At 40.0% G+C, this 1,153,433-nt stretch overlaps 2 protein-coding genes across 5 annotated transcripts in view; one reads left to right on the top strand and one right to left on the bottom strand.

The window, feature by feature from the left end:
* The first annotated feature begins 200,294 nt into the window (after positions 1–200,294).
* lsamp (limbic system associated membrane protein) lies at positions 200,295–1,043,530 on the top strand. 4 transcript variants are annotated; one of them, XM_043700768.2, is made up of 9 exons: positions 200,295–200,613; positions 561,323–561,555; positions 692,548–692,673; positions 905,140–905,274; positions 915,138–915,258; positions 916,667–916,818; positions 954,925–954,960; positions 991,200–991,235; positions 1,034,886–1,043,530. In XM_043700768.2, exons 1-9 carry the CDS (start codon positions 200,459–200,461, stop codon positions 1,034,984–1,034,986), a joined length of 1,095 nt encoding a protein of 364 aa, XP_043556703.1. In that variant the 5' UTR covers positions 200,295–200,458; the 3' UTR covers positions 1,034,987–1,043,530. The 4 variants fall into 4 exon arrangements, with proteins under 4 accessions (XP_043556703.1, XP_087849004.1, XP_043556704.1 ...); XM_087992878.1 differs by lacking the exon at positions 1,034,886–1,043,530 and adding an exon at positions 1,034,625–1,034,653; XM_043700769.2 differs by lacking the exon at positions 991,200–991,235.
* Positions 1,043,531–1,150,209: 106,679 nt separating this feature from the next.
* The window catches only part of gap43 (growth associated protein 43), a 283,459-nt gene continuing 280,235 nt past the window's right edge, over positions 1,150,210–1,153,433 (bottom strand). Inside the window, exon 3 of the mRNA XM_043700771.2 lies at positions 1,150,210–1,153,433. This exon is cut by the window's right edge and continues 2,588 nt beyond it. The gene's annotated coding sequence lies outside the window, so the exon portion shown is untranslated.

Here is a 1,153,433-nt window from a genome sequence, read left to right as displayed (position 1 = left end):
TCCAGTCTGAAAAACAACCCTCTACCGCACACTCTGTCTTCTATGTTTGAGCTAATTCTGTATCCAAATGGTTAGTTCTTCCTGTCTTCCATGAGATCTAACATTGCCAACCAGTTTCCCATGGGGAACCTTGTCGAACTGAAGTCTGCATAGATCATGTCCATCACTCTGCCCTCATCAATCCTCTTGGTCATTTCTTCAAAAAAACCCAATCAAGTTTGTGAGACATGATTTCCCATACACAAAGCCATGTTGACTATCCCTAATCAGTCCTTGCCTTTCCCAATACATGTACGTCCTGTCTCTCAGGATTCCCTCCAACAACTTGCCCACTACCAATGTCAGGCACAGCGGTCTATAGTTCCCTGGCTTGTCCTTATCACCCTTCTTAAACAGTGGCACCACATTAGCCATCCTCCAGTTTTCCAGCACCTCACCTGTGACTATCGATAAATCAAATATCTCAGCAAGGAACCCAAAAATCACTTCCCCAGCTTCCCACAGAGTTCTAGGGTACACGTGATCAGGTCCTGGGGATTTATCCACTTTAATGTGTTTTAAGACATCCAGCACTTCCTCCTCTGTAATATGGACATTTTTCAAGATGTCATCATCTATTTCCCTACATTCTATGTCTTTTATGTCCTTTTTCACAGTAAATACTGATGCAAAATACTTGTTTAGTATCTACGTCTTCACCTGCAGCTCCACACAAAGGCCACTTTGCTGATCTTTGAGGGGCTCTATTCTCTGTCTCATTACCCTTTTGTCCTTAATGTATTTGTAAGAACCCTTCGGATTTTCCTTAACTCTATTTGCCAAAGCAATCTCATGTCCCCTTTTTGCCCTCCTGATTTTCCTCTTAAGTATACTCCTACTGTCTTTATACTCTTCTAAGGTTTCACTCAATCTATCTTGTCTACCCCTGAAATATATTTTCTTCTTTTTCTTCACCAAACTCTCAATTTTTTTTAGTCATCCATCATTCCCTACACATACCAGCCTTATCTTTCAGCCTAACAGGAATATACTGTCTCTGGACTCTTGCAATCTACTTTCGGAAGGCTTCCCATTTTCCAGCTGTCCCTTTACCTGCGAACATCTGCCCCGAATCAGCTTTTGAATAGTCTTGCCAAATACCGTCAAAATTAGTCTTTCTCCAATTTAGAACTTCAACTTTTGATCTGGTCTGTTCTTTTCCATCGCTATTTTAAAACTAACAGAATTATGGTCGCTGGCCCCAAAGTGCTCCCCCACTGACACCTCAGTCAACTGCCCTGCCTTACTTCCCAAGAGTAGGTCAAATTTTGCACCTTCTCTAGTTGGTACATACTGAATTAGAAAATTTTCTTGGATACGCTTAACAAATTCCTCTCCATCTAAACCCTTAACACTATGGCAGTCCCAGTCTATGTTTGGAAAGTTAAAATCCCCTACCATAACCACCCTATTATTCTTCCAGATAACTGAGTTCTCTGTACAAATTTGCTTCTCAATTTCCCGCTGACTGTTAGGAGGTCTATAATACAATCCCAATAAGGTGTTCATCCTTTTCTTATTTCTCAGTTCCACCAAAATAACTTATCTGGATGTATTTCTGGGAATATTCTCTCTAAGTACAACTGTAATGCCATCCCTTATCAAAATTCCACTCCCCTTCCTCTCTTGCCTCCCTTTCGATCCTTCCTGTAGCATTTGTATCCTGGAACATTAAGCTACCAGTCCTGCCCATCCCTGAGCCATGTTTCTGTAATTGCTATGATATCCCAGTACCATGTTCCTAACCATGCCCTGAGCTCATCTGCTTTCCCTGTTTGGCCTCTTGCATTGAAATAAATGCAGTTTAATTTGTCAATCCTACCTTGTTCTCTGCTTTGTCCCTCCCTGCCCTGAATGTTTGACTCACTTCTGTTCTCAACTGTACCAGTTGCAGATTGATCTCATGCCTCACTATTTCCCTGGGTTTCACTCCTCACCTTACTAGTTTAAATCCTCCCAAGCAACTCCAGCAAATCTCCCTGCCAGTATATTAGTCCCCTTCCAATTCAGGTACAATCTTTCCTTCTTGTACAGGTCACTTCTACCCCAGAAGAGGCTCAAAAGTAGAAGACAGAGGGTGATGGTGGAGGGTTGTTTTTCAGACTGGACGTCTGTGACCAGTGGAGTGCTATAAGGATCGGTGCTGGGCCCTCTACTTTTTGTCATTTACATAAATGATTTGGATGCGAGCATAAGAGGTACAGTTAGTAAGTTTGCAGATGGCACCAAAATTGGAGGTGTAGTGGACAGTGAAGAGGGTTACCTCATATTACAACAGGATCTGGACCAGATGGGCCAATGGGCTGAGAAGTGGCAGATGGAGTTTAATTCAGATAAATGCGAGGTGCTGCATTTTGGGAAAGCAAATCTTAGCTTATACACTTAATGGTAAGGTCCTCAAGAGTGTTGCTGAACAAAGAGACCTTGGAGTGCATGTTCATAGCTCCTTGAAAGTGGAGTCGCAGGTGGATAGGATAGTTAAGAAGGTGTTGTTATGCTTTCCTTTATTGGTCAGAGTATTGAGTACAGGAGTTGCGACGTCATGTTGCGGCTGTACAGGACATTGGTTAGGCCACTGTTGGAATATTGCTTGCAATTCTGGTCTCCATCCTATTGGAAAGATGTTGTGAAACTTGAAAGGATTCAGAAGAGATTTACAAGGATGTTGCCAGGGTTGGAGGATCTGAGTTACAGGGAGAGTCTGAACAGGCTGGGGCTGTTTTCCCGGGAGCGTCAGAGGCTGAGGGATGACCTTACAGAGGTTTGCAAAATTATGAGGGGCATGGATAGGATAAATAGGCAAAGTCTTTTCCCCAAGGTCAGGGAGTCCAGAACTAGAGGGCATAGGTTTAGGGTGAGAAGGGAAAGATATAAAAGAGACCTAACGGGCAGCTTTTTCACGCAGAGGGTGGTACGTGTATGGAATGAGCTGCCAGAGGATGTGGTGGAGGCTGGTACAGTTGCAACATTTAAGAGGCATTTGGATGGGTATATGAATAGGAAGGATTTGGAGGGATATGGGCCGGGTGCTGGCAGGTGGGACTAGATTGGGTTGGGATATCTGATCGACATGAACGGATTGGACCAAAGTGTCTGTTTCCATGCTGTACATCTCTATGACTCTAAGAGATTTCAATGATCCAAAAATGTGAATCCTTATCCTTATCCCAAACACCAGTTCCTTAGCCATGCATTCATTTGCTCTATCCTTCTATTCCTACCCTCACTAGCGCACAGCACTGGGAGTAATCTAGATAATACTACTCTCAAGGATCTCCTTTTTAAATTCCTGCCTAACTCTCTGTAATTTCCTTTCAGAATCTCATCCTTTTCCCTTCCTATGTCATCGGTTCCAATGTGTACAATGACCTCCTGCTGGGCTCTCACCCCCTCTCTGAAACATCTTTGATCCTGGGAGGCAACACACCATTCTGATTTTTCACTGCTAGCCACAAAAACGTCTGTCTGTGCCTCGGACTAGAGAGTCCTGAACACAATTGATCTCATGGAAGCCAACGTACCTCTCATTGCATTAGAGCCAGTCTCGATACCAAAACCTTGGCTGGCCATATTACATTCCCCTGAGAATCCATCACCCCCTACATTTTCCAAGTTAAAAATCACACAACACCAGGTTGTAGTCCAACAGGTTTAATTGGAAGCCCACTAGCTTTCGGAGCGACGCTTCTTCATCAGGTGATTGAAAGCTAGTGTGCTTCCAATTAAACCTGTTGGACTACAACCTGGTGTTGTGTGATTTTTAACTTTGTACACCCCAGTCCAACACCGGCATCTCCGAATCATGACTACATTTTCCAAACCAGCATACTTGTTTGAAATGGGGATAGCCACAGAAGACTCCTCCACTACCTGCCTACCTCTTTTACCTTTCCTGGAGTTAACCCATCTATGTGACTGTGTCTGAAACTTCTCTCTATTCCTATATCTGCCATCCGTCATGCCCCCTTGCTCTTATAAATTCCTCATTGCTTCAAACCATCTCTCCAACCAATCCATTCTATCTGATAGGATTCACAACCAATGGCATTTATTGAAGATATAATCCTCAATAACAAGTAAACTCTCCCTAAACTCTCACATCCGACAACAAGAGCATATCTACTATGGGCCATTTTTGCTTCTTTCAGTCTACAGACCCAGAAAATAGCACTGTCTTATTCCTCTACAAAACGCTGCTCCATTCTTAACTGCAGTGGAATAAAAGTCCAGGGTGACATAAATGAGCTGCCAACTTATTATCAATCATTTAATCTGCTGCACAGTCAAGATCTATGCTGTTGAGTCAACCATCAAATTGAGTATCCAAGTTATTTTTGCTTTTCTTCTTTTCATGCTGAGTTGTTTTTATTCTGGTGTTGTCATGGGAGACAATCTGCAATGTGAACAATCCTCTAGTTTTTCATCTTGGACAGTTAACATCACAGAAAAAAAAAATACATTGTTGTCATTGGTTAATAAACAGGAGTGAGAACTTTGGACAGTTCCTCAACTCTACTCCAACTGAATTAATTGCCCATCTGTTGCAGTAGCTGAGATCACTTATCTCAGCACAACTTGCTAATATAACTTTGCTTCTTCCTGTCTTCATCATTTGATAACAAGTATTTAACCATCAAGTTTCTAGTATCATGTTTTATTTTAAAAGTTATTAAAAAATTTTTTAAAACTTTTTGGATATGTCATCCTGAAACATTTTGTTCAAATTTGTGTCTGTTTATGATCATTGATTACTTTCGCTAGTTCACCACTTTCTCAACGACAACAAGGGTTTGGCAATGAATGTTGGCTCAGCCAGCAACATCCACTTCCCACGAATTAATAATAAAGAGAGTGGGTTGTTCAATGTGAGATTCTCAAATTAAGGCCTCACTCAGTGTGTCTAGCTGATTCTTCGGCTTGATTTATTGAAGGTTGACATGCCTCTAGAGGTATCAAATCTTATTGTTCAAGTAGGTGCAGATGTTGGACTATGTAACATTTTATTGTGTTAACTTTGCCTGAAATTAAATTTCATGTTGTTTTAATTTTGAAACACTGTTGAACCTAACTCTTACCATAACAGGCTGAATTGGAGTGTTTTGCAGATTTCAGTGTCCTAAGTTTCTAATGAAAACAATCTCTCATCTCTTGTTTTGCATTCAATGCCAGCATTTTCCAGGAATCATTAAAATTGTTGGGCTAATTTTACAAGTTAAAATATATATATAGAAAATCATGAGGCAAACATATTCAAGTTCTCAAGATGTGGTCCCAGCAGGAAAAGCTCTTGGCAGTGACTCATAACATGCAGTACAATTACTCCATATCACACAAATTCAGTACCCTGTTACCTGTCCTCTTAATGCTTTGCAGAAAACAGATAGAAACAATGCAAAATGCAATTGTACGCAATGTTACTACTTGCCTATCAATGGTTAGAATAGATGCATATGTTAATTTTATATTTCACAATGCACAACATCAGCTGCCATGTTTAAGGCTTGCTGTGGAGTTCCAATGACTTCCCTCTTCTAATGTTAAACGTTTGTCTTGCTCAATAATAGATCTCACGCACTTGATGGGAACTCCAATGTCCTCTTATTTTTGTTCTTGTTTGGTGGTTGGTGGGAACTCTTCATCAGCCAACATATTGAGGTACATGGTCATATCAGTTAATTCCAGTGTCTTTCACTGTGTCCATATTTTAGCAGCTCGCTCCTTTTGCAATTTCAGGCTTTAATTTCCTGGTACAATAGCAAAGCACTGGAATTCTAGAAATCTGAAATGCAAACAGCAAATTCTGGCAATCTGTAATGCTCCAAATATTGATAGATATGAAGTGTTTCAAATAGATTCTGTGAAAGTGTATTTTCAACTCCCTTGGTCCACATATTGTTCATAAGTATTCCATACTTGCTTCTGATCAACCAAATAATCGATTGGATGATGCTGCTCTGATCTTGGTCCATCTCTCCATTTTACTTTATGAATAAGTAAAGTAATGATTTATGAATGATTACCAATCAGAGCATGATTTTGAACTATATTTGATCGGGTATTTTGAGTTTCTCAAATTTCAAAATAAACCATAGGGACTTGGTGGAAAATGTAGCAAAATTGTATGATGACTATTCATTTAAATTGAATGAAAGCATGACAAAATAACTTGTTACAGGTTTTAATGCAAAGTGAGTTAATGATATTGCACCGGTGAAGCTTCAAGAAATTCTGATGGCCAGATCATTAGTGCAGCAAAGCATGAGTCATAGAGATATACAGCATGCAAACAGACCCTTCAATCCAACTCATCTACGCTGACCAGATATCCTAAATAAATTGAGTCCCATTTGCCAGCACTTTGCTCATATCCCTCTCAACCCTTCCTATTCATATACCCATCCAGTTGCCTTTTAAATTCTGTAATTGTACCAGCTTTAACAACTTCCTCTGGCAGCTAATTCTATAAACACACCACCCTCTGCATGAAAAAGTTGTCCCTTCGGTCCCTTTTAAATCTTTCCCCTCTCACGCTAAACCGATGCCCTCTAGTTCTGGACTCCCCCACCCTTTGGGAAAACACATTGTCCATTTACCCTATCGATGCCTCTGATGATTTTATAGACCTCCATAGATGTTCCAGGGAAAACAGCCCCAGCCTATTCAGCCTCTCCCTATAGCTCAAATCCTCGAACCCCTGGCAACATGTAAATCTTTCCTGAACCCTTTCAAGTTTCATAACATGCTTCCAATAGGAGAGAGACCAGAATTGCACACACTATTCCGAAAGTGGCCAAAACAATATCCTGTACATCTGCAACATTATATCCAAACATCTATACTCAGTGGGAAACTTCTGGATCATCCAAGATGGAGGATGGGAAAAAAAACATGGCTGGAGGGCTGCACCTTTTTTGAGATATTTTAGGTGTTGGAGCTGATTTTCTTGAAATCCAGAGCAATAATTACCGTTTTATAAGCTGTGCATTGTTTAGGAACTTTGTGGGGGAAAAAAAATCAAAAGAATGGCACTTTGTCTCTCTTCCCTCTTTTCAAAGAGCAGGGATCACATGGTCAGTGAATCAAATGAGAAAGAAACCTACGCTGCTGTCTGACACAGTAGTGAATCTGTACAGATACTGCCTTTGTTGTTTGAGTTCCAGTATCAGTCTTAATTTTACTGTTTTTAAAATTATGTGTGACTTCTGTTATTAATATAAGGGCCATGGTAAAGTGATGTATTAAACATTTCACTGTCCTTTTCATGTAAAAAATACACATGACAATAAATTTCTATTTTGTTCTGTTCAATTCTATTCTATTCTACGTCAAAATTCCAAAACACCTTATTCAGTGGGAAATGGCCAGGAAAATTCCAATGGGCAGTTTCTGTGTGTGTGTGGAACCCTCATAAAAAGCCCTTAAAAATCAAGGCTTTTGAATTATTTTGGCTCATTGAAGCAGGAAAAGTTAATGATTGTAAAACCTGCTCTAGTTTCTGGTGACTATTAAATTGAATCCATAATTTATTACATGGCCCCTCAATTAAACCTCTCAGGACCCCCATCAACGTGTGGACCAGACTCTCCAATACCCAACAGTGAAAAACACCTGTGAGTACTTCATCCTCAATGTGAACCTTAGGCATTACTGAACTGAGTGGATGACAGATTTGGACCCTAAACTTTCTTGACCACATTGTGCAGCATCAGGAATCAATTCCAATGTCTGTCATGTACAAATAACATGTCACAGCTCAAAAGATTCACCTTAGTTCCCAAAATTACAAGCACTTTGCAAGTTCCCAGAGTTTGCATTTGGTGCAAGAGCTCGTCAATTCACATCTTGGGTCTTAATCTTCATTCGCACAAGTGATGGCTGATCCCTAAACCTTCAATCTTGTAGCTGGTTCTGGACAGATATTGACTCTCACAGCCAATGATGATAAGTGAACATATATTTGCAAATTTGAGAATGCATTTACAATATCGTGTCACCCATGTGTCCTCAGCAGGATTTCCTCCACTCCACCCCATTATGCCTCAGAGTGGTCCTGGGGTCTGCAGCGGGGGTCAAGAGAGTCTGCCCTACAACAGAGCCTATTGTCTTGGAACTTTGATTTGATTCATTATTGTCACATGTTGCGAGACACAGTGAATTATATTGTGTGCTAACTAGACAAAGCATACCTTATACAAGTACATCAGGATAATAGAACTGAAAGCAAATATTGTGTTACAGCTACAGAGAAGGTGCAGAGAAGATGTACTGTAATATATGAGATCCATTTGTAACTCACTTAACAGGGGCAAGAATCTGTTTTTAAATCTGTCGGTCTATGTTTTCAAGCTTTTCTTTCTTCTGCCCAATGGAAGAGGGTGGAAGACAGTATAACCAGGGTGGGAGGGATCTTTGATTATGTTGGCTGCTTTCCTGAGGCTGTGGCAAATATAGACAGAGTCAATGGAAGGAAGGCTGGTTTTCATGATGGCATTGGCTGTGTTCACAACTCTGTAATTTCTTGTGAGTTTGGGTAGAGCAATTGCCAGACTGTGATGCATCTGGAAAGGATGCTTTCTGTGGTGCATCTATGAAAATTGTTCAGAGTCATTGTGATATGCCGAATTTTCTTAGCCTTCTGAGGAAATAGGCACTGGTGTGCTTGACTAGCATCAATATGATTCCTGATGAAGGGCTTATGCCTGAAATGTCGATTCTCCTGTTCCTTGGATGCTGCCTGACCTGCTGTGCTTTACCAGCAACACATTTTCAGCTCTGATCTCCAGCATCTGCAGACCTCACTTTCTCCTCAATATGGATGGACAGGGATAGCTCATAAGTGATATTCACTCCTGGGAGCTTGAAGCTTTAGACCCCCTCCACCTCCAAACCATTCACGCAGAAAGTGATGTGCCCTCCAGTCTGCTTCCTGAAGTCGATAACTAGCTCCTTCATTTTACTGATATTGAGGGAGAGATTGTTGTCTTTACATCATGCTACTAAGCTGTCAATCTCTTACCTGTACACTCTATCATTGTTTGAGATCCGACCCACTACGGTAGTGTCATCAGCAAAATGGTAAAAGGAGCTGGAGCTGAATTTGGCCACATGATCACAAGGAGTACAGTAAAGGGCTGAGTGCACAGCCTTGCGAGACATTGGAGTTGAAGATAATTGAGAAGGAGGTGTTCTTGCCTCTGCTGGCCTACTGTGGTCAGTAGGTCAGGAAGTCAAAGAGCCACTTGCAAATAGGGGAGCAGCATCCTAGGTCTTGGAGTTTGGAGGTGGGTTTTGTTAGAATTGTGGTGTCAAAGGTGGAACTAACATCAGTAAATAAAGATTCTAACATAGGTGTCCTTGTTATCCAGATGTTCCAGGGATGAATGTACAGCCAGAGATATAGTGTCTGTTGTGGACCTATTGTGACAGTAGCAGACTAGGGCAATCTGGGAGGCTGGAGTTGATGTGTGCCATTATTAATTTCTCCATGCACTTGATAATGATGTATGTCAGAGCCACCAGGCATGATGGCTGATTTTTCATCTGCACTGGTATGATAATGGTCTTTTTGAAGCAGGTGGAATCTCACAATTTAGTAAAGAGAGGTTAAAGATGCCCGCAAATACTCCTACCAGCTGGTCCTCACGAGATCTGGGTCCACAGCCAGGGACTCCAGCCAGGCCAGTTGATTCCGTAGGTTCACATTCAAGAAGGCTGATCTGTGGTCCAAAGCAATAACTGTGGGTATAGGTGCATCTGAGGCTATTGGGGTGGGTGACATCATTTCATTGACTTTCTGTTCGAAATGAGCATGGAATGCATTGAGCTCACTGGGGACGAATACATTGTTGCCAGCGATTATACTTGGTTTCACTCTTGTACTCCGTTATATCGTATAAGCCTTGCCACAGTCGAGGTGCGTTCATGCAGTTAGTCTGGGACTCTAGTTCAGTCAGCTATTGGTTCTTGGCATCCCTGATGGTTTTGCAAAGATTGTACCTAGATTTCATGCATGGGTCAGGGTGATCTGACATGAATTCTTCAGACCCAGACTTCAGTAGGAGTGGATCTTTCAGTTTATCCATTGTTGCTGATTGAAGGACACTCAAATTAACTTCTTTGGCACAGTCCTATGCACACTTACTGATGAAATCTGTGGTGTTAGTGGCAAACTCATTCAGGTTGGCTGCTGAGTTCTTGAATATGGACCTGTCCACTCACTCCAAACAGTCATGTTGGAGCTCGTCCGTTACCTCACACCAACACTTTTTGTATTGGAAGGTGGCTTCAATGGATTCTGGAGTGGTGGCAGTGTGGCTGCAGAGTCAATCAGTCAATCTGTGAAGCCTGGAGTGGGACTCTCCCTTCCGTGTGGAGTGAGCCCCTGGTGGTGACCTGACGTGGACTGGGATGCCTGGAACAGGACACTCTTTGTGACATGCTATAGCAGCAGAGAAGGAAACGTTGGACTTGCTAACTTTTAAAAATTTTGTTCTAATTTAATATGCATGGCGACAGTGTATACTTTTCACTGTATTTAATGTTGAGCACACATGACTGTAAAGGATATTCAGTATGTGTGTTTGATGGTTATGTAGTAATGGCCCAGGATGTTTGGGCATCAGGTGGGCAGGAGATGCGTTTGTGGTATCTTAGAAGCACGCTCTTAAAGTTGGCCTGTTTGAAGTCACTGGCGATGATCAACATGGGTATTCTGTCTCAAGGCTATTTGTGACAGTGTATATTTCATCAATTGAGTTCTTCACTTGCACATGAAGTGAAATGTAAACTGCTGTCAGCATAGCAGAAGAAAATCACAATTCTGGGGGTATACTGAATGGCTCCCAACAGCCAGTGGGAGATAGAAGAGAGAATATGTCGGCTGATTTTGGAAAGATATAAAAACAACAGCCTGGAACTCACTTCATGCTAGGGGCTTGGATGGGGCAGAATTTGTTACGACCATTCAGGAGAGTTTCTTGACACAGCATGTAAACAGTCCAACCAGGGAAGGGGTTATTACTGGTTTGGGGAAATGAACCCAGCCAGGTCAATGAAATTTCAGTGGGAAAGCATTTTGAGATTAGTGACCGTAATTCCCTGAGTTTTAAGATACCCATGGGATCGGGATGACAACAGTCCTTGGATGAAGGTGTTAACTTGGGGGAAGGTGAATTACAACAATATTAGGCAGGAACTGGATAATTTTGATTGGAGGTGGATGTTTGAATGTAAATTCGTATCAGATGTATGGGAGTATTTCAAACGGCAGTTGATAAGAGTTCAAGGTTGCCACATTGCTGTGAGAATGAAAGGTAGGTACAGCAAGTTATGTGAACCTTGGATGGCCAGGGATGTTATGACCTTTATCAAAAAGAAATAACAACAGCAACTAATTGATCAGAAAAAAATACCACAATGTGGTATATTGTCTGACACATCAGAAGATGAATTAGCTGCAAGCCAACTATAAAGCCATGGTAAAACAGTTATCCATTTAAAGTGGGAGAGGGATTCTCTACCAACCTGTTCCAATTTCAAGTTCACCTGAGTGTTGACCTCCTGGAAGTTCAATAATATGAAACCTCACAGATAACTGAGAGTTTTCTCCTTTTATCAGTCCTCTACTTCAGCCAAAGCATCAGTTCAGCAAAGAAATCAAGGAGATCACAAGCCTGCTATGAAAGAGACTGACATCATTGCAACTTATCACTTCTTTCTGTTCAATCTGTGCCTAATGTTTGCATGAATGGGTGTGACGCATTGTGTTTAAAACTACAATGCGTGTGCATGATATAAATAAATGAAGGTTAGTCACACATGCTTACATAAATTAAATATTGTGTGTTGAGGGAATATAATTGCTCAACTCACAATCAGTTATATTATCTGGAGAACCCTATCCCATACCACAATAACATTATTCGACTCATGTAAACAGCAGGAAAAATGTTTTCTGTTACATTCCAATTACTTGGAAGCAATGTTAATGCAGTTCCCCACATCAGGGTATATATGAATATTGTCCTTTCGGGATCTCCTTTTGATTAGCCATTGGCAGTAAATCTAAAAACATTCTGCCCATCTCTCTATTACATTGGGTGTGTGTGCTTTTTCTGTTTCATTGGACTCAGGTCAGTCTCTTGCAGTCATGTCCATGGATTATAACCCCCACATCACCCAAGGACATATCAAGCTTTTAAATTTCAATGTGTTTTTCAAAAGAAGGCTGATGCAATCAAACTGATGGTAAAGTCATCAATCAGCTATCTAAAGAAAAACTGGATTGCTACACCTGCAGCTGTCACCAGAACTTCAAGTGGAATAATGCTTTATAAATATTCTGTTGTCATGTCATAAAGTCGTACAGTCATAGAAATGTACAGCATAGAAACAGACCCTTGGGTCTAACTCATCCATGCCAACCAGATATCCTAACCTAGTCAAGATTAGAGTGGTGCTGGAAGAGCACAGCAGGTCGGGCAGCATCCGAGGAGCAGGAAAATCGATGTTTCAGGCTAAAGATCTTCATCAAAGAATGAGGCCATTCCTGATGAAGGGCTTTTGCCTGAAACATCAATTTTTCTGCTCCTCTGATGCTGCCTGACCTGCTGTGCTTTTCCAGCACCACTCTAATCTTGACTCTGATCTCCAGCACCTGCAGTCTTCATTTTCACCGATATATCCTAACTTAATCTAGTGCTATTTGCCAGCACTTGGCCCGTATCCCTCTCAACTCTTCTTATTAATATACCCATCCAGATGCCTTTTAAATGCTACAATTGTACCAGCCTCCTCCACTTCCTCTGGCAGTTCATTCCATACACACACCACCCTCAGCGTGAAAAAGTTACCCCTTCGGTCTCTTTTAATTTTTTCCCCTCTTGCACAAAACCTATGCCCTCTAGTTCTAGACTCCCCTACGCAAGGGAAACAACTTTGTCTATTTATCCTCTCCATGCCCCTCATGATTTTATAAACCTCTGAAGAGTCACCCCTCAGCCTCCGACACTTCAGGGAAAACAGCCCCAGCCTATTCAGCCTCTCCCTCTTGCTTGAATCCTCCAACCCTGGCAATATCCTTGTAAATCATTTCTGAACCCTTTCAAGTTTTGCAACATCCTTCTGATAGGAAGGAGACCAGAATATAGTAGATTATATCAGATTACTCATGACTGATGTTACACTAATTGATCTGTAATTCTCTTTTTTTCTCTCCCCCTTTTTTTGAAATAGTGGTGTTACAGTTGCAATTCCTGATTGAAATCTCCTGTCAAAAATGCAAAGTTCTTTCTCAACATAAAAAAGAAGGGATTGAGTGGTGAGCTGAGTGTGATTATCACCCTGATTACAATAATCTTCAGCCAGTGTGGTGAATCTGTGGAATTCACTGCCACAGAAGTCTGTAGTATTGAGTATTGAGGACAGGTCATTGAGTGTATTTAAGACTGAGATAGATAGCTTCTTGATTGTGAAGGGGATCAAGGGTTACGGGGAGAATGGAGTTGAGAAATGTATCAGCCATGATTGAATGGCAGAGCAGACTTAATGGGCTGATCTAATTTCTGCTCCTATATTTAATAATCTTAATAATATTGTTTATAAAGTGTCATACAAGCATTGTTATCACTATTTCGAAATAGTTCATTATTAGCAAGAATTGCCGATGCTGGAGTTTTCTGTTATATATTAATAAAAACATTGTATTGCAAAGAGAATGTGAGTGCTGTTTGGGCCATTATTATAGGAGGTCAAATAATGAACTCTCTTCAACTTCGTAATGAAACAAATTCATTGCAGATGTTACCATAGCCACACGGAAATTAGTTGCTATGCAGTTGTCTAATGAATTAATTCAAATGATGCAAATGCTGGGGAAAGTTTTACTCTTGCTGTTATGCATGGAGACATCAACAAACACAACAAAAATTGAAAGGGTATGTTTGTAACGTCATGAACCATATCCACCCAAGCACTTCACCTCCATTAATTGCTTTCATGTTAGATGCTTTTCGTGGGATGGAATGCAGCTGTTTGCATCTGATGCAATTCATAGTAAAGTCAAAATGTAGTATGGGAAATTTATCGAGAACAGGAGCAAATAAGACCCTTTTTTTGTTGGTGTTCCAGCTAAGCAAATCATGGCATTTACCATGATTGTGCTGCCAGTTGTCCATGACTGGTACAACAGGAGCTGATATCAGTAGCATTGCAGCACAGCGGTATGAGCTGTTAATTATAGCAAGCATGTAGCATTTTTATACACAGTTTCTGAAGCCCAAAATTAGATTATGGCATTTAAATTACTCACTGCTATCTGCATCAGTTTTACTACAATAATTTGTAATTATCCATCTCCAGATTCTGTGGTGGTTTTGCTTCAGTTCTGCCATGACATTGGCTGTCTCTGCATTAAAGGTCTGACACAGGATGACATTCACACAAGGGGATTAACAACTGTGACTCCATCACTGCAGGCTTATCAAGAAGTAAATCTATAGCTGATTACCAGGAAATTCGATGTCAAATGTATATTATAATACAATGACTTCTCATCAAGGAAAATATATTAATAACTGCAATGGAATCTTTTTCATTAATCTTTTCCAATCAAATTCTATAATTACTTTATCTAAGCTGTAAAAGTCAGCATTTAAAGAAATTGCCGTGTCAATCAGTTACGATGAGAATTAATTTGGAACTTTGCAGTGGATTCTTCCATTTAATTTTATTCTGCAATGAGTCAATTGCTTTGTGCAGAACTATAAATGACACCAGCCATGTTGAAGAGTTGAAGTAATCGAGGAGAATTGATCAGTGCAGGTCAAAAAACCTGTGCCATGTTAATTCACTGATTGGGCTTTGCATCATTTGGAAACTTGAGAATCAAAATTCATATTTAACTGGAACAAAAATCAAATGTCAAGATATAATACTGAACACAAATGTGATATAATGATAATTTTGTTGTTCTGAGCAGGAATCTCAACAAAAATGGAGCTCCATTGAAATGATGTGGAGGTGCTGGTGTTGGACTGGGGTAGACAAAGTTAAAAATCACACAACACCGGGTTATCATCTAACGGGTATAGTCCAAACCTGTTGTGAGATTTTTTAACCTATGAAGTATGATAGAAGTAGTCATGTATACTGTTTATAAAAAAAATTCTCATGAAGGCCATAAATGATGTCATCCAGCAGTATTCTGCAATCATCAATTGAGTATTTTAATTTGGACCAAGACAGTGATTCATGATCTAATTAATGGAAGGCTTCAATGTGCCCCAGTTGTGACTGCATATGGTAGAGTGAAATGAGTCTCTGCCATGATGCATGATCACATCACAGTAGAGAAGCAGAGTCAGGGATAGAAATTGGAGTTGCTATCCTTAGTCTGCATGTGTTCTATAGAGATGAATCTCTATTATCTGAACATCACAGGTCAGGAGTATTTTGTTCAGATAATCAAAATTTGGATAATCGAGTGCTGGATAGTACAGTTCAGCCAAGCATCGGGACCTTGCAATCTTGCCGGATAATCCGAAATTTGGATAATCCAATGCCAGATAATCGACGTCCCTCTGTAGTAAGCTTGGAACACTTTAATGTTGTTATGTTCATGTTTCTTTACTTTGATTGCAGGAAAGAAACATCCACTTACCAACTCCCTGTTCTTCTTTCAGATATACCTATTGTTATGAATAGACCTCAGGTGAAGTTGCCTAAATAGTATAGTTCCAAATGGAATATGCCACACTGTTAAGCTTTTGAATGAGGGGTGATGAATCAGCTCCCTTTCTTTCATTGTTTGCAACAAGATTAATTTATAAAGAATCCCTTGTCTTTTGGATTTTTGTTTTCCCAGACCAGATACGCTTATGTTTTAAAAGGAGCTAAGTTAACCAGTCTTTCTTGAGTTAACAAAGAGTGAATTCATTTAATTACAAAAGACAATAATTTGTAATGCAGCATACATACGTACAGATTGGAAATAAAAAGATCAAACCAAAAGTGAAAATTTGAAGAGATAAGGTATATTGATCAGTTTCTGAAGTGTTTGCGAAAAATGGATGGGTTGAAAGCTATGTCTATTGCAGTGGAGGTTACCAGTAGCATTGAGGTGAAATGTCAGCTCATGACACTTAACTTTCCAGATTGTTTGTGATTGTGTAGTTCTGATGCCTTTCAACTGCCATTGAATTCCAGAATTCATGGTGAAAGAAAGTCCTTTGTTACCATGTTTGTTTTTTAAGTGGTTTGCCACACTTCGAGCGATTGCGCACCATGTGACAAGGGGATAGTACTTTGACTAACTTTAATAGCATTTTCATGCACAAATGCAGGCTGGTGCACATGGCAGTATTCAGTCCCACAATATACTCCAGTATAGTTCACAAAAAAACAGATTAATTCTGTTTTCTTGTTTTCCTAACGGGTAAAACAGTCATGTCTGCAACAAGTGACTTTCCACAGACAGAGGAGAAATAGTCAGCACTTTCATTCTCTCGTGTTTGAAATTTGCCTAATAATTTATATTAGCAGTGGCTCATGGGCTTCATGCATGATTTTACATGGAGTCACTGAATGTAAATTCATCATTTTTTTGTAACAGTTCTGCTTTTAAGACTAACAAATTTTGGAATTAAAAGTAAAAGTGTTGATACTTTGGGGTTTTGATCCATCATCATTACATTTTACTGACCATTCGTGCACAGAACACTGCTCTTTCTACTTTCTCCACATGACAAAATATGTGATTTTTATTACACTTTTTAAGAAGTGGAAATAAATTGTGTACTGAAAATGTGTTGCTGGAAAAGCACAGCAGGTCAGACAGCATCCAAGGAGCAGGAGAATCGATGTTTCGGGCATGAGCCCTTCCTCAGGAATCCTGAAGAAGGGCTCATGCCCGAAACGTCGATTCTCCTGCTCCTTGGATGCTGCCTGACCTGCTGCACTTTTCCAGCAACACATTTTCAGCTCTGATCTCCAGCATTTGCAGTCCTCACTTTCTCCTAAATAAATTGTGCAGCCCATTTCAAATTTGTGTTTGTACTGTCTTTGATGTGATGATGAGAATGTATAAGCCTAACTGTGAAGCACCATCAAATTATTCACTACATGGAGATGCATATCTGAGCTAGTATCTTTCATCACGTCACTGAAATTTAGTTTTGAACAGCTAATGCTGCAAATGTTTTAAGTGAGAAAATCAGAATGTATTTTTTAAAAATCTATTTCAATTTGTGCACTAAATCCTTACACACTTCATACATTTATGAAGAGATGGAAAAAAAATCAGTGTTATCTGAAATTAAATGTAAGGAGAATGTTTGTTCGAAGGTTTTTTTATTGTTTAGTTTTGTCATCTTTGACACCCACAGTGATTCCCACTGATTGTTACTGACTTCTGACCTTTTTAGTGTTGCATCAACAATACTCCAACTCCAATTTGACACTTAGTCAATAAAGGGGAGAATAAATTAAGTGCACTCCATGCTGAAATTAAATCAATTATCACTGCCCTGTGTCAGGCATTTAAAATAACAGTGACTGTATTTAAACAATGAAGTACTCTCTGTTGCTATCTGAATGAATGCGAATTAAACTTTGCGGGCTTTGATATTAAAATGCTATGTCCAGTTTTGGTGGTCTTCTGGAGAATGAATGAAAAACAGTGAGACTTTGGAAAGCATGTAGATCAAGTCTAAAGGTTACCTCGCAGTTTAAACACCTTAGTTGCTTGAAAATTCTCGATGAGTTGAGTCATGACACCTCAGAGAAACATTGACTTGGGGATGATTCAATTAAGTTTTATAAAGTAATGAAGAGACAAGGTTGTGTTTAAGTCATTATTTCAACTACTGTTTGCAAGAGAAACAGGAAATGCACTTTCAAGTTACTTGAAGCAGAAGTAACTTCAGAGTCAGTACTCTTTTCCATATCTTGAAGAATAGTGGATGCATGGTACTAATTTGAGAAGTCAATTTACTGTTCCTTACAGCAATCACTGGACCTGCTTTTGGTTGGACGGAGATCAGATCATGTAAGTGGCAGGTATCCTATTATCTAATTTAGGCTACTGCATGTGATTGAGGCAGGACAGAGGGGGAAGGGATGGTGGAGAACAAGGAGTAACTTTAAATGTTTTTTTCCCTTGAACTAATCCGGGTTTGTATATATGTGCCTCTCACGTGAGGTGTTTTATTCTGGGTTGGTGGGTACAGCATGCATTATGTTGACCAAGGCCTCAAAATTGTGTGGGACCAGCTGAATGGATCATAAGTATTTTTGTTTTTTCATGTATTATTGCAGACATCCTGAACACATCACAATCATCTGCCCATGATGATTGTGATGTTTTTCAGTTACAGAAATTACTTACTGTTCATTATAGAAACAAATAATGAAATGATTATTGAAATAATTGTTCATAATTTGCTGTTAAAATAACGGCAAGGTGAAGAGTGCAACTGTAGCATGGACATTGTTAAGGATACTTGTGCTTTTTTATCTTCTCATGATTAAGATCTTCTCAAAATTTGATTTGATTTACTATAGTCACATCTACCCAAGTACAGTGAGCAGTACAGGCAGATCATAACAAACAAAGACACAGAGATCATAGGGTGCTCAGACAGAATGAGGCTTACAAGACAGTGGCTACATGGGAGGTATGCATAGCAAGGTCAGCATTAACAAGATCAACATTATTTGAAAATGTTTACCCGCTGCCTTTATGTGATTGAACCGGTTCTCTGACCATTCTCCAACTTATATTCCATTTCTTTGACAATGCTCTTAAAATTTTATTTGAATTATGTTGGTTTTCACACTTCTGTTTCTCATCATTTTAACAAGAAGTGTAATTGTCAGTTCAAGGGTAATAATAGGTGGATAGACAGTGAGTAAGAGATTGGATATAGCTGTTGTCTCTTAGTCATGAGGAATTTCAATATCCCCGTAGCAAAACATAGCTAGAGGGGACAACAAACGTCAGAGGTGGAAACACAAATAATATAATACAGGAAATAATTTATTGTTTTCATGAAAGAATGATATATAAGTATTTTGGTGTAGGATTAATTCTTGAACCATCTAATTTCAAGGTCACTCATTTGCCTAGAGGAAGAAAATGATGGTTTATCAACACAAATGAAGGAACCAAACACTTATATGAAATAGTGTTATGTAAAGTATTATCACTGTGTAACTCAAAGACTATTTATTGTCAATATGTTGTTACTGTTAACGTGACATAAAAATAGTGTTAAGATTAATTTTGGATAATGCAAATACTCAACAAAGATTTTCACCTCTCTTTAATGAGAGGTGTGATGTAGAATGTGAGATTTATACATATTAGTGCTATTTATTATAGAGTTTAGACATGAATTACTGATTGGTTTGTGTCAAAGAGTGGGTTTAATCATTAATGCTATTTGAAGTTAAAGTTTAAGATCAGTTGTGTGACAAGGTCAGAATTAGAAGAGCTGGTAAAGTGAAAGATGTGAATATAAATAAAGGAACACTTTCTCGTTTTGGTACTGTAAATAGTGTTGGTAAAAGGGTTTTATTTTACATGTGTTTTGAAATCTTTTAATTTGTGTTTCATTTCATTTTCATTTATTTTGCATAATAAACTTCTGCTTTATTGTTAAATCCAAATCTGCTAAATTGCTTGTGCTACAGTTTTGTGTTAAATAAGAAAAGCCAGAGTTCAACCTGGAATCTGACCTGTCCAGCAATAACATCAACTGGAATCAGAACAAAAGTAAAATAGGGTGCCAAGGCATATGATAACTTAGATTTAGCATCACAGTTTCTTAATTACAAATATGTTTCAAAAACAGTTGCCCTTTAAGTTGGATACGTGGAAAGCAAAAATAACATCATGATGAAAGTACAAGGCTTTGAAGATGTTTGGAGCCATGAAAACAGTTCCACAAGGGTTTAAATGGAAAACAAGGTGAAAAAAGATGATTGGATATTTTGGGGGAATAAAATGGAATTGAAAACAAGCACAGCCTTTTGAAAAACAGGAACAAAACACAGTACCTCTATAGGTCAAAAATAACCTGAAGGCTTAGAACAGGAATTTTAAAAGATACAGAAGCATCGATATGACTAAGGTCAATTGAATTTAGCTAAAAGTATTGGAAGGATGATGGATTAATGCAAAGGTATAATGCAGATCCAGTAAACCAAACTACTGTATTGAAGGCCAGGTGAGTTGCTTTAGAGATCACTTGAAAAAATACATTATCAAAAATTGTTCCAGAGTTTACTGAATAAACAAATTTGGAAAATCAGATCTGTAATTTACTTTGAATTCAGAAAATATTTGACAAAGTGCAGTGACTGTTTTATAACCAATTGATGATCTTCAAATAACTGTTATGTTCAAAAGTGTTTGGGCAATAGGTTGAGGCATTAATACATACCAAAGTATGTTTGTTTGGGGAAAAAAAATGACGGTAATGGGCAATGTTGCAGAAATCACAGGATATTTATTAATTGGGCTTCTGATGGCAAATTTAGAAAAAGAAAGGGTTAAAGTGTCATTAGAGAAGCTGTGTTGTGAGTAATTAAAAACAAGACAGCTTAAATTGTCTCTCCTCAATCTTCTGACTAAAATGCCAGAGGTTTAGATGTATTTTTACTGTCTGTTTTTTTATATTGTGCAGTAATTCTATTAAAGACTCACAATAAATTTGGGGGAAGCTGTCTAAGTTGTATAAAGACAAATAATTTTCAATTATTGTATGACCTTAACATTCATCTTCTGTAATGGGTGCATTTAATTCAGTGTTATCTTTCTTTTGTGGCATGTTCTCCTGACTCTTTCCTATTTGCAAGCTTTTTGTTGGAGTACAACAGATTGAAATGTAATTGTGACATCTCCATAGCTTTGTTTTCTTTTTGTAATAACTGTGGCATAGTTCAGCACAAAAGGAAACCACTTGGTTGATCAGGTCTGCAGTAGTATTTTGAGGAGCATTCCAGTTAATCCCACTTTCCAGTTCTTTACCAATATACCTGCAACATTTTTCTTCAACAAGAATTTATCCAAGCCTATTTGGAAGTACTAAATTTGTATCAATCAGCTATTAGACAGTGCATTCACTATCCTAACAAACACTTGTTGAAAGTCCGTCTGTGCAGCATCAATTGCATTGACCCATCCACATTCATACATGTCTTATTAAAGAAACTCATGCCTTACCAAAAAAAGTCCACAATCAATTAATTAAACATAATTTGCCCTCCAGTAGTCGATGCTTGTCTCTACGTGCTGTTAATTTTCTCAAGGATTCTTGTTTCATTCATGTTGCACTATGATAAAATGGTATCAGGGTCAAATATTTTTTATCTTTTCAGAGCTATTATTGAGATTTCCTTGGGGGCTACATTTTGATTTTGGGAGCTCCTTCAGTTAACAGTTTTAAGTTAATAATCAAACTGTTTCAAGCAGTATTTGTGTACATGTCCGTGTCAAGATAAGAAACAAAGTATTCAGAATGGAGCTGGTAACCAAGAAACCAACAACAACTGAACAGTTTTCCTATTTACTGCACCATCCCCATGACATGCCCCACCCCGGCACACCCACACTGTCATCCTCCTCTAGTGGTTGATATGAAAGCAAACTCAAGGTCTGCAAAGTTGAGCTGTTCTCGATAAGCAGACTCTAAACTGCTTCCACTTAGTAAAACCTTCTTAAAAAAGATATAAATACAACTGAAAAAACCCTGTGTGCAGACACTTTGTCATAGAGATTTACAGCATGGAAGCAGACCCTTCAGTCCAAATCGTCCATGCCGTCCTAACCTAATCTGGTCCCATTTGCCAGCTCTTGGCCCATATCCCTCGAAAAACTTCCTATTCATGTACCCATCCAGATGTCTTTTAAATGTAGTTGAACCAGTCTCCCCCACTTCCTCTGGCCGCTCATTCCATACACGTACCACCCTCTGTGTGAAAAAGTTGTCCCTTAGGTCACGTTCATATCTTTCCCCTCTCACCCTAAATCTATGCCCTCTGGAATCCCCCACTCCAAGGAAAAAAACTTGGCTATTTATCCTAACCATGCCCTTCATGATTTTATAAAACTCCATAAGGTCACCTCTCAGCCTCTGATGCACCAGGGAAAACAGCCCCAGCCTCTTCAGCTTCTCCTGATAGCTCAAATCCTCCAAACTTGGCAACATCCTTCTAATTCTTTTCTGAGCTCTTTCAAGTTTCATAACATCCTTGGAGTATGAAGGTGACCAGAATTACATGCAATATTCCAAAAGTGGCCTCACCAATATCCTGTACAGCCGCAACATGACCTCCTAACTCCTATACTCAATACTCTGACCAATAAAGGAAAGCATTCCAATCACTTTCTTCATTATCCTAGCTACCTGTGACTGTACTTTCAAGGAATTATGAACCTGAACACCAAGGTCTCTTTATTAATTTATGCTTCCCCAAGACATTAAGTGTATAAATCCTGCTAGGATTTGCTTTCCCAAAATGCACACCTCACATTTATCTAAATTAAACTTCATCTGCCACTTCTCAGCCCATTGGCCCATCTGATCAAATTCCCATTGTAGTCTGAGGTAATCTTCACTGTCCTCTATACCTCCCAATTTTGATATCATCTGCAAACTTGCTAAATATGCTTCCTGAGTTCACATACAAATCATGTATATTAATGATGAAGAGCAGTGGACACTTGTGGCACACCACTGGTCATAGGCCTCCAGTCTGTCAAGCAACCTCCCTCCACCATCCTCTGTCTTCTACCTTCGAGCCAGTTCTGTATCCAAATGGCTAGTTCTCCCTGTATTCCATGTGTTTTAACCTTGCTAACTAGTCTCCCATGAGGAATCTTGTTGAATGCCTTACAGGAGTCTTTATAGATCACGTCCACTGCTCTGCCCTCATCACTCCTCTTTGTTACTTCTTCTAAAAACTCAGTCAAGTTTGAGAGACATGATTTTCCATGCTGAAGTCCATGTTGACTATCCCTAATCAGTCCTTGCCTATCCAAATGCATGTAAATATTGTCCCTCAGGATTCCAGGATTCAGGATTCCAGCCCCACACCAGGTCCTAGCTCCCAGCCCTGCCGTGTGTTCACCATCCCTCCAGACTTGCCCCTCTCTGAGGATGAAAGATCAGTCCTCAGCAGAGGTCTCACCTTCGTTCCCACACGTTCTCGGGTCAATGAATTCAATACACGGAGTGACACCGAACAATTCTTCCGCCGCCTTCGCCTCCGTGCCTTCTTCTTCAACCAAGACTCCCGCCCACCCTCTGACGACCCCTTCTCCCACCTCCAACACACCCCGTCCACCTGGACACCCCGTGCTGGCCTCCTACCTGCCCTCGACCTCTTCATAGCAAACTGCCGCCGCGATATTAACCGCTACCTGAACTCCCACACTCCCCCCACCCACTCCAACCTCTCACCCTCGGAACGCGCAGCCCTCCACTCCCTCCGTTCCAACCCCAACCTCACCATCAAACCAGCTGACAAGGGAGGCGCAGTAGTAGTTTGGCGCACTGACCTTTACACCGCTGAGGCCAAACGCCAGCTCGCAGATACCTCCTCCTACCGTCCCCTTGACCATGACCCCACCCCCCACCACCAAACCATCATCTCCCAGACCGTCCATAACCTCATCACCTCAGGGGACCTCCCATCCACCGCCTCCAACCTCATAGTCCCACAACCCCGCACCGCCCGTTTCTACCTCCTGCCCAAAATCCACAAACCTGACTGCCCCGGACGACCCATCGTCTCAGCCTGCTCCTGCCCAACCGAACTCATCTCGGCATACCTCGACACGGTCCTGTCCCCATTAGTCCAAGAACTCCCCACCTACGTTCGTGACACCACCCACGCCCTCCACCTCCTCCAGGATTTCCGCTTCCCCGGTCCCCAACGCCTCATCTTCACCATGGACATCCAGTCCCTGTACACCTCCATCCCCCATCACGAAGGACTCAAAGCACTCCGCTTCTTCCTTTCCCGCCGTACCACCCAGTACCCTTCCACCGACACCCTCCTTCGACTGACCGAACTGGTCCTCACCCTGAACAACTTTTCTTTCCAATCCTCCCACTTTCTCCAAACAAAAGGAGTAGCCATGGGCACCCGCATGGGCCCCAGCTATGCCTGCCTCTTCGTAGGGTATGTGGAACAATCCATCTTCTGCAACTACACTGGCCCCACCCCCCATCTTTTTCTTCGCTACATTGATGACTGTATCGGCGCTACCTCGTGCTCCCACGAGGAGGTTGAACAGTTCATCCACTACACTAACACCTTCCACCCCGACCTCAAATTCACCTGGACAGTCTCGGACTCCTCCCTCCCCTTCCTAGACCTTTCTGTTTCTATCTCAGGCGACCGAATCAACACGGACATCTACTACAAACCTACCGACTCCCACAGCTACCTGGACTACACCTCCTCCCATCCTGCCCCCTGTAAAAACGCCATCCCATTCTCCCAATTCCTTCGTCTCCGCCGCATCTGCTCCCAGGAGGACCAGTTCAAAATACGTACAACACAGATGGCCTCCTTCTTCAAGGACCGCAATTTCCCCCCCGACGTGGTCGACGGTGCCCTCCACCGCATCTCCTCCACTTCCCGCTCCTCCGCCCTTGAGCCCCGCCCCTCCAACCGCCACCAGGACAGAACCCCACTGGTCCTCACCTACCACCCCACCAATCTCCATGTACAGCGCATCATCCGCCGTCACTTCCGCCACCTCCAAACAGACCCCAGCACCAAGGATATATTTCCCTCCCCTCCCCTATCAGCTTTCCGTAGAGATCACTCCCTCCGCGACTCCCTTGTCAGATCCACACCCCCCACCGACCCAACCACCACTCCCGGCACCTTCCCTTGCAACCGCAGGAGGTGCAACACGTGCGCCCACACCTCCCCCCTCACTTCTCTCCAAGGCCCCAAGGGAAACTTCCATATCCGCCACAGATTCACCTGCACCTCCACCCACATCATCTACTGCATCCGCTGCAGCCGGTGTGGCCTCCTCTATATTGGGGAGACAGGCCGCCTACTTGCGGAGCGATTCAGAGAGCACCTCTGGGCCACCCGGACGAACCAACCCAACCAACCTGTGGCACAGCATTTCAACTCCCCCTCCCACTCCACCGAGGATATGCAGGTCATTGGACTCATCCACCGCCAAACCACAACAACCCGACGGTCAGAGGAGGAGCGTCTTATCTTCCGACTGGGAACCCTCCAACCGCAGGGGATGAACTTGGACTTCACCAGTTTCTTCATCCCCCCTCCCCCCACCTTGTCTCAGCCGGATCCTTCCAGCCCGGCACCGCCTTCCTGACCTGCAGTCTTCTTCTTGACCTCTCCGCCTCCATCCTACTCCGACCTATCACCCTCACCTTGACCTCTTTCCACCTATCACATTTCCAACTCCCCTCCTCCAAGTCCCTCCTCCTGCTGAACACTCTCTGCTCATTCCTGAGGAAGGGCCTGTGCCCGAAACGTCGAATCTCCTGTTCCCTGGATGCTGCCTGACCTGCTGTGCTGTTCCAGCAATAAAGTTTCAACTTTGATCTCCAGCATCTGCAGACCTCACTTTCTCCCCTCAGGATTCCCTCCAACAACTTGCCCACTGCCAGTGTCAGGCTCACTGGTCTATAGTTCCCTGGCTTTTCCTAACCAGCTTTCTTAAATAGTGGCACCACGATAGCCATCCTTCAGTCTTCCGGCACCTCACCTGTGACTCTCGATGTTTAAGATGAACTTAAGGGGAACAAAAAAGTACTTGAATTACTCCCTCAATAGGTTTACTTCCTTCATTCAGATCTCTTTATTTTGAACTTTACTCGCAAAGCAATTAACTGGACAAACATAAAATAGTTCAACAATCTTTGGTAAGAATTTTATTTTTCCACTTTTTTTGTTATCATAACTGTACTCAATTTTATTCTTTTGCAGGTGCAGCAAAATCTACTGATTTGCTGCTGAATGTAAAACTGAAGCCATTAACTTACTCTGGGTTTCCTTGTGTAGATGTTTAGCAGTCAAACATCTTGCAAAATACATAAATATTAACAATTAGATTGAAAATGTTGAAAATCCAAGCACAACTTTCTGGAAGGATTGACAAAAGAAAAGATCAGTTAATAATGCCAATATAGATCTTTGTTAGAATTTGAGAGTTTTTTTAAATGTGTTTCATGTTTATCATTTAAATAAAAAGGTACATTCTGGAGACACGAAATTAAAAAATGAGAAAGTGCTGGCGAAACTCAGCAGGACGATGGAGATAGAAACAGAGTTCACATTTCTGAAGACGTAATATTAGATTTGAAGCATTAACTCTCTTTGTCTCTCTACTGATTCTGCCAAAAATGCTGAGTTTTGCCAGCATTCTGTTTTTGTTTCACATGTATGCCTTAAAAAAAAATCTTATTTGGATATCATAACACTAACTGCATTTCAAAAGTACTAATTAGATTTAGGCTCTTTGAAATCTCCAGCAACTGTATAAATTTCTCTGTAAATAGAAGACTTTGCTTTATGCCCTTCTTTTACTGTTACCATAAATGTTGCATGATTCATCAGACTCCTGTTAGAATATTACTTCCTTTTGTTTGTATCTTCACCACTTAGCTATAATGACATCATATGATGTTTTCCTGAATGGTGCTATATAAATTTCCTTTACGGCATAATTCTTTCAGTTCTTTTCCATTTCTCCCTCTTCCTTACGTACGCACCCACAGACATGCTCTCACGAGTTCACCCTCAGACAGACATGTCCAAACTTTTACATGCATGCACCGAACACTGTAATAGAACAGAGCAAGAGACCCAAATTAACATCACACAGCGAACAAGACTTCCTGTTTGGGAAGGGAGATGACGTAATTTAAACATCTGTCATCTGGTGTTGACAATTTGACTATGACTTGTGATCTTTACAAACAAATTTGACAAACTATCTCAAAGAACAAGTAAAATCCAACTGGTCTTTCTGCTTCAGTGCAGGTAATTGGATCCAATGTGTAAACCAAGAATCCAAGGCATGCTGACTTCTGTTAAAACCGTTGTTTACATTTGCTAAGCACATATCACAAATATCATTTTAAGAAAGATATTGAGTCCATCCAGTCAACAGCTCAGAGACACTGGGAGCATGTAGCCTAACTGCTTGTGATGAATATTCCATCTTAAATCAATACCTTAAAATTTCCTTGATCTAATAATTAATGTGTAGAGAGTTAACTCTCAAAGCTGTATGCATTCCATTATAAAACTGTCATCAGTTTTATTCCATTGTAAAAATGTCTTCAATTGAACTATTTTGTTAGCAAAGTTTTTTGACAGATAATGTTATGCAACTGAAACCTTTAAAGATACTGAGACTAATGATAACAGAGATGTGGTTGAAAAGTTTCAACACCAATGAGGATGAATCAATGTTGAGATGGACATTATTGTGGAAATAGGAGGGAATAGTCTTGAAGTGTCTATAGATTAGTTCAAACTGAACAGGATTATTTTGATCAGCTTGACTGAATAGGATATCAGTTTTTGGATTTTTATACACAATACTCTGTAAGGTTTGAAATCATGTGCAAGTCCCTCAAAAGAGTATAATTAAGGACACACTTTTTAACTTTATACCCTCTGGAAAATTCAAACAAAATAGAATGCATGTTTGCTTTCTAAATCTTTTTGCAGATCTGATGGAAAATCTGTAACTAAACAAATTCTATCTACTGTACGAATGTAGAACATTTTAGTTGGGCAAGAGACATTGCTTATGTGCAAATAAAAATGTTTCTTTACTTGTAGCATTGGGAAAATAAGTTAATCAATGTTTTTATGGTGTTAGCAGTATAACAACATAGATCTTAGCTGTAGAATTGGTTTGTTTGACGATCGAGCCTACTCTGCCAATTCAGTAAGAATAATCTGGTTGTGAACCCAAACATACTTTTTTTTTGTCCATCATGGTTCTTGATTCCCTTGCCTACCATAATTTGTCTGGCTCTGCCTTGAATCAATTCAGAATACTCCATAGACAAACAACTGTCTCAGAAGGAGGGAAAAAAAGTTGTCCCTATCTTAAAATGGGTCTCCTAATTCTGGCCCTCTGCAAAGAGGAAACATCTGTGGCTCAGTGGTTAGCACTGCTGCCTCACAGTGCCAGGGACCCGGCTACGATTCCCAACGTGGGTGACTGTCTGTGTGAAATTTGCACATTCTCCCCATGTTTGTGTGGGTTTCCTCCCACAATTCAAAGCTGTGCATGCCAGGTGAGTTGGCCATGCTAAATTGCCCATTTTGTTAGGTGTATTAGTCAGGGGCACATATAGGGTCAGGGAATGGGTTTGGGTAGGTTACTGTTTGGAGGGTCGATGTGGACTTGTTGGGCTGAAGGGCCTATTTCCATACTGTAGGTAATCTAATCTAAATCTTTCCACAATCAAGTCTATCCAGTCTATCTTGTATGTTTCAACAAATATCAGCTCTTGCTCTTTCTCTGCTAAATACCAATTGGTAAAGACACAATATTTTCACCATATTGTAGCAATATCATTGGACTGCAATCAGAGGTCATGTTAATGTTCTGGAAAAATGGTTTGAAATCCCCCATTCCATGCAAGAATATTAAAAAAAAACTTGGATTTTCGAAGTGTTCTGCTATAATCTCCTTAATAATTAACTCAAGCAATTTTTGGATGATAGATGTTAAGCTAGCTGGCTATAGCTTTCTGCTTTCTGGCTCCTTTGTTTCTTGATTAAAGGTTTTATATTGGCTATTTTCCAATCTGCTGGCAAACTTGTTAAGTTTAAGAAATTTTTCAAAATTTAATACTTCTACTATCTCCCAGCCACTTCTTTTAAGACTCTTGCAAACAGGCCTTATGTTCCTGGGGATTTGCCAGCTTTTAGATTTAATACTTTGCCCAGCATCCCGAGTGATGAATTAGACTATTCAGCCCATTGAGTCTGCTCCAACATTCGATTATGCTTGATATGTTTCTCAACTCCATTGTCCTGATTTGATCACCTCTCTCAATCCCTTCCTCTCATTTATCTCATGAGTTTTGAATATCTTTGGGAAATTTTCTGGCTTTTGTACAGTGTTCACAAACAATGGTTATTTGTTCACTACCATCAGTATTTGTCTTCCATTATCTGATCCCTTGACCCTCTCTCTAGAGATTCAGTATTTGTTTTAGTCACTCTTTTCCTATTTAAATATTTATAAAAACTCTTAATGTAAAATCTGAGCTAACTTTCCGTAGTATATTTGAGTTGGTTTCTTACTGGTTTTTAAATATCTAAATATCTAATCTTCTGACATTCTGCCAATCTTTGCTGATTTGTACAGGGTGCCTTTTACTTTAATATCATCGTTATATTCCTAAATTAGTGACAGATAATGCATTCTTCTCAAATAATCTTTCTGTCGCACTGGTGCATATCTTTCTTAAGAATTATGAAGTACTTTCTCAATTGTTTGCCATGAAATCACTGCCAATATTTACGTTGTAAATGAGTTTCTCAGTTTTCTTCACATAATTGTGCCTTAATACTTTTACAATGACATTTTTTGTGGAATATAACTCTAGTCATAGAGATATACAGTAGGAAAACACAGCCTTCAGTCCAACTCATCTAAATATCCTAAATAAATCTGATCCCATTTGCCAGCATTTGACCCAAATCCATCAAAATCCTTCCTATTCATACACCTATCAAGATGCCTATTAAATGTTATAATTGTACCATCCTCCACCACTTCCTCTGGCAGCTCTTTCCATACATGCACCACCCTCTGCATAAAAAAAGCCCCTTAAATCCAGTTCAAATATTTCCTGACTCACCTTAAAACTATTCTACCACCCCAGGGAAAAGACTTTGTCTATTTAGCCTATCCATGCCCCTCATGATTTTATAAACCTCTGTAAGGTCACCCCTCAGCCTGTGACCCTCTAGGGAAAATAGCCCAAGCCTATTCAGCCTCTTCGTATAGCCCAATTCCTCCAACCCTGGCAACATCCTTGTAAATCTTTTCTGAACCCTTTCCAGTTTCACAACATCTTTCTTATAACAGGGAGACCAGAATTGCACACAGTATTCCAAAAGTGGCCTAACCAATGTCCTATACAACTGCAACATGACTTCTCAACCCCTACACTCAATGCAGTGACCAATACAGGCAAGCATACCAAATGCCGCCTTCATTGTTTTATCTACATATGACTTCACTTTCAAGGAATTATGAACCTGCACTGCAAAGTCCCTTTTTACAGCAACACTCCCCAGGACTTTGCCATTAAGTCTATAAGTCTGCCCTGATTTGACTTATCAAAATGCAACCCTTCGCATTTATCTAAAATGAACTCCATCTGCCACTTCTCAAACCATTGGCCCATGTTGTACTCTGAAGTAAACCTCTTCGCAGTCCACTACACTTCAAATTTTGGTGTCATCTGCAAACTTACTAACCTTATCTCCTATCTTCGCATCCAAATTATTTATATGAATGTGATGAAAAGGAACAGACGCAGCACCGATCCTTGTGGCACACTGCTCGTCACAGGCCCCCCGTCTGAAAAGCAACCGTCCATCACCACCCTCTGCTTCTACCTTCGAGCCAGTTCCAAATAATTAGTTTTCCCTCTATTCCATGTGATCTAACCTTACTAACCAGTCTACCATGAGGAACGTTGTGGACACCTTACTGAAGTCCATATACATCACATCTACCACTCTGTCATCATCAATCCCCTTCACTACGTCAAACAAATGAATCAAATTCATGAGACATGATTTTCCATGGACAAAGCCAAGTTTACTATCCCTAATCAGTCCTTGCCTTTCCAAATACAAATAATTCTCTCCCTCAGGACTCCCTGTAACAACCTGCCCACCACTGATGTCAGGCTCACCAGTCTATAATTCCCTTGCTTTTCCTTACCGCCTTTCTTAAATAGTGGCACCAGTCGTTCGCCATTTCAGCTGTGGCAATCTTGCAAGGGGCCCAACAATTCTTATTTAGATTCCCACAGAGTTCAAGGGTACACCTTGTCAAGTGTTGGGGATTTATCCACTTTTATGCATTTTAAGATGTCCAGCACTACCACCTCTCTAATATGGACATTTTCTAAGATGTTTATTTCCTCACATTCTCTATCTTCCATATCTTTCTCCACAATAAATACTGATGCAAAATAGTTGTTCAGTATCTCCCTCATCTCCTGCGTTTCCACATAAAGATGGCCTTGCTGATCTTTAAGGGGTCATATTCTCTCCCTAGTTACCTTTTCATCCTTAATGTATTTGTAGAATCCTTTTGGATTCCCCTTAACCCTATTTGCCAAAACTATCTCATGTCCCCCTTTTCCCCTCCTGATTTCCCTCTCGTGTCTCATCCTAATGCTTACATACTCTTCTGGGGAATCATTTGATTTCTTCTGTCTACATCTACCATATGCTTCCATTGAGTTGAAAAGTGTGGCACTTGAAAAGCACAGCAGGTCAGGCAGGAGAGTTGATGTTTTGGGCATGAGCTCTTCATCAGGAATGTTGGACGAGGGGGAATGGAGCTGAGAGATAAATGTGACAGTGAGGGGAATATAGTTCGGAAGGTGATAAGTAGATACAGGTGGGGGGGGTGATAGTGATAGGTTGGAGGGGAGGGTGGAGCGAATAGGTGGGAAGGAAGATGGACAGGTAGGACAAGTCAAGAGGGCAGTGCCAAGTTGGAGGGTTGGATCTGGGATGAGGTAAAGTTCGGGGAGATTAGGAAACTAATGAAATCTATGTTGATGCCATGTGGTTGAAGGGACCAAGGCAGAAGATGAGGTGTTCTTCCTCCAGTTGTCGGGTGGCTTGGATTTGGTGCTGGAGGCCCAGGACTTGCATGTCCTTGGCGGAGTGAGAGAGGGAGTTGAAGTGGTTGGACACAGGGTGGTGGGGTTGTTTAGTGCATGTCCCCCAGAGATGTTCTCTGAACTGCTGTTCCATGAGTTGGTGTCCTGTCTCCCTAATGTCAAGGAGACCACACCAAGAGCATCAGATACAATAGGTGAGGTGTGTGAATGTGCAGAAAACTCTCTGCCGGATGTGGAAAGATCCTTTGGGACCTTGGACGGAGATGAGGGGAGAGGTGTGGGCTTCCTTCACATTTTTGACCAAAGCTTCAATTTCTCTCGTCATCCAGCATTCCCTACAACTACGAGCCTTGCCATTCACCTAACAGGAGCATACTGCCTCTGGAGTCTCCTTATCTCATTTATGAAGGCTTCCCAGTTTCTAGCCTTCCCTTTACCTGTGAATATCCACCCCCATCAACTTTTGAAAGTTCTTGCCTAATACTGTACAAATTGTCCTTCCGCTAACATCAAACATGAACTTTTAGATCAGGTATATCCTTTTCCTAGTCTGAGGCATTCACTTTCCCCTTCAAATTAAATGTAAGATTCCAAACCAGAGCTCAACCAGCATGAAACTATTAAATAATAGTCATATTGCTCAATAGTAAGTCCAGAATAAACATGTCTCTCGTTGGCTTTCGAATATATTGAATATACACACCAAGGAATTGCCCTAACTATCCTCTATGACCTAATTTTCTCAGCTATTGTTAACAACTGATTTGCCCAGTCTAAATACATGTTGATGTAACCCATGATGATGTACCTTTCAGATGTGCGCCATTTATCTTTTCCTGTTTGCTCGGTCCTACACTGTAACTATTGGCACAAGCTATAAACTGCTTTCACAAGTGACCTAAACTTTATTATTTCTTTTCTCCCCCCAAACTGACTTGACATCTTGTCTTTTAAGTTGAGATAATTTGTTTCTATTGTATGAATGATGTCCTTAATTAACAGAGCTTCTAATTTTTATGTTGAGATGTCAAATAACCTGAGATGATCAGTCCCTATTCTTGGTCACCCAACAGCTATGACTCTGTCAGTTCATATGTATATGTTTCTATCTGTGCTAAAAAAAAACCCATATTATTGTAAATGTTGCATGCATCCAGATAGAGTGTTAACTTTCCGTCTGTTCTTTTTGCAATGTCTGGCCTTATCTCTTCAGTCTGTATAATCTGAACCTTTCTGAAACATGCTGGTTAACATTTTCCAAACTACTATGGTGCTGTATTACCTTGTTGCCTCCCTTGCATTTACTGCAACTACCTCATCTCACCCCTTCTTCAACACTAAAATCACTGTCAAAATTACTGTTATTTTATTTTTATTATACACAGCAAATAATTGTGGCGCCAGCACTGATCTCTGTGCACCTCAACTAGTTGCAGGTTGCCATCTCAAAAATGTCCCTTTATCTCAACTCTCTGTATTCCATCAGTTAAGTCAATCAATCCTCTATCAATTCTAAAGTACGACTCTCGCAGTACCTTACTGAGCACATTTTTCAGAAGCCAAATATATTTACTGGATCCTCTATTTTTGCTACTTGTTAACTCCTTAAAGAAAGCAAATGATTTATCAGGCATAATTTCGTTTTCATGAATCCATGTTGACTCTTTTTGATTATGTTATGTATTTCTAAATGCACAAAAATTGCATTCTCTATAATACTCTAAAATTTTCTCAGTAACAAATATTAAGCCAGCTGTCCCATTGTTGCCAGTTTATTGTGTCCTTCCCTTTTGAATAAGAATGTTACATTGGTCATTTTTGAATCTTCCAGGATTTTTCCAGAATCCAAGGATTTTTGGAAGATTACTACCAAAATATCTGTTATGTCCCTTTAATATCTTCAAATGTAAACCATCAGATCCAGGATACTTATTGGCCATTTGCACAATTAGTTTCCAGAGTATTTCTTCCCCTATAGAAATGGTAATTGTATCTATTTCTTCTCTCTCCATTGTCCTTGAATATTTAATATTTTTAGAAAGCTCTCATTGTGTTCTACCATGAAGACCAATGCAAAACATTTATTCAGCTCCTCTCCTATTATCCTAAGTCCCATTTTTATTTCCTAAACTTAGTCTCTCAGAATGCATTGTTCTCTTTAACCTGTCTCTTCCTTTTTGTATATTTAAAGAAGATCATGATCTCCTTGATCTTGATTTTACTTGAAAATGTATCCTCAAAGTTTATTTTCTCCCTTTTGGCATTTTTCATGGCCATCTTCTGTTGGCTTTTAAGACTCGCCCAATTCTCTTGGATAACCGTCAAGCTTTGAGTTTTTAAAATTGTAATTTGATGCTATTTTTAACTTATATCATAATTGGCTAATCCTCTTCCTAAACTTTTCTTTCTTTTCCACTTTCCCACCAAGTAATCACTTACCAGTTTCCCTTCAATATCACACTTCATCTTTTTTTTTAATCTCAGAACATTCTGCAGCCACAGAAATGAAATTGTTTAAGATCCATCCTCCTCCCCACCTCCGCAACCACCACCAACCTTTGACCTGTCATCTAGGCATTGCTGACAGCCTGTCTATGTTCTTCTCACATCTGGTGCTGCTTCAGTGGACTTGATGCTGTTGTCACCACTGTTCTCAACCAATTTTTGACTGCCTGCTGGTTGCTCTTGTCTCTAATAAGCTAGCAATATCCTTGATTGCTAAGAATGTTCTCTACTGTAAATGCTCAAAATATTTTCAAAACTTTGATAATGCATGCAGATAAGTAGACAGATAATATTTTGAATGCAAGAATTGAAACCTGTTAAATATTCAAGCTGCTTTGTAGAAGGGAAAAGAGGAAAATAATAAACATCAAGGCTGCATAGGACGAAAAGATAGTATTCTGTTCACAAGATGAATGATAATGGAAACAGCAGGCACAGGGGTAGTGTGGTAGGGTTAGGGTTCAGAACTTCTGAAGAAGGGTCACAGGACTCAAAAGGTTTGCCCCATTTTGTCTTCACAGATGCTGCCAGTTTCTCCAACAATTTCTGTTTGTGTTTGTTCCAAATCTCTAGCATCCACAGTGTATTGTTTTATTTCAATTGTCATTTAAATATTGTTTGGCCTGTTGCTCCCATTGCTGATCTGCACCATGATGGTGGAGGGATTATTCCTCCTGCTCAATATCCTCATTGTCCTCCTTGGAAGACTGCTGCCATTCTCCTGGCTGTTCAAGGGACTATCACATTCCATCTTTACCTATTCCAATTGTGCAGAGCACAACATTCTAGGATTATGCGGCACACTCTGTTCAGTGTATTAGAAAGCTCATAGACCAATTCAAACATTGGAACTTCAATGTCAGCAAGCCTAATGTCTGGTCCACAATGGCCCTGGCCAAAATGGAGCTGCATTGCATCAATACCCAACCTCAGTTGGATGTTCTGTAATGGAGTCAACAGCTACTGTTGGGGACGGAAGCCCTGGTCTCCCAATAACCATTCTTGCCAGCCTTCCAGCTCTTGAAATGAAGCAGAACAATGGGAGTTCTTAAAGATATAGTCACATGCAATGTTTTTGCCATGCATGATGCTGACACATAAGAACATAAGAACTAGAAGCAGGAGTAGGCCACATGGCTGATTTCTTTTGTGGACTCAGCTCCACTTACCCGCACTCTCACAGTAACTCTTAATTCCTTTATTGTTCAAAATAAATTTATCTTAGCCTAAAAGACATTTACTGAGATACAGTCAACTACTTCACTGGGCAGGGAATTCTATAGATTTACAACTCTCTAGGTGAAAATGTTCCTTCTCAATTCAGTCCTGAATCTGTCCCCCTAATTTTGAGGCTATGCCCTCTTGTCCTAGTTTCACCGACCAGTGAAACATAATTTTATATGTTTCTGTAAGATCCTTCCTCATTCTTCTAGATTCCAATTTACATACAGGGTGGCCCCCGTATCCACGGAATTGTTTTCCATGGTTTCAGTTACCCGTGGTTTACCATAGCCCGAACATTTTATTGGGAACGTTCTAGGACCAGGGACCGGGGACTGCTGGGAAGGTAAATTTCCTATTGACATGAATGGGTTCGCTCCTATGTGCGGTTTCATGCTTCCGCAATAGGTTTAGGGATGGATCGCCCACGGTTACTGGGAAGTGGGGGTGGTGGTGGAGAGGCTACTGTAAACCCAGTTCACTCAGTCTTTTCTCATCAGCTACCCCTCTCAACTCTGGAATCAACTTAGTGAAGCTCCAAGGCACCCTCTCGTGCCAGTATATCCTTTGTCAAGTAAGGAGACCAAAACTACACACAATACTCCAGGTGCCTCAGCAGCACCTTGTAATGCTGCAACATAACCTCCCTGCTTTTAAACTGAATCCCTTTCGCAATGATGACAAGATTCTGTTTACCTTCCTAATTACCTGTTTTATCTTCAGACTAACCTTCTGTGATTCATGCACAAGGACAGCCAGGTCCCTTTGCACTCCAGCTTGCTGCAACTTTTTGCCATTCAAGTTAAAGTCCTTTTTACTATTACTCCAATCAAAATGGATGACTCCACATTCCTTAACATTGTATTCCATCTGCTAGACCTTTACCCACTCACTAAAAGTACCTATCTTCCTCTGTAAAGATTCACAGTCCTCTACGCACTTTCCTCTGCCACTCATCTTCGTGCCATCTGCAAACTTTGACACACCACATGTGGTCCCCAACTATAAATCATCTATGTAAACTGTGAATAATTGCAGTCCCAACAGTGATCCCTGAGGCACACCACCAGTTACTGATTGTTACCCAGAATAGCACTCCTTTATTCCCACTTTTTGCTTCATGTTAGTCAGCCAATTCTCTATCCATGTTGATATTTTACCCATAATACCATGCATCTTTATCTTAAGAATTGTACAGCATCTTGTTGAAGGCCTTTTCGAAAGGTGCACCACATCTACTTGGTCACTGTTGTCCACCCTGTTCATAATGTCTTCATAGAATTCCAAAAGATTAGTTAAGATGACATGCCCTTCATTAACCCATGCTGCATCTGATCAATGGGACAATTTCTCTTTAAATGCCTTGGTAATCCTTCCTTGATCATAGACTTAAGCATCTTCCCCACTACATATGTTAGGCTAACTGGTCTATGATTCTCCATTTTTTGTCTATCACCCTTTTTAAACAGTGGCATCACATTTGCTATTTTCCAATCTGCTGGAACTACCCACAGTCCAGAGTAGTTTGGAAAATTACCACAAGTGCACTTGCTACTTCTCCCTCCATTTCCTTAGCACCCTGGGATGCCTTCCATCAGGGCCAGGAGACTTGCCCATTATGTTCCCCAGCACTACCTCTTAAGTGAAAATGATTGTTTCTCAGTCCTCACCTACCTTCGTCTCTTTGTCAATTACTGGCATGTTATTAGTGTCCTCCATTTTGAAGACCAACACAAAATGCCTCTTCAATGCCTCAGCTATTTCATCATAACCCATGACTAAATGCCAGTTCTCATCCTCTAAAGGACCAATGTTTACTGTGGTGTAGGAATAATATTGACATGGGTTAGCAACATGTTCACCCCCTTTGTTGATGACTGCTGACAACTGTGAAAAGCCTGGCATTGAGTGATGTTAAACAGCAAGGCAAGTCATAAGTACTGAAAGCATTTATATTCTAAATTAGGTGACAATGTGCAAAAGGGTAAGAGAGACATGCTTTGAGCATCCTAATGTGCAGACTGGGAGGACATTAAAAGAACAAATGAGGAGCTCTGAGGTGCACCCTGGTCCACTTCATGAATGAGTACCTGTCCATGTGCTTAAAATATCTTGGCAGCAGAGTGCACTTCAAATTGCAGCATTGAGGTGGATAAGTGGTTCAGTGATGTGCTGGGGCTGGCATGTATTCAGTTGAGGTTTGCAGCTATCCATGGAGTATAGTCTGAGCCTTTTGGGGATTGCTGTTCAGAATGGAATCCAGGAGAAGAAAACAGCAAGATAGAGCCACGTGGTACCTGCTCTGACTTGCAATTTGGGAATTGTCATCAACTAGTTTCTATCCTTCCTTGTGGGAGAATAGAAAGCAGTGTTTTGATGAGGCAATATGAGACTTCTTTTTGAATCAACCTGTTCACAGATGGTATTACATACCTCTGGGTCAGGTGTGACTTGAACCTGTGTCTCCTGCCTCAGAGTTAAAGACACAACCACTGCACCACAACAGCTCTTAAAGCAAGGTTAGACACTTACAAATGCATGCAACAGGACCTTGGCTTGTCATTAACAAGGCTCTGATCTTGCTGTTCATAACTTAGTTGCAGAATATGTTCCAGAATCTGACCCCTTTTCACCACCACCACCTCCCCCAACAACTCCACCCATGAATTAAAACCCACTCTTAAATTTGTTCTTTCTGAATCACTTTCACAGGTGGACTACTTTTACATGACAATAATTAGTTGGAAAATGGACAGTGAGTAGCAGCTAGCCCTAAGAGTAATAGGAATAGGATTCTGGGTGCCAGAAAGTCACTGATTTCTGGTACCAACGAGAATTTCATGAGCAGGAATGGATAACTGCAGTGAGAAGTTGTTTGGCATGATTTTGCAGGTGATTGGGGAGAGCCCAGAACAATGAAACTTGAAATTCTTAACTATCCTTCTGGACCTGGGAGGACCACTGCACCTATTGTTAATTCACAAAATGTAATTTAGAAATCTAAACCTTTTTATTAGAGCCATTATCCTGCTCTTCCTGTCTTTACTTGAAGGAAAGTCCAAAGCAATTTCCATACTCAAGCTAAGCTCACAGATGCGCGAAGGCTTCAGACTCAGATTACATCTAATTATAAGACACTTATACAAAGCAGTTGGCTTGAAAGAGTTAACTGAAGCTTTGGAATAGTTACACACATTGCTATACCTGAGAGGAACTAGTCAATTCTGATTTAGCATCTAAAGCCATGTAAAGTAGACCCGACTTGCTATAGTATAAGAAATATACTGAATCCACATTATCCACTGACTCACTGCCCACAAATCTGTGTACCCATGAAATTGATCCCAAATTTGACCTCTTATTTTCACACTGTCTTAATTGATCTGCCTTGGTGTACCGATTATACTCTGTCACAGTACACAAGGAAGAAACACAGGAGTGATTTCCATTTTTTTGTTATCAATGTGAAGTCTTTGCTCCGATTCCCAATGGATAATAAGAAGTGAGTGTAACAAAAGCTCATAGGTAACAGAACTAAGTGCCAGCTGCAAGGCATTACTTAAAACAGATCCAATAGTCACTGGACCTGGAATGTTAACTTTGATTTCTTTTCACCGATGCTGTCAGATCTGCTGTGTTTTCCCAGCAACTTCTGTTTTTGATCCCACAAGTGTGTGCCTTTGTGTCTGCTTGGAAGACCAGTTTGACATTGAAGATGACAGAATCAGTGTGAATTACTGGCAGATGCTATCCTATCTGTTTTTAGCAATCCATCTGTTGGGCAGATAGTGTTAAAATAGTTAATGCAGTTCTCGCATTGATTTTAAAACCTATTTAGAATTCAGAATGGGAATTTCAAGTTTCATTGTTCTGGGCCCCTCAATCCTGAACTGCCATTTCAATGAGATCATATGATGGTTTGTGAATGAAACCCTGTAATACTTATATGCCTGAGTATTACTGGTTATTTTAAAAAAAGCTTCTAATTTAAAACGAGCAATTGTCCCAACATCAACTACCATTTCTGGATAAGGTTTTCACACTGCTGCAACTCATTTGTTGCAGATAGATGTTTTTTCCTAACATTCTGAAATATTCCTGGCTTTAATTTTTAGGCCATTTTGCCTAATCCAAATTCCTCAAACTATTAGAAATTTACCCTAACCATTCTCTTTATAACCTGATATTTTAACAGCTTCATTCAAATCACCCCATAATATTTCAAATTGAAAGGAATTCAATTGCTAGTTTCTGTAACTTAAGCCCTGATGTCCAATTTGATGTTTGGCATGCGACACTGCAGTCCATCCAAGACTAATATTCTTTTGGCCTTTTGTATTGCTTTTTGGGCTTGTCCAAAACATTTCAGTGATCTGTGTTCCTGCATTCTGTCATAAGTCTCTTTAGGTCTTTATTGCCCTTCTCTGTATTGCCACTTTCTCACTGGTCAAGCAATATGGAAAGCAAAAGATAGAGAGGTGAGCATGGTTATGAGAATTATTTTGCAGTTCTCCATTCTGGGGTAAGGACATATCAGATCATGAATCACTCTTGCAGCCTTCTAATCCTTTACTCCTCTTTCCCTTTCCCTTGCCTTCTGAATGTAGTGGTTAACACATGATTTCTTGCTGTTTTACCTTCCCACTTTTCTTGTTTGCCATAAATTAGATCTGCACATTGCAGACCTTCGACAACATTCTCGGAACAAAAGACTGCCTTAGATTCTTTTGTGATATTCAATCCTGTGCAAAATTGGTGTGATTTGGGGAAAAGGTAACAGCAAACCTGATATTGATTTTCATTTGATATTTACACTTCAGAAACAACTTGGCTCATAATGCTTTCATTTATTGGAGCAGTGTACGACTTTAAATTGAAGCAATCAATGTCCTCAACACTTTGTTGTAGATTGGCTGCCAGACACAGATGTCAAGACTGATATTGGTACAGATGGAGACACTTGTGGAGCGGCAGTTTTCATGCCATCACAAAAGTAATTTAATTGCTCTCAACACATCCATGAAATAGTCTGTATTTTTTTTAAACAGGGGAAAGCACTCTTTGTTTCATTTTGTAAACAGTTATTGCCTATTTGTAATTAGGTGGTTATCAGTCCATGGCGTGTGAACATTTAAATATGTAAATACACTTGTAGGTAACTGTTTATTTTGGCAAAGGTATTACTGTACTTATTTTAAAAATAGCAGAGAGGTTTCCGATTTTCTGTCCTAATACTGGACCATCAGTTAGCTCAGTTGGTTGGATAGCTGGTTTGCAATGTAGATTAATGCCAACAGCGTGGGATCAATTTCTGCAATGGTTAAGGTTACCATGCAGAACTCTCCTTTTCAACTTCTTCCCTCATCGGAGGTCTGGTCACCCTTCGGCCAAACAGCCACGAATTATCTCTCTCTTTAATGAGAGAGCAACCCTGTTGTCCATTAGAATTAAGTCAACTTCACCTAACTAATATTGCAGAGCAAAACTTTGTAATTTTGCCCAATTAAAATAACAGATTTTTAATTTTTAACTTTTTACATCCAGTCCAACACCGGCACCCCCAAATCGAGATTTTTGATTGAATTTGGATATTGTCTGGTTGCTTCAGATGACCATTTTGATACTCCCTACTTGAAAAAAAAAAGGCAAGTTAGCAAATATTGGCAACATATAAGCTGAACCTGAATGTCATTTTGTCTGCTTTCCAGCTGTCACTTCCATTGTTCGCAAGATTTCTGTTGAATTCCTTTGATGCTTTCCAAAATATATGAAAAAAGCCTCAGGATTCTCATAGCACAAGCATTCTGTCAGTGGCCATTTCTGTCTTTGATAATACACATAATTCACTTATAATGCCATAGTTGCATTCCAGGAAGTTACTTAATATAATTAATGGGGCCTATGCATAAAGTGGGAAAAGGGCCAGACCAGCAAGAAATATCACTCATGATCACTCAAAAATCACCCAAAACATCTAGCACAAGTACAGCAAGCCTAAATAAAGATTTACATCATATTAATCAATTAAACAAAAGTAAATTTAATACAGTACGTTAAAAATATTGTTAATGCAGGAACAGAGGGTTACCATAGTGCGTCAGGTCGACTCCCTCATTCCTGTTAAGCAAGCTTTATTATGTTCTCTCCTTATGCTCAAAACACTTCATAATATCTAGCTTCTCTTCTAAGTGTTATCACAACCCATCCATGCCAACTAGTTATCCCAACCTAATCTAGTCCCACCTACCAGCACCCAGCCCATATCCCTCCAAATCCTTCCTATTCATCTACCCATCCACATGCCTTTTAAATGTTGTAATTGTACCAGCCTCCACCACTTCCTCTGGCAGCTCATTCCATACACGCACCACCTTCTGTGTGAAAAAGTTGCCCCTTAGGTCCCTTTTATATCTTTCCCCTCTTACCCTAAACTAATTTCCTCTCCTTCTGGACTCCTCCAACCCAGGGAAAAGACTTTGTCTATTTATCCTATCCATGCCCCCATGATTTTGTAAACCTCTATAAACTAACCCCTCAGCGTCTGACGCTCCAGGGAAAAGAGACACAGCCTGTTCAGCCTCTTCCTATAGATCAAATTCTCCAACCGTGGCAACATCCTTGTAAATCTTTTCTGAACCCTTTCAAGTTTCACAACATCTTTCCAATAGGAAGGAGACCAGAATTGCACGCAATATTCCAACAGTGGACTAACCAATGTCCTGTACAGCCACAACATGACCTCCCAACTCCTGTACTCAGTACTCTGATCAATAAAAGAAAGCATACCAAACACCTTCTTCACTATCCTATCTACCTGCAACTCCATTTTCAAGGAGTTATGAACCTGCCCTCGAAGGACTCTTTGTTCAGCAATACTCCCTAGGACCTTACAATTAAGTGTATAAGTCCTGCTAAGATTTGCTTTCCCAAAATGCAGCACCTCGCATTTATCTGAATTAAACTCCATCTGCCACTTCTCAGCACATTGGCCAATCTGATCATGATCCCGTTGTAGTTTGAGGTAACCTACTTCGCTGTCCTCTACACCTCCAATTTTGGTGTAATCTGCAAACTTACTAACTATACCTCTTATGCTCACATCCAAATCATTTATATAAATGATGAAAAGTAGAGGACCCAGCACTAATCCTTGTGACACTCCACTGGTCACAGGCCTCCGGTCTGAAAAAGAACTCTCCACCACCACGCTCTGTCTTCTACCTTTGAGCTGGTTCTGTGTCCAATTGGCTAGTTCTCGCTGTATTCCATGAGATCTAACCTTGCTAACCAGTTTCCCATGGGGAACCTTGTTGAACACCTTACTGAAATCCATGTAGATCACATCTGCCCTCATCATTCCTCTTTGTTACTTCAAAATATTCAATCAAGTTTGTGAGACATGATTTCCCATGCACAAAGCCATGTTGACTATCCCTAATCAGTCCTTGCCTTTCCAAATACATGAACATCCTGTCCCTCAGGATTCGTTCCAACAACTTGCCCACCACCGATGTCAGGCTCACTGTTCTATAGTTTCCTGGCTTGTCCTTACCACTCTTCTTAAACAGTGGCACCACGTTAGACAACCTCCAGTCTTCCGGCACCTCACCTGTGACTATTGATAATACAAATATCTTAGCAAGAAGCCCAGCAATCACTTCTCTAGCTTCCCACAGAGTTCTAGGGTACACCTGATCAGGTCCTGGGGATTTATCCACTTTTATGCATTTCAAGACTTCCAGCACTTCTTCCTCTGTAATATGAACATTTTTCAAGATGTCACCATCTATTTCCCTACATTCTATATCTTCCATATCCTTTTACACAGTAAATACTGATGCAAAATACTCCTTCAGTATATCCTCCTATATAGATTAGCTGATCTTTGAGGGACCCTATTCTCTCCCTAGTTACCCTTTTGTCCTTAATGTATTTGTCAAAACCCTTTGGATTCTCCTTAATTCTATTTGCCAAAGCTATCTCATGTCCCCTTTTTGCCCTCCTGATTTCCCTCTTAAGTATACTCCTACTGCCTTTATAACACTTCTAAGGATTCACTCAGTAAAAACAATGACTGCAGATGCTGGAAACCAGATTCTAGATTAGTGGTGCTGGAAGAGCACAGCAGTTCAGGCAGCATCCGAGGAGCAGTAAAATCAACGTTTCGGGCAAAAGCCCTTCATCAGGAATACAGGAAGAGAGCCTGAAGGGTGGAGAGATAAGTGAGAGGAGGGTGGGGGTAGGGAGAAAGTAGCATCGAGTACAATAGGTGATTGGGGGAGGGGATGAAGGTGATAGGGCAGGGGGGAGGGGTGAGTGGATCGGTGGAAAAGAAGATAGGCAGGTAGAACAAGTCATGGGGACAGTGCTGAGCTGGAAGTTTAGAACTGGGGTGAGGTGGGGGAAGGGGAAATGAGGAAACTGTTGAAGTACACATTGATACCCTGGGGTTGAAGTGTTCCGAGGCGGAAGATGAGGCGTTCTTCCTCCAGGCGTCTGGTGGTGAGAGAGCGGAGGTGAAGGAGGCCCAGGACCTCCAGGTCCTCGGCAGAGTGGGAGGGAGGGTTGAAATGTTGGGCCACAGGGCGGTGTGGCTGATTGGTGCGGGCGTCCTGGAGTTGTTCCCTAAAGCGCTCTGCTAGGAGGCGTCCCATCTCCCCAGTGTAGAGGAGACCGCTGTGGGAGCAACGGATACAATAAATGATATTGGTGGATGTGCAGGTGAAACTTTGGAAGTGGAAGGCTCCCTTAGGGCCTTGGATGGAGGTGAGGGAGGAGGTGTGGGCGCAGGTTTTGCAATTCCTGCGGTGGCAGGGGAAGGTGCCAGGATGGGAGGGTGGGTTGTAGGGGGGCGGGGACCTGACCAGGTAGTCACAGAGGGAACGGTCTTTGCGGAAGGCGAAAAGGGGTGGGGAGGGAAATATATCCCTGGTGGTGAAGTCTGTTTGGAGATGGCGGAAATGTCGGCGGATGATTTGGTTTATGCGAAGGTTGGTGGGGTGGAAGGTGTGCACCGGGGCGTTCTGTCCTTGTTACGGTTGGAGGGGTGGGGTCTGAGGGCAGAGGTGCGGGATGTGGACGAGATGCTTTGGAGGGCATCTTTAACCACGTGGGAAGGGAAATTGCGAACTCTAAAGAAGGAGGCCATCTGGTGTGTTCTGTGGTGGAACTGGTCCTCCTAGGAGATGATACAGCGGAGGCAGAGGAATTGGGAATACAGGATGGCATTTTTGCAGGAGGTAGGGTGGGAAGAGGTGTAATCCAGGGAGCTGTGGGAGTCGGTGGGTTTGTAAAAAATGTCGGTATCAAGTCGGTCGTCATTAATGGCGATGGAGAGGTCCAGGAAGGGGAGGGAGGTGTCAGAGATGATCCAAGTAAATTTAAGGTCAGGGCAGAATGTGTTGGTGAAGTTGATGAATTGCACAAACTCCTCGTGAGAGCACGAGGTGGTGCCAATGCAGTCATCAATGTAGCGGAGGAAGAGGTAGGGAGTGGAGCCAGTGTACTTACGGATAATCGACTGTTCTACGTAGCCAACAAAGAGACAGGCATAGCTCGTGCCCATACGGGTGCCCACGGATACCCCTCTGGTCTGGAGAAAGTGGGAGGATTCGAAGGAGAAATTGTTAAGGGTGAGGACCAGTTCGGCCAAGCGACTGAGAATGTCGGTGGAAAGGTTCAAGGGAAGTGCGCAATTGATATGTGGAGCTTGTTCAAGGAGCAACTATTGAGTGTCCTTGATAAGTATGTACCTGTCAGGCAGGGAGGAAAGGGTCGTGTGAGGGAGCCGTGGTTTAATAAGGAATTGGAATCCCTTGTTAAAGGGAAGAGGGTGGCCTATGTAAAGATGAGGCGTGAAGATTCAATTGGGGCGATTGAGAGTTATAAGGTAGCCAGGAAGGATCTGAAGAGAGAGCTAAGAGCAGCAAGGAGGGGACATGAAAAGTCCTTAGTTGGTAGGATTAGGGAAAACCCAAAGGCTTTCTATAAGTATGTCAGGAATAAAAGAATGACTAGGGTAGGAATAGGTCCAGTCAAGGATAATAGTGGGAAGTTGCGTGTGGAGGCTGAAGAGATTGGGGAGACACTGAATGAATACTTTTCGTCAATATTCACTCAGGAACAGGACATTGTTGCCGATGTGAATACTGAGTCACAATTAATTAGAATGGACGGCTTTGAGGTATGTAGGGAAGAGGTGTTGGAAATTCTGGAAAGGGTGAAAATAGATAAGTCCCCTGGGCCTGATGGCATTTATCCTAGGATTCTCTGGGAAGTAAGGGAGGAGATTGCAGAGCCATTGGCCTTGATTTTTATGTCCTCGTTGTCTACAGGAATAGTGCCAGAAGACTGGAGGATAGCAAATGTGGTTCCCTTGTTCAAGAAGGGGAGTAGGGATAACCCTAGTAACTATAGGCCGGTGAGTCTCACTTCTGTTGTGGGCAAAGTCTTAGAGTGAATTGTAAGGGATAGGATTTAGGAACATCTGGATAGGAATAATGTGATCAAGGATAGTCAGCATAGTTTTGTGAAGGGCAGGTCGTGCCTCACAAACCTTATTGAATTCTTTGAGAAGGTGATGAAGGAAGTAGGCGAGGGTAAAGCGGTAGATGTGGTGTATATGGATTTTAGTAAGGCGTTTGATAAGGTTCCCCATGGTAGGCTACTGCAAAAAATACGGAGGTATGGCATTGAGGGTGAGTTGGAGGTTTGGATTAGGAATTGGCTGGCTGGAAGAAGACAGAGGGTAGTAGTTGATGGTAAAGGTTCATCTTGGAGTGCCGTTACTAGCGGTGTTCCACAAGGATCTGTTTGGGACCATTGCTGTTTGTCATTTTTATAAATGACCTGGAGAAGGGGCTAGAAGGTTGGGTGAGCAAGTTTGTGGATGATACGAAAGTCGGTGGAGTTGTTGACAGTGAGGAAGGATGTGTCAGGTTACAGCGGGATATAGATAAGCTGCAGAGGTGGGCAGAAAGGTGGCAAATGGAGTTCAATGTAGGTAAGTGTGAGGTGATTCACTTTGGTAAGAGTAACAAGAAAATGGGGTACTGGGCTAATGGTCGGATACTTGGTAGTGTGGATGAGCAGAGGGATCTTGGTGTCCATGTACACAGATCTCTGAAAGTTGCCACCCAGGTAAATAGTGCGGTGAAGAAGGCATATGGCGTACTGGCTTTTAATGGTAGAGGAATTGAGTTCCGGAGTCCTGAGGTCATGTTGCAGTTATATAAGACTCTGGTGCGGCCGCATCTGGAGTATTGTGTGCAGTTTTGGTCGCCATACTATAGGAAGGATGTGGAGGCACTGGAACGGGTACAGAGGAGGTTTACCAGGATGTTGCCTGGTATGGTAGGAAGATCGTATGAGGAAAGGCTGAGGCACTTGGGGCTGTTTTCATTGGAGAAAAGAAGGTTTAGGGGTGACTTGATAGAGGTTTAGATAGGGTTGACCATGAGAACCTTTTTCTACGTATGGAGTCAGTTATTACGAGGGGGCATAGCTTTAAATTAAGTGGTGGTAGGTATAGGACAGATGTTAGGGGTAGATTCTTTACTCAGCGAGTCGTGAGTTCATGGAATGTCCTGCCAGTAGCAGTGGTAGACTCTCCCTCTTTATGGGCATGTAAATGGGCATTGGATAGGCATATGGAGGATAGTGGGCTAGTGTAGGTTAGGTGGGCTTGGATCGGCGCAACATCGAGGGCCAAAGGGCCTGTAGTGCGCTGTATTTTTCTATGTTCTATGTTCTATGTAAATGAGTTCAGTGGGGCAGGACCATGCTGAGACAATGGGTCGGCCAGGGTGGTCATGCTTGTGGATCTTGGGAAGGAGGTAGAACCGGGCAGTGCGGGGTTCCCAGACTATGAGGTTGGAAGCTGTGGGGGGGAGATCTCCTGAGCTGATGAGGTTCTGTATGGTCTGGGAGATGATGGTTTGGTGATGGGGGGTGGGGTCATGGTCGAGGGGGCGGTAGGAAGAGGTGTCCTCGAGTTGGTGTTTGGCTTCAGCGGTGTAGAGGTCAGTGCGCCAGACTACCACTGCGTCCCCTTTATCTGCTGGCTTGATGGAGCAGAGGGATTGGAGGGCTGCGCGTTGTGAGGGTGAGAGGTTGGAGTGGGGGAGGGAAGTAGACAGGTTGAGGCGATTAATGTCCCCGGTAGTTGGGAAATGAAGAGACGAGGGCGGGTAATAGGCCAGCGCGGGGTGTCCAGGTGAATGTAGTGTGTTGGAGGTGGGTGAAGGCATCCTCGGAAGGTGGACAGTCCTGATTGTGAAAGTAAGCTCGGAGGCGGAGATGGCGGAAAAATTGTTCGACTTCACGGTATGTATTAAATTCATTGATGCGTGGACGGAGGGGGATGAAGGTGAGTCCTTTGCTGAGGACTGATCATTCGTCCTCAGTGAGGGGAAGGTCTGGAGGGATGGTGAAAACACGGCAGGGCTGGGAGCTGGGATCTGGTGTGGGTGTGGAGCTGGGAATGGGTGCAGATCCTGTAACTGGAGTGGGTGGGGGAATGGGGATGGAGTCATGAGCAGGGGTAGTGTTCCCCTCAGGGTTCTGGGGTCGGGGATGGTGACAGTGGGATCTGTGGGGGGCGTGTCAGGAGAATGCAGGTGAGTGGCATTGGTGGGGGGCGGAAGTGATGGTGACCATGGCAGTGGCGGGGGCAAAAGTCAATGAGTGTGTGACATCAGCGATAATGTGAGGGGCAGAAGTGATGTCAAGTGTGGTGCATGAGGAATTGTGAGGGGCGGAAGTGGCTGTGGGAGTGGCCATGATGGGGGCAGAAGTGACATCATCAATCAGCATGGGGATGGTAGCTGCAGCAGCCGCATGGCTAATGGTGTCCGAGCAGTTCCAGAGGCCAGGGGAATCTATGGGAATGTTTGAGGAGCGCTGGTTATGGAGGTGGGTAGATAAAAGTTTGTTGTAGTCACAGTTTTTGATGTTTGAAATGGAGTTGAAATACTGTTTGTTGAGTGTATGAATTCTCCTGAGGATGTAGTACAGAGTGAGTCCTTTGCAATTCTGAGAGAGTGTGGCCCTCAGCTGAGGCAAGGCTGACTAGAGAGGTTAAGTGTCGGCGCACTGCTGCAAGCATGGAGCGGAGGATCTTGAAGGAGAACCGTTGCTGGTGTTTTGAATCTGTAGTCTGTACTGTTTGTCTTGTTCGGGTCCAAACTCTGCTGGTTTAAAGGTGGTCCGGAGTTTGTGTGGGATGAGTTGGTTACGGAGGCAGGCACTGAGGAAGCAAATGTGGCTGTAGTAGCGGGTTTGTTTCACGACGCGCAGCCCTCCAATCCCTCTGCTCCAATCCCAACCTCACCATCAAGCCAGTAGATAAAGGGGGCTCAGTGGTAGTCTGGCGCACTGACATCTACACCGCTGAAGCCAAATGCCAACTCGAGGACACCTCTTCCTACCGCCCCCTCGACCATGACCCTATCCCCATCACCAAACCATCATCTCCCAGACCACACAGAACCTCATCAGCTCAGGAGATCTACCCCCCACAGCTTCCAACCTCATAGTCCAGGAACATCTAACTGCCCGATTCTACCTCCTTCCCAAGATCCACAAGCCTGACCACCCTGGCTGACCCATTGTCTCAGCATGGTCCTGCCCCACTGAACTCATTTCTACCTACCTCCACACTGTCCTGTCCTCCCTAGTCCAGGAACTCCCCACATATGTTCAAGACACCACCCATGCCCTCCACCTCCTCAAAGACTTCCGTTTCCCCGGCCCCCAACGCCTCATCCAATCCCTCTACACCTCCATCCGTCATGACCAGGGCCTCCAAGCCCTCCGTTTCTTCCTCTCCCAACGTCCCCAACAGTACCCTTCCACCGACACACTCATTCGTTTGGCCAAACTGGTCCTTACCCTTAACAATTTCTCCTTCGAATCCTCCCACTTCCTCCAGACCAAAGGGGTAGCCATGGGCACCCGTATGGGCCCGAGCTATGCCTGTCTCTTTGTTGGCTACGTAGAACAGTCGATCTATCGTAATTATACCGGCACCACTCCCCACCTCTTCCTCCGCTACATTGATGACTGCATTGGCACCACCTCGTGCTCTCGCAAGGAGGTTGAGTAATTCATCAATTTCACCAACACATTCCACCCTGACCTTAAATTTACCTGGACCATCTCTGACACCTCCCTCCCTTTCCTGGACCTCTCCATCGCCATTAATGACGACCGACTTGATACCGACATTTTTTACAAGCTCACCGACTCCCACAGCTACCTGGATTACACTTCTTCCCACCCTACCTCCTGCAAAAATGCCATCCTGTATTCCCAATTCCTCCGCCTCCTCCGTATCATCTCCTAGGAGGACCAGTTCCACCACAGAACACACCAGATGGCCTCCTTCTTTAGAGATCGCAATTTCCCTTCCCACGTGGTTAAAGATGCCCTCCAACGCATCTCGTCCACATCCCGCACCTCCGCCGTCAGACCCCACCCTCTAACTGTAACAAGGACAGAAAAGGACAAAACGCCCCTGTTGCACACCTTCCACCCTATCAACCTTCGCATAAACCAAATCATCCGCCGACATTTCCGCCACCTCCAAACAGACCTCACCACCAGGGATATATTTCCCTCCCCACCCCTTTTCGCCTTCCGCAAAGACCGTTCCCTCTGTGACTACCTGGTCAGGTCCCCGCCCCCTACAACCCACCCTCCCATCCTGGCACCTTCCCCTGCCACCGCAGGAATTGCAAAACCTTTGCCCACACCTCCTCCCTCATCTCCATCCAAGGCCCTAAAGGAGCCTTCCACATCCAAAGTTTTACCTGCACATCCACCAATATCATTTATTGTATCCGTTGCTCCCGATGCGGTCTCCTCTATATTGGGGAGATGGGATGCCTCCTAGCAAAGCGCTTTAGGGAACATCTCCAGGATGCCCGCACCAATCAGCCACACCGCCCTGTGGCCCAACATTTCAACTCCCCTCCCACTCTGCCGAGGACATGGAGCTCCTGGGCCTCCTTCACTGCCGCTCTCTCACCACCAGACGCCTGGAGGAAGGACTCCTCATCTTCCGCCTCGGAACACTTCAACCCCAGGGCATCAACAGTTTCCTCATTTCCCCTTCCCCCACCTCACCCCAGTTCCAAACTTCCAGCTCAGCACTGTCCCCATAACATGTCCTACCTGCCTATCTTCTTTTCCACCTATCCACTCCACCCTCCCCCCCCCCGACCTATCACCTTCATCCCCTCACCCACTCACCTATTGTACTCTATGCTACTTTCTCCCTACCCTCACCCTCCTCTCACTTATCTCTTCATCCTTCCGGCTCTCTGCCTGTATTCCTAATGAAGGGCTTTTGCACGAAACGTTGATTTTACTGCTCCTCGTATGCTGCCTGAACTGCTGTGCTCTTCCAGCACCACTCATCCAGAATAAGGATTCACTCGATCTATCCTGTCAATACCTGACATATGCTTCCTTCTTTTTCATGTGCTACTGTATATATTTTCTTTTGTTTCAAGAGCTTATGGTTGTCTTTCCATGTAACAGTCTGTCCTAATATGTCACAAGAAATCTGCTATAATTTTCAATGAGGCATCCGGTTGGGTATATATGAATAGGAAAGTCTTAGAGTGATATGGAACAAACGTTGACATATGGGAATAGGTCTAATTGGGATGTCTGGTCAGCATGGACAAGTTCAACTGAAAGGTCTGTTTCTGTGCTGTATGATTCTATGACTGGTAGCTGGCTGCTCATAAACAGCACCATCCAAAAGGCTCCACACTTGAAGTAATGAATCAGACTATAAATTTGCTGAGTGGCCAAAAAAAACCATGAAACTGTCTCTCGTCAATCCAAATCTTTTGGGCAAGTGGATGCACCATGCCAGCAAAGCACTGAAATTGTGGATTTTATTTCACACCATGGTGAATTTCTGAGAATTTTAAAGCACAAATTGTCAGCAACAGGCCTTGGTGATTTTAAAACAATGGCCTACATTTCCATGATGTATGTCTCAACCCAATTCGTCAGTGGGTGAAGGGTGATTTCAAGTTCCAAGCCAGTTTAGCCAGAGACTAAATTTTGAGAGAGCAAAACCTCTCCGTGTCAAGGCCCTTTAAAATTTGCAGGGAAAACTCCAATTCATTTCTCATCATTCCGAAAGAATCATGTGGAAGTTACTATCTCGGGAAGTGAGTGATTGTAACCCAATAGTTCAGTTCTTGTGAAATCCTGTGTTCCAAGAAAATCGCGCAATATCATCACTATTTAAACTAATGGGGCCAGAATCACATTATGACCAATACACACTTCAAAAGTTTGCACTTCGAAAAAAGTGTACTCAATTCATCATTTGAGTTATAGCAAATTTGCATTAATGAAACATTGTTATAGCAGACTGATCTGTAATCACAAATGTAACTGCAGATAGAAAGGATTGTCAATGTCCTAGCTGTTGCTTCAACTATAGGTTAATTTTTTTTTTAGACTGATATGAAATCGATCTTAAGGATATCATTTCATCCTTGAGTGTCTATTTTCGAGTTCTCTCAATCAAGCATTTATGTCATCCATGCCCCATAATATTTTCACTGAGGTGAAGTGAATGTCTCATCAACATTGGACTGATGTTAAGCTTTCTACTTTGAACACCCCATTTTATTGCAAGGGGAAGATTATTGAATTTGTCACAGAGAAATGGCCAACCATGTTGGGATTAGCACCTTCCTGCAATTCCACGTGTGGGGGGTTAATGGTATCCTGTCAATAGAATGAAAAATGTTAAACTTTTTGTCAGGTTTAAGCAGCAGGGAGTAGTGATGCTCCATTGGGAAGTGTTAATGGTGTCTGACTAGAAATGGGGAAGAAAGGATTGTTTTATTCTGCTACAATGACTATTCCACTTTAATGATCTGGTACAGAACATGATTTACTTGGTAATACTTTGACAGTCTAGATCAAAAGGCATATTCCTATTTGTCTTCTTTGGTAATCTTTAAACTCATGTTTTGAGTTGTAGAAAGAGAATACTATGGAACAGTTTACACAAACTGAATTATGGAGGGTGGAGGGATTAAGAGGCAATTCATAGGGGCTTGGTGAGTGAGGAAATTATAGAGGAAAATTGCAGGTGCTGGAGTCTTGTGCGTATACTGGTAATAGTGTTCTGACAAAGAACAGAAACTAAGATATGAGAAGGCCATTCAGCCCTTCAAGCCAGTTCTAACATTGAATATTATGACAGCTGATCCTCTATCTCAATGCTGTATTCCCACATTCCTCCTTTTATCTCTTTCTCCAATATACAGGTCTTCTCTGCTCTTTGAGTTTTTTCATTCATCTTCATCCTAAATGGTCCACCCCATATCCTGAACTTCATTTGAGACACCCCAACCAAGGAAAACATCCTCCTTGCATCTAGTCTGTCCAGTCCTGTTCGAAGTTGATACATTTCAATCAGATTTCTTCTCATCCTTCTGAACTCTAACGAATACCGATGCATTGGCACCAAACTCTGCTTAGACGACAGTCTTGCCATCCCTGGTATCAGCCACCATGAATCTCTGCTACATTCTCTTTTTGGAAAGAATATGCTTTCTAAAACAGAGAGATCAAAACTACATGCAATACTTCAGCTGTGATCACACCCAAGGCCCTGCATAACCTCTGACTTAAAATTTTCTTGCAAAGAAGGACAATAAACCATTTGCCTTTGCTGCATCTTCCTGTCTACTTTCATTTACTGGAGTTTAAGGACACTTTAATCTCTGTATATCCATTCTTTCCAATATCACCATTTTTACCTTCTCTCTTCCTTTTTAAATAGTTTGTCTACATTTGCTACCCTCTAGTATGTAGGAACTGCTTCAGAGTCTATCGCATTTTGCAAGATGATCTCCAATATTTCCAAGATTGTTTCCTTCAGTACTCTGAAAAGTAGATTTTCAGGCTTTGGTGATCTGTAAACCTTTAACCCCATTAACTTCCCCAGCATAATTTTCTTTACAGTACTGATTTATTTTAATTTTGCTCTCTTATTAGACCCTTGGTTCCCTATCATTACTGGGTGGTTATCTGTGAAGCCAAAACCAAAGTATACATTCAACCATTTCTACTTTTCCAATTATAATTTTCCTGGCTTCTGACTGTAAGAGACCTACATTTGTCCTTTTCTAATCTGTGTCTCTTCAGGTATTTAAGAAGCTTTCACATAATTAGTGAAATTTTCTCAGTCAGTTTCTGTGTTCCCTGCTAAAATCTAAAATGGTCCCATTTGTCAGGCAATTTTATATATTGCTCATTGGATGTAATACTATCCCTAATTTCTTTTGCAAGCCATGGTTGAGCCATCTTTGTTTCCTCCTTTTTTTTTCTGCCACACAGGAATGAATAATTATTGTCATTTGTGCACATGTACGTTAACTTCGAACCATTCCCTCGCTTATCTAAATTTTTTTAGTATGGTCTCCAAACTATCCTTGTCAATTGTGCCCTTGTGCCACCATCATTCCCATTATTTAGAGTCAGTGCATTATTTTCAAGTATGACAGCTGCATTTTCCACCTTAATGAAGATAATGTTATGGTCACTCTTCTGTAAGGGATCTCATACACAAAGATTGTTCCTTTCTCATTGCTCTCTACCCCAATCTGGAATGGCTTGGTTTCTTCTTGATTCCTTAATGTATTGATCTAAACATGCCTTCACAGGCAAACTCAAGAAATTCTCCTCTACAATGTCATTGCTACTTTGATTTGTCCAATCTGTATTCAAATTAAAGTTTCCCATGATTATAGCTGTCCTCTTATTACATCCATATTTGATTTCTTATTTTATACTTTGCCTGATGTCTCCATGATTACTTGGGGGCATTAGATAACCACAATAACATTTTCTGCCCCTTGGTATTTCTTATCTCAGTCCATGTAGATTCTAACACATGGTTTTCCAAGGCAATATTAGATTGCCAAATTCCAAATCCCCTCGGACTTTTCAAGAATTTAAGGTTTCTTGGTAGATTACTACCAGTGCATCCACAATCTCTGCAGTTGTATCCTTTAATATCCTAGGATGCAATCTATCATGTTCAGAAGACCAATCAGATTTTAGCCCTATCAGTTCCCTGGTATTTTATCTCCAGTGATAGTTTTTATGCCTGCATGTAGTCCCCCACCCTCTCCAAAACCCCTACTTTAGTATTTTGGGAATTCTATTACTGTTATCTACTGATGCAAAGTGGGTGGTACAACTATTGCAATTGATGCAGGTGAGAAGATGTCCTGAGCACAGAGAAAATGCAAGAGTTATAGTGTCAGGAGTTGGGATGGTGGGTGAGAGCAAGTGGGGATGATGTTGCAGTCAGTCATGAAAGTGCTGGAGCATAAACTTTGATACAGCTTGTTACATGAGCAGAGAAAGTGAGTGTGAGCTATCGGAGAGAAGATGGTGGAAGTTCCTTTGTAAAGTAGAGAAGGACATTGACCTTTCTAGAGTGTTGCAGTTCTTCTATACTGCTGAATCTGCTTTAATCTCGGTGACAACCTTTCACTAACGTGGAATGGTCTGGTGTCATTGGCAGGACCAACAGGACCTTACCCACAAAGTAAGGCACTGATTACCTCCTTCTACTTTGAGTTGTAGATGATGAACAGGCATTCGGGTGTTAGGACTTGAGCTCCTTGCTCATTCCTAATGTCTGACCTATATTGTAGCCAGAGTATTTATATGCTGGTCCAGTTTAATTTTCTGGTCAAGGATAACTCCCAAGGATGTTGATAGTGAGGTATTCAGTGATGGTACATACCAATTATTCCAACTCTGTTTCCTGCCACTCATCCAATTTCTTATCCATGCCAGTAAGTAGCCCTCAATTCTGTGGCCAATTCTATTTTAGCTAACAGACTGTTTGTGGAACTCTATCAACTTACTTTGTCCAGCACCTTTGTTACTTCTTTCAGAAAAACTCTGAGGTTTGTCAGGCATGACCTACCCTTCTGTATGAAACTTTATTGCTGGAACAGCACAGCAGGTCAGGCAGCATCTAGGGAACAGAAGATTCGACGTTTCGGGCACATGCCCTTCTTCAGGAAGTAAGTTGATAGAGTTCCACAAACAGTCTGTTAGCTAAAATAGAATTGGCCACAGAATTGATTCCTGAATAAGGGCATGTGCCCGAAACGTCGAATCTTCTGTTCCCTAGATGCTGCCTGACCTGCTGTGCTGTTCCAGCAATAAAGTTTCAGCTTTGATCTCCAGCGTCTGCAGACCTCACTTTCTCCTACCCTTCTGTATGGTTAGGCTGAGAATACCTAATGGGCTCTTTAATATCTAATCAAAATGATTACAATAAGATACATGCCCTTCAACATGAGCTAATTTATTAGCTTAATCAACTCAAAATGCATGTAAACTAATGAATGACTCAATTAGCTTAAACTACTTTACGCATATTCAATGAGCAAGTCTCACCACCCACTGGGGACTCCTGGACAATGGCTGGCTCTTGGAGCTCTACCTCAATTACCACAAACTCCAGTCCATGGTAAAAGGCACCCTCCCCCCCCCTCCCCCCCCCCCCCCCCCCCCGCCAGGGGTTGGGAAAAGTCCCCAAATTATTTGGATATTATTTTGAGCCCAACACTGCACCTCCACGAATGCATGCTGACTCTCACTGATTGACTGAAACATTTTGAGGTGATCTGTTACCCTATCCTTAATTATCGACTTCAACAATTTCCCCCATCACAAATGTTGGGTTATCCTTTTTTTTAAGAAAACTACCAAGTTTGCCCTCAAAGTTAATTTTTTTACTCTTTTTTTTTCACTTCTTCATCATTTGTCATTTTTTCAAGCTTTCCCAATCCCCTGGCTTTATCACATTGATTTTTTTTTCTTTCAATTAAATGTTACCTTTAACTTCCTTAGTTGTTTTATTCCTGTCCTCAAATGCTGCTCCCTCTTTTCTGTGAGTCATGAACTATTTTCTTAAATGTCTGCCATTGTTCATAAGCAGTCTTTTCTGCTAAATTCCTTTCCCAGTCTAGTCCAGCCAGTGGTCTCCCCATTCCTTTGTAATTACCTTTATGTACAGTTAGCACAATTGTTTCCAACACACGTTTTATCAGTCTTTGAAACTGAGTGTTATTTCCACAATGCTTATGCCACTGCCTCCTTATCTTTCATAAAACACTGTCAGAGTGAACTGAAGTACTATGCTCAATTCTGCACTTTATGAAGCATCTGATGGCTTCAGAGAAGTCTAGTAAAGGCTCACGAGAACAATTCCATAGATGAATGTGGCATGGTGGCTCAATGTTTAGCACTGTTGGTTCACAGTGCCAGGGACTTGTATTCAATTCCAACTTGGCTGATTGTCTGTGTAGTGTTTGCACTTTCTCCTCATATCTGTTTATATTTCACTGGTGCTCCAGTTTAAGTGGATTGGCCATGATAACTTACCATAGAGTCCTGGGAAGTGCAGACACTGTGGATCAGCCATGGTTCATGCCGGGTTATGGGGATAACATGGGAAAGTGGGTATGCGTGGGACGTGGAGGTTTGGTGCAGATTCGATGCGCCAAATGGCCTCTATCTGTCCGATCAGGATTCTATTCTAAAACGTTCTGTTATGTGGATAGTTGGCAAATACTGTGCCTGTTCGTTATAGAGAAGTCATGTTCAAGATCATACGGACTTGACAACAGCATAAAGAGAAACTGTTCTCAGTGGCAGAAGAACCCAGAACCAGAGGACAATCAATTTTGGCAATTATTAAAAGAATCAACAGCAATGCAAAGAAGATTTTTTTAAAATGCAATGAGTGTTGAAGATTTGGAATGCGCAGCCTTGAAAGTATGATAGAGAGATTCAATTCTGGATTTCAAAGGAATTGGCTACGCAGCTGAATAGAGAAATTTTCAGGGCAATGGGGAATTGGGGGCAAGGTATGACTTGCAGTTGTACTTGCAGTGAGGTGGCAAAGGATCTTGAAGCTAATCCCAATCTCATTGAAGACCTTGGCAAAGGACTGAACAAATCAGTGTTGAGGGCAGAATGGAGACAAAAGCCGTTTCTCCACTCTTCTGCAGGTTTATTAATTTCATTCTTTACTAGTTCTATGTGATTTCCCTCTCAGTCTATTCATCATCTTCATATGGGTGTTAGACTAAAGTTTATTTGCAATGATTTTGGAATTGTTGCTATGGCCCTTTGTGAGGTCAGTAGATCTCATAACAGCATATCCTTCTCACTTGGTGCAGAGTATCAAATTAACTTTGAAACAAAAAGGCAAACTTTCCAATAACTTATACATTTTCTGCCCATTGACAAACAGGTTAAACATCCTCTGGTACATTTTGGTCTCAAAACTCTCATAATTTCCTCCTTTCTCAAATTGTCTTCCTTCCCATGAATCATAAATGTATATTCAGTATTCAACCTTTCTCCCATTAAAAAAAATGTCAGCCTTCAAAACACATTTCCATTTCTATGCATTGTAACTCAGTGGAGTTTCATATTTTTAAAATGGGTTTGCAGACTGATAATCTAGGTAATTTTCTTCACATTGTATGTATAATCTAATATCGTGCACAATATTTAAAGAAAATGAGACAGTATGCAATAGCTGATGCAATATTTAATAGGTATGTTGTATTGTAGTGAAATGATATCAAATGAATTCCATAAAGGGTGGGTGATATCTCTGACTGGAATACAGTTCAGGTAGTGATCATAAAAATTTACCTTGATGCATTTACTTCAGCTTTAATCCTTTTAATCCTCAGAAGGTCTCCAATAATATTAATAAAGTAAGGCTAGTTCATTTTACTGCTATGCCCTTGGCATTTCATCTGAATTTAAATTATGATTATGCTCACATCTGTTGATATTGTTTTGTGTCACATGCTTCTCAGTCTATCTGACACCTTCACAAGAATCACCAGACTGGAACTTGTTTGAATGAGTGCCTTCCAAACTAGACCTTTTTTGAGCCTGGGGACCTTTTGAGTTGGCACCACAGTTCGCTTGTTGTACCATGCAAAATAAAATATAGATCCTTCCCATTGGCAAAGGGTATTACATGAATATTGGACCAAAGTGACAAGCTTTCTAATAACTCAGACTTTTGTTCTGTATCTTTGACAAGATGAATGAGATGGAGTTTTTTCTTCACTCCTTAAATAGTGATCAGGTGGAGAGGGGAATTTTCCCTCAATATTTCTGTTGCCAGTACAAATTAAATGCTTTCTGCAATCATTGTATTCTATTTTGTTGCTAATGTTGTTGCTTAGAAGTTTCAGGACCAAGTATTAGATGGGTGATAATATTTGAAGGGTTGAAAATATAGAAAACCCAGGTTTATGTCAACACTTGTCATTCATTTTCAGTATCAATGACAGTAGAATTCCTAGCGGCAGAGGCTGATCTTTTCTATCATAGTTTATATTACATAATTAATTAGATACAGTGTTGTTCTTACCTTTCCAACATTAATATTATGGTAAGTCTCAGAGAAAGATTCTTGACAGTTTTTATTTCCAAATGAGTAACTGCTGTATGTGGCCTGGAGCATTAAATAGAACAAGCTGAAGGTTGTAGATAGAGTTCCCAGCTCAATCATCTGGAAAAGTCATAGCTATTTAAAAGTGATTAGGCAAACTTTATTCAACGGCCTTAAAAATGAATAAAAATGCAAGTTAATTTTATTCACAGAATGCTTTATAGTTCATTCTGCATCATAATTTTAAATTAACATTGCTTTTCTTGTACATGTTCTGCATTGAAAGAAAGTTAAAACAAATGATTGGCAAAAATACAAGTTAATGTTTTATTCATGTATTGGTTTCTTTATTTTATTTTAATATGCAGTTATTTCACAGTCAACTCAATCAGAAATTATTTGCAAAACAATTTTCAGTGTCTTTCATTCCAGACTCTTACTAAGCCTTGTCAGTTTAATAACCCTGTATCATCAGATCAGTTACTTGGATTTTGTTTGAATGCAGAGTGACTAACAGCATGAAATGGCTATGCTCTGATTAGGGAAAAATGATATCCAAATGACCATGATATTAGGAATGGGTTTTACAGTTTCATAGCTCATCTGCAATGTTTCTATGTAAGCATCTGTTTTCTTACTTGCAGAGAAAAATGGAGATGAATCCAGGTTTTAGGACAAACAAATTACACAATTGGGATGTGTGCTATTCAGTGCTGCCTTTTGACTACATACGTAAATGGTCAACTGTTAATATTCCAGATTGTTCTATCTTATAATTGATTATCAGCATGATGGAAACTGTGATAATTAAACAGCACTTGAGTACAGTCCATTCCTTTTGAGGAGTTATATCTCAAATAAATGATTTATCTAAACTGGCTCTGCTGAATCAGACTGGATTTTTCATAAATTTCTATATATTGACTAAAAAGTAGTCCTTGAAGACCTGATTTTCTCTCCCTCTAAAATTATTTCTCACCTTAGATGAATGTGTTTTGATTAAGGCACTTTTTGATGATATGAGAATGGGAAGGGAATTGTAACAGTTCTTTTTGTTTCAATTTTCTTGGCAGAAACTGTCAAAGGCAAGACAATTTTAAATTGTGCAACATACTTTTGATCTGTCATTCTTCATGAAAACAAATTTATTATAGACTATAGATTTTAAGAAAAGGCTTTATTTCTCCATTCAAAATAATGAGGTAATGGTACCACATTGTAGATATCATGAACAAAAGTATTGTTTCTGACAGTAAAAAGGTGCTGAAACTTTAGCACATTACGGTTGCCAGTACTGATAAAAATGACTTCCAGTTATTATGCTGTACACCTAATGCTGTTAAGCTGTTTTATATTGTTATATTTATATTATTATATAATTAATGTATTTTATATTGTTATAACATGTTCTGCCTCAATTTGTAGAGCAATGTGAAATTGTTAAAATTAGTTTGTCAACATCAGTAACAAATGAAGAGGACCAAAGATTTAACAGAACACATGTTTAATTGGATTGTTCTAACTAGAATGCTACCAAATAGTTAGCTTTCCTGATCTTCAAGGTAGGGAAAATTGTTTGTATTCTTAAAGCCCATTGGTATTGCGTTAATCAGCGCCAGCCAAAAATGAAAAACATGTTCACAAACCTGACTATGAATCAGGCCTATAACTGGCAGAGTAGACTTGCTTCTCCAATCTCTAGTCAGTGAAAATTAGTTCTTTTCAGTTAGCCAACCCTTCATAATCAAGGCAAGGGTGAGTGGCAGATCAGATGATTGGTCAGAATAAAAAGAATGATGCCAAATTACTAAAAGGTGAACCAAGAGAAATGCATTAGAATATGAGAGAATGTTAGGTAATAATGTAAAAACAGAAAGCAAGAACTTCTATAACTATTCAGAAAGGAAAACATCAAAGGGAGCGTTGGTCCTCAAGAGAAGGAGAATGGGGGGGGTTAGCAATGGATAATAATGAAAATAACAAATATTTTGCTTTTGTTTTCATAGTGGATGATACTAAAAAAAATCCAGTAATAAGTGTAATCAGGAGATGAAAGGGAGAGAGGAGCTTGATGAACTTATAGTCACCAGGAAAGTAGTACCAAGCAAACTGATGGAGCTGAGGGCTGTCAAATCTACTGGTTCTGATGGACTTCATTTTAGGATCTTCAATGATATAGTTAATGAAGTAGTTGATGCATTGCTGTTAATTCTCCAAAATCTTTCTTCATTCTAGGAGATTTCATCAGACTGGAAAGTAGCAAATATAACCCCCCTGTTCAAGAAGGCAAGGAAGCAGAAAACTCAAAACAATAGGTCAATAGTCTGTGACCTCTGTCATGGGGAAGGTATTAGAATGGACTAGTAAATAGGCTTTTGTTGCTTGCCAAACAATGAGGGAGCACATTGTTTGCTGATGAAGGATCAGCCCTCTGACTAACAACTGTCACCCGTTACCCCTATTATTGTTCATTGCTATCAAACATGACAAGCTGCATAACAAGTCTGTGCTTAAAATGAAGAAAGAAGGCAAGGACAGGCAGAGATGCTGTGAATGTCTAAATAATCTCATAATGAATGAGTATTAAAAGAAGCAACCTAAGAACCTGTAGATATGCCATTTTTGATGCACGAGAGAGGGACTTTCCAATGTAAGGTGTTGGTGAGCTTACCAAGTGCAGTTGTGAAGTTTTACTCTGATTTAAAAAGGAGTCCCAGTGTATGCCGATGAAGTAGTGAAGCTGGTTCTTTGCCTATCTCACTTCCATGCATGGATGAAACAGTTGGTCACTGCACATGGAGTAGCCCTAAGCTGTTGGGGAATGCTGGACAAGATATCAGTGAGACTTTCATGTCAGAAATTATTGTTGTCTAGTTTCCATCTTTGGGAAAATTGCAAACTGCATATAAATGTGGCAAGCTAAGGCAATAATAAGATGCCAATACTTGTAAATTGGATTTTCGCCACTCACTCAAAAGATTCTTGTTTTGCTTCTAAAACCTTGGATTGAAAAGCAGACATTTTTTGGTCCATGTCAAGAATCTCAATTTTTCTGTTGTCACCATATTTCGCCACCTGACATGCTATTGTCCATATCATTCAGGGGCCGGGACGATTCTGCCTCATGAATATAATCCAAAATAGATGGAAAGAAAAAATTTAAAAAATTAATTGTGATAAGTAATTATCCATTTGATCCAGAATTTTTCAATTTTGTTCCAACAAAATTTGTATCGTTATACAAATCAGATCAATAGCAAATCAACAGACAATTTTACATTATACCTGATTTATTCCACTATTAAAGTGAGGAGTTAAAATACTGACAGGGCTATGAACTCAGTTTGCATGTCTCACACAAAATAATTCACCCCATGATTATCATATATGTTGTCTTACAATTTATCTTTGTCTTTTATTGAGATATTAGACACATTTATGGCATTCCTGAGAAAAGGGAGGTTGGGGTGGGGGGCAGCATCTTTATATGTGACCAGAAGTGGGACTCAGGTTGGTTCTTCTCTTCCACACATGGACTAAGAAACCTAGATCCACTCAGCATTGTGACTGACTGCTCGCTCAACAGGAACAATTGTAGTTTGGCAATATCACCCTATAAAATCGCCTGAGGCAAGACCAGTGTTAGCAAATCTTTACACAGTAATGAATATATTATTCCATTGGATCACCCTGACATGCTACCTTATTTATTTTTGAAATTAGTCGCTGGCCTTTAAAGAAGGATTTCAGGAAGTGATTTGCTTCTAGAATGTTGGAACCATTATTTGTTACTCTTGTATTTTTCTGAATGTCTGAAAGGGGAAAGGGGAGAGCACACTACAAGCTATATTAACTCTTCATGATGCCACTGCTTTTCTCAAAGCTGATTTGCTCTCATAGCTTGTGTCTTGGGAAAGTGATTAAAGTATGCTGGTCATTTGGAGTTGGCTTTAAAGTGGGGGCTAATATGTGGTGTCTCGCCATGTTATTTTGACCACTGTGCTTGCAAGAACTTCTCTGTAAGAACCACAAATGATAATTAACATTGTTATATCCAGAATACATTAAGGAACATATATATGCTTGTCTTGGCATCACAATGGGGGATGTTTATCGCATTTTGATAAACAAAATGTAAGTCATAAAATTCAGCAAAATCCTATTCTTGCTTATGATATCTGGAGAACTAGTAAGGTACCTCACATTTAAGAGAAATAGTGCAGATGCTGGAAATTGAAACAAACACAGACAACCTTTGAGAAAATTAGCAAGTCTGGCAGTATCTGTGGAGAGAGAAACAAAGTTAATGTTTCAAATCCAACATGTCCTCAGAACAGTTCAGAACCCTGGAGATGTCCATGAGCTGGCAGAAAATGGGGCCATGCTTTAGCAATGCCTGCTTGGAGGTTCTCCTCAAATATTCACCAGAAAGGAAGGGAAATTATTTGTCCTATCAATAGCAAGAAGAGGCCATCTGTTCTGACAAAAGTAGCCTGGATAGAGGTTACTGTGGAGGTCAACGCCAATGAACAACTCAAGACAATTGGACTCCAGTGCTGCTAAGTGGTTGATATGCTGTGCTCTGCAAGGATATGTATTGCCATGTATTCAATGCTTCAGGCTTCTATGGGACTGAGTTAGCATACTAAGTTTGCAACTGCAGATGGCTGTCACACAGGAGGTTGGGTGCTGGGTTTTCTAAAGAGGCCTCTTGTGCATCATCCTTGAGATTATCATTGACCAGAAACTCAACTGGACTCAACTACGTGAATACAATGGCTATAAGAACAGGTCAGAGGTGAGGAATACTGTGGCAGGTAACTCACGTCCTGACTCCCCATAGCCTTTTCATCTGCAATACAGAAGTCAGGAGTGTGATGGAATACTCCCCATTTGCCTGGATGGATGCAACTCCCACTATCCTTGATTAGCTTGGCACCATCCAGAACAAAGATGCTCACTAGATTGCCACCACATTCAGAAGCATACACTCTCTCCACCACTGATGCTAAGTAGCAGCAGTGTGTCCTATCTACAAGAAGCATTGCAGGGATTCACCAAATATCCTTAGACAGCACCTTCCAAATTCACGATAACATCCATCTAGCAGGACAAGGGCAGCAGACACCTGGGATCACCAATAACTGCAAGTGCCCCTCCAAGCCACTCACCACTCTGACTTGGAAATATATTGTTTTCCTTTACTGTCACTGGGTCAAAATCCTGGAATTCCCCTCTGAAGGACATTGTGGGTAAATGTATAGCATGTGGACTGCAGTAGTTTAAGAGACAGCTCACCAGGGCCTTTTCAAGGGTAGCTGGGGACAGGCTATAAACACTGGCTCAACTAGCGATGCTCACGTCCTACATTTGAATTTTTAAAAAGTGTCTATCGCTTTACTGCAACTACTAGTAAAACGCTCCTGTAATGACTATGATATTCCCTCTTGCACGTCTTCCTAGATTCAGATGAAAAACTGTAAAAGAGGTAAAAAACAACTCAGCTACTTATACACCATCAGATCACTGACTTTTCATCACAAATCAGAGAAAATGTACATCTGAGAACTTTTGTTTGGGACAAGGACCACAAAGAATTAGTTTCTGAGTTGATCCCCTTCTTTCAAGTTCAGCCCAGTTTGCCTGCCCCAGTCACATTTGTCAGTGTGGCTACCTTGCTTGAGCAGGCTTGTTGATCCATTCGGGAATCACCTCTGATATTATGGACATTAAGCTCGACTGATCATGGAGCAGCTTCACCACAACACTGTAAGCATTTGTGCAAAGAACATACAATAATATGAGTTAGGAGCAGAATTCTAAAGTTGGTACTGTAAGTTACTCCGCTATTCAATAAAATCACGTTTGTGCTTGGAATTCTACATACTCAATTACCTTGGTAACATTTGATTCCTTTGCCTGACATGAATCTGCCTCAAAAATACTCAATTACCCCATCTTCACTGCCTTCTGAGACAGAGGGTTTCAGAGTCATAAAACCCTAATTTTTAAATAGTGTTCCAAGTTCTGGACTCACCCACAAGAGGAAACATCCTTTCCACTTGTCAAGATTATTCAGGATCTAATAAATATTACAACGTAGTCACCTCTCACTTTTAAAACTCTAATGGACCCAAACCTAGTCTGTCCACTTTTCCTCATAAGACACCCTCCACATTCTAGATACCAATTTTCTTAACTGTCTCGGAATCATCTCAAAATGCATTCAGATCCTTCTTTAAACAAGAGGACCAAAACTAAACTGTACAATATTTGTATTCTGATCTCACCACTGTCCCATATTACTGAAGCATGACATCCTTATTTGAATGTTAATTCTTAGAACATAGAACATTACAGTGCAGTACAGGCTCTTCAGCTCTCAATGTTGTGCCAATCTGAAGCCCATCTAACCTATACTATTCCATTTTCCTCCATATGTCTATCCAATGACCATTTAAATACCCTTAACGTTGGTGAGTGTACAACTGTTGCAGGCAGTTCCATGCCCCTACTACTCTCTGAGTAAAGGAACTACCTCTGACATCTGTCCTATATCTATCAGCTCTCAATTTAAAGCAAATCTCCCTTGTGCTGGCCATCACCATCCAAGGAAAAAGGTTCTTACCTGTCCACCCTACCTAACCCACTGATTATCTTATATGTCTCAATTAAGTCACATCTCAATCTTCTTCTCTCATGAAAACATCCTCAAGTCCCTTAACCTTTCCTTATAAGACCTTCCCTGCATACCAGGCAACATTCTCGTAAATCTCATCTGAACTTTTTCCAAAGCTTCTGGAGAGAAGGAAGAAGAGGGGAGACCTGATCGAGGTATACAAAATAATGAGAGGAATAGATAGAGTCAATAGCCAGAGACTTTTTCCCAGGGCAGGATTGACTGGTACGCGAAGTCATAGTTTGAAGATATTAGGAGGAAGGTATAAAGGTGAAATCAGAGGTAAGTTCTTTACGCAGAGACTTGTGAATGCATGGAGTGTGTTGCCAGCTGTGGTGGTGGAAGCAGAGTCATTGGGGACATTTAAGAGACTGCTGGACATGCACATGGATAGCAATGAGTTGAGGGGTACATAGGTTAAGTTACTATATTTTACATTAGGATTAAATCTCGGCACAAAATCGTGGACCAAAGGGCCTGTTCTGTGCTGTACTTTTCTATGTTCTATTTCCTTCCTATAATGAGATGACCAGAACTCTATGCAATACTCCAAGTGTGGCCGCACCCGAGTTTTGTACAGCTGCAGCATGACCTCATGGCTCCAAAACCCGATCACTGTACTAATAAAAGCTAACACAATGTATGCCTTCTTAAGTACCCAATCAAGCTGGGTGGCAACTTTCAGAGTTCTATGTACATGGACACTGAGCTCTCTCTTTTCATCTACACTACCAAGAATCTTACCATTAGCCCAGTACTCTGCATTCCTGTTGCTCCTTCCAAAGTGAATCACATCACACTTTTATTCATTAAACTCCATTTGCCATCTGCAGCATATCTATGTCCCTCTGAGACTCACAACATCCATTGGCACTATCCATAACTCTACCGATGTTAATGTCATCCACATATTTACTAACCGATCCTTCTACACCCTTATCCACGTCATTTATAAAAATGACAAACTGCAGTGGACCCAAAACAGAACCTTATGGTACACCACTATGAACTGGGCTCCAGGATGAACATTTCCTATCAACCAACATCCTCTATCTACTTTCAGCTAGCCAATTTCTGATCCAAGCTATTAAATCACCCTCACCCCCATGCCTCTGTATTTTGTGCAATAGTCTACCATGGTGAACCTTATCAAGTGCCTTACTGAAATCTATATAAAGCACATCAACCGCTTTACCTTCATCCGCCTGTTTGGTCACCTTCTCAAAGAACTCAATAAGGTTTGTGAGGGATGACCTAACCTTCACAAAACCATGTTGACTATCCATTATCAACTTATTCTTCTTTCGATGATTATGACTTCTATCTGTTATAACCTTTTCCAACACTTTACCCCTACCCGAAGTAAGGCTCATAGATCTATAATTTCCAGGGTTGTCTCCACTCCCCTTCTTGAACAAGGGAACAGCATTTGCTATCCTTCAGTTTTCTGGCACTATTCATGTAGACAACGATGACATAAAGATCAAAGCCAAAGGCTCTGCAATCTCCTCCCTGGCTTCCCAGAGAATCCGAGGATAAATCCCATCCAGCCCAGGGGTCTTATCTATTTTCACACTTCCCAGAATTGCTAACACCTCCTCCTTGTGCACCTCAATCCCATCTGTTCTAGTAGCCTGCAAGTCAGTATTCTCCTCAACCACATTGTCTTTTTTGAATGTGAATACTTATGAAAATTATTCATTTAGTGCTTCCGCAATCTTCTCTGACTCCACGCACTCCCTGTGTCTGCTTGGGTTTCCTCTCACAGTCCAAAAATATGCAGGTTAGGTTAATTGGCCATGCTAAATTGCCCCGTGGTGTTAGGTGAAGGGGTAAATGCAGGGGAATGGGTCTGGGTGGGTTGCGCTTCGGAGGGTCGGCATGGACTTGTTGGGCTGAAGGGCCTGTTTCCACACTTTAAGTAATCTAATCTAATCTAAGCAACTTTCCACTACTATCCTTGATTGGTTCTAATCTTACTCTCATCATTCTTTTGTTCTTGATATACCTATAGAAAGCCTTAAGGTTTTTGATCCTATCTGCTAACAACTTCTCATGGCCCTCCTGGCTATTCTTAGCTCTCTCTTTAGGTCTTTGCTGGCTAACTTGTAACACTGAAGTGCCTTAACTGAGCCTTCATGTTTCATCCTAACATAAGCCTTCTTCATCTCTGCCATCCTTTCCTCTACATCTCTGGAACTATTCAGAGGCCCATAGAAAACTCCCAACAGGGTGACCTCTCCTTTCCTGTTTCTAACCTCAGCCCATACTACCTCAGTAGAGTCCTCAAATGTCGTTTCTGCTACCGTAATACTATCCTTGATTAACAATGCCACAACTCCCCCTCTTTTACCATTTTCTCTGTTCTTATTGAAAGATCTAAATCCTAGAACCTGCAACAATCATTGCTGTTCCTACTCTATCCATGTGTCCAAAATGGCCACAACATCGAAATCCCAGGTACCAACCCATATTGCAAGTTCACCCGCCTTATTCCGGATACTCCTGGCATTGAAGTAGATACACTTCAAACCGACTTCTTGCTTACCAGTGCCCTCATGCGACCTTGCAACCTTATTTCTGACCTCACTACTCTCAAACTCCTGAATACAATTTCAGTTCCAATTCCCCTACTGAATTAGTTTAACCCCCCCTCCCCCCAAAGAGCATTAGCAAATTTCTCTCCCAAGATATTGCTACCCCTCTGGTTCAAGAGAAGACCATTCTATTTGTCAAGGTCTCACCTACCCCAGAAAGAGCCCCAGTTATCCAGGAATCCGAAACCTCCCTCCTGCACCATCCCTGTAGCCATGTGTTCAACTCCTCTCTTTTGCTATTCCTCGCCTTGCTAGCATGTGGCATGGCCAACAAACCAGAGCTAATAACTCAGTTTGTTCTAGCTCTAAGCTTCCACCCTAGCTCCCTGAATTTCTGCCTGAAATCTCCATCTCTCTTCCTACTTGTGTCGTTGGTGCCTATGTGGACCATGACTTGGGGCTGCTCTCCCTCCCCCTCAAAGATCCCGAAAACATGATCAGAGACATCATGAACCCTTGCACCTGGGAGGCGACACACCAACCTTGAGTGTCTATCATTCCCACAGAATTTCCTATCTGTCCCCCTAACTATAGAGTCCCCAAATTCCAATGCTCTGCTCCTCTCTCGCCTTCCGTTCTGAGCAACAGGGACAGACTCTATGCCAGAGACTTGTACCCCATTGCTTACCCCCCAACAGTAAGTTCCTCCCCCCTTGCTCCTCCCACTGCAACTGCCGTCTTCTCGTAACAGTAGCTCGCATTCCATAGCCATCTTAATTACTTGCTGCATTTACATCCTATCATTTTGTGATTTAGCCATTAGCATGTATAAATCACTTTACACTTTAGAATTCTGCACTTATTATCTGTTCAAGTAATACATTTTTTTATTCTCCAGGTCAAAATGAACAGCTTCATATTTTCCCAATTTTTTCTCTATCTGCCAGCTTTTTGCTTACTCCCTCATGTCCATCTGCATCTTTCTTATTTCCTCTTCACAATGTACTTTTCTGTTCGTCTTCATAACATCAGAAAATTTAGCGACCACAGCTTTGCTCCTTCCATCTAACTTTTTGATATCAATTGTACTCCACAACCATCTGATGAAGCAGCAGCACTCCAAAAGCTAGTGCTTCCAATTAAACCTGTTGGACTATAACCTGGTGTTGTGTGGTTTTTAATCTTTTGGAATGAACATGTTGGTTTCAGTTATTTCATGTGTAAATCACAGAACTTTTTTGAAGTTATATTCTCAAGTGAAATTTAACAATTGGTGTCAGGTTGGCCCAGATAATGTATTTAAGGTGTGAGGTGCCCTGTGTGAGACTTTCTGTGCCACAATGTTCAGACTGATTCTAATCTAAAAAATGGATTTATGGAATCTTACATGGATTCATGCAGTTTTTGAGCAAAATAAAATGTATTTCTGCAAGTACAAATTCACCCCACAAACGTTTATGCGTATATATGCATATGGGTGTGTGTGTGGCGATGGGGGGGGGTTAATGAGTGTCTGTGAGAGAGTATGTATGTGTGTGAGTGCAAAGGGATATAAGTCTGTGAGAGGGTGCATGTGTCTGTGAGAGTATGGGAGTGTATAAGAGAGAGCTTGTGTATGAGAGAGGGTCTGCGTGAGTGTATGGGTCTGTAGGAGTATGTGTGTGTGTGTCTGTAGGAGTGAGTGTGTGTGTGTGGTGCAGTGGGGTCACCTTCGTGTCCCACACACGTGCACTTCTACACACACACACACACACACACTCCTACAGGCACGCACGCACACTCCTATAGACCCATACACTCACTCAGATCCTCTCTCATACACAAACTCTCGCTCATACACTCACACTCACGTGCACCCTCTCACAGACTTATACCCCTTTACATTCACCCTCACAGACGTACACACACTCTCTCACAGGCACTCATACCCCTCCAACACACACATATTTTATTTTGCTCATAAACTGCATGAATCCATGTAAGATTCCGTAAATCTGTTTTTTTAGATTAGAATCAGTCTGAACATTGTGGCACAGACAGTCTCACAGGGCACCTCACTCCTTAAATGTTTTACTTAAGCCAACATGACACCAATTGTTAAATTTCACTTGAGAATTTAACTTTACAAAAGTTCTGCAATTTACATATGAAAGAACTGAAACCAACATGTTCATTCTGAAAGATGAGAAACTTAACAAACAATCTAGGCCTTTTTCAATATATAATTTCAGTTACATCACACATGGTAAACGTTTGCTATAAATTCTGTGTCTTACGATCTTATACTACACAACCACCTGATGAAGGAGCAGCGCTCCGAAAAGCTCGTGCTTCCAAATAAACCTATTGGATTATAGCCTGGTGATTTTTAACTTTGTACACCTCAGTCCAACACCAGCATCTCAAAAACACACAAAAAAATTATACTTGTGTATGATTTGTTTTTGCATGTTGTTTAAAACGAAGGAAAATTTATATAATGAGAGATATCACTTTGGTTAGTGTTTGTGGCAATACAAATGCTCAATTCAATCTCATTGAGATGACTATTAACATAGTGATACGAACCTCCCACTATGTGCCAAGAAAAAGATAAAAGAAGTAATGGTTCAATTAAAACTGCAGGAATTAGAACATTTGTAGATTTCCATCATTTCATAGACAAACTAGAACTTGCAACCAAATATCTGTTGCATTTTCCATCAGTAAACTTTACCTAGAGGAATAACAGTGTTTCGTAGAGGAATGTTTGGGGCGGAGGAATGGGTTCAGAAAACATGGAGAAACATTTTTATCAAGCTTTCTTCATTTTCATCAAGCCATAGGTCTCACTAATATGAGATGTTCTCTGAAAGGTATCAAGTTTCAAATATTGCATAGTAATAGGCAAGCATCAAAGTGCAGCCATACTCGGGAGAAAAAAAAAATGGTTAAGTGTTAATTTCTTGTCAACGTTTTACTTTCGGCATCAGACAATAGTTAATCAAGTTTAAAAAATGTTTACCTGTTATGAGAAAAAATAGTCAGATTATTCCCCATGCAAATGCCTGTGTTCCAAGTCCTCATTAATCATCCTTCCTTTTAAATCTTTATCTGTCACAGGTATTCAGTCATCTTGTTATTGTGCACTGAGCAAAAATTAGGAATTAATACAGTCTCACTTAAGTTCCAGGACTGATTTATTCTTTTGCAATAAGAGGATGGCCCAAACTGTTCACCTGTTTCCAGAAAATATCGCTGTCCCTTTCATTTTAATATCAGGTATGCTTGTTTTTTTTTCCCCATGACAGGATAATAAAGCAGGTCAATCATTCATTTAAAAATTGTCCCAGCAGTGCCCTTTCTAGAATCTATCCATACCAGCCAAAAGGTTTCAAATAAGGCCATTCTGTCTGTATAATTCAGTCTTTTGTCACAGTCAGTATTCTGTTCAGCTGAGCGACAGTTCGAATACTGAGTGACTGATTTATTCGCTTTCAATGTACTTTAAATTTCCAACAGTACCATGCAGTACAGATTTAGATTGAATATCTCCATCCAGATCCCAATAGGCTAAGCAAACTTGATTTCCAGAAAAGCACAAGATTGCTCTGATTTAAAAGCAAAATCTAAATTTGAAAAGTATATAAATTAAAGCAAAATTGTGCAAAGAATGAACAATATGGGTGCAAGTGATCCCTTGAAATCAGGCTTATACATGATCATTTTTATTGACCTGTTATGAGAGAAGCCATTATTATAAGTATATTGCTGATACCAATTCAGTTTCCTCACATTTAACCTTAAGTGAGAATTGAAATAACTTACTGGTAAGCTGCCCTGTCTTTCCAGTTTTATGAAATTAAAATATAAAATAAATATTCAATGCTTTAATCATGAAGATAAAATGAAAATTTGGGGTGCATATTTGTGTCACTTGTTGATAGATGACATACTTACTGGAATACTTTTCATAAAAAATGTTTGGAAGGGTTCTAACTTGCAATGTCACTATGCTGCGTGTTGTTAAATGTTTGGGAAAATCCTTCATTAGCAATTATATAGGGACAATATCTTTGTCGGTGTTTATTCTCATTCAGTTTGAATTAATGTTGCTGTCCTTAAGCCTCATGTAGCTCAACATTTCTCGTTCATTGCCTTCTTCTTGTACATTTTGTAGCTTCAACCATGTCATGTCCATTGTTTCTCGAATAAAGATCAATCCATTCATTATGCTCTTTCATAAATGTTGGTATTATTGATGAATGGTTATTGCACATGAAGGCAATTTAACTGTACATACACTTTAAGGTTAAAATGTACATTTAAGGGAAATGTTAGCTTTTCAGGTGTGAAAAGTTGAGCTTGCCTCAATTTTATTGACCATTGCTTTCCATACTGGTTTGTCATCTGATGATCTCATTGTCATCTGTTCAAAGCCAATATTTTCTGGAAGAAAAGTATTTCAAAACTTAGTTTCCTCTTCTTGCTTTCTCTTTCTGGTTCCACTGAATAAATAAGAGTGCTGTAAGGTGATTAGAGCAATGAGGTATTCATTGTAATTGACTTCGGTTGTACTGTTGTTACTTATGGTATGATATGATGCAGTCAATTGTTCCATCAAATTGACTGAAGTAAGTGAAGCATTTTTGCAAGGTTTGTGAAGGCTTGTATATTGAAGCATATTGAACGTACTCCATTACAATCATATAGCTCAGCTCATCTGGTCACAAGTAATTGTGATATCTGCATTCCTGTTCACATGAAGACTTGCTGGCTATGTAGTGCATTATCTACATGACAGAGTGATCCTCCGAGGTTCTGAGATTGTCAAACCAGCCGGTATAACTTTGTGAAATATTTTACATTTACCCAATAATGCTTTATCTGTCAACATGTAAAAATGAACTATTCCTCCCTGATGTCCATGTGTAGGAATAGGAGTAAATTATTCATAAATATTTGTAAATTATTTGATATCTTGAATCCTGTGTCATAATCTTACTAAATCTTCAGATCATAACCTTTTATAGGTCTCAATGATGTCAATCCATTAAAAAATTACTTTGAATTTTTGAAACTCAATATGAAAAATTCACATGTTTCACTCATTACACCCTTTGGGGAATAAAACCTATTTTTATAATACACCAAAAACTCTTTTTAACAGTCATGTTATCATCTACAAGTCAAATGTTTACTGTTTTATAATATTTCTGCTGTACTTTTAAGTTATTATTCAGTTTGTCAATGGTCACAAACCCGTGGTCTCAAGTTGAACAGGATTTCCTCAACATCTAAATAGCTAATTGTTAACATTTTTTTTCCTGTGTAGCCATGTGCCAGTCTTAATACTAATTCTCATTGAGTTATTTCTCCAAAATACATGGTGCGATACTTTTCACAGCATCTCCCTCAAACACAACTGGTAACATGTTTCAGACATCTGCCTCTAATTCCCTTTATTATCGAAGCTAATAGTTGAAACTATCAATCCCTGTCAGGGTGGTACTTCACTTGAACCCAATTCATAAAAGCTTTATGTCTCAGTCAAGCATATGTTTAGAATTATTAAGAACTGAAAGAACTATGGATGCTGTAAATCAGAAACCAAAACAGAAGCTGCTGGAAAAGCTCAGCAGGTCTGGCAGCATCAATGAAGACAAATCAGAGTTAATGTTTCTGAACTGAGGAAGGGTCATTAAACCTGAAATGTTAAGTCTGACTTCTCTTCATAGATGCTGCCAGACCTGCTGAGCTTTTCCAGTAACTTCAGTTGTCATTTCTTTAGAATTATTATTCTATCCATTATATAATGCATAAAGCATATTAAGTAAAACAAATACAAAAAGAATGTCTAAAAAGGTTCACACTTCTGATAAATGTAAAGCCAGTTCGAGTCTGGATAACTTTAAATGCAAATATATGACAGATGCTGTTGTTATTGAGCAAAAAGTTTGAGAGTTATGCTCAGAGCAAGGAAGACTTTATATGGCAGAGGAAAGTTAGATAAAATTGTAATGCATACAGTAAAGATGAATGTCAGGGATTCAAAATTTATTTGCATTGTTGATACAACTGGAACCCTGTCCATTTAGTAATAAGGTTGATAAGAACAAGGAACAGGAGTAGGTCATTTGCCTTTCAAACCTACTTAGTCATTTGATGAGCTTGTGGCTGATTTGGTTATGATTTCAATTTCAGCTTTGTATTTGATTACTATAACCTTTGACTCCCTTGCCTGCTATAAAGCAATCTTAATTGGCCTCCAATAAATTCAGTCTTCATCACTTTGTCCGGAGGAGAATTCCATAGACTAATTACTTTCCAAGAAAGAAAGAAAAATGTCCTTATCGCCATCTTGAAAGGAGGGTATCTTATTTTTAAAAATATATCCTCTTGTTTTAGTCTCTATCACAAGAGGAAACACACTATTGGGATCCAGAGTAGCCAGTTCCCTCAAGATCTTGTATATTACAATAAGATTACCTCCCATTCTTCTAAATTGTACAATCAGAATAAGTAGTAATAGTTAAAAAGTCAAAGGAGACATCAGGACAAAATATTCAGGAAGTAAGGGAGGCATGTCAGAAGGACACTACATTTATTTTGGTGATTTTCATCAGCATGTTCACCAGACAAATCAGATGGGCAAGAATAACATGGAAGACCAATTTGTAGAGTACATCAGGAATTGTTTCTTAGAGCAATATGTTGTACAACCCACCTGAGAATAGGTTAGTTTAGATCGAGTAATGTGTAATGAGATAGGATTAGTAAATGTTTTAATAGTTAAAGATTCTCTATGGGTAGTGATCACAACATAATAGAATATCAAATTCAGTTTGAGAGAGGTCAAATCAGTTACTTTTTATCAACCACAGTTTAATCTGCACAGAACCCCTGTACAAAAACCCCTGCACAGAGCAAAAATGTTGTGACACCTCCACAATTCAAGTAAATATTAAACTTTTCACCTATTGGTTTAGAATATATTGCCTACTGTCCACTGTTCTCCCTTAGATTGAAAAACATAGCTTAGTTAATAGCCCTGCTTTAAACAATGTATGTCAAAGTATGTGATTTCTCAGGAACTTCTCAGTCATCACAAAATGTTAAAATCATATTGTTCAATAAATGAAATCTTAAGACTTTTTGTAGACTTTTTGTTCCATATCAGTACTTCTAGTTATGTGTGATCAGCTTTAGTTGTCCCATTGAAATGAGTAGAAGCATAAAATTGACAATGAAAAATAAACCGTTCTCTCGGGTATATTCTGTCGAAAGTCTTGGTCATTGCAGAATCAGATATTATTTTATGGTGATTTTGTGAAGTAAATTATATTGTTTAAATCAGTTTAAGTAAACCCTCCAAGTATAATTTCACACACAGTTTGATATTTTCTGGTTCATTCTGCCTGCGTACATATATAGCATTTTAGTGCATAATGAAAACATTGGAAATGGACTTGATTATCCTATTTCTTCACGCAACTGTAATCAAAATGGTAAATTACTTTGCTTATTATAAAGCTGTGATTGTTCAAAAATTGTTCTGAACGGGCACAAATTGCGTTAATTTACAGTGTTGAAATGGAAATTTTCATTCCAGTCTTCAGAATTACTTGGTGTTATATCATGAGGCCATCATTAAATAAAATTCATATGATTGGTTTCGCTTATGTTAGCTGAGCATGTAACCTTGGATCAGACTGTCTCGAAATCATTTTCTCTGTCTTCCTCTTAATATATAAACCACACAGGTGTTGCATCCTTTTTTGAAAGTTTTTAATGGCATTTTAATTTGTAGTGACTTAATTGCCACATTGAAACTTTTATATTTCTGCAGATCTTAAATGGAATCATTGTGAAAACAATTGGAAGATGTGAAATTGGAAAGCCTTTGAAAACAGGGCATGTGCATCATAACATATGATAAAACCATGTCCATTAAAGCATTGTGCTGATTGCTGCCTGCAGCCACTATCATATAGTATTCATTAGATATCAATAGCATTAGTCCATAATATAACCTTCCAACATCACTTAAAAGCTAGCCTGGACAGCTCAATGCTACTTTATTTTTATCTCTTCTCAGCAAATTGCATTTTGGCTGAAATAGGTGCTCTTAACGGGTCCAAGAGCCTTATAACAATTAGGTTTAATGCTGAGGAGGGCCTTAAAAAGCACCCAATCTGACGAAGTCATACTGGCTTGGCTGAAGAACAGCTCAGGATTATAAAGGAGCAAGACCTATCATTTTGCTCCTTCTTTATAGTGTTTGAAATAGCATGTTTGGTATGAATGTAACTTGTACATGATTGATCTTACACAAAAATAACTGCATGTTGTAATCAGCTTAAGCTACCAAATGACTTTTCTCCATCTCATAAGACCAAGTAAATCCTGGAGATCTCCACCTGGAAAGAGGATGATGAGCTTCTTCCCACACCAGATAAACCCTCCCCAGAACAAAATCTAATGGCCAGTCCTGCATACGTAAGACAATCTTACCCTGTTGTCTTGATATACTGCAGCAAGTTTAATTTTATGGATCATGAAATTTTCGTTTTTCAGTAGGATTGATTACCCAGCAGCTCCAGCAGTCCCAGAACTCCAGAAAGAAGCCTCTAATGGGTTCCTATTAAGTCAGGTAAGTGGGGGCTATTTCGTCAGGCAGGGATTTGGTGACTTCAGAGTGGGGCACAGCAGATGTGGACGGTTAAGTTATGAAGTCAGTGTGGCAAGGAAGGGCTGTCAGTGGAGGGGATGCCCTGATATGCAAAAGGCACCCACTGAAGATAGTACCTCCTTCACAATTTCAAAATATTGTTAAAAGAGCTTCCTGCCCACTCCTGTACGCCTAACAATGCCAACCACATTATGGCATGGGCAGGGTAATACTGAAGTCATTTGAACAAGTCATTAACTCAATTGTCACTGAATTATGTATTTACATTTGATGAGTAGGTTGCTAATTTCAGCATGCACCCATCCTCTGTGAGGGATGATCTCTCTCCCTACTTTCTTTTTCTCCACTGAAACACACACCATGTCATGTGCAGCCCAAGGATTGGCGTGATTGTCAGCAAAAAGCTATAAATGTTATCAGTTGAATAGACTATACCTTTTGCACTCAACACTAGAAACAGATAATTGGTAAACACTGGTAAATGATAATTGGGAGAGAATTCTGTATGAAAATTCCAAAATAAATGTCATCCCAGCAGTGTTTTTAATGTGTATGTATCAATGGATATGCAAGTGAAATACCCCAGTTTTTTATGGTATTATGATTGTCGTACTCCAAAGCACTTTTAAATGATTTTACTGAATATTATATGTTAACGATTTTGACTGTATTATTCTCGATAATAAATTGAAGATGATTTTGAGAATGTTGACCTTAAGTGTGTGAAAATTTAATTGTTATAAGGCATCACAGCTTTGATTTTCTCCTCTTGTTTCTCCAGTAATACTAATAAATGTTTCTGAATAGGCTGTATTTAATTCCAGTTGTTGTGGCAACTCAGACTATGCTTGAATTTTAGAATGATCCCATCTCATTAATTTGTATTCCCATCCTGAACTTTTCTGTCCCTTCTTAATATGAGAAACTTCTATCAAATGCACTGATAATGGCAAATGGCAGCTGAAGTAACAAATGAAGCAAAGGTTGATACATTCTTTAATTCTTTAGATTTCTCTAACAATTGTGAGATGGTTCAGAATCTAATTTGCCTCATTTAAATCACTTTTTATCTCAACCACTTCTTTCTACCCTGTCAAAAGCTGAAAAGCTTTTAATATGTTAAAAGCCTTTTTGAGAGGTATCTTTGCTTTTGTTCAATGCAGCTGAATGAAATCTCTATTGATAATATTTCTATTTGAATATCAGGAGTGGATAGGCACAGAAAGATGACAGAAACCTTTCACTCAGAAATAGAAATATGCAGAAAATGATCTTTTAATATGCGCTAAATTGCATTGCAATAAAAAAAGCAATGAAAAGACTTTCAGTCCTTGAAAGCCTGTACATAATAACTACTTACAGCCTGTGAATTACTCAGTGGACCCGAAATGAGTGGAAACATGCTTTGATGTTTTAGAATGAACATAGATTAAATACCAATAAGTATCTTTCCGTTAAAGTATTTTTTCTGCCTTCATAATAAAGATCATTTAACATCAACTTTAACAACAATGCTTATATTTATATAGCACCATATGTGATATAATAGGCCAGTTGATCAAAAGCCGAGTCAAAGAGGGGGTTTTTAAGGTTTTAGTGTATTAAAAGAAGAAAATGTCTTAGAGGGGCAGAGAGTTGTAGTGGTGGAATTCTTGAGCTAATAAACATTGGAAAATAGGGAAGCAGAAAGAGATGATTTTGGATTTTGTGTTCCATATCCTGCACATTTTTAAACAGTTTTTTTTATCTATCCTAGAAGTAGATTTTTTTCAGAAAAATTGGATTAAAGATTGTCTTTCTTTTAGTATAACAACTTGAAATAACACTTCGATGTAAGATACAGCAAACAAGGACATGGAGGTATATAGCAATACAACAATCATCCTTATTAGAACATCCAGTGGTGAATGTATGCATTTTTGTACCTCACAGTGCCAGCAAGGATCAATGAGCTGTTGGCGCAATGTAAATTTTGAAATCATAATGATTATTCCACGTAGCAGTTTTCATTTCTTCAATAGGGCACCAGCTTGTTTGTGTATAGTATTTTGGTACACCAAGTCCTTATTTTGGCTATCAGTTCATGAAAGTCCTCAATGTTGAAAACAAGCAAAAATGATGTTGTTGAGAAGCAGACAAAGACCCCTTATGCAGATTTAATCACCAGGCCTAATATTTAATACTAATTCACTGTTTTGAAACAGAAGCAAAAAGCAATCTAACAAGCTTGGAGCTGCTCTAATCAGCACACACGTGGACACAAATATGCCAAAACCTGTTTTTGCAAAGTGCTCATGGTACCTGTAGCCCTAAGTGCTGCCAGGCTCCAAAGTCAAAAATAAGTTCAATCTTAATTTTCTGAATGCAAGGATAACTACACCTATGTCTGCCACACATTCTTTGTGAACACATATGCGAGTGCAAAATTGGCATTTCATTAGTGAGTGGGTTGGTATGACAGTGTAAAAGTAATTTGTTGATGCAGTGGATCTTGGAATTGTTCCAGCAATCACTATGCGATGCTAATGATACAGCAGATGTTTGAATTTATAGATGCAAGATTTTTGAACTCAAGAGCTAAGCCATGCATTTTCACTTTAAAGTACATTGGGGAATTGATTCTGTATGGAGATTTTGTCAGCAGCTTACAGAACTAATAGTCACTGGTGGGGTTATGTTGTGTGGGTTGATAAAGATTGGCTATCCAAGCTTGTTGGGATAATTTGATGCTGTAAGTAAACTGTTTTGTCTCTGCAAATAAAAGAATATTGATGAGATTTTAAAGGTAAACAAGTTGCATCTTTCACAATCTTTAATTCAGTTCCTGCATTGATACTAACATGTGATTTTGCTTGTTGAAACTCCATAAGACAGATGAAACACTTGCTTTTATTTGTGATAGTCATGTTTTTTTTTCAAAAGTAGGCTGAAGCATTTCATTCATTGCTGTTCAACCATACCCCTCTCATTGTTATTCTTATCATTTGAATGCTTATTGACAACTCACTGAACCCTATAAATCAGTGCTGACAGGAGGAAGCAAAACACACCTGATCCTAAAGCCAGGCTTGTGATCCTTTTATCTGTCTTACTGTTCTTCTTTGGTGAGAAGCCAAGAATTTAGGAAACAAATGGTAAAATGAAGGCCATGCAACACAAATTAAATACAGATTTATCCAAAGTGCCTGAATTTGGTTGTTTTCAGGTTTCTATTTTAATTCCATACTCATGCCTACTGTAGATTGAAACAAGTTCAGTCATGACATTATCATGTACTGTAAGGCATGATACGTTGAGATTCTTTTACAATACATTTTGTCATTTTCACAAATGATATATAAGTATGTATGTTTTGAAGAGGGGGTTACAAATTCAACTTGATATTGCAACTTGGCAACAGTAATGTTGACGTGTTGGTATACGGTTCAGCTTTATTATATGTCATTCTCACAAATGATAGAAATGAAGTTTGAAGCCTCAAAAAAGATAAATGTGGAAGATTTGCTATGCTGCTGTGACCAAAATAGTTGCTAGAAAATTAACAGTCTCTCACTTTACAAAGTTTCACAGAGCTTCTAATTCAAAGATTCTAAAATCAACAAATGTTAACAGTACAGTTTTTCACCATTAAAAGTGTTGGCAATATAACAAATTTTCGCAGTAATTAAGAAGTATTACAGCTGTACCAGGCAGGCTTTAAGGACCTTCTTTCTATAGTCTAGATTTAAAATGACACAGCTAACCTTCAAATTTAACATTGTTTGATATTCTTATAGAAACATTTTGATTTTAAAATGAGACTTCTCTGGCACTTTAAATCCTTTGTAAGAAACTTTGATAACACACTTTGAAGATCTGTAAATAAGTAGATCTATATTTAGAAACTGAAATTTCACCTTCAACTTGTTTAGAAAATAATGTTTCATGCTATTCAACTGTTTTGCTGTCAGTGTACTTAAGACTTTATTTTATTGAAGTTGAAAGGTTATTTCTATTATTGGAGTTTAGGCACCCTAGTGCCTTCAGAGCCTATATTGCTGCATTCTGAAGCAGCACAGTGCAAAAAATATTCAAAAATGCATTGTGAAGAACATTTGGTGATGCACAAGACTGGCAAATTGCATCAAAAACATGTAACTTACAACCTACAACTTACATTGTACAGTTTTACTTGTTTCTTTACTTTATCACTGTTGGTGTGCCCTCTTTGGAAGATGAGGCCCTTTAGCTCGCTCTTATCCTTTAAAACATTAATTTAGACTTACTTCTTGAAGGTTATCTTTCAGACAAAGAAATGTACTGTCATTCCCCAATCTGGCCTATATTGTGACTTCAGACCACTGTTAGGTAATTGACTCATAACAGCATCCTCAACTGGCCCAGTAAGCCATTCTGTTGTCTTGAGGGCAATTGAAGATGAGTAATAAATGAAGGGCTTGATAGTGAAGCCTGTATACTATGAATTAATATGAGAATCTGTGATGGTATTTTCTAAGGTCGATTCATGAACTTGAGGATGACTTACTCTCTTAAGGCACACACTATTGTTGAATTTAATCAAATGAAAATATTTTTGTAACATAAGTCCAAACCTCACAGAGATACTGATGGGGAGAAGGAAGCAAAAATTCAATTTGCTTGCACTAAAGTAAAGTTCTGCTGTTAAGAATTTGAAACGTTTCAAGCAGGTTGGCTCCTGATTGGGAACTTATGCATTTATTGGCATGTTATGAATACTCATTGGTACTCCAGTCCACTAGAAGAGCATTCCTAGACAAAATAGAAAACAGGTGAATCTATAAATCTGAATATAGAAACGATGAGTGTACTTGGTGGCGTGATGATGCTGCTCCTTTAACAAGGTTATGCTGTCCTTTTTTAGAGAGGTTGTAAAAGCAGTGATTCTGAAAGGTCTAGGTTTGAAGGGTTTTAGAGCCAGTTTGATTATAGCTAACAGATACTGCCTCAAACAAAAGGCTTCCAGACTTTAAAAAAAACACTTGCACAATAAAAGGGAAGTGACCAGTGATCTATGGAATTCTTTACCATAGAGCCATAGAGACATACAGCATGGAAACAGACCCTTAGGTACAACTCATCCATGCCAATCAGACATCCTAAATTAATCTCATCCTATTTGCCAGCACTTGGCCCATATCCCTCAACATCATTCTTATTCATGTGCCCACCCAGATGCCTTTTAAATGTTTTGACTGTACCAGCCTCCACCACCTCCTCTGGCAGCTTATTCCATACATGCACCACCTGCTGCATGAAAATGTTGCCCCTTAGCTCCCTTTTAAATCTTTCTCCTCTCGCACTAAACCTATTCCCTCTAGTTCTGTACTCCCCCAACCCAGGGAAAAGACCTTGTCTATTTACCAGATCCATGCTCCTCATGATCTTATAAACTTCTATAAGATCCAGGCTGAATAAATAAGTATATTCAAGGCTGGGAAAGATTTTTAATCAGTAAGACGTGGAGTTGATGATTATCAGATCAGCCATGATATCATTGAATGGCAGCGCATATTTGATGGGCTGAATGGCCTACTTCTGATCCTCTATCTTATAGCCTAATGGATAAAGCATCCAAAATTAAAATGTAAAATTTCTTTCAACATTTAATCCTTTTATTTTGCATTTACGTTATTAAATGAATAATTGTTCCTTAACTTGATACTAGCTATTTAGTTGCATGCTCATGAATATTTCAAAATCCTGGGAAGACTATTCTTAATGTGTCCCAAATTAGGTGCACCTGGATCCATTGCACTGCAGGGATATTATTTGGGAGTTGTCCCAAGCAGTTGTCAGAATGTGACTTTTGGATTTGTGGTCTTAAGTCTTTCACAGAATAGCAGAATTAGAAAGAAAGGCATATTGCCCCAACATTCAAAGGTCACAGCTGCTCTTCGCATGAGTTCAGCGAATAATTATGTTTCACCAGATGTGGCTTGGTGAGATTTTTCATTAGAAATAAAATGGAAAGAAGTATATTATAAGAATCTTCTGTCATCACATGATCATACATGATGGTTGATACTCCTGTGTGTGGTTGCCACTGCAATATCATGACTGTTTGATCTATTTAATTTAAAATATTAACTACCATGGTATATGAAAAAAATGGAGATGGCAACTAGCAAACTGTCTTCAGGATATATTATGAATGCTCACTGCATAAGATGGAAATGTGGCTTTAAAGTCTTAAGAAATGCACTATTGTCAACCATATTTTTAAAAAATATCTTGCACAAGTGCTTAAAATTTCATTTACTATTGCCTATGACATAAAACCTGCTGTACATGCAAAGAATAACACAAAAACAGGAAGTGACTAATGTATGAGAATAGAATCTAGTGGAGATATTTGCATTACGACGTTTTTTGAAAAAGAAGAGCGTATATGACATTGTGTTTTTCACGTTTTGAGTATGATTACTATCTATCCAATTTATGTTAAAATGTACTGTATTGGTCAATAGGTAAACACAACATCCAATTTGCGAATTGCCAAATTACATCAATAGCATCAGTGTAATCTCCAGTTCTCTGTTTTGATGAGGATAGGTGAGTGATAAATGTTAGCTTTTATGACTGGACTCCAGGCCAAGTTCCCCACTGCATTACGGTTCCAGACAGAATGTCCCAAGCTGTTTAGCTCCTGGGTGAAGAAGGATAAATTGCCTCCCATCTTTTATTCACCTACCTCATCAGTTAGTTGCAACAAGATTAATTTGAAAATGATCCTTTGCATTGTGGATGTCTCACTCAAATCCCAAAGAATTTGTATTTCAAAAGGAGTCAAAATGTGTGGTGCTGGAAAGCACAGTGGTCAGGCAGCATTCGAGGAGCAGGAAAGTCGATATTTCGAGCATAAGCTCTTCATCGGGAATGCTTTTCCAGCACCACATTTTTTTGGACTCTGATCTCCAGCATCTGCAGTCTTCACTTTCTCGAAGTATTTTAAAAAGAGCCAATTCAACTATGTTTTCTTGGATTATCAAAAAAAAAAGTGAATTTATTAATTATAAGTATTATGAAGAATTAGTAACACAACACTCATGCATCTTCTAATTTGTGTGTCAGCTCAAAATGATAGAAGTTTTAAAGAAAATCAGATCAGTCTCAATACTGTCATAAAAAGTGGATTGTTGAACATTGTTGCTATTGCAGTGGAGGTTCCCATTAGTGTTGATGTTGGTATGTGTACAGTTGGCTTCATGATCCTCAATTTTGCAAAGTGGTTGAGATTCTATTGTTCTGGTGCCTTTAAACCATAATTGAATCCCAGCATTCAGGGTGAGACAGATTCTTTTGATTCCCTATTTCTTTTTTAACTGGTTTGCAGAACTCAGAATTAGAAAGAGTTGTTATATGCAGGAAAGGGACAAATAGAAAATAGTTATTTGACTGTGATGCTCACAGCATGCTAATACTTGAATCTAGCCTGGTGTACACTAGAGCATCTCAAGTCCATTTCAGCAGGGTTACTGTGGGGTAAACAGGAATGTCTTCAAGAGGTGATTTCTCCCAAGAGAAATAGCCTTCATTATCTGTTCTTATTTTCTCATCCTGTTTGAAGTTTCCCTGACTATTTAGACATTTCAGTATTAGATTAGATTACTTACCCTCTGAAGCGCAACCCACCCAGACCCATTCCCCTTCACCTAACATTACGGGCAATTTAGCATGGCCAATTCACCTAACCTACACATTGTGGGATGAAACCGGAGCACCCGGAGGAAACCCACACAGACACAGGGAGAATGTGCAAACTCCACACAGAGAGTCGCCTGAGGCAGGAATTGAACCCGGGTCTCTGGCACTGTGAGGCAGCAGTGCTAACCACTGTGCCACCGTGCCACCCACCTGAATAAAGGTCCATTGACAATCACTGAATACAAGTCTGCAGTTATTCTGTTGGGTACTTCCTTTTGAAAATGACATTTTTGGAAATAAAAGTTTTTTTTAATAATCTATTAACATAATGAGGTTCTGACCCATCATCACAACATCAGGAGAATTCCTTTACTCTGTCATGGGATCATACAAAAGAATTGGCAGGTGTGATTCGTCTTGGCTTCATTGGAAGACTCTCCCACAGATGGTGAAGTGCTCCCGCACGATTCCATTCAGCTGTAGGGGCATTAGCTAGCTCAGTTAGCTGGATAGTTGGTTTGCAATGCAGAGTGATGCCAATAGCTTGGGTTCAATTCCCATACAGGCTGAAGGACTCTCCTTCTCACCCCTCAGGTTAAACCACCAGCAGCCATCTCTCTTGTTCACTCTTTTTAGCACTCTCACACTGTCTCTCTTTCACTTTCTCTCATCACATCTTCTAATGAAATCTGTGTGCCTTAATGATAATAATTAATTTAAGTTCCGCATTGATTAAAAACTTCTTGATCAAGTGCGGGGGGATACATAAGTAGATTCTCAACCTAAAGACTCAAGCTACTGCATTTTTTTTAGTCATGGTAGGTAGTATCAAAAAGGACAGATGTTTATATCAGTTTCTTGAAATGCTGCTTTGATCTTAAATAAGGTTCGAGACATTCATATTGAACTTCTTTATGATGACAGAGGGTAGCATTTAACATTGAAGTTTGGTGTGCACTGCCCGCTAACTCATTTGGTAAATGTATTGCATGATTTGGAATAGAGTTGCGGAAGTATCAAGATCAACCACTGATCTATGTTGAGTTGATTACTGTTGTCCTGAATATCTTCATTAGAAAACAAAGAAATTAAGCATGATATCTTTTTTCTATTCCTTGCCCAATGACCTCTCTTGGACTGTGTCTGCATATGGCAAATGAAAACAGGCTCAGCTTTGGTGATACAAAGAAAATCTCTCAACACGATGTCTAAGTATACTAGTGTCCATTCGTGTTGGATGTTGGGGACTTCTTGCTGTAACAGATTAGAGATAGACTGAATATTGCCAGGCAGAGAAGAATACAGCACGTAAACAGGCCCTTCACCCAAATCGTCCATGCTGACCAGAATAGTTATGGTTCCAACACAGACCCATCATAATCACTGGTTCCCATTCTGAAAAAGACTGCTTTATCCCCACTCGCTCCTTTTTGCCAGTTACCCAATCCTCTATCCACTCAGTATTTTATCCCTAACACTATGGGTTCTTATCTTATTTGGCAAATTCCTGTGTGGCATCTTGTTAAAGGCCTCAGGAAATCACAATAAAACAAATGCACTGGCACGCCTTTGTCTAATTACTGCTTCAAATAATTCTAATAGATTTGTCAGGCATGACCACCTCCTGACAAAACAGTGCTGACTCAGTCCTATTTTACCATGCACTTTCAAGTACTCTTTAATCTTAACCTAAACAATGGACACTAAAATCTTAACAATGATCAAGGTGAAGCTCACTAGCCTCCAGTTTCCTGTTGTCTGCTTCCCTCCCTTTTTAAATCGAGGTGTTACATTGACCATTTTTCAGTCCTCTGGGACTTGTCCTGACTCTAGTGATTCCTGAAAGATCACCTCAATGTCTCCAAGTGACCTCAACTATCTCCTTCAAAACTCGATGGTGGAGTTCATTTGGTCTGGGTCATTTATCTGTCTTCAGACCTTCCAGCTTTGCCAGCACCTTCTTCTTAGTGATGGCCACTACACTTGCCTCTGTCCCCTATCTCTCTTCAAGTACTGGTATGCTGTTGGTGTCTTCCTCTGTGAAAACTGATTCAAAGCATCAGTTTATTTACTATTACTACTACTTCAGCCTCATTTTCCATAGGTTCAATGTCCACCCTTCCCTCTCTCTTACCTTTTAGATACCCCCAAAAATTCTTGCAATCTTCTTATATTACTGGCTACCTTGTTCTTATACTTCATCCTCTCCCCCCTTATTGCTTTTTTAGTTATCCTGTGCTAGTTTTTAAAGGTTTCCCAATCTGTTGGCTTGTCACTAATCTTCACCACAATGTATGCTTACTCTTTTGCTTTTATACTGTTCCTAATGTCCCTCATAAGCCATGGTTACCTCATCTCCCATTAGTAGGTTTCTTCCTTAGGATGAATTTCTGCTGTGTCTCCTGAAATATCCCCAGAAACTCTGGCCATTGCTGCTCCACCATCTTCTTCTTCTTTCAACTCTGGCCAGCTCCACACTCAAGTCTTTGTAGTTATTTTAACTCAATTGTATAGCATTCCATCTGATTCTGATTTCTCTCTCTCAAACTGCAGAGTGAATTCTATCATGTTATGATTAATGCCGCCTAGGAGTTCCTTCACCTTAAGCTCCCTAATCAAGTCTACCTCAATATACATCACCAAATCTTGAATTGCCTGTTCTCAAGTAGGATCTCCCACAAGATGCTCCAAAAAAACCCATCTCATAAACATCTCATGAATTCCTTTTCTTGAGATCTGCTATCAACCTGATTTTCCCAATCCACCTGCATTTTGAAGTCCCCCATGATTATTTTAACAGTGCCTTTCTAACATGCCTTTTCTATCTTCCAATTTATTTTCTCCCCCACATCCTGACGACTGCTAGGAGGCCTTTACACCAAGGCTCCAATTGCCTGTTCAGATGGACGTAAAAGATCACATTGCAATATTTCAAAGAAGAGCAGGGCAATTATCTTCAGTGTCCTCACCAAGATTTACACTTCAATCAACATCACTAAAACACATTATGCTGTCACTATTCCATTGCTGGTCTGTGGGAGTTTGCAATGGACAAATTGCCTGCTGAGTTTCCTGTATTATAACAATGACTACACTTCAAGAAATACTTGTGTTTTTGAAGTGCTTGGAGATTTTATGAGAAATGCATGTTGATTGTTCTTTATTTCCAAATAGTCCACTTTGTTTTGAATGCTTTAACTATTTGGCCTTAACCATGATTAATCAGGATAACCCAAACTGACACTAAGGTGAAGCTGCATATGCTACTTTGATTCTTTGCTGAATCTTATCTGAATTATGATCTGTCATCCTGTCACAATATTACAGAAACCATCTTAACATAGAACAAAGAAAAGTACAGCATAGAACAGGCCCTTCGGCCAACGAAGTTGTGCTGAGGATTATTCCTAATCTAAATTCAAATAACCTAACCTATGCAACCTTCAATTCACTGCTGTTCACGTGTAAGTCCAGCAGTCGCTTAAATGTCCCTAATGACTCCACTTCCACCACCACCATGCATTCACAACTCTCTGCATAGAGAGCCTCCCTCTGATGTCTCCCTATACCTTCCTCCTAATAGCTTAAAACTATGACCCCTCGTGCCAGTCAATGCTGCCCTGGGGAAAAGTACCTTCTTTGTACCCACTCCAAAACCTCAGCATCTTTCCTGTAATAGGGCGACCAGACCTGGATTCAATATTCCAAGTGTGGTCTCACCAGGATCTTGTAGAGCTGCAGCAAAACCTTGTGGCTGTTAATTAATGAAAGGCAGAACTCCTTATGCTTTCTTAACAACCCTATCCACTTAAGTGGCAACTTTGAGGAATCTATGCACTTGAACACCAAGATCCCTCTGTTCCTCCACATTGCCAAGAGTCCTGTCTTTAATCCTATATTCAGCATTCAAGTTCGACCTTCCAAAATGTATCACTTCGCATTTATCCAGGTTGAACTCCATCTGCCATTTCTCAGCCCAGCTCTGCATCCTGTCAATGCGCTGCAGCCTGCAATAGCCCTCAATACAATCAACGGCATCTCCAACCTTTGTGTCGTCGGCAAATTTACTAACCCACCCCTCAACCTCCTTATCCAAGTTATTTATAAAAACTGAAAACAACAGAGGCCCAAGAACAGAGCCCTGCAGGACACCACTCACCACTGACCTCCAGGCTGAATACTTTCCATCTACAATCACTCTCTGCGTTTTTATTTGTTATTGAGATTACTCCAGAAATGTTACTTCAGGTTTAAAGAACGGTCAGCTGAAAGTTTATGGTTGAAAGATGACTCTGGTTATACTACATTCATTGATGAAACAATGTTGAGTGCAATTTGGTTTCCTGACATATAATAGAATGTAAAAGCTTAGAGGCAGTTCAGGAGTGGTTTACGAGCATAATGTCTGTAATGAGTGGATTGTTTTATGAGGACAGGTTGGACAGACTTGACTAATTTCCAATGGGATATAGAAAAATGAGTGACAACTTGATGGAACCTCATAAGATCCTGAATGGGTTTGACAGGATGGATGCAGAAAGCATGTTTCCTCCTGTGGATGTGTCCAGACCACTCCATAAAAATATAGGGGCCAGCCCTTACGGATACAGATGAGAAATTGTTTTGGAACTTTAGAACTTTCTGCCTTGGAAGGTGGTGGAGGTGGGGGTCATTGAATATTTTTACAAAGGTGTAGATGAGTTCTTGTCAGGCAGGAGTATCAAACGTTAGTGGGAGTAGATGGGAATGGGGAATTTGACACATAAACACAGATTGCCACAATCTTATGGAATGGAAGAGTAAACAGGCTCAAGAGGCAAAACAGATTTCACCTGTTCTTATTTTGTGTGTTTATATGATAATATTCCTAGATTGGGCAAGAAGAGATGGGACATTTCTCAGTTCTGAAATCCAAACACTTAAAAAGTGGCAACAGCCTGCTCTCTATTTGCACTGCAGGTAGGTTGCTTTGGAATTTGGATGGACTGACCGAGGGAAAAACCACAAAGTCTTCAACTTCTGTGCTGTTGAAAAGGTACTGATCTACACCTGATAACCCATGGTTCCTTTGCCTAATAAGAATCTAGTCACCTTTGTCTAAAAAAAACTCGGTGATCTCATCTTCACAACCTTTTGATGAAGAGAATTCCAAAGTGTCTTAATCTGCTGAGAGAGAAAATTTCTGCTTCCCTCTCTTCCAGAAGAATGATCCTTAACAGACTCTGGGTAATCCAAGATGGGGGATGGGAAAAATTTCTATAACAACTGCTACTTTTATGAGGTATTTTAGGTGTTGGAGATGATTTCCATGAATTCCAGAAGCAGCAATTACTGGTGAATATGCTGTTGCATTGTTTTGGAAATTTTGAGAAGAAAAAAGTCAAAACAACAGCACTTTTAAAAGGGAGAAGAACAGACAAAGGAAGCACATAGTGAGGTCAGTGCAGGAGAGAGAGAGAGAGAAACACACATTGCTAACTGACAAGGTTTACAGTTACTGCCTTTGCTGTTGAATTCATGTATTGCTAGACATTGGAGTGCGTCTGGGAAAATTAAAAAACAGTGAAATTCACAACTGATCTTAGAGGAACCTGTCTGGGCAAGGTCACAGCACAGACGCAGATAAGTGGATTTTAAGTGTGGTCTTAAAGTAAATCTGCATTAGTAAGTAGAGTGGGTTATTTCTTGATTATATGTTTTATTGAGCTATGTTCCTTGATTAAAATTAAATATAAGCCATAAGTATTAATTTAACCTGGAGCAGTGTTTTGTAAAGGAATAAGACAGTGTTATTTTCTGGGCCTGTAGATTGAAAGAAGCAAAAATGACGTTTAGTAGAGTGATATGCTCTTCTTGTTGGATGTGGGACTTTAGGGTTACTGAGGATTATTTCTGCAATAAATGCCGGTGGTTGTGAATCCTATCAGATCGAATGGATGGGTTGGATAGGCAGTTAGAGGCAATGAGGAATTTACAAGAGCAAGGGGATGTGATGGATGGCAGTTTGAGGAAGTGGGGGAAAGGTTCAGATACAGTCAATAAGATGGGTTAACTCCAGGAAAGGTAAGAAAGGTAGGCAAACAGTGCAGGAGTCTTCTGTGGCTATCCCCATTTAAAACAAGTATGCTGCTTTGGAAAATGTAGGGGGTGATGGATTCTCAGAGGAATGCAGCATGAATAGCCAAGTTTCTGGTATTGAGACTGGCTGTAATGTATTGAGAGGTACTTCAGGTTCCTCTCAAGCGATCGATTGTGTTAGTGGACTCTCTAGTCCGAGTTACAGATAGATGTTTCTGTCAGAATGGTGTGTTGCTTCTCTGGTGCCAGGACCAAGGATGTCTCAGAGAGGGTGCAGAATGTTCTCAAGGGGGAGAAGGGACCAGCAGGAGGTCAGTGTTCACATTGGAACAATAACATTGGAAGGGAAAAGGTTGAGATTCCGAAGGGAGATTACAAAGAGTTAGGCAGGAATTTAAAAAGCAAGTCCTCGAGAAGAGTAATATCTGGATTACTCCCGGTGTGACAAGCTAGTGAGGGCAGGAATAGGAGGATAGAGCAGATGAATGTGTGGCTGGTGTACGAGATAAGGATTCGCATGTTTGGATCATTGGAAGCTGGTTTGGGGAAGAAGTGACCTGTACAAGGAGGACAGATTACACCTAAATTGGAAGGGGTCTAATATACTGGCAGGGAGATTTGCTAGAGCTGCTCGGGAGGATTTAAAGGAATAAGGTGAGTTGGTGGGACCCAGGGAGATAGTGAGGAAAAATTTCAAACTGAGACTGGTACAGTTGAGAACAAAGGCGGGTCAAAAAATCAGAGCATGCAGGAAACAAGATAGAACTGATCAATTAAGCTGCATTTAAATAAATGCAAGAGGCTGAACAGGGAAGGCAGATGAACTCAGGGCATGGTTAGGAACGTGGGACTGGGGTATCATAGCAATTACAAAAACATGGCTCAGGGATGGACAGGACTGGCAGCTTAATGTTCCAGGTTACAAATGCTGCAGGAATGACAGAAAGGGAGGCAAGAGAGGATGGGGAATGGTGTTTTAAAAAAGGGATAGCATTACAGCTGTGCTGAGGGAGGATCTTCCCAGAAATATATCCAGGGAAGTTATTTGGGTGGAACTGAGAAATAAGAAAGGGATGATCATCTTATTAGGAATGTACTATACACCCCCTAATAGTCAGAGGGAAAATGAGAAACAAATTTCTAAGGAGATCTCAGCTATCTGTAAAAATAATAGTGTGGTTATGGCAGGGGATTTTAACTTTCCAAACTTAGACTGGAACTGCCATAGTGTTAAGGGTTTAGATGGAGACAAATTTGTTAAGTGTGTACAAGAACATTTTCTGATTTAGTATGTGGATGTACTTAGAAGAGAAGGTGCAAAACTTGACCTTCTCTTGGGAAATAAGGCAGGGCAGGTGACTGAGGTGTCAGTGGGGGAACACTTTGGGGCCAGCGACCATAATTCTATTAATTTTAAAATAGTGATGGAAAAGGATAGGCCAGATCTAAAAGTTGAAGTTCAAAATTGGAGGAAGGCCAATTTTGACGGTCATAGAGTCATAGAGATGTACAGCATGGAAACAGACCCTTCAGTCCAACCCGTTCATGCTGACCAGATATCCCAACCCAATCTAGTCCCACCTGCCAGCACCCGGCCCATATCCCTCCAAACCCTTCCTATTCATATACCCATCCAAATGCCTTTTAAGTATTGCAATTGGACCAGCCTCCACCACTTCCTCCAGCAGCTCATTCCATACACGTACCCCCTTCTGCATGAAAAAGTTGACCCTTAGGTGCCTTTTATATCTTTCCCCTCTCACCCTAAACCTATGCCCTCTAATTCTGGACCCCCCCCCCCCCCCCGGGAAAAGACTTTGTCTATTTATCCTATCCATGCCCCTCATAATTTTGTAAACCTCTATAAGGTCACCCCTCAGCCTCTGACACTCCAGGGAAAACAGTCCCAGCCTATTCAGCCTCTCCCTACAGCTCAAATCCTCCAACCCTGGCAACATCCTTGTAAATCTTTACAGAACCATTTAAAGTTTCACAATATCTTTCCGATAGGAAGGAGACCAGAATTGCATGCTATATTCCAACAGTGGCCTAACCAATGTCCTGTACAGCCGCAACATGACCTCCCAACTCCTGTACTCAATACTCTGACCAATAAAAGAAAGCATACCAAACACCTTCTTCACTATCCTATCTACCTATGACTCCACTTTCAAGGAGCTATGAACCTGCACTCCAAGGTCTCTTTGTTCAGCCACACTCCCTAGGACCTTACCATTAAGTGTATATGTCCTGCTAAGATTTGCTTTCCCAAAATGCAGCACCTCACATTTATCTGAATTAAACTCCATCTGCCACTTCTCGGCCCATTGGCCCATCTGATCAATATCCTGTTGTAATCTGAGGTAACCTTCATCGCTGTCCACTACACCTCCAATTTTGGTGTCATCTGCAAACTTACTAACTGTACCTTTTATGCTCGCAGCCAAATCGTTAATGTAAATGACAAAGAGTAGAGGGCCCAGCACCAATCCTTGTGGCACTCAACTGGTCACAGGCCTCCAGTCTGAAAAACACCCCTCCATCATGACCCTCTGTCTTCTCTGTTTGGACGGTATTAGGCAAGAACTTTCAAAAGCTGACTGGGGGCAAATGCTTGCAGGTAAAGGGACGGCTGGAAAATTGGAAGCCTTCAGAAATGAGATAACGAGAGTCTAGAGAATGTGTATTTCTGTCAAGGTGAAAGGAAAGGCCGGTAGGTATAGGGAATGCCGGATGACTAAAGAAATTGAGGATTTGGTTCAGGAAAAGAAGGAAGCATATGTCAGATATAGACAGGATAGATCAAGTGGATCCTTAGAAGAGTATAAAGGCAGTAGAACTATACTTAAGAGAGAAATCAGGATGGAAAAAAGATAGCTTTGGCAAATAGAGTTAAGGAGAATCCAAAGGGTTTTTACAAATGTATTAAGGACAAACGGGTAACTAGGGAGAGAATAGGGCCCCTCAAAGATCAACAAGGCAGCCTTTGTGTGGAGCTGCAGGAGATGGGGCAGATACTAAACGAGTATTTTGCATCTGTATTTACTGTGGAAAAGGATATGGAAGATATAGAATGTAGGGAAATAGATGGTGACATCTTGCAAAATGTCCATATTACAGAGGAGGAAGTGCTTGATGCCTTGAAATGCATAAAAGTTGATAAATCCCCAGGACCTGATCAGGTGTACCCGAGAACTCTGTGGGAAGCTAGAGAAGTGATTGCTGGGCCTCTTACTGAGATATTTGTATCATTGATAATCACGTGAGGTGCCGGAAGACGATAGGTTGGCTAACGTGGTACCACTGTTTACAAAGGGTGGTAAGGACAAGCCAGGGAATTATAGACCAGTGAGCCTGACGTCGATGGTGGGCAAGTTGCTGGAGGGAATCCTGAGGGACAGGATATACACGTATTTGGTAAGGCAAGGACTAATTAGGGATAGTCAACATGACTTTGTGTGTGGGAAATCATGTCTCACACACTTGATTGAGTTTTTTGAAGAAGTAACAAAGAGGATTGATGAGGGTAGAGCAGTAGATGTGATCTATATGGACTTCAGTACGACGGTCAACAAGGTTCCCCATGGGAAGGGGAGCAAGGTTAGAACTCATGGAATACAGGGAGAACTCACCATTTGGATACAAAACTGGCTCAAAGGTAAAAGTCAGCGGGTGGTGATGAAGGGTTGTTTTTCAGACTGGAGGCCTGTGAGCAATGGAGTGCCACAAGGATCAGTGTTGGGTCCACTACTTTCCATCATTTATATAAATGATTTGGATGTGAGCACAAGAGGTATAGTTATTATGTTTGCTAATGACACCAAACTTGGAGTTGTAGTGGACAGTGAAGAAGATTACCTCAGACTACAATGGGATATTGATCAGATGGGCCAATGGGCTGAGAATGGGCAGATGGAGTTTAATTTAGATAAATGTGAGGTGCTGCATTTTGGGAAAGCAATTCTTAGCAGGATTTATACACTTAATGGTAAGATCCGAGGGAGTATTGCTGAACAAAGAGACCTTGGAGTGCAATGTCACAGTTCCTTGAAAGTAGAGCCTCAGGTAAATAGGATAGTGAAGAAACATTTGGTATTCTTTCCTTTATTGGTCAGAGTATTGAGTACAGGAATTGGGAGGTCATGTTGCAGCTGTACAGGTCATTGGTTAGGCCGCTGTTGGAATATTGCATGCAATTCTGGTCTCCTTCCTATTGGAAAGATGTTGTGAACTTTAAAGGGTTCTGTAAAGATTTACAAGGATGTTGCCAGGGTTGGCAGATTTGAGTTTTGGGAGAGGTTGAATAGGCTAGGGCTGTTTTCCCTGGAGCATTGGAGGCTGAGGGGTGACCTTGTAGAGGTTTATGAAATCATGAGGGACATGGATAGGAGTGAGGGAGTCTTTTCCCTAGGGTGTGGGAGTCCAGAACTAGTGGGCATAGGTTTAGGATGGGAGGAGAAAGATATACAAGAGATCTAAAGGCAATATTTTCACTCAAAGGGTGGTACATGTATGGATTGAGTTGCCAGAGGAAATGGTGGAGGCTAGTACAATTGCAACATTTAAAAGGCATCTGGATGAATATACGAATAGGAAGGGTTTGGAGGGATATGGGCCAGGCGCTGGCAGGTGGGACTAGATTAGGTTGGGATATCTGGTTGGCATGGATGGGTTGGACTGAAGGGTCTGTTTCCGTGCTGTACATCTCTGTGACTCTATGACTATAATTGTGAAACACTATTCCCTAAATCTAGACTCAGTCATAAGAGAAAACATCATTTCCAAGTCCAGCTGGTTAAAACAGTCAGGATGTTTAGATTAAATTCCCTACAGTATGGAAACAGGCCCTTCAGCCCAACAAGTCCACACTGACCTTGCGAAGAGTACCCCATCCCGACTCATTCCCCCACCCCATATTTACCCCTGAATAATGCACCTAACACCATGGGCAATTTAGCATGGTCAATTCACCTAACCTGTATATCTTTGAATTGTTGAAGGAAGCCGGAGTAGCTAGAGGAAACCCATGTAGACATGGGGAGAATGTGCAAACTCCACACAGACACTTGCCCGAGGCTGGAATCCAACCCGGGTCCCTGGCACTGAGAGCATTTTAAATGCTTTAATCAGATCAATCTGCATCTAAAAGGTGCCCACATTATCTGTTACAAATTCCATTTCCATTACCCAACTTACCCATTTTTGCCAGCACAGGAGGAGAAAGAGAATTGGACAGGAAAGTCAGGTCAATTGGGTTGACTTAGGTAATTAAGCAGCTCTTCAACTGTTCACTATCTAACATACCCCGACCAGTCTCCAGGCAAGTTATTGTGGTTCAAGATGGGATATCCCAAATTGTCACGCATGAGGAGGGATGAACTTGCTCCCCTTCTTTATACAACTGAGCTTCTGTTTGATTGTAATTGTTTTGTTTGAGAAAGGAACACTTTCCATGTAAACATCTTTCTCCAAGGCCAAATGAGCTTGTGTTTTAGAAGGAACCAAATTAACCAGGCTTTCTTGAATGAACAAAAGAATAAATCTATTATTCAGCGAACATGAGAAGAAATAATAGCACATTAGAAATAAGCAATAGGATAGAAGTTGAAAATTGTGTGGACTCGTCTCTGATTTCTGTGAAGAATGTTGTGACTGGTACCAGTAGGTACAGATATTGGTAAACAAGAGGTTGACATTGAGTTCCACTTTGCAAGTCATTGGAAAGGCCTTTCTCTTGTCTCTTATTGACTTCAGTTTCTCTTACTTTCTGGCTTCAGCAAAAGTAGATGTTTAACGTCATATAGAACAGCACAGGAACAGGTCCTTTGGCCCATCATGTCTCTGGAGACCATGGTGCATTCTAAACTAATCTCATTTGCCTGCTCAAAGTTCATGTGTCTGTCTAAATATCTTTTTAATGTTGTTATTGTATCTGTTTATGCTACCTCCCCTAGCAGTCTGTTCCAGGCATCTACCACCTTCTATGTTAAAACTTTACCCTGAACACCTCCTTTTAACATTCCCCCCCTCATCTTTAACATTTGATCCCGAGTATTTGACATTTCCAACCTGGGAAAAGGACTCTGACTATCCACTCTATCCATGCCTCTCATAATTTTATACATTTCTCTCAGGTTTCTCCTCAGCCTCCAATGCAATGTTGAAAACAATTCAAGTTTGTGCATCCTCTCCTAATACACTTCAGTCCAGGCAACATTCTGGTAAACCTCTCCAAAGCCTGCACGTTCTTCCTATAGTGTGGCCAACAGAACTGCACAGAATGCTCCAAATGTGGCCTAATTAAATCTTTCTTCAGCTACATTATGACTTGCCAAATTTTAAGCTCAATGTCCTCATCAATGAAGGTAAGCATGAGGTATTTGTGTTGCCAATTTCAAGGAGCTATGGACTTGCATCCTAAGATCCCTCTGTATATCAGTGCTCTTTCGGGTCTGACCATTTACTACATATTTTCTTCTTGTATTTGAGTTCCAAAAATGCATTGCCTCACACTTATCTGGGTTAAACTCCATGTGCCATTTCTTCACTCAATTTTCCAACTGATTTTTATCCTGCTGTATCCTTTGATATTCATCACCACTATCCACAATTACATTAATTTTCAAGTTGTCTACAAACTTGCCAATCAGACCACTGACGTTTTTTGTAATTATTTAGATATGTTACACAAAGCAGAGATCCAGTGCTGATCCTTCACAGACTTCAAGGCAGGAAAACTCCCCTCCAAAACTATCATCCGTGGTCATCTATGATCAAGCCAATTTTGTATCCAACTTACGAACTCAAAGTAGATCCCATGTGATTTACTATTCTGGACCAGCGTAACATGAGGGGCCTTGTCAAATGCTTTTGCGAAGTCCGTGTCAACTACATCCACTGCTCTGCCCACATCAATCATCTTCATCACAGAATTTTATAGGACAGAAGGAAGCCATTCAATTTATCATGTCTGTACCAGCTCCTGACAAAGCTACCCAGCTAATCCTGTTATGTCACTCTATTTCTTTTCCTTTAAATTCATCACTTTAAAATACATATTCAGTTCCTTTCATGGAATCCACCTCCTCAAGTTACAGTGACCCCTGGGTACTGACATGCCAGCTGTGGAAACAGAACATCCTTCTTTACACTGTCAAAATTGTTCATAATGTTGAATACCTCAATAAGATCACCTCTTAATCTTTTTTTGCTCCAAATGAAGTCACCTCTTAATCATCTTTTCTTCACTTCCACAAAAAACTCCATCAGATTTGTGAAACAAGACCTACATCACACAAAGTCATGCTGACTATCCCTCATAAGTCAATTCTTTACCAAATGCTGCAATAAATCCTGCACCTAAGAACCTTCTCCAATTTTGTCCTTACTAATGATGTCAGGTTCACGAGCCTATGATTTCTTGGATTATCCCTGTTGCCCTTATTAAACAAAGGAATAACATTGGCTATTCTTCAGTCTTCTCTTACCTTGCTTGTGACTAAAGATGAAACAACAATCCCATCAAGACCCTTGCAATCCCCTCCCTTGCCTGGGAGAGTGTCTGGGATAGATCTCATTAATCCCTGGCAAGCTAACTACCATAATGTTTTTTCAGGACATCCAAAACGACCACCACCTTAATGTTGACATGCCTTAAAATATCAACATACCCCTCCATCATCTTCCCATCATCCATGTCCTTCTCCTCGGTGAATACTGATGCAAAAGACTCATTAAGAACCTTGACTAGAGTGGTGCTGGAAAAGCACAGCAGGTCAGGTAGCATCCGAGGAGCAGGAAAATCGATGTTTTGGGCAAAAGCCCTTCATCATGATTCCTAATGAAGGGCTTTTGCCTGAAACGTTGATTTTCCTGCTCCTCGGATGCTGCCTGACCTGCTGTGCTTTTCCAGCACCACTCTAATCTAGACCCTGATGTCCAGCATCTGCAGTCCTCACTTTTGCCTCATTAAGAACTTCACCCACCTATTCTGGTTCCAGGCATAAATTCCCTCCTTTGTCCTTGACTGGTCCTACCCTTTCCTTCGCTACCTTTTTACGCCTTATATATGTAAAATGCCTTGGGAGTCTTTTTAATCCAGTAGGAGAAAGTGAGGACTGCAGATGCTGGAGATCAGAGCTGAAAATGTGTTGCTGCAAAAGCGCAGCAGGTCAGGCAGCATCCAAGGAGCAGGAGAATCGACGTTTCGGGCTCATGCCCGAAACGTCGATTCTCCTGCTCCTTGGATGCTGCCTGACCTGCTGCACTTTTCCAGCAACACAGTTTCTTTAATCCCACTTGCTAGGGACATTCCATGGATGCTTTTGGCCTTCCTAATTCCTTGTTTAGACCTGTCCTTTTTTCATGATATTCCTTAAGGGCCTTGTCTGATTTCAGTTTCCTAAGCCTTACGTTTACTTTCTTTTTTTTTTTGACTAAACTTCCAACATCTCTTCTCATCCTGGCTTCCTGAACCTTGCCATCCTTATCTTCCATCCTCACAGGCACATTCTGTTCCCGAATTCTGATGAACTAGTCTTTAAAAGACTCACAATTATCAGATTGTAGATTTACCTCAAACAGCTGGCACAATCTAATTTCTGCAGTTCCTCCCTCATACTGTTATAATTAGCCTTCTCCCAGTTTAGCACTTTCAAGTGGGAACCAGTCTTATCCTTATCCATAACTATCTAAAAACTGATGAAGTTATTATCACTGTATGAAAAATGCTGCACCACTGAAACTTCGATCACCTGGCCAGGCTCACTCCCCAGTGAAAGGGACAGTATGGCTATGGAACCTTCCCGAGTTAGACTACCTAATATTGTTTCAAGAAACCCACCAGGATATACATTACAAATTCTGCCCAATCTAAGCCCCTGGTTATTAAGGGAATCTCAGCCAATATTGGGGAAGTTAAAATTGTCCATGACATCAACCCAAGATCTACTGACATATCTGTTTCTCTGTCTCCCACTGGCTGCTGGGAGACCTATAGTATAGTCCGATCATGGAGATTGTACCTTACTTATTTCCAAGTTCTACCAGTGTGGCCATATTCATTAACCTGGCCCTGTCTGTTCTTCCTATTAGACTTACTGACTTACAGGTGGATGAAGGTAAAGCGGTTGATGTGGTGTTTATGGACTTCAGTAAGGCATTTGATAAGATTCCACATTGTAGGCTATTGCATACACTAAAGAGTTTCTGGATTGAAGGTGATTTAACAGTTTGGATCAGAAATAGGCTCGGTGAAAGAAGGCAGAGGGTGGTGGTTGATGGGAAATGTTCATCCTGGAGCTCAGTTACCAGTGGTGTGCTGCAAGGATCTGTTTTGGGGCCACTGCTGTTTGTCATTTTTATAAATGATCTGGTGGTTGGCATAGAAGGATGCAGAGGTGGGCTGAAAAGTTGCAAATGGAGTTTAATGTGGAAAAGTTTGAGGTGGTTCACCTCAGAAGAAGTAACAGGAATGCAAAGTAATGGTAAAATTCTTGGCAGTGCAGATGAACAGAGAGATCTCAGTGTTCAGGTACATAAATGCCTGAAAGTTGCCACCCAAATTGATAGGGTTGTTAAGAAAGTATGTGGTGTGTTGGCGTTTATTGGTAGGGGGATTGAGGGGGGGATTGGAGCCATGAGGTCATGCTTCAGCTGTACGAGACACTGGTAAGGCTGAATCTGGAATATTGCGTGCAGTTCTGGTCACCGCATTATAGGAGGACATGGAAGCTTTGAAACGGGTTCAGAGGAGATTTACTAGAATGTTGCCTAGTGTGGAGGGAAGGTGTTATGAGGAAAGGCTGAAGGAACTGAGGCTGTTTTCGTTAGAGAGAAGAAGGTTGAAAGGTGACTTAATTGAGATGTATGAGATGATTAGAGGGTTAGATAGGGTGGACAGTGAGAGCCTTTTTCCTCGGATGGTGAAGGCTAACACGAGGGGACATAGCTTTAAATTGATGGATAATAGATTGAGGACAGATATTAGGGATAGTTTCTTCACTCAGAGAGTAGCAAGGGCATGGAACGCCTGCCTGCAACAGTAGTAGACGCGCTGATGTTAAGGGCATTTAAATGGGCATTGGACATACATATGGATAATAATGGATTGGTGTAGGTTAGGTGGGCAGCAGATTAATTTTGCAGGTCGGCGCAACATTGAGGGCCAAAAAACCTGTACTGCGCTGTAATGTTCTATGTTCTTACTTGACTACCTTTACCTTATCCTTAACACTCCACAAGGTGACCTATTTCTCTAGTTCCCACCTCTTGCCTTGCCAGTTTAAACCCTCCCGAGTGGCACAAGCAGGCCTTTCTGCAAGGATATTGACATGCCTTCAGTTTAGGTGGAACCTGTACTTTTAGTTTCAGCACAGGAATAAATAGGGTTTTTCTCAGCTGTAGCCTCATAGTGCATCCTGTCACCCACTAGCACAAATACACCAGGGTTGAACATGGCTTGTAACTCCTTTTCTAGTACATACTAGAAACAAGCACATCTGCAGGTTTTGGGCATAATGATGGCATTTATTTTGAGAAGACTTGAATATAAAAGCAGGGAAGTACTTCTGAGGCTTGAGATGATTTTGGTCAGGCCACATTGGAATGCTGTGCGCAGTTTTGGGTCCCATATCTCAGGAAGTATGTACTGGCCCTGGAGTGGGTTCTCAGGAGGTTCACGAGAATGGTTCCAGGAATTAACAGCTTAACATATGAGGATCTTTTGAGGACTCTGGGTCTATACTTCATGGAGTTTAAAGGATGAGGGGTGATCTATTTGCAACATACAGAATATTGAATGGCCTGGACAAAGTGGATATTGGGAAGATGTTTCCATTGGTAAGAGAGACTAGGACCGAAGGGCACAGTCTTAGAGTAAAAGAGAAGACCTTTTAGAACAAAGATAAGGAGAAACTTCTTTAGCCAGAGACTGGTGAATCTATGGAATTCACTGCCACAAAAGGCTGTGGAGGCCAGATCATTGAGTTTACTTAAGACAGTGATAGATAGATTCTTGATTGTAAAGGGGATCAAGGTTTACAGGGAGAAAGCGGGAGATTGGACTTGAAGAACTTATCAGCCATGATTGAGTGATGGGATGAATGACCTAATTTCTACTTCTCTGTCTTATGATCTTACAATCCACAGGAGCTAGCTTTCCATTGGTGATCTGGGGAAGGAGGGTAGCTGGTGGTATTATCTCCTTGGCCACAGAAGTTTACAGTCCAGTTTTGTTTCGTCCCTGCCTTGAAAGTTTTTAGTTCGAAGTTCACATGGCTCATTTATATGTGACATTCCAGGGTTCCTTGCCAGGCAGTCACTGAATGGTATCTGCATTCAGAGGAAAATGTATGTCATTATTTAAGGTTAAGTTATAACCAGTCATCATGAGAAATATTTTTTCCCAGGGTGAGCAGATGCTGAAGGTGTATAAAGATGTATAAAGGTGTATAAAGGTGTTTCAACCAGAATCAGCAGTACAGAAAAAAAGATTGCACAATGTGGAAGTTTTGAATAAAATATATTCCTTAACAATGTATGATGATCTGAATATTTCCCTCCCCTATCCCAGCTTCCAATTCTACATTTGTCCTGGCCAATTTGAAGGTTCAAATATGTCTTTATTTTAATGAAAGTGTGGACTTCAATTGAAGCAGTAACACTTTATGCCACATTGTGGCCTGCTTCTTTGGGAGTCCTCTTCCTAGTATTATTCCCCTCACTTCTCTGACAAATAATTGGCAGATTTTCAAGACCCCTCACCAATTAACTCCTCTCCTTCAATGAATTCAAAAGCTTTGTCTGCTTCCTGTTAGTACGGGCTTGCAATTCAGAGCCCCTCAATGTTTGTAGAAGAAATTCAGAGAGGCCAGATATCTGGCAAGACAATATCTTTCCCGGCATTCACTTAAGCTCATTACAGTACCATTGTGCTGAACAATTGCAACACTTTTCATCAATGAATCATCGACCAAATTTAAATGAAAACTTGAAGCATGATCAATTTCTTACAGAACAAAATTATCTTGGTACTCACCATTCTTGCAGATGTAATGTGGGATGTTCTGCTTATTAGGAAATCAGTTAGTCCACAAGACTTCAGAGGTCAACAATCGTGATACACAAATTGCTGCAAAGCCTCAAGCATCACAGATTAAGTGAGATCAACCTATTTCCATATAATGCTCCTCTGACTATAATACTCATTTTACCTCCATCCATAAATCAGTCTGAAGAACAGTTGTACTACTTATGATGTCTTTATAATGAGTAACTGGAAAAAGCATGTAATCTTTTAATATTTTGGTTCTGTTCTTACAAAAATTGTTTGAGGATACCAGCACAGGTATGAGCAGATGTTGGGTGAGATAACATTTCTGCGAGAGTCATGTCCTGTAACTTCAATTGGTTCTGAATTACAAAAAGCCTACCTTCTCATTAAAATTGCATGAGCATATCATCTCTGTTATTGTCAGTCAAATGGTGGATACAAAGTAACGTGTATAACCTCTGTCTTGCTGGCTTTGCGACCAATAAATGGTGCTAATAATTGAAACACCTAAACCAGATGAAAGTGTTCTGAGGTTCAAAATATTTGATTTCTCTGCAATTTAATCAAGTAGAGTCTCTTTGAGTAACGCAGCAGGGCATATTACAAGATGTCCACATTGTCACAGCTAATGAGTTTGTGCAGTTATGCATGAAATGGGTAAATGAATTCCATCACTTCTTTCATTTATACAGCAGCATTGATGTGTTACTGGGGAGGATGAGAACAGGTGATTATGGTAGCCAGCTGATGCAGTTACTAATAATGGTCATCCTGTTTGATTTTGGTGAGTTCATAATGTTGCTGTAATTTCTTTCAAATGATTTTTTGTAAACTTGGGTACATGTATTCTGAATATTCATGGGTTGAGGTAAATTTCATGCAATAAGTTGTGAACAGGAGTCTATCAATATCTAATTCATGATTGACTTGAATTAGGATAACCAGACATTCCAGATTGGATGAACTTAGGATCATTCGGGAGGCAGAGGGGGTCATAGATCGGAGCTTTAGGGAAGTAGTAACTCCAAAGATGGCAGATAGATGGGTGACAGTGAGGGGGACTGGGAGGAAGCAGCCAGTGCAGGGACCCCCTGCGCCATTCCCCTCAAGAACAAGTATACCGTTTTGGATACTTGTGGGGGGGACGACTTACCAGGGGCAAGTAACGGGGCTCAGGCCTCTGGCACGGAGCCTGTCCCCGTTGCTCAGAAGGGAAGGGTGGAGAAGAGCAGAGCAATACTAATTGGGGACTCGATAGTTCGGGGCACAGATAGGAGGTTTTGTGGGAACGAGAGAGACTCACGTTTGGTATGTTGCCTCCCAGGTGCAAGGGTACGTGATGCCTCTGATCGTGTTTTCCGGGTCCTTAAGGGGGAGGGGGAGCAGCCCGAAGTCGTGGTCCACATTGGCACCAATGACATAGGTAGGAGGAGCGCTGAGGATGTTAGGCAGGCTTTCAGGGAGCTAGGTTGGAAGCTCAGAGTTAGAACGAACAGAGTTGTTGTCTCTGGTTTGTTACCCGTGCCACGTGATAGAGAGTCGAGGAATAGGGAGAGAGAACAGTTAAATGCGTGGCTACAGGGATGGTGCAGGAGGGAGGGATTCCGGTATTTGGATAACTGGGGTTCTTTCTGGGGAAGGTGGGACCTCTATAAACAGGATGGTCTACACCTGAACCTGAGGGGCACCAGTATCCTTGGTGGGAGGTTTGCTAGTGCTCTTGGGGGGGGTTTAAACTAACTCTGCAGGGGCATGGGAACCCAGACTGTAGCTTTAGGGTGCAGGACCTGGAGTGTAGGGAGGTTAGGAACATGACATCAATTTCAAAGGAGGGTGCCTGTAAACAGGAAAGTGGTTTGAAGTGTGTATACTTCAATGCAAGAAGTATACGAAATAAGGTAGGTGAACTTGCAGCGTGGGTTGGTACCTGGGACTTCGATGTTGTGGCTATTACGGAGACATGGGTAGAACAGGGACAGGATTGGCTGTTGCCGGTTCCAGGGTTTATATGTTTTAGTAGGGTCAGAGGTGGGGGTAAAAGAGGGGGAGGTGTGGCATTGCTTGTCAAAGATAGTATTACAGCTGTGGAAAGGACGATGGATGAAGACTCGCCATCTGAGGTAGTTTGGGCTGAGGTTAGGAATAGGAAAGGTGAGGTCACCCTGTTAGGAGTTTTTTACAGGCCTCCTAATAGTCCTAGAAACGTAGAAGAAAGGATTGCGAGGATGATTCAAGAGAAGAGTGAAAGTAATAGGGTGGTTGTTATGGGGGACTTTAACTTTCCTGATATTAATTGGGAAAGCTATAGCTCAAGTTCGTTAGATGGGTCAGTGTTTGTCCAATGTGTGCAGGAGGGTTTCCTGACACAATATGTAGATAGGCCATCAAGAGGTGAGGCCATACTGGATTTGGTTCTGGGTAACGAACCAGGCCAGGTGTTAGAATTAGAGGTAGGTGAGCACTTTGGGGACAGTGACCACAATTCGGTGACCTTTACTCTAGTGATGGAGAGGGATAAGTGTGCACTACAGGGCAAGAGTTATAGATGGGGGCCGGGAAATTATGATGCTGTGAGCCATGACTTAGGATGTGTGGCCTGGAAAAGTAAGCTTCAAGGCAAGGGTGTAATTGATATGTGGAGCTTGTTCAAGGAGCAACTATTGAGTGTCCTTGATAAGTATGTGCCCGTCAGGCAGGGAGGAAAGGGTCGTGTGAGGGAGCCATGGTTTAATAAGGAATTGGAATCCCTTGTTAAATGGAAGAGGGCGGCCTATGTAAAGATGAGGTTCAATTGGGGTGATTGAGAGTTATAAGGTAGCCAGGAAGGACCTGAAGAGAGAGCTAAGAGCAGCAAGGAGGGGACATGAAAGGTCCTTAGTTGGTAGGATTAGGGAAAACCCTAAGGCTTTCTATAGGTATGTCAGGAATAAAAGAATGACTAGGGTAGGAATAGGTCCAGTCAAGGATAGTAGTGGGAAGTTGCGTGTGGAAGCTGAAGAGATTGGGGAGACACTGAATGAATACTTTTCGTCAGTATTCACTCAGGAACAGGACATTGTTGTCAATGTGAGTACTGAGTCACAATTAAGTAGAATGGATGGCTTTGAGGTATGTAGAGAAGAGGTGTTGGAAATTCTGGAAAGGGTGAAAATAGATAAGTTCCCTGGGCCTGATGGCATTTATCCTAGGATTCTCTGGGAAGCAAGGGAGGAGATTGCAGAGCCATTGGCCTTGATTTTTATGTCCTCGTTGTCTACAGGAGTAGTGCCAGAAGATTGGAGGCTAGCAAATGTGGTTCCCTTGTTCAAGAAGGGGAGTAGGGATAACCCTAGTAACTATAGGCCGGTGAGTCTCACTTCTGTTGTGGGCAAAATCTTAGAGAGAATTGTAAGGGATAGGATTTATGAACATCTGGATAGGAATAATGTGATCAAGGATAGTCAGCATGGTTTTTTCAAGGGCAGGTTGTGCCTCACAAACCTTATTGAATTCTTTGAGAAGGTGACTAAGGAGGTGGACGAGGGGAAAGCAGTAGATGTGGTGTATATGGATTTTAGTAAGGCGTTTGATAAGGTTCCCCATGGTAGACTACTGCAAAAAATACGGAGGTATGGCATTGAGGGTGAGTTGGAGGTTTGGATTAGGAATTGGCTGGCTGGAAGAAGACAGAGGGTAGTAGTTGATGGTAAAGGTTCATCTTGGAGTGCCGTTACTAGCGGTGTTCCGCAAGGATCTGTTTTGGGACCATTGCTGTTTGTCATTTTTATAAATGACCTGGAGGAGGGGTTAGAAAGTTGGGTGAGCAAGTTTGCGGATGATACGAAAGTCGGAGGAGTTGTAGACAGTGAGGAAGGATGTGGCAGGTTACAGCGGGATATAGATAAGCTGCAGAACTGGGCAGAAAGGTGGCAAATGGAGTTCAATGTAGCTAAGTGTGAGGTGATTCACTTTGGTAAGAGTAATAAAAAGATGGGGTACTGGGCTAACGGTCGGATACTTGGTAGTGTGGATGAGCAGAGGGATCTTGGTGTCCATGTACACAAATCTTTGAAAGTTGCCACCCAGGTAAATAGTGCGGTGAAGAAGGCATATGGCGTACTGGCTTTTATTGGTAGAGGAATTGAGTTCCGGAGTACTGAGGTCATGTTGCAGTTGTATAAGACTCTGGTGCGGCCACATCTGGAATATTGTGTGCAGTTTTGGTCGCCATACTATAGGAAGGATGTGGAGGCACTGGAACGGGTGCAGAAGAGGTTTACCAGGATGTTGCCTGGTATGGTAGAAAGATCGTATGAGGAAAGGCTGAGGCACTTGGGGTTGTTTTCATTGGAGAAAAGAAGGTTTAGGGGTGACTTGATAGAGGTGTATAAGATGATTAGGGGTTTAGATAGGGTCGACAGTGAGAATCTTTTTCCTCGTATGGAGTCAGCTATTACAAGGGGGCATAGCTTTAAATTAAGGGCGGGGTAGGTATAGGACAGATGTTAGGGGTAGGTTCTTTACTCAGCGAGTCGTGAGTTCATGGAATGCCCTGCCAGTAGCAGTGGTGGACTCTCCCTCATTATGGGCATTTAAGCGGGCATTGGATAGGCATATGGAGGATAGTGGGCTAGTGAAGGTTAGGTGGGCTTGGATCGGCGCAACATCGAGGGCCGAAGGGCCTGTACTGCGCTGTACTCTTCTATGTTCTATGTTCTATGTTCTATTTGCTACATGTAATTTTTATGGTCATTACTGTGTATATGATTATCCCAACCTATTCACAGATTCTTATGCATTACTTGATTGCTTAAGCCCATGGGTGGAGTGACTGACTCAAGAGACTGATGCCACAGAGTGAGAGAAAATTCAAGAAAACATGCAGTTTGCTGCAAAGACACATGTATTTTGAAACTCTGTAAAGTTCTAAGATATTAAATGTTTGTAAATATACTGTTTCGATTTACAACTTGAATATTCTCTGCATTTGTCTGAGATAAGTCAGATGAATTATATCTGCCAACTCAACCCAAGTATATAACATGAGGTAATGAGAATATTGAAGAACAGTTTAAATCTCTAATCCTAGTACCATTTCTTATTTTGTTGGGAAGATCTTCCTTGTTCTGGGCACAATGCATTTCATGGATCAAGGCCTTACTTGCTCGGTACATGAATTGTCAGTCCATGTCAAACAGTGATGATCAAGAAAGCTCAACTTAATATACATTCTCTGAGCAGAGGGCATATGAATATTTGAGTGGTTTATAGAAAATATGTCTAAGTTTTATATGGTAGTTATTACTCTCAGTAAATACTTTGATCGAAACAAAAGTGTCATGATTGAATGGCAGAGATCCCAGGATAAGAGTGAGTCCTTGTCTTGGTGTTGCAGCAACTGGTTTCTGCATGCAAATATGGCACAACAACAAAACGACTAATGTATGACCAATTAATTAAAAAATTGAATTAGAAAATCTGGTAATGGACAAGAAAAAGCTATGGCCCTGGCATTCCAAATTGAATGTGCTGTGCCAGATTCTAAGAGATTACAAAGAAATGCACCCTTAGCTTCAGGGTTGTGGATACTGGATGCTCAAGTGTAAAGCTAAAGTGTAAAGATTATGGACAAGGACATCTCAGTAACATCGCAATGTGTGCCCCATCATGGCCAGATATCTTGAACCAGTGTCCAATCTGTGAAAAGCTCACCAAGTCACGCAACCATATCCAGCTCAAGAGAAAAATTCTGAATCATGCTTAGAGTGGAATTGTTTTGTAAAGATGTACAAATCATCAAGGAGACCTAATCGGTTCAACATGTGACCGAGTCTTTTCCTGAGAGTGAGGTACAGCACGTTTATATATAAAAGGTAAGTGTTCGCAGTTTAAAGAATACAAACCTAGCAGAAAAGGATTTGTTCACAGCATACAAGAACAGAAAGACACATTCTGGGAAACAATTGCAGTGCGAGAACTGTAAAGTTTGCTTCAGACTTCTTTTTCACTGCAGTCATCTGATGCAAGTGAGCAAACTTTGAAAAGTGACCTCTGTGACAAAGCCTTCAGGACTCATTCTGTGCTTAAGAGTCAAAAGTTCCAAGAAGTACCTTTATAAAATGTCAACACTTGGAATTCAGTTGCAATAGTCAAGTAATGTCTTTATTACACGTGTGGAGAGCTGACAGTGGACAGTACAGGTGTTTCTCCTTCGAGGTTCAAATGACCAGAGTTTACATTATCAGGTACAACTTAAAAGTATTAAGTAGGCAAAGATCACAACACAATTGCTTCCAATCTTGTATTCCTGTACTGTAATTAGGGTTAGGGTAAAGAATGTATTTGAATCCTGCCTAAAAGATTTATGGGGTGGGCTGGGGGTGGGGGTATTGTGGAGGTAAATTTCTTTACTCTGAGAGTAGTAAGGGTATGGAATGCTTTGCCTTCAACAGTAGTAGGTTTGCCAACTTTAAGTGCATTTAAGTTGTCATTTGACAAACACATGGACGGACATGGAATAGTGTAGGTTAGATGGGCTTCAGATTAGTATGATTTGTCGGTGCACCATCGAGGGCTGAAGAGCCTGTACTGCGCTGTAATGTTCTATGTAGTTTGGGAACCATCAGACAATGTGACGATGGCTTCCCCATTTCTTGATGAGGTAATCCAGTGTCATTATTTGTGTATCCTTTGGCTCTCTTGCTGCTGGGCATGACTGACAGTTTAAAATAAATCAAAATTTTGCATGTTCCAGGTCATAAAAAGTCAACATAGTGAAGAGAAGGAAAAAGGTTTGCCAATATAATAGTCACTGGTGAAACATTACATACCCACATATTGTCTCTCCACTGTGACACAAATTTCAATGAGAATGTTGAGTTAGACATGCATATTAAACTATACACACTTGGAGAAGCTTCATCAGAATGCAATAAACTTCAATCAAAAGCAAAGCCCAGATGAACATACGAAGACTTCAGCCAAATTTATGATACGTTGTAATGCTTGTGTGCCAACTACTGTTCTTAAGACACCAACATCAGTTCATGAGAATGATCGAGTGAAAGTAGATGAAATAGCAAAGTAACAGGTTGAACTCATAAGTAATGTCATGACAAATTGAAGTTTTGTTGAAGTAATGAAACTGTAAATACAGTAAGTTATTTCTTTTTTTAAAAAAAAGATGGGCAAGTGGTGTAGCATTCAATAGTAAGTTGTGTTTGATTATCTTAGCTTGTTCATGAAACCTTGCACATTGCTTGGTTTCTTCTTCCTATGGGTGGAACAAGTGACTCCACTGTCAGTGGAGGGCCAGGCTAAAATCCATAGATTAACTATTTAGTGACCCTTAAAAAAAGTCTTTCCTCATCTCATAAGGATGCTAAGTACAATGAAAGGGAACATTGTGCCTGTGGAAGGGCATCCCATAGATGAAAGATTTATCATGTACAAATTTCTTGCTTTGCAACTATTGAGATATATATATTATTGAAGGGAAAAGATGATAGTCAATATCAACCCTATACTGGTGGGCGACAGGTGATTTTTCTAGCCCCCACCAACCCCGTTCCTCATGTTGATTCAGCAATTTTCAACATGCTTCTTCATGTGTCCTGTTGGTAAGGTCCATAACGATAATAATGTTTTGATGGATGAACAAAGTAAAGGCATGTGCTAGTAATCAGTTATGATACATTGTAACTGAAACAAGTGATGTATGAGAGTTTGTTCTGAGCTTTTGGACAAAGTGCCCATCTATGTTCTTTTCAGTTGTCAGTAAGCCCTTTACATTTAAGAAATGTTACTAACAAACAGCTGCATCCATCTAGGGCTCCAAAGTTCCCTCAACACGAGGTGGAGGGAGAGAACCTATTGTTTATAACAGGTCTTCTGGCTGTTCTGAGGGGCTGATATGTTTTGCTTCTGCCACATTTGTGAGTTAATAGCTTTCAGAATCCACATGATTGTTAAGGACCATCTCACCTACCCATACTTTGTAAGTCATAAGACCTGACCTTGTATCCCCTTCTCCTCAAAGCCACACATGGCCATTTCCATGGTTCCAGCATGAAATTTGTCCCCCCAAATTAACTTATCTCTCTCACTTACAGGAAGTTTGTGGCCGGCATTGGTGTTCCTGCTGCTGTTTCACACCCCCACCCACCACCATCTCCACATCCCCACCCTCACTGCTGGCCTGGGAATATAATGTTTAACCTGGTGCTGAGTCTTCTCCCCTGAACTGAGGAAATATTAAATCGCCTGATTAAATTGGTCAACCAGGGCTCCTTGATCGACCCAGGTTAACAGTCTCAGTAAGGACCTCGTAGTCAACAAGGTCCGCCTAGTTTAACAGCTACACTTACATAACGTCAAATTGCTGGAAAGAGCACACTCCTGAACCTAACTATTTGGAACTTCAAATGCTATCAGCACTTTACCTGATGGAGTTTACAGGTCACAAATTCTTTTTTGAGGTGACTTTTCTGCCCTCTCAGGACCTATCGAGCAAGAGTAAAAACAAGTCCTTCTTGATCCCAAGGGACTGAATCAGAAAGCAGGGAAGGAGTTATATTGTCTCTCATATTAATTCAATTCATGTGCAGTTGAACTAAATACTTCAAAAATTATCTTTGAACAAGATTATGGCAATGTTGATAAAGTGTAAGAGCAAGTCAGATTGGAAAGCAAATTATCCTGTACACCTGCTAAATGTTAACATATACATCACAATCAAACAACTGTCTCAAAACTGAACAACTGAACAACACTAATTTATGCACATAAATGATGTAACCTTTTTTGAGACTTTTTATATTGATTTTGAATTTTTACCTAAACCATCTCTGACAATTTAGGGTCAGAATTTAATTTTACATCTTGGCAGATTTATATATTATTGAATTTAATTTCATGCAATTTCTCCCATTTTCTTTTGCACTTTTATTAAAAAAAAGGTACTTCCACTTTGTAGTTGTTTTTACCCTTCTTTTAAGCCTTTGTCATTACAACAAAATTTCAGAGGTGTTAATGCACATATGCCTCGAAACCTTAGTAATCTTGCTTCAATTATTTTACATCATAATGAATTGCAGAATTCTGAGAGTTAGAAGTGCATTTACAATCTCTTGAAGCTTTTCTACATCTGTCAATCAGAATGTGCATCTAAACAAAAAATCCATTTTACAATATTAGCCATACTCGTGATTTTCAGTTGTGAGCATACGCTAATTGTACTTATTTGGCCATATATTCTCAATCTTGCAATGCCTAATGTTTGATAACTAGGTTAAAGCTTTTAAGTTTTAAAATGGTGAGAAAAATGCCCATTTCTTTGAATTCTAATTGTTTAAACTGACTTCTATCAAATTTAAGTGGGGGGTGGTAGAGGAGTAGAGTGGAAGGTAGGGGGGATCAATCACATGAAAAAAATTAATTGTTTTTGAAAGGGGAGACAAATTAAATGCAATTTAATTTGGGTCAATGGCAAATTATTTACTTGAAGCCTGGAATTACATTAAGGGTACACCATTTTTAGGTGTCTAAATGCTCAATGTGCTTCGATTACATGCAGAATCTTTCCAAATTTCATTCAGTCAATTTCACTTTGTTTCTCCTGCTTGAGTTTAATATTGAAATGGGAAGTAAGACACAATCCTGCATCCAAGCACATCAATGTGCAGTACCTTGAATATTCTGTTGGGCTATGGTATGAAAATTGAAGTATAAAACACAATTAGAATAATTATGGCCATGTTACCTTGTGGGAAACCACTTACTTTTAACACAATGCTAACTATTGTAATGTCTTCTTCAATAATTGTCGTAGGACAGCTCTTAAATTTCTCCATATTTGGAACAATAGTAACTTTAATAGCTCCCTTGGTGTTACATTAACTTATATTAGAATGGAACCTATTTCAAATCTCAGGATTAAATGGCTCTTGTGACCAAGCTTCCCTATAGCAAATTGCTACTGCTTTTCCCATGACTCCATCATAAGGAGGTGAGATCCCTTAAAGCAAAGTCCATTTTTATAACTGTATGGCAGTTGATCTTATTGCATTAATTTTGAGATTGTGTTACAACCTGACTACCTCTGTCCTGTTGCCTCATTTCTGAATGCTTTGCCACCAGTAATCGTTGTCAAAAATAGAACGTTTAAATGTAGGTCTGGAGAAATGCAAAAAAAATTGGTGATGCAAATATCTGTTTTCAGTTTAAAAGTATTTTGAGTTGGGATCTTAAAATTACAATGAAATTCTGAAAATTACACAGTGAATATTGAATAGTACATTAGAAACAAGAAGCTGAGCAGATTGATTTAGGATATCATAAATTTAGGTAGAAAATCGTGTGAATTTTGATTACAGACAGCTTTCAGGTGCTGATTAGATATGATGCTGCTTTGTTGTTAGCAAGCACATCTTTTCTCATTTTAAAATATGTCGATTGTGGGAAGTCACTTGGGAGTAGTTTGTGAATAATAGTTATGTCCTTTGGTTTGGCAAAGCATCTAACCTTAATTTGATACCATTCTACAAAATTCTTGAAATTTTCCCAGCCCCTCCTGGTATCCTGGGGTATTTGACATTACAACCAGTACTTGTTTTTGCAGAATTACATTTTACTTTCCTCAAAAACTGCATGAATCTATGTAAAACTCTGTAAAACTATACAGAGAGTTCGTCAGTCTGATATAGCATTGGGACACAGACAGACTTCACACCTATTGTTTAAAAGCTGAGCCATCTTGAGAATGTAATTTAAAAGACGTTCTGGGATTTACATATCAAAGAACAGAAATCAGCATATCCCATTATAAAAGATGAACGTTTTAATCTAAGATTGTTTACTGTAACACATCTCCATGACACTGCACTCCTTTGGCTATAAATTCTGTGAGCATGATCTTAAGCTCCACAACCACATGATGAAGGAACGGTGCTCCAAAAGCTAGTGCTTCCAAATAAACCTTTTGGACTATAAAGTTAAAAATCACACAACACCAGGTTATAGTCCAACAGGTTTAATTGGAAGCACACTAGCTTTCAGAGCGACGCTCCTTCATCAGGTGATAGTGGGACTATCACCTGATGAAGGAGCGTCGCTCCAAAAGCTAGTGTGCTTCCAATTAAACCTGTTGGACTATAACCTGGTGTTGTGTGATTTTTAACTTTGTACACCCCAGTCCAACACCGGCATCTCCAAGTCACACCGTACTTGGTAAGGTTTGACTGAGGTAGTTAACTAATCACCAAGCTTCTTTCTCTTTGATTTGGAGATGCTGGTATTGGACTGGGGTGATCAAAGTTAAAAATCACACAACACCAGGTTATAGTCCAACATGTTTAATTTGAAGCACTAGCTTTCGGAGCGATGCTCCTTCAGATGGTTGTGGAGTATAAGATTGTAAGACACAGAATTTACAGCAAAAGTTTGCAGTGTGATGTAACTGAAATTATAAATTGAAAATACCTTGATTGTTTGTTAAGTCTCTCATCTGTTAGAATTACCATGTTAGTTTCACTTCTTTCATATGTAAATCGCAAAACTTATTTTAAAATGTTACATTCTCAAATGAACTTTAACAATTGATTCCAGCCCAGACAATGTATTGGATACTAGCACCCCTCTGTACTGCTGCCTGTGCCATAATGTTTAGTCTGATTCTAATCTAAAAAATGAGTTAACAGAATCTTACATGGATTCATGCAGTTTTTGAGCAAAGTACAATGTAACTGTTTATGTACAAATTCACCCCACAAACTTGTGTGTGTGTGTGTGTGTGTGTGTGGTGCAATGGGGGTCACCTGTAGTCTGACATGAATCCAAGGTCCTGGTTGAGGCCCTCCCTATGGGTACCGAACTTAGCTATCAGCCTCTGCTCGGCCACTTTTTGCTGCTGCCTGTCCAGAAGTTCACCTTGGAGGATGGTCACCCGAAGGTCCAAGGTTGAATGTCCTGGACCACTGAAGTGTTCTCCAAATGGGAGGGAACACTCCTGACTGTTGATTGTTGTGCGGTACCCACTTATCCACTGTCGTAGCCTCTGCTCAGTTTCCCCAATGTGCCATGGCTGAGTCGCAGTGAGGTGTTCCCACGCATAATGGTGGTATCCATGTCCACTCTGACATGTCTTGCAGCACCTACTATGACAGGGCTGGCCAACGTTGTCTGGGCTGACACCAATTGTTAAAATCAACGAGGTAAAAACAATGACTGCAGATGCTGGAAACCAGATTCTGGATTAGTGGTGCTGGAAGAGCACAGCAGTTCAGGCAGCATCCAAGGAGCAGCGAAATCGACATTTCAGGCAAAAGCCTTTCATCAGGAATAAAGGAAGAGAGCCTGAAGCGTGGAGAGATAAACTAGAGGAGGGTGGGTGTGGGGAGAAAGTAGCATAGAGAACAATAGGTGAGTGGTGGAGGGGATGAAGGTGATAGGTCAGGGAGGAGAGGGTGGAGTGGATAGGTGGAAAAGGAGATAGGCAGGTAGGACAAGTCCAGACAAATCATGGGGACAGTGCTGAGCTGGAAGTTTGGAACTAGGATGAGGTGGGGGAAGGGGAAATGAGGAAACTGTTGAAGTCCATATTGATGCCCTGGGGTTGAAGTGTTCCGAGCCGGAAGATGAGGTGTTCTTCCTCCAGGTGTCTGGTGGTGAGGGAGCGGCGGTGAAGGAGGCCCAGGACCTCCATGTCCTCGGCAGAGTGGGAGGGGGAGTTGAAATGTTGGGCCACAGGGCGATGTGGTTGATTGGTGCGGGTGTCTCGGAGATGTTCCCTAAAGCGCTCTGCTAGGAGGCGCCCAGTCTCCCCAATGTAGAGGAGACCGCATCGGGAGCAACGGATACAATAAATGATATTAGTGGATGTGCAGGTAAAACTTGGATGGATGTGGAAGGCTCCTTTAGGGCCTTCGATAGAGGTGAGGGAGGAGGTGTGGGCCAATTGTTAAAGTTCACTTGAGAATGTAACTTTTAAAAAAAAGCTTTGTGATTTACATATGAAAGAAGTGAAACTAACGTGGTCATTCTAACAGATGAGAGATTTAACAAACAGTCAAGGTATTTTTCAATTTATAATTTCAGTTACATCACACAGTAAACTTTTGCTGTAAATTCTGTGTCTTACAATCTTATACTCCACAACCACCCGATGAAGGAGCACCGCTCCAAAAGCTAGTGTTTCCAAATAAACCTGTTGGACCATAACCTGGCGTTGTGTGATTGTTATCTTTCTCTTTGCTTTGTCTTGGGTCTGTACAGTGATCAGTTTTAGAGGAAACAATATCTTCAAATATCTGTCGAAGGGACACTAATCTTACATAGTAAGAAGGCTTATTGACTGATAGTATAAGTACAAACACCATTGATCAGGCACAATCACTAAGACCTTCAGGTACATCTGCTCCCTTCAAAATCTAGAATTGAATTCCTTGTCACCTTTCACAGACTGTGTGACACCCGTAGAAAACTTGCAGCCATTGTAATATAAACATTCACTGCTTCAGATCCATTACAATATGCAACTGTACCTGATGCTTGGGTCCTCAATATGTGTAATTTTATTGGATAAATTTGTGATATCAAACAAACAAACCTCTGGCTCTTGTAAATAAACAAACGTCTCCACTTTCAATTAATGTATTTTTGTGGTAGTTGGAAAAAGTTACACTTGCACCTTTTTTTTAGTATTAGCAACTGATTGGGAAAAACAACCTGATAATTTGTTTACTGTTGCAGAATTATATTGTGCATTTGAAAAGTATGCAACACAAATGGACAATTCTAGTAAGAGTCTGGGAATGTTACATTGTTGAAAATCATTCTAGATTTCATAATTGTTTTTTTTTTGTTGGTAAACAAGCAAAACGTGAGTGATAAACATATTTTGTTTCATCATCTTTTCTAACTTAATGTGCAACACTTTTCTTGAAAGTTGGTCAGAATCAAAAACAAAGGATTTATTCCTCACATGAAAATGACTAATACCATCCAATATTATTGTCACTTTGAAGCATAATGTTAGAGGAACTTTGCAATTGTTACTGTTGTGATTGGTCCTTTGGCAAGGATCCCAATTAATTTGGATTCCATATAGGATACCCCCAAATAGTAATGTTCCTGGATGATGCAGATGAACTGAATCCCCTTTTTAATTCATCTTCTTTCTTGGTTGGTTACAAGGTAAATTTAACATAGATCTTTTCCATAATGCATACATTTTTCTCAATCTAAAAATATTTCTATTTCAAACAGAGAAAATTAACCAGGCTTTCTTGAATTCAAGAAAAGTTGTGTTATTTAGCTATGAAATGTGAGAAAAGATAGTGAAACACAACCCATGTGCACACAGATTAGAAATTTAGAGTAGAGAGACAAGAGTTGAAAAGATACAGGAATTAGTCTTTTGATTCCATTAAGAATGGATTGTGGAACATGGCAACAGTTAAGGTGGATAATACTGTCATGTTGGTATTGGGAATGAAGCAGCTAATATTAGGATTCGTGCCATTTTAAGTTAAGTGACAATTTTCTGTCCTGGTGCTTTTTCTTGATGTCTTCTTGGCTGGCCTGGCTTCCAGCAATCCAAGCAAGAGAGAATCTTTCTTTTATCTTTAGTTAAAGGGTTCTAATGACAGTCCTCAAGCTGTAGTCTTCACAGCACATTAGCATTTCAGACCTCTAATACACTAAGACTAGGGCTGAAGGAATATTTTATATCTTGTCTTATGTCTCTTTCAGAGAGTAAAAACATGCTCTTCACAAAACAGCAAATGATGACATAGCTGTTTTTAAACATAATCCTCACTGACTCAATAAAAGATGAATGTATTACAGCCAATCGGTTTCAGAAGTATTAGTGGATCAATTATATCCTTTCACATTCAAACCTGCTTTTCTTCTTCATATCTCAGCCACAGCTTTCATTTTGATAGGGTCCAATTGAAAGCAAGATCGGAATTTCAAATATAGTATTCAGCACTTTCATGGTAGTATTGTATCTTTCCTTCAAATTTCCTTTGGCACTGTTTATCAGAGTCATGACAGAAGATTGGAACCCTGAAGTTAGAAAATGCTGGAGAAACTCAGCTGATCTGGCAACACCTATGAAGAGAAAGCAGAGTTAACATCTTGGGTCCAGTGAACCTTCTTCAGAACTAGTTGTAGCAAGGAAAAGGTTGGTCAAAATGCTGAAGATGAGGTTAGGGAGGAGCCTGAAGCCCAGGGAGAGACAATTGGGCAGGCAAAGGAAGGATAATGGGTAATTCACTGATCAGCTGGAAGGGTTCTGTGTGCATCCAGATATGTCAGATCTGTCGAAAGCCAGGATAACTTCAACCAGATAGATTAAAAAGGAAGGGATAATAAGAGTTTGACAAACTCCCTGCCCCACCCCTCGTCAGCGGAAAGTCAGCTCCTGCAGATATGGTTGCATTTTAGATTCATAGAGTTGTTACAGCACAAAGGAATCCCTACAGCATGTTGTGCCAGCGCCTGACATCAACATCCAATTTATTCTCATCCCAGTTTCTTGCACTTGGCCCATAACCTTCTATGCTGTAGTATTTCAAACATTCATCAAATATTTCTTAAATGTTTTGAGGATTCCTGCCGGTACCACTCTTTTAGGTAATGGTGAAAATATCTTTCCTCAAACCCCTCTTAAACCATTAAACTGTGCCCTGTGGTTATTTACTCCCTGTAGTAAGGGGAAAAGTGTTTCCCCATCTGCCCGGTTTATGCTGCTCAGAACTTTATATACTAAAACCAATCCGTTCCATAGCTTTCTCTGCTCTAAGGAAAATGCCTCCGCCTATCCAGACTCTCTTCAGCCTAGGCAACATTCTGGTGAATCTCTTCTGTACATTCTCCAATGCAATCACATCCTTCCTATAATGTTGTGACCAAAACTCCACATAGTACTCCAGCTGTGGCCTTACTAAGATTATTTGTAGTTCCACTATAACTTCCTTGCTCTTATATTCAATGTGTTGACTAATAAAGGCAAGTATCCAATTCCTTAACCAAATTTTCTAATTATCTTGCTGCCTGCAAGGATCTACGGACATGCACACCAAGGACCATTTGATCCTTTGTATTTAAGTCTTACCATTTGAAGTGTACTCCTTCAACCTGTTAGTCTTTCTAAAATTAATATTATTTCATAATGTTTAGGATTAAATTTCATTTGCTGCTGTTGAGCCTATCTGGGCGTGTCAGTTTATGTCACCCGTAGTTTAATGTTTTCGTCCCCCTTATTTACCACACCACCAATTTTCATTGCATCTGCAAACATACTGGTTGTACCTGCAACAGTAACATTGAGATCATTCAGCAAGGAACCCGATACTGAACCCTGTGGTATAACACTGGACAAAGGGTTCCAGTCACAAAAACATCCTCCAGTCATTGCCCTCCAATCCTCGCCAGTAAGCCAATTCTGGATCCATTTTGCCAAATTTCTCTGGATCCGATGGGCTCTTGGCTGTGTGAGGCCTTGTCAAAAGCCGAACCAAAGTTCACATAGACTAACAGCAACTGCACTACTCCCATCTACGTACCCAGTCACCACCTTGGAAAAATTAATTTGTTAGACATGATCTTCCCCTTACAAGCCATGCTAACTATCCAAAGGCTGTGCTTTTCCAGCACCACTCTAATCTGGACTCATGCTAACTATCGTTGATTAATCCTTGACTCCAAGTGAAGACTACTTCTGTCTCTCTGAATTCTATTCAATAGTTCCCTATTACAAATGTTAAACTCACTGAAACAAAAACAGAAATTACTGGAGAAATTTAGCTGGTTCAGTAGAATCTGGGAAATAAATCAGAGCAAACAAATCCATCCCGTAGCCTTTTCAGGTCAGTGACCCATCTTCAGAAATATTGACTCTGCTTTTTCCCACAGATCTTGCTGGACCCGCTGATTTCTGCGCTGATAGTACTGAATCAGAGCCATTAGGGACATTTAACGACTGCTGGACAAGCACATGGATGGCAGTAAATTGAGGGGTGTGTAGGTTAGGTTGATCTTAGATTAAGATAGGTGCTCGGCACAATATCGTGGGCTGAAGGGCCTGTACTGTGCTGTACTGTTATATGTTTTATGTTCTATTTTCAATGTCCACAGTTATTTGGTTTCTTTGCTACACTCACTGGCCTGGTTTATCCCTTTCAGCCTTCTTGAATAATTTACCACATTAGCTGTCCTTCTGTCCTCTGGCAATCTTCCTGTGGTTAGAAAAAATTTGAAAATCAATATCACTGCCTCTGCACTACTCCCTTGTCTCCCATAGCAGCCTGCGATAAATTTCATCTGCGCCTGGGAAAATAGATCATAGAATCCCTACAGTGTGAAAACAGGCCCTTCGGCCCAACAAGTCCACATTGACGCTCCGGAGAGTAACCCATCCAGACCCATTCCTCGAACCTATAACTCTATATTTATCCCTAACTAATGCACCTAACCTACACATCCCTGAGCACTATGGGCAATTTAGCATGGTCAATTTACCTAAAGTGCACATCTTTTGATTGTGGGAGGAAACCGGAGCACCCGGAGGAAACCCACACAGACACTGAGAGAATGTGCAAACTCCACACAAGACAGTCGTCCAAGGCTGGAATTGAACCCAGGTCACTGATACTTTGAGGCAGCAGTGCTAACCACTGAGCCACCACGCCTAATTATCCACTTTTCAGGCCTGCTAAATGTGCTAATAAATCCCCGTCTCAATTTGGAAATGTGTTGCTGGAAAAGCGCAGCAGGTCAGGCAGCATCCAGGGAACAGGAGAATCGACGTTTCGGGCATAAGCCCTTCTTCAGCATCTGCAGACCTCACTTTCTCCTCCCTCAATTTGATCAAGTATATCAGTCTCCCTATTTGAATTCAGTGCCTACATCATCCTGTCATGGGACCTTCTTTTTCCTGATTATTCTCCTGCTGTAATGTACTTTTAAAAAACTTGTTGATTTTCCCTAATGTTACGTTATAGTATTTATCACATGACCGCTCCTATTTTTTTCAGCAATCCTCTGCACTTGCTATACCCCTCTGGGGCATCCACTGTTTTGAGCCATCAGTATGTACCAAAGGCCTGTATTCTTTTGTTTGCCCAATCTCATATATCACTTGACATCCAGGGTTTTCTGGACTTGAAGGTCCCAAACTTCACCTTTGAAGGAATATTTTGGTCCTTTCCTTTTGTCATTTTGAATGTATCCCACTTATCCTGCAAGTGGCATTTACATAGATCATAGAACATAGAACATGGAAGTACAGCACAGTACAGGCCCTTTGGCCTTTGATGTTGTGCCGACCTTTTATCCTACTTTAAGATCAAACTAACCGACAGACACTTTGTTTTACTATCATACATGTGCCTATTCAAGAGTCGCTTGAATGTCCCAAATATATCTGACGCTACGACCACTGCTTTGACAAAACTTCCAACCACCCTCTGAGGACCCCTTCTCCCACCTCCAAACTTCCTCCTGCACTTGGTCACCTCCCCACCAGCCTTGTACCTGGCCTCGACCTCTTCATTGTAGACTGACAACATGACATCGGCTGCCACAATTTCTCCACCCGCCTCACCCACTCCAACCTTACTCGCTCCAAATGTGCAGTGCTCCACTCACTCCGCAGCAATCCCCAGTTCACCAGTAAACCCGCTAACAAAGGCAGGGCAGTGGTAGTCTGAAGAACAGATCTCTATGTCATAGAGGCCAAATGCCAACTCTCTGACACGTCTTAAACTCTGCCTTGCCCACAACCCCACTGTGACCCATCAGGCCAAAATCACTCGCACTGTCTGTGCCCTCATTGCCTCTGGTGATCTCCCCTCCACTACCTCCAAACGCACTGCCAAGTTCTACCTACTCCCCAAGATCCATAAGCCCAACTACCCCAGCTGAACCATCGTCTCAGCATGCTCCTGCCCCACCGAACTCATCTGGCCCTACCTCAACTCCATCCTCTCCCCCTTGTTTCAGACACTTCACCACACCCTCCATATCTTCAGTAACTTCAAGTTCGCCGGCTCCAGTGCTTTATCTTCACTATGGATGTGCAGTCCTTATACACATCCATGCCCCACAAGGACAGCCTCTAGACCTTCCACTTCTTCCTCTCCAACAGACCCATCTAGTCCCCCTCCACCAATATCCTCCCTCCCGCCTTGTCAAATGGTCCTCACCCTTAATAACTTTTCCCTTAACTCTTCCCGTTTCCTCCGAATCAAGGGGGTAGCCATGGGCACTTGGATGGGCCCCAGCTTCACCTGCCTCTTTGTTGGTGAGATTGAACAGTCCCTCTTCTACCTACACATGCACTGTGCCCCAGTTCTTCTGTCTTTACATCGATAACTGTATCAGTGCAGTGTCCTGCACTGAGGCTGAACTGGAGCAGTTTATCGACATCACAAACAGCTTCCACCCTGCCCTCAAATTCACTTGGTCCATCTCAGACACCTACCTCCCATTTCTTAAGTCTTCATTTCCATTTCCAGTAACAGTCTCCAGATGGACGTTTATTACAAACCCAAAGACTCCCATAGCGATCTGAACTATACCATGTCCCATCCAGTATCTTGCAAGAACTCCATCCCGTTATCCCAATTCCTCTGCCTTTGCCACATCTGCTCAGAGGAGGAGACTTTTATACTCAAACATCTCAAATTTCCACCTATTTTGAACAACGTGCTTTTCCTCCCTGTGTCATCCCGCCCTCCACTGCACCTCCTTCAATCCACATTCCACTGCTTTAAACCCCCTGCCAAATGCAATAACTACAGAGTCCCCCTTGTCCTCACCTACCACCCCACCAGCCTCTGATTCCAACGCATCATCCTCAAACATTCTGCCAACTCCAACTAGATCCCACCACCAAGAACTTCTTCCCCTCCTCACCCCTCTCTGCCTTCAGCAAGGACCGATCCCTTTGATAGTCCTTGGTTTGCGCCACTCTCCCCACCAATCCCCCGAACCCCCAGGTACTTTCCCCTGCAACCATAAAAGATGCAAAACTGCTGGCACACCACCCCCCCTCAGCTCCATCCAGGTCCCCAATCAGTCCTTCCAGGTGAGACAGAGGTTTGCCTGCCTCTCTTCCAACCTAGTTTACTGCATCAGGTGTGGTCTTCTCTACATCGGGGAGAAAAGATATGAACTTAATGAACGGTTTGTGGAGCATCTCAGCTGGGCCTTCAGGGGCTGACCAGACCTCCCAATCACTTCCCGTTTCAATTCCCCTTCCCATTCGCTTTCCGACATGACCGTCCTTGGCCTCCTCCATTGCCACAACGAACCAAACCACAAATTGGAGGAACAACACCTCATCTTCTGCTTGGGCAGGCTACAGCCCGGAGGACTCAACATTGAGTTCTCCAATTTCAAATAACCTCCCTTCCAGCCCCTCCCCCACCGTTCCAGTCCTCCCTGTCACCTACTGGTTTCATTCCTCCCATTGACCAACCAGGTCATACCTTCTACCTGTGTACATCTATCCCCACTTCACCACCCTGCCCCCACCACCCCCTTTCTCTGCAGCTCCCCCTACACCCACCCCCAGTCCTAAAGTAGGGTTTCACCTGAAACATTGACTTCTCCACCTCTTGATACTGTCTGGCTTGCTGTGTTCTTCCAGTGTCCTACCTGTCTACTACCTCTGCTGGCAGTACATTCCATGTACCCGCCACACTCTGTGTAAAGTACCTACCTCTGACATCTCCCCGAAATCTTCTTCCAAACATATGTCCCCTCATGATAGCCATTTCTGCCTTGGGAAAATGTCTCTGACTATGGGCAGCATGGAGGCACTGCTGCCTCTCAGAGCCAGAGACCCGGGTTCAATTCCCACCTCAGGCAACTGCCTGTGTGGAGTTTGCACATTCTTCCCATGTCTGCGTGGGTTTCCTCCGGCTGCTCTGGTTTCCTCCCACAGTCCAAAAATGTGCAGGTTAGGTGAATTGGCCATGCTAAATTGCCCGTAGTGTTAGGTGAAGGGGTAAATGTAGGGGAATGGGTCTGGGTGGGTTACTCTTCGGAGGGTTAGTGTGGACTGGTTGGGCCAAAGGGCCTGTTTCCACCCTGTAGGGAATCTAATCTATCCACTCTATCAATGCCTCTCATCATCTTGGACACCTCTATCAAGTCACCTATCATCCTTCATCACTCCAGTGAGAAAAACCTCAGCTCCCTCAAATGTTCTTCATAAGACATGCCCCCCAGTCTAGGCAGCATACTGGTAAATTTCCTCTGCACCTTCCCTAAAGCTTCCACATCCTTCCTAAATGAGGGTGACCAGAACTGAACACAGTATTCCAAGTGTGGTCTAACCAGGGCTTTATAGAGCTGTAGCATAACCTCACGGCTCTTAAACTGAATCCCCCTGCTCATGAAAGCCAACACACCATACGCCTTCTTAACAACGCCATCAACTTAGGTGGCAACTTTGAGGGATCTATGGATGTGGTTTCCTGCCTTTAACCCTGTAATCTGCATTCAAATTCGACTTTCCAAATGAATCACTTTACGCTTTTCAGATTGAACTCCATCTGCCACTTCTCATCCCAGATCTGTATCCTGTCCCGTTGCAACCTACAACAACCCTCCACACTATTCACAACTTCACCAACCTTCATGTCATTGGCAAACTTACTAACCCACCTTTCCATTTCCTCATCCAAGTCATTTATAAAAATCACAAAGAGCTGAGGGCCCAGAACAGATCCCTGCGGAACACCACTGGTCATTGAGCTCCAGGCTGAATACTTTCCATTTCCTTCCACTCTCTGTCTTCTATGGGCCAGCCAATTCTATATCCAGACAGCCAAATTTCTTTGTATCCCATGCCTCCTTACTTTCTGAATTAACCTACCATTAGCATAGTCTTCCAGGTTTTCACAAAAAGGGAATTAAAAGCTGACAGCAGCCATAAGTTTTTGTGTTGCTAGTGTGTGATCTAATATGTTGCAAAGGTCACAACTTCGGAACAGACATTATTCATGCCTATACAATAAATAAAGGAAGGGAAATACACCCTCTAACTCTGAGTGCTGCTGGTTAGCCACAATGAAAATAACTAGAACAAAACCATTTCAATCCACATGCAAAACCAAGAATCTTGAAATTGAATGTTCAGTTACCAACAGCATTACTATCCAGTATAATAGCTGCAACTATATTTACTATACATTCTTAATGAGCAATTCAGAAACTGATCCGTACACCTGTTTGTTTTTTTAACTTAACTTCTGTTCGATTCTTGTTATTTCTAATCTGTGTGTGTGTGTGTGTGTGTGTGTGTGAGTTGTGATATATTTTTCTTGTTTCTCGCATGTAATAAACTCTTTTTTTAAACTCTAAATTTGGTTCGGTTGGCTCCTTTAAAAACAAATTCATTTCATCAAGTAGACAAGTCGGATTATGCTTAAATTGGCCTTGTTGCATCCACCAAAGCAATAGGTGAATACCATAGGGGAGCCAGTGTATCCTCCATATTTGGGAGCTTAAGGATTTGTGGGTATCCAATGGGGAATTGGTGAACTTCACCCATGAACTGGTTACAACATTATTGTGCTTGTTTTAGATTTATAAATTGAGGTCAGATGTACATATCAGTAATTGCCACAAGGTTATGCCAGGCTGTACCTCTGCTAGTTTGAATACTATTGCTGTCACTGGTGTGGAGCACATTAATGGATGAATGGATCCTTCCTGCTCTTAATTCTTGTGAACTTTTGATTGAGGGCTGGCACAAAGAGAGGGAGTACTTGGGCAAAACATTCAATTTTTAAATTGTTTCTCTTTGATAACTTAATTCAGCATTCAAATTGTAGTTACTTAAATCCAGTCCTCCATTTCCACTTACAGGAACCGGGATCCCTGAAATGCACAACTTCTTCAAGCTCAGTGCAGTTCAATTTGCTGCAGTATCCCACAATTCACGGTTTGCCTTACATAATCAGCCATGTTTGCAGGGTGCCTGTGGTGTCATATTTTGTTACTAATTTGAAATAGTACAGCATAGCTGAAGAACTGAAATAACTTTTTTGTAATTGGTTACACTAATTGGTCCAACCAGCTGTTTAAAAACTGTACCTTTTACATCACCAGACTTCTTGTAATATTTATGCATATTGCTGTGATTGCAATAGACTTTTAAATTACCAAAAGTTCTTGTAATATTCATATCTCAATTGCTCATGAGATGATGAATTTTTAAACTGCTTTGAAACATTTAACCCTTTTGGGGTGAATTGCTCATTTAACTTTCTGGGAAAATGTCAGTGTGAACACAATGCTGACTCTTTTTGGTAATATTATCAAGAAGAGGAGATTCACCTCTACATTATTCAAGGGTAGCTGCAACAAGACAGTAAAACCTTTGCAAGTTGTCAGTAGAAGTTATTGTTCATTGGTTCCATAAAGATAGACCATGAAGAACTCGTGAAAATAACATAGTACTTTTGTGAATAAATAATGAACTAAATAGTGTTAGATGGCATAATCTGGAAGTAGATAATATGAATAATTATATTGTTGTCAAAAGTATAATTATTTTCCAGTATCAACCTTTGCTATATAACTTGTAATTTGCCTCAGTTGTGAATACTTTCTCCTGAATTGAATGATCTATGTTGAATCAAGATTTGTGTACATAATACTAAGTGATGCTTAAGTCAGTCTGCAGTACTTAGAAAGCTCGTCAGCGCAAAGGATGAAATGTTGAAACAAACCCCTGCCCATTTGCCTGTAAACATCAAAGATTCTCAGGTAATCCATCCATTACCTAGCACAACATTTATGTATTGCAATATGAACAAGGTTGGATTAATTGGTCCTTCGGTTTAGTGGCAGCTCATCTTTTTTGCAAAACTTGCACTATTCTAACACTGCAACAAAGACAAACATTTCTTATAGTTCAAAAGAAAAGGAAATTATGGAGTAAGCGATTGATATCTTTAATTCTACCCCAATATATTTCTTTGGTACATCCATGCTACAGTTCTGTTAATCCTCAATAGGCCCAGATTATTTTTTTCACGTACCCTGCTAAAATCAATAATGATTGCCAATTTCTTGTCTTGTAGCCAGTTTTCATCTGCAACCACTTAAACTTAAATGTTGACCACCTGGCAACAGTTTGTTTGACTCCAAAATATATTCAATGAATCAAATTTTCCCATGATGGCTTTTAAGTGTGATACCCTGAGTACTTGAAGCTCTGACAATGAGATTATGTTGTTCAGGGTAAAAATAATCATCAGCAAAATACCAAAAATGTGATTTCATAAATTGGAATAAGTTGAAAATTTAATCTGGCTTCAGAAAACATCGGTTAATGGTCATTCTGCCCAACTGTACTTTCATTTTATTTCTTCAACTTTTGCAAAACCTTACAGCACAAAGGTAATGCATAACTGTTCAGTCAAAGTAAGCCAAAACACTGAAATGCAACACAAGCAATGCTCAATTGACCCATGCTTGCTCCCTCTGTCTCATACAGAGAAAACCTATCTCATGGTAGTTACTGAGTTGTTGATTGGAATTTGGAACCAATGCTAAATGTATTGTTGAGTGGAATTTGGCCTGAACATAAAACACAAAGTCATGGAGACAAGCATGTTCTGTATTTCTGAAGATCGAAATACATTTTGCCTTCAGTCGATTCCTGGAAATCACTCCAAATGAAATCTTATATCGTCAGGGCACAAGAATCGTATAATCCCTACAGTGTGGAAACAGGACATTTGGCACATCGAGTCCACACTGACCTTCTGAAAAGCATCCCATATGAACTCCTCCCCTAACCTATCACCCTGCATTTCCCATGACTAATGGGAATGATATATTTTGTATGGCTAATCCACCTAGCCTGTACATCTTTGGACTGCAAGGAAACCAAAGCACCCAGAGGAAACAAAAACAGACGTGGAGAGAATGTGCAAACTCCACATAGATTGTTGCTTGAGGGTGAAATCGAACTGGGCCCTTGGCATTGTGAGGCAGCACTTCGAACCACTGAACTGCCATGCTCGCAGAGATCCAAGTTTCTTTAAGAAGCAATAGAATCATTTGATGCAGATGTATACAAATCAGAGCTCTTGAACCATAATAGACAGGTTGTCACATTCCATCATGTTGACTCTGGAATAAGTCTACTTGATGCATCCGCTGCGATAATAGTTGAATGTTAGGGATCATAACGTACAGGAATGTCTATGACATGAGCATGGTTTTGAATTGATCAAAAGATTCTCATTGATCCTCAGTCCAACAGTAGTAATGTCCAGGAGGTGTTTAGCAGTTCATACCCCTCATTTCAGGGAGGTCTGCCAGAATCCACTGTCCACAGCCGCTTGTTGAAGATTGTGGTATTTGTAAGAATAACTGGACTGTTTCTTAGAGGTTTCCATTAAATGTACCTCTTGTATTAACTCATTCAATTGTGTTGAATTAGTGCAAATTTTAAGAATCCATTTGATTTGGGAATTGATACAAAGTTACAGCACTATGGCAGGAAAAATAACCCCTGATGAAGCATTGCCTTAACCTTTGTTCATACCCTTTTTAGAAGTTTAGGACCTTTCCTAGATGGGAACAGTCGGTTGGCCATAGTGTCTGCTTTCAGTGTGAAGTACACAATGTTCTGTTTTCCCAGACCTCATGAAGAGTTTTCAACATTGTCTTTTACATTGATTTGTTGGTTTCTGTTTGTTGACTTCTTCCATTTTAAAAATGTGTTTGAAGCTAAACAGGTTTTCTTGTTTATCAGTGAACTTGGATGTTAATGGATAATATACAGTGTTTTGAACATTTCTTTGTGTTTATGTCTTAATGTTATCTGAAGCTGACCTTGGACATTAAGGCTGATTTCACTGCCTTTAAAGTTTTTATATTAAAATTTTATAGCTGAAGGCTGTAGGGCATTTATTTCTATGGCCATTTAAAGCTATCTGCCAGAATTCCAGCTGCTGTGTTTAATTTAAAGGGTGTGCATTGTTTATTGCCTTTGATGTTGGCACTCCAGTATTGAAATCAGTTCTCTGCGATTTTTTTCCCAGAAAAGTGATCACAAGGAGGACTTAACAGCAGTTGCTTTGTGTTTTGTTGAATGCAGGCTTTTTGAAATTATCTGTTATTGTAATTTCAAATTTTAGTTGGAGCCATCCAACAATGATTTCTTCCTGTCATTGCTTGGGCCTTGAAAAATGATGGTTTGAAACTTTTCTGTATTTCACTATTGCCACATTAGAATGCTTTCATGTCTACACCATCTAAGACATCCTATTTAGCCATGGCTGGTTGTCCAAATGTCAGAGGTACAATTAAAAGATTCTGTAAGCAGATGCTCCTCTAATCAGATGTGGTTCTCTCCTCTATTTGCTGACTGGCCTGAAGCCTGCACACCAGGAGTGCAAGCATCAAGTCTGTGGAGTGAGGATGGATTGCTGTGTCAATGCTGGGAAAAGAGTTTCCGAATCAAGGAGCAAATTGAGCAAGAGACAAGATTCTTTTCTTTACGTGCAGACAGATTTCCCTGAAGGACTGCAATCAAAGATGCTGGGTCAAGCTCCCAGATATGTGTGGCTATGGATGAGAGAGAGAGAGAGAGAGAGAATATGTGTGATGGAGAGAAAGGTGTGAGAGTCAGTGTTAGGAAGGGGAGGGAGAGATGCCACAATTTCATAGGTTCTGTTAGGGACATTAAATGCCGAGTAGTTTAAGGCGATAAGGTGACATGAAATGAAGTTTCAGGGCTGAATCCTTTTTTTTGGCTGTCAGTATTGCCTGTTTTATGGAGGATTTCTCTCCATGCGGCCTAGCATGTTTCCCCACTACATTATCAATCCCATCCCGTTAATTACATACTCCATCCCTATGGTGCTGCCACCATCTAATTCAAGTCTATTATACCAGTAGATCTTGCTATAATAACTCACCACTGGTCTTAACAGGTGTCTTGAAATAGGACCACCCCTGGCTCCACCATCATTTTAAAGCCTATTATGCACCCAGACCACTACAGTTGGTCCACAGCTGCCCTGCAAGGATCCTGACACTTGCCCTAGACAAGGGGAAATTGACACCCTCGGTAGGGATGTGGAGGTCATGTTGGACCGGATGGAGCACAGTCAGGACTGTCCAATTCTTCCAGGACCAGCAAAGGAGGGCAAACCATGACAGCATGATCTGAAATAGCCCCACCCTGATCTGTGCAGTTTCATCTGTGCGGAGAAATACACAGCACTGTAGGAAGAAGGATAATGGCCTCTTTCATTCTATTTTTAAAAGTGTCAGTATTGCTCTCCAAGATTTCAAGCTCACGTTATCTCTGCTACTTCAACATCCACCATGCTCACTGTCACTTGCAACATCTTCCCTGACTTGTTCTCATTCTCTCCACCACAGTCACCACTCAACATTCATGGTCTGTGCACTGCCTAAGCACTCAGGACATCTGACAACCTGAACCAAAAGGAACCGGGTGCCACTCAATTTCAGTTCCTTTAATATTTGCTTTTCTGTCATTCCTGGAGGAAAACAGCCTGAATATGGCAGAACAAGTCAGCACAGTTAGTGTGTTGTATGACATTCTCCTGGTACCCCTAAAGAGGAGAGTATGACTACCCTCAGCAGCTGACTGACCATATCAAAGTCTCTGGACTGGTATTAGAGGCTGCCCTGGACTTAGTGTACTGGGGCCCTCTGACCAAAGGTTATTTTCCTTCACTTGAATGTAGACTACTGACAACTATGGTAAGCTTCCTGGCTTTGTGCCTGTGCTAAATGACACAGTAATGCAGCAGTACTATGAGCTTGGTATTTCTGACTATTGGGCAAAGCACAAAAATGCATGTCAAAGAAGAAATGCTTGAAGCATCCAGGAAGGCTCGAAGCAAATGAGTGCTAAGAGAGCAAGCAAACTTTCTGGATACATAGAATAGTCCAGCCCAAAAGCTGGATCTCTATGTCCCTAAGTACAAAGTGTACTTGCAGCAGCATTACAATGATCATTGTTGTTGCCCTTTGTGGTGCAAGTTTAAATGCAGAAGAATCCTGTAAGTTTGAGTTTGATTTATTGTTGCCATGTGTACCAAGATAAAGTGAAAAGTGGTGTTTTGCATGCTGTATAGGCAGACCGTACCATGCTAAGTATATTAGGGTAACAAAACAGAGTGCAGAATGCAATGCTACAGCTGCAGAAGGAGGCAGGGTTTAGGGTGGAAGATAGTATAACCAGGATGGAAGGGTTCTTTGATTATGTTGGTTGCTTTTCCAAAGCAGCAGTAAGTGTAGGTGGAGTCAATGGATTGAAGGCTCGTTTGCCTGATGGACAGACCTGTGTTCATGACTCTCTTATTTGTGGCCATTATCACGCTGTGATGCATCCAGATATGTTTTCTCTGATGCATTTATAAAAGTTGGTAAAAGTATTTATGGACATACCAAATTTTCTTAGCCTCCTGAAGAAGAAGATGCTTTTTGTTGTGCTTTCTTGTCCATTGCAGCAATGTGGGTGGACTAGGACAGATTGTTGGTGATCATCACAACCAGGAACTTGATGCTGTCAACTATCTCCACCTCAGCACCATTGCAGACAATGGTGTGCCCTCCAGTCTGTTTCCTGAAGTCACTGACCAGCTGCTTCATTATGATGACAAGATGGAGAGATTGGTTGTCTTTGCACCATGCCACTAAGCTGTCTATCTTTTTCCTGTATTCTGTCTCTTCGTTGTTTGAGATCCAAGCTATAATGGTGATGTCATCAGCAAACTTGTAAAGGGAGTTGGGGTGGAATTTGGCTAGACAGTTGAGAGTGCATAAGGAGTATAGTAGGGGGCTGAGTACACAGCCTTGTGGGGCACTGTTGTTGGGGATTATCTCGGAAGAAGTGTTTTCACCTACACTTAACAATTGTAGTCTATGGGTCAGGATGTCAACGATCCAGTAATGGGGAACTGAGACTGAGGTCTTGGAGTTCAGAGATGAGTTTGTTTGGCATCATTGTTTTGACAGTGGATCTGTAGTCAATGAATAGGAGACTGACATAGGTATCCTTGTTATCCAGATGTTCCAGGGATGAGTGTCAGGCCAGGGAGATGTGTTCTGCCATGGACGGTAGGAAAATTACTAAGGGTAAAGGGAATCTGGTAGGCTGGAATTGATGTGAGCCATGACTAACTCTTGAATTCCTAATTATGGAGGTCAGAGCCACTGGGTGGTTAAGGCATGCTGCATAATTTTTCTTTGGCACTGGGATGATGGTGGTCTTTTTGAAGCAGGTGGGGACTTAAGATCATAGTAAGGAGAGGTTAAAGATGTCAGCAAATATTCCTGGGCTGTACAAGATCTGAGTGCTCAGTTGGTGACTCCATCTAGGCCAGTCGCTTTCCAAAGGTTCAATCTCAAGAAGGTCAATTTAATGTCTGCGCTGGTGACCATGGGTACAGGAGCATCAGAGGCTGTTGGGACAGGTGATATCATTTTCCTGACCTCCTGTTCAAAGCCAACATAAAATGCATTGAGCTCAAAGGAAAGGAATGTATTGTTGCCCACAATTTTGTTTGACTTTGCTTTGTAGCCCATAATGTCAGATAAGCCTTGCCATAAATGGTGTTGATCTGGGTCTCAAGCTTAGTTTGGTATTGCCTCTTACTGTCTCTGATGGACTTGCAAAAGTTATACCTGGATTTCCTGTATAGGTTAAGGTTGCCAGATGTGAACACCTTAGACCTGGACTTTAGTCGGGAGTGGATCTCCTGGTTCATCCATGGATCAGGGATGTGCCATGAGGGTTATTAAAGGCTACCCCATATTGGATGTCAATGTCAGTGGACATGGGGTTCGTGTGGCTGTTGCCCATGGAGCTTGCCTTGAAATCTAGGTGCCGGTATTCAAGATGGAGGCTGCATGGAGAAAGCATTGAGCTGAAGTTGCTGGGTAACCACATTGACTTCCATGTTGGGAATCCTCTTGATGTTGGTAGGATAGAAAGCTGCACATTAATGAGATGAGACCTGTAGTTTATAAGGTTGTTAATAAGCAAAGAAGATAGTAAAATATTGGCCCCTTTGTCACAATTTCATTTCATAGTGAGTTCATCTGTTCACAAAGATAAATGTGGGGAAGAGATTCCATTTATTTTGAATAACTCACTAGCCTATCACAAAGTCTGTCTTATAAATGACTCCAGAATTAATGTCTCTGTGATCCCATCCAAAAGCACATTATATGCACATTACTTGTTAGGTGAAACAGTTTCTTCCTGACATTAATCTGGACTTTCCTCATTATCAGTTTCCTGTTTGCATCAGTGTTCCATTCTCCTGCAATTATGGTTGAACGTGAAATATTGCTGGAGACTGATCCTTTCTATCTCATTTTGTCATGCACCTCTCTCTGTGAAGCACCTTCATAATCATTTTGTTGAAGACTGAAGGATCCCAGCCTTTCTAAATTACTGTTAAAATTAAGTCCTTTGACACTATGGATCAATCTAGCCCCTTAATCTTACTCCTCCCAATGCACACTGTTTTACTTTTAACTTTACTTCCATGGTATGTATTAGAAACATATTCAAGATCTGTTGCGCCGAAAAACATTGATGTTTTATACATTTCTTTTCCTGATTTGACAGTACAGCTATTTGCTTTGTTAGTTGCTTAACTGCAATGCCTTGACAAAATTAGTTTTGACTGCTTAATTAAAGAGAGGAAGCAGAACATTAAAGCTCTGTGAGAGTAAATAATCAGCACATTCAAAATTGTGGCAATGTTAATTTCATAATTTGTTAACATAAATGTGTGCTGCATTGTCTTCTTCTTTGCTAGGAGCCTGAGGTGAAATTTCCTGTATGCTGTGATTTTGAAATAATCAATTTTAGTTCTTGTCTTGGAATGAGCACTTCTAAGAAAAATCTGCAGTCATTGACTGACCGCAGAAATGCTTTTATATTTATCTGAATTAGGCTATTATTTTTTTCTTATTGCTGGAATTTAATTTATTGCCCAAGGTAATGGAGATGAGCTATAGGTAGAGATATTGAGAAATGGCAATACATTTATATTTGTAAATGTGGATATGGAAAAATTATCTTTGGTCAATGCAACGTTAATTTAACTGTCCAAGTGAGGAAACAGCAATTGACTTCCCTGGGCTAAGTGAGGGGAGAAAGAGTGTCCATACCTCCCCTTCATGTTAACTGTTCAGAGCCTCTACTGAAAATGTCTTTGTGTGAATATCAGATTATTAAGGTCACTTGTGAAACTTCCTCCTCCTATATTTATCAAACTTTCTCTACTGGCATCTGTGTCGGAAATGTCTGACTGAAGCCACAAATTTCCATTGATCTGCTAAAATTTTGTTCCTATAATTGGCTCAGCCAATGTTGACTGTTATAGTTAGTAAACAAAATGCTGGTTGATTTTTTTAGGTTATTTATTAAAGAAGATTTGTGGCTGCCTTGAATTAATCAGGATCATTTTCAATTTTAATTCTTGTCACTAATTTAGTATGCGGGTGCAACAGAAAATGTCATACAAATGCCGTATTTGATTGCACAAAATGATGGTATGTTTGATCCATGACGATATCAGGAGGTCCAGCATTTGTTCTTTTGTGTTTTTGGAGTTATGCATTTATCCAAACCTTTTCTTTGGAAGAACTACACAGGCCACTTCTAGAAATGCTGCGGAAAAGTGTCAGCAAAGATAGATTGGTGAAGGCCAGGCTAAATAGCTCCTCACCTGCCTGGTGATTTTGTCCTTCACAACAATTGAGGCAGCGCTGGCGTAAACATTAAAATCCATCAAATGATCTTTGGCATGATGGTGTATGGTTTGTCTGTTGATGTGGGATAGTAGGTTGTTATGAGGATTAATTTTCTCTGACCTTTCATGGTTGAAACAATCAGATAAATGAAGTCTGAAATTAATGTAGTAATTTCTGAGTGTTGTAAATCATTCTGGTCCAGCATCCATTAACTCAATCCTGCTGAACAGGGTACACCCAGGGAAAGGTCAACTGAAGTAGCTCAGCTGGGAGAGCATTCATCTAAAATATAATCAGCCCTGGTTCAATCCTGGGTCTAAGGCAATATCAATCCGAAAACCCCCTATCTCATTTGATTTTTGGAAACCAAGCAGATTCAGGCCTGGTTAGCACTTAGAAGTGAGACCGCCTGACAATGTTGGGTGCAAAAGGCTTTAAAAAGTAAGATGAGATGGCCAAATGTTTAAGATTCTGGATTAGTGGTGCTGGAAGAGCACAGCAGTTCAGGCAGCATCCAAGGAGTTCCTTGGATGCTGCCTGAACTGCTATGCTCTTCCAGCACCACTAATCCAGAATCTGGTTTCCAGCATCTGCAATCATTGTTTTTACCCAAGGGTTTAAGGTGATAAGCTGTTAATGCACATGTTCTGCTTTTGGGGGTTCTAATCCCATTTTGAGGATACAGGTGGTGCAGTGTTATTAGCCTTACCTCTGGGATAGAATGGCTGGGTTCAGGTGACCACCTATTCCAGAGGTTTCATAACATGTCTGAAAAAGATTGATTAAAACCCTAACCCTAACCCTATTCTTAGAGAAGGTAATGGAGGAAACTGTAAGGATGACAATGCTCCAATTGCTTAACTTGTTGAGGAAAACTCTTCCAAGCACTGGTCTCCAGTATTAAAGAGGAATTCTTTATCTAAATGGAACCTGGCTTTGGAGATCATTAACAGACAATTATAGAATGCAATCCAAATGTGTTAACAGTATCAGGATCCATCTTCTGAAGTCTAGTATAAGTCCATTGGTCTCGCACTTACTTTATGGCTCCCAGCTTAGTAACTGCAAAGTTATTGATTTCAGTCGTACTATGTGTCATGATGGAATTTGAATTCTCAATTTCTGAATTTGATAGTCAGCACAATAACTACAATGCAATTGTTTTATTTTTGAAATTGAAATCTTCACAACAAAGATGCACTATCGAAATCTTTTAGAAAATGTTTGATAATACTTCACAGGGCAATAAAACTGGACACTGGTTGTAATTGGAAGAGTTAGGAGAGATAATCAAAAACAAGTTAAATAATTAGACTTTTTGTAATCTTAAAAACACATGAAAAGTTTTGATCAGAACAGAGTTTCTCCAAGTATTGTAGGCACAGACAATGAGCTTCATCACTGACAGTGGACTAGAAGAATTGGAGTAGGCAAATGAGGTCAGGAAGTGGTATATGGATATTGCAATTAAAGCACAGGTACAAGTGTAGACCAGACGTGATGGACAAGTGTGAAATGAGGTCAGATACGGTCATAGAGATATACAGCATGGAAACAGACCCTTCGGTCCAACTCGTCCATGCCGACCAGATATCCTAAATAAATCTAGCCTCATTTGCCAGCACTTGGCCCATATAACTTGAAACCCTTGCTATTCATATGGCCATCCAGATGCTTTTAAATGTTGTAATTGTACCAGCCTCCACCACTTCCTCTGGCAGCTCATTCCATATACACATCACCCTGTGTGTGAAAAAGTTGCCCCTTAAGTCCCTTTTAAATCTTTCCTCTCTCACCCGAAATCTATAATCTCTAGTCCTGGACTCAACCAAACCACAGAAAAGACCTTGTCTATTTACCCTATAGATGCCCCTCATGATTTAATCAACCTCTGTAAGGTGACCCTCAGCCTCCGACGCTCCTGGGAAAACAACCCCAGCCTATTCTGCCTCTCCCTGTAGCTCAAACCTCCAAACCTGACAACACCCTTGTAAATCTTTTCTGAACCCTTTCAAGTTTCACAAATGGCATACTTTATAATAATTTGAGGATTATTAAATACAGCAGAGAGCTTTGGAAGGTGGCAAGGTCGCCATTGATTAAACTAATTCTGGAAATGACAAAGATGTTGCTTGGAGTTTCAACTATACTGCAGTGGAGAGAATTGGAGAAATAAATAGAGAATATGGGAATGTATGAATGTTAAAGGAAACAGAAACCAGATCATTTGGGCATATATCAATATAAAATTACAAAATAAGCAATTGGTGTCACTTAAGGATGAGAGATGAGATCACGGAAACTTTAATAAGGCACAGAAACATTGTTACCTTCCAGCTGCTGGAAATCCATTTTTTAAATACATGGCAGAAATGAAAGAGACTATAGATTCATTTATGTTTCACAACCAGTTTCACCACTCAAGAAATTAACAGTATTCCCAAGAAACTAAGTCAAGTAGTTGGCATTAAAATAGCCATTTAGGACCATGGCATTCGAAGACTCATAAAATACTGGGCTGCTTTGGCAGATATTTTGTTTATTACATATGAATACTGGAGCAAAAGATACATTAACTAATTGTTGTTTATGGAAAGATCTGAAACAGAAAATGTTGAAAGATCTTCTGAAAGAGGCAGTGCAGGAAACTGAAACCAATAAATCTAAGCTAACGTGAAATGCAGTTCATGCTGAACAAATCTATCAGAGTTCTTTGTGAGTATAATAGACCTCGTGGATGAGTGTAAGGTTACGGTTATTATATAACTTACTATTCTCAACAGGGATTCATGGCTAAAGTGAAGATACAAGATGAAATTGTAAATTAGATTATTAATTGGCTAGATAATAGAAAGCATAATGTAGTTATCAATGATAATAGTTCCTATTAAGCAGCTGTGACTAGTGGAACTCTCCAGGGAACAGTTTTGCAACTCAAGGTATTCAAAATGTTCATTAATGACCTTGACAAAAGGTGCGCATAGAATGCCTTCACTTGAAACGATACTGTGTTACAATAGCAATTGGAGTTAGCGCACATCGATTTTGTTTGAGGAAGCACTTCAATTAAACAGATGAAAGTTTTGTTCGAGGGCATGGGTGTAGTTTCCAAAACAAGTAGTGCTGGAGATTTAGAGATAAATAATGGTCACAAGATATATATAGATGACAAAATCAATCTTAATTTAGCCAGCCAAATGAACCAAAATTTCCTGACTAATTCTTATTTAATTCCTGCGACCGAATTGTTTCTTTTAATTATTCAGGGTTTACTGCCTGAAAGCTATTATGACCAGACCTTAGATGAAGCTCCCAAGTTATTACAGTTCATGGTGCCATATCCCAAATTGTCAAGGTTCCGGATGAGTAGGGGTGAACTGTCTCCTCTTTCTTTATTCACCTGCTCCTTCAGTCAGTTGCAGCACTGTTAACTTACAGACTTTTCTCTCTGACCAAATGATTCATGCTTTAAAAGGTGCATATTCAATCAGGATTTCTGGAGTTATCAGAAGAGTGAGTTGACTAGTCTTTAAAAGCAAGAAGAAATAATAATGACACGCACACACAAGGAATGAGAAATGAGTGCAAAAAATGTTAAAAGGTAGCAGATACATTGTTTACTCTGTCATTTATCAACAGTAGACAATGGAATGCTGAGCAATCCATTTCAATATTCTTGTGTTTGCAAGTCGATTGAAATTATTTTGTCCTGTTTCTTTTTGATTGTGCTTGCTGGCTAGCTGGTTTCTAACACTGAGCGAGAGAATCTTTTACCTGCAATGTAGGGGTAACTTGTGGGTGGCTCCTCGACTGTAACTTCCACAGGACATGAGTACTTGAACCTTAGTTCACCATCATGCTTTCTTCCATACCACACATAGACCAGGATTGAACTGAATTTAAACCCGTGTTTTTGGATATTCTTGAAAGGAGAATTCACAAATATGTCTGTCATCCAGACTGCTGTCTTTTCTTCCTTCTTCACAGTCTAAGATAACTCTCAGGAGATTGCAGTCAAATTTGTTGTGCATTTCACCCCTTTTAAGTCAATCCGTTTGAAGCTTCCTTGTCACTTTTTCAGATGTAATATTTCAGGATCTCTCTCTCATGACAGCTACTGAATTTACATCCAGTAATATTTGTTTGGTTGTAACAGTCTTCCTTTAAAACATTAAACCTTTTAGTTTTTTTTAGTTTTTAAAGGCATCAAGGGGTACTTAATCTCATTCCCAACACTAAACCGTAGGGCACTGTTTTTAGAACTGATACAACACTATGGACCACAACTAGTTGGTCTACTCCTCAGCTAATTTCTTGTTCACACCCAAGTTTGCAGTAACTCTTCATACTTGTAAAGCATAACTCAAAAGTATGCAGATGGAACTTATCAACCAGAACAGGAAATATTACACTTGACTTAGTTGGTTACTTCTCAAAGAAATGGAACATACTTGTGGGATCTTTCTCCTCAAAAACCTTATTTGGTTACTATAATATTGAAAATGTTCAGGTTTTCCTCGAATAATCCATTTCACTTCACATGAAATTGAGATTAAACTATGAGGATCCTGAGAATCCAAACTAAAAAGAGAAAATGCTGGAAGTAACAGAATTGTTAATGTTAAATGGAGATTCTAACTGACTTGCCGACTTGCTCCAATATTTTTTCTTTATTTCGTATAAAATGAATGTAACTCCAAGAAAATGTCATGAATATTCAGCAATGAACGGGTGAGATTATACCAATGTGTTTTATCAAGTTTTGATCTATTATCAAAGATATGGAACTCTCAGAATTCATTTGAAAACTAAAGTCAATGGAAAGAGGAGAAGGATTAGCAATTCATTTAGCAAAACTCTGATAGAAATGAACTGATCTGTGAAATAAATAAATTCAGACCAAGCTAATGAAGGAATATGATTAAAAGATTAAAGTGATCAAGGATCACATTTGATTAATGTGTATTTGCAATTGTTAACATTCAGCTCCCCCATTATTGCATCCAATGTAATCTGGGTAATAAGCACAAAATTAGAGTTAAGAAATATCATTCAACTAATCAAATCTCTTCCTTTTAGTTGCCCTATGTCACAGTGTTCAACTCTACCATTTATCAACCTCAGTTGTGCTTCCTTAGAATTTGAAAATAATTTGCCTAGCATCTTATTAAAAAGATGTAGCACTCAGAAACAGGGAGGAATGAGTCTGCTTGGGATTCCTGTCATGATCAGCTGAAAATATGTTGCTGGAAAAGCGCAGCAGGTCAGGCAGCATCCAAGGAGCAGGAGAATCGATGTTTTGGGCATGAGCCCTTCTTCAGGAATGAGGGAAGTGTGCCAAGCAGGCTAAGATAAAAGGTAGGGAGGAGGGACTTGGGGGAGGGGTGTTGGAAATGCGATAGGTGGAAGGAGGTTAAGGTGAGGGTGATAGGCCGGAGTGGGGGTGGGGGCGGAGAGGTCAGGAAGAAAATTGCAGGTTAGGAAGGTGGTGCTGAGTTCGAGGGTTGGGACTGAGACAAGGTGGGGGGAGGGGAAATGAGGAAACTGGAGAAATCATCCCTTGTGGTTGGAGGGTTCCTCGACGGAAGATGAGGTGCTCTTCCTCCAGCCGTCGTGTTGCTATGGTCTGGCGATGGAAGTCTCACACAAGAACATGCAGGTCCTTGGACTCCTCCATCGCCAGACCATAGCAACACGACGGCTGGAGGAAGAACGCCTCATCTTCCGCCTAGAAACCCTCCAACCACAAGGGATGAACTCGGACTTCTCCAGTTTCCTCATTTCCCCTCCCCCCACCTTGTCTCAGTTCCAACCCTCGAACTCAGCACCACCTTCCTAACCTGCAATCTTCTTCCTGACCTCTCCGCCCCACCCCCACTCCAGCCTATCACCCTCACCTTATCACCCTCACCTTAACCTCCTTCTACCTATCGCCTTTCCAACGCCCCTCCTCCAAGTCCCTCCTCCCTACCTTTTATCTTAGCCTGCTTGGCACCTTTCCTCATTCCTGAAGAAGGGCCCATGCCCGAAACGTCAATTCTCCTGCTCCTTGGATGCTGCCTGACCTGCTGCGCTTTTCCAGCAACACATTTTCAGCTCTGATCTCCAGCATCTGCAGTCCCCACTTATTCCTGTTATGATACCAAGTTTCTCAACTCTGTTGAGGATGAATGGCTGTTTGTGACATGGCAGACAGAAATGAATGGCTGTAGGCTTGGATTCCTGCATTATAAGTAGCTTTGGGAAAGAAGCAAATGAACAGGAAAGAAAAATAATGAATATAGACTTGATGCTTTGTTATGGGGACACTAAATTGGTTAGTGCCATTCTTTGATTTGGATATAAATGTTGGAAAAGTTAGATGAGCAGAATATAATTTTATTGGATCTGTCTGTCTAACTTTACAGAGTTTAATATCACTGCCAGCAATTGAAAATATTTGCTTACTACACTGTACAAGGTATGTCATTTTAGCATAAAATTCTGCCAAGTTACATTGGTGAACATTTAGAAAGTCGAAATATTTTGAAGGTACATGTAAGCTTCTTTGGATTTTTTTTCCCACTGATGTTCTCCACTAAATCTTTGCAACTGTCTACCCCTCCCTACAAAGATATTTTTGATGGCCTTTCTTTAATTGATTATACCCTGAACTTTGCTTCCTCACTTTTCTCCCTTTTCTGAGGCACTCAGAAAGAACCATTTGTTTGACAAATCTTTGTTTTCCCCATATATTACCTTGTCTTCGATTTAATATTAGTTTCTGCCTGATCACAGTATGTGTAGTATCTTGTGACATGCATTTCTCTATCAATGCAAGTTGTTTTACTATTATTGTTTCCAAATTCACACATGGATTTCCATTACAGTTTATGGAGGAAATTAATACATTTCAACTCTTGTCCTCAACATGTTCTTCTCAGGCAATATATGTGTGGTTATATATTGTCCTTTGTTCTAAAACAATCTTCACTGTAGATTAACCATGCCAGTTTTGCTGAAGGATTGCACTCAAGATGATCTACTTTTGTTTTTATGATAGTGATACACTTGCTGCACATTTCCACCATTTTATAATTTTAAGTCCTGTTTAATTAGCTTGTCAGATTGCAGTATGTTTGCAGTCCATTGTTGCACAATGACATGTGCATCATCCCAAGGTGTCTTCACCACCCTGCTTTCAACATCTCACTTCCATCACCTAGAAGGACAGTGGCAGCAGATGCATGGTAATGTCAAGGCTTGCAAGGTCCTCTTCAAACCACGCACAGTCCTTGATTTGGAGACACATTGCTGTTTCTTCGCTCTCATTGGGCAAGATCCTGGAACTTCATTCCTAACAGCTTTGTGGATGAACCTACAGACCGAGGATTACAGTATTTAAGAAGGCAACTCACCACCACCTTCTCAAAAGGCACTCGAGATCGCCTAGCTGGTGATGCCCACATTCATGCACAGTAAACACATAAACATTAGTTATATACAGACAGCATGCAGTAGACGAGAGATTTTCTTTCTAGATTTTCAGACAGTTGCAGACTATTTAATGAATGGATATACAATTACTTTGGAGGTGTTACAGGAGTGTTGTTAAGGATGAGTAGTTGGTCAGCAGATATGATCTAGGCAAAAGTGAGGACTGCAGATGCTGGAAACCAAAGTCTAGATTAGAGTGGTGCTGGAAAAGCACAGCAGGTCAGGCAGCATCTGAAGAGGAGGAAAATCGACATTTCAAGCAAAAGCCCTTTATCAGGAATGAATATACCAGATATGATCTGCTGTAACATCGGTATTCTGGAAGAAGTAACATGGTGATCTTTAAGATGAATTAGCATTAGACAATTAGTCTCTTGCAAGACCCATGTGACGTAGTATTTCTAATTGATCGTGAAAGGAGTCAATTTATTCCTGCCATGGCTAAATCATCATAACTAGCAACTATTACCATATCTTCATTGGGTACACTTGTAATCCATAATGTGGAAGTATATCATGCCACTTTCCTTCCTACCTACTCGGATACACACAATGCTGTTAATAGTGTTACTCCTAGAAAAATAAACAAGATTATTGTTCATTGTGACATATTGATTAAAGTAAACAGCTCCACTCAAAAAAAAATTTCAAATGCTGGGGATTTGGAATAAAAATAAGAAATAATAAAAAATATCAGAAAAAAGAAATATAAATTGTACAGTGCTGGCCTGTGGGAGAACTGGGATGATTCCTTAGAATAATGATATTGAGCCCTCTATTCAATGAAATGGAATGAAAAGTGTGAGTGGGGTGGGGGGGTCAGACTGCGTGAAGAAATAGTTTTGATTGTGGTATGCTTAAATTATCTGTTCAATGTGAGCAAACAACAATATATCTTTGTCTCCAAACTAGCCCACAGAAATGGGATTTGAAATGTTCGTATCTTAATACAAGCAATTGAACAGTGAATTGACAGCCTTTGGATGTTTAATTTTTTTTAATGTATGGTAATTCATTTCAAAGTTATCTTTCTTTACCCCTCCCAAGTTAAGTGAGATTTTAACTTTATGCAATTTTGTAATGAGCAGTAAAACAAAAATGCTGGAAAGTGGAGTTGCAATTCTCTGATTCCTGTTTATCCGTCAATCTAACTTTGTATTCTTTATGTGAAGTATCTAATCTCCATTGAACATACTGGTCAACTCAAATCTCTCAATAACTTAAAAGTCAAATAAAATCACATTTAGAATACTTCTTTCATATTCATAAATAAAACAATAAAAATGATCCAATCAGATTGCTTAATTTTGTTCCTAAGTAATTTGAACAGCGAAATTGATTTGTCAATTCATTCATTAGAAATGAAGTATATTACCTGACAAATGTAATAATAATTCAGAACTTCAAGAGGAATCAATACGTTTATCCAATCTATCTTCCAAAGCTCAAAATGTTATTCTCTCCTGGCATTCCAACTTTCAGGAATCTTTTTGCTATCTGACTTTGTTGAATTTGGATTACCCAGCTGGTTATTGTCCTTTTTATGTCCTGCGAGTAAGTGATACCTGACTGTTTCTCAGTGACCACTCCCACCTCAACTACTCCTTATGGCAACTGCTGACCTTTCTGACCAAAATCTTTTACCTTCGGGTTGGCCTGCTGACTCACCAGAAAACACAAAAATTATCATGCTTGACAGATTCATTCCAATTTCAGGAAACTGACAATTATGGTGACTGTTCTTTAGTTTCCTGCTGTTGCCCCTTCAAACTTTTTTTTGTCCTCTTTGTGTGCATGCCTTCACGCAGGGATTTTCTGTTTTGATGTTTCTTTCATTTGCTTTTATTTATTTGTTCCATTCTCCTGTGCCTCACTTGCTGCTATTTATTTACTGTGCTCTTCCTTTGTTGCTTCATTTTATTTGTTTTCTTAGTCCTTCTATGTCTCTGCAGGTACTTTTACATTTATTTTTCTCTCCTGAAACTTTGATGCTTTCATTCGTGACATACATTTACTTGTTTTTTCCCACTCTAGCACTTCAGGTTCCATTTCTTTATTTGGTTACTCCCTCTAAGTGAATTGAATTGAATTGAATTTAATGTCACGTGTACCAAGGCACAGTGAAAAGCTTTGTCTTGCGAGCAATACAGGTAGATCACATAGTTATGTAGCTTGGATAGTAAATAATAGGTAAACAGTGGCAAAAACAAAAACACAGGTACAGGTGAATGTTAAGAGTTGTGAGTCCATTCAGTATTCTAACAACATAAGGGTAGAAACTTTTGCGAAACTGGCTGGTACGTGTGTTCAGGCTACTGTACCTCCTCCCCGATAGTGGAGGTTGTAGAAAAATGTTGCCAGGGTGGAAAGGATCTTTAGGAATGCTGGCGGCCTTTCCTTGACAGTGGGTATGGTAGATAGATTCTATAGATGGGAGGTTGGTCTTTGCAATTATCCAGGCTAAGTTCACCACTCTCTGTAACCATCTCCGATCTTGAATGGTACAGTTGCTGTACCAGGTAGTGATACATCCAGACAGAATGTTCTCAATGGTGCACCTGTAAAAGTTGGCAAGGGTATTCATTGTCATGCCAAATTTCCTCAGCTGCCTGAGGAAGAAGAGACATTGTTGGGCCTTTTTAACAAGTGCATCCACATGAAGAGTCCAAGAAAGCTTGTTGTTGATGACCACTCCCAGGGGTTTGACACTCTTCACTTGTTCCACCTCTCTACTGTTACTGTGTAGGGGGCCATGAATAATATCCCGCTGAAAGTCAATAATGAGTTCCTTGGTTTTGCTGGCATTGAGAGCTAGTTTATTCTCAGTGCACCATTTTTCCAGGTCTTCCACTTTCCGTCTGTAGTCTGTTTTGTCGCCATCCGAGATTCGACCAACTATGGTGGTGTCATTAGCCATCTTGTAAATGGCATTAATCTGGTATTTGGTGATGCAGTCATGGGTATATAGTGAGTACAGTAGGGGGCTGAGTAAGCACCCCTCGGGGGCTACAGTGTTGAGCATTAGTGACGATGAAATATTCATCGTTGAGTGTTAGTGACGATGATAAGTCTCAGTTGTTGTATATTTATTTGTTTTTTGGGGTCCACTGTGACCATGCTATCAGTTTTTCTTTTACAATATGCAGGCTGCCTTCTAAATTTGACTATTTTCTACCATTAGCAGTGCACAAATCCATAAGTGATTAACTACTGTGTGTGACTTGCAGAAAGACATTCACCAGTGGACATCATTAACAAAACTTTGGGTGCAGACTTTTAAAATTCTTCCAAACTTAGCAGGAACTTGCCTTTTATCTGACATTTGATGCTCAAGTTATTAATTGTCATCCTAAATATTTTTTTTTAATTGTGAGCCACAGCAATTATTTTACAAACTCCATCACCACACAAATGAGGATGAACTGAAAGGCAAGCGAAAGTCTGTTTTTACTGAGTGGGATAATACATTTTTTCATGGTCAGTTGTCTGGAAAATTGTACAGTATTTTCAATAACTATGCTATACTTTTTAACAAACAAGTATGTTGATTAATTATTTTTCTGATGGATAGTTAAATGAATAATTAGAACTGTAGAATTATCTTAAGAAAAAATTGTGCTACCCTACAGATAGCATTTACTTACTTTGATGAATAAAGTTCATTGATTTAAAATAAATATTTAGAATGATTGTCATTTGTTGCTGTTGCATGTATTAATTTTTTTGCTCTCGTGAACTATTTCCGTTAGTGAAGATAGATCATTAGCTTTATCTCTTTTCTCCATTTTTTTCATGATCTTTATATTGTTCTGTATTTCCCAGTTCACCTTTTGTAATCAGCAGTCATTGGATCTATTTAATGTAACACGGAGGTTAAATTAATGTGGAGCTGCTGGTGTTGGACTGGGGTTGACAATTTCGAAAATCACACAACAGCAGGTTATAATCCAAAAGGTTTTGTTTTGAAAATACAAGCTTTCAGAGTGCTGCTGTTTTGTCAGCTAGATCGACAAAGACACATGGTACAGAATTTATAATAAAAGATCAAAGTTCTGATAATTTTTGTGTCCTATGTATCCTTACCTACCAGCCACCTGACAAAAGAGCAGCGCTCTGAAAGCTTGTATTTTCAAATAAACCTGCTGGACTATAACCTGGTGCCATATGATTTTCAACTAATGTAATAAGCACATACCCCTGTGTCAACTACATGATTATTGCTCTGATTGTTGCAACATAAATATTATATATAAGTGTTTAATTTTAGCGATAGCAGGAGTTGTTGATGGATAAAGTCATTACTATCCCTTTAATTTTCATTAGTATGCTGAAATGTTTCTTTTTTTATTTTCAATAATTCATAAGTATATATCACTTGTGGGGATAAAGTTCAGCAGCACGATTTTTCCATGCAAATACTCTGTATTGTAGACAAAGATTCTGAGAAATAAACTGTTTGTTGCTGCAATATATCCCTAGACAGTACACAATGCAAGGGATAGCAAAGGTGGTGATGGAATGGAAGTGATGAGTATTGTTTCCAGTGGCAGGCACACCAAAAAAGTATACATGTTGCCCCAGGTGGTGCTGGTATGCTTGTGGCTACTCAAGGAAGTGGTGATTATTTCTTAATGTTCCTGTCTTGAGCCTTGCATGTTGTTGGGGAGATTTCACTGGGGTGTTTAATGTAGGGCTAGGGAGGGTGACACTAGTTCTGCAACAGACACTTCTAGTTCCAGCCCTGAAATGGTTAACAATAGCCAAGCGAGCTGCTGCTGGCGACTGCATGACTACCTGGCTGGAGCTTGTAAGCGATATGCATAATGTTAATTAAATCTTGGAGCCTGTAAATACCAGCCAGTATCAATTGCCCCATCGAAACTCGGGATTAATAAAGAAACCGATCGGAATCTGTAACTGTTAGACAAGTGCGAATTGCTCTATCGGAACCTGTAACTGTTAAGTGTGAATGGCTCTATTTAAGTCTAAAGTTGATAAGTGTAATTGTCAATTTAGTTAAACTGAAACTATTGAAAATGGCTAGCCTGTCAGACGCATAGTAATTCCTTGAAACAATGAACTATTGAATACGGGATCGGAACCGCTCCCGGGGATGGCTGAGCCATTGTCAAGCACAGCAGGAGCTGGACAGGCACTTCGATGCGGCCAATAGGAGGACAGATCCCCAGCGCGCGCAGATGAATGGACCAATGGGGAAGGCGAACTGACCGGGGACTCCAGGCAGCGCGAAGTATAATTGTGTCAAGTTTGAACGAGAAGGGAGAACGCCTTCTCCAACGAATGCATGCTTGTAGATTCGTTGTACCAGTTAAGATTCTGTGAATAAACGGCTGTCTGCGTCTAACCATAGTTGCCAGTGTGAGTCTCTCCTTCCGAAAGAACACGCAAAGACGGGACCCCGCGGGTCCGTCTTAACAATGTGATGAGATGGCATGAGAGGTCAGCAAGTGAGTTATTCATCCCAAGACTGTCTGCCCTTTCTTCTGCTCATGTATCCACATGATGAAGCTGATCCAGTTGAGAGACTGCTCACTTATGATGATCAAAAGCTGATGGTAGTGGTCCTATCAATGATGCTGCTTTTGAATGTCAGATGTATAGAGTTGGGCCTTCTGTTATAGATGGTCATTGTCTGGCAGTTATGTTGTACCCATGTTATCTGTCACTTGTTACAACAATCTTGAATGTTGCAGATTGAGCTGTAGATTATCATACGCTACTCCATTATTGCTGAAGCAGTAAATGGAAAAGGACACTTTCAAATCAACAGTGAGCGATTGCATTTTTGACTTTATGAGAGGGACAAGGCATTAATGAGGTAGCTAAGGATGTTTGACTAAGATACTGTGCTAGAGAGCTCCTTTGCTGATATCCTGGGGCTGCAATGATTGGCCACATCCATCATCATTTTCACCTAACTCTTTATGCTAAGTCTCTTACACAGTGAACTAACAAAGGACTTTTAAAAATCTTATATATGAATATTCAAACAATATGATTCCAGCAGAAGGAGACCATTAACCTCCTCAAGCTTGCAATGGAATTCAATACAATAATGTCTCATCTCGTCATAATCTCATTCACACTTCTGCCTCCCCCGATAACCATTCAAGTACTTGCTGAACAAGAATCTCTCTATCTCTGCCTCAAAAATATTCAAGGACTCTGTTTCCACCACCGTCTTCAGGAAGAGAGTTCTAAAGACTCTCAATGCTCTGGCAGACAAAGTCATGCCCGATCTCTGTTTCGAATGAGCGATCCCTGATTTCTAAACAGGGATCTGACTTATGGATTCTCCCGTAACAGAAAGCTTCCTTTTCACATCTCCCTGTCAAGACCCCTCAGGATTTTATATGTTACAGTCAAGTCATTTCTTACTCTTCTAAACTGAAGTGGACACATGCCTAGCCGGTCCTATCTTTCTTTGTAAGGCAACACTCATTCCAGGTGTTAGTCTTGGAAACCTTCTCTAAGCTGCCTTCAATGTATTTACATCCTCCCTCAAATAAGTTGACCAGTAGTATGCATAGTACTCCATATGTGGTTTTGCCAGTGTCCTCTGTATCTAAAGCATAACCTCTCTACTTTTGTATTTAGTTTTCCACAAAATAAATAATACCATCCATCAGTGCCCATTTATTCACAACATATGTTATCTATTCAAAGCACTCTAATATCTTGGGCAAATGTGATGTCCCTTTCAGAAAACCACGTGGACTCTGCCTGATTAGCTTAAACTTATTCCAGTATCTAGTTATAACTTCTTTATTAATAGCTGCTAATATTTTTCTATGACAGATGTTGTGCCAATCGGCATGTTGTTTACTGCTTTCAATTTCTCTCCCTTTTGAGTGAAGGAGTTGCATTCCCTATTTCCCAATCAAAACCTGAATCAAGGGTATTTTGGAGAATCAAAACTAATTCATGAACTATTTCAAAAACAGAAGTTGCTGCAAAGGCTCAGCAAGTCTGGCAGCATCGATGAATAAAAATCAGAGTTAACGTTTCAACTCCGATGACCCTTCCTCAAAACTGTTCTGAGGGAGTTCCGAGGAAGGGTCATTGGACCTGAAACATTAACTCTGATTTCTCTTCACAGATGCTGCCAGACTTGCTGAGCTTTTCCAACAACTTCTGTTTTTGATTCTGATTTACAGCATCCACAGTTCTTTCAGTTTTCATTAATGATTTCATTAGCCACTTCTTTAAAAAAAACCCGAGGTTGACGTCCATTAGTACTGAGGCACTTGTCAGTCAACACCACCTTGAACAACTTACTCGGTACTACTTCTTTGGTGTGATTTTCCTGAGTTTCTCCCGCGCTTTCATTTCTTGATTCCTCATGCCTTCTGGGAATTTATAGTGAAAATCGATTCAATTCATCTGTTATTCCTTCATTTTCATTATTAATTCTCCTGTGTGAATTTTTATGGGACCAATAAGCACTTTTTAAAAATTATTTTCTTTAAATATTTGTAGAAACTCTTACAAATGGTTTTTATATCTTTCATTCACTTTCCATTATGCAGTATTTTTGCTTTTTTTTCAAACAAAGGGGATAATTCTTTGCCTTTTTAAATATATTCAGTCTGATCTTGTGACTTGCCATTTTTCTGTGCTTTTACTTACAATTTGACATTTTCTGTTAAATCTTTTAGTGCTGGGTCAAGTCTGTGAATTTTTTTTCTTATTTGTTTGAAAGTATCTATTGTCTATATTCTGAAATATCCCTTTAAATGTCTGTCACTGCAACCTGATTGACCAATCCTTCAGCCTCATTTGCCAAATCACTTTATCCGATTCTGCTTTCATGCCCTCATAATTGCTTTTGCAGGACATTTTATCTGCAAATAAATGATTTTTTTTACAAATCCTAATCATTTTGTTCAATATTTGTAACACTTTAAGAGTTTAGTTCTATTATCACCACAGCAATTTTCCCATACAGAAATGAAATGAAGCATATTAGTCTGCTTAGATTGCTTCTCTGTTGAAGCATTATTTTCTTACAATATCTCTACTTTGTTATTTAATCATTTGTGGAAGACATCAGATAGCAGCTATTGCTCATCATTAATGGTTTTTGAGACTATGTCAGTAAGGAACCTGCTTGAACTGTGAAATCTGTCACAAAATTACTTCCATTGTAGGCAGGGAGCTGTAGGGTTTTGACAAAGTGATTAGGGAATGGTGTGATATTTCTAAGTCAGAATGGTATGAAACTTGAAACAAAAGTTACAGATAGTGGTGTTCATATTTCCCTGCTTCCCTTATCCATTTGGGTGGAAGAGGTCATGGGTTTAGGAATTGTTATTGAACTGAGTTTATACAGATGCTAATAGATGGTAAACACTCGAGCCATGTTGCACAAGAGATGGAGGGAGTAAATGTTTAAGGTTATAGATATGCTACTAATTAGGAGGCACTTAATTAATTAAGCACTTGTGAAATATTTATTTCTCTAAGGGATTAATTGTAGTAATTTCACAAATTATTTTTGTCATCACTAAGCGTTCCTTTTTCAACAGTGAAAGAATCAATAATAGGTGAGTTGACATGGAGATGGAAGGACAATGAGTAGAGGGTGTGAGTTGGTTTAGGGGCTATAAGGATTTTATGGATGATTTGGGATATAGAGAGTAAAAGGAGGAGTGATAGTATATGGAGATGGGTAGATAGGCATAGGGTGGCATAGGGGCCCGAAAGGGTCATTGAGATGTATAGATGAGAACATGATGGCACAGGGCTGTAGAGCACATTGTAAGATGGGTTAATGGGCAAAAAATGCCGCAGTGTCTAATAAGGACCACTATGGATGAATACATATGCGTAGGATGGCACAGGAGTATGAATGGCTATGGAGACTGATAGACAAACAAAGGATGTCATATGATTTTGCTGGAGTGAGGAGAACTGAGCAGAATGTTTTATGTTGTAATATTAATTTTTAGGCTTTGACCCAAGTGCAGGAATCCTGAGACAGGCTTTTCTCTACACAGCCACAGTAACTAAGAGTCTCTTAGGCTGTTCGTGGGTCATCTGTCTAGATATCCAGTCTCACCCTGCCTCACTTTTAAAGTATTGATTTATGAAATGGCGATTTGTCCCACCTTTGCACATCTGATTCCAGAATGACAATCAAGATTCAAATCTCAGTTCACTGCCTGTTTACTTTTGAAATTTAATAAATATAAATTACTTTGTTTGCAAATTGGTATGTGGGAGTTGTATGATCTTTTATGTACCCCAAACAGTTACAGTTGGATTTGTGAATTCAGAGCAAGATTTCATTTCCAGCTGCCTCTGCTTTCTATTTGTTACAAATAGCACAGTAGAGAAAGCTATGTTTTTGGAGATCTACAATGCAACTCTGACAAAGGCAAGTGACAACTGTTTGATGCTGTTTTTGAATGTATATTATACAATAAAAACCAGTTATTTGGGAGATGAAATATTACCTAGAAATTCTGAAAGTGTTTCTTAAGCATCTGATCATGTTTAGATTTTTGAGCGGCTGTATTAAATTTTTGTAAGCTGCTGGATGTTAATATTGCTATTACAATTACATTAGTGCCTTCTCCGTGTAATAGTGCAAATCTTTTTCACTGTTTCCCTTGCTTTATGCTTTTTTTCTTTCTTTTTGTGAGAAAAATGCTCAAAAGTATTTGTCAATTGATGCAAATTCCTTTAGCAGTGGAGACAGAAAATGTTCATACAGAATTTAAATTCGCATCACTAACAAAATGAAGTCTGTGTTTTGGCACATCTCAAAATGAAAAACAAAATATTAGTTTTCTATTCAAATTACAATAGCAGGTGGAATGCTCAGGTTGGCACAGTTCAGAAAAATAGCTTTTGTTTGACCTCAACTATCATACAAATACATCGGTACAAAATGTATTAAATGAGAACATATACTGAAGGATCAATTCATCTCTCAATTTGATTAAGAATTGAATAAAAAAGCCATTAATTTGTTACTATTTGGTTGCCACATAATTTTTTATTTACATGCTATTTATATATGGGAAACCCGAAGCCAAAACTCATCCTTCAATCACTCCAAATAAAAAGATTTTTTTTATCCTTTCTCTATAAAAATTACCCTTCTGATAGGGAAATGTGAATAAATTGCACATTTACTTCATGTAGCTGTCTGGACTCTGCTGGGTCCATTATCAAATGAACAATCATTTCTGATTCTTTTAAATCATCAAAAGAATTGCAAAGCTGAATAAATTTAATAATGTCTCACTGATAATTGCACAATGTTCAGTATTGTTTGTAATTGCTCTGCACTGGGACAGCCTGTGCCTATTCTCTTAATAGCAAATGAATATGAACTAGTAATTTTCAATTTCCATGAGCTGAGTGTAATACCTGAGACATTTCATGGACTAACCTGCTTCTAGAAGGTCATGTAATTACCTAAAATGGCTGAGCAATCACCTCAACACAGATGAAATCAAAATCAGGCTTTAAAAAAAATCCAAACATGATCAGATGCTTGAGAAACATTTTCAGAATTCATAGAGAATATTTCATCTCCCAAATTCCTCATAATTGTTTTTTATTGTACAATATATATTCAAAAACTTAGCACCAAACACTTGTCACATGCCTCTTTGTCAGAGTTGTTAGCACCGCAGCCTCACAGTGACAGGGATCCGTGTTCAAATCCAGCCTTGGGTGACTGTCTGTGTGGAGTTTGTACATTCTCCCTGTGTCTACGTGAGTTTCCTCTGGGTGCTCCGGTTTCCTCCCATAATCCAAAAATGTGCGGGTTAGGTGAATTGCGCAAATGCCCATAGTGTTCAGAGATGTGTATGTTAGGTGCATTAGTCAGGTTAAATTAGAGTAATACCACCTCAACACACACAAAAGAAGTTGCATCAAGACACTGTTCAAAAGGGCCAGAACACACTGCAGCACACCAGAACTGCAAAAAGAGGAAGAAGTACACCTCTATAATGTATTCGCCAAAAACGGATGCCCCCGCAATTTCATCAACAGATGCCTAAGGGAAAGACAACGGAATGAGGACATGCCACAACCCAAAGGACTAGCCATGTTACCATACATCAAGAACATTTCTGAACTGACAGCCAGACTACTACGACCACTAGGACTCATAACGGCACACAAACCAACAGCCACTCTCAGACAACAACTCACCAGGACAAAGGACTCGATACCCAGCATGAGCAAAACCAACATAGTGTACAAAATCCCATGCAAGGACTGCACAAAACACTACATAGGACAAACAGGAAGACAGCTAATGATCCGCATCCATGAACACTAACTAGCCACGAAACGACACGACCAGCTATCCTTAGTAGCCACACATGCAGATGACAAGCAACATGAGTTCGACTGGGACAACACTATTATTATAGGACAAGCCAAACAGAGAACAGCCAGAGAATTCCTAGAGGTATGGCACTCATCCACAGATTCTATCAACAAACACATCGACCTGGCCCCAATATATCGGCCATTGCAGTGGACAGCTGGAACTGACAACCGGAAGCGGCAGAGACAAACCACTATAAATGCTGGAGGAAACAACACAGAAGCGCTTCACAGGAGGCTCCCAAGCACTGAGAATGTCACCTAGACAGGGGATGAAACGTCTGCAACACAAATTCCCAGCTCGGTGAACAGAACCACAACAACGAGCACCCGAGCTACAAATCTTCTCACAAACTTTGTAGAGTAATAGGATAGGGGAATGGGTCAGGGTGGGTTACTCTTCAGAGGGTTGGTGTGGGCTTGTTGGGTGGAAGGTCTGTTTCCACACTGTAGGAATTTTCTGATATTATGATTCTAATGTGGATTCAACAAAATGCCAGAACCGAAATTATCATTTTATATAAAGATACTGGAGTCAATTAAGAAACTTACATCTCCTATTAGTTTACACTCGCATGAAAAATGCACGTAATAGACATGCAAGTTTTGCCGACAATTTTTCAGCTTGAAAAAAAACCAATGATGCCAGACTTAAGCCCAGAAATAAATAATATTTCGGTAGACACTTGGCAGAACACAGACAGTTGAAGACAAAACGTGAATTAGTAATAGTAAAGACTGAAAGTCTGTCTCTGTCCCTATTCACTTATCATCTTGAAACCATTGCCAATCAAAAAGCAAATTGGAAAAACAACCATGAACTGAGAATTCAAAGAAAACTACAGATTTCTCTGTTTAGAGTCATAGAGTCAGTGAGATGTCATGGGTGGCATGGTGGCTCAGTGGTTAGCACTGCTGCCTCACAGCACCAGGGACCCAGGTTCAATTCCAACCTTGGATGACTGTGTGGAGTTTGCACATTCTCTCAATGTCTGCATAGGTATCCTCTGGGTGCTCCAGTTTCCTCCCACAGTCCAAGGATTTGCAGGTCAGGTAAATTGGCCATTCTCAATTGCCTATAGTGTTTGGTGCATCATTCAGAGGGAAATGGGTCTGGGTGGGTTACTCTTTGGAGGATTGGTATGGACTTGTTGGGCTGAAGGGTCTGTTTCCACACTGTAGGGAATCTAATCTAATATAATGTACAGCACAGCAACAGACACTTTGGTCCAACTCGTCCATGCTGACCAGATATCCTAACCTAATCTAATCCCATTTGTCAGCACATGGCCAATATCCCTCTTAACCCTTCCTATTCATATACCCATCCAGATGCCTTTTAAATGCTGTAATTGTACCAGCCTCCACAGCTTCCTCTGACCACGCATTCCATAAACACACCACCCTCTGTGTGAAAAAGTTTCTCCTTACGTCCTTTTTAAATTTTCCCCTCTCACCCTAAACCAATGCCCTCAGTTCTGGACTCCCCCACCCCAGGGAAAACACCTTGACTATTTACCCTATCCATGCCTCTCATGATCTTATAAACCTGTGTAAGGTCATCCCTCAGCATCCGACATTCCAGCGAAGACAGCCCCAGTCTATTCAGACTCTCCCTATAGCTCAAACCCTCCAACCTTGGCAACATCCTTGTAAATCTTTTCTGAACCCTTTCAAGATTCACAACATCCTTCCAATAAGAAGGAGACCAGAATTGCACGCAATATTCCAAAAGTGGCTGAACCAATGTCCTGCACAGCTGCAACATGACCTCCCAACTCCTGTACTCATTGCTATGACCAAGAACGGCAAGCATTCCAAATGCCACCTTCACTATCCTGTCTATCTGCGACTCCACTTTCAAGGAATAATGAACCTGCATTCCAAGGTCTCTTTTATCAGCAACACTCCCCAGGACCTTACTATTAAGTGTCTAAGTCCTGCTCTAATTTGCCTTTCCAAAATGCAGCACCTCGCATTTATCTAAACTAAACTCCATCTGCTGCTCCTCAGCCCATTGGCTCATCTGATGAATATCCTGTTATACTCTGAGGTAACCTTCTTCGCTTGTCACAACACTTCCAATTTTGGTGTAATCTGCAAAACTACTAGCCATTCCTCCTTTGTTCACATCCAAATCATTTATATAAATGATGAAAAGCAGTGGACCCAGCATCGATCCTTGTAGCACTGGTCACAGGCCTCCAGTCTGAAAAGCAACCTTCCACCACCTTTGAGTTAGTTCTGTATCCAAATGGCTAGTTCTCCATGTATTCCATGAAATCTAACATTGCTAACCAGTCTACCATAAGGAACCTCATCGAACGCCTTACTGAAGTCCAGAAACATCACATCCACTGTTCAGCCCTCATCAACTCTCTTCATTACATCTTCAAAAAAACTCAATCAAGTTTGTGAGACATGATTTTCCATGCACAAAGCTATGATGACTATCTCTAATCAGTCCTTGCCTTTCCAAATCCATGTAAATCCTGTCCATCAAGACTCTGTTCAACAACTTGCCCACCACCAATGTCAGGCTCACCGGTCTATAGTTCCCTGGCTTTTCCTTGCCACCTTTCTCAAATATTGGCACCACATTAGCCAACCTCCAATTTTCCAGCACCTCACTTCTGACTATCAATGATACAAATATCTCAGCAAGGGGCCCAGCAATCACTTCCCTTGCTTCCCACAGAGTTCTGGGGTACACCTAATCAACTCCTGAGGAATTATCCACTTTTATGGTGTTTCAACACATCCAGCACTACATCCTCTGTAATATGGTCATTTTTCAAGATGTAATCATTTATTTCCCCACACTCTATATCTTCCAATGTTATAGTCAACACTGCAAATTACCCGTTAATATCTCGCCCATCTCCTACGGCTCCACATCTAGGCTGTCTTGCTGATATTAGAGAGCCCCTATTCTATCCCGAGTTACCTTTTTGCCCTTTAATGTATTTAGAAAATTCCTTTAGATTCTCCTTAATCTTATTTGCCAAAGCTATCTCATGTCTCCTTTTTTGACTTCCTGATTTCTCTCTTAAGTATAGTCCTACTGCCTTTGTATTCTTTTAAGGATTCACTTGACCTCTGCTGTGCATACCTGACATATGCTTCCTTCTTTTACTTAACCAAAACCTCACTTTTCCAGTCATCCAGCATTGCCTGCACCTTCCAGCCTTTCCTTTCACCCAAAACAGGAACATACTGTCTCGGGACTCTCGTTATCTCATTTTTGAAGGCTTCCCATTTTCCAGCCATCCCTTTACTTGTGAACATTTGCCCCAATCAGTTTTTGAAAGTTTTTGCCTAATACTGTCAAAATTGGCCTTCCTCCAATTTAGAATTTCAACTTTTAGATCCAGTCGATCCTTTTCCATCACTATTTTAAAACTCATAGAATTGTGGTCACTGGCCCCAAAGTGCTCCCCAGTGACACCTCAGTTACCATTCCTGCTTTATTTCCCAACGGTAGGTCAATTTCTTATTTCTGAAGATACAAAACAGCCATTAAAAACTATGTCTCAGGTCAAAGTCTAACACCTCCAGGATTCTAAGGACTTTTAAACTTTGTAACTTTTTCTCTTGCTGATAGTAGCAGATGCTGTCCTTTTTCAAACCTTATACCCATACTTTACAATTTTATTTTCAGTTACAAAATAATAAAATTTTCTGGTTATTCAAGAAAACCTTGTGATTGACTCTTCAACTTTGACTCGTGTTTTGCTTTTCAGTGTGATAACTGTCAGTTAAAATGTTTTTTAAAAAATTATGATCAACCAAGATGGAATTAAAAATTGAAAGAAGGCAATTCACCCTTCCCGATCTGATCATGAAATTGCATGCATGAAGACCTAGACAACATTCAGGCTTATGCTAATAATTTGCAACTAACATTTGTGTTGAACAAATACCTTCTTCTGCAAGAACAAATCTCACCATCTCCCCTTGATATTCAATAGTCTTACCAACACTGAATCTTCATTATCAATATCTGGTGTGTTAGCAGGCAAAATCATTTTTAGATCATCATACCATCCCACCACAATGATGCAGCTTTCAAAACCACAGGAAAGGACCTCTGATAAGTCTTGACGAAATTACATTTATACTGAGGACCCAGAAAACAAAAACAGGAACATTGAATATTTGATTAATGAACTTGTGTTAGTTCCAAATTAGCTGAATAAAAATGAAATATATTTTAAAAAGAGACAAAATTTTCAGCTGTCTGAGCTGCAGTGGAAAATGCTATAAAGCAATTTTTTAAGCAAAATAGATATAGGACGGTGCTACATTTCTGAATCTTCACGCTAAGTAACCTTACAGTGGCAATACTCTTACATATTCCTAAGACATCAATAACATTTGCAAAACACAGTGAACATTAGACAGATGAGTACCAAATTCCCAAAGCATGAATTGCAAGTCCACAGATGCCCAATCAAAATTTAGGCTTTTAAAACAAATGGTGGTACAAGGCTTTTTAGAATTAGCACTTGAAGATTCAGATAAGCAAGTGGTGAAAACAAAGATATCTTTGGAAATGAGGGATTGCTTGGAAACAATATTTTGAGCCTGTTTCAAGAGGATCAGAGAGATCTTGCTAAGCTATGGGGAATGTTAGAAGTGAACTTCATATTGAAGCAAATTTCAAAATTCACCCTCTGGAGCTGATGTTTTGCAGGAAGCAATCAAAAACCTATTGATCAGTTTATCATCAAGTACTGTGACAAGTGGAGTACGTTGATTTCTCAGATGTTGAGTTTTCTGCATGGATAATAGAGAGGCTGTAGCTTTTATATTTATCAAAATACTTTAAAAAAAGATGTCTTGGTTAAAATTAAAGGTTATTACATTGACATACTGATTAAAGGTGACAGAAAATATGAAGTTATTGTAAACAGAAAATAACAATTGCAAACATTAAGTGCAGTGTCCAGTAATGGTGCAGTAGTCAGGAGGCATAAAACAAGTAAGCTGTATGGGAAATGGATCTTTTGCATTTGCCATGAAGCTGCCCTGCATTCCAAGATCTTTGAAAGTCATGCTGTGCAAAAAGGCTCTGGGCTTGCCAATGCAAGAAATCTGACAATAATGATGGAGTATACCAGAGTCCTGCATAATAAGAGGATGTGGAAAATGGTGTTTTTTAAAGGAACTATGCTGGGGCTTTAGTATTGCACCATATCTTGGGTGAAGGAATAGAGTGTTGCATATCCAAGCTAAAAGCTGCTAAGAAGAAATGTGTCAACGGTTTAAAATAAATTTGTCTAGCACTCTTGCCAATAGAAGTGGTGAAACCACAAATTTGTCACTTAGTAAATTTGGAAACATCATCTATAATGTAGTTTAGAATATTAAGTTGCAAGGGATCTAAACTAAGTGGGTCAAACTGTGGTACAAGGAGTTCAATGTAAGAAAGTTGGAGATTGTTTATCTTGATGTTGAGGAAGACAAATGGAATATTTTCTTAATGGTGATAGGGAAGAGCTGTGGATGTGTAAAGATATTTCACTATGTGCACATATTGTTAAAAGTTCATGCACATGTAGGGCAACAAAATCCAACTTAGACTGTTACACTTCATAGAGTCATAAAGCACGGAAACAGACCATTCAGTCCAACTCATATATATTAACCAAGTTCCCAAAATTGAACTAGCCCCATTTGCCTATGTTTGGCCCATCTTAAAGACATTTGAAAACAATACTGAGGAACTGATGCTTTGGCAGTGCAGAGCATTGGTTCGAATCCTTATAGGATAAAGGAAAGGCTATTGACTTTGGAATGGACAAGATGTATATTACTTAAAACCAGCACTGCAGATAAAAAGGCTATAGCATGGGCACAAGTTGCAAAACCTTGATTTGTACCCCATGACTTTGGAAATTTAGAAGGATAATCAAATAAAGATGTTTAAAGTTGCAAAACAATTCAATTAACAACAACCCAATGAAGCTGCCACATGTCCAATTGATATTTACTATAAAAAGAAAGATTCACACATATTGGTATGAATGCACATAGTAATACTCAGGATCATATCTTGCCAATTAGTGCAAATCTTTGAAAACTGACCTCAGTGCCTCTTCATTAATATTTGTAGGTCCGGTTATTATTTTGTGAGCCAAAACCATAGGCAGCATTTCCTTCAGTTTTTTTTTGTAGAAAGGTGACATGTTTCCATCCAATCCTCACCCATTTTGAATCACCTGATGTCACTTCCTCATGCTGTCTAATTGCTGAACATGCTGAAACCTTCAGCAAGTTAGGCAGCGTCTGTAGTGAAGTAAAAGTACAAATATCATTATATGCCTGTGAGCTAGAAGGCATTGTAGATGAACAGTTTGTTGGAATTAGTTCTAGGTTAATTCATTGTTTCATTTTTCTTCAGAAAGTCATAAATGAGGTTGCACCATCAAGTGCAGCTCTGATGGAGCTGATGGTTTTCTCTTGGCTTTTTAAAATGTGCATTCATATTTCGAGAAACCCAATTGCTGAAATAATTTGAAGTGTGTTACTCAACTTATCACTTTATTCTGACATAGTTGTCTTCACTGTTATTTTGTTACCCCTGATTTCAGTGATTTAGATCACTTGGCTTGCCTTGTCCTGTTATGTTTTTCATTCTGATTATAATACTTCATTTATATGGCATCTTATCATGTCAAAATTTCTTGAAGTACTTCACACACAAATTACTTTTGGAGTACTGTGGCAGTGATTATACAGGAAAAGTTAATTATATCACTGAGAACCGAGACTTCCTTTGCAAAAGCACAGCCACACAACATCTCTGAAAAATTCAAAAACAGCTGAATTAATCGTAAATAGATGAAGTATTCATGAATCCATGCTTGATTAGGAAGGAGCCTTCGTATTTATTTATGCTTGAAGGAGGCAAATAGTACATTCTTCGAAGATTCAATGTTCATTTCTGTTCATTGTTCTTTTTGTATTCTCTACATAGAATCAGTTTTTTTTGTGTTTAAAACAAATTTTCCATTGCGAAATAAAGATCGTATTCTCTGTTTTCTAGTTTCTGGTTGCTGTGTCCTTTGCCTCTATATTTTAATGGCAGCCAAATCTGATGATAGTATGTTGAATTATGATTTACTTAAATCTTGAAACACGTGCAGCTAATGGACTGAGAACTGTCATGTTTAGGTCTGGATTATACTTAGATCCAGTTTTGTAAATGGGAAGGAGGTAGATTTATTATAAATGGAAGGACGAAAGTGAACAGTTGACTGAAATGATCTTAATTCTGTTAGTGACTAACACTACTGTACTACTACCCAGGAGTGGAGAGGGAATCTTAACCTCAGACTTACACTGCTTAATGCTATACGCTCTACTATTAAAGTCATAAAAAACAGGAACAATAGTATGCTGTTCAACACCCCAAGCCATCTCCATCATTCAATAGGATCATGGCTGATCAGACATTCCTCCTGACACTCTTTCCCAATAAACCTTAATCCCCTACTGATCAAGAATCCATCTATCTCAGCTTTAAATGTACACAAGGACTCTGCCCACAACAGCTGTCAGCATCAAGGGGTTCCTCGCAATCTTCTGAGAAAAGAAATTCCTCTCCATTTCAATCTTAAATTGGTGACCTTTTATTCTGAAACTATGCCCTCTAGTCCTAGACTCTGCCATGAGGGGAAATATTCTCTCAGCATTTAGCTTGTCAGGACCCTTAAGAATCTGATATCTTTCAATAAGATCACCTCTCATCCTTCTAAACTCAAGTGAGTAGAGTCCCAACTTCTTTTACCTTTGCTCACAAGGTAATCTCTCCATACCAGTGATCATCACAATAAATCTTCTGTGACCTGCCTCCAGTGAAATAGTATCTTAAATATAGGGACCAAAACTGCTCACAATATCTCTAATGTGGTCTCACCAGCACCTTGTACAGTTGTAGTAAGACTTCCCCGCTCTTGTGCTCCAACTTCCTTGAAATAAGGGCCAAATTCTTTTAGCCTTCCTGATTTCCTACTGCATTTATGTGCCAGCCTCCTCTGTTTTGTGCACTTGTATTCCTATCCCACAGGCATTTTGGAGGGATCACCAAATAACTGCTTGACTGGCCAAGTATAAAACCACAGGCTGGAATTATCGCAGGGGTTATCCAACTTCAAACTATACCTTCTGCAGAAATCTTAGAAGAATGGGAGAGGTACTGTTTGCATCGACTTTGTAGAGTTTTCGCCAAAGTTAATGAGGGATGTGGAAACCCCAAAGGAAAATTATTCTACGTCTCTTCGACACTTATGCAATCATTGTCATTAACATAACTGGTTATTAAAATGTCCTCATAATTAACAACCTGCATCATTTCATAATAGTGTTCATGTTGCTTACTGATTTTGGATATTCCAATTTGAAACCACAAACACAGTGGTCTTGTTTGCAGGCTGGTGATTCTATTGTCTACTCATGCTGAAAGTTGACACACTAATTATGGTAAAGGTATTGATGTCATTACAAATAGAGGCTAAGAAAGAATATTGGACAGAAAATTAAAAAGTTAAATAAGAGAGTTCATTTGTTTCATTAATCTCTTTGCATGAACAGACCATTTTACCATGTTGGATATGCAACAATGACTAGAGTCTTGTGAAAACACAGCAGAGCAAAAGAAATTAAAGAAGCCATACATTTAAACAAATTGGCTGCACACTCCTTAAAAAGAAAGGTTGGAGAGAACATTGGTGCAAGCTGCATGAGTTGTCAAACTGGATGAAATTGGCGACAGTAAGAAGGAGCCAAGTGCAGATTGCTTAGTTCCTGGTCAGTGCCCATCACCAGCTCCCAGTGCAAGCCAGATAACAACCAAATGTTAGCCTTGTAAATTCACAGATATACTCTTAGATCAGGTGAAGGCTAACTTCCAGCAGCTCCTGCCTGAAGCATTCCGTTTCCAGTAAGAACGCTCTTTTTGTTTAGCTTATTTTGAGTTCGAGCATGTTCTTTTCGGAAACACATTCAATGTGTCTAACAAGGAATAATTGAATTATCCAATCTGTTTTTGTGATCAAGCAAAATTCTGCAATTTTCCCCAAATACTTTTCTGAAATATCTCTATCAAACTTGGTCATTTGCTTTTCCCTTAAAACAAAGCAAGCACTAAATATTTTCTGAGATAACCATTTATATTCTAAAACCCAGAAACAATGTACAGTAAAAGTGAATGAACAAGAAAATTCTGGTCATTTCTAAACTACAAGTTTAGCTTTAAATAGGATATCCAACTAATACTGATCTTGCAAGTTGATTTGACAATCTGCTTAGCTGATATAGATATATTTTTTACATATAACATAGATATTATCAATTTCAGTCACAAAGTTCTTCAAAACTCAGTCTTCTTCAAAATTTCAGCTCTTCTTTTTCCAGCATGTTGTCTGATCCCTAACTGACAACAACACACAACTTACCTCTGGTCTTCAGTAAAAATGTCAAATGAGTGACCAGGGGTGTGCCACAAGGATCGGTGCTGGGTCCACTGCTTTTTGTCATTTATATAAATGATTTGGATCTAAGTATAGGAGGTATGGTTAGCAAGTTTGCGGATGACACCAAAGTTGGTGGTGTAGTGGACAGCGAAGAAGGTTATCTCAGCGTGCAATGGGAACTTGATCAGTTGGGCTAACGGGTTGAGGAGTGGCAGATGGAGTTTAATTTAAATAAATGTGAGGTACTGCATTTTGGAAAGGCAAATTAGGACAGGATGTGTACACTTAATAGTAAGGTCCTGGGGAGAGTTGCTGAACAAAGACACCTTGGAGTGCAGGTTCATAATTCCTTGAAAGTGGAGTTGCAGGTAGACAGGATAGTGAGGAAGGTGTTTGGTGTGCTTGCCTTTATGGGTCACTGCATTGAATAGAGAACTTAGGAGATCATGGTGAGGCTGTACAGGACATTGATTAGGCCACTTTTGGAAAATTTTGTTCAATCCTGATCTCCCTGCTTATAGGAAGGATGTTATGAAACTTGAAAGGGTTCAGAAAAGATTTATAAGGATGTTTCCAGGGTTAGGAGGCTTGAGCTATAGGGAGGCTGAATATGCTGGGGCTATTTTCCCTAGAGGCTGAATATTGGACAGCCTCACCATAAAATCATGACGGGAATGGATAGAGTGAATAGCCAGGGTCTTTTCCCCAGAGTGGCAGAATCCAAACTGGAGGGCATAGGTTTAAAGCGAGAGGGGAAAGATGTGGAAGGGACCTAAGGGGCAACATTTTCATGCAGAGTCTGGTGCATGTATGCAATGAGCTGCCAGAGGAAGTGCTGGAGGCTGGTACAATTCCAACATTTAAAAGGCATCTGGATAGGTGTATGAATAGGAAGGGTTTGGAGGGATATGGGCCAAATGGTTACATATGGGACAAGATTAATTTAGGATATCTGGTCATCATGGACAAGTTGGAACAAAGGATCTGTTTCAATGCTGTATATCTCTATGACTCTATGTCTACAGAATCCAGTGCACTCTGATGATTTAAATTTGTCAATTTTATATTCAAGTTATAGGAACAGCTGATGAAACTTTGAATTTGCTTATTTGCACCTCCTGGTTCAAGACCCCATTTTCTTCAACTTGCCTTTACTTCATTTCTTGCCCTTTGATACAATTCACTCTGTTTTGTCCCCCTGTAAGTTTTGGTTTCTTGTCTCAGCTTTATTAGAAATTGGGAAAGTCATTTCGTTTCTCACTTTCCCTTTATGCTTTCCCTTTTTGGTTAGGATCTGTCTCAAAACATACAGGCTGTGAAACTACAGATTCCATTGCACAGGCATCTGTTTTTATTGAGATTTCTCTGTAGACCACTACACTGTGCAAAATAATGCCTCAACTCAGAAGTACAACTGAAAGGCTCTGAGTCTGAAAGACTGTGGGAGTGGATGTTGAAAATGAGTGAAGGGTCAGACTAAGTTCTCATAGTGCTGGAGGTGAACAATAATCGTTTACAATAGCCTCACTGGAGTTGTGACAATTTTAAAACTGATATTGAGAACAAGGAGTCAAAATATTCGTGTGGATTATTATTAATTTCCAAGACAGAATGTGTTGACTTTAGTTTGCATTTCATGTATCTTAATTGACAGGAGACTCGCTAGGCCACCAGTTAAAGAATCAATTCATTCTACTTGTGCAAAATAAGTGATATTCCCTCTGGTGATAGTTCCTTAGCAACCTCATTTAGACTCCTCATTTACTATTTAATAAATAAAAATAATCAAACATTAGAAGCAAAGTTTGTAAAGGTCTTACTCTGTTGTGTCTGAGGTTCAAAGAAACACCCGAGCAAGAATACTGAAATTTCACATTGCATTTCTTACAGAGCCATGTTGGTTAGAGAATTAAGAAAATGTTATCCTATCTCTGACCATTACTCCCTTTGAACAAATGGGGAATGATGGAGAAAATACCGCCGGGAAACACTGCTGTAATAATCAAATGTTAACAGCAGGTGTTGCTAGTGAGCCATTTTAATAAGTTCTTGGGGCGGTGTCCAGTTTTTCTTGATAACACTTGAACTATCTCAATGTAAAATTATTAAATCTTGACTTGTCTTGTAATGGATCAAGATTGTCTTCATGCATACAAGGCAGAGTTTGAATGCAAATTAATGCTGCGTATTTAACTTAGTGATTGTCTCAACCTGTATATTTTAAGTTTTGTGCTGTAAACAAATCTGCTGCTGTTGTAAAGAGATGTGCAGATATGGATGGCTACAGTTTTGATCTGTGCTCTGTACTAAGCAATTCATTTTAACCATGATATCAGCCTCCTTCAAACAGGCTGTGAGAAGGAACGCTAAGATTTTTACTCCCAATTGCCTTGCAATCTTAACTGTACATGTTAACACTGGAAAGATTTGATGCTCTGCATAGGCTTGCACTGACTGTTTGGCCTTACATTATTAATAGCTGCTTTGTCAAGGCGTGGAAGTTTGAAATAGCTTGTTTTAGAAACAAAATCAACCAACTATGTGACAAATTGAATAATTTTTGAGGAATGCTCAGAAATGTTTAGCATAGTGTTTATTGGGCTCCATTATAAAATGCAAACAAATGTAGAACTGTACTTCAGGATAACAGCACCCTCGAGAGAAAACAATAATTGGTGCAAGAATATGAATGAGCTGGTTCCCATTTGTGTGGGGGGAGATGATGAGGTCAGAACAACAGTAAACTGGTTGCCAACTGTTCAGTGAAAATGGGGGATAAGCAATAAACTCATGAAACTGATTCCAAAATAGAATTTGATGATTATCTACCTATACAGACCTATCAGAGGAAGACAGTTTCACCGTTTCTTGTGCATAAGAAGTTATGTTGAGTAGCATCAGTTCACTAAAGCAAGTAAAATCTTCAGCAGAAAGATAACGTAACCCCTTTAACAGTTTGTGATTCTGGGACTGACACCAGATGGATTTCTAGCACCATAAACAGGGATAGGCTTTAGAGCAAAGTAATTTCTAATCCCTGGCTTCCAAACATAAACATTGATTACTATTGAAATAATCTTCTTACCATCTCTAAATATCCAGAGAAACCTTGCTACCATTTATCTGCTCAGGGATAAACCTTGAGCAACAGAACAGTTTAAAAAAAGATTAATTTGGAATTATCTGTTGACATGTTAAATGTACCTCAGTTGACTTTAAGATATTATCCTTCTTCAAATCTTATGCAGTGAAAACATATTACAAATATGTACATTGGCTTGAAACAGGACTTAATGAGGAAATCAACTAGAATGGAATACCCTACTTGTTTGAAATCTCTACATATTTAGATGGCTATAAAGGGAATTAATTGTTATTCTAAAATTTATGAAAAGGTTTCTGCTAACTGTTGTATAAATCTTACAGTTATAGACTTTTGAAATAGCTATGGATGAGGTAGAACTCTGATTATTTAATTTTTCTTTAAAATATACAACAGCCAGGTGAACCAATCTCTCTGGTACATGACTGATAAAGGATTGATAAGATGCTTTACTCAAGAAGGGCACATAATCATTTTCACTGAAAGATGGTCTCGGTTTGATCAGGTAAAACCCATTTGCAGTGCTGTGTGTTATGTTTATATGAAGCCTCAACATAACAGAATAAAATTTCAAAGGGCAGGACTTTCATTTTGTGTTACATAGGCTATTATGTCACTCAAAATTAATGTGCAGCATATACTTTGGCTTACTGAATGCAATTTCTGACATGTATGAAAATTCACTTTCCCAATGCTTTTTTTTTAACTTTATGACATCCAATTATTTAACCAGGTGGATGCAATGATTGAGATGCCAAACCTCCCACTGCTATGACTGTTGGTCTGGCCTGAGTTCCAGGCTTGTTAGCTTGCATCTAAACTAACCTCTCAAACATTACCTGTGTCAAATTTAGTCGGATCATGCCGATGCTGTATTGTGGAATGCTTTAGAGAAGTACAGCATCACAGCCTGAAGGGTGAAAAGAAAGAAAGAAAATGGAATAAGCTTGTTATAATTGTGTATTCAGATCCTGCAGTTCTGCTATCCCCATCTAACTTAAATAATCACTTTACCTCAATATCATCCTTTCTGCTCACGACAATAAAGACAGCTTCAAGTCTGTGCTTCATATTTTTACTGTCCTGAAAAACAAGCTTAATTCTGTATTTGTATTTTACATAAATTTTGTAGCTTATGTAAGTGACAGAGCTGTATTTTTAGGTTGCCTTTAAAAATGGAACAATAAGAATGTCTAGCATCCTAATGCATTTTCCATGAAAAATAAATAATGGTTGGTTTTATATAGTGCTTAAATAAAAGGGTTTCCAAAATAACATGATTTGTGAACATGGTAAAGTATCCAAAGTCTTAGATAAGTCAGTAAATGTTGTTCTCAGTGAAGTGGAAGAGAATAGGACCAGAAATGGAAGACTGAATAATTATTTTGCATACAAAGAGTCGACTTATGTATAAATAAATTGAAAAGCACCAATTAATGTGAAGTATTCTAGTTGAATAGTTGTGTACTGACTATATCTTTAAAGAGGCAAGAGGTTCCTTTAAATCACAAGGAGTAATAATACATAATAATAAGAAAATAGTCTTCATAAGGAGAATAGATCATGCATAAGTTTGAAAACCTGTGAATTCACCTGATGAAGGAGCAGCGCTCCGAAAGTTTGTGATTTCACATAAACTTGGTGGGCTATAACCTGGTGTTGTATGACTTCTGAACATAAATATACTGTGAAAGGAGAAAATGCTGGAAAATCTCAGCAGGTCTGGCAGCATCAGTAAGGAGAGAAAAGAGCTAATGGTTTGAGTCTAACTGACCCTTTGTCAAAGCTGAGTTAGACTTAAAACGTCAGCTCTTTTCTCTCCTTACAGATGCTGTCAGACCTGCTGAGATTTTCCAGCATTTTCTCTTTTGGTTTCAGATTCCAGCATCCACAGTAATTTACTTTTAACTGTGAAAGGAGATGAGAGGTTGCCATTTTTGGAATGGAAAGAGAAAAATGAATGGATAAAAGGGCAGGGGAAAAACACTTGAAGATACATTTAATGGTTTTAACAATGCATTTAATTACATTACATCAGAAGTGTGTCTTTCACAGTAACAAAATGACATCTACAGTTCACATAACAGCCATCCTGTTCAACGTTCTAGCTGAGACTGCCAATTAGTGTGTTTTGTAAGCAGTTTTGTGCTACAGACCCATAGCACAATGAAAGCGGAAAGAATCTCATTAATCTGGATTTGTGTATCATACTCCTACAGGTGGAAAAGGAATGTTCTGTCAACTGAACTCGTACCTTGGACATTTAATTTTGTCCTTTTGTGGAATTTTATGGCAACAATAGAAGTAGTTGTTGCAACAGCTTCCAAAACAAAACTTCAAAGTGGGAATAGATCATACTGCAATATGATTTCATTTTAGTCCAGTCATTGAACCAATAAAAAGCTTCAACTGGAAAACAGGGTTTTTTTTTTAGATTCTCAATGCTCAGTCAAGGAGGTGCTGCTTTTACCATTCATTTATGTATGTCACCACATAGGCTACATTTATACAGGGGACAACCATTCTTACAAGAAGCAAGTTTATGTAACTCTTTGAAAAATGCCCTGCTGCTTTGATTTCTAAGCACACTTAAATCCAAGGGCTTAAGGGAAAGTCTTGGAATCTTTAATAATGATTGACATTGTTGTTTACTAGTTTGGTTCCTCCTGTTAGGGGATTTGTTATGATTTTCTGCTATGTTGAAGCAAAAATTTATATGATACGTTTAAAGGAATTAGACCAAATAGGGAATTTGATGGAATAGAACTAAAGCTGAATGAATGACAGATAGTTGGAGGAGAGCAAAATTGGGCTAGTTTTTACTGCCAAAACGCAGTTACAAGCAGCAAGTGATAGTTTAGACATACTGTGGTTGACAATGAACAAATTTGATTTTTTTTTTCCTTTTCTGCACTCATCTTTGAGTGTGATAACAGTTCAAGAGAATGGATATTTTTGTTTTCATTTTGCATCTAGTGACAGCTCTGAGCACGTCCATGTAAATGTTTTTGATTGAAGTGATTGTACAATTTCGATTTTACCAAGCTGAAGGAGATGCAGCTCAAATATAAACCGATACCAGATTTTTATGGGCTTTTGCCGATAGAATTAAGTATACTGTTGATAACAATACAATACAAGAAAAGTTTAAGTTGTTGTAGAATCAGACATTTATTTGTGGGAAGGAAATTTTTCCCCACAAAATGCTAAATTATTTACAATTCTGATTTTATTGGGAAAGAAAACTAATAGTGAATTCTTGGTAAGAATCTTTCAATTTCAGTAAGGAACATTTAAAATCACACAACATGTGCTGTTAAAAATATACATTTCTTGATTCTCCTTCTGGCCTCCTTTTGCTTGTACATCAATGTAGAGGCCTTATCTGTGTGTCTGTTGATGTGCAGCAGCATTCCCACATTAAATACCTAGGTAGTGCAAGGCATCTACCCCAAGCCTTAAGAGGGCCAATTGAGAAATGCAGTTTTCAATTCATGACATCTCCATTTTAAGTAATGTGAGGCAAGGTACATTTCAGTGGTTTAGTTCCAAACATTTAAACAATACACTTAAGCACAACTTGAGCACTTGAATATTAAACTTCACCAGTAACAGTCGTATATAAACAAATACATTGCATTGATTTAGCAATGCACTCAGTCATTTTTTGATTAAATGGAAGATTTGTTCAACAACTGAAACAAGTTTACTTTGTAACATAATTACATCATCATTTAAGTAAGCTTCCCTCATGAGAAGGATATTATTTGACATCGGGTTTTGTTTCATTTCACTCATGCCATTCATCGGAACTGCTGCTGTCTAAATCGGATTCAATGTTTGAGAGTGGTGTTTCCAGTGCTTTGAAAAGTGATGCACGTTCTATGATTTGCAAAACGTGCTTAGCAATGATCACTGATTCTTTTGTGTTGGTCAAAAGGAATTATTTGCTTTCCAACATGAACTCTCCCTGCAGGCATGCTATCCCCCATGCCAACAGGCTTCTCAGTTTGCTCAAGAGCCTGGAAGCTGCCTTCTCTGCCACTGCCATCTTGCCATTTGTATGGTCTGAATACAGGCTGTCAATCATAAAAATATTGCCTCTTTACATCAGCACCCACCTGATGCAATTGCAGCTACCAGAACAATGCCACAATTACTCTGGTCAAAACCTGGGCAGCATTATGTCAACACTCTGCATCAATGAGGGATTGTGCAATGGTGCCAGCAGTCATGGTTGTAGTCCTTGTCTTCCAGAAAACTGCCTTGAGAGGCACCTGGACCCCCACATGTACCAGATCCAAAACATGCAAGATGATGTAGAAGTTATGGCCACTGCCAAGGTAGTGGCGCACACCTCCAGGAAATAAGAATGGTGATCATAGATCATCTGCACATTCATGGAATGGAACCCCTTCTTGTTGATGAATTCTACAGCATTGTGACACATTCCTCTTGGTGCCATGTGGTTACAGCTGGTGGCACCTTGCACCTGGCAGATTTAGTTACGTTCCCAAATGCTAGTGGTCAGGCTGCATTACTAATAATATGGAGAAACAAACTAAACTATGCAAGCTCATGATGTTAGCATTGGTCATCTTCTGATGACTGTGTAAGTGCATAACTGAGAGATTGCAAACATATCACTCTTCAGTCACTGGAAAGTGCCAGTCATATTGAAGTTCAAAGCAGTTATCACCTTTAGAGCCACTGGAAGAAGGAGGGCCTCCCATTCCTACAGCGATTACCCTGGCTGCATGTGCTAAACCTGCAGCACTGATTGTTGGACACTCCCTGGACGTAGTCAGATGTATCCCCTGACCATGATCTGCCCAAGCACATGATTGACTCTGTCCAAGCCCCTGCACTGATGTTGCCAGGACTATTGACCAACGCTGACGATCTCCTTGAATGAACTGAGGAACTAACACCCAATTGCTTTCCAATGCAGCTATTTAGTTGCATAAACATGCAGTGTGTTTGCTGTGCAGGCAGCTAGCACATGTTGTAGGTATTAGATTGGCATATTGCTGTGCCAGTCACCAAGATGTGATTTCTCTGGACATATTCCTGCTGATGAGCAAGAGGCATCCTGTTTGTGTCAGTGCAAAAGATATTGTCAAAATGCAGTACTGGTAGCCTTTAGGCTCAGCTGAGGCACCAAAGCATTAACAGGCATGGCATGGTAATGCATCGATGCTGCAAGCATGGAAGTGGGTGCAAAGAGAATGAGCACAGAGAGAGTAATCAAGTATCCTTGAGATGGAGTCAGGTCCATCTGTTAGCTGAGCCCTCTTTCTGTACACAGTCTCCTTGCTGCAGCCTTTCAATGCTAATTGCCAGTGAATCCTGTGATGTAGGTCTGTAATTAAGCATTTTGCAATTCGATTGAGCGATGCACTATGATGCAGAGGAGTTGGCAATTATTGGATGCCAGTGTCTGTGGGCAAGGGGGAGTATTTTATTGGTGCTCATGGATTGTCCCTGAGATGCTGTTGTGTGTTGACCAACATGGAAGCTCTTACCACAGAGTGGCAAGTTGAAATAATTGGGCCCTGCTCTGATTTGCATTTTGAGAATTATGGGCATCTAGTTTGCTGACAGTAAGTGGTAGAATAGGAAGCTGCATATTAATGAGGTGTGATCTGCAGTCAAGGCTGCTAATGAGTCATAATCCCCGTCAATCAGTCACACTTCTCTGCCAAGCAAAAATCTTATCTTGACACCTGGAACTTAATTAAAAGATGATTGAGTTTTTGCAGATGACACCAAAATTGGAGGTGTCGTGGACAGCGAAGAAGGTTACCTCAGATTACAACAGGATCTTGTTCAGGTGGGCCAATGGGCCAAGAAGTGGCAGATGGATTTTAACTCAGATAAATGCGTGGTGCTGCATTTTGGGAAAGCAAATCTAAGCAGGACTTAATGGTAAGGTCCCACAGAATATTGCTGAACAAAGAGACCTTGGAGTGCAGGTTCATTGCTCCTTGAAAGTGGAGTTGTAGGTGGATAGGATAGTGAAGAAGGCATTTGGTATGCTTTCTTTTATTGGTCAGAGTACTGAGTACAGGAGTTGGGAGGTCATATTGCGGCTTTACAGGACATTGGTTAGGCCACTGTTGGAATATTGCATGGAATTCTGGTCTCCTTCCTATCGAAAGATGTTGTGAAACTTGAAAGGGTTCAGAAAAGATTTACAAGGATGCTGCCAGGGTTGGAGGATTTGAGCGACAGGGAGAGGCTGAACAGGCTAGGGCTGTTTTCCCTGGAGCGTTGGAGGCTGTGGGGTGACCTTATAGAGGTTTACAAAATTATGAGGGGCATGGATAGGATAAATAGACAAAGTTTTTTCCCTGTGGTTGGGGAGTCCAGAACTAGAGGCCATAGGTTTAGGATGAAAGGGCAAAGATATAAAAGAGACCTAAGGGGCAACTTTTTCACACAGAGGGTGATAAGTGTATGGAATGAGCTGCTAGAGGAAGTGGTGGAGGCTGGTACAATTGCAACATTTAAAAGGCATTTGGATGGATATATGAATAGGAAGGGTTTGGAGGGATATGGGCCGGGTGGTGGCAGATGGGATATCTGGACGGCATGGATGGGTTGGACTGAAGGGTCTGTTTCCATGCTGTACATCTCTATGACTGTATGACTTGAATTTTCTCATGATTCTGCCCCAATTCTTGCCATAAGCCTATGTCCAATTGGTCATTCAGGCCCTGATAAAATTTCACCCAGTGAAATTACAAACCCCCATTGTAGTTTTGGGGGCCTGGAGCATGGTCCTTCCAGTATCTGTCAGAGAAGGAAAGCAAGATGAAGAAAACAATTTTTTATCAAGATGTTTGGGGCTTTTTGTTATAAAATGTTTTATGATTTTGAGATCTTTGAATTCGAAGAAGTGTATGGGGTCAATTATTACTAATAAGCAAAAATAGCCCAAAAGCTGGAGTCAATAATTATGCACAAGTTATGCTCCTTCACTCCCTACCTGCATGGGCCAAATAACATGACCTAGATCTTTCTAAACATTGTTTTAATCATTGTTCTGAAGAAGGGTCACTGGACCCAGAACATTGACTCTGAATTCTCTCTTCAGGTACTGTCAAATCTGCTGAGTTTCTCCAGCAATTTTTGTTTTTGTTTCAGATTTCCAATATCTGCATTTCTTTGTTCGTTTTCACTGTTCATTCAATCTCTGGTATTAACCTTGTCAACACAATGTTATTGAGTAATAGTTATGAACAGTATTATAATGCTAAAGTTCTTTTGCTGTCACTTTTGATTTATCAGCTATAAAAATGAAAATAAGCAGAAATTGACAAGGAGCCAACTTCCTTTTAGTATGATGGTTTTCCTTGAGGGAAATCTCCAGAGTAAGTAATTTTGCAGTAAAATTGTTCTAAAGTAAGTAGCTTATAATTTTTTTAGTAATGACTGTTAGAGGTTTTCAAGTCTTTTTATTACATTGTCAATTTAGAAATTGCTGTAAATTATTGCTGAACATAGCAGCAAAATATACTCCAATCACACAATCTGCCACAAATCCTACATCAAAACATCATTCCAGATTTGGTCATTTATTACATTCTTTACTGAATATACAAGAGCTTCATATATCATTGACATCATCAGTAGAATGACCTCGGATTCAAGGGTTAGAGTTGCTTAACAGTAAATTACTTTTGATTTTGATTTGATATTGTCACATGTACAGAGATAGTGAAAAGTATTATTTTGAAAGCTAACCATACAAATCATATCTTACAGACCTTTGTAAATAGTCTCTCATGTGAAGATAGTACTGTGTTTCACAAAATTTAGTTAAAGGTTCACAACTTACAGCTGTTACTTGAATGATTCAAAGCTGAAACGTAAACATAAAGTCTGAGTGTGCACCCTCTGATAGGTAGCTCTTTGTTCTTTATTTACTGTAGGAACATTAAAAATATATTTGGCCCCTTGACCTTGCTCCATGATTCAATAAGGTCATGTGATTTTAAATCCACTTCCCTGCTGGCCTCCAAAACCCTTGGCTATCTTTCAATCAACAACCTATCTGCTTCAACCTTGGCTCCACTCAGTAACCCTTTCTCTACTGCTGTCAAGAGTAGCTAGTTCCAAAGGTGATTGATCCTCTGTGAGAATATCTTCTTCCACATCTTCATCTTAAAATTGTGTCTTTGATTTCTATAATGCACTTAATGAGTAGCATCCTTAGAATCTTGCATGTCAAGTCCCTCAGAAACTCACTTGTTTCAGTAAGACTTTCTCGTTATGTTAAGCTTCAGTTGTATTTGCGAAACTTGTCCAACCTTTCTTGACAAGACAGTCCCAGGAATCAATCTAGTGAACATCCTCTAAACTGTATTCAATGCATGTATGTACCTCCTTTTAAAGAAAAGTCTAAAATGCACGACATATCCCAGATGTGGTTTAAATAGCATAGTGCCCTGTACTGTCATAACAAAACTTCTCTCCTTCTATTGCCCTTGCATGTGCCTTTCTAGTTACTTGCTGCCTAAGTAGTTACTTACGAGGATTCATGTACAAAGACACTCAGATTCTTCTGCACCACAAAACTCTCCAGTATCTCTCCATTTAAATATTATTCTCGTTTCCATTCTGCTGAGCAAAGTAGGCAACACAGAGGTGTTGTGGCACAATGAGTGGCATCCCTGCCTCTTAATCAGAAGCTCTAAGTTTGAGTCTAATTCCATGACTTGATGGCCAAAGAAGGTCATTTTATAATTTGGCTAAACAGATTGATTTTCTATCCGCGATTCATTTCAACCTGCTGATTTTCATTTTATACAGTAAACTCAACAAAATGTGTTTTTAAAATATTTTTAATTGTAGAGGCATTTTTAAGGTGCCTTTAAGGAGTGGCTCTTAAAGCAAGTTCAAAGGATGTGCTATCTGACTATTTCTAATGATCATTTAGAGAAGGTGGACACTGCAAATCTCTTCTCAGATCTCTAGCTTTATCAGTAACATAAAAATTGTACATCACATCAGGATGTCAGTCATGTGCAAGTACACTTTTAAATCAATTTCTATTTTTTAAAATCATGATTACCCCTTAATGACTTGCATTTTATCCAGTCAATAGGTGAGCCATAAAGACTCAAGTGAGTCCTCAAATTGATGTCCGTTTGGTATTGTTTTAGATTTTGATAGAATGGCAATAATGTTGTTGCCGCATGTCGTTGCCACTGGATTAGATTAGGGCAAAATAGTCTGCTCCCAATAGCAATTTAGCAACTCTTGCTAGAAGGGGTGTGTGTGTTTGGGTGTGTGTGTTGGAGGTGTGTGTCATGTGAGAACAGAATTGTAGACAACTATGATTGTTACCTCCATCAAAGTTCAACTTCACTCAACATTCATTGTCATTGTTCAAATCTCATAAATATTTGCTCAGGATTGTATGCCAGGGAAGAACCAGCAAACAATGAGAAGAAAGGGTAGAATGTTAAGGAAACAGGTACATTTTCAGAACTAAGAAAAATAATGTCAGAGGAAGTCGTCACAGGGTCAGCTCACTAGTACAATTTAAATTAAATTAAATTAACTTTCCCAGTGATTTATTTTTAAAGTAACTCATGGATTTCCCAAGGTGTTGCACAGTGGAAACAACAAGAGTATCTTTGACATTGTCACAAGGAGTCAGCAATAATGAATTGCATAGAAAGGAGTCAAATTTGGAATGTGCAACAATATCCAATCAGGGAGGTGATAACAACTTTGAGAATCAGAGATATTAAAGTAATAGATTTTTAAGAGTAAAGAAAAAGTGGATTGGAACAGAAAACAAGATTGACACGACTGAGGTAGAGGAATCCTGTACAGGCAAAGCTTGGTGAAATATGTAAAGGGTAAATTAAAGTAGAATTTTGAGCTATAAAAGTACAGTACTATTACAGTTCAACCTTGCCTCAGATGTCTATCTAGAGCTATTCCTGTTTGTTGTAGGAACTGAGGTATTGATTTTTTTTTAACTAAGATGCTCATTTAAGTATCTATACTCCAATTTTACTGACCATTTATTTTGAATGATAAATTTTAGTTGCCCCCAAAAGGTCTTGTGGATTTTAACATGTTAATAATGTTATTACACATAGCTGGGGATTCTTTTGTGACAGTAGCCTTACCCAAGAGTTAAAGTAAAATTATAGACTGTAAAATCAATGCATAAGAATTTTATTCCAAGCATGCAACTCACTGAATTAGTTTGGAGTCTTGAAATCAGTATTTATATTTTACTGGACTCTTTTATCAATATTGTATGGTAGCTTTGCTTTAATATTTATGACAAGTAGTTTTGCTGTAACAAGTGTGAAAGTGAGTGCTGATTCTTGAGCCATGATAATGCAAGAGACTTAATGCTGAATATATGTGGTGTGTATTGAGAAAGATTCTGCTGTTGAGAGTCTGTTGTATCAAGTGTTACAGTTCGAAAGTAAAGAGAAAATGTTCACATGTGCATCAAATGTTTCACAAACAAATAGTGCAATTCCTTTCCTCAGAAATTATGAATAGTTGAGAGCCATGAAATTCCAGATCCAGTGTATGATGATTCTCAATGTCTCAGTGAAAAAGGAAGTCTTGTTGGAAGTTTCAATTCATATAATGGAGCTGGCAACAATCTGAGTTGACATGGAATGTCCAAAAGATATACACAGGTACTGGGATCTTCCCTCAAATTAACTCTTCAAGAATTGGCAATAATAGGTTACATCAACTACTTCAAAAACAAGGCGAAATCAGGAGCCATGTGTTAAGTTTGTGTATGTTAAAGTCACAACAGGTGAAAATGGGTACAGCATTCTTGCACCATGACTAACATTTTAGTATCTGCATATTATGTCAAATATGCTGACTGGCAATGTGTGATATCAGATGAGCATTTACAATGCCACATCTCATACCATTATCTGCACTTGTGAATTAACTTTTATTAACTTGTGCTATCACATCACTTTATTTTAAGATCCTGTATAAAATTCAAATAAAGTTAAGAGAATATCCTCACCTGCTTTAAAATAAATTATTTGTATAAATTGTAATGCTCAGCCAGAGGACAAGCAGACTTTTTTTCCGATTTCATAGACCCAACATGAAATTGAGCATTTCAGGGTCAGGTTATGCCTAGGCAGGCACTGAAAAATGTACTCTACTCAATTACAACAGTCTAATTTCTGAAGAGTATCCAAATTGTGACATCTTTAATTTTTGAGTAATGTTTTTAATTTTAATGCAAAAGTGCAATCAGTTTAGCTCTGTGAACTTATACTTGCTACTTTGAGACAGGCCAAATTTTATATGCAACATTGCAAACAAGGATACTTTAATATTAGCAATCTGGGCTGAATTCATGACAGCCCTCAAGGTAAAAGGGCAGTGTGCTTAGGCTGCATTACAAATCTCCATTATAAAATTTAAATAAATGTCATTCCATTCTTTGTATGATCTATAATTATGGAACAAGTGCAAGTCAATGAAGAATCTTAAAGAATTAGTCATAAGAAAAGAAAATTGATGAATATCTATTTAGGCCAAACTTGGTAGCCTCACATTGTATGTTTGAATAACATAATGCACTGGTAAAAGAAAACCGAATCAAAATTGTCTACTCATGGATTGTTTCCATGGCACTTTTAAATAGAAATGAGAAAATGATGCACAAATAACATCTATATGTGTAGGAAAGTTATTTTCCACTCGCTATTGAGTCATGCCGGATGTAAGCATCATTTATCTCAAGTAATACAATTCATGAAGAAGAATGGATCTTGTGCTATAGCTCAAAATTGGCCATCTTGAACTCACAACTGGTTTAATGATTTGCCCAAATTTGAAAAATTAGAAGTGTAAAACAACTGGTTACTGATTTATTTTCATTATTTTTTTATTATCATCCACAGGTGAACCTTAACCCCAATCTCCAACACTCCACCCCTTATCTCCTTTACATATTAAAATTCTAGCAGACCTTTGATGAAATATTTGGTCAATTGGATTTTAGAGTCCTTTTTTCTCTGACGGTGTGTAAGATCATAGTTTAGATGAGGCATGGTGAATTAGAAGTTTACCTGAACAAAATGTATTGTCTCACAAAGCTTAAAATCATTCATTTAATTATTTCAAGGGGTCAAGTTCAAATGGCTGATTTGAACTTCACCCTTGAAAATAATTAAATGATTTGGAGTGTTTGAAGTTTTCAATTTATCTCATATTAAAATTCAGTTTTGTATGCTTCTGTTTCCCCCACTTACTATCCATACAGTGATGCCTTTTCTCCTTAAAATCTCCCCCATGTATCTTTAAGCCATGCTTCAAGAATTCACAGAGTAAGCTGCAAAATGAAAGATTAAATAATTATTCAAAATTCAAATAGCACATTCAAACTATGAAACAAAACAATGTCTGGCAGGTTTTGTTTCCATTCTGAACAAATCCTTGTGCTGCTTTCTCCAATTATCAGGGCTCCTCTCTTGATGTTCAATACACAGTCAGGTCTAACATTTATATTGACTACACAATTTGTGAACCAACACTTCTGAATTCAATTTTTTCAACTGGAATATAAATTATCATTTACAAAAATTGCTACTAAAACATTTAAGCAATTACGAAAAATAGAATGCACTTTGAACTGATGGTCAGTTGTACAAACGCAGAAATGAACTTGAAAGATTGGCATGAGAGATCTGAAATGCCCATTGCACATGTCAGCTGCCTCTTCCTTTAGCTGGAAGGACAAGCTTGATAAGTACTGTCAAACTGTCAAACTTTTATGGTTCTGAAGCTTTGTGCAATATGTTTGATTTGGTTCATGTATTGCATCAAGTTATATACTTCACAGAGCTGCACACCCAAAATCCTGAGTTCTGTACCATAACTGGGGACTGTTATGTGATGAGTTAAAGATTTGGAGAGTCAGAATGGTTAATACTGAAGTTACAATGTGCACTTAAAGTGGATCTGCAGAAATATAATACTCTATTGGATTATCTTTTCACGGATTTCACCCCACAGATATTTCATGTGGCATCAAAAGTTAAGGATTCAGAAAATAAGCAGTCACTTATTTGTTCTGGAATAATAAAGTCTTTTGTCATTGATCATTGTACCTTTCTTAGCAGATTTGGTATAGATATTGATTTCAGCCAACAAGCTGACAAAAACTAGAGGGAGTGATTCTTCGATTGGAACAGTTAATCTGAGGCCCAATTGACATTGGATCTTGGGCCTAATTTTCATAAGGCCTTTGAGCTACAGGTGACGACCACATGCCCCTGAGCAAGTCTGCAGCAAAAAGCATCATAAGGATTCAGCGTCATGATAACACAGGGATTTACTAAGTCCATCAGCAAAATGGTTTCATTTCTTTTCTAAAATGACCATCATTTATTTCATTCTTTCAAAGTGAACAAATATAACTCAATATTGACACGGCAATTTTGAACTTTAACTGTTGGCAAGGGGCCAGGCCTGGAGACTACACATTCTGAGAAATCACTCTCTCAATTCTTCATTCATTAAAATATATTGAACTAAGAAGTAGTATTAACTCTAAAATAGGCTTTATTTGTGTGCTTAAAATTGGTATAAAAATATTAATTAATATATTTTATTTACTATTCTTATTTTTCCTATTTTATAATGTTTAAATACAACACAGTCAGTTTGTAGTTATGTAATACAAATATCAATGGTGTTTCACAGAAACATTAGTTATCAAAACAAAATTGACACAGATAATTACAGAGATATTTGGACAAATGATCAGAAGCTTCGTCAAAGAAGTAGATTTAAGTAGCATCACAATGGAGCTAAGAGAAGTGTAGAGACAGAGAGTGACTTGGGAATTCCAGGGCTAAAAGGCTTAAGTAGGGTCAGTTACAAATGCTGGAGAGAGATAGCCAACAGATACTCAAAAAGTCTGCAACAGAAGGCTCCACTGTGGGATTAGAATAGATCACAAAGATAGAAATGGAGGGGGGGGGGTTGAAAACAAAGCTCAGGATTTTAAATATAATCTAGTCTATATGCCAACAGAAGTCTGTACAATCCCCCCAGTGAGGAGAAACTGCTGTTCTTTAAAAATTGCAATTCCTTTAAAGGAAGCATGGAAAGCAGGCTATCAGTTCTAATGTTCTCAGTGGATCAAGGGTTAGAAAGGAAACATTTTGGGATGATGATCATTGTATTAGGAAGTTTAGATTATTTATGGAAAAGGACAAGGAGCAATTCCAAAATAAGGGTTATTTATTGGGAGAAAATTAACTTCAATGTGGGGCAGATAAGATCAGAACACTATCAAGAAAATCATTTTCCTCTTTAAGGTTCAAGTTACGTTCTAATTCAGTGATCATTTCTGTCTTCTACCTCTTGATTTTATGTCAACTGTGATTACTGTGAAATAATTCAAATAACTCAAATTGTCCATTGTTCACAATTATAAAGAAATAATGGATAAGTTGTTTCCTTCTATTAAGAGTTGAACATGAAAAATAATCATATTGGCTTCCCACTGAATAATAACAAAGCTAAATGGGAAATCTTGTATTTTTTGTAATATTTCCTTTACCTGCTTTAAAGTCTTTGGGATCTATTTCTGATGTGTACTTAATGTTATGCAATTCCTGTAGAAATTGGTAACGTGAAAAACTGGCTTCTGAAACAAGCAAACAAGAATTATTGAACAGGATTGAGATATGAAAGTATGGATGCACAGATTAGGAGTACATCACTTGTCAATTTGAATCTGCACCACAATGAATAGAATCTTGGCTAATGTGATTATATCACATTTCCTGTAACCCTTAAAACCTTTGCTGTCCTTGCTGATCAAAACTCTTTCTCCATCTGGCTTAAAAATATTCAAATACACCGCATCCATTGCCTTCTAAGGAGGAGAGTTCCAAAGACTCATGATCATCTCAAAGAAAAAAAATCATCTTTATTTTAAATTGACAATGCCTGATTTTTAAATAGTGATCCTTGAATATATCCCTTGTACACGCACTGTGTCAAGACACATTTCAATCAAGGTGCCTCTTAGACTTTGAAACTCCAGCTGATATAAGCCTAGCTTGTTCAGTCGTTCCTCATAAGGCACTGTGTCAATTTCACATATTAGTTTTAATTAATCTCTGAAGTGTTTCCAATGAACTTATATCCTTTGTTAAATAAGAAGACCAGTATTGTACACTGTACTACAGATGTTATTTCACTAGTGGCCTGCGTAAATGAAGCAAAACCTCCCGAGCAAAGACTAATAGCCAAATTCCATATCCATGAAGACTACCTCAACCATGATCTTGGGTTCACGTCATGCGACATATGACCCCACCACAGTGTTCTGTATCTGTAAACTCTTCATTACTGTCCTGCTTTGACAGCAGCACCTTAATAAATTGTGACGACCTCTCCACCTTAATTAGTTTACACTCTTTCATGCACACACTCTCTCACACACTCACACTCGCACACACACTCTCTCAAGTGATCGCGAACACACATGCATATAAATCTATGCGGTGAATTATTTCACACTAGATGTTTGTTTATTTGCAGATACATTCTATTTTGTTCAAAAAACACACAATTTGTAGTCACAGTCAGTCAATGTGGCATTTTATAAATCGCTGCTTTCGGAACAAGACCCGCCTAATTTAAAACTCGGAGACGGATTCTGAACGAGGTCTCACACCTACAATTCAGTATCTGACCTGAGATGTCATTTTTGTATCTCTGCCTGATTAAAGTTTGGAAAATTTGAAAAGTTAGGCAGACACTGCTAAAACCTTTAATTATCTCGGGACAGTGACTTGAAACAGATCCTGAATTTGCATCTTAATCAATCGAAACTTGGATCCCCTTTCTAATACAGTTCTCCGTCAGCCATTTTAGTTCACTCCACTTACACCAACTGTATAATCCTTTGATCAGTCTGCCTATAAACTCTGTTGGTGTGCCCTCTCTCACTGCACCAGATGAAGGAGCATTACTCCAGAAGTGTGTGATTTCAAATAAATCTGTTGGACGATAACCTGGTGTAGTGTGATTTTTAGCTTTGTCCACCCCAGTCCAACACCGGCACGTCCACATCATTCCCAGTTTTGTATTCAATTAACCTCTCAATGAATTCTGTTGGCTTTCATAAATTATTTGGTGTACCTGTATTCTAAACATTTGGAATTCCTGCACTTGGACACACAGAAATCTCTGCTTTTACATTTACCTTTTACATTTACAATAATGCTTCTTGTTCATTCTTCCCTGAAATATTTACCAATGTGATACCAATTTTCCAGACCCTTACCCACATACTTATTTATATTCTTGGTAGCCTACTTATGCTCTCTTCATGATTTACATTCCTCTTTTTGCGTGTTGTCAGAAAGTTGAATAACCATACCTTCAGTACCTTCATCAAAATCATTTTAAAAGTTGTCAAGATTTGAGGCTCCAGCACTGGAACCCTGTGGCACACCATTCATTGCATTTTGCCAAGCAGAAAAGGATCTCATTTATACCTATTATCTGATTTCTGTCAGCAAACTAATCCTCTATCCATGCCAATATGTTAACCCCGACACTGAGCTTTTATTTTTGAAAATTGGTTGCCTGACAGGAAACAAAGAGTAGTGATAAATGGCTCCCTTTCGGAATGGCAGGGGGTGATCAGTGGGGTACCGCAGGGGTCAGTGCTGGGACTGCAGCTTTTTACAAAATATATTAACGATATAGATGATGGTATTAATAGTAACATTAGCAAATTTGCTGATGATACAAAGCTGGGTGGCAGGGTGAAATGTGAGGAAGATGTTAGGAGAATACAGGGTGACCTGGACAGGCTAAGTGAGTGGACAGATGCATGGCAGATGCAGTTTAATGTGGCAAGAACAGGAAGGCAGATTACTACCTAAATGGAGTCAAGTTAGGTAAAGAGGCAGTACAAAGAGATCTGGGTGTTCTTGTACACCAGTCAATGAAGGCAAGCATGCAGATACAGCAGGTAGTGAAGAAAGCTAATAGCATGCTGGCCTTCACAACAAGAGGGATTGAGTATAGAAGAAAAGAGGTTCTTCTGCAGCGTACAGGACCCTGGTGAGACTGCACCTGGAATATTGTGTGCAGTTCTGGTCTCCAAATTTGAGGAAAGACATTCTGGCTGTTGAGGGAGTGCAGTGTAGGTTCACGAGGTCAATTCCTGGAATGGCGGGACTATCTTATGTTGAAAGATTGGAGCGACTGGGCTTGTATACCCTTGCGTTTAGATGACTGAGAGGGGATCTGATTGAGACGTATAAGATTATTAAAGGATTGGACACTCTGGAGGCAGGAAACATGTTTCCGCTGATGGGTGAGTCCCGAACCAGAGGACACAGCTTAAAAATAAGGGATAGGCCATTTAGGACAGAGATGAGGAGAAACTTCTTCACCCAGAGAGTGGTGGGTGTGTGGAATGCTCTGCCCCAGAGTGCAGTGGAGGCCCAGTCTCTGGATTCGTTTAAGAAAGAGTTGGATAGAGCTCTCAAGGATAGTGGAATCAAGGGTTATGGAGAGAAGGCAGGAACAGGATACTGATTGAGGATGATCAGCCATGATCATAATGAATGGTGGTGCAGGCTCGAAGGGCAGAATGGCCTACTCCTGCACCTATTGTCTATTGTCTAATAACATTATATGTGGCAACTTTTACTGTGCCTTCCAGAAATCTAAGTACAGTGCATCCTCTTATCCACATAACATGTTCAAAGGGCACTTATAATTTGACTGAGTCATGTATTTCACAATTAGCCGGAGTCCACATGGTTTTTTCTTCAATTAATGTAAATGCACTGCTGTAATGTCTTTAATAATAATTTCTAATCTTTTTCCCATGACAGATGTTGATCTAAGTAGCCTATAGTTTCCACCTTTTTGTCTTCTCTTTTTGGATAATACATTGCATTCAGTTTCTGCTGGCCGAATAGTCATTATGCCAATGTAAATAAGAGTTGTGCATGGTACCCCACAGAATTCCCTTTGTAGCAGGGAATTCTGGGAAAGGAATGCCTGGGAAATTGAATTTACCCTGGGCAATTCCTCTATGCCTAGAGTCCTCTAAAAGTCTCCATTTGAATCGGAGCCCTCTTCATAAATTTAAGTGAGATAGGAACTCTGAAAAAAATTAAGTTATTAAATAATTTGGCTAACTCCTGAGTAGCCATTCAACAGGTCCTTCATTTTCCTCACATGCCCAAATGCACCTTGCACAACCCACTAATAATCCCCAGATCCTTATCCAGCACCAATCCACTCCCTCAACCCAGCATGACAACTCCCACCAGAACAAAAACCACCACTTTTGCTCCACTGAACCCAGCCTAACACCACTCCCCCAACCCTGACTCATCCTGAACCTGCTGGATCTGACCTGATACAGCTGCTGACCCTCTCAGTAACCCCTCTGCCATCCTGTCCCCAAGCCACTGAACTCAACCCAACCTCCTGGACCTGACTTGGCCACAACCCAATACTGGATCTGAACCAACACAATCCTCCTTTGCTCCCTGCTAGACCCTATTTCTACTACCCACTCCCACTTACTCTGAACACTTCATCCTACCCCCTCCCCAACTGGCACCCTACTTTCTTGGTAGCTTAAGATGCTATCCTCTACACATCTGAAATCTCACCCTGGGACCCTAATACCTCCACTGCCTGCATCCTTCCCAGTTAGCATAAGACAAACGTAGCAACATGTCTACTTAAGCACTGCTGCCTCGCAGCGCCAGAGACCCGGGTTCAATTCCCGACTCAGGCGACTGACTGTGTGGAGTTTGCACGTTCTCCCCGTGTCTGCGTGGGTTTCCTCCGGGGGCTCCGGTTTCCTCCCACAGTCCAAAGATGTGCAAGTCAGGTGAATTGGCCATGCTAAATTGCCCGTAGTGTTAGGTAAAGGGGTAAATGTAGGGGTATGGGTGGGTTACGCTTCGGCGGGTCGGTGTGGACTTGTTGGGCCGAAGGGCCTGTTTCCACACTGTAAGTAATCTAATCTAATCTAATCTAATCTTAACTACCTAGCACCCTACTTACCTGGCACACCATTCCCCCAATACCCACATCTGGCACCCTTCTTTCCAGAACCCGAGCATTACACTTGCATTATGTACTGATGGTTTGGAAGCAGTTGTGAAAATGGCTGTCGAGACCTTTACAATTCAGAGTATGCCTGCTGTGAAAAGAGGGCATGGTTTGCATCCCTCTAACACACTGTGGACAAACTGTCAGAATGGAAGAACAGCAACTCATTTTTGAGGGAGCCTTGAGCAGAATCTCCTCTCAGAAATGTGGAGCATTTGTGTGAAAAATGAAAAGTCATAGTGGCCATCTGCGTGAGATTTGAAAATTTGGTTCATATCTTTCAATCAAAAGGAATCTTTTTGGGAATCTTTCCCAAATCAGTAGAAAAGTGTCAACTGTATTATCAGCCACAGTTTTTTAAGACCACATGTTGAAATCCATCAGGACCCAAGGACACAAAACTCAATCCCTTGTCCATTTAGCTTTGTTCTGCAACATTTTTTTGTCACATGTACATTTAGCAGAAATGATTCTGAGCTTATAATTTCAGGCCATTAATTCCTTTCTGGGAATTTAGTTTAGTTCAGGATTTGAGGAGAATTTCATAAGTATAAAGTTCTTACCACAGCGCAAAGTTCGTTTCAATCTTTTCTTAATGATTTTATGGATATATGTTTACAATGTATTACAATAGAGTAAAGGTGATTACAAAGACACGAGGGAGGAGCTGGCCAGAGTTGGTTGGAAGTGGGAGCCTAGCAGGGAAGATGATACAGCAGCAGTGACAAGAGTTTCTACGGGTAGTTTCAGAGGCAAAGCTGAAATTCATCCCGAGGAAGAAGAAATATATCATGTGGAAGACAAGGAAACTATGGCTGACAAAGGAAGTCAGGGACAGCATAAGAGCAAAAGGAAAATCAGACAATGTGGTGAAGGTTAGTGGGAAGCCAAAGGATTAGGAAGCCTTCAAAAACCAGTAGAGAAAACTCAAAAACCTTCAAGGGTGCACAGAAAAGTTGAAATATGTGGGTAATCTAGCTAGTAATAGAAAAGAAGATTGCAAAGCTTTTTAGATATTGACAAATCAAGAGAGGGCTGAAAATGTGTTGCTGGATAAGCGCAGCAGGTCAGGTAGCATCCAAGGAACAGGAGAATCGACGATTCGGGCAAAGCCCTTCTTCAGGAATCCTGAAGAAGGGCTTATGCCCGAAACATCGATTCTCCTGTTCCTTGGATGCTGCCTGACCTGCTGCGCTTTTCCAGCAACACAGCTCTGATCTCCAGCATCTGCAGCCCTCACTTTCTCCTTAAATCAAGAGAGGGGCAAGAATGGATATTGAACCACTGAAAAATGAGGCTGGAGAAGTAGCAATGAGGAACAAAGAAATGATGGGGGATCTGAATAGTACTTTGCATCAGTTTTCACGGTGGAAGGTACCAGCAGCATACCAGAACTTGAAGAGACATGGAGGTAGAGGTGTGTAGATGCACCACTAAGGAGAGGGTGCTGCAGAAGCTGAAATGTCTGAAGGTAAATAAATTGTCCAGACCAGATGGACTACAGTCCATGTTGTGAAGGAGATAGCTGAGGACGTTGTGGTGGCATCTTTCAGAAATCACTGGAGTCATGGAGGCTCCCCGAGGACTGGAAAATGGCTAGTGTAATGTTCAAGAAAAGAGAAAGGCAGAAGATGGGAAATTCTAGGCTGGTTATCCTGACCCCAGTTATTGGTAAGAATTTAGAGTCCACAATAAAGGATGAGAGTGCGGAGTCCTTTCAAGTAGATGGGGTAAAATAGAGCTGAGCCAACATGGCTTCATGAAAAGGAGGTTGAGCATGACAAATCTGTTAGAATTCTTTGAGTAGGTAAGAAAATTGGACGAAGGAGAGCCAGTTGACATGATCTATTTGCGTTTTCAAAAGACCTTGATAAGGGGTTGCACAGGATGCTGCTAAATAAGACAAAAGCCCATAGTATAAGGGACAAGGTACTGGTGGTATAGATAGAGGATTGGGTGACTGGCACAAGACAGAGAGTGAGGATAAAGGGTTCATTTTCAGGATGGCAGCCAGTGAATAGTGCAGGGATTAGTGTTGGGACCACAACTATTCACATTATACATTCACAATCTGGACAAAGAAACTGAGGGCATTGTTGATAGGTTTATAGATGACACAAAGACTGATGGAGGGATAGATTTGAGCAAGTGGGGATGCTGCAAAAGAACTTGGATAGGCAACGAGAGTGGGCAAAGAAGTGGCAGATAGAATGCAATTATGAGGTTATGTGCTTTGGTAGGAAGAATAGAGGAATAGACTATTTTCTAAATGGGGAAAGGCTTTAGAAATCTGAAGCACAAAGGGACTAGAGAGTCCTAGTTCATGATTCTTTTAAGGTTAACACACAGGTTCAGTTGGCAGTTAGGAAGACAGATGTAACTTATGCATTTATTTTGGGAGGGCTAATATACAAGAGCAGGAATGTACTGCTGAGACTGTAAAAGGCTTTGATCAGACCACATTTGGAATGTTGTGAACAGTTTTGGTATCTAAGGACAGATGTGCTGGCAGTGGAGGGGCTCCAGAGGTGGTTCAGAAGAATGATCCCGGGGATGAAGGTTTTGTGATGTGGAGAGTGGTTGAGCACTCTTGATGGAGTTTAAAACAATGAAGGGGGAAATCTGATTGAAACTTAAAGAATACTGAGAGGCCTGGGTGTGGAGAAGATGTTTCCATTAGTAGGGGATACTCGGACCTGAAAGCACTATCTCAGAGGGAAGGGAAGGGAAGGGAAGACCCTTTGGCACTGATAAAAGGAGGAATTTCTTCAGCCAGAGGGTGATGAATCTGTGGAATTCATTGCTGCAGAATGCTGTAGAGCCCAAGTCATTGAGTGTCTTTAAGACAAAGGTAGATTCTTCATCAATGAGGAGATCAAGTGTTATGGAGGGCAGGCAATAGAGTGCAGTTGAGAAATATATGAGCCAAGATCGAACAGCAGAGCAGTCTTGAAGGGTGGAATGGCATAATTCTGCTCCGATATCTTATGGTCTTACATATTTTGTTATCTACATTTTAATATGGGTTTGGTGGAATGCCGAAATTTAAAAACAATGCCTAGAAAATATGATGTTAATCCTTCTGCTCAAAAATGTACAATTTGTAAATTAGCCACATGCTAAATTTTTCCCAACCTATTGAAATGCTACAAAGAAAACGAAGGATCGACTCAAAATAAAAATCAGAATATAGGTGATTTGGAGATCGCAATTGTGATCATGAGCTTAGAGATCATGAGGGAACTCTTGAGTAGACTCACAGACAGGATGCTTGGAGAATATGTTTTCATTGTCTGTCTTCCGCCTAGGAACCCTCCAACCACACGGGATGAATGTAGATTTCTCCAGCTTCCTCATTTCCCCTCCCCCCCACCTTATCTCAGTCCCAACCCCCGGATTCAGCACCACCCTCTTGACCTGCAATCTTCTTCCCAACCTCTCCGCCCCCACCCCCTCTCCGGCCTATCACCCTCACCCTCACCTCCTTCCACCTATCGTATTCCCAGCACCTCTCCCCCAAATTCACTCCCCATACCTTTTATCTCAGCCCACTTGGCACACTAGCCTCATTCCTGAAGAAGGGCTTATGCCCGAAACATCGATTCTCCTGCTGTGTTTTTCCAGCACCACATTTTTCAACTTCATGTCTAGTTAAAATAAAAGCGAAAATGCATGCCACATAAATGCATACTGCTTATTTCTATTGATCAGAAATGAAGTAAGAGAGCTGAAAATATTTCTCTTTCATTATTAAATGTGTACTGTGATACAGCTGGCCATTAGATTTCATTTCAGATTTAGATTTCCTGGCTAGGCATTCACAGCATAAACTTCATGTTACCCCATTTCAGGTTGCTGAACTTTCTTTTGTGCTCTTGGAGACTTAACTGGAATATTTTCACAATCAATTGAGTAAAGTGCATTTATTCAATTCATCCTGCATTTGTGTGAGATGAGTTGCTAAGGTGCCACACTAAGACTGAAAATACAGTGTAAGATTGGATGTAATGTGTTAATCAGATCCTTTGGAGAAGCTTTGGATTTTAGAATTGTCCCAAGAGTGCTACACAACTTGAAGCTGGAGATGGAGGGGTTGCGCACAATGCAAGATAAGTGACACTGATTTTGGTCATTTACTTCAGGTTATTTTCTTGATTGTTCCTCAGAGTTTTGAAGGTATGATTTAGGCTTGTTAATACTTGTCTTTTACAGAATAGCTGTGAACAAAGCAGCAGCTTAAGTCACTTTGTGGGAGCAAATTACTACTGTTGCTGGAATCTGTACTGACCCACTGTGATCTCCAGCATTTGATATTTTCAGATTAAGACACTTTGTTAGTTGCCAATAGGGGTCACAAGTGAGTGGAGTCAGTAAAATCTAATTTTTTCCCCTTTTCTCTTTAAATCTGTTATATATAATAAAGTTTATAAAGTCGTCTTGTATTGTACTGGCTGATTTAATGGAATATGACTTTTTATGTAACACTTTTTATGGTGGAGATCTGAAGTAAGTTTTATGTAACTGCACAATAAAAATAATTGTGATCACTTTAGTTGTGTCATTAAAAACACAATCAGTGATTCATTGCATGATAATATGACTTATGAACTGGAAGCAAACTCAGTTAGAGTCTGAAAACCATCTGTCATTATTTTGCTGCATTAGCATTCTTGCATTGCTGCCATATACTGTTTACTGAATTGTTTTGAACAGACAATGCTCAGGATAGCATTAGCTTACATTCTGCATTTAGGTTTTGTTAACACAGCTATGACTTATAGCAGTTACAATAAGAGTAGAACATAAAATTAAATTATTTTATTAAATGGATTAATGGTATTATCATCTACTAGAGAAATTGTCCTGCTACAATCTCAGTCATGACTACTGCTTGATCAGTTTGTTTGAACTGACCTAAAATTTATATCTTTAAAAACAAAATGGTGGAAATTCTTAGTCGGTCAGACATCATTTGTGGAGAGAGAAGCAAAGTTAACAATACATGTTACTGAACTTTCAACAGAACAGTAAACAGGTATTAATTGGATTTTAGGGCTAGTTGAGAGAGATTAGATTCAAAGTAGCTTGTGGTTTGTAAGTGGTGCAGATACCAATGCTTTATGTAATACAGTCCTCAGTTACATTGAGCAGGCAGGTCCTAGATTTATATCATCACAATTTACATGTCACCAGAGATGCTAGAATAGTTGTCAATATCTGGGGCATGGAGAAATACATCTTTTAAAATCTAGATTTTGCTATTCTTTGGCATCTGCTGGAAAATATGTATGTGTGACCATTGGCTGAGAAAGGACTAGGTTCATTTGTGACTTCCATATTGTGAAACAGATTGTTGAAATGCATTGCAGGCATGTACATGAAATTGGGTAAGATACCAGATTACTGCCAAGTGTTTGAGGATTTTTTTTCGAATCTAAGTTAATGGTCTTCAATGGGAGAAGGAAAATACTCTGGAGCATTTTTAACAAAAACACATGAATGCCAATAACACTATCCAACATGACATTTAATAGCACAATCTTCCATGAATGCTATTTTGAAGCTTTCAGAAATTACTGAGGTTTCTCATTGTTCTATTAATTGAAAGCATTTCATGGTATATTTTAAGACGGCTGCCATATCAAGTACTGCAGATTACCAGCTCGTTTAAACAAGAATCCTCTTCTATGCAAGCTAGAAAATTTTGGTTACAATCGTTCTTTAAGAAGCTATAACATGGAGGTTTTCATATTTAATTTGAAAATACACTGGAATCGGTTGCCAGTGCACTGTTCAAATACAGTTTATGCAAGTTCTAATAGAAGCCATCTCAATGTTTAACTAGTTAAAACAAAGCTCTTGACAAAAGGGGGTTTTTCAATAAAACATTTTTTGCACTTTAGTTCTGATGTGCACCCCCTCCCCCACTCCCATCTTATCCCCTCCCCTCCCCCCCTCCCATCCCCCAACAGCCTGACACTCCTCCCCCAGTCTCCAATGATGCCTCTTGTTCCTTTAGCTAAAAGGGGAAATAGTGAAGGCCATTGATCCCTGGACAGCTGCCACTGAGCTTCATTCTCTGCTCAAAAAAGCAGCTTTGTTATACGATGTGATGGATGGAATTGGCTTCTCCTTTCTTGGATGGTTGCTTTGTCTTAATGAGATGTTGCACTTTACTGGAGCAGACCGATCAAAAACTGCTAACTCTTCTTCCATCCAAGAGGGTCAGCACTTGAACCTCTAGTTTATGTCCTACCTGCAATGTTACAAAATCTTTTTATAAAAGATAATTGTATCTTCCCTAAAATTATATATTTGTGTTTTCAGTTATCTCTACTTACTACCGTGCCACACAATATCCCATGTGGTTCGTATTCAATTATTCAATATTTGATTATATGGATCTGTTAGTCAAGTTAAAGAAACATAAACTAATCCTAATGTATTAGCTTGTGACAAAAAACATTTTAGGGCATTGTCAATAAAACGTTACAGAGGTAAAATCTGATGTGTAGTCCCGTCATATCGCTCGCTGATACATAAATCATAGCATTAGGCCACAAGATGGGAAACTGTTTAAAGTTACAGATGCACCTTTACTTTCTGTGCTTGAAGATCTAATCATGTCTTGAGATCAATAGATTTTAGGATCCAATAACAATTTGCTTGCTAAGAGAATGGATATCCAGATTTGACAGTGACCCGTAAGAAAGTCATTACTGTACAACTGTCACATACCAGAAGGCAGCAAGTAATTGGGCTATAGGCAGTAGAATTGTTTACATTTAATATGGTAGAAAATGGTCTCAAAAAGTGCTTTCGACCCAAAAAAAGTGTGATGATGAATTGAGGTACATTCCACACTCGAACAAAACTTAGGTTTTTTTTGAATAAGTCCAAATCGTGGTTTTGGAGGGTTCTCTCACTGTATCTTACTAAATGTGCGACTGTAATTACCTACCTTATCCCTATGGACTCCCTCATTTGTGATTCCTCAAAGTCTGAAGACCCTCCTGGACCAATTACATAATACAGACATAACAGCATTCTTGTTCATTTACCTGATGTGAAAGATTAGGGGATAAGGTTTTCTTACTTGAATTGACACATTGATTCTACCAGTTTGGCAAAAGTTGAGATGATTGTCATTTACATTCCACGCGGAAGTGTCAGAGGAGCTGAAATAACTTGAAGCAATTGGTATAATTGAAAAAAGAAACTCAAGGCTATGGATATTGAACTGAATCATTGTGCAATGCAAAAATGATGAACCGAGTCTGTGTACAACCTTAAGGTGATCCAAAAAGCAATATTTCTTGATAGGTATCCACTTTTTGATGATCTCAGAGCCATGAACTTTTATTGCAAATTCTCCCCAAGTATACAGAGGTTGTATAGCCTCTTCAAAAGCGACTGCACAATAAGTATCAATGATAGCAGAACAAAAAAAAATTGGTACGTTAAAGGCAAACATAGCATATATGCTTGTAAATTTCTGCAAATTTCATTCCGCCATGTGAAAAAATATGTTGCAACAAATGCATTAGGTAATGTGAATTGTGTTATATTCTTGCTACATTAAAGGAAACAAAGAATCTATTGCTTATGTGCCAGGCCCATTGTTAAAAATTGAACACAAATACCCAATTGGAGAATGGACAGCATTGCACCTCATTCAACTTTTGCACGTCTGTGGTGGAAACTTCCCTTTCTGCACTGATCACTCTGTACTGTCTGCATTGTTAGCCATGTCAGAATCTGGACATTGACCTTGATGCAACTACAGATGGTCAGATTGTCTTTACTAGTACAGTCGCAAGGTTATCTACCTCATGTGATTACACAATTGAATGGATGACATGCTAAGCCACACTGCCATGCAGTCAGTGCTATTGTTGGGGAAGTGATTTGTGACATGAATGATTCTGCAATTATAGGGTTTTCATGCAAGACTTCAGATTTTTCTTAGAATTTCAGTATTCCTACACCTCTAAAACTAGCATCTGATGATGGAGCAGTGCTCCGAAAGCCAGGGTTTCCAAATAAGCCCATTGGGCTATAACCTGGTGTCATGTAATTTTTGACCTTGCCCAACCCTGTTCAACACCAGCATCTCCACATTAAATAAACCAAGGCAACAAATCCAAGCAAATATCTTTGGAAAAGTGCAAGTATTCCTGAGTAATGAGAGTTTTTTTTTTATTGTGAGCAATAAGTAATGTATTAAATGGTTAGAAATTGCTCCAAGAAGCTCTTTGAACCATCTCTTTGATCATTAACATTCTGGTTAATTTATTTTTAAATAATGGTATTCATGGGAGATCTAAGTTACAGACAGCACAATATTGTTTGTTTCCGGTCAGTTAATAGAATTCCTAGCATTCTGTGGTATCCAGCACAGTATTCCGATGTCAACATTTCTGTCTCAAGCCTCACAGTGTTCTAGCTAAGCACAAGGAACAAGACTTTATCTTCCACTTCGGTACCTGTTAGCCCTCAGGACTCAACATTGAGTTCAACAATTTCAGAGTGTGAACACTTTCCTCCATGTTTCTTACCCATCCCCATGTTGTGGGGGTTGCTCTCAGCACAGCCAATCTATTCTCAAACATTCACAGTTCCATTATCACCTATTCAGTACTAACCTCATCCCCAATTTATGTTCAGCAATTCCTTTGTCTGTTTCCCTTATTTTTTTCTCTCTCTCTTTGAAGCCATCTTTATCTATTCATCTCACTTCTCCTTTTCCCCACAACGCATCCCTATTGCCATCATCAGCAAAAATTCAGATTTTTCCCAGTATCATTTCTGATGAAGGGTCAGTGGACTTGGAATGTTATCCCTGCTTTTCTCTTCCCAGATACTGCATGACCTCCTGAGTTTCCCCAGCACTTTATTTTACAGTCTTCCATTTTGCTAAGGGGAGTAATACAGCCTGGATGTCTTTGTTACAGTGTCAGAGAGAGTTGAACACACAGCTTGCTGGAAGCAGAAAAGACCTCCTTTGAGGGGTCAATTTAACTCACTTGAAAAAAGCAAATGATCAGGATGTGTGCAGATCAATAGCAAGCAAAGAAGGGTCAAAAGCATATTGTCAGGGTGTCCAAAAAGTTCCATCATTCAAATTGGAACCTAGCAGACCTCCTAACATAACAAAATATTTAACCAGCATCCAGAGCTGAGGTTACTGAGTTTAAATGTTGCCAATGCAGAAAAATCAAGACATTAAAATTTGCTCAGCAATCAAAAGTGCAGGTTTATATAAACTTAACTTACAGCCAAATGTTTGAAATATATTAGAATATCAATTCAGAGAGAGAATAAACTTTCATATTCATTCATTAGAATTCATTTCATGGCAGATGAGGTTCAATGCAGAGAAGTGGGGGTCCAAATCTAGGGGGGGGGTGGGAATGTAAGACAGGAGGGACATGGATGTATATTTGCGCAGATCATCAAAGGTAGCAGAATGGGGAGATAGAGCAGTTAATAAAGTCTATAGTGTTCTTGACTAATGTAGATTACAAGAGCAAGAACGTGATGTTGAACTTAAAAAAAGTACTTGTTAAACCTCATCTTGTGTAACGTGTACAGTTGTAAGTACCATATTAAAGGAAAGATGTGAGTGTGTCAGAGAGATGTAGGAGTGATTTACAAGATTGATTCAAGGATTGAGAAAATTCAGTTATGATGATGACTGAAGAATTGGGACTGTTCTTGCAGGAAAAAAGGCTGAGAGGGGATTTGATTTCAAAGAAGAAAAAACAATACAGCACAGGAACAGCCTCTTTGTCCCTCCAAGTCTGCACCAACACATTTTGCCTTTCCATATTAAAACTGTCTTCACTTATATGATCCATATCCCCATTCCAATTTTATTCATGTATTTGTCTAGGTGCTTCTTGAGTGCTGCTATTGTGTCTGCTTCCATTGCCTCCTCTGGCAGCACATTCCAGGCATTCAGAATGTAAAAAATGTGCCTCACACATCTCTCTTAAACTCCTACTGCCCCGCACATTGAACCTGTGTCCCCTAGTAATTGACCCCTCTATCCTCGGAAAACACCTCATACTTTCCACTTTATCCATGGACATTCACAATCTTATAAACTTCTATCAGGCTGCCCCTCAACCTCTGGCATTCCAGTGAAAACAAATGCAGTCTATCCAATCATTCTCCACAGCTAAAATCTCACAAATCAGGCAATATCCTGGTAATACCCTCTCCAAAGCATCCACATCCGAGTATGGAGACTGGAAATGTATGCAATATTCCAAGTGCATCCTTACTAAAATTCAATAAAGCTGCAGCATAACTTGTCTGTCCTTATACTCAATGGTTTTTCCAATGAAGGCAAGCATACCATAGGCCTTTTTTACCACGTTATCTACCTGCACTGCCACCTTCAATGATCTGTGGACCTGCACTCCCAATTCCCTCTGCCTATCAAGATTCTGCTATTCACTGTGAAATTTCCACTTGTATTTGACCTTCCAAAATGCATCACCTCACATTCGTCTGGATTAAATTATATCTGCTGATTTTCTACCCATGCCTCCAACTGATCATATCCTGTTGTATCCTTTGACAATCTTTTTCAATATCCACAACTCCTCCAATCTTTGTACCATCTGCAAATGTATTAATTAGACCAGTAACATTTCCTCCAATTCATTTATATAGATCACAAATAGCAGAGATACCAACACTGATCCTTGTGGGACATCACTCGTCACAACCCTCCATTCTGAAAAGCATTCTTCCATTACTAAACTCTGTCTCCTGTGACTAAGCGAGCTCTGTATCCATCTGGCCAGCTCACCCCTGATACCATGTGAATTCATTTTTGTACAAGTCTGCCATGAGGGACTTTGTCAAAGACGTTACTGAAGTCGAAGTAGACAACATCAACTGCTTTTCAGTCATCTCCTCAAAAATTGCAATCAGGTTAGTGAGCATGAACACCTCCCCCCCTCCCTCCCATGCACAAAACCTTACTGTTTATCAGTAATTAGTACACTCGCTTCTAAATGCTTACGGATATTGTCCCTTAGAGAAATTATTGGAAAAGATTCTACTATTAATGTGAGGCTCACAGGCCTGTAATTTCTTGGATTATCCCTGTTACCCTTTTTAAACAATGGAACAACATTAGCTATTCTCCAGTCCTCTGGGACCTCACCTGTGGCCAGAGGATACAAAGATGTCTGCCAATTTGTTATCTTGCCTCCCTCATGATTCTGGGATAGATCCCATGAGGACCCGAGGACTTCTCTATCTTCGTACTCTTTAAGATGCACAACACCTCTTTTTAATAGCACCTTGGCTTAGAAATTTGACATTTGCTTCCCTGAGATCATCCTGAATCAAATTCATTTAGGACCTCACCCACCTCTTCTGGCTCCACACATAGATTCCGTCTTTTGTCCTTGAGTGGACCAACCCTTTCTCTGGCTACTTCTTGCTTTTTATATATGTACAAAAAGCCTTGAGATTTTCCTTAATCTCCTTAGTTCTCCTTAATGTTCCCTTATGAAACTTCACTCACCTGGCTGGGCTCTTTTCCAAAAACTAGATTCAGTATAACCCCTTCCCTGGTTGGACTGATTATATATTGTGTCAAGAAACTGTCCTGAATGGTCCTTACAAATTGTGCTCCATCCAAGGTCCTGGCATGAAGTGAGTTTCAGTCAATACAGGGAAAGTTAAAATCACCCACCACAACAACTTTGCTGTTTTTATTTACATCTTTCTGAAATCTGACTACATACTCTCTGTTCTATCTCCCGCTGGCTGTAGGGAGGCCAAGAGTATACCCCAATTTGTAACAGGAAATTACCGCAAAAGGCTCTATGTATGTATGCAGCGATCCTTGCAGGTGAACAAAGCATCCAGGTCCTAAGTTCATCAATGACACAGCTACGAGAATATCCAAACATAACACAGCATTAGGAAGGTATTGTTTTTCTGCATGCATCAAGGAAGTAACCACATTTAAATCTGTTTTGCATAAAGGCAAATCAATTGAATTTGTTTAAAGATTTCTGTCCATTGCACAGTCCAGTTACTCAAATATTGAGTGATAAATATTAGTTTTAGGTTTTAGGTTCATATGTTTTCACTCCTATCTTTGGAAAAGATTTTTGGTAGAGATTATAACAAGCTAGTGGAGATGATTTAGCAAAGACCATTGACTAGTGCAACCCTAAAATTGTAGCACCACCTGACAAAGGTCTGTAGTTAAGCCTGAGAAATTATATACAAACTGGGCAAGTTAATGGTCACAATGGATACACTTTGCAGGCTATGTGCCCAGTGGAAACAGAAGATATAGCTTCAGCATCCATAAGTTGACTTCCTTGCTATCAAACTTAAAGATGTTCTCCAAACCAATTGGGTATATTTTGCGCCCAGATGCTAATAGCTACAGAAAAGATACTGAAAAATATTCCATCATACATAATTTTGGAAAGACATCACTGAAGAATTGCCTGATTCAATTAAAAGTGTCCACAAACATATGAGACCAGTTTGACTTCTTTTTGTCAGACATCTCCTGAGAGATCATTTTTTTAAAGAAGGCTGGACAACATACCAGAGTCTTTATGACCTGATATTCTTCAACAACTTCAGTCCTGACATATTGGATAAAAAGGCTTGGTATGCTGAACAGTTATCAGCAGCATCGTTGTTAAGAACTGCACAAACATCAAGAACATATGCCATGTCAATGCAAAGAACCATTGACACTATATTAAGTCCTCATCCATCTTTGTCCAAAATTGCATCCATTCTCTTTCAAATCCATGGAAAATGACGACATTGCCATTGTTGACTACTTTACCAAGTCCACAATTATTCATCAATTGCAAAATATGTCAAGTACAACTGTCCCGCACGTTCAAAGCTCAACTTTTAGTTAAATTAGCATCCCTGAAACAATCGTTGTAGACTCTGATCTGAAATATATTGGTCATCCATTCAAGAAATATGTGAGAAATGGAGTATCGATCACACTCTTACCACTACTCCACAGGTCCAACTGAATGCATGATTCACACAGTCAAACATCTAATCCTTAAATGTAGACAGGCCAAGTGAGATTTGTTCATTGCAGTTTTCCATTTGAGAGCTACATCTTGAGTGCAATCTCTCTGTCACTGGTGGAGCTCATGTTTGGCAGACCAGTGTATACCAATTTATTGGCTCATACCCAAAGTTCTCTCTTTCACACTTTGGAGCTGTAAAGCTGCAAATGAAGACAACCAATAAGCATGATGAAAATATGGATACACAATTGTAAAAAGTACAAGTAAGGCAATAAGTATGCATTTGAGAATCCATAGAAATTACATGGCAAGCAGCTGAGGTGATAATCTACCGAGAACAGGCATTCTGTTAGGTCCATACACATAACAAAGCAGTGGTGAAATGGAACAAAGGACAAACTGAACTTGTTCCCGTTTCCCAGTGTCTGTTGCAAGGTGTCCAAGATAATGAACACAAACAGGAGTGATTGACAATGTCACTGAGAACTATGGCTAATCAATGGCATCTCCAGACAAACTCACTGTCACAAGATCTATATGTATTAGCAAATTACTGATACTTCATAGAGATATATAAGCTTACTTGCCATGGTAAATAGTTCACCTAACAAAGGCACTGGATGTTGTATGCATACCTTGGCTTTAAGGGAATTCACCTCTCATGACTTCATGTGCTTTGTGTATGCAATGTTAACAGTCACTCTGTCTGGCTGTTAGTCTACTATGGGTCTGCAAGCTGTACTCACACAAATCAGTTGTTTACTGCAATACTTGCTTCATAGCTTATAATGTGTTTTACTGTTTTAAATAAACTAGCCCACTAAGTTGATCAAGCCCTGATGACTGGTTGATTGTCAGACCATTATTATCAGATGGTGGTTCCCAGCTCCCAGATCTCTCCAGTTTGCAGCTGATCTCTAATTGTCCCAACCTCCTGTTTCATCTACACCTCATCCATCTCCTCAATTCTGAATTACCTGTGATACCAGTCTTGCTATGGGAAGCCCAACTATAACATATGATAATATTGCTATATGGATTGAATGCTGTCATTTTGCAACTGAGCAACGGAAAACAGAGAACCAATTGAATGAAAACTCATAGGTCAACATTACCCCTCTGTCCCTCAGGAATGTAACCTGTGTGCATCTCTTCTCAAGGCAAGCTGCCCAAAATTTAACTGACTGAAGTGGGCAATTTGCCTTTGTAGACACAACTGGTACTACTGTTTGTTTATATTATTAGAATAAGGTCTGAGGCCCAAATGTGGGTCATTATCAGGCCTTCTGGTTATCGCACAGTTTTATGTGCATTGTCACTTATTGTCCTGAAAATAGGACAGAAGTAGATTCTATTCTTTTATGTAATTGTTAACATTTCAGTGGGTAACTGAATAAAATCTAGTGATGTCATTGATCATGGGTTCTAACTCCTGCAGATGTTTTTCTAACAGGCTGTGCATGCTCAAGGAACTCTGATGCAACTGTTTGCTAATTCATACAGTGTTTGAAAGTGCATGCACTGGTCTAAAATAGGGATTAAAAGTTGATTAAAATGTTCACCAATGATTTCGCATTTAATTTGTTCTCTGTTTTCTACTGCTCAAATCAAAATGACTGCATTCAGTCCATATAGCAATATTATCAGCTGTTATAGTTGGGCTTCTTGTAGCGAAACTGGTGTCACAGATAATTACTGCTGGATTTTGTCTGCATCAGTCATTCACCATTGAACACTCCGTGTTTTGCAAGCTCAATTCACAAAAAATATTACTTTGCCAAAAAACAGGATTTAACTTTATTCCTCACTTTAACAGCTTGGTAAGTTTCTGCCTCAAAGCACAATTCTGTTCTCTGGGTTGAGTTGCCTCAGATGGAGCTGTTGCCATGGTGATGGAGTGGTATCAGACCTTCATCAAGCTTGCTGCCAAAGGGGTGGCTGTGGTGGTGGGAGGGTGTGGGGAGGAGGGGGAGTGCGTATGGTGGAGGGGGGGGGGAGGTGAATTTTTTAAAAAGCGTGAGGAGGGAAAGCAGTCAATTCACGCTCAGAGCATCGCTTCACATATCTCTTACAAGTGATGCCTCTGCTGTCAGATTAGTGGGAACTCAGCTGGGGCTTGGAATTGCAAAGCTGCGATTAGTGAAGACAGCTTTAGTGTTGCCACAGTGTTTGGGAGAGCTTTCTCTCTTAGTCCGACCCGTTCATCCTGTTCTGACAATGGTATCTCGGGGTCCTTTTTATCAGCGCCCACTACCCGTAATCCTTCTGAGATTTCTCTGCCTTCTTCCAACAGGACTGCCGGTTAGAAGCGTGAACTTCTCCAGGGAGTCGGACAACATCACCATCAGGCAGGGAGACACGGCTATCCTCAGGTAGGAACCACAAGTTAATTACGTGGAATGAAGTACAAACAGACTCATTGATATCCTGTTGCTGTTTCGAACGCTTTGAGGGAATTCATTTCTATGGTTTGATTTTAAAATGATAATCATAGGCTAAGAATCTGAGAGATTTCCAATAATCTCTAGTGTTATGCAGGTCAAATTTTTCTGTTCTGCAGCTTCTTTGCAGCCTTGTTTTAAAATGCTGGTGTGAACAGTATCCTTTAATTAAAAAAAAATGCAAAGTGGATCTATGAGCATACACTCTCAGATATTCAAAGGGTTACATGTTTGCTTACTGACAGCCTTGAAACATACAAAGACAGCACAAAACTGAGTGCTTCAGAGGAAACATTAGGAAATTGTTTTGATAATATGTTCTTAACAGAAATGATTTTGAACTTGCTCTTCCACGAAAACATTGAGATAATCAGAAGCATAAATAATGAGATAAAAGTAACTCTTTCTAATCCAAGTATTTTTCAAATAAAGGTTAATTCCTTGGTTCTTGCACTTCTTGGCAGCAATAGGTTTTGCATTTAACTGCTGAAGTAGCAGCTTCAAAAATACAGCTATTCTTGCAGCACGTCTCATTTAAAATGATAACTTATACACTGAGACTATTACAATGTCAACACATATTGCATGTGTGACACAGTCTGTGTGTTATGGCAGAGACAGAGAGGAGGAAGCAAATCATGAGGATTCTTTTTATTGAATTAGGTAACGAAGTGAATGATTTTAAGCATGATTTCCCTCGCCTAATAACAATCGAGCTAGTTTAAAAATGTGCATGTATAGTAATCATATTTGAGTGCAAATGTACCTTTATATACTTGTGCACCAAATGTCTATTTATTGGTTTATTCTCCTCAGCCCAGTCTACTATTAAAGATTGAACAAAATGCATTGTTGAAGTTATCATAAATCTAAAACAAGATACTGAGGGGGAGGATTGAATGTCCTATCATGGCACTGTCTTGCCACTGAGCAGGTGTTGAGGGGGAGGAGAGAGTCTATACAAAGTTTCTATTAGGTAATTAACCCTTTCATCCCTCGTTCTTTAATATTTGGTTGGGCATTCTTCCTGTAATTACTTTGAATTTCATTTTTCCCCTTTTCTTGCTTGCTGATTTATTCTTCTCTGTTGTTCAAATTTGCATTGGTTACATTGGAGGATTCCTATAGATAATTTTATAGGATATTAGATTTAAGAGTTGAAGTTTCCAAACAGAATCAGGACATTTTAATAGCTGTGGCAATATGCTGCAAGCTCATTTATCTGATACTTGAGTGGCACTTAAAGCTCCAAGCACTCAGCGCATAGATCATGCCACATTTTCTCCCTTCCTTTCAATTCATAGTAAGTTGCAGGTTTTATACGGCTGTTGATACTGCTCCATTGCAATGTGCAAAGGCCCATCCTTTATATATAAGCCTGTTTTGAGTGTTAGCCATTCAGCTCTGTGGTGCATTGCAGTCACACCTCTCCATAGATGCACATGTCCAGGAGAAGTTCACAGTTTCTCATCAAACGTGAGAACTCTATTTGATGTGTTTTGTTCTGTCTTGAACTGAAGGACAGAGGGTCACCACTTCCATCTTAAAGTTATAGCTCAGAACGGACCATGGTGTAAACCTGTTTGTTTCTTCTATATTCATTCGTTGTATACAGTACGTGCATCGTATATTTGTGTTTATGTTTATATTTGTATTCAGTCAGCATTCTTATAGCATAAAAACAATATTTTCAAAAACAGTTTTCTTGGCTAAAACAACAAAATGGGAGGCAGGAAATGATTGGAGCTTCTTTTGTGACTTATAGACAGCTAAACTTTAGTTGAGAAGGTTTTCTGTACAGACATGTGTCTACTGTATGGCAGCCTCTACATTTTATGTGTGCATTGTATTTAATATCGAAATAAAAATAGAAACTGGAAAAAAAATTATGTTTCAGAAAATTTAGTGCTTGCTGTGACTCAAGCATTCCCTGGCTGTTACACTGGGACCTAAATGAATTTTAGAACAAGCTGTTATTGACTCTGCTGGAAAGTTCTATGTGAAGTGAAAGTGCAGCTTTAATCACAACTTTGAAAAGATTGGATGTTGCTTCAGAAAACCAAGCTGCATTTTGAAAGAACAGGTGAGCCTTCTCCACACCTCCCCACCTCACTCAGTATTTTGTGACACAAAGGCATATCAGCCATATCTTAGGTTTGATGCTTGGCCATGGTAAATTAACTTAGCTGTGGTTAGCTGATTCAGCCAGAGAGAGTGCAGTGAGACTATAACCAGCCTCTTCATTGGATTGTTTGTGGAGCTGGGAAGGCAATCACCTTGAATATCTGATTCTGTTCATTATCATTAATTGCTATTGTACAGAACGGATACAGAGTCAGAAGAGGGCTTGGCTAGATAACTTCATTTGGAAACAGCCTACCATTGGTAATCAGCTGTGTTCTTCCATAATCAACAAACACTCACTGTGCAGAGTGGCTGAAAAGCTAGCTAATCTAAACCACATGTACATCAACTTGAATTGCAGCCTTCAAGGGTAAAGCAAAGAATGGCAGTGTAATATTTAAGATTATATTATGTGGCCTCCATTCAGAAGAGGTGACAGGTTCTTAAAGCTAGGCTACTATTCATTTGAAAATCTCAGATGTTGGTAATCAGCTATAAAATAAGCACATCGCCAAAGACATACATAGTTGTGATTTCTCTTCAGCTTTCTTCATTTGAAATTTGAAAATACATCATTCGATATGATACTAGGCTCTGCATGTCCCAATGTCACTCTTAATCACACTGATAGAAAATGCACCGTAGTTGCACTCTAGCGAGGATTTCTGTACTCCTGTGACCACTGCTGGCTGCCTGTAATAATCTGTGGCAGATGGAGGCCATTGATCTATTTAGTCTAGCTACTGGTGATGCTGAGAGTCTGGTAAAGTTAACAAGAAAATGTTTACTTGATCTAGCACAAGTTACAGTTCACACACGTTCATATCTCTCTCTTCACAGTCTCTGTCTCTCTATGTGAGACTGTCCATGTGACTGTATATTTGACATCATCACAATGGGTGGTGCTGATCACACTTGACCAGATGTTAACCCTTTCAGGCCCTTATACAACATGTACTACTTGAACTCCTTTTGGACAAGTGGTGTGAAAATGGTGAAGTGGTGGCAGCAATTGATTGCTGTAGGTTGCTTGCTGTCTGCTTGCTTTCCTGGCAGTTTCCTTCTGTGCAAAAGCAAACAGGAACTAGGTGAAAATCGATCTAGGCACACACACCCGACAAATTGGTCATGAGGGATAGATAAGCATGAAAGAAAAATGTAGGTATCATCTGGTTAAATTTAAGAAACCTATGAATAATGGTTCAAATAAACATGATCCTAATCTGGCCGCAAGTATGTGAGGATTGTTGTCAGTTTGATGCCTCCAGCAGAGAGACACTGTCTGTCAGCTTGCTTGTGCATAAAAGGCAGTGACAACTCAGTGACTCAGCAAAATTTTGCTTGGTCAAGCAAAGCTCTCAGATCAAAAATCGAAGGCCATTAGGCAGTTTAACATGAACTGAACTGTTATACATGTGATTTTCTTGTCCTGAAATTAGTAAAACTGGTTTATGACAGTTAGTCCATTGATTATAACGTTGATGCATGATGGCCAATATAAGGCTCAGTGGTTAGCACTGCTGTCTCGCAGCGCCAGGGACCCGGGTTCGAATCCAGCCTCTGGCGACTATCTGTGTGGAGTTTGCACATTCTCCCCGTGTCTGCGTGGGTTTCCTCCAGGTGCTCCGGTTTCCTCCCACAATCCAAAGATGTGCAGGTCAGGTGAATTGGCCATGCTAAATTGGCCATAGTGATAGGTGCATTAGTAGGGGAATGGGTCGTGGGTGGGTACTGTTTGGAGGGTAGTTGTGGACTTGTTGGGCCGAAGGGAATCTAATCTAATACTAAAATCCATTAAAGTATTAAGTGTATATTTTTATATTGAATATTAATATTATATGCTAACCTTGGATTTATTTGCCAAATTTTACACATTTAATAAAATAGTAAACCCTCATTTAAGTAGATTAAGAAATCAAGTAAAAGATTTACTTTGCAAAAAAATGAAATAAAAACTATAGTCTGGACCCAAGGGTATTAAGGTGAAGGTGGGCTGTGTTGCTAAATGCCATGACAACCCCTCCCTCATTCAACTGTGAAAATGTAACTTTTTGAAACTATTTCCACTCAGTAAATTTCAATGAAAGGAGGAAGTAGTAAACAGAAATGAAAACATAATTGTCCTGTTTTAAGTTAACAATTAAGTAACAAATTTTACCCAAAGGTGAAATATGGAGCATAGATTGAATCAGATCCTTCCCCCCAGCCCCATAGTCCTGTGCCTGTTGTAATATCTCTCAATTTTACTCCTGACTGGTTCTAAAATGGCTGCAGGGTTGCCTGGCATCCTTTGGTATTTCATCTAAACCCTGACTGAACATGGACAGGGATCAGATGTTAAATCAAGTCTTGGCCTCTCTTGAATTGTGAGAAAAGTGATCACAATCAGAAACTCTGACCAGTTTATCTGTCCTAATCTTGGGTCAGTATTACTAACTATGTATATCACAACTGCCATTACAGCTTAGGTTGGTTAAGTCAGCATAAATTGAGGTCTTTTGAACGTGGTCCTCATGAATGAAAAATCATAAGGGGAGTTGAGTGACAGCAGACCTGGAATGCAGGTATTACCGAATAGTGCATAACTGCTTATAAAACATTTCAATTTGGTTAAAAATCACACAACACCAGGCTATAGTCCAACAGGTTTATTTGGAAGCGCTAGCTTTCAGAGTGCTGCTCCTTGTCAACCACCTGATGAAGGAGCAGTGCTCCGAAAGCTAGTGCATCCAAATAAACCTGTTGGACTATAGCCTGATGTTGTGTGATTTTTAACTTTTACACCCCAGTCCAACACCAACAACGGCATCTCCAAATCATTTCAGTTTGCTGTATTTAATTTTTTGATAGCCTCTTAATATTTGTTTGGGAATTTTGCAAGTATATGCTAACAATGTAGTTGCAGTACCATGTTGCTCATAGAATTTGCAAGTATATGCAGTACTCTCTGTTCACCAAGATGCTGCAGTGAAGTGCTATGTTGTCATATATTCTGATGATCAATGCAAATGTCTGCTATGAGCATTGACAGTAGAGAATGCTGGGCTTCAGTTCATACTAGTAAAAGGAGCACTGCCCGCAGACAACAGCAACAAAAAGTGTGCATTTATGTAACGCATTTAACAGAATAAAAACAATAAAAATGTGACACTTCACATCACCGTTAACATTTCCCACAATAAAACAGTCCATGCTTTTGTCTTCCAAATTGTGTCCTGAACATGCTACTACAGTTTCCGTAGAAGATGGTGGTAGAGTAGGACTCCTGAGCGAGAGCTCACCTACTCTGTCCATTTATTTTCTTTTGTCTCTTTCTTTGTGTTTCTTTCACTTTTTCTTTTTACCCCCCATCTTTGGGCAGCACAGGCTATGGTCTGGGATGAAAGCCAGTGCAGACTCTGGCCCCAGCTTGGACTCGGACGTGCAGTCTTGAATTGAAACCCGCCACAGTCTGAGATGGAAGGACTGTTCTTCTGAACTCTTATTTCTCTATTTTTTTAATTATTGCTGGACATCTTATTTCTTTATTTTTCCATTTTTTCCCTTAAGAATCTGTACCTAGGTATCTCCGTACCTAAAATGACACCATAAGTGATGCCTTGTGAATTTTTCACTGTACTCATGTGAGTACATGTGACAATAAAGCTAATTGCACAGCCAGGCCTCGGACTAGTAACACAGCAAAGCAACCACAACAGGCTGAAAAACATGAAAGTCTGCAGATGCATTCCTGTACCACATTGATGGAATGCAGATGTTGAATAAATCAGTGTAACTAATCTTTGTGAATTTTTCTATTAACTTTTATCCACACAGGACATTATAGTGTATAATAGAGTGATATTATCTTTGCATATTTGTAGCTGTGAGTTTCTGAGATAATATCATGAATTGATCATTGTTTGGAATTATAATTTAACACTGTTGAACTTGAGGTTATTTGACATTATATGTCATTTGTATCACTGCTGCAATGATCACTGTTTATTCCCCTCAAAAAGGTTAAAATATGGGAAATGTAATCAAGGTTTAAATGCACTTTTTGCCATATTGTCATTCAAGGTAAATTGCCAGATTTGAAATCAATAAAATATAAAAATTACAGCTGATTCGATTGCCTTGCTGATGGAAACAACAGTTCATCACAATTGTTGACAGTTTTTTTCCTCACAATTCATACTCCTAATATTTGCTGCTCTGTTTTGACTCCTGTGCTTGACTATCTCTTTACTTTCTTAAAAATGTGTTGCTGGAAAAGCGCAGCAGGTCAGGCAGCATCAAAGGAGCAGGAGAATAAGCCCTTCTTCGGGCTTATGCCCGAAACGTCGATTCTCCTGCTCCTTTGATGCTGCCTGACCTGCTGCGCTTTTCCAGCAACACATTTTTAAGCTCTGATCTCCAGCATCTGCAGTCCTCACTTTCTCCTATCTCTTTACTTTCTGACTTGATGGTCAGAATTGGCTGCCTCATTCAGGATTTGAGAGAAAAGAAGACTCAGATGCTTCAATCCAAAGTAGACAAGCAGGAGATTGGAAGAACACAACAAGTCAAGCAGCATCAGAAGGTGGAAAAGTCGATGTTTTGGGTATAGCCCCTCTTCAAGAATGGGGTTGGGGGTAGTGTGGGGAGAAGGTTCTGGGTGTGGGGAGAAGGTTCTGGGTGGGAATGGGGGGAAGTGGTGAGGTATCTATAGGTGAATACATGTGATGGGTACTAACCTGGTCATACCCACCAACTGTATTCATTTATCACTACCTCATCACTCCACTCCTCTCCCCACCCATAACCCCCTCCTCTCTTTATCTGCTGATCACCCTACTCCCAACCCCATTCCTGAAGAAATGTTATACACAAACATCGACTTCTCCATCTCCTGATGCTGCCTGGTTTGTTGTGCTTTGCCAGCCTCCTGCTTGTGTACTCATTCAGGGTTTGTACTGATGTGATGATACTATGGTTTTAAACCTTTTTTGAACTTCTTTTTGTGAAGAAAGGTTGAGACTGAGGTGCAGAGCAATCTGCTCAAAGCCAATAAAGTAAATGGCTTGTGAGGCTTTTTTTTTCAGTTGGAACAATAGAAGCAGCCTGAAAGAGTGGAGTCAATCTCTGACAGAACCAAGATTTTTAGTTTTAGCTTTCTGCAGCTGCTAGGGTCTTAAATCTGGATGCAGAAGCTCTTATTCCTCTCTCTGTTACAGTTAAAGATTGGGATTCTCTTCCTGTTTCTAAAATTACATGTGAGAAAATCTATTTTATTGATTTTGCCTTTGCCAAAGGTGTGTTTATGGGATGTTACTGTCTTGGAACAGTTAATTCCTAGTGGTTAATATATAATTTTGTTATGTCTTTTGAGTTACAGTTAATACATTTTTCCACTTGTTTTTACTTTGTCTGTATTTTAAGGATAGTGTAAAACAAAAGCATGTTTTGCTTAAATTAAATAGTATGACTAATTGAATTGCATCCTGAATCCAATGCCTTCCACTTATCTTTAAAATAAGAAAAAAAAAAGTGTTCTGGCTAACTTCTTAACAAGGAGGTTTGGCCTGGTCTATAACACTAAGTAGAGCAATGTGAAATTAATCTCATTAATATATAATTCAACAACCATTTGACTTTGCTTGTTGCTATTCTATGTCATTTGGATATTTAGTATCAAATCTTCCAAGACATGTTCAGCTTCACTGTTGAATAACTGAATACTGTGGATAGAATAAATGTACCATTCACTTTTTCTCCCCTTCCTCTGTGTGGCACTTTGTTATTTGTCTGTATTTAGTTTAATTTTCCATTGCTCTCCTGACCTGCAAATCTTGATCAACTCATCCTATAATTTAGGAGTAAGCAAATTATTGTCGATCCTGGTAATGTATCTTTTGCCAATTTGTCCACTTTCCATTGAGATTCTCAATCCATTTTCTTAATTCAGTTGAGACACAGCAGTGCTGTAAGAATTTTGTCCTAATATACCACAGTCAATATTTCCCACACATTTTTGTATTTGTTGTGTCTTACTCATCAGCTAGTTTCGTATATACTTCCAAGGTTTACCCTGAATCCTCTTGGCTTTGTGTTTAAAGAATAGTGTTTTCTTGTCTCATTTGAGGTTCCATTAATCCCAATTCATTTGTCATTTCCTCAAATAAATCAAGGAATTTGGATTGGCGGAGTCGTTTTTGTATGCAAGTCGATTGCTGTTTACAGAATTGATATTGTTCAGTTATTCCTCTAGCTTCATCCTGATAATTTTATAAATTATTTTCCTGTACATGGAATATGATGCCTGTGTTTTTCCACCCTTTTGAATTTGGGTAACATATTAGTTCCATTCTTGTTCTACTTCCCCTTGGATCAATGATTTAAAGTTGAATATTTTAATTTTCTATGTTTGGTTCTGCTAATTTAGTAACTGCTCCCTGTACATTTAATAGTTTGGATTTTGGGTGAAATGAGAACATTAAGAAAATCCACCAAAGTTTTGGAAGGGATCTTGCTCTGAGATGTGAACATGTGTTAAAAATGTGTGAAGTTCTCAGCTGTTTAAAAGTCTGTGTCTAAACTGTTTGGATTTAGAATGAGAGTTATCTCTACAATGCACTGGAATAAATCAAATGTTGCAGCAACCTGATGCACATTTAAAAATGGTACCCTCTGAATGACAGTTACTTTTTCATTATTTATCCCTGATGTTTTATGTGTTTTGAAACCAATTTATCTGTCCAGATCCTGCCTAGCATTGATTTTAATTTGAGAGAGCATGTTGATCATGCCTTTCTTTATAAAAGTTGGTGGAATTAGTCATCCAGAATAATTTGATATTTATGTTCATCCACAGATTCAAACCTTAATGCATTTTCTTTGATTTTTCACCTCTCCTGTCACCACAGTCTCATTACCTTATGGTACTGCGTCATGTTTTTATGTTAATACTTAGCCTCATCTGCTGTACTTTTACCCAAGTCATACCTCTTAGATTACAGTTTGATGTGAAGACATAGAATGTACAAAATGGAAACAGACTATTCAATCCAACTGACCTAATTCCATTTGCCACAATTTGGCCCAAATCCCCCTAAACCTTTCCTATTCGTATATCCACCCAGATGCCTTTTAAATGTTGTAATTGTATCCACCACCTCAACTTCCTCTGGCAGCTCGTTCCATACATGCGCTGTCCTCTGCATGAAAAAGTTACCCCTCAGGTCCTTTTTAAAATCTTTCCCCTTTTTTCTTAAACCTATACCTAAATTCTTGTACTCATTCTCAATGGATCGCTTCTCTTCGTTTTACTGTATATTTCCTAGTTCAACAAATTTAACTTTTGTTTCCTGATTAATTTTGTACAGCATTTGTTTAATTTTAATTTGCTGGTATGAAGATATGCCAGCATATCTTCTACATTTGTACCACTTCGCGTTTAAATGTAGTCCACTTAAAACAACTGAAGCTTATTCGAGAGATTTCTTCAATGTATTTGGTGTAGCTGCTCCCTATTTCCTTGTATTTAACCATTTTAAAAAAATATGTGTTGGCTCCTGGTCATAGATATTTCTGATTGCCAGACTGTGTCAATTGTTCTAATTCTGTAATTGTTGTCTCCACTGGCAACATCTTGTGTACCTTTTCTTGGTCATTAAATATGAATACTACAACAAGATGAGTATTGTCTGTCGAGACTTCTTTACACATTGGATCACAAACATTATCTATCAACTCTGATTCAAAGTAACCTGAATTTACCCTGTATTAATTCTTCATTCAAAGCCATGCATGTATTCTGACATACTTCTGAATCACATCACAAAAGAAATTGTATTCTCTATGATGGCATGATGGTCTATAACCTACCTCTACGATTATAATGATAATGTATATAATTTTATCGTTAAAACTTAAAAAGCTGGAAATACTTAGCAGGTCTGGTAACATGGGGTCATAGTGTGAGACAGCACAGAAACAGATTGTTCAGTCCAACCAGTCCATGCCAAACATAACCCCAAACTAAACTAGTCCCACCTGCCTGCTCCTGGCCTATATCCCTCCAAATCTTTCCTCTTCGTGTACTTATCCAAGTGTCTTCTCTGGAAAGAGAAGCAGTATAAATGTCAGAATGTTATTGTAGAGCCAGTGTTTCATCAGGCCACTGGAGATTGAGCAAAAGCCCCGTGTTGCTTATTCCAGTGAATTTCCACCAAATTTAATGCCAGTCAGCATTCAAAAGACCTTAAGCTAGGTTTCACCCAGTTAGAGTTGCCAGCCCATCAGAAGCCATGGCTACGGCTGGGACAACATCCAGGATTGCAGAGGAAGGTAAGTGATTTATGGGAAGAGGGTTTATTTCTGGTGCCAGTAATCACAGGGGGAAAGGGCAAGGGAGTTGAAGAAAGAACAGAGGCTGACAGGGAAGGGTGGGAGGGGAAATAACAAAACATGACACGGTGGAATACTCAAATTATTAAATGTTAATAAATAGAATTAAATGCAATGAAAGGCAAAAAGGGACAACAGTTGGGCAAGTAAATAAATAAATGATGGATTCAGTGTGATTTAAATAGCGACATCAAAATCCTTACCAGTACCTGGTATTTTAAAACAATTGGAACAGAGTTAATAATATGAAATCATTCAACTCAGTGTTGAGTTGAGAACATTGTAAAACTGTCAAATCAAAAGGTATTCTTTGAATTTCATGTGGACATTGTAGAGGACAAAGCCAGACAAGGTGTGGGAGTTGTGGCAAAAAATTGAAACGGTAAGTGGCGAGAAGCTTAGGATCATACTTGGGCTCTGAACAGAAGTGTTCAGCAGCACAGTCAACCAATTTGTGATTGGTGTCCCCAGTGTAGTAGAGACTGCTTCATGAGCAGTGAATAAAATATATTTTCCTGTTTCAGTTGGAAAGGCTGTTTAAGCCTTATGAAAGAAGGATGTAAAAGAGCAGATGTTGTATCTCGTGGACTTGCACAGAAAGGTGTTAAATGATGGAAGTGGTGTATTGGGAAATGAATATGGATCAGAGTAAAGTGGAAGGAATGCTCATTTTAGAATGTTGAAGGGCAGGGAAAATTGAGTTTGGTGTTAGTATCAGATTGAGTTGTCGGAAGTGGCTGAAGATGCTCTGTTAAATGTGGAGGTTGGTTGTTAGATGATAAGGGCAAACTTCTCAGAAGGAGATGAAGGACTGACAACAGACATGCAGACATGGACTTAGTAAAAGGCCTTTTTTAAACAAGATAGAGAGCAAAGAGAGAAGGATGGGGAAACCACTGATATGGAAGATGTTAGTGTCAAAACTCAGGTGACTGTCTGTGTGGAGTTTGCACATTCTCCCCGTGTCTGCGTGAGTTTCCTCTGCGTGCTCCGGTTTCCTCCCACAGTCCAAAAATCTGCGGGTTAGGTGAATTGGCCATGCTAAATTGCCCGTAATGTTAGGTGAAGGGGTAAATGTAGGGGAATAGGTCTGGGTGGGTTGCGCTTCGGCGGATCGGTGTGGACTTGTTGGGCCGAAGGGCCTGTTTCTACACTGTAAGTAATCTAATCTAATCTAATCTGTCGTGTCTGCAAGTCTGTTTTGTGCCTGCCGTCTTCCTTTGTCTCATAAAATCATACAGTATGGTAGAGGCCCTTTGAGTTGGAACTGACAAACACTGCTCTAAATCTCCATCAGACTCACTTTCCAACACTTGGCCCATAACCTTGAATGTTACAATATTTCAAGTGCCCCACGTACTTTTTAAAGGTTTTGAAGTTTCCCACCTCAACCATCCTGCCAGACAGTGCATTCCACATTTGCACCATGCTCTGAGTGAGAAGGTTTGGCCTCAAATCCCCTCTAAATCTCCTGCCAATCACTTCAAACTTATGCCCCCCTGTTATTGATCTTTCACTTTCTGGGATCAACTGCTTCCTACTCACCCTGTCCGTGCTTCTCATAATCTTAATACACCTCTTTCAGGTCCCTTTTCAGGCATCTCTCGGCTAAAGAAAACAACCTGAGCTAATGCAACCTCTCTTCTTAGCTAAACTGCTAAATCCTAGACAATATCCCAGTGAATCTTCTGTGCACCCTCATCAGTGTAATTACATCTTTCTTGTACACCAGAGACCACAACTGCACAAAGTGCTGCAGCCTAATCAAAGATTTTGTACAACTCCTAGAAGAAAGTGAGGACTGCAGATGCTGGAGATCAGAGCTGAAAATGTGTTGCTGGAAAAGCGCAGCAGGTCAGGCAGCATCCAAGGAGCAGGAGAATCGACATTTCCGGCATGAACCCTTTTTCAGGAGCCTGAAGAATGGCTCATGCCCGAAACGTCGATTCTCCTGCTCCTTGGATGCTGCCTGACCTGCTGCGCTTTTCCAGCAATGCATTTTCAGTTTTGTACAACTCCAACATGCACTTCCTGCTCTTTAAATCTGAGCCACAACTGATAAAGACAAGTGTCCCATATGCTTTTTTTACTATAAAGCTGTCCTGCTGCTTTGAGGGATCTGTGGACAAGCACCTCAATATCCCTCTGTTTCTCTGAGCTTCCTGGTGTCCTGCCTTTCATTGAGTACTCACCCGTATTGTTACTTTATCCAAAGTGTATCACTTCACAGCAGCCTAGCATGTAACTCATCCAGGCCTGGGTATTTGTTCATTTTTAAGCTGACAAATATCTTTAATATCCCTTGCAAAAACAAAAATTGCTGAAGAAATTCAGGGATCCTGCAACCGTCAGGACTTAGTATCAAGTTCAATAATTTTAGGGTTTCAACGCTTTCTTCTACGTCTTTTACCCCACCCCACAAGCCAGGTCCTGTTACATGGGCTGTTTTCAGCACAATTAACACATTTTCACCGTCTTATGGATCCCATTAGCTGCATTTCTGTCTCCCTTGCTTACCATTATCCATATCTTTGCCTAACTGTCATTCTGTCCCACTGGACTCCATCTCAACCTATCAGTTACTCCTTTAACCCCCTACCCCTGTCTTCAGCATATGTACAACCCTTTCCTAACCACTTCTAGTCCTGAGAAAGGGTCGCTGGACTTGAAACATTAACTCTACTTTCTCTCCACAGATACTGCCAGACCTTCTGAGTTTCTCCATCGATTTCCGCTTTTGTTTCAAATTTCTAGCATCAAAAGTCTTTGTTTTATATTACTCCAATATCTCCTCACCCTCTATGTCAATCTGCTCAAGAAACTTGTGGATTATGTATCTCTTCCCAGATTGCATATCTCCACCGTCCTTCCCCAAAGAGAATACAGCTGTGTGGTACTCATTTCATGCCCTATCAGTTTCCTCCAACTCCATGCACAGAATGCTCTTTGATTCCTAATGGGCCTGATTCTCTCCTTGGTTATCCTCTTGCCATTAATATAGTGAAAAAATATCTTAGGATTCTCCCTAGTCTTATCTGCCAGTGCTTTTTCATGCTCCCAATTTGGTATCCTAATTGTTTTCTTAAGTTCACCTCTTTCTATACTCTACTTGTGCCTCCAAAGATTTTCTCCTTTTGTACTTTTTGAAAACCTTTGTTTTCCTTTTTATCCAGGCTTGAATATTCTTAAACATCTCAGGTTCTCTGGGCTGTTGCTCTTAAATTTCATCTGAAAGGAACCATGCTGGGCCTGTAAAATGGTAAAGGTAAAGTTGCTGTAGTCCTGATGGTCTATGGGCTGCATTCTCGTTAAAAAGAGAGAACTGATGGTGTTTCAAGCTAAAGGTTGACTTAGCTCAAGCAAAGGGAGAGGTTGAAAGGGAGAAATCTTCACGGTAACCTCAGCTCATGTGGGAAATGAACCCACTCTGCTGTTATCACTCTGCATCGCAAACCAGCTGGCCAGCCAACTGAGCTAATGCTCTGTACCCCACCTTAGTGCCAAACTCATTTAAATTCTTCCCAACAGCATTAGCAAACCCACAAAGATGTTGATCCCATTCTGGTTTAGGTGTGATTGCCTCACTTGTACAGGTCCCAGCTTTCCCAGAAATGGTCCCAGTGATGCAAGAAACTAAGACTCTCCCTCCTATACCAACTCTTGAGCAATACATTCATCAGTCATATTCTCCTGTCACTGAATTTGCTAGCACATGGACCATGAGTAATCCAGAGATTGCCACCTTTCAGGTCCTGCTCTTTAGTCTACCAAGTAGCTCCCTAAATAATTGATGCAAGGCGTTCATTCTACCTGTATCATTGGTACCAATGTATACAGCAACCTTTGATTTGTCAACTTCCCGCTTCACCATGCCCTGCAGCTACTCAGTGACATCCCCCCTGATCCTGGCACCTGCAATGCAACACACCATCGAGTAGTCACATCTGCAGCTGCAGAAATATCTGTCTGTTTCCTGAACTAATGAGTTATTCTCGCTTACACTTTTTTCTTCCTCCCATCCTGTACAGTCAGGCCACTGGAGGTTGCAGAAGCTTGGCTCTGTCTGTACTCCCTTGAGGGCAAATTCATGCCAAATTAATTTTTGAGCAAGACCTAGGGAACTGCTGCACCACCTGCTTGACTCTTTTTGACTGCTTGATGGTTACCCATTCTCTTCTTTCCTCCAGTCCCTTGAGCTACAGTATGAACAGCTCTCTCAACAGGCAATCAGTGTAACTCTCAGCCAGTGAAAATGCCAGTGTCTCCAGCTCCAAAACATGCAGCTCATGTTTCTGCTGTTGGGAGCACTAGTATTTCATATGTATGGAAGTTTAATCACTTGCCTCCCACACTTAACAAACTGTCAGATTCCATTCTCTCCAGGTTGCACCTCACAGTTTAATTATTTTCTATTTCTGCCTCAATATTCTTCATATTTTTGTCCCTAATTTATTTAAGTTTTTTCCATGCGTGCTCTAGGAGGTCTTTCTTATCCTGATTAAATTTGTAGTTACTTACAAATTCACATTATACTGACAGTGGTGTCAGTGCACTCATGGTACTGGTAGGATCCCTGACTTTGCAGATGTGACAGGGCACACAATTCACTTGGCTGACCTTGCAAAACTTGAATGTGAAATTACTGACTCTTACTTGCTAATATTTCAAATTGTTTAATCTTAAAGATATTCCCTTTCCCTTAACTTTTGTGTCCTCCCCTTATTCTCTGACTTTCACTTCACCCTTGTGCTTCTCAGTTAGTCTCTGAATAATCTCCCAGTGTTTAGACCTTGTTTTGTTCCAGCCCCTACTGATCTGTGAAAATAGTTAGGAAATCAAGACAGCAAGAAAAAAAAACTTCTCTCCCTTGCTTCAGCAAACTCTCACACTTAGCAAACGACGACATTCTACGCTCTGCGGGTTCCACTCCATTCTGATTGCGCAGATGCCTTTTTTTTAATACTCTGCCTCACCAGTTTCAAGAACTGGTTTAATCCAGATGAAAAGGGGCTAGCAGTTGACTGTCTTGCAAATTCACACTGTTCTGACAGCTGCTTGTTTACCTCCTTTTGCTAACACCTCTTTTCTTGAAAATCTGCTATTAAAACTTGGACCATTTCTCTTTGTCATCTGTCTTTCAAGTTTCAGCTTTGATATATGTATGGTTTTTATAAGAACTCTGAATTATTTCTCCCATATTTAATTTTCTCCTGTACCGGTTATGACCCAACAGCCTCTGCCTGTCTTCTTTATTATTTCCTATTTCATTTCTCAATCTGTACATTATAGTTTCTGCAACTTACTTTGAAAAAAAACATTTAATTTTAAAATCTGCAAGATGTTTCTGATAAACTAATAAAGTGTTTTATAAATGTAATAATTTGTTTTGGTATTTGAGATTCTCCTTGGGATTACAAATCTGAACCATTAGTTTGAAAAGGAAGGATCAGCAGATTTCTGTTTGTGTTGTTCCTGGACCTGTAATTTGAAGTCGTATTGTTTAAAATAATCCTTTGCATCTCTTGATTTACTTCTTTTCTTTTAATTGCATTTAATTTTGGCAACTTGCAACTTACATAACATCCAAGATTTATCATTTCTTCATAAATGCTTAAATTGAATTGTAAAGATGAGTCTCATCTGTCATTCAAAGGATTCTGTTTGCCTCAGCAGAGCACCATGAAATGTTTGAAAATGTGCTCTCATGAAGAGTTACACGACTCAAAACATTAACTCTGCTTTCTTCCCACAGATGCTGCTGGACCTGCTGAATTTCTTTAGTAATTTCTGTTTTTTCTTGAAAATTTTACATTTCTCTGACCCATTTCGCTTAAGATGGTAGGTGCCCACCAGTCTGCCTCTGGATCCATTGAGGGCCTTGAATTGTAAATGACTGCCCTGTGAAAGCCCTCAGTCTGCCTCAAATGCTATAAACACTCAACAATGGCAGGCAGGTGACATAGGACAGGCATTTTCTGACAACTTTGTTGAAATGGCAGAATCACCACTGTTCTTCATTTTGAGGAATGCTCTGTGCATCTCTCCCAAGATATAAAACCCTTTGTTTTTCCCACTTGGTCTCCAAAACATGCCTACTGTCCTATGACTCCCCAACACAACCCTCCCCCAATCACCACTGCTCCGCCCCAGACCTGATCCCTGTCTGCACGAAAAGCTCGTGTTTTACTGGAGTTTGGACCCCAAAGAAGATCCTCTTGCAGTCCCTGCAGTCTCCACTCTCAACATCTGACACTCCTGATACTGTAGGAGCTGCTGACCAATATCAAAGCTGTGGATTACAGTAAAACGACATGTGCACGCCTGATCCTCAGCTTGATTATGCCATTCATCCATGCTATCACTGTGGTACAGTTTTTAAAAAGTCTATGGGTTTTGAAACTCAGCTTTCTTCTTGGAGGTGGCAGGTAAGAGTGAACAAACAAATAGAGCCAAGTCCCCCAGCAGTGAAATCTAAGCCCATGATTCTTAGGTTCAAGACTGAGGCATGTCAAACCAGATAGGTATGCAACACATAAATAGGCCATTCAACCGAACCAGACCAGGTCACAGGTTATATATGTGGATGAGTAATAGGCTTCAGAAGTTCCAGGATTATGTTGTTGCATGCATGACAGGACTGTCAATCAGTACACAGGTAGATTAGTACTGTGATAGGATTTCATCCTCCCTCATCTAGATGTAACACATCCACTTTCACTTTGCTGTATTGTTGCTTTTGACAGTTTGACCATTTGCAGCCTATAAAACAGTCTAAACCTGATAAAACTTCTTCAGTGGTGGTAGCATCAATCAATCAAGAGATAAATAAAGTAATATTCTTTCATCCTTCCTGTCTATTGGCTGATAGTCATTCGAGGATGTATTTCAAGATAAATACTTTGGAAATAAAATGATCCTAGCTAATTTTGTGGCAGTAAATATGGAACTATAATGAAGAGACTAAGATCATAAAATAATATTATGTGAATATTCATAAAATGTTACAATATATAGTAGACAAATGAATTCCATATTCTGTATAAAACATTCACTGTATTATTTACAGATGTTTAGTTTTAAACACCATAAGATTGATTACGAGTTTGACGGAAACTGTCATGGTAATGTAGGAACAGTGGTAATGTCATGGGACTAATAATCTGGAACGAGGAGAAAGTGAGGACTGCAGATGCTGGAGATCAGAGCTGAAAATGTGTTGCTGGTAAAGTGCAGCAGGTCAGGCAGCATCCAAGGAGCAGGAGAATCGACGTTTCGGGCATGAGCCCTTCTTCAGGAATGAGGAAAGTGTACCCAGCAGGCTAAGATAAAAGGTAGGGAGGAGGGACTTGGGGGAGGGGCGTTGGAAATGCGATAGGTGGAAGGAGGTTAAGGTGAGGGTGATAGGCCAGAGTGAGGGTGGGGGCGGAGAGGTCAGGAAGAAGATTGCAGGTTAGGAAGGTGGTGCTGAGTTCAAGGGTTGGGACTGAGACAAGGTGGGGGGAGGGGAAATGAGGAAATTGGAGAAATCTGAGTTCATCCCTTGTGGATGGAGGGTTCCTAGGCGGAAGATGAGGCGCTCTTCCTCCAGCTGTCGTGTTGCTATGGTCTGGCGATGGAGGAGTCCAATGACCTGCATGTCCTTGGTGGAGTGGGAGGGGGAGTTGAAGTGTTGAGCTACTGGGTGGTTGGGTTGGTTCGTCCGGGTGTCCCAGAGGTGTTCTCTGAAACGTTCCGCAAGTAGGCAGCCTGTCTCCCAAATATAGAGGAGGCCACATCGGGTGCAGTGGATGCAGTAAATGATGTGTGTGGAGGTGCAGGTGAATTTGTGGCGGATATGGAAGGATCCCTTGGGGCCTCGGAGGGAAGTAAGGGGGGAGGTGTGGGCGCAAGTTTTGCAATTCTTGCGGTTGCAGGGAAGGTGCCGGGAGTGGAGGTTGGGTTGGTGGGATTGTGGATCTGACGAGGGAGTCACGGAGGGAGTGGTCTTTTCGGAACGCTGATAGGGGAGGGGAGGGAAATGTATCCCTGGTGGTGGGGTCCGTTTGGAGGTAGCGGAAATGATGACGGATGGTATGATGTATATGGAGGTTGGTGGGGTGGTAGGTGAGGACCAGGGGGGTGCTGTCCTGGTGGCGATTGGAGGGCCGGGGCTCAAGGGCAGAGGAGTGGGAAGTGGAGGAGGTGCGGTGGAGAGCATCGTTGATCACGTCTGGGGGGAAATTGCGGTCTTTGAAGAAGGAGGCTATTTGGGTTGTACGGTATTGGAACTGGTCCTCCTGGGAGCAGTTGCGGTGAAGACGAAGGAATTGGGAATATGGGATGGCGTTTTTACAGGGAGATCGACGATGCTCTCCACCGCATCTCCTCCACTTCCTGCTCCTCCACCCTTGAACCCCGCCCCTCTAATCGCCACCAGGACAGACCTCACTGGTCCTCACCTACCACCCCACCAACCTCCATATACATCGTATCATCCGTCGTCATTTCCACCACCTCCAAACGGACCCCACCACCAGGGATATATTTCTCTCCCCTCCCCTATCAGCATTCCGAAAAGACCACTCCCTCTGTGACTCCCTCGTCAGGTCCACACCCCCCACCAACCCAACCTCCACACCCGGCACCTTCCCCTGCAACCGCAAGAAATGCAAAACTTGCGCCCACACCTCCCCCCTTACTTCCCTCCGAGGCCCCAAGGGATCCTTCCATATCCACCACAAATTCACCTGCACCTCCACACACATCATTTACTGCATCCGCTGCACCCGATGTGGCCTCCTCTATGTTGGGGAGACAGGCTGCCTACTTGTGGAATGTTTCAGAGAACACCTCTGGGACACCCGGACCTACCAACCCAACAACCCCATGGCTCAACACTTCAACTCCCCCTCCCACTCCACCAAGGACATGCAGGTCCTTGGACTCCTCCATCGCCAGACCATAGCAACACGATGGCTGGAGGAAGAGCGCCTCATCTTCCGCCTAGGAACCCTCCAACCACAAGGGATGAACTCAGATTTCTCCAGTTTCCTCATTGCCCCTTGTCTCAGTCTCAACCCTCAAACTCAGCACCACCTTTCTAACCTGCAATCTTCTTCCTGATCTCTCCGCCCCCACCCCCACTCCGGCCTATCACCCTCACCTTAACCTCCTTCCACCTATCACATTTCCAATCCCCTCCCCCAAGCCCCTCCTCCCTACCTTTTATCTTAGCCTGCTGGGCAAACTTTCCTCATTCCCGAAGGACTCATGCCCGAAACGTCGATTCTCCTGCTCCTTGGATGCTGTCTGACCTGCTGCGCTTTTTCAGCAACACATTTTCAGCAGTAATAATCTAGAACACCAAGCTAATGCTCTGAGATCCTGAGTTTGAGAAGAAGTCCTACCATGACAAATCATGAAATTTGAATGCAGTAAAGATATGGAATAAAAAGCTACTGTCATAGTATATCACTATGATTGATTGTCATATGAAAATCAATTTGGTTCATTTAAATCCTTCAGGGAAAGAAATCTGTCATACTCACCTGGTTTGGTCTATATGTGACTCCAGACCAACAAGAATGCGGTTGACTCTTAACTGCCCTCCAGGCAGTAAATGCTAACTAGTGGTAGGAAGGATAAAAAACAGAAGATGTTATTATTACCTCAAAAATGTATTTTGTGATTACACTGTCTTAATAAACTATTTCAGTGTTGCAGTCTTTTTTGCTTTACATAGCAAGAGGTGTCACTATTAGTCATTACTGTTGGACGTTGAAAACTTAGGTCCACCTCAAGAGAAATCTAGAGAAAAACCTCTTCAATCTTCTACCCCAACATGAAGAGTGTTTGAGAAGAAATTTGTAAATAGCATACCGAGAACCACAATGTTTTCCATTACTTTGAATGCTTGTATTCAAAACTTTAAGCTCGAGATATAGTGCTTTAGAAATTAAGCAAGGGCATAGTCGAGGTATTAATTGTTAGCTGAAATAATTTTTCAAGCAGGTTGTTTTAGTCATTGGCATGTATCTCTTAACTGACAGCAGCTTGACAGAAGCATGACTTGCAAATGCCGAGGGTATTGGAAATCTAGTTTTCAAATATGTTGGTTCTGTACCTATTTTTCTGATGTCAAAGCACTGAATATGCCAGTTGGTGTGTACAGTTCTTGGAGTTCTTGGAGTTCATCAAACGCCTAATGGCAGACAAAAAGGTGTTTGATGCTTTACAGATGCAGATAACACTTAGGAGGCCCATTTGCTGCTCTGTTTACAAAACTGGCATGATCTGAATGTTCCAAATGCTTGGCCAACCACTTTCCAAAACTTATGGTCTAACTAGTGGTTGGTCTTCAGAGGAAGGTATTTTTTTGTTTAAGAATCACTCTTCCAGGCGACACTGTTGCTTATTCCCAATAACCTTAGTGCCATCTCTCCTTCTTCCTTGAACTCTTGATGACACTCCACCTTTTTCTGATGTTTGTTCATTTCTGATCATTTCTCCCCTTGCCCGATACATATGCTGCAATCCAAAATCCATTGCTGATTCACCAATGAACAGATTGGAGTTGCTGAGTGCATGTTTATTGCTGTGAGAGAAAATGCTGGAACCTTTCTGCAGACAGAAAGAGTTAACATTTCATGACATTTAAATAGGACCTCAGGCTAAAGATTAGGGTCATCAACCCAAAAAGAAATCAAATTGTTGTCCTTTGAGAATATAGCTGAAGTCTCATTTCGCTTCACTTCACTTCACTTTACACCGATTAATGCTTATTTCAACTTATACAACCAGTAACAAATTGACAGTGTATGTTAACTATATAGTGTACCTGTTTGGAAGGGTAAATTTGATCGCTGACTTTTCAGTAGCATCTTATTTTTAGCTAATACTACTTCACTTTTTACATTGTTCTATTTGAGTAGAGCCATTTTTGCATACAGCTAAAACCTAATCTGTCTATCTGTACCTTATCATTATGTCTTTTTAAAATAATCAAGTTTCTTCCAAAGCCCCCTGTAATCTCTTTCAGTAGTCAACATTGAGTTCACTTGATTCATTATGTATCGCCACACACGCTGCCTCCAATGTGACTTGTTGAGCTGCCTCGCTGAACTGAAAGGTCACCCAATTCTCCAATCTGCTCTCTACAAGAGCCTCTGAGCTATTTCTTAAATGTTTTGCATGCTCCACAGCTGGATTCCTAGAGTTCTCATCAATTATACTGCTAAGTGGTGTTTTACCTTAGAAATGTTAAAAGATCATTAGTGCAGGATGAATTGTAACTGAGCAGATTTCTATTATTCCTTTGAGCAGAATTGTATTCCATAAAATTGACCAAAGCAAAATCAGTTGTAACAACATTATTCTTTGATTGTAGTTTGTTCAAACATGTAGGAAAGGACATTTAATTCTGCTTCCAGAAAAGTGGAAAATGCATCCCAGTTCTACATTCCTGCTACAATTCTGGATTTATCTTCACGCTGCAATGAGCAAGTCAATTTTTTTTCTTAATGTTCAGTTACTTTCCATTATCCAATGCAGAATGAATTCATTTAACAGGAAATCCATAATACATGCTTGATGAAAAACAGTCAGTTATCATGGTACAGCATTTTTTATAGAATGGTGAAAATATATCTCATGTTTTCAGACCATGCAATGAAACTGCTTGTTTAAATTTGCATGTAGAAAATATAAATGTTTTTACTTCATCCATCAGGAGTCAATACTTTATTTCCAACTTTTGAACAGACTGGTGGCACTGGGAGATACTGTTCTGAGTAACACTGTCCTTTTGACTGTGGCAGAAATCAGGTATCCAGAGTAATTGGTATAACTTGCACTAGCTGTTGTGTTCTGCCAAGTAAGAGAACAGAGCTGTCCTATTTACACCATAGTTGCATTGATGCAGCTCCAATCAGCAGCAACTTTACAGCACAGAAATAACAACTCAGATGCTGGAATTTTATATTCTGATCCAATTTGCCAACACCTAGTTAGTATCTAGTTGTCAAGATCTGATAGGATAGTCGTTCTACTCTAATATCAGCCTGAAATTTAAATTATTCATTCTGCAGTGCATCAGGGATTCAATCTATAACTTTGAAGTCTGTATTCAATGATGCTTTTACATTGATGACTGTTTATACAGCAAATGGTACTGCAGAGCTGAATCTGTGCCAGCGTTATCTCAAAATAAAGCATTCAGTGTAAACAGGGCATCGGATGGTTGCTAAAGGACCTTAATACCTTCTTTATAATTACAAAATAAGGTTGGATTTGTCCCAGACTGGTTCTAAGCTTGCTGCTGTAATCAGAACCAATGAAGTTCCAAACCAGCATTAGGCCAAAGGAATTCAAGTTAGAAGTAGATTGGAGTAAAAGTGCAATGTTTTTTAACCCCGAGGCTACCTCAAGATACCTTATTTCTCTAGTACTGGGGTGTAAGTGAGACATTTGTTGAGTTGTTCCTCTATACGATACTTTATTCAAAATGCATCACTTTGATTACACAGTCAAGTCAAATTACCATGTTCTCCATCGTGATTACCTGACAAACCAAACTTGAAAGCCAGTTTTCAACAAATAAAAGGATGAAATTAACAGTGTAGAAACCTAGTTCTAGAATTAACAATGCAATTCCCAGGGACAGAGGAAGGCCAGTAAATGTGCTGTTCATGGAAAGCAGCATTAATTTTGGAATAAGGACAGAAGAAATTACAGAATACAGAAGAAAAGGAGAGCAGAGCAATATTTTAAAAATATTTTATTTTGAGACATTTTAAGTCTTTCGTCAAGACTGTGATAAATCCAATCCTGTCAGCCAAGCAAATTGAATTATTAGTTTGCTTCAACATCACCATGTTTCAGCTGAGACCTTAAAATCTGAGAACAGAATTGACAGAGCTGATGACAATATGCTTTCTTACAAATTTGACTGTTTAGGATTAGGGGAGGCAGCAGCCGAGTGGTATTATGGCTAATATTCTGGGGATTCATGTTTGAACTCCACCAATGCAGATGGAATTTGAATTCAATGAAAATCTAGAATTTAGAGTCTTATGATGACCATGCAACTTTTATCAGGAAAAATCCATATGGTTCACTTCTTTAGGACGGAAGCTGCTGCCGTTGCTTGGTGTGGTCTTCCAAATCCACTACATGCCTTTGACTCTTAAGGGGTGCACAATAAATGCTGGTCTGGTCTGTGATGGCTACATTCTATGAATGAAGGAAAAGGAGAAATTAGGGAATTATTTCACTATTTTTCAGTGAGTGTTTTCAGTTGTGTTAAGCACCGAGTTCATTGAAATGCTCAGTGGAGATAAGGGCAAGTCATAATCTTACCATCAAGATTCAAAAAGATTGAAAACATCAAACTAGCTTAAAATCCTTGGCAAGAGATTTATTTTCTTCACTTTGCCTCGAGGACAATCTGAGCAAAAAAAATGGAAAACATTCTTACTGATGAAGGAAAAGGAGACAGGGTACTCGCTTGAAGTGCAAGTGCAGGTGGTGTTGCAGCGGGATTCCTGGTATCATTCTCTGGAGGGAAACAAAAGTAAGTGCTTGCATTTTTAAAGGAAGACTGACATTTGTATTGGATCTTTCAACTCCATTTCATTTTGATATCAAAATGTTTGAAAGTTCTTACAACCAACTAAATACTTCTGAATTATAGTTACCAATGTAGTTGAGGAAACGCAGCAGGCAGTTTACATGCATAAGTTCCCAAGAGGAGCATAGATAAGATGAATAGCAAAGTTATTTTCCCCTCGGGTAGGTGAGTTAAAAACTAGAGGGCACAGGTTTAAGATGAGAAGGGGAAGATTTAGAAGGGACCTAAGGGACAAGGCAGTGAAGGTAGTGCGTATGTGGAATGAACTCCCAGAGGAAGTGGTAGTTGCAGATACAGTTACAACATTTATAAGACGTTTGGGCAGGTACACAAATAAAAAAAGTTTAGATGAATATGGGCCAAACACAGGCAAATTGAACTAGTTTACTATGGGAAACCTGGTCACAATGGATGAATTGGACCAAAGAGTCTGTTTTTGTGATATATGACTCTATGACTCCATGAACAACCATTCAAAGTTTGTGAGAAGATTTGTAGCTCGGGTGCTCGTTGTTGTGGCTCTGTTCGCCGAGCTGGGAATTTGTGTTGCAGACTTTTTGTCTCCTGTCTAGGTGACATCCTCAGTGCTTGAGAGCCTCCCGTGAAGCGCTTCTGTGATGTTTCCTCCGGCATTTGTAGTGGTTTGTATCTGCCGCTTCCGGTTGTCAGTTCCAGTTGTCCACTGCAGTGGCCGGTATATTGGGTCCAGGTCGATGTGTTTATTGATTGAATCTGTGGATGAATGCCATGTCTCTAGGAATTCCCTGGCTGTTCTCTGTTTGGCTTGTCCTAGAATAGTAGTGTTGTCCCAGTTGAACTCAGCCATGCAAATTGAATTATTAGTTTGCTTCAACATCATGTAGCTTGTCATCTGAGTGTGTGGCTACTAACGATAGCTGGTCGTGTCGTTTCGTGTTTAGTTGGTGTTCATGGATGCGGATCGTTAGCTGTCTTCCTGTTTGTCCTATGTAGTGTTTTGTGCAGTCCTTGCATGGGATTTTGTACACTACATTGGTTTTGCTCATGCTCGGTATCGGGTCCTTCGTCCTGGTGAGTTGTTGTCTGAGAGTGGCTGTTGGCTGTGTACAAAATCCCATGCAAGGACTGCACAAAACACTACATAGGACAAACAGGAAGACAGCTAACGATCCGCATCCATGAATACCAACTAGCCATGAAATGACATGACCAGCTATCCTTAGTAGCTACACATGCAGATGACAAGCAACATGAGTTCGACTGGGACAACACTACTATTATAGGACAAGCCAAACAGAGAACAGCCAGGGAATTCCTAGAGGCATGGCATTCATCCACAGATTCAATCAATAAGCACATCGACCTGGACCCAATATACTGACCACTGCAACGGACAGCTGGAGCTGATAACCGGAAGCGGCAGAGACAAACCACTATAAATGCTGGAGGAAACATCACAGAAGCGCTTCATAGGAGGCTCCCAAGCACTGAGGATGTCACCTAGATAGGAGACGAAACGTCTGCAACACAAATTCCCAGCTCGGCGAACAGAACCACAACAATGAGCAACCATGATCAAAAAATGTATTCTCTGTGATTGTTGATTAAGGATTACATATTAGCCAGACCAGGTGGATAACTCTATTGCTCTTCCTTAAAATAGCAATATTGAAACATGTACATTCACTATGGTCTTCAGTTTATCATCTCGTCTTGAATATGCGAGCAGCAATTCAACAATCTCTCACTTCTACACTGGAGTATCAGCTCAGATGTTTAAGTTTGGGACCTGTAATGAACTATGAACCCACAACCTTGTGACACAGAAGTAAGTGTGCTACTAACTGAAACAACATTGATACCTTTCACGATCTAAGATCATGCTGTGAAGACAAGAGTGAACGTTTGAAGATTGTAATGTAGGAATCACCATAGCCAATTTATTCACAACAAGCCCTCAAGTTTCTATATTAGGATGGTCATAGGCTAACACTGCTGATTTCCGTCCTGTTAGTCTGAATGGCCCAAGAGTGAACTTACCACATTTACTGAAGACAAGCCTTCCCAGACATTCATGTTCACAGAAAAATTACCTTGGAGTTGACACCAACTATAAATCTAGAGTCAGTGGCATTCAAAGCTTATAAAGTTAATAGCATAGCAAATGAAATATTAACTGAATATTAACTTCAAAATGAAGTTAACAAAGGAGAAAGTAAGCAATGAAGATCTTCAATGTAACATGGAATTTGTAGGTTAGCTCACAAATGGTTAGCAGTAAAAATCTGAAAGTAAAAGTCGTGAACAAAAATTATGGTAGATAAGAATAAACTATTTCCACTAGTTAGGGATCCCAGAACTAGGGAGCATAATCTGAGAATTAAGGCCAAACTATTCAGGAGTGATGCAAGAGAGTACTTTTACATGCTAAGAGTGGTAAATGTTTGGAAATCTCTTCCACAAATGGCTTTGGATGCTGGATAAGTTCTTAATTTTATATCTGAGGTACAATTTTTGTTTTGTTAAGCAAAGGTGTTCAGAGATAAGGGCCATAGGCAGGTATATTGAGTTCGGCCACTGTTCAGCCATGATCTCAATGACTGGCAGAACATGCTCAAGGAATTGACTAGCTTTCTTCAGTTCCTGTGTTCTTATTTGAGGTTTCAAAGGTCAATTTACATGCTAACATCTATGGTAATTTATATTGCGGACAGTAAGTTTTCTGCTGTTACCATTTTGCTGATGTTCAGTACAACTTTAGCAAATGACCTCATATTGTTATGCTGTTTTTTGTCAAAGCTTATTTGTCCACTGGTTTTACAAAATTTGCTGAGTGCCATTAAATTTCAGGCATCCACCCCAGATGTTGCTGTAAGACTTCAAACAATTATCACATGAAATCAGCTTCCGTTTATCTAGATAGAGGGTCACATTTCACTGTAACTAGCAAATTAATTGTTAAATTGGCCCTTTCCTATTTAACTTAATTTATTTTTCCTTTTTACACTTGACATTAGACATTCAAATTGTATGATAAGCTACACGGCACCTCATTCAGATTGGAGAGTTGTTTGTAAGCTTTGAATTTAATGCAGAGAAGAACATCAAACTCCATGACAAAGCCTCGACTAACACTGACTATTTCTGTATCCACAAGAGTGCCCATCTTCACCCCTTCTTCAACTCATTAGCTGTTAACATCTTTAGTTATGGCTTTCTTCACACAATTCAAACTGATCTCTGCAAACGTAAGACTATCTAGGTACTATTGCCTATACCCTTAATTCACAGCAAGCTTACTCTCATATCACTCCTTTGTTTACTAACCTATTTTGTTCTTGTTCTGGCAAAGATTATGAAAACACATTATTATGAATATTTCTTTTCAGGGTTTATTTTAAAGGATTTTGGATAGTGTTTCATCTGAAAAGATATCTCTCCCTGTTTATTTTTGAAAGGATCATGTAAAGGATATGTTGGGACTTTATTTTTGAAAGATACACACTTTTTTTGATTAGATTAGATTGCTTACGGTGTGGAAACAGGCCCTTTGGCCCAACAAGTCCACCCTCTGAAGAGCAACCCACCCAGACCCATTCCCCTACACCTAACACTATGGGCAATTTAGTACAGCCAATTCACCTAACCTGCACATTTTTGGACTGTGGGAGGAAACCAGAGCACCTGGAGAGCACATGCAGACACAGGAAGAATGTGCAAACTCCACACAGATAGTTGCCTGAGACAGGAATTGAACCTAAGTCTCTGGTGCTGTGAAGCAGCAGTGCTAACCACCATGCTACCCTTGAAAGTTGCATGTCTTAAGATTGATTTTTGGTTTTTGGTTGTCGGATGTTGCTTTTTAAAATTTTGAATATTGTTTGGAGTTCAGCCTGCTGAGGTAAATGAGTTCATTTTTTGTCTTTCTGAGAAAACCCTGTTGAGGGTGAGAATGAAACACTAATTCAGTGGTTCTCCTGAAAACCTTTGAAATGGTGGTACTTAATGTTTCTTGAACAATTTATGTCTGTGAAGGTACTAAGGAAAGCTGCGTATACTTGTTGACACCAATCCACATTAGCCAGCATGTTAGCTATAAGTCATCTTCAACATTATCCTTTTATCCTTCAAAAATTAACCATCAGCTGATGTGTTTTTGTTCCAAAATTAATTGGAGTATGTGTCTCTGGGGCAGGAGTGCAGTTTGGTTATTTAGAAGTGTAAATATTTATACTTGCACATTTTGAATTCTGTGTTACTCAACTTTGCATTTCTGTTGAACAAGTTTTGTTTAAAATAAATCTTCTAAATAATATCTTATCATGAATTGATAATTGTGTTGTTTATGAAAAATGCCTGATCAATGGCTCATTTTATTCAAATCTTGTATAAATAAAGTAACTATTTGGTCATATCGGTAACTGATTTAAGCATTAAAATTTATGCTGTGACCAATGGAGAATTGAGACTTGACAGAGAGAGAAAAACAATCCACTTCTCCAAACTATTACATTTTCAACACTGTTTTCAAATCACTACATGGCCTCATCCCTCCCTATCCGTGAATTGTACTCCAGTTCTCATAACTCTGTAAGACATCAGTGCTCATCAAATTCAGGTCTCTGGAACATCTCTAATTTTTATTACTGCATCACTAATGGCTCTGTTTCGATTTACACAAGCCATTTAATCTAGAATTTCCTCCATACAATTCTCTGATCTCCTCTTAAATTGCAACCTTTCAAACACTTCTTGAAAATTATTTATTTAATGAAGCTTTTGGTCATCAGACCTTTATCCCAAATTTTCTGATAGGGCATAGGTCACTAACTGAACATATAGGATCGATGTGTGTAGCAAGACAGAAACAAATTCTAATGTACTTCATTCTGATGTAATGACATGGGTAGGTCACAGTTCCAGTTGTCAGTTTTTGCCCTAACCTACTTAGATTACTCCGTCATTCCAGTAGCAGTGGGATCAGACAGCATGAGCTGTGGAAACTTGGGTTCTTTGTGTTCTATTTACCTTGTTTTTATTTGCACCAATTTACTTAGATTAGATTACTTACAGTGTGGAAACAGGCCCTTCAGCCCAACAACTCCACACCGCCCCGCCGAAGCGCAACCCAGCCATATCCCTACATTTACCCCTTACCTAACACTATGGGCAATTTAGCATGACCAATTCACCTGACCTGCACATCTTTGGACTGTGGGAGGAAACTGGAGCACCCGGAGGAAACCCACGCAGACACAGGGAGAACGTGCAAACTCCACACAGTCAGTCGCCTGAGGCGGGAATTGAACCCGGGTCTCTGGCGCTGTGAGGCAGCAGTGCTAACCACTGTGCCACCGTGCTTAGATCTTTGCATAGCAGATAGCAGATAGAAAGCCAGCTGGCATTTCCAAGCACCTCAGCACCCCTGGCAATGTTCATTGTCTCTGTTCAATATTCATCTGCTCATCATGGCAGTGTTCCAAACTATGACCCATTGTAAACTATTAGTTTATCTTCTGTGGAGTGTGCCAAACTGAGCCAGTTTCCTGAGTACATCTCATGTCAGATGTGTAAAGAGATGAGATTGATCTTGGTAGAAAGTGCTTATTGTCTATGACTTTGTGGTATATCTCTTGAGTGAAAGTAAAGGCTTTAATATTTCAGATGTCATCTTTAAGGTATGTCAAGTTTGCCATAAATACTAAATAAAAACTGAAAGGACTACAGATGTTGTAAATCAGAACAAAAAAAAACAGAAATTGCTGAATAGACTCAGCAGGCCTGGCAGGATCTGTGGAAAGAAATCAGACTTAAAGTTTCAGGTCAAGTGATCCTTCCCAGTTCTGAGGAAAGGTCACCCAACCCAAAATGTTAACTCTGATTTCTCTACATAGCTGCTGCCAGACCTGCTAAGTTTATCCAGCAATTCAATTCAATATGTACTGTTCGACTGGAGTCTGCAAGCTATAACATTGTGGACACCTCTTGAACTATGTTGACATGCTTTTGTTCCACGGATATAATTTTGGAGGCTTCTTTTGGCATTGTTCCTAGGTTGGCTCTTTTTCACATGCTGCTGTGTAGTAATTTATTTGGTTTCACTGGACAATTGGATTTCCTTAATATATCGAGGTAAAGTTTGATTGTGGAACATAACTTGCATATATCTTAAATGCAGTTTTGACAGGTGAGACAGGATTTCAGTGTGCCACTAAACCTGCTGATATGATTGCAATAGATGTTCCAGAGTCAATCATTTGCAGATCCTGCTTAGCTCCTACAACTACCTTAGACTTGCATCTTTCTTCTAGCACAGCGGCCTTTTTTTTAGGTTCATCTGAAGGAATTATATTGTTGTACTGGCAGTGATCAGTTCCGTTAGCCTTCCATATCTTCAAGTGAACACCTCGGGATGAACTGGTCAATTGTTTAATGTAGCTGGTATTGGAATGACATGACCTCCATCTTATGTATCCTGAAATTGACTCAAACTTTAAGTTGATCTTCTACAAGATGATTTTTTTTTAAGGACCTTTATGGTGATCATCAGAATTACTGAAAGATTTTATTCGTCTTAATCCTTGAATGTCCAAAGCAAGAAAAAAATTACCCTCCTCTTATCCTTTGTCAGTTTCAGTCTAAGCATTAAAAAGGTGTTACCTGAAAGGAGTAAGTTAAAAATCACACAGCACCAGGTTATTGTCCAACCAGGGTTATTTAGAGCACTGCTCCTTCGTCAGTTAGCTGTGGAGCAGGATCATAAGACACAGAATTTATAGCAAAAGATCTCAGTGTCATGCAACTGAAATGATATATTGAACAAACCTGGATTGCTGTTGTCTTACATCTTTTAGAATGGGTTGCAGGTTTCGTTTCATTATTATGTAAATCCCAGAAATTCTTTCCAATCACATTCTCGAGATAACTCAAGGTTTTATAAAAATAGGTAACATCTCAGCTCAGACAATGCATTAAAAATGTGAGGTTAGAGTCTGTCTGTATCCTAATCTTGAACCAGACTGGTTCTATTTCCAAAGTAGTGTCTGCATGGGTTTCCTCCGGGTGGTCCGGTTTCATCCCACAATCCAAACATGTGCAGGTCAGGTGATTTGGCCATGCTAAATTGCCCATAGTGTTAGGTACATTAGTCAGCGGTAAATATAGGGTAGGGGAATAGGTCTGGGTGGGTTACTGTTCGGAGGGTAGGTGCGGACTTGTTGGGCCAAATGGGCTGTTTCCATGCTGTAAGGAATCTCGTCTAAACCCTGATTCGAATGAAGTGGCCAACTTTGCTCTCGGTGTATATCTTGCTTTGTGGTTCTTTGTCTTTTCGGAAGATAACTTCAGAGCACATATTTTGTGAATATTGAGCTCAAGAGCTCATTTCTAATAATCCTTTGTTCTGCTCACTTTTATCAATGAATTGATCAGACCTGATCACAATGTTCAATGCCAGACAGTGAAGTTCACTGGTCAACAACTCTCAAATGTTTGTACTAAGTCATAAACAGACACATTCCAGGCTCCATATAACGTAAGTGGTTGCAGTATGTCCAGAAGAACACCACAGAACCTATCTTATTTGGTCAACACAGGAAACTGCAGGTCACAACTCACAGGACAGGTCACAACGTCCTAGCTTCAGTTTTAATTGAGTTTAGAGTTTAAATCAGCTTGACCAAAATGCCCAGTGTGCTTGATTGTAGCTCTTAAACATGTCTTGTAAACATTTCTCCTGCTGACAATCTGACCACACAGAAAAAACAAAGGTTGGTTTAAGCATGTTGGCCTGTACTAGCCACATTACTGGTTTCCATGCCAACCCTTAATTATGTCTAGGTGAGGCATTGAGGAGGGTATTGGATGATTATTTAGATGGAATTAACATACCAGGGTATGGGGAAAAGCAGAGATCTGTGGTAAGTAATGATACTCATTCCAAGAACCAGTTCACTGAGCATGGGTGAATGGCTTATTTTTACATGGTGACACTTCTGTGATAAAGCTTGATTCTTCTCGAAATAACAAGCTCTGACAGAATGTCAAACGAATGTCAATCCATTGTTTTTTGTTTCCATTGATATTGTACACTTTAAAAGTCAGATTTCTTTTCCTCTTTTTTCAAAATTTCTTGTCATATTTAACAGTGTTTCCTTCTCGTTCATGTGTTGCTGTAGCTTTAGAAGTAGTTATTGGCTGCTCATTATTTTGTTGTTGCTTTAATTGTACACAGAACATAGAACAGTAAAGGCGCTTCGGCCCTTGATGTTGTGCTGACCTTTTATCCTACTGTCAAATTAAACTAACCACATACCCTTCATTTTACTATCATTCATTTGCCTATCTAAGAGTCGCTTAAATGTCCCTAATGTATCTGACTCTCCTACCACTGCCGGCAGTGCATTCCATGCAACCACCACTCCCTGTGTAAAGAACCTACCTCTGACATCTCCCCCAAACCTTCCTCCAATCGCCTTAAAATTATGTCCCCTTGTGATAGCCATTTCTGCCCTGGTAAAAAAAGTCTCTGACTATTCACTCGATTTATTCCTCTCATCATTTTTTACAGCTCTATGAAAACGCTTCTCACCCATCTTCACTCCAATGAGAAAAGCCTTAGCTCCTTCAAACGTTCTTCATAAAACATGCTGTCCAGACCAGGCAATATCCTAGTAAATCTGCTCTGCAGTCTCTAAAGCTTCTACATCCTTCCTATAATGAGACAGCCAGAACTGAACACAATATTCCAAGTGTGGTCTTACCAGGGCTTTATAGATCTCCAGCATAACCTCACAGCTCTTAAACACAGTCCCACTGCTAATGAAAGCCAACACACCAAAGGCCTTCGTAACAACCTTATTAATTTGGGTGGCAACTTTGAGGGATCTCTGGACGTGGACCATAAGATCCTTATGTTCCTCCACATTGCCAGGAATACTGCCTTTAACTCTGTATTCTGCATTCAAATTTGACTTTCCAAAATGACTCACTTCACACTTTTCCAGGTTGGACTCCACCTGCCACTTCTCAGCCCAGCTCTGCATCCTGTCTGTGTCCCATGGCAACCTACAATAGCCTTCCACACTATCCACAACTCCACCAACCTTTGTGTCATTGACAAACTTACTAACCCACCCTTCCATTTGCTCATCCAAGTCATTTATAAAAATCATAAAGAGCAGAGGTAGCTCCCAGAACAGATGCCTGCAGAGACTGAAACAGTCCATGTTCAAATGCAACAAGATCTGGACAATATCCAGGCTTGGGCTGAAAAGTGGCAAATAGCATTTGTGCTACACAAATGCCAGGTTATGACCTTCACCAGTAAGAGACAATCTAACCACCGGCCCTTGGTTTTCAACGGTGTTACCATCACTCAACCCCCCCCCCCACTATCAACATCCTTGTGGTTGTTGTTGACTATAAGTTCAACTGGAGTTACCACATAAACACAATGGCTACAAGGGCAGGTCAGAAGCTAGGAATACTGCGGCAAGTATTTCACCTCCTGACTCCTGAAATCCTGCCCACCATCTGCAAGGCACAAGTCAAGAGTGTGATGGAATGTTTCCCACTTGCCTGGATGAGTGCAGCCCCAACAACACTCAAGAAGCTTGACACCATCCAGGGCAAAACAGCCCATTTGATTAGCACTGGATTCACAAGCATCCACTCCCTCTACCGCCAACAGTTAGTTGCAGCAGTGTGACCATCTACAAGATGCACTGCAGAAATTCACTCAAGATCCTCAGACAACACCTCCCAAACCCACAACTGCTGTCATATAGAAGGAAAAGAGCAGCAGACATATGGGAAATTTCAAAAGAACTTTCAAAAGCTGATTGAAGGCAGATATTTGCAGGTAAAGCGGCAGCTGGAAAATGGGAAGTCTTCAGAAATGAGATAACAAGAATCCAGAGAAAGTATATTCCTGTCAGGGTGAAAGGGAAGGCTGGTAACTATAAGGAATGCTGGATGACTAAAGAAATTGAGGGTTTGGTTAAGAAAAAGAAGGAAGCATATGTCAGGTACAGACAGGATAGATCGAGTGAATCCTTAGAAGAGCTTAAAGAAAGTATGAGTATATTTAAGAGGGAAATCAGAAGGGCAAAACGGGGACATGAGATAGCTTTGGCAAATAGAATTAAGGAGAATCCAAAGGGTTTTTACAAATATATTAAGGACAAAAGGGTAACTAGGGAGAGAATAGGGCCCCTCAAAGATCAGCAAGGCAGCCTTTGTGTGGAGCCACAGAAAATGGGGGAGATACTAAATGAATATTTTGCATCAGTATTTACTGTAGAAAAGGATATGGAAGATATAGACTGTAGGGAAATAGATGGTGACATCTGCAAAATGTCCAGATTACAGAGGAGGAAGTGCTGGATGTCTTGAAATGGTTAAAGGTGGATAAATCCCCAGGACCTGATCAGGTGTACCTGAGAACTCTGTAGGAAGCTAGAGAAGTGATTGCTGGGCCTCTTGCTGAGATATTTGTATCATCAATAGTCACAGGTGCAGTGACGGAAGACTGGAGGTTGGCAAACGTGGTGCCACTGTTTAAGAAGGGTGGTAAGGACAAGCCAGGGAACTATAGACCAGTGAGCCTGACCTCGGTGGTGGGCAAGTTGTTGGAGGGAATCCTGAGGGACAGGATGTACATGTATTTGGAAAGGCAAGGACTGATTAGGGATAGTCAAACGGCTTTGGGTGACCTTATAGAGGTTTACAAAATTATGAGGGGCATGGATAGGATAAATAGGCAAAGTCTTTTCCCTGGGGTCGGGGAGTCCAGAACTAGAGGGCATAGGTTTAGAGTGAGAGGGGAAAGATATAAAAGAGACCTAAGGGGCAACTTTTTCACGCAGAGGGTGGTACGTGTATGGAATGAGCTGCCAGAGGATGTGGTGGAGGCTGGTACAATTGCAACATTTAAGAGGCATTTGGATGGGTATATGAATAGGAAGGGTTTGGAGGGATATGGGCCGGATGCTGGCAGGTGGGACTAGATTGGGTTGGGATATATTGGTCAGTATGGACGGGTTGGATCGAAGGGTCTGTTTCCATGCTGTATATCTCTATGACTCTATGACTCTAAATCGAGAAACATTCAGCACCTTAGTATCTCGTATCTGTGAAGAGAGAAACAGAATTTACTTAGCATGCTGATAATATTTCACGAGAACTGTCATTTGTTTTGGGGGAAGGAGTGAAGGATTGTAAGACCTTATTTAAAATGTGGAAAAATTGGCACACACTGAGAGGTAGGAACACAATGGGCAGGATTAATGTTTTGACGCTGCACTTGAAAAGCTCCCCAAACAATGGAAAGAGTGCTTATCATTCAGTTATGGACACTGAGTACAAGGAAGATGACTTAAGGCCTATCAATGATTCCTAGAATATATCTTTGATGTTTTCATACTCCACTCTCTTTGGAGGGAAACCTGTAGCTGCAGTGTGATTGTTTTGTCTGTAGCTAAGAAGCCATCCCAGCATATCAGCTGGGGCACAGCTCCTACAAGGGCCAAACTGGAAATAGAACTTTTCCGTCAGTGTATTCTCAGTACCCTTAATAGACCATGTAGATAACCTCCCTGTATATATTTCCCTGCCCCCTTCTCCACCCCTGGTCCTGATGAAAGGTTCGGAGCTGAAATGTCGACTTCCCTTCTCCTCTGATATTGCTTGACCTGGAACATGGAACATAGAACATGACAGCACAGTACAGCATAAAACAGCATTTGGCAAACTGAATCTCTGCAATTTAGTTGCCTTCAAAAGCAAATGTTACCATCAATTGGAAGAGAAACTAAATTTCCAACTTTGCTGCAGTCTAGTTTCATTTAGCAAAATGTATCTTCTGCTTTAAAATAAATAGTTTTATTCAGAAGTTTGAAGTAAATAATTTAAGCAAGATAGCATTGGAGATCTTTAATTGAGTAAATGGGCCCTTGTTGTGCCAAGCTGTGGAACCAGTCTGAAGCCCATCTAACCTATATTATTCTAGTCTGTTGTGGTTCTGTTCGCTGAGCTGGGAATTTGTGTTGCAGACATTTCGTCCCCTGTCTAGGTGACATCCTCAGTGCTTGAGAGCCTCCTGTGAAGCGCTTCTGTGATGTTTCCTCCGGCATTTATAATGATTTGTATTTGCCGCTTCCGGTTGTCAGTTCCAGCTGTCCGCTGCAGTGGTCGGTATATTGGGTCCAGGTCAATGCGCTTGTTGATTGAATCTGTGGATGAGTGCCATGCCTCTAGGAATTCCCTGGCTGTTCTCTGTTTGGCTTGTCCCAGTGTTGGCCCAGTCGAACTCATGTTGCTTGTCATCTGAGTGTGTGGCTACTAGGGATAGCTGGTCGTGTCGTTTCATGGCTAGTTGGTGTTCATGGATGCGGATCGTTAGCTGTCTTCCTGTTTGTCCTATGCAGTGTTTTGTGCAGTCCTTGCATGGGATTTTGTACACGACATTGGTTTTGTTCATGCTGGGTCCTTTGTCCTGGTGAGTTGTTGTCTGAGAGTGGCTGTTGGTTTGTGTGCTGTTATGAGTCCTAATGGTCGCAGTAGTCTGGCTGTCAGTTCAGAAATGTTTTTGATGTATGGTAGTGTGGCTCGACCTTTGGGTTGTGGCATGTCCTCATTCCATTGTCTTTCCTTTAGGCATCTGTTGATGAAATTGCGGGGGCATCCGTTTTTGGCGAATACATTGTATAGGTGTTCTTCTTCCTCTTTTTGCAGTTCTGGTGTGCTGCAGTGTGTTGTGGCCCTTTTGAATAGTGTCTTGATGCAACTTCTTTTGTGTATGTTGGGGTGGTTGCTTTCGTAGTTCGGGACTTGGTCTGTGTGTGTGGCTTTCCTGTATTCCTTTGTGGTGAATTCTCTTCTAGTGAATTATTCTAGTCTCTTCCATATGCCTATCAATGACCATTTAAATGCCTTATGGTTGGCGAGTCTACTCCTGATGCAGGCAGTGCGTTCCACGCTCTTACTACTGTCTGAGTAAAGAAACTATCTCTGACGTGTGTCCTATATATACCGATCACCCCTCAAATTAAAGCTATGTCCCCTCGTGCTAGCAATCGCCATCCGAGGAAAAAGGCTCTCACTGTCCAACCAGTCTAACCCTCTGATTATCAGATATGTCTCAATTAAGTCGCCTTTCAAGCTTCTTCTCTCTGATGTGAACAGCTTCAAGTCCCTCAACCTTTCCTCGTAAGACCTTCCCTCCATACCAGGCAACATCCCTCGTAAATCTCCTCCAAACCGTTTCCACATCCTTCCTGTAATGCAGTGACCAGAACTGTACGCAATACTCCACACGTGACCACACCAGAGTTCTGTACAGCAGCAGCATAATCTCATAGTTCCGAAACTCAATCCTTCTACCAATAAAAGCTAACACATCGTACACGTTCTTAACAACCCTATCAACCTGGGTTGCAACTTTCAAGGATCAATGTACCTGGACACTGAGATCTCTCTGCTCATCTCCACTACCAAGAATCTTATCATTAGCCCAATAATCTGCATTCCTGTTACTTCTTCGTGTTACTTACTGCTGTGCCTTTTCCAGCTCCACTATTTATCCACTTGTAGCTTAGAACCAACCATACAGTTTAAAATGTCTATAGTCAGAACATGCCGGCAAACCAGCAAATTATCCTCCAGTGTCAATTTTCCTGTGCCCATGCTTGTTTTGACACAAATCAAAGATTCTGTCCACTGATTTAGTGAAACAACATTCTATAAAACTATAGTAAGTGGGTTTTTGGGACATGGAGTCTGTTTTAGCATTCCATGAGATCCTGACTGATCTGATAATCCTCAATTCCACTTCCCTGCTTTTCCTTCAAATGCTCGATTCCCTTACTGATTAAATTTTGTCTGTCCCAGCCTTAAATGTATTCTATAGCTGTCTGTGCAATGAATTCCACAGATTCACTCACCTCTGAGAGTAGAAATTCGTCTTTACCCCAACCTTGATTTGCAATAATTGAATGATACATATGTATGAGTTTCTTGATCATGATTTGTTTGAAACATATTTATTCAGTTGTTGAAAAGCTAAGGTTTTTAATTCCAATTGCTCAATCATAATAAAAATAAAAACATTGTCACTGTATGTGAAATAAATAACCTAAAGTTTGGATGTCATATCAATTTTTGCCCAGTTTCTAGTGGTTTATTTCTTTCTCTCTTTCTTTCCATTTCCAGCCTGATTCCTCATTCCTGTCTGTGAGCAATGCCACTGAGATCAAACAGACAATGATGAACATATAAAAACTGTTGAAGTTTTGAAATATTGGCATCACATGATATTCAGTTTCTGTATGAAAATTGGAAATGACACAATTGCCAATTGTTTCCATACTCCACATGTAAAATTCAGTTTCTTAGATTGTTTTCATTTATGCCTGCATAAAATATCGCTGGAAAAATGTAAGAGGTAAGTACTTGTCAAAAGGTGAAATGTAGTTCATTGTCTATAGTGGAATACTTTTCTTGACTGGCACCAGATTTCTGCCCGTGAGTCATAATTGATCTGTTACAGGTTAGAACTCAAACTAATTAGCAGTAATAAATTGTAAACAGCCTTATGATTTGAGGGTGAGTGAGCTAACCTGAAATTGCAAGCAGTTCAATCTTCATTAACCCTTAACGGTCCATAACCTTTTATAGTTTTAGAAAATGTTCGAAAGGATTTGAACACCAGACAATGAAAATTGATAACTGAACAAAATCATGAATGCTCTGATAATCAGTCCAACATTTACAGACAAGATAAATTTACATATCACAAAATAATCTACAATTTTTTTTCTTTACTCTGCAAGTTGGTCAGTTGCAAGACAAGCCTGCTTAGTACTATCTGTTGAAAATCTTGATCTATTCCCATACATTAGTCAATATTGAACATTATTGGATTTAGAAAATGAAGTAATAACTTAAAAATTTATTTGAGTTTGAAATCTTGGTGTATAACAAAAACTCCAAAAGCCTCATGCATAGTAATAAGCAAAAAGAAGAACAATAATGCCAGAACCAAGGGATTTGTACCTTTTCTCGCAAGATTAATCAGCCTTGGCTCATTAACCTCAAAGGGAAGGGTAAGTTGTGTGAGTCATTAGAGGTTATAAAATAGTTTACGAAATGTAAATATTTTTACTTGTGAGAAAGACAAAAGTAATTGACCATAAATATTACAGAGGATTGAGGAGAAAATTATTGACACAGGGATGGCTTTGGACATGGGACTTGCTATCACAATTAGTAGTTGAGCTGAGTATCACCGATGCATGAAGGAGAAGCTAGATAAATACATGAGGCACAAAAGAATAGTAGATTATACTGAAACATTTCGATGAAGAAAGCTGGGAGGAAGTTCTATGAAGTATAGACACAATTATAAGCCAGTTGGATCCAATGGCCCATTTCAGCACTCAAGATTCTATGTAGTATGACATGGACTTTCATTCCTTTGATCATTATTGCTAATGTTCAGTATGTATTTAAGCTTATCTTATGAATCATTGTCAGTCTTTCTAGTTGAAAAAAAGGCATTGATTTTCACCCGTTGAATTGTTCAGGTAGTAAGTGGCATGAGTAGCAAGACAGATAATTATTTTAAATGCTTTTAGATGGATTGTAAGTTCAATGAATAAAGCAGAACCCTATACTGAATTACATTTATAAGAAAGAGATAGTCTTAACATTCCCATATAAAATCTCGAAGTTTTTTGTGTCGTTCTTGTTTGAATTTTAGCTGTTGCAATATTGAGGCAATTTTGACTGTAGTTGCAGTTATAGACTGTATCTATTCAGGTAGAGTTTGAATACTTATGGATAGTTTCCAAGAGGCAGTCTTCAGTAGCCAGACTTCACTTTAACAAACAGTAGAAATATAAATTATACACCATTTTCCTTCAGGAGTTTGCTTCTAAATACAAAGAAACCTATGCACCACAATGGGGTCATTCACAGTTGACCATCTGTTGTGGGATGAGACCAGAGAAATATTGGGATTTGTTTTAACTTGCCAATATTTTATCACATTTGCATTCATTTCTGCAGCTGACTTACTCTAAGAACAGCAGGGTTTTGTATTCTGCAGACTTTTGTTGGACAATTTAAATGAAAAGAGAATGGGAACTATGGTTGGTGGATGTAAGTTATACATCAACACTAATAAGTTAATTTTTAAAAAATTTGGTCACGGGATGTGAGCATCATTGGCAGGCCCACTATTTACTACCTATTACTGATTACTGTTCAGAAGGTGGTGGTAAGCTGCCATCTTGAAACAATGCAGGAATACCGATAACGCTGCAAGGAAAGGAGTTGCATTGTGTAATAGTAAAGGATTAGTACACGACTTGGAGAAGGACTTGAAATCACATTCCCATGTGTTTGCAGTCCATGCTCTAACAGATTGGCAATGAGTGCAGAAGATTCTGTTGAAAGAGATCTAGCAAATTGCTGCAGTGCATCTTGCAGCTGATATTTTATATGCCACTTTGCACCAGTGGTGGAGAATATGAATGTTTAAGGCTGTGGATGGGTGCCAGTTTATCAGGCTTCGAGATATTTAAAGTTTCTTGAATGCTGTTGGAGCTGCAGACAAATGGAAAGTATCCTATAAAATTTCAGAGCTATGTTTTCTAGATAGTGGACAAATATTGAAAACTCAAGATGTGAGTTACTCACCAGAGAATTCTTAGTCTCTGACCTTTTCTTGCAACCATTTGATTTATATTCAGTTTCTTGTCAATATTAACTTCTAGGATATTGATAGAGGAGGATTCAGCAATGGTGATGCCCATTGAATGTAGAGGGGAGAATGGTACATGTCCCCTTGTTGGAAATACGTATTGCTTGACACTTGTGTGGTGAGAAGGTTCTTAATATTTATCCTCCCAAAGAGAATGTTGTCCAAGTCTTGCACATGTGGACTGCATAAGAAGCTATGAATGGCACTGAACACTGCAAAAATCATTGAAAAATCAAAAATCAATGTAAGATGGAGCAAAAGTCATGGATGAAGCAGCTCAAGTTGATTGGACATGGGACACTACCCTGAATAACTCTGACAACAGTATGCTGTAATCCAAACGTAAAGAGGAAAATTGAACAAAAGTCCCTATAATGTCTGAAAAACAAATATGAGGAGATATTTCTTCTTGTGTTACTTTGAAATAAAAGCAAAAATATGAATGAATCGGTTGGAGAGATAGATAGAAGCGATGAGGAATTTGCAACAGCAACAGTATGTGATGAATGGCAGCTATAGGAAGGGGGGAAAGTCTCAGATACAGTCACATAGATGGGTTAACTCCAGGAAGGGTAAGAGAGGTTGGCACCTGGGGCAGGAGCCTTTTGTGGATATACCCATTTCAAACAGGGAATTGGAAAACGTAGGGGGTGATGAATTCTCAGGGGAACGTAGCACAGACAGCCAAGTTTCTGATATTGAGAGTGACTCTAATGCAATGTCGGCTTCCAAGAGATCAATTGTGTTAGGGAATTCTGTAGTCCGAGGTACAGACAGACGTTTCTGTGGCCAGCAGTGAAAAAGCAAAATGGTGTGTTGTTTCCCTGGTGCCAGGATCAAGGATGTCTCAGAGAGGGTGCAGAATGTTCTCATGGGGGAGAGGGGCCAGCAAGGGGTCATTATCCACATTGGAACCAACGATATAGGAAGGGAAAAGTTGAGATTCTGAAGGGAGATTACAGAGCATTAGGCAGAAATTTGAAAAGGAGGTCCTCAAAGGTAGTAATATCTGGATTACTCCCAGTGCTACGAGCTAGTGAGGGCATAGAGCAGATGAATGCATGGCTGAGGAGCTGGTATATGGGAGAATGATTCACATTTTTGGATCATTGGAATCTCTTTTGGGGTAGAAGTGACCTGTACAAGAAGGACGGATTGCACCTAAATTGGAAGGGGACTAATATACTGGCAGGGAAAATTGCTAGAACTGTGAGGGAGGATTTAAACTGGTAAGGTGGAGGTTGGGACCCAGGGAGATAGTGATGAAAGAGATCGATCTGAGATGGGTACAGGTGAGAACAGAAGTGAGTCAAACAGTCAGGGCAGGCAGGGAAAAGGTCGGACTAATAAATTAAACTGCATTTATTTCAATGCAAGGGGCCTAACAGGGAAGGCAGATGAACTCAGGGCATGGTTAGGAACATGGGACTGGGATATCATAGCAATTACAGAAACATGGCCCAGGGATGGGCAGGAGTGACAGCTTAATGTTCCAGGATACAAATGCTACAGGAAGGACAGAAAGGGAGGCAAGAGGAGGGGGAGTGGCATTTTTGATAAGGGATAGCATTACAACTGTGCGGAGGGAGGATATTCCCAGAAATACATTCAGGGAAGTTATTTGGGTGGAACTGAGAAATAAGAAAGGGATGATCACCTTATTGGGATTGTATTATAGACCCCCCAATAGTCAGAGGGAAATTGAGAAACAAACTTGTTCAGAGATCTCAGCTATCTGGAATAATAATAGGGTGGTTATGGTCGGAGATTTAAACTTCCCAAAAATAGACTGGGACTGCCATAGTGTTAAAGGTTTAGATGGAGAGGAATTTGTTAAGTGCACACAAGACAATTTTCTGATTCAGTATGTGGATGTACCTATGAGAGAAGGGGCAAAACTTGACCTACTCTTGGGAAATAAGGCAGGCCAGGTGACTGAGGTGTCAGTGGGGGAGCACTTTGGGGCCAGCGACCATAATTCTATTAGTTTTAAAATAATGATGGAAAAGGATAGGCCAGATCTAAAAGTTGAAGTTCTAAATTGGAGAAAGGCCAATTTTGACGGTATTAGGCAAGAACTTTCAAAAGTTGATTGAAGGCAGATCTTTGCAGATAGAGGGACAGCTGGAAAATGGGAAGTCTTCAGAAATGAGATAATGAGAATCCAGAGAAAGTATATTCCTGTCAGGGTGAAAGGAGAGGCTGGTAGGTATTGGGAATGCTGGATGACTAAAGAAATTGAGGGTTTGGTTAAGAAAAAGAAGGAATCATATGTAAGGTATAGACAGGATAGTTTGAAGAGTATAAAGGAAGTAGGCGTATACTTAAGAGGGAAATCAGGGGGGCAAAAAGGGGACATGAGATAGCTTTGGCAATAGAATTAAGGAGAATCCAAAGGGTTTTTACAAATACATTAAGGACAAAAGGATAACTAGAGAGAGAATAAGGCCCCTCAAAAATCAACAATACGGCCTTTGTGTGGAGCCACAGAAAATGGGGGAAATACTAAATGAGTATTTTGCATCAGTATTTACTGTGCAAAAGAATATGGAAGATATAGACTGTAGGGAAATAGATGGTGACGTCTTGCAAAATGTCCAGATTACAGAGGAGGAAGTGCTGGATGTTTTGAAGTGGATAAAGGTGGATAAATCCCCAGGACCTGATCAGGTGTACCTGAGAACTCTGTGCGAAGCTAGAGAAGTGATTGTTGGGCCTCTTGCTGAGATATTTGTATCATCGATAGTCACAGGTGAGGTGCCGGATGACTGGAGGTTGGCAAACGTGGTGCCACTGTTTAAGATGGATGGTAAGGACAAGCCAGGGATCTATAGACCGGTGAGCCTGACCTTGGTGGTGGGGCAAGTTGTTGGAGGGAATCCTGGGGGACAGGATGTACATGTATTTGGAAAGGCAAGGACTAATTAGGGATAGTCAACATGGCTTTGTGCGTGGGAAATCATGTCTCACAAATTTGATTGAGTTTTTTGAAGAAGTAACAAAGAGGATTGATGAGGGCAGAGCAGTAGATGTGTTCTATATGGACTTCAGTAAGGCGTTCAACAAGGTTCCCCATGGGAGACTGTTTAGCAAGGTTAGATCTCATGGAATACAGGAAGGAATAGCCATTTGGATACAGAGCTGGCTCAAAGGTAGAAGACAGAGGGTGGTGGTGGAGGATTGTTTTTCAGACTGGAAGCCTGTGACCAGTGGAGTGCCACAAGGATCAGTGCTGAGTCCTCTATTTTTTGTCATTTACATAAATATTTGGATGCGAGCATAAGAGGTACAGTTAGTAAGTTTGCAGATGACACCAAAATTGGAGGTATAGTGGACAGCGAAGAGGGTTACCTCAGCTTATAACAGGATCTGGACCAGATGGCCCATTGGGCTGAGAGGTGGCAGGTGGAGTTTAATTCAGATAAATGCGAGGGAAAACAAATCTTAGCAGGACTTATACACTTAATGGTAAGGTCCTCGGGAGTGTTGCTGAACAAAGTGACCTTGGAGTGCAGGTTCATAGCTGCTTGAAAGTGGAGTCGCAGGTAGATAGGATAGTGAAGAAGGCATTTGGTATGCTTTCTTTTATTGGTCAGAGTTTTGAATACAGGAGTCGGGAGGTCATGTTGCGACTGTACAGGACATTGGTTAGGCCACTGTTGGAATATTGCGTGCAATTCTGGTGTCCTTCCTATCAGAAAGATGTTGTGAATCTTGAAAGGGTTCAGAAAAGATTTACAAGGATGTTGCCAGGGTTGGAGGATTTGAACTATAGGGAAAGGCTGAACAGGTTGGGGTTGTTTTCCCTGGAGCATTGGAAGCTGAGGGGTGACCTTATAGACGTTTACAAAATTATGAGGGGCATGGATTGGGTAAATAGGCAAAGTCTTTTCCCTGGGGTCAGGGAGTCCAGAACTAGAGGGCAGAGGTTTAGGGTGAGGGGAAAGATATAAAAGAGACATAAGGGGCAACTTTTTCACACAGAGGGTGGTGCATGTATGGAATGAGCTGCCAGAAGATGTGGTGGAGGCTGGTACAATTGCAACTTAAGAGGCATTTGGATGGGTATATGAATAGGAAGGGTTTGAAGGGATATGGGCCAGGTGCTGGCAGGTGGGACTAGATTGGGTTGGGATATATTGGTCGGCATGGATAGGTTGGACCAAAGGGTTTGTTTCCATGCTGTACATCGCTATGACTCTATGACTGTATGTGTCAAGAATACATTTACAGTTTTGTTGCAAAAATCAATTTGAGAAAAGTTTTTCACCAGGGATTTTTTTTTTCATGAGATCTGTGTGTTGCTGTTTAGGCCAGCATTTATTGCTCATCCCTAAATGTCCATGAGGAGATAATAGTGAACTGCCTTTTTGAAATGCTGCACTCCTTTGGATGCAGTTACAACTGCAGTGCTGTTAGGAATGGAATTTCAGGACTTTGTTCCAGCAAGAGTGAAGGATTGGCAGTATTATTCCATGTCAGGATGGCAGTGATTCTCTGCTACCCTTGTCTTTCTAGTTGTTGTGTTATGAAGGTGTTAGGGATACTATACCTTGAAGAGAGTTGAAGAATTTAGCAAGCACACAGAGTGCTGGAGAATTTGCAATGTGATATTTGGTCCAGCAACTAGCAGTACCTAGGTTGCTATGAGACAAAAAACAAATTCAAATTTGGCCAATCAGTTTAAATTATGCCCCCAGATATTAAACTCCAATCAAGTTTGAATTTAGTATTTTGACAATATTAAAACCAATGAAATGATCTAATGCTTTGGGGTGTAAGACCGGGAATATTGGAACAGTTGGGAGAGAACTGCCAAAAGACCATAGATATAGGCTGCTAATAAGAACTGTGTGAAAGTTACCAGTCTGCAGAAGAAGTTTGCACAGAAAGAAAAAATTGACACAGACCTGGAGAGCAAATCTTCAGAAGAAGATACCAAAAGAAGATTTGACAGCTGGATGGTTTTGAAATTTGAATTTTTCTGTAAATCTTAATTAGGGGTTTTATCGGACTGGTATTGTAGAGGAGAAGGTAAAAGATAGGTTAAAGAAAGGAGTTATAACTAGTTGTTAACGAGTTATTCTCTGTTGGACTATTAAAAAAAGTTGTTAATTTTTACTATAAATAATAACTTTTTGGAATAGTTCCTTGCCTCTCAAATTTTAACAGATTACAACATGGGTTAAATAATTTCTGTGTTGCAGGTTTAAATTTGCAAGGGGTTTACCCTGTGTCGTAACAGTTGATCTTAGGAATTTGGAAGGTGCTATCAAATGAGCCTGAGTGAGTTGCTGTAGTGCATCTTATAGGCGGTACACACTGCTGCCAATGTGTGCTGATAGGAGAACCAGAATTATCATTAGGTTTTACTGTGATGTGTACTTAAGTGCAAGGATACAGGAGTACAGTGAAAAGTGTGGAATGCCGCAATTCACAATGCTGGCTTAGGTACAAGGTACCCAGGTACAAAATCTTCAGTTAAAAAGTACAAAAATAAAGAAAAATGTTAAAAGTTCAACATTACAGTTCTTCTCAGTATGAAGTACTAAATACAAAATAAAGCTAAAAGCAACGAATTATGGTCTGTCTTTAGTCCTGGGCCACATACTGTAGAAGCTTCATGCTGGGCTTTCAACATCAGGGCTTCATCTCTCCCATGTTGAGCTTAATTTCTGAATCCCTACACCTCTGTGCTGCAGTTTCACTGCTGACTATCATCCAGACTCACCAGGCGTCTTGCCACAGGCTGCCAGAGTCCTGCTGTGGTGCCACTCTGGGCCCACAGACACTTCTGCGACAGTGCCAAAATTCTGCCTGGGCACACACCAGCCACCTCTAGGTAACCAATAATGTCCCTGCTCTGAGCCCCCCAGTTGCTGTCAGCGCTGCAGCTGTCTCCATTACTGAGCCCCATCCAGAAGGTAAGTAGAGAAAAAAAAGTAACAAGAAGAAAGAAAAAAGTGAGAAGAGAAGAAAGCAAACTGGTCAGAGAGGATGAACTCTGCCTCAGGAGCCCTTCTCTGCTACCATCTTGGATAAGCTCCCAAGGAGCTGAAGGAGTGAATATTGAAGTTGTTAATTGCGGTGTGTTGGAGCTGCACCCAAACTCATTTTTGCCTAGCCTTGCTGTTAGCAGAGAAACAAAATAAATAAGCTTGTCATAGTTGTCCTGCTCCTCAGATGCTGCCTGGCCTGCTGTGTTTTTCCAGCACCACATTTTTCAAATCAATAGTTGTCAGCAAGCCTCAGTCAAGTCAAGGGAGTAGCCTTTGCTCAAAAGATCCTTAGACAATGAGTGCAGGCAGCCTTCACTACCACACTAGGGGCTTGGAAATAGTCAGCAAGCTATTTGGGTTAGTCACAGTGAGAATCTTCTCCAAATATGAAATGAGGGGCTAAATGTGAGGCACCCCACCACCTAGGGGTTCTGAGGAAGGGTCACTCAACCCGAAACCTTAACTCTCATATCTCTCCACAGACGCTGCCAAATCTGCTGAGCTTTTCCAATAATTTTTGTTTTTGTCTCTGATTTACAGTATCCTCAGTTTTTTCAGTTTTATCCCACCATCCATCTTGAATCTTAGGGCTGTTGTCATCTGGGACACAGAAACACACAGCACAGGGGTCATGCGGGGTTCATAGTGTTGGGGGCTGAAGAGTGACAGCAAGTGGAGGAAGATGTTGCATACAGTACTGAGAGTGGGAGAGAATGAACCTTGGTGGGAGGCAGGTGGTGTAGAAGAAATAATGGAAATAAGAATTATCAGAGGGAAGGTGGTGACAGACTGAAAGTGACTTGGGCCTTCTTCCAACAGTGATGTGTATTCCTCCAAATGACTGAGACTAATTTAATCAGGGTGGCAACCTCAGATCAAGCCAGAATTGTTTAATGTTGTGACCTCCAGTTGCAGTCTTGAGGAAATAGTAAGTCCTGTGTCTGAATCGCTTCATTTAGCAGGACCCATCCTTGCCCACCAAAGTGAGACAGCAGTTTCTCCCTCTCAGATACATCTGGAGCAGATGTCAGGAACTGTGCAGGACAGTACCAGACTGACAGGGCTGGTCCAGGTATACAGCATCCTTTTAAAGATTGCACAGGCACAAAGAATGCTAGTTTAGTTCTAGAATACACACTAAGGAGCAGGTTGCTCTAGGAATGGTGCATGGTAAAGTGAAGGGTGGGTAGATATTGAATGAGATAGGTTTGATGATATACGGCAAGAAATCTCATGAGGCCTCATGGCAGAAATTCCTGTTAAAAAAAACTCAACGTATCTCAAATGTCGCAAAAGAACATGAGAAAGCAGTGTTTTTCTCAAAAAATTTGTATTTGCAAAGCTCAGCATTTATCACTGAATTTTCATTTTAATGGTACTTGGCACCAATGTTTTTTGCTAACATTTGTTAGTCACATGACAAAACTTGTCTGCATTAATTGTCAGACAGCTTAACATGAATCTAAAATAACAACATTTGAAGCAAGTCAATCTTAAAGGGGTCCAAGGAAAGAAATAGACAGATTTAGGTAGAGGAAAAGAAAGCAGAAAATGTTAAAAAATTAAGGACATCAGGCAGCTTCTGTCGTGAATGGTGAGATGTTACTTTGATAAGGGAATCAAAGGCTATGAGAAGCATACAGGAAAATGGAGTTAAGGCTGCAACAACATCAGCCATTGAAGGACAGAGCAGGCTTGACAGACTAAATTACTTACTTCTCTCTTTCATGATCAATGTAACAGGTATAACCTTTCATCCTGAAAAGTAATAAAGATGAATGGCTGAGAAGGAAAGCAACATGAAAAACGTGCATGTACATGGCACCTTTTCAGAATTTTATGTTGTAAGGAATTAAAGGAAATTGCAATCAGATCTACATTTCACAGCTCAAGAAAAAGACATTCAAACAGGAAGTCAAGCATTTAGTCAAAATAGCAAGTTTTAAGCAATGTCACAAATCTCATAAAGACCAGGAAATTTGATTGTCGTAATGATAATAGAGAGAGAGAAAAATATTGGATGGAATAATCCAAAGAAAAAAGCATAATAATTTGTCAAAGGAGAGCAAACTGTCATAGGAGACAGATGCTATGAACAGAATTTGTGCTTTCTTACCAACTATAATCAATGCCTTTTATATGTGAGGTTGAGTATTTTCTTACTTTTAGAGTGGTACTTCAACTGCGATAATCCTAACAGTTTTCTTTAACTTTAGAGATAAAGATTATTTATTATTCCACACTTGCCTTGGAGGTTTAAAATGTGTCTCATTTACTCAACTTACATGCTGTCTCTTGCACAAGCTTAAATACAGATGAAGAAATCTGAGGCCTCATGACAGAAATCCCTGCAAAAACCTCAAAGCAACTCAGACTTGGCAAAAGAACATGAAAAAGCCCACAATGTTTCCTTAAAACAAAAGTATTTGCAAAGCTCAAGCATTAATGAATGATGAAGAAAAGAAAATAATATGATTACTTTGTCTCTAGTATGGATGAAGCAAAGAAAATAATACAATTACACTGTCTATGGTATGGTGACTTATGAAAATTTGCATCTAGTTTTGTAACAACGCACATTTTAATAAGTTGCTATTCTATTTAATTTTAGTTGTCTCAGTCTGTCTTTCATAGCAGGCTTATAGTTTCGGAGATAAGTTCATGCTTTTACCAGAATTAAAGGTTTTATAAGCAGAATGTTCTTAGTAAATCTCTTGTCATTGGATTTCCAGAGAGGGTGGTTTTCAGGTAAATTTGAAGTGGAAACAAGTTCTCCCACATTCAAGGTGTTGCTGCTTATTCCTAAGGCCGCTCAGTTACAGCGACTTCAGTGGTCTGATATATTCCAAAGTAAATCTGCTGTAAGCAGTATCTGGTGTCATTTTAAAAGTATACTTCTGACAGCTTCTTCTTCATGGACTTATACAAGTTCAAAGATAATTTTTTAACAAAGAAAAGTTAATTATACATTCTATTTGTCATTCGTTGATTTGGAAATCATCCTGACTAGTTTTGATGAGAAGCCACCATAACAAAATGAAAAGTCGATGTGATAACTTACATTTGTCGAAAACACGTTACACTTTGATATTTCTTTTGTTCATTTTGAAACAGAAAGATGACTCAGCTAGCGTATCACAGAATCTTGTTGATGGACCACCCTGAAATGTGGGAATTCCTGAGACAGTTAGCCATATTTAGCTAGATAATTGCTTGGGACTCAGAACTGATGGAATCTGGTTACACAATATACATCTGAGGAGCATAATCTGGCTTGCTTTGCCTCATGGATTCATTGTTCAAAGTAATGTTAGGTGGAATTGGTAGATCTGCAAGGAAATTTTCCTCCAATCACGGACCATTTCTCTTCTGTGTTTTCTGCTCTCAGACTCGGGATATATCCCGTCTTTGCCACTGGCAGTACTGTCTCTAACTCCCCTGCCTAATGCTGTAATTGGATGTGCTGTTTTTCTCTCAGCCTCTGTCAGCCCCTAGTTGCACTTGCCTAGACACACTCTTGCCTTCCCCTGTAAGTGACAGCACCTTGAGGAATAAATGGGTTGAGGTGATGGCATTGACCATGTGATAGTCAAGTTGCAGTAACAGGCATGCAACAACCCAGGATAACTCAGTTAGGGCAGAGTCAGGAAGCACGTCTTTACACCTTCACCGATGTCCCAAATTTCTGCTCAATAGAATGCCCAAATCTCATTGCTTGGGGGAAAGAATGAATGTGTGTGAATGAGTGAGTAAATGAATGAAAAATCATGGCTCTGTGAATACCATGTTTACTTTCCTATTCCTCCTTCCATGGCGCAAATAGTCCACAATTGAAATTGGTGTGACTCCATGATGTTCCATACAGCAATTTCTTTAATTATTTATGAAATTTTCACCCTAACATTGAAGGAGCTTTGTCAGGAGTAATAATATTAATCCTGCTATCTAGCCGAGGATTGGGTTGTGCTCTGATTTAACAGGCTTGACTGGGCTTGGTTCAAGACAATATTAAGACACCCACAGTGCTTGATGTTCCTTAAAAGAAAGCCATTAGTTGTAAAAATAAAAGAGGGAGCAGTTTTTAACCACTTGCTCAGGGATTCCTATTAATGAGCACATACAAAAAATGGGTTTAAAATGAATATAAGCTACTGGCTATATTTCATATTCATTACAAAATGCATTCGCATAATTTCCATTATCTTTCATTTTAATGTGAGAAAAGTATTTGCACTTCATTTCATTTCACATTTAACACCAGATATGTCCAAGGCTAATGAAACAATATATTCTGAGAGGCATTTTTTTTAAAAAAATGGTCTTTTTCTGAGAACTATGCTTTCATCAAGATATAAAGAAATGTAGCAGTGTTAATGGGATATTTGATGCTAGACATATACACTAATAGCTGATAACATATATTTATACCATGACACAGATCTGATGGCAGGTTTGGAGTAGAGTTGGGTAGTGGTGTTGTCGAAGTACAAGCAGCCTGAATTAGAGCCAGTAAGAACTGGAGATGCTGGAAGCCAGAGTCAATAGATATGAAGCTGGAAACGCACAGCAGGTCAGCCAGCATCCGAAGAGCATGAAAATCAGTGTTTCGGGCCAAAACCCTCATCAGGACTGGATGGGGGAGGGAGCCCAGAAGTATATAGATGGAGGGGAGTGGGGCTGCGGAAAGGGTCAGTGGGATAATCATAGGTGGAATCAGGTAAGAGGTTATTGTGATTGGTCAGTGGGAAGGGTGGAGCAGATAGGTGAGTAGGAAGATGAACAAGTTAGGCAGGTCAGGGAGGTGAGGAGGAGGGGAGGATGAGACAGGGGAAAAAGCTGGTGGTGGAGGTATTTTGAAGTTGGTGAAGTCAATGTTGAGGCCATTGGGCTGTAAACTCCAGAGGTGAAATATCAGGTGTTGTTCCTCCAGTTTCTGTTTGGCCTCACTCTGGCAGTGGAGGAGGCCAAGGATGGGCATGTTGCCAGGGGAGTGGGAGGGGAATTAAAGTGGATGGCAACCCGAAAGTCAGGTTGGTTAGTGCATGCAGAGTGCAGGTGCTCTGGAAACCAGTCCCTGAGTCCTCTATACTGGGGAGACCAAACGCAAAGACCACATTGGAAGCAACTGATGCAATAGATGAGGTTAGATGACATGCAGGTGAATCTCAGTTGGATCTGGAAGGATTGTTTAGGGTCTTGGATGGAGGTGAGAGGGGAGGTGTAGGGGCAGATGTTGCACTTCTTGCAGTTGCATGGAAAGGCTGTAGTGGGTAAGTTGGTGGTGAGTGTAGAGTTGATGAGGGAGTTGCGGAGTGAGCAGTCCATGTGGAAAGTGGACAGGGTGGGGAAGGAAATATATTTTTGGTGGTGGGGTCTGCTTGTGGGTGGCAGAAATGTCGGAGGATGACGTGTTCGATTCAGAGGCTGTTCCCTACTCCCAGCCCCAACCCCCTCCCTCTACATACCCTGGCCTCCCCGCCCACCTCCCCAGTCCTGACAAAGGATTTTGATATGAAACATTGCCTTTCCTGCTCCTTGGATGCTGTCTGACCTGCTGCTCCCTTCCAGCTAACATCTACTGAATTATGTTGCTGTTGACATCTTCACAGAATCATAGAACCTTTACGGTGCGGAAGCAGGCTATTTGGCCCATTGAGACCATAACAATCCTTTGAAGAACATCCCACCCAGACTAAACCCCTTACCCTATCCCTGTAACTCCGCATTTCCAATGCCAATGCACTTAGCCTGCACGTCCTTGGGCGCTATGGTCAATTAACCATGACCAATCCACCTAACCTGCACCTTGGTCTGAATTTTGTTTCTTTTCTGGGATTTTATGAGAATGAGGCTCAGATTTTTCATTATGAAGGCAGATAGATTGACTCATGACTTTCTAAACTGAACTTCATTCTGCTGCCGACATCCTTATCTCATATCAGTGAAAATTAGAGGTGCTAAGAATTTGGAGAGAGTGGAACTTGCCCATCCATTTTACAGAGTTCTGGACTCTTTCCAACTTGGCAAAACTAGGCATGAGTTTTACTCACAAAGTAAAATCAAGAATTAATTTGGCACCTTGTCAAGAGTACCAATGAATCTTCTGGCCATTTATGGGATATGGCAAGTATTATTTTGTAACTAATATGAAGATCATTCATTATAGATCCAAAGCATTCCTGTAAAAAGTATTTTTTTTTGGGTTGATGGCATAATTGAAATTATTATTAAACTGGCAGTAAAACTTCAGTCTTAGATTTATGCAATATTTTTCTTTTGTTTGGATTTTATTCTGCCTAAGAATGTGTACATACAAATGCATTTTTGACAAAACTACAAATTTTGAAAACATAAAGTGGTTGATGTCTTGTTTAAGCTCTCAAATCATCTTTAAATTCTACTGTATGAAACATCACTCCTTATTGACACTTACAGTCAGCGCAAGGAGGAATGTCAGAGAGGTTTATGGGATAGAGATAATTTGTTGTTTTTTCCTACCTTTCTGGAATGAAATACTTGAAAGGAGAAGTAAAATTGTGAATCTGTTCCTCAAGAAATTGTTGAATTGTGACTGCTTTCTGTGAATCTACAGAAATACAACACTAAGTTTTAAAAAATACACGTACATTAATTCAAATTACTGTGTTAGTGTCATTTATTTTTTTGGGTGCTTGTCTGTTTATTTCTAATTTATTTAGTCTAATGCATATTATTGGGTATGAGAGGGAGGCCATTGCCTATTGATATTATCACTAGATTATTAATTCAGTGACTCAGGTAATATCTGGGGACTGAGGTTTGAATCCTGCCATGGCAGATGTTGGAATTTGAATTCAATAAAAGTTTAGGGTTAAGAACCTAATGATGGCCATGAAATGATTGTTGATTCTCAGAAAATCCCATCCGATTCTCTAATATCCTTTAAAGTAAGAAATTTGCCATCATTACCTGGTCTGGCCTACATATGACTATAGACCCACAGTAATGTAGTTTACTCCCAACTGCTCTCTGGGTCATCAGGAATGGGCGATAAATATGGGACTGGCCAGCAATTACCACATCCTGTGAATGAATATATATTTTTGCATAACTGAATCTTTGTTAATTTCTCACCGTGGTAGCACCTTGTTCAGGTAATGAGAAAGTCTCAGCCACTGGATGGTGTGCTGTGTTTAGAGAAATGTTCACCACATCTCGTTTTGCTCAATACTTGCGGAACGTTTCAGAGAACACCTCTGGGACACCCGGACAAACCAACCCAACCACCCCGTAGCCCAACACTTTAACTCCCCCTCCCACTCCACCAAGGACATGCAGGTCCTTGGACTCTTCCATCGCTAGACCATGGCAACACGATGGTTGGAGGAAGAGCGCCTCATCTTCTGCCTGGGAACCCTCCAACCACAAGGGATGAACTCAGATTTCTCCAGTTTCCTCATTTCCCCTCCCCACCTTGTCTCAGTCAAATCCCTCGAACTCAGCACCGCCTTCCTAACCTGCAATCTTCTTCCTGACCTCTCCGCCCCCACCCCACTCCGGCCTATCACCCTCACCTTGACCTCCCTCCACCTATCGCAATTCCAACGCCCCTCCCCCAAGTCCATCCTCCCTACCTTTTATCTTAGCCTGCTGGACACACTTTCCTCATTCCTGAAGAAGGGCTTATGCCCAAAACGTCGATTCTCCTGTTCCTTGGATGCTGCCTGATCTGCTGCGCTTTTCCAGCAACACATTTTCAGCTCAATACTTGATAAGCCAGCAGCAGTCCCACCACCTGTCCACCCCCCAGTGACCAAAAAAGTGACATGGTAATATTTAGTCTGGTCTGCTAATTCGAGTTTTGTAACTCGAGTGAATGGCAATGTCACAATGGAGGTGGTGGCTGCTGCCTTTATGATAACCAGTAGAGCCTCAGGCATTTGTTGGATCCTCAGCCAGAGGTAGTGATAACTGAGTGGGTATCACAGGCGATTGGGGTTGGCAGCAAGTACAGCGATGTGTGCCTTGACCAGCCAATGAATGCTGCTGGATAAGAGATGCCACCTACAAGCTGAAGGAAACCCAACTTTACATCTGCTGGTCTTGCTGTCTGTGTGGTAAGGCCTCCTGTTTATAATTGGGGATAACAGCAGCAGCAGGATGAGATTTTTTTCAGTCGGCACCAATTCCTTCATGAAAGGCTTCAAGTCTTGGTGAGGCAGTTTAGCCCATCAGTGGGCCTTTCTGACATGAACTTAATTGAGATAAAGTTAAAAATCACACAGCACCAGGTTATAGTCCAACAGGTTTATTTGGAAGTACTAGCTTTCGAAGCATTGCTCCTTCATCTAGTTATCTGATGAAGGAGCAGTGCTCTGAAAGCTAGTGCTTCCAAGTAAGCCGGTTGGACTCTAATCTGGTGTTGTGTGATTTTTTTTAACTTTTGTCCACCCTAGTCTAACACTGGCACCTGCACAACTTAATTGAGTTAGAGGTAGGCAAGTATCAGGTCCCTAGCTGCCAACCTCTTACCTGATTAAATGCTCCTCTACACTAAATTTGCCATGGGGAAGGGCTAAAAATTCCAACATGTTTCGAACAGGACTGTAGTGATACACTCTGCTATTTATTTGAAACTCAAGGATTTATTGTGATTGATGCATGAAGCTAAAGGAGCGTTATTTCACAAAGCTGTCATTAGAAGTCACCCCACCAGAATAAGTGATCATATTTCAGAAAGGAAAACAAAGCAAAGTATATTTTTTATTCCTGATCCATATTTCTGCAAATGACAATATTTACAGCTTTATTTCATTCCACATATCAAATTGCATAAGCTGACAAATGGCAAATATTTCTAGTCTTTGACTGCATCAGTGAGAATTGATGTATAAATAAAGCAATGTTAAGGTGGTAATGAACACTAGTGTTAGAGTGAACTATATCTATAAAAATCTTATTAGTATTTATTTGGTATCTTTAAGTTGTTATTGAAGTTAACAAGTTCAGATCTTCTTTCACCTTTGTTTCAAAGAACATCGATATTGTAAATTCTTGCAAGTCTTTCGTGAAACACAGTTAATCTTGTCATGATCAGAAGTTTGAATCCATAATGTCCTTCCAAAGTCTATGCTCATAAAACTCTGTGCCATGCTAAGTCTCATTTAACCTTCAACACATTCCCAAAAAAATGTCTCCTACAAATGCTTTCACTACTCAGTATGATTTTTCCTCTTGTGGATAATGTTGGAAGATGAACTCCATGTTCTTGTGAATGAATGTTAACAAGCTTTCTGAATGATAATGCATAAAAGGATGTCAAGAGAGAACATCTTCTGGAAACCTATCAAACTAATTTCCAGTTTCATGTAATCTGATGTCATTGTGGTGTACAGGTGGTTCTGCAATGGCACATTTCGTTAATGGAAATTTGCAATAACTCAATTGCCAAATTGGGGGCACTGTCTCAAAAGCACATTTTAAAATGTGTGTTAGTTGTATTGCCAACACTTTAAGGGTTGTTTCCAAAGCACAATTTTTCTATTACATGGAGTTGCACAAGAATGCAATCATCGCGTTAGAGAAGAACTACCTGTATCTCCTTAAACACATGGTTACTTGCTGATTCTGGAGTAACCCTCCATTCCACACTGTCCTCCTGTTCTTCTGCAATATTCTTTTTTAATGATTACGATTTAACTCACTGCATCATTTTCCTTTCCCCCTTCAAACTCCCCCACCCTCCAATAAGTCTCATTCACTGGAGACATTAATTACTAATAGTGCTTTCTGCACTTGGCAGATAGACAAGGTGTATGCAGCCCTTAAAATGGTCTGTGAATTAATTGGGTGATATGGGATGACTGGTTCTCTGCAGAAAAAAGCAGTTCTGAAACATCATCAAAAAATAGAGATATGCTATCATTGAGGAGACAATAAACTTCTGAACCATCTACTGGAAGAGATTCCTGCATACTTTTGAGGTCTTAAGCAGGGTGACAAATTTATTTATGTTTCATGTACTTCTCATCTTTTTTTCAAAAGGTCATCTTCATTCTTCAGATGAACTCATTATTAAAGTATCATCTCTATGATAGCCTCTCCAAACAATGAGATTGTTCTCCCACTCTTAAGACCATAAGACAGAGAAGTGGAAGTCAGGCCATTCGGCCCATCGAGTCCACTCCGCCATTTAATCATGGCTGATGAGCATTTCAACTCCACTTACCCACATTCTCCCCGTAGCCCTTAATTCCTTGTGACATCAAGAATTTATCAATCTTTGCCTTGAAGTCATTTAGCGTCCCGGCCTCCACTGCACTCCGCAGCAACAAATTCCACAGGTCCACCACTCTCTGGCTGAAGAAATGTCTCCGCATTTCTGTTCTGAATTGACCCCCTCTAATTCTAAGCCTGTGCCCACAGGTCCTAGTCTCCTCGCCTAACGGAAACAATTTCCTAGCGTCCACCCTTTCCAAGCCATGTATTATCTTGTAAGCTTCTATTAGATCTCCCCTTAACCTTCTAAACTCCAATGAATACAATCCCAGGATCCTCAGCCGTTCCTCGTATGTTGGGCCTACCATTCCAGGGATCATCCGTGTGAATCTCCGCTGGACACGCTCCAGTGCCATTATGTCCTTCCTGAGATGTGGGGCCCAAAACTGGACGCAGTACTCCAAATGGGGCCTAACCAGAGCTTTATAAAGTCTCAGTAGCACATCGCTGCTTTTATATTCCAACCCTCTTGAGGTAAATGACAACATTGCATTCACTTTCTTAATCACGGAGATTCAACCTGCATGTTTACCTTTAGAGAATCCTCGACTAGCACTCCCAGATCCCTTTGTACTTTGGCTTTATGAATTTTCTCACCGTTTAGAAAGTAGTCCATCTTGTATTCTTTTTTCCAAAGTGCAAGACCTCGCATTTGCTCATATTGAATTCCATCAGCCATTTCCTGGACCACTCTCCCAAACTATCTAGATCCTGACCTATCACCTTCATCCCCTCCCCCACTCACCCATTGAACTCCATGCTACTTTCTCCCTACCCCCACCCTCCTCTAGCTTATCTCTCCATGCTTCAGGCTCACTGCCTTTATTCCTGATGAAGGGCTTTTGCCCGAAACGTCGATTTCGAAGCTCCCTAGATGCTGCCTGAACTGCTGTGCTCTTCCAGCACCACTAATCCAGAATCTGGTTTCCAGCATCTGCAGTCATTGTTTTTACCTCTAGCTCCTTCTGCAGCCTCCCCACTTCCTCAGTACTACCTGCCTGTCCACCTAACTTTGTATCATCGGCAAACTTCACTAGAATGCCCTAGTCCCTTCATACAGATCATTAATATATAACGTGAACAGCTGCGGCCCCAACACTGAACCCTGTGGGACACCGCTTGTCACCAGCTGCCATTTGAAAAAAGAACCTTTTATCCCAACTCTCTGCCTTCTGTCAGACAGCCAATCCTGAATCCATGCCAGTAGCTCACCTCGAACACCATGGGCCCTCACCTTACTCAGCAGCCTCCCGTGTGGCACCTTATCAAAGGCCTTTTGGAAGTCTAGATAGACCACATCCACTGGGTTTTCCTGGTCTAACCCACTTGTCACCTCTTCAAAGAATTCTGACAGGTTTGTCAGGCATGACGTCCCCTTACTAGATCCATGTTGACTTGTTCTAATCTGACCCTGCTCTTCCAAGAATTTAGAAACCTCATCCTTAACGATGGATTCTAGAATTTTACCAACAACCGAGGCTAGGCTAATTGGCCTATAATTTTCCATCTTTTGTCTTGATCCTTTCTTGAACAAGGGGGTTACAACAGCGATCTTCCAATCATCCGGGACTTTCCCTGACTCCAGTGACTTTTGAAAGATCTCAACCAACGCCTCAGCTATTTCCTCAGCTTCCTCCCTCAGAACTCTAGGATGTAGCCCATCGGGGCCAGGAGATTTATCAATTTTAAGACCTTTTAGCTTTTCTAGCACTTTCTCTTTTGTAATGGCAACCATACTCACCTCAGCCCCATGACTCCCTTTAATTGTTGGGATATTACTCATGTCTTCCACTTTGAAGACTGACGCAAAGTACTTATTAAGTTCTCCAGCTATTTCCTGATCTCCCATCACGAGCCTTCCAGCATCAGTTTGAAGTGGCCCAATGTCTACTTTTGCCTGTCATTTGTTTCTTATATATTGAAAGAAACTTTTACTATCATTTCTAATATTACTGGCTAGCCTACCTTCATATTTGATCCTCTCCTTCCTTATTTCTCTCTTTGTTATCCTCTGTTTGTTTCTGTAGCCTTCCCAATCTTCTGATTTCCCAGTGCTCTTGGCCACTTTAGAGGATCTCTCTTTTCCTTTGATACATTTCCTGACTTCCTTTGTCAGCCATGGCTGACTAATCCCTCCCCGGATAATCTTTCTTTTCTTCGGGATGAACCTCTGTACTGTGTCCTCAATTATACCCACAAACTCCTGCCATTTTTCCTCTGCTGTCTTCCCCACGAGACTCTGCTTCCAGTCGATTTTCGTCAGTTCCTCTCTCATGCCCTCATAATTACTTTTGTTTAACTGTAACGCCATTACATCCAATTTTGCCTTCTCTCTTTCAAACTGCAGACTAAACTCTACCATATTATGATTGCTGCTTCCTAAGTGTTCCCTTACTTTAAGATTTTTTATAAAGTCTGGTTCATTACATAGCACTAGGTCCAGAATAGCCTGCTCCCTTGTGGGCTCCATGACGAGCTGTTCCAAAAAGTCTTCCTCTAAGCATTCCATGAATTCCCTTTCTTTGGATCCACTGGCAACATTATTTACCCAGTCCACCTGCATATTGAAGTCCCCCATGATCACCATGACCTTGCCTTTATAACATGCCTTCTCTATTCCCCCGTCATGTTGCGCCCCTGGTCCTGACCACTGTTAGAAGGTCTGTACATAACTCCCATTATGGTTTTTTTGCCTTTGTGGTTCCTCAATTCCACCCACACAGACTCCACATCATCCGACCCTGTCATTCAGTGCCATAGATTTAATTTTGTTCTTAACTAACAAGGCAGCCCCACCCCCTCTGCCCACCTCCCAGTCTTTTCAATAAGTTGTAAATCGTTGGATGTTTAACTGAAACATCCCTGAAAAGTCGATTTCGAAGCTCCTTGGATGCTGTCTGAACTGCTGTGCTCTTCCAGCACCACTAACCCAGAATCTGGTTTCCAGCATCTGCAGTCATTGTTTTTACACAGTCCTGAACCCTCTGCAACCACGTCTCTGTGATGCCTACCACATCATAATCATTCATGATGATCTGTGCCGTTAGATCATCTACTTTGTTACGAATGCTATGAGCATTCAGGTAAAATGCCTTCATGCTAACTTTCTTATCATTAGAGATATTGGAAGTCATAAGATGTCCTAAGTTATCCTTCCTTTTTGCTGCATTCCTAGTCTGCCTCAAGCTTAAATCCACCTGCACACATGCTGTCCTGCTGCTTATCGTTCCATTTAACTCCATACTCCCTGTCACTTTCACTTTCCCTTCCCCCCAACTCAGAAATTTAAAATCCTACTGACCACCCTACTGATCCTCTTTGCTAGAACATTGGCACCAGATCGGTTCAGGTGGAGACGTCCCAATGGTACAGATCCCCCCGGTTCTAAAACTGATGCCAATCCCTCTTTCCTACACCAACCCCTTAGCCACGTGTTTACTTCCCTAATTTTCTTATCCTTATGCCAATTGGCACGTGGCTCAGGCAGTAATCCGGAGATTATGACCCTTGAGGACCTGTACTTCAATTTCCTTCCTAGTGCTTGATAATCCCCTAGCAGGTCCTCCACCCTAGCTTTGCCTATGTTGTTAGTCCCAACGTGGACCACAACAACTGGATCCTCCCCCTCCCGCTCCAATATCCTTTCAAGCCGGTCGGAGATGTCCCGCACCCTGGCACCGGGCAGGCAACACACCAGGAAAGACTCCCGATCCGGCTTGCATAGGATACTATCTGTCTCCATAATTATAGAATCCCCTATAACAACTACTTGTCTTTTTGCTCCCCCCTCTTGAATGGCCTTCTGCACCATGGTGCCGTGGTCAGCTGGCTCATCCTGTCCAGAGCCCTTTTCCTCATCTGTACAGGGAGCAAGAATTTCATACCTGTTGGACAAGGTCAAGGGCTGAGGCTCCTGCACTCCTGAACTCAGGTTCCCCCTACCTGCCTCACAGTCACACTCTGATGTCCCTGATCACTAACTGAATGTGAATTACTTAATCTCCCAGGTGTGACTGCCTCCTGAAACAAAGCGTCCGGGTAACTCTCCCCCTCCCGGATGTGCCGCATTGTTTGAAGCTCAGATTCCAGATCATCAACTCTGAGCCGGAGTTCTTCCGGCCACCAACTCTTGCTTCTTCATAGAATACAAGATCATCACTCATTGGAACAGGAGGCAATGGCATAGTGGTAATGTCACTCATTTAATAATCCAGAGCCCCATGTTCCAAAGGTCTGGGGATATGGTTTCTAATCATTCATGGCTAATGGTGAAATTTAGATTAATTAAAAGTCAGGTCTAGAAATAAAAACTAGCCTCACGGTGACGACACAACCACAATTGATTGTTATTAAAACCCACCTGGCACAATAATGCTCTTTAGGGATGGAAAGCTGGCGTCCTTGTTTCATCTAGCTTGCTTGTGATTCTATACCTAAAGCAATGTGGTTGAGTTTTAACTTCCCTCAGAAGTGAGCTAACAAGCCACTCAGTTCCAGGGCATTTCAAGATGGGAAATAAATGCTGGCCTATCCAGTATTGTCCATATCCTATGAAAGTACAAAAAAAGTTGTTGTAGATGATCTTTGCTGAACATTTGACCCTGAAGAGTTGAATATGGAAGCAAGGAGAGACTTCCCCTGCCTTCAGTCTGTCTTTTTGTTTGTCACTTACATCAGAACAACAGCTGCCTCTGCAGAGAAGTATTGTAAATCTTTCCTTTTTTCAGTCTCCAGAGTTTTTTGTCATATGTGGTTGCAATTAGCTGGACTTTAAAGTCAACAATCTGTTTGAGGTAGTTAAACTGTTCTAATTCTTGCTTAACTTTGATCTAATTGTCCTCCTTTTAATGCTTGAATTTAAACTTTACCAGATGGTTCTTCCTCTCCAGAAACCCCCACTTTAGTTTGAATCATGTAGTTGTTGATTGAAAAAAGCTCTTAAGTGTTTGTATGGCTTGCTGATGGGATTCTGCTGCAATATCCAGCTGTTATTTATTCAGCTTAATAATCTCTGAATATTTAATATTGGCATCATCAATGCTTTTTCTTTGTAAAACTACTTATTAACTGCTTGCGGTTATTGATCTCCATTTTGGACTAATTCTGAGGTTTGCCATTTTTCCCTAAATGTATCAATTTTATGTTGATTTGATCTTTTCCAAATCAGTTCAGGCCTCGTCTCTCCTGTCTGAAGTTCAAAGTCCATAACTCTGTGCTGGAGTTGTGACTGCAGTAGTGTACTGACTGAAGATTCATTTCTACCTCCATAACCTGAGACATCTCTCATCTTATGATTATTTTGCTGGCTTTTGGAAGTTTAGAAGCAACACAGCTTTTCATTTTTGATTGAACTCCAAAACGATTTGCTTCTTGCTTCCCTGTTCCCTTGCTTCTTTTGTTTCAGGGAAGAATTTCAGTTGCTGTTTCTGTGTGTTCTTGGTATCTTTTTCAAAGGAAATAGATAACTTTATTCACTTCTTCATCAAAGGTACCACTCTCCTCAAAAGAAAACAGAAACTTCATGAACAGAGCTGCATGAGTCTATGAGTACAGGAATTTAAAAGGTCTCTGCATCCACTAAATGAACAATACTAGTGGTAGGTTTCTCCTTTCTGAGCAGCTTGAAGGAGCAACCTAAAGTCAAGAACATCCACTTTGTGGTTGAGCACCTTTTTATTTGATCTTCTTATTTCCCTCATCATTAATGTTAATTTCCTGTTTGACAGGAAATGAAAGATCTATGCTATATTCCAATTGTCCTAGGTTGGAGGATTTGCTTCAGGGCTCATTGACTGAAGGTCAACATTTGCAAAATAAAGAAGACTGAGAACAATGAAGGCATTCCCATTTCATAAACAGGTATAAGGTGAGGAAGGAGATACATGATTTCTCCTATATGTTGTGAAGTGTAACCTTTAATTACCCTCGAACTCTGATTTTAATAAGTCCTGTGTCCCAAACTTAAATGGAAGGAGGGCCGAGTTCTTTTTGTCTTAACCACAGTGAAACATCTGAAAAAGAAACACCTCATGATCTGTATCCAATTTAAAATTAGATTTCTTGCTAGTAACCAGGAGTTTGTACACTAGAATCTTCTTACCAGTCTGCATATCAGGGGAGTCTATGTCTTGCAGGTGGCATACTTCATCCCTAGCAATGATTTTCAGGCTATGTTTAAAAGCCATGATTCATGTTCCTATTGTGTTGTGATCTCTGTGGCTCCCTTGACCCTTTGTCAGTATCTCAGAGGAGACTTTAATCAGTTTATTTTATAATGATGAATATGTCTTTGAACTAGTGAACAAATATCTAGATTCAGAACAATGGTGGATTTGATCTGGAAGATGAGACTAGGAAAAGTTGCAAGGGCCGTGGTGGGCAATAAGAATTTTCAGAGTAATGTGTTGCATAATATGCAGTTGTTGAGAATAGATAAGTAAGACATCTAGTCACTGAATTGGAATTCATATGAGATTGGTGTCCAAACTTTCCAATTTATTTTTAGTTCCATCAGTATTGTTATGCCAAGAAGCAATTGCTGCAATGCACCTATTTTACTGCATCTGAAATGCCCAGTAAGATTAGTATATACTAAAGCAAAGAATAAACAGTTAGCCTGATGGTTGATCACGTTACTTTCTTCTTTGTTTGCAAATACCAGTTTTACAGTATAGTTATTGCAGTGATATACTTATTAGAAACTTGGGCGGCACAGTGGCTCGATGGTTAGCACTGCTGCCTTACAGCGTAAGTCCAAAGATGTGCAGGTTAGGTGAATTGTCCATGCTAAATTGCCTGTAGTGTTAGGTGGATTAATCATGGGTAAATATAGAGGGGGGTGGGTTTCTCTTCCGAGGGTCGGTGTGGACTTGTTGGGCTGAAGGGCCTGCTTCCACCCTGTAGGTAATCTAATCTAAAAAAAATCAACGAAGTGTTAATTGACTGATGACTCCTTTCATTTGTGAGATCAATGACATACTGTGATGTATGAGTAGAAAATGAATGTGCTTTCTTATTCTTTTTATTCAAATTAAGAAGGGGAGGCAACGGTCTAGTGGTGTAATCACTATTCATCCAGAAACTCAGCTAATGTTCTAGGGATCCAGGTTTGAATCCCACCATGGCAGCTTGTAGAATTTGAATTCAATTCATTTTGAATTAATATCTACTGAAGAGCATGAAACCACTGTCATTTGTTTTGGAAAAATCCAACTGACTCATTAATGTCCTTCAGGGAAGGAAATCTTCCATTCTTACCTGGTCTGGTCTACATGAGACTCCAGATTGTCACTCAAGAGCATCTGGGGACGGGCAATAAAATGCTGACCAGCCGGGGATATCCATGTCCATGAATAAATAAAAAAAATTCTCCACGGTAAGTCGTCCAAGTCCTTGAGCCATGTCAAACGGTTCAGTCGTTAGCACTGCTGCTTCACAGTGCTAGGGACCCGGATTCAATTCCAGCCTCGGGTGACTGTGTGTGTGGAGTTTGCACATTCTCCCCTTGTCTGTGTAGGTTTTCTCTGGGTGCTCCGGATTCCTCCCACAATTCAAAGATGTGCAGAATAGATGAATTGGCCATGCTAAATTGCCCATAGTGTTCAGGGATGTGTAGGCTCGGTGCATTAGTTAGAGGTAAGTATATGGTAGGGGAGGGGTTCTGGGTGGGTTACTCTTCGGAGGATCAGTGTGAACTTGTTGGGCCATAGGGCCTGTTTCCACACTGTTGGGATTTTAATTCTAATTCTAATTCATGCAGATTAACCATGAACAACGAAGATTGCCTGTAACAGTGTTTGTGATAGGATGTGGACAAGGGTACAGAAGGAATTTTGATTAAGAAGTGGCCAGTATGTGTCCTGTTCCATTAACTTATTGAAAGGTCATTATATCATAGCTTATAGGTTTGTAGGGAGGAATTTATTTTTTCTTTGCTGAGCATCAGATGACATGAATTAGAGACAATGAAGAAGGTTGTGGACTTCTGGAAGGCATAAGTAATGTTTCCCAATGACAAAGAATTTTCGCAGGCAATTGGTTGTAAAATACTTGCACCTAACACTTAGAAGCCTAATCACCTAGGATGCGCAGAAGACGAGATGATTTAAGTTTATTTTGTAACTATAATAAAAATTGTATCTCTGTGTCTGAGTAATAAACATGAACATGGACAATAGACTCAAGACTAAGTCATGAGGAAACAATTAATGGGTAATTCCATATTATGATTACTATTTGGTCCATCATAAAGCAATTTTTTTTTGCCAAGATAATATTTTAGAGTATTAGTTATACTACCAAACTAACAATGTTGCTCAAGGTATATACCCCTCAAAAACAATTTGTTTGATGTTCTTGTAACTTCATTTTATGTGTTGTAATATTTCTTCTTAAGGGGCTTTTGCTTTACCTTCTGGCTCTTTCCATTGTGCTGTTTTCCTATTGACACTTGAGACTACATCTTTTATTCCTTCTCTTTCTTCAGAATTCTAAATCACTTTTTTGACATTGTCATAGAATACGTACAAAATATTCCCTTTAAAAGTTGCAAACTTTAACCTCAGGGCAACCTCAGTAGAAAGCAATTGCAGAGAGGCCCTTTTACGTTACTGAATGCATTTGAATTGTGTGGAACTTTGACCCATTCTGACCTATCTTGTGTTAATGACACATGTGAGACTTTGAGAAGTAACTGCCTGATTTATTCACTTAGAGTTGTGAGGCACAAACTGGAATCATCATGTTCCCCGTACTGAGTTACAAACAATATCTTTATTTAAGTTGAAACAGGTGCAAATTTATTTTTCTTTTGTCTTACTGATTTAATATTCTATTGGTAATGAGAAACTTACAAATACATCTGTGACTTCTCAAATGGGTTCATAAAAAAAGCATTTTTTCTTCAGTTTACAAAGAACAACACATTGAATCATGTAGGATGCCTATAGAAAGAGCATGTACATTCTGGTTTTTGCATTGCTTGCTTGTAGTTTTATATTTTTAGCATTGACTAGGTCTACGACATCTTACTTTCTAAGAGCAGCAGTCTCGGTAATTGTTATTTTCAGCAATTAAACCTATTAGATCGCAGGTGGGGAGAAACATGCAGGAAGTCATCAGAACACTTGGGGTGTGTGGGCCATTTTTAAGCTTACAATCCTTTGGAAGGTCCATTAAGAAGTTATGCTTCTCCAGGATCAGTTGCAATCTCCTACTTCCAAGTGGGCTCATTCTTCAACAAGCTGGGAAGGTCATTACTGTCCTTTACCTCAATACCACTGGCTCCTTCAAATATGTAACAAGGAACAAAACCTGAATCTGCCCATCTGGAGTGCAAAGCTCCCTCAAGAATATCTCCATGCCAGATCTAAAAATACTCCACCCTACCCAAAATTGACAACAACCATCAACATGCAAGTTCAGAGATTTCCAGATCAGTTGAGAGTGATTGCCCATGACATCAAGGCAATATTTGACCAAGCATGGCATCAAAGATCCAAAGGAAAAACTAGAATCAATGTGAAAGCCTCTCCTCTGGTTAGAATCATACTAAGCTTAGGAAGATTATTCTGGTTGTTGGAAGTGATCATCTAATTTCAAGGACTTTACCACAGGAAGTATCCTCAGTCTAGCCATCTTAAACGGCTTTGTCAATTACTTTTTCTTCATCATCAATGGCTTTCATTCTTCATAAGGTCACAAATGGTGATTTTTGATGTTGGCTGCACAATGATGGTACCAATTGTAGCTCCTCAGATACTGAAGCAGTCCATGCTAATATCTAGTAAGATCACGACAACATTGATGTGCTGTTCATGTGTGGCAAGTAACAGGTCATGAACCTCTTCCATAAAGGAGAATCTAACCATTTCTCAATTATATTTAATGAATTCTGACCTCTGACTCCACCACATTCAACACAAACTGAATTAGACCCCATAAATAAATAAAGTGGCGATGAGAGTAGGTCAGAGGCTGTCATTCCCTGCTTCTATTGGGGAATCTTCCTCTGGTCTTAAACTTCCCTCCAGTGGTGTATGTTGTCTTGTCATGTAGAATGAAAAATGGAGGAGTTAAATATTGCATGTGTGGTAAGCTGCAGAAGAAGCAAGATGGAATGAGGATGGAAAGGTGATGAATACAAAGCCAAGTGTGCATATAAAGTGAGAAAAAAGTGGTGGGTGGTGTTGCTGACTTTGTAAATGCTAGGATATGAGAAGAGAGTGTTGTTAACGTAAGGTGTGAAAAGATTGAAGGCAAGAGGTGAACAAATTTGGAATGAGAAATAGAAGTGTTACAGTGCAATGTTATATTAAAAAAGATGAAGGAGGGGAGGGAACTTTTGAAATTGGTGGGGGGAGGGAGCAGGCATGTTGACTTTGTAATGTTGAAAAAATGTGTTAACTCTTGCAAATCTTGTCACTCATCTTTGTTCAGCCTTATTGGCAAGTGATCTTGGAGATGACATTCTGATGTTGGAGATCATCCTTCTTACCCAAACAACATCCACAAGGACATCCAGTGATCCATCTGAAAATCTGGAGACAGGCCCATAATTCACTGTTGTGAATCTGGCCACAAGAAAAACAACTTTTCATTCAAAATTTTAAAATTGTGAAAAATAATTGGATGATAAACCGTTCAAACATATTGCAATGAAGCCTGAGACTTAAAAGTGTCAAGGCTTCATTTTGACAAGATGCATGCTTCCTTTCTACTCCATGGACTCAGTTCACTCTGCTCACTCTATTTGTTTTACTTAACTTGTTCATCCTTCACGGCCCGTTGTCCTCACTGTTTGCTCACCCAATCCACTTTACTCACCTTCCTGCTCACTCATCCTACTTACCCTGTTCACTCTGTTCACTCCATTGACCCCTGTCATCCTGCTCATACCATTTGCCCTGTTTATCTCACTTGCCTCAAATACCTAGTGCACCCAACTCACCATGCTCACCCTGCTGCAAATGATAATCATGACTGAAGTCATGTTGCTAGCCAAGTAAACTATGACATTAAAGATTATTGACTGATTCTTTTGACAGTTCTGTTTCTTGCTGCAACCTACCAACAAAGAATTAGGCAAACACATTTTTTTTGAAAAGATAACATCCCTGTAAAGTGATGCAAGTGGAATTCTGCTTATTTGCCTGTAACGACTGAATTGGAGTAAAATCCTCATAAAAATCCATCATGAGTATCTGGCAAATTTGTTTAATAGAGAAACTCCAAGACAAAGCGAAATTTGACAAACATAATGCTGTATTCTCAGACAGAAATAAGCTGATACTTGGGATAATCATCATTTTAACACGTCAACAATGTACAGAAAATATATTTGTTTTATTATTTTTATGAGAAAATAATAACTTAAAATGTGGGTGGAATTTCATGTACATATGCATTAAGGGTCAATTTAATTTCATAGATAACTCAACAAACATAGTAGATGGGATGGCGAGAGGAGCTTTCTTCCATAATATGAGGAAACCTGAAAGCTATCAACAATAAAAGCACTGATTACAACACATCACAAACTACACAATTCTCTCAATCTATTTCAGCCAGCAAGAATGCCTAAAGCATGCGCAATGACAAGATGATCAATCAGTTTACTCCTATTCACACATTTTTGGAGGTGGAAAGTTGACAATTATATGCGCAATCTATCTGGCAGAAGAATAGGGATCTTTTACTTCATAAAGATTTTCTGAAATCTGGCCTGTCATAAAGATGCCTTTTGAAAGGCCCAACTAAATGCTATAAATTTGAAATAGTCTCCTGTTCTGATGACAGCTGTACTAACGATGGAATGTGGCCAATAAATAAAAGCAGTGCATCACAGATGCCATTGTAAATAAATATGATCTAACGGCCGGTCCAAATCAGAAAATAAAAACTGTTTTTTTTAACATATAATGTGTCATTCATCTTTAACTTCAAGAAAAATTTCCCTGGTTTACCACCAAGCAACACTTCTCTAATGACCCATTTCATATTCTCATCTGTTGATATCACTCCACATCAACACTTGGTGTTTGGTTGCCAGATGAAATTTGAGTAGAGAAGGTCATTTCATTCAAGAAGCTGTCTGTCATGAGAGTTATAAGTGGATACATGAAGCATTAGGGTGGACAAAATTAATCTTTTCTTAAATGTCATGAGAGGTTGAGGAAAGCAGTGAGGGATTTAATGTCAGGTATCCATTGAATAACAATACAAAGCCATCATATATTTAATTGACACATGTGAGTGGTGCTGAATTTATATTAGGTATGGCATGTGGTGATCCTACTGATATTTCCAGAATCAGTAAAAACAAACAACATGTGCATGAGCAGAGAGAGAAAGTCCTGAAACAATGATCCTTCAGTTCCATCTCAATTGTTCACCAGAAACTTAATAGGAAATCTTCATGTTTGACATTACCTCATACACAGCTTCTTATTTTTATTTAATCTCCCTTTGTACATGGTGTCCTTCCTCAATTAATTGGCCACACAGTGCCAAGAGTAAGGGATCTTTGATAAACTAATCTTGATAATCTTTCGGGGTATCACAGACTCATAGAGCTGTATGGCATGGAAACAGATGTTTTGGACTAACTCGTCCATGCCGACCACATATTAATCTGGACTCATTTGCCAGCATTTGGCCCATATACCTCTAAAACCTTCTGATTCACAAGCACGTCCAGATGCCTTTTAAATGTTGTAATTGTACCAGCCTCCACCACTTCCTCTGGCAGCTCATTTCATGCATGCACAACTCTGTGTGAAAAAGTCGCCCCTTAGTTCTCTTTTACTTTATACCTGTGCCTTCTAGTTTTGAACTCATCTAGCCTGGGGAAAAAGACCTTGACTTTCACCCTAATGATTTTATAAAATGATATAAGGTCACCCCTAAACCTGCAACACCTCAGGGAAAAAAGCCCCAGCCGATTCAGCCTCTCCCTGTAGTTCAAACCCTCCAAACCTGGCAGCAGCCTTGTAAATCTTCTCTGAACCCTTTCAAGTTTCACAACATACTTCCTATAGCAGCGAGACCAGAAGAAAACACAATATTCCAAAAGTGGACTAATCTAATTGAAGTCCACCGCAGTAACTGTATGTGGCAAAGCAGAGGTAAACAAAGTTATGACCAGGTTCTTTCTTGCGCTTTATAATTGGGAATTGATCATTTCCTACTAATTCAAAAATACAATATACATGGCATTTCTTAGCATTTATGATTTCTTTTTTGCTTTATGTTTAATGCCTTATGGTATAATCATCCAACATATGTACACATAGGTATGCCTGTGATTGACATGGAAATTCAATTACACACTTAGAATCATAGAGTCATAGCGATGTACAGCATGGAAACAGACCGCTTGGTCTAATCCATCCATGCCGACCAGATATCCCAACCCAATCTAGTCCCACCTGCCAGCATCCGGCCCATAACCCTCCATACCCTCCTATTCATATACCCATACAAATGCCTTTTAAATATTGCAATTGTACCAGCCTCCACCATTTCCTCTGGCAGTTCATTCCATTCATGTACCACCCTCTGTGTGAAAACATTGCCCCTTAGGTCTCTTTTATATCTTTCCTCTCTCACCCTAGACCTATGCCCTCCAGTTCTGAATTCTACCACCCCTTTGTCTATTTATCCTACCCATGTCCCTCATAATTTTGTAAATCTCTGTAAGGTCGCCCCTCAGCCTCCGACGCTCCAGGGAAAACAGCCCCAGCTTGTTCAGCCTCTCCCTATAGCTCAAATCCTCCAACCCTGGCAACATCCTTGTAAATCTTTTCTGAACCCTTTCAAGTTTCACAATATCTTTCCAATAAGAAGGAGACCAGAATTGCACGCAATATTCCAACAGTGGCCTAACCAATGTCCTTTACAGCCGCCACATGACCTCCCAATTCCTGTACTCAATACTCTGACCAATAAAAGAAAGCATACCAAACGCCTTCTTCACTATCCTATCTACCTGCGACTCCACTTTCAAGGAGTTATGAGCCTGCACTCCAAGGTCTTTTTGTTCAGCAACACTTCCTAGGACCTTACCATTAAATGTATAAGTCCTGCTAAGATTTGCTTTCCCAAAATGCAGCACATCGCATTTATCTGAATTAAACTCCATCTTCCACTTCTCAGCCCATTGGCCCATCTGGCCAAGATCCTGTTGTAATCTGAGGTAACCCTCTTCGCTGTCCTCTACACCTCCAATTTTGGTGACATCTGCAAACTTACTAACTGTACCTCTTATGCTCGCATCCAAATCATTGATATAAATGACAAAAGTAAAGGACCCAGCACCGGTCCTTGTGGCACTCCATTGGTCAAAGGCCTCCAGTCTGAAAAACAACCCTCCTCCACCATCCTCTGTCTTCTACCTTTGAGCCAGTTCTGTATCCAAATGGCTAGTTCTCCCTGTATCCATGAGATCTAACCTTGCTAACCAGTCTCCCATGGGGACCTTGTCGAACATCTTACATCTACCGCTCTTCCCTCATCAATCCTCTTTGTTACTTCTTCAAAAAACTCAATCAAGTTTGTGAGACATGATTTCCCACGCACAAAGCCATATTGACAATCCCTAATAAGTCCTTGCCTTTCCAAATACATGTACATCCTGTCCCTCAGGGTTCCCTCCAACAGCTTTCCCACCACCAACATCAGACTCACAGGTCTTTAGTTCCCTACCTTGTCCTTACCACCCTTCTTAAACAGTGGCACCACGTTAGCCAACCTCCAGTCTACCGGCACCTCACCTGTGACTATCGATGATACAAATATCTTAGCAAGAGGCCTGGCAATCACTTCTCTAGCTTCCCACAGAGTTCTAGGGTACACCTGTTCAGGTCCTGGGGATTTATCCACCTTTATGCGTTTCAAGACATCCAGCACTTCCTCCTCTGTAATATGGACATTTTGCAAGGTGTCACCATCTATTTTTGGACTAGTAATGGACGCTGAAGTATGCATGTGCAGTCAGCATCAGATGAGCACTGCGTAGATTGACAGTTCTCTCATCATCCAAGGTACATTGCCGAAATAGGCTTGCAGCTTATTGTCTCCAAAAGTCAGGAGAGCAGGCAGTTGGGGGAGGTAGATGGTAATCTAATGAGTGTCTCTTCCTAAAATTGAGCTGTGATGGTAAAGGATTTATGGGATGCATATCACAATCACTCTTTTCATATCAATATCATGTATTGGTGTCTGTCAAGTCAATACGTTATCATGAAAACTTGGTTGGTTCAGTAATGTCCTTTTTAGAAGGAAACCTGCTGGACTTTCTAATCAGACTTGTAGATAGCTCCAGTCCTGCATCATTCATGCTGACTATTAACTGCTCTCCTATGTGCCCAAGCAAGTTATTCACTTATAACAAACCATATCAGTAAAAGGTAGTTCAAGTAGAATGCTTGCCATTGTTATCCCAGATCAAATATGAAAGAGAAATCTCTTGTCCCTCTGAACAACTGCCACAGCCCATGACTGAGTTTAAAAAAGGTAATCTGAAAATCCGCAGTATAATACATAGTTTTTTTTTAATTTTGCAAGGACAGCACGGTGGCTCAGTCATTAGCACTGCTGCCTCACAGCTCCAGGGACATGGGTTTGATTCCCATCTCGGACTACTGTCCGTGCGGAGTTTGCACATTCTGCCCATGTGTGCGTGGGTTTCCTCTGGGTGCTCGGGTTTCCCCCCACAGTCCAAAGATGTTCAGGTTAGGTGAATTTAGCATGCTGAATTGCCCGTAGTGTTCAAGGATGGTAGGTTAGGTGCATTAGTCAGGGGAAATGTAGAGTAATAGGGTAGAGGAATGGGTCTGGGTGGGTTATTCTTCAGAGGGTCGGTGTGGACACGTTGGGCCGAATTGCCTGTTTCCACACTGTAGGGATTCTATGAATTCTATAAATTCAAAGTCATAGAACTCAGACCATTGTTGTATAATATCATGGTTCTGAAAGTGTAAATTTTGAAGTTATGTGGGGATCCCTCCAATCTAATGACATCATACCGTCTGGATGGAGAATCAGGCAGTCAGACAGAAGGTCCCAATGGAGGAAAAAGCTACAGATGTTGAGAATTGTGGCCATTTCATGCTTAGGGAGATATTTCTGTAAATAGTTCTTGATGATGTCAGAATTTGATTGCTTGATCAGAATTGAATAGCTCCTCAGTAGTACAGATGCCTGTGATGATTTAATGGCTTGCAAGTTGTCAGGGTGGGAACTCGGAACTTAGGATGGGAACTTAAGGGTTCATTTTCACTGTAACTTTAGTGTGGGCACAAAGTGGAAACCTCTTTGACATAATTATAGAAAAGTACAACACAGAACACCTTTCAGCCTTTTGAGTTTGTGATGGTTCTTTCAGAAAGCAATGCAATTTGTTTCATTTCTCTCTCTCCTCATATCAGTGGTATTCTTCGCTTGATGGATTTTTTATTTTGAAGGGGACTATTGAATCTTTATCCACCACCCTACATAAAGAACATTCCAGCTTATAGCCACTTGCTGCGCAAAAAAAGGTGATCTGACTATTACTTTTTTTTTTGTCAATTTTCTTCAACCTGTACTCTCTTGTTAACCGGGTGGCCGTCCTAATGTTTTATATAGATTTAGAATAACTTCTTGACTTCGTATTCTCTGGGCTGGATTTTTGTTCGAGCATCCAGATCCTAACATATGATGAATTCTAAATCTGGAGCCCAAAGATTACAGCAGTGGGAACCAATGTTGGAGCAGGCAGGAAATTGAGTGCCACCAGGAGGTTGTTTCCATACCACAGCTATGTTTTGTTTTTGGGAGGCAGCTTGCAGACTCGCTGAAAATTCAAGCTAGGCCTTTGTTTTTATTCCAAGGATGCCACATTCTCTATTAATTGTTTTCTTGCAACCTTCAATAATATGTGCAGCAGGCTCTTCTGTTCTTCAATTCCCTTTGAAATTGTACTTTTTTGTGCTTGTTATTTTTCTTCATTCTCCATACCAAAATCTATAATTTCATACATTCTTGCCTTAAACTTATTTTGCCACATCTCTAGCTAATTTCACTAACCATCTGTTTTCTGGTAGCCCCCCCAAGTTAAAATCAACAACAGTGGTCCCTTGTCAGAATGAAAAGGTAATTGGAGTGCAACTATATAATTTGCTCCATATAATAAACAATTATTTACAACAACTCTCAGTTTACTATCTTATAGCCAATTTAGTATCCATGCAGCTATTCCTCCTTTTATCGTCAATTTTTCAAACAAAACTGATATGGCATTGCTTATCAAATATGTTTACAAGTCGAGGTATACATTCACCAGATCCATTGTTCTCATCCAACCTCTCTGTGACTTTATCAGAAGACTCAATCAGATCCATGTTAAATCTACTTTTAAAAAACAAAAAGATACAAGTGCTGGAAATCTGAAACAAAAACAGAAATTGCTGGAAACACTCAACAGGTCTGGCCACATATGTAGAGAGAAAATGGAGTGAGCACTTTGCCTTAAAACATTAACTCTGCTTTCTCTGCACAAATACTGCCAAGCTTGCTGAATCTCCTTTACAGGTCCATGGTCACATCAGTGCCTGTTAATATTCTGTTGAATCATTGTGTCTTTAAAAGATTCCCAAACCCGTGTGAACCTGCCTGGCATGTAATTGCCAGGTTTAACCTTTTTCCTTTTTTTTTGAACAAAGTTAAGTACAGAATAACTTTGCCTAGTAACTGTGACTGAGGAGGCATTGTACCAAATAGTAAGGCAATGTAAAGCAAAGCAGAAGTGCTGTGAGCATCCAGGAAGACTGAGATTTAAGTAATGCTCAGAGATCAAGTGAGCAAACCTGAGATATGGCCTGGTCAAGTTTGTGAACGGGGTGCCTGTCCTTGCAGCTTTACTGCATTGGAAGCTTCTGGTGCACCCTGAGATGGTTCAAATGGATTGGAGATATGCCTGTATTTTAATAAAGTGAGATATGCAATTAATGAGGCTAACAATAATCAATAATCCACAGTATTAGGCATTTGGCTGATCCTTAACGAGAATCTCACCTCAACACCCGGAACTCTGTTGAAAAATGCTATTAGTTGCTCCTTGCATCAAGAAAAGCCTTCACATATGACTCACTCTGATTTATCACTGCGCCCATGTTGTTTCAGCCCCTATAAAATTCCATTCAGTCTTTTCCTCTGAAAAAATTCTAAATTCACTGTACCGAGTTATTTTTTTGTTTCAATTGACCACCCCTCCCCCGCATTGTGCAGAGTTCAGCGATTTTATTCACTTGTTAACATTAGAGTCATAGAGTCATAGAGATGTACAGCATGGAAACAGACCCTTCGGTCCAACCCATCCATGCCGACCAGATATCCCAACCCAATCTAGTCCCAACCTGCCAGCACCCGGCCCATATCCATCCAAACCCTTCCTATCCATCCAAATGCCTTTTAAATGTTGCAATTGTAACAGCCTCCACCACTTCCTCTGGCAGCTCATTCCATACACGTACCACCCTCTGCATGAAAAAGTGCCCCTTACGTCCCTTTTATATCTTTGCCCTTTCACCCTAAACCTATGCCCGCTAGTTCTGGACTCCCCCACCCCAGGGAAAAGACCTTGTTTGTTTACCCTATCCATGCCCGTCATGTTTTTGTAAACCTCTATAAAGGTCACCCCTTAGCCACCGATACTCTAGGAAAAACACCCCATCCTGTTCAGCCTCTCCCTGTAGCTCAAATCCTCCAACCCTGGCAACATCCTTGTAAATCTTTTCTGCACCCTTTCAAGTTTCACAACATCTTTTTGATAGGAAGGAGACCAGAATTGCACATAATATTCCAACAGAGGCCGAATCAATGTCCTGTAAAGCCACAACATGACCTCCAAACCCCTGTTTGGAGAACTTAAAAAGGAGTCACTTGAAGTAAAACACTAACTCTTTTTAGTTTCCTCTTTTTCTTACCCCATTGTTGAGTAGTTCATTTTCAAATGTATGTCAAAACCTATTGAATAACTGAGGATTTTTGATGGAGAAATCTATTTCCACTGGCGGGAGTTTGAGAACAACGCAACACAGTTGAGAGGTGACTGGCAAAATAAGAAGTGATGAAGCAAAAAGAATGAGTTTTAAATTAATGGAGAGTAAAAGGATAACTTATCAATGCAGTAACAATGGTTATTGAGCCTACATCTAAGAAACTATGACATAATGTCTGATCACATGCGACTGATATTTGATGGGAGAAGACACTAGTAAAGCTCTGCTCTGGTACTATATATATAGTCTTATGTTTTATAATTTTTTTTCCACTAGTATTGTGTCCAATCTTTGTCCTCTCAGGCTCCTAGAATATGTTAGTTGATGAACTGAACTGTTGGCCTCAAAGAGTTAACTCAAAATCACCTACTCATACATAAATTACTGCCTTTGAGAGGAGCTAGTCAGTTCTAAACTCGTTAGTTTTCATTGTTAATTGTATAAGCAGGAAGGTATCGACATTCATGTCCATGAAGCAAGGCCTGAAATAGTAAGAACTTATGGCCAAGATGGGGATCTGGGTGAAGCAAGCAGTGAACTGAGACTACCAGGTACCAGATCTGATATTCACGATGGGAATTATTGCCAATCTAGTTTTTCTGTCTCATATGAGAGAGTAACAAACTGCATATACATGAGATGAGAGTACCTAATATTAAGATGTTAATGCAGATAAATAAGCTGCTTGTATTCACAAGTGAGATTCTTGTCTTGTTATTAAAACCCTGGACAAATTAAACTTTTTTCTTGACATCGAGAATCCCATTTTTTCTGATCTTGCCATATTTTCCAAACAAACTTGCCATTTCTCATATTGTTCAGAGGTCTTGAAAATTCAACTCCTAGTTACTGCCTGTGAGCAAATAACAATATCTCTTACCTCACGTTAATGTTAATGTATAATCTTAACCTGATGTAATCTGCTATATTGCTGTGATGTAATAAACTTCTTTTTTTTCCCTAAGTCATGTTTCTTCTGCTAAATACTTACTTGTGGTCAATTATTTAACACTTGATACCAGTAAAATCAAGAGTCACTCCTGATGAAGAGCTTATGCTCGAAATGTCCATTCTCCGGCTCCTTGAATGCTTTTCCAGCACCACACTCTCAACTCTGATATCCAGCATCTGCAGTCCTTACTTCCTCCCAGTAAAATCCCGTAGACTGGTATTACAAGAAAGGTAGCTGGTGGCAGATCTCAGCAAGAAGATTCTGATGTATCCCAGGTGCCAGATGCAGATGTCTCTCAACACAAAGGATATATAAATACACACCAGTGAATTGTTATGTTCTAGGAAGCATTGCCTAAAGATAGTGGAAGTAGATTCAATCATCATTTTCAGAAGGAGATTGTACATATCCTTGGAAAGGAAAGGTGACAAGACATGGGAAAAAAGAAGAGTCTGATGTTTGACAGACCTACACTAGCACAGAGCATCTTTCTGTGCTCTTTTGTTCTGTTCTCCATGTGTGAGGCAGTGATCATGGGTTATATTACAATCTGGCTCAATCCCTTCAGAATTGTACATTATAAATCTCCACTTGCCGAAAGAGAGCCTTTTCCCCATATCCAGTACTTACTAGAAAAATAATGCTGCTTGGGTTTCATTAATTTTATGTTCTTTCCTTCCAGTTTGGTCCTTCTCATTCAACTAAATCATGTGCTGGATGCCATATTATCCATTCCTCTCAGCAGTATTTTAAAATAAATGGGTCATATTTCCTCTCGATCATTTCTCTGACAATAAAATAGAATTTGCTTGTATGAGCTTCAGTTTATCGCTGAACTTGCAGAGGCAGATTTGCATATTAAAATGCATCATTGTGTTACTTATATTTGGCCGTTTGACAGATATTCTCGTGCTTCTACTTCCTCGAATCATCAAGAAACTCTTGAACAAAGCTTATTTTCAAGAACATCAAACCTTTGAAAATTGACTTTCTTTAAAAATATATGAAAATAAAATGAATTTGTGGAAGAAGTGTGTTTAGCTGAGGGATCACCGAAGAAATCAAGTGCATCGGTGAACTTGTGTGTGCACATGGGTGCTTTAATTTCCAAGATCATCTGTCCAGGTATCAGTAGTAATGCTGCTATCATGGATGCTGTGTAGGCATGAATTAAAATTTGATGGATTCTAGTCCTTAAAAAAGTATTCACCAAAATGTGTGCAGCAGATAGAGTCCTAACTTGCTGCTAAGCCATTTGCAATGATGCCTGGTGTTGCTGTACCTGTACTCCAGCAATGTCCACGTTGCATTGCGCCAAGATAAGGTTTTTGATTTGGTGCAACCCTGATTTAGAAAGCCCAGTCACCTGATGTGTCAACAGCATGTCACATTTAGGAAATAAATGGGTGACATATATATAAATTATATATGTCACAAATGTAGGATTGTTTATAACCCAAACAGGTATTAACTGCTGGAGGTGGTTGTTGTAACCAGGAGCATGCAGAGTCTCCTCCAGAGAGACAATTGTGCATGAGCTAGTGAACGAGATTTTTGGCAGTGTTTCAATTGCACATTTATTTTCCCTGAGTGTGCTGGTTTAGCTAGAAATTAGGAGCCTGAAGAAGCCAGGGGAAGGGGGTTACACTGGGAAGAGATCTAGACCAAGGATAGGTATGGAGGAAATCAAGACTGATGTGGAGGGGGATACACATTGGGAACCTGGAGAGAACTGAAGGAATGGGAGAGGCACCCCGCCCTCACCCATCATGTCATCCAGTCATTCCTCTCCCAACCTTGACAAGTCGTGGAAGTGTTTTCTCAGCTGAACACTGTTTCAATATCACACCCATTCCACATACAGGTGCAGGACGCAGTTTGCTTATTGATGCAATACATCGAAGGTCTGGAATGGTGCATGTGTATTTCCAAGTGAGCATGCAGGCACAGTTTCCCTGCAGATTTGGTGTCAGCAAAAACTGCTTCAATTAAGAATGACTGCATTAAACAGCATGCTATAGCTTTAGGAGTTGTGCTCAAATGCAGGATAAACTGACGGGATGAAGCTCTCAAAATTCTACTGATAATAAGGCTGCTATGGGAAATAAGTTTGGACAGTCCTAATGCATTCCATAGTGGGCATGGAGTCATAACAGATGACAACCACTAATTTGACATTGGTAAACAGAAGAACTACAAATGATGGAATTCTGAAGTAACCCCAAAAATGGAGCACACACATCACAAGATAGTTATAGGTAAAGAAGATAATTTGGCACATATTAGGATATAATCTCCCTGTTGCAGCATCCAGTTAATTCTTTTGTCTCCAGTACTCTAGTTGGAAGTCCATTTCATACACAATCCCCTTCCTCTTTTGTAACTTAATTCTTCCCATTTTTTTCACTTGTTTTTGCATGCCTACAAGTTTGTTTCTTAGGCACTTCACTTCTACCCTTAAAAACTCAATTTTCTCTAGTCTTTCTGTTTGTCAGGCCTTGGGGTTCATCATTGTTCATCTCTGTATTGGTCGTAACTTTGACTTGGTATCTCCTGCTTTGACTGCGTTGTTCAATTTTCTATTGGTTTTGCTGATTGTCAGTCTAAATTGATTGGTGAAAAAAATCAGAAACTAATGTCAATCTAATTTAACTAAAAAAAAGTATAAAAATTCAAAGGTAAATAATGTCCAGTGCAAATGGAGTTTCAACAAGTATTTACTTGATTTAAACAAACACCATGCTGGAAATCAGTTCCTCCTACAGTCGTAGTCACACCCACAGATCAAATTAATGGATAGAGCAATTTTCCTCCAACTGCACATGTTTGCTGACCTTCAAGGGAGATCTTTGAATTAAGATTTTTTTAGGTAGAAAGGCAATTTTTGAAGAAATTGACAACTGTACATCACTGAGGCCAGTCAATGATTTTGAAGTCATTTGTAATTAATATTAAGTGATATAGGAGTGCAGATTTGGTAGAATGATTGAAAAGTTGTTCTTCTGATGAACTCAATTTCAGCTATGGATAAAAAGGCACTTAATTATCTCTCCCCAAACAAAAAAAAATATTCTAATGCAAGAGATGTACTAAGCAAAAGCTTCTGAAATGAATGTACAAGTTTAGGGAAGAATTTAATATGATATCAATGACCTTGGACAGAACCCTGATCAATAATTTCATTGAGGGAAACAGTAACTTTATATCAAGTGATCCCTGTTTGCAGATTTCACATAATGCTCTACTTCATTGAGTTTATCAAAACTCAAAGGTATTTTCATGTGGTTTGGATTTTATTTTTGATTGACATGTAGCAACTCACATGTATCCGCATTAAATTTTATTTGTTTCAATTTTATTTTATGCAATTCATTCAGGTCCTTCAATGGCTGAACAGAGAAAAGACAAAATCATTGCTTCTTTATCAGTGCCAGCACTTTGCTTTAGTACATACAGCACCACACTGCAGTACAATAAATAAAGAATCTCAGTCACTGGGTAGTCAATGTGGAAAACAGTAAAATGTCACATAGTGTTGAGACAAATGCAGTGTGTTCACAATATGAGGCTGTTGGGCAACAGTGGAATGAGTGGGAGCTGGTCTTCAGTGGCTGTCTTTCATCAGTGACTGTAAAGATCTAGTTACATTTCCAAATGCAACTTGACGTTTTACTGACATAAGAAAATATCCCAGTGCAAGCACCAGCTGTCAGATACCAAAACACTGAAAATTAAATTTATAAGCTTCCAAGCTGTTTATGTAGAACTGAATAACAATATTTCAAAATTTGCTTTGCAGCAGAGTGGAGACATAGCCAAAGGGTGTATAGATTTCAGGAGTTGGTTTCACATGTCTGCTCTTAAGTGTGTCCCTTGTCCAATTACCAAACTAAATCTTTGCCAATAACCCCTTCTTTTGTGCTCATATGCATCTAAAGCTACTTTAGAATAAAAGTGGTAACATAATTGATCCACGAAATAGTTATATTTAAATTTTCTTTTTATCTCCTGAGAAAATGTTGCAAGAAAAATGATTTTATTTGAATAAGTTGGAAATGAATGGAACAATATTTTATGTTGTAATGAATAACAAAAAAATCAGCAAACTCTGTTACGAACATAATATGTATTATTGATTTAGAATACGTGTATTTCTAGTAAACAGTTAAATGAATATGAAGCATTCATTGCAGTGTACATAATCCATTGACTCCTCCCATATGTGTCTGATTGGAAGCATGTTTGTTTTATAGAGCCATCAAGTGCTGATTTTTATTGCTTTTAATCGCAGCAACCTTCCTAGTGACCTTGTTCCTTTCTTTTCCAGCTGCAGAATATCGCTAGAAACTAGTTCTAATGAGACCGTTTCATGTTCTGGTGACTATTATTGTAACTCAATGCTGTTTCGGGATGACCTCCAGCTAACTTCTGGAACAAGAAGTAATTTTCATCAGGATTTTTGTCAGTACAAGCAGATCAGACAAACATTAATATTCAATGTATCATGAAGCAAATGTACTGCTACATTTCTCATTTTTAAGCAATAGAGCAAATTTAATTTCCAAATTAAAAAAAAGCAGGTTGCATTTTTTTTGTAAGCAGGCTAACTGTAGTCCAACCTTTAAAAGACAATTTGTGGACCTTTGTGCTGATACACAAATTTTTATGTAGCCGTTTCAAAAACACCTGCAGGAATAATTGTAGCTCTATATATTGAGTTTCTTTTTAAGAACTCTATAAAATTCCTGGAATTTTGCAGGTTTTTTAAAATTTGGTTGTAGTCTTAGGAGTTCTTTGGGGGAACATAAGCAATTACTGTCCAAGAATATCTACTTTCCCATAGGGTAAATATTTGCTTTTCATATTGTTCGTGCAGAGCTTCATTTATGGGAAGTGCACAACTGAAAATCATATAAACACAAAATGGAAATATGCTTTCTGGCAAATACAAGCCACCAATTTTCCACATATGTAATTAATTGCATTAATACTATCTTTCATGCCTCATATACTGAAGCAATCCTTGTCCAAATGTAGGACAGTCTAGGCTTGGCCTGACAAGTTGAAAGTCATGTTTGTACCACACAACTGCCAGGTCATAACCAGCTCCAACAAGAGAAAATCAAACCACAATCTTTGACATTCAATGGCATTAATATCACCAAAATCCCACTATCAACATCCTGAAAGTTACCATTGGTCAGAAACTAAACTGAACTTGCATTACATAGAACATTACAGCGCAGTACAGGCCCTCCGGCCCTCGATATTGCGCCGACCTGTCACATCAATCTGAAGCCCATCTAAGCTACACTATTCCATGTACATCCATATGCTTGTCCAATGACGACTTAAATGTACTTAAAGTTGGTGAATCTACTACCGTTGGAGGCAAAGCATTCCATAACCTTACTACTGTCTGAGTAAAGAAACTACCTCTGACATCAGTCCTATATCTATCACCCCTCAATTTAAAGCTATGCCCCCTCGTGTGGCCGTCACCATACTTGGAAAAAGGCTATCCCTGTCCACCCTATCTAACCCTCTGATTATCTTATATGTCTCTTATATCTCTTACCTTATATCTCTCAACCTTCTCTCTAATGAAAACAGCCTCAAGTCCCTCAGCCTTTCCTCGTAAGACCTTCCCTCCATATCAGGCAACATCCTAGTAAATCTCCTCTGCACCCTTTCCAAAGCTTCCACATCCTTCTTATAATGCGGTGACCAGAACTGTACACAATACTCCAAGTGTGGCCGCACCAGAGTTTTGTACAGTTGTAGCATAACCTCATGGTTCCGGAACTCGATCCCTCTATTAATAAAAGCTAAAACACTGTATGCCTCCTTAAGAACCCTGTCAACCTGGGTGGCAACTTTCAAATATCTGTGTACCTAGACACCGAGATCTCTCTGCTCATCTACACTCCCAAGAATTATAAATACTGTATCTACAAGAACAAGTCTGAGGCCAGGAAAACCAACTTTATGACTTCTAAATGACTAGCTACCATGTACAAAGCTCAAGTCTGGAGTGTGATGGAATACTCCCCACTTGTCTAGATAAGTGCAGTTCCAACAGCACTCAAAATGCTTGACACAGTTGGTTGGCATCATATCCATAAATATTGAGTCTATCGAGCATGGACACTCAGTAGAGGTATTGTATACCATCTGGAGGTTACACTGCAAAACTTTACAACGATTCATCAGAGAGGACCTTCCAAAACCAAGGACTACTACTATTTCAAAGGACAAGAGCAGCCGATACATGGGAACAACAGCACATGCAAATTCACGGATTTTAGCAGGCATTCTATTGGGATTCCTGATACTGTAAATTAAGGGCAGTCTCTGATACCAATCCAGGCCATACCTGCGGTAGTCACAGTCAAGGTATCTCCTCATTAGAGTGAGAAACCAAATGACAGGCAGCACAAGACTCACCCCATGTCTTTTTGCCCTATTGTGGACTGTTTTCCTTAAATGAAAATGGAAGATGAAAGTGGGTAGCGCAGTATTGCTGTTGGTGCATGTGGGATGGTGTCACAAGTGAATGAGTAGGCAGTGCAGAAGGCGTGCTGGTTAGTAGTGTCAGGGATGGTTTGGGCGAGGGAGGATATGGCATACTGTAGTAAAAGTGGTAGAGGATAGAGCATAATAATTGGTGGGAGGTGGGTTCAGGATAAGAGATAGAGTGAGTGTCAGGTATTGGAGTGAAGGTGGTAGCACATATACTAGCTGAGTGGAAAAAGATACAAAGGCAAAAAATCCACAGAGGTCCTGGTAGAGTTAAGAAAGTGCAGGAATATCATAACAAACCAATTAGGAGAGTTAAGAAGGAGCATGAAGAAACATGGGTGCATAATATTAGAGATAATCCCAAGATATTCTGTAAGTGTACCAAGGGGAGAAGGCTAACTAAGGAAAGAGTAACAGGTGGAATCTGTGCCTGGAGCTGGAGAATATTGGTAGTCTGTTAAACTAGCTTCACATTGGAGAGGTAGAATACAGATATAGGATTCAGGAAGGGAGAACTATGAGGTTCTTAAGCAGTTTAGCTTAGGGAGTGAGGAGATATTGGAGGTTTCGGCAGGCTTAAAATGGACATATCCCCAGGCACAGATGAGTTGTAAACCAGGTTGCTGTGTCAGATGAGAGAAGAAATTACAGGGATACTGATCCAAATTTTTAATTCCTCTCTGACCACAAGGGAGGTGCCAGAGGACTGGAGTACAGTTAATGTGGTTCCACTTTTCAAGAAGGATGACAGAGATAAACCAGGGACTTACAGATCAGTGAGTCTAACATCAGTAGTAGAGAAACTACTGGAGAAAATTTGGAAGGATAGAATTAATCTTCACTTGGAGAGGTAAAGTTTGGTCAGGGATAGACAGCTTTGTCAAAGGGAGGTCATACCTAACAAATTTGATTGAATTTTACAGAGAAATGGCATGGTGGCACAGTAGTTAGCACTGCTGCCTCACAGCGCCGGAGACCCGGGTCAATTCCCGCCTCAGGCGACTGACTGTGTGGAGTTTGCACATTCTCCCCGTGTCTGCGTGGGTTTCCTCCGGGTGCTCCAGTTTCCTCCCACAGTCCAAAGATGTGCAGGTCAGGTGAATTGGCCATGCTAAATTGCCCGTAGTGTAGGGGTATGGGTGGGTTGCGCTTCAGCGGGTCAGTGTGGACTTGTTGGGCCGAAGGGCCTGTTTCCACACTGTAATGTAATCTAATGTAATCTAATCAAGAAACAAAGTGTGAAGATGAGGGTAATATACTTGATGTAGATTTCAGCAAAGCATTTAACAAAGTCCCACTTGGGAGACTAATAAAAATGGTAAAAGCATACAGGATCCAGTGAAACTTGGCAAATTGGATACACAAATGGCTTAATGGTGGGAGACAGAGGGTGGTGGTAGAAGCCTGTTTGTGTGTCTGGAGGCTGGTGTCCAGCAGCATGCCACAGGGATCAGTGGTGGGTCCCTTATTTTTTGTGATATGTATAAAAATATAGAACAAAATGTGAGGAGATGATAGGCAGGTTTGCAGATGATATGAAGATTGGCCGGGTGGTTAACAGCAAGGAAGAAAGTCTTAGGTTATAGGAGGATTCAGTCAAACTGGTCATAAGGATCAGTGGCAGATGGAATTTAGCTTGATTAGTGTGAGATGTTGCGCATTGGATGAAATATCAAGATAAGGGATATTGACAGGGCAGGAGGAAGCTCAAAGGAATTGAGGGATATTTAGGTGCTTGTCCACAGATCTGTGAATACTGCAGAATGGGTTAATAGGAGACTTAAGAAAGCATACAAGACACTTGCATTTATCAGGCAGTAGAAAATGAAGACTGCAGATGCTGGAGATCAGAGCCAAGAGTATGGTGCTGCAAAAGCACAGCAGGTCAGGCCGTATCCGAGGAGCAGGAGAATCGATGTATTGGGCATGAGCCCTTCAGCAGGAATTCCTGATGAAGAGCTTATGCCTGAAACATCGATTCTCCTGCTTCTCGGAAGTTGCCTGACCTGCTGTGCTTTTCAAGCACCACACTCTCGACTTGCATTTATCAGTTGTGACATAGATTGTATGAGCAGGAAGTTATGTTGGACATGTCCAAAACTTTAGTTAGGCCACAGTTGGAGTGTTGTGTCCAGTTCAGGTCATCTACAGGAAGAGTGGGATTGGACTAGAAGTGTTGTAGAAGAGATTCAGCATGATGTTAGGGGCAGTGGAGACAGTAAGGACAGCAGATGCTGAAAGCCAGAGTCAGTTGATGTGAAGCTGGAGACACACAGCAAGCCAGACAGCACTGGAGGAGCAGGAAAGTCAATGTTTTGGTCCAGGACCCTTCCCAGCTCTGATTAAGGGTCCCGGCCTGAAACATTGACTTTCCTGCTCCTCTGATGCTGTCTTTCCTACTGTGCTTCTCCAGCTCCACATCAGTAGATGCTAGGAGAAAGTGAGGACTGCAGATGCTGGAGATCAGAGTTGAAGAGTGCGATGCTGGAAAAGCACAGCTGATCAGGCAGCACTGTCAGACCAGCTATGCTTTTCTGGCATCACACTCATCAGCAGAATGTTACCTGATTTAGAGCAGTTTAGCTTTGAAAAGAAGCTGAATAAGCTCAGTGTCGGAGCTAATGACTGCAAATGCTGGAATCTGTACTGAAAACAACAAATGCTGGAGATCGCAGCGGGTCAGGCAGTATCAATGGAGAGAGAGCAAGCTAACATTTTTAGTCAGGATTACTGTTCATCAAAAGTAGTTTTCTTTGAGACAGCGGAGGTTGAGAGCGAACCGGATTGAGGTGTTTCAGATTATGAGAGACATGGACAGGGTATATAGAGAGCAGCTGTTCCCTTTTGTTGAAAGGCAGTAACAAGGGGGCATACTTGTCATTTGAAAGGCAAGAGATTCAAAGAGGATTTGAGAAAAGTAATGTTTTCACCCAGAGCATGGTGAAAATTTGGAATCCACTGCTTAGATCAAAAACTTTACAACTTTTAAAAAGGGTTTGGGCGAGCGCTTGAAATGTCATGGCATTCAAGCTGTGGGCTGTAAAGTGGGACTAGTGTAGATTTAAGGTGGTTGTGGTTTGTTGGTGTAGACTGGATGGGTCAAAGGACCTCTTCTGTAATGTATAACTCTGTGACAATGACATTTATACTGCATTTTCCAGTCTGCTGAGAGAACATTTACCTGGTAGCAACTTTAGAGAGGGCAGTTGGGTATCTTTGCTTCCACTGCTGACACTTAGGGCAAGACATCTTGCATTCACACCACCCCAACCAACAAAACCTCCAGGATCCTGCCAGAAGGCACAGCACCATATTCACCCTATTATTTCTGAGGCAAATGTGAGCAATCATTTGGAACAATTCTGCACTTTTCTGGTGCAGAGTAGATGATGCAGAAACAAGGTATGCTGATGAATTCCAGATATCCATTGAGTGGTGAATTGTTCCAGGAATAGTGCATTGTTAGATGGGATGAAATCAGACCTCATAGTCACCATAGGGGCATGGTACGCAAGTAATTATGCAAGTTTGGGAAGTAAAAGTGAAAAAACTCACCAGGCCTCATGGCCAGAAAAAAAACTTGATGTAACTCAGACTTAGTCAAAAAGTCAGATTCAGTACCATAGGGTGGCATGATGGTTCAGTGGTAAGCAATTCTGCCTTACAGCATCAGGGTCCCAGAGTTGATTCTAGCCTTGAGTGACTGTTTGGAGTTTCCACATTCTCCCTGTGTCTGCTTGGGTTTCCAAAGACATGCACGTCAGGCTGTGCTAAATTGCCTGTAGTATCCAGGCTAGGTAAGTTGGCCATGGAAAATGCAGGGTGCCAGGAATAGGTGGGTCTGTGTGGACTCAATGGGCCAAGCCTGTTCTCAACTACAGGCACTCTATGAAATAACTGCAATGTCTCTTGTGACCAAATATATAGGTGGACTCATCAGGTTTTGTGAATGAAAGAGAAGTTTTCTTGTTCATCCCTTATTCTGTTTTTATAGCATTTGGAGATTGCCTGGACTCTTTCATCGACTGTTGGAAATAACTGATTGCCTTCTGCCTTATGTACTCCCTTAGCTAAGATGATATCTCTGTAATTCTGCAAATAATGGCTTTTGCAAACAGTCTTTGTCATGACCAAAAGCAAAGCGGCCATGATATTAATTTCAAATGATCCATTGTTCCTCTTGGCAAGGAAGTCATTGCTAGGTTTCCTTTGAAGAATCTTCCTGTCTCCTGTTTTATTTCTCAGAACCCAAAGAATCCTCACCCCTTTTGGGAGATTAAATGTATATCCCTTGAGATGTCTTTTGCATTTCAATGACACTTCATAGTCACCTCAAGATGTAACAGAGTCTGAAAAGCTTTGGGTAAATATCCATGATGGAGACCGCTCTCGATGTTGGCTGAACCTTTTTTAAAACATGGTCTCCGAGACCAAGGGCTTTTAACTCAATAAGCAATTCAAAGATCAATTAACAAAGTGTACTTATAATATGTTATCCTTAAAAACCTACAAAATCATAACTGTATATTTGTGACAATAGTCAGATTCAATAACAAAGATTTCGGTGAACAGTCATATATCTCTGACATTTTTGCTGATTTTCAACAGTTTGAGTGCAAGTTAAATTGTTCCCATTGTGGGAGTCTTCAAAAATTGAGTCTGTTCACGTTCCAGTTCCTGCTGAATCACTCTGAATTGGAGCAGTTTCCCTCTGCATTTCAATGACTTTTGGGAATGTAGAGCTTTTTAATGATAGTGGTGGGGTGGGATATTCAGCTTTATTGAATGTCTTGAAGCTTTTTCCCCCTCACGTTCATTACCACCTCCTGGATCTGATCTATTCTTATTGTCACTCCTTCTGTCTGCTGTATGCCTATCATTGATGTCTCATTATATTCATTCCATTTCACACCGTTGTATCGAAGATCTTTCTACCTTCACAATCCTCGATAAATACCCTAGATTTTGTAATTGTTTGGCTGACACTTTCCCATAGCTTTTTGCATGATGGTTTCTGCCCTATTCCTCTGATCATTGAAGATATGTTGCTATTTGTGCAGCTAAAATCTTTAGATTTAATTTGATAACATGAATGTTATTTTAGAAACTTCTATTTGATAATATTTAACGTTACATTGTAATTAATAAATATGTATGCTGGGGACTTGTGTCACTAAGTACAGTAGGGTCTTTTGTTAGGAACTTTGTAAGATGTATACATCTATGTGAAATTTGGATGAGACATTACAGTTAAGACTTTATGGTGGATTTACTGTCAAAACTGTCCTGAAATTGTACTTACAACTGCTGCACCAATCCTATTCAAATACTGATGTCATCAGTTAATTCAGTTTAATATTGTGGGTGAATGTCTGAGTCTTAGCTCACTTTAACTCTTTAAGACTCTTGAAAGAAAGTGAGTGGAAACATTGAAAACAAACAATGCCCTCAGTTCCTTTGACCAGATTATTATTGTACAGTTGTGAATAGTTGTGGTCCCAACACTGGCCCATGCAGAACTCCAACTGTGCAGTCACCAACTGCCATCCTGAAAAATAATCCTACATCCCGACTCTCTGCTTTCTGCCAATCAGCCAATCCTCTATCCATGCCATTACCTTGCCCTTAACACCATGAAAATAGACTTGTCAGGCTTGACCTCTCCTAGACAAAGCTGTGCTGACTCATCCTTGTTATACGGTATACTTCCAAGTACTCCACAATCTCATCCTTAATAATGGATACTAAAATCTTACTAATGATAGAGGCTACGCAAACTGGCCAATAGACTTCTGTTTTCTGCCTCCCTCCCTTCTGAAATAGGGTTATTACAGTAGCCATTTTCCAGTCCTCTGGGATCCTTCCTACTTCAGTGATTCTTGAAAGATCATCACCAATGCTTCCACAATCTCCTTAGCTATTTCCTTTAGAACCCTAGGGTGTAGTCAGTCTGGTCCTGGTGGCTTATCTAACTTCAGATCTTTGAATTTCGCCAGCACCTCCTCCTTAGTGATGGCCACTATACTCACCACTGCCACTTGATTCTCGTAAGGTATATGTTGCTGATGTCTTCCACTGTGAAAACGGATGCAAACTACCTCTTCAGTTCTTCCACCATTTATTTGTTCCTCATTACTCCTTCTGCAGCCTCATTTTCCAGTGGTCCGGTGTCCACTTACGCCTCTCTCTTACCTTTTAGAAATCTAAAAATAAACTCTTTCAGTCTTCTTTTATATTACTGGCTGATTTTCACTCATATTTTATCTTCTCTCCCAAACAAGACCCCCCCCCCATTGATATTTTTTGGTTTTCCTCCGCCGGCTTTTAAAGAGTTCCCAATCTTTTAGCTTTCCACTAATCTTCACCACATTGTTTTTTCTTTTGCTTTTATCCCGTCCCTGACTTCCCTTGTCATCCATGGTTGCCTCACCCTTCCCTTATTATGTTTTTTCTTTGTTGGCATGATTTCTGCCATGCCTCCTGAATTAGACCCAGAAACACATGCCATTGCTTTGCACTGACTGACCTGCCAGACTCCCCTTCCAATCAATTCTAGGCAGCCCCTTGTTCATTTATTTATCGTTACCTTGACTCAATTGTAATACAGTTACATCTAATTCCAGCTTCTCTCCCAAGGTGAATTGAATCATCTTATGGTCCCTGCCCTTTAGGTATTCTTTCATCTTCAGCTCCCTCGTCAAGTCTGTCTCATTATGCAGAATTGCCTGTTCTCTAGTGGGATATAACACAAGCTAATCCAAAAAAACCATATCATTGATATTCTTGAGACCCAAAACCAACCTGACTTTTTCAGTCCACTTGCATATTGAACTGCAATAGGCTGTGATGTACACTTTCAATGTTTAGGATTTGCCTTTCCTTTCTGATTTATTTTCGGCATTACATACCAATGAATGCTTGGAGTTCTTTATTTGACTCCCATCAGAATATTTATTCTTAATGGTTCTTAAACTCAACCCACACAGATTCTATACCTTCCAAATCTATGTTGTTTCTTACGAGGTCAACACTTTGCCCTCTGCCCATCAGCCTGTACTTTTGATAGGACCTTTGGGTATTTAGTTCCAACCCTGATCCCCTTGCTTCCAAGAGGTAGTCACTGCGATATCCACAACATTGTGCCTGCCATTTTCAATCTGTGCTCCAAATTAATTTAGGAGAAAGTGAGGACTGCAGATACTGGAGATCAGAGCTGAAAATGTGTTGCTGGAAAAGCGCAGCAGGTCAGGCAGTATCCAAGGAGCAGGAGAATCGAGGTTTCGGGCATGAGTCCTTCTTATTTTCCTCATTTCTGAAGAAGGGCTCATGCCCGAAACATTGATTCTCCTGCTCCTTGGATGCTGCCTGACCTGCTGCGCTTTTCCAGCAACACATTTTCAGCTCCAAATTAATTTAGCTTGTTTCACAGATAGTGTGTGTTTAAGTACATCAACCTCAGTCCTGTGTTGACTCACCCCTTCTCATAGGTGTTCCCTTACCAGCTGTGCCTGAAGTTAGATTCCTGACCCTCTCTAAACATTCTGCCCTTTTACTTGTTCTGGAAACATTAATAACCTCTGTGGAGCCCTTCCCTGCTTTAGCTTTTTCTGGAATTTTCTATACAACTGAACCCACCCTACCACTATTTCGTTTAAAGCGCTATCTACAGACCTAGTTGTGCAATTCACTCAGACTCTGACCCCAGCAATAATTCAGGTACAGCCCATCCCATCAGAAAATCTCCCTGCTTCTCTAATATTGGTGGCAATGGCTCATGAATTCAAATCCACTGCTCCCACATCAACCTTTGAGCCACTCATTTACCTCTTTAATCTTGTTGACCCGGGATGAGTTAGCTCGTGACTCAAATAGTAATTTGGAGATTATTACCATTTTGGTTTGCTTTTTATCTTAGCCCTGAGCTGCTCATGCTCCCTCAACAGAACCTTTCCTTTTCCTACCAATATTGTTGGTACCTAAGTGGATCATGACAATTGGATCTTTCCCCTTCCACTCAAGTTCCATTACAGCCCAGATGAGATATCGTGTACCCGGACACCCGTCAGGCAACACAGTCTTCAGGGGTCTCAATCCTGGCATTGGAGAACAGTGTCTATTCCCCTGAATATGCTAATTTCCTGACTGTGCGAAGCTTACTCGATGTACACTTTCAATTGGCTCTCTTTTAAATATAGCTGAGATGAGACATAGTAGTTAAAAACTACTTTTTTAGTCAACCTGTTCAGAAATGTTATTGCACACCTCTGGAATAGGTGGGACTTGAACTTGGGCTTCCTAGCTCAGAGGAAGAGATATTACCCACTACACCACAAGACCCCTTAACAATTAGAGCAAACAATGATGGTTCATCCAAGATTTGAAACTGGGATCTCTTGCAAGCCAGTTCAATACAAGTTCCTGAGCAAGGATCAAACCCCTAGACCAACACCAGTAACACATATATAGTCAGTTCTGCTACAATGTGATAGTTATCTGCAATGCAAGAGTGATTTCTGGGTGGTTCTTTGACTATGGCATTCACAGCACACTTGTGCTTAACCATAGGTTCATCCCATGTTATCAGAAAATAGCATAGCAGTAGCACCATTTTAACTAATGGGGCTGGGATCACATTATAACCAATTCACGATTTAAAAGTTTACACTTTAGAAAGAGTGTCTCCAGTTCATCAATCGCATTGTAGCAGATTTGCATTAATGAAACATGCGTTATAGCAGAATGACCTGTAGTAGAATCTCAGGATCACAGAATCCCGAAAGTGTGGAAGTGCATCAACCCTCTGAAGAGCATCCCACCCAGACTCACCCCCCTCATCCCAACTTTGTTTTTCTGTTACTGTAAAGGCCAGCAACTGAACTGGTTCATAAGAGGTTGTCAGTGTACTTTTGCACAAAGAATAAAACTTGTACTAAGCAAGGAAAAGTCACACACTATATTGCATTAGATGAAAGGTTGGAAAGTTGGTTTTGCATTCATCAGGAAAAGGTTCACGCTCACACTGTCCTGTTTATACCAACAATATAATTATAAACGCTCAAACCTTAAAACTACAGTGTTCAGACTCTGGTGCAAATAGTGAATAGCTGGGGATAAGTTTCTTTATGGCAACTTGTGTACAGTCACTTCATGCTTTTTCCTATTAATTGGATCTATCTCTCTGAGAGAGCTGAAACAAATTGAAAATCAGATTCACTGTTACTTTTGTCTTTGTTACAACCAAGCCCTGGTGGGGTTCCCTGGTGAGATTATTAAGGTTTCGGATGAATAGCCAAAACTGTTAAGCTCCCAGGTAATGAGAGATGAATAGGCTCCCCTTCTTTATTCATCTGCTTTCTCAGATGCTCACAATAATGTCAATTTAAAGAATAGTTAGTGAAGTTAATGAAATAACAGTAATAGTTGAGTAGTGATTTTGAGATTGTTGGCTTTGCGAGTTGATTGAATTTCTTTTCCCTTGTTTCCTTTTGACTAATTTGCTGGCTAATAGGCCTTAACACTCAGAGCAAGGGAGTCCTTTATCTGCAGTGCAAGAGTGATATCTGGGTGGTTCTTTGACTGTGGTATTCACAGCGCACTCGTGCTTGACCAAAGGTTATTACACACGTAAGGGTTCAGAAAAGATTTACAAGGATATTGCCAGGGTTTGAAGGTTTAAGCTACAAGGAGACGTTGTTTCCCTGGAGCATTGGAGGCTGAGGGATGATCTTGTAGAGATTTATAAAATCATGAGGGGCATGAATAGGGTGAATAGCCAAGATCTTTTCCCTGGGGTGGTGGAATCCATAAACGTAGGTTTAAGGTGAGAGGGATTAAGATTTAAAATGGACCGAAGGGGCAACTTTTTCTTGCAGAGGTTGGTGCTTGTATAGAATGAGCTGCCAGATGAAGAGGTAGGTATAATTAAAACATTTAAACGGCATCTGCATGGGCATTTAATAGGAAGGATTTAGAGGGATATAGGCCAAATGTTGGCAAATTGGACTAGATTAATTTAGGATATCTGGTTGTCATAGATGTGTTGGACCGAAGGGTCTATTTCTGTGCTGTATACTTCAGATCACTAGCACAACCTCTTTCACAAACAGGAAAATACCAGATTTGAACTAGATTTGAACCCCTGTTCTTGTGTGTTCTTGAAAGGGGAAACCACAATGTGTCACACACAAACAGATTGCTGCACTTTCTCCTATTACGTTCACAATACAAGTCAATTTGTAGTGCATTTCTCCCTTTAAAATTCATCCCCTTTGAATTCCTTGACACCACATCAGTTGACCTTCTAGAATCTCTCTTTTTCTTTCTATCAGACATCCATTGACTTTACATCCACAGTCACCCTTTAGCTGCATATCCTTGTCTTTAAAATAAAAGTTGTAATTAAATTTTAACATGTCTGTAGCTGATCCAGGGTTATGATCTGTGATTATGACAATTTCTGAACAAATACATGATTTTCCCAAACTCAGCTGCGCAGCTACCTTGCTTCTATGGTTAGGCATATCTACACTCAGACTGATTCTTTTTCAATTGCCCTGGCTTTCTCTGTATGTATGAACCTTATTGTTAGGTGACAACAGTTTTATTTTATTCTCTTTTTAAAGTACTGAACAATTCACTGTAATGGTTTAAAACCTCATTAAAATGCATGTAATAAAACAGACCACTATATGTGTCATCGCCAGACCCCCAAGTTCAAAAATGAAACTCTAAAAGTGACAACTATTTCTTACCCTTATTAAAAAACAACACAACTTAAATTTAAAGTTTTAATTGTACCACACATGAGAAGACTGTTTTAGATGGGGGCTGATGTTTCCACGAACAGGTATTTGAGAAAATGCAAGAAAACCTGAATGGTTATTGTATATCTGCTGGCTTCTGGCTTCATAATAAGCTTGAAAATGTTGCTGACATCTTAGGACAATACTCTATCTAAGCTTAGAGCTTTGATTTCCTTTATTTTAGGTGTACAGCAGCATTTCAACAAAGTTTATAACACTCCGCGACATAGCGTTAAATGTTGCTGTGTAATTTGTAGCTATTTTCGAAAACAAGCAAACCAGCCAGCATCAAGGATTTCCTGTGCCAGGATAATTGTAAAGATATCTAGGCAGATACAATTTAATTAAAAATGAACTTGCTCTCAAGCAGCAGCAGCAGCAATCTGCTTTTAACATGTGCAATAACTTATTTCAGCATAACTTGTGACCAAGGAACAGGATCAGGAGGAGATGTGTACTTGAGTAAATGGGTTATTTGTTTTCATGGTAGAATGTTAGAAATGAAGCTTCTAATAAGTAAGAATTTTGACCAGAGACAGTAAAAGAATCCTTTTTCCTGTCTCTGGAAGACATATAATTATTGTTTTCTTTACTGATTGCAACAGAAAAATACAGACTACACAAACTGAGGTCAGTGTATTTTTGAAAATGAAGTCAACCATGAATTTTCTTAATAGATATTAAGTTTCAAAAATGCACAATAACTGAGTTAGTGAAGGTTTATGCTGATCAGTGTCAACACTTAGATTATAAATTCATACTTTTTAATGGTCACTGACTACTGTACTGGTCTGGAGGAATTGTATCCTTGTGCCAATGGTAATAATTACAACACTTAAAATACAAGACTGTAGTATTGCATAAAAGTTGACTAAATACTTGAAATGGTATAGTAGGTATGTTTTATGCTTAAGAGTTAGATATACTGCTGCAAGAGATGCATCAAAGAAAAATTATTCGATTTAGGGCTGATGACCTCTCCATGAGAAAAGTGCACCTGCAAGTAACATAGACAAAGCTTACTCACTGAATTAATGCCTTTACCCAGGTAATAATCTTTCTATTTAATTAGGTTGTGTGGTTTACATGAAAGGCTCTGAAGCTCACATGAGTGTGTATTCTACAACCTTCTAAATACAACAGACACCTTCTGAAAACATTCTGGAGAAGAGCTACTTGGAGTGCATTTTTTTTAGCAGATCTCTCCAATTGATTTACCAGAACATCAATAGAGGTATTGTGAAAACCCCAAGAAAAGCTGCACTACTTTTCCATATTTCTTCAGCACTTTCAGTTAATAATCTGGAAAACTCCTTGGAATTGCCATCGTTCACAACTATATATCACACTTGATGTGGCGGGTGTCCCATATAATGGATATGGAAGAGGCATGCATGAGCAAGACACTTTGTGCTATAATAAGTTTATCTCTTGTTGGGTTAGCCATCCCCAATTTGTGTTCAGGTTATGCTGCAAGACGTGATTCAGCTCCATGGAAACCACTCTTGTGATGTGCAGGTGGCAAATACAAGTCTTCAATCAGCAGTGGCATCTCCAGTTGAGGGTGATTCATAGACTTCAGTACCAATATATTGCTGGGGATAAACTGCTTCATGCATTGTGTACTATACTAATTTTTAGTGTCCAATTTATGTATTGAAAAATTAGGTGACTTTGTAAAACGGATGCATGAGATTTGATTTTTAATTTCATCATCAAAATGCATTTCTATTCATAACATCAATTAAAAGCAAGCCTCAAAACTTTATTTTCAGTTGAAGTATTTAAACGGTGCATTATGTGCATGAATATGTTTTGTCTTTAATTTGGGGGAGCCCCTGCTGTTAATCAGTTTCAATGGACTCAGTTCAGTGAATGAATAAGCCCTGTCTTCTGACAATGATATTGTTGTATTAGTCGTTTGTACTTTATAAACATTATTTTCCAATCTGCAACTTACCAAATTCCATCCATTATTTTTCTTTGTCAGCTGACCATCATGCAAAAGTTATCACTGTGTTTAAAATTATAGAAGAACCACATTCTGAAAGGTTTATGATTGTGTTTCTATTTGTATTACATTCAGTTCATATACTCTTTGTGTAGTGACCAATATTTTGCGGCCAATCCTTGATCACTAATATGTTACATTCTTTGTGCCGGGGTTATTGTACACTGTGAGTTTGCACAATGCAGGGAATTTTTAGAATATCTGAATAAAGACAAAATTTCATCATTTCCTGAGGAAGGCTTGTCATATGAACTGGATCAGGCCATAGGCTGAATCTGTCTGACCAATGACTGCAATATGAGTTCTTGTGAAATTGACTCCTTATCTTTGAAGGTGACAAGCCTAGAGGATAGGAGAAAGTGAGGACTGCAGATGCTGGGGATCAGAGCTTAAAAATGTGTTGCTGGAAAAGTGCAACAGGTCAGGCAGCATCAAAGGAGAAGGAGAATCGACATTTCGGGCTTAAGCCCTTCTTCAGGAATGAGGAGGTTACCACAGGGGATGATAGAAGACTGGCAACTGTAGATCTGAGCTCTTGCTATACACAGCAAATATCAGAAACCTCTCATGACTAGTATAATGAGCACCAGCAATATTGAATAATTTATGCTGCAATTTTGCAACATTAGTTTGATGACAAAGAGAGGTCTCAAAGTGTTAGCTGTAGCCAATTAGGAATATAGGTACAGGAGTAGGCCACATAACTCCTCCTGTCTGTTCTACTATTTGTTTATATCATGGCTTTTTTTTTGTTGTTCACTCAGGGCATGTGGGTGTTTTATAGTCCATCCCTAGTTTCCCTTGAGAAGGTGAAGGTGCCTGAATTGCTGCAGTTTATGAACTTGCTGATGTGTGACTTAAGTTCACACTGTTGTATATCTTTTAATACCTTTACTTGAAAAGAAATCTATCAATTTATGAGGAAAATACACTTTTTTTTCAAAGCTTTTTGTCTTGCACTCACCGGGACAATTTGCAAGAAATACCAGTTCAAAAGGGAAACTAAAATTTATACTGCATGAGAGGAAAGTGCTAACTGGTTGGTGAGTGGACTGTGATTGCAGAGGCTTTGCTATGGAAAATTGACCCATTAATGCTGACTGACCATTCGTGACAAGCTATGTGTAAAAGTTAAACTAATACGTTGCCCTGACCAATCAGAGTCATTGCCCTGACAAACAACCCAGCTATGTCACCTATTTTAATAAAAGAAAAATACTGTGGATGACGGGAGTCTAACAACAAACACAGAAAATGCTGAAGGAATTCAGGAGGTATGGTCTCAACATTTGAGTTAATGTTGAAGTCAAAGTTAACATTTCAAGTCTGATACAACTCTTCCTTTGTACTTATTTTGTTGAGTTGAAACAGGTCAAGTCCATGTACTTGTTGTTTCTGTATGCAAGAACAGGGCTCTCTATATCCATAGCTTCCAGTATATGATTAAACATTGCACGTGAGCCTTACTGGCAACATTTAATTTGTTTTAAATTGGGATTATCCAGCAAATGTCCAATTGCAAAGAAAAAAAATCAATCAAATGTTGTACTTGCGAATTTTGCAAGTGCAGGTTAGTTGGCTAAATTCAGTACGTTGCTTATGATTGACGTCTTGGAAGCATCTTGTTACTGGTGAACACCACTCATGTTGCTACAACATAGTCACAGCATAGCACAACCAGTTTGAACTGTTGCTCAAATGTTTCCTTCTCTTGTGTGGGGACATTGAGCTGCTGGGTCTCATGATAAGAGTTGGCCTCACGGCTTACTACATCTGCATAGAGGTTGCGTAAGGCATACAAGACATACTTCTACATCCTATTTTGTCCACAACTCGTCAAATAATTGGATGAATTGCTACAACTGATTTTAATCCAGGTTTCCACTTAGATGGTGAAAGTTTCCTTCACTTTTGCGAAAACCCAACAGGACTTGCATATTGATAACAAGGCAATGTCCATTTGCTTACTTGGCATTGTGAGCACATTCACCAATGTACCTCTCAAAGAAGCCCAAAGTACTGCATCACAGCACAATATCAAGGTCTGCCACCATTGTGTGAATCAATATTCATTGAACCTATGCTGTTTTGGAAAATGCCAGGAGTGATTGGCTCAGGGCAATGTAACTGACAGCAGGTTTCTGGTACTGAAACTGGCTCTACTGTAATGACCCCTGCATGTCAAGTTCTAAATGGTCAGTTGTGATAGGGGATTCTCTAGTCAGGCATACAGATGGATGTTTCTCCAGCTGACAGCGAGACATTAGAATGGTATGTTGCCTCCCTCATGCTAGGATCAAGGATGTCCCAGAGAGGGTGCAGATTATTCTCAAAACAGAAAGTGACCAGCAAGAGGTCATTGTACATGTTGATACTAATGGCGTAAGGACAGGAGAAGGTTTTGAAGAGAGAATATAAGGAATTTGGCAGGAGGTTAAAAAGTAGATCCTCAATGGTAGTAATTTCTGGATTACTCCCGGTGCTACATGTGAGTGAGAATAGGAAAAAGCAATTAGAACAGATGAATGTGTGGCTGGAGAGCTGGTGGAGGGGGCAGGGATTTGCATTTTTGGATCATTGGAATTTCATCTCGGGCAGAAGTGACCTGTATAAGAAGGATGCTTTGCATCTGAATTAGAAGGGGACCAATATCCTGGTGGGGAGATTTACTCACGGTTCTCGGGAGGCTTTAAACTGGTAAGGTGGGGTGAGATTCAAAGAAATAGTGAGAAAAGGGATCATTCTGAGGCTAGTACAGTTGAGATGAGGAACATGTCAAATTGGCAAGGCAGGCACTAGCAAGGCAGAGAATGAGGTAGGACTGATAAATTAAATTGCATTTATTTCAATGTAAGAGGCCTCATACGTAAGGCAGATGAACTCAGGGCATGGTTGGGTACAAGGGACTGGGATATCATAGTGATTACAGAGATGTGGCTCAGGGATTGACAGGACTGGCAACATAATGTTCCAGCATATAAATGCGATAGGAAGGATAGAAAGGGGAGTGAGGCGGAGGCGGTATCGGGGGTGCTTCTATGAGGGATAACATTACAGTTATACCTGGGGTGGATATTCCTGGGAGTGTGTCCAGTACAGTTATTTGGAACTGAGAAAAAAGAAAGGGATGATCAGCTTATTAAGATTGTACTATAGGCTCCCAGTAGTCAGCGGGAAATTGTGAAGCAAATTTGTAAGGCGATCTCAGATATCAGTGAGCATGATAGAGTTGTAATGATAGGAGATTTTAACTTTTCAAACATAGTCTAGGACCGCCATCATGTTAAGAGTGTGGATGGAGAGGAATTCAATAAATATGTACAAGAAAGTTTTCTTATCCAGTATGTGGCTGGACCTACGAGAGAAGGAACAAAACTTGACCTTTTCTTGGGAAATGAGGTAGGGTAAGTGACTGAGATTTCAGTGGAATAGCACTTTGGGGTCAGTGATCATAATTACATTAGTTTTAAAATAATTATGGAAAAGGATAGACTGAATCTAAAAGTTAAAGTTCTAAATTGGAGTAAGGCAGATTTTGACGGTATTAGGCAAGAACCTTCAAAAGTTGATTTACCTATTCACAGGTAAACGGAAAGTGGGAGATCTTCAAAGATGAAGTGAGAGTACAGAGATAATATGTTCCTATTAATGTTAAGGACAAGACCGGTAGGTGTAGGGAATGCTGGATGACATTCTGGTCAAGAAAAAGGAGACATATGGCAGTACAGACAGCTGGGTTCGAATGAATCCTTGAGGATTATAAGGGCATTTGGAGTATACTCAGAGGACAATCAGGAGGGCAAAGAGGAGACATGAGTTGCCTTTGGCAAACAGGGTGAAGGAGAATTCAAAGAGATTCTATAAATATATTAAGATCGAAAAAGTAACTAGGGAGAGGACAAAGCCCTTCAAGATCAACATGGCCGTGTATATATGGAACTGTAGGAGATGGGTGGGATAGTAAGTGAGTATTCTGTGTCAGTGCCTACTGTAAGCAATAAAAATGGAAGCTAGAGAACTTGGAAAAACACATAGTGATATGTTGCAAAGTATCCATATTACAGAGGAGGAGGTGCTGGCTGTCTTAAAATACACAAAGGTGGATAAATCCTGAGGATCTGATCAGGTTTATCCCCAAACTTTGTGGGAAGCTAGGGAGTATTTGCTGAGACCTTTGCTAAGATATTTGTATTGGGTGAGGTGCTGGAAGACTGGAGGTAACTAACGTGGTACCATTATTTCAGAAAGGTGGTAAGGCAAGGCCATTATGGACTGGTGAGCCTGACGTCAGTAGTGGATAAATTATTGGAGGGAATTCTGAGTGACAGGATCTCCATGTACTTTGAAAAGCAAGGACTTATTAGGGATAGTCAACATGGGTTTGTGTGGGAAATTGTGTCTCCCTCACATGCTTGAGTTTTTTTTGAAGAAGTGATAAAGAAGATTCTTGCAGGCAGAGCAGTTGATATGGTCTATTTGGAATTCAACAAGGTGTTCAACAAGGTTCTGCATGGTAAACTGGTTAGCAAAGTTACATCATATGGCATCCAGAGAGACCTACCTATAAAGGTAGAAACAGAGGGTGGTTATAGAGGGTTGTTTTTTGGATTGGAGACGTGTGACCAGCAGTGTAAGGATTGGTGCTGCAAGGATTGGTGGTGGGGTCCGCTGCTTTTTGTCATTTATATAAATGATTAGGATGAGAGCGTAAGAGCAATGGTCAGTAAGTTTGCAGATGACACAAATTTGGTGGTGTAGTGGACAGTGAATAAGATTATCTCAGAGTACAGTAGGACCTTGATCAGATGGGCCAGTTGGCCGAGGAGTGGCAGATAAGAGTACTTTTTTGATCAATGTGGGTTGCTGCATTATGGTTGGGCAAATCAGGGCAGGATTTGTACAGTTAATGATAGGGACCCGGGGAGTGTTGCCGAACAGAGAGCTTGGGATGCAGGTTCATAGTTCCTTGAAGGTGGAGTTACAGGTAGACAGGGTAGTGATGAAGGAGTTTGGTACATTTGTTTTTGTTGTTCAATGCATTGAGTACAGGAGTTAGGATATCGTGTGGCTATACAGGACATTGGTTGGGTCACCTTTGGAATACAATTCTCACCTCCCTACTATGGGAAGGATGTTGTGAAAGTTGAAAGGGTTCAGAAAAGATTGACAAGGATGTTGCCAGGGTTGGAAGGTTTGAGTTATCGGGTGAGGCTTCATAGGCTGGTGCTGTTTTCCCTGGAGCGTCGGAGGCTGAGGAGTTGACCTTATAGAGGCTTATAAAATCATGAGGTTCATGGATAGGATAAATAGACAGGGTCTTTTTCCCAGGATAATGGAGTTCAAAACTGGAGGCATAGCTTTAAGGTGAGAAGGGAAAGATTTAAAAGGGACGTAAGGGGCAACATTTTCATGCAGAGGGATCGTACATTTATGGAATGAGCTGCCAGCGGAGGCAGTGGAGGCTGGTACAATTACAACATTTAAAAGGCATCTGGATGGGTATATGATGAGGAGGGGTTAAGAGGAATCCGGGCCAAATGCCTGCAAATGGGACGAGATTAATTTAGGATATCTGGTTGGCATGGAAGACTTTGACTTAAGAGTCTGTTTCTATGACTCGATGAACTCGGCAACTCACACAGTTTCAGTGATGTCAAATGTGCCCAAATTGAGCGTGTTGTCATGGAATTCTGATGTATGCACAGCTCTGATTGTTGGATATCTTTATTGGATTACTTGACAAATGTTTTTCATTGAATGATGCTAACCTCCTAACCCTTGCAAATTTCTGCTATGTTGATATGTTTACTGAACTTGAATCTGCAGTTTCCTGAATGAGTTACCATATATGCCTTAATGTGCTCATATGCTGTATTAACAAATGACTAAATCTGTCAAACTTTGACTTAATTAACAATGAATCTGGCATAAATTGCAATTTTTTAAAAATAGATTTCCAAGCTCCATTTAAAGAAGTGTTTCCTAATAGTTAGATTTTGTTCAAAAATTACATACAATCATCTAATGATAGTTAATTGAACCAAGAGTGAAATAGAGACAGGGCTACAATATCATCATGCTGATTCAAAGCTCCTTTGAGTGAAGCTGCTCAATAGTAGCATGTAATGCATGAATTTATCTTTTTCTGCTTTTTTTATTGGTAACTATTTTGATAGTTAAGGTGGTGTTTGCCTGAAATGTGACACAGTACCATTGCAACATTTGAGAAATTATTTCGTTCTAAAAAGGCTTGTTAACCTGACCAATGATTTCTAGGAGGTCATAGAGTCATAGAGATATACAGCATGGAAACAGACCCTTCGATCCAACCCGTCCATGCTGACTAGATATCCCAACCCAATCTACTCCCATCTGCCAGTACCCAGCCCATTTCCCTCCAAACACTTCCTAATCATATACCCATCCACATGCATCTTAAATGTTGCAATTGTACCAGCCTCCACCACTTCTTCTGGCAGCTCATTCCATATACGAACCACCATCTGTGTAAAAATATTGCCCCTTTTATATCTTTCCCCTCTCACCCTAAACCTATGCCCTCTAGTTCTGAACTCCCCCACCCCAGGGAAAAGACTTTGTCTATTTATCCTATCCATGCCCCTCATAATTTTGTAAAACTCTATAAGGTCATCCCTCAGCCTCCAATGCTACAGAGAAAACAGCCCCAGCCTGTTCAGCCTCTTCCTATAGCTCATATCCTCCAACCTTGGCAACATCCTTGTAAATCTTTTCTGAACCCTTTCAAGTTTCACAACATCTTTCCGATAGGAAGGAGACCAGTATTGCATGCAATATTCCAACAGTGGCCTAACTAATGTCCTGTACAGCCGCAACATGACCTCCCAACTCCTATACTCAATACTCTGACCAATAAAAGAAAGCATATCAAACGCCTTCTCCATTATCCTATCTACCTGCGACTCCACTTTCAAGGAGCTATGAACCTGCACTCCAAGGTATCTTTATTCAGCAACACTCCTTAGGACCTTACCATTAAGTGTATAAGTCCTGCTAAGACTTGCTTTCCCAAAATTCAGCACCTCGCATTTATCTGAATTAAACTCCGTCTGCCACTTCTCTGCCCATTGGTCCATCTGGTCAAGATCCTGTTGTAATCTGAGGTAACCCTCTTTGCTGTCCACTACATCTCCAATTTTGGTGTCATCTGCAAACTTACTAACTGTACCTCTTATGCTCGCATCCAAATCATTTATGTAAATGACAAAAAAGTAGAGGACCCAGCACCGATCCTTGTGGCACTCCATTGGTCACAGCCTCCAGTCTGAAAAACTACCCTCCACCGCCACCCTCTTTCTTCTACTTTGAGCCAGTTCTGTATCCAAATGGCGAGTTCTCCCTGTATTCAGTGAGATCTAACCTTGCTAATCAAGGTTAGTCTCCCATGAGGAACCTTCTCAAATGCCTTACTGAAATCCATATAGATCACATCTACCGCTTTGCCCTCATCAATCCTCTTTGTTACTTCCTCAAAAAACTCAATCAAGTTTGTGAGACATGATTTCCCATGCACAAAGCCATGTTGACTATCCCTAATCAGTCCTTGCCTTTCCAAATACATGTACATCCTGCTGTTGTGTTAGATTACATAATAACAGTGACTGAACATCAAGTAATTAGTTGTATGAGAAATGTCTTGGGATGTTTCTGAAAGAGCGGACAAGGCTGCACAATTTCAAATTCTGTTTTCCTCATTCGTTCATGAATATATCTGGTGATAACCAGAGCATTGAAGCCCTGTCGTAAGTCTGATTTTGTGACTACGATTCTGAGCTACTTGAGTTGAACAATTCCACTCATTTCTGAAAATATTTGCCGAGTGGAAAATTAGTTTTGAGTTAGTCTGCAGAAATTACTTCACTCAAGGCAGTTATTTTTAGAAAATGAGAATTAAAATGCGTAATGCAGGTTGAAATGTCTCTCATTCTGTGACATTAACTTACTTTGACATTTGGTAGACATCTAGCTTTGGATGTGATGTGTAGTAATGTGAGGACGCACAATAGGCATTGTATGAGAGTCGACAGGTTTTCAATGCAGCTGAAGTTGAACAGGCATGGCAATAGTTGTTGATTACATGAACTGTGACATTTTGTCAGAGTACCTGCCACTGTGATGTCACATCAAAAAAAACCAACCAGGCATGAAGTTGGACAAGTGAGGAAGGAGAGGGCGGAGTTGTGTTTTTTCATTTCCTTACTGAAGATAGTATCCACATTTCTCAATGCTCAATAATTACTTACATAAAAGCATAGAAGATAGGAGTAAGCATGGGTGAGTTAAATCTGCTTGGCTATTCACATTGTCATGGCTGATAATCTGATTCAGTACTATTTCTCCCTTTTTCCCCTTACTCTTGATCCTTATAGCCCTGATATGTCAAATATCTTCTTGTGAATATTCAGTGTTTTGGCCTCAACTGCTTTCCGTGGGAAAGAATTCCACAGGCTCACCTTTGTCTGGGAGAAGAAAATATCTAAGATCCTGAATGGCCATGCCGAGATCCTTAAATTGTGACCCTATTTCTGGACTGCCCAGTTAACAGGGATATCATTCTAGTGTTTACCCTGTTTGACCCTGTCAGAATGTTATGGGTTCTATCAGATTTGCCTCTTGTTTGTCTAAACTCTGGTATCATTCTTACTGTTCTAATCTTTCGGCATACATAAGCCCTGTCTTCCCAAGAGTCAATCTAGTAAATCTTTGTTGTAATTTCTTCATAGCCAGAACATCCTTCCTCAGACACAGAGGCCAAAATCGCACGCAATACTCCAGGTGTGGTCTCACCAAGACCCTTTACAATTACAGCAAGACATTCCTGCTCTGTACTCAAATCCTGTCACTATGAAGGACAACATACGATTTGCCGCCTTCACTGCCTGCTACCTACTTACTTTCAGCGACTGGTGTACAATGACACCCAGGTCTCATGGCACATTCGTCTTTCCCAATCTATTACCATTCAGATAGTAATCTGCCTTCCTGTTTTTTCTGACCAAAGTGTTTGACCTCACCCATATTAACATTACATTTTATCTGCCAATTTTTTGCTCACTTCAACCTTTGATACAAATCATACTGAAGCATCTCTGCATCCTCCTCACAGTTCATCCTCCCACCCAATTTTGTGCCATCTGTCGAAGTGGAGGTACTATATTTAGATTCCTTATCTGAAGCATTCATATATATTGTGACTAGCTCAGTCCAAGCACTGTGCAAGTGCTCTGCCAGTAAATCTTTTACAATGGACTCTCGCATTTTCCCCCACTATTAATGTCATGCTGTCCAGCCTATAATTTCCTATTTTCTCTCTAACCTCTTTTTTTAGGTCGTGTGTTACATTAGATATCCTCCAAACCATGGGAGCTGTTCCAGACTTCATAAAATATTAAAAGATTCAATGCTTTGACTATTTTTAGGAACACTACCAAAGTATTCTGGGATGTGGATTATCAGATCCTGGGGAATCATTAGTCTTTATAACCAACAATTTCTCCAAGACCATTTCCCTCCTGTTATTGATTTCCTTCAGTTCCTCCCTCTTACTAGATTCTTTGTTCTTTCACATTTTTGGAATGTTGTCTGTGTCCTCATTTGTGAAAATAGAACCAACATATGTATTAAATTGATCTGCCATCTCTTTGTTTCTATTATACCTTCCATTGTTTCTGACTACAACGGAATTCCTTTTGGCTTAACCTATTTCTCTTAACATACCTATCGAAACTTTTACAATCAGTTTGTCTGTTCACTGCAAATTTACTCTTGTACTCTTCCCTGTCTTATTCAATTCTTTTGTCCTACTGTCCTCAAATCTAAACTATTCCCAATCCTCAAATCTGCTGCTTTCGTTTTGGACAATTGGGGATATGTTACTTCTTTGGACCTAATATTGACCCTAATTTGAATTGTTAGCCATGATTGGGCCATATTTCCCATTTTTTTTATGTCACACAGGAATGAACAATTGTTGCCATTCCTCCACATGCACTTCAAATGTTTGCTATTACCTATCTACTGTCATTCCTAAAAGTAATGTTCTTCAGTTTATCATAGTCAGCTCACAGAACAAACCATTGCATTTTGCTTTTTTAGATTCAGGAGCCTCTTCTCAGAATCAACTGCATCACTTTCCTTTGTAATAAGGAATTGTATCAAATTCTGGTGACCCTTCTGCAAGGAGTCTCACACACTAAATTTCCATTATTCCTGAAATAAAACAAAAAGCTGCGGATGCTGAAAATCTGAAATAAAACAGGAAGTGTTTGAGAAACCCAGCAGGTCAGACTGTATCTGCAGAGAGAAAATAGAGCTAATGTTTTGAGTCCTATGATTCTTCCTTTAAGGTCTTTAACCAGCAATTCTATCCCACCTCCTTTTCCTTTTTGATTTTCATTCCAAAAGTCTGAATACCCCTGATAATGCAATTCGTATCCTTTGTCACTCTGCCACCAGGTCTCCATAATCTCAACCCAATCCTATCCACTGTTATCTATTTGCATGATTAATTCATCAACTTTATGATGAATAGGGTGGTCATGATGACTTTGAACCAGTTTAGGTTGGGACGGGGGTGGAATTAATAGAAGTGATATACATGGGAAGGCATAGAAATTGTGTGGTTGGAGTTGAACCACAAAGGAAAGAAGACCATGATTGGAGGTATATACTGGCCCCTAAGCAGTAGTCAGGATGTGGAGCAGAAAATAAATCAGGAGATAGATAAGTCATGTAAGAGAGGAATGATTACAATAATCAAGGGGAACTTGTATATAAATTAGATGTGATAATATTATAATTGAGAAATGGTAACGGCAAAGATATGAGGGAGGATCTGGTTGGTAGCAGAACTGAACAACAAAGATGGTAGAGCAGCAATGGCAGGAGTTTCTGGGGATACTTTGGAAGGCACAGCAGAAATTCTTCTGAGGAAGAAACATACCAAGAGGAGGATGAGGCAACCATGGCTCACGGGGGAAGTCAGAGACGGCATAAATATGAAAAGAATAACAAACAATGTGGTGAAGATCAGTAAGATGCCTGAGGATTGGGAAGCCTTTATATACCAGCAGAGAACAACTAAAGAAGATGGGGATGAAATGTGGGTGAAATATGAGATTAAACTAGCTAGTAAAAGGAGATTGCAAGAGTTTTATTTTACATTTCTAAAAGGTAAGAGAGAGACAAGACTGCACATTGATCATTGGAAATGAGGATGGAGAAGTAATAAGTACCCAAAAACCTAAAAAGAGTCAGGGACAGAGGTGAAAGAGTGGCCACCACTGAGGAGAAAGTACTGAGGAAGCTGAAAGGTTCCAGGATTCTGAACCCAGATGAACTACACCCCAGGATTCTGAAGAAGCTAGCTGATGGGAGAGTGGAGGCATTCATGGTGATCTTTCAGGAATCACTCAAGGACTGGAAAATGGGCCAGTTTCTGTGAGAACTTTATAAAAATGTCCTCAACTCCATGAATGACCAGCAACAAAATTACATTCCAACTACGAATATTGACTTGACTCTGAGTACTGAGGCAGATCTCACTGGTCTCTATCCTCCATGTGGACAACTGATCCTACTTGCCAATCTTAAACCACAGTCAATCTGTTTGCATACAGTGCCAACGACAGATGACAGATTGTTGCTATACCATTGAAAAACGCCCTCACTTTGAGCATTTAAAGCAGCCCTGTTTAAGAAGGGAGGGAGGCAGAAGATACAATATTATAGGCCAGTCAGCCAGACTTCAGTCATTAGTAAGATTTCAAAGTCCATTATCAAGGATGATACTGTTGCGTACTTAGATGTCTGTGGTAAAATAGGGCAGAGTCAACATGGCTTCATCAAGGGCTAGATACTTTGGTCAGAAGAATAAAGACACACACTACCTTCCATCTGGGGAAAGGCTTCAAAAATCTGAAAAACAAATCAACTTAGCAGTCCAAGTTCAGGATTCTCTTAAAATTAACAATCAGAGTTAGTTGGCAGTTAAGAAGGCAAATGCAATGTTAGCCTGCATTTTAAGAAGGCTAAAATGCAAGAGCAGAGATATACTGTTGAGGCTGTTTAAAGCTCTGGTCAGATGCATTTGGATTATTGTGAGCGGTTTTGGGCCCCATATCTAAAGGAAGACTGCACTTGGCAGAGCACAGGGGTTTTCACAAGAATGATCCCCGGGACAAAGAATTCATCATGAGAGGAGTGGTTGAGGACTCTGGGTCCATATTTGATGGAGTTTAAAATGATGAGGGAGGATCTCATTAAAACTTACAGAATACTGGGAGAACTGAATAGATCGGACGTAGAGAAGACTAGCACCTTAAGCCACAGTCTCAGAGTGAAGGGTTGACCTTTTAGAATTCAGATTTGGAATTTCTTTAGCTAGAGGGTTTTGAATCTGTGTAATTCATTGCTGCAGAAGGCTGTGGTGGCCAAGTCATTGAGTGTATTTAAGACAGAGTCAGATAGGTTCTGGATTAGTAAAGGGATCAAAGGTTACAGGGAGAAGGCAGGATAATGGTTGAGAAACATGTTAGCCACGTTAGAATGGCAGAACAGACTTGATGGGCCGACTGTCCTAATTGTACTCCTTTGCCTTATGATCTTATGGTCCAAAGGAATGTTACACACATTAAGTTACAAGGTTTAAGGCTTATCTTTTTAACATTTTTAGTCCTACATATTATTTTGCATGTGACCATGTTTGATTATTGCCCTTGAATTCTCTAATCAGCACTTCTTTTATTTCCTACTCTGTCTTTTGATTTTGCCCTTGTTTCCATCTCTTCTGACTCCCTGTATGGGTTCTCATCTGCCTGTCATTTTAGTTTAAAATTTCCCCAAACGCATGAGAAAATAATCTCACTCGGATATTAGTTCTGATCCTGCCCTATTGCAATATTCAGCCTGGAGCCCAGTTACAAGTGGAGTTCCGCAGGGATCAGTTCTGGGTCCTCTGCTGTTTGTAATTTTTATTAATGACTTGGATGAGGGAGTCGAAGGGTGGGTCAGTAAATTTGCAGATGATACGAAGATTGGTGGAGTTGTGGATAGTGAGGAGGGCTGTTGTCGGCTGCAAAGGGACTTAGATATGATGCAGAGCTGGGCTGAGGAGTGGCAGATGGAGTTCAACCCTGCCAAGTGTGAGATTATCCATTTTGGAAAGACAAATAAGAATGCGGAATACAGGGTTAACGGTAGGGTTCTTAGTAAGGTGGAGGAACAGAGGGATCTTGGAGTCTATGTTCATAGATCTTTGAAAGTTGCCACTCAGGTGGATAGAGCTTGTAAGAAGGCCTATGGTGTATTAGTGTTCATTAGCAGAAGGATTGAATTCAAGAGTCGTGAAGTGATGTTGCAACTGTACAGGACTTTGGTTAGGCCACATTTGGAGTACTGTGTGCAGTTCTGGTGGCCTCACTTTAGGAAAGATGTGGAAGCTTTGGAGAGGGTGCAGAGAAGATTTACCAGGATGTTGCCTGGAATGGAGAATAGGTCATACGAGGATAGGTTGAGAGTGCTAGGCCTTTTCTCATTGGAACGGCAAAGGATGAGGGGTGACTTGATAGAGGTTTATAAGATGATCAGAGGAACAGATAGAGTAGACAGTCAGAAACTTTTTCCCCGGGTACAACAGAGTGTTACAAGGGGACATAAATTTAAGATGAAGGGTGGAAGGTATAGGGGGGATGTCAGGGGTAGGTTCTTTACCCAGAGAGTGGTGGGGGCATGGAATGCGCTGCCTGTGGGAGTGGCAGAGTCAGAATCATTGGTGACTTTTAAGCGGCAATTGGATAGGTACATGGATGGGTGCTTAAGCTAGGACAAATTTCGGCACAACATCGTGGGCCGAAGGGCCTGTTCTGTGCTGTATTGTTCTATGTTCTATGTTCTATGTTCTATGTTCTAACCCTTCTCGCTTGAACTGGTTCCACGTCCTCCAGAGCCAGTCCCAAATATTCCAGGACTCTGAAACCTTTCCCCTTCCATCATCTTTCAAGTCATACATTCATCTGATACATTGTGCTATTTCTTCTCTGACAAGCATGTTGCACTGGTAGCAGTCTTGATAATTGAGTACTTTTAACTTGCTCTGTAATTTCTGGGATTCTGCCTTTAGGCCCTCATTTTTTTAAATCTTGTTGTTGGTACTGATGTGTCCCATGACCACTGGCTATTCACCCTCCCACTCCACAATGTTCTGTAGCCACTTTGAGATTTCCTTGACCCTAGTACCTGGCAGGCAACATACCATCCTGGAGTCTCATTTGCAGCCACAGGAACATCTGTCCGTTCCTTTAAAAATTAAATTCTCAGTTCCTGTAGCCTACCCACTCTTACTCCTCCTTTCCCGTGAAGCAGAGCCAACCATGGTGTAATGGTTTTGGCATTTACTACCTTACTTTGCAAGACCATTCTCCCCAAGACTATCCAAAACATTTTATTTGTTTTGCAAGGGAATGGCCATCAAATACTCCTACAATGCCTGCTTAGTTCTCTTTCTCTGCCTGGTGGTCACCCAATCCATACCTGTGAATCTGAGCATATGGAGTGACCATCTCTCTCTATGTGCTATCCATGGTACTCTCACCCTTGCAGATGCTTAACAGTGTTTCCAGCTGTTCTAGTTCTGAAATTGGGCTTCCAGGAACTGCAGCTGGAGAGACTTACTGCATACATTTTAGTCCTGGGCAGGAAGTATGGTCAACTTCTCAAATACAGCAGAGAGTCCCATCATGGTCTTGAGTTCTCCTTCTATCACCTTACCCTTGAAAATAAATAATATTAATTACTCTTCGGTACTTGTTCTCTTGATCTCTGCACTCTTGACCTCACAACATATAAACCCAAACTATAGACTTTATAAATTATAAGAGATAACATAGGATAAATATTCAGCTCATTCATCTCAGTTACATCATTCCTGATGAAGAGCTCTGCCTGAAACATTGACTCTCCTCCTCCTCGGATGCTGCCTGACTGCTGTGCTTTTCCAGTGCCACACTTTTTGACTTAGTTGCAATATTGTTTTGTCTAATTTAAAGAATCCCAAGTATTATAATTATTAGTGCTAATAAGTTTTGTTTTCTTTTAAACAGCTATGATGTTGCATTGAGGTCTAATAGCTTAACATGAGTCGGCCCGAAGTCTTGTGTGAAGGAGAGAAATGAGGGCAGTGCTTAAGATACTTGGACCATACGGTGATTTTTGGCATTGCTTGCTCTGAAAGAGAAAGATCACATCTAAAATTTTATTTTTTAAACTGTGTCTTTGGCAGATGTTTTGAATTTTAAAATCATGTGGCTGACCAATTCAAAATCCAGAATCAAACTAAGGTAAGCATTAATTCTCCTTTGGCAAAAATTGGGAGTATTTTTACCAAAGATTGTAAGGGTTTTCATGTTGGCAGAGGTGGGGTGGGAATGTTGCTGACAGGAGGTCAGTGTGTAAATCTCCCTCTACCCTGTGGTACAATGAATGTCATGCATTTTATTGACATTTAAGTGCATTGTTGATTTTATCCCCTTTTGAGAAGAATACTGCACATGCATTATTATTATCAACGGTGCAACATTACAAGGTTAGAAGATGATGAATGAATGAATGAACAATGCCATTTTTCTGATACTCAATCAAATGTCCAGAAACAACCTGTAGTTCTTCAACACAGTTTGCAGATGTTTCTTAAATGATTCTGAGGTCTTTATTGTGACTGTTGGGATTCACACACTTCTGTTCTACTATGAGAATGAGCATAAAGTGGATGCAATATTTCAGACTCAGTATTTTATGCAATTTACTCTCTTAAGTGCCTTTGAGGTCTCTGTACCAGAAAGTTCTTTGAAATAAGTTGTCTGAATCTCATTTTTCCTGATGTGTAGTATCCATTTGCTGGTTTTAGTGCAGTGCCTCTCGGGTTTGAATATTTCCCATGTGTATCATTAACTAAAACTAGATGCAGAGCTTCAGGCATGTTCTCAACAGAGCACTTTCAACTTGTATTCTACTGTCTTGGATGTATACATAAACATTTTAATGGTGCATATGTATATTATGTAGTTATGTATATATGTAGTCAAGAATCAATTAAGTATGCCCATGTCTAGGAGAGTATGTTATTGATAAAGTGGCTGATTTACTAAACGTTTGAACGATTTTCTTCTTCTTCTTTGATTTTCTATTTCTGTAGTATTTTGTATCTGTTTTACTCTGTCAATAGTGCTTGAATTAATAATTTAATCGGTGTACCTTTGGAAAATATCTTTTTGGCTTTCACTGATTTATCTTCTTAAATCCATTGTTGAAGATTGCAGGAGACCTTTTGGGTATTGCTCCCTTAGAATCAGCTAAAAAACATTATTGCTGATGGTGATCTTTTCAACTATTTCAACTCATTAGATTGACTCATTCCTCCGTCCCAACACCACAGCAATGCACTTTAAAATCAATACTTTATTAAACCTTATTAGTATTGGATATTACTTGTATATTTGAATGCTATTTTATAATTATTTGACTAAATGGCACGGTGGCTCAATGGTCGGGCGGCACGGTGGCTTAGTGGTTATCACAGCACCAAGGACCCGGGTTTGATTCCCACCTCGGGCTACTGTCTGTGTGGAGTTTGCATATTCTCTCTGTATCTGTGTGGATTTACTCCAGGTGCTCCAATTTCCTCCCACAATCCAGAGGTGTGCAGGTTAGGTGAATTGGCCATGCTAAATTGCCCATAGTGTTCAGGGATGTGTAGGTTTGGTGCATTAGTCAGGGGAAAATGAAGAGTAATCGGTTAGGAGAATGGGTCTGGTTGGGTTGCTCTTTGGAGGGTTGGTGTGGACTTGTTGGGCTGAATGGCCTTTTCCACACTGTAGGGATTCTATGATAAACTCATGTAAACGTATAGCAATATTTTTTTCTGTCTTAGATATCTCTAGTGCTGTCCTGTTCTCTGTGATTCATGCTTCCCACCTTTCAAGTGGGGGAAGGATTTAGGAAGATGGGTAAGTTTGAGGCCATGGGACTTTTTGCTGGAGAAGCTAAGAAGTTATGGTCAAGCAGTCATGTCTTGCACACCTCTGGAGAGATTGGAGAGGTGGAGTGGGGTAGTGAAGGTTTGCATTGTCATGGTTTGGAGTGAGACTACAAGGGTGTGTGAGAAAAAAACAGAGAGTGCAAGCAGCATGGTGAGAAAGGGGGAAGTCACAAGGTGGGTGTGAGGATCGGGGAAAGTTGCAAGTGGTCTTTGGAGTGAAGGGGAAGTTACAACAGGCAGGCTGCAAGGGAGACAGGAAGAGAGAGTTTGGGTTCAGAATTTTGCACTAATTGCTTTGAAACTGGTATTGTATGCATTCAGGTCAGAAGTCTGCTTGAAAAGTTCCAGAGTATTATTTACAAAAGCTATAGTTATAACCCTACTTACTTTTGGTATGATAGATAAATGTTGAGGCTTACCATGACTGCCATTTTAAGTATCAACTCCTCATCATAGGACGACTTCAAACCAAAAAAAAAATGTTTGTTATGCACCTCAGATCAATCAAAACTTTCAAAGAAAACGCCACCATCTTATAAATTAATTAGGTAATTTATGATTGTCAGTGTAATGCCACTTTAAATTTAAGGTGTGTTTTAAGCAAGAAAACTCTTTAATGTTGTTGAAATATAAGCTTGCTGCACATGTCTTCTTTCCAAAAGCATCACTGTCAGCTGAAGCATCCTAAGGAGCTAACTGCAGGACTCAGTTACCAGAACAGAATGGAGAAAAAAACGAGCAGCTGAACCATCTACAATAAGGTGAAATCCCAAATGGCTAAATTAAACTGAGATCTAGATCAAGGAAAGGTAACTGGTATGATGCTGACAGCTCTCGTGGAGGACAAGGCAAGAATAGCTGGGAGGAGAAGGGCTTATGCCCGAAACGTCGATTCTCCTGTTCCCTGGATGCTGCCTGACCTGCTGTGCTTTTCCAGCAACACATTTCCAGCTCTGATCTCCAGCATCTGCAGACCTCACTTTCTCCTCAAAGAATAGCTGGGAGGAGAGAATGGAAACTCTTAAAATGTAGTCTCTTGTTAATCTAAAGCTGACACGGTCAAAAGGAAAAGAAAACACTAAATATACTCCATTACATCTATGAAGTTTGTAGGTTTCACAACAAATGACATTATAGCCATAAATGTTCAGAATTGAATTTTTAGAGGTTTGGTCTAAACTGGAGTGACTCTGGTGAATACTATCTATTGGCCAGTTATCTGCTAATGAACTGACTGGAAGAAATTTAATGGATTATTTTTTTTTAAATTTGCATGTCCATTTTTGCTGGTACAACTGAAAAGCTAGAATGACGTCGTACAGAAGGAGATGAGCCTATCTGTGCCACTTCCTCTGAAAGGAAATCCAGTGACATCTTTCTCCACAGCCCTGAAATCTTCTGCTTTAAGTATTTGTCCAGTTATCTTTTGAAAGCTACTGTTGAACCTATCAGGATGAGTATTCCAAATCATAAGTTTTGTTGTGTGAAAAGATTTTCCTCATGTCACCCTTGATCTTCTGTCAATTAGCTCAAATCTGTTTCACTATGCTTCAGCCATTAGAAACTGTTCTCTTTATTTACTTTATCTCAGCACTTCATTATTTTGAACACCACAGTCAAATTTCCTCTGAGAATTCTATGCTGTAAGAAACACAGCGCCACCTTCTAAAGTCTATGTACACAACTGCAATCCATCATCCATGGAAGTGTTCTTCTAAATCTCCTTTACACGAGCTTTCATGCCCTTGATAAAGTTAGGTGTCCACAATTTAAGTGCAATTACTACTCGTTTCTAAGTAGTTTTTATTAAAGCTGTGTTTATGTTAATTGTGTTGAAGAGTGTGCATAATAGATATTTTGATACTTCCAGAGAGAGCAAGCAATTTCTGGTTTTGTGTGCTAGTGTGCTTCTAACATTCAACCTGATACTACTCATTAACAGCAATCTGAAAAAGTGAAAAATGGCACGGTGGCACAGTGGTTAGCACTGCTGCCTCACAGCGCCAGAGACCCGGGTTCAATTCCCGCCTCAGGCGACCGACTGTGTGGAGTTTGCACATTCTCCCCGTGTCTGCGTGGGTTTCCTCCGGGTGCTCCGGTTTCCTCCCACACTCCAAAAATGTGCAGGTTAGGTGAATTGGCCACGCTAAATTGCCTGTAGTGTTAGGTGCAGGGGTAAATGTAGGGGAATGGGTCTGGGTGGGTGCTCTTCGGCGGGTCGGTGTGGACTTGTTGGGCCGAAGGGCCTGTTTCCACACTGTAAGTAAGTAAGTAATCTAAAGTAATCTAAGGCTAAGGGGGGGATTTGATAGAGACATACAAGATGATCAGAGGATTAGGTAGGGTAGACAAGGCCACATCTCCCCCTCTTTTACTGCCTTGCCTGTTTTTAATTAAAGATTTAAACCGTGGAACCTACAACATCCATTTCTCACCCTGCTCTATCCATGTCTCCGAAATTGCCAAAACATTGAAGTCCCAGGTACCTATCCATGCTGCAAGCTCACCAACCTTATTTCAGATACTTCTGGCGTTGAAGTAGACACACTTCAAACCACTTCGCTGTCTGCCAGTATATTCCTGTGACCCTGAAATCCTGTCCCTGTCCTTCCTACTCCCATCCTCCTGTGCACTGCAGCTACACCTCTGGTTTCCATCCCCCTGCTGAGCTAGTTTAATAATTAAGTTGCTTTTTATCTTGAAATAACTTAAGTACTTCAACTTAAAGATGCAACATGCCTTCTAATTTCTCCTGAAATTTGGTGGCATTCCAGCACTTTACAATCACATTTTGTTTTGAATGTCATAACTTGTAACTCAGTCTCATTTGTTTCATATGTTCAATGATTTTAAAACCGGGAGCAGATCTACATGCAATTGATAACATTTCAAACTCAGTAGCTGTATGTTTGTTGTATTTCAGATTTTTGACACCAATTCTTCTTTTCTTTCACCTCCATGGTTGAAGTATTATTTTATTGAATTGCATCAGGGAATGGTTAGAATCCTGAAGTTCTTTGCCACCTGATTATAAAACGGTTAATAGTATTGACATAATAAACTGTACCGTTTGCTTTTATTTTTAAAGATGATGAGCGAAATGCTATGTCTCTGCCATAAAATTATATGAAACTTTGATAATTTTGGAATGAAGCTAAGAATTCTAAGGTAAATATGATTTTCAGAGAATGCCTACACTATGCAAGCAGGCCATTCAGCCCAACGAGTCCACATCAACCCTCTGAAAAGCATCCTTCCCAGACCCACCCCACTATGCTATCACTGTAACTTCACATTTCCCATGGCTATCCCACCTAGCCTGCACATCCCTGGACACTATGGGTAATTTAGCACAGCTAATCCACCTACACTGCATGTCTTTGGACTCCACACAGAGAGTCGCCTGGCTAAGTGTGATGGTAACAGAAAATTTAAAGTGAAATGGTGGACTGATATTTAGAAGAAAGTTCAGAACGATTTGCACTGTGGTAATAACAGCAACTTAGATTTGTATTGACGTTTAGTAACACAAGATTTTTGTCAGAAATGTGATCAGACAGTGTTTAAGAAGTAGCTATCATGACAGTTGACTAAAACACAGTCAGCAATGTAGGTTTGATGAAGGGAGGGAGAGAGTGAAGTGGAAGGTAAAGTGATTCAGGAAGAAAATTCAAGGATTCAGGGAAGTGATGGCTGATAACATAACCACCAATAGTGAAGTGAAGGGAGTGCTGTGTGAATTCTGAGCATTTATATGTGAAATTGTGCTCTGTATTTCCAGCAACTGGCAGCTTGTGGTTGAGGGTCTCCTCCTTTCTATGCTGAGTTTAAGGACCTGTCTAGTTATTAGTGGTAGAGGATAGACCATTTGTGAATCTTAACAAGATGAGGCATTTAACTTCCATAACGAGAGGCAGTCTAATGGAAGGGAACAATAAGTACAAGTTACATTGACTACTTAAATGTAAGCACTTCAGACTACTAAGAGACTGAGAAGATATGTCTTTCTCTATTAGTCCACCCAATTCGACACCTAAGGACTTGTGTGACATCAGCAAATTGAATGGAACTTAATTTAACTTTATCTGAACTCTTTCAGAATATGAAGATTTATGTACTGAGAATAATCTTCACATAAAACAGAACATTGTGATGCTGTCCTGAACTGGGATCTGGGTACATGGTGATTTCATTCAAAATCACAAGGTGTAAAATGAATAATCGTGTCAAAGTATACATTGCACGTTTTTGAATTTAACTACAAAATATTGAGAGATGCTTTGAGCACTTGGAAGCAACATTATTTTCAAATGATTACTGATCTGACATAAACAAGCCATGTTTAAGTTTTCATTTTTAGCAACATTGTCCCATAAATCATGGTATTATTCACTAATCTTAGATACTGAATCAGAAATGTATTTTATTTTACCATACTCTGTTGACTTCCTGTAATTACAGGCCTCAATGTAGCTGACATTTAACATATGAGGTATTACATACTCATAATGTGCAAAGTATCTGTTACATTTGTACTGGGGTGAAATTTATATTAAAAATTTCTTTCCCTGAAGATCTGATGGATGGCAAAATATGCCTCTAAATCTATGAATCTACACAACACTCAACTGCAAGAGCATTCCAGTTAAGCCTCCTCTTGATCTTGACTGATTCTTGTCCACACATGAGCACTTCCCAGTTAAAAATATCATTACATAGGAATTAGGAGCAGGAACCTCGGCCGATTAGAAGGTAGATGGTGCAAATACCATTAGCTGAATGGCTTCTTTTTGCACTGTACCACTCCAGGGATATTTTCCTGCCCTCACTATCCCCAGCTGTTTTGAAATCAATTGTATCACCCCAGTTGCTGCACAAATAAAATTAGCTGACATGAGAAAAACAAAGAATAAAACCTGAAAACTTTTAATCAATGCATTCCATTGGGTACACTTTCCCAGGTTATTTGGAATATTTGATGCCCCTCATTCATAAATTGAAGGCCTCATCGGTACTATGTTAGCTGATGTCAGGAAACAATAGCAGCGGAATCACTGTCCTTAATGTTTCCAGGCCTGAAAAGAGAGAAATAAGTCAGCATTCTATCTGATTGCCATGTAAGAAAACCTTTGCGAAGCAAATGAGAAGATTACTCGCAAGGCAAGATTGGCTTTGGATCGGATTTTGAGCAGAGAGAACTGTTTGACATGAGAACATTAAGTCGTCAGTTGTTAATAACTTTTTTTGTTTGCATTTTCTCTATTTCTGTAAAATTTTCTTTGTCCATTTCTGTTTTGATATTTCACTTTCTTTTTGTTGACACTTATTTTGCCACTGTTTCTGCCTCTGCTGTTCTCGGATGACATTTCTCTCCCTGTGCTGACAATTCTATCTTTATTCATAATGCCTCTCCTGTACATTGATGTTTCACTAGCTTTTCTATTTCTGTCCTTGTCTTGTCACTTACAATTCCCTGTACTCAACTACGAAACTGGGGAGTTTGGGGTGAGGGCGAGTGAAGCTTGGTGCCTGTATCTTGATTGGTGCAATTTTTGATTTAATTTAAATTGCCGTGAAGATTCCTCTCAAAGGCTGATGAAATATGAAATACGTTAATAGATTTTCGTAAGATGGGCAGTGTGAATGAGAAAAGGTTGGGAGAGTGTACAGATTTAATAATGCTGGATTCCCTGCCTGTGATGTGCAGCACATATTCCGTCAATTCAAAGTGTGCTCACAATTGTGTGCATGAGCTTGCCTGTCATGGTTGTACACTAGACTGTATGTGAGTGGATAAAGGGAGAAGGAATCACTGCGGGCGGGGGGGCACAACTGACCTTGAACATTGGAAAAACCTCGGACTTCACTCTGACCTATGTCATCAAAGTATTTTGGCCTTTTGATATCTAATTGGTCTGTTTAAATAAACTTAAGGCTTTATGTATATAAGGCATTCCTTCAATTCCATTTTATTTTTATTCACTCATTGGGTGGGGACAACATTTATTCCATTTCCCGAGTTGCCCATAAGAAGATGGTGATGAGCTGCCTTCTTGAGCTGATGCATCCCATGTGCTGTACATAAACCCACAATACTTTTAATAGGAAATTCCAGGAATTTGTCCCAGTGACAGTGAAGGAATGGTGCTATATTTCCAAGTCAGGATGATAAGTAGTTTGGAAGAGAACTTGCATATGGGTGATGTTCCCATGTATCTGCTCCTCTTGTCCTTCTGGATGGAAGTGCCGTGGGTTTGGAAGGTGCGAGTCTAAGGATTGTTGGTGATTTTTTGCAGATAGTACGCACTGCTGCTACTGACTGTTGGTGGTGGAGGGAATGGATGCTTGTGGGTGTGGTTCCAATCAAGTGGGCTGCTTTGTCCTGGATGGTGTAAAGCCTCTGGAATGTTGTTGGAGCTGCTCCCATCAGGCAAGTTGGGATTGTCCCATCAAAACCCTGGATTTGTGCCTTGTAGATGGTTGACAGGCTTTGAGGAGTCAGGAGGTGAAGATGCTTGGGCCTAAGACAAAAATCTGAGGAACTCCTTGGAGATGAGCTGCAGCTGAGATGATTGATTTCCAGCTCCCTCAACCATGTGCTTCCAATGTGCCAAGTATGACTCTAAACAGTGGAGAATTTTCTCCAATTCCCATTAATTCTAGATTTATTCTGTCTTCTTGATGCCACACTCAGTCAAATGCAGATTGATAGCAAGGGTTGTCATTCTCACCTTAACTCTGGAATTCAGCACTTTTGTCCATGTTTGAACAAAAGCTGTAATCTGGCCAGGAGCTGAGTAGCGGAGCCCAAACTGGGTGTCACTGAGCAGGTTATTGCTGAGCAGATGCTATTTGATAGCACTGTTGATGACACCTTTCATCACTTAATTCAGCATAAATACTGAGGTTAGAAAATAGGCAGTGAAAGCATATTCACAGTAGGACAGACCAGGACTACAATATGTGAAGCTACTTTCGGCCCAAAGGGCAAAACAATCACTGACTAAAAGCCAGCATTTATCCGCTGTGGAGATCATAATACAAAACATGAAGAACACACGTCCAGCTTGTGTAAAAACAGTATTAGCCAGACAAGAAGCAAAATCTTTTTACACACAATAGTATGGAAGTACAGCAAGCAAGTACAGATGACGGTGGAGAGATAGCAGATTGTGATTCTGATGACTGACTCGGCACCACACGACATGTTGGTTTAATCAGGTCAAAAGGTGACAAGTGGTTTGACTGTTGGAATGATAATTTCTGAAGAAGGACATCAGGTTTCCATGACTTAACAAGGAAGAATGCACCAATAATCACATCTCACTGTTGCACAAACCTTCACAAATCCCAATGAGACCATCAGAATGACAGACTTATTTGCCTGACTGCAACTCAGAACAACAGCAATTTGCACCAGTTTTTTTCAGTTGTGTAAAGAGATAAATATCTTTAACAAGAGCACTGAAAAGAAAGGAGGCGTAATTGATGTGACTTGAGACTTCGAGACAGGATCTCAAAAGGTGCTTAGTGCTATTCAGCTTCAAATTCTCCCTCTCACTGCTTCTGAAAAGCAATATTCTTTTGCACAGCTCAAAAATACACAACACTTAAATTTTCACATTGTGATACTCTCCTGTCTGTCTTTCAGTGAAAGAAGACCAACTCCCATTTCAGTTTCCAGATCCAAATAAATGGAAAATATGTGATCTCTTGCAAGGTCAGTATAAAGTGTCAGATAGACACTGATGCATTGTGTAGCATCATGCCCTTCACAGACTTCTGGGAAATGGCGCAACATGATGATTCAAAAATGAAGCATTCAAGAATAAGATTGATGCTATGTGTTCAGGCCACGCTCATGCTGAGCAAACAAATTACTCCAATGCAAAGAGAAGAATGGAGTTGTGAAGTTCCAGATCATGGATGGCAAGCAAAGGCCAGTCATCTCAGCTGGATTGTCCTCGATGTACCAAATGTGATTTCCAAATATTTGCAACTATTGAGCACAGAACAGATCCTTGCAGAGCACAGCCATGTCTTCACAGAGTTATTATGTCTTCCTGGAAACAGAAACTTGAAGTTGAGGAGTATGTCGGACCAATTTGGCATTTTCTGCAGAGAGCTCCATCTTCCATCAAGTCAACCAAGCCAACCTGAAAGACAAGGGAGAAAAGCAGGAAAAACAGAATGAATTGAGTCAAGTCTGAGGAAGGCAGATTCCCTGGCTTGTGTAGGATTACAGGGATAAAGCAGGAGAATAGATGTGAGAACCATATCATCCATGATTGAATGATACCAGGGCATGTAACAGATTAAATGAGCCAAATGGCCAATTTTACTCCTTTGTCTTATTGTCCTATAGCAAGAGTTGTGATCTACTGGCCAAATATGAGCAACACAATCAAGAGCCACATCAACTGGTGCACTGTTTGCAATGAGTGCCAAGCTACGAAAGCTAGACACCCAGTGATGCCACATGGCATCTCACTCAGACTATGGAAAACATTGGGAGTCAACCTTTTCACTGCCAAAGGATTTAATTATATTTTAACTAGAGACAGCAGTTCTGACTCCTGAGAGTTGGACCAGCTGACTTCAAAGACTATTGATGAGATTGTCAAGTGGCTGTAAGAACACATCAGTTGTTAGTTCATTTCTCACACATTGATGAGCAATAATGGCGCACAGTTTACAAGTGAAGAACTTAAATGCTTCATAAATGATTGGGATAGTCAACACAATATTTCAGCTCTACACTAACTTCAGTCAAATGGGAAAGCAATGCAAAATTGCCAAATGAATCATCAAGAAATCAAACATATTCAGCACAGATGTATGAGGTAAAGCTTCAATGGAGAAATACATCCTCTGAAGCATGAGTGGTTGTGTACTACAAAGACTGATGTCATGCTGCACCCAAGCTCTCTTTCCAATATGAAAAAATGACCAGAAGCCAGAAATTGTAACTGGTGCAAGTGGGAAGCCAAATCTCATTTTGACAAAAATTGAAGGAACTGTAGATGTTGTAAATCAAAGACAAAAAATAGAAATTGCTGGGAAAGCTCAACAGGTCTGGCAGCATCTGTGGAGAGAAATCAGAGTTAACCTTTCGGGTTGAGTGACCCTTCCTCAGAACTAGAGGAAGGGTCACATGACCCAAATGTTAACTCTGATTTCTCTCCATAGATGCTGCCAGACCTGCTGAGCTTTCCAAGCAAATTCTATTTTTGTCTCTCATTTTGACAAAATTGATAAACTATTGTCAGACTTCAACATGGGAGAGCCAGTGAGGGTATGAAGCTTTAGTGTACTGAATAAGAATCAGATAAAGTTGCAACATGGCACCTAGTCCATATACAATAGAAGTGAATGACCAGAAATACCATCCTAACTGCCACATAAGTACATCTGGAGAAGCTATTTCTTTACTGCAGGCATTTGATTAGGAAGATGTGAACTCACTATGTGCACAATTCACAAATCAACCATCACACCCAAAGATCAACAGCACCCCAACAACAGAAAAGGGACAATGAGAGTTGCAATAACAATTTGCACACAGGCAACATCGCTGGGAAAGTAATATCACTTAGATTAACAAACAATGACAGCACATACATGCTCTTGATGTGGGCATTAAAATCTCTTATCCAGAGTATAACTTGCACCTTTGCCACCCACAGATCTTCAGGGCAATATCTGAGGTCCTAACATTTTCAACTGCTTCATCAATTAGCTTCCCTCCTCCATGAGGTGATAAGTGGAGATGTTCACTATTGATTACACTGTATTGATTACTATTGTTTACACTGCATTCAGGACCGTACATGACTCCTCAAATACTGAAGTAGTCCATGTTCAAATGCAACAAGATATGGACAAAATACAGGCTTGAGGTGACAAGTGGCAAATTACATTCATGCCACACAAATGCCAGGCGATTACTATCTCCAATAAGAGAGAATCTAAGCACCACCACTTGATTTTCCCCATGATCATAATTCTTGGGGTTACCATTGACCAGAAACTCAAGTAGAATGGCCGTATAAATACAGTGCCGACAAGACCAAGTCATAGAACTAGGAATATGGCAGAGAATAACTTATCTCTTGGCTCTCCAAAGCCTGTCCACTCATCCACAAGCATCTAGTCCTTCCACCATCAATGTTCAAGAGCAGCTGTGTATTCTATCCACAAGATGTACTACAGAAATTTACTAAAACTCCTTAAACAATACCTTCCAAACCCAAGACCATTTCCATCAAGAACAATAAGGGCAGAAGATATATGAGAAAACCACCACCTGATTTAGAAATATAGGTGCCGGTGTTGAACTGGGGTGGACAAAGTTAAAAATCACACAACACCAGATTATGTTCCAACAGGTTTAATGGGAAGTACTAACTTTCGGAGCGCTGCTCCTTCATTAGGTAACTAGTGGAGCAGAATCATAAGACATGGAATTTATAGTAAACGATCACAGTGTCATGTTCAATATATCATTTTAATTGCATGACACTGTGATCTTTTGCTAGAAATGCTGTGTGTTATGATCCTGCCCCACTTGTTACCTGGTGAAGGAACAGTGCTCTGAAAGCTAGTACTTCCAAATAAATTTGTTGAGCTATAACCTGGTGTTGTATGAGTTTCAACTTAGATATATATCACCATTCTTTCACTGTCAGTGGATCAAAATCCTGGAAGTTCCTCTCGAAGGGCACTGTGGGTTAACCTGCAGCATGTGGACTGTAGCCATTCAAGAAGGGAGCTCATCACCACCTTCTCAAGGACACCCAGGGATGAGCAATAAATACTGGCCACCCGGCTATGCCCATATCCCATGTCTGAATTCAGAAAAGCTACTGTTTGGTGCCTCATAGACAAGTATCAGCAACATGGCTACAGGCTATCACTGGGCCTAATGTCTGACGGCGAAGGAGGTGGCGTTCGGGCTGTTGCCGTGTGCGGGGATTCAGGGCGCCCGAGTAATTGCAGGCTGAGGGCTGGACTTTATGGCTTTGTTACTCTGTTGGCAAGGACTTAGGAAGGAAGCAGGGGAGTGATCTGGACATTTGCTTTTCATTTGGCTGTTTCTTTTATTTGTTCTTCTGTTTTTAATCCTGTCTTTTGTAAACATTTATGATGCCGGAGAATGGTGACTTCGTACACTTTTCAATGTGCAGCGGTATTTCTGTACTTGGGTACACATGACAATAAGATCTAAATCTGAATCACTAATGTTTCCCATCCTGATTGCTTCATAGCTCCATCTAGACTGATTCTACATCCAGATTTTCGGTGCCAAAATCCTTTCTAAAAATGCACTGCTTTCATTTTTTCGGTACTATTTTTTGAACAGTTTTCATACTGCAATATGGTGGAAACTGGAAGGATTCAAATAAGCAATTTCAGTTGGGTTAAAGACTGCTTATTTTTAAGAGTGATTGCTAATGAGACATTTAAAGGAGAACAGGTCAGTGCTGGAGGAGAGAGAAACATTTATCAGTTAGCATGGGAGCTTGAAAGGAAATCCACATCATCTGCAGTTTCGGAGGAACAGGATCAAGAGAGCAGGAGGTGCATTTTTGGACAAAATGCTCTCAGTGCAAGCAAGACTACACAAAGGAAGCATGTCCTTCCTGTATTTACAGATTAAATCAATGCTTTCTTTTCTTTGTTGCAACAAATTCTGGCTTTACAAATATTCTTCCTACTGCACCAGTATGACATTTTCATTAATCACAGCAAAGATAATTGAGACTGTGTGAATGAAACTTCCAATTTTATGCAAATTAGTCCACATTTTTTTGCTATAGTTATTTGGAACTGTGGGAACAGTACATTAATTTGTTCAAAGGCTGCTAAATTCAACAGAGTGGGAACTTTAATTTTGATTAGATGGGCATAGGTTTAAAAATACATACCAATAAAATTGTGGCCAACTATGTACCGAAATAAAATTTCACACTCAAAAGCAGTTCATTCACTGAAAAAAAAATCACAATTTGGTGGAGAGGGTGGAGAAGTTGAGGAAAGATTTTATGGAGCTGGAAAGGACGGGAAATCTGACAGCAGGCTGACTTAATTAGTTGCGAGAATTTACATTCCTAATGGTGGCTTACAATTTTGAGCTTATCTTGTTGTGACTGTGGCTGTACAGGACATTGGTTAGGCCACTGTTGGAATATTGCGTGCAATTCTGGTCTCCTTCCTATCGGAAAGATGTTGTGAAACTTGAAAGGGTTCAGAAAAGATTTACAAGGATGTTGTCAGGGTTGGAGGATCTGAGCTACAGAGAGAGGTTAAACAGGCTGGGGCTGTTTTCCCTGGAGCGTCGGAGGCTGAGGGGTGACCTTATAGAGTTTTACAAAATTATGAGGGGCATGGATACGATAAATAGGCAAAGTCTTTTCCCTGGGGTCGGGGAGTCCAGAACTAGAGGGCATAGGTTTAGGGTGAGAGGGGAAAGATATAAAAGAGACCTCAGGGGCAACCTTTTCACGCAGAGGGTGGTACGTGTATGGAGTGAGCTGCCAGAGGATGTGGTGGAGGCTGGTACAATTGCAACATTTAAGAGGCATTTGGATGGGTATATGAATAGGAAGTGTTTGGAGGGAAATGGGCCGGGTGCTAGCAGGTGGGACTAGATTGGGTTGGGATATCTGGTCGGCATGGACAGGTTGGACCGAAGGGTCTGTTTCCATGCTGTACATCTCTATGACTCTATGATTCTATGGCAGGACTGGTGTCACACTAGCCCATGACGGTTTCCTATTTGTAATGAATTGGCATGATATGAATTGTCATTATTTTAAAACTTCCTATAAATGCATCCTACCTTCATGATAAAGTCAGCAGCACACAAGAAGCTTATGGCACCTGGTTCATCTTGATTAAAACTGGTGTGCAGCATTTGGCTTTCTGCAGTTGTGTGTAAATTTAATGGTTTTCCTTGTTGAACTCTGCAGTCCAACGGTTGGGGACTGGAGGATGGCAGTCTTGATGGGTGCATGAATAAGACTTAGCTGTTTTTAGAGGAAATTTGTAACAAAATTTCGATACGTTAAACACCATCTTTTCCTGAGTTTCTCTTTAAATGTCACCTTCTAGTAAAGGTGGATTGGAAAGTGCAACTTCAATATATTCTTTACTGCGATTAGTGCTGCTGACAAAGCTGATATTTGTTGTCATCACTGATTGCCATTGAATTGGAGGCTGTGAGCTGCTTTGTTGAACCCTTAGGAAGAGTCTTCCAGGTTTCTGTCCCAGTGACAGTGAAAGAACAGAGATAAAAGTTTTGATGATATGTGGTTTCGAGGGTATTTGCAGGTGGTGGTTTTCCCATGCATCTGCTACTCTGGTCCCTCTTAGTAATAGACGTCTTGGACATTGAGATAGTATTAAAGGAGGTTTGGCAAGTTGCTGCAATGCATCTTATTGATAGGACATGGGGAATATTTAAGATGGTGGATTGGATGCCAGCAAAGTAGGCTGTTTTGTCCTGGATGCTGTCAAGCTGCTTGAGGGTTTTTGAATTTGCACTCATCTAGGCAAATGAGCAATATTCAGTCACACTCCTAACTTGTGCTTGTAAATGGTAGGCAGACTTTGGGTGTCTGGAGTTTTGTTTGTTATTTGTATCAGAATTCCCAGCTTCTGGCCTCCTCTGTAGCAACAGTATTCATTTTGTCAGTCCACTTAAACTTCTGGTTAATCTTAACCCTCAGGATATCGATGCTGGTGGATTCAGCGATGGTAATGTCATTGAACGTCAAGGGGAGATCATTCAAATTACAGTTGTTGCCTTGTATGGTTGGTGCTTATTAAACAAGCCAGTTAATGTCTAAAACTTGCTCCATGCTGGAGTGAATTGTCTCAGTATCTCATGAATTAGAAATTGTGCTGAATATTGTGCAATCATCAGTGACCATGCCCAATTCTGATTAACGTTCCCTCTAAATTGTTTGACTGCACTGTTGTGCAGCTGCTCCAAGGGTCTGCACATGTTGACACAGTTCCCAGCATTAACTTCTGGAGGTACACGCAGAAAAGTAAACAGAACTGGAGAAAACATAGTCTATGATGGAGGTAAAGCCATTAATGGAATAGCTGGAGCTGGTTGGACTTGTGAGACTACCTTCAGTTCATGCAGCAATGTCTTGGGACTGAGATGATTGGTTTTCAATGATTGTAATAATTTTCTTTTGAGCTAGTTATGACTCCATCCTGTTTTCTCCAGATTTCCATTGATATCAGTTTCTCTGCCCCGTCATGCCTTCCTCAACCTTGATGTCAAGGGCAGTCACTCACACCTAACCTCTGGAATCAGCCAGTTTCATAAGATGGCTCCAATTGCTAGAGAAGTTGCCATGGAGAGTGCACCCATTAATGATGTTTAATAGCCAGGCTTTTTAAAATTTTAAAATTTTAAACTACCTCACTTGCCAACCAATTAGCAGTTCCACCCATGCAGTGTTAATGTTGGTTTTCTCCTTGAATTGATGTCCAGATAAATGCGAGACAACAAGTTTCAACAAAATGTGTCTTCTTTTCAGCAATGCTCATATTCTGAACAACTAAACGATTAAAAAGAATGTATTGTTTGATGCGCATTAAATGGCCTCTGAGTGCAAGGCTATTTTTTAAAGTCCTGTATATAAGTGAACAAAATGTTGAAAATGAATGCAGTACTAAAATGCTGAAAAGTTCAGAATATAAATTGATCAGTTCTAACTCTCACTGCTCAGTATGATTTGGGATTGGGACCAAAATCTGCTTTGATGCAAGCAGGTTTGGAGATGGGAATGCCATTTATTGAGGTGAAGTGGTTGTACCAGAAATCTACCACCTTCTCATCTCAACTTGAATTAATTTCTTGGTGGGGAAGCACATGGTTGAACTTTTTGCCTCACTGTCAATTGAGGCCCATAAGTGCAGGAGTTCCTGAAGGGCCTCATCTGCTGCTGCTAGATTAATCCAGCTGCAAAAGAACCTGCTGCTGTACAGCATGCACAACAGGTTAAAAGATGCAGGTTGCTTATCACCTAGATGTGATGGAGGGGATTGGTTAAAAACAATCATGGCCTGATCAAGAGAGTGGACATTGGGATGGTGGCAGAGATAGAGGAGGGGCCCAATCAGAGCATCGGAATTCCCCTGCCCTGAAGTGAGACCTTAAAAAGCAACCAGTGAAAGAAAATGTCATCAATTACAAAAAGCAATGAAACCTAAAATTAATTCTGATTTGTGCTATGCATGGTCACCCTGACCTTATACAGTCAATGTTGTAAACAATAACTTCATGATGGCCACAGTGAGTTAGCACTGCTGTCTCACAGTACCAGAGATCCAGGTTTGATTCTAGCCTTGGGTTGATCTTCCAGAGCAAGGAGTTGACCTCGACTGAGTGTTGCAAACTGGCAAATTCCAAGGTCCAGGACTACGTGCTGAGGGATGCATGAGAGTTTGGGGCAGCTACTGCCTGTTGTCATGGGGAAAGAGCACCATCTAAGGTCTTTCTGCCAAAGCACAATAAGGGGTCTGTTCCATTAACAGGTGCCTCAAAAAATGTAAATAATACATTGCATAAATAAGAAATGCTTTAAGATGTTGAAACTGTCAGTGGAGTCTAACTCCAATGTTTGTTTGTTCTCAACATATTTAAACTGTGCAGAATTGAACTGGTCTTGTGACTATGTATATAAAGATTTTTGTGAATAAAGTATATATTTAAAATAAAAAATTAGATTCCAGTCTTGGTTATCTATTTGTATGGAGTTTACATGTTCTCCCTGTGTCTGCATGGGATTCTGCCTGGTACTATGGTTTCCTGCCACAGTCAAAAGATTTGACTGTTAGGCAGATTGGCCATGCTAAATTGTGCTGACGTCTCCAGAGATGTACAGGCTAGGTTGATTACCTATGTTAATTGTGGGGTTACAGGGATTTCTAAGGAAGGTCAGTGCACTGTGAGGATACTATTACTCTATTCTATACTACTTGTTTGTGCAGATTTCAAAAGTAGATATCTATGAATAAAGTATATTTTTGAAAAATAAATATACATGCAAAGTACTCAGAATTGCCTTTAAATTCTTCAAGCATGTGGTCCCCGGATGCCTCATGCTCCTGGCAATTGGCTTAAGGGAATGTGTTTTGTTGACTCTTCGCTTCCTTTTTCTAAGAATGTCCACTGATTCAGACCTAACCATGAACACTGGGAATTTTTTTTTAACTTCACAGAGTTTTCCCTTTACCTTAAAGTCCCTAGTTTATATTAAAAAAGGCACTATTGCTGTGGTTACTTCATGATTCACTTTGTCTTCAAGTCAACTGCTTTCAGCCTTGCAGATGTCCAGTACAATCAATTTCACCCTTCCGGCAGTGTTCCAAGAAATCTTTCTCAATTAAAGTTCCTGAGGCAGTGTCCAAGTGAAAGCCTTGAGATCATGCCACAACTGTGAAGCACCCAAGAGATTCTTATTTTGAAACCTTTTTTTTCATTCTATTTGGATATTATGTATGGACGAGATATGAAAATCAAACATGCATTAATACTAAGCTCTCAAAAGTATTAGAATAGCTATAACGTTCAAAGTAAACATGAAACTTTTCAAATCTAATTTTATATTTCTGACCTTTCATGTTAGAATGATGCAAATGTATCCAAATATGAAATTACCAAACCTGGATATAGTTCTGCATGATTGCATATGCAGCATTTGACTTTTAAGCATAGAATGAACCCATATTTCATCTTTTCAATTTCAGTCACATGTCTTTTTTCTTTGCTGTCCTGACAGTTGAGCACCAAGAGAGAAAATATGAATTGACTGTTAATAATAAGGAGCAGCAGAATGGATTAAACAGAGGAAGTAGCTGGGGAGTAAAGGAGAGTACCTAAGAAATGTGAAAATAAATTAAGATGTTTTGGAATGGAAAGGTCAGTATTGGAATAAGGCAGGTAATGCACTCACATTTGCTTTCAAATTCTTACCCAGGGTGCTGGGATAAAAAAGGGCAAATGCTTTATGAAATAAGAAGGAATCTGGCTCAGAACTGGGTTGAAAAGCTAATGGAAAGATTAATATAGCAACAGAAAGATAGCTTCAAATATGGGATTGATAGACAAAGTTAATGAGTTCCGATCAGGCAAAAAAAACCATGCATTTAAGAATTGATTTCCTTGGAATAAGTGGATTCGTATTCAGCTAAAATTTAAAACAGAGATATATGATAAATATAGAGCTAATTAGAAAGAAATTATCGGGAATGTGGAAGTTAATTTAATGAGGGGAGGCAAAAAGTAAAATTAATAGGCTTAAAAGGGTATATGAAAGAATGTTAACATAATTAAAATAATACTTGTTCTGTGTTAACCAGACAACAGCCTTTTCAGCACAGTGTCTCTTAAAGAGCCTGTAAAATCGTTAATTTCAATGTGTGCGCCTCATGGTAGAGATTATGATTGGGATGGACATTTGTACATGATTGCATTTCAAGCTAGATAATAAGAGCTTTGTGATAATTTTAAAAAGAATACAGTTAAAGACAGGAAAGGTGCACTCACGATGGGACAGAATTTTCAGGCCTCACTGAGGTCAGGAATAAAGACAAAGAGGAATTGAAGATACAAGCACAGACCTCTGGCTCTGAGCTAGGTTCGTTACTGAATTTTTATGAATTCTCCGGCTGTCCTCCAATACTGTGCTTTGTGTACTAAGGAGAACTGTTCAAACTGTGACTCTTTTTTTGTCTGGCAGAAAATCATGGAATCTTCAGTCCATATTTGACTATGATCTTTAATTAGTAATGTATGAAAGGTTACGGGGAGGCAAGAAAGTAGAGTTGAGGCCGAGATGAGATCGGCCATGATTGTGTTAAATGGTGGAACAGGTTTGAGGAGCTAAGTTGTCTGCTCCTGCTCTTGGTTCTTAAGACCATAAAACATAGGAGCAGAGATTAGGCCAATTGGTCCATCTAGTCTGCTCCGCCATTCAGTCATGGCTAATAGGTTTCTCAACAGCATTTACCAGCTTTCTCCCCGTAACCTTTCACTCCCTTGGCAGTCACTAACTTATTTATCTCTGTTTTAAATATCCTCTTCTGCTCATATCTCCCCATGCTAGCCATGCAGAGCAAATGGGATGGTTAACTCCAGTTGAAGAGAAGGCACTTGTTCTGTATATGAGTTAGGGTGAGAAGTTTGTCCACAAATGATACAGTGTTCAATAGAAAGAGTGTGCTGTTGTCATGACTGAAGACAAAATGTTCCTTGATGGCCTGAACATGTAATGACTGATCTTGATATCGTGGAAGTGAGAAATGCAGATGAGGTGTGGATAGAATAGCTTTGAAAAGAGATAGGGGATGGAGATCTTTTGGCATGGTTGAATGTTCCTGTTTCTAAGTCAGAAGCTCTGTGTTCAAGGATTTGATGGGAAAGGGTTGATCTGGTGACATTGTCACAGGACGACAAATGCAGTGATCCAGACTAATGCTCTGGAGTCTTGAGTTTGAGTCCCACCATTGCCCCATTAAATTGAGTGTAACAATAGTATCAGTGATGATGACAGTTAAACAATTATCAGTTGTTGTAAAAGCCCTTCACTGAGGTCTTTTCAAGAAGTAAATGTGGCAAAAATATCTGGTCTGGTCTACTTGTGACTCCAGATGCTCAGGAGTGTGGTTGACTGTTAACTACCTACTGAGGTAGTGGCAAAGTAATAATGTAACTAAATGAGTAATCCTGAGAAAAAGACTAACGTTCTGAGGAAATAGGTTTGAATCCCACCACTGCAAATAGTGAAATGTGGTACACCACTTGGAGGATCCTCTGAGAGTGTGGAAAGAGCACAGAAAGCAGTCTACTGGAGAGAACATCAGTGTCCATCACTGTGAGTGGTTTTGTAGTGCTACTACTGAGTAGACTGGTTGAGTCCAAAAACACATAGCTGCTGGTCTGGATATACAGCTGGTGGCGGGGAAACCAATAAAAAAGAAAATTCTAGTTGATCTAATCATCACCAGATATGTCTGACCTCGAATCTATTGTTTGGTGTAACCACAGCATAAAATCATGTGGAGATTAAGTTTGATCTTCATATTGAAGATGCTATGTTGTGTGGCACTGCCACAGTGTTAAGTTGTTCACAACAGATCGAGTAATTCAAAATTGGTCATTCATAATGAGCTCTGTGTTATCATCAGCAGCAGAATTCTGTTCAACCACAATCTGTAACTTCAGTTGTGGCATATCCTACAATGCACCATTACCACCAGGCAGGTTAGCTCAGTTATTAGATTAGATTACTTACAGTGTGGAAACAGGCCCTTCGGCCCAACAAGTCCACACCGACCCGCCAAAGCGCAACCAACCCAGACCCATTCCCCTACAGTTACCCCTTCACCTAACACTACGGGCAATTTAGCCTTGCCAATTCACCTAACCTGCACATTTTTGGATTGTGGGAGGAAACCGGAGCCCCCGGAGGAAACCCACGCAGACACGGGGAGAATGTGCAAACTCCACACAGAGAGTCACCTGAGGCGGGAATTGAACCCAGGTCTCTGGTGCTGTGAGGCAGCAGTGCTAACCACTGTGCCACCATGCCGTGGATTGTTGGCCTGCGATGCAGAGTAATGCCAACAGCATGCATTCAATTCACACAACAGCTGAGCTTATAATGAAGGACAGTCCTTTTCAACCTCTCCCCTCACCTGAGGTGTGGTGCATCTCATTATGATTTGGAGGTGCAGGTGTTGGACTGGGGTGGACAAAGTTAAAAATCGCATAGCACCAGGTTATAGTCCAACAGGTTTATTTGGAAGCACTAGCTTTCAGAGCACTGCTCCTTCCTCAGGTGGTTGTGGAGTATAAGATCATAAGACACAAAATTTATAGCAAAACTTCATAGTGTGACGCAACTGAAATTATATATTGAAAAAGACCTGGATTGTTTATTAAGTCTTTCTACTTGATGAACGCAACAATTAACCAAAGTTTGAAGCATAAATTGACTATATTTATATCTGAGGTATACATTTACTTTACTGAAGTGCTTGCCTTTATTTGACTGTGATACAATTTCACTCCGAGAGGTTCAGCGCTTTTCTGTCTATATTCAAACCTTTAGTCATTGTTTGCTGGCAATCTTGTCCATTTTTACTCTATAACTTAGATTTTCAATAAGGGCGAAATGGGTCACAGTGATGTATAATGTCCTAAGACTCTTTAAAATTCAGCTCAAAATGTAATTACACTTTTATTTTCATTTCCCACATTATGATGACTTTCATTTATAATGAAACTCATGAGGATGAAGGAACACAAGTAAACTATTTGTGCCATTGAGCCTGTTCTGCCACTCAGTGGGTCACATCTGATCTGTATCCTACCTCCATTCACTCTGCTTGGTTCAATAATCATTAGTACCATTGCCAAACCACGCCCAGTTAACCTGTTTTAAACTTTTTAGTCAGTTTTCAACAACCTTTTGGAAGTGAGTGTTTCATATCCAATAGCCTTTGTATGAAGGGCTGCTTTCTGATATTGCCAATGAATGTCCCAGCTCTAACTTTTGAGTTTACCTCTCATTCAGCAGTCCCCAAGAAAAAGAAATCATTTCTCAACGTCTACCATAGCAAATCATTTAATTATCTTAAAAAGCTCAGTTCGATCAATTTCTTAATATTTAGGAAAAAACGTGCCTAAGATTCAGATCATGTTTTATTTTCTGAAATTAACACCTTTGCAGTCTTTTTTTTTAAATGTATCAATTTTGCACCAATATTACCTCACTACCCAACACCAAAAGCAGTCTAAATTAATAATCATACTGCTCAGAAATGAGATAAATAAGGAATTGTTTTCCAAATGTTATACTCTGATGTAATTTTAAGGCTACATACCATAAGAATACTCTCCATGGAGATGTAGTTGAGTATCTATGTATTTGTGTGTGGAGTTCAAAAAAAAATCAGAAATGGCACTAGCAATGCACAGAAATAAATTGATCATCCTCCAACTGATTGGCATTTATTAGAACATTTGTTTTGACATAAATGGCTTGTTTTTATTGCCTTTTCCTGGTTGTGTTATTGAAAGGCCATTTATTTAACTCTTCTGCTTAGTGCCACCTACTCAGTGGCAAATATTTCTTTGACTTTGGACAGAAAATTTGATTTCTTTTCTATTATTGAATGTCTTGGCTTCTGGCTTATACGCAGTCCACAACAAAATAAGATAATGTTTTCTGTTCTGTTGGGCTTCTATTCTGATTTTTATCATGAATTAATTAAATTTGAGAGGTAAACAATCTATGGTTTTATTTTCATTCATGCTCCTCATCCAGTCTTTGTGCAAGATTTCCAGTGTGTCAGCAAGTGCAGCTGGTGAGTTTGGGTCCAGGATCTTGGATGATTTACGTGGCACTGCATGACATCTAAGATTTTGATTCCATGATGGTGGACTTTGAGTCTTGCTGTGATCGCACAATTTGCCCAAAATAACACAAACATCTAGATTCTGAGGACATTGATGCTACCAGTGTGCAACTTGACTGCAATGTTTCCCACATGACATCAGCTGCAATACTTGCAAAATACTTCATTGGTTATATGATTGGGGATGTGTCGTGGTCTTGAAAGGCACTGTAGAAATGCAAACATTTCCTTTTTGAGTTTGAAACCTTGACAATTAAATGCATTGCAATTAATATTGACAATGTTTAAGGACTCAGAACTGGTTAGAATATGGGAGGTTAGGTGGAAGTGCTCTGGAGTTGTCAAATTGAGAGATAACAGAAGCCAGATTTCAGTAGTAGTTGAGCTGAGACAGGCGTCAAGTTAGCAACATCACAAAGGTGGTAGCATGTAGTTTTCAAGATGGTAGTGATATGTTTTTGGAAACTCAGTTCAGCCATTGTAAATTGGCATTATTTCAGTTCATGTCATTGACTGGCAGCATACAGATGATAACCAGAAAGGTGGCAAGGACAGATCATTGGATGACATCAGGGTAATTGTGTGGGAGGTGGAAAAGAAGTTCTTGTAGCTGATGCTCAAGTTAATTGAGTACATCAAATGAGGTGACTGTAGTCCCAGTAACTGGACAACATTGGAGAGGCATTGGAAGAGGGTGGTGTGGTCAAATGTTGCCAAAGGTTAATAATAAATTTATCAACAAGAATCTTGTTGTAGGATTTTAAAAGAGAGTTTATTTTTCTGTCCCTCCAGCCACCACCACCATTCCTTCCATCCTTCTGTCACACACATACTCTCCCACATCTCTCAAAACCTGCACTATTTCCATGCTGCATTCATTTCTCAGATAAATGGATAGGCGCCACATTCCCTGGGCTTTCATCAAAATTGCTGTTGACACAACCACCAGGAGATGCATGATGAATGGGCTGGCATGATCTATATTTCTGTTTTCTTTCTCTTAGACTCAAGTCAACGGCTACTGCAATATCTCCCCTCGACCATTCAGGAACTGATTAGGTGGCAGTCACATATTGAAGCAAAGGCAAATTTTGACATGTTCTTTTAATCAGACAAGTGAGATAATAAACAAGTGAGCACATGCAAAATATATTGCCTGCTTCACCTAATTTTCTGCTGTCTGGCGGATTCAATTGCTAACTCTGTGAGCTAGCTGACCTGGCATAATGTTATAATCTGACTAATAGTATGCATGTTTGTTCGAAACCAACTGGTATTTTCTTTTTCTATTTTGATTGGTTTTATTTCTTATTCTGTATCTCATTTCCTCTAATCAGATCACATTAATATTCTCTTAAAGTATGCTACTGAAAAAGCAATATCTATCACAGCTTGGTTCACTAATTGGGACCATGTCTTTTCTTCTTCTTTACTTTCAAATTCATCATCTTAATAGGGCAGTGATATCAAATATTGGAGAGACTTGATAGAAGTCTATAAAATGATGAGATGCATAGATAGGGGAGATGGTCAGAATCTTTTTTCCCAGAGTTGAAATGTTTAAAACATCACAACCACCTGATGAAGGAGCAGCGCTCCGAAAGCTAGTGTTTCCAAATAAACCTGTTGGACTATAACCTGGTGTTGTGTGATTTGTAACTTAAAACTAGGGGGCATGTATTTAAGATGAGAGGGTGAAAGTTCAAAGGAAATGTGAGGGTCAAGTTTTTTTACACAGATGGTGGTGGGAGTCTGGAACACAGTGCCAGGTTGGTGATGGCAGATACAATAAAGACGTTTAAGAGACATGAGCACATGAATATGCATGGAATGGAGGGCTATGGACCAAGAACAGGCAGAAGGGATTAGTTTAATTTGGTATCATGTTTGGCCCAACATCATGGTCCAAAAGGCCTTTTCCTGAACTATACTGTTCTATGTTCTAAACGAGAGAATGTACAATCCAACTGAATTATTTGGACCACAAAGACATGGGAGAGGCAAACAATTGAGTGGGAGCCTCGCAAAAGGACTGAAAATGAAAAGACAGGATAATGATAGAATTTAACATGAATTCAGGAGATAAAAATTCACTTGACAAATTAAGAAGCATTTTGAATATTGTACTTGCCATTTATACACTGGCAGATAGAGTAAAAATCAATATTGTTCTTAAAACGATAGATTCAGCACCCAATTATCATCAGGAACTGGTCCAGGCAATTTTGGAGCTGGTTGGGTGACTTTCTTTCCCTTCAGTGCTGTCCTACAATAAACTACCTTAAAAAATGTTACAAGTCCCTGTACCTTCCAGAACAATTACCAATGAAGTTGTATGCCTGAAAATTGTTTTTAATTGCTGACTTTGCATGATTATTTTATGTATTTTTAAAAATTGCTCTGCTGTTAGCTTCCAACATTTTCCCAACAACAGGTGTTCAACTGACCAAACAGCAGTTTTCAATTGTCTGGTGCATTTCCAGAGTGTAAGGATTCTTGGAACAATACCATGAGTGCAAACATAATCTCTGTAGCTACTTCCTTTAAGATCCTGGGATGCATCCTATTAGCTCCAGGGGTTTTTTAGGTCTTTAGCTTCATGAGTTTCCCTGGAGCTTTTTCTCTCATGGTAGTTAATGTATTTAATTCTTTTCTCCACTTTCACTTGATCACCTCATAATTTTGGACTGCTTTTTGTGTTTTTGACCAGACAGACTGTTACAAGGTATTTATGATGTGGAGGTGACAGTGTTGGACTGGGATGGACAAAATCAGAAGTCACACAATGCCAGGTTATGGTCCAACACGTTTATTTGAAATCACAAGCTCCTACATCAGGTGACAAACGTCTTGCGCTCCAATGAAAAATGTCCCAGCCATTTCTTTTAACTCAAAGCTTCTGTACCCGGCAACATCCTGGTAAATCTCTTCTGAACCTCCCCAGCTTAATAGTGTCCTTCCTATAACTGGGTGACCAGAACTGGATACAGTGTTGCAAAAGAGGTCTCTCCAATGTTCTGTACAACCTCAACATGATTTCTCAATTCCTACACTCAAAGGATGAGCAATGAAGGCAAGCATGCCAATTGCCTTTTTAATCGCCCTGTCTATATGTGATGCAACCTTCAAATAATTACATTAATTGCACCCTAGATTCCTCTGCTTTACCACACTACCCAAGGCCCTACCATTAATTGCATAAGCCCTACCTTGTTTGTTGCACCAAAATGCAATACTTGTATTGATTCAGATTGAAGTCCTTCTGGCATTTTTCAGCCCAATGACCCATCTGATCAAGATCCCTTTGTAATTTTAGAAAACCTTCACTGTCTAACATGCCACAATTTTGGTGTTGACTGCAAACTTACTAACCATACCTTCCATATTCTTATTCAAATAATTTATACAAATGACAAACAAAAAAGGACCCGGAACCGATCCCTGTGGAGCACCGCGAGTAACAGGCCTCCAGTCCAAAAAGCAACCCTCCACCACCACTCCATCTGTCCTGCTATTAAGTCAATTATGTGTCCATTTGGCAAGCTCACCCCATGTGACCTAACTTTACTATTTAGGCTACCATGCAGAGACTTGTTGAAAGCTTTACTAAAGTCCAAATAAACAATGTTCACTGCTCTGCCATTTTCAATCTTTTCAGCATCTTCCTAAAAAAGCTCACTCAAGTTTATGAGACATGATTTTCTTTGCACAAAACCATGCTGACTATCTCTAAACAATTTTTGCCTCTCTAAATATCCATAAATCCTATCGTTTATAATTGCCTCCAACAAATTACCCACAACTGAAGTCAGATTCACATGTCTACAGTTCCCCAGTTTCTTCTTACAACCTTTCTTAAACAAAGATACAGCATTAACCATCCTCCAGTCATCAGGCACCTCACCCATAGTTATAGATGATGCAAATATTTCTGCAATGGGTTTCACAATTTCCTTCCTTACTTCCCACAATGTTTTGGGATATATTAGATCAGGTCCCAGAGTTTTATCTTCCTTGATATTCACCAAGACCTCCCAAACCTTCTCTTCTGTAATGTGAACTGTTTTTAAAAACATCAGAGTTTATTTCTCTGCATTCCCTCGACTCCATTCCTTTCTCCACATTCCCTCGACTCCATTCCTTTCTCCACAGTAAAAACTGACATGAAATATTCATTTAGTATATCCCCCATTTGCTGGGCTTCAATGCAAGATGACCTCCTTGATCTTTAAGAGGCCCACCCCTGTCTCGCTCATTACCCTATTGCTCTTAATGTATGTGTAGAGTCTTTTTTGATTATTCTTAACCTTATTTGTCAATGCTATCTCATATCCCCTCTTTGCCTTTCTAATTTCTTTCTTAAGAATGCCCCTACGCTCCCTATGTTGATTAAGACATTCAATTTAGCCAAGTTGTCCATATCTAAAATAAGATTCTGTTTTATTCTTGACTAGAGTCTCAATATCTTTATTCAACCATTGTTCCTTAATCTTACCACTTGTCCTTCATTCTAGTGGAACATAACACCTCTGAACTCTCCCACATGTCAGATGTCCTTTTACCTGTGAACAGTCTACTCCAACTAACTCTTGAAAGTTCTTGTCTCATACCATTAAAATTTGCCTTACTCCAATTAAAACTAACTTTTATGGAAGGGTTATCCTTTTCCATAACTATTTTGAAACTAGTAGAATTATGACCATTAGACCCAAAGTGCTCTCTCACTTTGACTTCACCTGCCCTGCTTTATTGGCCAAAAGAAGGTCTAGTTTTGCTCCTTCTCTGGGAGGAGCATCCACACATTAATAAAGAAAGTTTTCTTGAACACATTTGACATATTCTTCATCATCCAAACTTTTAACACTATGGTAGTCCCAGTCAATGTTTGGAAAATTAAAATTCCCCTCCCCTTTTTCCTGTATTGAAAGAATCTCTTGCTGTACCTCTTCGTATCATTTGTAAGTTTACCCTCTGGTTTCTCCCTTTTTTTGCTCATGCTTTATTAATTTTTACAACTTCCCCAATCCTCTGGTTCAATACTAATCATTGCCACAGTATGTTTTTGTGTTTCAATTTGATGACATCCTTAACTTTCCTGATTAAGTGTGACTGGCATATCTCCTTGCTAGAATCAATGTTTCTCACTGGGCTATATCTTTATTGTGAACTGTGAGAACTATTTTCTTAAACACCTGGTATTATTCCTCATTGTCTTTGCTGCTAAACTCCTTTCCCAGTCTATTCCAGCTAACCTTTCCATTGTTGATTTGCAATTATTTAAGTTAAGCACAGTTATTTCTGATTCATGATTTTCTATTTCAGACTGATTTCTAAATTCTACCATGGTCTAATCGCTGTGTTCTCAGGGATATTATCTTCTGGGATCATTTATCAAACATGTCTCATTATACATAACCAGATCCAATATAGTATGATTCCTCATTGGATTCACAACATATTGTTCTAAACAACTATACTAAAAGCACTCAGTGAATTCTTCCTTGTGGCTAGCTCTGTTAATTGTACTTTCCCAATTGACATGAAGACCAAATCATCCATGATTAATGAACTACCTTTTTTATATGCCGTCATTATCTCATGATTTATTCTCTGTCTTACCATATAGCTACTGTTCAGGAATGTATACATACTCTTACCAGTGTTTTCTCACCTTCACCCATTTGGATTATACGTCTTCTGATCTAAGATACTGCAGAAAGGATGCTGTGAAATTTGAAAGGGTTCAGAAAAGATTTACAAGGATGTTGCCAGGGTTGGAGGGTTTGAGCTATCGGGAGAGGCTGAATAAGCTTGGACTGTTTTCCCTGGAGTGTCAGAGGCTGAAGGTAACCTTATAGAGATTTATAAAATCATGAGGGACATGGATAGGATAAATTGACAAAGTGTTTTCCCTGGGGTAGGGGCGTCCAGAACTAGAGGGTATAGGCTTAAGGTGAGAGGGAAAAGATTTAAAAGGAATCTAAGGGGCAACCTTTTCACGCAAATGGTAGTGTGTGTATGGAATGAGCTGCCAGAGAAAGTGGTGGAGGCTGGTATAATTACAACATTTAAAAGACATCTGGATGGGTGTATGAATAAGAAGGGTTCAGATGGATATGGGTCAAGTGCTGGCAAATGGGGCGAGATTAACACAGGATATCCAGTTGGCATGTATAAGTTGGACTGAAGGGTCTGTTTTCTTGCTGTACATCTCTATGACTCTATAATTTCTTTGCTTTGAACTTATTCCATCCCATATTAACAAAGCTATTCCATCACACTTCCCTTCCTGCCTGTCCTTTTGAAATGTCACATGCCCCTTAATATTTAATTACCAGCTTTGATTTCCTTTAATTTTTACAACTTCCCCAATCCTCTGGTTCAACACTAATCATTGCAACAGTATGTTTTGTCTGTGAATTTGATGACATCCTTAACTTTCCTGATGAAGTGTGACTGGCATATCTCCTTACTAGAATCAATGTTTCTCACTGGGCTATATCTTTATTGTGAACTGTGAGAACTATTTTCTTAAACACCTGCTATTATTCCTCATTGTCTTTGCTGCTAAACTCCTTTCCCAGTCTATTCCAGCTAACCTTTCCATTGTTGATTTGCTGAAATGGCTTGGTGTATCTATTAACCTCTATTTATACCATTAATTCATTTTTTTCTCATTCTGAATGCCACACACATTCAAATGAAGAGCCATGTATTTTTCAAACCTCACACTTACAGCTTAAGCCTGATCATTTTTTTTACTCATTTGAAGAGGTGGGTATGTAAGAAACATCAGATCATGACACTTGAAACAGGCCTTATTCACTCTAAATAAGTTTTCATACTTATTCCAATTATTTGTGCACCACGCACTGCTGTTGGAGCAATTTGATTTATTTGAACTCAGTACTAATTAATGGCCCTGCTGAATTCAGGTTTCTCTTCTATGTAAATCATGCCCCGCCTCCTCCTTCTATTGGTATAATATTGGATTGCTCAAAATGGCAGGGGTTTTCCACATCTGTGTTCTGCCTTCCATTTTGTGATGCCAATATCTATCCAGTAACATTCCAAAAATACTGCCAGATCTGCTGAATATTTCCATGTTTTTCTGTTTTCATGTCTTAACTACATGAACAAACCAGGCTTCTATCTGGACCACATATAGGCAGTGAAGTAGGCATTGTTTCAGTGGTGATTCTGCCTTGTTGACTGTTTTGAACTTGTAAGAAGTATGTGGATAATCTTTGCAAAAAAAATTGGTAACTCTCGTAGTCTTTTATTTCCTTGTCTCCGCCCATGTTTGAGGAGTCCTTACAGTGACATAGCAGAATTCTGCTAAAATTTACAAGAAGACTTGAGGCCTCATTCTTTGTTTAATCTTTAGATCTGATTTCCATTATTAACACCAGAATAAACCACTGTCATGGCTCATTTTTATGGATGCTTTTCTAATGATATGCAAGTCTAATGTACTGAAGCTTTTGTCAGATGTCAATTTAGTTCATGAATATATTGCTATTTAAAATCATGCTCCTTTTTAATATTGTGCTGCATGTTATTTTAATTAATAAACATTAAGAAGTTTGTTCCAATTAACTGACCTGTTTTTAATGCATTTTATGAACTTGTCATATGTAGAGTTTTAGATTAGATTACCTCCAGTATGGAAACAGGCCCAACCAGTCCACAGTGATCCTCCGGTGAGTAACCCACCCAGACCTATTCCCCTACCCTATATTTACCCCTGACTAATGCTCCTAATACTATGGGCAATTTAGCATGGCCAATTCACCTGACCTGCACATCTTTTGTGATTGTGGGAGGAAACCCACGCGGACATCGGGCGAATGTGCAAACACCCCACAGACAAAAATAATTCGGATAATTAGCATCATCGCTATACAATCCTAGTAAATAGTCGAAGAGTGTGGCACTGGAAAAGCACAGCAGGCCAGGCACCTTCTGAGGAGCAGGAGAATTGACGTTTCAGGCATAAGCCCTTCATCTGTCGACTCTCCTGCTCCTCAGATACTGCCTGACCTGCTGTGCTTTTCCAGCACCACACTTTTTGACTCTGACTCTCCAGCATCTGAAGTCCTCACTTTCTCAGATTCCTGGTAAATAGGCCACGGGAAGTCAGATCCTAGCATCAATCAATTTCTCAGATTGATTACATTTATTAGGACAGCAGAACAACAGAAAAACAGCTGGAGGGTAAAATGTTTCAAAATGTACCATGAACAAATCCATAATGACTCTTCTTACTTAACCCACACATTTCCAAGTGCTTGCTAATGTCATCTGTAACTATGCATTCTAATAGGCATGATTTTCCAACACTGCCAAGGCCAGGAATACATCAGACAATTCCCCAAAATACTGACATAAGGTAATAAGTTGGTGTCCTGACTCTACTCCTGACATTAGGCATTTTGGCCAAGGCAGAAATGGTCCCACTAGGAGTCTGGCAGCAAGTTATCCTCATTAAGAGAATTGTCAGCATTCACTGACATGATAGAGGTGAGAACTCAATGGCAGGTTGTAACACCAGTGCTCTAAGGACACCGACCTGCTTAGGAGCAGGTGCAGACCAAAATCACCCATAGGCAGGACTCCTGCCAACTAGTAGTGGCCTGGCTGCTTTTTCTCTTGTTTTATTCTCAACTGAGAGAGGGCACCTTCTCAGGTATTTGCCATTCATTGCAGTCACCTGCCTCATTAAAAAAAGAAATGTGTGCAATAGCCCCTCCAGCTTTTGTTTGGGGGGTGGGGGGCTGGGGGTATTTGAGTACCATTGGATTCTTGGTCAAAATTCGAAACAGTGATAGCTTCTGTCCCAAAGTGGACATTTTGAAAGTTATTAGAGAATTTGAGAAGTTAATGTTAACAACTGTTGTTTGTAGTGCTGTCTTTCCTCATAAATCAAATTTGCACAAAATTAAATTCATGATGGAACGAAAGACAAACAATGGCTATTCAGAGTTTAGGTAGCATGCTGTTACAATAAATCAGGTTTCCAAAACTAAATTAATCTAATCATTTTAAATGTTGTTTACAAACCTATTTTTGTATTCTCTATACTTAGTGTGAGTGATCAATAGTTTAACATACGCTGAAAAGAACATTAATTAGGAGACACCAGAATAAACTTCTATCTAATTTCTCAGTGAACATTATTTAATTGCTTATTGCCTATCTCCAGGGATTATTACATAACTAACCTTCAACTTGCAAAACAGTCTGAGATTTGTCAGTTCAAATTGCATTGACAATCGCACAAATCAGTCTTGAATTGATGAATTGGTATATTTCTGATCGATTAATAAAGTTGAAGTAAGATAAATAATGTGTTTTTTAGGAATAAAACTCAGTTAACATGATCTTAATGCAATTTATTAAACATAATGGAAAATATCTACAGATGTCACTAGTTGGCAGGATTAGTAATTTCATTGTTTGTTGGAAATTTATTTGTTTCTATGAAGCCTTTTACCAAATTTACCAAATTTATGGTTAACCCTATTTTTGTGTCTTGATGTTCCGTATTTAAACATTTATCAGGCATTTTTCTAAGCTGCTCTCGATTGAAAAAAGTCTTAAATTGAGGTTCTCAGCCATGTTATTTGATATTGATATCTGAACTAAATCTATATTCTCTCACTCTTCTCCTAAATCTGACTTTTTTGATCATATTTGATGTCTGCTCAAGTCTCTCATCACTTTGCAGCTTATGTTTGTGGTGGCAGGTTAGGGGTGGCGAGCCGTTATATTCTTAAATTATTTCAAATATTAAATGGTAATGGTCCGTGGGCAAAGTGGTCATGCCAATATTTGGTTTAGGTATGGAATATGCTGTATGCTTGCTGCAACATCCTGGAAGATCATGCATCATATTTCTTGTTGTCAATTACAATGGCTCATACTCTCTGTTGATGCTAATCCTTTTACCAGAAGAAATATGGGGCTCTGTTACTCCAGTATATGTTATATGACTGTAGAATATAGCATTGTGGTAACAATTTTTGAGTTATGGTAATTGTATTACATAAAGTGATGAATGTTAGTGTTTCAGATAGAGAATCAGATCTTCTCTCCTTCATTGGATTACTGCTACTGTTCATTATCCCAAACATGATTTTTAATTTTTCTTTAATTACAACAATAATTTTAATTACTGCTGAAGCATGACATTTTATGTGGTGACTTTCCTTCTGTACATTGAATCATCCTGGAGTGAAAATGTGCTGAAATGTACAAGAGCAACAGCCTTGCAAAGCCAGCAGCAGATCGAAGGTCACTCCCAGCAGGGTTAAACCCATGCTGTCCCTTTTAATTTTCGATGGTTACTGGTTTGAGATGTAATGTCCTCATCACCTCATTGCTAGGGTGAATTAAAAATGTAACTATGTCAGCTGCTATGTTCTTTGATCAGTAGAAGCCTCGGCGTGGAGAAAACACAGAACTAATTTTTAATTCCCTGTTTAATTTCACTGCAAATGTCTTGTATTTTTTTCTTGTCCTTTATCACTGCTGATAAAGCTGATCTGGAAGAAGTTTTGAAATGATTTGAGTCTGTTATGAATGTACAATTAAACCGCTGCGCATTTCCTTGGCAGAATTGTTCTTCTTTTCTTCATGTGCTTTTTGTTCTTTTGAAATAACTCCATTCTCTGAATTGTGAGATTACAAGATGTGACCAAAAGCAGGAAGAAAGGAGCTGATTTTCAAGATGAAGCAAAACGTGGCTATCCTATATTACAACACCGACCACTGGTGGCATGTGGGTGGGGTAGAATACTGTCACCAACCTTTCTTTCTTAAAGTAAATTAAAAAAATCAAATAAAGTTAGAACAAACAGTTGCTAAGGGACACTGTAACAAAAATCAAATTTGTAAGCAAAATTTATGAATTTAAATTTAAATATCATTTTGGAAGGTGATGATGTATCCCAACCCTCACTGTGATTATTGATCTTGGAAGGCTTAAAGCATACCAAATAGCACCGAGGACGCTCGATCTAAGAACACTCATATATTTACGGAAGAGAGCAGCTGTCAAGTGCAATGAACCCCTCTGCGGCTTGCTTCCTGACCTTGTCAATGGGCACCTTGGCCAGGTCCAAGAGCTGAGTCTGTCTCTTGGTGCACTCGCAACTTCTGCAGGTCAGCTAAGTTGTGAGCATGGGGAATATGTCAACAACAAAAGCTAAAAGGAATACCGTTACACCAAGCAGGCATAAACCTAACAACCTCTTATATAGGAGAATCAGGAATGGTTCCACACAAATTGAATGCTGTTGATCGGACAAGGTTCAGCCCTGTCCCACAATACCCCTCAAATGAAGGGACACCATCAAGCATCTGTTAACCTTAATTTCAAAGTCAGTGTTTCAAAGTTAGCTCTATGTGACACACTGCATCCTGAACACGAATGCTCATAGCATCTGGAATAAATGTTTGTGATCCACTCTCAAATGCCTTATCCAAATCAAGGACTGCACATTACTCCTCTGGGAAAAATGGATCAGGTCTCGGACAAAGTGTGTGTTATTGTCAATGATCTGGCCCAGCACCATGTGGTCTAGCACCAACCCAATGTGGAAAGACATTGCTGTGGCAAAGATTTTACAGACTATGCTGAGGAACGAGGTTGGGCATCAGTTTTTAAGAAGGCAAAAATTACTTTTTTTCTCTTGCTATACCTCCTACAGGGTCAGATCCTTGGTGGCCTGGCTGTGACATGACTCCAAATCAAGCACCTCCTTCCCCAATTCTCAATCCTGGATTTCTGCTTCTTTGACAATTCTTTTATGTACAGATAACAGAAGAAATGAGGGTGAGTCTTGCCCACATTCCACCAGAGCCTCCTGATTCCTTGTCCAGTGAGACTGCAAGTGATAGAATAAGTCCTGCAAGCACCATCGTCTAGAGGTTGTTCAAGTGCTGTTACATGGACCTCATCCCATCTCTTAACCAGAGAGTGTGCAGGTTCACAAAGTGAAGTGCCGCATGTCCCACCCACTTCCTGTACCTCCCCACCCCCACACACCCCCATACCACCCACACCCCAAATGAATGTTAAGATGGAGCTGATGGCCTGGAATGTGCTGTTTGATCCTGAAAATCTCTGGCTGAAAACGTAGGGCCAACAGGATAGTTGCCTTGTCAGAACTCATGTGGTGCAGTGGTCGTGTCCTTATTCTCACCCAAGAGTCCTGGATTTGATTCCCACATGCTCCAGGGTTGTAATAACCTCTCTGAACAGGTTTATTAGAAAATATCCACAGGAGTTTTCCCTTACAAACACATTTTCATTTTTTAAAAATATCAAGTACAATTTTGAAGCACTTTTTAAAATCTTGCCATACCATTTGGATATTTTAAGCAATTAATTATTTCACAGTTTGTTCCAGTTTTTTGTTCATTTTACAAAGTTTGTTTGGCGGATCCACATTATTTGTACTGTGGCCATATCAGAGAGGATGGGTGTAGTGAACTGATGCTAAGTCATTAGTTTGTGAGTTCAAAACAGCCAGTTATCAACCAGTATCAATGTAAATTTAAACACTGATTATTTAACTCATCAGAAATTTGGTGTTTGGAGATTTTGTGGCACTCTGAATAACTTCACAGCTTTTGAAACAGAAGTTCCAAATTGAAGTCTCAAGTGATACCAAGGAAAGATGAGCTTGTTACTTGACCAAACAAATTGAACATCAACTTTAAGTCTTTCTAACACATGGCAAGTGGTAAGACCTAGAGAAATTCCTGGTCAACGATAAGATGGAAAGAAAATTGAAACCTCTATCATCACTATCCATAGCTCCAGGCTGCATCGTGCGTGTTAAAATACATTTTGTCACAACTATTTAGATTCCTTGGCTGCAAGTGAGGGGTCGCAGGTAATCTCAATTGGTTTGATGGCTGATACAAACAACGTGGGGTTCGATCTCTGGTCTGACTGGTAGATTTGTGACCTGCATCCTGCCTTATCTATGGAGAAAGATTACAGAGCTCTGTTTGGACTTGGTTTTGGGGAGAGAACCAAAGAAGATGAAATTAAACACACATTTCTGTTAAATACCAGCGGTTGGTTGGATGGCTTATACTTTTCTGGTTAGAGATTTATTTCAACTGACCGCAGCTTCTAAACTCTGGTACATTGATTACTTGTCATATGTATAGATCCATTTTTCACTTGATTACCATAATTGTCCCTAAATTAAGACAGGACCATCACCTGTTCTCCAGTCTCATTTGGTCTTGGCCAACATTGCCAGAACATGCTATATGGTTGCACGTATTTTGACTAATTCTCATTCTGAAATAGAGTCTGGATTCTATGCTATTGTGAATCGAATCTGATTGCCGTTTGAAAGGAGAAGTAGGTGGAATAGAGGAAGAATGAAGGTATTATTTTTAATCCATTTTAAAAGGATTTAATTTCCATGTTAGATTGCACCATATATGCTCTGTGCAGTTATACCCTGCATTCAGCAGTCTGACCAGTGCTATTAAAAAGACCAAATAGTCCAGTGTTTTTTCTCTCTGAATCAAAGGAAGCACACTTGCTTATCTTGAGCTTACTGTCAGTGTGTTGGAATCTTCCTGTGATTTCCTCAGATCGCCCCCTTCCCAACAACTCTGACTCAACCTTTCAAGCTCCTTAGTGTTGGAGCCAACCTATTTTCTTACATTTCCACTGATGAGTAGCACCTGAGACACCTATTATAAGGCTGTCACTTGTTGGCAGCATTTAAATGACAAGCAAAGCCCTCAGCCAACATGGCTGACGCACATCAGCTTTGATTCACTCAATCAGATTTATCCATGTTGCAGTTCTGTGCAGCAAGATGAGGCTTCCTGAATGTAGAGAATTGTGGAAATAAGGGAACTAGTGAAATTTATATTTATTAGATTTTTACCTGTGTGAATTGAATGCTAATGAACAGAGTAAAAATATTGCAAACGCGAAAGAGACCGTTGCAAAGTATGATAATTAATCTAGTGCATATATGTAAATTAGGTGTAATTACAAATAGACTTTTCCCAAAACTCAGAAAAGTTCTTTCTTTATGAAATACAATGCTGTATTCTTTATGCTATTAATGACAAAACATTAATTATGGTAATTAGGTCATATTTACATATGGAAATTAGGTTAATTAGAAAATAGATTTCCCACTATAAATCAAAATCTTATTTGTTTCATTAAATTTGAAAGCTATAGTCATTGTCTCACTGGGAAATCATTGATTGTAATATCATTTACATACATAGATTAGGTTAATTACAAAACTGAAACAGTGTTAATGACAAGGATATAAAAAAAGAGTATCAGTGGTAACATTTTTAGGTCAGTATGTGAAGGGACTTGCTATGGTTTTGTAATTATGTTCATGACCAAGCCTTTATCCAGTGCTGGTGGGAAATATTGGAATTCAGCCTCAGTACTATTTAGTTTTTTTTGTTTCACATGAAATGGGCCACACTGTGACGAGTTAAAGGAACTCAGAATCCAGGCTCCAGGTGAAGTACAGGCTGGAATGTTGTTGAGAACACAACTCCTGAATACAATTTTCTGAGAAAATGTAATTTTCACATCACTGTTGAAAAAATAAGAGTTGATTCGCTTCAATTGTTGTTACATTTTAATCTAAAAAATAGGTGCAGTATTAATTATTACAGAGCAAACCATAATTCACAAAATGTATTCATATTGCCAACAATTCATTGAGGTGAGTATCCAATGAAAGGCTAGAGCAGAGGTTAGGTAACAATCAAAATTTCAGGATTACCAGTACTGCCTCCTTGAGAATAATAGAACAATACTTCATCAGTAAGCTGACAATTCAAGGATTTGACTGAAGCCAGAATTGCTGGAAGGCAACATGACCTCCCAACTCCTATACTCAATGCACTGACCAATAAAGGCAAGCATACCCAATGCCTTCTTCACTATCCTGCATACCAGTTACTCAATTTTAAAGGAACTATGAACCTGTACTCCAAAGTCTTTTTGTTCAGCAACAGTTCCCAGGACCTTACCATTAATTGCATCAGTCCTGCCCTGATTTGCCTTCCAAAATGCAGCACCTCATATTTATCTAAATTAAACTCCATCTGCCACTCCTCAGCCCATTGGCCCATCTGATCACGGTTCCGCTGTACTCTGAGGTAATCTTCTTTTCTATCTACTACATCTACTACTTTTGGTATCATCTGCAAACTTACTAACCATACCTGCTATGTTTGCATACAAATCATTTATATAAATGATGAAAAACAGTGGACCGGACCTATCACCAATCCTTGTGGCACACCACTGGTCATAGACTTCCAGTCTGAAAAGCAATCCTCCACCATTACCCCTGTCCGATGACTTCGAGCCAGTTCTGTATCTAAATAGCAAGTTTTCTTTGTTTTCCTTGTGATCTAACCAGTCTGCCATGAGGAGCCTTATTGAACACCTTGCTGAAATCCATCTATATCATGTCCAATGCTCTGCCTTCATCAATCCTCTTTGTTACTTCTTCAAAAACTCAATCAAGTCAGTGAGACATGATTTCCCATAGACAAAACCATGCTGAATATCGCTAATCATTTCCTTTCCTTTCCAAATACATGTCAAGAGTATGGTGCTGGAAAAGCATAGCAGATCAGGCAGCATCCAAGGAGCAGGAGAATTGACGTTTTGGGTCCTTCATCAGGAATGTGCTTTGTGAGCCTGTGGGGCTGAGAGATAAATTGGAGGTGGAGTGGGTTTGGGGGGAAGGTAGCTGGGAATGTGATAGGTAGATAAAGGTGGGGGGTGGTGAGGGATGGGGGAAGTGATAGGTCGAAGAGGAGGATGGAGCGGATAGGTGGGTAGGAAAATGGACAAATTAAGAGGGTGATGCCAAGTTGAAGGCTTGGGACTGGGATAAGTTGGAGGGAGGGAAAATGAGGAAATTGGTGAAATCCACATTGAGCCCACGTGGTTGCAGGATCACATGGTTGAAGGTGAGCCGTTCTTCCTCCAGGCATCGGGTGGTTAGGGTTTGACAATGGAGGAGGCCCAGGACATGCATGTCCTTGGTGGAGTGGGAGGGGGAGTTAAAGTGTTTGGCCACAGGGTGGTGGGGCTGATTGGTGCAGGTTTCCCAGAGATGTTCTCTGAAATGATCCGCAACTTGTCATCCTGTCTTCTCGATGAAGAGGAGACCACATCGGGTGCAATGGATACAGTAGATGACATGTGGGGAAGTACAGGTAAATTTCTGTTGGCTGTGGAAGCTTCCTCATTTCCCCTCCCCCCACTTTATCCCAGTCCCAAGCCTCCAACTTGGCACCACTTTCTTGACCTGTCCATCTTCCTTTCCACTTATCCGCTCCACCCTCCTCTCTGACCTATCACCTCCCCCCTCACCTTTATCTACCTATTGCATTCCCAGCAACCTTGCCCCTAACCTCATCCCCTTCCAATAATCTCTCAGCAACTCCCTCCCCCTCCCCCCACCCCCGGCCCTGAAGCCTATTTCCTGATGAAGGGCTTATGCCCAAAACATAAATTCTCCTGCTTCTCGGATGCTGCCTGACTTGCTGTGCTTTTCCAGTGCTACACTCTCAACTCTGATCTCCAGCATCTGCAGTCCTCACTTTCCCCTTTCCAAATACATGTAAATCATGTCTCTCAGGATCCCCTCCAACAACCTGCCCACCACTAATGTCAGGCTCACCTGTCTTTAGTTCCTTGACTTTTCCTTAAATCCTGAAATAGTGGCTAATTTTATCATGGAATGGAATCATCATTCCTATTGAGTGATGTACACAAGAAATAAGCTTGTAAACTTATCCACCAAAATATTCTCACAGGAAACTTCAGGAAGCATCCCACTTTTATCTGTTAATATGGACTGTTAATACTTGTATATTTTGACTCCTTGGAATCTTCCTTTTCCTACCATCAGTCATCAAGAATAAAATTCAACATGACCTCCACTGCACGTGCACAGCCTTTGGCCATCTGAAGAACAGAACGTTTGATGACAAAGACCTCAAGCTCAACAGCAAGTTCATGGCTGACAGGATAGCAGTGTAACCAGCCCACCTATGTTCAACTTCTTCAAGACATGAGCAATGTAAACTGACTTGTCAAGCCCTTTAAGAAATATCATCAGTGTTGTCTCTGCAAAATCCTGCAAATCCACTGGCAGGAGAGTTGCTCCAAGTCTTCTCTTCAGCCAACATCCCCAGTATCAAGGAACTGTGTACAGTCATTCCACAATATTGGGCCGGCCACATCATCCGTACACCTGATGCAAGATTTCTTTTTAAACCAGCTGTCTACTTCAAGCAGTAGGATGTGCAGAAACAGTGTTGAACTATGTAGTCACCCAGAGCACTGGCATGGAAGAAAATCATCTTAATCCTGAGAGACTAGCTATGAAAAGGAAATTTTAGATTAGATTAGATTAGATTACATTACATTACAGTGTGGAAACAGGCCCTTCGGCCCAACAAGTCCACACTGACCCGCCAAAGCGCAACCCACCCATACCCCTACATTTACCCCTTACCTAACGCTACGGGCAATTTAGCATGGCCAATTCACCTGACCTGCACATCTTTGGACTGTGGGAGGAAACCGGAGCACCCGGAGGAAACCCACGCAGACACGGGGAGAACGTGCAAACTCCACAGAGTCAGTCGCCTGAGTCGGGAATTGAACCCGGGTCTCTGGCGCTGTGAGGCAGCAGTGCTAACCACTGTGCCACTGTGCCGCCCATTCTTTAATTGCCATTAGTGCAATGTGCAAATTGGCAATATAGACATCAAAATATCAGTTTCTGACATGAATTTAAAATAAAACAACTGCACCACCATTTAATTGAGAAATGACTAACTTTGAGAAAATGAGGACTGCAGATGCTGGAGATCAGAGTTGAGAGTGTGGCACTGGAAAAGCATAGCAGGTCAGGCAGCAGGTGAGGAGCAGGAGAATTGACGATTCGAGCATACGTTCCTTATCAGAAATGTGCGGTGGTGGTGAGGAGCAGGAGGGTGGGTGGGGGGGGAGATGCGGCCCAAGGGAGCTGAGAGACAAATGGGAGAGCAGTGGGGCTGGGGGGAAGATAGTTTGGAAGGCAATAGGAAGATAAAGCTGGAGGTGAAGGTGGTAGGTCAGAGTGGAGAGTGGAATGGATAGGTGGGGAGGGAGATGGACAAGCAGGACAGTTCAAGAGGGCAGTGCTGAGTTGGAGGTTTGGATGTAGGAGAAGCTGGGGGGAGGGAAGATGAGGAAACTGGTGAAATCGACATTGATTCCGTGTGGTTGGAGGGTCGCGAGGCAGATGATGAGGTGTTCTTCCTCCAATTGTTGGGTGGCTTGAATTTGGCACTGGAAGAGGCCCAGGACTTGCATGTGCTTGGCAGTGTGGGAGGGGGAGTTGAAGCGTTCGGTCACAGAGCAGTGGGATTGTTTAGTACCTGTGTCCCGGAGATGAATGACTTTGAACGCCATCTCAAAATGGTTCTGAAAAATTGGATGCTGCAAAAATGAGGACTCAAATTATTCTTTGCAAGACTCAAAACACCCCAAATTGCTCCCAGCTGTCAATAGTGACCAGTAACGTTTTCATGTTTCTTAAGAAACCAAAAAGCCAACTGTTTAGCGAAAGAATGAAGCGACAATAAGTACACGGTTTAATCAAATGAACTTTACTGCAGAAAAATCATTGAATATGAATTGATATAAAGGCTGTCCTGTTAAAGTATAATGAATTTAATCACCTTAAGTGCAAGAGTAGTTAAATTTTGTTTCAATTGTGTAAAAACTTGGTTTGATTGCATTTAAAGTACTTTGTGCAGTTTTCATCTCCCCATATCAGAAAAGATGTTGTTGCCATACTGAGAGTGCAATAAAAGTTCACTGTCTGAAGTGTTTGCAAAAATCCAAGGCATTGTCTTTAGAACACTGACTATCGCTTATTAGCTAAGACACAGTTTGGGATTACTGTAATACCACTGTGAATTAAAAAGAAAGTTCCCACAGAGATGGGGTCATGTTCTCACAACTGCAGCTCTACCAGATTACTTTGGCCTATTACTATTCATAATCCATGGAATCAGTTAAATATCATACATAATTCATGCTCAGAAACTTCACTTATTATTTTAATTCACAAGTTAACATTAAAATATTCAAAGTGTCAGTTTCGAGTGAGGAGGAGGTGGAAGTATGACCAGTAAGTTTACAGATGACAAAAAATTAGTGTTGTCGTAAGTAACTAGGGGGTAATCTCCAGACCACACCAGGATATAAACAGGTTGGTCAGCTAGTCTGAACACTGGCAAATGGAATTCTGTCCTGAACAGTGCAAGATGATGCATTTTAGGAGGACTAACAAGGTAAGGAAGTACACGTTGAATGGTAATATCTTAGCAAGTACAGAAGATCAGTGGGACATTGGTGTGCATGTCTGTAGATCCTTGAAGGCAGCAGGATAAGTACATGTAGGATTAAGAAAGCATGTGGGATATTTGCCTTTATTGGTCAATACATTGAATAAAAGAGCATAAAGGTTGTGATGGGGTTGTATATTACATAAGTTAGACCCAGCTGGAGTAATGAGTGCAGTTCTTGTGGCCATACTATAGGAAAGATTTGATTTCATGAGAGAAGATGAACTTTGCCTGTGCTGGAATGATTCAGCTATGAAGAGAGACTCGACAACCTGGAGTTGTTTTCCTTAGAGCAGAGAAGGCCATGGGGGTTATCTGATTGAGATGGCATACAAAGTTCTGAGGGGCATAGACAGGGTGGATAGGGAGAGATATTACCCCATTACCTCCTGTAGGGAGAAAAGGGTGGTAAAGGCAGAAACCCTCAAGACATTTACAAATTACTTAGGTGAGCACTTGAATTCCCATGCGATACAAGGCTATGGACCAAGTACTGGTAAATGGGATGAGAATCGATGGATATTTGAGGACAGGCATGGAAACAAGGGCAAAAGCAAGCCCACACTTTGACTCATTCAAGAAGGATGAAGGGATTTTGAAGGGATAAATTGAGTTTTGAGCAAGACCAAAAGGAGCGTGTACTTCACATTCAAGTACAATGGTTGCTTTCATATGGACACAGTCCCAGAAAATACCTGATTCAATGCAATTGCCTTTGAAGGGCTTTGCATCATTCTCATGAGACTGCATGCTCAGACAGAAACAAAATACTTACTCCACTTGCTCATGGTCACAGCCATTGTCCACTTCCATTGTGCTTTTACAATTCGCGTAAGGATGGATGGACGGTATTGCAGATTATGCTTGGCACAATGGGTTGCCTCTCCTGCTCCTCGATGCTGCCTGACCTGTTGTGCCTTTGCAGTGCCACACTTTTCGACGATGAATTGCTGTCTCATTCTGGTAATCAGGACCCTCAAACAAACCTCCATGTTCCTTTCTTCTTTGCACTCCATGTCAAGCTTATCAGTACTGAGCTTCCACACATTCCCACAAACATTAGATTAGATTAGATTACTTTAGATTAGATTAGATTAGATTACTTTACAGTGTGGAAACAGGCCCTTCGGCCCAACAAGTCCACACCGACCCGCCGAAGCGCAAACCACCCATATATTTACCCCTTGCCTAACACTAGGGACAATTTAGCATGGCCAATTCACCTGACCTGCACATCTTTGTGACTGTGGGAGGAAACCGGAGCACCCGGAGGAAACCCACGCAGACACGGGGAGAATGTGCAAACTCCACACAGTCGCCTGAGGCGGGAATTGAACCCGGGTCTCTGGCGCTGCGAGGCAGCAGTGCTAACCACTGTGCCACCGTGCCGCCCTTTCAATTGCAACTTCACCTTCCAACATTACCCTAAAAGACAGCCCCAAAACTTAGTCATGCCATCCATTGTGTTGAATTGTCCCCCTTCGAAGCTCAGGTGGTTATAACCCTTAGTGATGCCCTATATCCTCCACTGTACTATTGTTACCCCTGTCTTATCAGGCCATGACATACAATGCACATACACATCCCCACAACCCCTCATCACTCTGATCTACAGACAGCCAAAGCTGCTGGGTAACCAGGACACTGACTGATCTCTGTGCAACTCCCCAAAGATATACCGTGAATCCCCAAATTGGTTGTATAAGATCTGCAGGATGTATGGTGACCCATTCTCTGGGTGGTAAGGATATGCAAGCCCTGACTCTGGCTATCCCAAGTGGCTGACTGAATACCCTGGACTAATATTGGATACTACCCTTACTATGCTTGAACCATCCAAGAAGGCTATCTCCCGTGACTGAGAATTAATCCCTTTATATTTTGAGACATGGTCATTTGGTTGAAGCACATGGTTACTGGTTATTGCACAAGGTAGGAACTCATGTTACAAGGAATAATAGAACATAGAATATAGAACATAGAACAGTACAACATAGTAAAGGCCCTTTGGCCTTTGATGTTGTGCTGACGCTTTTATCCAACTCTGGTATCCTTCCCATCGGAAAGATGTTGTGAAACTTGAAAGGGGTCAGAAAAGATTTACAAGGATGCTGCCAGGGTTGGAGGATCTGAGCTATAGGGAGAGGCTGAACAGGCTGGGGCTGTTTTCCCTGGAACGTTGGAGGCTGAAAGGTGACCTTATAGAGGTTTGCAAAATTATGAGGGGTATAGATTGGGTAAATAGACAAAGTATTTTCCCTGGGGTGGGGGAGTCCAGAACTAGAGGGCATAAGTTTAGGGTGAGAGGGGAAAGATATAAAAGAGACCTAAGGGAAAACTTTTTTCACACTGAGGGTGGTATATGTAAGGAATGAGCAGCCAGAGGATGTGGTGGAGGCTGGTACAATTGCAACATTTAAGAGGCATTTGGATAGGTATGTGAATAGGAAGGGTTTGGAGGGATATGGGTCGGATGCTGGCAGGTGGGACGAGATTGGGTAAGGATATCTGGTCGGCATGAACGGGTTGGACCGAAGGGTCTGTATCCATGCTGTACACTTCTATGACTCTATGACTCTATGTAGTAAAAACAATGACAGCAGATGCTGGAAACCAGATTCTGGATTAGTGGTGCTGGAAGAGTACAACAGTTCAGGCAGCATCCGAGTAGCAGTAAAATCGACGTTTCGGGCAAAAGCCCTGCATCAGGAATAAAGGCAGAGAGCCTGAAATGTGGAAAGATAAGCTAGAGGAGGGTGGGGATGGGGAGAAAGTAGCATAGAGTATAATAGGTGAGTGGGGGAGGGGATGAAGGTGATAGGTCGAGGGCAGAAGGGTGGAGTGGATAGGTGGAAAAGAAGATAGTCAGGTAGGACAAGTCATGGGGACAATATTGAGCTGGAAGTTTGGAACTAGGGTGAGGTGGGGAAAGTGGAAATGAGGAAATTGTTGAAGTCCATATTGATGTCCTGGGGTTTAGGTGTTCCGAGGCAGAAGATGAGGCATTCTTCCTCCAGGCGTCTGGTGATGAGGGAGTGGCAGTGAAAGTGGCCCAGGAGCTCCATGTCCTCGGCAGAGTGGGAGGGGGAATTGAAATGTTGGGCCACAGGGCGGTGTGGTTGCTTGGTGCGGGTGTCCCAGAGATGTTCCCTAAAGCGCTCTGCTAGGAGGCGTCCAGTCTCCCCAATGTAGAGGAGACCGCATTGGGAGCAAGGGATACAATAAATGATATTAGTGGATGTGCAGGTAAAACTTTGATGGATGTGGAAGGCTCCTTTAGGGCCTTGGATGGAGGTGAGGGAGGAGGTGTGGGCGCAGGTTTTGCAGTTCCTGCAGTGGCAGGGGTAGGTGCCAGGATGAGAGGGTGGGTTGTAGGGGAGCATAGACCTGATCAGGTAGTCACTGAGGGAACGGTCCTTGCGGAAGGCGGAAAGGGGTGGGGAGGGACATATATCCCTGGTGGTGGGGTCTGTTTGGAAGTGGCGGAAATGTCGGCGGATGATTTGGTTTATGCGAAGTTTGGTAGGGTGGAAGGTGAGCACCAGGGGAGTTCTGTCCTTGTTACGGTTGGAGGGTTGGGGTCTGAGGGTGGAGGTGCGGGATGTGGACGAGATGCGTTGGAGGGCATCTTTAACCACGTGGGAAGGGAAATTGCGGTCTCTAAAGAAGGAGGCCATCTGGTGTGTTCTGTGGTGGAACTGGTCCTCCTGGGAGCAGATACGGCGGAGGCGGAGGAATTGGGAATACGGGATGGCATCTTTGCAAGAGGTAGGATGGGTAGAGGTGTAATCTAGGTAGCTGTGGGAGTCGGTAGGTTTATAAGAAATGTCAGTGTCAAGTCAGTCATCATTAATGGAGATGGAGAGGTCCAGTAAGGGGAGGGAGGTGTCAGAGATGGTCCAGGTAAATTTAAGGTCAAGGCGGAATGCGTTGGTGAAGTTGATGAATTGCTCAACCTCCACGCAGGAGCATGAGGTGGCGCCAATGCAGTCATCAATGTAGCGGAGGAAGAGGTGGGGTGTGGTGCTGGTGTAATTACGGAAGATCGACTGTTCTACGTAGCCAACAAAGAGACAGGCATAGCTGGGACCCATATGTGTGCCCATGGCTACCCCTTTGGTGTGGAGGAAGTGGGAGGATTCGAAGAAGAAATTGTAGAGGGTGAGGACCAGTTTGGCCAAACGAATGAGAGTGTCGGTGGAGGGGTACTGTTGGGGACGTCGGGAGAGGAAAAAACGGAGGGCTTGGAGGCCCTGGTCATGGCGGATGGAGGTGTAGAGGGATTGGATATCCATGGTGAAGATGAGGCGTTGGGGGCCAGGGAAACGGAAGTTTGGAGGAGGTGGAGGGCGTGGGTGGTGTCTCAAACGTATGTAGGAAGAACAAGCCAGCAGATAAATGGGGCGCAGTGGTAGTCTGGCGCACATTCCACTACACCGCTGAAGCCAAACGCCAACTTGAGGACACCTCTTCCTACCGCCCCCTCGACCATGACCCCACCCCCCATCACCAAACCATCATCTCCCAGACCATACAGAACCTCATCACCTCAGGAGATCTCCCACCCACAGCTTCCAACCTCAGTCCGGGAACCCCGCACTGCCCGGTTCTACCTCCTTCCCAAGATCCACAAGGCTGACCACCCTGGCCGACCCATTGTCTCAGCATACTCCTGCCCCACTGAACTCATCTCTACCTACCTCGACACTGTCCTATCCCCCTAATTCCATTGGAAAGAAAATTAAGCAGAAGATCCAACCAATTAGAGTATCAGTCCATATAAAGAGAAAATGTCTCATTCCAAGTATTTACAATTTAACATCTTCCATCTCCTCATCTAAACATAGGAATACATGTATTATTCCCAGTCCACAATGGTATTTCCAGTGAGATGACTTTGAAGAGGACAGTCAAAGTTTCTGAAACATTAAAACCAGTGAATTTTGTTCTTGCAAACTATCACAAACTTTGAACTCCAGCAAACAAAATGGTCTCCAAGCTTCAAACTTGGAGTTTGATGCATAGTTATCATTAAAGAAAGATTTTAATCATGGCATTGTCACCAACTGCATCCCCTTGAATTACAATCATTTGGGCTCCGAATGATTTTTCACGAATTACAAAGACTTCGCTAAAGGATCGTTCTTTTGCAGTTTCTGACCATTGCCATCTCATTTTAACTGACGTATGTAGGAAGAACAAGCCAGCAGATAAATGGGGCGCAGTGGTAGTCTGGCGCACATACCGCTACACCGCTGAAGCCAAACGCCAACTCGAGGACACCTCTTCCTACCGCCCCCTCGACCATGACCCCACCCCCCTTCACCAAACCATCATCTCCCAGACCATACAGAACCTCATCACCTCAGGAGATCTCCCACCCACAGCTTCCAACCTCATAGTCCGGGAACCCCGCACTGCCCGGTTCTACCTCCTTCCCAAGATCCACAAGCCTGACCACCCTGGCCGACCCATTGTCTCAGCATACTCCTGTCCCACTGAACTCATTCACCCATTGTGAATCAAAGAAAAATCTAGAACTCACTATTACTAAGACAGCCATTATATTGTTGTTCCTGTACATTCAGGAATTTTGCTTTACACTGTCTTTGTGATAAAGTGTGTGACATACAGTTGCAGTCAAATTCATTATACTGTAGCTACCTGATTACTTCATGAAGTAATCTTCTATTATCTGTGCAGAGAACTTGTATCTTATCTGTTGAAGCCATTCCTCATGTTTGCCAGACAATGAGTGACATTAACAACACCACTGGACTTGGTGAGCAGATCTTAATCTTCTCCCATGATTTGGAGATGGGGCATTTAACCAGGCAGATGGTTGTCAGGTATAAATCATCTCACAATCCCAAATCAACCCCAGATTATTTCAGAGAAAGGCGATTTGTGGAAGGCATTCTTGCTAGAAGCCAGTTTTAAATAATAAAGTGAGAAATTAATGTTTGAAGAGGGTGCATAAAGTGGTGTTTATTTGCAGGCTTCTGCAGCCGGTAGTCAGATCCCTGGTTGTGAGGCCCAGTTGAGGGACCTGGCATTAGAAAGGAGGGGGCACTTCATCCAACCGACCTCCTGCAAAGTAGGTGATGCAGCTCTCAATTGCTCACTTGTTGACATCTGAGGCCCCATCATGTGGATTTAATTCTGCCTCATTTGGTCTCCTCTTCCAATCCCAATACCCAGCAACAAGCAGTCTGGAAGAATGAAAGAATCAAAAGAAAATAGAAGAAAGGGACAAAAAAAATCTGTTAAGCTTTTTTTAAAAGAATCAATTCATTTTTAAAAAGCCTAATTTTTATTGCTTTTTAATACTGAATACAACTGAGATGAAGTATAATCCTGTCAACACTGTTCTTTATTAATTTGAATGACATTTTAAAAATGACATTATGTGGCATATGTGGCAGCAATGAGGAATAGTGCGATTAGGTCCATTTCTGACAGCCTTTGTGATGCTACGTTGGCTGACTGGTCATGATTCGAGCCATTAAACCATCTGTCAGGCCACAAAGTAAGACACTGAAACAAGTAATTTGTTTGAAGTAGGTTTACACAGGAATTATTTGATCCAAATTGAGTGTTACTTTGCTTCTGCTGCATATGAAGGTGGGATGTGCCAAGTATGTTAGCTCTACACTTTTCATCCATGTGGCTGAAAGTGGGGAATACAACCCGATAACGCAATCAGAGTGAAATCTGGAGTGATTTACAACATCAACTTGATCTTTTCTTTCTTTCATTCCTTTCCAGTCATATCTGTCATTCTTCTAACACTTTCCATTGGTTTCAAATTTTCCTGTTGAGGTGCTCCAGCCGGCTTCTGTTCACCATGGATATGCAATTCCTTTATGCATGTATCACCCATCAGTACGGTCTTAGGGCTCTCTGCTTCCTGGAAAAAACGGCCTGAACTTTCTCCATCCACCACCACCCTTCTCCGCACGGCTGAAATCACCCTCACTTTGAACACTTTCTCCTTTAACTCCTGTCACATCCTTCAGATCAAAGGTGTGGCAGTGGGTACCTGCCTGTCTCTGTGGGATGTGTGCAATATTCCCTGTTTCAATCCTACTTGGGCCCCACTCACAACTCTTTTCTTTGGTATATCAATAACATCATTAGTACTGTTTCCCTCTTTTGCTTGGATTTGGAAAAGGTTATCAATCCAATTATATCTCTTCCAATTTTCACTCTGCTCTCGCCTTCACCTAAACCATCTCTGACTCCTCCTTTTCCTTCTGTGACATCTCTGTCTCCATTTCTGGGGATAGGCTGGTCACTGATATTCATTGCAAATGCAGCAACTCCTGCTGTTACCTCCACTTTACATCCTCACACACTGTTTCCTGCAAGGAATCCATCCCAATCTCCCAATTTCTCCATCACTGTTGCATTTGTTCTGATTAGGTCAACTTCCACAGAGGGGGCCTCAAGTTGTCTTTGTTTTTCCTGAGCCGAGAATTCACACTCCCATGGTTGACAGAGCCCTTAGCCAAACTGAACCACTGATATTCTGCCCTCACTCCTTCTCTTCCCTCTCACAACAGCAATTGTGTCCCTGATCCTCACTCACAACTCCACCCACATCTGCAGTCAAAGGATGATAAATCATCATTTCTGTTACCTCTCGTGGTATATCAGAACCAGACGCACATTCCCCTCCCCTTCCCAGTCAACATTCTACAGAGGCATCCTCGTCCACTCCTCCTTCACTCCCAATATGACCCTACAACACCTAGAAAGTTATTGCAGAATATGCAACACTTGCCTGTTTACCTGTTCCCTCTTCACTAGCCAAGTCTGCAGTCATACCTTCCAGGTGAAGTAGTGATTCACATGTACTCCATGCAATCTGGTCTACTGTACTCATTGTTGGCAGTGTGGTCCCCTTTATGCTGGGGAAACAAAAATCAGACTGGTGACCACTTGGCAGAAAGACCATGTTCTGTCGAAAACAATGACCCTGAGCTTCCAGCTACCTATCACGTCAATACAAGACCGTGTTCCCACACCAAAATTTCTGTCTCAGGCCTGCTGTAGTGTTCCAGTGAACCTTGGCACAACCTTGAAGAGCACCTTCACAATTTCCACTTGGGGACGCTGTAGCCTCTAAGTTAACACTGAGTTCAATAATTTTAGAGCCTGCTTCTATCTTTCCATGATTTTTAACCACCCCCACACTTTGGTCCTGTCATCACATGGGTTGTTTTCGGCACAGCCTACCTGTTCTCACTGACTCTTAGTCCTATTAGCTCATTACATGAAGGTGCTTTCAGCACAGCCTATCAATTCTCTCCTACTGTCAGGTATTATCATCACTTATTCAGCTTCTCTTCTGTCATGGTCTACTATCAACAAACCCTTCACCTGCCAAACCTTCTCATACTCTTTCTCTCTGAGCTCTGTACCCCCTATCTACTCACCTCTTCTCTTTGCCATGCCCTCAAGCTTGTCTTCCATAGAAATACCACCTTTTCCTTGCTGCTATCAGCTCTGATGAAGAGTCCACATGTTAACTTTATTTGTTTTCCTGGATGTTGCCAGACCTGCTGAGTTTTACCAGCAATTATTTTTGTTTCAGATCTCGAGCATACACAATTCTTTGTTTTGTTTTCATGGGTTACAGTGTGATTAGTTAACTGAGAATTAGTAGTAGCTTTAAAATGTGAGTACTTTAATGTGTAATGTTTCAGCATTATTTTAGACTTTTCATTTGTCAATTTAAGTTTGTATCGAAGTCTTTGGTTAAACAAAGCTTATGAGTGGCAATTGGTGGCTTCATGAGGGAGCAAGAAGGCATGCTTGAAAACATTATGATGTGAAAAGGAAGAAACGGGAAGTGAGGCTGACATTATCCATTGTTATATTGAGACATGCTACAGTGTATAAACCATACACAAAGAATTTATTGAGACAAAAATAGTAGCCAGACAAAACAGGTGACCAAAAGTTTGGACAAGGAGATGAATTTTGAGGAGGGCTAAAAAGAGAATTGTGAAATGGAGAAGAAGGGAGATCTCGTAAAAGAATCCCAGTGATCAGCTGAAGGTAAAATAAGAGATTACAAAAAGCTAAAGTTGAGGGAAAAGTTTCAGGACGCCTAAGAGAGAAAGTGGGGTCTGCAGGCCTGGAGTAGAGGAATAAACAAGGATATATGCATCCATAAAGCAATTTAAACAGAAATACCAGAATTCAAAAATTGAAATTTTTTAGGGATTAAGAGCCAGTGTAGTGTCAACAAGGACCGGGGTGTTAGGTCAGGGGAATTTGGTGCCACATTGGGCAGGAGCATTAGTTGGAACCTCTAGGTTGGAGAATGTAAGAGTCACCAGGAGAACATTGCAACCATGCAGTTTGGAGGTAACTAGTGCATGGAGAAACACTTCAGCAACAGCTGGACAGATCAAAGCAGAGTTAGAGTTGGATTATTAGGTCAGCGCAGTTCCTCAGTGGTTAGCACTGTGGCCTCAGAATGCCAAGAACCCAGACTTGAACCCAGCCTCAGCCAACTGTCTGTGTAGAATTATCTCCCCATGTCTGTGTGGATTTGCTGTGGGTGCTTTCACAGTGGGTGGTTTCCTTTCACAGTGCAAAGATTAGATTTAGATTAAATTAGATTACCTACAGTGTGCAAACAGGCCCTTCGGCCCAACCAGTCCACACCGACTCTCTGAAGAGTAACCCAACAAGACCCATTTTCCTCTGACTAATGTACCTAACACAATGGGCAATTTAACATGGCCAATTCACCTGACCTGCACATATTTGGACTGTGGGAGAAAACCCACGCAGACATGAGAATGTGCAAACTCCACATAGACATTTGCCCAAAGCTGGAATTGAACCTGGAACCCTGGCGCTGTGAGGCAGCAGTGCTAACCACTGTGCCATCGTGCCGCCCTAAATGTGTAGGTTAGGTGGACCAGCTATGCCAGATTGCCCCATAGTGTCCATGGTTGTGGATAATAGGTGGATTAGGCATGGAAAATGCAGGGTTACAGGGATAGGGAAAGGGGTGGGTCTGGCTGGCTGTTCTTCAGAGGGCCCTGTGGACTCAATGGATCGAATAGCCTGCTTCCAAGCTGTAGGGATTCTATGATTCTATTAATAATGTGGCTGCAACAAATATCAAAATGTTAGAGCTCATTAAAATACAAATGCATTATTTTTCTGCAATCCCACTTCCTTCTTTCATTATCTCACTGGTTCCATGATCTCACAAATCTATCAAGTCATATGTTTTAGATCCTTGTGGAGAAATTGAAAATCACTAAGATTTAAATTTACAGATTTAGTTTCTGAGGGAAAAATTCAACACCATCCCAACCTATCCCCCATGCTTCCACCCTTGCCCTTTCCATCTCTCAACAGCGTGATCGGATTTCCCAGATGCTCACATTTCATCCCATCAGCCTCTGCGTTCAAAAGATCATTCTTGCCATTTCAGACAACTCCACCAGAATGTGATCGTCCAATATATCTTCCCCTCACTCCCCCGTCTGCATTTCGCAGGGATTGTTCCCTCAGGGACACTCTACCCACTGCACCCAATGTGCCTACTCTACGTTGGAGAAACAAATACAGACTAGGTGACCACTTTGCAGAACATTTCCAGTCTGTGCTCAAGCATGACCCTGACCTTTCCATAGCTGGTCATTTTAACAAGCATCATGCTTGCATGCCCACAAGTCAGTCCTCAGCACGCTGCAGTGTTCCAGTGAATCACAAAACAAACTGGAGGAACAACATCTTATCTTCAGACTAGGCACTTTACAACCTTCTGGATTTAATATTAAATTCAACACCTTTAAACTGTGAAATAACTCCCATTCCTTCCCTTTCTTTTAGCTTTGCATGTTATATTCTTTGTCACCATGTCCTCGCTCTCCTCCCCCCACCCCAGTGGGACTGTCTGTTCTTTCAAGTCTAGAAGTTGGACACACCATTGTTCTTTCATTCTCACATTCTCATCACTTAATCTGAACTCTCAACATCTTTTCTCCCTCAGCACTCTGCACCCCAACCACCCCCCCCCCATCCCCATTATAACATAAATGCAGTTTACTTCAGTTCTGATGAAGTCATCTATACTTGAAACATTAGGTTGCTGTCTCTCTGCGGATGCTGCCTGACCTGCTGTGATCTCCAGCATTTGTTGTTTTCAAAACAGACTCCAGCATCTGCAGTAATTCTCCATCACACAGCAATAACTATGTAATATATGAGTAAGTTCTTCAAGTCTGTAATAACTCTCAGCCCTTTATCACATTTTTACATTTCTCTGGTTATGCAAGATGACAAGTATTGTGATATTACACAAATACTGTAACTGTCATCATATCACACGCAAATACTGTAATTGTCATCATATCACTTGCAAAAATGGTAATAGAAACTTTCTTATTTATCCATTTCTGACCTTGATGTGGCTGAACAGCTGAAGTTCATTTTTTGCCCCCTGTTTTCCTTTGGGAATTGCTGAATTTTTATTTGTCATGTTGCCTTTAAGGTGCTGTCAAATGCAGAATACTTTTAGATAGAAATGTTATGATAAACACGCAATTCCATGTCTCAGCTGTGCTACAGTAGTGCCAATCCATGGGGGTCTGTTATCATGGTTTGTCGGTTAGTTTGATGTGATTCATTGAATTTAAATCAAAAGCTAATGTTGCAAATATATTTAAAAATTGCAGCTGAGCACACCCTGTCACAGGTGCTTCAGAAAGGGGGCATTGAACAGAGCCTGAAAATGGTGCAGGGAATTTTGGGCCGGGGGAGGTGTCGAGTGTAGGATTATTGGCAGTGGTGGAATCACAATACAGGTTGACCCTGTGGTTGTTGCTTTTGATATAGCACAGAAACTTTGGGTTGTGTTCTAATTCATATGATTGCAGGGTGCAACTGTTGTTCAATGCAGAAAAAAGTGACTGCATGTCTCATCAGGGGCACAAAATCATGAACAACTCCCTAATCTATTTTCTTCCATCTCATTTTAACTCATCCAATAATCTTCTGATTTCCACATTGTATACAGAGCAACATGTACATCTTGCTTTCCTTCCAAACCCCACCCCTCATTATATAACACTATCTGTTTAGCTTTCTCTTTTCACATGTCCAAGAGATGCTCAAAGTGGTGGAGGACCAAAAGGATAGTGCCATTCAAGAAATACCATCACTTGCTCTCACTGTGGTAGCCACCACCTCAGGCTTTGTTTGTTATTTAGTTTAACAGATGATGGTGACATGAGATCTGCATGGGACAAGACACCAATCACAAGTGACGTGCAGTTAGAGCAGTGGAAATATTAGCACAGGTGGCAACCTGCCAGAAGGGAAGGTCACACTGTCATTCTGCTGCAGAAAACTCAACTGAATGCTTTGATAGGATGAGCTACCGAACAATTAAGTATGAATATGAAATGCTCAATGCATTGGGATGCCTGCTCTTTGCACAATATCAAGGAACATGAGGGAAACCAGCTACAACATTGCACAGTGCTCTGTGCAAAGCTCAGGGGTTACATTTTTTCCAGCATGGAACTGGTGAGCATCGCTGTATTTTGTGGATCTAGACATAATGCAGAATATGATGGCCAATGTCTTAGCTTCTTATTGCAACACAATCAGGAATTGCTCAATCTCCGAGGGCTGCAGTGGAAACTCACACTGGGAATATTGCAATGTCAGCTTGCTACCAAACAAGCTCATACTTCAGCCATCATGACTTAGGAAAGCAGTGTTCAAGTGACTTGTAGGGATTCACATCTATCTGCTGATACTGTACTATAGCTACTGATGCGCACATCACAAAGAGTGGTGGTTTCTCAGTGGAGCATGAATAAGCTGCTGTCTCTCATGATTGGAACCTTCATTTTTTTCCATAATTGCCAGCAGTATCCTTGCTGTTGCCTGTCAGTCAGCTAGCCTGGCTTGTTTGCACCATGCTGAGAAAGTGCAAAGTAACTGGGCCTTTTGTGGCTGGAGCTATTTTTATTTGAAAGCCAGCAGTCTTCACCAGCTTTGCTGCAGTCACAGCGTACAGAGCACCAGGACAACGAAAGGCACATGGAAAACAGTCACAATCGAGATGAAATACAGAATGATTGATTTATCAATTTTTTCAAATGTTTATTTTGATCTTTTGTCTTGTATTGTGACAAAGCAGACTTTGTGATGGTCAGTAACAGAGGGAAAAAATCAACTCGGCAAAAGTGAGGACTGCAGATGTTGGAAACCAGAGTTTAGATTAGAGTGGTGCTGGAAAAGCACAGCAGGTCAGGCAGCATCTGAGGAGCAGGGAAGGCAGGAAGACAGGTGTGGGTCTTTTAGTGAATAGGAAATTAGGACTCAATTCACTGTTTTTATTTATACATTAGTTGTGTTTAATGGTTGACATTTATTTGAACCTAATGTAAATAGTCCCAGCTGTAGTTTGTTTAGGAGGTGCATGATTATAATGTGTAACTCAGTGAGTATACATAAGCATGTACAAAAAAGGGCCTCAATTCTATCTTTCAACAGCTAGTTTTCTGGAGCACAAACTGGTATCCCAATTGAATGAGACATTTATGAACAGCCTGGCCAAAAATGAATGATGTTTGTTGATTCTTCTCCCTCCCCACTATGCCACTTCCTTCACATCTTTTCCTCATCTTCCTTCGTTGCACAACATATAGCCTGTAGCATGAAGAGAATGTCACAATCTTGACGTCTACTTTGTTGTTGCAGTGCTCCTCCAAAATCATCCATGCAGCAGTGCTTATTTTAACATACAAATAATATGTTTTTCTATTTATACAATTACAACTTGTATTTTGCAGCATTTGACAAAAAGTCTTAAGTTACTTTCGAGACAGAGATACTTATGGTAAAGTTAGAACAGCTGATCAAAAGCTGATCAGAATTAGATGTGCACAATATCTCAAGAAGATCGTGGGGCGAAGGTTACGGAAACAGGGATGATTCAGGCCAATGGAGCAGCTTGAAAACAACGATGTGGATTTGAAAACTGAAACGTAAGACAATGTAGGTCAGCAGTACAGGTGCTAGGTCAATGGATTTGATGCAAGGAAGGACATGAGCAGCAGAGCTTTGGATAAGAAGTTTATCAAGGACAGAAAAGGGAATTTGAAAAGGAGTCTGTTGAATGTGTCCATTCTCACACCTGGTCTCATGGTTTTTGCTGCACACAGTCTTTGCCTATCAAGATTTTTTTAAAAAATCTTGTTAATGGATTGTGAGCAATACTGGCAAAAATAGCATCCTTAATTGCTTTTTCAGAGCCTGGGAGTGAGTTGTCTGTTTGAATCCCTGCAGTTCATCTTGATGAAGCAGTGCTATTAGGAAGGGAGTTTTAAGATGTGCACTGAACTTGAACTATGTCATCACAGGAAAGCTGTTATTGGCCATTGCCCCTATTTGGTTTGTCATTGTGGTTCAAATGCAGCTGGAGCAGTGGACTGCTGCAGAACGAAAGCATCAAGACTGTTAGTGGGATACAAATTATTGATCTGCATGATATGGTGCTTGTGGTTACAAATAAACCGATGTTGAGGAAATGGAATTCATACTAGTGGTGGTATTGATATTGGTCTTTGCAGAACAATGTTTGTGCAGTCAACAGCACCATATGTCATGGAGAAAATCATCACCCTTCAAAGCTGCATGGTCAACACCCTGACTGTTCTCGGGTAGAAAAGAATTTATTCGCCTCTTCTGGAAGACAGAGCTTCAGTGACCTTCGTTTCATAAATGGTGAATGGTAATCTGGAAGAAATCACAAATATCCCCTATTTGAGCCTGGAAAGAGCCATAGTCACCTTCACAGCCAATGGCAATGATACCTCTCTTGTCAGAAGTTGGAATTTTGATTTCACCGAGGACATTCTGATGAATCATGGATATCTATTTGGACACTATAACCTCCTGCTGAGACTCCTCATCCTGTCTTCCTCCTGCTTCTTTGAGAACATTATCCTCGTCTGTATTTCCACTGCCACACTGCAGTTCAATGACAGTGCACACTATTGCAACATTGTACAATTGCAGAATCCTTGAAGTTAGCTTAATGTTAATCAGCATATGACACACCATTTTCTGTTAACTTTAAAAATCTTTAAAGAAGGTTAGAAACCACTAAGTGCTTCCATAATTGCAGCATCAGCCAATAGAAGTCAATCAAAAACTAACCTAAATTGATTAGATTCAATTACTTACAATGTGGAAACAGGCCCTTCGGCCCAACAAGTCCACACCGACGCGTAACACACCCAGACCCATTCCCCTACATTTACCCCTTCAGCTAACACTACGGGCAATTTAGCATGGCAAATTTGCCTAACCTGCACTTTTTTTTTGGATTGTGGGAGGAAACCGGAGCACCCGGAGGAAACCCACGCAGACACGGGGAGAACGTGCAAACTCCACACAGTCAGTCGCCTGAGGCGGGAATTAAACCCGGGTCTCTGGCGCTGTGAGGCAACAGTGCTAACCACTGTGCCACCGTGCCGTCCACATTGAGTTGATGATCACTTTAAATACCACTATTTGGGATCTAACCTGCTGTTGAACTTGTATTCAACTCTATTTGAATAACAGATTGTGCTAGCTGGAGCATTGAGCTCAAATGTAGCACTGCTGTCAATTTAGAATGAACAATAACATGATCTGTCTATTCTGTATTCTTTTAGTAAATGTTCACTGTACATCTTCTCTTGCTCTGTGCGTGCCATGGACCCCATTTTGAACCTCTAAGGCCAACTGGAGGCTATGTCAAGTGATTTTACATCTATCAGTCTTGGTCTGTAAAAAGAATACAGAATTTAATTTATGAAATTTTACAGACCTGTGCTGTTGACCTTTATTAAGGCCCTATAGTCAATGATGTAGTCACTCTTGGGAACCGATTATACTTCTCTACACTGCCATAATTATTCATCTCCAAGTTTTCCTAGCAGGTCCACAATTCCTCTGTACCAACTGTATAAATTGTTAGCTCCTTTTTGCTGTAATATCCCAAAACATGAAAAGGTCTCAGTAAGTCCTTTAATAGGATAGGAGTGGTAATTATCTTGATTCTTGCTTGTTCTTTTGGCAGGATGCCAGTTCTTCTCTTTGAAAATGATATATGATTCTATGGGATTCCTGCTCCCCTGAGCACAGCATGGGCTTGGAAGCTTATCTAGGACTTTTGATAAAGAGCACTCAAATTTTAAAGCACAATATGGTTATTAGGTAACCTCTCAACATGTAGCAAAACTGGTTAATGATTGAGCTGTGCTTCCCTGTTCACATTCAGATGCATAACGAGAAAAATCTGAACTGTTAGCAATCTGCTTGAAATGCACAGCAGGAAAGTCAACATCTGAAAAGAAAAGCGTTTTGTGTAAATGACCTTATCACCTTGAAAAAAGAGCAATTAGTGAATTGCATGTTCAGTTGGTGGTAAATTCAGGGATTTAAAAATATTCATTCCTGGCACATGAGCATTTTTTCCAAGCGTAGCATTAATTCCTCATTTCTAATTTCTCTTGTAAGGTGTGGTGAGCTGCTTTCTTGAATAACTAGTACATGTAGGAAAGGTACATTATAACACTGGTCACAGATGGAGCTGTAGGAGTTTGAACCAGTTTTAGTGGTTGCAAGTGAGGCTGGTGACTTCAAGAGGGATTTCCAGATGGTAGGATCCCCATTCATTTTCTGCCTGTGCTGTTCTAGGTGGTTAAGTTCTCCAGTTTGGGAGGTGCTGTTGAAGGATCATCAAGTTTCTACAGCGTATTTGGAAACAATACACTGCTGCCAATTTGCATCAGTGAAATGGATGAATATTCCATAATGAATGGATTGCTTTGTCTTCGATAAGGTCAAGCATTCTGTCCATTGTTGAAGGTGACCTGATCCAGACAAATTCCATCAAGTTTCTGAAGTATAGGTTATGTATAGACTTTCGAGAATCAAGAATTAAGTTACTTACCACAGAATTCCCAGCCTCTGACCTGTTCCTGTGGCTTGCATATGGTCAGGTTCAGTTTCTTGTCAGTGGTGACTCTCAGGATGCTGATGTGTAATCATGTATTAATTGTAGCATTAAGGATAGTGACATTTGGTCAAGGGCACTGATTAAGTATATTGAGTATATACTTAAAAAAATATGTTGGACTCACTGACAGTTGGCTATGGAAAGGGACAATATTTCTAATTTAGCATTCTGTAAATAAATCTAGTAAAATATTAGCTTCCATTTTCCTATTTGAATGTCGAGGGGAGACAGATTCTTTTGTTGGAGAGTTATGTGGCACAAATGTCACTTGCTACTTATTAGTGAAAGCCTGAATATTGTTGTGGGCAAAATTGTTTCACCATAAGAGGATTTGTAAATGGTATTGAATATAGTGCAATAATCACTGAACATCCCACTTCTAAACTTACGATTGAAGGAAAAGCATTGATGAAGCAGCTTGAAACTGGTCGGACCCAAGAAATTATTCAGAGCAATTGCTGAAGAGGATTAGCTTCTAAGAACCATTTTTTGTGCGAGTTATGACTCCAATCGGTGGACAGCTTTCCTCTGATTCAAATTGACTTCAAATTTGCTAAGACCCTTTGATGCCACACTTGTTCAAATGCTACTCTGACACCAAGTGCAATCTCTTTCACTTCACATCTGTTAGCGTTTTTCATGCATGGACCAATGCATTCATGTTCTGAACCTGTGGTCCTCAAACTTGACATCAGTGTATCCAGTTGTCTTTTGCCATTTCTTCTGATATAGTATAGTATGAATTGAATTGTTTGAGGAATTGTATAATGGTGCAGACCTCAGGAGGAGTCCAAAGATACTGGTGACTGTTGATGGTTGCAAACACTTCAAACTTTCCTTTTGTATTGACAGTGTCGTTCTTTCTACTTTCTAAATGGTGAGAAAATTCGTAAAGCCAAAGTACAGAGGGATCTGGGAGTGCTAGTTGAGGATTCTCTAAAGGTAAACATGCAGGTTGAGTCCATGATTAAGAAAGCGAATGCAATGTTGTCAATTATCTCAAGAGGGTTGGAATATAAAAGCACTGTTGTGCTACTGAGACTTTATAAAGCTCTGGTTAGGCCCCATTTGGAGTACTGTGTCCAGTTTTGGTCCCCACACCTCAGGAAGGACATACTGGTACTGGAGCGTCTCCAGCGGAGATTCACACGGATGATCCCTGAAATGGTAGGTCTAACATATGAGGAACGGCTGAGGATCCTGGGATTGTATTCATTGGAGTTTAGAAGATTAAGGGGAGATCTAATAGAAACTTACAAGATAATACATGGCTTGGAGAAGGTGGACGTTAGGAAATTGTTTCCGTTAGGCTAGGAGACTAGGACCCGTGGACACAGCCTTAGAATTAGAGGGGGTAAATTCAGAACAGAAATGCGGAGACATTTCTTCAGCCAGAGAGTGGTGGGCCTGTGGAATTCATTGCCACAGAGTGCAGTGGAGGCCGGGACGCTAAATGTCTTCAAGGCAGGAATTGATAAATTCTTGATGTCACAAGGAATTAAGGGCTACGGGGAGAATGCGGGTGAGTGGAGTTGAAATGCCCATCAGCCATGATTGAATGGCGGAGTGGACTCGATGGGCCGAATGGCCTTACTTCCACTCCTATGTCTTATGGTCTTATGGTTCATACTTCATTGGAAGAGGATTTATATATTGAGTTCCTCCTCCTGAAATACATACAACTTCTGTGTCATCTCAGAAATGTTTATATTTATTCAGCTTAAGTGTGACAGACAAGACCAGAATTTATTGCCCATTCTGAGCTATTCTTGTGATGGGCCTGGAATTTTTTGGTGACTGCCAAGCAGTTGTCAGTAGGTCTGCACATGAAATATGTTGGCTATCCATCCCTCCTCATTCCACCTACACCAAACTGCTCCCCATAATACAGAGGGTGGTCTAGTTGTCCATTAAGACACCCACCGTCTGACTTATTGAGGCCCTTAACTGCTTGATAGTCCTTAACTCTCCTGTTAGATGTCAGTTATTAGCCTCAATCCACCATCACTGACATAAAAAGCTAGATAATTGCTGGCAAGCCAGGCATGAAGGCATTTTTGAAAGGGCTTCTTTGAATAGGTGAGAAGGAGGAGTCTCGTATCAATCAAGATAACACTTTACACTTCAGGAACTCATTGTTTTCCTAAGATGTCACTTTTTCTCCCCTTTGTTTCACCTGGCACCATACCCCTCTCTTACGTCTATCCTTGGCTGTCCAATCCTTTCTTTAAAATCCTTGGATCTACCTGTCTCTTGTTAATCTCAACATTGAATTCACCAGTTTCCAAATCTCCCCAACCCCATCCCATCCCAGATTCAACCTCCAACTTGGCACCTCCCTTTTGGCCTGACCTACTTGTCCATCTTCCTTCCCACCAATCCACTCCCCCTTTCCCACCAACCTAATCACCTACACGTATCCACCTATCGCTTTCTACCTACCTTTCCCCCAGTCCGAAGGGTCCTGCCTGAAACATCGACTTTCCTGCTCCTCAGATTCTGCCTGATCGACTGTACTTTTTCCAGCTCCACACTCTATTTACGCTGACTCTCCAGCATCTGCAGTCCTCCTCTCTCCTGTCACCATCACCCTTCTTCCTTTAGCTCTTTACAGTTACAGTAGAGCTCAATACTGTGTCCAGGCACTGTTCAGCTCATTCATATAGTCCTTTTATATGAATTGTATAATCAACCTCTTACTACACACCTCTGGAGTAAGTGGGACTTGAAGCCGTACCTCCTTGTTCAGAGACAGAGATGTTACCATGGTCCCAGAATGGTCCTTTGTTACTGATGAATAATTAAAATTGATTTTCATTATGCATACCATATCTATCAGGCAGCTATGATCCAACTCACTTGACATGAATCTAAAAACCAGCGTCATACATACAGGGCAGGATCAAATGTTTAATGGTAAGATCCTGAGGAGTGTTGCTGAATAAAGAGACCTTGGAGTGCAGGTTCATAATTCCTTGAAAGTGGACTCCCAGGTAGACAGGATAGTGAAGAAGGCCTTTGGTGTGCTTGTCTTTATTGGTCAATGTGTTGAGTACAGGAGTTGGGAGGTCATGCTGACTCTGTACAGGACATTGGTTAGGCCACTCTTGGAATATTGTATGCAATTCTGGTCTTCCTATCGGAAAGATGTTGTGAAACTTGAAAGGGTTCAGAAAAGATTTCCAAGGATGTTGTCAGGATTGGAGGATTTGAGCTATAGGGAGAGCTTGAATAGGCTGGGGCTGTTTTCTCTGGAGAGTTGGAGGCTAAGGGGTGACCTTTATAGAGGTTGTCCATTAAGACACCCATTAAATCATGAGGGGCATGGATAGGATGTAGCCAAGATCTTTTCCCTGGGGTGAGGGAGTCCAGAATGAGAGGGCATTGGTTTAGGGTGAGAGGGGAAAGATATGAAAGGGACCTAAGGGGCAACTTTTTCATGAGACGATGGTGATGTATGGAATGAGGTGCTAGAGGAAGCAGTGGAGGCTGGTACATTTGCAACATTTAAAAGGCATCTAGATGGGTATATGAATAGGAAGTGTTTAGAGAGAAATGAGCCAAATGCTGGCAAATGGGACAAGGTTTGTTTCGAATATCTGGTTGGCATGCAAGAGTTGCACCAAAGGGTCTGTTTCCCTGTTGTACATCCCTATAACTCTACATATTAGCATCAACTAAAATCAAGCACAGCCAGCAAAATTAAGTGGGATGCGAAACCAACATTCAAAGCATTCCAGGTTGAAAACAGTTATTCCAATTGAGAAGTGAGAGTCCTCATTTCAGTGTTCTTAAATTAGAGTATTGAGATGAAAATGTAAATATTGTTGTCATCTTATAGTCTTTTTATTTAATTGCTCCCACATTCTCCTGCATTCGGCCACATTCTCCCTTCCCTTCTCCACCTTTCTACATGCTTCCCATCAACTCCCCCACTGAGTTTGTTCACCAGGCTTATCAAAGTACTTGGTAAAGGGCAGAAAATGTTGATTTATAGCTTCCAGAAGAACAAGGTGGGAGATTTCTCAGAAGTATATAAAATTCTAAAAGGACTGGACGGGTCAACAAATGAGGGATATTCCTGATGACCAGGGAGTCTCGAACCAGGGGTTATGGTCTAAGAATAGGGGTAGGCCAGGTAGGAATGGGATGAGGAGACATTTCTTCACCCAGGGGGTGGTGAACCTGTGGAATTCTCTATCACAGAAAGTGGTTGAGGCCAAAACATTGAATGTTTTCAAGGAAGAGTTAGACATAGTTTCCAGGGCTAAGGGAATTAAAAAGTATGGTGGGAGAAAGCAGGAACAGGGGACTGAATTAAATGATCAACTATGATCATACTGAATAGCAGAGCAGGCTCGAAGAGCTATATGGCCCACTCCTGTTCCGAGTTTCTACATTTCTATTTCTATTTTTCTGTATTATTAAGTATGTGTCTATTTTTCTTATTATTCATGTGACGAAGTATGGACGTGAGTATCTTGGATGTGTGGCACAGTTGAGAGCTGGAATTTAATTCTGAGTGTCTTTCTTCTTTGTCATCTGCATTGCAACAACTTGCTCCAATGTGCTGTCATGTGATTCGTTCTTCCTGGGCTGTTTCTGTTTCAAATTGCGCATCATTGTGTAATTTGACAAGAAAATCTGTTGTTCTGACCAGTTCAGGAGAATTGAATCAGCCACCCCAAACCCCTCCCCCTCCATCTACCCTTATAAACCTCCTCACCCAGCTGCAACAAAGATTTATGTCCTTTTTATCATGAAACTCCAATTAAAATGCAATTCACTAATTTCTACTGTAGCAGTAAAGAGTCAATTGCAAGGTTTTCTTGACTGAAAGGAAAGCAACTTGCTAATCCCAAGAAAAGATTAATAAAATTATTATATCAAATAGATTCACACACCATTACATAATAAAAATCGGAAAATCTGCACTAAAAAGAAACTTGAAAGGAATGTATGATTTGACATCATTAAGGTGTTTTTGAAGATAAACATTTTAACTTGGAGACCTCCGTTGTTGAGTTGACATTTAGACATTAGCAGTCAGCATTATTTAATTTTACTGTCAAATTCTTGGTCTTCTGATATTACTTTTTAATCTATATTGTCACCGGATACTTGTTTTTCTTCCTGAGGGTAAAAGAGACAGAGCTTCTTAACCTTTGTGTTCTGTGTCATTAGTTCCTTCCTATTCCCTGCCAAAAGCTGCTTCTTGAAATAATTGGTTTTCTGTATTTTTACCTGAGATCTTTCTCCCCAAACTTGATAAAAACCTCAATGCAAGTCATGTTTTCATCTCCAACATGTGAACATTCTCATCCAGGTGTAAAATAAATATAGATAAGGAGGGCCTATTCACACCTCCTGGGGTGGCATGTTAGCTGGCTTCCATGCCTTTGGATAAAATGTCAATTTCAGCCCAGCTGTTCCTTATCTAATTGTCATTAGTGGTGCACATTGCTAATTTAAGTAAGCATTCTTAAATCCTTTTTTAAAAACCATTTCAGTCCATGGAAGTCCAAGCTGTTAAATTGGCTGATGGAATTCTCAAATTAATAATTCATATTTCACATTACCATGACAATCTGTTAAATGATATTGTCATCCAAGCAAGATCGGGTGATTATTTCCAAATGATGATTTTTCTAGACTACAAACTCATAACTGCAAAATTAAAATATGACGAATCTCTTCAAACACTAATCAAAAGAGTTAAAAATCACACAACACCAGGTTATAGTCCAACAGGTTTAATTGGAAGCACACTAGCTTTCGGAGCGACGCTCCTTCATCATGTGATTGTGGAGGGCTCGATCGTAACACAGAACTCAAACATGTTTTCAGAATTTTAAATGTTTTTGTTTTGTAATTCAAAAGCCCAGATCTCGGGAAACTAAAATAAATGTTATAATGTTACACCGGCACAAATGTAGATTTGAGTTGTCATTGTACTCGGTTTTAGCAAATTGTATTTCAGTGAAAGATCCAAGAAAATACTAGTTTTCCTCTGCTCTACTGTTTCCTCTCTATTTCATTTTAACTCTAGTGCCGTGGTCACCTGATAAAATAGTCCTCTTTAGAAATTATGCTTTCCTAACAATAAGCAAGTATCATATATATTACAACATTGAAAATAATGTAATTAGTGCAAAATAATTGTATATGCAAGTACAATAGTGCATTAGTATTATTTTCAGAAATCTTGTTCTCAAAGCAGAACCATACATATGTTACAACAGAGTAGGAGGTAATTTGGCATGTTACTTCTGTGCTGACTCTCGAACAGACAGGCAGGAGGCTGGAAGAACACTGCAAGCCAGGCAGCATCAGGAGGTGTAGGAAGACGGTGTTTCGGGTGTAACACTTCTTCAGGAATCCATGGATGCCCACTTTGAAGAAGTTGTCTGCCATACATCGACTTCTCCACTTCCAGCATCTGCAGTTTTTTTGTCTCTGACTCTCAAATAAGCATTCACCTCATGCCATTCCATCTATTGTTTTTCCAGAACCTTTCAAGTTCTTCATTTTCATTTGTAATCCACCTTATCCTGTCTTCACCATACTGTTAAGGTAGTGTATTCCAGATCCTAACCACTTGTTGCATGTGAAATATTTTCTTGTGGCTCCATTCTGTCTTTTGACAATTATCTTAAATCTATGTCTTGTTTTTGATCCTTCGACCAGTGGGGACAGTTTCTCCCAATCTACACAGTACCTGTACTGCATAACGTTTATATTAACAATGCCTGCTGAGCCTCGGAGGCATATGTGCTGTGTGCCACTTAAATAGGCACAGGTCTTTGCGTAATGATGTAATTACATGATGACATGGTCAGGAATGTGCATGTGCATTTCCGGATGAGGGAGCACGTGGATTTGTGGGTGCCAGGAAGCACTACCTTTTAAATACGTCTATCAAATCTCATCTCAACTTTCTGTTCTCCAATGAAAACAGTCCTAAATCTTCTTATCTTTCTCTGTAACTGAAGTTCATTGTTGCCGAAACTGTTCCCGTGAATCGTACAGGCACTGACTTTAATGCTGTCTATTTTATGAGCTATTGCACAAAGAAAAATTTATAACCTCCAAGTTCCACAGCACACATTATTACACAAAGCAAAATGTAGTTGTATATTGGTGCATCATTACAGAAATATATTTCATCCACTTTCTTGTGTTCTGACCTGATCCAATCCCAACATTTTCATTAAAAATTGTTCTTTCTGGCACACTGATCACACCCGCACAGAAGAAAGGACTTGATCTTTATATGGAGAGTCAATAGGTGAATTCATTAGGTAAATAGAAATGTTCATTCTATTTCAATTATGTTTACTCATTTTTGACCTAGTCAGACTGCGAAACTGCCTCATTTCAGTTAACACATTTAATGATTGTACATATGCTGGCACATTGTTGACTTTGATCCATCTGAACCAGGATTTTTTTTTAATCAGTTAAATATTTGAAAATACTTCAATTTTTTTGAAGCACTTTAGGGAATTTTAATGTGATTTTAAAATGGTATATGCAGAGGATGCTACAGATAAAGGCTAACATACACTTTTTTAAGCTGCCTTTGTAGTCCACTGTTGTAGTGAACTGGTTTTACAGTATTTCTCCTTCTTTTAACAATTCTGTCATGTTGACAGAGTTGCACTAATATATTGCATTGATATTAGTGTAGGACTTCTAATGTAACAGTTATATATCCTAAACACACTCAAACACTTATTCCCAGAAATGAAAATGAAACTTAGTGAATAGGGTGACTTAGCTGTAAAGAAAACAGAGAAAATGCACACAGCTAACTGTGGAATCAACTATGTCAGACTCCATTTTGTAATAAAGCTGCATTAAGGATCATAGTCTGGAATTGTGAAGAAAAATGTCTGAAAATCTATTCAATTAAAATTCAGGTGATAAGGCAGTATAATGTTATAGTTACATAGTTTCCTATTTGGCAACAATAGACAACAACCATCTGATGAAGGAGCGGCGCTCCGGAAGCTAGTGCTTCCAATTAAACCTGTTGGACTATAACCTGGTGTTGTGTGATTTTTAACTTTGTACACCCCAGTCCAACACCGGCATCTCCAAATCATGGATATATTTTAATTGGTTAAAATCAATAACTTTTTGTTCCACAATTGTGCTGTCAAATATTAATATGGGAAAGCAAGGAAATGCTTTTATATAAGGGCACAACATCCCATAGTGCTTCACATATTGGAATTAATGCTGATAACTAAGAAAACAGTATGACCGTTTTGCACACAGTAAGAGTTCACAAATAACAAAATCATGATTTTGTTTGCATGGTGTTGAAGGAAAAATATTAACTCGAGCATTTGCAGCGCTTGCTGGTGTGAACAGTATATTCAGCTGAAATTGAACATTGAGCCAAAGAAGGGGATATTATGAGTGTGTTTTTTAAAGTACTCTGAAGAATTGTACACTCAGGCAAAAAAGGAGTGGAGAGATTTCAAAGTCTATGACATGTGAGCACTTGAAGGCACAGCTACTAATATGGGGATCAAGGGCTGAAGGTTGGACAGAATGTCAAGAGTATGAGAAATGGATATTATGAGCAGGTTGCTGGAAGCTCCAATGTTAGAAGGGAAACAAGCATAGAAAAATGAAATGAATTATTGTAAATTACAGACATTGGAGGAGTAAGTGTTCATTCACAAGGTGAATGGTGATTGTTTTGCAGAATTTAGTTGGGAAATAGAATATAGTCAGCCATATGAATTAAGTTTACAATGTGGGTGGAACTGCTGTCTCACAGCATGAGGGACCTGGGTTCAGTTCCAGGATTGGGTGACTTTCAGTGTGGGTTTCCTCCCACAATCCAAAGATGTGCAAGTTAGATGTATTGGCTATGGTAAATTGCCTGGTAGTATCCAGGGATCATTGGACAGTGTGTAGACTGCTGACGAGGTGAATTCACCATGGTAAATGTGGGATTATGGGGATAGGGTTGGGAGTGGCTCGGGGTGGTCTACTTTTTGGAGGGTCGGTGCTGACTTGGGCCAAATAACCTCTCTCCGCACAGTAGGGATTCTGTGATTCTATTGTACTGAAAGCCGGCTGAGAACATTGGGAGAATTCCACTAGAAAATAAGCAGACATGGGGATAACTGATGTTACTGAGGTGGATGTGTTTTGACAAAGACAGTTCTGTCCAACCTTCAGCCCTTGATCCCCATATTAGACAGTCAGAGGTTCTTTTTGGGGGTTAAATAGATGGTGACATTGGAAACAGCCTGAGGCACTGGTGGTGATAGGATACAATGAGTAAAGGGGTATTCCTTAATGATGTGGATATATATTTTAACTGTTGCTTAATAAGAACCAAACATCAAACAATCTGGCAGCGAGGCAACATTTGGGTTGGGAGTTAAATCTAGCTAGCATCATATGGAAATTGATGTGTATCTTTAAATGAAATCAGCAAGACGCATGGATGATGAAGAAGCTAGCAATATTCCTAAGGCACTCTGGAGATAATGATATGTGAAGGGATCATATATTTCTGTGGCCACATTTAAATTTCTTGGAAGGATTTCTATCATCACTCTTACAGACATTTTGCACTGTATCTCAATTGACATTTCAGGGTAGCTATGTGCCCAACATCAGAACTGAAAAGAAAAAAAAAGTGCTGGAGATCCACAATGGGTCAGGCAACATCCATGGAGAGAGGGTAAGCTAATGTTTCGGGTTGACATGACGCTTCATCAAGTCTCGAAACGTTAGCTTGCTCTCTGCCCATGGATGCTGCCTGACCTGCTGTGATCTCCATCATTTTTGATTTCAGTGCAGATTCCAGCATCTGCAGTAATTTGATCCTGCCCATTGTCAGGAACTGCTGATTTGAGGAAGCTCCCCATATAAGGATTCCGAAACACGGTGCATTGTTTTTCATTGAAGAGTCTGCACAGGAATTCTTTCCAAATATCCAGGCAATGCCCACTGAAGAGGCAATGGAAATCTGTGTCAGAGTGGAACACAGGTTTATGCTACAATGCCTATTGACTTATGTGGCTCAAAACTAGATATGTGTCTCAGTAGAATTATACCTCCCCAAGCCAACTTCTTTAAATTGAACTTGCCAGTCATCCACCTTTGTAAATAAGGGAGAAAAATCTTTTAAAGTGATTTACCAGTGTAAAAACCGGACCCCCAATATCTAGTGATAACCATTGAATGTTGATTGGTTTGAGGGTAAATACAAATCCCTGAGGTTCAAATCAGATCTGAGATCAAATCAAGGTCATTTTTGATTAATGATAGAACCCAACAAAGAAAGCATCAGTTCAGTGCACATAAGTATCATTTGTGTATTAATATTGAAAGTTATACACAAATAAAAACATAATATGAACATAGTCGAGAGCGTGATGCTGGAAAAGCACAGCAGGTCAGACAGCATCCGAGGAGCAGGAGAATCGATGTTTCGGGCATAAGCCCTTCATCAGGCTTTTCCAGCACCACACTCTCGACTCTGATCTCCAGTATCTGCAGTCCTCACTTTCTCATAATATGAATGTACATTGACATGGAAGTGTGAATTTTCACTTGTATGTAACCTTTCAAATAAACATTATGAAATAAAATGAAAAAACATGAACATATGGCTCGAATGTGTTTTCATTTAGTATTGAACACTGTATTCACAGTAAAGAGAGAATAGAGATTGGGGTTTATGCAAGGAGTGCTGTCAGGACCTATGAGAGTGGGGAAGCAGGGGAAACAGGTATGAGCATTGAGAATGCAGGATGGGGCCAGGAATTGTGAAAGTAGGTTGGAGCTATGAAGATGGGATTTGGAGAGACAGAGATCAGGAATAGAAGGGTGGAGAGTCAGGGAAGCGTGAGATAATAAGGTAGAGGATTGATGCTGTCAGAGCTTTGAGGATGAGGAGTCAGATGGGCAGGAGCAGCAAGTAACAGTCAGGGATGGGAAGGTATCCTACAGTTTCATTAGTGGGAATAGCTGCATTAGGCATTATGCAAACTGTCTGGTGGGTATGGAATCAGTACAATGAGATTGCTGAAGCAATGGAAATGAAATCAGTTGGTTCCAGCTCAAAGAACTGGATTTCTGATGATGCCAATAGAATAACCATCCCTCCAGTTACTTCCAGTACAAATCCACATCTGACCAGATCAAAAACAAATTACACCAGTATAGGCCAGTAGATGTCAATGTGGTTTGATACCGAAGTCAGGCTGGTCCAAATGGGCATTTCTTTTTAGGTGGACATTTGGCTGACTACACTGGACACTTAGCTCCTCTTTGGATATGATGAAGTGTTTCTGGTAGGTGGCTATTCAATATATGTTTTTAAAATGGTAGCATTATTTTAATAACCTTTTAAGCAGTCGTCCTTGATCTTTTCTGATCATATTTCCAACAATCCTATGCCTAAATTTACTTTTTACAATGCTGTTTTAGCCACAGAAAATGTTGCAGTTGCCAACAGCTCTTCAGTATGTTGGGCATGAGCAGGCTATTGTACGTGCAACCATCAGCAGTTTGGATTTTTACAAAATGAATTTAGTTCTCATCAAGATAAAACGTTAAACATATTTTTGTTCTCAGTGTGTGTTTTAACATTTTTTTTCTCAGACTTGTTGCCTCCATCCTAACATATGCATGAACAATAACACCCTTGATACACTTTTGTCCACCAATAATCTCAGGCTCTTGTATCCATTAAGGAAGACAGCACTTGAGAGGCAGTGAGATGAGATTTTAGGCATTGTTCTATTTGATAAGTCATGGCAACTTTAGACATGCATTTCCAGTCACTAGTGCTGCAGCATAAAGCAGAAACACTATGGAAACCTGACACCGTCAGAGACATCCATTTTCATGGGTTTTCTCATCTGTCACTCAATCTCCATTTAAACGAAATACCAGATAGCTGCATTAGCTATCTTTTAATAAGGGGATTTGCAGCTTTTGAGCTTCCCTTGTGGTTTGGCTGGAGGAAATCTACCAGGCAACTTATCAGAACAGTGTTCTGCACACAGAACTCTGTTTTGAGTGTCCTTTTTGTCAGCACACAGTACTCTACGATAACTATAAATAATATTCAGTGCTTGGCAGATAAAGGATGTATTTTTAATTGCTGGCAAAATAAAAATCGCTACATCAGTTTTCATACCTTCATGGAATGCTCCACCATGTGAGATAATGTGCTGTGAAAAGCTGAAAAGAAGTGCTACATCCAAGGAGCATCCGAGGAGCAGGAGAATGAACATTTTGGGCATAAACCCTTCATCAAGAATGAGCTCATGCCTGATGAAGGGCTTATGCCCAAAACATTGATTCTCCTGCTCCTTGGATGCTGCCTATCATTCGCTGCAGGGCAACTGGGATCTGTGTGATCAGAACAATGGTGTTGGAAAAATGTACTGGGGTTTTGAATAAGCCCAGAACCCTGTTGAGGCCCATCACAATGTCAGGAGCAACTTGCTGCATCTTTTGTGCTTTTCACGAGTAGCCTGATAAGATTGGCAACTTGCCACTGGTGAGTGACAGTGATTGCTTGTTCAATACCTTCGTAATGGACCATCTCTCCTCATTAATATTCAGGTTTCTATCTTGCCAAACTCACCAAACAAGCTAGGCATAAGGAAAACTTGATATTTCAACTAGAACTGCTAGCAGGTGAATTCAATTTACAGATTATTCTGAAGGACTTCCATGTTGATTATGAAGAAAACAGCATTTCACGACACTATTTAAGGGCACAAGCTGCAATTACCCCATAATCCATGGACATTGGCATTGGACTTTGTCAAAAAGTCAACTGTTTTCCCTGCTTTCCCTCCACCCACAACCCCAATTTCTTTTTGTCAATGACTGTCTGCACGTAAAGGGAGTTTGAAGGGATTAAAGTTTTAATTAGTACAGTTTCATACCAATGGTTCATAAATGTTTACCTGTAGCTAGAATCTGTTTACTTGTAATAAATAGCAGTTTTTGTTAAGTACAGAATATTCTGTCAAGTTGGTTCCAGAAAACTGGTCTATTTATTTTTCTTTTGTGACAACTTCTGGAATAGTGGGCTTGATTTTTAATGCACTAACCCAGTGAGGGATGATACAATGAGCACAGGTAACTTTGCTAACACCTCCCAATCCCTTCAAGACCAATCGACAATCAATAGTGAAGAAGGCGTTCAGTAATCTTTTCTTTATTGGCCAGAGCATTGAGTATCGGAATTGGGAGGTCATGTTGCAACTGGACAGGACATTGGGTGAGACCACTTTTGGAATATTGTGTGCAATTCTGGTCTCCCGCCTATCAGAAGGATGTTGTGAAACTTGAAAGGATTCAGAAAAGATTTACAAGGATGCTGCCAGGGTTGGTGAATTTGAGCTAAACGGAGACTGTTTTCCCAGGAGCATCAGAGGCTAAGGGGTGACCTTATAAAGGCTAATAAAATCATAAGAGGCATGGATAAGATAAATAGACAAAGTCTTTTCCCTGAGGTGGGCGAATCCAGAACTAGAGGGCATAGGTTAAGGGTGAGACAGGAAAAATTTAAAAGGAACCTAAGGGGCAACTTTTTCCACACGATGGGTGGAGCGTGTAAGGAATGCGCTGCCAGAGGAAGTGGTGGAGGCAGGTACAATTACAACATTTAAAAAGCATCTGGACGGGTATACAAATAGGAAGGGTTTAGAGGGATATGGGAGAAGGGGAGGACTGCAGTTGCTTAAGATTTGAGAGTGTGTTGCTGGAAAAGCGCAGCCAGTCAGGCAGCATCCGAGAAGCAGTGGAATTGATGTTTCAAGCATAAGCCCTTCATCAGGAATAATGCTTATGGGCCAAGGGGGCTGAGAGATAAATGGGTGAGTGGTGGGACTGGGGGGAAGGTAGCTGGGAATGCAATAGGTAAATGTCAGTGGGGGTGATCGTGATAGGTCAGAGAGGAGGATGGAGCAGATAGATGTGAAGGAAGATGGACAAGTCAGACAGGTCAAGAGGGCAGTGCTGAGTTAGAAGGCTGGATCTGGCTTGGTGAAATCCACATTGATCCCTGTAGTTGGAACTAAGTGCTAGCAAATGGGACGAGATTAGGATAGGATATCTGGTTGGCATGGATGAGTTGGACCGAAGGGCCTTTTTCTGTGCTGTACATCTCTATGGCATTCTTAATGTAGTTTACTGTCGACTGCAGTAGGTTGCCCCTGCTTTTTCAGATCTACTGGTGGGAACCACTGATATCAGTAAATCCAGCCCATAAACTCAAATGGTATTTCAATGTAGCAACAAAAGCAGCTGGTGCTGATCTACATGGTTTCTGGCTCGGTGGAACAGATTATAAGTCATATGTAGAGATGCCAGCTGGCTTGTAGTTGGGGCAGGACCTTTTGCAATATAATGCAATTAATGACAATTCAGTGATTTACCCACAAAAAACTTCAGTCCAATTGATCAGCTGGTTCTCTCCCTCTTCACCTATTGACCTATAATCTGTCCCATAACACAACTACATGGTTTCTGTGCTAAAAGAGGTGTAAGAAGTTTAAATCCTGATTGATTTTTATCTGAGTCAAAAAGTGTGGCCGACCACTTCAACCCCCCCTCCCACTCCATCAAGTCCGTGTCCTAGTTTCACCGACCAGTGGAAACATCCTCTCTACTTCTATCTTATCTAATCCCTTCATAATTTTATATTTTTCTGTAAGATTCCCCTCATTCTTCTGAATTCCAATGAATATAATCCTAGTCTACTCAGTCTCTCCTCATAAGCCAACCCTCTCAACTCCAGAATCAACCTAGTGAACCTCCTCTGCATCCTTTCTCAAGTAAGGAGACCAAACCTGTACACAGTACTCCAGGTGTGGCCTCACCAGCACCTTGTATAGCTATAAGATATCCTCCCTGCTTTTAAACTCAATCCCTTTACAATGAAGGCCAAAATTCCTTTTGTACCTGCACTTCTTGTACCTGCAGACCAAAGCTCTGTGATTCATGCACAAGGACACCTAGGTCCTTCTGCATAGCAGCATGCTGCAACCTTTTACCATTTAAGTAATAGTCCTTTTTATTTTACCAAAATTGATGACTTCACATTTATTAATATTGTATTCCATCTGCCAGACCCTTGCCCACTCACTTCAAGTACCTATGTTCCTCTGCAAAGTTTGACGTCTTCTACACACTTTGCTTTGCCACTCATCTATGCTTCATCTGCAAACTTTAACACACTACACATGGTCCCAACTCCAAATCATCTATATAAATTGTGAATAATTGTGGCCCCAACACTGATCCTGAAGCACACTACTACTTACTGATTGCCAACCAGAATAGCATTCATTTATCCCCACTCTTTGCTTCCTGTTAGTCAACCAATCCTTTATCCATGCTAATACTTTACCCATAATGCCATGCATCTATATCTTATGCAGCAACCTCTTGTATGGCACCTTGTCAAAGACCTTTGGGAAATCTAGACACACCACATTCACTGGGTCCCCATTGTCCACCTTGCTCATAATGTCTTCATAGAATTCCAAAAGCTTTGTTAAGCATGACCTGCCCTTCATGAACCCATGCTGTGTTTGCCCAATGGGACAATTTCTATCTAGACACCTTGCTATTTCTTCCTTGATAATAGACTCAAGCATCTTCCCCACTACGGAGGTTAAGCTAACCAGTCTATAATTTCCAATCGTTTGCTTAATTCCCTTTTTAAACAGTGGCATCACATTTGCTGTTTTCCAATCTGCTGGAACTACCACAGAGTCCAGCGAATTTAAGGTGGCTGCCAAAGAAGTAATTTGAATTTCAGGAGCTCCAAGGAATCGAAGTGACTTTTTAGATATGTGAACAGAAATTGTGATAAAATCTCAGCAGTCTGGCAGCATCTGTGGAGAGAAAACAAAGTATACATCTCCAGTCCAGTGACTCTTCTTCAGACCTGCTGAGATATTCCAGCATCTTCTGTTTTGGTTTCAGAGTTCTTTCTTTATTTTTCATAGATGTGAAGCTAGGGATGATTACAGTTTATCCAGAAGCAAATGATGGGCAATCAGTTGAAGTAACTGAAAACAGAATTGGAAATAGAGAGAGAGTTGCAGAGGGATAGCGAAACAAGAGTGCCATTGGACTCGACTTGGAAGCTACCCGTCTGTGTGTTTTAGATCATATTACCAGGAATATAATGGAAATGAGGGGAGCGAGACAGAGAAAGACTTGTCCAGATCTCATGAATTGACCCCCAAAATATACTTTGAGCTTTGATAATCCAGAGTATAGGGGCAAGTCAATGAGTCAGAAAAAGAAAATACTGTTTTCCGGAGCATACAGATGAACCAATGGAAACAGACAAGTGAAACGTTGTAGGGAGTACTGAATAGTTGTTCGAGAACATGAGAGTTACAGTGTACTGTTTTCAGACTAAGTTCTGAAGTGGGACAAATTAGAACAGAGAAACCTGAGGCCTATCAGAATGGAGAAGCCTGCTGGATTTTCCAGCTAACAGGTACCTATCTGTGATCAGATTCAAAAACTGGGTGCTGCAGAACTTGTTACACCACATAGGAGACAGTGACTTTAGTTGGTGCAATAACCCCTCAGACTCCTAGGGTGGAGATCGACCATGAAAGTCAAAAGTGTTTTTTGGTGGGGATCTCACTGGTGTGTGGCTATGGGAATCAGAAGCATAGGCTGGGGTAAGACTATTGGTGGCCACCCCCTGCTTTTTGTCCAGTGCCTTGATCATGCACAGATTAGTGCACATTAAGGAAGGTCCCAACATCAACCCCAACCTGAATGCTAACTGTCAGCTTGTCAGCACTGGTTAACCAGTTGGATAGGTTGAATCTAATACATCGCACCTGAATCTGAAATATTGCAGTCGAGGTGGTATAATGTATTTCAGTGATCACCCTCTGACTACTTTTAAAGACTCCTTTGGCGGCAAGATGGGAGTTGAAGTTTGCAACTTAAATCAAATGGAGTGTTGGGGTTTTGTTATGCCACCATCCCACCGAAATAAAACTCATTCCTATCTTTGATCCCACCATCTTCAGGCCTGGAGGATTCCCAATCTAAATTTTAGACTAGCTAGGTAGGCTGAAAAAAACTCTTCTCAACTTGTACATATGCTGTTTTTGTTTCTCCCTAATTATAAATCTTACTTATAAACATACATCTGCCTACACACTATAGTGCTCAGTCCTTTAGTTAACAGAACAAAACTAAACAGCTTGTGCAGCATTTGGTATCGACAGAGCTGGAGGGATAGAAGGAAACGAGACCTGACCATAATATTAATGCTTCCACTAATTCCCCCACTGTGTGTTAATTGGGACTGAGTTTCCCCGTTCACCTTGAAAATTGTAACCATGTACATTCTAGACATTATGTAATGAGTATCATTAGCCTAGGATTGCACAAGCTACAAAATATCTTGCAGATTCAAAGATTTAAAAGAAGCAATGAAGTCCATTTTATCAGGCATTCAACTGTACACATTTTAATGAACTACAGCTGTAGACAAATGATGGTCGATTGAATGACTAACCATTGCATCACCAGTGCCTGATTATAGTCTCCCAAAAATTAAGAGTGCAAACTGCTTTGAATGGAGTTAAATAAAAGCAAAATTACTACTCATTGTTCTAGAAAATTGGACTTTCAAATAGCTCTGGCAGAACACCAAAATGACTTGTAGTTCTGTAATTAAATTTCTCTTCTTAGATGCAAGCATCATCCTATTTGTGTTTCTGCTTGACAAATTACTGAGATCAACATTGTTTTTTGAGAAATTAATCAGGCAGTCCATGATGAACGGCAGTTAAAGTACGTAGACATAAGGCACAAAGAAAATTAGAAGTTCCATTCAAATCAGGTGATATCCTTGTAGGTGTTACATTGAAGGGCACCATTAACCTAATTTTCTGAATGCAGCAACTTTAATTTTTTTTGTACTTTTGGAAGGCTTGTACAAAATATCATACTGGTTATGGGAGTGCTAAAGCAAATTTCCACTGAACAATGGAAAATTGAAAACGTGCAATGAAATTGCATCAGATAAAAATGTCACACATGCAATATTGCCCACATAAGCACATTCCCATGTCCAACACACCCACATTCTCTCCAATCCCCAAATATTCACCCTGCTTCCTGCTGTTCCCACCACCACACATTCTATCCCTCCCTCGCAAACCTGTCCATTGTGACACATTGACATTATCTGCTTAGGAAATACAAATACCAACTTATGAAGTATAAACTCAAAATGGGCACTTTGCTGTAATAGAAAGTGGAGTTGAGAATTAAGGTGACCTATTTCTAATTGAGACTGCATCAACAGTACCGTAAGAACACAAATAATTTTCATGTTTTTTCTGAAGTTATTAAAATGCAAATGACCCTGATAATGGATGCACTTCTCCAACTAACTGAAAAAGACAAGGTTGTTAATACTGTTATGGACTCTGTAACTTCTCAGTCTGGATTTGTTACAATCCTGTTCGGGACCAAATATTTTTGTTGTAGAACAGATAAAATTTGAAATCCAAGTTATTTGGTATGAGAAAAAAGCCAAGGGATCCTCTGATTCCAGATTAGCAGAAAATAAAATAGCTACACAAGTGAGAATAAAGTAAACAGTCAATACTATCTGTTTTATGTTATGATCCAGACTGTCAAATTTCCATTATTTTCTAGGGGTGGCTCAATGGTTAGCATTGCTGCCTCACAGCGCCAGGGACCCATGTTCGATTCCAGCCATGGGTGACTGCCGTGTCTGTGCGGGTTTCCTCCGGCTGCTCTGGTTTCCTCCCACAGTCCAAAGATGTACAGGCGAGGTGAAATGGTCATGCTAAATTACCCATAGTGTTCAGGGATGTGTGGGTTAGATATATTAGTCAGGGGTAAATATAGGTGAATGGGTCTGGGTGGGTTACGCTTCAGAGGGTCTGTGTGGAGTTGTTGGGCCGAAGGCCCTGTTTCCACAATGTAGGGACCTCTGTGATCTGGCTAAGGACCATACCTGGTGTGGAGCTTAGCTTTTTCAAAATAGTCAATGTGTAACATACCAGGTACTTAGTGGAAGAATGAAACATCAAGATTTGATGGGTTTGAACAAGCAACAAAATTAAACAATTAAACATTGCACATTATACATGCAATATATGTTCTAAAATCCAGTTGGAATTAACCTGAGATATGTATGCTATTTGACATAGTGTGCTGAATTTTGTCAAAAGTCAGCTATCATGCATTTGCCATTGGCAGAAATACTCATCACTGCCAGGATTTCCACTGCTGGCACCATATTTAAAGCCCAACACTACACCAAGTGTAATTGCAGCCAGCCACAAATGTACATTCACAGTCCATATAGTAGGAGGGAAATGAAATTGAAAAGCTTCTGAGGGCACACTAGTTACATGTCATTACAAATAGAAGCTCACATTCATAAATGTATTGCCACTTTACATTGTCCCTTGTCTGATTGATTGGCACTGTCACTAGTATTTCTGCTATTTTTATTCTGGGCAGAGTTTCATGGTCTGCACGCAGCAGTGGCTTCTGGAACCAGGTCAGTGCTGCAAAGCATACGTGGACCCTCGGAGTGACTGTGCATGGATTGGAGGGAATACTGATTGCAACTGCAGCTACAAGAATCAAGCTACACAGGCTCATAGTCCGTAGTGCTATACCATGTTCGAATGCTGTCGAATGGAGTATTACACTTTCCCTAATGGGAAACATAGCACAACAGACCATGACCTATCCCTACTGACCAACTTGGAGAAAGAGCCCAGATCTATAACTACAGAGCTCCTGATTACTTAGCATTAAAAATGTGACTAGTTGTAGTGGATCTGCAGGACTGTTGTGGCTCATTTCTTTAACTATAATGATACTGAATCCCCAACCCTTACCGCCCTCAATACCAGAGAAACCTTGTACAAATTCCAGCACTGATAATGGATGATTCTGTTGATGTACACAATTTCCACCTCTGACTGATAGCAGTCCCCCATGACTTGACTGAGGACTACACCCCATAGCCTTTGGGACATGACCATTTAGTTGAAGCACATTCAGTATATTTTCCACATAATCTCTGCCTTATGCTGCAGGCATGACATTAATGTAGCAGAGTGATGTAAATCATCACATCAGACCCCCTGGGCTGATCACTGCTGATAAACATGCCAAGCTGCCTGGCTTCATTTCTGCGGTAGGAGGCAAGGCAAGACAGATGTACTATGAGGATGTAAGTTCTAAATGAGATAGCAATGTGTAAAAAGGCAAGACATGACTAGGCAGAGATGCTGTATGTGCCAAGAAAGCAAGCAAGGGACCCTGAGGTGTATTACAATGAAAGGTGCTGGTGCACTCCAAAGTGTAGCAATGAAGTGGTAAATTGCATTTCCAGTTGGACTGAAATGTGCCATGATGATGTGGTAAGGCGGGCATGTCTTCCATAGATGGGAGGTGCATATGGTCGCTGCCCATGGAGACCTACAGAGTCTATGTTCGGGACTGATGTCCAAAATGGTGGTTCAAAGGAGCACAAAATGAATTGATGTCACCAAATACCTGCTCACTCTTTCATGATGAGAGATGTCACTGTTTCTCTTCAACTTATGGGAGAATGTGAACTTGCATATCAATGGGGTTAGATTAGGTATAAATGAGGTGCAAATGCATGTAAATATTTCTCTTATCTCTCAATAATAAGATTCTCTTCTCATGGTTCAAACATTAGGTGCAAAATCTGACTTCTTTTTCTCAATATCAAGTCTAATTTTTACGATCTCTCGTTTTCCTGACTGACTCCCTATTGTTCATGTTATTGAAAGGTTGGGGAAATGCACCATATGGAGCACATGAAGCCGCAGCCCTGGAACTCCCGTTAAAAGCAACAGTTATTCTCAATAATTACTAATGTTCTGTTAGCTTACTCTCCCAAACAAGACTGTGCTTATCTGGTTTCTGGAAACTGTACTTCAATGATAATCACATGCACAATTTCTACACCCTACCCAGCTCATTGTCTCCCTTTCACTTTTGCCCCCATGGCCACTTGTTTCATCCCAGTTTCCCTGCCACTGTCTCTCCGAAACATTTCTTGCACATTCTCACCCGATCCACGCCCTTTCTCTGTCACTCCCATACAGTCTCCTAACCAGCTCATGGTCTCTCTCCCCTGTTTTGTCGCTGCCAAACTCTTTCACCCCTTTCCCTACTCTCTCAACCTCAAGTGTCTCAGTCCCTCAGTCTCACTCCTTCTTATGCAGCAACTCCATGTCTTGCTTGAATCACACAGGTATCAAGCTGTTAGAACTAGTCCTGCCTCTCTCCAGAAACTTGTCTCCAATTCAGATATTCACTCTCTGCTCTCAACAACCTAAAGCCTGGACTTTGGAGTATTTCTGACTGGAAATACGTGGTAGGCTCAATATCATAGCCATCACTGTACTTGATCTGGAGATGGGAAGGATGGTGTGTAGATGGATTTGTGATCCAGTGTTGCTCTAACCCTAAAGATGTTCAAATTTCAATACAAAATCAATTCCAAATGTACTTTCGGATTGTTGTTCGTAAGAAGCATATATTTCAGGAAAATCTGATAAAAATCTAGATTGGTTATCAATTACATATGGAAAAGGCATTCAGAATTCTTTGGCTATGAGATTAGTGTATCAGAGGTCAGTTTTGTATGTAAAACACATGCAACTTTTGTCAATTTTTCATCCAGAAAGACAAACAATGCTTTGAATATTTGTTTTTATTTTATGGCAAATATTTCCTTTTAAAAAAAACTTCAATCTTAAGCATACTGAATTTGTTTAAAATAATTTATAAATGAGTCAAAAGCATTGATTTCCAAAATAGATTAATAGGAAGTGATTCTATTCTGATACTTTTTTCTGCAAATAACAATATATCAGTTAGGTCTCTTCGGGGTAACAAATATTGCTTAATATCTGACAGAGGGAGGAAGAGAGCTTCTTAAGAAGTTAACTTCAGTGAGCCTGACAGGATTTGAACACACAACCTTCTGATCTGAAGTCAGACACACTACCATTGCGCCACAAGCTCCTGCTTGGCACACCTTCCTCATTCCTGAAGAAGGGCTCATGCCCGAAACGTCAATTCTCTTTCTCCTTGGATGCTGCCTGACCTGCTGCGCTTTTCCAGCAACACATTTTCAGCTAATATCTGACAGAACCAACAAAGATCAAACAATGGGACACATGTTACATATCAGCCTTACAAGGCTAATGAATTGTTTGTATTAGTTTGTTTTGTAAATAAGGTGACATTATAAAACAAAGAGGTATAATACTTTAAATTGTCTCTTTCCACATAGCTATCAGCAATACAAATGAAAGCTATTCACAAATTACCATAGTGAAGATATTTTCTTGTCTTATTGATATAGGAACCAAAGAGGACATTTTGGGCAAAGAAAAGTTAAAAACGAGTTTGATTTACAAAAAAATGTAAATGTGCATTAAGAAAGTAGCATTACTATATTTGACTTCAAATCATGAACATGAAAACATAAACAAATTGTGGTTTAGAAAGGTATACTGCTTCGTTTGAATTTTGTACTCCATCATGTGAAGGACGTTAGTGGATTAAGATGAGGAAATTCAATATAATACGTTGAGGGTATTTCCCAATTTTTAATCAAATACTCGCTGTTTTATTTCCCTTTTTCATTGTTGAGATTCAATGTTACTGTCAGCATTTATTGTCCACCCTTATTTTCCCTGAGAAGGTGGTGGTGAGTTTATTTGGTGTAGTCATACCAACTGTGCAATTCATGGAGTTCCAGGATTTTGATCCAGTGAAATTGAAGAAACAAACAGTATAACTTCAAGTCAGGATAGCGTGTGATTTGGAAGGGTACTTGCGGGTGGTCACTCAGTTAAATAGACGTAAAATAACAGGTATTTGCAAACATGACAGCGGTGATGTGAAAAAAACTTTTCTCACACAAATTGTTAGAGTATAAAATGCACTGCTGCAAAATATGATGGAAGCAAGTTCAATTGAGGCCCTCAAGGATATTGGATAGTAGTTTGGATCGTAATTGTGTGCAGGGATATGGGGAAGAAACTTGGCAGGAGCTTGGCACCAGACCACAGCTCGATGAGTTCATTGAGCTGGTTCAGGCACAACGGGCCAAATTACCTCCTTCTGCACCAGAATAATTCTGTGATTGAGTTTCCTAAAAGTTGTTAAATAAAGAAGATTTTGTGTGGTCAAACTCTGGCCTTTTAGAATTAGACTGAAACTACATGATTTCTTTCACTTAAAAATCTTTCAACCATTTGAGGTATCATATTTTTCATATGTTCAATGGTGGACTGAAGTGGAAAAATACACTGTTTCAAAACAAAACCTTGAGGAAGGAATTGCTATACTTAAGGAAAATTATTGTATTCATTGTGAGCCATATTTACACAGCTAGTTTGTATATGTAGTGAGCAAGGCTGGTTGTAAAGCAGCTGTCAGCAAGGGTGCATGACATGCGATTCGACCAGCAACAGGTTCTTGATTGCTTTGTGGAATTTTGGTCTATTGTGGATGATAAAGGTCATTAGCCTGATGACAACTATCTGATTGGCAGCTGGCAGCTTCACAGCTTGTGGGTGTGAACAATACTGGCAGAAGTCTTTGGACTGTTTGGTAGAAGGATAATGTGTCTTTGTCAACAATTGAATACATAAAGCCTGAAGAAAATCAATTCTTTTTACATCACTAATTTCTATGAGCTGTGGCCTTTAACTAGTAGCTAAGAGACTTTGCTGGTGATGTATCAATTGCCTGTACCTCTTGTAAGGGAGTGAAAAATACCTGTTACAGCAAGATTGAAAAACAGAAAATCCTGGTGAGCAAAAGGAACATCCCGGTGCAACATTTGATCTGGGTCATTGAACTGCTTTGCCAGTTTATTTTCCATTCTTCCTTAACATCAACATTGTCTTCATCTGTCAGTGTCTGTACGTGTGCATGTGTGGGGGTTTTAAAAAGAGGTTTGAGTTTTAATGAGGAGAAATAATGTTGACAGTTCATAATTGATTAAGTGTAGTTGCAAACTATTTGAAATAAATAATATTTCTTGTTAAGTACAAAAACTTGGTCCATATTTTTTGTGCCAAGTTTTAATCAACAGGAAGTTTGGGCACTGTGAATACTTTGTTAGAATTTTTAACATTCGCTGCAAAGTGGAGTCGCAGGTAGATAGGATAGTGAAGAAGGTGTTTGGTATGCTTTATTTTATTGGTCAGAGTATTGAATACAGGAGTTGGGAGGTCATGTTGTGGCTGTACAGGACATTGGTTAGGCCACCGATGGAATATTGCATGCAATTCTGGTCTCCTTCCTACCTGAAAGATGTTGCGAAACTTGAAAGGGTTCAAAAAAGATTTACAAGGATGTTGCCAGGGTTGGAGGATTTGAGCCATAGGGAGAGGCTGAACAGGCTGAGGCTGTTTTCCCTAGAACATCGGAGGCTAAGGGGTGACCTTATAGAGGTTTACAAAATTATGAGGGGCATGGATAAGATAAATAGACAAAGTCTTTTCCCTGGGGTCAGGGAGTCCAGAACTAGAGGGCATAGGTTTAGGGTGAGAGAGGAAAGATATAGAAGAGACCCAAGAGGCAACTTTTTCACACAGAGGGTGGTATGAGTATGGAATGAGCTGCCAGAGGAAGTGTTGTTGGGCTGGTACAATTGCAAATTTAAAAGGCATCTGGATGGGTATATGAATAGGAAGGGTTTGGAGGGATATGAGCCAGATGCTGGCAGGTGGGACGAGATTGGGTTGGGATATCTGGTCGGTATGGATGAGATGGACAGAAGGGTCTTTTTCCATGCTGTACATCTCTATGACCCTGTAACTCTCAAAGTAGTGGACTTGATTTCCAATGGGCCACCCCAGTTAAGCATGATACCAAGGGGAAGCACTCACCTGAGTTGTTCATTTGGACTTTATCTGAGATGAAATCCTTTACATTGAAACTAGGGATAAAAAGACAAAAGTTGGGATCTTGCCATTTTTGAACTAATTTCAATAGAAGAGAGTTTCCAGGAGAGAAATCTGTGGCCAATGAGGAAGACAAAGCCAACTGGAACTTCTAGCTGTTAGCTGATTGGTTACCAGCAAGGTTCTGATAAAGTCCAGCCCAGGAAGATCCAACTATATATTCTGTCATCCAAGCAAAGGCTGTTGGCTATTGAACATTTTAACTCCACAGCAGAGGTCGTGGATGCTACTGAGACAATGACCATGGACTTCCATGATACAGTATCACCCACAATAATACAAATGTATTGTCCGGGAGTGGTTTCCAGCGCTGACGTTTATGTACATAGGGGATAAAATGTTCAAAATCAAGAATGGAATGGAAGCTCTCCTCTGCCCTTGATTTGGTCCACCATTCATGGAGAGCATTGCAGATTAATCAGATCAGGAACACTCATCCCAGTTGTCAACCTGCCAGTTAACCACTGAATTGTCTTGATTCATTCTTGTCTTTGTCTGATTGAATTGCATGGGATTAAGCTTTGAAGTAATCATTAATTGACCACTTAAGGATCTAATTTGATGGCAGGGCTGCAAGGTATAGATTGGTCGAGAACTTAATTCGGGCAGAGGTAGGAAGGTGGCAGATTCTGGTCTGCCTCCATCTCACTGAATTAAGTTCATTTTCTGCTTTCAGGCCCAGTACTGAAGATCTAGAGTGTTCTGCTGATACTGTTGCCTAAAAGTGATGCTGGATATAAACTACATATTTCATGGTTCAGCACATTGTGTTGTATTCTAATTAAGATGTCAGTATACGTTTAAGAGACATGATCACGATTTAATCTCTGTATCAGAGCATATGGCCTGAGGGTCAGTACAATCATCTCATACTCCACCTTAACTTAAAGGAAAACAGAAACAAAAAAATGAAAAGACTAAAGGAGAGAGCTGCCAAATCAATAGAAGGAATAAATAATACTGCACTCTACTTAAAAAGAAGTAAAAGAGAAACTGAAGATAACTAATTACTTGGGAATTGGGACGCCAATTATATTCTGAGTGAATTACAACTGTTCAAAAAACTCAGTTACATTTTTCAGATCAAGCAATAAATGCTCCTAAACAGGTCCTAAAATCATGCTTGACATTTGCAAGGGGGCTTTGCAGAATGAATACCTTTAGTCATTCTGTGGATGGTCAGAAAGATCTGGAAGGTATTTAAAGAACAGCTCAGAGAAGGAAATGCAGGATACACAGACTCCAACTGATGTGATCAAGACAGCAGCCCTAGAGTCTCGTGACCAGTTTGCCAGAATATTCCAAAACAAAAGGCAAAAGTGTGACTTTTCTGAAGAACTCTTGGGATGGCTTTTTAAATTAGTAAAGAGCAATTGAAGCCTATAGAAAAGATCATGTGGACAAGACCAATAACCATATCTTTGGCACATTACTCGGGGATTTGATTTGATTTGATTTGATTTATTGTAGTCACATGTACCTAGGTACAGTGAAATGCTTTGTTTTGTGAGCAGTACAGGCAAATCATAGCAAACAGGACGTACAGGTAATAGGGTGCTTAGATGGAGTGAGGCATACAAGGTTACAGCTGAACAGGAGGTGCGCAAAGAAACATCAACATTAGCAAGGATAAATGCAAAATCAAGCCATTGTGACAGGCTGACTACAATAACTTGATGTAAGTGAGGACTGCAGATGCTGGAGAGTCAGAGTTGAAAAGTGTGGCACTGGAAGAGCACAGCGCGTCAGGCAGCATCTGAAGAACAGGAGAGTCGAAGTATTGGGCATAAGCTCTGCATCAAGAATTATGCCCAAACGTCAACTCTACGAACTCAGCTCTTCAAATGCTGCCTGACCTACTGCACTTTTACAGCGCCACATCTTTTGACTGCACTAACTTGGTTTAGGTGTTGCCGACACTTCCCACACAGTCAGCTGAACACACCAAACAAAAAAAATCTGTAATAGATATGTTTTTTTCACACCTCTCCAAAAGCTGACCAACTTTTCTTCACATTTCGAAAACATGTGGTGTCAAGGGGTTCCAGGCATACATTTTGGAAAGGCAAATCAGAGCAGAATTTATACACTTAATGGAACAATTCTGGGGAGTGTTGCTGAACAAAGAGACCCTGGAGTGCAGGTTCATAGTTCCTTATAAGTGGAGTCAATAGGATAGTGAAGAAGGCATTGGGTATGCTTTCCTTTATTGGATAGAACACTGAGTGTAGGAGTTGGGAGGTCATGTTGCGGCTGTACAGGACAGTGGTTAGGCCACTTTTGGAATATTGTACGCAGTTCTGGTGTCCCTCATATCAGAAGGATGTTGTGAAACTTGGAAGTGTTCAGAAAATATTTACAAGGATGTTAGCAGGGTTGGAGGGTCTGAACCGGAGGGAGTGGCTGATTAGGCTGGGGCTGTTTTCCCTGGAGTGACAGAAATTGAAGGATGACCTTTATAGAGGTTTATAAAATCATGAGCGGCATGGATAGGATAAATAGACAAAGTTTTTTCCCTTGGGTGGGGGAGTCCAGAACTTAAGGGTGACAGGGGACAAATTTAAAAGGGACCTAAAGAGCAGCTTTTTCATGCAGAGAGTGGTGCATGTATGGAATGAGCTGCCAGAGGAAGTGGTTGAGGCTGGTACAATTACCATATTTAAAATTTTTCTGGATTGGTTTATGAATAGAAAGGGTTGAGAGGGATATGGGTCAAGTGCTGGCAAATGGGACTAGATTAGGTTGGGATATTTGGTTGGCATGCTCGAGTTGGATGGAAGGGTCTGTTTCCATGCTGTACATCTCTATGATTCTATGTGCAGGGAATCTGGTTCCAAAGACCAAGTCAGCCCTAAGAACAAAACATAGACGTAAAACAGATTGTACCACACGATAACGTTGGCACCAAGGAAAATGTGAAGAAGATGCACAAATATAAACATAGGCAAGAGATTCAGAGTCAACAAAGCGATGGCAAATTTCAGATGATCAAGCTTCCAGATTGTTAACTTGGTGTGACAATAACTTAGTGCTATTTTTGAAGAATTAATCCAGAAACTTAACTAACTTTCAAGGGGCATGTGTTCAAATCCTGCTACAATAGATGGTGGAATTTGAACTCAACAAAAAATATCTGAAATGAAGAATTAACTGAAGAGCATGAAACCATTGTCAATTGTCAGAAAAAGCTTATCTGGATCACTAATATCTTTCAGGGAAGGAAATCTGCCATCCTCCTCTCATTTGGCTTACATATGACTCCAGACCCAGAGTAACGTGGTTGAGTCTCAACTACTCTCTGAAATGGCCTTGCAAGCTACTCACTGGTATCAATCACTACAAATTGACAAGAATGAAAACAGCCCTGTTCATCCTGCCAGTCCTCCTCACTAACATGTGGAGGCAAATGCCAAAATTGGAAGAGCTCACAGTCTAGTCAAGCAACAGCCTGACATAGTCATACTCATGGAATCATGTCTCATATAAATTGTCCCAGACACCATCATCACTATCTGGAAATGTGTTGCTGGAAAAGCGCAGCAGGTCAGGCAGCATCCAGGGAACAGGAGAATCGACGTTTCGGGCATAAGCCCTTCTTCAGGCTTATGCCCGAAACGTCGATTCTCCTGTTCCCTGGATGCTGCCTGACCTGCTGCGCTTTTCCAGCAACACATTTCCAGCTCTGATCTCCAGCATCTGCAGACCTCACCTTCTCCACCATCATCACTATGCCTGGATATGTCCTGTCCCAATGGCAGGGCAGAAGAAACAAAGCTGGCAGCACAGTGGGAAACATATGGGGGAGGGTTGCCCTGGGAATACTCAACATTGATTCTAGACCCCATGGAGTTTCGCGGCTTCAAGTTAAGCATGGGAAGGAAATATACTGCTGATTGACATGTAGTGACCTGTCTCTGGTAATGAATCAGTACTCCTCCATGTTGAAGATTCTTGGAGGAAGCACTGAGGGTGACAAAAACACAAAATGCGCTCTGGGTGAGGGATTTCAATGTCTACCCGGGCAGCATCAAAAATTGAGCTTGTTGAGACCTAAAGGGTATAGCTGCTAGAGTGGGTCTGTGACAAGTGCAGAGAGAACCAACATAATTGACCTCCCTGTTATCAATCAGCCTGCTGCAGATCCATCTGTCCATGACCGTATTGGAAAGAGTGACCACCGCACAATCCTTGTGGAAACCGAGACCCGCCTTCATATTAAGAACACCCTGCATCATGTTATGTGGCACTGTCAGCATGCTCAATGGCACAGGCTTTGAAAAGATCTAGCTATACACGACTAGGCATCAATGAGATGCTGTGAGCCATCAACAGCCACAGAACTGTACTCCAACACAATCTGCAACCCGAGGGTCTGGCATGGTTATGCTTGACCATTATTGTCAAACTAAGGGATCAACCTTGGTTCAACAGAGAATGCAGGATGGCATACCAGGAGCAGCACCAGGCACACCTAAAAATGAGATGGCAATGTGATGAAGTTACCCAACAGGACTACTTGCATGCCAAACAGCATAAGCAGCATGTGATTGACAGAACTAAGCAAGCTCACAACTGATGGGACAATTATAATATTTAAAAGAATAAGAAGGGTTTACAGGGATATGAGCCAAAATGCTGGCAAATGGGACAAGATTAATTTAGGATATCTGGTCGGCATGGAGGAGTTGGATCGAAGGGTCTGTTTCCTTGCTGTACATCTCAATAACTGTATAAGGCTGAAACATTTGCAGTAATCTTCAATAATGACAACTGTTCTTCCCATGACTGAAAGAAACTACAGAGAGTTGTGAACATAGCACAGTCCATCATGCAAATCAGCCTGCCAGCCATTGATATCATTGATACTTCAACTATCTCGGGAAAGCAACCCACATTATCCAAGACCCCTCACAGCCCTGGTTATACTCTCTTCTACCCTCATCCATCAAGCAGAAGATATATAAGTATGTATACATGCTTGTATATGGATTCAAAATCAGTTTCTTCCCGGCTGTTAACAGACTTCTGAATGGACCGCTTTAATGTTGATCTCTTTCTACACCTTCTCAGCAGCTGTTAATGTTGTATCCTGCAGTCTGTGCTATACAAGTGCAAAAGGGTAACAGAACAATCTGCCTGTAAAGCATGTAAGACAACACTTTTCACCGTACCTCAGTACAAGTGACAGTTATAAATCAAATGGAATCAAGATTCATGAGCCATCTTTTTTGAACAAGTAACAAAGAGGATTGATGAGGGCAGAGCGGTAGATATGATCTATATGGATTTCAGTAAGGCATTTGACAAGGTTCCCCAAGCCTTGGCGGCACGGCGGCACGGTGGCACAGTGGTTAGCACTGTTGCCTCACAGCGCCAGAGACCCGGGTTCAATTCCCGCCTCAGGCGACTGACTGTGTGGAGTTTGCACGTTCTCCCTGTGTCTGCGTGGGTTTCCTCCGGGTGCTCCGGTTTCCTCCCACAGTCCAAAGATGTGCAGGTCAGGTGAATTGGCCATGCTAAATTGCCCATAGTGTTAGGTATAGGGTTAAATGTAGGGGTATGGGTGGGTTGCGCATCGGCGGGTCGGTGTGGACTTGTTGGGCCGAAGGGCCTGTTTCCACACTGTAATGTAATCTAAAGCCCAAAACCTGTGGTGTTGTAAGGTGAAAAAAAAATAACTTTCACTCATTCCCAAATCTTTCCACTTAATCCACCAATGGAAGGTACCTCCAATGATTTGACCACAGAAACTATCACAGCTGGGTGAATCATTTACAGGCTCAAAGGGCCAAATTGCCAACTCCTGTTCTGAAGTCTCATGTTCCAAATCCACTGTTGACTTTCCACAGTTGAAGTTCCCCCACCACCTAACACTCACCTCATTCCTACCACAACCTCTAGTCATGACCTCAATACACCAGCAGTTCCAGCTTTGTCATTCGTCATTTTCTGTGATATTCATCATCACTCCCACACAACCTCTGTGGCAGACAGAAAATGTCACTGTTCAACACCAGAAGAGATGAAATAGTGTTGAATAATAGGTACTAATGCCCATGCCATGAGCACTGTGCTATTGAGGCATCCGTCTAGCAGAGTGACCAGGATTTTAGAGCAACAATAGGAGGATCATTTGGTCTGGTGTAAGTCTCAACATGTAGATATTTGACCTTTAACATTGGTCCTAAACAGTCTTCTTGCTATCAATCTTTCTTGGATCAGTTATAATATGACAGCATGAGACCCAGGTATAGTTCTTGTACAGGGACCAAAACTGCTTAATATGGGTTTGTTTCCATTTATTGATATTCATATGATTGATAGAATTGGTGATCACTTTTCTCATTTCTAAGGATGACTTATGGGGAGGTAATGATGTTCAGCTGAAAGATTAGGCACAGTTCCCTTTTCTTTCTTCACTGATTTATATTGGCTTCCAATTCATACACACTCAGATCTAAAATAGCCATCCATATGTTTCAGTGCCTTCACAACTTGGTATAATTGTTTCTGTTTAACATCCTTTGGCTTCACACCTTGTACTGCCTGCAACTCTCCATTCCTCGAATTCTAAGCTCATATATACAAAGAAAATTTACAGCCCAGGAACAGGCCCTTCAGCCCTCCAAGCCTGATCCTTTGTTTCCTTTCCCATCACCCATTAGAAGTTATAAGCTCCTCTGCCTTGCTGCCCTCCTTCAAAATCCACATCATTGTCTAAACTTTTGGTCATATTTCCTGATAGTTAATTCGAGAACAACCTTGGTTTACCAAATTTTGGATTATCCGAACAAGATCTCAAGGTCCTGTAAATGCTTCCTTTGTTTATGATCAGATCAGTTATCCGAGCAAAATACTCCCTGCCTGTCTCGTTCGGATACTCAAGGTTGTTCTGTATCCAATTATTTTTCATGAGCTGTAAAGTATGCCTTTCAGAGAACAATGGACTTGAAACATAAAAGGGGAAGAATTTGACTGTCATGCTGTAATCAGGGAGAAAAGTAAACAAATAAGTCTGTGTGCTTAAGAAATTGGATCTAATGTAATTTTCAAAGCTTAAAAACTTTTCTTCCATACTTAGCTGCAAAACCCCAGAAATCTAAATTTGAGAAGTCTCACGTTATGTTGGTTTGTTTCATTTGGAGGTATACTTGCAGCTAAGGACAATTAGTGCTTTGATTGCAGCAGTGGGTATGAAAAGTAGAAGTTATGCTGAATGAACCTTTTTTTTCTAATTTTTTACTGTAGTTCATTGTGAGCTCCTCAAAAGAAATGAAAGAGAAGTCAAAAACTTTGTGCCCTTTTTGTGAAAACCCTGTTATTTTTCACTGAGATCAATTAAGTCTTTTAATGAGCATTCAAAATGAAAGGCAGCAGACTTTCACTATGGGAAATCAAATAATCAGATTAAAATTGTCAAGCCTGCTGAGCTCTAGTTAATTTAAATAATAAGTGCACGTGAGTATTTCAGGTGTTAGCTGTGGGTAGCTCGGGGATCGTTCTCTCGACACTGATTCAGAAACTTGTGGGTTGAAGTTTCTCTCTGGAGAATTGACGACGGAATCTAGGCTAACATTTCAATACGGTGTATTGATGGAGGGCGACAATGTTGGAGGGCTTGCCTTCTCTTTTCTCTTGGATAAATACAAAATGTCTTGAGAAAGAGCAGGAGGATTCTCCTAGAGTCCTGGCCAACATGTATCCCTTATTCAACACAGCAAATAAGAAGATTATCTGAGGTTTATCTCATTGCTGTTTGTGGATTCCTGTGTTTCCCTGCTTTACTACATTTCACACATACATTTTGGACTATTTTATGACACTATAAGAAGCTGTCGGAGTAGAATTAGGCTATTTGGCCCATCAAGTCTGCTTTGTCATTTGATCATGGCTGATTTGTCCGTGATGGCAAAATCAAGGAATGCATGATTGACTTTCGGCGGGATGTTACTCATGCCCCCCTACGCATTAACAGCACAGAGGTGGAATGAATGGAGAGTGTCAAGCTCCTGGGAGTGGTCATCCACAACAAGCTTTTTTGGCATCTTCATGTGGATACACTGGTTACAAAGACCCAACAATGTCTCTTCTTCCTCAGGCAGCTGAGGAAATTTGGCATGATGACGAATACCCTTGCCAATTTTTATAGTAGTATCATTTCTTGGTATGGCACCACTCTAATCTTGACTCTAATCTCCAGCATCTGTAGTACCCACTTTTGCCTCACTATCTGGTATGGCAACTGTACCATTCAAGATCGGAGACGGTTACAGAGAGTGGTGAACTCAGCCCGGACAATCACAAAGGCCAACCTATCTATAGGATCCATCTGCCAGGCTTGCTGTCAAGGAAAGGCCACCAGCATTCTCAAAGATCCATCCCATCCTGGCAATAGTTTTCTACAATCTCCACCATCGGGGAGGAGGTACAGAAGCCTGAACACATGCACCAGTCAGTTTCGAAACAGTTTCTACCCTACTGTTAGAATACTGAATGGACTCACAAACTGTTAACATTCACCTGTACCTGTGTTTTTGTTTTTGCCACTGTTTACCTATTGTTTACTTATCTATGCTAATTAACTCTGTGATCTGCCTGTATCGCTCGTAAGACAAAGCTTTTCACTGTGCCTTGGTACACGTGACAATAAATTCAATTCAATTCAATACATAATTGTAAGTTCTTGCTTTTTGGTATAACATTCCTTCAAGGTCGATCTGCTGTAAGTATTAACTAATTTAGTGATGGTATTAGTGGGATGATACAAAAAAACAAAGCAACTTACTGTTGGAACAAAGCATACCGTTTCCACAATACCAGCTGGTAACTCTGAAATTAGCGAGATTAAACTTGGCAGGTTATTTGTGATAATCTTGCAATGTTGGCAGTTTGCTTTCGAATATTGTGCTCATGAGGATGAACCATCAATCCAGGCACTTCATCCCATTCAACAACTACCAAAACTTAAAAAAAGAAATCTGACTCAATGCATAAAAACTGATAATTCAGAAACCAATGTAGGGTTGAATATTTCCCTCCCTGAAGATGTGGAGTGAGAAGGGAGAAAGAGGAAATAATTGAGCAAGCTGGCCTTGGAGAAGTACTTGTTTAGCTCTTGCCACCTCACCGGTAAGGTGCTGTGTCATTATTACAATCAATCTGTTCCACCATGCTGTGACACACCTCCAGAGCAGGTGGGGTCTTTAAATTGGATCCTCTGGCCCAGAGATAGTGTGACTGTATCACAAGACCCAGTAAACTAGTTAAGAAGGTTCAACAACAATCGATAAAATTAAATGGCCAATTAATAAGCATTTAAGGGCCTCACCTGGCTCACATCCCTGCTTTCTTGACATTGGAAAAATTAGTTGGTTTCCAGATTTTGAAAATGAAGTGAACTGCATGCTCGGATGGTGGGATGCTATATTTGCCCCATCATAAATTGGAGGATTTAAAGATGTCTTGTCAGCAGGCAGCAATGCAGAGGTCCAGGGTGGGAACAAGGCTGGTGGGGGTAACCAAGTGGAGGGAGAAGGTTGGAGGGGGAAGAAGGGTTCCTCCAAGGGAGGTTGGGAGTTTTTGTCAAACAAGAAAGCACAAAGGTGGAGGCAGTGGAAGAAGAGCTCCATGTCATTGCAGATCTGGAGTTTGTTGACGTGGGAGATGTCATGTTAGCAGTCTGTAATGAAGAGGTCTAGGGCGTGTTTTAAACCCTCCAAATTTGGACCCACCTTTGATGCTCCATACGTGCAATACCTTCAACACTATCACCAACAATTCTCTCTCCGGATTCTCCGCTCCACCCTCTCGGCTATGCGGAGGCACCTCCGTTCCCTCTCCTCCACCCTCTCCCAGCTCAAGGCCTCCCTTTCCCTAAAATGTGGACGACTGCTACTGTTTTACATCCAATGTTCTATACCAGTTTCATAAATTTTTTTTCAATTTCACATCCAACATAAAAATCAGAAATTTGCAAAACACTGCTCCACTCACTTCCAGTCAGAGAACTCGCTTGCTGTTAAAAATGAATGCCCTAGTTCCTGTCGCCAGCAGGTCATACCCCACGCTGCTGCTGCTGCTGCCATTACCCACATGGAGACTTCCTCCAGCACTGGGCCTCTCCAGTCCAAAGTAACTTCCAGGTTGGACGCTTCTTCTGGTTCTGGGTCGGTACCTGGGCCATCCTGACAACTGACTGGGACCCCTAAATACTGACACATAACCTCCGGTGTCTCTGCTTGAGACATCTCTGGCAATGCTGCCCAAGATTCTGCCAACAATAACATTTGGACCGGCCTCAACTTCCCTCCAGCTTTCACCTCCACCTCTGGCTCCGTCCACTCTGCAAGCAAGACTTGAACTACATTTCCCAGAATAGCCAACATGCTGGGCTGAACAACTGAAAGATCTGTTCTCAGGAAAGGGCTCACGTACATACCCCTCCTCCCCCACCTCAACAAATTCTGGATCTGCCACAACGTTCTTCTGCCGTCTCCACCTCTGTCCCTTCTTCTTCTTTGACAAAAGCTCCCAACTTCTCTCTGAGGACCCCTTCTCTCATCTCCAACATTCCTCCTCCACTTGTTCACCCCCCAACCCCCGTCAGCCTTGTACCCGCCCCACCCCTCTTCATTGTAGACTGCTGATATGACATCGGCTACCTCAATTTCTCCACCCCACCCCCACCTACTCCAACCTCACTCCCTCCGAATGTGCAACACTCCACTCGCTCTGCAACAATGCCTGATTCACCATCAAACCCACTGACAAAGATGGGGCGGTGGTAGCCTGGAGAATGGACATCTATGTCGCAGAGGCCCAACGCCAACTCTCCAACACCACATCCTACCTCTGCAACACCAACCGCGCCCTCCATCTCTTCAGGAACTTCCAGTTTGCTGGCCCCCAGTGCTTTGTCTTCACTATGGATGTGCAGTCCTTATGCACATCCATACCTCACAAGGATGGCCTCCAAGCCCTCCGCTACCTCCTCTCCAATGGACCCATATAGTTCAGGCAGCATCCGAGGAGCAGTAAAATCACTATTTCGGGCAAAAGCCCTTCATCAGGAATAAAGGCAGAGAGCCTGAAGAGTGGAGAGATAAACTAGAGGAGGGTGGGGGTGGGGAGAAAGTAGCATAGAGTACAATAGGTGAGTGGGGGAGTGGATGAAGGTGATAGGTCGGGGGCAGGGGGAGGGTGGAGTGGATAGGTGGAAAAGAAGATAGGCAGGTAGGACAAGTCATGGGGACAGTGCTGAGCTGGAAGTTTGGAACTGCGGTGAGGTGTGATGGAGACCGGCATGATGGAGACCGGCAATAACTTTACAAAGTGTTGGAAATATTGACCAATTCTGCAGCCTCTTTCTGAAGAGAAACTGAGTTAACAATTTGGATACAAAAACCTTCAGAACTAGACGAAGGTAGAAACGTGATCATCCTACACCATTGAAACAGGTATGGTGGGTGCAGGGTGCTGGTGGTTGGAAGAGCCTTTCAAGGGATGATTAGTGAGTAGGAGAACTTAAATGATAAAAATGTTGTGGAAGAAAAGGCAACGAGAATGATAGTGGTTTTGGGAAAGACAAAAAAAAATGACCAGAATGTAAATTACAGAAACAAACAACTGCCCAAAAGCAAAAATATGAACAATAGGATTCAAAATAGTCCATGACCATAATAAAAAAGGAAATGGGGATTATGTTTATGGTCTCGATGCAACATTGAGAACAGATGGCTTAAAAATGTAAAATCTGCGACCTTTGCATGAAATTGCAGGAGGTCTAACACTTGCCCTTGTATCTTGCTGTTCTTGACTATTGAAGACCTGAAATGTTCCTTTCAGCAGAAGCATCAACTTAACATGTACTTTTATCAATTCAGTATACTGCTTACTGCTCCCAGTACAGAATCTTCTCTTTTGGAGACTTCAATTTAAGATTGGATGATAACTTTGCAACACATCTCCACTTGAACTATAAGCTTGACTTGAACATGTAGTTGAAGAGGGTGATGCTGGTAAAACACAGCCGGTCAAGCAGCATCGGAGGAGCAGGAGGATTGACATTTCAAGCATAAGCCCTTTATCAGATGCCCTTTCCTGATGAAGGGCTTGTGCCTGAAATATTTAGTCTCCTGCTCCTCAGTTGCTGCCTGCCCAGCAGTGCTTTTCCAGCACCACACACTTCAACTCTGATTTCCAGCATCTGCAGTCCTTACTTTCTCCTTGTTGAACATATAGTTAACTACTTGCTATTTTCATTGACAGCTTTGCTGTTATGCACATGTTTCATTCCTGAGCTTGCTGTGGTGTTCCAGTGAAGCTCAAAGGAATCCCAAGGAAACGTCACATGGACTGATTGGGAGATTGCAGCTTTCTGGACACAACACAGAGTTTGGCAGGCTTAGACCAGGAACTCATACAAATTTACAAATTAAGAAAAGGAGTAGGCTGTTCAGCCTTGAGCCTCCTCTGCTATTCCATGCAGCTGTGGCTGGTCTGAGTACACTGCACTCCCGTTTACTTCCAATAACCTTTCATGCCCTTCCTTATCAAAAATCCATCTGCTTCTGCCTTAAATATATTGAAACGCAACTTCCATCACTGATTGAGATACTGAGTTTGACAATGACAAATTCTTCATCTCTGTCTTAAATGGGTGATCCTTATTTTTAAACAGTAACTCCTACTTCCATAATGTCCCATATACTTTCAATTTGAAAATGCAATGAATTCACAGATATTGTTGCTTGCTATTGTGCTTTTTGGCCAAGTCCAATTTAAATTAAACCATGATTGAAATATGCAAGGAATTATTTCTATTGATATTGTAATAGAAGTTAGATTTCGTATATCACAAAGGACGTTCTATACCCAAAGAGGTTTATTTGATATAGTCCTTTTCTTATGATATCAAGTTCAAAGTATGGTAATTGAAATGCATTTACTTGCATGTAATAACTTTGATAATATAATTGTCCTGCACTGTTAAAGGAGAAAAATGGCAAAGCATTCAAAATGAATTCCTTCAAACTTTACTAGGGTATTGCAGCTTCTAAACCAATAAATAATGTTTTTCTGTGATTGCTTAGGAATTCTTGGTGTAGTAGAGATAAAATAAAGACCTTGACTCTCTTGAGTTTCGATTTCAGGTGCATAGGAGAGTCCAAGACTCCAGGCAGCTCCTGCTGAGCTCTCTCAACTCAGTTTCTCCAAACAGTGATGGATTCAAGGTTTATAATCCTTTACTCATCCCAGTTGACTCACTTTTTACACTTTGTCATTATTTCATGCATTCAAGTAGCCAGCCGATAAATAGAGTTTGTGTGCACCATGAATAACCTGGAAAATGGTTCCTCTCATTTACTGTGTTAACAAGGACTGGTCCAATTTCTGGGTGATTGTTTTATCTCATTTAACTATTATCTCAAGGTATTGAGTTTCCTTCATTGCACAGGCAAGGTGCATTCTGCCCTGTCTGTATGACTGCATTCAGTTGGAACAACAGTCACACTCTGTATACTTGCCTTACTCCTTATTATCTCTGGTGGCTATTGCAATGTGCTTTAAGACTTGTATTGACCCTCTATTGTTCTTCTCTTAATTGTTCAGTGTGATTTAAAGATCTCACTTCAGATAGAATTTAAAAAATACTCCTCACTTTATATGTTTCTATAAGTTAGCATTACATTTAACATCTCAGGAAACTGTTGCTGGGATGCTGCTTTGTAGTCACTGCTCATTTTGAAAGAAGCAAGAAAAATCTACTTGCCAAAGCACACACTGAGAATTTTTTATTTTCCCATCTGCCTGGGAAATATCAATTAATTTTGTATTAGTTATTGCCTATGGAAGAATCTAGATAAGTTTGTATGCATACTAAAATGGTGGATAAAAATAAAGAGCTTGCTGTCAATGATGTTTATTTTCCCATTGTTTCTTTTGAAATGCTTATCATCTGTATTGCAGATTGCTCTTTGTCTGAACTTTATTGCAAGAATGTCTTTCCATAGATTTAAAACTCCAAGGTATTAACTGAGCATGTTTATCTTATGAGAAGGAGTCAGGAGGTAATATCGAAAGTGAGTTTACTCACTGAGTCTCCTGAGTTGCTAAGTTATTAATTATATTCAGACTATTTTGTAACTATTTTGCTTGGACAATTTGGAGTGCTCTTTTGAAGAGAAATGGCACGGGAAATTGATAAAACTGGGTAAATTATTGATTCAGTAGTATTTCTAGCAAGACATGGCAAACAAATATCTTGAGTGTCTTATCCCTTTCATGAACATTCAGAATGAATTGAATTATTAACATGCTTTGGGAATCTTTTTCTTTATGTTGATAGGTTAAAGATGTCAAAGCCACATTTATACTAATGCAGGAAGTATGCCCACTCTTTTCCAAAATGTACTCTGAACATTTAGCATTGATAAAACTCCCCAACAAATACCATGAATTCATAAGACTGGCCAATGCTCTTTTTGTTAGCTTGAAGGAGAAGTCCATGAACTGCTGCTACAAAAAAAATCAGTGAGGATTTAATTTGTGATGAAGGATTTCAAGATTGCGATTAAACCATCCAACTTGGAAGCACACTGCTAGCTACTCAGCAGTTGAGTTCAAATCCCAGGTAGTTCACCATGAATCAGATAAATGCAACAAGTTCAGGATTGCTATTGTATAAGTTACTAGGTGAAAGTGAGGACAGGAGATGCTGGAGAGTCAGAGTCGAAAAGTGTGGTGCTGGAAAAGCACAGCAGGTCAGGTAGTATCCAACCATCAGGAGAGTCGAGGTTGCAGGCATAAGCCCTTCCTCAGATGCTGCCTGACCTGCTGTGCTTTTCTAGTGTCACACTTTTTGACTGATTGTATAAGTTACTGCATTGTCAGGAAAACACAAACTGTTTGGCTGATGGGTGGGTGAGCTACCATCTTTCTGGCCTGACTCTTATAGAATCATGGAATCCCTCCAGAGTGAAAGCAGACCATTCAGCCATTCAAGTCAACACCAATCCTCCAAAGTGCATCCCACCCAGACCACCTGTTACTCATCTATGTAACCCTGCATTTGCCATGGTTAATCCACCTAACCTGCACATCCCTGGACACCATGGGCAATTTAATATGGCCAATCCACCTTTCCTGCACACCTTTGAGCTGTCGGAGGAAACCAGAACACCTGCAGGAACCCCATACAGACACGGGGAGAATGTACAAACTCCACACAGGCAGTCATTCGAGTCTGGAATTGAGTCTGAACCCAGGTCCCTGGCGCTGTGAGCCACCATGCTGCCCTGACATGATTCTAGTTAGACTTTGGAAAAGCACAGCAGGCCAGGTAGTATCCGACCATCAGGGAGTCGAGGTTGCAGGCATAAGCCCTTCCTCAGATGCTGCCTGACCTGCTGTGCTTTTCTAGTGTCACTTTGTGCCCTATTAAGCTACTTGATTGTGAAAATAATTGATCATAATTTCTAATTGTCATTCTCAATATCTGATAGAGGAAGTCAGACTTCAATGCTTCAAGAGCAAGATTTACAGGAAATTCGGGAACTACAAATTGCTTAACTTCTACTTCCACAGATGTGGCGTTAGTTCTTGGGTACACCAAAAACAGTTCAAGCGTAATATTTAAATTGCTAATAAAGTTGACTTCATACTTCACTTTCAGATGGCTCCATATTAAGTGCAAAACTGCAGTTTGTGCTTCAGCTAACCTGATAAGAGTTATGACATTTTATATATATACGCTCACTTTATAATCACTGCTAATTTGAATGTAATTGTTGTTCCCACACAAAATGGATAAAGGTGAACATACTCATTATAATTAATGTTCAACATTCACACACAATTTGTAAGATATGGGTTCTGATTTTCAATTACACCTCATGAAACAAACAGCAAGCAGAGTTCTCCTGATTTAGCTGAATTCTATTGTTTGTGATATACTCAGTAATAAAAGCCAGTTGTTTAAAAATGAAGCTGTTCTACCATGTCTATTTTTTGTTGTTTAAATTTTGACTCGATTTAGCCATACTTAGCTTCTTAATTTTATTTAATTCTCATTCTATAAAGAATAAACACATAATGGCATGTCACAATGTGGTCTTCAATAAATTACAACATTTAAAATTCTGACAGAACTGCTTCCTGTTGAATTTTGTTGCTGATTTGTTTTTGCAGATTAGATGCAGACATGTCAATCACAAGATATTTTACAAAGAGACATAAGTGGTGCATCTTTGCAAAGATATGATTTGAACAAGTCTGCTTTATTTTTTTTTCCGCACAAAACAAGAAAGGTTAGAAAGTGAACACTCTCCAATCTTCAAAGGATACTGAAGCCAGAGCACACCTTTTTCTTAATTCATATCCAATAAGGTGTTGAAACATACCACTTTTTTTCCAGCATTTGATGCTGTTTTGCATTGTGAGGAACCTCAGCTTTTTGTTTTATCTTGATTTTGGAACCTTGTGTTCACCTTGATTTTTCTGTAGACCAGTGTTAACAGAGTTATCTAAATAATCAGGGATCAAGAGCTACGAGTAAATATGTTAAGTATCATTTTGTATCTTAGCTTTTTTGAAGCAATTTGTTGAACTGAAATGTGGACTGATGCCAGAGATGGATCAGTCTCGAAGCAAGCCCCTTTTATTTGCTCCTTTGGCTCTCTTACATTATGATGCATTGTTGCTACCTTGGCCAATTTGTTACGACATGGGACATAATATCAACTGTGCTACTACATTTTCTGACCTAATCTGTGCCTGTCAAGCTATACGCGTGGGAGAATCCAAAGTCAAACTAATAGCAAAGCTAGCCCACATATGACAGCTGATAGATCACAGCAAGGGAAATTTATTTTGTGTATTTTCATCTGTGTGATATCAATGAAACCAAAAGTACCACAAGAACCATCTGCCATAATAAGCCTCTGGGAGACAGAAAATAATGAGCTTTGAAGTTGCTAATCCATGCATTTTTCAGCAATCTAAAATATTTTTGGAGAGTAGTAATTTATCTGATTGGATTTTGTGCAATTGTGGATGAACATCACAACTTTTCAAGATTTTTTATGCATGGAGTAGAATAACATAGTGCACCAACAGACAGTTTACTAGTCCAAACAGAGATTATGCACTACACAACCCTCTTCATCTAACTCTGAAGTGTTGAGATACAGACTTTCTGCCATTAAGACAGTTTGAGGATTTGGGAGAGTGACCAAGTAGTTGTTGCAAATACATCATGAACCTCGCCATATGAGCTCCAGAATTGAGTAACTTGAGTTAACAGAGGCTTTGATGTTCCCTTGTCTATTTAGTTCTCCCTATGATGTGAATTCCTGACTAGAATTCTCTTGTTGGCTTGTTTCCATTTAGAGAACATATGTACATAACAGAAGGGGAAGATTGATAAAATAGAAACTGCAGCTGTATTTGTAGTGCTTTGAGCTCCAAAACACCTCATAATTCATTTGAATATTTTCTCAATGATATGAATATTTGCAATGAATTTAAGAGGAGAATTTAAAGATGATCCGCCTCCTCTCAGGGATTAAAGTACAACAGTACATCAGCTACATGTATACGATTGACTAATAATTGTCTTAAAGCTGATTGACATTTCATCCTGAGCCTTGACATGGTAAAATATGCAAATTAAATGTAAATGATAAACTAAGTAGATTATAAATTGGTATTAGTAAGACCCTTCAACTTTGAACATGGGAAATGTTTCTACAATTTTAAACTAATCCTTAGCCAGGAGGCAAAAAAAACACTTTCATTTAAAAAGCTCTATTCATTTCTCTGAACTCCTCAAAATCAACTGATTACTGCTAAAGTGTTGTCCAGTGTACTCAAGCAGGAGGCTGGAAGAGCACAGTAAGCCAGGCAGCATCAAGAGGTGGAGAAGTTCGATATTTCAAGTATAACCCTACTTCAGGAATGTCTCAGAAATGTTATCCAGTGGCTAAAAGTATAGTCATAATAACAGCACATCTATGTAGAATGAAAGCCTCACAAACAGCATGACTATTTCATATATACAAGTGGAATAACTTGAGAGAAGAATACAGGCCCAGGAAGGACCTCTTGTGGCACAGTGGTAATGTCCCAACTTCTGAGTCAGACATTTTGGTCCAAGGTTCATCTTGTATTATAACATATCTGAACCGATTGAATAAAAAGATCTACTGGCCCAGGAAGGCTTTTGTTTTTAGGGGCTCTTGTGATGCAGTGGTAGAAAGGCCACTAGAGATGTCAAGAGGCAATATTGGACTAAGTCAGAGAAAAAACTAACAACATGGACCTCCACCATCTGTAGCAAGGTCTACGCGACATAATGCTACAAAATGAAACAGAACAGAATGGTGGACAATGTTACATCCCTCCCTGATGGGCTCAATGCATTTACACTTGGTCTGAACAGAAGGTCAGTGAAACAGTGTCATCTGCCCCGACAGTCCCGGATGCATCTGTTCCCTCAGTTACTTCGACAGACATCAGATCGGCCTCCTTGAGAGTGAACCCTCAGAAAGCGACAAGCCCAGTTGGAATCTCTGGCCGTGCTCTCAGATCCTGTGCGGTCCAGCTGGCATGAATGTTTGTTGACAGGTTTAACCCCTCCTTGCTACAATATGAAGTCTCCACCTGTTTGAGAATGTGGTATTAGGATGGATAGAGGATTCGTTGACTGACAGGAAGCAAAGAGTAGGGATAAATGAATGCTATTTTGGCTGGCAATCAATGACTGGTGGTGTGCCTCAGGGATCAGTGTTAGGACCACGATTATTTACAATTTATATAGATGATTTGGAGTTGGGGACCACGTGTGGTGTGTCAAAACTTGCTGATGATGCTATGATGAGTGATGGAGCAAAGTGAGTGAGTGGGCAAAGGTCTGACAGATGGAATATAATATTAGTAAATGTGATGTCATACATTTTGGTCAGAGTAACAGTAAAATAGATTAGTACTTCAATTGTAAAAAGTTGCAGCGTACTGATTTCCAGAGGGACCGAGGTGTCCTTGTGCATGAATCACAGAAGGTTGGTCTGCAGGTACAACACGTATTTCGGAAGGCAAATGGAATTTTGTCCTTCTTTGCTAAGCAGAGCTTAAAAACACAGAGGTAATGTTACAGCTGTACAAGATGCTGGTGAGGCAACATGTGGAGTACTGCATGCAGATTTGTTCTTCTTACTTAAGAAAGAATGTACTGGCACTGGAGGTGGTGCAGAGGAGGTTCACTAGGTTGATTCTAGTGTTGAGAAGGTTAGCTTACGAGGAGAGGCTGAGTAGATTGGAATTATATTCATTGGAATTCAGAAGAATGAAGGGGTATCTTATAGAAACATATAACATTTTGAAGGGAATCAATAAAATAGAAGTAGAGAGGATGTTTCCACTGGTCAGTGAAACTAGGACAAGAGGGCATGGCCTCAAGATTAGAGGAAGCAGGTTTAGAACTGACTGAGAAGGTACTTTTTCACCCAGAGGGTTGTTAATCTGTGGAATTCTTTGCCTAGGGAAGTAGTTGACGCTACTTCAGTAAAAGTTTAGGTAGATACTTTTTTGAACAATAAAGGAATGAAGGGATATGGTGAAAGTGCCGGTAAGTGGAGCTGAGTCCATGAAAAGATCAGCCATGAACTTATTGAGTGGTGGAGCAGGCTCGAAGGGCCAGAAAGCCTACTCCTGCTCCTAGTTCTTATGCTTTTATGTTTCAAGAAGACCACCATCATCCCAGTACCAAAGAAAACACTGGCAACGTGCCTTAATGACTACTGCCTGGTGGTTCTGACCTCCATAATTATAAAGTGTTTTGAGAGGTTAGTCATAGCTCACATCAGCTATCACCTGCCAGCTTGCCTCAATCCCCTGCAGTTTGTCTACTGGCGCAACTGGTCTATGGCAGGCACCATTTCCATGGCCCTACACTCATTCCTGGAATATCTGGATAATAAGGATACCAACGTCAGGCTTCTACTTATTGACTACAGCTCCACCTTCAACACTATAATCCCAACCAAACTCACCTCCAAACTCAGACCTAGGTCTCTGCTGTGCCCTCTGCAACTGGATTCTCAATTTCCTGATCCATTGACTGCAATCAATGACAATAGGCCACAACACCACTTCCACGACAATCCTCAATACTGGCATCCCGCAAGAATGCATACTCAGCCCTTTAGTGTACTACCTGTGTGGTCATGACTGTGTGGCCAAATTATGCCTGAACTCCATCTACAAGCTTGCTAATGACAACATCAATATGGGCTGGATATCAACAATGATGAGGCAGAATACAGGAAGCGATAGAGTGCTTGGTGGCATGGTGTAAAGGTAACAATATGTCCACTAATATTAGCTGAATGTAAGAACTGATTATCGACTTCAGGCAGCAAGGTGGAGGGCACAGCTCTGGCTCCATCAATGGACTGAGGTGGAGATGGTCAAGACTGTCATGTTCCTAGGAGTGACTAGATTCAATTAGATTCCCAACAGTGTGGAAACAGGCCCTTCGGCCCAACAAATTTACACCGACCCTCCTCCGAACAGTAACCCGCTCAGACCCCTTTCCCTCTGACTAATGCACCAAACACTATGAGGCAATTTAGCATGTCCAATTCACCTGACCTGCACATCTTTGGACTGTGGGAGGAAACCGGAGCACCCAGAATAAACCCATGCAGACACAGGGAGAATGTGCAAACTCCACACAGACAGTCACCCAGGGCTGGAATCGAACCTGGGACCCTGGTGCTGTGAGGCAGCAATGCTAACCACTGAGCCATGACAATCACCAAAATCTGTCATGGGCCACCAACATTTATGCGATGGTCAAGAAGGCACAATATTGCCTCCTTTTCCTCAGGAGGTTAAGAAAATTCGGCAAATCTTTCAAAACTCTCACCAACTTTTATCGGCACACCATAGAAGACATTCTATCTAGATGCATCACAACTTGGTACAGCAACTGTTCTGCCAGGACCTAAGAAACTAGAAGGAGTTGTGAACACAGCCCAGTCCATCATGCAAGCCAACATTCCATCCATTGACTCCACTTACACTTCTCACTGCTTCAGAAAGGCAGCCAACATCATCAAATAACCCCTCCACTCCAGTTATTGTCTCTTAGAGTCATAGAGTCACAGAGATGTTTAGCACGGAAACAGACCCTTCAGCCCAACTCATCCATGCCAAACAGGTAGCCCCACCCAATCTAGTCCCACCTGCCAGCACCTGACCCATATCCCTCCAAACCCTTCCTATCCAGATACCCATCCAAATGCCTTTTCAATGTTGCAATTGTACTAGCCTCCACCACTTCCTCTGGCAGCTCATTCCATATACATACAACCCTCTGTGTGGAAAAGTTGCCCCTTACATCTCTTTTATATCTGTCCCCCCTCACCCTAAACATATGCCCTCTAGTTCTGGACTCCGCCACCCCAGGGAAAATACTTTTTCTATTTATCCTATTCCTGCCCCTCATGATTTTATAAATCTCTATAAGGTCACCCTTCAACCTCCGACACTCCAGGGAAAACAGCCCTAGTCTATTTAACCTCTCCTTATAGCTCAAATCCTCCATCCCTGACAGCATCCTAGTAAATCCTTTCTGCGCCCTTTCAAATTTCACAACATCTTTCCGATAGGAAGGAGACCAGAATTGCACGCAATATTCCAACAATGGCCTAACCAATGTCCTGCACTGCTGCAACGTGACTTCTGAACTCCTGTACTCAATACTCTGACCAATAAAGGAAAGCATACCAAAAGCCTTCTTCACTATCCTATCTATCTGCGACTCCACTTTCAAGGAGCTATGAACCTGCACTCCAAAGTGTCTTTGTTCAGCAACACTCCCCAAAACCTTACCATTAACTGTCTAAGTCCTGCTAAGATTTGCTTTCCCAAAATGCAGCACCTCACATTTATCTGAATTAAACTCCATCTGTAACTTCTCAGCCCATTGGCCCATCTGATCAAGATCCCATTGTAATCTGAGGTAACCTTCTTTGCTGTCCATTACACTTCCAATTTTGGTGTAGCATTTCCTGTAGCATTTTTATCCTGGAACATTAGGCTGCCAGTCCTGTCCATCCCTGAGCCATGTTTCTGCAATTGCTAAGATATCCCAGTCCCATGTTCCTAACCATGCCCTGAGTTCATCTGCCTTCCCAGTTAGGCCCCTTGCATTGAAATAAATGCAGTTTAATTTATCAGTCCTACTTTGTTCTCTGCTTTGTCCCTGCCTGCTCTGACTGTTTGACTCGTCTTTGTTCTCAACTGTACCAGTCTCAGATTGATCTCTTTCCTCACTACCTCCCTGTGCAACACCCCCCCCCCCCCCCACCACCTTACTAGTTTAAATCCTTCATTGCAGCCATAACTTTGTATTCCTTGCTCCATTCAATCACCATATGATATTTGTATGTTAAAACTTTTCACTGTACCTAGGTACATGTGATAATAAATGAAATCGGGAATCAAATCAAAATCCCTACCTCTGGCCAAAATGCCAGAGTTCAAGTGCCACTGGTTCCACTCCTACGTCATAATGCATCTGTACAAGCTGATTAAACATATCTACAGGCACAGGAACCAGGGTAAGCTCTGCCTTGCTCTGAAGAAGTATCTCAGGACTTCTTCCAAAAATCTGCATTGATACATTTGTAATAGGCAATGTATCACCAGAATTGACTTTAGTTGCTCATTAGGCATTATTGGGCATGAGAGTGTGTTGCTGGAAAAGCACAACAGGTCAGGAAGCATCCGAGGAGCAGGAAAACCGAAGTTTCAGGCTGGAGCCCTTCATCAGAAATGCAGACCTGCTGAGGCAGGGCTCTTGTTGTTTGCCATTTGTCATATTTACCCATTCGGCTCAAACTAATTTTGTTGCCCTAAATTGCTAGGTATCTCAGCTGCTAGCAGTGCAATGAAAAACAAGGCACCACGGACTTGACTGGACAGAGTTTCTCTTAACCAGTAAAATATGGGTATTAGGAAATAGACTGAGAGGGTGAATTCAATGTCAGATCAGAGACAGTGAGGAAGAAAAAAGAAAAATTGGGTTAAGGGAGCTAATGAAGAGAGTGATTAATTGAAAAATGCAGGAAAGAAAATTACATTTTAAATGTTACATTTTCAAAATCTTCCTGAAATTTTTAATATTGAAGGAATGGAACGTCATGCTTGTTATTTAATAATTCATTGTTGGTACCTTAGATGCTGCTTAACAATAATTAACAGCTAATACATCAATACTTAAACTCCTCTTAACTAGATCCTTTTTAACAACAGTTGGCTTAGTTTCTATCTACCAGATAAACACAAGAACTTCATAATGTTCAGTGCATTACGATGATAAGCAGACTGCCCATTGCCTTTTCACAAATCTAACAACTTGGAAAAAACTTTATATCTTAACATCTATCTGTACATTTTCAGCATCACAGGAGGTGCCATATTATTTGTGTGTAACTAAATTAGTAAAACTTTTTATCTTTAATAAAACAGTGTTGATTCTGGCTGATTACCTTGATGTTTTATGAAGTTTTCTGCTATAACATCTTTAATAACACCTTTGAAAATGTTTCCTTAGACAGATGTGGAGCTAGCTTTCCTGCTTTACATCTTCCTTTTTGAATAATAGAGTTACAATTTGCTATTTACCAACCAAATGGAAACTTCCCTAAATCTAGGGAATTTTTGAATATTAAAATAAATGCACAAATTATCTCATTAGCTACTTCTTTTAAGAATCTAGAATGAAGTCCCAGGATCCAGGGTCTTATCCTGCAATGCCAACAATTTTCAGAGCAACCTGCTTTAATTAGCTCAAATGTTAGATGGGTCAGAAATTGCTGTCAATTTAATGTGTCTAATAATCTTTGAAGAACTAACATGCCTGTGGGTAAAGAGAAATTGGTGAATATACTGTACTTTGATTTCCATAACATACACGATAAGGAGCCAGATCAAAGCTTGTGTAAAATCAAACCTCATAATGCAGAAAGTAATGTATTTATATAATTAGAAGATTGGCTAACTTGTTGGCAAAAAAAATGGATGCGCCACTGGGAGCAATACTGGAGACTACTTCTTCAGTTTATAAAAATTATTTAAATGAAGTGACCAAAGCTGTGTTTGCTGAATTTGCTGATGACACAAGGATAGGTAGGAAAGTAAGTTGTACAGAGGATAGAGAGAGACCAGAGACGATATTGATAACTACATAAAGAGGAAAAGATCTGGATAATCGAGTATAATGTGTAAAAATGTTACATTGCCTATTTCAGCAGGAAGCATTAAAAACGTGTTTATAGAGCTCTGAGGTACAGAGGTGTCTGGGATTCTTGCATGTACCTGCAAACAGTTTGTATGGAAGTACAGCCAATAATTTGGACATCTCCAGCACCCAATAATCTATGTGCCAGACCACTTAAAGGTGTCCGTTGAAATTGTGAATGCATTGGTTGTCACCTTTTAAGATTTTGTCAATTCTAGAACAGTTCATTTGGATTGGAAGATAGTTAATGTCACCCCACAATTTTAAAAATAGCTGGAGAGAAAATGAGAAATAATGACTAACCTGACATCAGCAGTGAGGAACATTCTCCAGTCCATTATAAAAGACTGAGGAGCAGAATGCTTGGACAACAGTTGGATAGACAGAATCTGCATGGATTTATGAAAAGGAAATCATGCTTGTTAAATCTATTGGAATTTTTTTGAGGATGTAGCTTCAATAATGTTGATCAAGAGAAGTCAGTGAATGTGGTTTACATAGACTTCAAGAAGACTTTTCGATAAGGTCCCACATTAGAGATTAGCATGTAAAAGTAAAGCACATGGGATTGGGGGTGGTCTGCAGGCATGAATAGAGAACTGTTGGCAGATAGGAAACAAAGTCTCAGAATAAACAATCTTTTTCAAGTGGCAGGCAATGACTAATTGGGTACCGTATGGATTAGTGCTAGGGCCCCAATTATCCATTGTATATTTTAGATTAGATTAGATTCTGTACAGTGTGGAAACAGGACCTTTGGCCCAACCAGTCCACACCCTCCAAAGAGTAGCCCACCCTGTCCTTTTCCCTTCTGACTAATGCACGTAACACGATGAGCAATTTACCTCGCCTGCACATCTTTGGACTATGGGAGGAAACCCATGCACACAGGGGGAGAATGTGCAAACTCCACACAGACAGTCACCCAAGGCTGGAATCGAACTCAGGTCCCTGGCGCTGAGTCACCGTGCTGCCCTATATATTCATAATTTCAATGAGGGAACTAACTGTAATATCTCCAGGCTTGCAGATCACGCAAAGCCGGATGGGAGGTTGAACTGGGGATGTTCAGATGCAGAGATTTTTCATTGTGATTTGGACTAGATGACTGAGTGGGCAAATGCTTGGTAGATAAAGTATAGTGTAGATTAATGTGAGGTTATCCACTTTGGTCACAAAAACATGATGACAGATTGCTATCTCAATGATGATGGATTGAGAAAGAGGAATGTGTCATGAGATCTGGCTGTGCTTAAACACCAGGCATTGGAACTAAGAATGCAGACATAATAGGTGATGAAGAAGATAAATTGTACCTCCACAGATGCTACCAGACATGTTGAGTTTCTCCAGCAATTTCTGTATCTATCTGTTTCAGATTTCAACCACCTGCTGTTCTTTGTTTTATTTGAAGGTAAATGTTAAGTTGACCTTCTTAACAAGAGGATTTGACTGCAGGGGCAGGGATGTCTTGCTGCAATTGTACGGGGCCTTGGGTAGACCCACCCACGGAGTATTGTGTACAGTTTTGGTCTCGTCTGTCTGAGGAAGAATGCACTGGCTAGAGACGAGGCATATCCAAGGTTTAATAGACCTGTTCATGGGATGGCAGGACTGATGTATGAAGAGATAGTGGTTCAGTATATTCATTGGAATTTAGAAGAATGAGTGGTATCTCTTAGAAGCCTATAAAATACAAACAAAATTAGACAGGGTAATTTCAAGAAGGCTGTTCCCAGGGTGGGAGTCCAGAACCAGAGGTCACAGTCAAAGGATGCTGGGTAGGACATTTAGGACTGAGATAAGGAGAATTGTTTTCAGAAACTGGTGAGCCTCTGGAATTCTCTACCACACATGATTAAGGCCAAAGCAGAGACTGTTTTCAAGAAGAGGTGAGATATAGTTCTTGAGTCTAATGGGTTAAAAGAGTATGGGAAGGAAGTGGGTAGAAATTGCATGATTGCTAATGATTACATTGAAAGGTGGATCAGGCTTGAAGGGATCCATAGTCTACTCCTATTCTATTTTCCATGTTGGAAACTTAATACAATAATATAATTTATAATGAAGAGATTTGAATACTAAGGTAAGGATGTTATTCATAGTTAGTGAAGTTATCCACTTATCTGGAAGTCAGAGAGGCAAGTCATTCAACTGCTTGGAACTGGTCTATGTTGAATTTATAAACAGAGTGATAAGAACAATGGCAACATCTTAGAAAATCTGGGAAAACATTTATTTCTGGAAAAAAAAACTGGTTTTGTGGGCTGCGTTTAAATTGCTATAAATTCAAAAACATCATGTTGTTATGTGAAGTAGCCATACTCTGATTTCACTATGAAACATCGGGAATAATAGAAAGTCAGTGCAATATTATAAAGTTAGATAAACAATCCAAAATAGAGTAAATGGAACATATGGTGTGGAGGCAGAGAGGTGACAGGTGACCACTAGGCAATCTAAGAAGCAAATAGATGGTGCAGACACCCTGCATTGCTGGTTTTCCATTTTGGAACCTGATGACGGCACTGCTTTCTCAAGGGAGTGCCCAAAGGGTTGACGGCAGCATGAGTAGCCTGGCAGTAGAGGAGGAGCTGTTGAAGAAAGGAGAAACAAAAGTTTTCCAAGGTTCATTCATTAGGGAATGGTCAGGTGGTTCTGTGGCCATAGGTGTGACATCAGCATGATATGTTACCTGCCAGGTTCCAGGGTCAATGATGTCATAGAACAGCTGTCAAGGCATTCTACTGTGGAAGGGTGAACAGCCAGAAAGTTGTGGTCCACACTGGGAGTAATGACTTGGATCGGAAAGGCCTTGTGGTAATGGACTCAGAACTTTGGGAGCTGATAGAAAATAGATAAAGGTAGGTGCAAATGAGTACAACCATGGAAGCATAAGGTAGATGTATGTATAGCTGGAAGGATTCTGCAGGAGGCAGGACGTTAGGTTCTTGAGAGACTAGAACTGGCTCTAGGGAAGATAGCAGCTGTACAAGCCAGAGGGGTTGCACCTGAACAGAGCTGAGACTGAGTTCCTTGTGGATATTTTATTTGTGCTGTTGGGAGGAGTTTAAAGCTAACTCTGTACAGGTGTGCTAATCAAAAGGGAATATTAGAGAAGAGTAGCAGCATGCACAAAAGATTTGGAGAGAGAAATTGCACTATGCAGAGATTAGAAAGTCAATCGATGAAGTCAGAATCAAAGAAAGGTAGAGAGATCAAGATTACTGAGGAATTATATGTCTACACACAGTACAGCACATAGGATCGAGAGGTACATGCACAGAATGCCATGTGGAAATATGCTATTGTGACAATAATTGGCTGAAGGAGGAGTAGCAGTAGATGTTAAATATTCATGCACACAGGCTATTCAGAAAATATAGGAACAGAGGAAGGATAATGATATTGGTTAAGAAGGGCATTCTAGCACTGGAGAAAGGGCAGGTTTCCGAAAATTCAAGGACATAATTTGACCAGAGCTCAGGATAAAAAAGGGTTCAGGCACATTGCTTGGTATAATCTATAGATCTACAATTAGTTGGAAGGATTTAGAGGAACAAATTACAGAGACATACTAATATTACAAAGGATATAATTTGGGGCTTGACTTGAATGTAGGCTTGGACAGTAGGCATGATTGGACACAAGATTTTAGTGTCCCATTCCAACTAGAAAGGATATATCATTGGACCTGGTTCTTTGAAATGAGATGAGCCCTGTCAATCAACTGCCAGTTAGTGTATTTTTTGAGACTACTGTTGTAGTGGGTGAAGCTTCAGAAAACAATTATTTGAGATAGAACTAGTAGTCACATTGAAGATGGTGGATTTCTAGAGAGACATTTATGTTTGACTAACATGGAGTGATTTGAAGAGTTCACAGTCTGATGAGGGTAATGCTGTCACTGTCATGTACATGGACTTTCAAAAGGTAATTGTATAATACTAGACAATAGATTTGTGAAAAACAATATTTGTCATGATGTAAAATGGACAGGAGCAATATGGAATCAAAATTGGCTGAGTTAAAGGGAACAGTAGTGGTCAATTGTTAATTTTTGGGCTGGGAGGAAAGTTTATAGTTAAATTCTCCACAAGTCAATGTTAGAACCCTTTTTTTATGTATGCATAAATTATCTACTTTTTTTTTGTTCTGGGGACAATTTTAAAGTTTGTCAATGATGAAAAGCTTGAAGGCATAAAATATGAAGAGGATGGTTTGGAACTCTAAAAGGGCATAGAGTAATTATTGGCAGATAGACAGATGAAGTCAAATATGGAGAAGTATACAGTAATGCATTATGGTCAGAAGAACATGGACAAGCACTAAAAATAGGGATATCACAATACATAAGGGGTTACAGGAGCAGTGCAACCTGAGTGTATGTGTTTGTTTTACTGAAGTTGGTAGGTCAGGTAGAGAGATCAGTTAATAAAGAATATGGTGTCCTTGTCTTTATGAATGGAGTCAAAGAGTACAAGTTAAAGCAGGTTACCCTAAATGTATAAGTTGTAATATCGTGTACTATTCTGGGTACCACACGATTGGAAGAACACACTGAGAAAGTGCAGGAGGGATTTACAGAAATTGTTCCACAAATCAGAAATGTCAGGTATGAGAATATATTGGAGAGATTGGGACAGTTCTCCATAGAGAGAACAAGGCTGAAAGGAGACCTGACAGAAATTTTCAAAACATTATCTGTCTGGATAGAGTACATAGGAAGAAACTGTTCCTGGTTGTAAATGTGTCCAGAATTGGAGTATACAAATGTTAAATGATACATAAATGTAGCAAATGTGGTGTTAAGAAAAATCCTTTTTGCATGAATGGTTTAGGTCTGGAATGCACTGCCTGGAATTGTGGTGGAGGCACAATCAGTTGAAACATTAAAGAGCACATTTGATGATTATTTGAATAGTAACAAGGATATAAAGAAAAGGCAAACAAATCAAACTAAATCCAATGCTCATTGGAGACATAAATGACCAAATGGCCTCCTGCATTGTAACAATTTTGTAAGGTTATGTTTTAGTTGTAGAGGGCATTGGAGAGACCACATTTGGCCTACTGGTTTCTTTATTTAAGAAAGAATGTAAATATAGTGGAATCAGTTCATGAAAGGTTAAACAGTATAATACCTGTGAGGAGTAGTTGTCTTAGAAGAAAAGATTGTACAGGTTATGCTTGAATGTACTGGAGTGTTCACTTGATTGAAACAGACAGTATTCTGAAGAGTCTTGGCATGGTATGTGTGGAAATATTGTTTTCTTCTGTCGGAGAATCTCAAACTGTTCATTGTTTCAAAACTGTTTGGAGACAGAAATGAGAGTTTTTTGTCACGGAGGATTGTGGTTGTTTAGAATACTCTTCCAAAGGCAGTGCAAGTGGAGACCCTTTGAATATCTTCAAGGCAGAGGTAGATAGATTCTTGATAAGCAAGTTATTAAGGGTTGTCAGGTGTAGGCGGAAATGTGGATTAATCAAATCAGCCATGATTGTATTGAATGGCAGAGCATGCTTACAGAGCTGAGTGGTCTCCGTCTCCTAATTTGTACGTTGTATCTTACTGCATTTTGTCACCATGATGTTAGTGCTCCTGTACTCATAGACTCCAGTTTTCAGGCTATCAGTAATCACCCTGTCTGAAATTTTTTTCTTTTATCCAGTTATTTGCCATTTCCTGCAACTTCATGCTGCTCCTGGCAGAATTCCATTTCTCTTCTACAATTAGACCCATTTCCTTCATGAATACAGAAAAGACCAAGCGATTTAATGTATTTGGTATCCTTTGATTATTTTTTATCTTGTTAACTTGAGGATTTTGCTGCACTGTTTAACTCTTCATGGTAAATTTGGTTCAGTAGTAAAACATTCACTTTGAAGCCAAAACAATCTGCAGTCAAGGTCTGCTCAGAGTCTTGAGCACAACATTGAGATTAGCATTTGCATGGAATACTAAAGCAGCACTACAGTGTTGGACGTCTTACCTTTTGAATGAAGTGTTGAGCTAAAAAGATCATAAAATAATATTTTAGAAGAAGGAGGCTTTCCTCTGAATCCCATCAGAACTCAGGCAAATGTCATTTCCATTAAGTTTCATGGAGGATTTCTCTCCAAGAGGGCAAATGCATTTTCTCACTCTATCATTCCAAATTCGCCTTATGAGCTAGGCACTACTCTCCTACACTCTCCACTTGTCTGATTCTAACCAATTCTCACCATAGCCGGTGCACCATGGATTCTTTGAGTTGGTGCCACATTTAAAAGGCCTTTATGCACCCGATCCAACTCTGACATATTATGACTGCTCTGCATGGTTTGTGATGCTTGCACTGGACATGCTCTCTGTTACACCTAAGAGCTCTCTGTTACACCTAATCCAAAATGGAGGACGGGAAAAATTTCTGGCTGTAAGAGCTGCTCCTTTTTTTGAGGTACTTTGGTGCTGGAGGTGATTTCCTCGAATTCCAGGAGCAGCAATTACTGTTTATATGCTGTTGCATTGTTTTGGAACTTTGGGAACAAAAAGTCAAAACAACAGCAATTTTAAAAGGGAGGAGAGCAGACAAAGGAAGCACATGGTGAGGACAGTGCAGGAGAGAGAGAGAGAGAAAACCTGCACAGTTACTGCCTTTGCTGTTTTTGAATTCATGTGTCGCTGGACATCGGAGTGCATCTGGGAAAATTAACAAACAGTGAATTTCACAACTAATCTTGGAGGAATCGGTTTTGGTGAAGTTCACAACACAAAATCAGATAAGTTAATTGTTGTTTTAAGTTGTCCAAGAGAAAGGCGGTATGAGTGAGTACAGTGGGTTCTTTCTTGATTATATATTTTTGGAGATAAATCTCTTGATTAAACTTAAAATATAAGCCATAGCTATTAATTTAACCTGGTGCAGTGTTTTGTGGAGGAATAAGACGGTGTTATTTTCTGGGTCGTTGGTAATGTGATTGATGGTGGTTGGTGTGTGTGTGGTGGTCTCTTCTAAAAGTGTGATAAGTGTTTTCTTTGCCAGGTCGATGTTGATAGAGGTGAACAGTGCTGTTACGCCGAATGAGATCATTGCTTCATCTTCCTCTATTTTGGTGTTTTTGATGATTTTTAGGAATTCCTGGGTGGAGTGGATGGAGTTCTGTGACTCTTCTACTAGGTATTTCAGTCTTGCGTTTAGTTCTTTGGCCAGTCTGTAAGTTGGTGTTCCGGGTAGTGAGACTATAGGTCTGAGGGGGGCTCCTGGTTTACGGATTTTTGGTAGTCCATAGAATCGTGGGTATTGGTCCCGTCGGGTTTCATTTTTTGGAATTCCGTCTTGTTTAATTGTCTGGAATTGTGTAATTTTCTTAGGAGATATGTAATTTTGTTTCCGAGTTGTGGGATCGGGTCTAGTACCACCTGTTGGTAGGTGTTGGTGCCTGCGAGTAGTGCATTGGCTTTCTCTATATAGTCCCTTCTATTCAGGATGACTGTGAGCTGACCTTTGTCTGCAGGTAATATAATGATGTTTTTGTCTTTTTTGAAGTTTTCTAGGGCTTTCTTTTCTTGTGTGTTCAGTTTGTTTCCTTCCCTCTTTCGGCTCAGAGTAGGTGTAACTGTCTGTCTGATCGTTTGTTGTGTTTCTTCCGTGAGTTTGTTGTCCTTCAATGTGGTTTCTAATGCCTCTAGGAAATCCTTCTTGTCGGTAACTGAAATTTAATCCTTTTACTAGTACCGCGTTTTCTGTGTCTGATAAGTTCTTTATCCATGCCCCGTGCTATCGATTTTGTTTTTTTTTTGTGAGTTTGTTAAGTTTTTTCTTCAGGTCCCGATTTTTCTTTATCTGTGTTTGTCGTTGTTTAGTGTTTATGGCTCGTTCTACTGCGTCTGTCCATTCTTGATTTGTTGCTTGTTTGAATAACGGTTTTTGGTGCGCAGTTTCCCGTTTGTATTTTCGGAGTCTGTGGTGGGTGTCATTGATTAATTCTCGGAGCTTTCTGCAGCCCTTTTGTTCTGTTGAACTTCTGGCTTGAGGTGTTTTTATTGGCGGTTTATATTGGAGACATTTTGGCAGTACCTGTTTTCTTAAACATTCATGCAGGGAGTACAGTTGTTCATGGGTGGAACTCTCTCGGATGGCATTCCTTTCCCATCTTTGGGCAAGTTGTTGCATGTTGCGCCCATAGGTTTTTGCAAGGTTTGTGAAGGTTTGTAGCTCAGGTTGAGGATTAGGGTGTAGGTTTGCTCGATGAGCTGTAGGTTTGATATCCAGACATTTCCTTACCTGGCTGGGTAACATCATCAGTGGCGACCTCCACTGAAACACCAAAATAGAGGAAGACGAAGGAATGATCTCATTCGACCTAACAGCACTGTTCACCTCCTGGCAAAGGAAACACTTACCACACTTTTAGAAGAGACCATCAACCACCATCAATCACGTTACCAACGAAAACATCATGAAGCTAGTGGACCTGTGCCTCACCACCCACTTCTCTTTCAACAACATAGTCTACAAACAAACCAACGGCACACCCATGGGATCTCCGCTGTCAGGATTCATAGCAGAAGCAGTAATGCAAAGACTAGAACAAACAGCTCTACCTACCATCAAACCAAAAATCTGGGTCCGCTACGTAGATGACACCTTTGTCATCACAAAACGAAACAAGATAGAAGAGACATTTAACATCATCAACAACACCCTCACAGGCATGAAGTTCACCAAGGAGGAAGAAACCAACAACAAACTCACATTCCTGGATGTCACAGTCGAAAGAAAGGACAACGGAGCACTACAAACCTGCGTATACAGAAAACCGACAAACACTGACCAAATACTTAACTACACCAGCAACTATCCCAACACAGACAAACAAAGCTGTATCAGAACACTATTCCAATGAGCCACCACACACTGCAGCACAGACGAACTTCAAAAAACAGAGGAGAACCACCTATACAACGTATTCAAGAAGAACACATACTCAAAAAATACAGTCCGCAGATTCCTCAAGTACAAACCACGACAAGCAGACCAAACACAGCCAGAAACCCTAACCACCTTACCATACATCAAAGAAGTTTCAGAAATGACAGCCAGACTACTAAGACCCCTCGGAATCCTAGTAGCACACAAACCCACCAACACTCTCAAACAAAAACTAACAAACTTAAAAGACCCAGTACAACCCATGGACAAAACCAACGTCATCTACAAAATTCCATGCAAGGACTGCCACAAACACTACGTAGGACAAACAGGAAGAAGGTTAGCCACCAGGATACACAAACACCAGCTAGCCACAAAAAGACACGACCCTCTCTCCCTCGTAGCCCTACACACGGATGCAAAAAACCACCATTTCGACTGGGACAACACATCTATCCTGGGACAGGCTAAGCAAAGACATGCCAGAGAATTCCTAGAGGCCTGGCACTCCAACCACAACGCCATAAACAAACACATAGATCTAGATACCATCTATCAACCCCTCAGGAAACGAACAGGAAATGACATCACCACAAACCCCAGGAACCCCATCCAGGAGAAAGATATAAATAGAAAGCAGGAGACAACAGCTTTGCTTCACTTGGAGGTCACCACTGATGATGTTACCTAGCCAGGTAATGAAACGTCTGGATATCAAACCTACAGCTCAGCGAGCAAACCTACACCCTAAACCTCAACCTGAGCTACAAACCTTCACAAACCTTGCACATGTACTTCTTGTCAGATGTGGGAGTTTAAAGAGATTTTAAGGGTTACTGCGGATTATATCTGCCATAAATGATGTTGGATGCGAATCTTATCAGATCGGTTGGTGAGACAGATAGAAGCGATGAGAAATTTGCAACAGCAACAGTATGAGATGGATGGTAGTTATAGGAAGGGGGGAAAGTCTCAGATACAGTCACATAGATGGGTTAACTCCAGGAAGGGTAAGAGAGGTAAGCACCTAGGGCAGGAGTCTTTTGTGGATATACCCATCTCAAACAGGTAAGCTGTTTTGGAAAATGTAGGGGGGTGGTGGATTCTCAGGGGAACGTAGCACGAACAGCCAATTTTCTGGAATTGAGACTGGCTCTACTGCAACGAGGGACATGTCAGCTTCCAAGAGATCAATTGTGTTAGGGGATTCTGTAGTCAGAGGTACCGACAGACGTTTCTGTGGCCGGCAGAGAAAAAGCAGCATGGTTGTTGTTTCCCTGGTGCCAGGATCAAGGATGTCTCAGAGAGGGTGCAGAATGTTCTCACGGGGGAGAGGGGCCAGCAGGAGGTCATTGTCCACATTGGAACCAACGATATAGGAAGGGAAATGGTTGGGATTCTGAAGGGAGATTACAGAGATTGAGGCAGAAATTTAAAAAGGAGGTCCTGAAGGGTAGTAATAGCCGGATTACTCCCAGTGCTACGAGCTAGTGAGGGCAGGAATAGAAGGATAGAGCAGATGAATGCATGGCTGAGGAGCTGGTGTATGGGAGAAGGATTCAGATTTTTGGATCATTGGAATCTCATTTGGGGTAGAAGTGACCTGTACAAGAAGGACAGTTTGCACCTAAATTGGAAGTGGACTAATATACGGGCAGGGAAGTTTGCTCGAACTGTTTGGGAGGATTTAAACTAGTAAGGTGGGAGGTGGGAGCAGGGAGATAATGAGGAAAGAGATCAATCTGAGACTGGTACAGTTGAGAACAGGAGTGAATCAAACAGTCAGGGCAGGCAGGGACAAGGTAGGACGGATAAATTAAACTGCATTTATTTCAATGCAAGGGGCCTAACAGGGAAGGCAGATGAACTCAGGGCATGGTTAGGAACATGGGACTGGGATATCATAGCAAAAAACAGAAACATGTCTCAGGGATGGACAGGACTGGCAGCTTAATGTTCCAGGATACAAATGCTACAAGAAGGATAGAAAGGGAGGCAAAAGAAAAGGGGTGTGTGGCATTTTTGATAAGGGATAGCATTACAGCTGTGCTGAGGGAGGATATTCCCAGAAATACATCCAGGGAAGTGATTTGGGTGGAACTGAGAAATAAGGAAGGGATAATAATCTTATTGGGATTGTATTATAGACCCCCTAATAGTCAGAGGGAAATTGAGAAACAAACTTGTAAGGAGATCTCAGCTATCTGGAATAATAATAGGATAGTTATGGTCGGGATTTTAACTTTCCAAACATCGACTGGGACTGCCCCAGTGTTAAAGGTTTAGATGGAGAGGAATTTCTTAAGTGCATACAAGACAATTTTCTAATTCAGTATGTGGATGTACCTACAAGAGAAGGTGCAAAGCTTGACCCAATCTTGGGAAATAAGGCAGGGCAGTTGTCAGTGGGGGAGCACTTTGGGGCCAGCGACCATAATTCTATTCGTTTTAAAATCGTGATGGAAAAGGATAGACCAGATCTAAAAGTTGAAGTTCTAAATTGGAAAAAGGTGAATTTTGACGGTATTAGGCAAGAACTTTCAAAAGCTGATTGGAGGCAGATGTTCGCAGGTAAAGGGACGGCTGAAAAATGGGAAGCCTTCAGAAATGAGATAACAAGAATCCAGAGAACGTATATTCCTGTCAGGGTGAAAGGGAAGAATGGAAGGTATAGGGAATGCTGGATGACTAAAGAAATTGAGGGTTTGGTTAAGAAAAAGAAGGAAGCATATGTCAGATATAGACAGGATAGATCGAGTGAATCCTTGGAAGAGTATAAAGGAAGTAGGAGTATACTTAAAAGGGAAATCAGGAGGGCAAAAAGATAGTGTTGGCAAATAGAATTGTGGAGAATCCAAAGGGTTTTTACAAATATATTAAGGACAAAAGGGTAACTAGGGAGGGAATAGGGCCCCTCAAAGATCAGCAAGGCAACCTTTGTGTGGAGCCACAGAAAATGGGGGAGATACTAAATGAATATTTTGCATCAGTATTTACTGTGGAAAAGAATATGGAAGATATAGACTGTAGGGAAATAGATGGTGACATCTTTCAAAATGTCCGTATTACAGAGGAGGAAGTGTTGGATGTCTTGAAATGCACAAAGGTGGATAAATCCCCAGGACCTGATCAGGTGTACCTGAGAACTCTGTGGGAAGCTGGAGAAATGATTGCTGGGCCTCTAGCTGAGATACTTGTATCATCGATAGTCACAGGTGAGGTGATGGAAGACTGGAGGTTGACAAACGTGATGCCACTGTTTAAGAAGGGCAGTAAAGACAAGCCAGGGAACTATAGACCAGTGAGCCTGACTTCAGTGGTGGGCAAGTTGTTGGAGGGAATCCTGAGGTACAGGATGTACATGTATTTGGAAAGGCAAGGACTGATTAGGGATAGTCAACATAGCTTTGTGCATGGGAAATCATGTCTCACAAACTTAATTGAGTTTTTTGAAGAAGTAACAAAGAAGATTGATGAGGGCAGAGCAGTAGATGTGATCCATATGGACTTCAGTAAGGCGTTTGACAAGGTTCCCCATGGGAGACTGATTAGCAAGGTTAGATCTCATGGAATAAAGGGAGAACTAGCCATTTGGATACAGAACTGGCTCAAAGGTAGAAGACAGACGGTGGTGGTGGAGGGTTGTTTTTCAGACTGGAGGCCTGTGATCAGGGGAGTGTCACAAGGATCGGTGCTGGGTCTTCTACTTTTTGTCATTTACATAAATGATTTGGATGCGAGCATAAGAGGTACAGTTTTGCAGATGACACCAAAATTGGAGGTGTAGTGGACAGCGAAGAGGGTTACCTCAGATTACAACAGTATCTGGACCAGATGGACCAATGGGCTGAGAAGTGGCAGATGAAGTTTAATTCAGATAAATGTGAGGTGCTGCATTTTGGGAAAACAAATCTTAGCAGGACTTGTACACAATGGTAAGGTCCTAGGGAGTGTTGCTGAACAAAGAGACCTTGGAGTGCAGGTTCATAGCTCCTTGAAAGTGGAGTCGCAGGTAGGTAGGATAGTGAAGAAGGCATTTGGTATGCTTTTGTTTATTGGTCAGAGTATTGAGGACGGGAGTTGGGAAGTCATGTTGCGGCTGTACAGGACATTGGTTAGGCCACTGTTGGAATATTGCATGCAATTCTGGTCTCCTTCCTATGGGAAAGATGTTGTGAAACTTGAAAGGGTTCAGAAAAGATTTACAAAGATGTTGCCAGGGTTGGAGGATATGAGCTATAGGGAGAGGCTGAACAGGCTGGAGCTATTTTCCCTGGAGCATTGGAGGCTGAGGGGTGACCTTATGGAGGTTTACAAAATTATAAGGGGCATGGATAGGGTAAAGTGGAAATTGGTACCTGCTTTGTGGACAGCGACTTGCAAGTCTTGGCAAATAGAGTAGCACAGAGGAGAGCCAATCACTTCCCAAAGGATCGACAGAAGAGGCCATATCACTGGATCAGTAAAGTCTCAACTGCACAAAAGAATGCTTTGCAATGTACAAGAACATCAATTACAAAAACAGAAATTGCTGGAGAAAAGCAGCAGGTCTGGCAACATATTTGAAGATTAACAGAGTTAATTCTGCTTCAGTAATTCTTTCTGCAACAATTTCTGTTTTTTTCCAGAATTCCTGCATCCACAGTTTGTTTTGTATTTTTAAAATTAACAATTACCTTTCTAATTGGTCTAATGGCAAGAGCTATATTTTCTCTTGGCATGCTTACACCCACTCTGCCCACTTCCATCATGGTCATGTTCTACCATTCTCCCCACTACATTTGTCCTCATTTACTCCGACCCACCTAATTTCCACCTGCATTGTCTCTGCACCTCCTACTGTCACACCCTGGACACCTCACTATCTCTATTCTAACTACTCTGTCACTAGCAACTGTTCCAGCCATTTTTATCTCAGTCAATCCCTCCTATTGTCTCATTCCAGGAGAAATGGCCCACAAAGGGGCAGAAAGATCTAAGACAGGTGGTACATCCCTGACCTTTGGTGCTTTACCCACTATGAGGAGAGGATCATGACCGTGACCACCCTGAGTGGTTGACTGACCATGTTCAAGCTTCTGGACTGATAATGAAGATTGTCATTGACCTTCTGAGCGACACACCCCACCCTGAAAGTGACTTAAATGAGGTCTACTCCCCTTCGACCATCTGACTGAAGCACATGCACTCTGTTTGGCATGTGCTGCAGATGTGAGGTTGGTGGAGGATAGTGCTGTGCAACAGCATGTCCATCCCTTCAGTGCTGACTACTGACAGCCATCACACATTGGCTAGCTTTGTGCCTGTATTAAAAGGATGGGCAAGACAGGATGCTGTGAATATTGATTAGGTGCAAAGTGAATGAATGCTAAACAGTGGGTGAGGAATCCTGAGTTGCACCCTAATCCAAGTCATGATCTGGATGCCTGTCTTTGCAAGTAGGGTGGCCTGACAGCAAAATTACAATGAAAGGTGCACTTCAAAGTACAATACCGAAATGTAGCAGTGAACACAAAGTGAACCAGAGATGTGCCAAGGCTGGTTTGGATCACTTGTGGTTGTGGAACTTCTCAAGGTTTCTAAATGTGGGGTGCGAACTATTACTACACATTGGAGTGTGCTATGAGATACTGTGGCTTGTGTCCAAGATGGAGGTCCAGAGCAGCAAGTGACAAGTTGGATTCGCTAAGTGACTGGACTGACCTCCTTGACATCTCGTTTCTTTCTAATAATTACGACAATGTGAAACTCCATATTGAGGTAAAATTTGGTCGTGATTCAGGTGACAATAAATGATAATCCATGCATTTAGTCCTTTTGCTGTTCACTGGAGGGAATCATATTTTATTTCTTTGTTTGAAAAATTGGATGCTTTGATTTTATTGTTGGGAAGGCTGCACTGGACATCTCATCTTTCCATGGCTTATGTCATTCAAGTGCTGAGAAGATTCTGCCCCTACTGTCTTAGGTTATGGCTAATATCATCCCTCAACAAACAAATTAAATGAGCAATAATCTAATTCCTATTTGTTACACAGAAATTGGCTGCTTGTCTGCATTAAAATAGTGGCTACACCTCGGACTGATTTTCATGTCCACTGTAACAGGTGAGTCATTCTGAGGTTACAAAATGCACTTTTATGTTTTTGCTTTGTGTTGCATTTCATTCTGCATGAGCTCTCCTGTCCAGTTTCTTAATCTGGTTTTCCTTAATCTTGTTTTTCCATGTTTTTGTTTGTTTCAGGCTCTGCTACAACTCAGAGTTTTATATTCCATAGGGTCAGGATTCTCTTCAACAGAGTCCACTTTGGTGAGATATACCTTCTCACTGCCTGATTGTTGTGCTACTGAACTCCATGGTGTCATTCTAATTGAATTTGCTGTCAGAATCTGGACGGCTGTAGGTCTGGGACAGAGATGGAACAGCATATGCATGCAGAAGCACACCCACAATAATTGAGGACTGGAAAATTCCAGCTCTACAGAACACTGGTGTCTGAAGCAGCTTGTATTGACCATTGTTTTCTGTGGAAAAATACTTTTGACCTCGAATAGATCATGCAAGCGACAGTTCAGGAAGCAGGAATAAATTGTTTTGCAGTTGAATTCATTCCTCTTGCAGTGAGCCTGTTTGATTTGTGAAAAAGCTGTGGTGGCTGTTGTGAATATATGTTAGAAGTGATGTTAAAGATGACAAACGATGCAATTTGATCAATAGTTTAGTTTTTGCCTATGTTTGCTTTTCTTACCTTCAAAAGACAGAACCAAAGCAATAAATATGACAAAGTAAAATGGAAATTGCTGGAGAAACTCAGCAACTCTAGCAGCATCTGTTGGGAGAGAAACAAGAGTTGACATTTTGAGTCCAGTGGCCTCTCTTTGGAACATACATAAGATATGAACTGGAAGTTGGGTGGACTTTGCCTCTGATTCTGAAGGTGAGGACAGAAAGTTTCACTACTGCCTTGAACATGAGGTGTAAGCTGCCACTTCGGTGAAATACGAAGAGGGCTTGTATTATCTGTCAAATGAGACATTAACCAAGCCCCTGTCTGCCTACTTAGGTGGATATAGAAGTTTCCGTGCTAACATCCCTTCTTTAGTTACACCATCAGTAATAGCCGATTAGGTGATAATTGATTCCTTTACTTTCGGTAAAACGTTGCCTTTCACAAATTGGTTGTTGTGACTGCACTTTAACCCCTTGGTTGTGAAGTGCTGTTTTGTCCGAAGATGTGAGGAGTACTACAGTTCATTCTTTTTGCTGAATTCTAATGCAGTCCACTGTTGGAACTATTGCTTGATCACATGTAACATCTGTTTGATTTTGTTAGGAGCATATGACTCAGGATCTTTCTACCTGCTCTACCATTCAATACGATTATGGCTGTTCAAGTTTTGGCCTCAACTCCACATTCCTGTTTGCCACTCATAACTCTTGGCTCTCTCGCCTATCAAATATCCACCTAACTAAGCCTTGATTGAACATAGTGACCCAGCCTCCATTAGAGAAATAATTCTTGATTCCTGATGTTCTATCTCTTTATTGTGAACCAGAAAATGTTATATACTATCATGAACAAAGCTTGGAATAGATGTTCATTATGTTTTGAGATAGTTACTTACTAAATTGTTTTACCTTGGTGAATGGACAACTGAAATTTGTTTAAGACCTTAAGGTTTTAAGTACTCCTTAAAAACCATAGCAGCAACTAAATTGAACATTTGTAAGTGGTGTTGTTTCTGTTAAAGAGAATGAGATGCTACATTATTTCTTAAATGGTCCCATGTGTAAAGTTAATAAAATCATCCTCTCAGCTGACACATTCGAAGATCCCAAATATGGGAATACTGTGCTGTGATGCTGTCAGCAATCGGTAGTAGTGACATAACATGGATAGTGAATTAAGCAAATTAAAAGATAGCCAATTGAAAGTCAATAAAGAAAAGTGCATGGACGTTTCTGCAGCTAAATATAGTGTCCTTTGCCGCCTGAAAGGGTTTTTCACATCCATCTGCTGAAGCCTAAATTGAGCAATAAAGAAAACATAAATTGTATCATCTGAAATTAAATTGAAGTGATTATGCTAAAGTCACCAGTTATTCATTCCAGGTGTAATTGTGCATTGATGAAATAAAACACCTATTTTGGACTTCTGGGAGATATTAGTGTTGGGTCAACTGTAATGACTCTCTATTTTCTTGTGATAAGGTAATCTGTTGAATGACAAGCATTACTTTTTAAGAGATACAGATGGAAATTTCAAACATCATTTGTAGTTCATGACCTCTTGTATTAGCCTTCAAGTATGAACTTTTAAAATAAGATAATTTAACAAATATTCTATGGTTAAATCAATCTCATCTTTTTTGTCTTTTATTTTGACAATCCTGACAATTGTAGTTTTACATATTTCAAAAGCAGTGACTGTATGGAGCATGATAAAGCACATGTGTTCTCATTACATTTGGTTTAAATCTATGTGATGATAGTACACATAGTTTGATACACATAGAATAAACACCACACATCATTGCAACTGTTGTGTGTTGTACTTCAGTTCTGTATTTTTTTTACTGTGAACTAGTATTTAAAAAAAACAAATCAAAAGCAATTGTTTTTAATTAGGCTTAATCAGCATATTGTCTAGACCCATTGTTCAAAGAACAGGGCTGGTGTCATTCTGAAAATACCTGCCATTTCATGTAGTACAATATTGTTAAAAAAAGCTGTTGAGGGAATTCACTGCTTCTCATCTCACTAGTATGGAATAATGCTTGTATCTGTTATTTAAAGCAATGTTAGGTTTCACCTTGTGCTTCCAGAACACAACTTTGCCTGGTGTCATTCTACCCGCTGTAAAATTGTTTCCTTCAAAACTCTGCTGCCATCCTCTAACATGCTAGCAGTTCAATTCACCCTTCAAACATATTCCTGCTCATCTGCATTGTCTCCTTGTTAAACAATACTTCAACCTTAAAACATTCAATCTTTTGTCAAATCCACACATGGCCTCACCTCTCTACCTCTGCAATCTACTCTAGCGCCAAAGCCCCCAAAACCACTGAGCTCTTCCAATTTTGATCTGTTGTGCATTTCTGATTTTACCAATTCCACCATCCAGGGCTATGCATTAAACTAAGCTCTGGAATGCACTCCATAAACCTCTCATTCTCTTTCTGTCTCTTCACATTTAAGTTTTTTTAAAACCTACCACTTGGTGATATTTTTGATTGTTGGTGCTATAGCTTGCTAGCATGGCACAGCATCAAATTTTGGTTGATAGCAGTCTTGTGGAAAAAAAACTGGCACCATTTTCAAGAATGGAACTTTTTAAGGGTGTGAGTGACCTGGGCTACAATGGGATCTGTTTTAGAATTAATGGAGAGGTTTGACAGGGTGAGTTGAGATGTCAGAAGCATCTCTCTCCATTTTTTTATACTTTTCACAAATGGTATGATGAGATCCTAGCTAGGCAGTGGTGAGTTGCTAATTAAGAGGTATCCTTTCATGTAACAAATAAAAATTAGCATTTATCAAGCACTAATTGAGAGGCACTAGATATGTCAAACCAAAGGAAAAGGTTTTATTTCTTCACACATACTGCTAGACATGTTGAGATTCTCCACAGTTACTGTTTGAGGTTATTTGGCTACCTGCTCGAGTGTTTGTCCAATTAGTGTCATTCCCTTGCTCTCTCCTTCAAGTAGTCCAAATATTTCCCTTCATGTCAATGGAATGTAAACCTGAGAGTAGCACATTTGGCTTGCCACTGTCTGTGCTGGATCTCTGCCACAGCAATTTACTTTGTGCCACATCTCTGCCTTTTCCCTGTTACTCTCAAAATGCTTCTCTTTTCAAAGCCACAGTTGAATCTGTTTCATTCAAAACTTTCAGAATGTGTCTTCCAGATCATAATCAAATATAAAGTGTTTTCCTAATGTCACCATTACTTTGTTTACCAATCATGTTAAATCAATATGCTCCAGTTTTCAATCCTCCATCAAAGGGGATGTTTCTCATCATCTTTTCTGTCTCGACCCCTGATAATTTTAGTTGTTCCATCAAATCTTCTCTCAACTTGTGCCTTCAAGGAGAATAACCCTAATTTCTCCCATCTATCTACATAACCAGTTATCAGGAATGAATGACTTAATTCTTGTGAGTCACCGTCTTATGTGGGTTAAGATGACTTTCTTGCTTTTGGACTCTATTCTTCTGTTTATAAAGCCAAGGATCTTGTGTGTTTTTTTAACTCCTCCCTCAAGCTACTCTGCCACCTTTATTGCTATATGCACATATATTCAAAGATTCATCTGCTCAAACACCTCATTCAACATTGTATCCTTGTTTTACATTCCCTTTCAAGTATGTAGTGCTAGAAAAGCACAGCCGGTCAGGCAGCATCCAAAGAGCAGGAGAATCGACATTTCGGACATAAGCCCTTCATCAGGAATGAGGCTTGTGGGCTGGGGGGGCTGAGAGATAAATGGGAGGGAGGTGGGGTTGGGGGGGGAAGGTAGCTGAGAAAACAATAGGTAGATGAAGGTGGGGGAGAAGGTGATAGATCGGAGAGGAGGGTGGGGTGGATAGATGGGAAAGGTGATGGACAAGAGGGCAGTGCTGAGTTGGAGATTTGGGACTGGGATAATGTGGGGGAGGGGAAATTAGGAAACTGATGAAAGCCACATTGACCCCGTGTGGTTGCAGGGTCCCAAGGCGGAATATGAGGCGTTCTTCCGCTAGGCGTCGGGTGGTAAGTGTGTGGCGATGGAGGAGGCCCAGGATTTGCATGTCGTTGGTGGAGTGGGAGGGGGAGTTGAAGTGTCCGGGAAGGGGGCAGTGGGGTTGGTTGGTATGGGTGTCCCAGAGATATTCTTTGAAGTGATCCAAGTTGGCATCCTATCTCCCCAATGTAGAGGAGACCACATTGGGTGCATCGGACACAGTAGTTGACATTGGTGGAGGTACGAGTAAATTTGGGTTGGATGTGGATCCTTGAGGGCCTTGGACGGACATGAGGGGGCAAGTGTGGATGCAGGTTTTGCACTTCCTGCAGTAGCAGGGGAAGGTGCTGGGGGTGGGGTGTTGGCTGGTGGGGTTGGGGGGGAATGTTTCTGACGAGGGTGGGAGTGGTCTCTCTGGAACGCTGATAGGGATGGGGAAGGAAATATGTCTCTGGTGGTGGGGTCCGTTTGTAGGTGGCGGATATGGTGGATGGTGATGCAATGTATATGGAGGGTGGGGTGCAAGGTGAGGACGGGGGTTTCTGTCCTTGTTGCATTAGGAGGGGTGCAGTTCAAGGACAGAAGTGTGGAACATGGAAGTATGTGCTGGAGGGCATCGTCAAATCTGTGAGAGGGGAAATTGCAATCTTTGAAGAAGGAGGCCATCTGGGATTTTCTAAAGTGGAATTTGTCATCCTGGGAACAGATGCGGCAGAGACGGAGGAATTGGAAACAAGGGATGGCATTTTTACAGGAGGCAGGATGAGAGGAGGTGTAGTCTAAGTAGCTGTGGGAGTCAGTGGGATTATTGTAGATGTCTGTGGTTAGTTGATCACCAGAGATGGAGATGGAGAGGTCCAGGAAGGGGAGGAAGTCCAGGTGAATTTGAGGTTGGGGTGAAAGTTTATGAACTGTTCAACCTCCTCATGGGAGCACGTGATAGCACCGATACAGTCATCATGGTAGCGGAGGAACAGGTGGGGGATGGTGCTGGTATAGCTGCAGAAGATGGACTGTTCCACGTACCCGACAAAGTGGCAGGCATAGCTGTGTTCTGTGCAGGTGTCCATGGCTACCCCTTTGGTGTGGAGGAAATAGGAGGATTGGAAGGAGAAGTTGTTAAAGGTGAGTACCAGTTCAGCCAGGTGAATGAGGGTGTCAGTGGAAAGGTACTGGTTGGGTTGCATGAGAGAAAGAAACATAGGGCTTGGAGATCTTCATCGTGGCAGATGGATGTGTACAGGAACTGGATGTCCATGGTGAAGATAAGGCATTGGGGGCTGGTGAAACAAATGTTTTGGAGGAGGTGAAAGGCTTGGGTGGTGTCCCAAATGTAGGTGAGGAGTTCCACCATAGAATATCCCAGATGGATTTCTTCTTCAAAGATCACAATTTCCACTCGCATGTAGTTAACAATGCCCTCCAGTGCCTCTCCTCCATTTCCTGCACCTCCTCCCTTGAACCCCACCCCTCCCAATGCAATAAGGCAGAACCCCCTAGTTCTTACCTTCCACCCCACCAACCTCTGTATACACCACATCATCCTCCACCACTTCCGTCACCTACAAACGGACCCTAGCACCAGAGATATATTTCCCTCCCCATTCCTATTAGCACTCCAGAGAAACCACTCCATCCGCAATCCCTCATTAGAAACACACCCCCCCCCATCCAGTACACACCCACCCCGTCACCTGTGCTCACACCTCCCCCAACCTTCATCCAAGACCCCCAAAGATCTTTGTCATTTTTTATGCCTGTGTATATCACTGCCAGTTTATAAAAAGCAAATAAGAATCACAGTATTCTAAAACTTTCTTTCATTTGGTGGCCTGCCCATAATCAAAATATCATAATAGAACAGCAACAGAACATATAGTCTCAAACACTGCTAGCTATATATAATCATCACTTAGTTTGAAAATAAATTTCAGTGACAGTTGTTTCATGTCTTAACAATTGTTCCTTCTCTACAAAACTGAAATGCTGGTTCAGAAACTCATTCTTTTTTTGTTTGCTTTGGTGACCTGTTGAAAACATTTGCACAATGAGTCGAACTGAACAATTGTAGATGAGATTATGTCACTATTTAAACTGAGAAAAGCAACTGTTGACTGGCGTAATGTTGTCAACATCCATTTTCTTTATAAAACTTACAGCTTTCTCCACAAAATCTTCTTTTGTTAATGCTATGCTTGGATCGGCTTTCGCTTTGCTGTCATACCAAGGGTGGCTCCTCCAGTCCAAGATATTTTGACTGTATCTTTTTAGTGTCAGTATTTTATTCTCCACTTTCATTGTCTTGAACTTTTTCAGTATTCTTTATCCAGCACATCTCCATGTTTGACATTGCATTTAGCTTGAATGTCTTTCAGTGTTTTTCCTGCATCGGGTGCCTTCAATGGTTAGCCATAAAATTCAATAAAACCAAAACACATGCTTCCTAAAACTATAGCTACTGCATTGGTCTTAAAAAGGCTTATTATCTTTTTTATTTGAAGCATTAAATTCTGAAGATGTCAAATGTATTTCACATATGGAATTGTGGTAAAAACAAATATGTCTTGTTGGACTCATCAGATAATCCTCATTTTCAATGTCAAGAAAGCAGGATACAAATTGCAAAGACAAAGATGAAAATGAATTGAGACCTTATTGTTTGGTCAGCAAAGCCAATATGTCAACTTTTTTGGGTTTGCAATAAGTGGCCCTGTTTTATGGGGTTGCAGTAAGTGGACCTGTACATACAGGCTTTGCAGCTTCCATAAATTTGAAAGTGTAACCCTGTACATCAAAATGAAGGTTTATAATACATAAAATAAATAGCAGAGAACCCAACATCAGCATCACACAAAAGCAGTACTGCAGTGGAAATTGAAACAATAACATTTAATGCCAGAAATACTTTGCAGGCAAGACAGTATTTGGACAAGGAACATTTTAGTTGATGATCTTTCACCAGAAATCCAAGGCGGAATATGAGGCTTTCTTCCTCCAGGTGTCGGGTTGTTACGGTTTGGCAATGGAGGAGACCCAGGACCTGCATGTCCTTGGCGGAGTGGGAGGGAGCATTGAAGTGTTCAGCCACAAGTCAGTGGGATTAGTTGGTGCAGGTATCCCAGAGATGTTCTCTGAAATGATTCACAAGTTGATGTCCTGACTCCCCAATGTAGAGGAGATCACATCGAGTGCAATGGATACAGTAGATGACATTGGCAGAGGTACTGGAGAACATTTCCATAGTCTGAAAACCAACAGTTCTCTATGACTCTTTGCAATTTTTTGTTCCTGGATGAGGGTCACAGAATAGGGAGAAATGTAGGGATAGTTGGAAGAATGTTTGACAGCTGAGGAGGAGGCCTCTGACAACGACTTGCCTACCTTTGTCTCCAGCCCTACCCCCCCTCCCCCCAATATCATTCTCTCAGTGGCTTCACCCCATGAGAAGAAGAAAAATGTATTTGCCTCTTGCCACTGGATCCTCTAACAGGCCTTGGTTGGTGGACTTTAAGATGCAGAAACTGCTGGCTTCTGACAAGCCAACAGCATTTGGTGACTCAGGTTGTCAGAACCAGCTTGTGATAGGGTGAGATACTCAGTCATTTCATCCATGAGTTTGAAATGAGCTGACTAATGGGTGATCTGGTGAGCTAATTTATCAGGAGGGACAGTGTGTCTGTAGCCACCAAAGACACTTTAAAACAATATCGGAAAGTAATGGTCCATACTCTCTTTAATCTCCCTATGAGTTTTCTCCTGTGCTGATTATAATAAGGTCCACAAAATTAATTTTCGATTTTTGGACACTGCAGGACAGTTATGGAGGTTTGGTGATCTGAGGACAATGCTTGAATCAGATCATGTTTCATTTGCTTGTTTTAAAGACTGTATATTTGAACTTTCTTCAGTATTCTGATGTTATGCTGATTAACGTTTTGAAAGGAGCTTGACACATAATGATTTAATGGGGACAGAATATTACAGGAAGACACTTCAATAAACGTGATTAAATCTTTTGAAAAGTGCAAAATCTCTGATGTTCCGATGAGTTAGGATCCCATTTCTGACCCAGATCAGAAAAGGAAATTGCATACCTGCCTTTTCAGGATTTTTCAGATCTAACTTCCCCATTCAGGATCCATCCCACAGATGCAACAAACCATGTGCACTGGCACTGACTGAATCTTTGCAAGTACCAATAATTACCATAAATACATGTAAAGACTTCAAAGTCAAAAAGTGTAGTGCTGGAAAAGTACAGCAGGTCAAACAGCATCTGAGGAGCAGGAGATTCGACATTTTGAGCATAAGCCCTTCATTAGGAATGTGATGAAGACTTCAAAGCCTCTGATAGCTACAGAGGAAATCTAAATGTTTCAAATAAGGGAATAAAGTGGTATGGGTGACAGATGGGTGAAGGGGTGGGAAGGAAGATGGGTGGATGAAGGGGAAGGTGTCAAGATGCAGGTGAGTGAGGTGGTGGTATTGCAAATTGGACAATGAAATGGTGGCAGGTGGATGAGGGCTATAGTTGCAGTAAAGTGGTTGAGGGAGTAAGTTGAGTAAGATGTCAGCAGTGGGGTCAGGTCGGATATTGTGATTGAGTTAGGAGTGAACAGATAAGCCTAAGAAATAGGAGTATACCATACAGTCCATTGAAACTGCCCCACCATTTAACTTGATTGTGACTGATCTTTTCCACAGTGACAATCCCCATATACAGTATCTTAATTTGATTTGATTTATTATTGTCACATATATCCAAGAACAGTAAAAAGTTTTGTTTTGCATGAAGTACAGACAGATCATAACAGACAAAGATTAAAGGGTGATTGAACAGAACAAGGAGTACAAAGTTCCGTCTGCAAAGAAGATACACAAAAAGCATTACTAGGTTTGAAATTTGAGAGGTCCATTCAAATGTTTAATTACAGCGAAGAAGAATTCATTATTGAACCTGTTTGTACCTGTGTTTAAGTTTTTGTATCTTCTGCCTGACAAAAGAGGTTGGAAGAGATTATAACTGGGGTGGCTGCCTTTCCATGGAAACCAGAAGTGTAGATAGACTTGATGGATGGAAGGTTTGTTTGCGTGATGCTTTGGGCTGTGCGCACAACTTTGTGTTTCTTGCGGTCTTGAGCAGAGCAGTTGCCATAGCAAGATGTGATGCATCCAGATAGAATGTCATTAGTCTGTAGAAACCTATTCATCTCTGTCTTGAAACTTTTCAGTCTTTGAGCTTCATAGACCTCTGAGGTAGAGAAATTCATAGATTCATCACTCTTTAAGTGAATAAAAAATCCTTTGTATCTCAATCTTAAATGGCCCATCCCTTATGCTGTGGTTACAACTCTTGATTCTTGATGCCAGGGAAAAAATCCTCTCTAAGTCCATTCTGAAGCTCCCTGTAAAATTCTGTACATTTCAATGAGATCACCTCTAGATTCTCCAATGAGACTCCTCTAGTCTAATGGATCATCAACCTTCAATCCACTTTAATTTTTCAACGAAGCATCTTTTTAGGAGCACTATGTTTTTCAGTTCCTCAGTTACCTAGTATATATGAAAGATTTTCTGTATGATTTTCTGTGAAGATAGATACAAATTAACAATTTTGTTTCTCTGTCCTTGTTACCCACGATAAATTCTCCCATTAACTCCTGTAATGGACTGACATTTGTCTTTGCTAATTATTATCCTTTTGCATATTTATAGAAACTTGCGCTGTCTGCTTTGATACTCCTTGATTACTGGCATTCACATTCTCAGTTTCCTTTCTCGATTAGTTCTTTGATTTTTCTATGCTGGGTCCTAAATTGCTCCCAATCCTCAGGTTCACCCCTACTTCTGGCAGTTTCATAAGTCGATTCCTTTGATTTAGTGCACTCTTTTAAACTTTTTTCAATAACCATGGATGATTTACCTTTCACTTTTGATATTTGTGCCTTTAAAGAATGTATCAGTGTTGTAGACCTTGCTATATTTCTTCAAGTACTAAACATTAACTGTCAGCCATCACATCATTTAATATATTTTCTCAATTCAACTTGCCCCTCATTTCATCATAGTTTCCATTGCTCAGATTTAAGATGCTAATTTCAGAATGAACTATCACATTAGTACATTATATAATATTTTATCATCTTATGGTCACTATTTCACTGCAAATTATAAATGAGACCTTTCTCACTGCACAGCAGGAAATCCAAGTGATCTTGCTGAATATCTTTCAGGGTACATCTGATGTTCAACCATCTGGAGTCTGGAAAATATGGGCCAATATGCTGTTGGTATTATTGAAGTTCTGTATATTGAAAGAATCACCTTTGCTGAAAAATGGAGCTACAAGGAACAGATAGTTATTCTAACTTCACTGTTATAGAGGACGAGTGGGAAACAAAACAGAAAACAAAATTTTCCCACTTGTATGAATACAAAAATCAATTTGTGACTTAGAAGCTTAAAGATCTGATAATACAGCTTTTTATTTGCATAGCATCTAAATCTTTGTTGTGCATTTTGTTTTTCATTTATCGAGATCCAAATCAAATTTTGAAGAATCGGTACAGATCAGTAGTAATACAGATGTAAATGTATATTGTTTACAGATTGGATATAGTTTGTTCCAAGTAGTTTGTTCACAGCTTCTACCCAGATTGCAGATAACAAGAGCAAGATTTACTGCAGTTTTACCACTTGATTCTGGTTTCAGCAACTCACAGAATAAGGAAATTGCACATCCAAATAATTATGAATCTGTGACTATTGCAGGAACTGCTTTTTGGCAGTAAGTTGCAGTGTCACTTAAGAATGGGTGTACTTTAAATAAGTGATCAACCTTTATTTCCCATGATGTTAAACACTCTACAGTGACATGGTGCATTGCAGGCTGTATATTCATGATATTGTTTTTCCATATCGCATGTTAACTTTTGGTGGTGCGATCAGTAATGTGTACCTAATCTTTACTTGTACGAGCATTTTCATCTACCTTTACACTTCTTGAATTGTGTTTCTACATCGGCAATGCGTATAAATGCGAGTTTTTCTTTAAAATTCTGAAGGTTGTTGGCGGCATTGGGTGGATTACGATGTACCTTTAGCCCTTCTGTTGTATACCTACATGAAAGTCTTTATTCATGGGTCTGTTTGTTAGGCCCACAATGGAAATCACAAATCACCAAGATTTTCTCTTGGCACTGTTTCAAACAAAAAAACTTGGAAGATACCCAAACAATTATACATTTGTTGACTGCTAATTATGTGCACACAGACCAGTAATATGTTTTCCACAGGATTTGACACTCACCCCATTCTGAATTGTTTAGTTTCCCCGAGATACTGGCAAACAGTTGGATGTTCAATCCACTTTCTCTTCTTTGATGACTGGCCAACCAATCTCCCTGTATGTACTTTCTTATTGGCTCAACTTTCTTACAGCTGCAGTCCATGATTGATTCATTTTTACCATATGCAACACATCCGAGGCAAGAAGGGCCCTGACGGAAAGTTTGGCCAACCTCCTTTTAGACCTGTTGTCTTTGGTAAGTTTAGCTTGTCCCTATACACAGGCTGTTTCACAACCTGTTTCTCGCATCTGGTTTGTTGTGACAGAACATGAAACTTTTCCATATCATTTCCCAGTTTCACAAAACAACCATCACGCAGAATCATTTATAAACTCCAAAATTTCGACCTTGTCAAAAATGTTCTAAGGAGAAAATAAATTTTAAATAAAAACAACACATTACATGTTTGCTGTCAATATTCCTAACACAAAGGAAAACCACATAAACCACAAACAGTAACCTCTGATTGGCCTTTGCTGTGAACTAAATAGCTGTGTAAACCTTAAAAATTAAAACAAAATCCCGTACTGACTATGAACTTGCAATAATTTTGGACGTAATGCTAGCAAATAGCAATTGCGAGCAGAACTTGTTCCAATATTTACAACTTTAAATGCAATAGCTGTCCCCCTGAATCTGTGGCTGAGTGAGAAAGAGCGGGAAAGGTAGTGCAGTCGATTTGATTAATATGAAGACGTTTGAAAACATTTTGGAAACATTACTACATGCATGCCCCTCTTGTACTACACTACATGGAGCTCTGTCCTGAATTTTCAGTTTTGAGGTGGAGAGCAGGAGTCAGGGAAAATTCCTGGCTCAACCTGCCCACATTGGGGGATGGTGCAAGGAGAGGTGACTAGGCAAATGTGGGCTGTAATCAGGCCTGCTGCCTGGAAAAAAAGGTTTAGAAATAGGCACAGAGACTATTGAGTGCGTAGATGCTCTGCTTAAAAGGTCTGCTTTAGAGCTATGGGACTTCATCACAGTTATATCGAAAAATGTTAGGCCCTCACTGGTTATATCCTCTCCCCCATGCAACCTCTGTCCAATTTTGCATCCATGTTACCATAGAAAATGAGAAATTCCTAGTGGAACTTTCAATTTTAATCTGCTTGCACTCAATCTAGGAATTTCTGATATGGCTTCTTTTCAGCAAATTCAACGACTTCTGATTTAGGCTTTCTCATCAATTTTATGCTTCCTTGTCTTATGCATTTGAGGTGGTTTTAAAATATTAGAAATTCCAGTAATAGATGAAGTGATACTCAAGAACCTGCTTTACATTGGGAGTTGGTGAGCGTATGTATATGTATCAAATAACTAGATTAAGGAATTTAAAACTTAGGACAGGAATAAGCTGTTTGAGCTTATTCTTCCATTTAATAAGATCAAGGCTGATCAACCCCTTTTCCTCTGTGTCTCCTGCAGCACATGACTGAATTGCATAACTTCCTTGTCTCTCAAAAATCTACCTGATTCCATCATTAATGACTTCAGTGATTGAGCTTCCAGAACTTCCTGGGAAAGACAATTCTGCAGACTAATGACCTGCTCAGAGAGAGAGAGAGAGAAAATGCTTCTCTTCTCCACTGTAAAAGGGAGACAGACTTATTGATATTTATTTTTGTTTTTCATTAAGACATCCATGTGCCATTAATTTCATTCTACAGTTTGCGTAGAACCACTATACATTCATGCATGTTCAAACGATTGTTAGATAACTTGAGTGTTTTGCATGCAACCGCTGTCAGTGTTTAATGTGAGCCAGAAAATTATTTTCTTTGAAGTGTAAGGACCTTTGTGATGGTGAAACCTTTTAAAGTTACAATATGCTAAAATTATAGGCTTTTGCAAAATGCCAAAGAGGAAAACTGTTATAAGCAAAATGATCTTCGATCCCAATATCCAGGAACTTGGAGTGTCAAACAGAATAATATTCCTTTTGGTCAATCTTGCTTACAGGATCCTCAGTACTGACTCAGGGAACTTTGTCATTCTGTCATTTTTTGATGATTCATTATTGAATTTTATAGCACCAAATTTATGTTGATAAGCATCTTTTTCTACATAATTAATCTCCCCTTCAGATAGGGGTTGCAGATTTTAATAGCCTGCAGCAGAATCTGATATCTTAACTCTGAAATTATGATCTCCCATTCTCTCGCAGATTAAATGCTGGAAGCTAGCTCTCGATGCCTAATGAAGCCTGATGTTGAAACATTTATAGGGTCGACCATGCATGATGTGGAAACGTACAACTATTATTTTACAATATTTCACTCACACCACGCTCAGACTGCAAATTTTACCTATTTCGTCAGTACATATAAAGAAATAACTTGCATTGATAGAGCACCTTCATAGCCTTAGCATGCCCCAAAGTTGCAATAAAATATATTTTGATGTGAGTGATTGTTATAGTGTAAGGAGTCTTCGCAGCCAAATTCCACTCAGTAAGGCTTTGAAAACAATAGTAAAAAATTGACCAGATTATGACAGTGAACATATCAGTGAATGTTAAATTTGTGCACTTGTTAGTGTTTGGGAACATGATCTGTATTCTCAGTTGTAAACAATTTTCTCATTGCAAAAATCATGAATAGTGAGTTGTTTGGCCCAGCAAAAACTCAATCTACAATGTCATGATGAACTTCTGCTCTTAAGCCTCCCAATGACAATAAGACCATAAGACATTGGAGCAAAAATTAGGCCATTCAGCCGATTGAGTCTGCTCCATCATTCAATCGTGACTGATAAGTTTCTTAACCCAATTCTCCCATCTTCTCCCCATAACCTTTGATCCCCTTGACAATCAATAATCTATCTATCCCTGTCTTCAATATACTCAATGAACTGGGCTCCACAGCTTTCTGTCACAATGAATTCTATAGACTCGCCAATCTCTGGCTAACAAAGTTTTTCCTCATCTCATTCTAATCCCTTTACTCTAAGGCTGTACCTTCAGGTCCTAGTCTCTCCTGGTCATGGAAACATCTTCTTAAAATCCACTGTATCCAGGCCTTTTAGTGTTCTGTAAGTTTCAATTAAATCCTTCATCCTTCTAAATTCCATCAAGTATGGACCCAAAGTCCTCAAATGCTCCTGATAAGTTAAGCTTTTCATTCCTGCAATCATTCTCGTGAACCTACTCTGGGCCTGCCCCAGGGCCAGGACCTCCTTTCTGAGATATGGGGCCCAAAATTGCTCACAATATTGTTAATGTGGTCTGACCAGAGCCATATTAATCCTCAGAAGTACATCCCTGCTTTTACATTGTCGTCCTCTTAAAATAAATGCGAACATTGGATTTACTTTCCTAACTACTGACCCAACCTGCAAATTAACCTTAAGACAGTCCTTTATCAATTGCTTTATCAGGATCATTAATTTGTGAAGTCAAATGTTGTGGTCCCAATACTGACCCTTGTGAAACACCACTAGTCTATGGCTACCATCCTGAGAAGGACCCTTTTATCCCCACTCTCTGCTTTCTGCCAGACAATCAAGGTTCAATCCATGCTAGCGCCTTGCCTGTAACACCATGGGCCTATACCTTACTCAGCAGCCTCCTGTGCAGTACCTTATCAAAGGTCTTTTGGAAGTCCAGTTGATAACATTAATTGGCTCTCATTGGTCTAACCTATTAATTACCACCTCAAAGAATTCTAGCAGATTTGTCAGGCATGATTTCCCCTTGATGAAACCATACTGACTTTGCCCTATTTTGCCATGCACTTCCGAGTATTCAGAAATCCCATGCTTTACAAAGGACTCCAAAAAACCTTACCAACGACCAATGTTAGGCTAATCAACTTGTGTTTTCCCATCTTTTGCCTCACTCCCTTCTTAAACAGTCATCTGGGACCAACCCTGACTCCAGTGATTCATGAAAGATCACCACTTTCACCTCTACTATATCTTCAGGTATTTCCTTCAGAACTCTGGGTTGTAGACCATCTGGTTCAGGTGATTTATCCATCTGCAGGCCATTCAGTTCTGCTAGCACCTTCTCCTTGGTGATGGGCACCATACTCACTTCTGCACCACCCCCCACACCCCCCAGCCCCCAAACTCTCTTGAATTTTTGGATCATTACTCATGGCTTCCACTGTGAAGATTGATGCAAAGTGCTTGTTCAGATCCTCCACCAATTCTTTGTTCCCCATTACTACTTTTCCATGTCATTTCCCAGTGGCTCAATGTTCATTTTTGCCCATTCCCCACACTTTTTCCCTTCATTTATCTAAAGAAACTCTTGCAATCTTCTTTTATGTTATTGGCTAGCTTACCCTATTATTTAATCTTCTCCCTCCTTTTTTCCGTTCTTCTCTGTTGGCCTTTGTCGGCTTTCTAATCCCCTGACTTCCCACTGCCCTTTGACACATTAAATGCTTTCTCTTTTGCTTTTATGCTGTCCCTGACTTCCCTGATCAGCCATGGTTGCCTCGTCCTCCCTGTACCATGTTTCCTTTTTGTAGGAATGAACCTCTGCTGTGTCTCCCGAATTACTCCCAGAAACTCCTGCCATTGCTGTTTCACTGTCTTTCTTGCTGGGCTCCTCTCCCAGTTAATTCTGGCCAGCTCCTCCCTCATGCCTCTGTACTTGACTTTATTCAAAAGGTAGTACAGTTACATCTGATTCTACCTTCTCCCTCTCAAGTTACAGAGTAAATTCAATCATATGATGGTCACTGCCTCCTAAGGGTTTCTTCATCTTAAGCTCCTTTATCAAGTCTGCCTCATTGCACAGCACTTAAATCCTGAATTGCCTGTTTCCTTGTGGGGTCCACCACAAGCTGCTCAAAAAGCCATCTTGTAGACATTCCACAAATTCCTTTTCATGATCCACTAGCAGCCAGATATTCTGAGTCCACCTGTCTATTGAAATCCTCCATGATTATTGTAACCTTGCCTTGCTTACATGCCTTTTCTATCTCCTGTTGTGGCTTGTGCCCCACATCCTGACAACTGTTTGGAGGCCTGTACATAACTCCCATTTTTTTTATTAACCTTTGTGGTTCCTCAACTTTACCCATGCAGATTCTACATAATTTGACCCTACATCACTTCTTGCTATTGATTAAATTTCATTTCTTACTAATAAGGCAACCACACCCTCTCTGCCCATTTGCTTGTCTTTTTGATTGAATCTATGTTCTTGGATATTTAGTTTCCAGTCCTGATCCCCTTGCAGTCACATCTCTGTGATGCCCACCACATCTTACCTTCCAAATTTGATCTGTGCCACAAGCTCTGTTACCTTATTTCAGATACTGCATGCATTCAGATACAAACCTTCAGTCCTGTGTATACTGTCCCACTTCTCATTGTCAACCCTTTATTCAGTGGGCTTCAAGTTAGATTTAGTCCAATTTTATACTCCGGAAACTTTAATAACTGCTCCTGAGTTCTCCTTTCTTTTCATTATTTTCAATTGTTTCCATGCAGTTGAATCCACCCCATCAACAAGTCAGTCGCCTGAGTCGGGAATTGAACCCGGGTCTCTGGCGCAGTGCTAACCACTGTACCACCGTGCCGCCCACTAACCTGCTGCTTTGTTTTCCTTCCACATTGCCCCCGCCCCCCCACTTCCTAGTTTAAAGTCCTGCTGACCACCTTGTTTCCCCTTTTTGCGAGAACATTGGTCCTAGCTCAGTTCAGATGGAGACAGTCCCAATGGTACAGATCCCTCCTGTTCCAAGGCTGATGGCAGTGCCCCATGAAATTGACCTGCCTTTCCTGCACCTCCTTTTGCTGTATGTTTACCTCCCTTACTTCTCATGTTCCTAAGCCAATTTGCATGTGGCTTGGGTAATAATCCAGACATTATAACCCTTGAGGACCTGTTCTTTAATTTAGTTCCTACTTCCTGCTAATCTCCAACAGGTCCTCTTCCCTCATTTTGCCAATGTTAATTGTCCTGATGTGGGCCACAATATCCCTCTCCAATATCCCTTCAAGCCGGTCAGAGATGTCCTGCATCCTGGCACCGGGCAGGCAACATGCCATGTGGGACTCTTGATCTTGCTTACAAAAGATGCTATTTATTCCCTTAATTATAGAATCCTCTACAACTGCCACTTGTCTTTTTGCTCCCCCCTCTTGAATGGCTTCCTGTACCGTGGTGCTGTGGTCAGCTGGCTCTCCTCCCTCCACCCCTGTTCCTCATCCACACAGGGATCAAGTACCTTATACATGCTGGATATGGTCAAGAGCTAAGGCTGCTCTGTTCCTGAATGCAGAATCCTTCTACCTGCCTCAAGTCCAGTCATACCCTGTTGTCCCTGACCACTGACCAAATTTGTGGCACTTAATCTACCAGGTGTGACCACCTCCTGAAACAAAGCATCCAGGTGACACTTCCTCCTCCCAGATATGCCAGTGTCTGAAGCTCGGACACGAGCTTGTCAACCCTGAGCTGAGGTTCCTCCAGCAACCAACACTTGCTGCAGATGTGATAATCTGGGCTCGTAATGGGATCAGTCAGCTCCCACATCATACAGCTAAAGCACATCCTACCAAGCTAACTCTATCTAGTTAATTTATTTTTTAGTTAGTTAATTCCTAGTTAGATAATTTATTAATTAGTTTTGCAGTGTTTGTTTTCAGCCAATCAGGTCGCAGTTTCCCCTGTGACATTACTTTTTCAGTTTGGCATCAGTTACTCTGTGCACTCACCATGGTGTATATTTATTATAAGTCACGCACAGCCTAAAACACACATTATTTGTAGTATTTTAAATTTGTTACTGTTATGGCAATCATGGACTGTCAATATTCAACCTCCATCATTTGATTGTCGTACCTGACACATTTCAAGGACTAAAAGTTGTTATTAAAATGGACAAATGATGACCTAAAATGGCTTCTATGATCACCTAACCAAACTCATGACAGCATCAATATACAAGGATCAATCTGAGCTGAAATTAACTTCATTATAGAAAGCACTGCAAATCAGATCTGTAGCTCCTGGCTGATTTACAAATTTCTGGAAAATGTGTTTTGGGACTAAAGTCACCTGCAGCTCATCAAACCTGAAAAAAAATCAACGACACTTGACAGCAAAATTCACAAAGAAATGGTATTTCTGGCAAACAGTTTTTGAGCAGGAAAACTAAGAGGAAAAGATATGAGTTGATAACAACAAGCAGCTGGAAGCCTTTCTCTCCCTGTCTCTGTCAACCTCAAAGTCAGGGCCCTGTGAGAATGTGATTTCAGACAACATTTAGTAACTCAAGGATATCTGCAAATATTTCTAATAACGGAGTAACAGCTAAATAGTGAGGACTCTGGTGATGTTCACACTTTGAGAAGTCTTAAGAACTTATAACTCCAGCTGTTTTTATCTTTCTGTTTGTGCGAGGCAGCCTCCACAAATCTTTTTTCAGCTTAATTCCTGTGTTTAATTGTGTACGTTTAATGTTAATTTTTTTATTATTTTATCAGGGTACTGGATAATGAAAGTCTTCTTTCTTCCATTTCAAGCAGACTTTGTAATTTGGCTCCCTCATTTTGATCCAGTTAGTTTTATAAATTTTAATATTTCAGGTGAAATATCCATGTATTAAAAGAATTGGAAAATATTTACTGTGACTGACCATGGGGTTATTAAAAAGGGGACAGCCGATTCACCCTCCTCAACTGGTCATATTCAATATATTTCAGAAAAAAGGCAATGTTGCCAAAATCTTGAACAAATTCCAAGTTTATTTGAGTCAAAAATCACACAACACCCAGTTATAGTCCAACGGTTTGTTTGAAACTGAAAACTTGTAGTTTCAAATAACCTGATGTAGTGTGATTTTTGACTTTGTCCACCACAGTTCAACATCGGCACCTCCACATCAACTTTATTTGAACAACTGACTTTAATTTACATAAAAAATGGAAGGAAATAAAACAAATAGTAAAAGTTTCCATGTTTTATTTGTGGAAGTAACTCATGCATTATATAAAACCAAAAAATAGGTTCATCCCTACTCTGTAACCTTACTTGTGAATGCAATGTTATTTCATAATGAAGCCCATGCATAAGCATAACATCTACTTTTTCTAATGGCAAGCATCATGATGTTTGACTATGCACGGTCTTAAAATACATTCTGAATTATGTCGTAAAGATTGATTTTCTGGAGAAAAATGGCAAAAGAATGTCATACCATTTCCATTCTTTTGCTATTTTTCTCCAGAAGATGAGGGACATTTACTGTGAGAGTTTATTTGATACAGAGTAAACATTCCAGTAAATGATATATTTCAATACTTTTTTTTAAGAAATGTTTTATTTACTTCAATTGGAACAGCTTATACAACATGGATTTGTGGTGAAAAAAACAAGCAATTTTGAAACAATTTGTTTCTGAAAGGTATCACAACATTAAACTAAGAGACCACATATATAAAGTTATCAGAACTGCAAATGTTAGGATCATTATTTTTACTTTTTCATCCTCCTTTTGCACCACATTTTTCAGAAACATGTCATTTTAATATATTGCAGCTTTAAAGGTGCTTCTGTCACCAAGATCATTTTACACACTAAAGAAAGCAATTTTATGGCTCATTAACTGCCCTGTCATCTTGATCATAGAATGCAGTAACATTTAAACCTTTGTGTACTTTGATGCAATCCATAACAAGTGTATTGGCAATATCACCCCTGTAAAAAATTGCATCATTTGTTCAGAAACATTTACTTATCGTTGAACCAAAAAGATTGGTCAACTTTTGGTAATTAATCAAGCAGTTGTTCCAAATATGGTTCCTTTTAATTGTATTAAATTTAATGTGCTTAATTTAATTTTGTTTGCTTGATTTAGATCTAACAAAATCATGTAAAAGTGCATTGAATCTAACTAGCTGTTCAGTAATTAAAGGTTTCCAATCAATGGAAAGCCAAAATCTATTTTAAATCATCATCAGTGTGTTTCAAACAGGCAAATGTGATTTTAATCTAAAGATCTGTAAGGATCTACACTAGAGCAGTGTTGCTCCCACAGAAGATAATCTAAGTAGAGGTATAATGTAAATCAGTATTCATTTGAGTATAACCAAGAAAGAAACATGCTGTCAAAGCTGTTTACTTGTACTTATCAGAACAGATGCCAGAATGCCAAATTTTAAAGAGAGGACCATATACTGCTTGAAAAAAGGGTACTGATTGGTTGGCAAATCAGCTTTGATTGGTCAAAGTGTTACCATTGAAATCGTATCAGGGAACTATTGTCCCCAAATGCTTTTGTTAAATTCAAAAAAGACTCAATGCTGAGACATTTACCTTTTTTCCTGTAGAGAACACATATTTTCAGCTTTTGATAGCAGGCTAAGAGGATGCAGTGATAAACTGTCTGACGTGTTTAATCTCTAGCTCTGAAACTGTCACCACTATTTCTTAAATTTCTACCTTTACTGTTTTTTGCTGTTCTTAAAGTAATTCAACATCCCTTTTGGGATGATTTAGTATAGTTTTATTTCTGAACACAGAAAAGAAAATAATTTCATATACATATCATCAATTGATATACAGTAATAGAGCTGTACATCATGGAAACACATCCTTCAGTCTAACTTGTCCGTGCCTTCCAGATATCCTAAATTAATCCAGTCCTATTTGCCAGCACTTGACCCATATCCCTCCAAACCCTTCCTATTCATATACTGTCCAGATGCCTTTTAAATGTTGTTATTGTACCAACCTCCACCACTTCCACTGGCATTCCATATACACAGCACCCTCTGTGTGAAAACATTACCCCTTAGGTCCCTTTTAAATCTTTCCCTTCTCATCTTAAACCTATTCCCTCTAGTTTTGGACACCCCGACATCAGGGAAAAGATCTTGATTATTCACTCTATCTATGCCCCTCAAGATTTTATAAACCTCAGCCTCTGACACTCCAGGGAAAACGGCCCCAGCCTGTTCAGCCTCTCCTTGGAGCTCAAACCTTCTAACCCTGGCAACATCCTTGTAAATCTTTTATGCACCCTTTCAAGTTTCACAACATCTTTCCTATATCAAGGAAAACAGAACTGAATGCATGTTTCCAAAAGTGGCCTAACCAATGTCCTGTACACCCACAACATGACCTCCCAATTCCTTTACTCAATGCACTGACCAATAATGGCAAGCACACCAAATGCCTTCTTTACTATTCTGTGTACCTGCAACTCCACTTTTAAGGAACTATGGGCCTGCCCTCCAAGGTCTGTTTGTTTGGCAATATTCCCAAGTACTTATCTTTAAGTGTATCAGTCCTGCCCCGATATAGCCTTCCCAAAATGTAACACCTCACATTTATTTCTTCAGTTCTTCTTCTTCAAGGTCCAAGCATCTTCAGCTGCTATTTCAATAACCTTCCCTTCATCGTAAAGTCAAAAGTAGGAATGCATAATATTCAGCACCATTTGCGCTTCCTCAGATAATGAAGCAGTCCATGGCCAAGTGCAGCAATACCTGGAGAATATCCATGATTGTGCTGAAAATAGCAAGTCGTATTTACATCAGACAAATGCCAGGCAATGATCATCTTCAGTAAATACAATTTGACTATCACCCCTTGACACTTTGTAGCATTCTGCCTCTTAATCAAAAACCTTTTCATTGAAGCTATATTGCAGTAGTATGAGTATGTAATCTGGGCTGGCTGTGCACTACTGAGGGAACACCGCACTGTCAGAGGTGCAGTCTTTCGAATGAGAACCCTATGTGTTCTCCAAGAGGATGCAAAGACTTCTGTGGTATAATTCAAAAAAGAACAAGACATTTTTACATTGCTCTGATAAGTATTTATTCATCAGCCAGTGGAAAATGGACACTGTGCATAGCGGAAATCTGAAATGAAAACAGAAAGTTTTAGAAATACTCAGAAGATCTAGCAGCATCTATGGAGAGAGCAGCTGAGTTAAAGTTTCAAGTCAAATTTAAGTCTTAAACATATTAACTGGCCAACTTGACATAATTTTTGGAACTTGCAACAGTCTGACATTATTGTGGTTCTGTTCGCCGAGCTGGGAATTTGTGTTGCAGACTTTTCGTCCCCTGTCTAGGTGACATTCTCCTCAGTGCTTAGGAGCCTCCTGTGAAGCGCTTCTGTGATGTTTATTCCAGCATTTATAGTGGTTTGTCTCTGCCGCTTCCGGTTGTCAGTTCCAGCTGTCCGTTGCAGTGGTTGATGTGCTTATTTATTGAATCTATGGATGAGTGCCATGCCTCTAGGAATTCCCTGGCTGTTCTCTGTTTGGCTTGTCCTATAATAGTAGTGTTGTCCCAGTCGAATTCATGTTGCTTGTCATCTGCGTGTGTGGCTACTAAGGATAGCTGGTTGTGTCGTTTCGTGGCTAGTTGATGTTCATGGATGCGGATCGTTAGCTGTCTTCCTGTTTGTCCTATGTAGTGTTTTGTACAGTCCTTGCATGGGATTTTGTACACTACATTGGTTTTGCTCATGCAGATGGTACAGAGGACACCTAATGGAGAATTCATCACAAAGGTATACAGGAAATCCACACACACAGACCAAGTCCTGAACTACGAAAGCAACCACCCCAACACACACAAAAGAAGTTGCATCAAGACACTGTTCAAAAGGGCTACAACACACTGCAGCACACCAGAACTGCAAACAGAGGAAGAAGAATACCTATACAATGTATTCGCCAAAAACGGATACCCGCGCAATTTCATCAACAGATGCCTAAGGGAAAGACAACGGAACGAGGACATGCCGCAACCCAAAGGACTAGCCACACTACCATACATCAAGAGCATTTCTAAACTGACAGCCAGACGACTGCGACCACTAGGACTCATAACAGTACACAAACCAACAGCCACTCTCAGACAATAACTCACCAGAACGAAGGACCCGATACCCTGCATGAGCAAAACCAATGTAGTGTACAAAATCCCATGCAAGGACTGCACAAAACACTACATAGGACACACAGGAAGACAGCTAACAATCCGCATTCATGAACACCAATTAGCCATGAAACAACACGACCAGCTATCCTTAGTAGCCACACACGCAGATGACAAGCAACATGAGTTCGACTGGACAACACTACTATTATAGGATAAGCCAAATAGAGAACAGCCAGGGAATTCCTAGAGACATGGCACTCATCCACAGATTCAATAAATAAGCACATCGATCTGGACCCAATATACCGACCACTGCAATGGACAGCTGGAACTGACAACCGGAAGCGGCAGAGACAAACCACTATGAATGCCAGAGGAAACATCATAGAAGCACTTCACAGGAGGCTCCCAAGCACTGAGGATGTCACCTAGGCAGGGGACAAAATGTCTGCAACACAAATTCCCAGCTCAGCGAACAGAACCACAACAATGAGCACCCAAGCTACAAATCTTCTTACAAACTTTGAGTCTGACATTATGACAGTGTCGATGCTTCAAAAGTATCTATTGAGTATAAAATATTTGGACCACCTAATTTTGTGAAAGGTGTGACATAAATACAGTTTGCTAGTTCTTGGTAACTGTTAATCAGAGTGTTATAATTTTCTGTATTTGCATTAAGGAGTATTAGTATTGTTTTGTTTAACTCCCTAAGTAATTATAGTCAAACAGTATTAATTATATTAATGGAAAAAACTTTTGTAAATTGGCCACCTAAAAATTGAATTGAATTATTGACTGTCACGTGTACTCAGATGATTGCAGTGAAAAATTGATAAGTCACTTCCAGTGCCATCTTAGGTACAGAGTACTAAAGTACAATCCTTAGTTATAAAATAGAGAAACAAAGGGAAAAAAATTACGTTGCAGATATACATAGAATAACCATCGGTCAAAAAAACAGGAAGCAAAGTTAAAAAGACAAACATCACAGTCTCTCTTCAAGGGCTGTCTGCAGTAGAGAAGCACAGGGGACTACAATGTGGTCTGACCACCAGCTGATACCCCCACTCCGCACTAAACTGTTGGTCACTGGCATCTCCACTTCAGCTGCTGGTGTCTCCGAGGCCGGGTGTTTGTCCAAAGCCAAGACAGGGAAGAGAATGGAGGAGAGAGGAAGAAAGAAAGAAAGGAAGGATTCTGGGTCATCCAAGATGGAGGATGGGAAAAACGTCTGGCTGTAACATCTGCTCCTTTTTGAGGTATTTTAGGCGCTGGAGGTGATTTCCTCGAATTCCAGGAGCAGCAATTATTGTTTTAGAACTTTGGAGGAAAAAAAATCAAAACAACAGCAGTTTTAAAAGGGAGAGGAACAGATAAAGGTAGCACATGGTGAGGTCAGTACAGTAGAGAGAGAGAGAGAGAGAAGAATACTGACACCATACTGAACCTGCACAGTCACTGCCTTTTCTGTTTGAATTCATGTATCGCTGGACATCGGAGTGCGTACAAGAGACCTATGGACAACTTTTTTCATGCAGAGAGTGGCATGTGCATGGAATGAGCTGCCAGAGGAAGTGGTGGAGGCTAGGTCAATTGCAACATTTAAAAAGCATTTGGATGGGTATACAAATAGAAAGGGTTTGGAAAGATATGGGCCAGGTTGGGATATCTGGTCGGCATGGACGGGTTGGATGGAAGGGTCTGTTTCTGTGCTGTACATCTCTATGAATCTGTGACTCTAAAAAGAAGAGAAATCCAGGGTGATACAAAGGAGCTCTGGTTGGAGAATCCTCCTTTGCCATCATCTTACCAGCAGGAAATTAAGAAAAAATGTGGAAATGGAGACTTTGCAACAGAATTGTTATTATCCATTGAGGTGGGCATCAAATTCTTCTAGTGGCAGCATAATTTCAACATATATAGCAGAGCATATCACTGTCAAGTTAGAAATAATATTTTTTCAATGAACTCGTAAGTATTTAAGAAATGAAAGTTGGTATATGCCATTTGACCTTTTTAACTTGCTTTACTACTCCGTAAGATCATATTTGATCTCTTACTTTAACTCCACCTATCCTTGAATCCCTTGATTCCCTTAGTACTCAAAAGTGTTTCAATCTTTGTCTTGCATACACTGACTGAGCATTCATCACTCTCTGGGGTAAAGGATTTCTAAGACTCACAACCCTTCAAGTGAAGAAATGCTTCCTAATTTCTGTCCTAAGTAATAACTCCTCATTGTGACCATGACTCTGTGTTCCAGGCAACCAAACGAGAAACAGAAATTCCCACATCACATCTGCCAAGCTGCTTAGAATGGTTTAATATTGTTTAATGAGATCACCTTTTCAATCCTTTAAATTCTGGGAATAAAGAACTCGTCAACACAACTTTACCTCGCAGGACATCCTCTTGACTTTATGACTCTGTGTTTCCATTCCTCCAATGGATATGTTACTGTCCATAAATAAGGAGGGTTCAAAACTGTCAATAGTACTTCAGTTGTGATGTCATCAAGACCTTACATAATTCCAGTCAGATATCTTTACTTTCTTATTCCAATCTTTTTGTAGGAAATAGTTGACATACGATTTGCTGTCTTCATCAGTTGCTTTCACTCAACTGTATTAGGACCCTCTCTGAATATTAATATTTTCTCTTCACATTTGAAAAGAAAATCTGTTTTTCTTTTCAAATTGCATCATGTCATATCTTCTCCAAAATATGCCCCATCTGTCATGTTCTTTTACATTCACATAAACAAATCTGTTTATATCCCTTTGCAGCCTCTTAATAATCTCAACATAGCTCACTTTCTCAATGAATTTCATACTGTCAGTAAGCCTCAATATATTATTCTTGACTCTCTAACCTAAGTCATTGGAATAGATTGTGAGTAGCTGCAGCCCAAGCACTGATTATTGAGCTATCCTGCTATTCATAGTCTGCCAACCCAAAAATGAACTGTTTACTCCAAACTGTTTTCCCGATTTGTAAACTGATTTGCAGTTTGGATCTTAACCCCAAGTGTTTTAATTTATTGTGAAAATGTATGTGCAATTTATCAAATGCTTTTGGCAAATCTAAATATACTACATCCATTTGTTCCACCTTTTAAGTCCTGCAAATTACAATCACAAAGCAAACAAACAGATATATCCATTTAAAAATATGCATTGAATCTGACCAATTTTATTATGGTTTTCTAAGTATTTCATGACTGTCTTATTGCTTTGTTGAACCAACAATGTAATACTTTGACATTTTCACCAATACAGGTCGTTCTCTAACACGATGTTTGTGTTCTTGTGTGACCCAGTATTATAGAAAAATCACGCTTTAGAAACAGCGCTTAAAATGTTGCCGATGTAATCGAGTTACAGCCAGCACATGTTTTAAAAGTTCTCATTTTAGAAACAGTGTCCCCAATTCATCATATGCATTATAGCGAATTCATATCAATAAAATGCTCATTATAGCAGAACGACCTGTCTAATTTGCCCATAGTTTCCTGCTTTCCAGCACCCTCCTTTCTTTAATAGGATAGTGAAACTTGCTGTTTTCCAATCCAAGGTGTTAATTCTGAAATGTAATGACTACTAGAACATCAGAACCAATGCACTCACAATTTCTGGAGCTGCTAATTTAAAAAAAAGAGCTGATAGTATAATGATAAAAACACTGCATGAATATTCTAGAGGCGAAAGCCAATGCTCTGGGAGCATGAGTTGAAATTTCACTGTGGAAATAGGTGGATTTTGAATTCAACTAATTAATAAACCTGCAATTAAAAACAAAATGGTGATAATGAAACTACTGAATTGTCATTAAAAACCATTTGATTCACAAACGTCCTGTAGGAAAAGTTTCAAAATCCCTACCTTTAAAGAAGAGATTTAAATTCTCAGTGACCAGGTTAAAGGAATTGCATGACAAGATTTTGGCTTGAAGAATGTAACTGTAACAATCAACTAAAAACAATATTGATTGAACAGTCCCAAGGAAGGTAATACCCTAAACCCCTGGAAATTTTTTAAAAAGCCAAAGGAATTGCAATGCTGGAAATCAGAAACAAAAACAAAAACTGCTGGAAAATCTTAGCAGCTCTGCTAGAATCTGTGGAGAGAAAGCAGAGTTAACTTTTCAGATCCTCTGACCTTTCTTCAGAATAGTTAACTCTGAAAAGTTAACTTTTATTCATGCATTGATTCAATTGATAATCCCATGCCACGTAATATACATTAGTTAGTTCTGCCATAACTCGGTAGTTCCATTCTCGTGCAACTCCATGTTATACAAAAATCGCGTGATAGCAGTACCATTTAAACTAAAGGGGCTGGAATTGTGTTAGAACCAATACATGCTTTAAAAATTTGTGTGATAGAAACAGTGTCCTCAATTCAACAATCCTGTCATAGCAAATTTGCATCAACAAAATAGAATGACCTGTACAAATGCTTTCTACAGAATTGTTGTCCTTATGGAAAACAATCCGTGGCCACTCAGTTTCCAGTAGTTTCACAACTCTCCAATTTACTCAGTCATTGCACCGAATGGAACTTATTAAAAGCCATTTAAAGGAGAAAATCTAAGTTTATACACTATGATACCTGATGTATGCCAGCGCTTGCCTGATCTTAAATATTCATTCCCTCCACCAGTGATCCACAGTGGCAGCCATGTGTGCCATCCACAAGGTACACTGCAGCAATTTCACACGGCTACACACTAGCTTGGCTTGGAACAATTATCACTGTTTCTTATTTGTTGCTCTGTCAAAATTTTAAAACACCCTCCTTAAGAGCATTGTAGCAGCAATTTGAAAAGGTAGCTCATCAACATGAATGCAATTAAGGACTAATTGTCAGTGCCAGTATAGCCAGTGATCCCCACATCCAATAAATAAATACATTTTAAAAATAAGTTTCCATCCATTGTGTGAGACAACAACATGACTATTTCTGTCACATTGCTACCCAAATTAACAGAGGTGGTATTCATGCTTAACTGTCATGCACCGTTCTCACATCCATTGTGACTTGTCTGCAACCATTGCAATTAATTCATTTCATGTGATATCAAAGATCAGCCAAAGGCATTGACTATTGGGATGGCTATTGGCCTTGACAGCATTTCAACTGCCAAACTGAAGATTTATACTCCGGAGCTGGGTGTATGCTTAACCAAGGTTTCCCTGCAGTGACAACACTGGCTGATATTTACAAAGCAATGTTGAAAATTGTGGACGTATGTCTTTCCCACAAAAAAAGAGACCAATCCAACATGATCGATTATTGTCCAATCAATTTACACTTGGTCATTGTCAATTTGATGTAATATTGTCAACAGTTCTAGTGATCAATAGTTACTTCACAATAACCTGCTCACTGCTCCTCAGTTTGTATTCCATCAGGACCTCTTGGCTTCTGCGCACATTACAGCCTTCATTCAAATATGGACGAAGAACTGAACTTGAGTTGAGATTGGCAAACCTACTCTTGAAATCAAGACAGTATGTGGTAGAACGTGACATTGAGGACAATAAGGAATGAGCCTTCTCAAAGTCAATAACTGATGGGCAATCATTGCTGGCTTAGCCATTGACACTGTTTTCCTATGAACAAATGAAAAATGTAGTCCCAACAAAATTGAAGTCAGTGGAAACCGGGAGAAAATGTTCCACTGATTGTAGTCATACCTAACACAGAGGAGAATGGGTGTGATGGTTGGCAATCAAATAGCTTAGTCACAGGGTGTCATTATACTCATTCCTGTGGGCATTGCCTATGACCTAATCACCTTCAGCAGCTTCAACAGTCCTGGAATAGGTTTGCCAAGCATTTTCTTTTATGATCACCTTGTGAAAACCTTGTTGTAACATATAATTGGCCTACAACATTTCACAAAAAATGAAAACGGAAAGTCATAAAGCAGATGCATATTAAAAAAAATGATCAGTGAGTGCTCCAAAGCAAAGTAGAACAATTTGTGATTTTATTTTCTTTGTGTTTCTGGGGTTAAATCCATAAATTCATTGTACCCCTTTGACTTAATTATCATTACACTTTCTCTTACATAACTACAAAGTTATTTTTCCCAATATGATTCAGTTGTTCTTAGTTGACTATAAAGACAAAGTAATGTGAATTCTAGAAATCTGAAAAAAAGCAAAAATTTTTGAAATTATTCAGTAGGTTTGGCAGAATCCATAGAGAGAAAAAACAGTTGGTCTGAAATTGTCTAGTGAATGATTATTACAATTTGTCCTGAGATTCCCCTGACTTGATGCTCCCGTGCATTCAAGATCCTCTGATCTCAGTTACGACTGAAATACATGGTGCAGTAACTTCAAGAGAATTCTATTGGAATGGATTAGAGTTGGGAGAAGAGAGGATATCCTGGAGAGCAAATTGGAGGGATGAGGAGCGGGTTGTTGGGTTAGGTGAAATCAGGTTGGTCAAGCAGTTGGGGAATAGATGAGTCAGATCAGGCTGTAGAGGGTATATCAGTCAGATTATAGTTGGGAGTGTGGGGAGCTTGTGACCACTTGATCATGGTGGGGAATATGGGTCAGGCTGGGGAATTGGGATAATTGGGGTGTTGGATGATGGTAGTGGTTGATCAGGACAGTCAGGTTGGGGTGGGGTTTACTGAGTCAGGTTGAGAGGTAGCCAGGTTATCAAGATGTATGTGGTTTCAGAATAGATACTTGGGTCATGATGGTGGGGTGTGGAGAGAATAGTTGGGTGGGTGGAGGACATGGTATCGGGGAAAGGGCAATTAGATGCTGTGGGAGTTTGTTGTAGAGGCATTCAGGTGTTAGATAGACTTTAATCTGTTGAATACTTCCTGTGCAACTCAGTCAGTCGCACAGATCTGTCATAAGTCTCCCTCAGGCTCATGGGCAGCAGGGAATTAATCATCACGATTTCCACAGGGTCCTGACTACGTCATCTGTTACATCTCTCATCTCTAATGATCTACAAACTGGAAGATTTGAGATTATGTTTCTGGTCATGGACAATAAGGTTTCCTTTACATTGCCTAATTAAATTATTAGTATCTATCTTATGCTGATGCCTTTAGTATTGTCATCTCCCACAACTGGGAACAATCTCTGTGTCCTGTCTTTTCAAGAGTGGATAAATAAACTGAGACACCTAAAGTTGAGGTGTGACCCAAGATAGTTAAAATTAAGAAAGGTTTTCAAATGTACATCTCCACATTTCCAATAATACCTTGAAAATAATTTTTCATGCAATTTGTCATCTTTTGATATGTTTTTCATAATACAATGACCAAAATTGTACTTAGTGATCTGGCCGTGGTTCATAACTTATCAGATTTTCAATTCTATCAAATTAGAAAAAAAAAACTTTTTTTTTGGTCTTTCTGTGGCCTTACCTACTTAATGGACTGAAGCAGTTCAAGAAAACATCTCCTCGCCACCTTCTCAAGGGCAACTAGGGACAGGCAATAGATACTCACGTCCCATGAGTGAATTAAAAATTATCCATTTGGTTCTCTATGTCACCTAGACTTCAATTTACCAAATAATAAGTGTTGACCTTATTCTACAGATCAAAATGTACTACCGAACATTAATCCATATTGAATTTAATTTTACTGTTCTGCAACTTTATCAATGTTCTCATAGTTTGTCGTCTATCGACTATTTCCAAATCGGCATCATCTACTAACTTAGAAATGTTGCTTTTGATTCCATAGCCTACATTATAAAATAGATTGTGAACAGCAGTGGCCCCAGCATTTTGAATCACTATCCTTTATGCTTGCCTCTTTCTTAAAGTCAGTTAACTCCATTCTGCTATCTGTTCCATGCACCACTTTCTCTGACCATTCATTAGTCAATTCTGTGGTACCTGTTTGAAATCTAGATAAGTAACATCAACTGTGCTACCCTTGTTTAACATTTCTGATATTTTTTGAAAAATGCAGGTTGGTCAAGAAAGACTTTCTCTTTTGAAATCCATACCATTTGTTTGTTAAAACATATCAACCCGTTGGTTAATTGGAGTTTGAATGGATATTTACAAGTTAGCTGTTGCATAAGTAGCACTTTGAGACTGTTAAAAAAACTGGAGTTATTGGTTCTAACTGTGTAGAAAGTAAGTTTCCTAATTTTGGAAAAGGATACATTTTGTATCAGTTTAAGAATAATCTAAAAACAATTTAACAGAAAAGCATTTGAAAATAAAAGTCAGGGCATTGAGTTTTGGTGCATGCTTCATAGTTGCCTTATGCCATTTTGTGGTCAATAATGTCCAGATTTGAGAAGCTGCAGTAGCTTAAGAGAATTGCTTCATATGGATTATCCAATCTCATAAGAATTGCAGTTTTTGGTCTATAGCAGTGTTCATTAACTTGCAAGGTAATCAGGTCTTTAAGGTGTTACAGTTATGACTATTTGATATACACTAACTTGCCTTGCCATCAGGAATTTTTGTGTTTGTTGGAACATTAGTAAAAAGACTGAATCATTAACCTACAAATTAGATGTTGCATTTTTATTTGTAGTCAGTGAACTGTAGCATCAGAAGGCGAACAAGAACGGGAATGTAGCATTTAGGATTTGGCATCATACTTAGAAGAAGACAAAAATCATTGGTACTAATCTTTAATCAAGAAACTTTAGGTAGGTAATGGAAGCAAATTTGAAGAAAATAACATCATTAAAGGAATCATTAAATTATATGTGGAAAAGCTTCTTGTTTTGAACAATAGAACTAAGCAACATAATTGTAAATTAAGGAAACTTACAACGTGTACATTGTTGGAATGAAATTTGTCAAAATTGACCAAAACATAAAATAAAAAAGGAGCAAAAATTGGGCAATGAGACCTAGTGAAGCCTCAACGTTCAGTTTCCCTGACACATTCCTCATGGTGCCTATGATGGTGGGATATTGAACACCCACCAAGAGCTGGCAATAATTACCCCATGATTCTGGACTCAGCAGGCATGCTGGAATCATCACAGTGCAGGGCCAAAAGATGAAAACCATGCTGCAAGCCTGTTGGAACAAGATCAGGAAATTCTGACAAGAATAAGTAGTTGAGTACTTCAAAGATAGATGATAATTCACTGTATTTGAGGTTAGTGATGCTTATTTCATTTCCATTGACTATAATTTTAAAATGTGTTAATAAACCACTTAAATAATCTGACAGCAATTTTATACAGGCAATAAGTTGACAGCACTGAAGAGGTACCAATCAACACAGTTGAAATGTTCAGAGGATGCATTTTTCATTTTCATTCCAAGCTAATCGAAATTAAATTTTGGCACCTTAGTCATTTCATTTTCTTTGACATTTACAGATGTGAAATCTGATCCTACTGTAATACGATGCGAAACTTGCAGGCACCTTTTGAATTCATCTTAAAACCCTGTCAAATTACAGGCAATTCTCATTGTATTTCCATAACTGATGATTGAAGTTTTCAGTTCTATTTAATACAAATTAACTTTGACACCATGCCTTATTTCTTCATTTCTCACTTTCAAATGAAGGTCCAATCTTTCAAAACTCCTATCCCAGATTATGCTGTGTGTCCCTACGTGACTATGTCAATAATAATCACTTAATTTAAAAAGGAAGTCAAACACTTAAGTGATTCATCATCATGTACAAATTCAATTTTATAAATTCAATTTTAGCTGCAGTGTAAAATGGACATCAATAAATCGGCAGTACCTTTTACATTCTGCACATTTTCTCACTGAGATCTATCAAGCAAATTGCACAACTGAATGTAGACTCACTTTTATATATCCAACACCACAATGAGAGCTATACAGGATAGATCAGGAACCACTCATTCTCAACCAGAATTTTCAACGCAAAAGAAGATGGTTCTGATTGTGGGAAGGCAATTATCTCAATCCCATGACATCGCTGCAGGAATTACTCAGGGTAGTGTTCTCAACCCACCTACTTTAGCTGCTTCACCTTTCTTCCATTATAAATTCAGAAATGTGAATTTTTGCTGACTACGACATAATAGTTGGATCATATTGCACGATGTATCAGAAACCGAAGCAATCCATGTCCATATGCAGCAAGTCCTTATCAACAATCAGGTTTGGGCAAGTAACATCCATGCCACAGAAGTGATGGGCAATAGAAATTGCTAGCCACTGGGCAGCATGGTGGCTCAGTGGTTAGGCCTACTGCCTCACAGAGACAGAAACCCTGGTTCAATTCCACCCTCAGGTGACTGTCATTGTGGAGTTTGCATGGTCTCCCCGTATCTGCATGGGTTTCCTCTGGGTGCTCCGGTTTCCTTCCATAGTCCAAGCATGTGGCCATGCTAAATTGCCCATAGAGTACAGGAGGGTGCAGGCCAGGTTGATTAACCATGGAGTATTCAGGGTTACAGGGATGTGGAAGGGATGGAATGCTCTTCAGAGGATCGGTGAGGACTCAATGGGGTAAATAGCCTGTTTTGATACTGTAAGGATTATATTAACCAGTAATGCCCACAGCCATGTAAGAATAAAAAAAAATTTAAGTAACCAGTCAAAGGCATCTTGCCATCACTGTTGGTTTTTGTCCAGTGGGGAGGAGGTGCTCTCTGGTGTGGCAGACTGCAAGGTAACCTCAGGTGCCACCTGAGTTAGGTGGAGGTCTTGATTTCAGGCACTTTTTGATCCATTGAAGGCCTTCACAGGAGCACTTTCTACCCCACTGCATTAATGTCACCTGATCCCAGCAGTAAAACCCACTTTCATTGGAGCGTGCATGATTGTCATCCCTGAAACCTCTTAAAGTAATGTGAGGGCACATGTTTATCAGTGTGCCCTCCACCTCCAAGTGAAACACCATCAGTGGCTGCCACTCCGAGCCCTCTGATTGATTATCAGCTCTTGGGAATGGGTGGTCGTCCTTTAGAGGAAGATTTGAGTCAAAGGCAGCCATTTAATTGGATGCTGCTGACAATCTGTGATCCTGGATTCTCCAAACCCCTGAAGACTGCTTTGCCCTCATGCTTTCAGGACTAGCAAATGAGCCCTTGTCGTTACTGTTAAATCCAGGCCAAAATTAAGATAAGACCATAAGACATAGGAGCGGAAGTAAGGCCATTCGGCCCATCAAGTCCACTCCGCCATTCAGTCATGGCTGATGGGCATTTCAACTCCATTTACCCGCATTCTCCCCGTGGCCCTTAATTCCTTATGACATCAAGAATTTATCAATTTCTGCCTTGAAGACGTTTAGTGTCCCAGCCTCCACTGCACTCTGTGGCAATGCATTCCACAGGCCTACCACTCTCTGGCTAAAAAAATGTCTCCGCACATCTGTTCTGAATTTACCCCCTCTAATTCTAAGGCAGTGTCCACGGGTCCTAGTCTCCTCGCCTAACGGAAACAATTTCCTCGTGTCCACCCTCTCCAAGCCATGTATTATCTTGTAAGTTTCTATTAGATCTCCCCTTAATCTTCTAAACTCCAATGAATACAATCCCAGGATCTTCAGCCGTTTCTCGTATGTTAGACCTACCATTCCAGGGATCATCCGTGTGAATCTCCGCTGGACACGCTCCAGTGCCAGTATGTCCTTCCTGAGGTGTGAGGACCAAAACTGGACACAGTACTCCAAATGGGGCCTAACCAGAGCTTTATAAAGTCTCAGTAGCACAACAGTGCTTTTATATCCCTCTTGAGATAATTGACAACATTGCATTCGCTTTCTTAATCACAGACTCAACCTGCATGTTTACCTTTAGAGAATCCTCAACTAGCACTCCCAGATCCCCCTGTACTTTGGCTTTATGAATTTTCTCACCATTTAGAAAGTAATCCATGCTTCTATTCTTTTTTCCAAAGTGCAAGACCTCGCATTTGCTCACATTGAATTCCATCAGCCATTTCCTGGACCACTCCTCCAAACTGTCTAGATCCTTCTGCAGCCTCCCCACTTCCTCAGTACTACCTGCCTGTCCACCCAACTTTATATCATCGGCAAACTTCACTAGAATGCCCCCAGTCCCTTCATCCAGATCATTAATATATAATGTGAACAGCTGCGGCCCCAACACTGAACCCTGCAGGACACCGCTTGTCACCGGCTGCCATTCCGAAAAAGAACCTTTTATCCCAACTCTCTGCCTTCTGTCAGACAGCCAAACCTCAATCCATACTAGTAGCTCACCTCGAACACCATGGGCCCCCACCTTGCTCAGCAGCCTCCCATGTGGCACCTTATCAAAGGCCTTTTGGAAGTCTAGGTAGACCACATCCACTGGGTTTCCCCAGTCTAACCTACTTGTCACCTCTACAAAGAACTCCAACAGGTTTGTCAGGCACGACCTCCCCTTACTAAATCCATGTTGACTTGTTCTAATCCGACCCTGCTCTTCCAAGAATTTAGAAACCTCATTTTACCAACAACCGAAGTTAGGCTAATTGGCTTATAATTTTCCATCTTTTGCCTTGATCCTTTCTTGAACAAGGGGGTTACAACAGCGATCTTCCAATCATCCGGGACTTTCCCTGACTCCAGTGACTTTTGAACAATCTCAATTAACGCCTCCGCTATTTCCTCAGCCACCTCCCTCAGAACTCTAGGATGTAACCCATCAGGGCCAGGAGATTTATCAATTTTAAGACCTTTTAGCTTTTCTAGCACTTTCTCTTTTGTAATGGCAACCATACTCAACTCAGCCCCCTTACTCCCTTTAATTGTTGGGATATTACTCATGTCTTCCACTGTGAAGACTGACGCAAAGTACTTATTAAGCTCTCCTGCTATTTCCTTATCTCCCATCACTAGGCTTCCAGCATCAGTTTGAAGTGGCCCAATGTCTACTCTTGCCTGTCGTTTGTTTGCAACGATCAATGTCAGAAAGTCAAACAAGCAAAATAAGAAATTCAGGTTTAAACAGAAATACATGAAATACACTGTCAAAAATATTGTGTTAGGGTATTCAATAGAGAACTGAATCGGAATTTCAGTGAGAATGATTTAATGGAAACAAAAGATAGATTATCATTTTACAACTTTGGAATTCCCAGTGGGGTGGTTTGTTCATGTATCATTGCAGAATTTCTAATCTTCTATCTTGCAACAGATTTTATTCCTGTTTGATGATTTGAAAAACACCTTTCCATGCAATTGCCATTATTTCCATTACCTCCTGTGAATGAGAGATTGCTCTGTTGGGCTGTTTCTGGGTTTTAAGGAGTGATGAGGGAGCAACAATATATATAATTGAATTGCATGATTTTTAAATAGAAAAACAAAATGAGAGCAGGCAGTGGTTTGGTGATGGTACACAAACTAATTGTCTTCATGAGAGTATTGTATTAGTATTTGTCCACACCAATATAAAGTTTTCCTGTTCTCAGCTTCTCTTTTATATGGAAATTATGGACTGAGCTGAAGTGCCAACAGTATCATAGTTTAAGAGGGAACAATACTCATCAAAACATATTTGTTTATTTTACAGGTCCCACATGATAACTATAATGCAAAGTTGAAAAGCATAATATTTGCAGGAAAGATTGCAGGGAGATTTTTGTTTTCAAACTGATATACTCGTGAAATTTGTCCCATGAATGAGCACAAACAAAATAATTCTCCTTTGTGTTCACAATTACATTATTTTAAATTAAAATTACTGACAGGAGAAATTTTATCCCTAACATTTTAGTTTCTAGTAAAATGCCCTTTTGAAATCTTATTTAATTGTCTTCCAGCACTATTACATACTGCATTCCAGGTCATGACAAACCTCCGAACTAAAACAAAAACCTCATCTCCCTTTTGGTTCCTCAATTAATTGCCTTAATTCTGGTTACTGATACATCTTGCCATGAGCTTTCTTTTTTTGTAAAGACCTCAGGAGTTTTGACATAAAGCTCTCCATAACCACCTTCCTCTCAGGAAAGTAGGAACAGTTTTTGCTAGTCTTCCCACATAATTGAAGGCCATCATCTTTGTTAGCATTTTAGTAAATCTCTACTTCATTCTCTGCAATGCATTGCCACCTTTCCTAAACTGTGATATCCAATATTGAAAGCAATGATCTGGGATTGGGATATTACAAGAATTTCGGGCTTGGTTATCAAGAGTGGCCCACAGAATTAGGGTGGTACGGTGACTCAGTGGTCAGCACTGCTGCCTCAGAGTTCCAGAGACCAGGGTTTGATTCCAGCTTTGGGCTATTGTCTGTGTGGAGTTTGCACATTCTCCCCATGTCTGTGTGGGTTTCCTCTGGGTGCTCTGCTTTCCTCCCACAACCCAAAGTTTTGCAGGTTATGTAGATTGGCCATGTGAAATTGTCCTGTGGTGACCAGGGATGTGGAAGGGTTAGGAGAACTGGGAGAAGTACTTTTTGGAGAGTCAGTGCAGACCCAATGGGCCGAATAGCCTGTTCTTGTGCTGTAGGGATTCTATTCTTGTATTCTAAAGAACGTATTTTCCTTGTGGAGATAAGGTTGAGAGGAAACAGATAATGAGAGAGAGATAATATGGCTATACAATGTGCAGAATCAGAGGACATGAGTACAAAATTAGCAAATCTCAAGTGACTACAAATAAAAAGAAGGTCTCTTGCCTTGTGCAATATGCACTCAGCAAAAGCAGTTAACGTTGTATTGATTAATTAATTAAATTGTCCATTCATTTATTCATGCAAAAGACCTTGATAAACAACTGATTAGAATTGAAATTTTAGAAATAATTGCTGGCAGAGATCATTGACTTCTCCATGGGGCACAATATTTGAACAAGTAAATGACGTCTGTGACATACAAGGACCTCGTCATGCAAAATCTCTAAGTTAGATGTAATCATTAAATGATAATGACACTGAAAAAGACCATTTGGCCCACCATGTCCATACCAGTTAAAGAATGATGACATGTGAAATGAGCAGAACTGATGGCATACATGACTTTTTTTCTTCCATATATTATATTCTCTGTACTCTCAGTTTTTTGTTAATCTCTCTTCATTTCTGTGCGCTTTACTGTAGCATGACATCTTTGCTAGTCACTATGGTGTGGAAATTTATAAAGGCATTCATTTTCCCATAATAAGGTGCCTCATGTTTTAAGCAAATAAGTGAAATGTCAAACATTCCTAATTTGCTAAATGCCACACTAGTTCCCAGGGTAGAGGAATTAGCAGTTACTTAAAACAATCCTTTCCACATAGATGCAGTTATAAACATGATTGTCAAATGCAACCTTGTTTTTATTCCTAATAATGCTATTATCTTCAATAAGAAAGGTAATGCATTGTCAGTAGCCAAATTTGTATTTATGGGCAAAGTCATGCAGAAAGAACAAATGAAGAGAAGCATGATGTTTGTTAAAATCCACATGTCGTCCTTTCAGTGACCTTAAAAGTTGACCTTCTGTTTAATTTGTTTCAAAATCTACAATTCATCAGCAAAATGCCTGCTGAAAATCTAGTAGACTTTGGTCTGCAAGTCATCAGGAAGTCTGTTGATTCCTACAGGAAATGGAAGCATCACAGTGTACCCTGTTAAAAACATTCTATTTAGTGACTATGTAATGTTCAGCATGCGACTGAAATGACATGATGATGTTGAGAAGATTCTGAGCAACCTGAAAACATTGTATGTATTTTGAAAGAAAATAAGTTTCAATGCTATTTTTAAACCAATTTAAAGCTAGTATTTAATACTATTATATTCGCCTTGTGGTTGCGTCTGGAAATACATAAGCCCAAGCTATTGAGGTGTAAAGGACAATTCAGTATTATTTTACTATGATGATTTGAAGCATAACGTGGTTTGTTCCAATAAAAGGTGTTTCTAGTTATCCAGTCTTCATCATAATATGATGTATTTTGTGTTAGGTGACAATGTTAACTAAAAATGAACAGACACCAGTACCACAAAATAATTTTCTTTTCAAACACACTGAAGGTATAGCATTCCTGGCACACTGCAAAGAAAAATCGGAAGCAAAATCCAGATAAAAATGAAACAACCCTATCATTTTTAGGGTGGAGAAGGTGAGTGGTTCAGTTGCAGTCAGCTCCTAATGGTTCAGTCAGAACCACTTGGATTCTCTTTTGTTGCCTTTTCTTCTGGATACTGTCCACATCCTGGAATCTCTGGTTTGATATGAAAGACAAAGTCAACAATTTCTCTGTAGCATTTAATGTTTTTATTTCACAAGTGATTAAGCAGTCAGGAGGGGTCAACTGCTTCAGCTGAAGCGAGTGAAAGAGTTGATTTACGCAGTCAGAATCACAGAATTGTTACAGTGCAGAAAGGGGATGCCAATCCACACATTGTAAACTCGCTCTCCAAAGGCACATCTCTGTTAGTGTCATTCTCCTGTCTACTCCCTTAACCTTGCACATTGTTCCTTTTCAATTAACCATCTCATTCTCTTTAGAATGCCTCAATTGAATCAGCCTTCAGAACATTCTTTGGCAGTGTGTTCCAGATTCCAGAAAATGTTTTACCTCAAGCTGCGTTTAACTGGAAATTGGCAAAGTGTCAAATTTTGGAGAGTTTCATGGAGGCTTTCTCTCCATGAGGTTTAGCAAATTTTTGCATGCTACCTTCCCAAACTTGCCTTATTATCTATGCATGACATTGCTGTGGTGCCTGTCTCAACTTGTCGCTGCATACAGAAGTGCTTATTGCTGTCAGAAACTTGTGGGATTCCTTGTCCTGTTGACATTCTTAAAGCTCAGCTATGCATCAGGTCAGTCACTGTCAGTCTGGTGCTAACCTGCCTAGTCCCTGTCAACTGCCCCAGACTTATCAGATGAAGGGAAATTGGTATCCAGCTGCTAGGGACTTGGAAGCTATGGTAGACAAGATGATGCAGAGGAGGACTATCTTTTTCCTTCATGACCAGCAGAGGAGATAATAACACCAGATTCTGCCCGTCTGATATGAGGTTGCCATCTGGATCAGTGCTGTTTACATGATCCAGAAGGAGCACCCAGCAATGCAGGCAGAAGGTCACTGATGCCTTGTGCTTTGCTCGGGCAAGTGCTACAATCTTCTCTCTGCTACCTCTGTGTGTCTTCTACTGCCCCATCTCCCAACAAGGCTCCTGATCTATCACTCTCACTATCACATGTAACATCTCCACTCACTGACTCCCACCCATCCCAAGTAGCCACACCACTAGCCCTGAACATGGTCTCTGAGTTGCCGACTCACCCACTTGGGATCCCTCACTCCCCTTTCCCCACCTAAAACTGCACTAACAGCTGTGCCAGCCACTTCCATCTCACTCAATCCCTCCCTTTCTCCATCTCAGAAGCAAAAAGGTCCATAACAGGGTAGAAGGAGCCAAGGCCAGTGATGGGGTGATTGCCTGACATCTGGTTCCTGACTCTTCGGAGGAGAGGACCATTAGCCTGACTGCCCAAGTAACAGTGTGCAAGCCCCTGGACTGTAATCAGAGATTGCCCTTCACTGACTGCTCTGGCACTCCTGACTGAAGGCGGTCTCCCTTTACTTGACTGTGAACTGTTCCTCTTAGACGTTGAGGCATGGCTATTTGGGATAATGCGTATGCAGTGTGTTTGCTGGAATTGTTGGAACATAATGCAGGTATAAGATTGATGTAGCATGATGATGCGTATCAACATGTCCAGCCTCTTGAAGATAATTATGTACAATCATGGCAAGATGCCTAGCTCTGTGTCTGTACTACAAAACAATGCAAGAATGAAGAACTGTGAGCCTGTAAGCTCTGGCTGAGTGGGTAAAGTGCAAAAAGGCAAGACAGCGATGTTGTGAACATTTAAATAAGTCCCAGTGGGTGAGTGCAAAGAAAGGAAGCAAGGAGCCCTGAAATGCACTTTGGTCAAAATCATGAAATGGGTATTTCTCCCTGTGTGCAAAATGTCTTGGTAGCAGCATGACAATGAAAAATACCAGCATGCTCCAAAGTGCAGCATTGAAGTGCAGGACCATATGTGAATCAGAGATGTGGCATGAGGGTGTGGTGAGCCTGATACGCTATCGATGTCAAGGCCTGTGAAATGAAGGTGCTAAGAAAGCATATCCTGAGATGTTGGTAACAAGTAATCAAAATGGAAAACAGAGCAAATGGTGAGCTGGAAACACCAGAAAACATTGGAAATTGTAGTCTAGTTTCCAACTGGCGAGTTGGCGAATGAGAAATTGTATATAAATGAGGTGAGTTAAAGTAATAATTAAATGCTAATACATGCAAATAGGCCTCTTGTCACTCATTAGCAAGAATCTCATTTTGCTGTTCAACCTTTTTGAATTTTTGATGTTAATGTGGAGAATTACCTCATTCTCGATCTCAACTTTATTGGTCAGAGTACTGAGAACAGGAATTGGGAGGTCATGTTGTGGCTGTACAGGACATTGGTTAGGCCACTGTTGGAATATTGCGTGCAATTCTGGTCTCCTTCCTTTCGGAAAGATGTTGTGAAACTTGAAAGGGTTCAGAAAAGATTTACAAGGATGTTGCCAGGGTTGGAGGATTTGAGCTATAGGGAGACACTGAACAGGCTGGGGCTGTTTTCCCTGGAACGTCGGAGGCTGAGGGGTGACCTTATAGAGGTTTACAAAATTATGAGGGACATGGATAGGGTAAATAGGCAAAGTCTTTTCCCTGGGGTCGAGGAGTCCAGTACTAGAGGGCATAGGTTTAGGGTGAGAGGGGAAAGATATAAAAGAGACCAACGGGGCAGCTTTTTCATGCAGAAGGTGGTACGTGTATGGAATGATCTGCCAGAGGAAGTGGTGGAGGCTGGTATAATTGCAACACTTAAGAGGTATTTGGATGGTTATATGAATAAGAAGGATTTGGAGGGATATGGGCCGGGTGCTGGCAGGTGAGACTAGATTGGGATATCTGGTCGGCATGGACAAGTTGGATAGAAGAGTCTGTTTCCATGCTTTATATCTCTATGACTCTATATGTGAATTTCCATAACATTTCAATAATGCCCCTCTGTGTCTGGGATGATCATGCCGAAGTCTTAGAGCAATAACTATTGTTTTATAAATTGTTGCATTGTTTTGGAACTTTAAGAAATAAAAGCAATGGCACTTCAAGAATGGTGGAAGAGAGAAGGAGCAGAGACCATGTGGGAGGTGAAAAAAGAAGGATCAGTGAACCTACCCAGTTGTCTGACCAGCCAGTGAACCTTCACAGCTGACTGCCTCTGCTGTTTAGTTTCAAGTGTTTCTGGACATCAGAGTTAGTTCTAAGAAAAATAAACAAACAGTGAAATTCACAGCTGACCTTGGAATAACCTGTGTGGGGAAACTTACAGCACCTAGCTAAGTGGCTTTTTTTAAAAAAAGTGTAACCTTACTGTTAGTGAGTAAAATGTCTTGTTTATATGTTTTAGTGAGATGTGTCTCTTGATTAAACTTTTAAAATATAAAACATAGGTACTAAGTTTTGCCAGAGGAAGTGGTGGAGGCTGGTACAATTATAACATTTAAAACATTTAACATGGATATATGAATAAGAAGAGTTCAGGGGGATATGGACCAAGTGCTGACAAATGGGACTAGATTAATTTAGAATATCTGGTCAGCATGGACGAGTTGAACCAAAGGTCTGTTTCTATGCTGTATAGCTTGATGACTCTATAAATTCACTTTTGCTTCTTTTATTAATTACTTTAAATCTGTGTCTTCCCATTCTTGATCCTTTCACGAGTGGGGAAATGTCTCTCCTGTGTGCTGTTTCCAGATCCCTCATGATTTGAATAATTCTATCAAATCTCCTATAAGCTTGATTTTCTCCCATGGGGAACAGTGTTTAATTTTCGCCAATCTATCTGCATGCTGAAACATTCTCATAAACCTCTACGGCATTTTTTCCAGTGTCATCACATCTATCCTCAAGTGTCATGCTGAGAACTGGACACAGTACTCCAACTGATGCTGAACTAATGTTTCATGTGGTTTCAAAATAACTCCAATATGAAGCCATGATTACAACTGTAAGATGCAGAGATAATACCATGACAGACGCAGTATACATTACATTGTAGATTGCACAAATATTGAAATCTTGGAACCTGGTCTTTCTTTGAGCCTGTTTCCTCAATGTGTTAAACTCATTTCAGTCATGCGTAAGAAATATACAATTAACTATTGAGGTTTATTCAAGTTGAGAAAATTTTGCATGTTAATTATTGTTTGTACTCTGTACTTGGGAAATAATAATCAATTCATTTAAAAACTACATTGTAAAAGAATAGAAGCCATTTATATTTTTTGGTAGAGAAAGTATATATGAAAGAGATTACTGTGGCAACATATATCTGGCAAATTTAGCTCCAGAATTGTCTCTGATGTGGATTTCCCCTTTTGCCCAATGTCAGTTTGAATCTACCACTAAGTTTAGGGAAACTTCAGGCTTCCAGCACAGTTAGCAAGTGAACAGCCATTCCTCATGGACAGCAAACTAGGAAGCTGGGTTTTCATTATAACTTTAATTAGAAATGATGATGGTAGAGAATAATAATTATTGAAGCACCAACGTGATATAAAGTTTGAAGCTAAAATTTCACAAATAAACTTTAGTAGTTCAATTCCTTCAGTAATATCTTATTTTTCATGAGTTCTATGTACGAATGAAGCCATGAAATAATTCAACAAAATTATTTAGGATTTCTTCGATACATAGATGTGGAAGTATTATAAATAAAATTAATAACCGTATTTTTATATATATATTTTAAATTGAGAAATTTGATATTCCATAAATATAAAACTTCCTTTTCAATGGTAGCATGGCTGTTCACCAGTAATTATGAACATAGAGCAAAGTTAAAAGCACAATTAGATTTTATTCCCATTCAGTAATTCTTCTTCATTGGGGAAAGCCACATGGCACCTAATGGAGATGTGTGGCAAGGCTTACAAGAGCTTCTGAGTTAAACTGCACATGTCCAGTAGTTGTAGCCAGTTTCAGGGCAGTGGTAATGGTGACTCAGGTTAATTATGATATCATTACTATTTCAGATCAATAATTAAGGATGTGAAAAGTATGAAATGCCTGTGGCATAAGCAAGAGTCTCTGCATGAAATCGTTTTGTTTCATGCACAGTATTTTTTTAAATCTTGAAATAGCCAACTAAAGTGTGGTGGTGGTAGCCTTCTGTCTTGTAAGATGAGGTCATATGCTGAGATGGTCAACTCTTGTTAACCATCACTTGGCGTAAATCAGCAGCCCAACTCTGGGATGGCAGTTTCTGTGACATTTATTGCTAAAGAAGGAAATGGGTTGAGAAAGTACATAATTCACTGGCCTTTTAACCTTGGGGATTTTCTTAGTCCACGGAGCTCTTTGTTCTGTTTGTCTCTTCCGATGTTTTACTGGGCAATAAGCATCAAGAACTTATTGCCATCAGTCACTTTCAGATTCTGCCATCTAGAGATCATTCTTGCAGATATAGAATTACAACAGGATATTGATAGGTTAATTGAATGGGAAAAGCTATAGCAGATATATTTTGTTATCAGCAAGCGCGAGGTTATCCATTTCAGACCAAGCAAGGAAAGATCAGGCTATGTTTTAGAAGGCATAGAGTAAAATACAATTGATGTCCAGCATGATATGGTATAAAGGTGCATAGCTCTTTAAAATGCCACAAACAAGTGTTACAACACAGCAGTGAACCCCACTGTTAATTAACCGAAACACCCAGAAAAGCTCACTTCGTCTTGTAATCTATTCAAATATATGAGCGACAGAGAACTTCCAAATTCCACTATTTAACAAACATAATATCAGTTTATTCTTTAACTCCAAAAGTGAACATTTAGCAACAACTATTCACAACTCTAAGCCCCCTTTCTCTTAACTGCTTATTGTTTGTCTTCAACTCTATGACAATGTACTGTTCCAATAAAACACTTATTAAAATTACATCAACTTAATTTCAAAACCATACAGCGACTGTCTGTTGGTGTCTGTCTTCTTTCAGCTGATGATCTCCCTGGATCCTCGTCTTTCTTTTTACTATGAAGATGTTTCATATGAAAAGGCACCTTTGATAGAGAGTGTTTCAAATGGCAGTTACTCTGTCAATGATAGTTATTCTGTCTGAGTTTCAAAATGCCTGCTTTTTTTAAACCCCCAGCATCAGATTGTCCCATTCGTTCAATGTTGAAAAAACAATAAATTCAAGCGCAATTTGGTTTTAGTTTCCTGGCGCATAATTTAAACTGATTGATTAAATTCAAATTGTTGTCAAAACAGCAACCAACTCAGGTATCTCACAGGAGAGTCGACATCAGGGTGAAGATCTCATGCTTGCAACGTCGACTCTCCTGCTCCTCAGATATTTCCTGTCTTATATGCTTTTCCAGCACCACACGTTTCGACTCAAGCATCTGCATTCCTCATTTTCTTCTATCTATCTCACAGTCAAATGTCACATACTTGCAATTTTCCAATACACTCTGAGACTGCTAGCTAGTCATATGACAGGTGCTTATAAGCTCTCAGTGCAAAACAGCATTCACTCTTTCTAAAAGGTGCAGTACATGCCTTCAACTTCATAACACCTCCCCCCTTAAGAAAAAATGAACTATCATACTGAAAAGATGGCTTTATTTTTTTTTCTAATTCCTAATCCCATTACAACGAAATATGTAGGACATTAATCTAAGTTCATATTCATATCTGCACAATTCCTGTTCCAATTAAGATTGGAATCTGTTCAATCTTTGTTATACTTTATCCTTTAAAGATATATTTTATCCTTTAAATCCATGATAATGCATCTGCTATCACATTTTTATGATCTGCAACACGTACAAGTTGTCAATTAGAAGTCTGTTATGTAAGACTCCAATGAAATAGTCTCATATTCTTGTCTTTAGATTGGTCCAAAAATGTAAGAGGATTAACCCAGCCACAACTCTGTTCATAAGTCTTTGGAATGTGGCTGGTGTGTTCTTAATTTTAAAAGGCATCACTTTGAATTGATATAGCCCACTTGGGGTTACAAACGCAGAAACTTCTTTTCGCTTTCTCTGATAAAGGTACCTGCCAATAACCACGCAGTAAATCCAACTTTGTGATGTAACTGGCTTGTCCAGCTTTCTCTTGGTTATGGGTATGAAACTGATTTTGTTACTCCGTTGACCTTCCCATAGTCCATTCAAAATCGTTGAGTCCTGTCAGGTTTGGGAACTAACATGATCGGTGTACTCCACTCATTCTAACCCAGTTCAATGATTTCTTTGTTGAGCGTCACATCCACTTCCTTCTGAGCCTATAGGGGTGTTGTTTTATCAGAACAGCATTTCCTACTTCCACCTCATGTACAATAGTATTAGTCCTCTCCATCTTATTCCCGCATATGTCCTCATACTGTTGCAACAAACCTTTGGGTTCTTTGCTCCTGAGACACAGAGTGCACTAACCTATCCCACTCCTCAAAGACTTCCTCATTGTTTGACTTATTTTGAGGTATATCAAACTCCATGACATTTGGATTTGATTCCTCACTCTGCGGGTCAGTAACTAACACTTGTTTCTCTAGTTCCCTGGTTTTACTATAATAAGGTTTCAAAATATTCACATGACAAACCTGATACAGATTTTTCCTATCCAGCATTTTTAACCAGAAAGTTTACCTGAATCAACTTTTTCTCAGTTTGATAAGGGCCGCTAACCTGGCTTTCAAGGGATCTCCTACCATTGGTTACAATACCAGTACATCATCCCCATGGGAAAATGTCCAAACTTCAGAGATTTTATCTGCAACCTGCTTCGTTCTATGCTGTGCTCTCTTCAGGTGCTAGTTAGCTAACTTACCTACTGGATTTAATCTCTCCCTCACCACAGATACGTGATACAAGTGTAAGATCTTCAACTTCAGTCCTGTCAATTTCTCTTTAATTAATTTCAACGGCCCTTTCAGTTCAGGTCTGAATATTAACTCAAAGCGAGTAAACTGAGTAGATTCATTTGGCGCATCTCTAATGGCAAACAATATGAATGGGATACCTTTATCCCAATTATTTGGGTAATCCTGACAATACGGTCTTAACATGGTCTTCAGGGTCTGATGCCACCATTCCAAACCTCCCTGGGAATCAGGATGGTATGCACTTGATTTAAAATGCTGTATGTCTAAGCTATCCATGACTTCCTTAAGCAGTGTAGCAGTAAAATTAGACCCTTGGTCTGATTGATTCTCTCTGGGTAACCCATACCGCGTAAAGAAATCTACTAACTTTTCTACCACTCTTTTTGCCTTGATACTCCGTAATGGAATTTCCTCCGAAAATCTGGGAGACCCATTCATTATAGTTAAAATGTACTGGTTCTTACTTTTAGTTCTTGGGAGGGGACCCAGACAATCAATCATAGCCTGAATGAAAGGTTCTTCAAATATGGGAATTGGCAACAAAGGTGCTGGTTTTATTACCAACTTTGACTTACTTACCATTTGGCATACATAACAGGTATAATAAAATTTAACCACATCCTTGTGCAGTCCAGTCCAATAGAAATGGTTTTGGACCTTAGCCTGAGTCTTCCTTACACCTAGGTGACTTGCTCCTGGTAATCCATGTGCTACCAGCGACACAATCTGATGCACTTCTGCCCACTTCTCCTCTGCACTAACCTGTTGTGGTCTCCATTTTCATCTTAGGATTCTATCTTTAAGAAAATAACCTTCAGGAATACAGTCAGACTCTTTTTTTGAGTATCCATCTATATATATATATATATATATATACATATATATCTTTTATTATCCCGTCTTTCCATTGTAAGCCCATTAGCCATTCAGGACTAAAATCTTCTGCTTGACCATCTACCTGTTCAGGTTTTTCCTGCACCATTACATCAAGCAATAAATCCACTAACGGAACCTCAACTCCTTCGTCTTTCTCTTTAGTTGTTACTTTGTGCTGTGACTTATGATAGTGGGATCTTGTTACTGCATAGTCTGGAAAAATTCTAGGTTATTTTTCTTTTAACTCCTACATTCCCTGATCTTCTTTTGGCTTCTCCACAACAAGGGGTGTCACTCCCACTTTGGATCCTGTTAAATCATTCCCAAGAACAAATTGTATTTCTGGAACTGACACTTTGTCAATCACTCCCACTAGCACTCCAACCTAATCTTACCTAGCGGAACGCTAAATTTCTGTCCATCTATCCCACAAATTACCACTTTCTCGGGTAACAATTCAGAAAGAGTGCAGATACGTTCATCTCTTATTGTGAGAGACTGATAAAATCCCATATCTCAAAATTATAACTTCTTTCCCTTCTCCGCCTGTTCTTTCTGAGTAAACTTTACCCACAGAGGTGAAGTCTTCATAGACATCAGGCATTAACTCCAGACCCAGCCCCTGCCTTGGCTGTGCATTCTCCTGCAGCTCCTCGACTTTCCTTGGGGTTTCCTTTGCTACTTTCCCTAATGCCACTGGCTTAGCCTCTTTTGCCACATCTTTTCTCACAGTGCCTTTCTTCAACGACCAGCACTGTGACATTATGTGTCCCACCTTCTGAAAGTGAAAACTCCTTTTTCCAGTGCCCTTCTGAAACCACCGTTGCTGCAATATTCTGTGATCCACTCCATTACAGTGGAAACACTGGAGGCCTTTCACCTCCTTTCCACCCTCTTGTGCTTCTTTTTCCATCTGTTGTAAATAATTACCAGTGTTCTGTACTCTTTCTTTTGTAGTTTAGGATCTCCCCTTCTCCGAGTTTCTATCCCTCACAGGATGAAATTCTTGCCAGAAGCTAAATTTTGCGTTATGCACCAATACATATCTATCTGCAATCTCTGCTGCTCTTCTCACCAAAATTTCTGTTCATCCGTATGAATTCTTATCATCTCTGGAAGTGAGTTTTTAAACTCATCCAGCAGAATAACAACCTCATATCTATTTTTAAGGCCTGCACCCATCTATCAAAATTACTATGTTTAATTCTTTTGAATTCAACATAAGTTTGACCTGGTTCCTTCTTTATGTTTCTGAACTGTGTCTATATACTTATGGTACCATTTCATAAGCACTCAAAATAGCCAGTTTTACATCAGCATAATTTCAAGATGGCTCATCTGACAGCACTGCAAATACTTCACTAGTTCTGCCTACCAGCTTAGTCTGAACTAACATTACCCACAAGTTCTCTGACCACTCCATCTGTATAGCCAATTTCTCAAATGAAATAAAGAAGGCTTCGACATCTTTCTCATCAAAATGTGACAGTGTTTTCACATATTTGTATACATATCGTTACTTTCTCTCTTCATCTCCAACCTGTTAACTTGACTTACCTGACTAATTTACAATTTCTGAAGTTCAAATTTTCTCTCACTTTCTCTTTGTTCTCTCTCTGTTTCTTTCTCTTGTCTCTCTCTTTCTCTCTTTTTTCTCACTCTCTTTATTTAGCTAAGAACCTTCTCTCCCTTTCTTTATTTTCTAACGCCATTTGCCTTAATTATAATTTACATTCTTCTAACTCTACTGTACTTGTCTGTATCTCTGACACACCTAAGTTCTTGACTAACCCCTTTACAATTTCAGCTTTCTTTTTGTCTCAGGTTTGAACAAATTCTAACCTATTTGCTAATTCTGAAAGTATGTCCTTCTCCTGTCTTTCAAAACTTTCTTGGCAAATGTGTGAATTATCTTCAAACCCCAGAACCTCTTTAGCAATTTTAAGAGTCATTTCTCTTAATTTTAATTTAATTTAACCAACTACAAGTAACCAAAATTAAATAAATTGTCTCACCTACGTTTTATTTAATGATCTAGGACACTAGATTAGTACAGATTTTTTTGTACCCTAAATCTGTTCAAATCTGTCCAAATCCCAGATTGGATCTGTCTAATCCTGACCAAGTCCTTGAAGAGCCCCCAAACTGTTACAATACGACGGTGAACCCTCTGTTAATTAAACTAAACACCCAGAAAAGCTCACCTCGCCTTGTAATCTGTTAAAATATATGAGTGACAGAAAACTCTCAAATCCCACTATTTAATGAAAATAATATCAACTCATTCTTTAATTCTAAAAGTGAACATTTAATAACTATTCACAACTCTTAGCCCCCCCTTCTCTTAATTGCTTATTATCTGCCTCCAACTCTTTAACAATATACTGTTCCAATAAAACACTGACTAAAATTGCATTAACTTAATTTCAAAACCATACAGCAACAGTCGTCATTGATCTCTTTCATTTTTTCAGCTGAAGGTCTCTCTGGGTCGTTGTCTTTCTTTTTATTGTGAAGATGTTTCATATGGAAAGGTACATTTGATTCAGACTGTTTTGATGGCAGCTATTCTGTTAATGGCAGTTACTCGGTTGATGGCGGTTATTCCATCTGACTTTCAAAATGCCTACTTTTCTATCCCCCCAATATCAGGTTGTCTCATTGGTTCAATGTTAGCAAAAACAATAAGTTCAAACTTGATTGAGTTTCAGTATCCTGGGGCACAATTTAAACTAGTTGAAACTTTATTGCTGGAACAGCACAGCAGGTCAGGCAGCATCCAGGGAACAGGAGATTCGACGTTTCGGGCACAGGCCCTTCTTCGGCCTGTGCCCGAAACGTCGAATCTCCTGTTCCCTGGATGCTGCCTGACCTGCTGTGCTGTTCCAGCAATAAAGTTTCAACTTTGATCTCCAGCATCTGCAGACCTCACTTTCTCCACAATTTAAACTAGTTAAATTTGAATTGTTGTTGAAACAGCAACTAATTCAGGTATCTATTTTACAGCTAATTGTGATGTATGTTTAATATTCCAGTACACTCTAAAACTGCTAGTTAGTCATATGACAGGTGCTTGAAAGGTCTTAGTGCAAAACAGCATTCACTCTCTCTCAAAGGTACAGTACAAGCCTTTGACTTCATAACACAGATTAAACGTTGATTGAATTGAGATCTTCAGGATATTATCAGGAAAAGACAGGGTAGGTAAAGATAAGCTATTTGTATTCATTGAAGATTATAGCACAAGAATTAGGGCCAAGCTATTCAGGTGAGATGTTAGAAAGCACTTCTGCATGCAGAGGGTTGGAATATAAAAGCAGAGATGTACTACTAAGACTTTATAAAGCTCTGGTTAGGCCCCATTTGGAGTACTGTGTCCAGTTTTGGTCCCCACACCTCAGGAAGGACATACTGGCACTGGAACGTGTCCAGCGGAGATTCACACGGATGATCCCTGGAATGACAGGTCTAACATATGAGGAACGGCTGAGGATACTGGGATTGTATTCGTTGGAGTTTAGAAGATTAAGGGGAGACTTAATAGAGACGTACAAAATAATACATGGCTTGGAAAAGGTGGATGCTAGGAAATTGTTTCAGTTAAACGAGGAGACTAGGACCCGTGGACACAGCCTTAGAATTAGAGGGGGTCATTTCAGAACAGAAATGCAGAGGCATTTATTCAGCCAGAGAGTGGTGGGCCTGTGGAATTCATTGCCACGGAGTGCAGTGGAAGCCGGGACGCTAAATGTCTTCAAGGCCGAGATTGATAGATTCTTGTTGTCTCGAGGAATTAAGGGCTACGGGGAGAACGCTGGTAAGTGGAGCTGAAATGCGCATCAGCCATGATTGAATGGCGGAGTGGACTTGATGGGCCGAATGGCCTTACTTCCACTCCTATGTCTTATGGTCTTATGGTCTTATGGTCAAAATGCAGAGAAGTTTGAAAATCCTTTCCTCAGATATCAAGGGATATGGGCCCAAGGTAGGCAAATGGACTTATACCACAAATCAGCCTTGATCTTATTGAGCAGGCTCAACAGAGACTGACTGGCTGACTCCTATACCTGTGTTGCTTGGCCATCCATGTAGTACATTTGCTCAGAAAGTCATGATCTAGAGGCAGTTCACCATTGAGTCTTTGCTTTCATACTATCCATCTGATGGAGATGGTCAAATCAGCTGAGGTGTTGTTGCATTAGCAATGAGAGTAATTATTTTAATCAGGCAGCTCAGATATTTTTTGACACTGTCTGGATTAAGTGGGATTTGATCACAGATCTTCTAATCAATCTAGCATGCTCCAAGACTCTGAGTTTGTCACAAGGATATATATGAATCAATGAAGCTATGCAGCCTATGCTACTGCTCAGCATTGCTTGAGATGAATACACTGAGAGTGCACAGTGAAGTTTTGGTGTTCTCAGTCAGTTTGTCATTCTCTTACTTAATGTGAACATAACAACTGCAATTCTGCAAAGCACATATTGACTTCAGACCAACAGGTTTCAGACAAACTGGTGATTTAGAGCCTAAGTGAAGATATCAAGTATTTCCAGCATTAGATTGTCAATGCAGATTGGTGGCATGGCAGCATTCTGGATCCTGACATTTGTCATCCTGATACTACTGGTCAAGTAAAATTCTGCATGCACAAAATGATCTGTCCATTTGGTTCAATGTTGTTCCTTGGTATGAAATGCTAATGCAATCTTCTCATTGCAACCCCACAATTTGATGAGTATTTAAACAAATATACGCAAGATCTCATGTCAGCAAGACTGAACAAAGCTTTGTCAGTTCTGATATGTAAGTGAGCACCCTCTATAATGACCTGAAGGCATACAACACACAAAAAAAGTAGAATGCTCATACAGGTGTCAGTGGCAGAATGCAACCCTGGCTGACCCTGCTGTGGATCTTAAAGAGTTCTAATGTTATCATGTCATAATTGACTTTGCCCCTCATGTTGTCATGGAAAGGGGCATTCACTTTTCATATGAAATGAAGCTTTTAGTGCACGAATACCTCATAATGCAGTGTCAAGCTCAAAGTGAAAACTTATTCTAAAAAAAGGTAGTCAATAAAATGAAATTTATTTTAATTGAAGAGGAAAACTTTAGTTAACCGAGATATTTTTGCTTGAGAAAGTAAATGTGCTGTCACACAAAGATGAAAACCACTCACTATTCAGATCACTGTGTGTTGCCATGCAGTAATATATGATCGTGTTCCTCTACAACCTCATGTCATCAGATTGTTGTTGGCCAACTTTTTCATGTAGAATTATGCATCTTGTCTAAAATAGTATCACGAGTGGATTGATCTTAAATAATTTGTAAATTTTTCACTTGTGATTGAGTATGTCCAGTCATGAAAGTAATCTTTCTGTCTTATTTCCATGTTACAGGTCCTTTGCAATTAAAAAAAGCACAATCTCACTATAGACAGAATGGTTGTTTTTTTTCTTAAGAGTGAAAGGCATTCTGAAAACCTGTTTCAATGTCCACAGCATATGTACAGCACTTCACATCCAATTATATACTTTTCAAGTGCAATCAAATGGCTAGGTGGGAAATAATTAATCAAAATCTACTGGGAGACCGTACTGTGATTATCATATATTTCCATCCAAAGACAAACCATCAAACTAATGAGAGTTTAAACGTTGAACACTTATTACAGATAGGAGTGAGATAGTAGGATGGTGCCCCTTTTATCCACCTCTTGATTGGTTGCACCCATCTGTGTTTTTTTTTAAATGTTTTAACTCCTTGAGTGGTGTGACTCTGAAAAAATGCAATAGTGGTTCCGTAAAGAAAGAATAAATGTTTATTTCTCAACACTCACAATGTAATCACAGCAGCATCAATTCATTCATCTACACAAGACAGAGAAACACAAGAAAAGATTCAGGGTGAACCTCATTGATATGGTTCTGGAATTACATGTCAGCCAGACTTAGCGTAGACAGATTTCTGTCTAAACAGCATTAAAATATCCATTTTGTTTTATTTCTGATACTCAATAATAATTTCATGGTCACCATTTCTGAGACAAGTTTTCAGCTTCATTGGTTGAATTGCATTTTGGTGCAGTATTTGAATCTGTGTTTCCAGAGCATTCGACCAGATTTCTACATCTGGATAACCTTTACACATCAATGTCTATAGCCATTTGGCAATAGTCGCTTGTGATTTAGTAAGCTCATTTAACTGGATGGCTAGTTTGCAATTCAGAGTGATGCCAATAACATGAGCTCATTTCCTGCACTGGCTGAGATTACCATGAAGAACTGTCCTTCTTAACCTCTCCCCTCATCTGGGGTGTGGAGACATGTGGTCCTCTGGTACTAGGGTGATAATTCCACAGCTAAGATTTGTGATGTCTCTTCAATGGAATGTCCCAACAAGGCCATTTATATTTTAATGTACTGCCCAGACAAATCAACAACTTCTAGCTTTGGGCAGTTTTATATCTATTTGAATCATTTATTTTATAATACAGATTGTCAGTTCTTCATTTTGTTTTTAAAGGTAAATTCCATTAATTCAGTGACATTATAACATGGATGTGATACAATAGATACCTGTGAAATATTTTTTGACTGAATCTAGTAGTGATCTCTGGGTGAAGCTTTATTTTTGAACCAATGTTATTGGGGTAAGTTATATAATACTAATATTTACTGTCTAATCAACATTTTTGAGTTGCAATGATTCTTATGGCAAGTATTACTGCAAGCAATGATAATGACAAATAAATGCTTAAAAAAAGGAGACTTTGAACCATCTCTACAGAAGCAATAGGTCGTGCAGATATTCACACTTTTAAAAAATGAAATAATTCTCAATACTGCTTCATTACCAAAAAAACTAATGATCTATTCCTGTTGTAACATGTGACAGAAAAGCTCACACATATGAATTCCTGGCTAATGGAATATTACTTTCATGTCAGCAAGTTCTCGTGATTATATAAAACTACTCAAGTCCCATTATTGATTTACAAAACAGGGCAATATAATTTTTCCTAATTATGTTGTGCAAAAGTGGGTGGAAGAGACTTGAGGGTGAAACTTACCAACAGATGTTGTAAAACAGGCAAAATGCTAAATGTATAAAAGGTGAGGCAAACAATTGTGGGCAAAGTTGAATAGTTTGTCATAAATATTATTACAATCACCATAGAGACTTCTAGTTGTTTCACCATCAATTGAATGAACTAAAGGATGTGATTTTACTTTTAAACTATTTACTGAGGCAAACAAACCAAAATAAACATAATTCAAATTTATGTTAAGAGCCCAATGGTATTTAAGAAAAGATAGTATTTTTAACCATAAGTTGCTTAATACAACACTGAAAAATCTTACAGAGTACACAAGCATGAACATCACTCCCCACATATATGTTGCACCACATGCAGTTTCACAGCATGTTGTTTAATATTCTCCTATCCAAAGAAGAATCATGTTGGATTTGAATTGTTATTGTTTCTCTCTCCGCAGATGTTTCCAGATCTGCTGAATTTCTGTAGCACGTATTTTTCAGATCTCCAACATCTACAGTACTTTCCTTTGACTCAAAATTTTCTCTTTTTCATTTCCAACTCAATCTATTTTGCCCTCGAGTTACTTGCACTGGCAGTCGTATTCCATCCAAATTTCCTAGATACAGTCAACATCAAAGCAGCTTTCTCCTACTAAATCTCCTTAACAAGGTTCAAACAGTCTTCATGTTACAGAATGTTGAGAGTCTCCTTTCTGTGATGTTTTAAATGGGATGAATGACTTTGAAAGAACTGACCTAACAGCAGTTCCCTTACCCAGTCCATAGTGCCTGCTTTCCCTGCTTTAGCTTACTGTCTTTTTTAACCATATTGCTCACATAGTTCCTTAAAAGTGTCTCCTCTGGAATCCTCAATTGCAGAATCGGTTCCACGCCGCTAACTCTGTCTTTTAGGGCTCTGAAACTGGCTAAAATCTGATATCTAATTAATTTTCTATTTATCCTTGGCTTCATCTCCATAGCAACCTAGATAATTTAAGATTGTCTCAGAATCTACACGTTGCTAGTTCTAATGTAGTTTCACTTTCAGGGACATGTTGAAAACAAAAAAAAAGGCACAAGGATATTTACACAATGAGAAAAAGTAACAAATAATTCATGAAAGTTTGTAGAATTCTGGGTTTAAATGACTTCAAACCATTTCTCACGTATTTGTTCTTCAGAAGATGGGATTTAAAGTTTAATACATAACAGCATCTACTCATAGGCCACAGTCAATTTTGTGAAATGTGTCAAGGTACTTCAGAAAAAGATCCAGATACTGATCAGAGGTTGGAAATGGAGTTAGGGGTTTATAACAAAGTAGATTCTGAAGATGTTTTTGAAGATTTGATTTGATTTGATGTATTGTCATGCGTACCTACGTACAGTGAAAAGCTTTGTTTACACGTAGTACAGGCAGATCATTGAGAGCTAGAGCATACAGATCATAGGGTGAACAAATACTTAGACAGAGGTATACAGGTTACAGCACACAGGGCATGTGCTAGGCAAGATTAGCATCAGCAAGATCAGCATTATTTGAAGTTAGAAAGGTCCAATCATCAGTTTGATAACGGCAGGGAAGAACCTGTTTTGCATCTGCTGGTGCGTGTGTTAAGCTTCTGTATCTTCTGCCTGATGGAAGAGGTTGTATGAGAGCATTACTGGGGTGGGATGGATCTTTGATGATATTCTGTAATTTCTAAAGATCCTGGGCAGAGTAGTTGCTGTACCAGGCCGTTATGCATCTGGACAATATGCTCTCATTGGTGCATCTGTAAAAGTTGCTGAGGGTCCTTGTGGATATGCCAAATTTCCTGAGCTGCCTGAGAAAGGAAAGGTGTGATTGTGCCTTCTTGACCATCAAATCTATGTGGTAAATCCAGGACAAGTTGTTGATTATCATCATTCCTAGGAATCTGATGCTTTCAACCTCAGCTCCCTTGATGGAGGTATAGGTGTGTTCTCCTCCTTTCTTTCTCAAGGCAATGATCAGTTTTTTAGTTTTGTTGACATTGAGAGAGAGGTTGTTATTATTGCACCATGACACCAAGTCCCATCTCCTTTCTGTAACCTACCTCATTGTTTTTTGATATCGTTATATGATATTGTTTAATGGGGACATGATTTATGGATGGAAGGTGAAACAACTTGTCACCCCTCTAGATTAGCGAATGGAGGAAAGGTGGATCACAGCAGACCACAGTTGAAAGTGTGATTTATGTAAGATGAAAGAGGCTGCTGAGAATATGCCAGATGAAACAGGGACATAAGTGTGCCTTATTTGTTGTAATAAGTCATATAGATCTGAAATAGTAAATACTGAAGAGTGTCATCAGTATCACCCACTGATGTTAGTATGTGGGTTTGTGGGCAGAGGAAGTTTAAGATTGTGAAACAGTGAGATCTAACATCAAGTATTCCCTCAAAATCTATGTAACCATGTGTGTCATGTCAATTTAACCTGCTAAAATACACTAAACCGTATCTTGTTCTAATTAGATCAGTATGTGATTTTCCTCTACCACACTCGGCCAAACAGGCCCTGTATTTTCCAAGCAGGATGGTATCAGCAACCTTTATTTGAACAATAGCTCACACAACAGTGAGCTGGTATGCCCAGATAATAGTAAGAGAACATTAATTGGACTTTTCCTTGCACATTTCATCTCAATGACATATAGAATGATAATATTACAGCAAGGAAATTTGTTATCCTAAAACATGAGTAAAGAAGACAAGGAACTGAATATTTCGTTTACCAGTCAAACTGAGAGACTGGAAAATAAGCTGTGCAAGGTTGACAATGGAAAGTGTAAATCTGGTACATAAAGAAAAATACAGAAGGAAAAACATACTTGATTATGAAAGAGAGAACAATAAGTAAGAAATTTAAGTAATTTACAATTTTTCATTTGTAAAATATCCAACAATTATGAAAATCTGACTTGAACGTTATTGGTTAAGTTTCAATGTCACAGATTTGATGGTAATAAACTACACATCACACATCAATCCAAGGATCTCTAAGTAGTAAACCAGGCTTAATCAAATGTATAATGACCTGAACTTGCTCCAAGACGAACTCCTTGTGTCACTTAACAATAGCTCTAACTTGCTATAGCAAGTTTAATTCATATCAAATGATACCGTGATATAGTGTGAAAGCAGGCGATTCAGCCCATCAAATCTTCACCGACCCTCTGAAGAGCATCCCAGACTTACCCTGCTACCCTATTTCTGTTACCCTCATTTCCCACCGAGCCTGCATATCCCTGGATAATATCAGAAATTTAGCATGGCCAATGCACATACCACTCACATTGTTGAACTTTGGGAGGAAACTGAAGCACCCGAAGGAAACCCATGCAGACACAAGAAGGATGTGCAAACTCCACAGAGACAGTCGCCCAAGGGAGGGACTGATTCCTGGTCCTTGGCGGAGTGAGGCATCAATGTCAACCACTGAGACACCCTCCGAATGTAGAAGATAAATTCGACCATGGATATTTATCTAAAAGTATTGTAGCATTCATGCAGGTATAATAGTGAGTACTATTGACATCACCATTATTTTAGCAACACATATAGACCACGATTACTTGGGAATATAAAATTGATGGTTTAACATTGTGGATTCTTTTGATTTATAATTTGTTTTGTCTGTGTGATTACCAGGAATCAAACACCATAATAAATGTATGTGAAAAGTATAGTTGAATGTTACCAAACACATTATTTAGCAGACAGAGAATTAAAGATTAGCAAATGATGCCTTATGAAGAATTTCAAAGACAAAATGTTCTGTTTTATTTTTAAATAGTCATTGCAAAATGATTGATTCTTAATTTGCTTCTGATATCACAATTAATTATTTATCTAAGAGTTGTAGAATACATTTGCTGAAGCTGCAGTTGTGTTTGGCCTTGTCTATCCAGACTGTTCCAGATTGTTCAATTTAATGGATAATACATGAAGAGCTGGGCACCACTCATATATTTAACTAATTTTAGTTCCAGCTGTTACATGTCACTGTTAATATATCTGAATTATAGTAAATTAAGAATTAAACAAAAGTTCAAACCTCTTCAAAATAATCTGTCTGAAAGAATACAAATAAAGCAGTTCCTTTCATTTCAATTTTGTCAGAGATTCTTTTACATCAGTATTTTTGAGCTCATCATTTCCTGACATCAGTTGACTTTGTAGCAAAGTGGTTTTCCTGGTAGATTTTGTTTGGACATTATGAATGTACATTTACATCAATCATTAGTGGAATTTTTGCCTTGCAACTCCATGGTCCTTTCTCTCGGTCATTCCTGAATGGTTCAGAGTGTTCTCCAGCTCCATATCAGGAAAGGCAGAACACATTTAATTTATCCCTGCTGGTTTGTGCTTCTGACTACATCCTCAGGCTGTACGTAGAGGTACAAACCTAATTATCCTGTTTACCTTTAAGCCAAATATCAAACTCAGATCACGGCTGAGCTTCCAGTGTGAAGTGTGGGACTGGTGCGCACTTTACTTCACAGAAACCTGGCTCAACCCATCCATTCCTGACTGCGCACTTCAGGCTGATGGTTTTTCTATCCATCATATGGACTATACAGCATCCTTGGATAAGGCACAAGGTGGAGGGGTTTGTTTTTTATTCAATAACCTGTGATGCATGGATAATGCAACCCTGGGCAGCCATTGCTTCCCAAACCTTGAACTCCTCACCATCAAATGCCGCCCCTTCTCTCTCCCACCGGAATTTACTGCTGCTATACTAACTGCTATGTATATACCGCCACAAACAAAGATTGAGGAAGCTCTGGATATGCTATACTCTACCTCTCACACCCTGGAAACAGAACATCCTAAGACCCTGTTTATTGTGACCGGCTTCAATCAAGCCAATCTAAGGAAGGTATTGCCCAAGTACCACCAGAACATTACTTTCCCCACCAGGGGCCTGAACATTTTAGAATACTGCTACACCACTCTGAAAGATGCCTGCCTGCTGCTCCATCCCCTACCCTCATTTCGGGGACTCTGACTACAATGCCGTTTTTCTTCTTCCGGCTGACAGGCAAAAGCTCAAGCAGGAGACCCCCTGGCGGAGACAGGTCCAGTGCTGGTGGGAAGTGGCAGTGGATCAACTCTTGGAATTGGCTGATTGGGCCATATTCAAACAGTCCGCAGGTACCTTGGACAAGTACACCACCACCGTCACAGACTTTATCAGCAAGTGTGTGGAGGACTGCATACCGAGGAAGTCAATCCGAGTTTTCCCCAACAGGAAAACCTGGATAAATCAGGACATATAGAACCTGCTAAAACCAGGCATGAGGCCTTCAGATCAGGACACCCACTCAAATATAAGGATTCCAAGTATGACCTTCACAGAGCCATTAAGACAGTCAAGGACCAATACCGATCCAAACTAGAAACCCAGACAGACACCCGGCAACTATGGCAAGGACTGAATGAAATCACAGGTTCTAAAAAGAGACAGTGCAAGATAGCAGATGATGACACACACCCCCAGATCGTCTCAACGCCTTCTATGCTCACTTTGAGCAGAATTTCAGCAGAGGTAATACCTATTCCGACAAGTCCTGACGAACTTATCCCAACAGTCACTGCATCAGAGGTCAGATCAGTTTTCCTTTGTGTGAATCCAAGGAAAGTGATGGGACCAGACGGAGTACCAGGCCATGCACTCAGAGCGTGCGCAGATGTTTGGAAGAGGTCTTCTTAGATTATTTACAGTGTGGAAATAGGCCCTTCGGCCCAACAAGTCCACACCGACCCGCCGAAGCGCATCCCACCCATACATTTACCCCTTCACCTAACACTACAGGCAATTTAGCACGGCCAATTCACCTGACCTGCACATCTTTAGACTGTGGGAGGAAATCGGAGGAAATCCACGCAGACACGGGGAGAACGTGCAAACTCCACACAGTCAGTCGCCTGAGGCAGGAATTGAACCCGGTCTCTGGCGCTGTGAGGCAACGGTGCTTCCCACTGTGCCACCGTGCCGTCTTCTTGGACATCTTTAATCTCTCCCTGTAGCAGGCCAATGTCCCTACCTGTTTCAAGATGGTCAACATCATCCCTGTGCATAAGAAGGCTCATGCAACATGTTTCAATGACTACCGCCCAGTGGCCCTAACTTCAGTAGTCACGAAGTGCTTTGAAAGGCTGGTCATGGTATTAATCAACTTGAGCCTCCCCACTACTCTTGACCCACTCCAATTTGCCTATCAGACCAACAGATCCACGTTCAATGCCATATCATTTGCCCTTCACTCCTCCTGAGAACAACTTGACAGCAAGAACAGCTACGTAAGAATCCTACTCATTGACTACAGTTCAGCCTTCAACATTATTATCTCCTCAAGACTGATTACTAAACTTAGTGATAGAGTCATAGAGCCATAGAAATGTACAGCACGTAAACAGACCAGTCGGTTCAACTCGTCCATGCCGTCTAGATATCCCAACCCAATCTAGTCCCCCCTACCAGCACCTGATCCATATCCCTCCAAACCCCTTATTTTCATATACCCATCCAGGTGCCTTTTAAATGTTGCAATTGTACCAGCCTCCACCACTTCCTCTGACAGCACATTCCATACACATACCACCCTCTGCATGAAAACGTTGCTCCCAGGTCTCTTTTATATCTTTCCCCTCTCACCCTAAACCTATGCCCTCCAGTTCTGGACTCCCCCACCCCAGGGAAAAGACTTTGTCTATTTATCCTATCCATGCTCCTCGTGATCTTGTAAACCTTTATAAGGTCACCCCTCAGCCTCCGATGCTCCAGGGAAAACAGCCCCAGCCTGTTCAGCCTCTCCCTATAGCACAAATCCTCCAACCCTGGCAACATCCTTGGACTAAGCCCCATGCTCTACAACTGGATCTTCAGTTTCCTGATCTACAGACCACAATCAGTCAAGTAAAAGCAAATTACTGCGGATGCTGGAATCTGAAACCAAAAGAGAAAATGCTGGAAAATCTTAGCAGGTCTGGCAGCAACTGTAAGGAGAGAAAAGAGCTGATGTTTCAAGTCTAACTGACCCTTTGTCAAAGCTTTGACAAAGGGTCAGTTAGACTTGAAACGTCAGCTCTTTTCTCTCCTTACAGATGCTGCCAGACCTGCTGAGATTTTCCAGCATTTTCTCCTTTTGGTTTCAAAATCAGTCAAGGTTGGGGACAATATTTCGTCCTCATTAGCACTCAACACTGGAGCCCCCCATGGTTGCGTACTCAGCCCTCCACTGTTCTCACTCTATACCCATGACTGCATTGCCAAATACCAGATTAATGCCATTTACAAGTTCATTGATGACACCACCATAGTCAGTTGAATCTCATATGGCGATGAAACAGACTGCAGACGGAAGGTGGAAGACCTGGAAAAATGGTGCACTGAGAATAACCTAGCTCTCAATGCCAGCAAAACCAAGGAACTCATTATTAACTTTCGGCAGGATGTTACACATGCCCTCCAATGCATTAACAGCACAGAGGCGGAACGAGTGGAGAGTGTCATGCTCTTGGGGGTGGTCATCCACAACAAACTTTCTTGGACTTTTAACATTCGCCTGTACCCATGTTTTTTGTTTTTGCTACTATTTAGCTATTATTTACTATTTATCCTACTTAACTATTTGATATGCTGTATTGCTCGCAAGGCAAAGCTTTTTACTGTGCCTCAGTGCACGTGACAATAAATTCAATTAAATTCAATTCAAACCCACATTCACCCCATTACCAAGACTGCCTTTTTTCTTCTCACATCATCACACTTTTATGTTTCCCCTGATGTTATGTCTTCTGCTACAAAACTGCTGTACATGTTATTATCACCTTCTACTTTAATTTCTTAAATACTGATATTGTCAACTTCCCAAGTTCGAACATCAAATCAACTGTTCCAGGAGTATTCCTTTATTAACCAATCCCATGACAAATCTTAAACCTTCAAATCAACCAGGGATGAGCATCTGAAGGGCCAGTCAGAAGAAGCAATGAAGGATAGGTAAATCCAGGTGGAGTTGAGGCAGGCTTAATGGTGGCAAACTTTCTTTGAAGCATGGGACTATATCATCCAGATTGGGCTCCTAGGAAAGAGGCGATCATCATTGATAGTTCTCACTGAATTACCCTCATGTATCATCTTTAAAATGCTCATTCCTGTTTTGTCGTACTTAATGAAAGCTGTTGTTTCTGTTATAATATGTTCAGGATTAAATATTATCGGTGAGTTTCATGGACTTGTTATATCCTCGCATGAATTGCCTGAATTTTAGAATGCCAAATATCCGTGGATTACCTTACCTGCTGAACCCAGTTAAACCTACTAAGTAATGCATGATTCCACAGAATTAAGGTTTTGATCTTGCATTGGTAAAGGGTAAACATTAATCAGGAAGCTCTACACAGCAGGGATAAAATGAGAGACAGTCACCCAAAGTTTGACTGTATATCTATCTGTGTCTCATGAGAGTGTGGTTCTGGAAGAAGGTCAAACAGTAAGTGTCTGTTTTACCCTCTTGATTGTAAAAGCCCAATCTGGATGATATAGTCCCATGCTTCAAAGAAAGTTTGCCACCATTAAGCCTGCCTCAACTCCACCTGGATTTACCTATCCTTCATTGCTTCTTCTGACTGGCCCTTCAGATGCTCATCCCTGGTTGATTTGGCTACTAGTTTGAAAATTGGCTACTAGTTTGAAAAAAGACTGCTGTGGTGTGGCGAGCCACAGGAATCTGGTTAAAGATGACTGTCCAGGAGAGATTCCTTACTGCTGGATCCCACTTCATTACTGTCCAAGGCCACCAGCAGAAGTCTTTGAAGCAAGGTGTCATACAAGCGTCGTCAAGCCCATGAGCCTCCTGCATAGTCCACATGAGAACGAAAGAAAGATGGAACACTGAGGATACATGTTGATTACTGAGCACTTATTGCAGATGCATAAGGATGCATGTCATCAACTTTGGATTGAGGAAACATTGCAAGTCTTCAAAGATCCAAAGTATTTCTGTGGTCTCAATTGGGCCCAAGGTTAGAACCAGCTACTCTTCACTGAATAAGATATTGAAAAGACAACCTTCTGAACAGGCACCATGGGGCTACACAATACCCAGGAATGCTGTTTGGGCTCAGTAACACCCCTGCCACCTTAATGCATATGATGGATAAAGCTTTTGATGACCTTGATTTCCAGGTTCGCTTTGTATATCAGAATGACATACATATTTTTGGATCAATATTCAAGAAATTTCTGGGAAGACGAGACATTCATTTACCTCATTTGTCACTGTTTCAGTTGGAAGTCAAACCAGAGAAGTGCCAACATTTCCAGACAAAAGCACAATACCTTGATCACTTTATTACCAAGGCAGACATTATTCCTGACTATAAGAAAATCTGAGTGATAGAGGAATGGCCCTAACTTAAAATGGGGCAAGAACTATGTATGTTTCTTGGTCCCAGTTGGTTAAAATAGGTCCATGAAAGACTGTGCACTATAATTTGCTGAGGAATCAGAGAATGCTGCATCAATTTTTGGGAACGGATGTATGAAGCATGGTATTTCATTGAGCATTGCAGGGAGTTGGACTGCAGCAAGTAAAGAATACTTTTACATGCTCATGCAAATGCCTGTCTCATCACCTGCCCTTGGCTACTCAAATTTCCAGCTCTCTTTCATAATGGAAATCACTGTCAGTTTCCTGGGCAAGGGGCAGTGCAACCACAGGTTTGATGGGAGAAAGGAATGCTTCTAATTCTCCCTCATGCTATTTTTGCACTATCAACAAATAACATACTGTGTATATAATCTGGTTGACTAATCACTTGATTTTCTTCTATGGGGAATACACCTTTTGAATCCAGGGAGGGAGCTGGTGGCACAAGGGTTATGTCACTGACCATTGAGCAATGGAGAGAGGGGGTTCAAATCTGTCCATGCAATTAGAATTAGAATTCAGTAACCAAATTCTGGAATTGAAAGCTAATTCAGGTAATGAAACTGTCACTGACAGAAAAAAAAACAACTAGGAAGGAAATTTGAAATCATTATCTGGTCTACATGTGATTTTAAACCACAGCAGAATTTATGACTTTGAGGTGTTCGCTGAAATTACTAATCAAGTCACTCAAGTTAAGAGCGATTAGGGATGAACACCAAGTGCTGGCTTTAACAGTGCTCCCATATTGCATGAAATGCAAACTCAGTCCTGAAGAAGTCATACCGGACTCAAAACATTAATCCAGTCTTTCTCTCCTCAGATATTGCTATACCTGCTGAGTTTTTCTCAAACTCACATTATTTGGAATATGCAGCAATGCACCCCATGAATTAGCTCAATCAAGTTCATCTTGAATGATTTTTAATCTGAATTTATTTTTTAAGCTACTACCCTTGCTGCTTTAAGTTTCATAGCAATAATCTTGGGGTTAAAGGGCTTGTTATATGAGGAGCTGTTGAAGGTTCTGGTCTGTACTTGATGGAGCTTAGAAGGATGATGGAGAATTCTAATGAAAACATGCAGAATACTGAGAGATCTCGATAGAGTGGATGTCAGGAAACTGTTTCCGATACTAGGAGAGACTGAGACTGGAGGGCACAGTGTCAGAGTGAAGGGATGACTGTTTAGCTCTAAGATGAAGAGGGATTACATCAGTCAGAAGGTGGTGAATCTGTGGAACTCATTCCTGCAGAAGGCTGTGGAGGCCAAGTCATTGAGTGTCTCCAAGACAGAGACACATAGGTTCTTGATTGGTAAAGGGATCAACAGATCTGGGGAGAAGGCAGGAGAATTGGGTTGAGAAACATATCAATCATGATTAAATGGCAGAACAAATCTGATGGACCAAATGGCCTTATTCTGCTCCTATATTCTGCCCCGATGGTTTTCTGAATGGTGGGTTGTCAGCTTCCCATCGGCTCCTGCAAGAACATTTTCTGCTACTGTATTTTTGTCATCATGATACTTCTTGACACGCGAAGAGTTTCTTTCATGCAATACTTTTTCTGGTGGGTACACTCCTTCTTGATGATGGCTCAAGGGACAAGGGATAAAATGGTGCATCCATCTTACTTGGATTCTGTCATCTCAACCACATTTCTTTACCTGACATCACAGAAGACTATCTAACTCTCCTTCTAAGGTCTGCATCACACTTTGTGACACTCCTTTTCTCTCTGCATCATGACATTGAATCTCCTGATTAACACTGAGTCACAATCATTGTTCCCTCTAATTTTCTGACCAGCTGTGAGGGTTTGTGTAGTCTATGCATTGGCAGCGACTTCCAGAATTGCAATTCAATGCCATGTATGGTGTGCTGACGCTGAACGTCAGAGTGGCCACACAGCTTACTTTGGTTGCAGTCGTTTCCCGTATGTATAATTACTTGGATGACAGAAGTAAAACTACTGTGGCCAAATTTGGAAATAACACAGGTGGGAAGGCAAGTTTTGAGGATGACACAAAGTCCACCCAAGGATAAAAACAGATTGAATGAGTTAATGAAAACTTGACAGATGGAATATAATGTACAAAAATGTCAAGTTATACACTGAGGCAGGAAGAATAGAAGAAATGAATATTATTTAAATGTAGAAACACTGCAAAAAGCTGGAGCACACAGGCGTCTTGGGAGTCCTCATGTATGATTCACAAAAAACTAGCTTTCATGTTTTATTTCAAAAGAACGAAGAATAAAATAGGGAGATCTTGCAAAAACAAGACAGGGTACTAGCCAGAGCAGCTGGAAGACTATGACCAGTTTTGCTCCCCTTATCTCCGGAAAGATGTATTGACATTAGAGGCAGTTCAGAGAATTTTCACTATGTTGCTTGTGAGTATGGAGGGGTTTTTTTAATGAGAGAGTGCTGAGTAGATTGAGCTTGTACCCATTGGAGTTTAGGAGAAAGAAAGAGTACCTCATTGAAACGTATAAAATTCTTTGGGGCTTGACAAGGTAGATGCAGAAATATTTCTCCTAGTGACAGAGTCTCAGACAAGAGGTCATAGTTTCAGAGTAAGGGGTCACCTATTTAAGAAAGGGATGTGAGATTCCTTTTGTCAAAGAGTTGCGAACCTGTGAAGTAGCGGGCTGTCAAGACTGGCTCGTTAACCATGTTCAAGTCAAAAATCTATGGTTAAGAGGTGAGGCAGGAAAGAAGAGTTGAAGATTATTGGATGACCATGACGTTATTGCTGGAGCAGACTCAATGAGCTGAGGGAACTTTGACAGAATTGCAAAGCTTGCACGATGGGCCTGCAGCCCTGACACAGCAGATTCTCTGTTAGAGGTTACCTAAGTTTTTATTTGATTCTCTTCCAGGATTTATCATTGTCATTGATGTAGGTGGAGCATGAGTAGCCACAAACTGTATGATTGATTCAGGTTATTTCTCTAATGAGGATAAGTTTTATTTTATCCTCCCCTTTTTTGCTGGAATTTTATGGTTCACTTGCTTCTGTTATTTCTTCGATCCTGTCTTTTGACTGGATTCTACCATTCATGAATTTATGCCCCGTGAATGTCAGTTGTTTCAACCCAGCCACTACTTGTCCACAATTAGTGTAAGTCCTGCTGACTGCCAGCTAGTAAAATTAATGTCAGCCTCTCATCATGCTGCTCTCATTTGGCTCCATGAATAACAATATTATCTGCAATTTTAGCAGCTCCTGCAATCCCTTGTATTATTTTGTGGATTTTGTTAAAAATCACACAACACCAGGTTATAGTCCAAAAGGTTTTTTTGGAGGCACTAGCTTTTGAACAATGTCAATCTTTTGCTATAAATTCTGTGTCTTATGGTCCTGCTTCATAGTTAACTGATGAAGGAGCGACACTCCAAAATCTAGTATTTCCAAATAAACCTGATGGACTATAACCTGGTGTTGTGTGATTGTTAACAGTATTAGAAATGTAAAGAGAGAACATTTTGACAAATTTTTGAGACGTGCTGTTAATTCTCTTTGTTTTAGTTCTACCCACAAAACTCTTTGGATAACACTACTGTCGCTGTCTCAATCTTGATTAGGAGTCACTTCAGCCCCAACACATATCACTGGCATCACGTGTGATTGTTCCTATTGATGGAAATCATGTATCCATGATCTCTGTGATTACATCACTCTCTGGGATTTCTTTAAATCTTCCTATAGTTGTATCCCTTTCATCTCTCATTCTAATACGTAGTTTACCAAGCTTCTATCTCTGTTCACTTTGCTTCTGTGCTTCTTGGGAAAATGTCATTTTACCCCCACATTTGACCATGTGTTCTCTTTTGAAAGGGCAGCATTATTTCTTTCATAATGTCCTACGTTGCTACTCTGAAACTCTCTGTGTCAGATTTCTGCTAGCAATTATATATGCCTGAATTCTTTTGTGTTACTTAATTAACCACAGCTTTTGTTATGCTGAAGTCAGAGGTGGATCCAAATTGCAGACTGTTTTTAATGCTGCTGCAATTTTCAAAGTATCATCCAGAGTAAAGTGATCTTCTCTTTTCAGCAATGCAAGTATCAACTCTCCCATCTGAGAATGTTGGACCATTTGATCAATTATTTAGTTATTCAGATAAGTCACAGCATAATTGTGGCATTCATTCACCACTTACCTCAAACAAATCAGAAATTGAGCTAATTCTTTGTGTCTCACCTAATAGAAATATTATTTTCAGAGTGTGGAATTTGTTATCACATCATGGTCCCTCATAGATTTAATTACACATTCATAATATCTTTTCTCTCATGTAAGAAATGTCCTGAAAGTCTCTCTCACTGAAGCACCTGCTTTGAATAGCAATAAAGCCTGTTGCTGTACTTTCTGCACAACTGTAGATTCATTCAAAAACTAACTACAACTGTTAGTGTATGTTTCAGATACCTCCAGTCATGCTTGCCATTGACTGTTTACCTGTCAGTTTAAATGACTTAATATTCCAGATGGTAAACATATCAGCTTCAGTAAATACCATGAATCAATTTGTGAAATCTCTATTTATCCCTGGAATAGTCTTCTGTGTTATTCCTCTTTACCAAAGTTACATTTCAAAGAATTAAACCCACTGTCACAAATTTAACTTTTTAACAATGATTAATAAAGCTTTAATGAGGCTGCTCCTTCTCACTCCTACATGTACTATCCAAACTCTTATGCTGGAATCTATGCACTTTCAGTTCATTATTGCTGCATGATATCTAGCATTATCTGGGCAATCCATGTAATGGCAGTTTCTATGTTCCAGCCAGGCTCTGGATCAATAAATTTTTGCTAATTCCTTACTGATTTTATTAGTGACTATCATATATTTATGACCCTCAGCTTTAGATTTTGTTCTTTCAAGAAGATGCATTAAACTCTTTTGAAACAGCTTAAATCCTATTCAATTATCCTGTGCTTGAAAAAGCAAGTGTCAGAAATTGATAGACAGATTTCAAGTACCTTGATGAAAGACAGACATTTGGCCAATTCATAACTCACAGGAATTCTTAGCAATTCACCACAGCTTCAGGGCCATTCTCTTGAGTTTGATCTCTTTTCAAAAATTGCTCTATTTATTCCACAGCTGTTTTCACAAACAAATTGACCCATCAGTTATCTTGCCACTATAGCCTTTTCAACAGGTTTATCATTTGTGGTGAGAGTTTAATAAAACGTCTTAGAATTCTCTTTGGGTTTTTTGAAACCTAAGGACTTGCAGGGTAGGTTGCTGCTCTCATGCATAATTTTGAGTTGTGCAGAAACTTCAATTTAAATTTACCTTGTTAAACAAAGTACATTTTCATTATTATACATTGGGCATTGTCTACTTAATTTCTTTATAAATAAAAGTTGAAGGATATGTTTTAAATGGTAATTTTATGAAATCTCAGAAATATGCGTCTCTCTCAAATCAAGGAATCCATGAACAGATGTCTAATGAATGCTGACGAACTTTTTAATAGGACAGTGAAAATAGAGGGAGGATATTATGAGTTGTGCACTGTTCCAGTAATTTTCTTTTGTGGCTTAGCATTGCAGTGGGTAATTATCTTGGGCATGGTTATGTCCTGATAAAGCCTTTGCCTTTGTGTTTTAACCTACTTGTCAGAAATCCTGTTCTGAATGAACATAATTTTCTGGGAAACTGGGCAATGCTCCTTCGCTCTCCCAATATGTGTTATCTAGTTTCATGACATATTAGACCTGAACCAGACTATTTGCATCCTTGTGGCTTACTTGACTAGAAGCTGGATGTCTGTAAATGACAATAGATCCCAAACTGTCTAAATTTTAACCACCACCATCACCAAGTTATGTTCACCCCTGTGCTACTGACCTACATTGGCTTCCAGTTCTCAAAAATCACCAAATTAGCATTCTCATTCTCATGTTCAAATCCATTCAAGGTCTCATTCCTCTCAAATACTGTAAACTTAACTTACCCTACATTTTTTGAGTTCTTTGTATTCCTCCAATTCGTACCTTTTGTGCATTTTTTATCTTTGTGCGTTTTTATCAGCTTTGCTTTTAGCTATCAAAACTAAGCCATGAAATTCTCTCCTTACCTTATTCTCTTCTCTCTGCTCTATTAAGGCTCTGCTTAAAAGCTATCTCCCTGAAGAGGTTTTAGATTACTCTGCCTCTTGTTATATCTCCTTTAGCTTACTGTCAACCTCTGTCTAATTAGACTTCTGTAAACTACATTGGAAAGTTTTCCTTCACAAATTACAAACATATAAAAGTTTTTTTGTCTCCAGATCAGACCCATAAGAAGGTAAGCTTTTCACATGGTCTTTCACAAATTCCAACGATCATATATCTTTTGTATTAAGTAATTAATTAGGTGAATTCATTTTCACAATTTTGAGAGTTTGATTTGAACTCAAAACCTTTGGATTCTATCTTATAGTGCAACTATCATGCTGCCCTACTTGTATCTTTACAGCTTACCTCTTGGCAGAATTTGAGCTCGAGTGTGTTAAAGTGACTAATCCATTAAATTTTTGCAGGATTATGACCAAATCAATGCAATAGAAGTTGCTGAGAGTTAAGATAAATATCCTGATTTATGTCAAGAATACAAGTATTGCTGTGGCTATATTGATGGAAGCTTCCCACGTGCATTACCAGCATCAAAGCTTCATGATTTGTTTTTTCATGCCGCAGGGTCTATTCATGATGATGTTGTCAAGAACGTGGAAAATTTTAAACAGGGCTGAACATCATGTGTGCGTTCAGTTACAGAGCATCTGCGAGTGGCATGATAGTTCTTCAGCAGAAAATGTTTTCTTTTTGGTTGCCATTATAGTCAATTTTGTGAGAGACCTGAACATTGCGAGAACAACTTCCACTCTGCAATGTATCAAGTTTAAAAAAGAATCGGAAAGAGCTTTTGTTGGGGAAAAACACCTAATTGTTATTTCTGGCTAGCTGAGAAATTTGTACCACCTCAGTACTAAGTGTAAGGCTGCTTCTTTACTTTTTAGTGTATTTTTGAATCTTTTAAATTTAAGAATATTTTTGAGGTAAATATTACAATGTTCTCACTCTATTGCGTTCATAAATGATATTTATTAACCTGAAAATGACCTTAGAGGACATGTCAAGGCAACTATGCCATTTTAAAACATATGTTTAAATAAAAGAATGAGTTTCTCAACAAATTTTGAAGAAAAAAATTAGCTCGCAAAAATTCTAAATGGTGCAGCTAATGATACAATCCTTTTCTGCTTAACTTATTCATCTTGTCACCATTGCCCATCAAACCTGACAATTATCTTATCTAACCAAAACATTGTCAATTATTTGGATATGGTTTTTGTCAGTGTAAATGTAGCTGCTCTTCAGTACCTCAACCAGTTGTATGCTTTTTAATGAGAAAGTCTGCATAGTGTGCAGAATCCTCCTTCCTCATTGTGATGTGAGCAATGGCAGGAAAATATGGAGAGAATGAAAATATCAGAATCACAATGTCAGAAATTTTTTCGTGACTTTTTCTCCCCTCAAGCTTTAAAGGCCGACTTCAGAATTCACTATTGAATGCTATTCGCTTAGTTTCCATGTATTTGCATCTTACTCAGGGTGCAACACTATTTATTTATATAGCACTTGCAAATCTTCCCTGCTGTCCTCTGAGAAACCAGACAACACAAATTCTCAACATATAAATCAGAATATATGCCTGCTGGCTACACCTTACTGAACACTTGTCTTGGCCATCAACCAACTGGTTATTCACAGCAATATCCATTTCACTCCATCGTTACCAACCCATTTAACCTTTAATCTACACAAGTTGGCATCAGTAATTCACCAGCCTCACCACATCACCCATGCCTGCTCTCAGACCAACTTTCAGACGCATTAGCCCTCCAATACTTGTTTTGATGCTGAGGAAGACTTTGCAAGTTATTTTAGAACTCAAGGATTCACACCCGATGCATTTACAAAGGATACATAATTAGAACATGGTCAATATGACAGGTCAAGTGCAACCAGCGGGGGATTTCAGATGATTCGGTTGGTGTGCTGTGGCATCATTAGACTGGGAGTACTGGGCTCTGATCACTTGGGGCTGTCGTGCTAAGTCAATTTGGGAATGGGCCGTGGTCAGTTTGGGTGTTCGCTCAATTGACGTCAAGTTGCTTATCACGGTGGATCATGGAGTTTTTGGGAAAACTGGACAATTTAAGTCAACAGATGAGCTTCAACATACTGGGTTGCTGAGACAATGGTGATGATGAAAGGGAGCACTTTGAGATTATAGCAGTGTAAGCAGGAGGGGATCGGGAAATCCAGAAGGAGAGTCTCAAACTGTTCTCAGTAATGTCTGACATCTACTTGGAACATTATAGTTATATGAAGGGGCAGAAAGCCTGAAAGAGCCTGAAAGCTTGTAGGGGCCACAGGAACAGCAACACAAGAGAGCATAAAGGATGGGGTGAAATTTGTGCTTCATAGGTGAACCAGTGCATGTTTGGGAAATTAGGTTGGAACTTTACCGTATGTTGAATTGAAAGGAAACTGTGTGATAGCTGCACAAAATGCCTGAAATTGCATGAGGATTGTGCAAAATAAGTTACTATCTTCAGAGACAGAATAAAACTTGTTGAATTTGAGGCATAACGTGGGGGAAATTGCAGTATTCATTATCAGTAATGATACCCTTTTCGCTTCAATTTGGATTTCTGTGGCTCATTCATTATCTTTGAATGCACATTGAAAATTATCATCTCAATCATGACCATTACATTGAATACACTAATTGTGTCCTTATGATGGCTGAGCAATGTAGACTGAACAAAGCACTTAAAAGTGGCCCCTGAGGTTTCTGTTTCACAATAGCTAGCACTGGAAAGAAACATTTTGCAGCTACCATATATTCACATTGAACTGTAAGTATGCTAGGTTTTGGTCAGTGATGGGAGTCTTAGCATTGCGGGCAAAAGTGAGTACTGTAGATGCTGGAGATTAGGGACTGGAAGAGCACAGCAGGTCAGGCAGCATCTGAGGAGCAGGAAAATCGACGTTTCGGGCAAAAGCCCTTCATCAGGAATGAGGCTGGGAGCCTCAGGGATAGAGAGATAAGTGGGAGGGGTGTGGGGCTGGGGGGATGGTAGCTGAGATTGCAATAGGTGGATCGAGGTGGAGGTAAAGATGATAGATCAGAGAGAAGGGTGGAGTAGATAGGTGGGAAGGAAGATTGACAGATGGGCCAGGTCATGAGGATGGTGCTGAGGTGGAAGTTTGGAACTGGGGATAGGGGAAATGAGGAAACTGGTGAAATCCACATTAATGCCGTGGAGTTGGAGGGTCCCAAGGCGGAAGCTGAGGCGTTCTTCCTCCAGGCGTCTGGTGGTAAGGGAGTGGTGATTGAGGAGGCTCAGTATCTGCATGTCCTTGACGGAGTGGGAGGAGGAGTTAAAGTGTTCAGCCAAGGAGCAGTGGGGTTGATTGGTGCACTTATCCCAGAGATGTTCTCTGAAGCATTCTGTGAGTAGGTGTCCTGTCTCCCCAATGTAGAGGACACCACATCAGGAGCAATGGAGACAGTAAATGACATGTGTGGAAGTGCAGGATAAACTTTGATGGATGTGTAAGGCTCCTTTGGGGCATTGGACGGAGGTGAGGGGGGAAATCTGGGTGCAGGTTTTGCAATTCCTGCAGAGGCAGAGGAAGGTGCAGGGAGGGGAGTGTGGTTTGTTAGGGAGCGTGGTCCTGATGAAGTAGTCACAGAAGGAACAGTCTTTACAGAAAATGGATAGTGTAGGGAGGGAAATATATCTCTGGTGGTGGGATCCGTTTGTAGGTGGTGGAAATGGTGGAGGATGATGCGATGTATATGGAGGTTGGTGGGGTGGAAGGTGAGGACCAGGGGGTTTCTGTCCTTGTTGCGGTTGGAAGGGTGGGGTTTGAGGGTGGAGGTGCAGGACGTGGATGGGATGCACTGGACGGCTTCATCGACCAAGGATGGGGTGAAGTTTATGCTTCATACGTGATCATCACTTCATTAACAAGGATGACAACCTCCAGTGTAAGAGACAAAAAAAAACTGCAGATGCTGGGAGGGGAAATTGCAGTCTTTAAAGAAGGAGGCCATCTGGTGTGTTCTGTCGTGAAACTGGTCCTCCTGGGAGCAGATGCGGCGGAGGTGGAGGATTTGGGAATAAGGGATAGCATTTTTGCAGGAGACAGGGTAGGAGTAGGTGTAATCCAGGTAGCTGTGGGAGTCGGTGGGTTTGTAGAAAATGTCAGCGTTAATCTGGTCACTATTGATGGAGATGGAGAGGTCCCGGAAGGGGAAAGAGGTGTCAGAGATGGTCCAGGTAAGTTTAAGGTCAGGGTGGAATGTGTTGGTGAAGTTGATGAACTGTTTAACCTTCTCATGGGAGCACGAGGTGACGCCGATGCAGTCATCAATGTAGTGGAGGAAAAGGTGGGGAGTGGTGCCCGTGTAACTGCGGAAGATATACTGTTCCATGTAGCCAGGACAGGCATAGCTGGGGCCCATGCAGATGCCTATGGCTACCCCTTTCGTCTGGAGGAAGTGGGAGGATTCAAAGGAGAAATCTTTGAGGGTGAGAACCAGTTCAGCCAAACAAATAAGGGTGTCAGTGGAAGGGTATTGGTGTGGACTTCGGGAGAGGAAGAAACTGAGGGCTTGGAGGCCCTGGACATGGCAGATGAAGATGTATAGGGACTGGATGTCCATAGTGAGGATGAAGCATTGGGGGACCAGGGAAATGGAAGTCTTCGATGAGGTGGAGGGTGTGAGTGGGGAGGAATAGGACAGTATCGAGGTATGTGGAGATGAATTTGGTCGGGCAGGAGCAGGCTAAGATGATGGATCAACCGGGGTAATCAGGCTTGTGGATCTTAGGTAGGAGGTAGAACTGGGAGGTGCAGGGTTCCCAAACTATGAGGTTGGAAGCTGTGGGTGGGAGATCCCCTGAGGTGATGAGGTTGTGTACGGTCTGCTTTAACTAGTCAAATTCACCAACACCTTCCACCCTGACCTTAAATTCACCTGGACCATCTCTGACACCTCCCTCCCCTTCCTGGACCTCACCATCTCCATCAACGGTGACCAACTCAACACTGACATTTTCAGGGGAGGGATGGTGTGAGTATTGCTATCATAGTGGCTTACTGGCAGATTCTATTACCCCAGTGCAGCATGGAAGAATTGATTATGCAGCATGTACAGTGAATGAATCACACAGTTCAACATTCCTTACGAAAGCATCACAATGATCTCTTGGGAAGCCTTCATGCCTCACTGTGTGAGGGCATTATGTGAGGCTTTATTCTGATGGATGGGGGACTCATAAATAGAATTGTATTATCTTTCTGACATTCTGATATTTTCCTTGCTCATGGATATCGCTTGGTGACCATCATGGCTGGAGATGTGTGGCCCTAGTCCAATTAAAAACACATAAAAGAAGAAAGTCATCATCACTTCATTAACAAGGATGACAACCTCCAGTGTAAGAGACAAAAAGAACTACAGATGCTGGAATCCAAAGTAGACAGGCAGGAGGCTGAAAGAACACAGGAAGCCAGGCAGCATCAGAACTTGGAGAAGTTGACATTTCATGTGTAAACCTTCTTCAGGACTGGGGTGGGGTGTGGGGGGAGCTGCAGATAAAAGGAGAGTCAGGGGCAGGGTAGTGAAGTGAGAATAGGTAAAGACAGGTAGACATTACGACCTGGTTGGTCAATGGGAGGAATGATTCGGTCCATGGCAGGGAGCAGTGGAAGGAAGGGGGAGGGGCTGGGAAGGGTATTGAGGGATGGGAAGGGAAGTTATTTGAAATTCGAGAACTCAATGTTGAGTCCTCCGGGCTGTAGGCTGCCCAGACGGAAGATGAGGTGTTTTTCCTTCAGTTTGCAGTATGGTTTGTTGTGGCAATGGAGGAAGCCAAGGATGGTCATGTCGGAAAGGGAGTGGGAAGGGGAATTAAAATGGGCAGTGACTGGGATGTTCAGTCAACCCCTGTGGGCCCGACTGAGATGCTTGGTGAACTGTTCCCTAAATTTACGTTTGATCTCCCCAATGTAGAGAAGACCACTTCGGGAGCACCTGATGCAGTAAACTAGTTTGGAAGAGAGGCAGGTGAATCTTTGGCTTACCTGGAAGGACTAACCTCTCGTGTTCAGCCTTTAGAGGGAAAAGCAGCAGAAGGTGATCCACAATGAGACTCCATCTCTACAGGTCTTGCTGTCATTGTCTTCAACTCTTTGAAAAATAGTCCAAGCACCAATTAAGGACACCAGCATAACCGAGTCATGTCATTTGCAGGATCAGACTCATGCTCAGAAGATCTATGTGCCAGTCCCTTCCCAGTAGTCACCAATATTACAGTTGCCCTAAATCTTTATATCAGTCTGTTTCAAGAAGCAAATGGGGACACAGGTGGCATCTCTCATACCTCAACTCATAAATGCATCTGGGCTGTCACTAGAATCTCTACGGTGTAGAGACTGGCCATTCGCCCCATCATGTCCACACCAACCAAAGAGCATCCTGTCCAGACCCACCTTACCCATCCCTGTAACCCTAGTTTTCCCATGGTTAATCTGTGGGTTCTGTACAATGTAAGTGTCAGTTCCCAGGATCTCTGGCACAGTCATCCAGAATTTGCCATTTAGAGTTATAGAGTCATAGAGATGTACAGCATGGTAACAGACCCCTCGGTCCAACTCGTCCATGCTGACCAGATATCCCAACCCAATCTAGTCCCACCTATTTGGACTATGGAGGAAACTGGAGCACCCGGAGGAAACCTGTACAGACATGAGAAGGTGCAAACTCCACACAGTCGCCCAATGCTGGAATCAAAGATGAGTCCCTGGTGCTGTGAGGCAGCAGTGCTAACCACTGAGCCACCATGATGCAACTTTTTCCAAATCCTAGATGTTCAAATCCTTCCCCTGTGATGAAGGGATTCAAGCAAGTCAGGTAGTGTGATTCTCCCCCATTGCTGGCTTGCCAACTTCAATCAATTGCACCCATGATACTTTGAGAACACTCAGTCACTAAGCCACAGAATTTGTCAACAGAAAGGCTTGTTCAAATTGTATGGATGTTGCCTGGGTTGGTGGATTTGAGCTATAGGGAGAGGCTGAACAAGCTGGGGCTGTTTTCCCTGGAGTGTCGGAGGCTGAGGGGTTACCTTATAGAGGTTTACAAAATTGTGAGGGGCATGGATAGATTAAATCGGCAAAGTCTTTTCCCTGGCTTTGGGGAGTCCAGAGCTACAGGGTATAGGTTTAGGCTGAGAGGAGAAAGATATAAAAGAAACCTATGGGGCAACTTTTCCACACAAAGGGTGGTACGTGTATGGAATGAGCTGCCAGAGGAAGTAGTGGAGGCAGGTACAATTGCAACATTTAAAAGGCATTTGGATGGGTATATGAATAGGAAGGGTTTGGAGGGATATGGGCCAGGTGCTGGCAGGTGGGACTAGATTGGGTTGGGATATCTGATCAGCATGGACGAGTTGGACCGAGGGGTCTGTTACCATGCTGTACATCTCTATGACTCTATAACTCTAAATGGCAAATTCTGGATGACTGTGCCAGAGATCCTGGGAACTGACACTTACATTGTACAGAACCCACAGGTTCCTGCCTCCTTCTAAGGTCCTTGGGCATATAGAGATGGCTGCCAAGAAATGATATCTAACCCCTCCAAACACTTAGACTGACACAGAATGGAAATGTAATGCTTCTCATACTTCCATCAGGCCCTTAATCCTATTTAAGATAAACTTTTGATGCTGGGATCATTCTGATAGTGTCTTGTAGTACAGTCCAGAAAAAGTATCTGCATCAGTGTGGCATACTTTGCCCTTCACAACTGAAAAAGACAAAGGGAAGATGTCCTGGGTGCAGAGGAAATGGGTGAATGATGGAAATCTTCTCAAGATGAAAATAAGGTTGTGGATCAGGACATTGACCAGAAGATCATGCAAGAAAGTAGGACAGCACAATACATCATTGAACCTGAGCCACTAGAGAAAGCCAGAGAAATATGCTACAATAGGGTAAATGAGTTGTGTTTAGATTTTGTTTAATTGTTTACAATTCTGCTTGTAAACAGGCAGGCATCCTATTCTTGCTATAACTGACAGATGGAACTTGTTATTTTTGAACTCCTTGCTGTTTTGTTGTAAATAGATATCTTTCTATCTATCTGATTGCATGTTTAACATCTTTGTGTCATCCCACTTTCAAGTAGCTACACATTACATGTCTACTGACCATCAAGGAAATGTGAGAGAGTGCATTCACATCATATGGCAATGAAGTTCGGAGGCTCTAAAAGCTTCCATCAGCATGTGGCATTCAAGTGTTATGCAGTGATAAGCAGCAGATTGAGAGGAATCCTGTGGAATCTCTTTTTCAACATCGGAAACCCTTCAATGTTTCAGAGTATGCAAAGTTGTCCAAATGCTTCTGTACCCCCCAGAATAGCATTAAATTTGAAGGCTTTCCTTAGTTCTGAGGGAGAGTGCCCCATTGTGTGTCTCCCAGCCTTGAATGGCTGTGTGGTTCCTTGGAAAACTCATACAAATGATGAACCATTCCCTGCAACCACATATGGAATCATTGTTCATTTGTTATTCTTAGTCACAAGTTGGGTAAAAGTAAAAAGATGTGAGCAGACGACGTTCAAGCATAATCCATGGTCCACTTAAGGCGAATGCTTCAGCTACAGTCTTAAACATTATGTTTCATGGATTGGGATGACTGAAAGGCTACACATCTCTCACATAGATGAAACAGTCAATGCAACAGTGAAAATTATGTAAGAGTGGACATTTTTATATTGCAAGTGAGTATATATTTAAAACAGTGACATGTTATTTATAATATTTCACCTATGCCACCTTTGTCCTCAGCAAGGTTACTTCTTCCAGTGTTTTTTTTTGTCTTCTATTGAAGAAGTCACCATGGTGGGGTGACTTATAAAACTTTTCACTGTGTTTTTCATGTAAAAAGACACATGGTAATTATATTCTATATTCTATTCTATTCTATATCTTCCATTATGTCTAGGTATTTTCTCAACTTCAACACCTTGGCAAAATGGAATATGTTCTGTGGTTAGCCCTGCTAACTTGGAATACTTGGGTGGTCATTCCATGGTTTTGTGAGAGTCTTTTGCCCAGATGCAGGCTTATCCCCCTTGGTTTAAACTGGTGTGAGATTTGGCAGCACAAGCCATTGATGTTGAACACCTTCAGCCAGAAGATGGAGTGCAGGTCCCTGCACCTGTCCAGCAGATGCTAAGTATTCTTGTAGAGGATGTCTCCATGGAGACATATAGCCACATTGCACACCAGAACCAGTAGAATGATAACATTGGATTCCTCCATCACTCAGTCGAGCTCGCTGACTGTCTCAAACAAACTTGCCTGCTGCTCCTGTATCTGAAGGGCATCATCTTGGCAAAATCAATAATGGTCAAGACTGTGGAATCATCTTCTGCCTGAGGCTGAATAGGACACTAGTCTTCTTTGAGACTAAAATTAGAGGATTGTTTTCTCCACTTGATTCGGAGATTCATTTGATTTGCTAATTTTATTGAGCTTCTGAGTTTCATTGAGAGTACAAGGAGCTTTGCTGGGGCAATCTCTGATGGTTTAGTGCCTTCCTTCTGAGTATTCAAGATGGAGCTGAGGGATTTCCTGGCAGAGGGTTGCTAGTTGCGGCTCATGCCTACAGAGAAGAAGAAAAAGGAATACCATGTCAAAGCGGGAAAGGCTTATGCGGATTTAAAAGGAATTAATGCAGGTGGGAATGGGATAGCAGCACAGTTGCTGATTGTTGAGTTCTGCCCGTTTCCACAAGAGCACTTATGCTCCTCTCCAGCCAAATGGGAGCATTTTCTCATCATGGTGGTGGTGAAGAGCTTGATGCCTGCTGGAATTGTTGGGCATCCTGCTCCTCCTGGGATAAAGCAGTGATTCTGGCTGCAGTTTGTGTCCAGGTGGTCTGATGCCTGCTCTTCACCATCCCGTCCATCAGGATCTCCTAATCCCCATCTGACAAGTGGGGAGCAATGCTTCCTAGGCCCTGAATTTGGTGCTAATTGTTGAGAGCCTTGGTGTAAAGTGTGGTTGGTGGTTTGCAGCATCAGAAGAGATGTTACAGTTGAGTTTTAAATGTGGCTGCAGTGGCATAAATGCTCCAGGAGTGGTCAACACTTCCTCCTCTCTGGCTATGCAATTCCCTGATGTAGAATTTCAAAAGCCTGCCTGATTGTATAATTAATGAGGTGAAAAGTGGAATGTGGTGTGTTAACAGTTGCTGCGAGGCATACAAGATCAAGTGCCGTGAATCTCACTCGACTAAATACTAAGTGAAAATGGGAACATTCTATTGAGTGACTGCATAAAGAGAGTTTATCTAAAGGAAACATAATTGCTAAGTCTCATTTTTACCTGATAACTATGGCAGTGTGCTTTGCAACATGTAGTGTTAGATCTCAGTTAGAAGCTGGAGCATTTTTTTACTGACTTTCTCCCTGCTTCGTATAGGATTATGTTTCAAGTCTTACTCTGTTTGAGGTTTGCTAATTTAGCATTGAGCCACAGAGTCATAGAGATGTACAGCACAGAAACAGACCCTTTGGTCCAACCCGTCCATGCCGACCAGATATCCCAACCAATCTAGTCCCACCGGCCAGCACCCGGCCCATATCCCTCCAAACCCTTCCTATTCATATACCCATCCAAATGCCTTTTCACTGTTGCAATTGTACCAGCCTTCACCACTTCATCTGGCAGTTCATTCCAGACATGTACCACCCGCTGCATGAAAACGTTGCCTCTTAGGTCTCTTTTATATCTTGCCCCTCTCACCCTAAACCTATGCCCTCTAGTTCTGGACTTCCCCACCCCAGGGAAAAAACTATGTCTATTTATCCTATCCATGCCCCTCATAATTTTGTAAACCTCTGTAAGGTCACCATTCAGCCTCTCCCTGGATCTCAGATCCTCCATCCCTGGCAACACCCATGCAAATCTTTTCTGAACCCTTTCAAGTTTCACATCTTTTCGATAGGAAAAAGATCAGAATTGCACGCAACATTCCAACAGTGGCCCAACCAATGTCCTGTACAGTTGCAACACAGACCTCCCAACTCCTGTCCTCAATACTGACCAATAAAGGAAAGCATACCAAACGCCTTCTTCACTATCCTATCTACCTGTGACTCTACTTTCAAGGAGCTATGAACCTGCACTCCAAGGTCTCTTTGTTCAGCAACACACCCTAGGACCTTACCATTAAGTGTATAAGTCCTGCTAAGATTTGCTTTCCCAAAATGCAGCACTTCACATTTATCTGAATTAAACTCCATCTGCCACTTCTCAGCCCATTGGCCCATCTGCTCCAGATCCCGTTGTAATCTGAGGTAACCTTCTTCGCTGTCCACTGCACCTCCAATTTTGGTGTCATCTGCAAACTTACTAACTATACGTCTTATGCTTGCATCCAAATTATTTACATAAATGTTGAAAATTAGTGGACCCAGCACCGATCCTTGTGGAACTCCACTGGTCACAGGCCTCTAGTCTGAAAAACAACTCTCCACTACGACTCTCTGTCTTCTACCTTTGAGCCAGTTCTGTATCAAAATGGCTAGTTCTCCCTGTATTCTGTGAGATCTAACCTTGCTAACTAATTTCCCATGGGGAACCTTGTGGATGCCTTACTGAAGCCCATATAGATCACATCTATCACTCTGCCCTCATCGATCCTTTTTGCTACTTCTTCAAAAACTCAATCAAGTTTTTGAGACCTGATTTCCCACGCACAAAACCATGTTGATTATCCCTAATCAGTCCTTGCCTTTGCTGATACATGTACATCCTGTTCCTTAGGATTCCCTCCAACAACCTGTCCATCACTGACATCAGGCTCACTGGTCTATAGTTCCCTGGCTTGTCCTTACCACCTTTTTTTAAACAGTGGTACCACGTTAGATAAGGGATCTAAACAGAAACCTTGGAGTCTCTGTACTTCACTGCACGTGCCAATTGAGCTTTTAGGCAGATTTTGTAAACTTTAATTTTCTGCAAGTTTGTCATATATATATTTAAACATTTTGACTTTGTTAAATTATTTATAGAAGATATTTTTAATTGGTTGTAAAATGCTTGTTGTCCCCACTTCAGAATAACTAAAATGATTTTTGCTGTCAAACAGTGATGAGAGTGGAGGATGGCAGCCACCTTTCTATACAACAGAGCCTCTTTCCTGGATGCTGAAGGGCTCAATATCCACAGGCAGCCAGTTGAGGCCTATTATCGATGGCTGAGTTGAATTATCAGTTGTCATTTGGAAGGACACCAAGGTGTCAAATAATAGGCAAATTTTCTGAAGATGCTGGACAGGAGAATCTGTGTACAGATAACACAAAAACATAAGCACATGTTCAACTTCAGGCAGCCATCATTGCATTAAACAAAAGAAACCAAAGAACTACAGATGCTGGAAATCAGAAACAAAATCAAAAATTTTTGGAAACGCTCAGCAGGTCTCACAGCATCTGTGGAGAGAAAGCAGAGTTATCTAAGCATCTGCTAAGGCTCCAGTGACCCTTTTGAAGCAGGTTTTTCCAGTGATTTCTGAGTTTTTAAAAAATGCATTTATTGAATGAGGGTTCCACTGTCAAGGGCAATGTTTATTGCCCTTCCCTAATTGCCCAGAGGGCAGGTAAGAGTCAACCACATTGCCGTGGGTCTGAGTCACATGTAGGCAAGACCAGGTCAGGACGGCAGTTTCTCTCCCTCAAGGACGTTAATGAACCAGATGGATTTTTTTTCCCAGCAATGAATAATGGTTTCATGATCATCATTATTAGACTCTTAATTCCAGATTCTTTTTAACTTTTGTTTTAAGTGAATTGAAATTTGACCATCGGCCAGAGCACAATTTGAACCTGGTTCCCCAGAACATTACTTGGGTCTCTGGATTAACAGTCTACCTACAATATCACATGGCCATTGCCTCCGCAAGGTATAGTTGAGTTAAATTTAGTTACTGCACTTCTGCATGGAGGCAGTAAACAAAAGGTCCAGATCTTGCAGCATAATACATTATAAAACAATTACCTTTCTGGTTGACATGTGGGAAGGAGTACATGCAAATATTCTCCTAACCTCCAAAATGACTTAATCAACATCACGATACCTGAAATTTAATGGGCTGTGTTGCTTACTTTTTACTGTAATCTCAACCAGAACACCAGTAGTGGTAGACTAATTTTCAGGTTTTCTTTTCCTTCACTAAATAATGTATCTTTTTAATCAAAGATCTTATCATTTGACAGGAATTAATGAAATTTCTTTTCTTTCATGCTTTCAATTGACTTATCTGACTCCTTATTCTTTCCTGTCTGGTACCTCTCTGCACATTGATTGGCTTGATTTTTTACTTTCAATATTTCTGACTGTGTCAATCCTGAACTTAGATTATTACCTTCACTTCGTGGTCAGGTCTGTGGCACAGAGATGTTTTTGAATCAATCTGCTCAGAGATGTTATGACACAGGTGGGACTTGAACTCAGCACTCTTTCTTCAGGAGTAGGGGCACTGCTACCGTGCCACTAGTGGGCCTGGGCTATGGCATCATCTGATTTACCTAACTCAAAGAACCTGACTCACATCACTCCTTTGATGGATTTATATGTGTTGTTGTGGTTCTGTTCGCCGAGCTGGAAGTTTTTGTTGCAAACGTTTCATCCCCTGGCTAGGCGACATCATCAGTGCTTGGGAGCCTCCTGCGAAGCGCTTCTTTGATGTTTCCTCCGGTGTTTATAGTGGTATGTCCCTGCCACTTCCGGTTGTCAGTTTCAGCTGTCCGCTGTAGTGGTTGGTATATTGGGTCCAGGTCGATGTGTTTGTTGATGGAGTTTGTGGATGAATGCCATGCCTCTAGGAATTCCCTGGCTGTTCTCTGTCTGGCTTGCCCTATGATAGTAGTGTTGTCCCAGTCGAATTCATGTTGCTTGTTGTCTGCGTGTGTGGCTACTAAGGATAGCTGGTCGTGTCGTTTCGTGGCTAGTTGATGTTCATGTATGCGGATTGTTAGCTGTCTTCCTGTTTGTCCTATATAGTGTTTTGTGCACATTTATATGTGTGTTTGTGTTCTCATAGGTTTGTTGTTTTTGACCAAGTGTTGGCCTAGTCAGCTTTTTACTGGCTGCTTCTAGCTGTGCGCACGGTACTGATCAAATCTTACAAAATGTCAGCTTTACGTTATCCTTTATGTTGACTTCAACCTTGTGATATCTAATTTTATAATTTAGGCTTGTAGCTCAAATATCACTTCATATTTTGTCAGCATTTCTTTAATGACAAACATACTCTTACTGAACCTGATTATAAATTGAATGACCTAGTTAAACCCTGTTTGCTTAAGTCAATTGATTCACATCAAGAAAATGTTCTGTCCTACTATTAGCAGTACCAAACAAGGGGCTATATTCTGGGGTAGCATGGTGGCTCAGTTGTTAGCACTGCTGCTTTACAGTGCCAAGCACCTGGGTTTGATTCCAGCCTTGGGTGACTGTCTGTGTGGACTTTGTGCATTCGCCCCATGGTTGCATGGGTTTTGTCTTGATGCTCCAGCTTCCTCCCACAGTCCAAAGATGTGTAGGGTAGTTGAATTGGCCATGCTAAATTGCCCATAAGATCCAGGGATGTGTCGGTTAGGTGCATTGATCAGCATAAATGTAGATTAATAGGGTAGGGAAATAGATCTGGGTGGGTTACTCTTCAGCGTGTCAATGTGGACTTGTTGGGCCAAAGGGCCTGTTTCCACACTGTAGGAGTTTTATGATTATGTTCCACCTGAACACTAATTTGGCTGAACATTGGAACACTATTGGAAAAGTCACTTTTATGACAGTTTTGAATGAAGAGATATGTCTCAGTGAGATTCCCCTGTATTCTCCTCTGTGGTAACTAACTTGGCATTAGTTGTGAATCATCAATTTTCATTTATACCTGAGGGTTGGAATTTTATCTTCATCCCTGTTACTCTCATTTTTCTGTGCTGTTTTCCTATTTCACTAACTGTGAACACCTCTTTCTTTCCTGCTTAATAACATTACCGTTGTTTCCCCCAACATCATTTGCACATTTGAGAATTACCAGACTCCTGAGAGTTCCTTTTAAATTTGAGAATGTAATTTCCAATAGTTTCATTTAACGACTGTGTTCTTTCATCAAATGCAACTCTCGGTCCAATTTCATTCTTATATGAATTGAGAAGCTCATTAATTTCAGAATAGCCCATAGTACAGAGGTCTCATGGGTAACAGTAGTTTAAAATTTTACCAAAAATATCAGACCTCATTATTGTGCAGAAAACCTGTATTTTATCCTTATTTCCTATTTTATTTGCTTTCAACCAAATGTGAAACATTTATTGGCTATTATATTAGGTTGATTTCTTTGGGTGACATTTTCCCATTACTTCCAAACATACCTTTCGTGCTAGTTTTTCAATTATGTGCCATGTTAACTTAATGTGTTACTGAACAAATGAGAGCAAAACTAATTTTCAAATCCCTCAGACATCCTCAAAATGAAATTTGGGAGATTCAAAAATGTGACACAATGTTATCCAGACGTCAATTTCTCAAAAGAAGTGTAGAATAAAATTTGATATTACTTAATTGTCCTCTTTCACTGTGTTAAGACCAGCACAGACTCAGCTGCAGATTGTCATTATTAAAGCAACTTTATTTATCTCTCCCAACAGATAGCGAGACAGAGGTAATAAACTGTTTGGTTATTACAATCAGTGCTTCAGGCAGGCTCTCCTCCCTGGCCTGATCTCTACACATCACATTGTGGAAGGGATTTCCCTCCACAGTGGCATCCTGGTGACTAAAGTACTTTCTCAATTTGTATGTTAAAAAGTGCACTAAAGTAGAGGGTCTCTCTCTCTCTCTCAATCTCTCCCTGACTGAGCTGCAGGTGTTATCCCCTTGCCAGCTTACTATTGTTTTTGTAGCTTTGAGAATCCATCTGCTCCCCTTAATTAGATGAGGAGATTTCCCTTTGGCCACTAACTGGCCAAGTCTTGAAAAATCACTGCCAATTGACAGGTTCCTGATTTTAAGTCTCATGTGACCTGGTATCAAGACTTGATTCAAATGGCAAAATCTTGCTTGTCAGCTTTTCATATTCTTCATTTCTACCATGAGACATGGAAAGTAACTCATATGAATATGGAATAAGTAAGGGTGAAAGCTTTTGATGGAGGAAAGTTATTAATTCTGTACATCTTAATTAATTTTAGTCATGCATAGTTGATCAGTAATTAATAACATAATTGTTTTAGTCATCTCCTGATGATAACGAAGATGTTTTAATCCAACATAAAGAAGTGGAAATCTGGGAGACCTACAACATGCAGAAACAGTAAGAATTAGGCAAGATGCTTTCCATTATATTAGCAAAGGGACATGATAATAGTGTCTGCATAAAATCAACTTGCATTTCATTTGAGTAGTCTGCATGTTACAGAAGGCAGTTAAGAGTTGTCTTGGTGTTGGACTGGCATCACATATAAACCATATAAGATCAATATGGCAGGTGAATTGATTGAGCTTTATGGTAATTCAACCCCTTCATGTTCAGGAAGGCAAAATGAGAAAAGAACTAAATCCATAAGGTAAGTATATTTCTAGCACAGCTGTGAGCCAGAAGAAACAGAGCATTCCTTCAGCTTCCAAAATTAACTTATGTTCAACTGCATTTTTGAATTCTATGATGTCCATCTACCCCCCAATCCCGCAAACTCCAACTCCTAACATTTTTAGATATTTATAAGCAAAGACAGAGACAAGAATTGATGTTGAACTGCTGGAAAATGAGGCTGGAGAAGTAATAATGGGAAATAAAGAAATGATGAATGAACTGAATACGTGCTTTATATCAGTTTTTACAGTCGAAGGCACCTGTAGCACACCAGAAATTCAAGACAGTCAAGGGGCAAAGGTGAGTGTCGTGATCATCATGAAGGAAACAATGCAAGGGAAGCTGGAAGGTCTGAAGGTGGCTAGCTTACCAGGACTGTACCCTGTGTTTCTGAAGGAGTTGGCTGAGGAGACAATAGAAGTCTCTTTCAGGAATCACTGGAATCAGGTAGGGTCCCAGAGAATTAGAAAATGGCTAAAGTAACAACCCTGATTCAGAAGGGAAGTAGGAAGAAGACTGGAAATTAAAGGCTGATTAAGTTGACCTCAGTCATTGGTAAAATTTTAGAGTTCATTATTAAGGATGAGATTGCAGAGTACTTGTAAGTGCATGGTAAAATATTGCTGAGTCAGCACAACTAAATCAAGGGGAGGTCGTATCTGTTAGACGTTTTTGAGGAGCTAATGATCAAGTTAAACAAAGGAGAGCCAGTGGGCATGATATATTTGGATTTCCAGAAGGCCTTTATCCAGGTTCCGCACTGGAGACTGCTAAATAGGAGAAGAGCTCCATGGTGTTAGGGTCAAGATATGGCATGGATAGAGGGTTGGCTGACTGGTAGGATGGAGCGAGTGGGGATGAAAGGGTCATTTTCAGGATGACAACTGCTGATTAGCGAAGTCCAACAGGACTCAGTATTGGCACCACAACTATTCACATTTTACATTAATAATCTGGATGAAGGAACAGAAGGCATTGTTGCTAAGTTTGCTGATTGTACAAAGGTAGGTGGAGGGACAGATAGTGTTGAGGAAGTGGGGAGGCTGCAGAAGGACTTGCACAGACAAGGAGAGTGTGTGAAGAAGTGGCAGATGATATCTGATGTGGGGAATTGTGAGGTTATGCACTTTGGTAGTCTTGGGACTCATAGTTAACATGCCTTTTCAGTTAGCACATAGGAAAGCAAATACGATGATAGCATTGATTTCAAGGGGGCTAGAATATAAGTGCAGGTCTGTACTGTTGAGGCTATTTAAGATTCTGGCAGACTGCATTTAGAATATTGTCAGCAGCTTTGGACAAGTATCTCAGGGAGAATGTGCTGGCAACGGATGGGATGCAGAGGAAATTCACAACAATGATCTCAGAAATAAAGAGCTTGTCATCCTCTGGTCTGTAATCAAGGGAGCTTTGAAGGATGAAAGCGATCTCATTGTAACTTACAGAATACTGTGAAGCCCAGATAGAATTGACTTGGGGAAGATGTTTCCATTCGTAGGAGAGGCTATGACCTGAGGACATAATCTCAGAGTGTAAATGGTCTGTTTCCATACTACATGACTCCATGTATCTATTATTGAGATGATGATTTTTTTTTTCAGCCAGAGGGTGGTGAATCTGTGGAACTCCTTGCTACGGAAGGCAGTAGAGGTCAATCCATTGAGTGTATTTAAGACAGAGATTGATAGGTTCTTGATTAATAAGGGGATCAAGGATTACAGGGAGAAGACAAGAGAATGAGGTTGAGAAACTTAACAGCCATGATAAAATCATGGAACAGACTCAATTGGCTAACAGCCTAATTCTGCTCCTATGTCTTATGGTCTTATGGTCTCTCCTGTAGTCAAACTGGTAACTCCCCTTCAGTATGTGAAATACCAACTTCTTGATGAACTCTGTCTCCCCACTTCCCACCTGATTTCCAAATCCCCTATTCTCCAGTGATGTAGAACTTGCTAAATCCCCCAGACCTTTTGACTGCTCTCTTCCTTCTTCCTATGTCTGAGATACCTCACAATCACACATTATTCCCTACCCTGCTTCAAATAATTGATTAATTATCAGACATCCATCTTACCTCCGGATGCTTTGCAATCCAGCAGCCAGTCTGCTATTTTCAGATATTCAAAACTGGAATTCAAAGTCTCTGAGGTATCATTACTGGGATTTGAATTTGTGTACTCTGGAATATTAAGCCAGGTAGCTCTTTGTGTATTTTACAAAGGGCTTTATACACAGTTTATGGTCAGATTTTAGTAAGGCATTTGATAAGGTTCCCCATGGTAGGCTTATGCGGAAAGTCAGGAGGCATGGGATAGAGGGAAATTTGGCCAATTGGATAGAAAACTGGCTAACCGGTCGAAGTCAGAGAGTGGTGGTAGATGGTAAATATTCAGCCTGGAGCCCAGTTACAAGTGGAGTTCCGCAGGGATCAGTTCTGGGTCCTCTGCTGTTCGTAATTTTTATTAATGACTTGGAAGAGGGAGTCAAAGGGTGGGTCAGTAAATTTGCAGATGATACGAAGATAGGTGGAGTTGTGGATAGTGAGGAGGGCACTTGTCGGCTGCAAAGGGACTTGGATATGATGCAGAGCTGGGCTGAGGAGTGGCAGATGGAGTTCTACCCTGCCAAGTGCGAGGTTGTCCATTTTCGAAAGACAAATAAGAATGTGGAATACAGGATTAACGGTAGGGTTCTTAGTGAGGTGGAGGAACAGAGGGATCTTGGGGTCTATATTCATAGGTCTTTGAAAGTTGCCACTCAGGTGGATAGAGCTTGTAAGAAGGCCTATGGTGTATTAGCGTTCATTAACAGAGGGATTGAATTCAAGAGTCGTGAAGTGATGTTGCAACTGTACAGGACTTTGGTTAGGCCACATTTGGAGTACTGTGTGCAGTTCTGGTCGCCTCACTTTAGGAAAGATGTGGAAGCTTTGGAGAGGGTGCAGAGAAGATTTACCAGGATGTTGCCTGGAATGGAGAATAGGTCGTACGAGGATAGGTTGAGAGTGCTAGGCCTTTTCTCATTGGAACGGCAAAGGATGAGGGGTGACTTGATAGAGGTTTATAAGATGATCAGAGGAATAGATAGAGTAGACAGTCAGAAACTTTTTCCCTGGGTACAACAGAGTGTTACAAGGGGACATAAATTTAAGGTGAAGGGTGGAAGGTATAGGGGAGATGTCAGGGGTGGGTTCTTTACCCAGAGAGTGGTGGGGGCATGGAATGCGCTGCCTGTGGGAGTGGTAGAGTCAGAATCTTTGGTGACCTTTAAGCGACAATTGGATAGGTACATGGATGGATGCTTAAGCTAGGACAAATGTTTGGCACGACATCGTGGGCCGAAGGGCCTGTTCTGTGCTGTATTGATCTATGTTCTATGTTCTATGTTCTAGATGTGAAATCAGTGATGAAGTGAATTTCAGTTTTTAAAGTACTTGAAAAACACAGAAATGTGCAAAATAAAAATGAGCAGGGCATAAGAATTTGAGGATGTGGTTCATATGGTGAAGATCACAGACATGATCTTAATGAATTAACTAGTCTGTTTTTCTGCTGAAATGATCTAGGATTTTATATGTCCCACTGACTTCATTACAGCCAGTAATCTCACAGTTAACTATGAGTTCTGCTGTTTAAAAGGGAATTAGGAACATAGTAACATCAGAAAAGGCTATTCAGCCCATTGAGCCTGCTCCAACGTTCTAGATCATAGCTGATCCCACTGTCCCAAGAATCAGTCTGGTGAACCTCTGCTGCAATCTCTCTATGCTGAAAATGTGTTGCTGGAAAAGCGCAGCAGGTCAGGCAGCATCCAAGAGGCAGGAGAATCGACATTTCGGGCATGAGCCCTTCTTCAGGAATCAATCTTGCAATCTCTCTATGGCAAGTACAGTCTTCCTTCGGCAAGGACACCAGAATGTCACACTATATTCCAGATGTGGTTTCACCAGTGTTCTGTACAATTGAAGCATATTTTGCTCTTATACTCAAAACTCTCTTCCAAAAAAGGCTAACACAACACTTCTCTTCTGAATTACCTGCTGTATGTGTGGAATAGCTTTTAGTGACTATGAACAAGGGCACCTGGATTCATTTGAATGTTAAAACTTTCCAGTCTCTCATCATTTATAAAATGATCTGCAACTTCAACCCACCTACCAAAGTAGATAATGTCATACTTATCCACATTATACTTCATTAATTGTGCTTTTGCCCACTTCGTCAACCTGTCCAAATACCCATGAGACACCTTTACATCTGCCTCTTACCTCAAATATCTACTAAGCTTGTGTCAAACGCAAACTTGGATATATTGCAATTGGATCCCACATACAATATCCATTGTGAATGCTACTGTCCAAGCATTGACCTTTATGGTACTCCATGGTCACAGCGTCAATCTAAGATAACCCATTAATTTCTACCCTCTACTTTCTGCTGGTTCACCAATCCTGAATTAATGTGAGTATATAACTCCCAATTTATTTTAGCTAATTACTTTCTGCATGGGACTTCCAAAAACCGACTGAAAATCCAATTGTACCACATCTCACTGGGTCCTATTTACAATCCTGTTACGAACATCCTCAAAAAAAACTTCAGGCTTGTCAAATATGATTTTCCCTCCTTAAGTTATGTTGGGTCTGTCCAATTATTTTAATGTATGCTCGTTTTTGTATTTTAAATTAACCATAATGGACAATATAAGAACATTTTGTGCAGGTGGTGCTAACTTATGTCGCTTTAGATGCAGCAGTGAAATTGACTGTATTTTTGACATTTCATAACCTTTATTGAAAGTTTATATTGATAAATAATTTGGAATAGTGATGCAACGTGTGGCATGATATGCCATAGGTTCATCCATCTTGTACTCCTTTATATGCTAACATAGTCAGGCACCTGCAAAGGCAAATTATCATGGCGATCATGCCCCTCAGAACAGCCCAAAAAATACCTGCACTTTTATTGCAGAAATTAGATATCTAAATCATGTCTGTGTGCAAGTCAGCATGTTTGTTGAAAATAACAGGAATGCACAATTGGTAAAACGTTTCCCACTATTTTGTCACCTGTTAACCTGGTGTAAGTAAAATGTAAATATTGTACTTTTATGGTACATTTACAAAGGAGAGAATGAGTGATATTCCCCCTTTAGTGTTGCTCATCATGAACATAAATTGTCACGACTTCACCTAGTTACTGTGTTGTCTATACATGGGAGCCAGGGAAGTATTTACACTGTTGATTTGCAAGGAGAATGAAGCAGATCTGCATTGGAATAAAGCATGTTTTATTTTGTTTGTTCACACTGGTCAAATCTAATAATTGACCTATATATTTACAAAAGAAGTTGTGTTTCTCCATGAAATCTGCAGTCCCAGGTGAAAGCTGGCTGACATGCTTTCTACTAATTAGCCCACTGCTGAAATAATGCTGCCACCGGAGGAAGCTGTTTGCTGCAGTGCCCTGGGCCAAATCAACTTGTACCCTTACACAAATCAAACATTTAACCAAGTGATTTAACCAGGCAGATATTGTGTTATTCATACTAGAAAACTGTGATTCTCTGAGTGATCCTGTCAGTAGTACCAATGATAAGCCCCGAAACCCTCCAGCCAGTATGGTTATGCCATTGCCCTACCACTTAAAACTGCAGTTATCAGAAGCTCAATGTCATATCTCACATAAATAATCTTGTAAATGACAGCTATCTCAAAATGTGTGGTGAAATGTGAGATGTAATGAAGAAAAAAGAATCTCATTGCTCAGGCATTTCATTGTATATTTATTAAAAAATGACGACAATGCATTTCAATTACTGTGTGTTGCTTGCTCTTAGCATTTTGTGTTCAGTATTTTGCAATCTCAAGAAATAGATTGACTGAAATTCAGCTTTTCATCACTGAAGCTGGTGAATTCTTCAATGAATAGTTTTTTTGACAGAACATGGCTGTAAACTTAGCTGCATTCGTTTGGAATGAAACTGTGATTGAGGAAAAATTGTCTACCATTTTTTTGTAGACGTTCTATTTTATTGCAGTTAATTACCATTCCTGGAGGAAACTGAATATAATTAAATTGAAATGTATAAATGAAGATTTAATTGCTTCTCATTTTAAAAATGTAATCTTTTCTATGTCAAAAATAATGTTACACCATCAGTATTGCATATAGAACTGTGTAATTGAGTATCTATCCACTTCATGTGTAATTGCATACCATGGGAAGGATGTCAGTCCTCTTTCATAGATGCAATATCTTACCCTTCCCTCTGTGATCCCGCTAACACTATGTTTTCTTGTTATTTAGCATTTCTTATGGGTTTTAGATCACGACTTCCACTTGAATTTTACAGGCAGCAAGTACTGTTAGTTGTGCTATTGCATTTATGGTATTTCTTCTCCAGACCATCTTTTGTGGCTTGACTTGTCCCATTTACCATCCCTTTCATCTTGCATAAATCATCCCATGTACCATTTAATTACTTCTGCTTTCCAACCTGCCCCATCTCACTTTCCAGCTCTATATTTAAGAATCATGTCTCCAACCGTTTCCAGGCCCTTTGGAGTGCCCTCTGCCTGAAAACTTAATTCTGGCTGAGACTTAGTATGCTATGCATAAACTGGGGGGCAGACAACTTCCAGTGATAGTTAATGGAGCTTGTGGTGGGATCAGTGTGCAGTTATGGAGCAATGTTGACTTCCCACCACACTGGTAAGAGAGCTCACTGAATCAAATTTCAATCAGCCACTCGAACTACAAACAAAACCTTTGTTCCAATTTAGCAAGCTCAACAGTCATTCCAATAAATCTGCAATGCTGAACACAAAAATACAACCTTGAAGATCAGCAGATTTAAACGATGATTGAAATGGTACAGATTTAAAGTACCTTTTTAGCAATAAGATTAATCAACACATCAAGAAGAAATAGAAATAAAAGCTATAATATATCCTAGCAGATTTAAGCTCAAGCAACACAGAGTACAAATTTGGATATTGTGGAGGCAACAGGGTTTAAGACAATACTGCATCAAAAGGAAACATTAAACGTAGACATAGGCCATAGGTATAGAGCCATTGTAAAGGGAGAGGTAACAAATGCAATGAGCCTAACATGAAACATAAGTTTTCCAAACAAAAAATAACATTCATTGAGTACATTTGTGACTTCACAGGACTTGTTGATGTCAATGGACAGAAGTGCTGAGTTCACTATCTTATCAAACTAGTTACCAAGGTTGAAGAAGCAGAAGGTACAGCCTACAGTAGGATGGCATAATGTAGATGTAATAACTGTCAGAAGCACAGGAATGGTACAAGTCACATGATAGCGCAAATCACATCAAAGAGTTGAAATGTGCACATTGTTCACAATCAAACAACTTCCCTTTTGGGCCTGCACACAGCCTTGACAATCAGGAAGTTTGGAGGAGATCAACATTCTCCAAGGGAACAACGGGTTCAGAAGAAAATTGTTGTCCAATGCTTGTCCATGAACAAACTATTATGGACAAGAGACAACCAGTAGAAGACTCTATTCTATTTCCCAGATACATAGCAGAAACTCAACAGAAGAAACAACTAAATGAAATAACTTATGTTGGCAGAATACACCCTTTTCACATTGTCAAAAAAAAGAAAGTCATGGAGTTCACAGGACTGTTGGAAATGTTCAAGCCTCTGCCTTCTAAAGCAGAGCAGTCAATGGTATATTCCTGTTCAGTTGAAAGGAAAGGCTGGTAGGTATAGGGAATGCTGGATGACTAAAGAAATTGAGGGTTTAGTTAAGAAAAAGAAGGAAGCATATGTAAGGTGCAGACAGGATAGATCGAGTGAATCCTTAGAAGTGTATAAAAGCAGTAGGAGTATAATTAAGAGGGAAATCAGGAGGGCAAAAAGGGGTCATGAGGTAGCTTTGGCAAATAAAATTGAGAATACAAAGGGTTTTTACAAATATGTTAAGGACAACAGGGTAACTAGGGAGAGAATAGGGCCCTTCAAAGATCAGCAATGCGGCCTTTGTGTGGAGCTGCAGAAAATGGGGGAGATACTAATCGAGTATTTTGTATCAGTATTTACTGTGGAAAAGGATATGGAAGATATAGACTGTAGGGAAATAGATGGTGACACCTTGCAAAATGTCCATATTACAGAGGAGGAAGTGCTGGATGTCTTGAAATGCATAAAGGTGGATAAATCCCAGGACCTGATCAGGTGTACCCCAGAACTCTGTGGGAAGCGAGGGAAGTGATTGCTGGGCCCCTTGCTGAGAAATTTGTATCATCGATAGTCACAGGTGAGATGCCGGAAGGCTGGAGATTGGCTAACATGTTGCCACTGTTTAAGAAGGGTGGTAAGGACAAGCCAGGGAACTATAGACCAGTGGGCCTGACCTCGGTGGGGGGGCAAGTTGTTGGGAGGAATCCAGAGGAAAAGGATGTACATGTATTTGGAAAGCAAGGACTGATTAGGGATAGTCAACATGGCTTTGTGCATGGGAAATCATGTCTCACAAACTTGATTGAGATTTTTGAAGAAGTAACAAAGAGGATTGATGAGGGCAGAGCGGTAGATGTGATCTATATGGACTTCAGTAACGCGTTCGACAAGGTTCCCCATGGGAGACTGATTAGCAAAGTTAGATCTCACCGAATACAGGGAGAACTAGCCATTTGGATACAGAACTGGTTCGAAGGTAGAAGACAGAGGGTGGTGGTGCAGGGTTGTTTTTTAGACAGGAGGCCTGTGACCAGTGGAGTGCCACAAGATCGGTGCTGGGTCCTCTACTTTTTGTCATTTACATAAATGATTTGTATGCGAGCATAAGAGGTACAGTTAGTAAGTTTGCAGATGACACCAAAATTGGAGATGTAGTGGACAGCGAAGAGGGTTACCTCAGATTACAACAGGATCTTGACCAGATGGGCAAATGGGCTGAGAAGTTGCAGATGGAGTTTAGTGCAGATAAATGCGAGGTGCTGCATTTTGGGAAAGCAAATCTTAGCAGGGCATATGCACTTAATGGGAAAGTCCTGGGGAATATTGCTGAACAAAGAGACCTTGGAGTGCAGGTTCATAGCTCTTTGAAAGTCGAGTCGCAGGTAGATAGGATAGTGAAGAAGGCGTTTGGTATGCCCTCATTTATTGGTCAGAGTATTGAGTACAGGAGCTGGGAGGTCATGTTGCGGCTGTACAGGACATTGGTTAGGCCATTGTTGGAATATTGTGTGCAATTCTGGTCTCCTTCCTATCGGAAAAATGTGAAACTTGAAAGGTTTCAGAAAAGATTTACAAGGGTGTTGCCAGGGTTGGAGGATTTGAGATATAAGGAGAGACTGTGCAGGCTGTGGCTATTTTCCCTGGAGCGTCAGAAGCTGAAGGGTGACCTTATAGAGGTTTACAAAATTATGAGGGGCATGGATAGATTAAATCAGCAAAGTCTTTTCCCTAGGGTCGGGGAGCTCAGAACGAGAGGGCATAGGTTTAGGGTGAGAGGGGAAAGATATAAAAGAGACCTACGGGGCAACTTTTTCATACAGAGGGTGGTATGTCTATGGAATGAGCTGCCAGAGGAAGTGGTGGAGGTTGGTACAATTGCAACATTTAAGATGCATTTGGATGGGTATATGAATAGGAAGGGTTTGGAGGGATATGGGCCAGGTGCTGGCAGGTGGGACGAGATTAGGTTGGGATATCTGGTCGGCATGGACGGGTTGGACCTAGGGTCTGTTTCCATGCTGTACATCTCTATGACTCTATGACAATGACAGAGTGCTCAGACAGCAGCAATTTTCACTAACATAACTAACATTCTGAAAGAATTTACTTCATCAGCCAAACACCCACAATGCTCTTCCCTGATGAGGAAGTGTTTGCAGAAACTTTTGATAAGCAACCAACCTGCATTTAACTTTCATTAACATTTCACCAGGCCTTATGAGTAAATCAAAGCTTATTTCATTCCTTTCCGTTTTAACATGAACTATTATCCACACAAGTCTCCTTCAGCTCACAGGTCTCAGTTTACAGCTCCAAATCAAATTGAGAAAGGAATAAAATACAAATCATGAAAAATTAATGAGGGCTGTAACATGAGTAAGGTATAATGTTGACTGTGAGATTTTCCCACAACAGATCCAGATGGAAGTACAGTTGCTGCTGGGGATAATTTTTCTATTTCATACTGTTCTTTCTTTGTTCAGTCTCAAAGGTACCTGTAGCACTCCCAATGTAACATTTCCTATAGCCTGTACTTCCTACTGTTGATGGTCAATGTGGCACACAGTGATGTGATTCTTCTGCCAATCCTTGAAAGGTTTGTTAGGTGTGCAATGTCCTATTTACCATTCAAGAATATAGGACAAGTGCCAGAAATTAGGAATAATGCACATTTGAGGTAGTTATTGTCTGTGCAGACTTAATGGGCCCAAGAATCTTTTCTGTGCTGTATAACTCTTTTACACTATCGCTGTAGGATTTGTCAGCTATCAGTCCAGAGTGTGGTCTTGTACCGCTGATTGTCATCCCTTTGGGAAATGTGACCATCCAACACTATTGGCTTGCCAGGAGGTTGCTCTTGATGCTGGCGATGTCAATGTTTCCCTTACACAGTACCATATACTGGGAGAAGTTGTAAATATCACAAGGTACTATGAATGGTGATCTGGGAAAATTAAAGTGGAAATGAAATAATTTGAAAAAGTAAAGTATATAAGTAAATATTTCATACAGAAAAGCAGAAAATATTGGAAATATCCAATGAGTTGAGCAATACTTGCTTGAAAATTAAGAACTTGCCCACTGCATAATATCAGACCGACACCCATGAGTCCTACAACATACAGTATGGTGAGAATGCCTGAATCCAGGAAAAATAGAGGATTTGGAAGGCTGTGCGCGAACAGGTGAACAGTTTCAGTGCAACAGCAAACTATTCCAGAGCAGCACAGCTGCTGATATGGAACTGAAGGGAGCACAGATTTTTTTTTTGAATCTCTGCTTTTTGTTGTACTCCTGACGAGAGTCCCTCATGTCTCCTGCTCTTCTCAAACAATGCTGATATCGTGCTTCTGGCATACCATGAAAGATTTACGCAGAGTACCAGGAAGCAATGTAAGTGGATTGACTTCTTATTACCAAATCAATTCAACTCACTTCTGCTCAGGCACACTGGCCAAATTGTTGGTCCTGACAGTTCTTGTTCAATTGTCTCCTCAAAAGACTTACTGAATACATTGTGAAAATTGATGATTTATTTTGATATTATGAACATGGAACTTCCTCTGTCCAAAAGTATTGCCTCTGCCTCTGAGCATTTTTGGAAATGATAGTCAGTACAAATGTAACAAAATGTAATGAATGCTATGGACAATTCTTCGCTGGCCCTAAAAAGGAAGTAGTTGAAACAAATACTTAGAGAGGAGCAGTACTTGCTTCAGTAACCAATCACTATTTGGAAAATGCATTTGCACACTGTACACTCTGACCTGCCATAGTCATGTGACCTTTAATGTTGCTTTCAGTTTAGAATGTTGAAGTCATTAAAGCCTGCACATGGAACATGTTGTCAGTGTTCATTGGAAATTGTGTGGATTTTGCAGGTCATAAAAGCCAGCTGCTCTAAGAAACATCAGAGAAGGATTGGAAAAAAAACTTCAGACTACAACTCGATACCACTGACAGAGTCAGTATTGCTGTAAAATTTTCACTCCCATGTTCTTTGGAGATGAAAAGCAATGTGACACAGAATTCTAATTTACAATCTCAAAGGCAAAATTATGAGATAGCCACAGAATAAAGAAGAAATTCTGAATGTGTAAGAATAATAACACAGTATTGGAGAAAGAATGTCAGAAGCATTTATTTTACCCTGGACTTCAGTATAGCTTCAATTCCACACCGGTTGAAGTCACCATGAAAATTCCATCTTTGCAATCTCACTCCTCACCTAAGGCATGGTGATCTTAGCAACAATTGTCTCTGTCTCTAATGAGTGAATTGCCAATGTTTCTTTGGGACTGTGGTGACTTTCATGTTCAGGAAAGAAGACAGAAAAAGTTGCAGAGGTGCCATTGGAGAGAACAAAGTAAAATACAGACATACGGGAAATAAATATTGCAGTGCAAATACTATGAAAAAGGAAAGGAAACAGTGCTCTAACTGAAATAGGCTGAATCAATTTGAATGCAAATGTTTTGCTGAATAAAACAATACAAGCCTGTAATGAAGACTGCTAGAGATGTCAGATGATGATTCTGATTAATCACACTGCGCCATAGAACAGATTGCCACTGCCTGATCTCGAGGTGATAAGTAACTTGTGACTGATAGAATGATGACTGCAGAAGGAACACATCAAGTGAATGTAAAGTGTCAGCTAGATAGCAGTGCTATGTGAAATGGTACTAGTTTCGCAAACTTGTACAAAAATGACTCAAGATGGTGATCCAAGAGTGAAGCCATGGAAAATAAAGTTGAGGCTACATAATGGATTGATATTTATCTCAGCAGCACAAGATAACTGCTTTGATAAGATCTCACTACCCGATGCCAACCCACTGAAGAAAGTTTGCTGCAGCTTGCCACGCCAAAGTTTTTGACTACCCTTGATGAAAAGATGAGACACAACCAAGTGAAGTTGGATGAAACCAGCAGATTTCTAATGAAATTCTGGATTCCATTTGGGAGATACAATTAATTGCATATGCTCGTTCAGCATTTCTACTGCTCTGGAGGAGTAACAAGACAAACAGCATTAGGTAGTCAATGATCTTTTCAGAGTGGAAGGAATTGTAGTTAATCTGCTCATCTGTGAATATGATGTGGAAGGGCCAGTGTTGGACTGGGGTAGACAAAGTTAAAAATCACACAACACCAGGTTATAGTCCAACAGGTTTATTTGGAAGCACTAGCTTTCAGAGCGCTGCTCCTACAACAGGTAGCTAGTGGGGCAGGATCATAGGAGTTAGAATTTATAGTAACAGATCAAAGTGTCACACAACTGATGTGATGTATTGAACAAACCTAAATTGCTGTTAAGTCTTTAATTGTTTTGAATGGGTTGAAGGTTTCAATTTATTAAGATGTAAATCCAAGAACTGCTTTCAAGTCACATTCCTGAGATATTTTAAGGTTTCAAAAAAAAGGTGACATCTCAGCTCAGACAATGCATTAAAGGTGTGAGGTTAGAGTCTGTCTGTATCCCAACTTTGAGCCTGTTTCCAAAGTAGGAATTTATAAAATGTCACATGGACTGACTGTCTGCAGATTGTGTGTTTTTTGAAGAAAATAGAATGTATCTGCAAATACATATCTGCAAATTCACCTCATCGACATATGCATGTGTGTATGAGAGAGAGTGTGAGTATGAGTATGATGGAATATATGCCTGTGAGAGGGTATGCGTGTGAGTGTGTCAGTGAAATAGCATATGCATGAGAGTGGGTGTACGTGAGTGTGATCATGTGTAATAGTGTGCATCGTGTAATGGTTTATAGGTGATAAGCTGGAGTGAGGGTGGGGGCAGAGAGGTCAGGAAGAAGATTACAGGTTAGGAAGGTGGTGCTGAGTTCAAGAGTTGGGACTGAGACAAGGTGGGGGGAGGGGAAATGAGGAAACTGGAGAAATCTGAGTTCATCCCTTGTGGTTGGAGGGTTCCTAAGCGGAAGATGAGGCGCTCTTCCTCCAGCCGTCGTGTTGCTATGGTCTGGCGATGGAGGAGTTCAAGGACGTGCATGTCCTTGGTGGAGTGGGAGGGAGTTGAAGTGTTGAGCCATGGGGTGGTTGGGTTGGTTGGTCCGGGTGTCCTAGAGGTGTTCTCTGAAATGTTCCACAAGTAGGCGGCCTGTTTCCCCTCCTCCCACCTTGTCTCAGTCCCAACCCTCGAACTCAGCACCACCTTCCTAACTTGCAATCTTCTTCCTGACCTCTCCGCCCCCACCCCCACTCCGGCCTATCACCCTCACCTTAACCTTCTTCCACCTATCACATTTCCAACGCCCCTCCCCCAAGTCCCTCCTCCCTACCTTTTATCTTAGCCTGCTTGGCACACTTTCCTCATTCCTGAAGAAGGGCTCATGTCTGAAACGTCAATTCTCCTGCTCCTTGGATGCTGCCTGACCTGCTGCGCTTTTCCAGCAACACATTTTCAGCTCTGATCTCCAGCATCTGCAGTCCTCACTTTCTCCCTGCAGCGTATGAGACAGACAACATTGGCCGAGTCACTTGAGAACCTGCCGCGCATCTGTGAGTGTGAAGATACACAGTCATAGAGTCATCGAGATGTATAGCACAGAAACAGACCCTTTGGTTCAACTCGTCCGTGCTGCCCGCATATCCTAACCTCATCTAGTCCCATTTGCCAGCACTTGGTCCATATCTCTCAAAATCCTTTCTATTCATACACTCAACCAGATGCCTTTTTAATGCTGTAATTGTACCAGCCTCCACCACTTCCTCTGGCAGCTCATTTCATACACTCATCACTCTCTGTGAAAACGTTGCCCCTTAGGTCCCTTTTATATCTTTTCCCTCTCTCCCTAAACCTATCCAGTCTGGACTTACCCACCCTGGGGAAAAGATATTGTCTGTTTATCCTATCCATGGCCCTCATGATTTTGTATCAATCTCTGTAAGGTCACATTTCAGCCTCCGATGCTCCAGGGAAAACAGCCCCTGCCTATTCAGCCTCTCACTATAACTCAAATCCTCTAACCCTGGCAACATCCTTGTAAATCTTTTCTGAACCCTTTCAAGTTTCACAACATTCCAAACGTGGCCTAACCAATTTCCTGTACAGCTGCAACATGACTTCCCAAGTCCAATACCCAATGCACTCACCAATAAAGGAAAGCATACCAATTGCCTTCTTCACTATCCTATCTACCTGTGACTGTACTTTCAAGGAACTATGAATCGACACTCCAAGGTCTCTTTTTTCAGCCACATTCCCTAGGATCTTACCATTAATTGTACAAGTCCTGCTCTGATTTGCTTTTCCAAAATGCAGCACCTCACATTTATCTAAATTAAACTCCATCTGCTGCTCCTCAACCCATTGGCCCATCTGATCAAGATCCCGTTGTACTCTGAGGTAACTTTCTTCGCTGTCCACTACACCTCCAATTGTGGTGTCATCTTCAAACTTACTAACTAGATCTCCGATGTTCACATCCAAGTCATTTCTGTAAATGACGAAAATTAGTGGACCTATCACCTTGTGGCACACCACTGGTCACAGGCCTCCAGTCTGAAAAGCAACTCTCCACCATCACGCTCTGTCTTCTACCTTTGAGCCAGTTCTGTATCCAAATGGCTCATTCTCCCTGTATACCATAAGAACGAACCTTGCTAACCAGTCTCCCATGAGGAACCTTGTTGAATGCCTAACTGAAGTCCATATAGATCACAACTACCGCTCTGCCCTCATCAACCCTCTTTGTTACTTCTTCAAAAAACTCAATCAAGTTTGTGAGGCATGATTTTGCACGCACAAAGCCATGCTGACGATCTCTGATCAGTCCTTGCCTCTCCAAATATATGTGCATCCTATCCCTCAGGATTCTCTCCGACAACTGTGTTTGTGTGGGTTTCCTCTGGGTTCTCCGGTTTCCTCCCACAGTCCAAAGATGTGCAGGTTAGGTGAATTGGCCATGCTAAATTGCTCATAGTGTTAGGTGCGTTAGTCAGAGGAAAATAGGTCTGGGTGGGTTACTCTTCCGAGGGTCGTTGTGGACTGGTTGGGCCAAAGGGCCTGTTTCCACACTGTAGGGAATCTAATGTAAAAAAAAACTTGCCCACCACCACCGATGTCAGGCTCACTGGCCTATAGTTCTCTGGCTTTTCCTTACCACCCTTCTTAAACAGTGGCACCATGTTAGTCAACCTCCAGTCTTCTGGTACCTCACCTGTGACTATCGATGATACAAATATCTCAGCAAGGAGCCCAGCAATCACTTCCCTATCTTCCCACAGAGTTCTGGGGTACACATGATCAGGTCCTGGGGATTTATTCACTTTTATATTTCAAGACATCCAGCACCGCCTCCTCTGTAATATGGACATTTTTCAAGATGTAACCATTTCTTTCCCTACATTCTATATCTTTCATATCCTTCTCCACAGTAAACAGTATCTCCCCCATCTCCTGCAGCTCCGCACAAAGGCCGCCTTGCTGATCTTTGAGGGGCCCTATTCTCTCCCAAGTTACCCTTTTGTTCTTAATGTATTTATAAAAATCCTTTGGATTTTCCTTAACTCTATTTGCCAAAGCTGTCTCATGTCCCCTTTTTGCCCTCCTGATTTCCCTCCTAAGTATCCTCCTACTGCCTTTATAATCTCTCCAGTCTATTCTTGTCATATGCTTCTTTCTTTTTCCTACTCAAAACCTGCATTTCTCTAGTCATCGAGCATTCCCTACACCTACCAGCCTTTCTTTTCACCCTAACAGGAAAATACTGTCTCTGAACTCTTGTTATCTCAGGCGTCCCATTTTCCAGTTGTTCCTCTACCTGATAGCTCTTGCCCAATACCGTCAAAATTACTCTTCCTCCAATTTAGAACTTCACCTTTTAGATCTGGTCTAACCTTTTCCATCGTTGTTTTAAAGCTAATAGAATTATGGTCGCTGGTCCCAAAGTGCTCCCTCACTGACACCTCAGTCACTTGCCCTGCCTTATTTCCCAAGAGTAAGTCAAGTTTTCCACTTTCTCTCGTAGATATATCCACATACATGAATCAGAAAATGTTCTTGTACACACTTAACAAATTCCTCTCCATCTAAACCCTTAATACTGTGGCAGTCCCAGTCTATTTTTGGAAAGTTAAAATCCCCTACCATAACCACCCTATTATTCTTACAGATAACTGAAATCTCCTTACAAATTTGTTTCTCAATTTCCTGCTAACTATTGTGATCAACAAATCACAGACCATATTCAGAATCAAGTGAGACTGCTGAACAGAACTCACCAAATGACTATAAAGCTGACCAAGAAAAAATGCAATTTAAGATCTCTGAAATAAAGTACTGATAGTGAAACAACTGTCTGAAGAAGGGCTCATGCCCGAAACATCGATTCTCCTGCTCCTTGGATGCTGCCTGACCTGCTGCGCTTTTCCAGCAACACATTTTCAGCTTGGAAAAACAAATGCCTTGTTCGGATTAAGCAAGCTATGTAATGAGGTGCAACTCTCCAAATGTTACAAAAAGCAGTGATGAAAGGATGGCCTGAAACCATCAATTTCTGGAACCTGGAACAACCTGTTTCCCTAACAGATTATTGGGAATAGATAGATAAAAGGATTGCACTGGATTGTCCCAAAGGAAATGGGAAAGTAGATGCCGAGGTATATTTACACAGGTCATAAAGTGAATGATCAAAGACAGGAAGAATTCTGTACTGGCTAAATATGAGCAATCAGATTAAGGATCATGTCATCGAGTTCAGTTTTCATCAGGAATACCAAGACGAGCAAGTTATGTTGCCACGCATGACTCATGGTATCCCAGACAATTATTAAGGCTTGGAGTAGACCTCACGACTCTCGCAGGAATTACTGATTTCTTTACAGTTGACTACTATTCTGACCACTGAGAGTTATACAAGCTGATGTCGATGACTACCAGTGAGATTGTAAAATATCTGAAAGTGCACTTCAGTCATTGCAACATTCCACACATGGTGGTGAGCAACTATGGCTCTGAATTCACATGAAGAATTCAAGTGCTTTGTCAGTGATCGGGAGACTTCCATACCATATGTCTTCTCCAGTTAAATCTTCAGTTAAATTCCAAGGCTGAGATAGCAAGGAACATTGTTGAAAAGCTCAAAAAATATTAAGCAGATGTAATACAGATATATACAAGGCAAGTGTAGATTGCAGCAGCACATCTGTTAACAAAATGCATGGTAACTTGTTTAGTGAAGCGATTGATGTCACTCCACAACCAAACAACTCTTTCAATTTCTAAAAAGTGGTAACAGAAGTGAGTGAGAAAAAATAACAAAGTGAAATGACAGCCAAATTTCATTTTAATAAAGCTATCAAATCATTATTAGAACTGTCAGTCAGAGTGAAATCTTTCAATGCTATCAACAAAAGTCAACCCACTGAACAACTAGCAACCTGTGGAAAGAAGTTGTGACCTCGATCATACAGAGTGAATGTGAAAACTCTCAGTTATTTATGCATAACTAGAAGAGAACCTGCTCATCTGAAAATAGATGAAGAAGAAAATGTAATTTCACCAACCATCAGAGGTCCCCAATTCGGGCAATCAGCAATAACAAACTGGAGGTGGAAATGGTATTTCCTGAAGAAGAAACATTTTCCTCATTCATTAAATGGATTTGAGTGTTTTTGACTTGGCCAGCATTAATTACCTATCCTTAATTGTCCAGAAGGCAATTAACAGTCAACCACATGCTGCAGGTATGGAGTCACATATGGCCAGACGAGGTAAAGACAGAGTTTTCCTTCCTTGAAAGTCATTAGGGAATACTGGCCACCACCATTGAGCGAGCTTTTTATTGCAGACTTTTACTGAATTCAAATCTTTCTATCTGCCGTAGTGGGAATCGAGCCCACTATCCAAGATAATTCACCTGGGCTTCTGGATTACTTGCCCAGTGACATTAATGCTTCTCAACTGTCTCTCCTTTGCATCACCCCAGGGATGAGCAGATAGCAAATGAACAGTCAATACAGCAATGTACCTGAATGCATTCACATGCAGAAGACCTAAATACTTTAAAGGTTATGTATACTGTGTGTGTGCAGACAGAAGAAAATTGGATAGAGTGGAATGATGAAGCAGTTTTGTTTCTGAATAACAATGGTCTTTATAGACTGTGCATATTGGATAACTTGCTTATGCACAGGTAAGTTGCGATATTTTTCTTTGGTTTATTTATGAAAATAGGATGATTGGAGACCTGCATTTGTATACTGTGTACTATGACTTGCCATAGCCATCTAAATTCTAATATAGGTATTTTCAATTTAGAGGAGAGAAGCCATTAAAGTTTGCACATGGAACAATCACTCATGACAGTTTAAACCATGTTTCTATTGCTAATTAATTTAATTTGATTGATCATAATCTGAATTGACTGAAGTTGTACTTGATGGTCAATTAGTTGAGGACTGTTGTGTAACTATCCATCAAACAAACCATTCTCATATAATCTGGTTGTCAGGAGCTAATTATTTTTCAGGCAATTTGACAATATATGTTTACTTCAGGCAAATGCCAGATTAAAAAGCTTGTGGAAAGACGCTGTTGCAAAAGAAAAGTCATTTTTGTCCACAGTTGTAGCAATTAACAGCTAGCAGGTACTGCAGCTTTTGCTGCATGTTAAACCAATCTGCTGAAGTCTGCTTTGTATGCTTCGTTATGCTGTGACATTTTCAAGCTGCTGTTAGATATGTAAATAAATGTATGGGTACTGTCTTTTAAGGGAGTGACATTTTAATTTCAAAACAAGTTTTGAAAAGTGATGAGAACTAATCTTTTTCTGTTTCATGAGATTGGAGATGTGAGCTGTTACTTGCAGCAAAATTGCTGCAAAAATAACAGAAGCATTTCACAATATGAGGTGGTGATAATAGTGCGGGGTCAATTTTCTTCACTACTTGACTGAAGATTGAGCTATGTTTTTATTGTGTTATGATCTCAGCTGATTTTACTACTGGACATATTGGATCCTCGAATGAAATTTAGCTTAATAGATCAGGTTTTCTTTCCTCTTTTAATTTAATGTGGTGTTCTTTCATTGAAACATAAGTGCGCAAGGTTGCAGATTTGGTTTTCATAATAAAATTAAAGTTTATTGAACAAAAGAAGTGAAAATAAAAACAGCCAAGGTGTTTATATGTGTCACAGTTTGGAAAGTTTCAAAACACGTGGCAAACAAAGTCCACTATATTTCCAAGCACTGTTATATTGCAATTAATCAAAATCCAGAGTTATTTTCCTTCCCTATCAAATCTAGGATTTGGCTTAACTATTTTGTCCTCAGTTTCTCACCTGTGCACTGTGAAGCCTTATCTTTGAATCGTCATGCAACTGAAATCTTAGACATTCTCAGTTTTCTATGTGAAAAAATATAGCTTTCTTACCAAACATTCTGGGCCTGATGATTCCACAAACTGCACTTTTTCAGTAAGGTAACTTACTTCCTTACCTACTCTGAACAATTTCCTTTACTCTAAGCAAGCCTAAAGTTGCATTTAATTTCCATCAGATCTCCTTTGAACTGCCCAAAACATTTCTACCTCTGGGCCTTTTAATTATGCAAAATCCAAACGCAGCTAATGTTGTACAATAACAAAAATAGAAATTGCTGGAGAAACTCAGCAGGTCTGGCAGCATCTGTAGAGGGAAAGCAGAATTAACATCTGGAGTGCCAGGGATCACAGGACTCAAATTATTAACTCCACTTTCTCTTCACAGATGCTTACAGACCTGCTCAGTTTCTTCAGAATTTCCGTTTTAATTAGATTTTTTGCTTTATTTTCATGTTTTTCAATGTTTTCCATTTGCTGTCGTAAAATTCCATGATATAAACAAATTTTCATTAACACTCCAAGAAGTACATGCTGATTAAAATCATGGTTCCAGAAAAATTAGTAATTATTAAATCCCTTCATACAAAATAGGTCAACATCCATATACACCTAGTTTGAAATTCCAAACTCTCAAAATAATATTACCAACTAGTTATATTTGCCAAACAACTACAGGCAATAATCATCTCCAAAAACACAGAGTTCAATGAATTCAATATGATGTCCAAAGGCATTATTATTCTCAAATTTCCAACAATTAACAATTCGGGGCTGCCATAAAGCAGAATTTTAATTAAAACCAGCTAATTGGACCAGCTACATATACAGTACTCTGCAGCTGGTGGCTCACCTCCTGCCTCATGAAAGATTTATTAATATCTAAAAAGCATAAGTTGGAAGTGTGATGGAATTTTTTCCTCTTTGCTGACTCCAAGAAGCTTCAAGAATCACTATCCAGGACAAAGAAATCCAATTGATCTGCATCCCTCCACTGTCAATGTATGGTGTCTTTACTATGTACTATCCGCAAGAAAAACTGTTGGAACTTGCCAAGCCTTCTTCAGAATTGAAGTTTGGAATTGAAATGCAAAACTGTATTAATTTGCACTCATTGCAGGCATCCATCTCATACCTTGTTCAAAGAAGACACACTACAAACTGAACCTGGAGCATCGCAGGCTGAGGGGTGACCCTATAGAGGTTTACAAAATCATGAGGGGCATAGATAGAATAAATAGACAAAGTATTTTTCCTGGGGTGGGCGAGTCCAGAACTATAGGGCATAGGTTTAGGGTGAGAAGGGAAAGATATAAAAGAGATCTAAGGGACAACTTTTTCACACATGTACGTGTTTGGAATGAGCTGCTGGAGGAAGTGGTGGATGCTGGTACAATTGCAACACTTAAAAGGCATTTGGATGGGTATATGAATAGGAAGGGTTTGGAGGGATATGGGCCAGATGCTGGCAGATGGGACTAGATTGGGTTGGGATATCTGGTCGGTATTGATGAGTTGGACCGAAGGGTCTGTTTCCATGCTGTACATCTCTATGACTCTATGTCTGTATGACCTGTGAATGCATAATGTGACATCAGAGTCGAGCTGATTTTAAGTAGAGAAGAGCTGTATAGAAGGACAATTACTGAAAGAGGAACACAGGAAACTTCCTATGAAACGACAAAGGGAAACTGAATACTACAGAAAAGGAACAAATATACAGCTAAAATACACAATTCTGAAAATTCTTATAGCTCCGGCCCAAACCAAAGGTAGTATGAATTAGAACTAACAGCATCTTCCTCACTCTCAGTGGCACAATTAGAAATCTTGACAAATTTATAAACAAATTAAACAAATAGAAGAATGATTACACTTCTGTCATTGTTGGGGCAGATTATTGTAAAATATATTCCACCCTAAATCTCTCTGAAGGACAAAAGTAATGGCAGAAATTTGCAATCTTTCAAGACACAACTCAAAATTCTGGCGAACATAATTGATGAATGGTATGCATTCAATATTTGGGTCCAAGATTAAAAAAACAGATCATTATGTTACTGCATTATCACAGTATACAGAATCCAGTGAAATTATGCAATGAAATGATAATGCAATCAAAGATAAGATTATTTTTGTCATTCAACATTCAAAAATGTGAACATAACTGTTGAGAGAGAAGAAATGGACAGAAAAGTGATCAACATGCGTACAAGTCCTGAGGTTGTAAATTAGCAGCTAGAGCATATTCTAGAGCATAACAGACAGAACATCCTTGCAATATGCTGATTATAGATTCCAGGTCAAAAGGGCAGGATGCAAATACTGTGGAGAGCACCACACAGTGGAAAAGAAGGTGTGTCCAGAATGAGGTAAGTTTTGTTTTCCACCAATCACATTGCACACAAATGTTTGACGAAAATGAAGCACACGAACCAAGTGCAGATGACCACTGGAGACATTCCAGCTGCAGATTCTGATCAATCCCTCCACACCACATAAATAATTGGTTTGTTCAGGTCGATCAATGATACATGATTTGTGACTGTTGGAATAAAGACTTTAGAAGGAGAACATGAAGTCAACTTGAAGTGTGAGACAGATACTGGTGCATCAAAAAACATCTCAAATTGCACAGATTTTAGTGAAGTAGTTTAGTGTCCCTTAAAAGTAAATCCTAGGTACCTCTGTAAATCACAACTGTTGCAGAATGGATTAGCAACATGATAGCAGTGAAACAAGCTGGAAAGCTGAGAATACAGTAAACACTGAAGAGATCTCACTGTTCCATAACAACCACAAAAAGAGCTTTTGCTACAGTGTGCGAAGGTAAAAATCTTAACTACCCTCGATTCATTGGATGGTTACACGTTAGTGAATCTGGATGACAGCAGCAGCCTTTTAACTATCTTGTAGTTTCCATTCCATTATTGTAAGTGGCAGAGTGGCTCAGTGGTTAGTATTGCTGTCTCACAGCACCAGGGTTCCAGCTTTGACTCCAGGCTTGGGCAACTGTATGTATGGAGTTTGCACATTCTCCCTCACTCTCTGTGGGTTTCCTCCAGGTGCCCTGGTTTACTTCCATTGTCCAAAGGTGTGTAGGTTAGATGGATTGGTCATGCTAAATTGCCCCTTGTGTCCAGGGATGTTCAGGACAGGTATATTCTCCATAGAAAATGCAGAAATACAAGGCTAGGGTAATAGGATGTGTCTGGGTAGGATGCTCATCGGAGGTCGGTGTGGATCCAATGGGTCAAATTGCTGGTTTCCACACTGCAGAGGTTCTGTGATTCCACAGAAACAGACGGTTGCATATGCTTTTTGGAATCTCTACAGCTCAAGAGGAGTATCAATGTCGACAGCATGAAATAGTAATCATAGCAAACTGCAAGCTACAGTGGATGATCTGCACCCATCTATCTCACACACAGTTCAGTTAAGATGCTGTGAAAGCTGAGTTTTCCCATGAACCTGTAACAGAAAGCACATCACAACCTGTAACCTCTGCTACCTAGAAAGACAAAAGTAGTCGGCTTGGAAGGTTAAGGATCTGATTTGAAATATATAGCCGTTCCATCATCATCGTTGGATCAAAATCCTGGAAGTTCTTTTCTAACATCACAGTGGGCTGTACCAACTTGGCACAGACTACAGTTCTTGCAGATAGAAACTCACCATCAACTCCTGTAGGAAAAGGATGCGTAAACAACGCATGCTGGTCTTTCCAGCAATGTTTACATCCATTGAATGCAAAAATACCTTTTTCAAAATTCCTGGAAAGTGATCTTATTCTTGCTTTATGAGAGACTAAAATTTAAATGATTTGCAAGCTTTTATATTTGAAACATTTTTGTGTACATTTGCTGCATATATGTTCAACAGCACATGAGATGAAACATTATTTTCTTCCTTCTCATCATGCAGTATTCTTGCATAATAATGCTGTATTAGTTTTTGAGTCTTTTGATATCTCAGGCATATCTAATTGAGTTATATATTCTACAAGGATGGTTCCCATGAGTACCAGAAAATGAGAAATGAGAGCCACAGGAAGTTAAATGAATCGTTTCACTGATGATGTTGCACAAAAGCGTTTGATGGATTGAGCTATCTTGACCTATTTTTCCTTAAAGACACTCTGTCTACTTTGTACAGTTCCTGATTGGTCTGACGTTAGAGTTGCAATTTTACTGCTCCCTGGATTACTTTGCACTGTTGTTTAAACATGCAACAGTCTTGATCTATGCTTCAAAATATAATAAGAATATGTTGAAATGTGATAAAATTGAGTATTTCATGTTAATAAATGGGCAGTTCACCTTGCAAGGGATTACTAAATGATGATACGATTTCAAGTGAAGTTGTGATACATATTGTTGAGTGATACTAGCAGCAACAGAAAACGTCAAGTTTCTAAATATTGTATGTTGCAATGTTTACAGTGTGCATCAGTTCTAAAGTTCATTGATTTAATTGTTCATCTTATTGTAGCTGAGGGAAACACCATAAGTTAAAGTTCTCATAAAATACATTCATTCCACAAATGTGTGTAATGTGTTGAGGTTTCATCAAAAGCGATTGTGGGAATTCTGCATTCTAAAACAAATGCTGTGTTTGGAAGCAGTCTGCATTGAAGAATTCCTGTCAGAATACTTGCAATTTTATCTGTGATCATTTAATCTTTTGAGCTTCTCAGTTTCAGTACAAGACTGGTAAATTTATCCTAATAAGGGCACATCATAATTGGTATTTCTGCAGAATTTGTTCCTGAATGCATACCCTTTGTTTCATAGACCATTTCCTGACGAGTTTCAAACATACATATGTACAAAATTGAAAAACAGTAAAAGACCAGTTATCCCATTATAAAAAGGAAATGGATAGAATAGGACATTATTTCTCTAAGCATTCTGTGACCGTTTTGTTCTGCTATAGCCAAAAGAATAGGAAATTACTCGTCAGTCAATCTAACCATTGTGGTAGGGAAGTTAACAGAAAGAATTCTGAGGGACAGAATATATCTGCATTGGAGAAAAATAAATTAATCAAGGATAGTAAGCCTGGATTTATAAAGGGAAGGTTATTTTTGACAATAACTTGACAGTAAACAGGAATATCGATTTGTGTAATACGTTTGATGTGGTCTCCATGAAATTTCACAAGGCTTTTGATAAAGCTCCTCCTGACAGACTGGTCAAGAAAGTAACAGCTCATGAATTGGTAAAATAGCAAATTGGATCCAAAATTGGCTAAGAGGCAGGATGCAGAGGGTGTGGTGTTAGAGGGTTGTTTCCATGACTGGAAGTTTCTTTTCAATGGAGTTCAGTTGGTCCTTGCTATTTGTGATGTGCATTAATGGTTCGACCATTAATATGGGGAGCGTGATCAAGAAGTTTGCAGAGCAAAAAATTGGTAAGGTGAGGAGGACAGCTGTAAATGACTTAGGGATATCAAGAGACTGATTAAGTGGGCAAAGCAGTGGCAAATGTAATTCAGTCCAGATAGGCATGAAATCATGGAGAGGGCTTGGAGAGGGCGAATAAGTGATGCCAATCACTTGGAGAGGGCGAATAAGGGATAGGATGACACTCTGAATGGTACAACCCTGGAAAGATGGAAGATTAGAGGGGTTGGTGTGCAGATAACATGGCAAGCATATAACATAATAAAGAAGTCATATGGGATACTTGTTTTTACTGGCCAAGACATAAAATAAAAGAGTGGGGAGATTATACTGGAAAGGTATAAAATGATTGTTAGGCCACAACTCGAACACTGCATATAGTGTTCAATCATCGCCTGATGGGGAGCTGTGATTGTGTGAGAGATGGTGAAGAGGAGATTTCCCAGGATGCTGCCTGGATCAGAGGATCTGAATTGTGTGTAAAGATTGAGTTAGGGCTAGGCTGGGGTTGTTTTCCTTGGAGCAGCAAATGTAGAGAGGACACCTGATAGAAGTGTTTGAGAGGCATGGGCAGATAGGAAGGCCCTTTCTCATTAGGATAGAAGAGTGAATAGAAGAGCCAAACACCAGGGAGCAAGGTAGAGGTAGAAGGCTAAAAGGCGAACTGAGAAATCTTTTCACTGGGAAAATAATGGGAGTCTGAAATGGTGATTGAGTCAAAAACTCGTATAAATTTAAGTCGTTTTTAGAATTTCACTTGTGTTGCCATAGCCTCGAGAGCTATGAGCCAAGAACTGGAAATGGGATGAATGTCACCAGACTTTTGACTGGCAAATGGTTCGTTTGTCTCCTTCTGTGCTGTAAATGTCTATGAGGCCCACCAAGCCTGCCTCCATTCTCAAGGTGAACTGAGTATTATGATATATTTCCTTCCCTTTTGCCCTTTATTTGGTCACATGATTTCCTGGAAGAGACCAAAGTTGACAAAAATTATGGGAATGAATACAGTGCTCAGAATATTGCCCTCCGTTCCCTTCAGATGATCAAAATTAGTTCAGGATATCACATAGATTAATTGTCATTTGTAATTAATGGAGCTCAGCCTCTTTACATTCTGCTACAATATTGATAAAGTGTGGTGCTGGAAAAAGCATAGCAGGTCCTGAAGAAGGATCCTGCCCAAAACATCACTCTCTTGCTCCTTGGATACTGTCTGACCTGCTCTGCTTTCTCCAGCGCCACGCTTTATCAACTCTGACTTTCCAGCATCTGCAGTCCTCACTTTCTCTGAGTTCTGCAATTTTGCCTTCTGCTGGACAGAATGTTTGTCTCAAGAGGAGAACTTTGGCAGATAACTTCTTTTCCACTGAAAATGCTCAAATTATGAATTATTTTGGGTGGCATTTATTACCAATGTTGTGTTAAGATCTGACCTTATTCTTTGTAATATAAACAACTTGTGTCTTAAGAAACAGATGTCAAACTTTGACTTTGAAGCCAAACTGCAAGAGCACATTCTTCAAGCAGTTTTTTGATTTCTGCAGGAACTGTACCTGTACTAGAAATGACAGTAAAGGAAATGAATGAATCTGCTTTCTGAAAAGAGATTTAAGTTTCTGGCAGTCATGGTATTGTAAAAGTCGTATGACATAATACATTAGCTGAGATTTTCCATGATGAGTGAAGTTTACATCTGCATTGCTACTGGCAGACTTTTAGACAGATTCAAATGTGAGTACAGTCTTGACAACAAATTTCCCAAGGTCAATGGAATATCATGCTGCAGCTTTGGGAGTGGATGAGTGTTGGAAACATGTTGGTGATTATACATTTTCTTGCAGGTAGTGGACATATACTGATGATTCCTTTGTGCTTCTAGACATAGTATGCCTTTGGATGCAGTGGGATGATCACTACATCTGAGCTGGAACTCATACTTTCAAGTCCCACTCCAAGACTTGGTGTCCAAGGCAGATACATTTATAAAGAAGCCAAAATAAATTGGGTATCAATTTATACATCCTGCCAACGAACGGCAGCTGGGTAAGAGCAAGAGGGATTCCTTGTCAACCACATTATGGAAAGAAGTTAGAAGCTCGAGGGAGTGTTGCTGAACAACAAGACCTTGAAGAGTAGGTTCATTGTTCCTTCAAAGTGGAGTCACAGTAAATAAGATAGTGAAGAATGTATTGAGAATGCTTGCCTTTATTGGTCAGTGCATTGAGTATAGGAGTTGGGAGGTCATACTGTGGCTGTACGGGACATTGGGTTCGGCCTCTTTTAGAATACTGCATTCGATTCTGGCCTCCCTGCTATTGGAAGGATGTTGTGAAACTTGAAAGGGTTCAGAAAAGATTTACAAGGAAGTTGCTAGGGTTGGAGGGTTTGAGCAATGGGAAGAGGCTGAACAGACTGGGGCTTTTTCCCTGGAGGGTCAAAAGCTGAGGGGTGACCTTATACAGGTTTATAAAAGCATGAGGGGTATGGATTAGGTGAATAGACAAGGTGTCCAAGGAATCGATGTTTAAAGCATAAGCCCTTCATCAGGAATGTTGGGGGAGTGGAGATCCCCAATGGGGCAGAAAGATAAATGGGTGGGGAATGGGGCTAGGGGATGGTAGCTGGGAATGCGATAGGGAGATGAAGGTGGGGGGTAGGTCGGAGCGGGTAGAAGGTGGGAAGGAAGATAGCCAGGAAGGACAGTCAACTCTCTTGCTCCTCTGATGTTGTCTGACCTGCTGTGCTTTTCCAGCACCACAATTTTGACTCTGAACTCCAGCATCTGCAGTCCTCACTTTCTCCTAAATAGACAAGGTCTTTTCCCTGGAGGAGTCCAGAACTAGTGGCTATAGGTTTAGAGTGAGAGGGGAAAAAATTAAAAGGGATCTTAAGGGCAACTTTTTCAAACAGAGGGTGGTGCATATATGGAATGAGCTGCCAGAGGAAGTGATGGAGGCTGGTACAATTACAACATTTAAAAGGCACCTGGATGGGTATATGAATAGGAATGGTTCAAAGGGATATTAGATTAATTTAGGATATCTGGTCAGCATGGACGAGTTAGACCAAAGGGTCTGTATCTGTCCTGTATATCTCTATGACTCTATGATTTTCCTATCACTCAACCGAAAACATGTGCATGTGCTTTTTGGGGAGTAGTGTGGCTCAGTTGACTTGACACCTGGTGTGGGTTGGATTGATATTAATAGCACAGGTATAAGTTGTTATTCTACCTGAAGTGGATTTGGGACCAGCCTCCTTGTCCTACCCATGATTGAGATTGTGTTGGTGTGAGCTAGGCTCATTTTCAGGTACAGAAGTCAAGAAGTGGAAGAATTAAATCTTCAAGACAGACGACCAGTTAAGCATCAGAGAGACCTAGTCAGAATTTAATAGGTTTTAAAAGAAAAAGCATGTGATCATTCCATGAAAAAAGACATCACGGACTTTGAACATTTTATCTAAAGAGATTGATGGAATTCCATTTGGGGACTGCTTGTTAGATATTCGGTTATTGGGTAATGTTCAGATACCTCATGGACAGGAAATTGGTTCAGATCCTGAAGAAGAAAGCCCAGTTAGATCAGATGTCTCCTGCCTTTAAAAAGAGCCATGGTGCAAACATTTCTTTGAGCTTAATGTGTCAAATGCGACATTCTTTGTTGACAAAAAAATAGAGAACTCGATGATAACCAGATTTTAAAATGATCACAGTATTGGGTAAGGCATCAGTATTATGGAAGGGTTTTAGACAGGCTAAAGGAGTAATAAAAGCTGTCTTAGTAGATCTGCTTATAAAAGCAGGAAACACAATGGATAAAATGGAACGTGAAAGGCTACCAACCTGAAACATTGCCCTTTGGTTTTCTTGTTATACAGGTATTACCAGACTTGAGGGATATATTAGTTCTTGATCATTCTGGTGACCCTTGCTTTCAAATCATTGAAAACTTGAAATGCTGTGATTTGGGTGCTCTGACAAATGTCATTCCATGTGCACAAATAATTCACTAAAGAATGAGGAATGTATATCTCTGAAGTCTTTGTACAGGTGTGTTAGAATATAGCATCTCCTGTGCAGTTTGACTTGGACATTATCTTTCGTAGCTCTTTTCCTCCTGTATTCCTGTCATATTGGGAGGTCTTATAAACATGAGTAATAACACATAAGGTGAAAAATAAATGAAATATGTGGCCAGAGGACTCAAATGGCAGTGAGGATTAGACAAAGCAAAACCTTATGAAATCGCTTACGTAAACATAACTTTACCAACTAATCATTCCGGGTGTTCATTTCAAATGTTCATGCTCCACCAAAACAGAGGAAAATAATATGTGTGGTCGACATTATCAAATTGCTATTTTACTGAAGCATTGACTTATTGGATGTATACCTAGGATCCTGAACTGTAAAGGAAAGAAATAATTTTTGAAGTTAACATCATATTTGAAGTTCTCTATTCAATACAGCAGAAGATATAATTTATTAATTTGTTTTCAAAAGATAGCTGAGACTGATTGGATTTAAGAGGACTCCTTTATGAGGAAAGATTGACTTTCTAGGAACTTCATGCTCTTGAGTAGATGATGAGGAGGGACCTCATAATTTCTGTAGACCTTGAGAAATTTGGTCCTGTGAAGTTCTTTAATCAGGTACATTTGTATTGGTCCATTAGTAATTAGTTATTTTTGTGGTATATTTTAAGTCATTTCTTGAAGGTCTATGTTATTTCCAGTGCAATATCCATGCAGGCATGAACTGATAGATGTATATTTTGCATAATTGAACAGTATATCGATGCACATTTTTAGTAATATTTCTCCTGCCTTGTTTGTGAGCAGGAAAGATTTGAAGTAAAGTTAGAGAGTGACTTGTTTCAACCTGACTGGTACATATATATTTGTTCTCATATGTATATACATCCCCAAGCTTTGTGTTGGTATTGTTTTGTGTGCTGTTTTTGATGGAGAGTTACATTGTTAGTTTCATATTGCTGTTTGGGGGATTTCGGCTTTACGTGATAACATGTCACTCCATGACTAAAGTTTAAAAAGTGAATAACATTCAAAATAGATGCACAGCAGCATGTCCAAACCCTTCGCCTTGTCATTATCCTCTAAATGAAGCTGGGTAGGCCACATAAGCCTATCCCTAGGCAAGTCCTTGCAGAATCTGCCACAATGCATTCATCAAACAGACTGGGAAAAGGAAAAATATGACAGCCATAGAGAAGCGTGGGAAGCAGAGAAAATGAGCATGTGCTTAAAAAGAATAAAATGTATGAAACCTTTTCAGACAATTACCCTTTCTCAGTGCTTTCCTGCACTATGTCATTGTTTAGTTTAATCATAAAGATATAGCTATGCAGCAGGAATCAATGAGTCATTAGAATGCTTCTTCATATTGAATTTTTGAAATGTTTATCACTGAAAAGTACACTTTGGAAATGAAATGTAGTTTTGAATGCGACTTGTTTCAGTCATATATTACTATCAACCAGTATAAGGGAAAAGGGTTCCTACAGTATAGAAAAGAAAATTGTCATTCAGAGCACTACACATTGTCCACTGGTAGAAAATCAAATTCAACCCTAGGCCGGATAATGATGTTGACTGTTAACCCTTGGAACACTCAGCTCCCTTGGGTTTTATCTGGGAAATCACATAGTAGCTTTCAATCGTTAGTTTAATGATACTCCTTAAAAGTATTGGGGTGTCAGGGAAATGGGGTGGAATTAGTATTGGCTATTTGAACTAAGCTCTGACAAATGAATGGCAACCGGAATATATTGAATGAGGTGCATCTTCTGCTACTTTCATGAGTTATAATTAGATTTGTATGATGTGGTACATTGTCACAAAAATAAACTGACAGTGACTCACTAAACATTAATTGTCTAGAAAAACAAAGTTATGATATAATGTTATAGTTATCAATGGATTAAATTTCAAAGGACAATTTTCTTTTGGTTTGCTTTAACTTGATGTGTAGAAACATGAAATTAGTCAAGAATAATAAATAAGAAGCATCCTATATTGCATATTGCTTTATATGGAATCGTAGAGTCAGAGAGATGTACAGCATGGAAACAGACCTTCAGTCCAACTCGTCCAGATATCCCAAGCTAATCTAGTCACATTTGCAAGCACTTGGTCCATATCCCTCTAAACCCTACCTATTCATATACACATCCAGGTGCCTTTTAAATGCTGCATTGTACCAGCCTCCACCACTTCCTCTATGCCCTCACCCCACACACACACACCAGCCTGTGTGTGAAAATATTGCTCCTTGGGTCCCTTTTATATCTTTCCCCTCTCATCTTATACCTATTCCATCTAATTCTGGACTCCCCCACCTCAAGGAAAACACCTTGCCTATTTATCCTATCCATGCCCCTCATGATTTTATAAACTCTAATAAGTCACCCCACAGCTTCTGATGCTCCAGGGAAAACAGCTACAGCCTATTCAGCCTCTCCCTATCGCTCAAATCCTCCAACCCTGGAACATCCTTGTAAGTCTTTAATGTACCGTTTCAAGTTTCACATCATCCTTCCGATAGGAAGAAGACCAGAATTGCACGCAATATTCCACCAAATATGACACCAAAATAGGAAATGTAGTGGACAGCGAAGAAGGTTACCTCAGAATACAATGGAATTTTGCTCGGATGGGCCAATGGGCTGAGGAGCAGTAGATGGAGTTTAATTTCGTTAAATGTGAGGTGCTGCATTTTGGAAAAGCAAATCGGAGCAGGACGTTTACACTTAATAGTGAGATCCTGGGGAGTGTTGCTGAACAAAGAGACCTTGGAGTGCAGGTACATAGATCCTTGAAATTAGAGTCACAGGTAGATAGGATAGTGAAGAAGGTGTTTGGTATGCTTTACTTTATTGGTCAGTGCATTGAGTACAGGAGTTGGGAGGCCATGTTCTGGCTGTACAGGATGATGGTTAGGCCGCTGTTGGAATATTGCGTGCAATTCTAGACTCCTTCCTATCAGAAGCATGTTGTGAACCTTGAAAAGTTTCTGAAAAGATTTATAAAGATGTTGCCAGGGTTGGAGGATTTGAGTTATAGGGAGAGGCTGAATAGGGTGGGGCTGTTTTCCCTAGAGTGTCAGAGGCTGAGGGGTGACCAACAGAGATATATAAAATCATGAGGGGCATGGATAGGATAAATAGATAGGGTGTTTCCCTGGCGTCGGGGAGTCCAGAACTAGAGGGCATAGGTGTAAGGTGAGAGGAGAAAGATATAAAGGGGACCTATGGGGCAACATTTTCACACAGAAGGTGGTGCATGTGTGGAATGAGCTGCCAGATACTGGTGGAGGCTGGAACAATTACAACATTTAAAAGGCGTCTGGATGGATATATGAATAGGAAGGGTTTAGAGGGATATGGGCCAAGTGATGGCACATGGGACGAAATTAGGTTAGGATATCTGGTCGCCATGGACAAGTTGGAGCAAAAGGTCTGTTTCTGTGCTACATAACTCTATGATTCCTTGTGTTACTTGTTCTTTAGCTAATCTTGTATCCACCTAGGTACTGCCCTTTCATACATGTTGTTTAACTTTGCCGATAAAAAGCAAAGGGTGGAATCTTAGAATTGTCTGAGCAACTTGGTCTCGGTGAAATGCGTGACAAGGCCGAACTTGACGTTATGATCATCTCACTCCATCTTTTACTGCTTTTCGCAAGCAGCTAGGCAAGATTTTAACTTGGCAGTGGTGGGATGTCAATTGATGGTTGTTGTTGCCTGTTAAACTTTGTTACTGTGACAATTCACCTTATTAATATTCAACCTTCCATCTTCCCAAACTCGCCAACCAAGCGAGACGTATGAAAATTTGAAATGGAAGCTATAGTGCAGTGATTCAGCATACTATTTGCTCTGAATAGCCTCCATACTAGGTGGCTGCATGATTTATTACACTGTTGCAGCTTCTAGAAAATGAGGGCCATTGTGTCCCATATGTGCACCTGTCACTGCTGCTTCTCCATGTGCATTTGGATAAGATGAGGTCATTGATTGCCAGCACCACATGATCATCTCCACCCTGCGAATGTGCAACTTGTTGGCGCAGTCCTCTGAAATGCCAGCTGCCTGTGCAGTTTGTTCCTTAGCCAGCTGTGGAGCTGTCATAGATAGGTACCTGTGGATCCCACTGAGGTAACAGTATCTGGTCTCCTTGTGGGTGCAGAGGCAACCTAGACGATGTCTCTTCTGAGGGCTTAATACTGTCATCCTCAGGAAGGTAGTTCTTCTGTAGCCAGCTGCTTCTCACAGAGGCCATCAGGAGCTTGCAAGACAAAAGAAAGTGAGTTATTGCTAATGGTTGCAAGTAGTATCCAACATTTGAGACTAATAGTTGGGTTAATGAAAAGGCAGAAGTGGCATGCAAAGAGGTACTTGCTCAATTTGTGGAATGTGGATGAATCGACATCCCTGCAGGAGTGCCCCTGGTTGTCTTCTAGGAGGGCCTAGGCCGCTCCCCTTATGGTGGGTGTGGAACATAATGTTGGCTGTAACTCCACTCATCCGGTCTCTCTGTTGTGGGCTGCCTCCTGTTGCAATTGGAAAAAGCGGGGAGGTAAGTAAGATGACAGTTTGTGACACAAACGTTAGTCTGAGTGCATTTTGGGGAAGGGTGGTGAGACGGCAGAGTGGAGAGCATGCATGGTTAGTGGTGTGAGAGGCTGAGGTGAAGAACGGCTGAGAGAATTAGTTTCAAACAACAATGAGGGTGGTCGTGGCCGAGGCTTGGTAGGATGCATGTGCAGTAGTGCTGATAGATTGAGTGTGAGTTGGCAGAGAGAAAACTGTGGTACTTACCCTGGTGGAGAAGGTCGTTGATTTTCCTTCTATATTGTTGCCCATTTCTTGGAAACCTGGAGACAGCACTGACTTGATTTGTGTCCCCAGACCAAGCCAGCATGATCTGGTGGCATGGCCTCCTTTGCAGGTCCACTGTGAAGAAGATGCCTTACCATTGCACCATCCTCCAGAGAGACGGAAAAACGTATGTAGCAAAAGAATTAAAGGCAAATTGAAAAGCGGGAAAGACAGGAGCAGAGAAAGCAAACAAATTGTCATCAAAGAATTGTAGTTTTGACTTTTGAAATAGTGTAAAACAAGCACATTCAGTTCAGTTGCCCAGTGTTCATCTTGCCAGTTTCTTGCTAATTTCAGTTTCAGATACATATAACAGATGCCCAAATGGAAATCACCTGTCTTATTTATCACCATAAATCAAAATTACCCACAGGCAGACAGACATGCATAGAATTGCTTCCACATTTTTGTCATTTAAAATATGATGAGACATTATATTTTTGTATTCTGTCTTTCATATTTTTGAAATGTTTCCTAAATCTCAAAACTGTGTTCCCTTGCATAAGCAAAGACAGTGTGAGAGAAATTCTGATGGCATATTTCACAAAGTCACTCTCAGTGATTTAAATTGTTGCACATTAATTCTGGGCTTCCTTTATTAATGTTTGAGGAGCAGTCTGTTATAAATGTATGAAAAGGTTTAATGTGTTTTATTGAATTCCTTGCTCTTCAAGGTCACCAAAATTAATCCTGTGTAACCTCAGTTACACTATTATTAGAAGAGGCAAAGTATGCAGTTCTATTGCTAAATTGAAAAATGATAAAACCATGAAAGAATGTATTGGAAAAACTGCTTTGGGAGGGTGTATCAAAATTCATTTGGTGAGGTAGTCAAAATCACTGTCTTAAATCAGATTCTGAGGTACATTATTCATCACTGCATGGTGCATGCTTCATTATTTGTTATTACCTAGTGCCTTGAAGCAGCCTGTAGCCATTTATAAAATGACAGCTTTTCACGAACAGTATTTTGGAGGCTATGTTAAAAATGTATACTCCCTGTGCCAACTCACCACAAAAGGATATAACAGACATTTATTGATGCATCCTCAGAAAACATGACATTTCTTTCAAGGTTGAGAAGCTATATATGTATTGTATATTTTATATATAATATATACTTATAAAATACATTTAAATAATTGTGACTGAAACAAATATTTTCTTAATTCTGGTGCTGCCTTGCAATATGTTTTTCATAATGACTTTTATCTTCAACTTGCACTAATAACAGCTACAGCCATGTGCTCAGCAACAAACATGAATAACGTCTTCCAGAGTAGATCTGTGAGCATGGCACCAGATATTCAATGATGAAAAAAATAATGTATTACTAATTATTATACCATGAATTTCTTTTGCAGACTCACATTATATTATTATATTACAGAAGCAAGTTGTTTAAAATCTCTATGATATAGTAGTTCTTCATTGTAGCATTCTCTTACATTATGCATATTATAGTACATAGCTATCAATTGCAGAGAAATCATATCCAATATTCCTGTAGTTAAATTCCAACTGTAAAGCAAACTTGTGTAGTTCACTTAAATATATTTTAAAATGCTTCAAATGCTGTGGTGATTCCAAAATATGATATTTATTTTGCATATTTTGGCATTCATTGTGTATATGATTTTGGGATTTCTGATCTGTTAGGACTGTATGTATTAAGAATTGTTTTCAGGAAGGAAATAAAAAAGTTCAAACTATTTAACATTTGCAAGAAACAGAAAATGTTGGAGAAATTCAGCAGTTCTGGCAGCATATGTGGAGAGAGAAAGTTTCAAGTCTACTGTCACTTTTCTTCAAACTGGGTTAATTTCTGAAGAAAAGTCATTATGGAATTAAAATGTTAACTTGGTTTCTCTGTCCACAGATAGTGCCAGATCTGCTGGACTACTCCAGCACTTTCTGTGTTTGTTTCACATTTCCAGCATCTGCAGTATTTTGCTTTCATTAATACTGCAAGCAATGTTCTTTGCTGAGTTGGAGTAAGTTTGTACAAAACCAGTTTCAGAGCAAATATACAATACATTTATCTTAAATAAAGATTGTGAATCCTCTGAAATGTAATATAACAATTTTGTTGATTGTATATTGTTGCATCAGAGTTCATAGATGATTAATCAGGGTGGCTTGGCGTCACTTCGAACGGTTCTAACTGGTCTACAATTATAAAAGTCACCATTAGCCTTGTATCAAATTTTCTGCATACAATAAAATACATAAAAAAAGGGTATCTGGTAAAGGATTTTTGCCAGTATTCCAGTCAAAGATTTTGACTGACAAATGTTTGTTCGCTCAGTTTGTGCTAAATATTTGAAAGGCACTTCTCTCTATGAATGTCCTATGCACATTTCATGTAACCACCCATTAGCTTCTGTACAGATAATATAATCACAGTATGCTCCTGCATATTAGTCTTTAGAATGAAAAGGATAAAAACTTATTAAGATACTTGAATTGATTCTTAACTTGTCTCTATTTTGTCTGTTTTTTATAGCTACTGGTTTATGACAATTGATTGGAAATTTTGGTTTTATTTTGAAGGTGCTATGTTGATGACAGAATCTCAAAGGTTGCTTGGCTGAACCGATCTAATATCATTTTTGCTGGAAATGACAAATGGTCCCTGGACCCTCGAGTCACTCTGTTGACCAGCGCTCGCTTAGAGTATAGCCTTCAGATTCAACAGGTGGATATATCTGATGAAGGTCCTTATACATGTTCAGTACAGACCCAGCACCATCCTAAGACCTATCAAGTGCATTTGATAGTGCAAGGTAAGGTGTTCTATCATTTATTTGTACATATGTTTGAAAATACAATTTTTGAATGTCCCTGGAGGCAGTAGCAACATTATCCCAATGTTTAACAGCTAGTCATAAAGACAAAGTGCTGGGTTTGGTGAATGGTTATTGATTTAATTGTCTTCAGAGAAAGTTATTTTTTGAGGCTTAGTTTCTGTGTTTATTATCAAGTTTCATACACCACAAATGACAAGAATGTCAGATGAGAAAGTAAAGAGGTAAGACTATAAATCTGAAGATAAATTGTACACAAAGAAACTGGATCATGTTTCTTCTGAAACGCCCCAACTGGTTTGGGGCACAATCTATCGATGCAATGGACATCTTTAAAGTTGGCAGTAGGACCACATCAAACTGACCGCTATACCCTCATTAGGGTATCACTTGTGAAGTACAGCCTCCAGGGAAACCCAGGTAACAGCACTAGCAGAACTGGCTGGGATGCTCTCTGGGAGAACGGAGGCAATCATGATGATGTGAACAGAAGCTGACAGTGTTCTGATTTTAATGGAGAGCACCACTCCTTTCAGTTTCATGTTCAGTAGTATTGAGGACTATTTTTTTTTCCATATATATGTGTAGCATTTCTGCAAAGGAACGATCTAGTGCCTGAACATTCAGGGTAAACACATGTTCTATAGATCACAGCTATTTTTCAGATGAAAGGAAAATGATTAACCTTCTAGGTCTTCTGTCCAAGCAGACCTTAGGCAAGAGGGGATCAGGGTGCTCTGTGTGCATCCAGGATGCTTCCCTGAATTATTAAAATTACTGACAACTACTGAAATAAAGTCCTGTGTGTGTGTGCTGAAAGTTTTGAGATTTTGTTCTGCCCAACAGCTAATTTGCTCAGCAACATGTGCTAATAGGCTGGAAACACCCTCACCAACATGTTTCAAAAACTCATTTCTTACATAGTGGTTAATTGCTGGTTTATTATGTGAAGCTGTGAGCAATTTTTGGATGTTTTAGAACCATGAAGCATTATGCTGACTGTGGAGAAAATAATTGTGCTATTTCTGACTGCATTCTCAGAGGTTATACAATATTCAAGGCTGGTGTAGTCATGTTGCTCCATAAGGGAAAAGCTCTACATGAGGAGAATTACCTGCATTTCTCTTCCCTTGGATATAGCAAAGTAGGATCAAACAACACTAGCCTTTGTGTGAAATACCAAATTCATTAAGGTCCGAGATACCTATGTCACCATTCTGCCATATTCTGGATAAATTGGGTTCCACTTTCAAAATGTTTCACTTTTTTGCAACCACAGACTGCACCACATGCAAATCTGTGTTTGGTGTCCTGGCAGCAGTTATGATTCCATGATCCTGTGTAAATCCCCTTGTTCAAGGTTGCTGAGCATCCATTGAGAATACCTCTGATGGCTGTGGTGGATGAGCAGCTTTGGGTTGTGTGAAGCATTGGCCACTCATGCACTATTGGACAGAATGGTCCTTATACTGTGCAAAAAGCTTTGGCATAACCTGGAGTGAATGATATCTCTGTTCAATTCACTGGTTAAATTTGCAGTTGGGCATTATCAATTATATGATCCGAACTTTGCCTGTGCATCCACAGTAGATTGAAAGGAAGCCCTCACTAGCTTTAAACATTTCTCCTTGAGGTCTGCTCAAGAGGGTAGGTTAAAATTACAAACTATGGATATGGAACAGAATCTTACAATTCAATGTTGCTGACCTTTGTTCTTGTTCCCACCTGAAAGCTGGGTTAAAATCTTCCCTATACATTTTGCAGTTATAAGTTATTGATCTATAAATTTATTATAAAAACTTCATATGTAGGTAATCATATTGTAACTAAAATTATTTCTATACCAACCTATCCAGCGCTTCTGCTGAAGGTACCTCTCCTGAGAAAGGATATAATTTTACTTTGATATGTTTGTTTTTCTAAATTCCATTTTAAATGCAAGTAATATGATTTTATAATGTGTTATAATCCTAGGCAAGGCCACCAAATTTATTTACAGTCTGGTTCAGGACCATTCATTTCTTTTTGCTTATTGCACATCAAGTTTGAAATCCCTGTTACTTACTAAGTGAACAAAGTCAGAATATTCTATGGTTTTGAACAAACAAAATAAACTTAACCTAAAACCACCTATAATGGATATTCAATTGATACTTTAACTACCAAAATAACCATGGTAAATATGGGTTAACAAGCAAACTGTGGTTGATCATCCCAAAGTGAACACAAAATTGCAGACATAACCAAGAGGTATCCCACAAATTTCTCAACAATTTACCCAAATGAGACTAATTATGTGTGTCATAAAAAATATTTAAAATCTGCCTCCCTCATGAAGAATATTAGCTTCTCTCTTTCAGAAAGCTAGTTTGATCCCCAGTTGACAACTACTCTAATTAACCCAAGTTTAGCGGGTTCGAACTGCTCACTTTCAACTGCTCCTAGGACCAATCTTTGAGACTTTTTTAAAATTCCATGCCAATTGGACTAACCTTTCAGAATGTATGCCACTGTAATGGTCAGGCTAAAGGCCATTGTTTAAATACAGACATGGTACAAGCATTTCAAATGCACTGTGATCAACCATAACTCAACTCCCAGCAACTCATTTTTTTTCCCAAGACTGCACCCCACTGTGCTGCAAAAGATGCATTCTGCCATCTAATTACTAATATAATTCTAGCTCTCTAGCTACACTGAGCAGAACCTTACTGCTACAAGTTATCCTTGATCCCAACTGCATGGAGCCAGCTAACAGCAACACTTAACTGAGAGAGACAAATTTTTGTTAAGCAAAAGTATAAAGGGAAATGGGCCTGATATGGTGTTAAGTCACAGATGAGGCGTGATCTCATTGAATGATGAAAAAAGGTTCGGGGCTGAATGCCCTACTCCTGTTCCTATGTTCAACAACATGGAATCACTCTCACTGACTCTCATGGGAAAAATAACTGATCCTTTAAATGTTGGCCACCAACCTTTTGAACCGATTTGAATGATCAATTAAAAACATTACAACAAGCCTTGTCCTTATACTGAGGCAGAATTAAATAAACTCAGTCTTATGTACTAAAATATTACAAGTTGATAGCTTACAGACCACAAATGGATAAATGAGAAAAATTAATACAATTGCAAGAAGTTAACAAAAGTGAATTGTATGAAGATAAATAATGTATTGCAACACAAATAATCGGATGACAGAATTGTCTGACTCATAAGGCTTTCTGCTACCAAAATCCAAGGTGCTTTACAGTGACTGACAGATGATAATCAAGCAAGCCAAGCCAGAAGATATTTAATTTGAGAAAATAGAAAATTTTGTTTCCACACAGTACTCTATCCACAACCTGGCTGAAGATGGATGGAAATTACCCAGTGGAAGGAATTAAATTCAAGTGACAAGCAGCCTTTGATGTGAAATTACTATTGTCTGTCTGAAAGTTGAGTATTCAACCATTTTGCACTAACAGTCTCCTGTGATTACTTAGCAACTGAAAGGCAGCAAAACAACATTATCTTTTCTTCTGAGGGCATAATTTTATTGAACATGATGCCATTTACTGCAGGATTTTATATTAACAAGTTTTTCTACTGCAACTTCTGAAAAGAAGTGAAGTCAATAGGGTGAAAAATTGGAGCGAATAGTTGAGATGGAATGTTTTGGGACAACCTTGAATTTAAAATAAAATGTTATGAATGGGAGCATAATTGGGCAGTGGACCAAAATTCACATTCTCAGTGTGAGGTTAAAATTCTCATATTACAATCTCTGAGCCCTCTTTTGCATTGGTACACATTAATGTTCTAGGAGAAAGTGAGGACTGCAGATGCCGGAGATCAGAATCGAGAGTGTGGTGCTGGAAAAGCACAGCAGGTCAGGCAGCATCCAAGGAGTAGGAGAATTAATATTTCAGGCATAAGCCTTTCATCAGGAATGAAGGTGTCTTCATATGATTAGAAATGCCACCATTTACATTTGCCACCAGTACTCATTGGACCATATCTCCAGGATAGTGATTGTTGTGTTCTGCACAACCTAGCTGAACAATGAGGTGACAGGTTAGGAGACACGGATGTGTCTACAGACAAGGAATGGGAGTCTAACGTGATGCTGAGGGTGGTGAAGCTCATATGCAGCTGCTGGAGAAGCTAGGACAGTAATAAGAAGCGGCAAACTGGCTTGAAAGAATCTAATAGCTACCAGATTTGCGACCAACTGACTTTGGACTAATGTATGTGGACACTTAGAGCTAGAAGCCAATTGTGGCTGACAGACATTTCTGCCGTGAAGAAAATGTTTGATTTCTCACACTTAGACTTTAGGTTCATTTATTTGATATTCGATAAAAGTTATTTCACTGGTGTTTGCTGTAATTACCTCATATTTGGTTTCTAAACATCAGGATGGAGGTATGCCAAAAAACATAGGCACTGTGCAAACGTCTGCAAGCAAAGGACATTCATCTCTGTACTGATATAGAGAGCCTACATAATACTGATTGATTTTCCAAAGCCATACATCTTGGTTGGGGTTGCAGTTACCCATGATCCTGTTCCTTCTGGAGGGCAGCAGAGATTGTCAGTTTCTGTGCCTTGGTCACAGCTCCACATGATATTTGTGTGATATTTATGATGCTCAGTGCCCTTCAGTGTTGGCTATTAAATAAGCAGAACCAATCATATGCCTTAATAGATTGAAAGTGACAACACAGATATTGTACAAAGTGCCATATTTTTGAACAGTGTTTGCTTCTTTATAACATTGATACCTGTGCCCCCTAAGTGATTTTAAGGTCCTTCATTCTTTCTTTCTCTACTGCTACATTTAGGTGCTTCCTTGACAGCTGCAGCACAACTTGAGAAATCTTGCTAAAAGCTTTGTCGGCTTGTCTCAGTTATTGTGGTGTAGGCATGTAGCACTTTGTTCCTGGAGGAACGCTGTCTCATTTTTTACTGTATCAATTGTATATGGTAGAAATGACAAATAAAATCTACTCTACTCTACTCTACCTGGTGGGCTGCAGCCTGATGGGGATCTCCTGGATGGATGCAGTTGCAACCTTTACACTCTGATCTGATGGAGTTACTGGTGTTGCTGGCACATGTGAGGCACAGGGACATATCCCAGTGCAACAATGTCTAAGTGGCCGACATGCACATTCATATTTATTGTGCACATTATTCTCTTGCAGAAGGAAAAAATCATTAATAGGTATTAGCATGGGTACATGACTACTTTCTCTGCATTCTAGACACAGATTGTGATTTCAGTCCCCAGAGCTGTGGAAGTCTGTTTTCCTGTTACTGGTAAGGAGAATGGGATTTGTGACATCTGAGGAATGAAGGGTTTTGAATGAATAGTGCTTCTGTTTGCCAAGAGTTAGAGTGAGTGAAACTCAAAAATGCATTTTATGACACGTGTCTGAGATACCTCTGAGGTGTTCTGACCGAAGCCAGTTTTTGTGCTAGAGTCTATTGGTATGCAACCCTTTGATGAAAACATATCAGTTGAGAAAATTTAGTGACTTGGTAGTGCAGGAGCTGCTGAGTTGTAGCTCCCTTTTACGTTTTAACTATGAACTATCACAGACATGTGAAAGCAATACCACTGTGGTGTAAGCAGTGCTGCATTGGTTGCTGTAGTTATTTGAGACATATTCAGTGCAGTTGAAGCTTCTGATCGAAATGTCCTCAGCAGAGACAAATGTATAATGTGAACTTGTACTCACAGGAGCATGGAGTATTAAGAAAAAAGTGACACTTAAAGCGCAGCAGGTCATTAATGTTCTTATGGCAGAGATTCATATTCCCTTGAATCTTCGTGGACACTAACCCCAGGGCAAACTTGGATGAGGCTGCATTATTGGAGTGGTTCATTTTGCTGTTCTGCAGGAACAGTACATTCTTTTCTCAATAGTCTGAAGGAGAACATCTAGCACTGAAGCATGAAGCCACTTGCTGTCTCATACTAGATATCTCCAGGAACAGGTGAGGAAGAGAACTGGTGACCAAAACAGAGATGAGATGATGCTTGCATTTTGTTCCAAACTTTGCAAGGATTCAACAGTGATTAATTTTGTCTTTTTGCCATTTTTCCCCCCTATTTCCTGCTGTTTTACTACGCATGGGCACTATCTGTTCATGTCCCACTCTGAGTATCATAACCCAAACAGCTACTTTGTAATTATGCCATATCCTTTTTTTATTCATTCATGAGATGTGAGCATCAATGTCCAGACCAGCATTTAGTGCCCAGTTCTATTTGCCCACAAAGCAGTTGAGAGTCAACCACATTGCCGTGGGTCTAGAGTCACATAGAGGACAGATTAAGTAAAGACAGCAGTTTCCTTCCCTGATGGACATTAGTGAACCAGGTGAGGTTCTAGATTTTGGTGTGCAGGGCACAATTTCAAAGATTATGGGTATAACAGACTTGGAAGCATTATAAACAGTGGAGGAGAACAGTGCAGAGCTCCAAAAGGACATAGACAAATTGGTGGAGTGGCTGAGAGATGGCACATGAAGGCCATTATAATGAAGTGTGAGATTAAGTGTTTTGGTTAGAAGGGCAAGGATGGACAAAATAAGGGTACAACATTAAGGAGTTGTAGCAGCAGAAGAACCTGAGTGAATATATTCATAGATCATTGAAGGTGGTAGGTCAGGCAGAGAGAGTAGGTAATAAAAGCACACCGTTTCCTTGTCTATATTAATAGGAGCACCAAATACAAGAGCAAAGAGGTTATGCAGAACTTATACATTTGTTGGAGCTAAGCTGGTATATTGTGAACAGTTCTACATGTCACACTGCAGAAAGGATGTGAACTCACTGGAGAGTGTGCAGAAGAGATTCACAAAAATGGTTCTAACAATAGAAATTTCAGTTATGAGCAAAGATCGGAGAATTTGATACTCTTCTCATGGGAGAGAATAAATGCTATTAAATTCATGAGCATTCCAGATAGCGTAGACAAGAAGAAACTGATCTCACTCATGAAAAGATTGAGAATGAGAGGGTTTTGATTTAAAGTGATTTGCAGAGGCAGTAACGTTAGAAAAATGCTTTTTTATACTTTGGTTTGTATTTAGAATGTGCTGCCTGGATGTATGGTGAAGGCAGAGACAAGACGGTGTTGAGTGGTTATTTGAATAGAAAAATTTTTCAAGGGTAGAGGGCAAAGCTGGAAGAGAATGGCACTGTTTCATAATTCCCTTTGGAGAGCTGGTACAGATGCAGTGGGCCAAATGGCTGTCTGTGCACAATAACAATTCTGTGATTCTGATTCAAAATTTACCCATTTACCCACTCTCTGATCTGGTCAAACATTGATTTACCCACTTCTGGGATCCATTAGGCCACCTAATTGCTCCCTTGTGCCATCTGGCAGTGCCCATTCCTAAGATCTCGGCACAGCCAGGAAAGCTGGAATTGCTGACTAATCAGATTGGCTGGCAGCTCCAGGAGGGTGGGTCGTCTCTTTACTGAATCCAAAAGTAACATGTTATGTCTGCAGGGTCAGGTTCAATTTGACCAGTTTAGCTGTCCAACAAACTTTTCTTCAACAGAGCAGGTGTCAAACATTCCAACCCCTGACACCCCAAAGAAATCTGACCACATGTGGCCAGATGACTTAAAATTGTTCCTTATTTAGTGAGTCAAAGAGGAATGCCTCCAAGGAGTATGCTTGAAGTCTTTCAGTTGCTGACAGTTCAAGCTTTCCTTGCATTTTGAGTATGAAGAAATATGTAGGTGAGCCTATTGTTTTTCCAGCTCATTTGCTTTGTGCAATGTTGTCTCATGTTTTAGCTCCATTAGAAGGCTTTACCAAATGTTCTGGTTTAAATTTATAAAACACAACAATGATCTATCACACTGGAATTTTATCTGGAACTTATTTTTGTCTCGGTTCTGACTTTGTAGCATCACTTCAATGTCAAACCTATGTGTGCCTCAACATTATCCAATTTTACAGAATGTGTCTAATGATTGCATTACATAGGCATGAAGCAGGTATGGTTGAGAATAAGAGCTATTTTCAAGCATAACTTCACAAATGTTGTCAAAATTCTACCGTCACGTTGCTTGGCTAAGATTTTTAGCTGCTTTTGCTGTTAGCTACTGTTTTATTGTCTACCCAATTGATGTAGTTTTCTACTTTTGCCCATTTCCCAGATCTAAAGTGACCTCAATCTGAGTTATATTGGACATACCCTTGCATCTGTATTTCTTGAAAGCAGAAGAGAAGGAGGAATAAAAGAGAACAGGCATATTAGACACCAGAGGAGACCCAAGACAAACCTATTACCAAGTAATATTACATTTATAGAACACGTAAGCAGTAGTGTTCATGGAAGCTTTTCTTCAATTAAAGAATAAGTCAACAGTGAGTTATGAAACATGCTTTATCCTCATACAACCAATACATCACAGCCAGCCTAACCAAGTCGTAGCTGACTGCTACCCAGTAGCCTTATTCTATTGGGTCATTGTACCCTACTTTAGGGGACAGGATATCAGTAACATTGTTGAAGTGCATTGAAACATTAACAAATGTCTTCTGGAGAAACTAGTTTATCAGCTTCCCCATGTATAGCAGCAGGTTAGGGTATTCTCTTTCAGCTTTCCCCCATACACTTTCACATTGTTCCCATTCAAATAAACATCCAATGCCCTCTTGTATGCTTCAATTGACTCTGCTTCCACTCACATCCAAATAGGATTGATCAGTGACAATACTTTGTTAAGTACAGGGGGATTGTCAGCTGAATCTGCATGGTTATGCATACTCCATTAATTAATCCTACCACCTATGTCAATGTAAAAGTGTCCCACTCATTCCTATCCATGTTGTTTGTGACCAGCAGCACCATGTCATGGAAGTAATTGCTTGCTTTGCTGGCTGCAGTCTTCATTTTCAGGGATCTCAAGTCCATGAATTCTTTCACAAACTCTCAAGGTGGATAATGGAAAATCAGGGAAACTTGTGCAATCATAGCTAATGGCATTTTAATGCTTTCTGCAGTAGAAGTTGAACATTTCCATCAAGCGTTCCATTAAGAAATCAGAATCATCAGAGAGAATGCGATGGTAATTTTGAAGGCACACTTCAAATGTAGGATGCATTTTAGGTGCTTTTCAGTACAGTCCACTTAAATTTGAAAGGATGGTGTTGGTGTGTTCCTTGTATGCAAGGTTTTTGCCTCATGCATTAGTCTCCTCACAGAAGGCCTGCTGGAGGAAGGTGATAGATGTTCAGCAAGAGGACATTACAAAGGAACAATAATAGTACCTTTGTTGACTTGACCTCCTGCATGCTTCTTTGTGTGTCTAAGTTTATGATGTGACAGTGCAGCTGTTGGACTAGAGTGGACACAGTCAGAAGTCACATGATCCAGACTTCACCTGATGAAAGAGCAGTGCCTAGAAAGTTTGTGATTTCAAATAAACCTATAACTGGGTGTCATATGACTTCTGACTAGGTTTATGACAGTAGTATTTCAATTGTAACTTTTTGGAAATTTGTCACAATGATTCGCTCTACTTGAACTTTCCTGTATCTCTCAGCTGTAAATGCAAATGCAGCAACATTTTTGGCTTGTCTTGCTTAGCCTTTCAAGATGCTACAACTGTTTAAATCTTGGCTATCTGTAAGGACAACTCGCAGGTAGAAATGGAATTGTTCCTTAGAGCTGATCTGAGAATATTTACCAGTGGCTACATTGCTTATGTTAGGCAAACAAAAGTTCCTCCCATCACTAATGTACTAGTTCAGAAGTCAGGTGACACCAAGTTATAGTCCAACAGGTTAATTGAAATCACAAGCTTTCGAACCATTGCCCCTTTGTCAGGTGAAGTGAAGAAAAGCATACAGGCACAGAATTTATAGGCAGAGAGATCAATGGGCAGAGAGATCAAAAGATTACATCAAAGAATATTACCTAGAGTACAAATTCTTAAGAGAGAAATAGCTAAGGAAAATGGTTCAAAGATGGCACAAGGCTTTAAGAGCCAACTTTTTATCATTGGTGGATGATACTGTATTATCTTTTTAGACAATAGAGACATTACGTCTGACTGATGGAGTTGAGCAACGAATTTAACCATGACAATTTTATGGCAATTTGAGCAAGTATAAGCCACACTTTCTATGAATCAATATACAAAGTAGATTTAGGAGCAAAGTGCTACACATGCTGGAATCTGTTCTGAAAACAACAAATGCTCGAGATCACAGCAGGTCAGGCAGCATCCATGGAGAGAGAGCAAGCTAATGTTTTGAGTCTGGATAACTCTGTAGCAGAGCTAAAGTGAAGTGTGGAGGCGGCAGCATTTATGCAATAGTTGTGGGGAGGCGCAGTGGGTGTATGGTGGTGGTGGGGTGTAGAGTGTTAAGGGAGAAAAGATGCTGTCATTAAGCTTAAGCTTGCTCTTTATTCATGGATGCTGTCTGATCCACTGTGATCTCCAGTATTTGTTGTTTTCGGTACAAAGTTGATTTATCAATTTACTTGGAAATTCCAAAGGAGTTCACACACAACATTTTTTTTAAAGATGTAGTTTATCACACCCAATTGTTTTACCATCCTTTGAATTTTGAACATATCTTCAATAAGCTTCACTAAAGAATGCATAACCATTTATTGAGTTTGGTCAATTATCAAGCTGTTGAGATGTTGTCAGACCAGGATCATTCATTTTTAGATATTAAATAAAGTCAAGTCCAATGAGGCACTGTTTTAAACAAAATGAAGTCAGCACATCATTTTCTGTTTGTTTTAATAAATGTCTCTGCTTCCGCGAGCTCGCCTTGAGATGAATTATATTAACAATTGTGGACAATTACTGGAATACTATGGAAATAAATCAATACAAACAGTATCTATGTAATTTCTTCTCAGCTGACATTGATTAAAGCTTTTGAGTCCTTTTACTTCTTTTGATTTCTGTGTTTAACCAGAAGAAAAATATTGAAACAGGAAATAGAAAGGGTACAAATGGAATATATACTTGGGGAGCTTCTTGAAAGCTAAAATTCTGTGGATGATGAGATTGTCACTTAGATGGCAGACGCTGGAAATGAAAGCAGAATGCAGATAAGGACCCTGCAGTAATTGGGAAAGCTAAGATGGAAGAAAATGAATATAAAATAGGAAATGCACAATATAGCTGTAGGAAGATTGACAAGGTGAAGGTCACTGCAAAATGTTGAAAATAAAATCACCATTAAAAATTAAGGTGTTGCAAACAAACTAAATAAATACTTTGCCTTTGTTTTCACCAAGTTTTCTATTATTGTGATAGAACTGTCAGACCTGAGTTAGAGTCGTAGAATTGTATAGCATAGAAATAGACCCTTCGGTCCAACTCATCCATGCTGATCAGACATTCCTAAATTAGTCTAATCCCATTTGTCAGTATTTGGCACATATCCCTTTTAAATGTTGCAATTGTACCAGCCTCCATCACCACCTCTGGCAGCTCAGTCCATAGACACACTATCCTCTGCTTGAAAACGTTGACTCTTATGTCCCCTCTTATCTTAAACCTATGCCTTCTCGTTTTGAACTCCCCTACCCTGGCAAAAGAAAAACCTTAGCTTTTCAACCTATCCATGCCCCTTATGAATTTATAAATCTCTATAACGTCACCTCTTAACCTCCAATGCTCCAGGGACAATACACCTAGCCTGTTCAGCCTCTCCTATAGCTCAAATCCTCCAACCTGAGCAATATACTTGTAAATTTTTTCTGCACCATTTCAAGTTTCACAATATCTTCCCTATAGCAGCGAGACCTGAATTGAATGCAGTATTCCAAAAATGGCCTAACCAATGTCCTATAGCCACAACATTATCTCCCTACTCCTATACTCAATGCACTGACCAATAAAGGCAAGTGCACCAAACACCACCTTCACTATCCTATCTACCTGTGACTTTAAGGAACTATGAACCTGCACCCAAGGTCTCTATGTTTGGCAACATTCCTCAGGACCTTATTATTAAGTATATATGTCTTGCCCTGATTTACCCTTCCAAAATGTAACACCTCATAATTATCTAAATTAAACTCCATCTGCCACTCCTGTCCACCTTCTTCACTTTCCACTACGCCAACACTTGTGGTGCAATCTGCAAATGTACTGACCATTCCTCCTACATTCATATCAAAATCACTTGTATAAATGACAGAAAGCAATGGATCCAGCACTGATCCTTGCAGCACACCATTGGTTACAGACCTCTGCATGAGGAGGTCTCTGTAATGACTGTCAAAGCTGGGCATGAAGATTACAGGACCAATGAAATAAAACAACCTGAAGTGGACAGTTAAAGTAATATAGGAACATGAGTATCCCTTGTCGCCTACCTTCAAGCCAATTTCTATCCAAATTGGATAACTCTCCCTTGATTTCATGTTATCTAACCTTGAGTTGAACTACTGAAAAATAAATGCCTCTGAAGAAGTTACTATGCAATGGAAGCAGATCTGGATGGGGTTCTCTGTTTATTTCAAGTTCCCGCTCCCCAATTTTCAGTTGGAACCTGGCATATGAAGATACAACCGTTTTCATCAACAGTACTTGGAAATGATAATGAAAGTGATATCTGCCTTGTGGGTTTATGCCATGGTAGAAGAAGATGGAAAGAGTTTTTTTCCAGTTTAAATGGAATGTTATCAGACAAATTAATTGCATAGGTTGTACTATCTAATTTTATTTCACATATCTCATTGAACCTTCACAAAAGTAAAATCATTCCCTTCTGGATAAACCAATGTTGCCATTGCCTTGATAAGTGTAATTGAGTGTAACAAATCCATTCACAATTGCAGTGTAGCGAACACAGAGCTTTCTGTATTAAATGACAAGCCTAAAGAGTCTGACAGGCATTCAGTGTATGTCAAGTGTGAGAAAGCAATCTCTGTAATGACTGTCAAAGCTGGGCATGAAGGTTACAGGACTGGCGAAATAAAACAACCTGAAGTGGACAGTTAAAGTAATGTAGGAACGTGAGCATAAAATCTATGATGACACTCCAGTCTAGTTTGGACAGAGTGCTGAATTGTCAGAGTTGCCATTGTTTGGATGAGTTGTTAAACTGAGGACATTTTTGCCCTCTCACATGAATATGAAAGATCTCACAGCACATATTACCATAGCCCAATACCCAATATCCTAGTTGACATTTATAGATTAAAGCAGATTATTATCTTGTTATTCATCGTTATTTGGACTTAGAATTGTGCACATTAGCTGCTGTTAATTTATAATACTAACTCTGCCTCTAAAAGTTCATCAGCTGTAAAGTGCTTTTGGATACCATAATAACTTGAAAGAAACAAAATAATTGTTGTTCTTTACTTTCAAACCTGGCATAAAAGACAGATGGATAAGGAGTTAAGATATCCACAGTTGCTCACCAGGACTGTGAATTTGATTGTTATCTACAACAAGCACGTCTGGCCAAATCCAGTGGGGTCCTTCTTTATAGTAGCATATCAGATCTTGTTGATGGTGCGCTGAGCTGCTGAGCTTAAATTACAGCATTAGAGCTAAATAAATATCAATAGATAAACAAGCTCCAAAAAAAAACTTGACATGTGTTTTTCATCCAACCCACTGAAGAAGAGTCATATAGGAGTCACTCTCTCAATTAACAGAAAATCAGTTAGCAGCTCCATGTTAGTATAGTGGTGAGTATCCCCAGTTGTTGGGTGGCAAAGTGGTTCAGTGGTTAGCATTACTGCCTGACAGCACCAGAGAGCCTGGGTTCGATTCCAGCCTTGAGTGACTGTGTGGAGCTTACACAGTTCTCCCCATCCCTGTGTGAGTTTCTGCTGGGTGCTCCGATTTCCTCCCACTGTCCAAAGATGTGCAGGTTAGGTGAACATTAGTCATTTTAAATATGGGGTTACAGGAATAAAGTTGGAATTGGATGGGACATTCTTCAGAGGATCAGTGCAAGCTTGATGAGCCAAAAACTGTTCCGGTCAAGATTTCAGCAAAGTAAGACATTCCAACCAGAGCTCCTCCACTTGTTCTGTTTATTTCCCGGTTTCTTCTCTTTTTCCCCTTTTTTCCCCTTTTTGGAGATTTCTCTTGAGGCATAGTGGGCTGGAGGTGTGGAGTGGAGTGGAGTGGGCTGGGGGACCAAGTGGGGCGGAGACAGCCAGCATGTCTTGAGCAGGGCGGGGAATGGCCAGTGGTCTGGATGGCCAGTGCAGAGTGGGGACAGTCAGTGGGCAGGAGGCCCATGCAGAGTGGGGACAGTCAGTGGACTGGAGGCCCCAAGGGGAGTGGGGACAGTCAGTGGGCTGGAGGCTTCAAGGGGAGTGGGAATGGCGTGGGCTGGAGGCTCGAGGGGAGTAGATACGCCCAGTGGGCTGGAGAGGAGAGGGGGCGGCTAGTGGGCTGGAGGGGAGTGGGGATGGCTAGTGGGCTGGAAGCCCTGAGTGCATTGGGGACAGTTGTTGACCTGTGGACTGGTGCAGGTTGTCATCAGTTTTTGAACCTGGTCAAATAATGTGTAGAAGCTCCTTGCACTGATCTACTGCAGGCCCTTTATAGAAAGGCTGTAATGCTTATCTTTTTACCATTTGTTCTCATTTTTTCTAACTTATGAATAACTAATTAGTGCAACTTCTTCTTCTCCCTTTTTTTCTATTTTGAATCTAAGACCTGTACCTGGGTACTTTGCACCTAAGATGGCACCTGTGGAGCAACATTGTAAACCTTTCAGTGTACTCCTATACTTCTGTACTGAATATATGTGACAATAAAGGATGTTCTGAATGGACTGTATCTGCACTGTTGGGATTTTACGATAAAACCAAACCATCCATTTCAAAGAGGTCAAGGAGGTCACATGAGAATCTCACCTCCAATGAGAACAAATTTTATCTGACATCCAATCATCATCAGAGATAAAGTAATCTTTCTTCAGTCCCACACCCACATATATGCACACCTTTACTTCTATTTTGAACCAACATTTAACATTTTCATACTTCCCAATGTGTGCATGAAACTTACCCACCTACTACAATTGGTCTATGTATATCTAGCATTTGAAAAGTTACTGCATGAGAAGTATAGCCCTACCCATTCACATCTCTTGATAAAGAACTTTTTGATCCCTCATCTATAGGCAACTCAGCAGACTTGAGTTAAAATCTGATTGTTAGCAGTTGGCTCCTGTCCTCTGGTTTCAGCTCCAGGGATGTATTCCTTCAAATCTGAAAGTTTCCACTTTTACCAATTTAGGCTTTTCTTGCAGACAATATATTGATTCTCAATCTTGAAATACATTAACATGGCCATAGTAAGTGTTTTATTTTATCGTAATACATCAACAGTAATAGTTTCTGCTTCAAATGTATACAGGACTCATTCAAAAGTACACAGTAAAATGTTTTGTCTGACACAATATTTCACAGGCAGAATGGTCTGCTGGACTAGTGCCAGTTTGCACAAAATTAACTGAAAGGCCTATACTGTGATGAGGCATTATTTCTATCCATGTTTGTATTAAACAAAGTTTCCAAACTAATCAAGGTAGCACCAATTAACAGAAATGGGAAGACAATGGCCTAGTGGTATTATCACAAGACCATTAATCCAAGAGACCGAGGTGAAGTCCAGGGGACCGAGGTGAAGTCTGGGGACCCAGTTCAAATTGTGCCACAGCTGATTTTTAAAAATCTGAAATTAAGAGTCTAATGATGGCCGTGAATCCATTGTCAATTGTTAGGAAAACACATCTGGTTCATTAATGTCCTTCAGGGAAGGAAGCTGCCATGCTTACCTGGTCTGGCTCTGGGCAATAATCTAGCCAATTCATCCATGAATTAAATAATGAATGAAAAAAAAAAAAGGACAATCAAAACACAGATTTTACCTTAGGTTTAAACTGAGGGTTTATTGCAGACTCAAGTGAGCCTGCTAATAATTTTACCACTATTTCAGAAGGAATGCAGGTTTCATACTTGTAAAAAATTCTGTTTAATCTTATGTGCTAGCAATATCAAAGAGTGAAACAACCAATTTAATCACTGAGGCTATTGTTCTAAAAATTATTTGTTTTGCAATCCAAAAGTAATACTTCTTATAACATTCAAAAATGTAAATTAAATCAAGAGATGTAAAACTGTCATGGATCAATGCAAAACATAACTTTCTTGAAATAATTTAGCAAAATTTTAAGAGTCAAAAGGCAAACAACAGCTATTCATTTTTCCTGGTGAGGCTGATTGGACCTCAACCCACAAACCCGAACACCATCTTTCTTTGGACAGTGGGCATTAAGATCACCAATTATCTAAATGCCCCCCACAAGTGCTGCATTGGGTACTGTGATCCGGATAATGAACTCTAGAATAGCTCTGTGTAATAAAATATTCTTTTTAAAATTAGGAAAAGTCCCAACATGTGGAACATTTTGTGCAGATAGTTGAGCATCATGCAGAGAGAAGATATTAAAAATATGACCAAGTAGTCAGAGAGAAAAATGAAGAAATCATGTATGTTTGGATTGGGATGTCTTTTTCCACTCTTGAGCACAATGGTATGCTTGGCACAGGCTAATTAATCTATTTAATTATTCCTCACTAAACATTGTTTGCATTACAAAAGCTAAATCTGCAAAAGATAAATTCCATAATTGCAGGATAATTAAATACTTGTATAATACAAGCAGCAAATATCTTGAATAAATTTGATACATTGAAGATCAATTTGCATCATTAGGAAAAGTGCCCATTTAACATCAGTAATGATCTGGAGTTATATTCATCACTCCAGTAACACGGCATTGATAATCCCTGTGCATCTTAAATCTTGAATAGCCAAATTGTATCCTGTAAATTGCATCCTGGCATTACAGTATTCGAGCTCTGCTTAGGCACTCCCTCATGATAGAAAACAATCAAATTAACCATGAAGGAGGGACTAACCCAGTCATAATATTAATACTAATTTGCTTCATCTGTAGGCTCTGTCTTTGAATCTTACTGCAGAGTGACTGTAACTCATATTTGATACAGCTTGCAAGTGGTCTGAGAATGAATGCAAGCCACGTTTTCATTCATCTTACCTCGATTCATATTCACTACCTTCAGAATTTGTTTTCCGAAATGTTAAGAATGGTTCATTGTGGGTTTGGAACTTGCTGCAGTAATTCTAATTAAAGTTCAGACTGAAAACAAACAATGCTTGAGATCACAGTGGGTCATGCAGCATCTATAGAGAGAAAACAGGTTAATGTTTTGAGTCTAATTTACGTTTGTTTAGTTGAGTCAAGTTTAGACGCAAAATGTTAACTTGTTTTCTCTCCATGGATGCTGCCTAATCCTCTGTGATCTCCAGCATTTTTTGTTTCCAGTTCTGACTTCAGCAGCTGCAGTAATTTGCTCCTAGTTAAGGTTCAACTATTTTCAAGTCTTCCAGAGTTTCTTGTATACAAAAATAGAAGATCTCATAGCTAGGGTCTGAAACTATCTCAATTCTAATAGCCATAACTTGGAGGTGCCAGTGTTGGGCTAGGGTAGACAAGGAGAAAGTGAGGACTGCAGATGCTGGAGAAGGGCTTATGCCCGAAACGTCGATTCTCCTGTTCCTTGGATGCTGCCTGACCTGCTGCGCTTTTCCAGCAACACATTTTCAGCTAGGGTGGACAAGGTTAGAGATCATACAACACCAGGTTATAGTCCAATAGGTTTATTTGGAAGCATGAGCTTTCGGAGCACTGCTCCTTCATCAGGTGGATGTGGAGAATTAAGTGCTTATTCTCCATAAACCTGGTGTTGTGTGATTTTTAACTCAATTCTAATAGCTCAGTATGATATGAAGTACAAAGGAGAAGCATTGAGATTTGTAGTATTTAATTCTTTATTCATTTCTGGTGTAAGAAATATCTTCTGAAGTAAATCTTTCTGGACTTTTCCTCCTCCTCTTCCTTAATTCCTTTTCTCCTTTAATTAACCTGGGTAGGTTTATGATATAGCATCTTTGGTTATACAGTAGTTGCAAACCTCTTTACTTAAGTAACACTGTTTTGAGACTGTGGCATGCTTTGATAATCCTAGATTGTTAGTCTGAAAGCAATTTTTGGTTTAGATGGAAAGCCATATTCAGTGCTTTTGACCATCAACAGTTCTGATGGCGCCAGCTTGCATTGTGATGAAGTCATTGATGAGTGCAGTCAGAAAATGTAAAATGTTTGAAAACAGATATCCCTTTCACTTCTGCCATTCAATTGGGGATACCTCATGAGCATGCAAGATATGTAAACCCACAGATATCTGAAGTGTGGAGCAATCATTTAAAAATATGGACCATATGTGAAGGCAACTTTGTCAGGAACACCATGTGTTGGAAGAATTTCCCTTGGAGTGCAAATAACTATCTCAGTTGTCACAATGTACGGATGCTTGGCTTTGATCCACCAGAAGAAATCAATAATGATGATAGGAAAAGATGATAGATACATCCCCTATTCTGGAAGGTAATTACGCTGCTCATCTATTTGCACAAAAATAGTGGACAGATGATGAGGTATGGGTCACTTACAACTTCGTCTTTAAACAGTTTGCCAGTGAACAAATAGAGACTATTCATTCTGGTATACTGAATAAACTAAAATTAGCAGTCATTGTGTCATCATTGGTTACAGTAATTTGTATTGGTAAGTCATCGAACAATGGGAAATTTGGTGAGTTGGGCTCTCATTATGGCTTTATACTTATGCCAATCCTCAAGTAATACCTCAAAGATGTAACATTTCTTTTCCCTCAGAAGAATCTTTCTGAACACTTGAATTGGTGTCAAAGTAATTATTAACTGTGAGAATTTTCTCTGGAAAAGTCACATGCATGCCTCTTGCTACAGCGTCTGCTGACAAACTGGTCAATGGACTATTGGTGTTGCTCTGTGCATGACATGAGTTAAAGAATGCTAATCCTGAAGATAATTCTCAGTTTGAAGTTGTGTTTGAAAACTTTCTGGAATTTTTAATGCATTTTTTCGATCATGCATGGACAAGTCAGATGTTCTAATTCTGCAAAGCCCCTCCTTGTCAGTGGTGAGCAAGATTCTCAGAGATCTATTCTTGGGATCATCTATTGCTAGATCTGCAAAATATGTCTCTTGAGTACAGGAGTTGGGAGGTCATGTTATGGCTGTGCAGGACATTGATTAGGCCACTGTTGGAATATTGCATGCAATTCTGGTCTCCTTCCTATCGGAAAGATGTTGTGAAACTTGAAAGGATTCAGAAATGATTTACAAGGATGTTGCCAAGATTGGAGGATTTGAGTTATAGGGAGAGGCTGAACAGGCTGGGGCTTTTTCCCTGGAGCGTCAGAGGCTGAGGGGTGACCTTATGGAGGTTTATAAAATCATGAGGGACATGGATAGGATAAATAGACAATGTCTTTTCCCTGGGGTGAGGGAGTCCAGAACTAGAGGGCATAGGTTTAAGGTGAGAGGGGAAAGATATAAAAGAGACCAACGGGGCAACTCTTTCATGCAGAGGGTGGTACGTGTGTGGAATGAGCTGCCAGAGGAAGTGGTGGAGGCTGGTACAATTGCAACATTTAAGAGGCATTTGGATGGGTATATGAATAGGAAGGGTTTGGAGGGATAGGGCCGGGTGCTGGCAGGTGGGACTAGATTGGTGTGGGATATCTGGTCGGCATTGACGAGTTGAACCGAAGAGTCTTTTTCCATGGCTGTATATCTCTCTGACTCTATGGCTATATAACTGTAGTTTAAAAAAAATTCTTGATGTTGAGCCCATAATTAATTGTTTGTCTTTCATTTTTTGTTGAAGTTGTTTTCTTTCTTAAGAAAAAAATGGAGAGTGCAGTATAGTGTTTGTTTTTTGCTTCTCTCTACTTTTTTCCCCCAATTTCTGAACCTTCTTTCCTTTAATGCTTCTTCCTGGGCCTTAGTCCCTTTTAGAGTGCTGTTTTGACGGCCATAGGCTTGTAGGTCAAAAATTGTAAGCTTGCAGTTGCAGCTTTCTGTCATAAGAGGGCATTTGTACCAAGTAAGAAATTATGATGTAGGAACAAATTACTGCAGATGCTGGAATCTGTACTGAAAACAACAAATGCTAGAGATCATAGTGGGTCAGACAGCATCTGTGGGAAGACAGCAAGCTAATGTTTTGAGTCTAGGTGACGCTACATAAGAGCTGAAGTGAAATGCGGATGGGACATCACCTATGCTGTAGTTACTTTGGAGGGGGCTGGTGGGTGTAGGGTACTGGTGAAGAAAAGATGTTGATAGCTCAGATTCAGTGATTGGAATGTGAGAATTGCAAAGCAATGGTGTGTCTCCTGCCAAATCTGAAAGGACAGTAACTGAAATGGAAGGAGAGGAGATCATGATAACAATCTTAACAAAAAGGAAAAAATGATGAAATGGGGAATTTCTTCAAGGTTCATATTGATTCAGAAATAAAATTGCAAAATCGATTAACCTCTGGTCACAAGGAAGGCTTGTTAGTGTAGAAAACTTTGTTGTACTTCCTTTCAGGAAGGTTTTGGGAGGAGCATTAAATTGCCATTTTATAAAAAAGTAATTCAACTAATAAGCTAAAACCCTTGTCTAGTGTTCTGAGGAGATGAATTTGAATTTCAGCATGGCAGATGGTGAAATTTGAATTCAATAAAAATATGACCTGATGATTGTCATAAAAACCCAGTAGGTTCACTCATGTCCTTTCAGAATGAAATCTGCTCACTAGCGCCCAGTGCTAGACATACTTTATAAAAATGTTTTTGTGATATCCAGTGCAATTGTTACATTCTGTCCTTTGGCCTTTATCTTTCTATTGACCCTTCTACAAATATTTCTTCCTTTCTTTCAATATATTGGTCTCATTAAGTCTGAAATCTCACTCAACATGATGCAAAGCCTCATCCATTCTCCCATTAATGCCATCTATTTGATGATTGACTTCCTCAAAGCTTTTATGATGACAACTTTCTTGACAGTAGATTTTTCCCCTGTCAGCATATGTTCTCACTGCAGTCTCCCATGTCTAGACAGCATGATGAGATAATCTTTCAGTTGTTCAAGCAGTTGTTTTAGTGCCATCACACACTCATCAATACTCTCTTTCTCGACTTCAGCTCAGATGTTGATTGCATACAATAAGACCTTCGCATTTCATTGGAAAATTAGGCCATTTGGTCCATCGAGTCTGTTCCACTATGAAATCGTAGCTGGTATGTTTCTGAATCCCATTCTCTTGCCTTCTCCCCTTAAACCTTTATGCCCTTACCAATCAAGAACTTGTTTGTCTCTGTCTTAAATGCATTCAGTGACTTCACCTCCATAGCCTTCTGCGGCAATAAGTTCTACAAATTCGCCATCATCTGGCTGAGGGAATTTTGACTCATTTCAATTCTAAGATGACATCCCTTCACTCTAAGTCTGTGCTCTTGTGTCCTAGTCTCTCATGCGAGTGGAAACATCATCTCCACATTCACTCTATCCTGGCCTCTCAGCATTGTTTAAGTTTCAATGAGATCCTTCCTCATTCTTCTAAATTTAGAAGAATGAGGAAGGATCTCATTGAAACTTAGTGCAGATCCAGAGAATACAATTGCTCCTCATAAGACAAGTTCTTCATCCCTGGGGTCATCCTGCTAAACATCCTCCAGACGCTTTCCAAGGCCTTCACATCCTTCCTTAGATACGGGGACCAAAACTGCTTACAATTTTCCAAATGTGGTCTCGCACACTCGTGACCAATGACAAATGCTTAAGGTCATCAGCCTGATGATACCTTACTGATTCTTGGGAAGTTGAATGCTTATGAAAGTGAATGATACAGTAAGAAGTCTTTGAACCTTTGGAAAGGTAAATGATATGCCTCTTGCTTTGCTTGAAGTACTTGAAGTCTGAAGGAAGTAATTTAATTTCTTCTACTAATTGTTATAACATGTTGCTTCTAACCAGTAATGAAGAGAATTTGGAGTTACTGTGCCAATTGCCCCTTGCCTCCTGCAAAGAAGTGAAAATAGATTGAAGAACAAGAAGTCCTTGCAAGGAAAAGGATCATCTCAACATCTGCATACTGGTGCTATTGAACTGTGCTTCCAAGTTTGTTTTTTGCCTTCCATCTAAAAAAATCCATTTTGTTTGTCCACCTCTGTTCATGTGCGTTTAGGGATTTTAGACCAGAGCAACATTTGTAACCAGAAGACCCATATGAACGTCTGCCCCAGAAGGGAACTACTGGCTGCCTGGGGCTGATTGACTTGTCATAGAGAATAATGGAAGCCTAAGTTGTGCCTATTGTCAAACATCATGAAAAGAGGTCTGAAACTGAGGCTGCAGCAAACTATTGCAGATATTGGAATCTGTAAAGAAAGATTGCTGGAGATCACAGCAGGTCAAGAAGTATCCATGCAGAGAGAGCAAGCTTCATTTCAGCTCTGATGAAGAGTTATCTAGACTCAAAATGTTAGCTTGCTTTTTCTCCTTGGATGATGCCTGAACCACTGAGATCTTCAGTTTTTTTTGTTTTCAGTATTGATATCTGGTAGCTGTTTACCTGTGATTAGAATCTATGCATTTGTAATAAGTAGTAATTCTTATTAAGTACAGGAATCTGGTCAATGATTTCTGTTAATACTTGATTCCATCAGATCATTTAATTGGAGTCTTTTCATGCTTTGCTTATTAAATCATTAACTCAGTCTCAGGGTGACCCAGGGAGTAGTAAGGCTTGAGAATGAGCACACCTCTGATACATGTTTCATGTAATATATCTAATAGCTGCCACAAACTAAAATGAAACCCCCTTTAGCAGTAATGGAGGTTACATGACAGTGACAAGCCAATCTACACACTGTACAAATGCATCTCTCCAAATAACTGCCTTGTTGTTTTAACCACTGTTTCCCTCAGTCTTACCATTTTAAACACTCCATTTCTGCAAGACTCTAACTGTCTTAACTGCTCCATCCTGACATCTCACTGTTTCAACCATTGTCCCCTGTTAATGTATAAACCTCTCTTCTGAAATCTTACAATATAAATCCCTCTCCTGATCTCTTGCTGTTCAAGCCTGTCTCTTCTGAGATCTCACTATTTCAAGCTTTGACTCCAAAAATCTCACTGTTTTAATTGTTCTCTTTCAAAGTTTCACTGTTTAAAGTACTGCCCCCTAAAGTCTCACTCTCTTCAAATTGCTCCTTGCTGAAGTCACTATCTTCTGAAGTCTAGGTGTTTCAACATCTCTCTCCTAAAATATCACAATTTTAAAATAAAAATAAATTGACGGAGAAACTCAGCAGGTCTGGCAACATCTGTGGAGTGAGAGGCAGAATTGATGTTTCAAGCCCAATGATTTACTTTTAGAACAGTTTTCCACTTCAATTCTGAAGAAGGATGATTAGATTCAAAATGTCAATTCTCCTTCTTTCTCCACAGATGCTGCCAGACCTGCCGAGTTTCTCCAGCATTTACTATTTTAATTTCTTATTTTATATCAGATTTGTATCAACTTGGTATTTTGCTGTTACCTTGATGCTTTGACCTCTTTCTCCTGACAACTCAATATCCTTGCTGTTTAAGTGGGGTGCAGTAGGGAAGGGGCAATAAACCTGGGCCTGTTGTTCCAGAATATGGTGATATCCCTTAGGTTAGGATTTTCTAATCTGGCCTATGATTGGGGACAGGAGGACATGATTGCATAATGGTGGGTGGCAGGTATGGGTGTGAGAAAATAAAAGTGGAGGAACAGCTACAATTATAATTGTCCAAAAGATTGAAGGCTCTTGCAGCTTTTATGGATGAGAGCAGGGGGAGCAGAGTAGAAATTAGGCCAATCAACTTATCGAGTCTGCTCCACCATTCAATCATGGCTGATAAGTTTCCCAACCCCATTCTCCCACTTTCTCCCAGTAAACCCTGATCCCCTTGATACTCAAGAACCTGTCTATATCAGTCTTAAATATACTGAATGACCTGACCTCTACGGCCTTCTGTGACGGTGAACTCTATAGATTCACCACTCTCTGGATGAAGAAGTTTCTCTTTATTCCTGTTCTAAAATGTCTTCCCTTCACTTTAAGTCTATGCCCTTGGGTCCTAGTCTCTCCTACCAATGGAAACATCTTCTCAACATCTACTCTATGCAGGCTAATCAGTATTCAGTATGTTTCAGCATCCAAGGAACAGGAGAATCGACATTTCGGGCATGAGCCCTTCTTCAGGAATGAGGAAAGTGTGTCCAGCAGGCTAAGATAAAAGGTAGGGAGGAAGGACTTGGGGGAGGGGTGTTGGAAATGCGATAGGTGGAGGGAGGTCAAGGTGAGGGTGATAGGCCGGAGTGGGGTGGGGGCGGAGAGGTCAGGAAGAAGATTGCAGGTTAGGAAGGCGGTGCTGAGTTCGAGGGATTTGACTGAGACAAGGTAGGGGGAGGGGAAATGAGGAAACTAGAGAAATCTGAGTTCATCCTTTGTGGTTGGAGGGTTCCCAGGCTGAAGATGAGGCGCTCTTCCTCTAACCGTCGTGTTGCCATGGTCTGGCGATGGAGGAGTCCAAGGACCTGCATGTCCTTGGTGGAGTGGGAGGGGGAGTTAAAGTGTTGGGCTACGGGGTGGTTGGGTTGGTTGGTCCGGGTGTCCCAAAGGTGTTCTCTGAAACATTCCGCAAGTAGGCGGCCTGTCTCCCCAATATAGAGGAGGCCACATCGGGTGCAGCGGATGCAATAGATGATGTGTGTGGAGGTGCAGGTGAATTTGTGGCAGATATGGAAGTGTCCCTTGGGGCCTTGGAGGGAAGTAAGGGGGGAGGTGTGGGCGCAAGTTTTGCATTTCTTGCGGTTGCAGGGGAAGGTGCTGGGAGTGGAGGTTGGGTTGGTGGGGGGTGTGGACCTGACGAGGGAGTCACGGAGGGAGTGGTCTTTTCGGAATGCTGATAGGGGAGGGGAGGGAAATATATCCCTGGTGGTGGGGTCCGTTTGGAGATGGCAGAAATGACAGCGGATGATACGTTGTACATGGAGGTTGGTGGGGTGGTAGGTGAGGACCAGTGGGGTTCTGTCCTGGTGGCGGTTGGAGGGGGGGGGCTCAAGGGCGGAGGAGCGGGAAGTGGAAGAGATGCGGTGGAGAGCATCGTCGACTACGTCTGGGGGGAAATTGCGGTCCTTGAAGAAGGAGGCCATCTGGGTTGTACGGTTTTGGAACTGGTCCTCCTAGGAGCAGATGCGGCGGAGACGAAGGAATTGGGAATATGGGATGGCATTTTTACAGGGGGCAGGGTGGGAGGAGGTGTAGTCTAGGTAGCTGTGGGAGTCGGTCGGTTTATAGTAAATGTCCGTGTCGATTCGGTCACCCGAGATAGAAATGGAAAGGTCTAGGAAGGGGAGGGAGGAGTCTGAGACGGTCCAGGTGAATTTGAGGTCGGGGTGGAAGGTGTTGGTAAAGTGGATGAACTGTTCAACCTCCTCGTGGGAGCACGAGGCAGCGCCAATACAGTCATCGATGTAGCGGAGGAAAAGGTGGGGGGTGGTGCCAGTGTAACTGCAGAAGATGGACTGTTCCACATATCCTATGAAGAGGATATCAAACTGCATGACCTCACACTTTCCCGTGTTGTACTCCATCTCCCACTTCTTTACCCACTCTCCTAACCTGTCCAAATCCTTCTGCAGCCACTCCACCTCCTCATGCTACCTGTCCGTCTACCTATCTTTCTAACATCTGCAAACCTAGCCAGAATGCCCTCAGTTCGTTCATCTCGATCATAAAGTGAAAAGTTGTCGTTCCCAACACTGAGCCTTGTGGAATACCACTTGTCACTGGCTGTCATCCTGAGAAGGACCCTTTATCCCCACTCTCTGCTTTCTACCAGATTCCTGAAGAAGGGCTTGTGCCCGAAATGTCAATTCTCCTGCTCCTCGGATACTGCCTGGCCTGCTTGCGCTTTTCCAGCACCCCACTTTTCAACTCCTTTCTACCAGACAGCCAAGCTTCAATCCATGCTGGCACCTTGCTTCGAACACCATGGGCCCTTATCTTACTCAATAGCCTCTTGTACTGAATTCTAGCAGATTTTTCAGGCATTACCTCCCCTTGATGAAACCATGCTGATTTTACCATATATTTCCAAGTATTTAGAAATCTCATCCTTCATAATGGATTCCAGGATCTTACCCATGACCGAGGTTAGGCTAATAGGTCTATAATTTTCCATTTTTTGCCTTACTTCCTTTTTTAAACAGGGATATCATGTTAGTGATTTTCAGTCCTCTGTGACCCTCCCTAATTCTAGCAATTCCTGAAAGATCACCACTAACACCTCTAGTATCCCTTCAGCTATCTCCCTTAGAACTCTGGGTGTCGTCCATCTGGTCCAGGTGATTTATCTACCTTCAGGCCATTTCTAGCAATTTATCCTTGGTGATGGCCACCATACTTCGCACTGTCCCCTCACTCACTCGGATTTTTGGGATAGTACTCATTCGTCTTCCACCGTGAAGACTGATACAAAGTAATTATTCAGTTCCTTAGCCGTGTCATTGTTCCCCACTACAATCTCTCCAGCATCATTTTCCAGTGGCCAATGTCCACTGTTGCCTCTCTTTTGCCCTTTGTATATTTAAAGAATCTCTTACAGTTTTCCTTTATATTACTGGCTAGGTTGCATTCATATTTAATCTTATCCCTCCTTATTTATTTTTTTGTTGCCTTCTGTTGCTCTTTGTAAGCTTCCCAATCCTCTGGTGTTCCACTGCCTTTCACCACACTGTGTGCTTTCTCTTTTGATTTTATGCTATTCTTGACTTCCCTTGTCCACAGAGGTTGCCTCATCCCCCCTCTATCATGCTTCTTTTTCTTCGGATGAATCTCTGCTGTGTCTCCTGAATTACTCGCAGAAACTCCTGCCATTGCTGGTCCACTGTCTTTCCTGTTAGGACCCTCTCCCAGTCAACTCTACCCAGCTTTTCCCTCATACCTCGGTAGTTGCCTTTATTCAGCTGTAATACCGTTGCCTCTGATTCTATCTTCTCCCTCCCAAATTGCAGAGTAAATTCAATCATATTATGATTACTGCCTCCTCGGGGCTTCTTCACGTTATGCTCCCTTATCGATGTGATATGATCATGATACTGGGATCCAAGAGACCATTCAATTGCGACAGTAAATCAAAATATACTGATAGTATGGAACAGTACAGTAAGGGGATCGTCACAGTTCTTTTGAATTGACAGGCTGTATTGACTACAGGAAGAGAATCGTTCTATTATCAGTGATCTATTTGGTATGAATAATAATGATAAGATTAGGAAAGTTGTCCTACTTGGTGATTATGAGCAGTTGAGACTAAGTTCAAAAAGTAGGATCACGAAGGTTATACTTTCTGGATTATGACCTGAGCCATAATTAAATTAAATAAGCTTAGAAAGGCAAATGTGTGGCTCAGAGATTGGACAATCTCAGGGAGGGCTAGCACCAGGGTATGGAATAATGGAAGATGAGCCAATGTTTCAGTTTTCACCTGAATCATGCTGGGACCAGTGTTTATTGAGTAATTTTACTGGAGGCAAGAGCAAAAGTTTGAAACTGAGTATCTGGAGGTAAAACAGAAGTATATGGCTGGGAAGTTAGTGCAGGGTATCATATGAAGGGAGAGGTGATAAAATAAGTAGAAAGAAGCAAAAATGGAGAAATGCAGTAAGATAGTGATGTGGGTGATGATAATCAGATGTGGCAAGAAAAGACCATGTATAAACTTAGGAATGCATCAGCAGGTAACAGAATGCATTTGTAGCAATGCTTTTTTTTTTAAAAAAGACAAATAATAGCTTTGTGTTTGAATATAAGCAGTATTCATAATCAAACAGATGAATTGGTAGCATGAATAGAAATAAATATGTATGCTGTGAATGTCGTTTAGGAGGTATGGCTGCAAGGTGACCAAGGTTGTGCCCTAAATATTTCAAGGATATTTGATCTTTTAAAGGAAATTTCAGAAGAAGTTATGTTAGCTCTTGTTACTAAAGGATGGTATCGTAGTTATGGGTGTGACGCTGTAGAATTGAGCATACAAGAATAAATAATGGAGGTCCATAATTCAGTAATCATGGGTGATTATAAGCAGATTGGATGAATAAGAATGGAAAACATAACCTGGAACTTGAGTTAATATTATAATTTCAGGACGGCCTTTTTCTAGCAGTACTGAGAAATCCATTTATATTAGAGACTGAGAATTCCCCTGGACCTGACAAATGTTCTCATAGTGTCTTAATAAAAGTGATTGTAGAGATAATTGATGCAATGATTGTGATCTTCTGACAGTACCTAAATTCTTGAAACACCCCAAAGGACTGAAAAAAGCCAGTGCAGTACCTTTATACTAGAAAAAAGGAAGGCAGAAACTATAGCCTAATTAGTATAACATATATCAAAGTAAAAATATTATAATTAGTAATTAAGGAGCGAGATGCTACTTATTGAGTAGAACATCTATACAATTACCAATGCAATTGGGCAGAGTCAACAGGGTTTGGTGAAAAGAAAATCATTTTTGACGAACTTATCAGAGTCCTAGAATGTAATAAATGAGAAGTACAAAGAGTACCCATGGATTGTAAAAGTTATTTAGTAGGGTATCACTCCAAGGTTACCACACAAATAAGAGCTCACATTGAAGTGGGTAACATGGTTTCATAGAGGTTTGATTGGCCAACAGGGGAGAAATAATGGGGGCTTATAAGAAAAGTCCTACTGTAGTCATGGGGATAAATGGATCAATTTCATGTTGGCATCCTGGTATTAGTGGAAAGCCATAGGGATGAGTGGTGTACCCTCAGCAATTTGCCATCGTTATCAATGATTTTGAGAAGGGATTAAATAAATAATAATGAAGTCTGCTGATGACTTCATAGTAGAGTGAATTGCTAAGAGGTTCTAAGAGTCTACGTTGGGATTTAAATAGATTAAGTAAGTGGCCTAAAATCTGACAAATGGAATATATTGTGGAAAAATATGAATGTGTCCACTTTGGCAGGAAGAATCGAAAAGTAGAATATTGTACGTTTAAGAGGAATAACAGAGCTCAACACTTATTTCATGAGATTTGTTGTCTGTAGCAATGTCAACAATTATTGTTCATCTCAAACTACCCTTGAATTGACTGCCATTTCAAGAAAAGTACAGAGTGAACCATATTGCTGTGGGTCTGGAGTCACATCTAGGCCATGATAAAAAGGGAAGGCAGATTTCCTTCTACAGAGGACATTAATCAACAGGATGGGTTTTCATAAATTCTTTACAAAACATTAATTAGACTGTATCTTGAGGACTATACTCCTCACTTAAAAAAAGATAAAATTACATTAGAAGCCATCAAAGAAGGTTTGCTTAATTTATTCCTCAATTGAAGAGATTCTTTTTGAAAAAAATTCGAGGAGTTTAGACATTTACAAATTTAACCAATGAGGCGTGACATTATTGAAAGAGATAAGATGTGTAAAGTCCTGGTTCACTAAGGTGAACGCAGAGAGGTGTTTTCCTTTTGTAAGTGAGTGGACTCAGTTTTTTTAAAAAAGCTGCCCATCATATAAGACAAAAGAAAGTCTTTAATTTTCAGTCAGTGGGTTGTTAGTTTGTGGAATTACCCGAGAGAGTGGAGGTTGGATCTTTGAATGAACTCCAGGCTAAGTTAATAGACAACTGATCAAAAAAGAAATCAAAGATAATTGGGAGGTAACCATGGCAGGTCAGAATTCAGTATTCAGTTTGAGAGGGAAAAACCTGGTTTGGAAACAACTGTGCTCAATGTAAATCAGGTTAATTACAAAGGAGTGAGGACAAAGCTAACTGAAGAGGACTAGGAATGGAATTTGTCAACAAATGACAATCAAAAGAACTGCAGAATCTGTAGATCAGAAACAAAAACAGAAGTTGCTGGAAAAGCTCAACAGGTCTGGCAGCATCTGTGAAGAGAAATCAGATAATGTTTCAGGTCCAGTGACCTGAAATGTTAACTGTAATTTCTCTTCACAGGACCTACCAGATCTGCTGAGCTTTTCCAGCAATTTCAGAATCCGCAAAGACAGTGAGGAACATGACAACAAATCTAAGAAACTAGTTCATGGCTCTCAACAAAGATATATCCTAGTGAAAAACAAATTGGATTCCAAGAAGGTGGTAAGCCAACTGTGATTACCCAGTGAAGTTAAGTGTACCATCAGATTGAAAGGAAAAAAAAATACAATGTGACAAATATTAGTGGTAAGTTAGAGGATTGGAAAAAAATATTAAAATCCATCAAAAGGTGACCAAGAAAAAGAAGGGGAGAAAATATTTCACGGTAAACTTGCAAGTAGTATCAAGACAGATCTCAGGCGCTGTTTTATATGTGAGAAAAGAGAGGGAGAGAAGCCAAAATTAACACAGTCCCTAAGAGAATGGGAGGTTGGCGAAATGACAATAGGTAATTAGGAAATGGCAGAGGAGTTGAATCAATACTTTGCATGAGTCTTCACGGTTTGGAAACATTAAAAGCATCCCAAAAATGTTAAATAATCAAGTGGTAAAAGGCAGAGAGGAAAATAAAAGGGGCGTAATACCAATAAGTCCTCTGATCCTAAAAAACACCCTAGGATATTAAAAGAAGTGCTACTGGGATTGAAGATGCACTAATAGCATTCTTCCAAGAGTACTTAGCTTCTGGAAGAGTCCAAGAGAATTGGAAAACGTAACAATTCTACTTTAAAGATGAAGGAGACAAAACAGGTAAGTATTTTCCAGTTAGCTTTTGTCTGTTGTTGGGGAAATGCTGAAGTTTATTGTAATGGATGTAATGGCAGAACATCTGGAAATGCTTTGGCGGGTCAGTGTAGACTTGTTGGGCCGAAGGGCCTGTTTCCACACTGTAAGTAATCTGTAAGTAATCTAATCTATGATCAAGAAAAATTAGTATGATCTCTTAAAGAGGATACATGTCCACATATTTATTGGAATCCTTGAGAAAACAAGCCAAAACAATAAAAGAAAAAACTGTGGATTTAAAATGTTTGAATTTCCAGAAGGCATTTTAAGAAGGACCATGTGTTAGATTATTTAATAAGGTAAGACCCCACAGTGTTGGAGGTAATATATTAGTGTGGATAGAGGTTTGGTCAACAGCCATGAACCTGTTGAAGGGCAGAGAAGGAAGGAGGGACCATTTGGTTTACTTATGCTCTGATTCTTCTGGCTGCATTATCCTGCATGGTGTTGAGCTTCTGAGACTTGCCAAAGCTACACACGTACCATCATACTGGTAAATTTTGCCTTGTAGATAGTGGACATGATTTAGAGAGTCATGAGGTGGATTGCTTGCTTCAAATCTTGCAACCTCTGATCCTTTTGTTGAGTTACAATATTTAAATGTCTGACCCAGTTAAATAACTGCTCAGCAGTAATCCCAGGATGTTGATGGTACAGAATTAAGTTGAATGTCAAAGGGATATGGTTAGATTCTCTCTTATTGGTGATCGTCATTACTTAACTCTTTTGTGGCATGAATATTACTTGCTTCTTTTCAGTCCTTCCCATATTCATGTTGTTACACATTGCTTCAGTATCTAAAGGGTTTTGAATGATATTGAATGCAGTGTCAGTGAACACTTCCACTGCTGACCGTGTGACTAACATAAGATCATTGATGAAGTAACTGAAGCTGTTGAGTTTAGGACTTGACACTGATGTCCAGGCTTCTAACAACTGCAACCATATTCCTTTGTTCCGCACATAACCCCAACTCGGATGTGCTCCAATTCCCTTTGACTGATTCTTTATTGCTTGTCAGTATGATCATTTAATTCAATATATTGAATTATGCTGGGAAGATTCAAAGATATTGCTTTTAAAGATCAAATTTAAGTCAGCACATTTATGATGGAAAATGTGGGTGTTGTTCTGGTGACACTCTGGAGACACAGGTTCAAATTTTATTATGGCGGCTAACGGGGCTTAAAGACAATTAATAAATCTGGAACTGAAAACTAATCTCAGTATTGAGGGTCAAGAACTTATTATTGATTGTTGTAAAAATCCATTTGGGTTCACTTATATACTTTGCGGAAGGGAATCTGCCAAGCTTGCCTGGTCTGTCCCATATGGGACTTCAGATCCAAAGCAACACAGTTGACTCTTAACTGCCCTCTTAGATGGATGAGCAAGTCATTTGATTCAAGGACAATTACGGATGGGCAATAAATATTGGCTTTTCCCACATCCTCTCAAAGAATTTTAAAAATCCTTGCCGTGATAAGAATTAAATAGCCAAACATCATGAAGATAGAAATGGATTCCAGCTGTGATTTCTTTTATGTATCCTGTTAATAAACATATATCTTTATGTATTAAGACAAGGAATAAAATCAATTTAGATTTAGCTTTAATATTGTATCCTGAATTAATGTTGGGAATCAGGAGTGGGTGGTAATAATTGTCATGCTATACCTAATTTATGAAATGTCCAAAGGATCATTAAGCTGCATTTATGCCCTGCAGGAAGTGATGTACAGGTGGTTGCTTCCTGTTCGTGGGCCGTTAAGCACATTGCCAGCATGAAATCTGCCACATTGTTATTTATACTGAACTTTAAAACTATATTAACTAAAATCTGCAAATCAGCACTGTTTCTCTATCTTAATCAATTGTGCCATTTTTCAACATTTTGTGACAATTCTATCCAAATGCACAGAAGTAATTAGTTACTTCTGTTTTATGTGCATTTTACAAGCAATCCTGTGCTGAGGGCTTATGAGCAGTGGAAACAGGAGACCATTGTGTTTGCATCCACACATATTCATAAGAAAAAGGTATTCTTCAATTCTGAAATTAAATTCAACTCCCAAAATTAAAGGCACCCATTTCAAAGTATATGATTTCAATAAAATAAACAGAATACATTGTTAAAATGAATATGCAAAATTTAGGAGATTATAAGTGCACTTTGATTCTTAAGCTTTCCGCTTATTATGTTTCACATCCCTTCACAGAAAGTTTATTCCCTTCCTCCAGGCGGAGAATGCATGACTTGCTCTGACATACACAATGAGCTTGCTGCTTGAGGCAGCAAATCTGCAGATCTCTGCAGATACTGTGGTAATTTGTCTACATAACATCACATTTTGTTTCATTTTGAGAACATAAACATTGCGTTCCTGTTTACTTTTAACTCTTTATCAGCTTATTTTAAAACATTCCAGCTGATCCCAATGTACATAGCTGTGAACATTTGAATCCTGCTAATTGAAACTTGAGAATAAAACTAAAGTAAGAACATTGATCTGATTATCCCAATTAAGGCAAAGGCAGCTTGTATATATTTAAATGGATTTGAAATTAATTAAAGTCTGTAATACAGCTCTCTGCTAGTTAATGTGCACATGGATCATATTCACATTTTTGGCTGTTGAGATGTGGGGATGTGTGGTAAGGCCAGCATTTATTGCTCATCGCTAATTACTCTTGAGAAGGTGGTTTGTCTTAAAAGCTGAATTTCAGCAGCAAAAGCAAGGTGTTTGGCTTAATAGGTTATACACCATGATCCAGGGTAATCATCTGTCACCATTCATGACAGGATGTAGCAGGGTTTCTGAACTCTGATCTGATCCATTGTTTGTGAGATTGCATAGTGTCTGTAGCATGCTGCTGTCGATAGATTTAAGTCACTGAACAACTTTAGCACATGCTATGAGCCATTTATAATGCATTATGGATTTGATGTTAAAAATAGGAATGAAGTATTCTCTGAAAGCATAAGCATTCTTCTTGGCTCCTTTGAACCACAAATTGGTCAGCATCCATTTTCTATTGTAATTTGCACAATGGAATAGCTGTACATTAAAACTACTGGAAATCACTATGGTTACACAGAAAGTAAAAGCTTTTATTTCATTGAATGCAGTGCAATCATACAGCCTCTACAGAGCACTTCCTTTAGATTTTCACCTGATTTTCCATTCCTTTATATATATAGAAGAAATGCACTTAGAAGAAATCCATTTACAATAAAAGTAGATTCAAGATTTATATGAGGCAATATGGCTTCAATGCCCCCTACGTTACATTTTTGTTTCAGTGCCAGTGGATTCAAACAACACATTCAATATGATCATAGTGTAACTTTCCACTGGAAATAAAAACATAATTGAAAAAATAAGTTTTCAATTTTGGTCATTTTTGTGAGAACGCTTGTCACAAATGCCTGAAGCAAAGCAATAGTAACACAGTAAAATATTATTTTTCAAAAACATAAATATGCACGAGTGAGTTTCTTCTGCAAATTGTGCTGTTGTTTGCAAACATTTGAGGGCATACGTGAGCAAATGTTGACAGAATAAAGCATGTATTTGGGTGACAGGGATATGTGGAGATGTGATCACATGATATTTGCCCCATAAGACATCAGACCATGTGATGTCTATTCTGTCAGTATCTGATTACATGACTTCCACAAAGTTATTACACTTGCATTCTACAGTTTGCATTGTCTGCTTTGACTTATCAAGCCAGCAACTGTTGTGGGAGTGCTCTCAACAACCAAGAGCCATTTGGTGAGCAGGTGTAAAGGGCAATGGGACATGGACACCAATGGAAGGGGGAAAGGGAGAAACAGTGGGCAAGACAGAGGGAAACTGAGGCTGACTGAAAAAGGAAAACTGAGACGGGGAAGAGAAGAGTGGAAACTGGGAGGGAGGAAAATCAAGGGAGGGAGTGAAACTGAGGGCTGTGAGGCAAGTGAAATCTAGGGACAGTGGAATGGAGGAAACAAATTGTGAGAATGAAGTGCAACTGGAACGAGGAAGATGGAAAACTGAAGGAGGAGCAACATCTAAAAATGAGAGAGTGATTCGCAAATGGAGATAGAGGTGGAGGGAACTTTGATTTCACCTGTAACTTGTGATGAATCATTGTATTTACACTGATAATAAATAGTAATACTGGAAAATTACATTTTCCCCATAAATAGCAATAATATGATAATTTACTATGTACAATCAGTTGAGATTTAATGTGTGTCTGCCTGTCATTTATAGAGAATTTTATTTTTAAGTAATGACTTGAAAGGATGAAAACTGTGTCTGGATTGGCTCTTAATTGGAGTTAGCTTGTCATTTATTTCGTTGCATATTTAGCATCACATCTACAGTGCTTTGAACTTCCACTTGGCCAAAGTTTTGGATTTTGAAAATGGTAACTGACTACACAAACTGTGAGCAGGATTGATACTAAGAGGTATTTATGTATGTGAATTAATAACACTTCTCAGGGTGAAGATATTTCTTGCTAATACTCATAGTTCTGAATTTTAGATGAATTTGAGTAAAATGCTGGAGATGTGACACAAAGCAACCTGCTGTAACTAAACCTGGAAAAGAGTGAAGGACTACAGAAACTATCAGACAATTAAACATCTTAAAATATTTTCTGGGCAGTTTGCTAAACTAATAATTGACAGCATACAAGTGCTTTAAATTATGGAATTTATAATTCAGGCATGCTTTCAGACCAAGAAGGTTGTACTCAGTATTAGAATTTCTGTTCACACATAGTGAATGGAATTTTATTCTCCATCTCCTTCAGTAGTGGTGAAGGGGACAATCATTTGAATGGATGGGCTGGAATTCTATAGGAACCTTGCTCATGAGAAGACCATGTAGTACATATGTTTGTGGGGGGTTTGGGGTGGGGAGGAGATGGGGAATGAGAAATGGGAGAATGGGTGGAGAGATCTTATTCCCAGGTAATTTTAGTCCATTTTTTAATGCTACTGACTTCTTCGTAAATTATGTTGCGCCACCCGAAATTGTTTTTTTTGGATGCCAACCATAAGTTTTGTTCAGAGTTGTGTATCTAGTTCAGATTACCAACAGACCATAATAAAAAGCATTCTCTTTGCAACCCTCTCCATTAGACTATCATAATTTTAGCAGAAGAATTAGTGAAAAGCCCATGATTTAACTGATGCTTTACCTCTGTTTCTAAAGCCCAAATACATCATGAACCACTTTGTCAGCCTATCCTGCCATGTACAATGACTTAGGCACAAGAAACCCAGTCTATACCTTTTCTTACACCACATTTAAAATGAAGCTTGTGTTGTCCTTCCTCCTGCTTCCCACTAAAATATCTAGGTACAGTTTTCTGCATGGAATTTCACCTGCCAGACATCCAACAATTCTGTCAATTCTACCTTCCCCTGAAGTCTAATAGAATCGTCCTCAATGTTGAATCTTCTTGGAAACTTTGTATTATCAGCACACGTTGCAAATTTGAACCCTGCATCACAAGTTGACATCATGAATGCCACCTTTAAATATGACTCTGCTCAGTTATAAAATGTAGACTTTTCCAAATGTAGCCATTCCAGATTTTTGATGCTATTTTTACTCATTTAGTAACGTGTCATGGACTTTTATTGGATTAGTTCACATTTATCGAAAAGTACTGTGGTTGTTTCTCATTGCGTTCTGCAGGATGGCTAACCAGGGAACACTCAAATTGTTACTGCCTGCCATCAGACATGTTGAAAGGGTTTATAGGGAATAATGACCAAATTGATCTTCGGTAGCCAATAGACCTAGTATTGGACTCAAAACCAGAGCTTTTCATCCGGATGTAGAAGTACTCCCACTGTGCCACCACTTTGAAGATTCTAGAACCAATATTTCTTCTGTCTTGAAGTAGGTTTCCATTTGCTTTTCATTCTGTGCAATATAGGTCATAGCTTTTCAAAAAAGTATATAGTTATGATATGATGGTGGAGAATTTGCACAAAACATTTAAAACCGGAATGCCTTCCCGTGACATATAATTGTTAACTGGGAAAACTCTACCTTGGGTTAGACTGGGATTTCAAATCCAGACAGAAAATGAGAGCTGGAATTGACTGTTTGGCCCTTCAAACCTCCTCCACCTTCAATATGATTATGGCTGATCATCTAATTCACTGCCTTGTTTCTACTTTCTTACCATACCCTTTGATCCCTTTAACCATAAGAACTATGATCTAAATCCTTCTTGAAAACATTCACTGTTTTGGCCTCAACCACTTTCTGTGACAGAGAATCCCACAGGATCGCCACTCTCTGGGTCATGAAGTTTCTCCTAATCTTTGTCCTGAATAGCCTACTCTCTATCCTTAGTTTGTGCTCCCTAGTTCTGGACTCACTAGTTGTCAGGAACATACTTCCTGCATCTGCCCTGTTAGAATTCTCTCGGTTTCTATGAGTTATCCTCCTCATCTGCTAAACTTCAGTGAATATCGTCCTAGCCAATCCGGTCTCTTTTCATACATCAGTCCAGCTATCCCAGTAATTAGTCTGGTAAACTTTTGTCATAATTCCTCAATTGCTTGAACATCCTTTCAGATAAGGAGACCAAAACTGCACAGGCATGGTTTCATCAAGGCCCTGCTCAATTGCAACAAGAATCTCATGTTCATACTTCAGTTTTGTCACAAGAAGCTCAATTAACTATTTTTTTGATGGACCCCATTACCTTCTCTATTTCAAGTTGCAAGTATCACCCAATCACAGCTCAGTCGTCTTAACTGGAGCAGTGATCATTGTGTGTTTTAGTCAAATGTCGATGAGTTGGTCTTACTTGTCCCATTCTTATGGTCACTGAAAGATCATGCCATATTTCTATTGTATGATGAGGCTTACTTAATCTCCTTAACAGGATTAAAGCTAAGCAGACCGGTAACAGCTTTATCTTTTATCTTGATACTAAGCCTCAAGGTTTATTTGAAACTACCCTCTATCAAGTCAACAGAAATTACATTAACTCTTCTCAAAGCAAATTCACCTCTTGTCTTCAAAGATTTGACAATGTTTTTAGCTAATTTTTAAACAACCATATAATGCCAAGTGATGTCAGGCCAGCTATTTAGTCACAGGAGTGTTCAAGGTAGCTTGGCAGTAACTGTTCTACCTATAACTCCTTTGATAAAATGTTCCAAGGTTCCATTGACATTAACTCTGGGGAAAATAACTATGTGATCAGCACTGTCTCACACAATCACCAACAGTCTTAGGGTATGAAGTAATACTGACTTTGAATAATGAATAAGCATATAGATAATTAATTTCTAATACTTCAGTCCTGTACACCTCCATTTAAAAGGAACTGACAGAAAAGAGTCAGTGGAAACTATGGCCTGTAGAAAGACTGGTTACTTTGATGTTAGGAAAACAGAAGTGAATGCAGTGACATCAGATGATTTATTGTATGATTGGGAACATAGTGCAATTTCACTGTTAAGTGCATTTTTATAGTACATAAAAGAAAAAGCTAGCTGTCATTTTGACAACTGGAACCAATTTTAATAAAATATCATTTTAAGATGTGCTGTTCTATTTAAACACCTGAAAAAAAAATTGAAAGCTCATTCCCTATCAAAGTATTGACATAAACAACTGCATTTCTGACCTACACTGTTAAAAAATGAAACATATCACTACAGATTTGTTTTCTCTATTCCTAAACAAATAAATGCATGACCATTTGAGCTCAGGTAGTTGCTAACTTGTTTTACTCTTAATCTTCTGCATGACCTAAGCTCAATGTTTTACTCCTGTGGCAAATGCACTATAAAACATTATCAATCATAATGTTGCTTTCAGGTGCTTCTGGAAGACTTTAGCTTGATAAATGCACTCAGAATTATGCTGGAAAAGCCAAAATAATGCTCATTTTTCTTTTGCTGACAGTAAGCTTTCTGGTCAGACATGATTTCCAAGTTGCTAACTTTGAGTGGCTGTTTATTTCGAAAAAAATGTTTTTTTTAAAATCCAATTAAAAGAAACAACAATTTGGAATTTCATGGAATAGTTGTTTTTATTTTCAATTGTGCAATGTTGAAGTGGACAAAAAGGTTTTGTTTAAATTCCAAGTATATTTGCATTTACCATTTTGTACCTTATTCTTAATTTCTTGTATTTTGAAACAATTTAGGTGATTTGGATTATTTTGATCGAAGAATGGAATTGTTGCAGATTTATATACAGTGTATAATGTTTTGTGGTGTCTCATGCTTTAGGGCAAGCTGTGTTATGAGAGATGATTATTAATTTATGTCTTTCTAATTTTCAGTCGTTGGTCAATTTACTCAGGCTAATGTTTACTGTAATACTTGTGGATGTACCATATTGTTACTCACAGTTAAATCAGAGAATGCATTTTTGTTTTAGCAAGAAGATGAGATTTTATAGTTAATAAAGGCATATTCTTTTGAGCGGCTATATTGAAGTGTGTGACTGATTACTTCATTTAAGCTACAAAATTGAACCACAGTAAATCGGAACTTTTGCCAGATCAATTGCTTGAAGAAATCTGCCATCACTAAGATCAGAGAAAATGCAGCTTTGACTGGCCATCCTATTCATAATATTCATCCAATTTGAGAAATAGCAGCTCAGTTGGAAACAATATGGTAAATCAGGCTTGTACTGAAGATTGCTCTTCTTTGCATTATTTTATGAGAACCTACTGTGTTTCTTTTATAATTATGCTGTGGTTATAATTATGCTGAACTTGCACAGGGGTTCACCAACCTCCAATTATAATGGGACAGCAATGGAAATCCCCTTAGAATTTCAGTTCCTATGTAATGAAAGGCATGTATGGTAAGCTACTATGTTCTCTAATAACCATTGTGCAAAAAAAAGTTTTAATTTTGTACTTTGTTCATTCAGTGAGAATCCATGGACTGTGCTCCTTTGTGACTAGCTACTCAACAAGTAGAAACAATCTTACTTATCCTTTCAAAATCTTGCTGAAAATGTTTATCAGTTGACTCTGTCAAATCTTTTTGGGTCAAAATAAACTGAAAATCCAGTTTTGTGAGATCATCATCATAAGTTTTAATTTTGTTATCACTGTTCTGTTTCCTTAAGTCTACATTTCCCTGCATTGAAATGTATCTGTTACCCATCTGCCCATTGTTCTCAATTATCGCCACCATCCTGCAGTCTCCTATCTTCCTTTGTATAGTTTGCATCTAACTTGCATTTGTAGAACACTCAACATCACTATGAGGGGCAGCACGGTGGCTCATTGGTTAGAATTGCTGCCTCATACTGCTCGGGACAGGGTTTGATTCCAGACTCAGGTGACTGTGTGTCTGGAGTTTGCACATTCTCCCCATGTCTGTGTGGATTTCCTCTGGGTGCTCTGGTTTCCTCCAACAGTCAAACGATATGCAGGTAAGGTGGATTGATTCTGCTAAATTGCACACAATGTCCAGGGATGTGCAGCCTAAGTAGATTAGGCAAAGTGAAAAGTGGAGTTCGGGAGATAGAGTAGGGATTGGGTCTGGATGGGATGCTCTTCAGAGGGTCGGTATGCCTCCTTCAACACTATAAGGATTCTATAGCAGATACAGTAAATGATGTCTGTGGAGGTGCAGGTGAATTTGTGATGGATATGGAAGGATCCATTGGGGCCTTGGAGGGAGGTGAGAGGGGAGGTGTGAGCGCAAGTTTTGCACTTCTTGCGGTTGCAGGGGAAGGTGTCGGGAGTGGAGATTGGGTTGGTGAGGGGTGTGGACCTAACGAGAGAGTCACGGAGGGAGTGGTCTCTCCAGAATGCTGATAGGGGTGGGGAGGGAAATATATCCCCGGTGGTGGGGTCTGTTTGGAGGTGGCGGAAATGACGGAGGATGATACGATGTATCCGGAGGTTGGTGGGATGGAAGGTGAGGACCAGTGGGGTTTCTAGCTATCTAGATTACACCTCCTCCCACCCTGCCCCCTGTAAAAACGCCATCCCATATTCCCAATTCCTTCGCCTCCGCCGCATCTGCTCCCAGGAGGACCAATTCCACTACCGAACAACCCAGATGGCCTCCTTCTTCAAAGACCACAATTTCCCCTCTGATGTGGTCGATGATGCTCTGCACCGCATCTCCTCCACTTCCCGCACCTCCGTCCTTGAACCCCGTCCCTCCAATCACCACCAGGACAGAACCCCACTGGTCCTCACCTACCACTCCAACCACACGGGATGAATGTAGATTTCTCCAGCTTCCTCATTTCCCCTACCCCCACCTTATCTCAGTCCCAACCCCCGGATTCAGCACTGCCCTCTTGACCTGCAATCGTCTTCCCGACCTCTCCGCCCCCACCCCCTCTCCGGCCTATCACCCTCACCTCCTTCCACCTATCGTATTCCCAGCACCCCTCCCCCAAATTGCACCCCCCCCAATCTTTTATCTCAGCCTGTTTGGCACACAAGCCTCATTCCTGAAGAAGGGTTTATGCCTGAAACATCGATTCTCCTCGTCCTCGGATGCTGCCTGGCCTGCTGCGCTTTTCCAGCACCACATTTTTCAACTCTGGTCTCCAGCATCTGCAGTCCTCACTTTCTCCTATAAGAATGCTGGACAGGAAAAGACCCACTGCAGCATCAATTTGTTCCACATGTGATGATACTGTCACTTTAAAAGGTTGTGTTGTCCTGGGTTTTTTTGAAAAGAGGTTGTAAAGGCAAAGATACTGAACTAACTACTGAAGACGAGTAAGTAAACAGCTTATGAGGCCTTCGGTTTTCTTTACAGCCTGAATGATGTGGCCGGCTCTCACAGGTCTGGATATCTGGGTTTTTTTTTCAGCAGACAGAAGCTGTTTAGGGTGCCAGAAGGGTTGGATACCTCAGTGAATGATTCCAAGCTACTACTTTCTCTGAAATCTCTCTCGATGTTGTTTCTCCTGGATTGGAGAATTCTATGTGAATCTGTGTCTGAATTTGCCTTTTGTCAAGGGGTGTGTTTATGGGTGTTACTATATTGGAACAGTTAATTAGTGATTGGTACTGTGTCTATTATTCGGTTAAATTTTCCCATAGTTAAGTTATTCTAAGTTCCTCTTTCTTTTGTTTGTATTTTAACAATAGCATTTAAATACATTGTTTAGTGTAATACTGAGTGATTTGACCAGTTACATCACATCTGGAATATGCACTTCATTCCTACCTATAAAATAAGGAAAGGTTAGGGTCTGGTATACCTCCTTAAAATATTTTAAGGGGGTCTGATCTGGGCCATAATTGTGATTTCTTAAGTCTCGCAATGCATATACTGTCCACCTGATGTGATAATTGCATGATTTGATGTGCATCTTAAAAAAAAGGGTAGCGTGGTGGCTCAGTGGTTAGCACTATGGCCTCAATGCCAGTACCCAGGTTCGATTCCAGCATTGGGTGACTGTCTGCGTGGAGTTTGCACATTCTCCCTGTGTCTGCGTGGGGTTCCTCCGGGTGCTCTGGCTTCCTCCCACAATCTGAAGATGAGCAGGTTAAATGGATTAGCCATGCTAAATTGCCCATAAAGTGCAGGTATGTGCAGGCTAGGTGGATTAGCCATGAGAAATTACAGGGTCATGGGGTAGATCTGGGTGGGATGTTTTTCGGAGGTTCGGTGTGGACTCAATAGGTGCTTCCACAGTGTAGGGATTCTATGAAATTCTATGAAACTGGAGAACAGACATAAGGTGATAAAGCTTCTCAGTTACAAAATTAAATGCTGAGACCTCAAGTCCCATAAAGTGCCTGAGCATAACTTGGGATGCTGTTCCTTGAGCTTGTGTTGTGCTTCATTAGCACATGGCCCCAGGGCCAGGACATAAATGTTAGTAAGGAAGTTGGATGGCTTATTGAAAAGGCAAGCTATAGGGAGGTCAGGGTCATCCAGACAGACACAGTCGAGGTGTTCCACAAAGCAGTCACCCAATATGTGTTTAGTTTCCGCAACAGAAAAGAGACTGTCTTGACATGATGCAACAGCCTTATGCAGTTTCTGTCTTAATTACTTTGCTGTTAGTAGAGAGGACCCATTCTCTCCCTTTCACACTTTAGTTTGCACCCATTTTACATGTCAGTTTCTCTTTCACCACCATTAACAACCCAATTGTCTTCTGCTCTCCACCATTTGTTCTCTTGCTCTTCCTCTGCCTCTGTCAAAAGTAAAACAAAAAAAAAATAAGTTTTTAACACCTTTCAGTTCTGAGCAAAAATCATACTGGAATTGAAATGTATACTCTATTTCTCTCTCTCTCTTGAGATGGTGCTAGGTCTGTTGAGTTTTCCATCACTCTCAGGACTTATTTTAGATTTGCAGCATCTGCAGAATTTTGGGTTTTTTATTCAAGTCACTTTCAAAATCCATTATTGACTAGGAAAGAACCATTTTATGACATGTGACTTACTGCTGCCTTTTACAATTTAAAAATATCGTGAAAGCGCATATCTATAATAGTTTCAATATGCTAAAAATCCATTATTATTTAGCTTCTGCCTTTCTGTGTTTAAATAAATCATTCACAAAACTTTCTAGTTGCTTTTCTCTGCAAGAAATCAATTCTGTTGGCTCTGCCCACCACTTCCTTGTCTCATTTTTCATCCTCCCACATCAATGTCTTCTGAAACACTGCTCCTGTCTCGTTCATCTGTTTTAAGCCTTCCCAGACAATTTTTTGATTATGTGACATATTTTTCTCTTGAGATATTGATTCTGCCTGATATTAATTGTGTTTCCCTTCGTACTTGAAGGTGTGTACATTGATAAGAATTCAGAACTGCAAATATCTGCACCTACACCAATGACATTTCAAGGGATACATAGTAATTATCTCGATATTCCAGGGAACGCCCCTTAGAATATCTGCTAGTTTATACTAATTTTGCACTGTTTAATTCTCTTTACTAGTGTAAACTGTGTTTACTAGAAAGGGCAATTACAAGAGGGCACAGTATGAAGATGAAACAGAAAGATTAGGGGAGAAGTGTAGGGAAAATGTTTCACACAGAGGGTGTGGGTGCCTGGAACTCGCTGCTAGTGGAGATGATGGAAACAGGCTTCTTAGCAATGTTTAAGGCGTATCTTGATAAATACATGAACAGGAGGCAAATAGAGTGATAGAAACCAAGTATCGTCTTAAGTAGGCTTGGTGGGCTGAAGAGCCTGTTCCTGTGCTGTATTATGTTGTGTAAATATGGGAAAGTGGGGCTGATCCTCTTCAGAAATCAGTGTTCCAGACACCTTTGTCTCAAATTTATGGCTTAAAGCAGTTCTTGAGTCCAATGTTCTTCTCTTGAGCTGCATAATTCAAATCCTTATTACATTTATTTCTTCATTCACTGGATGAGGGTGTCACTGGCCAGCATTTATTGCCCAGAGGGCATTTGAGAATCAACCATATTGCTGTGGGTCTGGAGTCATATGTGGGCCAAACTAGATAAGGATGCCAGTTTCCTTCCCTAAAGAACATTAGTGAGTCAGATGGGTTTTGCCAACAAATGACAATGGATTCATGGACTCTTAATTCCAGATTTTCATTGAATTCAAATTCTGCCATCTGCCATGGCAGGATTTAAACCCATTCCTGAGAACATTACCTGGGTATCTGAATTAACAGTCCAGTGAAAATGCCATTAAGCCATCACGTCCTTATCAGCTCCTCCTAAACATTTCACTTGATTTTAATTTCACCTTATATCTGTAAATGGAATAAATCTGGAATAAAAGACTAAATCTGTCAGGGCATCATCTAATGCAAACATTCAAGTACAAAAGTAAGGAGGCACTCTTAGAATGTGCCACCTCCACCTGCCATCTTGTTAAAGATTGTATCCTTAGTTTTGAGGTTAGAAGCCCAGAAAGAGGATCTGCAGCAATATTTGTCTGTAGGCTGCTGAGGCAGGCAGGTAAAGGTGAGGGCACCTGAACATGTAGCTTTCTTTGGCTGCCCCCGTAGCAACTAAAGATACCACCAGGTCTCTCCACAGATGGGGCTGCAAATTTCATCCAGGTGACTTCTTATTTGGGACACGTAGCCTTTGGTTCCAATAGGCCCCTTGGTCTACCAGCGTGGAAGTGCATCAATTGAGCAGCTGGCCTCTACATATAGTGGTGACCTACACCAATTTTGTTGCAGTTGACTCCTGAATGGGACCTCAATGTGGCTGCCCATCCCTTTGAAGTAGATAATAAGTCCAATTCCCAGATCAACTTTGGTAAAGTCCCTGAGGTGGGACTCCATATGTGAAGTCATCTGATTATAGTCTTTCCTTACTCTTTGTCCCTCAGCCCATCTCCATAAGGTTTGAAAAATTTAGCACACAATTTCATCACCCTGTCTGGAGTTGATCAGAAGAGCCACCAATCAAATCTGACCATTTGCCAAGCTATAAAATTAATCTTCACAAAGTCCACAAGAAACTTCCCAATTGCCTTCAAAAGTGGATGCTTTCTGGAGTAATTTAGAAGGCTTCCGGATTTGCAGAGTTAGAATCTTCATTGTGTCATTCAGTATTTTTGTTTTGTTTCATACGCCTTTTATCTTTTTTGAGCACACTTAAATTTAAAAGAAAGGAACAATTTTATTTTTGTACTTTCAGTTCACAACGGTGACTATGTTTAAGCTCTGTGAGTGCATCCGTACTTCTCGAATGAGATAAACTGCTTACATTTCACTTTCTGTGTCAGTGAAAGCTATCACTGTCTGCAATTTGCACATCACACGGTCTCACAAAAAATCTCAAGTTATCGGCTGTTGAGGATAAAATTGGTACATTGTTTTCCCATGTACAAATACATCAACTTTACCAGTGATGAAAATTGTTCACTCTTTAGGCAGCATAATCTGTTTATAAACTTGCTAGCTTTCTGAAAGTGTGGGCTTGGCCACATACAGGACCATTTCCCTGATTATCAATCATAGTATGCTAAACTGGGAAAGAAAGATTGCACTCTTTATTAATGTGCAAATGTCATGGTTTGGTGTTCTCACAGTTGTTTTCAGCACAATTCCCCCAAAATGAGCCAAACCAGCATGAAAAGTTGTGGATTTTTTAAAAATAAAAATTGCACTGTAGTTGGCCCTACAAAACTGACTGCATACCACGACTGTATTAATCACTAGTGGGAGTTCACACTAATTCTGTCCATTTGCAAACTGTTGAGGAGGCTGCAAAAGTTAACAAGACAAAATTCTGGAAATACCCCGTTGTAATGAAAAGCCACAGATGTGAAATGTCAATTCTCTTTCTCTCCAGATAAATGCTGTCAGACTTGCTGAGCACTTCCAGCACAGAGTTTTTATTTGTGATTTCCAGTGTCCACAGTATTTTATTGTTGTTTATTTCAAAAATTATTTTTTGTTGAAAACATGTTTTCCAAAGTTTTTTTTGACATTTGCATCTAATTTACCATGAAGTATGTTGATATGAGTAACAAATTATTTGCCCTTTTTAAGTATCTTTTCATAAATTTTAAATCAAGTCAACAACAAATAATGGATTAACATTGTGATACAAAATGGTAATTTTGTAGAAATTCATTTTCATAGAATCCCTACAGTGTGGAAGCAGGCCATTTGGCCCATTGAATTCACACTGTCCCTCCGAAGAACATCCCACCCAGACCCACTCCATTCCTGCAACCCTGCATTTTGCATGACCAATCCACCAAACCTGCACATCTTTGGACTATGAAAACCGGAGCACCCAGAGGAAATTCACACAGACACGGGGAGAATGTGCAAACTCCACACAGACATATGCCCAAGGCTGGAATCAGACCTGGGTCCCTGGTGCTGTGAGGCAGCAGTGTTAACCGCTGACCTGTGCTAATCCAAATTTTATATGTGATGCTGGTTAAACTACACCACATTATTAAATTATGAATCTTAAACATAGCATTGGAATATTTCTTTCAGGTTTTTTCAATGAAAGTGAAAACATTGTCCAATGGCAGAAGTTCATGACAGATTTAACATTTGACAATAAGTTTGAATGATAGTGTGAACAATGATAAAGGCTTCTCAACATTAACGAAATTTTCCACACCAATAATTGATTTTGTTGTCTATTAGCAAAAATCATACCTTAGAATGCAAGTACCCTGTATCATTTCCTGGGAAATAAACACACTGGTTGCACTTTAAAGCAGCCAACTATTTTTGAGAACATTAATGAAAAATTCTAAGGATGGATGGTTCTTTGGAAATATTGACCAAACAAGATTTGAAGTACTTGTATTCGAACTCCTGCCAATGCCAAATAACAAATAAAACAACATGCATGTGCAAACAAGGATATTCAATGGACAGATGTTTGGTGTATTTGAGTACTGTTCCAGAATTAATAGTGAATAATATGACCATATGTTTCATGCTGTTCAACATTGCCATGAACTTGAATGATGCATTATCGTAGGCTTAAGTGAGGAAGAATAGAAAGCCATGGAGTAATAGCTTCTATTAGACAAATGGAGAAACAGATGCATCAAGAGTTGAGAGAGCTTGAACTATACATCTGGGACACATAGCTTGCCCTTCTGTGCTTGGACTGTAATTGAGGGTTTTTGTCTTATATGAGCTTTAAGGCATACAAAACATTTGTGCAGCACTTGCCTTTACTGAAAGATGCAAGCCCTGTTCATCTAAACTAAAATGTACCAAAGATCAATATTTGACAACATTGTCTTTGTGACCAGCAAGTGTTTAAACAATGAAGTCATGATTTAGTACTACCTAAAAAGTCAATCAGACGTATTTCTTTGATTAATATAACAGTGTACAGACAATTTCAATGCATGTGTAAATGACATAAAATATAGAAAATTGTCTGGTTCCATGACTGTCCCTAGATTCATATTAGCACTCAAACCACCTGTGGACATGCAATCGTATATCTATCATTAAAACCAATGTGTTAGGTCCCAACATTTATGGGTACTTAAAGGATTCTGCGCTGATGGTTAATCTGCTCATTACTATCATGAACAGATGCATGTTTGATAGGTAGACTGGTGAGGGCAAGGTCAAGGAGGGTTCTTTGTCATAATGTTGCTCTTCAAGCTGAATCTGGCAGTTACAACCTTTCGTATTTGGCACGCTTAGTTAATGGATATGCTACTGAGCTGCTCTCAGTGATGAATATTACAATTCCCTACCCAGATAACATTCTGTGTCTTTGTTTTCATCCTTCATGATTTTTTTCAAATAGTGTTCATCATCGAGTATTAATTCATCAGCTGAGGGAGAGTGTTCAATAGTAATCAACAGGTGGTTTCCTTATCAATGTTTAATCTAATGCCATGAGATGGCTTTAGGGTTCTAGAGACAAGGTTGAGGACTCTCAATGTTTCTCTATCAGGACTGCATGTTGCAATATCACAGCCTCCATCTCTGTAGAGCTGGTAGGAAAGAACATATCTACGAAGGTGCTGCAGCTTAAAAATATGATTCTATTTGTACGATTATACTAAGATGGTACTGAACTAAGCTTTGGGGTTGCTCCCCAATGTTGTTACATGTCTGCATGATTATGAGGAAGGTGAAATGGACTGGGTATCACATTCAGCTTTAATCATCAGGCCACAGTTGAGAGACTTGTTTATTTTTATGCATATTTTGTTTTCTAGTAGCAGTTTGATATAACTGAGTGGTTTGCTGGGTCAGTGCAGAAGATTTAAATAAAAATTAATTGTGTGTTTTTGGTGTCAGAAATGGACCAGATTAGATAAGGTAACAGATTTGCTTTCCTTAAGTATGCAAGTGAAACAAATTGGATTTTACTTTAAAGTTGTCGCTTTGTGGTTGCCATTGCTGATGATAGTCTTTATTTCAAATTTACATAAGTTAATTTACTTCATGTTCACCAACGAGCACGGCAGAATTTGAACTTTGATCTCCATTGTGTAGGCATGTTAGAGCATGACACTTGTCTGAGCTACTGCACATGGTGAAGGTTCCAGCTGCTACTGTCTTCAAATGGAGGAAACTACATTGCCTGTCCAGTGAGGTAGAGGAAAACCACTTTGTGGTATAACTTGGAACGTCTCTATGGTTAAAATTATTTTGTTTCTACCACGTTACTAACTAGTTACATATTATGTTGGCTTCAAAGAGTTTGAAGAGGACAAGATACCAGGTCTCACTCCTTCAAGATCCTAAGCTGTTCTGCTTCATATGACCTTCATCATAGTGGGTGGTGCTTATGCCATTCCTCAGTGTTGGCCCTTTCAGACCCAAATACAACAGGCTCATGGATTATTAGTCCATTAACATAACTACTATCATAGCATATCCAGATTGTCTTCAGATTCCCGCTTGGTTTTTTTGAACGATTGCATGGTTCATAAGAAACATTTGATATGATATCTGGCCACTTCCTGTGGCCCTAGCTCAACTGAGTGATCCTTGTCAGTTTTGTTTTAATTTTTAATTCACTGCTGGGATGTGGGCATTGCTGGCTGGCCAAAATTTATTGCTTGTCTCTAGTTGCCATTGAGAAGGTGGTGGTGAGCTGCTGCAGTCCACAAACTATAGGTTGACCAACAATGACCTGAGGAAGGGAATTCCAGGATTTTGATCCAGTTACAGTGAAGGAACACTGATGTATTTCCAAGTCAAGATGGTGAGTGACTTGGAGGGAACTTGCAGGTGGTGGTGTTCCCAGCTATCTGCTGTCCTTGTCCTTTCAGATGAAAGTGGTGTGGGTTTGGAAGGTGCAGTATAAGGATCTTTGGTGAATATGTGCAGTGCATTTTTTAGATGGTACACATTGCTCATACTGAGTGTCACTGATGGAGAAAGTGGATGCTTTGAATGTGGTACCAATCAAGTGGGCTGCTGTCAAGCTTCTTGAGTGTATCATAGTGACATCCAGGCATGTGAGAAGTATTGCATCACACTCCTGACTTTGATGATGGACAGGTTTTTGGGGAGTCAGGAAGTGAGTTATTCGCTGCAGTATTCCTAGCTTCTGACTTGCTCCTGTAGCCACTGTGTTATCATGGTGAACCCAGTTGAGTTTCTGAACAATGGTAACCTCTAGAATTTTGATAGTGGAAAATTAAGTGAAGATAGCACCATTCAATGTCAAAAAGCGATGATTAAATTGTCCTTATTGGAGATGGTCATTGCATCTCATTTGTGTGGCACAAATGTTACTTGCCACTCATCAGCCCAAATCCAGATATTCTCCAGACTTTGTGGCATTTGAACATGGACTACTTTAGTATCCGAGAAGATGTGAATGGTGCTGAATATGTGCAATCATCAACAAACATGCCCACTTCTAACCTTATGAGGGAGAGAAAGTCATTGATGAAGCAGCTGCAGATGGTTGGGCTTCGTCTACATTACCAACAGGAGCTCCTGCAGATATCCCTGATCTGAGATGACTCTAATAACCACAACCATCTTCTGAGGTGTCAGGTATGACTTAAATGACTGGAGAGTTTGTTTTCTAATTCCCATTGATTCCAGTTATGCTACACTCAATCAAACGCAGCCTTGATATCAAGGGCTATCACTCTGGAATTTAGCTCTTTTGTCCATATTTGTACCACGGTTATCATGTGATCAAGAGCTAAGTGGTCCTGGCTGAACCCAAACTGAGCAGGATAATGCTGAGAAGGTGCTGCATGATAGCACTGTTGATGACAACTTCAGTTACTTTTACTGATGATCCAGAGTAGACTGATGGGGTGGCAATTGGCTGGGCTGGATTTGACCTGCTTTGTCAATAGAGCATTTGGCAATTTTACACATTGTCATGTCGACGCCAGTGTTGTAACTGTACTGAAAGACCTTGGTTAAGGGAGTGGCAAGTTCTGGAGCACAAGTGTTCAGTTCTATTACCGGAATGTTGTCAGGACCCATAGCCTTGGCAGTAACCAATGCCTTCAACTATTTCTTGATAGCATGTGGAGTGAATCAAATTGGTTGAATACAGTATCTCTAATGCTAGGATGACTAGAGGAGCCTGAGATAGATCACCTCCTCAGAACGTCTGGCTGAAAATTCATATTTTTTGCCTTTGAACACTTTTCAAATAATTTACTTCTAAACAATCATCAACAGACCACTGGAATTCTGACCTGTTGATAGAAGGAAGGTTATTGATGAAGCAACTTGGTTAGTCCTAGGACACCACATTGTAGAATACCCACATGACTGTGCAGAATTTGGCAGGATTAACCTGAAACATCTACAACAGTGTACCGTTTTGTTTAGTATAACTGCAGACAGTAGAAGATTTTCCATAAACTTCAATTTCGCTTTGAATATTTGATGTCACACTGGTTAATGGTTGCCTTGGTGCCATTGGTGTCACTTCCACCACATCTCCGAAATTCACCTCATCAGTAAATGCTTAGACCAAGGCTGTAATAAAATACAGAACTTTGTGTTCTTGGTAGAATACAATTGGGTTTTGGTCAGCAGGTTGCTTCTAAGTAAATACTTTTTGATAGCATTGTTATCATACAATTAAAGACTCCCTACATTGTTGAAGCAGGCCATTCAGCCAAGCAGGTCCACACTGACCCTCTGAAGAGCAACTCCCCCAACAGGAACCTGGGTCCCTGATGCTCTAAGGTAGCAGTGCTAACCACTGAGTCACTTTGCCATCCAAAGGAAGGTTAGATCGTAAGATATAGGAGCAGAAATTAGGCCATTCAGTCCACCAAGTCTGTTCCACCAGTCAATATGGCTGTTAAGTTTCTCAACCTCATTCTTCTGCTTTCTCCCTGTAACACTTGATTCCTTTGATATTCAAGAACTTATAGATCTCAGTTTTAAATATACTTAATGACCTGACCTCCACAGCTTTCTGTGGCAATGAATTCATAGATTCATAGATTCATCACTCTTTGCTGAAGAAGTTTCTCCTGATCTCCATTGTATAAGGTGTGCCCTTGGGTCCTAGACTCTCCTACCAATGGAAACAATTTCCCAACATCTATACTGTTTAGGCCATTGAATATTCTGTATGTTTCAATTAGATCCCCCGTCATCCTTCTAAACTCCATCAAGTGTAGACCCAGAGTCCTCAAATGTTCCTCATATGTTAAGCTTTTCATTCCTGAGACCATTCTTGTGAACATCCTCTGAACAGATTCCAAGGCCAGTACATCCTTCCTGAGATATGGCACTCAAAACTGCACATAATACTCCAAATGTGGTCTAACCAGAACCTGTTTTTATATTCAAGTCCTTTCAAAATAAATGCCTTCGTTGCATTTGCCTTCCTAATTACTGACTCAACCTGCAAGTTTACCTTGAGAGAATCCTGGGTTAGAACTCCCAAGTCTCTTTACACTTCAGACTTCTGAATTTTCTCCCCATTTAGAAAATAGTCCATGCCTCTACTCTTCTTACCAAACAGCATGACCTCACACTTGGTACTCCGTCTGCTACCAGTTTGCCCACTCTCCTAACCTGTCCAAATCCTTCAGCAGTCTCCCTGCCTCCTCAGTGTTACCTGTCTCTATTTATCTTCGTATTGTCTGCAAACTTAGCCAGAATGCCCTCAATTCCTTCATCTAGGTCATTAATGTACAAAGTGAAAAGTTTTGGTCCCAACATTGAGCCCCTGCGGAACACCATTTGTCATCAGCTGCCATCCTGTGAAGGACCCTTTTATCCCCACTCTCTGCTTTCTGCCAGACAGATAAGCTTCTAACCATGCAAGTACATGGTCTCTAACACCATAGGCCCTTACCTTACTCAGTAGCCTGTGTGGCACCTTGTCAAAGACCTTCTTGAAATCCAGGTTGATAACATCCATAGGCTCTCCTTGGTCTAACCTGCCCATTAATTCCTCAAAGAATTCTGGGAGATTTGTAGTAGGCATGACCTCCCCTTGATGAAACCATGCTGACTTTGCCTTATTTTACCATATATGTCCACGTATTCAGAAATCTCATCCTTCACAATGGTTTCCAGGATCTTATCCATGACCGAGGTTAGGCTAATTGGTCTGTAATTTTCCATTGTTGCCTGACTCTCTTTTAAAACAGGGGTATCATGTTAGCAATTTTCCAGTCCTCTGGGACCCTCCCTGATTCTAGCCATTGCTGAAAGATCACCACTAATGCTTCCACTAACTCTTCAGCTATCTCTCAGAACTCTGGGGGGTAGTCCATCTAGTCTAAGTGATTTATCCACCTTCAGGCCATTCAGTTTTTCTAGCAACTTCTCCTTGGTAATGGCCACCATACTCAGCTCTGTCCCCTCACTAGCTTGAATTTTTGGGATAGTACTCATTTGTCTTCTACCATGAAGACTGATGCGAAGTAATTATTCAATTCCTCAGCCGTTTCCTTGTTCCCCATTATGAACTCTCCAGTGTCATTTTCCAGTGGTCCAATCTCCACTTTGTCCCCTCTTTTTCCCTTTACATATCTAAAGAAACTCTTACAGTCTTCCTTTATATTACTGGCTAGCTTACCCTCAGATTTAATCTTCTCCCTCCTTATTTCTTTTTCGTTACCCTCCATTGGTCTTTGTAATCTTCTCAGTCCTTGGTTTCCCACTGCCCTTCACCACATTATATGCTTTCTCCTTTGATTTTATGCTATCATTGACTTCCCTAGTTGCTATGGTTGCCTCATCCTTCCTGTACTATGCTTCCTTTTCCTTGAGATGAATCTCTGCTGTGTCTCCTGAATTACTCCCAGAAACTCCTTCCATTGCTGTTCAACTGTCTTTCCTGTTTGGCATCCCCCACCCCCACCAATTCTATCCAGCTCCTCCCTCATGCCTCTGTAGTTGTCTTTATTCAGCTATAATACTATTACCTCTCATTCTATCTTCTCCCTCTTAAATTGCAGAGTTAAATCAATCATATTATGATCACTGCCTCCTAAGGGTTCCTTCACCTTAAGATCCCTTTTCAAGAATGTCTGATTGTGCAATACTAAATCCAGTAATTCCTGTTCCCTAGTGGGCTCCACTACAAGCTGCTCCAAAAAGCCATTGTGTAGGTTGACTTGTTGACGAGGCTTTCCATCACTTTGGTGATGAGTGAGAATAGACTGGTGCAGCAATAATTAGCTGGATCTGATTTGTCCTATAATTAGTGGATAGGACATACCTAGACAATTTTCTATTTTGTTGGTTAGATGCCAGTGTTGTACAGCAAGCACCTCTAATGTTGTCAGGGCTCTGCCAAATCCATTGAGCTCAGCTTTTTTTTTCATATTATGTGAAGACTAATTTCCATCATGTTGGGGTCATCAGAAGGATGCTGGGATACCATCCATTCAGCACTTCTGTGGAAAAAATGTTTGCAAAAGCTGCAACCTTTTTGAGTCTGAAGAGCCAAGTTAGACTCAAAATATGATCTGTTTCTCTCTCCACAGATACTTCTAGATTGGCTGAGTTTATCCAAACAGCAGTTTAAGATGGTCAGCTAGAACAATGAATCACTATCATATATCATTTTTATTTTAGCATGGGGTTATCTGTTCTTTAGATAAACTCAGACCATACATCAAGGTGTTCGTTTAAACAGCATTTATTAACACGATATGCATGATGATTTCACAGCGGCCTGTCAGCCTGGAGCTGCTCTTGTGTTTTTTTAATTCATTCACAGGATGTGGGCATCACTGGTTGATCCAGCTTTTAATGCCCATTCCTAATTGCCTTGAGGATCATCTTGCTGTAGTCAACTTGAGTCAACCACATTACTGTGGGTCTGGAGACATACAGAGGCCAAGTAAGCTTAAGATGGCAATTTCCATCTCTAAAAAGTATTTGTCCCAAATTTATCACACAGTTTCAACACCCTAAGGTCACAGTTATAACTCAGCAAAAATCAGAGTTTCATCTATGTTCTGATTAAACCTCATCTCTATTGATCTTCTATAAGTGAAACACTGATACCCAACCTAATCTTTTTCTTGAGTCTTTACAATTTATTCTTAAAATGTTGTCTGATATTTTTGCAGTTCTGAAACTATGAGAGTATTGTATGCCTTTTATTATATTTCAAAAAGACCTCCTCAGTAAATGTCTCTGTTTTGATAATCCAAGGCTAATGATCTATGCTCGACAGAAAATAGCAGCATTTCTTGCTAACGTGGCATTGACTAGATCATCAAATATTTTTCTGCAATCACCAATGAATCTTTGGTTGAAGCATAATTCCCATTGTGTACTCTAGCTTACAGGTTGGCCTGCCAGCTTTCAGCAATTAAGTTCCTATTAAGCATTTTAAATTGGATTATTGTTAGAGAATTGGAATTTTAAAGCTAATATTCATTTGTTTCCACAAATGAATTAATGCACTCAAGTAAATTTGTTATATTTTGTTTTGTTTATACTAAAGTAAAAAAAAACTACTGGATTTCAGCAACCTATTTCTGAATATAGAAAATGACTTAAATGGATTGTTTACACTAAAATTTATTTCCTTTGTTCTTCCTGGAAGTTATGCAATGTAGGTGAGTTATTCACAACAAAAGAAAATGAAGTCAGCTTATTGAATTAAAAGATTATGGAAAACAAATAGTTCCAAATGGACTTGTCTGGTATAGTTGAGATCAGGAGAAGACTGTAAACCTGAAAACAATAAATGCTGGAGATCACAATGGGTTATGCAGCATCCATGAACAAGAGCAAGCTAATGTTTCAAGTCAAGATGACTCTTCATCAGAGCTGACGTGAAGTGTGGAGGAGTCGAAAAGTATGGCGCTGGAAAAGCACAGCATGTCAGGCATGTCCAAGGAGCAGGAGAGTCAACATCTGGCATTAGCCCTTCATCAGGAAGCCTTCAGGTATAAGTGCTTCCTGATGAAGGGCTTATGCCTGAAACATCAACTCTCCTGCTCCTCGGGTACTGCCAGGCCTGCTGTGCTTTTCCAGCACCTCACTCTTCGAATCCGACTCTCTAGAATCTGCAGTCCTCACTTTCTCCGTGAAGTGTTGAGGGGCAGCATTTATGCAGTGGTTGTGGGGGTCTAGTTGGAGTGTCGAGTGCTAGGGGAGAAAGGATGTTGATAGTTCAGATTAAGTGATCAGAACATCCTTTCTCCCACAGCACTCTATGCTCCACTCCCCCTTCCACCCCCCACAACTATTGCATAAATACTGCCCCCTCCACACTTAACGTCAGTTCTGATGAAGAGCCATCTAACTTAGCATTAGCTTGCTCCTTCTCCACGGATGCTGCCTGACCTGCAGTGATTGCCAGGATTTGGTATTTCAGTACAGATCCCAACATCTACAGTAATTTGCTCCTATACTATAAACCTGATTCTAGTAAATGTCAACTTAGAGAAAACAGTTATGTTATGGCATTGCTATTAGATTATTTTTAAATGTTTTGGAAATATACTGCAAATCTACCCATAATGAACTAGCCATAAGTTTCTCAACAATGTTATTTGTGTAAGTCATTTTAGCATTTACTTATTTTATTTTCCATGTTCATGATTGTCAGTGTCTTTATACATTTGCTTTTGAGTCTTTTAGATGGTGAAGAATAAAACCGAGACACTGATTTCCCAGCAGAGAAAATTAGAGGGCCAATAACCTTCCATTGTTCTAATGCACCATTCAAAGGCACATCACTAAACCTCATTCATAGCTGCTTGGGAAGACATCATCTGTCTGCCTTTTGATTAAGAATTGTACCTGTGAACAAAAATAAGTATTCATCTCTGCGGAGGGAAAAATAAATGATATATGACACAGTTCATAACTTGAATTCTCTTATAATCCCTGAAATGCGGCAGTCTGTAATTATGGATAAGTATGTTTTACATAGCTGAAATCAAGATAACATCATAACAGTCATCTGATGGGTAACAACTTGGAGAAACCAATCACATTGTGACATTGTTGTTGAGCAATGTACTTGAACATTTCTTAGTTTAACTGTCTGTTTGGGAAGAACTGTTTCTATAGTCTTTTGGTGTGGCTGCTGAACAAGATAATCATTCATTCAGTTTTTGTACTTTAAATGGTGCTGTGTGTGGTGACGTTATCCACTTTTCACTTTACTCCTGTACTTCAGTACGCGTGACAATAAAAATCTAAATCTAAAATCTAAATCATTACTTTGATGTGAGAATTAGCAAAGTAATGGTTGTGTGAATAGAAACGTTGGCTAATTTGGTCTTGAGTCATAATGACCTGGTAAATGCCTTATAAAATTGTATTGACGGAAGTCCATTTGGATGATTTTATTTTACGTTTTCTGTGGAATGTGAATTTCAAATGCCTGCATTTGGTTCCTATCCTTAATTTCCCTTGAGAAGCTGGTGCTGAGTCATATTCTTGAATCACACCAATCCATCTAGTATCAATAGAGACAATGCTGTATTGAAGGGACATTGAGTTTTCTTAAAGCTACATCTGTCCAGGCAAGTAAAGAATGTTCCATCACATTATTGATTTACACTTTGTCGATGATGGATATCTTTGGACGGTATTTGCCTCAGAATTCCCAGTCTAGATCTGTTCCTATAGTCCATGCAGTATTTAAACAATTATTTCCAGTTCAATTTCTCATTCATGGTGACTGCCAGGATGGGATTCAATAATGATAATGCAAAGAGGAAGTATTTTCAACATACTCTTCTTTGACATTGTCATGGTGTTTAATTTTGGTGAGGCATTTTTTACTTTCAACATGAATCAAAGTCTGAACCATGGTCCAGTTCTTCTGCATGAAGCATGGACTTCGTTAGTGTCCTAAAAATCTTGAATGGCATTGGAAATTGTCCCATCGTCACTGAGAATCCCTGTTGCTGACATTGTATTGGAGGGAAGGTCTTTGATAAGGCAGTTGGAGATGATTAGTCTTAGGACATTACTTTGATGAACCTGTGCAATACAATACTTAGATGACTTACCTCTCGCAAGGAGAAACATCTTCCTTTGTGCTAGATGTGATTCCTAGGTATGACAGTGGAAGGATCCCTTCATCCTGATTCCCACAATTTAAGTTTTGTTAAAGTCTCTTGATGCATACTCAGTCAAATACTGGCATAATAGCAAAGCAATTAATCTTATTTCACTTCTGGAATTCAGATCTTTTAGCTATGTTTGGATCAAGGTTGTAATGAGGTCTGGGACAAGTGGTCCTTGGGAACAGGTTTTGTTGCAAGTGCATCTTGGTAGCACAGTCAATGTTACTTTCCATCACATTGCTGATGATTGAAAGTAGACTGGTGCTAAATTGTCAAATTAGATTTGCCCCATATTTGTTGTCCACAAGGCATACCCAGACAATTTATTGCATTTTCAACTGGACACTGGTGTTGTCATGGATTAGGAACAGTGTATGGGCATGTGTAGTTATGGGGCAATGAGTCCTCAATGCTGGAGTTGAGGTATTTTCAGGGTCAATAAATTTTGCTGTTTCCAGAATATGCTTTGCTAAATTTGGGCAAGGAAAACTGAAAATATTTCTGTATTATTTGCTATTAACCAATGATTCATAGTAGGATGTAACAAACCCCTAATGTCAGAGGGAGTAAAGAGAAATGCAGTGAACTGAAAAAAACCAGAGTATGCCATATTTTCTTCACAATTTCCATTAGATGTAAGACAGCAAATGGGAAGTTGGCTGATCTAAATAAATCTAATCAAAAACTGATATTATGGGATTTTTTTGTGTGGTTGGTTTCCATTATATATGAGTTCCCATTCAGTGGTCCGTATGTTCAAATTAATTTGTAACATGAAAATGTTTCAGAGCTAGAATTTTAGTTTCCAGGGACTAAGCTTTGTGCATCAGAATGAGCAAACATGAACAAAACTGCAAAAGCTTGCATTGTCATTATTACGGGAAGAAGAGAAATTAATGAGCCATATGGAATATGGCAAATTCATTACATTGTACTGATCCATCATATAACAGATATCAAGGCAGAATTAGAAAATATATTTCATTTGCAGCCTTGTATTCTTAGGAAAAGCATGTTTAATATTACTGCACCAGTGAAAGCAAACTAAGTATAATAAATAGATGAAACAAAAATAAACTGAACAAGCAATCTATTCAATAATTTTTTCGAGGAAGATTGAGAAAAGGTTAGTATAAAATAATGGCCTGACGATGGTTCATTTACTTGGCATCATTTGGTGGTGGAATGAGTGGTAAGGAAGCTTCACTTTTACAGCCCACTGAACTAATCAAATTGTTTTATACAATATGAATTTGTGAGGAAGGTATTGTACTGGAGGTAACTACACATCAGGAACATCACTGTAAAAGTCCTTATTTTCTTTCAGCATGGTCTCACAGTGACTCAGTGGTTAGCACAGCTGTGTCACAACTCCAGGGACCCGTTTTCAATGCCAGCCTCACGCTGTCTGTGTGCAGTTTGCAAATTCTCCCTGTGTGTGCGTGGGTTTCTTTCAGGTGCTCCGGTTTCCTCTCACAGTCCAAAGATGTGCAGGTTAGGTAGATTGGCCATGCTAAATTGCACATAATGTTCAGGAATGTGGGGTTTTCAGGGTTACAGGGATAGGGAAAGGGGATGGGTCTGGATGGTCTGCCCTTTGGAGGGTCAGTGTGAACTTGATAGGCTGAATGGCCTGCTTCCACACCATAGGGATTCTATGATTCAGATGCAGGCATAAACAATGGGTGGAATTTTTCAGTTGTGGAAGAGGACAGAAGAAGTGCAAATGGGTCATAGAGTCATAGAGTCAGAGAGATGTACAACATGGAAACAGACCCTTCGGTCCAACCCCTCCATGCTGACCAGATATCCCAACCCAATCTAGGCCCACCTACCAGCACCCGGCCCATATCCCTCCAAACCCTTCCTATTCATATACCCATCCAAATGCCTCTTAAATGTTGCAATTGTACCAGCCTCCACCACATCCTCTGGCAGCTCATTCCATACACGTACCACCGTCTGCGTGAAAAAGTTGACCCTTAGATCTCTTTTATATCTTTCCCCTCTCACCCTAAACCTATGCCCTCTAGTTCTGGACTCCTCAACCCCAGGGAAAAGACTTTGTCTATTTATCATATCTATGCCCCTCATAATTTTGTAAACCTCTATAAGGTCACCCCTCAGCCTCCGACACTCCAGGGAAAACAGCCCCAGCCTGTAAAACCTCTCCCTATAGCTCAGATCCTCCAACCCTGACAACATCCTTGTAAATCTTTTCTGAACCCTTTCAAGTTTCACAACATCTTTCCGATAGGAAGGAGACCAGAATTGCACGCAATATTCCAACAGTGGCCTAACCAATGTCCTGTACAGCCGCAACATAACCTCCCAACTCCTGTACTCAATACTCTCCAATAAAGGAAAGCATACTAAACGCCTTCTTCACTATCCTATTTACCTGCGACTCCACTTTCAAGGAGCTATGAACCTGCACTCCAAGGTCTCTTTGTTCAGCAATACTTCCTAGGACCTTACCATTAAGTGTATAAGTCCTGCTAAGATTTGCTTTCTCAAAATGAAGCACCTCGCATTTATCTGAATTAAACTCCATCTGCCACTTCTCAGCCCATTGGCCCATCTGCTCCAGATCCTGTTGTAATCTGAGGTAACCCTCTTCGCTGTCCACTACACCTCCAATTTTGGTGTCATCTGCAAACTTACTAACTGTACCTCTTATGCTCACATCCAAATCATTTATGTAAATGACAAAAAGTAGAGGGCCCAGCACCGATCCTTGTGGCACTCCACTGGTCACAGGCCTCCAGTCTGAAAAACAACCCTCCACCACCACCCTCTGTCTTCTACCTTTGAGCCAGTTCTGTATCCAACTCCATTGTGCCAGACACACAAAAATTAGATTCTCATTGTCAAAATAAATCTTAGGGATTAAATTCTTCCAACTCAATGGACAAATTGACCTTCTCACCAGCAGATAACTGAATGTATTTGTATTCCATTAAAAGCTCAATTTGGTACAATTCAGTTAATCTTCCTAAATAACTCCTGTCCAGGAGGAGAACCCAGTTCTCCAAGTACTTAATCACACAGGACAGGCTTAGGTCTCGTGACAGACACTTCCTTGAATCCTGAATATAGTGTGCAATGTTGTTCCCTTTACTTAAGGAAGAATGGAGTGCAGAGAGGTGATTCAGATTAAGTTTACCAGATTGATATTTGGAATGAGTTTTTTTTTCATTCTGAGGCTGTATTGTGTGGGCTGGACTTGTTTCCACTGGAATTTGGAAGAGTGAGGGGTGACTTGATTGAAATGTATGACATCCTGAATAGTCTTGATAAGGTGGACTTGGAAAAAATGTTTCCTCTTTAGGGTTGGTCAAGAACGAAGGGGCACTGTCATAAAACTAAGGGATGTCCTTTCAGAAAGGTGATGAGGAGAAGTTTTGTTTTGTTTTGTGGAATGTGCGACTTTGGAACTCTCTGTCTCCCTAGCAGTGGAGGTGGGTCATTACATATTTTCAAGGTGAAGATAGGTTTTTGTTCGGCAAGAGAATTAAAGGTTATTAGAAGTATACAGGAATGCGGAATTCAAGACACAGATTATCCATAATCTCATAGAATGGTTAAGCAGGTTTGATGGACCAAATCCTAATTCATATTTTTGCATGGACTTGCTATACATACCTTATAGCATTCTGGCTTGCAATGATGTTTCCATTCATTTGGATTATAAACTCTTGAATATAGTTGAAGTCTGTTGCTGTGCCACCTTAATATTTAACAATCTAATGGCAAAAATGGAGTTTGTGGTTGAAAAACCTGATAATGCACAGCTGACAGAGAGGAAGATTCTGACTGAGGGAAATACTAATGTGCAAACAGCAAAGGGGTGAGCTTGCTGCTGACATGCAGTACAGTGCTCACATAGCATCAGGGAATTGTATGTGGTTAAAGGGCATGTAACTGCATAAATGGTGAAGGGGAGGAAGGGTTAGGGTGCAGGGGTAGGCCACAGCCAGCTCTGAGATGGTGCAGGATCTGACCAAGGCATTCCTCCTGCAGCTAATTCATGCATAGGGATTTGTCTGGTGCTATTTTGCATTGGAGGGGACAATCACAAATTACACCATCAGTTGGATTCAGCAGGGTGGGACTTTGAAGGTGAGAGTGAGGGAATGTACTGTTGCATGACAGGTGTTGAAGGTAAAGGAATGTTAAAGTGCATTTGGTCTGAATAAAGGGAGGGGAGTGGGTCAGTAGGGACTTTGGGTCTGAGATGCTGAGCAGCTTGTGAGGCAAAATGGAGATGTCAATGGTAACATGGAGGGAATCAACAGAAAATGGAATTAGAACTGCAAGGGCAAACCAGTGAGGAAGGTGGAGACTGAGGAGGATTTGGTAAATGACAGGGGAAGCTGGAACTTCAAAATCACAGAGAAATAGTAAATCTGAATTTTGTCTGGAAAACAACTGCACAATTCTCTTTCAATCTCAATAAGACTAGACATAAAATGAGAGGAATCTTTTGGGGGAATAAAGTTGGAGCATAGCTTTTCTGCTGATTGAAGGTGCCCCCCTCCACCATGAATCATGAGTCCAGTGGATGGAGAATCCAGGTTAGCTGACCTCATTTTGAACTTACATGAGCATATCAGCAGAACTCATGACATCGCATTCCACCATAATCTCAATACGTCATGAAGTCAAAGTACATTGCAGTCCGATTGCCATCTTGTGATATCTGAGTTTGGTATGAAGGAATGGTGCAAGGGAAATGCATTCACTCCACAAACTACCCCATTGACACAGGTCACCCATCATGGGTGATAAGAAGGTGCACACTGCCTCAACACATGCTTGTTTGCAAGGAGCTGTCCATTGAAACCACACAGGGTGTAGTTTTAATGGTGTGCATGATGATTGGGGAAAAGGCTACACGTGGAATATTGCCAAGTAAAAGTCTAAGAGAAAGACAATTATACACATTAAATTACTGCCTTCACAAATCTCCTGCAGCACAATAGCACAGATCAGTCCTATTTTTCTGGGCATCTTGTAGATCAAGAGGAACTGGAAACGAAATTGCAATGCAAGCATCAGAAACTGCCAAAGTCCTGTTGAGGTGCAACATCAAGGGCAACAGGGGCAAAGTCGATGCCAAACATTGACTCAATTGCATTTCCAGGCTTTGGTGCAACTATCTGCGACTGAAGGTGTCAGGTTCTCGGATTATCTTGCGATACAGGAGCGAGAAGAAACTTCTGACAAAGAAAGTGAAGGTGATGATCCTGAGATGGGTTAGACTGTCATTCACAGACAGCAAGCAGGCAGGACTAGGGTCTGATGAGCCATAGAATATCATCATAACCTTACAGCCAACTACCTCCAGAGCAATGTGGACATGCTTCATTACATTTAACATTATGTATGTTGTTGACCGGCTAGCTGGAAGTGTGCTGCTTACTCTATGTAATGTGACAGTACTCCACATTCTCAGCTTTAATAATGGACTCTAAAATCTAATCAGCCTATAATTTCCTGTCTTTTGCCTCCCTACCTTCTTAAACATTGTGTGGTCACTTCCCTCAGAGGTTCCTTCAGCTTCAGCTCCCTAATCAAGTCTGCCTCAATACAGGTCACCAAATCCGGAATTCTCAGTTCCCAAGTGGGCTCTTAGACAAGCTGCTCCAAAAAACACCTCTATAACATTCCATGACTTCTTTATGTTATGGACTTGGCCAGACCACTCAAAACATTCTTAAGCAGGCAGCCCAGACCATAACTTTGCAATTTGCTTTGGTAAGTGTACAGTGAAAGTTATCCAGATTAAGTTAGTGAGGTTGCCTACCAGGTTTAAAACAGACAAAACATTCTTCACAACGTTACACAATGGAACACAAAGAACAGAATAAAGAGCCCCTGTAGAACTCAGTCTATCCAAACTAGATTTAAGTATGCTGCTCTGAATACATGCAACAGTCCCAATAAGCAAACTCCCTTTTATAACCAGTATAAATAGCACACATGCTTACAGGTTGACATTGAAGGGCAGAAAGAGAGAGAGAGAGAGTCTCCACACAGCTCCCTGTTGAACTCCCAACCAGTTCAAGACTGAACTAAACTGCTCAGCTAGAGAGCTGACCACTTCCCTTTCATTATACAGGTCACTTCTGAAATATAACAACATTGGCCTTAAGTCTCATCTGTTTACATATTAACAAAAGGCCTCTCAAAATTCTTTTCATCTCTATACCAAAGCAGACTGATCGGAGCCTGGCCTGGTTTATTACCCCTCTGAAAAAAATATCAAGGACAGAGTATCCTTGAGCCAAGGAACAGCTTTTAGGAAAAAAAAGGGACTGGCTTTGTGACACCTTCCTTGGGATCCGCTACCAACCTGATTTTCCTGGCACACCTGCATATTGAAGTCTCTCATTATTACTGTGATGTCCTGATTTATTTTATGTTCCACGTCCTGACCATTGCTATAAGGCCTGTACACAATTCCCCTCAGGGTCTTTTTTACCTTTACGGTTTATCAACTCTGTACACACAGATATTATACCTTCTGACTCTATTTCATTTCTTGCTGTCAATTCTTGCTACCCCACTCACCCCTACTCACCTCCTGTAATTTTGATTGGACATTTAGTTCCTAACCCTGATCCTCTTGCAGCCACATCTCTGAGAGACCCACAACACAGTGCCTGCCAATTTTGGTCTGTGCTACATGCCCATATATTTGTTTTCATATACTGCATGTAATGAAATACAACACTCTCAGTTCTGTGTTAACTGTTCCCTTTCTCGTAGTTGTCCTCTTATCTACTGTGCCTGAAGTTAGATACCTGAGCCTTTCCATACTCTCTGACCTATTATTTGTTTGTGAAATTTTAATAATCTCTGCTGAGCCCTTCCCTCCTTTCACTTTTCCCATAATTTTCCATGCAACTGAACCCACTACCCCACTATCCACAGCCCTAGTTAGGAAATTCATTAGGATCTGGTCCCATCATGATTCAGGTGGAGCCCCTATTGGGACAGCTCCTTTCTTGCCCAGTACTGCATGCCTGAACCATCACAGGAGACAGAAGCTGAAGAAACTCCTCCATTTTCTGCTCTAATCCACGGGCATGTAGCATATTAGCCTGATGTCCCTCTGCTTGTCTCTGCAGGTTAACAATGCCACTTATGTTTGACTCCAGAAGTACATCTTCTGCCAAACTCAGCGGGTTCATAGTCTCTGACAGTCTCCACCATGTCAGTGATAACTGGCATTGCTTACTGCACCACCACAGACCCATGTCAGTGATGTGTTCACAGGTTTGTATCCCCATCTGTAGCTAATGAACTAACTGAACTGGAGGATATAGGTGAATGTCATGCTAGTGCATCATTTGAGTTTTCAAAACATCATCCTCAAATGATGGTGTTGGAAAGATGTTGTGTCTGTCTTGGTTTTGTGGTCTTGACCCTAAGTCTCTGTTAATGAGAAAAAAATAGTTGAAGGTGATGCTCTGTCTCTTATTGCACAAATGTCAGCGAGTGTCCAAGAGAAACAGATTGCAATTTTCCTCACTGTCTTCCCCGGACTTGGCTATCTTCCCAATCAGTGCAGGACTAGTCATCTCATCATCTACCAGCTCGACTGTATGTTCCACATTGTAGGTGAGGACTTGAGATAGCCAGCAGTATGCGTCCTCTCCTTCCTGTTGTGGGTGCACTGTCCAACAGTGAGAGAGAGAGTGAGAAGTATTGAGAATGATGGCACTGGTGCGCTAATACTTTATGAACATGCAAAGCCATGCTAGGTGGTGAGCGCATGTCTGGGAAGTGCTGTGTGTGGGAAGTGTTAGAGCATTGGAAGCATTAGGAGGGAAGACCCCTTCGGTGCGTATCATTCACGCGATGCTGACATTTGCAGGGCTGATGTGACTTGGCCATGCATTGGCACAATTAACACTGAATGCCTGAGTGTAAACCTACAGTGAGAGGTTTATGTTGTTTACTCTTTGGGACAAGAGAAGATTGCTCATCCAATTCCTGCATTGAGTCCAGCTCTGTAGATGGACCACTGTCACTGACCTGCTGTACGATTGCTGCCCACGCCATCTGGGTTGTGATGCCATACCTTGGCAACAGCACCTCCCTACTTTGCTGAATGGCTTGGAGTATAACATATAGTCACTAAATTTTGGGCCAATAGTAATCTGCTCTGACACATCTCCTTATGGGACAGTGGTGATCTATATACAGCCCTGTGATGTGCCTGACTTGCAGAGAATGAAGAGGTGGCCTTAGCAATGGTGTTGGAACCTTTAGCCCTGAAAAGTCCTGGCAAGGCCAAGAATGCCCTGGGTGCCTTTCCCACATGACTCTTCATTTAACTTGGACTGCAAATCCTTTGCATTTATTAATAAGTTGTAAAAGTGCAGTTATGTGAGAAAACTTGCTCTCTGTGTGGTGGCAGACTTTGCAACCTCTAAGATGCCAAGCTTTAACTCCAAAATGGAAAATTCCAGCTCTGTCTGATTTCAATAATGATTTAGTTGCATGTGATAAAGTAATAAAGATATCATTCTAAATCAGTGGAGAAATTCTTAATTGCACTCTTTAAGTGATATTGATGTTAAAAACGTCATTTATTGGCATAAAAAAGTCTAGATCATCAGGTGAAATACTCACCTCCTATTATCAGGATTTCAGTGTATAAAGCAGAGTAGGAACATCCTGTCAATTGCCTTTGGAATCTCATCATCCTGACCATTATAGTGAAATCTATAACAAAATTAAAGCATAACAAGCACAACAAAAGTACAAAATTATTTTCAATTACTAAAATGTTCATAGATGCTTATATTCGAATAGAATCATAGAATCCCTGCAATTTGGAAGCAGGCTATTTGACCCATCAAATCCACAACGCCCCTCCCACGAGCATCCCCCTAAACCCACCTGTCTACCCTAACCCTGTAATTCAGCATTTCCTGTAGCTAATCCACTCAGCTGGTACATCCCTGGACACTGTGGGCAATTTAGCAGAGCCAGTTCACCTACCTTGCACATCTTAAAACTTTTTGTTATCTTTATTCTCAGTGTGTAGTTTTAATACAGTACATATTCCAATTAATTTAAGAGTACCTTTCGAATGTGGTGATACAGTTATGTCAGTATTATATTTTAAAAAAAGACTTTCCTGCAAGTAATTATTGCAGTTATAGATTTATCGAAAAGTACATAATGTTTCTGACAATTGAGAGCAGAAACCAGAAAAGACACTTTCACACACGTCTTCCAGTCCATCAACAGTGCAAACATTTGTGATTCCCAGAAAGTGCAGCACATTTAATGCTGTTTGGAATGGCACTTCTGCTTTTGGAATATGTAAGGAGTTTTAAGTGTATGTTGAAGTGCTAATTACAAGGTCAAGCTTAAAAACAAATCATATTCTCAGAGCTTTGTCTGACTCCACTGAGAAACGTGCTACTTTTTACAGAGTGAAAAAAATTAATCTAAAACTCTTCAGTTCATGTCTTGACTTAAAAATGTTTTCAATCATTTCACGGCCATGTCGCCATACCTCGCCATCTTGTCCCACTTCTGATTTTTCATATTGTCTGTCTCCATAGAGAACCTGAGGCATGGAATGATTCAAGTTACTTGCATTGGTCATTCTTATGTTGATTGACAGAGATAAATTTAATTTCATGTGCATAATTTTATGATTAAATAGACAATTTCAGAAAATTGAAATTAGCAGGGGAATGAGGGATGGGGATAGCAATCTTATTCATGGTACACAGAAGTCAACCACAAGGCAAGAACTAAAATAGAATCACATCCATAGATGGTGCATAGATTTAAAATGAGGAGTCAGAGTTTTCAGAGGAGATTCAAACTTCTTTTTATGCAGAAGGTGGTAAGGGTCTTGAACTTACCACGTGTAATAGAGGTAGACACCCTCAATTCATTTCAAGCAATATGCATATCAAGTGACACTGTGATAAGGTCAGCCAAGTGGACCTCATAGAATATGAGTTCCTTGATCAGGGCTGTTGATCTGGTTCAATATCAGGGATCCCTGGCTGACTGATAAGAACAGGAGTGTCAGAGGTTCTGTTCAGTCTGAGAGCTGGCTCTGAGGAAGCCAGACCAGTGTCAAGTACTAAGCACATGTAAATAAAAAGTGACTTGGTGAGCGGATACCAGCATCTGTGGAGTTATTTCAGCCTCAACCTGCTGGTGGCTGAGACAACGCAAGTGATTTGTGCACTGTCTTTTCCTGGGGGAGGTGGGGAGACAAGGTGAGGATCTATGAGTAATAACCAGCAACAGAAATATGCTGGAGAAACTCAGCAGGTCTAGCGGCACCTGTAAAGAGAAAACAATGTTGTTATTCTGAGTCGAGTGACCCTTCTTAAGTACCATTCTCAAATTTTCACTTGCGTTCGTTTCTGAGATCATTCAATCCTGTTCCTCTTTCTTTGGACACCACTGCTATCAGGTGGAGCTTTCACATTTGCTGCACACTCATGTGATTCTTCCACCAAGTAGGGCTTCACCTTCACTTTTTCCTTGCTTTATTTGCTATCCTTTATGACTATCTTCCTAGCTTGTACTCTGCTAACTCCTTTTGAGCCTGTCTTTCCCCTTTTCAGCCATTCTCCATTGTTGGCTTCTTTGCTGCTTCCTCTTGTTGAATTTGAGTGATCCTTCTTCAGACATTCCAACACTCATGAGTTTTGCTGTCCCTGTGGGGCTATACAAAATTTCTTCAGTTCCCACATTCCGACTTTCTTGCTACTTGTTTCTAGCCTCAGGACTGTTCTTTTCCATTTGAGGGGCGTATTTTGTGACTGCCAGGTTATTCTCCACTAAAATGTCTATCTCTGGCATTGGCTAACATACAGTCAAAGAGTCATAGAGATATATCGCATGGAAAGAGACCCTTCAGTCCAACCCCTCCATGCTGACCAGATATCCCAACCCAATCTAGTCCCACCTACCAGCACCCGGCCCATATCCCTCCAGACCCTTCCTATTCATATACCCATCCAAATTCCTCTTAAATGGTCCTCTTAAATGTACCAGCCTCCACCACATCCTCTGGCAGCTCATTCCATACACGTACCACCCTCTGCGTGAAAAGGTTGCCCCTTAGGTCTCTTTTATATCTTTTCCCTCTCACCCTAAACCTATGCCCTCTAGTTCTGGACTCCCCGACCCCAAGGAAATGACTTTGTCTATTTATTCTATCCATGCCCCTCATAATTTTGTAAACCTCTATAAGGTCACCCCTCAGCCTCCGACGCTCCAGGGAAAACAGCCCCAGCCTGTTCAGCCCCTCTCTGTAGCTCAGATCATCCAACCCTGGCAACGTCTTTGTAAATCTTTTCTGAACTCTTTCAAGTTTCACAACATTTTTCCGATACAAAGGAGACCAGAATTGCACGCAATATTCCAACAGTGGCCTAACCAATGTCCTGTACAGCCGCAACATGACCTCCCAACTCCTGTACTCAATACTCTGACCAATAAAGGAAAGCATACCAAATGCCTTCTTCACTATCCTATCTACCTGCGACTCCGCTTTCAAGGAGCTATGAACCTGCACTCCAAGGTCTCTTTGTTCAGCAACACTCCCTAGGACCTTACCATTAAATGTATACGTCTTGCTAAGATTTGCTTTCCCAAAATGAAGCACCTCGCAATTATCTGAATTAAACTCCATCTGCCACTTCTCAGCCCATTGGCCCATCTGGTCAAGATCCTGTTGTAATCTGAGGTAATCCTCTTCACTGTCCACTACACCTCCAATTTTGGCATCATCTGCAAACTTACTAACTGTACCTCTTATGATTGCATCCAAATCATTTATGGAAATGACAAAAAGTAGAGGACCCAGCACCGATCCTTGTGGCACTCCACTGGTCACAGGCCTCCAGTCTGAAAAACAACCCTCCACCACCACCCTCTGTCTTCTACCTTTGAGCCAGATCTGTATCCAAATGGCTAGTTCTCCCTGTATTCGGTGAGATCTAACCTTGCTAATCAGTCTCCCATGGGGAATCTTGTCGAATGCCTTACTGAAGTCCATATAGATCACATCTACTGCTCTGCCCTCATCAATCTACTTTGTTACTTCTTCAAAAAACTCAATCAAGTTTGGGAGACATGATTTCCCACGCACAAAGCCATGTTGACTATCCCTAATCCGTCCTTACCTTTCCAAATACATGTACATCCTGTCCCTCAGGATTCCCTCCAACAACTTGCCCACCACTGAGGTCAGGATCACCGGTCTATAGTTCCCTGCCTTGTCTTTACCGCCCTTCTTAAACAGTGGTACCACGTTTGCCAACCTCCAGTCTTCTGGCACCTCAGTTGTGACTATCAATGATACAAATATCTCAGCAAGAGGCATAAGATGATACAACTCACATTGTTAGCAGATCCATAAGAAGGCCATTCTGTAAATAAACTTGAGAATTATGTCTTAAAGATTTTTGTGGGTGACTTCAATTTTGAGTGTCAGCAACAATTGACCAGGCTGTTTCTTGAGTCTCCAGAATTTTTATTTCTATGCTTCTCACACAATCTGGTACCCACTTAAAATAATTTCTCTTACTGCCTCATAATCAATGACACTTTCTTAAGGTTAGAGGGATATACTTTGTGAACTTTCCCTGTCAGACTGATCTGCAGTAACAGACAGCCCAATTTAGCCACCTTTCTAATCTTATGAAAGAGGTAAAGGAAGTGTCCACCAATTTCTCATCAAATTTAAGGATTAAATAGACAAACTTGAAATATTTCGATCGGAAGTTTTAGTTAAATGATGTTACCTTACCAGAATTGCTTTCCGTCTTCCTTCACAGTTTGAGTGCTCCAAATTTAAAGTCTGTTTCTCATTTGTTTTTCTTCCTTAGAATTCCCTTTCCTGTCTCCATTTCAGCATGTCTGTTTTTCCTTCTCCTTTTTTCCCCTGAAATTCTATTTGTTTTTCTTTTGATGAAGTTCCAGTTCAAATTTTTGTTGTCCTAATTTGAATTTACCTGTTTCATTATCTTCACTTTCTTATTCAAGGTGCTTTTCCGCCCATTTTGCACTTTCTGTTTTGCCAGCTTCTGAATGGAAGCACACCTCTAAATGCTTTTCTGTCCCTTTTAATTCCTCCAAAGCCAAGGCTTTTAGTTTTTCACATGTTATTTCATCCTGTTTAATGAAAGTTCTAACAGAAATTTGGATGGCTTCACATTTTTAATGTTAGAAAATTGCTAAAACATAAAAGCTTTTGAAGGGACAATTTATTTCCCCCACTCCAATTTTGACATTGGTCTGTGAGAAGCTTATTGACCAAATTGCACAAAATTGTTACATTGAAGTGAGGAGGGATGATCCGCTCATGTCTCTGGCAGCTATCAATTAAATCTTGGGTTTTTAAAAATATTCAATCAAAGGACGTAGTGTTGCTGCCTGAGCCAGCATTTACTGTTTATCCATAAATGCCCAAACTTGGTGAGCTGCATTTTGGAATCACTGAAGTTTATTTGGTTGAGGTAGACTCACAATGCTGATAAGGGAGGGAGTTCCAGCATTTTGACTCAGTTAACTAGCAAATGAAGAAGCTAATTCCCAGCATATTTTGAGTGGAATTTTTTTTAAAAATCACTTCTTAAAATAGATACACAATATTAAACAAACACAGGTTGTAAGCTTAAAAATAAGGTGTGAGTGTATCTAGTCAGACAGGAAATGAAGACAGTTGCAGATTCAAGTTTTGTAGCCTTTAAGTTGCAAGAGTGAAGCTTCATTCCTTCCAATTTATCTCTTGTCCTTCCTATGCAGGAACAGTGAGGCTGACAAACAATTCTGACTTCTGACTGACCAGTGTTTTTTCCAAGTTGGTAGTTGGTGCTAGTTTCTGAAATTGAGAAAGATAGAAGATCTTTCATTACCTTGCTGTTATCAGTCTATATTGCTTTCCCTCTTCTTTGTTGCTGTGATTATGAAGTTCCAATATGGATTCTTGTTTCTGTGCTATTACTTCATTCCAAGCTGGATAGCTATTGGCAAACCTTCATCTGTCATTCACTGAATTTATCATGCAAGTGTGTGTAAAATAAGAGATGTGAATTTATTGATGCTTCACTGAAATTCAGACCCTGTTGATTAAAATGGTAATTTAATGCGGCTGGTTTTGTATCGTCTATGTGAATTGCCTTGTCAGATGACCACACCAACCTATTTAGATCAGTGGTGTGTTTTTTAAAATTATTTTTTAGTCCATGAAAGTCTTGGGTATTAAAGTTAATTTATGAAAATTCAATATTGATAGTCTTTCATTTTGATCATCAAACAAAAAGAATATGGATTGAGATCTGTATTTTCACTTGTTTTTGTCTCACACGATTAGCATTAATATTGCAATCATGGTTATTACTTCAAAGTTGCGAATCTATCAGAAAACTTTTCTTCATTTTTCCATAGTTAGACATTATATTGTCAATTTATGCAATTAATTATTAGATTTTGACAAGGCACATTGTACAAGAGATGGGCCAAGATTAAAAGCAATCTGAATGTGTAATATGGACCACCTACACTAAACCTACATAAAAATAAATCAGAAGCTCATCAACAAAATAACTGCCTTTGTACAAATGTTAAGGTGATGAGTAACTGATTTGCCCACTAAGCTAAAATGGAAATGTTCTGTTTGCTTTTTGAGTTTCAAGGTACCTTGTGCTTCAACTGCTGTTTTCTTCCACAAGATTTGTCTTAATATAATGATAGCCTATCTAGTTTAGCCATGGGCTTGAGGAAATTTGTAAATTGTAATAAAAATGTTGTGAGATAGTTCTATGGTTCCCATAGTGCATTGCAATGTAATGCACACAAGGTAAGTGATGTACATCTTTATTAGATACAAGCAGCAAGGAAATCTTAAATGTGACAAACTTATTTGGGATCCTATGTCTCAATGTTTTCAAGAATGTGAAGGAACCATTCAGTCTAGGATACTGCACTTCAACAACTTTGAAAGTTTTCAAATGCAGCTTTGGGGCTGGCATTATCTCTTGATTGTTAACCTAACATTATAGAGATTTCTATAGAGAAAGTCAAAATAACACTGTTATCAACATCCATTATTTCCTGTGAAAAGATCTTGATAATAAAAAAATGCTTTGAAGATCCAAGATATGAAATTGCTGTTTTAGAAAGTGAGGTTAAAGTTTATTCCACTACACTGAACAGATTTTACTTTTATCGATAACAAAAACTCTTAGAGAAAGTCTGTGAATCATTAGGTGCTGTAGGTTCAAAGAAATAATTGATCTATCTCATCACATAACATTTTTATGGAATTCTCTTAATTCTTCCAAGACAGTCCATTCCTCTGTAATCTGGACCCAAGGTGGTTCCTTTACTATAGTAACAAGAACATACTGAATATATTCTATTACTGAAGAATGAAATGAAGGAATGCAGCCAGAATGTGGAATCAGAACATCCATTGCCTGCTCTATTGTTACCATCCCAATTGACCATGCAAACAAACTTCAACTTTGAGAAATTTAGATAATGTTGTCAGTTTGGTTGGCATATATACCTTGTGAAGCTAATTTGTTTTTAAGGTAAATATATGGACTCAAATTGCAACATACTGAATAAATCTCTGTTGCAATAAAAAATATGTTTGATTCTTAACAATATGTTAAATCTTTACGAATTAGTCTTACAAAGTAATTTGAAAGCACCAGTCAAAGCTTGATTCTCTCAATTGCATCCACTGTAAAAGGCAGCAGAGCAATTTTGATAAATGTTGTAACTAACCCGAGGTGACAGGCATGAGAAAAGCAATGTAGCAAGTCTTCATGGGTACAAAAACTGCTCCATTAGTCTGAGCATGACTTAAACTGATTTATTCATATCCAACTTATTATTATAAATTATGACATAATGGGAATTTAACTATAAATTATACATGGTAACCATTAAATTTCTTCTGTCCTTGGAGAAATGCATTGGACAACTTGTTTATCTCATTAAGACCAGGGTTCAAGTACGATGAACAGTAACAATGAAGGCATTCCGCATAATGGCATAATATAAAGTAACATGCATCATACAACACAATAAAATGCATGTTGAAATATCAGTTGATCTAAAGTCTATAAAGTACAGTCATGGGTAATTCAGCTCTGAATTAGACTACATCATTGATTTTTTTTTTCCCTTTCTGTCATAAAATACAATGAATTAGATTTTTTTTGTAGTTATTCCTTTTATACAGTGGTAAAATACCCCAGGGACAGAAACAAAATGACTGTCTTTTTTTCAGAAAGTGCTTGGTAAACAGGTTCATTTGCAAATTTTCAGCTCAGCCACAAATATAAATTAAACTAAGTATTTTGTAAAATTAATCTGCCTGCTTTACTTGCTCTGAAGAACTGAAACAAAGCTTCTTCAAACCTATTTTCATGCAGTACATCCCCATTTCATGTGTATCTCATGAATCCACCTTCTCCTCAGCCCCTAGGGGAGCACAGAATTATCAAGTCATCAAATGGTTACAGCATAAAGGGAAGTATTCAGCCTGTCTTGTATGTGCCATTTAAGTGCAAGAACAACTCACTGAGTACTGTTCCTCCACCTTTTACCTGTTGCCCTGCAATTTTTTCTCTTTAGATAATTATCCGATTCACTCTTGAAAGCTACAATTGAATCTGCTTCCACTATTTCCTCAGGCAATATATTTGAGATCCTAACTACTTAATGTGCAAGAATGTTTTTAGCCATGTCCCCATAGTTTCTTCTGCAAATTACCTTAAATTGATGTTCTTTGGTCCTTGATCCATTTGGATTAGTTGTTCCCTATTTATTCTTTACAGAGCCCTCAAAATTTTGAATATCTCAATCAAATCTCCTCTCAAACAACTTCCAAAAGGAAGACAGTGCAACTTCTTCAATCTACCCACACAACTGAAGCTGTACAACCAACACTGAATCTGGGAAATAAAAAGTGAAATGAGAGATAGAAAAAGTAAAAAGTAAAAGTAGAAGGCAGAGGAAAGAAGAGTTAATAGGGCAGTAGTACAAAAATTGTAAAAAATGGACAGAGCATTCACAATAATTTCGATAAATTAACAGTGCAGATCATTGTAAATTGTAAGGCAATTTCAGAGACGTTGCTGCAGAATGATTAAGGCAGGGACTGAACATCCAAGGGCATTCATCTTGAGTAAGGACTGCCAAAAAGGAAAAGGAGGTGCTATGACTTGAAGGTTGTCAGTGAAAAATAAAGTCAGTGCAATAGTGGTGCAGAAAGTATGGGGGGCTGAATCTTAACAGATTTAAGTCTCAATTTTGTTGAGTATCATGGAGGATTTATTTCTAGAGTCCCGAGCGAAATTTTCATTCTGTTTTCCAAAACTCACCTCATATTCAATGTGCCATGCTGCACCTCACTTGTCCTCGTTCCCTCTGGCCAGAGGCAGAGGTCATGATCACTGCTGAAACCACGGGGATTCCTGGCACTAGCGCCGTGTATACAGCCTGATGTATCCAGTCAAGCACTGACAGCCAGATCTTGCTTTTACTGCTTCACAGAGATGACTGCATTCAAACTGCAATAACCAATGACTTGGGCAAGATTGCTTATAACCAAGACTCGTATCCCACATAGATGGACACTACATGCATATCACCTGCAGGGTGCAATGATTGCAGATGACTTCAACCTGATTAGTGCAGTTGCTGCCTGAAGGGTCTCACGTTGCCCACAAGTAGAGTCTTTGTGTTCAGACAGCAGAAGAAACACTTAATCCACCCACTCTGGATTATAGTCATTCTTCATTTCCAGTGCACATTTGAATCACGTGAGTATGGAAGACAACACAGATCATGCTTACCACAGTGACTTGCAGGCTCAGATTAGTAATCGATATAACGTGGATATTTCTGAAGGTACCCACTACAGTTGGGAAAACAGAATGGCTAAGTATAATGCAAATGATGATAGTTTGGGAAATGTTGATGTATAAAAGGACCTGGGTGACCTTGTAGATATTTTTAATCAGCCCGTTCAGATGTGTCATAGCACATGTCTGAGGCATATGGAACTTGAACCTGCAACTGCTGGTTCAAAGGTAAGGACATTATCACTGCTCCATAAGAGCCTTTGAGTGTCATTTTATAATGGTCACTTAAAGCATGTTTCAGGTTGAGCAAGCAGTGAGGATGACAACTGACAGGTCAATTTGTATCATAAGAGGATTTGAGTGCAAGAGCAAGAAATTCTTACTGCAGCCTAGATGGGACCATACCCTGGATTATTGTGTGCAGTTTTAGTCTCCTTACCAAACAAAATATATTCTTGCTACAGAGGGAGTGAAGTTAAGTTTGATTCCAGATTGATTCCTGGAATAATAGGTTTGTTGTATGAGGAGAAATTGGCTCGACCTGGCCTGTATTCACTGGAGTTCAGAAGAATGAGGGGGGTTTCATTGAAACATATAAAACTCTGATTGGGATGTAGGGATGTCTCCACTGGCCACAGAGATCTAAAACTAAAGGCCATGACATCAGAATGGGAGTCGGCCATTACAGACTGAGGTGAAGAGAAATTTGTCACTCAGACGGTGATGAATCTATGGAAATCTCCACCTCAGAAGGCTGTGGAGAATGTCATTGGACATATTTTAAAGAGAAATAGTCAGGTTTCTAGATGCCAGAGGTGTCAAGGGGTATAGGCAGACAGTTGGTGTTGGAGATAAGACATTGAATCACATTGACTGGTGGAGTATACTCAATGGGCCACATTACTAACTTCTTCTATTTTCTGTATTTCTGTTTCTCTGTGTGCCACAATCGGTCTGTAATTGCAAATATCCAGTGTGCTGCCTTAGAAGAAGCCTTTGCCTGAAGATGTACAACAGTGATAGGGCTATTGTGATGATCAATTTAACCGTTTTTGCAGGATTGTGGTTTATGGCAGACTCTTTGATGAATTATCTGGTGAGGCTGAGAATACTCAATTAATTCTCCTCCGACAATGTCAGGTAGTAAGCCTGGGTTTGTAAACTCAACTGGATAGGTAATAGTGAATGTTGGAAGTAGGCTTCTCCAAACAGAACATCTCTCATATATCTTCGTTGATTTTTTTGCATACATTTCCCATCCAGATCCAGTCCCCACCCTATCCTATAATCCCATATTTCCCATGGCTAATTTACCTAGACTGCACATCCTTGGACACTATGGATATTTTAGCATGGCCAATCCACCTAGTCTGTACCTCTTTGGACTGTGGAAGGAAACCAGAGCACCTGGAGGAAACCCACAGAGACATGGGGTGGACATGCAAACTCCACACTGGAATTGTGCCTGGGTTCCCAGTACTGTTGAGGCAGCAGTGCTAACCACTGAGCCATGCCACCGAGCTGCCAGTTCCAGCTCCAAATGGTTCTTTTACCCGAGAACCAATCACACAGGTATTGGCAGGCAGATAAATCATATCTGTCATTGATAACTGGTCACTAGTCGACAGACAACCAATAAACTTCTTGATAGCAGCAAAACCCTTTTGGCTTCAAATCACCTGCAACTGCTATTTGAGTCACACAGTCATAGAGATGTATGGCACAAAAACAGACTGTTCAGTCCAACTTGTCCATGCCGACCAGATATCCCAACCCAATCTATTCCCACCTGCCAGCACCTGGCCCATATCCCTCCAAACCCTTCCTATTCAGATGCCGTTTAAATGTTGCAATTGTACTAGTCTCCACTACTTCCTCCGACAGCTCATTCCATACACATACCACCCTCTGTGTGAAAAGATTGTGGCTTAGGTCTTTTCTTTATCTTTCCCCTCTCACCCTAAAATTATGCCCTCTAGTTCTGGACTCCTCAACCCCAGGGAAGAGACCTTGTCTGTTTATCCTATCCATGTGCCTCATGATTTTATAAACCTCTATAAAGTCACCCCTCAGCCTCCGACACTCCAGGGAAAACAGCCTCAACCTATTCAACATCTCCCTATAGCTCAAAACCTCCAATCCTGGCAACATCCTTGTGAATCTTTTCTGAACCCTTTCAAGTTTCACAACATCCTTCTGATAGGAAGGAGACTAGAATTGCACACAATATTCCAAAGGTGGCTAATCAATGTCTTGTACAGCCGCAACAGGACCTCCCAACTCCTATACTCAATATGCTGACCAATAAAAGAAGGCATATTCAAATAAGTTTTTACATGATCCTTATCATGACTGTCAGGCTACTTGCTTTCAAGGATAGTCAACCTTTCAAATGCTGGTTTTAAAACTGTTCTTTCTCATTTCAGTCAACAGATTTTTTTTTCTTTAAAAAGCCCACAAAATAAAACTTTATGGTCCTTACACATCTCATCTATATCTTGCAATAATATATCAATTCCCATTTAAGACATTTTTTTGGAGATTACTTTCTGTCCTTGAACCCTATTGTATAGACAGGTTATATGTATGACATAATCTCATTGGAGAGTAGGTGATCCTGAATCAACATTCCTTTAAATGTTAGATTGTCTTCGAAAGTGAAGCATTGTCACGTTTGTCCAAGAGCAAATTACATATCTATTCTGTATGTGATCATGTATGTTCATGAGGCCAGGTGCAAGGGATTATTTTGGGCCATATAGTTGTTGTGGAGTTAGATTGGTTTACCAATTTTCCTAGTTTTTTGTTGTGTTTCAAGTTTTAAATTCTGGTATTTTGGCAATGTGTGCAGCTGACTGGATGAGAAATTGTGATAGCAGTATGGGAGAATAATTTTGCCACTTTGCATTTGGAGCTGATATCTTTGTTGTTTCCATATGATTGTCAAGAATTCATTTTGTGGAACATATATACTGTTTGATTAATATTGAAAAATTCAGCAACTAAAAAAGGAACATAAAATTCTAGATGCTCAAAGAAATTAATAAAATCAAATTATGACCATGTTATTCAGAACAAACATAAAATTTGGTATTCTAACAATGGTATTTTATCTTTAAAATTTGGTATTCTAACAATGCTGCCACTTTAAAAAGGTTATTTTGTCCTTGGTTTTTTTGAAAAAGGTTGTAAAGGCAGAGGCGCCGAAGAGTCTAGTGTGTATAACAGCTAAACGATGGTAGGGGAGCGGCCAATTCTCCCCATTCAGTTTCTTTTCCAGTCTTTTTTTGCTGAGGAGGTCACAAGGTGTGTGAGTCCAGAGGAGTTGCAAGCTTTCTCTGAAATCTCTCTCTGGATGTTGTTCCATCCTGCCTGTAAGAATCTGTGTTTGAATTTACCGTTTTGCCAAAGGGTGTGTTTATGGGATGTTACTGCATTGGAACAGTTAATTAGTAATAGTTATTGTATCAGGTTGGTTAAGTTTTCCAAAAGTTAAGTTATTCTAAATGTTGCTTTATTTTGTTCGTGTTTCGACTGTAGTGTTTAAATAGATAATGTTTTGCTTAAAGCCGAGTGGTTTGACCATTTGCTTCATACCTGGAACACCTACTTCTCATCTGTCTTTAAAATAAGAAAAAGATAGTGTCTAGGCTACCTTCTTAAAATGTTTCAAGGCGGTTCTGACATGGACCAGAACAGTATATATAAATGTCATTATGGAGTTAGCTAATAGGTCAAGGATTTAAAGTTTACCACCCTTTTCTGATGATGGTGGTATGTTTCAGAACTATTTAAGTATATCATTTCAAAGCATTTACAGATACTTATTCAATGTGAAAACTTCAGTAGAACTGGAATAAGGGCTAATGTTACAACTTATGTGCTGCATGTAATGAGAACAATGACAAGAAATTCACAGCAACATGGATTTCAGAAAGGAAGGTCAAGCTTAACAAATTTGTTGCAAATCTCTATGTATATAACATTGATAGTAAAGGGTACAGCAGAGGATGTTATATTCTTTGACTTTTGTTAAGCATTTGATAAGGTCATTCTTAGGAGACTAATGGCTAACATAAAACCTCATGAGATTCAAGCTAAAAATGTAAATAGGATTATTAATTGGCTAGATCTAAGGAAGCTCAAGGTAGTTGTCAATCATACGAGAATTAATTGGGCACCTCTGGTCAGTGAAGTCACAAAGGAAATGGTTCTTGGACCTGGATGTTCATAATATTTGCTAATGACCTTAGGAAAAGTATAAGAAGCAGAATTTTATGTCTCTGAATGCCATTATAATGTAATGAAAAGCAGCACACCCTTGTAGAGATCTATAAAGATCGACAAATATCTTGCAACTTACAAAAATGACATTTAATACAAATAAATATAAGGTTATATAAATCAGTACTGAGAATAAGAAGTAAATTGCTAACAGAAGAGTGCATAATCAGTTCATTTTCTGTCGTGAAAGGATTTTGGATTTAAGAATTCAAATGATGTCATATTTTATCTTTGAAAGATTCTGAGAATTTATGCAGCAAGCAGATGAACCATTCAAAATAGGTGAGTGCCAGGTTTAATCCTGTGTTCCTCCTGAGGTAACTAATAACCTCATCCAAGGCAGTGTTCGGAAAAGAATATTTGGCATTGACACTTGTGGATTACCACGGCCAAAAAGCAGCCAGTGTAGCTTACTTCTGTTTGATTATCTATGAACTCTACCTGAAATGAACAAATGCAGCATCAGTTGAGACATTGAACTTGGCTGGAATGGAGCCCTTAAATTAATGGGTTACTGATACTCACTGTCAATTTTTTTAAAGGTACAGTTAGAATACATGCAATAGAGGTTCTGACATTTTTTCTCAGAGTGATGCTCCATTCAGGAATGTAAAGTCAGAAAATAATCATAAGGTGTATGTCCACTGGCAAAGAGATGACATTTATTAAGCACTGATGAGGCTATACTTCACTTATTGTGTACAGGCGTAATAATGTAGCATATCAAAATAAAATCAATGCACCATAAAAACAAGAGATTTACTCTAATCTTTAATTAATAATTTCATGAAGTAGGTTAAGTAGTTGTTTAGTAGTAAAAAACTTAAATATTTCCGGAAAAAAGACTTTTTTTTTAGATTTCTATCTTGCTCTTTGGTATATCTTCAAATTGTTCAAAGTAAAAAAAAAAATTGTCCTGAATGAAAGGAGAATGCTGATTTATTGGCAGGTGGGCTTTGATTCATAGAGAGGTTTCCATGGTAAATGCACTTTTTAATTATGATTGACAATTAACTGCCAAGCTTCTTTTACATTTTAAACCAGGCAGATTGATATTGCTTATGGTCAAAGAAATGCCATGGGGAATGAACTCAGTGCCATGAGAAATGAACAATGTCTGTAATTGGGATCCACACTCATTGCTGGCTCAATTAGGGGATTTATATTTCATGATCACACTCCATGACTGATTTTGATGCGGATTCAGGACTCATAATTAGCCAGGCACTGGGCACCCAAACCCTATTTGAAAATTCATTCAATTGTCTCTGGCTTGTAACTAATTGGTGAAATGTTAATTTACATTTCCCAAGATAGTTTTAATCCAATAGTCATAGGTGCCATGGATATTAACATCCCAGTGAATGAAGCAAAGAAATGTTAATTAGTCATATGGTAAAACTGTGTTCTGTTTTATTCATTATGAAAACAAGGGAATTGACTTGAAATGCATTTCCAATAGCTTGGCACTTTATGGAACCATGTATAATGACTGAATTCTTAATACATGATATTTAGTCCAGCTAGAAATGCAGCTGAAATTTCACTCCAAGTACGATGTAAGTTAACATTCACTCATAATTTGCAGACTCAAATTACTTTTTTTGTGACAGTGATGCATTTAATATTTTCTCCTCTGTATTTTAGAGTTAATAAAGGAAAGCTGTAGAGCTTGTCATAAATGATCATGAATAATGGTTTGACTGGAGTCCAGAGGACCATTTAAGTCTCAAAAATTGAAGAATTTTTTTCATTCCTCTCAACCCTTGAAATGTAAATGTTTCTGTAAGAGTGTCTCTGTGTCACAGTCTGATGGTGAGGTGTGTGTTGTTTTTATATTCTCAGTGGTATTCCTAACAATTTAGCATTAAACGATAAAAGCAATTCAGATTTATTGAAGTTTAGAGCAACTTTCTGTTGAGCATTGGCTGCTTTCTCCATAAAAACCGATTAATTTCAGAGTGGATCTGAATAGTTGACTTATAATTAATGGAAAATACTGGAGAAGTTCAGCAGGTCGGGCAGCATCTGTTAAGAAAAAAAAACATAGTGGATGTTACAAAAAAGGCTCATCTGTGAAATGGGAGGGAGAAAATGATGGTTTTTGAGCAATTGATAAAATAAGGATATGTGGTAACAGCAAAAAACAAGCCAGTTTCACTGAGAGAAAACTGTGTAAGCAAGATACTGAAGTATGGGAAATAAGAACAGAAATTGCTGGAAAAACTCAGCAGGTCTGGCAGCATCTGTGGAGAGAAAGCAGTGCTAACGTTTCAGGTCCAGTGGCCTGAGTTCAGAACTAGAAATGGGGTTGGATTTGGGGGGGAGGGCGGGGAATGGGTTGGATGGGGGGGGGGGGGGGGGGGGGGGGGGTGGAATGGGTGACATACATGCCATTTTCTTTCTCTGTATACAAAAGGTAATTTTTGGCCAGTCTTAGCTATTTTTCTGGGGGAAGGGTGAAATTATGATTTTCCTCAGCATTCCTCAACCCATGCAATTTTCTACTTTCTTTTGTATAGCAGAAATGTCTCGTGTTCAGAATGCACACCCAACCCCCTCACTCAGGTCAGATTCCATTACTTAAATGGGGATAAAATTAGATTTCTTGGTGCAAGTTGTTTTAATTCTGGTGTGAGCATTTGTTAGTCTATTAAAAACCTGTTAGGTTTGAGAGTTTATGAAGAAAATGGCAAACCTGTCAGGGAGTCTGGAATGGTAAGTGTGAAGAGTTTTCGCACTTTCAAATGAAATTATTAGGTATTGTATTGTAATGATGATGTATTTTTAATTCATTGTTTTATCATAGGGATCTGTCCTTTAAAAGTATTGTTGTCCCTTACATTGTCCAGCCTTGTGTGTTTCTCCACAGAGGAGACACCCTCTGAAAAGCAGATGAGAAAATTAATTTAAAAAAACATCACAGCTGCCTGACCATGATTGTGGAGAGGTAACTCTTGCACTTACTGACCAGTAGTGTTACGACGCTGAGGTCAAACCCCTCTATTAATTAAAGCCAAAAACCTAGAAAAGCTTGCCTCATCTCATAATCTGTGAAAATGTGAGTGACAGAGAACACCTAAATTCCACTAATTAATGGGAATTAACAATTTATTTTCCTAACTCTAACAATGACATTAAACAAAAACTATTCATAAATCCAAGCCTCCTTTGTCTTAACTACTCACAACCTCAATTCTATTCCAATTACACACTTATTAAACATCACATTAACTTAATGTCAAGACCACACACCCTTCTCCCCTGTCTTCAGTGTTCTGACTGATGATCTCTCTGGGTCATCTTTTTTTTTACTGCAAGTATGTTTTACATGAAAAGGTACCTTTGATAGAGAGTGTTTTCTAATTTCTTTGAGAGCATGATGTTAGATGGGCAGTTAGCTCTCCAGCAGTTGCTCAGCTGATCGATGGAAGTTACTCTCTGGCCAACTTTCAAAATGCTCCCAGCATTGCAGTATCTCATTGGTTCAATGTTGTCAAAACAATAAGTTCAAACTTGATTGGGTTTTAGTATCCTGGGCATAATTTGAACGAAATTTGAATAGTTGTCAGAACAGCAGCCAAAACTCAGGTATCCATTTAACAGCCATTTGCTACATGTATCTATTACTTGTCTCCCAGCCTTTCCTTTTGGGCAGCTGAGCCTGCACTTTACGTTTACTTCAAAATTCAGAAAACATTTCCTATTTTAAAGTGAACAAATATGTTTTCGACTTGTAATAATACTTGCAACTGCGGTAGTTTCTTTGGTCTTTTAATTGAGACTACTTGATTTTAAGAGTCCCTTAAAGGTTTAATCCAAAGTGATAAATCATGGCAGGAGAGCTCAAAGCTGTGATTTGTTGTTCCTACTCTATTCAGGAAGCCAGAGACATTTCTAGTATCAGGGACCAGCATGTGAGCAGAAAGTGTCTCAAGTTGCAATTTGTGGAAACACTGGGGCTTTGGTTGGGGACACTATGGAGCACCCACTCAGCTGAGAGTATCATGGATAGCACATATAGAGAGGTGTTCACACCACAGGCTGAGATTCCACTGGCACAGAGGGAATGGGTAATCACCAGGCAGAATAAGAGGACGAGGCAGGCAGTGCAAGAATCGCCTGTGGCGATTTGGCTGCAAAATAGATATACTGCATTGGATCTCTTGGAGGGAATGGCCTCTGGAGGGAAATAAAGCAGCAACAGCTAAATTTGATGCATTGGAGAGGAGGAGAATGTGTGGCATGCATTAGTTATTGGGGGATTCAATTGGAAGGGGAATAGATGGTGTTTCTGTGGCACAGATGAGATTTAAGATGTTATGTTGCCTCTCTGATGCTGGGGTCAAGGATGGGTCAGAACAACTACAGGAGATTCTGGAAGTGGAGTATGAACAGCTAATGGTCAGGTATACACTGGTACTAATGACATAGGTTAATAAAAAAGCAATAAGGTCCTAACAGCTGATTGAAGGAGTTCACAAGTAAGTTGAAAATTAGGACCTTAAAAGGTAGTGACCCCACAACCATGTGCTTGTCAAAATAGATACAGCAGATATATCAAATGGATACATGGCTGGAAAGATGGTGTAAGGGCAGGATTTCAGATTCCTGGGATATTATTGCTTATTCTGGAGGAGGTGTGACCAGTACAACCTGAATGGTTTACATCCAGGCAGGACTGGAATTGATATCCTAGAGGTTCTGTTTGCTTGTGTGGTTGGAGTGACATTAAACTAGAATGGCGGGGGATGGGAACCAAAACAGGGTGACAGGGAAAGATAATCAAGAGAGTAATAAAACAACAAACAGTAAAATATAACAACGGTAGACAGAATATACAAGGATCAGAGGTAAATAGGACCACAGTACAAAGAAAAGCCGGGATCATTAAAAATGACAAAAAGACAAACTTGAAGTCTTTGCATCTTAACACATGAAGCATTTGGGATAAGATTAATGAACTGATGGTGCAAGTCATTGTAAATGGATATGACAAAAACAGATATTGTTAGAAAAGCTCAACAGGTCTGTTAGCATCTGTGGAGAGAAATCAGAGTTAATGTTTCAGATTGAGTGACCCTTCTTCAGCACTTCCTTAGGTTTAATAAATGACCTCCAAGCTGTAGATGTTAATGTTCACTTTAGATTAGATTAGATTAGATTAGATTAGATTACTTACAGTGTGGAAACAGGCCCTTCGGCCCAACAAGTCCACACCGACCCGCCGAAGCGCAACCCACCCATACCCCTACATCCACCCCTTTAACCTAACACTACGGGCAATTTAGCATGGCCAATTCACCTGACCCGCACATCTTTGGACTGTGGGAGGAAACCGGAGCACCCGGAGGAAACCCATGCAGACACGGGGAGAATGTGCAAACTCCACACAGTCAGTCGCCTGAGTCGGGAATTGAACCCGGGTCTACAGGCGCTGTGAGGCAGCAGTGCTAACCACTGGGCCACCGTGCCGCCCTTTAAGAGTGAGAAACTTGAGTCAGAAACAACTGTGTCTAAATCAAAAGAAGGAACTGTTATGAAATGAGGATAGAATTAATTCAAGTGGACTGGGCCGATAGGTTAACAGGAGAAATAGTAAGCTAGTTGTGGCAGGCAATTAAAGACATAAATCATGGTTCTCACCAAAAAATTATCCAAGTCAGGAGGAGAGATTTAATGAGAGGGATAAACCAACATGGCTAACCAAGGTAGTTAAAGAAAGTGTTATGTCAGACGAACACGCATATCAGGAGGCAACGTCAGTGATAGTCCCAAAGACTCAGATATATTCAGAATCCAGCAAAGGAGAACTATAAAGATAATAGAAAATGAACTGAGGGCAAACTAGTGAGGAAAATAAAAATACTGACAATAAGAGCTTCTTTAAATATGTAAAAAAGAGAGGTCAAAGTGAACATAAACCCTTAAGAAAGTTATGAGCATCATGGAAAGGCAAAGGGATTAAATAGATACTTTGCATCAAGTTTTATGCTGAAAGATACTTTGAGCAGACAAATTAATGGGGATAAAGGCAGATAAATCCCTGATTGCTTGCAACCTTGGATCCTAAAAGAGGTAGGTACAGAGATAGTAGATATGTTTCCTAGAAATTTTCTAAAAATCCTTAGACTCTGCAGAAATATTGGAGAATTGGAAAACTGCCAAAGTAACACCCTTAATTAAAAAGTGAGGGAGGCTAAAAATGGGTAACCACAGGTCAATTCGCCCAGCATTAATTATTGGAATCAATCATAAAGAAAGTAATAGCAGCACCTTTGGAAAATCAATCTAATCAATCAGAGCCAGCATGGCTTAATGAAAGGGAAAGCGTGGCTGACCATTAATCGAGTTTTTCAAGGAAATCTCAACCAGAGTGGATGGAGGGGAACTGGTAGATACATTATATTTGGACTGCCAGAAAGTGTTCAGTGAGGTACCTCACAAAGGTTAATTGGCAACCTGAAACTAATGGGATTTCATAGAGATCAGTGTGTGGAACCGCAACTGTTTCCAACATATATACATGACTGGATCTGTAAACATTGTGGTTTGATCAGAAAATAAGTGACTGGGATCTCAAATTGGCACACTCATAAATTTATCTTTTCAATCAAATATGGAACAAATGCTGGCAAATAGGACTAGATTAATTTAGGATATCTGGTCAATATGGAATAGTTGGATCAAAGGATCTGTTTCTGTGCTGTGCATCCCTATGACTCTATTGTGTACAAAAGGTCTGAGATTTTTATGTAAACTTAGATGCCTTGAAAGTCTGTATATGAGATTAAATAAGGAGTTATTCATGAAAAGATCAAATTTAATACACCTCCAGTGAATACTGGGTGAATGGTGCAAGGATCAAATTAGAAAAAGTTGGAATAATTTTGATAGTTGGGTCTTGTTTGCATTTTTCTGGTGTGTTTTCAGCATATTTCAAACACTGAGAAAACAATTTGATGATTTCAGAGTGTGGACATGGAGGGGATAATGTTGGTGGCTATTTGTAAAACATAAGCATGAACCAAAGAAAGAAAGGGTAGATCTATGGTGGTCAGAGGTGTGAAGGCAACCATGTAAACATGAAGACAATGTTTATTTATTGTTATGCAAAACTAATTAAATAATCAGACAGTGATTCAAACTTTGGATTTGCTGTTTTCAGAAAAGATTTACGATGATGTTGCAGGGAGTGGAGGGTTTATCCTATAGGGATAGGTTGAATAGGCTAAAGCTGCTTTCCCTGGAGCTTCAGAGGCTGAGGAGTGACCTTATATAAGTTTATAAAATCATAAGGGACATGGACAAGGTGAATAGCCAAGATCTTTTTTCCAGGGTAGGGAAGTCCAGAATTAGAGGGCTTAGGTTTAAAGTGAAAGCGGAAAGAATCAAAAGGGACTTAAGGGGCAACTTTTTCATAAAGAGGGTGATGCATGTATGGAATGAACTACCAGAGGAAGTGGTGGAAGCTGGTACAATTACAACATTTGAAAGGCATCTGGATGGGTGCATGAATAGGAAGTGATTAGAGGGATATGGGCCAAATGCTGGCAAATGAGACTAGATTAATTTTAGATATCTGGTCAGCATAAACGAGTTGGACTGAAGGGTCTGTTTCTGTGCTGCATAACTCTATGACTCTCCAATTAGAAGTCAGGTCTTTGACTGCAACTGTTACAATGTATATTCATGACTTAACCTGTAAACATTGTGGTTTGAACAGAAAATTAGTGAATGCAATCTCAAATTGGCACACTCATAAATTTATCTTTTTAAACATGTAATGTCTGTGATTTTTATGTAAATTTAGATGCTTCTAGCTGGAAGGAAGATGGCTTTTTTTTCTTCCTTACTTTGTCCTGCTCCAGCACTCTTTAGTATCTAGTTTACAACACAATTTTTTTCACAGGTTCTAACCTTTAAGAGCTGTTTAAAAATATTTTTCAAGGACAAGTTTTTACTCCTAAAAGTAATATTTTTGTGAGGTCCCTTAAATATATGAAGTGTTAAATGATTAAATTAAATTTGTTCAGGAAATCAGTGGGTCATAGACTTTATTGATTTGATCTTGGCTACCTATCAATGACTGAGAGCAACCACAAGGGATTTCTCTTCGTCATGTGGGCAGAGTTTTACCATCTGCTGAAAATATATTTATAGTTAACTTAAAACTTCAATGTGGTACCAGTGATTGATGAGGACACCACTATTGAGCTTATAGCTTATCCTGCACAGATAGTTTGACAGAATTTAATCTAACTCATCGTTCTACCAAGCTTGGTACACTTGTATCTTCTGATAAAAAGAGAAACAAGTGATTTGAAATTTCAAAAATCTATCTTGCATTCCCCACATACATTACTAAGCTCACCATCAAAGTAATTCCAACACAACACCACCTCCATTTTGAACTTCCATGTACACATTTCTACTCTATTCCTCTCAGGGTTGAAAGGTCACACTTTTATGCTGGTTCTTTTAATATCACTGTTAAATACGACAGTCTTCATGAGTTGTCCCCTCAACTCCAACAAAACCAGCTCATCATTCTGCTAACATGCGATATGTGTTATCTGAGGCAAGAGCCTTTTTTGTTTGATTATTACTCTTAAGTTCGACTGAAGATGAGCTTTTTTTGTGTTTGTTATTTTATAAAGTTTGGACAGCAGAGGCTAATATGGCTTTCTAATCTCCAGAGATGTTCAGAATAAAATTGCCTTCATCATAGTCAAGTATGATATGATGTAGAAATTAATATAAACAGTTTATAGTTTTGTCAATGTATCTGAAATACTGATATTAAGTGAGTTTCGTTATTTACATTTTTGCATGAAATTTGAGAAGGCTGCAAGGCAAAAATGTCACTTTGAGAATTTAATGTAACACTTGGGGAACTATGCGTGGAATTGTCCTAAGCCCTGAATAAGGTAGGCAATGTTGAGTCAGTTAATAAAATACGGCAGGACCCGAAAACTCAGATTCTCAATGTCATGGAGAAAAGTCTGATTTTCCCCCAGGTTCTATCATTGAGCTGAGATCCTGCTAGTGTGCATGCTTTAAAATATGCTTATGAGCTAATCTCACCTCAATTTTGCGCAGTTTTCTATTTTCGAAGGAGTGAGATAAACTAGACAGTGAGAATTCTCAACATAGATACAACTTCTCAGGGTATTTACATGGGCCAACATTTCTCAAGACCACTGAGTACACTCCATTGACAGAGACTTTGGCGTTGGGAAAACACCAGACTCACCATATCATTGTGGCATATCTCTCATTTATAGTACAGGTGAGAATTTCAAAACTACACAATAGATCACCTACATCTTTGATTGAAATTCTGCCAACAGATCACTTTGACCTCAGAAACAGGGTTCACCACAAGACTTTCAGCCTGCTTTCTTAGTGCTTATACACTTCGTGCTTACTTGAATGCTCACAGCATCTCTGTCTTGCCTTTCAGTACAGACAGACAGTCAGGCAACTTTACATGTTCAACAACAGTGGATCATTAAGGGAGATTTTGGTCAATAAGGGGGTTGGTGCTTTGTCAGCTAGTCCTCAGTGAGTAGGAAGCACAGAGCGCAGGTAGTTTAAGGATGGTGTGGATGAAAGCCATTGAGGGAAGATGCAGAATGCAATGCTAAGAGTGGTCAACCATAAATCTTAAAAGCAGACATTAATCTTAAAAGGATCTTAAAAGGCGATCTTTAAAGCAGAGTTCGGGCATGTGTGAGATAGCAGAGAGAAGATTATGAACTTTGCCATTGCAGAGCACAGAAGGTCATTAACCATTTTTGCAGCATTGCTTTATGTTTCTCCAGGCTGTGGACTGACCTGGATGATTACTTAAAACTACACTGGCATTTGATACAGGCTGCAGCTGGGTTTTAAATATGACGCGACAATGTCAATGGATAGAAGTTCCAGCACTGACAAGCATTTTATTGAGGCTGAGATCCTCTGGACTGACCTGGTAGACAACTGAACAACTTGAAACATATCATGGAAGCCAGGAATATTCTCACCGTGGTTATCGCCTAGTCTGCACCATTGTGACCTGGCCTACGTATTATTGTCAATATCTGTCATGAAGTACAATGTTCTTTTGTTGTCTTAGTGCACAATAGTCTATTGTTCATATTTGAAATTTATTGTTTTCTTTTCCTCAAACCTGCTGTTTTCAACCTTCCTCAAAACCCCACTTTTGAACCATTCTTTCCTTACATATGTTATAAAGCAGAGGTTGACTCCCCCGCCCTCCCCCCCCCGCCCCCGAGAAATAAAACTGAAACACCAAAGAAAAACATCCTATAATCTGTAAAAAAAAAATGTGAAAAGTGGTGCAACCTGCTTTTCAGCTACTGCTAATGGTTAAACAAAATAAATCCCTGACACTCACTTTAAAATTGAAAAGTAACAATTTATTTAGCTAACTCTTAACAGTGAACGAATTAATTAAACTATTAACAAACCAGATAAATCCCTTCTAACTACTAACCATTCCCGAATAAAACAAAATTCGAATGGTATGCTGTTCCACTAAATACAAGTCCCAGTCATAAACAAAAATATAGATTATAGTCTCTCAGAGTTAGAGCCAGGTTACGTGTCTTGTGGAATGTTCTGTGCCTTCTTCTGCTGAGTCTTCTGTCAGGAATGCTACCTCCAATTCTTCTGTCAGGAATGCCTTTTTTCATTGTTGGAACCATTATTTTTTAGATGGTACTTTCTCTAATACATAGATGACTGTGAGAGCAATTTCTCTCTTGAGAGCTAAGAGATGTCAGCTCTGGTGGATGGCAGTTAGCTCTGTAGTGTTTGTCCAACTGCTCACGTTTTTTATACTTTGATGACATATCACTATTTCTTATAAAAGGATTAGTCCAATATTGTCAAAAATCATCAGATGTAAATGTAATAGGTTTTTCGTATCTAAATTTATTGACTCAATCCAAACCTGTTGTTTTAACAAAAACTGCTGCTTGGCCTGCTAACTGTAATGCCTTTCGATAAAATGTTTCAGTTTGAGTGCTGTCTGTGCACCTGTAAACTTTAAAGCTGCTGTTCACAGACATCCATTTTTAAATCTGAGCACAATAAAAATGCCATCTTTTAAAAAGACCATGCAATGCTTTCCCCATTTTACAATTTTACACACACCACCAAATTCCAACTATCTGCCTCCCAATCTACAACTACTCTACCCAACTTCGCAACACACATCATCACAGTTTTCCAAGTTACTTGAAGATGTAGTCATCTCTGAAACATATAGTGACAATGACCACAGTGTTATGAAGATGTGGGTCTACCTTTATGAGAATTAAAAGCTGCAGAATTACTGGATACAGCACCAAATGTATTCAAAAAGGGAAAAATGTAACACTGGGTTGAACAATTCATTTAGTCAGTTTAAATTATACCCGAAACATAACAAACTCTAATCAAGACTGAATTGAGTATATTAATACAATCTGAGGCTCTGGAGTATAATACTGAGGAAAATTGAACAGTTGAGAGGAGAACTGCCACAACCTAGCATGTAAACAGACTGCCTGAAAATAGGCTCTCTTAAAAATAACTTTGAGATCAGTAACCTGTAACACAGAAATTCCGAACAAGGAGAAAATAAGACACAGGAAGATCCAAAGACAAGAACCTACAGCTGCCTGGTTTTGAGATAAGAAGTGTTGGTTTGTAAATCTTAATTGGGAGTTTTATCGGACGAGTGTTATAGAAGGGAACATAACAGATAGGTTAGAATAAGGAATGGTAAATAATTGTTAGTTAATTATTCTCTGTTATAATTTAAGAAATAAAGTTGTTAATTTTTATTTTACATCGATCTTCGCCACTCGAATGTTTACAGATGACTGCATGGGATAAATCTTTTCTGTATTACTGATTTTAAATTAAGTAGGAGAGTTCACCCTGTGTTATTACAACAGTTTGATGTTTGAACCTCTCAAGAATCACACTTATTGTTTTTGCCATGTTTTACCATATCATTCAAAGATTGGGAGGGTTCCACCCATGGAAATGTTCAGTGTGTGCCCCGTTTTACTTTTGTTAACATGTGGTTTGGATTTTGTTCCATTATCGAACCCAATAGCAGGGAAATAAAACAAAACTGTCTGCTGAGTTTTGCAGTCTGACTTTGATTTCCCTTTCTGTTATTTAAGAGACCAATGTCAAGATGTTGAATTAGGCGGCAAAAGACAGTCAGATAATTTACAAAGGGGTTCATTGTAAATCTATACTTCAGCCCAAATACTAGTTTCCACCTTTCCCTTTAGCTTCCTATGCCTGTACAGAAGTGAACTTTCCACTGGGAAAGAATCCAACTTTTTTAAAGATAAATAAGCCCTCCACCAAATTTAAAAATCTATCAGTTAACATGGAACAACCAAAGTCCAGCAGAGGCAACAAAACAAAGAATAAAAAGGGGTCAGACAAGAAAGGTAACTAAATCAAAATGGGGCGGTGCTGGAGAAGATAGTGCATCACAATCCCAGCAGTACCCACCTATCTCCAAAGGTAGACATTGTGTGCACCCTTCTGAAGCAAACTAGGAAAAGCCTTGCTTTTATTTTTTTAAAACCAACCTACTTAGATAGGTTCCAACACATGTCTGGACCAGTAGGGAATTAAACCTGGAACTTTGGTCCCAGAAGTTGGAATGCTACTACTTTGCCGCAAGAGCCCTTATTTTCATGAGTCACTGATTTAAGCAATTCTCTTGCACTGCCCTCTAGGGGCAGCAGACAACACAGCTCTTTTCTGTGGAAATCACCACCAAATCACCCTTATTACGAACGGACAAAACAATGAACAAGTACCACCCACCATGGTGCAACAACAGCAAAATGGAAGGGTAGTTTTATAGAGAGGGAGCTAAATTAAAATGGAGTTGGAGGGGAAGAACCCAGGCAAGATATTTTCTAATCAGCATTAATGTACCAGGTCCAGAGACCCTTCTTTGGAACACTAGTTTTGAAGAAGGGTCACCAGCTATGCAATGATAATTCTGAAATCCTCTCCACAAATGCAGCCAGATTTGCTGAGATTTTCCAGTAATTCCTGTTTCTGTTTTGATTTTCAAAATTCACAGGTTTTTTTTCTTAGAGTCACAGAGATGTACAGCATGGAAACTGACCCTTCGGTCCAACCCAATCTAGGCCCACCTGTCAGCGCCCAGCCCATATCCCTCCAAACCCTTCCCATTCATATACCCCATCCAACTGCCTCTTAAATGTTGCAATTGTACCAGCCTCCACCACTTCCTGTGGCAGCTCATTCTATATACGTACCACCTTCTGTGTGAAAAGGTTGCCCGTTAAGTCTCTTTTATATCTTTCCCCTCTCACCCTAAACCTATGCCCTCCACTTCTGGACTCCCCGACTCCAGGGAAAATCATGTCCCTCATAATTTTGTAAACCTCCATAAGGTCACCCCCTCAACCTCCAATGCTCCAGGGAAAACAGCCCCAGCCAGTTCAGCCTCTCCCTATAGCTCAAATCCTCCAACTCTGGCAACATCCTTGTAAATCTTTTCTGAATCCTTTCAAGTTTCACAACATCTTTCCTAAAGGAAGGAGACCAGAATTGCACGCAATATTCCAACAGTGGCCTAACCAATGTCCTGTACAGCCTCAACATGACTTCCTAACTCTTGTACTCAATACTCTGACCTACAAAGGAAAGCAGACCAAAGGCCTTCTTCACTATCCTATCTACCCTCGACTCCACTTTTAAGGAGCTATGAACCTGCACTCCAAGGTCTCTTTGTTCAGCAACACTCCCTAGGACCTTACCATTAAGTAGAGTCTAGATTAGAGTGGTGCTGGAAAAGCACAGCAGTTCAGGCAGCATCTGAGGAGCAATAAAATCGACGTTTCGGGCAAAAGCCCTTCATCAGGAATACAGGCAGAGAGCCTGAAGCGTGGAGAGATAAATGAGAGGAGGGTGGGGGGTGGGGAGAAAGTTACCATTAAGTATATAAGTCCTACTAAGATTTGCTTTCCCAAAATGCAGCACCTTCCATTTATCTGAATTAAACTCCATCTGCCACTTCTCAGCCCATTGGCCCATCTGGTCAAGATCCTGTTGTAATCTGAGGTAAGCTTCTTAGCTGGCCACTACGCTTCCAATTTTGGTGTCATCTGCAAACTTACCAACTGTACCTCCTATGCTTACATCCAAATCATTTATGTGAATGACAAAATGTAGAGGGCCCAACACTGATCCTTGTGGCACTCCAGTGGTCACAGGCCTCCAGTCTGAAAAACAACCCTCCACTACCACCCTGTGTCTTCTACCTTTGAGCCAGTTCTGTACCCAAATGGCTAGTTATCCCTGTATTCTGTGAGATCTAACCTTGCTAACCAGTCTCCAATGGGAAACCTTGTCGAACACCTTACTGAAGTGCTGTGGTTCTGTTCGCCGAGCTGGAAGTTTTTTTTGCAAACGTTTCGTCCCCTGGCTAGACTTGGGAGCCTCCTGCGAAGCGCTTCTTTGATGTTTCCTCCGGTGTTCATAGTGGTCTGTCCCTGCCGTTTCCGGTTGTCAGTTTCAGCTATCCGCTGTAGTGGTTGGTATATTGGGTCCAGGTCGAAAAAAACACATCGACAAATCTTCGCACAAACTTTGAACCTTACTGAAGTCCATGTACATCACATCTATCGCTCTGCCCTCATCAATGCTCTTTGTTACTTCTTCAAAAAAACTCAATCAAGTTTGTGAGACATGTTGTCCGATGCTCAAAGCCATGTTGACTAACCCTAATCAGTCCTTATCTTTCCAAATACATGTATATCCTGTCCCTCAGGATTCACTCCATCAATTTGCCCACCACCGACGTCAGGCTCACTGGTCTATAGTTCCCTGGCTTGTCTTTACCACCCTTCTTAAACAGTGGCACCACTCCAGTCTTCCGGCAGCTCACCTGTGACTATCGATGATGCAAATAATTCAGCAAGGGGCCCAGCAATCACTTCCCTCACTTCCCACAGAGTTATAGGGTACACCTGATCAGGTCCTGGGGATTTATCCACCTTTGAGCATTTCAAGACATCCAACACTTCCTCCTCTGTAATATGAACATTTTGCAAGGTGTCACCATCTATTTCCCTACATTCTATATCTTCCATATCCTTTTCCACAGTAAATACTGATGCAAAATACTCATTTAGTATATCCCCCATTTTCTGCGGCTCTGCAAGAAGACCGCCTTGCTGATCTTTGAGGGGCCCTATTCTCACCCTCGTTACCCTTTTGTCCTTAATGTATTTGTACAAACCCTTTGGATTCTCCTTAATTCCATTTGCCAAAACTATCTCATGTCCCCTTTTTGCCCTCCTGACTTCCCTCTTAATTATACTCCTACTTCCTTTAAATTTTTCTAAGGATTCACTCGATCTGTCCTGTCTATATCTTACATATGCTTCCTTCTTTTTCTTAACCAAACCCACAATTTCTTTAGTCATCCAGCCTTCCCTTTCACCCTAACAGGAATATACTTTCTCTGGATTCTCGTTATCTCATTTCTGAAGATTCCCATTTTCCAGCCATCCCTTTACCTGTGAACATCTGCCCCCAATCAGCTTTCAAAACTTTTTGCCTAATACCATCAAAATTAGCCTTTTTCCAATTTAGAACTTCAACTTTTAGATCTGGTCTATCCTTTTCCATCACTATTTTAAATCTAATAGAATTATGGTCGCTGGCCCCAAAGTGCTCCCCCACTGACACCTCAGTCACCTGCCGTGCCTTATTTCTCAACAAATAAGGTCAAGTTTTGCACCTTCTCTAATAGGTACATCCACATACTGAATCAGAAAACTTTCTTGTACACACTTAACAAATTCCTCTCCATCTAAACCCTTAACACTATGGCAGTCCCAGTCTATGTTTGGAAAGTTAAAATCTCTTACCATCACCATTCTATTATTCTTACAGATAGCTGAGATCTCCTTACAAGTTTGTTTCTCAATTTCCCTCTGACTATTAGAGGGTCTATAATACAATCCCAATAAGGTGATCATCCCTTTCTTATTTCTCAGTTCCACCCAAATAACTTCCCTGGATGTATTTCCAGGAATATCCTCCCTCTGCACAGCTGTAATGCTATCCCTTATCAAAAATGCCACTCCCCCTCCTCTCTTGCCTTCCTTTCTATCCTTCCTGTAGCATTTGTATCCTGGAACATTAAGCTGCCAGTCCTGCCCATCCCTGAGCCATGTTTCTGTAATTGCTATGATATCCCAGTCCCATGTTCCTAACCATGCCCTGAGTTCATCTGCCTTCCCATTCGGCCCCTTGCATTGAAATAAATGCAATTTAATTTATGAGTGCTACCCTGACAGTTTGACTCTCTTCTGTTCTTAACTATACCAGTCTCAGATCAATCTCTTTCCTCACTATCTCCCTGGGTCCCACTCCCCAACCTTACTAGTTTAAATCCTCCCAAGGAGCTCGAACAAATCTCCCAGCCAATATATTAGTCCCCTTCCAATTTAGGTGCAATCTGTCCTTCTTGTACAGGTCACTTCTACCCCAAAAGAGATTCCAATGATCCAAAAATGTGAATTCTTCTCCCGTACACCAGCTCCTCAGCCATGCATTCGTCTGCTCTATCCTCCTATTCCTGCCCTCACTAGCCCGTAGCACCTGGAGTATTCTGGATATTACTGTTCTCGAGGACCTTATTTTTAACTTCCTGCCTAACTCTCTGTAATCTCCCTTCAGAATCTCAACCTTTTCCCTTTCCCATGACATTGGTTCCAATGTGGACAAAGGCCTCTTGCTGGCCCCTCTCCCCTTGAGAACATTCTGCACTCTCTCTGAGACATCCTTGATCCTGGCACCAGGGAAGCAACATATCATTTTGATTTTTCGTTGCTGGCCACAGAAACATCTGTCTGTACCTCGGACTAGAGAATCCCCTCACACAATTGATGTCTTGGAACCTGACGTACCCCTCGTTGCATTAGAGCCAGTGTCAATACCAGAAACTTGGCTGTTCGCGCTATGTTCCCCTGAGAATCCGTCACTCCCTAATTAATTTGAAATATTCCAAAGGATGTCAATTCAAATTTATTAAAGGAATATCCAGGATATTAAAGGATATTAAGGAATAAGCAAGTATTTACTCTTTGGAATATGATGGCAAGCATCACACGTGATGTCAGATCAAAGTGATGCATGGAGGATTGGTGCCACTTATTATAGCCAAAGACAATGATATTTCAAGAAGTACTTAGTGGAGAAAATATTGTTTCTGTTTACTATAGAAAACCCTGAAATGATTCACATTAGTGAATAATACAAAACCTTACTGTCGGGAACTCCAAACTCATTTATATGATAGAATACTGCTATCACTCACTGGAGAGCATGCAGACACAATCAAATCTTTCTGAATAAGGAACAATCAGGTAGACTGACCTTGAAAACATGGAGGTATATCATTTCTTAAAACTCTGCTAATAAAAGGAATCCTAAGCCCCAGACTGAGTGTACATGTTTGAATTATTGAGTAATTTTCGTGTCACACTGATACAAAACTGAGGTCTGTAATTCCAGTGCTCAGGAAACTATCCTTGTCAGCTTCAGCTTTGACAAGAGTGTCTTTTGAAATACAATCTCAAACTTTAATTTGTTGTGGAAATTGGAAAGTTTCCCTTTTTTTAATCACTCAGCTCATGAGCAGAGAAAGTGATTCAACAGAATTATAATCTATTAATTTTGTTTTCCCCAGTGTGGTTGGTTGATCATAGTTGAAGTATGAATAAAACGGTAATGTTTAATTGTGTCTTTTTACAATGTGTAAAAGTTTTTATTAAAGATAACACATAAGTGCTCCAAGGACATGAGAAATATGTCCATGGTAGGTAACTATTCACCCAGCTTTATAACTCCTCTTATGGACCAGACCAGACCCCCTCAAAATATTTTAATAAAGTAGACTAGACCTGAACATTTTCTTATTTTAAAAGCGGATGTGAAGTGGGTATTCTAGGTGTGATGCAATTGGTCAAACCACATGGCTTTAAGCAAGACAAAATGTATTTAAACAGTACAACTGAAACACAAACAAAAGAAAGCAGAACTTAGAACACCTTAACAATTGAAAAACTTAACCAGCCGATACAGCAATTTAACTAATTAACTGTTCCAATATAGTAACATCCCATAAACATACCCCTTGGCAAAAAGGTAAATTCAAACACAGATTCTTACAGGCAGGAGGGAGCAACATCCAGAGAGAGATTTCAGAGAAAGTCAAAGGAATCCTTTACTGAAGCTTGCAACTCTTCTGGACTCACACATCTTGTGACTGCTACAGCAAAAGAACACGAGAAAAATCCTGAACTGGGAGAACTAGCCGCTCCCCATCCATTGTCAAACTGGTAAACTCCCTCTGCTTTTATGACCTCTCTTCAAAAAAAAGAACAAAATAACCTTTTTAAAGTGCCAGCATCATCACATACCTTCATTTTTCAAAGACACGCAATTGCTAGGAGAAATTACATCAGTTATTTTCAAGTGCGGATACATTTAAAATCACTTTTCTTTGAGTATGTGAGGAAAAGTTGTGGGATTTGTAAAAGGATAAGCGATACTACAGCAAGAAAGCAATACAAATAGCACAGTAAATGTTTGTCAGAATATATGTATGTTTGTGCATCATTCCCATGGAGATGATTCCTAAATATGCAACTTAGAAGAATTTGTTTTTCACATTCGGCGTTTTTTTTCTGCAAATGTTATTTTCTTATTGTACCTATTGTATATAATCATCAGTGAAAAAAGTTTGGCATTTAGAGATTGCTACAAAATAATTTAGCTGTGTTGTTCAGCACATAGTAACTTATTACAGTATGATGCTGCAAAAGTATGATGTTTCACAGCTGTATATACTATAAGTGTCATTAAAATAAATGTTCTTTACAGCGCAAAGCTCCAAGAACAGTTTATGTTGGTGAACTTAAGAACTGGATTTACGAAATCATTATGGAATCTCCATGAAATTGAAAAAATGGAAACATCATTATTTGTATTTTACTTTTAGATAGTTCTGATAACTGATATTCAATTAAGTATTTGGATCAGACAAAATTATAGTCAAAATTATTTCTGTTGTACACTAAAGTGTTAGTTTCTAAAATGTTAGATTTAAGATAAACATAATTTCTTTATAGTTATATCCTCATTTTTTTGTTATAGACATTTTATGATAGTTAATAAACTAGCAAAAGAGTCAACTGGCTGGGGTAGGGTTGATTAACATTTGATGGACTTTTTAACACCAGTTGCCAAATCTCATTCAGCATTTGCTGCACAGCACATTAGTATAAATTTTACCACCTTAATCCCATGGCAGGTTCTCATTATCTTCTTTCAAATAAACTGTAAACCAAATGTCTAATATCGCACAAGCATGAAAGCAAATTGTTTGTAAGATTGATAATGGTTGTTTCATGTCAAAATGTGTGGTGCTGGAAAAGCACAGCTGGCCAGGCAGCATCCGAGGAGCGGGCGAGTCGACGTTTCGAGCATACGCTCTTAATTACTTACTACTTAACAAATAAATCCATTTGTTTTTCATTATGACTTTTGTGTATTTACTTTGTTGATAGATCACTGGATTGTTTCACTGAGGACTTTGTGATTCCTTCTTTGTATCCCGATTCTTGAAATTGCCTTTGTTGTTCTTCCATCTCAGTTAGAGTTCATGTTACCAAGAGTACAACTTGCCCCCATATGAATGATTCAATTGCCAAAGCCAACTGAATGTAAAAGCCCTAACTAAAATTAACAACATATCGAAGATGGAGAAAAAAAAAAGCATGTTGGTGATATCTGTGAAATAATAATGATTAGCAACATGCAAAGTATAAACCTCACTGAACTGTATTTGTTTAAGTACGCACCCTCTTGAATACATTTTGAGCTATGCAGCATTCTAACCTTATAGACATTACACAACAGTAAACTGACATGACTGCAATTTAAATTAAAAGTGGAGGTTGTATGAATCACTTTAAATCACACTAATGTATGTTGATGAGTAGAATACTGTCTTTGGATTAGGAAATTAAAAATTACCATCTTCACCACTTAGTGTCTCTTAAATGAATTATGCAATAAAAGCAAAATGTTTTTATTTTCCCCAAAGCAGAAAGGGAGCTTGAGTTCAGATTTCATTAAGAGGTTATAAGCCTGGAATATTTGGTTGGTAATTTCTATGTCTTTTTCTGCAGCAGGTGCACCTATAGATTCCATAAGTAATGCATTTTTAAAAAACACGAATTAGGGCATCATTTTTCCATATTTTCTCAAAGCGTGTTTGTGTGTGTTAGCTAGCAGGGGGCATTGAGTTCAGATGAGTGAGCTGAGTCCACAGAAGCCAGGAAGCATGAATTCTACAAATAATTTCAGGTCAGCATATCCATTCAAGGGAGCTATTACAACCTATTCAATTAGGACCTTTCTGAAGCTTTATGATACTTCTGAATACAGAATTACACATGTCACCTGATTGTTGGCAATCATCTAATGCAACATATTAATATATTTTCTAATTAAAAGAATCTGTTTGAGAAGATTCTGTGTTAAATATGGTGTTTGTCTAAATGTACAAATATTGCATGGTATAACAAAAGACATTGACTGGAAATCCAACTCTGGGTCAGCTATTCTAGTTCAGGTTCTATAAACTACAGCTTTGAGTTTTTGAAAAGAAGACTTCCAAAAGTAAATAAGATTTCTGGTATACAGAGTACTTGATGCCTTCACATTTCTGTACAGCAGTAAGACTAGGATTTTGTATCAACAACACTTTGGAGTGCTAGGGAAATTCCATGAACAAAATATTTGCCACATCTTCCAGATTCGGTGGGGCAACCTGTGAATAAATGTTAGTATCCTTCTTGAAGCCATCTTCACAAGCTTTCAGGCAAAACCCTTGTAAAATTAAGATCAGTGGATTGGATACTGTGGCCAGGCAGCTGAAAAGCATCTCCCCGACAAGGCCCTGCTTTTTCAACTCTCAAATGATCAGTTTTCCAAGGGAAGGTAAAGAAAACATTTCAAATACACTCTGAGGCTTTCTTTGAAGAGCAATAACTTTGGCATTAATGACTAGGACGTGCTTGCTACCAGCCATTCTAAATGGCTACAATTTATCCATAAAACAGCATCATGTTTTGAATCTCACGATCGTAATGTTGGGGCAGAGTAGTGACAGAGAAGAAAAAAGCTTCCATTCCAATTGCATTCCCTCATGAGATGTCATGCCACATTTGCCTAAAGATCTACATACTTACATGACCCGACCCCACAACTAGGAAACAAAATTATATATCTCCTAAGAAAATTACACAGTTCTGGACAATTAAACCAGACGGGACCAATACCCACGATTCTACGGACTACCAAAAATCCATAAACTAGGAGCCCCCCTCAGACCTATAGTCTCACTACCCGGAACACCAACTTACAGACTGGCCAAAGAACTACACGCAAGACTGAAATAGCTAGTAGAAGAGTCACAGCACTCCATCCACTCCACCCAGGAATTCCTAAAAATCATCAAAAACACCAAAATAGAGGAAGATGAAATAATGATCTCATTCGACGTAACAGCACTGTTCACCTCTATCAACATCGACCTGGCAAAGGAAACACTTACCATATTTTTAGAAGAGACCATCACACACACCCCAACCACCATCAATCACATTACCAACAAAAACATCATGAAGCTAGTGGACCTGTGCCTCACTACCCACTTCACCTTCAACAACATAATCTACAAATAAACCAACGGCACACCCATGGGATCTCCGCTATCAGGATTCATAGCAGAAGTGGTAATGCAAAGACTAGAACAAACAGCCCTACCAACCATCAAACCAAAAATCTGGATCCGCTACGTAGATAACACCTTTGTCATCACAAAACGAAACAAGATAGAAGAGACATTTAACATCATCAACAACACCCTCACAGGCATAAAGTTCACCAAGGAGGAAGAAACTGACAGCAAACTCGCATTCCTGGACATCACAGTCGAAAGAAAGGACAACGGAGAAGTACAAACCTGTGTATACAGAAAACCGACAAACACTGACCAAATACTTAACTACACCAGCAACCATCCCAACACACACAAACAAAGCTGTATCAGAACACTATTCCAATGAGCCACCACATACTGAAGCACAGACGAACTTCGGAAAACAGAGGAGAACCACCTATACAACGTATTCAAGAAGAACAGATACTCAAAAAATACAGTCCGCAGATTCCTCAGGAACAAACCACTACAAGCAGACCAAACACAGCCAGAAACCCTAACCACCTTACCATACATCAAAGAAGTCTCAGAAATGACAGCCAGACTACTAAGACCCCTCGGAATCCGAGTAGCACACAAACCCACCAACACTCCCAAACAAAAACTAACAAACTTAAAGACCCAATACAACCCATGGACAAAACCAACGTCATCTACAAAATTCCATGCAAGGACTGCCACAAACACTACGTAGGACAAACAGGAAGAAAGTTAGCCACCAGGATACATGAACACCAGCTAGCCACAAAAAGACACGACCCTCTCTCCCTCGTAGCCCTACACACGGATGAAAAAAACCACCATTTCGACTGGGACAACACATCTATCCTGGGACTGGCTAAGCAAAGACATGCCAGAGAATTCTGAGAGGCCTGGCACTCCAACCACAATGCCATAAACAAACACATAGATCTAGATACCATCTATCAACCCCTCAGGAAGCGAACAGGAAATGACATCACCACAAACCCCAGGAACCCCATCCAGGAGAAAGATATAAATAGAAAGCAGGAGACAACAGCTTCGCTTCACTTGGAGGTCGCCACTGATGATGTTATCTAGCCAGGTAATGAAACGTCTAGATATCAAACCTACAGCTCAGCGAGCAAACCTACACCCTATACTTACATGAGAATATATCTATTTAAATGAAGATCCAAGGCAGAAACTCATGACTCTGAGTGGCCATCATCCTCAAACTGTGAGACAGCTGAAGATGAAATAAACTTGGAAAATTATGTTATTTACATCATTTATGTATATTGTAATAAATAATCAAATTATTTGACATGATTGTAACCCCCCCACAAAAATAAAATACAAAAGTATTTAATATTCTTCATGTCAAATTGATAAGGAACATTAAGACTACAAAACACCAAACAGTAGCAGGTAGAAAATCAACCGTAATCTCACATGGTTAGGGCCAATGAACAGACTTGCATTTGTAAAATTCAATTAGTATATTCCATTGCAAATTGGTTATTGCATTATGTTAGTCTATGCATTGGATACGGACTCTCAAAATTTAATGTCTGCTTCCTCAAAACTTGTCTTGATGATTCTATCACTGGAGTTGGTGCTTTTATCAAAAGTCTGGGAAGGTGATTTTGTAGCTTATGTAAGTAGAATATCCAGTGCTTAAAAGAAAATTGGACTTTCGGAGTCAGTATAAAAAATATACATGCAAGAAAATGGGAGATTTCTCATCTAGTGCTTCTATTATAATACAACTGTAACTGTATTTAGGTTAGGTGAAAATATTCATGGAATTATTTTCAAACAGGAACTTGCAGGTGATGGTTTTAATGTTTTAAAAAAGTGACTTTTGTCTGGGAAATAAGTAATTACTTGTGTAATACATGCTAACTGCTGGCAACTTTGTGGTTGTGTAATAAAAGCCCCTTCAGGTAATTATGCAAAAAGGCTATTCAGATATAATCAGTAATAGTAGATCAACTGTACAACTTCCCCATTCACATTTGAAAGTTAGAACATTACAACCTGTAATGGATAGTCTATAATTGGTGTTTTAAAGTCTTTATAATTTCAGCAATTTCACCAGATAAAAACCTGCAGCATGAAGAAATTGGACAACATTGCAATGCTTCCATTGCTGGTCAGTGGGACAGGAGACTAAAACACTTGTTGTGTCAAGTGATGTGATATTAATTGATTTTCCAATCTTTGCTGTGTCATGGTTGTGAATTAAGTAAGTTAAGTTAAAGTTTAAAGTGAAAGTTTTTGTGTTGTGGTTGCAAGAATGTAGAGAAATTTTCTTCAAGTATTGCTGATGGTTGGTTGTAGCAATAACCTCTTTAATCATTCACTTAAATAGTGCCATTAGGCCATCTGCGATATGGATATAGAGAGTTCAAATGAAGTTATGACTTTGTAAACAGAGGCTTTCACTTAAAGTTATGTCTTTAAAAATGTATTCAGCTGTCTCTGTATGGATGCAATCATGTGGAGGTCAGGGGTAGTAGGTTCATATCACCATGAGAATAAGTGGCTCATTGGTAATGGGCTTGAAGTCAGAAACCTGGCAAAGTCAAATGGAAAGGACTCGGGGAGACCTGCCCAATGTTTTCACACAACTGAGTAGTTTTACCAGTATCAATGGGATAACAATGAAAGCTGTCAGAGTCCAAGTAGATCTGGCACTTGGGCCTATTTTGGTTAATCCAAGGTGTACAGAGTGGCTCTGGTAGCGATGACTACCTTTGCAACAACAATAATGCCTGCACTTCATAACTACCCCACTGTGTTGAACACAGTGACCTGCTTGCCTAGCATCTTCACTTCCAACCCTGTCTATCCGTCTTTGAAGTCTTTGGCCATTGAGTTGACCTGACCTCTTGACTGCAGCATCTGCATTGGCCACAGCTAACACAATCCTTAACAGACAGCTGCCATAGACTACCCACTACTGGCAATAGCAGGCACACCTCCTGCTTTTACTCAAGTGATAACCCTTACATCAACTGTGTAAATCCAGCTTTGTACCTCAGATACGTGGCCTCTTAGATTTCCAGTGAAACAGAAATGATACTTGGATATCCAATTTCAACAAATCAAGAGGAAAGAATGTGAAGAAAGAAACTGTACAAGATGCATTGCTTAAACTGTGAGAAACACTCATTGAATCTGGTAAGGAAGTATGAGTTTAATATGCTTAAATCCAGAAAAGAAATGCACCATGGTATTTTTGCAAATCCCCCAATCACTTTCAATCTTAAATATAGGTCTCTTTCGTGTATTCAAAGACTCAAGTGACAACCAGATGAATTCTTAAATTGTTTCTGGTAGAAATAATTGGAAAATTGTTAATGTGTGGCTAAAATTGTACATTGTTTTTCATTGCTTGAAAGTATATACAGATGCATTTCTGCTGTGTTTTCCTTGCAAGTTTACAATATTTGCCATGTAATGATATGTTAATGATATAGAAGATGTTATTAGTAATAACATTAGCAAATATACTGATGATACTAAGCTGGGTGGCAGGGTGAAATGTGATGAGGATGTTAGGAGATTACAGGGTGATCTGGACAAGTTAGGTGAGTGGTGATGCATGGCAGATGCAGTTTAATGTGGATAAATGTATGGTTATCCACTTTGGTGGCAAGAACAGGAAGGCAGATTACTACCTAAATTGAATCAATGAAGAAGGCTAATAGCATGCTGGCCTTCATAACAAGAGGGATTGAGTATAGAAGCAAAGAGGTTCTTCTGCAGATGTACAGGGCCCTGGTGAGACCACACCTGGAGTACTGTGTGCAGTTCTGGTCTCCAAATTTGAGGAAAGACATTCTGGCTATTGAGGGAGTGCAGCGTAGGTTCACGAGGTCAATTCCTGGAATGGCGGGATTACCTTACACTGAAAGACTGGAGCGACTGGGCTTGTATACCCTTGAGTTTAGAAGACTGAGAGGGGATCTGATTGAGACATATAAGATTATTAAAGATTTGGACACACTGGAGGCAGGAAACATGTTTCCGCTGATGGGTGAGTGCCGAACTAGAAGACACAGCTTAAAAATACGGGGTAGACCATTTAGGACAGAGATGAGGAGAAACTTCTTCACCCAGAGCGTGGTGGCTGTGTGGAATGCTCTGCCCCAGAGGGCAGTGGAGGCCCAGTCTCTGGATTCATTTAAGAAAGAGTTGGATAGAGCTCTCAAAGATTGTGGAATCAAGGGTTATGGAGATAAGGCAGGAACAGGATACTGATTAAGGATGATCAGCCATGATCATATTGAATGGTGGTGCAGTCTCGAAGGGCAGAATGGCCTACTCCTGCAACTATTGTCTATTGTCTATTGTAATGAAGTACTCATTGAAGTATAAAGAATGATTCTGAAATATACTGTGCTAAGTAGGGGAATCTTGATGATTACAGATCAATTTATAATCATGTCGAATTGTATCATTAAGCAAATTATTAGATCTTCTTTTATGAATTACACATTTGAAATTTATTTTGTCTTCTCTCCTTGTGTTTAATCTATATTGTCCTTTTCTGTGTATATGTTAGTCTAATTATGTTCCTTTAATATGAATATCAATATGTTTGTTTGTAATGTGACCCTTTCACTGAATTAAGTTAAACATCACACAACACCAGGTTATAGTCCAACAGGTTTAATTGGAAGCACACTAGCTTTCAGAGCATCGCTCCTTCATCAGGTGATTGTCACAACCACCTGATGAAGGAGCGTCGCTCCGAAAGCTAGTGTTCTTCCAATTAAACCTGTTGGACTATAATCTGGTGTTGAGTGATTTTTTTAACTTTGTACACCCCAGTCCAACACCGGCATCTCCAAATCACTTTCACTTAATGGTTGTGATAAAATCTTAGAAGAGACTGCTTTTTTATTAGAACCCCAAATAAAAGACACTTGTGATTAGAATGAAGTTATAAGGTTCACAATTTAAATTAAAAAAAATAAGATATGCAAATCACATCACTTGAATACTAATTAGGTATTATGAATAGTAAGTTATTATTAAAGATATTAAAAGCACAATGTACACAGTTACTTTAAATAAAACTTCCTAACTCATCTTTCCTTCTAAGCCTAGCTGACTTATACCCCCAAATAATGCCAGTCAGATACTTATCAGAAATTGGAAGATCAACAACTAGTCCTGTGTGCAGGCTCAAAGATTTATATAAAGGTCATCTTTACAAATATTTTCCAAATGTTCCACAGTTATTAGCTTCCTGTTCAACATGGGTGTTCAGAGCTCATAAGCATAGACATCTCAGGTCAGAACTCTCCTGCTGTAATATTACTTAACTCGGGGTCATATATGGAAAATTCTCCCCGTCTTCTCAGCTTGTTTATCCCAGATGTTCAACTCACTCTTCGAAGTTCTTCAGTAAATAAAAGGTTTAAATTTTTAAAGTCAGCCCACAACTGAACCCTGCCTGAGAGATATGACTATTGGAAAAGCTTATTTTACATGAAAACTAACCAGAGGCATACCCATATTACACACACCCCAATAACTTTTTTCTGTTTTTAACTCCCAGGCAACTTGACTACATTATCAGTTCCTGAAAGTAAGATCTTCTTTAAACCAGAAATAATCTCCAACAAAAACCAAGTTGTTCAAAGGACCATAACCTCAACATGAAATGTAGTGGGGTTATTCCATCTAAAGCGTATAGCCTCTTACAGTAGCATTCCAGCTAAATCATAAATGTAGGATTCCAACCTCAGCCCAGACACTTCAGGGATTTGACACTGCAGCACCAGCACCGGACGTTAGCGAAAATATAAGTTGTGAGCAGATGCTTGATGAAACTCAGCTGAATTTATGTTTGGCATTTAATGGGATATTCTCTGAAGTTGAATTGTTTGTCCAGCTGCTTGGACATGTTTGGGTCATCCCAACTCATCTGTATTTATTCTAATAGTATTTCAATCACTCCATTTGAAAATATGTGCACTCTGATAACTCTGTTTATGCAGACTTTTGGCAAACTCTTTGCAAGCTGACTGATGTTATAGTGGATGAAGATAAATGCTTGGAAGAGTGGGAATGTAGATGAAACTTCTATCATCACTTGCACCTTGTAATGTTGATCATACTGATCCTTTTTCCAATAACCATATCAATGGTGGTCTTGGATTTTACTGAGGTCTTCCAAGATGGTCTACGTAAATGGAACACTCACCCTGTATTATTTGTAATGCACAACTCCAGAGAGTTTTGTCCATAAGTTCAGAAATATAGCTGACTCCTACTGAACATCCATTGTCAAGTTTTATTTTTCACTTTATATGCAAGAAGAAATAAAGGTAGGAAACAAAAGGATCCACTCAAAAGAATGTTGCAAAAATAATGGAAATGAAACGTTTTTAAAAATGTTTGTTTTAAAATTTCCACCAATCATTTGTAGCTGAAGGAATAAGAGGATATATCACCATACAGTCTTTACAGAAAATGTGCATTTCTTAGTTAACAAGCTAAATTGTTATTTAGTGGCAAAAAGTAGAACCACATTATTATTCAGTGGTAATAATTAGAAATCTCGGGAACAATACAGAATAAATCTGTTCCCAATAAAGGATCATATGGCACTGTTTCCACCTTCAGACTACAAGTGACTTAAAGAGAAAAGAATGAGCTTAATGTAACATGAGTATTAACTTGTTCAAACTTTATTGCTGGAACAGCACAGCAGGTCAGGCAGCATCCAGGGAACAGGAGATTCGACGTTTCGGGCACAGGCCCTTCTTCAGGAATCTGTGCCCGAAACGTCGAATCTCCTGTTCCCTGGATGCTGCCTGACCTGCTGTGCTGTTCCAGCAATAAAGTTTCAACTTTGATCTCCAGCATCTGCAGACCTCACTTTCTCCTATTAACTTGTTCAAAACCATTATCTTATACAATATCTCTAACTGAAACTCCAGATACATATATTTAACTGTGTGTCTGCCCATGTCTGAAGTTGCTGCACTTTTTGTGTTTAAGTAATGGTGAAGGCTTTTAGCGTTTTTGAAAGTTTTGACAACACATTATGCTCCAAAATTTATTTTACGCTAGTTTCAGACTAAAAATGGAAATTGATTTACTTTGTGCCTATTTTAAAGCTTCTCCATGCCTACTACCATTAAATGCAGGAGTGTTCAACCTGTCATCTGTGGCCTTCAAGATGTCCTGGAGAATTTTTGAATAGTTATCAAAATAACCATAGAACATGTACAATTTAAATACTCCCTGAACTCATAAATTAGCTACTTATTTTGAGGAAGAATTAAGCACATTTGTCTGAATAACTTTGGCTAACTAAATAGAATCACTGCATGCTGAAGGTAATTAGCTCTGTGAAGTGCCAACCAGAAACCAACCGTAGCATATCATCTAAATGATTGACAATGTTTCAAACAACTAATTGGCCAGGTATACAAAATTCTAGAAAACATCCAAAAAGATGTTTTTCTATTCTATCAGCATTCCGTAAAGACCACTCCCTCCGTGACTCCCTCGTCAGATCCACACCCCCCACCAACCCAACCTCCACTCCCGGCACCTTCCCCTGCAACCGCAGGAGGTGCAAGACTTGCGCCCACACCTCCCCCCTCACCTCCCTCCAAGGCCCCAAAGGAAACTTCCATATCCGCCACAGATTCACCTGCACCTCCACACATATCATCTATTGCATCCTCTGCACCCAATGTGGCCTCCTCTATATTGGGGAGACAGGCCGGCTACTTGCGGAGCGTTTCAGAGAACACCTCTGGGACACCCGGACCAACCAACCCAACCACCCTGTAGCTCAACATTTCAATTCCCCCTCCCACTCCACCAAGGATATGCAGGTCGTTGGACTCCTCCATCGTCAGACCACAACAAAACGACGGTTGGAGGAAGAACGCCTCATCTTCCGGCTAGGAACCCTCCAACCACAAGGGATGAACTCGGATTTCACCAGTTTCCTCATTTCCCCTCCCCCCACCCTGTCTCAGTCAAATCCATCAAATTCAGCACCGCCTTCCTAACCTGCAATCTTCTTCCCGACCTCTCCGCCCCCACCCCAGTCTGACCTATCACCCTCACCTTGACCTCTTTCCACCTATCACATTTCCGACGCCCCTCCCCCAAGTCCCTCCTCCCTACCTTTTATCTTAGCCTGCTGGACAAACTTTCCTCATTCCTGAAGAAGGGCTTATGCCCGAAACGTCGATTCTCCTGTTCCCTGGATGCTGCCTGACCTGCTGCCCAAAGTATTTGGTGCACTAGTTAGGGGTAAATATAGGGTGGGGGAATGGATTTGGGTGGGTTACTCTTCGGAGGGTCGGTGTGGACCTGTTGGCCTGAAGGCCCTGTTTCATTACTGTCGGGAATCTAATCTAATTTTCTGATCAGCAAGATGTAACAATAAATGATGTGTCACAGGGATGACTGCTGGGTCCTTAGCGATATGAAAAAAAATATAAATTGGATGAAAGGAACAAAGGTGTTGTTGCTAAATTTGCTAATGAGACAAAGATAAGTCAAAAAGTAAGTTGTGAAGAATGCATAAAGAAGCTCTAAATTTATATAAAGAGGTTGAGTCGGAAAAGATGTGGTGAATGGAATATAAGGTGGAAAAATGTAAAATTGTTCATGCCAGCAGACAGAATAAAAACAGGCATTTTCTAAATGGTGAGGAAAGTGTAGAGCTCAGACACAGGTAGATCTTGTGTTGCTCATGCATGATTTTTTTATATTTCTTCTCATGAGTCACAAAAGGTTAGTATATAGGTAGAGTAAGTAATTACAGCTGCTAATAGAATGTCATTTTTATACTAAGGCAAATCGAATAGAAGACTAGGAAAGTTATTCTTCAGTTATGTCAAGCATTGGTGAGACTACATTTTTTAAATGTGCCAGAAGTTGCTTGGAGATGGTTCACCAGATTGACCTGAAATGAGCAGGTTGGCTTATGAGTAAAGGTTGGATAGATTCAAGTTTGAGCTGCTGGAATTTAGAAAGGTAAGAGGCTACCTGATTAAAACACAAATGAATCTCAGGGGTCTTCACAAGGCAGAGGAGAAATCGTTTCTGAAAGAAGGTTGGGTGCCTTTGGAACTCTTTTTCTCATGAAGTGTTGAAGCAGTGGTAAATAGATTCTTGACAAGGAAAGAGTGAACACTGATTGAGGTTATTCAGGAATGTGGATTAATCACATCAATCATGATCTTATTGAGTAGCAGACAAGGTTTGAGCAGTTGAACGCCCTACTCTTGATTCTAATGTGGGTGTACAAAAGTGATGAGAAGCCCTCTGCTGGTGTTATATGATAGTTATGGAAATACATAATTTACTGACATATGCTAATTGTTTAGTTGTCACTTTAAGACTTTACACAAGCAGGATACTGAAATATAAGCAATATTTTGTATCAAGTCAAGCTTTTGGATGTTTAATTTAGCTCATAAGTCATACCTTATAAAGAGTGCTCCATACTGTGAATTTGAACTGATTCTGTGACATGTTAGCTATTTGTTCAGAACTAACTGTTATCATACTCCCTGAATCTAAAGGTTTCAGGTCAGTTAGTGGGACTAATGAGACAATTTAACTGCACAGAATTTTCTTTGTAAACAGAGCCTCAGGTCTTGCAGATTCATTGATAGGAAATTTGAATGCTATTTGATGTGTTATAGAAAAACGGTGGCACAGTGGTTAGCACTGCTGCCTCACAACGCCAGAGACCCAGGTTCATTTCCTGCCTCAGGCGGGGCGGTGTGGACTTGTTGGGCCGAAGGGCCTGTTTCCACACTGTAAGTAATCTAATCTAATCTAAGTAATCTAATCTAATCTAAAAAAATACAACAAGTTATATTTACTGTGAAATGATTCATTTATCTTTCTTAAAACATGAAACAGAACAATAGAGCACAGGAACGGGCCCTTTGGCCCACGATATTGTGCCAAACATGACGCCAAATGAAACTATTCCCTTCTGCTTGCCATTGATTCATATCCCTCCATTCCTTGCATATTCATGTGCTTATCTAAAAGTCCCTTAAATGCCCTTACCATATTTGCTTCCACCACCACCCCGACAGCGTGTTTCAGACTCCTGCCACTCACTGTGTAAAACACTTGCCCCTCACATCTCCTTTGAACTCCTCCCCCCCCCAACCTTAAATACATCTCCCCTAGTTTTAGACATTTCAACTCTGGGAAAACGATTCTGACCATCAACCCTATCTATGCATCTCAAATTTTATAGACTTCTATCTAGTCTCCCCCTCAGCCTCTACCATTCAAGAGAAAATAACCTGTGTTTTTCTAGCCTTTTCTTAAAACTCATACCCTATAATCCAGTCAGTATCCTGGTAAACCTCTCCTGTGCCTTCTCCAAACCTTTCACATGCTTCCTGTAATGTGATGACTGGAAAATGAACACAAAACTCTAAGTGTGACCAAACCAAAGTCTTATAAAGTTGCAACATGACATCCTGACTCTTGTACTCAGTTCCCTGACCAATAAAGTCAAGCATGCCATATGCCTTCTTTACCACCCTATCTACTTGTATGGCCACTTTCCGGGAGCTATTGACTTGAACCCCAAGGTCCTTCTGTATGTCAATGCTATTCAGAGTCCTGCCATCAACTGAATACTTTCCCTTAACATTTGATCTCCCAAAGTGCAGCACCTCACACTTACCCAGATTAAACTTCATCTGCCATTTCTCAGCCCATATTTGCAACTGATCTATATCCTGCTGTATCCTTTGACAACTTTCTACACTATCCACAACTTCGCCAATCTTTGTATCATCTGCTAACTTACTAACTCAACCATCTACATTTTATCCAAGTCATTTATACATGTATCACAAACAGCAGAGGTCTCAGTATGGATTCCTGCAGAATACCACTAGTCACAGAACTCCAGCCTGAAAAACACCTTCCACCACTACCCTCTGCCTTCTATGGACAAGCCAATCCTGAATCCAAGTCACCATGGATCCCATGCATTTTAATTTTCTGGATGAGCCTACCATGAGGAACTTATCAAAAGCCTTAGTAAAATCCATGTTGACAACATCCACTGCTCTATTCTCATTGATCATGTTTATCACCTCCTTGAAAAATTCAACCAAGTTAGTAAGACATGATCTGCCCTGCACAAAATTATGCTGACTGTCCCAAATTAAGTCATCCTTTTCCAAATGTGTGAAAATCATAACCCTAAGAATTTTCTCAAATAGCTTCCCAAACACCAGTGTGAGACTCACTTGTCTGTAGTTTCCTGGATTATCGCTATTTCTCTTCTTGAACAGCAGAACAACATTATCTCTTGTCTGAAATCCATCACTATTTTTTTGGAAATTCTGTTCTTTCCAATCATTAGAAGGAGAAACAAAAACTGAAATTGCTAGAAAATCTCTGGCAGCATCTATGGAGAGAAATCAGAGTTAACATTTTGGGTCCAGAAACCCTTCTTCAAAACTTAATTATTTATTTTCCAACAATTTCTGCTTTTGTTTTTGACTTCCAACATCCATAGTTCTTTTGTTTTGTTTTGGGAAGGAGGTGGAAGTGAGCTGTGCAGAGCTTGGGAACTGTGAGCTTAGAGGCAGTGGGGGAGAAATCACTAGATGAAATGAGATTAATGGCTGTTGTGAACATGGTAGTCTGATGTTCCGCAGTGAGATCATTATTCAGGGGGAGATAGGAGGAGAGATGCAGCTCAGCCTTTACAATGCAGAGGTATGTCTGCCAGACAACAACAGGACTACTCTTGCAAGCAGGTTAGGAAGTTAGGTTGGAATGGGTGAAGTTGAGTTGGTGGGGTGGGGGGGGTGTTGGGGGGTGGGGGGAGGTTATGCAGAGAAATTGAGATGACCAATTACTGTTCTGGAGAAGAGTTAACTGAAATGTTAACTCTGATTTTTCCCACAGATGTTCCCAGACCTGCTGAGGTTTTCCAGCAATTTGTGTTTTTGTTTCTGATTTACAGCATCCGCAGTTCTTTCGGATTTTATCTTTTAGAAATTTCCTCACCTCCCCCCGAATGTGAGAAAAGCTGAACATCGCCGCCCCAGGCCATGTGGAAAGTTTGCACAACCCTGTGCAGGAGAAAGCTCATACGAATTACAGCTGTCAAACATAATACTGTAAAATATGTGTGAAAGCAGGCTATTTGACATATTGAGTCCACACCAATGCTCTGAAGAGAATCCCACCCAGAACCACACCCCCTATCCTAGCCTGTAACTCTACATTTTCCATGGCTAATCCAACTAGCCTGCACATCCCTAGGCATGTATACATGTTTCGACTGTGGGAGGAAACCAAAACACCTGGAGGAGACCCATGCAGACAAGGGGAGGGCATGCAAAGTCCACACAGACTGTCACCCGAAGGTGGAATTGAACCTGGATCCCTGTGAGACAGCACAGCTAACCACCATGCTTCCCCAAAGCAGCTATTAGCACACTCAGCAAGTGATGATCTATCACAGAATTACATTCAACAATAAACAATCTGTTTTGATTTTGCAAGCACAGGCAGGTTGAGTAGAGACATACAGCTCATTTATGCTTGCTAAAAGTGATGTATGTTCATATGGAGGATCACATTCTCCACAAACAAAATACATTCAGCCTTGCACATTTTTGGAATTGCTCTGGAATTTTAGAGAGGATGTAATTTCTTTCTTCATGGCAATGTCTCTGTTAATCAGAGTGAACCTGGCAACCAATCAGCATATTTTTGCTTGTTGTATATTTTGTTGTAATTGATTGAAATTAGGCATTCTTACATTATTTGCTGATGTGTGCAAAATGTGAAACTCAATAACATGTCTCTCTTTTCAGGAAGACTAAAAGCAAGACAATGGGTATTGATATGTTGGAATAAAAATCCAATTAATGGAACATTTTATGGACAGATCATAGTTTTATCCAAAATAATGAATTCTGAATATTTTACAATTTGCTTTCTGATAATTGGAATGCATCAGTCCACAAATATTCAAATACTTAATGAGTCTTGGATGTGTACTCAAGAGTGAAGATTGTGACAGACTTTAGAAGGTCATAGACAGACTGGTGAAAGGGAGTCTTGGCACATGCAAGTTAATGTAGAAAAATGTGTGACTTTTTTGTTGGAAGGATGAACTGAAGCAATATAAATTAAATAACTTTCAGATAAATTTGTATGCAAATTTTTGGTGTGGAAAGCCATTGTTCTAAGGCTATTAAAAATACATAAGTGATCCTTAGGTTTATAAACAGACAGAAATTACAAAGTTTATTATCAAACTATAGTTAATCAGTGTTTACGATTTTAGAGGGTTATGGTGTTCCCATAGTAAGGTTGTTCTTTGAATAGGGTCGGAGGATGTTAAGGGTTTAGAGAAATTACAGAGAAAGTTTTTTTGGAATGGTGACTAGAGACTTGAGAGGGAGGTTACTATGATTACATTTGAGAAGATTCATGGGATGCTTAATAGTGGTATTCAACATCATGTCTGCAGCTTTTTTCTATATTAAATAAGGATAAATTGTTTCTAGTGACAAAAGAGCATGTGCTCATTGCAAACATTTCAGATAGTTGGCAAAAGAACCAAGGGGTGAGAAGAGAAATGATTTTGCACAACCAGCTATAGTCTGGAATGTGCTGCCTGAAAATGTGGCAGAAACAGATCTGAAAACTTTCAAAAGCAGTTGGATGAATAATTAAACTTGCGACATTTCGATTGCTGTGAGGAAAGGGCAGAGGAATGGGACTAATTGGGTTGCTCTTTCCAAGAGATGGTGCAGGCACAATGGGACAAATGACCTCCTTCTGAGATTTTTTATATGGGTTCAGAAGATAAGTGTCATTGATGAGCCCGCCATCTGTTGCTCATCCCCAGTTGCTCTTGAAGTAGCTCTTAAACTACTGTGTTATTGTTGTTATGATAATGGTAAACATGGAGTAGCCTCCATTATCTTATTTTAGTACGACAACTTCATGCACTAAAATGATTTTTAAAGAGTGCAAATACTTACTCAAATGGCTGTAGAAATCCCAAATTGAGGCAAATCCAGGGAACTCAAGTGGAATACTCTATACCATCTGAACTTACATTGCCACTTCATCTGAAGGCAATAAAACTAGCCATCTAATCAGTGTCAAGGAAGTTTAATTCTATTAAATTCACACTTGCATATTCAACACATACACTAGAGCATGAAAGGTTGTCTTTGAAGAGTGAGATGCTGCATTTTGGGAAAGCAAATCTTAGCAGGACGTATACATTAAATGGTAAGGTCCTAGGGAGTGTTGCTGAACAAAGAATGCAGGTTCATAATCGCAGGTAGGTAGGATTGTGAAGAAGGCATTTGGCATGCTTTCCTTTATTGGTCAGAGTATTGAGTACAGGAGCTGGGAGGTCATGTTGCGGCTGTACAGGGCATTGGTTAGGCCACTGTTGGAGTATTGCATGCAATTCTGGTCTCCTTCCTATCGGAAGGATGTTGTGAAACTTAAAAGGTTTCAGAAAAGATTTACAAGGATATTGCCAGAGTTGGAGGATTTGAGCGATAGGAAGAGGTTGAACAGGCTGTGACTGTTTTCCCTGAGGCTGATGGTTGACCTTATAGAGGTTTACAAAATTATGAGGGGCATGGATAGGGTAAATAGGCAAAGTCTTTTCCCTGCAGTGGGGGAGTCCAGAACTCGAGGGCATAGGTTTAGGGTGAGAGGGGAAAGATATAAAAGAGACCTATGGGGCAACTATTTCACGAAGAGGGTGGTACGTATATGGAATGAGCTGCCAAAGGAAGTGGTGGAGGCTGGTACAATAGCAACATTTAAGAGGCATTTGGAGGCTATATGAATAGGAAGGGTTTGGAGGGCTATGGGCCGGGTGCTGGCAGGTGGGACTAGATTGGGTTGGGATATCTGTTTGGCATGGATGGGTTGGACCGAAGGGTCTGTTTCCATGCTGTACATCTCTATGACTCTATAAGTAATCAGCTTGGAAAGACGATTGACTTAGATTTGAAAATATCTAAACAAACTGTCTGCCTCTCTCTCTGTCTGCCTGTTTGTGTCTCATTTTCTTTCCAATCTTTCTTATTATCTGTCAAAAGCAGAATAGGAAAACAACTGGTGGTCAGTGGGTGGCATGGTGGCACAGTGGTTAGCACTGCTGCCTCACAGTGCCAGAGACCCAGATTCAGGCAACTGTCTGTGTGGGGTTTGCACATTGATGACTAGATGACTAGATTCCCTATAGTATAGAATCAGGCCCTTCAGCCCAAGTCCACACCGACCCTCCGAAGAGTAACCCACCCATTCTCCTACCTTATATTTACCCCTGACTAATGTACCTAACACCATGGGCAATTTAGCATGGCCAATTCACCTGACCTGCACATCTTTGGATTGTGGGAGGAAACCGGAGCATCCGGAGGAAACCCACACAGACACAGGGAGAATGTGCAAACTAAACACAGGCAGTCAGCCAAGGCAGGAATTGAACCCAGATTCCTGGCGCTGTGAGGCAGCAGTGCTAATCATTGAGTCACCGTGCCGCCCAATTCAGAACAGTGTTGAGGTGATGACACAGAGCTGCTCAACACCAGGGTGAAGGAGGAATAAGTCGGTGGTGAAGCTATTTGTTGTTACCATGACTTACATGTCATTGAGGACCAGGCGAAGGATGGTGATAAAGATCATGGTACAACTAAAGTGGAGAAGAATGCTCCACAAATGCTTCCCAATGGATGGAATCAAAGGCCTTTGTAAAGTCCAAGAAGGCCATCTGGAGGGGTAGGATCTTTTCTCTGCTTTTCTGCAGCTTACACGCAGTGAAAATTATGTCCACTGTGTCCCTCTCTGGCCGAAAGCCACGCTGAGACTCCAGGAGGAGTTCCTCAACCACAGGGAGTAGACAATTGAGGACCATGCCAATGACTTTACCAACAGTTGACATCAGGGATAGTCCCTCATTGTCTGACATGTTCCCTTTTTTGAAGATACTCACAACTGCGGCATCTGGGAGCTCTCGAGATACTCTTCTCCTTCCAGATAAGGCACACAGGGGCATGTAGCTGCACAGGGTACTCTGTGCCTCCACGCTTGAATGCCTCAGCTTCTTCACATGCTCCTGCTGCCTTCATTTTAATCTAGCGGACGATTTCATCCAAGGCTTAGGTTTTGCGGAGCTCACAGTGTGTAACATGCTGTGGGACGCATTCAAAAATTTAGACATGCACATTCTCCCCGTGTCTGTGTGGGTTTCCTCCAGGTGCTCCGGTTTCCTCCCACAGTTCAAAAATGTGCAGGTCAGGTGAATTGGCCATGCTAAATTGCCCGTAGTGTTAGGTGAAGGGGTAAATGTAGGGGAATGGGTCTAGATGGGTTGCTCTTCGGAGGGTCGGTATGGACTTATTGAGCCGAAGGGCCTGTTTCCACACTGTAAGTAATCTAAAAATCACCACGCACAAAATAATCTCCAGAATTCTACTAATTTCACTACTACTCAGGAAACAAGCCAACAGCTAAACAGCTGTGAGTTATGGTTTTACTTTACCAACACTAGGCCTTTAAGATCTTTTAAACAACTCTTATCTTTTATGGAGATGAAGCTGCAAACACCTTCACCCCATTTTTCTTTTGAAGTGAATTACTTGAGTTTGTCTGTGTGTGTCACTTTTTTGCGGGATAGTAAGTAATAAAATTCCTTTCTTTTACTCAAGAAAGCCTTGACAATTGGCATCCTCATTTTCTAGCAAATTAGGTTTTCACTGATGCGTGATTTAAAAAAAGGAAATAAAGACGTTTGTTGTAACCAACCAATAGGAGTTAAAAAGTGGACAGTTGATTTCTCTCTACTCACATGGTCATAACAATAGCATAACAACAGTGTTGGAAGGGAATGCCAAGATTTTGAACCAGTGACAGTGAGGGAACAGCAGTATAGTTTGACATTGGAATGGTGAATCACCATATGTCTGCTATCATTGTCCTTTAAAGTGATGGAGGTGCAGCTGAAAAAGCCTTGGTGAGTAGCAGTACTTATTTTATATGGTGCACACTACTGGCTTTGTGTGCTAATCAGTTGTGGGAGTGAATATTTAAGTTGATGGGTGGATTGTCAGTCTAACAGGCTGGATAGTGGCATATTTCTTGAAATTTGTTGAAACAGTACTCATATAAGCAAGCAGAGGGTATTCTATCACACATCAGTTTGTGCCTTTTGGTGGTGAACAGTCTTTCAGAGATATGGATGCAAGTTGCATGCTGCAGAAATATCAGTCTCTGACCTGTTCTTGTACTCACAAAACATATGTTGCTGGTTGGTGGTCATTAGGTTTGTGGTCATTAATAAAGTTGATATTGAAAGATTGAATGATGGTAATTTTATTAAGGGGGAGTAGTATTGCTGGAGATGGTCTTTGTCCAATACTTGTGTGACATAAATGTTGATATTATATAAGCATGCAGATGGGATTATCTAACAAATAGAAAACAGAGAATAAGGGGCATTTTCAGGGATCAGTGCTGGGACCACAATTATTTACAACATATATTAATGGCAAGTGGTGAGGATGACACAAAAAGTCTATACAGGTTAAGCAACTGGGCAAAAATGTGGCAGAGGCAATATAATGTGGGAACATGTGAGATTAAGCACTTTGGCAGAAAGAATACAGGAGTTAAATACTATAATGCACTTGCGAGGATTTGCGAATCTTTGTGCATAAATCTCAAAATGCTAGGCAAAATGCTTCCAAGTTCTGCAGGTGATAGAGAAGGCAATATTATTGGCCTTTATTTCAAAGGGACAGGAGTATAAAAATAGGGAGGTCTTGCTAAAGTTTCCAAAGACACGAGTCAGACTCCAGCTGGAATTCTTGCATATCATAATATATGAACTGTGCATCTCTCCTGAACAGCAAAATGACCAAATGATATACTTAGGATCACAACTGCATTTGTAATGCACACACAGAGAATCTGTGACTCACAGTCAATTGTAAATTGCAGGAATGCTCCTTGTAGTTCTATCAGTGTAGTATGGGCTCATGTTAACCTCACCTCATTTTCACCTCATCATCCAAAGCTACATCACCATTCAAACTCACACACAATTCAGCCTTTAAGTAGAATTCCACAGAGCCAATGTTCCTTTGGATGATGAGTTGTACGTATGTTTGGCATCCAGAGTTTGCTTGCCAAATTCAAAAGAGGCACGGATCAGAAACAGTAAGATCTGTGCAGTTGGTACATGCTCCCCTGGCTGTTTGTTCAAAAGTCAAGAGCAACTCCATATCTCTATTTGGAAGGGGGTTAAAAATTATTCATTGCCATCCTGTTCACTGCTGTCCAATGATACTATTTGCATATGTAATTCTGTGAATGTCAAGAATGAGTAGCACTTCCCTACTACTGAATAAACTGTGAATACTCACTTCCTTGGTTTGCTAGAGGTAAAAGTGTGTTGGATTTACACTTCTGCTAGTGGCACCAACTTACAGAGAAAAGAACATTTGGCACAATAAAGTGCCATTTGACAAATTGACAGTCATTTGGAGCTTTCTTCCTTAAAGCATGCAATGACTGTTAAAATACAAGCAAAGACTTTGAAAATTTCATTGAAGAGTTAGTTTCAAAATGAGAACACAGTTTTGAGTCGATGATAAAGGCAATACTAAATTATTAATATATGAAGCTTAAAAAGGACATATTTGAAAATAAACATTTCAGCATTCAAGTTAAGCTTACAGGAGAAGCTTGCTCCTTTTAAGATAATATTGTAAATATCATCTGTAGAAATCTAAGCACTTTCAATATTTAAACTAGAGCAATAATTGTCCAGGTGAAATGTTGCAAATGTAAGTGTGTCATGAAACCTTCCGCTTACATTTCTTCAACTTCCATAAAATGGTGCCATTGCATTGATTGCAGAAGTAACACTCCCAATCTGGCCCCCACCATTTTCTTGTGGCTCAGGATAATAGGATAGGAAGTATTTCACGCTCTGAACAAATTTGCGTCACTCATTTTTCTGAAACCTGACTCTTAGGCTTTAGGCACATGAGAAAAATGTGCTTTTCTGAAGTACTTTGAAGAGGTCTGGTACCTTTTTGGAGAGGTCAGGGACATTTTTGGGATTGATTAATGTTGCATATAAAGTGGGGTAAGCTCCATGGAATTGTGAAGCTGGCAAATCATTTAAATCCCCTGACCTTTAGATCATGAAGGAAAAAGCCTGCAATGATGAGCAGTTGAAAAAAATCCGTAAAAATTCAATTTCAGTAGACAGAAATTTAAGGACTATTGTTATGGGATTAGATGATCACAGTAGGATGAGGGGTGGGGGAAGGCAGTAAGCTCATAGTTGAATTCACATTTAGAAATGCATAAAAACGGAGCTTTATTTCACATGGGGCTATGAATACAGATGTTTGTTTTCATTAAAAAATAAATACTTCATAAGATATAAATGTATTAGATGGGCTTTTGTCACAGAAATTTTATTTCATATCTCTGGTATATACTTAAAACTTAATTTTATTTCACCTCAGTGGCTCTTGAGGAGTTTGCATGATAGAATATGGTAGGTGAGGTGCCAGTACAGTATGTCGTTTTAATTAGGACTCTTCCAGCATGTATAACACATATAGATGGGTGCAAAAAAATCGAGTTGATCCTTGTTCCTTCTAGTGCTGTAGCATTGTCATGCAGTATTGAAGGCAATTGTGGTTCTGACTTTTCCTAATCAATATGAGCTATACCACACCCCTCCCCCCCAACAACATCTGAATTTGTTTTATATGCACTACCGATGTCAGTGCAAGTTGAAGTTCTTGTGCAACATCTCATCATTTATTGCATTATTTCTTTCACACAAGCTAATGCAGAATGAGTTTTCTGTTTAAGTTTTTACCACTGTCCTGAAATTTGGCATTCACAAACTCACTGCTATTGTCCATTAAGAATTTTGTTGGTGACTCAAAGCCTATGCTGACTCTCATTTTCATGACTTGTCCATTCTAGTCCTTCTGTCCTTACTGATAATTATTTTAAGTAAATGTAGTCACCATCACATCTACAACATATAATAGACAGACTTTTCAGTTTTTGTCCCATGTCTTCATGTTCATGGCTGCTACCTCATTAAATTCCTGGACTAAAAGAATACTTAAAATCGGGCATGGTGTGTCTTATGACATTTAACCAAGAGATGCACTGTAATGCATTCTGTTGTACAATGGAAATATATCTTTAATCTGTATATCTGGCATCCTTTAAAAGTATCTCTTTTTTCGAAGAGAAGGGATGAACAAATTTGTATCATAGTTTCCACATAGTTTTGTTTTAATCACCTATATCAGTGGAGGTCAATATCATTTCTTGGACCTTTTGACAAGAAATCCACAATTTCCTCAATCCAATAGAATAATATCTTGATGCAGTGAATTGCAACTTCGAACACAAAATTTTCTTGATATTGGTCTTTACCACATTGACTCTCAGAACCAACTCTTTCTTGAGTTAAAAATCCATAAGAACTGGATATACTGGGAATCCGAAAAAAAATAGAAATTGCTGGAAAATGTCAGCAGGTATGGCAGTATCTGTGGAGATAAATCCAAATTAATATTTCAGGTCCAGTTCTGAAGAAGAGTCACTGGATCCAAAATGGGAGAAAGTGACGACCGCAGATGCTGGAGATCAGAGTCGAGAGTGTGTTGCTGGAAAAGCATCAGATTCTCCTGCTCCTTGTATAATGCCTGACCTGCTGTGCTTTTTTAGTGCCCCACACTCAAATCTGATCTCCAGAATCTGCAGTGCTCATTTTCTCCTCATTGATTTCAACCCAACTGCGAAGCTTCTTCCAAGGATGCCTACCTTGAAGAAGTTCCCCTCCTCTCTCTGAAAGGATTTTAGTGAGTCTCTCTCTCTCACTGCAACCTGTAGGTCATCTCCTCTACCCTGAAGCTCTTCAGTCACATCCTGAAGGAGACTCACTACCACAGCCATATCTCCTTCCTCAGTGCCTGCCTATGCAACTGACTGATCCCACATGGAATCCAGACTACATTCAGGGATTCTCCTGCTCCTCAGATGTTGCCTGACCTGCTATGCTTTTCTAACACCACACTCTCACTGGAACCAAAATATTAACTCTGATTTCTCTCCACAGGTGCTGCTAGACTTGCTGAGGTTTTCCAGCAATTTCTATTTTTAATTGAATTGCTTCAAACACCTGATTCCTTATCCTTGGACAACTCCTTACAGTTATGTTTAGTGTGGCGCTAGAAATATCTATTGATTATTCCTTTTGGATTTCTGGGATTCATTCATTATTGCTAACATCCCAATCCTGCATTTTTCCTTCATACAGAAACCTATTTATGAGTATGATCCATTCCCCCCCCAAAAAAAAATTTACAAATTACATCTTCATTTGGATGACTGCAACTAGACTCCTTTGAGAGTCAGAAATGATCATGTTTTGTTCTCTGCATCACTGTAAAACTCCCAATATGTCCTGCAAAAGTAAATGCTAATAATAACCTTCTTAAAAGTTCTTTTTGGAAGGGCAGTCATCTTTTCAAAAAGAGAGTCACTTCCATGAAACTGAACATCTGTCAAAATCAGAAGCCTGTGTACGTGTTAAATTTGTGCACTATCTGATTTTTTAAATGCCAACATACATTCCAGAAATTGAATTTCTTTTGTCTTTTGTATAATTGTCAAACTCTATGGAATGAAGGGCCATCTTTTTACATGCATCAGCTCTTGAAAATATCTCATAGACTTGTAACAAGTTATCCTTTTTGTAAACTTCATCCATAATTCATATTAGTATCTGAAAATTCTTCACTTTATCCAGGTCAGTTACAACCAGTACTGAAAATACTTTATTTGCCATTTTACTCATTTCTGGCAAGGATAAAGCCAGAGCTATACTTTGTTTTTCCTTTCTTAGAGAAGTGATCTGAATACATATCTTCACCATCTCCTTCATCTGCTTATATGGCTCCAATTCCAAAAACATCAGTGGATAATCATAATTTATGATTCAACAGCGTGACTGTAAAATGTCACTGAGAGTTTTGCATTTGTCAGAAACAGGGATTAACTTGAGCTTTCTTTATCCACCCACCCACATAAATCAAGGTTAATCCTTCACTTGCATGTTTTGTATACCATTACCCCATACATTGAATTAAGCAGCAAAAGACTTTCAGAGATTTACAAAGGTTTTATCGTACTTTTACAGTTTGACATAAACATTAGCTTCCACTTCTTCCTTTCTAAACATTTGCTGTCCAGAAGACAACTCCCAACTGGGGCAGAACACTGCCAAAAAATAAACCAATTGCTAAAACTGTCCACCAGGGTCACTATAACTTAACCAAGAAGGCAAAACTCAAAAGAGGAGAAACTAAATCACAATATCATGGAAAAGGGAAATAATGCAAATCAGCCTCGATAAACCAGCTCTTTTTAAAAGGTAAGACATGCCACCAAAGCATCCAATTAACAAAATACAGCAAAACATTGCTGAACAAAGCAATGTAACAGTAACAAAAGAGGAGAGGAAACAAGAGGGACAAAGTCAAATCAGTGTTTGTGGGTGCAAGAACCCAGGTTTCTATTTTTAAATGAAACACAGCAATCTAACCATGCAAGAACCCAGTTGTTTTACAATTACTCATCAACCTTTTCAGAGATGTTGCTTCCAGGCTCTCTTTGTCCAGATGTAGAGATGTGACTACTGTTCCACAAACTCCAATGAGTATCACCTGTTCTCGGTCAACTCTGGAGATTTTCTGTTTAAGCCTTAAAAGGGACTTCTAACATTTTATTCAGAATCATCAACCCATTGTTTGTTGATACAAGCCTTCATCTGGTTCTCTGATGCCTTTTCGGGATGGATATCAGCCATTCTTACCAGGACAGGCCTACATGTGACTCCAGACTGTCAGCAATATGGTTAATGCTCAACTACCCATAAATTGGCTTAAAAAGCTAATCCTTTAAAGGACAGTTAGGGATGGATAATGAATGGTTGCCAATCCAGCAATGCCAACATCCTGTGAAAAAATTAAGAAAATAAAATACACATCATGTCTGCAAAATATTGTCAATTTTTGTATGTAACACTGTTGTAGAATGCAGTTTCTGTACCAGATTTTAGTGTAATCTATAAATGATTGAAAAGTAATAAATTATTGATTGGATAAACCTACAATTGACCTCCATGACTACTTGTCTGACTTTCTTTAATGACTTTTGTAACTATTCCCAGTCATTTGTTCCTCAATCCAGTTTCTCTGAGAAACTATCTCCAGCAGATTTCTCAATCAAGTCTGTTTGATGGTGTTTTAGATGACGATTTCTCATATCTTTTTGTAACTTGTTGATGTTTTAGAGATGAACTATATCTCTGACCACAATCAAACTCTTCCTGTAGGCTTCTGAAATATGAGCATTTCCCAGCAATAAATGTAGACAAAATATTTTCTCGAGTGTTTTAAAGCTAACCGTCATGTTGCAAACTGCTGTCCATAATAGCCTTTGAAGCTATTAGTAATATATTACTATTTCTCGAGATGGATTCCTGTTGAAAACTTATGAAGAAAAAGTCAAAGTAATGTTCTGAAGAAGGGTCACTGGACCTGAAACGTTAACTCTGTTCACAGATGCTGTCAGACCTGCTGAGTTGCTCCGGCAATTTCTGTTTGTGTTCATATTTCCAGCATTTGCAGTTCTTTCTTTTTCAGTATGGTATCAGACTGAATCAATCTCAGTCTACTGTTTCATATTGAGAACAGTGTCAAGGAATTATGTGACAAGCAAATCTTTTTTCATTCAAAAAAAAAGCATCTTCGTATTTGCTTATATATATATTTCTTTCCATTTCTACCTGGATACAAGAATGTGCAAACCCCACACAGATAGTCACTTGAAGGTAGAATTGAACCAATGTCCTTGCGCTGTGAAGTAGCGGTGCTAACTAAAGGGGCATGATGCTACCCAGAAATGGTACCAGCTTTGTGTCAATTTTTGTCAGATTACATAACTGTAAAGTAACTTTGAGGATTATTTGATATTTAAGCCACCACATAAATATATTATGCTATTCGTCCCTGAAATCAGGTTCACTTAAAACAAAAATCAGTAGTTTCCTTTGTTATGCATCCCAGGCTTTTAGAGTGAAGAGTCTTTTTCTTTTTAGGTATCCTTTCAGCTAGTAATCATTGCCACTGCTGCAGTCCTCTCCTTTAAGAGGTATGCCTGCCTTCAGGAATGCAGGATGTAGGGCAGCAACCTGAAATTAAAATAGAGGCAAGTTCAACTTAGGTAGTGATTATTCTAGCTCATGTACTATCTGAAATGTTGCTTGTATTTCTTCTGAAAATGAACCCATTCCTCATACCCAAATTTGAGATATATGATCATTGAATTTGTATTGTCACTTTTAAAGTCAGCAGTGCTCATTAAATTGATGGATTGAAGAAGTGGATGGGGGTGAGAGAATAAGGTAAAGGCCAAATGATATTTTTTCCTGACAGAATAAAAGGGCAACAAACAGTAGAAAAGCGATAATAGATTGCTAACGGAGTCTCTGTTTTCTTTCATATTCCTTTAGCTTGTTCTGTTGTTGTTACAGTTTTATGTCTGTTGCGATTTTACTGTAAAAATGAATTGTGTTTTACTTTTGGAGAGGGAAATATTTCCATGTTTCACCTGACACCCATTATGTTATCTCCTCCTTGTTAGGGACCAAGTGTTCTTGTGTAGATATATGAACACGTCATTAAATATCTAATTCTGCAAATACAGTATAGTAAAAAAATCTAACCTTCCCTAAAATGACACCCTAGTCGCATCATTTCTCTTTGAAATACCTGTCACAAAGATTTTTACAGGGTATTCATCTCAACTCCCAGGACAAAGTTGAATCTTATCCCAAATTGTTTTTAGATTAGATTACTTATCTTGCTGCATTTGGACATGGACTACTTCAGTATTTGAGGAGTCACAAATAGTGCTAAACATTGTGCAATCATCAGCAAATGTCCCCACTTCTGACTTTGATCAAGGGAATGTCACTAGCTAAACAGCTGGAGATGGTTGGGCCCAGGACACTACCCAGAGAAACTCTTGCAAAAATGGTCATGGGGTTGGGCTGATTGACTTCCCAACAACCACGGCAATCTTCCTTTGTGCTAGCTGTGATTCTAACCAATGGAGAGGTTCCCCCTTTTTTCCAATTGACAAGCTTTGTTCAGGCTCCTTGATGCCACACTGACTCTCAGGTAGCATTAGTGCCAAGGGTAATCACTGTCACCTCATTCTGGAATTCAGCTCTTTTGCCCATGTTGAAACCAAGGCTGTGATGAGCTTAAGAGCTAGTTGACCCTGGAAGAACACAAACTGAGAATCAGTGAGCAGTTTATTACCAACTATACGTTGCTTGATAGCACTGTTCATAACACTTTTTGTTTCTTCCCTGATGAACAGGAGTAGACTATTGGGCAATAATTCTTGACTTTGGACTTGTCCTGCTTTTTGTATACTGGACATACCAGGGCAACTGGTTGGGTAGATGGAGGCTTGTCTCATATTGAAACACCTTGGCTAGAGGTGTGGCAAGATCTGGAGCACAATTCTGCATTGCTATTACCAGTATGTTGTCACAAAATTGTCAGTGTACACAGATTATGCAATATCCAGTGCCTCCAGCTATTTCTTGATTTCATGTGGAATAAATCAAATAGACTGAAGTCTGGCATCTGTGATGCTGGGGACCTCGGCATTTCTGACTGAGGAGTTTTGCAAAATGCTTTATGTTTTGCTGTAATGTTTTAGAGATAGAGTCTTACCTTCTCCTTGTATTGTAGCTGTAAACAGAATAGTTTAGTTATGAAAATGCCATGTTTTTTTATTTCAAGCACTTTCTCTGTAAATGAACTTTAAGGCAGAATCACATCTAACTCTTCAAAGTGAAATTTATTTACATATTCAAACCCAAGGTAGTTTTTAGGATTTTTCTCACAAGCACACAAAAAACAAAAGGGAAAGAATATGATTTTATAACTAAGAATAAATTAAAACCAGAAGTGTAGCTATTAGGTGTGATGACAAAGGATCATGATCCCAATGTACCATTGACATTATTAACCTTATACTCCAGAATGTGTTTTTTAAAAGGATTCTGCTACAGCCAAAAAATTACTGCAGATGTAAATTCACTCACTGACTGGCACAGTCTTGTTTGGGACCAATAGAATGTGACACCTGTGGAGTATTCACCTGTGGAAAATTCTAAACAAAGATAATAAGATGGAACAGGAAGTGATAATGGTGAAGCTGACTATCTTCCCCTCTCAGTAGAAAGCTGCTTGCAGAATCTTTGTGCTTTGACCTTCAGGAACACAGAAAGAAAGGGTTTAAAAATAGTCTGTACTATTAGTTTGTGTGTGCTAGTGGCCTGGTATCCTCATGTGTGGAATAATGTACTATGAATAGCTTAGAGAACAGCCTAAAAATTGCAGGTAAAACCGGGGAAAAGATCCCCTCACACTGAGTGCTTTCAATCAACCACTGCCAAACAGAATCTGGGAACAAAATTTTGTATAAACTTATGAAAGCCAGGAACCTTGAAATTGACTACTCAACTTTCACTGTGGCAGCCATAAAATTCAATTATCTGCTTTTCATCAATAAATCAAACAAAGAGTGATTGATTTTCTAAACATTTAATAATTTGGACTAACCTCTGATGTCTAATATGTTTCTAAATGTGTCACATTTCTATTTCTTCTTGAGTTTAGTAATTAATAAACTCACTATTTTTTGTTAATTCATGCAATCTTAGTTGGATTTACTCCTTTTCAAACATAAGTTAACTTGGGTCTGGGAGAAAGCCATCCACAATGGAAGAGAACATTTTTAAATGAACTCTTGTTATAACCAACCGAGGGATTGGTGAATAATGAAAGGAACCCATTTCATTACTCATTACCTCTGATAGCTTGCCCAGAGACTGGTCATAATAGCAATCATGTGATTTAAGGACCAATGATAATTCCTTCAATCAGGAATTAAACTTGACCAACATCTCGATAGCTCTAAGCATGGTATTGCAGAATTCCTTGAAGGTGGGATTGATGCAGCAAGATGGTGTTGGTGTCTTGAGAACTGTTGAGGCAACGACCTTGAACTTGGTTTCAGGGAAACTTTCAGGTCTTGCAGAACCTTGTTATCAGCCTAGAATTCTTATTTTTGTTGATTTATACTGTATTTTAAACAGGGTGGATGTTAAAAAGCTGTCTGAGACAACTGAGCAGGAATGTACAGCTAAAATTCTTCAAAGTCCAGATCACTTTCAGTTATATGGCATTGTCATGGATGAGAGAGTTCAGTAAACAAGGCAAAAATGTAGATAATCCACATCTATTAGTTGGGGAATCTAGAAACAAGAGATACAGTCTCAGAATGCAAGGTAGACCATTTAGGACGGAGATAACGAAAGGTTCCTTCACTCAAATGTTGTGAACTTGTGGAATTCTATGGCATTGAATGGCAGAGTAGGCTCAAAGGGTTGAATGGCCTACTTCTGCTCCTAGTTTCTATCTTTCTATGTCTTTTAAATGTGTTCTTCCATGTTGTTTGTAGGGAGACTATAAAAGTGATAATTTTTTCAAAAGGATTTTTTTCGCATTTGTCCATGCAGTGTGAATCTTTGCTGTTCAATTTTTATAACACACAATATTAAAAAATCAAAGAAAAATTGACACTTAGCGATCTACTTTTAGTTCATTTCTATGCCCTACATAGGCAGTTCGTGACAAGCTACAGCTCATTTGTGCCAGCCAGACATGTTGGACAGTATAGACAAAGTGAGTAGTTCAGAAATGAGGGACAGAGAATCGTGATAAAGTAGTACTGTTGCCTGAAGAAAAGTGTGAATGCATTGACTGATTAGATTCCCTACAGTATGGAAACAGGCCCTTTGGCCCAACAAGTCCACACCGACCCTCCGAAGAGTAACCCACCCAGACCCATTCCCCTATCCTATATTTACCCCTGACTAACGCACCTAACCATATGGGCAGTTTAGCATGGCCAATTCACCTGACCAGCACATCTTTGGATTGTGGGAGGAAACCAGAGCACCCGGAGGAAACCCACGCAGACACGTGGAGAATGTGCAAACTCCACACAGTCACCCAATGCGGAACTGAACTTGGATCGCTGCTGTTGTGAGGCAACAGTGCTAACGACTGAGCCACTGTGCCACTCCTTGTTAATTTTTTGAGAAGACAACATGCTTTACATGACATGAAAAAGGATATATTTTGCAATCATTCATTATTCTTTTCCAATTTGAATCAAATCTGTTGAATGTTATGAACCTTTGCAAAATTATTTATTTTGTGCAATTTATAAGGTATGAGGACAATTAGTACATTTGGTACACCACTGTAGAATTACAAAACAAAATAGTTAATTGTGAAATAATCAAAACCGTTTATAATCCACTGAATACTCTCATCAGACTATTTTAATTGCACAATGTCATAGCCCTTACTTACGCAGGAATTTTATTTCAGTAAACGAAAACTTCATCAGTTCTATTAGTTTGCTGTTCGTGGTCCTGGTTACTTATATTTACCTAAACTTCTCAATAACTCTACTACGCCAAATTAATTTTCTTTATCTCTGTGACTCTGTCTTACCACAGCTAAAATAAATATGCACCTTAGAATAATTCTATGGTCTGGACTTATTCAAACTACAAACTACTTCAGATCTGTTTCAATTTGGATTGATTTACTCTTTGTTCTTATTGATTTGCCCATGAATCCGATGCACAAGTTCTTGAGAACAGAAGAAGATGGCTCATGTGTGCTGCTGAAATAATTGGACATTCCACAGTCTAATTATGCCTCAAAATTTCAAATGGATGGTGGAATTTAATATAGATCACACAATGAGATTTTAGCACAATTTATACATCGTACATTCATAATATGGTTTGCAAGATATGGATTTGATTAATATTAAAATTAGTTTTGGAAATAATCAGATAACCTATTTGCTATGGATTCTTAAATTATCATTGAATACTGGCTGACAGTAAAACTAATATGTGGAAATAAGAGACATCTAAACCTGTTTTATGATTAAAATATACATTTTCTCAACAGTTCCACCAAAGATCTACAACATCTCATCTAACATTACAGTGAATGAAGGTAGCAATGTGACTCTTGTGTGCTTGGCTAATGGAAGACCAGAACCTGTCATAAATTGGAGACACATTTCTCCTTCAGGTAAGAGCAATATTGATAATTTTGAAGTAATTCCAGGTCCTTTTGTCACATATATCAGCTTATGTACATAAAACCGCTGTTGTATTGATCCATTTGATCATGTGATTTTGGACAGAAATTAGCATGAGGCTCTCATTTCATATTTGCTAACTTTAAAGAATAAATATCCCATTATGCTATGAACTCCAGGAAAAAAGAGCTATTCAGCACAAAAGTACAACATTAAATCACACTAGACACTGAACTGGAAAATGTTTGTTATTGGAATTGTATCTGTAACCTGATTGATACTTTTGCTATAAAATGTTAAGATTTAAAAAAAAACATCAAGTGAAGAAATCAGCAAAAAGTGGATTCATGTGACTAGTTATGGTTTAGTGTGTCATTTCATTCTGAGCAAAATTGTCAGTGATGACTAAATTCCATGAATATCTGTAAACCAGATTAAGCCATCTTCTGAACATTTTCAAATGTAGCATTCACTGTTAAAATTCAAATGCACCGATAATTGTGTGAATGCAGATTGAAATTGCAAAAATAGGTCTCAGAAAGTGTGGAGGGCCAAATTTACATTTTCTTTTACTACTTAGGCAACATTTTTGCTAAACTGGAGATCATGTTATTTGGAGGGTCAGAGGTCTGAGGGGTACAAAACAAGATTCAGCAGCAACTTTACCCGGAGTAGGCAATTAGGAGCCAGTAGGTGGGGAAGATCTTCCATGCTGCTGGTTCAGTTAAAGGGTCAGTTGCTCTGAAGCCTCAAACATGCCACCTAGAGATGGAGGATCCCTTGGCGAGAGAAGCATGGCTTGATTTTTTTTTTGGATGAGCCATGCAGGCAGAACTCTCCAAATGGAGCAGAAACTTGTTCAGCAGCAATAGGCCTGCACGTTGGCCTCTGTGGTCAACGCCCTGTCCCTGAGACATGCAGCCTGTCATTTCTGTGTCATGCTGTGAATCATAGTGAGGTTACTTCGATGCAGCCAGAGTTAGGTTGTCAATTGCTGGTGAAATGTTGGCAGCTTGCTAAAATTGCTCATAATTCAGACTTTTGTGAAATAAAGTGTTAATAGTACCTTTACTCTAATGGTAGAAACTGAAGATGTATATCAAGAGCTGTGTCATGGTGACATCAGATCACACAAGAACAGGACTCCAAGTGTATGGTCCCTTATCATCTCCTAGTTACAGGGTGTAAACCTAAAGATTGTTGTTCACTGAGAAGGCGAGCATCTACCTTCTAAGATCAATTCAGATATCTCTATAATTATTCAGTTTGGCTTCCTTTCCCTGTTCATCAAGCAGCAGCTGCTCCTGCCATTGGGTCCCTATCCTAAAAACAAGCTGAGTTGAGGAGCTCTTTTGATATGGCTCTCTCTTACTTTCCAGCTTAATCCACCAGGTTCAAATCTGGAAGGTGTTCAACTACTCCAAAAGGGAAAAGACTACTTTGTTTCAAATGAAGACGTTAGCAATAAATGAATGCATATGACTAGTTATGCTTGAATATGTCATTTCACTCAGAGCAAACTCACAAAATAATGAGTTGAGTCACTATCTCAGAATTATTTCCGAACTTTTTATCTCAAAAATTTAAGTAAGTTAATCATTGTCTGTTTGAACGTATGATTTTTAAAGTTTCATGGTCACAATTATTTTGTTTAAGAGAGGAAATGACACTTCATTTGAAAAGAATTTCAGTTGTTGTGTTGAAGCTTCCACATGTTATCGATTTTGTTTCCTTGGGTTTAACTGATGTAACAATTTGGTCGTTGAAGTAAAGATAGATATGGTAGATTCACAAAGAATCTACAATCACCATTGCTTTGTTGAAAGGAACAGTCTGCTCCTCAGACTGAAGGCATATCATTAAAACAGGTTATCAAATATTTTGTTGAAAGAAACAATGTGAGCTGACATGTAGTACGAAATAAATGGTGTTTGAAAATAACAGTTTCAATTGATTTGCACTGATGAAGAAAGATCCTTTCATGTTAAACCTGTATTTATTTGTCCTTGGGTGTATTCCTCCCTTAAAACTGTTTTACTGAACATGATTTTAGTGCTGCCTGCCATTATGACATTAATTCTGAGATGCAAACCAATTTTTTATGTTGCTTTATATTTTCTTTGTTAATTTACTGAATGAGTCTTCACTGGCTCAGCCAGTATTTATTACTCTTCCTAATTGCTCTTGAGAAGATGATGGTGAGCTGCCTTCTTGAAGCACTGGAGCTCATGTGGTGTAGGTGCATACATAGTTCTATCAGGGAAAGTGTTCCAGGATTTTGACCTATTCTCACTGAAGAAAAAGTGACTTAGTTCCAAGTCAGGATGCTATGATATGTGGTTTGAAAAGAAACCTGCAGGTGGTGGTGTTCCCATCTGTCTTGTCCTTCTAGATGGTAGAGGTTGTGGGTTTGGAAGATGCTGATGAAGGAGCCACAGTGAGATAATGTAGTGCATCTTGTAGTTGGTATCTGTGCATTAGTAATGGAGGGAGTACATGTTGAAGATGATCTCTGGATAGACCAATTCGGCAGGCTGCTTTGTCCTGGACGGTGATGAGGTTCTTGAGTGTTGTTGAATCTCCACAAATCCAGGAAACTGGACACCATTTTATCATTCTCCTGACCTGTGCCTTGTAAATAGCAGCTAGGCTTTGTGGAATCAGCATCATGTTAGTTGTTGCAGGATTCCTATCCTCTTTCCAGAGTCTTGGAGAAAGTGAGGACTGCAGATGCTGGAGTTCAGAGTCGAAGAGTGTGGTACTGGAAAAGCGCAGCAGGTCAGGCAGCATCCAAGGAGCAGGAGAACTCTGACCTATCACCTTCACCCCTGCCTTCATCTACCTATCGCATTCCCAGCTACCTTCCCCACAGTACCACTCTCTCCCATTTATCTCTCAGCCCCCTTGGGCCACTCCCTCGTTGCTGATGAAGAGCTTATGCTCAAAACATCGACTCTCCTGCTCGTTGGATGCTTCTCTTCAACTATTTACATGTTTTGTTGAATTTGGTTTCTGGTCAATGGTAACCTCCCAGGAGAATGATAGCAGAGGATTCAATGATGGTAATGCCTTTGGACATGAAGCATTGACAATAACACTATAGCACATTAAAATGCTAATGATGGAGAATTTGACTCCTGATATCCAAACATAAAACAGGCCATTTTTAGTTCTGAGAAATCAGGTGAAATGCCATTCCCATTGTATTGCTTTAAATGCTATAACTTTTTAAAATACTTTTGTCGTACAATAATCAGTGATATTTGGAAATGCAATAGATAAATGTTTGTTGATCTTTGTTACTACTCTTTTCTCACCCAATCCCTGTTCCCCATGTGAAGAAAAACTTGCTGTCAGCTGCAGTTAGCTGGATATGCCTATGTGACCAGATTCCCATAATAGATGCCTTAGCAATTAATCATTGTACCCATGCACAGGCCATCCATGAAAAATGCCACAAAAGGTTTAATGGTCATTTATAATCAGACTTAGTGTGCTAGTCATTTATGTTATTATATTATGTAAGATATGGAATGTTCAACTTAACTTTAATTGTAAGACTTAAATCAATTACAGTTATAGACTTAAGTTTTAAAATGTCTTTCAGTCCTGATTAGTTGTGAGAACTCTCCAAGAATATTTTCACAATTTCACAGAATTTATTAATTTTGAACACAATAAAAAAGAACAGTAATGCTTACAGTAATCTTTAATAAAGCAGTCACTTTAACTTGACCAACTCGAGTTTTGGCTGCTGGACACTTGGTTTTATTTTGTTTTTCAGTCTTTTCTTTCTGTAGACCTGCTTGCTAAGAGCTTCAGCTTTTGAACCCTTGCTAGTCACGATCTCTGTGCATGGTCAGTGACATCGCAAAGCTCTGATTGGCTTGCCAATGCCTAAATGGGATATGATCAGTCTCAGATTGGCAAGTGGCATTTAATGGACATTACATTGAGTCACTTTGTATTGTCTAATTCTTGGTTCTCTAAGATGATCATTATTTATGGGAGCATCCTGCTCATTTGTGATTATGCTGTTCCTTTAATAAGGTTATGGTGCCCTTAGCATTTTTTTTCAGGGAGGTTGTAAAAGACACAGACCCTGAAAAGTCTAAGTTGGATAGGTTTTAGGGCCAATTTGATTATAGCTAACAGATACTGCCTCAAAAAAGGCTTTCAAGTTTAAAACAAACACTTGTACAATGCAAGGGTAGTGGCCTGTTCTCCCCATCTCAGCTTTTCTCTGGTTTGATTTGGTTTTTGGCAGTCTGGCTATTCATTGAAAACAGTCAGGTAATTTTGAAGCTGCTGGACCCAAAGAAGCAGGTCCATGCTGGTCCTCTCTGAGATCTCTCCTGCAAGATCATGGGTTTGATTTTAAGTTTTGTTCCAAGGGTTTTTTTATGAGGATTGTTGCAAACATTGGGAACAAGTTGGGATAATCTGTTAGGTTTTTGGATAAATTAAGTTATTCTGTATTCTGTTCTCTTTTGTTTGTGTTTCATTCAGTAATCTTGGAAATAAATTCTGTTTTGTTGAAACTAAGTGGTTTGACCATTTGCATCTCTCATAGAATATCTGCTGTACACCTGCTTATAACAACTAACAAAGTTCGGGTCGGGGCTATTTTCTTGAAATGTTTTAAGGGAATCGGGCCTGGTCCATAATACATTACAACTTGTCCCTATTAGTTTGTACATTTTATTGCTCTCTGCTGAGATAATCAGATGCCACAAGGCAATTTTTGTGTGTCTGCTTCGAGAATATGTCATGTTATGCCTTAATGACAAAAATCATCCAAAATGTCTTTTTGATACATCTATGCATTCTGGGAAGTTCAAGATTTTATCAATATATTGTAGTTGAGGGAACCATCATTTAAATTTGACTTCAAGTTGACTGCCAAGAATAAGATACTTCAGTTGTACTCTTTTGTTCTTTTTAGTTTATAGGGTACAGGTATGAGATAAAGCATACAAATTCAATTAATACACAAAAAAGACCAAAATAACTATATAACTACAAATCTTATTACAGTTCCTAACTGTGAAACAAAGAAGTGTGGGTGTTGCATACACTATACCTAAGTAACTTTTTTCTCTTTCAGGCACTTCAATTTTCTTTCAAAATACTATACTCATCTGCAACATAACTGTGTTTTGAAATCTAAAGTGATTTCAAAATTGTCCACATGTTTATGCTGTAATAAAACAAACCATAAAAGTTGATCTCCCTAGCATTTTGTCAGTGTTCGCTTGGGAGCGCATGGTAAATCTCACCTGAAAGCATAAGCTTTGGACAAAGGCATGATGTTATAATGTTTTACAGTGATTATAATTAAACAGAACATATTAATACCTTGCTTGATCGTTACACTGAAAGAAACTGTTGGAAAACAAATTCAATCCTGTAACTTGCTGAACTAAATCTCAGTAGAAGAGTGAATTATTTATACAACACTTCTCTAAATAGCTTTGTAGTTATGTACAAGGAAGTGTTCAAGTACTAACAGTACATTCACAATAGTTTACATTTATGTTCCTTTGTCTCCTTTCATACTGTACTGGCTATTCGTCTGTACAAAAATGCTTTTAAACATTCCTTGACTATGTCATACAAAGTATTGGAAAAATGTGTAACATTTGCTTCAATGGTGTTACAACTAAATCCTTAGTCTGTCATTTCCTTGAAGTTTGCCAAGGAATGGCAATGTTTCTATCTCTTTTCCTGGAAACACACTTTGCATTATCATTCAACATATCAAGAAACAAATCTTGTCTTTCTGTCCATGAGATTTGGGTATTACAGGCAAGGCTTTCAAGAAGGTGGTGTTGAACTTGTGTTATTATTATAGATCATAGATTCATACAGCGCAGAAAAAGCCCTTCGGCCCATCGAATCTGCACAGACATAACTACCACTAAAAGTGCACTTATCCCAATTTCCTGTGCTTGTTCCATATCCTTGAATGTTATAATATTTGAAGTACTCATCCAAATATTTTTGAAAGGTTGTAAGATTTCCAGCCCTACAACCTTCATAAGCAGTGCATTCCAGATTCTCATCACCCACTGACAGGAAAAGGTTTTCTCCCAAATCCCCTCTGAATCTCCTGCCCCTCACGCTAAATCTATGCCCTCTCATGACTGACCCCTCGATCAAAGGGGAAAGCTGCTCCGTCTTCATCCTGTCCAGACCCCTCATAATCTTATACAACTCAATAATTTCCCCACTCAATCTTCTCTGCTTTAACGAAAACAATCGAAGCCTATCTTGTCTCTCCTTGTAGCTCAGCTTCTCCCTCCCAGGCTTCATCCCGGTGCACTTTCTCTGTACTCTGTTTAGTGCTATCACATCCTTCCAATAGTGAGGTGACCAGAACTGCACACAGTATTCCAGTTGTGGCCTGACCAACACTCTGTACAACTCCAACATTTTCTCTTTGCTCTTATACTCTCTGCCATGACTGATGAAAGCAAGTGTCCCAAATGCCTTCTTAAATATCTTATTCATTTTCTTTGCTGACTTTAGGTATCTGGAAGTAATTATCCCAAGATACCGATGTTCCTCAAGCTACCCAATGTCCTACATTCATTAAATACACACTCATCTTGTTTCTTCTTCCAAAGTGCACCACCTCACACTTACCAGTTTTAAATGCCATTTGTCACTGGTCTGCCCATCTGACCAACCCATCTGTATCTTCCTGTAACCGACAACCATCTTCTTCACTATTCACTATTAACTACCAAACTTGGTGTTGTCTGCAAATTTGCTTGACATAACCCCGCCTTTTCATCTATATCATTTATGTATATAACAAACATTAAAGGTACAGTTCTGATCCTTGTGTTATACTGCTGGACACAGGCTTCTGGTCACTCAAACAGCCTTCTTCCACTACCCTTTGTGTCCTACTACTAAGCCACTTGATGAACCATCTTGCCAAGTTTCCCTCAATTCCATGTGTTTTAACCTTCTCAAAGAGTCTTCCGTATGGGAACTTGTCAAAAGCTTCACTGAAATCTATATAAACTAAATCAACTGAAAGTCCCTCATCCACACACTTGATTACATTTTCAAAAAATTCTAACCAATTTGTTAGGCAGGACCTCCCTCTGAAAAAACCATGCTATCCCAAATTAATTCATGTCTTTCCAAGTGGGTATTAATTCAGTCCTTCAGACTTTTCTCCAAGTTTCCCTACCACTGGCATGAGACTTACTTTTTTTGTAATTTGCTGGTTCATCTCTACCATCCTCTTAAAACATGGTGCCACATTAGCCAGTCTACAGTTCTCTGGCACCTCCCCGTAGCCAAAGAGAAATTAAAAATTGATATCAACGCTCCTGCAATTTCCTGCCATGCCTTCCACATTAGCCTGGGATGCAATTCATCTGGACCAGAGGATTTGTATGTCCATTTTTAAGCCTGACAGAACCTCCAATACCTCCCCATTCCCTGCGTCCAACTGTGCAAGTTCCTCACAATCCCTTTTCCTGATATGTTCTCCTTTTCCTGCGTGAAGACTGAAGAGAAGTAACCATTCTACACCTTTCCAACATCCTGTGGCTTAACACATAGGTTGCTCCCTTGATCCCTAATGGGGCTTATGCTTTCCCTGGTTAACCTCCTCCCTTAAATGTATATATAAAATGCTTTAGGATTCTCTATAATCCTGTTTGCAGGTTGTTTTTCATGCCTATTTTTGCTCTTCTAATTGCTTTATTAATTTCCCTCCTGCACTTCATGTATTCCTCTACGGCCACAGCTGAATTGCACCCTTTGGACTTGCTTAAAACCGTACTCTTCTTTATCCAGTCCTGAATTCCTCAGCATCCAAGGTTCCCTGAACTTAATGCTCCTACATTTTCCTCTAAAATGTGCTGGCTGGATTCAGCTGCATTCTCCCCAGCTCCTTTTGAATGCCATTGTCCCCATCCTCTGCTCTCCCATATCCCCAAACCATTTCTCCACTATAGACTTATCCGCAAGGAGCTGTTCTTGGTCTACTTAGATTCTGCCATATTCTAATAAAATCTGCCTTCCCCCAATCCAAAGCTGGCTTTTGCAGGCAATCTTTTTCCTTGTCCAGAGCAAATTTGAACTGTACCATATTGTGGCCTAAATGTTAGCCAACTGCCACACCGAACACTTGTCTGGTTTCTTTCCCCAGAAGCAGATCCAGCAGTGCGCCATCCCTAGTTTGGCCTTCTATATATTGATCCAAGAAGCTTCTCTGGATATATTTTCAAGAAATCCATTCTTTCTAAGCCTTTAACAGTATGTCTATCCCAATTTATATTGAGAAAGTTGAAATCCACTAATATAATTACCCAATTATTACTCTTCCGCACCTCCGTGAACTGTTGCTATATTTGTTTCTCTAGTTCCTGCTGTTTCTTTGGGGCCTATAATACACTCCCAGTAAAGTAGCTGCCTACTGTAGCTGTTTAACATTCCTGAGTTCTCCTCACAAAGCCTCATTTGAGGATCCTTCCAAGATATCATCTCTCTTTATTTCAGTAATTGACTCCTTAATTAATAGTGTGACACCCTCTTCTGTCTCGCCTCAAGATCCTTTGCCATGGAATATTGAGTTGCCAGTCCAACTCTTCCCTCAACCATGTTTCTGTGATAGCAACAATATCATACTTCCATGTGTCAAACCATGCCATTAACTCAGTAGTCTTACCTATTACACTTCCAGCATTAAATACTATCCAAACTTGCCTTACTGTCATGAAAGTTGATCAGTTGATTCCATGGTATTCACAGGCATAAAATTGCCCCCTCAGCCTCAGGAGGTCAGAACTCAAACTGTTAGCTTTGCCGATTTGCATAGGTCATTGCACAGTTTGTGTTTATTAATTACATTCTTGAATACACAAAGAGTTGGGTGTTATCTGAATGTTCAATTAGCATTCCAGAAATGTGCACTACCTGCTGTAATTCTGTGATTGTGTGAGAATCTTCTTCAGTATTTCTAAAATGATTTACTTTTTTTTGCAAAACTAAGATAATGTGGACCATTATCTCACAATATCACAGTGGTCAGATGTTGCAGATTGCCTGTTGTTTTGAAATTGAGCCCAAGCATATCCTAAATTTGCCTTAATATAACTTCATTGATAACAGCTTCTGTTTAGCAATATTTGCTTCTGACTTAGCCATTCTAGTAATGTTGAAGTTGGTAGCTATACATATAATATTTGTACATGGTCCAAACAGTCCATACTCCATTGCTGGCTGTATGTTAGTCAACACATATTTGTATTTAGTTGATATGTAAACTAACACTCATGTCCAGAAACGCTAGCCACTCTCCCCTTCATCAAATACACCTCGGAAATGAATGCCAGACTACTTAGACCTCTTGGCATCATGGTAGCCCACAAACCCACCAACACACTAAAACAGCAGCTAATGAACTTGAAAGACCCAGTACAGACAACAAGCAAAACTAATGTCATTTATAAAATACCTTGCAAGAACTATAGCAAACACTACATTGGATAAACGGGCAGAAAACTAGCCACCAGAATACATGAGCATCAACTAGCCACAAAAAGACATGACCCACTCTCACTAGTATCCTTACATACAGATGAGGAAGGACACCACTTTGACTGGGATGACACATCCATCCTAGGACAAGACAAATAGAGACATGCACAAGAACTCCTAGAAGCATGGCATTCCAACTGGAATTCTATCAACAAACAAATTGACTTGGATCCCATTTACCACCCCTGAGAAAAATAGCAGGAATTGACATCACCACAGGAAAGTGGGCCATGCCACCAGTGCTTCATCCAGAGGCTCACTGATGATGTTACCAAGTATGGTGATGAAACGTCTGAAAACGAACCTTCCACTTCAGTGAGCAAACCTACATCCATGCTTATTTGATCATGAGACAAGTGTTGTAAGGAGAATGTGTGTGTTAACAAAAGAAATTACTTAACAGGGACTGAAATTCCTCAAAATATTGATCAAAGTTGATGGAAGAGGCTGATAAAACATCTGGAGGATTTCAATCTCATTCCACTGGAACAAGACCATATCATTCAGCCTCTTGGCCCTGCCCCAATAAATTCAATTACAGTCTGTATATCAACTTAATTTACCCACCTTGACTCCATGTTCCTTAATACCCTCGCGTAATAAAAAAAGTCTTCAGTTTTGAAATTTTTAATTGAGTTAACATCAACAGCTTCTTTGGAGAATTTGTTTTAGATTTCCATTACATGAAGAAATGCATCCTAATTTTACTCCTGAATCGCCAAACTTTAGTTTGAAGATGATTCTTCTGGTTCTGGACTGAAGCCAGACAAAATCATTTCTCTTCTTCCCATTAAGTCCCTTAATCATTTTAAACACCTTAATTAGATTATCATTTGATCATCTAAACATTGCGTTCCTTTACTGCAGCATAATTTTCTATGAGCCCATGAACATAAGTGCTCAACCTTTTGAAAATGCTTTCCATCTGATTTTAAGGCTTTGGCCTAGATTTTCACCATGATGGCTTTCTGTTGGTGCTGAAATTCCCCCAATGAATTTAGCAAAAGCCTGGGTTCACGCATTCTTAATTTGCAGACATATCTAATCATATAAATAATCATCTGTCTCAATTAAAATCCCACTTCGGTATCTCTATTGTCTGCAACCAAGAATGCTCAGAACAGGTCCAAATCAATGAATTTATTTTGGAGATATATGGTTTAGGAGTGAGAGCGGCATCAGATGCCTTATGGTGGCCTGGGGTGTGTAAGGTAGAATTTTGTATTATTAGAAGTAGATATGACTGTGCAAAACATGTGCAGAAATCAATTGGAATTATCATACAGTCTAATAACTGTCAAGTTGTCAAGGAACTGTAAAACTGTCAAGGGATTTATTACAAGCCTTAGACTTTCTATTACTGGAGTAGTGCTGCATGACTGATTTCACAAGGATCCATTATCTCACTGGGGTGCCTTCCATTACAATCTAATATCACAAGTGTTGTTGAATTCTCTATAAAACTGAATTTTAATGCAATTTCCACTGCAATAAACTGTATGCTTTTTGCAAGGCTTCATTGATATGTTAGAATTTATATTAGTTAAGTGCTTTTTATTAATGATAATATTTATTTCAAGAGTGAAGTCAGCAGTGATGCTCTTAACCTTATATTTAATATAAATTTATTTCTTGTCTCTGTGTGTGGGTCCTAAAGTCTGCCCAGGGTGAATAGTAGATGTTATAGTGTGACCGATGAAGGGGAAAGAGTGCAGGGTGAAGTCATAGATCGTAACACTTGGCACTAATTTTACATAGGGCCAAGATGCACAGGCATAGATTAGCATAGGGACTGTTGGAGGATAACTTAGATTTTTTAATTCTGGGGATTAAATACTAATTCCATTCAAAAAGAAAAAGTTTTTAATCTGTGTAAGGAGTGAACCTTATGAGCCTCAAAGTATAGAGTTTCTATTTACTGTGTAAATAGGTGACAATATTCATAAAGACATTTTAAGAATAGTTTGGAAGGAGAAAATGTAGGACAGACACTGATAATAGAAAAGCCAGCAACATCTAGGGCAAGATTGTTTATATCCTGGCTAGAGAAAGGGGAATAGTAATGAAGGGCTACAAAGGCCTAGGGTACTATGTGCAGAGTGTAGAAAGTGAGGATGTAAAGAGGGGCATGGCTGGTATGAAGAGCCATGAGAGATCTGTAGAGGGGTCCAAAGTTTGAAGGTACTATGTCGTGGATTGTATGGATCATGGAGAGCTCTGCTGGGGGTGGGAGATTGAAGAATAAAAGTTTGAGGAATGTTTTTGTATATACTTTTTTTTAACTGATTTTCCACATAGTGTCATTGCAAGAAGACAGATACATAGCCAGTATCTTCATGCATTACTAGGGTCATTCAGCCTACTTCCTGGAGTGCTGACTATGCCTGGGTCAAGTTGTGCAACTGGGAAATGTACCATCTCTGCTCTCCAGACCAGGGAACAAAAATTAGTCCTGATGTTCAAATTTGTGGTGATAGGATGAAGATTCTTTGTAGCTCAAAATATTTTCAGGATTATTGGAAATGTCTTCATGAGTATTTGCATGCATCTGTCATGAATTATGTTGTCTACCATCATTCATGCTGCAATAATTTCTTACAGAACAAAATATTTTAGGAAATTAACACTACCCTAAATCAAACCGTGTAATACATAATACTTATCTGCAATGTATAAAATGTATGCAGAGGTAAAAGTCTTGCTCATGATTACAAATCTTGTGGATATAACTGAAGCTTTCTGAAACTGAATAGAATTTTCAGAGGTAGCTCCATGAGTTGAGCCTGAAATCTGCCCAAATGGGTAAGTTCCATGTTTCAGGCTTCTTTGACCATTGTTTCATGTAAAAGATTACTTCAAAGCCTGCAATTTCAGTTGAAGCATAGAAGAAAGGAGTGAGTTTTCAAGGACTGCCTAATCGGACTGTGAATCTATAATCACATGAAAGCTGATTGATATTCTAATCAGAAATAATTTTCCACAGAGACCAAAGAATGAACAATTTGGTGGCTTTCCTCCATTTAAAAAAAGTAAATATTTTACACTGAGTAAATTCTTGTGCATCCTGACATGTAGAATGTCATTCCCATTATCCTGCTGTTTTCACTTTTATTTAATCCCTGTCATGTTTCTCTTTTGCATGCTTCTTTACCAACTGCTGTTTTTCTTTCTATTCATCTGTATCCTGTGCTGCCAGTGCATTTTGATATCCATATTTTATCATTCTGTTTTTATTTACATCATTGCAACTTCTCCCAGATGGCCTGGCAGATCCTTGGCCTTTTGAATGCATTTCTGGCATTATTACAGTTCCTACAGGGGAAGCATAAACTGAAATAACCTAATTTACTGAATGAGCCCAAAATTAAGGAATGGCCAAATTTCTTAATGTAGTTTTTCTTTTAACTTGAATCAAGACTATTGTAAGTTAAATATGAATTAATGAACAAAGCTGGTGAACTCAACCAAAAAAGGTAAATTTCATTTTAAAATATTGAGACAAAATAGATCCATCTTATGTCATCACAAGCATCTGCCACTTCAGTGTGGTACAACATGTAACTTAAATCATTTGACCCTCTACTCACATTTATTGGAAGGCATATTCCAACCAAGATCCCAAAACATACTTTAAAATGAAACAGGTGTATATCTATAAACACTCCTTCACTGAGGTCATACCAATTTTGATGGCATACCTTTCCTCAATTAGCTTTCAACTGACCAACAAGCAATAACTAGCTCACAATCTATTCTGCTAATATAAGCACACAGCACTTTTGTATGTCTGAGATATTTCCATGGCTTTTTAACATTTAGTCCTTTTAGCTTGCTCATTTATCATTAAGTCAAGAGTTTTTTTTCTCCCAACTTCTAATCAGATGTTGTACAGAACTTTGTTGGCTTCTTCTCACAAATTTGTTTTTTGTCTTTCTATCTGCACACATGTTGATTTCCTTTATTCAACAGCTGTATTATTTGTAGCGCTCCATTGTTTCTTCTCTGTGAGTGGCCATAATACTTTTTGTATCTTAATTTCCTGTTGATTCTACTTACAGGTCAGGGGTCATCAGGTTACATAGATCAGCTTCCTTCATATACAAGACAATTAAAAAAGATCTTTCACAATGCATGCCAACCCTTAAACCTCCTCCTTAAACACTCTTAAAAATCATAACAGATTCCACAGACTTCTTAAAAGTTTTTTTTTAAATTGAACTGCTCCCAACTCCAAAGTCATCTTTGTGTTATTGGCCTTGACAACAATAACTGAAAATGTGTTGCTGGAAAAGCGCAGCAGGTCAGGCAGCATCCAAGGAACAGGAGAATCGACGTTTCGGGCATAAGCCCTTCTTCAGGAATGAGGAAAGTGTGTCCAGCAGGCTAAGATAAAAGGTAGGGAGGAGGGACTTGGGGGAGGGGCGTTGGAAATGCAATAGGTGGAGGGAGGTCAAGGTGAGGGTGATAGGCCGGAGTGGGGTGGGGGCGGAGAGGTCAGGAAGAAGATTGCAGGTTAGGAAGGCGGTGCTGACTTCGAGGGATTTGACTGAGACAAGGTGGCGGGAGAGGAAATGAGGAAACTGGAGAAATCTGAGTTCATCCCTTGTGGTTGGAGGGTTCCCAGGCAGAAGATGAATAACACATTTTCAGCTCTGATCTCCAGAATCTGCAGTCCTCACTTTCTCCTTGACAACAATAGTCATGGATCGCAACATAAATTGATCATTGAACATAGCCCTTTGCACATAAGACCTTTACTGGGTGACCGTCTTCCTTTGGTCTTCTTTTGAGCAAAAGTAGTCTATATTAATCCTGGCTTGTTGCTGACATCTATATAATGAGGTCATGATGATGCTCTTTTAGGATTTCTGAGCATTCTGTATAATTTATATGAGGATGGGGAGTTGATATATTGACATTGAAGGTTGATATATTGATATCTGAGGCATTTTAGCAACACCCAGTCATCACTGAAAACCTAATACAGTATTTATTGACCTCTACATTTGTACTTGCACATGTAAGAGGAGGCTTCTGTTTATTGTCTCTTGTCTATGGACCAAGTTGTTACAGACTGGTATTTACTGCTGAACTATCATGAGGACAGCTCTTCTTGGAGTCTTGTTGTGCTGCTGGGTCCATCTGTTCGAATGAATGAGTCACCTTCCAATCTGTAATCCACATGTAAATTGAGCAAATGTCAACCCATAGTTGTAGGAACAAGACCCCATCACTTTCCCATGAAGGAAACATCCATTGAGTAGGTAGATTCAACAATGGCATGGCGGGGTGGCGTGGTGGCACAGTGGTTAGCACTGCTGCCTCGCAGCACCAGGGACCTAAGTTTAATTCCAGCCTTGGTTGACTATCTGTGTGGAGTTTGCACATTCTCCCCATGTCTGCATGGGTTTCCTCCGGTTGCTCCGGTTTCCTCCCACAGTCCAAAGATGTGCAGGCCAGGTGAATTGGCCATGCTAAATTGCCCATAGTGTTAGGTGCATTAGTCAGAGGGAAATGAGTCTGGGTGGGTTACCCTTCAGAGGATTGGTGTGAACTTGATGGGCCGAAGGGCCTGTTTCCACACTGTATGGAATCTAATGTCATGCAAGGTTTCTCAATCATAAAACATAATACATAGTATCCATATGGCCAATTAGCTTTCTTATGTAGAATGTACATTTTGCGAAGAGTAAGGGATCGATTAATTGATTTATCATTGCCACATGTCTGAGATATAGTGAAAGTGTTGTTTTGTGTGCTATACAGGCAAATCGTGCCATACAAAGTGCATTAGTGCATCAGAACAGCGAGCAGAATACAGTGTCACAGCTGCAGAGAAGGTGCAGCAAGAGATCAGAATTAATAGTTGCAACCAGTTAATGTTTGTGAGGAGCTGACCACAAAAAAATCATTTCACACAACCATAATGTTTTTATCATACAACAATCCACAATATCAACAATACTAAAAAGAGAAAATGCTTGGATGATTTTTTTTCAGAAAATGGAGGAATCCGCTGCCTTCATGATGATGACTATGTAGACTGAGAACTGAATAACTCTCCTATTTGCCTCTTCCACTAACAGAGGAACACATTGCCCTCAGCACCTCACCATCTATGTGCTTTCCTCACATGCAACCTTTGCTTTCAGGAAGCTTACCATGTGCCTTAGGCAAAATGAAAGCTTTTGCTAACGGCCAATGGGTCTACAAAGGCTGTGTATGTTTTGGACAAAGGTTTGTGTAACTCAATTGATTTTTCCCAGAAAAATTGATAATGGTTTTAAACAAACTGAATTTAGAGCAGTGAACATCTATAGTTTAATCTTTGGGTGTGTATCACAACAAACCATTGAACGATCATGGTCACTCCTCATGGAACAGATGGATGGTTGACAGAGAAAAATAAATTTCACAGAGTAAAAATCTGGGTATTTTTATGATTTCATATGCATTTAGTATACAAACTGCCAACAGATAATTCATAGAATGTGAAATATGCCACATAAAAGATGGAGAAGAAGAAGATATGTTGTGAAAGGATGATTCTGAAATTGAAAGCACCACACCTGATCCGGAGAGAGTTTCTTGTAATGATATCAATTACACACACGTGACAGAATGAATTTGGGGAACATTGTGTTGGATGACGTTTCATTAATGTTAGGGGTTTTGAAATGCATTTGTTGTTAAATATTTATTTATGCAATTACTTTATTTAATAAATTATGGCATATTCATTTAACATGAATTACCAGTGAGTGTTTTGCTCTTTCCAAAGCAATGACCACCCATATCTGCACAGGCAGTTCACATTTCTCAATAAATATATAAGTTGATCTCCATCATAGGAATCATTTCTGGAGGCTTCTGGAGACTCATTATACCAACATCTATGGTACCTGTCAGCTGTGTCATTGTGGACACATGGCTTAGCTCTCAGCATCAGGTTTGAAGTTATTCTCCAAGTGTCAAATTGACATGTACTTGGGGTCATCCTAAAATACTGAACATTTGATTGCCTTGCTCCATTACAGAACTTCTTTTTATGTGCAGTCCTTGTTGCTAAGCAAGGCTTTTCTCAAGTGACATAGAGTCATTATCCACAAAATCTGCAGAATCCACAGCTGCATTTGCCAACTTCGGTACATTTATTTGTGCATAGCCTATTCATGGTTTGGGAAAAATTAGAGGGTCGTCATCACAGAATTTTGGTAATTGCCTACTGGAACATTGAATCACTAACAGAATCAGACTGTGAAAAATATTCTGTTTCAAAAATGTATCTTCCCATGATTTTGTCACCAATTAAAAGTAAAATTACAATGGTGATGCTCAAGTTATTGCTATGAAGCTGTAAATTCTTAAAGCTAGTGTTGTACTGGAACCTGGCTACTCAAGGCTAGGATTGTCATTTGTTTCAAGAAAGAAAACAGTTATTCAACCTTGTCCATAAATTACATTGCAAATCAATGGCAAGTAATTCATGCAGTGTGGCAACTATCAAGAGAGTACATGCAAGTAAGTACATATATAACACTGTAAGCATGATTCTATAATGAGCATTGGCATTTACAGTAAGCCTTGTGCCATTCAGAAACTCCATTGCTAAGTATACATGTGTGAAAATCAGTTAATAAAGTACACATTTGTGTTCTCGAAAAAGAGTATGGCAAAGATTATGAGAAGTGCATCCCAGTCATAAACAGAGTACAGGAAGAATGTAAGAAAATCATGCCCTGTGGTGGGATGAAGTTGATTTTATAAATAGGGCAGAGTCAAACTGGGGCAACAATAAAATAATTCATAGTTCAAGAACTAATTATGGAGTAATAGTGAACAACATTTAATGAGTTTTTAGGTGTTGGAAGTTCTTCAGTAGAATCAAATGGAATTTCAGACTTGAGTAGGTAGGGTGCATCATATGTTGTGCACTCTCGATGCTAATGGAACTGACTCTACTACCACCTGCTGGCAGTGCATTCCATGCATCCACCACTCTGTATAAAGAACCAACCTCAGACATTTCTGCTAAACCTTCTTCCAATTACTTGAAAATTATGCCCCCTTGTGATAGCCATTTCTTCCCTGGGGAAAAGTCTCTGACTGTTCAGTCTATCTATGCCTCTCGTCATCTTGTATACCTCTATCTAGTCACCTCTCACCCTTCTTTGCTCCAATGAGAAAAACCTTAGCTCCCTCAAACGTTTTTCATAAGACATGCCCTCTAGTCACGTCGTGGTAAACCTGCTTTGCAACCTCTCTAAAGCTTCCCCATTCTTCCCATAATGAGGGGACCAGAATGGAACATAGTATTCCATGTGTGGTCTAACCAGAGCTGTATAGAGCTCTAGCATAACCTCACGGCTCTTAAATTCAATCCCACTGCTAGTAAAAGCCAACATACCATACACCTTCTTAACAACCCCATCAATTTGGGTGCCAACGTTTGGAGATATATGGACATGGACCCAAAGATCTCTCTATTCCTCCACACCACCAAGAATCCTGCCTTTAACACTGTTATCTGCATTCAAATTCAACCTTCCAAAATGAATCACTTCACATTTTTCCAGGTTGAATGTAATCTGCCACTTATCATCCCAGTCCTACATCCTGTTGCAATCTACAAGAGTCCTCCACACAATTCACCATTCTACCAATCTTCATGTCATCAGCAAACTTACCCACCCTTCCATTTCCTCATTTAAGTAATTGATCAAAATCACAAAGAGCAAAGATCCCTGAACAGATCCCTTTGGAACACCAATGGTCACTGAGCTCCAGACTTTAAACCTACTACCACCCTCAGTTTTCTATGGGCCAGCCAATTCTATGTCCAGACAGCCAAATTTCCCTGTATCCCATGCCTCCTTACTTTCTGAATGAGCCTACCATGGGGAACCTTATCAAACGACTTGCTAAAATCCATGTACACCGCATCCACTGCTCTATCTTCATCAATGTGTTTTGTCACTTCCTCAAATAATTCGGTAAGACTTGTGAGGCATGACCTGCCCCTCACAAAGCCATGTGGCTATTTCTAATCAAAGCTGAAAATGTGTTGCTGGAAAAGCGCAGCAGGTCAGGCAGCATCCAAGGAACAGGAGAATCGATGTTTCGGGGATAAGCCCTTCTTCAGGAATGAGGAAAGTGTCCAGCAGGCTAAGATAAACGTGGCTGAAGAGTTTCTGTGCAGAGGAGATGACCTGGGATGTGCAGTGAGAGAGGGACTCACTGAAATCCTTGTAGAGGGAGGAAGAGAGCTTCTTCAAGGAAGGCATCCTTGTAAGAGGATTCGCAGTAGGTTAAAATCTTCGAGGAGAAAGTGAGGACTGGAGATGCTGGAGATCAGAGCTGAAAATGTGTTGCTGGAAAGGTGCAGCAGGTCAGACAGCATCCAAGGAACAGGAGACTCGACCTTGCCTGACCTGCTGTGCTTTTCCAGCAACACATTTTCAGCTCTGATCTCCAGCATCTCCAGTCCTCACTTTCTCCTCGAAGATTTTAACCTACTGCGAATCCTCTTACAGGGATGCCTTCCTTGAAGAAGCTCTCTTCCTCCCTCTACAAGGATTTCAGTGAGTCCCTCTCTCACTGCACACCCCAGGTCATCTCTTCTGCACAGAAGCTCTTCAGCCACGTTTATCTTAGCCTGCTGGACACACTTTCCTCATTCCTGAAGGGCTTATGCCCGAAACGTTGATTCTCCTGTTCCTTGGATGCTGCCTGACCTGCTGCGCTTTTCCAGCAACACATTTTCAGCTCTGATCTCCAGCATCTGCAGTCCTCACTTTCTCCTCCTACTTCTAATCAAACTATGGTTTTCCAAATCATCATAAATCCTGTCTCTAAGAATTCTCTCCAATACTTTGGCCATTGCTGACGTAAGACTGACTGGTCTGTAATTCCTAGAATTATACCTATTCCCTTTCTCGAACAAAAGAATAACATTTGCCACACACTAATCATCTGGTACTACTCCAGTGGAGAGTGAGGACACAAAGATAATCACCAAAGGCGCAGCAATCTCTTCTTGCTTCCTGCAGTAATCTTGGATATATCTTGTCTGGCCCAGGAGATTTATCTATCCTTATGATTTTCAAAATTTTCAGCACATCCTCCTTTTTAACATCAACCCGTTCAAGCACATCAGCTTGATTCACACTGTCCTCACAAATGACAAGGTCTTCTCAGTAGTGAAAACTGAAACAAAGTATTCATTAAGGACCTCCCCTATTTCCTTCAACTCCAGGCACGAGTTCCCTCCAGTATCCCTGATTGGCCCTACCCTCAATCTGGCCATCCTCTTGTTCCTCAGTTTTGTTTCAGATTTCGAGACTTCACACTTATTTGTTTTATTTCACTCTTTCAATAAACCAGGCAGGGAAATGTCAATCTAAATACAGTTGATCTATAGAACATTTGGAGGAAAGTGTGCGGTATGCAATATCTGGAGCAGAAATACTAGCTTAAGGAGTTTGATCAAACTCTGCAATCCAGAGTAAGATGATTATGGAGTTTTGAAGGATAATTGGAGTTTGTAAACGTAGGAAGCAGGCTAATAACAAAAGCAGAGACCATCCCGAGAGAAGGAACAAAATACAGAACAGGGTGGAAACGGAAGGAATAGAGTGAAAGATTCTCAGTCAAGAATGGTGAGGGGGCAGTAATGATGGAGAATAAGATTGAGAATAGAAGGTGTCCAACAGGGAGTTCAGATTCAAAAAATGTTAGGGAAGTTTCAGCAAAGCCTAGAATTCAACTGGAGTAGATTTCAACTCAGGGAAATATGCATCTATCCTGATGCAACCCCACAGTAAAGCTTAGAAATCAGCATTGAATTGCAGCTCTGAAGCCCAGGATTTCACAATAACATGGGGATTGAGCACTATAGACTGGAATAGGTGTGCAATCTTTGTATCCTGCAGAAAGTGCAGCTGTCCTTAAAATCCCACTTGGTATCTGTACTTTATTTACACCCTCGCTGAAAGACCTTTTCTTAACTCTTGAGTTCCCAAAAGTCCTGTTGGCAGTCCAAGATTACCTTCTTCAAGTTCAAGTTACTCAAAACTTCCCAACTCATCTGTGCTTATCCATAAACACTGTCTTCCATTTACCATTTCCAAATTTTCTGGTGATGAGCTGAAATTGAAAATCATTTTTGCAAGATTTGTGAAGGTTTGTAGCTCAGGTTGAGGTTTAGGGGTAGGTTTGTTCGCTGAGCTGTAGGTTTGATATCCAGACGTTTCATTACCTGGCTAGGTAACATCATCAGTGACGACCTCCAAGTGAAGCGAAGCTGTTGTCTCCTGCTTTCTATTTATATGTTTGTCCTGGATGGGGTTCTTGGGGTTTGTGGTGATGTCATTTCCTGTTCATTTTCTGAGGGGTTGATAGATGGTATCTAGATCTAAGTGTTTGTTTTTGGCGTTGTGGTTGGAGTGCCAGGCCTCTAGGAATTCTCTGGCATGTCTTTGCTTAGCCTATCCCAGGATAGATGTGTTGTCCCAGTCAAAATGGTGGTTTTTGTCATCCATGTGTAGGGCTACGAGGGAGAGAGGGTCGTGTCTTTTTGTGGCTAGCTGGTGTTTGTGTATCCTGGTGGCTAACTTTCTTCCTGTTTGTCCTACGTAGTGCTTCTGGCAGTCCTTGCATGGAATTTTGTATGAAAAACGTTGTACATACCCCCATAGTCCTCTTTAATCCTGTTTTACTGGAAATCAGCTGCCCCTCTCAGTCCTCAAAATCTGAACTGAGTCTATCCATGCCCTGTAGCATTCTTCAATTGTTACAAACTTTGCTGCAATTTCAACCTCTTTCTTGGAACTTCATCTTTACATTGTCTTACTCTGTTACTTTATGTCCTGTCTTTAAAAAAAAAATCTATTTCCAGTGCTGCAGCATTCCTACATTGTTAATCACTGAGCTATTGAGCTAATTGAATATTTTGTTGCATTAAATTCTGTCCACAAGTGTAATTGTTCACTATTTCATGAATGTTTTTAGCAAATGCACTGCGTGTGATAAAGTGCAAGTTGGGTTGAGAAAGGAACAAGATGCAATGTAAATATACTTGCCCTATTATTTTGTGTTTTTTTTTGTTAAGTTTGTGCAATTCTGTGATACACAGGCTCTGCCCTTGGAACCAAATGTTTGTTCCAATCAAAATTAAGGGTGATATTGAATTCACAATCATTGAATTGATTAACTCATCATTTTAATCCCCTTGAGTTCAAAGCCAGAATTAAATCAGTAAAAGTCACCCCATGGTCTCTAAAATAAAGAAACATCAACAAAAATATTTTAATATTTCCAACAATAACTAATCTTGGCCAATACAGAAATATCAGTTCTCGCAGCCTGTCAAAGAACTAATTGCACTTAAGAAAATGCTCAGGAGCCAATTGTTGAAAATAATTAACCCCAAAATCAAACAACATTTACAGAACCAAAACATTCAGTTCAAATTGGCAGTAGCAGTGTTTACCCTCCAGATAAGCTTTTTTCCCACTGTATTTCACTGATCCTGTCACATCATAATCAGATCAGTAGTGAAGGGAGTGAGGTCAGCGAGGTGGGCCTCATAGAATATGAGTTCCCTGATAGGGGCTGTTAATCTGGTCCCAACAGGGAGCCCTAGTTGACAGATATAAACAGGAGTGTCAGGGTTCTATTCACTTCAGGAGCTGGCTCTGAGCTAGCTGGGTCAATGTTATGTACTATGCACATGTAAATAAAGGGTAACTTGGTGATGGCCTTCATGGAGTTATTTCCATGGCGGTCATGTTTGGTGTGAGAAAGTTTCAGTAATACCTTTACAATTGAAAATTTGTAATAGTAATGCACCATAAACTCCTGTTAGGGATAATTAAAGAGGACATGGCCATGCCGCCCATAGCTTCAGCTCGAATTCAGTGGTGGGTTCTTATTCTGAGTGCGTACAAGTCCCAAGATGGAACACCATCTGGGAAGCCAAGTGGCAAATGAGCCTTGAACCTTGAGCTGCTTCCACTGGCAGATATGCTACCAATGGTGCCCCCAATGGACATGTCTGTTCTGGTTTTAAATTTTCTGGACACCCTTTCAGTCACCGCTAAAAATATCATACTGTGAATACAAAAAGATCCCATCCTGGCAAAAGTAAAACTGTTGGTGGTGATGGAGGAAGTGAAAGGGCCATCACAACCAGAACTGAAATCTTTCTGGAACTGGTGAGACCAGACCCAGATCATTGTAGAGGATGGCATATTATTATGAGGAGCAAGCAAAGGTTCACCACCAGATACAGGCTGGACCCCACCAGGGTTATCAAGGAGTTTCCAACTTTGAAAATATTGGTGAGAATTTATGTCTAGTGGCCAGGGATTGGTTGACAATGTAACTGCATTGGTGGGACAATGCCCAGAGTGCCAGCAGCAAATATTACCACCACCAGCCCCTCACGTTCATGGGAGTGGCTGGAGTCCGTTAGACGTTCGTTATGCTGGTCCTTGCACAGGCTGTATGTTTTTAGTCATCATGGACATTCACTCAAAGTGCTTAGAGTTCATTAGTCAAAATAGGGGATGATAATTGAAAAGTTGCAGCATCTTCTTGCAATAAGTGGACGCTCAGAGATATTACTCACAGACAAAGGACCATAATTTACCAGCAGAGAATTTGAGTATTTCCTAAAGTTGAATGGCATTTGGCATGTAAGAACAGCTCCATACTATCCAGCATATAATGGTCTGATGGAAAGAACAGTCCAGCCTTTGAAGACTGGCTGAAAGAAACACCTACAGCTTCACTCGATACCAAATTTCTACTTCCTGTTTGATTATTGGACCACTCCTCACACAACTATAGGGATAGCTTCAGCAGAGTTGCTAATGAGGAAAAGACTCGGCACCAGATTAAACCTGACCTTCTCAGAGTTGAGGGGGTGGGTGAAACAGCATCAGGAATGCCAGTCCTGGACACAAGACTCCGTGAAGCAAGAAAGACAGCTAACTTCGGGGAACAAAGTTTGGTGTGGAAATCACAGGAATGGCCCTGCCTGTGAATGGCCCTGGGTAGAAGGCATGGTAAATGCGAGGTCAGGACCCATGTCAGTACAAAGTTCAAGTCGGAGAGTCAGTCCTGAACATTTTGTGGACCTCGCAAACAGGACAGTGCCTCTCAGAGCATTTATCAAGGCTATCAGACCTCATTTCTTCTCCCTCTCTGCCTAGCATCGAAGAAAATTCTGACAATGTGATGGACACGGCAAATGTCATAGCCTCAACACCATAGCCACCTGAAGAAGATGGGTTTCAGCTGAGATGCTCTGGATGCAAGCAGTGGGCTATGGTCCAGAACACACCTCCAGTATCCGAGGCAGAGTCAGAGGAACCAGACCTGATGTGAAAATGCCCCAGGAAAAATTACAGGAAAAATTACAGGCCTGCATCCCAGGAGTAAGACAGGGAGAGATGTCATTGGAACAAGATTAGCCAGGTGGGCTTCATAGAATATGAGTTTCCTGATTGTGGCTCTTAACCTGGTTCAAATCAGGGAGCCCTGACTGACAGACATAAACAGGAGTGTCAGGGTTCTGTTCACTCCAAGAGTCAGCTCTAAGCTAGCTGGGTCAGTGTCATGTACAATGCACACATAAATAAGGGTTGACCTGGTAATGGGATATTGTCTTTCGGAATTATTTCAGGAATCCTGTACTCAAAGGCACTCCCTGGCTCTCTGCTTTTGAAAGTGTCACTCCCTCACACGTCTGCCAGCTAATAAAAACCCTGAGGCTGTCCCTCCCCTACCACTCCTGATGGCCTGTTCAATCCACCAATTGCCCAGCTTCCACCTTACCATTCCAAATAGAGCAATTTTCCTGAACAAGGTCAACCAGCAAGTGGTTCAAAGAATGGGAAAATGAAAAGTCATTAACCACTTCCTTGTGGGAAAAAAACACAAATTTGTCAAATAGGATTTGAGCTACCATGCTGAGAATGGCTCTTGTTAAACACGTTCAGGATGATCCCATGATCAATCAGTGTTCACTACTCGGGGCTGAGTACAAACCTCATATGCAAGAGACAAAAATGATTGCACATTACTGAGGAATGTGTTCTCTACAAACTTAAGTGGTGACTAAGCACCATAAACTCACTAAATGAGGTGGTTATTGCTTGGCTTTGCAAATTTGCATTCATTAAGTTAACTAAATGAATCATATGATAGGAAAAAGACAATAATATCCATGCTAATTTTATCATATTTTAAGGATCAAGTTTGTTGCAATTAGCCTGCCTTGTTTCATGGCAATGGCTATATGTGTATGTGTGCTCGCATCAGGAGAAGGTAGAATCAGATTGTCCATAGTGCCATTCAGTGTCAAATTGTATGCCATTCATCTGGTCAATATTCCGAATAGGAAGCAATTACAGAATGTATATCTTGAATCATATGTGTGCGTATTCTGAAGTGAAAAAGTTAAAAATCACACAACGCCAGGTTTACAGCTTGTACACAATTGAGAAGCTGTTGCTGCTTTGCAACATATCTTTTGATACAAGTCAGTATGTTGCTATTACGATCATTGTAATCATTTTCATCCAAATGAGATAAATAAAAGGCAATAAAGAGAAATAGGCCTCCTCTTTCCAAGCCGTAATGCTGAATTTCAGTTCCTGCTTGAGAGTAGAACTTGGGAGCAGCCCATTGAACCTATTCCACCATTCATTTAACTTATATGGATCTGTAGTTTAATTCAATTTACTTTGCTGCTTTGATTCCATAGCCCTTAATAGCATAAGAACATAACCATGAGATATAGGAACAGAAATTAGGCCATTTGGCCTATTGAGTCTGCTCCACCATTCAATCATGGCTGATAAGTTGTCCAACTGCATTGTTGCGCTTTCTCCCCTTAACCAATGATCACCTTGAAAAGAACCTATCTATCTCTGTTTTAACTACACTCAATGATCTGGCTTTCACAGCCTTCTGTGGCAATGAATTCCACAGATTCACCACTCTCTGGCTGTATCTATATTCTAAAAGGTCTTCCCCTTACTGTCAGGATGTGCCCCCAGGTCCTCATCTCTCCTCCCTATGGAAACATATTCCCAATGTCCATACTGTTCTGACTGTTCAGTCTTCTATATTTTTCAATTAGATCCCCCAGCATCCTTCTAAACACTGTCGAGTATAGTCCCAGAGTCCTGAAACGTTCCTCATATGTGAAGCCTTTCATTCCTGGGATCATTCTCATGAACCTCCTCTCACCCGTTCCAGGGCCACTACATCTTTCCTGAGATATAGGGCCCAAAATTACACGCAATATTCTAAATGTGGTCTGACCAGAGCCTTATAAAACCTCAGAAGTACATCCCTGCTTTATATTCTAGTCCTCTTGAGAGGAATGACAGCATTGTATTTGCCTGCCTAACTACCAACTCACTCTGCAGGTTTACCTTAAGAGAAGCCTGGATTAGGACTTCCAAGTTCCTTTGCACTTCAGATTTCTGTATTTTCTTCCCATTTAGAAAATAGTCCATGCCTCCATTCTTCCTACCAAAGTGCATGACTTCACACTTTCCCACATTGTATTTCATCTGTCACTTCTTTGCCCACTCTCCTAACTTGTCTAAATGCTTCTGCAACCTCCCCGCCTCATCAGTACTACCAGCCCCTCCACTTACCTTTTTATTATCTGCAAACTTAGTCAGAAAGCCCTCAGTTCCTTTATCCAGATCATTAATGTATAAAGTGAAAAGTTGTGGTCCCAACACTGAGCCTTGAGGAACACTACTAGTCACTGGCTGTCATCCTGAGAAGGACCATTTTGTCCCCACTCTCTGCTTTCTACCAGACAGCCAAGCTTCAGTCCATGCTGGCACCTTGCCTCGAACATTATGGGTGTTTATCTTACCCAGTAGCCTCCTGTGTCTTATTGAACAGATCAATAAAAAGAGTAGGCTTAATTTGGCATTTTGTTTCATTGTTAACTATTTTAATCACTCATTTATGAAATAAATTTTACCTGTTCTTTTTGGTGTATCTTCTGTCAATGAAGTTGAACAAGAATTTGGAGCCATTGATATCATCATCATGCACTCCCACTGAACCAAATGTAGTGTGCCAGTTGTTGCTCCATTTCATCGAATCTCTGCTCCATTCTTAGCTCTTTACACTGCCACGTATCTGCATAGCTTAAAGATTGAAAAACAAAAACGTGGGTGGATTGATTTTCTCGTTGTCTGTGGCAATGGAATTTTTGAGAATGACCAGTTGTGGCATTCTCCTACGATTTTTGCAGGCAGACTCTGGGTTGTGAACGAATTCTGATCCTGAGTCTGAACATAAGCCAGGACACAATATAAAGTAGCTGTTCGTAAGTACAAGAAATGTTCATATATTGGATCTTTATGATTACACTCATTTTTGGGATCATGTTTGTAATTATAAGCATTCCTAAGTTGGATGTTTCTAAATCAAAGTGGCTGCCAGAATGCAGTTTTGTCACAGGCAATGCAACTGCATATGAGAAAAGTACATGCCCTGAAGTTGCATTGGGAATAAACACAGTCTTGTTTTTGACTAAAGCCAAAAAGCACTATGTGCAATTCAGTTCAGAACAAGTTTCTTGACACTCATGTACACTAAGTTAACACAATTTGAATGTAAATATAACAGATTTTCCCACTCTCCATCGCACCTAATCAACTTAGCTCCCTCTGTTTCTATGACATGACCCTGTAATAACTGGAGCACTGTTTTCAATATCAGCACCCACTGGTAATGAAATTGCTATTCCAGGGCAGAACCTCCCACTTAATTCTACAGCAGTCAATTGTATACTTGCTTAATTGCAGAAGAGTATGAAGTCTCTAATTTTTGTCTCATTTCCCTTTCAACAGTAACATAATTAATCAAATAGACTTGCATAAAATGTGCATTTGCTTATGAAATTCTGCCTTTGGATTGAATTGCACCTGCTTATTTGCATCTCCTGTTTGGTCTCCTGATCTAATCAGTGTCAGTCAGAGGTATCTATATTTCTGAGAGTTCTCAAAGACATGCCCCCACTTCACCCACCCCCCACCCCCTGCCAAAATGCATTAATGAAATTAATAAAATAAAATGCCAACCATTTTTTCTCCATTAAATGCTGACTAACCTATTATCCATTGGAATTTCATTTGAAATCCTGGTTCCCAATTTCTTACCATTTTGTATTTGTTGAGGCAATCTTTTGTGATTGGGAGCAATTCTACAAATAATTCCTACTGCCTTCTTGCATCTTTCACAAGTGAAAATGTGATTTTACGGTTGAACTTAGAGTAAAGTTAAAATTCACATAACACCAGGCTGTAGTCCAACAGGTTTATTTGAAAGTACAAGCTTTGTCCACCCCAGTCCAACATCAGCAACTTCACATCTTGGAGTAAAGTATTAAGCTTTCTGATTTAGAGGAAGCCACACCTCAGAGAAATGCATAAACGTCAGTCATCGGTTATAAATCAGGTTTTTCAGTTTGCCATATGTATTATTACACCCAGACCCCAGGTGAGGTTTGGTTCCAGTCAGGATACCTCAAAACTCCCAGGTTGGGGGGGGAGGGAAGTGAGCTGGCCGCCTTTATTTGTTTAACAACACTCATGTTTGGTTGCAACAAGATTAATTTAAACTGCTCTCTCCCATACCTTTCTCTTGGAGGAAAATGAACTGGAGTTTCAAAAGGATCCAATTTACACAGGCTTTCTTGAATTAACAAAAAAGTGAGTTTGCTTATTACTACACACATGAAGAAGTTGCAATACATATGCACATATGTTAGATTTAAGAGATGAATCCAAAAAGATAAAAGTTAAAAGAAACAACAGATATCCAGATCAGTCTGTGAACCATTTGTGAAGAGCAAACAGTTTAACATTGTGGCTGTTACAGTGGAATTTCAGGTAGCATGAACATTGACAGTTGAACAGTCAGTTTTATGATCCTAGATTTGCTGAAAATCTGTAATCCTGATTCTTTTTGACTGTGATTAAATTCCAATATTCAGGTTGAGAGAGAGTTCTTTTGGCTAGCTGCTAGCATGCTAACCTCTAGCTTCCAGACTGAGAAGGATGCAATATACCTGAAATATCATGGTGACTAAGGGATAGTCCTTCAACTTTGATCATCACAGCATTCTAATGCTTCAACCTACTCTGGTACACATGAGAATGTCCCATCCCATTCACACGCTCCACTAGAGTTGAACTGACTTTTAAAACCCTGTCCTTTTGTATTCGTCAAAGGGGAAAACGCAAACTGTGTCTGCAGTTTGAGACATAACCTGCAACGGATGGCTTATTGTTGAACAGGGGATGATGAGCCTCATGTTATCTTTGTAGTAACAGATATCACAGTTCCATTTCTTTGAAGTTTCTTTGACAGCTTTAAATGTTACACCCAACTGGTCCCACACTGAATTGTTGTCAGCCTGCTACTGAATTTATACAGACTTTTTTTTTAATCTCTGTAACAGTTCTCTTTTAAAAAAATATTTTGCAATCAAGGGATAAAAATACCTGTAGTGTTTTGGGGTTCTGACCAATTGTCATTACAGCTTATCATGCTCTATATTCATTCCTATGTTTAGGAAATAATTTAATTACTAGCCTTTCATTCAAATTTCAAAGAAATTTTGCAACAACAACTATCAATTACTAATACCTTGAAAATTAAAGACCCATAATGATACAAGGAAACCCACAGGTAAATTTTGATTTGCTTATTCAATATTAGATTAGATTACATTACATTACAGCGTGGAAACAGGCCCTTCGGCCCAACAAGTCCACACCGGCCCACCAAAGCACAACCCACCCAAATATAAATTTGATTCCTCATTGGTTCCACAGCAGTGTTATCAGGAAATTCTCAATGGGTTCATATTAAATCCTAACAACAGTGTAACAAAAATGTACCTTATTTAAAACAAAGTGATGAAATTATTCTTAAAGGAGCAGAGAGAAAAATTGAATCAAACACCTTGAGAGGTTTGTGATAATTTTGCTCACAATCATTACAGTTGGTGCAATTACATAATACATTTAAAGTGTGTGGCTTTTTTTAAAATGATAAATCATGGAAATCTGTAACAAACTCTCATTTCAATAAAAGCCAGAGAAGAGAAAATCAAGTTGAAAGTAGAAGAAGCAAGAAACACTATTTTTTTTTCCTCAGGTAAATAACAGCAATTCTGTCAGCTTAATCAGGAGCAAGCAGATCTGAAATGTCTCCCTTCTGCACCTACCTCAATTTAAGACCTCTCAGGATGTCTCATCTAATTTGTTTTGAAGTCAGCTTTGCTTTCATCTCCGCAGTTAGAAATAGAAGCTTTTCTTTACTTTGATCTATATGGTACACTATTGATTCAGTAAAAACAATGGTCAAACTTGTCGAATATATGAATGCTTTTTATTATATTTATGTGAACAGATTGTGTGGTAAAGGTATCGAGCTTCTTTAATAAGACAAAATTCTGCAAGATATTCCCTTCCTTACTAGGCTCTGTGAATGATCATGAATAAAGTTCTGTACCTGGTGACTTCAATAAAGGGAATGCATTTCATATGGCGCTAAGAATAATTCATAAATCTTGCATTTTGCTGATGGTCTGTCACACTAAGAAATGTCACAATGCTGAAGCCTAATCCTCATTGAGTAATGCATCAGTATTATTCTAGGCTGATGATATCATGGAAGCTGCCAACTTATGAAATTCAGAAAAATTGATGATGTTTTGAAAATAACTGACATTACAGCAACTTTCACGCCCCTACTCCCCGCTCCCCCGCCCCACCAACCACCATTTTTAAAAAAGTGACAGGTTTATCAAAACATGTAACTGAAAAGCCAGTCCTAAATAAAACTTTTGGTCAATGCCAATGTTTCCTCATATTTTAAATTCCTTTACCTCTGTTGCATTGAATTTCATAAATCATGTTCGTATTTAGGATTAAAAGCCACAGTTTAGATTGTTCCACTATGAAAACTGAAATCTAAGAGCCCTGTCTTCAACAGATGAAAAGTCATTAAAATGAGAATGCGGTAAGGCATGAGCATGTCATGATTTTAGATGTATGTACGCCCATTGTCTCATCTGTCACATACATTACAAGTGGATAAGGACAAAACATCATATTTATACAGTAGATTTCAGGCATTAATGAAGGAGGATTTGACCATTTAGAACAAAAAATATTTTCTCAAGAAGTAGCAGGCGTGACATTCTTGAAAATATGTAAGGTTTGCAATCTTTCATTTTCTACTATTTTGCCTTTAAAATCAAAACAAATGGAGTGGAATGCCATTAGATCCAAATGGAACTTGTCAACCCTGTGTGATAAAAACTGAAGTGCTATTCTGCATTGCCAAAATGTCTTTCACCAGAGAATGATTTATGATAGTAGTGGAAAAGATATCAAAACCTTCTCTCAGAATCCTTTGCAGAGAAATACGTTGTGTGTTTGTGACTTACTTCAACACAAATCTAAAGTTATGATATGCTTCCAAGTATTGTCTTGACCAATTACTTTCATAGAAGTTGATCATTCAGTTTGCTTTTTGCTGGGGCAATTGAAAAGCAAACCCATTTAGAATGCAAAACGTAAAGTCTTACAATACAGTCTTCCCTCCATCCTTTGGGGCAGGCATAGATCATTAACTGCATAGACTGTGTGGAATCCATCATTGATATGGGCACACACAAATGCATCCCACATTTGTAGCCAACCTTATGGCAATGGTGATAACCTGACATCACACCAGTGAATCAGTTGATCGGAAAGAAGGTCCTGACAATGTCTACTACTGTGTTAGAACACAAAAGTAGGCAATTCAACCCCTTGAGTCTGCTCCGCAATTTAGTACAATCATGACGCATCTCACTTTGGCCTCAACTCCACTTCCCTGTGACGATACTATGGCTTTACGAGATGTATTTTGTCTTTGTTTTATTTTTCAATGAAGAAAGATTGAGATCAGAAATAATGATTGGTCTGCTTCAAAGCCTATAAAGTAAACAGGTGAGGCCTTGGGATTTTTTTTCCCAAGGTTGGAACAACAGAAGTAGCCAGAATGAATGGAGTCATGCTCCCATGAAGCCAAGACTTTTAGTTTTAGTTTCTCATTAGCAGTTGTGTGTGGGGTGTTGAAGCTGGATTTGAAAGCTATAGTACATGTCTCCCTGCTACTCTCTCTCTTTTTGCACATTTCTTGTGATGGTTTTCCTCCTGGACAAGAGAATTGCCTGTGGGATTGCCTATTTTACTGAATTTTGCCTTTTGCCAAGAGTGTGTTTATGGGATGTTAATATATTGGAACAGTTAATTATGAATAGTTAATATATCTATTAATTTGTTAAATATTTCGACAGAGTTACAGTTAAGCCAATTGTTTTCTTTTATTTTTGCTTTGTCTGTGTTTTAATTATAGTGTTTGTGTAGATTATGTTCTGCTTCAAATCTGATAGTTTAACCAATCAAATTGCATCCAGAATGCAACACTTGGCACTTCCTTTAAAATAAGAAAAAATGAGGGTCTAGACTGTCTTCTGAATAATTTGAGGGGTTTTAGTCTGGTCAATTACAACTCTGCATAGCCCTTTAAACTGTTAAAAATTAAAAATCTATCTCTGCCTTAATTTTACTCGATGCCCCTGCATCCACCACATCCTGGGGTAGTGAATTCCCTAGATCCATGACCTTTTGAAAGAAATAATTTCTCCTCAGCTCTGCTTCAAAGCTGCTATCTGTTATCTTAAAACTGCTGTCTTTTGATCTAGATTTCTCCATAGGAGGAAACATCCTCTCTCAGCCTCTGTCAATCCCCTTTTGCATCTTGTACACCTCAATTAAATCTCCTCTTGTTCTTCTGAATGCCAGACAGTATATCCCTAAACCTCTGAACCTCCCTTCATAAGACAAACACCTCACTTCTCAAATCAATGAAGTAAAACTTCTCTGAACTGCCTCCAATCTAACTAAATCCCTCCTCAAGTAAGAGTGACCAAACTTGTACCCAATACCACAGGTGCAGTTTCACTAATGCCTTGTAAAATGCAGCAACATTTGCCAACTTGTCTACTCTACTCCTTTAGCCATAAATGTCAAAATTCAATTTGCCTACCTTATTACCTGACCAACCAACATGTCAGTTTTCCGTGACTCATGCATGAGGACACCCAAATCCCTCGGCACTAAAGCATTCTAATGCTTTTCTTCTTTTCGATCATAAGTTGCCTTTCTATAAAATGACTGAAATCTATAAAATTATACTTAGTAACATTAAACTTAGTCTGATAAATTTTGGTCCATTCACCTAACCTATCGATGTCAATTTGTAAGTTTCTTATTTCTTTATTGCAATTTGCTTCCCCACTTATTTTCATGTCATCTACAATTTGTCCCTGCATCCAAGTCATTAATATTGATTGTGAATAGTTGGAGTCTGAGGACTGAACCCTTTGGCAGCCTGTTAGTTACATCTTACCAACCAGAAAAAGACCTGATATGCTGACTCGCTCCTTTCTGTTAGTTAGCCAATACAAGCTAATAAATTACCTGAACCCCATATGATCTTGTCCCATGCATTAACATTTGTGCTGCACATACTAAATGCCTTCTGGAAGTCCAGATATACTATATCTCCAGGATCCCATTTATCCTCTTTGCTTGTTAGATCTTCAAAGAACTCAAACAGATTAGCCAAATATGATATATCCTTCCTAAAACTATCCTGATTTTGATGGATTGTCATTTGATTTTCCAAATATCCTGTCATTAATTCCTTAATAATGGATTCTAACAATTTTTCAACAACCGATGTTAAACTAACTACTTTATAGTCTTTTACTTTCTATCTCCCACCCTTTTTGAATTAAGATATTGACATCAGCATTTTTCCAATCCAGTGGAATCTCTCCTACATTCAGGGAATTTTGGAATGTTATAACTAGTACATCCACTATGTCTGCTGCCAGTTCCTTTAGTACCGTAGGATATTGGCCATCAGGCACTGAGTACTTGTATTCTTTCAATCCCAATAGTTGTTCAGTGCTTTTTTCCCTAATGATGATGATTATCTTTTCTATAATCTCTGCATGACCTGTACTATTGGCATGGTACTAATATCTTCCAGCATGAAACTGGAGAAAAATATTGATTTAATTTTTCTGCTATTTCTTCATTCCAACGATAAGCTCCCTAGCTTCATCCTCAAATACACCAAGATTCAGTTCAACTGCTCTTCCATATTATATATTTATAGAAGCATGTGCAATCCATTTTTATACTTTGCATTCGTCTTTTTTTCATCATTTACCTTTACTCTAATTATCACATTTTCAGTAACCCTTTGTTCATCTTTAAAGATTTTCCAATCTTCCAGCCTACCACTGGCCCTTGCAATATGATATGCTTTAGTTTTTGTGCTTATGTTATCTTTAATGTCCTTGCTTAGCCAGGGATTTTTTTCCACTCTTACAATCCTTCTTCCTCTCTGGGATATATTTTAGTTGGAATGAACTAAATATATCCTTAAATATCTGCCACTGCTCATCAACTATCCTACCTTTTAGTCTTCCTGCCTAGACCATAATAGCCACATCTATCCTTGTACCTACACAGTATCTTTGCTTAACTCCAGGACACTGATCTGGTATTCCAGCTTTTCACCCTCAAACGGAAGTTGAAATTCTAGCAGCAATGATCACTCTTCCCTTAGAGGAAGTTTTGCTATGAAATCATTAATTAATCCCCCTCATTGCACAATGCGAATTACAGAATAGCCTGTTCTTGGTTGGTTCCCCAACATATTGCTCCAAGAAATAATCTCTGATGCATTCAATGTACTCTTCCTTGAGGCTACACTTGCCAGTTTTATTAATCCATCTTTGTGCATATTAAATTGTCCATCATTATTGCTGTGCCTTTCTTACAAATCTGCAACATTTTGTAGTTTATACTATGCCCCACCGTGGAATAACTGTTTGGGATCTATGGATTATTCCAACCAAACATTTATTTCCATTACAATTATGTATTTCTATGTCTTAATCTCCAATACTTATTATCATTTCTCACAAAAACACTGATTTATATCCCTCACTAACAAAGCTACACCACCTCTTTTTCTTTACTGCCTCGCTTTCTGAAACACTTTGTATTCAATTCCCAAACTCCTAGTCCCCCTGCAACCACATCTCAGTAAATGCCACTAAATTACACCCATTTACACAGTTGATTCATTAATTTATTTCTGAATGTTTTCTGTATTCAAGTACCAAGCATTTCGGATTGTAAGTTGTTAATGTTTCCTGCACTCTTATGATTCCTTGGTGCAATATGACATTCTCACATTCTGTCCTTTCCTTTTATTTTACGTGACCATAAGGCTAGTCTCATTACTAGCCTGCAATCCCACCTTCTTCTTTAACTTAGACTTTCTAATTTTCCATGAAATCGAACCATCTGCTGCCACTATTTAATTTAAAGCCTCATCTATAGCCCTAGTTTTGCAATTCACCAGGACTCTGGTCCCAGTATGATTCAGGTGGAGCCTGTTCCATCAGAACTACTCTCTCCTTCCCCATTTCTCGTGCCAATCTACTTTGAATTGGAACCCATTTCTCTCATACCAATCTCTTTGCCACACATTTACTTCTTAAACCTGTTGATCATATTCCAAGTTGGTCATGGCTCAAGTAATAATTTGGAAATTATTACATTTTTGATTCAACTTTTCAATTCTGCCCCTCGCTTTCATGTTCCCTCAGCAGAACCTCCTTCCACTTTCTGCTTATATCGTTGGTACCTACGTGGACAAGACAACTGAATCTTTCCTCTTCCACTCCAATTCCTCTGTGCCACTCTCTTCACTGTTCTAACTTGCCGGGTTTGCCTGACCTTGTGCTGTTACCCTTCCCCCGCTGTTTTTAGATAACATACCAGCCACAGGTGATTGCTGGAGACATAGAGACAATAGAAGTGGATCTGAAGTGGGCAGCATTAGTTGGTGTGTAAAAGTGAGGTTAAGTGTCTAAAAGTTAGGTATGAGTCCTGAGTATCAAGATGTTGCTTTTGAATGAATGATGGGTTTGTGATTCTTTGGGCAGCTTGGAAACTTGGTGTTCTGGTTGTTACATTCTTATTTTCAACATATCAAACACAACCAAGCATTTGTGAAACAATATCAAATCTTCTTTATTTGAAGATAGAACTAGTTGGAGATAGAGATGCAGGGAAGTTGAGTAGGGTATATCCAATAGCTACAATTGCTGCTTTAAACTACCTTAAAAGACGTGGGACTTTTATTTCATTAACCTTGTATAGAATATGGAAGTCACTGGGAAGTCTAACATTTATTGCTCATCACAAATTGTCCTTGAACTGACTGGCACATTGGGCCATTTCAGAGGGCAGTAAAGCATCAGTCCGATTGCTGTGGGCATGAAGTTGCATGTAAACTAGCCCAGGTAAGGACAATACAGATCTCTCGCTAAATGATATGAGTGAACCAGATGGGTTTTTACAACAATCATCATTGGTTTCATGGTTGCCGCTATGTTGGCTTTTCAACTCCAGATTTTATTGGTTGAATATATTCATACATTACACAAACTGCCATGGCACTGTTTGAACCTGGAGCTCTGGATGAGTGATGTTTCTACCATGCTGCCGTCACCTCCTCATACAGCCATGTCCTCCTGAGGTATTTATGATGATGATCGACTGTTAAAGATATGCCATCAGCACCTCTTAAACCAATGTAATGCATAGGAGATGTATTGTGAGGATGTATTTACTGACTTTGATCACTCTTTGTGGCACTGCTACGAGTTCCTCAGGTCCAGATTGTGAAAATTGACCTTCTCAAACTGACTTCTGAGGGTGGTCCACTGGGTTCCCTGCATTTCTTCTCATAATTTTGGTGATGGGCATTGCCAGTGATAACCTTTCATTCCTTGCTCTAATTTGTTTACTCTGACATGCTAAGGGCCCAACAGCAAAATTATTGTTATTAGTTGTAGTCCAGGGATGAGCACTGCTAATTTTCATAGAATTCTGGTGGAATTTCAACAAAAAATCCTGAGATAATAAATACCACTTGATGTGGCTTGCTACTGCCAAACCTGCTGTCACAAAAACAAAAATCGCTGAAGAAACGCATCAGTTCTGGCAGCATCTATGGACAGAAAGCAGAGTTAACATTTTTGGTCCGGTGACTTGTCTTCAAAACTGCAGAAATGTTGGCTATTTCATTATTGCTCCAATAGATAAGAATCGAGGAAGAATGTACTTCGTTCTGACTTCCCTTTGAATATTTATTAATTGGTCCTCCTAATTATTTCCAAACCAGAGCTTTATCAAATAATTATGATGTCAAATCTGGGACTGTTTTCAAAAGCCCACGTTCATTTGATTTCTGCAGTTAACAGTCCACTTTTGTGAGTAATTGCTAACCCTGAGCTTGCTAGTGTGTTTAATGATGTTGAGAACAGCTGAGTGGACAGTGGAGACATATTCACCTTTCTTTATACACACAGTAGGTGCAATGTAACAGATTTCCAGATTCACAAAGTACATCGAAAAATATACAGGGCCAACAATGTGCTGTTATCAGTCATTTATCTTGACAAGCTACTGTTTGTGTTGAGGGTAATTTGTGGCTCAGCAAGCCTATTCAGCAAACAAAAAGACACCGCAGATTATACAATATTGATTTTTAGGCACTCGTGAGCTTGCTAATAGCAGTCTGCATTCAACTGCCACAACACAAAAGGAGAAAGATTAGCTTGTGCAGAATTTCATTTTGTGGTCAAGGGCTCCTCACTGAACATGGATTATTTGGAAGATGCCTGCATTCTGCCTTTTAAAAAAATATATAAAATGGAAATATAATAATTTACGGTGTTTATTGTAGAATTCAATAGTTCAAGTGTTTGCTGTGATTATGTGAATCTGTAAACTGCTGTCTGTGCTATGTCTAGTTAATCAAGTCTTCATGTAGCTATCAAACCAGAGAAACTAAAAGTAAGTTGGAAGCCTGTGCTGTGACATTTGATAAGGACTATAAGTAAAATACCTTCACACATAGAACTGGTGCGTCATCTGTGTACATTTCCAAGGTGTCAGGCACAAAGACTCAGATTTTACAGTCACCCAAATTCTTGTTGTTGACCTAGATTTTCCAGACAAAATCAGTTTGGAATCCTATTTGCAATTCTGATTGGACATTTAAAAAAAAGACACTTGTTTTTATATCAGTTCTTCCCCTGAATTTTCAATTCAGTAGCATTCTCATCCAAAGTAGCATATAGACTCCTTCCAGAAACATTAGCAGAGTGAATCTGCATGAAAATTCTATCCTTTTAAGTGCCAATACTCTGATTTAACTTGTGGGATGTAAACATTACTGGCTGGCCAACATTTTTATTGCCCATCCCTGGTTGCCGAGCTGTTTTCTTGACCTGCTGCAACCTACATGCAGTAAGTTGACCCACAATGCCCTAAGAGAGAGAGAATTCCAGCATTTTGACTCAGCAATATATTTCCATTTCAGGATGATGAATGACTTGGAGGGGTTCTTGTAGGTGGTGGCATTCCCAAGTATCTGCTGCCCTTGTCCTGCCAGATTGATGTACTCATGGGTTTGGAAGGTACAGTCTCAGGATCATTGTTGAATTTCTGTGGTGCATCTTGTAGATGGTACACACTGCTATGACTGATGGAGTGGATGTTTATGGATGTGGTGCCAGTCAAGGGGAGCTGTTTAGTCCTAGATGGTGTCAGGCTTCTTGAGTGTTGTTCAGCATGCACCCATCCCAAGCATGTGAGGAGTATTCTATCATGCTCCTGACTTTTGTTTTCTCGATGGTGGACAAGCTTTGGGGAGTCAAGAACTGAGTTATTAGCAGCAATATTCGTAGCCTCTGACCTGCTCTTGTAGCCATTGTGTTTTTGTGGCAATTCCAGTTGAGTTTCTGGTCGCTGGTTACCCCAAGTCTGTTGATAGTGGGGGATTCAGTAACGGTAACACTATTGAATGTCAAGGGGCAGAGTTTGGATTGTCTCTTATTGGAGATGGTCATTGCCTGGCACTTGTGTGGCACAAATGTTACTTGCCACTTGTCAGCCTAAGCCTGGATATTGTCTGGATCATGTTGCATTTGAATATGGACTGCTTGAGTGCCTGAGGAGTTACACATGTTACAGAACATTGTGCAGTCATCGGCAGACATCCCCATTTCTCACCTTAAGATGGAGGGAAGGTCATTGATGAAGCAGCTGAAGATGGTAATGCATAGGACACTACCAAGAGGAGCTCCTGCAGAGATGTCCTGGAGCTGAGATGACGGACCGTCAACAAGCACAACCATCTTTCTTTGAGCCAGGTATGACTCCAACCAGTAGTGATTTTATCCCCGATACCTATTGCTTCCTGAATGGCAGGGCTCTGTTGAATGCGACCTTGATGTCAAGGGCTGTCAATTTCACTTCTCCTCTGGAATTCAGGTCTTTTGTCCGTGTTTGTAAGGCTATAATAAGGTCAGGAGCTGAGTGGCCCTGGCAGAAACCAAAATGGGCAAATGTGAGCAGGTTATGGCTGAGCAGATCCTGCTTAATTACACTTTGATGACACCTTCTATCACTTTACTGATAACTGCTTTTTATGTATGGAACATGTTGGGGCAATTTTCCTTGTGGTTGGTTAGTTGCCAGTGTTGTAACAGTACTGGAAGAGGTTGGCTGGTACAGTTGCAAGGTCTGGAGCATAAGTTTTCAGTATTATTGTTAGGATAGTGTCAGGGCCCCACAGCCTTTGCAGTATCCATTGCCTTCAATGTTTATTTTTAATCCGTGGAGTGAGTCAAATTGGCTGAAGATGGGGACCTGTAATGCTAGGAACCATCGAGAGATGCTGAGATGGATTGTCCACTTGGCACTTTAGCTGAAGATTGCTGTGAATGCTTCAGTCTTACCTTTTACACTGATGTGTTGGGTTCTTCCATGAGAGAAGATGGGGATATTTGTGAAGACCCACCTCTCTGAGTGAGTTGTTTAATTGTCCATTACCATTCACGACTGGATGTGGCAGGACTGCAGAACTTATATCTGACCCATTGGCGTTGGATCTCTTAGCTGTGTCTATCACTTTCTGCTTATGCTGTCTGGCATGCAAGTAGTCTTGTTTCCTGACTTCACTAGGTTGGCACCTCATTTTCAGTTTTACCTGGTGCTGCTCCTGGCATATCCTCTCCATTGAACCAGGATTGATCCCCTGACTTGTTGGTAATTGTCTAGTGGGGGATGTGCTGGGCCATGATGTTACAGGTTGTTTTGGAGTACAATTCAACTGCTTTTGATGGCCAACAGCACCTCATGGTTGCCCAGTCTTGAGCTGCTAGGTCTGTTCAAAGTCTGTCCCATTTATCACGGTGAGAGTGCCACACAACATGATGGAGGGTATTCTCAGAGTGATGGTGGAACTTCATCTCCACAAGCATTGTGCCATTGTCACTCCTACTGATATTGTCATAGACAGATGCATCTGCAGCCAGAGGAATGGTAAGGATGAGGTTAAATGTATTTATTTCCCTTTGGTTGGTTCCCTCACCACCTGCCGCAGACCCAGTCTAGAAAATATGTCCTTCAGAACCTGATCAGCTCAATCGATAGTGCTGCTGATGAGCAATCTTTGGTGGTGGACATTGAAATCGCCCACTCAGAGTACATTTTGCACTTTTGCCATTCTCAGTGCTTCCTTGAAATGTTGTTCAATATGTATGATTGTTGATTCATCAGACAAGAGAGGGCAGTACAGAATAATCAGCAGGAGCTTTCCTTCCCCATGTCTAACCTGCAGCCATGACACTTCAAGAGGTCTGGAACTAATGTTCCAGGGCAACTCTCTCCTGACTGTGCTGCTACCTCTGCTGGGTCTGTCCTCCCTATGGAGCAGAACCTCCAGGGATAGTCCGGGTGGTGTCTAGAACATTCTCTGTCAAATTTTATTTCATCGGTATTCAGGTCATTGCTTGACACATCTGTGAGACAGCTCTCCCAATTTTGTCACTCACATCCGACTATTGGTAAGGAGAATTTTGCAGAGTCGACAGTGCTGTTTTTTCTACTGCCTTTTCCAGTGTCTTGATTGATGTTAGGTGGTCCAACTGCTTTCATTTCTTTGTTAAGACTTCGTAGGTATTGATCCAACTGAGCGGCTTGCTCAGCCATTTCAGAGGACAGTTAAGCAACAACCACGTTACTGTGGGTCTGGAGTCACATGTAGGCCAGACCAGGTGAGGATAGCAGATTTTCTTCCCTGAAAGACATTGGTGGCTGGATAGGTTCTTCTGACAATTGATAATGGCATTGTGGTCAAGAGTAGATTCTTAATTCCAAATATTTTTAATTGAATTCAAATTCCTGTGGCAGAATTCAAACCCAGGTCCTCAGAACATTCACTGAGTTTCTGGATGAACCATCTAGCAATCGTACCACTAGGCCATTGTCTCCCCTTATAACCTCATTGAAAGCTACTAAGAAATGTTAAATATAAAAAGCAAGTGTGGTGATCAAGTGTGGGGTGAAGATGGCAGGTGAGAGAGGACTGTTTGTTCTAGTTGGTGAAGAGTTAGGTTGGCAGTTGGGAGACAACATTACAGAGTGTATAGTAGGGTAAGTATGGTGCAGGGAAGATATGTTGAGTTGGCTGCCAGTAGGGGCGGCACGGTGGCACAGTGGTTAGCACTGCTGCCTCACAGCGCCAGAGACCCGGGTTCAATTCCCGCCTCAGGCGACTGACTGTGTGGAGTTTGCACGTTCTCCCCGTGTCTGCGTGGGTTTCCTCCGGGTGCTCCGGTTTCCTCCCACAGTCCAAAGATGTGCAGGTCAGGTGAATTGGCCATGCTAAATTGCCCGTAGTGTTAGGTAAGGGGTAAATGTAGGGGTATGGGTGGGTTGCGCTTCGGCGGGTCGGTGTGGACTTGTTGGGCCGAAGGGCCTGTTTCCACATTGTAATGTAATGTAATCTAATCTAATCTAATCTAGGTGATGGCTTTAGGCTGATGGGTGACTGAGGAATCAGTTTAGGTGAACAGGTATATTTTTAAAATGTATTTCTTTTGTGGGATATTGGCATCGCTGGCTGGCCAGCATTTATTGCCCATCCCTAGTTGCCCTTGAGAAGGCGCTGGTGAGCTGCCTTCTTGAACTGCTGCAGTCCACCTGCTGTGGGTTGACCCACAATGCCCTGAAGGAGGGAAGAAGCGTTAGACTGACAGGTGGGTTGGGGGACAGGGTTGCAGTATACATTGTAAGGTGGGTGTATGGTCTCAAGAAGAAGTGATTGAAAACCCGTTGGGTGAGGGGAGGGGTTACTGTGTACAATGCAAGATGGGTGTATGGTCTCAGGAAGAAGTGATAGAGTGCCAGGTGGATAGGGAAGGAGGTTGTAGTGTACGATGTAACATGAGTGGGGGGAGGGGTTTGCAGTGTACAATGCAAGATGAGCTTATGGTTGCAGGAAGATGTGATAGAATGCCAGGTGAGTGAGGGGAGGTTTGCAGTGTACAATGCAAGATGAGGGTATGGTCGCAGGAAGATGGGATAGAGTGCCAGGTGGGTGGGGAAGGGGGATGGAAGTTTACAATGTAAGATGCGTGTATGGTCTCAGGAAGAAGTGATAGAGTGCCAGGTAGATGGGGGGAGGAGGTTGCAGTGTACGATGTAAGCTGGGTGGGGGGAGGGGTTGCAGTGTACAATGTAAGGTGGGTGTACGGTCTCAAGTAAGTTAGCAAGTGCTTAGGATAGTTCAGAAGTCAGCTTGGTAATGAATGTCAGCTCTGGTGGTGTGAGGATGGAGGAGAGCAATGGTATCAGACTGGTGGAGGATGTTTGGTCCTTTGCGTTCAGGTCAGTGTGTGGGGTGCCAGACTCAGAAGTTGTTGGGGAGCCTTTGTCTGAGGTGGTTCAGTATGGTCTTAGTTGATGGTTCAGAGGGAGTAGATCAATGTCGAGTCAGGGCTCAGTTTAATTGCTCATGAGTTAAAGCAGGTTTTAAATCCCTTAAATTTCCATGACTAACTATTAAAGTGAGAGAGAACAGTCTAAAATATTTGATTCAAACTTAATGTTTTGGACTTGGTGGGCAGTTTCAGGTGCCAGGTAATTGCTCCAAGGAAACTTCAGTTTCCCTGACAATTCTTGCAGACACAGCTGAGTTGGGGTTTGCAGATAGCCCTGACACAATCTAGACTGCTGCATCAGCCATCTCCCCTTCAGAATTTCTGGGCCAATATTTCTTGCCAGAAAAGAACTCCTTCACCTCAGTTCTTTTTGACTTCCCTCCAGTTTATCTGCCTTTATTGTTTTGCAGTCAGTAAGTATAGAACTCACAAAAGTACAGTTACATTTCTTTGAAAACTCCCTTTGCTTGGTTAAAAAAGTTGTTATTTCATTATCCTCACTGAATGAGATTTGTGCCTCAGAAGGGAAGTTCTGACTGCCTGGGGCTGATTGACTTGTCATAGAGAATAATGGAAGGCTAAATTGTGTCTGTTGTCAAAAGCCATGAAAAAAGGTGTGAAACTGTGGTCTTGATATATTTGGTAATTGATAAATCTTGGCATTGTCCAACAGAAGCGTTTTTTGAAGAAAAAAACAAACTCTTGTATTGCATTCTTTATAGCCTTGTCAAAGGTAAAAACTACACATTGCATTAATATAACACCTTCAAAACAATAAAACATCTAAGTTCCTCCACAGCAGTGTCATAAGGCAAGTTTTTATGTTTCTGAAGAGATGTATTGCCGTGTATATATTTTTGAACCAGGATGGGAGTTCTAAAAAGAAGGTACTGACTAACATCGGTCAGTGAGCAAAGAGTGATGGATGAGTGTGCTTGGTGCAAATTAAGAGATGAACAGCAGAGTTTTGGATAACTTCAAGTTTGTGGAACTCTGATCAAAGTCACACATGACATCCAGTGTGACTGTGACAAAGATGATCTATCCATCTTCAGCCTCCTTGACTTCTTTGCAGATTAACAAATGACTTTGATGAGATATCACACGAAAGTAATGTTGGCATAAAGGATTGGCTGTGATCTAAAATCAGATTGAGGGGCTTAGTGGTCTGTTCATGTTCATACATTCAATTGTTTACTATGTGATGGAATTGTGTGCGATGGTCAGTAAGTAGAACTGGTGCCAGTTGTGTACATGTTATAATATGCAGGAGGAAAGCACTGGCCATCAAGCCCCATTACACCGTAAGCTATACCAAACATATTTATTTAATCACCAAATAGTTAATTTGTTTCTCTTTTGTATTCTCGATCAGAATCTCAAAATTAAATACCCCTTTACTCCCAAACAGTCACTCACATTCCAGCCAAAACAAAGCAATCCTGCAGAGATATAGGTTTTTAAAAAGGAAGAAGATCACACTCAAAAGATAAAAATAGGAAGATTTCTCACAACCCAGTTGATTTCTTGTTGATTAGATCAAAATGTTGTCAGTTGCAGAATCAATTAAATCTTCAGATTTGAGTTCAGATGAGAGTTAAGTTAAATATCCAGCTACTTAAATCTCTCAGCTTTCTCCAGTTTTTTTCAGTCAAAAGAAACAGGATCTTCTCTCCTTTTGGGAGGTTTTCTCCTCACTGTTCAGGAGAGATAAAGTTTTGCTTTCTGGAGTCCTGTTTATAATTAATGTCTACTTATTTTTTGCTTTTGAAGCATTTAAAACAGGGTCACTCAATTCATTCCTGGCGTGAAAGGCTTATCCCATGAAGATAGGATAGATCTACTTCCATTGACGTTCAAAAGAATGAGAGTTGAACCATTTGCTGTCCTGAGGGAATTGGATCAACTGGACTCTGAGAGGATATTTTCTCTTACAGGCAAAATTAAAACTATTGGATTTAGTTTAATAATAAGGAGTTGCTGTTTTAAGTCAGCTGAGGTGATTTGTTTTTCTTTCGGTGGATCACCAATGTGGAATGCTCTTTCCCAAAAAGTAGTGAAAATAGTGTTTTTAAATTTAAGCAAGGCTGAAGAGGATGTAAGGAGCAGACAGGAAAATAGAGCCAAGACCACAGCCATATCAGGCATGAGCTTATTGAATGATGAAGCAAGCTCAGAAAGCAATGTGCCCTATGTCTACCCTTAAGTGCTATATTCCTATGAGGTACTCTGATCTTGTGATGGCTGCAATGTATTCTACTACAGGTAGTTCTTCATGTGCAATGCCGCATTATAGAAAAATGCTTTAGAAACAGTGCTTAACATGTTGGCGATGTAATCGTGTTATGCTAACATGCATTTTAAAAGTTTGTGGTTTAGAAACAGTGTCCCCAATTTGTCAATCACGTGATAGTGAATTTGTGCTAACAAAAAGCACGTTATAGCAGAACGACCTGTAACATGGTACAAAAATATTACAGATATATTTGAGTGATAGAGGCAAGTAAATGGGAATTGCAGAGACAGGAGGTAAATTACACTGCAGAATTCCTTGCTTCTGCAAGCATAATATTTATATGGCTAGATCAGTTCAGTTTCTGGTCAATGGTAATATCCATTGTGCTGATAGTGTGGCATATGGTAATGATATTGCTTTTGAATTTCAAGGGGACATACTTACATTCTCACTTGTTGGAGATGGTCATTGTGTGATTGAAATGATACATGCCAATTATCAACCAAAGGCATAGATGTTGTTCAGGTATTGTTATGAATGACATGGGCTGCTTAAATATTGGAAAAGTTGTGAATGATGCTGAATATTGTGCAATCATCAGCAAACAACCTTACAATATGTTAGAGGGTTTGATGATTGGGCCTTTGTGACTAACCTGAGGTGTACCTTCAGTATTATCCTGGGACTGAAATGACTGACCTGCAATAATCACAGCAATCTCTCTTTGTATGACACCAACCAATGGAGAGCTTTCCCCCTGCCTAATTCCCAATGACTCTTACTTGCTCAGGCTCCTCGATGCTATACTCAGTCAACTCCTGCCATAAGGTCAAGGGTAGTCACTTTAACCTCGGGAGTTTAGCTCTTTTGTTGATGTTTGAGGTGCTGAGGTCAGGAGCTGAGTTGCCCTGGAAAAGCCAAAACTGAATGTCAGTGTCAGTCTGATGATCATCAGTTTGATGCCAGTGTTGTAGCTGTCCTGAGACAGCAAGGCTAGGTGCATCTAGTTGTGGAACATTAAGAGATATTGGTGAAAAATTGTCAAGGCCAATAGATTTTGCAGTATCCACTGCCTTCAGCTGTTTCTCGATATCACATGGATTGAATTGAATTGGCTGAAGGAAACTACTTGGCATTTCTGCCTGGAGAATGTTGCACATTCTTTAGTCTTCTCTTTTATAGTGCTGAAATCTCCCATCATTGAGAATAACAATTTTTGCAGAGTCTGCTGCTATTGTCAGTTGTTTAATTGTCCATCACCATTCATGATTGGATATGGTCATTTGCAGTGCTCCAATGGTGTTTGCTGAAAGAAACATATGAATCTTTGTCACTGTGACTATCCCAATGCACTTTTTGCTGGGCTCCTATCTTCCACTCTTCCATCATCTAACCTCATCCAAAAATGTATCCATAGCTTACCTTACACTTGGACTTGTTTATCAATCATCCCTGTGTTTGTTAACCGACATCGTTATTCAGTACCTCAGTTCTGATATTTTCATCCTTGTTTTCAAATCCTTCTGAGTCATCGTCCCTCCTTATCTCTGTAATTGCCTGCAGTGATATAACACATTGAAACCTCTACATTCATTTAATTCTGGCCTGTTGTGCATCCCTGAATTTAATTGTTCTTTCACTGGTGGTCAGTACCTTCCTTAACCTCTCTAGGCCCTTTGCTCTGGATTCCTTCTGTGCAGTTTCATCCTTTAAACTCCTTAAACCTATCTATTTTACAAAACCTTACTGAGGCTCATTTGACAGCATCTTCCAAACCTGTGATCTCTATCATCTAGAAGGGCAAGAGCAGCAGATGCAGCGGAACACTCAGACCTAAAGCACCTCTCCTGGCCCCCCACCACACCTCCCACTTGCCCACCCTCCAAGTCATCCTGACTTGAAAATGTATTGCAGTTCCTTAATTGTCGCTAGGTCAGAATCCTAAAACACACTTCCTAACAACACTGTGGATGCTCACGTGGTCCAGGAACTGCAGCTGCTTAAGAAGACAGCTAACTGCTAACCTTTCTGGTATAATTAGGAATGTGTGAAAATGATAGCCTAGTCAGAGATAGCTACCAAAGTTCCATGCACAAATTTGAAAGCTTGCCTATCTCCTTTTGCAGTACACTGTCAGATTTTCAATTTGATACCTGTCCCATAAATCCCTCTATCTCCCTGTCCTCCTTAGGATACTGTTATTTGACCAAGCATTTTGATATTGGTCCTGACAAGTTCTTTTGTGGTTCAGTATCTTGGCTTTTTTATTGATAAGATATTTCAAAAAGACCTCGGGCTTTTTTGTTACAATAATGGTGCAGTGTAGAAGCCTGTTATTGTTGTGATAAGACAATAAGAAATTTAGGATCTTCAAGGTGCTATTAATTGTTTCTGGTTTATTTGTTAATGATCACAACTACTGAAGCTATTCACTTGGATCTTTCCAGCTGTAAATAGGATTTTCCCTTTCCCAGAGCAGGCGTAACACCCTGTCCTAACTAATGATCTCCTCCACATTATCTGAAATAAAAGAAATACAACCACCACCTCCTTCCTACTGCAGTGTGATCATTTTAAAAACCCAAACTAATTGCCATCAGTCGCTCTGCAATGTTACCTATCGTCATGTTGCTGTTCTCATTGTTCTTTTGAAGGCAACCTACAAGACAATCCAGAATCCCTTTTAGGATGCTCCTACAAACCAACCTCATACAGCAGGATGAGCATACTAAACTGCACAAGATTGACAGAGAAATGGAAATGTAACTGCCTGGTTGTCTTTTTATGGTTTGTTAGGCAAAAAAGGAAATATGGTGCATCTGAGCAACAGTGCGTTGATCAAAAGAGCTGTTCCAAACATTCCATCTTGCAGCATCAATGGAGCAATTGTGTTAATGACATTACTCAGTGAAATGTATACATTTTCTCATTTATTTAAATGACTATGGATATGCAGATCTCTAAGGTTTTCTTTGACTGAATTCTGCTGCTGCTTAGCTGTCATAAAGGAAGATGTCCTTTATCATTACTCATCTTCTTCAAATGTCAGTTGAGCTGTTACTAGTTAAAAGTTTGTTTAACTGAAAATCATTACTAAAAAAAAATCACGTCAGTATCTACCTTCAGGATATTCAACACAGTTATGTATATCTATTTATCCTACATTTATTATGGCCAGTTATAAATTAAGAGCTCAGGAACACAAAGGTATCCATTTCTCTTTGATCTAGACTTACAGCATACCTAAAATATTTCAACGATTTAAATTATGCCTAAGTGCATGTTTTGGTGCTGTTCTTGTATTCCATGTATAATGCACTTGTACGAAACACTTATGTTGCTACTTACCTGAGGCAGAAGAGGATGTCGACCTGACTTTAACTTGAGATTCAGACTACACATTCTTTAAAATTCAGGAATACAATATATCAAGGATTTTTATCACAATAATAGCAGGCTTCTACATTGCACTGTTAATGTAACTAAAAAGCCCAAGTTCCTTTTGAAATATCATCAATAAAAAAGCCAAGACACTGAGCCACAAAAGAAGCTGTCAGGACCGATATCAAAATGTTTGGTCAAAGAATAGTATCCTAAAGAGGACAGGGAGACAGAGACGTTGAAGGAATTTCAAAGCTTGGGGTCAAGGAAGCTGAAAGCATAGATGTCAACAGTGAAGAAATTAGATTTATTATGAGTTAAGGGGTCAGCTTAGAATTACACTGAGATTTTGAAAGCAAGTAGAAATAGAAGACATTACAGAGGTAGGAAAGGTAAAGGTAATAGGCAGATTTATAAGCAAAAATGAGGATATTAAAATTGATGTGTGTTGAATTGGGAATCAGTGTACATCAGCAGACACAGGGGTGATAAGTGATTGGAATTTGGCCAATATAATGCACAGGCACAGGTGTTTTGATTGAACACAAGTTTATGTCAGGCAAGAGATTGGAAACTATCCAGGAAAACATTGGAATAATTCAATCTAGATGCAGAAAACAGGTAAATGGAGGTAAAATGTGCATTTGAGCAGCAGTTGAATTGAGGCAAGAAATGTTATGGAACTGAGATGTCTTGATGGTGGTGTGGATTTGCATTTGGTGCTCATTTCAGGATTGAACACAGCACAAAAGATTGTGAGGAATCTGACTCAATTATAAGACCATAAGACCATAAGACATAGGAGTGGAAGTAAGGCCATTCGGCCCATCGAGTCCACTCCGCCATTCAATCATGGCTGATGCGCATTTCAGCTCCACTTACCAGCGTTCTCCCCGTAGCCCTTAATTCCTCTAGACAACAAGAATCTATCAATCTCGGCCTTGAAGACATTTAGCATCCCGGCTTCCACTGCACTCCGTGGCAATGAATTCCACAGGCCCACCACTCTCTGGCTGAAGAAATGTCTCCGCATTTCTGTTCTGAAATGACCCCCTCTAATTCTAAAGCTGTGTCCACGGGTCCTAGTCTCCTCGTCTAACGGAAACAATTTCCTAGCATCCACCTTTTCCAAGCCATGTATTATTTTGTACGTCTCTATTAAGTCTCCCCTTAATCTTCTAAACTCCAACGAATACAATCCCAGTATCCTCAGCCGTTCCTCATATGTTAGACCTGTCATTCCAGGGATCATCCGTGTGAATCTCCGCTGGACACGTTCCAGTGCCAGTATGTCCTTCCTGAGGTGTGGGGACCAAAACTGGACACAGTACTCCAAATGGGGCCTAACCAGAGCTTTATAAAGTCTTAGTAGTACATCTCTGCTTTTATATTCCAACCCTCTTGAGATAAGAGACAACATTGCATTCGCTTTCTTAATCACGGACTCAACCTGCATGCTTACCTTTAGAGAATCCTCGACTAGCACTCCCAGATCCCTTTGTGCTTTGGCTTTATTAATTTTCTCACCATTTAGAAAGTAGTCTATGCTTTTATTCTTTTTGCCAAAGTGCAAGACCTCGCACTTGCTCACGTTAAATTCCATCAGCCATTTTCTGGACCACTCTCCCAACCTGTCTAGATCCTTCTGTAGCCTCCCCACTTCCTCAGTACTACCTGCCTGTCCACCTAACTTCGTATCATCGGCAAACTTCGCTAGAATGCCCCCGGTTCCCTCATCCAAATCATTAATATATAATGCGAACAGCTGTGGCCCCAGCACCGAACCCTGCGGGACACCGCTCGTCACCGGCTGCCATTCTGAAAAAGAACCTTTTATCCCAACTCTCTGCCTTCTGTTAGACAGCCAATCCTCAATCCATCCCAGCAGCTTACCTCGAACACCATGGGCCCTCACCTTGCTCAGCAGCCTCCCGTGTGGCACCTTATCAAAGGCCTTTTGAAAGTCTAGTTGGACCACATCCACTGGGTTTCCCTGGTCTAACCTACTTGTTACCTCTTCAAAAAATTCCAACAGGTTTGTCAGGCATGACCTCCCTTTACTAAATCCATGTTGACTTGTTCTAATCAGACTCTGCTCTTCCAAGAATTTAGAAACCTCATCCTTAATGATGGATTCTAGAATTTTACCAACAACCGAGGTTAAGCTGATTGGCCTATAATTTTCCATCTTTTGCCTTGATCCTTTCTTGAACAAGGGGGTTACAACAGCCATCTTCCAATCATCCGGGACCTTTCTTGACTCCAGTGACTCTTGAAAGATCTCAACCAATGCCTCTGCTATTTCCTCAGCCACCTCTCTCAGAACTCTAGGGTGTATCCCATTGGGACCAGGAGATTTATCAATTTTAAGACTTTTTAACTTTTCTAGCACTATCTCTTTCGTAATGGCAACCATACTCAACTCAGCCCCGTGACACCCTTTAATTTTTGGGATATTACTCATGTCTTCCACTGTGAAAACTGACGCAAAGTACTTGTTAAGTTCTCCTGCTATTTCCTAATCTCCCATCACTAGGCTTCCTGCATCAGTTTGAAGTGGCCCAATGTCTACTTTTGCCTGTCGTTTGTTTCTTATGTACTGAAAGAAACTTTTACTATTATTTCTAATATTACTGGCTAGCCTACCTTCATATTTGATCCTCTAATTTCTTATTACACTCTTTGTTATCCTCTGTTTGCTTTTGTATCCTTCCCAATCTTCTGATTTCCCACTGTTCTTAGCCACTTTATAGGATCTCTCTTTTTCTTTAATACATTTCCTGACTTCCTTTGTCAGCCAAGGTTTTCTAATCCCTCCCCGGTTAATCTTTCTTTTCTTGGGAATGAACCTCTGTAGAGTGTCCTCAATTATACCTACACACTCCTGCCATTTTTGCTCGACTGAGAGCATAAAGAGTTGCCAGGTAGAAAAATGAAAATGATTTTCAGGAAATGGCATTGTGGTGGGCTCCATAGTCAATTGCTTCATTCTTCTCAATATTTAGCTCACCCAAAACTGGATGCCAAATAAGTGATGTGACATATCAGAGAGAGTGGAGGTGTTGAGAGCTAGTAGTGAGATAGAACTGTTTGCTATCAATATTCCTGCATAATCTATGTTTTCAAATCAATGCATGCAGCATTTAGAGGAGACATGAAGGGAGCCTCGGGGGGAGCTACATGACATTAAATTCCACTCAAAGTGACGCAAGTGCATCATCAAATAATCCATTAGGGTTTGTATATGCAGATTCCTAATGCAAGTTACCAGGAGAGCTCCCAAGGCTTTTTTTTTCTAATTGTTGAGCAAAACAATGATTTGTAGTGCCAAAATTGTGCTGAATGTTACAGTCAAGTTAGTTCCCTGAAAACTGTAAAGGGTTAATTTCTGTCAACATTTCTCATTGCTGTAATTCTGCATTATGCATTATTTCACAACACATTTGGCAGCATGATTATGCTACTTCTGCCGGTGATTTTCTTGATGTGGCTCTGGAAGTGTGGACTTGGGAAACTTGCCAGCAATGTTTAGAAGAATTAATTTCTTCTGAGTGGGAAGGGGCTGGTTTCTTCTCCATATTTAAATTTTTGAAGCAGCTGAGATTGATAACTGACCACAATGGAATTAACATTAATTCATGTTAATCTGAAGTATCTTGTGTTTTTTTCTAAAAAAAACAAGGTAAAATTTTGACCACTGTATTGCATGTAGTTGAAATTTTGTAAGATTTATATGTTGATGCCGCTTTTGCATCTTTCCAACAATTAGTTGATAAGTTTTCCCTTCCTAAAAGCCACTTCTTTAGATACCCCCAAGTTTGCAGTTTTGTCCATAGTTTATTTCAGATTTTGCCCACCCTTTCTGATGATTCTGATTTTGACATCTTTCTAGAATTTCTTTCTTCATTAAAGGGCAGTATTTCAGCTATTTATTCAAACATCCATAAAGTATGTTCAGATTCTCTTGATTCTATTAAAGCTATCAGGGAGACAGATCTGGAAGAAATACTTCCGGGTGATGTGGAATGAGATTTTACAAATGGTGCACAGATCTTCTCTCTGTGCAAAATATTGTTTTACTCAAAGCAAGATTCTACACCATGCCCACTACAGCAAAGCTCGACTTGCAAAAATATTTGAGGAGGTGTCTCCGTCCTGTGATCGGTGTTAACAAACCCCAGCAAATTATATGCACATGTTCTGGCATTGCTCTTCTTTAAGTAGATTTGACTGATATCATGACACCTTATCTAAGGTATCTGATGAAAATCTTATTCTTAATGCTATTAATGCTTTGTTTGGGGTGTCACCCTCTTTACCTAATCTTACTTCCTCTAAAAAAGACATGATGGCATTCACTACCCTATTGGCCAGAAGATTGGTATTGTTAAAATGGAAATCCCTAATCCCTACTCATACACACTGGGTTTCTTAAATTTCTTAAATTAGAAAATACTTTCTTAAATTAGAAAATATTAGATTATCCTTATCTGACTCCTCTAAACAAACTTGCAAAAATTTGGAACCCTTTTCGTTCATATGCTAAGGGTGTTGTCTTTTTAACTGTCCAGACTGTGGTATCTTCTGTTGTGGTGAATTATTTTTTGTTTTCTTCTTTTTTCTTTTCATAATGCAGTTAATTTACTGCTGGCTTAATTTATTTTGTTGTGTGCTTTGTAAATGTTTATCTGTAATATGGTTACTTATCATTTTTTTCTTTATATTTTTGGGGGAGGTATGTGCCGTGGGGAGGGTGGTCGGTGCTTTGTTTACTGTTATTTATTGCTTGTAGTTGCACCTCATTTTGCTGTTATTTTTTGGAGAAAAATCAATAAAAAACAAAACTGTGATGTTAATTCAACTTAAGCTAAGGTTCCATCAATCTCTTGAGTGATTTTAATATTTATTTAAGGAAAAGTGGGGTGGAGAGGATGCAGTCTAAAGCCCCAGTTTCCATTTCCATTGAAAACAGATGAACCAGTTGTATATTCCACAGTTATTTATAAGTTTATGCCATACACAATTATTATCAAGGAAGCCTGCATAACCCTCTTTTCTGCTTTATCTTTACCATAGATCATTATATGTAATGCATTTTGGTGAGTAATTTTTGTGAATGTAATTTTAGTTTATGTAGATATATTTTTCAATCCAATACTTTTCAATAATATTGCGTATTTTGACAGTCTCATCATTTATCAAAGATAAGTCATTCATTATGTATAAGTCCTTTCTATGCCTCACATACTTTCCCTTTTCTATAACTATTTCACAGCTTGATGGTTATTTTCATATGATTTCTACATTGCAATCATGCTCAGTTGCTTAAGTTTGACCAAGATGATGTATATTATCATTTTATAGTTATTATTTGTGTTGCTATTGCTCCTGGACAAAATAAAATGTAATTTTCCATTGCTTCCTGCCAAAACAAAATTGTGATGGGACTATCCAGTTGGAAGTAAGAATTCAAATTTTTGTTAACACCTTATTACTTTAGTATTGGATGAATATCTGAGCATCACAAGTGATGTAGCTCTTTAGAATGCATGAACTGCAGATCTAACTTAAAATATTTCTTGAGCCTCCGACGCTCCAGGGAAAACAGCCCCAGCCTGTTCAGCCCCTCCCTGTAGCTCAAATCCTCCAACCCTGGTAACATGTTGGTGATAGCAGGAGACGGTTTCTGTACACAATACCATTTTTTTCTTTTTTGAATAAGTGGGTTTACAGACACAGGATCATCATGTTCAGCATCCCCAACTCTAACTCCTCTCTTCTCTGTTCTCTTGAAAACTTGTCCCATGTTTCACACTGGGACATAATTGCACAGATAATGGCAACCTTTCATCTCTGTTCAGTGGCATCTCTCATTTGTAATGTTCAGCAATATTTTATAGATTATGCTCTCATGGGTATCACAGGTAAGCGTCTTCTTACATTCACCTGGCATTAGCTTAGATTTGTCTGACAGATTGTTTACCATCTGCAACTGACAAATCATTTGACCCAATGATGCTTATATCTTTAAATTTGCCAAGTAATTATAATATCAGATTGGAGATGGGATTTGGTGGGTAAAAATGCATTTTACCTATTATCTCCAGTTGTTTTCCAGTCAGCATTATATCACTAGAAGGAATTGAAGACTGAATATGAGAATTCAAAAGTTTATAAGTGAAACTAAATATAAGAACAGACAAAGCCAACAGCACTCCACATTGACAGGTCAGCTGAAGAAAACAAAGGCTCTGTCCAGAAGCCAATATTGGTTGATCTGCACCATCCAAACTGAGTTGAGGACATGGTGCAGAGATGTGTCATTATGGGTGAAGTCTATGCCCATTGAACTCAGCTTGATTATATGTTGCTGCTGGCTGGGGACTAGACTAACTCTTAGAAGAAGAGAAGCAGGAAATCTTGTTGAGGTAGAGAGACCTGAAGATCAAGTTGATAACTTACAAATGCTTACTAGACTGCTGAGCCAATTTGTAAGATCTGTCTGAGTTGTAGCTGTCATTTCAGATGTAGTTTATTGTCAATATGAGAACACAATTGTCTTGTTGATTCATGTTTAACTTGGTTTGGCTTTAGGGTTGGTAGCACAGGTAATTAACTAAGATAGCATTTAGCATTTGCTTTCTTTTTCTCATGTATCAATCCAATTTTTGTTTTAAACATTGAAATCTTGTGTCTTAATTCTTCTAAGAAATAATTGGAATTTCTACATTTTTTTGCAAGAATATCAAGATTGTAACAAGGTTATTAATTTAGTTAGAACCTCTGTATTTATGTGCTTTCATCTTATTAATTTCTGTTATCTTAATCTTAACATCTAATAGCAGATACCCATTGCTTAGAGAAAGAACAAAGAATATTATAAGAAAAAGAGAAAAGTATTAATCAATCAATCATTTCCCTTCTTGCCTATAAAGTTGTACATTGATTTGCTTTATAATGCTGTTGGTCACACTGCTTCATCATCTCTCGCAAATTCTTTCCTTTATATCTCTTTCTGGTATAACTGGGCTGAATCTTCCTGAAAATTTTCCCATCTCTAAGGAGAGGATGTTGGTGAAGCTGAAAGGTCTGAAGGCAGATACATCACCTGGACCAGATGGACCACAACCCAGAGTTCTGAAGGGGATAGCTGAGGAGATAGTGGAGGTATTGGTAGTGATCTTTCAGGAATCACTGGAGTCAGAGAGGGTCCAAGAGGACTGGAAAATGGCTAATGTAACACCTCTGTTTAAACAGAGAGGGCAGCAGAAAACAGGAAACTAAAGGCAAGTCAGCCTGACCTCAGTTGTTGCTAAGATTTTAAAGTCCATTATCACGGATGAGATTTTGGATTTGTTTGAAGTGCATGGCAAACATAGGGTGGAATCAGCACAGTTTCATCAAGGGGAAGTCATGCCTGACATACCTGTTGCAATTCTTTATGGAAGTAACAAGCAAGTTCGACAAAGAAAAGCCAGTCGATGTGATCTATTTGGATTTCCAAAAAGTCTTAAATGAAGTGTTGCACAGGAGGCTGCTAATTAAAATAGGAGCTCATGGTGTTCTGGGCAAGGTATTGGCATGGATAAAGGATTGGCTGACTGACAAGGCAAGGAGTGGGAATAAGAGGTCTTTTTCAGGATGGTAGCTGGTGTCTAATGGGGTTCTCCAGTGGTCAGTGTTGGGACCACAAGTATTCACATTGTACATTAACAATCTGAACAAAAGAACTGAGGGCATTGTTGCTAAGTTTTCAGTTTTCACAAAGGTAGGTGGAGGGACAGTCTTATGGTCTAAATCAATAAAGCATCAATTTTTTGAGAGTGTGGTGGAAATTTTCTCTTTGTAAATTCCAGCGAGTTATCTCACTCAAATTTCTGCTGCTCACCTCATGATCCATGTCCCCCATTTGCAAAGAGGGATTCTTACAGTATCTTGCATTCACGAGCAACAAAACTGCTCATTACGGCAGTGACTGGAACACATTTATTACTCAGTTACAATCCAAAATAAACATTAGCAACCATCAATAGCTCTGTGGAGTAGATGGTTGGGAAAACAAGGAAAGGAATAAAGAAAAAGAAAAGCTTCCGAGGGCACACATGTGTCAAGGGGGTCACTTCAATGCAAATAAAGCATCACTTTTGACAATATATTGGCAAAATCATCACCTGGTCCAATTGACTGTCATTGTAGCTGCAGCTGCAAGAATGAAGTTACCAATGCAACCCATCCTCAGCTCAGCTATTCCTACCTTAACATCTATCACACCATTACATCTTACCTGTTGAATTTTGGAGAATTATATGTTATAATACCTTTAATCAGAAGAAATGTTCATCTTTTCTTAAACGCGAGGAAAAACAAAAAATAAACTTTTGCATTTTCTTCTGGGTTTAAACAAAGGCTGCTTGCCTTTCAAGCAACAACAAATCTGTCTGTGAATGAAGGCTTCAACCAATTCAGAGCCATTGGAAAATAATGTCAATTAAAGGTTATTGTGCCTTACTGCACTGATGTATCATGCTGAAAATGGTGTCTGCTCAAGTCTTCTGTAGAAGACTGTTTTTTTAGCATCCATCACATCGTTCTTTTTTGACTCCTCTAGTTGTTCAAGGCTCAGCTTGCAAGAATTATTCAGCATGCATTATTTGGGCTCTACAGCAATGAGAATCCCGACCTCAAAACTGATCCAAGTATTGGAACCTCATCTTCAGGAGGGCTAACGTCTATTCCACGGAGGTCCCAGTGGAACAATAGGTTCCATCCTGTCTCTGCTTGGCCTTAGGGGTTTCTATTTGGAGTTACTAGCTATGGTTGGAGAAGGTAGCCTTGTGTCCATGCAACCATCCTTGTAAGGCATCTGATCTTTGGTACGGAGGGCCATGAGAGTCCTTATAGATATAGGCATCACTGCAATTTCTAGAGTACTATTATGACATGGCAGTGAACCCTTCTATTAATTAAACTAAACACACAGAAAAGCTCACGTCAAATGCTGAAACAGATTGATTTTTGAATCTAGGCTATGGAGAATTAAACAGTATTGACGATAAAAAGCAGACATGTTATTGAATGGTGGAATACACCAAATAGCCTGCATCTGCTCAATATTTTTTATGTTTACGTTTTTTCCTTCTACAGTGACTGTGTGTCATTTTAGTTATATTAGTCTATGATTTGACATTTGATTCTCTTGTAAAAGAGCATATTACATAACAGCAAGAGAATCACAATGTGCACTCTCAAATTCCACCAGCATAATTATTTCATTGAATATAGTGGAAATTTTATTTTCAGACAAGTTTTGAATATAAAATGCAGAATACAGTACAATTAATACATAAATACATGACTGTTTAAGCACCAAAGCATAAAAAAGGTGTCAGATAAAAAGCAGAAGAGAACTATTCCATGTTGCTCAAACTGTTTGCCATTTCTGTAGCAGGAACTTCAATGAAGTTTTATGAACTTAGTACAGTCAACAATGTTTCTCTGAAACCACGTCCAACTGCTCACAACACTGGCAACAAGTAAAATCAGTGGAAAGCTCCTTTACAGTGGGACATATCACAAATGTGAGGATGATGACATTGTAATTGTACTGGTTTGAACATTAGTTGCATATGGTTATCCCACACATAATGTTCAAATCAAAACTATCATTGGGCAGATTGCACCAGTTTGGACTAATTGCTGGAGGGACATTCAGTAGAATGTCATGTATTTACTAATAGGAGAGAAAATACAACAAGAGAATTGTAAGCACATTTTGATCCTTTTTTTCTTAATGAAGTCAGCCAGATGATGAAATGATGTTCTCAACACAATGTGTGTACTGTCACAAGGTCATGTCCCTGGGGGAAAGCCTATCTTGGCAAAGCCTACTACTCTTATTACAGAGAAGTGAGATAGAGTGGTGTGATCTGTGCATATTCCAGTAACAGTCTTGACACATTTAATTGAGTTGAGTGTTGCAAGATCATACACTGATCTCCAGTGGATACTTTGAAGTAGCCAGTTGTCTAAAATCCAATACAGCTGTCACCTTGATGGTCATTGTGCTAGATGGCCACCAGCCCATTCAGATGACAAGTCCTTCTCCAGCAGATGAAATAGTTTTGTGGTCCTGGGACATCCTTAATCTGTGATAGGACTATGCCTCAGTAATTTGGAGGAACTGGCATAGAGTACAATCAGCTGTGGTCCTGCCAGTTCTCTGCATCCTGAGGGGACATTTTCTTGTGACATCTTCATCTTCTGTATCCACTGGAGATTGCTGCTATTCCTCGACTTGGTGATGCATTTGCTCCTTTTCAACCTTTCACATAGTCAGAGAAAAGTTTCAATGTTTTGGGCATTTATCCAAGGTTAGTTGGGACAAAAATGGTTCCAAAATAAAAGGATACAATTTGGCCCATTTAGCCTATGTCCACTGTTTGATGTTGCAATTCCTTAGAGAGACATTTCTTTTAATGTCTCTCTGAATCTCGTATATTGCACAAAGTTATTTCTTCATTCTTAAATTGTAAGGTACAAATGACCCTGATCTCAATCACTCTGGAGAAAAAACATATTTGGTACTCCAACAACTCTCTGCATAAAGAAGTCTTCTTCTAACCACTTCTCTCACTTTCAAATGCTGGTGTTAAGTTAATGATTCCCTAATCTCAGGGTAGTTGGTCTGCCCCCACTTAAATCCATTCACAACCTTAAAAATATCTTTTAGTAGATGAATAAATATTAAAAGCCATGATCTACATGTTATTTCCTGATCAATGCATTGTAACTATCACTTCAGCATAAGAATTCTCATTTGAGCAATCATTTTTTTTCTTCCTTTTAACCTTCTCTGATTCTCTGGAAAAGTCTAAGCATCTCTTCTTCAAATTATATTTTTTTTAATGCGTTCAATCTATTGAGTTTGCTTCTTACACCATAGATTATTTGCTTGTCATATTTCAGGAGAGTTGTTTATTTTTAACATAATGGGAATTACATTGGAATAAAGTTGTGTCTTAAAACAAAGAATATACAATCTCTATGTTAATGAATTTCTAGAATTGACTACTTCTTTTGCGATACAATAGTTTCAGTGTAATGTTTAAACAATGGCTGAGTTAGCTAGTAACATTACTTTGCGAAGTATAAATCAGCCTCATAAAAGATTGAAATGAAACTTTGATTTGACATTGCTGTCACCACTGATAGAAGTAAAAGTGTTTGGATTGCCCTCTGTTAAGAGCCAGTTAGCAAAACATCTGATATTGGGAAAATATTACAAGGAAACTTTATTAGGAAAGGGGTAACACGGTATTTTGTGAAGATAATGCAACCAAACAGTATCAATATGGCTTTGTGAAAGGGAAATCATATTTGACAAATTTGCTCAAGTTCTTTGAGGATATAACAAACAGAGTTGATAAAGAGGATCCATTAAATTTCATATATTTGGATTTTGAGAAGGTGTTCAACAATGTGCCAGATAAACAAAACATATTGCACAAGACAGAAGCTCATGGTTTTGGGTGCAATGTCTAATGGGTGCAATGGATTGAGGATTGGTTAACATACTTTGGTAGACAGTTTGGGTTAATGGATCTTTTTTCAACATGTAACGAAGTAGACTGCAACAAGAATCAGACCTCGAACCTCAATTATTTACTATCTATATTGGTAACTTGGTGGAATAGTCAGACTACAATATGTCCATATTTGATGATATATAAAGAATGTGGGAGAGCATATTGTGATGCAGACTTAAGAATTTGCGAAGAGATATAAATAGGTAAGTGAATGGTATTTAGAGTTAAATTTAAGAAGTTGCAAGATACTTACTTTGTTAGAAATAATTAAAAGGCAGATTATTATTTAAATGGTGAGAGATTCAATAAAGAAGCAGCACAGAGGGGTCTAGGTGTTCTTATGCATAAAACACAAAATGATTTCTTGAAGGCGCAGTAAGAAATTAAGAAGGCAAATTGAACTTAAAAACAGATGAGTCTTATTGCAACTATATAGGGTGTTGGTGAATGTGCATCTTGAGTACTGGGCACAGTTTTCATCCTTGTATTTAAAAAGGATGCAATCGCATTGGAAGCTGTTGAAAGGAGACTGACTCGGCTGATTCCTGGAATAAAGGGGATGCCTATCAAGAATGGATAAACAGGTTAGATGTTTATTTATTTGTATTAAGAAGAATGAACAGTGACCTTATTGAAATATAAAAGAATATGGGGAGGCTTGACAGGTAGATGATGTTGAAAAGATATTTCCACAAATGGGGCAACCTTGAATAATGGTTTAATAGGGGATATAGTTTCAAACTTTGGAGCAGCATGGTAGCTCAATGGTTAGCACTACAGCTTCACAGTGCCCAGGACCCAGGTTTGATTATACCTTTGGGTGATTGTCTGTGTGGAGTTTGCACATTCTTCCTCTGTCTGTGTGGGTTTTCTCTGGTTGCTCCGGTTTCCTCCCAGAGTCCAAATATATACAGAATAGATGGATTGGCCAAGCTAGATTGCACATAGTATCGAGGGAATGTGCAGGTTAGGTGGATTGGCCAAGCTAAATTGCTCATAGTGTAAAGGGGATGAGCAGGTTAGGTGCAATGGCCAAGCTAAATTGCTCATAGTGTCGAGAGAATGTGCAAGTAAGGTGGATTGGCCAAGCTAAATTGCCCATAGTGTCAAGGTGATGTGCAGGTTAGGTGGATTGGCCATGGGAAACTTAGGGTTATAGGGATAGGGGTGGGGGTCTGGGCTGGTATGCTTTTCAGATGGTCAGTATGGACTCTATGGGCTAAATGGCCTGCTTCCACACTGTAGGGATTCTATTTTAAAAAGTGGATACTCATTTAAACCTGAGCTGTAAAGGAATTTCTTCTCCCATATAGTAGTGAATGTCCAGAATCCTCTTTGAAAGTTCTGGAGGTCAGATATCAGGGATTTGACAAATGTGCTGAGCTGGTATGAGAGATCAAATCAGCCATAATCTTGTGTAATGACAGGCAGGCTTGAGGAGGTTAAATGGTCAATTTCTTTTTGTTTAATGTTCTTATGAGGTCATGGAGTCATAGAGATGATCAGCATGGAAACAGATCCTTCGATCCAACTCGTCCATGCTGACCAGATATCCCAACTCAATCTAGTCCCACCTGCCCCCCCAGCCCATATCCCTCCAAACCCTTCCTATTCATATACTCATCCAGATGCCTTTTAAATGTTGCAATTGTACTAGCCTCCACCACTTCCTCAGGCAGCTCATTCCATACATGCACCACCTTCTGTGTGAAAATGTTGCCCCTTAGGTCACTTTTATATCTTTCCCCTCTCACCCTAAACCCATGCCCTCTAGTTCTGGACTCCCCCACCCCAGGGAAAAAAACCTTGTCTATTTATCCTATCCATGGCCCTCATGATTTTATAAACCTCTATATCACTCCTCAGCCTCCGATGCTCCAGGGAAAACAGCACCAAGCTATTCAACCTCTCCCTACAGCTCAAATCCTCCAACCCTGGCAACATTCTTGTGAATATTTTCTGAACCCTTTCAAAATTTCACAACATCTTTCCGATAGGAAGGAGACTAGAATTGCATGCAATTTTCCAACAGTGGCATAGCCAATGTACTGTACAGCCGCAACATGACCTCCCAATTCCTGTACTCAGTACTCTGACCACTAAAGGAAAGCATACCAAACACCTTTTTAACTATCCTATCTACCTGTGACTCCACTTTCAAGGAGCTATGAACCTGCACTTCAAAGTCTTTTTGTTCAGCAACACTCCCCAGGACTTTTCCATTAAGTGGATAAGTCCTGCTAAGGTTTGCTTTCCCAAAATGCAGCACCTCACATTTATCTAAATTAAACTCCATCTGCCACTCCTCAGCCCATTGGCCCATCTGATCAAGATCCCGTTGTAATCTGAGGTAACCTTCTTTGCTGTCCACTACACCTCCAATTTTGGTGTCATCTGCAAACTTACTAACTACACCTCTTATGCTCACATCCAAACAATTTATATCAGGCAAATCAGCAAACAGGACAAGTGCAGTTTAGGAAACTAGGTCGGCATGGACGAGTGGGCTGAAGATATTACTGAAAAGGATTTTAATAACTGAAAGAAAGTGAGGACTGCCGATGCTGGAGATCAGAATCAAAAAGTGTGGTGCTAAAAAAGGAATAAGGGCTTATGCCCGAAATGTCAACTCTCCTGCTTCTCGGATGCTGCCTGACCTGCTGTGCTTTACCAGTGCCACACTTTTTGACAAAGGATTTTAATAGGCAAACAAACGTACATTAATGTGTACCATCAGTTGTCACCAACAGTATTGTGTTCATGTTTCACTGTATGTGTAACTTACTGCAATTACAAATACTCTCACAATCTGATGCTCTGCTATAGACAAAACAAAAACAAAGAGAATATCAATTACAAACAGAAACTAAGAATTCCAACCTCTGCATATGCCTCACTTCCTCCTCAAATTGGAATTTTGTATGTACTTGTTCAATATATACACCATGTACACTGTTTTGTATTTGCTAATGTTTTCGCCATGATAATGTATAGTGGCGAAATTATCACTAGTAGGGAAAGTGCAGTGTTAATCTTCCCAAAGTGTATCTAGATTTATTAATAAATTCTTTCTGCATTGAGTTGGTTGAAATAGGATAGATTTTAATTATGCAGTGTGCTGGGCAAGCTTAGAATTTTCTTCTCAACTAGGATCAACCATCAAAAGAAAGCTGTGCTCCCTGTCCACTTAGAAACTGTGACAGTATTGACTTTTTTGAGCAGCCTGTCATACAGTGATGCTAATAAATAAATAAGCATCAAAGCATAGTTACTGAAATTGTTCAGGATAAATTTTCATAATGATAGTGATGTAAATTTATGTTGGTGTCTTGTAAGAAAACAACAAGCTACTGCTCTGCCAGGAATATAACAAATCTTGTATGAATAAATCTTGTTTGATAAAGCTGAGTTATTCCTTGACAAATGACTGTGTCAGAGACAACATATTCAATTCAAGGTACAGGCAGTTTCTTTTCCTGCACAGGTCAAATTCAGCTAATTTAAGCCACTTCTTACAAAGGTAAGTCAGACTGTCACTTCTTACAAAGGTAACTTTACTTCAGTAAAACTTGCGTCTGTCACACATTTCACACATTGAGAATAAAAAATCAATGGATAACTACTTAACTTATTTACGTCATTTATTTATAATTGACAGGAAATTAAATGTGCGTGGCTCAAATAATTTATTTTCATGGTCCATTCCTAGTTACTGTATTTAATGAGTGCATACATTATCTTCAGCAACATCTGCCACAAGTTTGTTCTTACCCTCAACATCAAGAATAAGAGTGGTCTATTTTAAACAGCAGCAACGTATCTACTTTTATGAATGCGTGGAATGCTGTCTGCTCCCTTTAGGTTTATTCTGTTGCGATGGGGTGAGCTGCACAGAAGCAGAGTTTCGGGAAAAATACTCAATTACACCCAACAAAGCAGCTGGCAATTTGAGTGCTCATTATATGCCATGCCTTTGAAAGTTGAAATAATGTATGTACAACTTTCAGTATTGGCAATGACAATTGTGATGAATTCAGTTCTATGTACATTGTCATTCCCACAGAAAATGGAACTTCTATCAGATAATTACAAGTAAAAGATACTAATGTACTATATTGTTTGATCTTTAGTCCAGTACAAGTTCAACATGATGGTAGGAGCAAATATGTGTGGAGGTGGATGAGGTGAAGGTGAAGTCCCACTCAAGGATAGGATAAACCACAGCAGAAGTTAAAGATGTAATGTTTTTGTGTTTGAGTGCATTCAATTGCAGGCCTAGTACCTTGCACAGCAAGATAAAACTCTGCTGGTCACAATTGCAAGTTTTCTGTGACACATGAATTGTGTCTGCTATAGGATGAATGTTCCAGAATATACTTTCCTACTTTCAGCTTTTTAAAAAAATTTAAGGATAGAAACAATACAACTGCAACTCCAGCATTCAAAGAATTTGTTTTGTTGTTGACATAATATTGTGCATGAAATGAAACCTTACCAATGAAACATGCTTGTCCAGAAAAGTTTACTGTGAATAACATATTCTTCTGAAATGGCAATGTCAGAATTATTTGATAAATTAAGCGTATATCATCTGATGGAATGGACAACCTCTCTGCTTACCACTGTGGTGTATGTGCTCCTACAGTTAACTACATATTCTGTTCATAGTTGCAAACGGTTGTAATTTTCTTTCAGCCATTTACTTTTTTTAACATCAATACAAATAAATTCTGAAGGCATCTCTGGGAATTGTTTTGAAATAATCCCTTATTTATGTTATGTCAGTTGAATCATTCATTGATCTAATCTATTATTTCAATTTCTCAAATGTAGTTTGCCGATATACAGATGTTTCACTTTATTTTTTGCAGATTTCCTTAATTACTCTCCTTTCTTAAATTTATCCCTTTCCATGACATGCTGCTCCATTCCCCAGTCCTGTACTGTTATTGTCAGTCTAATGTCAATTATATAAAATGAGTCAATGGCTTTGGGATCAGTGGCTTCAAATTTTCCCTGCTATTTTGTGGAGAACCAGTGCAGATATAGTGAGCTCATGATCAACAGAGATACGTCTGAGATTAAGAGTGGGCGAGCAAGTAATACCCCACATAATAGGATTCCAAGCCAAAATCTTATTCTTAGCCCAATGTGCTGAGGAGCCTTGCTATCACATGACGACTGAAATCATTTGCAGAAAGCTCTCAGTTCCAAACAAGGGCAATTGGAGTTAAATTGTTAATGCTGTTTCTCCCTCCCTCATTGCTGCCCAGAGCCATTCACAATTCTAAATAAATTCTGATCAGAGCCTTATACAGCCTCAGCATTACATTGCTGGTATTGTATTCTAACCCTCTCCAAATGAATGCAAACATTGCATTCCTGACTGCGAACTGAACTTGCATGCTAACCTTAAGAGATTCCTGAACTAGAACTCCTAAGTCCATTTGTGCTTCAGACTTCTGAAGCCTTTCCCCATTTAAAGGAGAGTCTATGCCTCTTCTTTCTACCCAAGTACATAACCTCAATTTTGACACACTGTATTCTATCTGTCATCTTTTTGCCCCTTCTTCTAGCCTGTCCAAGTCCTCCTGCAGCCTCGCCACTTCCTCAACCCCAAAAGGCCCTGGTCATCTGCAAGCTTATCAGCAGTGCTCTCAGTTCCTTTATTCAGATTTATAAAGTATAATGTGAACAGTTTCTATCCCAACACGGACCTCTGCAGAACTCCATGAGTCACTATCTGCCATTCAGAAAAAGACTCTTTCATCCCCACTCTCTGCCTTCTACCAGTCAGCCAGTCTTCTGTCCATATCAGTCCCTGGCCCCTAACAACATGGACTCTTACCTTATTTAGCAGCCTCTTGTACAACACGTTGTCAAAGGCCTTCTGGAAGTCCCAATAGATTATATCAACTGGTTCTCCTTTGTCTAACTTGCTCATTGCCTCCAAAATTAATTATAAGAGATATTGCAGGCTTGACATGTCCTTGATGAAGCTATGCTGACTCTGCCCTATTTTACCATGGACTTCCAAATACTCTGCAATCTTATCCTTAGTAATGGACTTTAAAACCTTACCACCGACTGAGGTCAGGCTAACCGGCCTTTAGTTTCCTGCCTTCTGCCTCCCTCCCTTGTTAAATAGGGGTGTTATATTCACCATTTTCCAGTCCTTTAAGACCATCCCTGATTCCAGAGATTCCTGAAACATCTCCACCAGTACCTCTACAATACCCTCAGTTATCTCCTTCAGAACCTTGGAGTGTTGTCCATCTGGTCTGGATTAATTTATCCACCTTCATATCTTTCTGCTTCCCCATCCCCTTCTCCTTCTCCTTCATGATGGCCACTACACTCTCATCTGGGTCTTGTAGTTCTGATATCCTACTAGTGTCTTGCACTGTGAAAACTGATGCAGAGTTTCTGTTCAGTTCTTTCACCATTTCTTTGTTCCCCATGATCACTTCTCCAGCCTCATTTTCCAACGGTCCAATGTCCACACTTGCTTCTCTCTTACCTTTTAAATGTCTAAAAAAAAAACTCATGGAAATTGCTGTCTAAGGATCTTTGGTGAATTTTTGCAGTGCTTGTAAATGTGGTGCCAGTCAAGTGGACTGCTTTGTCCTGGATGGTGCCAAGCTTCTTGACCTGCACCCCATCCAGGCATCACAGCCTAACTTGTGCATTGTAGATAATGGACAGGTTTTGGTGATTTAGGAGGTCATTTACTCACTGCAGTGTTTTTAGTCGCTGAGTTGCTTCTGTAAGCTACCATGTTTATGTGTGATTCCAGTTGAGTTTCTAGTTAATGGCAACCCCAAGGATATTGATATTGGAGAATTCAGTGATGGGAATACAGTTGAATGTCAAGGGACAGTGGTTGGATTGTCTCCTATTGGAGATGGGAATTGCCTGGCATTTATGTAGTGAAAATGTTACTTGCCACTTGTCAGCCCAAGCTTGCATTTTGTCCAGATCTTGTTGCATTTGAACATGGACTATTTCAGCATTAAGGAGCTGAACATTGTGTAATCATCAACGAACACCTCACTACTGACCTTATAGTGGAGGGCAGGTCATTCATGAATCAGGTGAAGATGGCTGAGCCTAGGACACAACCACAGAGATGTTCTGGAGCTGAGATAACTGACCTCCAACAACCACAACCATTTTCCTATTTGCCAGGTATGATTCCAGTTTGCTAGGGCTCCTTCGTGCCATTCTTGGTTGAATGCGGCCTTGAATGTTAAGGGCTGTAACTCTCATCTCATCTCTGGAAGTTAGCTCTTTTATTCATGTTTAAACAAAGACTGTAATAGGGCCAGGAACTGAGTCACCTTGGCAGAAACCAAACTGGACATCACTGATCAATACATGTATTCCCGTTACATCTGATTCCAGCTTCTCCCTCTCAATTTACAGGACGAATTTTATCATGTTATGGTGCTGCCCCCAATAGTTCCTTCACCTTAAGCTCACTAATCAAGTCTGCCTCATTACTCATCACCAAATTCAGAACTGCTTGTTCCATAGGGTGCTCTATCACAAGTGCTCAAAAAAGCCACCTTGTAGACATTCCACAAATTCATTTTCCTAAACCATAAACTCACTCAGGCTGTATCACACTCCAGACATGATCTCTCCTTCCTGACTGTGTGAAGCTTACTGATTTAATGTTGATTGTTTGAGGAATGCTTCCTGCAATATTCCCTAACTGAGCAATGCTTCAAATTTTTTTTTTTGACAATTCAGTTTTACTTCAGTTTTAAGGCATTAGAGAAGCAAATGGTAAGTTGGTGTAGCCAGGTTACATCTCTGACTTTCATGTTGGGTCTTACCACTGTGTGGTCTCTATCCAACTGGTATGAGATGGGAAACTACATATGAACAAAGTGAAATTATGTAATAATGAGATGTTGATACATGTAAGTCGGCTTCTTCATACTCACCAGTGAAAATATCGCCTTGCAGGTCAGTATCTGTTTGGAAAATGGGACTTTCTGCTCTCACTGTCAATAATCTATTTGCTGACTATTTCACATGAATTCCCACCTTATTTACCAATACTCACAATGTCCCATGCCTGGGAGGAACCAAAGTGAATCTATCAACTTTGTATGCACATTCATGTTTGCTTTAACAATCCAAAGGGCACCTGAACCCTCCCATAGATGTCCCTAAACTGAACCATAATAGGACCCCACGTCCAATAAGTTTACCCCTTCTCTTGAAAAGTGTAAAGCCTACAAGTCATGTGTGCCACTGATGAAGATTGCATGTGTTTGAACGCAGTTGCATGTAATACCTTAACAGTTTCAGTGATTGGGTTTCCTGAATTAGCATTCTAGCACCATTTTGACAAAGATTGAAATCATTTCTTTCATTCTCACAAAATTCAGGCCAGTACATCACACATACTCATAATAATTGTACAAATTAATTTGCCTTATGCAAACTACACAATTTTATTTGGAACAGTAATTATTGGTGCTGTGTGAATATGGCAGTTTCTTCTTTTCTTTCAATTTCTATTCTTATGTTTAATTAAGGTAAATGAATTATTCCTGTTTATTCAGGCATTATGTAATGCAGCGTGTCTGCCTGTTTTAATGCAAATTCTTGAAGATTGATATTTTGTACACCTTGAATCAGACAGGAACACAAGTGATGTTAAATTGCAGAAATCATTTCAAATTGTAGAGAGTTGTTACAGAGAAGCAATGAGATTGAAGGTTTGATGAGCCTAAAAGCCCTTTCTCTCATTTGCAAAATTTATCTCATTTTCATGATGCTAGAAAGGTGTATTTGATGGCCAGACTGCTTCATTCCCATTGGTATTGGTTATACAAGATCTCCCAATGCTGGAGGAAATACAAATGGCATCACTGATGCTGTCCCAATATTGGGTACAGTTGAAGGAAAGAAATTGGAAGAAGGCAACAATAAAGAGCAGTTAATAGACATTTTATTTCAGAATACTCCATTTCACCTTGTCTCTTGTGCATTTTCATTCATGTGTAAAACAATTTATTCAGACTGCACATGACAAGAACGAAACCTCCCCAAATTATAAATAAAATGCCAACTTATTGAAAATAAACATATGTGTAGCTTAAAATATATTTTATTTTCATTTTTGACAGGCCAATCTACTCATATTTCAGCTCTGAAACAGGAAATATTTCAAGTTTGCCCACAGAGCAGAATTGCTTTATGGTAATAAAAGCATGCAGCTCAAATAACATTGGAATGTAAAAATCTATAATATTGTTAACAATTCAGGCTAAGCAACTTTGAATTTTACAGAGGATCATTTGTCAAGTGCCAACTGTTGTCACAGAAGTATAACAGAGCCCATGCCAAGCAGACTGTTTGGGATGTAAAAAGGAGAAAAATACGACTGTAGGAACAGATTGAGTTCCAGCTTGTATGAGGGCGATTCACTTCTGAGAATTTATGCTGAGCCACTGGGGAAAGTCCTTGTTTAAAAAAAGTAATCATCATCTTGGCAATAGAAGAATATTTGGAAAAGAACAGCATGATATTTTCTTATGTGTTATTTGCAGGTAAGCAATGCCATTGTGCTTTCACACTGACATGGATGCCTCTATATTTCACAAGTTATATCATAGAGCAGGTTTTATCAAAAAGAAGAGTCACTATTTTCCAACAGGAGCTCCAATGGCCTTATTTTGTGGAATCGATGAAGGAAAACCTGTTAATGTTGACACCAATGAAAGGCAAATGCTACCAAGGACAGGGCAGTGTACAGCCACTGGTCACAAAGACATTTGCATTTAAAGACAATAACACAAGATTTTACTGAGCTTACCCCAAAGATATAGTGACAGAGTGGAAGCAGCACAAAGGAAGTTCAGTTTCCAACAAATTTGGGTGAACAACTCAACCGATCTCATAGATGTCATCCACATAAGAAAAGTTCCAAGATGTGTAAATGTTACTAGGTTATTTTCCAGGTTTTCCAAGGAACTGTGCTAAAGTACATTATATTTGCAATCAATAAAAGTGTTTTTCTCTTGCTCTGATCTTTGATGCTTTGAAACAGCATAATGTATCAAGGTCTAGATTAGAGTGGTGCTGGAAAAGCACAGCAGGTCAGGCATCATCCGAGGAGCAGGAAAATTGATGTTTCAGGCAAAAGCCCTTCATCAGGAATAAAAGGTCTTCCTGATGAAGGTCTTTTGCCTGAAACGTCGATTTTCCTGCTCCTCGGATGCTGCCTGACCTCCTGTGCTTTTCCAGCACCACTCTAATCTAGACTCTGGTTTCCAGCATCTGCAGTTCTTGTTTTTACCATAATGTTTCAAGGTTCTGACCTCTGAATAATTTCCATTGCAGAATAGCAGTATTGATAGCAGTCAGAGCCAGTCTTACAGTGGAATTTATCTGAAGCTCAGATTCTAGTAAATGATGTAATCCTGTCTCTGTGTCCACTGTGTAGTGTAACCTTTTGTCTTAGATATTTTTAGGGAGGTGGGAATGGCCAAGGAAAACGGTCTTTCCAAGTGCAACCACTTCACCTCTTAAATAAGCTCAGTTATATTACATTCCTCCTTTCAAACTCTCATTCCTTGGGGTAAACAAATACAAAATTAAAACAATCTAAAAAGGGTGCCTGCATTTCTATTTTTTAAATTGCTTTAATTGGATGACTTTCTGACAAAACTATTTCAATCCTTTGCCATTTGAGTGCCTTATGTTCGTATGACCAATGCATGAAGAAATTGTTTTCTTATCTATCAGTCATTGTGAAGCAAAATTGAGAATAGTCGAGAGTTTTAGGATATGATTGTATCATTGCTCACAGACTAACTGATTTTGTGTTATAACAGGCTGGATTGGCCATCCTTCACAAGCCCCACCATTATGTACTTTCCCATAGGTATACTGAAAACTGATCTGGAATGTCTAACATGACTGAATAGGGTTCTTGTCGCACAGTGATAATGTCCCTGCCTCAGAGCCAGGAGGATTCAGTTAAAGATCCAACTACCCCTGCACTGCGTAATAACATGACTGAATGGACTTGATTAAAAATATCTAAATGACTGGTTTTCTTCTCCTCTTACGGGCACAGAATCCATTGCTGGCAGTTTGTTTTTAACCAGTGCTCCATGCAAGAATCAGCTAACTTATTACAGATAAGGAGTGGAAGCTAGGATGTGCCAAACTGCATAACTTAGTGACATATTAGATAGTGTGAAGAAGAGCCTAATCTTCACTGCAGACAGATATCTGTAAAACTAATGTATGGCATTCTGTTGCGGCAACAATTTTGATTAAATTTCTTTGTTACCAAGACACCTGTCTACAGAAAGATGTGGGTTATGTTCAAAGCAAATGTAGAAAGGAACATGCATTTTAAAATTATTGTACAATCCATGCCCAAGAGTAAACAGATCAGCATTAAATCAGTAGCATCAACTGTTGTGACAGGCTATGAGATGGTCTAATTGCAAAATATTTTAGAGTGAAGCAAAAAAATTACTGATATTTTCAGAAAAATCAATCATTCTTGATTCTTAAAATAAAATGGGAATTGAAGGATACCTGTGAACTGATCAATTATATTAAACCAAATGGAAATGCAACTGGTAACCGAACAGTGAGATGCAGCAGTTCAGTCATTGACACTGATATCCTGAGCCAGAATTTTATAGAACTGTCAAGTAAAGGATTAAATGGCACCATATTTCCCCAAGACATTTGTGCCTCGTGGATTTGCATTGAAACATCACAGATGCACTGCTTCTAAGTCATGCCCTTCTGTAACAGTACCTAGCTCATTAACTTTGTTCAGACCTCTGCAAAGACGAAGCAATTCTTTTATTTCCTGTATCTATGACAGTACTAAAGAAGAAAAATTGATACCCCAAATGTTTGTTGAAGAGGACCCAAAGTTACTGCTCTTAGTATTTTCCAGTGATATCACATTTTTTCAGCTACAGATGTTACATTAAGAAAAGAGACAAATCCACAATTGAGTTTTATGAAATTATACTGCTTAATCTGAAAAAAAATTCATAGCTCAGATATTAATAATCAAAACCTCAGTGAGATAAAGAGAATTAAAACAAGCAAATATGATACAAGTTTGCTGCCCTGGGACCATATTTTGATTTGTGTGATTGACACTTGAGGGAGGCTGGAAAATACATGAGAGAGGAACACACAAAGGCCATGTATGACATGGGGAGGCTGAACATTTCCAAGAGGGAAAAATCCTTTGCTCCTCCTTCTGACCCACAATATCAAGGTTTCAGTTTGTTATTTTCCCTGCACTTTCTCTGCTTTTGTACTTGCTTTAAACCTATTTGAACTTTTCACAATTTACAGACATGAAGGTAATTCTCTTTCTCTTTTCATTGATGCCATTACATCTGCCGAGTATTTCCAACGTTTTCTTAAATTTGTTTCTATAGAAGTAGGTTTGATACAATTATCTGTATATCTCAAAAGCAGTCATTGATTAGCAATATATCATTGTACTAATAATAAATTATCAAACTTCGAATAACAAATTGAAGAGCAAGTATCCTTACAAAACTTACCGAAAAATTTATCGCAACACTTTAGTAGGCCATGATTTTTGTTATGATGGACAGTATATCACAATGGGGATAATGCCAGAAGACTACGGGAATCCTTAGTCTTGTCTCAAACTGGAATTCCTCATTTTTGCATGCGTGCAATTCCTGGAGGTAATCAGGCCATTTTAAATGCCAGACTGCCTCGACTGAAATGAAAGTTTGTAGTCCCTAGCGTCTAGAATGCAGAGTGTGAAGATTCAACCAGATGAGAAACAGTCTACTATCTGTATATAACTAGGTAAACCTTGAGAGAATGAGGTAACCCTTTGGATATGGTCCCAGGAGGTGCATAAAACCCTTGCAACTGTAACCTCTCAAGGTCTGTCAAAAACTCTGAAGAAGGATTAAAGTGTCAAAGTATTCTGCCTGTAGGTTTGCTCGCTGAGCTGGAAGGTTTGTTTTCAGATGTTTCGTCACCATACTAGGTAACATCTGCAGTGAGCCTCGAGATGAACCACCGGTCCTGTAGCCTGCTTTCTATTTATATGTTTAGGTTTCCTTTGATTGGTGATGTCATTTCCCTGTGGTGACATCATTTCCTCTGGTGATGTCATTTTCTGTTCTTTGTCTTAGGGGGTGGTAAATGGGATCCAAGTCAATGTGTCAAAATGTGTTTTATGAATCAGAGTGCAATTTTCAGCAGAGTAGATACAACAACATAGATTTTTAATCAATGGAACCATTTTTCCAATGTGCATGGATACTTGATAAGTTGGCATGGCAGGTGATGGGAGCAAGGATGGTTAATGGAAGTAGACACTAAATCGGCATAGACACATGAGAGTCATGGGAGATGTGTAGACAGCACTAGGTTGCATGAGTTTGCATAGAATCTGATAGGGGATAGGAGGGGTGGGGGTATTATGAAGTGGTGGAGGAAAGTTTTATGTTTCCTCCTTTGAATCTTGTCCCAGGACCACTTTGCTTGAGGTAATGCACCTTGGGGATCGTGAAAATGCATGTGTCTGTGTAGAAAGTGCATAACTCATTGGAATTGCCAATGTTTGCAAGGAACTATTTTTAAAAAGTAGATTGTATTTCAGAGTGTCTATACATATAAAGCTGTTATAGGATTTGTGCTCCATGGTTGATTTCCCAACTATCATGATTGCAATGGACCATCAGTCACGTGAGCATTTTGATTTTGACTTTTCCCATTATTGTTGAGAGTCATAGACAATATAAGCATGCCGTAAGTTTTGGCTGTGGAGGATACTAGGTAGGTTGGCATGGCGAAGGAACTGCTGAAGCTAGTTTTAGATGGTGAGCTTGCATAGGAGCTATAAATGCTATGGGGCTGAATGGAAGGAATAGAGTGGGACAAGGATGTTTGAGAACTACGGGAATGGGTAGATTAGTGAATGGTATCACAGGGTATCAGAGGCCAAGGGAATGGATAGATGGATATGGACTGGCATATATGTTGCATGAGGAACATTAACAAAATAAAAATTATTTTTTAATTTTCACAACCATCTGATGAAGGACCGGCTGTCGGAAAGCTAGTGCTTCCAGATAAACCTGTTGGACTATAACCTGGTGTCATATGATTTTTAACTTTATTTTTAACCTTTGACCACAGTGCTGGAGCCCTGAGGCTCATGGGAATGGGCATCCCCTTAGGCTTGTCACAAGTTGCCCAGCCCATTGCCTCCCTAAGATTGAAAATTGGGAATGTAGGTGGCCATTCTTAAATCATGATTCTCCCTACCTCTATGCACCTAACCCAGAAACAAAACAATTCAGCAGTGGTGTGTGTTTGTTATATAATCTTTGCAGTCAAACTTTAGACTATTGTCCAACAGTTTTGAACTCCATAGTACGATATTGGGAATGTATGTTACACATGATGGAAATACAGTTTAAGAATATTTTATAATAGCCTTTAGATTTCCACATTATTCTTCACAAATCTGAACTTCCTTACATTAAAGTAGTGATGTTGAACACGAACAGTTTTGTCATTGTCACCTCAGTAATATCCAAGCCATTAGTTCAACAGTGATTGAAAAACCTAATGCTGCGGATTCCAACAGGAATATGTTTAATTAAAAAGTGAATATATTTGTTGAGCATTTTGGAGGTCATCTGGGTTAGTTCTCTCACTTGTTTTCATACTTGTGGTTCACTGATCTGATTATTAGTCTTTTTGCAGAAGGAAATAGATGGTTAGGTTATTGCTGGCTGAATAGTAACTAATGTTGTGTGGCCTAAATGTTTGAAGTGATTTATACCATCCTAGGTAGTACTGCAATCAAAACAAAATATTAGTTTTTCTGCTATTGAATTTGCAATTGATTTTTTTTGCTTTATGTAGCAGGTCCAATCTGGATAGAAGAACGAGTCCTATTATCAAAGACTTCTTATGAAATAGTTACTTTTTATACACTGTCAAAATTGCAGGAAGGCAAGGGGACTTATTTACATATTGTTCTTACTATTTCCCTTGATAAATCTAAAACTGATGCTTCAACTGGGTCAAACCGAGTACATTTCTGTAGCTCATCAGAGAGAGTGCTGGTTGAAGTTGTCTAAGTGTCAATTTTTGCAAGTTTTATAGAGGGTTTCCCTCCTTGGCCCCAAGCAAGTTTTATGTCATGCTATTCTCCAAAAAGCACTTTGTTAGCACCATGATTATATGGGCCTCACTTGCACTATTTCTTGCTTAAAAATGGTGGAAGTGCTTCTCACTACTGAGACCATCCAGGAATCCTGATGGTGGTGACACTTTTAAAGCCCAGACTTGGACCAGGTCAAGTGCTGTCAGTCAGGAGCTGCCTTTCACAATAATAGGAGGCGAGCAAAAAGGAAATTACCTGAGGGCACATAGCAGGCATTTCTGACACTTCATTGCAAATACAAGTGCACTTCCTATTTTAAGTCATCACATGTCTGATGCACTGTTATTGTAACTGCAACTACAAGAACTAAACTACAAGGACTACCCATCTTTAACACAATTTCATCTTAGACCCCTGTCTATGGATGCACTAATCTTCCCTAATGTCCAATATAGCCCAGCATCTTATCATTGCTAAATGTGGAAGCATCGCATACTAGAAAGCCTTCAAATTGTTGATACTGGTCACATTGAATCACCAGCAGAAAAGGTGCAGAAAAAGAAAGAAAAGCTGCATTTATTTTTCGGGATTTGTCTGGAATTTCTTGCCTTTCATCAACACAGGCTTACAGTCAATGAATGATCATTGCACCAAGCTCATACCTCTTGGAACCGGGTGTCAACAAAGTACGGTGACTCAATGGTTAGTACTGCCACCTCACAGCGACAGGGACCTAAGTTCACTTCAGCCTTAGGTAACCGTATGTGTGGAGTTTGCATGTTCTCTCCATGTCCCACAGTCCAAAGATGTGCAGGTTAGATGAATTGGCCATGCTAAATTATCCATGGTGTTCAGGGATGTGGAGGTTCGGTGCATTCATCAGGGGTAAGTGTAGAGAATTGGGGTAAAAAATGGGTCTGGGTGGGTTACTCTTCAGAGGGTCGGTGTGGACTTATTGGGCCTAATGGCCTGTTTCCACACTGTAGGGATTCTATGATATGTTGATTCCTGAAGAAGGGCCTGTGCCCGAAACGTCGAATCTCCTGTTCCCTGGATGCTGCCTGCCCTGCTGTGCTGTTCCAGCAATAAAGTTTCAACTTTGATCTCCAGCATCTGCAGACCTCACTTTCTCCTCATTCTATGATATGATTTTTTTATCTATGCAGGCTTTTCTGACTTGTTGTGCCTGATACTGCAGTGCTTTATCACGTTCCTTCTGCTCAATGCCCTCACCTTCCTCCTTAGAAGTCATCTGCTGTTCTCCCACTTCTTCAGCATCAATCACTTCCTTTCTTTCCATGCTACAGTTGTACAGAGCATAACATGTGATTATGTGACAGCACTCAATCTGCACTGTACAGCAAGGCTCACATAGACTGATGAAAGCATCAAACCCTCATCATTAGCAAACCCATTGCCTGCTCCACAATGGCCCTGGTTAAAGTATTGGCTGTGTTGTATTTATTGTCAATTTTAGTCATGGGGGATTCACCATGGAGTCAAAGCTAGGGTTGCAGGAGGTAGTCCATGTCTCCCAGGATCAATCTGAAAGCTGAAAAATGTGCTGGAAAAGCGCAGCAGGTCAGGCAGCATCCAAGGAGCAGGAGAATCAACGTTTCGGGCATAAGCCCTTCTTCAGGAATGAGGAAGGTGTGCCAAGCAGGCTAAGATAAAAGGTAGGGAGGAGGGATTTGGGGAGGGGCGTTGGGAATGCGATAGGTGCAAGGAGATTAAGGTGAGGGTGATAGGCCGGAGAGGGGGTGGGGGCGGAGAGGTCAGGAAGAAGATTGCAGGTCAAGAAGGCGGTGCTGAGTCTGAGGATTGGGACTGAGATAAGGTGGGGGGAGGGGAAATGAGGAAGCTGGAGAAATCTGCATTCATCCCTTGTGGTTGGAGGGTTCCTAGGCTCTTCAGCCACGTCCTCAAACAGAAAAATCCGCTGCGCTTTTCCAGCAACACATTTTTCAGCTCTGATCTCCAGCATCTGCAGTCCTCACTTTCAATCTGAAAGCTGGCCCACCCTTGAAAAATAGCAGAATATGGGAGTGTTCCCAAGTATATAGTGATCATGGCAACTCCCAGGGTACCTGGCACAGGCTTCAAAAAGCACCTAAAGGGGTCGAAGGGTATGGGGTGAGGGTGGAAATGAGATACTGAGATTGCATGATCGGCCATAATCATATTGAATGGCTTTCTGTAAATGACTTTAGCTGGATGATCACAGGCCATTCTCAATGCTATGTGTGTAAAGTTGACCATACCTTACACCTGGAGGAAGCCAGCAATATTGTCAAGGCCAACTGCCCAGGTTGCACCACAATCAATCTGATCAATCAATGCACCAGGATCAATCAATTTTCACAGGGAAATTAGATGAATCAGTGTGGTTGGGCATACATTTCATTGGTAACAACATTGATACATTTGTGCATCAAAAGTTCTGAGCTCCCACACAGACCCCATCAATGGATTCTTGGAAGGAGCCAATTGCATTAACGTATAGTGTAACTGTCACTTTGATGACCATCAGGATATGATGCCCACCTCAGGTCTCAGGTCCTGCTCAAGTATTTGGCATTGTACTGTGACTGGGGCCCAGTATATCCTCAGTCAATGGTAGGTAAAGACATGGAGGACAATCGACTCGGGTTCTCCTGTTCCACATTCACACTCAATGTGACCTTTTCATGTGGAGGCTTTTAGTAGACTTTGGAAGTTGTTATGGTCTTGCGCTTGTTAGCGCATCTGTTCTCCACAATTTCTTTGTGCCTTTGTAGCATCATGGCCACAGTGAAGATAACCTCTGCTGTGGTTGGGTCCATTGATCACGATTCCAAAGAACATGTGAAGAATATCAAAAATCTTAGCCCTACTTAATACACATAATCAGCAGATGCATCACTCACAAATCTTGATTTTGCTTAATTCCTTGTGCAATGGCACATTGAGGACTCTGACAAGGAGAGCCAATGTACTGCCTGTTATAAAATCTAGATATAGGGCCTTTATTCTGTCAAGTAACATCATGCAAATACTGTGGGAGATTGTAAGTGCTGTACAATTACTGTTACTTTGTCCTATACCCCCAAGAAAAGTAACATTCCATATATGTCGGGGAATTCTTAAAGTTCAAGGTGACAGGTGTGACAATACTATGGCTTCAACAGATACATTTTGTCCTGGCTATTTTTATGAAGAAAGGTTGAGACCGAGATGTTGAACTGTCTGCTCAAAACCAACAAAATAAATAGCTTGTCAGACCTTAGGGATTTCTTTAAAGTTGGAACAATAGAAGCAGCCTGAATGGGTTGGGGTCAAGCTCCGACAGAACCAGGAGTTTTTGTTTTAGCTTTCAGCAGTTTCTAGGTTCTTGAAACTGGATGTGGAAGTTTTTATTCTTCTTCCTGTTACAAATAAAATCTGTACTTTTCTTCTTACTGCTAAAATTGCATGAGACAATCTATTTTACTGAATGTGCCTTTGTTCATGGGATGTTATTATTTTTTGACCATAATGAATGTGTTTACCAGATTTCCAGAGGCCATTCTGCCATGGCTAAAAGGATTGCAGAAGAGTTACTCCAAATTTTTACTAGATACAGACTACCCACAGAAATATAACTAGATCAAAGCTCAAATTTTACACCACAACTACTCAAGTATGGATAGCTTAGGAATAAAACAATTCAAATCCATTGTGTACTATCCAGAATCGAAGACAGCATTAGAACAATTGCATCAAATGTTAAATATTGTGTGAAAGGCCTATAATCAAGAAGATAGGATAAAGGAATTCTATTTGTACTATTGCAATTACAGATGCACCTCATAAATCAACTGCATTCAGTCCATTCGGGTTAATGTGGTGAGAGGACCATTGAAATTAATTAAGGAGAAATCCGTGAGTCCGGGTTCAGAAGCCACACATTTGGACTATGTTTCAAACTTTAGGACAAGATTAAATAGAGCATGTGAGTTGACTAGACAGTATTTGAAAGTAGGTCAGCGTGTGATGAAACAGGAAGGAGACAATAAATCAAAAATTCACAATTGGAGATAGAGCATTACTGTTATTCCCAGTGGAGGTGAACCTTTAAAGGCAAAGTTTAGTGGGCCTTATCAAATCGAAAGGACATGAACTGAGGTGATTTATTTGATAAGAATGCCAGATTGAAAAACTGTCACAGAATATCTCGTATGAATATGTTCTAAAAGTATTTTGATAGGAAAGGAAATCAAAAGGAGAATGTAGTCATGATTATAACACAGAATGAAGAACCAGTTCAAATGGTTTTTGTTTTGGGCAATCATCAAATTAAATTGAACAATGAGGAAGTTCTCAAAAATTGGAATAAATTATTGAGTTACCTTCTAGAGGAAAATCAAAATGACCTGAAAGAATTGTTACAATTGTGGCAGGAGATATGTGGGAATAAACTGAGAAGTGCTAATCTGATTATGCATGATGTAGGTATAAGAAATGCTGCTCCCGTTAAGCCACATTCTTATAAACTTAATCCTCTGAAGTTGGTAAAATGTTCAAAAAGAGATTGAATGCATGCTCAATGTGTTCTAGGCATGTGTTCTAACACATCTGAACAGGTTAGTTAAAAATATAGTCTGTGCAGCATGGTGTAGGTGCTGCATATGAATTATGAAATGCCCTGCGTAATTGGCCCTTCATCACCCTCACCATCCTACAACCCCATGAGTTCAATTTAACCAGATGTCCTGCTCCACTAACTGAGACAGTTATTCTTGTCGATGATTCTAAATAATGATTAATGTACTGATAAATTACTTAGCCTGCAACTATAAAACTGATCTACATTAATCACAGAGGAAGCTCTATCCAAGCGTGAGAAAAATGGATTTTTTAGCATTATCCATAACGTTGAAGTTATCTTGTTAAAAATCTTAGGTTGAAGTAGAATTTTGATTTGTCAGTTTAATTGTTTGGTAATCACCAAGCAACTCTGATATTGAGACCACTGGTCTGTTTAAACCTTGCTAGGTTCATTCTTATAATGCTTATAATTGTAAAGTTCAAAGCTTATAATGCTTATAATTGATATAAAATTCATTGTGCCCTGTTCCTCCCCTTTCAACCGAGTGACAAAGTGAACACAAAGTACTACATTGACTCATGACAAACAATCCTGACATGCTTTGTGGGATTACAGTATTGTGTTTGACAGCTGCAATTCTAATGAGTGTTCTCCTGGATAGGGTTGTCCATACTTTCCAGGTGGCCTGGCGCGGTGATATTCAGCTTTTCTCTCATTCAGGGGGGAGGTGAGGAAATTTCTAAAAGATAAGAACTGAAAGAACTGCGAATGTTCTAAATCAGAAACAAAAACACAAACTGCCGGAAAATCTCATTAGGTCTGGCAGCATTTGTGTAGCAAAATCAGAGTTAACATTTTGGGTTGAGTGACCTTCCCTCAGAACTGATGGTAGCAAGGATTAACAATCTAGCTCAGAGAATGAATAGCTATTAATGGAGATTTTCTGCTTGGGGACCCTGCATCCTTCCAGACTCAAAATTGAGTTCAATAACTTTAAGGCTTGAGGTTTCCCATGTCCTTCCTCCAACTCTCACACTCCAGGTCTTGTTATCACATTGTTTGCAATTACACACAACCCATTATTATCTACTAACAGTCTCCATTAACAGCTATTCACCCTCTGAGCCAGATTGTTATCCACTCCATTGTCTGTCCAACTGTTCTTCCCTCTCTTTGGGCTCAATCCCCACCTATCATTTACTCCTTTACCCCCAACCACCCCCCCCGCCATATCTTCTGCATATAAACTGACATTTTCCTAGCTACTATCAGTTTTGAGGAAGGTCATTTAACCCGCAATGTTAGCATGACTTTTTTCCACAGATGCTGACAGTTCTGCTGAGCTTTTCCAGCAACTTCTGTTTTTGTTTCTAAAAGATAAAGTTTGGCACAACAGTAAACATGATTGTTTTTTAAACTGCTGAGTAATTGATGATCTTTCAAGTGAACAACTACTAGAATGACCATTCAAATGTGCCACGTTGCAGAGCTAACTGATAAAAGCTTTTTTTATTGTTTTTTTTAGTATTGCAAGAAATATTTTTCAGTTTTCACTCAGCTCACCCATCATTGCCCTGTCAGTCAGTCAGTGATTTATCCAGTCCGCCAGTCAGTTCACCAGTCACTCATCTTTCCAGTCACTCACTCACTCACTCTAATGCATTCCCAATCATTCAATCACTTACCTGGTTCCGACAGTCAGTAACTCATTCATACTCTCAGATCAGTCATACACTCATTTGACCCTTCTCCTCAGTAGTCTGACCATCATTATCATCTAGGAGAAAGTGAGGATTGCAGATGATGGAGATCAGAGCTGAAAATGTGTTGCTGGAAAAGCCCAGCAGATTAGGCAGCATCCAAGGAGCAGGAGAATCGATGTTTTGGGCATGAGCCCTTCTTCAGGATCCTGGAGGACCCTTCTTCCTGAAGAAGGGCTTATGCCTGAAACAATAATTATCCTGCTCCTTGGATGCTGCCTGACCTGCTGCGCTTTTCCAGCAACACATTTTCAGCCCATCATTATCGTCCCCCCGCACAATGGTGTCTTTGAGATCATAGAGATGTACAGCACAGAAACATACCCTTGAGTCCAACTAATCCATCCCGACAAGATAAACTAAATATATCTATCCCATTTGCCAGCACTTGGCCCATATCCCTCCAAACCCTTCATATTCATAGACCCATCCAGATGCCTTTTAAATGTTGCAATTATACTAGCCTCCACCAGTCCCTCTGACAGCTCATTCAGCCTCCATAGAGGTTTAACATATTGTGAGGGGCACGGATAGGGTAAAACCAGTCCAAAACTGGAGGGCATATGTTTAAGGTGAGGGGAAAGATTTAAAAGATACCTAAAAGGCAATATTTTCTCACACAGGGGGTGGTACGTCTGAACATTTCTCAATCTAACATGGCGCCGCCACATCTCCAGCTGAAATTGTGCTGCTCCTCCAATCACAATGTTCTTCTCCTACATTTGATGCTGCTAGGTTAACTGGTGAACCCATCAGAAGCAAGTGCAGGAGGGAAATACCTCTAATTGCAGGAGCAGCTGCTTTCACAATCTTCACACTTAATTGTATATTTTGAACAATAGATTGGCAAACAAAACAGGACTCCTCAATGGGCCAAATTGCTGTCTGTGGACCTCTGGTTGGGCAAGTATATTCTAGAAGAGACAAAATTCTCCACACACGAGACACTTCAGTTGTGAGAAAAAGTTAGGGAGGTAAACTGATAGAGGCTTGCATCATCACGCATGATCTGGACGGAATGGATAGGAATAAACTATTTTTCAAAAGAAGGAAATGCAAGATGAGAAAAATCTTTTTCACACAGTTCAGGCATGTAATGCATGTTATGGATGTATGGTGGACACTCAAATGAGGCACCCAAAAGGACATTACTTCCTTATAAAGAATCATCTAATATGCTGGGTTACAGTGATAAGGCAGGAGGTTGATATTAAATTAGCGTAGTCAGAGAGCCTGTACAGACATGATGAGCTGAATGGCCTGCTTCAGTGGTCTGTGTCATTGTTACATCGTTTTATATTTCGAATCAGTTTTCTCCTTTGTTATTTGTATTTATTTGTGTACTCTAATCTAACTGTACTTAAACATGAATAAACAATGTGCATTTTCATTTAGATTATTCCAAAGTGCTTCATAATCAATTATTCAGTTTTGAAGATGTTGCTAAGTAGGAAACATATAAATAAATGTAGCAATTAATTTGCAAACAGAAAATTCCCACGAGCCATATTGAGATAAATGATCAATCAATCTGATAGTATTTGTTGAGGGATAAATGTTAACCATGGAACTAAGAAAACTCCCCTGTCTGTGCAGGTGCATAAAATTGCCTTGCATATCCAGCCTCTAAGCCATGCTTTTGTGCTTCCTATATGTCCACACAAGAAGAGCAGTTCACCAAGAGATACATTGTTTCTATGCAATGCAAAGCTTTGTATCTCTGCTATTTAGACGTCAAACACCCTACCCAGCTCATATGTTATTGGGATTTCAAAGTTGCCAATGAAATTGTGCTTCCCTGTTGAAGGCAATAGGTGCAGAGATACAAACTGGTTCCTGTACTGGGGCCATTTAACTGCAGGTGAAATGTTTTTGACCTGTTTTGCTCACAGTTGGTGATAGAATTGTGTTTCTTTTTCCTAAAGCTGTTTTGTGGATATTTTTGAAAAAATTCAAGGATGAGAAAGCATCACTGGACCTAGACATGGGCAATTTTAACAGTGCTGGTGTGCAACATATTCAAGAACTGCAGACAGACAGGGGAAGCCCTACAAGGAGGAGGGAGATGATAGGCTGTATATAAATGCCCTCCCCATCATAAACATTCCAGGATCAATATTCATATGTTTGAAGGAGGATAGAGCAATGCCTCTTTCAGTATGATCTGGTGGCTCACTGCAGGCCCAGAAACCCCAGATCTCCATTAACTCCGCTGTCTGCCCCTCTTCCCCAAAAATACACCCTCTGCGCACACAAGACATTGTGAATATTTCACGATATGAAATTCATTGTAACATATAGAAAGCCATGAACATCATTACACTGAACGAGTGGATTTCAAATCTCTTCCTCGGGTGGCAAGAATAAAATAAAATGAGAATGTGACTTCACTGAGATGGTAGGCTTCTGATTGCTGAGTGTTCCCATGTGTATGGATCCTCTTGTCAATGGTTAGAGAAAGTGTTGCAGCTTCCACTGTAAAAACATTCAGCTGGTATTCACTCACACCAAATTCAGGTCCGAAAATGTCCACTGCCCTGTCAGCAACATACTTCATCCTGCAGTAATCTGCCCCAGTCATCATGGGGCAGCACGGTGGCTCAGTGGTTAGCACTGCTGCCTCACAGCACCAGGGTCCCAGGTTTGATTCCAACCTTGGGCAACTATCTGTGTGGACTTTGCACATTCTCCATGTGTGTATGTGAGTTTCCTCTGGGTACTCTGGTTTTCTTCCACAGTCCAAAGATGGCTAAATTGCCCACAGTGTTAGGTGCATTAGTCAGAGGGAAATAGGACTGGGTGGGTTACTCTTCAGAGGGTCGGTTTGGACTTGTTGGGCTGAAGGGCCTGTTTCCACACTGTAGGGAATCTAATCTAATCTAAACCACCTTGAACCTTAAGAACTAGAGACTAGCTGTTCAGGGACAAAGGCTTCATCCATTGCATGTGATTTATGACACCCTTCCACCACTGTCTCACCATGAGAACAGAGCAGGTGAGTAGAGAAAGCTAGGAAGTTAGGACAGACCATTATGGAGCAGGTAAGTAACTATGAACTGTCATCATATTACTCTTCTAGTTCACGCTCTAAGCCCATTCTAAATACCTCCATATGTACATATTCAGAAAGACCCAGATGAACAAACATCAGTGTTATGGGTGGAGGGAAAGAAAGCACAACGGAACCAGTTCAAAAGAGCCAGTTCTTAGGATTCAATTAGGTGATCCATTTATTCCTGAAGACCTTCTGTTTTCTGATCTTAGGTTCTTTCAATCATTCACAGGATGCACAAGGCAACTGATTCATAAATTGTTTTCACAAATTCACCACATTGTGCACAACACAGTGCCTAAGTGGTTAGCACTGCTGCCTGATAGTGCCAGAAACCTAGGTTTGATTCCACCCTCAGGCAACTGTCTGTGTGGAGTTTGCGCATTTTCCCCGTTTCTGTGTGTGTTTCCTCCCAGTGCTACAGTTTTTTCCCGCAGTCCAAAGATGTGCAGATTAGGTGGATTAGCCATGCTAAATTGTCCACAGTGTCCAGCAATGTGCATAATAAGATGATTAGCCATAGGAAATGTTGGGTTACAGGGAAAGTGTAAAGGCATGTGTCTGGTGGGATGCTCTTCAGAGGGTCAGTGCAGACTCAATGAGCTGAATTCCTGATGAAGGGCCTTTGCCCGAAACATTGATTTTTTGTTCCTCAGTTGCTGCCTGACCTGCTGTTCTTTTCCAGCACCACTCTAATCTGGACTCTGATCTCCAGCATCTCACATTCGCCTGAATGACCTGCTTTACCACTGTAAGGATTCTATGATTCTCGTAAATTGTAAAGTCTCCAACTTACTATTTAAAGCAACACCTTACAGCAACTGATGGAATAAATAACTGCCTTTCTTTAGTTTCAGGTATTTTCAGTGTCCCTGTGTTTTTGTTTTTGCTGCTGTTTACCTATTATTTACTTATCTATGTACTTAACTCTGTGATCTGCCTGTATTGCTCACAAGACAAAGCTTTTCACTGTGCTTCGGTACATGTGACAATAAATTCAATTCCATTCAATTCACTTGAGGAGAATAGAAATTCCTTCCTCAGTCCTTTGTTGTAAAACGTTGGTGTAAACAAAACAATTATGAAGTCCTTAAGTGCATTTGCTGGTTATCCATTGAAATGTTGCCAGTGCAATTTTATTCCAGTTACAAAGATGTTGCCAAGGCAGGAGAGTTTGAGCTATAGAGAGAGGCTGAATAAACTGGGGTTATTTTCCTGGAGCGTCAGGGGTTGAGGGGTTTATAAAATCATGAGAGGCATGGATAGGGTAAATAGACAAGATCATTTCCACAGCATAGAGGAGTCCAGAACTTAGGACATAGATTTAAGGAGAGAGGGTAAAGATTTAAAAGGCACCTAAGCGGCAATACTTTCATGCAGAGCGTGGTGTATGTATGGAATGAGCTGCCAGAGGAAGTAGTGGAGGGTGGTACAATTACACCATTTAAAAGGCAGCTGGATTAAAATAGGAAGGGTTTAGAGGGATATTGGCTGAATGCTTACAAATGGGATTAGATTCATCTGGGAAATCTGGTTGGCATAGACCACATTACTTGGTGGTTCCAGGTAAAAATCATTAAGTGATATTTTCCAAACAATGCAGGTTTCTGACTATCATTTGAGCCCATCAATGGTGTTCAGAAGCCCGCAGGGAAATTGCTATCCCACATCTCTGCACAGGCATGAATGCTGACTTGTTTACAGCCAATTATACTACATTATTATCATAAACTTCAAAATTGATATTCATCAGGTTTTGTTTCCTTGAACACAGCTCTCTGACTCTGTGATATGACTTTACCTTGATGAAGTCCATCTCTTCAATACGTTAATGCAACGTATTTCTCCTGTTTGGAGTACTCACTTTAGAATTCATATCATTGAGTTTTTTTTCTTTCCAATTTGATCAGATCCAATGAACCTTGCTTATAATAATCCCCATAGCCAGTTAACACATTGCCTCCCCTAACACAATTTTGAAGTTTGGTTTTTTATCTGATCTAGTTTTCATTTTTTGGTGAGCAGCTTTCAAATTCTTTTCAGTCAACTTAATATGCTCTGGCTAATTTTTCTCTGAAACTCAAATCTTAGGTTGGAAGCCTAATTTCTAAGTTTTGATTTATCATCTTCTCTTCAATTTAAGTGGTTCTGTCCCCTGTGATGTAGGTTGTGAAATTTATGCATATTTTAACCTCAGAAAATAATTTCAGAATCTTACCTAAACTTTGTGTGCTACACCATTTATCTTGATTGCTTGTAAACTCCTTGAAGAAACACTGTCTTTAATACTGTGTTCCAAAAAAAATCTCCGTGGCGATATATATACTTGCAAGTTAATCATTAAACTCTTTCAGGTACTCAGAAAACCCATATGCCACTTGTGCAAAATTCACCAATCTAAAATAACTGATATACAAATGTGTAGAAACATGTGTCTCACATCATATAATTCATAAAAAGATTAAAACACTCCACAATGTTTTTCAGTAGGTTTCTTACAAGCATCTTTTTTTTTTGTTTATACTCTGTTCTACAGTATAACTACAATCAGGGGCATTACAACCTATTCCCATCAGTGACTTTACTTCATTATCTCCTATCACCACTTAAACCAGTCCTATATTTCAATCTTTGGAAACAAAAATATTTCTTAACATTAAACTGATCTCAACTGATTGACAGAGATGTTCAACTCCCTTTTCCATTCTTGCTGTCCTTCCAAAGTGTCTAATACCCTTGAATACCCTGGCCCCACATTCAGGTTTACCTGCCCTCCAGTTTTGAGAAGCTGCCAGCAGACCTTAATTAGATGGTAAGCATACTCACTCACATTACTTGGTGGTTCCAGGTAAAAATCATTAAGTGATATTTTCCAAACAATGCAGGTTTCTGACTATCATTTGAGCCCATCAATGGTGTTCAGAAGCCCGCAGGGAAATTGCTATCCCACATCTCTGCACAGGCATGAATGCTGACTTGTTTACAGCCAATTATACTACATTATTATCATAAACTTCAAAATTGATATTCATCAGGTTTTGTTTCCTTGAACACAATGCACAAATGTCTTGCACATTTATTTTTCTCTCCATGTAAAGTTGAGTGGAAAATTTCACTACTCTTCTTTTGTATTGAAGACCCATGAGACTCAAATAGAATCACCAGATTGTGGAGAACAGTAGGAGATGCAAGTTTGTTCCCTATAGCAACCGAAGGTTGAAACTTCTCTATTATTGCACAGTGCAATGAATGTCACTGTGATTCACCTATTGAAGGTGTGCTTAGTGCTTTTATCAAGCCCACTGTCAGAAAAATCTCTTCCAGTGAAACTGTCTTCAAGTGGTAGCATGAGAAAATTGGATAATATTCTTTATGTTTATGAACAGAGCTAAAGGCAATATCAAACCACTCTGAACTTTGATTGGAGACCTTCAAAATTAATACTGTAAGATTGGTTTGATGTCAAATGATAGATTTTTCTCTTATTTCACTGCTTGATGTAAGAGTAATCACCTTTACACATTGCTGATAATACATTTATCATTTTTAGAGATTTTATAATTTCACTAATTGAATAAAGATGCAAATATTTTCATTCAAAGGTAATTTAAATTAGCTCGGCTCCAGAAATAGCAGACAGATGAAAGTCATTCACACAGGTTGGATGGAACTTTGTGCCACTGCTAGGAACAGGAAGCAAGATGGATGGAGGCACCAGGAAGCAAGGCAGGTGAAGGAATTTAATTGGAAAGAAGATCCTTCGGTCAAACTCGTCCATGCCGACCAGATATCTTAAACTAATCTGGAACCATTTGCCAGTGCTTGGCCCACATCCCTCTAAAACCTTCCTATTCATATACCCATTCAGATATCTTTTAAGTGCTGTAATTGTACTAGCATCACCACTTCCTCTGACAACTCATTCCATACATGTACCACCCTCTGCATGAAAAAGTTGCTCTTTAGGTCCTTTTTAAATCTTTCCCCTCTCACCCTCAACCTATGCCCTCTAGTGCTGGACTCCCCTACCCTGGGAAAAATACCTTGACTATTCACCCTTTCCATGCCCTTCATGATTCAGGGAAAATAGCCTCAGCCTATTCAGCCTGTCCCTATAGCCCAACACTGGGAGCATCCTTGTAAATCTTTTCTGAACATTTTCAAGATTCACAACATCTTTCCTATAGCAGGGATTCCAGAATTGAATGCAGTATTCCAGAACTGGCCGAACCAATATTCAGTACAGCTGCAACATGACCTCCCAACTCCTATACTAAGTGACCTGACCAATAAAGGCAAACATACCAATCACTTTCACTACCCTGTCTGCCTGAAACTCTACTTTCAGGGAACTATGAACCTATACCCCAATGTCTCTTTGTTCAGCAACACACACCAGGACATTACCATTAAGCAAATAAGTCCTGCGCTGATTTGCCTTGCCAAAATGCAGCATCTCACATTTATCTAAATTAACTCCATCTTCCACTCTTCAGCCCATTCGCCCATCTGATCAAGGTCCTGTTGTATTCTGAGGTAACTTCTTTCACTGTCCAGTACACCACCAATTGCCCAACAGAAGGATGAAAATTTGCAAATAAATTCTCTGAATTTTAAAGGAGAGTTGTGCTTTCTGGTGTCAGCATCAGCAAGTCTTTTTGCATGTATTTGGATCTCCTTATTACTGCAAATAATCCAAGAAGGCAATTCATCACCACTCTTTTGAGTGATGAGCAATAACGATGGATGGTCAGCAAAGCCCAGTTGTCAAGAATGGATTTTTAAAAGTTGGTTCCTTCCTTAAAAAAACATCACTCATCAAAGTCTTGTTCCCCTTCCTCCTTAAGTTCTCTATGTGTGAGCAATTTTCCCTCCACTGCACTCACCATCCTGATCTGGAAATATATCACTATTCCTTCACTGTTGCAGGGTCAGTATCCTGGCATTCCCTCCCTAATGACAAGGTCAACCTACAACACATGGACTGCAGGTTCAACAGAAAAACTCACCACCAGCTTCCCAATGGCAGCTAAGGGTGGTCAATAAATTCTGGTCCAGTGAACAATACCTTTATCCCAGGGGATGATAAAATATCTATGGCTACAAGAGCAAGGTTCAGGCTAGAAGTCCCATGGCAAGTAACTCACCTCCTGACTTTCCAAAGCCTGTCCATAATTAACAAGGCATAAATCTGGAATGTGATGGAATACTTTCCACTTGTCAAAATGAATGCAACTACAAGAAGACATGGGAAACTTAATGCCATTGAGAACAAAGTACCCTGCTTGATTGGCGTCACATTCACAACCGTTCACTTCCTGCATTCCTGACATTTAGTTGAAGCAGTGTGTACTGCAGAAATTCACCAAGACTCTTTATATAGTACTTTCCAAATCTAGGACCATCACCACTTAGAAGGATAATGCCATTAGACACATGGGAAGCACTGCTTCCATATTCCTGGGTCAAAGTCCTGGAACTGTCTTTCCAACAGCATTGTGGATCTACCTCCAGCGGATTGACTGCAGTATTTTAAGAAAGCAACTCACCTCCTTTTCAAAGGCAAATAGGGATGGACAATTCATGCTGCCCAGCCAGCATTGCACGCATCTGGTCAATGAATTCTTATAAAAGGTGTTTTGGATATTTTAAGGGCCTCTCAAGGAAACAGAACTTGCTTCCTTTCCCAGATAACAGGAGGCAAATCTGCAGTGAAGTATTTTTCAACTGCTGGTGGCACTCTTTGTTTATTCAGTGCAACACACAGAATATGAAGTTATCAGGACTGGTTACAAACATGCAAAATTAGGGGCACATGCAACATTTGGTCCCATGATCCTGCTCCACCATTCGACAAGATTAATGCTGATCTGAATTTGGCCTCAGCTCCACATTCTTCCATCTCCTAAATAATCACTGACTTTCTTTATTGTTCCACAGAGAACATTCCCTCCATGACTCCCTCATTTCATCCACACACCCCCACCAATCCACCCTTCACTTCAAGCACCTTCCCTTGCTGCTGCACGAGGTGTAAAATGTGCGCCCACACCTCCCCATCACCTCTGTCCAAGGCCCCAAAGAATCCTTCCACATCCAGCAGAGATTTTCCTGCACATCTAAACACCGGATCTACTGTGTCTATTGCTCTCGATGTGGTTTCCTCTCCAATGGGGAGACAGGATGTCAACTTGCGGAATGCTTCAGGGAACATCTCTGGGACACATGCGCCAAACAACCCCACCACCCTAAGGCCAACCACTTCAGTTCTCACTGGAACTCTGCCAAGGACATGCAAGTCCAGGGCCTTCTCCACCACCAAATCCAAGCCACCTGACGCCTGGAGGAAGAATGCCTCATCTTGCACCTTGGGACCCTTCAAACACACGGCATCAACTTTGATTTCACCAGCTACCTTATCTCCCCACTCCCATCTTATCCCAGATTCAACTCTCCAACTTGGCACTGTCCTAGCTGTCCATCTTCCTTCCCGCCTATCTGCTCCACCCTCTGCTCTGACCTATCACTATCACCCCACCTTCACCTACCTATTGCCTTCCCAGCTAGTTCGCCCGACCCCCACTCCCATTCTCCTATTTATCTGTCAGCCCCCTTTTCCATCTCCCACATTCGTGATGAAGAGTTTATGCCCACAGCTTCGACTTTCCTGCTCCTCAGAATCTCCCTGACCTGCTGTGCTTTTTCAGTGCCTCACCTTTCGACAGGAATTTACCTATCTCTGCTTTGAATCTCTTGCCTATTTTATGATACTGCCTCCAATAATCTGTAGGGAAGTAGGGTGCAAAGATTCACCACCTTTGGAGGGAATAAATGGCTTCTAATGTTGACCTTAACTTGGAAATGTGGTGGGGTGATTTGGAGGAAGATCAAACTGCATACGCTAACTACAAGATGCAGGGTGATGCTACTGCCTTGCAAGGAATGAATGATTCTCTAGATCTCTTTAAACATAATGCTAAGTATTTTGGCCATGTGAAGTCATGCCAGTGGGGCAGGTCAATAACTTTCTGCCCCCCTCCACCACAAGATTACTGTGCTATCATGCATGATAATGGGTAGGTAAGTATTTCAAGATGTGCAAAAAGCTGACCTGCCCCAACCAGAGTGGACAAACTATTATTTATCCATTAATATGAATGATAATTCATTGTAGGAAGCTAATGAATTAAGAAGCAGTCAGAGATTAATCATGGGCGGCATGGTGGCACAATGGTTAGCACTGCTGCCTCACAGTGCCAGAGACCCAGGTTCAATTCCTGCCTCAGGCAACTGCATGTGTGGAGTTTGCACATTCTCCCCGTGCCTGTGTGGGTTTCCTCTGAGTGCTCTGGTTTCCTCCCTCAGTTCAAAAATGTGCAGGTTAGGTGAATTAGCCATGCTAAATTGCCCGTAGTGTTAGGGGAAGGGGTAAATGTAGGGGAATGGGTCTGGGTGGGTTGCCCTTCGGAGGGTCGGTGTGGACTTGTTGGGCCAAAGGGCCTGTTTCCACACTGTAAGTAATCTAATTAATTCATTTATCATATGTCTTGCAATGTTATGATTTGTTATAACAGACTTTTTATTGTGTAGAAGTAATATCAATGCTTTCTGGGTCAATGTATAGCACAAAGGTCATGTTAAATGAATCAGGAGTAATCTTGACTCTGAATCATCACTTCTTATATTACAACAGTGACTACACTTCTTTAAAAATACTTCATTGGCTGCCAAAGACTTGGCACATTCTGAATTGACACTATACAAATTCAAATGTTTCTTTATTTCATTTAAATACTCCAGAAGTTGATCAAATAGCCCTCATTAACATTGTGGAATGGCACTGACAAAGTTCTGCTTTGCTGGTGGTGCTGTCCTTTGCGTTATTTTGATGTGATTAATTGAACATACATTCTATTGTGTACATTTACCTATTTAACACAAAATCACAGAATATTGAAGAAGTTTAATTGATGTATGTTAGGTGCTTTGAGATAATTCTGAGATGTAATAAGATGACAGCATGTGAATTTCACCAATTTTCATTTTCTATTTGTGTTCTTTCAAAGTATCAGGAGAAATGAAATCAGTCTAATTCTCAAAATGAAAGATTTTAGTTCCACGAAAGAGGTTACTTGTAAGACCATCGAAATAGTAAAGGAATTGGTATGATGACTACGCTCAATTTTGTCACGGAAATGAAACATAATTTCCACATTCAAACACTAATTGAAAATATGAATTTCATGTAACCCATGACAGCCAGAAATGTGGGACATGAAATTTTGATTCATCCAGGGGCAGCCTGAGAGGCAGAGACAAAGTCAGCAGCTTGTTTGCAGACTATTGGCAAGTAAGTTGGCCAGTGGCAGCTCCCTACTTGCAATATATTTGCATGTCATGAATACGCAATCCAATAAAACTTTTCAAAAATTATACCTTCCCCTCAAGAAAAGGTCAGTGATGCATGAGAATATTGGACATTAATTCACAATTATTTGAAGGTGGTGCGTGCTTATCAGCTTTGTGCAGTTGCGTGTAAGCTTGGTATTTTTCTTGTTTAACTCTGTTGTGCAAGGGTAGAGGACAGGCTGAAAAGCTTTGGAGCTCAAAGATCTTAAACCTAGCATCAACCTCTCTCTGTTAGAGTCAGTAACAATCTCTGTCATACAACTGTAACTTTTACCTAGTTGTGAACGTATAGTAAACAGGACCTTGATAGCCCCATCTTGTTAGAGTGTCAAGTGTCAACCTTTACCACACTAAGCAGACCGTATAGATCCCTACTCGGAAAGTGAATGGTGACAGCAAATCTGCCAGATGAACCTTACACAATGATCAGTTGTGGTGATATTCATTTTACATCAACTCTATAGCACAAGGTGGGGGGAGGGGGGCGTGCAAGAGACTGGCCTCTTGCATTGAGCATTGGGGCCAGTATGGGTGAATCTGTGGTCGACGACGAGGGCTGGTGTAGAGTGAAATTGGGGACACAGAAGAGTGGAAGAGGGATCGAAGTAGACAAATGGAGAAGAGATATGGATAGGACAGACATGAAGAAGGGAAGAGCTTGGTGGTCAGCATGTGATGTTGGGGATGGCGTAGAGACATTTAGTCAAGTTAGTAAAAGGATGGCATCAGTACTATTTAAGTATGTGCCTATCTCACTATCTGTGGCAGAGTTCTAATTGAACTTTGAACCTGTCTTCAATATTCCAATAACCTGCACTGAGATTGCTCTTGGATAAACTCTGAGCGGTCCCTGGTGGCACAGATGCCAGTTTTTGGCCAATTCAATTTGCTGTATGTGATATCGAGAAATGACTGAAGGCACTGCTAAAGCTGTAGAGCCTGACAACATTAAAGCACCAGGAGTAAATACTTGTGCTCTCAAATGAGTTGTACCATTAATTGAACTTTTCAGTACAGTTATAATGCTGCCATTTACCCAACAATGTGGAAGATTACCAGGTATGTCCAGTACACAAAAAGCTAAACAAATCCAACCTGGCTGATTACCGCCCCACCAGTCCACTGTCCATCTTCAGTAAAGTGATGGAAGGGCTCAACAACAGTACAATCAAGTGGCACTTGCTCAGCAATAACCAACTTAATAGCACTCAGCTTGGGATCTGCCAGGGCCACTCAGATCCTGACCTCATTATAGCCTTGATTCAGGCATGGACAAAAGAGCTGAACTCCAGAAGAGAGGAGGGGTGAGATGGACTGTCTTTGGCATCATAAAGCCATATGAAAAATCATGTCAATGGGAAGCAAATGAAAAAATCCTGCTTAGTTAGAGTCATTCCTCGCATGAAGAAAGATGGTTATGGTAATTGGAGGTCAGTCATCTCAGTTCCAGGGCATGTCTGCAGGAGTTCTTCAGGGTAGAGAATTACTAATTAACCTGCTCAGACATGTTCTTACACATCTCTGGAGCACGTGGGACTTGAATCTGAGACTCCTGGCTCAGAGATAGGAACACTGCCACTCCATCACATGTGCCCATGAATTCCTCTGAACTCCCAGCCAACAGGGACCTTTCAGAGTTTATCCAAGAGCAATCTCAGTGGAGGTTACTGGAACATTGCAGACAGGTTCAAAGTTCAATTAGAACTCTACCAGAGATAGTGAGATAGGCATATGTTTAAATAGTTTTGCGGATTAAAACCAGTCCCTCCGCCATCAACGCAGTTGTAGCAACAATGTGTACTATCTACATACTACACCACAGAAATGTACCAAGTTGCTTAGATTCAGCATGCTCTTCCAAACTTAGAAATATATTGTCATTCCTTCAATGTCACTGGATCACGTTCCCAAATGACACAATTGGTATACCTACTCCAAATGGGTGGCAACAGTTCAAGAAGGCAGAAAACTACTCTGTCACAGGCGGGTTCTTTACACAGAGAGTTGTGAGAGCATGGAATGCGTTGCCTGCAGCAGTTGTGGAAGTGAAGTCATTGGGGATATTTAAGAGACTGATGGACATGCATATGGTCACAGAAATTTGAGGGTTCGTATATTAGGTTTACCTTACATGAGGATCAATGGTCAGCACAACATCGCGGGCTGAAGGGCCTGTTCTGTGCTGTACTGTTCTATGTTCTATGTTCTACTTTCTCAAGCACAATTAGGGATGGGAAATAAATGCTGGCTCAGCCAGAAATACCCACATTTCCTGATTTCTTTTTAAAATGCCCCTCACAGTCCATGGAAGGGTGAACCAGTTGAGCTTACACATTTAGCTTGTACCCATAGCTCACAGAATGGTGAGTGCAACACTGGACTCTGACATGCACTTGCCATACAGTGGGTGCATTAACACCTCATTGTTTCTTGCAATATGTCAGAAATGTTTTTAAATAATGCTGCAACTGTCAATGTATGTCAACTATGAACCATGCCAGCATGTTTATCTCTATGGCTGAACTAATGTCAAAAAATAATGTTGATGGGCACATTGGTTTCACTTTATTAAAGGGCTAAACAGAAATTTGAAAATTTTAACTTTTTGTCTGCAAGCTTTTGTTCAAAGTTTGGGAGAAGATTTGTAGCTCGGGTGCTCGTTGTTGTGGTTCTGTTTGCCGAGCTGGGAATTTGTGTTGCAGACGTTTCGTCCCCTGTCTAGATGACATCCTCAGTGCTTGGGAGCCTCCTGTGAAGCGCTTCTGTGATGTTCCCTCTGGCATTTATAATGATTTGTATCTGCTGCTTCCGGTTGTCAGTTCCAGCTGTCTGCTGCAGTAGTCAGATGAGGAGTGATGAAATGGTGAATAAAAACCAAAAGAACTGCAAGATGCCGTAAATCAGCAACAAAAACAGAAATTACTGGAAAAGCTCAGCAGGGCTGGCAGGATCTGTGAAGAGAAATTAGAGTTAATGTTTTGGTCTAGTGACCCTTACTCAGAATTCCTTCTGATGCTGCCAGACCTGCTGAGCTTTTCCAGCAATTTCTGTTTTTTGTGATGAAATGGTGGCTTTCTTTGTAACTGCTTCATTTGGCCAGAACAAGAGTTTAACTTCTCTTTTTAGCATGCGGCTATATCTCACTTTAATAAAAATGTAGTTCAGAATAAAATGACAATTACGAGGTATTCTTGAGTGAAAGGAAGAACAATTTTATTACTTGCTAACCCTGAAAAAAAAATCAAGATGCAAAATCAAATGTACACACAACACATATAACATTTAGAAAGGGAAAATGCCCAGTCCAGAAAAATAAACAAATGGTCAGTTTAAGGGTCCTTTCTGAGCTGTTAGGTTCCAACTTGAGATTATGGTTGTTCAATTGATATCTTATATCCTCAGCAGCAACAGTTTAGCATTTCTTTTTAGTTCTCAGTAAATAGATGATCCTCCAACTTGCTTTATCACTGGTTTGTGTCCTTTGAGAAAAACTGAGAGAAAGCTGAGAGAGAAAGCAAATCTTCTCCAGTAAAAGACTGTTCTTTCTCTTTTCTGCTCTGCTAACAGAAACTGTTTGAAAACACCCTATTCAGCTGTGCACTTATCCGGTCTCATCATTTTTTGAGCTGGATCGTTTGCAGGTGATTTCTTTTATCTCCAATGTGTGAAATGTATCCATAAGAGTTTCAATGAAACATGAGTCAAAGATCTGAGATTCATTGCTTTTGAAAATGTTAATTTCAGCTCATATTGTTTGTGCTTATCTCACATAGATTCAAAGAAGCAGGGTTAATATGTGATCAGTTCATTTCTGCAATCATTTTAAGTCAGTAATTTTTTTCCTTTTTAAAAGAATTGTGGACAGAGGGACCCAGGTATTAAAATTAGATGATTGAAGCCAAAAATTGATAATACATATTTTACCATTGTCATGATAAAGCAGTTGATGTTTTGTGTGTCTTTTGCATGTTGGATCGTTAATTATGTCTTTTTCAATGAGAGTTGCATTCCATGTGAAGCAAGTTGCCTGAATATCAGTGATGGGGTAGAAAGATGGAAACATGCATGTGTACTAAGTAATGAATTAAAAGTCTTCTGTTTATTAAAAGAGAGAAATGCACTTTAAACAAAATACTGAAATGGTTTATCCAGAATTTCAGAATAAATCAGAACAGTATAAGGAGAGGGTAACATGAGAAGATGCAAATTTAAATATTTGTCTGACACGTCTTATGCATCAACATAAATATAGCTTTTGAGAAATTTCTGAATGAATCAATAGGAAAGAGGTCATGCATGGATATGAAACTAGTTAGCATTTTGATATTCGATTTCAGCTGTCCATTTTAGTTTTGTCATTTTAGCTCTTCATATGCCTTTCTTTTGTAAATCTCCTCCTGATTCCTTGCTGGAAACAAATTTTCTATTGCTGTTGCTACTTAGCAATATTAAAATTGATAGAGGATTCTGTTTCAGGTCATTTTTGAGTGTCTAGGGATAGCTGCAAAGGTTCCAAAGACCTGTCTTTCAATTTTTTCCCTGAACCCAAAAACCCCTATAAATCGAACACTTCTTGAGAACTGAGAAGTATGATAAATATCTGTACTGGTGGTACTGTATAAATCAGAGCAATTGGAAAACAAGAACATCTTTATTTACTGGCTTGTTGAAAGGCTATAATTTGAGTTTGTTTATAATGAAATATTTAGCTGACAAGCATTATATATCACTCCAAATTTCAGTTACGTGATCATTTCAATCACAGCATCACAGTAATTCAGGGATAACCCATCACAATGGTCACTGCTTGCAGTTGATTTACGGTCACCTTTTGGACTTCCAATATTTTGCATGCTTACTATTTCCTAACAAGTACCAAGTCCCAGACTTCAGCTGTAGTGTCAGGAAGCATTTGGAAAGAGTTGAAATCAGATACCTCCCAATAGAAAGGCTGAATAGCACCATGGCTCTTGGGTACTTTCTTTTTTGTGATTTTACGAGGTATTGGAAAGGTCCACTGTAAGTTGCAGGTCTTTCCTATCTTGGCCTGTGAATGGTTGTGATGTGGGATTGACAGGAAGGTGAAATGGGGAAGGAATGACATTATGTAGTTTACAAAAACAAATGATTAGATCTGCTTATTTTGTGTGTTTGTGTGGAATTTGATGGTGGAAGAGAGAATTCCAACAAGCTTTTCGCCAAGCTTGGACAGAGTGCACATAGGGCCCAGAAATTCCATGCACAGTTGGAAACTCTTGGTGACCCTGAACAAAAGAAAAATAAGGGTTATTCTGTTATAACGCAGGTTTCGTAAGCCCAGATTGGCTATGTTATGATTGACCAATTGTGGACATTGTTTGGATAACACAAACTTTCTGCTGAATGGGCATAATGATTTACTATTAGCGATCTTCTACAGGGTGATTTTCTATAGCAGTTTTCCATAGCACGATTTTCTATCGTGGTTTTCCAGAGCAGGATTTCCTATAGCACGAGGTTGCAGAAGAACAGACAATTGCGAGATCGCCGAATGACCTGTAATTTGGTGAATTCTACTCTGAAAATTCTTCAACAGGAGTCCACTGTAACTAACATGTGAGACATGTCCAAGAATCCTTACAGCCATTCACAGAAAGGAAGTGTCAAAACCTTGCCCCCTTTTTGAATAATAAATGTGCAGTGTTCTGTTACTTAAGTGTTCTGCAACAAAGCTGACAATTTGACAGCTCCTGTCAGAGGGTAGGAATTTAATTTAAGGACTGGGACAGGGTGGAAGGAAGGTGGGGGTTGGGTATCAGGTAGGTGAGAGGTTTAGTGCAGTTTGGATGACAGGTGGGTGAGGGGATAAAGTAGCAGGTAGATGAGATTAGGGTACCTAGTGGGTTAGAGTGTCAGGTGGACAATGGCATTGGCTTGCTAGATTAGTGAGAGGGCTAAAGTGCCAGGCGTGTGAAGATGAGAGTGGCAGGTATGTGAGAGAAGCCATGTGTCATGGGGTTTCAGGTTGGGTAAGGATAGCTGGGGTGGCATGGGGATGATCGTGGGGCAGTGTCAGGTCCAGTGGCAGATGTGGGTGGGGAATGGCTGGTCCACTCTAACTGGTGGTGAGGCAGCGGACGGGTGTCAGTTCTGGTCTTGGGAAATATGTTGGCTCAGATTCTAAGAGAAGGACGAGATTAAGTTTAAGTGAGTCTAAACACTCTGACTTTAAGGGGCTTTATTTTAGAGGGTTCCAGATGCAGGCAATTGCCCATCAGAATTTCAATCCCAAGGGCAACTCCCTTGCAGTCGGGTACACCAAACTTTCTGCATTATCCCTCAGTGCAGTTTCAATCTGTACTTCTGCAACAACTATCTGGTCATCAGAATATCTGGGCCTAGGCATGAAGACGATGCAATGACAGGTTGTAGATCAGAGGGATTCTCATAACAATTGAAACAAGTTGCTACTTTTGGCTTTGGATTAATTGAACACTGTGACTTCGAATTGTGTTAGCTGCTCTTTTGCTGCAGATATAGGTGGGAAACTGCTTTCTGTATAGTGCAGTGTGTAATCAGCAAATGCAAGTTATGTTTTGAACTGTAGATTACTTTGCCTCATTATTGGCAAAGCAGTGCTTTTATGGTTGACTAAATGTGCATATCTGCTCTGAGACAACAATTTATACTCAGAGAGCCAGGAAGTGTTCTGTTACATTTGCAGCATGAATTAATTTAACTGCATTCATAAATTGGTCAGCAGCTTTCAATGGACCACTGAAGCACTTCCATTACTGGATCACTGCATCCTTCTGCTGCAATTGTAAGTTGGTTACCTTGGACACAACCAGTGTCTGTTTTAAAGTTGTGGGAACTAACAGTTTCAATCCATTCTACAGTCATGGTTCCAGAAAGCTGCAATGACCTTTGATGTGAATACTAAGTGGCATGGGACTAGCTATTTGAAATGCTTTCACTCCTTCCAGTTTCACTCCTTTCAGTTTCATTGAACTTTGGAGACCAATCACAACCCACACTCTCGAGTTAGATTGATGTTTTTTGTGTTGTTATGCATTTAAAATCACTTTCCATCTGGCAAAAATGACACTATAGTGGCAACCAGTAAGGAACAAAAAATGCTTCATATGCCAGAGTTGCATTTTCCCATTCACTTCATTTATAAAATGAAGTAATGAGTTTTCCTTCTGTCAACAACTCTGAAACAAAGCAGTTTTTGCCATAAATGAAGACCCAGTTCCTGAAATGAGTGGAACACCAGGTGAAGCAAGGTAGAGGTGCAGTCTGACATGTTAGTAACTTAACCTAAATATCTCAGTTAACTGTGACAGCCTTGCTTTAAATTGAATGTACAGGAGGAAGGTGTTTTTCTTATTTTTCAATGGTTAAATGAAAATCTTGGAATGGAATCATTTGTGGCCTGTTTTTTGAAATATGCATTTAAAGTCAACACCTGTTCTCAAGTTTCTCGACATTTATCTGGCAAAATGATATTTGCAATTCTATGTACATATTCAATGTACTTAAAACTTTAAGGCTTTATGATCTCTCAAGGATGCAACACCATCCAAATAATTAATAATTTTGCCAAATGGCCTTTATTTCAGAGGGTAGAAGAGTCAGAAAACCAGATTTTCTTTCTTGTCATTATAGCAATTCATTTACATCTTCTCTAAGGCCTTTAGTTTTTTGACATGTCTCAATTCATAGTTTGCATGGTCACAGAGTCTGATATTTTTCAAGATAGCAGCAGAGTAGGGAGCCTGCGCCTGTGTCTGCTTCTGTCAGCTTTTTTCTCTTTTTTTTCTTCTTTTTACTTTTGCTTTCTTTTTCTCTTCATTTTCTTTTATTTTAAGCCTGGGAAGTGGTAGGTGAAGGAGGAGGCCTCCAGCAGTGACTGCAGAGGCAGCAATGCCAGGATGATCAGTACACCGCTACATGCCAGCTCAGAGTCTCGCGGCGAGTGAGGAACAAGTTGGGGGCTGATTCCCCTGGCCCTGACTCACAGGCTAGGCCTGGGTTCCAGGTCCACAGCTAGACCCAGGTACCTGAAGGAGGAGAAAGGCAGTCATGGCCCAGTATGGCGGTCTCCCGTTGTAATGGTCTTTTCCTGGTATGGAGATGTAATTCCAGCATGGAAGTCTTCTCCCTCTTCAGTGTCCAGGTATTCCAGTGGCCTGGCGTGGCAGTCTCATCCCGACTGAGTCTTCAGGGTATTCCATTGTTCCTTAATTGGCATTCCCCAAGCCCAGGAGCCATTAGCTGACTGTGATGAACCCTGTCTTAAATTTACTTTTTTTATTATTATGTATGACTTCTGTCACTGATTAGGCACCGTGCTGGGGCTACTTATAAAACTTCTCACTGCAATGTTCACGTAAGAGTACATGTATCAATAAGCTTCTATTCTGTTCTAGTCTTCAAAACATTCATACTTTACTGTGTTTGCCCAAATGTAATGATCTAAATGGTTTGGAAGAATTGGAAATGGTCCTATGTACCTCTACCCATTGCTAAGAATCCGCGAATAAAGATATTCAGTATCTTATAGGGGATAAAATTTATGTAACTGTATTCAATAATAGCAGTGCAATTTGGGCAAAACCAGTCCCAAACAGATTGGGAAATTTTAAATGTACACTCAAGACCATGTACAGAGGAACCTTGATTATTCGAACAAAATGGGCGTGCACTATTTCATTCGGATAATTGATTTCCTCTGGGGCTCTGAGTTTTCTGTGAAGTCTGCTCCCCTTTGGCAGCAGAAAACCTTTTCTTCATGGATGTTTCACTGGAATCGAATTGACTGGAGTGGTGTCAGCATTGACTCCTGGCTTGTAGGCCTGATACATGGACTGCTGGAATGATGGCCAGGCGTCTGCTTATGGGGATGGCAAAGCAGAGACTTCTGGCTTCATAGGCCCAATTCCTGGAGTCCAAGAATGATAAATGTGTTGCTAGAAAAGCGCAGCAGGTCAACGGAGCAGGAAGGGCTTATGCCTGAAGCGTTGATTCTCCTGCTCCTTTGATGCTGCCTGACCTGCTGTGCTTTTCCAGCAACACATTTTTCAGCTCTGATCTCCAGCATCTGCAGTCCTCACTTTGTCCAAGAATAATAGCCACACATCAGGGGCAGCAATAAGTCATCAATTGTGATGGTGTCGGTGCTTGGAGCAAGGACTCCTCACTGCGGTAGGCCCAGAGCGGGGACTTTGCAGAAGTCCTGGAGACGTGTTTGGGGCCCTGGCCGATGAAGTACTTTCTTTTCATTCTTTGTATCTCAAAATCATGCCAGATTGTGGTGACAGAACTCTTTTCATTGTATTTCCCTTCTTCCTGAAGAAGGGCTCATGCCCGAAACATCGATTCTCCTGTTCCTTGGATGCTGCCTGACCTGCTGCGCTTTTCCCGCAACACATTTTCAGCTCTGATCTCCAGCATCTGCAGTCCTCACTTTCTCCTCTCCCTAAATATATGTGACAATAAATTATTCATTCATTCACAAAGTTCTTCCGACAGCTGCCCTTATTACATCCTGAGATCCACATTCAGTGCCATGCCTTTTACCTGCATTCAATCTCTTCATCAAGAATCTCATGTACACTTTGTCAATTTCTCTCTCTCTTGATGAGCACTGCCTCATTTGATCTCAAAGCTTTTCGAGTCCCCAGTATCATTCATATTTCATGTCATTTTACACCTCTTAAAGATCACAATGTTGACAACAGGCATCAATGCACCTCTGGATCTTTCTCCTTTCCCATGCTCTGACTTCATCCATCCTTGTTTATTTCCTAATTCCACCTCTTGGCAAGGATTAAATTTATCTTTTGACCTTCCTCTCTCTGATGCTGTATGATCTGTGCTCAGTGAAGGACTCAGTTTTATCCCCTTACACCCCCATCTCAATGAATTTCCAGAAAGAATAGCATGATGTTGAATTCTCCTGTTGACTTCAGCTCTATGCGCAACTCTTTAGATGTGAATCCTCTCCCTGCTGCATTCCTCATGTTTACCTGTCGCCAATGCTGTCCCTCCACCTGGACCCCGTCAGCTGGCCTTTTACCTGCTTTCAATCTCTTCATCAAGGATCTCATGATTTTCTAAATGTCTTGCCACTATCTCCAAATAGATTCTAGCACTTTCCTAATGACAGCTGCCATACTGAGTTAAAAATCACACAACAACAAGTTATAGTCCAACAGGTTTATTTGGATGTACAAGCTTTCGGAGCATTGCTTCACATCATAAATATCAGACTGAGTAGCCTTTTGTTTCCTGTTTTCTCGTTCGTGATCAAAGTTGTTACAGCTGTGGTTTTCCAATCTGCTGGATTCTTGTGAGAATTGAGGAAATTCTAGATTACTAACAATGCACCCATTATCTCTGCAGCCATTTCTTTTTGTGCTCTTGATACAAGCCATAATGTAAAGGAGACTTGACAGCCTTTTGTCCCATTGTTTGGTATATTTTTTACATGATTGTCCTTATTTTAAATTCTGCCCTTCCTTTGATTAACAGTCATTCGACTATTCCTTGGTTGTTTTCTTGTGTTGTGAAACGAAATAAAAAGAATTATGTTCAAATTCTCTATCATTTCCTGGTTACAGATTATTGGTTCTCTGGTCTTACAATCTAAGAAGCCAATGCCTCAATTATCTGTTATGTTTCTGTTGTCAATTTATAAAATGTACAACAAACCTGAAAATTAAGTGCTTTATTTCCTATGCAACCAAATTCTGTACTTTGGCTTTTGGAATGCCTGAGAAAATTGACAGTGTCACTTTAAATGTAACTCGATAGATGGAGTTACTTTTATTATACCCTGCAGATTCAAACTGACTGATATTGAGATATGTTTAAAACTAATGCAGCTAGACTGGACAATTGATTAAAATGGTCCAAATAATGCATTATAGTGAGCTATTTTGTCTGTTGGACAAATCCCACTGTGCCCTTTTGTAATTTATAAACAAAACAAGAGTGATGCTCTCTTTATTAATTTGAAAATACCTAAGAGAAGTCCTTCTATCATTTTACTTAACCAGCGGGTATTTGCAGAATGTTTTAAGTGCGATACAATATGGCTCCAGATAATATGAAATCAATTCGTCCATCTGGCTTTGAGAGATGTTACTACATAAATAATGAAGGCCAGGCTCATGAGAGAGAAGATAACCTATTACATTTTGCAAAAGGAAAAAAATGGACTGTAGTTTATTGTATTTTATTCAATTAGTCTGCAAATCTTAATCCTTTGAGAACTAAGCAGTCTATTAATTTATTTATTCTAATCCTTTCTCATAATTTATGATAAGCAGGTCAGGAACATTGCCGGTTTGAATTTCAATGAACCAATTATGCTTGTCGATAAATAATTGCATGGAACAGACAGTAGTGTTTTTATTGAGCATCCCTATGGTAGACTGTAGTTTAAAACTACAACAAGCACACAAATCAATTCCCCAATAGCAAGCTTCAGTAAGTGTCTTGAATGAACATGAAATTGTGCTTGCAATTAGTATATATAATTTAAAAGATAATGTATTCATGTTTATTCATAAAATTCTTTCTAACTTGATCCATAATTCCATGTCTGGTGTAAGTTTGACACAGTGCCATATTAGCTGGCAAAATTTCTGCTCATTAAAGTCATATTCACAAGCACTGAAGATTGTAAAATGTGTTTTGCTCTTTTCCTAGCTTTCCAGAAGGGGCAGTTGTTACAGTACCAAATGACTTGCAACTGAGCCTTACGAAGAAAGCTAATTTAGGAAAAAAGGGTTTTGATGTTTTTAGTTAATGCTGGTCCTGCACTTAAAGTGGTGTTTACATCTCGTTATAAGCAGCATGTTTGCTCAGAAACAGTGGTTGGGGGTAATTTTCATTAGGATGGCAATATGCTTGTGCAGTGACTTGACAGATAATCAAGTAAATAGTTTTCAGCCTATTTACTTCACTGGGATGAAAACTGGGTGGTTTGTACAGTCTTATATTAGTATCCAGTCATAAACTATTTACAAAACATCTTTTATTGTCACTCCATTTCTATGAAAATCAAAAAAAAATGACATGTTGGACATGAGTCTTAATTGAAATGTTGTTAAGTGCTAATGAGCCACAAACCAAAAAAGACATGTCTAATGCGAAGGGCAACTGGGAAATGCCTGCCATGTAAAGTGGCTTGAATATGTATGAAATACTTGAACCCAAGTGATATACTTTTCATTATTCAAAACAGTAACCCCAACTGATAATTCTTTGCACCTACAGTTTACTCAGATACGTGGCATTGTGCAATCAGTTTGCCAAATAAGCATTGGTACTTAATGGAAATTATAAGTATAAAATAAACCATAGTTTATCTTTACACAGAGTAGGAGAGTGAATTTGAATTTATAAAATTTGATTTATGTAACTTGAATAATGGCCACCATTTATTCTATCCTGAAAAATAATATTGATTACTTTATACCTGAAAATTATATCGACAATTAACATAGCAACAGGAATAGGCCATTTTACACTTCAACGAGGTAAAAACAATGACTGCAGATGCTGAAAACCAGATTCTGGATCAGTGGTGCTGGGAGAGCACAGCAATTCAGGCAGCATCCGACGAGCAGCAAAATCGACGTTTCGGGCAAAAGGATTCCTGATGAAGGGCTTTTGCCCGAAACGTCGATTTTGCTGCTCGTCGGATGCTGCCTGAATTGCTGTGCTCTTCCAGCACCACTGATCCAGAATCCATTTTACACTTCAAGCCTATTCCATCATTTAGGTGATCATGGCTAATACATAGCCTGCCCATAAGGTATGGTCAAGCTGATTTTGCCTTAAATCCATTATATTTTCACTGAGCAGAAATGTTGTTAATCTCTCACTTTTAGACTATGTCCTCGTCTTAGATTTCCCAAACATGAGGAGTAGAATCTCTCCCTCTGTTTGTATCCCTTAAAAGTTTGAAAATTTTGTATATTATCCTAATTATCCTTGCCATTCTAAATTCCAGAAATAAAATAGTGTTATCTCTCCTTGTAATTTACCTTTAGAGTTCAGGTATCATGCTCGTAATCTTCTGCCATATTCTATCCAAGACTAGCAGATCTTCCTCAGAATTGATGGCAGATCTGCTCCCAGCCTTCCAAATGTGGTCCCACTCAGACTTTGTACAGCTGAAACATTTCACTTTGCATTGCAGTTCTCCAGATATAGGCCACTATTTCATGAGCATCTTTGATTATATTTTGCACCTTTCATGATATTTTAAAGGCCTCCAAACGTGAGCTCCCAATTCTCTTAGAACTGCCTTTTTTTGTAGAGATTTATGAGACATAGGTGTCATTGGCTGGGGCAACATTTACTGCCTGTTCCAAGTGGCCCTTGAAAGGTTTGTGGTGAGCTATCTTCTTCAACTGCTGCAGTCCATGTTCTGGAGGTAAACCCAGAATGCTGTGAGAGAGGGAATTTCAGGATTTTGTCCCAGTGACACTAAAGGAATGACTTTCCAAGTCAGGATAGTGAGCAGCTTCAAAGGGAACTTGTAGGTGGTGGTGTTCTGATGCATCTGCTGCCCTTGTCTATCAAACTAGAAGTGGTTGTGAGCTGGGAAGATGCTGTCTCAGGATTGTTTCTAGCTTTTGTTCATTGTTTTTAGTATTCATGTAGAAAATACATTCACATATACTTTTTTGGGTCTAGGTCGAAATCAATTTGTCACAATTTGATCACTTGGAATCTACATCCTGAATGTTCATCACCCGTGCCTTCCCTTCAACATAGTATTACTTTGCTTGTCTCCACAAATATGTTCAGTATCATTGATAGTAAATTAAATTATCAGTACAACTGAAAGGAGTCTTTTGAAGAGGTTTGAAGTCTTTTGAAGTGTTAAGACTGAATTGAAAAAATACCCAATTAGAGGCCCACCATAATACAAGTGAACTATTGGCCCTGGAACATATTTTATCCCATCCATTACATACATCAGGTTAAGTTTCAAATTGGATCTATGTTTGGAAGCTATTGTGTGAAATGAGAACAAAATAAAAATATTCATAATAGATTGCCGTAATAATTGATGCATGAAGAGAGACTGATTGGGTAGGATTATATTCACTAGCATTTAACAAAAATGAAAGAGGATCTCCAGACTACTCAGGACCAAGTATCGAGAACCAGGGTCACAGATTAATGATTTGGAGTAGGCTATTTAGGCCTGAAATGAGGAAATTTGTTCACCCAGAGAGATGTAAGCCTACAGAATTCTCTGTCACAAAAAATTATTGATGCCAAAATACAATGTTTTCAAGAAGGAGCTAGATGTAGTTCTTTGGTCTAAGGAGATCCAAGGATATGTGGAGAAAGCGAGAACAGGGTAATGAGTTGTATAATCTGTCCTAATCATGTTGATTTGGTGGAGCCATCTCAAAAGGTTGAATGGCCTTCTCCTGCAATTGTATCCATTGTGTTCTGAAATAGTTGCACTCAACTCGAATATTGCTAGGGATATTCCAATTGGTTTAATTCCTTTGTGTTCTGAAATAGTTGCACTCAACTCGAATATTGCTAGGAATATTCCAATTGGTCTCAGGGTCCTTTGATTAGGGAACCAAAAGGAAAAATCAGTCTTGCTTTGTCTTGATAATTATCTGCTGACCTGCATTAAAAGATGAGCTTGTGGAGTAGTATTGTCCAATTTTTGTTGGATGGAATGGCCACATTTCGATCTTTCACTCAACTCAGCAGGCTGGTATGCAGACTTTAGAAAGCTTAGTTTTGCCATGACTGTGAATATGAATTTCAGAGAGAAAAATTACAAACGAGTGAGTTGATTAGTTAAATCAATAATTAATAGACGTGTCTGTCTGAAAAGTGCCAAGCAGTACAACTAACAGTTAATTTTTCTTTTAACCTTTTTTGGTTAACAAAAGCACTTAATTTACACAGGCTTGGAAAGTTTACTGGTTAATGTCATGAAGGAGTAGAACAAACCAGTTTTCCCAGACAGTGCTGTTGTTGCAACCACTGTTTCTCATCATCTCCCTGTCCCTTCCTCGTCTGATTCAACTCTCCTTCCCCACTAGGTGGTAGCCCAACTCTAATTTTCATTCCACATCCCTGGCCCAGACCCTGGCCCATGGCATCCCAACTTTCACTATCCTCCTCCCCAAGTCAGTATCTTCCTGAAAGTCTCGCAACTCCATTCCTGCAGACTACTGGCCTAGGGTGAGTCAAGAACTCAGCTGGTGCTGTTTGCTGTTCCTGCGGATGATTTCCCTTCTGCATTTTCTGCTAACAGACTTGGTATTTCTCATAAGAGGCATATCCAGGGGAGGAACAGCTTGTAATTGGAAGAGTAGCTCCTTGCGAAATCTTCTATTTACACTTATGTGCAGCTCACACAATGGCTCAATGGGCCACACTGAACTATGTAGAGTGCCACATTGTGACCCATGGGCCACCTGGGCTTTTTTTTGTATTTACTTATGGAATATGGGTGTCTGGATCAGCATTTATTTCCCATTCCTAATGTCCCTTGCGAAGGTGGTGGTGAGCTGCCTTCTTGAACTGCTGCGGTTGACCCACAATTCTGTTAGGGAGAGAATTCCAGGAATTTGATCTAGCGACAATGAAGGAACAGCAATATATTTCCAAGTAAGCATGGTGAGTGGCTTGGAAGAGAACTTACAGGTGATGGTTCCTAGCTGAGCAATGGCTAATGCACAAGTACAAAATATAATCCAAAAAATGGGTGAAGTACTAGCCTTTAACTCACAGATGAGTTTTAAAAGGAACAAGTGATACTGTATCTGTACAGAAGCTAGATCAGATGCCATCTGAAGTACTGAAGTCATTTTTAGACACTAAACCTCAAAGTGGAAATCTGGTACATGGTTCCAAGAGAATGTTCACTAGAAATTTCAAGATTAAGTTCAATAGATTTTTGGGGGTAAAGATATCAAGGAATATGGTCATGAAAGATCTAATTGACAGGTCTAAGGGGCAAAAAGACATGTAATGGCAAAATGACATCCCATTTACTGACTTGTGTCCTAACTCAAGACAAATCATTAAGATCCATGTGGCAATTAAAAGAAGCATATCTGAGGTGGTTTTATGTCATCTTCCTCAAAGCTTTTATCTTCAGAGTACTGGCTCTTCCTTGGGCTGTAATAAAAGCATTATAATGATGGGTAATCTTGTTCAATATGACCCAGTATTCAGAACAAGCTGGGGCTATCTGGGAAGAGACCAAATCCAAACATTCTGATTCACTGAACCAGTGGTCTCTTTGCCTGAATGCTGAATATCAATGCACTAGCTAGAAACAGCAGTTTAACTTCCGCTCGCTGGCTTGTCTGAAGTGGAACACAAATCCTTAATCTGATTCAGAAGCAAGAATGCTCCTGCTAAATCAAGGGATGAGCCCTGAGTAACAGAAGGTAAAAATGAGCAAGTAAACGAGCAGGAGCCAATGCCTTTATATGATGAAAGAACAAAATGAAAGATGTCTGTAAGCAATGTGGGTCCAGAAATCTGGGAGTATCAATTTATGGCAGCATAGGATGTGGTGGGTTTGAACTGTAAATAGACCATTTCAGAATGCATGATTCAAGATTCTAAGATAAAGTGTTTCAGAACTAGTTGTAATGGAAATAGTACAGTGCAAGCTGTCAGCTTGGTCCACTGTGAAATCTCTTGAAATGATGCCCAGTTTGAAGAAGTTCTCTGTAGACCTCCTGATGCTGCCTTCCTTGCTGTGTTCACCCAGCCTCCTGCCTGTCAGCATTGGTCCTCAGGCAGCCATCATATTTCAGAGATGTTAAAACGGGAGAAACCATTGTGCCAGGCATCTGGACTGAGCAATGCCATGAAGTCTTGAGGGCTAGGAGGAAGAGATGGATGTAAAGAGGAGGAATTGTGCTCCAGGCCAGAGAAGGAGAGGAGAGTTAGTGTGAGATGATGGTCAGAAGAGGCAAGCTCTGACCTTATCTTAGTTTGAAAGGAGATTAAACCCTGTGCTGCAGATCCAAGTGTTAGCCAACTGAATGAACTGACCCATGAAGATAGGTGCTGGGGATAAACAAATAAAGCTTGAATTTCAGTTTAGAAATGAATAAAATTTTGTGGACCATCAAATTCTTAAGTTTATCTCAAATAGATTTGAATCTAACAATCGTGAAACATTTTATTTTTGTCAAATATTTTGAAAGACACTTACACCCTTTACTCTGACATCTTTATCAACACCATTGACACAATGCCTTAACACAAATTTCATATGCAGTCCAGTCAGGTTATGATACCATACCATGTGAAAATGAAATATTAGATTTAATTTTTGCCTTTACAAATGTAATAGTCCTCCATGAAAAAGGCAGACCCATATTCTCTCAGAAGTGTTTTCAGGGATTTATCAATGGCCTTTACTCAGTCAGATGATGAGAATTGGGGCATTTCAAATAATTAGAAAGCAGATGTCCCAGTTGCTGAGGATTGCTGGCCAATCACATGCTGGTGGTTTTTCATTGTTCAGCAGCGCCACTAAGGAGGCAGTGGCAATTACCAGTAATGCAATCCTCAGGACTGTGGAGAGATCCAACTAACAACTAAATGTTGGCATGTGGGGTTTTCAGGGGGACAGGGGCAACAACAAGGGCAGGTGCTGGCTCTTAGTGGCCTCCTGCCTGATAATGCATCCCTTAGTTAGGCACTTAGTGCCTGTCAACATGAGATTCAATCCCCTGAAGCCCACAAGTAATTTCAGCAAGTGTGGTTTATTAGTTATCTGAATAGCAAATTTCCCACTTGCCATTGGATGCAAATCAGCAGTGATGGATGGGGTCCTCAAGTGGGAATTGGACAGAAAGGCACCGGGATCTGCACCTAATTATCTCCTGTCAGATTAAATTGTGCTTTCCCAAAACCAAATTCACCAATCCAGATAACAAGCTGGCGTGGCTGTATTAGTGACCCACCATACGCACAAGTCAATATACATTATTTATTATCCTAAACAAATTGGCGTCGAGTTGCTTTCTCTTGACTTTGTGACATCACTATACAGAATTCCTCACCTTTAACATCATGCAGGTCACCAGTAATCAGCACTAAAGAGATCACATCAGCACCATAGTGACAAGAACAAGTCAGAAATTGAGTGCTCTGCAGTCAATGGATTATCCCTTGACCCCTCAGAACACCCTTATCATCTTGAACACTTATTCAGTATTGTGGTGGAATAACATGCCACTTGCTGGAATGGGTGCAGCATCAGCAGCACTTGAGAAGCTTTAATTCATGCAGAAAACGCGGAAGCTCCTGAAACTAATGGGGCTTGATTCATTTAAAGCCTTCCCTTAATTAATTTTCTTGAGCAGTCAAATCCCTCGTGTGGGCTTTAGAAAACCGTAAGCGATCATAAGGCCCATTTATCTCAGATTGCTGACAGCACAATTAAACAATGCCAACAGCCATCGTTTTGAAACACAAAAACTAACAATTCTGTTTACCCTAAATGACTCAGTTGAGGTAATGAGAATTTCGAACACGTACCTTTGCCTCCAGGCTTATCTGTTCATGCTCAATGAGACTTTGACTGGCAAAGAACTGTGGAGGCTGAGCCATTGAATATTAAGGTTGTGACAGAATGTTTCTGAAATACAGGTGAGTCATAGGGGAACAGGCCAGAATGTAAAATTTGTTCAAGATCAGATCAACTATGATCTTGATGAATCATGGAGCATGCTCAGGTGGCATTATGGCTCATTCTTCCTTCTATTTCAAGTATCTTTCTGTTTAAAATCTCAATTCAACCCCTAAAATGAGTTAATGAATTCTCAGCGAAAAGATAAAATAAGAAAGGATTAAACATTTTTTTTGCCTGGGATTTTATTTATTACACAACTCTATATTTTATACTGATTTGAATAATATCACAGCATTTCTTGTATCATGTTCACCTCTTACTAATCCAGCACACATATACAAGCAATGCGAGTTACACAGTCCTCAATATTACACTGGATTGCATAGATAAGTCCTACTGCCTAAGATATCAATCATATTCATCTCTTCATATTTATGATATTTGATGTATATTTTATACTGATATCAGATAATGGAAGTCTTCAACATTGATTATGCTTGAGATGCAGGCAATTAAAATGAAAATGCCAGGCTTAAAGATTATTGCAGTAGTTGTACATTGAAATATATGTAAATGTAGTAAAAATTTTAAGGTGCACAGTGAAAACACTTGTTTTACCATGTATTCATAAAAGAAAATATTCATGACATATAATCATTCCTATATTAAAGAAGGATGAAGGGACTGGAAGATATATGTTCTGTAGGAAAATACCTACTGTAGGAAAGGGATTTGTAAGAACATTTATTGAGGTCAAGTACAGAAGGAATACAGTAACAAGGCAAACTGCAGCTCTTTCTTGTATGTTACCTTGCTTTCACATTTGCCATCTCATGCCTTTGCTCCCACTATCTTGTCTCTTTTAAAAACATCTTTTCACTAACATTCATAGGGCATGTAAGTAGCATTGCAATTAAGTTGTTACAAGCTCAATACAGAACAACCTCGGTTTTCCAAACATCAATTATATGAATTTTGAATTGTCCAAATAAGATCTCAAAGTCCCGTAAATTGTTACGAACTCTGTCTAAAAACACACAAGATGTTCCTGAGTGGACAGAAGGTTCAGTTTTGAATGTTCAGTATGGCATCCTTTGTTCACAATTAGATCAGTTATCCAAACAAAATACTGTCCGCCCGTCTCGTTTGGATAATCAAGGTTGTTCTGTAAACATTTCTGTTTTATCTGCATTTCATTGATCAGCATTCTTAGAACATTTCGCATACTTAATGTTTGTCAAGACAGATACCTGTTGATTGGTAGAGCAAAGAATTCCTGAAGTGTAATTGCTTGATTTTAAGTTTCCAATTATGCTTCAAAAGACAATAACACCAGGATATATAGGAATTAGAAATGCCAGCATCAGTGGAAAGATGTTGCTTTTAATTGTGTGAGAGATGCATTGCCAGAGAGGAGAGAAGTGTGTGGAAATGATAAATCTTGCTTGATTGACAATGTGGCTGCGATGTTAACTGTCAACTGGTTTCAGGTATACCACACCAGTGATTAAATTTTCTGACTGCACCTCTGTCGTACGAAATCACAAGGCCTGGATGCTATCAAGTGAAGTAATAAAATGGCAGCAAGAGTAGCTCCTGGCTACAGAAAGAAACTGAAGCAAAAAAAAAGTGTTTCTTGGGTAGATATCTTTCTGGCCTACTTCAGAAAAGGTGAAAATCTGTGCCTTACTGCTCTAGATGAAATAAGAAACTTGGCCGATTGTAAATGCTGGATCACCTGTTTTAGGATTAAAATTGCTCCAGTATATAGAAACTTAGGTACAGGAGTAGGCCATCAGCCTCTCAAACTGTTCCATCATTCAAAGAGATCATGGCTGATCTGTAGCATAACTCCGTATACTTGTGCTTGGCTCATATCCTTTTAATACTTTTGCTTAACAAAAGAAAAATCTATCTCCAACTTAAACTTATCAACTGATCCAACATCCATTGTGGTTTGTGGAAGGGAGCTCCAAACATCTGTCACCTTTGTCTGTGTCGAAGTGCTTCTTAATATTTCTGCTAATTTTCATTCTTAGACTATGCATCCTCGCTAGAATCCCCAACCAATGGAAATAGTTTATCTTTATTGATCTTGTCTTTTCCAGTTAATAGCTTGAAGACTTTGATCAAATCACCCTTGACCTTCAAAATTCTAGAGAAAACAGGCCCAATTTGTATAATTTCTCCTTATAACTGTTTTTTTAAGACTTAAGAAATATAACCAATATAACTGGAAAGGAGCTGCAGGATGGTGCTTTTCCAGCACCACACTCTCGATTCTAACCTCCAGCATCTGCAGTCCTCACTTTTGCCCTGCAAGATGATGGGACCAATTTTTTTTTTCATCAAGAGTGCTATTGGGCAGATATTGAATGGAGAAATCCTGTCTGGGTGCAAAAGTGAGAAATCTGAAGCATTTTAAATGGTTGAGCTTCACTTGAAAAGATTCAGCTCATTGTTCCATTTACTCACATCTCTCCAGAATATAGGGACACTTTTTAATTTTTGCCACTATTGCAACACAGATAATACATCATACATTACAGAGCTGTCTGATTCCTGTGCAATCCTTTGGTAAAGTACAAGTTTCATTGAGGGTTTTGGAGGGTATTTTTGCCATTAAAGCCTATTGAGTGTTTTCACCATATACAACGAAACTTAAAAATAAAACAACTCCAGAAAAAGAATTTGAAGAACGGTCACTGGAACTGAAGCATTAATTCTGCTTTCTCTACACAGATGATGCCAGAATCTGCTGAGCTTCTCCAGCAATTTATGTTCTTGATGACAAAATTCACTTCATTAGCCACACACTGCTCAATGGTGTCCTCAGGGCTGATTCTAGCTCCATCTAACCACATGCTGTTCCCTGAGCAACTTGTGATTTCCAGGAGATCCCACAATTAATTGACATACCCTGCATCCTTGCATCTTTAAAAGATCATCGTGCAGTGTCAATACAGATCTGCCCTCAGTGGTTCTTGACATGAGCCTCAGAAATGGCAGACAGAGGTAAATCAATACTATGCCTTGCAGATACAGACCTGGAGATCCTGCTGCACAAACTGGTATACAGATGGTACTTCCTTTTCCCCAGAATCAGCAATGGAGATGATGACATCAAACTTTGCCAGTCTGGTCTGAATTAGAGCAATCTTAGCCATTCGGAGGAATGCGCAGAAGACAATGCTCAGTAAACACTGTACATGAACCTTTCCATGTCACCAGCATAAGTGCTACAATCTTCTTTCTGAAATCTCACACTCACTCTTTCCCTGTTACTGTACTCACCTACCTCCAAGACTCCAAGTTCTCTCCCACTCTCACAATTACATCCAGCACCTGCTTCCACCCACCCAAACCACTAACACTGCATACCCTCTGCACTGCCTACTCACTTGTTGAAAGCACCTCCCCACCTGCAACAGAAGTAAAATCTGTGCCACCCACTTTCACCTACGTTTCTCTCATTCCAGGGGGAAAGCAGCCACCAATACAGCAGAAAGAGTCAAAACATGTGTTGGACTGCAAAATTTTCAGCTTCTCATCCTCACTCCGACTGCCCTGAGTGATTGACTGACCATACTAAGCCTCTGGACTGATATCAGATACTGTCCTTGACTTGTTCTGCCTGGATCACCTGAGCAAAGGCTATCTCCATTGATGTGATAAAGGATGTCTCACTATCAAGATGAGCTTTCTTGCTTTTTGTATGCACTGAACAGCTCATCAACACTGAAGTCAAATGAGCCTGTTAGCTCTGGCTCAGGGGGAGGCAAGCACACAAAGGTAATACAAGGCTGGGATTCTGTCTGCAGTAGACTTTGAGTGGGTGAGTGCTCCAGTGAGAAGTAAAGAACTTAAGAGATGCAGCCCAGTCCAGTCTGTGAGCTGCATGAGTATGACTAGGTCATGGTCAGGTGTGAGCAATGCATTGTGGGGCTTTCTGACATGGATTACAATTGTAGTTACAGAATTCTCATGTCCTGATATATGGTAGGCAGGTTTTGATCAAGATTTGCCACTGACAAATCTTATTATTCAAGCTATTTTGAGTGGTTCAAGTTTTCTTGGTATTTACTGCTTTGTTCCTTAAGGGCTTTCAGCTCATTTTTAACCTGATGGTTTTACACCTGAGTTCTTCCAATTGGAGCAACATTTTAGCCTTCTGATGGTTCAGTATATTTTCTCGTTCACCAACTGCTCCAACAACTGTTCATATTTCAACTTATTTTTCTTATTTTCTTGGAAGGCTGTACATGTTCTATTTGCTGCTTCTATGTTTTCTTTTGGTTTCCCCAACATCCTGCTTGAGTTCTTTCTCTTGAGCATCATTGCACCATTTAATTCTGAAAGGACTGTCTTGTTGAGTAAGCCTTGTGACTGTCTTTCCATCACTTCGTTGTATATACTGTGCATTTCTGTCTGCCTTTGCACATCTGTCATTTTTTCAAGCATTGCTTTGAGCTCAAACTGATGTTTCATGAGTTGGTTCTGCTAAACCTGATCTGTTTCATGTGCAAGTTGCTTTAGATCTTCCTACAAGCTGGCAATCTTCTGATTGGATTGTTGTACAGAGTTTGACATTGATTCTGCTTTGTTTATCTTTCAACTCTTCATTCATATTTGTCAGCTCAGTAAAGGTATCCCCCAAAGATTTCATAATCTCATAGATGCTATTCTCAAGTTTGGATTTAACCTGAGCTATCCTTTTTCTCTTGAATTTTAATTTTTCTCACCATCACAAAGAAATGTAACTTTAGCAGTGTTCTGTTCTCTTTTCATATTCAGTTCTGCAAGTGTGTTTTGAATATTATGCTGCTGTTTCTGTTGTGTCTTTGGTGCTTGACTGGTCCATGGTTTGTGGTTAGTGCGAGGTCATGGTATGCTGTTATACCTGAAATTGCTCATCCAGCAATATATATATATATATATATATATATATAATGGAGAACATCTGCAGCAACCAGATGGATTGGTTCTACTTGCATTCCAGTACTCTTGATCCTGCTCAAGGAATTGGTGAACCATTGTATACTGTAGGTTTTGTCATGGCTTCCTATATCTGTGATTACTTGTTCTTCAGAATTTCCACTATTGTGAACTTAGCTGATGTTATTACTAGACAAGTCAGATCTCAGATTGAAATCTGGCTTGCTAGATTATTTATTTATTTTTATTTTATTGTTATGGTCTTTCACTGAAACACCAGCACACAATATTGTAGATTTTGTTTTATCAACAAAACAGAAGTTTACTACACAGCAGCAATAAAGAAAAATACAATGAAACAAACTATTTACATATTACACAGGTTTAAATTTTTTGAGACACACACAGTAATAGAGATATACAGCATAGAAATGGATCCTTCAATCCAACTTGTCCATGCCAACCAGATATCCTAAATAAATCTAGTCACATTTACTAGCATTTGGCCCATATCCCTCTAAACACTTCCTATTCATATACCCATTCAGATGCCTTTTAAATGTTGTAATTGGACCAGCCTCCACCAGTTCTGCTGGCAGCTATTCCATACATGCACCACCCTCTGCATGAAAAAGTTGCCCCTTAGGTCCCTTTTAAATCTTTCCCCTCTCACCTTAAACCTGTGCCCTCTAGTCTTGCATTCCTCCACACTGGGAAAGTACCTGTTTATTCTCCCTAACCATGCCCCTTATGATTTTATAAACGTCGATAAGGTCACCATTCAGTCTCTGATACTCAAGAGAAAATAACCCCAGTCAATTCAGCCTCTCCTCAACCCTGGCAACATATTTGTAAATCTTTTCTGAACCCTTTCAAGTTTCACAACATCCTTTCTATAGCATGGAGACCAGAGTTGCACTCTGTATTCCAAAAGTGGCCTAACCAGTAGGTGGCATGGTGGCTTGTGGGTGGCATGGTGGCTCAGTAATTAGCACTGCTGCCTCAGAGCGCCAGGGACCCGGGTTCAATTCCTGCCTTGGGCGACTGTCTATGTGGAATTTGCACATTCTCCCCGTGTCTGCGTGAGTTTCCTCCGGATGCTCCAGTTTCCTCCCACAATCAAAGATGTGCAAATCTTGTGAATTGGCTATGCTAAATTGCCCATAGTATTAGGTGCATTAGTCAGGGCAAATATGGGTTGGGGGAATGGGTCTGCTGTTTGGAGGGCCGGTGTGGATTTGTTGGGCCAAATGGCCTGTTTCCATACTGTAGGGAATCTAATCTAATCAATGTCCTGTACAGCCATTACATGACCTCCCAGCTTAATCAATAAAGGCAAACATACCAAACGCATTCTTCACTATCCTTTCTACCTGTGACTCCTCTTTCAAGGAACTATAAACCTGCACTCCAAGGTCACTTTACTCAGCAATACTCCCTCGGATTTTACCATTAAGTGTGTAAGGTTTGCCCTGATTTGCCTCTCCAAACTGCAGCACCTTGCATTGATCTAAATGAAACTCCATCTGCCACTCCTGAGCCATTTGATCAAAATCCCATTGTACTCTGATGAAGCCTTCTTCGCTGTCCACTACGCTTCTAATTTTGGTGTCATCTGCATACTTACTGACCATACCTTTCCTGTTTATATCCAAATCATTTATATAAATGGTAAAGTACAATCCCATTAACCCCAATAGAACTTCTTTACAGTATTAAATACTACCAGAGAGAATTCCCTTATCTATAATGTCAATGGGGCTTAAATAGCTGATGGATCAATTCTTAATTCTGGATAAAATACTGCTAGTCTTTTCCTTCAGTCTTCAACTGAGATTCAAGTCACTGACAGCTAGCTTAGATTTTCTTAGCTTCAAATAACCCCTTTGAGGTTTTAACCAAACTCTTTGGGTCTAGAGCTTTCAAACTAAGCTTCTAAAGTAAACTATGTGTTAGTTATCTCCTTGCTTCATGCACAGCTGTTTTACATGTCCAGTTTCAACTAAGATTTCTGAAAATAGAAAACCTGAAAGTTGCTTCAAGCTACGGGAAAAGACACCATTCCCGATTCTTCTAATTAGCCACACTGTTTACTTTTTCACTTGTGAAACCTCTCTGAATGTAAAATAAAATATTTTGCCTGCAAGAACTATTCCTCTCACCCCGTTTTATTTTAAAGAAGGAAGTACCATGGCTATAGAAATCCTTAGAATTCATGTATATATATGTGTGTGTGTGTATAAATCACATGTGTAACAATAGGGGCAGTATGTCTCAATTAAATAATGCATCTTCTGAGGACAGATAATTTGATTCTTTTGAAACATTTCAGACTGTTTGATAACATTGATGTTTCCACAGGCTTGACAGTGTGAAACATTTGTTTTACGCTCTTTGTTTCCTCCTGCAGATTGACAGATTCTGGTCTGTTTCTAATTTGATTTTTCCACTTCTGAAGGATACCAGATCTTTATTCCAGCTTGAATGTTCTTCTTATGCACTTTCTCTGTAGGTTGTTGCATGGCTGTTTGTAGGCACATCGGACTTTACTGCAGTGTACACCGATAATGGCGTTTTCTACCATATGCCTTGCAAAATTAATGGAAAGCCAGGTGTTATCTTGGTGCACGCACAGGGCTACACCTTTCACATTTCTTGCTATGTTTGGGTGTTCGAGTGATTGTGTCAGCCATCAAGCTTGGGGAAAACATCAATGTTATCAATTGGTCTGAAATGTTTCGAAAGAATCATATTATCTGTCCTTGGAAGACTCATTATTGACTGAGACATACCACCCTGCTGTTACGTATGTGATTTATATATATTTTGCAATTTCTAAGTATTTCTACAGCGATGATAATTTCATCTTAAAAATGTAGTATGAGAGAGATAGTGTTCATGTCGATTATGACAAGAACTTGCTGTGAACACAAAACAAAAAAACAAAGAGCTGTGGATGCTAGAAATCTGAACCAAAAAAGATACAGAAGCCTCAGACACGATTTTCGAAGTAGATGTTAAATTATTGGTGCAAATGCAAATTATGAGTTGTATGTTTTCTACACTAAACTGAATTAAGACAAAATGCTGTTACAACTTGACTGCGGGGAAACTTTACATTCAGCTCCTCAAAAAGTCAGCAATGTGAGTTGAAAACAACATATATCACGATAATGTGTATCATTGACTGCCTGTAGTGACTGAATACAGTTTTGAGTCTCTGTTTTTGCCATCAGTGTCTAATGGTGTCCAGACTAATAATCAGTATTTGCTGCTTGATGCAACTGTTCCGTGAAAATGGGCAATAATTATGACAAGATCGCTGCATCTCGTGAGGCAGTGATTAGTTTATGACATTTGCAAGCACTAAGAATGCACAATATCAAATTCTCAAGCAGGTTTTGGTTGTGTAAAACATATACAAGATGCGTTAGTATTGTGTAATGATACAAATCTTTCCTGTTGGTAATTCACAGTATGAATTTCTGCTCTGCATTATTGAAGTGATTTGAACCAGCGCTATTTAAGCTGCTGGGTTGTATTGTGTACCTTCACATCACAAGACACAAAGATACACTTGGCATGACACCAATTCTGGGTTTCAATTAGTTCAGCTGGCAAGGAAGTATTTATGGTTTAAAAAACAATCCCCATTACAAATTATAAATTTATATCCTTTGGTTTGTTTTACAAAGCTTTCTGGAAAATGTCCTTGAGAGTGGATGCAATCACCAACTCAACATTTCCCATCAGAAAAATCACATAAAGAGCCTATTTTTCTGCATCTGCTTACAACGTGGTTTATGAATTCCATAAGCTTCAATTTAAGCAACATGATGGAAGTTTAATTCTGCTCTGAATTGTTCTTCAAATTGGTCTGTAATGTGGGGGAGTCTTTTCGCTGTTGTACTCATAATCCTGATGTGTTAAGTCTGTATAGACAGTCATTCCAATTGCTAAGCAAATCTTAATGGCTTGTGTTTCTGCATCAGACACAACTGTAATTAAAAAAATGCTCTAAACATATTCAAACATTTTCATTTCTGTTGAGAGGTCTGCAGCATGTGAATTTGAACTGTGTCATTTGTGATATTCTGAAAATATATCTTTGACCTTCCCTGCAGTTATCAATCCAACACACACTCTGATCACTTTCCCTTCTCAAATGAGTTAAACTGGCCTCTTGATAAGGATATATCTGTTTAGCATCAAGCTGTACTATCAATACTGTTTGACACTAGAATGGACAAAGACATCAAGAGCCTTGTCATGTGCTTTCGCATGATAGATAATAGACAATAGGTGCAGGAGAAGGCCATTCTGCCCTTCGAGCCTGCACCACCATTCAATATGATCATGGCTGATCATCCTTAATCAGTATCCTGTTCCTGCCTTATCTCCATAACCCTTGATTCCACTATCCTTGAGAGCTCTATCGAACTCTTTCTTAAATGAATCCAGAGATTGGGCCTCCACTGCCCTCTGGGGCAGAGCATTCCACACAGCCACCACTCTCTGGGTGAAGAAGTTTCTCCTCATCTCTGTCCTAACTGGTCTACCCCGTATTTTTAAGCTGTGTCCTCTGGTTTGGCACTCACCCATCAGCGGAAACATGTTTCCTGCCTCCAAAGTGTTCAATCCTTTAATAATCTTATATATCTCAATCATATCCCCTCTCAGTCTTCTAAATGTCTGATTTAAAACAGTCTCTTCTATTTCACTTGTGAAATGACTTGATTATTGTCTTTTGATGTTGTCCACCAATGTTCACCATATCATGTTCGGGATTGATTGTTTCTGAGGGTCAGTTTATTCTGAGGCAGTCAATGTGTCAAACCAACTGACTTCTGTGTATGCACAACTCTGAGACACACAACAAGCTAACTGTGTGGCAGAATTGCTACACTGCATGTACCCAGTACATGACATCCTTGGTGGTGAACTCTCTCAAAGTCAAGGTACACATGTGCTATGCCCCAGCAATAACATTTGGCTTTTACCTCGAATCACTGTCAATGCAGTGCATACAAATTGGATGATCAACTTAAGTGAAGCAATAAGCTTTGGCAATATTTCCTTTCCCTGCATTCTTGTAAAGAGAGTATCATTGCGAACAATATCATTTTTGAATTTTCCTACTTGATTATGGTTAGGTTAATGTTCTGGCAAATGTTGGTCTGAAACACGTTTACCTCAAAGACTCAAGAAGAACTCAACGCTTCGAAGAAATTAGCAGAAATATCAATAGTGGGCAAGGAATAATGCTTTTATCCAAAGGGTTGTGGGGTTTTGAAACTCACTGCCTGAAAATGTGTTAGAGACAGGAAAAAAATCATCACATTTAAAATACTTGGATATGCACTGGAAGATAAAACCTGTAACCAACAGTAAAATGGAATAAAAGCTGCAAAATAGGATCAGGTTGGATTACTCTTTCTTGACCAGTACAGAAAGGATGTGGTGAATTCCCACCTCTTGCACTGTCAACTTTCTACATTTTACATATTAAAATCAAGAAATAATATGTGGAGAAAATTGAATTGAGCAATTCAGAATATGTTTGAGACTGCTACTATGATCCTGAATAATGGACTATAAACCCTATTTCACTCCTAGCTGTACAATATTTTTTCAATACCTATATGTCCCTATATTCCAACAATGACTGCATTTCAAAAGTATTTAAATGATGAGAAAACATCAATAGGAATAGTCTGTCCCTATCTATTCTGCACTCATCTCTAGTGATTTAGGATATCTCAATCAAATCTCTTCTTAACATTATCTTCATGAAAGAGAACAGACCTAACTTCTTCAATCTTTCTTTATATCCCTGAGGACATTCTTGTGAAACTTAGCTTTTTGCTGTTCAATGTCTTATTGTACTTTCTGAAGTGTGATGCCTAAAACCTGGATGCAGCATTCCAATTGACACCAAATCAGTATTTTATGCAGATTTAAAATAATTTCCTTGTTCTATACTTTATTTGACTATTAATAAAGTACAGGAAGCTGTATTAACCATGTTGTCAACCTGTCGTGCTATCAATGATTTCTGTACATATGTATCCAGATCAGTTTCTGTATACACTTTAGCATTACATTTTATATTTTATAATGGTTCTCAGTGTTCTTCAAACCAAAATGATCCACATCACATTTCTCTACTACTTGTCTGCCCATTCCATCAACATGCTCTGCCTTTTTGAAATTTTGCATTATATTCCTCTTTAAAGTCTTCATGAAGAGGTGTAGCTCAGGAGCTGGTTGGATTCATTGTTGGTCTGTTTGCCAAGCTGGTAGGTTTATTGTCAGATGTTTTATGCCCTTTCTGGGTGACACCATCAGTGCTGTGTGGCCTCCTGTGGAGCACTGCTGTAGTGTTCCTCTTTGAATTGATGTGGTTCTGTTTGAGCTGTTTCCTGTTTGAGCTAGTTTCAGTTTTCCGCAGCAGTAATTTGTATTTGTATATCCAGATCCATGTGTTTGTTGATGGAATCCGAGAATGAGTACCATGCTTCCAGGAATTTCCTAGCTGTTATTTGTTTAGCCTGCCCTCATATTGTTGTGTTGTCCCAATCAAACTCATGGTTTTTGTAGATGCCAGGGAGAGTTAGTCATATCGCTTGGTTGCTAGTTGGTGTTCATGGATGCAGGTCACTAGCTGGCTGCCTGTTTGTTCTACATAGTGCTCAATGCAGTCGTTACATGGGATTTTGTACACTGCATTCGTCCTACACATAGTGGGTATTGGGTCCTTTATTCCGGTGAGCCACGGTCTGAGTATGGCTGCCAGTTTGTGTGCTGTCAAGATCCCTCATGGTCGGCGCAGTCTAGTTATCAGTTCTAGACTTTTTTTTTAATGTATGGGAGAAACACAATTTCGAAAAAAATTATGTTCTACAAACTTTGTAAAATGGGGTCCTTGATATGTGCCAGAATGGGGTTATGTGCCAAAAAAGTGCAACTTATATCAAAACAACCTCTGTTGAGGTTCTTTTCCCCCATAAAAATAGGGCAAATGCAGGAAGGTGGGTGTCATCGGGACTGTAAAACCATTAAAGTTGCCTATGCAACTCAAATGAGGGTAATTCCTCCTGTAATAAACAATGGAATAAGGTAGGAATAGGGACTGTACATTGAGGAAATGTTGTGTCTCATACCTAGCAACCAAAATACATACTATCCATGTACATACTGCAAAACACAATAGAAAATGTATTTATGACTTTTTTTGGCAATGATTTTGTTTTAAACTATCAGTTTTAAGAGGGGTGAAGGGTGATGATTAGGTTGACGATAGAGGTGAAAAGGTTCATGTCGATGATTATGAGAACTTGCTATGAACAACGCGAGAAAATACAAAACAAAAAACTGCAAGTGCCGGAAATCTGAAACACAAGACTCAGCAGCATAGACAGGATGATGGAAGTAGGTGCTAAGATGGTGGCACAGATGCGAATTGCTAATTATGCATTTTCTGTACCTAACTTAATTAAAACAAAACAATGCATGACAAGATTGTAGGGAAGTTTGTATTTAGCTCCTCAAAATGTCAGTAATATCAGTTGACAACAACATATATTATGACAATGTGTATTGTGGACCACTTGTGGTGATTGGATAAAGTTTGCGTCTCTTTTTATGCCATCACTATCTATAGTTGTGTAGACTAATATTCAGTGTGCTACGTGAGATGCACCAATTCCGTGCAAAGAGCCAATAATAATGACAAATTCATTGCACCTCCATGAAGCAGTGGTTAGTTTAAGACATTTTCAAGCTCTGAGAATGCACAATAACAAATTCTCAAACATGTTTTGGTTGTATTGATATATATATATGATTTGGGTTCGTATTGTCTAGTGACATAACACTTTCCTGTTGGTAATTCACAGTATGAATTTCTGCTCTGTATTGTTGAAGTAATTTCAAACAGCACTATTTAAGCTGCTGGGTTGTATTGTGTACTTTCACATCACAAGCCACAAAGATACACTTGGCATGACATCAGATCTGGGTTCAATTTGTTTAGCTGGCAAGGACGTATTTATGGTTAAAACAAATCCCCATTACAAATTGTAAACTCATACCTTATATAGCCTGTCACATGTTTTATTGTTAACCTTTTCATTTTTTCAACATCTTCTGCAAGAAATAAAATGCTATTCTATAGCATTAATTAAAACAGCCAAGAAAATAAAGGTTTTAGAATGAGTTAAAAAGAAAACACACTGTAATCAGCATTATTTTTCCATCAGTTTTAAATGACAAATGTATTAAGAATCAGCAACTTAACTTAAAGGATGTCTTTGATCATGGTGTGCGAGTGATGTTCACAGAGTGAAAGAACTGTCACCTTTGTGAACAGCTCATATACCAGCTGTCAATCTGGCTCTGTAATTAGGGCTTACAAGTAAAATACAAGCTGAGAATTTGATTTTACTTTGAAAAATAAGGAAGAGTTTTGGGAATGCAGCCTCTCTTCTATTATTACTTTACTTCAGTAATTCTTAGTTTTTTTTTCCATTTATATTCCCACACAGCTGTAAGTTTGTTATGCTGTGACTTTTTATCTGCACATTCAAATCACCAGATTCAGATCAATACTTAGGGTGCAATTTTCTGTGTCTGCCATCAATTTCATGCTGAAATTGTGGGTACTATGACTCAATGAAAGAATGCTAGTGACAGTAAAGAGAGACAAATGAGAAGACCAATACTTTTCTCATAAACTGGGGCTTGTTCATGTCAACAGTACATTGAAAGTCAGACATAACACTGACCAGTCCTCTCCCACCAAAGCCCAAGCTCTACCATTTTGGATTTTTTTTTAATATTGCTGATAAAAGACACATTGTGTTGAAACTTCTCATCTTGCACTCATTGCTCACAGAACACAGCACGTTTGGCCCACTATGTCTGTGCTGACCATGATGCCATTCTAAACTAATCCCATCTACCTGCACATGTCCCTTTATCCCGTTATTCTCTGCCTGTCTAAATGCCTTTTGACATTGCTATTATATCTGTTTCTACCACTTCCCCTAGCAATGCATTCCAGGCACCTAATTCTCTCTGTGTAGAAAACATGCTGGCACACCTCCTTACACTTGCCCCTCTCATCTTAAATCTATTATCATAGGATCCCTATAGTGCAATGGGAGCACATTTGACCAATCAAGTCTGTGCTGACTGTCCGAAGAGCATCCTATTCAGACCCAAACCCCACCCTATCGATGTAATCCAGCATTTTAGCATGGCCAGTCCACATAATCTGCACATCTTTGGACTGTGAGAGAAAACCAGAACACGTGGTGGAACCCCACACAAGCACATAGAGAAGGTGCAAACAGTCACCCGAAAATAGAATCGAATCTGGGTCCCTGGCATAGTAAGGTAGCAGTACTAACCACTGTGCCATCGTGCTGTCCTCCCTAGTATTTGACATTTCCACCCAAGGAAGACTCTGATTATACTCCCTAGCCATGGCTCTCTTAATCTTATAGACTTCTAACAGGTCACCCCTCAGCCTCTGACACTCCAGCGAAAACACTCTGCGTTTGTCCAATCCAAGCATCATCCTGCTATACCTCTTTTGCACCCTCTCCAAATCATCCTAACAGTGCAATGATCAGAACTGCACACAATGGTCCAAATGTGATCTAACTGAAACTTTATACAGTTGCAACATGGCTTGCCAACTTTATATTCATCGCCCTGACCAATGAAGGTAAGCATGCTGTTTGTATTCTTTACCACCTTATCCACTTGTGTTGCCACTTTCAGAAAGCTATGGACTTGCATCCCAAGATCCCTCATACAGAAAAATTCTCCTAAGGGTCCTGCCAGAAAGTAGGCAAAATAGTTGGATAGAAGATGAAAAGCACACTCTAGAATTTCCCATCATACGAGATCTGTTGTGCAACACAGAAGTCTTGGGAAATTATGCTATAAGTTCCTATTGCTGAGGGATTGAGCCTCATCTAAGTAAATCTACTGAGATGAAGGCATGATGAGGATTTGCCCATGTTGACTGGGGTGGACAAAGTTAAAAATCACACAACACCAAGTTATAATCCAATAAGTTTATTTGGAAGTACCAGCTTTCGGAGGGCTGCTCCTTCGTCAGATAGCTAGTGGGCAGGATCATAAGACACAGAATTTATAGCACACTCTCTCTCAGACACACACACATACACCCTTCCCCCAACACACACCCTCTCACAGGTGTAAACTCCATCACCATTGGAGTGCACGAAATACTAACATTCACACTCTGTCTCTCTCTCTCTCTCTCACACACACACACACACACACATACACGTCTATGGTATAAATTTGCATTTGCAGAATTATATTAGCAGGTACATTCTATTTTGCTCAAAAAACGCACAACCTGCAGGCAGTCAATCCATGTGACATTTTATAAATTCCTATTTTGGGAATAGAACCAGTCTGGCTCAAGATTAGAATATAGACAGACTCTAACCTTACACCTTTAATGCATTGTCTGAGCTGAGATGTCATTTTTTAAAATAAAACCTTAAGTTATTTTGGGAATTTTGAAAGAAGTTCAAGGATTTACGTATTAATGAATTGAAACCTGCAATCCATTCTAAGAGATTAAAAATTTAACAGCAATCTAGCTTTGTTCAATATATCCTGGCAGTTGCATGACAATATTATCTTGTGCTATAAATTCTGTGTCTTATGATCCTGCCCCACTAGCTACCTGATGAAGGAGTAGCACTCTGAAAGCTAGTACTTCCAAATAAACCTGTTGTACTACAACATGGTGTTAAAAGATGAAGGCAGTGATTATAAATCCACAGATTAGCCAGATTTGAGCTGCCTCCCTCACTCAATATCCCTTAACAAAGCGCTGGGGAAGGGAAAAACAATATAAAAAGGACCAATTGTGGCAGAACCTTTCCATGAAATGTGGTTTCTAAGCCACACCCATACCAAGTGAAGCTGAGCAGAATAAGCCTAACCTCTGATTTGCTTCCTTCATTGCCAATTATTTGTGGCACTCTAAACCAAAGTGTCAAGTCAATATTTTATATCTATAGGAGCCCAATTTACAGGTCACATGAGAAACATTTTGATCCTCTTTCAAGTTCAACCTCTTTTTGACATTCTTGGCTAGATAGTTTGGTGTCTGGAATCAGGCCACATTGCACTTGTTTTACTCCCAGAATGCAGGTTCAAGTAGTTTCAGTCTAGTTTCTAACTTTCTAATGTAAAATTTTTATTGGCAAAAAGATTCCAGATCCATCACATGAGACTATTCAGAAATGTTTCCAAAGTATCAAAGCATTAAACCCAATCGTTCACAATTGAAACCAAAAGAGAAAATGCTGGAAAATCTCAGCAGGTCTGGCAGTATCTGTAAGGAGAGAAAAGAGCTGACATTTTGAGTCAAACTGACCCTTTGTCAAAGCTAAAAAAAGGGAGAAATAGGGAGGTATTTATTCTCCCTTTTTTTAGCTTTGACAAAGGGTCAGTTAGACTTGAAACGTCAGCTCTTTCCTCTCCTTACAGATACTGCCAGACCTGCTGAGATTTTCCAGCATTTTCTCTTTTGGTTTCAGATTCCAGCAACCACAATAATTTGCTTTTATCCTTGTTCACAATTGAAACTGGCACCTTGGTTCAAGTAAGGTTGGTTAGATTCTCTAGAAAATATTTTAATGTCAAGCTTTCAAGATTAAAATACCAACTAATTTGAAATGGAACATGTTAACATACAGCCAGTCCATAGACATTTGTTTTGTTCATACTGTAAATTATCTTTTGAGCCAATAAAGTTGTCAGGTGAATCTTATGTTTGAATGTTAAACTGTAAAATAACATTTTACTAGGATAACTTTTCTATCCCTCAGGTCATTAATTTATATGATCAATATCAGATTTTACAAGTGCTTGTGATTAATGTTTTAACAGATTGGAATTCTTTCTTGACTATAAATGAGTGGAATGAAATTAAAATATTATCTTAAATGTGAGGAATTGAAATTGATTGTGCACATCATTGATCAAAAGTTTGCAGTAAGTTTTGGTCCACAACGTTTAAGTTACAACCTTAAACTCTCATATGGCTAATTCTGATTTTCTGTAAGAAGCATTAATTAGTTTTTGTTTTAGTTCTTAAGCTGAGTTGTGCCTCTTTATGCTCTTGTTCAGGAAAATGGAACATCAAGAGACAAAGGCACAAAAAATAGCTGACAGTACAGTAGCTAGAAGGTTCTAAATATAACATTTCCATATGCACCACATAAGTAAACTATTTGGGATTGATTAAAGCCAATGATAAAGAAAGAGTTCACTCTTGGAGATCCACAGTCTGACATGAATGAGACAAGGTTTTGCAAAACAATTATTGCAGACTGTCATATTGTTATGGACTAGGCCAGACCAGACCACTCAAAACATTCTTACGCAGGCAGCCCACAGTCAAAAAAAAACAGGGACAGATGCTTACAGGTTGAAGTTAGAAGGGCAGAAGGAGAGAGAGCCTATTCACACAGTCCACTGTTGAACTCCCAACTAGTTCTGGACTGAACTGTTCAGCTAGGGAACTGACCACTTCCCTTTCATTATACAGGTCACTTCTAAAACATGACAACTTTGGCCTGAAGTTTCATCTGTTTACATGTCAACAAAAAGGCCTCTCAATACTCTTTAATCTCTGTACCAAATCAGTCTAATTGGAACTGGGAGCTGGTTTATGACCCCTCTGGAAAAAAAATTAAGGACACAGTATCCTTGAGAAAAGGAAAAGCTTTTAGAAAAAAGGGACCAGCTTTGTGATACCTCCCCCTTTAAAAAAATCCATATCAAAAGATGACTTCATTTTTTTAAACCCTTCAAAAACAAGCTGGTTAGTAGTCTAAAACACACACATACACTATACTAACAATACGTAGACAAACATGCACAACTGCATGCGAATTCAGGCCATGGTACCTCCACCACTGAATGCCTCTGTATCTCATTTGAGCCTCGCTAACGCATCAACAATCACGTTTTTGTGACCTGCCACATGCACAATTGTCAAACTTCCATCTAAACTGTCTGGCATTTTTGTCCTTAAATTTTTCCACAAACGTCAATGGGTTATGATCAGTGTATATGATTGTCTCAGATGCATTGCTGGGAAGAGAACACTGAAAAGTTACAATGCCAACACCAAGCTTAAAGTCTCTTTCTCCACCACTGAGTATTTCTGTTGATGAACGTTCAACTTCCTGGAAAAATACCTGATAGTCTTTCTATTCCCTCGTCATCCTCCTGCAGGAGCATTATATCATCATTTACATCACTGGCATCGATAGCCACCTTGAAAGGCTTCGTTAATCCAGTGTGGTTAATACTGGGTGAGTGGCAAACACAGTTTTTAGGCTGTCAAATGCTTTTTGACAGTCTGCTGTCCACTGAAATGTCTTGCCCTTTTATAATAATTCACTGAGTGGAGCAGCTACACTGCTAAAGTTCGGCATAAATTTCCACTCAATCCCAGGAACTGTAGAACTGCTATTTCCATCAACCGTGTGGGAAGTTTCCCAATTACTTTTGTTTTTGCATTTCATCCATTTGTCTGTGTCCAATAATATGGCCCAGGAAGGTGCCTTGGGCTTTGGCAAATTCACTTTTAGCTAGGTTTACCACCAAGTTTGCTTTTTTTAGATTAGATTACATTAGATTACATTACAGTGTGGAAACAGGCCCTTCGGCCCAACAAGTCCACACCGACCCGCTGAAGCGCAACCCACCCATACCCCTTACCTAACACTATGGGCAATTTAGCATGGCCAATTCACCTGACCTGCACATCTTTGGATAGTGGGAGGAAACCGGAGCACCCGGAGGAAACCCACGCAGACACGGGGAGAACGTGCAAACTCCACACAGCCAGTCGCCTGAGGCGGGAACTGAACCCGGGTCTCAGGTGCTGTGAGGCAGCAGTGCTAACCACTGTGCCACTGCGCCTTCCGAAGTTGATTGAACGAGTCTGATAAATGCTGTAAGTGTTTCTTCCATGAGTGACTAAAAATCACCAGGTCATCAATATACACCACACTGTTGGGTAATCTGGCAATGACCTTATTTGTCAGTCTCTGAAATGAGGCTGGAGCATTTTTTATACCAAATAGTATGACTTTGAACTGACATTTGGCATTACGAAAGTCGAAATTGCCTTTGCTGTCAGTGACAGAAATACTTGCCAGTAGCCTCTGAGCAAGTCCAACTTAGAAATGTAAGTTGTTTGTCTCACTTTTTCGACACAGTCCTCCAACCATGGAATTGGATATGCATCAGTCTTTGTAACTGCATTGACTTTGCGATAGTCCACACATAACCATTGGGTACCATCTGGCAATGGCACTGTGACTATAGTTGAGCTCCAGTCACTGTAACTCACTTTGATTATGCCATCTTGGAGCATGCACTCTATCTCCTTTTGAACCTGTGCCAACTTTAGAGGGTTATGCCTATAAAGTTGTTGCTTAATCGGAACAGCATCTCCTACCTCTACATCAAGCACAATTAGGTTAGTACTTCCCAGTTTATTTCTGCATATCTCCCCATGTGATAGTAATAACTCTTTCAGGTCATTTCTATTTCCTTGTGGATGGTAACTCAATAATTTATCCCAATTTTTGACAACTTCCTCATTGTCCAATTTGATTTGAGGAATGTCCAATTCAGAATCCTCTGAATCTGGTTCTCCCTTCTGTGCTGTCATCATTAACACCTTCTCCTCTTGCCTTCCTTCCCTGTCAAAATACCTTTTGAGCATATTCACATGACACACTCTGTGAGATTTCTTCCTGTCTGGAGTCCTCATCAAGTAATTCATCTCACTCAATTTCCTCTTGAATTGATAAAGTCCGCTAAACCTTGCCTTTAAAGGCTCACCTGTTACTGGAAGTAACATCAATACTTTATTCCCAATTGCAAAATTGTGAATTTGTGATTTCTTATCTGCTTCCTATTTCATTGTTTGCTGTGATACTTTTAAATAATGTCCAGCCAACTCTCCAGCTGAATTAATCGTTCTCTAAAATTTGACACATAGTCCAAATGGGTGGTCTTTAAATTCTGACTTATTAACTTCTCCTTAATCAATTTTAACGCCCCTCTTACTTCATGTCCAAGCGGACTGAATTTGGTGCATCTCTGATTGCAAAAAGTACAAACAGAACTCCCTTATCCAAATCAGCTGGATTATCCTGACCATAAGCCCTCAAAATGGTCTTTCGTGTTTGATGCCATCTCTTCGGTGCTCTCTGCGATTCTGGATGGTATGCAGTAGATTTGAATTGCTTTATTCCCAAGTTATTCATAACCTCTTTGAATAGTTTGGATGTGAAGTTTAATCCTTGATCTGACTGGATCTCTATTGGTAGTCCATGTCTAGTAAAAAATGTAAGTAATTCTTCTCCAACCCTCTATACTGTGATGTTGTGCAATGGGATTAACTCTGGAAAGCTAGTCAACACAGCCATTATTGTTAATAAATTCTTACTCCCACTTTTTGTTTGAGGTAGGGGACCTACGCAATCAATCAAGACACTTGTGAAAGGTTCCTCAAATGCTGGAATAGGCATTGAAGGTATAGGCTTTATTACTGCCTGTGGTTTTCCGATTAGTTGACATGTGTGACACATCTGGCAAAATTCACATACATCTTTGTTTGGTCCAGGCCAGTAAAAATGTCTTTGTATTTTAACCTGTGTTTTCCTCACCCCTAAATAACCTCAAGTGGTAGCTCATGTGCCACTCACAGCACCCCCTTTCTATACCCTCCTGGCAAAACAATTTGATGAATCTCTGCCCATTTCTCATCAGCTTGAATGTGTGATGGTCTCCATTTCCTCATTAAGACATCATTTAAGTAATAACACACAGGAATGCATTCACTCTCCTTCCCTGTAAATGCCTTTTGATATAACTGTTTTAAGTTCTCATCTTTCTGCTGTAACTTGATCTAAATAGCTAAAGATACTTGTATGTTTACCTATTTGCTCCTGCTCTGTCCCACTTACCTGATCAAAGAAGTTCCAGATAATGCTACATTATCTTCCTTATCTGTGCCTTTTGATCTCTCCTGCTTCAGCTTGTGCCTCTGTGATCTTGTGATCACACAATCAGGGAAAATTCCTGGAAAAGCATCCTTCATTTCTTCAGTTGCCTGCATCTCCACTGGCCTTTTGACTAGAGTAGGCAGTGCACCTATTGGTGAATCAGCTGTATCATTTACAAAGACAAATTTGGAGCTGCGCTGGAGCTGGAGACAAATTTGGAGCTCTCTGGAGCTGAGAGTTTGTCCACTAGACCTTCCACAAATTCTCCACTCTTCTCTGGACTGTCTAGCTTCACTTTACATAATTGAGCACATTTTGTGTCACCATGAATTCCTGTTACCAGTACCTTTTCTGGCCAGTACCTCAGGAGTACATATCTCCTCACCCTTCAGCATTACAGACTGAGAGGATCCTCTGTCCCTTAATATTGTAACGTCTTCACCTGCTACACCTGGTCTTTGTGAATAAAGTTTACCCTTGCATGTATATTTTTTAAGCAGATCTGGCACTTCCACTCTAATCAACCTCTGATCATCTTGTACACTCTGAGGCACTTGTCTAACTTCCCTTGTGCTTTTTGTTACTAGTCCAATAAAACTTCCAGGCTTGTCTGGTTTTCCTACATCTGGCTTTCTCCGAGCTCACCAACACTGTAATTTCCTGTGGCCCTCTTTACTACAATGAAAACACTGGAGGTTTTTAAATTCTTCGTCCCCCTCAAGGGTTTCTTTTTTTACCCTGTGGTAAGTTCTCCTTATGATCTTCAGTGAGATCTGCCTTTCCCTTTCCTCGTGAGGATTTCTCTTTGCCCCAGTTTCTATCCCTCATGGACTGGAATTGATTTTGGAAACCGAACCAAGTTTGATGGACCAGCTCATAATTAGCAACCACTTCAGCTGCTAACCTTGCCATTTTGACTCTCTGCATGTCTCCATGAGTTCACACTCAACCAAACCAGCACCCAAAATAAAGATACTAACACCTACCACTCGCTGTTTAAAATCCCACAAAGAGCCCCCAATCTGTTATGAACTATGCTAGACCACTCAAAACATTCTTAAGCAGGCAGCCCATGTCATAACTTTGCAAATTGTTTCAGTAAGTGGACAGTGAAAATTACCAGGAGTAAGTTAGCAAGGTTGACTACCAGATTTTAAAACAGACAAAAATTTATTCCTAAAATTACATAATGAAACATAAAGGACCCCTACAGAACTCAGTCCATTCAAACTAGACTTAATTGTGCTGTTCTGAATATACACAACAGTCCCAATAAACAAACACCCTTAAAACCCAGTAAAAAAGAATGGAACAGATGCTTACAGGTTGAAGTTAGAAGGGCAGAAAGAGAGAGAGCCTGTTCACACAATCCACTGCTGAATTCCCAACTAGTTCTGGACTGAACTGCTCAGCTCAAGAGCTGACCACTCCCCTTTCATTATACAGGCCACTTTGAAATCATGACCACTTTGGCCTGAAGTCTCATCCATTTACATATAAACAAAAAGGCCTCTCAATAACTTTTAATCCCTGTATCAAACCAGTCTAATTGGAACCAGGAGCTGGTTTATGACTCCTCTGGAAAGAAATCAAGGACACAGTATCCTTGAGAAAAGGAACAGTATTTAGAAAAAAAAGACCAGCTTTGTAACAATGTAGACAATAGACTTGAAGGGCATCTTTCACATTCTTCTTTCTCCTTAGAAAAAGTTGCATCATCACGTCAATATATATATAAATTGAAAATAATGTCAAGACTGATTTGCAAGTTAAGTATTGTTGGAACCCAATGACAAATACATTTACAGAAAAAATAAGTGAAATGTAATAAATATCAAACAATTCCATATAGATTTCGAACATTATGCTTCGCATGGCTTAACAATCAGAAGTTCTTGAATAAAATAATTTTGCATACACTGTCATTTTACAATATTGTATATGATTAATTAAGAAGTTCAAATCTTAATTAAGTTCTTGATTAGTGTGCACTCTAATTTATGGCATGGAAATTATTTTCTGTTAAATCCATACATTGAAATATGTTCTCATAACTTGTAAAGTGGCATGTTCAGATCTGGGTGTTATGGTGGCCATTTCATCCGTTTTCATGTCGGATTGTGGCAGTAGCATGCGGTTAGGTCCAAAATGCAGTTGATATTAGTCAGTTAAACGTTTTGGATTGGAGGTAATTAGGACGGAGTAGGGTCAATTAACACTTTTGGATACCAGAGTGTGGGTTGTTTCTAGGCTGCAGTTGGGGTCTAGTGTTGCAGACTTTGTTGACATAAGGTTTGGAAAAGTACTTGAGTATAATTCAGCCCTACATTCAACTGCTCTTTTTTTTCTGAACTTAGCTTCTCTGACGTGGCCTGTAACCATTTGTTTAATGATATGGTTTTCTGTGAAAATAGCTGGACTTGTAGTTGTCAAATTCAGGAAATTCTACTTCTGCACAAGGAACTTGTGTAACATTTGTCTGCAAATGTGTATACAACAGACATCCTTTATCTGTTCGTACTAATATAGTATCTGTGGCACCTCCAGCTTGGGTAATGCAGACTGTGCACTATTTTCATATTGGACTTACTTTACATGGCAGAAAAGCGAACACAAGCATGTTTGAATTTCTAGATAAGAGATTCTAATTTATGAAAATGTGAAACAAATGCACACAAGAAGATCTATGCAAAACTATGTCAGCTCAATCTTGAATCAGAATTGCAAATCTGCATTTAGTGAATGAGACAATACTCACTATTTTCTCAGAAATGAAGATTTGTCTGATATTGAACATATTCTGTCCTTATTTAACTTGTAAACATGACTGCTTGGTCCTCTTGAATTTATCCAGTTGAAAGGATTTGGTCTACATGAATACAACATAATCCATTCATTAATTGAGTGTTCATTTTTTGAAGTATGCAGACATGAGCTCTTCAGATATTTGGGTAATTGGCATTTAGAATTAGAACTCATCTTTTGATTCTTCTCTGCACTCTTCACAATGCCTCAATAACTCATTGCCTGTAACATAGTCAAAATGGAACACAGTATTCTGGCACCAAACCAAGGTCTTGTACAGAGATAAAATGGTTCACTTTGCATTATTTTAAAACTATTGGTGTTGGCTGTGTATTTCTGACTCTGACTCTGGTTTAATTGTTTTTCCCAGCTAGATAACTTGCTGGTGAGCCTTATATCTACATGTAAATAAAATCATACAATTGTGATTTAAAACAAGATATATAGATCTGAGTATGTTGATACTTAACTCAGTTGCCTGGATTCAATATTTTTCAGATAAAAGGGTAATTTCAGGGCAAAAGGTTTAGTTTATTCTACGTTAGTCTCCCAGACTTGTCTCAATCTGTCACCAGGTGATCACAGAAACTATTTTAACTCCGTATTTGTTCTTTTTAAAAAAAAGTACATGAAATGTCTCAGGTATAAAACTCATGATGGACATTAGAATCCAATAGTCCATGTTTACTGCTATCACAACAAAACCCAATTCATGATATTGTTGTAATGGAACCTTTAGGGAAAATTGGTCACAATTTGTTGGCATTTTATATTAAGTTTGAAAGTAATCAAGTTCAGTCCAGAACTTGGGTCTTGTGTCAAAACAAAGAATATGATGACAGTAAGATGGGAATATTGCTGTAATAGTTTATGTTAAAAGTTATGGCTAAATAGGCAATTGCCAGCATTTAAGGAATAATTGTATATTTTACAACAGAAATATATTGCTTTCAGGGTAAAAGAAAAGCAAATAAAATGATCCTCAATAACAAGATAAGTTAATGGTTGTAATACATCAAAGAGAAGAGACTTATGCCTTCCTTGTCACTTGTTTCATTTCAAAAATATACTTGATTAAGAAAAAATCTTTATATACATAGGCACTAAAGCAGTACTATTCTGTACAGTGGCATATGTAGAAACAAACATTTCAGTTTGATTCAATCCATCAAACAATCCAAAGCATTTCTTATTTGTACAAGACTATATTCACATACATTTAAGGCACCAGGAGTTCCAATAACTAAACGAACCCCCAAATAACTTCACCAGAAATACCTTAGATGGTGCTCTGTCTGCACTGTACTTTGACAGCTGCAGACCCCAGCTTTCGTGCATCCATCAGCACATAGTCTTGAACTTTGGGATGTGCCAGTGTGCAGAACTTGGTCAAGATCTGCTCCTTGTTCTGGAAGACCAACAAATTTCAGGCAGACCAAAGGGTGTATTTCACTGAGTTGATGGCTTTCCAGGTGCAGTTGATGCTTGTCTCAGTGTGTATCCTGGGCAACAGATGGTAGATCACAGAGTCCAGCATCACGGAGCTGCTCAGGACGAACTTCGACAAGAACCACTGCATCTCTCTCCAGACTTCCTCTCCAATAGCACACTCCAACAGTCGATGTGTGCCAGACTCTATCCTTCTGCAGCCACTTCGAGGGCAGGATGCAGTGATTTACAAAGTCCGGGAATACATGAAGGATCTCACAGATAATGCCCTTCCCACCACCACCAAGCAATATCCTGGTGCTTGTTGGAAAGTTCTGGTGATGAGGCATTCTGCCAAATGTCTTTTGCAGTCTGCCAGGATCAGGCTGACAGGATCCACCCTCTCCTTTTTCTGCAGGATTTCAAGGCATTAATCAATGCAACAGGTATGCTGGACCTGGGTAAACCAGTTGGGAATTGTGAAGGCCCATGTCCATCAAATATTTATGACTGAACTATATTGAGGATCTTCAGGACCAAATAGCTGTTTGCAAAGCATGATGGTTGATGGTCTGGCCTATATTTGACTCTAGACCCACAGCAATGTGGTTGACTCTTAACTGCCCTCTGGGTAATTAGGGATGGACAATAAATGCCGGTCTAGCTTGCAACACCCACATTCTGTGAATGAGCTTCTAAAAAAAAATTGTTATTTAGCCATCTAGGCTTGTGATCATCCAAATTTACAATCCTTATATCAATTGACAACATTAATATACCTCCTGTCTGATTACATCCCCACTTTCTTCAAAACTATGGTCATCTCTGCCCCTCAAATGACTCACATTCAGATACTTGATTTTCTCGATGCTCAGTTGATGTGTACTTTAGGCTTCTGCTGGTTAATTAAGATTTCTTTATTCTGGAAAAAGGGGCATTATTAAACAATTAAGACATAGAGTGTGGCTGAACTGGCAAAGACAATTTATTTCCCATTCGTAAGTGCCTTTGAAGAGTCATTACAATCTGAAAATACTATCATAACTCTTAGGGAGGGAGTTCCAAGATTTTGACCCAGTGAAGGGTTGGCAATTGATTTCCAAGTAAGGCTGGTTTGTGATTTGGTGAGGAAGTTGAAAATGTTGCTGTTCTCATGTGCCTGTTATTCTTATCCTTATGGTGTATAATGCTACGGGCATTAGACAAGCTACTGTTGACCAAGTCTTGGAATCTCACTACAGATGAACCTCGATTATCCGAACGAGTTGAGTGGCCACTATTTTATTTGGATAATTGATTATTTGGATAGTCAATTTTACCTTAAACAAGGGAAGCCACGCTGATCTAATGCTGTGCTCTAAAGGAGAATTTATTTAAATCTATAATTTTAATGTATTGAGCACAAGAGGACACAATTCACATGATAAACTAAATAATGCAATAATAACACAAGAAAACTGTTTAAAAATGTAGCAGTAGTTACCATTTGTCAAGGAGTGGTGAAGACAGCATTAAACAAGATCCCGAACAGCTTCTACAATCCCAACAGCATTTGTCAGTTTCTGGGAACTCAGCCTCATGATAGAAAGAGGGAAGCACTGCCTCGTGCATGTGCTTACATTCTCAGCCTTTTTTTTAATGAACGGCCCAGTAAAGTGATGGGACTACCCTATAAAACACTGACTTTTGCAAAGGGCTGTGTAAGAACTCTTACCTAAAATATATCCAGGCACTAATGCTTGAGGCGCTTGTGTTTCTTTGTTTTTGCCAGCGTTTTCACATGTTCTTCAGTACAGGTAAATTAAATACACTTATCTTTTTGATGTTTTTGCGGCACCTTGAAATCTGCTTCGGATAATCCGAAATTTGGATAATCGATATTCGGATAATTGAGGTCCCTCTGTATATTGCACCTCGTTGGTTGTACACATTGCACTCACATTGTATTGATGCTAGACAGAGTGAATGTTTAAGGCACTGAATGTGTTGAATACCAAGTAGATGAAGTTGAACTTTTTTGCTGCTGTTAGTATTGAGCTCATCCAGAGAAGTGGAGAATACTCCATCACACTTCTGACTTCTTTCTTGTGGATGGTAAGAGCTTTGGGGACAAGAGTCACTTACTGCAGAATTCACAACTTCTGTCCTGCTAATGTAGCCACAGTACTAACATAGCTGGTCCACATGAAGTTATAGTCAATGGTGCCCCCAAGCTGTTGACGATTTAACTATAAATGAAGCCAGAAACTTTCAAGGAATGTTGGTTGCACTGTGTTGTTAGAGATGGTCAGTACCTATTACATGTGTGAAATGGTTGTTACTTGACACTTACTAATGAATGTTGCTCAGGTCAAGCTTTGTGTGGTCAAAGATTGCTTTATTATCGAGGAAGTTGCAAATGGAGATTAATGCTCTGCTGTTATTTCTACTTTTGACTGTATGATGGAGTAGCTGAAAGATGTTGCCCTGAGGAACTACTGCAGCATTTTCCTGGAGCTGAGATGATTGCTGTTTAACTATCATAAACATCTTCCTTTGCACATGTAAAATGTCACATCAGTCATAGAAATGATCATTAGTTTACTTCAAGTTTAGTGGATGCAACCCACCTAGATTTTGAGCCAGAATGGTCTGAAGCTGAGCCCTTTTGAGGATGTTTTGTGTTAGCATCTCATAATGAACTACAGATATGCCAACAGCAGGCCTGCACATCAAACATTCAATTGAGTCACCGATACCTCAACCTTGTAATGAGACCACATAAAAAAGTCTCTGTGTCTGAATAACGTTGTAGTTGCATAGCAACCATTGCTAACTGGTGCTGAATGGTAAAGCTGAACAAAAACATTACTAGGCTTGTTTTCTTAAAGAATAGTCACTTTTTTACTTTTTACTTGACTCAGTGCTTTGATTGCTTCTTATGCTTTTTTTCCTTATTCTCTGTGAAAATTATGTATTCCTTAAAACTGTGTCCTCTCTCCCATTTGTGTATTTTTAATGAGTGAATTAGATTTGTTCAGAGATCATGTTTGGCTGCCTCATCTGATATCTGCCTGCAGATTCTGTCAAAAAATGATTACATAAAAGCAAAAGGAGCTTCAAAATAAGAATCTGATAAATGCATGACTTGAATATGACATCAAAATCAACAGCAAATCTATTAGAGAAAGAGCAACAGAAAGAGTAAGAAAGGAAAAGGGACTAAATAACAATGGCACAAGGAGACCTAGAGGTAAGTAAAGGGAAGCAAATTAGTGATATTAGTCAAAATAAAAATAGCAATAGAGATAATATTGGGGCTTCAGATAGAGAAGACCCAGAACTTGATGAGTTCCACTCTCATGGTTTTAACGTAGGTAATTAAGGAAAGTATATTTCTTTGGTTTGAATTTTCTAAATATCTCATGATTCAAGAATTAGCATGAAGAAACTGCAAATGCAAATCAGTCAGGTATCCCTCAGTTCAAAGATGACATTTACTAGGCTTGCTAGTTTCTGTCATGGATCCTGTTACAATCTCCATAGAGACCGACGATGGCTTTAAGTGAAATTCAGATTTAAGTTATTAGCTGAATAAATGAAGCATCAATATTTCACATTTGATGAAATCTTTTACAGTATCAATCAGATTGTTCATTGACTGGAAGACTGGAGATTACCTGTTTCAATCCAGCAATCAGACCACATTCAGTCCTAGAAGTCGAGAAAAACTGCTGATTGGTCTGTGAGACTTAAGTGCTGCTATCTTGTAAATTTATGAGAATCTGTGTGGAAGACATCTCAGAATTTCTTAAGCCCGTATATTACACCTCTGCTAGCTGCTGGATGGGTCTGTGGTCACAAAGACTGGGTAACCCTAAAGGTAACCACTCTTTTCATTTTATTAACAGCAGATCATTTTAGGGAGATGCTGAAGATGTCTGCAGCATTTCACTGTCCTCCTACTCATAAGGGCATCCAGTATGTCACTGATGCTGCCTTTGCCAGACTCCACTAATTCATTTACTGCCACCTTGTTGTGGTGAGTTAGATAAACTGGGCATTAGGAATCTCAGCCATTGCTGGTTTTGTGTAGGTTCAAGGTGCAATCAGTTATACCCATATAGCAATCAGAGTGCCCTATCATTAACCTGCAGTGTTGTATACAGAAAAAAGCTTTTACTCTCTGTATGTTAAAGCTAGTTGTGACCACAGCAATATTTTGAAGGATATCCTGTGCTAGATATCCAGGCAAATGATGCAACCTGTGTCCTGGGTCAATGATACGTGCTAGCCTCCTTCAACAGCATTGGCCCGTACAAGGTTTGTTGCTGGGTGACAAGAAATATTCTTTTCACACCTGCTTAAGGATTCATCTCAAAAATCCTCAGACTGCCATCGAGGAGAAATACAACAGTACCCGCACTTAGACTGGAGCCATGGTAGAACACACCGTAGGCCTTCTGAAGATGAGGTTCTGATACTTAGACCAGTCACGTGGTGCCATGCCCAGTCAGGGTCTTCTGCATCATTATGGTGAGATACACTCAACTTCAGTCTTCAAAGGAGGTATATGTTGGCTGAGCAGGTGATGCAGGAGAGAGAGAGGAAATCTCCAAGGAGTAGGAGGAGAAAATTCTGAAACTGAGTCAGAATAACTGTCAGAGAGACAAAACTCAGCAAAGAAAGACAATATTCTACCAGTCCAGAAAATAAAAACAGTCTTATTGACCCTTATAAACCCTTCCAGGGTGACTGTGCTGAGCTGAGAATTTCTACATCCTTGACAACATTTCCTTTGCATTGTTGGTTATCAGACCCTTACTTTCTCCAATACACATTTGTCAAGGATTTATTTGTTTTCTTATTTAAGATATCCATATGAAATGTTGATCTTTCCTTTTCAAATGTGATTCTGATGTCTTGACCTCTATGAAAGCAAAAGTATGTCCTAAACCTTGACCTAGACTGATGTTAACGTTAAAGTAGCTGTGATACAGTGAGCACCTCCAAGACCTTGGATATCTGAATGTTTGCATTAAAATGATCGTTCTCTCAAACATATATGTGTCAGATTAAGTAGTACACCAAGTTGCCTGAATGCTGAGACTGTTGCTGATGCACTGTATTTTCTTGCTGTCCCTGCAGGGTTGCAGAATTCAATAAGCCAAATGTGAGGTGATGCATTTTGGAAGGTCAAATACCGGTGAAAATCATACAGGGAGTGATAGATTCCTTAGGTGTATTGATATGCAGAGGGATCTGGGTGTACAGGACCACAGATCACTGAAGGCAGGAGTGCAGGTAAATAAGGTAGTGAAAAAAAAGCCTATGGCATGCTTGCCTTCATTGGAAGGGGCATTGAGTATAATGATAGGCAAGCTATACTGTAGTTTTATAGAATTTAGTTAGGCCACACTTGAATTAATGTGTACAGTTTTGGACACCACACTACAAGAAGGATGTGGATGTTTTCTACAGAGTGCAGAAAAGGTTTACCAGGATGTTGCCTGGTTTGAGGGATTTTAGATAAAGTAAGGTTGGAAAGACTGGGTTTGCTTTCACAGGAACACAGAAGCTTGAGGAACAACTGGATAAAAGTTTGTAACATTGTGAATGGCATGGATAGAGTGGAAAGTATGAGGTTTTTCTCAGGGTGGAGGGATCAATTAGTAGGGGACACAGCTTCAAGTGATTGGGGGTGGGGGAAGGGGGGGTGGAGTTTAAAAGAGATGTGTGAGGCAAGTTTTTCACACAAAGGGTGGTGAGTGCCTGGAACGTGTTGCCAGAGGAGGCAGTGGAAGCAGATAGAATAGCAGCATTTAAGAAACACTTGGATGAGTGCATGAATAGGAAAGAAACAGAGGAATGTGGATCCTGTAAGTGAAGACAGTCTTAGTATGGAAGGCCAAAATGTGTCAATGCAAGTTTGGAAGGCCAAAGGACCTGTTCCTGTGCTGTTGGCCCTTGTAAGCAATTGCCATACTTGTCCAAAGCCTGGGCATCCTCATTGGCAATGCTTGCAGTTCTTTGGATTATGAACTGTGGATCTGTTCTCTCTGTTTGGCTCCACATTAAGTAGCTAGTTGATTTGTCCATTGTCCACCTTACAGACTTCAATGTTATATCACAGCTTTTGAACATTAACGAGATGGGTCAGACTTTTCCATACCGGATACTGCAGAAATATGTCAGATTCTGATACCACTTCCAAAAGGCCTTGTGTGTAGTCCATCAATTAGACTTACCAGAATCTCCTCCTCCCTTGCATTACACGCAGTGTACATTGATTGCAATTTACAGGCATATGGTCCCTAACTGGATGAGCCGATCTCTCGCCATCTATTTTGCTGATTATTAGCGAGGAATCGGGTGTGGTCAATGAAACACAGCACTTCCTTTTGCTGTTTGAAGATGCTCCACGTCTTTCACTTGGAAACTTTCTCATGTCTTAAATAAGACTTGAGAACGATAAGATAGTAACAATTATTAGAACAGTGCAGATAAATATGTATCCTTTAAGAGAATCAAGGGTTATGGAGAAAAGGAAGAAAAGTGGTGTTGAGGATTTTCAAATCAGTCATGATCTCATTGAATGTTGAGTAGACTGAATGGGCTGAATGGCTGGTTTCTGCTCTTATGTATTATGGTCTTATGGATAGAGACAGAGTTTCATGGCATTTCAGCCAAATTTTTATTTTCAAATTTAAGGGTACCTTTGGAATTCTGTTTTTTTTTCTTTCCCCCAGTAGTATCTAATAATTGTGTGAAATGGAAGTCATCAAATATCATCTGCTACTTCACCAGAAAGATATTTATAAGTGCAAAATTTTCAAAATTTCAGGAGAATGGAAAGAGATTAAGAGAACAGAGGCACGCAACTGAAGCACCTCTAACAGTGAGAAAAGCCATTGCTTTTCAGTCAGTGACAAGACATTTAAATTGACAATGCTGAGGTAGTCTTCATGTCAGGTTCCAAATAAGGTTGCAGTTAGACAAATACATTTAGGTGCTGTTCTTAGCAAGTAGCACTCCTAGAGGTTCCAGGTTATGGGTGGCATGGTGGCTCAGTGGTTTGCACTGCTGCCTCCCAACGCCAGAGACCCAGGTTCAATTCCCCTCTCGGGCAACTGTCTGTGTGGAGTTTGCACATTGTCTGCGTGGGTTTCCTCTGGGTGCTCCGGTTTCCTCCCACAATCCAAAGATGTGTAGATCAGGTGAATTGGCCATGCTAACTTGCCGTAGTGTTCGATGCATTATTTCGGGGGGAATGGGTCTAGGTAGGTTGCTCTTCGGAGGGTAGGTGTGGACTTGTTGGGCCGAAGGGCCTGTTTCCACACTGTAGGGAATCTAATTTTGGAGGCACTCAATTGTGGTATGACCCAATGTATTTAATGATAGAATTGGTATGAGATGAAATAGGATTTGCCTCGGAATTCAACCAGTATCAAACCCCAGCTGCCTTCAATTACTATAAAGTTCACAATAATTTTTCTGAAGGCCACATATTTGTCAATGCCAAGTGAATTAACAGAGCTTAGATCCACTCACAGATATGAACTGTCTGCTGGAATGTTCCTGTTCTTTACCAACCCTGTAGAAGTGGAAATGGCAGTGACATTAAGGTTGCAGCCACTCCAGTTTCTCAAATATTAACTATGCATTAGATTGATCACAATAAGCATGAAATAATGATACTCATTAAAAGCAGTAGTTTTCAGTTAATCCATTTCAGGAGACTAGCTCATAATAGCTGGCTGACTGGGCACACGTGTCCTGTTCGATTGACTGAAGTTCTCCTTCTGAATTTCATGATTTTGCAGTAGACTGCTAAGAGCTATAGCTTATTAATTTTGCTAGCCATGACTAGGTGCATGATCAGATGTATCCTGAACTTTAATTAGCTTGCCAATCAATGAACAGCACATTATCAGTTTGGACCGGCTAGACAGTGTGCATCAAGTTCCTGACTGGTTTATTCAGGATGAAGGCTACCTTACTGATATTACTTCTGATTATTTCCTGATTGGTTCTTTGAGACATCAGTCATTATGGGATCAACCTTTCCTCACAGCTTGTGCCTGTTAGATTGTTAATTTTATCGATCTCTACCAAGGGGTTGGTTAGCTCACTTGGCAGAATGGCTGGTTTGCAATGCAGTGTGCTGCCAACAGTATAGGTTCAATTCCCCCACCAACTGACCTTGCTATGAAGGTCCTACCTTCTCAAACTCAACCCTCAACTGAGGTGTGGTGACTCTCAGGATAAACACTTTAATAAGAAAGTTGTCCTCTGGGATTATGGTGACTTTACCTGATACATTAAATTTTGATTAGATTCTATTACTGTCATGTGTATCGAGGTACAGTGAAATGTGTTGTTGTGCGTGCTTTACAGGCAGAGCATACTAAACAAGTGCATAGCATAACAGAACAGAGTGCAGTATACAATGTTACAGCTGCTATAATGTTGTAGATGTTACAGAAGTTGCAGAGAGAGATCACCATTAACATTTGAGGCATTCATTCATAAGTATGATAACAACATGGAAGAAGCAATTCTTGGATCTGTTTGTATGTATGTACAAACATTTAAATCTTCTGCCTGATGGAAGAGGGTGAAAGAGAGTATGACTGGAGTGGAAGGGTTCTTTGATTATGTTGGTTGCTTTCCTGATGCAGTGGGAAATCCAGATGAAGTCAATAGATGGGAATTAACAAATGAAAGTTGTAGAATTCGTGGTAGTGATTGTACCTCTGGATTCAAGTTCCACTTGCTCTGGAGGTGTGTAATAATATTTCTGAAAAGCTTGATTAAAAATATGACAAGGAATAGATAGTGAACTGATAGCAGTGATCATTGGCCTTCTTCACGTGGAGTCGTAGAGTCGTGTAGACCCTTTGGTCCAACTCATGGTTTTGGAATACAATCTGTAGATCTCTACCAAGACAATGAATGTTTGTGCATATGCTTAAAAGTTATGTAATGTCACCTCTTAATGATTAATATTATCTAAAATGGCTAATTGATGTGCCAAAGCATTCTGGAAAATGTCAGTACCTGTAAAAAATCTTTTGGTTAACAAAAGCATTTGTTAACTAAAAAAGTCACTTTGAAAAAATTATTTATTTTGTTTTAGGACAGTCCTGTTTCTTTGAGTAAAAGCCCTTTACCTTCAAAGTTTAGAGTAACTTAGGCAATAAAAGAAAGTCCCAGTGGAATTTCCAAAATTTGGGTTGTTGTGCATACCATGAGAATGGGTTTTGTAAATTTTCCAAGGTTTGAAATTTGATCAGTTGCTCATGGATTACCATATAAGCAAGTGCCATCGTGCCTCTCAGTTTGGAAGGGTAACTGATGATGGACATGTATACCAAAAAGTAACCATATATTGTGCAGGTAAGATGTACAATAATCATTTTGTTTTTGAAAACTTTAAAAGGTGAATGTATCATTTTTAAATCATTTGTGGTCATTTATCTTTAAATGGTTGTATTTCCTTTGCCACAAGTTCATTCAGACTTGATAATGTATAATTTCCTACTCTCATGCCATTTTGGTGAATTCTCAATGCAAGGCTTTAACCCTTTGGGAAATGGTAGCACATCGATAATACTCCTAGACGCGTATTTCAGAGACTCAGGATCTTGCTTCGGGACCATGTGGCTGCTGGTGGAATTTAATATGGATTAATAACTTTGGTATGTGAGGCTGGTCTCAGAATGGTGACCATTGACAATAATCATCAATTGTTGTGAACAGTTAGGTAAAATTCTAAACATTCATTGTCTGTATTGACTATACATGTCAAGTTATATACTGTATCTGTTTTACATGTACACAAACCTGACATCCCGCTGTGCATTTTCCACCTGTGGTTTCATAGAGCAGTCTAATTTATTATTGTATTAAAGGGTTATTGGAGTTGCAATCACAACTTTGTTTTAGTTTGGTGTCAAACCTGAAAGAAATCCAGGCTTAAACTGTTACTGATAAGAGGGACTTTCAGGTTTAAAATGTGGGAACCCTCCAGCATATGGGTATTTTGATATCCATTATTAGGAAGTATCTATTTTCAAAACAAGTGATTTTATTTTTACCTTAACATTCATTGAGGCTTTCAAAATCAACATGAACTAGATTTTAACATTGCAACTTTGCATAGCAATTGAGCAGCTTCTCATTGACTATTAAGATTCTCCACATGTTGCCAGTCATAATGTCTGGACCTTACTGTGCATTTTGGAAAGCAGGCAACCACTGTTAGAAAATCAATGGATGGAGTTAAAGGAAAATAGTTGTTTTTCCTTCCCTGGGCTAATATCAAATAAAATAATGTCAATGGGACTAAATAATCCATAAACCATTTGTAGTGTGTATAAGTATTTTTCTGCTTTTTTTTCTGCACACATAGTTGAAGAGTAACGATAAACATCACAGTACCAAACTTTATTTAAAAAATGGAATCCCACCCATCTCTAACTTCATAAATAAATGGACAGATTCATCAAATCACTCCAGAGCACTAGGGGGCTGCCATTGATTTTCCAGAGAGCAATGAATCATTGCAAAGTGTTGGCACAGACAGGAATTACACCTGTAGTGGAACAGGATGAAACAGATTTTTATTCAGACGATGCGTACAGTGAAGCAGCATTTTCTGTATCAAACAACCTAAGTTGCCGATAGTAAAAAGCCAGTCAGTCATTATTTTTATTCACATTTATCCTAAATACTAAAGATTAAAACTCAAAACTTGTTCTAAGAAGATTCTAACAAAATTTCTAATTCCAGATCAGTAGACTCAGTTGGACCCAAGTATTTTATACCGTATCGGCTTTAGCTGCTTAAAATCACCGTCCAAGTTCTAAGTTGAAAGACCTTAGATTTTGCATTTCTGCAACATTTTAACAGGCCTCAATGTTCAAAGGCTGCTAAGGTGAAAATCTCCCAGGATTCTGAGTTCTGATCAATGTCCCATGACACTCCATGATGGTAAGTAATTATTGGGTGGGGACTGAATCATGCTTTGATGCAATACCCCTTCCACCCACTCAGGAATATATTTTGTAGCAGCACCAACTTTCTCAGCTGATATCAAGTGTGGACAAGGGTGAAGTACCAGGTAGTTACCAGCTTCTACACATCTGTAAGTGAAAAACAAAGGTTATCAGGAGATGGTTAAAATGGTAAAGATCCAAAATGATCAATGAAGCTGTACAGACCCTAAAATGAAAGGGATAAATTAAGCAAACACAATTACCATAGAAAAGCCTGGCACAGCCCATCAGTTAACATTATTGCTTGTTTGTTCAAAGAAGTGTTTTAGTTTGACATGACATCTGCAAGCTTCTATACAGTGATTTACTACAGGGAGTCATGAAATTATGTATAATATTTCCTGGTGAGAGAGAAGTTACTGCTCTCTGCATGTGTCTCAGTGATGACAAATCATTGGCTGTCACAAATCACTTGCCTACGTGGTAGTCCATGAACTACTGAACAAATTTTAAGTCTTGAAAAATTTATGAAGTTTATTCTTATGTTACACACCATTGCACAAATTTAAATCCAACCAGAAGCCAAGAACTGTTTCAAACTTCTTTCAGACTGTTAGAATTCACAAAGTACTGCTGCAAGTGAATGCCTAATTATCACTAAAGTACATGTTCGCTTCATCTGATCATTAGCGAGCCCTAGGAAGCAGTCAACTGAATTCAAAGCTATGCATGTCATGTCAATTTAAAAAGAAGTTGAACACTATTTTCTGACATTCTGAAATCATAATAAAAGAAATACACAGATATTCACTACATACCACATGCAGAAAGGATTACTCATCAAATAGGTTAAAGTGTTACATAGATTCCTAATAAAATAAACTGTTCTTCTGGATGATGAACACAATGACAAATTTTAGTTCACTGCTGAAGTCTTCTATTCACCTCTGCTAAATGGTTATTCAGTAATGTACTGCCATTTTAACCAAGTATGCTTGCATTTCTTCATGCTATAATTCAAGAAAGTACATGACATATTTTGATGTCTATAAATCTTAATCACAATTCCATAGTCCGAAAGCATCATTGAAGGGGAATATTAGGATTTTGTTTGTTTACCATTAACTATTATTCAAGGATGAATGCATTATTCCACAAATTAGCACCACCATTGGAGACAAGTGTAATATCAAAGTCAGTGTGACTGAAAGAGAAGACGATTTAATGGTTTGAGTCAATGATTTTTATAATTCTACGCTTGTAAGCTATGCAGTTGCAACAGCTTTAGAAGGTCGATATATTTAACTATGTGTTAATTAATAACTGCCAACCTTGGCTGTGGGCTCATAATGGGAGTAATTTTGCCAGTGTGAAATTGGAGATACTGAATCAATAACCAGTGAGATACCTCTCCTGATTTCAAATGTAAATAAAAATAATTAGGGATGTTGGATGTGTGGCTGATTTGATTTTCCTCATTACTGTAAGGCACCAAATCAAAATTATCCTCATGTTTAAATTCTATATCATAGGCTTGATTTTCCCCTATTTGTTTGCCACTTAACCAATGTTACATCTAATTTTCCAGTTTGGAAAATTTGAAATCCATTATTACAAAGCAATGTTTTAGATATTAAATTCCTGAAATTAGGCAGGAAGGTTAAATTTAGTGTGAAAAATACTTACAGTTCTGGAAAAAAAAATCCATTTCCCTGTTACACTCATTTCAATATAGTAATCAACATGATGTGAAGAAATAAAACAGCATGTATTTCCATGCAAATATAAATGGTAGACATAAGTGTAAAGTTTGTTATCACCTGGAATTCATTCCATCAAGCTGCAACTCAATATTATTTCTGTTTTTATTACATTTAAAATGGTTGATCATACATTTTTGTACAGAATAGTGTGACTGTTCAAAGCCCTGGATGCCAAGCAACACAGATCATGAAAGTATAAGAGATTTTTTATTAATCTGTGCCAGTGTGGCTAATCTCCGTGTACGCATGCTTGTGGTCACTTTAATTTGCCTCAGAATCTTTGGGTATGGAAATGTAAAAACATTTCAGAGCTCAACCCTTAATTGCCACCAGGTAATCCATTTTAAACATGTAGTTGCTCGATTAATGGCCAAAGGCCTCTTTTAGCGTGGAGGTAGTGTTCAAGTTCCCACCTGCTCCAGAGATGTGTGATCATATTTCTTAATAAGTAGATTAGAGGAAGAAACTAGAAAGGCACTAAAGAAAGCAGAATAATGAACATGCACAGGATCAGACAAGGCTAGCTGATTTGATTTAATATTTTACAGATACTAAAGACCTACCAGCTGGGAGGCACCTGAGGTGGAAACCATTGATATTAGCGTGTTTTGAGAAGATTTGTAGCTCAGGTTGGGGTTCTGTAAGCTTGCTCACTAAGCTAGAAGGTTCATTTTCAGGCGTTTCATCACCATACTGGATGACATCATCAGTGACCTTCACCAGAGGGCTCACTGATGATGTTACTTGGTATGGTAATGAAACTTCTGAAAATGAACCTTCCAGCTCAGCCAGCAAACTTACATCCAGAACCATTGATATTTGTGAAAAAGGTAATACTAATAACTCCAATTAAATCAATGTGATGTGTTTTAATTAATTAATTAATTTCACAAGGATACCTTCAAACTCAATGATCATAAAAACCCAACAGTTTCATTATCTTCATCATCCAACACCAAGAGTACAGCAAATTCATTCTGAATCTCTTTGGCTTTGGCAACATTGTCAAGATCTACTATGAGTCACATCTGATAATTTTGTTTCAGCATCAGTACCACGTAAAAATAATTACATTCCTTTGCATCCATTGAATAAAATATTTTGCATTTTTAAAATGGTATTTATACACTATTGGAGAACAATTATAACAAAGCAAGATAAAAGCATCAAACAGGGTAGCACTCATATTTTCAATCTTCGGGAAGGATTTTCCTGAATCAGCCATCCACCAATTCTCTTTGATGTGAACATGATCCTTAAATATCTTGCTGATTCTCACATCCAAAGGTTGAATGACAGAAATTGAGGGCCCAGGTACAACTGACCTCTCACGGCTTTCCCAAAGACAAATTGCCAGTCCTGTGGGGAACTCCACTGATGCTGGCAGGAAAGTACTGAGTTATTTTAAAAGGCAATAACCAGCCTTTTTAAACAATGGAATCCTTATTTCCAACACAATTTAACATTGAATCTTCAACTCACCAAGTTGGAGAGGGTGAGTTCATTGCAGGAGCTCATCTGAAAGTGAAACCAATCTGAAATGAATAGTATGAAGCACATCTCTTGTCAACAGAAGTGAAATATTTGCACTGTCAATAGCATTTTTTTCAACCCTAAAATCACTAATCTTGTTTGAGACAGCAACTCTATGCACTCTTGAGCAGTTGCCTGAGAGAACACTTCAGAGTATTTTACTCTTTTACCTGTGAAGCTTATCTGTGATATGGCATCTACATATTCAGTAGCTGGTTGTATCTCTGATAGGACAGTGATAAGATGGGAAAGTACCTTGAGATAAATCCCAAGTGCCATTAATCCTTTCCCTGTTCCCTCTTTGGGCTCAACTCCACTGAGACCATAAGACAATGAGACTCAGGAGCAGAAGTAGTCCATTCAGTCTGTCGAATCTGCTCTGCCATTCATGGAGATCATGGCTGATCTAATAATCCTTGACTTCACTTTCCTGCCATTTCCACGTAGCCCTTGAATTCCTTTTTGGGTTATTCAAATGAGATTTGAATAACCCAGCCTCAAAAGTGCTTTGTGCTAAAGCATTCCACAGATTCACTCTGCTCTGAGAGAATAAATTCACAGCGAAGAAGATTACCTCAGATTACAACAGGATCTTGACCAGATGGGAACAGGAGATTCGACGTTTCGGGCACAGGCCCTTCTTCAGGAATGAGCAGAGAGTGTTCAGCAGGAGAAGATAAAAGGTAGGGAGGAGGGACTTGGAGGAGGGGCATTGGAAATGTGATAGGTGGAAAGAGGTCAAGGTGAGGGTGATAGGTCGGAGTAGGATGGAGGCGGAGAGGTCAAGAAGAAGACTGCAGGTCAGGAAGGCGGTGACGGGCTGGAGTGATTCGGCTGAGACAAGGTGGGGGGAGGGGGGATGAAGAAACTGGTGAAGTCCAAGTTCATCCCCTGTGGTTGGAGGGTTCCCAGTTGGAAGATAAGACGCTCCTCCTCCGACCGTCGCGTTGTTGTGGTTTGGCAGTGGATGAGTCCAATGACCTGCATATCCTCGGTGGAGTGGGAGGGGGAGTTGAAATGCTGTGCTACAGGGTGGTTGGGTTGGTTCGTCCAGGTGGCCCAGAGGTGCTCTCTGAATCACTCTGCAAGTAGGCGGCCTGTCTCCCCAATATAGAGGAGGCCACACCGGCTGCAGCGGATGCAGTAGACGATGTGGGTGGAGGTGCAGGTGAATCTGTGGCCGATATGGAAGTTTCCTTTGGGGCCTTGGAGAGAAGTGAGGGGGGAGGTGTGGGCGCAAGTGTTGCACCTCCTGCGGTTGCAAGGGAAGGTGCCGGGAGTGGAGGTTGGGTCGGTGGGGGGTGTGGATCTGACAAGGGAGTCGCGGAGGGAGTGGTCTCTATGGAAAGCTGATAGGGGAGGGGAGGGAAATATATCCTTGGTGCTGGGGTCTGTTTGGAGGTGGCGGAAGTGACGGCGGATGATGCGCTGTACATGGAGATTGGTGGGGTGGTAGGTGAGGACCAGTGGGGTTCTGTCCTGGTGGCGGTTGGAGGGGCGGGGCTCAAGGGCGGAGGAGCGGGAAGTGGAGGAGATGCGGTGGAGGGCACCGTCGACCACGTCGGGGGGGAAATTGCGGTCCTTGAAGAAGGAGGCCATCTGTGTTGTACGTATTTTGAACTGGTCCTCCTGGGAGCAGATGCGGCGGAGACGAAGGAATTGGGAGAATGGGATGGCGTTTTTACAGGGGGCAGGATGGGAGGAGGTGTAGTCCAGGTAGCTGTGGGAGTCGGTCGGTTTGTAGTAGATGTCCGTGTTGATTCGGTTGCCTGAGATAGAAACAGAAAGGTCTAGGAAGGGGAGGGAGGAGTCCGAGACTGTCCAGGTGAATTTGAGGTCGGGGTGGAAGGTGTTAGTGTAGTGGATGAACTGTTCAACCTCCTCGTGGGAGCACGAGGTAGCGCCGATACAGTCATCTATGTAGCGAAGGAAAAGATGGGGGGTGGGGCCAGTGTAGTTGTGGAAGATGGATTGTTCCACATACCCTACGAAGAGGCAGGCATAGCTGGGGCCCATGCGGGTGCCCATGGCTACTCCTTTTGTTTGGAGAAAGTGGGAGGATTGGAAAGAAAAGTTGTTCAGGGTGAGGACCAGTTCGGTCAGTCGAAGGAGGGTGTCGGTGGAAGGGTACTGGGTACTCCGCTCTCAAAGCACTCCGCTTCTTCCTTTCCCGCCGTACCACCCAGTACCCTTCCACCGACACCCTCCTTCGACTGACCGAACTGGTCCTCACCCTGAACAACTTTTCTTTCCAATCCTCCCACTTTCTCCAAACAAAAGGAGTAGCCATGGGCACCCGCATGGGCCCCAGCTATGTCTGCCTCTTCGTAGGGTATGTGGAACAATCCATCTTCCGCAACTACACTGGCCCCACCCCCCATCTTTTCCTTCGCTACATAGATGACTGTATCGGCGCTACCTCGTGCTCCCACGAGGAGGTTGAACAGTTCATCCACTACACTAACACCTTCCACCCCGACCTCAAATTCACCTGGACAGTCTCGGACTCCTCCCTCCCCTTCCTAGACCTTTCTGTTTCTATCTCAGGCAACCGAATCAACACGGACATCTACTACAAACCGACCGACTCCCACAGCTACCTGGACTACTCCTCCTCCCATCCTGCCCCCTGTAAAAACACCATCCCATTCTCCCAATTCCTTCGTCTCCGCCGCATCTGCTCCCAGGAGGACCAGTTCAAAATACGTACAACACAGATGGCCTCCTTCTTCAAGGACCGCAATTTCCCCCCCGACGTGGTCGACGGTGCCCTCCACCGCATCTCCTCCACTTCCCGCTCCTCCGCCCTTGAGCCCCACCCCTCCAACCGCCACCAGGACAGAACCCCACTGGTCCTCACCTACCACCCCACCAATCTCCATGTACAGCGCATCATCCGCCGTCACTTCCGCCACCTCCAAACAGACCCCAGCACCAAGGATATATTTCCCTCCCCTCCCCTATCAGCTTTCCATAGAGACCACTCCCTCCGCGACTCCCTTGTCAGATCCACACCCCCCACCGACCCAACCTCCACTCCCGGCACCTTCCCTTGCAACCGCAGGAGGTGCAACACTTGCGCCCACACCTCCCCCCTCACTTCTCTCCAAGGCCCCAAAGGAAACTTCCATATCGGCCACAGATTCACCTGCACCTCCACCCACATCGTCTACTGCATCCGCTGCAGCCGGTGTGGCCTCCTCTATATTGGGGAGACAGGCCGCCTACTTGCGGAGCGATTCAGAGAGCACCTCTGGGCCACCCGGACGAACCAACCCAACCACCCTGTAGCACAGCATTTCAACTCCCCCTCCCACTCCACCGAGGATATGCAGGTCATTGGACTCATCCACCGCCAAACCACAACAACGCGACGGTCGGAGGAGGAGCGTCTTATCTTCCGACTGGGAACCCTCCAACCACAGGGGATGAACTTGGACTTCACCAGTTTCTTCATCCCCCCCTCCCTCCACCTTGTCTCAGCCGAATCCCTCCAGCCCGGCACCGCCTTCCTGACCTGCAGTCTTCTTCTTGACCTCTCCGCCTCCATCCTACTCCGACCTATCACCCTCACCTTGACCTCTTTCCACCTATCACATTTCAAACGCCCCTCCTCCAAGTCCCTCCTCCCTACCTTTTATCTTCTCCTGCTGAACACTCTCTGCTCATTCCTGAAGAAGGGCCTGTGCCCGAAACGTCGAATCTCCTGTTCCCTGGATGCTGCCTGACCTGCTGTGCTGTTCCAGCAATAAAGTTTCAACTTTGATCTCCAGCATCTGCAGACCTCACTTTCTCCTCTTGACCAGATGGGCCAATGGGCCAAGAAGTGGCAGATGGAGTTTAATTCAGATAAATGCGAAGTGCTGCATTTTAGGAAAGCAAATATTAGTAGGATTTATACACCACATGGTAAGGTCCATGGGAGTGGTGCTGAACAAAAATACCTTGGAGTGCAGGTTCATAGCTCCTTGAAAGTAGAGTTGTAGGTAGATAGGATCGTGAAGAAGGCGATTGGTATGCTTTCTTTTATTGGTCAGTGTATTGAGTACTGGAGTTGGGAGGTCATGTTGCAGCTGTACAGGACATTGGTTAGGCCATTGTTGGAATATTGTGTGCAATTCTGGTCTCCATATGGTAAGGTCCATGGGAGTGGTGCTGAACAAAAATACCTTGGAGTGCAGGTTCATAGCTCCTTGAAAGTAGAGTTGTAGGTAGATAGGATCGTGAAGAAGGCGATTGGTATGCTTTCTTTTATTGGTCAGTGTATTGAGTACTGGAGTTGGGAGGTCATGTTGCAGCTGTACAGGACATTGGTTAGGCCATTGTTGGAATATTGTGTGCAATTCTGGTCTCCATCCTATCGGATAGATGTTGTGAAACTTGAATGGGTTCAGAAAAGATTTACAAGGATGTTGCCAGGGTTGGAGGATTTGAGCTATGGGGAGAGGCTGAACAGGCTGGGACTGTTTTCCCTGGAGTATCCGAGGCTGAAGGATGACCTTATAGAGGTTTACAAAATTATTAGGGGCATGGATGGGATAAATAGACAAAGTCTTTCCCCTGGGTTCGGGGAGTCCAGAACTAGAGGGCATAGGTTTAGGGTGAGAGGGGAAAGATATAAAAGGGACCTAAGAGGCAACTTTTCTCACATAGAGAGTGGTACGTGTATGGAATGAGCTGCCAAAGGAAGTGGTGGAGGCTGGTACAATTGCAACATTTAAAAGGCATTTGGATGGGTATATGAAGAGGAAGGGTTTGGAGGGATATGGGCCAGGTGCTGGTCGGTGGGACTAGATTGAGTTGGGACATCTGGTCAGTATGGATGGGTTAGACAGAAGGGTCAGTTTCCATTCTTTACATCTCTATGACTCTATATCGGAAAGGAGCAGGATGAGACCATTTGGCCCTTCGAGCCTGCTTTGCCATTCATCATGATCATGGCAGTTGTCCAACTCAAGAGCCAAATCCTGCTTTTCCTCCTTAATCTTTGATCCCATTCACCCAAGTGCTATACCAAGCCGCCTTGTGAATACGTTCAATGTTTTGGCATCAACTACTTCCTGTGGTAATGAATTCTCCAGGCTCATCAGTCTTTGGGTGAAAAGATTTGTCCTCATCTCCTTCCTAAATGATCTATCCCAAATCCTCAGACTGTGACCCCGGTTCTTGACACACCCACCATTGGGAACATCCTCCCTGCATCTACCCTGTCTAGTCCTGTTCGAATTTTATAAGTCTCTATGAGAGACCTCCCACTCCCCCCTCACTCGTCTGAACTCCAGCTAAAACAATCCTAACACAGTCAGTCTCTCCTCTACATCAATCTTGCCATCCTCGGAATCAGCTTGGTAAACCTTTGCTTCACTCCCTCAAGAGCAAGAGCATCCTTCCTTAGAAAAGGAGACCAAAACTTGACAGAATATTTTAGGTGTGGCCCCAGCAAGACCCTGCAGAACTGCAACAAAGCATTCCTACTCCTCTGTTTGAAATGTCTCACAATGAAGGCCTACGCACCTGCATGCTTACCTTCAGCGACTGGTGCATAAGGACACGCAGGTCCTACTGCACACTCCCATCTCCCAATTTACAGCCATTCTGGTAGTAATCTGCCTTCCTGTTTTTGCTTCCAAAGTCAATATCCTTACGTTTATCCAAGTTATGCTGTACCTACCATTGATTTGCTCACTCATCCAACCTGTCCAGACCACACTGAAGGATCTCTGCATCCTTATTACAGTTCACCCTTCCACACATCTTGGTATCATCTGCCAACGTTGAGATGTTACATTTTGTTCCCTCATCCAAATCATTAATATTTATTGTGAATATTTCTCATCATTTCTGTCTTAAATATGCAACCTCTTTTTCTGAGATTATATCTTCTGGTCCTAGACTTTCCCACAAAGGAAAACAACCTTTCTCCATCTACCCTGTAAAGTGCTTGAAGAATCTTGGATGTTTCAATAAGGCTGCCTCTCATTCTTCTATATTCCAACAAATGCAGTACCAGTCTACTCAACCTGTCTTCATACTTCATATCAGTAGAGTGAACCTTCTCTGGATTGCCTCTAATGGCAGTATAGCTTTTCTTAGAGAAGGAGCCCAAAACTGTTCACAGTATTTTAACTATGATCTGGCTAGCACCTTGTATAGTTTTAGCAAAACTTTCCTACTTTCATACTCTACTCCCTTTGAAATAAAGGACAACTACCAGCTGCCTTTCTGATTATCTGCTGAACTTGGATGCTCGCTTTCTGTTGTTCATGGATGAGGACTTCCAAATCCCTCAGTTCAATAGCTTCGGTAGACTTTCTCCATTTAAAAAAAAATCCCCTCTATTCTTCCTGTCTCTTTTCAACTAACCAGGAGCACCGGGGTACTTTGGTCACCTTGATCACATGCACCTATCTTTCATCACTTGTCTAAATTGTTGACCATAGTGTGTGATCCATTGTTATAGCAGTAATGTGCCCAGAAGCCCACTGCACCTGATTGTCTATGAGACAAAAATAGAAGTTGTTGGAAAAGCTCAGCAGGTCTGGCAGCATCTATGGAGAGAAATCAGGGTGAATATTTCGAGTTGAGTGACCCTTCCTCAGAATTGATGGCAGCTAGGAAAATGTTGGTTTATATGCAGAAGATAGGGTAGGGGGGGAAAGGGGCAAGGAGTAAACAATAGATGGGGATAGAACCCAAACAGAAAGAAGAGCAGTTGGACAGATAAAGGAGTGGATTAATGATCTGGCTAGGAAGGTGAATGATTGTTAATGGAGATTGATAGTGACTAACAATTCATGGGAAAGAGTAGCAAAGAGTGGGAATAAATGAGTGCTATTCTGGTTGACTAGTGGTGTGCCTTAGGTATCAGTATTGGGACTGCAATTATTCACAACTTACATAGATGATTTGGAATTGGGGACCACATGTAGTATGTCAAAGTTTGTGGATGACACTAAGATGAGTGGTGGGGCAAAATGTGCAGAGGACTGTGAAACTTTGCAAAGAAACACAGATAGTTTAAGGGAGTGGGCAAAGGTCTGGCAGATGGAGTACAATGTTAATAAATATAAAGTCATCAATTTCAGTAGGAATAACAGTAAAAAGGTCTATTACTTGAATGGCAAGAAATTGTGGCACGCTGCTGTGCAGACAGACCTGGGTGTCCTTGTGCATTTATCACAGAAGGTTAGTCTGCAGGTGCAACAGGTAATTAGAAAGGCAAGTAGAATTTTATCCTTCATTGCTAAATGGATTGAGTTTAAAAGCAGAGAGGTTGTGTTACAGCTGTGTGGGGTGCTGGTGAGGCTATGCCTGGAGTACTGCATGCAGTTTTGGTCTCCTTACTTGAAAAAGGATGTACTGGCAGTAGAAGGAGTGTAGAGGAGGATCGCTCGGTTGATTCCAGAGTTGAGGGGGTTGTCTTATGAGGCGAAATTGAGTCGACTGGGATTATATATTTTGGAATTTAGAAGAATGAGGGAGGAACCTTATAGAAACAGATAAAATTATGAACGGAATAGATAAGATAGAGGTGGAGAAGATTTTTCCACTCGCAGATGAAACTAGAACAAATTAGGGGAGCTGATTTAGGACTGAATTGAGAAGGAACTTTGTCACCCAGAGAGTTGTGAAGTGGTTGAGGCTTCATCAGTAAATGTTATTAAAGACAAGGTTGATCAATTTTTGAAAAATAAAGAAATTAAAGGTTATGGTCAGAGGGTGGTAAGTGGAGCTGAGGCCACAAAAGGATCAGCCAGTATTGAAAGGCAGAATGGGCTCAAAGGGCCAGATGGCCTGCTGCTGCTCCTAGTTCTAATGTGTGTAATAGCAGACTATGTGATAATATGGCCTGATGTGTGGGGGTTGGCATAAGAACATGGGAAAGCTTGAGCCCTAAAGTTATTGAACTCAGTATTGAGTTTAACACACCATCCTTTTCCCTGGCCATCATGTCTGTCTCAGGCTTGCTGCAGTGCTCCAGCGAAGCTCGGAGCAAGCTGGAAAAACAGTACCTCATTTTCCACTTGGGACTCTGCAGCCCTCTGGACTCAATAAGTACCCCCATAAACCTGCAAACGTTTTCTCCTCATGTGACTCATCAAATTCCTTTTGAAGTATTTGATCACCTTCACGTCCACCACACACATGGCACTGGACCCTGGTTCTCATCAGATGCTACATAAAAATGTTCTACCTCACATCTGCTTTGTATCTTTTGCCCAAAACCTTAAATCCCCTGATGCTACTGGACCTGCTGACTACTTGTAGAATTTTCATTTTTATAGCCTTTTGTGGAGAAACAGAGAATTGAAATGCTCAGCTGGCAGGAGGAGGACCCAGCGAACAGAGGCCAGCAAATTACATACCTTTTCAACCCACTGTATACTTGATAGTAAATTTGGCAGAGTTTGCCATGCCATGCCAGAGCGGAATTCCTGAGACAAACCAGACAATGCTTGGCACAGTGTTGACCACAATGTAATCTTTATAAAACCATAAGAAATAGGAACAAGTGTACATGTTCGGTTCCTCGAGCCTGCTCCATATTCAATTAAATCATGGCTAATCCAACATTCTTCACATCCGCTTTCCTGCCCTCTCCTCATAACCCTCGATTGCCTATTGATCAAAAATCTATTTATTTCAGCCATATATATGCAAGGACTCTGTCCCCTCTGTGCAGGGAATTCCAAAGGCACTCAACCCTCTGACAGAAGAAATTCCTTTCAAGATGAAAAGCTACCATAAATCAGTCCTGTGTCCCTTGATCAATTTTCCTCATAGCATCGTTTCCTCCAAGGAGAACACCTCCAGCTTTTCCAAACTAACCTTGCAACTAAAGTCTTTCATCAATGGAGCTATCCTGCTAAATTTCCTCTGCATCCTCTCAAGAACGTTAAGATCCTTTCTAATATACGGTAACTAGAATTGGGAGCAATACTCTCCTGTTACCTACACTTTTATAAGGGTTCAGCATTTATTTCCTGGTTTTCTATTCAACACTTCAAAAATTAGACACAAGATCCAATATGCTTTGGTGACTACTTGGTCAATGTTTCCTGCCACCTTCACTGATTTCAGTGCATGAACCACCTGTCCACGCTGTTTAGAATTTTACCACCAATTAAAATTGTCTCTCCCTTGCCCTATTTGAAAACATGCATCTCCTCATACTTTTTAATTAAATTCAATTAGCCAGTTATATGTTCAGTTTGATGGCCTGCCTATGTCCAGTTACAGTTTCATCCTTGGTGTTTACCAGGTTTGCTACCATCAGCAAATTTTGAACTTTTGTTATAAAATCCAAGTTTTTTTTCTTTATTAAAAAAAACATTCTCGCATTTAACCTTGGGGACATCCTGCCTATGATTCCCCAGTCTAAAAATTAACCATTCACCATAACTTACTGTTTTTTTTTGTCCTGAAGCTTTTTAAATCAGCTGATGCTAATCCTAATATTCCAGAAGCCTCAATGTTGTTAAACAATCTAACTGCTCCAAAGACCACCTAACTTTATTGAAATAAGACTCTATGATGAACTATAATTTTTTAAAAAAATTTCTGGCATTACATTCTGTACTCTGTTTTGTTTTCTGTGTTTTAAGATGATGTCAGAGAGTGGCGACAGTAAACAACACTTATAACTGTATTTGTAATAAATACATGTGACACTAAATAAGTTAAATCCAATTTTGTCAAACACTTTCTTAAAATCCTCACAGACAAGATCCACTCCATTTCCACATCAAACGTCTTACTTCATCAAAGTAATCCAAGTAGATTAATCAAACATAATCATTATTTATAAATACATGCTGCCTCTCTTTAATAAAGAGAAAATCTCTTGAAGTTCCAGTTTCTTTTCTTCCCTGATTATTGTTTCTAAAACATTACCCAGCACTAATAGTAAATGAATTGGCTTGTAGTTACTAGGAATATCCCTACAAACCTTCTTCAGCAGGAGCTTTGTACTTTGCAATTCATTAGTGCCTCTTCTATATCTTTGAATTAGAAATTTGAAAGATTATGGAAAATCCTTTTGTTGTTGCCACTTCTATTTCCTTAAGCAATCTTGGATACAGGCGATCAAAACCAGGTGACTTCTGCTCCCTCAGAAAAGCCAGTCTTTCCAGTACATTCTGCCTATCAATTTTCATTGCAGTCATTACCTCTGTTATTTCTACCTCGGCAGATATATTGTCAGCATTTTCTTCATTTATAACCACAGCAGCAAAGTTTGTAATCAGTATTATAGTCTTACTTGATACTTCTAAGCATATACCATCTTCTTTGTCTCTGATAAGGCTCACCCAACCTCTTACTACTCATTATTATTTACATGCTTTCAGAAGACATTCAGCTGTATTATCAGCTGTTCTCCTCTAACATTCTCTCTTGACCAAGTTTATTTTCCTAATTACTTCCCCCCTTGACTTTCTGTATTGACCTGGTTATATTGCTTGAACAATTCACTTGACACACATCATGCACCTTGTTCATTAATTTAACCAGTTTCTTTATCTTCTTTGGCTATCCATGTATCTGTGGCTTTGGTTTACCTGCCTTTCCCCCTTGCTGGAATATATTTAGTCTGTACTTGAAATATCAACAATTATGATGCAGAGTATCAAATTTTGAAGAATAATAGGAAGACTAAGGGCAAGGTGCCATTTGGTGTCATCAATGCAAACAACTAAATGACATCGTGACCCCTGAACTGATGGCCAATTTGTACAATAATAATGGTTTTCAAGTAACATTCAGCTAAATATCTCAAAGCCATGAGAGCAAATTTGGCTCTGATATCAAGACTCACAGGTGTTTAAGTACAGGATATTGCAGCTAAACAGAGGAGTGGAATGATTAGTTTATTCATTCTTCTCAGAAGCAAAGTTGAATGTCAGTATTATTCACCCAAGTTGCTGTTTTCCTACTGAAGTAGAGACTAGTATTTTCAAAAGGTAGAATTTTAACTTTCATTTCTTAATATTTTATTCTTCCAGTTACTTAATGGATAGATAGATCTGGACTTTTTAGATTTAGGTTTACTCGTCACACACGGCTCCATCTGAGGTACGAATGTACCTATTTACAGAAAACTTGGTATACAGTAGGAAAAGAAACAAAGGTAAAAAAGTTAGGAATTACCTTCATAGAATAAGTAGAAAAGTAAAGAAATAAGGTAGGAGTTAACGTTAAAGTCTTTCTTGATATAAATGAAAAACTTAATGAATAAAGTTGTAAGTTCAACAGTCTTTGATGAGTCCTCCACTTAGCTCACTCACCAGAGACCTCAGGTGCCTGTTCTCGCTGCAGATCTTGGGGCACCTCCATCACCACTCACTCTTCCTGCATTGGGCTGCAATGCCATTGCTGCTGCTGCTGAAGCTGCCACTTCCCTGATCTCCCCTTGCTGCCTCCTGAACATGACCGGGCTGGACCCACTCAAACATGGGGACACAACCACATTGAGCCAAGAGACTGGTACAGGTTGTCAAGAGACTGGGCCAAGACACTGTCACGCTGGGATGAGAGACTGCCATGTTCTGCCAAGAGATTTGGCCAAGAGAACACCATGGACCGCTGAGAGATTGCCTTGGGCTAGGTCCATGATGAAGCTGGGAGTGAAGAAATGAAACAATAAGAGGGGAAAACAATGGAGAGAAAAAGGAGGAAGAAATGGATGGAGTGGACAAGCACTGACTGAAGCGTCCTACTCCACCACCTTCGTATCAGGTAGCACTCAATGGATCTGCTTTTCTCCATGTGCGCTTGGCTACATTTTATGTCAGAATTGATTATTAGACTTATGTAATTGCATCTAATTGTTTGTTTAGAAAGTTGAGATTCCTATTTAACAAGTCCAGAAACTCAGACATTTTGTATCTGTGTTTTTATACAGGCAAAACACTTATAACACAAACGTTGGATAAATAGGGGAAAAGAAGCATAAACCAATTAGTTTGTAAGGATCTCAGCAATCTTTATCCTAATGAAATACACCAGTCCATACTAAGAACACTGCAATATTATGTGATTTATTTAGTCAGTATGTTGAGCATGAAAACCACTGTGCCTTGAGCTGTGCCTGCTGTACTGCGAATGGGAATACTGCAGCTGCTTTTTCATAAAGAAAACATTTTTGACCCGTTTATCATTTCATTATTTAAACTGCCGTCAAGATCATTTCAAATTTAATTTGTCCAGTTCAACTTTTGAATTTAGTTCAATTTGGTTAGACATTAAAATTGTATATGAACCAATACGTATGATATTTTTAGTGCAGTTTGAGCCATATCAAGTCTTGAAAGGAGCAGCTGCATGACTAATTGTTAAACTCCTGGGATAGAGTTTCTGTTTTAGATGCATTTGCCATGTCCTGAAGAGTATTGGTTTGAAAAAGGTTCTTTCCCCTGAGTTTCTACTCATGTGCATACCACCAAATACAAAATATTCCCTGAGTTATAAAACATACAGTTCTTTTGAAATGTTATTTTAAAAGTAAAACTGATTCATGTGGAGTTAGAATTGATCAATGGGAGAAGTTTGTTTAAAATAGCTAAAAATAAATTCATTGTTTGAACATAATATTTTTAATCAAGGCATCAATTCACAATCCCCGGGGTGCCCAGTTGTTAAATGACTGATATTCACTCTTTGCAAATTTTTAAAACAATATTGTAGTTAGGGTTAGATATGGTTAGATCAATTTATGAATAAATTCAAATACAAATTACATTTAAATTTTTAAAAAATGCACCTTTTCCTGTTATTGCAGCTCAAAGAAGCAGCATCATTTTTAAAGCCTCCCTGAAGACGTGGAATTAAGTGCAACTCCCAGTGCAGATTAATCTATCCTGAGTGGGTGTGGCCAGATTTGTGAACGGAGTCAGATTCAATTTGGTTGCAAATTGTACTTAAAATATTCTGATTGTTTACGATGTGTACCTGATTTTATCTGAATTGTACTGAAAAGAAGTGAAATTATGGCCGGGACTTCTTTGCATTTTACAGCAAACAAGTAATTCTACCAAAATTCACAAACCTGATTGCCCTGGTCGACACATCGTCTCAGCTTGCTCCTGCCCCAACGAACTTATCTCTGCATACCTTGACACCCTGTTCATCATGGTCCAGGATCACCCCACATACATTTGGGACACCACCCACGCCTTCCACATCCTCCATGACTTTTGTTTCCCTGGCCCCCATTGCTTCATCTTCACCATGAACATCCAGTCCCTATTCATATCCATCTGCCATGACGAAGGCCTTTCTTCCTCTTTCTCCAACCCAACCAGTACCCTTCCACTGACACACTCATTCAATTGGCTGCACTGGTGCTCACCCTCAACAATTTCTCCTTCGAATTGTCCCACTTCCTCCAGACCAATGGGCTGGGCCCAGCTATGCCTGCCTCTTCATTGGGTGCATAGAACAGTCCATCATCCGCAGCTACACCTGCACCATTCCTCATCTTTATCGACAACTGTATCAGCACTAACACGTGCTCTCACGAGAAGGTTGAAAAGTTCATCGACTTCACAAACACCTTCCACCCTGACCTCAAGTTCACATGGACATCTTGGCGATGTTCCTTCCCCTCCTGGACCTCTCCATCTCCATTTCCAGCAACCAACTCAACACAGACATTTACTTCAAACCCACCAACTCCCATAGCCACCTGGACTGCAACTCCTCCCACCCTTCCTCCTATAAAATGCTATCCGTAATTTTCAATTCCTCTGCCTCCGCCGCATCTGCTCCCAGGAGGCCCAATTCCACCATAGAACATCGCAGATGGCCTCCTCCTTCAAAGACCACAATTTCCACTCTCATGTGTTCAACGGTGCCCTCTAGCACATCTCCTCCACTTCCCATGCCTCCGCCCTTGAACTCCACCCCTATAATTGCAACAAGGACAGAACTCCCCAGTCCTCCACTTTGGCCCCCAACCTCCAGATACATTGCATCATCCTCCCCCATTTCCACCAGCTATAAACAGAACTTATTGCATTCCCAGCCCACTCCCCTCCCATTTATCTCTCAGCGCCCTTGGGCAATCCCCCATTCCTGATGAAGAGCTTATGCTCAAAACATTGACTCTTCTGTACCTCGGATGCTGCCTGACCTGCTGTGCTTTTCCAGCACCACACTCTTCGACTATCATCTCCAGCATCTGCAGTCCTCACGTCTTCTTTGTTCTACATTTTGTCTTTCTCAGCGGAATTACCATTGTACCACCAGGGATATATTTCCTTCCCCACCCCTTCTGCCTTCCGGAGAGACCATTCCCTTCATGACTCCCTTGTTAGGTCCACGCCTCCCCACCAACCACCCTCCACTCCTAACACCTTCCCCTACTACAACAAGTGCAAAACCTACACCCATACCTCCCCCTCACCTCCGTCCAAGGACCCAAAGGTTACTTCCACATGCAACAGAGATTTACCTGTACTTCCACACATGTCAACTACTGTATCTGTTGCTCCTGATGTGGTCTCCTCTACATTGGGGAGACAGGATGTCAACTTTTGAAAAGTTTCAGAGAAGACATCTGGGACACATGTACTAAATAACCCCACCGCCATGTGGCCAAACATTTTACCTCCCCTTCAACTCCATCAATGACATGCAAGTCCTGGGCATTCTCCACCACCAAACCCTAGCCACACAATGCCTGGAGGAAGAACACCTCCTGTTCTGGCTTGGGACCCTCCAACCACTGGGGATAAATATGGATTTCACTAGTTTCCCCATTTCCCCCGTTTCCCCTCCTGCGATCTTATCTCAGATCCAACCTTCCAACTAGGCACTATCCTACATGTCCATTTATCCTTCCCATCTATCCGCTCCACCCTCCTCTCAACCTGTTCCTTTACCCTCGCCTTCATCTACTTATTGCATTCCCAGGCCACTCCCCTCCCATTTATCTCTCAGCGCCCTTGGGCCATCCCCCATTTCTGATGAAGAGCTTATGCTCGAAACATTGACTCTTCTGTTCCTCGGATGTTGCCTGACCTGCTGTGCTTTTCCAGCACCACACTCTTCGACTGTGATATCCAGCATCTGCAGTCCTCACTTTTCTTTGTTCTGCATTTTGTCTTTCTCAGCGGAATTGCCATTGTATCACAGTTATGAATAATAATGATCAAAAGAAATGTTAGCTAAAAATGAGCTATGTATGAGCTAAGATCAGGAAAACAAATATAATTTTGCTATATTGGAAATAAATTATGTAAATGAAACATTCAATTTGAATAAACACAAACAAAACCTGTTTCATTTCTGAAGGAAATGCAAAATGTGAACCAAAAAGAATAAGTGCCTGTAAATCTTTCATGTCGCTCTGGAACTTGCATTAACAGTTGGAATGTACAAAGTCTCACATCACTGAGGTGTCAGTATAGGTTGTCAAAATGTAGAATTACCCTTGCTAGCGTTTAGATATATGATTAGACAGTTTTGCCCCTGAGTTTAAGATTGCTACAGTACAGTGGCTACAAGGGAAATGATTTTTCCCTCCACTGACAGTGCTGCGTGAACCATACCGCAGGGTTACAACAGTTACTGATGGGCAGAAATTATTATAAGATGCCGACTGTATCTAGGTCACCCATAACCATGCAACTATCTTATGATTATTTTCAAACCCTCAGGCATGTTAACTTGTGACAAGCACATGGAACCATGGCACAACCTCTCAAAAATGTAAACTTGCAGGATGTTACAACATTTAGCTTAAGGCACCTTCCTGCCAGATTACCACAAACTGTCACTTGAAGAAATATGAGTTTCAAGCATCTTGCAAAACAGTGTTAGTTTGCAGCTAACTTGCTTCAGCTATGAATTGTGCTTGCCAATTTTTTGACTGCCCCTCTTTCTCGAAGATGCTGGTGTTATGGACCAGACCAAACTGCTCAAAATCTATTAAGAAGATAACCAAGATCCTAAGTTGTTCTTATTTTACAGGTAAGTGAGAGACATTGCAATTCGATTAGTCAAACTACTCAACTTTAAGCAAAACACACTTTATTTTTACACTACAGTTAAAATACAGACAATATTTTTTAAAATGCTTAACTGTAACACTTTCACAATTCCTAACAATATAATATATATACATAACTGCTACCAATGAACTGTTCGAAAATAGTAACATCCCATAAACACAGCCTTGGCAAATACAAATTCAGTAAAATAGATTGTTTTACATACAATTCCAGCAGCAGGAAGGGAATCTCAGCTTTTAGCTGTCACAGAGAGAGAAATAAGAGCTTCCACATCCAGATTTAAAGAACCCTACTGAGCTACTATTGAAAGCTACACTAAAAATACTGGTTCTGTGGGAGCTGCACCCCACCCATTCAGGCTGCTTCTAATGTTACAACTTAAAAAAAACGTGGCATTGGCCCCTCAAGCTGTTTACTGTATTGGCTTCGAGCAGACTGCTCATCACTTCTTTCTCAAACTTTATTCATTAAAAAAAAAGGACAAAATACAGCCCTGAAAGCCATCATGTCATCACATTGGGTTTTACTTTGGTAACTATCTCGATGCTTGTGAATGTGCTAATTCTTCATGAATGAGGCATACCAATGTGAAAATGGCGTTAAATAGCATGGGTATCACAGCTCAAATCAACATTTTCCTCATCTTGAATGCACTTAACATAATTTTCTGGATAGGAGATAAAGATAAATTCTTTTACAGTAAAATCTTCCATTATATTCAGTTTTCAAGATGCTTCCGGACAGTGGTGACACTTTGTGTATAAAACACAAAAACACACATCTTACTATATTTTTATAAATATGTGCGACAATAAATCTCAATCTATTCTAGATGCAGGAAATGATAAAGTGTTTTCATTTCTTTCTTCTCCAAGGACATCAATGCTTATTTTGGAATTCTCCAACTTCAAACAACTAAAGGAGTGCATACCATGGATTAAAGTTAGAACTCCCATGGTATTGTCTTGGATATTCTCTGTTATGCGTTGTGCCCTCATGGGAGATCCACACTGTTAACATTGATTTGGAATTTTCCAAGATTGACAGATATTTTTGAAGAGACGATATTCTATTGTAGTAGTTCAGTGAAATTGTCCTTTTCATTAGAATCTCAAATTATATTTAAAGATGATGTAGGAAAGGAATATTTAAACGGAATATATTTCTTCTAAAATTTCAGGTAATTGCTGTGCTTGATTTGATTTATTGTATAATTCTAATGCTTTCAGAATTATTTTCAAAGTGATAAAGAGTCATGTCTAAGTGTTACACTGCTGAAACAATTATCTGTAATGATGTGTGCTTCAAATCATCCTTTTTAATATCTACATCGTCCTTTATAGTAAATACAAGTTGGACCATTTCCAGAATGAAGTCATTGCACTTTGGAATCATGTTCATGTAATCCAATGTGAATAATATCGTTTAAATGTGTGGGATTTAGCATTCATCATGGCAAGTGACATTAATTCAGGAGAATTTCAAATTCTCTGTATTGGCAGCATATGTGCCCACACACAGAAGAACTTGATGCAATTATATTAAAACAGAAATGGTTGGAAAAACGTAGTAGGTAGGACAACACCTGTGGAGAGAAAGCAAAGTTAGTTTTTCAGGTCCAGGGATCCTTCTTCAGAACTGGATCTGAAAAGTTAACTCTGCTTTCTCTCCTCACATGCTACTGGACTTGCTGAGTTTTAACAGCATTTTCCGTTTTTGTTTTTAAGTGCCAGCATCCGCAAGCTTTTTTCCATGTACTAATATGGCATCTTCCTTCACTCAAATGATCCATCCTGTAGTTCATTTTAACAGGGAATTCAATTCCAAGTATGCAAGTTTAATGTCAGTGGGCAGACAGAGGAAATTTGCATCCTACCAGTCTGGGCTAGGTTTGAATTTGTCAAAAGAGCAAGAAAGATTTAATTATGGATCTTCTCATGACCACCAAACTCACAAAGCACTCTCAGCCAATGAATTACAGCTGTAATGTAAGAAATGCAGCTACTATTTTGCACATTGAAAACTCTCAGAAATGATCAGGTAATCTATTATATTTGTGATATTGACTGAGGAATGTATGTTTATCAGGACACCAGGGATTTTCCCTATTCTTTTCCCATTGGTGTCATGCAATTTATTGCTTCCAACTCAGCAGGTAGTGGCTGCTCAGGTGAATGTCTCAACCAAAAACTAGCACCTTTGACACACAGTTCATTCTCAGTATTGCACAGGATTGTCAATGTACCTTCTTGTTCCCAATGCTTGGAGTGGAAGTTGAACCAGAACCTTGTTTCAGAGGTGTAAGTGCCAGCAAACTGAGTCACAGGTTAAAATGTAAATGTATTTGGGCTCCAAAAAGTGAAAGATCAAAACAACATTGAATAATTATGTGCTTCTGCGAATTATATCAGTGCAGCAGGTCAGGCAGCATCCAAGGAGCCGGAGAATCGACGTTTCGGGCATAAGCCCTTCTTCAGGAATGAAGAAGGGCTTATGCCCGAAACGTCAATTCTGCTGCTCCTTGGATGCTGCCTGACTTGCTGCGCTTTTCCAGCACCACATTTTTTAGCTCTGATCTCCAGCAGCTGCAGTCCTCATTTTCTCCGCGAATTATATCATTCAAATTTGAAATGTATAATGATGTATCACAGTTCAGTCGAGTTCCTGTGCCAAATGAGAAATAGGTTTCAGTGTTAAAATGTTCTGAAATGGTTAGATGTAGGTAGAAACTGTTTAGGTTCAATCGGGATTTCTATATTAAAAATTGAAAGGAATTATATTTCTCAGAAAATAAGGAAAGATTTAATTGAGGTGTTCAAAATAGAAGGGCTTTGACAGAACAGATAAGAGAGATTGTTTCCATAGATGGAAGGATCGTTAACCAGAAGAATCAGATTTAAGATAATTGAAAGAACCAGGGCCAAGATAAGGGAATCTTTGAGCAAAAAGTTGTGATCTACAATGAACTGACTGAAACACTAGTGGAAACAATTAATAATAACTTTCAAAGGGAATTGGCTGTTTACTTGAAAAGAAAACATTGTCAGACTTAAGAGGAAAGGGCAGAGAAGTGAGACTAATTGGCTGCCATGACAGGTCACATGGCTTCTTTCCATGCTATTTGATTCTTTGAATCTAAGTGTCTTTAAAAGTGGAAGTATAAAACCACAGAAGAATGTGTGGCTACTTATTGTAGTAAATCTATCACAATAAGTTTGATAATGAGTTCCTGACTCAGTCCTGGATTAATCCCTTATGTATTGATTGGACACATGCATAAGTGAGGAAGAAGTGAGAACTGTAGATGCTGGAGATCAAAGTCAAAACACGTGGTGCTGGAAAAGCACAGCAGGTCAGGCAGCATCCAAGAAGCAGTAGAATCGATGTTTCGGGCATAAGCCCTTCATTAGGAATTGATAAGTGAGCTGAATGGAACTCAGAATGTGAGACCAGTTTGTGTATTATTTCGCTGACATGAATGATTTATGATATGGTTTGGGGAGGTGGGGGTGCAGGATTAAGATGCGAGCATATATATATATATATATATAAGGAAGTCAACAAAGAAGCATCAAGCCTGTGACTGCACAGGCAAACCAGCCACATTAAGGTTCTGAGAGGCAGGGGGCTTGAGTAGCTCCAAGTTGACATACGTCCTGCACAATCTTAACAAGCCTTGCTTTCAGTCTAAGACTTATTTTCATGGAACATGGACACTTTTATTATACATATATATATAAATAATAATAATAAGTGGAAACTGCACAAGCTCTATTTTTGTCTAGTTTTAGGTGAATGGCACAGCAACCACATTAATGTGAGTCAACTTGCTTGTTACCAACTCGTGATGGCACACACCTCCCTTTCTGTAAGACATTAGTGAAACAGATAGATATTTACAACAATTAATGATCATGGTGCCATTATTAATACCAGCATTCAATTTCAGATTTATTAGTTAATTGAATTTAAATTCCAGCTGTTGTTCATGAGAGATTTGAACCCATGACTCCTGAACATTTGTCTGGGCCTTTGGATTACTAGTCAATGATATTATTCCTATACCACCATCTTCCCATTTTAGCTATTTTATTGAATCTGTTTAGATATGTTATGATACACCTCTGGAGCAGGTGGGACTTGAACTCAAGCTTTCTGGCTCAGGGATAGAGACACTCAAGACTTCCAATTTCTCTATTTACCACTATATTAACAATCCCGATATTTATGTTTAACAAAGGTCGAAACATTTGTGGTAGAGACACAGATGAACTGACATGAAAAGGAATAAAATAATAGATAAGTCAAGGGAATGTTTCATTTTCCATGACTCTCGTTGCATACTTTTAACACCCTCATGACATTTCAGAAGTGCTTCAGAATCAAGGATTGACTTGGAGTAGGGCATACAGGCTGTCAAATTAAACACAGCAAGGTCTCACAACAACAATGATTTAACTGACTAGCTGATCTGTCTTATTGTTGGTTGAAGGAATCCTTTTCATGTTTAAGTTACCGAACACTTGACAAAAATAGAGCCCATGCAGCTTCCACTTATTGTAATCTCATGATAAGATTCATCAGACATTAGATAAAGCAGACACTACACATTTAGCAGAACAGTAGTTATGCTCACACAGTCTAATTTTGACCAATATGAGCTTTTTTAATTAAAGTAGTTAGATATATATTTGAAGACTTTTTTTTAGACTGAATGAAAACTGGTTTGTTGTTATCAGTTCCTCACAATCATTTCATTCCATGTGTGTTCATAAGTCTCTGAATACTACAGATCAGTTGCAGATCATTTCAACAGTTTGTAAAAAAAAATTAACGTATTTCTACCAACAGGCCAGACTAGCATTTACCAATGGGAAAGTGCAAAGGTTACTATTGACCAGTGGTGTGGAACAAATTTGCAGTGAAGTGAAACAAAAAACAGAACTTTCTGGAAAAACTCAGCAGGTCTGTATCTGTGCAGAGAAATCAAAGTTAACATTGCGGGTCCAGTGACCCTCTCTCAGAATTGGAGTGAGGTGGAAATTGATTTTCAATATGCCAGCTTTTTTCTATTGACTTGAAAATATTCTCAGATTTTTCATTTCAAACCAAGAAAAAGCAGCAGTGGGGCAGGGTTTTATTTAGACATTGGCTTCCTGAATGCTGGCTGGGCAGCCAGTGAAACATCCACTGTGCCCCTTCCAGGTAATGCTTGCCAACTAGTCAGCTTCATCTGGAATCAAGACTCTTGGAGTGGGAGTACCCTTCAATGAAAGATCAAAAGGCCTGCAGCACTTGTTCTGAGAACACCACAGAAAAGTGTATGGCTGCTACCAGAAGAACATCCCAGGATGGTGGAGCACCCAGTGGGAACCAAACTGCTTGATGTCCAGTCACTTGAACAATTACTGATTACCTTCACTCGAGGAAAGGCTGCTCCCTGAGGTGACGAACTTTTGCATGCTCAACTATTACGAGGCCACTTGGCATAGTTAATCCCAGTGTCAGCAGGCTGAAGTCCTTGAATTGTCCTTAAGAGCCTAAATTGGTGGCAGGCAGAAAGGTCGAACATGTGCCTTTCTATTTAGAACCTAATTCTGATTGGGAGGTCAGGAGAGGAATGCAGTTTAGTTCCGCTATCACCCCATCTAATTATGTGCTCAACCTGTCTCCAGGTTTGCCATTTCTGGGAGCAGAACAATCTGCTCTCGGAAACTGTGGTCTTCTCCCAGATGACCTTCCTGCCAGCCCCTACTGGTATGTGATGCTGGGTAAGATATATTTATAGTAGTTCACTGTCATCAATTCTCCTTTGTCTTTACTTCATCTGATTAGGAATAGATTATACGTTACTGCACAGTATCTCCAGAAGTGACGCTGTTACTAGAAAAAAGGAAGATCTATTGCACAAAAGTAATAATTAAAACCGCATTTGGTGAGCACAATTGCTAGGATCTACAGAGGAAGAACTAATATAATGTGAACACAACATAGGCAGGCTAGTGTCTAGTTAAGGGTCTGATTGGCACAGTCTTCATTGGATTTCTTCAAAAGGTGATGTTTCCAGCCAGTGGGCGAGTCCCTTGCTATTTATATTTAAAACCCACCGGAACAGCGCAGTGGCTTAGAGATTAGTACTTCCCCCAGGTTCAATTTCATCCTTGAGTGACTTTCTGTGTGGAGTTTGCACATTCTCCCCATGTTTACCTGGATTTCCTTTGGGTGTTCCAGTTTTCTCCCACAGTCCAAGGATGTGCATTTCTGGTGGATTGGCCATGTTAAGTTGCACATAAAGTGCCCAGGGATGTGCAGGGTAGGTGGGTTAGCAATGGGAAATGCAGGGTTACAGGGATTGGGTAAGGGGAGTAAATCCATTTGGGACACTGTTCAGAGGAGTCACTGTGGACCTGATAGGCCGAATAGCCTGTTTCCACACTGTAGGGATTCTATGATTGCTTTCCTTTTCCAATTGTGGCATTGTACATCGTGAGTTCAAGTTTGTTCTTGCTGTACTGGGGCTTGATTTACAATCACCCTGAGGCACAGTTAGGTGTTGACACACTTTGAAAATATCAATCCTAGATGCGTGGCAGTCTTTTGATGCTGCTTTTTTCAAGGTGGGTTGGGGAGTCGGGGTTTGAAACTGGCATCCTGCTCGCCTCCAATTACTCTGCCTGTTCAGCTCCTTGAAGAGCTTGTTAATGAGCTGGGAAGTCAAAAAGGTGACTTTGAAATTGCAGATCAGAAAAAGCAGAGAGTCTGGTGCACACGATTACAGTTTCCAGGAGTATGTGATGTTGCTGCTGAAGTAAAGATTTTGCAAAAAATGAGTTAATTCATACAGAGCAAATCTAATACTTGTTCATTGATTGTCTGTGCCCTGAGGCTGCGAGCTGTCTGATATTCTGTCTGATCTATTCTGTGAGACAATGACAAGCCCAGTAATGGTTGCAATTTATGTTTTGGGATTGTGTTTAGCAGTTAGTCCTTATCTCTTGGCAGCACTCAACATCACTAATTGGCTGACAAATTAGCCTCTGGACTCATCAAACAATTAGATGCAAAATAATGTTAAGTTAAGCAACATAGATATGATGGGGAGGTGCTAGTGATGGACTGGGTTGGACCAGGTCAAAAGTCACACAACACCAGGTTATCTGAAAACACGAGCTTTTGTAGCACCTGAAGGAGTGAGGCTCCAAAAGCTTGTGTTTTCAAATAAACCTGTTGGACTATAACTTGGTGTCGTGTGATTTTTGATCTTGTCCAACACAGGCATTGTACAGATTTGGATATGGGAATGATGCAGGTGTTGAATTCCTGAACCTGAATTAAAAACTGAACCAAGGTTGCATTGACATAGGATTCGGTTTTGTCATATTTTGTTAATGTAACCAGGAATTAATGTGGAATACCTACAGGTTAGTACGAATTTAGACATGGAAATACTGGAGACAATAATATTCAAACCTGATGGAGGAGGGCTCCACAAATGACTATTCCTGTTACAGTCGGAAAGAAATGAAAAAGATAATTCAACTTTATTAAAGTTTCTGTACCAAAGGACTATACCGATTGCCCCAGGTTTTACATCAATATCCACAAACCAGCAAAGTCTTTCTCACAAATACCTTGTTCTACCTTCACTCAAATGAAATGACATGACACTTTAATGTAAAAGAAAATCCTCAGGACACAATGATGGCAGCAAGTTCTTCTTGACATGACGAATAATCAAAAATGTGAAATACATTTCCAAGTAGAGCGGTGAAGGTGTTGGAATCACTTAAGGAGCAGCATATGATTGATGGATTGTCAGATCTTTCTGCGTGGTGATCTAGGTGGAACAAATGTCCTTTCTCATTAGTTGATACCTTGGGAAGATCAACCAGTGGGAACTACCAAATGATGGCAGACCGATAACTTTTACAATTTGTTTTCTGAAATGTCCTTACCTTTCCACTAACTGCTTTATATCATGAGAAAGCATTTTTACCATCCCCTACTGGAGATACAGAACAAGAGAAGGTTTAGGATGACGATTCAGGCAGATTTATGGCGCAGTGCATTGGGGCTGTGAAGAAAATTTATCAGAATCTATTGAAATAAAATCGCAAGCTTGCTGAATCGGAATTAAATGTTACGAGAGCAAGTTATATTTTGTAAATAAAAATGAATATCAATCCTAATGAATAAATGTCTTGTGCAAATCCATGAGAGGAGAAAGAGCTGCAGAATTAATTTGAGAAGGAGATAATCCAGAACCAGGTCACCGACATGGTTGTGCACTTCTAACTTGTTTCAGACTTGATTGCATTCATGAATAATGTACGATGTTAAACTCAGATTTTAAAAAAACTGTTAACACCTCATCAGAACTTGTGTTTTGCTCCAAAATCACAATAAATAAACCTACAGTTTTAAAAAAATGCAATTAGCTCTTAACACTTCCTTTTCATGCTTACAGATGATTGCAATGTAATTACCATCTCTGCAGAGAAAGGACAGTGTTTGAAGATTATGTTTATAGATGGTTGTGCCATTGTACTCAGGTATAAACTGTACCTGTTCTACTAACTACATGTTAAACTCACTTTTGCTGCTGCAGAAGAACTGGCAACTGGATTCAGTGATACATCACAAAGTAGCTTACAATTTCACATGTTTGCAAGTGTGTAAATGGAGCTTCTGAAAAACATTTTGTGAACCAAATCTAATCTAATTAGGTTTGCTTATTCTCTGTTGCACTTGTTTTAAGCACCAAATCCCCCAAATGTTATTGGGCGAGTGGATTATCTGCTTACAGGACTGGCGATTCACTGAACTTAAATTGCTGATGTGATTCAGGACTAGAATAATTTGGTGGTTGTTTTTGACTGGCGCAGTTGGGCCAAAGGGCTTTGGTGGGCTGAAGGGCCTTTTTTCTTAAAATATATTTTTATTGAAAAAAGATTTTTTTTTTCTTTTGAATATTACAACAAATATAAAACCAAACAATTCAAACCAATATTAAAAAACAAACCCACTAATTACATAAATAAATAGCTAATAACTAAGCTAAAAAAGGAAAATCTTAGCAATAATAATAATGATAATAACCATTACACAACTCAGAAAACAAAGCAATCGTTGTCAATCATCGAACACATAAGTTTATACATGTTCAAAGTTCCTCCCCGCTGGATACCAAATACATTATATAAAATTGCCATGGTTATATTAAGGCTCTTATTAGTATGGCAGACAATTCTGTACCCGGGTAGTCCAAAAAGGGCCGCCGCATCAGTTTTATGGTGCAACATACTCATAAGAAAGTCCAAGGGGATGAGCTTCATGACTAGCTTACGCCAGCCCGCCAGCCCTGGGGATTTTCGACACCCACCCTAATAGAATGTTCTTTCTGGCACAAGAAGTGCGGATACTGAAAAGCCTTTTATTGTGTGCATCTAATGAAAGAGAATTAACAAAACCAAGAAGAAGTGATACTGGATCCAGCTCCACCTCTGTCCCCAAGCCTTCTCTATTTTGCCTACCACTGTGTTCCAGTATGCCCGCTGCCTGGATCTGCCTCCCCAGGACCTGGCGAGATTTGGCCAGCTCCTCAACCAGGGTCTGGTGAGTAAGCAAGCCTGCTGCTTCAGAAGGCCCAGCCCCGGGTGAGCTTCCTCCTTTCTTCGGGATTCTCCAGCCGCAAAGACAAAGCTGAGTAATTTTTTTTTCAGGTTTCTAGCTCCGTTACTGTGTTTTTACTCACAGTAAAGTGTTTGAGATGGGTTCTGGCTCTGTCAGGTCAGTGTTGCATCACGGAGCCTAGTTAACGTAATCCTAACAGGACGCTGCCATCTTGGATCCCCCAGAAGGGCTTTTTTCTGTGCTGTAGACCTCTGTGACTCTGAGAAAGATCAGAGGTGTGCACAAATTGTAATGACACAACAAGTTTAAACATGTAAAGTATTAATTTGCTGTGCCCAGAATTCTCCATACATGTCTCTTTGCTGGGGGTTGAAGAATTGAGTTAGATACCTGCCACATAACCGGATACTAACTCCAGAAGCGACTCTCTGTGTGGAGTTTGCACATTCTCCCCGTGTCTGCGTGGGTTTCCTCCAGGTGCTCTGGTTTCCTCCCACACTCCAAAACTGTGCAGGTTAGGTGAAATGGCCATGCTCAATTGCCCGTAGTGTTAGGTGAAGGGGTAAGTGTAGGGGAATGGGTCTGGGTGGGCTGCAGATTGGTGTGGACTTGTTGGGCCAAATGGCCTGTTTCCACACTGTAAGTAATCTAATCTAATCTAAAGTGGTAAACTGTTAATTTCTTTTTGTCTAACCCAATGCTGTTACCACAATCAATCATAGGCTAAATGTTGGCAAATGGGACTTGGTCAGATTAGGATGTCTGTTCAAAGCAATGAAGTGTATTTATGATTCTAATAGAGGAGCTGACTGTTCTTGAAATCTAGAAAGGTTTTATAAAGTTGCAACACAGAGGGATTTTGGTGCCGTCGTGCATGAATAAAAAAAAAGTCAGAATGCAAATTCAGCAAAAATAGGGAAGGCAAATGATTGATTCGTCTTTATTTTGAAGTGAATTGAGTATAAAAATAAGCTAGTCTTGCTAAGATTATTCTAGAATGCACCTAGAATACTGTGAGTAGTTTTAGTCTCTTTATCTGAGGAATGATGTACTGGTTCTAAAGACAGCTCAGAGGTAGTTTATTCTTGGAATGGATGGATTTTCTTAGGAGAGGTTGTGTAGATTGAAGTTTAGAAGAACGAGAAATGACCTTGTCAAAATATGCAAGATATTTAGGAGGATTGACAGGATAAGTGCTGAGAAGTTGTTTTCCTTTGTAGGAGAGTCTAGATCCAGGGGTCATTTCTGTGTAAAGGGTAGAAACGAGAAGGTACTTCGTTTCACAGAAGGTAATGAAACTGTGAAATTCTCTACCCAGAGGGATGTAGAGGCTGGGTTGTTGTGTATGTTCAAAGCTGAAATAAACATATTTTTAATCAATAGTAAATGAAAGATTATGTGGATATTACAGGAAAGTGGTGTTGAGGACTATCAGATTAGCCATGATTTCATTGATTGGTGGGGCAAACACGATGGACCAAATGACTTACTTCTGCTTCTACATCTTAGATCCTCTATTATACCCCTGTTCTTATTTGTTACACCCATCACCATCGCCACCTCTCTGCACCTCTTCCACTATCAATTTATTGCGACAAGCAGCATTAAGATGTAGAATATCTGCTTTTTCATAGAATTTTGCATGAGCTTTTCCAGCTCATTGTTTTTACCTCCACTACTAAAGATGGGAAAATATATTATTTTTACTCCTGTTTAACAAGAAATAATATGCCTCAAAATACAAGTGAACAGATTTCTAGGAAGCTTGGTACATAAATAGGGTTTAGCCAAGAACTTATTATTTTTTGTCCAACATGCAGGTCTTGATCCTAGAAATGTTTTAAAGGATCCTTCTGATAAAATTGGGAGATAGGAAAAGATCATATTTTCTTTTAGAATGATATGGTTTACATCATTTTGAATGGTGTGAATTGTTCTTCCAGTGGGTTGAAACTTGTCATCACAATCAAAATGTGAGCAGAGATTTGCAATTTTGGAGAAGATTTGTGGCTCAGGTTGAGGTTCAGGTTGTAAGCTTGCTCGCTGAACTGGTAGGTTTGTTCTCAGATGTTTCATTACTGTGCTAGGTAACATTATCAGTGAGCTTCCAGTGAAGCATTAGTGTTCTGTCCCTTTTGCTATTTATCTATCTCGGTTTGTTGTGGTAGGTGATATCATTTCCAGTTCTGTTTCTGACAGGTTAGTAAATGGGGTCCTAATCTATATGTTTGTTAATGGAGTTCTGGTTTGAATGTCAGACCTCAAGAATTCCTGTGCATGTCTTTGTTTAGCCTGTCCCAGGATGGATGTATTTTCCTAGTTAAACTGATGTCTCTTTTCGTCTGTGTGTATGGACACCAGTAATAGTTGGTCATGTCCTTTATTGGCTAGTTAGTGCACATGTATCCTGGTGGCTAGTTTCTTGCCTGTCTGTCCATTGTAATGTTTGTTGCAATCCTTGCAGGGTATTTGTATATGACATTTGTTCCGCTTGTTTTTGGTATGGGGTCATTTAAATTCATCAGGAGCTGTTTCAGTGTGGTGGTAGGTGCCTAGGGGCTGAAGGAGTCTGGTCATCATCTCTGAGATGTCTTTGATATATGGCAGGGTTTCATACTCTGAAACCCAAACTGTTACTGGTAGGGTACCTGGAATCAGTACAATGAAAAGAATCACTTCTAATTGACACAATTATTAAGTGTAAGTTCAATATTGTTTAGTTTCATGTGCCAAGTACAATTCCCATCTGAAGAATATGAATGATCCTTGCTTTTGTAAGATTTGTATGCTTCCATGATTACACAAAGTAATTTACAAAAGTATCCTCTTGTGATGAGATTGATTTTCCCTTTTTGGCTGTCTATGCTTGATACTTCCCATGTAATGTACCTCCAAAAATGACGATGTCAGTTTGTAAACAATTGGGAATTTAAACACTCACCACACCAACAATGGGCTGAAACTTGGTCATGCAACACTACACAGCTGCCACATTATGGCTGCTTATTGAACTGCGCATGTTCCTTTGAATACTCCCAACTGACTGCACAGACTGCTGGTGTTGTCCAAGATTTCTCAGAAGGCCTACAAGGACCAAATCCCAGATGACTCAAGTGGAGCTTCTAACTAGTAATTTCTCCAATTAACCTGCATTAGCTGCTGCTCACCTGTGGACTGTACTTCACCAAATATTTCCTCTTGGAACTTATGAACCACCCCTGGAGTAGTTATATCTGCAATGGTATCTGTTATTGCAGGGGTGATGATGCAAAATGCTGAAAAATGCTTGGTTGAAGGCAGATACACCATCTTTTTTCTTGGGCACTTAAAAAAGTAGTAAAGGGAAATATTTTTCATGCCAGCATTAGGATGATAGACCTTACACAGCAATACCTTCTAGGGGATGGTAGTTGTCCATATATCAATGATTCATTGGAGACTTTCTAACCGATGATTACAGGACAGATATATCTAAGCTGTAAGCATTGTTACTTCCCTCTCTCTCAGCTCAATGAGACATTTTAGGTCATATCATGCTGAAAGTCATTTACTATTCTTTACCAGACATGTATAGAGGCCCACCACCAATCCATCCACCACACCCAGCACCTTCCCTTACTGCTGCATGAGGTATAAAGCCTACGCCCACATTTATCCCCTCACCTCTGTCCAAGGCCCAAAAAAGATATTTTCACATCTGGAAGAGATTTTCTTGTACATCCACCCACCTCAACTACTGTGTCTGTTGCTCTTGATGTAGTCTGCTATACGTAATGGAGACAGGACGCCACTTCGCAGAACATCTCTGGAACACACGCACCAAACAACCCTTCTGCCCTGTGGCCAACAGTTTCAACACCCCTTCCCACACCCCCAAGGACGTGCAAGTCCTGGGCCTCCACCACCACTGAATCCAAGCCACCCAACAACTGCAGGAAGAATGCCTCATCTTCCACCTTGGGACTCTTTAACCACACAGCATCAACATCAACTTTGCTAGTTTCCAAATCTCCCCTCTCCCCACCTCCTCCCAGATGCAACCCTCCAATGTGGCACCACCCTCTTGGCCTATTATACCTGTCCAATTTCCTTCCCACCTATCCCCTCCACCCTCCCCACCTACCTGTCACAATTACCCATCACCTGCATCCACCAATCACCTTCCCAGCTACCTTCCTCCCAGCCCCACCCCATCCACCCTATTTATTTCTAAGCCCCCTTGCCCCTCCACATCCCTGATGAAGGGCTTATGCCTGAAATGTCAACTCTCCTGCTCCTCAGATGCTGCCTGACCTGCAGTACTTTTCCAGCACCACACTTTTCACACTTTATCTATAGATAAAAAGGACACACAAGGCACCATGTGACTAACTTAGGAATGGAAACCTGAACAAATACACCTGATATTTCCAGTGACTGTTCGTACATTTCCAGAGGGAGATAGAAAACTGTTCCTCTGCTGAGGCAATCTTGCTCGATGTCTCAATCTAATGAAATATTACTGTACTACTTCTAAGAAAATATAATTATCAAAAATATTATCTGTTATCACAGATGTACAATAGAATGAATAATATGTTTGACTAAAAGATTATAAGGAAGTAGATATGATAATACTAGCCACAAGTCTGGAAATTGTTCATCACATTCTATCTCCCTTCTTTATTACCTCTTAGGGCATCATGAAGCAAGGTTTCACGTAAGGTGTTTACTGTATCTTGATATGGATCTCAAATTAATAAATTGGAATAATTAATGTACAAGATATGTGCCACCCAAATGCCCAAACGTGTAGCCCAAACGTGTATGCATTGACAAGTCTGTTGGACATTTGCTGGTTACCATATATTATGTGATGTGAGGCAATACAAAACACCCTGCTAAAGCATAGACATACATATGTATTAGTGATGGAGTTAAACATTTGGGAGCACTGTGCATTCTCCGTCTGTAATACTCTAGAAAGTTCACAGTGCCGTTCAGTAGTATTAATATACATTATAGATTGCACAATTGAAAAAAGTAAACAGTGCACTTACATTAGCAAGCTTTCGGAGGCCAACAAATTCCTTCCTCAGTTTCACCGAGGAGCATCTTTAAGGATGAGAAACCTTTGCACTATCTTTGTCGAGGTTTTTCTTGTGCAACTTTTCATTGAAATATGTCATTTAACTCCAAAAGATCTTTCTTTGCAGCACCTCATGCAGCAAAACCTCCAAAATAGCATCTTGGACAGTACCATCTGCTTCATCAACTGACTCCAACCATTTCTTCTCTGCTGTTTCCGAATGTTTTAAATTAAATCAAAGGCCCTTATAATCTTTAGATAGAATCATTGTTAGATAACTGCTTTGCTTGAACTTTTTCACGTTTAGATACTATTCTGCATTTCTTATGGGTCTTCCAATCCAAGGCTTCAACAAAAATGCAGAGCATATAATCGGTTATGAAGATATGGGTGTACTATACCTTTAAGAAAGTTAAAAACTAGCAGTGACAGCACCAGGTGTTCTCAATCAAAGTAGCATGTGGTCCAGCTACTGGGTAGCTAGGGTAGCTGATTGCCCGGAGACAAAAAAAAACAACTCCAATCCAGCTCCTATTAAGACTGTGCATTCTCTTGCAGTTCCTCAGCTCTTTTGGGGGTCTTCTTTACTACCTTCACTAATGCCACTGACTTAATTTATTTTACCACATCTTTTCCCACAGCACCTTTCTTTAAGGACCAGCACTGTGACTTTGCATGTTCCACTTTCTTGCAGTGAAAACACCTTTTCCCAATGCCCTTCTGAAACCACCAGCACTGTGATTTTCTGTGTCCCACCCCATTACAGTGAAAGCACCTGAGGTCTTTCACCTTCTTGCACCATCTTGGGTTTCTTTAACCTGTGCTAAATTCTTACCAGTGCTCTCTACTCTTGGTTTTGTAGTGTAGGATCTCCCCTTCGCCCATCTAGCTTCAAAGATCTTATCTAACATATAGAAAACAGTTCAGAAACACAAAGAAGGAATAAGGTCAGACTTATGTTGAGTTCAAGAGAATTAAACATGGTCATTTTGATCGATGGGTGTGTGCTTTGAAAATAGATAAGACCCCTGAGGTTCTAAGAGGGATTATTCTGCTGGAGGAGTTTAAAAACTCACTTCCAGAACTGGTAAGAATTCATATAAAAGAACAGAAAGTTCAGGAATGAGAATGGCAGCAGAATTAGCAGATAAATACATGTTGGTGCATAAGACAAGCTTCCAGCCAGAATTTTGTCCTGTGAGGGATAGAAGTTGGGAGAAGAACTACGAAACCAAGAGTAGAGAGTATTGGTAAAAACTTGCCACATGTTAAAGAAGCCCAAGAGGGTGGAAGGAGGTGAAAGGCCTGAGGTGCTTTCACTGCAATGGAGTGGGACACAGAAAATTACAGTGCCAGTGGTTTCAGAAGTGCCAGAGGTGGGACATGTAAAGTCATAATGCTGGTTGTTAAAGAAAGGCACTGTGGGAAAAGATGTGGTAAAAGAAACTAAGCCAGTGACATTAGTGAAGGTAGAAAAAGAGACCTCAAGAAGAGCCGAGAAACTGGAGGAGATTGCACAGCTTGGCAAGGGCTGGATTGGAGTTTGTTTTTTTTGGATATATTTAAACTGATTGGCCTAATTCAAATTTGTTTTTGTCTCTGGGCAACCAGCTACTCTAGCTACCCAGTAGCTGGACCACATGCTACACTGCATCTTATTGAGAACACTTGGTGCTGTCACTGCTAGCTTTTAACTCTCTTAAAGGTACAGTACACCCACATCTTCATAACAAGTCCCATAAAGAAATCCATCACTGCACTGATGATTCAAGCTAAGTCAAGTATGCACCCTTTTGCAAAGTTGGACAAAGACATTTTGTTGAATATTTCCTGAGTAACTATGCCTAGAAATAATTGGGAACCATCACAAGGAGAAAGTGAGGGCTGCAGATGCTGGAGATCAGAGTCAGGATTGTGGTGCTGGAAAAGCACAGCAGGTCAGGCAGCATTCGAGGAGCAGGAGAATCGATGTTTTTGGCATAAGCCCTTCATCAGGCATTCCTGATGAAGGGCTTATACCCGAAAGGTCAATCCTCCAGTTCCTCGAATGCTGCCTGACCTGCTGTTTTTCCAACACCATGCTCTCGACTCTGATCTCCCGCATCTGCAGTCCTCACGTTCTCCTAGTGAGGTAGACACAGGCTACAAAAGGATATGGACAGGTTAGGTGAGTGGACAAAAATTTGACAGATGGAATATATTGTGGGAAGATGTGAGGTTGTCATCATTTGGCAGGATGAATAGAGGAGCAGAATGTTATTTAAATGGAGAAAGACTGCAGCACAGAGGAATTTGTAGGCTTCATGCATGAATCATAAAAATTTAGCTTCGTGGTTCAGCAGGTAATATCAATTCTTTAACTTAAAGGGAATGAAATATAAGTGGAAAAGTCTTGCTAAAACTATATAAGTTGCTAGTCAGACCACAGCTAGAATACCATGAATGGTTTATTTCCCTTATCTAAGTAAAGATAAACTGGCAATGGATGCACTCCATGGAAGATTCAGAAAGTTGATCCCAAGAATGGAAGGGTTTTGGTATGTAGAAAGTTGAATAGGTTGGGCCTGTGTTCATTGGAATTTCAAAGAATGAGAGGTGACCTTATTGAAATACATAAGATCCTTAGAAGGCTTGACAGAGTAGATATGGAGAAGTTGTTTCCATTTGATAGTCAAGAACCAGAAGGCATAGTCTCAGAATAAGAAGTTGCATAGTTAGGAGGCAGTTGAGGAGGACTTTCTTCTGAGTAGTGAATCTGTAGAAATTCTTACTGCCGAGAGCCAAAAGTATTGGGTTGTTAAGAATACTCAAGGCTGAGATAAGACAGTTTTGGGGGAAAGTTGAGTTGAGGATTATCAGATCAGCCATGATCTTATTGAATGGCAGAGCAACACTCAGTAGACTAATTGGCCTACGTCTGTTTCTCTATCTTGTGGTCTGAAATGTCCTATCAGATTTGTCAATCAACACCTGATAGAAAATCATCTAAGGAAGATCATGTTAGATGACCCAAAGCTTAAACAAAGAAGGCACTTTTAAGAAACATGACTCTGGGAGAAGGAAAGAGTGGGAAGGTTTTTGAGAGGGAATTCCACACCTAATGGCTTGGGAGCTAAAGCCAGCACTACCAATCATAGAATAAGTTATAGAACATAGAACATAGAAGAATACAGCGCAGTACAGGCCCTTTGGCCCTCGATGTTGCGCCGATCCAAGCCCACCTAACCTATACTAACCCACTATCCTCCATATACCTATCCAATGCCCGCTTAAATGCCCATAAAGAGGGAGAGTCCACCACTGCTACTGGCAGGGCATTCCATGAACTTACGACTCGTTGAGTGAAGAACCTACCCCTAACTTCAGTCCTATATCTACCCCCCCTTAATTTAAAGCTATGCCCCCTTGTAATACCCGACTCCATACGCGGGAAAAGGTTCACACTGTCAACCCTATCTAACCCCCTAATCATCTTGTACACCTCAATCAAGTCACCCCTAAACCTTCTTTTCTCTAATGAAAACAGCCCCAAGTGTCTCAGTCTTTCCTCATATGATCTTCCTTCCATACCAGGCAACATCCTGGTAAACCTCCTCTGCACCCGTTCCAGTGCCTCCACATCCTTCCTATAGTATGGCGACCAAAACTGCACACAATATTCCAGATGCGGCCGCACCAGAGTCTTATACAACTGCATCATGACCTCAGGACTCCGGAACTCAATTCCTCTACCAATAAAAGCCAGTACGCCATATGCCTTCCTCACCGCACTATTTACCTGGGTGGCAACTTTCAGAGATCTGTGTACATGGACACCAAGATCCCTCTGCTCATCCACACTACCAAGTATCCGACCATTAGCCCAGTACCCCATCTTTTTGTTATTCTTCCCAAAGTGAATCACCTCACACTTAGCTACATTGAATTCCATTTGCCACCTTTCTGCCCAGCTCTGCAGCTTCTCTATATCCTGCTGTAACCTGCCACATCCTTCCTCACTGTCAACAACTCCTCCGACTTTCGTATCATGATAGTCAAGAGGGCAGAATTTGATGAAAACATGTCTGGGCGGGTTATGGACCGAGAGAAGGTTGAATGAGGCCGTAGAGTTGAAAACAAGGAGGAGAATTTTATAATCGAGACATAATTTAAAGGCCGTGTCTGTGTAGGTGAGCAAACATTGAATTGGTGATTGAAAATGTTTGGCATGAGTTCAGACACAGGCAGCAGAGTTTTGGGTCACATGAGTTCTGCATGGTTAACTTTACTCAATTTCACAATTTATTCAACCACGAGTGGCATGGTGGCTCAGTGGTTAGCATTGCTGCCTCTCAGCGCCAGGGACCCGGGTTTGATTTTACCCTTGGATGACTGTCTGTGTGGAGTTTGCACGATTTCTGCCAGGTGCTCCGTTTCCTCCCACAGTCCAAAGATGTGCAAGTTAAGTGAATTGGCTATGTGAAGTTACCCATTGTGTTCAGGTACGTGTAGGTTAGATGCTTAAGCCATGGAAAATGCAGGGTTACAGGGATTGGTTAGGGAGGTGGATCTGAGTAAAATGCTATTGGGCTGAATGGCCTGTTTCCGCACTGTAAGGATTCTATTCTATTCCTGATGCAGGGCTGATGCTCGAAACTTCAATTCTCCTGCTCTTCAGATGCTGCCTGACCTGCTGTGCTTTTCCAGCACCACACTCTCGACAATCATCCCAAGGCTTTGACTTTAACCCATTGTTGGATTTTTTTGGAAGGAGTAGGGAAATTGGCTATTGCCAGTTCAAATTTCCTGGAGAATTCCTATAGAAGGCACAGACTGGGACTTCTGTGGGGTCTGAACATCTGGCCCTGAAGATGAGGAGACTGAAGATCTGGGCCATAATACGTTTAAGAGTTGTTGGTTCCAGAGAATGCTTCCCCAAATATCAGCATACCCCCAGCACATTGTATTCCTGAAGTGTCACAATATCATACTGGACGGGTTTACCTTGCTTTCATAACACATGATCATCCTATAGTGCTACATATGGGTTCTATGTAGAAAGTCATTAGTCTAACTTCCAATGCATTAAGACAGCAGTACATTTCCCATATTAATTTTAAGTACAAATATGCTGCTTCAGATTTTGTCTAATCCATGCACATCCCTTTAGAAATTAATGTTCTTATGTTAACAGAGCACTTTGCCTTCCTGATCAATATTTGCAAGTGCTTCATTATTTCCATTAATGACTTCTTCTACACAGAATAAGAAAACATACCAAACATACTACTGTGGATAGTGGAGATCTGAATGTTCAAATTTATCTGCGTTATTACCACAGACGAATGCTTCAGAGTTTGTGAATGAATTCTAAGGGAGGACGAAGGAAGAACTATTGACTACAGTATGTAAAGGCATGATTAAATGCCAATATGATAATTGATGAAAATTCTGGAAATTGTCTTGATTATTTTTCAGGGAATAATTTATACAGCTTCAGCTTCAAACTCAATTTATTGTTTTAAAGGGGACATAAATTTAAGGTGAAGGGTGGAAGGTATAGGGGAGATGTCAGGGGTGGGTTCTTTACCCAGAGAGTGGTGGGGGCATGGAATGCGCTGCCCGTGGGTGTGGTAGAGTCGGAATCATTGGCGACCTTTAAGCGGCATTTGGATAGGTACATGGATGGGTACTTAATCTAGGTTAGAAGTTCGGCACAACATCGTGGGCCGAAGGGCCTGTTCTGTGCTGTATTGTTCTATGTTCTATGTTCTATGTTCTATGTTCTATGTTCTAAAGGTATTTTCATGCCGATATTAGAATAGGATACATATGTGAGCTTGAAGAAGAGACCTGAAGGACCAAAGAAGCCATTCTCATTATGTATCTTCATACTGTTTTATGACATTTCATACTTCCTAATCAATACCGTGTTTCACAATCAAAGTGTTAAGTCTCTGTTGACAAGCAATGATATGTCTATTTGAGATGTCTTATCCCACAGGAGATCCTGCAGATATTTGTAGCTATGGGAACTCGCTGAATGTCTGCCAGAATTTCGTTTCAATTTAGGTTTGGTCAGAAAATCAGCTACAATATTACAAAGGAAGTAAAATCATATTTATTTGAAATGTTATAATTAAAACTTTTTTAAAAACTTAGGTAAACATCACAAAGTTTGGAATGTTGGATACTAAATTTCACAGTGATCATACACAAAGTTCCACTGAATTTTCAGTAATTCATTTGAGTGGTGAAGTGAAGAGGTTTGGAAGTTCTGAAGGATTCGCAAATTGTTAAAGGTGATATTATTTACATTCTGTTCTAGCAATCTACAGCCTGAAAAGATTGAGAGTGGAAAGAAAGAAAATGCTCCCTAAAACTGTCGACACTACAAGAAACAAAAAGGCTTGCATTTACACAGTTCCTTCAAAACCATCAGTCTTTCAAAGTACTTTGAAGCAAATGAAATACTTTTGAACTGTAGTCATTGTTGTAATATGTGGGTCAGGGATCAATATTGTTTAGATATTGGGGATAATGTGCTCTTCTTTTTGTTGAAATACTGCCATGAGATCAAATGCCAGACAATGACCACCATCAACAAAGATAATGTAACCATCATTTTTGACGTTCAGTGACATTACAACAACCAGGCTGATGGCCTTTGGCATCCATAAGGAGGTCACAATTGCACAAACCAATCAACTACTTGTGGCTAGCCAAATCTCACTCTGCATATATCCCTGCGCCAGACTAACCCCTTCTGATGCTTGAACAAAGCAGCAGTGTAAACACCACGCATCATGAATTTCAGGATTTTTTTTAAAAATGCATTAATTCCTTCCACCTTCTTTAGTTTTTAAAACAGTCCTTTTTCCATTTTAGCTGCAATCAAAATACAGACTATAAAGTTTGAGTCTCAATATTCTGAGGGTTAGTATTGACCAAAAACTGAACTGTACCAACCATAACAATACTTTGGCTACCAGAGCCAGAAGCTAGGAATGGTGAAGGGAATAACACACTCTCCTGACAGCCCAAAACCTGTCCACCACCTGCAAGGCATAAATAAGGGGTGTGATGGAATAATCTGTTCTTGCCTGGATGAGTCTAGCTCCAATAATCCTCAAATTTGACACAATTCAGGAAAAAGCAGCCTGCTTGACCTTCAACATTTTCTCTTTTTACCACTGATCAGAGCAGTGTATCAGCTACATGATTATACATGCTGCATTGCAGCGACTCACGATGCCTCTATGCACATCCCAAACCCATGGCTTCTGACAGCTCGACTGACAAGGATTGTAGACAAAGTTAAAACAGTACACCAGGCTGTAGTCCAAAAGATTTATTTGGAAGGACAAGTATTTGGAGCACGCTTTGAAAGCTTGTACATCGAAATATACCTGTTGAACTGCAGTCACTGTTGAAATATATGGGTAAGGGGTCAATATTGTCCACCCCAGTCCAACACCGGCACCTTCACATCATGGGAAAACCACCACCCTTAAGATCCCCTCCAAGCCATCATCAATGTGACTTAGAATTCCATTGCTATTCCTTCACTGCATCTGTGTCAAAATAGAGTCATAGAGTCATAGACTTGTACAGCATGGAAACAGACCCTTCGGTCGAACTCGTCCATGCCGACCAGATGTCCCAACCCAATCTAGTCCCACCTGCCAGCACCCGGCCCATATCCCTCCAAACCCTTCCTATTCATATACCCATCCAAATGCCTTTTAAATGTTGCAATTGTACGAGCCTCCACCTCTTCCTCTGGCAGCTCATTCCATACACATACCACCTTTTGCGTGAAAAAGTTGCCCCTTAGGTCCCTTTTATATCATTCTACTTTCACCCTAAACCTATGCCCTCTAGCTCTGGACTCCCCCAACCCAGGGAAAAGACTTTGTCTATTTATCCTATCCATGCCCCTCATAATTTTGTAACCCCTCCAGGGAAAACAGCTCCAGTCTGTTCAGCCTCTCCCTATAGCTCAAATCCTCCAACCCTGGCAACATCCTTGTAAATCTTTTCTGAACCCTTTCAGGTTTCACAACATCTTTCCGATAGGAAGGAGACCAGAATTGCACACAATATTCCAACAGTGGCCTTACCAATGTCCTGTACAGACACAACATGACGTCCCAACTCCTGTACTCAATACTTTGACGAATAAAGGAAAGCATACCAAACGCCTTCTTCACTATCCTATCCACCTGTGACTCCACTTTCAAGGAGCTATGAACCTGCACTCCAAGGTCTCTTTGTTCAGCAACACTCTCTGGGACCTTACCATTAAGTGTATAAGTCCTGCTAAGATTTGCTTTCGCAAAATGCAGCACCTCACATTTATTTGAATTAAACTCCATCTGCCATGCCTCGGCCAATTGGCCCATCTGGTCCAGATCCTGTTGTAATCTGAGGTAACCTTCTTCACTGTCCACTGCACCTCCACTTTTAGTGTCATCTGCAAACGTACTAACTGCATTTCTTATGCTCGCATCCAAATCATTTATGTAAATGACAAAAAGTAGAGGACCGATCCTTGTGGCACTCCACTGGTCACAGACCTCCAGTCTGAAAAACAACCCTCCACCACGACCCTCTGTCTTCCACCTTTGAGCCAGTTCTGTATCCAAATGGCTAGTTCTCCCTGTATTCCATGAGATCGAACTTTGCTAATCAGTCTTCCATGAGGAACCTTGTCGAATGCCTTACTGAAGTCCATATAGGTCACATCTACCACTCTGCCCTCATCAATCCTCTTTGTTACTTCTTCAAAAAACTCCATCAAGTTTGTGAGACATGATTTCCCACGCACAAAGCCATGTTGACTATCCCGAATCAGTCCTTGCCTTTCTAAATACATGTATATCCTGTCCCTCAGGATTCCCTCCAACAATTTGCCCACCACCGACATCAAGCTCACTGGTGTATAGTTCCCTGGCTTGTCCTAACTACCCTTCTTAAAGAATGGCACCACATTAGCCAACCTCCGGCACCTCACCCTTGACTATCGGTGACACAAATATCTCAGTAAGAGATCACTTCTCTAGCTTCTCACAGAATTCTAGGGTACACATGATCAGGTCCTGGGGATTTATTCACCTTTATGCATTTCAAGACATCCAACACTTCCTCCTCAAAAATGTGGACATTTTGCAAGGTGTTACCATCGATTTCATTACTTTCTATATCTTCCATATTCTTTTCCACAGTAAATACTGATGCAAAATACTCGTTTAGTATCTCCCCCATTTTCTGCTGCTCCACACAAAAGGCCGCCTTGCTGATCTTTGAGGGGCCCTATTCTCTCCCTAGTTATCCTTTTGTCCTTAATGTATTTGTAAAAACCCTTTGGATTCTTCTTAACTCTATTTGCTAAAGCTATTTCATGTCTCCTTTTTGCCCTCCTGATTTCCCTCTTAAGTATACTCCTACTTCCTTTATACTCTTCTAAGGATTCACTCGATCTATCCTGTACATATGCTTCCTTCTTTTTCTTAACCAAACCCTCAATTTCTTTAGTTATCCAGCATTTCCTATACCTACCAGCCTTCCCTTTCACCCTGACAGGAATATACTTTCGCTGGATTCTCGTTATCTCATTCCTGATGGCTTCCCATTTTCCAGCCGTCCCTTTATCTGCGAACATCTGCCCCCAATCAGCTTTTGAAAGTTTTTGCCTAATACCGTCAAAATTGCCTTTCTCTAATTTAGAACTTCAACTTTTAGATCTGGTCTATCCTTTTCCATTACTATTTTAAATCTAATGGAATTATGGTCGCTGGCCCCAAAGTGCTCCCCCACTGACACCTCAGTCACCTGCCCTGCCTTATTTCCCAAGAGCAGGTCAAGTAGGTACATCCTCTAGTAGGTACATCCTCTCACTGAATCAGAAAAGTTTCTTCCACACACTTAACAAATTCCTCTCCATCTAAACCCTTAACACTGTAGCAGTCCCAGTCTATGTTTGGAAAGTTAAAATCCCCTACCATAACCACCCTATGATTTTTCCAGGTAGCTGAGATCTCCTTACAAGTTTGTTTCTCAATTTCCTTTTAATTATTAGGGGGTCTACAATATAATCCCAATAAGGTGATCATCCCTTTCTTATTTCTCAGTTCCACCGAAATAACTTTCCTGGATGTATTTCTGGGAATATTCTCCTTCAGCACAGCTGTAATGCTATCCCTTAACAGCCCTGACTGTTTGACTTGCTTCTGTTCTCAACTGTACCAGTCTCAGATTGATCTCTTCCCTCACTATCTCCCTGGGTAGCTCCTGTACCCACCTTACTAGATTAAATCCTCCCAAGGTGCTCTCGCAAATCTCCCTGCCAGTATATTAGTCCCCTTCCAATTTAAGTGCAAGCCGTCCTTCTTCCGTACACCAGCTCCTCAGCCATGCATTCATCTGCTCTATCCTTCTATTCCTGCCGTCACTAGCTCATAGAGTAATCCAGATATTATTACTCTCGAGGACCTCCTTTTTAAATTCCAGCCTAACTCTCTGTGATCTCCCTTCAGAATCTCAACCTTTTCCCTTCCTATGTCATTGGTTCCAGTATGGGCAATGACCTTTTGCTGGCCCCTCCCCCCCTGAGAACATTCTCCACCCTCTCTGAGACATCCTTAATCCTGGCACCAAGAAATCAACACACCATTCTGATTTCTCGCTGCTAGCCACAGAAACGTCTGTCTGCACTCGGACTGGAGAGTCCCCTAACACTATTGATCTCTTGGAACCCAAGGTACCCCTCATTGCATTAGAGCCAGTCTCAATACTAGAAACATGGCTGTTCGTGCTACATTCCCCTGAGAATCCATCATCCCCTACATTTTCCAAAACAACATACCTGTTTGAAATGGGTATAGCCACAGAAGACTCCTGTGCTAGCTGCCTACCTCTCTTACCTTTCCTGGAGTTAACCCATCTATGTGACTGTATCTGAGACTTTCCCCTCTTCCTATAACTGCCATCCATCATATACTGTCGCTGTTGCAAATTCCTCATTGCTTCTAATTGTCTCTCCAACCGATCCATTTGATCTGATAAGATTCGCAACCAACAGCATTTATTGCAGATATAATCCTCAGTAACCCTTAAACTCTCTTTAAACTCCAACATCTGACAAGAAGCGCATATCACTCTACTAAAGGCCATTTTTGCTCCTTCACAATCTACAGACCCAGAAAATAACACCATCTTATTCCTCTACAAAACACTGCCCCAGGTTACATTAATAGTTATGGCTTATATTTTAAGTTTAATTAAGAGACATATCTCAAAAAACATATAATCAAGAAAGAACCCACTCTACTCACTACTGCAGCATTTCTGTGGCTCCCACTTAAAATCAATACACTTATCTGCTTCTGTGCTGTGAACTTCGCCCAACAGTTCCTCCAAGATCGGTTGTGAATTTCACTGTTTTTTAATTTTCCCAGACGCACTCCAATGTCCAGCGATACATGAATTCAAACAGTAAAGGCAGTAACTCTGCAGGTTCACTGCTGTGTCAGTTTCTTTCTATCTCTGTCCTGCACTGTCCTCACCATGTGTTTCCTTTGTCTGTTCCTCTCCCTTTTAAAACTGCTGTTGTTTTGACGTTTTTTTTCCCAAAGTTCCAAAACAGTGCAACAGCATATAAAACAGTATTTACTGCTCCTGGAAATCGCCTCCAACACCTAAAATACCTCAATAAATGAGCAGTTGTTACAGCCAGACATTTTTCCCATCCTCCATCTTGGATTACCCGGAATCCTAGGTCCAACATCCCTCACCTACAGTACTGTGTATTCATCTATACCCTAAGGACGTGTTCAAAAAGGCAGCTCACCTCAACTGTCTCGTAGGCAATTAGAAGTTACCAATAACAGCAACAGCCATTTCCCATGAACAAATATATAAAAAATACCTTTTGCATCTCATTGTTGGGTTTTGTTAAGACCACAGTTGGAGTATGATCTTATTGAATGGTGGAGCAGGCTCAAGGGGGACTGCATAGCTTATATCTGCTTCTATTGTTTAAGTTTATGCATTTAATTAAGAGAACAGATAGCTTTGTACCGGATCAGCTTTGATTTTTGTGCTTATGCTTAGAATGGAGCTGCAATTTTCTGACTCAGAGATGAGTATGAAAGCCATGACTGACAAAAATTTAGTTTATTCAACAAATGTTAATCAATTGTACACATGTCTGAAAAGATTTTACAGTTTGGAGAAACAAAAATGACATTTGTGCATTACTATAAATATTCTAAATTAATATCAGATATACACCACTGAGAGATACGTGTTGCAATGTCAACATCTGTTCTTAGCACAGCAGTTTGTACTTATCCACTTTTCTGAATTCTCTGTGGTCCATGTAAATTGCAAGATTGATAAGAATTGAAGGAAAATTTGATTTGAGAGAAGAGTGGGAATCAGAAAGGTTTGAACCAAGCTGAGGGAAATCAGCCAAATCAAAGTCTCACTGTTCCCTTGCATCATCACCCAATACATGTTGTTTTATGAACAGCTTCTTTGGATATGAGATGATAATTGACCACACAGAAGATGAATGCAGTTTAAATGATATGATTTGAAATAAATAGGATCAACTGCGCAAAGGGATGGACTGTTTATCATGATGTTTTGATAATATTGAAACTGCTTTTCACACAAAGTTCAGAATGCAGAAAGTTATTAAACTATAATCGTTCCCCTAGATTTACAGCATAGAAAATACCATTCATCCCATGTGGCCTGCACACTTTCCAAATTCCTTAACATTAGCTGCTTTAAATATTATTTCAACTTTCCTTTATGAAATCCATTCTTCTTTACTTCTGTCCGATTTAGCAATAAATGCCATGACCCTGCAACCCTTTGTGCAAATAACTAATTTCTAACATTTTTCTTCATCCAAGGCCATGCCCCAGTGCTAACATTCACCATTCATTCCTGACCCCATTCTTATCTCTTGCCACCTCATTATTCATAACAGGCAATAAGGAGATGGGAGAGGGGCAAGAGGGATGATATAGCAATGGGTGCTGTGTGGAAGGCGCTGTAAATTCACCACAAAGACTATGTTGTGAGGTGTCCTGTTAGTCCTCTCAGCTCTTGTGCGTTGGTTTAGGAGGACTCTGTTAAGACTGAAACATTTTTTATTGCAAGCAGTTGCCTAGAAAGTTATTGACTGTACTTTCAGTGACTGGATCTGCACATATGCAAATATTCCATCGAGTGTTATGCTAAATGCAGCTGATCCAAGCAACTAAAAAGGTCTTGTCATCTGCAGAGATCTGTAAACACATTGGAAAACCCAGTCAGCCTTCGTTACTTGGTCTCATTTAAGCATTCTTGGCTCATTTCACAGACATCCATTAGCCTATTGAAACAGTTGCATCTGCTCGGGGGCAGTTTGACTATGGCATGAGTTAACCTGTATATTCACATGAAATTTCAGCTGGAATTAAAATGAGGTAGATAGTTCTACTTAACCTCCTAACCATAATCATTTAAGAATAATTTTCCATTTATTCCTATTCAAGAATGTAGTCAAGTAAACAAAAATTAATTTCAACTGCACAAATACACTCAGATGTAGATGCAACAGGCAGGTAGTTTCTGTAAAAATGCAGCATGATTAAAACAGCAATAACTCAAAGGCATTACTTGGAAATAGAATATATAAAGACCCTAAAGCATGCAGAGAAAGATAAAGCAGAAGTATTTATTCAAGAACGAGAAGAAAGCAAGGACTTTGGAGAGGAGATCGGATAGCATCTAGGAAAATATGTAGTGGAGAGACCTGGGATAACAGGTACATTTTTGAATTTGTGAAAAACAAGATGTTTGTCTAATTTGAATAATATTCTGTCCACATGATTTAACATCTGTAAATATCCGATGAATCCTCATTGAGTTAGAGTATTACTTGGAATCTTGTCTTGGGTGGACTCTCCCAGTGTTGGCCCAGTAAACTTCATTGAACCTTGAGGCACCTGAGATTATTTTGTAAAATAATCCAGCACAAAATGTCCAAGGGAAAACAATGCTTAATTGACAGTTTCTCTCTTAGATCAATTTCTCAATTACTCAGTGTTTATTTACACATGATAAAGCAGCTTCTCTAATTGATATTTTAAAGATCTGGCTGATCGATGGCTTTTATAAAAGCAATTTTCTTTCTGAAAATTATAAATGATTTTTTTTTAAGAAAACACCTTTTTTCACATATGCATTGTCACCATTGGGTTCATTGCTTCTGTACAGAATAGCCCATGTGACTTGGTTGCCAAGGATGGATGAGACACTGTAAACTAATAGGTGGAGGCACATAGGTTCACGTGGATGGTTTGAGGAGGCATGGCTAAGACACTTAACTCTCAAAATGTTTCAGTATCTAAACAATGATTCATCCAACTCCATGCAAATTGTGGAGGCCTAGAGATGTAATGGAGCTAACTAGTTGGGAGTACAAGGTTTAGAAACTTGATCCACACCAGCTTGCACTCATCCTACCTTGATGAAATTGCAGGCACCATGGATGGAATCAGGAATCCTGGAATTTGTTCCATGCTGCTAATGTTAATGGCTTTAAGTCTCCCTAAGCCTGCAAAGATACAGCCCTGTGTCCCTTATAATGCATAAAATGCTGAAGGACTTCTTAAATTACTTTCTCAATTAGGAATTGTACAGGGAAGGAATTATACATTTGAAGTCAATATACTTGCTGATCATTCACATTCTTCAGTGTCTTTCCTTTGAATGTTGTTCTTCATAACTTGTAATCATAGTTTCTTAATAACAAACTGTCTGAAATTAGATTTCTCATCTCTTTGTCCATTCTACTGCTATGTCATCCAAGTATATTTTACAGTTTTTCTTCATTATTTTCAAACCCTAACGTCTTTTTTCATCACATCTCATACTAGTTCTCCTAGCACAGTCATGACCTGGTGATGCCAGATCCTCTGGTCTCAATCATTTATACATGTACTGAACACGGGTAGTGTACATTGTAAAGGTATCTAATATTCTGTTCTGGAAATATAACTCTTAGTTTAGTGAATTGAATTTTTAAATGCAAATTAAATGGAAAAAACCCTGCTTTAACAGAACTAATAAACATAAAGACAGTAACAACTCAAAGGAAGGTGTTCAATATGTGTTAGAGTGAGAGGCAAGAAAACAATAAACAACAACTAGTCATCTCTAGCTTCATTATGGAATTACTATATCTAGTAAGATTGCAATTATTGCCTTTATTTGTCTGGGTCCCGGAATGAAACAGATGTTTTGAAGATAAAATTAATTACATTAAATTTATACCTCATGTACGATGGGAATAATATTGCAGGGAGATTTGTTTTTAACTTTGGGATTTAGCTTTCTGATTTCTCAAAGAAATAAACGGTCAGCTTGGCTGCCATCTTGTGACAGATAGAAAGAGAATTTGTCAGGAACTGTGCACCAAGGCAGAGGGTTGTTGAAACCTTTGATATCTCAGGGTGGGGGGTATTTCTAGTGACTTGTCTCTACGGTGATCCAACTGTCATGTCTTCTTACTTAACTGAGTTCTGAGTTAATGGGTTTAATGAGGTTTATTTAATGAGATGCGTTCTGAGGGCCTGGGTGAACAAAAATCAGAAAAATATAATCAAAGGTTACTTTTGCACCCAGTCGATAGTTTTAGAATCTTATGGGCAAGGATCCCAGGATCTAAATGAAACTTCCTAGGCTCTATTACACATGCTTCTACAAAAGAAAATAATACATTAGATGAGAAAAAGTTGATATTCTGAATTAAAAACAATTTCTTTCATAGTTTTTATATAAACTCTATTCACACTAGTTATGCTGAGTAATGCTATTTCGTAAAATTCATTTGACTTCTGAAAATGTTTGGTTAAAATCCACACAGCATAATCTAGCCACGCTTTTTTTCTTGACTCTGCATTTTATCTATTTAACTTCATGGTGCCCTGTGCTGTGGACCACTTCTCCCTAATTAGATTTTTTTAATCTTTCTTTTCTGATCGTGCATCACAGTAAAAGCATTTTTACTTGGTACTCCACAGCATAAAGTGCCCTGGTGAAAGTTCAGTCATGTTCATCTTCCCATTTGTGACACCACCTGTCACTTATAATGTCACTCTGCAGGAAACAGCAGAGAAAATGTTCTTATTATTACATTATTCAAATTTATTTGCTTCAAACCCAAATCTAAAAGGTAATCCATGGAACTGTGGAAGCTATATTGCTGAGTGTCTACAAACCTTGAATATTTGGTAAAAGTATTCAACTTAATGTTATTTGAAATTTAAAATTAAATAATACTTCTAAAGTATGCAATGTAACATAATCTAGTTGGTACAATTTACGGCAAATATTCACTTCAGTTGAATTTATCTGATTCACTATTTCATTAAATACGAAAGGTGTGTCAAATTCACCATATTCCTTAAATGTTTGGTTAAAAAAATACATCATATGATGAATGAATCTGCAGAAACGTGAGTTATGAAACTGTTCTGTCAGCAAGTGAATGCACTTGGTCAACAGCACCTTGAAGATCAAGGCCAGCAGGAATTAATGATGGGAAAGATGACAATTAACAAGGCCAAATATTCCCCACACATATTCATTGTAAACGCGATTGATGGTTCCAACCATAGCTGTTGCAGCAAAACAATGATGGATGAAAAGAAAAGGAAGAAGATCAAATGGTCCAGGAAGCCCAGGACCAGCAGCATCGTCCAGCGAATGCTGAATGGCCTCCCTATGAAGACGTTCCAGCTAAAGGTCCCCACAAGAAGGCCAAAGACAATTATCCTCCTAGCTATTTCCTCCAGATGAGCGAGGTGCAGTGTCACCGCAAACTGAAGATGTCAATGGAAACTATCACAGAACTGAACCAACTGCTGGAGTAAGACCTGTGACATGAAGGGAATGGTGGCCATCCTATCCCAGTGTTCAGCAAGGTAACATCTGCATTGTACTTCTTTGTAACTAGTTCCTTCCAAGAAGCCACTGGGGATCAATGCAGAGAGCTAAAGACTGGACATTAATCATGTTGAGAGGGCCATAGCATCTTTCAAATTACTTTATCAACAGAATAAAGTTCCATTAATGTCACAAATGTCCATGTCATCTGTGATAAGATTAGATTAGATTAGATTAGATTAGATTACTTTACAGTGTGGAAACAGGCCCTTCGGCCCAACAAGTCCACACCGACCCGCCGAAGCGCAAACCACCCATACCCCTACATTTACCCCTTACCTAACACTACGGACAATTTAGCATGGCCAATTCACCTGACCTGCACATCTTTGGAACTGTGGGAGGAAACCGGAGCACCCGGAGGAAACCCACGCAGACACGGGGAGAATGTGCAAACTCCACACAGTCAGTCGCCTGAGGCGGGAACTGAACCCGGGTCTCTGGCGCTGTGAGGCAGCAGTGCTAACCACTGTGCCACCGTGCCGCCCACAAAGCCGTACCACATCTTAGAAATCTGTGCCAGGTACCCTGGGATGATACCATGATGTCTATATCTTTGGGATCTCTCATGTTCCTGCCGTGCTTGAAAGACCACGTGGGCTGTGGGGAGAATAAGAACTGTGATTGATGCTGATGAGTCTATTTTACAAACTGAGATACAATACTGCCTATTCTTCAACCAGGGCCATGGTAGAACAGAGAATAGCCTGCTAATGATGGAGTTCTGCTGCTTGGTTCAGCCTGGTGTGGTCATGATGTATGCTTGAAACAGAGTGCATCACATAATCCCAATATGCTATGTTCTGCACAACAGGAGCTGGCAAAGAGTGTATGTAATTGAAATTGTTGAACTGGGAGGGGAGGAGAGTCTGCTGTGGAGGAAAATGAGAATATAGAGCAAGAGGAGCATCAGCCTCTGCAGAATAGAGTACCAACACGTATTACACACCCTGCAAGACTCAATTAATTTCCTGTTCTAGTGGATGTGAGATGGGTGCAATGATCATTCATTGAGTGTAATTTTGGTGTTGCTTGACAGGCTTGCAGTCCATTTCAGTTCTGAAAAATAAATACACCTTCTGTGTTTGTTTGCTCCTCATTTTTGCACACGGTTGACCCACATTTAACAATGATGAGATACTGGGCTACATTGGGCACTGTCTAAGACTTTGACATTCTTGTAAAATGCAATGTGGCTAAAGACAGGTAATCTGTGTGGCTTGGTGCTTAAACAATGATAGATGTAAGACGGTTCAGATGCATGTGCAATTTTGTGTCAGCCCTGCCACCTTTATGCCCTGAGAAGGAGTGGTTCATGGTTGCTGTCCTGCTTTGTGTATCGTGAAGGCAATTCCAGACTGTCAGTGCTAGATATGGTGCATGGTTCGTTCAAAGATGTACCAGTGCCGGGGATCCCAGGATTTCACCTCATGGTAAGAGCTTCCCCTAGTGGTGAGTGGGAGAATAGAATGACTGGAGTACCATTGATCATGGTGCATTGTTAATGAGGTTGTTTGGGATGATACCGTCTCCCAGTGATTTTATTACCAGGTATTTGAGGTGTGCTTCTGTGAAAAAGGCACAGTGTGAATACAAATATTGTTTAATGCAAAGCTCATGTGTAAAATTACAATCTAGAGAGGAAAAGTGTACAAGATGATTAACCCTCAGGGGAATAAGAATTGCAATCAGTATTCATTGAGGTTTCTTTTCAATGTTCTCTCTGAAGATCATGCCTTTCCTTGACATTTCTGTGTTAACTTGTTGCCATACAATGACTTTACCAGCCATGAGTGCGTATAAATGTTTTCTCCAATATTTAACAGAAAAAAGTTCCTTCAATTTTGCATAGATGAATATTGCATGATAGAATACTGGAAAAGTAGAGGTCAATAGAGCATTAGATTAATTCAGTGCTTTGTTTTGAAATATGTAAAAATTATCTATATTTTAGTCCAGAATCTCATTGTGCTAATTAATTGTGGAACGTAAAGGATCTAGTAACATTTTCTCAAGTCCAGTATGATGACACGATGTTAAGCAATTCTGCAATTAGGCCTTTTCATAAAGAGCTGAATTTCCTACTGAAGTCTGGTCTGGTTTAAGATATATTGCTAGGAAGCAAGATTATACAAATTGCTGTTTTAATTTAAGAGATTGCGCATGATAGACATTGGCCAAGTCACTAACCAATGGCTTTTTTCACTAGTAATTAGACTTTGACATTGAATAGTCATTTGTAAGTGAACTACCTTTGACTAAGGGCCATTAACTGTCGTGTTTATCTGACTGGGGTTCAGCAATGAACTATCTTATTTGCATGTTAGTGCAGACTTTTGTCAATGGCAAAGAGATGATGCTTACCACTTATCTGAAGAAAGCTACACAATAACATCTAGCCATCTCTGTGGCATGTATTTTACCAGGACTGATATTTATTTGATTCTGCAAACAAGTATAGGGGCTATCTGGTGCGGAACAGCCAGGTTGTCATTAAATAAGCTTATGTTGTGAGACTTGAAAGAGTTCAGAAAAGATTTACAAGGATGTTGCCAATGTTGAAGGATTTGAGCTATAGGGAGAGGCTGAACAAGCTGGGGTTGTTTTCCCTGGAGTGTCGGAGGCTGAGGGGTGACTTTGTAGAGGTCTATACAATCATGAGGGGCATGGATAGGATAAATAGACAAAGTCTCTTCCCTGGGGTGAGAGAGTCCAGAATTAGAGGGCATAGGTTTAGGGTGAGAGGGGAAAGATATAAAAGAGACCTAAGGGGTAACTTTTTCATGCAGAGGGCGGTACATGTATGGAATGAACTGCCAGAGGAAGTGGCAGAGGCTGGTACAATTGCAACATTTAAAAGGCATCTGGATCGGTATATGAATAGGAAGGGTTTGGAGGCATATGGCCCAAGTGCTGGCAGGTGGAACTAGATTGGGTTGGGATATCTGGTCAGCATAGACGGCTTCACCCGAAGGGTCTGTTTCAGTGTTATATATTTCTATGACTCTATGTTTCTATAATTCCCAAAGCCAATAAACCAGAATATAGACTTACTAATATCCCTCATTTTACAGAAAGTAAAATAAAGGTTGAGATGTGCACATGAGATTATGGAGGAAGATATAATATAAACTTCCAAAAAAAAATTAAAACATGTCAAACTTCTTTTTTAATAGAAGAATGCAACATTCCACAAAATCTGTATTTAGTTTTCCAGGGAGGCTGCTGAGTAATAATTATAAACTAGGCATGGTGTTAAAGAACATGTCACATCTCTTTCTAACAAGTGTATGATGGCTCAGTGGTTAGCACTGCTCCCTCGCAGTGACAGGGACCCAGGTTCGATTCCAGCTTTGGGCGACTATCGGTGTGGAATTTGCACGTGTCTGCTTGGATTTCCTCCCATAATCCAAGGATATTCAGGGTTAGGTGAATTGGCAATGCTAAGTTGCCCATAGTGTTCAGGGATGTGTAGATTAGGTGCAATAGTCAGGAGTAAATATAGGGTAGGGGGGAATTGGTCTGGATAGGTTACTCTTCGGAGGGTTGGTGTGGACTTGTTGGGCTGAAGGGGCTGGTTCCACACTGTAGGGATTACATCTTCCTCAAGGGGTTTTAACAGTAAAACTAGTAGCTTATAAGTGAAAGTTTACATCAATTTAAGTGACTTCTGAAGATTTCCGTCTGAGGAGGCTTGCACATCAAATCCTATGAAGGAGAAAGGAATGACTGACAGCAACTTAGAACATAGAACATAGAACAGTACAGCACAGAACAGGCCCTTCAGCCCACGATGTTGTGCTGACCACTGATCCTCATGTATGCACCCTCAAATTTCTGTGACCATATGCATGTCCAGGAGTCTCTTAAATGTCCCCAATGACCCTGCCTCCACAACTGCTGCTGGCAACACATTCCATGCTCTCACAACTCTCTGTGTAAAGGACCTGCCTCTGACATCCCCTCTATACTTTCCTCCAACCAGCTTAAAACTATGACCTCTCGTGTTAGTCATTTCTGCCCTGGGAAATAGTCTCTGGCTATCGACGCTATCTATCCCTCTCATTATCTTGTATACCTCAATTAGGTCCTGTCTTCTCCTCCTTTTCTCCAATGAAAAAAGTCTGAGCTCAGTCAACCTCTCCTCATAAGATAAGCCCTCCAGTCCAGACAGCATCCTGGTAAACCTCCTCTGAACCCTCTCAAAAGCATCCATATCTTTCTTATAATAGGGCGACCAGAACTGGACGCAGTATTCCAAGTGCGGTCTAACCAAAGTTTTATAGAGCTGCAACAAGATCTCATGACTCTTAAACTCAATCCTCCTGTTAATGAATGCCAAAATACCATATGCTTTCTTAACAACCCTGACCACTTTAAGGGATCTATGTACCTGCACACCAAGATCCCTCTGTTCCTCCACACTGCCAAGAATCCTGTCCTTAATCCTGTACTCAGCTTTCAAATTCGACCTTCTAAAATGCATCACCTCGCATTTATCCAGGTTGAACTCCATTTGCCACCTCTCAGCCAAACTCTGCATCCTGTCAATGTCCTGCTGCAGCCTACAACAGCCCTCTATACTGTCAACGACACCTCCAACCTTTGTTTCGTCTGCAAACTTGCTGACCCATCCTTCAATCCCCTCATCCAAGTCATTAATAAAAATTACAAACAATAGAGGCCCAAGGACAGAGCCCTGTGGAACACCACTTACCACAGACTTCTAGGCAGAATATTTTCCTTCTACTACCACTCGCTGTCTTCTGTTGGCCAGCCAATTCTGTATCCAGACAGCTATGTTCCCCTAAATCCCATTCCTCCTGACCTTCTGAATAAGCCTACCATGGGGAACCTTATCAAATGCCTTGCTGAAGTCCATATACACCACATCCAGAGCTTGACCCTCATCAACTTTTCTAATCACATCCTCAAAGAACTCGATAAGGTTTGTGACCTGCCCCTCACAAAGCCGTGTTGACTGCATTTAATCAAGCCATGCTCTTCCAGATGGTCATAAATCCTATCCCTCAGAATCCTTTCTAACACCTTGCAGATGACAGATGTGAGACTTACTGGTCTGTAATTGCCGGGGATTTCCCTATTTCCTTTCTTGAAGAGAGGAATTACATTTGCCTCTCTCCAGTCCTCAGGTACGACTCCAGTGGAGAGCAAGGATGAAAAGATCTTCGCAAGTGTCGAAGCAATTGCATTTCTCATTTCCTAAAGCAGCCGAGGGCAAATCTGGTCCGGGCCAGGCTACTTGTCAATCTTAATGTTTGACAAAATTTTCAGCACATCAGCTTCCTCTATCTCTATCCATTTCAGCATGCACACCTGCTCTTCAAAGGTTTCATTCACTACAAAGTTTGTTTCTTTCGTAAAGACAGAAGCAAAAAACTCATTTAGGGCTTCCCCTACCTCCTCAGACTCCACACACAAATTCCCTGTGCTATCTCTGATCGGCCCTACTCTTTCTTTGACCATTCTCTTATTCCTCACATACGTGTAAAATGCTTTTGTGTTCTCCCTAATCCGTTCTGCCAAGCCTTTCTTGTGCCCCCTCCTGGCTCTCCTCAGACCATTTTTAAGCTCCTTCCTCGGCTGCCTGTAATCCTCTAGAGCTGAGCTTGACCCTAGCTTCCTCCACCTATGTAAGCTACCTTCTTCCTTTTGACAAGAAGCTCCACCACTCTCGTCATCCAAGGTTCCTTTCTCTTAGCACTTCTTCCCTGTCTCAGAGGGACATATTTATTCATCCCTTGCATCAACTGTTCCTTAAACAGTCTCCACATGTCTACAATGCCTTTACCATGGAACAATTGCTCCCAATCCATGCTTTCTAACTCATGTCTAATCGCATCATAGTTTCCTCTTCCCCAATTAAATATCCTCCCATTTTGCCTAATCCTCTCCTCAAAACTTCTGGATTTTGATGCATAATTGTGCATGTAGCAATGCCAAAAGTTGCTGTCAGCTACTCTGCTGTACTGATGGGGAATGTTTGTTGTTGTGCTTAGTTTAATCTGAAAACTGCAGTATACATATAAGTAAGGAAAATGGAAATTTATCATTTGTAGCAAGAGTGCCTTCCCCAATAAATCTCTACAATCTTTTAGATGGGTACCATTGCCAAACGTCACCATCCACCTTGTCAATATTCAGCTGTGAATGTATTGTTGATCTGATTTTTTATATTGAGCAATATGTGTACCACTATTGTAGCTTTGTCAACTAGCTATTTTGGTTCAGAATATAAAAGCTATTTCTTCACTTTACAGCCTGGACTAAATTATGACAGAATATGAGCATCAAATTCAAAATTGTGATCATATTGGACATTAGAAGCAGTTCCTTGGAACCCCTCTGCAAATCCCTTTACTCTGCTGCAATGAATGTAGTGGCATTTCGAACTAAAAATTAAATTGTATGTCTTTCACATATTTCAATGTAAAATACTGGGTTACACATTTTGCCTGCAAATTGCAAATTCCCATTGTTCCTGAAGAGAAATTGACTGTGCTGAGATAACTGTGGGGTTGATTTTACAAATTCTTTTCTGTAGAAAATTAAAGACGATGAACTGACTTCTGCTCTCTGAGCTCCCACTATGCATTTCTTTGCAGAGAATTGTGCGGTAGGAGTATGCATTGCCAAATCCTAACTGTGTAAGTGTACATTCTAGGAGATCACTGTCAGAAAATTACATCTCCTTCTATAAAATTATAAAACTGAATTTTCTGGCTTTTGGATAGGTATGTCAGCTCACTAGACCTTATGAGCTCGTTCTCAAATTGAAGTTTGTTGCCACCATCCCCTTTTAATATAAGTAATGACAGGGCCTGCTTGACCTGGTGTATTAATGAAAATTACTTCCTTGTCAAACAAGTGAAATTTGAATTCAGTTAAGAAACTATCTTGGCCGCACAACAACACAATAACCATTATTTACTCAAGAGTGGGATGCTGGAAAAACACGGCAGGTCAGGTAGCATCTGAGGAGCAGGAGAATCGATGTTTCGGGCAAGAGCCCTGCATCAGGAATGATGAATGTTCCTGATGAAGGGCTCTTGCCCAAAATGTAGATTCTCCTGCTCCTCTGTTGGTTTTCCAGCATCACACTCTCAACACTGATCTCCAGCATCTGCAGTCCTCACTTTCTCTAACCATTGTTGACTGTCATACAAACCCTGTTCACTGATGTCCTTTTGAGAAGGGAATCTGCTGAGTAAGGCAACATTGGCAAGAGTGATCATTGCATAGTCTTTGTGGTGATGAAGTCCCATCTTCACGTTGAGGAGACCCTCCAGGGTGACACTATGAGTGTGCTGATTGGGACTGACTTGGAACAGAGCTAGCAACTCAAAATTGGATATCCAGCAGGAATTCTTGGCCATCAGCAGCAACAGAATGATATTCAACAACAATCCACCTTGATCCCATAGCTGGACATATCCCCACCCTACCATTGGCATCACTTGTGAGATGAACCCTAGCGCAAAGAAGAGTGGAGGAGAGCATACTTTAAAAACTTCAACTTTGTGAAGCTACAATAAAGGATTGTTTGCCAAACAGTGGAAGCAGCATGCAGTAAACAGAATTCAGAAATCCCACAATCAACGTTTTGGACATAAACTCTGCAATCCTGCCACAACCAATCACAAATTGTGGTAGACAATTAAACAAGAGTAGGAGGTGATTCCAGAATTATTCCCATCCTCACTGATGGAGTAGATTGACACAAAAGGCAAAGGTAATAAATCTCATCCATTTTCAGGTTCAAGTGCCATTCCATCTCTGCTTCCTCTGGAGGCCTCCGGCATCACAAATGCCAGTCTTCAACTAATGTGATTCACTCCACCTGATATCAAGAAATGGCTGTAGGCATTAGACACTGCAGAGGCCATGGGTTCTAACAACATTCCACTAATAGTACTGAGGGCATGCAATGCAAAGCTATACGGAAACCAAGCTGTCCCAGTATATCTCCAGCACTGGTGTTTATCCAGCCTTATGGAAAATTGTCCAGGTATGTGCTGCCCACAAAAACTAGGAAAAATACAACTCAGCCAATTACCCACTTATCAAATAAAAACTGAAAGAATTGCAGATGCTGTAAATCAGAAACAAAAACAGAAATAGCTGGAAGAACTCAGCAGGTTTGGCAGCATCTGTGAAGAGAAATCAGAGTTAATGTTTCAGGCCTGGTGACCCTTCCTCAGAACTGATGGTGACTAGCAGAATGTCAGTTTATTATGCAGAAGGTAAGGAGGGGGTGGGGAATAAGAAGTAAACAATAGTAGGGAATAGAGCTCAAAGAGACTGAAGAAAAGTTGGACAGACAAAGGAGTCAATAACGATCTGGCTGGGAGGGTGAAAAGGTCTTAATGGAGATTGATAGTGGCTTACAATAGGTAGTGTATAATGGCAGACTATGTGATAACAAGGCCTTATGTGTGGGATAGGGGGCTAGGACATGGGAGACTTCAGGCCCTAAAATGAATGAACTTGATATTCAGTCTGGAGGGTTGCAGGGTCCCCAAGTGGAAAATTAGGTGTTGTTCTTCCAGCTTGTGCTGAGCTTTACTAGAATACGGCAGCAAGCCTGAGACAGCAATATCAGTCTGTAATATCAACTGTTGTCAACTGAATGACTTGCATTGTTCAGGAAATTCTATTCTACTGTATTTAGGATAACATTCATGCTAAACTTTCTCAAAGGATGGATTCTCCAAAACCTGGGAAATGAATGCTCACACCCTCATGCGACTTTGCATACTATGTGTTATTTAAATTATTTAAATGTGTTAGTTATATAAAGTGTCTAGAATGCTTGACTTACTGTAATCCAGCAATGAAAACTAAGTAACCACAAGTTGGCTGTGCATTTTGATCAGAATGGTAATATGTAATGGTGTCATTCAATTAAACAAATTTGCAATTAAACAGAAATGGAAGAATTGAAATCCAATCAAAGACAACTAAAAAGAAAGTTCTGTAAAGATTTCAGATAAATAAAAATCAGCAGGGAAACCATGTAATGTAAGTAGTCTTTATACTTGTGTGTCAGACCACAAAATCTAGTTAAGATTTATGCTGTGGGATATAGCCTGCTATCGCAAGGACTGTACTTTGTAGAAGACATTGTAAACCAACTTAAAATGACCTTGCTGAAAATGAGCCATTTTACTAGTGGAAGATGGCCAGTTCTAAGTTCAATAATTCCTAATTGATTTAGGCTGCATGGCTACTTACCAGCTGATGCAGACAGGATGGCCGAGTATATCATAGAATCGAAAAGAATGTAATCTGTATATTTTAGCGTTGCTGAATACATTCATCTTATAAATAGTGGGATTTTAAATGGTGGAAAACGGGCTTGTGCAAGGTGGTCAGAGTGAATCAAACTAAAATTAGTGTCAGTATTAAAAAACTGCAATACATTTTGTGGTGAAGAAAGATTAATCTTTGAAGCACAGTCATGTATCCATTCATAGCAGCCATTTTGTGCCAACAGTGTCTCATTTACTACAATAAATTGATTGCACAGTTAATCTTGCTTTTAAGGGAGAAATGCTGGCCAGGACACGGGCACATTTTAACATTTACTCACCATTTGATTCACTATGACCACTGTGCACAAGCTTGTTTCCATCATTTAAAATCCTGCAATTGAATATGAACAGAAAGATTCAGATATGCAGACTACATTCTTTTGGGTCCTGTGATATAAATCAAAGTATGTTTAAATCCAATGTAATGTGCCAGAGATTTCATGATCTGATGGCATTAATTCAATAAAAGTGTGGACTGTAACAATAAGAATCCTTAGTTTAGGTAAAGAAAGAATTTATCTTTCCATATTTAAAAATACATCCCGTTAAAATGTTTTAATGTGATTTCCCAGTATTGCTTTAAGATAGCATATTTGGTGATGGAACAAATATGGGATGAGAATAAATTCTAATCTTGTCTCTGCATGTAAACAACAGACAGTTTGGAAATGTAAGGGAACAGAATGAAAATGCCCAAGACAAGGGAAAAAAAGTCTATAATCTGATAAAAGACTAACTACCAAACTACCTCATACAAACCAATAACAGATCAAAGTTTGGGTTTCAACAGTGACTATAAGAAAGAAAGCTATTAGCAGAGGGGTAAAGATTGAAAGGATTAGAAGCTGGATAAACACCAAAAAATTTAACTTCTGATAAACATGCCAACTCTGACTACCATGCAGAGTTACTATTTTGAATTCAGTGACCCTTCTTCAAGAATTATTATTTGCAGTTCTGAAGTAGGGTAACTGGGTGTGAAACTTTATCTCTGCTTTCTCTCCACAAATGCTGCCAGATCTGCTAAGGTTCTCAGCAATTTCTGTTTGTGTTTCAGAATCACAACATTCACAGTAATTTGTTTTATTTTCTGTATCACTGTACTTGATTAATACAGAAGCACAGGTTGTAGTTGTGTTTTGATGTAAGAATAGAATGATTCTTTTTGAAGGCAGAGCATTAATTAGTTCGAACGTGACAGAGACAAAGAGACTAGGGCAAGGTTTAGATCAATCTCTTGTGTCAGAATGTACTTTCAGGTTAGTTGGAGCCAGGGAGCCTGGGAACCTGATTGTATTAAGTAAAGCACAATTGGCGGAAGATGCAATCAGTCAATTTATATGAATCATAACCAGAGTTATTGTCACCAGATTGATAATGCTTTATCGCAACAATAAATACTGCAAACTCTACTAACACTATCAAATTAACAGAGAGATTGTGGTGACATATCACTGGACTAGTAATGCAGAGGATCCAGACTCATGCTCTGAGATCAGGGGTTCAAATACCACAATAGCAGCTGGAGGAACATAAATTTGATGATTAAATCTGGATTATAAAGCTAGTTGTAGTCACCACGACGATGATCAACAATTGCTGTAAAATCACATCTGGTTCACTAATGTCCTTCTGGCAAGGAACTTAGCCATCCATATCTGATCTAACATATACATGACTCCAGACCCATACCAATGTGGTTGACTCTTAAGTGCCTCCTGAATTTTAAGGGTTATTAGGGATGGGCAACAAATGCTGGCCTTACCAGTGAAATCCAGACACGAAAGAAAAAGAACGCTCGATATCCATAAAGTGAATCCATTCAACAGATTTCCTGCCTCTGATTTATGCTGGTGTATTTACTGTAGAACACGAAAAGTAAATATTTGGAATTTATTTATCATGTGCAAATTAGGGCACTGTTAAATTACATCAGCAGAAGTGATTTAAATACTAGTGTCAGTATTTGTCTTTTGTCACATCTCATTGAGTTTGGAGCATCATGATTTTGTCTTATTTCATAAATGTTAATTACTTAGTGTAGATGTATAATGAGTGAATTATGTGTACATGGGTGTAGTCACTTGGCTGCGAACTAGTTGAAATTAGACCACAATATACAAAGAGGACAGCTTTGCAATCCTTGTTGATTCATCCACCTTTTCATTTTCATTTTTTTCAAGTAAATGTATCCTATGCTGATCTATTCCCAATTTTACTTTGTCAATATTAATATTTTCAACCGTGGAAAAGAGGGTTGAAGGTATCACACCATGTGCAATACATAATGACTGCTATAATTACAGATACCATGTCAGATCCTAAAAGTATTGGTGTAATGTGCTGAAGCTCTTAAGGTAACATGTGCAAGTGAAAATATGCAGTGCACTATTTAATTTCATAATTTTCTAAATGGTTTCCTATTTCCAATCATGGAAAAAGTCAACTCCTGAAATTTGCTTCAATTGTAGACAGCAGAAAACATTTCGGAAGATAGTTAATATTTCTGTTATAGCCACAAGCAAATAAACTAAAGGAAATTGGTGCTGAAATTTGTGTTCTTTGTACATATTCTGACAATGAAATCTATTTTCAAAGGGAGAAAGTGACTTTGGTTCATGGCTACAGGACTGTGTTAATAGTCACTGGTGCATTGTCCTAACAGAAATGAAGTATACTTTTCTGTTCCTATTTTCTTTTCTACTTACTGACATAGAATTCTGAGGTACAGTAAAATAATATATTTTGACTTCTGCTTGCATTTGCTATGTATGAGTCAAGCCTTTAATTGGCAGAGAACTGTCATCAAATCCTGAAATTAGAATTCATAACATGTATATACATCCTTTTGACTGATTCATATTTTGAACTGGATTTTTCTATGCAGCTTTCATACTCTTGATTGTGGCATAACCTTTTTGGTTTTAAGTGGTATCAAGGAGATGAGAAGTGATATCAGTGGACCTTATAATTAGTGTCCTTTAACATAAGGTTGATCTGTGCCAGCAATTGACAGCTAGAGAACCAAAACCTGTCCATATTATCACAACATTAGGGCCATTCAAAATATAATTACATACTAGGCCAGAAGGATGCATTTCAGTGCACTGAATTTTCTTTTCTGAGGATTTTATTTGATGTCACATTTTTTAAGTTCTGTCCAAAGTTTAAAACATTGTAATTCAGTTATACTCCTTTGAGTTAGCTCTGATAATACTGCATGTTAATGTAATATCGAAAATCTGAAATATCATTCACCTTTTTAGATTTACTCTTGACTTTGATAGAGTTATAATCTAAGAGCATTTCTCCACTAAGAGTGCCCCTGTGGTAATGCTGTCACTATTTAGATTATTGTATTTTTTTTTCAACTAGATTCTCTTCTCATGCTGGTGCAATCACCTGTAGTTTGTGGAAGAGCCCCATCCTTGTTACCTGCCACCATTATTTATCTTTTACTTGTTGGTAAAAATCCTTGCGATGAGATCAACATTCAGATAGGAAGCATTCATCTTCCAATTCTTCCATTTTCTCTGTTTGTTTTGACATGAACAGTTTGGTGGTCTTTAAGTTTCTCCAGCTCATTTTGAACAAATGGAAGTAAACCTTTATGGTTCTTTCAGCAGCTCTACAACCTGGTCTCAATTCTATTAACATCCCGAAAAATAATATAAAAGCTCAATTGCATCAAGGCCGATTTATCCATTGTTCCAGTTCTTATTAGATTCTTAATCCCACCAAGATCTTGCATTTCTGTAACTTGTGGATTCCACCCTCTTTGAGTTGCTTTTCTGTGGTGAGGAATATTATGCAGATTGTCTTATAGATACGGGTAATTATAATCATTGAACCAGCAGCTTATAATGTTGCTAACTAGTAAACTAAATGTAGTTAAGCTAATAATATGTCCATTTGTGGCCCAGTGGTTAACATTGCTGCCTCACAGCACCAGGGACCCGGTTCGATTCCAGCCTCGGGCGACTGTCTGAGTGGAGTTTGCACATTCCCCCTATGTCCGCGTGGGTTTCCTCCCACAGTCCAAAGATGTACAGGTTCAGTGAATTGGCCATGCTAAATTGCCCATTGTGTTCAGGGATGTGTAGGTTAGGTTTATTCGTCAGGGGAATTGCAGCGCAATAGGAATGGGAATGGATTGGTGTGGACTTCTTGGGCCAAATGGCCTGTTTCTGCACTGTAGGGGTTATATGATTCTATGATTTGTGGACTGCCCAACCTTATGTCTTGTAAATTGAGCTAAGGCTTTATGGTATGCAAGCAATGTTCTCCTGCTGATGCTGATGCCTGAACTCGCATAGTATCTTTTAAAGTGAGCTGGCACAAATTAAAACATCTCTGGAGCCAAATTTAGTCACCATATATTAAAATGTAAACTGTAATTGTAAATTTAAATTGAGCTTCGGCTCAACTGCAGCTTTGTTCAAAAGAGAAAGAATGAATGTGTGACACAATTGCTTTAATTAGCACCACTATAACTTGTATTTTAGCCAGGGAATTTGAAGAGGAAGAGGAATACCTGGAAATCTTCATGATCAGCAAGTACCAAGCCGGCATTTACCAGTGCAAAGCTGCCAATGAGGTTTCCTCTGCTGATGAGAAGAAAGTCCATATCACTGTTAACTGTAAGTTGCTCACAAATCACCTTTCATTCCGAAGAAGACCAAGTGCTGGACTTAAACAGGTGTCAAGTGATTCAGCCATATCATTGAAAACATATATTTTTCATTTTTTAGACCAGAACTTATTTAATCAGAATTAACAGGGTATTTTTGCAAGGATGCTTTAAATAATTTACACTCAATACATTGACAATTGCAGCAATTGACAAAATAGAATTTTTGACTAAAAAGATAAACAAATTTGAAGTTGAAATGATAAAACCTAAAATGAGTTAAAGCTATTTATCTTGTAATATTAGTTTTTACAGAGTTTTATTGACACAGTACATAATTTTTCATTGTATTGGATATAGATAATTGTTATTTACTTAAGACAGTGTATGGTAATTTCATTGAGTATGTCGTTAGTTAATTAAAGATATTGTGCATTTTTATTTTTATAAGTAAGAAGAATGAATATTTGCTTCAAACCCATGATCTCTTTGTTTGCCATTTATTTCTGTGCTTTGATAAATATTTATCTACCTTACAATTGGGTCCAATTGTGAATATAAGTCTTCTGCCTTTTTCACAACATATCTGTAATCTTTTATAGCACTTTACCTTTCATACATAAATCTCTGATCTTCTAAGTGTTTGGGTTATTTCATATAAATTATGAGAGTTGCCTGATTTTTAAGTGAAAGTCTGGTGTGGTTGAAGAGTCAGTAATTAGTTTTCCCAAACCCAACTCCAAAGCACCCCATTTTAGCTTTAATTGAGGACAGAGGTCAATGAATGAATAAGTTGCTAAGTGTGTTTGAACTTTAAATCTGATCTAACTGCAGGCCCACATTTTTGCAGCTTTGAAATTTACCTGCTGCCGTGTGGGTCTCCTGAGGCCTCCATTCCCTACTCTTCCCCCAGTTAGATTTGGATTCTGCACCATCACTAACACTGTCACCACCACCAGGCTCTGAATGCCCCAAAACTCTACCAGGGCCAGATTCCTGTTGTTCAGAACATAGTCTCAACAGCTTATGTTATGCCAAACTCCATAATGCCTCTATCTGATCCCTGTCCCCTCCTGGTTAACCTATCTTCAAACCAATTTGCTCTCTCCCCCGCCCCCGATTCTTTCATGGACTTAAATGTTATTGTGATTCTTTCCATTTGACTTCAAGGCTCAGCTGTCAATTCAGCTGGGTCTACATAGAACCTGAGAAATGATACAGCACAGAAAATGCCATTCCGCCCATGGTGCACGCCATTGTCCATGGTGACCCAACGACACCCAATGCACATTTCTAATCCCATTTTCCTGCATATGACCCATTGCCCTGCAGCCTATCACACTTAAAGTCCAGATCCAGGGAGTTTTTAAAAGAATTTAGGGTCTCTACTTCCACCACCAAGTTAGGCAGTGAATTCCAGACACCCACCACCTCTAAAAGTGTTTTTCCTCACATCCACTCTAATCCTCCTTCCACTTAACTTTAACCTATGACCCTTGATTTTTGAACTGTCTTCTAAGGGAAACAGGTTTCTCCTTTTGACTCTATCTCTACTCCTCATAATTCTCACAAATGATAACATAGAAACATTTTGAACCAAACTGCAACCCAGGTTTGTTGGTGGTGTGTTGCTGGGGAGAGCTGCATTTTACCAAGTTCACCACCAGGTGGCAGATAGCAGAGCAGTTGGATGCAAAAATAAGCAGAGCTGCTCCTGAGAAATAAGCAATTGCTGACTGTTTTGGCATTGTGTTTAGGGTGCAGTAATGTAAAGGTCACAATATCCCTCCATGAGCCTATTTTACAGCAACCTGCGATGTGGTGAGCAAGGTCTGCTATTCAGTAAGACCTATGACAACATGGATCAACCAATAGCTGTGGAAGTCATTGAGTGATTGAGCCAAATTAGCTTCCTCCTGAGATTCCCAATATCCAGTCTTGAATCAACTCAATTCACTCCGTATGATATCAAGAAATGTCTGAAAATATTGCATACGGCAAGGGTTATGGGTCTTGACAAAACTTCAGCCATAGTACCAAAGAATTATGCTTCAGAACTATCTGTGTCCCTGATCAAACTATTCAAGATGGCCTCAACACTGACCTCGAACACACAAGGCAGAAAATTGATCTGGTATGTCAAATGATTCTATGAATCAGGAACAGAAATAGGCCATTTAACGCATTGAGCCCTACTCCCCCCTTCAATAGAATCATGGCTAATCTAATTGTAACCTTAAATTCACATTCCTGTCTGTCCTTGATAACTTTTGAAACACTTCTTTAAGAAGAATCCATCTCTCTCTGTCCTCAAAACCTTTAAGGACTCTGCTTCCTCTGCCCTTTCAGGGAAGGAATTCCAAAGACCCTCAAACTTCTGAAAGAAAATTGCCTAATATCTATTTTAAATAGGTGACCCCTGACCTTTAACAAGTACTGCAAGTTCTTTATTTTCCCAAAAATAAAACATCATCTCCATATATATCCTGTTAAGACTCCTCAGAATTTTATATATTTCAATCAAGTCACCTCTTGTTAGAGTCAGACCTAGCACACAAGAAGATGGCTCTGGTTATTGGAGGTAATCATCTCAGTTCTATTACATTGCTGCATTCAGGTCTGGTCTGAAAATTTTAAATAAAATTTTAATACCACAAGTAATCACTTGCAGGAAGAACTTATCTAATCATCTCCCCTGTCAATGACATTTTGTTGAATCAGACTAGATGCTGAAACAGCTACATAAGTATTGTAGCTACAAGAGATTAAAGCCTGAGAATTCTAACAATTAACTTCTGTCCTGTATTCCCAATGCCTATGCACCATTTACTAAGGCACAAAGTTGGATGCAATGCTTTCTATTTCGCCAGATGTCTGTAGCTCCAAGAATACTCAAGAAACTCAACACCACCTAGAACAAAGTAGCTGCTTGATCAGCACTCTGTTCACTATCTTCGACATTCACTCTGTCTTGCACTGATGCACAGTGGCAGCAGTCTGTTACCATCCGCAGGAGCACTCCAGCAACTCATGAAGTTCCTTCAACCTCTCAAATTGGAAACCTCAGCCATCAAGAAGAACAAAGGCAGCAGCGGCATGGGCACAAAACCCCTTTCCTGACTTGGAGTTACACCATGTGTTGCTTACTGTCACTGTGTCAAAGTCCTCAAGTTTCCTTTCCAATAGCACTTCAAGTACTGCAATCATTCAAGCTGTCAGCTCTCTGGCATATTGGGATAAGCAGGATGCCCATGGGCTACAAGAAAGCCAAAAGGTTTTGTCCTCAATAAAGCTCACTTCATCATTAAAAGCAGGCAATGCCCTGCCATAATGGGTTCTGGCCTGCAGTCCTTCTTTTGTAAAATATATCACCCATAGAGACTTCAACAGTTTGCCAAACAACTTGACAAAAATTTGCAACCAGTAAGTGACATTAAGGTCAGAATTGTGATATGTTGGAGCTTTTATTCACAACCTGGTACAAAGCTGGCATTTTTTGATTAATAATTTAATTCATAATTGACGCAAAAGGTGGGTGTAGCTGTGAGAGAGTGCCTCTTCAGGATTAGCTCTACTCAACCACGAGGCAGAGGTTGAAAAAAGTGTATTCAAACACTTGTCCGGCTCAAAACTCTGTTGGAATGCTGCATTCAGCCTGATTGTCCATCAGTGATCAAAACCCACAAATAAATCAAAATGAGCTCTTGCAACATCAGGTCTTTAAGGGGTAACTCAGGAAGACCTAAGAGATGTACAATGATAGCAGCCTGTGAGCTCTGAAACCTTGACATTGATACAGTAGCTCCTAGCGAGACTATTGATCATCACCCATCCATATCAAGACATCGTCAAACACATCACAGCTTCAAAAGGCGAACTCAAAAGGAATAGCAGGCCCGACATTCCCGAGTCAATCTGTGAGTCGAGCTCCGAGTGGAAGCACAGCAGAGACAGCGACAGTCCACAGCAGGCTCTCTCTCCCTCGCGGAGAATGTCATTGATAAGTAATGCCAGTGGCAGGCATGCTCCCATCAACCTCCAAATATGAGCATCACAGTACTTCAGCTTTTAACTGTTATGGAAATACAGTCAGTGACCAAAGGCTTTAGAAACTACTGAAAATTTTGCATTTGAACTGGAAAGATTATCACATTCTCTCCAACCACTGGAAATATGCAGGCCCTGTACTTAGTATGCTGACAGTAGACAGACCTTACTGTGCTGCATTGCTAGTTCAGAGCGATAACCCTAACAAATTATACAGTAACATTTGTAAGTAAGGAAATTACCATTGTCACTTGAATAAAATGAGTGTTTCAAAAAATAGTTCCTATCAATTATATTTCAAACTTCAATTTGGATTCTGGGAAGTCCTTCAGCTTACTCCTGGCTGTAGAATGTTGATATAACATTGTTAAGGTTATAAAGATGTACCAGTGGTACAAGGGCCAGCGAAGTAGATATACTGCTAAGAGAAGTGAACAGTAGATATTGTCCCAGGTTATGTCGTTTGTTGGATTTCAATATCTGGCCTACTTTCAGGAAAGTGCTAACCATCTGAAAAGCAATTCCCTACAAAAATCATAAAACATGGTGTTGGGAGGCTCAAGCAGAGGTATCAGAACTGATTGTCACAGGAAATGTTAAATAACAGGGTGGAACTGCAGCAGTTCAAAAAGGTAGCTCACCATCACCTTCTCAAGCGCAACTAAGGACAGGCAATAAATGCTGACCCAGCCAACGACATGACTAAATTAAAAAAACAAGAGTGAATAGTCAGGAAGACTTTAGTACAGTATCTCTCCTCTTTGAATCTGCAATCATCAGCCTTCTTCTCAAAAACAAAACAAAAACTTCACCACATTGCCTGCTTTTAATGATGAAGTGAGCTTTATTGAGGACAAGGCCTTTTGGCTTTCTTGTAGCCCATGGGCATAAACTGCCATTCTTCTCCAAATTCCCTTTTTCAACATCCTAAAGTTATAAAAAAATTAATATAATATATCTATGATAAAACCCCAATCACGTGCAATTCCATTTTGAATTCCATCAGTCAGGTTCTATCAAGCCAGAGTAGGGAAATGTATCTTATCAAACTAACAGATACAATCTGTGTTACTGTGACAAAAGGTAAAGTATCCCTCCTCAAGCTTCTCGATCTGTCTGCCTCCTTTAACACAGTTAACCAGATCATCCACTTCTGACACTTTTTGTGACAGAAGATAGTTCAGTCTACTGACAGCAACTGCAAACAAGGTACTGATTAGTCAAAATGGAAAACAGAGTTCATGGCCTGAAGTTTGTGAAGTGTCCCAGTAAAAAGACTCTCCTACCAGACATCCAAAATTCAAATTTGACGAAAAATCCATGATTTTCAGAACAAATGATGAACATAGAAGCTCAGAAAATTCAATGCCTCACTGATATGAATGACACATGCACCTTTTAACGAAGAAAACTATGAACCTTCAGCACACGGACCAACTGATCCAAAGCTAGCAAGCCTATTTTCAAAAACATGGACAGAATCAACACCCATAACATTTCAAAGATTTTGCTGCACTTTTCAAAATGGATGCTCCAGTAGTTCAGGAGAGTGACACATTTCTAGATACGGAATGATGGGACATTAGTGTGAAAGTTGTGAATATTTTGTGAGATGGGTGAGGAGTTTTCTTAAATCAAGAGAAAAACTAATCCCATTTCCAACTAATTGTAGGATAATGAGATGAGATTGTCATGAGTGAGCAGTGAGTGACCTTTTGCATGCACTAACATCTCATTTTTGGTTAATCTTATTTTAACTATATGGCATTTCCCATTGCCCCATACACTGGTTAGGGACTTAATGGTGACAATTCTCGACATGAAAAATAAAGTGGTTACGGGGTGACTCCGAAGTGCTTCTTTTACCTCTGGGCTTATTTTATTAACAGCAGTCACTGCCATTGCAGGGTACATAGTGACTTCATCCATCATAGATGTTGCTATGTACCGGCATCTTCATGGAGAAGTGCAAAGCTGAGGAGTTTGACAGGAAGAACTGCATTTGGGGATTGACTGAGGGGAAGAGGCTGAGGCTGAGCCTGAGACTCATTGCATAAAACGTGACTACTATTTCTTCCACCGTGATGCAAATAACAAGAGTGCGCTGGAGCTCACAAATGACTGCCACCACTCCTGGAGTGGCTGCACTCATTGTTTTGCAACACGAGGGAAGACATTTAACTTTTGAGCAATCTGAGACCCTTCATTTCAACCCACAGCATCATGCATACACGATGAAAGACACCTGTGAGCGGCACATGCTGAATATGAATCTTGTCCATGAACCCTTTAAAGATACATTATCTCTGCTTCAATCAGTGAAGCAAATCCACAATCCACAACCTGCATATGATTTATATTTTTGTGACCTCTTCACTGCACATTGACACTGATAACCCACATCAGTGACTCCGTAACTTTTTTTATTCTTTTCACAGTATCATAGCCTTCATAAATTTGGGAACCTCCAGTTGAAATGTCTCCAGGAACTTAAGTGTCTTTTCTTAATTATGGCTTGCCAGTCCTGGCACCACCTTGATAAATTCAGTTTATAATGTCATAATAGTCTGCCCATCACAGTACAAAATGTATTTGTGCCTAGACATTCTGAAGATTTAACATTGCCCCATTATAATAGATGAAATCTCTCATGTCAGTATCCGAGCCAAGCGTTTATCAAATTTGAACAAAGTTTCACAACTACAAAACTGGATTTCCAATTCGGTATTTAAATCAGACTTTTCAGTGAAATTACCAATAATTTGAGCAAATGTTAACTTGTTAACAACCAAACTTAAGTCCGCAGTAAAATGGGATATTTTGTTGCAATTTATTTTTGTTCTTTATTTTACATCTCTACACGTGGGGATTGCAAACTCATTATGTTGGGGAAATACAATTTCATTAGGTGACAAAATAAATATATGGCAAGAGACTACCTCCTATCTATTGTATCCAGCCCAGACATGATTTTGAAAACCTCTCTTCGATCTTCTCTTAGCATCTGTCTCCAAAGAGAACAGTTCCAACTACTTTAATCTATCCTCGTAACTGAAGTCCCTTATTCCTGGAACCATTCTTGTAAATCACTTCTGTGATCTCTCCAACATGCTCACATCCTTCCTATAACATGGTGCTCAGATCGGCACACAGTATTCCAATGAGACTGAACAAGTGCCTTATACAAGGTTGACATCACCTTCTCTTGTACTCTATCCCCTACTAATAAAGTCAAGGATTCCAAATGCTTAATTATCTACTTTCCCCCTCTGTTCCTCCACATTCGATGATCTGTGCATGTATACAACCAAGTCCCTCTGTTCCTGCACCTCCTTTAGATTTGTATGCCCTGTTTCATAATGACCTTCAATGTTCTTCCTACCAAAATACATCTTAAACTTTCCTGCTGTGCCCCTCATCTGCCAACTTTCTACCAATTGTACCAACTCATCTATATAGTTTTGGAGTTCTGTCCACATCAAAGTTTAGAATTGCTGCAAGTTTTGTCTCATATGCAAACTTTGAAATTGTCCTTCGTGCACCAAAGCCTTGATCATTTACATATCAGGAAAAGCAAGGGTCTGAATACTGACCTGTGAGGAACTCTACTCCAACCTTCCTCCAACCTGAAAAGTATCCATTGACCGTTATTCTTGGTTTCTTATTATTCAGTAAATTTTATATCCATGTTACAACTGACCTTTCTATTTCAGAGGTCAATAATTTTCCTCACAAATCTGTTTGATGGCACTGAATCAAACATCTTCTGGAAGTCTGTGTACACGATGTCAACAGCATTACTCTCCTCAAATTACGTCTTAAAAAAATTGAGCAAGTTAGTCAGGCATGAATTCCCCTTCATAAACCCATGCTGACTCTTCCTAATCAGTGCACTATTTTTCCACTTGATTACTAATTCAATTCACAATAATTGTTTCTAGAAGCTTCCGCATTGCTGAAAATTGTTGTTGTGACAAGTCCATATCTTTCACTGACTGGTGAGTAACTCATTGAGCCAGCTGACTAATGCAAACATTAAATAGACAACCAGGTACGTGAGGACAATGATACAGATTAAACATTTTCAATGGAACAGGATAAGTCAAGGAACACACACCATGGATCAACAATTAACGCAAGTATCAATTACTTGACAATTAACTCAGTCTTATTCCTTGCCTGACAAATTAGAGGTGGGAAGTAGAGGACCCATATTCAAAACGAAGCATCACTGATACTGAGACTGTGCCAGAATTTGGATACTTACAGAATTTTGACAATAAAATCAAAAGTCTGAATAAGTGATGCACGTTGAATAATTTTCAAGAAATTTCTCTATGTACCTTTTCAGGTTTTCAGGTGAGAGATCAAGTTCAGCATTCCCCACAGAACATGCACCAGCAAAAGAGTGTACATCAGGAAATTGTCAGTGATTTTTGGTTTTCTTGTTTGTTAATGGGATGTGGGCTTGCTGGCAGGATTTGACCCTCCTCAGTTATAAATTAACTGTTTTGATTGTTAGGCTATTTTGGAGGGCAGTTAAGTGTCAGCCACATTGTTATGGATTGCAGTCACACACAGATAAGACCAGAATGACAGATTTTCTTCTCTGAAGGACATTTCTGAATCAGGTGTATTTTTACAATAGTTGATGATATTTGTCTTGGTCACTATTGCTGAGACACGCTTTGCATACCATAATCATCCCAACAGCTGTGCGGTAGAATATGAATTCATAATTCCCAGAGCATTTAATAGAATTCCTAAAGTGTGGAAACAGGCCATACAACCCAGACTGACCCTCCAAAGAGCAGCCCACCCAAACTCACGTCCCACTTTATATCCATAATCCCATATCTACCTTGGCTAATTCACTTAACCTGCACATCCCTGGACACAATGGGCAGTTTAGCGTGGCCAATCCACCTAGCCTGCACATCTTTGGGTTGTGGGGGGAAACCCATGCAGACACATACAAACTCCAAACAGACAGTTACCAAAGGGTAGAATTGAACCTGGGTCCCTGGCACTGTAAGGTAACAATGCTAACTATTGAGTGACTGGGTTACCATTGACAGGGCCCCTGGATTGCTAATCCAGTGACCTTACCACTAGGCCAGCATTGCCTGAAACATTAGAAATTCATGGCTGGGGTTTTCCAATTTATAAGTATGTATTTAGAAGAAAGAGCTTTCCTTTTGCACTGAGAAATTTCTTCTGGCAAAGTGAACGATGAAGGTTTCATACATCATATGATATTCTTTTTATCTGCCAATTTATTGGAAATGGTAATACATTTAAACAATGTTGCCTAATATTACAATGTATGAAGTCTTCTGAATACATTAACTTTCAGCAAACTATAATTGACTGTGTGGGTATTGTTGGCAAGGCAAACATCTATTGGTCATTCCAAGTTGCGCTGAGAAGATAATGGTAACACTGACAGCAGTGTTCTCAACCAATTCTCAGCCACATTAGGGAGCTTTAAACAATCCTTAGATAAGTACATGGATGATGATGGGATAGTGTAGGGGGACGAGCTGAGAATAGTTCACAGGTCGGCGCAACATCAAGGGCCGAAGGGCCTGTTCTGCGCTGGATTGGTCTATGTTCTATAATTCTAGCACCTGGTCATGATCAGTCATTGCCTTATTGAATTCCAGAGGCTCAAGGAACCGAATGTTCTACTCCTGCACCTAATTTATATGATCATGTGACTAAAATGACTGCATTATTTCACAAAGCACGGTAAAATTGCATTGTAGCGTGGTAATCATTTTTCACAGTGCTGGTTTCCTGATGTGGATTTATATTGTTTTGCAGATGCTCCCACTATTAAGTATGCTCAGAGTGCAGATGTTGCAGTGGGCCGTACTGGGATGCTGCACTGTGAGGTTTCGGCTGTGCCACCAGCAGACTTTGAGTGGTACAAGGAAGATAAGCGGTGAGTGTTTCAACAAAACATAACATCTAAAGATTGATTGAAGAAGTTTTAGATAAGAATTCATAAAATTAAAGAATTAAAGATAACCTCATGTTACACTCGTGTTAAATATTGGGCCAGGCAGTGCAAGTCTGTCGGTGCTTTGAAATTATCTTGGAGGACCTGCTCAGGAGAAAGCTGAAGAAATGAGACAGACTTCAGTAACTGAATGTTTTAATGAGAAAATTATCCTGATTCAAAAGCTTATTCAAAAGCAAATGGCAAGGGTGTATTGTTTTGCAGTTTGCCAAATACATAATAAAAGTAACTTCATAAACTTAGTCCACTATTCCCTTGTTTTCACTTCACATCAAGTTAGATGAACTGAGTCTCATCCTTTCTTCACCAATCATGATCATGTTTTTCTCCTACTGTATCTTTGGAAAATTTTTTATTCTATCTGTGATATACATCAAAGTTATTCATAACAATTGCATTGTGGCTCCCTTCTTTGACTGTAATGTTCATGGTTCAGTCTCTCCTCCCAATTTGTAAGTGCCTTTATTCAAATCTCTTATGTCTCTCGTTTCTTTTCAAATAATTTATGCCTTGTCTGAACATGTACAAAATAGATCTATATCTATTATAAACAATACATAACATAAAAAAATTTTAAGTTTGCATTTATCTCTCTAAAGTAATTTGTTTGTCATTGTCCGCCCAACCCTTGCTATTATTGAACCAGCCCATGCTATTATTGAACCAATGCTTATGATATCATAGTCATGCATGTCCACCATGCATGTCCAAGCCTTCAACTTAATTCAAAACTGTTTAGTTGCTGAATCTTAAGGCACTTACTTCCCTGACTATGTACACTGATGAGTTTGTTTATTTTCTCATTATTTGCCTTTGCGTTAGACTGGCACTTAAACTGTAATCTACCAGCCCTTACTGCCTATTATAATGTCTAGATTACTCACGTTTCCTGCCTCTATCAGTTTTTATATTTCATATCAACTGTATTTGCTCCTCTGCTGTACCTTAACATAATAAGCATTTCAGTATGAGAACATTGACCCCGCAGCAAGAGTCATTGTATTTTATAAAATAATTAAGTCTCCAAAAAGGATCTGAGCTGTTTGAATATGTTAAAACCAACCTACTTTAGAAATAGGATTGTTGCAAGATGGACACTCTGCACTAATTTATCCATTCACATCAGATTTTTAATCATAGACAATATATATTTTGTACCTTTTCCACACACAATTTATGTATGAAGACATGGTAGCACTCTCAATATTTCAGACAACTTGACAAAGACCCCAGAATGTAAAGTGGCTAAGCTGTCAAGAAGAGCTGTTCCTTTCACAATATACTTAGATGAGTAACTTGTGCCTATTTTTATTTTTTCCACTTGTGTCAGGATATATAACAGCTCGCAAGGCATCCAGATCCAGAACTTGGACAGTCGCTCCAGTCTCATTGTCACTAATGCCACTGAGGATCACTATGGCAACTACACATGTGTGGCAGGCAACAAGCTGGGGATCGCCAATGCAAGCATATTTCTATACAGTAAGGCCCCTCCTGAATAACCAGAAACTGAAAACGTTTATTTCCTTTTATTGGCTAGTGTTGTTTAAATGCTATTTTGAAACAATACTTTGTCTCCTGCAGTCTTTTCTTCCTGCAGATTACTCTACCTGACGGAAGAGAAAACATTTTACCTGCTTTATTTTCCTTGCAGCAAGCCCACCTTGTCATTGGTCAATCAATAAAGTCATTTTGACTGTGTTGCTGTGGAAATAGGTGATTCTGTATGCCGTGTGCTTGCTGCTTGAGGGAGGCAGCATCACCCATGAAATGAAAATCATCTGATGTACATTTGGGTCAGGGAGATGGACAATTCGGTGTGAATAAGAGCACCAAGTTTTCTTAATTAATATTTTCTGGTTAGACCATCATACAGTTTAATACTTTTCCCAAGCAATCCTTCTGAGCATGCATGGCATTGGCCTGCAGACACATTAGCGGTTAAAGTAACGTACAGTAATTTAGAACTTGGAAATTTCTTTTTCATCAAGAATGATCAAAGCAGAAATTTAGTTTAACATAAGGAAGGGTAAATAACTGCTGAGTCAAGTACAATCTCATCTAATTTGAGACATTGTTTTTAAAGAATGATCAGCTGAGTAGCATGCCTCCTCACAATGGGATAAAAATTCACCTTGTCGCTGAAAACTAGTTTTAGTGTATTGGCTGCCAGTTATATGACCCATTGACATGCAACACTTTGTACCATTGAATATTGAGAGGAGAATACAACAGCAGGTCTCCTCCACCGCTGCTCCCTCACCACCCGATGCCTGGAGGAAGAACACCTCATCTTCCACCTCGGAACACTTCAACCCAATGGCATCAATGTGGATTTCACCAGTTTCCTCATTTCCCCTTCCCCCACCTCACCCCAGCTCCAACCTTCCAGCTCAGCATCGCCCTCATGACCTGTCCTACCTGCCTATCTTCCTTTCCACATATCCAATCCACCCCCCCTCTGACTTATCACCTTCATCCCCACCCCCATTCACCTAATGTACTCTTTGCTACCTTCCCCCACCCTCCTCTCTGACCTATCACCTCCATCCCCACCCCCATTTACCCATTGTACTCTATGCTACTTTCTCGCCACCCCCACTCCTCTCATTTATCTCTCCACTCTGCAGGCACCCTGCCTCTATTCCTGATGAAGAGTTTTTGCCCGAAACGTTGATTTTCCTGCTCCTCGGATGCTGCCTGACCTGCTGCGCTTTTCCAGCACCACTCTAATCTAAACTCTGGTTTCCAGCAACTGCAGTTCTTGTTTTTAGCCAATGTACACTGTCTTTATTATGTTACCATCCAAGACGATTCTATAATCTGCGCTTTGTATATGGCTATTTTGTTTTAGTCTTTAGGGTTTCAGATTGACCAAGCTCTTCAAATTTGGCTGGCTGATTATTTTAACATTTCTGTGGAAAGGTTAGTGTGAAAGGAGCCCCCCACTCAGAATTGTGGTCTGGATTTTCTTCTCAATTGCATTGCAATTTCACAGTGTACTTAAGCTGATATCAGGGTAACTGGCACAAAGGAATGAACAATTTTAAGCCCAAATTTGCATTCAGAGCTTATTGGGTTTCTGTACAAAGTTAAAATTCACACAACACCAGATTATAGTCAAACAGGTTTATTTGGAAGCACTAGCTTTCAGGGCACTGCTCCTTCATCAGGTAGGCGTGGAGCAGGATCATAAGACACAGAACTTAAAGCAAAAGATTACAGTGTCATGCAACTGAAATGATATATTGAACAAACCTGGATTACTGTTAAGTCTTTCGTTGTTTAGAATGTGCTGCAGATTGCGGTTCATTCACATGTAAATCCCAGAACTTCTTTTAAGTCACATTCTCAAGATAACTAATGGTTTTATTTAAAAAAAGTGACATCTCAGCTCAGACAATGCATCAAAGATGTGAGATCAGAGTCTGTCTGTATCTCAATCTTGAGTTAGACTGGTTTCGTTTCTAAAGTGGAAATTATAAAATATTACATGAATTGACTGTCTGCATTGACTGCCTGCAGATTATGCGCTTTTTGAGCAAAATAGAATGTATCTGCCAATATAATGCTGCAAATGCAAATTCATCCCATAGACTTATATGTTATGTGTGTGTGTGTGCATGTGAGTCTGTGTGTGTGAGTGCACGTGAGGGAGTTTGCATTTGCGTTTGTGCAGGCTTGTTAAAGTGTGAGTGTAATGGAGTATTAGCCAGTGAGAGAGAGTGTGTGTGCGTGTGAGTGTGGGCTGAATGTGTGTGCATATAGGAGAGAAAGTATATATGAGAGAGTCTGCGTGTGTGTGTAATAATGTAAGAGTGTGTCTATGTGTGCATAAGAGAGTGTATAGTGCAGTGAGGGCACCTGTAGTGTGACATGAACCCAAGGTCCTGGTTGAGGCCATCCTCATGGGTACCAAACTTGGCTATCACTCTGCATTGTTGCGTATCCCAAAGGCATTTGCAGAATTTTATTTGCAGATACATTCTATTTTGCTCAAAAAACACAGAATCTGCAGGCAATCAATGCAGGCAGTCAATCCATGTGACATTTTATAAATTCCTACTTTGGGGAAAGAACAAGTCTGACTCGAGATTGGGATACATACAGACTCTAACTTCACACCTTTAATGCATTGTCTGAGCTGAGATTTTTTTTATAAACCTTAAGTTATCTCAAGAATGTGACTTAAAAGAAGTTCTGGAATTTACCTATTAATGATCTGAAACCTGCGACTCATTCTAAAAGATGAAAGATTTAACAGCAATCTAGGTTTGCTTGACTTATCATTTCAATTGCATGACACGAATCTTTTGCTATAGATTCTGCGTCTTATGATCCCTGTTCCACAGCTACCTGATGAAGGAGCGGCACTCCAAAAGCTAGTGCTTCCAAAGAAACATGTTGGACTATAACCTGGTGTTGTGTGATTTTTAACTTTGTCCACCCCAGTCCGACACTGGCTCCTCCACATTATGATTTCTGTAAACTTTCATCTGGTTTTGAAAACATCCCATTTTACCTAGGCCCGACTCACAAAAGATTACATAACTCCAGAATTAATTAAATCAATGCCTATTGAGAGTGTCCATCAGGCGTCTTTGTTTTCAGGCCTTTCTAGACTTCAAACATTGGCTACAAGTAAGGTTTTGAGTGTGGCTCCCCTCGCTGCCACACTCCCTTTTTTGCACAATCTCTCCTCCCCTTGCCACCCCAATCCATGCCCCATTTTCTGCACCCTTTGCTCACCATTCTTCATCCTTTACCACCCTACTCACCACTTATGTTACTGCCATGCTCGCCCAATCAAGGGAAGCCCATACACTTTCTTGGCAACATCAGCAAACTGATCATTTTATGTTATGTCTCTATAGGCTTGATTGAAATTGAGAACAAAGCATGCATTTTAATCAGAAATATCATCTTTCAATGGCAGGATTTATGTATAATTTGGAGTTATATATGGATTATATTTGGATTATATATGGAGTTATAATTAGATTTATATATGTGGTTTTGTGTGCCCTTCAATTTTAAGATAACAAACACAGCCCTTTGTATTAGGGTGGTGGTTAGAAAATTAAAGATGTTCCCCAAAAACACTGCTGCCATCTGTACTTTAGTTCCTGAGCTTGCTCAGTCTTTTTTTAAATATGAGCTGTTGCTTCGTCACTTCCCTGCCTGATTCTCCTAATTCACAGCTTCAATAGCTCCTGAACCCTCCTGTTTGTTGTTTCTGCTGAATATTCACTCTCCTTATTGTTGACCCTTCTGCTTCGTGATCTGTTTGTTCACCATCTCTCCCACGAAATTGTTTCTACTCTCCAACCCTCCCACTTGGACCCTGTTCTGAATTGTCACCTTTTCTAACTCACTGTGACTCCCAGTTACTGACCATCCAGCTCGCCATATCTCCCACTCACAACTTGTACTCCCCAGGCTCACCACTTATCATCTCTCCTGCTCACTGGTTCACTCCCCTGGCCTGCAGGTCACCACATCCACCGTCCCCTGCCAGGTTTTCACTAACCACCTCATCCCTTATTTTCCCACTCACCACCTCATTTCACCCATCACTCAGCATCTCACTGTCCAATCCTGAAGTTCTCACCTACTGTTTCTCAGAACTTGTTGCCATGCCCGCTCGCCACTTCCTTGGCCCTCCTTCTGCTTCGGCAATCCTCCTGTTCCCTCCATTCCATTTGTAGTTCCTCTTGTTCCGTCACACCTTTTTCTTTTTCTTTGTTCCTCACACTGCCCCGTCCTGCACCTTTGCACAGAGTGAGGATTTTAGAGAGGAAAATGAAATTAAGATGGATATGGAGGGTAGCAAAGTGGAGGATTGGAGGAGATGATGATTGGAAAAGATGAGAAGTGTGTCTGTAAAGATGGCTAGCTGGAGACAGTAAGCAGCAAGTGGGAGATAAGTTGAAAAAATGTTTGTACTGTTAGTTCTGAAATATTAGTAAGCTTTTAACAGTTAGTAAGAAGATTTTTGGGCTGGTTAGATTCAAAGCAGTCAATTTTTTTTAATGTAAAAATTGCAGCTCAGGGATGTAACTCACTTAATTATACAGTTTCTGCTGGTACAGTGATATTCATTTACCAAACTTCTTTAGGGGGCGAAATGATGGCTGGGCAACAACAAGAAATTGTGTTTATGTTGCACTTATAATGCACTAAGACATTCTGAGATGCTTCAGAAATGAATTATTAAATCAAGTATGCCACCGAATCATTTAAGTCGGAACACCTGAGGCTTGGTTAAAAGGGTAGGTTTAAAGAAGTGTCTCAAGGAGGAATAAGTTTCAGCCATCTCAAGAGAGGCAAAAATTGAGCTTGACCAAAGAGAAAAGGACGAGAATTTCAATTCAAGTTTGAAGAACTTAAGGCAGGGAGAAGGGGGAAAAGATAACCTCATGAATACTGAGGCCCATGAGAAGGCAAATTACCATTTCCTTGATGTTGAACCGGCAGAGAGTGGGCAGCAGCCACAAGTCTGATACATGAACTCATGAAACCCAGAGGGAAAAAAAAATTAAAACACAGTAATATTTAGAAATGAATGTACTAGATGTCCATTTTGAAGTATGCACATCAAATCTGACCAGTATGTGTCATTTACAAATATTTTTCTTCTGAAAAGTCAAATACCTACCATTTTATTGAACCAAATCTTATTCCAAATTTTAAAGCACATGAGATTGACAGTTTAATGCAGGCATTTGAGGGCTCTTGTGGTGCAGTGCTAGAGTCCCTGCCTCTGAGCCAGAAGGCCTGGATTTAAGTCTCTCCTACTATAACCCCTCCTCTACAGGTCGATTTGAAAAGAAAATCCTCTCAAGCATTTGACTTGTTATCTGGTGACCACAATCGAGACACTACTGAATGAACTTGCCAATTGAAAACTTTAATAATGAAAAACAGCTTCTGAAAGATTTGCTTTTGCGTCAATCCTGTTTGTGAAATTGAGTTTAATGTTACAGAGCTTGCTGTTCTCAAGATTAATGATCAAAGGGCTTAAATATACTGGAAGTGTCTGAACAACTGAGAAAGAATCAAGGAAGCCATCATGAAGAAATGATTAGTCAGCTCAAAAAGCTGTAGCTGGCAAGTGAAAGTCTGAGAGGGCATTTAATGGAAAAGGGCAGTTGATCAATTTCAGATTCGATCAGATTTGATATTAAATTATAACATAAATAAGAGGTAAAGGGGTGGCAACACCTCCACAATTGCCGTATTGCTATATTAACTCTCATGATTGGTCTGTTGTGGTCTATTGTTGGGTAGCCAGGGACCTGCATGTTTCAGGTTGTAGCTCATCTCTTTTTTTAAAATAGAAATTGCTGTTCTCTGACATAAGTATGACTATTTCAGACTGGTTGAAGAATGTTTCATACAAATGTTCAAATTATAAGGGTTACCTCCCTGGGTTATGCTGTCATGTGGTTAAGGTAATGAATATTTAAGTGCAGTCCTAATTGGAAGAGACTTATTATGGGAGTGATTAGAATTACTTTACCCACATAGGAATATCTAAGGTAAGAACCTCAATTCATAGCAACTCCAAACTGCCTAATTGAAGAAATGCCAGGAGGCCTCAAAACCGCTTGCTCGTGTGACTGATTTGGTGCAGCAATTAGGGTGCTATATTTATTTTCTTTATGCTCCTGAACTAGAAAATTAAGGCTCTGTTCCATTTTTGAGTGAGAACAGGTTTAGATTGGGTGTCAGATAGCTTTCCATCTCCTTCTGCGTTCATCACATATTCTCAAAGAGTCGCACATGATGATTGATCATTTGAGTGAGGTAGCTGTTATATTACTGTCTGATGTTAGACAAGAGGAGAAATCTGTAAAATAAATAAAATAGCCCTAAAACTCAAAAACTGCAAGCCAGATGGTTAAACATTTAAAAGAGAAAGTCAGTGCAATTTGCACTCTTCATATTCTGGCACAGTAATTTTCCATTTCATTGTGATGCTCAGTCTGTTGTGCAGGTTTCAGATGTGAACAGTTACCTCAGCAACATCATTAATAATAATATATCTGACACCGAGTTCAAAATCTCTTTGACTGACTGTTGTCATCTAAAGATATGTAAATTATGACTCACTGTATAAAATGTTCTTAATTAAACTATTCTGCACAAATGTATTTTTTTGTAGAATTACACATCTTTTTTTCCCTTTCATATCTCCTGTTGTGAAGCAAAAACATTTTATACATTTCTGTCAATCAGGTTTCCAGCTCTGGCTTTATGGGGATGTAAGTGCTTTTAATTGGATGGATTGCTTTAAGTTCAAAGCAGCAATTAAAGCAGTTTCAGCAAAAAAAAATGAAAGGGAACCAGAAATAATGAGAGTTTTTTTTTCCCTGTCAAATGATTCCAGAATCACAGCATTTTTCTCCCAATGTGGTGAATAGTCATATTTGTTTGGCTGTGAAAGCTGACAGTAAAGAGGGATTGAAGTTTTTTTATTCCTTTCAGTTTGCATTACACCTAAGAATTAGGATGAACAATACTGAAGCTTAACCTGTTCCCCATGTTCCCTCCAGGCTTGGCTTAAATCTGATACATACCCCACTGTTTAAAATATCCATGTGTAAATCATGCAATTATTTGACTTAAAAGCACTGATCTTTTTCTGATTCCATCACAGACTTCACCACTTACTTATAGCAGATACATTTGTATGAATGTGATTTGCCTGCTATATGTGCTATGGCCCATTTAAGGTGGTTGCACTATTATATGTCATACTTTTTCTTCCAGTGTCGTGAGCCTTAGTTCAGTTATTTCTAGCTCCAATTTGTCAGTCAGGTTCATTTAAATGGCAATTAATACTTGTTACAAACTGTAACCCCATACTAATTAGGCTTAATTACTAAGGGTAATTAAACATTTATAAGATACTATTGTTTTCAACGATGAAGAAAGCTTAAAATAGATGTTGAGTTTGACTAGCCATTAAATGGTCTCCTGAGGTATGTGGTGTAGAAATGAAGTTTCAAACAGATCTTATTGGGATGATTGCTGTGATATGTTCTGGTACCTAAGATTCAGGGCCACTATTGCCCTTTAGGTTTTCTCTCATCATCCATTTATTGATTTGAGCATTAGGTTAACTTGATTGGATGCTGTTCACCATCTTTACAGGAGGTCAAAGCCAGGGACTTCTGCTATTGGGTTATTGATGGGGTGTTGATTCTTTATTCTGCATTAATCATGTGATTCAATCCATTTGGGTACTCTGAATGATTCCAGCTACAGGTAGTTCTTCGATAATGCAATGGCTGCATTCTTTTGCAACACTGTGTTATAGAAAAATTACATTTTAGAAACAGCACTTAAAGTGTTGGTCATGTAATTACGTCACAGCTAACACACATTTGAAAACTGCTGCCAATTAGCCAGACACATTTTAGAGAATTCACATTAATGTACCTAAATATTAGCAACTGTACATATATTGAAAAAGGTCAAGCTCTACCAAGTTCCAACCCTATTGGTGGACCATTGTTAGCCTCTGTTCATTTGATTTTGTTAGCCAGGTAGATATAGAACTTATGGTTGCTCATTATGATCTTGGTAAGCGTTATGAGTGGGTCCTTGGATAGATGCAAAGATAGTACACTTAAAATTATAAGTCTGGAACAGGAATTGTGTTCCCTGCTTTAAATTGTCTGAGCTCATGCTTCCCATTGCTTACTTCAGTTTAATTTGTCCTTTATAACAACAGACAGGCGTAATTAATCACAAAAACACAATAGACAACAGTCGCACCAAATAAAACACTGATTGTGCACTTACAATAAATCTGAGACCTTTGTGGCATTGAATGATTTCTGAAAGTTTCAGTAGTAGGCTTTCATACTGGAGAGCACTGTTGGCTGATAACATGTCTTAAAGGCAACTCCAATCTTCATTTACTTTGCAAATCATTCTCCAATGTTAATTATGAGTGCAAGGACCTGTTCAAAGCAGCTTCTTTCTTTAGAATTCTTATTTAGTAGAAAAGTCAGTTTTATCCAATTAAGGACAAACCACTTGACCATCTTGTAGACTGTAGACAAAACCCAATGGAACAGTAGCTTTTGGAATTGTTAGCTGGTTTTCCTGACTCTTAAGATTTCCTTAACTTTGGAATGGCACCAGACTTTGAGTATTATCGTAGTGTCATGGAATTTGGAGTTGAGTTTGGCAAGTCACATTAATACTTTTGAAAGTAAGCAAAGGACTGTGGATTCTGGAGATGTGAAATGAAAACCCCAACGTGCTGTTGAAGCTCAGTAGATCCAACAGCATTTGTATCCAGAAAACGTTTTAGGCTCGCAAAGGTGGGTATTGAGTCGAGCACACATGGTGATCATTTGCATTGTACATTCAATTGCCAAGACCTAAGACTTTGCTTGAGAAAGATGTTCAGCATTGAGTTGATAAATGCTGAGTGCTGAAATGATTATTTCAGTTAGCTGTTCCTCAATAGCACTCCAGGTTGACATGTTCAATATGCCCATGCTTTTCAGACCTGGAGATCACTCCTGGAAGTTCAGTCATCCACTTGATGATGTTATCTGGCACGTTCTTGTGGAATGAGCATGAGTTCTCAGCTGAGGGTCCCCAGCCTCCTCCTGGTTAATGAAAAGAATTCAAGAAATTCACGAAAGCTGCAACTTTCAAACAAAATATCTTCTTAAAGATTCTTGTGTGCAGGAATTCCACTGCTCTATTTTGGTTTGCACTCGGGGTACACTTCATGAAATTGCACATTCTCAGCATATGGAGAAGCACAAGATGGTAGAAAGAAGTAAAAAAAAGGTGGACCACCTCCACTGGTATTGGTGGAGAGTGGACCCTGCCTACCTCTCTCCCCTTGCCTCACACAGATTCATTCATAATCGTTGCTCTTAGGTTCTTTTTCTGTTGGGTGACAATCTCTGTGGGAGGCTTAAATTGAGTAAGCTGAACAACAGGAGAAATTTGAAATTAAAGAAACAAACTACTGGAGAAACTCAATAGCTCCGGCAGCATCTGTGTGGAGAGAAAAAAATGTTAATATGTCACGCCCATCTGCTTTACTCATGTCTTTAGGGAAGGAAAATCTGCCATCCCCATCAGCTCTAGCCTACCTGAGTATCCAGATCCCTAGCAATGGATTTAAATTTTAACTACTCTCTGAAATGGCCTAGCAAGCTATCCATTCAAGGGCAATTAGGGGTGGGTATTACATGCTGGTCTAGCCAGAGGTATCCATATCTCATGAAAGAATAAAGAAACTGGCACACCTCCTGATTCCCTGAAATCTATCCATAGAATCCCAACAGTGCAGAAGCAGACCATTCAGCCTATCGGGTGCAACTGACCCTCGAAAGAGCATACCGCCCAGACACACCCTATGACCAAAACCTGCATTTTCCGTCGCTAATCCACCTAGCCTGCACATCCTTGGACACTGGGCAATTTAGTACATAGAACATAGAACATAGAAGAATACAGCGCAGTACAGGCCCTTCGGCCCTCGATGTTGCACCGATCCAAGCCCACCTAACCTACACTAGCCCACTATCCTCCATATGCCTATCCAATGCCTGCTTAAATGCCCATAATGAGGGAGAGTCCACCACTGCTACTGGCAGGGCATTCCATGAACTCACGACTCGCTGAGTAAAGAACCTACCCCTAACATCTGTCCTATACCTACCCCCCCTTAATTTAAAGCTATCAAGCTAGTATGGCCAATCCACCTAATCTGCACATCTTTGGACTGTGAGAGGAAACCAGAGCACCCTGAGGAAACCCATGTAGACAGAGGGAGAATGTGCAAAGTCCACACAGTCACCTAATGATGGAATCAAACCTGGGACCCTGGTACTATGAGGCAGTAGTGCTAACCACTGTGCCACTGTGTTGCCCATCCACACCAACATGGCACAAGTGAGCCATGTGATGGAAAACTTTCCACTTCTCCAGAAAGGTGAGACTGCAACAATGCATAGGAAGCTTGAAACTATTTGTGTCAAAACAGTCTACTTGATTAGCAGGCAAGCAGCACCTTTCAACATTCACTCCCTTTGCTATTGGTATATGTTTGCATTAGAGATGGTCGGTTTTGTCCTGAAAAGTACACTCGTCTTGGTCAACTATACTGTGCAAATCTTCTATTCCTTAGTTTTCCATACCTGAAATAATTTCTGTTTGTACCACAAGATGCATCCAATTGTTTCCCAACCTGCAAAAGGTTTGGCAGAAAACCAGAGTTTCTTTACACTTGAATTTTGCAATTTCAGCATTGCATGGAATGAAGCTTGCATTTCAATTTTTAACTTGACCTGTCTGACAAGAATGGAATAGTTTGAAATAAAGTTCAGTCTTAGTTTGCTGTGGTACAAGTAGATCAGATGAGGTTTAGTCACCTTGGTCTAATGTGCAGTTCAGGTTGGAAGAAGTAGGATTGGTGAAGGACTGTAAAGGACATAAACACACTCACAGACCAGTTTAGCTAAGTGGCTATGTCTGCACATTCTAAGTAAAATCGTGCTCAGGATTCTACATCTGATCTCACTTACTCTGGACTAAGGCCAGTAGTCACTCAAAATGTTTAAGTATGTGTACTTTAATCCTTCTTTTCATGAAAAGTGAAGACACAATAATAATATACTTCCTGCCACACATTTTGCACCTGTTTATGTGACCCACAGTTGCTACATTGGGAACAGATTGCATTTTGGATTTGCTGACATTGCCAAATTCCTTTTCATGTGACTCTCAACACTGAGAACTGATTTTATTTTACAGCTGCACCCTCCAAGGCTATTTTGTAAGTGTGATACAGCAGCAGGAAAGGGCACATTTGAGTGTGTAGCATTAAACTGCCGCAGACCATTAATTGTTGCATTTTAATCTCGCATTTTATCAGCATATGCACTCACTCAGTGACAGACAGTTCTCTGGTGAATACATGTTGAGGTGCTGGTGCTTGAAATGGTCATACCTGAATACCTTTCAGTGATTGGATTGCCAGCAGCTTGCCACTCAATTCCACACATAGAAAATAGGAACTGTCTTGCACAACAAGAACTAATATTCTAAAACAAACAGCATGTTTTACTTTAAAAGTTGTTTCTGTAAATGTGACTTTAATGTTCCCACTATTTTTTCAATTGCTTTGCACTTTTGTCCCTCTTGTATTATTTTGACTGATGTGCTGCTGACTACCAATGTCTTGACTGAGCAGTTTTAGTACTCATGACATAGACTTCAGTTGAATACAATGACACTATCATGCTGTAATTCCAGATTATCAAATATTTCAAACAGTAAACAACTGTCCAGCTTTGTATTTGATGCATAAGTAATACAAATTTACTGGTCACTTTACAAAGGTTGCAGTTGCTGCATTCGTTATTTGGAGTCTTTGGTAGCTCATACGGACTACAGCTTGAAAAATTGAATTTGTTCAAAGTTAATTCCATTTCTTTCAATGTTGATATGGGAAATACTTTTGAAAAACTGTATTGCCTTTTCACTTTAGTCTTCTATCAAATCTTCTTTATATTTTAATAATAGTTGAACCGTTCTTAAATGAATGGAAAATTTTCTTGCAAAAGATTGGACAGCTGTGCATTTGATTCGTAAGTGAAACAAACTTGAATGTAATATTTTCTAGAATTGATAAGTCTATTAACCTCATTGATATCAAGCTAAATTGTATAGACTTGAGTAGGAACAGTACGAGGAATAGCTGGAGGCGACTTCAGGATTAGTTTAATCATAGTGGAAAGAAAAACATTTTCATGAGTCAGCACATTATAAATGCCACAGTAAGGTTTAGTCTCCTTCAGTTTTCTTGGGGTCATGGGGTCATTGGGGTCATTGAAAATTGTGAGATTTTAATTGGTTGAATTCACATGAAACATCTTCATCTACTGAGTTTATGAATCAGAAGTTTCATCACTAAATATTGAAAAATAGAAAATAGGAGCCAGAGTAGATCATTCAGTCTTTTAAGCTTCATTCAATATGATCATGATTGATCATCCAACTCAAGTACCCTGTTCTCGCTTTCTCCCCATTCCCTTTGATCTCTTTAGCCCGAAGAACTAAATCTAACTCATTCTTAAAAACTTTTAGTGTTTTGGCTTCAACTACTTTCTGTAGCAGAGAATTTGAAAAGCTAACTATTGTCTGGATGAGGAAATTTCTCTTCATCTCAGTCCTAAATTGCCATGTATCCATAAACAATGACGCTTGGTTCTTCCCAGTCATTAAGAATATTCTTCTTACATTTGTCATGTCCAACATATTAACAGCTTAAAGTTACAAGTTGCAATATTAGCTTCTGCCTTCAGAAATGAGCACATTGATGGGAGGTTGGGTTGATTTAAAATTTTCGCAGCTCACTTACTACTACTACTACTCACTAAGCTCTGGTAGTTAAAATTTCATTCACCAACTTAAGACACATTTGTGTGAAATTTCTCTTCCATTACTTAAGAAAATCAGATAATTAATTTATTATAACTGGACCAAGGATGGAAAGTGTGTTAGTAACATTGCACTGTGCATCTTCATGTAGTGGATGTGCTAATCCACATACATCTTGCACTGGCTATCATGTTTGGGCAGAGATTTAATACTAATGTACTTAATTATGTCTTAAATAATGTACTATATAGAAACAAGTGCATTGAGGTTGTAGAATAGCTCTAGATAGAATAAATTGCATTTTCCCTTCCCCCACCTCACCCTAGTTCTAAATTTGCAGCTCAGCACTGTCCCCATGACTTGTCCGGACTTGTTCTACCTGCCTATCTCCTTTTCCACCTATCCACTCCACCCTCTCCTCCCTGACCTATCACCTTCATCCCCTCCCCCACTCACCCATTGTACTCTATGCTACTTTCTCCCCACCCCCACTCTCCTCTCACCCCCACTATCTCTCCACGCTCCAGGCTCACTGCCTTTATTCCTGATGAAGGGCTTTTGCCCGAAACGTCGATTTCGAAGCTCCTTGGATGCTGCCTGAACTGCTGTGCTCTTCCAGCACCACGGCACGGTAGCACTGCTGCCTCACAGCGCCAGAGACCCGGGTTCAATTCCCACCTCAGGCAACTGACTGTGTGGAGTTTGCATGTTCTCCCCGTGTCTGCATGGGTTTCCTCCGGGTGCTCCGGTTTCCTCCCACAGTCCAAAGATGTGCAGGTCAGGTGGATTGGCCATGCTAAATTGCCCGTAGTGTTAGGTAAGGGGTAAATGTAAGGGTATGGGTGGGTTGCGCTTCGGCGGGTCGGTGTGGATTTCTTGGGCCGAAGGGCCTGTTTCCACACTGTAAGTAATCTAAAATCTAAATCTAATCCAGAATTTGAAATAATGCCCTACTTGCTTCAAGTGAAATAATTATGAAGCTGAGACACTAACCCAGAAATTACTGTTGACAATGTGAAGAGACAAGCTCATAGTGTTCTGCCTATTTCATCAATGGAGGTTATTAGGCAATCAAATATAAATGATTTGACCGTGTGCTAAACCAGAACACCAAAAAATGTCATGTAAACATGTTCTATATTTATTGGCAACATTAATTTTGCAGTATTATTGGACCGTATGCTAAGAAATAAGGCATTTATTTAAATTTTTTTTTAAAGTTTTATTTTTTTCTGTTGTTCTGCTAAAGTAAGTAAATCAATAATGTTCTAACACCTTCATATAATACAATAAGTATCTGGCAGTTATGCCATAAACATTTTATTAGATCGCAAACTAAATCACACCATCTGTTTATTTTGAAGTAGATTCTCTGCCTAATGATGACTTTGTTTTACAATGTTTTCTTAAACTGATAGATTGTATGGAGTAATTTCACAAGGGTCTACAGGCCTTAAGGAATTTTTGTACCAGAGAGCATTAGTCAGTGTAGAGTAACGGATAAATTAAATCTTTACTCCCCAGGATAGCAAGAGTGTGCGCAAAGGAGCAATGTCATAGTGCTGTCAGAACAAATAGAACTGGGGCCTGAGCCTGTAACTCTGTGGTAACATGTCCTCTCTTATCATGCCTTGTAAATAGCCAATTAATGTTCCTTAATATGAGTGTACACATCATGTTACTCCAGTCAGAAAATTGGAGTTGAAACCTTAAGCTCTTTTTTGACACACATTTAGTATTCCAGGAAACAATAAGGAAGAAAATTAGTTTTATACCCGTATAACATGACTGATGGAAGAATGATTCCTTTAAAAAAAACGGCCCCAGTACACTACAGTTTATGACTAAATTTGAAGTTGCAGTCATAGAGACTACAAGATAGCTATTGTTGGAAATGGTGAATTGACACTTGTGTAATAGAGGATATTCCCCGGAGGTTTGGATTACACATGTTCTTGGAGTTGAGAGCAAGAAGCTGGGAAATAAGTATGATCATTCAAAAACTGAGTGCTGGGAGGAGATACTGAGTACTTGCAGTGGAAAAGACTTCCAATATCTACTATTGATGTGCCTTAATTTAAAATGGATGCATAGACACACCATAGAAAGTTAATTATATGAGAGAAAGAGATTCAAACTTTATGGTGTGGATTTCTGTTGTTGATGGGGTTTGGTGCAGTGGAAATTGAAATGCATGCCACTTAATATTATCAATTTAGAACAATCTTTAGTGTTTTATACAATGTGTCATTTCTTTTGGTCTCAAATTTGGTTGTTTAGTCACAATTACATGACTTCTTTCCAAAATCTATCATAGATCTGGAATCATAGCACATAGCATTATTGCATTTGAATGGTAGACATTGACAGGGCTGAGTTTCGAGCTGAAAATGTGTTGCTGGAAAAGCGCAGCAGGTCAGGCAGCATCCAAGGAGCAGGAGAATCGACGTTTCGGGCATGAGCCCTTCTTCAGGCCCTTCTTCTCATGCCTGAAATGACGATTCTCCTGTTCCCTGGATGCTGCCTGACCTGCTGCGCTTTTCCAGCAACACATTTTCAGCTCTGATCTCCAGCATCTGCAGTTCTCACTTTTTCCAGGGCTGAGTTTCAGGCAATATCCATGTTAAAGGGGGAAGTGATGTTAGGAACTGAAAGAAAAACTTCATCAATGGAATGTCAATTTTGTTCCTTCCTTCAGTCAGATTCTAGTATGTATTATTTCATGACTGAATTGTTCAAATTCAATTATGGTCATTCTAACAGAAAGATTCACAATCAGCTTATATGATTTGAGCTGGAATATAAGACATGTAATCCAAGCAGATACTAGAACAGCTGTATTGTGCATTTTATGAAGAGGGAACATACTCATAGTTCTAATGAACATAACACAAATATTAATTTTAATATGGAGCTTTGGTTTGGATTTGGTTTTTTTTTCCCTTTCTTCTCTTGTCCTGTAATAATTTGGAGTTAGGAAAGAGGTTGGCAAATATTGCAAGAGCATTTTGATGTAAGGTCATGTCTAAATGGATGACTTGGTGTGACCTAGCACTTGAATGTAACTTCGAAAAAACTGCTGGAGTTGAGTGCCTCAAGGATGCAAGAAAAAGATTTCTGTTTGGTTTTGCCTAAATGAAGCAACTGACTCATGAGTATGTCTAAACACTGAAGTAGAAGTAAGATGTTTAGTTTTATTTAGATCTCCAGTTTTTTTTTTCCTTTTTTTTTCTTAAAAATAGCCAGTTTAGTATAAGATTTATGCTTTTGTCAAAGAGATATAAAGTTACAGCAAAGTGGGAAGAGTTGTGATTCTTCAAGCTGTTATGATCCTAGCTGATATTATTACTGGACAAGTCAGAATCCAGACTGAAATCTGACTTGATAGATCATAGCTTGCATAATTTTAGTTTTTAACAAAGTTGCCTCACACTGAAACATAAAGATATGCTGCAGCAGATTTTTTTAACAATAAAAGAAAAGTTTAATAGCAAAAGAAATATAGATAAAATAAAATAAATCAAACTTTCTAATTATAGCTCAATTTCAAATACTTTTAAACACATAATAAAAGTATAATCCTATTAGTTAGTTCCCTAGTACTCCTTTATAAATTATAGAGAAAGAAGACAGGTTTTCTTTTGTACCCAAAACACACCTGTCCAGCACCCAGAACCACCACCTGTACAGTACTCACACCTGAGTCCCTATGTCAAACATTTTGATAGGTATAAGTCACTGTGACTTATAAACTGTAACTGCAGAAAATTTCTTCCTGACACTATTATGCTCATAAGCGCAAATGTACTCACTTTCAAGCATCTTTTCAGTTTATGTTTAATCCCCAACACTTCTACTGTAGGATTAACACTAACTCTTTACTCTAATATAAGTCTAGTTTTACCATCGAGGTAAAGATAAAGTCTCTATAGTCCTACTGGACCAGACGGCAACTCTCTTCTTGGAGAGACGTGACTGATGATGGTTTAACCTGACAGTCACCACACCTCAAGTGAGAGGAGAGATTGAGAATGAGAATCCTTCATGGTAATTTAAGCTGGTGAAGGCATTGAACCCATGTTGTTGGCACCTCTTGATAATGCAAACCAGCCAACTGAGCTAACGAAGCCCCAAATAGATTTTCCCTTCTCAGAAAAACTGGTCTGTAAAGCCACTTTCATCCTGGGACTGCCCCAAAAGCAATGCAAAACTAAAAAATGGTTCTCTGTCTAAGCCATGGGGTGTTACCTTTAAGCTTATATAAAATCACTCATGGCCTTCTGAACCAGGGCTTGTTCATTGTGTTTAGTTATAAAACTCATCAATGTACACCAAGGAAAGTAAAATCTAAACTAGATCTCAAAAACAGGTTTAAAAGTGATTGCCATGACTATAGCAATACTTATAAGATAATTATTAACTTTAGGCCCACATAAAAATGCATGTCTGTCACTAACCCAGAATCCAAGAACTCAAGCTTGAAATAAATGCTATTAGAAAATATATATTGCACAGTTTACAACAGCGTGTAAAAATCAAGGCTATCTGTGTAATCAATTAATAATGAAAATAAAACCCAGCAGTAATGGCAAGATGGGTGGTGTATTGCACTTGTGGGAGCTACTGGACATCAATGTGATCTGGAGCAAACACAATGTAGTCAGTATTTGCAGCTTGGGGAACTTTGGATCTGAGCTGAGGAGTGGGAGTCTGGACTATATTGCACCACATCAAGGCGGGTGAAGGTTACTTGGACATTTTGGTGCAGGAAGTGATCACATCCCTCAGATTAGGTCATGCAAATTTTGAATGTGATTAGGAATGGGATGGCATGTCGGTAGGTTAGGCAGCAATAGGAGCCTGGTAGTGACATTTGAGGAGCCTCATCCCCTGCAATTGTTGAATAGATGTAAAGTTTTGCCAGCTGTTTGATCAAGAGTAGGAACTGCATGGAGAATGAACAAACTGACCGAGCACCATGACACAGGGGAGCCTTTCAAATGAGAGGAGGAAATTGGAACATAATAATAGCGAGGGATAGGTGCTGTTTACTGAAACCAAAGGCATGAGTTGTGCTGCCTTGCTGGGTTAAGGGCATTTACTTAGGTCTAAAGAGGAAATAAGTGTGACAGAGGATGGATATAGTTGTGATCATTCATACTGCTTCCAATAATATACATAGAATTAGAAAGAAGGTTCTGCTTAAAGATTTTGAACAGTTAGGAGCTAAATTAAAATGTAGAGCCTCAAAGGTAATAATTTTGGGATTACTACCTGTGACAGAAGCAAACTAGCTTAATGTAAGTGAAGCCAAGGAGTGAAATGAGTGACTCAAAGAATGGTGTGGGTGGAAGGTTTGATTTCTTTGGGTACTCGTACCACTGGGGTAGAAGGGAGCTGTTCCAGTGGGGACAAGCTGTGCTTGAACCTTCCTGGGACAACTGTCCTGGAGAATCAAGAAATTAGAGCTGAAAACAAGGTGAATGTATAGAGTGGGAGTGTGGGCAGGAATGTTGCTGGGGGCATGATTTGGGACAGGTGATATGCAGGCTTACAAAGCAAAAGAAATGACAGCATGGAAGGACAGCTATTACCTAAAATGGGTCAAAAAAGGGACAGTGTACAAGTATTTTTTAAAAATGCAATGAATAACATTGATAAGGGGGAGCATGGTAAAAAGGTAAAATTGATGGTTCTTTACTTAAATGAATTAATAACACTAATAAAGTTTAATGGGCTTGGTTTTATAGCCATTGCTGATGCGTGGTTACAAAGAGATCAAAGATGGGAGCTAAATATTTAGCTGAATTTTTAAATATTTAGGTCACTTTTCAAAAGGACATGCAAGAAGGAAAGGCTGATGGGTAGACCTCTTAGGATAAGATAGAATGTGAATCATTACAGAATCCCTACAGTGCGGAAACAGACCATTCAGCCCACTGAGTCCACACTGACTATCCATAGAGAATCCCACCCAGACTCGCCCCTGTTCCTGTAACTTGACATTCCTCATGGCTAATCCACAGAACCTGCACATAACTGGACACTATGTGCAATTTAGCATGGCAAATCCACCTACCCTGCATATCTTTGGACTGTGGGAGGAAATTGGAGGACCACGAGGAGAATATGCAAACTCCACACAGACAGTCACCTGAGGCTGGAATCAAATGCAGGTCCCTGACACCATGAGGCAGCAGTGCTAGTCATTGAGCCACTGTACTGCCCTGACAGCAAACAATGATCTTGAATTAAAAGATACAGAATCCATAATGGTGGAGGTAAGAAATAAGAGGAACGTTCCCCATTGGAAGTAGTCTATAGGCCCACTAGCAGCAGCTATTCTGTAGGATAGAACATAAATCAGGATATAAAGCTGGCATGTAAAATTGGGCAGAACATTATTCATGAGTAAGTTTAATCTTCAGGTAGATTAGAAAAATCAAATTAGCAGAGGTAGCTACGGGGCAAATTCAAAGAGGTTATTCAGGACAGTTTGCAAGAGCAGTTAGTTATAGATCCAGCCAGGAACCAGGATATTTTGGACTGGAAATGTTTAATAAAGCTGGTTTTATGAATTATCTCAGAGCTCAAGACCTCCTAGGAAACAGTGAACATACCACAGTAAAATTTAGAATTGAGTTTTATTGTGAGAAACCTTGTTTTAATCATTCATGGAATGTAGGCATCGCTGGCTGGACAAGCATGTGTTGCCAATTCCCAGTTGCCCTCGAGAAGTTGTTGGTGAGTTTCCTTTTTGAAGCACTGCAATCCGTGTGTTATCGGTAGACTGACAATACTGTTTGGGAGGTGGTTTCAGAATTTTGACCCAGCAACACTGAAAGAACAGAAATACATTGCGAAGAAAGGATAGTGAGTGGATTGGAGGGGAACCTGCAGGTCGTGTATTATTGTGGATCTCCTGCCCTTATCCTTCTAGTGGTTATGGTTATGGTCTTGGAAGGTGCCTTGACTAAGAAGTCTTGGTGAGTTCCAGTTGAGCATTTTGTAGATGGTAGATACTGTTACTACTAAGTGTCAATGGTGGAAATGGTGGATGTTTGCCGATGTAGTGCCAAACAATTGGACTGCTTTGTTCTGGGTGGTGTCAAGCTTCTTGAGTGTTGTTGAAGCTGCTTCGATTCAAGCAAGTATTATGCTTCAGAGATATAGATTGGCTTTTGAGGAGTTAGTCACGATAGGATTCTTCACCTTTTAGCCACAGTTTTTTTATGTCTAGTCTATTTAGTTTCGCGTCAATGGTAACCCCCTCAGATATTGATAAACCAGTGAGGTAGTGATAGTAACACTCATGGTTAGATTCTCTCCTTTTGGAGATGGTCATTGCCTAACGTTTATATGGCAAAGATATTACTTGCCAATTTTCAGCCAAAGCCTGACTATTGTCTGGGTTTAGTTGCATTTGGACGTGGACTGCTTCAGTATCTGAGGAGTAATGAATGATGCACAACATTGTACAATCATCAGTAAACATCCCCAGGTCTGGCCTTATGATGGAGGGCAGATCATTGGTGAAGCATTGATTAAGTCCTGGAGCTGAGATGACTGACCTGCTATAATGCCAATGGTGAGGATGTAGTTTGCTCACTGAGCTGCAAGGTTCATTTTCAGATGTTTTGTCACCATACTGGGTAACATCTTCAATGAGCCTCCGGATGAAGCACTGGTGGTGTAGCCCACTGTCTATTTATATGTTTAATTTTCCTTGAGTTGGTGATGTCATTTCCTGTGGTGATGTCATTTCCTATTCTTTTTCTCAGGGGGTGGTAAATAGAATCCAAGTCAACGTGTTTGTTGATAGAGTTCCAGTTAGAATGCCATGCTTCTAAGAATTCTCATGTATGTCTCTATTTGGCTTTACTAGGTTGGATGTGTTGTCCCAGTCGAAGTGGTGTCCTTTCTCATCTGTATGTAAGAGTGGGTCATGTCTTTTTGTGGCTAGTTGATGTTCATGTATCCTGGTGGCTAGTTTTCTGCCTGTTTGTTCAATGCTGTGTTTGTTACTGTTCTAGCAAGTTATTTTGTAAATAACATTAGTTTTGTTTGTTGTCTGTATAGGATCTTTTAAGTTCATTCGCTGCTGGTTTAGTGTGTTGGTGGGTTTGTGGGCTACTGTGATGCCGAGGGGTCTGAGTAGCCTGGCAGTCATTTCTGAGATACCTTTGATGTATCATGAACACCAACTAGTTACAAAAAGACATGACCCACTCTCACTAGTATCCTTACATACAGATGAGAAAGGACTCCACTTTGACTGGGATGATACATCCATCCTAGGACAAGCCAGACAGAGACATAGATGAGAATTCCAAGAAGCATGGCATTCCAACTGGAACTCTATCAGCAAACACATTGACTTAGATTCCATTTACCACCCCCTGAGAAAAAGAATAGGAAATGACATCGCCATAGGAAATGATGTCACCACAGGAATTGCATTACCAACCCACGAAACCCAAACATAAGTAGAAAGTGGGCTACACTACCAATGCTTCATCCAGAGGCTCACTGAAGGTGTTATTTAGTATAGTGACGAAATGTCTGAAAACATACCTTCCAGCTCAGTGAGCAAACCTACATCCCGAACCTTGAACTGAGCTACAAATCTTCTCAAAACTCACTAACAACAATGATCTTCCCCTGTGCCACATATGACTCCAATCAGTGGAGAGTTTTCCCCTGATTCTTGATGACTCCGCATTTGCTAGAGGCAGTTTTCCTTGGGTCAGAAATAATTATGCTAAACTTAAATAAGACTATTTATGTAGTGATGAGAATGGAGTTGGCTAAAATGGACTGGGAAAGAAGTTCAGCAGATAAGACTAATGATGAACATTGGCAGACCTTTAAAAATGTAGTTATGTTGAAAAATATAGTGAATGATTTGCAATAAAACTGAATTGCAGTGAAGGAGAAATATTCCAGGAAAAGTAAAGGCTAAGCATGGTTAACCATGGAAGCTCAGGATAATTTGAAATTGGAAAAAAAATAACATACATGTGGCAAGGAATAGTCGAAAGTCAGATAATTGGGACAGTTTCAAAAACCAACAAAAGATGATCATAAATAAATAAGGATGGAAACATCAAACTCTTGGTTAAACTATCAAGAACTATAAAAGTGAACAGTAAGAGCTTATATAAATAAGGAAAAAAGGAATCATGTGAACATAGGCCCCTTAGAGAATGACACTGGGGAATTAATAATGTGGAACTAGGAGCTGGCAGAGGAGTTGAATAAACATTTTGCTGCAATCTTCACTATAGAAAATTTTAAAAATTCCAAAAAAGCTAAATAAGTGGCAAGGGAGGTGAGGAAAGAAATTAACACAGTTTTATCAAGTGATAGTTACTATCACTGAATATAATGTGGCTAAAACTGGACCTGATAGCTTGTATCCGAGGAAATCTAAAAGGAGTAGCTACAGAGAAAGTAGATGCATTGATTGTAATCTGCCAAGATTCTGGAAAATTCTGTAGAAGTCACAGATGATTTGAAAATTTCCAATGTGATGCCCTTATTAAAAAAAAGGGAGACAAAAGAATTAGGTAACTATGGATCAATTACCCTAACATCTGTCATCAGGAAGATGTTATAGTCCATCATAAAGTAGGTATACTTTTAATTAGTAACACATAATATGAACAACCAGAGTTAGCATGTCTTCATGAAGGGGAAATATTTGAGATATTTATTAGAGTTGAGGACATAACAAGCTGGATAGATAAAGAGGACTCAGTGAATTTTATGTTTTTATATTATATGAAGGCATTCTATAACATAACACACATAAGACTATTTAAAAAAAGATACAAGGTGATGGAGTTGGGGGAAGCATACATTAGCATGGGCAGAAGATTGTCTAGCTCAGAAGAAGACAGAGATTTGGGATAGTAAGGTATTCTCAGGATGGCAGCCTGCGGAGTGTCACCGGGATCCGTGCTGGGGCCACAATTATTTTCAACATGATGTAAAGACTTGGATAAGGGAAGTGAATGTACTTTAGTTAAGTTTGCAGATGATACAAAAATAGGTAGGAAGACCAGTGGTGAGAATGACAAGGAGAGTCTGCAGAGGGATACAGACAAGTTAAACAAATGGGCAAGAACTTGGTAGGTAGATTGTGAGAAAATGTGAGGTTATGCACTTTGGTTGGAAGGATAGAATAGCTGAACATTACTTACATGGAAAAAAAGACTGCAGAGGCATTTGGGAGTTCTCATCCATGAATGACAAAATGCGAGCATGAAAGTTCAGTGGGTAATAGAGAAGGCAAATAAAATGTTGAACATTTTTTTAAAGAAAATTGAGTATATAAGTATTGAAATTTTGCACAAACTATTCAAGGTGCTAGTTAGACAACAACTGGAATACTGTGAATAGTTGTGTCTCTTGTCTAAGGAAGGACAAATTGACTTTGAAGGTAGTCCTGAGAAGGTTCACTAGGCTCATGCCAGGAATGAAGAGACTGTCTCATGTGGAGAGCTGAGTAGGATTGGTCCCATACTCGTTGATTTTTTTTTAAATTGGAGGCCTTATGGAAATGTCTAAGATTCTTAGTGGACTTGACAATGTAGATTCAGAAAGGTTGCTTCCCATTGTGGAACCGTCTAGGACCAAAGGGTATAATTTCAGAATAAGGGGTCGCACATTTAAAGCAAGAATAAGGAAGAATTCCTTCTCTCATAGAGTAGTGAATTTGTGGAATTCTTTACCACAGAGAGGTATCAAAGCTGTGTTGTTCAGTATACTCAACACTGAGATAGACAGATTTTTAACCATCACAAGAATCAAGGATTATCAGGAAAGGGTAATAAAGTGGAGTTATGGGTTATTACATCATCCATGATCTAATCGAATGGTGAACCCCACTCAATGAGCTGAATAGCCTATTTTGCTATACAATCTAATGATCACAAAGTCATAATCACTTTGCCTGATTATGTGATTGTACCTACCTAAGTGACCTGTTATAAAATCTTTAAGCAGAGCTTCTTGCGTTTTCCCAATGACAGACTATAAACTAACTGGCCCGTATTTTCTTGGTTTCTGTCTCTCTTCGTTTTTTGAATGATGGATTAACATTCACTATCTGTAAAGTATAAGATAAAGTTTGCCAAAAAAAAGAAAATAAGTCAGGAAAGTTTCTTTTGAATATTAAAAGACAAGTTAACAAAGTACATGCTGGTCATCTAGAAAATGAATGTGGAATTAGTAATGGAGGATAAAAATTTAAAGATGGATTATGTCCATCTTCATTCGAGAGGATGCAAGTAACATCCTGTATTAAGCTACAAATCAGGAATTCTAATGGAGGGAGGAATTCAAGAAAATTACCATTACCTGGGAAATAACTGTGAGTAAATTGTTTGAACTGCAAGTTGACAAGTCCCCATGTCGTAATGGATTTCATCCCAGGATCTTAAAAGAAGTAGCTGGTAAAATTGTTAATGCAGTAGTTTTAATTTTCCAAAGCTCATTAGATTTAGGGAAGTTTCCTTCAGCCTGGAAAATAACTAAAGTAACTCGTTCATTCAAAAATAGGAGGCGGAAAGCAAAATAAAACTATAGACCAGTTAGCTTAACATCTGGCAGATGTTACATCAGGGCACTTAGATAAATTCTAGATCATCAGGAAGAACGAATATAGTTTTCTGAAGGGAAATCATGTTTCATTAATTTTTTTGGACTTCTTTGAAGAAGTAACTCGTGCTGTAGATGAATGGGAACCAGTGAATGTATTATACTTAGACTTTGAGAAAGCATTTGATAAGGTGCAACATTAATGGTTATTGTGGAAAGTAAAAGCTCATGGTGTAGGGGTAACATATTGGCATGCATAGAAGGTATTGGCTGGCTAACAGGAAGCAAAGAGTAGGAATAAATTATATTTTTCAGGCTGACAGAATGTCATGAGTGGTTTACCAATGCTGAGACCTCAAACCTTTGCAATTTATGTAAATGATTTGCATGAAGGAACTAAAGTATATAGCTAAATTTGTTGATGACATAAATATTGTTTGGAGAATGAGTTATGAAGAGGATATGAGGAATCTACAAAGAGTTATCGATTGGTTAAGTGAATGGGCAAAGGTCTGGTAGTGCAATGTGGGAAAGTGAAATTGTCCATTTTGGCAGAAAGAATAAAAAAGAAGCATTTTTCTAAATGTGAGAGGTTATGGAGATCTGAGGAGCAGAGAGATCTGGATATCCTAGTGCATGAATCACAGAAGGTTAGAGTGCTGGTACAGCAAGTAATCAGGTAAGCTAATAGAATGTTATGTTTTATTGTGAGAGTAATTGAATGCAAGACGAGAGTTGTTATGTTTCAGTAATGCAGGACATTGGTGAGACCACACCGAAGCTACTGTGCACAGTATTGGTCACCTGACTCACAGAAAGATGTTAATATATCGGAACCAGTTCAGACAATGTTTACCAGATGAATATCTGGAATGAGTGGGTAGTTGGATGAGGAAAGGCTAGACAGGCTAGCCCATTATCCTCTGATGTTTAGACAAGTCAAACGTGACAATTGAAATATATGAGATCCTGAGGGGCCTTCACCTGGTGGATGTTACAAGGATAATGCCTGTTGTGGGATAATCTAGAACTAGGGATCATAGTTTTAAAATCCAAGGATACCCATCTAAGGTACAGATAAGGAAAATAAATCTCTGAGGGTTGTGAGTCTTTGGAATTCTCTTCCTCACTATACTGTCATCTCCTATCATTACATTCCTTTTTACTCTCCCTTGTTAAATGGCTTCCTGTACCATAGCACTGTGCTCAGTTAGCTCATCCACCCTGCAGTCTCATTCACATCCGCACAAACTGAAAGAACCTCCAAACTGTTGAAAAAATGGAAAAGCTGAAGGAGTTGCACTCCTGCCTTCTTGTTCACTTTTATGAGGTAAGAGATACTGCAGATTGTCAACTTGTCTGACTCTACCTGCTTTCACACACCAATGAAAAAAAACTCATCAAATCAATTGTAGATAGACTCTGTGTTGATAAGTATCAGTGGGAGATCAGTCTGTTACCAAACTGGGGAGTTTCCATTTCATGTTGGGCTGAACATTCATCCTTTTCTCTAATTTCATTCCCTCAAGTGTTGAAATTGTGACCTTACAATTGTGTTGTAAGAGTTATTATAGTTTCTTTCATCCTTGAAATCACTTAAATGAAATTGCTCAATTAAAATATGGGTTTTTAATTCAAATACCACAGTTTGCTGGAAGACTTTTCCTCATGCCTTTTGCTTGTTCACTTTCTTCATGTAACAGAAGACATCATATTGTGTCAGATGTACATAAAATATGGTCATACCCACTTGAAGACATACAACAAGGGCAACTTAAATCTTAACCAAATCAACAAAAGAACTGCAGATGATGGAAATCAGAAACAAAATCAGATCTGAAGAAGGGTCAATGTATGTTGACTCTGTTTCTCTCCGCAGGTGCTGCTGGAGCTGGTGAGATTTTCCAGCAATTTCTGTGTTTGCAATTTAAATCTTACTGATCAAGCTACACTTTTGACAACTTTTGCTACTTCCATGAGGTCTGATCTGAATCTGTCCTGTGAAGACGTGGGTTCAGTCTCTTCTTTTTTTTATGGCCTTAGCTGTGACCTTGTATGGCAGTGACTTACTTTTTAGTGCAGCTCACACAACATTAGAAGAGCTCTTAGTGCCCATCAATCCATATAGACCCCTGATGTAAATCATAGATTAGACAGTTACATACCCTCAACCAAATTCATGCAGTTATCAATTAGTATGAATGGCACATTTCAGACTTCATTCTTGGCTAATTACCTTAAAGGTAATTTGGAAGATCTTGGCATAAGTTATTCAATCAATGTGGAGATAAAATGCATGAGTGTATTTTTAAACACATTTTTGAATATTCTTTACAGGAACAATGTTAAATATATGACTCAGTGAACTTTAATAAAATCTTGTGGTGGTATATTGATGGACAAATGAGCTACACGAGTCACAGTCTTAGATCTAGGAGCCATTTGGCACTGATTTGGAAAGAAATTTCTTCACTCAAATAGTTTGTCATACTCAGCCTTTGACTATCTCCAAATTAGAGGTCAATAGGATTTTGAGTACTAAGAGTATTGAGGGACGTGAAGAATGTGGGGAAATAGAATAACAGGCAGGATTTTACTTGAATGGCAGAGCTGGCTTGAAGGGCCAAATACTCTGATCCAGCTCTTATTTCTGATGTTCTTCTCTTTCTATCCAATAAAGTGTAGTAAGTACAAGTAACTTGTTTTGCACTGGTGGAAGTATGAAACTCACTTTAACTATCCTTGTTATTTCAAATGTTTTGCCTTGCACAATATCAAGGAGAAGCATTTAAGTAAATTGTGAAAGTGCCAGCATTTTGGAGGACAAATTAGCATAACTGCACTAGCCTTACAGTTGCAATTTACCAGTAAAACTGTCTAATCCACACATGCGTTTAGGCCATTGTGAATTTTGTCAGTGTTTTTTTGTTTTATATGAACCTGGCAGCCATCCAAATGGAGTCCAAGGCCTCATTTCAATATTGAGTGTTCATTTTGTGACCCATTTGTGAAATGCCTCAAGTTTAACCAGTAGTTGCACTGCATAAACTCCAATTTGATTTGATTTATTTATTGTCATATGCACCTAAGTACAGCAAAAAGCTTTGTTTGTGAACAGAACAGGCAGATCATAGGGCAAAATAAAAATTTAGACAGAGGCAAACGGGTTACATCACACAGGGCTCGGCAAGATTAACATTAGCAAGATGAGCATTAATTGAAGTGAGAGAATCTATTCATCAGTCTAATAATAGCCAGAAAGAAGCTATTCCTGAACTTGCTGGTGCATGTGTTTAGGTTTCTGTATCATCTGCCTGATGGAAGAGTTGCAGGAGAGCATTACTGAGCTGCAATGGGTCTTTTTTGTTGTTGGCAGACTTCCTTGGCAACAAGCCTTGTAAATGGCTTGAGAGGTTGGCTGAGAGGTTGGCTTCTGTGATAGTCTGGGCTATACAAACAACCTTCTGTAGTTTTTGACTGTCCTGGGTAAAGCAGTTGCTTTAGCAGGCCATTATCCACCTGGACAGTATTCTTTCAATGGTATATCTGTAAAAGTTGGTGAGGGTCCTTATGGACATGCCAAATTTCCAGCTGAGGTAGAAGATGTATTGTTGTGCCTCTTGACCTTTGCATCCACATGGGAAGTCCAGGGCAGGTTATCAGTTATCATCACTCCTAGAAACTTGACGCTCCACTCTCTCAACCTCTGCTCTGTTAATGTAAATAGGGGGGCATGTTCTCCTCCTCTCTTTCTGAAGTCAGTAATCAGTTTTTTAGTTTTGCTGATATTAAGAGAAAGGTTGTTCTCATTGCACCATAAGACCACAAGACATAGGAGCGGAAGCAAGGCCATTCGGCCCATCGAGTCCACTCCGCCATTCAATCATGGCTGATGGGCATTTCAACTCCACTTACCCGCATTCTCCCCATAGCCCTTAATTCCTTGTGACATCAAGAATTTATCAATTTCTGCCTTGAAGACATTTAGCGTCCCAGCCTCCACTGCACTCTGTGGCAATGAATTCCACAGGCCCACCACTCTCTGGCTGAAGAAATGTCTCCGCATTTCTGTTCTGAATTTACCCCCTCTAATTCTAAGGCTGTGTCCACGGGTCCTAGTCTCCTCGCCTAACGGAAACAATTTCCTCGCGTCCACCCTCTCCAAGCCATGTATTATCTTGTAAGTTTCTATTTGATCTCCCCTTAATCTTCTAAACTCCAATGAATACAATCCCAGGATCCTCAGCCGTTCCTCATATGTTAGACCTACCATTCCAGGGATCATCCGTGTGAATCTCTGCTGGACACGCTCCAGTGTCAGTATGTCCTTCCTGAGGTGTGGGGACCAAAACTGGACACAGTACTCCAAATGGGGCCTAACCAGAGCTTTATAAAGTCTCAGTAGCACAACAGTGCTTTTATATTCCACCCTCTTGAGATAATTGACAACATTGCATTCGCTTTCTTAATCACGGACTCAACCTGCATGTTTACCTTTAGAGAATCCTCAACTAGCACTCCCAGATCCCTCTGTACTTTGGCTTTACGAATTTTCTCACCGTTTAGAAAGTAATCCATGCTTCTATTCTTTTTTCCAAAGTGCAAGACCTCGCATTTGCTCACATTGAATTCCATCAGCCATTTCTTGGACCACTCCTCCAAACTGTCTAGATCCTTCTGCAGCCTCCCCACTTCCTCAGTACTACCTGCCTGTCCACCTAACTTTGTATCATCGGCAAACTTCACTAGAATGCCCCCAGTCCCTTCATCCAGATCATTAATATATAATGTGAACAGCTGCGGCCCCAACATTGAACCCTGTGGGACACCGCTTGTCACCGGCTGCCATTCCGAAAAAAACCTTTTACCCCAACTCTCTGCCTTCTGTCAGACAGCCAATCCTCAATCCATACCAGTAGCTCACCTTGAACACTATGGGCCCTCACCTTGCTCAGCAGCCTCCCGTGTGGCACCTTATTAAAGGCCTTTTGGAAGTCTAGGTAGACCACATCCACTGGGTTTCCCTGGTCTAACCTACTTGTCACCTCTTCAAAGAACTCCAACAGGTTTGTCAGGCACGACCTCCCCTTACTAAATCCATGTTGACTTGTTCTAATCCGACCCTGCTCTTCCAAGAATTTAGAAACCTCATCCTTAATGATGGATTCTAGAATTTTACCAACAACTGAGGTTAGGCTAATTAGCCTATAATTTTCCATCTTTTGCCTTGATCCTTTCTTGAACAAGGGGGTTACAACAGCGATCTTCCAATCATCCGGGACTTTCCCTGACTCCAGTGACTTTTGAAAGATCTCAACCAACGCCTCCGCTATTTCCTCAGCCACCTCCCTCAGAACTCTAGGATGTAACCCATCAGGGCCAGGAGATTTATCAATTTTAAGACCTTTTAGCTTTTCTAGCACTTTCTCTTTTGTAATGGCAACCTTACTCAACTCAGCCCCCTGACTCCCTTTTATTGTTGGGATATTACTCATGTCTTCCACTGTGAAGACCATGACACCAAGACCTCTATCTCCTTCCTGTATTCTGACTTATCGTTGTTTGATATCCATCCTACCATGATGGTGTCGTCAGCAAACCTGTAGATGGTGTTCATTTGGAATTTGGCAACACAGTCATGGGTATACAGGGGGTACAGTAGGGGGCTGAAAATGGGTGGGGGGTACCAGTGTTGAGTGTTATCATGAAGGAGGTGCTGTTGTTGATCTTCACTGGTTACAGTCTGTGGGTCAGCAAGCTGAGGATTCAGATGCAGGAGGTGGAGACATGACTAAGGTCTCGGAGTTTTGTGATCATTCTGGAAGGGATTATGGCATTGAAGGTGGAGCTGGTAGTTGATGATCAGGAGTCTGACGTGGGTGTCCTTATTATCCAGATGTTCCTGAGATGAGGGAAGGGCTAGGGAAACAGCGTCTGCTGTAGACCAGTTATGCCTGTAGGTGAATTGCATGGATTGAGGCAGGTGGGGAGACTGGAGTTGATGTGGGTCATGACCAGCCTCTCGAATCACTTCAGGATTATGGAGTACAGAGCTACTGAGTGGTACTCATTAAGGCACATTGCATGTGATTTCTTAGGTACTAGGTTGATGGTGGTCTTCTTGAAGCAAGTGGGGACTTCGACTTGTAGGAGGAAGAGGTTGAAGATGTCAGTGAATGCCTCCATCAGCTGGTCCACACAGGATCTAAATGCACGGCCGGGTCACTGTCCGGGCCTAATGCTTTCCTTGGGTTGACTCCCAGGAAGACCGATCTGATGTCTGCAGCGGTGACGGAGGGAACAGGTGCACCAGGGCTGTCAGGGTGGGTGACACCAGGCCACTGGCTTTCTGCTCGAACTGAGCACAGAAAGCATTGAGCGCATCAGGGAGAGATGTGTCTTTGTCTGCTATCTTGCTGTGCTTCGTTTTGTATCCTGTTATGCTGTTTAGCTTATCTTTTCAATTTCAGAGCCTTTAAAAGGACTGCAGGGAATGCCTCTGCATTAATGGAGTCTCTGCTGGTCCAGTGTTCTTCAAGCCCCTCAGACTTGAATCTAGATCAGTGACAGTGAAGTAGTAGCACAAATTGGAGAGTAGCAAATTGGCATCCAGCTTCAAGAAGTGTGATTAGCCCTGGCACCTCACTGGAATGATTAAATGGAGGCTAATGTCCACTTTCTGGTAAGCCTGAGGCCTTCTAATTTGGTTATGTGCTAGAAGTGCAACTTCAGTTAACTGTCAGAAAATAACTCAAATGCTAATCAAGTTGCCAACTGAATTCAATGGGTGGAACCTACAATGAAACTGCTCAGATTTACCAATTCTGCAGAGTGATCCAGGATAATTGAAGTTGAGATTTGTATAAATAATTTACATTTATGTTAGCTCTTGAAAATGGAGGAAAAAGGATCATGAAGTAGGTTCCCTGATTGCTTTTGAGAAATGTTTAGACCTTGACAGCTCATGAAATATATTTTTCACTGTTCTAATAGCACACCTTCAGGCAGAGCTGGAAAGGAAAAAAATCTGCTGACACTTGAGATTTTTAGGGAGCTAATAGCCAGTTGTAATCAGCTTTAGCTCAATTAATATTTGATGTGCCTATAAAAGCCAAGATCAAACAAAACAGATGTAAACCATTGGCTCTACTCATTTAACATAGAAGTCGTGAAAATGTTTTTTTCATTGAATAGCAGTTTTGGATTTTGTTCATGTTTGTAGTTTGTGACAGCTTGCATGCTAGACTGCTGATTGTCTCCAATCAAGGGAGCTGAAAATTAGAAACTGGAAAATCTACAGTTTTCTAGGTTCAAAGTCTGAGCATTGAACTTTGGTCCTTGACTAAGGTTAAAACATGTCTCCTTGGTTGTGCATCAATGTTAATGAAAATGTGATTAACGATGACTGTCGAGTATAAAATATTATAATTTCAAAAGTCAGAAAATGGCTTTTGATGTTTCATTGCATCGGTATATTGTCCTAGATTTCTCAGTTAATCATACGTGTGAGATAACTGTATGGGTTCCATAGGATTCCATACCCATAGATCCCTCAATGTTGCCACCCAATTTGATAGGTTGTTATGAAGGCATGTGGTGTGATGGCTTTCATTCGCAGGAGGATTCATTTTAAGAGCCGTGAAGTTATGTTGCAATTCTATAGAGCCCTGGTTAGACCACATTTGGAGCACTGTTTTCAGTTCTGGTTGCCTCATTATAAGAAGGATGTGGAATCTTTAGAGAGGATGTAGAGCAGATTTACCAGGATGCTGCCTGGACTGAAGGCATGTCTTATGAAGAAAGGTTGAGGGGGCTAGGGCTTTTCTCATTGGAGTCAAGAATGATGAGAGGTGACTTGAAAGAGGTGCACAAGATGATGAGAGCCATGGATAGAGTGGATAGCCAGAGGCTTTTTCCCAGGGCAGGAATGGCTGTCATGAGGGGGCATAATTTTCAGGTGATTGGAAGAAGGTGTAAGGGTATCAGAGATATTTTCTTGATACAGATGGGTGCGTGGAATGCACTGCCAGCAGTGATAGTTGAGTCAGATACATTAGGGACATGTAAGTGACCCTTGGGTATGCAAATAGATTATTGTAAAATGTAGAGTATGGAGGTTAGTTTGATTTTAGACAAGGATAAAAGGTCGACATAACATCGAGAGCTGAAGGACCTGCACTGTTGTATGTTATAGAATCACAGAGATGTACAGCATGGAAATAGACTTGTCCATGTCGACCAGATATCCCAACCCAATCTAGTTCCACCTGCCAGCACCTGGCCCATATCCCTCCAAACCCTTTCTAATCATATACCGATCAAGATGCCTTTTAAATGTTGTAATTGTACTGACCTCCACCACTTCCTCTGGCAGCTCATCCCACACACGCACCACCCTCTGCGTGAAAAAGCTGCCCCTTAGGTCTCTTTTATATCTTTCCCCTCTCACCCTAAACCTATGCCCTCTAGTTCTGGACTCCCCCACCCCAGGGAAAAGTCTTGTCTATTTACCCTATCCATGCCCCTCATGATTATATAAACTTCTCTCAGGTCACTCCTCAGCCTCCGATGCTCCAGCATATTCAACCTCTCTCTGTAGCTCAAATCCTCCAATCCTGGCAACATCCTCACAAATCTTTTCTGAACACTTACAAGTTTTACAACATCCTTCTGATAGGAAGGAGACCAGAATTGCATGCAATATCCCAAAAGTGGCCTAACCAATGTCCTGTACAGCTGCAACATGACCTCCCAACTCTTGTGCTCAATCTGACCAACAAAGGAAAGCATACCAAACGCCTTCTTCGTTATCTTATCTACCTGTGACTCTACTTTCAAGGAGCTATGAACCTCCACTCCAAGGTCTCTTTGTTCAGCAACACTCCTTATCACCTTACCATTAAGTGTATAAGTCCTGCTAAGATTTGCTTTCCCAAAGTGCAGCACCTCACATTGATCTAAATTAAACTTCATCTGCCACTCCTCAGCCCATTGGCTCATCTGATCAAGATCCTATTGTAATCCGAGGTAACCTTCTTCACTGTCCACTACAATTCCAATTTTGGTGTCATCTGCAAACTTACTAACTATATCTCTTAAGCTCATGTCAAAATCACTTATATAAATGATGAAAAGTAGTGGACCGAGCACTGATCCTTATGGCACTCCACTGGTCACAGGCCTCCAATCCGAAAAACAACCCCGCTACAATCAAAGAACATGAGTTTTTTCTGATTCTTCATTGCTGGTTTAAGGAAGATTGTAATGCATTATTCCTGCTATATTGTAATTTCCCTCATCTCCCCACTTCCACCACCACCATTACTGCACACATACACACATACTTTACATAGGGAGCTCTCTCTGGGACCTGAAATTTTAAACTATTGAGGCATGATATTAATTGCACTGTTTTGTTCCTCAGCATAAAGATGTGATTCAAAGTCATTTCACTGTTTCTGTACATTTCCTTGATCTGCAGTGGTTGAAGAAAGCAGGTCCCAAACACATGCTCAAAGGCAGCTGACCTAGCTAGCAACATCTGTCACCCATGAGTGAATAAAAGAAATCGTATCTCAAGTTACACTTTAACAATGCTCAAAGGCCATTTTAATAAAAATGTACCAGAGATTAACCTTGAAATTGCCCAATGGACCAATTGAATCTGGATGAGTGAGTAAGTTTGGTTGTCACAAAACTTTCTCACATTACTATGAATGGTTAAGTAACTGAAATGCCAGCTTTCCTCAATTGGTAACACTCTTTGCTTGGAGTTTGTCAGTAGATTGTGGGTTCAATCCCAATCTAACACATGGATACCTGATTTAGGCTGGATCATAAGAATAAGAGAGCACAAGATTCCATTCATCTAGTTGAAATAAACTGTTAGTCCAAAATTACAACTACTGATTCAGTTATAAGTCATCGAGTTGTATATGATAGAAACAGACCCTTCGGTTTTATTCGTCCATGCCAACTAGATTTCCTAAATTAATCTGTTCCCATTTGCCAGCATTTGGCCCCTATCCCTCTAAACTCTTCCTTGTCATGTACTTTTAAGTGTTGTAATTGTACCAGCTTCCACCGCTTCCTCTGGCAGCTCATTCAATACATGCACCACTATCTGCATGAAAACATTGCCCCTTAGATTCATTTAAATCTTTCTCCTCTCACCTTAAACCTATGCCCTCAGTTTTGAACTCCCCTGTGCTGGAGAAAAGACCTTGTCTATTTACCCTATCCATGCCCCTCAATGGTTTTATAAATTTCTATATGGTCACCCCTCAGTCTCTGATGCTCCAGGAAAAATAGCTCCAGCCTATTCACCCTATAGTTCGAACCCTCCAAACTGGCCAACATCCTTGTAAATCTTTCCTGAATCCTTTCAAGTTTCACAACATCCTTCCTACAGGACAGAGACCAGAATTGAACACAGTTTTCCAAAAGTGACCTAAACAATTAAAATGTCCCAGTTCACTACCCTAAAAACAGGAAGTGTTATTAAGGTATCCTGGCCAACAATATTTTCTCAATTAACGCTATCAACTGACCAAATATAATTTAAGACGTTGTTTTGCACAACACACTTGGCATTGGTTTTCGTCCTTTACCCTACCCAAATGTCTAATATTCAATGATATTTTAGAACATGAATGATTGCAATTATTTAGCTGTTGGAACATCACAGCAAAGCTTGATACTACATTCACCAGGTATGCATACACACTCACTTTCTGCTGGAGGGCTATCCATAAGATGTTATGTTTTATTATTCTGTGATGGTCTTCTTATTGAGACTTAAGGCAGGGACTATAACCCTGGTTGCTTTTTAATCTGACTGCCCAGAAACCAGTAACAGTTTCTATCATGATCCCATCACGACTTGCCTAACAGAACAAGTTTGTTTTTAATAATTGAGGCATCAAGGAGACATTTTGAATACTTTTAATTGTCATTTAGGATTTGTCCAAATGTATTATTGCATCGAACTTTCTACCAATCAGCACAAATAATTGAAATTGCACAACAAGTACACATATATGTAATTGTGTGTATCATTTTAACTGTCAACATGCTGTAATTTATATTTTGAATGAAATGATTGGGGCGGCACTGGTTAGCACTGCTGCCTCACAGCAACAGGGTCCCAGGTTCGATTCCAGCCTCGGGCGACTGTTTGTGTGGAGTTTGCACATTCTCCCCATGTCTGCGTGGGTTTCCTCCGGGTGCTCCGGTTTCCTCCCACAGTCCAAAAAAAACATGCAGGTCAGGTGAATTGGCCATGCTAAATTGCCCATAGGTGCATTAGTCAGAGAGAAACGGGTCTGCGTGGGTTACTCGCCGGAGGGTCGGTGTGGACTGGTTGGGCCAAAGGGCCTGTTTCCACACTGTAGGGAGTCTAATCTAGTCTAATCAGCACTTAGAGCTATAGTGATAACAAGAATGCTGATGAGAGAAAATGTATTTGAAGTCTCAATTTCAATTTGTGTAGCTCAAATATTCATTTATACCAGATAAGTTCTCTCGTGAAAATTTCTCTCATTAAGACAATTAAACTGTGATATAGCTCTTTTGATTTATCATTAGAAGCTTTGTAGAAATGGAAGAGTTTATCAATGGTGTTAACTGAAATCAGTCAATGCGAAGTATTAATGATAATTGGCAATTAACTGTACATCACCTTTCGGGATTTTCTTCAAGTAACTATTGATATTTCAGAATAATGACATCGTGAGAGCTCCATTTTATATAGAAAATTGTGTCTGGATGTTGCTGAGTCACATTAGCATGAAAATCCTTTCCAGCGTGCTCAGTTCCACATGAGAATATTCTTGACTGTCATCTTGTCTATCTGCAGACTGTTCATAACGATGACCCTGAACTCCATGCAGGAGGGCGATTAATACTCATATAAGGAACAAATATGCTGATCTTGTATTCAGCCAGTGCTCATGACTTCACAATCATTTATAACTTAATTAATATTTTAATATTATATTATCTGTTAAGTTGAATTAATAGGTGATTGTTCCATTATTGGCATTCTGCAATCTATTAACGTATTATCTGATGTTAGTCCTGGCCATACTTCTATCAGGCTAAAGGCATACAATGAATTAAGATCATTTTTTTTACTGTACAATTTGAAGTACACAAAAATATTGCAAGTTAGCTTAAAAACACAGAAGTGCTTTTGATTCTAAAAGGGAACTAAGCGGTATCATGAAGGTCCTGAATAAGTAACTTCCATGGTTGTAAACAAGCAGCGTAACATTCACATAGTAAAGTGGAGTCAGTTAGCCCTGCTGGCAGGATGGCTGATTTGTAATTCAGAGTGATGCCAACAGTGTGAGTTCAGTTCCTGCTGAAGTTAATATGAAGGACCCTCCTTCTCAAATACTCCCCTTGCCTGAGGTATGGTGACCCTCAGGTTAATCCACCACCAGCTCTTGCTCTTGTGCTCTCTCTCTCTCTGGTCTATTTGGATTATGGCGACTGAAAATATCAAAGCTCTTGTGCACAAGGCAATCTCTAACACTTCACAAATCAAGTTGGATGTATTTCTGAGGGGCTATACAGAAAGCTTAAATATTTAGATCCATTTTGCAGTAGCAATCTGATTGCTGGAGATGCATTGTTGCATTTTCTATTTTCCCAAATAGGAATTGATTACTTTGAAAACTGTTCATGGCCTCATTGCAGACTTCCTTAGCCAACTCATTAATTTTGGAAATGTGGTTGATTTTTTTCGCAATTAAAAACAAAACTGTGATTTGATTCAGACATTTACATAATATTTGACATCCTGTGTGAGACAACAACGAGAGATTTCATATGTTTACAGTATCAGTAATTTGACTTACAGTCCAAGAAAGCCTTGGCCTAAGAGTCTAATTTATAGTCCAAAAAACAACCTGGGCCTGATTTTATACTTTTTATGGTGTTTAAAGCTGCATTAGGTAGCAGGTTGAGGTACAAGGGTAGTACACTGACAAAATAAACCTATCTTGATAATAATTGAGGGAAGATTTCATTTGTTTTTGGCTATTTTGGGGAGTGAGGTGCAATGCATCTACAGCGTCGTATCATTTGTTTTAACTTTTTATTCTGATTAATGTTTTTCTCGACTCTTTGTAATTTAAAGCTCAACATCACCAATTTGTCATCTAACTTGCCCTCTATGAAGATATTTTAAATTTAAAGGAAAATGACAATTCAAAAAGTTAAATGATGTGGACAGACATTCATTATCTCCATAGGACAGAGACTATGTATTCTGTATGGTATACCAAATGTGATTTTGGCACTTAACTCCAGCAGAAGTGACACCAACATTCAGTTGTCATGAATGCTTTGTGCCAGTTTGGATAATAAAGCAACAAAATACTAGCAGCTGGAGCAAGGGGACTTGAGTACAATAAATCTTAAATTACTCCATTCAAATCATTCTATAAAATTAGGCCTTCATTGTTCATTTGTGTCAAAGTTGTATTATGACAGCATGATATAATTATAAATGTCCTTTTTCCATTTTTCTTTTATCATTTCCTTCCATAGAAAGTATCCTGCCAACTATTCCAAACCCTATTCAAGGTCAGTATGGATTAGTGATGATTCTAGTCATTACTATTAGCCTAATTAGAAGTATTTTTAGCAGGACTTTTATCATAGAATATTAACATACCAAATATGTATTTTAGTAAATACTGATTGCTGTTGGTAGAATGAAGCAACTGTGATAGTTTACAATATCCAGAGCCCTTACAATAAAGGGCATGGTGTTAACCTTGTTTTCTTTAACAACAATCAATATTTGATTTATTATACTCTTGGGCTGTGAAAATTAAGTACTTGTATATTAAGAAGTGTTAGTCCAGGGCAGTCTATTGAAAATCTCCACTGCTATTTTACATTTGCCAATAAATTTTCAGTGGAGTACAAATTTGATGTTTTGTACATACAAATCATGTACTATTGCATTTATAAACCCAATGAGCCACACTATGATACTACTTGCTGTGCACCACAGCTGTTCCTTGCTTTATCAATAATGATGCCATCTGTTCTATCCCCAATATTATAAGGCACTAACTAGTTTCTAGTGATATTGCTTGTGGATAATGTAGCCTGGGAGTTTTGCAGTGAGGCTCAGTGGATAAGATCGCCTTTTGGCTCATACAATTGGTGATCCTATTGGGAAGTATCTCAATGAAAACATTCTGGGGATTTCTATAGCCATAGTCTGAGGGCAGTTGGGACTAATGGCTGGCCAATGTTTCTGTACATTGATATGATGGTTGATAGCTTCCTCCCCTTATCCTTGGACAGGTATTAGATTATCAAGGTCAGGAAAAGAAGTAAAGAATCCACCCAGCTATCTTATATCTTGTTTGAAATATCAGAAGCATATAGAATAGAAATAATGATTTATAGTCTCATTGCATCTTTCCTTAACATTAGAAGGATTTTTTTGTAAAAACAAATGTGTTAATTTGGAATGCATTTTTTAAACTTGAATCACCGCTCACCTATGTCTCCAGTACTGGAGATTAGAAAGAAGTGTTACAAAGGTACTATTATTCACAACAATTTACTATAATCTCTGCTGCATCGAACATCTATAGATCAAAGTAAGTGGCATCACATTTTGGCTTTTTGTAGGTCTTACCGATGAAATAAGTAATGGCAGGTTCTAAATTTTGTTTGATGAAGCATTTAAAACTTTACACAGAAAGCATACTATTAAGTAGGGTCAATTCTTCTAAGTACTTCCTTAAAATGTTAGACTGCAATGAGCACCATGTTGAATGCCATCTTTCAAGTTGAACGTTTTCGTTTAAATGAAGAGTTTTGTACAGTCTTTATTCATGTCCTCACACACTGGTGTGAAAATTTATTATAAAAAGCAATCACAGGTCTCAGTAGTTCAAAGTCATGAACCTAACCTAGCTACAGATCTCTGTCAGTGGAGAGATTATGGTAGAATGGTTACAGTTTGCTGTTATAACATGTGAGTCCTGCTGAGCCAAAATTGATGCCTGGAGCAGGTACTTGTGAAAGCTTTAGTAGCAATTGACTTAGTCAGTTTTTCATTGAAATTCTGGCCCAAGGGTGTAATAAAGACTTTGGCTGTTCACCGAAACCACTGTTAGTAGTCCATTCACAGGTGGGTTACTCTGGATGTCTTTCAGTCTGTTGTTTAGATAACCCCTTTAGCTCAGAAAAAAGTTACAAAAAGATTTATTTGTTCCAGTGAATGCGATTTAGTTCTTGGATTTTATCTATTATTCAATATATACTATAATTATGAAATGTTGCTATAATATGATGGACATGAAATCAGACATCCATGCATCCCACAGTAATTCAAATGATTTCCTTACATAGAGGTGAATAGTTTTAGTATGTGGTATAATGAACACTTATTGACTTGAAACCATAGCTTTATTTCTCTATTCATGATCATGAGTGCTGCCTAAACAGCTGAGTATTTTCAGCATTTTCGTTTTTTTTTATTTCTTCACCCTAAGCTGTAATACTGCTTATCAGAGGTTTTACTTGTAATCTGCAATACTTACCAGTCTTATTTTTTTGCCCGAATTAGTGAGGCTTGTCAAACAAATTTGAGCTGACAGGGTGAGAATAAGACCAAAGAGTGGAAATAATAGCAGGAGTCAGCCGCATAAACTAACATAGACTTACTCTATAGGATTTATCTCCAAGGGTCAAGAATAAGAAGGAAAGTCAGGTAAGATTCCAGCACACCCAAAGTTCAGTCTTTAGGCTCTCAGAAAAGCACTTTGCACCTGAAGCAGATATGAAAACATGGGATAGAGCTTCTACTTGCCTCTAAGCTTTTCCCATTTTCTATGCTATTCTGTTTTTTTCTTTTCCTCACAAACTACTCTCAGAGTATCACCTCCTCTTATAAAGAAACTGGCATTGACTGCCCTACAGACAATTCTTACCAGTTGTTAATTGTTGCTTTCCGCTTTTAATAGATTGTTTCATTTCCATTAGATGCTCCAAATATGAAGTCTGGATAATAGCTTATCAATGCACCAGACTGATTTTTTTTACAAACCTCAGACTACACTAGACTGAGGTGGATTGGGCTGCTTTGGCCCCTGAACAGAAGCTAAGAATGCTACTACTTCTGCCTGCTGATATATTTTCAGCTCAGCCATAACCTACTATAGTTCCAAATCTTGAGCATTTATCAGATGCAAAACTGCCCACCAGCCATTTTCCACTTAAAAGTGGTGCATTTCTGCTGACGATGAAGATGGTGAAAAGGCATGTTGCACGATTTATTTCTATGGTTTCTTAGGATATGTGGAAATAATCTACACAGTAGTCACAAAGGTGCCAGCTGATTATGGCAAGAAAATACAACGTATTTACACAAAATCTAAAGGGCTTTTGCTTAAAAAGAAGACAATGTAAGTCCATCTCTGTTAACAGCTTCACTAATTCTCCACATTTTTGAATATAACAGGATGTATTACTGTTGTCAGGTACGATAATGTCGAACCAAAGCTGTTCTCTTCTTTTCCTTTTTTTAATAATTAGGCTCTGTTGGTTTATAGCTGCAACTGTAGTATTTCCATTTCATTCTCTATTTCAATTATTCTTGACATGATGTTTGATATTTATTAGCTTCTTATATTCTTTGAGAAAAACAAATCCTGATGAGGGCTTGCGTGTATTTGCAGTCTAATGTTAGTTTTTAGTGTAACAACAAGTTCAGCCTGTCACCTAACATTGATGAAGTCTGTGGTTTATTTACATTCTTGCCCATTGCAAAGAAAAGGGAATCAGAATTTGGGGATGGCATGGAGCATTTCATATCTTGTGGGGCTGACTCAGATTCCTCAGGAGCAGGATTTCAGAGATTGGTGCAAGGGAAGAGGTCATAGACCTCATGGAGTTGGTCAGGATTGGGGGGAGATCAGAGGGGATGCAAATGGTGCCCTTGGAGAAGGTTGTGGGAATTGTTGGAAAAGCAACTGCTTTGGGACAAGCACACAGGTGGACAGGCACTTACCTCCTGGATCCAGCAGCCATTACCTCCCGGCAGCTACATATTTTCTTGAGGCTTGTGAGATGTGGTTGCTTGGAATTATATTGAAAAAACTCATGCAGCCTTATGATAATATTTGAGTTGTTAACCCATTTCACAGGGACAGGTTGTTTTGTCCTCTTCTACATCCTGTCTTTGCTAAATGCGGTCAAGACTCAGATTTTCCAAACTAAATGCCCACTTGATCCAAACATACTTGCTTTTTGAGGGTTGTAATTCCCTCCCATGTCAGGATATTGTGTGGGATGTGAGGGCAGTATGAGGGCATTCATGACAATAAAGCAATGTGCACAGAGGCACATGTTGTTGGATCAGCACTTAGAGAGAAAGCAGAAATGAAATTATCATGCTTACTTGCATTACATGGAAAAAGAATATCTGTGTTCAATTCATTGGGAGTATGGGAGCCTGATATCTTTTTTTAGATTATATTACTTACAGAGTGGAAACAGGCCCTTCGGCCCAACAAGTCCACACCGACCCGCCGAAGCACAACCCAACCAGACCCATTCCCCTACATTTACCCCTGCCCCTAACACTACGGGCAATTTAGCTTGGCCAATTCACCTAACCTGCACATTTTTGGATTGTGGGAGGAAACCGGAGCACCCAGAGGAAACCCACGCAGACACGGGGAGAATGTGCAAACTCCACACAGTCAGTCGCCTGAGGCGGGAATTGAACCTGGGTCTCTGGCACTGTGAGGCAGCAGTGCTAACCACTGTGCCACCGTGCCGCCCACTGTGTACATTGTTAAACCAATTTTATTGGGTCCACACCTACAAATCTGCTCACAACCCACTGAAATATCCCAAAAATATACTGCACAATTCCTTTCAATGTATCATTATTTAAGCTGAAGTGGATAGGTGGGAGAGAGAAGAAAGCTACACAGTGGCAAAGAGCATAAAATGGTGCACAAATACCAAAATGGAATCAATCAATCTTATTTATCACCATTTAGTGTTTCATTTTTATACTTTTGAAAACTCTAAAGTACATTCGGCTACCAAATGCAGATACAAAAGTCAGAGGGTGTTCAAATGTTTAGATACTCTGTTTATGGATGGAAAAGGTGAAATCTACAGAAAGATGCTCAAAAGATGTGTTCAAATTTAACACAGCTAGTGTCCTTTGATCACATGACAAGTGGAAATGAACATGAATAACCAACATCCTATTTTTTTTGCTGATATTACGGAAGCTTCTGTTTTCTCATTGCTCTGCACTGTTGTTATTGAGCCACAGGCTGTCAGAAACAACTGTTTACGAGTCATTGGTAGTGAGGGCAAATGGGGTAGGAAATTAAATTGGGTTCAGACTGCAGCTGATGCTTTTGCGATTAAAACAATCCATTAAATCTGATTGAATTGATCATGTTGGTAAATGCTCTGTATGAAGAGTATCAAATAAAGTAAAATTTCGCAGGAATAGATATTTGGAGTAGATTTTGTAGTCAGCAGCAAAGGAACAACATTCAACACTAACCTTGCAGAAGCTATTTATAACCATTTAGCAGGCTCAGGAGCAAAAATTTCCTATTTTCCAATGTCATTTTCAATTTGTGGCCTTAAACAAGTGATCTGTAGTAGCCAGCAACAGTTCAGTGAGTTGGATCAGCTAATCAGATTGGAAAAAAAAATGTCACAGACCAACAGAACGGGAAATAAAGGAAATGGTTATAAATTAAATTTAAAGTATTAGACCAAAAGTGAAATAAAGTTTGGGTCCACACACGGGACTGAAGGAAAAGCTTAGATGTCAGAACAGAAATATTTTTGAAAATTGGTTTATCACATTGTGGATTATTGTTCTGAAATTCCACACTTATAAAATTAGTTTTAATTTCTGGGCCAAAGACATTATTCAACAGCAATGATACATAATGCATAGTTTAAAATCTTATTTAATTTTGATTGAAGATGGCTGAACTTTTAATTGATTTTACAGCCAGAATATTATGTTTACTGTTAATATTTTCATTTGTGATGCCTGTAACAGTATACTCTGTGGAGTATCTCTAACAAAAACTTTAGATTTCCTCATCTAGATATGACTGCACAGACACAAGGAGTTTGATTTAGTGTGGGGGGCCTGTGAGTCCTATGTCCAGATAATTTCCTGAACTGGACACAGTGTCAAGACTGCCCACATGATGCTATATTCAAAGCTAAATAACCAAGTTGGGCCAGCAGCAAAACTCAATGTCCAATTAACCTGCCAAACATTGTCAGGAGGCAAGAGTTGGTAGTTGTGCACAGTCCCCAAAGACAATTGGCAGCCACAATGACACCAGAGAGCCAACAGCCTCATGATGCAGAGACAAACAACTACAATGCCTGACTTTTTCTTCGAAAGAAACATGACTTAATTGCTCCTGCATTGCACCCAGCAACTGCGCACTCATGATGCCAGACTATCTGGCTTTGCCAACTTGCAATTTGAAAATCACCTTCTAGAACTCCACAGTAAATTAGCAAGCTGGAAACAACCACGTTCCTGAATAAACCCCCATCCTCCATCTATGAGCCTCAAAATCACCCCAAACTGTTCTCACTTTGTAAATAGCATGATGTCCCTGAGGTGTTGAGACATTGACATATCATCTGGGAGCATTATTTCTAAAGCATTCCCATAGTCCTTCTCATTCACAGAATGAATTCAAAAACCATTTGAAAACCAAGGCTAAGGAGTTGCTAACAGCTTTACATAGTAGTACTGGAGATATTGACAGTTGCCATTATGATAAGGGGAAATTCCAGGCTGATCTATTTCAGTTCGCCATTCTCAAACCTACTTTTGAATTTTTTATTTTGCATATAACACAAATGTTGGAATATTGAATCTTCATTCACAGAAATTGTACTTTCAATGTAATTATTTCTTAATGTGTCAAAGGTCTAGAATTAAGGTTGTTCTTGAATTGTGAGTTGTTTCTCAATTCAAATGGTTCGAGGTTAGCATTTCTGCTTTCTCAAATTCAAGGCTTAGCAGCAGAGGGAATTATGTAGGTACCAGTGCTCAGACAAAAGCTAACCTCTCTGTTTTGGGAGGTGTCTGTTCCTTGGTGGAAGCCCACATCAGTAGCTTGGTCAATAACTAAAATAGTCCAAAGAGTATTCAAAATGATATTTCATTTAAAAAAAACATAAATATTTTTATTTCATTCTTTGATACATTAAGGAAAGACTAATTTACTTTTGTAATGACACCTTCCAAAGGCTGTAATTAGAAAATAAGCTCTAATTACTCAAAATCAAGGAGATCTTTATAAAGCTACTTGAGTCTTCATGTTTCACAGCCTGGATGGCACGCGGCGAATACCTGTAGAATACCTGTAATTTAGGGAGGAGCCATGTGGCCACTGCTCCCTTGTTGTAACAAGGTCTGTTGTACATCTAACCAAGCAGTATCACAGGTCACAGCCTTTCAATCACAAATTCAACATTAACTTATTCCAATATCTTTGAGTCTAACATGGTGCTGAACCTGAGCAATGCCGCTGCCTTAGCTGTGACTTTGGGGTTCATGTTATAAGGTAAATTGACAAAGTCCTCCTGACACTGATGAAAAAAATGAGTCACCTGAACATTTGTTTGATCATTATACACTTGCTGCCAACAGAGACTATTCCTGCTAAAGGTGGGTTCAACTCATTTACAAAGGTTAATTGTCAGTTGTTACATCAATGAACAACATGTTCTGTAGCACCTCTGTGATATGACAATAATATGTTTTCTCAGCAGTGCAGACCCAGAGAAACAAAAATTTTTCTTTTGTGGGTACAGCAAAATTAAAATCTATCCACAGATCATTACTATTCCATCACATAAAACAAACCTTTGCTCATGTTAGTTTTCCAAGTGCACTGCCTATGTTAAATTATACTTCATAGCAATAAATAACAACTTATAAAAGACCTTTACCTAATGAAACATCAGAAATATTTATTGGAACACAATGAAACAAAGTGTGGCACAAAGCCACATCAAGAACTATTAGGTCAGAGGACTAAAAGCTTGGTCAAAGAAGAAGGCTTAAATAAGTATTTTAAAGGAGGAAAAAGAAGTTTTGGGGTTCAAAGGCTAGGGCAAGATTTTAACATTCAGAGGACACCCCTTTATCTGCTATCAATGCCTCTGATTGCTCCCAGATTGAGAAAATTGGAGGAAAACAACCTGAGCCCCTGCCCATTACACTTTTTGCCCTGCCACACTGGAACTCAGCAGATAGGTCTCCCTGGTTTTGAAACTTACCACCTTTGACAACCTCTAGGGAGGCAGGTGATGTGGGAAATGATGAATCAAGTCCATTGATTGACTACTTAAAGTCATTAATTGGTGTGAGTTGAGAAAGTTGAACATGGACCTTCTCAGCTCACAGCATTTAATTGCAGAGTTGGCAGAGTTGGTGAGTTTCTCTTCCAGGAAATCTCACTCAATTTGCTCCTCTTCTCACTACCTCATTTGCTACATCTGGGGCTTTGTCTTAATTTTTGAATATCTGGTTGAACTCCTCATACTGTTTTCCTTGATGGTCCTTTCACTTGCTGTGTGATGGCAAATAGTGCCACCTGCTGCTAGCATTCAGTACTGACTTGTTTTGAAAGAGTGGGGGAAGATGTATTACAATATTATATCCTTATGCGGCTCTTTCATGAAGATCCTGATAATTGTAGATGATAGTTTAATGGATTCTGGTCACATTCCTATTCATTATCCATTAGTAATCACAAGCAGTGAGTGTTGAAAAACTGTTCCATTTCGAAAGACATCGCTGCAGTGGATCTTGTTTCCAACATGACAAGCACATATGCATTTTACATATATTTGCTTGTTTGCAAACACATATTGCAATAATGTTATTTGCACCAAAATATCTTCATGTCACCTGTTCAGCATCACTGTTTCTCCTTTTTAAAGGAAACTGAAAATATTTACCAAACACTTTTATTAGGAGAGGATGCTATTTTGTCTAAGAATCACTGACACCTAGACAGATAAGATCCTTTTTATTGCATTCGAAGGTAGTTTGTAACATGTATACAGCACATGCATAATATGAAGTAAATTATTATAAAAGAAGAAGACTGTTAGACTCATTAGCCTGGTGCCAGTGCTAGTTCTGTAATTGGTGCTGTGACGATTTACTCTAACTGCATGTGTGGTCTTTTTCTTATTGGCAGAATGTGATGTGTTGAGTCCTGCAAGGGTGTGTGCTGAGGTTGTCAGCTTTTTACAATTTATACCAATGACCTACCTGAGTGGAGAGAAGGCATGGTAACTAACTTTGCAGGTAACGTCAATAAAAATTGGAAAACATGTTGTGAAGGATACCTAAAGAGGTTGCAGATGGATATGAAAGATTGGTGAATGGGCAAGAATCTGGCAGATGGAGTACAATGTGGGAAAATGTGAAGGTTTCCTAGGCAGGTTTAATGAAAAAAAGAATGTTAGTTAAGTGAAGAACAACTGCAGAATTTCAAGTTTCATGAAGCACTAGATGTCTTAGTGCATGTGAGTCACCAAAATTAGCATGAAGGTAACTAAGTAATTCAGAAGGCTATAAAATTGTTTTCTTTATTATGAAGTAAGGCTATTACACTCTGGTTAGAGAGCGCATTAGTGAGATAACATCTTAAGTAGTGTGTGTAGTTTCAGTATATAAGGAAGGATGTTAATGCTTTGGAAGCAGTTCTGAGGAGGTTTATTAGATTGATACCTGGAGTGAGAGGGTTGCTTTGAACGGGTTGGCCTTGTTTTCACTGTAATTTAGAAGAGTGGAGGGTGACTTGGTTGAAGTTGACCATTAGATTTAGGAGTGGAATTAGGCCATCCAGCCATTCAAGAAATCTCTAGTATTTGATCATAGCTGATATGTTTCTTAACCCCATTCTTCTGCCTTCCCCCATTACTCTTGATCTCCTTACCAACTGAGAACCTATTTAACCCTGTCTTTAATTAACTCAATAACTTGGCCACTGCAGCCTTCTGCAGCAATAAGTTTCACAGATTCACCACACTGTAGCTGAAGAAATTCCTCCTCATCTCAGTTTATGGGTTGCACGGTGGCACAGTGGTTAGCATTGCTGCCGCACAGCGCCAGAGACCCGGGTTCAATTCCCGCCTCAGGCGACTGACTTTGTGGAGTTTGCACATTCTCCCCGTATCTGCGTGGGTTTCCTCCGGGTGCTCCGGTTTCCTCCTACAGTTCAAAAATGTGCAGGTTAGGTGAATTGGCTATGGTAAATTGCCTGTAGTGTTAGGTGAAGGGGTAAATGTGGGGGAATGGGTCTGGGTGGGTTGCGCTTCGGCGGGTCTGTGGACTTGTTGGGCCGAAGGGCCTGTTTCCACACTGTAATCTAATCTAATCTAAAGGGTAGTTCCCTTCACACTGAGGCTGTGTCCTTGGGTCCCACTCTCTCCTAATGTAAACACCTTCTGAATGTTTACTGTATCTAGAATGCTCAATATTCTTTAGGTTTTAATAAGATCCCGCCTTCTAAACTCCATTGAATACAGACCCAGATTCCTTAACCACTTCTCACATGAGAAGCCCCCAGAATGGTTCTTGTAAACCTCCTCTGAGCTCCCTCCAAGGTCAGCATATCCTTTCTTATGCACAGGGCCCAAGCTGCTCACAATAATCCAAGTGCAGTCTGATCAGAGCTTTGTACAGTCTCAGCAGCACATCTCTGCTCTTGTTTTCTCACCCTCTCGAAATGAATGCTGACATTGCATTTGCCTTCCTAACTGCCAAATGAGCCTGCATGTGAACTTTAAGAGAACCCTGAAATAAAACTCCTGTGGCATTTTGTGCTTCAGATGTTTGAAGCCTTTCCCCACTTAGAAAATAGTCTGTGTTTCTATTTTCCCACCAAAATGCATAATGTCACACTTTCCTGTATTGTGTATTACGCCTGCCACTTCTTTTCCTATTCTTCTTGCCCATCAAAGTCCTTCTGCAGCCTCCTGGCTACCTCAACACTATCTATATCTCCATCTATCTTTGTCTCATCTGCTTACTTAACAATGATGCCCTCAGTTCCTTTGTGCAGCTCATTAATGTATAACATGAATAATTGTGTTCCCAACACTAACTCTTGTGAAACCCCACTAGTCACCAGATGCTATCCTGAAAAAGACCCTTTTAACCTCACTCTCTGCCTTCTGCCAGTCAGCCAATCCTTATGTAGGCCAGTACCTTGCTCCTAACAGCATGGACTCTTATCTTTTTTTAACAGCCTCCTGTGCAGCTCCTTGCAAAAGGTTTTCTAGAAATCCAAATAGATCACATCCATTAGCTCTCCTTTGTCTGACTTGCTTGTTACTTCAAAGAATTGTAACAGATTTGTCAGGCATGACTCCCACTTGACAAAACCTTATTTTATCATGCACTTCCAAGCACTATGCAATCTCTTTAGTAATGTACAGTAAACTTTTATCAATGACAGAGGTTAGACTAACTGGCCTATAGTTTCCTGTCTTTTACCTGCTTCCTTTTTAAATGGGTGTTACATTATCCATTTTCTAGTCCCCTGGGACCCTGCCTGACACCAGTGACTCCTGAAAGTTTACCACCAGTGCCTCTACAATCTCCTGTTATTTCCTTCAGAACTCTGGGATTCAGTCCATCTGGTCTGGATGATTTTTCCACCTTTACATCTTTCAGCTTCCACAGCACCTTCTCCTGAGTGGTGGATGTATACAAGATCCTGAAAGCTCTTGATGAGGTAGATGTGGAAATAATGTTTACTCTTGTCAATGAGTCCAGAGCTGGGGATTCCATTTCAAAATTAGGGGCCTCCCTTTTAGTACATGGATGAGGGGAAATGTTTTCTCTTTGAGGGTTATGTTTCAGACAGAGGTGAAGGAGGAGTAATTGAATAGCTTTAAGGAGTTGGTAGATAGATTCATTTTAGGCAAGGAGATCAAATGTTCTACAGCCAGCTGGGAATGTGATTTTTAAAACACAAATAATTCATAGTTAGAAGAAAGATGTCACAGAGTGGTTACAGATGAGCTTCAAGTGGATGTGTGTGGATGATGCAAGACAGATGGATGTTTCATTTTATGATAGCAGTTCTTCTACAGGAGGAACTACAAGCAGCAGCAGCAGCAAAACTTCTGTATAGTACTCAAGGCGTGAATAATTATTGTTCTGTGTTCTTTTATTTTCTGTATAAACTACAAAGAACATTTATACATGTGATGTGTTAGGCCATATGTAAAAGTTTACATACAACCATATTAAGAATACAGTAATTAATTGATTTATAATTTCCTGACTTATCCATTACCCCTTTTCTAACAGGGATGTCTGACACAGTCTAGTCCACTGAGACATTTCACTGTTTGGAAAACTTGTTTGATGTTCAATTGTCTCCTCACTGCAAGGAGTGAATTTAGAGTCTAATTACAAATTTAATTTAAAATTCCTTTAAGTTTACAGTGGACTCTTCAACATTTTTCCCAGATACTCAAAAGTCCCATTTTCACCTCCTTGGGTAATATCAGAAGCAAAACACCTACGAACTATCTCTAATGCAATCTTACATCTGAGTCCAAGATAAATTTACCCTTCTTTAATTATCCTTCCACTTTTTATGTGTTCATAGTATCTTAGTGTGACATTAGTATCTACAGCATATGTTTGCACCACAATAGAGCAGTCAGTACTTGATCATATGACACAAAGGAACAGATATGTAAGAGAATGGTCAAATTTATTACAGAAGTTTAAAAATAAAATCAAGTTTATTGGTGATACAGAGGAAATATTTATGGGTTAACTGTCACAGGTGCATCAAGAATACAACAATAATACACAGACTGATAGACTGGACCACACATCCTCTGCAAGTGGCCTTGTGTTTGCTATAGGTTGCATTTTTCCCTGACATTTTCCACACAGCAGGCAGTAGACAAAGCAAAACGGGAACATCAAGCACCAGAAGGAGCTGAATTAAAAAATAAGGTTCACTGATGAAGAAAATGATAATTACTTTCTACATGGCTCTGTTGAAGGAGTGGGCTCATTAATTACACAAGCACTAACTCCAATTCAAAAGTAGTGCTTACAGATGAGCAAATCAGCAACCAAACAAATGGAAAACAAAGTCTAACATTAGCAGAATATTTACCAACAATAGGAAGTTAAATGGAACAAATAGCTTGGATTTTCCATTGACCAGATCGGTGTTTCTGAAAAGCAGATGGGAGATGTACATGGGGACCCTGTGGAATCTCCATTATCACAAGAGGAATTACCTCAAAAGTGTAGATTCTGCTCCTGAATGGTCTTCAACCCTCCCAAATAATCCATTTAAATAAGAGAATTTGGAGTGTTCTGCTCCAGATAATTAAATAGTCAGTCAGAGAAAGTTAGACTAGTATCAGGTGTAACTCTTACATGGCTATTTAACAGACTCCCAACTTAGCACTCTCAAACTTAACATACACATCCTCAATGACATCTCCATCAGACCCCTTGCGCGTGTGCACACACACCAGTCCTGTCCAGCCCCAAACACACCCCTTTACCCTGCACTGGACCTGGGGGTGGACACATTGTTTCCCTTCCCCTGACTGATCTGCATTGCAGGAGACCTGTCAGAAATTAGGTACAGCTCTGCATTTCTGAAGGAGTGCTGATCAAAATGTCCAGTCCAAAGTATGGAGCTGGCTCTCTTTTGAAAAAAAAGAAAAGTGGCAATCTGTATATAATTGCCAGTCCTCAGAAAATCTGACCCAATTTGTTTTGAAATTTCAGCATTCAGTACATGTGTATAAAGTCATGGAAAATAAATACTCCTGACTGGTACTGGTTCCAAACTTTATAAGCTCTGTTATAGCAAGAATCATCTTTTTTAACATATTTTCATATCCTGACAAATAATGACGAAGGTGCATATATCCTAACTCTTGCAGATGCTCGTGGGGTATTTGACCTTAACTTTAGTGAGGTGTGAAAAGATAAAAACTATCATCCCTTTTTAATTTTCAAGTTGTCTTTTCCTATATTACTCAATTTACCAATATTTATTTTACAATAAAAGGTGGATTTTTTTCATGTCACAAGTTTTTATCAGTCCTGCTCTGTAGCTGAAAAGTAAATGAGTGCAGTAATTTTGTCCCTTCATGCACATAATTGAAATCAATGTCCTACCATTCAATTGCAGCTTTCAAAGTTACATAGAACAAAATTATTCACACCGGCTGGTAATCCTCTGTGCTGCAGGTGCCTGTTTTTCCCTGCAATTTTCCCCTCATGAGTGCTCAATCATTACTGCTTCATGTGGAGGTGGGAAGGATAGAACTGAACAGAGATCAGTCCATGCACCACAAGGAACAAGAAAAAATTCAGCAGGGAAATCTCTTGTATCATTCCAGCTTTTCCCACACTGTTTCAAAAGTCCCATCATTTGCAGCCATTTGTTTTTCAAGTTTATATATTAAACAGAGCTTTCTAGTTATTTATGTTTCCCATATGAAGTATTAATATTTGAGAAGCTTCTGCAGTTTCCAGGATGTGCAAATTAATCACAAGTTTTGCTTATGCTGCTACTCTCAAACATTTCCTAAAAATTGAAATTTAAATAAAAGAAGCATTGTAACAAGAAGGCGGAACACTGCTGTCTTACCCTATGCTGTAGGACAGTGTTGGTATGTGGTAATTAGTTAATTAATAAGGAATCTTAAAGGAAAAACATGGCAACCATTGTGATGGAAAACAAACTGTAGCATTATTTAAAATCAGCATGAACATCATGGAGGAATATGTTGGCTGGATTCCACTGATGACAGTTTCACTTCACTGCAAAGGCATAAAGCGAACATCAATTATCTGTCTACAACAGGAAGGATAGCGGGCGGCACGGTGACTCAGTGGTTAGCACTGCTGCCTCACAGAGTCAGGGATCTGGGTTTGATTTCCGCCTCGGGCAACTGTCTGTGTGGAGTTTGGATATACTCTCCACGTCTGCATGGGTTTCCTCCGGCTGCTCCGGTTTACTCCCACAATTCAAAGATGTGCAGGTCATGCTAAATTGCCCATTGTGTTAGATACATTAGTCAGGGGTATAAATAAGGTAGGGGAATGGATCTGAGTGGGTTACTCTTCACAGGGTCGGTGTGGGCTTGTTGGGCTGAAGAGCCTGTTTCTATACTGTAGGTAATCTAATCTAATTATGAAGCAAAGTCATCGTCAGGTTGCCATTGAGCACCTACCCTCCAAGATGACTAATATCGTACTGTTAACTGTGACCCGAGAACTGACAATAATTTGCTCCAAAACCAAAGGAGACCTGGGAACTTGAAAAGAAGGATTCTTAATCCCATAGTCTATGCTAAGTAATGATCAATCGTTAAACATGGTATTTTCAAGAATTCTTACCTTTGTTTACACCATAGACTTTCTGGAATTGTTGAGTGCACCTAACTAATATTTAGTGTGTATCCAAACAGTAAGTTAGTGTTGGGATATCACTTTAAGAGAATATGCAAATCTTTGAAAGGGTTGGCACAAATGCTAAGTGGTTAGCACTGCTGCGTCACAGCACCAGAGACTCTGGTTTGATTCCAGCTTCAGACGACTGTCTGTGTGGAGTTTGCACATTCTCCCCGTGTCTGCATGGGTTTCCTCTGTGCTTCAGTTTCCTCCCACTATCCAAAAATATGCAGCTTATTTCGATTGGCCACAGAGCCCATGGGTGTGCAGACTAGGTGGATTAGCTGGGATAGAATGGGGATGTGGCTCTGGAGAGGATACTTTTCAGAAGGTGAGTGGAATTGATGGGCTCCTTCCACATTGTGGGAATTCTAACATTCAAACAACCAGGATGTAGATAATTTTGGATCAACCTGCTCAGTGATATTACTACATATTTCTGGGGCAGATGGTACTTGTACCCAGGCGTCCTGGCTCAGAGGTAGAGATACTACCACAACACCAAAAGAATCCTCAATAAAATGATTGACAATGTTTGGAAGAGCCATTCTGTAAGTCTATTCATCTCAAATAGCTCTCAGTCGATTCCAAATGTAAATAGGTTTTATAAGTTTCACAGAGACCTTTAATCATAATAAGTACAAGAAAATGATGGTTTTTAGGTGAATCACATCTGAATGCCACCTTGCACTATCTGCATTTTGGGTTGCTAAGAGTTATGGCTTTCTAGCACTTGACCCACTGTAGGTGACCACAGGCATCCTGAACTCCAATCAATCAGTTTGTCAATGCATGAACAGATTGGCTGGACAGTATGTGTCAATTTAGGAATGGTTTAAGAACGGCCATCTTACTGATATCACTTTCTATCTCCACTATCACCTGATTAAGTATCAATCATTTGTGAGATCAACTCTTTCATTACAGTTTGTTCCTCTTCATTTAACTTTATAATTCTCTACCAAGATAAGGAGGCATCAGAATAATTTGTGTGTCTGCATATGTAATGTTACCTCCTAATAATTAATATTATCCCAAATGTTCAACTGATACATCAAACTGTTCTGGAAATTTTGAAGGTCTTTCAGTACCTTTTGGTTTAAGGAACATTGTTAACTAATGAAAATCACTTTGAAAAGACTATTGCTTTCTTTTCTTAGGCAAACAAAAAAAAACACATTAGTAAGCATTGTGTCTTTATGGAATGTGTCCAACATGGATTGTTTCAAGGTATCATTACATTAAACCATTAACAGAATTAGATCTCCATGTAAGTGTGTCACATGTACATGCATATTATATATCTTAAGTTACAAAACTAAACCAATTTAAATATTAGTTATGTCCTTAAACCAAAAAGCTGTTAGCCTGAATTTACTTTACCTTGGACTATATAAGCAAGTGCCAGCATTAATTTATTTGACCTGAGTAAATTGCACCTCTTCCACTTAAAAAAAAAGTGCACAAAGGCCAAATGTGGTGACATCCCTATCTTATTGACAGTGATTAGACAGGGTATAATTCAATTCCTCACTTACCAGAACAGGTGAAAATTATTGAAAACTAGATTCAATCCTATGGCACTGGGGCCATTTTGTGGCACAGTGTTAGTGTCCCTGCCCCTGGTTCAGGAGGCCCGAGTTCATGCCCTACCTGCCCAGAGATGTGTGATAACATCTCTGAACAGGTTGATTAGAAAATAAGCTAAATTTTAAAAAAATCTGACAGCATTGCAGATTTCTGCCCACTGATTGTTGCAGCCTCTTGTAAGTCAGAAGTGTGTATGTAAAAGGCACAGAACATTGGAAAGTGATCACCAAATTCCCCAGCATAATTTGGCAGATGTCTGAAGTTAGGCTGTTCAACCAAAGGAAGGAATTATGATTTTTTTAAAATTTATTTGTCATAAGACTGGATAAACAAACAGTGAGAATAAAATTAAGTGTTCAGTATATACAACTCGTTGTTAGAATTGTCTGGGGAGAATTGGAAAAACCTTCTTATGCTATGGTACATGCTGGAAGATCAACTTTGTGTAAAAGAGAGATTGCAAATTCACCAACAGGGGCTTATGGCCATCAGACAACAATCATGTGAATCAGTTGATCAGTTTGTCATCCAGTGCAGTGATGAAGACAGTGACTCTGACTTTTTGGACAAGGAGCTGACTGAACAGATAATGGAGTTAGTTATAACATCAGTATTGATAGAAGTCTTGCAAAGAGATCATTTAAAGAAAAAGAAATATCACAACACTGACATATTACTAAAAATGGCAGGAATATTGCTGGGCAATAGCCCCTAAATGTATTTGATGCAGCAAGCAAGTAGTGTGTGAAATTTGACTTTGTGTGCCTACTGTGAAGCCAACCTGTATTCCTAAACCTTTATAAAGGCATTAGAGTAAAAACCATTTGACTCACCGTTACAGGAAGTCTTAAGTTATCTTTGTTTGGTTGGATCTTATTGGTGCAGCACACCAGCACTGACCACAGGACATGCTCCATAAACAATATAAACAGAAGATCACATATAAGGTTAACAACAGGACATGCCAGGGTGAAGATTAGAAGAAGAAATCTTAACAATCAAACTCTGAAAGCACCGGTGTCTGGATTATTGACAGTCAAACGGTAAATAGTGGGTCACTCATTTATGGCAAGTATGTATGGAAACCACAAGTGTTCTACAGTGGATATGAGCAGATCAGCAATAGCAGAGTTACCAGTGTGTGCAGAACTCAACATTGTGACTCTACATAAGATTGCTAATTGCAGCAAAAGAAGCCCAAGATAGACACATTGAGTCAGTCCATGAGCTGCAGGAAAAAAAAGAGTTGTGATGCTACAGGAAATTTCAGTTATAAAGATGCAAATTTACAGCAGAAAATATACAAGTTTACCAATCTGCCTTCTGAGAAAGTTAGTGTGCAAATATAGGTGAGTTGGATGATGCAGAAGAGAAAGCATTATTTGTTGTGTGTGACAGCACAAAGAAATGGGGCAACACTCTCACGCATACTGAAGACAAAAAAAAACTCAAAATTTAGGAGTGCTTTGGTCTATGTTGTCTAAACTTCACTCAAGAGAAATTGAATTCCAGCTTCACAGCAGCAAGAATCTTCTCAAGTTGAATGCCAAACATGGATTTTGATCTGTTAATTTAACAGACTGATCCTAAGAAATCACCATCTCCAGGGGACCCATTCAGAATATGTTGATTCCAGAAATTGCCTTTGTTTTATTCATAAATCAGGGTTTGTCCAAGCAGCATGTAGACAGAATTACAGAAAGTGTTCCTGGATGAGTAGGTCTTACCAATAATATTACAGTGATCACACATGGAAAAACCAGACAGGAGTTTTCTTTTACGTTCAATGATCAGTTTATTCAGACACAAAGGTCTCTTTATGCATTAATATTTACCAATCTGTTACAATTTAAATAATATTCTGCTTTTCTGTTTTTCCCTGCCAAAGTGGACAGCTTCACACTTAATCACAGTATTTTACATCTCTCCATGCTTTTGCCTGCTCAGTCAATTTATTTAAATCAACCTGAAGCCTCCTCAGGACTCTCACTTCCAACTAGTTTTCTTACGTCATCAGCAAACTTGGAAATATTATATTTAATTCCCTTATCCAAATCATCAAAATATGTTGTGAATAGCCAGGGTCCAAACACTAATTCCTGTGGTACCCTCCTTGTCATTGCCTTCCACTTCAAAAATGACCAATTTTCTATTTATTCCTACTGTCTGTTTCCTGGCTGCTAACCAATTCTCAATCAATGCCAGAACATTAACACTTCGGTGCTTTTATTTTGCACAATGATGTTTCATGTGGGACTTGAAAAGTCTTTTGAAAATCTAAATACACTACATCCACTGGTTCTCCCTCAACAATTCTATTTGTTTTCCTCTCAAAAATCTCCAAGAGTTTTGTTGAACATGATTTTCCTATCATAGATCCATGGTGATCTTGTCTAATCTTGCTGGTATTTTCTTTGTGTCTTGTTATCACGTCCTTTATGATACGGTCCATCATTTTCTCTACAACTGATATTAGGCTAAACAGTCTGTACTTCCTGTTCTTGTCCCACACTCATTATTGTAACAGTATTGTTACATTTTCTACCTTCCAATTTTCTTCCACTGTCCCAGAATGTGTAGAATTTGGAAGATGATAGGAAGCACATTCATTATTTCCATTGCCACATCCTTTAGTGCCCTGGCATGGAGAATATCAAGCATCAAAGATTGATCAGCTTTCAGTCTGATTAATTTCTCTCACACTACTTTTTACTAATAGTGTTAATAAGTGTTGTTCCTTCCTCTCAATGGACCCATGCTTCACTCGCATTTCTGAAACAAATATTCATCATTTACCATTGAATCACTTAGAGTTGTTAAGGAAGGAGATCCCAGATATAAGGCTGTAAGACCATCAAAATGTGTCCAACTCTTTTAAAAAGGCTTTGTCAAAAGAAACCTGTGTCTTAAAATATTACGGTCGAAGAAAAGTGACGCACTTTGAAGTTGACACATCTCTAAAATGTTTAGGAGTGCAATTATACAATATGGAACATGAATGTCAATTGGCTTCAAAAGTAGACTGTAAATGCAATCTCCTTATTTAAATTCATAAAATAAGATTCTCTTTCTGGTATTCGGTATCACAAGATTTTACAAATAAAGAATTCATTGTGGAAGTTGCCTTTGGCAATGATTAGATGTAAGCCATTGAGGAGTTAACCCTCTGACCATAATAACTTCTGATACAAATACAAGTATATGATTTGATTTCCATTACAAACCAGGTAGCAAAATAGGAACTTTAGACATACGGAGCAGGTTAGCAAATCTGGGAATAAAAAAATCTGTGGATGTTTAACATCATATTAGCAAGGCAGGGTATTGAGGAGATCGCAGGTTCTGAAGAAGATGCAATACATAGTCATTTGAGTCAAGCTTCAGAGTTTGTCGGTATTCAATTAAAAAGGAGATTAAGTTTATCGGACAAAAACCAAGGCCTGCAGCAAGGCATGGATTTGTTTCTCAAAGGTCCCGAAAAGCCAGCAGAGAACTCTGTTAATGATACTTTAAAAAGGTGAGTTTATCCACAATTGGATAATTGTCTGAGTTGTAGATCAAAACCTCTTCCAAGCTAGGGAGAATTGAACACGGGAGAATTAGATTCAAATTGCAAGATAAATGGAACTCAGAATTAGGCATTCATGTACGGGGAAGGTAAATGTGTGTAGAACAAATTGAATGAAGCAGTTCGGTTTGTAGGACCAAAAGTCAAGGAATACCTGCTGAAGTAGGAAAAAGCTGCCAAGCCCTGTTTTAAAATGACTCTGGTGTGGCAGGAACAAGCTACACACAAATGAGTGTCCAGCAGAGCAGCCTAGTGTTATAACAGTGGTAAAATAGACCACTAAAAAAAACCTATCAGTTGTTCAAGAGCGCAGTCAACCTACAAAGAAAAAAATGGAAATTCATAAAGCATCACAAATAACAATAAGTTAAAGAATCACAAGACCAGACTAGAGCCTTCCTGGTTGAAATAAATGACTTTGAAAATGGATATTTTTGGGTATTAAATGAAAAGCAGGAGACAACCCAGAGAATTTGTTCGGTACAGAATTAGAGTTTGAGACTCTAAAACCAACTGAAGAGTTTCAACCAAAATTCATTGCAACCCTCAGCTGTTCAACTGAAAGGTAGCAGAGGAATTTTGTTAGAAGTAAAATGCCAAAACATGACAAAGCTGAAGATAAAAGCTGAGAAAGCCTTGATCCTGTCTGTATCATTGAAACTTCAGAAGATTCTCCACAAAGTCTGAGATTAATCTGTTAGAACATATAACAGTACAGCACAGTACAGGCCCTTCAGCTCTCCATGTTGGCCCCACCTTTTATCCTACTCTAAGTTAGACTAACCTACAACCCTTCATTTAACTATCATCCATGTACCTGTCCAAGAGTTACTTAAATGTCCCTAATGCATCTGACTCAACTACCATGGCTAGCAGTGGATTCCACACACCCATAACTCTGTGTAAAGAACCTAATCTCTGACATCACCCTAAACCTCCCATCCAATCACCTTCAAATTATATGACAGCCATTTTTGCCCTTGGAAAAAGTCTCTGACAATTCACTCTGTCTGTGCCTCATCATCTTGTACACCTCTATCAAGTCACCTCTCATCCTTCTTCGCTCCAATGAGAAAAGCCCTAGCTCCCTCAAACTTTCTTCATAAGACATGCCTGTTAGGTTGATGAGGTGGCTGATGCTGAGAACACAAATGAATTTCAAATGGAATTCCCAAAAGTTTTTTCACAATTGGGAATACTGAAATACCAAGGATGATACTAAAGTATGATACTAAACCAATGTGTTTATTCGTTAAGAAGAAATTTATTTAATCATTCTTTGACAAAGTTAAAGTTAATATAGAAAAGCTGCCTCAGCAGGGGATTATCTCACTGCTGACATGTGAACAGGATGGTGTTCATGAATGGTTATGTACTCAAGGCTGAATGGTCATACAAAAATCTGTGTTTGATAAACTCAGTTAAGCAAAGCATTGGAACATCTGGTCCATCCAAAGGCCTCAGTAGACAAAAGCTAACAAAAATGAGACAAAAGTACCTACTTACCAAACAGTTGGAATGTTGGAAATTACCACTGGCTGAAGAATCCAGACTTCTGACCACAATTATAGCACCCTCTAGAAACTATTGTTTTAGTCACATCATCTCCAGAAACCTTTGAGAGAGTGATGTCCAATATACTAAAAATATTCAATGTTGTATTATGCACTTGGACAACATATTACAACTAGATTCTGAAAGAGAAACATGATAAAGAGTCTGAGAAACCATAGGTCTAACACTTAATTTAAAAAAAACTGAGTTTGCCAAAGACACAATTACATTTATTGGCCTCATCGTGCAAACACAGGACTTTCAGTTAAACCACAAGCAAATGAAATTTATGAGTATGTTTCTATCACCTTGAAACATCTCAGAACTTCAGAAATTCTTTGGTATGTGGGTCAAATGGAAACATTCTACTGAATTTGGTAGAAGCGGTTGAGATAGCTTTTGGAGACAGGATCAACAATAGTGCTGGAATTTGGATCAGTAAAACATTACTAAAAAGATTAACCAATTCATAATCTCTTCAAAAATATGAACAAATTATAACCCACACGCTATTCTTATTTACTGGCAAAAGTCACAGTAAATGCTGGAATAGGACTGGGGACAATGTCATTTCAAGTGTAGAAATCTAAGTGAGATAGAATTATGCCACACTATGATAGAGAAATAAACATTGGCAGGCACATAAGCATATGAAAACATAGGATTATGTTATGTTTTATTATATTATGTTTAATACCATTTGTCCCTACCTGAACTTGAAAAATATTGCCAAGGTGTCATCCAGAATATAATAGTTCATATTGGAATTCATGAAGCATGATTCTGTTGCTAATTATGGACAGGGAAGATACCAAACCTCAGTGGATGCTCTCTCAAACATACCATCGAATGCAAATAAACAAGACAACTTCAACTTCACTGAATTGGTTGAAGCATTCAAATTGTAGCACTTATCAATTACCACAATGAAATTGCAAAAGATGAGGTAAGCCCAAAACCATGATGAAGAATGTCTTCATATCAAGAAATGACCAGACTAGACACCTGACAATATGATACGATGCTAAAATATTGAACAGTGCATCACCTCTCCATCATTGAGGACTTAGTATTTTTCAATGAGACATTAATTATACACACAAACCCTTTGGTTGATATTCTACAGAGTTCAACAAGGACATTTCAAAGTGTCAAACAAGGGCGTAACAATTAGTCTGTTGCTGAAGTATCATTCACTCTACAGAAGGAATGGTTCCAATCACATTCCTTATGTTGTGAATAACCAAGCATAACAGGAGCCATTAAAACCTCTTTCCTCAGTACCTGAGAAATAAATTCTTTGAGTTCAAGTAAAATTTTGCACTTATTGATTATTATTCAAGATGGATTGAAGGGAATTATTTGCATGATATCACAACAAAAGCAATTATCAACTCTTCAAGAGAACTTATTCCACATATTGGGTCCTGGACACTGTAGTACCAGAAAATGAGCCACAATTTTCAAATGAGCAATTCAGATATTTGAAAATGAATATGACTTTATTTCGAGGTTACAATTCACCTTGCTATCTTTGAGTATATAGGAAGTCTGAGAAAAAGGGGATACAAACAAATAAAGCTTTATTAAGGAAAAGTAAAGACCTCAGTTTCAATCTGAGTCATCGGTCCTTACCACTACAGCATGGTTTATCACTGCCTGAGTTACTGATGGGTAAGAGATTAAGAATGCAGCTGTTTTTCCAGAGAATGACCATGAGCGGGTCAAACAGCAGAAAGAAGAACACAAGGACAACCAGGCTTTGAACTTCATCCATACACTTTGAGCTCTTGAATTATCAATGCTGACGCTCAAGGAGAGTGTAGATTACAGACCAACAAAAAGAAGCACCGCCATTGAAAATGTCTCACCAGTGAGGTGATCTGTGGTTGAGGCAAGCCATAGTGTCACTGGAAGAAACCATAGTTAGTTAAATAGAAGGCCATTAGAAATTTAGGTTTGCTAATAGGATAACAAAGAAGAAAACTCTACAACAAACACTATAACTGTCCGGGAGAAAATAATTCACACCAACAGATGGAGAGCACAGAATGTCCTCAAACTCAAAAGTAGCTCAGGATGATTGCTCAAGGCAACATAGAGACTAACCAAGAGAGGTCTGTGATTTGGGAGGGAAATATGTAAGTGTATATGTAAATACAATCATGATAAAGACTTGGGAGGAGATGCACAGTAACTTCAGAAACAAGCATGAGCATATAATAATTAGATCAGTGTCACATGACTATTTGGAGAGATCTGAAAAGAGGCAAATGTTTTACCCACATGTGAAGGTTCAATGTGTGTATTTCTTCAGTTGTCAATAAAGAGTTCTTCTTAAAGACTCAAGCAGCATTACTGTAATAGACGAGACAAGCCCTAATTAATCTTCTACACCTTGACTAGACAGCAAAACAGTACTCAATGTTGACCTGTTCAGCAGTGCTCAATAAAAATGCAGCCCTACTTCAGGAAGAATTACTATATGGTTCACAACTGAATCCATTATGGAAAGTTATTAGAAGACTGGACAGATATAGTATAAGTACCAGACATACGGAGATGATTTGGTCACACAGAAGTATTTCAGGAGACAAAACATTCAAAGGAAAGTAGATAATTAAAACTGTTGTCTTTTGCCAGAATATATTGTCAGTAATACCAGGGCATATGGGCAAAGAGTGAACAAGGGATGGCATAGTAGTTAGCACTGTTGCCTTAGGCAACTGTCTATGTGGAGTTTGCACATTCTTCCTGTGGCTCGTGGATTTCCTCCCACAGTGCAAAGATGTCCAGGTGAGGTGAGTTGGCCACATTAAATTGTCCATAGTGTCCAGGGATATATAAGTTAGGTGGATTAACAATGGGCAAGGCAGGGTTTCAGGGATAGGGTAAAGGTGGTTTTGTGTAGGATGCTTTTTGGAGAGTTGGTGTGGACTCGATGGACTGAATGGTCTGATTCCACACTGTAGGGATTCTGTAATTCTCCAGATGCCTAACAAGGTAGGCAACAGGATCAAGAAGGTAGTGAGGATGTATGAGGCATGTCAACGCCATCAACCACATCAACCCCAGGAAACAGTACACACTCTCAAGAGTCCCAAGGGGATCACTTTCTCAGTCAATTGTTACAATTTCAATCAATCATCGAACAATTAATAGAAAATTTGAGTGCATTTCTCAAGGGTCCAGTGAGTGTGGCATTCAACTTGTTTGATATATTTGAAGAGATTTTGTTGGACAATGGGCTATTATATCCAGGGAAGCATTTTAGAAATGTGTGCCAAATGAGGCACATATAACAGCCTCTCCACTCTATCCCAGAAAGAACAGCCTTGCTGAGTGGAGAGTTCACGCAGTTAACACAATAGACATGAAGTGAAGTCAAACAGAACAACATCTTTGTATTGCCATGTTACAATTTATGGAACCATTTTTAGAATTGCACTTATTACGAGCAGCAGAAATTATATTCAGGAGACAGGTTTGACAACTTTGTCAAGCCATCACCTGCCCAAATTCTCAGACATACATAAGAAGCTTTTCAAAAAAACAAGGGAGAATAAAAATGGAATACTACCAACCTGCAGATGCTGTACTGCCTAAAGTAGATAAAGGACAAAAGATGATGCATTCTACTCAGGGAATCTGTTTATCCCCAGAATTATCTGAAGTGTGCCATGAGCCTGGATCCTATGAGATCACAACATTGAATAAAAGGATTTTAAGGAGAAGAAGAAGGCAGCTAAAAAAAATGTACAATCATGTAAACAAACCAGCATTCCAGTTATATCCAGACATGTCCCAGGATGAACTCCTGGGACAGTCTTCCAAAATTTCAGTCAACATCTCCATGACATACATAATGCCAAGGCACCCAGGAGTAAGAACAACAAAGTGATAAGTTAAGATTTCCAGAGCAGAATAGCATCACAAGTACTGGAGTATTAGTAAACCTCTTATACATTAGACAGACTCTTAAAACAATCTATCTTTTATAGAAATTGTTTTTGCAACCACATTAATGTACACATATTATTAACTCAATTTATGCAATATAATCTTTAACTTAAAAAAGCAGATATATATCTGCCACTTTAAAAGAAAATGTAAATGATCAATGAACAAGGGTGCAACCCAGTATGTGACCAGCAACCAGTTCATAGCATTGGTGTTGGAGCTGTTGCTGTGCTGTGAGTGGTGGTTACTGAGTCCCTAAAGTTGATTCATCTATTGGGCCTCCTGTAATGAGTATTTAAAGCCAGTTGGAGTATTTAAATAAGTCAAACTGACTTAGAATTGACCAATCCCATGAGATATGTGAGTTTGCGTAAAGGAATTGGAAATACAATAGATAGAATAAATAACTGCATCTCCAGTAAAATTATTGTTCCAAATGTGCTCAATTTACTATTGCACAGTTGCTCAGCTGTTGAAGCAGGAAATAAGCTGTTTGCTTCAAAGACTCTGTGGCACAGTTATGAGTGGCAATAAGGGATCTCATCACAGAGAAGAGCCAATGATGTTTAACTTGTTGATGCTAAAGATGATGATTCCTTGCCCAATTAAAATAGGAAATTGAATTGTTTACAGCAATTCCAAATTTCCAATAATACAATAGACAGTATGTTGTGACAAGGTGACATTGTTGGGTGGCAATCTTAGTAAATCTGAGAACACTAGGGATTAGAGATACAAGTCCTAAACATGCAAAGTGAAACAGAAGATGCTTGAAAATATGCAGCAGACTCTATAACTTGCAAAGAGCAAGTTCTGTCAAAGACTTTTGTTTCTGAATTATTAACTTACATTTTATGTTTACTGACACAGATCAATATACTGTTTATTTTCAGATCTAATTCTAAAATATAAGTTCTGACTTCGCCTTCTACAAACAATTGTATCAATACATTTAACATGCCTAATCTAACATCAGTAAAAATAGACAACACCAGCTTCCTTTAAGGAAACTCATTAAGACTGGTAAATTTCATCCTAAAATTAATATTTTTGCTGTGATAATCTTCCTGTGCCACACTGTTAGCTGTCATTGATTAGTTATTTCTTCATCAGTTATTTTTGTCTTTTTTCTTTGTCTTTCATCACTTCTTCTGTACTAAAAATTACTCCTGATAATTACTGTTTGGTATGTTCCTTTCAGCAAAAATATCCTTAAAATAATTAGCTATCTGATGGTGTTGAGTCTGATTTTGGGCAAAAATATTGGTCCCAAAAGTTTCTTTGAAACGTTTCTTTTTCTGTTTGAGTTAGATGGATTAATATTTTTCACAACTCAGTGGTTTTAATTATTTCTTAAAGTGTAGCTTGAAAAGAACAGAGCCCGTTTTTTAAAATCACATTAATAGATAGAATCCATTCAGTGTGGAAACAGGCCATTCAGCCCAACAAGTCCAAACTGACCCTCTGAAAAGCATCCCACCCAGACCCATCCCATCCTTGTAACCCTGCATTTCCCATGGTTAACGTACCTAACCTACACATCCCTGAACACTATGGGTAATTTTGCATGTGCAATCCACCCAACTTGTACATATTTGGACTGTGGAAGTAAACCAGAGTATCCAGCAGAAATCAATGCAGACATGGGGAGAATGTGCAAACTCTGCACAGACAGTCACTGAGGGAGGAATCCAACACAGGTCCCTGGCACATGTGAGGCAGCAGTGCTAATTATTGCGCCACTGTGCTGCCCCAAAGTTATTAAGTTATTTATTTTCCCAAATCTGGTGTTTCCCTACACTATCTTTCCTTAAAAAATCATAGGCTTGATTTCAAAGATTGATCTAATCTGACTAGGTCCCCAGCATGTATGTTAATGACACACTTTGATTTTTCCTTTATTTTGTGAACAGAATTAAAATGTACTGTCTATTTCTAAGGAGTCTTAATCTGTTAATCTTTATGATGGTGCTACAGTCTAGGATCAATGTTAGAGGAAAAGCTTTTGGACATAGATCATAGAATCCCTGCAGTGTAGGAGCAGGCCATTCTGCCCATCAAGTCCACACTGACCCTCTTAAAAGCATCCCACCCAGAGACACCCCATACCACATCGCTGTAACCTTGCATTTCCCATGATGAAGCTACACGTCCCGAGACACTATGAACAATTTAGCATAGCCAATCCACCTAAGCTGCACATCTTTGGACTGTGAGAGGAAACCAGAACACCCAGAGGTAAGTCATGCAGACACAGGGAGAACATGCAAACTTCACTCAGACAGTTACCAGAGGTTGGAATCGAACCTTGGTCCCTGGCATTGTGAGGCAGCAGTGCTAACCATAGAAGGAAGTTCTGTCAAAACTGACATTTCAAGATGCTGTGATCAGGATGTTTTATGAACCAGACTAAACTCCAACTGAATGTATCAAGGAAATAGCTAGACCCTAACTTTTATCTTATTTAAAGGCAATTGTAAAGCACTGTGTCCAGGTACACTTCAATTGGTTATATTACTTGGCTTTAAGCAAAACACTCTATTCTACCCTGCAGTTAAAATGCAAACAAAAGAAAGAATAATTGGCATAACTTTAAATCTGTTGGAAAACTTAGCAGAGTAATAGATTATTTAACAACTAAATAGCAGCTGTTCCAATGTCATAACATCCAATAAATAGACCCTTGGCAAAAGTAAAGTCAGTAAAACAAATAGTCTCACATTCGATCCTGGCAGCAGAGAGACAACCCAAACTTTTGGCTATAACATGGAGAGACGTAGCTGCTTCCCCAACTAGCTTCAAAACCCCGATAACTGCTGAAAGCTAAACTAAAACCCTGGTTCTGTGTTTGCCTGACTCCACCCATGCAGGCTCCTTCTATTGTTCCAACTTTTTAAAACAAAACGAAGGCCTCACAAGCTATTTACATTATTGGCTTGAAAGAGACAGCTTTCCACTAATGATTCAAAACCTCTCTTCAAAAAAAAACAGGACAAAATACACCTCTTAAAGCCAGACTGTCACCACAATGTCTTTGAAGAAAAGGGATACTTAGAAATCACAAATTCTGAATTCTAAGATCCTAGTTACATAGTTGCTGGCAAGAAAATTAACTTAATTTCAAAGCAACTTGGCAAAAAAACACATTGATGAGTTGGCTGGCCAGAGTCCCAGTGGATTGATTTTGAGATGGTTCTGATAAAAGGGGAATCACACAAAACCACTTAATTTTAATGTTCATTACAAACTGTTGTGGACCATGAGTGACTTTGTTCCTGAGCCAGTAAAGTGGAACTGCTTATATTTGTCACGCAAAAAATTGTCTTGCTACTCTTAGCAATTGCTTGACTGCTTTCCCACTTTTCAGGGGACACAGATAGTTATGTAATTCTTCAGCTTATGAGGAATATTCACAGAAGCCTTCCTAAAATAGTTGGAAATTCAGAACTAATCTTTATTGTGGCAGAGTATATTTTAGCTTGTTGTACAAATGTTCTAAATTAAATAATAAAATTGCCTTCACATTGTGCAAGACAGATCATGTTCGCATACATTGAGGTTCACATGAGTGAAGATTTTCTCATTGTCTTCGACACATGGTCATCTTTTGGCATGGCAGTGATTAATCAGGTGACAGAAATTGCACTTTTTTTTTATCACCCACTTGTTACAGCCACTTCTCATTTTTTAATCTTACTGCACTTGGACCATAGTATCCAACATCCATGTCCTATGAAAGAATAGAAAATCCACTTTTAAAATATGCTTTTTGTTTTTAATCATGTCCACACCTTTATATAGACATGTTAATATGCTCCACATCAGAGTTTTCAATAGTCATCTTTATATGGATAAAGCCTTTGTATGATCTCATTGGAACAATCTCCACTGATGTAGAGCAATACGATTATTTGCATCCTTCCACTCCAAGAATCAGATGTGACTGCTTCTCTTGATGACCCACTAAAAAATAAATCTGGCTGCCACATCTCTTGACTCAGATCACTTTTGAAGCACCAGTAAAAAAAAGTGTTTTACATAAAGATTTAATTCTCGAATGTCGTTCTTCATAAATATGAGAAAAAAATTGATATTGATTGTGAGAGACACGATGTTTATTTTTGCTGTGCATTAAGCAGAGATTTTTGACCTCTCATAAGCAGAAAGATTAATAAACATTATCAATTAATATGCATCTGAAAACTGGAAATAACAGACACTGTCTTTTTACTAGAATACTTACCTATACCTGAGGAATAGCTAAACCGCTGAAGCAGATAAAGGTATTAACTTGCTACGACTGTCAGTAAAGAACATAGAGTTGACAGAGGAAATGCTTCCCAGATGTCATCACTGGTTACAAGCTGAGCACTTTGGATAGACATATACTCAAAATTAAGCAATTGTAACACAACAATTTAGAAACAAGATAAGGCACAACGTTCTGAAGCCATGTGAAATTTAACATTATTTTCAGAGAGATTGAAATTGATTTCCTGTTTTCTTTAAAAAAAGGAATAGAATAGAGAAGGGCATTGTGATGTAATAACAATATAAAAGGAACTTCAATTGTCCCAGTACCACATCCTGGGGAATATCAATGTTTAACATCCTTCAATCTGAAAAATAATGGTTTACGTCCATGATCTTGTCACTCAGCGAACTTTGTATCCAAATGGGAAAATACATTTTTTTAAAAAACCCAACTCTATGATACAGAACAAAAACTGCTAGGAGAAAGACAAGTTGTCAGATTGAAGTAAAAAAAAACAAGGGAAATTGATCCCAATACAGTGCAACAGAGAGTGGATAGCAGAACCTACAGCTCGCAGGAATTTATAGGAAACCAAAGTATAAATCATTTCTGGAGCTGGCTGAAAATTGTGTGCCCATCATGTAAAACTATTTGAATGACTAGGTAATCCACAGACCTCAATCACTGCCAGGGCCGAACTCTGTAGGAAGATACAGAGTCAAATAGCATGAACTAAAATCATCTCAGCAACAGGAATTTCAGATGGTAATACGAACCGATACAAAAATCACACAAAAACCTGCTCTCTCATCCTTCTGGTGCTGTAATGGCCTGCCTGCCATGATCTAATAGTAGGTGCAACAGAGGGAGACAATAATGCCCCACTTAAGAGCCTCAATTGGTTCCAGGTTGGGAAAGCCATTGATAAGCCTTGACTTCATGGACTTAATCAGGGTAGGGGTGGTATGGTAGCAGGGTCCGAACCCACCTCTGTCTCATGAAATGTACTTCACTGCCCAGCTTGCCAGGAAAAGAGGGTTGATAAATCCTCTTTGGAGAACCGTGGAAGGCCTGCATCACCCATGGGTTAATTGCCCATTAAAGGTCCTCAGTTAGCATCAGGGGGAAGGCTACACAAAAGCCTTCTCATGAATAGGTGGGAAGGTGGCAATGTCCCTTCTGCCAGATTAAACACCCTTTGCTTTCAAATGTAACACTATGAGGCATTACATTCCACTCATGCTTACAAACATTTTAGCTCAACGCTGAAATCTTTGTCTCAAATGACTAACAGCGTGCAATGACAAATGTTGCAATGACATTAATTGCAAATTATGCAGTCAGTCCCACTCTAAATGGTATAAAGCAGACCCACAGGCAGTGAATTTCTGACATCCGGGTGAGTGTTGCTGATTATTATCCAACTGTAATTGTGCAGTTAAAGCCAAAGTTCTGGATCTGTATGCTCCTTGAAAGAGAAAGCAAAATATGGAAAAATAGCTCACATTGACATCCTACCATATAGTTTTTAATCCTGTTATTATGGAATAAAAATGTAAGTGATGATCTTTTCCTAATTTATTGCTATGAAAAGTAGATGCAGATTGGATAGTTATTTTATGCCTTCACTTCATTTAAAGGATTCGTTTTAGCACATTTTTCTTGCTTGAAGCAGGAAAGCTATGTTCTGACTTGTTATTTCTGAGCAATATGTTCCTATTTAGAGCATATGGAGAGTTGGCAGCATGCATCTATAGGCTATACTATGAAAACTAAACATTATACAAGGTCATACAAAGAGCATGACAATGCTGGAAACATCCCGAGTTATTTCAGCTCATTTCAAAGAGTTTGCGAGTACATGGTGACCTCGAATACAATGACATGCACCCCTTGTCATTGTAGAATAGTACAGTGTCTTTGTTCTTAAAACTATAGTCACATGTGCAGGTTCACTTTTAGAAGTGTTCTACAAAATTTTAGTATTGTTTAACTTTGGAGCCTTCCTGATATGGATATTGAATTGGGATGTGGGTTAAAATATTAACATTTTGCAACTATTAAATTTGGTAAATAATTGAAATTTGGCATTTACAGTTTGAATGTGTCAACTTACGGTGTGACCAATCAAGTAAGTAGAGCCACAAATTCATTCAAACGGTTGGTTATTTTACATCTGAAATGGGATCACTGCTTATTCAGACATTATAAGACAAAGACCAGGAGTGACTGCTCTTGAGATCTAGGCAGCTTTTCACCAAGTAAGCCATCAAAGAGCCCGAACCAAACTAGACTCAACAGAAATTGGAGTAAATTCTCCACTGGTCAGAGTCATTTCCAGCAAAAAGTGACTTATCACAACCTTAACTCATCTTAATCCAAAGACAACATTACAGGGTTCCTCAGATTAAATTTCAAGCCCCAGCTATTTTCCTCAATATAGCTTCTGTTACGTGGCTAAAAATGTGGATATTCACTGTGCAATGTTCTGTATCATTTGCAACTCCTTAGATACTGAAGCAGTCCATGTCCACGTGCAGCAAGACCTGGATAACACCCAACCTTAGGCTGATAAGTCACAAGTACCCTTCATGTCACACAATTACCAGGCAACAAATGTTTCCAATCAAAGAAAATCTTACCATCTCTCGTTGCCATGCAATGACATTTCCATTGCTGATTCCTGAACAATCAAAATCCTGAGAGTCATCATTACTCAGCAATTGACCTGGATCAACCATTTAACTCTGTAGCTAAATCATAGACTGGTAATTCTGAGGTGAGTAATTCACCTCTTGACTCATTAATCCCACTGCCAGCTATAAGGGGTGACCTTATAGAGGTTTATAAAATCATGAGGGGCATTGATAGGGAAAATAGACAAGGTCTTTTCCCTGGGTGGAGGAGTCTAGAACAAAAGGCATAGGTTTAAGGTGAGTGGGGAAAATTTTAAAAGGGACCTGGGGGACAACAGAGGGTGATGCATGTATGGAAAGAACTGCCAAGGTAAGTGGTGGAGGCTTGGACAATTACAACATTTAAAAGGCACCTGAGTGGGTATATAAATAGGAAGAGTTTAGAGAGCTATGGGCCAAGCGTGGCAAATGGGACTGAATTAATTTAGGATATCAGGCATAGACAAGTTTGACCAAAGGCTCTGTTTCTGTGCTATATATCCCTATGACACTATGACTTTGTGTGTCACAAGTCAGAGGTGTGAAGGGATACTATCCACTTATCTTGATAAGTATACTTCAAACAATTCTTTGTGGGCGGCACGGTGGCACAGTGGTTAGCACTGCTGCCTCACAGCGCCAGAGACCCGGGTTCAATTCCCGCCTCAGGCGACTGACTGTGTGGAGTTTGCACGTTCTCCCCGTGTCTGCGTGGGTTTCCTCCGGGTGCTCCGGTTTCCTCCCACCATCCAAAGATGTACAGGGTCAGGTAAATTGGCCATACTAAATTGCCTGTAGTGTTAAGTAAGGGGTAAATGTAGGGATATGGGTGGGTTTCGCTTCGGCGGGTCGGTGTGGACTTGTTGGGCCAAAGGGCCTGTTTCCACACTGTAATCTAATCTAATCTAAACACTCAACAAGCCCAATACAGCCCTAGAAAAAACAGCTGCTTGATCAGTACTAATCTAACACCTTAAACATTCAATCCCTCCACCCACAGGCACACATTCACAGCTGTGTGAATCATTGACAAGATGAACTGTAGTATCTTGTCAAAGCATGTTTAACAAAGCTTTTTTAACCTATGACCTCTGTCTCCTGGAGAGACAAGGTGTGTGAGAACACCACCATTTATTAATTCCCCTCCAAGTCGCACATCAACTTAATTTGAAACTATACCACTGACCATTCACTATCACTGGGTTACAATTCTGGAACTTCCTTCCTAACAGCAGTCTGGAGTACTTGCACCAGATAGACTGCAACAATGTATAAAAGTGGCTCACCCATTATCTTTACAAGGTCAATTAGGGATGAGCAACATATGCTGGACTACCCAGTGACGTCAACCTCCTTGAGATCATTTGAGAAATACTAATCAGATATCAGCTCAAATACTAATCAGATATCAGTTTAAAGACCCTTGAAGTCCTTTCCTGGAACCCCATTTGAAAAAAAAGTATTTTGGGCAACTTACCAACTAATTGAATTATATCAATAACATTGGTACTCCCAGCATCCCAATATAGCTCATGCCAGCCTCTGTATCTCCATATTTCTTTATCCTGTTGAGTTTTTCATTCAACATTACCTGTCACTCAGTTATGAAACCATCTAAGTAAAATAAAACCTGAGCAAGTACTGTGGTTTGATGTGTTAGAAAGCAATATTGATTGAAACTTTTCATCATTGTACTAGCTTCCCACTGTCAGACAATCTGAATTCATATTGATTATCCTTTAGTACCTTACTTCCCTTCATCACATTTTTGTTTTTATTTTCCATTCTTTTGTCTTGTACTCTCTGCACACAGGCTGAATTGCTGACCTGTAGCCAGACTTTCATAGATTGACAAAAGCAAGAAAGCACAATCATGATGGTTGCCTTGACAATTTCCCAAACTCCTCTTGTCTTTAAACAGCAGTTACATTTTCACTAAGCATTTCCAAACTGGGCAGCTATCAGATTAGGAGCTCAACAGGTAAAAAGATTATTTTGCTATTACATGACACTTTACCTTAGTGCTCAACTGAGTTTAATCACTGGCCAATATATTTCTGCTGAATTTAGAACATTTGAAGTTTTGTTTTAATTTTGTTTCTTTTGCCATTGTGACGAATGGCTTCTGTAAGACTCACTAGTTCTCTGCTGAAATTGGGCAAGGGACCTGCTTCTTGTTGTCTTCCAAGTTAACTATGAATCTGACCACTGGGAGATACATAGATCTCTAATAGAGGATCGTTGAAGTTCTCCTTCTTCTCTGAACTGATGTGACCTCCAAATCTCACTGTGAAATACTCTTAAGCGATTGCAAGTTGGAATAATGAGTGTTCTGTTTTCCATGCTTTGATAAATGGTATTGTTGATAATGTCACTTCACTGACTTAATGTACACTAATAATCCGACCTAGTCAGCTATTGCATTCTTTTCACATGCTGTTGCTTCTCACTGCTTGCCGCTTATCTCTAAACTTTGCACAGTGTTGTACACTACAGGAGTTTTTCACCAGTAAATCCTGAGCTGCATTTGGAATATAGCCAATGACTGGCTTTGTTAAGGACATCCATTTCTTTGGATTCACCGTATCATTACCTATTCCAGTATTTATAAATCACATCCCTTCTTCTATTTTAATTATTTTGCTGCACTTGCAGAACGAGCTGTTAAATCGATCACCAGCATCCACTGGTAAAACTGTGCAAGGACTTCTCTCTCCAGTCACTAAATGTTATAACATTTTTTTCCTTTCTCCAACATTTCCTCATTTTTATGGCTTTCTGACTTTTCCATTGCTCTACTTTATATCAGCTCATTCAATTTACTGAATGCTTCCTTTTAGGAAGTGATATTCCTGTCATAATAGCAGTTTATATATTGACCATTTCAGAGAGACAGAGGTGAAAGGTAGAGAAAATAAGACCAGGAAATTCCAAGGCTTGGTTGTCTGTTCAAAGAAAGACAAAGTGTAAGAAATTTCAAAGATACCGGTTAACATAACAGAGAAGAATATAGAGAAATGACAGTATAAAAAGTAAATGAGAGAGGTTATGTAAAAGAGTTAAGCAAAGAACACAATAATTAACAAGAGTGGTATTAATAATGAAAGTGGGAAATAAAATTCTCAGGTTGATGAGGAAGTGTAATGGAGGTGGGAATAAGACCAAGAATGTCAGAAAAAACTTGTATTGAGAACCATGTGATGGAAACGGTACTTCAAAGCCAGAGTGAACAAAAGCAAAATAGTGAAATAAATGAACAATCGAGGAAACCCATTGAGAACAAGTAGAAAGAGTTGAAAAAAGTAATTTTAATAGATCAAGAAAAGTCAGTGTCATAATGGAGCAAGTCAGCACCACATTTTCTTTTCCTGTATGCTGGTTTATTTTTGTAATCATACTTGAAGTCAAGTTATTTTTATTTTGTGATTTTCCATTTGCAGATATGTATACCAGTGAATATACCAGGAATTGTAAGTTGGTTCCATAATTTTAGACTTGTTTATATTATATTTTTTTGGACAAGGGGACTAAAGACAGATTTGTACTGACTGCAATTTTAATTTTGTTTTGTTGGGTAGTATCACCTCTTTCCCAGCAGGTGGCAGTATTTCCCTACCACTTACCATTGAACGCAAGCTTTGTATTAATTCTGAAAACAATTTTTCCATATAAATGTAATCTTTATGTTTCTTCCTTTAGAGCAAATAGAAACCACTGTGCATTCAAAAAAAAGAGGTCAGTATCTGGGCACTTTTCTCTGCAAAACAAGATATCCTTTTGGGAATATTTAGAATCAAGTGTCCTTCATGCTATTTTAATGAGTACTGGCTGTACAGATTGCATGGTGTCATGTTATTTATGTAAATGATAAGCCGTGTGGATGAACTCGCTACTTGAAATGGAAAATGCTGCTTTAAGGATGTCCCACTGAAATGTTTGAATCACTTCACTTCAGACTGGAGTGAAGAAAGAAATTGATTGAAAATCTCAGGAAGTAGTGCTGTGTCCATGGAAACTGCAGTGTTTCAAATTTGGTGAAACTAGTTGGAAAGATTAGCAACTGAGCCGCATCAAAGGGCTTGTGCCTTTGAAGCATAAATGCATTTGTTAAGTTGGGAGTGCTGTTCACTGACATGTGGAGAGCAGCAGTGAACGTGCAGTGGTCCTCTTAGGCATCTTGTGTTGACTCCAGTTGGATTGAATCTGCCAGCATTGAGATTTTCTTCTGAACTGAATAATTTAAAATTCTTCTGTACACAAGGTGGTCATTGTCTGATTCCTGTGGATATTACAGCCTTTGTGGCTGCACTTCATTTCATTGATTGTTACTAAATCGCATGCATCACTGAGCCAGCAGCAAGAAAAAATTCTGTTTTTTCGTGTTTGTAAATCATCTTAAAATGTTCTTTTCAATGAAATAAAGCTTCAGAAAGGCTGATTGAAATATTCAACAGACCAAATTAAGAGTTTAAGCTTACTGTAAGGGAAGGGATGTGCAAATCGATTGCCCCTTAATTGTGGTCTGCCTCCAGGCCATGTCAAGATGCCAGTTACAAATCCAGCACATCAGAGAGTGAGAGAAATCAATGCTTCACTTCCACTGGATTTACATGATGTAGGTGGCTGTGGAGAAGGAGCATTTGGTGCATTCATTATGTTTCAGGAATATTGTGACTGATCGATACAGCCAGAAACAATGTCTTATCAACACACTGAATGGTATCTTGATTTCATTTCATAAGATTTGTTGTTGGTCCCATTGAAATTGGGTTCTATATTGCAATTTTTTCATGGTTTATGCATCCCAAAAACAAAGGGGGATGTGCAGACCAGTGTCGTCTTCATGTTACAATAAGAAAAAGCAGCAGATTGGCTAAAGGCCAGACCACTAGGCCTGTTAATTGGATTTGGGTGCTTCTATGCTGTCCATGTTATTTAATTTATCATTGTACTGCAAGGTTCTGTATTTAATTTGCTTTTAAAGTCCAATCACGTGAATGATGTGATTGTTCATGTGAAAAATATAAAACAGAATTTTGATTGAGGGAAAAGGCATCTGCTTGAATTTTTGGAGCATGTGGTTTTCTTTTCAAAAATAGCAAGTGACTTATTCTATATTATCTGTTTTCATAAAAGGAAAACACATTGCTGTGGCATTTGAATGTAGCCATTGAACCAATGTTTAATACAAATGACCTTACAGTATGTTAACCAGTGCATTACCAGACAAAAATGAACACCTCAAAGCATATAGACTCAAAATACTCTTTGGATTTTCCTAGCCCTTCAAACAGTAGGAAGCTCCTTATTCCATTTACAAAATAGATCTTCCACAATTCAATCACCTAGGCTGCATGTGTTTCAAAGTCACCAGCAGTTTCATCTGTGTACATTTGCTTAGAAGGTGTGAATTGTACCTTTTACTTCTGAATTCTGCAATTTAACTGCTGGCTGGAAGCTTTTGGCTTGTGTGGATGCACTGAAGGTTGAAACTCTCTTATGACCAAGTTGGCAGAGATTTGCATTTTTTTTTCAGCTCAGTGAGAGCAAGGAGCAGCCCTCAAAATGAGCAGTGTTGTTGTCTCATTTATATTGCAATGTTGGAGAATGCCAGGTGGAAATACAATTTGGCTTATGCAACACCAAACAGATCTCCTGCATTCGTGCATTCTTGGAATCTAACTTCTGCAATTATTGACCAATTAAACCGGAGCTAGAATTGAGATAATATGGTGCAGTTCAAAATAATAAGAAATCGTCATGGTTTTGACATGTGGTAAGTTGATATTCATGTATCATATTTTGTTTTCTTTTGGTTTCATACCAGGCAATGTGATAATGTACTTCGCTGGGGAGTGATAGGATCCTGTTGCCAATAACTTTGAAGCGAGCTGCTAATCTAATTCAAATGCAGCAAAGACAAATAAGCACATTGAATTAAATTATTCTCCTTTGGGTATTTATAACAGGTAACTACTGTGTAAGATAAGCAGAATGAAAACTTTTCGCCTGTCTGGGAATGCTGGAAAATACAAGGCGCTTCAGAAAAAGGAGCTAGTGGAGGTGATTAACAAAAAAACCTCATTAGATAACAATCAAGAAGCAGGAGTTGACCATTCAGCCTCTCATGTCTCCTTTGGTATTCAAAAACGTCATGGCCGATCTGATTGTTACTTAAAATCTTGACATTTGGATTAGATTCCCTACAGTATGGAAACGGGTCCTTCGATCCTCCGAAGAGTAACCCACCCAGACTCATTTCCCTACCCTATATTTACCCCTGACTAATGCACCTAACACTGAGCAATTTAGCATGGCCAATTCACCTGACCTGCACATCTTTGGACTGTGGGAGGAAGCTGGAGCACCCGAAATAAATGTGCAAACTCCACACAGACAGCTGCCTGAGGCGGGAATCAAACCCAGGTACCTGGAGCTGTGAGGCAGCAATGCTCACCACTGAGCCACCATGCTGCCCCATTCTTGGCTGCATTTAATAACCATTTATCTCTCCACTCTGCAGACACCCTGCCTCTATTACTGATGAAGGGCTTTTGCCCAAAATGTCGATTTTCCTGCTCCTCGGATGCTGCCTGACCTGCTGTGTTTTTCCAGCACCACTCTAATCTAGACTCTGGTTTCCAGAATCGGCAGTCCTTGTTTTTACCTAGCTATAACCGTTCACTCCCTTGATTTAAAAAAAGTCTGTCCACCTCAACCTTAAAATATTCAAAGATTCTGCTTCCAATATTTCAGGAAGACAGTTCGAAAGACTGTCCACCCTCTGAGAGAAAAGAAAAGCCCCATTTCTATTTTCAGTGGGTGACCTCTGATTGTCAAATGCTGTTTCTTCTGCAACAAGAAAGATCTTGTCAAGAATGCTCAGGATTTTAATCTCCAATCTTTCTACACAAGACCATCCCTATGAAGATAATGAATTATAATTATTTATCAATAATTCCAGATATTAATCCAGTAAACTTTCTCTGAACTGCTTCCAATGCGTTTATATCCTTAAATAATGTGACCAATACTGTCTATAGAACTCCAGATGTGGTCCCACCAGTGTTCTGTTTAAGTGAAGAAAACCCTCCCTACCTTTGTTTTTGATTCCTCTTGTGATATGAGATGTTATAGTATTAGATTTCCCCATTACTTGTTGGACCTAGAAACTAGCTTTTAGCAACTCGTGCATTAGCTCATTCAAATCCCTCTGCAACTCAGAGCTTTATAATTTCATGCCATTTCGATAAAACACATTTATTTTTATTCTTCCTGTCAAAATGGACAATGTCACATTTCCTACATTACACAGTTAGTCTACTATAATGTGGTAGTTTCATTCTCATGCAATCCCCTGTTATAAGAAAATCATGTAATAGCAGCACCATTTAAACAAATGGGGCCGACATTGCTTTAAAGGTTTGCGCTTCAGAAACAGTGTCCCCAATTTGTCAATTGAATTCGTGTTAACGAAACGTACCTTATTGCAGAACGACTGGTACTCCATTTGTCAGAGCTTTGCCCAAATACCTAATCTATTTCTCTCTGTAGTATCCTTATTCTTCTCACAACTCAATTTCCCAGCTGTTTTTGTGTCCCCAGCACATTTCGCAGCCACTACTTCCTGTCAGCCAGCTCAAATTCTGTCCAGACCAAAATATTCAACCCGACACCCAACACCTGAGCTTTACTTTTCTCAATAACATTTGTTTGGGCATTTTATCAAATGTCAAACAGAAATCAAATTAGAGTAGACCTTCATCAACGACACATATTACATCCGAAAAGAATCCCCTGTGGTGATAAGCAAGATGGTGGCAGAGTAAAACCCTACAGACGACACTCCTCTGCTAAGTCCATTCTTTCTCATTTTTCCCCCTTTTCTGTGGTTTCTTCTTCAATTTTGACTTGAACTAAAATGGGGGAGGTGAGGACGGGGAGGGGAATCGAGTCCCGGGGCGGAGGACGGGGAGGGGAATTGAGTCCCGGGGCGGAGGACGGGGAGGGGAATCGAGTCCCTGGGCGGAGGACGGGAAGGGGAATCGAGTCCCGGGGCGGAGGACGGGGAGGGGAATCGAGTCCCAGGGCGGAGGACGGGGAGGGGAATCGAGTCCCAGGTCGGAGGACGGGGAGGGGAATCGAGTCCCAGGTCGGAGGACGGGGAGGGGAATCGAGTCCCAGGGCGGAGGACGGGGAGGGGAATCGAGTCCCAGAGCGGAGGACGGGGAGGGGAATCGAGTCCCGGGGCGGGGAGGGGAATCGAGTCCCAGGACGGGGAGGGGAATCGAGTCCCGGGGCGGAGGACGGGGAGGGGAATCGAGTCCCGGGGCGGAGGACGGGGAGGGGAATCGAGTCCCAGGGCGGAGGACGGGGAGGGGAATCGAGTCCCAGGGCGGAGGACGGGGAGGGGAATCGATTCCCAGGACGGGGAGGGGAATCGAGTCCCAGGGCGGAGGACGGGAAGGGGAATCGAGTCCCGGGGCGGAGGACGGGAAGGGGAATCGAGTCCCGGGGCGGAGGACGGGAAGGGGAATCGAGTCCCGGGGCGGAGGACGGGGAGGGGAATCGAGTCCCGGGGCGGAGGACGGGGAGGGGAATCGAGTCCCGGGGCGGAGGACGGGAAGGGGAATCGAGTCCCGGGGCGGAGGACGGGGAGGGGAATCGAGTCCCGGGGCGGAGGACGGGGAGGGGAATCGAGTCCCGGGGCGGAGGACGGGGAGGGGAATCGAGTCCCGGGGCGGAGGACGGGGAGGGGAATCGAGTCCCGGGGCGGAGGACGGGGAGGGGAATCGAGTCCCGGGGCGGAGGACGGGAAGGGGAATCGAGTCCCGGGGCGGAGGACGGGGAGGGGAATCGAGTCCCGGGGCGGAGGACGGGGAGGGGAATCGAGTCCCGGGGCGGAGGACGGGGAGGGGAATCGAGTCCCGGGGCGGAGGACGGGGAGGGGAATCGAGTCCCGGGGCGGAGGACGGGGAGGGGAATCGAGTCCCGGGGCGGAGGACGGGGAGGGGAATCGAGTCCCGGGGCGGAGGACGGGGAGGGGAATCGAGTCCCGGGGCGGAGGACGGGGAGGGGAATCGAGTCCCGGGGCGGAGGACGGGGAGGGGAATCGAGTCCCGGGACGGGGAGGGGAATCGAGTCCCAGGGCGGAGGACGGGGAGGGGAATCGAGTCCCGGGGCGGAGGACGGGGAGGGGAATCGAGTCCCGGGGCGGAGGACGGGGAGGGGAATCGAGTCCCGGGGCGGTGGACGGGGAGGGGAATCGAGTCCCGGGGCGGAGGTCGGGGAGGGAAATCGAGTCCCGGGGCGGGGAGGGGAATCGAATCCCAGGGCAGAGGATGGGGAGGGGAATCGAGTCCCAGTGCAGAGGACTGGAAAGGGAATCGAGTCCCAGGGCGGAGGACTGGGAAGGGAATCGTGTCCCAGGGCAGAGGACTGGGAAGGGAATCGCGTCCCAGGGCAGAGGACGGGGAAGGGAATCGTGTCCCAGGGTGGAGGACAGGGAGGGAAATCGTGTCCCAGGGCGGAGGACTGGGAAGGGAACTGTGTCCCAGGGCGGAGGACGGGGAAGGGAATCGTGTCCCAGGGCGGAGGACTGGGAAGGGAATCGTGTCCCAGGGCGGAGGATGGGGAAGGGAATCGAGTCCCAGTGAAAACGTACCTTGGAGCAGCTGAAAGCTGGTGCGGAGCAGAATGTAGGATTGAAATGGAACAAAGACAGTATTGGACTGGGGTCTAGCACAAGTGGTCAGACTACGTGTGGAAGCCCTTGCACTCAGCTACTGCTAATGTTTATTTGTAATTTGTTTATCTGACTGTAATATCTATCTAACCTTTTGACTATATCATATTTCTAACTTCTAATTCTGAATCACTGTAAAGTAATGCAACTACTTTTCTTTTCTATTCCTGTTTTGTATCACACATTTGTACCTAGGTACTTGTACCTAAGATGGCGCCATAAGAGGCGACATTGTAAAATCTTTCACTGTACCCTGTAATTCTGTGCTTGAGTACACGTGACAATAAAGGATATTGTTTGATTACCTTGAACTTATCTCAGTCCCTGTTTAAACATTTTCAATAATACACCTAATAATTTCACTGTGACAGATGTTAAGCTAACTGGCCTGTAGCTTCCAGTTTGATCGCACCTTCTCCAAACTGAGGAGGTTTTGCAAAATTAAAACCAACACATCAACTATCTTACTGACCACTTGTCTCTGGACCCTAAGGTGGTGTCTATCATAACCTGGGCACCTGCCAGCCCTCAGCATCTTACTCACTCAGTACCACTTCTCTGGTAACTGGGGCTTTCCTGCGTTCCTACTTCTCATCCATCTCCTGATTTATTACTGTTGCTGAAACGTCACTTGTATCATTGATAACTAGAAAACCCTGGCCATATTTCTTGAATAAAAACAAAATACAGCAGAAACTGGAAATCTATGGCAGAGAAACTGCTGAGAGGCTCAGCCAGTTTGGCAGCATATGTGGAGAAAGAAACACAGTTAATGTTTTGAGTCCAGTATAACATTTCTTCAGAACTTTCTATTCCAAATGCTGTGTACATTCATTCACAAATTACTTTTGTTTTATATTTTTATTCTTCCGATAACTTCTAGTCTTATCTGTTAGTTTGCTCTATTGTTTATTAACTCATTGAGGGACGTGGGCATCATTGGTTGGTCCAACGTTTATTGCCCATCCCAAGTTGCCCAAGAAAAAGCAGTTTGTACTCCCTATCCCTTACTGTAGCAATTTGTTTATTATTTCCTGCATTTAGACTGTGCTTTTGGTCTTGATTCTGCATTTTGATTTATCACATCTTCTGAAAATTGATCCCTTTCTCCTACTCTTAAGTTGAAAGTACTGTCTAATTCCCTATATCGTTGGCAAGAGTAATGGCATCAGTACAGTTCAAGTGGTACAATATTGACTTTCCCCAGTAGAAGTGCCAGTGCCACATTAACTGGAAACCACTTCTCCCATACAGGTCTTTGAGCCATGCATTCATCTCTTTAATTTGTCTAACGGCAATTTAAACATGACTTAGGTAATCACACATGTTCTCTTTCCTTTCTTCATAGAGTCATACAGTACAGAAACAGGCCCAACTCATTCCATGCTGACCTGGTTTCCCAAAACTAAACTAGTCCCCCTTGCTGTGCCCATATCCCTCTGAACCCTTCCTATTCATGTACTTGGCCAAATGTCTATTAAATGTTGTAATTGTACCTGTATCTACCAATTCCTCTGGTAGCTAATTCCACATATGAACCACCCTCTGTGTGAAAAAGTTGCTTCTCATGTCTATTTTAAACCTTTCTCCTCCTTATGCCCCATAGTTTTGAACTCCTCCACCCTCGGGAAACAATCTTTGCTCATCACCTTATCTGTGCTGCTCCTGATTTTATAAATCTCGATAATGTCACTCTTCAATCCCCTATGCTCCAGTGAAAATGTCCAAGCCTATCCAGCCTACCCTTGTAACTCAAACCCCTCCAGTCCTGGCAACGTCCTTGTATATCTTTTCTGAACCCTTTCCAATTTAATACAATCATTCCTCTCGCAAAGCAACCAGAACTGTGCACAGTACTTCAGAAGTGACCTCACCAATGTCCTATAAAACCATAAACATGATGACCCATCTCCTCTCCTCAATGTTATGAGCAATGAAGGCAGGCTTGGCAAATGCCTTCTTAACCATCCTGTCGACCTGTGACACAAATTTCAAAGAACTGTGTACCTGAACCCTTACGTCTCTCTGTTTCAACAACACTTCCCAGAGCCCTACCATCAGCTGTATAAGTCCTGCTCTTGTTTATTTTACCAAAATGCAACACCTTGCATTTATCCAAAATAAATTCCATCTGCCATCCCCAGACCATTGACCCAATTGATCAAGATCCATTTGGAGTCTTAGATAGCCTTCTTCAGTCTCTACTACACACCAATTTTGGTGTCATCCACAAACTTACTAACCATGCCTCCTAAATTCTCATCCAAATCATTTATATAAGTGACAAACAAAATTGGACCCAGTATCGATCCTTGCAAAACAGCACTGGTCGCAGGCCTCCAGTCCAAAAAACAACCCTCCACCACCATCGTCTTTCTCCTACCTTCAAGCTAATTTTGAATCCCATGTGATCTCACTTCATTAATTAGTCTACTATGTGAAACCTTGTCAAAGGCTTAACTAAAGTCCATGCAGGCAATGTCTACCACTCTGTCCTCATCAATATTTTTGGTTATGTCCTCAAAAGACTCAATCCTGTGTGCGAATCATGATTTGCTTTGCACAAAGTCATGCTGACTATGCATGATCAGTCCTTACCTTTTTCCTGTCTATTCCATTGGTCTCTTCAGAAATCATAGCAACTGCCCCGCCCCCCCAATCCCCCCAAGGTTCATAGTTCCTTGAAAATGGAGTCACAGGTAGATAGGATAGTGAAGAAGGCATTTGGTATGCTTTCCTTTATTGGTCAGAGCATTGAATATAGGAGTTGGGAGGTCATGTTGCGGCTGTACAGGACATTGGTTAGGCCACTTTTGGAATATTGCATGCAATTCTGGTCTCCTTCCTATCAGAAAGATGTTGTAAACTTGAAAGGGTTCAGAAAAGATTTACAAGGATGTTGCCAGATTTGAAGGAGATGAGCTGTAGTGAGAGGCTGAATAAGCTGGGGCTGATTTCCCTGGAGTGTCCGAGGCTGAAGGGTGACCTTATAGAGGTTTATAAAATCATGAGGGGCATGAAGTCCTTTCCCTGGGGTGGGGGAGTCCAGAACTAGAGGGCATAGGTTTAGGGTGAGAGGGGAAAAATTTAAAAGGGACCTACTGGGCAACCTTTTCATACAGAGGGTAGTGTGTGTATTGAATCAGCTGCCAGAGGAAGTGGTGGAGGCTGGTACAATGACAACATTTAAAAGGCATCTGGATGGGTATATGAATAGGAAGGGTTTGGAGGGATATGGGCCAAGTGCTAGCAAATGGGACTAGGTTAGGTTAGGATATCGGGTCAGCATGGACAATTTGGACTGAGGGGTCAGTTTCTGTGCTGTACATCTCTATGACTCTAAATCCTCTTGCAGTAAAACTCAAACAGACTATGTTGCATTTATTAAACAGATTAAGCACCTGTGATAAATAAGAACCATTACTGAACTGTAACCCATTCTGTCTCTGTATGAAATGACCTTTAGCATTAAGCAGTTCCATTATTTTCCTGTATTCTAGGGCATTAATCTTATTGAGTTATGTGCCTCAAGTGAGCTTGATAATTCATTTGTGGAGTTTAGTGTGCTTTCAGGTTTGTTCAATCATACCGTCTGGGTAATTTTCATTTCATGTAAAATGTTGGTCATCTTCTCTTTGTATACACCCTCTTCAGAAAGCAATATCAAAGGAACATAGGCTCAAAACAGACAGCTGATCACAAATAGAAATGACAATCAATGATAATGTTGACTAAAAAATTATATTGGCGGGATCACTCTTACATTCACATATGTTGGGACACTAAACTGCCTGATTTTTAAAAATAGTTTAGGCCTAGCAATGAGTGTTTGACAAACATAAATAAAAGTGCATTATTTGCACCCAGTTCTGAACATGAGCTGATTAACATCATATTGGATGCAGACTTGAATTAGCACGCAGAACCACAGAGATAGAAGGAATGGAAAATTGCACAATAGCCTTAGAAATGATTCAGAAGTTTGGTGATTTCATTAGCAGCCTTTACCAACCCAAAACTGACTCAACTGTACATTAAAGAAACTGGAAGGTGTACAAACATTAGATTGCATTGAAGTAATGAAACAGCTTGATATCTAACCCCTGTGGCAGCCAGTGACATATATTTACCTCCAACAGCCTGTTTTACCTGATGTAGCAATGCTAATGTTTTATCCTGCAACATAATAAAGTAGGTACGGACATTATGGTATTGAAGAATTCAACAGAATGCTAATTACTATTTTGCTCAACCATTAGCTTCCCCAAGCTCGAGTGTCTAGGCTTGTATTAAAGTATTAGTTTACAACAAAGGAATATGCTAACAGTAAAATATTGAGCTTAGTGATTTAAATGATTTGAGGTAAGTTGGAGTATGAGACTTTTGTACATTCAGTTCATGTATCGTGATAAGTGATTTTACTTTAAATATATCTCTTAAAGGCATGCTAACCTTGAAACCAAGTATGACATACACCTTTTTCAAAGACTAAACTTACATCAAGCTGATGTATACAGTTGTACATAAACAATTTGATAATAATGCAAACAGATAAAACAGAGTTTTAAAAGCCTAACTTTTCAAACTTTATTGTAATGTTTTGGCGATCTGACAACTCATCTGGTGATTGTGTACCTGCCTGGAAAGGTGTGTCCTGTTTTCTGTTTCACTTATTTGACAACTTGGCTGTCCTGCTGTTAGTAGTTGTCACTTAACTTCATCTCACAATCATCAGAGTTAGAGTTAGAGTCAGAGTTAGAGTTAGCGTTAACCCTATTGAAGTTCTTCCTGACTGCATTTATGCATGATTGGTTTGAGTGGGCTTCCAATTCTTTGCAATTTAGCCTCATGGTGAGTGCTGATTTTGCAGTTTTGTTGCTGAGAACTTAATGATCATTGACCTGATAAAACATAACATACACTCCACAAAATAGCTTAAAATCGGAGTGGAATGACAATGTGGTATGGGTAACTCTCCACTTAAAACACGTGTCTTGAAATGGTTTACCAGTTCACTGCTGTCCATTCTCAGACATTATCTGAGCCGGGACACTGAATGAATTGAAAATAGTGCTAATCATTTCAATGACGGTCATGGTCATTGTGTTGGTAAGTTATTGAACAATGACAAATTTAGATTTGTTATAAGGATAATATAGCTCAGTCCATCATGCAAGCCAAGCTTCCATCCATTGACTCCATCTATAATTTCTCACTGTGTTGGAGAGGCAGCCAACGTTATCTAAGACCCCTCCCACCCCGGTTACAATTTCTTCCAACCTCTTCGCTCAGTCAGATGATACAAAAGCTTAAACACACGTACCAAAAGGTTCAAAACAGCTTCTTCCCTGCTGTTATTAGACTTCTGGTGGATCTGTAAAATTTCAAATTTAATGTTGACCTCACTCTTTGTACAACTTCTCTGCAGCCTTAACATTATATTCCTAGTTCTCTTCTGTTATCCTTATGCACTTTGTATAGTATGATCTGCCTGTGCTACATGCAAAACAAAACTGAACTGCTGTCTATATCTTTCTGGTACCACTTCAAAAAGCCAGTTTGACATCTGCATAATCTTTTGACCCCTCATCTGACAGCACTGCAAATAACTCACTACTTCTGCCTGTAACTAAGTCTGAACTAACATTAGCAACAAGTTCTCTGACCACTCCATCTGCCTAGCCAATTTCTCATATGAAATAAAGAAGGCTTCAACATCTTTCTCATCAAAATGTGGCAATGTTTTAACATATTTGGACATATCACTACCTTCTGTCTTCATCTTCAACCTGTTAATGTGACTTTCCTGATTAATTCACACTTCTGAAGTTCAAAAGCTCTCTCCCTTTCTCTTTCATGTTTCTCTCTTTTTCTCTCTCTTCGCTCAGTTAAGAACCTTCTCTCTCTTTCCTTTTCCTCTCACACAGCTCTTCTTTCCTTTTCTTTATCTTCTAACTCCATTTGCCTCAATTACAATTTAAGTATTTCTAAATCTACTGCACTTGTCTGTTTTTCTGATACACCTAAATGCTTGACTAACTCTCTTAGAATTTCAGCTTTCCTTTTGTCCCTGGTTAAATCCAAATCTAACATATTTGCTAATTCTAAATGTGTGGCCTTTCTCTGTCTTTCTAACCTTGCTTGGCAAATTTGGGAATCATCTTCAAACCCCAGAACCTCTTTAGCAATCATAAGAGCCATTTCTCTCACTTTTAATTTAATAACCAACCACAAGTAACCAAAAGTAAACAAACTGTCTCCCCTACATTTTAATTAAAGATCTAGGACACTAATCAACAAGTGTTTAAAACTGCTGGGATCTTTTGTACCCCAAATCTGTTCAAATCTCTATATCTGTCCAAGTCATGGACCCAAGCCCCCAAACGGTGAACCCGCCTGATAATTAAATTAAACCCCCAGAAAAGCTCACCTTGCCTCATAATCTGTTAAAATATATGATTAGAATACTTTTAGATTAGATTACTCACTTACAGTGTGGAAACAGGCCCTTTGGCCCAACAAGTCCACACCAACTCTCCGAAGTGCAACCCACTCAGACCCATTCCCCTACATTTACCCCTTCATCTAACCATACAGGCAATTTAGCGTGGCCAATTCACCTAACCCGCACATTTTTGGACTGTGGGAGGAAACCGGAGCGCCCGGAGGAAACCCATGCAGACACGGGGAGAACGTGCAAACTCCATATGAGTGACTGAGAACTCCCAAATTCCACTATTTAACAAAAAAGTGATATCAATTTATTCTTTAACTCTAAAAGAGAACATTAAACAACAACCATTCAAACTCTTAAACCCCCCTTTCTCTTAAATGCTTATTACCTGCCTCCAGCTGTATAATAATATAATGTTCCAATAAAAGCACTTATTAAATTAGATCAACTTAATTTCAAAACCACACAGCGGCTATCATCTTTGGTGTTTTTCTCCTTTCAGCTGAAGATCTCCCTGGATTGTCTTCTGTCTTTTACTGCAAATATGTTTCATTTTGAAAAAGGTACCATTGATAGAGAGTGTTTTTGAATGGCAATTACTCTCTCAATGGCAGTTACACTCTCAGTGGCAGTTACTGTGTCTGACTTTCAAAATGCCTGCTTTTTTTATTGCCCCAGCATTGGATCATCTCATTGGTTCGAGGTTGACAAAACAATAAATTCAAACTCGATTGGGTTTTAGTACCCTGGGGCATACTTTAAACTAATTGGTTAAATTTGAATTGTTGTCAAAACAGCAACCAACTCACATATCTAATTCACAGCCAAATGTTACATAGTTTCAATTTTCCAGTATGGTCTGAGATTGCTAGTTAGTCATATAACAGGTCCTTGTAAGCTCGTAGTGTAAAACAGCATTCACTCTCTCTTAAGGGTACAGTACACACTTTCAACTTCATAACAAATTGTACAAAGCTCCTCCTTGCCAATGACAAGCAAGATTTTTAGAGACCTTTTCTTGGGAGCATCTATCACTTAATGTGTATTGTTGTGGTTCTGTTCGCCGAGCTGGAAATTTTTGTTGCAAACATTTCGTCCCCTGTCTAGGTGACATCCTCAGTGCTTGGGAGCCTCCTGTGAAGCGCTTCTGTGGTGTTTCCTCTGGCATTTATAGTGGCCTGTCCCTGCCACTTCCGGTTGTCAGTTTCAGCTGTCCGCTGTAGTGGCCGGTATATTGGGTCCAGGTCGATGTGTTTGTTGATGGCGTTTGTGGATGAGTGCCATGCTTCTAGGAATTCCCTGGCTGTTCTTTGTTTGGCTTGCCCTATAATGGTAGTGTTGTCCCAGTCGAATTCATGTTGCTTGTCGTCTGCGTGTGTGGCTACTAAGGATAGCTGGTCGTGGCGTTTCGTGGCTAGTTGATGTTCATGGATGCGGATCGTTAGCTGTCTTCCTGTTTGTCCTATATCGTGTTTTGTGCAGTCCTCGCATGGGATTTTGTACACTACATTAGTTTTGCTCATGCTGGGTATCGGGTCCTTCATTCTGGTGAGTTGTTGTCTGAGGGTGGCTGTTGGTTTGTGTGCTGTTATAAGTCCTAGTGGTCGCAGTAGTCTGGCTGTCAGTTCTGAAATGCTCCTGATGTATGGTAGACAACCGGAAGCGGCAGGGACAGGCCACTATAAATGCCGGAGGAAACACCACAGAAGCGCTTCACAGGCGGCTCCCAAGCACTGAGGATGTCACCTAGACAGGGGATGAAACGTTTGCAACAAAAATTTCCAGCTCGGCGAACAGAACCACAACAACGAGCACCCGAGCTACAAATCTTCGCCCACACTTTGAACTTAATGTGTATAGATCAAACTGTAAAAGTTATTTGAACAGTTGTAATTCAGTAAGAATGTTATTGGCTGGCCAATCCATAGTAAGATTTCTACTATTCCAATTTTAAAATGCTGCACGGTATCGCCTTAAATCATGTGTCTCTAACTTTATGTCAGTTGAAGTTTCAAACTGCTCCTTCTTTCATAATAAAGACATTGCAGTTGCTATTATGAGAAACTATTCTTATGCATCAACTGTCAAGAACAGAATGTTCTAGCCTTCTAACTTTCTTTTACTTTGTCTTTGTGTTTTCCATCCTGCACTGCACTGGCTTGTTTTAAAGCTAAAAAATTACTTCAGGCCAATAATTTTTTTCTTGGAAAAGCTTACATTCTAATCAAAAACTTACTGCACCCCGAGAAGACAGCGGCTTGACAAGCTCTTCCAGTGCAGCTACGACAGTAGCATTGGAAAATTGCCCTGCTGTGATGCGAACACAAAACATAGGACAAATCCAACCCAGCCAATTATTGCTCCGTCAGTCGAATGTCAATTATCAGTAAAGTGATGGAAGATGTCATCAAAAGTGTTATCAAGTGGCATCTGCTTAGTAACAACCCACTACAGATTCCCATTTTGGGTTCCACAAAGACTACTCAGCTCTTAACCTCATTGGCCATGGTTCAAATATGGACAAAATAACTGAATTCCAGAGGAGAAAACGACAGCTCTTGACATCAAGGCCACATTTGACCGAGTGTGGCATCTAGATGCCCAAATAAAGGTGGAATCAATGGGAATAGGGGCAAACTCTTTACTGGTTGGTGTCATATCTGGCACATAGGAAGATATTTGTCATTTTTGGAAGTCAGTCATCTCAGCTCCAGGAAATCTCTGCAGGAGTTCCTCAGGGTAGTGTTTTAGGCCCAACCATCTTCAGCTGCTTCATCAATGACCTTCCCTCCATCATAAGGTCAGATATGGGGATGTTCACTGATGATTGCACAATGTTCAGCACCATTTACAACTCATGAAGCAGTTCATGTTCAATTGCAACAAGATTTGTGCTGAAAAGTGGCAAGTAACAGTCAAACCACACAGATGCCAGGCAATTTCCAATAAGAGACAATCTAATTACCACCCTCCTTGACATTTAATGGTATTACCATCACTGAATCCCCCACTATCCAGGGATTGCCATTGACCAGAAACTCAACTGGACTCTCCATATAAATAGATTTGCTGCAAGAGCAGCTCAGATGCTATGTATACTGCAGTGAATAACTCGCCTCCTGACTCTCCAAAGTCAATTCTCCATCCACAAGGCACAAGTCAGCAGTGTGATGGAATACTCCCCACTTGCCTGGATGAGTGCAGCTCCAACAACACTCACAAACCTTGCCACCATGCAGGACAAAGCAGCCTAGTTGATTGACTCCACAAAGATCCATTCCCTCCACCACCGACAGCAATGTATATTTTCTGCAAGAATTCTTTCCCTAATGACATTGTGGGTCTATTGCAGCACACCAACTGCAGTGATTCAAGAAAGCAGTTCACTACTAGCTTCTTAAGGGTATCTAGGAATGGACAATAATCGCTGGCCAGCCTGCTATGCCCATATCTGACAAGTGACTTTTAAAAAACTGAAGTTAGCTATGTTTCTTGGTGGCCAATCTTCTGTGTACAGATCTGTATAGCTATCTGTACTCACAAGAACTGATACTGCTTAAGGGTGAGAAACTCTCCCTTTATCTGAATTCACTTGTTCAATGCAGTTATGTGTTTGGTTTTCAAATATGTGCCACCAAGCTATTGATCTTTACAGATAGCCATTACTGCTGCTATGGTGTGAGATCACCTCCACCAGCATGATGCAGCAATGTTTATGTTATGTCCTGTAATATAAGAAACTAGACATTGATATCATGGTATTGAAGAGTCAAGCAGAAATTTGTTACAACTTGCAACAGTGTACAAACATTACGTTCCTGAAGCACATAACTGCCTCCGTCAACAGTAGGCTATTTGTTTACATCAGAGGAGCATGCTTCTGATATGATGACATGATTCAAGTGATCCAAGTTAAGATGGAGTAATAGACCCTTCTGCCAACATGGTACAAGCAATTACACCACAGTGGTATCATGAGAATATCACTTCAAGGTATAGTAACATTTTGACTGAAACATAACACACTGTGGGTATACCTACACTTCTTGGACTGCACAGGTTTAAGAAAGTAGCTCACCACTACTTTTTCAAGGGCAGGGACCTGGGTTCAATTCCTACCTCAGGCAACTGTCTGTGTGGAGTTTGCACATTCTCCCTGTGTCTGCGTGGGTTTTATCCAGGTGCTCCAGTTTCCTCCCACAGACCAAAGATGTGCAGGTCAGGTGAATTAGCCATGCTAAATTGCCCAAAGTGTCAGGGGTAAGTGTAGGGTGGGTTACTCTTCGGAGGGTCGGTGTGGACATGTTGGGCCGAAGGGCCTGTTTCCATACTGTAATGATCCTAATCTTCTAATCAATATAAGGGAGAGGTAACTGTTCTCTGGTTACAAGTTACACTGAATTAATGGAAGATAACAATATAGTTCCAATGGTAATTACCCTGACATCTACTCCCTCCTCACGAGATATGGCAGCTTCCAAAGAAAAGCTATGCCAATCTATCTTGAACCAAGTCTTCCTCCTTTACCTGCAGCAACTACTGCTATGTCGAAACTTGTGGGAAAAACCAAATCTCAGGGAACAGATTTCACTTAAAACAAGGTCATCCAGATACTTTAGCAAGGGACTGGTCAGAGTTGTTGGAGATTCATGTCCAAGAACAGTCAAGTAAATGAGGTTCATGTCATAGAGCCATTATAGCACAGAAGGAGACCTTTTCAGAAGTTATAGTAGGGTTCAGTTGAGAAGTATTCAAGGCTGAGGGAAGAAAAAGGTTAAAGAAATGTTGAAGCTAGATAGGAGGTTAAGGAAATGAAGAAAGTACCCAAAGTTAGCAGTTGGGTAAAGGAGGAAAATAAAGTCAGGTTGTAAGTCAGGTTGGGGCGGCATGGTGGCACAGTGGTTAGCACTGCTGCCTCACAGTGCTAGAGATCCGGGTTCAATTCCCGTCTCAGGCGACTGACTGTGTGGAGTTTGCACATTTTCCCCGTGTCTGCGTGGGTTTCCTCCGAGTGCTCCAGTTTCCTCCCACAGTCCAAAAATGTGCAGGTTAGGTGAATTGGCCATGCTAAATTGCCCGTAGTGTTAGGTGTAGGGGAATGGGTCTGGGTGGGTGGTGGGTCGGTGTGGACTTGTTGGGCTGAATGGCCTGTTTCCACACTGTAAGTAATCTAATCTAATCTATGGGTTGGGAACATGTATAGAAGGGCTAAAGGCCAGGGAGGAAGCACAGTGATGAAGTGGAGAAAGAGGAAAGAGAAGATGTTTGAGTTTGGAAAAAGGAAAGGAATTGAAGGTTGCCTTAGAATATCAGTCTTACAGTGAGATGAGAATAGTCAGCTCATCAAGAAGGGTAAGGAAAGGTCCAGAAGCCAAGAAGAAAAACTATTAGAGACAACAGGGAAATCAGAAACAAGAGAAACTGAGAGCAGAAAGGAAAAGCAAAGGGAAAAGGAAGAGAACAAAGGACAAAGTAAAAGGTGAAAACAAGTTGGTGAAAAAGAGAATATTTATAAATATATGTACACCAATGTACACAAATGCCAATCTTTCTTCTAAGATGGAGAATTAATTGATTGAATATTCATAAATGTAGGCATATTATCAAGTGACATGCCTGTTATCCACATTGTGTTCTGACAACATGAATTCCCTGCTTTATTGTGTATGTTTGGGATCAAAGTCGAAAACATTGAAAGAAGATTTAATTGTGCTTTAATTAAAGTGTTGCCAAATATGAGCTGATAAAGCTACAATAACTTTGAAAATATTGACATGGCATAAATAATCTTAACTTATGTTTCCATTCAAGAAATTGTCACCTTGATAAAGTTCATCCCATGCCATCACTCATCTCCCAACCAAATGTGTCAAGGCCCTTAACTGCCCATACCTTGCAGCTCAATTCAGCTTGAAGTTTCAATCCAGGGTGCAGGACTCTCAGCTCTGGAGGTAGAAACACAACCCATTCCATTACTCACTCAGAAACATATAGACCACATATCAGTGTGGCAGAGAGGAGGCAGCATTTGCTGTTCTTCACTCAGGGAAGCAGTTCAGGAACCTGAGTTGGATTTTATTTTGAAGTTTTGTCCATAGAACATTATCACATGATAGGAGTGGAGTCCATTTTGTATGTTTTGAAATAAATAGCAGCATTGATTCATCTATTGTACTCTTTGCTACTTTCTCCCCACCCTCATCCTCCTCTCATTTATCTCTCCACCCTGCTGTCACTCTGCCTCTATTCCTGATGAAGGGCTTTTGCCCGAAACGTCGATTTTCCTGCTCCTTGGATGCTGCCTGACCTGCTGTGCTTTTCCAGCACCACACTAATCTAGAATCTGGTTTCCAGCATCTGCAGTCCTTGTTTTTACCCTGTGCTTGTTTGTTGTTTGCTAGCTTTTTCTACAAGTTCAGTGCGGTTTTATTGCTTTGCATTTAATCACAGAGATATTTCAGTATTATTAGTTTAAGAATTCTGAATATTTTGGTCTTGCAAAATTTTGATGAAATACTAACAATATATCATTTAATTCAGGGATGGCCTGATTGACTAGCAGGGTTGCCATTTTGGATTTAGACAGATTTTGGATCAGTCACTGTATCTTCCGATCCTACTAACATTTTATCTTTGTTTGTCTGAAAGTAGAACCAGCTGGGCTATAGTGGCACTTCAGCAATTCTTTACAAAAGACGTTTTACATGAATAGAGAATGTCCACCATGGATTAGTTGGCACAATGGTGTGTGTTTATTAAAATACACATAGAAAACATACTAATCATTTAAAGCTCTGCTTTTCAAAAAAAAACTCTTCTGTTATGAAACTTTATTTACAAGTGTTTATTTTAAAAAGGTGAATTGAATGTAAATGATATAAGTAGATGTGTTAGTTTATATTGAGCTTAGTTTCTGCCTCCTCAGTGCTGTTTCCTGCTATTGAAAGATGTTGCAATGTGAAAACATTTCCTGATTTGCTAACTAAATGGCAAGCTATCAAGGGCCTCTACTACAGAATACATGATTAGTTCAATCCCTTGAGCAAATGATCAGAATGGTGACTGGTTTTGTGTTTTATTGATTTGATTGTAACGATTAGTGATCCCAGAGGGAAGTGGTGTCTGGATTGTAAGGGAAAGATTTTAGTGATTGGAATTTCAATAAACCCAAAGTGATGAGAATCTTTTTCCTTTGTTAGTTTGCTCAGGCTATATATCAAAACTGTTAAAAAAGCTCTCCATTACCATTACCAATGGAAAGGAAGCCTGATAATAGATTGAGACTCTACATGTTTTAGCTGCATTTAATTTTTTTCCCTGGTTCCCAGTTATAGAATAACTAGCTTCTTTATAAGAAGAGAGGAAATGCAAATATAATTTTCAAAGCACTAAAATATTTAAGTGTAATGCATTCTGAAAATATCTGCTGTTACAAAAAAAATTAAATTGCACTAATTATAATGCAGAAGCTGAATTTGTCCTGAAATTGGCTGATGATCTATTTGCTAGTATAAAGGACCTAAAAAGCGCACTTGGCTCTGAGTTGATGCTGCTTAAACTTTGCCCCCCTCAAAAATATGTTTTGTGCTAAGAGTGTTGCAAAAGAATACCACAAGCTAGTGGTAGATTCATAACCTGTTGGCTACTAACTGACACATTCTACCTTAGATTTTCCCTCAACAGTTTTCAAGTTGATCTGGAGAATATGTTTGGAGGGAGAGCTTGGGGATAAGCTTGACTGTTAATGCCCCTTTTTCTGAAAGATGGGCATAGAGGCATAAAGTATGCTCATTTATTTTTAGGAAGGGGCATATGCAAAACATATCGAAATAAATGTAGCACGGGGCTTTTATATATGCTAATTGTAACTCCCGGGTGCCCAGCCAAGTATGGACAGACTGAGCCAGTCAAGTGAAAGTGGGTCTTAAATTGTTACAAGGCAAGACTTCTCCAAAAATAAGCTTTTGGTCAGTTGCATGCTGACAACACTGCAGTACTGGCAAAATCACTGGGAGTGGTAGTCATTTGTGCCCATCCATAGTTGCCCTTGAGAAGCTGGTGATATGCTGCATTTTGAAATGCAGGAATTGTTAGGCTATAGGGCCATCACAGTGCTGTTAGGAAAAGATTTTCAGGATTTTGACACAGCAGCAGTGAAATTCCAAGTTATGGTGGTGTGTGGCTTGGAATGGAATGTAGAGACAATGTTGTTCCCACGTAAGTGCTGCTTTTGTTCTTTTAAGGGGTAATGAAGTTGGAAGGGGCTGCGAAAAAAATCTTGATGAGTTTTTGTAGACTGCTGCTACTGTGCATTGATGGAGTAACTGAATGTTGACGGCGTTAGATTGGTTGCCAATCAAGCGGGTACTTTATCCTGGATGGTTTCAAGTTTCTTGAGTGTTTTGGAACTGCACCCATCCATAATACCTGATGAGGTGGCAAGGTAGCTTAAAGGTGAATTGAATAAGTGGTGGATAGAAGTTTACATTAAATTGGCAGAGGTGTATAAGCATCAATGCAGAGGGAATTGGGTTTAATGTGTGCAAAATGGAACTGTGTGAGAGGTAAGTACTGGAGGCATGTTTTATAATTCTCCTTTTCGGTGAGGTAAGCATCCTTTTGAATTTGGTCCCATGATGCTTTTTGTTGAGGAAAGGTACCCGCTGGGAGACGTAAACATACCTCAAATGTGCATGAATGCATAGAAACTTACAAAGTTGTCAAGAAACTGTCCAAAAACAAAGCTTAAACAAAAAGGTGTCTGGAATTTGAAAGAGACTGGTTATTTAAAATAATAAAAGATTTGTGCTGTATGGCTAATTTTCCAAATTATAATTATGATAATGGAGTGTCTATTATAGGACAGCTCCACCTGCTTACTGAATGGAATTGTTTATTGACATAATGTTTTAAAGATTTCAGTGACATGTCTATGAATAAAAGGCTTTTACAATTTTGGTGACATGTTTGCTTCCATTAGTGAATGAATATTTAACTGAATTGTTAGTTTTCATAAACAACTTTTTCTTACTATTTTAATGCATTTGATATTTATTTTATTTGAAACAAATTTTTTTTGGTAATGACATAAACAATACACTGGTGGTGCCATGATTCCTTCTGATTAATGCTAAAGCTAGTTAATAAGTTGGTTGAAATAGAGACTGAAGGGCAAATGTCAGTGGGTGAGACATGTAAGTTGGAAATAGGGTAGCACAAGAGTTTTGAGGGGCCTCACAGGTAGGTGGATGAGCATAGAGTGGTGCAATGTTTGTGAGAGGTCTTGGGTATGGATGCAGGAGCAATGGTTGGCATAAGGGGAATGTGAGGCCATTAAATGGCTGGAGAAGCGTAGAGAATGAGGAGGCAAAAAACGGAGGTATGATCCTTCTCTGAATTCACACTTCTCCATCCTAATGTAGTCTTAATACATGTGAAAATATTCTTCCTGCATTGTTAAACATTTTTGATCTGGTAAACAGAACACCATCTTCTAGTGGGATGTCATATTGATTGACCAATACAACATATTATTGGCTGTGTTTGTTGCATCTTATAAGGCTATCCTGATCACTTGCAGAGAGACAATCTATAGCAGTTCATCTTTGCTGCTCTCACCTCTAAGGCTAGTGGGTGAGACATATCTCTTTCAGTCAGTTTTGGTGGTGTTATTTCCATTTTTGACACTTTAGGCTTGGAAGTATTAGAACTTGTTGCCGTTATTCTAATTTGTCATCTCATCTGTCTACTTAGCAGATGCTTTAGACTGATGTATTGTAGCATGTAATCTGAAAGACCATTGCATCCATGAATTTGGCCACCTGGAACACTTTCAGATACAATTAGTTCCCAGTTAATTACTTCCTAGTTCTTTGCAGGCAACACAGCTGCATGTAAACAGGTAAGAAGAGAAACATGATTCCTAGAAGATGGGAGGACAAAGTAAGCTTCTGAAAGCAAGCAGGCAAGATAGGAAGAGGTTGAGATGCAAAAATTAGGAAAGTTGAACAATGTAAATAGATACAGTACGACTCGAAGTCAAGTGCCCAAATAAAGGCAAAAATGGCGAGAGATTTGACATGTTCGTGTACCAACCCATCTCTCTGTCTTTGCTATCAGTCTCCTGCACAGCATTCCTCAGACCAATGAAATAGCTACTTCGCTTAACCTCTTACTTGAGACATCTCCTCTTATCTCCAAGCAGTCAGTCACCACTGGCTCTCTCTCAGTCCCCAGTACAAATCTTGTCTTTCTATCCTCTTAACGCATTTTCTTTCTCAAACTCATAGCTGAATCTCTCTCATTGCAGGATTAGAGAGTGTGGAACATCGGGAGAAGCCAAGAATCGGGCTAGCCTTCCTGTCACAGACAACCAGTGTGCTGCAGAAGACAGCATTCTGGAACTGAATGGAATATTCAAACACATGGCCATTGGTGATAGAGAGATGGGAGATCTCCCAGAAACCTATTGACAGAATCAGATATCATATTGCATCATGGTGTACAACAATCACTCAAGTTGACTTGATGTCAGCAGTCACTGAAGTATGATCATTTGCACAATGATGACTTTATACACTTCCACTTTCACAATTCTAATACATGTCTTTTTGATCTCAGATCACTCAGGCATCATGCAGGACCTGGTGGCTGAAGAGTCATCGGAGGTGGTCACTCCCTCTGAAGAAGCACAATCACATGAATCATCACACCCTACATAAGCTCTAGGCAGGGCCTCCAAGGCAGTTATTTGGGCTGTCACATGGTGAACTGGACATCACAAGTAGGTGTGAGATGAGATTGGTGGCGGAGAGATCAATCGATCGCTGCAACCTCAGCTGGGCCTTGGAGATCAGTGCCAGAATATGAGTGAGATTCTGTCATATTTTTCAAACATACTGCATGTGATTAGAGAGAGATACTGGAAGGGTACATCTCTAACACAACTACCATATATCTCAGGTCTTTTTCCTTGAGGTCAACCTCAAGGAAAAATTGGTGACTCTCATGGAGTTTCAGATGTGACAGTCACTCAATTTCACACTGGCCTGGTAGGGTGTTGAACTTTATTGTGCAGCTTGGGATTAGCTTTATGTAATTCTGTTCTGGGCATTTTAGCACCTCGCTGAGTGGTTTTAGGACTCTGACCACATCAGGTCCCTCTTCCTTTCCCTGCTCCTCTTTTCATTTCTATTTCTCTTTCCTCTTGCCCTTCCCCTGCCTGTTTTGGATGATTTTGAGCCACCCTCAGCTGGCCCATTCTATAGCTTCAGTCTTATTTGCAGAGTTATGTTGTCTACAAGGAGCAGCAGCCTGTTTTCATTTTGTACATCCTTGCACACTGAAGGATAACCCCCCACCCCCATCATGTTCAGAACTTGAATCACATCTCCAGCATCTTGTTTGGTGATTCATCTTGTGCTCATGTGGCTTCAGATTTAGCTTTCCTGCTCATCAGTGACAACACTTCTCATAGATGTCACGGCTATATCCTGAATGGTTATGCCCTTGTCTGTGAAGCTTAGAAGAGATCACTGATATTAAACTAACAGGAAATGATGTAGACACTTGTAACTGAGAAAGTTTCACAAGGCTCATGAAGGCAGTAAAACCTGTGAGCTTTGCGGTGGCTTAGGAAGAGTTAGTTGAATCAGGTAGGGCTGAGATTAGAAGTGTATTGGAAAGGGTCAGAGTCAGAGTTAGGCCAGCAGCATGATTCTATGACTTTGAGTCAAAAAGTGCAGTGTAAAAAAGGGGTTGGCCTGGTGGCGCAGTGATTAGCACTGCTGCCCCACAGCCAGGGACTCTGGTTTGATTCCAGCCTCGGGTGACTTTCTATGTGGAGTTTGTACATTCTCCCCATGTCTGCGTGGTTTTCTTTCTGGGTGCTCCGGTTTCCTCCCACAATCCAAAGATGTGCAGATATCGGTTAATTGGCCAAGCCAAATTGCCCAGAGTGTTCAGGGATGTATAAGTTAGGTGCATTAGTCGGGGTAAATATAGGATAATAGGGTAGGGGAATGGGTCTGGGTAGGTTACTCTTTGAAGTACTGGTGTGGACTTCTTGGGCCAAAGGGCCTGCTTCCACACTGTAGGGATTCTAAGCTCTAAGCAATAAAACAAATCAAGAAAAAATCAGAAAGTGTGACAAAATAAAATGAGAGGCCAGGTCCAGAGATCAGGTTAAGATATAATTCCATGATAAAATTACAGGCAGACCAGAGATATTCTCAGGTATTCCAGGAGAGAACGAGGATGAGGCATTATTTTAGTGTAAGAGTCACAGGGTTTGTGGCAGAGGCTAAACATTCACAACATGGTAGTGTTCCATGCAAAATCGAACACGTTAAGGGAAAATCCATTTCCAAAACAATGGGAAACGAGAATAAAAGGAACATTACCAACAATGGCCACCCGCTGGGCACCCTTTACTCTGAGATTATTACCCACAAGGGAAACAACCTTAAGAATCTTATATTTTAGAATAAGGTTATTTCTTACTCTTCTAAACTCTAATGAGTACACCCTAACCTACTCAATCTTAGGATCAATCTAGTGATGCTTCTCTGGATAGCCTTCAAAGTCTTTTCTTTGATAATGGGACAAAAACTATTCACTGTATTCTTGATGTGGCAAGACTTCCCTTTTTTTAAAAAGGTGAAAGGTGAAAACTTTTCATGCTGTAATGATCTTGACTATCATTCGGAAAAATATTTTTCTGATATACTTGAAGGATGTGTTATATATGTGTGAACGATGTCAGCATGGTCCGCAGTGGAGCTCTGAACCTCCTGAGGTTTTATTGCTCAGTCATGTGCGGAAAGTGATCCTCTGCTTGTAAACCCTGTCTAGGGCAAATCATCTTCTGTGAGCTACAGCTCTTCGTTCATCTCCTTCAACAGCACCTTCCAAACCTGCAACTTCTATCTCCTAAATGGACCCAAATTCTCCTGTGGTTTTGGTATCTTTTTGCTGCTATTGCTGTTGTGGCTCATCATCCTCTTTATTAGAGTTGCATGGGTTAGTGAGAAGACTAATGGCTGTGAAGCTCAAAGGCAAAATACATCAAAGTAGGTAAAATAACCTTCAAAATTAGGAAATCACTGCTGAAGAAGTGAAAGCAGACCCTCAGAATTAGTGCCTTGAGCAAATACCTTTCAGTTGTACAGAAAAGCTCAGTTAAGGCTTCACTGGATTTACCTTTGTGTATTTAAATCTCAGGCTTTCTAATGCCGTAATATTTTCTCAGTTGCTGAGAAAGTAATTCAGTTAAATGCAGAATCGGCTGGTTACCATTTCGTTCCACCTTTTTTGTTTGCTGCTTTCATGGTCTCTCACACAATGATACTTGTGGGAGAAAAGCAAACTACTCTGCCTGCTGACCACTTACTCACAGAAACATGTCAGCTTTTGGCAAAACAGAGTCTACCCATAATGTCACCAGTTCCTCAACTTGACTGCACGCAGCTCAGGAACTAACAGTGAATTGAGTGAATTACCGATACAGTTTCCCCAACTGAAGGAATACACCTACTAACACCTTCCACCCCGACCTCAAATTTATCTGGACCATCTCAGACTCCTCCCTCCCCTTCCTAGACCTCTCCATTTCTATCTCAGGCGACCAAATCAACACGGACATTTACTATAAACCAACCGACTCCCACAGCTACCTAGACTACACCTCCTCCGACCCTGCTCCCTGTAAAAACCATCCCATATTCCCAATTCCTCCGTCTCCGCCGCTTCTGCTCCCAGGGGGACCAGTTCCAATACCGAACCACCCAGATGGCCTCTTTCTTCAAAGACCACAATTTTCCCCCAAACGTGGTCGACGATGCTCTCCACTGCATCTCCTCCATTTCCCACTCCTCCGCCCTTGAGCCCTGCCCCTCCAACCCCACTGGTCCTCACCTACCACCCACCAACCTCCATATACATCGTTTCATCCATCGCCATTTCCGCCACCTCCAAACGGACCCCACCACCAGGGATATATTTCCCTCCCCTCCCCTATCAGCGTTCTGAAAAGACCACTCCCTCCGTGACTCCCTCGTCAGGTCCACACCCCCCCACCAACCCAACCTCCACTTCTGGCACCTTCCCCTGCAACCGCAAGAAATGCAAAACTTGCGCCCACACCTCCCCCCTTACTTCCCTCCAAGGCCCCAAGGGACACTTCCATATCCGCCACAAATTCACCTGCACCTCCACACACATCATTTACTGCATCCGCTGCACCTGATGTGCCCTCCTCTATATTGGGGAGACAGGCCGCCTACTTGCGGAACGTTTCAGAGAACACCTCTGGGACACGCGGACCAACCAACCCAATCACCCCGTGGCTCAATACTTCAACTCCCCCTCCCACTCCACCAAGGACATGCAGGTCCTTGGACTCCTCCATCACCAGACCATAGCAATACGACGGTTGGAGGAAGAACGCCTCATCTTCTGCCTAGGAACCCTCCAACCACAAGCGATGAACTCAGATTTCTCCAGTTTCCTCATTTCCCCTCCCCCCACCTTGTCTTAGTCCCAACCCTCGAACTCAGCACCACCTTCCTAATCTGCAATCTTCTTCCTGACCTCTCCGCCCCCACCCCCACTCCGGCCTATCACCCTCACCTTAACCTCCTTCCACCTATCGCATTTCCAACGCTCCTCCCCCAAGTCCCTCCTCCCTACCTTTTATCTTAGCCTGCTTGGCACACCTTCCTCATTCCTGAAGAAGGGCTCAAGCACGAAACGTCGATTCTCCTGCTGGGCTTTTCCAGCAACACATTTTCAGCTCTGGAGGAATACACTACCAAGATGATCTGCCAACTGGTTTTTCTACCTCACAATAGTATCATTGCTCCTGAAACTCTGAGGGCATTCCCTGTCTCCCCAGGTACTCAATCCCCACAAAGCCCACGCAGACAAGGTGGCACCAAGATACCTGACAAGATGAACGCCACCCTAAGGAGCTATTGAAGCCAGGATGCAAGCCATTAGCACCCGTTTCTGCAGATTAGCTAAACATCCTATTACAATTATTAACTGATGGATACTGCTGGACAAGCAATTGTTTTCTATTAACTGTAATCAAAGCTGCATTGTCTTGTAATTAACATTTCACTACTGTAATCCTCCAAGAACTGTCTGTATCTGAAGCTTAGGGAGGAGAATCCTTGACCTAACTGTGCAAAGTGTCCCTTTTGTATCAGTGCAGTCAATTCCTCCTCCCCACAATATCATGAGAAATAAACCAGTATTTATCAATTTCACAAGATCTGTTTATGGCCTCAATTTGTATATTGGACAATTCTCCAACAATACCTCTCTGCCCACAATCCCCCCAAAGTGAAAAAAAACATTATTACAGGTTAGAAATCTTCACTTCTCTATTAATTTAGCAGCTATTGACACATTTATTTGAAGACATGAACTTACTTCACTGTTACACTTCGTGCATTAAATCAGTGTAACAGGTCATTAAGCACTTTAATATGCACACACAGAAGGACAGGATATCTTCCCTCCCTTCACCTCAGTGTTGAATGGGAGTAGTGCCATGATGTGCTCACTTTTTATATGAAGGTAGCTGATCTGAATATCCTCATTAGAACTGAAAATCTTGGAGAGGGATGAATGTAAGCATTATAAAATATTTACCTTCATTGTTATAGCTGTAACAGAATCACAATAGTAAGCTTACCTTGTGGCGATCAAAGAAATTTCCTATGTAATCCCTATCATGTCTGTTCAGCCAGCTAACTTTCATACATGTGCTCTGTTAGTTGGTGGGGAGTACTTTCCGTCTGAGACACCAGATTTTACAGTTTAATTGTGTAAGACTTTCTTTTTATTCAAATGAAGTCTTCACCCCTTGTTCTTGCAGAAGTGTTTTAATAGATGTGATGTCTCAGGATGAAGACCACTCAGGAAATGAAAACCCATATTGAATCATATTGTAACTATAACATTCATGTAATAATATTTTTGTGAACTGAATTCTGGCACTAGCAGTATATGGATTAATCAATGTCTCGAATAGCTGGATTTGGTCTAACTGATTCACTGACGTGAGCAATAGGCCAACTTTGATTTCATGATAATTACAAGCAGTGTACTGCAGTCCACTTGGGTATACAAATCATAAAATGCTAAGCTGAACTAACAGTGATTGGAGACAGGAATATTGACTTGACCCTGTGCTCCCATAATTTGATTAACCCTAGGTGCTTTCTGAACATGCCCTCCAGGAATTGCTGTATTACTTAGCACACTCTGTCTTCATTTTGCATTGCAATTATGGTCACATAAAATCATTATCAACCCTCATAGAATATTGAACATGACAAACTTTGTCTTTGAGAAACCATGTGATGTTATTGGTAGAATTGCTTGTCATGGCTACTGCAAATTGATTTTATTTTAAGAAATCAATCCGACTCAAAGACTGAATTTTCATTGGACTGAGGAGGTAATTCTGGTAAGGTACATGCCAGCAATTTCTTGCCACCGGCCAGTATGCCAAGCTGTCAGTTTTTTCTCATCACCTGTGTTTTTTCATGACAACTGTTTCAGAATGTAGAGAGGAGGAAGTTAGCTGATAGTGAGGCCTTTCTGCTCATCTTAAAACAGGTCACCAACTAGACCAATTAAAGTGTCTATCAATATGTCAGCTATCAGACTGCAGGCTGTCTCTTTTTGGAGCTTCTCCTTCACAATGATGATCACAAACTTTTTTGTTTATATCATTTCATATAGGCAATCCACTTCATTCCATCAGGATTTTGCTGCAGTTGTTTCCTGGTTCACAGTTAGTACTTCAAACTGTTGGTGAGGTCAGGTAGCCCAAAGTCGCAAAGCATAAGTGATGGCGTTTTCATGAGGGCTCTCCCAAATTCCCATCACAACATCAGTAGAGTCATTTATACAGCTTTTCTAAGATTTCCAATCTATTTTCTTCATTTTCACTCATGGTGGTAGATCAGATGTTCAGTCACAATGAAATATATGAGATTGAGATTGGCTCCATCTCTTTCATCATGCTGAACTAATGGGTAATTTTTGAAAATACTTCTCAATGTTGAACTTGGCTCTCCATGTATTTGCTGCATGATAATTGTGTCTCAATTTCCTAGTTTTGCTGCAACTTTGGCATTTTTTTAACAAAGCGTCAGTTAGCAGCATTTCCCTGGGGTATATCTAAGCTCTTGCTAGAACTCTACACCATTCATTACTGGAGTTTTGTCCATGAAAACTCTGACAGATAATGGATGTCTTAAGGCATTTATTTTAGAAGAAAATAAATGTATTATTTTCTTGTTAGTTAGTGACATTTCATTTTAAGTTATTTCTCTCATGTAAGAAGATGAAAGATAATGATTTCTTTTCAAAGAATCTCATTGAAAATAATGATACAGAAATATCATTCCGTTACAACCACTGAGTGAATCCCATAGGTTATTTTTAAATGAACCAAAACTGTGATTGGGCATCTTTCATATATCAAAATTGGCAGCATTATTTTGCTTAAATCCTTATTGCTGAGATAGAGTGATCACATTTACTTTGAGGCAGAGTGACAGAAATTTTCCTTAACTCTCCTCCTAGTCTTCTCACTCTTACTTTACATAGAGTCATAGAGTCATAGAGGTGTACAGCATGGAAGCAGACCCTTCAATCCAACCAGTCCATGCCGACCAGATATCCCAACCCAATCTAATCCCACCTGCCAGCACCCGGCCTAACCATACCCAACCATATGCCTTTTAAATGTAGCAATTGTACCAGCCTCTATCACTTCCTCTGGCAGCTCATTCCATACACGTACCACCCTCTGTGTGAAAATTTTGCCCCTTAGGTCTATTTTATATCTTTCCCCTCTCACCCTAAACCTATGTCCTCTAGTTCTGGACTCCCCGACCGCAGGGAAAAGACTTTGTCTATTTATCCCATCCATGCCCCTCATGATTTTGTAAACCTTTATTAGGTCACCTCTCAACCTCCGACGCTCCAGGGAAAACAGCCCTAGCCTGTTCAGCCCCTCCCTATAGCTCAAATCCTCTAACTCTGGTAACATCCTTGTAAATCTTTGCTGAAACTTTCAACTTTCATAATATCTTTCCAATAGGAAGGAGACCAGAATTGCACGCAATATTCCGACAGTGGCCCAACCAATTCCTGTACAGCCACAACATAACCTCTCAACTCCTGTACTCAATATTCTGACCAATAAAGGAAAGTATACCAAACACCTTCTTCACTATCCTATCTACCTGCGACTCCACTTTCAAGGAGCTATGAACCTGCACTCCAAGATCTCTTTGTTCAGCAACACTCCCAAGGACCTTACCATTAAGTGTATAAGTCCTGCTAAGATTTGTTTTCCCAAAATGCAGCATCTCGCATTTATCTGAATTAAACTCCATCTGCCACTTCTCAGCACATTGGCCCATTTGGTGAAGATCCTGTTGTAATCTGAGGTAACCTTCTTCGCTGTCCACTACACCTCCAATTTTGGTGTCATCTGCAAACTTACTAACTGTGCCTTTTATGCTCACATCCAAATCATTTATGTAAATGACAAAAAGCAGAGGACCCAGCACTGATCCTTGTGGCACTCCACTGGTCACAGGCCTCTAGTCTGAAAAACCACCATCCTCCCTTCATCAGGACTGAAGGCAGGGAGCTTCCAGGGTGAAGAGATAAATGGGAGGGGGAGGTAGGGGTGGGGAGAAGGCATCAATGTGGACTTTACCAGTTTCCTCATTTCCCCTCCCCCCACTTTATCCCAGTTCCAACCTTCCAGCTCAGCACTGTCGTCATGACCTGTCCTACCTGCCAATTTTCCTTCCCACCTATCTGCTCCACCCTCCTCTCTGACCTATCAACTTTATCCCACCCCCACCCACCCATTGTATTCTTTGCTACCTTCCCCCAACCTCCTCTCTGACTATCACTTGCATCCCCACCCTCTCCACCTATTGTACTCTTTGCTCCCTTCTCCCCATCCCCATCCCCTCCCATTTATCTCTCCACCCTGGAGGGTCCCTGCCTTCAGTCCTGTTGAAAGGCTTTTGCCCGAAACATCACTTTTCCTGCTCCTCGGATGCTGCCTGACCTGCTGTGCCTTTCCAGCACCACTCTAATCTAGACTCTGATTTCCAGCATCTGCAGTCCTCACTTTTATCCATGTGCCCTGTTTACTGATCCTCTACAAGTAGTAAAAAATTACTTTCTATCTGCCCTATCTATGCCCCTCAGAATCTTTTACATCTCTTTCAGTCCTCTTTCAATCTTTTGTATTCCAAGAAAATCAACCCCAACCTGTCAATTTTTCTTTCGCCCAGGCCCTCCAGTCCAGGCAGCATCCTGGTAAATCTCACCTGTACCCTCCTCAGTACAATCACTTCCTTCCCATATTTTGTGACCAGAAGTGCATGCAGTACTGTTCTGACTGTTCTGTCCTAACAAGTGTTTTATACAATTCCAGCATAACCCCCTTCCTCTTCTGTTTTTTGCCTTAGCTGATAAAGGCAAGCATCATAAATGTCTTCTTAACCATCTTATCTGTCTGTCCCGCTATTTTCAAGCATCTGTTGATTTGAGCATCAGTATCCCTCTGACCTTAGGTATTTTCCTTCCATTTACAGTCTAACCCCTTGCCTTGTAAGCACTCCCAAGTGCAATATCTCTTAATTTTCTGTGTTGGTTTCCATTTGCCATTACTTTGCCTAGCTGACCAGTCTGTTGATACCCTCCTGTCAGTTATGGCTATCCTTCTTATTATTTACCAGCCTACTAATGTTTGTGACATCCGTGAATATTTTGATATTGGCACCAATTGGACTGGTGCTCGGGCAAGATGGAGGTGTCTGTATGTTTTGGCATCCATCCAGCCTTGGAATTGAAATGAACACTTTTTTTTCATTTCAGAGGGAAGTTAAGAGTCAATTACACTGCTCTGCTCCTGATGTGGGATGTAGTTGAGACCAGTGAAGGACATTAGATTTCTGTCCCTTGGGGATATTAGTGAACTAGATAAGTTTTTACAATCATCAGTGATAGTTTTATGATGCTATTATGGGGACTAGCTTTAGATGCCAAATACATTAATTGAATTTAAATTCCACCAGCTGCCATACTGGGATTTGAACAAGATCATTAGACAAGCTTGTGGATCTGTTGTATTCAACTTGTGCATTCGTGTACGAATTTTCATGGTTGTCCTGAGCCATCTCTGCCTTCTTAGATCATTACAAGAAAACATGTTCACTTTGTTTCAAGTGCTACAGTTTTTATGCCTACTTCCTTTCCTGATGCCTACTCCTCTGATGAATGCTTAATTATCCTTTTACTTGGTCTTCCATTTAACTTCTGGCATTTAGCTTTCAATGTGTCTAACCTTATTGCAGTGAAAGGATGTTCATTTCTTTCCATCAGTTTTTGGTTCCAGCCTTTCTCTTTCATTACTTTGACATCCTTCTCTCTGTTCTCTAAAAATAGTACCTCTTCCACCCACAGAATTCCTATTCCCCAAATTTCCTTGTGGATTTTACTTGTTGCTTGTCTGTACAAGATACCAACTTAACTGTCATATCTGCTACTTTTCTGATCTTTAAAACTTAACACTTATCCAACAAGTATTTAAATGAGTTGTAATGCAATTTCTGAATTCTCCCATGATTATACTTTCCCATATGTTCTTTTTTTTTTCTTTAGCTTCAGCAGTCTAAACAACTGATCTCAGAGTAGTTGTTTCTCTCTTGCAAATTCTTGAAATGTCTCTTTAGGTTTATTCCTCAAACTCCTAAATTTCAATTGATAAACTTCAGGCTCAAGTTAACTATTATTGAGCATTTCCTCATTGACAGTTTCATACGTTGTAAATTGTTCTTCTGACAAGCTGACATATACGGTTATAGGTATACATGTCAAACACACACTGAGCATTAACATCCAAACCTCTTTTGGCCACTTTATCCACCCAGCTACCTTCTCAAATGAGGCATAAAACTTTGAAATCCATTTTCATTAAATTTACATACCAAGTATAGATTCTTTAAATGAAGTTGTTTAAGTTAAATTAAATCCATCATTGGAATCTAAATCATCATCTGAGTTACCATGTTTCTTCTTTGTTTATTCTAAACCTCCTTTGATATCTGATGTCTTCTAATTCCCTATCTCTTTGGACTTCAAGTCTTTTTAACGCCATTTCATTTTGCTTTTCTTTTTTCCTCCCGTTCTATTATCCTCCAATTTTTGTGTTATTTTTCTTTGACTTCAGATCTCTTCATTTCACCTCCACATCCAGTTTTTCCATTTTTAACTCTATCTAAACTACTCCCAATTCAGGCTTCCTTTCTTCAAATTCTCAATGTTGTTTAGTCATTTGTAGCATTTGAACGTTACCAGGTTATTTCAAATTCAATTAATCTGCTAAAGGTCTCAGTTTAAGTCTAATCATTAATTTTAAACAGTCCGCTGTTATATCTTGCATTTCCAGAAAACAGTTAGCTGCATTAAAAACTATTTTCAAATTCCCATGCAGCGAACTTCATCACAAAACAGGTGCTTAATGCCCAGGACCACTCCTTAGCTGTTATTTCAGCAAGAAAGACATCAGTCTCTCTTAAATCTAGTACATTCAAAAATCCCATCAACAGACCCCAGTTATTATAATTTAAGCTGATGTTCTGACTGAATAAGTCAATTTGGTAGATCGTACTTCTTTTTGGTTTTGTTTGTAATGATGTGGTCTCTCATTGAAATATAGGCACACACTGTTGCAGATTTGGTTTTCATACAAAACAATAGCTTACTAAACCAACAAAATTAAGCTAACAGAGTAAACCAGACTACTTTCTTCTAACACAAACATAATAATTTTGGGATACAATATATTGTATAAGTACAAAGACACTTCTTTGCAGATTCCAAAAACACTTGTATAATACCTAATAGCATCCTTTGTACAAAACACACCAGGAAATGTCTCTTCTTTTAGCATTTCAATGGGCTTAATTTAACTGTGACTTCTACTCTCCATCTATTATATTTTACGGCCTATTCTGGAGTTTTTATGTACCTGACCTTAAATATACTAAGCTTCAAGTAACCTCTTCAGGGTTTTATCCAAGCACTTCCAGCATGGGACTGTTTGTTCTTATTTACTCATGGGACATGGGTGTCAATTGCTGGGCCAACATTTAGTGCCAATCCCTAGTTGGCCTTGAGAAGATGATAGTGAGCTGCGCTCTTGAACCTCTACAGGCCATGTCCTGTAGGTAGTTGGAGTGCCACTGGGCAGGGAATCCAAGATTTTGACCCAATGACAGTGAAGGAATGTAATAAATTTCCAAGTCAGGATGATGAGGGGTTTGGAGGGAAACGTGCAGGTGGTTGTATTCCTAGGTATCTGTAGTCTTTGGTCTTCTAAGTGGAAGTAGCCATGAGTTTGTAAGATACTATCTCAGGATCTTTGGTGATTTTCTATAGCTTGGCAAATAGCATTAAATTGAATACGAAGGGATTTATAAATGCATTAATGACAAAAGGTAACTATGGAGAGAATAGGACCCCTCAAAGTTGAGCAAGGCAGCCTATGTGTGGAACCGCAGAAGGTGGGGGAGATACTAAATGAGTATCTTGCATCAGTGTGGAGAAGGATATAAAAGATACAGAATTTGGGGAAATAGATGGTGACATCTTGAAAAATGTCCATATTACACAAGAGGAGGTGCTGGATGTCTTAAATGGATAAATCCCCAGGACCTGATCAGGTGTACCCAGAACTCTGTGGGAAGTTAGGGAAGTGATTGCTGGGCCTCTTGCTGAGATATTTATATCATTGATAGTCACAAGTGAGGTGCCGGAAGACTGGAGGTTGGCTAACGTGGTGCCGCTGTTTAAGAAAGATGGTAAGGACAAGCCAGGGAACTGTAGACCAGTAAACCTGACATTGATGGTGGGCAAGTTGTTGGAGAGAGTCCTGAGGAACACAATTTACATGTATTTGGATAGGCAAGGACTGGTTAGGGATAGTCAACATGGCTTTGTGCATGGGAAATCATGTGTCACAAATTTGATTGAATTTTTTGAAGAATTAACAAAGAGGGTTGATGAGGGCAGTGCAGTGGATATGATGTATATGGACTTCAGTAAGGCGTTTGGCTGGTTCCACATGGTAAACTGGTTAGCAAGGTTAGATCACATGGAATACAGAGAGAACTAGCCATTTGGATACAGAACTGGCTTGAAGGTAGAAGACAGAGGGTAGTGGTAGAGGGTTATTTTTCAGACTGGAGACCTGTGACCAGCAGTGTGCCACAAGGATTGGTGCTGGGTCTGGTGTTGTCCACTGCTTTTAGTCATTTATTTAAATGATTTGACTGTGAACATAAGAGGTAGAGTTAGTATATGATGACACCAAAATTGGGCATGTAGTGGACAGAGAAGAAGGTTACTTCAGAGATCTTGACCAGATGAGCCAATGAGCTGAGGAGTGGCAGATGGAGTTTAATTTAGAAAAATGCGAGGTGCTGCATTTTGGGAAAGCAAATCTTAGCAGGACTTATACACTTAATGGTAAGGTCCTAGGGAACAAAGAGACCTTGGAGTGCAGGTTCATAGCTCCTTGAAAGTGGAGTATCAGGTAGATAGGATAGAGAAGAAAACATTTAGTATGCTCTTTTATTGGTCAGAGCATTGAGTTCAGGAGTTGGTTGGGATGTCATGTTGTGGCTGAATAGGACACTGGTTTGGCCACTTTTGGAATATTGTGTGCAATTCTAGTCTCCCTCCGATAGGAAAGATGTTGTGAAACTTGAAAGGGATCAGAACGGATGTTGCCATGGTTGGGGAATTTGAGCTATAAGGAGAGGCTGAATCATCATAGAATCCTTAAAGTGTGGAAACAGGCCATTAGGCCCAACAAATCCACACTGACCCTCTGAATAGTAACCCACCCAGACCCATTCCCCAACCCCATTATTCGACATTAATCCATCACTAATGAATCTAACCTACACTTCCCTGAACACTATGGGGCAATTTAGCCTGGCCAATCCACCTAACCCGCACATCTTTGGATTGCGGGAGCAAACCAGAACACCCGGAGGAAACCCACACGGTCACGGTGAGAATGTGCAAACTCCACACAGACAGTCGCCTGAGGCTGGAACCGAACACGTGTCCCTGGCGCTGTGAGGCAGTAGTGCTAATCATGAGCCACCGTGTTGCAGCTTGCTTGATCGGCATCATATCCACCTCTGATACTCAGTTGCAGTAGAGTGCATGGTATCAAGATATTCCATGCTGTGCATCTGTCTGACTCTATAACTCTATCTTGATATCATGCACACTACTGCTACTGAGCATAGGAGCTAGAGAGAGTGGATGCTTGTGAATGTGATGCCAATCAAGCAACCTGCTTTGTCCTGGGCTGTTTTCCATGGAGTCCCGAAGGTTGAGGGGGTGACCTTACAAAAACATGAGGGGGACTGGATAGGGTAAATCGACAAGATCTATTCCTGGGTTGGGGAATTCAGAACTCGAGAGCATAGGTTTAGGATGAGAATTAAAGATTAAAAAAGGACCTAAGGGGCAATGTTTTTTACGTAAGGTGTAGTGTATGTATGGAATGAGCTACCAGAGGAAGTGATGGAGGCTGTTACAATTACCACATTTAAAAGGCATCTGGATGGGTATATGAATAGAAAAGGTTTAGAGGGATATGGGCCAAAAGCTGGCAAATGGGACTAGATTAATTCAAGATATCTGGTCGGCATGGACAAGTTGGACCAAAGGATCTGTTTCCGTGCTTTATATCTCTATGACTCTATCTTGATATCATGCACACTACTGCTACTGAGCATTGGAGGTGGAGAGAGTGGATGGTTGTGGATGTGATGCCAATCAAGCAAGCTGCTTTGTCCTCATTGGTGTCAAGCTTCTTGAGTATTATTGGGGCTGTACCCATCTTGGCGAGTGAGAAGTATTTCATCATACTCTTGATTTGTACTTCGGGGAGTCAGGAGGTGAGTTACTCACTGCTGTATTCCTAGCCTCTGACTTGCTATTGTAGCCATTGTATTTACATGGAAGGTCCAGCTGAGTTTCTTATCAATGGTAACTCCCAAGATGTTGATAGTGCGGAATGCAGTAATGGTAACATCATTGATTGTCATGGTGTGGCAGTTGGATTGTCTGTTATTGGACAGTCTAACAAAATTCTCCTGAACTTGCTTTATATTTTCCTCCAGTAGTTTTGTATCATCTACAAATTTGGAAATATTATCTTTGATCCTACCAGCAGATAATTGATGCATATTATGAACAGCTGGGGTTTAAGTCCTGATCCTAGTGGTACTCACTGTTTACTGCTTGCCAACATAAGAATGACCTATTCTCTGTTTTCTGTTCGCCAATCCTTTATCCATGCCAGTACGTTACCTCCTGTCTCACATGCTTCAATTTTTCAAACGACCCTTCTGAAAATCCAAGTGTACTATCTCTATTGGCTCTCTTTACCAATTTTATTCATGACACCTTCAAAACCTTCAACCCATCAAACATGATTTCCCATTCATAAATACATCCTAACTATGCCAATCGGATCACGATCAACAAAGCATTTAAATATTCCTTCCTCAATGATAGATTTGAGCATTTCCTTACTGCTGCTGTCAGGCTAACACATGTGTAATTCCATATTTTCGCTTACTTCCTTTTGAAATAATGGGAAGGTGACATTTGCTATCTTCCAAATTGCAGGAATCATATACAGAAACTATACAATTTTGGAAGATTTACCACTGCATCAACTTTCTCTATAGCCACCTCCTTTCCTACTTTGAGACACCGCAGGCACTGGGAATTTATTGAATTTCAGCCCCGTTAATTTCTCTTGTACAATCTTCTTACTGAAGCTACTTTCCTCCAACTCCTCAATCTCCCTAGCCACTTGGATCTCTACATCTGGAAGATTTCTGGAGTTGCCATGATGCCTAAACCTTTGAGAATACTCATGATTTTGTTTTGTGTCAAGGTCCAGATGCCTCACAAGAGTTGATACTGGAAGATGAGGGCTATCCTCTGCAACCACAGCTGATGTCTCCATTATGCAAACCCCTGACTGATCCTGAGTGTAGATCCAGTGCAGCCCATTCTTCAGCCAAGGTCATTTTAGAACAGACAGTAGGCCTGTTGAAGATGAGGTTTTGACATTTGATAAGTCTGAAGGGGTCTTCTGCATAGTCAAAACCAGAACATGTCACAGAATTCGACATGCTCGAATCTGCAAAACTGGAGCAAAAAAAAAGGGAATGTGATGGAAGAACATCACTTACAGCAATATGTAATAGTGTAGCATCAGGCATAACAAGTCAGACAGGAACAAATTGATGCCTGGTTCCAAAAGATGAGAACTGAATGCAGTGATTTTTTGTTGATGAGAAAGAGGTTATTGTTCAAAAGGCGAATAGTGCCTGATATTCCCAAAAGCTAATATAGCTTTTTTTTGGTAGTTTTTCTTCAAATTTTCTGTTGTTGAATGCAACTCAACATTTTCAACCATTTGAAGGCTTTGCAATGGTTAATGTTCCCATACTATACCATGACAAGGTTTTATCCTGGGTGTTAGGGAAAAAAAAATCTCTCCTTTAAGTGGTCTTCGATGATAATATGGCACTAAAGGCTTGTAGCCTATGTACCCTGATTCCTGTGGTCAGGTGATGATGTAAAATAGCAATACATTTATAAATGTGAACTTTTATTTGCAATAAAGTGCTACCCATTTGACCTCAGAAGTTTTTTTTTCATTCCCTTCCCACTCTGTACATTGTGAAGGACAGATCCTGCTGGCAATACACAACTTGGCTTTAAACATGGAGCCATGCAGGGAATTCTACAGAGACCCAGTAGTAGAATGTACTTTGCCATTGCCAAGTGGAGACAGTGCAAGCAGGATTTTATAGAGGCATGATGCATAGATAATAAAGTAGCTAATGGAGAATTGCAGTAGATAACTGATTCGGCTTCATGAAGTGAAACCTGAAAATAAACTCCCCAGAATTGACTCTTAACCAATTTTTGGCAAAATTCAGTCAAATACATTAAGTTTATTGCCAGATGAGTAAGTGCAATGTGTTTCCACCTTCTATCCTTAGCATTCTGATCAAATTTAATGAGTGTAAATAATATTTTCTTGCAGCATTTGAATGTGGTTATTATATGTGCAGATTTGCAAAATGTCTGTCAAATTGGAGTTTGTCTGTGTTCCATAAGCTTTGGTTTTTAATGTCTTGTATTCTGCAAAGTTTGTTTCAGTATTTTTTGTCAACATCATGAAAATTCATTTCAGAGCACAATGATAAGTGACATGATCGATTGTTATACAGGGATAGTATTGAATGTGATAAAGGAGATAGGAGAGCACATGACTGGTGCTGTAAGCACAATCCTTCAGAGTTCCATAGATTCAGGAGTTGTACCTTTGGATCGGTCACTTTATTCTTTAAGAAGGGTAACAAAAGGGATACCAGGAAAATACAGACCAATTAGCCTAACATCTGTGGTGGAGAAATTGTTGGAGTTAATAATCAAAGGTAGGGTAACTGATCACCTCAAACTTTCAGTTAATCAAGGAGAGTCAGCATGGATTCATAAAGGGTAAGTCATGTCTAATGAACCTCATGGAGTTTTGGAAGAGATGACAAAGGTGGTGGACAGCAGTAGCTCAGGGGATGATGTTTATATGGACTTTCAGAAGGCTTTTGATAAAGTCCCATGCAAGAGATTGTTAGCTGAGGTGGAAGCCCACAGAATTGAGAGCAAATTACTGACATGGATAAGAAATTGGTTGAGTGGCAGGAAACAGAAACTTGAAATAATTGGCAAGTACTCAAATTGGCAAGATGTGATTAGTGGTGTCTCACAGGGACATGTGTTGGGGCTTCAGTTATTCACAATATTCATGTGACTTGGATAATGGCACAAAAAGTCAAATGCTGATGACACAAAATTGGGCAGTATTGTGAACAGTGTTGATGATCACGTATAATTGCAACAGGATACTGACAAGATTAGGTGAATGGGCAAAGCTGTAGTACATGGATTTTAATGTATGTAAGTGTGAAGTTATCCATTTCAGACTGAAAAAAAAATAGATTGGGGTATTGTTTAGAAGGCACAAATTTAAATTCAGTGGATATCAAATGAGATATGGGGGTTTAGGTGCATAGCTCTTTAAAATACCACAAACAGCTGCAGAAAATAGTCAAGAGGGCTAATAGAATATTGGCCTTCATATCTAAAGGGCTGGACTACACAGATGCAGAAGTTGTGCTGCAGTTGTACAAAACCCTATTTAGACCAAACTTAGAGTATTCTGAGCAGATCTGGGCACCACACCTTAGGAAGGATGTCTGGAGTGAGTTCAATACAGGCTTACAAGAATGATACCTGGACTAAGGTATTAGAAGACAACAGACAAATTAGACCTTTATTCGCTAAAATTGAAAGGTTAAGGGGTGATCTAAACCAGATCTTCAGGGTATTAATGGGAAAAGACAGGATAGATAAAGATAAACTATTTACACTGGCTGAAGATTTAGAATCAGGAGCTTAATAAGATTTAGGGCCAGGCCATTCAGGAGAGATGTTAGAAAGCACGCCTACAGGCAAAGAGTAAGGGAGGTTTTGTGAATGGCATTCGATGCTAATTCAGTTATTAAATCTAAATCTGAAACAGAGAAATTTTTATTAAGCAAGGATATTAAGGGATATGAGCCCAAGCCAGACATATGGTGTAAGGCCACAGATCAGCCATGATGGGGTGGCACGGTGACTCAGTATTTAGCACCGCTGCCTCACAGCACCAAGGTCCCAGGTTCGATTCCAGCCTTGAGCAACTGTCAGTGTGGAGTTTTTACATTCTCCCCGTGTCTGCGTGGGTTTTCTCCAGGTGCTCTAGTTTCCTCCGGGTGCTCTAGTTTCCTCCCACAGTCCAAAGACGAGCAATTCAGGTGAATTGACCATGCTAAATTGTCCATAGTGTTAGGTGCAATAGTCAGAGGGAAATAGGAGTGGGTGGGTTACTCTTCAGAGGGTCGGTGTGGACTTGTTTGACCGAAGGGCCTGTTTCCACACTGTAGGGAATCTAATCTAATCTAATCTAATCATGATCTTATTGAATGGTGAAGCAGGCTCAAGGAACTGAATAGCCTACTCCTGTTCCTATGATCTTACATATGGCACTGATGTAGACAATTCCAAACATATTTCAAGACCTTATAAAAAAGATAGCTTCTTATATCAATTGAGGACCCCGATGACACTCCTTGACATTATCAGTAGGTTTGAGTGAGCAGACATTGAGATTCCGTGCTTACAAATGAAAACATAGAGTCTTAAAGTGGCAACAGATTGAGAGCTTAATAGGAGAAGTTCATTTTTCACTCACCTAAGACAAAGTGAAACTTTTCATTCTTGCAATCTTTCTTGCTCATGTCCAGAATGATTTACATTTGTGTGGCAGAAAGGACATATCAGACCAAGCCAGGTCAGCTTTTGAAGATTATGATTAGCCATGTTTAGTTCAATATTTTCTGTTTTCTGAAGTGGAGTAGGTAGAGTCTTCTCAATGTAATGTTGAAATATTTTGGTGTTAGTTTCTTGAATACTGAATTAATCTCACAGCTTTATAATCAGTGCATACTTTCTATTGTATAACATCTTCAAATCTGGTATTGGTGAATTTAAATGCTGAATGTTTTGCATGGAATGCAGCTCTATCATAGTTTAAATTCATGAAGAAATTTTGAAATGTCCCATTTTTATGCTGAAAAGCCCTCAGGAATTGATATAATTGATTTATATTAATTTACTTGTACATTGAACAGCTGAGGAAAAAGCAGTTCCAAATCATCTCATAGTGAGTTCTCCAATTGTAACAAAACAAATTTTTCTGACTTGACTCTTATATTGATTTTACGTTCTTTCGCTTCCACTTTTGAATTCAACTGTTTCATGCTACTTTCACTGAAAGTGCAGTAAAACAAAATACAGAATCTCTGCAGTTCAATTGATATGATGTGATAACACTCAGATTGACATTACTTGAATTAATCATTACTCCTCTTGGTGCTGTCTACAAGAAGCTGTTCCAATTGTTAACAGGGTAGAAAGCAATCTGTGGTTCTATTGAAGAATTTTTATTCACTCCTCAAATTATAGTCTAATCATTTAATCTATAATCTGAATCCATCCGTACTCCATTCCCTGTTTTATAGAAAGCACATTGAAAATGCTGCATTGAATTCACATGTGACGTATAGTTATATGTAATATGCAAAGTAAACTGGGCACATTGTTACTTCATGAGGCATTCATGAAACCAACCTTCCACAGCTCAAAGGAAAATGTTTCCCCAAAAAATGTTAGTGCTCATGTTAATGGTGCAGAGAAATTGATATCATTATTTATTTCAAGCAAAATAATTTTACATCACATGGTTTAAGATCATCTGTTTGTCTCAAATAACAAACCTTGCATTGAATGTGGACTATTGAAATGATACATTTTCTAGCTTTATATTTTGTAGGCATTTTATATCAAGTAATTTTAAATATTGTTTCAGTAATTTAACCGTTAAAATTTTCTTTGTCAATTATTTGGAAAACAGAATTTATCTAATGATCATTTGACAATGTAATCAGTGTGGGTACTGTTCATGAATTATTCTATATTATATTCAGGTTTGTGTTTTTTTTATATTTCCAACTCAAATGGTACTTGCTTGATATATTTTATAAAGCAAGTGAAAATCCTTATCTTCAGTAACCAGAACCTCCTCAAAAAATGCAAACTTTGTGAAGTTGACACGGTTAACTCAAGCATGATCATACATTAATTTTGCTTTGCTCTGTAGGCATGTTTCATTAAATGGGAAATTCGCAGTAAGCACATGCTGCACAGATGCATTGCAGAAGCAAAAGGGAGATAATCTTGCAGCTCAGGTCATTGAAGATGGGTTTTGTTCAAATAAGTTTATTCAAATGTTCTAAGAAAATAGCCTGAACCACTTATTAAAAAAAGCAAAAATTGTGAAAGTGACAGCCAAAGCTTTTTATATTCAACTTTAATTTTTGATTAAAAGTATTAATAATGTTTCTCTTTCTTATTTGTTTAGGGCCAGGTTCCATGCGAGACTCAGGCACTGGATTAGCAGGCGTCACCATATCACTGTGGCTGCTAGCAGCAACTCTAGTCTGTCTAATTTACAAGTGTTAATATTATGAAAACTGACCGCAAGAAAAGAGGAGACTATTTGTATTTCAACACAGTGCATTCTACTGCACAGAAAAAATATTGCTAGAAAAGCTTTTAGAATAGAAACAAAAGGTCGAGGGTGTATTAGGTACAAAATGATCAACATTTGCTCATGAATTTCAAATATTGTGTAAAAAGAAATTCTTTCTCCTGTCATATTTGCTAATGTTTACATTCTCGCAGGTCTAACCCTTTGTTTTGGGTCTGAATGATGACATTTAAGCAACACAAAGCAGAACCCTGTATTTGTTAGTGCCAAGTGATCCATTCACCATATAGAAATTATCATTCACTGAGGTAATATTGAGGGTGATGAATGACATGGGAACTCAGTGTTAAATGTATTGATTATAAATCACCCACAATATTTAGGCACAGGCATTGATGCACAACAGCCTGGATCAAAGGGTAAATTCTTGATGAATTTAATCAATTTGCTCAAAATCAATGTGAATTGGATGATACCGTCTTCTTCAATAAACTAGTTCAGAAAAAAATTGTAAAGCTTCAAAATACTTTCTTTTATCTTATTAATCACACTGAAAATGCCATTATCAATATATCTATCCTGTAGCAAATACTAATATGTTCTGATCAGATCACAAATGTATCTGAACATTACTCTCTAACTTAATGATAGTCTGTCTAAATTCATAAACAGGCTAAAATATTGGGGAAAAAATAAAACTTTTTAAAATCTTCTGATTTCCATTTATCGCAAGTACATCATCCAATTGGTCTTTTTCTCCCCGCCAAGGATCTCTAAAGGAATTAGCTGATCTGGCCTGTTATACTGTTCTAGTTAAATTAAAGAGATGATTGACAGCAAAGTGCAAGATATATTAGACTGCAGTGATTTTTGATAATGGTCACTCCAGAAGATTACAAAGCGCATGGCCTGGGTCATTTTTAAATGTTTTGTTCCACAATGCTCTCTTGTTATATGTTGTACTGACAATGGGCATTTCTTGTTTACTTATTAAAAATGTTCCATTATTTGACAGTTAAAGATTTCCCCTGTAAAATCTTTACTTTTAAGAATCTGTTCTTACTGATGAACTGGTCAAGTCCTTCAAATATATAGGGTTCTAACATGAGGATCCTCTCTGAAAACCATAGTTTTCATGAGAGAATGCAGAAGCATTAAATCAGATTTGAATGGGTATTATATGAGCATTAGGCTTGAACTTTGTGCATCGAGGGAGTGATATGTCATTGGTCATAAACAATTGCTCATTAAGCTATTGGTGTGCCATACTAATTTAAAATATAATATCTGAGATGCTATACATCATAACTAACACTCCAGACTTTCTAATAACCACTGCAGCCTCTGGCACAAGTGAGTCATGTTGCTTCAACTTCACACACTTAAGACAAGTTCCCAGAATAAAGTTAAGCGGCACCAGTTCTCGGGGTCATGATAGTTGTTCATCTTATAAGAATTGTAAAGCAAGTTTGCATTTCAGGCACTAAAATGTATTCCTCATTTCTGTTGGTGTATATATGAGGCCAGTGCCCATAAATGGATTTACATTTGTTGCTAGCTTTAGACTATGCTAAAAATCCTTGTGACAGTTAAGTGCTGTGTACATACGGAAGAGAGAGCCTGGGAACAGGAGGAGGACTTTGGTCCACTTTATCAAGCTCTAACTGATTTTTCAGTTAACAATGGTCCTATAACATGCTGTGGTGCACTGTTACTTTTTTTTTGCATTTATCTTATTGATATTCAACATTGCAATTCTATAGATGGATGTTTCTGAAGTAAAAGCTGAATGAAATTATGGTATACATTGCAAGTGCAAAAGCAATTATTTACTGTGTTCAACAGAAGCAGTTTTTACTGGAATAATAAGGTGGTTTGGAAAAGAATAGATTAACTTTCTTGAAATAAGATGAATATTATGTACCATGGTGATCACATACAATCTGTATTAACAAAGTTTGGATCAATAACCTATGGCTGTAGCACCATAATAAATCTATTTAAGAAGGAGCACTCCAAATAGGAGTCACCACCTACAACAAGCAACAGATTTACATTTCTCACACAGTTCAATTTGTTATTGTGAAGCAGATTTATGTCACAATGAAAAATGAGAAAAGCATTTTGAAACATTTTTTTCTTTATTGATTGCCCAAAACTGGATGCAAATAACTTATATGGTATAACTGTACAAAAAAAAGCTTTAAAAAAATTAAAATGGTGTGTGGCTTTAATTTGAGTTCTACAGTTTGATTTAATTCCAACGTGTTTCCTGCTTTTAATGCTGTGGTAGTCAGCTAAATCTAATATTTTGCAAGTTTCTTGATTATGTGACAAGTTTGCAATATGACTTTTGTACAGTTTTCATTTAAGATTGAATCAGCACAGAAACTCCACAGAAGCAATTTGACTGTCGCTTTATTTTGTTTTAATGTTGCTTTTCTTTTTCCTCATTCTGCTTCTCGGATGCTGTGGGCATTTTCTTGCAACCGGGAGGACTTTATTACCCCAGAAGTATCAAAGGGTTATAGTACAGAAGGAGACCATTTGGCCCATCCTGCTTGTATTTGCTTTAAATGGCCATCATTACCAAGGTGCCAGTCTCCTGCTTTCTCCCCATACCCTTTCACGTTATTTTAACCAACTAATCATCTCGTAAATGCCTCAATTGAACCTATCTTCATACAATTCCAGGCAGTGCATCCCATGCCCTAACTACTCGCTGAGTGGAAAACATTTTTCCTCACTTCACTCTTGCTTCTTTTGCGGATCACTTTGAATCCATGCCCTCTTGCTCCTATTAGAAGCAGGCTGCAGAGCTATAGCTTTTCTCATTGCCAGACTGACATTGTTTGAAAAGTGACTCAGAACCTGCCAACTGTTTCTCCCATCCATTCCAAAATGAAATGTCTTATTCCTAACTGTAAGCTCCACTGACAAATGATATCTGAAGGAAAACAACCTGAAATTATGGGAGCCCTTGGGCAAGTACTTATGGTGACTCTATAGTGGGGAGTCAGTTACACAACCGTCTGAAATTGCCACTTGGTTTCCACTGTTACCACAACTTCAGATTTAATAACACCACCAGTTTGGTACATATTTCCACCACTGCACCAAATCACAATGGTATAATTGAAAACAGGATAAACTTTCTCTTCCTAAAGAAAATGGCAGTGAAATTGAGCAATGCCAGTAGTTTGACTTTCTTTGGTCATATTGTAAACAAGGAACATTTCATTCTACTGGTATGGACACAATTTCACCCACAATAATTCTTTGTCCAGAAATGGTAAAATGGTACATGATTTAATGCTTGGCCATTTGTGGGCCAATAATGGTCTTTCATCTTCAAAATAGTTTGACATTTTTACCTAAAATATTATATAAAGTAATATCACAGAGTCAGAGTTGTACAGCATGGAAACAGACCTTTTGGTCCAACTCATCCATGCCAGCCAGATACCCTAAATTAATCTAGTCACATTTGCCACCATTTGGCCCATATCCTTTTAAACTCTTTTCATTCACATCCCTGTCCAGATGCCTCTTAAATGCTGTCATTGTAGCAGCCTCCAATACTTCCATACATGCACCACGTTATATGTGAAAATGTTGCCCCTTAAGTCCTTTTTGTATCTTACTCCACTCATTTAAACCTCTGTCCTTCAGTTTTGGACTCAACTTCCCTGGAAAAAAACCTTGTCTATTTAGCCTATCCATGCCCCTCATTATTTTATAAACCTCTATAAGGTCACCCCTGAGCCTCCAATGCTCCAGGGAATGTAACCCCAGCCTATTCTGTCTTGCCTTATAGCTCAAACCCTCCATTCCCAGCAACATTCTTCTAAATCTTTTCTGCACCCTCTCAAGTTTAACAGTATCCATTCTATAGCAGGGAGAACAGAATTCCAAAAGTGGCCTGACCAATGTCTTGTACAGCAGCAACATGATATTCCAATTCCTAGATTCACTGACAATTAAAGGCAAGCATACCAAATGCCTTCTTTGCTACCCTGTCTACCTGTGTCTCCACTTTCAAGGAACTATGAAGCTGCACCCCACTATTACTGTTCAGCAACACTCCCTAGGACCCTATCATTATGTTTTAGAATGTATTAGCAAATAAAGCCCAAATAGTCCTAACCAGTAACTGATTAATAATGCTAAAAAAGGTTATCATGTTCATAGTAAAGTAGATTAAAAAAATGTTTAATAAATACCAGCACCCATTTATCAATTTATCCTGCTGACAGTTTGTTAAAATGAAAAAGAAATACATGGAAGGTAATTGGTAGCAGTACCTCAGGAATGATCTTATAATCATTGCTTTTAAAAACTAATAATCATTGCAGTTTGGATCTAAAATGTTCACAATTGCAGGCTTGATTCAAAGTTTAACAATGTGCTAAACCCAAAGATTCAGGGTTTAACTTTCATTTCTTTAAGCTAAGGGCAATAGTCTCTCACCAGTATCTTCAAGGGACTAAATTCCTTCGTTTTATCTATTATATCAATTACAACTGGAAAAGACTTTTCCAATGAACGGTGAGTATTCACCAGACAGTGTTGTGGGTCACTAATGAACCTTGTCTGATTGTTTATGAACATTGCAATCAGAAATTATTTCATTTTCACTCCCACCCATGGTTGTTAATTATCTCGTTTTCCAATTTTTCTCCCTGACTCTGGACAAGACTATAACAAAAGTTACTGAATTAAGAAGTTTAAAAAAATTACTTGGTTCATCAAATTTGAAAACCTGGAATCATGTTTTTTGTTCAACAACGGAGTTGTGGCAATGTTGTTTCTGGTGATCAGCAATCTCATGATTCTCTGCTTAAACTGTGGAGTCTCTGTAAAATATTGTGATTGAAGGATTGTATTGTAAATATTTCTGTGCAACAAGGATAAGCGGGCCTGTAAAATGCAGAAAGTTGTTTGAAGCATGCCATAGCTGATTGAATACTGCTAATGTTGAGGAATTAAGTAAGGCTGGCAGGGATGGGTAGTTTCTCAAAGGTTTTAAGCAATTACCCACGTCACTACTTCAGTTTAACAACTATCACAGCTGTCACAACTATCTGGCTGCTTGAAAAGTTTGAGGATGATAATATGCTGAACAATTTTTAACTCAAATAAATTTCATTGAATTTTGGTGCCAGTCAAATTCTTGTATATTGGTTTGATTTATTGATATATTCATATGACAAAAATAGATTTTTGCACTATACGTTAATTGAAGCAAATGTAAAATATAGGGCTGTAACTACTTACATACAAAATGGGGCATGATTTGCTAAATTTATTTTGGGGTAAAAGGAAAAGGAACTTTTTTTCCCACCAATGAAAGATTTAAACACAGGAATTATTTTCTGCCATTAGGACAACACCATCTTAAATTTGTGTGTTTACTTCGTATGAAGTTACTCATAATATAAATGCTAACAGTGAAAAATTCTCTTGCATCTGATGACAGTATTAAAAATGCCTAAGAAAGTTGTTGAGTAATCCAGTATAAATGTTGGGCATCCTCAGCAATCACTAGACAGCAATCCTCTTTCCACCATCATGTCAGTGACCACATAGGTTCAAGATGAGATTGTGGTAACTCAGTCCACTTCAAAATCAATTATGTGAGCAGCATTTATAATAAACAAGAGACGAAGAGGAAGGTGAACTCTCATTGACTATGAAATACTGATAGCTTAAGCAGTATGATCTGTTTATATTAGATCTGCAAACACTTTTGTTTAAAAACAAATTCAGTCATACCTTATGAACAATGTGTATGTGATCAGTACAGTTTGAAGGATCAATGCTTTACCAGATAACAGTGTTACAATGTGAATCTATGATGTAGGTTTGCTGAGTGTGCCCTCATAATTTTGGTTATAATTTTTTTTTCCTTTTCACAGTTACCAAATATTTTGTGAACTGACAGTGCATGATTTTGCAGGCACAGCTACACACTGTTTCTGTCTATGCATAAGAAAGCTCAATCAAGATATTTGCCTCTGCAATGAGTACTTCAAATCTGGACATCCAACTTAGAATTCTGTTAGGAAAGGAAAAATCTAAAGCTATTTTCTCACTCTGTCCAAATAGATAAGAGCAAAGCCTACAAATCTGAAGCAATGAATGCTGAAAATTACAATTGCTTTCTACATTGAGAGTTAATCATGTGATGTGGATCTTTGCATAATGATAGATTCTACAATCTACTAATTTGCTGATCAATTTTCTACCTTTGCACTGCTTACTATTTAAAGACATTTGCACTCACTATTGTACCAATCATCAGATTGGCTCTTCACAAGTAGCAGGTGTAACCTTTCTCCATGTTAAAAACTTTAAAACTATTCTACTATGCCAGAAAGACATCAAAGCATTTTCTTTTACATTCTTACTCTTTTCTCTTGATGATTTATTTTGATTTTCTTTACCCCATTAATCCCATTTTGTTATGTATGTCCTTTTAAGTCTTTATCTCCCTCATTGAGGAGTGTTTCAGAGTTTACCTCCCTGATTTGTAGATCACATGTGTTTAAAGCATTAAGACCTAACTGAGGTGCATAGTGCAGCTGTGGATCTGATATCCAAAGTTGATGTTAAAGTAATTTGAAAGCATAACTTACTGACTGGAAGATGGTATACCTAAAATCTTTAGCACTTGTTATCAGATGCAAGTGGAAAATAACTTATTCTTTATTACTGTCAGCCAATTACATTGAAAGAAAATAAATATACTTGGAAATAAACTGGCATATTAGACTCATGGGCCACAATTAATATCAATTACAGCACTAGAACTGATGTCTCTTACATTATTGCAGGAATGCAAACAGGCGTTGTGTATAAAAGTATTGTAAGCAGTTAGCATTGCTATTCATACTGTTTGGCACCTGAAGGAAGGTTCTATAGGTTTCAATAGTTGAGCATACTATGTAAAATGTATTGCCTTCATACTACTGCCATATTATTTTTCATTCTATAAGTAACCAGATAATAGATTAATACACATTTTGTAATGCATGGATTAACGTGCTGCTGCTTTGAAACAAAAACTTAAAGTTCAGACATTGCAATATATGGAAATTATTTTAGATATCAAGATTTCTCCAAAAAGTATTTATTTAAATCAAATAGATCATTGCAGTGTTAAACAGTTGAATTCTATATAACAAAAAAGTCAGGTATGTAAAGAAATATTTAACTGCCTTGTATTCAACTGTGCTAACATTTAAATAATTATAATAGTTATTTTCTTTATATTGAAATTAATCCATGATATTAGGAATGGCATAATTATGGTGAAACACATTTGAATGTATTGCATCCATTTTAAATGATAATGTTTCATACTGTGACACTTTCACATATCCTTCAACCTGAATGACTAAAACGAAAGCTTCATAGAAAATTGTTTTCATTGCTGCAATCAAATATTTTGTGATATTATTCACAACACTTCAAAAATAATTCACTATGAGGAGGCTTTGAGTTCAGAATGAAAGGTGTTCTATTTTGTTTCACATTGTCTTTATTTCCTTCTGACATATATTGGAGTCAGGGATTTTCTACCTTCAACATTTACTGTATCCTTTATGATGCTTGCACAGCAATGGCCAGGTTTTGTGATTATAAAAATAAGTGTCCATTTGAGACCAAGAATTTGTAATTGGATAGATGTTATCATACCCTGACTGTAATGCCCAATACTTATTTAATATAATTTTAATGTATGAAGTGTGCTTGAGGGAAAGGGATATACAACTTCAAATACACTATCACCTCTCATTGGTTTCTGTAAGGAAAGTTTAAAGTTTAGAGTTAATTTACATTGTATTTATTACCAAGATGCAAGTGACAAATGTAAGTGCAAAGTTATATTATTGGCACATACGTGTTAAGATTTATCAGTGGTTTTCCCCTTAAACAAGTCAAAGAATTTGTACAAACTTTTACTTTGTTATTTTGAAGTGATCAAATAACAGTTTGATAGAAATGGTTACAGCAGTGCTGATACTGCCAACATTTGTAATAGGTTTCATAGCAAACATATCTTGTCTGTTAGCCAAACCATTTTAAAGAATACTTGATTGTTTCCCATCATAATGTAAAACAAAAGAAACTTTGAAACTTTACATTAGATTAAATGCAACAAGCAAGCCCCATGCCACCTCTATTCTGTTGAAATGTCTGTAAAATATGAACATTTGAATAAATAATACATGCCGTAATGCATATCACTTTAAATTTCACCTTCATTGGATCTGCTTTACTAACTTTTGACAGAACTGTAAGACTAGTATCAACACTGTGAAAATATATTGAGTGTTATGTATCTCCAAATTAAAACATTGGTAGAGGGTAACTGCAGAAGGAGAGCTGACATTGAACATTATTGAAAGTAATTCCTGTGGAAACCATCCTACATTTGCCAATTTTGTACCTTGCATTTCAACATTATGTATTTCTTGTCATTTGATATTTTTTGAAAACCTGAAGAGTATCAGTTACTTTGTGGGTGCATTAATGTTGTAATTCATGTTAAGCAAAATTAAGTAAATTGATGAAATGTAGAAAACAAAAAAAAGCTGGATCCAATTTGTAAATGTATCCCAAACGACTTCATTCAAATTCCAACCTAAATCTCTGAGTTTAGAAAAACACTGTAAAGAGCTTACTTTGAATATACCAATTACAAAGAGAACCACTTTCAATGGATTAAAGAATGTAAATCCATACTTTGGAACAATTTTTAGTTTCCTTAAACTAGAAATTCTGAGGATATTTATAAAGTTAATAACTAATTTATTTATATCATTTCTCTCCAACTCCTCAGAATAATCCTAAATATTCAGAAGCCATTGAACAAAAGGCCTAGTAGCCAATTCAATTTTGCTGAAAATTACATGCCTTCAATCTGACAGCAAGAAACAAGGCAAATATATACCATCACAGCACATTTACAACAGAATTGCTAGTAAACCTACCGAGCATGCAATATATATTTCTTGACGCAAACTAAAGTAGGATTTAGTTCCCAACATGTAAGCCAGCCCTGCAATGCAGTCCATAGTGGCAGTGAGAATCGCTCCAAAAATCAAGCCTTTTTAAAAAGTAATTTGCACAATGATTTCTAAACATTTTTTTCTGGTTTTTTGTTGATTAATGCACAATTTCCCCCAAATTTTATTAAAATTATAAGCAAAAATGAATTTCTTTTACTCCTAAAAGTTGAAGCAAAATTAAACTGTGGCATTTGTTGGAGACATTGTTTTTAGGGAAGCATTTCTATGTATTCACTATAATTAGTTTACCACAAAGATAATAGATGCTGTTTTAAAGATGAATAGCAGATGTGTGTCAGTCACATAAACAACCAACAATCAATTGACCCTGTATCAATGAAGCAGAGGATCTCCTCTTTCGGAAAATGTTTGAATCGCTATAATTTTCCTTCTGTTGAGGACTTCTATGAAGCAAAGTGCTTTCAAATTAAGAGGGTGCAGGAGACAAAATGTTATTCAAAGTTTTAGTATGAGACCAACATTTACCATCTTCTGTGCAGCTTCTACTTGCAATATATTCAACACTTCTAAAAAATAGTGGTTATCAAATAAATATTCAACATCTTTCACCATTAATTACATCAATCTAATTTTGAAAATTCCATTTAACAACTTGCATTTATAAATGATTCAGAGATGCCGGTGTTGGACTGGGGTGGACAAAGTTAAAAATCACACAACACCAGGTTATAGTCCAACAGGTTTAATTGGAAGCACTAGCTTTCGGAGCGACGGTCCTTCATCAGGTGATTGTCCTGATGAAGGAGTGTCGCTCAGAAAGCTAGTGTGCTTCCAATTAAACCTGTTGGACTATAACCTGGTGTTGTGTGATTTTTAACTTTGCACTTATAAAGCATCTGTAACAGAGTAACATGTTTCAAGGTGATTATCAAAAAGAAGCTCAACATTGCATGACTTATAGAGATAGTTGGGCAAATGACCAAAAGCTTGGTCAAAGACAGAGGTTTAAAGGAATGATTTAAAGGAAAAAAAGACAAGGTGGAAAGGCAGTGAGATTCAGGAATAGGATTCACTATTTAGGGGCTTGGCACTTGATGAAATAGCATAAAGTGGAGGGAATTGAAATCAAAAATGCTTAATTTGTCTGAATTGAACCTTTGCAAGGTTGTAGGACTGAAACAGGTTCCCAGAGTTAGTGACATGGAATTTATAAACAGTGAAGGGAAATTTTAAATTGAAGTATGCTTAACTGGGATCTAATTTAGATCAGCAAGCAGATAGGCCATAGGTGAACAGGACTTAGTGAGAATTAAGATAATAGCAGTAGCATTTTGAATAATCTCATATTTAAAAAGGGCAGAAAATGGGAAGGCAGGCAGGAAATGTGTTGAAATAATTAAGGCTCTTAGCTGAAGTTCTTAAATGCTATATTCAAGCCTTAGACTTACATACAAATTTTAGACTTAAAGTCAAAGCGTGAAATATATTGTAAACACAATAATTTACATTGTAAATACACTGTGATCCCTAAACTGTTAGGGACACTTACGTCTAATATACTGTTCATTACTGGAAACTGTAATTAATTCTGGTAAAGTTTTCATGTTCAAATAATATACAATTGAAGGGAATGTGAATGAAATTGGCAATTTTTTGTCAGTCTAAAAATTGTTGAATGTTCTCTAACTGCCCCAATATTTTAAAGGACAATCAAGTAGATGAAGTTAATCTGGAAACTGAAAGCTTTGCTTGTTCCCATTGTAGACAGATGAAGCAATGTATCAGTAGTTATTGTGGATGAAATTAATTGAAATGTATTGAGTTGTGCCATCCCTAATTGATTGTCTTTCCTCTTTGCAAGTTGGCCAACAAGTTCCAGCAGCAGTAACTGTGAAAGCAAGAACACACACACACATACACACACACACAAGCTAAAGTAAATTCTGGCGACATGTTCAGATTCATGATGTGCTTAATTTTTGTTCTAAACAATGAGAAAAACAAACTTATTGGTGTTTTACCCAATTCCTGCCAAGCTTACTCCTAGCTCTATGTTGCTGTGACCCACTCTGTATTGCTGCACCACTTGTAAAATTGTGTTGATGAATCCTATGTATATTTTGTGTGTGATTATAAACATATTCCAGTGAGTGACCTTTTCTATTTTTATTGCTTTTCACTAGTTTGTGTTGCTTTGGATTTGCTAACATGAATAAAACCTGTTTTAAGTGAAGATGCTGTCTCACATTTTATTCCTATGACCAACTTGTTGTGACTAAATAAAATTCACATTGACATGGGCATTCTGATGGTCAGACAGTTGTTGGAGCTTTGCAGATTGGTATTGCACAGCGAGACCATGCAAATTCCTGCATGCAGCTATTGTCAGTCACTTCAAGCCATATAGTCTGTGCACAAGCAAATACAAAATATAACAGTTTTGTTATACAAAATATAATTGTAAATAAATGGTTTGTGAAATATGAAATCAATTCTCAGAAAATGTCTGTCTTTCAACTAAACTTATTGGGACATATTTTATTTGATTATAATCAGAACAAAGTGCATTAATTTGGATATATGCATTATAGTAACTTGGTTCCAAAAAGTAACTTCCGTATCAGTTTTATATTTTTATGAATCACATTCCAATGTATTAGCTTTACCAATATTTCAGATTTATGAGCATTGTGCTTGGGAAATATAAAATTGCAAGACAGAAATGCATTTAAAATACTAACTTCCTGCATCCTAGTACCCATAGCCACAAATAGAGAGGTATTTTAGTTGATTTATAAATCTGCCCTAATATTAAGAGGAATTTTTTTCCCACTTACAGAAAGGGGATATATTTATTATTGCAATCCCCATTAAGACTGATAAATTTTAACAAAAGACAATTTCACAGTTAACAGTGGAAATTACTAAAGGCAGAATTTAATGTTTTAAATCTTCTTACACCAAACAAACAAAAACCAATATAGATTTGTTTATATCTAAAAAAATGAAATATTTGCAGATGCTGGAATCATAAACAAAAACAGAAATAGCTAGCAGGTCTGGCAGCATCTGTGAAGAAAAATAAAAGTTAGCAATGTGGGTCCAGTAACCCTTCATCAGAACAGATGGTAGCTAGGAAAAAGTTTTTCTTTATGCAAAAGCTAGGGTGGGAGGAGGGTGTGGGGAGTGGACAATAGGTAGAGATAGAGCCCAAGAGAGAGAAAACCAGTTGGACAGACAAAGGAGTGGATAATAATTAGCCCAGGAGAATGAATAGCTACTAATGGGGACAATTAGTGGCTAATAATAGGTGGTGTGTTACAGCAGACCATGAGATAACAAGGCCTGATGTGTGGGGCTTTGGGGTCAAGACATGGAGAAGGTGCCTCAATCCATAAAATTGTTGAACTCAATATGGAGTTCAACTGTGGGGTCCCCAAGTGAAAAATGCGGTGCTATTCTTCCAGCTTGGGCTGAACTTCACTGAAGCCCTGCAGCAAGCCTGGTGTTGGCCAGGGAACAAGGTGGTGTATTGAAGTAGCAGGCAACTGGAAGCAGGCAGAATGCAAATATGTGTTCTACCATCCCACCAGCATCCACATTCCGAGGATCATTCTGACGCCAGTGAGATGCCACCAGCAAATCAAAGTTCCCCTCCCTGTCAGCTTTTCACAAGGACCGTTCCCTCCATGCCACCTTGGTACACTCCTCTTTCACTCCCACAACCCTTCCACAGTCCCTTGGCAACTTTCCCTACAACTGCAGAAGATGTAAAACCTGCCAGTTTATTTCTTCCCTCCCCAGTATCCAAGGGACAAAACACACCCTCCTTTACCTGCACTACTCTCTATCTCATCTGCTGCATTCAACGCTTACAATGTGGTCTCCTCTAAGTTTGGAAATGAAAGATAGATTAGGTGACCTCTATGGAGAACACCTACGCTTTGTCTGCAAAAAAGCTTCCAGTTGCCTGTCACTTTAACACACCACCTTGTTTTCTGGCCAACATCTCTGTCCCAGGCTTGCTGCAGTGCTCCAGTGAAGCTCACTGCAAGCTGGAAGAACAGAATCTCATTTTCCGCTTGGAGATTCTACAGCTTTCTGGATCACATTCCACAATTTAGGGCTTGAGGCACCTTTCTCCAACCTTCCCACACCAGGCCTTGTTATCACATGGTCTGCTACTTTTTAAAACATTTATCAAAAAGGGAATGTATACATGGTCAATATATACATGGTCCATACTCTTTATTTTTCTTTTTGCTTTTTTTCCTTTTCTTTTCTCGACTGCCTAACTGTGTTAATGCTTATAGTTTCCCCAGAACCATGATCTGCTATAACACACCACCTATTATTAGCCACTAATTGTCCCCATTAGTAGCTATTTATTTTTCTAGACTGATCATTATCCAGTCCTTTGTCTACCCAACCGTTCTTCTCTCTTTTTTGCTCCATCTCCATCTATCAATTACTCCTTAGCCCCTCCCCCACCCTATCTTCTGCAAAAAAAACCTTTTCATCGCTACCATCACTTCTGAGGAAGAGTCACTGGACCCAAAATGTTAACTTTGATTTCTCTCCACATATGCTGCCAGACTTGCTGAGTGTTTCCAGCAGTTTCTGTTTTTGTTATCGATCAAGTATTCATTTAAGGCAATTTATATATCAATTAAAGAAAAGGTAAATCTGTATTAGATAACTAACTAAATTTAGATTCTTTTTCAATATCTTTTGCTGTGCAATTTCTTATTGCCAGGTGGGTAGCAACAAATGTTTAAATCCCAAAGTGCTTCCATCTTCTAGTTGACTCACTTCTCCCAGTTTTACTACTTTAATTATTCAAATCCCCTTTGAAAATCATTTCTCTTAGATCAAGTTTTCCAGCACAGAGGAACTTCAATTATCCAAATACCAATTATCCGAATTTTGGATTATCCGAAGAAGATCTCACGGTCCCAGTAGAAACATTATATCAAAGAGGCTTTTCTAACACAGATTGTGTCTTTTGTTTACAATTAAAAGTGAACTTGGCTCACCGAAATGCTGCCGAGAACCATCCTGGACATTGATGTGGGGCCCAGGCACCATCTCCAAATGACTGACCGACCGCCACCACCACCACCCCCCCCAACTCTCTATCTCTATCCCCACATTTTCCATGGAATTCTACTCAAGGGTGTACACTCTTCCCCAGATAATCTCTCCAACATTGTTCTGTACAGGGCAAAGGTGGCACTGGCCAAAATGTTGCAGTAAAAAGTTGTATTTGTGTGTGTGTGTGCTATTTTGAAACTGAAATCCTCCCCCCCAAAGGCAGCAGCAGTCTTGCTGTTGGTATCCAATCTGGCTGCCCCGGAGGAAATGCTGGGATGGCAGATGGGGGGGGGTGGGGTGGGGGGGATAAAGCTGATAGGGGTGCATGGGGTGTTGGGTGGCAGTGCAGCTAGGGGTAGGGTTGGACAGGATTGGGGGCAGGTAGGGAGCGGCCGGGAGGGTGGGGGGTGGGGGAGGCAGGGGACTCGCTTGTGGTGTACTGCTGCCTAGTCTCCTGAATGGAGAGTGGACATAGTGAGTGCTCCCTGTGTCAATCCCAATGAACTGGGGATGGGGTGGAGGGGGGAGAGAGAGCGGTGGCAGGAAGGGTGCGGAAGGTTTCATCAATGCTGCAGGTCCCTTACACACCAGTGTGTGTCTGCTCAGAAACAAACCCTGAGACAGAGAGGGAGCAAGGCAGACAGAGCGAGGAAAAAGGAAACGTAAGAAAACTCCGAGCTCCAGAGGAGAGGCATTGAATCAATTAACCGACTAATCAATTATCTGAACGAAGTAGTGCCCGCCCATCTCGTTCAGATAATCGAGGTTCCTCTGTATAGCATTTCTACAGCCAAACTCATGTCAGCTATTCTTGTCCCTCTACAAGTCCCTTCAGTTCTATCCCCTTCTATTAAAACAGAAAATCAAATTTCACAAGCATTTTTAACATAAAAAATATTCATCTGCTCAGCATCGCAGTAGCTGCTGCTGCTCCTCAAGCAGTAATTCATTTAGTTCTTTCTGTGTCACCATGTTCAAAAATGCAGCTGTCCCTCTTTTTGTGACAGGTACAGGTAGACGATCCTTTATCCAAAGTTCCAAAATCCGAAAAGCTCTGAAATCTGAAGGTTTTTTGGGAAGTTTTTTTCATTAAAAAGGTTGTTTGACATGCAAATAGTTAACTCAACTCAACACCAACTCGATGGGTGTCACTCAGATGCGACGTAGGGGGGCATGGCCCAGGACCAGCAGGCCTGGATTCTTTCTCACAGCCTGTTTTACTGAGTGAGTCTGCTCCTCCGATAAGATTTTTAAAAATTTCACCATCAAACTGTCACTTATTCTGAAATTCGAAAAATTCCGAATTCCGAAAAACAGTTGGTTTTCCAACAATTTTGGATAAAGGATTGTCTTACTGTAATGAAAACAGGCACTTGATTTTCTGTCGGGTTTCGTTTGGGTTTCTTTACCCGTGATAACCAAATCACATCGCTCCGTCTCCAGGGAAGAGTTCTATTATGATCACCATTCTCCATTCAGGACATTCTGGATCTGAATTTACAAGAGTGGCTGTTTCATTTTAAAAATATTTATTATTTAATGAGAAAATTGCATGTTTCTGACAGAAGATTTCAATCAGGTCTCCTTCAGACTCGTGGACCCATTTTGGCAGGTCCTTCACTCTGTGTAATAGTTCGTAAAGGCTAGTCATGCTCCCTTTTTCACAGCAGTCAGTGGCCATATTCTAAAATTTAAGATCAAGCATTATAGACATCCAAGTTGAAAATTCATGGTCAAATGGTAAGTAAATAAGATATGTGTGAGGTTAAAGTGTCAGGTGGAGAGCATGCTGGCAGTGTAGAAAGTATAGTGGCAAGTGGGTAAGGGTGCCAGAGGTAAGGTGACAAGGAGTCAGATGTGTCAGTCTTTTGGTCGAGTGTTGGTGGGAGATTGTGTCTAGAGCAGGCAGTGATAGGAGGGGGTATATCCAGTGGAAGGGAAGAGGATTGGGATGTTTGGGCACCGATGGGATAGGGTATCAGTTTCCAATGGGGTGGGGTATTAGCTCCCGGGAGAACAAGGTGGGTGTGTACAGGGGCTGGAGCGGTGTTGATGGGTCTTGGAATCAGGGTGATCAAGTACAATTTTGGAAGAAGGGAATAGCAGTTTGGAAAGTGTTTGGTGTAGTGGGAGGAAAATGTGGGGAGAGCCTCAGATTCATAGGATTCCTAGAGTGTGGAAGCAGGCCATTTGGCCAATCGAGTTCACAGCGACCCTCCAGAAGCATCCCACCCAGACCCATTCCTGTAACAGTGCATTCCCCAATGGCTAACCCACCTCACCTGCACATTCCTGGACACCATTGACAATTTAGCATGGCCAATCCACCTAACCTGCTCATCTTTGGACAGAGCACCCGACAGAAACGCACACAGACTCGGGAAGAATGTGCAAACTCCACAGTCACCCAAGGCCAGAATCAAACCTGGGTCCCTGGTGCTGAGGCAGGACTGCTAACCACTGAGCCACTGTGCCACCCCTCATTCAAAGGGATATGAGGGCAGGTGTTGGATCCAGAGCTGGGAGAAATGTCGGGTCACCGGGGTGAATCATGGAGGAATTGGAGAAATAGGGAAATCATGTTTCGAGTGGCTGCTCCAGGGCTATGAGTGTGAGCAGCAAGCAGGAGTGTCAGTTCTCAGGGAAAGGCTATATCCATTCCAGAGCAGTGGAAATCAAGACAGGCAGCTGGGTTAAGGTGGGTAGTCACATCAGATCAGGTCTCGGGGTAGAGGAGGGCATTGGCCCAGGTCTGAAAGGTGTAAGGAATCTGTGTTGGTGCAATTGTGGAGATGTGATCTAAAATAGGGTGGCCAGTTGAATAATTATTCAGGAGTTAGACTACTTATTTAATACCTTAACTTTTCCCGAATAACTATTTACTTAACTGCATTTAAAACCTTCGAATTCTCTGACTGAAATGGATTATTTTGAAAGATTCCAGACATGGGGAATTGCTCAGTGGAATCTTCAATTTCCCAAGCAATTCTGTTTTGATTAGGACTCCACAGGGTCTCCATGCACAACTCTGATCTAGGCTTCAGAAAGAAATATCTGACCATTTGAAAATCCAGACCTTTATTTCATCTTAGATTAAAGGAGAAACTTTAAAACTTAACTGCCTAATAATGTTCTGCATTAATAAGACCAAAGAAAAAGAAGAATGAATGATAAAACATTAGCTGATGACAGAAATCAACAGTGAGTGACTGGATGGCAACATTTGCCTTAGTGCAAGATTGCACTCAAAATTGAAATATACTGTAGAAAATAGATCCACTGAAATCACTTTGACCGTTCTAAGGGACATTTCCACCAGACATATACTGCTTCTGGGATATTCTTTGACTAGATTTTTTTGCCATTTGAACTTTTTCAAATGCTAGTATATTGGGCTTATTAGTGGTTAATCCTTCACTACTTAATACTACTGAGTATTCAGGAGGAGAGGCATGAACTTAGTAACAATATCCTTCTTAAAATATCAATGATACCTCCCCGACCCCCAGGATACAACCCTGATGTGACAACTCGCTTAAGCGATTGCCTGATCTGCAATAGGGTTAGAGTTAGGGAACAGACACTCCTTCCTTAGCTATATACTGTAATACTAAAATACCGGGTTATTTAGCTAAAGACTCCTTAACTGTCTGACCACTAGTTAAGAGATATTATCTCCTAAATTAAGTAACTAGATCTATGCTACATCACTGTATGCTATAGAAGTGACTAACAACAAATTGAAGAATTTACCATTTCTCCCAGATACATTTTTTTATATATCAGGAGGTGTAACTATTTCAAGACTTCCAAATTAACCCTCTGAGCCAACTTTCTTACACAACAGTAATAACTTAACTGAATTGAATACCTGAACAGAAACAAGGAAAAGAGAAGGAACATCAACAAAGTGGTTTTCGCATCTAGAAAACAAATGATGACTTCAATATCATTAGATTTAGAAAAGAGGGCGAAAGTAAAATGTGAAAACACGTGTTTTCAAGTTTTCAAGTTGGCTAATTTCAGTGAATTGAAAAGATGAATTGTAAAAAAATATTGGCAGGCAAAACAAGTTATTGAGCAATTTGAGACCTTCCAAAGGGAGACAATTCATGTCCAGATGGGCACAATCGCGTGGATATGGTTGAAAGTATGTGAAAGAAAAGAGATGAAAAACTAGAGCTGTTTCCATTAAAACTAGAAGGCTGAATTTTACCAGAAATCTGCAGGACACCTTTTTCAGATTTCATGCTGGGTTACTTTCTATGAGCAGAAAGTGAGGTCTGCAGATGCTGGAGATCAGAGATGGAAATGTGTTGCTGGAAAAGCGCAGCAGGTCAGGCAGCATCTAGGGAACAGGAGAATCGACATTTCGGGCATTAGCCCTTCTTCAGGAATGAAGGATTCTTCAGGATTCCTGAAGAAGGGCTAATGCCCGAAACGTCGATTCTCCTGTTCCCTAGATGCTGCCTGACCTGCTGCGCTTTTCCAGCAACACATTTCCATCTACTTTCTATGAGCCCTGAGCAAGATTTCTCACAGAACCCACCTCCTTAGTTATGTACCAGGTTTCTGTGTCACCCCATTTGTTGTAACTTCCTTCTTGTCACAGACAGAAGTAGTTGCTACTTCTGGGACCGCCTGGGATTACTGGTGCTAATACCACCTTTAAATCAACAATTTAAGCACTGGCAGCCAGGAGATGCCCTACACTGTGCATCTAGTGGGAGGTTAAACTGCTGACACTTTATTGCAAATGCAGGCACACATTCACAGTTTACAGAGTTACAGCTACACAACTTACCTGTCCTTAGCCTCATCCTGTCTTCGAACCATGTGTAAGGGAGTATTCCTCTTTCACCACAGACCAGTATAGTCCAAAATCTTATCATTGTTCAGTGTGGGACCAACACATACTAGAAAGCCTTCAAAAAGATTAAAAACATTCATTTTTATTCAGCAACAGTAAAAGTAAAAAAGAAACAAACAGAAACTGTGTTTGCCTCTTGGAACACGAGACACTGCACTGTGAAAGTGCCCGATTACACAATTGCCCCTTGAAAAGCCCTGCATCATTCACAAGTAGGTTTCTCAGAGAGATATACCAGCTGAATAAAAAATATCTAACAAATGTACAGAAATTTGTAGGAAGGCAAGACAGTTGCAACTGTGCCACCTTGAAGTACAGGCCATGGTATGGAGGTAGTCGTAAATCTTTGAGTTTTAGTTTGTAAGGGTATTGCTGGGATAAAAGGAATAGGCTTGAGTTTTTCCTTTGTATTTGAAACTAAAACAAATCATGCTAGCTTTTTTTGTTTAACGTAGGATGGTTCATTTTTTTTCTTATGTAATGAAAATTTTATTCATTGTTTAAAAGTATACTTGCATTCTCTTGAATGAGGCCATTTTTTTAAGGTGAATATTTTTCCGATCAGGTTTCAATCTGGAATCTTACTTACATATTATTTACTTCAACTGGAAGCATAATGTGTGTAAGAATGTTGCTTTTTATAAACATTATAACCCTATGGATTTAACTCTGGTGTCAACCTTTTTGGCAGGTTAAGGAGTTGTTTCTTCAATTTTCTGTCACTTAAGTCACAAAGTCATATAGACAGATTATGTTCTATTTACCTTCCTACCTATCTCTGTGTCAACAGCAAATTTAGCTGCTGTACCTTTGATCCTTTCATCTGAATCATTGCTGTAAATTATAAAGAGTTGAGGTTCTAAAACTAACCCTGTGGCACACAACTTATAAGATCCCACTAGCCTGATAAAGACCCACTTATTTCTATTATTTACTTCATGAATAGTGAACCAAATTTTCTGTCAATGCCAATATGTTATCCCCATGAGCTTTTTCTGCACTACCTTGGTGGGGCACCTTCTCAGATGCCTTCTGGAAATCTAAATAAAATACATGCTCCACCTTAGCACAAGTTACTTCTTCAAAGAACTCTAATAAATTAGTTTAATGTGATTTTCCTTTGATAAGGTCATGATGGCTTTGCCTTTCTAACACTTTCCCTGACAGAGGATAGGCCAGCCGGTCTATAGTTTTCTGCTTTTCTCCCTTTTTGAGGAAAGGAGTTACATTAACTTTTTTCCAATCTTAACAAACCTTTCCTAAATTAATGTACTTTTTAAAATTAATATCAATGCATCAACTGTTTCATTGGCTACTTGTTTTTTGATGAAGGGCTGCAACCCAAAACGTTGATTTTCCTGCTCCTCGGATGCTGCCTGACCCGCTGTGCTTTTCCAGCAACACACTCTCAATTCTGATCTCCAGCATCTGCAGATTTCACTGACTCCTACTTGTTTTAATAATCTAGTAGAAGACTATCAGGACTCAGGAACTTGTCAACTTGCAGTTCTAACAGTTTGCAAAGTACTACTTCACTGTTAGTTGCAGTTTTCTTGAGTTTCTCCCTCCTTTTCAATTGCTGATTTACAGCTATTTCCAGAATACAATTTATATCCTCTCAAGTGAAGATTGACACAAAATATCTGTTCAATTTGTCTGCCATCTCTTTATCCTCCACTATTAATTCCCCAGACTCATTGTCCAGAAGACCAACACTTACTTTGTTAATTCTTTTATTTTTGGAGTATCTGAAGAAACTTTTCTCACCTGTTTTTATATTTTAAGGTAACTTCTTCCTGTACTTTAATTTTTCCTTCCTTATTAATTTTTTAAAAATTAATTCTTTGCGACTTTTTATATTCTGATAAATCTTCTCACCTGTCATTTGTTGTTGTGGAATTATTTAAATTTGACCCTATTTTTGACTTTTTTTAGTTAACCATAGATTGTTGGTGCATCCCTTTAGAACTTTTCTTATACATTGAAATGTATCTACTCTGCATTTTCTGGAAAATCAGAGCCCCACTCTCTGCAGTTTCCCGACCCACAGGCCATTATCAGTGAAGATTGGGGATAATACTTGATCGTCACTTACACTCAACACTGGAGTGCCCCGGGGTACATACTCAGCCCCCTACTGTACTCACTGTATACCCATGACTACTTCGTCAAATACCAAACTAATGCCATTTACAAGTTCGCTGATGACACCACCACAGTCAGTTGAATCTCAGATGGCGATGAAACTGACTACAGACGGGAGGTAGAAGACATGGTGCACTGAAGAAAACCTAGCTCTCAATGCCAACAAAACCAAGGAACTCATCATTGACTTTCGGCAGGATGTTACTCATGCCCCCCTACACTTAACAGCACAGAGGTAGAATGGGTGGAGAGTGTCAAGCTTCTAGGAGTGGTCATCAACACTCAATTTTCTTGGACTTTTCATGTGGTCACACTGGTTACAAAGGCCCAGCAATATCTTTTCTTCCTCAGGCAACTGACGAAATTTGGCGTGATGGCGAGTACCCTTGCCAACTGTTATAGGTGTGCCATTGAGAGCATTCTGTCTGTATGTATCACTACATGGTATGGCAACTGTACCATTCAAGATCGGAGATGGTTACAGAGAGTGGTGAAGTCGGTCCAGACAATCACAAAGGCCAACCTCTCATCTATAGAATCCATCTACCGCTGTCAAGGAAAGGCCGCCCGCATTCTCAAAGATCCATCCCAACCTGGCAATGCTTTTCTACAACCTCTACCATCGGGGAGAAGGTACAGAAGCCTGAACACATGCATCAGCCGGCTTTGAAACAGTTTCTACCCTACTGTTGTTAGAATACTGAATGGACTCACAAACTCTTAGCATTCACCTGTGTTTTTGTTTTGCCACTGTTTACCTATTATTTACTTATCTATGCTATTTATTTCCGTGATCCACCTATACTGCTCACAAGACAAAGCTTTTCACTGTGCCTCGGTGTTTGTGACAATAAATTCAATTCAATTCAACATCACCTTAAACATTTGCCACTAAATCTCTATTGACCTACCCTTTAATCTAAATTGCCAGCTCACTTTCACTACCTCTGTTTTCATGCCCTCAATATTGCCGCTGTTTAACAGTAGACTTGGTCTCATACTTCTTTTCCTTAAAATGTATGCAAACTTCAGCCCTTTTATGGTTTTAATACCCAGGAGAGCTTGCAGAATGAGGTCAGTAATTAATTCTATCTCATTTGTCCATAGCCATGTTTAACATAGCCTGCATTCCATTTTGTATTATAACACACTGGTGTGAGAAATTGTCCCAGAAATATTCAGTTAGCTCCTACTCTCCATAACGTTTTCCCATCTGATTTTTCACATGTATATTTGGTTAAAAGCCCCCATGATAATTGCTTTACCCACTGGACAATCTCCCAATAGTTCATCTTTTTTAATCTGTCGTACCGTGCAGTTATTTTGCAGGAGTCTGCACTCAACTTCCACAAATGATATCTTGCCTTTATCATTCCTATCTCTACTCAGAGATGCTTCTGCATCCTGTTTTCCTGAAGTCATGTATGTCTTTTGTGCTAATATCATCTTTAATTAACAAAGCCACTCCTCCACCCTCTCCGAGCTTCCTGTCATAGAAGCATAGAAAATTTGAGCAGCAGATGTCCATTTGGCCCTTTGAGCTTGCATCGGCAATCATTTTGATCATAGTTCATCATCAAACTCCATACGGTGTTCCTGCTTTCTCACCATATCCTTTGATTCCTTTATCCTCAAGTGCCTTTTTGAAATCATACAATGTTTAGGCTTGACTGCTTTCTGTGGTAGCAAATTCTAGAGGATCATCATTTGTCTTTCAACAATGTCTCCTCATCTCAGTCCTCCTCATCTACCCCTTCTAATCCTGTTAAAATGTATAGGTTTCAATAAGAATCCTCTCATTCTTCTGAAGGCTGAGAAGGCCCCTGCAATGGATGGCCTGCATGCTAGGCTTTTCAAAACAGTGATTTCAGTAGTCATGATTTTCTAAAATCCACTAAATTTTGGAACGATTCCAGTGCAATGGAAAATCACAAATATAACAACTTTATTCAAGAAAGAAGGTTGGCAGAAAGAAGAAAACTGTAGGTTGATTAGCCTAACATTTGTCATTGGTAAAATGCTAAAATCTTTTAAGAGGAGGTGGTGATAGGATACGTAGAAAATTATAATAGCATCGAGTAGAGTCAACATATGTGCATAAAAAGAAAATAATTTATGAGAAATCTAAAAGGTGACGAACTAACAGTGGATTCAGCGTATTTGAATTTGCAAAAGGCATTCAGTAATATGCCTGTTATGCCTTACTGGGATATTGGAACTTAAGTCCCACTATAACTGGCGTAATTGCGAAAGTTAAAAATTTTAGTAAAATATGCATAATTCCCCAACTGTATCTTACACCCAAGTTGACAGAAAGCAAGGGTTGGTTTATGAGTTTAACAAAAATCACTATTTATCACAAACAAACTGATCCCTGCTTCTGATATAAACAATATGAATTATCGACATAAAACACTAGTTCAAAGCCTAATCTCCTTAAAACTTTCCCTGTGCACAGAGACAGACTGACCAAAAAATAAACATGAGTGCTGTAATTGGAGGGAAAGACTGTGAAAGCAGTTCAGTAGTCCCAATCCAATGGGTTCACTGAGATGATTCTTCTGGCTTGTCAGGACCAACTCCTCAACCTTCATTCTTCCGGTACATTCACTTATTTGTAGGAGGCATCTTCCTCCTTACAGTCTTAATACCATGTGACTGGTAATGTCAGTTACATCAGCATGCACATCATCATTGTTAATATTTTTATTCCCATCATACCACAGGTAAGACTATACCTACAGGAATGTGCACATTGGGATGAGGGGTCTGTTTTATGGCTAGAGCTGAGCAGGTTGGCCCCTTGCTCATTGAAGCTTAAAAGAAATAGAAGTGATCTTCAAAACATCTGAGATGCTGAGGGATCTTGACAGGATAAATGCTGTGTGACTTTCCTGTAATGCAGAAACCTTAAACCAGACGGAACAATTTAAACATGAAGAGCCTCCCATTTCTAATGGAGATATGATTCCTTCTCAGAGGGTTATTGGTTTTTGGAATTCTTATTCCCGGTGAGCAGTACCTTTGGGTCATTACATAAAATGAAAGTTGAGTTAGACAGATATTTGATTGATAACAGTGTCAAGGATGGTCAGAGAAAGGCAGGAAAGTAGATTTAAGGCCACAAATCAGTCATGATCTTATTAAATGACAGAGCAGGCTTAAGTTGCTGAATAGAGACAGTGAGGTCTGCAGGTGCTGGAGATCAGAGTTGAGTGTGTTGCTGGAAAAGCACACCAGGCCAAGCAGCATCTGAGGAGCAGGAAGATCGATGTTTCCGGCTGCAGCCCCTTATTAGTTGCTGAATGGCCTACTCCTTGTGGTCTTAAACCAGGCTTATGAGTAGCAGGATGAACTGGACAATCTGTTAAAGATAGCATTGTGCCTCAGTCGTTAACACTGCTGTCTCACAAAACCAGGGACCCAGGTTCAATTCCACCATTAAGTGACTGTCTGTGTGGAGTTTATATGTTCTCACTGTGTCTGCGTGGGTTTCCTTCGGATAATCTGGTTTCCTGTCACAGTCCAAAGCTGTGCAGGTTAGGTGGATTGACCAAGCTAAATTGCCCATAGTATCCAGGGATTTGCAGGCTAAGTGGATTAGCCATGGGAAATGCAGGGTCATAGAGACAGGGTCGGTCTGAGTGGGATGGTGTGACTTGATGAGCTGCATGGCCTGTTGCACACTGCAGGGATTCTATATAAAATAAATGTAACCACATTTGGAAGAATGGAGAGGGTGCAGATAAGTTTACTCAAAAATGCCAGGTCTGAAAGACATCAGTTATTTGATATGACTGAAGAAATTACAATGGAACATCTGAGGGGAAAGAAGGTTAAGGGCTGATTTGATGGAAATGTTCAAAACTCTGACAAGTTTTAATATAGAAAATAAAATGAAACTGTTTGCCATGGCAGAAGTGTCAGTAGCAAGAGAACACAGAGAAAGACAAAATGTCAAAAGAAACAGAAGTGACATAAGGGAAATTACACAATATTATCTTCTGACCTGAAATGCACTGCCTGAAAGGTTGATAGAAGGAGATGTGAAAACAACCCAAACAAAGGTAGATAATTGAAATGGAATTTTTTCAAAGTTATGAAGAAAGAATTAGGGAATGGGAATAATTGAGCACTTCTGTTGAAGGACTCGTACAACACAATAGGTCAAGCAACAGCTTTCAATTCAGTATCATTGTGCAGTTCTATAATATTGAGAATAACTCTGGATTATCGATAAATTTACAAAACATTTAATGATGTATGACCCCATCAGTAGATAAGGAATCAAATCACTTGAGGTAAAAGAAATAAAATTCTCATCAAGAGCAGGGTTGAGTCTTACCAGTCATATTTATGACAGACTGGGAATTAGGAAGGCATCAGGAATGCCTGAGTCAAATTGAACTGCACATCATTAACCACTTGTCAGTGGAAAAGTCAGAAGACTAGGATGTCAGACAACAAACCATACATCTGCGACAGATGATACACATTCAGCTGCAATGACTGATAGGACACTTAGAGTGAAGCTACACCAGGTCATGATTGCTGAATAAATTCAGATTTGGCAATGCCTTGTGTACCCCAAGGCATTATATAAATGTTTAGTGATAATTATATTTATTCATCCTTGTACTTATTATCAGAAGAGTTCCCACTCTTTAAAGAGAAAAAAGGAGATATCACATTATATCTTACAGATCGAACAGGCCTGCAACATTAACATGACATTCCAACATATGATGTTCCAGTATAAAGGTATCCAACTCACTTTCAGTCACATATCTTTGTAAAGCAGTCATTTTATTCAGTCATTTTGTGAATGTTTTGTACAGTAACATTAGTTGGCAGAAAGCACAGACTGTATGCTTAAGTCTGTGAAGATGCAGCCCGGTAAATAGTTAGTGATGAAATAAACTCCAAGTCATCTGCCTCACAAAAACCTAATATTTTGTATATGTTATGTGGGCTAATGATATGTAATGATAGATTTTGTAAAAAGCTAAACGTCCTTTAAATGGACACAAGAAACTTAAAAAGAATGGCTTCCAAATATCATAACTTTTTTTGTGTATTCAGCTTCTATCAGCTGGATAGATGAGCCTCTATATCATTGTTTTTACCTCGTTGATTTTAACCCTACTGCAAATCCTCTTGCAAGGATGCCTGCCTTGAAGAAGTTTTCCTCCTCTCTCTCAGGCTCTCTGCCTTTATTCCTGATGAAGGGCTTTTGCCCGAAATGTCGATTTCGAAGCTTTTCGGATGCTGCCTGAATTGCTGTGCTCTTCCAGCACCACTGATCCAGAACCTCTATATGATTAGCCCAAGGACGATCCCCTCTGGAATTCATTGAGCCATTGACAATATAATTGAATCATCCTAATGTGTGAGAATTCACACCTTAACTGCTGTTAGCAGGACCATAAGACCATAAGACATAGGACAATCTCTTCAAAGATTGTTATCTAACTACTCTTATTTGAAAATTAGCACAGCTGCCAATTTCAGTTTTGAACTGTATAAAGTTTGACTAGGAACAACCACTTTGTGCAGGTTACTGAAGAGACCTCAGGAAGACAGTTGCAGATTACAGCTCTCAGCAGAACCATCTGTGAAACAGTATTAAGTTAAAATAAAGACACAACACTGGGTTATACTCGAACAAGTTATTTGGAAGCACCAGCTTTCAGAGCGCTACTCCTTCATCAGGTAGCTGTGGAACAGGACCACAAGACACAGAATTTATAGCAAAAGATTGCAGTGTCATGCAACTGAAATGATATATTGAATAAACCTAGATTGTTGTTAATTCTTTCATCTTTTAAAGTGGGTTGCAGGTCATAGAACATAGAACATAGAACATAGAACATAGAACATAGAACATAGAACATAGAACATAGAACATAGAACATAGAACAATACAGCACAGAACAGGCCCTTCGGCCCACGATGTTGTGCCGAACATTTGTCCTAGCTTAAGCACCCATCCATGTACCTATCCAATTGCCGCTTAAAGGTCGCCAATGATTCTGACTCTGCCACTCCCACAGGCAGCGCATTCCATGCCCCCACCACTCTCTGGGTAAAGAACCTACCCCTGACATCCCCCTATACCTTCCACCCTTCACCTTAGATTTATGTCCCCTTGTAACACTCTGTTGTACCCAGGGAAAAAGTTTCTGACTGTCTACTCTATCTATTCCTCTGATCATCTTATAAACCTCTATCAAGTCACCCCTCATCCTTCGCCGTTCCAATGAGAAAAGGCCTAGCACTCTCAACCTATCCTCGTATGACCTATTCTCCATTCCAGGCAACATCCTGGTAAATCTTCTCTGCACCCTCTCCAAAGCTTCCACATCTTTCCTAAAGTGAGGCGACCAGAACTGCACACAGTACTCCAAATGTTGCCTAACCAAGGTCCTGTACAGCTGCAACATCACTTCACGACTCTTGAATTCAATCCCTCTGCTAATGAACGCTAATACACCATAAGCCTTCTTACAAGCTCTATCCACCTGATTGGCAACTTTCAAAGATCTATGAACATAGACCCCAAGATCCCTCAGCTCCTTCACCTTACTAAGAACCCTACCGTTAACCCTGTATTCCGCATTCTTATTTGTCCTTCCAAAATGGACAACCTCACACTTGACAGGGTTGAACTCCATCTGCCACTCTTCAGCCCAGCTCTGCATTATATCTAAGTCCCTTTGCAGCCGACAACAGCCCTCCTCACTATCCACAACTCCACCAATCTTCGTATCATCTGCAAATTTACTGACCCACCCTTCGACTCCCTCTTCCACGTCATTAATAAAAATTACAAACAGCAGAGGACCCAGAACTGATCCCTGCGGAACTCCACTTGTAACTGGGCTCCAGGCTCAGACAACAAACTTCCTAAAAGAAGCTGCTCCACAGTTACCTGATAGAGGAGCTGTGCTTGGAAAGCTGGTGCTTCCAAATAACCTGTTAGATTATAACCCGCTCTTGTGTGATTTTTAACTTTGTCCATCCCAGTCCAACTCCAGCTCCTCCACATCATGTGAACAGTATGTGAGATCTGTGGTTTCCCTCTGCCACCAGGGGTCATAGAGCAAGGTATCTTAAAATCATAAATACAAAGAAGTGCGGATGTTGGAAATCTGAAACAAAAACAGAGCATTAGAGAAACATAGCGGGCTCGGCAGCATGTGTGAAGAAAAAATAAAAGTCACTGGACTTCAGACATTAATTCTGTTTTCTCTCCAAAAATGCTGCCAGACCTGCTGTGTATCCCCAATCCTTTCCAATGCATACCTAAAAATCATCCTTGGTCTGCTAAAAAGAATCTAGATTTATTCTGTCAGAACCAGTAAAGTAAAAGGAGCATCATTCAATCCACAAAGCTATGGTACCTATTAAGTTCACCTTTAAGTCAAACTCTGACAGAATCCAACAAAGCTGCTGAATTTAACTTTAGGTTTCAACCACTTTGCTTTGGAAATAGAAACTTCATGAAACAGCAAACCTACAACAATCTGAAGGCCTAATCTTTTATATCTCAATGTATATGTTACCCTTACCTACTTTTCATCTTTGTACATGTATTTTGTGTCTTAGTTTTATTATTTATAGTTGGAAAATTACAACAATATTTTTGGAATAAAGTGACCGTTCTTGAATAGGAAAGGTTTAGAGGGATATGCACCAATCATAGGCAAATGGGACTAGTGTGGTTTGGGAAACCTGGTCAGTGTTGACGATTTGGACTGAAGGGTCCGTTTCTGTGCAGTATGACTCTATGACTATTTTTCACAAAAAATTAAAAGATCACTATATACAAATTCTGAGCATGCAGACTGTTTTGAGAAACCACCTTTTATGCACTTCAGACAATATATGTTTTCCTTTAAAGTTTAACTCATGCCACTGATGGGAAAGGTATCATGAGCAGTCATGCATGCTTTCTTAATTATGCGCAGTACTTGCATACTAACCTTTTGTGATTCATACCAGATCCCTCTGTGTCTCAGAGCTAGGTCATCTCCCACCATTTACATAACATGCTTCTTTGTTATTTTTCTGACCAAAATAGATAACTTCACATTTTCTCACAGTATACTCCATTTGTTGTATCATTGCCCATTCATTTAGGGTCATAGACATATACAATGGAGAAACAGACTCGTTGGTCCAACTCATCCATGTTGACCAGATATCCAAAATTAATCAAGTTCCATTTGCTAGCATTTGGCTCATATCATTCCTGCGGCTCCACACAAAGGCCACCTTGCCGAGTTTTGAAGGGTCCTATTTGCTCCCTAGTTACTCTTTTGTCCTTAATGTATTTGTAAAAACCATTTGGATTCTCCTTAACTCTATTTGCCAAAGCTATCTCATGACCCCTTTTTGCCCTCCTGATTTCCCTCTTAAGTATACTCCTACTGCCTTTATACTCTAAGGATTCACTCGATCTATCCTGACTACATCTGACATATGCTTTCTTCTTTTCCTTAACCAAACCCTCAATTTCTTTAGTCATTCAGCATTCCCTATACCTACCAGCCTTTTCTTCCACCCTGATGGGAATATATTGTCTCTGGACTCTCGTTATCTCATTTCTGAAGGCTTCCCATTTTCCAGCTGTCCCTTTATCTGTGAACATTTGCCCCCAGTCAGCTTTTAAAAGTTCTTACCTGATACCATCAAAAATAGCCTACCCCCAATTTAGAACTTCAACTTTTAGATCTGGCCTATCCTTTTCCATCACTATTTTACAACTAATAGAATTTTGTTTGCTGACCCGAAAGTTCTCCCCCACTGACACCTCAGTCATATGCCCTGCCTTATTTCCCAAAAGTAAGTCAGATTTTGCACCTTCTCTAATAGGTACATCCACATACTGAATCAAAACATTTTCTTGTATATGTTGAACAAATTCCCCTCCATCTAAGATCTTAACTCTATGGCAATCCCAGTCTATGTTTGGAAAGTTAAAATCCCCTACCATAATCATCTTATTATTCTTACAGATAGCTGAGATCTCTTTACAAATTTGTTTCTCAATTTCCCTCTGATTATTAGGGGGTCTATACTGTAATCCCAATAAGGTGATAATGCCTTTCTTATTTCCCATCTCCACCTAAATAACTTCCCTGGATGTATTTCTGGGAATATCCTCTCTCAGGACAACTGTAATGTTATCCCTTATCAAAAACACCACTCCCGCTCCTCTCTTGCCTCTATTTATGTCCTTTCTATAGCATTTACATTCTGGAACATTACGCTGCCAGTCCTACCCATACCTCATCCACATTTCTGTAATTGCTATGATATCTCAGTCTTATGTTGCTAACCATGCCCTGCGTTCATCTGCCTTCCCTGTTAGGCCTCTTGCATTGAAATAAATCCAGTTTAATTTATCGGTCCTACTTTGTTCTCTTTGTCCATGCCTGCCCTGGCTATTTGACTCGCATCTTTTCTCATCTGTACCAGAGATTAATCTCTTTCCTCACTATCTCCCTGGGTCCCAATGCACCCACCTTACTAGATTAAATCCACCCAAGCAGCTCTAGCAAATCTCCCTGCCAGTATACTAGGCCCCTTCCAATTCAGGTGCAGTCCATCCTTCTTGTACAGGTCACTTTTACCCCAAAAGAGATTCCAATGATCCAAAAATGTGAATCTTTCTTGTACAGGTCACTTTTACCCCAAAAGAGATTCCAATGATCCAAAAATGTGAATCTTTCTCTCATATACCAGCTCCTCAGCCATGCTTTCATTTGCTTTATCCTCCTATTTCTACCCTCACTAGCTCTCAGCACTGGGAGTAATTCAGATACGACTACTTTCAAGGACCTCCTTTTGAAATTCCTGACCAACTTTCTATATTCTCCCTTCAGAATCTATCCTTTTCCCTTCCTATGTCGTTGGTTCCAATGTGTACAATGACCTCCTGCTGGCCCCTCTCTCTCTTGAAAACATTTTGCACCGTCTCTGAGACATTCTTGATCCTGGCACCAGGTAGGCAATGCACCATTCTGATTTTTCACTGCTGGCCACAGAAACATCTGTCTGTGCCTCGAACTAGAGAGTCCCCTAACAAAATTGATCTCTTGGAACTCGACATACCCTTTGTTGCATTAGAGCCAGTCTCGATACCAGAAACTTGGCTGTTCATGCTACATTCCCCTAAGAATCCAGGTTTTGGCCTAAAGCGTTATCTGTTAGGGTGAACAACAAGGCCCTAGTGAACCATTCAAACTTCAGACACGATGGAGCTTGGCCAAGTATCCCCCTCTGAAAAAAATTTCAAGTGCAAATAAGCTTGAACCAGACTAACGTTGTGACACCACCCACCCCCGCCCCGAAAAATCACCATCAATATCTAAAGATGGCTTTTTCAAACCACCCTCAAAGTATAAAAAAAATTGGTTAGTGCTTTAAACACATATACATTCACCATCTTTCAACAAGCAGACGTGCACAACTACATTCAGATTCAGTCTGTGGTTCTGCCACCACCAATCACGTCTGTTTCTCATTGGAATCTTGACAGTGCATCAGTGATCACGTTTTTGCGACCTGCTACCTACACAATCTTCAAATTGAACGGCTGTAACAACAAGCCCAGTTGAAATAAAATCTGGCATTTTTGTCCTTAAATTTCTCCACAAACTTGAATAACTTATAATCCGTGTATATAATTGTCTCAGATAAGTTAATGAAATGTTTACATTACCAGTATGCCAACACCAAGCTAAGCTTCAAATCTCTTTTTCTACTGTTGAATATTTTTGCTAATGAACATTCAATTTCCTAGGGAAATACCCGATAGGTCTTTCGATCCCTTCACCTTGCTCCTGTTGGAGCACCACACTGGCATCCACATCATGGGCATTGATAGCCACCTTGGAAGGCTTTGTGTAATCTGGTGTGGCTAATACCAGGGCAGTGGTTAACACAGCTTTCAGACTGTCAAATGCCTTCTGACAGTCGACTGTCCACTGAAACTTCTTGGCAAAAGTGAGGACTGGAGATGCTGGAGATCAGAGTCAAGATTAGAGTGGTGCTGGAAAAGCACAGCAGGTCAGGCAGCATCTGAGGAGCAGGAAAATCAACGTGTCGTGCAAAAGCCCTTCATCAGGAATCAGGGTGCCTGACTAACATTTAATGAAGTTGAAGAGTGTGGTGCTGTAAAAGCACAGCTGGTCAGGCAGCATCGAAGAACACTGAAACTTCTTGCCTTTCTTCAGCAATTCCGTGAGTGGAGCGGCCACACTGCTAAAATTTGGTATAATCTTTCAGTAAAATCCATTCAATCACAGGAGCCATAGTACTGCTCTTTTTGTTGATGGTTTGGGAAACTGCCCAATTACTTTTGCTTTCACATCCCGTGGGGCCACTTGTCCATGTCCAATACCATGGCCCAGGACGGTGACTTGGGCTTTGGCAAATTCACTTTTAGCTAGGTTTATCACCAAGCCTGCCTTCCAAAATTAATTGAAAAGTCCGATAAATGCTGTAAATGTTCCTTCCATGAGTGCCTAAAAATCACCAGGTCCTCAATGTATACAACATAGTTGGCAGTTTAATCTCTGAAATGTGGTCGAACCATTTTTCATACCAAATGGCATGACTTTAAATGGACACAGTCCATTTGGCGTTATGAAAGCCGAAATTGCCTTTGCTCTTTCTGACAGAGGTACCTGCCAGTAACTTCTGTGCAAGTCCAGCTTAGAAATATAATTGCTTGTCCCACCTTTTCAACAAAATCTTCCAACCGTGGAATTGGATATACATCAGGTTTTGTAACTGCATTGACTTTGCAATAGTCCACACATAACCGTTGAGTACCATCTGGCTTTAGCATTTTACCATGGGTGTAACTCACTTCGATTATGCCATCTTGGAGTATATGTTCTATCTCTTTTTGAACTTGTGCTAACTTTACAAGGTTATGTCTTTAAGGATGTTGCTTAATCGGAGTGGCATCTCCTACATCTACACCTTGCATAATTAGGTTAGTACTTCCCAGTTTATTTCCGCATATCTCCCCACGTGATATTAATAAATCTTTCAAGTCATTTTGGTTTTTTTTCAGCAAGATAATTCAATAATCTATCCCAATTTTTGACAATTTCCACAGAGCACAATTTACTTGGAGGAATGTCCAATTCAGAATCCTCTTAATTTGGTTCTTACTTCTGTGCTGAGATTTCTACCTGTCTGCATTCATTATCAAGTAGTTGACCTAAATTTCTTTTAAATTTGATAAGGTCCACTAAAGCTTGTTTTTAAAAGTTCATTTATTACTGGAAGTAACACTAATACCTTATCCCCAATAGCAAATTTGTGAATTTTTGATTTCTTATTCAACTCCTCTTTCATTGTATGCTGTGATATTTTTAAATGTTGTCAAGCCAACTCCCCAGTTCCATTCTCTAAAACTTGACACATAATCTATATGTGTGGTTTCTTAATTCTGATTTAGCAATTTCTTCTAAATCAATTTTAATTGTCCTTTCACTTCATGCACAAAATCTAATTCAAATGGACTGAATTTAGTAGACTCATTTGGTGCATCTCTGATCGCAAAAAGCAGTAGCATAATTCTCTTATCCCAATCACCTGGATAATCCTGACTATAAGCTCTCTACATGGTCGTTAATGTCTGATGCCATCTTTCTCGCATTCCCTGTATTTCTGGAAGGTTTGCAGTAGATTTGAATTGTTTTAAGACTAAGCTGTCCGCAACTTCCTTGAATAGTTTGGATGTGAAGTTTGACTCTTGATCTGACTGTATCTCTATTGGTAGACTGTATCTAGTAAAAACATTGAGTAATTTCTCTACAATCCTTTTAGCTGTGATATTGTGTAAAGGGACGGCCTCTGAAAATCACGTTGATTCATCCATTATTGTTAAGAAATACTAATTACCACTCTTTGTTTGAGGCAAGGGACCTGCACAATCAATTAAGATTCTGGTAAAAGGTTCCTCAAACGCTGGAATAGCAATTAAACATGCAGGTTTTATTCCCACCTGTGGTTTTCTAATTACCTGACATGTATGACATGTGTGGCAAAATTTAACTACATCCATATGCAGTCCAGGCCAGTAAAAATGTCTTTGTATTTTTGCCTGTGTTTTCCTCACTCCTAAATGTGAGTTATGCATCATTCACAACACCTCCTTTCTATACCCTACTGGCAATACAATTTGATGAATCTCTGCCCATTTCCCATCTATCTGAATATGTGATGGCCTCCATTTCCTCATTAAGGCATCATTTTTCAGGTAATAACACACAGAGATATATTCAGAGTCCTTCTCTGCACACGCCTTTTGATACAACTGTTTTAAATTTTCATCTTTCTGTTGCAACTCAATGAGTTTTGCAGAGGTAAAGGTATTTGCATGATTATTTATTTGCTTCTGTTTTATCTCAAAAAACTGATCGAATACAGTCTCTGCTAATGCCACTTCAGCTTCCTTATCTGTACCCTTTCATCTCTCCTCCTTCAACTGGTGACTCTGTGACCTCATAACTACACAATCAGGGAAGATTCCCAGATAAGAATCCTGCATTGCTTCAGTTGCTTGACTCTCTACTAGCTTTTCAACTACAGTAGGCAGCATGCCTATCAGTGAATCAGCTATATCATTCACAAGGACAAATTGTATTCCTGGAGCTGGGAGTTTGTCCAGTACTCCTACCATAAATTCTCCATTCTTTTCTGGACACTTTATCCTCACCACATAATTGAGTGTTTTGTCTTACCATGAATTCACTTTACTAGTACCTTTTCTGGCAATAGTCCTTCAGGAGTATATAACTCATCATCCTTCAGCACCACAGACTGAGAGGATCATGTGTCTCTTAGTATTGTAGCCTCTTTACCTGCTGCTCCTGGCCTCAGGTGTATTTTTTCAGCAGATCTGGCACTTCCTCCTTAACCAAGCTCTGATCAGCTTGTGCACTCTGATACAGTTTTCTAGCTTCCACTGTGCTTTCTGTTACAGCTCCAACAAAACTTTCAGGCTTATCCTGCTTTCCCATATTTGGCTTTCCTGTGCTTTTCCTAGCCCACAAACACTGTGATTTCATGTGGCCTACTTTATTGCAATGAAACACTGAAGCTTTATACCTTCTTTGTCCCCTTCAAGAGTTTCCTTTTTACCCTGTGGGAAGTTCTCCTTTTGATCTTCACTGCGATCTACCTTTCTGTTTCCACGCGAGGATTTCTCTTTGTCCCAGTTTCTATCCCTCATGGACTGAAATTGATTCTGGAAGCCAATGTATGCCTTATGAACCAACTCATAATTATCACTACTTTAGTTGCTAACCTTGATGTTTTAACTCTATGCTCAACCACATGAGTTTGCACTACGTCAGGCAGTGAATTTTTGAATTCCTCCAAAATAATTGTCTCTCATGGTAAGTTTGCTCTATTTTTAAATGTTTTACCCACTGATCAAAATTACTCTGTTTGATCCATTCAAACTCAATATAGGTTTGACCAGGGTCTCTTTTTAGATTCCTGAAACGTTGTCTATCAGCTTCTAGTACAAGCTCAGATGCACTTTAAAAAAAATTTTTCCACCTCCTCATACACCTCAGATACCTCCTTTGATGCTGATGCGAATACCTCACTAGCTCTACCCACAAGTTTGATTTAGATCAACAAAATCCACATGGTCACTGGCCACTGGATTTGTTTAGCCACTTTTTCAAATGAGATGAAAAAGGCTTCCACATTCTTCTCATCAAATTTAGGCAATGCGTGAACATACTTAAACAGTTTCTCACCAGGTTTTGAGTACCAGGGGCTTGCTCATCCTCACTCTCTTCCTCAATAAGCCTACCTTCAGCTTTCATCTCCAACCTTTTTTGCTGACTTTCTTTTTAAGTGTCAATTTATGAAGTTCAAACTCTCTCTCTGTCTCTCTTTCTTTCTTTTCTGCTGGAGACCTTCATTATTTTGACTCTATTCCAATTTTAATCGTAACTCAAAATGTTTCATTTCTGCTCTAATTCAAGCTGCTTCATTTGCAATTAATTTCTTGCCATCTCTATAGATCCAAATGGTGTTTTCAGCAAATTTAAATATTGCGCTACTTCTGAAATCATCGCAACTTTGCTCACATTAGGAGGCAACTTCAACTCCAGCTTCTCTGCTAATTCCTGCAGCTTGGGTCTTATTTACCTTTTGTAAAACCCCTAAGGCCACTTCTTCCACCTCCAGAACATCCTTGGTGACTGAAAGAGCCATTGCTGTCTGAGCACTGTTTAAACTAACCAAATCACCATGTGAAATAAAAGACACTAACACCTACCACTCATTGTTTAAATCCCACAAAGAGCCCACAATCTGTTATGGACTAGGCCAGACCCCTCAGAACATTTTTCACCAGGTAGCCCAGACTGTAACTTTGCTATTTGCTTAGCAAGGTATATTGCGTATTTTCCCCGTATAAATGAGCTGGGTCGACTGCCAAGTTTTAAACAGACAAGATTTATTTACAAAATTATGGAATAAAACACAAAGAACATAAAACAGAATACTGGATAACTTAGCCTTTCCAAACTGGACTTAATGACCTTGTTCCAAAAGTACTTGCAACAGTCCCAATACACACATCCCCTAGCGCAAACAGTAAAAAATGGCAACAGGCAACTTACAGTTTGAACTCAGCAGGATAGAGAGAAGGCCTCCAATTTCCCAGGCACTGGAACGGGTGCAGAGGAGGTTTACCAGGATGTTGCCTGGTATGGTAGAAAGATTGTATGAGGAAAGGCTGAGGCACTTGGGGTTGTTTTCATTGGAGAAAAGAAGGTTTAGGGGTGACTTAATAGAGGTGTACAAGATGATTAGGGGTTTAGATAGGGTCGACAGTGAGAATCTTTTTCCATGTATGGAGTCAGCTATTACAAGGGGGCATAGCTTTAAATTAAGGGGGGGTAGGTATAGGACAGATGTTAGGGGTAGGTTCTTTACTCAGCAAGTCGTGAGTTCATGGATGCCCTGCCAGTAGCAGTGGTGGACTCTCCCTCATTATGGGCATTTAAGCGGGCATTGGATAGGCATATGGAGGATAGTGGGCTAGTGTAGGTTAGGTGGGCTTGGATCGAGGGCCGAAGGGCCTGTACTGCGCTGTATTCTTCTATGTTCTATGCTCCCCTGTGACCCTTACTCAACTCACTCCTGAACTGAATTAAACTGCACAGTTAGAGAGCTGGCCACACCCCCATATTCAACTCATCCTGAACTGAATTAAACTGCACAGTTAGAGAGCTGGCTATGCCCCCTGATTCAACTCATTCCTGAACTTTTCCAGCACCACAATCTACCTGCCCTGACTGTTTAACTTGCTTCTTTTCCCAACTGTACCAGTCTCAGACTATTCTCTTTCCTCACTATCTCTCTGCAATCTCCCCTGCCCTTACTAATTAAAATCCTCCTGAGCAGCTCGAGCAAATTTCCCCACCAGTGTCTTAATCCTCTTCCAATTGAGATGCAATCTATTCTTCTTATATAGGTCACTTCTACTCCAGAATCGATTCCAATAATTCACAAATGTGAATCCGTCTCCTCTGCACCAGCGTCTCAGCCACTCATTCATCTGCTGTATCCTTCTATTCTTACTGTCACTAACTCTTGGCAGCGGGAGTAATCCAGATATTACTAACCTCAAGGATCTTTTTAAATTCTTGCCTAACTTTCTGTATTCTCTCCTCAGAACCTCACCCTTTTGTCTTCCTACATCATGGAGGAGAAAGTGAGGTCTGCAGACGCTGGAGATCAAAGCTGAAACTTTATTGCTGGAACAGCACAGCAGGTCAGGCAGCATCTAGGGAACAGAAGATTCGACGTTTCGGGCACATGCCCTTCTTCAGGAATGAGCAGAGAGTGTTCAGCAGGAGAAGATAAAAGGTAGGGAGGAGGGACTTGGAGGAGGGGCGTTGGAAATGTGATAGGTGGAAAGAGGTCAAGGTGAGGGTGATAGGTCGGAGTAGGGTGGAGGCGGAGAGGTCAAGAAGAAGACTGCAGGTCAGGAAGGCGGTGCCGGGCTGGAGGGATTCGGCTGAGACAAGGTGGGGGGAGGGGGGATGAAGAAACTGGTGAAGTCCAAGTTCATCCCCTGTGGTTGGAGGGTTCCCAGTCGGAAGATAAGACGCTCCTCCTCCGACCGTCGCGTTGTTGTGGTTTGGCGGTGGATGAGTCCAATGACCTGCATATCCTCGGTGGAGTGGGAGGGGGAGTTGAAATGCTGTGCTACAGGGTGATTGGGTTGGTTCGTCCGGGTGGCCCAGAGGTACTCTCTGAATCGCTCCGCAAGTAGGCGGCCTGTCTCCCCAATATAGAGGAGGCCACACCGGCTGCAGCGGATGCAGTAGATAATGTGGGTGGAGGTGCAGGTGAATCTGTGGCGGATATGGAAGTTTCCTTTGGGGCCTTGGAGAGAAGTGAGGGGGGAGGTGTGGGCGCAAGTGTTGCACCTCCTGCGGTTGCAAGGGAAGGTGCCGGGAGTGGAGGTTGGGTTGGTGGGGGGTATGGATCTGACAAGGGAGTCGCGATTCCAATGTATACAATGGCCTCCTGCTGGTCCCACTCACCTTTGAGAAAATTCTGCACTTTTAGTGAGTTTTGAGACAATTTGTAGCTCAGGTTGAGGTTCTGGATGTAAGTTTGCTTGCTGAGCTGGAAGGCTCATTTCCAGACATTTTGTCACCTTCAGTGGGCATCCGGACAAAGCACTGCTGATAATTCCTGCTTTCTATTTATATGTTAGGGTTTCTTTGGGTCGGTGATGTCATTTCCTGTGGTGTTGTCATTTTCTGTGGTGACGTCACTTCCGGTTCTTTTTCTCAGGGGGTGGTAGATGGGGTCTAACCCAATGTGCTTGTTGATAGAGTTCCAGTTGAAATGCCATGCTTCTAGGAATTCTCATGTGTGTCTCTGTTTGGCTTGTCCTAGGATGGATGTGTTGTCCCAATTGAAGTGGTGTCCTTCCTTATCTGTATGTGAGGATACTAGTGAGAGAGGGTCATGTCATTTTGTGGCTAGCTGATGTTCACATATTCTGGTGACTAGTTTTCTGCCAGTTTGTCCAATGTAGTGTTTGTTACAGTTCTTGCACTGTATTTTGTAAATAACATTAGTTTTGCTTGTTGTCTATATAGGGTCTTTCAAGTTCATTAACTGCTGCTTTAGTGTTTCGGTGGGTTTGTGGGCTAACATGATGTCAAGGCATCTGAGTAGTCAGGCAGTCATTTCCGAGATGTTTCCCACCAACACATTAAAACAGCAGCTAATGAACTTGAAAGATGCTATACAGACAATAAGCAAAAGTAATGTCACTTACAAAATACCACGCAAGAACTTTAACAAACACTAAATTGGACAAACAGGAAGAAAACTAGCCATCAAGATACATGAACACCTATTAGCCACAAAATGACATGATCCTCTCTCACTAGTATCCTTACATACAGATAAGGAAGGACACCACTTCGACTGGAACAGCACATCCATCCTAGGACAAGCCAAACAGAGACATGCACGAGAATTCCTGGAAACATGGCATTCAAACCGAAACTCTATCAACAAACACATCAAGTTAGACGCCAACTACCACCCCCTGAGAAAAAGAACAGGAAATGACATCGCCACAGAACATAACATCACCAACCCAAAGAAACTCAAACATATAAATAGAAAGCAAGAATTATCAGTAGTGCTTCGCCTGGAAGCCCACTGAAGATCTTATCTAGTAGGGTGACAAACAGTTGGAAATGACCCTTCCAAATCAGCGAGCAAACCTACATCCATTCTGCACTCTTTCGAAGATATCCTTAATCCTTGCACCAGGGAGGCAATACACCATTCTGATTTCCTAGTGTGGGCTGCAGAAATGTCAGTCTGTGCCTCTGACTAGACAGTCCCAATCACAATCGATCGCTTGGAACCTGACATACTCCTCATTACATTCGAGCCAGTCTCAGTACCAGAAACCTGGCTCTCAGTGCGAATGGTTGCCAAATTTGCTAAACTTACAAAGGTAGAGAGAAAAGCCCTGACAATCCTTCACCTCCTACATTTTTCACAACAGCATACTTGTTTGAGATGGGTATAGCCACAGGAGAGGCTTGCCCTACCTGCCTCCCTTTCCTGATTGTAACCCATGTACCTGACTGTACCTGAGATTTATCTCCCTTCCAAAAACTGCCATCCATCACACTCCATCACTCCTGCATATTCCTCATTGCCTCTAACTGTTGTTCCAACTGATCCATGCAGTACAATAGGATTCACAACCAAGCACACTTACTGCAGACATAATCTTCAGTAACATAGAAACTCTCCCTAATCTCCCACATCCAATAGGAACAGTATATTACTCTACTAAAGGCCATCTTTGCACCTTAACAATCTACAGAAAATAGCACAGTCTTACTGCTCTAAAAACACTGCTCCAGGCTAACTTAGTACCTTAGCTTTTATATTTTTAAAGTTAATTCAAGATACAGTTCTCAGTAAAAGCATAGCATCAAAAACGATTCCATTCCACTCATGATTGTTGATTTACAAAAAAAAAGAAACAGTAAGGTTACACTTTGAACTTGTGACTTAGCTGCTCCCTAAATATAGCTCCCTCACACAGGTTTTTCAAAGCTATGAATTTCGCTGTTTGTTTATTTATGTTGGATGAACTCCGATGTCCAGAGATATGCCATCATTTTGTAAGCTCCTTGTCTCCTTTTCACAACTTACTTTTCTATCTACCTCCATAACTTCAGCAAGTTTGGCAACTATACTGTTGAACCCTTCATCTAAGTAACATATAAATTGTAAAGAGTTGAGTCCCAGCATCGATCCCGATGGCATACCATTTGTTACATCATGTCAACTTTAAAATGACCATTCAGCCTTCTGCTTCCTGTGAGCTAATCAATTTTCAACACATGCAAACATGCCCCTAAACCAAAAGCTTTTATTTCCTTTGATGTGGCACCTTGTCAAGTAACTTCTGCAGATTGAAATAGAATACACCCAACAGTTTCCCCTTTCTACAGAGCAGCTGTAATCTCCTCAAATAACATCAATACATTGGTCAAAGGTTATTTTCCTTTCACAAAACCATGCTAACTCTGCCTGGTTACTTTGAACAAGTGTCATAATTTCTTTAACAATAGTTTTGACACTTTCCCTGTATTACTGCTTTATAGCATTGCAATCTATTAATTCCAATTTTTGTGAATATGGGAGTTGTCTCTGTTTCAAATTTTAAAAAAAGTATTAGCAAGAAATCTAAATGACACAGCAACCGTTCCTGTCCCGTTTCAAACTTAGAACTATTTAATGGAAGCTTACTAATCATGTGATGACATGACACACTGTCATTTAATTTGTTATTCATGCGTTATTTTTGCCAAGTTACATAAAAATTACATATCTTCTTAAATGGATCACAAAAGAAAAATAAATACATGAACCAGGTAATACTTCACTTTTTAGTCCCGGGATGTCTGACGCATTCATGCCAAATGACAGATCAAGCATGCATTTGAATAATTTTACTGCACAGTTAGTTCTCAGTTTTGTTTTACCATCCATGTACATAATTATTCCTGTAGTTCATGTAGCATCCTTGAATTCCCCCATTCATTATTTCTAATCCATCCAGAAGACAATACCAAACTACCTCCTATGTATCAGGTGTGCAACCTTGAACTAAGAAATATGAGTAATGAAAGTAAGGCTGTTATTCATTTTGAATAATAGAGAAATCAGTCAATGAATAAGTTTATATGACAATATAGCGCTTGAAAAGATAGTTGGCATTTGAAACACCCACGCACCTCTTTACAAGCATGGAAAATGTTTATAGAAATGTACTTTTCAAAACTGCTAATTATATAAGCAGTGCATGTAAGGAGGACTTGAATTTTGATTCTTTTTATACCTCTTTGTTGCCAAGTTATTGAATTTTTTCTCTGAATCTAATCTAATGTAGGAAAATATCAATAAATTGTTAATATGCATGCAAGATATAATTTATATCTTAAATGGAATCATCTTGAAATCATAAATTAAGTAACTTATGTTTTTTCCAATTAAATTCAGGGTAACATCTGGAGGTATATCATTTAAAGTTTTCTTACTCAACATCTAGACGTTGTCCCAAATCTTAGGTCAGCATTGGAACTCCCTTTACTGACAGACACCAAACAGATTATGACCTAGTTACCTTTTCTCTCTCACCCTCCACATTTCGATCTGCACTTGACGTCAGAGTCTATACTAATGTTGGACTTAACCTTACTACTTGACCTGACAGCCCCATCTTGCTCCCCACCCCAGGAGCTGGCATCGTTCTGCAATTGAACCCAACAGCCCCATTTGCCAAAGAATGCCATATATGCCAGATCACCAGCTCCTCTCCCCTCTGCCTGCCTAACTCCAAAAAGTTTTAAATCCCTTCGCCCTCACTGGGACTTGATGCTCCAAATTCCCCCAGGGACACAAGCCCCTGCCCAGGATCTGACAGCATGCTGTCACCAGCCCTGCGATTCCCGCCATGTGACCTGATGCTCACCTGCTATTGGTCCGGATTTACCTCAGCCCCCTGATGATCAGCAGGGAGGATTGACCTTTGGTTTGGATGTACCATACAGCAAAGTAAGAATAGCGAGAATTCCAAGAGACCCCACATTAGTACTGGATATTTACAGGTTTAAACACATTACGACTTGAAGAACTACCCATTCAGCCAGCCAGTACTGTAACAGCTGAGCAGGGAAAGGTCACAGGATAAATAAAATTTCAAAGTCAGGTTTATGGCAGCAAAGAGATAATTTAAAATCCTAAATTGGCAATCTAACAAAAGTTAGTAAGAATCTGCTAAGAGTGGGAGGTATATAGAAGTAGAATGCATTTTCAAAACAACAGAAAGCCAAAAGGTTACTCACTCAAAAACTATCAGGAAAAATACACAGAGCATTTCTGAGGGAAAACTGATGATTTAACCAGTTCAAGTTTGACAGAGTTTGTTTATGCCAATAGACATCTCATTAATGCCAACCTTAATACGTGAACACTGTCCTTTTAGATCAAATACCATGGCTACCAAATACCGTGAAGCAGATGCTACAGCTTACAGAGATGAAATGACATGATCTAGGTGGAGAAATTCCTTAGTGTACAAGTAATAGTGCAACACAAAGATGCAAAGAGATGAAATTCTGTATGTAATTTACAATTACACTTCTCACTTTTGAACCTGCTCATATGTTTTGACCTCAACATTTTAGTGGTGGCAGAAGGAGTTCAGTTAGTTGCAAAAGAACAATTATTTCAGAAACAGTATTCTTGACAAAAGGTAAAGTGAGTAGAAAGATTTTCTTGGGTTTCTTTGACTTATGGCAGAACCCCAGAAAGAAGGAATCCATTGGGCTTAGTTAGGCTGGCATATTTATACAATCAACAGGAAAGAAGACTGCAAATTTGGTATTCCATCTACAACATCACTGTAGGAAATTTATTCAACATTTATTATAGTTCAATTATATAATTGGGTCAGTTTTTGTTCCATGTGTGAAAAAGAGTTTTCTGACACAATATGTAGACAGGCCAACAAGAAGAGATGTCATATTGGATTTGGTACTGGTGAATGAATCCGGCCAGGTGTTAGATTTTTATGTCATTATCGTCGACAGGAGTAGTGCCCGAAGACTGGAGAATAGTTCATGTTGTTCCCTTGTTTAAGAAGGGGAGTCGGGACAACCCTGATAATTATAGGCCAGTGAGCTCTACTTCAGTTGTGGGTAAGGAGTTGGAAAAGGTCATAAGAGATAGGATTTATAATCATCTGGAAAGGAATAATTTGATTAGGGATGGTCAACACGGTTTTGTGAAGGGTAGGTTATGCCTCACTAACCTTATTCAGTTCTTAGAGAAGAATACAAAATAGATGGATTAAGGTAAAACAGTTGATGTGGTGTATATGGACTGTAGTAAGGCATTTGATAAGGTTCCACATGGGAGACTATTGCACAAAATATGGAGTTTCAAGATCGAAGGTGACTTAGTGGTTTGGATCAGAAATAGGCTCGCTGAAAGAAGACAGAGGGTGGTGGTTGATAGGAAATGTTCATCCTGGAGCTCAGTTACCAGTCATGTGCCATAAGGATCTGTTTTGGGACCGCTGTTGTTTGTCATTTTTATAATGATCTGGAGGTTGGCATAGAAGGATGGTTTAGTAAATTTGCGAATGACACTAAGGTAGGTAGAGTTGTGGATAGTGCCAAAGGATATTGTGGGTTACAGAGGGACATAGTTAAGATGTAGAGCTGGGCTGAAAAGTGGCAAATGGAGTTTACTGCTGAAAAGTTTGAGGTAGTTCACTTCAGAGGAAGTAATGGGAATGCAGAGTACTGGGCTAATGGTAAAATATTAGGCAGTGTAGACAAATAGAGAGATCTTGGTGCATAAAACCATGTAAGTTGCCACCCAGGTTGATATGGTTGTTAAGAAAGCATATCGTTTTTTGGCATTTATTGGTAGGGGGTTTGGGCTTTGGAGCCGTGAGGTCATGCTTCAGCTGTACAAGACACTGGTAAGGCCGCACTTGAGGTATTGCGTGCAGTTTCTGGTCACTGCATTATAGGAAGGATGTGGAAGCTTTGGAAAGGGTTCAGAGAAGATTTACTAGGATGGTGCCTGGTATGGAAGGAAGGTCTTATGAGGAAAGGCTGAGGGAACTGAGGGTGTTTTTGTTGGAGAGAAGGAGGTTGAGACGTGACTTAATCGAGATGTATAAGATAATCAGAGGGTTAGAAAGGGTAGACAGTGAGAGCCTCTTTCCTCGGATGGTGAAGGCTAACACGAGGGGACATGGCTTTAAATTGAGGGGTGATAGTTTTAGGACAGATATTAGGGGTAGTTTCTTCATCAGAAAGTAGTAGGGGCGTGGAATGGCCTGCCTGTAACAGTAGTAGACTTTCCAAAGTTAAGGGCATTGGACATACATATGGATAATAATGGAACGGTGTAGGTTAGATGGGCATCAGATTATCGGTGCAACATCGAGGGCCAAAGGGACTGTACTGCATTGTAATGTTCTAAGTTCTATGTTCTAATACTGCATGTAACTCCATGGAATCCAGAGTAATGTCACTGATTCAAGACATGGACAAGAAGGAGCACCGTCTGAAAACTTTGGACACTTCAAAGTTGGATAGTATTTTTCACGAGAATAAAGGTCATCCAGGTTGCATTATGGGCTAATTGGAGTATGTCAGTGGGCTGTAGAAAAATGAAAGTAAGAGTTTTTCACAAGGTAAGCTCACACACTAACTCTGATGCAGAGAAGATAGAAGAGGATAGGTCACATTCTGAGGAAACCTGATGGACATAAACCAAACAAATTGATGATGCAACAGAAAGCCATCCAGAAAGCTAGTACTCAATGTCAAGGAGCATAGAGGATTCCAGCAACATCTTACATTGAGATGAGAGAGCCTCTCTTCCAACATGGAGCCATTCACCTCTGTGCGATATTTGATGGCTGATATCTCCACTTTCATTTGCAGCATTAATAACTTTCATTACAAAACTAAACAGCATTCATTAAATGTATGGCTACAGTAGTTAATTATTGCTTTCCAAGTTCAAACTACTGCCTTCATTGCTCTGGATACTAGTCCTCAAAATGGCTTCTAACACATCACAGTAGTCCATTAGCTGTTGTCCAACAGATCAGAAGGATTGTTAGAGTGTCTGTGGCTCCACTAAGCAACTATCCTGTTCCCATGCCTGTCACTGTCAGTGCCCTCACTGTTGTCTGTCGGTCAGTAAGTGAGCCCAGATCACTCCTACCTATGCTGAGATTATGTTGTCTGAAACTGATTAGGCAAAGCCAAGAACTGTTTGAACTGGACCTCCAAACCTATTTGTAGTCTGCTTAATTGAAAGTCAGCTGCCATTCACTGACCATACTGAAAGCATAAGGTTAGCATCTCACACAAGTATTAGGAGAGGCAATGACACATGGAAAGTAGGCACTTGGGAATTACTCCTGGATTATTGATTTAATTTTAATGCATTGTTTAACAAGTAACTAGATAAGATGAGGTTAGATTTTTTTTTGTAGTTTTTCTGTTTGTGTTGCTGGAAAGACAGTAAGGTAGTGCTCAATGATAGAGGAAAGCTAAATATTGTGGGGCAATTGATGAATGGAAGGTGTGGTTGAGATTTCTCATATAGCTCATAAATCATTTGATCACGTTGAATCTAGGCAGAAGATGGCTAGTTTTGTCATTTATTTCTCTTCCTTTACTTCCTCTTCTTCCTCCATTTCATTCTCCTTCATCTCCAGCCTACTGGTGATGTTAACAACCATTTTGCCACTGTATGCAACACACAACTACAAATCCTAACCCCAATTCAATTGAGTACTGCAGAATTTCTCCAATGCTGGCACTGGAGTGTGTCCAGCGGAGATTCACACGGATGATCCCTGGAATGGTAGGTCTAACATATGAGGAACGGCTGAGGATCCTGTACTCATTGGAGTTTAGAAGATTAAGGAGAGATCTAATAGAAACTTACAAGATAATACATGGCTTGGAGAGGGTGGACGCTAGGAAATTGTTTCTGTTAGGCGAGGAGACTAGGACCCGTGGACACAGCCTTAGAATTAGAGGGGGTAAATTCAGAACAGAAATGCGGAGACATTTCTTCAGCCAGAGAGTGGTGGGCCTGTGGAATTCATTGCCACAGAGTGCAGTGGAGTCCGGGACGCTAAATGTCTTCAAGGCAGAAATTGATAAATTCTTGATGTTACAAGGAATTAAGGGCTACAGGGAGAATGCGGGTAAGTGGAGTTGAAATGCCCATCAGCCATGATTGAATGGCGGAGTGGACTCGATAGGCCGAATGGCCTTGCTTCCGCTCCTATGTCTTATGGTCTTATGTAGTCCTGCTGGCAGAAGTATCAATGGTGAGCTCTATAATATTCCATAAGACAGTCTGGATCCTGTTGTAGGCCTGGCGTGCATATGTGTCTGGATTCCACACTACAGTCATGAGCCATGTTATGAATGCTTGTCAACAAATAGTTCTCTGTGCAGTGGGGACGACTCCAATCCATGAAGAACTTCAAGCTCATCCTCCTTCTGTACCTTTGTCAAGATAGGATAAGATGCAAATGGTTTTCTTCAGATGAGAACTCACGCTGTGTACTTTTCTCCCCATCACTGTGCAACTTATCCTGCGCTGTCTGACATCTCTTCATTATCCCAGTCAGGATTAAATCCCAGAGGAAGCCCTACCAAGCCACTTTTATTCAGAAGCAATGTTTGTTAGCTCTATGTTTTATATAGCAAACAACAAGCAGCGCAAACTTGTTATGCTGAGATTATGCTGTCTAAAACCAGATCCTCAAAGCCCAGAGTTAATATGTGTCCTTCTGAATGAGGTTGAAACAGGCCTGGAATGTACAATTTCAAAATGTCAGTAGCAGCTTCAAATCCACTTTGTACACCAATTCAGACTAACACTGTCCTTTACTGTATGCTGCTAATGGTGTTAGGTGCAGCACAATCTAATTTTCCATCCTATTGTCCTGCACACTTTCCTTCAAAAGTGGGCACACAGATCCTTGTCCCCATTTTCAAATCTTATTAGTGATGTAATATAAAAAGATCAGAGTTACATTGGTCTAAATATCTCTCAAAATCTTAACCAGACGTTATGCACATATTTGGTAAAAAATACTTCAGTATATATTGAACACTTGTCTTTCATGGCATTTCAATGCATTGGATTAAATTAGAAAGTGCCGTAATTATTTCACTAAAAATATGATAGAGATGTGCAAATTATACAAGGTAGTAAAATTGTACTTAGCTGTCAAGCCTTATAAATTACATGTTCTGTGCATTTATGGCTGTTACATTACAACATCTGCATTTGCTTAAGAATTATGGCAGAATATTGTCAGTAGATGTCAGTGGTGCACTTCTTCTTAAACTTGCTGACAGATTATCAGTACATGCTACATGGTTGAAAAGAGCACAGGCTCAAGAAACTAGAATATGCAATCTTCAATTTTTGCTCCCGAAATGACCTCTAAATATTTTGTTTGGCAGGTGAGACGAAAGAGCTGGAAATCCAGAAAATATTATATTGGAATGGACTTCTCTGGTGTTATTAAATGTGCACAGGAAAAGATCTTCAAATTGTAAATGGTTTATTTAAATTAGGATTTTCAGCTTCTTGTGGATTCTAAATGGTTGACAACTGACTCACCATTTGTTGAGGACTCATAGCAACATGTCGTGCCAATCAATAGGAAACATTCACCAGTGCTATTATTGTGGTTTTCAGAATCACAGATTCCGTATTGTTTGGAAGAAGGTCATTTATCCCTTCGAATTCACATTGACCCTCTGAAGAGCATTCTACCCTACCCTATCCCTGTGACCCTACATTTCCCATGGCTAATCCACCTTACCCTGCAAATCCCTGGACACTATGGGCAATTTAGCATGGCCAATACACCTAACCTGCACATCTTTGAACTGTGGTGGGAAACCGGAGCACACAGCGAAAACTCATGCAGAAGCTGGCAGAATGTGCAAACTCCACACAATATCCCAAGGGTGGAATCAAATCTGGTTCCCTGGTGTTGTGATACAGCAGAGCTAACCACTGAGCCACCATGATGACCAACTGCAACCCCGCTCGCGCCCCCTCCCTCCACCCAACTTCCAGTTTGAAAATGCAGCTTGTGTGTTCAGTGCAAGGCTTTGTTGATATTCATGGTGAAATCGCAATGAATCAAGTTTGGAAAATGCAAAAATGTATTTGTGACAAAGTTGTAAGTCATTCCCTTGATTGGAATGGCAAATCCAATCGAAGAACATCTATAATAAGCTGGAGTTCTGGACTGGTGAGCTGAACTAATGCAAGCTTGTCATAGGCACACCAATCAATCGAGTTGGAGTTAGGCCACGTTAGAGTGGGAAATCATGCAGCTGTGTGCAAGTTATCATTTGATATAGGAATCTTCGTATGAAAGGATGTCCAAACCCTCCAGGGAAAACTAAACCAGCGAGGAAATTAAAAATGCTGCTGATTGAAGAAAAAAGAAATTGATACTACAAGTAGAAAACTGTGACACAAAGTGAAAAGCAACATTGTTGTGGAGTATGAGATGCCACCGTTGGGTTTGTCAACTAGTCTGAAGTACTGAGCCAACAACTTGAAACAGCTGCCTGTGCTGACATCGAAGAGACTCTGATAATGTGGCTCAAGGCAGCTCAAGGAGAGAATGTTCCCATCTTTGCAGGAGAGGGGAATAACCCTGGCAGAAGGGCTGAGCCACATGAAGTTCACTCACAGCCAGACTAATTCAAGAAGAGGCACAACATCATCTTCCACACGGTAAGTGCTAGCAGTTATAGAAAGAATGATACATGATTGACTGGAAAATTGTTTTGCTCATATCCTGCAGGAATATGCATCAAGAGATATTTTTTACATGGATGAAACCATTTTTCCAAAGTTTTTTGATCTTTAAGGATGAACTATGTAATGGTGGAAAGTCTATGTATGGTCTGCATTAATATTATTGCATTGCTTCTCCTGATAGGAGACCCCAAGAAACATGTGGCTTTGAGAATGTCAAGATGTTACCCATACAATACGAGACAAAAACATCTGAATGACATCTAACATTTTTCAGGTATGGATTGGAGAAGTGGAAAAAAACATCTTAATTAAAGAAAAGGAAGATTATCATCATTTCAGACTACTGCCTGATATTGCTGGTCTTGAGAGCATCAAACTGTTGTTCTTACTCCCAAGACCATGACCTGGCTCTGACCAATGAACTGGTGAGTGATTAGGAACCTGAAACCAATGACTGATAGAAACTGATCCCTTATATTATTGAGGCATCAACAAAAAGCAGGAGAACAGTCTAACTATACTCATTGATCCATCAAAGTTTTACCTGCACATCCACCAATATCATTTATTGTATCCGTTGCTCCTGATAGAACTCCGAGCCGACTATACTCAAGGCCAAGTTCATGATGAAGAGGATGTGGAAGATGGTGGTGAAAGCCACAGTCACCAACTGCCTCCACCATTGCAGGGTGCCAAGGACAAGGTGTGGTCAACCAGCCGATGATGAAGCTCTTTTCACTCACATATTGGAGACTAGCAAATAAATTTCACCAGATGCAATCGTGGTAACTTACACTGAAGTGAAAAGCACCAGTTGCTGCCCAGAGGAATGTAAAAATGAGGCATTCATAGATACAGTGCACTCTTTAACCAAAGAAATAGAAGAAGCCCATGATACAAAAGCTTATGATGGATTCCCACCTGGTCATTTGTCTATTTACCTCACTGAAAGATAGTAGAGATGCTCTGGCATGTCACACTGCAGCATGAAAACATGAGAAAGAAATTTGATTGCATTGATGACATGGTGGACTATATTACACTCATCTGAAGATAGAAAACTAAGCAGAAAAAGATTATTGACCAAAGCTATCACCCATTAATTTTCAATGTCTTTTACTGTTCAAGGTAAAGCCACTGTAAAGTCTGAACAAGTTGTAAAATTTGTTATACTTTATATGTATTCACAGGTTTGTGTTTTCTTTCCTTTGAGATTGTGTTTGACATAGAACATCTTTGTAGCAAATTAAATTACATAGGTGCCTTTAGGACTACCGTAATGTTACACTTAACTCAAATTTGTAGGCAGATTCCTTGTGATTTGACTCATCATAATTTCACTTTGTCTGTTGTTGTGACTGTAGCCATGGGTGGTCTTGTAAGGGTGGTCTTGCCCTTTGAAGCTGAAAGAAGAGGAGAGCAACATAGAAAATCTAATAGAAGAGAGCAGCTATCATAAGGGAGAGGTAAAAGAAGCAGGTATTTAGCAGGTATTACAGCAGGTATTACAGCAGGTATTTAGGAAGCAGTAATTATGACACTTTCAAAGGGAAGCTGTTACTGAGGTATGTTCTCTGCTACAACCATGATTTGTGCCTCATAGCAATGTACAGTGTAGTATAATGTGAATGAATGTGATAATCAGATGGTGACATTATTTTATGATGGCATTGGCAATCATGATCTAGAAACTGTGATGAAAGATGGAATAATTAGTACCATTGGGAGATGAACTTACAGAGAACAGTATTATGTATGATGAAGAGTTTGACCAAACTTCTCGATTCAGACAGCAATCACTTTGCAGTAAGTGAACCCATTACAGGCCACAAACTTCCAGAAAAGATAGAGGCAGTCTTCTCTTCAGTGCAGAATAGAACCTCAAGGCAGGAGGCTAAAAAGTAGGTCATCAAGGGTTATAACACCTGGATTACCACCGGTGCTGTGTGCTAGTGACAGTAGGGATAAGAGGAAACGGCAGATGAATGTGTGGCTGAGGTGCTGGTGCCTAGGACAAAGATTCACGTTTTTGGATCAGTGGAATCTCTTTGGGAGTAGAAATGATCTGTATAAGGAAGGTGGTTGCACATGAATTGGAAAAGGATCAATATCCTTGTGAGGAGATTTGCTAGAGCTACTCAGGATGATTTAAACTATTAAGGTGGTGGGGAACAGTGAGAAAAGAGAAAAGGTAGAGGCTGGTACAGCAGATAAGGGGAGCAAGTCAAATAGTCAAGGCAGATAAGAGCAAGATAGAGAATGAGGTAAAACTGATAAATTTAACTGCATTTACTTCAATGCAAGCAGTCTGATAAGTAAGCTTGGCCTGACTTATGGCTTGGTTGGGAACATGGACTGAGATATCATAATTATTACAGAGATTGAATAGGGCCCCTTAAAGAGGCTCAGGACTGGCAGCTTAATGTTCCAGGATATAGATGCTAGAGGAAGTATAGAAAGAGGGACAAGGGGTGGAGGGGGGTGGGGGGGGAGGTTGGAATTTCTGGTTAGGGATAACATCATGGCTGTACTTAGGGAGGAAATGCCTGGGAGACTGTCCCCCTATATGGAAGAAACTAAGAAGTAAGAAAGGGATGATCATCCTGTTGGGATTGTATTCTAGGCCCTCCTATAGTCATTAGGAAATTAAGAAGCAAATGTGTCTCAGATATCGAAGAATAATAGGGTTGGAATGGTAAGTGATTTTAACTTTCAAAACATTGACTGGAACTATCACAATGTTAAGGGCTTGAATGGGGAGGAATTTGTTAAGTGTATACAGAAAGCTTTATTATTCAATATGTGGATGTACCTAGAGAATGAGTAACATTTGACCTTCTATTAGGAAATAAGGCAGGGCAAGTGATTGAGGTGTCAATGGGGGAGAACTTAGGGGCAAGTGATTATAATTCTATTAATTTTAAAATAGTGATGGAAAAGGATAGAACTGATCAAAAATTTAAAGTTCTGAATTGCTAAAGGCTAACTTTGATGGTATTAGACAGGGACTTCCAAAAGCTGATTGGAGGAGGTTATTCACAGGTGAAGGGACATTTGGGAAGTGGGAAGCCTTTAAAAATGAGAGAATGAGAGTTCAGAGATAATATGTTCTTGTAAGTGAAGGATGAGGCAGAGCTGGATGATGAGAGAAACTGAGGTTCTGGTCACAAGAAAAGAAAGAGGCATTTATCAGGTATAGACAGCTGGGATCAATCCAATCCCGAGAGGAGTACAAGGACAGTAGGAATGTACTCAAGACGGAAATCAGGAGGGCAAAAAATGGACATGAGATAGCTTTGACAAATAGAATTAAGGAGAATCTAAAGAGTACATTAAGGACAAAAGAGTAACTTGGGAGAGAATAGGTCCCCTTAAAGATTAACATAGCCATCTATGTGTTGAACCACAGGTGAGAAGTGATATACTAAAGAAATATTTAGCATCAGTATTTACAGTGGAGAAGAACATGGAAGCTCAGGAACTTTGGGAAATGCATAGTGATATCTTGAAAAGAGTTCACATTACAGAGTGGAGGTGCTGGCGGTCTTAAAATACATAAAGCTAAATAATTCCCAGGGACCATGTCACATATTTCCCAAACTTTATGGGAAGCTAGGGAAGAGATTGTTGGGCCACTTGCTAAGATATTTGTATCATTGACAGCCTCAGGTGAGGTGCTGAAAGACTGGAGCTCGGCTATTGTGGTGCCGTTATTTAAGAAAGGCTATAAGGAAAAGCAAGGAAACTATAGACCAGTGAGCCTAACATTAATGATAGACTGGTTAGTAAGGTTAGATCACATGGTATCCAGGGGACCTAGCCATTTGGATACAAAATTGGCTTAAAGGGAGGAGACAGATGGTGGTAATGGAGGGTTGCTTTTTCACCTGGAGGCCTGTGACCAACAGCATGCCATAAGGATTGACGCTGGGTCTACTGCTTCTCGTCATTTCTATAAATTATTTGAATGTTAAAATCAGAGATATGGTTAGTAAGTTTGAGATGACACCAAAATAAATGATGTAGTGGACAGTGAAGAAAATTATCTCAAAGTACAATGGGATATTGATCAGATAGGCTCATGAGCCAAGGGGTGGGAGATAAAGTTTAATTAGATAAATGTGGGATTGCATTTTGGAAAGGCAAATCAGGGCAGGACTTATAAAATGAATGGTAGTGCTCTGGGCAGTGATAACTATGGAGCAATTTCTTATGGCCAATCCACTTAAACTGCGCATTGAATAGAATAGAATCCCTACATTGTGGAAACAGGCCCTTCAGCCCAACAAGCCCACACTGACCCTCCGAAGAGTAACCCAACCAGAGCCAATCCTCTACTACCCTATATTTACCCCTGACTAATTCACCTAACCTATACATCCCTGAACACTATGGACATTTTAGCATGGGCAATTCACTTAACCTGCATATCTTTAGACTGTGGGAGGAAACCCGAGCCCCCGGGGGAAACCCATGTAGACACAAGGAGAATGTGCAAACTCCACACTGACAGTCACCCGAGGCTAGAATCAAACCCGGGTTCCTGGCACTGTGAGGCCGCAGTGCTAACCATTGAGCCACCGCGCCACCCCCCCCCCCCCCCACCACCCACACTTCTTTGGACATCTTTGAACTGTGGGAAGAAACGAGAACACTGGCAAACTCCACATGGCTGCACGGTAGCACAGTGGGCAGCACGGTGGCACAGTGATTAGCACTGCTGCCTCACAGCGCCAGAGACCTGGGTTCAAGTCCCGCCTCAGGCGACTGTCTGTGTGGCGTTTGCACATTCTCCACGTGTCTGCGTGGGTTTCCTCCGGGTGCTCCGGTTTCCTCCCACAGTCCAAAAATGTGCAAGTCAGGTGAATTGGCCATGCTAAATTGCCCGTAGTGTTAGGTGAAGGGGTAAATGTAGGGGAATGGGTCTGGGTGGATTGCGCTTTGGTGGGTTGGTGTGGACTTGTTGGGCTGAAGGGCCTGTTTCCACACTGTAAGTAATCTAAATAGTTACCCAAGACTGGAATCAAACCTGGTTCCCTGGCACTGTGAGGCAGAAATGCTAATCACTGAACCACCAGTTATATATTTGTTTATCGTAATTTGTATATGTTTTTCCATTAACAAATCTGGGGCCATATCTAAATGTGTGCGGTATTGGTTTCTAAATTTTGCTAATTAATTAATGTCGAGTCATGAGTTAAGAGCAAGAGTCTAACAGATCATGATGCTATGTTGATATAAGATCACGTAAGTAAAGAGATAGAAAGCCTGGAGAGAGATTTCATGGGGAAGATTCGCTAAACTTATGTAGAATTCTATCTGTGTATATTAGAAAGTTTGTACTTAAAAGTCTTATGCTAAATGAACACAGACAGTAATAGAGTCATTTGAAAGCTAATCAGTCCCCATCACTCCATCACCCCAATCAGAAAATGAAACAACCGATATTTTTCTGCATGAATGTTAATTTTTTTCCTAAATTATCATTCCTAAACTTTTCTCCGTTGCTGAGGTTAAAGTGACTGGCCTAGAATTGCCTGATTTACCCTTACAGTCTTTTTATAATCAAAGTTGTTATGTTTGAAGTTCTGTGGTCTCCAAGCACCATCCATAGATTCCATGAGAAAAATAAAGCAAAGTATTAATTTAATAGTACAGCCATACCCTCTACCACATGCATGAATACCCATTTTGCATTCCTAATCAGTCTAATCTCTTCTCTTTCTGCCTTTTTACAGTTTGTATTTCAAAAGAAAACTTCTGGATTCCCTTTTATTTTAGCTGTCAGTCTCTTCTCATTCTCTTTTTGCCTCACTTATTCTCTTTTCTCACATATTCTCTGAACTTTGTATGTTCAGCTTGATTTAAACTTGTATCATCAACAAGGCATCTGTTATTTCGCATCCCCTTGCTCCCACCACCTTTTTTCTGCTTCATGTTGACATCTTTCTTAGTCATCACTAAGGGAGCACTGAATTTGGTTGCCCTTCCTATCCCCTTGCAGGGACATATTTGTGCCTGAACAATCTTCTCTTATTCCTTATTCCTTTTCAGTTTTGCTTCACAATGTTTGATTCCAGTTTACCTCTGACGTATCCAATCACATCCCACTGAAATTGACCTACCTCCATTTAAGTAGTTTTACCCTTGGCTGCTCGTACAGTACAAGTACAGTAATCTTTGCGACACTATGCTCACTGTTATTCAACCTATGTTTCACTTGGGCCTTTTAAAAGGGAATTCAATAAACACCTGAAGTGAGTAAATAAAAGTGCTTATTTATAGGGAAAGGATAATGGACTAAGCATTGCTCTTATAAAGAGATATGAGGAACTAAATGGCCTTCCTCTCTGTTGTAACCATTCTGTGATTGCAATATATGATTCTATGAACATACAGGGATAAGAGATAGAGAGGGATTATGACATAAACTGTAAATTCATCAGAAGACAAAGAGATAAATAATCCTTTTATTTTATGAGTTTGTCCCCTCTATAGATGAAAACTTAAAATCTGCTGATAGGATGTGCAGATATCTCTCATAACTTTCAAGGCTTTTTTCTTCAACTTGTGAGAATATGTGCTGTATTTGAAAAGAATGAATCACCACAACATGTCTAGAAAAATGTCCTTTAGAGTGCCATGTTTCGTTTTGTGAGTAATACCACTGTACTTTCTCCCTCACCCAGTTCTGAAAATATCAAATAAGATTGAACATGAATATTAACAGCAAATGCAAGAAAACTCATCTCATCATCAATGGTTGTCCCCCAAACAAGGACAAAAACTAATCAGAGTTTTTGGACTCAAAACATAATGCAGCTCGATGGCAAATAATTGCCATTTTGAATGACTTGGATAAAAGCTCTTCCAAGTCATTATTATCAATGCTGCTACACTTTAAGCAGACATTGAGACTATCTTTTAATGTTTTCTTAGTCTTCCTCTGGAGTGCTGATCATTTGAGAATTGAAAGAAATGATTGGGTGGGCAGTAATGTGGACAATGTCCAGTAGACTGTTGCTGATTTTGCAGGGGCTTTCCATGAATACATGCAGACCATTTTTATGAAGGACATTAGCATTTAGGATTCCATTGGAAGAATGTACTGGCAGAATATTCCTATTGGAATTTCTTTTGAGCTATCATGTGTCATTGCTAGACACTTGAGATCTCACTGCAGTACAGGAACGTGGTGATGACAAATGATCTGAACACTAGGATTCCTGTTGACTTGAGGAGGTCTTTGTTGTCAAATATTGTTTTTTGTAGTTCACTAAGCTGGTGCAGCTGATCATGGTGAATCTTCTTGTCAGTAATGGTCATAGAGTCATAGAGATGTACAGCATGGAAACAGACTCTTTGGTCCAATCCGTCCATGCCAATCAGATATCCCAACCCAATCTAGTCCCACCTGCCAGCACCCGGCCCATATCCCTCCAAACCCTTCCTATTCATATACTCATCCAAATGCCTCTTAAATGCCTCCACCACATCCTCTGCCAGCTCATTCCATACACGTACCACCCTCTGCGTGAAAATGTTGCCCATTAGGTCTCTTTTATATCTTTCCCCTCTCACCCTAAACCTATGCCCTCTCGTTCTGAATTCTCCCACCCCAGGGAAAGGACTTTGTCTATTTATCCTATCCATGCCCCTCATAATTTTGTAAACCTCTATAAGGTCACCCCTCAGCCTCTGACGCTCCAGGGAAAACAGCCCCAGCCTGTTCAGCCTCTCCCTGTAGCTCAAATCCTCCAACCCTGGCAACATCCTTGTTAATCTTTTCTGAACTCTTTCAAGCTTCACAACATCTTTCCGATAGGAAGGTGACCAGAATTGCACGCAATATTCCAACAGTGACCTAACCAATGTCCTGTACAGCTGCAACATGACCTCCCAACTCCTGTACTCAATACTCTGACCAATAAAGGAAAGCATACAAAATGCCTTCTTCACTATCCTATCTACCTGTGACTCCAGTTTCAAGGAGCTATGAACCTGCACTCCAAGGACTCTTTGTTCAGCAACACTCTCGAGGACCTTACAATTAAGTGTATAAGTCCTGCTAAGATTTGCTTTCCCAAAATGCAGCACCTCACATTTATCTGAACTAAACTCCATCTGCCACTCCTCAGCCCATTGGCCCATCTGGTCAAGATCCTGTTGTAATCTGAGGTAACTCTCTTCGCTGTCCACTACACCTCAAATTTTGGTGTCATCTGCAAACTTACTAACTGTACCTCTTATGCTCGCATCCAAATCATTTTTGTAAATGACAAAAAGTAGAGGACCCAGCAGCGATCCTTGTGGCACTCCACTGGTCACAGCCTCCAGTCTAAAAAACAACCCTCCACCACCACCCTCTGTCTTCTACCCTCTGCCTTTTGAGAGGGCAACTGTAAAGGGTATGCGAATTGTTTAATGCGCTACAGAGTCTCTCCTTCAAGATATATGGGAGGGTGGAGTATTTGACTGACCATTTTGACATATGAGTTTTGTTTTGGCAAAATTCAGAGAAAGGCAGAGTCTCTTAAATGCAGAATTGAAGAGAATGAAAATGGCTCAAAAAGCTGGTGCAGAATAAGCAATGTTCAAGTCTGAAGAAGGGTCACGGAACTCGAAACATTAACTCTGTTTCTCTCCACATAAATGCTGCCAGGCTCACTGAATTTCTCCATTAATTTCTGCTTTTGTTGTTGAAGAATTCCTGGTGTTGTTCTTGATATTTTCTTTGGATATGTCTGCCAATGAAGGCCATGTCAGTGCCCCACTGCAATGTCTAAAGCCACGTTATGTCTCTCGAAGGATTTCTCCAGTCACAGGATGTAAATGATTCAGGGCAATGTATATTAGGATTTTCTCTACATTAGAGACAACATTAATACTTTCCATATCATATTTTATCTCTGTTCTTGAAAATTGGTAAAATCTAATGTTTCTGAAATCAGAGAGAGTTCTTTTTCCTTCCAAATCCAAGTCTTCATGTGAGCAAAAGTCCACCAGCTTTGAAGAGCTAAGCTGGAATATCTTCAGAATCAGAGGTATTGATGTTTTTGTTTTGTTAGTTTTCCCATTGCTGGTGGTCCATCCATGTGTTTCAACGACAGGATATTGGAGGACATTCTGGAGAGTATCAGCTTCCGCTGTGGGTTCAGCATTGCAGAATTGTTAAGAATGTTCTTTCCAGGGTTGACTAATGGGCATTGCCCTTCATAAAAACAGAAACACCATCCTGAGAGTGAAGTGGAATTTGTCATTTCACCTTGGTTTTAGATGGCCTAGCTGGCTTCTAAAAGCCTTTATCTGTAATGACGATAAAGATACTATTACATTTCTTGGGCATTCGCCACTCATCATTTGTTTTTATTTTCCAGGTTTGTCTTTTGGTATCAGGGTGATGTCATTGACCTCATGATTTTAATAGGTTGTTGATCAGATTTGGCTGAAATGTCAAATCACAATGACTGGAAACACTAAGGTACTGCAATCTTCTTCCAAGTATGCAGCTGGCAATGTGGGTTCAGTGCTCTTTCACATGTTATGCTGCTGAGGATGTTTTTGACTGCACTTTTGCACACACATCTCTCCCCTTCAACCTTTGTTGCACTGGTGGATCTAACAGGAGGTAGAAGCTGCTGATAACATCACTTAGGAGATTATTAGAGAAGGTTAGCCTCTCCACTAGGTTGAAGTAGCAATCCAAAGTTGGATTAAACATAAATACTAATTGCTAATGCGAGTAAGCTAACATTTAAATAAATATAGATCACAGTGAATATATACATTTAATTTTTTAAAATTAGAATATGCTTTCAATGCAAGTTATGATCATTGTGGTCATAAAATTGTGAAATGACTTGATCTCTTTACTCCACCTTCTGATGAAAGGATCCTGCAACAAAAAATAAATAAACAGCAAAGTGCATTGCTGCAGCCTGAGCTGGCCAGTGAGGGACAGCAATAAATCAATGATCACAAGCTGTTACAGAGCTAATAATGTTCATTGGAGCAGTGAAGAAAATGTCCTCCTGATAATTTGTTACCATTTCTTGTCCACTGAAGCACACACTAATGCTTCAGCACACCATTCCCTTGATTGGCACTGTCAGAGTTATGCTTTGATCATTTGTCTATTCATTGATTTTTATTTGCAGTATCCCATTGAGTAAAATTCTATTTCTAAATTAATTCAAGTGCACAGAGAAAGCAGAGATTAAATTGAAATTTTGACGTACATATGTTGGAAATGTGTCATCGCTATTCCAAGTAATCGCTGTATTGTGATTGTGTAACCTAGCAACTCGTGAAACTTGTTGCAAATATCTATGATGCTATTCATTCATTCTGTCCTATTTTTACAGTCTTATAGAATTCAGCAGACTAGACTAAACATGACAGGATTGGGCATGTTAATTGCTTGTGGAACCAATCCATATTAACTTTTGTTGAATATTTCTTTTAGCCTGTCTAAGCAAGGCAAATTGCCATATAGTTAAAGTATGAATGCAACAGTGCTGCCAGTTGGTCATCCTTGGCGTTTATTCAGCTTGAGCTAATTTTGATGGCAGCATATGTTCCTTCCATAATACGACTTGTGGGTTTAAGGGCAAGGGCACCATCATGTCTAGAAAGACAGAAATAAATAGACAATACACTTTCTAGGAATATTGCTTACATTATGTAACGTGAAAATAATTCACATCTTTTCTATTACATACCAAATTGTGATGTAAAATTCAATCTACTTCTCATAAATTGTAGTGAAGGACGTAAAGCTATAATTAAGCTGTAAATTTTAGCTATAAATTTAACATTTATTGGTGGAGTAGAAATAAAAAGATTGTATTTCAAACCTTTGGAAGCACTTTCAGAAGCGCACTTGTAAATTAGGCCAAAATATGTTTAGAAAATTGCTCTGATCATTTAGAAGAAAATAGAAGCAGCAACGACTTAGGAACACAAGTTATTTATTTATTTTCTTGAGCATTTTGCAGCTTTCAATGTAATCATGGCTGACCTGTAAACTATGCTGAATTACATTTACAGACATTAACCCAGATATGCCTGAAGAAACTAAGTTTAATGCAAACAGAATGTGCTGTAACAGAGACTTGAAATTTAAAATAAGAAATTTAAGAGTTTTACTCAACTGTGAACCTTTATCAAGGTAATACTTTGTTTTATAATTATTGTGCAGAGTGTTTTGGGATGTTTAATTTAGCTATACCAAAGGCACTATAAAAGCAGTTGCTTAATCTCTTTGTTGGTCTTCTTGTCATGCGTTGAAGTAGCCTAAGCCTCCTTATATGCTGCACCAAAAATAAGATCACTTTTCTGAAAGCTATTAATTCTTACAATTCTAACAATGTTGTGTGCTTAGATTTATAATGACAGAAAATTAGGCTGGAGGTATGATATAAATCAATTAATGTCATTAGGTGAATACTTTAAAAATAATTCTCAAGTTGTGTGCACTGTGAGCTAGGCCAGTGCTTGTTTTCTATCCCTAATTGCCCTTGAGAAAATGCCCCTGGTCATTTGATCCCTCCACCAAGGGAAAGATTTTTTTCCTGTTGACCCTGTCTACACCCATCATAATGTTATGTACCTCAGTCATGACCCCTCAGTCTCCTCTGCTCCAAACCAACTATAGTCTATTCTGTCTCTTTTCACAACTAAAACTCTCTAACCCAAGCACATCTTAATAAATCCCGCCTGCACATCATATCTCTCCTATAACTGCACATAATACTTTAGCTGTGGCCTAACCAACGGCTTATACAGCTTCAGTATCACTTCCCTGTTTTTAAACTTTATGCCTTGGCTAATAAAGGCAAGTATTCCATATGTTATCTTAACCAATTTATTCACCTACCCCACTATCTTAAGGGATTGGTGGATATGCACCACAAAGTCCCTCTGATTCTTGAGGCTTCCCTGGGTTCCTCTATTCATCATGTCTTCCCTTGCCTTGTTTGTTCCGCCTAAGTACATCACCTCACACTTGAGTAGATATATCCACAGTGCTGTACAGGAGGCTGTAGCAAAAAGTGACCAGAGTATAAGTCTAAACAAAGAAACTGTGAGGAGCAGGATGTCTGTAAAAGATTGTGAAACTAGATTAGAACTATCACAGCATTCAGCAAATTGCTCGCATTTTAAACATTAATACCTGATTTACCTCAAATTCACATTCCTCCAACAACATAACAGAAAAAAGTGATCCAACTGCGGCAAGTATGAAAAGATAAACATTGTGTTAGGATGAATTGAATGATGTTGCCAAAAAAAGTCTGAGTATTGGCAGTATTTTAGAAGTCAGTAAACAATTACTATGAAATGGATAAAGAAAGAAAAAATAAGACCACACCACAATGCAATTAGAGAAAACTGCAGCATTACTTTGGTCATTTAAGTGCTTTGCAGTATACTGGGGGAACTGATGCTTAAATAAAAACAATATTGAGGTGGAAATATTGGAATGAACTCAGGTGATGAGGTCTATTGCTGTTTTGTCACTTATCAATTCATTGTCTCTTCTGTCCCATCACCACCCGTCATATACTGGAGACCATGGGACATGGCTGAGGCCATTAACTAATTTCTCTCCTATCATGTTGTTACTGACACTTCTGGGGGTCACCATATGGCAGATGGTGGTAAGCCTGTGAAGCAAATGGCAATGGATATGCAATCCTTCAGTAGAAGGAACAGGCCTTGGAATGAAGTGTTCCCTTTCTAAGTTAGATGAAGCACTCAAAGGGTCCACTGCATATCATCATTTATATAAATGATTTGGATCTCAACATATTAGGTATGGTTAGTAAGTTTGCAGATGACACAAAAATCAGTGGACAATGAAGAAGGTTACCTCAGAGTATAAAGGGCTGAAAATGTGTTGCTGGAAAAGCGTAGCAGGTCAGGCAGCATCCAAGGAGCAGGAGAATCGACGTTTCGGGCATGAGCCCTTCTTCAGGAAGGCTCATGCCCGAAACGTCGATTCTCCTGCTCCTTGGATGCTGCCTGACCTGCTACGCTTTTCCAGCAACACATTTTCAGCTCTGATCTCCAGCATCTGCAGTCCTCACTTTCTCCTCAGAGTATAAAGGGATCTTGATCAGATGGACCAATGGGGCGAGGAGTGGCAGGTAGAGTTTAATTTAGATAAATGTGAGGTACTGCATTTTGAAAAGACAAATCAAGGCAGGACTTATACATTTAATGGTAAGCTCCTGGGGAATGTGGCTGAGCAAAGAGAACTTGGAGCGCAGGTTCATAGTTCCTTGAAAGTGGAGTCATAGGTAGACAGATTAGTGAAGAAGGCATTTAGTATGCTTTCCTTTATTGGTCAGTGTATTGAGTATAGGAGTTGGGAGGTCATGTTGAGGCTGTACAGAACATTGGTTAGGCCACTGTTGGAATACTGTGTGCATTTGTGGTCTCCCTGCTATGGGAAGGATGTTGTGAAAGTTGAAAGGTTCAAAACAGATTTACAAGGATGTTGCCAAGATTGGAGGGTTTGAACTAGAGGGAAAGGCTAAATAGGATGGGGCTGTTTTCCCTAGAGGGTGATGGGTGACCTTATTGAGGCTTATACAATCATGAGGGGCATGGTAAGGGTGAATGGTTAAGGTCTTTTCCCTTGGTGGGGTAGTCCAAAACTAGCTGGTATAGATTTAGGGTGAGAAGGGAGTGATTTAAAAGGGATCTAAGGGGCATGGTGTGTGTATGAAATGAACTGCCAGAGGAAGTGGTGGAGGCTGGTACAATTTCAATATTTAAAAGGTACCTGGATGGGTATCTGAATAGGAGGGGTTTAAAGGGATATGGGCCAAATGCTAACAAATGGGACTAGATTAATTTAGGATATCTGGTTGACATGTATCAGTTGGACCGAAGGGTCTGTTTTCATGCTCTATGATTCTAGATTTGCTGAAGGCCAGGAATTTGGCTGGGATCTCAATAGGGGAGTCTTTTCTGGTCCTGCAGTGACAGTTAATACACCATTCAATATTGGGGTATTTCCTCTCTTGAGCCGTGGCCTATGTTTTGACAGCAGGATACTTGCTAGAGGCCTACTGTGTATTTAATCATTAGTAGCACTGGACAATCAAAGCTTGTGCTGATGGGAATTTATTCACAAAGTAAATAAGATTTCATCAATAATGCAATTTTTAGTTTACTTTATCAGTCATAATGCTTTCAGGGGATAGTCTAAAATTGCCAGAATATTAAAGGGAAAAAACAGAATGCTGCTCATTTTCATGAAGGAAACTCCTGTGCTTAAGTAAGAAATACATTCATCAGGCTATCTAAAATAGGTCACACATAAAGACCAATAATACCTGTTTTAATCTACAGAAACATTAATGTAATTATAGGACAAATCAAACAATCTGCCAGGTGGCATGCTATCTGTCTGAATTGTTATTTACTCTCATTAGTTCAACCATAAAACATTTTATTCAGTAACTCAGTACAATCTGTGTCTTGAAAACATAGCCTTAAAGCAACTGCTCAACATCACTAATTAATTTTAACACACATAGCCCAGGGCAACAGTAACTGAACCCTAGTGCAATGACCGGTTGGCATCAGACTCGTATAGAAAACATTTAATGTCTTTACTGGCCGAGCCAAAATTACAAGTAATTGTGGGGATCATGTATATTGTGAAATATGGGAAATCTTGAAGGAGTGGTCAAGAAAGTGGCCTTGCTCAATTAAGGGTGGCAAGCTCAGAGGCCCAAGTGAAAGCACTAACAACTTGCTGGCTCCACTGTCAAAGGTGGAAGCTGCTGAAATGGATGTGGATAAGTGAGGGCACCTCCGATTGTAGCTATCAGGCACAAATTTCGTAATTACGAGGGCTAGGATGTTTTGAGACTTTAGTCATCAAGGGAAAAGCTCCTTTTCTCACTACAGTAATGGCTATTTGCAGTAGTGACACCTCCACCCTCCCAGCTCTGATGTTTGTTTGCTTGCCACTGGCAGTCTGCTGACTTGTGAGGTAACTTTTGCCTCAGATTTGTGGTCAGGGAAGTACTCTTCATTAAATCCTCAAGCAGCTTGATTGTTTACCTGCCACATTCAGGAAAGTGGGCAGAATTCACTTTTTTCCATACTAGAGGGAGGTGGGCCCTGTAGAGAAAGGCAGCACATTGTGCAGCATGAATACGACTGGGCCTTATCCACTTTTGAGTTTCAGATGAACAAAAATTCAGCTCCATGAATTCACATTTTTTTCCCTTGATATAATCTAAGTGGGTAAAATTGGTCTCTGACCGTCACATGCCTTGGGTTCATAATGAATCATCAGCCAATTCTGAATTGTGTACATTTTCTTTTTTCACTGAAGATCATAAGTGATAACTCAAGCACTTTTTGGAAACTCATTTTCTCGTCTTGCAGTTATGTTTACTTGGTTTCAAATTAAACATCTTGGCAATATTTTCCAATAGAATATAAAAGCTGACGCCATGAAAATTTGGATGAGTGAGGATACCTCCAATCGTAGCTATCAGCTACAAATTTGGTAATTATGAGGACCAGGATATTTTGGTACAAGATGGACTAGCACTATCTGTTCATTGCTAGTTCATCTTGTCTATCTGGAGTAGACCAATCTCATTCTGTGTGTATTTTATGTTAATTTAGACTTTGTAACCCTGCAGAATACGTTATTGCTACACTTTTGGCATTACTAGCACCACTAGCTCGCTGTCTTATCTTTATTTTTACTATGAGGGGATGATGGAGTGATCAGTTCAACTCCCTGTCCATGAGGAATGCCCTACAAGTGTGGAGAGCTAACCACTACTGGATAAACCACTTCATAATATATTTCTCGCAACATGGACATGTCTGTGGGCCCACGTTCTGAAATGAGTATCAATGATGGGAGTAACAGTGAATGTGGGATTGTAACTCAATGGGAGGAAATACTCTCTCCTTTTGTAATGACATTCCTCCCTTTTGAAATATGAAAATAAAATCAGGAAAGGAAAGCATTTTCACCAATAAAATATCTTTCGTAACCACAGAATGCCCTGCTGTGCATTGCAACTAATGAGTTACTTTTAAGCGCATTTACTGTTGTTAGGTAATGGTAAACAGCAGCCCATTCATGCACAGGAAAATCCAACAAACATATACTGGATACATGGCCATGGAATCAATATTGTCTGAAGGACAAACATTGACAAGGAGACACCAGGAGAATCCCTGCTGCTCTTCAAAACTGCTACTGAATCTTTTATCTTATTGGGCAAATGAGATTTCAGTTTAACATTACACTGAAAGATGACATCGCTGACAATGCAGTACCCTTTCATGACTGTACTGATCTATTAGCTTCAATTATCTTCTGTCAAGGTAGCTCCTCCCTCTCAGGATGGAAGGCAGGGATTGATTAACTCCACAATCCAGGGCAGTCAATTATTGGCCAGAGGACAGGTAGGTCATTCAAATATGATAGGCAGGTGGGATCTAAAAACTGAAGTTTTGATGGAGCAGCAGACTATAATGCAACACAAAGAAGAGAAATGGAGTTAAAAATCACACAACACCAGGTTATAGTCCAACAGGTTTATTTGGAAGTACTAGCTTTCGGAGTGCTTCCAAATAAACCTGTTGGACTATAACCTGGTGTTGTGTGATTTTTAACTTTGTATACCCCAGTCCAACACCAGCATCTCCAAATCAAGAGAAATGGAGTCACACTAAACGCAGTCGCAATAAAGAGGAGGTCAGAGACTAGGAATACTGCGGCGAGTAACTCACCTCCTGACTCCCTGAAGTCTGTCCATATCTACAAGGTACAAGTCAGGAGTGTGATACACATGATACTCCCCAATTGCCTGGATGAGTGCAGTTCCAACAACACTCAAGAAGCTTGACACCATCCGGGACAAAGCAGCCCACTTGATTGGCACCAAATTCACAAACATCGACTCCCTTCCACCACTAATATTCAGTGTGTGCTATCAACAAAATGCACTGGAGAAGTTCAACAAGCTTCTTAGACAACACCTTCCAAACCCACAACCGCTTCCATCTAGAAGGACAAGAGCAGCAGAGACATGAGAACATCATGACTTGCAAGATCCCTTCAATCCACTCACACTTCTGACTTGGAAATATATTACCGTTCCTTCACTGTTGCTGGAACAAAATCCTGGAATTCCTTTTCAAAGGAATAAGACCATAAGACCATAACACATAGGAGCAGAAAGTAAGCCAGTCGGCCCATCAAAACTGCTCCACTATTCAATCATGGCTGATATGTTTCTCAACCCCATTCTACTGCGTTCTCTCTGTAACTTTTCATCTGCTTAACAATCAAGAACCTATCTATCTCTGTCTTAAATATACTCAATGACCTGGCCTCCACAGCCTTCTGTGGCAGTGAATTCCATAGATTCACCACTCTCTGACTGAAGAGGTTTCTCCTCATCTCTGTTCTGAAAGGTCTTTCCTTCACTCTAAACTTGTCCTTGGGTCCTAGTCTCTCCTACCAATGGGAACATCTTCTTAACATCTACTCTATCCAGGTCTTTCAGTATGCTGTAAATTTCAATCAGATCCCTCCTCATCCTTCTCAGCTCCATCGAGTATAGACCCAGAGTCCTCAAACATTCCTCATGTGTTAAGCCTTTCATTCCTGGGGTCATTCCCGTGAATCTCCTCTGGCCCTGCTCCAGGGCTAATACATCCTTCCTGAGGTATGGGGGCCCAAAACTGCACACAATATTTTGTAAAGCCTCAAATGTACATCCTTGCTTTTATATTCTAGTCCTTTCAAAATAAATGGCAACATTGTATTTGCTTTTCTAACTATCGACTCAACCTGCAAGGTAACCTTCAGAGAATCCTGGACTATGGCTCCTAAGTTCCTTTGCACTTCAGATTTCTGAATTTTCTCCCCATTTAGAGAAAGAGTCCATGCCTCTATTCTTCCTACCAAAGTGCATGACTTCACACTTTCCCACATTGTATTTCATCTGCCACTGTGGGCCAACTTACAGCAGTTCAAAAAGGCAGCTCACCACCACCTTCTCAAGAGCAACTAGAGACATGCAGTAAAATGCTGGCCAGTCAGTGATGCTCACATCCCCCTAGTGAATAATAAAACACTTCCTGTGGTTTCTTTTAAGCCTGCAATTAGAAAATAAATTTATTTGCTGGGCTACCACTGTGGAGTGGACAACTTCACGGGGAGCCTATGGCTGTTCTTGCACTTAGGCAGACAGAGGGGCTTTCTCAACCTGCCTGGAGACCTGGGCCCCTGGGTCTGATGCACATAAATTAGCTCCTGCTCTGAACAGGAAGGTAGCTCTACTGGCCCACAATCCTGTTTTCCTATAAATAACCTGGAGATGGGGTGGAATCCAGAAACCAGCGCATGAAATGATGGGGCTCTTTTCACTTCCCATCCACCTTTGATCCTGGCAACAGTAGGAGCTACAAATCCTGCCCCAAGTCTCAGAACAGGAACTTAAATATACATTTTTGGCTCAGAAGTGAGAGTACGGCCACTGAGCCATGGCTGATAGTGTGGAAAACATAAAATTAAAAGAAAAGTGCTGGGAAGTTATAGCAAGTGAATAGGATCTGAAAATAAATTATATTCAGTATTTTGGATTGAGACCCTTCAGCCTTTGGACAATCCTGTTGAATATTTACAGGAGTTTCATTTGGGGAAAGTTACAGGAACATAGCATAAAGAGCTATTGACACTATTTCTCCAAAGTTTATATTTAGCTTTAAGCAGGGATCAGTAGATAGTTTGTGGAACTTATTGGAAAGTGTCTCTATCCAAAAGTTAAACTATCTTTTCCAGTTTTGGATGTTCATGCTCCTGCTTGGGATATAGTTAATTTTAAAAATAAAATCCAACTTCTCCACACACTTTGGGGCTGTATGCTGTAGAGTTCTGGTTTGTGGTCAGTAATTTGCTGATTTTTAGCTGGTTCGAATCACCAACAGCTCTCTGTTTCTGATATTGGACTTATTTAGGGAATATGAAATGAAGAAGGCAGTGGACAGGTGTTTCAGGGCAAAAGAATCTCTGCATTTATCAAATGTAAAAGGCAAGTATAATGCAAGAAATAAAAGCATATATAATAAACAGTGAAATTAACACAATCAGCTATACAGAGGGCAGTAATTAAATACACTGTTGAATTGATCACACTTTAAACACTATTAGAAGCTAAACAACAATTTTAATCACAGACACTTTAATCAGGCTTCCTACCCTGCACTGTAACCACCCACCTTCCCCTCCCTGCTAGCTAGCTCGGAAACTTTGGGATGTTGGGAGTCTGGGGTAAATTTGCAAATTTGAAGTACAGCTGACTATTCCCACTTGATGTAGTTGGTGCCTCGATGAAGATTCGGACAGTGGAGGCCTTCAGTCTGGTTTGAGCCCAGTACTGCGGTAGGATGTATTTGGATTTGTTGGGTGAGTATTTGGTTTTCCTTATTGTCTGGTGGTTTTTGCGAGCCTGAGTCCTTGTCATAGAGATGTACAGCACGGAAACAGACCTTTCAGTCCCACTCGTCCATGCCGACCAGATATCCTAATCTAATCTAGTCCCATTTGCCAACATTTAGCCCACATCCCTCTAAACCCTTCCTATTCATGCACCCATCCAAATGCCTTTTAAATGCTGTAATTGTACCAGTTTCCACCACTTTCTCTGGCAGCTCATTCCATACCTGCACCACCTTCTGTGTGAAAAGGTTACTCCTTAGATATCTTTTAAATCTTTCCCTTCTCACCCTAAACTTATGCCCTCAAGTTCTGGAATCCCCCATCCCAAGGAAAAGACCTTGTCTATTTATCCTATGCATGCCCCTCATGATTTTGTCAACCTCTATAAGGTCACCCCTCAGCTTCTGACACTTCAGGGAAAACAGACCCAGCCCATTCAGCCTCTCTTTATAGAGGAATTTTCTTTATACAATCCTTACAGTGTGGATACAGGCCCTTCAGCCCAACAAATCCACAACAACCCTCTGAAGAATAACCCACCCAAACCCATTCCCCTACTCTATTACTCTACATTTACCCTGACTAATGCACTTAACCTACATCCCTGAACACCATGGGGTAATTTAGTATATCTCTTTGTTAAACTATGCCTGTTTCTTTGTCGGCTGTATCCTACGGCATCACCTACGCATTTTGTCACATCCGCTACCACAGCTGCCATCGTTGCGATTACTTCTATCCCCACTTATGCCACTCACTTGCACACCACCGACACTCCCTCCACGGATCCCACTGTCACCACTCCCGCCTCCCCCAAAACCCCAGGTTGAGCACCGCTTCCACAAATGACATCACCCCCATTCCCCTCACAACCACACCCACTCCAGTTACAGTCGCTGCCCCCACTCCCAGCACCAGCCCTATACCAGGTCCTAACTCCCAGCCCTGCTGGGTTTTCACTATCCCCTCATTGAAGACAAACAATCACTCCTCAGCAAAGGCCTTACCTTCATCCCCCTTGGTTCACACATCAATGAATTCAATATGCGTCGTGATGTCGAACATTTCTTCTGCCGCCTTCGCCTCCGAGCTTACTTTTTCAATTAAGACTCCTGCCCATCTTCTGAGGACCCCTTCGCCCACCTCCAACACACCACATCCATCTGGACATCCCGTGTCAGTCTATTACCTGCCCTCAACCTCTTTATTTCCAACTGCTGCCATAACATTGACCGCCTCAACCTATCCACCCTCATCACCCACTCCAACCTCTCACCCTTACAACGCATAGCCCTCCACTCCTTCTATTCCAACCCCAATCTCACCATCAAACCAGCGGATAAGGGTGGGTGCAGTAGTAGTTTGCCGCACTGACCTCTATACCGCTGAAGCCAGGCGCCAACTTGAAGACACCTCCTCCTACCGCCCTCTTGACCACGACCTCATATCCCATCATCAAATCATCATCTCCCAGACCGTACGGAACCTCATCACCTGAGGGGATCTCCCACCCTCAGCTTCCAACCTCATAGTTCAGGAATCCCACACCACCAAATTCTACCTCCTACCTAAGATTACCACGGCAGACACATCATCTCTGCTGCTCCTGCCCACCAAATTCATCTCCACCTACCTTGATAGTGTCCTATCCCCCCCAGCCCAGGAATTCCCCACATATGTTTAGGACACCACCCACACCCTGTACCACCTCCAGGACTTCCAATACCCTGGCACCAATGCCACATGTTCACCATGGACATCCAGTCCCTTTACACCTCCATCCGCTATGACCAGGGCCTCCAAGCCCTCCGTTTCTTCCTTTCCCAACATCCCCAGCAGTACCCTTCCACTGACACTCTTATTCGTTTGGCTAAACTAGTCCTCACCCTCAATAATTTCTCCTACGAATCCTCCCACCCTCCAGACAAAAGGGGTAGACATGGGCACCCACATGGGCCTCAACTGTGCCTGACATTTTGTTGGCTACATGGAACAGTCCATCTTCCGGAGTTATACTGGAACCATTCACCACCTTGATGACTGCATTGTTGCCACCTCATGCTCCCACGAGGAGATTGAACAGTTCATCAACTTCATCAACACATTCCATCCCGACCTTAAATTCATCTGGAACGTCTCTGACACCACTCTCCCCTTCCTGGACCTCTCCATCTCCATTAATGGTGACAGACTCAACACTGAAATTTTCTACAAACCCATCAACTCCCACAGCTACCTAGATTACACCTCCTCCCACTCTGCCTCCTGCAAAAATGCTATCCTTTATTCTTAATTCCTCTGCCTCCACCGCATCTACTCCCAGGAGGATCAGTTCCACCACAGAACACACTAGATGGCCTCCTTCTATGAAGACCAAACTTTCCCCTCCCATGTGATTGAAAATGCCCTCCAGCGCATCTCATCCACGTCTCGCACCTCCACCCTCAAACCCCACCACTCCAACCGCAACAAGGACAGAACCCCTCACCTTCCACCAACCAATCTCCATATACATCGCATCATCCTCCACCAACAGAGATATATTTCCCTCCCCACCCCTATCTGCATTCAGTAAAGACCGTTCTATCTGCGACTACCTGGTCAGGTCTACGCGCCCCAACAACCCATTGACCCTCCCGGCACCTTTCCCTGCCACCACAAAAATTGCAAAACCTGCGTCCACACCTCCCCTTTCACCTCCTTTCAAGGTCCCAAAGGAGCCTTCCACATCCATCAAAGTTTCACCTGCACTTCCACACATGGCATTTATTGTATCCATTGCTCCCGATGCGGTCTCCTCTACACTGGGGAGACAGGACGCCCACTCGCAGAATGCTTCAGAGAACATCTCCGGGACACCTGCACCAACCAACCCCATCGCCCCATGGCCGAATATTTCAACACACCCTCCCACTCTGTTGAGGATATTCAGGTCCTAGGCCTCCTCCATCACCACTCTCTCACCACCCGATGCCTGGAGGAAGAATGCCTCATCTTCTACTTTGGGACTCTTCAACCCTGGGCATCAATGTGGACTCCACCAGTTTCCTCATGCCCCAGTTCCAACTTTCCGGCTTAGCACTGTCCTCATGACTTGTTCTATCTGTCCATCTTCTTTCCCACCTATCCGCTCCACCTTCCTCTCTAACCTATTACCTTTACTCCCATCTCCATCGACCTATTGCACTCTTAGCTACCTTCCACCCAGCCCACCCCTGATGGCTCCCAGCCTCATTCCTGATGAAGGGCTTTTGCCCGGAACGTCGATTTCCCTGCTCCTTGGATGCTGCCTTACCTGCTGTGCTTTTCCAGCACCACTCTAATCTTGACTCTGATCTCCAGCATCTGCAGTCCTCACTTTTGCCTAGGCAATTTAGCATGGCCAATTCACCTGATCTGCACATCATTGGATTGTGGGAGGAAACCGGAGCACCTGGAGGACACCCACGCAAACATGGGGATAATGTGCAAACTCCACACACAAACAGTCACCCAAGGCTGGAATCAAATCCGGGTTCCTGGCACTGTGAGACAGCAGTGCTAACCACACAGCCACCGTGCCGGTCCCTACAGCTTAAATCCTCCAACCCTGGCAACATCCTTGTAAATCTTTTCTGAACCCTTTCAAGTTTCACAATATCTTTCCATTAGGACAGAGACCAGAATTGCATACAATATTCCAAAAGTGGCCTAACCAATGTCCTGCACAGCTGCAACATGACCTCCAAATTCCTGTACTCAATGCTCTGACAAATAAAGAGTTGAGAGTGTGTGGTGCTGCAAAAGCACAGCAGGTCACGCAGCATCTGAGGAGCAGGAGAATCGACATTTAGGGCATTAGCCCATCATCAGGAATGAGACTTGTGGATCAGGGGGCTGAGAGATAAATGGGAGAGGGATGGGGCTGGGGGGAAGGTAGCTGGGAATATGATAGGTAGATAACAGTGCGGATGGAAGTGATAGGTCAGAGGGGAGGGGGGAGGGAATAGGTGGGGAAGACAGACAGATAGGATCATTCACGGGGCAGTGGCAAGTTGGGGCTTGGAACTAGGATAAGGTGGGGAAGGGGAAATGAAGAAATTGGTGAAATCCATATTGATCCCGTGTGGTTGCAGTGTCCCAAGGTGGAAGATAAGAATTCTTCTTCCAGGCATCGGCTGGTAAGGGTTTGGTGATGGAGAAAACCCAGGATCTGCAGTAAGGAAAGTTACACCAAACACCTTCTTCACTATCCTACCTACCTAATTTCAAGGAACTATGAACCTGCACTCCAAGATCTCTTTGTTCAGCAACAGTTCCCAGGATCTTACCATTAAGTGTATAAGTCCTGCTCTGATTTGCTTTTCCAAAATGCAGCACCTCGTATTTATCTTACTTAAATTCCATCTGCCTCAGCCGATTGGCCCATCTGGTCAAGATCCCGTTGTAATCTGAGGTAACCTTCTTCGTTGTCCACTACACCTCCAATTTTAGTGTCATCTGCAAACTTTCTAACCACACCTCCAAATCACATATATAAATGACAAAAAGCAGTGGACCCAGCACCGATTCTTGTAGCCTCCAGTCTGAAAAGCAACCCTCCACCACCACCCTCTGTCTTCTACCTTTGAGCCAGTTCTGTATCCAAATGGCTACTTCTCCCTGTATTCCATGAGATCTAATCTTGCTAACCAGTATCTCAATGATTTTTTAAAATTTCTAATAATCACTCTTCTCCTAATTGACTAGATTTCCAGCTGTTTGCATCTATGTATGGAAAAGAAACTAACATCATATAGGAATGACAAGACAAAAGAGTTTTAAATGGCAGCAAACAATGCATTAGTTATTTGGTTTTAGTTGATTTTTATTTTTAATATAAACACAAACATTGATCTTAACAATAATCATTTTCTCAAGCATTGAATAGAAAAAGTTCTGTAGATTTAAAAGCATACTTCAAAATTGAAACAAATTGCATAAAACCCAAGACAAATTAGTAACCTCTGCCTTTCAGTCAAGGATTAACTCCAAATTGCCAGGAATGCAACAAAGCAAAAAATAGTGATTACAATTGACCTGACAGTGACATTTTACTACAGCTGATGAAGATCAATGATATTGGTCTAAGGTAAGTGGAAATGATTGAACTTCAACAACACAAATAAATGTGTAAGCAGCAAAAATAGTAAGTAGGATTTATCAAGGGCCAATAATGAAACTGTGATGAATGATCCAGGAGGACTTTGATTGGATTGTGGTGCAGAGCTGACTAAAACGCAAGGTGACATTGCAGTCAGAAGTCACAAGGCCAGACTTTTAGACTTGAACCTATTCCAGAAATGTCAGACAGAAAAGGAAATTAATTTTTGCTTCCTGGAAGATCAATTGTAATTTTTAAAAATAATCTATTGATCAATCCTGAACAATGAAGGTATGGTTTATGTGTTGCCTAATTTGAAAAATATGTTGTACAGTTAAAAAAAAACTTAAAACTGATTTTGTGAAACCAATGGATTTCCACAAAGCATAGAATATATGTTACCGAATTTCAGTGAAAATTCATTAAATGGCATTCCCCAGGTTCGATATCACATTATGAGGACTGGCAAACATCATTTAGTACGCTAAATATTTTCAGTTCATGGCATCAGGATAAATGTCTGTTGGCAGTGCAGCAAGTGGCCAGAGAAGGCGTGTATTACCTAGGCCAGCTTATGCTGTACAAGACAAGTTTCTTCTTAAATTACTCCAGAGACCAATACAGCAGGATGGTTTCAAAATTCTGAGTGGAAATGACACAATGTAAAACATTCATTAATGACACTCCCATTAATGAAGCATGATGTGTAAAGTGAAATGAAACGAGGCCCTCATTGCCTGCAATACATCATCACAATTTCTCCCTCCACTATCTAATCTGAGTGAGTACATAAAGTTACATTATCCAACTATACCAAACTTTGCTATTTTGCAAGGATTTCAGGAGTCAAACGTAGTTCTGAAATATGGAACTGTGTTCTTTTTCAATGTATGTGTTCTCATTTTTCTTAAAATCTATATTTGCACATAAATTCTTTTCTGTGTATTGAACAGAATTTCGGGCATCACCATTCCCTCCCTTGAGAAAGGGATGAGAGGAATTAACAGGTGATACTGGAGTGAAACTCCCCACTTCTCACCTCCTCACAAGTGGTGGGCAAGAAGGCCCATCAATGACATTTTGACATGCTATTAAGGCCCTTAAATGAATAAATAATGGTCATTTAATAGCCTCAATCTATGACTTACCCAAATATCTGGAAGAGGTGAAAGTTGGTTAGTCTTTGAAATGGAAAACCAGCATGATCTATATGTGGGGTGAGTAAGCCAGAGCTGCTTTTGCCCCATTTATGGTGGCACAGATAATGGTCAAGGGGTTATGCACTGAAAGTCACTGTCTTGATCTATCACCAAACCCACAGGGAGGGACATGCAGGTCCAAAGTACTTAGTGGTGTTGGCAGGCAGCACTGGCTACTGGCAGATGAGAGACTTGGGGCAACAACTCAAGTTCTTGAGGTGATGTTCCTGAGGTGGATTGTTGACATTCCTTCCTCCTGTCAGTGTGCGATAGTGACTTCCTTACTCCAGGAGAAAGTGAGGACTGCAGATGCTGCAGATTAGAGTCAAGAGTGTGGTGCTGAAAAAGCACAGCAGGTCAGGCAGCATCTGAGGAGCAGGTGAGTTGACATTTTGGGCATAAGCACTTTATGAGGAATGTGGTGTGGGGGAATGGGGCTGAGAAATAAATAGGAAGGTGGGAATGGGGGAAGGTGTCTGGGAAGGCAATTGATGGACAGGTGGGGGGGTAATAATGATAGGTCGGAGGGGAGGGTGGAACAGATAGTGGGAAGGAAGATGAACAGGAAGGACAGATCAAGAGGGTGGTGCTGAGTTGGATGGTTGGATCTGGGATGAGGTGGGGGAAGAGGGAAGATGAGGAAACTGGTGAAATCGATATTGATGCCATGTGGTTGAAGGGTCCCAAGGCAGAAGATGAGTCATTGGGTGGCTTGGATTTGGCAGTGGAGAAGATCCAGGATTCACATGACCTTGGAGGAGTGAAAGGGAGTGGGAGTTGAAGTGGTCAGCCGCAGGGTGGTGGAGTTGTTTGATGCACGTGTCCTGGAGATGTCCCCTGAAACACTGTGAGTTGGCGTTCTGTCTCCCCGATGGAGAGGAGACCACATTGAGAGCTCTCTGGGAGGGGCTGGACTGGGGAGTGGGGTGTGGGTGTGGGAAGGGGTGCGGAGGAATGAGGTGACGAGGGAGTGGTGGAGGGGTAGGATGCATTGTGAGGGTGGATGAGTGAGGTGAGAGAGCTGGTGTGCTGGTTGGCTGCAGTGGGGGTGCACTCCTGGTGCACCATCAAACCCGCTGACAAAGGTGGGGCGGTGGTATTCTGGAGAACTGACCTCTATGTTGCAGAGCCCAAACACCAACTCTCCGACACCGTGTCCTACATCCCCCTTGACCATGACCCCACTGTGACCCATCAGACCAAAATCACCTGCACTGCCCCCATTGTCTCTGGTGATCTCCCCTCCATTACTTCCATCCTCATAGTCCCCCAGACCTGCACTGCCCAGTTCTACCTACTCCCCACGATCCACAAGCCCAACTACCCCGGCTGATCCATTGTCTTGGCAAGCTCCTGCCTCGCCACATCCATTTGGCCCTACCTCAACTCCATTCTCTCCCCCTTGGTTCAGGCACTTCCCATCTACATCGGGGACACTAACCATGCCCTCCACCTTTACAGTAACTTCCAGTTCCCCAGCCCCCAGCACTTTATCTTCACTATGGACGTGCAGTCCTTATACATGTCCATACCCCACAATGATGGTCTCCAGGCCCCACGCTTCTTCCTCTCCAACAGATCCATCCAGTCCCCCTCCACCAATACCGTCTGCTGCCTTGTCGATCTCGTCCTCACCCTTAATAACTTTTCCTTTAACTCCTCCTATTTCCTCCAAATTCAGGGAGTGGCCATGGGCACTCGGAAGGGCCTCAGCAATGCCTGCCTCTTTCTCTGCTATATCAAACAGTCTGTCTTCAGCACCTACACAGGCACTGTGCGCCAACTCTTCTGCCATTACATCAATGACTACATGGATGCAGCATCCTGCACCCAGGCTGAATTGGAGCAGTTCATCAACCTCACACACAACTCCACCCTGCCCTCAAATTCACTTGATCCATCTCGGAACCTCCCTCACTTTTCCTGACCTCTCTATTTCCATTTCCAGTAACAGTCTCCAGATGGAGATTTACTATAAACACACAGACTCTCACAACTACCTGGACTACCCCTCCTTCCATGAAGAATCCTGAAGGAACTCCATCCCACTCTCCCAATTCCTCCGCCTCCACAGCATCTGTTCGGATGAGAAGACATTCCACTCCCAAGCATCCCAGATGTCCATCTAATTTGAATATGTGCTTTCCTCTCCTCTGTCGTCCAGACAGCCCTCCACTGCACCTCCCCAATTCCCTGCTCTACTGCTTTAAAAACTCCAAAACCCAATCAAGACAGAGTCCCCTTGTCCTCACCTACCACCCCATCAGTCTCCACATCCAAAGCATATCCTTAAACACTTCCGCCAACTCCAACTAGTCTCCACCACCAAGAACATCTTCCCCTCCCCACCCCTCTCTGCCTTCCGCAAGGACTGTTCCCTTAGACAGTCCTTGGTTTGCGCCACTCTCCCCACCAAACCCCCAAACTTCCAGTTACCTACCTCTGAACCAGAAAAGATGCCAACCTGCTGGCACACCACCCGCCTCACCTCAACCAGTACACCGAGCATCTCAGCTGGGTCCATAGGGGGCCGACCGGGCCTCCCAGTCACCGCCCATTTTAATTGCCCTTCCCATTCCCTTTCTGACATGATCATCCTTGGCCTCCTCCATTGCCACAACGAACCACACCCCAAATTGCAGAAACAATACCTCATCTGGTCTACAGCCCAGAGGACTCAACATGGAGTTCTTCAATTTCAAATAACTTCCCTTCCCATCCCCTGAATCCCTTTCCAACCCCCATGAATGTGGTCTGATGTTATAGACTGTTTTGTGCTGTAATCAGATTGAGTATTGTCTCAACAGACCCTTTAAGAGCATGCAAGTCAAAGCAGCTGCTGTCATGTTCCCTCACACATACACTGTCCTGCAACTAGTACAACTTTTACAACATGACTGGCTTTCATATAGTCACCTATGTGTTTCATGTGACGTATAGAGCCTAATTTCTTCTCCACATATTCATTTCCATCATTTGGTACCATCACTGCTACACAGTGACACTCAGCTTGCAAAGCATAAGAGGCATTGACCTTTTGCATCATTGGAATGAGTTTCCTGAAATTCCATCCCTAAAAGCATTGTGGAATGCACCTACACCAAATGGACTGCAGCAGTTCAAGAAAGCAGCTCAATATCACCTTCTCAAGGACAATAAGGATGGGCAATTAATACTGCCACAGCCTGTGATGCCCATGCCTCATGAATGATTAAATTATAATTTACATATGAACCCCACAATTGCTTGGCTCCACTGTAATCTCGATCCTGGCTGCTGTGGTCAGACAGGAGGGGGAGGAAACAGAATCTTGCATTGTTCCACTATAGTCCAGTGGGGAACCTGCAGTGAGTCATACTAAATAGTGGCCACATTCGTTCTCTGCACCAAAATGTTACTCAATCACAGCAGGTGGTAGTCACAACATTGACTGGGTTATAGGGATTAGGTCAACAGTCTGTAGCAGTAATTGCATGATCAAAATGTCCACATTGTTGCTGGTAAAAATCAAGGAATATGTGCATGTCTATTGACTTTTTCCATTGTTTGAGTTGGCAGCAGGGACATGACAGGTAATTACAGACCAGTCAGTCAGAAGTCAATGTTAGAGAAATGTTTTGAAGAAATTCTATTGGGCTCAATATTGGAATTATGGTTAGTGAGTTTGCAGATGACACCAAAATTGGTGATGTCATGGACAGCAAAGAAATTTACTTCAACAGGACTTTGATCAGATGGGCAAATGGGCCAAGGAGTGACAGATGGAGTTTAATTTAAGTAAATGTGAAGTGCTTCATTTTGGAAAGGTAAATCAGAGCAGGACTTACAAACTTAATAGTAAGGTCCTAGGGAGTGTTCTGAACAAAGAGATCTTGGAGTACACGTTCGTAATTCCTTGAAAGTGAAGTTGCAGGTAGACAGGATAGTGAAGAAGGCATTTGGTACACTTGCCTTCATTGGTCAGTGCATTGAGTATAGGAGTTCGGAGGTCATGTTGCGGCTGTACACGACATTAGTTAGGCCACTTTTGGAATAATTTGTGCAATTCTGGTTTCCCTGCTGTAAGAAGGATGTTGTGAAACTTGAAAGGGTTCAGAAAAGATTGACAAGGATGTTGACAGGGTTGGAGGGTTTGAGCTATAGGGAGAGGCTTCATAGGCTGGGGCTATTTTTCCCTGGAGCATTGGAGCCTGAGGGGTGACTTTATAGAATTTATAGTGTTTATAAAATCATGAGGTATGATTAGGGTGTATAGCCAAGGTCTTTTCTTCAGGGTAGGGAAGTTCAAAACTATAGGGCATAAGATTAAGGTGAGGGGGAAAAGTTTAAAAGGGGCAATCTTTTCACACAATGTGTACGGAATGTGCTGCCAGAGGAGTGATGGAGTCTAGTACGATTACAACATTTAAAATGCATCTAGATTGGTACATGAATAGGAAGAATTTAAAGGGATATGGGTAAAATGCTGGCAAACGAGACTAGATTAATGTAGGATATCTGGTCAGCATGGATGTGTTGGACTGAAGGGTCTGCTTCCATGCTGTACATCTCAATGGCTCTATGACTGCATTCATCAACATTTGGAAATGCAGGGATGGATCAGGGATTATCTGCACGGATTTGTTGGAGGGAGCTCCTGTATGACAAATTAAGTGGAGTTATTTGGAAATGTGACTAAATATGTTGATGAAGATTATGCAGTTAATGTGGTTTATATTGACTTCAATCTGGCCTTTGTCAAGGGCTTACATGGAAAGTTGTTCCAAAAGGTAAGAGCCTATGGGATCCAAGGCAAGTTGGTAAATTGGATCCAAAATTGGCTTGCAAACAGTAGGTAAATGGGAATGATGGAAGGTTTCTTTCCTGTGAGAGGAAGTCTGTGTCTCACAGAGTATCACAGGGATCAGTGCTGGGACCCTTGCTGATTGTTATGTAGAAGGTATAATTAATAAGTTTGTATTTGACATGAAATATAGTGGTGTCATTGATAATGAGGAGGGTGGTCTTAGGCTAAAGTCTGAATTGATCATCTGATAAATTGGGTAGAGCCATGCCAGATGGAATTTAATCCTGATAAGTCTGAGCTGATGCACTTTGGAAAGTGTAATAAAGGAATAATTTACAGTGAATGCTAGATCCCTAGAATGCTAGATCCCTAGGAGTACTGAGTATCACAGGGACATTGGTGTACAAGTCCGTTGATCCCTCAAGGTGTCAGTGCAAGTAAACAGGGAAATGAAAAAGGCACATGGGGTGCTTGTCTTCATTAGCCAGGACATAGGATATAGAAATGAAGAAGTCTTATACAACTTTATAAAACATTGGTTAGGCTACAGATGGAATACTGTACACAGTTCTGGTCACCCCCACTATTAGAAGGACATGATTACACTGGAGAGGGCGTAGAAGACATTCACCAGGATATTTTTTGGGATGGAAAGTCTCATTTATGAGGACAAGCTGGATAGTTGGGTTTGTTTTTGCTGGAGGAGAGGAGGTTATGGGGGGGGGTCTGATTGACGTATACAAAATTATGAGAGACATAGACAGGGTAGATTGTGAGAAAGCTTTCCCCATGGCAGACATTTCTAAGACCAGAGGATGTAAGTTTAACATGAGCAGTAAGTAGTTTAGAGATCTAGGGAAAACACGGGGGTAGTGGAGGGAGGTACCCTTACAACATTTAAGAAGCATCTGGGTTAGTACTTAAAATGTCAGAACTTAGTAGGCTATGGACAAGTGCGGTAAATGGGATTAATATAATTTGGTGTTTGTTAATTGGCATAGGCATGATGGGTCAAAGGACCTGCATTATACTGTGTGATTCTATGACTCTACATATGGTGCCTGGAGTCAGATCACATCAGTTAGTGAAGGGTTATTGATTTCTTGCCTGTTCCTACCACAGGATTGGCTGGGCCTTTAATTATGCATTGCCAATTGGCTAGCAGGTGTTTGATTGCTTGTGACGAGGCATCTTGTCCTGAGAGAAATCCCTGCACCCTTTTGGTTTCACCATTGGCACATTCAACAAGATTCCACCCAGAGTTTCTTCAATACTATGCTGAGGAATTAACTGCAATCTGTATTTATACTTACATTGCTTCAGATTCAAACTAATATGCAAGAGACTAATGCGTTTAACTGTCTGTGTTATTCACATTTATCTTTATTGAAATGTACAGAAATGATACTTTGGCAGGTTTTGGGATACTTTGGGAAAAATTAACAGCACTAAGGATTATAAAGGGCATTATTCTACATCTGCTTTAAGTGCTGACCTATATATTCAGCAGCCAAGTAAAACATAATGGTGATTAATTTAATTTTTATAGTATAAGCCCTTGCAGTGCCAGTAAGATCAAGGAAATTACAATCTTCTGGAGCCTCACTTCTCAGATGTCACAGAATAGTACTGAAGCAAACATTGCTGTGGAGATACTGGTGTTGGACTGGGGTAGGCAAAGTCAGAAGTCACACAAAACCAGGTATTGTCCCAACAGTTTTATTTAAAAATCAGACTATAACCTAGTGTGGGTGACTTCTGAATTTGAAGCAAGCATTGATATTACAACAGTTTCAGATCAAGAGTTGACTATTTCATTATCTAACATTTCCTGAGTAACAATTTTACTTAATCTCATTGGAACCCTCCAAAGTCTTCAGTTCAGCTGTCCAGACAGTTTAAGGACAAATTAACATGAACAAGAGTGGATGCATAAAAGTAGGTTAGCACCAAGGTGTCTTCAGGAGTGGAGGCAGAAAAGATTTTTGCAGAACTTATTTTGCAGCATCTTAAAATAAGTAGAAACAAATCCATTTTTGTATAGATGTTATTCTGGCACGAGTATACAAATAGATAAAATCACACTATATTCCATCAATTACATCAAATTATATGACATTTTAAAAAATTTATAGAATATTTTTTCAGCTGCATTATCTGGATTGGAACACCATGTGGGACTTTTAATGAAATGTTGCAGATCCTTGAAATTGGATTGTATTCTGTTTATGGGGACTGTTGGATGCAGATTCTATATATCTCCCTGGCAACTGTCTTAACCAAATTGTTTGGTAACATTTATGGGAGACATAGTGCAGAAACAGACCACTTGGCAATTGAGTCCACACTGACCCTTCGAAAGGCACCCCGCCCAGACCCAGACCCAGCCCCAGTACCCTATCCTATCCTTGTAACCCTACATTTCCCATGGTCAATCCAACTAACCTGCACAACCTGGACAATTTAGTATGGTTAATCCATATAACCTGCACATCTTTGGACTAGAGCACCCAGAGGAAACACATACAGACACAGGGAGAATGTACAAACTCTAGACAGACAGTTGCCCGAGGCTGAAATCAATCCGAGTCTCTGGCACTGTGAGGCAGCAGTCCTAACCACTGGGTCACTGTGCCGTCCCATGCCACATGGTGGCATAGTAGTGATGTCACTGAAACACTAATCCAGAACCAGATCCACTGTGGCAGATTGAATTCAATAAAAATATGGAATACAAAACTAGCTAAATGATGACAAAATAATAATTATTGTTTATTGTAAATACCTGGTTCATTGATATCCTGTCGGGAAGGAAATCTGTCATAGAGTCATAGAGATGCACAGCATGGAAACATACACTTCGGTCCAACCTGTCCATGGCGACCAGATATCTCAATCCTATCTAGTCCCACCTGCCAGCATACGGCCCATAACCCTCCAAACCCTTCCTATTCATATACCCATTCAAATGCCTTTTAAATGTTGCAATTGTACCAGCCTCCACCACTTCCTCTGGCAGCTCATTCCATACACGTACCACCCTCTGTGTGAAAATGTTGCCCCGAAGGTCTCTTTTATATCTTTCCCATTTTTCCCCTCTCACCCTAAATTTCTGCCCTCTAGTTCTGGACTCCTCCACCCCAGGGAAAAGACTTTATTTATCCTACCCATAATTTTGTAAACCTCTATAAGGTCACCCCACAGCCTTCCAGGAAGCAATTGAAAACAGACATAAGTTGAATGTCTAGGTAAAAACAATGACTGCAGATGCTGGAAACCAGATTCTGGATTAGTGGTGCTGGAAAAGCACAGCAGATCAGGCAGCATCCGAGGAGCAGTAAAATTGACGTTTCGGGCAAAAGCCCTTCAATGAATATCCCTGAATTGTCTTGACTCTGAGCCAAAGCAGAACAAGAAGCACAGTAATAGAGGACTGAGACTTACTGAGAGTCCAGATATAGGCAGCAGGGTTTTGAATTACCTCAGTTTTAGGGAAGGTTGAATATGGCAAACCAGGAATGCATTGGAACAATAGAGTCGACATGGAACAAAGCATGTAACAGAAAAATACGGGGAGACAAAGCATAGATCTTGGAGGTACACCAGAGATATCAACTCAGGGCAGAAAGAAACATCATTGTAAGTGATTCATTGAATACGATTTATTAGAAAATAATGGAACCACATGAGTCTAGTACCACCCAGCTTATTGACAGTGAAGTGGTGTTGGAGGATGACAATGTCAAAGATATTTTGAGAAAGGTGGAAGGCAGGACTTACTTTGTCACAGCCATGCCGGGTATATGCTGCTTAGGTCCTGTGTAGGCAGAGGATTTCTGACTGGAGGGATTCAGACTGGAGATGCTGGAAAAGGGACTTGGATTTTGAAGGAAAATCCTTCAAGAAATAAAGGGAAGTTGGAAATAAGACTACACTTTGCAAGGACGATGATGTCAATTTTTTTTTGAGAAGAGAGATTCTGATGGTGCATTTACAGTTTAGTCTTATTTAACAAATTAACAAATGGGGGTTTCAGTAGTAGCTGAAATGGGGTTAAATTGAGTGATGCCAGGAAGGTGGAAGTGTGATATTTATGATGGTACAAATATGGAAGATCTGGGAGAGAAAAACACTTGCAATATCATCAAACATGGAGCAAGGAGACAAAGTCAGGTGATCAACAGTTTAGTGTAGAGTAAATGCTTAATACTCAAATAGGTAAATAATTTATGTCAGTAGTGATTTAAGACATCATCAAGTGGAGATTCTTTGAAGAGCAGTATAATCCAATAGATCAATTGTGTTAGGGGATTCTCTAGTCTGAGGTACAGACAGATGTTTCTGTGGCCAGCAGCGAAAAAGCAGAAGGGTATGTTGCTTCCCTGGTGCCAGGATCAAGGCTGTCTCAGAGAGGGTACAGAATGTTCTCAAGGGGAGAGGGGCCAGCAAGAGATCATTGCCCACATTGGAACAAACGATATAGGAAGGGAAAAGATTGAGATTCTGAAGGGACATTACAGAGAGTTAGGCAGAATTTTGAAAAGGAGGTCCTCAAGAGTAGTAATGTCAGGGTTACTCCTGGTGCTATGAGCTAGTGAGAGCAGGAATAGGAGGATAGAGCAGATGAATGCATGGCTGAGGAGCTGGTGTATGGGAGAAGGATTCACATTTTTGGATCATTGGAATCTCTTTTGGGGTAGAAGTGACCTGTACAAGAAGGACGGATTGCACCTAAATTGGAAGGGGACTAATATACTGACAGGGAAATTTGCTCGAGCTGCTCGGGAGAATTTAAACTAGTAAGATGGTGGGGTGGGACCAAGGGAGATAGTGAGGAAAGAGATCAATCTTAGACTGGTGTAGTTGAGAACAGAAGCGAGTCAAACAGTCAGGGCAGGCAGGGACAAGGTAGGACTAATAAATTAAACTGCATTTATTTCAATGCAAGGGGCCTAACAGGGAAGGCAGATGAACTCAGGACATGGTTAGGAACATGGGCTGGGATATCATAGCAATTACAGAAACATGGCTCAGGGATTAACAGAATTGGCAGCTTGATGTTCCAGGATACAAATGCTACAGGAAGGATAGCAGGAAGGATAGAAAGGGAGGCAAGAGAGGAGGGGTGTGTGGCATTTTTGATAAGGGATAGCATTACAACTGTGCTAAGGGAGGATATTCCCAGAAATACATCCAGAGAAGTTATTTGGGTGGAACTGAGAAATAAGAAAGGGATGATAACCTTATTGGGATTGTATTATACACCCCCTAATAGTCAGAGGGAAATCGAGAAACAAACTTGTAAGGAGATCTCAGCTATCTGTAAGAGTAATAAGGTGGTTATGGTAGGGGATTTAAACTTTCTAAACATTGACTGGAAGTGCCATAGTGTTAAGGGTTTAGATGGGGAGGAATTTGTTTAGTGTGTACAAGAAAAATTTCTGAATCAGTATGTGGATGTACCTACTAGAGAGGGTGCAAAACTTGACCTACTCTTGGGAAATAAGGCAGGGCAGGTGGCTGAAATGTCAGTGGGGGAGCGACCATTATTCTATTAGATTTAAAATAATGATGGAAAAGGATAGACCAGATCTAAAAGTTGAAGTTCTAAATTGGAGGAAGGCCAGTTTTGATGGTATTAGGCAAGAACTTTCGAAAGCTGATTGGGGGCAGATGTTCTCAGGTAAAGGGACGGCTGGAAAATGGGAAGCCTTCAGATATGAGATAATGAGAATCCAGAGAAAGTGAAAGGAGTGGCTGGTAAGTATAGGGAATGCTGAATGACTAAAGAAATTGAGGGTTTGGTTAAGAAAAAGAAGGAAGCATATGTAAGGTTTGGACAGGATAGATCAAGTGAATCCTCAGAAGAGTATAAAGAAAGTAGGAGTATACTTAAGAAGGAAATCAGGAGGTCAAAAAGGGGACATGAGATAGCTTTGGCAAATAGAATTAAGGAGAATCCAAAGAGTTTTTACAAATACATTAAAAACAAAAGGGTAACTACGGAGAGAATAGGGCCCCTCAAAGATCAGCAAGGCGGCCTTTGTGTGGTGCCGCAGAAAATGGGGGAGATACTAATTGAGTATTTTGCATCAGTATTTACTGAGGAAAAGGATATGGAAGATATAGATGGTGACATCTTGCGAAATGTCCACATTACAGAGGAGGAAGTGCTGGATGTCTTGAAATGCATATAGGTGGATAAATCCCCAGGACCTGATCAGGTGTATCCTAGAACACTGTGGAAAGCTACAGAAGTGATTGCTGGGCCTCTTGCTGAGATATTTGTATCATCGATAATCACAGGTGAGGTTCCAGAAGACTGGAGGTTGGCTAACATGGTGCCATTGTTTAAGAAGTGTGGTAAGGACAAGCCAGAGAACTATAGACCAGTGAGCCTGACGTTGGTGGTGGGCAAGTTGTTGGAGGAAATCCTGAGGGACAGGATGTACATGTATTTGGAAAGGCAAGGACTGATAATCAACATGGCTTTGTGTGTGGGAAATCATGTCTCACAAAGTCAATGAGTTTTTTGAGGAAGTAACAAAGAGGATTGATGAGGGCAGAGCAGTAGATGTGATCTATATGGGCTTCAGTAAAGGGTTCGACAAGGTTCCCCATGGGAGATGGATTAGCAAGGTTAGATCTCATGGAATACAGGGAGAACTAGCCATTTGGATACAGAACTGGCTCAAAGGTAGAAGACAGAGGGTGGTGGTGGAGGGTTGTTTTTCAGACTGGAGGCCTGTGACCAGTGGAGTGCCACAAGGATTGGTGCTGGGTCCTCTACTTTTTGTTATTTACATAAATGATTTGGATGGATGAGAGCATAAGAGGTACAGTTAGTAAGTTTGCAGATGACACCAAAATTGGAGGTGTAATGGTGTTTTAAAAAAAATTCTCAAGGTCAGGTTCGTAGGAGAGTAGTCTGACACAGAACAAACGACCAAGAGGCGAGTCTGCTAGAATATGGGCATTTTATTCCCCGCAGCGTCGCCACAACCAACGGGTCTGGCTTATACTCACTCTACATGTTACCGGAACTGGGAGCCGTCAGTTCTCGTAGAGCGATTGCCAACAACCCACGCTCGGCGGTTAAACGTAACCCCGGAGCAGACTCACCGAACTGGAGACTTTTCCAGCTGATATACTCTTTTCCAGATATAAACATTCATGTGAACAGCAGAGCAAGGCTAAAAAACACATTCCATTCTGGTTACATACAGATAAGAAGATTCACACGGGGAGGTGTATAATAAGATTCACACGGGACTAAGCAACACCTCCATTCCGGTTAGATTCACACATGTATTGGGACATAATTTTTAACCGTTTCACCACATTCCACTGCTTGGCCCAATACATGTGTTACATTATGCTTAATTCAGTTCAATTCGTTTCAGTTAATTTCAGTTCAGTCAATTCAGTGTAGTTCAATTCAGCTCAGTTCAGGTCTGTTCAGTTCAATTCAATTGTGTTCAATTCAGTTCCGTCCATTTCAATTCAATTTAGCTCAGTTCCATTTTGTTCCGTTCAATTTGATTCACTTTTCAGTTCAGTTCAATCCCATTCAATTCTGTTAACTCCGCTTCAGCTTTTTGGACATGCCCACATCCTCCGCTGTACCCCAGGCAAGGGGTTCTTCGGCAGGACTGGGATCCTCTCTCAAACAAACTGCCACGTACATGCCCACATCCATGCCATCCCGGGACGGTCGGGACCTCCACAGTTTGTTCTTCTGGTTTCTTAGTCTTTTTCCAAAACATTGTTCTGTATCAAAATCTCTCCTCAATTGCGATTGATCCTGCCGACTACGCCAAATGTTTTAAAAAAAATTCTCAAGGTCAGGTTCGTAGGAGAGTAGTCTGACACAGAACAAATGACCAAGAGGCGAGTCTGCTAGAATATGGGCATTTTATTCCCCGCAGCGTCGCCACAACCAACGGGTCTGGCTTATACTCACTCTACATGTTACCGGAACTGGGAGCCGTCAGTTCTCGTAGAGCGGTTGCCAACAACCCACGCTCGGCGGTTAAACGTAACCCCGGAGCAGACTCACCGAACTGGAGACTTTTCCAGCTGATATACTCTTTTCCAGATATAAACATTCATGTGAACAGCAGAGCAAGGCTAAAAAACACATTCCATTCTGGTTACATACAGATAAGAAGATTCACACGGGGAGGTGTGTAATAAGATTCACGCGGGACTAAGCAACACCTCCATTCCGGTTAGATTCACACATGTATTGGGACATAATTTTTAACCGTTTCACCACAAATGGACAGTGAAGAGGGTTACCTCAGATTACAACAGGATCTGGACCAGATGGGCCAATTGGCTGAGGAGTGGCAGATGGAGTTTAATTCAGATAAATGTGAGGTGCTGCATTTTGGGAAAGCAAATCTTAGCAGGACGTATACACTTAATGGTAAGGTCCTCGAGAGTGTGCCTGAACAAAGAGACCTTGGAGTGAAGGTTCATAGCTCCTTGAAAGTGGAGTCGTAGGTAGGTAGGATAGTGAAGAAGGCATTTGGTATGCTTTCCTTTGGTCAGAGTATTGAGTACAGGAGTTGGGAGGTCATGTTCCGGCTGTACAGGATATTGGTTAAGCCACTGTTGGAATATTGCGTGCAATTCTGGTCTTCTTCCTATCGGAAAGATGTTGTGAAACCTGAAAGGGTTCAGAAAAGATTTACAAGGATGTTTCCAGGGTTGGAGGATTTGAGCTTTAGGGATAGGCTGAACAGGCTGGGGCTGTTTTCCCTGGAGCGTCAGAGGCTGAGGATTGACCTTCCAGAGATGTACAAAATTATGAGGGGAATGGATAGGATAAATAGACAAAGTCTTTTCCCTGGGGTCGGGGAGTCCAGAACTCGAGGGCATAGATTTAAGGTGAGAGAGCTACTTGACAACTTTTTCACACAGTGAGTGGTACGTGTATGGAATGAGCTGCCAGAGGAAGTGGTGGAGGCTGGTACAATTGCAACATTTAAGAGACATTTGGATGGGTATATGAATAGGAAGAGTTTGGGGGGATATAGACCAGGCACTGGCAGGTGGGGCTAGATTGGGTTGGGATATCTGGTCGGCATGGACAGGTTGGACCGAAGTGTATGTTTCCATGCTGTACATCTGTATGACTATTACTATGACTAATTCTCATACTAAGTCTGAGTGGAATTAATTTGTACAATGTTGATTAAAAAGACACCTTAAAAAGATGTCTTAAACTCCAGAGACTTCTTGCAAATGATATAACCTCTTCCAAGACTCACCATCAGAATAACAGTTGGTGATAGTAAGCAATATATCCGCAAACAGGACAGAGCAGTGACAAAAGCATCAAAGGAACAGTCAGTGACTAAAATATAGCTGCAACCACAGCAACTATGGAAACGAATCAGTACAAGAAGTTCCAATGAGGCAAAGCCATGAATTAGACTTGTCAGCAACCAGAATCTTTGAAGCTGGTGAAAGGCCCACAGAAAGTTACTGACTGGCAGAACTTGAGGTGTCAATTTACTGGATACAGGTGCACCATGGGTTTTGCAACCAATTAAACTGTGTTGGTGGTCAGTATTCTTCTCTATTCAAGTGCCAGCATTGTGGATGATGATTTAGCAAGGCAGGGGTGAATGAAGAAAAATCCCCTTATGATAGTGTTAACTGAACTTCTGTTACATACTTCAATCTTCAGTGAAATCTAATTATGGAGTGAGCAAAATTTGACCAAGGAAAGCAAAAGCCTGGAAAGAGCAATGATTCATTTATCAATTACATATATCATTTAGCAGATAACTGAAAACATGACCTTAGAAAATAACTTATTGGGAATTGGATAGTGCAGTGAGTTTTAAAAGAAACCTTACTGGACTTCTTACACTCCAGGGAAGATTTGAATTAGCAAGAGTGATTGAATCAGCAAAACGATTTGAAGTAAGGAAACATAAGTTTTTATTTGATGTGGTAGAGAGCTTTTATGGAAAAAAATGTTCAAGATAGTGCAACATGTCAGGCACAACAGTGAAAGTGCACTAAAGACATGGTGATGAAGGCATTGAGAAGTGATCCATTTCATAATGTTTTCATCTTGGAAGGAAGAAACTGCTTTGACACAAAGATTGTTCAAGCAAAAATGAAGAATGCCATTCCTGGGGAACACAGGGTATTTACAATAGTTTACCATAGTAAAAATATTTAACCCCAAAATATAAGAAACATCCAATAGCAAAAAGCGATGTGCAATAGATTGAAGAGCCAGAAAGAATTGAAGGATTATTCCTGGAAGAAAATAAAAGAATCTGAAGCATTGATGTACTCGCATAAAAATAAATAGGTACAAACCAAATGTTAAACTTGTCACTAGGTCAGGTATACATGTCCTCAAATAGTGTAAAATGGCAAAATCAAGAGGCACTCCAGCCATTCACTATTTAACTCCAGGGACCAGGAGGAACCTAACAAAAAGTAAAAGGCCAGTTGGCTCTCTGGTTGCAATATAACGACAAAGCAATAATTGAGATTTCATATCTTACTTCAAATCAGGATGTTCTTTACTGGGCAGAAAACTTTGTACAGAATGCAGATTTATTTTGAAGACCAATGAAGTGAACAGCAAGAAAAAATAGAATGGATTCAGAGTTGAATTTTCAAGGTTGTTCAGCAGGCTGAAGAATCTAAAGGCAAGTCACTACATAAGACTGAGAACATTTAAAACCAATTTGCCTATTTGTAGGTAGAAAAGTTCCACGTGCACTTTCAGGGTGGATCAAAAAGTGAAAATTAAATTGATGCAATTCTAAAGCCAAAAGTGTTTTCACCAGTGACCAAGCCAATGAATTGATGTTCTGATATTGGTGCCAGTCCCAGATGGCTCATTAAGAATTTGGGTGGATCTTACAAAACTAACTAAAGCAATAGTGACAGAATTCTATCTCATGGTATTAGTGGAAAAAGGTTGGCAAAGTTAACAAAAAAAAAACAAAATATTTTCACCAAACATGAGTCTAATAGCAGTTTCCAGCCATCAGAGGAATAATTTAAACTATCAATGACACTCGTCACACCATTTGGAAGAAGATGCTTTCATTGTTTAATATTTTAGCTTTACTGCTACACCTGAAACCCTCCAAGGAATAATTCCAAACTTCTTAACAGAATAAAAGGGGTTCTCTGTCCTATGGATGATGTTCCACTTTATGATTATACAACAACTGAGCTTGATAGAAGGATAAAAGCAATTGTGTAAATATTACAGGAAGGAGGATGAATGTTAAACATAAAATGTGTCTGTCTTACAGTCTGCCATTAAACTGTTGGATTAGGATAAATAAAAAACTCCCATCACTGCAAGCATTCATGGGGCTGGTTAACAAGATCAGCAAACTTGTACTAAATCTTGCACAGATAAATGAAAAAAAAAGCAATAGTTTCTCAGACAGAATGAAGCACGGTATTGCAACAAAAAAGGCAAGGATATCCTCAGAAAAAATAACCAAAGCAAATGCTCATTTCATTAGAAATTCTACCTTATTATGATCAGGATCATCAACACATAGATCCTCAACTGAACAAAGGGCAGTACTATTTCAAATCCAAAACTACAGATAACAGACAGTAGAATATAATGCATCCAGGGCATGGATATAAATGTAGATAAAATATGTTGTAATCGAGAAAGAAGTGCAATTGGCTATATATACTTGTGAAAAAATAATTCAGTTTACATCCTAGGGATTACAATAGAATTTATTGAATTGTCTGAAATTAATACCTAAATCTTGATATTACCCTCCCGTGTAGAAGAGAACAGAAATTCTCCTAGCAGCTGTTCTTACTTACTACTTCATGTAATCTGTGTTTTGTACAAACTGCTTATTGAAAAGAAAAAGGATGAAACAAAAACATCTTCAGAGACACTAAAAGAGGCAGATTTTCCCTAAGTGAGTGAAGGATAGCATTGGTGTGTAAACAACCTTGGCTCATCAGCAAAGAACCAAATGGAAACAAAAGAAAACCAAAACTAGAGGACATAGTTTTAGCATGAGAGGGAAAAGGTTTAAAAGGGACCCAGGGAGCAACATTTCACACAGGGTAGTGCGTATGTGGAAGAGGTAGAGGAAGTGGTAGAAATGGGTAAAATTACAATATTTAAAAGACATTTGGACATCAATAGGAAAGATTTAAGAAAACACAGGAAAATGGAATGACTTTAGTTTAGGGCTCCTGGACAAGTTGCGCCAAGGGTCTGTTTGATATATGACTTGACTATCTGTGACTTTAATTATTGACTCCTGTTGTCTGGATTCGTGTTATTAAACTCCTCCTCACTTTTTTTCCATTAGAGTTAAAGTTATGGAGTTAGAAGTTAGTAATTAATGTTTTTTTATCAACATTGGTTAAAAACAGTTTAATTGCAGCCAATAATTAATTTAGAGTCATAGTCATTCAGCACAATATCAGACTCTTCATTCCAACTCATCCAGACTGGACATCCCAATCTGACCTAATCCCATTTGCCAGCATTTGGCCCATATTCCTCTAAACCCTTCCTATTCATGTACCCATACAGATTTGTTTTAAATGTTGTAATGGAGCCTGCCTCCATCACTCCATCTGGCAGCTCATTCTAGACATGCACCACCTTCTGCTTGAAAACATTACCCCTCAGATCATAGAGTTACAGAGTCATAGAAATGTACAGCATGGAAACAGACCCCTCGGTCCAACCCAGATCCTTTTAAAATTTTCTGTTCTCACCTTAAAACTATGCCCTCTCGTTTTGGACTCCCCCATCCTAGGAAAACAACCTTGTCTATTCACCATATCCATGCCCCTCATGACTATATAAATCTTTTATAAGGTCACCCCTCATTCTCCAATGCTTCAGGGAAAAAAGCCCCGGCTTATTCAGGCTCTCCCTAAAACTCAAACCCTCCAGTCCCGGCAACATCCTTGTAAACACTTGGTGTACATAATCTTTAATTAGAGACGGAGGTAAAATTGAACAATTCAGTGGTTTAGCCAAATTTTCATCTTTGTGATGACTTTGGTAACAGTGGGGTTTGACTTCCAGTGCACTGTCTACTGAGTCATGACAGCAGAGACCAAACTTTCATGCTGTATTTGAGATGTGGTCTCACTATGCCTTGTACTGCTGAAACATAACTTCTTTACTTTTGTATTTGATACCTCTTGCAATAAAATATAACTAATATGATTCTAATTAATTTTCTTTATTAAGTGCTATAACGAGATACTAACACGTGATTCATGCTCTAGAACATCTAGATCCCTCTTGACATCAGAATTTTGCAGTCATTCTCTAATGAAGTAATGCCTGCTTTTTCATTTTTCCTGCCAAAGTAAACAGCTTCATATGTTCACATTTTATAATTCATATGCCAGATTCTTGCCTTTTCTCACTTGGTTATAAATCACACAACACCAGGTTGAACTGTGTGTATTTGTGTGCAAACTCCTCCTTCACAATATTCTTTCCTACTTATCTTGGTATCATCTATGAATTTATCTACTATGCCTTTGCTCTCATCAAAACGGCACTTAATGTAAATTTTGAAAAGTTGAAAGCCCAGCACAAATCCCTATACAGTTCCACATGTTACATCTTTCTGACCAAAGAAGGTCCTATTTACACATACACTCTGTTTTCTGCTAGACTGCAAACTAATCTATTCATGCTAATTTATTGTCCCCATATCGTGAACTTCTATTTTCCACAATAACTTTTGATGTGGCACCTTATCCAAGTAAAATACATCTACACGGTCCCCATTATCCACAATATGTATTATACCTTCAAAGAAGTCTGATAAGTTAGTTACACATTACATCCCTTTCATATAACTAGGCTGACAGTTCCTCATTGCCTTAAGTTTCTCTAAGTGCCCAGTTATGACCATTGAATGATTGATTCCAATACCTTCCCCCAATAGACATCAAACTATTTGAGTTTGAGTTTGATTCATTGTTGTCACATGGACCGAGATACGGTGAAAGGTGTTATTTTTACAGACAGATCATACTACAGAGGAACCTCGATTATCCGAAGGACACAAACAGGGAGTATTTTGTTCGGTTAATTGAATGCTGGATAATCGATGCTGGATAACATAGTTAGCCACGCATCGGGACCTTGCGATCTTGTTTGGATGATCCAAAGTTCAGTTAACTGAATGTCAGATAATCGAAGTTCCTCTGTATACAATGTGCATCAGGGTAGCAGAACAGAGTGCAGAATACAGTGTTGCAGCTGCAGAGAAGGGGCAGAGAAAAAGATCAACATTAACATTTGAGAGGTCCATTCAAAAGTCTGGTAACAGCAGAGGAAGAAGCTATTCTTGGATCTGTTTGTACATGTATTCAAACTTTTATATCGTCTGCCCAAGGGAAGAGAGTGGGAAAATGTATAACCAGGATGGGAGGGGTTTTTGATTTTGTTGGTCATTTTCCTGAGGCAGTGGGTAGTGTAGATGGAATCAATGGATGGAAGGCTGGTTTCTATGATGTACTGGGCTGTGCTCATGACTCTCTGCAGTTTCTTGCTGTTTTGGGAATAGCAGTTGACACACTACACTGTGATGCATCCAGATAGGACATTTTCTATGTTGCATCTGTAAATATTGACTATAGTTTTCTGTTTTCTGTCTTCCTCTCTTCTGGAATATGAGACTGATGTTCACTCCTTTACAATCTGATGGAATCTTTCCAGAATCGAGGGAATGCCTCACCTTCCACCTTTGGACCCTCCAACACGGCATCAATGTCGATTTTACCAGTTTTCTCATCTCCCACTTTCCCCCCCCCCCCCCAACTCCCACTCCCCCCCTCCCTCCCACTCCCACCACACCACCAACATCCAAATTTCTGATGAAGGGCTTATGCCTGAAGCATCGATTCTCCTGCTCTTCAGATGCTGTCTGACCTGCTGTGCTTTTCCAGCACCATATTTTTATACTCTGATCTCCAGCATCTGCAGTCCTCACTTTCTCCAAATACCTGCATGAACCTATTTGATTGCTATATTTGATACGTTGTGTTATTGGTTAGACTTTCCATGGATCATTACACAGCCAATATCGGGTCCTTGAGGTAGATTCCTCCAAATTCTTTGTAAGCATGCACAATGTGTCTGGGGAAATACCTGCCAGTCCACTGCACATTTTAGCTGTGGATTTTATTGAGGTCTGAGCAATGTGAGAATAAATGAGACAAAATTTGCATGAGACATACAGCAAGGCCTATTTCAATGTTGGGTGCAAATTGCCGCAACCTTTAATTTCGCTCTGGTCATTGAGGCAGGATGTTCTCTAGGCAATGGCAAATTACCTACAAGAGGAATTATTGCTTGTTAACAACTTTATTAAATGCATATCTCTCCTGCCAAAAGAAAACTTAATGCTGAGAATTCTCGACATGGAGTTTAGACGTGGAGTTTACCTGTATATGTCAGCTCACTGTTGACTACAAAGAACTTCCCTGTTGCTTATGAGAGAACAGCTTCTCAGGTCACAGGCAATGGACACCAGCCACATGCACCCCCTACTCCATGGACATTAGCTTCCAATAATTGCCAGCTCCTCAGCATCCTCATGGCATCTCTCTCTGATCCACCTGCAGGATACTCAGGAAGTCCAGATCTGCTTTGCATGTCACACCAGCAACTAGAATTGAAAGGTTGGTGTGTAACAAAAAGCATCCAGCAAACAATTGGTCCAGACTGCTTCTCAGGCTGCTCACTTTGTATTAGCACTTAGTTACATTGTATTAACCTGTACATATCCATGCCTTGCCTTATCTTGTTATCTTGCCTTATGTTGTGCCATTGCGTGTTACTGCACTGGTGCTTCAGCTAAATCTTAAAGACTATCAGTACTATGGAATTGATGTGCTCTTCTGTGCATACACAAAGATAGCCTATTTGTCAGTAAAGATCTGTCCCTGGTGGTTGAGGAAAGTGGAATATCTTTCTACATAGCACACTAAAAATATATTCTCACTACTGTATGGTAAACACACTGTACACTTATTCAACCAAATGGCCATGTCAGAAGTGGAAGGGGTCTATCCCCTAGTCCAGTGAAGTAGAGAGTGTGGTCAGTCAAAAGGCCCTGGTTCTATCAGTCATGGTCACACTTGACATCCAGCCCAGGGGCTTGGAACACCACTGGTTGTAGATATCCAGTCAGAAAAAAACACCCCTCCACAGCTACCTTCTGTCTTCTATGACTAAACCAATTTTCTATCCAACTTACCAACTAACCGCAGATCCCATATGACTTAATTTTCTGGAGCCGCCTACCATCGGAGAACTTGTCAAATGTTTTAATAAAATCCATGTAGACAGCATTCATTATCGTACCCTCCTCAATCATCTTTGTCACTTGCACAAAAAACTCAATAGAATTTGTGAGATAAGATCTCCCATGCTGACTGGCCCTAATAAGTCCATTCTTTTCCAATGCAAGTAAATCCTGTTCCGAAGAATCTTCTCCAATATAAGTCCAGATCGATCCTATACTGGCCTATAGTTTCCTAGATTGCACCTATTATCCTTCTTAAACAAAAGAATGACATTGGCTATTCTCTAGTCTTCTGCAAACTTGCCTGTGGCTAACAAGAATACAAAGGTCTCTGTCAAAGCCCCAGCAAACGTATCCCTTGCTTCCTTGTCTCCTTCCTGGCTGTCCTTGGAAAAAGGAAAACAGAATCCGGTTTGCATTTCAACTGAACAGCTGCTTTCAACATCTATGTGACTGGCTCTTTCTCGCAAGTGATGAGTCACCAGTGTGTATTCTCTCAGTTGGAACAGTGACCAGTGTCATCTGTACAAGTTCATTTAGTTTCCTGATGATGAGCTCAGTGCTGCAGCCCATGCAGGAACATAATTGGCATCCTCCAGTTACAGGGTATCATTAACTGCATACATTTTACGTTGAGAGGGAGTGATTGATAATATCCAGTGAGATATTCTGTTTGGCCTTAGTGTGAGAAACCCTCCATGAAACTCAGCAAGAATAATATTCAACTAATAAAACAAAAGACTTAGTCCTGTGTTACTAAATTGTCATTTTTTTGCATGGCATTATAAGATAAAAATATCATCTAATTTATAATCTCTTAAAGTAATGAAACTCAGCAATGTTCATGAGATATTAGTATTATTTGAATAAGATATGATAAATTCTTTCATAAATGTTCAAGTCGTCATTTGATATTTTAAATAAGCAAAAAGCTTGAAATGTTTTGGTACATTTAATTTAATATGTTTAACTCTAAACTGCAGAAATTGTAGATATAGGATTAAAACTTTTCTCCAACTTTAAACAAACATTTCAAAAATTTTTGTCGAATTAAGTATACAATAACTTTAGCTGACAGGAATTAAACAGATTAGAATTAAACAGTGGAGATGTATCACTGATAGTAGTTTCACTGAACAAATATGTCAATAGGGATCCACTTCATTAAAAGCAAATTGTGGCAGCAATCTACCTCATACAAATTCAAATAGAACAGCAGAGGGCTCTGACAAAATCAGACAAGTAATGACTGATGCATTTATATAATTGAAAACAGGTTAACAGATCTTTCAAAGAGCATGGATTTCAGTGACATCCAAACACTCTAAGATATATTCAGGTGACCAAAGGCTAATCATGCATTACCTTTGTTCTGTAGACACTTAGTTCATAATTTGTTCATCTTAAACTAGCCAAAGACCAGGCATTTGCTTTGAGTTTCTCGTATTTCCTGTGGTGTCAACACTTCTAACCATCCAACTCATTTCTCTGTGCTGGTATTTGGCAGGTTAAATACCAGCTCAGAACTACTGTAAAAAATACTGCAACTGTTTTCCTGAAAGAATCCATATAGTCATTGTAATGGCCAGCCTCTTCCTCCAAGATTTCTCTATAATATGAAATAACAACTTGCTCAGACCGCATATCACCAATTCATCTCAAGCACAAGTGTTGCTCTACAAAATCACATCATGAGCAGACAGCACAGTGGCTCAGTGGTTAGCACTGCTGCCTCACAGAGCCAGGGACCCAGGTTCTATTTCACCTTTGGGCAAATGTCTGTGTGGAGTTTGCACATTCTTCCCATATCTCTGTGGGTTTCCTCTGGTTGCTCCTGTTTCCTCCAACAGTCCAAAGATGTGTAGATTAGGTGTATTAGCTACGGTAAATTATCCATACTGTCCAGAGATAGGTGGATTAGCCATGGGAATTGCAGTATTATGGGATAGGGGGTTGGTCTGGGTGAACTGCTCTTTGGAAGGTCAATGGCCCTCCTTTCACATTGTAGAGATTCTACCAACCTTTATTAAGTTGGGTTTTTAGTTCATTTTGAATCATGTTCAAACATTGTTCTCCTATTTATCTGTCTATTATACCATTAAGGTACAGTGATTTGTGTTTAGAGAGGTGTCAAACAGGAGAAATGAGTTTTCCTTCAACCCCAGTGATGATAGTAAAGTAGGCAAAAGTGATTCGAGAGTGCAGATGCTGGAGATTAGAGTCAAAAGTACATTCCTGATGATAGAGAAGTATTGAGTGAACCTGTCTGAGAGACGGCATTGTACATTCCCTGAGAATTGTGTTGGTAACACAGTCTTGAGTTACCTTGACAACCTTTGTGAGGTGAGTAAGTCTTTTTCTGCATTTTCCGATAGATCTTGAGGTAAATGCATTATTTGTACATCCGTACAGACAACCTTGAATACTCTTGAGCCCAGGAAGCATGAGTAGGAGACAGAGGAGCATGGATTCACTGAAAAAAATCCAGCCATCTTCTAGTTACTGAGGCTCTTGATTCTATTAACTTCCTACTGGAAAGTGGTGCTATCCTTTAAATTACTGTAGTCAATATTGCAACAAAAAAAAACTAATTCCGTTCAGCTCAGTCATGATGAATGAATGGAGTGTTTTGTTCTGATATCTTAGCCATGGATAGTGTGGTTCCTGAGAGTAGAAATGTGGGTGTAAAGGATCATTCCTTCTGAGATATCTAACAAAATGAGAGCTACAGCATTTGAAGAGCAACAGGGATATAATGGGAGATTGCTCTACAAACAGCTGCCGATATTCATGTCAACTGGGCTCTTTCTGTGCCATAATGAACCAATGATACTGCACCTTATTTTAACTTTTCTAGCCTGTATTATTTACATTTAGGGAGTTCTCAGATTCTCCATCTTATTCAGAATTTGTATCCTAAGCTTGCCCTGTTAAGAAACAGGCAGCAAAAAAACTATCTGGCCATTACATTTAGCTACAAAATTATCCTTTACTCATATAAGATATCATCCCCAACTCAAAATTGATTGAGCATCGCATCAAACTTCATGTGCAGCATGGAGTTTCACCAAGTCTCTTTCTCATTTAATAAGCAACCATAAATAACATCATATTTCTATATTTATACGAGGCATTCTTTGATATACATTGCTCAAGTGAACAAAAAATCCAAAATTCTATTCCAAGAATAAAGCTAATCCTTTCTGCCCCCTATTAAATCATCCCTTACTTTTCCTGGAATGACTTACCAGAATGGAAACCTAATTAATCAATATAATTTCTTGGAATTCAGACCAATTTTTTTCTGAATATGGAACAAGTTGGCTTGTCCTTTTGAATTTTCAAATAAATGGTTCAATTGGAACAGCTTTTTTTCTGCAATCTAAAATGTGTTTCTCAAGCTTTGAGCTTTGCATTTAAACATCTGACCACTTGAAATAAGAACTGAACCAATCACAGACCAACATTAAGTACAGTTTATTTCTTACCTAGCCAAAATTTGCAACAATGCGTTGGAGAAATTTACTTCAAATTTTTGGTTTAGTTGACAGTTAAACCTGTGGATTTGTAACTCCAGAAGATGCTAGAACGTATTTAATTATCTCTACTAGAAGTAGTAAATTGGTGTCCAGTTGATCAGTTTCTACCTAGTTATCATTGTGGTCCTGGTAAAAGCCTTTGCATGACTTTATTTAACATGGGGACTTGGGGCATAGCCATTGTCTGCATGATCTGGTTGAATTGGCGATCAGATTGCACTGATATGCCAAACCATGATGGCTGGCACCACCTTTCTGCTGCAGCCTTATTCTACTTGAGCAGCCAGTGAGATTTACAATCTTCCTTTGCTTGTCCTGCTATTGATAACTTTATTTGGCAACTCCTCCCTGACCTAGCTGGTGATCCTGCAAGGAGAAAAGAACTCCGGGCAGCATTGCACAAAGAGATTGTCAGAAGCCATATCCATATTGTGGTGAATGAATTTAGAGCATTGATCAGTATGTGGGATTATGATATTGTTGTAACCACTGAGATAGTTGAAGAAAGGAGATAGACAAAAGTTGGATAACTATTGGTCTGTTAGCTTAACTTCTGATGTGGAGAAAATGCTTTAATCTATCATCAAGGAAGAAATAATGAGACAACTGGGTAGTTGTCCCATTCAGGAAGATGCAGCAATGGTTTGTGAAGGGTAGGTCATATTTAAATAATTTACTGGGATTGTTTGAGGACATTACGAGGGTAGTGGACAATGGGGAGCTGGTGGATGTGGTATATCTAGATTTCTAGAAGGCAGTCCACAAGGTGCCATGCTGCATAAGATAAAGATGCATGCCATTATAGGTAATGTATGAGCCTACATACAAGACTAATTAACTAACAGAAAGCAAAGAGTGGGGATAAATGGGTGTTTTGGTATTTGGCAATCAGTGGCTAGTGGTGTGCCTCAAAGATCAGTGTTGGGACCACAATTCTTTACAATTTAGAAGGATGATTTAGAGTTTGGGACCAAGTGTTGTGTGTCAAAGTTTGCAGATGACACTCAGATGTTTAGTAGAGCAAAGTGTGCAGAGGACACCGAAAGTGTGAAGAGGGATACATATAGGTTGAATGAAAAATGGTCTGGCAGATGGAGTTCAATGTTAGTTAATTTGAGATAATCTATTTTGATAGTAATAACAGCAAAATGAAATGTCATTTAAATTGTGAAAATTTGCAGAGGGACCTGAGTGTCCTTGTGCATGAATTACAAGAAGTTGGTTTTCATGTGGAGCAGATAATCAAGAAGGCAAATGGAATATTGTCCTTCATTGCTAGAGGATTTGGAGATTAAAGGGAGGTTATGCTGCAGCTAGACAGGATGCTGGTGAGGCAATACCTGGAGTATTATATACAGCTTTGGTCACCTTAGTTGATAAAGGACAGGGTGCTGAGGAGGTTCACGAGGTTGATTCCAGACCTGAGAAGGATGGCGTACGAGAACAGACTGAGTAGTTCGGGACTATACTCAGTGGAACTTAGAAGTAGGGGGGATGATCTTATTGAAACATAAAATTATGAAGGGAATTAACAAGGTAGGAGCAGGGAAGTTGTTTCTACTGGCGAGTGAAACTAAAACTAGGGGGCGTAGCCTCAAAATAAAGGGGAGCAGATTTCGGACTGAGTTGAGGAGGAACTTCTTCACCCAAAGAGTTGTGAATCTGTGGAATTCCCTGCCCTGTGAAGCAATTGTGACCTCATTGTATGTTTTTTAAGCAAAGTAGATTTTTGAACAGTAGAGGAATTTAGGGCTATGTTTAGGGAAGGTGGTGCTGAGTCCATGAAAAGATTTGCTGTAATCTTACTGAATGGTGGAGCAGGCTGGAGGAACCAGATGGCCTATTCCTGCTCCTAATTTTCCTGTTGTTCTGCTCTTATGAGACATGGGTGAAGGCAGGACCATACTGGCAGCTGAACATTCTAGGGTATAGAACGTTCTAGCATGATGGGAAGGATGTAAGAGAGTTGGGGCATTGCACTATTGATTAAGGAGACAGTCACTGCAGTTCATAAGGGAGAAAGTCTTATAAGGTTCTTCAAATATGGCCATTTGGGTAGAGATGGGGCAGTGCTAGACTTGATCCAAGAGAATGAAGTCAGTCAAGTAGTTGAAGCGTCAGTCAGGGAATATTTTGAGGGTAGTGACCATAACACTATAAGTTTCAAAACCATTACTGAAAGGAACAAGGACATTGCAGAAGTCAAATGTCTAAATTGGGGGAAAGCAAATTTCAATATCATTGAACGGAATCTGGCAAACATAGACTCGGTGTAGCTACTTGCAGGCAAATCTATATTTGAAGAGTAGGAGTCCTTGAAAAGTCTTTAAATAGTGAGATTTCAGGACCAGCCTGTCCTTCTAAGAGTGAAGACCAAGATAGCAAGTCCAGGGAACCCTGAATGTCAAGGGATATTGAGAGTTTGCTAAAGAAGAAGAAGGAAGCATCTCTGAGGTACAGGGCATTGAAAACCAGAGAGGCCCTCCAAAACTATAGAGTTATGAGGTGTTAAAAAAGAAATTAGGACTGCAAGGTGTGGCCATGAAATAAGGATAGGATTAAGGAAAACCCCAAGGGCATTTTACAAATACAGTGTGTTAAGAGTAAGAAGATTACCAAGACAAGAGTAGGGTCTATTAGAGACCAAAGGGGCAATCTGTGCATAGGGCCAGAACACACAGGTATAGTCTTATATTAACATTTTTCATCTGTACTCACACAGGGGAAAGACATGGTAACTGTAGATTTTATCTAGGATGGTGAAGTTCCAGAACATGTTAGGGTTAATGAGGAGGAGGTATCAGGTGTTAGTGAGCATAAAGGTGCATGAATACCCAGGGACTGATGAAATGTAACCCATGTCACAATGGGAGGCAACAAAGGAGATTGCTTGGGCCCTGTTATGGACCAGACCAAACCCCTTTGAAATGTATTAAGAAGATAGCCAAGACCCTAACTTTTACTTATTTTAAAGTTACGTGTAAGGTGTTGCATTCCAGATGCAATTTGATTGGGCAAACTACTTGACTTTAAGCAAAACACACTTTAATTTTACACTACAGTTAAAATACAGACAAAATAAGAATAAAAGAAAATAATTTTCCTAACTGTAACTCCATTGAAATGCTTAACAAAATAATATAAGTATTAACTATTAATTAACTGTTCTGTCATAGTAGTAGTATTTCATAAACACATCCTTGGCAAAAGTAAATTCAGTAAAATAGATTGTCTCTCATGCAATTCTAGCAACAGGAAGAGAACCCCAGCCTTTAAAGTCGTAGAGTCGTAGAGACGTACAGCACAGAAACAGACCCTTCGGTCCAACTCATCTATGGCGACCAGATATCACAACCCAATCTAGAGCACCCGGCCTATATTCCTCCAAACCCTTCCTATTCATATACTCATCCAGATGCCTTTTCAATATTGCAATTGTACCAGCCTCCACCACTTCCTCTGGCAGCTCATTCCGTACACGAACCATCCTCTGAGTGAAAAAGTTGCCCCATAGGTCTCTTTTATCTCTTTTCCCTCTCACCCTAAACCTATGCCGTCTAGTTCTGGACTCCCCAACCCCAAGGAAGAGAATTTGTCGGTTTATCCTATCCATACCCCTCATGATTTTATAAACCTCCATAAGGTCAGCCCTCAGCCTCCAACGCTCCAGGGAAATAAGTCCTAGCCTATTAATCCACTCCCTACAGCTCAAATCATCCAACATTAGCAATATCCATGTAAATCTTTTCTGAAGTGTTTCAAGTTTCACAACATCCTTCCAATAGGAAGGAAATCAGAATTGCATGCAATATTTTAAAAATGGCCTAACCAATGTCCTGTACAGCCACAACATAACCTCCCAACCCTCAATACTCTGACCAATAAAAGAAAGCATACCATATGCCTTCCTCACTATCCTATCTACTTGCAATTCCACTTTCAAGGAGCTATGAACCTGCACTCCAAAGTTACTTTGTTCAGCAACACTCTCTGGGACCTTATCATTAAGTGCATATGTCCTGCTAAGATTTGCTTTCTCAAAACGCAGCACCTTACATGTATCTAAATTAAACTACATCTGCCAATTCTCAGCCCATTGGCCCATCTGATCAAGATCCCGTTGTAATCTGAGGTAACCTTCTTCGCTGTCCACTCACCTCCAATTTTAGTGTCATCTGCAAACTTACTAAATATTCCTCTTATGCTCACATCCAAATCATGTATATAAATGATGAAACATAGTGAACGCAGCACCGATCCTTGTGGCACTCCACTGGTCACAGGCTTCCAGTCAGAAAAATAACCCTCCACCACCACCCTCTGTCTTCTACCTTTGAGCCATTACTATACCCAAATGGCTAGTTCTCCCTGTATTCCATGAGATCTAACCTTGCTAACCAATCTCCCATGGGGAACCTTGTTGAACGTCTTACTGAAGTCCATACAGATCATGTCGACAACACTGCCCTCATCAATCCTCTTTGTTGCTTCCTCAAAAAACTCTTATCAAGTTTAAGAGACGTGATTTCCCATGTACAAAGCCATGTTGACTATCCCTGATCAGTCCTTGCCTTTCCAAATACATGTACATTATGTCCCTCAGGATTTCCTCCAACAACTTGCCCACCATCGACGTCAGGCTCACTGGTCTATAGTTCCCTGGCTTGTCCTTACCACCCTTCTTAAACAGTGGCACCACGTTAGCCAACCTCCAGTTTTCCGGCACCTCACCTGTGACTATCGATGATACAAATATCTCAGCAAGAGGCCCAGCAATCATTTCTCTCGCTTCCCATAGAGTTCTAGGGTACAGCTGATCAGGTCCTGGAGATTTATCCACTTACAACCGTTTCAGGACATCCAGCACTTCCTCCTCTGTAATATGGACATTTTGCAAGATGTCACCATCCATTTCCCTACATTCAATATTTTCCATTTCCTTTTCCACAGTAAATACTGATGCAAAATTCTTGTTTAGTACCTCCCCCATTTTTTGCGGGTCCACACAAAGGCCGCCTTGCTAATCTTTGAGGGGTCCTATTCTCTCCCTAGTTACCCTTCTGTCCTTAATGTATTTGTAAAAACCCTTTGGATTCTCCTTAACTCTATTTGCCAAAGCTATCTCATCTCCACTTTTTGCCCTCCTGATTTCCCTCTTAAGTATACTCCTACTGTCTTTATACTCTTCTAAGGATTCAGTTGATCTATCTTTTCTATACCTGACAGTATGCTTCCTTCTTTTTCTTAAATAAACCCTCAATTTTTTTAGTCATCCAGCATTCCCTATACCTACCAGCCTTTCCTTTCACCCTAACAGGAATATACTGCTCTGCACTCTATTTATCTCATTTCTGAAGGCTTCCCATTTCCAGCCATCCCTTTACCTGTGAACATCTGCCTGCAGTCAGCTTTTGAAAGTTCTTGCATAATATTGTCAAAATTAGCCTTTCTCCAATTTAGAACTTCAACTTTTAGATCCAGTCTATCCTTTTCCATCATTATTTTAAAACTAATAGAATTATGGTCGCTGGCTCAAAATTGCTCCCCCACTGACACTTCAGTCACCTGCCCTGCCTTATTTCCCAAGAGTAGGTCACGTTTTACACCTTCTCTAGTAGGTACATTCACATACTGGATCAGAAAATTTTCTTGTGCACATTTAACAAATTCCTCTCCATCTAAACCCTTAACACAATTGCAGGCCCAGTTTATGTTTGGAAAGTTAAAATCCTCTACCATAACCACCCTATTATACTTACAGACAGCTGAGATCTCCTTACAAATTTGTTTCTCAATTTCCCTCTAACTATTGGGGGGTCTATAATACAATCCCAATAAGGTGATTATCCTTTTCTTATTTCTCAGTTCCACCCAACTAACTTCTCTGGGAATATCCTCCCTCAGCACAGCTGTAATGCTATCATTTATCAAATATGCCACTCCCCCTCCTCTCTTGCCTCCCTTTCTATCCTTCCTGTCACATTTGAATCCTGGAACATTAAACTGCCAGTCCTGTCCATCCCTGAGCCATGTTTCTGTATTTCTATGATATCCCAGTCCCATGTTCCTGACCATGTCCTGAGTTCATCTGCCTTCCCTGCTAGGCCTCTTGCATTGAAATAAATGCAGTTTAATTTATTAGTCCTGCCTTGTTCTCTGCTTTGTTGCTACCTGCCCTGACTATTTGACTCACTTCTTTTCTGAACCATACCAGTCTTAGATTGATGTCTTTCCTCACTATCTCCCTGGGTCCCAGCTCCACACAAAACCACACTGCCCCTCACCACCCCTCACCCCACACCCCCTGACCAACACCACCTTAATAGTTTAAATTGGGGTGGCATGTTGGCTCAGTGGTTAGCACTGCAGCTTCACAGCATCAGAGGGCCCAGGTTCAATTCTAGCCTCGGGCAACTATGTGTGTGGAGTTTGCACATTCTCCCCGTGTCTTTGGGTTCTCCGATTTCCTCCACAGTTCAAAAATGTGCAGGTCAGGTGAATTGGCCATGCTAAATTGCCCATAATTTTAGATGCATTAGTCAGAGGGGAATGGGTCTGGGTGTTTGACTCTTCGGAGGGTTGGTGTGGATTTGTTGGGCTGAAAGGGCCTGTTTCGAATCTGTAGGGAATCTAATCTAATCCTCCTGATACCCCCTACATTTTGCATAACAGCATACTTGTTTGAAATGGGGATAGCCACAGAAGACTCAGACATTACCTGCCTACATCCCTTACCTTTCCTGGAGTTAACCCATCTATGTGACTGTATCTGTAACTTTCCTCCCTTCCTATAACTGCCATCCATTACATTCCCTTGCTATTGTAAATTCTTCACTGCCTCTAACTGTATCTCCAACCGATCCATTCGATATGATAGGATTCGCAACCAATGACATTTATTGCAGATATAATCCTCAGTAACATGTAAACTCTCCCTGAACTCCCACATTTGACAAGAAGACCATATCACTCTAGTAAAGGCCATTTTTGCTTCTTCCAATCTGCAGACCCAGAAAATAGCAGTTTTATTCCTCTACAAGACACTGCCCCAAGCTAACTTAATATTTATGGCTTATATTTTTAAGTTTAATCAAGAGACATATCTCAACAAAACATACAATCAAGAAAGAACCCACTCTATTCACTATTGCAGACGTTCTGTAAGACCACACTTAAAAATATTCACTTATCTCTTTCTGTGCTGTGATCTCTCCCAAACAGGTTCCTCCAAGCTTAGTTGAGAATTTCACTGTTTGTTAATGTTCCCAGATGCACTCCAATGTCCAGCGATACATGAATTCAAACAGCATAGGCAGTAACTGCACCGGTTCACTTCTGTGTCTGTTAGCTGTGGGGCTTCTTTCTCTCTCTCTCTCTCTCACTCCTGCACTGACCTCACTATGTGCTGCCTTTGTCTGTTCCTCCCTTTTAACAGTGCCATTGTTTTGACTTTTTTTGTCTTCAAAGTTCCAAAAATTTTAGCTGAAACAGAAAGAGGTAAAACAGCTTCCATATCCAGCTTCAAGATCCCAGCAACTGCACAAAGCTTAAACTAAAAATCCTGATTCTCTGGGTGTTTAACTCCACCCATTCATGCAGCTTCTGTTGTTTCAATGTAAAAAGAAAGACTAAGACTTTACTAGCTGTTTACTGTATTGTCTCTGAGCAGTCTGCTCATCACCTTTGTCTCAACCTTTCTTCATTGAAGTTAAGACAAAATACATTCTATTGTCACAGCCCTGGCAGAGATATTTCATACTTAACTGGCCACAGATGAAGTGCTAGATAACTGCAGGAAAGCTAATGTTGTTATTTGTTCAAGAGGGGCAGCAGGGATGTGCTAGATAATTACAGATCAATTAATCTGACATCAGTGGTATGGAAATTTTTGGAAAATTCAGTGGGTGAGTATTACTCAACACTTGGGAATGCAAGGATTGACCAGGGATAGTCAGCATGGATTTGTCTGATGAATTAATTTGAGCTCTTTGAAGAGTTGACTAAACATATTGATGAGAGTAGTACAGTTGCTGTGATTCACATGGATTTCTAGAAAGCCTTTGACAAGGTCCCACATAGAATGTTGGTGACCATACAGAGGTTTATAAAATCATGAGGGGAATGGATATGGTAAATAGACAAGGTCTTTTTCCCATGGTGGGTGAGTCCAAAACTAGTGGACATAGGTTTAAGGTGAGAGGCAAAAGATTTAAAAGGGACCTAAGGAGCAATGTTTTCAGGCAGAGGGTTGTTTGAGTGTGGAAGGAGCTGCCAGAGGAACTGGTGGAGGCTGCTACAATTTAAAAGGCCATCTGGATGGCTAAATGAATAGGAAGGGTTTAGAGGGATATTAGCCAAATGCTGGCAAATAGGACCAGATTAATTAGGATATCTGGTCGGCATGGACGAGTTGGACCAAAGGGTCTGTTTCCATGCTGTACATCTCTATCACTCTATATGAGCCCATTGGATCCAAGGCAAGTTCGCATACTGAATTCAAGAATGGCTTGCAAAAGTTTGGCAAAGGGTGATGGTGCAGGGTTGTTCTTGTGATTGGAAGCCTGTGACCACTGGTGTACTACAATGATCAGTCCTGGAACCCTTGCTGTTTCTTATGAACATGAGCGACTTCAATGTGAATGTTGAAGGTATAACTAGTAAATTTGTAGGTGACATTAAAATTGGCGGTGTTGTTAATAGGAAGGAGGGTGATCTCTGGCTACATTCTGATGTTTATCAGTTAGTAAATTCGAATTAAATCCTGCTGAGTGTGAAAGGATACACACTTTTGGAAGGTCTAATAAGGGAAAGATTTATGCAATAAATGGTTGGTCCCTTGGGAATATTGAAGAACAAAGGGACCTTGTATACAAGTCCATAGATTTCTCAAGGTGTCAGCACAGTTCAATGTGGAGATGAAGAAGGTATTCAGGATGCTTGCTTTCATTAGCTGGGGATGTAGAATATAGGAGTAGGTAAGTCTCATTCAACTTAATAAAACATTGGTTCGACCACAGACGGAATGTTGTGTGTCGTTCTGGTCACTAAACTATCAGAAGGAAGCGATTTCACTGGAGAGACTACAGAGAGATTCACCAAGTTATTGCCTGGGATAGAAAGTCTTAGTTATGAGAAGATACTGGATAGGGCTGGGTTTGTTTTCTTTGGAGCAGAGGAGGTCAAGGGGGAATCGTCTCCACTTCCCGCTCCTCTGCCCTTGAGCCCAGCCTTTCCAACTGTCACCAGGACAGAACCCCACTGGTCCTTACCTAATACACCACCAACCTCCATATACAGCGTATCATCCGCCGTCATTTCCGCCACCTCCAAACGGACCCCACCACCAGGGATATATTTCCCTCCCCTCCCCTATCAGCCTTCCGAAAAGGCCACTCCCTCCGTGACTCCCTCGTCAGGTCCACACCCCCCACCAACCCAGCCTCCACTCCTGGCACCTTCCCCTGCAACCGCAAGAAATGCAAAACTTGCGCCCGCACCTCCCCCCTTACTTCCCTCCAAGGGCCCAAGGGATCCTTCCATATCCGCCACAAATTCACCTGCACCTCCACACACATCATTTATTGCATCCGCTGCACCCGATGTGGCCTCCTCTATATTGGGGAGACAGGCCGCCTACTTGCGGAAGGTTTCAGAGAACACCTCTGGGACACCCGGACCAACCAACCCAACCACTCCGTGGCTCAACACTTCAACTCCCCCTCCCACTCCACCAAGGACATGCAGGTCCTTGGACTCCTCCATCACCAGACCATAGCAACACGACGGTTGGAGGAAGAACGCCTCATCTTCCGCCTAGGAACCCTCCAACCACAAGGGATGAAACTCCAGTTTCCTCATTTCCCGTCTCCCCACCTTGTCGCAGTCAAATCCCTCGAACTCAGCACCGCCTTCCTAACCTGCAATCTTCTTCCTGACCTCTCCGCCCCCACCCCCACTCTGGCCTATCACACTCACCTTGACCTCCTTCCACCAATCGCATTTCCAACGCCCCTCCCCCAAGTCCCTCCTCCCTACCTTTTATCTTAGCCTGCTGGACAACACTTTCCTCATTCCTGAAGAAGGGCTCATGCCTGAAACGTCGATTCTCCTACTCCTTGGATGCTGCCTGACCTGCTGCGCTTTTCCAGCAACACATTTTCAGCTCTGATCTCCAGCATCTGCAGTCCTCACTTTCTCCTCATATGCCTGCTTGACCACTCTACTGACCCGTGTTGCCACCTTCAGGGAACAATGTGCCTGAACACCCAGATCTCTTTGTATATCAATTTTCCCCAGGATGTTTCCAATTACTGTACAGTTCGCTCTGGAATTGCACCTTCAGGGGCGCAACATGTACTGGGAAATAGAGAAGGCATGTCAGAAAGGCAAGGTCACAGTGATCATGGGAGACTTCAATATGCAGGTGTACTGGGTAAATAATGTTGCCAGTGGATCCAAAGAAAGGGAATTCATGGAATGCTTACAGGATGGCTTTTTGGAACAGCTTGTCATGGAGCCCACAAGGGAGCAGGCTAATCTGGACCTAGTGCTATGTAATGAACCAGACTTTATAAAAAAACTTAAAGTAAGGGAACACTTAGGAAGCAGCGATCATAATATGGTAGAGTTCAGTCTGCAGTTTGAAAGAGAGAGGGCAAAATCGGATGTAATGGTGTTACAGTTAAATAAAGGTAATTATGAGGGCATGAGAGAGGAACTGACGAAAATAGACTGGAAGCAGAGCCTAGCAGGGAAGACAGTAGAGCAAAAATGGCAGGAGTTTGTGGGTAAAATTGAGGACACTGTACAGAAGTTCGTCCCCAAGAAGAGAAAGATTATCCGGGGAGGGATTAGACAGCCATGGCTGACAAAGGAAGTCAGGAAATCTATCAAAGAAAAAGAGAGAGCCTATAAAGTGGCCAAAAGCATTGAGAAATCAGAAGATTGGGAAGGCTACAAAAACAAACAGAGGATAACAAAGAGAGAAATAAGGAAGGAGAGGATCAATTGGGAAGGTAGGCTAGCCAGTAATATTAGAAATGATAGTAAAAGTTTCTTTCAATACATAAGAAACAAATGACAGGCAAGAGTAGACATTGGGCCACTTCAAACTGATGCTGGAAGCCTCGTGATGGGAGATAAGGAAATAGCAGGAGAACTTAATAAGTACTTTGCGTCAGTGGAAGACATGAGTAAAATTCCAACAATTAAAGGGAGTCAGGGGGCTGAGTTGAGTATGGTTGCCATTACAAAAGAGAAAGTGCTAGAAAAGCTAAAAGGTCTTAAAATTGATAAATCTCCTGGCCCTGATGGATTACATCCGAGAGTTCTGAGGGAGGTGGCTGAGGAAATAGTGGAGGCGTTGGTTGAGATCTTTCAAAAGTCACTGGATCAGGGAAAGTCCTGGATGATTGGAAGATCGCTGTTGTAACCCCCTTGTTCAAGAAAGGATCAAGGCAAAAGATGGAAAATTATAGGCCAATTAGCCTAACCTCGTTTGTTGGTAAAATTCTAGAATCCATCATTAAGGATGAGGTTTCTAAATTCTTGGAAGAGCTGGGTCGGATTAGAACAAGGGGCCCTTCCTGAAGAAGGGCCTGTGCCCGAAACGTCGAATCTTCTGTTCCCTGGATGCTGCCTGACCTGCTGTACTGTTCCAGCAATAAAGTTTCAACTTTGATCTCCAGCATCTGCAGACCACACTTTCTCCTCGGATTAGAACAAGTCAACATGGATTTAGTAAGGGGAGGTCATGCCTGACAAACCTGTTGGAGTTCTTTGAAGAGGTGACAAGTAGGTTAGACCGGAGAAACCCAGTGGATGTGGTCTACCTAGACTTCCAAAAGGCCTTTGATAAGGTGCCACACGGGAGGCTGCTGAGCAAGGTGAGGGCCCACGGTGTTTGAGGTGAGCTACTGGTATGGATTGAGGATTGGCTGTCTGACAGAAGGCAGAGAGTTGGGATAAAAGGTTCTTTTTCGGAATGGCAGCCGGTGACAAGCGGTGTCCTGCAGGGTTCAGTGTTGGGGCCGCAGCTGTTCACATTATATATTAATGATCTGGATGAAGGGACTGGGGGCATTCTAGCGAAGTTTGCCGATGATACAAAGTTAGGTTGACAGGCAGGTAGTACTGAGGAAGTGGGGAGGCTGCAGAAGGATCTAGACAGTTTGGAGGAGTGGTCCAGGAAATGGCTGATGGAATTCAATGTGAGCAAATGCGAAGTCTTGCACTTTGGAAAAAAGAATAGAAGCATGGAATACTTTCTAAACAGTGAGAAAATTTGTAAAGCCAAAGTACAGAGGGATCTGGGAGTGCCAGATGAGGATTCTCTAAAGGTAAACATGCAGGTTGAGTCCGTGATTAAGAAAGCGAATGCAATGTTGTCAATTATCTCAAGAGGATTGGAATATAAAAACACTATTGTGCTACTGAGACTTTATAAAGCTCTGGTTAGGCCCCATTTGGAGTACTGTGTCCAGTTTTGGTCCCCACACCTCAGGAAGAACATACTGGCACTGGAGCGTGTCCAGCGGAGATTCACACGGATGATCCCTGGAATGGTAGGTCTAACATATGAGGAACGGCTGAGGATCCTGGGATTGTACTCATTGGAGTTTAGAAGATTAAGGGGAGATCTAATAGAAAGTTACAAGATAATACATGGCTTGGAGATGGTGGACGCTAGGAAATTGTTTCCATTAGGCAAGGAGACTAGGACCCATGGACACAGCCTTAGAATTAGAGGGGGTAAATTCAGAACAGAAATGCGGAGACATTTCTTCAGCCAGAGAGTGGTGGGCCTGTGGAATTCATTGCCACAGAGTACAGTGGAGGCGGGACGCTGAATGTCTTCAAGGCAGAAATTGATAAATTCTTGATGTCACAAGGAATTAAGGGCTATGGGGAGAATGCGGGTAAGTGGAGTTGAAATGCCCATCAGCCATGATTGAATGGCGGAGTGGACTTGATAGGCCGAATGGCCTTACTTCCGCTCCTATGTCTTATGGTCTTATGGTCTTCCAAAATGCATCACCTCGCATTTGCCAGAATTGAACTCTATCTGCCATTTCTCTGCTCAACTCTCCAATCTATCTGTATTCTGCTGTATTCTCTGACAGTCGCCTTCACTATCTGCTACTCCACCAATCTTAGTGTCATCTGCAAAATTGCTATTGAGGCAATCTATACCTTCCTCCAAATCATTTATGTATATCACAAACAACAGTGGTCCCAGCACAGATTCCTGTGGGACCCCACTGGCCACAGGTCTCCATTTTGAGAAGGTCCCTTCCACTACTACTCTGTCTCCTGTTGCCCAACCAGTTCTCTATCCATCAACTAGAACACCCCGGACCCCATGCAGCTTCACCTTTTTTATCAGCCTACCATGGGAACCTTATCAAATACCTTTCTAAAGTCCATGTATATGACATCTACATCCCTTCCCTCATCAATCAACTTTGTCACTCCTTCAAAGAATTCTATTAGGTTTGTAATACCTGACCTTCCCTGCACAAAACCATGCTGCCTATTATTGATAAGCCCATTTTCTCCCACAGGGTTTATATTCTATCTCTTAGTATCTTCTCCAGTAGCTTTCCAACCACTGATGTCAGGCTCACAGGTCTGTAATTAACTGGATTATTCCTGCCACCCTTCTTAACATTAGCAAATCTTCAGTCCTCTGGGACCTCCTCTGTTTTCATGGATGCTGCAAAGATATCTGTTAAAGCCCCAGCTATTTCCTCTCTCACTTCCCTCAGCAACCTGGGATAGATCCCATCTGGACCTAGGGATTTGTCTACCAGGTAGTGAAGGCATGTACTCACACAACATTTAAGAAGGGCGGCACGGTGGCACAGTGGTTGGCACTGCTACCTTACAGTGCCAGAGACCCAGATTCAATTCCTGCCTCAGGCAACTGCCTGTGTGGAGTTTGCACGTTCTCCCCGTGTCTGTGTGGGTTTCCTCTGGGTGCTCCGGTTTCCTCCCACAGTCCAAAAATGTGCAAGTTAGGTGAATTGGCCATGCTAAATTGCCCATAGTGTTAGGGGCAGGGGCAAATGTAGGGGATTGGGTCTGGGTGGGTTGCTATTCAGAGGGTCGGTGTGAACTTGTTGGGCCAAAGGGCCTGTTTCCACACTGTAAGTAATCTAATCTAAGCATCTGGACAAGTACTTAAAATGCCAAGGTATAGTAGGTTATGGACAAGTAAATGCATTAAAATAACCTTGTGTTTGTTGGTTGGCCAAAGGGCCTGTTTCTATGCTGTGTGACTGTTTGACATGAATGGAATCTGATTGAATTATGTTCACTTTTCCCTTGATGATCTTTTACATTGAGATTACTAATTAAACCTAATTACACACACAAGATCAAAAATAGCTCTGCTGTTAGTTGTTTGTGGCATGACCCTTGGCTCTTGACACTCAGTTGAGGTTGGATTTAGAACTGCATGCCCTGTTCTCAATCTGTGGTGAAAACTGCCAGGAGAGATGCACAACAGTTCCCTGTAGTTTACAATTACCTCATCAAGATTCCTGAAGAAGGGCTTATGCCCGAAATGTCGATTCTCCTGTTCCCTGGATGCTGCCTGACCTGCTGCGCTTTTCCAGCAACACATTTTCAGCTCTGATCTCCAGCATCTGCAGACCTCACTTTCTCCTCAAAGAATTACCTCATCAAGTCATGAAAACACTCCCTAAGAGAAGGGGTGGTTAGCACAGCAATCTCTGAATGACCATATCTGAATCACTTAAATTGATCAAGGCCTTCCTAGGTTATCAAGTTTCATGGAAGAAGCTCCTCCTACTGCATAATTATTTTAGTGACTCTGGCAAGTTCCTGACAGGCTTAGAGATCTGGTCCAAGATACAGAAATCCAGATGTTGGTAATCTTGCATTAACATTATAAATGTTGTGTTCAATTGATAAATGATAATGCTACCACAGTCATTTCTCCATTTTATTTCCTATACTTTATACTAAAGTTATACAATTTACTGACAATATCATTACACTCTCTGTGACAATCCAGCATTTGTGTGTGTGCGCATTTTAATGTTTTAAGAAGTTACACATGAAAAGGAAACACCAAAGACTCAAATTTTGTGAAGACTGGTGACTTTTATTTTTTTTCATTCTCCCCACTGTCTCTCTGACATTTTGTGAAAAAAAGGCAGGCCACATTCTGCATCAGCCATCTTAGATGCCACACCAATTACACACACTCACAAATTCAGAATATTATTACTGCTGAGTAAAAATAATTTACCAGTCCAAAAATACCAGCAATCAAGCACTACAGAACATCACAAGGACTCAACAGCACCAAGCAAGTAGATCAGGATTGCGTAAGGCAGTGGCCAATCAAGTAGGCAGGAAGGCAATTTAAAAAAAAATGCATTGTAAGGCTGAAAGAAATGTATGCTTCCAACTACAAACTTCATGCTCTGTGGATGGGTAACATTTAACACACCAAGAATTGTACTTTGTCTGAGATTTCACTTTCACAAATGATTAACATTGGAGTTCATCACGGTCAATTCGATTTACTAAAATCTGTGCACTTCGACTTTCACTTTATTATATTCATTAATCACCAAATTTTCACTAATTTGATTTGCATATTCTTGAAGTCCAATTAGCACCATATGTGGATTCTAAATATCAACCAGTGAGTGGAAGGGTTTCTATGTAGTATAATTACATTCCACAAATATACAATTAAAGAGACAAAAGATAAAGAAGACAACATGACATATAAGGTGGCTAATGATGGCTTCCACATCTCATTTCATTACTTTAGACCCATTCCATATATAAGGAGGAAAACCAAATGAAAATGGGCCTTTGCATTTGCACCACCAACAGGTTTTAACTGTTGGAGTTTTGTTTTCTGGCAAGATAGTTGGAAATATACATGCAGCCTTTTAAAAACTTTTTAGCCGAAGCATCAATTAGTTCCAAGTCAAAAGTACAGCTCTAGCAAATACAACATTAGTACAGTTTGAAACCTATGACCAGCATGCATAAAGAATCTGGACACTCCCTTAGCACAGTTAAAAAAGATAGTGACCGAGAGTTCTAAACCAATTAAAACAGGCCTGCATGTGTCCCCGTTTTTTTAAAAAAATCCCTCCCCAACAAGCAGTAATTTTTGTTCAGCAGTCATCTGCATTCAATGGCCTGTTTCACCAATCTCACTACTCTTGCCACATGTCTGGTAGCGAGTGGAGCCTTTACTAAGCAATTACATACTAACATGGTTAATGGCTGCATACTAATAACTGTAGTGGTCCCCTTTGCTCTGTTTTGATGAGTAAAACCTGCAAATTGCTACTTAGACTAATAGGAAATATATGTGCTACAAAATACACCCACTTCTAATAATCTAACCATGGAAAAATTCAGTCTTGGTGAGGATTAAGAGACCACCTGATTAAAATTGGAAGGTGGTCACTTAATAATTACAGGTTTCTTTTGTATTTAGTTCTTGCTAGCTCTGTAACTATATCATTCTAAGAAGACATAAAATGCAATAGTTTTTGGTCTGGCAAAAGCTTTGTGAACTATCCAAATGGCAAGGCATAACATGCTCACATTGATAATTACGAGTACATTGATACAGCATTATAAAAAGTCTCTTCAAGAACACTATTAAATGTTTCCTGTGATTTGTGTTTATCTCAAAAATGGTAGGTTAAAAACATCTTTTTTAAATAACAATGTTGTTGCTTGGTATGACATTTGAAATCACATTCTACTTTGTGTATGTGTTAACTGCTTTTACCCTGGGGCCAAGAACATTATTAAAACAGGCTGAATTTTTTTGTTAATTCAATCCCCTATTAACTCCAATTAGTGACAACAGTGTTCAACAAGTAACCTTGCAGGACAATCAAGCAAAAGGCAATTAAGTTCTGGTATTATGAACAACTGTCTTCTCTAAGGCAGCTATAAGACTAAGTAATAGTGAGCATTGAAAATATCCAAGTAGATGACATTATTTTGCCCAAGGACACAATAAAGCAAATGTCATCCTGCTAAAGGTCTGACATATACTGAAGTGGAAATGATTGCTTGCAGTGAAAGCTTTTGGTGGTATGTATGAAACAGATATAATGATTTAGTGTGATCTGCCTACATGCTGAGGTACAATAAACTTGCTATTATATCAAAAAATCTATCTGTGCTAAGATTAACAAAGTGTTTAATACTTACCTATGTTACCAAGAAAAGTAGAATGTTTTGTGCCTTCAAGACTTTTCATGTTAATCTTCTATATTTCTTATAGAAGATTAAGTAGATAATAACAATTTGTTGGCCTAAATAGGCTTTTCTTTTCCAGAGGGCTTGTTTCCTTTTAATACATGTTTCAAATGGTACAATTGCTGCACAAAACAATTGTGTTTAGATATTGGTGTAATAGAAAAGTGGAACTGTTTCAAAAAGTTTGACAATCTAATCAAAGTGACAGGCTAGTTATTCCAGAAAAGGATACTAGCTTTGCAACTGGACAATATGGTGATAACTTTGGTTGTATTCATGGCACACAATTACCATCAACATAGGTAAATCTGAATTAGTATTTTCTATGTTCAAATTTGCATAAATTAAAGAATGGACCGGTAGCAAAAAAATTTCATGAGTTTTGTTGTCAATACATATTAAAAACTTTGTAACTGAGAAGATGTCCAATTACTATGTCAGGTAAAAAATATTGGTTGCCAATGTGCATCATTGATAATATGATTCCAGAGTGTGATATTAACAATATGAAATGTCACAAAATTTAATAATTTACTTGGTTAAATAGTGTCTACGGAGAAACTGGATGAAGTGGTTTTTAATGTTCTAATTATATGTCCAATTTTATTATGACATTGTTTGCAATTCGTTTCCAATTTAGTACTATTTTGTGATGTTACATTCATCCCATAGTTTGCAATGCCAAATATAGATTGACTTTTTTTGTGCTTAATACAATAACTTAGCATCAGTTCAGTATTGAACTAAGTCATGTTATCTAGTGAAGTTCCTTTTCTGCCTGAGTTGTACTGAACTGCAAGTAAATGAATGTGGTCCTATGTAAATCTGAAACAATTAAATTAAATCACTTAGTTGAAAGTTGAAAATTTAGACAGTAAGGTAATTGACACAGCTTTGCAAGAATTGCATTATTATCATGGCACTTACCAGAGAAGGAACAATTAACTGAAAGAATCTACCCCTCAAGCATTTGCTTTAGAACTTCATTCATGATAGGAGAGTTAGCATCAGTTTGTCACCTTCCAAATAAGTAGATTTAGAATTCTTCTTAAAGTAAAA

This window comes from Chiloscyllium plagiosum, unplaced genomic scaffold (assembly GCF_037043375.1).
Source record: "Chiloscyllium plagiosum isolate Xiang-an unplaced genomic scaffold, Cpla_swu_hap1 HiC_scaffold_12, whole genome shotgun sequence".
Taxonomy (NCBI): Eukaryota; Metazoa; Chordata; class Chondrichthyes; order Orectolobiformes; family Hemiscylliidae; genus Chiloscyllium; species Chiloscyllium plagiosum.
Note: the sequence above shows the minus strand (reverse complement) of the source record. Positions and strands in the feature narration are given on the sequence as shown.

Coding starts and splice junctions, on each gene's coding strand:
- lsamp (XM_043700768.2), top strand. CDS start 200,459: ATGGTATCTCGGGGTCCTTTTTATCAGCGCCCACTACCCGTAATCCTT. Junction 692,674..905,139: donor GAGACACATTTCTCCTTCAG/GTAAGAGCAATA, acceptor CTTGTATTTTAG/CCAGGGAATTTGAAGAGGAA. Junction 905,275..915,137: donor AGTCCATATCACTGTTAACT/GTAAGTTGCTCA, acceptor ATTGTTTTGCAG/ATGCTCCCACTATTAAGTAT.